At 35.7% G+C, this 1,153,433-nt stretch overlaps 4 long non-coding RNA genes across 4 annotated transcripts; 1 reads left to right on the top strand and 3 right to left on the bottom strand.

Moving 5' to 3' along the window:
* Nucleotides 1–72,169: 72,169 nt before the first annotated feature.
* On the bottom strand, nucleotides 72,170–80,818 carry LOC309647421. The gene is made up of 2 exons (XR_014256039.1): nucleotides 77,700–80,818; nucleotides 72,170–77,374 (listed from the first exon to the last, which is right to left on the bottom strand). It is a non-coding gene; the product is annotated as an uncharacterized lncRNA (long non-coding RNA).
* A 116,072-nt stretch (nucleotides 80,819–196,890) lies between these two features.
* Nucleotides 196,891–1,109,920, bottom strand: LOC309647430. Its single transcript, XR_014256048.1, has 2 exons — nucleotides 1,109,886–1,109,920; nucleotides 196,891–206,287 (listed from the first exon to the last, which is right to left on the bottom strand). It is a non-coding gene; the product is annotated as an uncharacterized lncRNA (long non-coding RNA).
* LOC309647414 lies at nucleotides 821,887–844,201 on the bottom strand. The gene is made up of 2 exons (XR_014256032.1): nucleotides 833,788–844,201; nucleotides 821,887–833,754 (listed from the first exon to the last, which is right to left on the bottom strand). It is a non-coding gene; the product is annotated as an uncharacterized lncRNA (long non-coding RNA).
* Nucleotides 916,767–925,153, top strand: LOC309647425. The gene is made up of 2 exons (XR_014256043.1): nucleotides 916,767–923,999; nucleotides 924,030–925,153. It is a non-coding gene; the product is annotated as an uncharacterized lncRNA (long non-coding RNA).
* Nucleotides 1,109,921–1,153,433: the final 43,513 nt, after the last annotated feature.

Genomic DNA, 1,153,433 nt, shown 5'->3' with positions numbered 1-1,153,433 from the left:
GAATTCTTTTTCTGAAAGGTTGCCTATCTCCATTTAGTTGTTTTTCTGGGGTTTTATCTTGTTCCTTTATCTGTTACATAGCCCTCTGCCTTTTCATCTTGTCTATCTTTCTGTGAATGTGGGTTTTGTTCCACAGGCTGCAGGATTGTAGTTCTTCTTGCTTCTGCCTTCTGCCCTCTGGTGAATGAGGCTATCTAAGAGGCTTGAGCAAGTTTCCTGATGGGAGGGACTGGTGGTGCGTAGAGCTGGCTGTTGCTCTGGTGGGCGGAGCTCAGTAAAACTTTAATCAGCTTGTCTGCTGATGGGTGGGGTTGGGTTCCTTCCCTGTTGGTTGTTTGGCCTGAGGCAACCGAACACTGGAGCCTACCTGGGCTCTTTGGTGGGGCCAGTGACAGACTCTGGGAGGGCTCATGCCAAGGAGTACTTCCCAGAACCTCCGCCGCCAGTGTCCTCATCCCCACGGTGAGCCACAGACACCCCCCGCCTCCACAGGAGACCCTCCAACACTAGCAGGTAGGTCTGGCTCAGTCTCCCCTGGGGTCACTGCTCCTCCCCTGGGTCCCGATGTGCACACTACTTTGTGTGTGCCCTCCAAGAGTGGAGTCTCTGTTTCCCCCAGTCCTGTCCAAGTCCTGCAATCAAATCCCACTAGGCTTCAGAGTCTGATTCTCTAGGAATTCCTCTTCCCATTGCTGGACCCGCAGGTTGGGAGGCCTGACGTGGGGCTCAGAACCTTCACTCCAGTGGGTGGACTTCTGTGATATAAGTGTTCTCCAGTCTGTGAGTCACCCACCCAGCAGTTATGGGATTTGATTTTACTGTGATTGCACCCCTCCTACCGTCTCATTGTGGCTTCTCCTTTGTCTTTTGATGTGGGGTACCCTTTCTGTTGAGCTCCAGTGTCCTCCTGTCGATGATTGTCCAGCAGCTAGCTGTGACTCTGGCGTTCTCACAAGAGGGAGTGAGAGCACATCCTTCTACTCCGCCATCTTGGTTCCTTCTGTGACTCTTGTTTACAGGGAGCTTCTTCTTATTCCACCACTCTCTCAACTTAAATCAATGTCTCAGATGGCCTCCCAGAGAACTTTTTACAACCAGTTGATTAAAGAGAAAAATATTTTAGTCTGCTTTAGGGCTCCACACCATAAGCATATAGCAGCTGAAAGTGCAATTCTGTGGTAGAAAACTTTACTTAGGTGGATTCTAAAGGATGGTGGAAGTAGAAAACATCCTCTTTGGCAAAATTTTACACTTTGCCTCTGTTATGACTTTATGTTCAACTCTTGATAGGTTCTTTAACATTCATTCCCAAACTGGTGATGTTTACAAAAACAAAGTTGTGATTGGCTTTAACTTTGTGAGTTGACATAACCATTATTTTTGTTGTTTAAGCTCATTTGGAGGTTACAAAATGAATAAAAAGGAAATTTAGATTTCACCATCACTCTGAGGCTTAGTTGTGAGGGGAAAAAAAAAGGTCATTTATACAAAATACTGTTTACATTTGGCTTCCTATGGGAAAGCTCTGAGCCAGCCAAGGTAATGATTAGACCAAATTAGAACTTAATGCTTCTTGTTAAAATGGAAAATATCAGTTTAGGATATCTGGAGGCCACTGAGAATCCCTTCCATGTATATCTAAACAGAATTTTCTAAAAGGACAGGTTAACTAGGTTGAATTGACACTTTCAGACTTCCCTGGCATTGGTAAGTGGACACGAGTACAGTTTCATTTTGGAGATGGAGATCAGCTAAGTGACACTAAAGAGTAGGTGTGGAAACAGAACCAACTCAGTAGTGAGATGGGGGATTAAATTGGCATTGCTTACTGAAATAGTGCAGTCTAGTGTACTCTTATTATTTTTTGTTTGTTTGTTTTTGAAATGTCATGAATTATCAGAATACAAAATAGATTTAGGGCATTCAGTTTCTCATAATATGATGAATTCAATATCCAGAAATTCCATCAAGCACAAAAAACCAAAATATACTAGATAAAATATAAAAATGTAAGGAAAATTCAGGAAATCTTCAAAAGCCAAAAATTATGAGAAAGCACTAATCCACAGATCTTTAAACTAGAGTTATATCTGGTGGAAAGTATGGAGCAAATACATATCTTGGTGACCAGAATTTCCAAGTTAATGAACCTCGTTCAGGGCACAGAGAAACCTAGTCTGGAAAGTCTAATAAAGGTCCCTGTAGAATGCTTCAATGATTACACATTTGGTGAAAGTTTATAACACAAAATAATGATACTTGCTTGTCTTGGTTTTGGACCAGAGTACAAAATAAATGGCATTTCTTATAAATTCCTGGCCATGGACCAGAGAAAACTTCTCATGTGTGTAACCACATATGAGATACAAAAACTATCAAGTAATCATTTATTTTAAAGTGGTCCTTATTAAGAAGGGCCCTTGGCTGCTTGGGAGAAGGTAACACATATTCCCCTGGTAGGCATGTACCTTCAACCTACACTTTAAAGAATCCTTACTAGGGCTTCCCTGGTGGCGCAGTGGTTGAGAATCTGCCTGCCAATGCAGGGGACACGGGTTCGAGCCCCGGTCTGGGAAGATCCCACATGCCGCGGAGCAACTAGGCCCGTGAGCCACAACTACTGAGCCTGCGCGTCTGGAGCCTGTGCTCCGCAACAAGAGAGGCCGCGATAGTGAGAGGCCCGCGCACCGCGATGAAGAGAGGCCCCCGCTTGCCACAACTAGAGAAAGCCCTCGCACAGAAACTAAGACCCAACACAGCCAAAAATAAATAAATAAATAAGTAAATTAAAAAAAAAAAAAAAAAAAAAAAAGAATCCTTACTAATCAGAATTTGTAAAACACATGAGAAAAAATACCACCATTAGAACACTGAGAAGAAACAACCAGAAGCTAAAACAAATTTCAGAAGAATCAGATATTCAAAGAATGGATATTGGAATTATTGACTACAAATTATGATATATGACTTAATTATACTTGTATAAATAAAAAATATTCCAAAATCTACTAAAGAATAAAATGAAACAAACACAGGCAGCTATGTTTGATACTAAGAACAACATACAATTATAGAAATAACATATACATTAATTAAATTAGAAAACCCAATGATTGGTCAGAAAGTTATGACACAATGGAAAAATTGAGAGGAAGCTGTAAATAAATTATTTAGGATACAGCATAGAAATCCAGGGAAGGAAAATAAGAAGTTTTGCAGGTAGTGAAAATAATATATGTTTAATTGGAGTTAAGAAGGTTATAGAAAGGCAACTTCTGAAGAGAATACTGATGGAAATTTTTCAAAAAGGATGAAAGGGACAAATCTTTAGATTCACAAATTCCAACACATGTTAAGCAAGATAAAGAAAAAGAAATCTACATGAAGACACAGTGTAGTGAAACCAAGGCAAAAAATAGACATCTTGAAATGTTAAAGCAAAATAAAAATAAAAAGAGAGAGATCTTAATAGCAGCTCAAGGGAAAAAGATTACTTACCAAAGAATGGCAATTAGGCAAAAAATGACTGATTTCTCAACAGTAATCATGGAAGCCAAAATATAATAGAAGCATTTCTTCAAAGTGATCACAAAAAATAACTATTGATCTAGAATTATTTGCTCAGCAAACTATCTTTGAAAAAGAAAAAATAAAGCATTTTTAGACAACATAAAAGAGACTATTTACCATTAATATATCTTACCAACTAAATTTCTGAGTATTACAATATAGGAGGAAGAAAAAAGATCCCATATGAAAAATTTGAGATGCATAGGGAAAAGTGAGTAAAGTAAATTGCAAATATTTGGGTAAATCTGACAAAATACTGACTCTATACACAAGAATAAAAAGTCTAATTTATGCTATAAAAGCAAGACAGAAGAAGAATCAGAGTTAAAATATTTTAACACCTTCTTGTGGTTAGGAGGAGCTGATGTTATGAAATTAACTTTTTATTTTGTGAATTTAAACGTCCTCGGTAATATATTAAGGAAAACACCTAAAAGAAATTGAATATATCTTCCAAAATGATAGAAAAGTTAAATTTTAAAAGGAAATCACCTTAGTCAATGTAAATAAGAAATGGGAAAAATTATCAGAAAAATTCATGCAGGACAATTACTATAAAGTAAGATGGTAAAAAAATGTAAATAAAACCATAATCACAATACATGTAAATTGACTAAATTCTTCTGTTAAAGGTAAAGTTTGTCAGACTGGATTAAGAATCACTGAAGATTATAGTGTTAATAAGAAGTTCACAGAAAATTAAACAGTAGAAATGTGAAAGAATTCTTACTTAATTTTACAAACTGTTTTGTGGCTGTGCTAATACCATATAAACTGAACTTTACAGCAAAAAGCATTATAAGATACAAAGATGGCAACTGCCCAATGATTATAGTTCTAATTCACCAGGATGAAATAGCAGTTCTAAACTTGATTTATATTAATAACAGCTTAAATATATAGAGAAAAAATTTCAGAACTACAAGGAGAATGAGCAAAATCTGGTATTGTTGTAGGAGATTTTTAACCCTTTCCTCAGTAATTTTTTAAATCTGATGAATAATCAGGCTACAACAGATTTGAATAACACAATGAACTGCTCTCTTTTAAAGTCAGCAAATTATTTTTCCCTAAGTGTACATTGAACATATTGAAAACTGACCAAATTTTAGTAACAAAGAATCATTTTCATACAGCTAATTAGCCCAGTTAATTAGAAATCAGTTCCAGAAGGTCAAGTTTAAAGCTCCATATATTTGGACATTAGAAATAAGACAAAACTTAACAAAAACTGTTAAAAGAGATTGAAGTAAATATACAGAATATGTCCTTATTTATCTGTATATGTTAAGATGTATACATCTTTTTTATCAATTGAATGCTATTAATGCAATTTACATATGTGGGTTATCATCTAATGTTCAGATCAAAACGTTTTGAATCTGTCTCATTACTTTTCTGTTGAAGATGAATCGACAGAAGCTTCTCACTTTTAACCCCTTCAGTCAAGTTGATAAGATGGCCAGCATTGGTAAACCCTTGGTTTTCCATATTTTGTTCTCTATTTAAAACGTCTCTTTTCTCCTCACTTCTGTTCTCACATACTCAAGTCTCATCTTGTATTATTCTTTATTAATCTCAACTAGCCTTTGCTTTTGCATATCTAACCATTAAATTAGTCTGGTTGAAATATAGCCTCACATCTCAGTTCACATACCAACAGCTCGGCTTAGCAGGGAGAGTATGGGTCTGGAGACAGACAGCAGAACAAGTTCCAGTTCAGGCTGTGGTAGCTCTCTGATCATTATCAGTCATTTGCATATAGTTTCCCACTTATACAAGAGAAATACTAACACTTACTTTGCAAGATTGTCAGAAATTAAAATTCTGCATGTAAAGCACCAGATTCATAGTAAAACCCTTTTAATATCTTGTAGTGAGAAAGGTTTAAAATCACAAAGGGGACCTTATTTTAAATCTTGATGCCATTTCTGATTGGATATGTCATATATGACAATTATCTAAATTCCTAAACTGAAATGTTCTTTATTTCTAAAATATTGCTCCTGCTGTTGTGATAAGGATAAATGAGATACTATGCAGGATAAATTGTAGCTAGTGTTGCTGTTGTTTTATTTTGTGTTATTTTTGTTAGTTAATAAAAGACTTGACAACCAAACTGATTAAAACTTAAGTAATGATAGAATTTCAGGATTTGTCATGATTTATAAAGGGAATATATCTATTTCTATTTAGGAAAACAGTGGTTTGTAAAACCAGCTCATTCTGCATGGATTCATCCAATTACTTTATAGGGAGAAAAATCTATACTTTTTAATAAACTTGAACATGGGTAACTTGAAGTGTTGTTCATCACCCCTTCTCTTACCTTCGCTCAGGATGGACTGATAATTTTCAAACATGAAATATTTTAACAGTAAAATGCTTTTTAATTGTATCAGTGCTTTTAAACTAAATCAATTGCTTTGAACATAGGAATGCAACTCTAAGTGACCTCAAAGTAACACTTACAGATTTGATAGAATATCCTAGAATATCCTTTATCTTTCCATCAATCCTAACTTCATTTTATTTGGTTGAAGAGCTTATTTGGGTGGTGGAGTCTCTTTTAGAAATAACAATCTCTAAAAGTTATTCTGAGATAAATGTTTTTGGTAAATTATGGCCTATAGACCAAATATGATTGTCTGCCTGATTTTGAACATAAAATTCCGTTGAAGCACAATCACACCCCCTTGCTTATGTATTTCTATGGATGCTTTTGCGCTAAAACAGCTGAGTTGAGCCTATGACTCACCAGGTCTAATATCATTATATTGACTACCTGGCCCTTTACAGAAAGAGTTTGCCCACTCCTGCTCTATGATTAAAATCAATGAGAAGGTATATTATTGTAGCATTTAACAAAAGATTTTTTTTTTACTTTCTTCCTCCCTCTGTCTCTCCTACACCTAGAAGAATATTTGAAATGAATTTACTTATATTGTCATCCATCTGTATACTATAATTTATAACTTTTTAACTTCTGAAAAGGGCGTTGTTACTTTTTTTACAGAATTCTTCTTGGGAAGAAAACACTCCTTTTAAAAAATGTCACACTTCCTCTTTTTTGAGAGGCCGTACTGTGCAATTTTTCTTTCAGTCGTGCGCTATCATTTCTTTAACTTTGTTTCCAGAGTTTGCATCTGAGCTTTTAGTTGTTGGGGATTAAGAGTATATATATTGAAAAAAACATTTTATAGTTATGGTATTAATTTGTCACTCATTTCTGCAGTTGTGAAATATTGCTAAAACCAACCAAATGATGGTTTAAAATGATTACATCCATTCAGTACTGATTGGATTAGTACGTTTCATATATCACTCACAAAAATGAAAGAGTACAAATTTGTTGCTTAATGCATGCCCCTTTGGGTATGCACTATAAAATTAAACACTACAGTCAATTATTTTCAGTTTTGCATTATTTTGTTAACAATTTTGTTGTTTATACCAGTGCCATGTACTATATTTGAACATAGAAAAATCAGGAAAATATAATAATTTTTCATTTTAACAAGTAATTTATTAAAACTTAAAAAAAAACCCAGTTCGAGCAGACAATATGTGCCTAAATTGTGAGAGTTAAATGATCACGTTTCTTGGCCCATGCATTAGGAAATGCAGGTTGTGATTTCACAGGTATTCTAGGCTATGTTACTAATGAAGCAATTTGCTCTGCGACCAGTCCCATTTCACTTGCTGTCATCAACGATTAAAGAATGCCGTGGAAGTGTCACTCTGGATTAGTACCCTGACTTTGCAGAGATCCCTACTTAAAGAAGAAGGATTTTCATTTGTTTCGGGTGATGCCACAGGTGAAAGTCATTCAACAGGAGTAGTATTTTCTAAATGTTTTCATTAGGCAGTTATTATTGAAGAAGACAAATGTGGAAACATCTCCAAGTGAAACAATCTATTTATATTGCTCAGAAACTTACTTAACACAAGACTGAGCATACCTAGGAGCAACCTCCAGACAGGAGGAAAGCAAATCAGGCAAACAAACAGAAAATGATATTAAACAAGCAAATCTGGGAGTTTTAAAGGAACATCTAATACTTAAGGAAAATAACTGAGGCGTCTCTACTCATCTCTTTCCCTCAAAGCTCTAATTACCTACAGCTGCACCAGAAGAGTTCTTACATAAGATAAAAGCAGTGACAAAGACCTCTTCTATCTCTTCTTCTCCTGCTTCTTTTTTATATAACCAATATCTGTTTTATATGTCTTCTTTTTATTTTCTATTTTTTTAAATAAATTTATTTATTTTTAAAATTTATTTTTGGCTGCATTGGGACTTTGTTACTGTGCGTGGGCTTTAGTTGCGGTGAGCGGGGGCTACTCTTTGTTGTGGTGTGCAGGCTTCCCATTGCTGTGGTTTCCCTTGTTGCGGAGCACGGGCTCTAGGCGTGTGGGCATCAGTAGTTGTGGCACGCGGGCTCAGTAGTTGTGGCTCGCAGGCTCTAGAGCACAGGCTCAGTAGTTTTGGCGCATGGGCTTAGTTGCTCCACGGCATGTGGGATCTTCCCAGACCAGGGCTGGAACCCATGTCCCCTGCATTGGCAGGTGGATTCTTAACCACTGCACCACCAGGGAAGCCCATGTTTCATATGTCTTCTTTTTAGAATAAAGTTGATTAAAAGACAGTCAATCACACAATATGGCACCCACCTTGTAAAATGTGACATTCCCAAAGTTCAGAAGCATGGAACTTTAAGTGAAAGCCCTAAGTCATACAAGTAATTTACTTCTCTGAAGTTAATTTAGTATTGTGTATACTCTGTATAGTCTTATCAACAGAAGTACATAGTTTCATAGATACATATTTAAAAATTAAATAAAAATATATACGATGGTGTTATTGGTTCCTAAGAAATCACACACGATTTTAAATAATCCACATCTTAGAGTTCATAGAATAGAATTTCTACGTATATACAGAACCATGCCTTCAAGTAATAAATATTTATTGATCACCTAAAATGTGTCAAGCATTGCTTATGAATTGAAACAGTTTAGTAATTTGTGTGGAAGTATGTATGTATTTAGCATTAATTTAACCAAAAACTACAACAGAATGATTTTTTAAAATAGAGAAGCCAGTTAAAAAATTTTTGAAATTCCTTATAAGTATTAAAAGTACCTTTTGGAGGAAAAACATGTAATTTTTTTAAAAAACAGAAGTTGTTGAGTCAAATGGCCTGATTTCTTTGAGAAATGTCACATCAATCTTTGGTTCACAGTAACAGCCTAAGGAAGCAGTGGCAATCTTGACCCCACTAACTAAATGGGGAACAATTTGCAGGGAGGTTCAGAGAACCATTCAAAAAGATTCACTTCAATAGAATCCCAAGAAGTAAGGCATGTGTGAGGCAACCATGGCAAGTAGAGGTCCATAAAGTAACAACTAATGGTTACTGAACACTTGTTAGGTAGTAACGCTCAGACCTTTATATAAATTATCTCATTTAATCTTTAGAAAACTCTATGGTCGGTAGTCTCTAGTGATACTCCCAAGTTACAGGAAGGAAAAAGACTCAGAAGTTTCACACCTAGGAAATGAATCTCAACTCCAACCATACGTATTATATATATATATATATATATATATATATATATATATATATATATATATATACACACACACACACACACATATATATATATATATATATATATATATATATACACACACACACACACCATATATCAAATATTGTAAATGAATGTAGCAAAGAGACTTTCCTTTTTGGAGCAAATATTGATATTTGCAGCTGACCTCTAATCTAAGAGACAGATTTGCAGTCAATTCCGTGTTCATTGGAGAGCAGTTACAGCCACTAATCAAAGGACATGTATTTGCAAACTTCAGAAGGAAGTGAGTAGCTTATTTGGTTTTTAGCAGCAGATGCACACATAAAAATTAGCATTAGCACTTTCAATTTTGAAAATTAAGAGCATATATATGGTGATCTATTGTTTATTCCCATGTCTCCTTGACTTAAAAGCATGATTATGTAGTTTACATTATGAAGCTTTAATGACTGAGAAACCTTCTAATGTTCATAAATGGAAATATTTCTCTGTTTAAACATTTGATAAAGTCACTGGAAATAGATTCAATTCACTATTAAGCCTGGAAATATCTCGAAGAAATTAATCTGTGTTTATAGGAGTAATAGAAGTATTTAACAACTAGTGCAGTTTGGGTTCTAGCCAATCAGAATGGATGTTGGCTGTAGTCAACATGTTTAAATGTATGAATTGGACAGATTTTTAAACAATTAGAAATACGTGACTGTTATGGATGGGATTTTGTGCCTTCAAATTTATACATTGAGGCCCTAACTCCCAATGTGACTGTACTTGGAGATAGTGTGTTTAAGGAGATAAGGTTAAATGAGGTCAAGAAGTGTGACCCTAATGCAATAGTATTGGGGTCCTTATAAGAAGAGGAAGAGACACCAGGGATGCACATACAGACAGAACACCCTGTGAAGACACAGCAACAAAGTGGCTCTCTATAAAAGCTAAGGAGAGAGACTATACCAGAAACCAACCTTAATCTTGGACTTCCAGCCATTAGAACTGTGCGAAAATAAAATCCTGTTATTTAAACCACCCATTCTGTGGCATTCTGTTATGGCAGCCCTAGAAGATAAATACAGCAGGAGTAATTGTTTATGTTTAAAGACATTTTTAATTTTAATTTTTGAATCAAATTTATACAATAAAAGGGTTAAAATAGTGAAACAGTTACATGTTTTATGACAACAATAACATTAAAAAACAGTCCTGGAGTCCCACTTCTTAAAGGCAACTGTTTATGCCATTTACTATTTCTCTTGATTTATAGCTTCATATTGGCATGTAAAACACTTTAATCTTTTTCTGTTTTGTGTTTTAACTAATAAATTACAAATCCAAAAGATATGAATTTAACCCTCTTATCTCTCCATGCTGGAATCAAACACATACACATACCCGCACACACACACATACACATTTCCCCTCTCCCTAGGTCTTAAAATAGTTATATTTTTTACTAAAATCAACACTAAGTGTTTGTATTATCATGGCTATGTGAATAATATTTTTTTAAATTATGCTAGTATTCTATGATTATCTATTTCTGCCTTAAATGTTTTACTTTCTCTAGAGTTAATAATAGACCTTTTTATCCATTTGCTTAATTATCTACTATATAAAAAAATCAACTCCCCAAATCTGTCATCAAAATATCTATCAGTTCTCCATACTTCTTTTTTTCCCCCTTGGGGTTATCCCTCTGGATTTAACCCCATCTACTCACTCTCTTGGCCTGCCACCTGGCTGATATTTTAAATTATTCCTTATCAAGTATGATAATTCCCTTTAACTCTTTACTAGTTTGGGTTTTATGTTTCTAAATTCTGTGTTCTACCCTCTGTAGTTTGATCCTTCCTTTTGGGAGGAGAAATCTCATAGCAGTTTCTTGAGGAAAAGGAGCATGGAGGGTAAATTTTTGAAACATTTAATGTCTTTGAATATGTCTTTATTATTCAGTGCACTCATTAGTTGATAATTGGATTGGGTATAAAAACTTTCCCTGAAAATACTTTATTTAGATTCAAAATGTATTGATATTAAAGACTTAAATGTAACATGTAAAATCATAATACTCCTAGAAGTGGTAGTATTTAGTAGTATTATCTAGTAATATTCTACCTAGATAAGGGACCAATTTTCTTTTTCTATATGCAGTGGTCCAGTTTTCTCAGTACCTTTGTTGAAGAGACAATCCTTTCCCATTTTGTATTCTTGTCAATATATTCTTGTCAATGTCAGTTGACCGTATATGTGTGGACTTATTTCTGAGCTCTATTCTGTTCCGTTGGTCTACATGGTCTTTATGCAAGTACCATACTGTTTTGATTACTGTAGCTTGGTAATGTATTTTGAAATCAGGGTGTGTGATACCTCCAGCTTTGTTCTTTCTCAAAATTGATTTGGTTATTTATAGTCTTTTGTGGTTACATATGAATTTTAGGATTTCTTTTCTATTTTTGTTAAATGCCATTGGGATTTTGATAGATCACTTTGCATTAAATTTGTAGATTGCATTAAGTTTGTAGATCACTTTAGGTAATACGGAGATTTTTTATAAAGATTGTTTCCCAATTCATGAATACAAGATGTCTTTCCATTTGTTTGCATCTTGTTTAATTTCTTTCATCAATGCTTTATAGTTTTCAGTATACAAATTTTTCACATCTTGAGTTCAGTTTATTCCTAAGTATTTTATTCTTTTTGGTGCTGTCGTAAAAGGAATTGTATTCCTAATGTCCTTTTTAGATAGTTTGTTGTTAGTGTATAGAAACACAACTGATTTTTGTATGTTGATTTTACACCCTCCAACCTTACTAAATTAGTTTATTAGTTCTAACAGTTTTTAAATGAAGTCTTTGGGGTTTTCTGTATATAAGATCATGTTGTCTGCACGCAGGGACAATTTTATTTCTTCCTTTCTGATTTGCCTGCTTTCATTTCTTTTTCTTGCCTAATTGCTCTGGCAAGGACTTTCAGTACTGTGTTCAATAGAATGTCAAGAGTGGACATCCTTCCCTTGTTCTTAATCTTAGAGGAAAAGCTTTACTTTTTTTACCGTTGAATATGATGTTAGCTGTGGGCTTCTCATATATGGCCTCTATTGTTTTAAGTTAATTTCCTTCTATATCTGGTTTGTTGAGAGTTTTTAGCATGACATGATGTTGAATTTTGTCAAATGCTTTTTCTGCATCTATTTAGGTGATCATGTGATATTCATGCTTTGTTCTGTTAATACAATATATTGCATTAATTGATTTTTGTATATTGAACCACACTTGCATCTCAAGATAAATTACACTTGGTCACAGTGTGTGATACTTTTAATGTGCTATTTAATTCATTTTATAAGTATTTTGTTGAAGGTTTTTGTGTCTATATTCATCAAGGATATTGGCCTGCAGTTTTATTTTCTTGTAGTGACTTTGCATAGCTTTAGTATCAGGGTACTGCTGGTCTCACAAAATGAGTTTGTAAGTGTTTTTTTCTCTTCAGTTTTTTTGGGAAGAGTTTAAGGATTGGTGTTAATTTTTCTTTAAATGCTTGGTAGAATTTAGCAGTGAAACCATTTGGTCTTGGACTTTTCTTTGTTGGGAAGTTTTTGATTACTGATTCACTCTCTATACTAGTTACAGATGTGTTCAGAATTTCTATTTCTTCATGATTTAATCTGGTTAGGTTGTACATTTCTAGGAATTTATCTATTTCTTCTGTGTTATCCAGTTTGTTGGTATATAATGATCTCTAGTGATCCTTTTTATTTATACAGTATCAGTTGTAATTTTTTTTCTTTCATAGAAAGGTTTTTTTGTTCACAGTTTAAAGGTATTTCTCTAGATTTTCATAGCTATTAATAAGCCCAAAGATATTCTGAATTTTGATCCTTTGTATGTAACTTATTTCTTTTTGGGGTAATTTTAAAATATTCCCTTTGTCCCTAAGATTCTGAAATTTTGTGAGGATAAAGACTTGTTGCAGTTACTTTTAGTGTATTTTTTTTTTGAGCACCATGGCGTTTTCATCTGAAAGCCATGAAAAAAAAAAGCCATTTTTCAGTGGGAAAATTTAAATAATTTTTTGGTTAAAGCCTTCCTCTTTATCCCTCTCTATTTTCTCACTTCTTGTTGTCTAGAACTCTTATTATTTGATTGTTGGGCTATCTGGAATATTCTTGATATTTTCTTAACTTTTTTCTTCTGTTTTGTCTTACTACTGTGGAAATTATCTCACTTTTATCATTTCAATATGGTATTGATTTTTTAAACTTAGTTGTTAGATGTTTAATATTCAAAATGCCATTCTTCCTCTAAACATAACCTTATAGTACCCTATTCTAATTTTATCTATCTGCTTTCTTACCTTTTGAAGATAATAATTATAGATTTTTAAAGTTTTCTTTGGTTCCCTTCATTTTATCTCTTTCCTCTCAATTCTTTTATTTGTTTTTGTTTATATATATATATATATTTCTTTGTCTTTCTGGTTAAAGAATTTCCTCAAACTCCTAGTAGTAATTATCTTTGTTTTCCTATTTACTGTTAAGCACTAAATATCAATTGTGACCCTGGACAGAATGCTTAATGTCCTTTTCATTTCAATGATTAGATTAAGCCAATTTTTGGAGGCTTCCAACTGTTGGTATCCATATATCATGTTTCTTAGGCATAGTAGTTGCTCCGAAGTGTCATTTCAGTCTGTTGCCAGGAATTAAGCATTTCTTAGACTATTGGTTAAGACTGTTGGTTTCTACTTAAGACACCCATGAAAGCAATATCTCCAACAAGATGGAAGTTGGTTCTCTCATGAAATAGACTCAATGTAAGCAGGTGGTACAGGGCAGTAAGAAGCCCTGTTCCATGTATCATCTTGTTTCCTGACCAGAGGAAAGAAAGAATGCAGAGTCAGCAGCTGTCTGTTAAAAATGTGATATGCAAGTTGTATGTATCATTCCCATTTGCATTTCATGAGTGAAAGTGTAATCACATGGCTCTACCTAGCTGCAGTGGAAACTCTGAAGAGCAATGTTTACCTGGGTGCTCAGCTAAAACTTGGAGCAGTGAAGGCTTCCATTACTAAAAGGGAAAAAAACGAGAATGGATACTGATACAAATTTGCAGTGTCACCGCAGGAGCCAAATGCTTGGAGCTGGAGATCGTGAAATTCAGCATATAGATGTTCAGTTAATTTCACTTACATCAGTGCCATGTATCTGCCATGGATTGCCTGGCTCAGTAGCTTGGGAAAGGAACTTTTTACTTTCCACATTCTCAGTCGACTCTTCTCTTTTCAGCCCTGTGAGAAACTTCACTTTGTAACAACCCAATGCCTCCAATTCTTGAGCCCTTCTGGGATTCCATGGTGTGAACATGCTTACTTTTGGACTTCCATCAGAAATTTCTGGCCATCGTCTATGCAAGGCTCAGGTTTAGGTTTAGCTTTTTCTATCTCACTAAGTCAGTTTTCAGCTTCCAAAATTTTGTAGTTGTTTTCTTTTCTATTCTCTTTGGTCTTGTAGGTGTATGCCTTTAAAAAAAATAACCCTTTTATTCTATTTTTAGCAGAATTTTTTTAATGTTACGTTACCTATTTGGTAGCAGGTAGAGATAACAGAATACAACAAAGTGCAAAATAGATTCTTCTCTGGCCTCCTTTCTAGTAAAATCAGACAGAGAAGAAAAGAGAAATTGAGACCTGTGGAAAATATACTCATTTCTGCATGACAAAGATATTGCAGTTTTGATCCTAAACAATTTTCTTTTCATATTGGTGTGTGTCTATATAATTTGGTAGCAAAACCATGTAAACATACAAGAATACTGAAATGAGTTGGAACGCTGATCCAAAATAGACTGGAAAGGCAGAAACTTGTACTCTCACAATGCTGAATCTTCCAAACATCTGCTGGTATGATGGGACCACACCAAGGAAAACCAAGATAAGGAGGCTACACAGGCTTAAGAGTTTTAGAGTTTATAAGTGGAAATGTGGCTATTGGTGGTTAGACAGCTAGCAAGAAGTCTAGTAGGGCCCCCTGGTGAACTGTAGGAGGCTATCCTAAGAAAGGCAGTGGTGTGGAATCAGGGGATCCGGTAACAGCTAAAGGTAGATCCATACACCTTAGATCTGTAACGAAGAATCTACAATAAAGTAAAACTGCTGATTTTAGCATAGACTGGAAGCAAATGCTAGGAACACAGGAATCTGAAAATCTAACATAAGGGAACAGTTCTCATTCCCAAAGGGAATGGAAAGATAAAGCACATGTTAATCTTGAATAAACTTGAGTATGTGCAAATTAGCCCAAAATTGATCAAGGCAGGCGATTCAGGGATCCAGTCACTAGGGATGCAATAGAAGAATTAGACTTGAAAAAAATAACAAAGAAAATACTCAGTGACTAGACCAGCTCACATGTTCATTTAGAGACCAGTGTTAAGATCCTAAACCATGGAGCTGTGGCGTGAACTGCTTAAAAACAGGGTTTGTCTTGGGTTTTAAGAGGCTTAGTTTATAGATAGTATCATATAGACTCAGTGGTGGGAATTATAGGAAAACTGAGGGTTAGCGTCAAGGAAATTACATATTTTCTCTTTACCTTGGAACATTCCTTATTATCATATGTCTCTTTAGCTATAACGTGTCACCTCCATCATTATTGCCTAAAGCTCCAGGAGGAAAAGAACCATATACCTGAGTTTGTAATTACATTGTTCTTTGCCCCTTTCTATAAAATGTAAGGCAAAGGGGGCTCCAGATCAATAGGAAACACCCTAAGCTGAGACTTTCCCAGTCCTTAGAAAGCAAAACAATTTTCAAAGCAACTAGAAGTTTTGTGAGAAGACCCGATAAACAAGGAGAAAACATGGGTTTTAGGCTAATATCTTTTGAAGAAGAATGAAACAGTCTCAGTAAATTATTCTCCCTTCTTCTGTATATCTAACTGGCCACCAGTTTGTTTCTATCTTTAAAATGTCCTTAATTACGGCCCTTCATCTCTAGTTCTATAGCCGCTTTCTTAGTGAAGACTGTCAGCATCTTTCTTATGTGTTGCTTCAAATGACTTCTGTCCTATCTCCGTATCTCTAATTCATCCTTACTCTGGTATGAAAGCTATCTGTCTGAAAGTTAAATATAGCTATGTTGTTATTTCAATGCTAAAGATATTTCAGTGGCTTACTGCACAATAAATCTAAATTCCACTGCATGACATTTGGAATATTTTATAATCTGCTCCATATCTGCCTTTCTAAACTTCCCCAACAAACTCTAGCCTTATAATATCTCAAAGATCTATGAATATCCTTTGCTCTTGAAAACCTGTAAGTCTTTTCATTTCTTAAACCTCTGTTATATGTTTTTTCCATCACTTCCCGTGCCAAGAATCAGAAAGAATACTTTTTTTTTTAACATCTTTATTGGAGTATAATTGCTTTACAATTGTGTGTTAGTTTCTGCTTTATAACAAAGTGAATCAGCTATACATATATGTATATCCCCATATCTCCTCCCTCTTGCGTCTCCCTCCCACCCTCCCTGTCCTACCCCTCTAGGTGGTCACAAAGCACTGAGCTGATCTCCCTGTGCTATGAGGCTGCTGCCCACTAGCTATCTATTTTACATTTGTTAGTATATATAAGTCCATGCCACTCTCTCACTTCGCTCCAGCTTACCCTTCCCCCTCCCTGTGTCCTCAAGTCCATTTTCTATGTCTGCGTCTTTATTCCTGTCCTGCCCCTAGGTTCTTCACAACCATTTTTGGTTTTTTTTAGATTCCATATATATGTGTTAGCATACGGTATTTGTTTTTCTCTTTCTGACTTACTTCACTCTGTATGACAGACTCTAGGTCCATTGACAGATGAATGGATAAAGAAGATGTGACACATATATGCAGTGGAATGTTACTCAGCCATAAAAAGAAACGAAATTGAAGAATGCTTTCTTTTAAAGGGAGGAGTTTGGGGTAGGGCAGGAAAGGAGTCTTTCTATTTAATACCCTCTAGTGAAAAGGAGTATTTGTTTTGCTTTTTGTTATTGTTGTTGATTTTGTGTCTGTTTTTGTTTTCTGGGGTTTTTTTTTGCCAGAAAGATTCTTGGAAAGGGAAAAATGGTTCCAAACTCTGGGAAAAATGCCTTTCAAATGTGTCTCCTTTTTAATGAAGGAAGTCTTTGAATGTTTTGATCAGATTCCACTTAATACTCTTAAGTTGTTTTTTTTTTTTTTTCCTGTCAGTTTAAAATAAATTCTTAGCTAAAATATGGCCCATGTCAGATCTAGAACAGAATGTTTCCCAGCCTCTAAGTTCCCTGTACCTCAGCCAGATAGAATGAATGTGAATTTTGGTGAAATTAAAAAAAAAAATACTGCAATAAATAAACCCAATATACATAAAACTATATTGAGTTAATTAGTAATCTCTGGGGAGACAAGAGAGTTATGTTGAAGCAGCAGGAAGAGAGATGAGCACTGACAGATTGTTATGCAAATAATAACCTTCAAATTGAACCACAAGTTAATACAGGCATAATATATTATGTAGTGTATAAAGAAAGCAGCTTGGGAACAGATACATTTAATTGGCTCTACCTAAATTCAGATTCCTGAATTTAGACAGGCTTTTCAGTCAAGTTACTTGGATGGGCAAAATTTCATGATTAATTTCACTGACTATGATTCCTACTTGCCTGTGAAGATACAACTTAGTTTCAGAAAAGAATACAAGTACAAAAGTCCCTGAATCACTTCTGTGGCTGTAAGAAGGGTGGGGGGGAGCCCTGAAAGCCAGGACTGTCCCTTGGTCAGATTAAAGAGAAACCATGGTGGTCTTGCTAGATGGTGGGGGGAGGAGACACAGAGAATTCTCTCTCTCTCTTACTCCCCTTTCCTGAGCATCCCTGGGGAAGGGGAACTGCCTAGCTCACCACACTCTGAAGTGCCCTCATCCCGTTTATTTTCCAGAGTGCTGTCCCTCAAGGGGTATAAGATGCAGGGCAACTCAGCCAGAGCAAGATCCACTCAGGATAATCTTATTGAAATGAAGCCTCATGGTTGCCATCAGTCACGTTGAGGTGGTGTTAAAGGGAATTTTTTTTTTTTTTTTGATTCCGAAGCAAGGGACAGTTTTATTCTCTGATCAGAGAACGGAGAGGTGTGAGCTCTCGCCAAGGGTGGGGCTGCTTTGTAGGGATCACATCAGCAGGGGAAGGGGGCAGGGTTCTCTCGGGCAGGCGCAGGCGAGTTGCTCGGTTCCAGATCCAGTGCCTGGAGCCGGGTCTCTGCCCACGGCCCGCCGAGCTGAGGTGTCGGCACAGCCGTTTTGCACCAGGAACTCTGGCCTGAAGGTCCCGGTGCGAGGCCTTTGAACAGGGCACCCCGTGAGCAATGAAACTAGACTGAGCACAAAGGAAAAAAACGGTTAGACTTTATTCTGTGAACCGAATTCTATTTGTATTCCCCGGGAATTGTTAGCGGGCTTTGCTGATGATAGGAGGCCACCAGAGAGCTATAGGGAGAAGCTGATGACTTTGTCCTGTGTCGGCCTTGACCAATCGGCCTGAATCGCAGTGTATTTGCCTGGGGGTTGAGAGAGAGGACAGTGCAGTGTTCATTTCATGGGGATTTCACTGAACATGTTCCACCGCCGGACTCCTCAAACAATCTGCGCTCCCTTCCGGATCTCAGAACGGACACTGCTTCCATGGATACAGCTGCTGCTGCCTGCCTCTGTGCACTGCGTGCTTCCTGCAGGGCAGGGGCTGAGCACGCGTAAGGTCTCATCTACTTACTGCGGCCCTTTGGGACAGACACTACGAATCTGGCACCACTTCTGAGCAGCTGAGGCTCGGAGAAGGTACACGCACCCGCTCGCCGAGGCCGCCAGAATCCCATGCAGCCAGACCGAACCAAGGTCTGGATCGCAATCACCACCCTCTCCAGGTCAGGGTGGAGGGCACAGCAGGAGGTGGCTCAGGTGCTTCGAGAGCCCTTGACTCTCCTGAGCATACGGAAGCTGCAGGAGAGAATCCTCCGCAGAGAGCCGGCTCCCTTTCTAGACCATTCTCTCAGTGGTGTGGCACCCACATACAACCAGTCCACTTTTCTAGGGGGAACTCAGTTAAAGAGTTCTGTAGAGCATAGTGCCTGTGTAGACCCAGATCGGAGAAAGGTTTCAGAGAAGCCATATGTTGGTCTATGACAATCAGGAAACTTGATTAACCTCTGAGAGGGCCCCAGAAATCTCTCATACTTTTCCCTATTCAGGTGTCTTCTAAACTGTAAATTCATCAAAAGGCATCAGTGTTTGAGGGAGCAGACACCCTGGGGTGATACCTAGCAGTACTGAGTATTTTCTGAAAGATAAGAAAGGTGCATTTTTGTCTTCTGGTGGACACAAAATGTTGTGATGGCCTTAAAGGCAAATATTTTTAACTTGAATTATATTGATGTTCATTGACGTTCTTACCCATATGCAGCCATAGATACCTTTTTCTTCTCCATACTGAAATATTTATCATTGAAGAATTTGTATAGAATTCTTCATATATGGAAACTGTATAGTTTGTGCATTGCCTACAAAAAAAAAAATATATTAATAAAAATAGAAAGAACATAGTGACTAATGGGTCAGCCTCGAATGTCCTGCGTACCTGGATTCTAATTCCTGCTATGAAACTTACTAGCTTTGCCACTTGGGGAACATTAGATTATGTAAACTTTTAAACTGTTACATGTAATGGAAATTTCCATTGTTATATGCAATAGAAATTGGATCCAGTTAACTTAAGAAAAACAAGGATTTATTACCTGGCTGCCAGGAGTTCCTCTGGAATGAACAGAAGGCTGATGAGCAGGACTTGTAGCCAGCATGACCCAAGCGGCTCCAGAAGGTTCTGGAGGACACCTGAGCTTTCTTGGAAGATTCTTGGAAGGACACTTGGGCTCTGTCTCTGGAATTAATGAACTCCCCTGAAGAGAGAGTCTGAGTCTGCGTTAGATCAAAGCCCATGTCTTGGGTGTATTGAGACAGTGACGAGAAGAATCTGAGAGAAGGAGTCTCTAAGAGACACCCTCCTTCTGCGGGGTATAAGCAGACTCCTGACTTTAACCTTCTCCCAAGGCTGGGGTTAGGCAAGAGAACAGAAGCTGGAAAAACAAGCCATTGCATGATATTAACTACATCAGAGCTCCAAAGGGTTGTTTAAGAGGATTCAATGAGATTTTGCATGTGTACTTAGGTAGGATGGTATATCTTTAGTTGCCCCAGAATTGGAAAATAGGCTTATCGGCTGAGGTGTCATCAGGAATAGTTTCTTCTAATAGAAACTATTAGAAGAATGTCTAATGAATGTCTAACAGACATTCTAAGAAGGTCCCTTCTTTAGGGCTTATTTGGAGGTTAAGCCTGACCACCAAGCACTGAATGCTGTTGGTGCTCTTTCCAGATCCACTGACCAGGACAGCACACCCAGCCCTCAGTTGTGAGAGCTGCTATCGGCTCCTAGCTTCCTCTGCTTCTCCAGAGAATCCCCCTCAGATGGTTGGGGCCAAATTCCTGCAAAATTACCACCAGCCCTGCTGCACCCCGATTTGCCCCAGTCTGTGGGGTGACTTGCAGACAGGATGGGTGGGCTGTTACAGGGTTCAACAGACCAACCCTTTCTCTTCCAGAGACAAAGACAAAGACAGTGCTGCAGTGTGATTCATCCTTCGAGCTCCCTTGTGCATCAGGCCCGTTCTCACATCCTCAGTAATTCTTGTGCTCCCAGATCTATCTCAGGCTCTGCTTCTAGGGGAACCAAAGCACATTTACCTCCCAGTCTATGTGTTGAAGGAGAGAGAAGTCATCAATATTTGCTGTATGGAGTATTAAGGGCACATTTATTCCCAACTTCTGATATTTCTGCTTTGGAAACAATTTCAATTAAAAAAAAAAAAAAAGCACATGGCCAACTAGGAAATCTATAATGAGACATGAAGGAACAGATGGATGTGTGTCAAGAGACTTGGGATTTTGGAAGTAAATCTAAATCTACATGGAAGAAAAAGAGTAGACCTCAAAGTGTACCCTGCAGTCTAAAAGCCCTCAAACAGGGTATTTAAAACATGAGGATCTGTTGCAACTTATTATTACATCAGCAAGGATGGTTGGGGCCCCAGATAAGTTAGCAGAGCTCAGAAAGGACTCAGGAATGAGTCCCCCAAAATCTGCCTAGAATCTACAGAGAAGCATGTTTTTAAAGCTGCATGGAGCAGTTAGAGAGTCTTCTTGAACACTTAGGCCGCTGTTCTACGGAACTGGTAAAAATGTGAGCCAATTTCAGAGGGAAATACCAGGAAGATTAAGTATTGCTCCACACTCAAAGAATAATTGGAGGGGTTTTAGGATGACCCAGTTCACATGGGTCGGGATATGTGTCACCTGTTTCCCTGGAGAATATGCCTGAGAGATTTATGGAATTAGGACTCCAGGAAGACAGGAAGATAAAGCCCATTAAAAACAAAGCTGTCACCTATATAGTATTTCTGCCAAAACTGTTTAATTTGTAGCTAACCATGAGTAAACCACCAGACAAAAATAAACAACTAAAATCAATTTTGTAAAAGACAGAAACAACCTGAAAAACCTGCTAGATTAAAGGAGACCGAAAAGATATGACAATTAAATGCAAAGCATGAATCTTGATTGGATCCTGGATTAACAAAACAAAAAAACAAAAACTGACAGCACTAGAGGAAAATATTGGGACATTTGGAGAACATTGGGTGTGATGTATGTTAGAGAATAGCATAAAATTAATATTAGACGTCCTCAGTGTGGTCATTCTATTATGCATATTTAGAAGTTCCTTTTGTTTCTAAAGGACAAATACTGAAGTATTTAGGTATAAATTGTCATTATGCCTGCAAATATTTCTCAAATGTGTCAGCAAAAAACAACACAAACATACATATAGAAAGAAAAATCTTAATGTAGCAAAATGCTCAGAATTGCTGAATCTAGGAGAAAAATATATGGGTGTTCATTGTATTATTCTTGCAATAGTTTATAGGTTTCAAATTTACCAATATTAAATGGTATGAGAAATATACTGATTGATTTGAAAAATTAGTTTCTTGTCCTTTTATTTCACAAAAGATAAAGCTTTAAGAAAACTAGAAAGAAGGTTGAGGTTCACACTAGGGTAGGAGGTGGTCTGATGGGAAATAACTTCAGAGTTCAGTTTTCCCACTCAGAAAAGGAAGATAGAAAATGTGGTGTGAACTATGGATGTCTTTGGCAGTCCCAGAACTTACTAATTTCCTACATTTTACTATGGGAGACACCTAGAAATATGTTAACAAAAGAAAGCTTTGGGCCAGAAAGCAATGAAAAGATAGTAACAAAATTGGGTACTCACGTTCAACCCAGCTCTATAAGAGGTTCAGAAGGAAAAGAGTAAATGAAAAAGCGTGGGCAGACCTGATCCTTTCTTAAAGGAGGAGGGAAAAATTGGAAGCTGAGTGAAATAGATCTCAGTTCTGCAGGAGGTGGTGGGTCCAGACACGGATCTTTGGCAGAGTTTGGGCTAGATTATTGGTCCTCACTAGGCCCCTAGGGTCACAACTTCCAGAAAACTTGAGAGCAGCTTCAGTTCTTGAATCTAAGACAGGTGATTCTTCAGTTACAAGAACATGAGTGTGGGATGGGTGTGGCGGAACTGGTGTCTTGGGGTAAGAGACAACAGCAGTGGCTGACAGAGCATAGGACTGCGATGCTATCTTCCTAGAGAGGGTGGAGGCTACTTGGCTACAGGTTTCCGATGGGGATTGAACAAAATATAAGAAGTTTAGGATAGATGATGTTTGATTTTTATTTTCTTTGGACTTTAAAGTTGGGATATTAATCTTTCTGTGAAATTTAACTTATATAAAGGGCAATAGGAATTAATTTGGGGACCTAAAATTTCTTTAAGAATTTACCAAAAGTAGAGCTTTATTTTTAATTTGAGACATCTGTATGTTAAATGGATTGATCTTTATATCAGCATTTTGCCAAACCTGGTGGAATATATGGGATAAACAGATTGGGTAAAATTTGGGACAGAAATTAGAATCAAGAGTAAATCTTCAATGTTTGGGGAAAGTAGGGCCCTGGAGTTCATTAGTGTCCTGCTTTTTGACCAATTTCAGGGCTGCATGAGCAAATGGTAACAGGCCACTGCTGGTCCCAGAAGTGCACCTACATGGGAGCATGGTGGAATTGGGGGAAAGGTTCTATTTTCCAACGTAAAGTCTTTAACCTTTAAAGGAAGGAATCACCCATATTAATTCCAACCACTTTATCAGGCTTGGCCACCCAGTAAGTTGTATACACACTCAGATACTTGGAAGGCTATCACACAGCTTTTTAACTGGTCATCAAGGCAAGGTGGTCACTTTTCCCACAGCCTGAGTCCATGCTGATCTTCTGGGAGGAGTCTTACCTGTGCGGGCGCTGCAGCTTTAGGAAACCAGTCAAGTTAGCTTAATTCTTGTGGCCACTTTCACTTCAGAACATCATGTTTATTGAACTGGAGTTTGCTGAATGGGCAGGCTGAGGTGCCACGCCCTCAGGAAAACAAAACAAAACAGGACAAACAAAACAAAACAATTCTGCGGCCCTCTAGATTGGTGGAAGGCAGTCAGCAGTAAAATAAGTATCAGTAGCCCCTTCTTGCCTGATTATATATAGAAACTCTGGCTCAAGAGTTTTTCCACCTGTAAGATTCTTAAGAGTGTTTGCTAGTGAATTTTTTGCTTTTGTGTGTGTGTGTGTGTGCGCTACTTGGTGGGCTTGATGGGTTTGCTGTGACCCAGGGGTGTTCAAGTACTTCTCCTTGTGTGGCCTTTGGTTGGATCTGCTTCAACAGTCTTGAAATGAGATCCCAGGCCCCCTCTGGTCATGTTTTCCATAATATTTTGCAGAAACCCGTAAGCAACACAGACTTTCTGACCATCAACAAATTGGCCTCAGAACTTTCCTTCCATTTGTATATGTTTTTTGTTTTGTTCTTGCTTGCAGTTTGCAAAATTTCACCAGATGACCTTGAGTGCTATAAAAATAGCTGACTCATAGTGGAAAAGAAAATGGCATGGCCCCTTAAAATCAGCATGGTAGAGAAAATGCCATGCAGTCCTGGGGAGAGATTCATTTTTTTATGAGAAGTCCTTTTTATTCAACTTTTTCTTCAAAAATCAAATTTGGGGGACTTCCTTGGTGGCACAGTGGTTAAGAATCTGCCTGCCAATGCAGGGGACATGGGTTTGAGCCCTGGTCGGGGAAGATCCCATGTGCCGTGGAGCAACTAAGCCCGTGCACCACAACTACTGAGCCTGCGAGCCACAACTACTGAAGCCCGCGTGCCTAGAGCCCGTGCTCCGCAACAAGAGAAGGCACCGCAATGAGAAGTCTGTGCACTGCAATGAAGAGTAGTTCCCACTGGCCACAACTAGAGAGAAAAGCCCACAAGCACAATGAAAACCCAATGCAGCCAAAAAAATAAATTAATTAATAAACTAATTAAAAAAATTTTTGATACCCTCATATCACAGTCAGATAATAAATTTTCATTCTGTTTAGAGTGAGAAAGTAGAGGCAATGGAAGAAACAACAGAGTTCAGATTAATAGGAGATGACAACTTGACCAAACAGGAGGTGGCAGCCCTGCCAGGTCCATGGCTCTGTGACTGTGACAGGCAATTAGCAATCACAGCAGTAGGAGGCAACAGTGATGCACAGGGCGCTTCCCGGCCCCTCTGCTGCTTCCGATCATTCGTGTTGTTTGCAGAGACAAAAACACGAATGCATGTTTGGTACTTTTTTAAAAAACAATGAGTTAGATTAGGAAAAAAGAGAGAGACAGAATCACGAGATTAGAAGACCCCCCATTCTAATGAAGACGGCCTTCCCCCACTCATGCTGTAGTAAAGGAAATGCAACTTGTCAAACTATTTAATAGCAGATCTTAATTTTTTTACATGACATACTAGAATTTGAAGCAATTTTTAGAAGTCACCTGGCATATCCAGCACAGAACCCACTGATTGTTCTTTTCCACATGCAACAATTAGGCTTTTTTTTTTCCTCTTTAATTTTACCCTTCACGCTTCTGCCTCTATATAAATTAATAAAATTGGCAAATACACATCAATAACAATAAACTTGTATTTACTAATATATCTATTTAATTTTTAAAAAATGTAATGCTCTTTCTCTGTAGATAGATGAACTTGGTATTGTAGTTAACATTGTAACCTCCTGCATAAGTGTAACTGTACAGTGAGTTACTGTTATTTGTGCATATCACAGTTTGTTCCTGAATTTCTAGGATACAGTATTTTCAGAGGTGTACTCACTTTCAAGCAAATGGAGAATAAAATTAATGATACAGTTAGTTAGCAGCCCATACCCCAGATACTTCGCAATTTTACCCCTACACACATGGACACATCATTTCCACACAAAATACATACTCTTAAATGCAAATCTAAATCAACCTTTTTAAATTAAATATTGAATGCTTGAATAATCTTCATATATTTGAATATTGTGGACATACTAAAATTGGAATATAACAATGGAAAATATAAACTGTCGGATAAGATCAGTAGCTGGCATTATCAGTGTATCATATGATCACCTGAACTGCAATATAAGAAAAAAAATCTCAAAATGACAGAATCATGTTTGCCATGTATGCAATATGGAACCAGAAAAGTTAAGATGCCAAAGCGTTGGACGTATGAATTCAGAACTGATCCACTAGCTTGTGTTACCATTCCAAGTTTCCATAACTTTGAAGCAGATGTTTCTGAATACTCATTTATCTAGAGACTGAGTATAATGAAATGAAAATATAGAAACATTTACTTGAATGCATCAATCTGCAAAAATGCAGCTTTATGGTAAAGAGACATTTAAATAAATCTACCCTTATTTATTTTGCTAAGTGAATATTATCATGAGATTATGGTATTTGGAATTTCAATTAAAGTCAATTTAGGAATGATGCCTTAAAAAAGTCCATTTTACTACTCCACAGTCACACCTATTTTTTAATTAAAGTTTATTTATTTATCAGTTTGCTTACTCCTGTCATCACCAAAATATTAAAGGGTTTCAAATTATTTTCAAGTGTTTCTAACAAATAAAGTTCACTTTCAAAGAACAAATATAAAACACTTTTGAAGATACTGAAAAGAATGTGGTATTGTCTTTCAAAAAGTGAAAATCCAAACAGTATTTTGAATCATGATAATAACATTGGTATAATGAGATTTTGAAGGTGTTAACACACATTCAGATGTACACTTTTCCGTTAAACATAAGTTTGAGTTTCTTTTTTGCTCTAGGGTTGATTCTCCTGAAACAAGAGCCAAAAAAAAAAAAAAAAGACATGGTCTCTGCCCACCTGGAGCTCACAGTTTAATAAAAGAAATAAAACCTAAGCAAATATCTGATAAAATTGAGGTATGTTTATAATACAAAGAAAAATGGAGGCTAGTTGAAAAAAATCCCGGAAAAGCCGGCTGTTTCCATGACTGTGCTAGGTTAGGTTATTTAGGGCAGCCGTCCTTCAGAACACAACTAAAAAGGCTAGATACAATGTAAGATAAATCTTAAAAGTATGAAGAGGGGATAATATTGATAGAAATTATTTGGTGAAATTTAAGAAACACAGGAATCCAGAGGGATAAATAGAGATCTATAGCTGCTTTTCTCCTGATGAATTTGTCACACCTTGGAGAGATTATCACTGGTAATGAGAATTCTAAGAAATTTATTTCCCGATAGAAGGAAAATGATCCAAACGAGTCAAGATGGAATTAAAAGCAAATAAAATGTAAATATGCCGATTCATCCAAATGGTTGAATAAATCAGTGACGCTAAAATCTAATTGCTTTTAAAAAAGAAAAATTAAACTAAATGGCAACACTAATAAATATGATGGGAAGGGTAAGTGGAGATAAAGATCTCAGATCTTTGCATCGTACATTACATTAAGGGATTGGGAGATGTAGAGAAAGCCTTTACAAGATGAAGACAAATCTTAAGCAAAAGAATATTGACAGAAATCAAAGTGACACCAACACATTTTTTTTTTTTTTGAATGCTTATTATCAGTGTGTACCAGACACCATGCTAGGTACTTCACAAGCATTGTTATGTTCTGTCTTTGCAACCAGTTCATTGGTGTATAAGATAGAGTTGCCTGAGGGAATATGGCTGGTAAGTTATTCAGTTGCTTTAAAACTCATTTTTCTGAACCTTAAAATCAATCTCATAAAAATCTATAAGATAGGTTGGTATAAGATGAAATAATAGTATATATTTATATATTATATCCTGCACAGTGCCTAAGACAGAGAATGTACTTTAAACATTTTTTATATTATTATTGTTGTTGATTCCTTCATCCACAGCACGTCAGCATCTTCTAAACTTGGACGGCCTGCATGTGTGTATAAAGAATAGTTGAATGCTGATTATTTATTTTACGGTAAAAGGAGAGTTTAAGTGCCTTGTTATGATGACTTTCCAGATCTGCAGTACATGACCGCTGCTACTCATAATAACTAATTATATTGTGTTATGTCATTTCCTTATGAGATGAACATTTCATTTAGTGAGAGAGGGAAGGATTCTCTGGAATATATCTCATTCCACCTGGCTTCTTTCCTACCGCTCTGTGGACACAGATAGCAGGAGGTGTACAATGGCCCTTTGTTCACTAAGTCGAATGGACACTCTTCAGCTCTCATCTTTCTTGTATTATCAGCGGTAGTTGGTGCTGTGGATCACCTCTTCTTTCTTGAACTGTTTTCTTTCTCAAGCCTCTGTGAGGCCACACTCTCAGCTAGCTCAGAATTTGCAGTCTTCTTTGCAGTTCCTCTTTTTCTGAGAGTCTGACAAATCTAGTCTTTCTCAAGACTTTGTCTTAGGTCCCCTTTTTCTGTCATTTTGCAAAACCTCCTTAGATAATTTCAGCTATAAAAGTTGCTTCAAATAATTATGTAAGAAATACATAGCACTGGAATAACATGGGCATCTTAAACCAGGATAATTCTTGTTCTCAAAATTCCTATTCGAGGGTTCACTGCAGTTTCTCTTAAGAGCTGTGCCTTCCAGACTCATGTAATAAAATAATGTGAATCAGTTCTCACCCCTAATGCAATGGGCACTCATCAGAAAATCACACATTTTGCATTAAGTTGTACAATGTAAACATAGTTTCTTTGAAATCTGTCACTTATGTGACCCTCTCATGGCTGCATTTAACTATTTAGAATGTGTATGTTAGGTGGGGATGGGGATGGGGGTTGATAAAATGTTAACTTGATGATTTACAGGTATCTTAGTAATTTTCATTTTAAATGCTCTTTCTTGGAGGTCTCAGTGTACTTTGACAGTGTTATTTTTTCTTCAGATTTTCACTCTGCAAGGCATCTTGTACATGGACTTATTGAGCTCCCGATGACAGAGGATAAGGAAGCCAGAGATACACTCAGTGTCCTTTAGATCTTGACTGTTCTCTCCTGGGCAGTAGCATTTGTGGTCTGCCCTATAAACTCGTGATTATTGAAGTATGACTCCACATAAGAGGATCTGGGGCCATAAGCTGGTACCATGCCTGGATTTCATGGCCTGAAATATTTGCGCAAGATCACATAGTCAGAAGCAGAGCTTCTTTACTGAATCTGGGGTCTTTGATGAACCTCTAGTTTTCCTAGCCCCTCTGTGGTCCCACAGAAGGGCATGTAGAAATGTCTAGATTCCCCCAATTCTTTGCGATGGAAATGGCATGTGTAGGACTCTAGAGGCTCTCAGCCTCCCCTAGTACGGTGTGACGAGGTGATTGGCGTGGTCTTCCTCTCCCCACACCGCAGCCCACCATGTGCCCGCTCTACCTTCCCAGTGAGGAGTTTCTACCATGAGGATGTACAGGTTCTGCCTCAGCCCTGATCCTGGGTTATCATGGTTCTCACCATGCCCTGGAGTCGAAAGGGCAGGTTTTTCACTCTCTCTTTCTCTTTGCTACAAACATCCTATCCCCTTCCTCCCTGAGACTACATTCTTGGGGCTCTAATGGCAGAATGCTGTGCCCCTATGTCACCTATTTCCTCCGAGGATCAAAGGCTACTTTTATACTTGCTGTGGGGTGCTGCAGCTGGGAATGTGAAAATTGCATAGTAGACTGCTTTAATAAGAGAGAGCAGTGGAGGTTGAAAGACAGGAGTGGGGGAGGGCAGAAGAAACTTATAGATTATCAATTATAGCAACCGTTTCACAGTCAAGCTGAGTGCAAGAGTCTTTCGAGTATATTATCATAATCATCAGTGACATAAAAATTAATTAACATCATCTTATTCATATTTACTAATAATAGTCTTTTATGTTGAATTAGATGTTTAGAGATATGTGAGCTTCATCTCTACTTTCAAAGGAGTAAATAGCAAATCATCAGTTTCCAGACTGTACTGGTAGAGAGTGTAGAAACTAATATACTTCCTAATACATGTTTGTCTGTGCAAGTCTGGGTATAGTGGTAAACACAGATATTCCTCCTCACCATGAGTAGAAGGTACAGCAATGTTAAGTAAGCGATTTCTTCTAGAAATTATGGAGCCGAGAAACAATTTATTTCTGTTTTTGAATAAATCACACTGCTTCTGTTATTAATCTCACATCTCACAGGCATGCATTTGTAAAAATCATTGAGTGTGTTTTCTTACTTATAATCATTGGAATGAAGTGTTGGAAAACATTATCTCCAATATTTCAACATAGTCTTCTTCACATTACATCACTTGAGAAAACTGACTTTTAGCTCTAATAACAATAATAAGAAAACAAATTGGAGCAGACAGAAAAAAGGAAGGGAATGATTTCTTTTGATTTATAGATGCCATACTAAGCCTATTAAAATATTATAAAGTGTGACACTAATGCGATAAATATTACCTGATATTCACAAGGTATTAAATTAATTAAAATTTAATTAACAAATCAAGTATTTAAATTTTTCTTATTTTACTGCTAATGGAATATAATCCTTATAAATAGGCTGTGGTTTGATACTGAAAACAATGAATGGTAAAATCAAATACAAATTTGGAAGTCAACTTGACTTTCTGTAACATAGAAGCATATAACTCTGTCATCTTCTTGAACAATGTAGACACAAGTCTGGGACGCCGTAAGAGAAATGGCCCTTCATTGGAGTTTGTTTAATCACTTTCTAAACAGGACCATAAGAATAAGCACAGAATTTCTTTCCTTTAGACATAATATGTTTGACCTTAATACATTTAAAAGCATTGAGATCATACAAAGTATTCTCCAACTATAGTAGAATAAAATTAGAAATCAATTATTCTGAGGAAATTTGAGAAATTCACAATTATGTGAAATTTAAATAATACGCCTTTAAGAAACCAATGAGTCAAAGAAGGAAAAACAGAAACATTAGAAGGTACGTTGAGATGAATAGAACGCATGATACAATATATATTTGGACCTAGGAAGAGTCCTTTCTATAGATGGGTCAGTAATTTTGAAGTTGAAGCAACTACATGATTGTTGTGGATTTCTAAAATAATAAGGGGGAAATCATGAAGTTGTGAGGATGATCAACTTCATTGGAGAAAAATAATACGGAAGAGAATGCTCCCCAGGGGAATAAATAATGACTAGATCAAGCAAAGTTGTTTATTTAAACCAGCCATGAGTTTTGGAACTAGATGTGTACACTAAGAATGTTTGGTTGATTTTCTTAAGTTTTTTTTTTTTTAACATTTTCCAACATTAGCTCCTTGAACAACAAAGTGTTGTCTTATCACCAATGGCTGAAATGCTCCTGCTGAGAAACCCTGCTGTAAGTAATAATAGTCCTATTAAACATAACTACAACAGTGTACCTTGTAAGTTTGAATTGAAGGTGAAATCTCAAAAAAAAATAATATGTAAGTAGGGAGGGGACAGAGATATAGGACATTTCTGCCTGTGATTAGCAAACCACAAATGTAGAGAGCCATATATTCTTATGTTCAGCAGAATTTAAAATCTGAATTTTTTATCCTAAGCTAATTATTGAGGGATGCAGGCAGGGAAGTAGAAAACAGAATTGAAAACAAAACTAAGACCAAGCTAAGGCTAGAAAACATAGGATGCTTGATCCTCCATGTTCAGGAAAAAAAGAGAAGCAGGTACATGATAGATTTTGACAGTAAGTAAATAAGTTGTAGTGATTGTGGCTTCAGGTGCTGCTAACATAATGTATGTTATTTTCTTCTTTCACTCCTATATATCTTAATGTTTGCAAAGGTAAGACGTATAAGAGACTTAAATAAATATTAAAACTAATGCTGATTCTGACGACAGAATAATCATGCCAAAATAATATAATTATAACTTCTAGGTTGGTTGTGAATGGAAATGGACAAAAAATATTTGATAACATTTAACAATCGAAAGGCAGAATGTGCATAGTGGACATTATGAAATTTATTTAAGGACACAAAATCACAACTGCATGAATGAAGAGAAATTCCACATTTCTGAATTAACACTTGGAAACTGTCAATCCTCCACAAATTTATTTTAAATTAAATGCAGTTTTATTCAGAATCCCAAAAGGGTTTCAGGAAGAGTTAAACAATATAATTTTAAAGTTCCTATCTGCTCAGTCTTTCTTTGTTTGGATATCATATTTGATACAGTGCTGCTGTCGCAAATTACATAGACTTGGTGGTTTATAGCAACAGAAATGGATTCTCTCATTATTCTGGGGGTCAGAGGTCCAAAATGTGGGTGACGTCAGGGCTATGCTCCCTCTGAAGGCGCTAGGGGAGGTCTTTCCATGCCTCTTTCAGATTCTTGCAGCTCCAGCCATTCCTTGGCTCATTGCCTCGTAACTCCAATCTCTGTCTTGGGTTTTTGCATGTCCTTCCCTCTATGTCTGTGTCTTCTTCTCTTACTTGACATTGGACCTAGGATCCACCAAGAGCATCCATCCAGGGTGAGCTCATCTCACAGTCCTTTACATAATTATATCTGCAAGGATCCTTCTTGCAAGGATCACATTCACAAGATCACATTCACAGATCCTGAGATGTGGACATAGATTCCAGGGGGCCACAATTCAACCCACCACTGATATCGACTCCTCCCCCATTTTATAGTAACCATGCCTGATCTGTTCATTTAAGTGCAACTGACCTGGCCTTCCAGCATTAGCAGGGTTTATATAACCCACGACAGGCCTATTACATGATTCCATCCTTCCGGCCACAATAACTGGTTCCCTGGTTTAAACCAGTCTGTATTTAGGGCTGCATTTCTATGTCATAAATAGCAAAAGAGGCTAATGCCTAAAAGGGTAAAAAAAAGTTAAAAAAAATCAGTCAAGTATTCTCAGTGTACAGGCCTTAGTTTCAAAACTCATTGTTGGTTTAAATAAACAATTTTGCTCTGTCAACATTTTTTTTCTTCTGATTATTTATTTTTAGCCTTTATAACATAGACATGCTGAATCTTTACTTATTATTATGATTAGTATATTAAATATTCACAGCTGGACTTTATATAGAAATTAGTGTTATCTTGTTTGAAAATGTATAAATTGTCCTTTGCCTTAGACAATAATCTTTGATATTTAATTTTAAAATAAATACATTTAGTTTTTTAAATATAGGAACAATCCAAAAAATAGAGTTTGAGTGAACAAAGGGGAAAAATTAAACTAAGGCAATATCACTAGTGTAAAATAATCTGTAGTATATGATAAAACCGTGGCATTTAACTTCATATTAGTATTCATATAAATACAACTAAATATAGGGCAGAGCAATAGATTATATAATAAGCAATAAAGCAGAATAAGTCCATTTACCTTTAAGGTTTACAGGTGACTTATAGATGGAAACACATTGGATTCATGGGGGAAAAAAATCTCCATCTAGGTAGATGAAAAATAGTCTATCTGAATACTTAGTAGAATTAAAATACATCTGAAGCCGAAGGAGATGTCATTGAATGAAATAACAGTAACTGCCTGTGGAATAGAGCCTGTTTCACACTGGATAGATTTTTAGTAAGCGTCTTCTCATCATTTCAAGAGGAGTTAGCAAGCCATGGAAAAAATGGAAAAAACTGGCAGCGTACACACTTACATCACGGTTCTTTCCCATCGCCCATCAAGGAAAGTTCACTGTCATTGCAGTGGGAGCGTGGATTAATGTCTAACTTACTGCATCCCGACATCCCCATCTATCTTCAACTGTCCTGCAAATGTGAGGCATGCTGAATGGAAGATGGCTCAGAAATGGTGCAGCTCACACAGGCCACGAAGAACTTCTTATCCATACAGCATTTGGCCAAAGCCCCAGGGTTCTCTTGGATTCAAGATAGGGGAAAAAATTAAATAAACTGGAGGATGATAGAGTGGAAGGCATGAAAATTATAAACTGTATTTGATTTTGTGAGCTTTCCTTGGTGTTTCTGTTTGGACATTAAGTAATGTTTACTGGAATCATGTTGACATTTGCCACTGCACCTTTTGGTATGTCTTAAAGAGAAAAAATAACTTAAAAGAGTAAAACCTAGATTTGAAGTGGAATTCTTTTTTAAAATCGTTTTTTTCCTTCTTCTGTATTTATTTGTTTTTTTCCTTGCTGGTGAGTCTTGATTGAAGGATAGGTGGAAACCTTTTTGTTCATATTTGATGCTCAGTTTTTCATCTCTTCTTGAAGATACTGAAGGTTTTTGCTTTTGCTTTTGTTTTTTTTGGAAATAGCATGAAGTGCGTTTCTGCATCAGCATCTTGCAGCAGACACCACTGGTGGTAGAAACAGAGATCTGAACTCACTTTCCAATACCACACTTTCAAACTGCCTAAGTGACTTGGGCTTCTGATCTTTGAATATTTCAGAGTCCAAAGGGGCCACAGCATTTCTGCAACACTGGGAAATTCAGCACACAAATGCCCTCAGCACTGGTTTTGCTAGAAGGAGTCATTTCCAGGTTATTCCATAAGCATTTATTTAGTTAAGACTGTGTGTACTGTATGTACCAGGCACAGTGGGAACAACAAAAACAAACAAAAAGCAGAACACAACAGACCTGCTTTTGAGCAGCCGGGAACTGCTTGGCATTATGGAATTTTGGGCATGGGCCAGAGACTTCGAGGTGATCTTCTTCAACATATTTATCTTATAGATGAGACAGCTGAATTTGGGAGATATCAAAGTATGTGCCCAGAATCACATGATAAATGTACTAACAGGAAAAAGTCAGTTCACAAATCTCATCAATGCTCCTAACCCTCTTACTCCATGGATAGCAGAGAAACAACAACAGTGGAGATGAGGGGAGGAAAAGGAAAGCCTCTAGAAGCCTAAGTTACATACCCACAGCCTGAGGAGGAATTCTTGGAGCTGACAACCATGTATCAAGTGGATGCTTAACTCACAGTGTGAGATATTCATAGACTTTAGCACAAGAATGGAGACAAAAACGATATATTTAGGAAACAGTAAAGAGACCTGTATGACTATAGCAAGGTTTTAACCTAAACACTTGAGATGAGTTGATAATGGAGAGGAAGCAATCCAAGCTGTACTCAAAAGGCCTTGGAAGTTAACTGGAAGCATGTGAATGATAAAATTTAACACATTGAAATGAAAATAAATAACATTAAGAGCTCTTAAACTAATAAAAATCACTCTACTTTTTGGAAGCCAGTTAAATACAGGAATGCTTTTGTGTTAACTTTATTAAATGTAAGACATGGACAAATGGATGATGACTTTTTCTTAAGTATGCTGCCTACCACATACACAACGTTCGCTTTGTATTTTAAAACTGAATTGTAAATTTGAGGTCAGATATTTTCTTGTGCTTATGCATATTCTTATCTTCCAATTTACCACTGGCTGGTCTGCAGGTTGGCATGTTTCTGTGCCTGTCATGCAGCATTCACAAAATTAAAATATCATTTAAAGGAAAATATGCAAAATGTTTTGACATTTAAAAACTTTCCAGACAATTTATATACAAAAATGATATTTATTCCTATTGACAATTCTTGGAGGATTCAATATGGTCATAGGGTGGTGGGCAAAATAGGAAATGATCATTTGAGGGTTTTGGAATCACTTTGAACAAGGAGTGCTTATGAAGTAAAAATAATTTAGAATGACAGTATATATGTGGGTACTGATTAATCATACGTTAAAAACAAACAGATTAAAAAGTGTAGGGCTTTAATATCCCACATTCAGGAGATGTGTGGATTTTGAAACAAAGAATGTGTGTATGTGGAAGAAACATTATCTTATTTTAAAATCTCTACATACAGGCTAAATCATAGCATAATTCATTTTTTTAGGTTATATAATAGTTAAACTGAAGAATGTGTTCATAAGTTATTCATAAATATTCCATTTTGTTTGCTTTATTCATTCATATTATCCAGTAGTTGGAGGTACCCTTAAACATCAAGGAATAGAGCTAAAATTATTGTGCAAAAATCTAATTTTATAACAAAAAGCCATGGGGTTTGAACTCCCTGAAATTCTGGTAAAATAGAGAAATTTTTTTTCTTTACTTCAGATTTTACTTCAAATCCCCAAATTAGTCTTGCCTCTTTTAAAGGAAATTGCAATAAATAGCTAAAACTGACCAATTACTCCCCATATTTTTCTTTAAATAAGGAGATAATTTTTAAATCACAGCTTTTATATTGCTGAATCTAATAAAAAAAGTCAATGCTGTATATAAACATACAAGGGAATAGTGTATGACCACAGAAAGGCAGATCTATCTATACTTGAGATTGCAAAAAAGAAAAAAAAAACCCCACAAAAATAGTGATTCCCTTATATTGTTTACACCTAGTATTGCCTAGAGAAAGAGAAATAGGCAAAATGCAATTTGAAAGTCATTTTAATCCTTTTCAATCTACAATTGTATATTTGCAATTTAAATTTTCTTAGTAAAAGAAGGCTTAGAATGACACTGGTGATGGACAGAAAATCATACCTCTTTAGAACACGGGTAATTTTTTAATGTTTATTAGAGACCCAGGTTTGAAAGAGTGTGGGAAAGCAGGATGCAAAAACATTTGAAATGAAAAACCTTTACGTTATACTTCTTGCAATCTTTTATAAGTTATATTACACTTGGCTGCACAGAAACACAGTATTTGGCAAAGCCAGTGTACACATTTGGTACTTTCATTGGAAGGATGTTTTTTATTGCTTATTAACGTAGTTGTTAACTGCAAACAAGGGTGCATGGTGAAGTCAATTGTTTTTATCTAAAACAGTAAATATTCCCCTCAGAATGTTCTCTTTTCCTTCTCAACCACATTAATTCCCTTTCTGCTCTAGAACTCTGACCTAACTTTTGATCTCCTTGCATAGAATACTTCATCACCTTCTCCCTTCTCCAAGCTTTAATCCTGTGTATTTCTGAGAAATGAGAGCCTCATTCATTCTTTTATAAAACATTTCAGTCCAGACATGTGTAACCTCCTCTGGAAACATATTCCCATTGACATTTGTTCACACAGCCTACAACTGACACCGACACCCAGAACTGTGTTGTTTTTATTTCCATATTTATAACACTAGTGTGTGAATCTTCTTTTATGACTTTACTCACATGGTCTTTGAAAGAACATAAATTTTATGCCTTTTTTCCCAGATATATTTCCCCAGATATATATATATATATATATATATATATATATATATATATATATATATATATATATGATAGATAGATAGATATCACATGTGAAATATCTAACGCCATTTTTGCTTACATATCCCACAACTACTTTTCATGCTTATATACCTTCATAAGCAGGTATGGGAGGAAAGGGCAATGCTTTTAATATATGCATTTATAGTTTATATAATACATACAAACATATATTTATATATACACACACACATACACACACAGAAAGAGAAACCCATGTTTGAAAGTGTGTGGGCAAGCAGAATAGAGCACTTGAAATGAAAGAAATCTTTCCATAGTACTTATTGAGAGGGGTACCTATTGAGAGGGGCATTTGCTAGATCTTACCTCTAAACAAAGCCTAAAGCCAAAGTGATTTTTCTCTCAGTTGAAAAAAAATGGCATTCAACAAGAGGTTTTTTATTTCCCTTGCATTCTTCCAAATGGGAAACTAACTGGAGCATAAATATTAAGGAAGCAAGGAAATCAGAGCTTCCAGCCCCGATGAGCAGGGTGACAGAACAAGCTTACCTTTGCCTGACTAGGTGGGAAAACAGACCCTTTGGATTCAAAGTGTAGATGGAGCCATCTCCTGGTTCTCTAAAATGCTCTGAGATAAAGTTTTGAGACTTTATCAAAATTGTTATGAGGTGCTCTGTAAATATGGATCTGGAATGAGCAAGTGGAATTACTTATCTATTAAGATGGATGTTGCTGACAAAATTGCTCTCCAGTTCAGTCCAAGGATTTCCATCAGGTCCATATTTCTCCTGAAGAAATTGAGTACTGTATGTGCAATCCAGATTAAAAGCACCAAGTAGGAAGCTTCAGTGATGTCCTTAGGGTGGCATACACACTTCAGGTGGCACTTAAATCTTCATTACATATGCACGCCGTTTTTAATTTTTTAATTAATTTTATTGGAGTATAGCTGCTTTATAATGTTGTGTTAGTTTCTACTGTACATCAAAATGAATCAGCTATATGTATACATATATCCCCTCTTTTTTGGATTTCCTTCCCATTTAGGTCACCACAGAGCACTGAGTAGAGTTCCCTGTGCTATACAGTAGGTTCTTATTAGTTACCTATTTTATACATAGTATCAGTAGTGTATATATGTCAATCCGAATCTCCCATTTCTTCCCACCCATTCTTCCCACTTGGTATCCATACGTTTGTTCTCTACATCTGTGTCTCTATTTCTGCTTTGCAAATAAGGTCATCTATGCTATTTTTCTAGATTCCACATATATGTGTTAATATATGATATTTGTTTTTCTCTTTCTGACTTCACTCTGTATGACACTTTTTAGGTCCAACCATGTCTCTGCAAATGACCCAATTTCGTTCCTTTTTATGGCTGAGTAATATTCCATTGTATATATGTACCACATCTTCTTTACCATTCCTCTGTTTATGGACACACCATTTTTTATACAACACAACTTTAAATAAACAGAATCAACAGTTTTCTAAACAGAAACACTGTGCCCCACGTAAGATTCATGCATCCAGACTTACTTAGAAATGTCCTCAAAAAATGGAATTCAGAGAGGATTTGTGTGTAGATGATAGTTGGACTGGGAGAATTTCTTACAAGATCACTAAGATATAATACGTAGAAGTAATGCAGCTTAATTTAGTATTATCCTAGATAGTGCAAATGCTTTTGCAACATAGTAAGACCTTTTACTACTATATTTTTGCTTTACTGTAAAGTTTCAATTTTAAAATTATCATGAGACATTGTATCCAGATTGCTTTATACTGTAGTTCTTCAACTTATTTAGCTTGTGAGGACCTTGATTGCCACTACCCATTTATTCTTTTCAATATTATATCAAAGAATGAATTGTGACAGAAGAACAGAGATATAATTATGTTCATGCTGATGGAGTAATGGTGTCTGTTATTTTCAGTCACGGGCTATAAAGAGTCCCTACGGTTGACTGTAACTACTGCTGTCTGCTGAGAAGTCCTATTCTAATACAGAAGCAGATGTATAAAAACAAACATTTAACCTATCACTGGGACACTCAGAAATCCTCCATTCCATCACTGCCATCGAATGCAGTGTTTCTAGGCCGGGTACAAAAGTAACCTAATACTAATACGTCGTACAATCATCATAGGGACACAAAGTCATTCTCCTCCTGGTGACATGTATCCATAAAGAAATGCTTTCCTGTGGGAACCATGGAATCAATGCATTGCATAAAAATGGAGCTTGAGTAACATTATGGAGGAAAGAAACCATTATTAACTTTGCTAATCTTTCCTATCAGCATTTATATTTTTCTAGAGATGAAGACAAAAACCCAAATCTCATCCCTTACCTAGGAATTTGTCTTAGAGACAGCATTTTAAAAAGTCAGCATACACTTAAAAGGGTAAAATTTTACTGTTCCTTCTGTAGAATATACATTTAAAGTTCCTATTTTATTAAGTATGTTGAGAAACTCTCTCTCACTTAGATGGCATGTGCTTTTATTTACAAAGTAAATTATTTAGCACAGTGAATACCCACTTTTTCAGATATTTGAAAGTTTAATAACCAAGAAAATATAAGCCAACCAAGATACTGTGTCTAAAAATTAAACACTTTGTTGTTTACAAACTACTTTTGACCTCTATGTAGCTCCAACTCTCAGGAGAATTTTATTTCTGCCCTAAGTGACTACTTTGGTTGTTGATTTTTATGATTAAAATAATTGAGAATGTAACATTTCCCAATTTCTATTTTAAATTATGAAAACATATATTAAGTAACTATTATTTTCCCTTTTTAAAGGAGTATGAGGCCAATACTTTAAGTTCTTAAATTTCCTGCTTTTTTTCTTTATAATAAACAAGAAATTTTTACAATATTAAATATTAGGAGTTTCATTGCTCAATATTTTTCCATTATCTACTGTTGTATAAGTGATTTCATAAAAATTAGGTAATCTTTTAATATTAATATGAATAACTTTGTTATTTATGCTTTGGAGAAACTTGCTTCATTGTTTTTCTCTTCTGAGTGTTTCAAATACGTTATGAAAATTTTTCCATCTCTGGATGATTTCATTAAGTAAGAAAATGCTACAGAAGTGGCTGATCTCATCAAATATGGCTGTTTCAATATTTTCTCCATCTAAGTGAATGTTTATTGCAGTATATGTCAGATTCCTGAGCTTATGTGTTCACTGTCTCGAATTATAGTAGTTATGATGAAAAGTACTAACTAAATATGTTTTTATTAGATAGTCAAAATTGAAATGATTCCAGATATTTGTAATGTATGTTAGAGTAATTATTGTAGTAACTAAGAAACATACTTTATCTGTGTCAATATCTACTATGAAGCAAATTCATTATGCAAAATTTTTGGTAAAGTAAGTAAATATGTGAAGTAGGAATGTGGCAGACATAGTCAGATGTACATGCAGAATTAGAGTAATAGTTCATACTTTGAAAATTTAAATTTTTGCTACATGTTTAAAAATTCTACTTGTCTCTAAATTTTATAAAGAATAAAAATGAGTACCAATTAGGTATAATAATATAATGATCATATTTTTAAAACAACTTTTCATGATACAATGTACTGCAGTCATTCCCTAACAACCTCTCATTAATTTTAACTTCCTATTTAGATATGTAGAATACTGTATTATAGAGTGAAAGATGGACTTAAACTACAAGGTAGTCACCCTCTTTTCTAGATGTTTTGAACAACAGTTTCCCTCTTTTCTAGACCTTAATCACTTGAGTAAATTACTAATGACAGCAAACATGTTAGGATACAAAGTTTTCCTATGTGTAGGAAATTACTTTGATGTGGTAATATTCTCCAGCTACTGTAACAACTAAATTATCCCAGAAGTTGGAACAGAAATACACCAAATGTATATATCCAAAAAAACAAAAACACTAATTTGAAAAGATACATGCATCCCAATCTTCATAGAAGCATTATTTACAGTTGTCAAGATATGGAAGCAACCAAAGTATCCATCAACAGGTGACCAGATAAAGTAGATGTGATATATATATATATATATATATATATATATATGCATATATATATATATACATACATACATATACACACAATGGAATACTACTCAGCCATAAAAAAGAACAAAATTTTGCCATTTGCAGCAACATGATGGACTTGGAGGGCATAATGCTAAATGAAATAAGTCAGAGAAAGACAAATAATGTATGATATCACATGTGGAATCTAAAAAAATACTGCAAACTAGTGAATGTAACAAAAAAGAAGCAGAGTCATGTTTATAGAGAAAAACTAGTGGTTACCAATGGGGAGAGGGAAGGGCAATATAGGAGTAGGGAAGTGGGAGTCATAAACTATCACTATCACTAGCTCATAAACTTGAGCTAGACAGGCTTAAGGATGTATTGTACAACACAGGGAATATAGCCAATATTTTGTAATGACTGTAAATGGACAGTAGCCTTTAAAAATTGTATAAAATAGTTTTAAAATTAAAGAAAGAAACACACCAAATGAACGTGCTCAAATCACATAGCATATTAAATCAACTTCAAATGGAGTCAAAAGTGAAGTAAACGAGATGGGTAAGTTAAGACTTAGGAAAGGGCACAAGCAGGCAGGGAGACCACACTACTGAATCTGAGTTGCATGATTCTGAGTTTCATGTACACATCAGCCTCTCTCAATGGTGGTCACATTAGGAAGACTAGAGTTGATATTGACCAATAGGTTCCAAATAGACGGAATGCCTCTTGGGCTAATGATGCATCCCTGCTGTATAGGAGAGAGATGGAGACCTGCCTGGACAAAGAGGCACCTTTCTAATAAGCTACTGAAAAGCTGTGGGTTTTATCTGTGTGTCTTGGAGAAGTACATGTAAAGCCAGAATAAACCATAGGTGATGTTTCTAAAGAGTGTTGGACCTAAAGATGACAGAGTTGTTAGCCCAGAGGTGGCATGACAATGACCTCTTTATCCTTCTTTTCTATCGTTAAGTAACATTCTTGCTTATTAGATCTTGTTTTCTATTGATTCTAACTATCTTTAGCATGCCTAATGGGTTATTATCTTACCGTTAATATTTATTACTCCTTATGAATTACATCAAGGAACACGCTAACTCATTACACATGCTTAACAATCCCTATGAGTCTCACTCATATCTCAAAAACTTGTGACTTATATGCTTTTAGGCTCACTGTTTCTTATGAATTTTATCTATCCAATTTTTTTCTCATCTTTTATAGCAAAATTAACTATTCTCAAATCAGTAAACTTTTGTTATTGGTTGTTAAATACATATTTCACATATAAAGAATAGATATCTATCTGTCTATTTCTCTCTCCTATTGAGTTTGTGAGTTAACTGGGGAAATTTAAAACTTATTTGTAGAAAGTGAACAAGAGAAGAGTAAGACTGCCGATTGTTAACATATGGCAGAGAATGAGATAAGCCTTCAACCATCATTTGCTTCTTCTTTTAGCTCAGTATCTGGCACTTAACGTGCACTCACCAAATATTGGTTGAATAAGTAAGATTGAATTTGTGAAGCAAATATAATTATTAGATTATAAGGGTTAGTTTCATTACCTGGATGAGTCTATATTTTGGTTGGTGAATACTATCCCAGGTCCCGCAGAAATGTATAGATGTAATTATTGAGCCTTAGTTATTATTTCTTGAGGGATCATGGACAATGTTCTATAATGTTCACAAAAGAAAATAAAATCACATACACCATAGTGGAGTGTGTTTGTTAATAATTTAATAAAAATTGTAGAATGGATTAAAGTAATTGTATTTGAGGGCTTAGCAACAAAAACAGTCTTCTTGAGCCGCACTTTCTAACTAAAACCAATTAATTCCCTTTTCACAGCATTTTGTAATTACTAGAATTGTATGTCAAGAGGTGAGCAGCAACAGTAGCACAATTTGCTTAGGTTTCAATAAGTTATTTGATTAAATGTTTCCTGATATTCTGTGGCCAAGAAGAAAAAGTATGTACAATATACGTACTATAGATTATAGTACACTTTGGTTGATTTGTAATATAGAATGGCCATTCACAAAAAATGTTGATAGGAAGCAATCTTTGGGGCTATCAAAATTCATCAATTTTATTATATTCCTTGAATATTATAGAGCATATTTATCATATTTGCAGATGGCATAAGCTCAGTGAGCTAGTGGAAAAGTCACCCAGGCCAAATGACAACACAGTGTTCGCAGCTGGTCATTAGGTTAGAGGAAGGACTTGGAAATGTGTGAATGATTTAAGAGAAGAACCCAGCAATATTAGAGCACATGTTCTGCAAGTTGCTGAAGTGGACAAGAGGGAAAAGCAAATACTGTGAGACTATCTTTAAAACTGGTCTTGTTTTTTTTTGTTTTTTTGGGTTTTGTTGTTGTTGTTGTTTTCCCCACACTGCATGTTACACACCCATGACTCATTTATTTTGTAACTGGAAGTTTGTACCTTTTAATCCAGTCTTGGTTTTTATCCTGTCTGCCAGTCTCTGTCTTTTAATTCATATATTTGGACCATTTACATAAATAGTAATTATTGATATAGTTGCATCAATCTGTGCTATCATTGTAACTGTTTTGAATTCTTTTGCATTTGCTCATTTTTTTTTCATTTTCCTCTTCCTTCTCTGCCTTTCTAGCTTTAATTGACCATTTAATGTAATTTCATCCAATCTTCTCTTTTAGAATATCTTTTGTACTTCTTTTAAAGCATACTTAGTGTTGTCCTTAGAGTTTACAACATACATTTTAAAATAATCTAAGTTCACTTAGAAATGACATTATACTGCTTCACTTATAGTGTATGTGCCTTATAGTAGTATATCCCCATTCCTCCCTTCTGATATTGCTATTATTAATTTCCTTAATCATAAATTGTAATCACCTTATACATTGCCACTATTTTTGCTTTACATAAAGAGTTATTTTTTAAATCAATTAAAATAAAAATAATTTTATTTTACCTTCATTTATTCCTTCTCCTATGCCCTTTTTTATGAAGATATCTGATCTGTAATATTTTCTTCTATATAAAGAAACTTTCTTTAACATTTTTGGCACAGTAGTCTGCTAGCAATGAATTTCCTCATATTTTGTTCGTTTGGAAAAGCCTTAATTCTCCTTCTCTTTTGAAGGATACTTTTACTGGATATAGAATTCTAGATTGACTTTTTTTTTTTTTTTCCTTTCAACACTTTAAAAATTTCACTCTACTCACTACTTGGTTTCTTTTTTTTTTTTTAAAGGCTTATTTATTTATTTATTTATTTATTTTGGCTGTGTTGGGTCTTTGTTTCTCTGCGAGGGCTTTCTCTAGTTGCGGCAAGTGGGGGCCACTCTTCATCGCGGTGCACGGGCCTCTCACTATCGTGGCCTCTCTTGTTGCGGAGCACGGGCTCCAGACGCGCAGGCTCAGTAATTGTGGCTCACGGGCCCAGTTGCTCCGCGGCATGTGGGATCTTCCCAGACCAGGGCTCGAACCCGTGTCCCCTGCATTGGCAGGCAGATTCTCAACCACTGCGCCACCAGGGAAGCCCCCACTACTTGGTTTCTAATGAAAATCCACTGTAATTATTATTCTTGGTCCTCTTTAGGGAAATTTTTTCTCTCTCTATTTAACAGAAACTCTTCAGTAGTTTTTTGCAGTTTGAATACGATATGAGTGTAGAATATTTTGTGTTTATCCTGTTTGCTTTTCTCTGAGCTTCCTGGATTGGAGATTTGGTTTATGTCATTACTTTTGGAAAGTTCTTAGCCATCATAACTTCAAGTGTTTCTTCCGCTCCATTCTTTCTTCTTCCCCTTGGATATTCCAGTTACACACATGTAATCAATTTATTTCAATTTGGGAGGATTTTACTGACTTATTTTCAGGTTTACTGGTTCTTTCCTCAGTCATGTTGAGTCTACTGATGATCCTATTGAAGGTATTTTTCATTTCTGTTACTGTACTTTCTTATTTTTAGCATTTTACTTTTAGCATTCTTTCTTAGAGTTTCTATTTCTCTACAAGTGTGCTTAACCCATTTGTTCTTGCCTGTTGTCTACCTTTTTCATTAGAACGCTTAGAATGTTAATCATCATTATTTTAAATTCCTTGCCTGACACTTCCAACGTGAGTCTTATCTGAGTCTCATTTTGATGACTGCTTGCCTTTTCCAGATTGGTATTTATGTATGTATGTATGTATGTACATATGAATGCATGTCTTTTGGCATGTCTTGAAGTTTTTTGTGGAAAGCCAGCAGTCTTTTGTTGTTTTGGATAATAGATATTGAAGTAAATAGGCATTTTGCATGAGGATTTATGTCAGTGTGGCCAGAAGTTGGGCTGTGTTCAATGTTTGCTGTAACTCAGCACCAGAGGTTTCACGTTTCTCTGGTATCCTTGATTTTGCCTGCCTTCAAGGCTTGGAGGCTTTCCTATCTACTGCCCCTCAGACAGAGTGTGAGTCTGGCAGCTCTTTCAGCTGTGTTATTAATCAGGAGCCTTGTTATTAATCTGGAACCTTGTTTGGTATGGTGGTAGCATATGAGACAGGGAACATTCTGTGATCTTCTGATTAAGTCTCAGTCCTCCAGTGGGCCTGCATCTTAGGGCTCTGACCTTTACAAGTGTTTTTGTGTATAGCTTTTGCTCTCTTACCCTTTCCCTTGCTGTAGCAATCACAATTTATTTCTCTGATGTCCTATTGCCTTTTTTTTTTTTTCTTTCCTTTTTTTTCCTATTGCCTTTTGACTATGTTTTTTATTTCTTCACAGTTTCCCTCTTAACTTGATTGAGGTTGCCTGGACGGGGCCGGGGCGGGGAGAATTCCCTTCCTCTAGCTGAGATAATTTTTCAGAATTGTGCTCTGGCGAAGGCCTTTACCCTGGAGCGTAAGCCTTTGTGATGCGAAGTCTCTGGTTTTACTATGTTGACTCTTCCCTCTCCTTGGCAGTGTCAGGAGGGGATTTTTCTTGGATCTTCTTTTGGAGAACCTGGTGGAACCCTTTAGGTAAAGACAGTCTAAGATCCCCCTTAGACTGCAGCCCAAGATTTTCTCACTTTTGAGACAGTCCCCACTCAGACTACAGCAGTTTGTCAAAGTTACAATAAAGTGTTCCTAACAGTTAATGGCTCTAGTAACTTCTGCTCCAGGTCATCTGTTTTTGGTTGCTGAATCTCTCAGCAAGGAGTATTGATTATTTTGGAAAGAAATCTTCAGAAATAAGTGACTTGTGAATTGCTCATTGCAGCCAAAGTGTCTTTAGCTAAATTAAACAACTCTTGAAGTACTGGAAGTACCAATTATTCATCTTTATATTGCCCAAAACACTTCATGCTGAGTTTCAAATTTAATAAGCTTTCAATATATATTTGATTGATTTGCTTGTTGAAATCAGTCATTGAAGATAACTAGGATTCCTGTTTAAAGGGGGCCTGTAGTTGTCACACAGGCAAGCTTAAATAATACTAGTATCATCTTTTACAACCCTTAAATCAATATATCCTTGTAATCTCAGTATGAGGTGGGCAAAGGTTATTAGTTTTAGGTAATCTAGAATTAGGCCGGAATTTGCACCTCAATTTTACTAAGGTACAAATTAAATGTTATTAAATTGTGTTAAGAATGAATTGCCCATTTTAACACATCTATTAATCAGCAGAATTTATGAAAAAAGGACCAAAGTGGTTTCCACTAAACTCAACCCTTGACACACATACACATTATCAATTATGTATGATTTTAATCACAAGTAGGTTATGTCATCTTATTTCTGTCATTTTACTTCTATGATTAATTATTGCCTTATACAGACTGCCAACAAACACATGAAAGAATGCTCAACATCATCAATCATTAGAGAAATGCAAATCAAAACTACAATGCGATATCATCTCACACCGGTCAGAATGGCCATCATCAAAAAATCTACAAACAGTAACTGCTGGAGAGGGTATGGAGAAAAGGGAACCCTCATACACTGTTGGTGGGAATGTAAATTGATACAGCCACTATGGAGAACAGTATGGAGGTTCCTTAAAAAACTAAAAATAGAACTACCATACGACCCAGCAATACCACTACTGGGCATATACCCTGAGAAAGCCATAATTGAAAAAGAGTCATGTACCACAATGTTCATTGCAGCTCTATTTACAATAGCCAGGACTTGGAAGCAACCTAAGTGTCCATCAACAGATGAATGGATAAAGAAGATGTGGCACATATATACAATGGAATATTACTCAGACATAAAAGAAATGAAATTGAGTTATTTGTAGTGAGGTGGATGGACCTAGAGTCTGTCATACAGAGTGAAGTAAGTCAGAAAGAGAAAAATAAATACCGTATGCTAACACATATATATGGAATCTAAAAAAAAAGAAAAAAAAAAGGTCATGAAGAACCTAGGGGCAAGACGGGAATAAAGACGACACAGACCTACTAGAGAATGTACTTGAGGAAACGGGGAGGGGGAAGGGTAAGCTGGGACAAAGTGAGAGAGTGGCATATGGACATATATACACTACCAAATGTAAAATAGATAGCTAGTGGGAAGCAGTCGCATAGCACAGAGAGATCAGCTCAGTGCTTTGTGACCAGCTAGAGGGGTGGGATACGGAGGGTGGGAGGGAGGGAGACGTAAGAGGGAAGAGATACGGGGATATATGTATATGTATAACTGATTCACTTTGTTATAAAGCAGAAACTAACACACCATTGTAAAGCAATTATACTCCAATAAAAATGTTAAAAAAAAAGAACAACCAACGCAGCCAAGATAAATAAATAAATAAATTTATTAAAAAAATACATATTTGAAAATGAGAATACATCTAACAAATCAATATTGTCTACTTATAATTGATGAGTTCTGAGGCAATCTCTTACAGTCACGTTTGAAGCGTATTTTTAAGAAAGAAGCGTAGCTGAGCACTTACAGAGGATAAACTGAAGCTGGTGGGTCCTTACTCTCTGATGAGAAGCGTTCAACACTTTACCCTAAAGATCAGGTTTTTAGAAGAGATTAACAGCTGTTATTACAGGAAATATTACATAATTCAGGGCATATTCATGTGAACTTAAGGCGCTTTACTCAAATTCTAAGATGTCGCCCTATTTTCTTTTACATTATTAATAATCATATTAAATAATCTTCAATATATGATATAGCAAATACCCAAATTTCAAAAAAGACCCCAAACAAAAACATGTTTCTACTTTACCTTTTTCTATTCTGTGCAATTATAAGCAGTCTTTCCTTAGCAATACTTCAATGCTTTTTTTAAAAAATAAATTTATTTATTTATTTTTGGCTGCATTGGGTCTTTGTTGCTCTGCGTAGGCTTTCTCTAGTTGCGGCGAGCGGGGGCTATTCTTTGCTGCGGTGTGTGAACTTCTCTTTGCGGTGACTTCTCTTGTTGTGGAGCACGGGCTCTAGGCATGCGGGCTTCAGTAGTTGTGGCACGTGGGCTCAGGAGTTGTGGCTCACTGGCTTTAGTAGTTGTGGCTCTCAGGCTCTAGAGCACAGACTCAGTAGTTGTGGTGCATGGGCTTAGTTGCTCCCATCAATGCTATTTTTGTGCAATTTATTTTAGCATTTTTTGCAATTTTTTTAATTTTTAAAAAATATTTTAAACATAAAAATATTTTAAATATTTAAATAAAATAAAAATTAAAAAATTTTGCAGTTCAGTTTAGTCATGGGAATAATAAGGGCAAGCAGAAGTATTAAAAGCTCACTGGTGTTTATTTAGTACAAGATTTCTGCCATTTCATTGTGTAACTCCTATCATAATGGGAGAGAGCTACAGATTTCTCATAATCCAGGTATATATTTACATGGTAATAATAAGATAGAGTATGTTAATTACATTTTAATTTTTCTTCCTCAGTTTCTCTAGTTGAAATGGCATTAATAATACATCTGTAATGAAGACCTAATTTAGGTTGTGTGTTAAAAAAGGATCAGAAATCTCACTTACGGTATTTGCATTTTGAAAAACAAAATAAAAACACAAAAGAACATAGCCACTCCCAAATCCTTTCCTGTTATAAATTTGATTTTGCACTGATGACCTCAAGCAGTGTATTCTATACACCAATTTAAGATGCTTCAAATTTTATATTGAACTTAAGTTACTTTTGATCATAAACTCAAGCATAAATGTGATATCTAACAATCTCTACACCACTGGGGCACTCCAGTTACACAAATGCTTTCTTTTCTTTTTTTATGTGATGAAATGTTGTGACCAAGTTAACTAAATTTCCTTTTGGTCAACCAAGTTTCCTTGTGTATGTCTAATGTGATGTTAATTGATAGAGGTTATTCCATAAATTACTTTCCTTTATGATTTTACAGGAACACGTCACCCTTAAAGTGTATACAATTTGGGCATATACCTAACTATTTCATTGGAAGAAAAGTTTTATCTTTAAAGTGAAAACAATATTGATAAATAGGCTGAACAAATAATATAAGAGGAGGAACAGATATCATGAAAGCAAAATAGTTTTCAGTGATACATACATAGGCTGGGTTCATTTTGCCTTATTTGAAATGTTTCAAAATTTTTAAGTGAGGAAAAGGATAATATTCTTATTTATTAGTTCAATTCATTGATGGCAGTGTATTTTGGCAATGGATGCAAAGACTTTTTAATTTCTTCAACATAAAGAATTAAATTACATATCACTTATAAAATATAGAGCAGCAGGAATTAGGAATTGCAAGTGATTGTGAATATTTTTTACTTTAAAGCTCTTCTAGAGGATATTCTACATTGAATTTCAGATTAATTGTTGTCATACACTGTCTTGAGAGAGGTTTATGAGAAGATTAGAATACATATCCACTAGAATACAGATGACTTGAAATGATTTCAAAACCTCTAAGAAAAACTGGAATCCCCAAATGTAAATATTACATTTAACCTTGAAAATGGAAAGAAAAGAACATTGTAGAGATGAACTCAAAGACTTTCCTGTGTCGGGGCCCAAGTTCAGGCCCCACAGAGTGTGTGTTTCCACAGCTGCACTTGGTGGCATCACTCATACTTCATCAGCATCGAGATCTGTTCAGCACACACTTTCCCACGTAGCATTGACACCAGCCCTCAGAAAGGAAATAGGAAACCCAAGTATTTTTATAGTAAAGATCATATATTTTTGGAAATATAAGTTGTCTAATATGTTATTTCAATAAGTGGAATTTTAAAATAATGATTCTTTATATATAGGGTGGAAACAGTTTATATCATCTCTAAGGAGAAATTTGGGATATAATTTATAAATAAAACTGAAGGCTACGAATAATCCCAAAGTTAGAGTGGATTTATTCTGCACATTTAAATATTCTCTTAAAAATAGTTCACAAAATCATTGGAATATGCACATTCCCTTACATTTGCATGATGTCTAAGATTCCAATTTTAATGACCTTGTGATGAAATTCTCTTTAAAAAATATTTAACAAAAATATTTATTTTTGTTTTTATTTATAGATTCAATAGAGTAGTACCAAATATATACAAAGAATATTGATATTTATATGATGCTTGATATAGGCTATGTGATATATCATATGTAAATACCTGCTATTTATATATAATGTATGTAACTATATTATATATATTTATAATCTAGTTTATTTCTAATGTATGTTGCATATTAAATATAGTTTATAAATATAGTTTATAATTTTACTTTGTTATTGCCATTTCTTAATTTGGAACATGCAAAGAGTAAATGTAATAAATTTATAAGACTTAAACATTTTATCTAAATTATGGATTTTCATATTTGAAAATATGAAATATCTAGGAAATGATCAACTTTGTAAGACATACCAGTTTCTGGAAAATACATAGGTAACAATATAATGGGAATGGTTTTTCAGGCTAAGGGAATAGTGTGGATAATGGCACCAAGACAAGAAACATCTGAGCGTGTAAGGAAAATGTGCAGCTTGTCATCCCTTTAGCATAAGTTACTCTGTGAGCAGCAGCCCGAAACGAGGCTGGAGAAGATGACAGAGGCCTTTGCATGTTGTCCAAGTTCTATGTTACAGATGATAGAAGTGACCCAATGACCCAATTCTTTCTAAGAGGTAAGGATCAAAAGCCTGGTTTATATGTTAGAGACGGGGCCCAACAGTAGAGGATGCTTGGATTTGGGGAAGCCAATTTGGAGTCTAGAGCAATCATGCAAGTCAGGAATGATGAAGCCTTACCTTCAAGCAGTGGTAGTGATAACAGGAGAAAGGGACAGGTTTGAGAATAAATGAGTAAAACGTGGAAACTGGTGATTAATTGGATATGGTTGGATGAATGATGTGATAGGAAAACTCTCAGTTTTCTGGCTTCGGTAACTGGTGAACAGATCATAAATGAATTTGGGAACAGTGTAGAAGAGGAGTAACATGAAGAATTTATATTCTGAGGGAAATATGATGAAATCAGTTTTTGACATAATAAGTTTTAGATGTCCACTGGATAATCCAAGTGAAAATGCTTGGTGAGCAGATTAATACATGGACCTGAATCTTTGAGGACATAGCACAGAGATCATGGCTGGAAATTCTAATATAGTGAAGATAAGAGAAAGGATACAACTGCCTAGATCCAAATATGTGTAGGTAAGGAGAGCAGAGGGAAAATCAAATGCAGCCGAAGAATTCCAACACTCATTGTGAGGAGAATAAAGGAAACCAGTGAAGTAGAAAATTTCGGAAAAGATAACTGTAATGAAAATCAAAGGTTTTGAAACTTTCATTGTGCAAAGAATAATAAAAAGCATCAAATGTTTTCAGTAAGATAAAAATTAATAGATACTGAGGACGTGGACAATTTCACTTATGAGGACAGTGGCTCAGAATTGAGAAAATTCTTACAGTGAGTGTCGTTGACTCTGCGAAGAATCATGGCTGAGAAAGGAAAGAAAGAGATGGGGTGGGATTAATGGTGAGAAGCATGGTCAAGGATTTTTTCCCCCCTTGTTTTCTTCTATCATGGGGAAGACTTAAATAGAGTAATGTGAAATAATCATTAGGAAAAGAAATTTTAAGAAATAGGAAGCAAACTCCACAGAAAAGAAAGAAATGTCAACATGAGAGGATTGATGTTAACTGGTATGAGAGCCACTTCATCATCTAAAAATGAAGAAAAAGAGGAGGAATACTGGCTTCTGGTGGGGGTAGGGGGTGGGAAGTGGAGACAGTTCATGCCTGAGTCTTTGATTCTCTCTCTAAAGTTGGACATGAGGTCCTCTCTGTAGATAAGAGCCGTTAGTAAAATAGAGTAGTCACTGAGGATAAATGGAAGTTTTACTGGAAAAAAGACAAAGGAGAGGATTGCTAGATGACAGTATGTCCTGTGAGTTTGGAGGTGAAACTGTAGTGGTCTCACCAGTGACTGTGTCATGGGGAGCATCTGATGATTTGACATTTTATTAAAAAGATAGAAAGCAAATCATGGGATTGGCTCAGAGGAGAGGTTTTATAGAATGGGTGTATCAGGATTAGATTTAAGTGCACGAACAGAAGCACCTCAAAGAACAGTGACAAAACTAGTAGAAATGAGACGACTAGGTGATCTGAAGTTTCTGACTGGAACTCTAATGCCGACACAGTCCCCGGAGACTCAGCTCCGTGCATCTGGAAGAGGCTTCTTGTCAGTGGCTGTTTCTTCACAGGGGCTCTTGGAAATGTGGCCTGTAAAATAATCCACATCTTTGAATGACAAGACATTCAAAAATGTGAGGTGCCTGCCAGAAAAATGCATGCTGTCTTAGCCTATACCAGTAGGGACTGGGTCCAGGAAAGAGAAAATACCAGTGTTCTCTGACTTAGCAGGACCATGTCAGAATTTCATACTCTTTTCTAGATGTTTCATTTTTAAGTCTCATTTTGACACTAGCTGATTGGAATACATCCAAACAAGAGGGGCTGTAATGATGAAAGGTCTGGAAAGAAAATGCCAGGACTATTGAGTATAGAAAAGAGAAAATGTATGGGAAAAATGATTAGCTACCTTTAGATATTGAACTGATAACGCATAAGCATGATTAGATCTATTCTCTGCAGTTCCAAAGGTTGGATTCAGAACCACTAGATGGAAATTATGTTGATTCAGGTTTAAGCACAGAGATGAAACTTCTAGCAGTAGTACAGCTGCCATAATGAATGGGTTCATATATGAAGTTGTGAGCTTTTTAGCACAGCAATAGTTCAAGCAGAGGCTTATGGCCTATCCGTCAGTAATGTGGTGTGCAGTAGACAAATTCCTGAAATGGACAGGAATAAACTGGAATTCTTCTTTTAAAAGTATTTTCTACCTCTCTCTGAGATTCTAAGAGATACGGTCATTCTCCACAAAAAGCTTTTTAGAATTAGTTGTATATTTTAATGTCTCTACATACATGCATTTTGAAATACTGCAGACTGAAGAGTCAGAGATGTGAGCTCTAGTGCTAACTTGACCTAATAAACTAAATCTTTGAGTAAATTATTTAAACTTTCTGCATCTCATTTCTATTTACTCTTTTGTAACATGATATTCTTGGTAAAGAATATTAATATCTAAGAAGATCTATTCCTATGACTCTATATTAGTTTAGTAAAAACAATCATTCTAACAAATTGCTTCTTTATATGATATTGATATAATTTAATATCAGAGCAAAACTATACACACACTTGTACACACACACACACACACGTGTGCACACCCATTATTTATTTGTGTGTCTGTTTCTCCCTTCTGACTATTAAGATCTGAAGGATAAAGGATGAGACTTACTTATATTTTGTTTTAATAGTGCTTACCAGAGTATCTTACATATAGTAGATCCTAAATAAATATTTCTTCTCTTAAACAGACTGATGCCTTATCCCATACCCACCACATGCAGGTGGGGAACTTAGTAAAACAAATTCAGTTGAAGAACACTCCTGATTTTATTTTGGTTGTGGCAGAAGGGAGAAGAAAATCCTAATGGCATTCAGACTGAAATAAAAATAAAGCACTTTCCATGAACATAATTTCAGTGAGCTACTTGGCCACACAAGCTCACACACAACTGTAGTGGAATATGTTTGCTCCCTACTCTTACGTCAAAGAGTACACAGTGTTCAAAGTGAGCGCCTGTCTTCTGCTTCACTCTGTACCCTGAGCTCTACCCTAAAACATGAGTGGATGCTTTATTTTTCTTCTTCATCATTACTGGAGGACAGAGTTGAATATTGGAAAGAGCATTGTGTTTAGAATGAGTTATCCATAGATTGCATCCTAGATTCCTTGTTTACCAGATATGTGTTTTTACTTAATTTTTTTTTTCTTGGCTGCCCTGCCTCCTGTATTGGAAGCATGGAGTCTTAACACTGGACCGCCAGGGAAACCCCCCAAATATGTGATTTTAAACAAAGCAACAGATTCTGTAGAACTCAGTTTCCTTGTCTATTTAATGACCACTGTGATATACCCTTCCTAGAATTATTCTTAGAGTAAAATGAGACAGTGCATGTGAAACCACCTAGGCCAGTGTCCGGCTCATGTCATATACTCAATCCATGTCATTTGGGGACAATGGAATAAATGACAAACTAACACACACATTTTAAGGTTCAGGTGGGATTCCCACACCTCTGCCTTCATCAGAACTCAGGACGCTGCACAAACGGCTTAAAGTATAGATGTATTTTGGAATATAAACCAGTACTTAAAAATTTATAATTTCTTTCCTCTCTTCCTGTAATATATATGAATGTTTTTCTAGTTTTATTGAATATTTGCTCTAATATTTGCAATATAGATTACATTTTCCCTTGAGGCCATTAACTGAGAGAAATGTTATGAATTCTTTATAGTCAATTTATCATTTTCTTTTTAGTGCCTTAATGCATTTTTTGTATCAGTAGAGTTGTTTTATATATTCTACCAGTTGTTTAAACATTTTCTTGTACATAACTTTTTCAAATTCACTTGAATTATCAGTGTCAAGTTTACTTAGAATATTTGTAATTTTCATTCCCTAACATATGTTTAAAATGAAGTCTTCTGAGAAATTTGGCCATTCTAATCTCTCAAACAACATTTTTCTATTTAGATTATGGTTGTTAAATGTCACTGTCATTTACTTGCATAATATATCATGCTTTACACAGTTCATTATCAAAATTTTCATGGTGTGATTTTTCTTTAGGGCTGGTGTCATGGTTTTCACAGATCTGTTTTACACTTCAGGACACTACATAACCACTCCTTTTCCTTCATTGGTGAATATGCTTGAAAAACTCCCTGGTTTCCACTTCATCAGGCAACAAAGTGAACAGAAGGAAAATCTGACCTGTGTTTCTTTTAAAAATAAAATGACATTTCTAATACTTTGAGAACTGGATTATTCTCCTTTATGAATTAAATGCTCCAAGTATTTCTTCTATCTGGAATAAAAACACATTTCTGTCAAAATTTTCACATATACCAGTTTGATATGCAAAAAATAAGACAGATTTGCTAAATTAAACAATTCATCTGAAAATTTAATGAAGTGCTGATGAGAGTTGTTCAAATGATCACCTGCTTCTGCATCAAGCCGCTGATTATATATTAAGCCACAGCTTTTTATTTCCATATTTTTGAAAAACTGTGCTTTTTTACATAATACAGGATTTATGAAATAGTTTGTCACTCAGAGGTGACTATTTGATTCAGACTAGATTTCACACATATGAAATAATCTCAACTATGCAATACACTAACATTTTAAAGTCCATGGTTCTTGAACTCCTATCTTAATTAATGCCTCATGACTCCTATCTATAGAATAAATACTTTTCCTACGTAGCAATATAAAACATGGATGGGATTTACAATGCAAATTTGAATATATTTCTCTGTTTTAAAGGTAAGTGCTAATCAATCCTGAAAAAAAAACTCTTTAGAGTTTTCCAAATATCATGCATTAATCTACTCAAATTATTTCCTTCCTGTCTACCTACAGTAGCTGAGAGCTTACCTGATTATATTTAATTAATTAAAAACTCTTTGTTCATTCTCTACATAACTATTTCTATAAACATTTCTTAATCTACATTCAGAAGATGAGAGAGGAAGATGATTTTCATAGGTTTGATTTCCTGCATTTGATTTGGGAATAAACAATGAAATTCATTCTTCACTGATTTTTCAGACACGTTTTTCCAGGCGGGATTATTTCAGAAGAGGACAGTGCTTTCAAGGAAGTATCAGGAGGACTGCAGTTATACACAGCTATTCAAACAGATGTAGTAGCTGTAGTCAGCTGATGCTGAACAGCCATATAAAAGTAAAATGAGGAAACAGCACATACATACCTCCTTGGGTTATTCTGATAGCTAAATAAGAAAATGCATGTGGAACACCTTTGAACTCAGGAATATAATATTGAACAGTCACGTTACTGTTTTGTTAACCACTTGTATACATCAGAAGAGAGAAATACATAATCTTCAGTGAACTTGGAAAAAATCCTTTAACTGGCCTAGGAAAGCCAGTGAAACCCACTAAGTATAAAGAAACCAGAACATTGCATAAAACATAGAAAATTATTGTGATGGGCTGAATAATTGCCCCCAAAGACGTCCAGGTCCTAATCCCCAGAACCTGCGAATATATTACCATGTAAAAGAGATCTTGCAGATGTGAAGCTCTGTAGATTAGGTCTCTTGAAATGTGGAGATGATCCCAGATTATCCAGGTGGGCTTGATGTAATCAGAAAAGACCTTATAAGAGGTAGACAGAAGGATCAGAGTTGGTAACAGGAGATGTGATGACGGATGCAAAAAGCTGGAGCAAAACATGAGGAAGGGGTCATGCATGGGTGGATGCAGCAGCCTCTAGAATCTGAAAAAGGCCAGAAAACAGATCCTCCCTCTGAGCTTCCAGAAGAAACAGGCCCTGCTGGCACCTTTAGCCCGATCAAGACTGACTTTTGTCTTCCACTCGTTAGAATGGTCTGATAATAAACCAGTGTTGCTTTAAGCCACTAAGTTTGTGGTAATTTGCTACAGCAGGAACAGAAAACTAATCCAGCTCTTTAAAAGTATCTTCTCATTACAGTTGGGGAGGACTAAGACCAATCCTTTAAAAGGAATGAAATATACAGACATTGTTTTCATAGATTCCATACAGTAAAATGTCTTTAAAATTCAAAGGAGAGTTTGTGTTTCATCATTACATCCTATTATTTCACGTAAAATGATAATTGAAAAAAAAAATCTAGACATACTGTACCTATTCTAATTAAAGTCTGTTACTAACCAGTAAAATTAGTTTTCAAAATCTAGAATTAGTTATATTTACTTTGAATTTCCCCAAATAATAATAAAAAAAATACTTTGCTTGAGAATTTTTGAAAAGACTCTAGGGCTTCTACTGATTCTAACATTTCTTTCTTAATTATAGCAGATAGATAATGTTGAAATCAAAATCAGATTCACATTAAATTTTATAAGGTGAAATTGACAGGATTTTCATGGGATCGGCAAATGATAGTAACTTAGTAATATATTATTGAATTTTATTTTATTTTATTTTTTTAAAATTTTATTTATTTATTTATTTATGGCTGTGTTGGGTCCTCGTTTCTGTGCGAGGGCTTTCTCCAGTTGCGGCAAGCGGGGGCCACTCTTCATCGCAGTGCGCGGGCCTCTTAACCATCGCGGCCTCTCTTGTTGCGGAGCACAGGCTCCAGACGCGCAGGCTCAGCAATTGTGGCTCACGGGCCCAGCCGCTCCGTGGCACGTGGGATCCTCCCAGACCAGGGCTCGAACCCGTGTCCCCTGCATTGGCAGGCAGATTCCCAACCACTGCGCCACCAGGGAAGCCCTATTATTGAATTTTAAAATGGAGCTTTTCCTGTGAGCTTTTAGATTCTAAGCAAGAACAATATATAACCTAGATGTGAAGAGTAAAGAGTAGTATTAACTATTTGGTTTTTATTTTTTAATTTAATTTAATTTTTTATTAAATCCTGTTGTTAATAGCAATTTGAGACCAACAGTGAAGTTTTGGAGATCATAAGGGGGACTTTGCCAATTTATGCTGTGGGTCTCATGCTGGCTTTCTGATTCTTGTGTTAGAAACATCTGGTATATTTTTCTCCTCTCATGCTGAAAGGTTGACCTCTGGTAGACTACTGCCATCACACTTTTATGTTAAAGAAATTCCTCCGTACTTGTGTATGTATTTAGAAAGCCCAAAAGTATTTTGAGGGACACTAGAATCCTTGATGGAGAAAATATATATTCATAACATTTGTGTATTAATCATATGAACAGTGGTGGCACTGGTGCGTGCCTGGCTCGGGACATGCGAGTAACATGTGTTAATGCAAAAATTAAAAGTAAATTTCACGTCAATATTAATGTACAATTAAAGTGCTCTTGTAAAACTTATGTGAATATGAAATTATGTATTTCATTTTGTCTTTCTGTTTCCAGATTCTGAAGAATCTATTTGTAGGGCAAATTGGCATAACAATGTCTGTAGATGGATGATTATTATCTCCTTAGCTTTTAGACAAAGGATAGGGGGATGGGATGGATTTAACTAGAAGTCATTAATCATGGTTTATAAGAAAACTATGGAAATTTTATAATCTAGAAGAAATTTTATGGCCGAATAGATTTGCAAGATTTATTTGCAAAATAATTTGTTGATACAATGCAATTGTTATCCATTAACGCAATCTATATGTTACATGTTTGTTTCACATTAACTCACATTTATTTATTTATTTATTTATTTTTAACATCTTTATTGGAGTATAATTGCTTTACAATGGTGTGTTAGTTTCTGCTGTATAACAAAGTGAATCAGCTATACATATACATATATCCCCATATCTCCTCCCTCTTGCGTCTCCCTCCCACCCTCCCTATCCCACCCCTCTAGGTGGTCACAGAGCACTGAGCTGATCTCTCTGTGCTATGCGGCTGCTTCCCACTAGCTATCTGTTTTACATTTGGTAGTGTATATATGTCCGTGCCACTCTCTCACTTCGTCCCAGCTTCCCCTTCCCCCTCCCTGTGTCCTCAAGTCCATTCTCTATGTCTGCGTCTTTATTCCTGTCCTGCCCCTAGATTCTTCAGAATGATTTTTTTTTGATTCCATATATAAGAACACTCTATGACATAACTCACTTTTAAAATGTATGATTGTGATGGGGGGGTGAGCATTGGGATATTTTGTAACTGACAAGCTGATAAAAATTAAAGGACAATTACAGAATATATTACAGTGGGGTTTAGGATTTCTGGCTTCTTGGTATATAGAAGCTGGAAAGAGCAGATTCCCATCCTTAGAATAAAAGAGACCCAGACTAACATCAAATTTATGATTTTTTCAAACTTATAAGAGAGCTGAAACTGCGAAGAAAACAACAGGAAGAAAATCGGAGAGACACGGTGCCTGTAGGAAGAGGGGAGACTTGAACGGGTGTTCACCTACTGTAGATACAAGAGGATGCCGGCAACAAGAGCTCAGCTGCAAGAGCGGACACACTGGCGAAGGCTGAGTGCGGCTGGGGGAACAGCACAAAATCCCTGGGGGAAGAGAGATTTGAGGAGTCCACACACTCCTGCAGACTCTTTCTTTATCAGGCTCTCACAGACAAGATCAGAGAGAGCCCTGAGAAGTCCTTTATGCTGCAGTTCTGGGCAGGGAAATACAGCCACCTGTGAGGAACAAGGCACTCCACCCTGCTGGGCCCTCCCCTTTCCTCTTCTTGTATATCCAATATGGACAAAAGCCTTAATTTGTGGAGGGTGGGGGGAAGGGCAAAACGGCTTACCCTTGGACTGTGGTGAATAATCATTGAAGATGGGAAAGAGAAAGAAGGAACGAGGGTCCTGGGAGAGGAGCAGAGCTGCGTCCTGAGCCCACAGAGGCAGCGTGGGGAGGAGAATGGAGGAGGCCACATCCCCATGGTCAGGGGCAGCGTGTATGCCTACAGCAGAGCCTCAATCAGAACAGAGACGGGCCCTCCTGCAACCCTCCAGAAGCTGAGGGGTTTCAAATAGCAAGTATAGTAGAACACCGCTGGGAGAAGGACAGTAGAGGAGCACGTGCTTGAAAAGAGACCCACTCTGTGGCCCAGCACAAAGGGAAGCCTTAAAACTCAGAATCAAAGAGGTTGTTCTGTCAAACCATTCTCCACCCTAGACACAGCTGTGTCTCCTGGAATTTGAAGCCTTCACTGCACTGATAGTAACCATAGCAACAATAAATCACAAACACAGCCTAACTCCTAACTGGATTAACACAGACTCCTACACTACACTTGCAGAAGGAAAGGAATGCCCATTTCCATGCATATTTGGTTATCATTTAAGTACTAAGAAGGGTGACATTTCCTTATGGAATCACCGATAATCAACTTGATTTTGCCCTGTGTACTTAAACATAGAAATGGTGTACCATAACATATAACATTTAGTGTCTTCACATGATTATTTAATAACATGTTTCTTCTAAATAAAATGGTCTTAATTGTAAAGATCCATAAACACTCTCCAACATGGAATGATCTTGAGAGGTAATAGTTCCATCAGATATTTGAAAATTAGCCACTATATTAGCAAGTTTTGGTAAAACTTATTCTTTTATTTTTTGTGGGTAGTTAATTTTCACCTTCCTATTTTTTTTATCATTGTGTAATTTTAATTTTTTAAAATTTTTATTGGAGTGTAATTGATTTACAATGTTGTGTTAGTTGCAGGTGTACAGCAAAGTGGATCAGTTATACATACGTATATATCCACTCTTTTTTAGATTCTTTTCCCATATAGGCCATTACAGAGTATTGAGTAGAGTTCCCTGTGCTATACAGCAGGTCCTTATTAGTTAGCTATTTTATATTCAGTAGTGTGTATGTGTCAATCCCAATCTCCCAATTTATCCCTCCCCCTCTTCCCCCCCGGTAATTATAAATTTGTTTTCTACATTTGTGACTCTGTTTCTGTTTTGTAAATAAGTTCATTGGTCGGTATAATTTATTCTTACCAACAATGGGCAAGGTTAACTTTACCAGAGACCTTTGCCGTGGCTGCCAGTAATATTAAATAATGATTTTTTTTTTAATGGACACTGTAGAAGTTCTTAATGCCCTGCCATGTCCTCTCGGCTCCATCTGGAGGCCACTGGCAGCTTTGTTATGCAGCTCCCTTAAATGTCCTGGCTTCCTTCCTCAGGCAGGCTGCCTCTCTGCCTAAGGGTATCAGTCTAGAGCTGAAGTGCCAATGAGTTAGTGCCTCCAGTATCAACCATCAACCAATGAGGGAGGGACAGGAATGGGTGGTGAATAGTCAATTTTCTTATCTCTTTGTGGTCCAATCTGGAGATGCGTTTCATACAGTTTCTCAGAGGATAGCTGGGGCCCCCAGCAATAACCTGTTCATTGACTTCAGCCTGTTTTACATTCCTGCGTTCTCTGTTTTACTTCCCATTCCTTCACCTTGCTTCTGGGGATCATCTCTCAGATAATCTACTTGCACCAAAATCTTTCTTTCAGCGTCAGCTTTGGGGGGAACTCAGATGATGACAGACATCAACTATACAAGTTTGTGTGTATGTGTGTCGATACATATCATTTATGTATATTTAATAACTGGAGTGGAAGAAAAGGAGATCATATTTGCATGTGTATGCATTTCCTAGGGTAACAAACCACTGCAAACTTGGTGGCTTAAAGGAGCAGAAATTCATTCTCTCACAGTCCTGGTGGTTAGAAGTCTGAGATCAAGGTGTTTGCCGGGCCAGGATTCCCTGAAAGCTCTGGAGGAGGATCCTTTCTTGCCCTTCCTAGCTTCTGCTGGTTGCCTTGGCGATTCTTGGCTTTTCTTGCCCTGTAGACGCGGCGTGCCAGTCTCTGCCTTCATCATCACATGGTGCTCTCTCTGTGTGTCTGTGTGTCTGTATTTCTCCATGGCTTTTTTAGAAAGACCCCAGTCATTGAATTTAGGGGTCCACTCTAACCCAGTCTGACTTTATCTTAACTAACTACACAGGGAAAAAGAGCTGTTTCCACATAAAGTCACATTCACAGGCACTCAGGCTTAGGACTTTTATCTTTTTGGAAGACACGATTCAACCCACAAAAATATGTTGGGTATGTTTTATCAGTATAACATTTAATGCTTTCTGTATCATATTAGTTGATGATGAGTAACCCACTGCTCTTAGACTCACTGCAGTCTGCCTGGCCTCAAATACAGCCCATGTTCTCATTTCAGAGTAAAAAATTAGGAGTGTCTTCCTGGTGCTACTAATCAAATATTTTGTAGATTACAAAACTTCCCCAGGCTGAAATTCCAACACCTAATTTTCTGAACCGTACACTTAACTTCAGGCCTTGCAAGACTCTTCATGATCTGAGCTCCTATCTAAAGCTTCATCACCATCTTTCTGTAGCCCCCATTGTACACACCCTGCTCTTGTCACAGGCAAATGTACCATGTTCTTCCTCACTCTGTGACGTTGCTTAGGATGCCTTATCCCACAAGTCAACAGGCTCACTTCTGATCACCTTCCAGTTTTCACATGGGATCGTTTCCTCAAGGAGCTTTCTCTGATGCTCACTAGCCCAGCCTTTATCCCATGACTGGCTTTCCTTCTGGAGCTCATATACTCCTTTAATCCCCTGTGTTTACACCTACTGTAGCAAAAATTACATTGCTAAATGCATTTACTTGTCACTTTAATCATCACAACTGTAGGCTACAGCTAATTAATGGCAGGAACTCTGATTCACTATTTTTATGGCTCCTAGAATAGTACAAAATGTCAGATAAGTAGCAACGTGAGAATGAATGGACCCATGTTAAAGTATCTCAAGCTGAAAATCAGCCAGGTGGTATATATTTGGTCAATAATATTCTTTAAATTTAGTTTAAAATGAGAAGTCAAATTCATACTAAACTTTTCAGAATAGTACTTAAAGTGAACTGTGAAACTTTTACCTTATCAGACTTATTAAGATGATGGGCTAGTGATGATTTTTATCAAGCTTTTAACAGATAATAGATACATTTAATTGAGTGTTTACTGTATGACAAGCAAATAGTCTAAGTGCTATACTTATATAAAACACTTTTTCCCTATAAGAAACTTATTAGTTTGGTACTAATATTATGCCCATTTTAGCGAAAGGGAAACTAAGGTACAGGGAGGTTACATACATTGCCCACATAACTAGTAAGTGGCAGAACCATGATTTGAATTCAGTGAATCTGGCTCCAGGTTCACGGTTCTGATGAGAAAGTTGCACTCTTTTATATGGAACTCAAGTGGCACAGTCCACACTCACTCCCTTTTCTTTTCCACTATAGACATGTTTTCAATTCCAGAAATAGGCACCATTGGGCCATAGTCATGCTGGGTTGGACAGCAAACATTTGTAGAGTCTGTTGAGTAAATTATCACTATCCTTCACAAGATGTGTCACTAAAAATGTGAACCTAGTATTCCAGACATGGCAGAGAGGAATAAATAAAGTGGGACCATCATATTCTCTGATTTGGATTGTTATTCTCCTATTAAAGAAACCTAATGAATATTTTAATGCACTATCTATCCTTCATTAACTTATAAGTCCCCTTTTCCCAGACTATAGCTTAAAAACTCTACCATCCATTTTTTTAAAAAATGTGAGTTGTTGGAAACAGTATTCTGGGAGACTAAATGGCAGGTTTGCAAGCGTCACATCCATTTGTCTACTCAGTTTTCCCTTCAAAGATGGTGCTCAAAACACCTGCACCAGAATCTGGTATGGTGCTTGTTAAACAGGAGGAGTCCATCCCTTTCCTCCTTCTATTTAGAATTTCTGCGTGGTGCCCCCAAATGTGTATTTTAACCACCCCTCGGCGCATTTGCAGAGAGAAGTCTAAGAATCATCAGTCTGGATTTTACACTGTCATCCAGCTGATCATCAGTAAATGGTATCTGGGACTTACTTCTTTGTGTGCCTGCAGAGTCGCTTCAAGCAAACTGAGCTGAGTAAGTGTCCTCCACCTAGCTTTCAAGGTTGTAGTAAAGAGTCACCTTCCCATGGTGTTATTGGCTCCACCATTGAGATATTGTTGAAGATGTCACCAATTTCATCACTTAATGTTCCAATAAAAGGGCCCAGAGGATTAGTGTGTCCCAGAGCTGAGAGTTGGGAAGGCCTTGATTACCCTGAGTCAATGGTGTGCATGTATGTGTGTGTGTGCACACACGCATGTGTGTTCATATCATTATATGTACACTGAGCCTTTTATAACTTATGTGCATGTAAGTTTGTGATCTCTGCTGCTTAATTTTGCTCTTTGTCATTTTTACCTGTCTTTTGGATTTGTGCTCCTATTTGTCTTACTATGTTGCATAGATTTCTATAATTCACCTTAAAGTCTTTTTGAAATGAGGCAGAGGTTAAAAGAACAAGCAAATAAAAAGAGAATGAATAAAATAAGTCTGAAAGTACTTAAGCATCAGATGCTACTATGAAATTTGTGTGCTTATAAAATAGATATAAAGAACTTATTTGCATTTATAACTGAAGCATCTCCAGTGGAAGATAGTATCTGTTGTCAGGAGGAGAAATGTTAATATTAGGGTTAGAGATTTTTTAAATTTCTAGATGTTAAAAAAATAGCGAGGTTATTGAACATATTAGCAGCCATCCATTCATATTGTTTTAGCTGAGAAAGCCAATCTCAGATTCAATCAGGGACAGAAAAGTGATCTCTTTCTGAGATCAACTACTCCAGTTATCTCAAAGGTCAATGGCATCTGACCTTTTGCAAAATATTTACAAAGCATGGGGGGCATAGCATCTGTGGGCTTATCTGCCTGATCTTTCTATAAATAAATGATTTTATTAACAGGCACAGAAAGCAGAGTTTTTGTGTCAGCAAAGCAAAGATGATTTAGAACACTGTAAAAAAGTAAAGTGGGTCATTTCTAATGTGAGTTGAGAAGTAATCCAAATGAAGTAGAGTCAGAAATATTACTGAACTTAAATTTTCAAATATATTTAAAAATTCTTTTTTTTTCATTTCTTTCACCACTATGATACAGAAAATGTTTCATCAAGTCATCATGGATGCTAGGGGCCTTTTCAGATTACTTGAATAATTTTAGATAAATGGTGCATTTTTATTTTGATAGTATATCTAAATATGGATGATTTTAAAAATGGCAAGTTTATAATTTGGATTCTTTTTTTTTTTTTTTCAAAAAAGAAAAAAACCCAGGTGTTATGAGAAAAGGGTAGAGGCTGTAAAAATAACTTGCTTATAAATTTAGGGTCCCAAGTATGATTAGAAAGTGGTGTACAGTTGTTAAAAAAATCTGTATTGTGAAATAATTTTAGGTATTAATTTAGGTAATAATTTTAGGTATGCACAGGACAAAAATTAAAAGTAACTGTTTCTACATTTCTTGTGATACATAATGTTATGTCATTTTATATTCTGATAGTTTGAAAATACTCTCCAGTTGTAGTTGAGTGTGTGTGTGTGTATATATATATATATATATATATATACACACACATACACACACACACATACATATACATACATAATCTTGGTTTAAATTTCTTCCAAATCATGTTATCTTGAAGAATAAGAACATATTTTTGCAGTTTTCTTCATATTGTGAATACATCCACATTTATTAGAAGTTAAGGTTGCATTAGGAATTTACAAACACCCTATAAATGTCTTTACTTTTCAAGATGAGTGATGCAGACTTATCTTTCTTTGTTATTATCAGAAATTTGATCTGGTGATACCCTGTCAATATATGGATATGCAGAGCTTTCAATGAATGTTTAAAGTATTCATTCAATATATAATATAACAAATGTTCAATAACTGTTATTGCTTATGAATGCAACACTATAAATATAGCACTACTGAGACATTTCTTAAGAGATACAAAGTGAGACTCTCACCTGTGAAGGAAACCTTTATGATAACATCAATAGGAAAATATAGTAACAGTAAATGTACTCATTAAAGAACAGAGATCACATTAATTTAATTTCAATCTGTGAGGGATCTTCTTTTCATCTTTCATTGGTGTGTGTGTGTGTATGTGCATGTAAAGAAAAAGCCTTTATTCTTGCACATCATGTCAATTCTGTGAAAATACTGCATTCTTTCTATTATAGCAATTGCACTTAAAAAGAAATTTATATAAACCTAGAGGCAAACAAACATTTTCGCACATACACAATTTAATTTTCTAAGTTGCTGTGTTGTACTGTTCTGCTGACATTGTCACAGAAGGAAGAGGGCTCCCATTTGTGTGACTGAGGAAGGATATATTTCACAATCAGCATACCAGGAAGGACTGCAGAGACTTCCTCTGCTGGTCAGAAGCAGCTAGACTTCCACATGGATTTTTTCTTTGACCTTTGAACTTAGCCATTCTTTTGGGGATTCTGTGCTATGGCACCTGTACACTTGGAATTCCACAGAGACTGTAGGTCTCCTTTCATTGGCTGCCCATTGGACATCAGATTGTAGCAAGTTTTAGCTACTATTAACTGAGTCTGGATTCAGATTGTTGACCCATAGGTCAGGGGCCCATTACTAATCCCTGGAGCAATTCAGTTCACTAGTTATTATGTGTCATTTAGTAGGCTCGATTCATGTTCACAGCTCTTAGCAACATCGCTAGAAATTCTGTGTGGGGATCAAGAGTGATAAAGGGCCCAGATTTTATTGAAAAAATACAATAGAAGCGCTGGATTAGTTTTGTGATTTAGAGATGTGACATCTCGTTGATGAGGAAGAGGGATCTGTGTGTGCATACAAACCAATGTGGCCACAGCACAAATTACACGAGACAAACACATAGTTTTACAGGACTATAGAGCATGAGTGATTTTACTTGCTCTTTAGTGCAGTCAGTGTGTATATCTCCGTGATCTATGCCAATTTTAATTCTCATTTTCTAGAAAAATCTCTCTATTTTAATAGACTTTTTACTACGCATGATTTTTACAGGAATTGCTTTTGCGGCAAAGGCATTCTTTATTCAGGTAGAATAAGGCAGTGTGTTACAAAGCTTTGAGACAATATTTTTGAGCAATAAGCATTAGTAGCTATATGGACACTTTTGGGGAAATGCATTCTATTAGGTTAGTTCTGTGTAAGAAGAAGAAAGTGTCATAGAGTTTATTAAAAAGTAGAAATATAACAGGAGGCACAGAGGGTAAATTAATTTACATTCAGGGCTGCAGCAACGAGCTATGTGAGCAACCATATTCCATTTTTTGCAGAGGATACATAGTATACATTTGGTAGAAGAGAAGTAAGTTAGATCTAAGGTAGAGTATGTTAAAGGAAAAGATGGTTAAAGGCCAACTAATACATAACAGAAATAATAACATCTGGCATTTATTGAGGGCTTACTGTAAGTTGGGTATTATTTAAAACAATGAGTATGCATTAACCCATTTGAGACTCAAAAAGCACAACAAAACAAACCTGAAGGAGTTTCTGTTATTTTCCCGTATCTTAAGGAAGAGGCAGGTGAGGCACACACAGGGTGAGTCGTTTGCGCAGGGTTATATTGCTGGCTTGTCATGGAACCCAGGTTTGAATGCAGGCGGTCAGCCTCCAGAGCCTACATTCTTAGCCTCTAAGCTACTTGGGAAAGTTCCTTTTGCATTCTTTAGACTGTAGTGGAGAGTAGCCATAAAATCAGTCCCATCGTTTCTCCCGGATTTCCTGATCCCCATTTCCCTATTTCTATTACTGGGTAATAATATGATGCTCCTTATCCTGTAAGTTTATTATTGGTCGTCTCTGGGTCCTTATTGTCCTCCGTGCCCTGCATTTCATCATTCACAGGGTCCCGTGCTTGATGCCTGCTTAGTATATTCCTTCCCTCCCTTCCTCCTGCTACCCTCCAGGTCTGCTCTTCAGCACATTTCCCCTGGAAGATTGCAAGCTCTTCTTAGGTTATCTTCTCTCCTGACCCAAGATGAGTCATTTTAAGACGCAATTATCTTTGTGTCACTTCTCTCCTAAAAACCTCCAAAAATCGTCTGTTGTCAGTGGAATAAAGAATAAACCAATAGCTTAGTCTGAAATGAAGCGTCCTCTGGTGACCTAGACTCATCTGCCTCTGGTCTCCTGCATAATCTCACAGGCATTTCTTTAATCAAACTGGATTATTTACAGTTTAGCATGTGCTCCAGTATCTCTACCTCTGCTGTTCCACCCATGCCCTTCCTTCATGGGGAAGGCAGTTGACCCCCACTCCGCCCCGGTGGAATGCTTCTATGCCCTTTCCAATCTCACTAATCGTAGGTGACCTTTTTGCTCTTTGAACTTCAAGTGTTCAGTACGTGATCCTCTTACACTGTTATCTACTTTTTCTCATTGTTTGTGGTCTCCTAATAGAACCATGACTGTTAGAGCAGAATTTATGGATTATTAAGTACTTTTCTCAGAATAACCTGTGCACTTAACTAAAATTTCAGGTTCCGTGTACTGCCCAACACCTAATGAATGAGAATGTCTGGCTTCCACAAGCCACGTGTCCTGGCAGGGCTGCGTCCTCCCCCACATTTGTGCCTGCCTCTAATTCACACAGAGGTCAGCAGCCACCGTGCTGACTCCTCGCGTTTTCATTTGACAGTTGTGCAGTGTCCCTCCCTACCCTTTGATTCTAGCCGTGGTTCGCTGGTTTAATCATGGCTTGTGACCGGATGGGTAATAAAACCAGACGGGCTGTGTTTCCACTGCGTTCTATAATTTCCTGCATGACACATCACAGACCATGTAATGGGCTTCCTATTTGAGGAGTGTAGTTAATGAGTCACATTTTATTTTCCTACAATCCCACCACCCACCCACAATGTCCTTATTAGTAAGATAACACTTAGCATCCAGACAGAAAGTGGACCCAGAAAAAGCATCCTCTTTCCACACAAGCCCAGGGAGAACGTTCCTATTCGTGGTTAGGATTTCTTATTTAATCTCTCATCCACGGACCCATGGTCATGATGCTTCCCTTGGTTCCCATGGACAAAGGTGTACCTGAGGCAAAGGGTTCCTAGGATTCTTAATTTGAGCGTCTTCAAATGCTAAGTTCTAATTTAAGAAAGCAAGCATTTATGTAACGGAACTTGTGGGGGGCCCATGCCTTGGACCCTCTTGTATGCCAGCACAAGACGTGTGCCTCATAGTTTCCCAACCCAAAGAAAAGGACCTTTTGCCCAATGCCTGTGAGTGGTTAACAGCCCACAGCTTTCTGTGAAGCTCACTTCACTCTTTTCTTCACTTGACAATAGAGAAGGAAAACTCCTTATTCTACTTAGAATGCTCTATAAAGCCTTGCATGCTCTGCTCCGCCTTCCTATAACTCCCTGAGAACAATGAAAGAGAATAATGGGTAGAGGCGACTTGTGAGGACTTCTTAGCAGTTAAGTAAACAGATAACGAGAGCTGGTTTGGTATATACTGCTGCAGGAAGGATGAAAGACCAGTATTGGTCTCCACAGCGGTTACTTCAGAGCTGTCTTCTGACAGATAAGATTATCTCTTTAATGCAATTCATCGCATCTTATGATTTTGATTTTCTTGGCTAGAAGTTTATATATGAAATATAATTATAGTTACAGATACTTCAGTTGACGGTGTACACTTTCTATACACTGTTGGCTTTATTTGGAAATAACAAACGTGTTCATCCAAAAATGCTTTCACAAAGAACAGATTTTCTAGTAAACAATGGGCATTCCAGAAATACTGGGTCTTTCAGTTATGAAGGTTATTAAAGGTTACTCCAGTTAGCAGTCAGAAAAGAACCTAGCATGTTTATATCATTATTCATATCGAGCTAATGGAAATTTAACCGTGAAGGCAAAGGAGTAAGAGATATTTGCTCCTATAAGTATCATCAGTCACAGAGCAAGTGAACCTCTTTGACCCTCTTTGTGAACCATCCGCTACACTAGATAATAAGAGAACTTGACAATTTAAAGTTTATTTGCACAGTAACATTCTACACAATCAAAAAGGGAATAAAAGCCACTTTAACTTGAGCATTTTCACTAAAAGTAACTATTCATTTTCTTTTATCAGGCCGGATGAACTCTTTCATTACATTTCTTTTTATCTCATAGATTATCACTTTTATTCAATTGAATTTATTCATACTTTATTTTATATTTTATTTCCAAACTATGATAAATTTTAATAGCACCCTGTGACTGTAATGCTTTCCTGCGAGTTAATAGCAGAGGTACAGTGTTTTGCCACGAGCAGTACTGCTGTCTGTGCTAAGAAACAATAAGTTCGTTCTTCTGCTTTGTGATGGTTTATGCATATGTTATACTTTTAGTTTATTTTAATCTGCCACAGCAAGAAGTACGCGGTTTTTCTTTGTACAGTTCTTGTCCTCTACTTAATGTAGCAATTTCAGATTTTCCAAGCCATTATTTCTTTTGTCTTAATGTTGTTAAAGAAAGATCATCCGCTAACTAGACTTTTGTCTTACCCATATTTCTTGTTATTTAATAAACGAAGCCACAGAATCTTCTCCCCATAGCCTCAGGGTATAAATAAATATACAGAATTATAATGACTATCAATAGGACAGCATAGGAACATCAGCAAGTAGCAGTAACTACAAAATAAAATGAATGGCAGCTATCACAATTTAAGGACAAAACAAAAGTCAGTTTTATCGAGTGTAACATGACAGAAATTCATAATATATATCACTTCCTTACTTAAGGAATAATATTTATTAAAGTTATCTCTTATATAACCATTACCTGTATATTCAGTAATTCCACCTATAGTAAACTATTCAGTTAACAAAATATGAAGTGTAGGTTGAGAACAACATGCTATATATTGATATATCATGAACTTCATAGTGAAAGATAATACACACATTGTATAATTTGATTTTTTTCTTAATATTTTTCTAAGTTGTAAGTTTTATATTCTTCTGACCAGCCAGTATTTACACTTGTCATCCCAGTACAATGGCATCGCAGAAGAAAGTGATCGCTGATACTTTGTTTGCAGTATAAAGGCACACGAATATTAAAATGGACGTAATAATGAGCCAAAATATTACAAATTGAGTATTGTATACAGTATGATTGCATATGACCTGGTTTAACAGCAGCGCATATTTTAAATAAAAAAATTAAAGGACTTAAGAGGTTTTTTTTTACTCTATAATTCCACTGTATATTAACACTGTGTCAATGCTACCCAAATAATAGGTTTAATCCATATTCATAGGAGTAAAGCACGTAGGTCAAACAGATGTTCTCCACGGCTGAGACCATTGAAAAGACTGATGAACACCCTGTGAGCAGAAAATGAATTTAAGAATAATAGATAATATTTTTTTAGGATTTTAAAAACAGCTTTATTGAGGTACAATTGATATACACAAAACTGCACCTGCATAAAGTCTGGTAGGTTTTATGCATATAACTGTGAAACCATCACCACTCTCAGGCCCAAACCCTTCCTCATTCCCATTTGTAATTCTTCCCTCCCTCCCCATCCCAACCCCTCCCCCATCTCTCCACACTCCTCCCCACACCACATCCCCATCCCATGCAACTACTGTTCTGCTTTCTGTCACTCTACATTAGTTTCCATTTTCAGGAATTTTACATAAATGGAATCATACAGTATCTCTCTCTCCCTCTCTCTCTCTCTCTCTCTCTCTCTCTCTCTCTCTCTCTCTATATATATATATATATATATATAATTTTTTTGGCCTGGCTTCTTTCACGCAGCACAATTATTTCGAGATTCATCCACGTTGTGCCTATTGATAGCTCCTTTCTTCTCACTGCAGGGCAGTAAGTAGTCCATCACAGGTCTCTACCTCCTTTTGTTCATCCGCTTACCTCCTCATTGGCACCTGCGTTGCTGCTAGCTTTCTGTCACTACAAATAAAGTTGCTTTGAACACTCATGCACAAGTCTCTGTATGGACATAACACCTTCGTTTTATGAGTAGAACAGCTGGTTCCTATGGTCAGTGTATGTTTTACTTTTTTTTCCTCTTTTTTTTAGCAATTTGTTTTGAAATATTTTAAACATATGGTGAAGTTGAAATGATTTTTAAAGTGGCCACCTGTATACCCACCATAAAATGTCATCATTAACATTTGATGTGCTTGTTTTATCAGATATCAATGCAACCATCCCTCTGTTCACTCATCAATCTATCTTTTTAAAAATGCATTACAAAGTAAATTGCAGGCATCAGTACAATTCATAAGTAGTAAGCATATCATTAGTCGGTGTTTAGTATTTGTTTACAGCTTTCTGTGTGAGATATAAATTTTACATACAATGAAATGTACACAAAAGTGTACATTTGCTAAATTTTTACCAATACATGCATGTGTGCCACCAAAATCCATATGAAGATGTAGAATATTTCCAGCACCTCAGAAGGTTTTTCAAGATTGTGCTTAGTCAGCCCCCACCTCTGCTGCACCCGAAACTGGAAGTTTCATACATTTCTGGTGAGGATGTATCAATAAAATAGTACAACCACTTTGGGAAAAGTTTTGGCAATACCTCATGAAAGGAAACATACACTTACTTTATGATGTAGACGGACTTGCACAAGAACATCTACAGCTTCATGCACACTAGACCCAAGCTGGAAAGAGCCCAGGCGTCCATCCACAAGAGATTGGACAAACTATGACCACAGAGAATTTAGAAGCAAGAGTAAATGACGGACTTCTGAGGAAAGCCAGAAAGTGGGGTGTGCAAATCTCCTAAAGGAAACGTAAGATGAGGATTCTCATAGAGATTTGTATGTTTTTCAGATAAAGGAGATTATGCTCACTCAGTGCAGATATTAAAACGAAAATAGATGCAAAAGTAAAAATTATATGAAAACAGAAATTTGCCGATCCGCCTGAGAACTTCATTACAGTTCCAGCAGTTGAGTCATGGAATGGGATTTCTTGAGGTGCCGAGGTTCCTGTTTCTCAGTGGACCAGTCATCTTGGAGACTTCAGACGGGGTTTTGGGGTTTTTTATTTTAATGGGCGGATAAAGCCAGAGTTGCCTTTCGGGATAACTTCAGTTCTAATTACTTCTGATCCACCTTTGCTCTCCTTTATCTTTCTGTTTATTTGTTGTTGTTGTTAACATGCACAACAATCCTGGGAGATGGTTGTACAGATGGTCCCTTTCACTGAGGAGCAAAGAGAGGAGTAATGAGGTGAGGTCACCTCAATATTTTCTGACTTCAAATCCTTTACTCTTTCTAGATTACTCTCTTCTTTCCATTATGCCCCAAACTGGTGGGATAAGAATAACTCACATTCAAATAGTACCTTCACCTTGTCTTGCTGTGTGTGAATCTATAGTTATCTGTTTATTTTTTATCTGCTCCACCAACACCCTTCAATAGACTAGAAAACTTAAAATCAACTTGACCTCTTTTCTGGTTCTCACACTGTGTATCTAATCACTCAGCAAATCCTACAAGCTTTACCTTCGAAGTATATCCAGCACATGTGACCACTTTCACCACCTCCTGTTAACAAAAGGTTTCTGTTTCTTCCATGTCCCATCAACCAAGATTCACCATCAAATTGCCAGCTCATTATTTCACCATCAAATTGCCAGCTCATTATATTTTTTAACCTCCATAGTTTGCCATCTCCTTCAAACCAAAAGACAAAATTCTTATGATGAACCTCCAAGGCACCTGCACGTCTGAATCCCAGTGATCTTTCTTTTGTCTCCTACTAGTTGTCTAATCAGTCCACGCCACTTACACTGATCTCCCTGCTGTTCCTCATACATTCCATGCACATCCCCACCTTATGCCTTTATACTGACAGAGCTTTCTCCCTGCAGTGCCCTTTACCCAAATATCCACACGGGAAGCAACCTCACCCACTGCATGTCTTAGTTCATGAACAGTTCATCTTCTCCATGATACCTGTCCTGGCCCCCTATTTAAAATTTAAACCAAGCCTCTGCTTCCCTGACCAGCACTACAGATTCTCTTCACCTTCCTGTACCTTCTTACTTTTCCATGGCATTTATCACCTTCTATTACTATACTATAAAGTTACTTATTATTTATTTTATTTTTTTTTCTCTTTTTTGCTGTTTTTTCTCTCGATTGCTGAAATGTAGGCACTGATCATTTTCTGATTGGGTCACTGATGTCTCATAAGTGCCCCAAGCAATTTCTATCACTTAAAAGGCATCCAGTAAATATTGTTGAATAAATTATTTTTTATGTTTTGTGAAAATGCTTTTGTCCCTAGGGCTTAATATTTTTTCAACTATGTTTTAAGTTTTTTCCATGCATAATTTAATGAAGGTATACTTCATATAGAGTAAACTGCACAGATCTAATTATATATCCAAAGGAGTTTTGACAAATACCATGTAACCCACCACTCTATCAAGTTATAAAACAGTGCAACTATTGATTTGATTTCTATCACTATTAATTAGTTGAACATATTCTAGAACTTCATATAACCATGTAGCAAAACTATACAGTATGTACTTTTTCATCTCTTTTCACTCAGTCTGTTGTCTTTGGGTCTTATCCATGTTGGGGCATGTATCAATAGTTTATTCTTGGTGAAATTTATACTTTTCTTATTTTCATTCTACTATAAAAATGGTAGCTTGTAAATTAGAATTCTCCCCTTTAGCTTTTTCAAAAGGATACATTTATCCTACTGCTGACCCTGTAGATGTTTGCCATTTAGCGTTTTTGGTACAAGCAACATGCTGATTGAGAGGCACACAAACAGTATTTGAGGTGAGTACAGCAGAGAGATTGGAAAGTTTGCTTCCAAGAGTATCAATTTGTCCTCTTGTTTACATGTACTCCATTTCTCAAAGGGATGATGGATGAAAATGTGTTTGGATTTATCTAACATGTCCCAGTACTTTATATCCTTTGATTGTCTTAAAAGCTTCTGGTGCGATTTGATCTCAGAGAGTCTTCTCTTCCACTTCCTCCATTTCTAAGGCTCCTGCTATTCTTCATTTGAACAAATATCATTACTGACACTCGTATTTCCTGAAGCTCTGGCAATTTTATCCTAAAGAAGCACACATAGTTTCAGCAATAAAACTTTAAGTGATCCTTAAAATTAATATTCCATGCAACTTTTGCCATTTGTGCTAAAGCAATTTTAGGCTGAACTGATTTTTATCAAAATGCTGAACCCAGTGATGGCTTCACTTACGGTCCACTTAATTGCAGTCGGATACCAATGGAGCAGACACTAGGGGTAGAGCTTTCAAATGTTAAAAGATTATTTGATGGTGACGAGATATCAAATTTCATAAATGTTTCCTTTTCTACCTTCAAAGAAACACTTTTTCACATTTAATCAATTCAAACAAATATTATTTGTAAATAGAGCACCATGTCATGAGTAGCAAATGTAATGATGCAAGTAATTACACTATTTAAATGTAAACAAACTGGCATTATTTTAAACAGTTAAATATAATTATGGGAACTGATCTTTGGCCCTGTAATATCAGTTAAAGCTCTTTCTTGAACGTTGAAAAATAATTCATAAAGATAAGAGATTTGGGAACAATTTATATTCTCCCCAAGTCAAGTTTGAAGAAGTTGCTCTTCAGATTGTCCTTTTTCCCTTTCATATTTGATTACACAAACACAAACTACTCTCTGCGCTAGTTTTTTGAGGAGCAAATGTAAAGATTTCACAAATGACAAGAAAAGTAATTGAATGGAAGAAAGCATTTCTATTGTTAAGCAGAATTGGCTAAATTGTTCATGTCAGTTGTCCTAGACCAGAACAGAGAAAGGGTTGGACCACAGGATGTTCAAAACAAATTTACCAAATTGGAGGGTTCCCAGAAGAGTGTCTCAAAGCCACATTGTACAAGTTCATTACCAGAAAGACTGTTTGAAAACAAAGGCCAAGATGGAAAAGAGGAGTCCAGTTATAAACTTGAGAATGATGTAGAAAGTGAGAAATCTAGGGAAACGGACTCACTGAAAACACAGAACTGGAAGAATTGGAGTCATGGAAGTTTAGAGAAACAATGCCCGGAGGCAGTAAGAGGAAGCCAGGACGTGTTGAGTTGTGAGCAGGTCAAGGGTCAATTCCTAAATTCTGAAGGGTGGCCATACAGCCCTTCTTAAACTTTCTAAATCACACCACCCAATACACACTTCATTCTTGAATCCCCCCCCCCCCACCCCCCGCACAGGTGCTTGGATTTTGTATGTGAATACAGTAAATGCCATATTTCTTTGCTGGGTAGAAAGTTGACCCAATACTTCCTCTATCCCCTAAACTATTTTGAAATGCATTTTGCAGTAGTTCAGATCTCATTTCCATCTTGGTTGTCTTTTACGTCAATTCATTCATGTAACAGTGATGCTGGGTGGTGAAGCTCATATTTAATAAATTTAGGGGAAAGATTTGTGTTGCCAATTATCCAAACAAATAAAATTCTACTGTGAGGTTAACTTCATTTTTCCCTTTACTTAAATGCACAGTGCAAAGGAGAGAAGATATACATAAGTCCCAACTGTAGAGTCCTTCTCAAGCTCCAGTATTCAGGTTGACATGAAGTGCCGTACAGATGTGGGCAGGCTGCATGGCTGGTTATGTGCTTTGTAGTAACTGAAGAAATTGAAAATTAGTCTATAGGGACCCTGTGTTTTTCTCCATGATAACATTCTATTCAGAGTTTTAGGCTCAGAGCTGACAGTATATTTCAACAAAGTTGCCTTTTTTAATAATGAAAAAAACAGATGTAGAGAGAAGCTACTCATTGACGCCAGCATAAATATGAACCTTATGGCAGTGAACAGGTATTCTGATCCCTCTTCTATTCTGCAAAGCAAAGGGGGGAAAAAAGGCAAAAGGATTTTACAGTGCTAATAGCTGCATCAAATGTATTCATTTCTCTTTGTCTTTGTAACTGAATACCTGTTATGAGAAACGATGAAGAACAGATATTTTGTTACTTTTGTGTGTGTATGCCATAAAGGACAATGATATATAAAACATCTTAGTTTCTTTTATTTAAGGTAAGTTCATTTGAAAAGCATGCTATGAAAACCAAAAATAACAGTTATACTTCTATTTATAAATAAGCAAGAAGACATTAGATCAGAAAAGGACACTCGCTTTATTGGAGATTTATAAATATACTCTTCAATCAAAACATATCACTTTTAAAAGTCAAGTTTACATTCTGTTATCTGCGTCCATTTTCACAGCATCACGTTGGCAAGTCATCTGTAGGAAGGGTAAACGTGACGGTTTTGACTTGGTGACAGATTTTATTAAAAATGAAGAATCCTTTCAGAAACAGAGCAAAATGGTGGAGGGGGTGGGGGGGACAAGTGAAGTAAATAGCCTCTTTTTTTTTTTTTTTTTTAATAAATTTATTTATTTATTATTTATTTATTTTTGGCTGTGTTGGGTCTTAGTTTCTGTGCGAGGGCTTTCTATAGTTGCGGCAAGCGGGGGCCACTCTTCATCGCGGTGCGCGGGCCTCTCACTGTCGCGGCCTCTCTTGTTGCGGAGCACAGGTTCCAGACGCGCAAGCTCAGTAGCTGTGGCTCACGGGCCCAGTTGCTCCGGGGCATGTGGGATCTTCCCAGACCAGGGCTCGAACCCGTGTCCCCCGCATTGGCAGGCAGATTCTCAACCACTGCGCCACCAGGGAAGCCCTAAATAGCCTCTCTTGAAATTCAGAGAACTTTCTTCTACTAACTCAGTTTTCCTGGTGAGACATAGGCCGTTTGTTTGCTTTGTAAAGACCCGGTGCTTCAAACGAAGCAGCCTCATGGAATCACTCAGCTCCTAGGTATCGGTGGCAAGGAATAGCAATATATGTGCGTGTGAAGAAGTAAATGGAGTGCACAAAACGTCCTTTTAAATCACTGCCTAGAGTTATCGTAAAGTATTGACTTTCTTGCAACACTAAATTCACTTTTCGGGTTCTCAGCCACCATCTGAATTCCAATGGTATGTAAATGAAGTGGCACTGGTGATGGGCGTTCTCTTCCTTGCTGCCAGCCGCTCACCGGGTACCCACACATAGAATGCCGTCCATTTGTATGCAGCGCTCAATCATTCTATCCATCAGCTGGCTCTGCGGCAGAGGTATTTGACCACAGTCTCTGATAGCATTCAGCGAGTAATTTCCTGTTGAGCTGCTCTTTCAGGTGCTTGACTTTTTTTTTTTTTTTTTTAACATCTTTATTGGAGTATAATTGCTTTACAATGGTGTGTTCGTTTCTGCTTTATAACAAAGTGCATCAGTTATACATATGTTCCCATATCTCTTCCCTCTTGCATCTCCCTCCCTCCCACCCTCCCTATCCCACCCCTCTAGGTGGTCACAAACAGGTGCTTGACTTTTTGACTTTGTTTGCTAACGGCTCTGCTGTAAAAGCTTCCCAAAGTCATTCCTCCTTCTAAATTCCGCATTATAATCTCTTCAAGCTAGCTATGGACGTTTGGTGTTCCTTCTCTTAAGAGACATGTGTTTGATGTTTTATTTATTTATTTTTGATTAAACAGGAACACAAAGATGGGTTACATTTTTTTTAAAACTACCATCCTTCCTATTGTTTAAAGTTTCTACAGTTTATGAAGGTCATCTTGATATTACCTAAATATTGAAAGTAAACAAAGGGACAGATTTAAATTTATACTTAACCTTTATACAAGATTTTCAGCTCACACGCATGAGATTAAGTATAATACGAGAATAATAAAGATACATAGACACACAGAGTTATGGTCTTTTAAACACCGAAGACGCTGAGAATAGTCCATACGGAAGTGAAAGCAATAGCCAAATGTTGCAGATGGACTTTCTTTCTCCAGGAACACTGGAGCAATTTGTTGACTATTTTTAATTGTTCCTTTGAAAAGTATACAGAATTCTAGACTGGCTCAGTCACACCAATGTGGCATACGTGTTTTCTCTTTATTGGTCAGATTTTCCAGAGTTAGTCAGGGATGGGTATTATAAACTCAGAGAAATAAAACTTTTGACATTCAGTTTACTTATGACATTCTAAAAATTTAAAGTTGAATGAGGCACTTATGTTTAGAAGTTCCTTTACAATGTCCTAAGAGAAACATCTCCAGCAAACCAGATCCTATGTGTGCCCAGGTTATTTCCTGGATGAAAGCCTCTTAAGAAGAAGGTCTCAATGGCCAGGCTAACTCTTTAAATTTACCATAGCAACATTTATTCCAAACTCTCTATTGAAATCACATTCACAGGAGAATGTGTACTGATGCAATTCCAAGAGTCTGTGACATAGCTGAGACTCCTTGAAAGAAAAGTGCAAACCCTAATACCATCTTAGAGACGTGCTTTCATAGAATGACAGGCACTGTGGGAACATCAGTGATGAACAAATAGCAATATATAGGTTAATGACTAAATAAATGACAGTTGGTTGCCTCTTACTATTTTCAGTCATTCTTGGAAATATAGCTGTATTCTCAATTTTGAATATAAAAAGAGCAATATGTTGCCTCACCCATTATTATATATTAGTACTGCAATACATTAGGTATGCATGTCTCACAGCAAGACCGATGTCTGTTGTAAATTGCATAACTAGCTTCTATAATGTATTTGGATACTTTTAAATAGGGTGGATTTTTATTTTACCAGACATAACTGAGTACTTCCTATAAATGAGTTAATATATTTAAAGTTATGAGAAGCACATCTGGCCCATAGTAATACTATGTAAGTGTTAGCTGTTATTATTTTGGCTGTTATTACTACTTACGTCAGATACTGAAGGAGGTGGATTTCCCAGGTCTCCTCATGCTCACAACCTAAACACAGAAGAGTTAATTCTTCTCACATAGCTAGTTTATTTTTCCTCTCCATCCTAAATTCTGTCTTGCCCTTAGGTTATTGCAATAGTCATCTAGGTAAACAATCTAACACTCTAGCTTCACAGGTCCTTACCTCTTTCACATGTAATGGCATCTACCTCCACTCCTCAGTTGTGAATTGGTAAAAAAAAAAAAGATGATGGTATTTGAAAAAAATTTTTTTTTCTTACCCGCGCCGTGCAGCACGTGGGATCTTAGTTCCCCGACCAGGGATTGAACCCGCACCCCCTGCATGGGAAGCATGGAGTCTTAACCACTGGACCACTGGGGAAGTCCCTATATATATATTTTTTTATGAAGATAAAATTTAAGTCTTGAGAATTTTAGCAAATATATACAACCATTTAAGAATCATCCTGATAAAGATGTATAACCTTTCCAATATTCCCTTGTACCTCTTTCATTCAGTCTCCGTATCTCATCGGTAACTACTGTTCTAACATCTGATTTTGCCTGTTCTTCATGTAAACGAAAATTGTAGAATATGTACTTCACATAAGTGGAGTTATAAAGTATGTATTCTTTAGCTTGGCTTCTTTTGTTTAGCATTATGTCTTGAGATTTATCCATGACATTTATTCCATGTTTTTATATTCAAATATAAATACTTTGAAAGAATACACCAACATTTATTGATCCACTCTCCTGTTGATCAACACTTGCATTGATGCCAGTTTTTGACTCTTAGGATAAAGCTGTTGTAAATAGTTTTGAGCAGATCGTTTTGTGGATGTACATTTTCCTGTCTCTTGGATAAGTGCCTGGAGTTAAATTGTTGGGTAATAGGGTTAATGCATATTTATCTGTGTAAGGAACTTCCAAAATCTTTTCTAAGACAGTAGTACCATTTTATAACTTACCAACAATGTGTAAAATTCCAGTTGTTCCAGACCCTGACCAATGCTTTGCATTGTAATTGTTTTTAATTTTGTTATTCTCCATTTCCTTCTAGAAACAATAGTTTTTTGCCTTTAGGTCTGAATCCATTTTGAATTTATTTTTGTGTAGGGTGTTAATAAAATCGATCATTAATTTTTTCCCCATGCAGATATCCAGTTCTTCCAGCATCATTTGTTAAAATAACTTTTCTTTTCCCATGGAAGTGCCTTGGCACCTTTGTCAAAATCAATTGGCTATATATGTAAGGATTTATGACTGTGCTGTCTCTTCGGTACCTTCTATACAGTGTCTACCTTAATTCCAATACTACATTACGTTAATTACTGTAGCCTTCTAGTAATTTTGAAATCAGGTAGTGTAAACCCTCCAACTTTGGTGTTCATTTTAAAACTTTGCTATGGTTATTCTATATCTTTCTAATTTCCATACACATTTTAGAATCAACTTGCAACATCTACGAAACATCCTGCAAAGATTTTGATTGAGATTAAAGTGAATCTATAGATCAATTTGATCAGGTAAGGGAGGACTAACCTGGTAGCAGTATTAAAACTTTCAGTTTAAGGACAAAGTGATAGCTACACTTTTTAGTCCTTCTTTTTGTAAAATCTCAGTGATTTTGTGCAATTTTCAGTGAAGAGATCTTTCATATCTCCTGTTAAATTTATTCCTAAATATTTTATTTTGGCACTATTGTAAATAAATTTTTATTTCATTTTCATTGTTTGCTACTATTATATAAGATATAATTCCTTTTATTAATCTGAATTCTTTAAAAAATTTCACATTCACTTATTAGTTCAAACAGCTTTATAAATTTCTTAGGGTTTCTTATGTAAGTAATCACACCATCTGCAAATAGAACAGTTTTACTTCTTTTCCAGTCTGCTTTTTTTTCCCCTCAGCTTAGGGCAACAGTGAGGATCTTCAGTCCCATGTTGAATAGAAATAGTGTGAGTGTGAAACTTGGCCTTATTGTTGAAGTTAGGGTTAAGCCTTCATAATTTAATCACTAATTTTGCTCTTTATCAGCATGAGGACATTTTCATCTATTCCTAGTTTGCTAAGGATGAAAAAGATTTTTAAATTTTATTTATTTATTTAATTTATTATATCTATTGGTCACATTTTTGGATTTTCAAATGTTGAACCGACATTTTCTTCTGAGTACTGGTTTAGCTCTATTTCATACATGGTGTATTTTTATTACACTGCAGTTCAAAATATTTTCTATTTCTAATTTCTTCTTTGACCCAAGTATTATTTAGAAGTATGTTCAATTTCTAAATATTTCCAAATATTCTAAATATTTCTCTAAAATCTTATAATTATTGATTTCTTATTCAATTTCATGTGATCAGACAACACATTCTATATGATTTCAGTTATTTTAAACTTATTGAAACTAGTTTAATGACCCAGTACATTGGTCTGTCTTGGTGAATATAACAATGTGCATTTCAAAAGAATGTTTTTCTTACATTTTTGAGCACTGTGCTCTGTAAACATCAATTAAGCCATCTATGGTTTTATTTTTTTTTTTCTAGATATTTTATCACCTACTGAGAGTGAGATATTAATATCTCCTACTATGGTTGTGGAATTACCTATTTATAACTTTGTCATTTTTTTGTTTCATATATTCTGAGACTTTGTTAGTAGACAAATCCACCTATGATTGTCTTGTCTTGTTGAATTGATCCTTTTGTGATTATGAACTGGCCTTCTTTATCTCTGTATACTTTTTGTCTTGATGCCTAATTTATCTGATATTATTGTAGCTACTCAAGACTTTTAATTCACTGTTTGACCCTTTTTAAAAAATCTGTTTACTTTTAATTGATTGATATAAATGTATTTAAACTACATTTCTTATGAACAGCATATACTTGTATATTTATCTACACTAAAAATTGCTGAATTTAACGAGAATATTTAGTCTATTAAAATAATATAATTGTTTATATATTGCATTTTATTCTAATTTGTCATTTACTTTGTTCTCTCTGTTTTTTTAACTGTGTTTCTTCTTTTTTTTTTATAAATTTATTTTATCTATTTATTTTTGGCTGCGTTGGGTCATCGTTGCTGCGCGTGGGCTTTCTCTAGTTGCAGCGCGCGGGGGCTACTCTTTGTTGCATTGCACAGCCTTCTCATTGCAGTGGCTTCTCTTGTTGGGGAGCATGGGCTCTAGGCACATGGGCTTCAGTAGTTGTGGCACGCGGGCTCAGTAGTTGTGGCTCGCGGGCTCTAGAGCTCAGGCTCAGTAGTTGTGGCTCACGGGCTTAGTTGCTCCGCGGCATGTGGAATCTTCCCGGACCAGGGATCGAACCAGTGTCCTCTGCATTGGCAGGCGGATTCTTAACCACTGCACCACGAGGGAAGTCCCAACAGTGTTTCTTCTTTAATGCCTTCCTTTGAAATATTTGAATGACTTTTAGAATTTTATTTTAATTTATCTATTGACTCTTTACCTATTTGCTTTATAATTTTTCTAGGAATTACAATGTATTATAATCCTTTTTTTTCTCAAGGCACTACTACTGTTTTACCACCTCATGTGATAGTTCAAAAAATTGCCACCAGAGTAACATTTTTCTTTTAACTCTTGTGTATGTACATAAATAAAAATCTGTCTTTTCTTTTGCTAAAAATTTGTGACTATAAGAGTTTACTGACCACCCTATTATCTTTTAGGCTATACTTTACATGCTATACAAATATACATTGAAAATCCCACAAAAATGTTATAATTTTTGCTTTAAATAGTTATAAGAATTTTAAATAAAGAGGAAACCTAGTCTTTTATGTTTGCCCACATATTTACCATTTCTGATGGTTTCCATTTCTTCCTGAAGATACAGGTTCCCCTCTGGTATCACTTCCTTTCAGCCTTAAGAACTGCCATTAGCACTAGCTTATATGGATGATTGTAGGTGGTAATTGAAAATGATCTTAGTTTTCCTTTTTTTTTTTTAATTTGCTAGTGTCTATATTTTGCCTTCATTCTTAAAGGACATTTTTACTGAACAGAATTCTGGGTGACAGTTTATTTTATTGTCATTTAAAAGAGGATCTTGACATAATGATACAAGAATCAATCCATCAAGAAAACCAAACCATTATAAATGTAAAATTGTCTAATGACATAGCCTCAGAACATATGCATCAAAAATTGTTAATATTAAACGGTAAAATACCTAAGTTTACAATCATAGTAGACTTTAACATCCCTCTCTAAGCGGTTGATAATATACCTAGAAAAAGCAATAAAAACATAGAAGACTTAATTGATATTCACAGAACACTGCACTCAACAACTATGCCGTAAACATTCTTTTCAAGTACACATGACTATATTCACCAAGTTAGACTATGTATTGTGCCTTTAAAGTCCCACTTTTTTCTGGTCTAGATCAATTGTAAGGAGAATTTTACAGACATTTAAATAATGGTTCCCTTGTAGATAATGTGTTGTTTTTCTTTGGCTGCTTTCCAAATATTCTCTCTGTTTTTGCTTTTCAGAAGTTTGACTGTGGAGTGGTTTTCTTCACATTTTTGTTTGCGTTTTGGTGAGCCTCTTGAACCTATAAATTTAGGTCTGACACTCCCTGTTGAAAGTTTTTAGCCATTCTATTTCCAAAGACTTTTTGCTGACCCACTCTCACTGCTGTCCTTCATCCTGCAATTACCCACCATTTAGATCTATTGGCATTACTAATAGTGTTCCTGAGGCTCTGATTGTCTTTATTCATTTACTTTTCTCTTTTTCAATTTAGATCATTTATATTGATCTGTTTTCAAGTTCACTGACTCTTTCCTCCAACATCTCCATCAATTTATTAATCAATTCAGTGACTTCCATATTTTATATATTTTCTGTGTATCTCAGGTGATGCAACCTCAACCACCAGATACAAAGTGCGGGGCATAACCCTGACTGAGACAATCTGTGCAGTCACCTTCCATCCCCTTCTGTGGGCCCAATGATTAGTTTAAAAAAGTGTAGATGATGTAAGTCAGGTGGTTCATTGACCAGGAACCTCACTTTCTGTAATTTACATTGAGCTCTCTGTGACAAGGACACTCTCCACTTTTGACTTCAGAGTTCTGATTCTTTGATCCTGAACCTCACAAGGAATGCTCCTTTTGAAATGCTTGTCAGTCATTCCAGTCTGCGCTCAAAACCCTCTGGTAGTTTTAGGTCTCATTAGAGTAAAAGCGAGCATTCTTATAATGACCTTAATGGCTCTAGATTATTTTGTCACCTAATTACCTTTCTGGCATCATTGCCTTGCACTCTCCCCTTGCTCTTTCTGCTGTAGCTGCACTGACTTGTTTGGTCTTCCTCAATCATATCAGGCATATTCAAGCTTCAGAATCCTTTCCTTGGTTTCCCTCTTCTTGGAAGGCTCTCCATAGAGATAACCCCGTGGCTCCTTTCTTGACTGCATTTCAGTCTTAGTCCAAACACCTTCTCATTGGAGGTTCTTTTCCTTGACAACCTTGCCTGGCAACTATCGAAAATACCTTTTCTCATCACTTTCTGCCCCTTACCCTGAGCTATTTTTCACCTTTTCACTAAATAGACACACACACACACACAAACCACCTGCTATACAATAGTCATTCAAAAGATATTTGCTGAATTAAGCCAACAGAGATTACAGATTGGAGTCTGAGATTAAAGCCAATCAAAGAATACAGAGCAAGAGACAACGATCCACCGTGTCATTCGAGACCTGAATCAAGCTATATCTGTGGCTAGGCCAGTGTCTTTTTTCAATTTTTGAGCCAATATATTTCTTATAAAATGCTTTTATAATTTTTTTTTTTTTTTTTGCTTAAATGAGATTAGTTTGGGTTTTCTGTCACTTCTTTCCAGAAAAATTGTAAACAAAAATTTTTATTTTTATTGTAGTTGATATTACTTTGTTTTTATTCTATTCTTGGAATGACAATTTGCATTCTCTATATTGTGAATATGCCAAGCAAGACACTACTAGGAGGGTGATCTTTTTAAAATTATCATCACCTACAAATTGGTATGAGACGGTGTCAGAAAGTTGCCATGTCTACTATTAAGTAAAAAGGAAATGTCATTTAGTAAATATGTGTAAGGTTTTTTTTTCTTTTAAATCTCCAGTTAAATGGTTAGGAAAGTGAAACAATTATATCAACTTATTTGTATAAATGCGTGTGGCTTATTCTCTTAGTGCAAAGATTTTTTCTGCTTCATTTAAGAGGGTGGGAGGAAGCATATAGAAAACCAAAAAGAAACATTTTACAAAGTTTCAGATTTGAGCACTGTAACTTAGTTCTTCACAGAAGAATGTCATGCAACCAACTAAATATAATAAATGAAAAAGGTGATAAATCACATAAAAATATAGTATAAGAAGATCTAGAAAGAAGTGCTGTTTAATCTGAACCTTTAGAGATGAGTGGATTTTTCAGAAGGTGAGGATAAAGGATGAGTAGACTGGGAGAGAACAAAGAAAGGAAACAGCAGGCTGTATTTTAGAACTAGAGTGTAATGTTTGCTATGAGTTAGCAGGTGATAAGAGATAATTTGGAGTAGAGGTTAGAAAGTCTTGACAGCCACGCAAGGATGTTGAACTATATTCTTCAGGCAATGGGGGTGGGATCTCTCAGAGGGTTGGAAACCAAGGAGGGCTCGCTCCAATATACATTATAGAGCATAACATGATTGGAAATGTGAGGCATAGATTGGAGAAAGGGAAGAGGGAAGCCTGCTGTCAAACTGATAATGGATAATATGAATCTGACATAGAGCTTTAGGACTAAGATTGGAAGAAAAGGAATCTTTTTCAGTTTCATTTCCCTAAGATACTCGCTTCATGCATGGACCATTCGGAATATTTGCAATCCCTTACTTTTGCCATGTTTTCTCATAAAGCCTCACCTGTTTACAGGCTCTTCAGAGCAAGAGGAAGGCCCTTTTCTTCCATGCATCCCGGAAACGTGTTTATTAACTGACCCAGCAGAGTTGTCTTCTTGGAAGGCATCTTCCCCCTACACTGCTCGATACACTTCCGTGCTTCCTTGAAAAGGAGAACAAAGGGCAAACAAATACAATTTGAATTTAATCCTGAATTTAAATTCAGATACAGAATCACACTGTAATTCATGAAGGCAACCCATTTAAAAAGATTAGGTTAGTGAAATTAATCCTAAAGTTTAGCAGAATATAGCTCCTATGAAAATAGCATTGAAATGTTCATTATACAGAGATTATCTGTTTGTTTCTCCAAACAATTACCAACATTGTCTGAATTTTTGTACCTTAGTTATTTTTTTTTAATCCCTTTATAGAATCTATCACCTCATTCCGTCAGTTTTGTCTTTGAGATGTATCTTGGCTTTTTCATTTCTTCTATTTTTATGGCCTCTTCCTTGGCCCTAGTACATATCACTTTATTTCTAAATGATTTCTACAGTTTTATTTTACTAGAATCTTCTTTTCTCCCATTAGTTGTATACATCTGATTAATCTTCTTGAAGAAATGCTTTCAGCATATCCCTGCAATGTTCCTGATCATTCATTTCTTCTATAATATTGCTAAACCCCAGTGGAACTGTATAAATTACAAGTTTGTCAACAGTCTGGTCATTCCTTTAACCTAATTTTCCATTCCTTTATCCCAATCCCTTTTCCTAATGCAGTGAGTCCTGTCTACCCACCGCCCTCCATATACAGCTCTCTGCCTTTATTCATTCTATTACATCCACAGGAAATGCCCTGGGTCTTCCTGGTTTCAGTTAGAGCAAGGTCTAAGCTTTCATAAGAGACCAAAAACACGGTGGCTTTAAGAAGAATGTTAATTCACTTACCCATACCTCCCCTGGGCGACAGGCTGGTAGGCTTTATTCCACATGGGCATTCAGTGATTCAGATTTCTTTAATGGTTTAGTTTCACTGGTATCTAGATTCATATCTTCATCTCTGTTATCAAAGCTGGTTACAGGACATCTGTGTAGTAGTGATCGTGAAGAGGAAATTAGGGAGGGCCATGCAAACGATTTTCTTTTAAGCAAGTAAGGCAGAAGCTATACATGTCAATTCTTCCCAGATCTGTTTGGTGAAGACTTAATCACATGACTGTGTAATGACTCACAGAGGAGAACTAGAAATGTATACTCTAGATAGAAGGCCACATTTCTTCTTTAAATTCCATTATTATGGCAAGTGAGAAGATAAATTTTGCTGGCCAACTACTGATATACTCCTCTTCATTGATTAAATTTAGACCCATCTTTAATATTTCCTAATCTTATTTCTTCTCACAGTTTCAAGTATTTCTCTGTCATCTGATAAGAAAACTTAGGAAATAGGCCCATATTTTACTTTCTAAAAGTCAACTTTATTAATGTATAATTTAACTCATTAAGTGATTACATTTTAAGACACCCATTGATGAGCTTTGATGAATGTAAGCGTCCATGTAATACTAGCCACAGTCAAATTATAAAACAATTCCATCACCCCAAAGTTCTCTGGTTAATCCTGGTTTAACTGACCCCACTCTGCTTTCTTTTTTATTTTTATTTTTTATAAATGTATTTATTTATTTTTGGCTGTGTTGGGTCTTCGTTGCTGTGCAAGGGTTTTCTCTAGTTGCGGCGAGTGGGGGCCACTCTTCATCGCGGTGTGCGGGCCTCTCACTATCGCGGCCTCTCTTGTTGCGGAGAGCAGGCTCAGTAGTTGTGGCTCACAGGCCCAGTTGCTCCACGGCATGTGGGATCTTCCCAGACCAGGGCTCGAACCCGTGTCCCCTGCATTGGCAGGCGGATTCTTAACCACTGTGCCACCAGGGAAGCCCCCCCACTCTGCTTTCTATCACTATATATTAATGGAGTTATGATGTGTATATTATTTTTTATCTGCCTCCTTTTGATTAGGAAAATGAGATTTATTTATAACACACACATACATTATGTAAATAAATTTGAGGTGGTCATACTTTATTAATTTATTCAACAAAATTTCACTGAACATCTACCTTTTATAAGATACTATGTTGGATACAAAGTTATCAAACTGGTAGTTCAGCTAAATCACGAAAAAAGATATAAATAATAAATGGATTCCTGAGAAGACCAAGCCTGTCTCTTAGGTATTCAATTTCAGTTGTTCTGAAATATGGAATTCCTTATATTAACACTCTAAATTTTTATTAAAAAATCGTGCAGAAGAATCCAAATAATTTATATGAATATTTTGCTGTCAAGGAGGTGAGCTATGTAATTTATTCACAATCTTAGCCAGATGATCAAAGTTAACCATCAGTGGTGATGTCACGCTGATAATTTATACCCTTAATAAGATGTGATAAGAATGACACTTCACTTCTGTGATCTTCCTCCTAAAACAGCATAACCACAGTCTAATCATGAGAAAAAGTTTAGCAAAATCCCAATTGAGGCACATTCTGCAAAATACCTGACCAGCCCTCTTTAAGACTGCCAAGGATATTGAAAACAAGGAAAGTCTGAGAAACTGAGACATTGGTTTTATTGGGTTCTCTACGTCAGCTTTAATTATTGGTATTTTATTACTAAAATATAATATAAAAATAAAACTGGGTAAAAACTCCCAGCTCAAAAATTACTATAAATCCAAAACTAATTTATGAGTTAGATACAAACACAATGACAAAATGAAAAAGCCACTAAAATTCAACAAATAAGAGTAATGTTATCATGCATTGTTTTGAATTGTTTTTGGTTGAAACTAAATTGCTAATCACAAAATAAATAGAGTGAGTTTATACTATGATGGGTCACTCATTGTCCTACTCATTGTTCTTTGTAAAAACTACTATTTTGTTTTCCATTTAAAGTACAATGAAATTTTCATTCACACTTTGCTATGACATTATTCAGCCTTCACTTTTTGTAACAAGCATCACTTCCATACCAAGTCCTTCTTTGTTCCTAACTTCACTGTTTAAGAAAATCAGTGTAGTACAGTGTATGCTGATGAGACCAGCAATACGAGCAAGTATAAAGAAGGAGACCGATACTGAGTGGCTGTACTAGGTCATAAACCTGTATTTTAAATGGTCAGACATATACTTCAGTTATTTTTTAACATAGTTACTAAATGTGTGAAAGCATTACATTTTAAGGCTTATGGAGAAATCTGAAATCCAGGAATGAGTGTCCACACCTCCCAGTGTAGAAATATTGTTCTAGAACATACCATGATGATTTCCAGATATGTGCTGAGGATTCACTAAAGATTTTGAAAAGTGCTTCTGAAAGTTTAAAATAGAAATATTGCATATCATGTATCTGTTTGTGTGGGAAAAACTGGAGGTATGGAGACCAGGCAAAAGGACAACTGAACTTCAGGTGTGGGAGGCTAAGAGCTCCTGCTAGGTCAGTGATGTAGCAAAGTAAATAGAATCAACACACTTTGGGAACAGCTTGTAAATAAATGTTAATATTAAGGTTTCGCATCAGAATGACTGGGAGAATGATTGAATATTGTATTGGCTTTCTATTGCTGCTTTAAAAATTACCATAAACCTAGAGGCTTAAAACAATAACAATTTAGTATCTCACCGATTCCGTAGGTGGGAAGTCGGGCCATGCACGTCTGAGTTCCCTGCTTAGGGTCTCACTGGGTTGAAATCCAGGTATCAGCCATGACTCTGGTTTTCATTTGGGCTCAAGATTCTCTTCCAGGTTCACTGGTTTGGCAGAATTCCTCTTCTGATGGCTGTAAGAGTCAGGCCCCCGATTTTCTTCTAGCTGTTGTCGCTGGACCACTCTCAGCTTATACAGGCTTCCTGCAATGGGACCTGAAGGTGGTTCTCAGCAGGGGTCTTTGCTTGGGCCCTGCCAGTGTCCTGAAATCCCTGACATCCTCTTTTGTGACCTGCTGGAGAAAATGACCTGCTTTTAAAGACGTCCCCAAATTAGATCAGGCCCACCTCAATAATCTTCCTATCTTAAAGTCAACTGATCTGAGACTTTACTTACTTCTGCAAAATCCCTTCACAGCAGCACCTAGACTAGTGTTTGACTGAATAACTAGGAGAAGGTGTATGTATACCAGGGGTTGGGAATCCTGGATTTGGGGGTGGGTGGTATCTCAGAATTATGCCTATTACTATACTGTTAGGGAAATCTGAAATTCAGATAGATGAACAGTCATTCTCAAATAGCAGTTAGACTTTTCAAACAGGATACCAAGACTCAAATAATTGCAAGAGGCTGCACAGGTAATGTAAATGAATAAAGCTGACTGAGTGTTAGAAAATATAACAAAACTCCAGCAATAAAGGACAAAATCACAGTAAAAGAGTGCTGCTAGATTACCTTTATACAAGTTAGAGCTGCTCTGAGGGAAAAAATGCCCAGCTTGGCAGATCTTCAGGCTTTTTAAAAGAAGCCAGAAACTCAGGTTTTTATGTATCTCCCAATTTCCAAATGTTGGCAACTGTTTCAAAAGATTTATAACTGTGTACAGGCCAAAGTTATATGGGCCAAACAAAATGTATCTGAGGGCAAAATCTGGCCTGTAGCCTGCCAGTTTTTGACCTCTGCTCTACAGTCATAGGATTCATTTTTTTAAAATTGCTTATTAAATCCCTCATTAATGTGTAGTCACACCTCAGGCTGGTGTTCAGAGTAACTCAGAGTTCTTTCAAACTAACTGAGCGACCTGAAAATTGCACTTTATGCTTCCCTAAGTTAATTTAAAATGTCCTAATTACAGGTATTTTGTAAGTTTGCTGCTGTAGAAAACTGAATTTGAAATCTTGCTATTTTTAGAAATTATGAAGAGGTTTCTGGAAATTTAATTTGATTGGTATTGCTAATAACTGTTGATGAAAGTAGAATGGTAGAATTTGTCATGAAGTTTAATTCAGATTTATGAATAGATGGGCCAAGAGGAAGAGAAATAAACTCAGCCTATAACTGGACATTTTGCTTGGTTTCAAAGCTTCAGAACAGGGCTTTGACACATTGCTAACAGCATTTATGTTGTCAAGCACACATATGTGTGCATACACCTGTATCTGTACAGATACGCATGTGCCAGAATACACACTGCCATATTATAGTGACCAGGAATAAGGACTCTGGGTCAGATTCATGAAATTCATGACATCTCAGTCCTAATTTTGAGCTGCACCATTAAACTTTCTAAGCTTCGCTTTACTCTTCTGTCAAATAAGGCTAATACTATTACCTAGTTTTTATGGTTTAAAACAATATAAAACATATAAAGCCCTTAAAACCGTGTTCGCCCATTGCAACAGTCCATAAATATTATCAATAGATAATAGATTGTGTATAAACATGTTTATTCATGTAGATACATATATGTTATTTTATATTTATACTAATAAACTATCATTTAATATAATTAGCAGTGCCAGAGAAAACAATTTGGCCTGAAAATCTTATTTACACGATTTCGGAATTTTTTCAGATTAATATAAATATTATTATGTTAGTTCATTTGATTACTGACCAGAGCTAGAAGAGGCCTATTTGAAGGAGAAAGGGTATTTTCAAGGTCATTCTGAGTGATATTTATCAGAAAACCAGTGCTGAGGGCATCATTCAATTATGTAGAGTAAAGAACAGGAAATTGCATGCAGCGTATGTGGATGGGATCTCTACAGACAATGACATCAGCAGGCAAAATTCAGCTGCAAGAAGGATCTTGGTGTATCAAGATCACAAATTAAGAACTCCCGTGACTAAATATCACACCCACTGAGTCATTAGAAAAGACGTAACTCTTAAGTGTCAATAACTAGTCATTCAGGATATTTGCTTTCCCAGCCGGAGTCAGTAAGTCATCATATTTGCTCTTGAGAGAGTGAAGGTTGTTTGGCACAAAAGCGAAATTAAAGAATATCTAAGACAGATGACCTGTGTCATTACCACAGTTCTCAGGCTCTTTCAGGTCAAGGTTTTGTGGTGGTAAAATTGTCAAGTTCAGGGAACCTTTTCCCGTTGTGTTTTTAATCACTGCTGTGTGTGATTCTTCTCAGCGAATCAGTCCACTTGCATTATCTGAGATCTTTTCCTGCTGCTGGTACCTGTCATCGTATATACTCACTTCTCTCTTTAGTTCAGGCCTTTATCATCTGCTGCCTGGATTATTGGAACAGCATTATAATTGATTTTCCTGATTCCAGCCTCTGAACTTTTATGTATGACATTCTCTCTGCCGTCAGAATTGCCTTTAAGAAATGCTATGATTATCATGCTCAGTCTGTACTCCAGCACCTTTAATAGCTCCTTATTGCCAATAATATGATCTAAAGTCAAACTGCAAAGGAGTCCTTTTGTCATTTATATTGTATTTCAACCCTATTAGAATACTGAACTTATCCTGAAGCTTTCTGACTCTTTGACTTTCAGTGTTCTGCTTTATCAGCTTAGGATCCACTTGTAATTCATAATGTACTTGCCTCTAGAAAACCTGCACTCCCCAAAACTTATGTCATGTGAATGCCACCCCTGATGAATAATCTTGTGATTAATAACTATAATAATAATCTCTCATTTTGTAGAATGCTGTGTGTCACACCCTTGGCTGAATGCTTCACATGAATTGCCTTTATTTGAGCTGTACAACCCTTCTCAGAGGATACATTTTTTCTATCCCCATGTTGTCAAAGAGGAAACTGAACTTCGGAGAGAATCATCATCCATCCAGTGACATAAGTGTCAGTGCCTGGACTTACAATACCCAGGTGTTTACAGTAAGGTCCTTGCTGCTCCTATAGATCTTTATTTTTGCATCTACAGACATATTTTACCTCACCATGTTGCCCTTTATGGAATGTGTTCAGGTCTGTCTCTCCAATTAACTATCTACCTTAAAGTTAGAGACTGACCTCTTTGTTCCTCCAGGCCTAGACAAATTGTGCTCAATATATTTTAAATAAATTAAGTGATGCACATCTCCGTATAGTCCTACAATTCAAAAAAAATATATTCAATCTGAAAAACTGCAACTTTATATATTATCCTCTTTGATTCTCATTGTGAGGTATGCAGCAGATACTATCATCCCATTTAACAGATGAAGAAACTAAGGTTTGGAGATACAGGGTCCTTATCAGAAATACTTACTGGTAGTTACTAAGTGGATGAGCAAGTATTTGAATACAGATATTTTGTTTCCTAATATAATGCTCTACCATCAACGCTTAAATTTCTTTTATTAAAATATCAAGGTTATATGCATTTGAAATAAATTAGATATCAGAATAAAAATTTCAGCTCTCATGAGGATATTTGGCAACACTTAAGATTGGAAGGGAGAATAGCTTTGCTGCTTGGGTCTATCACTCACAAAATAATACATTCAAGGGCCACACGTTTTAAAAAAAATCACAACCTCAGAAGTTATTTTTTCACTTATTATTTGTTTAGGGAGATACTTCTGTTCCTTCAGTACTTGAGAATGTTGTGCCACTTCCTTTTGGCTTCCAAGGTTGCTGATGAGAAATCCACTATCTTTTGAATTGTTTATACCTTATAGGTAAGACAGCATTTCTTTCTCTCTGCTTTCAAGATTTGTTTCTTCACTTTTGGTCTTCAGAAGTTTGATTATAATGTATCTTGGCATGGATTTATTTGCGTTTATCCTATTTGGGTTGCTCAGCTTCTTAAATATGTAGGTTTATGTTTTTTTTCAGATTTAAGAATTTTTCAGCCATTAGTATTGGAATACATTTTCAGCCCTACTCTCTTTCTCCATTCCTCCTGAGACTCAGATGACATGAAATGTGGATCTTTTGTTATAGTCCTACAGGTTCCTGAGGCTCTGTTCATTTTTCTTCCATCAGTTTTCTTTCTGTTGTTCAGATTATGTAATTTTTCTCTTCTGTCTTCAAGTTAACTGATTCTTTCCTGTGTCAGCTCCATTCTCCTGTTAGACCCATTCATAGACTTTTTTAACTTCAGTTTTTGTATTTTTCATTCCTAAAGTTTCCATTTTTTTGGTGACATTTTTTATTCCTTTGATGAGACTTCTACTTTTTCATTTCCTTCAAGCATATTAGTAATTGCTCATTAAAGTATTTTTACAATAGCTGCTTTAAACTCCTTGTCAGATAATTCTAACATCCTTCATCACAGTGTTGATGTCTGTTGATTTTCTTCTAATTTAATTTGAGATTTTTTTGGTTTTGGCCTAAGTGATTTTGGACGTATCTTGGACATTTTGGATATTATGTCACAAAAATCTGGATATTATTTAATCTTCTATTTTAGTGGTCCTTCTCTGACACCGTGTCAGCAAGAAAACTAACATGATTTGCTGAGTGGGGTGATAATTCAGGCTCCCCAGCAGGCCTCTGCAGTGACCATCTTAGCTGGGACTGGAGGGGTACCTCATTACTGTTCTTCATGTGGTCTCCATTGACACTTTGGTTCTGTGTGTGTGTAGGGGGAACTCCTTACTTCTAGGTGAGGATGAAACTCCCAGATCCCCAGATGGCCTCCTTTGAGACCACCCTGGTGAGGGATAAGTGAGCATCATCATAGCTAGGCAAAGTTGGAAATCTGGGCTTTCAATTTTGCCTTTGCTGACAGTGGTGATACTGGGTCCATGGTTCTTATTCAAGGTATGTGTCTGAAAGTTTTTTGTATTGGCAGGATGCTACTTTCCCAGTCCTTTGTTTAGAGAGAGCGAGAGAGCAGCTTCCCTTGGCTTTTTTGGTCTGTGCTCATTGATGTCTTCTTCAGTACCCAGGCTGGAATAGATGAAGAAAAAGATAAACCAGAGAAGCCACCACTGTGTCATTCCTTGAGTCTCTAGGTTCTTCGAAGCCTTGCCTTTTTTTCCTCCATCTTGATTAGTGATCCCAGCAGAAGTAGTTGTGTAGTAGCTGGTAGAAACATTTAAATGGGTTAAAAAGGGATATGTTGAAGGCAACACTATGGAGGCAGTAAAGAAACTCTGTGATTTCCAAGGATAAGTGGGGAGAGAGGGATGAATAAGATAAGTACACAGAAATTTAGGGGCACTGAAGCTATCCTTCATGATACTGTAATGGTGGATACTTGTCATTATACATTTGTCAAAACCTATAGTATACAAAACACCAAGAGTGAACTTTAATATAAACTATAGACTTTGGTTAATAATAATGTATCAATGTATTGATCTTATCTGAAACATCTTATGAAAAATCCCAAACGAACTTTTTGGCCAACCTGGTAGGTTCATTAGTTGTAACAAATGTACCACTTTGATGCTGGGTATTGATGATTAGGGAGAGGGGTCTTGGGGGAAAATCTCTATACTTTCTGCTCAGTTTTTCTGTGAATTTAAAACTGCTCTAAAAAATAAAGTCTAATTTATTACAAAGAAGCAAAAAATAATAAATATAGCATTTTTAAGAAAAAAAGTGTATGTTGTTGAGGAATTTGAGAAAGAGACCAACAGGCATTTTTCAAGAAGTTTGGCTCTGAATATGAGCAGAAAATGAAATGTTAGCCAGAGGAAGAAGTGGGGTCGAAGAAAGCTTTTTTTTTTTTTAATGGCATCTATTAAAGCAGGATGTAGCAGAGAGCGAAAAATGGAAAGGGTGTAAAAGGGAGCACAATTTCCAAAGCAGAAATCCTTGAGTAAGTGAAAGGGGATAAGATCCAGATGCATGAGAGAGGAGGCTACGTTTGGAAAAAGAATCTAGGATAAAGAGATAAAGATAGTTATTTGGGCAGAGAGTCATAAGCAGAGCAGCACAAGAAAAGAACCTTATGAGGAATTATCTGTCTCATATATCCTTTAAGTTACGGGTACTCAGTATCATTTTAGTGTTACATTTATACATTTTTATAACCACAGGTGCTATTAACTTGCCCTCAGATAAAATAAAGGAGGAAAACTGCTCCTTTCCAAAATCTAAATCTAAATCAGGTTCAGATTTACCATGAAAATAGAATAATGTCAAAACAACACAGGTTAATAGGCAGGAAATAAGATTTTCTTAGACAATATAAATAGATATTGACTTACTTACAATGCACTGTTATTGACAGAAATCCAATAAACCATGTATACTTCCTTCGAAATGTCCCTAAGAAAAGAACAGACTTTTCTCTATTTTGCTCATTTAGAGCCATTCACCATATTTAGCATCTGGTAGACCAACAACAATTAGCTTCTTTTTCTTACTTGACATTTTTAAATTTTGTGAAACATGGGAGTTCATAGTTATTAACTACCTAAGCTATTACTTTTCTCAAAAGAATTTTCCCTATTTCCTTTTCCTACTCTGCAATTTTGGTCAAGAGAATGAACCCCATTAAATGCAAGAACAATAGACAACATTATTGGTTATTTCAATGGCAGATAAGTTAGTTTAAAGGAATGAAATGCCAGTTCAGCTGTGAAGTGGTGTGATATGATGCTGGAAGCTTCTGAACATATTTTATGCTTGACAGTAATAATATTGAATTAATATGTCCCTGCAAGGCTTAGAAAATCTGGTTCAAATTTAGCCCAATTTATCAAGGTTTGGCAGAGTTATAAGAATTAACAAATCATGCTGTGACTTAAAATTAGCATTATGAATATTTAGTAGCTGTTAAAACTGTGCGCTAAATATATAAAATGTCACTGTCATCATACAAAAACACAGTTTCAAACATAAGAGAGGAAGGTTTATTACACAGTCCAGTATAGTACAAAATACAACATTTGATTTTGCTTTTAAGACCAACGTCTTTATAAATGTTTTTTTATTAGTAATAAAAAGTCTTCCACATCTGCTGCAAAGATGTCAGCTCAGGATATCTTTCCTATGTCCAATCTGATTGTCCTTTTCATTACTCATAGCACATGGAAAATATACAGTGACACTCCATCCTTGTAACAGGCAGGAGAGCGCCCTTCCAGAGACTGTTTCTCCTTGTCTTGCTGTAGAATCCATGGGGGATCTGAAGGGTATATGCAGTTGTTTGAACCCTAACTGAATAAAAGTGGAAAATGCAATTCTTTGACAAATGTGTATGACATACATTTGTCCCTTGTAAGTCCGTTATGTACACTTTTATATCAGCAAATTGTAAAACTTTTGTTTTCATTTTTCTTTTTTGATCTGAAATTTAAAATAAAGAAAAAAAGCTTTCTAAATAAAATCAGAAAAATGAGGTCAAAGAAATTGAATAGAGTGATAAATGAGTGGCTATATCCATAGAGAGATTGTTAAAAGATTACTTATGATAGATAATTGGGATTCAAACCTTGCAGAAAGCTTGTAAAAATTTTCATGAAGAAATAGTTTTTTTGCAGGAATAAAGACTGGAAATGGCATTACTGGTTAATTTCTAGAGCAGTGATTCTCAGTAAAAGTGATTTTGCTGCTAGGGGGCATATGGCAATATCTGGTGATTTTTTTTCTATTACTGGGGAATAATTGACATATAACCTTATATTTAGGTGTACAGCATAATGATTTGATATTTGTATATATTGCAAAATGGTCACAATAACAGCCATCACCATACTTAGTTGCAATTTTTTTTTTGAACTTTTAGGGTCTACTTTCTTAGCAACTTTCAGATATGCAATACAGTATTACTAACTACAGTCACCATGCTGTACCTTCCATTCACATGACTTATTTATTTTATAATTGGAAGTTTTTACTTTTTGAGCCCCTTCACCCATTTCGCCACCCCTTACCCCTGGCAACCGCCAATTTATTTTCTGTATCCGTTTTTCATGGAAAAATACTTTTAAGTGAGTGTTGTTCTCATGAAGTATCTTTGTCTATTTATAAAGATAAAAGTGAGGATATTAAGTTTTTTAGCCAAAAAAAAAAACGTTTCTTTCTGATTGCTTGGCCATTTCATATAAAGCCTTTTTTTAATCTCAGTCCAATTTGAATTATCTTGATAAGTTAAGTTTTCGTTTCACAGTGTACACATGGTTTAAGCATTAGTTAAATTCTGACATGATGTTTTCAAGCATGTGAAGAACTCACCTGTGTATAGTTCAAACTTCGGAATTTGTAGGCAGCATCAGTTGATAATGAATCTTTTGAAATCACTCTTCCTTTGGAAACACAACTGATGAGTAATCTTTGTTTGGTTAAAAAGATCAGAGCTAAAGAAAATAAAGTAAGATAAAATAAGAATAATACACTATTAGAAATGTAGTTTTAAAAAAGGTAGAGTGAACAAATACTAATTGTACTAAGAAAATTAGAAAATTTCTCTGAAATTATCAGAACATGATGGATAAACCCAGTGTTAATGAGTATATTTTAATGGGCATAGAAACAAAACAAGAACAAAACAAACAACCAAATAGCATTTTTATTATCACTACGCGTAACCAGCAAAACAGCTCTACCACATTTTTAATGAAAAGTATATATCTTGTATTATTGTGAAGTTGCCCAGAATTGATGCCATAAATCTTTTGACCAGAAAAAGCCTTAGAAGAACACCTGGGGGAAAGCCCTGATAATTTGAGGGCTAGAGAAAGGGAAACCTCTTTGGATTCCCGGTCCTTACACAAGAAAAAGGAATAAAAATGGTGGAATTGTTTTCCAGACTCCTCTAATTCCTGGAGTGATGAAGAGGGGGCACAAAGAGGTAGGGACTTGCATAATCCTGGGGAAGAATCTTCTCTCTAATTGCCCTGGACTGAGGTTTGCCATATCATGAGAGTGGAGGAGAAAAATCCAATCAAATTACAGAGTGAATTAAAAAAAAAAAAAAAAAAAAAAAGACACCGGAACTCCACAGTTACTGAGTCTCTTTACCAAGTGTGTCCCTTGCCTGAGGTCTCTAGGTGCTGAAGAGGAGGAGGTCTAAATAAGTCATGGCTGTGTCCTTGTTCTCTAGGCAAAGAGAATAGAGAGGAAGGAGGTGGGGGAGGGAACTCAGATGCAGTAATTGTACTGTGACCTTGATTAAAGTAGAAAACAGATTGTGTCTTGCTCAGAGAGGAGTGATCATTTATTTACAGTGACATGTGTTGTATGAACACCTTGTCAGACACTCTGGGACTGTCATGTGCTATAGATCTTGGGGAAATCAGAGGTTCCTGATACTGTCTTTCTGGGAGCTTGAGCCCAAAACAGATTTACTGTTAATGAATCATTACTTGTGGTCAATAGTCCTTGATTCTATCCTTCTAAGATAGGTGTTGTTAAATGAAGGTTTTTTACATGTATAAGCCTGTATTTGCCAAAGGTTAACTTGTGCATTTCTCTAGTTTGTGTACAAGTTTGAATAATTAATTTTGTAACTCAATGCTACTTTAGTTTTAAAGGTTCTTGCCATAGTTAGAGGACATGTCATAAGTACAGAAGTTATATAATATATTAGAACACACATTAACAGGATTTGAGCACGTAAAACCGAACTGAAGAATTGGAGGACTAGTTAGGGATGCTAAATTTAAGTTGGAGCAAACAGTTTTCAGCATAATATGTTTATCTTTAATATTTCTTCTTTTTTATGATGAATAAATGGATCAGGAAACTTGCTACCAAATGCTGTAAAGTGATATCTAAGGTTTTCTTGTCAGTGGATTCATGCCATGAATCATCCAAATGCTCTCATTTTTTAGCCTTATATGTGGAATGTATTTTATTTTATGCCCTCTGTAAGGCTGAGGATCAGATGCATTCCAGATAAAGAAGGATGTTTACAGATGTATGAATTGTGATACCTACCCCGCAAATGCCCTATTTGCAAATAGGTTAAGCATAAAAGATAGCGATACAGGAGTGACATCAGTAAGATGTCAAAATTGGAAGCCCCAGACCTTCCTTCCTTCCTTCCACAGAAACACAGATTCAATAACAGTACATACACCAATTTCCTTTATGAGAAATCCAGAAACCAGTTAACGGCTTTTCATCTTACCTAAGCATAAAACCAGCTGCATCAAGGCCGTTAGGAAAATCATGGTATCGTTTTGCCATAGTACCCTGACACAGTGCCATGTTATTGGTCAAACAAAAGAACAAAATTGGACCCCTATCTTACAACATACATAAAAATCAGCTCAAAAAGGATCAGAGACTTAAAAATAAGAGCTGAAACTGTAAATCTCCTAGAAGAAAACTCCTAGGAGAAGGGAAATCTTCATGATATTGGTTTTGGCAATGTTTTCTTGAATATGGCACCAAAAGCATAGACAACAAAAATAAACACAAGTGGGACAACATCAAACTAAAAAATTCTTCTGCACAACAAAGGAAACAATCAATAGAGTGAAAAGCAACCCACAGGATGAGAGAAAATATTTGAAAACGACTTACCTGACATGAAGTTGATCTCCAGAATGTATAAGGAACTCCTGCAACTCAATAGCAAAGAAACAGTGACTTAATTAAGAAATGAGAAAGGACCTGAATGATATTTCTCCAAAGAAGACATACAAATGGCAAGCAGTTATATGAGCTGAGAAAAGATGCTCAAAATCACTAATTATTGGGGAGATACAGATCAAAACCACAATGAAATATCACCTCCCACCTGTTAGGATGGTCATTATCAAAATGATACAAAATAACAAGTGTTTTCATGAGGATGTGAGAATTTGGCGCCCTTATACACTGTTGATGGGAATGTAAAATTGTGAAACCACTATGGAAAACACTATGGAGCTTCCGTAAAAATTCAAAATAGAACGTCCACATGACAGCAATCCTACTTCTGGGTATTTATTCAAAAGAACTGAAAATGGGATCTCGAAGAGATATTTATGTTTCCAAGTTCACTGCAGTAATATTCACAATGGCCAAGTGGTAGAAACAACCTAAATGCCCGTGACTGGATGAATGGATAAAGAAATGTGGTATATACATAAAATAGAATACTATTCAGCCTTAAAATATAAGGAAATCCTGTCATATACAAACAACAACGTGGATGAAACTTGAGAACATTATGCTAAGTAAAATTAGCCAGTCACAGGACAAATATTGCCATGATCCCACTTATAGGAGGTACCTAAAGTAGTCAAACTCATTGAAGGAAAGAGTAGAATGGTGGTTTCCAGGGGCTTGGGGGAAGTAGAAATGAAGGGTTGCTATTCAAAGGGCATAAAATTTTAGTCATGCAAAATAAAAAGTTCTAGACATCTGATTTAGAAGATTTTACTTATAATTAACACTGTACTGTTCACTTAAACATTTAAGAGGGTTGATCTCATGTTATGTGTTTTAACACACACACAAAAGATGATGGAAAACTAGCATGTGTTTTATTTGAAAACGTAACTATAATTTCTATGATTTCATGTCTATTTTAACTTCTAAATAAACTCTCAATCATTTTGTAGGCATGCCTATTGCCACCCCAAGATATCATGCCAAACATAGCATAGTAAACAAGGAGATGGTTTTAGAACTGGGGAGAAAAGGAATAGACAGAACTAGTTGGTAAGGTCCACAAATGTTCCTAGGTCAGAAGCAGTGCTGACTTTTCAGGTCTTCTTGAAGTTCAAATAGGATGGAGTCAAAGTAAGGGGATGGTGAAACACATTTCCACCCTAAATACACAAGGTAGGATTTTAAATTTGCATAAATGTAAATCATAGTCTTTTAAAAATTTATTCTATTTTTAAATTTTAAATTTCCTAAACTTTTTGATTCAGTTTTGAAAATGATACCTTAAAGTTTAAAAAACAGTACACTCAAAGGTCTAAAATTACCTTAGAATATGTTCTAGTCTAACTCAGTCATCATATTTTACAACTTTGCAAATCACTTACAGACACCCCTGCTCAGTTACACCATCAGATACTCATTCCTAACTGGCATTAACTCCATCTTCCTTGTGCTCACTACAACTGGTGTGGAATTTTACTCAACAGCATACATGAGAGAGCGTTATTATTATCCTTCTTGTGTGAAATGCAAAGGCAGTGTTGTCAGTGGTTTGCTATTAGAGGTTTGGTCCTTGAGTGTTCCCATAGTAACTTGCTCAGGGCTTTGGGGTAGTGTTAGCTGGGACTGTTCCTCCTATAATAAAAGATTACTGTTGAGGAACTTCTTATTGCTTTAGTGTCTAAGTCTACCCAGCACTCCGTGTTCTTTGTAGCCGTTCCTGATAAATCCTACCTTTTAATCCTTTTATAATTGCTACGTCTTTCTTTTAAAAGGGACCTCTTTTTTTTTTTTTTTATGTTGACAGGTCAGAATTGTGCCAGTTCATTTAAGGAATGTGTAGCCCTGCACACAATCTCTACAGAGAGACCACCCTTTAAAAAGACATACTTGCCCTTCTTTGAATTCCTTCAAATAGTTTATGCTACATATTTACATTTTACTCCATGGCTTCCTCTGGAAAAGAAATACGGTCATGCAACTGCACAGCTTGCAAATTCAGCTTTAAATTTCTCTGTGGAAGCCTGCAGATGCACAGAAATTAAATACAGTAGAATTATGTAGGAAATGAATGATCTGTAAATTCATTTGAAATGCTCATAGGCACCCCTTTCCAAACTGGGGTACTTTTTAGTGATATGCTGTGTTGATTTCCTTGTATGTCACATTACCTTGGGTTTGTATGTCTCATTATGCAATGTTATCACTTTATGGTGCTGTGGCTTTCATGGTGACACTGTGAACATAATGTAATGTGATGTGCCATGGCTGTGAAATGCCATTAAACTATGACACTCTAGAGACTCGGTGAATTATGCCATTTCACTGCTGCAATTTCAGGAGGCAGAGAAAACTGCAGGAGGCCCTTGCTTTGCAGGGATATCTGAATTTGCTTATCTACCTCATTTGAGTCATGTGAAGCTATATATTGGTAGATTACTAATACTGCTAATACCACAACCATTTGAAGTTCATAATAGGAAGCTCACTTGTCCCTAAATTTGTTGTTGTTACACTTTTTCATTTTTATAATTATGGAGCAATAATAAAAGAAAGTATCTGTGTCATCTGACCCAGTACTTTGCTCATGTTTGCCAAGAAGGGAGGAAACGGCTCTTTCTAAACCTGGCAGTTGCCTGGGAGGATGGGTCAAATGTTATAGGAACAATTCCGAGGTTTGTGACTGTTATTGATACCAGGCTTTGCTCTTCAGTCTCTGGCTTTATCGTGAATCTTCTGGTCCACAGAGACCTTCCAAGTAGTACAACCTCGGGTTTTTCTTCCTTTTGATTCCGCACTGCAATGATTTGTTGCAGGAAGAACTTTCGTGTCATGATATCACTGAGTTGGAAGAAGACATGCAACTTTTTCTGCTCATCCAGTCTTGGCATCTTTAATGAAAAAGAAATATTTCTTTAAAACCAATTTATTTTTTGGCCGTACCACGCGGCATCTTAGTTCCCCCGCCAGGGATCGAACCTGCACCCCCTGCAGTGGAAGTGAGGAGTCTTAACTGGACCACCAGGGAAGTCCCTCTTTAAAACCAGTTTTACTGAGAGCCAATCAAGACTGGGTCCTTTGCAGGAATTCTCTGGTGGCTCCCATTTGCGTTGAAGTAAATTATGGCTGTGGTTTTTTAGAGACTGGATAACTTAAACCCAGCAACAACAATACTTGGTCACATTCCATTTGTAAGACATTACGTTTTTGTAAACATGATCTACTTTAATTCTCACGATAAATATATACACATTATTGTATTTTATAGACTAGGAAACTACCACTGATCCAGATTTACTCATTCCCCTGTGGTTCTTTTCAGACCACATCCTTATTGCTGCTGTTACTTCATCCTGTTAAAAATTATTAGGGAGGTATTTCTACCTAATTATTTCTTTGTATGTGTGTTTTAATTTCAGTATCAAAAAAGTATTCACCATGACATCAAAAATATCAGCCTGATGCGTTTGTACAAAACAGGCCAATTAGTGTAAATGTTGCCACAAGTTGTTTAATCATTAGTTGTAATAAGGATGCAGAGTCCTGAGAGCTGTGTGTTTCTTAGATGAGTCACGTCACCGGTCATCATTTGAAATCCTCTTTGGACTTAAATGTGATGAAGGACGCACGCAGAGAACATGCCTAGGTTCAGAGGGAAGACTCCTCCCTCTCTTCATAAAAAAGCCTCATCTTGCATTTTGCTCCCAGTTTTCTCTTACATTTTGCCTATTTTTACCACCTGCAGAAATCTAATGCTGCTTCACGTTTTCTTTTTTTCTCCTGTTATCAGGTTAAATGACTTCCTTTTATACTTACATATAATTCCATGAATGATATATTTCCTGAATTAATTAAAATACCCCTTCCATGCCTTTGATGAAAAATGTAGGGTATAATGTAGCCAAGCTCTCCTGTACAACTTGACCTTGACGTCAACATTTTTCAACTGCAAGAGGGTGTTTCCTAAGCCCATTTAATTTGATGTTATGTTTCGTCAGTGAATGAATGCATCCTAATTTTTCATAGTGAAGTTCATGTGCTTATAATATTTACTAAGACATTAATAACTTTGAAATATTCACACGAAGCATCCAGATTACTGGCATGATAATACGCTGTAGGAGTATTCCCAAATAAAAGAGTTCCTGCTGCGTAAATTGGCTTAATTGGTTCTCATTTATCTCCATAGGGTATAGAATTCTTTCATGAAAAACATAGATGTTGTAGATTCAATTGCAATTTCTTAGTAAAATAAAGTATTTTCAGTACTTATGATGTGTGTGTGTGTGTTGAATCTGTACGATTGTAAACTAGGACTGTCAAGTCCAACTAGTGTGGATCCATGATCCGTGGAACCCCTTCATGTTCTAGCTTTATTTGTAATTCTTTATACCTTAAATATCCAAGCTTTTACTTCCACTTTAGAGATACTCTATATTTTCGGCCAGTCCTTCTATAGTAGTTTTCTATTGTTGCATATCAGATTATCCCAGACTTAGTGGATTTGCACAGCACACATTTATTATTTCACAATCTCTGGGTCACGATCCAGACAAGGCTTAGCTGAGTTCTCTGCCCAGGGTCTACCCATGCTGAAGTCACGCTATGTTCTCATTTGGAGGCTTTACTGGGGAGAATCCACTTCCAAAATCAACCAGGTTATTGGCAGAATGTATTTTCTTTTGACTGTATGACTGGGGGTCTTAGTTTCTTACCAGTTGTTGGCTAGAGACCACCCTCAGCCAACCATGTGGCCCTCTTCATAGCAGGTTACAACATGGCTGTTTGCTTCTTCAAGGCCAGCAAGACAGTCTCTCTCTCCAGGCTGCTAGGATGGAGCCTTATATAATGGGACATAACCATGGGAGTGACCTGTTCTGTTGGTAAGAAGCACATCATAGTTTCCACCTCCACTCAACGGGAAGTGATTATAGAAAATGTGATCTATTGAGGTTCCCCTTAGGGTTTGTACAAGACAGGACACTCTCCCATTGCATTGAGGAAATCCATCAGTTTAAAATACACCAACTATCTATTTTATCCACATTTTTCTGTGTTTCATATGGGAGACGGGTTGTTCTTAGGTTACTGTTCCTTGCTGCTATATCAAGGGCACTTTCTGGAAGGAAACACATGAACTGGAAATTTTGAGACTTGAGAACAATAATGCATTTTTTGGTCTCTTCTTTCTTATTGGTACCTTCCAGTAGAATGTTATCAATATTCTTTAAACTTTCCCAATTTTAACTGCATAGGATTTGAGTGGTTTATATTACCCCATATAAAATAGTGATATGACAATAATAATACCAATTGCTATTATTTGCTCTGTGTGGTCCTTGTAAATATTGTCATTTACTCTTTATAGCATCACTGAAATGGAAGCATCACAACGTCCATTTTCAGAGATGAGAAAACTAGGATTAGAGAGTTTTGTGCATGTGCCCAAAGTAAAAACTCATAATTAGCAAAATGTATTTTTTAACTGAGGTCTGGCTAAAACCAAAGCACTCATACTCATTAGAGTTATTTTAATGTGATAAAATACTATACGGATGTTCCTAAGAAGAAAATTATCTTTCTTTTGTATTTAAAGAAACTTTTCTGAACATACCCAACATCTAGTATATTGTTTTTTCTTTTTGATTTGGGAGCCTAATGAATAGTACAATTCTGGAATTCTAGAACTGTCCATAACAGAATTGCTCAATCCTGGACCTCTGACATTTTGTGTTAAAAATTGCTTTGTTTTGAGGGGCTGCTCTATGCATTGCACGATGTTTAATGGCATCCCTTGTGACAAGCAAAAATGTTTCCAGACATTGCCAAACGTTCTGGAGGTGGGAAGTGGGAGGTGTCAGAATCACCTGGGTTGGGAACCACTGTTGTACAGCGAACTCTAGTCCCTTTAAAGCTCCTGACTCTAGCTCTGAGACTTTCTCCCTAGGAATATTTTTAAGATGGTGTTTCTCTAAATATGATATCTACCGTTTTTCCCCTTCATTTACACCTTTTCAAAACCACTGTTTTTTTATGATTACCTGGGTTAACTTATCATTTAAATAATTGCATATTTTATTTATCAAATATTGAAATAAAGCCAGGAAAAAGAACTTCCTTGGACAGACTTGGAATCCACTCTGATTTCCTGCCATTCTAAAATCCTAGCAGCTTTGTCCAGGAACTGATTTTTAACCCTTTCCATGTCAAATGTAACAACTTCTGCTATTCATGTTCTGTATCTGACCCAGTCTCAAAACCCATTTTTGTTTTAGCAACTAAATTGTCTACTTTCCCGTGCTTGCTTTGCAAAGCAAAGTTAGTCCCAATCTTGTTTCTTGCTTAATAACACCCTCTCTTTCTGTTGACATTTATGTTGAACTTTATTTGCTGTTTGACTAGTGGAGGAGTCTGGTATTACCTAGACTAAAGTGAGAGAGTTGGTCCCCCTGAGAATAAACACATGTATAAGTACCTTCATCATTAGCTGGGACCTTAATTTTATACCCTATTTAACGTAGAAAATAAATTTTATATTTGTGGGTAGATGTCTTTATGCAGTTTAAGCTTAAGCCTTTAAAACGAAATTTAAAATGAAAAAAAATAGAGAAGAAAAAATAAACTTTGAGTTAAAAGAGAACAGTGCAATTCACAAGCTTGGAACTTTCTCAGTGGTCTCTTTTCAAAGCATATACAGAATGATAAATGAGATTTGATTGTTGTTGTTTGTTTGTTTCATTCAAAGATATGAGCATTTGATTCTATTCTTTGTTTACTTTATCAGGATATTTCCTCAACCAGAACAATATAGCTCCTTTATTCCCTAATTCTATGATCATTTTTGTCATATTTTGGTTTTGATTTTTTTTTTTAATTGAAGTAAATGTTCTTTGATTTTCTCTTTTTGGTATGCTTATTTATTTTTGTTTGTTAGTTAAGCAAGCATAATTTAGAAAAGTGAAATTTGTTTCTTCACCTTTTTCACCTGCTTGGAGAAGTAAAAATTTGTATTCTGAAAAGACTGGATATAAATTTACATTTGTACCATCACTGAAAAAATGAAAAATACTAAGAAAATAATAATGTAAATCAGAATAAGTTGGAAATATTTACTCTCAAGAGAAAGTAAATATAAGGAGTGTGATTATAGTGATAACAGAAGGACTGTTTTATAAGGTGAGCGAGTAGGTAGGGAATTTCAAAGTCTATGCTACCTGTGAACCTAGGTGGAAACTTGTCTGAGCAGGGTTCCCATTTATCAACTCTATCTTGATAGTGTTGATAAAATCAATGTTATAAATCAAATTACAGTTTAAAGAAGTTTTAATACTGTCAACATATTTCTAATTCAGAAGGACCTCCTCTCGGTTTGTATTCATTGCTTTTCTGCATGTGAGTGTATATTGTATACACATGTACATAGAGAGTGGAAGAGTGGATCATGTGCTGTGGTTCTCTCTCTTTTACTGTTTGTGCATGTCAATCAGGATTTAAATTAAATTCTAAACAATGTCATTATTTCACTTTCAAACACATGTTAAGATTGCGCTTAGATTTGTCATTGCATGTGCAAGGTTAGATCCTCTTGCTATGTAGCTCTGGATCTTATATTTGATCCAAAATCTTCTTTCTAAGAAAGCATATTTCTCATTTCTTCGTGTGATATCAGTCTGTCTTTCTTCCTCCTTATCCTCCCTCTGGCATCCCTATGGCCTGTTGGAACATGGTTAGAAATTGAACTCCAAGATATTTCTGTCAATCAGGGTGGTCTCAGTTATACTACAGTAAAAACAGTAACCTCCCCATCTCAGTGTCTTAAAGCAAGAAAGGTTTTATTTTTGCTCTTGCTGTGTGTCTAGAAGGGGTCACTGGGGATTACCTTAGACGTCACCGCCACTCTGGGTCCTGTGCTGATAGAACAGCCACCACCTGGAACACTGTCTCTGTGGCAGAGAGAAAGAGAGACCAGTGAATTGCACATGGGCTCCTTAACTATTGTACTAGAAGTCTTTCTTACATTTCCGTTCACATTTCACTGGCCAAAGAAGTTAACTAGCTGCTTCTTACTTCTCGAGTGCAGAGAACATGATTCTTTGATTGCCCTGATGGAAAGTGAGAAATACGTGTGAACAACACCAATGCACTATTGACAATCACCACTTACCCTTTAGTTCACAAAATATTAAGTTCACTTTCCTTCCTACATGCAGAACACACTAACCTCCCTCCCAAGCTAGGCTAGATGGCCTAAAAGTCTGATCCAGTCACTGGGTCCAACTCAAAGCCCAAGAGATTTAAATCATGTCCAGTTCTCAGGAGTGCCCGCTGAGACTTGAGACTTGTGAACTCAGGAGACGTTTGCTATCCTCTCCTCCCCTTTGTACTCCTGATGTACATCTGCAGTACATGCTCTCATTCATGAAGGGGAAGGTTGGGCAACCAACAGCCGTCATTATCCCATGACAGCCTGGAAGCTCACTAACTCGGACTGTTTGGTTCCTCCACCCCAAGGGTGGGGAGCAGTCATTGACTGAGCTCTGGTTGCTCTTTGCAGTGCCTACCCATCCATCGTGTCTCCAGGCTCTTCCTTTTCCGTTATCCTGCTTGGCCATATCTGAAGTTGGAGAATATGCCCCCCTTGGAGATGAGCAGCTTTCTCAGCCTGCTTTCTGCTTGTAGGCTGCTGGGGTCCAAGGGTCGTTTTATGTCTCAGATGGTCATAGTCTCTTTTACTTCTGGCAAGTTGTGGTTTTGACATAGAAACACTCTCAGAACTGTCAGCTTCTTACTGATTTGATTTCAGTGCAGTTCCATGTATCAGTGTGTACATTCATTGTTTCTTTCCAGACATACTTTCCATATTAGCTATATCTGTAACCTTTCTTGCCCCTATGCCTCTCTCATTATCTTTCTACTTAACTGTGGGTCGCTGAGCCTATCAGGTCTTGGAGAGAGAGAGTCACAGAATTTTCTCTTTTCTCTGGGACATTTTGCCCAATTGAAATGAGTTCCTGGGTATTTATCTTTTAGTTTCACCTTTACTTAACATCTCTTTATTCCTCCAGCTTGTACACCTACTCTGGATATCATTTCAGTGGTTGCAAACTGGTATGAAAGAATGCATTAGTCATGGTTCTTGGTTGCCAGGAACCAAAGTTGAGTCTGGCTGATTGAGCAGAAATGGTGTCTATTAAAAGAATATATGGTAGCTCACAACTTTTTTGACGTGAGAGAACCAAGCTTCAAGCAAACTTTCCAGGAATAACACCAAAATCTTTCCTGCAGACTTCACTCGATGAGGCACCACTGATGCTGCTGCCAGCCCTGGGCCAACGTTGGGAAGTTCCACGACTGCCGTTGCCTGATCGAAGGTGGCTCTGTGCTGGGGACTTTTGCTTGCTGCTGCCCTCACAATTTGATGCCCAGCCACTACTGCCCTTGGGGACAAAATTACTTTTGGATGGACCTGCCTCTTAAAGTTGCTCACTTTTGAATTCAAGTTCTTAAGAAGTTTTCTGGATTCTGCCTTAGGAGGTCAACTCATAAATCTGGAAATTAATCAAACATAGCAAAGTTGTTCCAAAAATACTGGGTAGGAAAAATAAAAGGCATCCATGATCTCTTCTTGTTTTTAGCCATTAATCTAGAAGTTCAGTGGATCTCTCCTAACACTGAAGATTTCTCCAAAATCCTGCATGTACGTTCTGGAATTTCACAAGAAGTCCCTTTATTAACTAGATACTACATCTGAAAGTTTCCAATTAGGATAGTTCCGCATAGGCATCCATACCTGAGTGTGATAGCACCTTACCAATAACAACATTCATATGCAGAAAACTACTTTTCATATCCACTTTTTATTTCATCTTTGATGTTAGCATTATTGTTATAATACTTTCACTTAACAAAATAGGAAATAAATGTACATAGGCTTTGTGACTTGACTAAGTTTATTTCTACAGAGTTGAGAATTGAATCCAATTTTGGGGTTCTAAAATTCGTGTTCAACAGGCTACATTTCAACTATGCATTGATACTAGAAAAACAATAGGCTCAGAGAGGAAGAGATAGAAGGGGACAAAGCTCTAATATGTGTGTTGGGGGCTTCCCTGGTGGCACAGTGGTTAAGGATCTGCCTGCCAATGCAGGGGACACAGGTTCGAGCCCTGGTCCGGGAAGATCCCACATGCCACGGAGCAACTAAGCCCGTGCGCCACAACTACTGAGCCTGTGCTCTAGAGCCTGCGAGCCACAACTACTGAGCCTGCATGCCACAACTACTGAGCCTACATGCCACAACTACTGAGCCTGTGTGCCACAACTACTGAAGCCTGCACACCTAGAGCCCATGCTCCGCAATAAGAGGAGCCAACGCAATGAGAATCCCATGCACTGCAACGAAGAGTAGCCCCCACTCGCCGCAACTAGACAAACCCGCTCGCCGCAACTAGAGAAAGCCTGCACGCAGCAACGAAGACCCAATGCAGCCAAAAAAAATAATAAAATAAATAAGAGGGTCAACATAAATTATAAAAAAAAAATCATTAATATGTGTGTTGATGGGTGAGAGGAAAGATATGGATAAGGAGATAGAAGGGTATGGAATATGAAAACTCTGTGTCATGAGGGAGTATTGAGAAACTCAAATCATCTATATCATAGTGCAAGTCCACAGAAGGAAATAAACATGGGTGTGGGAAGGGAGATAAAATAAATTAACACCATATACCTCTTAATTAGCAGCAGACTTCTGACTACTTTTTGTAGAATTTCATGTTTTTGTGAAATTTGATGCCACACAAATATTACACTCCATTAGTTTCCCCAAAATCACACTGGCTATTTTCTTCAAATTCAGTGTGTCTTCCTTACAGTGTTAATGAGTTGTCTAAATATTAGCATTTTCTAATAGCAGCATTTCTTGGCAGTTTTAAGATTCACTCAAGTTCGAGATATGGTTGAAAACATGGTTTTATAAATTATCTTACTTAAAGTTGACACCTTTTGCCCAATGGAACTCTTGTTTTGTAGCTCTACCTCACCAACTATTATTGCACCGTGACATTCCCCAAACAAATATTTTGTTTTTTAACAGGTGTATAATGTTTCTTTAAAAAATGAAGGGAAAGACACAGAAAATAGTAGTTTCAGTGTTGATTCATCTCTCATATATAGTGCACTGTGCTAAGTTCAGCTATTTGAATTTATTTTTTGGTTTAGAAAATTGAGCTCATTTGCTGTTGGCCACCTCTGACCACCATCATCTTTTCTCCTGACATTGAATCATCGGTTGATTCTGATCTGCCTATTTCAGGTTCTACAGTATATATTGAAATTTCTACAGTGCCTTTCCTTACCAAAAAAGTACAAGAGTGGCAGCAAAAAACTACTATCAAGATCTATTTCCAGTATGGATAGCTCATAAGAGAGCCTGCAGCCTTTGAGAGCATTTGCTTTTCCACTTTATCAGTTGGGAGAGATTACTGAGGATACTTATCCTTTCAATAACGCAGGAGCCTCCTTGTCTTTAGAAAATTAATCAGGTTTCTGCCCTTTTTCAAGCCCAACCTATTTTTAAACAAAGATGTTACCACATATTAAGGTATGATAGTTCCAATTTATGTGTCATATTGTATTTCTTAAATTAGATTCATTTAGACTTTGGGATCAGGTGGATTAAATTATGATTTAAATGCCAAATTTAATTTGGTCTTAAAAAGATTTCTTATCTGCAAGAGAAGCTCATTATATTTATTATGTTGACCTTTTCACTATATGTCTGTTTTTTATATTTTTGTTTATTTCTTAACTGTAATTTCAGACTCAGAGTATCTCGACACTTTCAAGGAATTTTGAAGCACATGGTTACATTTGTGTGTGTGTGTGTGTGTGTGTGTGTGTGTGTTATTTCCATGATGAAACTGGATAATATCTTATAATCATATGGCTTTTGTTTCTTTAACTTTCCTGAATTCCCTAGTCTTATTATTGAGCCTGTCCAGGAGAGCTTATCCTCAGTATCTATGCTTCATTTGGTTATCTTATTTACCATGATGATGCATCGTCTTTTTTATGCAGATGATATTCTGATTTATCTCTTTCAGTGAACTTTTCTGCAGCAATTTCAAAACTGTCAGGCTGGCAGACTAAGATTAAAGATTAAAAGGCCTAGCATTTCCACAACAAAGTACATACAAACACAACAGCCAGTTAGAGATCTTCCCTTGATTTAACAATATTTGGGTTCTCATTTTTGTGGGAGCAGACTCTTCTGTAGAAGAAGTGCAAAACCAAGGTCATGGAGGAATGCACTCTAGAGGTATTCCAGGGGGATATTATTCACCGGTTGCTTAAATGTTTCATTTAACTTCTAAGGAACATTGATCAACCATGACCATTGTTCTCTGGGACTGATTTATAAGTACAGGAATAGCCTGAGAGCATCACATTGCTAGATTAAATGTCAGGAAATGAGTGGGAAAAATGTTAAGAGAGAGAAGAAAACCCAGAATTTTCTGCAGCCAGAAATACCTCCTTTACCATCTTCTAAATGTTGGAGTTAGTAGGGCCTGACTTTTGACTTTTTAAAAATTATCATTCTACCCCTGCCCTCAAGTCCAATTCATTCTTGTTGGTTTAAATGTCATCAATATTTTCTGATGCCTATACTTACATCTCCAGCCCTGACGCATTTTCTACGATGCATACTTATGTAATAACTTATTTGAATATTACATGGAAATGTCATAGTTATCTCTCATGTTTATCATCATAAACTAGCTTGCCTTTAGTCTAGTGTTTACCATCTCGAGTAAAAGCCGTATCTATTCAACTAATTGCTCAAGCAAGACACCTAGGAATTGTCCTTGACACTTGCACATCTAATTCACCAGCAGGTTGGGTTGATTCTGCTTACAAAAGGTTTCCTCGTATCATCTGTTTCTCTATGTTTTCAGTGCTGACCCTCTACTCTGATCAACCACCATCTCTTATCTGGTTTATTGGTTTCCCATTTCATTCTTGCCTGGTTTTAATGCACTTGCTACATAATAACCAGAAATATATTTTGAAAAGCTAAAACACACTTATTACTTCACTGCCTAGAACACTGTCATCACCTTTTATTGCACTTAAAACAAAAGCTGGATTTTTTTTCCAGAATCCTGCATGGATTCTCTTCCTAGTTCTTCCTAGTTGTAATTTGTATGAACTTCAGGGTGTAATCTCTTTGCCCCTTAGTTTGCTCATTTTTAAAATGAGAATGATAATGGTGAAAATACACTTGTCAGAGTTCTTGAGAAAATTAAATGAGTTAACTAAGCAACTAGGATAGTGTCTTGAACACAGTAAGTGTCATATAAGAATTTGCTATTGTCCTTGAATTGACCTTCCAAACCTGGCATCATTTGGCCTCTGCTTTTCTCTTCAATCTCATCTTGTACCACTCCACTGAGATCCAGCCATGTTGCCTTTTGTTCAGTATTTAATTATTTATTCAATTATCCTCATGAATCAGCTGCTTCCCCATTTTCCTGCCAATAGGCCTCAGTTTAAATATCATCTTGAACATCATACCATAGTAACAAAATTCTTTCATTTGCTCTAGCTGTTGCAACTCAGTGACTCAGACCATCCTTGGGCCAGAACTAGGAGAGCACAAAGGGAGGCGGGGGATGATGGGAAAGACCCCCTTATACTCTCTTGCTCACGGTGGCCCTTATTCCTGATTCTATGTCCAGAAAGACAAGGCTCATCAGAGCTTTTGTTGCCTATGATACCCTGCTGGGGTCTCATTCTCAGATCCATGTCAGGACAGGAAGTAGAAAAGAAAAACAAAACAAAACTCCCCCCTGGGCTCTCACTTCATACAGGTTGCTTCTTCAAATTTTGACTTCACTTCCCAATCAACTTGATTTTACTTCCTTTTCAGAGTCTTCTGGTAGTTGCTCTTTCTGTTTACCCAGCATTTTGAAGTGTAGTGGGCTTATTCCCTCTTAACCAACCCTGGAAGTACACATAATTCATCTCTCAGGTAGCTTAGCTCATCAGTGATAATTTCTTCCAACTTCCCTGTTTGTAGACACTTGGGATCATCAGATGCAGCTCACCGTAAGCCCTAAGTTCCTGAAAGGAGTAGCTGGCCTTCACTTCCCCAGCATTTCCAACTGTCGTACAGTTTTTAATTACCTATATTAAATCTGTCCCTGAAAAAGTCAACTAGAATAATTTTGGATTTACCAGTTTTACTTTGATACATGCTCAAAAGACACAACACATATGAAGGTTCTATCAGAAAAAAGGAAACAGTATATGACTGTTAGGTACTTTTTCCTCTCCTCATATGTCCTTTTCTTCTGGAGAAAAATCTAATTTCTCATCTAAATTACTATGCATTTTTCTTTTGTATTATCTTTCTGAGCCATAATGAAGCAATGTGGAAAATATAACACTTAAATTTTGAGTACAAGGTTGTATAATTTATACTGTGTAGTTGTATCAGCCTTTTACAATTATAAACTTGTATCTTAGAGATTATTTTCTTTGAATAAATAAAGTATTTGTAGATTTGTTGTTGTTGTTGTTGATTTCTTTGTAATGCTCTATTGAATAGGGTGTTTTTAAAGTAAGGATGTTATTGCAATGATAGTACTTGTCAAGAAACTGTCAACTAAAAAAAAAAAGGAACTTCCTTATTCACAAAACAGTATTAAGGGGGTGGAGGAGGGATGAAGTGGGAGGTTGGGATTAGCAGATGCAAACTGTTATATATAGAATGGATAAACAACAGGGTCCTCCTACTATATAGCACAGGGAGCTATATTCAATATCCTGTGATAAACCAGAATGGAAAAGAATATGAAAAAGTATATGTATGTATGTATATGTATATATATATATATATATATATATATATATATATATATATATATATAAAACTGAGTCACTTTGCTGTACAGCAGAAATTAACACAACATGGTAAATCAACTGTACTTCAATAAAATTAAAAAAAATTAAACAGTATTAAGTGCATATAAGACAACTCTGACTATTCTGCTGTAGATCTCATCACTAAGGGGTGCTAGTGAGATGGAAAATGAAGCTTGTTCTGATTAAACTACCAAAAGATCTATAGCAGAGAATGCCACAACATCAATGCCCAGAATCTCACGCAGAAAACATGGGTCAGAATATGCTATAATTTGAAAGGTTTTAATGCAAAGAATTTTAATGAGGAAGATGAATAATGAAAAAAAAAATTTAATGTAAGACTTAGGATCTCTTGGGGAAAACAATACCAAGTACCAGATTAACCTCATGACTTTTATTACAAACCAGGGTCACTTTTCCTGGAGGAAACTATGAAGGCAGCCCTAGGCTACAATGAGACAAGCTATCTGATTCCCAAAGAAGCTGAAGACTGGGGCAATGATAATAAAATTTCTAATGTTTATTGCCTGGGGAAAGATTTTCAAAGATGGCATGATGCCAATAATAAATTACTTTTTAAACAAATCCCTGAACCTTTGCTCACAGTGGCTTCCCTTTGGTGTCTCGTCAAATGTCTCCAGTCTGATAGCCCACCTCATACTGAGATTGGTGCATCTACAATTTATTGTAGGCCAGACAGGGAAAGTTCTTCCATTTACATTCCATTCAGAAATTTTCCTAAGTTACAACAGCAATACCATTAGCAATACGTAGGTCAGAAACTAGCAGTGTGTAGGTGAGAAACTAGCAATGGCTGTTACTGTGCATATTTATTTCTGCCTAGAAATGTGTCATTAAGGAAAATAAAAGGGGACTGAATAAACTATTACAAAAATGTAGTTATTGTTTCTTTCCTCTTCTTTTCTAACACATGGAGCAGATATCTAAACTGTATAACACAGATCATATACTAAATAAAATGCATACCAGTTATTCCAGGGTATACTTGGGTAAATCCTTTTAAAACTCATTAATTTGAGTCCAATTAACATCTGATCATAAAGTTTTGTTCTATAGTTTCAATATGTGCCCCAAGTCAAATCAAATAAACTAGAAATATTAGTTTGTAACAAAATGGAATTTAAATTCACACAGAATATTTTTGTATGCATATCCTTTAGTAACCAAAATTCACATTATACAAAGTAGTCAGTAAATTGTGATTCTTAATAGATATGAAACTAGTAGCCCAAGCCTGTTAAGACTATATCGGTTGCCAACACAAAATGATACAAAACAAACAAACAAAAAACATTCCTTTACTCAGTCTTCAAGATGAAGTAGAGCTACATTCAAGAAAGAGCAAAAAGGATGCATCAATAGGCATGTTGCACCCCTCCAAAAAAAATCAGACTCTTCATTTGAGCTACATGGGGCTGTCTCTTATTGCAGGTGTTCTTCATAATCTCCATTGTCTCTGCTATAAATGGAATTTGATTAGATGGGACAAGAAAGAAATGTATGCAGTGATAATAACTTCCAGGTTATGAAGAAAACATTTTCTTTCAAAAAGTCTGTGTTATTCAAATTATTAATCAAGAGTGAGGGGAGAATAAAGCTATCTTCATATATTCAAAGATGTATAAAATTTGTGTCCTATTAACCCTTTCTTGGAAAGTTCCCCGAGGCAATACTCTAGCAAAATGAGAGGATAAAGGTAGCAAGATAAAGTCAGATGACTGGGGAGATTTTTAAAGGTAAATCCTCAAAAAAATCGTATGGTCCAGCTTAGAGCAGAAGGACAGAAGTCTCCAGGGCAAAATAGTAATAACAGGAAAGCTCTATAGTATAAACCTAAAATTCATGAGACGTTCCATAAAATTAAAATAGTAAATTATTTAATTAAACATAAATAATATTAAAAGTAAGCAACTACAAATTCTAGGAGAAAGCAAACAAAAGGCTCTAAAACTGTTATGGTCGAAATTTAAAGCAAACTAAAACAACTTCATTTTGAGCAACTCAATGAATATCATAATGAGACAGTTTGTCTTGACCATGTCACATGATATTTTGATTGGCATATTAGAAGTGACACTAAAAGAATTATGATCATATTATCGCAGGGTGTGAGCCCAAGCATCATAAATTCAAGGGTGGCACTTGGGTTTACAGTGACCAATGTTTATATAAATTAATTTCCTGAAAATAGTGCTTGCTGATTTTTATCTTTTGGAATCAACAATGGACATACCATAGAATACTTAACTAAGGTTAGAGAACATAAAATAAATGTTAGAAGTTCTGCCAATATAAACATACACATACATTTTACAGAGACTGGAGGGAAGAAGGGGAGGAAGACATTAAAAAGGAGAGTCAGAGACTTCTTTTAAAGTCGATATTAGGAAAGTTCATTTTCTCTTATAGGAACAAGAAATAGAAGATTAAGTATGATTTTTAAATTTCCATAGTTGCATAGCAGGTGAACTAAGAATTTTGATAAAACAAAATTAGAAAGAGAAGAGGTATGAGGAAGTATAATATTATAAATCCATATATATTAACAGAAAAGGGAAAGAAAATGTTGTTTGAGCACTTCAAAATTGGTTGAAAATATTTGCCTTTGAGAAAAGTAAATCAACATATTTTTTATTAAATTTCTGTGTGCTATTAGATTTTAAAAATCATGTGTGCATATATTACCTTAGTCAAATTATAAAACAATTTGAAAACAAAACTTTCATATAAAGGGAGATATATAGAGTAGCAACATTCTTAAGGTTGGAAAATATAATAAATTTATCAGTGCTATTCTGTGGTCTCCATAATATTTGTTAATTCTCTATCAAATTCCCCAAAGTGGCTTCTCCAAAGAACAATTATTTAACTTCAGTTTCCCAAACTTTGATCCTTAACTCCTAGAAGTTCCTCCTTGTCTGCTATTTAAATAAGAGGGTAGATGCTTATCCAGAAAAAAAATGCTTAAATTTCCCTTTTTCTCACCTTAGAATGAGCCTGTTCAGCTCATCTCCATTCATTTTCTTCTTTCTCTTCTGCTCTGATAAGTACGTGTCTGTTCTTCTCTAAGACCAATTCCTATATAATCACCCTTAGTTCAATCTCAACCATCCAGCCTCCTTCTAAACTTAATTCCCTCTATTCAGTCTTTAATCTTGGCTTATGTGGTCTCCCTGCCTGCCCACTAACATGCTCCAATATTGTTTATCAGATTCACATTTTTCAGATAGCCTATGCTCTTGCTTTCTTCCTGTCATACTCAATCTTATAATAAGGATAGTGTACATTTGCTGCCTCTGTTTTCTTACCTATCAAACCCATTTGGTAACCTTTTAAAATCTGACATTTATCTCTATGGATATGAAGAAACTACTTCTTTATATGTTAATAATGGCCCTACAAATATCACATGAAAATAATTTTTCTCAGTTTTATCCTCATTTACTCCCTCAGCTTATCAGTTTTGATCACTCAGTCATGAGTGAAATTCCCTTTTTTATGCTGTATCATCCGTTTGTCCTTGTGCCTTTGTACACATGGCTTTGCTGTTATCATGGTTTGTTCTTCTCACTCTTCTTAAACCCTAAATGATGTCAGTGCATAAGTTTCTTCTCCAAACATATTTTTCCTGTATCTACATTCTCTCTTTGTGTGATTTCATACGCTCCACAAAGCTGTATCTTTACTAATGCCTTTGTAGTTAGAGTACTGCATTTGAAACCAAAACCGTACTTTAATTCATCTTATCTATTACATTTTATCCATCTATTACTGCTGACTGTTTATCTCTGGCCACTCTTTTCATCAACTAAGCTTAAGACCTCATGGAGTCAGTCTTGACTTCTTGGTTTTCCTCATTGCAACCATGCATCCATTTGATTAATCCCATCATTCTTGTCCTCACCGTTCCTTGGGCATTTATCCTCTATTTTTTATTCACACTGCCTCCATTGAAAACTTCCTGTTTTTATCTTTTTTTTTTTTTTAAAGACTGAATATCTTTTTTCTTTTTTAATTAGTTAATTAATTAATTTATTTTTGGCTGTGTTGGGTCTTCGTTTCTGTGCGAGGGCTTCCTCTAGTTGCGGCAAGCGGGGGCCACTCTTCATCGCGGTGCGCGGGCCTCTCACTATCGCGGCCTCTCTTGTTGCGGAGCACAGGCTCCAGACGCGCAGGCTCAGTAGTTGTGGCTCACGGGCCTAGTTGCTCTGCGGCATGTGGGATCTTCCCAGACCAGGGATCGAACCCGTGTCCCCTGCATTAGCAGGCGCCACCAGGGAAGCCCCTGATTTTATCTTTTACTTCAATTTTCTATGTATTTTCATCACTCAATCCTAGTTCTTAAAGCAATTCAGACCAATTGAAGATGTATTTCAAAAGTTTCAGCCTCACAGTCTAACAGGGCTTGAATTTAAGTCATGAATTGGATGATTTATGACAGATGCTGGAGCTGGAAGCCAGCCTGTTATTTCTGGGCTGTTTTGTGCTAACATATTTTCTCCTTTTCTAGCTAGGAGACAAATCCCAGGTACCCAAAAGGCTACAAAGCTTAGCACTCTCTGTGCCCTGGACCTGGCTCAATCCTCTGGATTTGGTTTCAGATTTGGCTAACATCCCTCTACCATTTCCCCAAGTGCTGATCAAGAACAGCATTCCTCTACTGGATTTGAGATTCCATAGTAAACCACAGACCCCATCTGGGGGCATTTCTCTATTCAACTTCCTCAGGTATATGACCTGCTTCTCACCTATTCCCATCCACCTGCAGAAGTCCTGCTGTAGTTGGACCATGTGTGAAAGGACTTCCACTCAACAGGCTTCTGATTTTAATCTGCTATAGGAATTCCCCAGTGCTGTCTGGATTCACATTAATTGTACCACTCTGTACCAATGTGTGAGATTACTGCATTTTTCAATACTATTCATACTATTCTTCTCTGAGTCAAGTCTTTATAGCTGGCTTATTTCCTTTTGCTCCCACCTTACCTTAGCAATGTATAATCCATGGTAGACTTCAGACACTCTTCTCTCCCCTTGTCCCAGCAGCTGTGATCCCATAGTTCAAACATAAATAATATCACTATCCTAATTCAAGTCTTCAATACCTCTTTACTCTCCTACAAAGCAATAGTTGTTTAATAATATTTATTACTTATAATTACTCTTCTAAATCTCCTTGTAAATCACTATTAGATTGGTTTTTCTATGATTGGGGAGTATTCATTTATATGAATTATTATTCAAAACCCATTTGTTTCAAACTACCTTAACTGTAGTACTGTCATTATATACAACCCACATTTTAGGTAAACTAGATTTCTCATCTTTCTACAGTAATTATACACATCTACTTATGACATTTCTTCCACAGGAGTTGCCTTCCTGCCCTCAAATGTATGAAAACCTGTATTTCCAGTTCAAATCTCAATCCAAGAGGAAACTTTACCAGATGTTTGACTATGAGAATAAGGGAAATTGCTCACTTTCTAAAGATTTTATTTCCCTGCCTTCTAATCCTACAATCTTGATACCTCAGAAAGTGATAAAATAATTAATATGAAGTTGCTACTTGTTATGCTTCACAAATGGTAAATTATTAAAGAATATTACTATATTAATTGTAAATAGATGTCAGCTTTTGTCATTTAATATAATGAGCACACAGTAGAGTTTAATTGTGCTTAGCATCCTTCAACATAGTCCAAGTGGCTTTTATGGCAATAAAAACATCATATTAATATTGGTTAAACATTAACAATTTTTTATGATTCATTAAGAACATACATTTAGATATGGTATATCTACCCCTCTGGTCCTCTTTTCCAATGTGTTAAAATGGAAGTATTCAGCATAAAGATAATAAACGCATATAAATATGGTTATTACAAAAAAGTCAAAGGTCTATGTAGCTAATTATCTTGATGTTATCAATAGTACAAAGACAAGCAACTCAGAAATTATTTTATGCTTTTATTGATAAAGAATAAAAGGTAATGATCTTATTTTAAATTACAGTTAAATTCATCACTAAGGCATGGGGCAGAACTTTAAACCATGAACCAGTTAGGTACCTACCTATATTATGTGCCATATGAGCTCTCTGAAAATATACATAAGCACCTTTCTGTAAAAAAGTGATATGAATTTGACAGAGTTAGTTTCAAAGTAAAAGGTAAGACTATAAAATATATTTAAGAATGACTAATACAATGCATCCATGAAAATGTAAAGGAAAGAGAAAGAAAAAATGGACCCATGGAAATTAAAGAAAAATGTTTTCTTTCTGTCATTCAACAGTACAAGTGGAACACAAAGATAGAATAGTTAACAAGGCAGAGGTGATTCCTGCTTTCATAACACTTACTGTTTTACTAGGAGAAGGCAAATAAACTATTAAATAAGCAGGATAGTATTAGATGGTGATAATTGATAGGAAGAAAATACAATAGCTTAGTATGGGAGTAAAAGGGCCAAAGAGGGAGTTACTTCTAACTGAGAAGTCAAAGACAATCTTTCCAACGTGACGTTGAAGCTGAGAGTGAAATGCCAAGAAGTAGTCAATTGTGAGAAGATTCTAGGCAATAGCAAGTGTAAAGGCCTGCAGGTGGGGATGAAAGTTGTTTTTCAAAGGAAATAGAAAGAAAGCTAATGCAGTTTAGTAAAAATAAATGAGGACAGAATAGCACAAAATTAAATCAGAAAAGGATGAGTTCGTGTAGAATCTTGTAGGCCATGCTAGGGTGTTTCAGTTTTGTTCTAATAATTTATTAAGACATTGTCTTTAAGCTAAGAGTAATGTCTAATTGGCCTTTGACTACCAAAGTCTATTTCTGCAAAATATAAAACAAATGTGTCCTGGAAAATGCAGACACCTTGTTCTTATTCTGATGTTGTATCTTATGGGGAAAAAAAAAAAAAAATATATATATATATATATACACACACACACACACATATATACACACACATATATATACACACACACATATATACACACACACATATGTATGCATACAATTTTATTTTATTGGAATCCTTGCATTACATACAGTCAAACTGTGTTTAAATGTTAATTATACCTACATCTTAAAATATTTACTTTAAAAAACAGGTGGGGATATTTTCATAGAAGGCTAACAGTATCGAACAAACCATTGTGTTTACTAAATTAACTGTGTCATACTCATAACTGCTTAGGTAAATCATGTTCGGGAACTAAATGGAATGTGTCAGATTGAGACACAGAGATTTTCATTTTCCTCTGAGATATGACCTCTAGTACCATTGGTAGAAACAAAGAATGGAATTGCATCTGCCCGTGGCAATCAGTGTGAGTGTAACTTAATTTGTTGATTTGGACTCTTTCTCCTCAGTTGCCGAAACTTTACAAACATAAACACTAGGGAGTTAGATTTACAGTGTATAAAATTTCTGGTGTACTACTGCTTTTCATAATAAGAGAGAATAAAATAAAACAGCCGCCTTTTATATGTCTGCCATTCCTTAGTACCTCTCTTTAAGCTATTATACACATGGCCAAACAATGGCTTCCTAGAGGATTTCCATGGCACAGCAAACAAGAGATTGAATATATTATTTGTACCAAACATGTTGATCACAACAAAAAGACATCTCTTTTATTATAAAATCATATATACCTGCAAAAAATAACAGTTTTAGTTTTTGTTATATCACTCTGAAATGTAAGGATTTTCTAAACTGGACAAAGAAAGACATAGATAAATTATATTTTTCAAATGTACTTTTGTATACATTAAATAACTTTCTGATACATTATTTGTTTATTTAGGTGTGTAGTCGTATACAGTACCATGGGTCATTATTTTACTGAGACCAAATTCAGCATATTTGATGAATTACCTAGGACTGGGAACTTCAGATTGTCAGTGGTCTAGAATTTTCCTTTCTTTTTAAGTTTTGTTATAAAGATAATTTTTAAAATGTTATCTAACTGTAGTATGCAAATTTTAATGCAGCTATTCTAAGTCACAAGTTATAGGGGCATTAAATGATTGCTTGGGTAGTTATTTTACTTCATTGTTTAAAGAATTTTATAGCAGTCAGAGTAGGGTAGCCTATGATAAGAAAAGAGAACAGTTCAGGCCTAAAACAATAAAGGTTCATGTACCTTTCCCACTAGACAACTGTAACAGGTAGAGTAGGGTGCCCTGCCCTATATCATCCTCACTCAAGGACCCAGGCTGGGGGAGGCTCTATCTCCCTCCTGTAATTCCATGATTGCCCTGAAGGAAAAAGATGTCATGGAATTCACACCCTGGCTCTTGAAGTGACAGATACCATTTCTGCCTCTTATTCTTTGGTCAAAGTAAGTCATGTGGCCACAGCTAACTTCATGGAGTTGGGAACTTGCCAGATTACCCTCTGCCCAGAGGTAAAACCAGAAATATTTGGTGAGCAATGCTGATGACTACAATTTCTGCTTCTTCCTTGTTGAAACTCAGTAGTATGTACAAAATCCTATGGTTCAAAAACTTTATCTGCAACCTACATTTCCAGCCTCATCTTCATCATGTCCCCACACCCTGTGTTCATCCGTGTCAAAATTCCCATTGTTCTTGCAACCTGTTGTAGCATTAAATGCCTTCTTAATTTTTCACATACTATTGGTTATGTCTTGCATTTTCTTCTTTCCTTCCTCCCCTTCTTGGTCTCAGAATCATTCTTTTTTTAAAAAATTTATTTATTTTTGGCTGCATTGGGTCTTCGTTGCCGCGCTCAGGCTTTCTCTAGTTGCGGTGAGCTGGGGCTACTCTTCGTTGCGGTGCGCAGGCTTCTCATTGCGGTGGCTTCTCTTGTTGCGGAGCACGGGCTCTAGGTGTGTGGGCTTAAGTAGCTGTGGCATGCAGGCTCAGTAGTTGTGGTTTGCGGTCTCTAGAGCGTAGGCTCATTGATTGTGGCGCATGGGCTTAGTTGCTCCGTAGCATGTGGGATCTTCCCGGACCAGGGCTCGAACCTGTGTCCCCTGCATTGGCAGGCGGATTCTTAACCGCTGCACCACCAGGGAAGCCCTCAGAATCATTCTTTAAGACATTTGTCAAGTTCCAACTTTTCTGAGAATTCTTCTCAACTCTCTTAGGTCAACGTGGTTGCTTTTTCGAGGAACCACAGTACATATAAAAATATTTAATCATCTTAAGTATTTTCATCTTGACTTCAAGTTCTATGACATCAATTTAATTATTAATATTTAATATAAAGCAAAAAATGATGATGAAATAGGTTTCCTAATTTATAACATGCTTTTACTTGACATAATTCATCATCTTTCCATTACCTATAAACAAATTGCACATAGCTCCACTTACCCATGACATGTCAGGAGTTGGCAAAATTCTACCCACAGGCCAAATCTAAATGTTTCCTGTTTAAGATAAAGTCTTATTGGAACACAGACATATTTTTTTATGCATTATCTATGGTGCTTTTGTGCTTTAACAGAAGAGTTTAGTAGTTGAAGCAGAGATTATTTTTGCCAGCAAAGTCTAAAATAGTTACTATATGACTGCAATGGACTGAATGTTTGTTCCCCCTCAAATTCATATATTGAAATCCTCACATCCAAGGTGATGGTGTTAGGAGGTGGAGCCTTTGAGAGTGACTAGGTACTGAGGGTGGAGCCCTCAAGAATGAGATTAGTGCCCTTATAAAAGGGACCCCCGAGAGCTCTCTCACCCTCTTTCTACCAGGTAAGAATACAAAAAATGATGGCAATCTACAACCCAGAAGAAGGCCCTCTCCAGAACCCATGCTGGTACCCTCATCTCAAACTTCCAACCTCCAGACGGTGAGACATACATTTCTGTTGACTATAAGTCACCCAGTCTGTGGTATTTTATTATAGCAGACTGAGCTTAACCCTTAGGAACACTGACCCTTTACAGGAAGTTGGTGGCCCCCTTAATCTAAATAAAATGTGACCTTCATTGTACATGAAAGGAGGGAAGAAATTCAATATTAGTTACATAAATTTTTCTATCAGGCTTCATGCTATATTCTTTATCTTTGTTAACTCCTTTAACTCAAAATACATATATATTGGTACATCATATCTTTTTTCTTTTTTAAAAAATATTTATTTATTTATTTATTTATTTATTTGGCTGTGTTGGGTCTTAGTTGTGGCGTGCGGGCTTCTCTAGTTGTGGCATATGGGCTTCTCTCTAGCTGTGGTGCGCAGGCTCAGTAATTGTGGCACATGGGCTCTTAGAGCGCACGGCCTTAGTAACTAAGTGCAGACTTAGTTACCCCGCGGCATGTGAGAGCTTAGTTCCCCTACCAGGGATTGAACCCACATCCCCTGCATTAGAAGGAGGATTCTTAACCACTGAACCACCAGGGAAGTCCCATCATCTCCTTTTTTCTACATGAAAAAATTATGGCTGAATTAGGGTAAATTTCTCCAAATCATTTAGCTAGACTTGAAATTGGAAACTTTAACTGACAAGACGTCTTGGTTTTCCACTATATTATTTTATTTCGGGGGGCTCTTACATGGAAGAGTCTATTTATAGTAATTATATAATTGAATCAATTGTATTTTGAAATGTATATGGAGGACAAGTAATATTCTGAATATCATGAGAGATGTAAGAGAAGAATACCTGAAATAGCCAATGCAAAAATCATCCCCACATCGGAATTTCCCAGTTTATTATCATCACCATGAGTTTCCCTAATACTCAACATCATACCTATTAAGTACCTTGAACCTATATTTACCCATTTCTTTTACTTTCTATAACCAAACACGTTTGTTTTACATATTGTCTGAGCTATCCCTTCAATTTTTCTGCCTCAAACCTCTTTACTCACCAACTGTAGGATTAACCTTATCATTTACCCCTTTCCTCTTAAATGATAACCTTGGGGCCCCTTTATTTAAAAAAAATAATTCAATCTTCAAATGTAAAAATCATTACAATAATGCCAATTTAGTTCATTGGAAATATATTTCTCTTTTTTTTTTCTTGGTTAACCTAACATGACACTATATATTCTAAACTAGTGGGATAGTAAATAATTGTTCAAAAGTAATAAATGGCCTCCAAGATTACATTTCTTCCATTGTTTCATTTACCCGGATTTCATTTTGCCTCAGTGTTCATATGTCTACTCCTTACCTGGACTTCCAAGTTTGTCATTAAGTTTGTACTTTCTCCTCAGTGTTCCTCTGACACCAACGGTAAGATGTGAATTTCTGTAGAACTTATTATATCTCACATGACAACGATCACATCTTGCTCATTAATAGAGTGTTTTGTATAATTGTCAGTTTTCTTTATGTATTGGTTTAGTGTAACGTACCAAATATGGATCTTTAGCGCTAATAGTCTAGGGTTCGAATTCAACTCTTTCACTTACCCATTCCCTGATGAACTTGGGCAAGTCATTTTATTCTCGTTGTGATCAGTTTCTTCATTTAATTAGTTATGACACTTTTCAAGATTGCAGTGAGAAATACACACACACATATATATGATGCACAGCACATAGAAAATAATAAATGATTATTGTAATTAGAACTATGTTAAATATGTCTAAGTTAGGGAACAAGTCATAATCATTTCCCAGTGCAAATATGATATCTTGCTATATTCTATATTCAATAAATATTTGCAAGTTGAGTGGTATTTGTTATTGTTCCTTATGGATTCAGTCATACCATGAACTTGTAATGAAACTTTTTTCTTGGAGAGGTTGTGGAAGAGCCTATCTATCTATCTATCTATCTATCATCTTAATTTAGGACAAAGCAAAATGAATTGACATATAAAAAATGACTCTGTCTCTAAATAGCAGTAATGTGAATATGAGTCATAAACTTTATAAATTTAATGTGTTGCTTCTTGCCCTAAAGCTCTCAAATAATGAGAATATTTTTAAAAGATGACAATAAAGAGAACATAGATAAGAGGCCGTTATTTACCAAATGGATGTTTTTTTCTTAATGACATCTGGTTCAGACATTGATCTTTCCCAGCTCAACCCATGTGAGTAGTATACATTTCCTAGTATACAGAACTAAGGAAAAAAAAAGGGACAGCACTAACACTAGCATGAGTATGAGGAGAGTTCAGTCCAGTTTTTGAGTTTAGATTAACCTTTTTGATTATTGGCTAGTGTAGCTTAGGTGGTCAGCAAGCTCAGAAACAAAACATGACCACTGAGGTCTTGATCCTTTATTACGTAAATAGTGTTGAGCTTCCTTAGAGGATTGGGCTGCCTTAACACCGTAGCAACTAAGAAGTATTCAGCTTTGATAAGAGGAGTCAAAAGACAAGAAAAAAATGAGAGCAGATTAGTTTATCCCAGAAATGACTAACCAGAAACGAAACTCATGGAGCACTACTTAGCTGATGAGAGCAAAAAAAAAAAAGGTTTTTATTAGAATATTGTAAGCTAATGCATTGCTGATTTAATCATGAAAGTTTCAATAAAGAAGCAGTAAGACTGACGAATTCAAATGTTTATGTAATAGATAGGATACTCTAAATGGCAAGAATTTTTTAAATAAAGAACTTGACTTATATCTAAGTAATAAAAGTTACATTCTTTACCAAATGTTTCATTAACAGAACATCGTATTGAGTTTTTCTATTCCCAAATACAGGTATCAAATGTCAGGCTTGAAATTTTTAACTTCTCTTTTACCATAATACTTGCATGAAATTGCTTTTTAAAATTTCAGTGCAAAAGCATTGATTTTGTACTTAGGTGGTTTGTTTTTTTTTTCCCCTCTTGATAGCTTTTCCTTTGTTAGATTTTAAGTCTACAATTTGCAAAATCAATAAAAACACAGCTTTCCCCAAGAAAGAAAAGTCCTCCAGAGGTTTACCTGAGAGTGTCTCAGGCAAGATTCTTGTGACCTTGAACTATTTGTACAGTACCAGTGGTGACTTTTCAGAGCGTCACATCAAAATTGGTTTTCCGTCTCCAAGGAAGTTTCAGCATGTAATGTCAGTAACAGCTGGGGTAAAGGCAACAATTATATGTCAGCTCTGCTTTCTTTTCAAAGAGAGCATTTTCTCAGGCTGACACATTGCTGTGGAGAAAAAAGACACATACAAAAATTTGTTTTCATTTTCAATTATTTTTGGAGACGTGGAGCTCGTGACAGACAAGCCCATAATAGTAAACAAAAATGACAAGAATTGACACTGGTGACCATAAGAGGTAGATGCTACTGTGCTTGCTACATACTGGGGTTGGCCTCTTTCAATTTGGTGTGCTTGGAGAAGAGGAAGGAAAGAAATCCAGAAAGCCATACCCATTTAATAAGATTTCGCTAGTTATAAAAATACACACTCAGCCATGCCTTTGAAACTCCTGCCATTTAAGGAATGTAGAAATAACTGCTCAGCATGAAATCATTGCAAAACAGTTTAAGACTGGATTGACTTCACCACGCATCCTTGCCCTTTCTGAAGTCTAAGGCTGTGCCATCGTTCACACATTATAGGGACTTATTTGTGTTGTTTGCACACTAGCCATGAAAAGATCGCTGTAAAAGGAAACTGTTGAAACTCGGCTACAACTAATTACTGTTTAATCTACACTTTATACAAGGTAAAAAAAAAAAAAGAAAACTGTTTCATTTATTGAAAACGGTTGTGTGGGCTTGCTGGCAGAAGGAACTGCTATGTTATGTTATGAAATAATCAGAGGAAAAACCCTCTAATGCGCTTTTCATAAGAAAGGAGGTATTCTAATATCACAGAAACCTTGGGGGAAGGTTGCAGACAAAAAGCAACATAATTAAATTTCAGTTTAAAGGCCTGCCAGAAAGGGATTAAATCAATGGCCCTGTTATCCTTCCTTGGTGGACTTTACGGTGAGGGCTGAACCAACAGGATAAACACCAATCATGAGAAGTTGTCTTGGTTGAGGTTTTGCTTGATTAGGATTTTCAACTATTTATTTTCAAAATTGACTATAGATTTTTAAATGTAAGGGTAAAATGCTTTTGTTTTACTGATAAAAAATTCAATGACATTTTGCTGAATGTCATTTATTTGAATGTTTGTCATCTTCTGTATCGGAAAAATAAGCTGCTAGAGAGAAGGAGAAAATATTTAAATTCTGATCATCCTTGGTTTGTGATTTATTTCAGGCTGTCATTTATACTGGGCCAAATCCAGGTTTATTTGTTTGTTTGATTTGAACATTTTCCATTTTAGCACTTTTCCCAGAGTATTAATTTGACCTTTCCAAATAATTAGGGAGGAATAGGTTAGCATTAAACCCAAGGAGGTGCCCAGGAGGAGACCTGCATGAGTATGGGCAAGTACAAATCGTCAGCAAAGTCATATGTTGCCAGACCGTTAGGGCCTATGGCGACAGATCTTTCTTTTCCTTCCACACTTTGGAAAACAAACACAGACAAACACTATGAAGCTGGAGGACATTATGCTAAGTGAAATAAGCCAGTCATAGAAGGGCAAATACTGCATGACTCCACTCATACGAAGTATCTCAAATAGCCTCTTAGGAGCAGAGAAAAGAACAGTGGTAACCAGAGGCTGAGGAAAGGGGGTCATGGGGATTGTTGTTCAACGAGTAGAGAGTATCAGTTATGCAAGATGAATAAATTCTAGAGATGTGCTGTACAATGCCATGGCTATAATTAACAATGCTGTTAAAATTTGTTCAGAAGGTGGAGCTCATATTGTGTTCTTGCCACAATTAAAAAAAAAAAAAAAGTGGGAAAAGAAAAGAATCAAGTCCTCGCTGACAATTCTGAATGAGAGAAACAGTACCATTGTCTGGATGGGCCATAAGCAGCTGGGCATATTGCCTTTAAGTAACTGCAGTATTTTGAGTGGGTAGAAGGGGAAGGATTAGGAGGACGCAGTTATGAAAAAAATGCTTATGCTTATTCAGATAGAGCATTCAAAGAGGAAACTAGCTTGGAAGTTTTTCTTTGCTTGCCTAAAGCCATGGAGCTCTAAAAATCCTGCCATTTCAGCTGCAGACAGGAATTCATGGAAATTTCGAGCCAGACATTTTTTCCTGAGGGCATTTACAAAACATCCCCAGCAGTGGCCACATTTAAAGATACTCGAGCAAAAGGAAAGAGAAGTAAACGTTGCTACACGTTGCAAATGCTGTTGAGGAAGTCTATGTGCGTTCAGAATTTCACTTAGGAGTATTTTAGCTATTGAGACTGAGGACTCTTGCAGTAATATATTAGCTCTGAGCCGAGAAAAAGTCTGGGCATTAAGGGAAGAGATTAAATCAATGAGGGATACAGAAGCAGATCGGAGTGGCCCAGGACCAACAGATGAAAATGGAAGAGGACTGATCTGGGCCCAAATCCTTCATCACACGTGACTAAAGATGTTACCAATATTCTAGTGGGGTGGGATTGGCATTTAATACCAGACACATAAAATAGCAATATATGTGCAGTGTGCATTGTTAAAATCATATATATGTGTGTACACATATATATATATATGATATGTATACACACATAATACTAAGATATATACATACATATCTTAGTATTTTACACATTTTATATTCTTACATATATATATAAATGTATTCTTAAGGGTTTTAATTTTTTCATGAATTATTTTATTCCCTTTAAAATAAAATCTTCAGATTAAATAAATTGTCCATATATTTTCTATGGGCTGTCTCCTGAATCTTATCTGTAATTACAATCCATAGGCCAAAAGTACATAACCCAGGGAAACCTAGCTGCTTAGAAGTGCTACCCACAGTGACTACCCTTGAACTGGAGTCTGGGTTTCCACCTGTCTGTGGACACTGCTCTCTTGTTTCTGTGTGGCATTCAGAGCCCACCCAAGACCTTGGCTCTAAGCTCTGTGCATGTGCTGATAATAATCCTCAAGGAATGATTCCCTTTACTTCACCTAAATTAAGTAAAGTCTAAAGAAATATGGGAAACGTTAAAAAATGACACTAGCTCGAGCCTTTTTGCTTTTCTTTATCTTCTTTTTGGAGTAGAAAGAAAAGGTGTGAGTGTGTACCATACAAAAAGAAGGAGGATGAGTTTAGGTGAGTTAATTAAGGCCGCCGACTTAATACCCTAAGAAGTGGTACCACAGCTCGTTGGAGATATGAAAAAGAAGAGGCTTAAAAAAAGTTAATTTACATGTCATGAAATAGTAAAATTTCAGACATATTTGTCATGTTAACATGGCCACATAAATGAAGACCTGGGTTTGCATCTCAATCCTGCTCAGGTTTACAAGTTTCACATTTTCATGGAATCAGATAATAATTATCTAAATAATCAGCTAAACTGTTTTCTATACTTGCGTGTGCCAACTACCATCCTGAGTGTTTTACATGCATTGTCTTCTTTATCTTCACAAGGACCCTCTGAAGTAAGAAGTATGTGTTTCTTTATCTTGAAGATGAAGAAGCTGAAGCTTCAAGGGGTTAAGTAAATTGTCACAAATCTACTAACAGTAGTGCCAGGACTAAACATATATCTGTCTGACTCCAGGGTCTGGGCTGTTAAAGGCTCTATTATTTGCTTTTTTTTTTTTTTTTTGGTACAATAATGTCTCAAGATTTAAAGAAGGGACACAAAACAAGTTTTGCAAATATTGGGTGTGATATTGCTGTGCCCTTCATGATAATGAATAATATTAAAACCATTCCTTTAGAGTTTCTCATTAAATTTGAGTGAAAATAAAGGTATCTTAATGCTAGATTTGATTCAGCAACTGTGGATTATTTCATAACTAGGTACATTAAATAACTTTGAAGTAATTGCAACTATGTTATAAATATTTCTTGTAAGAAATATTTGGGATATTTCTTTGGAAACATTGGGATTTCTTTGGAGTCAGATTCTTTCTGATTCAGGCTATTTCAAAATCAGATCTTCCTGATATTTATTGAATATTTACTATGTCCAGGCATGTGCTAGATTCTTAACTATTAAGAAAATATTTGCAAAAACGTACATCCCATAAAGATTTGTATCCCAAACGTATTATATAAGGAACTCTTCTTCTCAGTAATAAGACAAATTATCCAATAAGTAAATGTTTAAATTGTTTAAACCGACACTTTGCAAAGAAGATACACAAATGGAGACTAAATAAGTAGATGAAAACATTCTCAGCATCTCTAGTGAAATGTAAAATTCAAGCCACGACTGGATATCACTACATGCCCAAAGTAGCTAATTTTTTTTTTTTTTTAAGTGAATGTTGTTGAGGATTGAACAACTACAAACCTGTTACATTGTTAGTGGATATTCAGAATGAGAGATCTGCTTTGGAAAACAGCTCGGCAGCTACTTATAAATGTAAACACACTTATGAAACCCAGCATTCCCATTTACTGTTATTTAACCAAGAGAAATGAAAACATGTCCATAGGAACAGTTATAATCGAATGCCCATTGCAGCTTCTTCATAGTGACTTCAAACTGGAAATAACCTTCAGCTATCAAGAATTAATAGGTAGACAAAACAAATGGTGGTATATCCATACAATAGAATACTCAGCAATAAACAAGCAAGCAAACAAACAAAAAACCAAACATGATTAGATAAAGAAACCACTGATAAATGCAACCATAATGTCAAAAACGAAATGACAGAAACCAGACTCCATAAAATATGCACTCTATGACTCGATTTCAATGAAATTCTAGGACAAACACAACTATGGTGATGAAAAGCAGATCAGTAGTCTCCTGGGGCTCTGGGTTGGGAGAGGTGATCCACTGCGCAGGGACAAGAGGGAAATTGTGGAATGATGGAAATGTTCTATATTGTTATCGTAGTGCTGATTGTATGATGGAATATACTCATTAAGACTCATCAATTATGTACTTAAAATTGGTGAATTTTAAGAATTATACTTCAATAAAGTCACCTTTAAAAACAATCTCAGGACTTCCCTGGTGGTCCAGTGGTTAAGACTCCGCGCTTCCCCGCAGGGGGCACAATTTTGATCTCTGGTTGGGGGAACTAAGATCCCACATGCCACAGGGTGTGGCCAAAAAAAAAAAAAAAAGACAATCTTATTACAGGGGTCCCCAACCGCCGGGCTGCAGACCCATACTGGTCCCTGGCCTGTTAGGAACCCGGCTGCACAGCAGGAGGTGAGCGAGCAAAGCTTCATCTGCCGCTCCCCATCACTCCCCATCGCTCGCCTTACCGCCTGAACCATTCCCCCGCAGCCCATCCGTGGAAAAATTGTCTTCCGCAAAACCTATCCCTGGTGCCAAAAAGGTTGGGGACCGCTGTCATTATACGTCCACAATCTGCCAATAATAGAGTCAGTGTTAATTCAATTTTACATAAAAACAAATGAAGTAAATTGTCTAAACTCATGGACTTAGCAAGTGATAAGATAAACATATGAACCAAGTATTTGGAATGGCAAATTGGAAGCTCTTTCTAATTGCACATAGATTCCTCAGTGTCCTTACGTATCCTCAGCCACTGCATCTACCTAGTTTTGGTATAAAGACTGATGCTCGCAACCTCTGTTTGCTTCTACTATAGATCCACGTGTTCCAGACTCAGTCTCTTAGTACTTCATACCCTCTTCTCTCAGTCTCTTTTCTTGCTATTTATTGATACATACCCCTTCCTTTCTAGGGTCTTACTTATTGACTGAGTTGGACATGAGTCTTCTAAAATGGGTGAAAATATATTGAATTAAATAATATACAAGACAATTTTTTAATTCCATGCTTTTTATGAAGGCAAATTCATACAAAATTCACAGTCACCTGATCTGAAGCAGAAAAATACAATTTATTACAATAATTGCAGTAAGATCAATAAAATGAATAGACAGTGCCAGTTCTTTTCTGGTGTCTTCAATTGTATTTCCCCTAACAGTAATGAAAAAAGCAGAAATGACAAAGCTTTTGATTTTTAACATAGGATAAATTGCTTTAAAATGATATACTATTAAATGAATGCAGTTTTTAAAAAGTAATCTATGGTCTTGTCATTAGGAGGAGAGGACAGAGACCCCCATAACAGCGCCCATATAGGAGACTTAGGGAAAACCCTCGTTTAGTTGCGAATGCAGTGATCAAGTCTTTAGATAAGTAATAGTTTCTGTGGTATTTTTAGGTAGTAAGAGGAAGTCTACTGAACATCGACTAAAAGCTGAAATATTGGTATTTCTTTAGAGAGTTTATTGGGAGTGAGACACACAATAAAAAAGAAAAACTTTGAAATTATGGTGAGCTTGAAAACTCTGGCTAAAATAGTTTTCTCCTTTCAAGTTTCCACTGTCATCTGTGGAAAGATGCATAACCCATGTGTGTACAGCCAGCTCCCTGATTGAATCGTGGGGACTGCTTTAGAAATAAGATGGAGTGATAGAACTCAAGAGAGAATTCAGAAATACATTTTTTCTATGTGTCAAAAAATAGAGGATAGCTAGCACCTGGCTTGACTTGGGATATTTCAAGCTAAAAAGACATGTAAATATCTACCTTCACAGTTCTTTGTGTGCAGAAATCTGTAGTGTAAATGGTAGCTGGACTCTATGAATAACCAAATAAGTAGCTTCTATTATAAAATATATTGGTCCATGAAGTTAATTCTGTAATTGCTTGCTACATATTCCTCTAGAGTTTGCTAATTAAATGTATTCATACTCATTCTTTAGTATGGAAGGATTACTTTGTGGGAAAAAACAATATAATCTATTGTAATCTTGATTAATTTAGCTTCAAATTTTCCACATGTTTAAGTAAATATCCTTAAGATATTACCAAGAAAAAAATTTTTCTTTGCAAATTTACTTGACAAAAAACAAATCGTGTAATGAATGAATGTATGAATGTATGTATCTTAGCAAAACTAAAGTATGTGACTTGCAGAATTTCAATTCAAAATTTGTGATTGAAAAGTTTATGAAATTATCATCCTTATGTATTTACAGTTTGATTTTTACACATGGCAAAGAGTGACAATGACTTCTGTGATAAAGGTCTAATTTACTCAACTGTTATGAAAAAGACTACAGATTATCTTAACACTAGTAATAACAACCATAGATAACACTCAAAGAAAATTTAGTACATACTAGGCATTAGTCCAAGTGCTTCATATACATTAATTTAATTAATTCTTACAACAGACTTATACTGTAGGTTAGTATCATTCTTTCCATTGTATAGGTAAGAAAACAGAGGTACAAAGAGTTCAAGAAACTTAACAATGGTGCCAAGTACTGTCAGAGCTGGGATTTGAACTCAGGCAGCAAGATTCTAGAATCCTTGGTCTTAAACACAGCATTCTGTTGCCTTTAAAGAAAAATAACTAAAGACATTCTTTCTTATGTAAAGTTATTTTACAAGTTCTATAATTATTTACTTTACTAAAACTCAATATAGAATCCTTGTTTTTCATCATATCTCAAAATAAACATGTGGAAACATAAATCTGAATCTGGTTTAAGAGCATACAGTTTGGGGGTAAAGATGAAGGGACTCAGTAAGTTAATAGAATTGAGGTCCCTCCCTCAATACCACCAGTAGTTATACATAAATTAGAGAACAACAACAATGATAATCATAACATATATCTGACTCTAGAAGATAATCATTGACAGAGAATTTCTAGCACTAGCTTGAAGCAAAAATTCAACTTGGACAATGTTTTCATGGAGAATTATAACCTTTCACTGTGTTTTCTTCTCCTGAGCTCTGGTATGCTCCCACCTGCTGTTCTTCTGCTACTTGGATTCTTCCAAGTGATGTCTTCTAAGCCTGAATTCTTTGGCCACATCCCAAATTTCAGAATGACCTTTTCTCAACCTCTGGCACACTTAACATTAAATCTCTTTTCTCGATTTTACCAAGATGCTTCACATAAAAAGTGGAAAATTGTCAACTCTACAGATGGAATTTCAGATGGTTTTAACAGCTGCTTAAGAATATTCTCCACCTACTAAAAGGAATATTGCAAAGCAGAAGTAATACTCTCCCCAACCCCGTCATTAACTATTATTTGCTGTTGGTCTGTGGGTGATGGTGTGAAAAATCCCTTGTCTGGGAAGTGGATGACAGGAATTCTAATTTTGACTTTGATTCTACTTGTATTTTTGACTCTATGCTAGTAACGTAAATTTTGTGAATCTTAATTTCTTCGTCCAGTGCGTGAGGTGATTGAACTAAAATCTCTTACATTTCTTGTCAAGTTCCGAAGTTCCAATGTTTCTGCTTGTAGACTAACACCCTCTGTAAACACCTACTTACTCTTCCTCTTACCTCAGGTCAATGTAGGTTGGAATGGTTGTGCGTAGACTTTGTGTTCTCCGACCTTCTTTTGCCTTCTGCTAAAATGCTTATAAAGTTCTCAGACACTTGGAGGTCCACTTTGTCCAACCCTTAGATTTCCCTGAATGATCTGAATTACTTCATCCTATGGGCTTTATTCGCAATTCAGGTATATCTCTGAACAACATTTACTTTGTCTTAGAGCTATTTTTGTATCTGAATATTTCTGCAATTTGATTTTGAGGTCCTGAGACCAAAGATGTGCCATATTAATGTTTTCAATCACCCACAATATGTAGCATGTGTCTTGCTAATGGCCTAGAAATGTTTTTTTTTTACTGATGTATAGAAAAATGGGAATTGTCAGAAATGAGTGTCATCGCTCCTATAAGTAAAAAATAATAAAACACACACACAATATATAGAGACAGTGTTAAAAATTATACACACAATATATATAGACAGTGTTATTTTTCTATTTTCTATGGACCATTTGTTCACAGAAAATAGAAAAATAAGAGAATAAACTTAAGTTTTTGGAAGATGTAGAATTGAGAATGAAGGAGGAAGAACAGGATTGACTGAAGAATAAAAATTCTATTCCAAAGGATTCTTGTTCTAGAGCATGATGTTAGTCAATATTAAGCTTAAAAAGAAAGAAAAGAAATGGGAAAGGGAGATGTAATCATTTCTAATTGCATGATTCTTTAGGTGCATTTCTGATTGAAAGCCAAAGGACAAGGAGGTGATAACCCAATAAAAGTGGGAGCAACAGATAGAGTTGATTTCCTGATGAATTAGTCACTAGAAAGGGAGAGTGAAATACAGACTGATTAGAAATATATAGAGAGGAGAAATTATTTGTGGATAAGAAAAAGGAAAAATAACTTACCCTAGAAACAAAATTCAAGGAGGAGACCATAATTACACAGAGAGGCAACATGTGGTACTTGATGAATAATAAACATATCCAAGGCGGCCCTAAAAGTGATATATTTATTAATTCAAATTGTGGGGATAAAAGCTTATGCTGTACGTTTTGGAAGTGGAGCAGATTGTGATGTCCTTGAGGAATAACTAGATTTTTTTTAAAATTAATTAATTAATTAATTTATTTATGGCTGTGTTGGGTCTTCGTTTCTGTGCGAGGGCTTTCTCTAGTTGTGGCAAGCGGGGGCCACTCTTCATCGCGGTGCGCGGGCCTCTCACTGTTGTGGCCTCTCTTGTTGCGGAGCACAAGCTCCAGATGCGCAGGCTCAGTAACTGTGGCTCACGGGCCCAGTTGCTCCACGGCATGGGGGATCTTCCCAGACCAGGGCCCGAACCCGTGTCCCCTGAATTGGCAGGCGGATTCTCAACCACTGCGCCACCAGGGAAGCCCTAGATTTTTTAAATATAAGTCACTAAAACCAAAGTAAGCAAGTGTTGTTTTTTAGCTATATTGAGGTATAATTAATACCAAAAATTGCACGCTTTTCATGTATACATCTTGATGAGGTTGGACATATACATATACAATCACCACAACCAGACAAGCAAAGCACTAAGCATATCCATCACTTCCAAAAATATCCTTGTGTTGTTTTGTCTTTTATGTTGTTTTTTTTAATTACACCTCACATGAGATATATCCTCTTAGCATATCTTAAATTATACAATACCTTATCTGTACAGCAGATCTCTAGAATTATTAATCTGGCATAACAGAAACTCTATACCTATTGAAAAATAATCCCTCATTTCTTCCTTCCCCCAAACCCTGGCAACCACCATTTTATTCTCTGCTTTTATGAGGTTGACTATTTTAGATACTTCATATAAGTGGAATCATGCAGTATTTGTTCTGTGACTGGTTTATTTTACTTAGCCTAGTATAACATCCACTAGGTTTAATCATATTGTAGCAAATGGCAATATTCCCTTTGTTCTTAAGGAAGATAATATTCCATTGTGTTGTGTCATATATAAAAATATCTTTATCCATTCATCTGTCAGTGGACGTGTAGGTTGTTTCCAAATATTGGCTATTATGAAGAACGTTGCAATGAATGTAAGGGTGCTGATATCTCTTAGAGATCTTGTTTTCATTTCTTTCTGTTACATATGTATCTTACATATATGTATAAAGAAGTGGGACTGCTGGATCACAATAGATAATTTTTTGAGGAACCATCATATTGTTTTCCTTAGTGGCTGCACCATGCTACATTCTCACCAACAAAGTATAAGGGTTGCAATTTCTTCATGTCCTAGTCAACACTCATAATCTTTTATTTACTTATTTTTTTTTTTATAAATACATCCTAACAGGTGTCAGGTGATATCTCATTGTGGTTTTGATCTGCATTTCCCTGATGATTAGTAATGTTGAGCATCTTGTAATATACTTGTTGGTTGTTTGTATGTTTTCTTCAAGTCTATTCAAGTCATTTATCCACTTTAAAATCCAGTTACTTGCTCTTTTAACTATTGAGTTGCAGGAGATTCTTATATATATTTTACCCTTATCAGGTAAATGGCTTGCAAAAGAAAACTACAGGCCAATATCTCTGATAAACATAGGTGTAAAAATACTCAACAGAATTCTAGAAAAACAAATTCAGCAGCACATTAAAAGGATTATACATCATGATCAAGTGGGGTTTCTCCTTGGGATGCAAGGATGTTTCAACATATGAAAATCAGTAAATGTGATATAACACATTAACAGAATGATGAAAAATATCTTATGATTACCTAAATTGCAGAAAAAGCATTTGACAAAATTCCACACTCTTTCATGATAAAAATGCTCAACAAGTTAGGTATAGAAAAATGTATTTCAACGTAAAAAGGCCACATATGACAAGCCCATAGCTAACATCATACTTAACGGTGAAGAGTTGAAAGCTTTTCCTCTGAAATCAGGAACAAAACAGATGCCAACTCTCACCACCTCTATTCAACATGGTACTAGAAGTTCTAGTCAGAACAATTTGATAAGAAAAAAGAAATTTAGAAAGGAAGAAGTAATTGCCTCTGTTTGCAGATTTCATGATCTTGTACCTTGAAAAACCTGAGTCCACCAAAAAACTGTTAGAACTAATAAATGAATTCAGCAAAGTTTCAGGATACAAAATCAACATACAGTCATATGGTTTTTATCAAAATTGCTTGCTGAGGTGGAAAAAAGCATTAGAGTGAAGTGTGAGTGAGGATGTGTTTTCTGGATCTCTCAAAAGGAATACATAATGTTCGAAATTTTAATATTAAATACAACTCAGAAAAAAACGTATCTCCTAAATGATAAGATGCAGAAGCATCTTTTGATCATGTTATTGAAGCTGATTTTAATGGTCTCTATGTTAATAGAATTTAAGTTTTATCCTTATAACAATGATTCCTCTTGTGTGAAAACTAGCTCTTATTCAAAACAAAAGAATACAAGAGGTGATATACAGGACATTGAAGGTGAAATTTAAGTCATGTAGCTTGCACTTTTTTTTTTTAACCCATTTTGTGATATTGGGACAATATGTTTCATTTTCTTAGGCCCATCTTTCTCATGTGAGAGAAAAAAAAAACAGGTGACTGTTGTTATGACATAATCCTTGTAAAGTGACTGACAAAGACAGGGAGAGAAATATAGGAAAATGTAAGAAAATCTATTAAGTGAGGATTCTGTGTGGCCTGGGGATGCTTGGAACAGAGAGATGTAGAATTGGAATCAGAGTGGAGCTGTCAGTATGAGTAGAGAGAAAATGCAAGAAAAGGGTAATTAGCCCTGCCCAGTCCTAAGGCCCTGCCTTTCAGAGAATTCTTCAAGGAACACTGAAGCCCACACATGCCAAGATTTCACACATTAACTTGAGGAAAAGTAGCTGTTAAATTTGTAAGCAAGCTAAAGGGGTTTTAGATGCTTTGGCCAGAACACATCCGGGAATTTCTTATAGGCCACCTACCTATTAATAGCTCATGATATTTTAAAAAAATATTTAAGTTTTGATTAGGTATTACGTTCATTTAGTTCACAATTCAAAAAGTATTAAGTATTGTATATATCATGCTAGGATAAGTATCCTGTTAAACCCTATAGAGATGCTGGGTTCACCTCCAGTAAATAATTAGCATCTGTAGTTCCTTGTGTATCTTTTCCAAGTATTTCATGCATATACAAGGAAACGTGATTCTACACAACCTTCTGTCCCTCCATCCACTTTTTAAAATTCTCTTAGCTTAACTTTCAGTTCCTCTGGCTGTCTTGTATTTTTGCTTTTTGCTGTTTCTCCAATAAAAAAATACATATATTCCTGAAAATATTTTTGGTTATCATTCTCATGTTTTCCGTGGTAAGACTGAGTGCTGCAAACACTTGATGTCATTTTTTTGTCCCCTTTCCTTTTTTTTTTCATGTATCATATTTGCATAGAGTCTGTGTTGATTCCTTTTTCATTACTCATCACTGAAAGGGGTGATTTCCCCACCTGCTCAACCACTCTGGCGGTTACTTTCAAGTGATTTGTTTTGGAAGTTGTCTGGACATGTTCCAAGCTAATTGGAGTTTTGAGTTTTATTGTTTGTTTGTTTTCTTGTATATTCTTTTTTGTCTGAATTTGATAATGCTTTTCTTCTTCCTAATTAAATAAGATAAACAGCTCATTGTGAAAAACCACATTTCGAAAACTCTCTTCTCATCTATTGTCATGGAGACAGTATAGGTTCTGTGAAAATGACTTTTTTTTTTTTTTTTTACAAATCCTCATTTACTTCTGCCTCTTTCATTTCTCAGAACTAGTCACCTCAATGGTAACCTAGTGTTTTGCAAATCAGTGTGTGCCTCTCAACTTCTGAGAGTTGTGCTTGTGCTTTGCTTGGGATCCATCAGAACCGAATCTTCTGTACTGGAGTAATAGCTCCACATTTTTCTGGGTGCCCACTTCATCTCCATCTTTGCTGGTAGCCACTCCATCTGTTTTGTTGTCTGGCTTCCCAGCTGCCTCCTTGTTTCACTGAAGATTGACTTTTCTTTTTTGTTTGCTGTTTTTTCAATGACCTCTAAAATGAGATAAGAGAAAACTGAATTTTTACATTCATGTTCAAACTGAGAAAAATTCCTTCTAATTCCTTAATTAAATTTACCAAATAACATTTATGTTCCTGTGTTTTAGAACAAGATCTAGCAATAGACCTTAAAATCAATTGCATGGAGTATTTTGTATAAGCAATCTGTCCAGATGATTGAATTTAGGCAAGTATCATTTTAATATGCTCATATGTTTATTCCATATGTTATCACAAAGTAACATGATGATATGAATGTTCCTGCAGCCTTCAAGGATGACATCTTTGCAATGCTATGTGATAATGGGCCAGGTGTTTTGATGTGGTCAAAAAAATACTCAGGCATGAAACCTACTCCTGAAGGTATTCTTCAATATATAATAAGCCAGAAAAAAAAAATCACCAAGTTTCAAATGAGCCACTTTTCACACTGTCTTTCAAAAGCAAAAAGTCTGAATCTACTGAAAAGATCAAAACAGGTCACTAGTATCCATCATTTTCAAATTTCTGGTCAACTTGTCCTTCACAAGTGTAGTTCACAATGCATTGCTAGTTACTTGGTGTGTTTGCTTAGTTTTTTCCCACATAGCGAATGGCGTGCATTTTCAACAGGTATTATTTTAAAAGACTGGTATAATAGAATGAGGCACATGGTAGACGTGAAATTGAATTGGGATCAAGACAGAAAAGCATGAGTCTAACCTTTGCAAAGCTCAGAGAACTGAATGAAGGCATTGATCTTCAGTGGAATCTATAGGTAGGGAATTTTGTGTCTCAGCTCTGCAGAACTCAAGGGGGTCCCACAAGAATTCCTCGGAGATCATGAAGGAGACAGAGGGGGTCAGATGGACAGAGCTTTTCACCAGAGATTCTATCACAACAAAAACTTCTGCCAGTTCTGCTTTGTTTTATGGCTGCTACTTCTCCTCAGTCAATTGATGATCTCTCTTCATCCTCTGTGCTTTTGAGTGCTTAAGATCCTATGCCCTTTGTTCTCGAACTCAAAACAACAGGCTCAGGATAATCCTCCTAACTTCTAATTGCATATAAAAAATTAAGTTTCACAACTGTGCTCCAAATAGTCACTTACATTAAGCATATCACATTAAACCTCTTCTATTCCTTATCTCAGAGTATTTCAATTGAAGAGAAAAAATAGTCCAAAAATGCTATTTGTGCAATATAAATATCAAACAGATCATTTTAGGCATGGAATCCACCTACCTGCCTGACCTTCTGTTTCCAACCTATATGTAAACACATGCTCATTTTGTGCCTGTGTGTATAAACCATATTTTCCAAAGTGATTCAAGCCACTGTGAGAATCAGTGGCTCTGTCTTTAATCACGAAGTCGTTCTCTGAAGCCATTCTGAGTTTTCTTCTTTGCTTCTATCTTTAGCTCAACCAGTCCTCTTCCCCACCCCAGCCCAATATCCTCTATGCCCAAACTTGGGCTGGCTTCCCTCTTGTGATGATAGGTGAGTGAGAATGGCCCTCATCTCATCATGTGTTTCAACTCATTGCTCCCAGAGGGCCCACAATGAGGGTCCCATATCCATCCTAGCTGCCGCTGTGTCTTTTGAAGTGGATAGCAGATTTTACTGTTTTAATTAAACTCGTTGCTGGTTTTGCTTTTCTTCTCCACTGACACTGTGACCTCTGGCCTTGACTCTTCTTCCGTTAATACGACTGACCCCAGCATCACTTTGCTGCTCCCAGGGTCCAACAGCTAATGTCACCAGTGGAAAGAGAACTCCATCCAACCATGCAGTTCTAACAGTTGGGTATTAATGCTGCAGCCTCCTAAAAATCAATTGTTTCCAAAGGACATAAAATTAATTCTCCATTGGTTTGTCCCAGAGGCTTCTGAGGCTTTTCTTAAGTCTAAATGGTTGCCAGAAAGTGGCTGTGTCTTAGATCAGTCCTTTTCTCATATTGAGTTCCTGACTTCCTGGGTGACCCTCCCTGTCTTTAATACAGACCAAATCTTCTCCCCAGATGGTCAGTATAAGCTTAACCCTTGTTATATAGCATCACCAGCCACTGAACCCTCTCCTCACATAAGCAGTTTAATAGCTTTCATTGATATTCCCGTGTCAGTAGTGGAAAGATGGTGGAGGTAACTTGAATCCTGAGATCTTGAATTGTTTTCCACATGTTCAAACTGCCACAGTTTTAAAGGGAGGTATGTAGAAAGGGATGCTTCCAACTAAATTCACACTCTCTTTAAACACTAGAGGACTTGTTTGCAAACTTCTCTATTGGACTTCTGACCTTAGCACATGGGGCTGAAACAAGTACAGGAAAGAAAGACTTTATTTTCCTCTAATTCGACCCCTTTTTCTAAGTTTTTCATCCTCATTTTAGCAGTTAATATCTATGTTCAGAGAGGGAGTGAGAGAGAGACAGATGAACCTAAGGGCATAACGCTGTGCCCTTGGATTTGACATACACGTGTTACTCTAATGCTCAGGACAAGCATAGGTGTGTGGGTGAGGTAGGGAGTGACTAATGTGCTTCTCTTCCGTAAGCGGATGGGAATTTTGCGGTCATGGAATCCATTAAACATTGAATATAGATTTGTCTTTGATCCCCAGGGAAATGCCTTCCTGCTTCCCCAAAGTGACTTTGCCTTTTATTTCAGAAAGCCAATAAATCTAAGAAGCTCACTCACAGACTTCTAATTGTGAATTTTTGCCCCGGTGGTTAGAACGTGTTACTAACAATAAGATACGTCAGCTCTCTGCTCCTTGTTCTCTCATCAGCTTGAACGGACACAGCAATTTGCCCCAAGAGTCTGTCCAGCTGGAGTTGATAGTGTTCCACTAAACCCAACATTTCAACGGAAGATATAAGTATAGTTGTATGGTGGAGTCAACAATGTTTTAATAAACTTTAAGGGACATATGGACTTTCCATTACAAAAATGTCCAGAACACAGAAGCTCAACTCTGTCTGTTTGAAAGCCACAGAATCCTGAAGGTAAGAAAAACAAATGCTACAGGAAGGATCTAGTTGAAGGCACACTGGGCATAGAAGACCAAGCATTGAATCCAGCTGTTACTTATGATTTGAATTCTTTTGCAGGTCCTTTCTGGGCCTCTTTCTTCTCAAATATAACATAAGGGTAATAATTCTTAGCCCATGGAATTGGTGTCATGACCAAACAAAATAATATACCCTCTATACAAGAGGCACTCCACGACTAGATGAATGAACGTGGTGTAAGAGCTTACACTGTGTGCTCATACTTTGTATGCACTCAGTAAATGTTTATCATATAATCACTATAAAGTATGTGAGATATACCCTCATAATATTTAAAGGTGTTTGCCTTATAGGGTCGCCTTATAATGCAGGAAGGAGAGTCAGAGACACAGGTTAATTATTTATTAAGTGTTTATATGTATGTATGAGAGAGAGAACGTTATTGCAAGATTCCCTAAACCCTTTGGGCTGAATAATTATAATGTGTAAGAGAAAAATGGACCACACAGGGTATTTAAAGACATTCTTCTTGGTTGTCCCATAAGATACCATACTTCCCAAATCCTCGATAACATGAAAGTTGTCGGAAACCTGCTAGTATCCAGTTAACCAAATTAGTTAGGTTAATACATAGGGCACTGATTTGATAATATCCACTGCTCAGGGATTCCTAAATTTCCTTTACAAGTGAAAAAAACCCTAAAAAGATCATCCCTCCTATTTCTCCAGAAACACATTCATTGATGCTAATAAAGTTCAATCTTCTCTCAGAATATTTCTACAAAAAAAGAGACTACTGGTCCCGAAAAGAATCTAAATCAGCATTTCCCTGACTCAGTTCCTTAGAACACTAGTCACAATGAAAATTTAATAAATATGCACACTAAAAGTCAAACTGTGGCAACTTGGGAAATGTTAGGCTTTAAAATTAGGACATCTCAGACTCTCTAATATGCTAGTTTGTATTGTGACAGACGCAGTGTCATTTCATAAAACTTACTTGAGTCAGAGGAGATTTCAGCCATGGTAGGCTATCTTACTTTTCACCAAGTATTTTAAGTAAATGGGCAGTGTCCTTTGTTTACAATTGGAAGCAGCACAGCAGAGAGATTAAGAGCCCAGACTAACCTCATGGGGTTGCTATGAAAACCAAACGAGATAAAGTTTACAGAGCACTTAGAATAGTGCCTGGCACACAAGAAATGCTATGTTAGCTATAGTCTTACATATAAAGAGAAATTACATGAAGAAAATTTTTGTGTAAATAATTGTTAAGCACAATTTTCCCCTTTCCTTGTGTTTGTGAGGCATACTTAAATCTTTACTGAGAGTTTTAGAATTGCCCATTTCATTACATCTCCAGTTAGAAAAAGAAATATAAAAGGGAAAGGCAAATAAATTCTAGTTACGTCTTGAAGAAATGATGGATTTATGACGTATTTAAGCAGACAAGAGTGAATATACACTCATGGATGGAATTTGAGCAGCTGCATTTCCATGGGCAAGTTCTACACGGAGACATGAGTTAGGCAATATTATTATAACTATTTTAAAGGTACGTGATTTGCAAAAGAGTGAAGTTAGGTAATCTGAGCACATACTTCAAAAGTTTGGCAAAGCTGAGATTTGAAAATGAATGTCAATGCTCTAGAACAGACACTCTAACCATTATATTTTTAACTTAACCGTATAGCAACAGCTTAATAACTGGTTTTAACCATTCAGGTTGGCAATAAAAAACTCATTGGCACAGAGGAAATAATGCTCTAAAGACTCTGAAATCTGGAAATCTTTTTATTTTACTCTCCTTATATATCTTTCTTCCCCCTAAATAACAATAATTCTCTGCAGCTGGTCATGAAAATTCAAGTCTAGACTTTAAAATGTATATTTGATTCTGACAGGTTTTGCAGCAAAAGTTTGTAATAGAGTAATTGGAATTTAGATTATAAACTGCTGTTTGTCATATTTAATTGATGTTTTGGTTGTTTCCACATTGTGTGGGTGTGAGGGCGAAGCTGTGGTATTCTTGGGTGTTCGGAGTGTTTCCTAAAACCGTAGAAAGATGTGGTTAGCGAGAGTTATTTTCGGAGGTGCTGAAATGATCTCAATGGGAAGATGTCCCAGGCCTCAGATATTAAAGAAATGCCTGAAATTTCATTCATTCACTCGACTGCTATTCCTCACATGAGTGTGAGCTGAAGTAAGGAGCCACATGGCACATACATGTTTTGGTACGTAAGTGAGCACTCAAGTGGTGTTAAGTTGGTAGATGGGAACACGGAAGTGGACTTTTACTTTCTTTAGCTCTCCTGATTTCTCAGTGAGAGCCTGGGCTCACTTGGCAGAAAGAGGGGAGTCCCCATGTTGCATTTTACTTGTCCACACACTTTCCCATGGTGAGAGTACCCCTGCCTAATGACCTGAGTTTCAGTCTCTTTTCTGGTGATTCCTAATGGTATATCTCCATCCCTTGTCTATTCACTGAGTTCACGTATCCGATGCCTGGTCTGTATCTCCACACGGATGCCTTGTAAACGTCTCTGACTTAACTTCTCCAAAACAGAGTAACTGATTTCTCCCCACACTCCCAAAGACTTCTTCTTCCCCAGTCTTCTGCATTTCAGCGAATGGTGTCGCCATCTACTGAGTTGCTTTGACCAGAATCACAGAACGTATCCTTCATGTGCCCCTTTCTTAAAGGTAACATCTCAATGATTAGCAAATACTAATCTAATAGAAATACCACCTCTGTAATACAGCAGAAATCCATTCATGTCTTTCCATTTCTGCTACTAGTACTACCTTAGTCCAAACCATTACCATCCAACCCGATTCTCATCTAGACTTTTGCATCACACCCAACTTAGCCTTCTCGCGTCTACTTCATTACTTGACAGTTGTCCGGTAGCCAAGATGTTACGCAGCTTCCCGAGATATCAAGTCAGAATAAATAAAAGCCCTTAAAAGCTGATTCACATACTATTTTGACCTTTAATACATAAAAGTAACATAAATTATTAGAAAAGAATTCCAAAAGGGGCAGGGAGAATTCTTCCAGAACGATGTTTCTCCTATATGGAGAGCACAATGAACCTAGTTAATTGGGGTCAAGATTTCAAAACACCACCAGAAGAAAAGGAGAAAACCTATTTCAGTGTGTTTATCCCACCTCACAGCCTAACTACGAGGTAGGGGCTACATAAATGTTCAGTGTAGTCAATATCCGCGTGACAGAAGGCCCGAGGCTCACCCATCCTGTACACTCTCACTTTACGGTGGGAAAGTAAGTGAATTAGAACCAAGAACTGGACCCATTACTCTCTGGAGGGCCATGGGTCACACTTGAGAATCTCTGTTTCACAAGTTGCTAAAATGCCACACCATCCTGGTTGTCTGCTCTACGCTGAAGGAGGAAATGCTCTGTTAGAAGTCCAGGGCAAAGTGGACAAAATGCTCTAATCCACAGAGACATAAGAAAGGACAGCATTTGATCTTTTTGCAGATGAGAAAGATGATTACCTATGGAACCTAACAGGTGTGATAGTGTTTCTTTTATGCAACACTTTCCTTTGAACTCTTGTAATCCGTGTGGAAAAGTGAAACTGGAATTCTTTTCAGACTGTGAGGCTCTTTGCAAAGTACAGGGTAGAAACAGGGTAAGATCATTACTGGCGGAAAGACAGCACTCAGCCTGAGGCTTTCCGTGCTCTGCTCTTCCTGTCCCCACTGGAAAATAGAAGCACTAAAGGTCATGTGTAATCTGGGTTTATAAACCAGGATATGAGGCCAGGCAAGCTTTGCAGAAAATACAGATCCTTTTAGTGATTAAATCATATTCTCCAAATAAACATCCCTTTACTTGAGAATTCAGCAAGGTAATGATGGCTGTGGTATTCAGATTAGGGATTTTGGATTCTGTGTTTTACTTGGAGCCATGACTGAGGGGTGTTTATTTTTATTTTTCTCTTTTCAAAATTGGAGTATATTTTCTAAGTACTTGTATTCCGATGTGGAGGTTTTGAATGGAGGTAAGGGGCTAACCACTGGCATTAACATGAGGTTTTCAATGTCATAGTATCTGAATCAAATACGCACCTGAATGATCACTACTCTCTCTGTCAACAGAAAAAAAGTGTGGAAAGGAGCAGAGTGAACAAAATCATAGGAAAGGAAAATGCATGTCAAAAAAGTATTGGTTAAGTTACAGTATTTATCACTCAAGGTATGTAATTCCAAAAGCACATTTATATGCGATGATCAGTTAAGTATGCTGAGCCATTCTTCATCAGATTAAAAATGAAGGCATAAAACATGCAGGCTGACACCGTGTTATATAGGATTATAGTTTTTTTTTTTTTTATCAAAGAATAGCAGGCTGTGTTCTATTACCTAGCATGCCCAAGTTCTCCCAAGCCGTTGCGTTTGCAAGGCAAAATGACAAGACTCAAATTTCAAATGCAGCCAGAGAATGAACAAAGAGTGGAGATGACTCAGACTGGAGAAAATATGACTGTTAGAGTATAACCATAAAACAAGCCTCACTGTTCAATCTGTCAACACAAATAACCAGAACGAGTAGGAAGGGCCAGGTGGAGAAGGGGAATCTAAATGAATATGGAGTTCTCAATCTTTCTACTGGTTATAAAAAAAGAAAAAGGATACCTTTGTGAAGAAGAAAGAGAATGCTTATATATTTAAATTCAAGGACTGATTTAATTTTCATCTATAAATTGAAATAGGAGATTGCATGAATAAATGGTTTGGAAACCACCTGGCCAGGGTGCTAGGAAATAGGTATAGATTACAACTGTACCTGGTCAAGTCTCTGATAGGGACTCTGTTGATTATCAGAAAGCAATCCCTTACTTGATATGCAATCTATTTATTTAGGAACTTTTCTTTTTTTTAAAAGTTTTGAGTTTTCTAAATATTAAGCCTATGAGAACAAAACACCAGCAGGATTCTGGAACGAAATAGCCTACTCTTTTTCATGCTACAAAGGAGAATACAGCCATGAGATGAGCAATTGTGACTGGAAATTGTCTGCTATTGATGATAAATGATCAAGTTAGTGGTCTTTGTACTTAGTAAACGAAGATTGGGGTCTTGAAAGATCTGACAGAGTATAAGCTTTGAGATTATTTTATTGTAGTAAAGATGTGTGTTAAAAACAATCCTTAAAACAGAGATTTTAATTTAAGTGCCTAATACATTGATTAGCTATTGAGCACAAGGTACAGACACAGATCAGTCAATTTAATATTTAAAGCAACACGCTCCATGTATGAATCCTGCCCTGCATTTTCAGGAATATAATGAATTTGAAAGGCAGAATTTGGATCAGTTTTTTATTGTACTGCATCAGCTATTTCTTTATAGATCCAGTTACCTTCAAAATGGTTTGAGGTGACAAGGATAACAAACACTGTCACTTGGCTGTCACCAGTGGGTGACTACGTGCATTATTGACTCGCCACCAGCAGGGTACCTAAGAACTTACACGCTGCGGTCATCCTGTATTACAGTTTTTACAACTTGTCTTTATTCAGATCAGTGATGTGTGCTTTCTAGTTCATGGGGAATCTCTGGTACCAAGAAGCAGAAGAATTGCATTTAGGAAATGGAAGCTCTTCCACAGGGCACGTGATTTGGGGGGGATCCACTTGGGCAATGACCTTTGCTCTAATCTTGCTTGGTGTGAATTTTGGGGTTCTGCCATCATCACATTATGGTAACCCCTCCTTTCGGTGGAAGAAGAGAGGACATCACTGACTTTGCATGTTTAACTTAGGTCATAAATCTTCAGATTATTCAGCTATAATCATACCCTTAGAACTGGCAAAATAAACTTTGTCACTAGTTCTTGTGGGAAATTTGCATTTGATATATAAATTTTAGGCTATGCATATTTGTTTCAAGAAGTTATGTCTCATATTTCAGAGTCTGTATATATTTGCAACTATCTTTTCAACGTCAATCAGTAGAATTTCGTACATTTTTACAAAAAAGGTATTAAACATTTGAATAGGTTTATTTTCTAGGTAATTTTCTAGTTTCTATTTCTCTTCTTTTACTATTTCACTTTAAAAATTTGGTTATTATTGCTGAAATTTTCTAATATTTAAAAATGTAGTTCTGGTCTCATAAACCTGATTTTTTTTTTTTTTTTTTTTTTTTTTTATTCATTCTTGGCTGTGTTGGATCCTCGTTTCTGTGCGAGGGCTTTCTCTAGTTGCGGCGAGCAGGGGCCACTCTTCATCGCGGTGCGCGGGCCTCTCACTATCGCGGCCTCTCTTGTTGCAGAGCACAGGCTCCAGACGCGCAGGCTCAGTAGTTGTGGCTCACGGGCCCAGTTGCTCCGCGGCATGTGGGATCCTCCCAGACCAGGACTCAGACCCGTGTCCCCTGCATTGGCAGGCGGACTCTCAACCACTGCACCACCAGGGAAGCCCCTGATCAGTTTTATTTAAATAATTCTCTTGAGTTTTGAATGTTGACAGTCATATCATTTAATAACGATTCTGTCATTTTGATTTTGTATTTCTTTTTATTGTGTTATTCCATTGGCTACAATATCTGGTATAATGCTGTATGATAGTTTTATTATATTATTGGATATTCTTGATTTTTTTCTTCCCTGAATGTAATGGAATGCACCAAAAGTTTCACATCTATTTTTTTTTTTTTTAGCTAATGCCATTTATCAGTTAAGTACTATCATGTCTAATCCTACACTGCTAAGTTTTTATTATGAATGTTTTAATTTTATAAAACATATTTTGCATATATTAGTATAATCTTTTTGTTTTATCTATTAATGGCATACATTATGTTAACCAATTTTCTAGAACGAAATAACTTGTATTTCTAGGATATGACTACTTGGTTAGAATACATTTTTTTAAAACACACTACTGAATTAAATATACAGTTGACCCTTGAACAAGATGGGAGTTAGGGGTGCTGACCCCCTACGCAGTGGAAAATCTACAAACTTCTATCTCTGCCTCAAAAACAAAGGAATTGATAAATGACTCACCCAAGGGCTGGAAGCTGAAACAGTAGTTCTTTTGATTCCACATATAGTGATCTCTAATAGGACACAAATTTATCTCCACACCAAGTTAATTTAAAGGTCTGTAAATGAAAACACAGATACTATATTTACTGAAAGAATTTTGCCTATGAGTCCATCCATGCAGTTCAAACCTATGTTGTTTAAAGGCCAGTTGTAGTTACATTTTTAGTTTGAACTTTTACTCTCGTTGGTGTTGGAAGCCTTGTAAAATAAGTTTGAGAATCTTTCTACTTTTTTCATTTTCAAGAAGAAAATGCATAGTATTGAAGAAGAGTTTTGTATAAGATTGTTGTTTCTGTTCCATGAAAATTAGAAAGCATATGCCTAAAACCTGTACCTCTACTTTCTATATTTTTGGGAGGGGAGTAGATGATTTACAAGTGAGTTTATTATACATTGGACTAGTAAGGTGTGTGTGTGTGTGTTTGTCTGTAGATAAACTTTCCTATTGTACATACCCTTTTCTAGTCACTTTTCCATTTAATTTAAACTTTAGACTTACACACACATTGCAATAAAATTGTTCCCTGTATGATTTTAGTCATTTTTTTCACAGGAGATAAGATCCTCTTTTTTATTTTCACTGCGTTTATCCCTTCTTTGTTGATTTTGCTGTCTGTATGTACTGACTTTATATATATGTCTGTGTGTGTGTGTGTATATATATATATGATTTGTTTTGTTGGTGGTTTGGGGGAGTCTCTTGTTTGCTTACATTCATTTTTTATTTTGTGTATTTTATTTCATATATTTCCTCTATTATTCATAATTTTTCTTCATTTTATTTGAATTTACTGTAATATTTTCTTGCTCTTCAAGCTGAATGTCAACTTAATTATTTTCAGTGTCTTTTGTTTTATAACAAAAACATTTAAGGCTATAATTTTCATTTAAGTATAGCTAAAGCTGTATTTGACCACATTTTATATAACCTGTTTTTTGCTATGATTTAATTCTAAATATTTTGTAGTTTTCACTATGACATTATTCTTTGACCTGTGCATTACGAAGAATAATTTGGTGCTGTTTGTTTCCAAATACTTAGGGAGTTAAACATTTTAATTTACTTATTACCAAAGAGGTTATACATGCGCCAGATAAGTTTTAAAAAGTACACAGAGAAATACTGTGAAAATTTATCTTTCTTCCTTCTGCCTAACTAGCCACACAACCCCTCCTGGATGTGTTCATTCTTCTTGGGTGTCCTTCCAGATGTTTCTCCGCACTTCCAAGCATTTTATACGCCTCCTTTTTCCACACAAATAAAGACAAGATATGCGATTTAATTTTCATTTTAACAGTACATCTAGCGAGGCCATATTCTGTATAAAACTGTAAGGTATTCTATTGTATGAATGCAGCATAATTTATTTCACTTGTCCCATATTTGTAGGCATCTAAGTAGTTTTATTGTAACACACAATGGCTGTCCTTATGAGTAAAATACTTTACAAATGTAGGATAAATGCCCAGGAAAATGAATTGCTGAGTCACAGAGTATGTGCATTGATTTTGATAGTTATTTTCAAATTACCTTGCATGGGGTTTATAAAAATGTATAATCCTACCAACAGTGTATATTTTTAAGGACTCTGTATTTTTTTTTTTTTTTAACTGAACACTCACCTTTGTTTCTCTTGGTGGTGTTTTTCTTTGTCCTTTTGATTTACCAGAATACTTATATACTAAGAAATTTTTTCCTGCTGTCTGGGATGTTACTTGAAAATATTTTCCCAAACTAATATTAGTCCTTGACTTTATAAAATTCTCTGTAATGAATCTTAAAATGTGTACGTATTAAAATTTATTCATTTTATTTAGTGTCTTTTGTGTTTTGTTTTATACTTAGAGAGACATGCCCACTACAGATTTTTAAACCAATCTACATCTCATGCTTTCTTTTTGTACTTTTTCTTTTTTTTTTGCCAGTTATTTCAGTTATTGATACATCTGGATTCATGTTAATGAAAGATGTGAAGTAAATTTCCAAATTATTATTTTTCCTTCAGCTGACTACCCAATTTTCTCATTTGTTGAAAAATGCATTTTTCCCATTGATTTGAAATGTCACCTTTATTATATTCTGAATATTTGCCTCACTGTCAACACTCAAACCCTCTAGCTTTCGGACAGCTCTACCTTTTGCTTCCACGATCTTAGACTTTTTGACTCTCCTTCAAGACAAGGAAAACCTCAAGCCTCTAGACATAAATCCTTGCTTACTCCCCTGTTTTGGACAAAATACCTTTCATTCTTTTCTCATCAACCTAGAGAAAAACAGATTTGATTAACTGCTTTATCTAATTCTTCTGTCACAGATGGAGTAGATACAGCAATAAACACAAGTGGAATAATTGTACTTAAAAACACATGTTTCTCATAAAAAATGGTATCTTGTAAATTATTGGTATTAAAATTTGTTGTAAAGTAAGATGGTTTAAATTGCATGATGTTGGGACTTCCCTGGTGGCACAGTGGTTAAGAATCCGCCTGCCAATGCAGGGGACATGGGTTCAAGCCCTGGTCTGGGGACATCTCACATGCCGTGGAGCAGCTAAGCCTATGTGCCACAACTACTGAAGCCCGTGCACCTAGAGCCCGTGCTCCACAACAAGAGAAGCCACCGCAATGAGAAGCACATGCACCACAATGAAGGGTAGGCCCCACTCGCCGCAACTACAGAAAGCCCGTGGGCAGCAACAAAGACCCAATGCAGCCAAAAATAAATAAATTAAATAAATAAAAATTTCATGATGTTTAATCATACATAATTGTGTGAACCCTCTCCCTTTACCTAATGCAGTCAAAACATAATATTTAACCTGTGAACCACTGTATAAGACTCAGGGGTCTATGGAGAAGATTCTGTGGAGTTTGCAGATGTAACTGGGTGCCCAGTTGGCACTTCTGCATCAATTAGAGCAGCTATAGATGCATCTGTTTTAGTCAATGGAGTTTTTCTAAGATGTTATTTGAAAGAAATTTCTGGTGCTAAAAAAACTTTCAAGATTCTAAAGTAGACTATATTTTTCCTTTGATGAAGACTGCAATTTGCATACATTTTTAAAATATTTAAATTAAAACTCAGATTCAGCTTTAATCAAGAAGCCATCTGTAATTATTCTATGGTTCATTATATGATATTTCCTCCACAATCTCATAATATCCTCTGTAAACCCTCTTTATTGGTCCCGGTTCTCCAGAGAAACAGAATCAATAGGATATAATATATAGTTATTATAAGGAATTGACTCATGCAATTATGGAAGCTGACAAGTCCTTAGACTTGGAATCGACAAGCTGGAGACCACGGAGAACAGACGGGGTAGTTCCAGTCTGAAGGCTGGAAGGCTCAAGACACAGGAAGAGCCAATGTTTCCATTTCAGTCCAAAGGCAGGAAAAAGCTGATGTCCCAGTTTGAAGGGAGTCAGGAAGGAGGAGTTTCCTCTTATTTGGGGGAGGGTGAGCCTTAGTTTGAGTCAGGCCTTTGACAGATTGGATGAGGCTCACCCATATTAGGGAGAGCGATTGGCGTCACTTAAATCTACAGACTTAAATGTTAATCTCATCCAAAACACCCTCACAGGAACACCCAGAATAATGTTTGACCAAATATCTGGGCACCCCATGGCCCAGTCAATTTGAAATTAGCCATAAAATTAGCCATCATAACCTCCTTTGGTGAACTTACCACATTTTGCATCTTGAACATCTAGAACTCCATAAAGACAGACCAAGTCTTTGAGCTTATGTAATTTTAGTAGTAAGCACTGTCTTTGATCTTTAATAAACTTCAAAGATTCCTGAATAAATTAATCAGTTAATTAACATTGATAAAACTATACATGTTGAATTAGGATAATAAATATTTTGGCAGGAATTTGAGTCTCTTTTTTTTTTTTTTTTTAATTTTTTATTTATTTATTTATTTATTTATTTATGGCTGTGTTGGGTCTTCGTTTCTGTGCGAGGGCTTTCTCTAGTTGTGGCAAGTGGGGGCCACTCTTCATTGCGGTGCGCAGGCCTCTCACTATCGCGGCCTCTCTTGTTGCAGAGCACAGGCTCCAGACGCGCAGGCTCAGTAATTGTGGCTCACGGGCCTAGTTGCTCCGCGGCATGTGGGATCTTCCCAGACCAGGGCTCGAACCCGTGTCCCCTGCATTGGCAGGCAGATTCTCAACCACTGCGCCACCAGGGAAGCCCTGAGTCTCCTTTTAATAGAAAATTCAAATGAATTCTTCTATTTGGAGATATATTAGACCATATTTTTAATTAAATAAAAAGTTGTTTTTTTTTTTAAGAATAAACAATTTGGTTGCCTACCCTATTAAAGCTGGTCCTTGGATTGCTAAAATAATAAGTTATTCAACTACAACTCAAGTGATAAAGTATCCAGACTTATCTGTAAAATTTCTCTAAGAGAAATGAAAGCCACACACACACACACACACACACACACACATATGTATGTGTGTGTGTATATATATATATATGTATATTTATAAAATTAGACATAGTTTTAGTGAGTTTAGATAATATATGCTGCTATGTCTTTTAGTAACTTCCATAATTAATTTTGTGTGAGTCTTTTTGTTTCTCCTTTTTTCCCAGACATAGGCTCCACGAGGTGAAGTGGCATGCAATTAAAGAGGATACTTCTTTTTGCGTGTCTGGCTAGCAAAACCTTAGATCTCAGTAGGATAATTGTAGAATTAGAGGGATTAGATAGTCTGTCTCCTGCTCAACATTGCCTCATTCACCTAGTTCTTTCTATTATGAAACTTAGGGTCAGTGATGTTAAGAATGAAAAGCTTGAAAGGTAATGTCTATGTACAAACAATCTACATTTTTCAATTCATTTTCTCACTGAAACAGTGAGAAACAATGCAAAGATGATTAATATGAATCCCTTAAATTGTGTAAATCCGTGCAACCTAGTCTTCATTGGGAGATTTTTCTTAGATTTAACACAGGGCTACCTCCTTCTCTATAAACTTTTGTTGTTGTGTTGGGAAATTAATTTGGTCTTAAATTTTCTTCCGTGAATAATACAACTGTCCTTGGAGACCTGATTCATAGGCAAATTCTCCTTAGAAAAACATTACTTGAATTTGAAACATTTGTAAAACCATGGCTCTTTGGGACTAGTGGCTTCTGACCTCTGAATCCTCATTAATACCCTAAGGCCATGAATGTACCCAGCCATCACCTCGACCGGCCATTCAGTGGCTCCCTTAATTTGTCAATCAGTCTTGTTGCTTACAGAACATATGCTTCTTATATCCTGGGTATAGGCTTCTAGGGTTGGGGTCTTCCTACTTTGTTATTTCAATCTGCAGCTGTTCCTAACCTGGGTCCCCAGCAACTGTGCTCAAACATCTTTTCTTATGGGATACTCCTGCCTGTGTTCAGCTTCCTTATGTCTAAGTGCCCACATATTCACATAACAGATGCCCCTTTTATTTTTCATTTTTCCTAAGAAGAGGTAGGTACAAAACAATTAGATGGTGACACAAACTGTAATGCCTGGATTGAATAAATTTATATTGGAGCTACCTAAGGAAGAGACTTTCAATTGACATGCGATGTAAGAGAAAACTAACAAGTCAAAGGAAACAGGTTAAACAAGGTCTCTAATAATACTGATTTTAAGGGAGGAATAGGGAAAAATGAGAATAGTTTGTAGAAAAACACTATCATATATGTTGACCTAGAATTCTACATTAATTAAATTATTCTGGTACACCTTGTTCACTGTCCTTTTCCCAAAAGACCAGAAGAAAACTCTGTTGATTAAGCAAGCTAAGTATACTAGACTTATGGAAGTAAGAAGAAAACCATACTGATAGTTTCTGGAGAGACTCTACATAAATTATAGAAGTGTATTTATTGATGTTTGACAAACGAGATAGGTGATTTTAAGGTGGGTATTTCAAGGTGTAGAACTGGTTGGGATTGGGCAAAGTTTACAATATAATAGCTTTGGTTTTGCAGGCACATCAAAGAAGTGAGAATCTTCAAGTGAAGTTGATGAGCAAATTTAGTCTTGATAAGTAAGCAGTTTAGTTAATTCCTAGTCTTATCTTCCAGGAGCAGTTAATTCCTGAAGCAAAAAGATAAGCTATTTTTGCTTGATCTAGTTATAGGAAAGCATAGGAAAGTATGCAATTATTGTTTAACAATGTACAGGAATTATGCTGGTTTATGTTCTTGTTCTTCAGCTGACGTAAGATAGCATCCTATATGTGTTTAGAGAGAAATTTAAAAAAAAAAGAAGGAAGTTTTTCTCAGCTGTCAACTAGTATACACATCCACACCCAAACACATATTCATAGATGCAAGAACTACCATAGTCAGTATTTACTCCTGGTTTGAGAATAACCATGAAAGGACCCTGGTGTTTCATTGGGGTTTGGCTTTCTCAGTAGTTTTTGACCACCAACAGTGGTAACATGTTTATTTTGAAAGCCTTTCTTGGAAAAAAAAATTAACCACATTCAGTTTCTCTTTATTTTAATAAAGTAAAAAGATCTAGAAATACCAAAGTATTTGGATGTTTTTAGGGTCCATCCTTGATGGCTGATGGAACAATATATCCAGGTCTGTCCATAGGTCAAGCTATGGAAAAAGTGAAAATAGTTACCTTGTGAAGATCCTCCATTATGCCTTAGCCAAAAAAATCCATAAAGAAAGTCTCGAGAAAATTCCGTGTCTTTGTTTTTGCCTAAGACTTAACTTAGGGAACATTTTCCTTGTTGGCATATCCCTGAAGAATGAACACCATACTTGCCATAAAACCCTAATTCCTGCCATGTATACGGAACTTTGAATATGGCAGAAAATTTTCACATGCCGTATCTCATCTTGCTGGGTCAAAAACCCTGTGGTAGATGGGGATTGATTTGTAAAGAGTGAAGTGCCGAAGCGCTCAGGGTCAGTACTCTGTGAAGCAGGAGAGCTGAAAGTAGAAATCAGCCCTCTTGACTGTGCTCCTTCAACTGCTTCAGATATAGGGTTGTGACTGCAGACCTGGGTGTGATGAGGACGCAATCTTCCTCTCTTTAAAAAGATAATTATCTTTATACCTGGGATGCCTTCCTAGACAATCTGGATCAGTCTGGATAGGAACAAAAAGAATTAGATCTCTTACTAGTCCCCTGAACTCTGCTCAGCTAAGTCTCTGTGGGATGGGTGGGTGCGAAAGAGATTGAGCCTGAGGCCTCACTGTGCTGTGCATTTGAATGTGGTTCTTCTCCAGGAAAAAGTCCTTACTTCAGAGCATTTCAAATGTCTGAGATGAAGAATTCATTTAATTTTTTTGAATCTTAATATATCACCACTATACACTTTCATAAAATCCAATAAAAACTTACTAGAATAAGTAAAGGGGAAAAGAGCATACAAAACACAAACCTACATTTAAAAAAAATTATTGCATTCATTATACATAAAATTACCAAGTCATTTTAGAACTTTCAAATTGTTTACTCATACTTTGTGTTAATCTCACCACAGACCTAACAGAGCAGCACTGGTCCGGGCTACACCTTGAGGAAAAGTGCTTTAAGTCAGGGCATATCTAGACTGTAAATGCTGATGTATTTGAAGAGGCAGAAGAAGATCTTTACAAGCTTAGAATTCCATGGGGGAGAAGAAACACAGTGCTTTGTTGAACCACGACTATTAGCTGGGAAATCTCCTTACGTAGACACTCTCCTCCCGGCATTTAAATCCCCATCTCTTAAGGCACTTATATTTTCTATTTTGAATTTGTAGTATTTTATGCTTGCTTTCTTTCAGTTTCTAAAATGTAAGCTCTTTTAAAAAAGATTTGTGCCTAACTTGCATGCATTTCCTTCACTCAGTTGAGCAGCTTGCCTAGGAGATCAGTAAAGATGTTTTGACTGAATAATGCGCCCATCTTCATAAATATAACAAAGGAATACAAAGCAAATTACTGTCTAAATCAAGTTACTGATCATCAAGTACAACCAGCCTGTTCTTAAATTGTAAAAGGCTCAAATTCTGCTAGAGATAAAATAATCAGTTGTTACCCTGGTTATTATGGGATGAAATATGCCCCCTTAAAAGATATGTTGAACTCCTAACCTGCACCCATGAATTTGACCTTATATGGAAGTAGGATCTTTGCAGATGTAATTAGTTAAGATGAGGTCATTAAGGTGGGCCCTAATGTAATATGTCTGGTATTCTTATAGGAAGAGAAGAGAAACAGACACAGAAGGTAGATAACAATATGAAGACAGAGGCAGAGACTGGAGTCATGCCCCACCAACCAAAAAGCACCTTGCAAAAGGCAAGGAAGGATCCTCTGCAGAGGGTCTGAAGGGACTATGGCCCTGCCAATACTTTGATTTTCGACTTCTGGCCTCCAGAGTTATGAGACAATAAATGTTTGTGGCTTGAACCCACCCAGCTTAGGCAATCAATACATCAGGGAAATCTGAAAAAATTGGAATGATGAATTACATGTGGAACTTCCTCAAAATCTGGAGAATAGACAGAAAACTTTAGGAATGCAGTGTTGGCTTGAGGCTTTGGACCAGGAGCTCGCTGATTCTATGGCTACAAAGAAGGAGATGAGTACAACCTATCTAGCAAACATCTGATTTTTTAAAGCTGAACAAACTACCTTAGACCTAGAGAAGAAAATGTCAGGTAAAGAAATGGCTTGGCTTTCAGTGCCTGGTGCAATAGAAGTACCTTTCTGTATGCAGAGGAGAGGCATGATGTCCACTCTTAACACCGTAAATGTGCCAAGGTGCCTCGTGCTATTTGAATTCTTTTTTTCCCCGAATATCACTAATTATTTCCTGGAAGAATGGGAACACATTTGTAGAGAACCACCTAACTGTCAGTCCTTTTACTCTAATTGTAATTTCCTTTTACTACTGATTTGTTGTTCAGGGTATTCTAAAGAAAATAAGAAAATCTTGTTATTTTACAAGATTTGAGTGAAAATGCTTATCAAAATAAAACTCAAATATAAGGCTGCGTTCAAAGGGCATGTAATAACTTGAAATTTGAAGACGTATAGATCAATCCTGTATTGATTCAGTTTAAAAGCTTGTTAGGTGTGTATTAGTAGTCATGATAAGTGCAGAATGGTGCATTTCCAATTTGTAGAATCAAGTATATGAAATCATTAGTGTATGTCCATTAAGTACAATATAATACTTATAAAATTTATGGAATCAAACATAGAAAGCTGATACTATATGAACATTAATTCTCAATTCTAGAGTTATTTAACCATAACTTGTTACAGGAAAGTATCTTCAGTCCATAATAAAAACTGGAAAAAATATGAAGAAAAACTCAAGTGGAAACAAGAACAGGGTGGAGATGGATGAGCACATTTAAAATAAAGTAATAAAACAAAAGCGATCTATTAAAATATCAGTTGCCCGTAAAAGTGGAAAGAAGACTTTAAAGTTGAACTCAAGGGCGTAATTTTTAGATGCTCTTGTACTTGTAAAAGAAAAAGCAGTTATCTGCAATATTTTCAAAGGTCAAGGATATATTTAGAAATAGGTCAGCAAGAACTGGGGTGGCAGGTGCTGCGCATACCTTGGAGAAGGTGCCTCCCACCTGGCTCCCTGCCCTCCTCCCTCTCTGATGACCCGTATGGAGCCCCACCCAGCTGCTGGACCCAGCCAGGGGCGGGATCACTGGAGGTGCCATCAACGTTTGCAGCATCGCTCGCTGTATAGACGTGTAAGGCAGCAAATTAGAAGACCAAGCAATTCTAGGAAAGTATGTCTAGTGTGCAAAAGTCAAGTGACTCTAGTTAGAAATTGAACTGCTAAATATGAACATTCTTCTGGAATAAAACTTAAAAGTCAGACACAAGCTTTTAATCATGTGATTTTTCACCTCTCATTACAAAGCATTCGAATTAGAAAAATCGGTAACTCCAGCATATTCTGAAAATAAGATCAAAGAGAGTCAAGCAAAGGAAGACAGAATAACTTAACAAAGCAAATGAAACATGGGAGATTCTAACCTAGCTAATATTTGCCATGTGGCAGGCAGTCCTCTAAGTGTGCGCTATATACTGTTATTAATTCATTTAATTTTGGAAATACCTTTCAGAGTAGGCAGCACCTTAGAAGTGAAGAAACTAAGGCACAGAGGGGTTAACTTACTTGCCCAAGGTCTCACAGTTGGTAAGAGTTGGAGGTTGGATACAAACCCAGGCAGCGTGTCTCAAGATCAGTGGCCATGCCTTGTCACTACATGATATTGACACTTGCATAGTTTTAGTTTGTAGCCTTTCTGAAACTGTAGCATGTTTATATAAAGTGCTTCAACTTGCTCCTCATAAAGAATTTTTTAATATTCCTTTGCAATTTCACTTAAATAAACATGAATAGCTAGAAATATGTGTCTTATATGATATGAATCCATTTGAGAAATAGGTAAACCTATTAGCAGATATAATAATCAGGTCTTTGTCCCTTTATGCTTTATGGAAGTTTTTCTTTTTTCCTTTTCCTATTTCAAATCAGAACAGGAGACCTCTGGTTAACAACACTATGTTCAGTGCAATGATGCTGATTTCCATGACTCATAAACTAGCTTCAAAATCAACTCCATAACTGGGACTGCAAGAATGTTCTATTCAATAACAACAAGATGGAATTAGTGTGTATAGCTTCCTAGTGTGACAACACTTATTTTAAAAGCAAATTGGGATTAGGCTTGTCCCAATATTAGATTCATTATTTAGAGCACAGACTAAGTGCTCTTTTCATCATTAGCTTGTATTTATTTATTTATTTATTTATTTATTTATTTATTTATTTATTTATTTATTTTTAAAGCCAAATGTAAGTCCTAGGAATGTAGAAATATTTATTTTGGAGGCAATTGCTATTACTTAGACACTCCAGCTGTATTTCATTGATAAAATAGAGGCAGATGTGAGTTAAAGTGTGAGATCCAAGGCAACAACATATGTCTTTTGCACTTTTATATACTGACTCCATCGAAGTCTAGTATATTGATTCCATCGAAGTCTATTAGTAAATGTACAAACATGGAAGATTTTGAAGATGGTTCAAAATCACAGTGGGATATGCAGAATATGTTAAATTTTCAACCAAACCAAATGACCACAAAGTTAACTCATCATTATTGATTTTAAAATGAAAACATAACTTTGAGATTCTAAATTATCTCTGTTGGTTGAAGTTAAACATAACAGGTTGATCACACATATTTATCAATATTTTCTGCTGATAACCAACTAGGATTGCTATTGGTTTAGTGCTGGTCATTGTTTCTAGGCTTTTTCCTACACAGAACTAGGAAACATTTTAAAGAAACATGCGTAATATTTTCATATTGATATTTCTAATTCAAAGTTAAAATTGTAGAATTTTTACTTAACTTGAGTTTGTATTTGTGTCCTTTTTTTGCCCCACTGAAAGTCTTAACTACATAATTATTTGCTCTATCATCTATTATCTATTTATCTTTCTATATATCATCTCATAATTGCAAGATAGAATATCAATAATGAAAGAGCTTGAGATTTGAATATGTCATATTCAAAGAAGTAAAACTTCTATCCTGCCACTCTCCTTTCCCTTTGTGTAACAATTTTTATTAATTTTTCTTACTTTGAGTGGGGTTGGGAGGGGGGTTGGGAAGGTGGGAGGGAATGAAAGCAAAAAGGTGTTCTTCAGGTTTTTTTTTCTGTCTTCCAGGATTCTAAATTTCTCCTTCTGGCTCAGTTTTTTTCATTCATCAGCCCATTTGCATCAGGCCACTCTCCCTTTGCACCACCTTCTCGTCCAGGTGGGGAGGAAAGACAAGACAATCACACATTGCATCAACAAATAAGTATATATTATAGGGGAGCAGAATATGCCACCCCAAAATGTGTCTTGTTGTCACAAGGATTAATTTAGACTGATTATTTTTTCAGAATGGAAGGCTCAGGAATATAGTTTTTTCTTACCTCCTCCTTAACTGCCTAAAATAATTTAGATAAAGGGCCTATTCGTGGAATAGAGCTATCATCAGAGATAACTGCAAAAAATATGGGCTAGATGTGGTGCAGGACATTTGGCAGGGCCTAGAATCAGACTCCACTCTGTGTCCCATTTTCTCTGCCTGGCCCAGCAAACATTTGTTTATCAACTGTTTGCTTTTCCATCTCCATGTGAATTGCCTTTTTCCCCTTGAAGTCTCAAACCACTACCCCCAATATCCTCTTCTGTCTTTAGCTGAAGATGATATTTAAGGTGAGGATTTTGGCCATTTTGGCGAGTTAGTACTCCTGGGTCTCTCCCATGTATATATGTTATTAAACTTGTATCTGATTTTCCCCTGTTAATCTATCCCATGTCAATTTTATCCTTAGACCAGTCAGAAGAACCTAGAGGTGTAGAGGAAAGTTTCTTCGTCCGAAATAATATGTGTCAGGCATATTTTAAGCACTAAGGTTACCTCAGTGAAAAAAAAAAAAAAATAGACAAAAAAATCTGTCTTCATAGAAATCACATTTTAGTGAGGGATGCAGAATTTAAATGAATAAAGTATCAAGGGAGGCCAAGCAGAGGTGGTCAATGCTCTAGAGAAAAAGTGTGTTTCTCAATAACATTGTTTGAAATAGCTGGTGCTTCATGAAAATGAAAAGCGAAAGGCTTTTGTGGGTTTTTTTATGACTTTTTTTTTTTTTAAAAAAACATCTTTATTGGAGTATAATTGCTTTACAATGGTGTGTTAGTTTCTGCTTTATAACAAAGTGAATCAGTTATACATATACATATGTTCCCATATCTCTTCCCTCTTGCATCTCCCTCCCTCCCACCCCTCTAGGTGGTCACAAAGCACCGAGCTGATATCCCTGTGCTATGCGGCTGCTTCCCACTAGCTATCTATTTTACGTTTGGTAGTGTATATATGTCTATGCCACTCTCTCACCCTGTCACATCTTTCCCCTCCCCCTCCCCATATCCTCAAGTCCATTTTCTAGTAGGTCTGTGTCTTTATTCCCGTCTTGCCACTAGGTTCTTCATGACCTTTATTTTCCCTTAGATTCCATATATATGTGTTAGCATACTGTATTTGTTTTTCTCTTTCTGACTTAACTTCACTCTGTATGACAGACTCTAACTCCATCCACCTCACTACAAATACCTCCATTTCATTTCTTTTTATGGCTGAGTAATATTCCATTGTATATATGTGCCACATCTTCTTTATCCATTCATCCGATGATGGACACTTAGGTTGCTTCCATGTCCTGGCTATTGTAAATAGAGCTGCAATGAACATTTTGGTACATGACTCTTTTTGAATTATGGTTTTCTCAGGGTATATGCCCAGTAGTGGGATTGCTGGGTCGTATGGTAGTTCTATTTTTAGTTTTTTAAGGAACCTCCATACTGTTCTCCATAGTGGCTGTATCAATTTACATTCCCACCAACAGTGCAAGAGTGTTCCCTTTTCTCCACACCCTCTCCAGCATTTATTGATTCTAGATTTTTTGATGATGGCCATTCTGACCGGTGTGAGATGATATCTCATTGTAGTTTTGATTTGCATTTCTCTGATGATTAATGATGTTGAGCATTCTTTCATGTGTCTGTTGGCCATCTGTATATCTTCTTTGGAGAAATGTCTATTTAGGTCTTCTGCCCATTTTTGGATTGGGTTGTTTGTTTTTTGTTACTGAGCTGCATGAGCTGCTTGTAAATCTTGGAGATTAATCCTTTGTCAGTTGCTTCATTTGCAAATATTTTCTCCCATTCTGAGGGTTGTCTTTTGGTCTTGTTTACAGGTGCACCCCTTTAATGCATATATTTAATGCAGGACCACCTCTCCCCCACATTCTGAAATCTGATATGTGGCTGGTAAATATCAAATAGTGGCAAATGCTCCGGAGATAAACAGCCTGGGGAAACGAGCACAGAGCAAGAAGTTGCGGGCATGGGGATTTTAACTAGGGTGGTCTTCTATGAGCACATAACTCATGGGTGCAGGAAGAGAAGAGAGGCCTCTGGGGGCCCTTGATGTATTTCTGAATTTTGCTGTAACTGCAGGGGACACTTTTCCACAAGGACAGACTCGCCTTGGCTGATAGTGTCTCACCTCCAGCAGTAGTTGTGAGTCCTTCTGCTTCTGTCCGGCTTCTCCATCACAGTAGGGGCGCTCAGCCAATAGGAGACGGGGGCTTCCAGATGCTGACGTTCCCAGACCATTCTGGGAGGACTTCTGAATGCTGCTTGGTGGATGGGGCCTGGCAGAGTGGGTCACTGCCCACAGCTGTGACCCTGATGCTGGTCCCTTGTTTGGACTTTTCCTCCTTTCCTATGTAAGCACGTAACCCTTCCACTCTCTCTCTCCTGTTCCTCCTCTCAGTCTCTCTCTATGGGGAAGGCAGTCAGTCAGCCAGGGGAGCATTCCAGGCAGAGGGAAGAGCAAGTACCATGGAGGCATGTTCTCATGAACCAGGATCATGGAGGCCAGTGCACTGGGAAGGCGTGTGGGCAAGGGGAAGAGGAGAGAAGTGCTCAGAGGTAATAGGGCCGGATTGGGTAAAACAGCCCCTTGCATCCCTTTCAGAGGAGCCCAAGGTCTCCAGAAACAAGCTCAGAGTAATTAGCAGCAGAAAACGTTACACAACGTTAAATTGCTAGTAAATCGTGCCACGGAAAGACATAGCATCAGAATATCTGGGTTCAGAGATAAAATGGACCTCTTTACTTAATCCACACACCGGTGTTGAGACAGGCCTGGGACTTGGACCCTTTGCTGCAATGCTTGCACCTGGACAAACCTCTCCTCAAGCAACAAAATACGAAGAAAGTGTACTGGACTGAAAACAACTGCGTGCATGTGCAGTTGGGGCAAATTCTGGACAAAAGATATAAAGGGACCAAAAAACCCAACTGCCGCTTTTGAAGAGCCCAGAGCAAAAGCAGGGTATTGCACATGCCCCCTGCACACACCACCTAAGGGGTGGGCAAAACACCTAAGCCACCCCTCCAACCCGACCCCTGGACACACTGCTACCCTCACCCCGTATAAGGAACCAGCTCGCCCCTCCTCAGGGAGCGAGCAAGGGAACCTGTTGTCTGTTCTCGCTCTGCCCTGCTGCAGCAGGGGTCCCGACAAAGTCTTGCCTGAATTTCTTGTCTGGCCTCTAGTCAATTTCTATTCATTGGGGAAGGCCAAGAACCCTGGTCGGTATCACTGTTATCTCCGCCCGCCATGGTGACTTTGCTTTCTTTTCTTTCTTTTTTTTTTTTTTCTTTCAGTCTGCTCTGAAATACTTTTCAGCCTTCCTGCCTGTCATCTCTTCTCTCCAAATTATAATCGCCATTTTGTCAATTTCTCCTACCAAAATGCTTTTCCAAATTCCTAGTGTTATCAGACATATTAAGCAATATATACACTTTTATTTTCTTTTTTTCTCCATTTCCTAAAGCGTGTAACTCTGGCGGGTTGAGGGGGGAAAGGAATGAGCAAACTTCCCTTTACTTAAGTGTTATAAAGTAGTGAATATACATTACATGGTGGAATACTGATAAATTTGTTTTATGGGAGCCTTCAAACAGATACATTTATGTTCAAAGAAAGAACCATAAAGCTAAATTATCATAACAAGGGTTTCTACTTTTGAGTCTCTAAAGTATTTTAGAGAATAAACTCACTAAAATTTTATATACTTATAAAAATACAGTGTATAAAATTATTTAGTAATCATTCATCTTTTCAAAACCTTTTCCAAAGAAATGAGGTAGCATCTGCTACATATTTATGCACAAAGTCTTCTAATACCCTTAGTCTTTGAGTGGCTGCCTGGCAAATAAGATGAACCGTTTGCATATAGATTTAAACCTCTGAAAAAGAAACAAGAAATTGGTCAGGACAGCTAATAAAGGAGATGTTTGATGAATGTGGAATAAATGAATGAAAGCGTGATCACTAACAAATCTTGCTATTCAAGTTCAGCTAAGCTCTTAGGCTTGTTCAGCTCTCTGTTAGACCTACCTTGATTATCTTACTATTACTTTCTTCACAAAAGCTACACTTAAATATTTCACCCTATTTTAAGCAGCAAACTCAATCCTATTTCCTTTGCTTCAGCAGATTGTCCTCTCCACTGCTGCAGATTAAGGCCATCTGCATAGAAACTGGCCCTGCGTTCATGAATAGTAGTGCAACTCAGACCTGTCCTTCCTTGCTCTGAAACTGTAAGTAACTGCAGCTTTCTGTTTGCTTTGCAACACCTAATCCGTAAACTTTTGTATTATGTTAGTGTGTGATATCTTATACTTTGAGTAGGCTGATTAAATTAGTAAATACGTATTTAGTGCCAAATATGTTTCAGGAAGGCTTATTGGTGCCAAATACACAGAAGTGAAAGAAATCAAATCACTTCCTATCAGAGATTGCGTTCCAAAGGGGGCCAGGGAGAAAACCGAGAATTAATGAAGAAAAACACAAGATTATTTGAGATAATAAGAGTGTTAAGAAGAGAGTAAATGAGGTGATTTGAAGAACTGAAGGTAGTACGGTGTGCATGGGGATTACTAATTTAATAATGTGGTGAGGAAAAGTACATCCGAGGGGCAAATGTTGAAGATTCTCAAAACCTTGAGTTCAAAGACTCTTCCGCCTTCTTCTTAGTTTTCTCCATGAAATTTTAGCAGAGACTTGTGCTCACGTGACAGTTTCCTAGAATAAAGCTGGGGGAGGAGACCCAGAATCATGAAGAAATATTTGAAGCAAGTGGAGATGGTGAGATGCATATAGAGAATGCGAAGGAAAAGAGAAGGTTTGCATAGCTATCTTTAAATAATCCAAAGAGTTGTTTTAGGGATTGCTGCATTTCTTTAATATGTAAAATCAATAGGCAAAGGGTAGAAATGATAGAAAAATGAGTTCATCTAAATCAATATTAGGTGTTTAGTGATAGAGCCAACTCATGATGTGCAAGCAGAGTTGGTACTGCCGGTCAGAGATGCTGCAGGAGAGACCTGTCTCCAGGGCAAGAGCACCTGTCCAGCGCTGGGTGGTGCCTCTAGTTCTTTGCAGAGCAAATACTAAACATACATGTTATGCTACGAGCGAATGAAAGAACTCCTTGTTAAACACAGCAGCATAATATAGTCAAAAGCTGAAAGCAATGCAAAAAGGAGTTTTAGAAGAAAAATTCTAGACAACTGAATGTAAACTTTGGCTCTGTTCACACAGTGGTGAATTCTTCCTTTTGACTGACAAACACCTGGGCGAACTTTTTTTCTCTCTCTTCTCCTGTTTTACATACTTCACTGTATACTGGCTAACAAGTTAATTTACACATTTAAACGGTATCTCAGTATTTGTTTTCCTTAATTTTAGTCCTAATAAGTTTCAATGGCATCATATTTTGTGATGTATGTTAAATCCAGAATAGAAGACCCAGTGTAAACTAGCCATTTATCAAGTCCGTCTTCATAAGTTAAATTGAACTTCGACCTGTTATAGCCTCATTTATTTCTTTTATCCCTAAACCAGGAATTCCTTTAACTTGTGTTACCTGCTCATGTGTGACATCTATCTTGTTGAAGTGGAAAGAATATGGGCTTTATCTTTAAGACTGTGTTGTCCATCTTAATGAAATGGGAAACATTTAGATCTCAGTTAATCACTAACTCAATGACACTGGGACATTCCTTTAACATATACAGGCTCATAAAATGATAAAATGAGGGCAGTAATTCCTATTTTAAATTGTTGCAAGTTTTACATTAAAAGGAGACATTAAAGGCAGCTGAAATATTAGCACAAAATAGCTGTTCCATAAATAGTTTCTTTCTTTTATCTGGATACAGCGTGGTCATAGAGAAGAAACTTGTTTTCTTATATATTTGATATTTTATTTGGGGGAGATTATTTTACTTCTCAAATTATCAATTATATATATATAATTGATAATTTGAGAAGTAAAATGTATATATGATATATATAGTATCTAATAAGTTAATGTCAAAGAATTTCTAATCTACAAGATGTCATAAAAACTAATGTTTGGAAAAGAGGAAGGGCACAAAAAAAGAATAGATTTTCTTTATAAAAATAAGGTAATTTGATGAGGATTATAATATACATTTCCTTTACTTATTGAGTTACTTATTCATTCATTTTTCATTTATTGGTTCATTCTTTTAGAAGCATTTGTTGACATTTACTATGGGCCAGTGTTTACACATATACTCTATGCATAATGAAATATTTTGATATCATACCACCAATATAAATACTATATGCTTTTGTTGATGGACCAGCATTTAAATTACCATTACTTTTAACTGTCATATTTTTTATGGCATATTTTTGGAAAAGCTCCAATAATGGAATTTAAATAGACTATCATAATTTCTTGTATTATTAAAAGGACTCAATTTGATGTTTATTCTTAGAGTGTTGTCTTTTGGAACATAATTCTGAATGAGGTATGATTGAAAGAAGGCTTTCAAAGTATGTATGAAAGACATGAAAGACCAAATACATTTTTAATGTCGCTTCTTAAAACCAGGTACTGCTTTACTTATGGAAAGCAGAGATGTATCAGTAAAAGTTTAAAATGATAAGATGGATAAGTAAACCACTGAGATGATTTATACAGAAAACTACTTTTGAGTTTATTTTAAAACACTTTGTATAAACTAGATCTTTATTGAAAGTTTACTTATGGTGTAAATGAGTTACACAGGCTTTTTCCACCACTTTTTATAAATGAATAGTTATTACTACTAAAATGAGCTTGTTCAGAATGCATTACTTAATTCTCAGATTTTCACAAGTCACACAATTCAAAGGCAACCACAGTACTTCTTTACATTATTTTGCCAAACTATGGAAGAAACTGTTTTCGATGTTTGATAATAGGATTAATGGATTTTTCAAGTTATGCCCCAATAAAAGTCTGCTGCTATTTGCCACTAAGAAGGAAGAGGAAGTAATACTGAAAATGGCTGGTATGAAACTGCAATGAGAAATTGAAATTCAATCACACATTAAATACCGTGACATCAGCATGCTTTACATTTTGGAGCTAAGAATTTAAAGGCAAAATAAATTACTGACATTTTAAAGAACAAATGGACTAAAATGTGACTTTAAAAAGGAAGTTTTTCTACCATAAATTCCCTGGTAACGGTAGTTCCATAATTTCAAATATTCCTCCAATATCTCAGACTGTTTCATTATCATGAACTACATACCCTAAAGCAATGTCAAATATATAATGTTGAGTAGATATGCCATCACCTTTATAAATATACACACACACATACGTACATATTTACTTAGGTGATGGTATATCTACTCAACATTATTAATTTCTCAGTAATCTTGCAACTGATAATGAATAGCAAGAGTGACATCAGTGAAAATGGTGTAGCTGTAGTTCCAAAGGTCCATCCTTCTACAAGAATTTTGAAAAATCAAGCAAAAACTTACCAGAATCAACTTGTTTGGAAAACAGTCAAAGCTATACAGGAACCCAGGAAAACAGTGGATCAAGAAAAAGACAACTCAAAGATGGTAGAAAAGCTCTGTGATATTTTTACCTGGGCTTGTTCCCCCTCTAACTGGGCTCAGCAGTTGTCTGGAAGACAGCAGCCCACGTTTCCTCTGTGGAACCTGGATTCCTGGGTCTCGGGGAACAGCCCAGACCTTCCTCTCAAAGAATATGTTTCCCTCATGTTCTAACCTGTCTGGGTGCTACCTAGGCCCTGACACAAGGAGCTTGCCATTTTTTTTGCAGAATTTGGAAATCAACCAGAGCAGAAATGCAGCAGACATTCCCCAAAACTGTTGTAAGGTAAAGGAACAACCCACTGCTGCCTAAGGTGAAGATTTCAGGTGAAGGAAGCAATAAAGCACCAAGTCTGGGAGGAAAAGCTGGCAGAGAGCATCTTTGGGAAAGGAAGGCCTTCAAAACACCTGTAACTGGGGACTTCCCTGGTAGTCCAGTGGTTAAGACTCTGTGCTTCCAATGCAGGGGACACAGGTTTGATCCCTGACTGGGGAAATAAGATCCCACATGCGGTGCGGTGGAGGAGGCGGAGGGGGACAAAACCAAAAAACACCTGTATCCGGGCAACTGAGGAAGCCACGTGCATAGCGAGTGCAGAATCCAGGCTCAGAGACAACCCGAGAAGACCCTATGCTCACCTCTGGCTCATCTCCAGGCTCAGGGCAAGAGGAAGTGAGGCCTGAGGCGGAGTCCTCAGCTGCCTGATTGCCCTTGAAGGCGAGCCCAGCTCGGAGCTCCCCTCCGAGGACTAGGGGGCTGGTCTTTTCTTTCTCTCTTTTTTGTTTCCAATTCTTCTTCTTTCCCTCCCTCCTTTCTTTCTTTCCTCCTTTCCTGTCTCTCTCTCTGTCTCTTCCTTTCTTTCCCTTTCTCTTTCTTTTTTCTCCCTTCCTTCCTCCCTCCCTCCCTCTTTCTTTTTCTTTCTTTCTTTCTTGTTTGACTTTAGCTTTTAAGTAAGTAAAACAAATCAATTATATGTTTTGTAATAATTCATTTCATGTGGCTGATACGATTTTATTCCTGAATATTGCAATGTTCCCTAGAAGTAGATGAAGAGAAAATCATATATATGAACATGAAAATACATGAGAAAATGAAAAAATGAGAAAGAAGGAACACTGACTATGATTGTGGAGGAGTAGCTCAGCAAATAGAAGGGGAAATAAAATAAAGGCAAAACATGAGTACTCAGCAATAGAATCATTCCCCCCCAGGCCTACAACCCAGGGTTGTAGGTTTGTAGTAACATGTGTGAATCTTGGAAAACTACAGCGCTACAATCAGTGTATTACCAGACCAGAAACTTTTCTCCTGCAAAAATTCAGTGATATTTCCTTCACTATGACATTCTGTGGGAGAAGGAAGGAATTAACACCATTTTTGCTTCTTTAAGTAGTCATATAAAGTTTTACTTTGCCTATAGAATTTTGCAAATGCTTTTAAACTAATCATTACTTTTAATTAAACTAAATTTTATTCTCATAATTATTCTTATTAATTAGTAATTACTAGGCATAACAGGCATAAATGGCATTTAATTGTATTGAAATTTAAAAAAAGATATGCCAAGCATATACCAATGCTCTAATGGCCAGAAATAGATGATATTGAATGCAATTTTTGCCAAATACTTTCATTAAATAAAATTTTAGCATTTGATGGAGGATTTTTATTAAGTATGCAAAAATTTGACAAACCAACCAAGTAAACATTGAATTTTATTTCCTTGCGTGATATTAAGGAAAATCAAAATTATCAAATACACTGAGGTGTGTAAAATAAATAATTTTTCTTGGTAATGTGACTTTAGAAATTTTAAAATCAAAATAAATTAATTTATCTTGGGCTAAAATGGTAAAGAACTTAAAATACCTTTTTCAAATAATAATTTAGAGTTAACCATACTGGAAAAAAAGAAATACCTGTTAATTTACTAAGTCTTTTTTAGTGTGTGCACAATTCTTATGACAATATAGCCAGGAAATTGTTGGGAACCATTAGTTTCTGCATGTTTGACTAAGAGGAGATCCTGTCCAGGAAATGAAAGCCTGCAATTTTCATAACTTGTAAAATCAACAATATTTTTCATCTGAGGTCATGACGGGTCAATCTTTGGTGAGTGAAAAGAACATGCCAAGGTCAGTGAAAATTCCCACAGGAGAATATTGATGGAGATTAATTTTAGAGGAAGATAAATGGGCTAAAACTGAAAAGAATTGACCATAGACGATTAGGGTTTATGGTTTAGAAACATTCATTTTAGCTGAAGGGTGCTTTTACCATGATCCCTTATTCAACCTGACTAATTTAATTATTATCAGGTATTAATAGTTCAGCAATTATGCTTGGATTTATTTAACCATAATATTAATTATGGAACCCGAATATTAATAAATAGCAATAAAATAAACAAGAAACATCAGGACCAAATTGGATCTTACAATGAAATATCACTATTGCATACCATTGGCAATTAATAATAATTAAGACTATATAATAGCATGACAGTGATTGGACTATGATATTATATTATTATTTTTTAATTTATTTTTTATTTGGCGCCAGCTGGGTTGGAAGACTTGCGGCGGATTACTTTGTCTCAGATTATTGATCTTGGTCAAGAGGGTTGTAACACAAAGGCAGCAGGCTGAGTTTACTGTCTAGGAACCTGGAGCAGGGCAGGGTCTGAGAGATGACATAAATAAGAGTCTAGAAACACTGCCCCTAAAGATGGTAAGCCAGTGCTTGACACCCATGACCCTCAGCTCACTGTAGGACTCTAGAATCATTGCAATGTGCAAAATCCAGATATCCACATAACACTGCATTCAGATAAAATAAATAGTACTATATATTCCATCATTCAACAGATGTTTATTGAGTTCCTACTATGTTCTAGCCATTGTTCTAGGTGTGGTGTTACAGGATGGGCATAAGCATGTTGTGGGTCCCTGATACATCTGGAAAGGCATGAAGACAGTTCACACTCACACACACACACACACACACACACACACACACACACACATTTATTATTGCCAGAAGCAGATCAGAGTTTATTTTCCCATCAAGTGACATCACGGAGGTGGTGAGTTAGATGGGCATATGGCTGTTGACCACTTCCTAAGTCTTTCTTCCTCTTTGCTAATCTACCCTTTTCTCCTCACCACAAAGGTGACCATTATTCTTGACTCTGTTATGTGATGTTGGAGGCAGGTCCTCACACACCGTGGTTCCTTGAGGCTTTTGTGTTTACAAGAAGAAACTCGGTTCTCAGAATTCTGAATGGACCTTCTGTAATACAAACGCATCCTTCTCTTGCCAGTAATGATAGGTTTTCATGGCAAAACATCAGTGAATTATTATTGAAAACAACAACAGTAGCAACAACAACAAAAAACTCTTCACATGAGGGTGAAGACAAAAAAGAACACAGGTGATGGTGGCATGGGTATTTGTATATGTCCAAACTCATCAAATTGTACACATTGAATATGTGAAGTTCTCTGTATACCAATAAAGTTGTTTAAATAAATTAACTTAAAAAAAGAGAACACAGGGAAAATAAAGGTCATGTTTTGCAAATATATGTAGATGCTATTTTAACGTCAAAATATTTTAAGGGTTAATTTATTCATTTAGCAAATGCTTATTGAGTTTCTTTTATGTGCCAGCCTCTCTAATATTTTCTGGCTATTTTCTCAGTGAACAGCAAAACTACAACAATCATGTGAGATTCATGGGCTTTTTTCTGTCATCTAAAATTCATGTTCTTATGACATAATAGTATAGTAGGATCAGGATATACCTACTGGATGTTTATCACAGTGGGGTTTATAAGAATGAAAAATAGGCCCGGGGACTGCTATTTGTCTTAATGTTGTAGAATAGTTGACTCTTTATGTGCATATATGACTAATAAAAATATTAAAATAAAGAAAAAAAAGAAAAAAAGAAAAATAGGAAACTAGCCCAAATATTCAATAATAAAAAATATGACTAAATTCAATATGGGATACAATGACACACGTTGGGGCTATCAAAATTATAATGTAGATATATAATTATTGAAGTGGGAAAAAAGCCCTATAACACTAAGAAAAATGAAATTGCATTGAAAACATTCTGTATTACCACTTTTCATTAAAAAAATGAATTTCTATTTAAAGAATATTTTCTTCATTATATACTGCAGGAATTTTCATTTTTCAGGTGTGATTCTATTTTCTAAGAACCCTTTCATGGTACCCCGTGTCTTCCCCTGCCTTGCCCATTGCATAGCAACACTAAGGGACTATTATTGTGAATGTGATTGTTTTTATTAAACAGAATGTTTTAATAAACAGTGTCTAAGTGAAAAAATGTGTAATTTAGATGAATGACAGCTGGAAATTTCTCACGACTCAGTTACACATTCACAAATTAACAGTGTCAAGTGGTGTTTTCTTCCAGCTTTCCGTCCTCACTCTTTGGTCACTTTATTCTTTTCTTTTATACTTTTAGATAAATTTTTATTTTTTAAATAATTTATCTGATTCTTCTGTGTTGTCCCAAGTTTCCCAAACAAACAGGAGTTGGAGAACTACTGATTTCTCAAACTCCTGTTTAAAACTATGTGTTTTTTGTTTTTCAATAAACACTAAAGTTTCTAACTTAGCCGAACGCTCCTTGGCCCGCCCCACAGAAACTGGTTTATTTAGTCCTTACTCCTTCTGGCGTGATGATCTCATCCCGGGTTCCAACACCTCCTTCTCTCCCCATCAGTTTTCTCCAATCATTTAAGAATGTTTTTCCTGCTAGTCTTGATCCTCATAACCGGGGTTTTCCTTTTTCTTCCAAATCTATTGTTTCTTTAAAATTACCCTAAAAGCTATTTTATGTCCAGTGATCCCAAAGGCACCAGTGGGCAGCTTACTCTCCAGGATCTATAGCACTTCCGAGCCTAATTCAACCAACACACAGAGATTAAAAGAAGGCCTGGCATCCTGCTTTTATGAATCACCTTTGCTTCCATTGGCTTCTCATCCCAGCTGGTTAAACTAATTTTCTGAGGGACCTGCAATAATTTGAGGAGGGAAGTTTGTACAAGTCGACCCTCCGTGAAGGTGGGTTCTGCATCCACAGTTTCAACCAACCGGTTCCATCCCGATTGGTTGAATACAGGGATGTGGAACCTGCAGGTGCAGAGGGTACTAAGTTATTTTCTATAAGGGACTTGAGCATCTGAGGATTTTGATATCCATGGGGGTCCTGGAACCAGGAAGACTGACTGTACTAAGTATTACCAAATACCTACTACTATGCATCTCTCTGTACAACCTTAAATACCAGTCATGGGAAGAAGTAAAACTGGATAGGCAATGGTGCTAATGGCACTAATAGCTGATGCTATTGTACATGGGAGGAAAGAATGGGATGGAAAACGGGTAATATGTGAACATTTCTGCAAAAATTGGTCTTGCGTCTCTCAAGTTTCAACAAAAAACATTACCACCATTAACACTGACAGTCATCAGCAGCTTTACACCTTGATTTCAGTGTGAACTTGCAGATTCACAGCTGCCAGATTAGTCATCATAGACTCATAAAGAATCTTGCCATTACAATTTTGTAGTTCTTTTCATAGGGTGAGATATTTTGAAAATGGTTGCAATGAAATAAAATAAATAGCATTCGTATAAAAATTATCTATATGGCCCAAGAGCAAACTGTTCTCTGGATCTTAGCCTACATATCCTGCCTTTTGTTGTAATGGTGAATTTTAGGTTACGATGCTCTAACTGAATCTTGCAAGTTATAACAGGTATCCAGTTATTCCTAATTGTTTCCTAAATGTTTCACTGAGTTTCTATTAAAGACACTAGTTAGGAAAAGAATTTAGAAGATATGGTAGGGGTTAGCTTCCTGATATAATCCATCATATAGTGAAGGATTTTTCAGATGATAGAGTGATTACCATTGTTGCCAGGTGCCATGGTCCAGTGGAAAGGGCACTACCTGGGACTCTTCAACAAAAAAGCACATTTTGGTTCAGCACCTAATTACAGGTGGCAATATGCAGCAGGGTGAAAACTCAATCTTGGGTTTCACCTCTGTACAAAACCATGACCTTGTGTGAGCTATTTAAACTTTCTGTACTCCAGTTTGCTAACTGATAAAATGAAGAAGACACTATTTGAAATATCTTACCTAATTTATGCTCCTGGTAATAAATAACTTGATATATGTGAAAGAGATAAAAATTAATCTTATAAAAGTTTACCTATTATACTTATCTTATTTGTAGTTATTTGTAATTTAATAACGTATGAGAAATGCCATTTTGTGTGATTATTTCTAAATAACTTACAAATTTCTTTTTTCAACTTTGAGGAAATTTTGCTTTCACATAGATATCACAAAGACAGATTCCAAATTCATTTCTGAAAGATCATGTTTTACAGTTGTGACATTAAAGTAGAAAAAAAATTGAGGACATTTTAGGGTTTATTAACTTTTGAGGTTATGATAGCTACGATTCAAAAAGTTTTAAACAATTTGAATCAGGTGAATTTACTTTGTACAGTAACCTCAAAACTCAAGTGAAAATTGATAGGAACTACAATTAACCCATTGCAAAGTGGTTCAAATGATTCCAATTTTTGTACAGAAAATATAAAGTAAAATTATTTTTCATTTGATGGCAAAAAACTATGGTCTTTATGACCATAGTTTTGAGTTTTAAGCTAACAGTAGCCAAAAGAGAAAGGTAAGAGGGTACAATTCTTTAAAATAATGGGAAAAGCTACGGCTTTACATTAGATTTTATCTTAGAAATACTTCAGTCAAAGTTCACTTTGAAGGTAATGGAGGATAAACTAATTTCCCATCGAGACTGACCATGTGAAATCATAACATATGAAAGTAGCAATTTTAAATCTACTGAAGCACAACCATGGAGTGTAATTTCAAATCTAAATCCTTGCAGAGATTAGGAAAGAGAGAGAGTGAGCACGAGTAGGATGTTACCTCTCCAAATAGGATGGGAGGTGAGAGAATATCACCCTACTTGACATTGAAATGATACTCTTTTATATTGATTTTCAGCCCCATGATTTTGGTAAATGTTCTCAAAAACTACTGAAAGGCAAAAGCTCAATAGAAGTTAAGCTGCAGCTCTTAGCTTCACCTCGAAATAACAGAACATGTTCACTTTGCTTTTTACAGGGCGTTTTCATTTCTAAAATGAGCACCGCTTCAAGGCTGGAACCAAATCTTTTCCATTTTTGAGTTTGCCACAGTGCCAATAAGAATGTTTAGCAAAAAATGGGTCCCAATAATTAAAATTGAATCAAATTTCCTATTCATTCAGATTAAATTAATTCAGTTCAATTTTATGTTTCAGAACTATGGAGCATAACCGCTTCCGTATCCACTACTTAAGTTGTAAGAGAAAACTAAGAGTTTTTGAAAACAAATGCATAATTATTTGCTTCTCTTAAAAGTATTATTTCAAAGATTGGAAAAGTGACTACAAATGTATCATTAACAAATATATGCAAGCTTATTCATATTCCTGTACTTAGTCATTTTTGACATATGGAATAGTTTGTTTCACCGACATAGTTTGTTGAATTGGTTCCAGTAACAGTAACAACAAGAATAGGATTCGTTGGTGATATATATGTAAGAACTGCACAAAGCTTTGACGTAGAGCATCTCATTTAACGTTTACTTTCACACTGTGAGGAAAGAACCAATGCCACCATTTTGGTACAGGACTAGGAGAGTGAGATAGGCTCATTCAGTTTTGCAAACTGAAGGAAATGGCCAACTGCACCTGTTTTTAGCTAATTTACTATTAAACAAGCAAATGACAGTGCCAAATATAAATCCAATGTTAAAAATATACTGGTAGGTAGACAAGACTCCATGATGTCTCACTACCCTCCCAGAGGCCTGTCCCAAGTTAAGTGGACAAGGCAGTCTATACAGAACGATGATCTTCCAGGACCTTCCAGGATCCTGAACCTCTAGGGTGCTGGAGAGGCCTCATCCACGCTCAAGGATCTACCCTATTATCACATAAGAACATCCTTGTCGGGTTAGAGTTTCGTTCTTCTCTTTTCAATTTTTTGCTACCTCATTGAGTCTACAGCAGTCTTGGCCTTGTCCTACCACAAAGAAATTGAGAAACTTGTTAAATAATTTGGGACCAGCCGACATTTGAGGGAGGATTGGAATCGGTATGTGTCTAGCTCCTAATGCCTCAGTTCTGCCTGTATGATTCCAAATGTCTGTCTTTTCCCTTGTTTTATGCATTGATTTAAAGTTCCAATTAAAAAAAGAAAACAATTCCATGACAACAAATGTTAACAAAATTAATACAAATATAATCTTCTTTATTATACAAAATATAAGATATAAAATACATTAGAAATATCTACATACATTAATCAAGTCTTTAATCTTAACAGTGTTGCCATGTTAGGAATTGTTAGTTTGTTTTCCCATTGAAAATTGTACATTACCGTAGTCAGAACTGGATGTTATTCTTTAGAGGAAAGGAAAAATCTCACAGAGGACTAAAGCTAAAATACATTGTGAAATGCATTAAACTTTCCATAATTAGCCTTTATGTTTAAACTTATTTTCTTTTTTAAAAAAATATTTATTTATTTTATTCATTTATTTATTTAGCTTCAGCAGGTCTTAGCTGTAGCATGCAGGATCTTTAGTTGCGGCATGAGGGATCTAGTTCCCTGACCAGGGATAGAACCCAGGCCCCCTGCATTGGGAGCATGGAGTCTTAACCACTGGACCACCAGGGAAGTCCCTAAACTTATTTTCTTATCAGATCATTTTTTCATATTCCCTCAGTACTATTGTCACATGTCCCATCTCTCTTTTCCTGCTTCTGTATTTTTTTTAATTTTTAAATTTGTGTATTTTTATAATTTTTATTTATTTATTTATTTTTCATCGAGGTATAGTTGATGTAAAATATTATGTAAGTTTCAGGTGTACAACGTAGTGATTTACAATTTTTAAAAGTTAAATTTCATTTATAGTTACTGTAAAATATTGGCTATATTCCCTGTGTTGTACAGTAAATCCTTGTAGCTTATTTATATTATACATAGTGATTTGTACCTCCTAATTCCCCACCCTTATTTTTCCCCTCCCCCCTTCCTTTCCCCAGTGGTGACCACTAGTTTGTTCTCTATATCCGTGAGTCTACTTTTTTTTTTTAGTATATTCACTGGTTTGCTGTACTTTTTAGATTACACGTATAGGTGATATACAGTATTTGTCTTTCTCTGAGTTATTTCACTTAGCATAATACCCTCCAAGTCCATCCCTGCTTCTGTTTTTTGAGTACCACTATACATATTGAATATATTAAGTTTGTAAACTAAAGAGCAGATATTTACAATTATTTTTATCTTTTATATTCTTTTACAAGGTGAAATTTTTTTTTTTTAATTCTACTCAAGAACTGCAGCTTTTTAAAATTTATTTATTTATTTATTTATTTATTTATGGCTGTGTTGGGTCTTCGTTTCTGTGCGAGGGCTTCCTCTAGTTGCGGCAAGTGGGGGCCACTCTTTATCGCGGTGCGCGGGCCTCTCACTATCGCGGCCTCTCTTGTTGCGGAGCACAGGCTCCAGACGCGCAGGCTCAGCAATTGTGGCTCACGGGCCTCGTTGCTCTGCGGCATGTGGGATCTTCCCACGGGCTCGAACCCGTGTCCCCTGCATTGGCAGGCAGACTCTCAACCACTGCACCACCAGGGAAGCCCAAGGTGAATTTTTATAAAGAGAAATTATTAGAATATTTGAAGATGTACACATTCAAGAATCTCAGAGTTGCTATAATTTTATAACTTCATACAGAAATAAAACAAGGAAGAAAATAATAACTCAATATTGTAAGATACAAGCAAATAACATTTGACAGAGATGTAAATATACACAAGTGTAGAGACGTAAGTATCTGGAAATGTGAACTTCACAGAGGCTTAAATATACTGTAGATGAAATAGCTTAATATCACTTATTGAGTTCCTTTTATATGTAAAACACTAAGGCTGATATCAAGCTGTTTCTTTTTGAAGATATTCTGGTTTGTTTATGGAAGATAAAATCTTCAGAAATACCATGAGACCAATCAAAAAACAAAACAGCTGACATATAAGATTTGATAGAGTCTTGATCACTGGAATCCAAAGGCAAGTTTATGCCTGTGTGGATAACATTCTAGACACATTGGTCAATGCATGTAATTGTCTACTTGGCAAGCTCAGGATGAAATATGGAAGTATTTGAAGATTAGCATTAAAGTTCGCCTTCTAATACATACTTCTTTCAAAATGATGTTCAAAAGTCATCTCATGCAGGGTGCTTCCCTGACAGTTTTGGCTGCGAGAACCATTTTTTCCTCTTCAAATGCTGCCGTTGAGAAATGTATTTTCTTTCCAAATTTACATGAAATCTTCATAAAAATAAGAAATAAAAGCAGCAAGTGAATCAGTGCTGATAAGAAGAAAGAAACAACCACCATGAAATGATTTCTTGTTTTGAGACTTTCTATTGGGGCTCTTTTCTGGTAAAATAGGTGTGTATATCCATTCATGCATATACAAAAATATATGCAAACTTGACTGACTTCTTCCATTCTCACTATAAGCACTGGAATGGTATGCATGGGTAGGAGAATGTGTCCACATAGCATCGTATTGGCTGGAGGTTTATTTGTATCATGTGGAAGAGAAACTTGAACTTCACTGTGATCAATTCTGATAAACATATAAACTGCATGTAAATGTGGCTTCACATCCGTGGAAAACAAAACATGAGGGTTTTCCTGATGAGTAGCAGCTGACATCTCTCACCCACTCAGGGCTTATCCCTGATGTGGGGCAAGATTCACAGAGGTGATGAACACAATTCAAGCCATTCTGGAAAAGGACTTTAAAGAGAAAGCATTTGTTTGATGCAAGACTCTTGGCGCAGTGGAGTGTAGCGTGTACTTGGGTATCATAACTTCTGATTAAGACAACTATGGAAAAGGGACATCTTGTGAGAACACTTCATCATATAAGCAAGTTTGCTATTTTAAGCTGAGAGTTCAGGAAAGACATCAATGATAATATGACATTTGAAAAGAAGCCCTGAAGGAGGTGAGCCAACAGTCATTGGAATAACTGACAGGTAAGAGGGAAGGCTTTCAGGCAGAATAAAATTATTTAAATGATTATCAGCAATTATAGTGCCTTGTGACATTCAATTTTCTTCAGTAAAACAAATAAACATGTTTAACTGGCAGTATTGCACACAGCAACTTATAAAGAGAAGAATTGACAAAAAATCCCTATCTTTATAAATGAAATATAGAAATGTTAGTATTTACAAGTGGAATGTGGGAGGAAAAACACATTCAATTTCCTTATATTTCTTTTAAGACAGCAAATGTGGTACAGCTTTAATGGAGGATAAATGGATATCTTTTTTTCTTTTAAAGCAGTTAAGTCACAATTGAAATGAGTAATCGATTTGAAAGAACCCTTTTAAAGAGTCATCATTGATTATTCTCTTGACCTTTTCCTCATATAACTGCATCTGCCTAATAGAACTCAAAAGAAGATACGCCTAAGATCGTGACATAAAATATTCAGAAACAGTCCAGTGAAGCTAAAGGAAGAGGCTGGAATTTTAAGACTCAAGTAGGAGGATATGTGCACAAACAAACATCAAAAGGTCTAAATAGGCACAGTTCACAGAAGTATCAGGGGAAAAAAAGCAAAGAATTATAAAGCTCTATCCAAAGTTACTTTATAATGCACCTTTGTTTTCCTGCTCCCATTCTGCAAGACAAATTCTGAAATTCTACCTTAAAAAATGTTTTATTCCTTTATGAAAGTCTGATATATCTTCTAGATTTATCTGCTAGGCTTTTTGCATTTGAAGGCAACAAAACATTTTAATTTGTTTCTATTAAACCAGTATTTTATTTTCAGAGACTGGCCCTATTAAAGTGCTGATTTTTCCATACACACTTATCTTTGGTCTTTAAAATACCCACCACTTGCTCTACATTGAGTTTAATAAACTACTTACACTGGCCCTGGGGAAAGATCCTTATATAAATGACTGCCTTTAATGGTGTGTAGATGGTTTCTGTAAGCCATTTAGAGCACATCAATGTTTAAATCATTTCTAATATTAAACTTATTTTAGGTCTGTAACAAATGTACAAATATTAGGAGGCATATGCTTATTTATGTATTTATTTTGTATATTTGTGGGATCACAAAAAGTTAGGAGATTAACTAGGATACTCAAAAGTCAGGTTTCTTAGAAAAACAACATTAAATTTAAACATATTCTGTTGGAACACTAGATGTGGGGAGAGATACAAATGTAGCCCATAAATAGAATCGTATTGCTGCATTGCCTAGTATTCCCTGTGTATGGTCGCCGGTATCCAACTTCTTACAGCAACCCTAATCCTTGCTTGGTAAAGATAAATCTAGTAAATATTGCCTACATTTGATGTGATGATGCCAATTCCCCTATTTTCTAATTTTGCTAAAATAGATAAAAATATATGCGGGGGGTGGGTGGGAACAGTAAATAAAGACTCCTCTTCTTCTGGTGGTATTTTCCTCGGTTACTTTTAAAAAATTCTTCTTTCAAGTTTATATATTTCTAGGCAAAGGTTTACTTCAAAAATTCTACATTTATCTTAAGGAAAAAAATGCCTGTATGAATTGGTTCCTTGCAAGGCAGCCAGTTGTCAGATGTCAGGATGAGGTGCTTCCGAAGAAGATATTATCAACATCACGGCATCACCATTTATCCACCTTTTGTGAGGTGAAGACCTCTTCAAATCTGTCTTTTGCTTTGCACCATGACTCCGTGTTCACAAGTCTTGTGCCTTTTCAGATATCATCTCTACACTTAGGGTGCACGTCCGAGAATTCAATTCTGTCATTATTTGATAAGTACAAGAAAAATATTCTTTTATCACACTCTCCCGATTTAAGTGTCTTTACTAACACCGTGTAGGTCCAGCTGCCACTTGGCCTTCCCTAGACATATTTTGCATGGATGATGCATTTGCATTTTAAGAGTCATCTGTTATTTTGATTCTCCCTTCCATAGCAATTTGTTTGATTTCTTGTCTAGTGAAGTCATTCTCATCAGAGTTCTTTCGCTTCTAGTTCCTGCATTATTTTACTACCCATGAAAATTGCGATGGAGACATCTTGTCACCCTAAGGACAAAAAAATGGCTGTAGATTTTTAGGCAGCGGCAGATCAATCATTCTTCCATTTACCAGCATGGGAATCAATTTGGCAGAGATGAAATGTGAGAATATGCCTTGGCTTTTTATTATGGCATAATGCCAGGTGTAACTGATGCTATTTTCAACATAACAAATTATTTTTATGCATGTTTACAATTCATGTAAGTTAAGAAAGCATAGCATGAACATAGATAAAATAAATGTTCAGTATCTTAACAAGCAAAAAAAGAGGAAAGAGGAATAAAGAGTGAAAGAAAAGGAAAGAAACTAAAATTGTTGCTGTACTAATTTTATAGATGGCATTGCCGTCTTTCATTTTGAGTCAAGACAATACACTGATGGGCCCATTTTGGAAGCAGATATTGCGTACAGGTTTCCTCCTCTATCTGAAAGTAGAGCATTTCTATGAAACCTTCCATAAGCTGAAATGGCTTAAAAGGAAGAAGCAATTACCTTACGGCACATCTTGCTAACGGATGCACAAAATATATCGAGATAAAGCACAGATGCTCGTGGACACAGTTCAAAGCTACAGGGGCGCGATGCTGCGTGTATTTAGTTCCTGGGGAAGGGGCTTGCAGGGCCCCTTTCTACTCAGGTCTGTGCTGACTCTATAGAAACTCCCTGCAAAGCAAATGCTAAACACTATTTACACTCTTCATCTTTTTTCATAAAAGTGAAAATCTTCTCTGGATTTCTTTCAGTTAGCAAAAACAGGTGCAAATGTAGGTGTTTCATTAAAGTGAAGAGGTGTAAAGAGGACTTTTGAAAAGTGGGGATACTTGTATAGTAGTGTGTTCATAAGATTATCAATCTTATTTACATAAAATATATTATAGCTTAAAAGTTCATGAAGAAAGTACTACATGTGTGTATCAAAGTGTTCCTATCAATGCCAGAACATGCCCTCCATCTTAGATGGTACTATAGTTTTAATAATCTGCATTTTGACAAAATATTTAAATAGATTAAACATTTTTCATAGTTTCCTATACCCAGAAATATATATGTATACTTGTATTTTAAAAAGCTATATCTAAAAACTTAGTTTTCCTAAATAAATATATATGGTTTTTTCGTAGCTTCATGGGGTAATCTGCAACAGGTGAATTCTATCACACATTAATAGAAAGAAATAATACAAAACTCATACAAACATCTTTAGAAAATAGAAGTTAGGGAAAGATGCCCCAACTTGTTTATGAGGCCAGATGACCTTGATCTGAACATCAGACAAGGATGGTGCAAAAAAAGAAAATAGTAGAACAATTATCCTTCATGAATTCAAACTAAAAATAACAAGAGAATATTATCAACTGAATTTAGCAATATATTAAAAAGAGTAATCGAGCATGGCCAAGAAAGGTTAAACCAAGCAAGGTTGACTTAACATTAAAAATGTATCAATGTAGTTTGCCACATAAGTAAATAAAGTAGAAAAATTATATGATCATCAAAAAAATAGAGAAGATATTTTTAAAACATTCAGCATCTGTCCATTCATAAAAAGGAGTGAAACGGTCTTTGTGACTTATTCTGCTTCTCTCCAAGTCTGTGTGACTCGGACCTAGAGTTGAACCTCTGAGTGCTAGGTTTTCTTATCTGGGGGATGCCAGCTGTTCGGTATGTTTTTGTTGGGAGCAGGATCACACTCCAAAAGAGCCCGTTGCTGAGTCTTTTCTAACCCATCCTTCATCCTTGCTTCCTGCTCAGAGGAATCCCAGCCCCTGAGAGGCTTTCTCCGAAGACTTCACTCTCTGCTCACACCCATCTTCTTCTCAAGTCTCTGTTGGTAGGGAACTCACCAAATCCATTACATTTGTGTGTTACTCTTATCCTTGTGGCTTTCTTGAATCTTAGTTTTAGTTTCCTTGAGGTCTGGAAAAGAATGAAACAGCATCTGGGATAACTGCATGAGCCTACAGGGAGAACAAATAGATAATTCACACAACTTGATCCTTCAATATGCAACCTTGCCAACTGTGTGTTAACTCCCTTATATGCACAGCATTTAGCACAGATTCTGGGAAATAAATGCCTTCATTCCTTCAGGTTCATTGTTTTGGGGTTGTTATCATTGGTGTTTGAGCAGAAGTGAATTGTAGAAGGAAACTGCAAGCATGGTTACAATCTGGTGGGAAAAACAAAATATTGTGGAAAAATGGAGGAGTGATATAATTAAATAAACAAGCCTAAAGAGCCTAATATTCAGGAAATTCACAGGGCCATGTGCTCGACAAAGATTTTGACAGATAAGTGGTCAAATGTTGGTAAATCTGGAAGCAAGATTCAGTGATGAAATAAGCCAGTGCCCCAAGCCAATGTATTAACTGCAATAAACCAGTTGCCCAGGCTTGGAGGAAAAATATAAAAGAGGGGAGAAAACCTCCAGAAAATTGTGTAAAAATCAGAGAACCCAATTTCTTAGAAGTATAGATACAAAACAATTGTCTAGTTAGGGAATGACTCCAGTTAGAGAAGAGACTTCTTCACCAACTAACCAATTGGGATATGAAATCAGATCAGGACCAGGGCGATCCACTAGGCCAGGGGTTCACTCCCTGCAGCTGGTGAACCGATCCTGTTGTTTGCAAGTTCAGTTTTGCTGAAATAGCCATGGTCATCTGTTTGTGTGTTGTCTGGGGCAGCTTTTGGCTGAAGTGAGCTGTAGAGACTTTGCACCCTACAAAGTACTCTCAGGCACCCTAGTAAGCCTGAAATACTTACTAGCTGGCTCTTCACAGAAAACATTTCCTGACCTGTGCACTAAATGTTAACTTTCGGAGGAACAGTTTTAGGACATCTTTCACCTACTCCGAGGACCCAAGCAGTTGGCTTCACAGTATGAGGAAGGCACAGCTAATCGTGAAGGTGAAGGTTATTTAAATGGGTTCACCTATTAGAGGCATCATGTAACCTGGGATAGAACTGAAAACTTCACTGTGAAGCCGGATTGATTAACCATCACATTCTCTTAGATACAACACTGTTCTCTGGTTGTTTAAATGTGTGTCTTGTATTTCTAAGTGGATTGTGTGATCCTTGAGGGAAAATCAGATACTTCTGGGTTTTTTAAACCTCAGAATTCTCATGAAAGAGCAGATATTTTAGCAGGCATGCTTATGGAATGAATTGAAAAAACGTTAGGATAAGTACATAATAAAATATTAATTTTCTTTCATCATAATTACTGAACTTTATCATTAATATTGCATAATAGTGTATGCATTAGAGGATCTCAATGCTGTTCATTATGAGTTTTTTCAATTCCTGTCCTGTGTGATAACATATTTTAAAATATTTCAATAAGACAATGTAAATAACATTTGTCTTTACTTATATTTGTATGTTAGGAGGCATATAGAACTGTTACTTATGATAATGACATAGTAAGTTATCCTCTTAGTTAATAGTTTTCCAATTGTTAGTTATCTAAGAAGACCTTCAGAATACCCAATGAATATCATAGAATTATAACTATGACATAGTACATTTTAAATATATTGGTTTACATAATAAAATTAAATACTACATTGTAGAGCTTCAATAAATATTAAACTACATAAGTTTTGGCAACTACTAATTCAGTTAGAGGAGAGTTTTCTACCCTAAGTGTATAATCTGAGAGAAAAATTAAACTATTTTTATTTTAGTTGATCTTCCATTTCATATATTCCACTCATACTCATTCTATAATGAAAAAAAAGTTCTAGGAACTATAATGATAAAACTAAAGAAAGAAGAGTACTGGATTTCTGATAAAAAGTCTCTCTGACTTTGAGTCCTTCTACTATAATACTATTCTTTAAGCACAAGAAGTGATAGCAATGTGGACAGAAAAGATGTTAGAATGAATTTCATATAGTAAATACATTCTTGTTCTGTCTAAATCATAATTCTATGTTCTATAAGTATTTCTCATATTTTTACAATAACTTATCTTCTTTTGAAAATTGCATTAGAATAGAGTACATGAAGACCAAGTTTTCTAAGTTGATGCCTGCTTCATTCATGATGGGTAGAACGACCAGCTGGGTGACCACACACTTAGAACAACACAGCTGGGACACTTACCGTGGGTTCAGCGTCAGAGCCTAAGCTTTGAAGTTTTAGGAATGCTATTTAGCCAGCTAATTCAAGGAGGGATTATTTTGACTTAAACTGCACCCAATTTAAATATACTAACTGACAAAATCATTACTAAAGTACTTATTAACAAACAGAGATCTCAACTTTTAATGTATCAGTACTGTTCATTCACATAGTGCAGCCATTCTAAGCGGACAAGACTATTTCAGATAAAGGTACTTGGGGAATCCACAACTGGAACAAAGAGGGTCATAAGTATTTTGTGCCATTTTATAGAGTCAAATTTCTCCAACCTACTGACCTTTTGTGTTTGTTTGTTTCAATAAAGCTTATTGTGCATTAGAAATAGAATTGCATTGTGCTGGTGCACAGATTTTTCTTCTTTGTTCTTTCTTTTTCCTGAATCCTGTCCTGTGCAACATTACATAGTGTATTCATCATCTTGCAAAATTAATATGATTTTGATTAAAATATTTCACACCAGATGAATATATGGAGATTAATCAAGATCTAGAAATTATGAAGGAAAAATTTGAAAACTACTATAGAAGGTAACATAAAAATAATATCCCTTCATGAAATGTGCATCCAGCCATGCAAGAACTAAGCTCAGCTACCGAAAATAACATTATTCTTTGCTGTTCATCTTCCTTCCCTAATCCTTCTCTCCACTACTTCTTCCTCCTTTTATCTAATTTAAAAATAACATAAATTAAGATTAAAAATGTTTTTAAGAATCTACTGAGGATCAAATATTGCTCTTATTTGTGATACAGAAATAAATCCTTTTTTGAGGTCCCAATCACAAAAGAAACATGGATATTTTAGCTAATACAATTTAATTTTACTTTGGAGAACTCATTTGGAAATTTTTTAAAAAGACTAACTTAATGCTATTTCTTCCCATCAGACTTGATTTCTAAGAAAATGAATTTTTTTGAAGTTTGGTGTTACATGGAATACAAGAGACTATTTAAAATATTTACTTAATATAAGACTCTGAAACTAATGCTAGGTGCGATTCTGTGACCAATCTTATTGTTAATATAATCATGGAAGGGAAATAAATTCTTTCTACCTGGATTAGGAAACTAAATATGTCTAAATATCACCAAGGGTGTAGACACAAATCACAAGTGAATGACCTTTTTTTACATTAAAAATTCCCATTAATGCCAGTTTGTTATTAAGTTATATAACTTCAACCCTTTCTTCCGGCAGAGAGGATTTTTCATTTGTGGAAATAACATTTCAGCTGTTGATTATTTTCTAATCTTGATATATTAAAATGGAACGAAATGTTTCCTCCAGAGTATCCTAAGTGCTCTCTTCATTCTTCTCCTTCTTTCCCTAATAGCATTTAATGTGAGTCCTTTCTCTTCATAGTGAATTGAATAAATTAAGATATTACATTTTAGAATGTTCTGCCTTATTATTATTATTACCCTAACTTGGAACATTTTTTACATGGTTAGTGGTCTATTTGGAGACTGATGCCACCAAAAGGAAACACATTTACAACAACAGAGATCCTATAGAGGAAATTCAAGCTGATGTTATACTGTATACATAGAGCAGTATGCATATTTTCAAATAATATAAGCCTGGATAATACAGACCAATGTTAATAGAAACTAAAATCACCAACAGTAAATGATATTGTGTTCTAATTGTTTTTATTCTTTCCATTGAAAATCACTGGGTATTACTGAGAACATGGTGATTCCAAGGGGAGAATCATGGCTTTAGGTGAAGCCTTTAATTGCCTTACACACCCAGTGTTTGGATGGTTGAAGTGAAACCTCGTCTCACTTACCTGGAGTCAAGGGCACCCATTGCCAAGGTTATTTTATGGCTCCATTTCTACAAAGGAGAAGCATCTTCACAGTCTCCTTTTACTTCTGTTGAGTCTCAAGCAATGGTGAACGTGTGTTTAAAAGCGTGATATTTGAGGCCCAATACATCTGGATCTGCTTCCACTTCTTAGTTATCTTGAGAAAATTACTTAAGTTCCATAAACATCCATTTCTTTTTTTAAATAAGGCATTATATTAGTCTCTACCTCATGGGGTTGTTAAAAGATTTAACTTGAAAATTTACTGTAAAACTGCCTATTAATATAGTTCCATTCATATACAAGTACACAGTAAATGTTAGCTATAATTATTTTGCCATTTATTTTTGGCATTATACATGGATTATCTTGCCTCAAACCAAACAAATCTTATTTTCCATTTTATTTTAACAATCATAGTTGTATATGACCTAAGTAAAATATATTGTTTCTATTTGGTCATTATCTTGTGAGGCCTGCCAACAGGGTTTAATTGGCTACTTTCACTCCCTTTCCACAAATCATTTTTCAGGGTCTTCTAGTAGAGATTTAGGCTCTGGTGAAGGCACATGTGTATATGTGTATACATGGAAGTCTGTGTGTGGGCATCTGTGCGTGTGTTTATATGTATTTTAGGCTCCCAAGAGAGAACTCTTTAGAGGAAAATTGCACTGGGGCCAAGCCTCTCCCCACCCCCTTCTAGACAACTAACCCCGTAATGTGAACTGAATTCATCCCATATTTACCAGTTTTGCCAGTTTTCTACCTTCCTCTCTGGCCACTCCTTCTCAGTAATTTTTTCTTGACTATTCTGCCAGATTCTGACAATTGAATATTGAGTTTTCAGTACTCTACAACAGGCCTTCTTTTACTTCTTGATTAATATTTTTTCCTAGAGTGATTGTACCCATCTTCATAGTTCAATTACCTGTGGCCCTCAAACTGTATGTCTAACACAAAAATCTCTAAATATCTTGAGGTATACATATGTAAATATTTATTTGATATCTGTAGGCATTTCCAAAGGCCAAAGCAAAGCTCATGATCTTTCTCCTAAACAAGCTCTTGGCACAGTGCTTGGGTAAAATGTGGTCTTTTGCCTACAGTATCATATATTAGACATAATTCCATGCTCTGATACAGCTTATTAGACTTGGCTGATGGCTGTTGAATAAATAAATTAGTAGTGATCATTATAAATTAAATAAAAATAACCTTTGCCATAGTAATTGATCTGTGGGAAAAGATAAGTAAAGTATTTTAATAACAGTTAGCTAGTTGTTCTAATTTGCATAATTCCTTTTCATATTTTGAATTCAGTTAGTGAACTACATTGCTCATAAGTATTATTCAGGCAAAGAACAGATATACCACAACAGAAAATGCTTTAATTGGTGTCTTTCTAATGACTTGGCCACTAGCACAATGTCTACATGAGCAAAATGAAGTGGAAAACTGATTCAATCTTCTACATTATTAGAGAAAAAACATATGCTCTAATTATATGGATAGCATATCATTGTCAAATGTAATTTCTCTAAAAGATGATGTTGGCACAAATTGGGCTTTAAGACGTCTTGAGGTATATACTTGCCAAGCATATCATTCTGAAGTCTGCATGTGACTTGTCTAACTTGCATTCTGAGACTATACACAGGCAAAATTGGGGAAAAATGTGTTTTTTTTTTTTCAGTTCCACCCAGTAAAACATTTTAATTATGAATCGAATTTCTAAAAAAGCATCCTTTGTGAATAGCCATGGAGAATTCTGACACTACTCCATGTTCTGATAGCAAAACTTAACATTTAATATGTAGAGATCCGAGTTTGTGACTGTTTACTGAGTAGCTTCTAGGATTAATTCAACCCAAATCACCCCTTCTTCTCTATTTGTAAGCTGCTATGTCCTGCTATGGAAAATGGCAAATGTGTTCTTGGTCCTCTTCCAAATGTGTGACTTCAGTGCTGCTAGGAACTACATCTGCTGGTCTCTCCTCCCTCCCCCATTCTCAGTCCACAAGCTGATGTTCTCTACTTCAGCACTTCCTCCCAATGGATTTGGAGTGTGGCTATGCATCCCCAATCCAGATTCTTCCAGGACTTTGTAATGAGTGGGGCACATGTTACGTTGCCAAACTCACTTGTCCTCTTTTTGTCTCATTTTCGTCTTATGTTAAATGGGAAAATGGTAATATGCACATCATAGCGCTGTTTTGGATGAGGATTAAATGATCTAACAGTGAAATGCACTGAACATTGTATGGCACATCCTGAGTGCTTTATTGGTGTAACTTCTTAGTACCATTTTTATTGTTATCATCATCTGTAGTAGTTGTAGTCACCTTAATGTTGAGATTGAGGACCTTGACAAACATTTACCTTATATTGCTTGGTATTTACCTCTTTACAAGTCAAAGTTGGGTATATGCTGTTATTACTTATTGCACAATAAAACCTCCATGTGACTTGGTCCTAATATCATTACTAAAAATGGAAGTAGAGACAGCTGTACAGATTCCATGGGTCCTTGAGAGAGAGTCATGACCTCTCTAGGTTTTAGGAATGTTCAGATTATTTACTCAAACCCTCCAATAACTTAGGTGTGATACAGAGATAATCGTCCTCTGAGAGCATGCAGATTTTTTATTCTGCCTTCTTGGCTACAGGTCAGATACTGAGTGATGCTTAGAGCCTTTCCTGATCTACATGAGCAATAGTCCCTTGTAGAGTTTCCTAAGGGCTACAGTCCAGGAACATTCAGGTTACAAATAACAGTTTTTGTTTGTTTGTTTTATTAATAGGGTGTTGCAAAGGACAGTTTATATGTAATGTCTTCAATTTAATTTCATAGTTAAACTTGGTATAAATTAAGGATAGCAGATCAAGATGATCATAGATGAAACAGGAACCTGAAATCACATATGGTTATTCTCTTTTTTTTTAACTTTTTACTTTATATTGGAGTATAGTTGATTAACAATATTGTGTTAGTTTCAGGTGTACAGCAAAGTGATTCAGTTATACATCTACATGTATTCTTTTTCAAATTCTTTTCCCATTTAAGTTGTTATATGATATTGAGCAGAGTTCCCTGTGCTATACAGTAGGTCCTTGTTGGTTATCCATTTTAAATACAGCAGTGTGTACATGTCAGTCCCAAACTTCCTGACTATCCCTTCCCTCCACCCTTCCCCTCTGGTAACCATAAGTTTGTTCTCTAAGTCTGTGAGTCTGTTTCTATTTTGTAAATAAGTTCATTTGTATCATTTCTTTTTAGATTCTTCATGTAAGCAATATCATATGATATTTGTCTTTCTCTGTCTGACTTACTTCACTTAGTATGATAATCTCTTGATCCATCCACGTTGCTGCAAATGGCATTATTTCATTCTTTTTAATGGCTGAGTAATATTCCATCACATATGGTTATTCTCAAAGAAGGGGATGAGGTGAAGCAGGGAGCTGTACCTTATTAGAAGCACAGTCAGTTTTTAAAGTTCTCTTCCAGAGAGAGAGATCATTTCTTTTAATGCAAAGAAACTTTCTTGCAGCCTGTTAACTGCTTCTTGCATTGCTAGGTTGCTGCTTTGCCTTTTCTGATGGGAGGGCTTGTGTTAGATAAGTCTTCTCTATTTTATTATTCTATTTAATATATTTAAAAATTAACTTCTACAGTAAGTATTATACATCTTAAAATTAAATATATTACTATTATTAATTTTTAAACAACCATATTCAATGAAATAGAATACTTTACCATTTTAAAATGCTGAATGTTAGTATTTGATTAGCTCTTCTACTTTCATTTTCTTTTTATAGTCCACTGTCTAAAAATGTTATCGAGTCTCACATATAATTCTCTCTCTCTCTCTCTGTCAAATATGAGTTAAAATGATATCAACAGCCAGTATAGTTTACAGATAATGTATCCTATGTCCCGGTTTTCATTCTTAAATATTAAGTATCTCAGTTCAATAATACATATGCATAAATATTTATAAATAATAAAATAATCTGTATTCCACACTTCCAACCATGTCTGATGAGGAAAACAATACCACCTACCCAAGAATTTTCCTAGGATGCTGATTTCAAACATGTCCTGTGCTCATCTCTAGTCAATTCAGTTGTATAGAGTGTAGTGGTTTACATAGTACAAATTACAGTGTGTTAATTAGAATGAGGCTGAGCTGCTGTAACAAACAAGCCTCAAAATGCAGCCGTTCAAACTCAAAGGTAATTTCTTTATTGGTTAACAACCTAGGGTGAGAAATACTCTTGGAAATATTCTGGGAAACAGGGCTAGCAGGCAGCTCTGCCCTCTTAAGGTGTAGCTTCTGAGATTAATCCAGTCCTTATCACTCACATTCCACTGTTGAGAATGTAGCAACATCAGCACATTAGAAACAGAGGAGGCAGGAAAACATAACTTCCTGGGCACTCAGGTGTTTAGGAGGAAGGCTGTCTGGGGGGAGACAGCTGGCAATCTCTAAAATACATCATGACATGGGTTTGCTGATGCTTGGGTCTACAAACAGTGCACACACTATTGTGTGCATTGTAGGTGCCCAGAGCATCAGAATCTACCTAGAGAGCAAGGGCAGGGTGGGCGTCATAAAAGGGGACACAGTATTGGAGATGCCACTGAAAACAAAACAAACTAACAAAAAAAAAAGCAGGGAGATCCCATGCATCCTTTTATTTGTTGAACAAAGCTATGCCATGTACTGAAGGAGACTCTTCTCTAACCACCACGATGGTTGTATGTTGAGAAAACGATGGGGCAAGCAGAGCTGAGACAGGCGACATCAATACAGGAAGTATCAGAAATTTCTGAAATCACTGCTGATGTCTGTCTCGTTTAATGGTAGAGGTAAGGGCAGATTAAACCCACTGGGTGGTGGGAATCAGATCTGAAGATGAAGGCAGAAAACAGATGTCAGAGCCCATCTGTGACTCAGCCCCGGTGTTTTATGAAGAAATGAGTACTCTCAATATAATTGTCACCTAATCAGAGATTTGAAAGAAAAAGTCTGAGTGCTTTTCTACTGTTGTTATTCATGTTCCTCAGATACTATTGTCTGTTATTTCTTGTAGCCTTAGATGGGAGGGGTAAGAAGTTATGTGCTCATAAATTCTTGAGTATTCAAGAGGAAGAAATAGATTGAAAGTTTACCACGGAGAACAATGGAAATTCTAAGCATTAAGCCTTCTTTATAGTGAGACGAACTTTAAGGAACTTTCCCATCACAGATAGAAAACTCTTATTATAGCCATTGATCTGTACTCTCCCTATAAGAAGGTCTCCGAGTGCAAACTCCATTTTGAAATCCAAAGTTCATAGTCAGGTTCCTCAAAAATATGTGTTAGAAGTCCTGAACACCAGATGAGAAAGTCGTAATTAATCAGCCCTAGTTCCTTAGCATCGTGGGAAAGCCATTCAAATATTGTATCTTCCCAAGGGTGGATAGAAAAAGGAGTAGCATTCTGCATTTAAAGGACATCATGTTTTTCCTGTGTTCGCTGGAGAGAACCATTTCCTTAATGACTCAACTGATTTTCAGTTTTGCTTTTGTTGTTCTGTAGCTTTCTGCCCTTACCTCTGATATTAGGAAATTTTAAATTATTCCACAATTTACTTTTCCTAGTGGGGATTGCCTTGGAGATGTTTTCTCCCCTACTTTACTCTGGAAAGCCAAAACCTTTATGAGAAGTGTATGCCTACTAACCTCTTCTCCTGTGTAGTTAGTCATGGAAAAAGCATTCGATGTTAGATATTTTCAGCCCAACCGAGGAAGACAAGAGCCGTAAGCACTCCCATCTCTAGGCAGCTGCTGTTTTGACGTTTGGCCTTTGTTTTCTTCAGGGACATGAAGCCTGAGGATGTGCAAGCTTTCTAAAATGTCTTAAACATAAACGACTAATGACAAGATCTTTTTTTAAGCATCAAAAACACAGCTGCATCAGATTTTTTTTTTATTTAAAGCATTGTGGGACACTTCAGTTCTCAGTCTGGAATTTCAAGCAATAAGGATGTGACCGTAACTCCTCAAGGACCGACCTATGGGACCTTTTCATTCCTACGTATTAACGCATGGAATTGATTTGAGAATTAAAATGACGTTTGAACAAGAACATTGCAATATAAAAAAGCACAGGGTTTTGTGATTTTGTATGATTATGTTGAATGACGAGGTTTATTTTAAAGCCCTTGCTTCTCCCCTTTGAGCCCAAAATTTTAGTTGTATACTATTTTTGGATTTAAAGGAGGAAAAATCCCTATATATTTATATTGTCTCCCACTAACTTACTAAACAAACAAAATCTATATCTTTCGGCACTAAAGGTTACAATTTAATTCAGTTCAATTCACTACCAGGAAGATACATACATATACATAAAATAATTCATATTTGTTCAATGAACAAAAGAATGAATGGGCTCAAGGAACAGTTATAGGTATTAGGGGGATGCACAAAAGAATAGAGAATAACCCCTGCTCTCATGCTTTTCCTATCCTATGTAAGAAGGGCAAATACTTATGCAATAAATTGAATGACGATAAGACCAATGATCAAAGATCAACGTCTATAAGGGGCCACAGGAACAGTCCTGAGTAGGGTGAGGATACTTGATAGACGTCTCACAGAGGACGTAACATTTGAATTCAGCTTTGATGACAGGTAATTTCTGCAAAGAGAGAAAAGGAGTAGAAAACGTAGACAAAGGAAGAATACAAAACCACATTAAAAGACTTAGTTTTGAGAACATTGTAGTTGAAGATATGGAAACACTTGTCTTGCAATTTAGGACTTTCCTATTTGTTTGGTAAAGATATGGAGTCTATAATAAGAAATGAAGCCACAAATTGTTGAATATCTAGACTTTTCTCTTTGAAAGGGATGAAATGACTCCCTTTCCTAGGTGAATCCCCACTTGCCTACAGGACGAGAAGCCGAGAAAAGTCTCACCTGGAGTCTTGATGGGCTACACGGGGCTGCTAGACCCTGACAGTCTGGTTAAGTGTAAAGTCCCCAACAGGAAGCCAGTGAGGATTCAGGAGTCTATATTAGGACCAGATGCCCAGGTACAGAGGCAGAGTTAAAAAGATCAGCCCTGGATGAAAGGAGAGGTGCCTCTCAGAGCTCTTAAGTGAGTAAGCCAGGTCGAAGTGTGACACACTGTTCCTGCTGCCCTTGTACATCTCCTGAGAATCATTTCAGGACGTGTTTCCTCTGTGAACTTTTCCTTAACTCTGCATTTGCCATATACCCTACCAATGAGTGGGGCACTCTGTTTTCTCTTCTCCCTCAGGTATTTTAAAAAGGTATTTCATTTTATCAGCGTTATTTTACTTGTCTTTCACGTCCATCAAACCATGAATCTTTGAGAACACTTGCCATGTCTTGTGCATCATTGTCTTAAGTCACCCAGTGGGGCAAAAAAAAAAGGAAAAAAGAAAAGAAAAGCATCTAACGGATTCTTAGGGAATGTCTAAATGACAGGTTGAAAGAATTCAAGCAGATCCTGGAGTCAGTCTCTAGAATGACTTTGATTTTTGAACCAGACCAAGGTCAGCGCTTAATTAGACCTGAGCCCATAGTTGGGGACAATTAAGACCTAACTGAAGGAAAGGCTGCAGGAGAAAACTGTCAGGCCTTCCTTTTCTGCAGGATTCAAATGTTTCAATGCACACTTTTAGTATGCTGAGACGAGGGGTACAATATAAAATAATTATTGAACCAATCCTAGTAAGTTATTCAACCAATCCTAGTAAGTTACTCAAGTAAGTTATTCAAGTTATTCACGTAATTTATGCTTTATATATCTGAATGAAGACATCATTTTTATGTTCAAAAAGACCCTTTCCTTGTCTATTTCCTTTGAGAAAGATTACCTTTTATTTATGTGCTCTGTGAGTACATAGTCTACAAAGGTTTAGAAGCAGGATAGAAAACTAACAGAAACTGATTGTACTTTACATAGATTGGGCATTTATTACCATTTTTTAATTGAGGTAAACTTCACATAACAAAAAATTAAACATTTTAAAATATGAATTCAGTGGTATTTAATACATTCAGAAAGTGTGTAACCGTCACTTCTATCCAGTTCCAAGGCATCTTCAACACCCTAGAAGGAAACTCCCTACTCATTAAGTCATCACTATGTCCACGTTCCGCCTCCCCTAGCTCCTGGTGACAACTAGTCAGATTTCCATCTCTATGGACTTAACTATTCTGAATATTTCATATAAATGGAATCATAAAATATGTGGCCTTTTGTACCTGGCCTTTTTCACTCAGCAGGATGTTTGCTAGATTGCATGTATCAGAACTCATTCCTTTTTTGGCTGAATGATATTCCATTGTGCCATTATATCACATTTTGTTTATCCCTTCATCTTTTAATGGACATTCAGGTTGTTTTCACCATTTGGCTATTGGGGATAGTGTGACTATGTACATTTATGTATAGTCTTTGTTCAAATACCTGTTTTCAAATCTTTTAGGAATATAAGTAGGAGTGGAATTGCTCGGTCATTTGGCAATTCTATTTTACATTTCCACCAACAACACAGGAGGGTTCCTATCGCTTCGCATCCTCACCAATACCTGTTGTAAATATTTTGAAAAATGATAGCCATCAAAGTTCATTTAATTGAGATTTCATTATGGCTTTGGATTACATTTCTCTAATTATTGATTATGTTAAGCATATTTTCATATATTTGTTGGCCACTTATATATCTTCTTTAGCGAAATGTTCATTCAATTTCTTTACTTATTTTTTACTTGAGTGGTTTATATTTTGTTTTTGAATTGTAAAAAATCTTTATATATACTGGATAATTGACTCAACAGATAGATGATTTGAAAATATTTTCTCCCATTCTGTAGGTTGTCTTTTCCTTTCTGATAGCGACCCTTGTTGCACAATAGTTTTTGATTTTGGTGAATTTCAATCTACCTAGTTTTAAATTTTGTTTCTTGTGCATCTGATGTTATTTCTAAAAATTCATTACCAAATCTGAAGTCATGAAGATTTATTCCTTTAGTTTCTTTTAAGATTTTATATACATTTTAGCACTTACACTTAGGTCTTTGATCCATTTTTAATTAATTTCTGTATTTGGTGTCCAGAAGGGGTGCAACTCCATTCTTTGCATGTGGTAATCCAGCTGTCCCAACACCTAATATTGAAGAGATTATTTCTTCCCCTTTGAATAGTCAAAAATCAACCAATCGTAGATGTATGGGTTTATTGCTGGGCAATTTGGCATTTGATTTTCAAAACACTTGAGAAATCTCATACACAATCTTGTTTGGGAAACACAAAATTTCAGAACTAAAAGCAATGATATAGTACCATCTCTATGTCATCCCATTGCCTGTAACACTATCCCTGACCATAGCTATAGAGCTTCACCATGAATGCCTCTGGTAAATGGCAGCCCATCTATTACAAGGCATCAAGTTTCATTAATTGGCATCTCTAATTCTTATAAAATTATATTTTTTCTTTTCTCCTGAAATAATAAACTTTAAGTTTCTGTAATTCTTGGCCATTGGCTATCAATTCTCTTCCATGGAACAAAATAGAAATCAAGTGGAAGGAATGAAGGAAGAAATAAAGAAAGAAAAGAAAGAGGATACAAAAAAAAGAAGGGAAAAGAGAGGAAAAGAAAAGACTAGGAAAGAAAGCTGTTTGTATCCATCATGGTCCAGTTAAAAAAAAAAGATGGCAAATACAAACTGAGAAACTGGAGATAGTTTGATAAAGTAATATTTAAGTATGAGTAGGGTATTGGGAAACAGAAAGGATTTTCAGTACCTTGGGCTTGGTAACAGTGAAGCTTAATGCCACAGTATGATCGAAGGGGTGAAGAGGGAGCCATTAATAAAAGCTGAAAGAGATTCCTGGAAGTGACCATGGCTGAAGAGGTAACCATTGCTTAAGGGATTCAGGCAGCCTGTGGAGACAACTTTGATCTCTTTTGGGGTTCCCCATTGGCCAAACCAACCAGAAGCCAGAGGGCAAGTAATTCCACTGAATTGGTCCGTAGCAGTCAGTTTCCTGGATACAGACCAGGGTGTAAGAGAGTAGATTCCCCAAGGTCGTATAGTATTTGGTAGTTGTAAGTTGCTTGAATATTTATTATCTTCCAGACCCTTAATAAACACCAAAAAAATCTAACAATAATAGTGGAGACTACTAATTGCACGAGCTATAAGAAGCACTAAGTACCTTACCTTGAGGGGTTGGGTAGACAAGGGGCCAGAGAAATCCTAGGTCAGAATAGGAATGAGCAAGTCCCCCTTTATCAGTCGTTCAGAGTGCAGTCCCTTTAGTGAATGAAGGACAGACAAAACTGCTATCCCAGTGAGGAATCAGAAACTTGAGTCCAGGGGAAATGCTCATTTGTGCTTTTGGAAGGAGGAGGTATCTATTTAGAGCTAAAAGCACTGGCTTCAGGAGATGGGCAGTTACTGAAAGACATGTTTTCTTATTCATATAGTATACCTGTTGTGGCACACATTTACAAGTTGTTATTCCTATAGCATACGAGAGTCTCTTCTATAACATCAGAAGTATTTATGTAATATATTTATTAGGCTAAATTTGACCAACGTTAAAAAAACTTTATTTTAGCTCTAAAAGTATTCATATGTATTGGAGTTATTTTATATAAATCATTCAGCTTTTACTGAGATGATAGACATCAAAGCATTCATTGAATAGATGCTAATATTGTCATATTTAATTCTTTTCCTTTTTATACATCTGTATACTTCTGTTAGTATTGCTCTTTGCTATGAACAAATGAGTATTCCTTGTTGACAGAAAATTATACTAAATGTAGGGAATGAACTAAGGATTTGACACAAAAGAGACAGAAGTCACCAACCACACTGTAGTTTCAAATGTGCACAATTCTACCCCAAGCTGTGCACCTTACTTTCAAGCTAAAACCGAACTTATTTTTCTTCATATTTATTCCACTGCCTGTGTTCTCTATCTCAGTGAGTTTAATCATCACCAACATCCTCATTCAAACTATAAGTCTCTGTTTTTCTTATCTACTCCCTGTTCCAATTTTTTTATGCCTTCAAAGATTGTGCACCATGTTTCACCAAGTCAATTCTTCAATATATTTTGCATTTTCTTCCTTATCTCTACATTTACCATTTACTGCTCCAATTCCATTCTGCATCCACTACTGATGACCTTGTTTCAGGTCTATATCAACTTATTCCTTGAAAAACTTGAAATTAATTGACATTCATATTGAATAAATTTGTGTATGGGGTACTAATGTATATGAATAAACAAGAATTCGTAAATAGGAGATAAAACAGGATATATAGTCTAATCCTCCAGAATATAAAGTTCATTTTATTATCCATTTGTACTTCAAATTTTAAGAACAAATGTGGATTTGTTCTGCAATAGATTAATCTAGAAGTCATGAACATTACACTTAGTTGAGCAACAAGGTCATAGAAGATTTACCTAGCTTGAATTAAATCGATATCACTTTGTTATTCTTTATCCTAAGCCCAAAAGACCATATAAAAATCACCAATATATTGATGTAACTAAACCTTCTTCAGTGAGATTTATGAGACACTGATAAGAGAAGAGGTTGGCTCAGCAGTAACCAAGGATATGAAATCTTCATTTGAGTTTTCAAAACAGCATCATTTGTATGTGTTCTCTTTGTTAAAAATTCAGACACATGCACCAAGCTAAATAGTATTATTTAATATTCTCTTGTAAATAATACACATCGATATAAAATTAAAATTTTGGTAATTATACACATATCATGGATTTGATGCTGTTTTATCCTTCAAGTTTAAATGTAAGTCAATGTTAATTTTATAGGCACAAGAAATGCATATATGTAAGAATAACTGGGTCGACATAAGGCAAATATGTGAAATACCTTATTAGAGAATAAGTGTGGAAAATAATTAAGGCAGATAATTAAAGTGTTCATTTTTCTTGAATTTTATTTTATTTTTTATACAGCAGGTTCTTATTAGTTATCTATTTTATACACATCAGTTCATACATGTCAATTCCAATCTCCCAATTCATCCCACCCCCACCCCCACCCACCAAACCGCTTTCCCCCCTTGCTGTCCGTACGTTTGTTCTGTACATCTGTGTCTCTATTTCTGCCTTGTCAACCGGTTCATCTGTACCATTTTTCTAGATTCAACATATATGCGTTAATATACAAGATTTGTTTTTCTGACTTACTTCACTCTGTATGACAGTCTCTAGGTCCATCCACGTCTCCACAAATTCCCCAATTTCGTTCCTTTTTATGGCTGAGTAATATTCCATTGTATATATGTACCACAACTTTTTTATCCATTCGTCTGTCAGTGGGCATTTGATTCCATGACCTGGTTATTGTAAATAGTGCTGCAATGAACATTGGGGTGCATGTGTCTTTTTAAATTATGGTTTTCTCTGGGTATATACCCAGTAGTGGTGTTGCTGGGTCATATGGTAATTCTATTTTTAGTTTTTTAAGGAACTGTTCTCCATAGTGGCTGTATCAATTTACATTCCCACCAAGAGTGCAAGAGGGTTCCCTTTTCTCCACACCCTCTCCAGCATTTGTTGTTTGTAGATTTTTCTGACGATGCCCATTCTAACTGGTGTGAGGTGATACCTCATTGTAGTTTTGATTTGCATTTCTCTAATAATTAGTAACGTTGAGCAGCTTTTCATGTGCCTTTTGGCCATCTGTATATCTTCTTTGGAGAAATGTCTATTTAGGTCTTCTGCCCATTTTTGGATTGGGTTGTTTGTTTTTTTAATTTTGAGCTGCATGAGCTGTTTATATATTTTGGAGATTAATCCTTTGTCCATTGATTCATTTGCAAATATTTTCTCCCATTCTAAGGGTTGTCTTTTGTCTTGTTTATAGTTTCCTTTGCTGTGCAAAAGCTTTTAAGTTTCATTAGGTCCCATTTGTTTATTTTTCTTTTTATTTCCATTACCCTAGGAGGTGGGTCAAAAAAGATCTTTCTGTGATTTATGTCAAAGAGTGTTTTTCCTAAATTTTCCTCTAAGAGTTTTATAGTGTCCAGTCTTACATTTAGGTCTTTAATCCATTTTAAGTTTATTTTTGTGTGTGGTGTTAGAGAGTGTTCTAACTTCATTCTTTTACATGTAGCTGTCCTGTTTTCCCAGCACCACTTATTGAAGAGACTGTCTTTTCTCCATTGTATATGCTTGCCTCCTTTGTCATAGATTAGTTGACCATAGGTGCATGGGTTTGTCTCTGGGCTTTCTATCCTGTTCCATTGATCTATATTTCTTTTTTTGTGTCAGTACCATATAGTCTTGATTACTAGAGCTTTCTAGTATAGTCTAAAGTCAGGGAGTCTGATTCCTCCAGCTCTGTTTTTTTCCCTCAAGATTGCTTTGGCTATTTGGGGTCTTTTGTGTGTCCATACAAATTTTAAGATTTTTTTGTTCTAGTTCTGTAAAAAATGCCATTGGAATTTGATAGGGATTGCATTGAATCTGTAGATTGCTTTGGGTACTATAGTCATTTTCACAATATTGATTCTTCCAATCTGAGAACATGGTATATCTCTCCATCTGTTTGTGTCATCTTTGATTTCTTTCATCAGTGTCTTATGGTTTTCTGAGTACAGGTCTTTTACCTCTTTAAGTAGATTTATTCCTATGTATTTTATTCTTTTTGTTGCAATGGTAAATGGGAGTGTTTCCTTAATTTCTCTTTCAGATTTTTCATCATTAGTGTATAGGAATGCAAGTGATTTCTGTGCATTAATTTTGTATCCTGCAACTTTACCAAATTCATTGATTAGCTCTAGTAGTTTTCTGGTGGCATCTTTAGGATTCTCTATGTATAGTATCATGTCATCTGCAAAAAGTGACAGTTTTACTTCTTTTCCAATTTGTATTCCTTTTATTTCTTCTCTGATTGCAGTGGCTAAGACTTCCAAAAGTATGTTGAATAACAGTGGCAAGAGTGGACATCCTTGTCTTGTTCCTGATCTTAGAGGAAATGCTGTCAGTTTTTCACCATTGAGAAGATGTTTCCTGTGGGTTTGTCATATATGGCCTTTATTATGCTGGGGTAGGGTCCCTCTATGCCCACTTTCTGGAGAGTTTTTATCATAAATCGGTGTTGAATTTTGTCAAAAGCTTTTTCTGCATCTATTGAGATGATCATATGGTTTTTATTCTTCAATTTGTTAATATGGTATATCACATTGATTGATTTGCATATATTGAAGAATCCTTGTATCCCTGGGATGAATCCCACTTGGTCATGGTGTATGATCCTTTTAATGTGTTTTTGATTCTGTTTTCTAGTGTTTTGTTTAGGATTTTTGCATCTATCATCAGTGATATTGGTCTGTAATTTTCTTTTTTTGTAGTATCTTTGTCTGGTTTTGGTATCAGGGTGATGGTGGCCTTGTAGAATGAATTTGGGAGTTTTTCTTCCTCTGCAACTTTTTGGAAGAGTTTGAGAAGGATGGGTATTAGCTCTTCTCTAAATGTTTGATAAAATTCGCCTGTGAAGCCATCTGGTCCTGGACTTTTGTTTGTTGGAAGATTTTTAATCACAGTTTCAATTTCCTTACTTGTGATAGGTGTGTTCATATATTCTATTTCTTCCTGGTTCAGTCTTGGAAGGTTATACCTTTCTAAGAATTTGTCCATTTCCTCCAGGTTGTCCATTTTATTGTCATAGAGTTGCTTGTAGTAGTCTCTTATGATACTTTGTATTTCTGTGGTGTCCATTGTAACTTTTTTTTCATTTCTAATTTTATTGATTTGCGTCATCTCCCTCTTTTCCTTGATGAGTCTGGCTATAGGTTTATCAGTTTTGTTTATCTTCTTAAAGAACCAGCTTTTAGTTTTATTGATCTTTGCTATTATTTTCTTTGTGTCTATTTCATTTATTTCTGCTCTGATCTTTATGATTTCTTTCCTTCTACTAACTTTGGGTTTTGTTTGTTCTTCTTCCTCTAGTTGCTTTAGGTGTAAGTTTAGATTGTTTATTTGAGATGTTTCTTGTTTCTTGAGGTAGACTTATTACTATAAACTTCCCTCTTAAAACTGCTTTTGCTGCATCCCATAGGTTTTGGATCATCGTGTTTTCGTCGTCATTTGTCTCTAGGTATTTTTTGATTTCCTCTTTGATTTCTTCAGTGATCTCTTGGTTGTTTAGTAACACATTGTTTAGCCTCCATGTGTTTGTGTTTTTTAGGTTTCTTTCCCTGTAATTGATTTCTGACCTCATAGTGTTGTGGTTGGAAAAGATACTTGATATGATTTCAATTTTCTTAAATTTACTGAGGCTTGATTTGTGACCCAAGATGTGATCTATCCTGGAGAATGTTCCGTTCGCACTTGAGAAGAAAATGTAATCTGCTGTTTTCAGATGGAATGTTCTATAAATATGAATGAAACCTATCTGGTCTATTGTATCATTTAAAGCTTGTGTTTCCTTATTAATTTTCTGTCTGGATGATCTGTCCACTGGTGTTAAGTGAGGTGTTAAAGTATGCCACTATTATTGTGTTACTGTCGATTTCCTCTTTTATAGCTGTTAGCATTTGCCTTATGTATTGAGTTGCTCCTATGTTGGGTGCATATGTATTTATAATTGTTATATCTTCTTCTTGGATTGATCCCGTGATCATTATGTAGTGTCCTTCCTTGTCTCTTGTAACATTCTTTATTTTAAAGTCTATTTTATCTGATATGAGTATTGCTACTCCAGCTTTCTTTTGATTTCCATTTGCATGGAATATCTTTTTCCATCCCCCCACTTTCAGTCTGTATGTGTCCCTAGGTCTGAAGTGGGTCTCCTGTAGACAGCATATATATGAGTCTTGTTTTTGTATCCATTCAGCGATCCTGTGTCTTTTGGTTGGAGCATTTAATTCATTCACATTTAAGGTAATTATCGATATGTATGTTCCTATTTCCATTTTCTTAATTGTTTTGGGTTTGTTTTTGTAGGTCCTTTTCTTCTCTTGTGTTTCTCACTTAGAGAAGTTCCTTTAGCATTTGTTGTAGAGCTGGTTTGGTGGTGCTGAATTCTCTTAGCTTTTGCTTGTCCATTAAGCTTTTGATTTCTCCATCGAATCTGAATGATTTCCTTGCTGGGTAGAGTAATCTTGGTTGTATGTTCTTCCCTTTCATCACTTTAAGTATATCATGCCACTCCCTTCTAGCCTGTAGTGTTTCTGCTGAGAAATCAGCTGTTAACCTTATGGGTTTCCCTTGTGTGTTATTTCTCATTTTTCCCTTGTTGCTTTAATAATTTTTCTTTGTCTTTAATTTTTGTCAGTTTGTTTACTCTGTATCTTGGTTTGTTTCTCCTTGTGTTTATTCTGTCTGGGACTCTCTGTGCTTCCTGGACTTGGTTGGCTATTTCCTTTCCCATGTTAGGGAATTTTTCGACTATAATCTCTTCAAATATTTTCTCAGGTCCTTTCTCTCTCTCTTCTCCTTCTGGGACCACTATAGTGTGAATGCTGGTGTGTTTAATGTTGTCCCAGAGGTCACTTAGGCAGTCTTCATTTCTTTTCATTCTTTTCTCTTTATTCTGTTCAGCAGCAGTGAATTCTACCCTTCTGTCTTCCACGTCACTTATCTGTTCTTCTGCCTCAGTTATTCTGCTATTGATTCCTTCTAGTCTATTTTTCATTTTAGTTATTGTATTGTTCAACTCTGTTTGTTTGTTCTTTAATTCTTCTAGGTGTTTGCTCTTTAATCTTCTTGGTCTTTGTTAAACATTTCTTGCATCTTCTCGATCTTTGCCTCCATTCTTTTTCTGAGGTCCTGGATCATCTTCACTATCATTATTCTGAATTCTTTTTCTGGAAGGTTGCTTATCTCCACTTCATTTAATTGTTTTTCTGGGGTTTTATCTTGTTCCTTCATCTGGTGCATAGCCCTCTGCCTTTTCATTTTGTCTATCTTTCTGTGAATGTGGTTTTCGTTCCACAGGCTGCAGGATTCAGCATATAGTTTTAAATGATATTGCCACTCTCATTTGAATAAAGGGTGCAGCAACTTTACAATTTCCTCTTCCAGGGAGGATAATAATAGTGAAAGCTTCAGAAAAAAATATCGTCAAATTCACCATGAAGGATTTGATGTGCAATTTCTGGAATGTTTTCAACAATGGAAGAAGACTCACACATTTTTTGACATGTGTCACAGTATTCTAGGACTGATGGTGATTTGTGAAGGTCATCTTTTCAATCCCTTTCTGCTAGTCTTGGAGGGTCTCCTCCAGAGGCAGGGAGTGGCTGTGGCTCACTGCGGGGACAAGAACACTGGCAGCAGAAGTTCTGGGAAGTAAGTACGCCTTGGTGTGAGCCCTCCTGGAGTCATAACAAGTGTTATTAAAGTTTTTCCATCCCAGTCTATTTTTGGACTGTGAGTAATGACATCCTTGGGTTATTAGGTATATATTAAATTTGCATTTTAGGAGAGTTTTATATATAATACTACACAGATTTGTTTAGAGAATTCTGTAATATTCTGTTAGCTAAATTCTTAATTGATTTTTTTTCCAGCTTAATAATTTCATAGACACTGGAGTTGCAGAATAAAAATAGAAATTATGATTGGTTTTAAGTATATTTGAAGACCTTTTTAAAAATTATCTTTTGTTAATTGAAGTGCATTGTTTGTGCCAAGACTTTTCCATTTACCTGTAGTTAGCAGGAACTGACTCCATTTTTTGGATGTTTGTTTATTAGGGCTTTTATTTATTTTGAACAAGATTGAAATGTTTGATAATTACTATGCCATCAATCATGAGTTGAATATCCTTTGTAAAATCTTCTGGTAAACATTAGGCAGGAGCCTCAAATTTGATGCAGGTGGATAATTGTCCTGTAATTATCCCTAAATGAACTGCAGGCAAAAGGCTAAGTGACAGAGAAAGACATGATTGTTGCCTAGGATTCCATGTTTTTGGGTGATTTTATTCAATTAAAATTTAGTGATATGCACACATGATTATCGCTCAATACTTATGTCATTTAGGAGTTTTCATTTTTGACTTTATTTGAAGAAAAACACTTTATATTTCAACAATAAGTCAATTGTATTGGTTATAAGGAGGACGGCCATATAATTTTTTCTCCAGCGGAGACATTTGTGAGTCTGAGTCATCTTGCTTTGATGGAAAACAGCAGGACTGATCCACAAACACATATAAGTTCTATAGGGAAACAATGAAAGCTCCTAGGAGGTTAGGCATCCTAAAGAGTGTGGAAGGATATTGAAATTTAAAGTAGGGTGGTTGGAGGTGCTTCATTCAGAGTGGAGCACTTGAAGTAGGACTTGAAGGAGGTGAGGAAGTGTGGATGAAGAGTGACAGGATGAGTACAGCTCAGGACCAATGCACGGAGTAGGACTGACCTGGATGTGCTTAAGTAAAAGGTCATGATCAGTGTCCTGACCTGGGGGAGTACAGTAAGAGCAGATAAAATTGCTGAGTAAAGGGGGGGGCCCTGGGAGGGGGGAGAGAGAAGATTATGATGGGCCTTGTAGGTTTTTAGCTTTTACTCTGAGAGCTAGGAATATACTTACTCAAAGACTTTGAGAAGAGAGTTGATATCTAATTCACAGGGTTGCTCTGGTGCTGTCTGTGTGTATATCTCAGCCCATCTATCCCTATGCAGCATACTTTATTGATTTAAAAATAGAAAGAGATATAAAGCAAAAGTTGTTAAATAAAAACATAATACTTCTATTTCAGTGGAAAGTTTGAGATTTTTAGATGCCTGACATTTTTCTCATAATTTTTTTAAAAAAAGAAAAAACCAATTATAAAGTGAATGATGTGTTAATGTTGTTAAAAAAAGGGAAAAAATAAAGAGTCCATTTCCCTGAGAAGTGAAGGAAGAAGATAGAGTAAAAGGAGGAGAAGGAAAGAAGCGAAGCCTTGAAATGTTTGCCCTACCTCTTCCACCTGAGCCCATTGCTACTGAGACTGTGTCAGGCTCAACTCCCAACCAGATGAAAGAGGATAAAACACCATGTGGCAGAGAGCTATGGTTCCTTTGTTGCAGGAGATGGCTGGTCCTTCACAAATACATGAGCTTATTCTCTCTCTTCTAACGGGAAGCCTTAAGGAGGCAGACCAAAGAAGGTGCAGGTAGTTAAGAATATCATTTCAGAGCCAGACTTCTCCTGTCTTCCTGCTCTAGTCCTCATGTTTCCTGCCAAACCTCCAGGGGTGCTGATGGAGTAGGTGTGGGAGGGCCTGAAGTCTCTCCCTCTACTAGACTTTCTATCTACAAAAGGATTTTCCTCCCAGCAAACTTCCATTTACAAATTCTGGAGCAGAGTTTAATCAAGTGGCCAGCCCTGCCCTAGAGGGTGGCTAGAAATGGTATTTAGATTCTAGCTTTTAAGTAGTGAAAGGTATAGAAGAAGGCACTTGAGAACAGATACTGTGGAAGAGACCTTATAATATCTGTTACTATTTGAATATGATTTTTTAAAGCAAGGCTAAAGTAACAACTTTTAGCAAACTATCTCAGTATATGATACATTCATCATTTCAAAATATAAGGTCTTTAGAATATGCCATGGCACAAAGAAACCAGTGTGAGCTAAAATCCTTGGTTTCAAAGTTAATTTTTTAAAGATAATAGTTTTCTCACAATTCTCCTTTTGTATGTGATCTTTCACAATAGCAATGTCTATTTATATGGTCTGTTCACATGCATTAGGAAAATAATGGTGATCGTGGACTTGTAAAGCAAGTAGTGTAGCGTAGATTGGTACAGATATGATATAAAGGAAGAATAACAATTTATTTTCTTAAATACAATTGCTTAGAAAATGCAGCTTTAGCAAAACTAATAAAATGGCCTTAGATTTTAGATTTTAGAAGAGATATGCATTTATAATATCTATTGGGCCTGGTTAATACATAAATGTGGTTGATATCATAGGTAGATAGATAGATAGATAGATAGATAATGTAAATGCATACATATATAATTAGATAAAATTTAATATCTACATCTGTCTTTCTATCAATCTATTATTGCACTATCTATCAAATAGTAGTTCCATAGCAATGACAGAATATGTGTTGTAAATTGTGTTATGATAACAAAACTAGAAGAAATGCAGTCTCACAGATTCATCATGACTGGAGAGATGGTCAGGTCACTGGTCAGTGGTCTTTTTTTCTTTTATCTATTTATAGGCCCACATAGAGATTAGAGAGAGATGGTCCACCCAACTGTACTCTACCAAGAGTACATCAGTTGATTTTGGACTCTCTAGGACCAGAAGTACAGACAAGGCAGATGAACACAGGCTGTGCCAGACCTTGGTCTCCTGGAACCAGCTCTTCTTAACAGAATATAAGTTAAGACAATGGCCATCCTGCTCAACCATGTTGGATGCTGATTCCCTGTGGGCCACTTACAGCTATAGAATCCTTGTGCAAAGAGCTAAATTTCTCCAAGTTTCAAGTCTCTTTTCTATAAAACTTTTGTATTTTGCAAGTAACTTTGGGGATAGTGCCAGCCTGAAACAAGCAAGATTCCCAGTTGATATAAGCATAAGCAAATGTACTGATAATGTTTACATAACAAGAAATGAAGTGAGAGCATTTTCTTTGAGAAATTGATTATGTACAGGAGTTGGAAAATGATTACCTTTCAGATCTTTATAACTGACTATTTTGGGAAAGGCCTCCGTCAAAAGCAGTTTTTATAATGTACTTCTGCCTTTAAAATAACATTCTTAAGTCAAAAGGGAGATATAATGATGCCAGTACTCACAATAATGCATTTACTGGACTGTCTGGGGTATTATCTTGTTTTAAAATCCGAAGTAATTCAGGAAACTATGATATCACTGTCAAATGATTTTCTTTTCTTTTATCATCATCACACTCGGTTGACTTGCTCTCTGTGAAGCAGACAGATTTAGCTTCAGTCCAGTTGTTGAAAGGTCACAGACCAGGCGAGGAGAGTCCTGGTAAAGGAAGTCCTTTATAAAAGGCACATTTCCGAGCGCCGACGGTAAGCTTCGCAGCGCGCTGTTAGATGTTAGCTTCACAAGACTGCAAGGCCTGTAACTGCGTGCACCTGCACCTGTTACGTTTCTCATTCAGAAAACAAAGGGAAACACGAGGAAACATTTTGGATGAATTTATATATGAATAGGAACGGCGTGTCATTTTATAGCACTTACTGTAAACAGATTCTTCGCATATGTGACCTAACCAGTATAATGCTCTTGTGATATATGGCACTAAACTATCCCCGTAAACATTGAAGAAAGGTAAACTGATATTAAAAATGAATACTGGGTTAGTTTTAACTGTAAACTTTTAAAGTTTCATTGTATGAATATATATTTTATTACAAACTATCTCAAACCTACAGAACAGCAGAGAGAGTAGTATACCAGATGCCCACACAGTTTTAGCTCAGACAAAATAAAGACTGAATTCTTAGGGCGATTATCTCGGCTTTTTAATGCAGTCAGTTCTTTGTAGATTTATTTTTTTCCACTCCGTTCCCTCCTTTCCTAGATGTAGACTCCATTCTTATGTTGATTTTGTCTTTGCCCATATTTTTTGTTGGTATCTATAAAAATGTGTAGTATTTTTTTTAAAGTTTAATATAAATGCTATCATGATGTAAATATCTTCTTGAAACCTGTTTTTACAATCAATATTGTTTTCAAAATTTATTCATTTTGCTACGAAGATCCAATTCATTCATTTTAAGTGCTTTCCTTTGTATGAATTTATTATACATTATTCACTTACTCTCTTAATGAGGTACAATTTGGAATTTCCAAGTTTTCATTCCGCACGTGTGGGATTACTTTCCTAGAATATATTCCTAAAAGTGGAATTGTTATATTTTCAACTTTCCCAAGTATTATCAACTTTCTCTCCAAAATGATTTTACCAAATTATACTTGAACTAGCAACTGTATGCATTTCTGTATCCCCGTGTCTCTGTCTAAACTTCAAATCATCAGCCTTAATATTCTACCCATCAGATGGTTATCATAGCACTTTTTAAAGTAACATTTGTCTGATTATTTATGAGGTTACATCATATTTTAGATCTATGTTCATTAGCCTTATGTTTTGTTGAAAAATATAACTGTATACATGCTTGCATACAAAGGTATGAATATCATCAAAATTTAAATGTGTATTACTTTGATTATAAAATATCTTATATATGAATAACAATATGTATATATGACAATACACTTGGAAGTAAAATACTTTTAGTATTTTTAGACAAGTCAAATCACCCATTATGTTACCACACGGAGGGTTCAATTAAGCAGGTTGATGTATTTGGATCCTTTAATGCATTGTTTTACAATGTGAGACCATATTATTTTTAGTTTTAATGTCCACTTAACTTTATATCATAGTATCTTCCTATCTTAAGTATTAAATCACTCTAAATACGATGGTTTATTGTATATCATGGCTAAGTAATATTTCATTAGGAAGATACACTAATTCTTAACCACTCTCCTGTTGTTTTATAGGGTGAGTCTAGGTTCTTATATTAAAGCCTTTTTTCCTGACACCTAAAGTTATGGTTATTTTTACCTTAGATTTCTTTTAAAAAGGAAGAAAACAAAACAAAACAAATACAGAGGGTAATTCACAGCTTGAAAATTGTTTCTGGCTTCTTATTTTAACATGTGTGTGTGTGTGTGTGTGTGTGTGTGTGTGTGTAGTCTCTACTTTTGATCAGCCCTAAATGAGCAACAAGGTTTAGAGTTTCTTCCACTTACTATTAATTATCACAAATAATGAAATATCTAGCTTGACCCATTGCCCTCGTTCATAAATTAAAACATCAAATTTATGTTTTTATTTCCATCCCTGATACCAAGTTAGCAAAATAGATAATAGTTGCATGAGGTGCTTCTTAATCCCCAGGATTTACTTTGGTTCAGATTTGAGGAAATGTGAAGGACTAAAGTTCTCATCACTTTGACTGAGGTCCCAAGATAAGCAGCGAACAGTGAGGTTAATGGTGTAAACAGCTGGCGAGAATAGCAATGTTAGCCAATGTCTCACTAAGTTGTTGACATCCTTTCCCTTCTCTGTATGAGGTTAAGTCAGAGCATTGACTTCTCCAAGTCTCAGGGTGGCTGTGGACGTCTACACTGCTCACGTGTAGCCATGGTCACGAGCTAATCTCACTATTACACGACTGTGGAGTCCAGCTATCGGTACACCATTTCTGACTGCAGTTTGTATAATCCTTTCATTGTTTCAGGCATCACTGCAGTCAGTATGTTAGCTGAGAATCAGGTTTATTTCATCTCCTCTTCTTTTTTTCTGTTGCCTTTGGGTGGCATGGAAAAGTCACATTTGCACATGCAAGTGGTGATAGCTTGCCTCTAGCTTTGCTTATGAAATATGAGTTCCATTTGCAACCTAGGGAGGAATATCATAAAATACATTGCCTTCTCCAGACATTTCCATTTTGGCATATGACTGAGACACTAAAGACATCTTTCTGGTGGGGTCTATAATTTGGAGAAAACTAATTAAGATTAGGATTAGGATTTTTAAAAACCATATTTAGACTTTACTGCTTAGATATGACACATTTTCTTATTTCTTGACAGTTTTAACTTTTTTTAATGTGAAAGAAAGAAAAAAAACTGATATAGTAACTTACATGCATGTGAAGAAATTTAGAGAGTTCAGGGTTTAAGACCCAGCTCATTAATAAGGGCACTGGAGACCCTTTGGGCCGAGGAAACTACAAATAAATTCTAGGTCCTCAGCCCCAGCAGGCTGGGGAGAATGAGTTTCTCTGCAGGAAGTCCAGAGGGGTGAACATCCATGGTGTCTTTTACCCATAGGCAGAAGGCCCCTCGCAACAACCAGCCTGATTCCAGCTTATTCCTAGGCCTGCCTGACAGTCAGAGAAAGGTACAGAGCAAGTGATACAAACTGACAACACTCTTCGAGAGATATGGTCCTCCAGGAGGGAGAGCCGATCCCTTTAAACAATTCTACTACTAGTCAGGTTTGCCCTTACACTTTCAAAACTGTCATGCAATCTCAATACAATTCTAGCAATCTGAGTCCCTTTAAAAGTCTTTTATTTCCCCCAAAACAGGGCGAAATCATCCGGCTTTCTCTACTTAAGGCCTAAGTTCTCTTGTGTCTTGGTTTGATGTGGCATCATTATCACTTCTAGCATTTATCCGTATGAGGGTTTCCAAGGACACTAAGAAATCATTTCATGTTTTGTATACTTAAGCGAGAAGAGCGTAGAAGTTAATGGACAGCTACAATTAAGGATAACAGTGTCATACTCCGATGTTCATTTCCTTATGTTTCCCACCATGCCCTCCACACTCAAGAAAGCAGTAAACAATGATATAATAAATTAATTTGCTTAGGCCCACAGTGTACTTGCCTCTTCATTGAGCTGTTAGATTCTCTCTGATTATCAGTTTTTCAAAATGCTTCCAATTTTCTTTAGATATTTCCTTTTTGTGTGTTGTTTCTTGGTTCTGGAATACAGTTTTTCAAAGGGTAGGTCCTGACCATTGAGGGGATGGTGAAGTGAACTTGTTGAGTTGTGATTAGCATTTCTTTGAATATGAGAAAGAATAGAACAGAATACAGACCAGGAGTGCATCACATGCGGCAAAGTAAATATGACTTCAGGAGACTTTCTTTTAACATACGTATACAGATAGATTTGTGTCCTGGCGTCCTGGGTCTTGCTGGAAAATGTTTATCTATTATGAATACCAGACAGAAAGAGATTATAATTCACTGCTCTAGGCCATTTTAACTTCTGTATTTGAGTAAAGACTTTTTTCTTCAAATAGAATGCATCTATTTTTAGCTTAACTCTAATAACATGGTACCTTTTCTTTGACACCTTGATATTATTCCTTTGTGTTCCCCCCATGGATACCCTCCCCAATACCAGCATTTCAGTTGCAATTATTTGACATCAAAATGTCATCATCACGGCTCACCCTTCTAATTTTGTTTGAAGAGTGCTTTTTCTCACAGTGTTTTACATTCCACTGGCTCGCTCATCCACTCCTCCACATTTCCTCTTCTAAGTGTCATTTTCATCTACCATTCAAGAATGGGTCAAGTTTAGAATGAAGGGAGTTTATTTAGGATCCATTCTAATTGACAGTAAATAGCTTGGGGATTTAGCTGCCACAGCTGTCCCTTATTAGATCATAGTGCAGGTCATCGAATTAAAATAAGCTGTCCTAAATTCTGCACTGTACAAGGGAAGAAAGAAAAAAAGCATTAGGTCCTCTCGGAGAGCCCTTTAGAGCGAATCATGTTGGTGGTTTGTGTAGAAAATGGGCCAGATGACAGCCGCGTCAGAGCGGCCTGCCACTGCCACTCAGGCTCACGTGTCGGCTCTTAGACTGGAGCAAAGCTGAAGGCTTACGAGTGACTGGCCGTCAGCTTTGGTTCAGGAGGTCGAGGTGCACAAGGTGAGGTTCTCGCTGAGCTTTCAGCATGTGGCCCTGAGCTTTCCGTCCCCCACGTCTGGGGTTTGTAAATGAGGGGATGTTATGGGTCTGCGTGTAGAGTTTTCAATCACTATCTAGTTTGGAAGCTTCGCTGGATACACATTTACTTTTACCCCAAGTTTTGGAGACAGCTGACTTAGGAGAGCACCGAAATTAATTGATACTGAGAAACGCAATCAGGCAATTGCAAGGAAGGCTGCGTGCTAATGGTGAAATCAATTTCTTTGCTGCCATTTTCCCTAATAAATCTATGTTGTTTCTAAAAGTATAAAAGCAGCGTAGATTGATACTATGGCGTATGCTTTTAAAATGAACTAAATGCACTTTCTTTCTCTTGTTTCCAATCCCCAAAGCCAAGTAAAGAGTAAGATTGTAAAGACCTAGACTGTGGTGGGATTGGGATGGGAATACCGCAGGGGGACAAGCTTAAGATCATGCTCAGTTTTTTGTTTTGTTTTGTTTTTTAACTTTAAGATGGCCAAAAATAAATGATAGCAGAGAAAAGAAGCACACTGAAGCTTATTCAAGCAATTCTTGGGTTAAAACTAATCTTCACTTGCTCAACATGAGGTGGGCCATTTCTAATGAATAAAAGTGGAAGCCATGTGAAGTACTGAGATTTTGATTTGTCGGTAGTTTTCATTTCCTGGCTGTTTAGAAAACCATAGATAAAAGTATCATTTTTTTTTCCTATGGAAAGTGAAAAGAAACTAAGCTTTGTAGAATATCTGCTATGTATGACCGTTTTGATTAGTACCTGTATGTGTACTATTGCATTTAAGACCAAGATAAATATTAATGTTTATTGTTCAAGGTTACACAGCTGAAATTCATGGACATGAGAATATATATTTTTTCTCTACTTACTCAGTAACAACACTGGATATGGGATATATGTGTATAAATTAAACCTAGTAGACTATATCAGGTTTAAAATCTAATTCCTGAAATAGTATTATGGCTAATTGTTTTTCATACTTTCTTCCAGCTTTCCCTATAAAATCTGCTTAATATAAGATGGCAGCAAGAGAAACAAAACATTTCTAGTTCAGCAAATGATGCTTCTGGTGATTTCAAGACATAGCTTTATCTTCTCACTTTGTAACTTGAGCACATTACTCCTTTAGCAATTTTTTCCTAGAATATTGATATAGGTAGATAAGATGCTTAAGGATCTCAAAAAATAAGGGCATTGCAATAGTATGAAATATTAGTAGTAGCAAAAAACCTTTCCACTTGCCATAGTTATTAATTTACTTTGCTTTAAGATGAAAAAAGTTAAAATTAATGCTAAAGGAAATAGTTTCAAAGTAAAACTAATTTTGTTTGAGCGTGTTCTTCAGTTTCCTGCTTTTTAGCGGCTTAATGGCATCTATGCCTGGTGACTCAACTCATGGAAATGAGACAAAAACATAATATCATGTTGAATCATAATTATTATTTTCTAAGATCCTCAAATATAATGCAAAATCAAAACATATTACTTATGAATCAGCCTAGTTTGAAGGTGATGTAGGCCCATTGGGTTATAGTTTAAGGAATGCATCTTTAGTGTGAATTTGCTTTATGAGATTCTGAAGAGAATTTCCGCTTGTGTAATAGAGATAAAGCACAGACTGGCATATTACAAACAATAAAGCCACTGACCATGGGACTGGAGCACAGGCTTCTGTGAAGTATAATTGACATAATTATATTTGAACCAATTTGACTGAATTTATTACAGCCTTCATAGTCCCTGAAATGTTATACTCAATCTTTCAAATAATTGTTACACACATAATATTTTTAGTTCCTATTTCATGTGCACTGCATTTATTTTTTTTTTCAAAATATGAAAGACCTTCTCTTTTACCTTTGCTTTTAATCTGGCGGGGGGAGAGGGCTGGCCTGTGTTTGAACTCTACATAACCCCCTTTCTCCACATTTCCATGAGGGGCTGCTAACATGTTGTAGGATTGGGCCTGAGCTTTATCTCCACTTGTTAAAATATTTGCTAGTCTGTCGAAAAAGCACAGCTAATAGTACAGTGCAAGTTTTATTAATTTTGGGATCCAAACCCTTTCTGTCTCAGTAAGTGGTGATTGCCTTTTTTCTTGGTACAAAAATGTTATATATTTAAAGTGCACCTGATCGTGGGAGGAACGCTATTCTAAGAATTTTAGAGTGGGATCAAATGCTTCACTTTTATATGAGACAAAAATATATATTCCTTTAATTTGCAAAACCCAGATGACCTGATTGCAGATTCTAAATGATTTCAAGGTATGCTCTTGTCACTTGCATTCAAAGAGATTTTCATATAATCAGAAAACCATTCCTTGTGATTCTGGTATATTTTAAATCACTATATATTTGCAGTAGCAGTGGTTATTTTTAATTGCTATGATTATAACAAATTTTCTCCCACTGCTGCCTCTGACCTTACAGCACTTTATCATAAAAGGATAGTGGAGAACTTGACCTCAACAAATTTAATGGTAAAACTTTTGGGTGTCAATCAAACGTGGGCACAGCACTACCTCTTCAATCATTTTCTCAGACGTTTTATACCTTAAGTCTCAGTGATGGAATTATTTTTGCCTGAAGAACCTGGGTGTAGGAAAGAGAATCAAACATACAGCTTATCAGAGGTAATCACATCTTGCTCTGATGCTGGTAGTTCGATCCAAAGTTTTATAACAATTAAATTTATATCTACCCAGAAATGTATTGACATCCAATTTCACATGTGAAAATAAAAAAAAAAAAATAAGGAACCATCAATGTCCATCATTTCATATTAAAGATAAACAATAATGACTCTTAGTAACAGATTTTATGTACTGAGCACTTCAGAATGTCATATATTTTATATAGTTTATTTCACATAATTTATTCAAAGACCGTGAGACGTGGATAGTTCTACAGTGAATTTTTAAACTGAGGAAACTGATACTTAAAATGTTTTAATTTTCCCAATTCAAAGAGCTAATAATAAATGACAGAGCTGGATCTGGAACACCGACTGGTCTAACTAAAAAGCTCATGTTCATTATGATATATGATCCTCTATTTAGAATATTATCTCTGTTTCAGTTTGAAACAGATAACGTTGAAGTCATTTAATAATTTACGAAGAACTTGAACAACAAAGAAATCAAATATCTTTGAACACCCATTTCGGAAAATTAGTCCTTTTTTCACTGTTTAGGTGATGTAAATTTTCACAAATATATTTCCAAGTATTTTATATAGAAGCATTGAGAATATCAGCTCTAAGTATAGCAATAATAATGCATTTCTTACTCTGTTGTGCTATATATGTTTACAACAAAATTTTTGAGATGTTTATGTAATTAAAAGTACATGAAAGCATGATTAAATTCATTTAACATTTATTGAGACCTAAGTAGATATACCTTTCAAGAAAATGAAGGGAGAAAATACTTTCTGAGTTTTAAGAAAATATAAAGTCTCAAAGACTAAAAAACAAACCAACGAAAATAACAAAAAAACTAGAAATGTTGGGATTAATCTTCTGAATGAGGATTTTTGTTTCTGAAAATTTCAAGAGACTATTCAAATCTGTTTTAGTCTTAATGACTTGGTTATGATTTTATGTTGTTATTAGTGAAAATGCCAAGATATTCTAACCCTAATGTACACTGATAGTTTGAGTAGCCAAATGATAAATAAAAGGAAACAAAACACAGGAATATTAATAAAAATGTGCAAATGTGCAGATTGTTATTTAGATATTAAAAAGTCTTTTTATTCATATTTTCAGGCTTAAACATTTTTTCTACCTTTATTAGTCTACACCAAATAAATGTCATGAAAGCAATTTTCAATTAGGCCAGTTACGTATTCACAAATATACAAAGTACCAGGATCACATGAGGCTAAGATTTTAGTGTGTTGGTGTGATCTTGCAAAATTCTGTGTGTGATCCTGTATTCTTCCCTCTGGTCCTGACAGTAGTTTTTGATTTTTAAAGAGGACTGAAAAAATTCTGCCTTATGGAAGAGTGCAAAGGATTGCTGCAAAGCAATTTTGCATTTTTAGCAGAGGCTTAAGCAGAGAAAGCACCACCTTAATAAATGCAAAAAGAAAAACTAAACATATACTTAGTAAAAAACAACAACAACCAAAAAAAACACACACACACACACACAAAACCTCAACAAATTGATTTACTACAAAGTAAGAAATGATTTATCTTTAGGAATTATATGTCTGCCATTCTTTTAAACTAAAGTTTGAAATCTTTATGTCTAGTAAGATTTTTCACATGCTCAGCTTAGAGAATTTATGTATCATAAACAATTATTTCTGGCAATATGAATACCGAAATACAATGGTACTCAAATATTCCAAAGTATTTTCTTACCAGTGACTAGATCTTACTTAAAGCTGTTACAGCATTGAGATCCTGATTTTGAGGCAACTGTACCTGATTTCCTTTTTGTAGCAATAGCATAAACTTAAGCCTCTTTTCATATTCTCTAAATACATTTTAGCAGTTTGAATTTAAGAAATTAGATTTTCAGTCATGCACGTAGCTCCCTAACTACTGCTTTAGTAAGTCATTGTAAAAGTGTTGGCTGTTAGCTTACTTATGTTACGTAAAAGAACATTTGCAAGCATTTATTTACTGTAACTTCCTTGTGTTTTAACAAACCCAATTAGCATAATGGCTCAGGTTGCTCTTTTTCCATCCCTTTTGATGATTAGAGTTCACTTAATTATCAACATCCATTCTAGTGTTTTATCTTGTATCTACAGAAGACATTATACACAAAATTAAACATATATTAACAAAATCAACACCCACAACAGTGGACAAATACTTCTAATGCAGGGGGAGATGGAACGTAAGTAGTCTTACTATCACTATAACCCAGAATTTTTAGGAAGCTCCGTATACCAGCTGAGTGCTGCCATGATGGAAAGAACCATGGATCCAAGGAGAAAGGAGAATAAATTGGCTTTCATAGAACTTAAATAAACATTAAGTCAGGTCTAGTTGCCAGAAAAGGGGCCGCCAACGATAATTATTGTATCCAAGGGAGCATGGGCAACGCATGCTGTATCCAACCACTGCTGTCATCTAAGGCATTGATCTGGTGGTCATATCACAGAGGAAGGACTCGGGCAGCTATGCGCACAGCCAGTCCCTGCCGCCCACACTCTGTCCGACTCCAGGCCCCATTGTCTTTAGCCTTCATTACAGCAGCTCCCTCCTAGGCGGTCTCCTGGCCACCAGGGTAACCTCAGCTCTTATCTCCAATCTGCATCTCCATAACTTGGACCCCAAATCTAAAAATGTAATTTGACGAATAATAAATTTAATGTGTTTGGTGAATGGAAGAAATCCTTTAAAATGTTTGAAGTTTGCAGGAAATTGTCTAGAAGGATGAGGAGGAGAAAAAAAGCCCACCTAGTAACTTACCAGAGGCATAAAGGAATCTACCAGGATTTAATTCCTCCCCCATCTCCTCAATTCCTCCGCACAGAAAGTAGAAGAAGGAAGATAGTATATTCTGAAGACAGAACTAATGATTATAATTAAATTATGTTATAAAGCTACTGTGACTCACAACATGTGTAACTGGATAAGATAATATTGAAAAAAAATCTACACAAAAGATTATAGCGTTTATAATTCATTCAAATGAGCATGTTAATTATCACATTAGAAAGTAGATTATTCAATAAATATTTTGAGGCAAATAGCCTATATGAATTTATTTAAGAAAAAATTAAAAATAGATCAGATAACATTTAAAAATTGTATTAAAATATCAGAAATAAATAAAGGATACTTTTATAACATATGGATTGGAAAAGTTTTCTAAACAATTAAAGAAATGCAGCAACTATTTTTAAAAATGTTGTCAAATGTCATTCATAACAAATTAAAACTTTTTAATGGCAGAAAAGGTAAAAAGACAAAAGAAATTTTCACCCAATATTTTATGACACATGTAAAATGGTGAAATCAGATAACATACTAAATAAAGAATTCCAGAAATTTTTTGGAAAAAGATAAATACAGTAACTATGGCATTTTCTCTAAGGGACTTGAGCATCCTCAGATTTTGGTGTCTTTGGGGGACCTTGGAACCAATCCACCATGGATACCTAAGGACCATGTTAAACCAACTCAAAACCTGTCAAAAATATAAACATGCAACTCACAGAAGATTATGCAACTGGCTAATGGTTTAGTTTTTAGGGCAATAATTATTCAAAATGAAACATTGGGGATTTTTTGGAAAGTTATTTAGGTATTGATTTAAATTTAAAGTGTCCATAATCTAATAATCTACTACCCAACAATACCATCTGTCTAGAATTTTATCCTACTTAAATAAAAGGATGATTACATCAATATATTAATTAAAATTTAGAGAAGAAGAGGAGAAGGAGAAGGAATTGGAGGAGGAGGAGGAGGGAAAAGAAAATAAAGAGAAAATAACTGCAAACAAATGCCCATCAGTGGAGGGGGAGGGAATGGATGGAAGAGAACATTAAACTGTAGTACAGCCATAAAACCACGCTCTGAACACTGGAATACTATACTGTACAAAGAAGAGACGTAATTATATATGTCTCCATTGTTTACCATTTGAGGTTGAATGACGATGTACCTGACATACATTGAAAGGAATAAAATGCATGGTCACAGTTTGGAAGCACATATATTATGTCCATAGTTCTGGTTATATCAGGATGCTCAGGTTGGGAGGAACTTGAAGAGATAGTGGATGATTTAAAAAGCCTTTAAGCAAGAATGTCTTTTCTAAACATGACACAAACGTAAGACAACATAAAGTGAAATATTAATAAATCTAACTACTTGATAAATTGAACCACATCAAAACAAAGGGTGGCAAAAATATCAAAGCAAAAGTAAAAAAAAAAAAAAAGATAAACACTGAAAACTCTTTGTAACCCATATGACAGAGAAAGGCTTTTATCTCCATTTTTTGAAGAGCTCTTACAAATCAAAAAGAAAATTAAATGATCAGAGAAAAGCACAAGGTTATGAACATACAGTACATAAAATAAATAGATATTCAGATTTCAGGTCTATTTTCTGATATAAGAAGCTATAAATAGTTGAATAAAAAGTGGTTTTCCCGACCCAAATGGCCTTTTTTTTTTTTAAAGGAAAGACTAGAACAGCTTATTTCATAAATTTTATTAGAAAAAAATATGTAGGACTTTTAATAATTTGTGAATGAATAAATAAAATTATATTTTATTTTGCTATTATGTTATTGTGAAATATCATTTTAATCCAATTTAGTGAAGTTCCAAACAATATCTCCAAAGGTTCTTACTATAGGAATAATTACTGGTAAGATAAAAAAAATAAAACACAAGACCTGCCTTCTAAGAACATAATTTACTAACAGTTGCTATCTCAATTACATAACTGTAATATAAGGTTAAGTTGGGTAAATGCTTCAATGGAAGTAAAGGGAGAGAGTCCTATTGAATTTAGGGGGAAACAATAACCTAATTCTGAAATGCATCAGGGAGTTAAAATCACCCTCCATGGCATTTGACAGGCTGATACTGAGAATAAAATGTGATTTGTAAAACGGTACCAGTAGTCATTCACTCAAAAATATAGTTTATGTTATTAAGGGGCTGTATCATTGGTGTTCTATCAGGAAAGTAGAAACTACTCTAATTATTTTAAGTGAAACTGCACTTAAGCAGGGGGCTTATGTGTTGGCAAGACTTCTGGAAGGAGTACAGGTCAGGGAAAGCCACCACCGGCTCTCCACTCCGCCACTGTCATTAACAGAATCTGGGCATCGCGGACACAGAAATTGCACCCACATCGCTGATGCTTCCGGGGACAAGGTGGGGGTCTCTCAGGGAAGTTCCAGGATACTACTGCCGACTCCCCAGGCTCGCTGAGAACCAGAGACCGAGCAGAGAGACATTTGAAGGGATCTAAGAATCGTACAGTCATTTGTCCCTGAGGCCAGTGTCCCTTGCAGCATTTTACATAATGTGTTTATCTCTTGCTAGACTCAGTAAAGTCAGCCTTTCATCTAGGACAGCTCATGTGTAGTTTCTGTCACGTGCTGTCAGAGGAGTCTTGATTAATACGGGTCTCCTAGCCTTCACGGCATTTTCCCTTTGTTAAAAAAGTTTTTTTCCCAACAAATTTGCCCGTTTTCCAGATGACTCTGTTTTCCTCCTCAGCCAGGGCCTCTATGGTAAGTATGGATCAGTGAGATATTTTCTTTTCAGATTCAATCACAAATCTTGTATTTCTCAGAATCCCCAGATTTTCCTAGTTAGATTCAGGGCAGCATCCTTCAGTGGTGAGGACAGAGACCTTGGCGGTGTCACGCCCTCTGGTGGCCTTGGGCAGGTGAGCTGTCTGCTCTAACTCCTGGACTCCGCATTTCAAATGCAAGTGATAATTGCAACTTTTCGTAAGGATTCGATGGCACACTGCATGCAAAGAGCTTCGTGCACTAAATGCACATGGTGAATGACAAGTGGCCAGTGTTGTTATTACTCCCCTTTTGCCAGTGTTCAGAGGTGAGAAATATTCTGTAAAGCGGGGTGAATACGATTAAGGACTAAGGAAGGAAAAACTTAGAAGACATCGGTCATCAAATATCTTTCATCTCCCTACTTTCATAAACAATATTCTCCCTCTCCCACGGCTTGAATTAAAACCTAGAGGCTAGATTGTGGTTAAGAACACGCGCAGTGGAACCAGGAATGTTTAGGTCTTATTCCAACCCTTGGATGGAATGTGTGATTTTAGGGAAGTAGTTTAATTCCCATCCCTATTTCGATTTCTTTATATGCAATCAGGGATTATAATCATTCCTACTTTGTGTCTTCTTAAGAAGATTAAATGATAGGATGTAGGAAAGATATTCAACAGAGTCCCTAGTACAAAATAAATGCCCAGCGAATCATAACTAATATCCTCAGCACCCTCATCATCATTATTAATTCACCTTAACATATTCTTTTATGAATAGAATTGAAGTAACTTCTGAAAGAAAGAGAAACAGAACCACAAGAATTTTGGGCTTATGTTTTTATTTTTAGTAAAGATGTCTAGAAGTGATAGTCTCAGAAAACAATAGATAAATGGGAAAAAATAGTTCATATTATTTCTACCTAACTCTAACTACTCATAAAAATATCACCTGGGGTAATTTTTGAAAACAACTTTGAAAAAGGGCTTTTGTGTAGCTCCAACTCAGCCCACCCCTTAGCCAACGGCCTCAGGTCTCCACCGATGAGGCTTGGCTAGTATTTTTTTTAATAGTTCACACTTTAAAATGAAATAAGGATTGAGAACCACTGACCTCAATCTCATTTATGTGATCCTCTCCGTGCCAAATTTCAAACAGAAGGAAAATGGTCCATGATGTGGTGAAAACACCAATGGGAATGCTGTCAGGGAGCTAGGTGCCGGCTACATCGCTAACTATATCGTCCTACAAAAATTACAGCTTCCCCATCTCTCAGCATGAAACGATGTCCAGTAAATTACTTGAACTGTTATAAGTACAAGAAAGAGTTATTACAATATCTGCTTGAGTTTTCAGATCAATAATTGCATGACTGTTGAAAATGAAAGTGGAACTTTGGGGCAGAAATGGGAGGTGGGAAATGTTGAAGCCTCGATTATACAGACACTTAGGGTATGAGGGTACTTAGCCATTATTTACTTTAAATTATCTAAATATTTCCCTACTTTTGTTGTGCATGATACATAATGTGTAAGTCAAGTCTCTATTACAGAAGTTTTGCTCTTTGAAGAGATAATAAAAACAACCTGAACTCAATATTCTGAGCAAATCTGGATCAGGCCTTTCATGACATTTTACTGCCTCACTCTGCCATTAAAAAATCTCTCCATAAAGGACCTTGATGTAAATGCTAATAATGGTATTTTCATTTTAGTCTAGCTAACTGAGGAATACAATGATGGTTCCCCACTTAAAATAAATTGTTATTTCAGGAAACCAATGAGAAAAAAACTCATCCTCAGGCTATATAACCTCTGAAATCCTAATACTTGGACAGTGCCTTATTCTAACTATATAATCAGCCCTTTTTTCTGTAGATAAATTTCTCATCATTAGTAAACCCAGCCTTTGGTTCTCCTATATAATCCTATCAGCATAATTAGAAATAATGGATGTCATATTGTTTAATACAAATCAAAACAATATTTGTGATCAAGAGAATACATTACAATATATAAAAACATCTGACAGGCATCCTGATGTTTTTTTTTCTTTTATTTATGTTATTATTTTTCCAGGCCCTCAGGGAAATAAATACAATATAAAATAATATAAATAAAAATAGAAAATAAATATTAACATGAAAGTTTGACACAACATTGTAAATCAAGTATACTTCAATAAAAATTAATTTTTAAAAGTTTGAATTTATTTATTATTCAACTGTATATCTATTATCTAACTCTATATAGATAGCTATGTAACATACAGATATATATAGAGATATTTGTACAGATATAGAGATTTTTGTTTAGATATATATACACATTGTATATACAGATGTAGCTAGATATTTATATAAATATATATAGAGAGAGATTTATGTCTATCAATCTTAGACAGGTCCGTTATATCTTGCAGACCTTAAATATTATAAATAGTGGGCATTTATAACTTTCTTTAATCCCTTTACTGATAATTATGTAAAAGTTTAAAATCAGTGTAAGCAATGAGAAGTGGGCATGGTGACAACACGAAGCAGAGCCCAGCGTCTCTGTCATCTCACGACTGCACAGATTGAAGTTTGAAGGCCTCACTATTGCCCCGTTACTGGAATTTCCCTTTCATGGTCTTTCCTGAGGCTCCTGGCTTCCTTTCCCTTGGAAACGTGGAGACCTGAATAGATCTAAACTATTAAGCTTTCCTCCAGTGTCTTCTCTTTCCCTCACCTTTCTCCAGTGGACTTAGTACCACCTTCTGTTACTGATTTCTCCTATGTCTGGAGGAAAATCCACTGATTACTCACATTTTACATTGAAACTTGTTGTAGACTCACAGGCATAGAGAACAGACTTCTGGTTGCCAAGGGGGAAGGGGGAGGGGAGGGATGGATTGGGAGTTTGGGATTAACAGGTGCAAACTATTATATATAGGATGGATAAACAGCAAGGTCCTACCATATAGCACAGGGAACTGTATTCAGTATCGTGGGATAAACCATAATGGAAAAGAATATGAAAAGGAATGTACATATCTATAACTGAGTCACTTTGCTGTACAGCAGAAATTAACACAACCTTGTAAATCAACTATACTTCAATAAAATTTTAAAAAAGTAAAACAGTATTAAGTACATATAAGACAACTCTGACTATCTGACTAACCTGCTGTAGATCTCATCACTAAGTGGTGATGTTATGGAAAAACCCGAACGAACTTTTTGACCAACCCAATAGAATGGATAAACAACGAGGTCCTACTGTATAACACGGAGAACTATATTCAATATCCTGTGACAAACCATAATGGAAAAGAATGTACATATTATAACCGAATCACTTTGCTGTACAGCAGAAATTAACACAACATTGTAAATCAACTATACTTCAATTAAAAAAAAAAGAAAGAAAAAGAAAACTTGTTACCTCCTAAAACCGATTCTCTTTGATTAAAAAAATAGATCTGAACTGGAAACTTGCAACACGGCCACAAAACAAACCATTTCATGCACATGAGTAATTATTATATTTTGGTCCGGTGACACAGGACACTTTTCCCCCTTATTCTCTTAAATCAGAAAATACGAATTCTGATATTATTAAACCTCAATTAGCAAGATGGAAAAAGGTCAGAGACTTAATTTGTATAATGAAGTTTTCAGATAAGAATGGGAAGTTCTTAATGTAAATGATGTATGTAGAGAAACATGGCCTAATTCAGAGAGTGGAGCTTTTCAGATAAGAGGTTCACATAATCAACTTTTCTGAGAGTTAAATACAAATGCAGACGAAAATGCATTAAGGAAAGCAGTTAAGGATAGATTAGTAAAATACATAGATAAGAGAAAGATAGAGAGAGGCTCAACCAGATACATGGCAACATACTTCTTTCAATGAACACACATTGTATTTTCTTTACCTACTTACATTTTGCTTGAAAAAGAAAGCCCATATGCTGTTATAATATGGGGAATTTCTCACTGGCAGGGCCATTAAGGAACACAAGCTACTCGGCATCAAAATGTGCTTTACAATGAATACTGAGACACTTGCCCTTTGGTCCTCGTGGACCTTAGTAAGGTTATTCTTGGTTCTCTTCCAAACCCTTCGCAATATTCTGCATTGTATTCAACACAGTATTTGTGTCCTTTTGTGTCCACAGTATTTTGTTGCCAAAATTAGCTGTTCAGTGTAGTCTATTCAGTTACAAAAGACATTCATGGAAAATAAAATATTAAGTAATTGAGTCAGCCTTTTCTTTATTAATTTTTGATAATATCATCACTTGTTCAAATAAATTTTGAAGGTTTTATAAATATCTTGTGTTTATCAAAGAGAAAAATAGTCTAATGGTGAGAAAATAACAATATCCTATGAATTCTCAGAATTGAGCTTTAAACACTCATTTTTTTATTAGCAAATCAGTCAGATGCTATGTTTAATTTCGAAATATATATGAGGGTGAAATTATTCAGAGAATTAAGTTGGTTAAATAATACAGTCACAATAGATATATTATGTAAAATATTTAGCATAGTGTCAAGAAAATAGATTTTATACAAACATTAGCTTTTTCATCACATGCATATGCATATATACATCTATGTGATTTTGTATTTTAAATAAACTTTGATACAACCTTATCCATCTAACTATATTTGTAATATTACATGTCCTTTCCTTTTAGGTTTGAGATTTTGCTAGTATGTGCTGTCTTGAGGATGGAAAGAAAAGTTTAATTCTGGGACAATATCAAGTATACATGTTATGTTTACCTGTGTGTAGTTAGAGAATTATCCAGTTAACTCAAAATAAAGTCTTGACTTCATGTTTCAAAACACAGGCAAGGATAATTGTTTTCTTTCATTCGCCAAGTAAAATTGTAATAAGAAACAGAAAATCTCTTTCTAGTTTTCATGCTTATTGCCTTTTCTCTTAGGGTTTGTTCTCTACTGTGAGAGCCTGAGACAGGAATTCTTGTGTGTATGAGTGACTGAGGATGTGCTCCTAGGAGAAAGCACAAGAGGGAAGAACAGAGTGCTGGAAAAATCCTAGCAAGATTGTGATCTCTCGTGCAGTTGAGAGTGGACCTGATCCCACAGGGAGCTCTGTAGTAAGATGTGCCCTTCCATTGGGGCAAGGGATAGAAGGCTCTTTTATTTCACTTTATTGGGTACCTGTGCATATTCATTGTTTCATATAATAGGTCCTGATTTTACTTAAGGAAGGTTGATTTTTTTCTCTGTTCTTAGCAACCAAATGATTAAGCCAAATGGCTTAATAATGTTGGAAATACATTTTATGTGGTGCCAGATGTCAAAATGGAACATAATGACTACAAAATAAATGCTAAAGAAAGTAATTTTTAAATGAGTTATTCAGAGAAATGGAAAAATCAAGGAAAGCTACAAATAAGACTGCAGAGAGATGGTAGGATTTATTTGAAGCTTGAAGTAAGGTAATAATTTTGATAAGGAGAGTGGTTGAGGAAACCCGCAGAGGTCGTGGAAACAAATACTTGGAGAGTCAGAGAGATTTAATGATAAACAATCAACTGAAAATATCGGTATCTTTCAATGTCTTTTTAAGAGATGTCAAAACAATTTGAGATGAATTAGTTTTAGCACTTAAAACAATCAATAGTCATTATTTGCAAGGAGCTCCTAGAAGAAACAAATAAAAAGGAACATATTTAGACAGAGGACGTAAATAGGCAAACCATAGAAGAAAAAACAGATTGCCAATAAACTTGTGAAAATATACTCCACTTCATGACTAATCAGGGGAATGCAAATTAAAACAATAAGGCACTATTTCTCTCCTACTGAAAGAGTTAACAAAATAGAATTCTTTTATAATTATGGGCAATACGATATTCTCTCATAATGTCAGTGGAAATGTACACTGCTAAATTTTTGCAATATAAATTGATAACATCTATTAATGTTTTAACTGCACATAGCTATGATCCAGCAATCCAACTTCTAAGCATCTCTCCTGCATAAAAATATATATATATACACATACATATATACACATATATATCACATGTTACATTTATTCCTCTATTTCTCTCCCTATATTTATCTATTTCTCTCTCCTAAAATTCCCTGTGCTATACAATATATTCTCGTTGCTTATCTATTTTACACACAGTAGTTTGTATCTCTTAATCCCATAACCCTAACTTGCTCCTTTCCCCATCCCTCTCCTCACTGGTAACTGCTAATTTTGTTTTCTATATCTGTGAGTCTATTTCTGTTTTGCTATATACATGTGTTTGTATTATGTTTTAGATTCCACATATAAGTGATATTGTAAAGTATTTGTCTTTCTCTGTTTGACTTATTTCATAAGTATAATATCCTGTAGGTCCACCCACATTGCTGCAAATGGCAGAATTTCATTCCTTTTTATGGCTAAGTAATATTCCATGGTATATATATATATATACCACATCTTCTATATCCATTCATCTGTTGATGGACACTTGGGTTGCTTTCATATCTGGGCTATTGTAGATAGTGCTGCTGTGAGCATTGGGATGCATGTATAGTCTTGAATTAGTGTTTTCATTTTTCCCAGATATATACTCAGGAATGGAATTGCTGGATCATATGGTAGTTCTATTTTAAGTTTTTAGGAGCCTCTATACTGTTTTCCATAGTGGCTACACCAATTTACATTCCCGCCAACAGTGTTTAAGGGTTCCCTTTCTCCACATTCTCTCCAATATTTGTTATTGGCAGACTTTTTGATGGTAGCCATTCTGACAGATGTGAGGCGACATCTCATTGTTGTTTTGATTTACATTTCTCTAATACTTAGCAATGTTGAACATCTTTTCCTGTGCCTGTTAGCCATCTGTATGTCTTCTTTGGAAAAAAATTTCTATTCAGGTCTTCTGCTAATTTTTTGATTAGGCTTTTTTTTGATATTGAGTTGTATGAGCTGTTGCTATATTTTGTATATTAACCCCTTGTCAGTCATATCATTTGCAAATTTTTTTTCCATTCTGTAGGTTGTATTTTCATTTTGTTGACTGTTTCCTTTGCTATGCAAAAGCTTTTAAATTTAATTAGGTCCCATTTGTTTATTTTGCTTTTATTTATTTTGCCTTAGGAGATAGATCCAAAAATATATTGCTATAATTTATTTCAAAGAGTGGTCTGCCTAATGCTCTCTTCTAGTTTTACGGTTTCATGTCTTACCTTTAAGTCTTTTTGTATATGGTGTGAGAAAATGTTCTAAACTCATTGTTTTACATGTAGCTGTCCAATTTTCCCTGCACCACTTATTGAAGAGATTGTCTTTTCTCCATTGTATATTCTTGCCTCCTTTGTTATAGATTAATTGATCATAGGTGTGTGGGTTTATTTCTGGGCTATCTGTTCTGATCCGCTGATCTATGTGTCTGTTTTTGTGCAAGTACCATGCTGTTTTGATTACTGTAGCTTCATAATACAGTCTGAAGTCTGGGAGGGTGATACCTCCAGCTTTGTCCTTTTGTCTCAACATTACTTTGGCAATTCTGGCTTTTGTGGTTCCAGGTTAGTTTTAGGATTATTTGTTCTAGTTCTGTGAAAAATGTCCTAGGTATTTTGATAGGGACTGCATTAAATCTGTAGATTGCTTTGGGTAGTATGGTTTAAACAATATTAATTCTTCCAGTCCAAGAACATGAGATAAATTTGCATTGTTTTTATCATCTTCAATTTCCTTCATCAATATTTTATAGTTTTCAGAGTATAGGTCTTTAACCTCCTTAGTTAAGTTTATTCCAAGGCAGTTTATTCTTTTTGATATGATTTTAACTAATTTTTTAAAAAATTTCTCTCTCTGATTGTTCATTATTTGTGTATGGAAAGGCAACAGATTTATGTATACTAATCTTGTATCCTACAACTTTGCTGAATTCATTTAGTAGTTCTAAGAGTTTTTGGGTAGAGACATTGGTGTTTTCTATATAAAGTACCATGTCTTCTGCAAATAGTGACAATTTAAATTCTTCCTTTCCAATTTGAATGCCTTTTATTTCTTTCTCTTGTCTGATTGTTGTGTCTAGGACTTCCAGTACTATGTTCAACAGAAGTGGCAAGAGAGGGCATCCTTGTCTTTTTCCTGAATTTAGAGGAAAGGCTTTTAGCTTTTGACCATTGAGTATGACATTAGCTGTGGGTTTATCAGAAATGGCCTTTATTATGTTGAGATATGTTCCCTCTATATCTACTTTGATGAGAATGTTTATCATGAATGGATGTTGAATTTTGTTAAATGCTTTTTCTGTGTCTATTGAGATGATCATGTGATTTTTACCCTTCCTTTTGTTAATATGGTGTGTCACATTCATTGATTTATAAGTGTCGAACCATCCTTGTGTCCTTGGAATAAATCCGTCAGTTATTTTTAAGTGGTTCTGAAAGGGTGAATTTGGAGATGAGAGCCAATAAATTGATAACTGCACATTATGTAAGGTAATAAATCCCTTTTTACTTAAATCATTAACACCTAGGATTCCTACTTCCCTCATCTGAAAGCATACTGCTTAATATAGAAATGGCTTGAGTATTGTGATGTATTGTGTCCCTCAAATATAATAGATACACAGCGTTGTAAAACTGTTAGCTGAATGTTTGGCTTAAAAGGAGGAGAAATTTTAAATTAAATATTTTTGTTTATATATTTTTGTTTTTATATTTTGGCAAAAATTTAAATAATTATTCCATTATTTTAAAAGCTATATTCAAAACAAGTACAAATATAAAATCATAAGGTGATTTATTTTTAGGGAACAGTATTCAGGCAAAATGAATAGTTTTAAGGTCATGAGAAAATCACAAAACTTTTGTTTCAGTTGTTATTGTCACATACACACATACATTATAATTGTATCACAGTTGTCTGTGTATCATTCGATTCTTGTAGGAAGTTTGCTTTTTATCTATTCTGCTATTTTTTGTTACATACATTTGTCACAAGACCAAATGGAACAAAAAATAAAATCTCGGATAATATTATATCAAAATCAAACCTTTGAGATAATGAATGCTTCTTTTAAAAGTTAAGATATTTGACCTAAAGATAAAATTATCAGAGTTTTCATAGCATGCTGACTGGTTTTATGGTTGCCCCCATCCAAGAAAAATATGTTGCCTTTCTCCTGCATTATATTATCAAATATATGCAACAAAAGTTGATAAGGCAGATTCGAACATTTTATAATGGTATGATCTCAGGCTAAGAACTCATATATCTTATATTACAAACAGAAACAATGAAGTTTTCTCAGAGGAAAAATGGGTATAATATTTCACTTAGATGATCATGATGGAAATACTTGCAATGATATTTCAATAAATGAAGCATTGAAGAGTTCAAGTGTCCACTGAATATATCAAATTTCTGAAACTGCTATTCACGTTTGGTGAAGAAAATGTAGTATCAGCATCAATGCTGAATTTAGGAATAATATACATCTAATGTGACTGTGCATTTAGGAAACATAATAGTATGATTTTATGCTTCATCACTTCATGTTTTAAGGAAATTTTCTCTTGGAAGTCTAGCATACGTGTCAAATGGAATATGATCTTTGTCAGTTTAACTTAAATGAAAAATGAATACATGATTTAAAGAAGTCATGGAATTGTATTTCCAGTTATAGATTTACATAAAGATTTCTAATGACAAAAAAATGAGGCACATGAAACTTTTAACATAATATAGCTCATTTTTGAGCTCCATGCATCCAATACTTCCTAGAGTTTGTATTTTTAATCCAAAAATAAATAAATTCAAGTTTACAGAGCTTTTATTTATCATCAGGACACCCTTGTGTATTAGTCAGTGTTCTCCTAAGAAACAGAACCAATAGGGGATGTATACTGAATATATGTATTCATTATAGATACATCTATACTGAAGAGAAGCGAGGGACAGAGACAGAGACAGAGAAAGAGAGGCAGATTTGTTATAGAAATTGGCTCACTTGATTATGGAGGCCAAGAAGTCCCATGATCTGCCATCTGCCAACTGGAAAACCAGAAAAGCAAATGGTGTAATTATTTAATTCAAGTCTGAAGGCCTAAGAACCAGGAACTCTGATGTGCGATGGCAGGAGAAGATGGGTGTCCCAGGTCAAAAAGAGATCAAATTCTCCCTTCCTCTGCCTTTTTGTTCTATTCAGGCTCTCAGTGGATTGGATGAGGCCCATCTGCACTGGTGGCAGTGATCTTTACTCAGTCTACCAACTCACATACTAATCTCTTCCAAAAACACTGTCACAGGCACACCCAGAAATAATGTTTACCAGCTATCTGGGCATCCTTTAACTCAGTCAAGTTGACATATAAAATTAACCATCAAACCCTGCATTTACATAGTTTATAATAAATATTTGACATTTTCACACTTATATTTTTAGGCAACATTAATTTTCCAGTACAAAAGATAAGGGAGTAACAATGCTTTATGTAAATAAGATATTTAAACCCATTTTAAAATTTGCTCTTTGCTTTTCTTACTGTTGTTTGATTGTTTATTTGAGCTATGGTTATCAGTGTGTACCACTCTTTCTAAATACTTTGTGTAGCCTCTTACACTTATTCATTTTTATATAAATCTCCATAATGAAGTTGATGACAGGACCAGAGTTCATTATGAAGACCTCTTTAAAATTACATTCTATTTCTAATGATATGGTGAGGCAGGTCTTTCATGCTGTGAGTAAATATTTAAAATATTATAATCAACCCCATATAAATAATAGTATATTTGGATGGAGTTTCTCATTTTCATCTTGGTCTCTATGTCTACTTTTCTTTGCCATTAAAGTCTATTAGTCAACAAAATTTCATTGTTATCTTTCTGTCATTCTCGGTTCATTGCTGTTGCCACTTCCAACAAATTGTCAGCCATGTCAGTATTGTGCCTGGCTTCATTTCAGCTGTCACCTTCCTGACTGACACTTTTGACAGTTACTTAAGGCTTTTGGAAAATTAGCATTAAAAAAAAAAGAAGCCTCCGACTTATTTGGAAAGGTTTGGCCTGTAAACAAAAGACACTAGAAAGTCATTCCAAATCTCTAAGTAGAAGAATGACGAGCCCTTTGCCAAGTCCAGGATACTATGGCAAGGGCTGTGAGGTGGGGGGTGTCACGTGAGGAGCCAAACGGTGGGCGGCCATAGGTGGAAATACAGGTCATGTGTGGAATTAAGAGAGGCAAAAGACACTGTCACACCATCAATGACAGACTCAGAATCTGAGCACATACCTTTTAACTGTAGAATATGCGTTCTTAATTCCTGTAGCTGTAAATGAGTTTGCACATTTAATCTATATTTCATAGTACTTGGTATGATTTGTGTATGTAGTGTTCATGTATGTATATGTGTTCTTCATCGATGGGACTGAGGGATAGCCGTCTGATCCATCAATCCCTGCCTGAGGATCTAGGATGCCTACTTAGGCATGTGACTGAACTACAATTTCTCTCCATAAATGTAAGACTAAGGGGGGAATTGTTTACATATATAAGTTTTGAACTGAATTAGATAGTCTAGGTTGTTGGCCAATGGACAGAGGTAAGAATAAAGGTTGCTCTGGTGAAGAGGAATGAGTATTCTTTGTATGTGTGTGGGAGGAGGGGTGATGAAGTGGGGAGAACCAAATTAAACTAAAATTTGGTTATTTGAGTTAGTAATAGCCATTAATTATCACTATTACTTAATAGTCACTAAGTAATAACCAAAGTTGTTAAATAGTTGTTAAAGTTCTCATTAAAATAAAAAAACAGTGAAAGATCATGTGGAAGTGAGTATGTGAGCCACAAGAGCACAGAATTTTCTTGAAGGTTGGAGTGGGTGATTCACATTTCCTTTTGTGTACGATTCAGGGTGTCTTAGAGAGGCCTCCAAAATGTGGAAAGAAGGGCAAATCACAAAATTTTGAAGATCTAGGAATTGTGCCAGAAGTTCAACACATGGTGTATAGAACCCATCAAGGTGATGCTCAGCAGGGAAAGCTTACTTCAGAGGATTGGTCCACTAGATGAAATGTGGTAACTTAAGGAGTCGGCAAAAAAAATGGCGCTCCACTTGTCAATTTATTGGATGTAGAATGGCTGATGTACAATTCTAGAATGTGGTCTGAATAGCCTTGGGAGTCTCAAACCATGGGAGGAAAAGAATAAGGGCAATATTTGTGTCTGGGGTTCAAGTCTGCTGCACAGCTATTTGAATTAAAAGTTTTCCAAGATAAAGGTTTGAGTGATTGCAGGAAAGAGTGTACAACACAGTTATGTTTCCAGGTTTATGAGTTTATTTCTAAGGAAAAAGAAATTAATCAGCAGCCTTTTATATAGGCACTAGGGTTACAAAAATTATAAAATACTTTTAACAAAGACATAAGTTCGTGCTACAGCTGAGATTAAAAACGAGTTATTTTCATCCCAGTGACCCTCTAATAAGAAGAAATTAGGAGAACAACTTCAACTTCTAATAACTAATACATTAGATTTGTAGTGTATTGTGTAGTTTAAAAGACACTTTCATTTTTCTCATTTTATGCTCACCAAAATCCCTCATAATAAGTGAGATAAGCATCATTATCATCATCTTCATCATCATCATCATTCCCCCTTCATTTTCAAAAGGATGGGTAATTACTAACAAATTAAGGATGTCTTTGAGTTTAAGAATGGTGGGACTACTAATGCAGAGAGTAGATAAATAAGAGGGCTTAGAAAGAGGCTGATGAGTTTTTCTTTTCATAAAGCACTATATTATTTTTAGTTCTAATTTGGCAAATATAATTGACAGCACAATTACAAATTTTCACTTTAGAATTCTAAGTGGCTCTTTAAGTTAGTAAAGATTTTTCCTGTGGTTCCAACCATAGAATGAAAAAAAAATGTCCTGGAAGTAACCTAATGTTGATTTATACTGAGATTATTTCAATTAAAATAGTATCGAAGATTAAAAGTACACTGGATTTGTAGTCTTCTTTGAGTAAAATAATCTATGCAAAGAACAATTGATAATAATACAGATAACTGTGCGTGTGTGTGTGTGTGCGTGTGTGTGTGTAGTTCCTTCATAACTTTGACTCCTTTGGCTATCACCCATACTCATTTAAATCTAAAATTTACAAATATTTCTTATTCATTTCTCCTACTTTAAAGAGAAAACACTACCTTTATACATAATCTTTCATTTGCCTATTTCACACTCAAGTCCTCATCAATTACATAATAGTTAAAGAGGAAATTTTACGATCCCAAACTTCATATGATCAGCCTGATTGAATGACACCTTGCTGTTTGTGATTACACTTTTCAACTGCTGCATTTCTTTAATTGTTCAGTCCCAAACCATTGACTCAGGAGACATACAATATGAGGCAGATGAATGAGGTCAGATGTCACAAGACATCAGTTTGCATCAATACAGTTAAACAGCGAGGGCTTCGAGTGGAATTTGACAAGACTCCAAATGTGTAATAACTGTCTTAAAATTTACTTCCCTATAAGCTGCTATAATAAAGAAAATCACTTAGAAAGTTGTGAGAACTAACAGAGCACCTTGTTCAATGCGAGTATCAGAATCCTTTTGGAATGTGAAGATCTGGCCTCCTCCAGCCTCATCCTCTGGCTAAAGGACTCCCATGCAGTGACATCATAGCACTCATGAGCCAGAAGAGATAATGTAGTCTCCGTTGCTTTTCGTAAGGCGGAAGATTCTAAACAACTGTATTCCAAGCCTGTCACTGCTTTGGGTGAGGCAGACACGATTGTTTTATTAAGGATTGCACCATTCCTCTTGTGAGTCAAGCTTTTTTTCTTGGTTGAGAAAGGTCTCCAGCAGAGAAGTCTGTTTCATAGTTTTCTCTAGCAACACTGAAAAGGCTATTAGTATTTACTGTTTACTGAGGTGAATATTGTTTAAATTTGCATGAGACAATCCGTTTAAAAAACAACAAAGAGCTGATGATTACAACGTCTGCATTACGTTAAAACTGTTAATTTGCGGCAGTAATAATTTAGGATTTTAATTATAAGCTTGAAAAGCAGATTTGGCAATGTAGTTGGCACGACTAATGCTAATTTGTCCTTTAACGTTTATTGAAAGCAATATATCCAATGTAATTACAGTGCATGTCAAATAACCTACTATTTTATTTTTTTAATGTATGATCCCTTAATTTGCTAGATTAAGATGACTTACCATCTGTTAAGATTTCTGTTGTGCCATTTTTGGTGAGTTTTATATCACTTATCAACAATAAGAGATTATCTAGAGCATTTTTTTTTCATTGATGCCATAATCATTTTCCTGATGCTTCTCCATTAAACTTCTCACCATGTGGTTGATCATCATTTTCTCTATGCTCATTACATCAAGGGTCATGTAACGCCCACTTACTAAATACTGCAAATGTTGTTGTGAATCCGATGTGTACTATCATAACAGACATGAAATCAGTGCCAAGCACACAGTCCCTGGGTTGTTCTTCTCAGTAGAAACTAGCACAGTTTTTCAAGCATTCTTACCTCCAAGATAACGATACTGTTTCTAGCCAAATTTGTTCTGAATTAACCTTCTGCTTTCTGCTCTATCATTACTGCTTTGTAAGGTTCTAAATACATTGCTAATCCAATGTGTATTCAACTTTATGAGATTGCATTCTTTTTTTTTTTTTTTTTTTTTTTTTCTATTTATGGCTGTGTTGGGTCTTCGTTTCTGTACGAGGGCTTTCTCTAGTTGCGGCAAGCGGGGGCCACTCTTCATCGCGGTGCGCGGGCCTCTCACTATCGCGGCCTCTCTTGTTGCGGAGCACAGGCTCCAGACGCGCAGGCTCAGTAATTGTGGCTCACGGGCGGGCCCAGCTGCTCCGCGGCATGTGGGATCTTCCCAGACCAGGGCTCGAACCCGTGTCCCCTGCATTGGCAGGCAGATTCTCAACCACTGCGCCACCAGGGAAGGCCGAGATTGCATTCTTAATGTCCTTGGCTGGAGATTCAATAGAATCTGTGGATGTAATTGAGCATTTCTGTGCTCACTATAAAGTCTAATTAAAACTTTAAAATGTCATTAATGACAATCGTATGGAATCTCTTATTCTAATTTTTAATTATTAAATTTTATAGTCACTGACAATTCTATAAATCAAGTTTCCCCTTTATTTCGGCCAAAACACGAACATGTTCTAATGAACTTAAATCAATAAATTTTAAAGAGTGTGAAATTCTTCCATTTAAAAATGTGCCTTCCAATTTTATTTGTTTTTGCTCACAAGGATTTTTAATTGAGAGTAATTTTCCTTAATAGTTTTTGGTGTCAAATAACAGTTTACATGGTTACTCATCCTATCCTCACTCACAAAAGAAAGTCTTTTTGACACCTACATAGTATTCATATTTGTATTCTCACTAGATCAGTTTAGATAATTTGCAACTGTTTTACGTACATTGGAGTGAACTTTAACAAAATGTATCAGTCAGAAGGGTCATATACAATTGGATATTTAAATAAATTATTTAAAGCATGTATTTAAGTAATTATTTAAAAGAATAAGTATTTTAAACCAATAGCTGTTACGTGCAGCTGTTTAAAATGAACACATATTTAGAGGAAAATTAGTTTACAGAAAAGATCAATACACATATTTGATGATTATGTCATGGAAATTTAAAACAAAAAACAAACAAAACCCACTGAGGTAAAGCAAGCCTTATTCATGTAAAATAGTGAACTTAAAAATATAAAATAAAATAAAATAATGAACTTGCTCTACAAAAGAGTGCAGTCTGAACCACCATGCTAGTGGTTCTTAGTTGAGCTACCATTCAATTAGCCCTTTTAAAAAAGATGTCCTAGAAAATTTTACTTTAGATTTCTCCTGGAAATAGCAAGGGCCTACTATTTACTGCAAAATGCAATAACACTTCTGTGACCATTTTTGCAAAGCACCATGAGGCCTGCTACACAGCAGGGCAATACTTGCATGGTTCTATCTCTCTCTTACAAAGACTTAAGGACAATCCTCCCCTTACTTTGACCCAGTAGAATTAAGAGGAGAATATTTGCAATGGATTTAAGAAGTGTCACTAATTTACTATAAGGAAAGAGCCTAAAGTTTGCCTACTTTAACCTAGGAAAAGTCAAGTAGGTTTATAAACTGTTTTCCTGAGAACTCAAGTAGGCTTATAAAATACAATAAGGGTTTCTATTTATTCATCATTACACACACATGCACAAAAATACACACATGCACTTATGTACACACACAAGCACACACTTTTCTCTTTGGGACTGTATAGCCTTAGTATGAAAATAATAATGTAGTACTCATTTGTTATATGTGTAACACTGTTTCATATACTATAGAGGAAGCAATGGTATTGGATGATTCATAAATATTAATTTCAGTGATGACAATAATCTTTCAAAATAGTTATCATTAGTCTCACTTTATATTTCAAGAAACTAAGACTTAAAGAGATCATGGGACTTGCCTTTACCAACATTCTGCAGATCACATTGGCTTAGTTTCAAACTCCACATTTTCTCCTTTCCCATAGATTTCCAATAACTATGTTAAATACAATCATAGTACTCCAATTTTTAACTAGTTATCATAGCCATGTTTTCTGAGCGTGACTAGCCTCCATTTCAATCACTCATGTGAATGTATTAAATAATAAATTACTGTTCATAGAAGCAAAAATACATTTTACCATGATCCTGAAATATTGCATTTACATACATAATTAATCTGCATTTTCCAATGTAGATGTAAACAATTTTAAAAATGTAAAATATGCGAATTCCCTGGCGGTCCAGTGGTTAAGACTCCACGCTTTCACTGCCGTGGGCCTGGGTTCAATCCCTGGTCGGGGAACTAAGATGCCACAAACCGTGTGGTGTGGCCAATAAAGAAATAAATAATAAAAATGTAAAATATGTTTTGTAAAAAAATCCTAAGACTGAAGAAACAGGACACTTAGTACTTTGCTTGAAGCACAGTTATGTACGCATTGGAAATGCTCATTAGGTAAATGTGATACCTATGCATGGCAAATGGAAATTCACACACTATGTGGAGGTGATCTGCCCCCTCAACCCCTGGATTTCTATTGAGTTTTCTAAGTTCGCTAAGCACATTAGAATGCCTCTTATATTGGTATAACAAACTATCCCGTTTGTATATACATTCATTATGAGAAGGCACAGTGATAATTAGCACACATCTGCCTTTAAAGTAGCAAGACTATTGGATATTCTCTCGCGCAAATAACATTTCAAGTTCATACATTAAATAGAGGCATTTCCCAGGCATAGGTTGCCTCCTTATAAATTATTTGAAGAGGTACTTTAAAGGAAAAAATATGTTTGGCCCAGGAAATTACATTTAACTAAAAGCACTTTTTCAAATAAGCATTAACAAATTAGCAGGGAATGCATCATTCCCATCTTACACTCTCAGGCACTTGCTGCGGATGGACCTACGAATCACATTATCATCACTTTCCATACCTTCATCAAATGTCATAGCAACAGCTGTCCTAGTAACTCTGAGGATGCCTTAGGCTAAAGGAGACATCTGTTTGCTGACAACCTCAGATCAAATGACAAATGGGAGACAAAGATGTCAGTGCTTGGCAAGGTCAGAGGCCTTACCTATTTGTGAGGTTCAGTGGTAGACACAGGAGTTTTTCTTCATTTGATGGACAGAGAGGAAAATGACTAACATAAAAGCAGTTAATGATGATGCTAATTCTTCTTCAATCAAAGTTAAGTATGGTTTGGATGGAAGACTGTTCTTTTGTGATGGACAGGTGTTTGCTCACACTTCTTTCACTTTGTGTTGACTTTCCCTGTACTTCAAAAATAATCAGATTTTTTCTGAGTCTGAACAATGTAGAATTGGGGACAACAGATTTCATTTATTTTGAGATTTAAAGAGTTGTCTTTTTATTCTAATTTTAAAAGGCTTACTTAAAATATGTTAGTTTGTTCAAACTAAGGAAAAACAATATTTTTATAGTTTTTAGTCCCTGATTGTGAACACTTATTTAGTGAAGATAGTAAATGTAAATATCAAGCACTTTAATTTCTTAGTACTTTTTATCAAATTTTTAAAAATGCAGTTGAGAGTTTGTTTTCTCTACCAAATCATCTTGAAGGATATTGTGCTATTTCTTATATTGTTTCCTCCCAAAATGGCAGAAACAGATGCTGTGCAAAGGAAAAGTTCTCAATGCTCAAAGAAAGATGCCAGAAGCTTTTCCACATGGAGTTTTGATTTAGTTAGGTTTTATCAAGCCAGCTTGAGATGCCAGCCTTTAGTGAGAGAGTCTTGATGATAAAGAAAGATTACATAGAGTTTTCGTAGAGACGTGTTTTAGCTTTGATAATCCCTGTGTTATTTTTGCAATATTTCTTGGCTATTTTATGCTTCATTTAAACGTGTTCCTATGTTCCTTCATTGTTTTCCTTTTGGTTTTTCTTTTTTCTTTTTCTTTTTTTTGCTTGAGTCTCATGCAATCAATTTCACTTAATGACTTATTGGTACCATTAAATATTCATTAATTTTGACATCTAAATAGAGATTCCAGTGGGTTTAATGTGTGCAGAGGAACTTGTCAGTTAGATGCACATGAAAATTAGTCCCTTTAAGAACACATTTTAGTCTTTTAATTATCAACATTTATCTATGTATCCAATTCATAAAATCACTAATATATGGGGAAAATGCCAAAATAACTTTTAAAAAATAAGAACAAAATTTTTCCATGTATTTCTTCCTTTCCAACTGTTCTCTTTAGAACCATTTTTTTGTTTAGATTTTCCTCACTTTTACTTGCTTTACTACTTAAAAAAATTTTTTGCTTTCTATTTTATTCAATACATAATAGTCATAATATTATACAACCTTATCTTCTCAGTAATAGGGTAAGGTTAAATTTTGAGGCTCAGTTCAAAATCAATCTGATGCACAATTTTTGATGGATTAATAATATTGGTTCATTCATTTCCACATTCAGTATGAAATTAGTTAGTTTCCACTAAACTCCAAGTACAATAGTAGAATCTGGCAATAGAAGTAAGCATGGGGAACAAAACTACCCATGATGATCTCAACATTTAATTGAAGAATCATATACTTGAACAATATTAATATTTCTTTTTATAACGCAATAATCAAGTGAGTATAAAATGGTTAAAGCAAATTCACTTTGATTAAATGGTTTAGGAAAGATTCATTTGTGCTCCCTCTTAAATACTTTGCTTTTTCTCTGTGTGATATACTAACTCATTCTCTTTCACTTTATAACTCTGTTTAAGAAATTAATAAAATATTTGAATTGTATTGCTTTTAACCGAGACTTCTTATGGTCTTATTTCATTGAGTTAGATGCCCTGTGTTTCTTCAATTATTTTTCCAATGACAACAAAAAAATCATGTAGTATTAGGTGCCTAGATCTACATACACTCATTCAAATTCTTAAAATGTGAGACACAAGTTATAATGAAAAAGTCAAGAGGTTTACTGACTAATTGAAAATATAGTAAAATCTTTACTTCTCTATTTTGGACATAAGACTGCTACCAATACTGCCTATAATTTACTAGTGTCTTTTAGAAGAATTTTTTAATTGAAGTATAGTTGATTTACAATGTTGTGTTAGTTTCAGGTATATAGCAAAGTGATTCAGTTATATATAGAGAGAGATATAGATATAGATGTAGATATATATATATAGGTTATTACAAAATATTGAGTATAGTTCCCTGTGCTATACAGTAGGTCCTTGTTGTTTATCTATTTTATATATAGTAGTGCGCATCTATTAATCCCAAATTCCCAATTTATGCCCCCCTCTTTCCCCTTTGGTAGCCATAAGTTTGTTTTCTATGTCTGTGAGTCTATTTCTGTTTTGTAAATAAGTTCATTTGTATCGTTACACATATAAGCGTTATCATATGATATGTCTTTCTCTGTCTGACTTACTTCACTTAGTATGATAATCTCTAGGTCCATCCATGATCCTGCAAATGTCATTATTTCATTCTTTTTTATGGCTGAGTAATATTCCATTGTAAATACACACCACATCTTCTTTATCCATTCATCTGTCCATGGACATTTAGGTTGCTTCCATGTCTTGGCTGCTGTAACTTCTTTTACAAGAATTTGTATCTATCTTCTTCATCTTCCACCATTCCACCATGTAGATTTTTTTCACCCACAGCAAGAACTTTGACTAGTCTGTGTTGCTTTCTTAATGTAACAACCAAGACCTCCATCCATAAGAGAAAATGTGGGGAAATATTGTCTGTCAGTGGTCAAATGTAGCCCTGTGGGGTTTAACCAATCCCTGTTTCCAGGTTGTTTATGCATGATCTCTTGAGTGCCCCAGGCAGGAAGAAGCATGAAGCACACATTTGACTCAAGGTGCTGTCAAGTTGTACCTACATGAAGCAGAGTTGTTTGCTTCAGCAGTGATGGAGTGAGAGGTGAGGTCACAGATTTGAAATGGTACGTATGAGATGTGATAAGATATTCTGTAGTCACTCAAAGAGAAAAAGGCAAAAGAGAAAAGACACAGAACAAGCAATTCCAGTAAAATAATAAGATGACAGTACATAATTAGATGGTAAATATAACCCCAAATATGTTAGTATTTAGTTTACATGTAAATAGGCTAAATACTGCAATGAACAGCAAACATTATCAGACTAGAGGAAAACAAGGCAAAACAAGACAAAACAAAGACAACCATTTTGCTTACAAGAGACAGATATTCAAGATAAGAATGCAGAACTTTTGGAATCATAAGGACCGAAAAAATGTAGCATACAAACATAAAAATAAGGTGGCATATCTCTAATAACTTTAGATAAAAGATAATTTAAGGCAAAAAAGTATTATTAGAGAGAAATAAGATATGTCATAAGGCTGAAGGGTCAACTCAACCAGTATAATTAGTATGTACATAATAATACATACCCAATATAGATAAAGCACGAAATAGAATAACTTCAAGGAGAAGTAGGCAAATCCATATTGATAGTGAGGGGTTTTATCACACCTACCTCAGTAATCGATAAACTAATCAGATTTGTAAGGTTATGGGATGTTAGAATGATACTATTAACACGTTAGACATGAACAGATTATTTAGTTCTACTCAGAGATGTGCAGTTTTCAAGATCACCTGGATCATTTGACAGAACTGACTATATTCTGAGCCCTCAAGAAAATTTTATCCAAGGATAATAAGAAGTGGTTGGGACTTCCTTCTCTGGAGTCGTTGTTGAGCATGAGTAGTATTGTAATCTTTCCATTTCCATTTTCAAGTAGGTGGGACATCTTGAAAAACATCTTTGCATTCTTTTCAGTGGTTGTTCTCTTACAAGAAATTTTGACCCTTTATCTGTTTACAAATAGAAATATCTATTAGCAAACTTCAATCAAGATCAAATGAAAAATATTCAAATAATTTTATTAAGTCTATAAATACACATAGAGAATCTCTCCAAATAAAAGCATCTCCACTTGAAACAATCTTCACACACGCTTTAAAGCAACATTGCTTGCCAGTAATTAGATATCTTTTCTAGCTCGTTGCTTCCTTACAAGGGGTTCTTATCTCTTCACTATTACAGAAATGGAAATTTTTATTTCTCAGAATCATGGAAAAATGAATGTAATTAAAAAAATACACCCATGAAATGTAAGCTACCAACACAGTCTATGTTAAAAATACCTAAACATTTGTAAGCAAAGGTTAAATACTATTATGATAATATGGTTGAAACATTCAAAGAAATAACTGTGTTTAAATCTTCAGCAAACATTTTCAGAGTAGGAATTGTGTGAACCAGAATGGTGAATGCCATATTTCTACTTTCCCTGTTTAGGAAGTAAAGTGAAATGATAAAATAATAAAATAAAATAAATCTATATGGCATTAAAAACTACAACGTAAATCACCAGCACTCCTCAAATGGTAAATTTAACCAAATCACTTTCAGATTTCTAGATTAATTTTTGCTAACTATAATGCTTATAAAGCTGGATTGAAAAAAAATTAAGCTACCCACATATTATACTATTATATAATAAAATAAGCTTAGGGGATTATTTATCCATACCTATCCTCAATTTCCTGCTCAACAAAGTAAAATTATTGCAAAAACATTGCAGTTCTTTTACTGTGGCTGCTGTTTACTAAGTACAATTTCAAAAACCAACCTCACACTTTCCTAAATACTTACATACACACACAAACACACACACTCATTCACATAACTTAGAAGGAACAGTAAAATAAAAGGGAAAAATATCCTTAGATAAGTAAGTCATCAATGTTTTTAATAAGGATGAAAGAGGGCATTTTGAAAATAAAGAATAACCATTGGAAAATAATAACAGTTAATTTTTTTAAAAAAGGAAAATGACTGGAAGATAAGATTGAGGAAACAATACAGAAAGTATAATAAAAAGACCAAAAAGATCAAATGAGAAGGAATATACTATATTTTTAAAGAATCAGTCCACTAGTTCCCCAAACTCAAATTGCAGCTTCACCAAAAGAATAGAGAAAATAGAGGCGAAGAAATTATCAAATCAGTAAGTCTAGGAAATTTCTGTAAATTGAAGGACATGAATTGTCTGACTGCTAAGGTCACCTAGTTCTCAGTCAATTAATGAAAATAGATTTATAATAAGGCCATCGTTCCCAACTTCAGTTCAATGGGATCAAAGATAATCCCTAAAGGCTTCCAGAGAAAATATTAACATAACTAAATATCAATATTTCAAAAGCAAAATTTGAAACTAGATATAAGGGAAATAATACCTTCAAAAGAACACGTCTTACTGAAGAAAAGGATTTCCCAACACTGATTCTATGGTCAGTCAATTAAGCATGAGTCTACAATAAATATAATTTCATATATGCACTTCCTCAAATTTTCACCTTTATTCTCAAGATGTCCTCCATCCAAAAAAAGGAGCAAACCAAGGATCAGGAAGATACGAGATCCATTTAATGGAGAATTTTACATACAAGAAAGAAGAAAATGCCCATGTGTCTGAAATTATTCAAAAGTGATGAGTGCAAGGAGATGATTTAATGGAAAGTGCATAAAAGTTAAACAAATAAAATTATTAGACCATTATTAACTCCAGGAAACACAAAGGGATGCAAGAGGCGTGTGATCTTAGAATACCACCTGTCCTTTTAAATTTTTTTAACATCTTTATTGGAGTATAATTGCTTTACAGTGGTGTGTTAGTTTCTGCTGTATAACAAAGTGAATCAGCTATATGTATACGTCTATCCCCATATCCCCTCCCTCTTGCGTCTCCCTCCCACCCTCCCTATCCCAAAGCACCAAGCTGATCTCCCTATGCTATGTGGCTGCTTCCCACTAGCTATCTATTTTACATTTGGTAGTGTATATATGTCCATGCCACTCTCTCATTTCGTCTCAGCTTACCCTTTCCCCTCCCCATGTCCTTAAGTCCATTCTCTACATCTGCATCTTTATTCCTGTCCTGCCCCTAGGTTCTTCAGAACCATTTTTTCTTTTTAGATTCCATATATATGTGTTAGCATATGGTATTTGTTTTTCTCTTTCTGACTTACTTCACTCTGTGTGACAGGCTCTAAGTCCATCCACCTCACTACAGATAACTCAATTTCGTTTTCCACCTCACTACAAATAACTCAATTTCGTTCCTTTTTATGGCTGAGTAACATTTCATTGTATACATGTGCCACATCTTCTTTATCCATTCATCTGTTGATGGATACTTAGGTTGCTTCCATGTCCTGGCTATTGTAAATAGAGCTGCAATGAACATTGTGGTACATGACTCTTTTTGAATTATGGTTTTCTCAGGGTATATGCCCAGTAGTGGGATTGCTGGGTTGTATGGTAGTTCTATTTTTCGTTTTTTCGTTTTTTTTAAAAATTAATTTATTTATTTTATTTATGGCTGTGTTGGGTCTTCATTTCTGTGCGAGGGCTTTCTCTAGGTGTGGCAAGCGGGGGCCACTCTTCATCGCAGTGCGCGGGCCTCTCACTATCGCGGCCTCTCTTGTTGCGGAGCACAGGCTCCAGATGCACAGGCTCAGTAGTTGTGGCTCACGGGCCCAGTTGCTCCGCGGCATGTGGGATCTTCCCAGACCAGGGCTCGAACCCGTGTCCCCTGCATTGGCAGGCAGATTCTCAACCACTGCGCCACCAGGGAAACCCCTATTTTTAGTTTTTTAAGGAACCTCCATACTGTTCTCCATAGAGGCTGTATCAATTTACATTCCCACCAACAGTGCAAGAGGGTTCCCTTTTTTCCACACCCTCTCCAGCATTTATTGTTTGTAGTTTTCTCATGATGGACATTCTGACTGGTGTGAGGTGATACCTCATTGTAGGTTTGATTTGCATTTCTCTAATGATTAGTGATGTTGAGCATCCTTTCATGTGTTTGTTAGCAGTCTGTATATCTTCTTTGGAGAAATGTCTGTTTAGGTCTTCTGCCCAATTTTGGCTTGGGTTGTTTGTTTTTTTTGATATTGAGCTGCATGAGCTGCTTGTAAATTTTGGAGATTAATCCTTTGTCAGTAGCTTCATTTGCAAATATTTTCTCCCATTCTGAGCGTTGTCTTTCGTCTTATTTATGGTTTCCTTTGCTGTGTAAAAGCTTTTAAGTTTCATTAGGTCCCATTTGTGTATTTTTGTTTTTATTTCCATTTCTCTAGGAGGTGGGTCAAAAAGGATCTTGCTGTGGTTTATGTCATAGAGAATACCACCTGTCTTACCTGAGATGATGCATAACTAGTCAATATGTAAACACCACATATTGTCTGGTCAAAATTAAGAAAACTGGTTTGGATGATGGAGAAGAGAAAGTGTGTTATTCATGTCGTTGATGTGACAGAGCCAAATTCTCACTTTCCATAATTTGAAATCATTGTCACGTCAAAACCTGAAAAATCAAGAACTAGTGGTACACAAATGATATTGAGGTATGGAGTTAAATGCTTGACACAGATTAGAAAATTTTTCAAAGAAATTAATTTTGTGAGCTGTTACAAACTGGGAGGAGAGAGGACTGACTCTTCTTTCCATAATCATCTAAAATAATTTGAATTTTTAATGTTCTGTGCCTATGTATCTACTTAAAATATAACAACAAATAATTAAAGAGAAAATAGGGGAAGGTCATAGCATATTTAAGGAAAATTTATAAAATAACTGAGTGCATAGGTGCATACAAAAATGCTGTTTTTTTACGTGTGATAGCAAAGACCAATTGAGGGACATGAGGATAAAAATAATCTCAGCAACACCAAAAATTGAAATAAAACAAACAGTCTAGATATTTAGAAATACCAGATCTCTGATCACCATAGGACCCTTTTCTTTCAGTGCTACAGAGAAACCATACACATACCACACAAACACAAGAAACTGGAAATACGTCCATAGTTTTAACAATGGCCATCTGTAACTGGAAAAGTAATAGGTACTTCTTGTTCCATTAATCATATTCTACATTTTATCATCTCTGTTGTATTTTTATGTGTGATACTATAAACCATGGGAAAATTAAAGTGATTTCTATTACTATAATGTGTTCATATCTGTTTTTCCATGGTGTTGATGTCAACTATACAATTAAAGGTCAGCTCTAAAGCAGCTTATATTTCTGTTTCTTAACTTAAAAAAACCTAAATTCTAGTGTAAAAGAAGCATCTTGATTTATTGAAAAGCAAAAGTACATCTTCAATGCATGCCTGTAGGAAAGACTGCTGTGAGTTCTACCTAAAAAGATAATTTAAAATACAGTTGACATCAAAATACCATTGTATTTGCTTGATTCACTGTTTCTTGTTGATTGAAAAATCTTTTTTCATTTTTCCATTTGGTTCCATAACAAGGAATATATGTGAATAGTTATACTTTTTACAGTCAATGGCCATAAAAAGTATGGCATTCCTTTGTGTGAGGTGAAAGTATAAGCTATTTACTGGTTTGTTGCTTATTATTTTTGTATTCATTTCTTAATGTGTGGATTGCTTGATCCATTTGCAATTACTTTCCATAGATGTCATTTCTATTACCTAGCATAATGCAGCCATCACAAAATGTCATTTCAGATGATAAAGTTATGAGTAGGCTACCAAAATAAATATACATGCACTTATGAAGAACATAAATAATGGATTTTCAGATGCAAATTTGGATGCTAGCAGTAGAATCCTCAAACAGTTTATTTGTGGCCTCTTTGTGTGTGTGTGTGTGTGTGTGTGTGTGTGTGTGTGTGTGTGTGTGTGTGTGTCCTAAAAGGTAAATATATCAGAAAACGTTTGGCATCACCGTGGATATCAGTCTTAAAATAACATCTAAATCTAGGCATTAGATTCATCAAACAAATAACATACACTAAAATTTGGTTATTTTTCAAACATGTGTTACTGTTTTCTCCTTATCTGGCAATTTGATTCCTTTGACAGTTACTGATTACCCACTTCATATAAGGCATCTTACTGAGGATTGTATAAGTAAACATAGATCAGTGAGGCCCAGCTTGTAGCTGCCAATAACTCACAGTCTAGTTGGTGACCCTGATGAATGTAAAAACAATTGTAATTCTAAAAAAGTATAGGTTTAGTGTGGAAAAGAACCACAAAATACAATGAGGAAGTAGTAGAAAGAGAAGAATTCATACCAGAGAATCTGGGTAATCTGTGGAATTTTGATTGAGGCTGAAGTCCTCCAAAATATGTAAGATTTTCTAAAAATCTGGATTTGGTGATGCTAGATGCCCAAGCAGATGGAGTGTGAATAACCAAAGTCGTGGAGATTATGGAGATGAAGTCTTTTATGGAGAATGGTAAGAAAATGATACATTCAGTACCTTGGTAACTAGCCATCTGTACTTGATATGAAGCTTGGGTAGCATGCTGAAATCATACTCTTTTGGATGTAATAAGCTATATATACTATAGAAAATTTGCAAGTACGTATAGTTGAATTCTGGCTCTGCCACTTAAGAGCAATTTGGACTTGGATCAGTCATTTAACCTTTATGAATTTGATTTATTTCTCCTGTAAAATGGGGATAGTAGTCCCAACTGGTTGGTGAAAGAACAAAAGGTACAGTATGTAAGGTATCAAACATGGTAATAGAACTGTAGAATATATTCAATATATGGAAGCTATTATTTTGACCACTTTACATGTGAGGAAAGTTTGAAGTTCTTAATGGTTAAGTGACTTACCCAAGGCTGAGGCTGCTGAATGGGGAAGCCAGGACACTGTAATGAGAGTCATTATAGGTCTCCATGTGCCTTCTTTCAGGAAGATCACTTCATGCATTCTCTCGGTGTGTGCAATAGTTTGAAATGTTGACCTCACCCATGCCCATACTTTGTTCTGTCTTTCTGAATTCCTGCAACACACCCCTTGGTGCTTGATCTCCTCTGATGACAGTGCCTCAGTGTTATATGGGATTAGAATTTCAGTCAGGGTGGAGAGTGGGGCACTGCAGCCTTGGATTGAATTCCTTCACATCCAAGACCTCTGGATCCTCCTACTCTGAAATCATTTTACAAGGAGGGGTGATTGGTGTTAAGAATGAGACATGGTAATTACATTTGTCTTAGAGTAAAGAAAGTAAAGAAAATACTACCCTTTGCCACCATGAACAATGTATGTAAACCTATAGAAGTTCTCATGCAAAAGATTTAAGACAACTTGCTTCTAATCTCCAGTTTAGAAAAGTAGACATTTTATAAACTACTTGTTCTATTCATAACCCACATCAAACAAGCCTTCAGTTAAATATATCAAAACATATGTTTGTACATACATATGTAAATGATAAAGATATCTTTGTACTTTTCGATTAAAATTATACATTTAAAATATTATGTTATAGACTATGGAAGTGACAGAGGGAAGTTCTGTATATTTATAAACCATTAGATTGTCCACATCTCCTTTATAATATTTCTTTTTTTCCACAGTAAAATTTTTAGTAGCAGTGTATGTCTTATTTGGAATATAATCTGTTATCAATACCAGAGATCTTTGCCCGATGTCTCTTTCTAGATTGTTTCAGTTGTTCTATATAGTATAAGTAAACCACATTTCTCTAAATCAAATATGGATATTCTAGAAAGCTCTTGTTCAGTAAACAGTATACTCTTTCCTTCTCAGGGGCTGTGCTTTTTGAAAATTAACTTTAAAGTACCTATACTCAAAAAGACATGTTGGGCTGCAAAGATCCTTCGAATATTGAAGGGAAGTGATAATGTGCTCTTACTAATCCCGTTCATTGAGGTGAAGTATACCAGGTCCAAACCTCTCCCAACTAAAAGGCTCACAGGCTCAGGCTGCGGGGTCTTTTCTAGTCTGGCACATCTCTTAGCCGAGCAGGTAAACTGAGTTATGCAGGGCAAACTGGGGGAAGTAGGATCTGATGCTTCCGTTTCAGTGCAGAAGCCCATGTGCATTAGTTCAGAAATCTGCCTCTGGATGTCATGATTGAGGGGAGCTCCTGGGTGCTGTTTACTGGAAGTTTGAACTCTGTTTAATAAACTCTTCTCAGCTGACAATGCTGCTCTCATTTGCCCCGTGCTGAGCTGAGAGAAAATTTTAAAGTGCCTCAAGCAAGCAGGTAGCAAGTGGATGTTCAGGTTTAATTCCCGTTGGTGAGCCCCACGTGGCAGCCCTGTTCTGAATACCAATCACGAGGATTAAAGAACAAAAAGCAGAGCTCCCCTCCGAGGTGAAAGGAAAGTGAGTTAAGAAAATACGGACATTGAAGATACTCAGATATCTTCAATATTTCATTTTCACATGGTGAGGCTGTAATCACTCTGCAAACTCCAAGACAGCTGTCTGTTTGCTCAGATTTGTCCCTCTCAAAACAAGACTGACCTGAACTTACAGTAAATGTGTTAAAAAATGGTATGATTTCAGAAAAATCTTCAAATGACTCACTAACAGAGGGTCAATGCAATGCCCAAGAACTTTACAAGCTTAAAGCCCTAAAAATGCAAATCACCAGGGCAGGGACAGCAACAGACATTTTAGCATGTGTGCTTCCATGTAGATGTACCATGTCCAGTGTCACCTGCGGGCAGAGGCTCAGAGAAGCCTTGAGGGGACACTGGGAAGGACAAAGAGCATGGGAGGCAAAGCTAGGTGAACCATTAAAAATATGTCCTCCTAGCTTATTTTTCCTCTAGAGCATGGCTATTGGACACTTGGATGTGATTCCAAATTGAGAAGGGCAGCAGTTGTGAGATGCACAGCAGACTTCAAATACCGTGCAAAAAATTGAAAGTAAAATCTCTCACTGGTAATTTTCTGTTGATGACATATTGAAATGATACCATTTTAGATATATTTGGTTAAATGAAACATATCATTAGAATTAATTTTGCTTGTTTCTTTTTCCTTGTTTAATGTGGCTTCTAGACAATTTAAAATCTCCTGTGTGGCTTGCATCGTATTTCTACTGCATGGCGGTGCTCTGGGGGGCAATGGAAATGCTCTGAGGGGGACAGAGGTCAGTCTTTTCCTCTCAGTGGGCCTCACCATACTTATGGTACTTATGTCTAAAGAAGGGTTTATAAAGAAAACTAGCTAGTATCAGGTGAGGCAGCCAGAACAAGGAAAAGCGTGGGACATCCCTTGAGAAGGAGATTTAGAAGATTATCTTTTGAGGAATGAGGTTTACAACAGAAAGGCTGGCCTCGGTTGGCTGGACATCCTACCAAAGGGTGGAGGAACCCGTGCAGGTTGAGTATTCAGGACACCGGGCAATCCACACTGACACCTGTGAGAGCTAGGTTGCTCTGACTGTCCATGTCTGTGACCAGTGCAGCTCCTCCAGAGGGAGGGTGGGGAGAAATGGGCCAGTGTGATAGGTAGCCCACGCCTAAATCTAAAAGTGAGCTTACAATTATTTAACTTAAATATACATAATGCATAGTAGGGGGCAGTGTTCTCTGATTCACATATTTGCCTCAGAGTTTATATATGTATATGTGTGTATATATATATATATATATATATATATATATATATAAAGATTTAGTTTGGAAAAGAGATTTATGTACTCACATAGACTAATGACAGAGAGTCTGGAGCTCAGATTGACTCTTGTGGTCAGTCACTTTTTGCCTGCTGAGCTGTGTATCAGCTGTTGTGGAGAAAGATGTGTTTGACAGCCCAGCCTGGGACTGGAAACTTTACACCCAGGGGGCCTGAGGCCACTGGCATCCTCACAGCCACTTCTTTTTCTGCATTACTGGACATTACCTGCCCCCAAGAAGAAAGTGTAAGGGGAGTGTTCGTTTCTCTAGAGAGGACACCAAGACAGGAAGGCCAGCTAGACTAATACTTCATATTCACACCCTAATCTTTTGAGATCCTCTCTCTACCAGGCTACCAAAACTGTCATTCTGTTTCTATTTTCCCCCTGATTAAAAACAATTAATGTCCTTCTATCATAGTCAAGATTAGCAGAGCAGAGCATGAATGTTTTTGTTATGAGCTAGTCTCCACCTACCTCACCAAACTCAATCCCTGTTCCTTCTCTAATAACTTTGTAACCTGCCAAATTTCCCCAATTAGCTCTTTCAAGCTTCTGTGTCTCCGCAAATGATGCAATGTTTTACTTCCATGCATTTCTTCCTTCCTCACCATGTTTGACTTAGCTAAATACTGTGACCTGGGATGCCCACTCTTCCAGGAAGCCCTCTCTGAGCTCCACTATCAGTCACCCCAGGCTTGGATAGGTATCCCATTTGCTTCTCCAGGATCATATACATGTTGTCATTATTGAATTGGCCACCAGCATGTCAGATACATCTCTTTACATATTTTTCTATCGTAAGTGACTCCCAGATCCTAGAGTTAAAACATTCTTGTTCAGTATTGTATTTTCATCTCCTACCACAGAACCCCATATGTAGTAAGTGCTCAGTAAAAGTTTACTGAGAAGAAGAAATGTAAAGGAATATGGAAATGCTCTTCCCAGTAAACTCTCAACAGGCATTTGAATCAGACCAAGTGACATATATATTTGCTACTGACTTGCCAATCTGAAGCATGTTATTTTGATTGCCAAGCATTGTTCTTAACAAAAATGGTAACTCGTTGTCTGTCAAGAGAAGACTATAAACAAAATGGTTGATCTCAGAATGACACATGTACGTAGAGAACTAAATATACAAATGGACCCTGATATACGAAACGATCATAAAATAGCTCTGCGTGTAGGAATATATGAATCACACTATGTCGTCCTTAACTGGCACTGCCTTGGCAGAGAAATGTCATGAAGTAAGTTGTGTAATAAATGGAAAAAACTATGAACTCAAGTTTAGCCCTCTGGTTTTAGCTCCTGACAAATCTACTGAACTTCTGTTTCTCATTTACTTTAGCTTGTTTCTCTCTTCAGTTTCCATTGGAGCTACCCTTCTCCCAATATAGATCCATATGGTGCTGTCTTTAAGAAAGCCTGGATAACTCAGAACAGCCAAGTGGCTTTCCTCCCAGACTCTGTAGTCCGCTTAATACCTCGTGCATACCCACCAGATGCTTCCTCTTAGCTTTAAGAGGGTTGCTGAGAGGGAAATTCTTCAACTACTGTCTTATGTAACAACTGGCCATCTGTCCCGCCATTGCTCCAACAGGCTAGAGATTCAGGTTCCAGAAATTTCACATTCACAACATGCACGTTCAGTAAAGGTTTCAAAGATGTTTAGATTAACCACATTCTGCTGAATGCTGTTTGCTAAAGATGTTTTGAGACTCAGTGATCAAATCACAGTAGAAAGCACAAAAAACGGTGCTGTCATTCATCCATACATGCAGCCAGATATATATTAGTGAGTTCCTAATGTGTAAAATACACACTGTGTGTTTATAAATATTGACACAAAATCAGCATACATATGACTACTGTTGGCTCTCGGGCTTGATCGAGAAGATTTCTGTATAAAATTTACTTTTTTCCACTGGTGTATAAGGATTAAAAAAATGGCAGATGTGACCGTAGACCCATGTGTATTATGTTTGAAAGCACCATTAACATAGAAACTAACTCTAAAAATATATCATACTTATTGAAGCAATACACTTCTTCTAACCAGGAATTTGAGATGGACAGGATAATAATTTGAAATGACTAAGATGGTGAAACCTGGCACATTTGAACTTACTCTATATTAAGTGCTACTGTTATGTAATCCCCAAATACAAGATAAATATTGTTTGGCTTATTCTATGGGTGAGAAACCTGAAGTACATAAATAGCAAGTCACTTGACTAGAGTCACAAACTTATCAAGGAAATAGTAGACTCTCAATTAGACCACTGATTTTCAGCATAAATCTCAAACTTCTTTTTTCCTTTTAAACAGCTTTATTTAGGTATTACTGATAGCCAGGAAACTGAAAATATTGAAAGTATAAAATTTGATGTTATAGCATAAATAATCATTTGTAAAAACATCACTATGATAAAAGCTGTGAGCATACCAGTCCACCCAAAATTTGTCATGATAAACATCAGTGACTCTTTCTTGTCTGACATCTTTCACTGGCATAATTGTCTTGAGATCCATCCATGTTGTAGCATGCACCAATAGTCTATTATTTTTTTTAAATTTCTGGGTATCATTCTATTGTATAGATCTATAACAATTTGTTTATCTATTCACCCTACTGATGGGTATTTGGGTGATTTAGAGTTTTGGGGTATTACAAGAAAATCTTTTATGAAATTCAGGTATACAGCTTTGTATGGACATATGTTAATTTTCCTTTCCTGAATTATATAGGAGTGAAGTGATGTAATGCCAAATTGCATTCCAAAGTGATTGCACCATCTTATATCCACATCTGCTATGTATGAGTGTTCCTGATCCTGCAAATATCACTAAAACAAGGATAGTCAATTTTTAAAATTTAGTCATTATAGTAGACATCTACTTGTATCTTGTTGTGGTTGTAATTTGCATTTCCCTATTATCCAAGATGTTAAGCATCTTTCCATGTGCTTATTTGCTGTCTTCGTAGTTTTCATGAAATGTCTATTCAAACTTTTGCTGACGTATTTTGTTACACATAATTGAATTTTGAAAATTCTGTATGCAATCTGGGTATGAGTCATTTATCAGATGAGATTTGTAGCCTTCTATAATGACGTCCCACAAATTTTCTAATATGGAGTTATCATTTTCATTCAGCTCCAAATCCTTAAAAATTTCTCCTTTGTCTTGTCTGTATTGTCTCATGAGTTATTTAGAAGTATGCTATTTACTTACCAAGTATTTGAGAATTTCCTAGAAATCGTTCTGTTGATATATAATTTAGTTCTACTGTGGTTAGAAGCATGATTTGTATCACTTGAATTATTTTAATGTTTGGTCCATCTTGGTAAATATTTCATGTGTGGTGTAAAAAATATGTATATTTTCTACTGCTGTTTGATGGATAGTTCTAAAATGTTACTTTGGTCAAATTGGTTGATAATTTCATTCAAAACTTCTATATCCTTACTGATTTTTAGTTGTCCTGTGAAATATTTTTAAAAGATATTAAAATATTCACTTGTAATGGTGGATTTGTCTCTTCCTCCTTGCATTTCCACCCATTTAAACTTTATGCATTTTGAACTCTATACTCAAGCATTCTGAAGCATAAAGGTTTAGAATGTCCTCTTGATTATCACCTTTATCATTACAGAATGACTTTAGCGCGATGACATTCTTTGTTCTCAAAGCTACTCGAATTTTATGGCAAAATTAAATTTTATTTTTTTAAAAAAGATTTGCCATCTTTGCATTTCCTCCCCAAAGTAAAACTGCTCTTGCCTTTGCTTCCTTCCAATGATTCTGAGGTTGTCTTCCAGATGTTAACTAGTCGAGCCAAGTTGTTTTCAATGACTAAGGGCTACAACAGTGAAGGACACTGAAAAGGGGAACATTAACCAAGGAAACCAAACATGGTTCTGCTTTCTAGATGCTGTTGCCTCTTAAAAGAATCAACTTTCATTAGATGTAGAAAATACAGTTCTTGCAAATTATCTGGGCAAATAAATCCCAAGGTGTGTAAAATAGTTGAGATAATTTCAAGGCACATTATTATTTTTAATTCAATGTAGACATGTTATTTTAAGTATAGTGAAATAAGTTTGATGAATATTTGCCCTTTTACACAGAAAATTTCACATACCTTTACTATAAAGGAAAATTTCTTTTTTTGTGCATAACCATTGTCCTTCTGAATCAAAGATTTAATTTTACCTTTATACACAAAGGGCAATCAACAATGTGTGTTAGATGCTGCATAAAAACTAATATTTCCTCATGTTTAATGTATTTAATGGCTCCTCTCCTCCATGTCAGTGTAAAACAATGCTTAAAAGACTCATGATGCAAATTGCTAAATAATAGGAAAAAAATTTGACATTTTCTAATAAAAAGAATGCTTCTGCTACAAAAAATGCATGTTCACATGAACTAGGACATTTACTATAAAATTTAACTAATCCTGTGAATCAATTAAGAATATATTTTAATAGCTGTTATGCAGCTGTTTGATTTCCATTTAATGTATCAATGTTTATTTTTATTTTAAATCTTTAAATGATTCTTTCACTGTGCCATTTATTTCTCTTTGTTGTCAGTGTCTAGATTCAGAAGCCCCCTTGCAAGGCTCTCGACAATGTCTCATGTCTCTGAAGTTCCATCACTTATATTTCTAAGGAGAGTCATGATGAGTGGTAGATTAATGTTATTTTATTAATCAGTAAAACACTCTCATTTTTTTCCTAGCAGTTGTCAAAAGGGATTTCGTATTTCTGAAATTGTCACTTATTCTTACCCAGCTATTTTTCTCATGGCAAGCTATTCCATTGTTTTCCTGAGCCATTTGGATATATTTTCTGCAGATTCAGAAAGAAAATATAGATAAACCAGAATATATCAAATACCAAAAATTTAATGTATTACAATCAGGTAAAACAAAAACATTTTCAATAAAATTTTAACACTATGCTACATTTATTCAATTTCATAACACACATAAACACAATAAAAACAACACATACTTCAGCGGAGATGTCTACCAGATTTCCAGACAAAACTGCATTTATTTTAATAAAAGGTGCATTTTTAAAACATGGAAAATTTTAAAAGAGGGGTATAATATCTCATTATTATAGTTTACATTTCCTTAGTGAATAATGATGTTAAACATATTTTCATGAGCTTATTTGCCATCTGTATATTCTTCTTGGTGAAGTGTCTGTTCAAGTCCTTTGCTTATTTTTAATTGGGTTATTCATGTCATTAATGCTGAATACTGAGAGTTCTTATAAATTCTGGATGAAAATCCCTTGTCAGATATGTAGTTTGCAAATATTCTCTCTCTCTGTCCACATCTAATCTTTTTATTCTCTCAATAGTACCTTTCTCACAACAAAAGATCTTTTTTTATTCTATCAAATTTATCATTTTTTCTTTTATTCATTATGCTTATTGTATCATACCCAAGAATTTTTTCCTAGTCACAGTTGACAAATATTTTCTTCTATGTTTTCTTCTACAAGTTTTATAGTTTTATATTTTACATGTAGAGTTATAATCCATTAAAAGTCAACTTTTGTGTATGATGTGAGTTTCAAACAGAGATTCAGAACAATTTTTTTTAATGTGTGGATATCCAATTATTGTTCCAACACCATCTGTTGAAAGGGCTATTCTTTCTCCATAGAATGACTTTTGAACCTATGTCAAATATCAATTTGTGGGGAGAACCTTCAAGATGGCGGAGGAGCAAGACGTGGAGATCACCTTCCTCCCCACAAATACATCAAAAATACATCTACATGTGGAACAACTCCTACAGAACACCTACTGAATGCTGGCAGAAGACCTCAGACCTCCCAAAAGGCAAGAAAATCCCCATGTACCTGGGTAGGGCAAAAGAAAAAAGAAAAAACGGAGACAAAAGCATAAGGATGGGACCTGCACCTCTGGGAGGGAGCTGTGAAGGAGGAAAAGTTTCCACACACTAGGAAGCCCCTTCGAGGGCAGAGACTGCGGGTGGCATGGGGGAAGCTTCAGAGCCATGGAGGAGAGCGCAGCAACAGGGGTGCAGAGGGCAAAGTGGAGAGATTCCCTCACAGAGGATTGGTGCCGACCAGCACTCATTAACCCAAGAGGCTTGTCTGCTCCCCCACTGGGGCGGGCGGGGGCTGGGAGCTGAGGCTCGGGCTTCGGAGGTCGGATCCCAGGGAGAGGACTGGGGCTGGCTGCATGAACACAGCCTGAAGGGAGCTAGTGTGCTACAGCTAGCCGGGAAGGAGTCCGGGAAAAAGTCTGGAACAGCCTAAGAGGCAAGAGACCATTGTTTCAGTGTGCGCGAGGAGAGGGGATTCCTTCCCTATGAGCCCACAGAAGGCAGAGCACTGCCTAAACCAGCTCCACAGATGGGTGCGATCTGCAGCTATCAGCTCCAACACCAGAGACGGGCATGAAACGCTAATGCTGCTGCTGCAGCCACCAAGAAGCCTGTGTGCCAGCGCAGGTCACTATCCACACCTCCCCTGCTGGGAGCCTGTGCAGCCCGCCACTGCCAGGGTCCTGTGATGCAGGGACAACTTCCCCAGGAGAACACACGGCACACCTCAGGCTGTTGCAACGTCACACCAGCCTCTGCCCCCACAGGCTCGCCCCGCATTCCAATTATAACTACCGTACCCCTCTCTCCCCCACTAGCCTGAGTGAGCCAGAGTCCCCTAACCAGCTGCTGCTTTAACCCCGTCCTATCTGGGCAGGAACAAATGCCTGAAGGTGACCTATACACAGACATGGGGCCAAAACCAAAGCTGAACCCCAGGAGCTGTGTGAACAAAGAAGAGAAAGGGAAATTTCTCCATGCAGCCTCAGGAGCAGTGGATTAAATCCCCACAATCAACTTGATGTACCCTGCATCTGTGGAATACCTGAATAGACAATGAATCATCCCAAAATTGAGGTGGTGGATTTTGGTAGCAACTGTAGAGTTGGGGTTTGCTGGCTGCGACTGATTTGTTTCTGATTTTTATGTTTATCTTAGTATAGTTTTTAGCGCTTGTTATCATTGGTGGATTTGTTTATTGGTTTGGTTGCTCTCTTCTTTTTTAAATTATTTCTTTTTAATTTTTTTCTTTTATATATTTTAAAATTTTTATTTTAAAATTTATTATCTTTTTCTTTCTTTTTTTCTCCCTCTTCTTCTGAGCCGTGTGGGTGACAGGGTCTTGGTGCTCTGGCCTGGTGTTAGGCTTGAGCTTCTGAGGTGGGAGAGCGGAGTTCAGGACATTGGACAACCAGAGACCTCCCAACCCACATAATATCAATTGGCAAGGGCTCTCCCAGAGATCTCCACCTCAACTCTAAGACCCACCTCCACCAAACGGCCAGCAAGCTCCAGTGCTGGACACCCCATGCCAAACAACTAGCAAGACAGGAACACAGCCCCACCCATTAGCAGAGAGGCTGCCTAAAATCATACTAAGTTCACAGACACTCCAAAACACAGCACCGGACATGGCACTGCCAACCAGAAGGACAAGATACAGCCCACCCACCAGAACAGAGGCACCAGTCCCCTCCGCCAGGAAGCCTACACAAGCCACTGAACCAACCTCACCCACTGGAGGCAGACACCAAAAATAACAGGAACTATGAACTGCAGACTGCGAAAAGGAGACCCCAAACACAGTAAGTTAAACCAAATGAGAAAACAGAGTAATATGCAGCAGATGAAGGAGCAAGGTAAAAACCCACCAGACCAAACAAATGAAGAGGAAATAGGCAGTCTATGAGACTAGATATCAATTACAGGAAAAGAACTGTAAAAAATACAAACACATGGAGGCTAAACAATATGCTACTAAATAACCAAGAGAGCACTGAAGAAATCAAAAAGGAAATCAAAAAATACCTAGAAAAAAATGACAATGGAAACACAATGACCCCAAACCTATGGGATGCAGCAAAAACAGTTCTAAGAAGGAAGTTTATAGCAATACAATCCTACCTCAGGAAACAAGAAAAATCTCAAACAACCTAACCTTACCACTAAAGCAATTAGAGAAAGAAGAACAAAAAAACCCCCAAAGTTAGCAGAAAGAAAGAAATCGTAAAGATCAGATCAGAAATAAATGAAAAAGAAATGAAGGAAATGATAACAAAGATCAATAAAACTAAAAGCTGGGTCTCTGAGAAGATAAACAAAATTGATAAAACATTAGCCAGACTCATCAAGTAAAAAAGGGAGAAGATTCAAATCAACAGAATTAGAAATGAAAAAGGAGAAATAACAACAGACACTGCAGAAATACATATGATCATGAGAGATTACTACAAGCAACTATATGCCAATAAAATGGACAACCTGGAAAAAAGGGACAAATTCTTAGAAAAGCACAACCTCCTAAAACTGAAGCTGGAAGAGATAGAAAATATAAACAGACCAATCACAAGCACTGAAATAGAAACTGTGATTAAAAATCTTCCAACAAACAAAAGCCCAGGATCAGATGGCTTCTATCAAACATTTAGTGAAGAGCTAACACCTATCCTTCTCAAACTATTCCAAAATATAGCAGAGGGAGAAACACTCCCAAACTCATTCTACGAGGCCACCATCACCCTGATACCAAAATCAGACAAAGATGTCACACAAAAAAGAAAACTACAGGCCAATATCACTGATGGACATAGATGCATAAATTCTCAACAAAATACTAGCAAACAGAATCCAGCAGCACATTAAAAGGATCATACACCATAATCAAATAGGGTTTATCCCAGGAATGCAAGGATGCTTCAATATATGCAAATCAATCAATGTGATACAACACATTAACAAATTAAGGAATAAAAACCATATTATCATCTCAATAGATGCAGAAAAAGCTTTTGACAAAATTCAACACCCATTTATGATAAAAACTCTCCAGAAGTGGGCATAGAGGGAACCTACCTGAATATAATAAAGGCCATATATGACAAACCCACAGCCAACATTGTTCTCAGTGGTGAAAAACTGAAACAATTTCCTCCAAGATCAAGAGCAAGACAAGGTTGCCCATTCTCACCACTATTATTAAACATAGTTTTAGAAATTTTAGCCACAGCAATCAGAGAAGAAAAAGAAATAAAAGGAGTCCAAATCGGAAAAGAAGAAGTAAAGCTGTCACTGTTTGCAGATGACATGATACTATACTTAGAGAATCCTAAAGATGCTACCAGAAAACTACTAGAGCTAATCAATGAACTTGGTAAAGTAGCAGGATACAAAATTAATGCACAGAAATTTCTTGTATTCCTATATACTAATGATGAAAAATCTGAAGGAGAAGTTAGGGAAACACTCCCACTTACCACTGCAACAAAAAGAATAAAATATCTAGGAATAAACCCACCTAAGGAGACAAAAGACCTGTATGCATAAAACTATAAGACACTGATGAAAGAAATTAAAGGCGATACAAATAGGTGGAGAGATATACCATGTTCTTGGATTGGAAGAATCAACATTGTGAAAATGACTCTACTACCGAAAGCAATCTACAGATTCAATGTGATCCCTATCAAACTACCACTGGCATTTTTCACAGAACTAGAACAAAAAATTTCACAATTTGTATGGAAACACAAAAGACTCCGAATAACCAAAGCAATCTTGAGAAAGAAAGCAGGAGCTGGAGGAATCAGGCTCCCTGACTTCAGACTATAGTACAAAGCTACAGTAATCAAGACAGTATGGTACTGGCACAAAAACAGAAATATAGATCAATGGAACAGGATAGAAAGCCCAGAGATAAACCCACACACATATGGTCACCTTATTTTTGATAAAGGAGGCAAGAATATACAATGGAGAAGACAGAATCTTCAATAAATGGTGCTGGGAAAACTGGACAGCTACATGTAAAAGGATGATATTAGAACACTCCCTAACTCCATACAAAAAATAAATTCAAAATGGATTAAAGTCCTAAGTGTAAGGCCAGACACTATAAAACTCTTAGAGGAAAACATAGGAAGAACACTCTTTGACATAAATCACAGCAAGATCCTTTTTGACCCACCTCCTAGAGAAATGGAAATAAAAACAAAAATAAACAAATGGGACCTAATGAAACTTAAAAGCTTTTACACAGCAAAGGAAACCATAAACAAGATGAAAAGACCACCCTCAGAATGGGAGAAAATATTTGCAAATGAAACAACTGACAAAGGATTAATCTCCAAAATTTACAAGCAGCTCATGCAGCTCAATATCAAAAAAACAAACAACCCAATCCAAAATTGGGCAGAAGACGTAAATAGACATTTCTCCAAAGAAGATACACAGACTGCCAACAAACACATGAAAGGATGCTCAATATCACTAATCATTAGAGAAATACAAATCAAAACTACAATGAGGTATCACCTCACACCAGTCAGAATGGCCATCATCAAAAAACTACAAACAATAAATGCTGGAGAGGGTGTGGAGAAAAGGGAACCCTCTTGCACTGTTGGTGGGAATGTAAATTGATACAGCCACTATGGAGAACAGTATGGAAATTCCTTAAAAAACTAAAAATAGAACTACCATACGACCCAGCAATCCCACTACTGGGCATATACCCTGAGAAAACCATAATTCAAAAAGAGTCATGTACCACAATGTTCACTACAGCTCTATTTACCATAGCCAGGACATGGAAACAACCTAAATGTCCATCGACAGATGAATGGATAAAGAAGATGTAGCACAATGGAATATTACTCAGCCATAAAAGGAAATGAAATTGAGTTATTTGTAGTGAGGTGTTTGGACCTAGAGCCTGTCATACAGGGTGAAGTAAGTCAGAAAGAGAAAAACAAATACCGTATGCTAACACATATATATGGAATCTAAAAAAAAAAAAATGGTTCTGACAAACCTAGGGACTGGACAGGAATAAAGATGCAGACGTAGAGAATGGACTTGAGGACACAGGGAGGGGAAAGGGAAAGCTGGGACGAAGTGAGAGAGTGACATGAACTTACATATACTACCAAATGTAAAATAGATAGCTAATGGGAAGCAGCCGCATAGCACAGGGAGATCAGCTCGGTGCTTTGTGTCCACCTAGAGGGGTGGGATAGGGAGGGTGGGAAGGAGACACAAGAGGGAGTGAATATGGGGATATATGTATACGTATAGCTGATTCACTTTGTTATACAGCAGAAACTAACACAACATTGTAAAGCAATTATACTCCAATAAAGATGTTTAAAAAAATCAATTTGCTACATTTGTGTGGATATCTGGATTCTCTAATCCATTCTTTTGATATTAATTTGTCTGACTTCACTCCAATAGCCCACTGTGTTGATTGCAATAGCTTTTTAACCAATCTCAAAATAGTTTAACATAATTTCTTTACCTTTCTTCTTCTCTTTCTAAATGGTTTTAGCTCTTCTAATTCCCTTACCTCTCCGTTCACATATTGATTGGACCCGTCAATTTGAGGACAGACCAGTATTGGTTCCCTTGCCAATTTCCTCTTGTTTTCATTGAAGCAGATCATTCTCTTCAAAGTCTATCATACACCTCAAGTGAAAAGCCAAAGCACATACTACTCAATGGAAGTATTCATATTTGCAGCTAAGTGAGGAGAAACTACAGAGAAGTACTTTCAGGTCACCTGTGTGTTTTGCTGTTGTTAACAGTTGTTGTTTGTCTGTTTTAAAATTAATTCTATTGTCCAGACTTGAATTTCAATCAACACAAAACACATCTCTATGGATGGGGCCTGGACATCTGAACCTTGTAACATCTTCCAAGGTAATTCTGATGTCCAGTATATGGGGAAGTGCTACTAGAAAAGGAAGTGGTGAAGTAAAGAGAGAGGCCATTGTGTTTTCCTAAAAAGCATTTCCTATGAGTGCCACCCAGATTAGCAGGGTTTATGCTTGTCACATATGTGCAGCATCACTGTGTCTCTGTCAACTGGCCTTGCAACACACAGGTCTTTCCTCCTCTTAATTACTTACAGGAGCAATTATCGCAACTGTCAAAGGTTAACAAAAGAATTTTCTTTAAAAGCTATTAAGACTTTTCTTTTCTTAATCGCTAACTAAGCTGACAATTTTATTCACAAGTAAATCATCTGCCCGGGGTATTTTCAGATTAGTTTTTGATTCAATAAGTGGATGCGTTTCTGTAAAATGAAAGGGCATGGAAAATAACGACAGGAGAAAAATAAAGCTTTATGAAGTTACCATAGTAATATTTTCCATTTAAAAATTGCCCGGTTTACCATGAGCTTTCAGAAACTTGCTCTATATTAGCATCAAGGCAAATTTCACCTCATTTATATTTCCAACAATATTTATTTTGAAGTCAGAGTAAATAGAATCAACTCATTCCCACCAAAGCATAAGAAGGAAAATCTTTTTGTGTCTAGTTCTAATATTTTCCAGACCATTTTATGGTTCAAAACTAAGAAAATCATGGTGGATATGACTTACTACACTTGATGTCTGGTTAAATGTTCATGCTTGAATAATCATACATATATTTTGCATCAGGCATGCTTTAATTCATATTATACTAACACACTTTCGTTATAAATATAAATCTTGACTACTGTCCAGCCTCTTGGTAAATGACCTTAAGAAGAAAAACCCTGAGCTAATAATTTAATGTATTTGTACTTTTTGATCGGAAACCACTGGAATTCAACAAACTTTCATTCCATGAAGACAAGCACATTATTCAAAAAGCTCCCTTTGAAGCTTTCCTGGGTGAAAATTATCATCTAAAAGTCTTTCTCTTGTTTGTGGTAAATATGTTGTCATGGACAATGTATCAAATATAGTAGTAATTTCATTATGAAAATTACTACAACTGCATGATTTTGAGAGGCAAATTCAATTAACTGATATTTTTTAAAGGAGTGTGAATGCATTCTAGTTTAAACATTATATACTGTTTGCTCATGAAAGCACTATTTGGGTGTTGATAATTAAAGGTGCCATAGTCATGAAGAGAATCATCTTTGGGGGTAAAGTAAAACAGATTTTAGATGGTTTCTGCTCATGGACTTTATCATCTAGATTTATATAAATTCACTGAACTCATCGCCTTGTAAAGTATATTGCATTATAGTTTCCATAAGAATATCACTTGTCTTTGTGTAGCAGAAAAATGGCTATGGTAATGATTAGGCCAATATCATTTGTCATTGATAGCTCCCCACTTTCAAAGAAATAAAGTACTTTCATGTGTAATATGTCATATAGTTTGGCAAATTAGCAATGTTCCTATGAAGAAAAACGTTATTTTCCCCAGTTTATTGGTAGAAAGGCCTAAAGAGGTTAAGCGACTAAATACAAGTTGGAATTTGAGAGCAAAGTCAAACAGATCCAGGACTTTTTCTTAACTTCTTACTTTTACATATGTATAGATTCACAGGAAGTTACAAAACTACACAAAGTGTGGTCCCTTATACCCTCCCCAGAACTTCCTCCAATATAATAATATCCTGCCTAGTCATCCTACAATATCAACAGCAGCAAACTGACTTTGGTATAACATGCAGAGCTTATTCAGATTCTGCCAGTTTCATATGTACTTGTTTATGTGTGTGGTGGGGATGAGCTTGTGGCAGTGGGTGTGTAGTTCTGTGCAATTTTCTCACATGTGTAGACTCCTGTGACACCACCAGAATCAAAATATAAAACTGTCCCTCCCCATAAGACTCCCTCAGGCTACCCTTCCACCACCATCCCCCAACTACTGGCAACCACTAATCTATTTGCCATTTGTATAATTTTGTCAGTTTGAGAATGTTATATAAATGCAGTCATACAGTATGATACAAATATGCCTTTTGAGATTAGCTTTTCACACAACAGAATGTCCTTGAAAGAGCCATCCAAGTTGTGTATCAATAGTTCATTCCTTTTTATTGCCATGTACCATGGTATGTATGTGCCACAGTATATTTAGCCATTCACCTATTGAGAGAAATTTTGGTTGGTCTCAGTATTGGACTATTATAAACAAAGCCGATAAATGTGAGATTTTGGGTAGACATTAGTTTGCATGTCTCCGAGATAAATGCAAAAGTTCATTTGCTCAATTGTATGGTAAACAAATGGGTAGTTTTATAAGGGCATTTATGCAAACAGACAGAAGTAGACAGTGCTGAATGGGGCAGAATTGTGTGTTGGGTAAGTATGTGTTCTCTGAGACCAGCATGTCTTGGTTTTATATACAAGATTCACTGTTTACTACTCATGGGGACCTCATTAGTAAAATGGAGATTATAATGATAATGATGCTATTTCAATAGGTTCATTGTGATGATTGAATTAGTTAATTCATGCCAAGTTCTTAGAATCACGTCTGACACACAATACCTTTTCAATAAATGTTAACTATTATTAAAATTTGCATGATCTTGGCCATCAAGATTTTTTAATTTTTAAAATTTTTCTTTGGCCATGCCACACAGCATGTGGGATCTTAGTTCCTCCACCAGAGCTTGAACCTGTGCCCCCTGCAGTGGAAGTGCAGAGTCCTAACCACTGGACCACCAGGGAATTCCCCCTTGGCCACCAAGATTAAACATTATGTTTGTTAACTTGTTGAAGTTCTTCTCTTGTTAGTTAAATGTTCATGCTTGAATATACTGATATTGTCTAATAATTTTTCTTATTGATTTATTTTTATAACCTTTTGGAAGTTCAAATGCAAATGTTTGAATGAATATTTAAAATAAATATTTATGAAAATCAACAATTAAACTTAAAAGTTCCTGGGAATTTTATCTATTATAAAATTCACTAATTTTATGTTTGGCAGTACTACAAGACATATTGAGGGAGAGCTTTAACGAGCTGGCTGATATAGGGATGAAAAGTGTGGTGTCTAATTTTCCTTATGTCTGCACAATTTAATGGTAATCTGTCAAAATTAGCCAAACTTCTTTCTATTCAATACACTAGTGGTATTCAAATAATTGAAGTTAATGGTTCCAGATAGAATATAAAAGTGTGTAGAATATAATGAAAAAGGAAACCTCAAAACCACCTTCAAAACATATTGAAACTTTTAAACATTTCTGAATTTTTAAAGAGTCCCTAGAGTAGAGAACAAAGTCTGGGGATAGTGTTTTGAAATGAACAGACAAGAATGCTCTCTGGCCAAAATCCCTCAGGCCAAATATCCTATGTGCTTTGGCCTACAGCACCATTTCCAAGTTCTGTTTTGCTTAACTCTGGAGTGTTTAATGAAATGTGTTAAAGAGTAAATATTTGCTTTGGTGAGCTTATTCTTCTAACAGCTTCCCAAAACATCCAGTTTACGTAGATACCATAAAACCTTTGTTATTATTATAAAAATGTTAGAAATTTTGTATTTCTTAATGCCATTTGCAGCTACATGCATGGACCTAGAGATTATCATACAAAGCGAAGTAAGTCAGAAAGAGAAAGACAAGTACCATATGATATCACTTATATGTGGAATCTAAAATATGACATGAATGAACTTATCTACCAAACAGAAAGAGACTCACAGACATAGAGAACAGACTTGTGGTTGCCCAGGGGGTGGGAGATGGATTGGGAGTTTGAGACTAGCAGATGCAAACTCTTATATATAGAACGGATAAACTACAGGGTCCTACTGTATAGCACAGGGAACTATATTCAGTATCCTGTAATAGACCATAAGGACAAAAAAATTTGGATTTCTTATTCATTCATTTTACATATACAGTGAATGTCTACTATATACCAGGCACTACCCTGACCACTAATATCACAGGCTGACCAAGAGAGTGAAGACTCTGCTTCCATGAGACTTATTCCATCGGGGAAACTGACACCTTACTGATAAACAAGTAAATGGCTAAGAAGCATCATTTCAGGTAGTGAAATGGGTATTAGAGAATGAAACAGGGGCAGGGATGTGGGTGTCATAGAGAGTGATCATGGAAGGCCTCTGTGACCAAGGACTGACAGAGAAGAAGCTCATGAGGACAGGGTGAATAAGGTTGTAATCATTTATGGAAGAGTTTTTCAACCAAGGAATAGAAAGTTGTAAGACTCAGAAGTAATAAGAATGCATGTTCTACCTCAATGATAAGATTATGCATAGTTTATTACATGAGGTTGTTTTAGTGCGTTCCAGCTGCTATAATGAAATTACCATAGACTGGGTGGCTTATGAACAACAGAAATATATTTCCTACAGTTTTGGGGCTGGGAAGTCACTGGGAGATGAGGTATCTGGAGAGGACCCTCTCCCTGATTTGCGAATGGCTGTCTTCTTGCTGTAACCTCACATGTTGGAAGAGGTGAGGGAGCTCTATGAGGCCTCTTTTATAGGGCACTTATCCCATTCCTGAGGACTTCACCATCAGGACCTAATCACGTCCCCAAGGACTCTCCTCTAAATATCATCACATCGGGGGTCAAGTTTCAACATATGAATTTTGGGAGGACACAAACATGAAGTGTGTACAGTGTTTTTGAGGCCATGTGAAAAACAGAGAACGGTTTTGTAAGGCAGTTTCAAAAACATTTCTGAGATCTCAATTAATGGTCTGCAGAGCTCATAGTGTTAAAGGGCAAAGATGGGGAATAACTAATCAGGTTTACAGGCCCATCTTTCCTACTAGAATGTGCATTCCTCAAAGTCAAAAACAGTGTCTTATTCATTTCTGAGTCGAAAAGACCATAGACTCTATGGGATAGGCCAAGCACGAAGTCAGTATTGGTTAAATAGAATAGTTAAAAATCCCGGAGATTAATTTTGTTCCAAAGAACATGATAGAGGTTGTGTTTCAAAAGCTTGTTACATAGAGAATACCTGGCCACTCTAAGAAGAAGAATAGTTAAATTATAATTGTACCATTTTTTCTCCTCTTGATTTCTCCTTAAAGACCAAACTAACTACCACCAAAACACATGAACCAATGTTCCAACTTTGTTTACCTAGAAATGGAAGGAAGAGGAAAGTCTATTGGTTGGTACTGTTAAATCCATATGACGAAGCTACTTTAATGACACCAAGCAGTATTTCCTAAGTATTCATTTAAAATCTACTGATTAGGTGCCTAGAATATGTCAAGCAATGCCTAGGCACTGGGAATATGCAATGACGATGTCAGACAAGAATTCTGGAACTTACACTCTAATAGGATGAAATAAATGATGAACAAAAACATTTAACATAGGATCAGATGGTGTTAGGAAGGGAAATTATATATCTTAAAAGGCTAGAGAGTGTCTGGAATTTGGACTGCTTCTTTAAATACAAATGTTACTTGAATAAGGGTTTTACCAAATCAAGATGCACATAGACACTTTTACAGTAACCATTAAAATTACAGAATGTAAACTTTTCAGATAGTGTTGGCAATAAAAGGAAATAATAAAAATGGGTCAATTCAATAGAAAATAGACAAAGACAAAAGTAGCCAAATGAAGTAAGAATGGTAAATAGAAAATGCATGATAATATATTGTACCAAAACTCAAATACATCCATCATCATAATAGATGAGACATACTTTACAAGACCTAAATAGTCATACTGAATTAAAATAAACTCTAGATGGTTTACTAGGGAATCAGATACATATAAAGATACGAAAATGTTCAAATCAAAAGGGTAAAAATATTATTCTAGGAGAATGAAATAAATCTGGCACAGCAATATTAACTTTAGACTAAAGTATACTTTGGGAAAAAAGTAATCCAAGGAAGATTTAGGATATTATGTAATGGTGGAATACAAGTTATAAGAGCTGGAGACCACAGGACTTTGTAATCCAAGTAGGTATGGGATGAGGTAAAAGAAGGAATTTGAGGGTGAATTGATTATGAGGGTTGTCATTTAGGTTATTGGGTGCTTTTCCTTGAAATGGGGTATCTGGAGGAATCACACAGCCTAAGCTAAGATACTGGTGCCAACCTCAAAATTTCCAGTGGGTTGCACGTGAAGTGACTCACCCAAACACCCCATGAAATTAGGAGTCAGCATTCCACACCGGCCACTCCCAAAGGCACTGGTGCGGAAGCACTGCTGTGCAGTCCTGACCAATTACATCCTTGGCCTCTGAGCTTCTCTGCTCTGGTCTCTCACATGGAGGGGTCAGGAATAGGAGGTATGGAGTGGGGCGGAGGCAAGTAAGGAAAAAGGAAGAAGGCACCCACGTGCTGCTTTTCCTCTGGGGGCTGCCCTACTTCAGCATCTTGTGCAGAATAAGTCATAAGTTTTAAAAATAAATGATTTTCCGTTAGTCAAGACCGAAGTATGTGATGTGGATGCTTTCGTGCTTGAGAAGGAGGCGAGGAGTTTTAACTTGGTGAGAGTGACTGTAAGACTTACCCATCCTATCAGAGATGTCGCTGAGTGGGGGATAATGAAAGATGCCCTAAATGAGATGTAAGGGTAGGAGGAGGTGAGGAAAAGCAGAGGGTTTAATTTACATTAGGCTCAGTCCAACTCATTTAAATAAATGTTTTTAGTCCAAATACTTGAAAGGCTTAAATAAATATTTGGGTATTAAACCGAATTGATGGAACTTCTGTTTTAGGAATGTCTCTGATATTTGTCATGGCAAAATCATAAAAACCCAAATGGAGCAGCCCTACTGAACTTTCACACTTTTCTGTTGCTCTCTATTAAAATGAAGGATATCTTAGTCTTGATGAGGGACATTAAATTTTTTAATCAGGGCTTTGGAAAACCATTTATTCATTAAACAAATACATCTTAAGTGACATAAATTTTAGGGAAAAGCAGAGGCATGTAGGATACATTAACAGGATGTAAACAAATGTACCCTCTTTGCCCTCAGTGAGTTTATAGTATAGTAAGTTTATCTACTGATGTCCAGATGCTCATTTAACTCTGTATACCTACTGAATAAAAGAGCCCAAAGTCCAATTTTTGCAGTATTCTCTTTTTAGCTGCTTAACTTGTTTCCTCATTTTCAGAATACTTCCAATGTATTTACTCCTTTCTCTACAAAGAAATAAAGGCTGAAATGCTGATTCAGTTGGGAGTCTCTTACATGTAATATAAATGAGTCAGAGTTGGAAATTATTAAGGAAACTACTGCCAGAAATCTTTAATCTCAATTGGATGCTCAGTGAACTTAAACGAATAAATCTTGTGCTTAATTGTGAATAAAAGGGACACATTTTCAGAACATGAAAAAATGTCAGAAAAGCTGTCAGTTCACGAGTCATTTGGAATTTGACTTTTGACTTTACGTAGCTAGAATCCGCCTTATAGCACGTCATATATTTTCTATCTTGCATACTTTAACATTTTTTTCAGGAACATACCAGGTTGTATTTGCCTCACCCAAATGAAACTGGCTTAAAGAAACTGGAATTTATATTTCCATGATCTGCAGTTTACTGCTGCAGTGACCAGCAGGAATTGCCCTGGTTTTCCAGGCTCCACTTTCTTTCTAATGCCTGATTTTTCCATCTGGTAGCCTGACGTCTAAGGCACTATCAGGTCACATATTTATAAACGGTACCACTTAGTAGGAGCAAGGCAGAGCAAGCTCATACTTTTCCAGAAGTCCACAGAAGAATTCTCCTTGCCCTCATTGGTCTGAATTAAGAGATACACCTTGAATCATTCACTCTTAAAAGCGCTGTATCAGCCAAAGTGTAGATATCTTGAAATCAGGAACCCTTCTGTGACAGAAGGGAGGAATGAATTCGGGGCACAGACAACCAATGTCTGCTACTGTACAAAAAGAGAAAACGGCATTCATTTCACTCACGCACACATCTGACTTGGCCATTCATTTCAGTGGTAACGATAATTAAATTTCTTTTTTAGAAATTTAATTGGGCAATGAATCCTCAAATCTGGAAGTCTTTAAGAAGAGTTTGTAGGAGATTTAAACTGAAGAATTAGAAGTTATAATAGGGTCTTTGGAGTCCCTTCCGATCCTGACGTCCTATAAAACATGTGATAATTACTATCATTTTTTTTTTTTAATTTTAAAGTTTCACAAATTGAATACTCTTCCGAGATCTTGCTTCTGCTGCCATAATTTAACTTTGTGGTGTCTCTGTATTGTTTCATTTATTTATTTGTTTACTGTTTCTTTAGAATATAGATGAAACAAGTGAAATAGAAGGGATAGTTATTTGGGAGATCTTGCCTTGCATAATATGTTTAAAGGTGAGAGACAGGTAGTATAAAAAGTGGATCCTCTGCCTATGGTCATTTAGAAATCATGCAGGTTACCCCTGAGCATTAGACTAGAGTATTGGACTTCTCCTCTTCTGCACAGTATTATCTAGACAGTCTCAAAATGATACAATATATCCTTATAATGTCAAAATTAAACAACATTTTCATCACAGTAAATATGCATAGTATCAATCTTTAGGCTTCTACTGCCGGGTTTATGCAAAATTCAAAATATATTTACACCTAGAAAGAATTCTAAACACTTGGAATACTGGAGGCCATCAACTGAATCAGCAATTTGCCAATATTAGCATTTTAAAAATAATTATCTATGAAATAAATTGCATAGAAAGATGTTTAATAGTAATACTACATGCTTTTAAGGTTACACTGATGAGACAACACTTCAGAAAGGCATGTTCTATCAGCACTGAAAAGACAGAGGAACTGAGGATAGCATTGCTTCTCTCTCCTTAGATGTAAACACCAAGTTTCCTTAGGGTCTTGTTCAATAAATGTTTCCAAATGGTAAAGTCTCTTGGTCATACTACATCTTGTAGCCAACATCTATATCACCTTTAGTTACTGGAAGCAAGTGTGATGGTTTCCAGTAGGTTTTGCATTTGAGTCATAATTTTGTGCATTCATGTATTTTATTTTTAATTCAGCAAACATTTTTAGCTGTCAGTTATGCTAAGAAATCACAGTGCTAATTATATGGTATTTGGAAGAGCTGTATAAACTTGAGTGTGATTTTTTTTTTCCTGCAGTTTCCTCATCTGCTAAGGAAGAATGTTTCTTACATCTTTGTGTGGTTTGGATTGAATTAGACAATAACAATGGAAAGCATTCGCTAAATAATATTTACCATAATCATTATTGTTAGTACTAAGTAGATGACAGGACTTAACAACTAGGAGAACAAATGAGGATCTTTTCCATGGCAGACTGTTGTCACATGGTGCTGCAGAGCCAAGTAGGGAGAGAGAAAACACATTCCCTAAGCTCTCGGAAAATTCTGGTGCTTGGAAAGACCCCAGCACCTCATCATGGCTTTACATTTGTCTTGGTTATAAAAACAAAACAAAACAAAACCAAAACAAACAAGCAAACAAAAACTGGTCTAAATAGCATTAAAATTGACACTAAAATGGGAATAATGAAATTAAGGCAGAATTTCAGGGGAAATGATTTCACATAAAGGTCAGTAAAGTGTAGGGTGATTTAGACAAGTTTTCTCAAGTCAGAGCACCTAATTTCAATTTCCAGTGTATTTCATCATAGTAGTCATCTGTTTACTTTTTTTTAGGCTAAACAATTTTTAAACTTGCAATGCCTCTATTATTGTAACTTAAATACAAATAGGAGAAGCCAAAAGAGTAATGAAGGTGTTCCCTCTCTATATACCTATAATATATATTCATATTCTGTTAACCACTTAAGTTGGATGACCACTGTGCTAGAGAGAAAATGAATATATATTGAAAATGATCTATATCTATATCTATATAAGTATAAATGAAATGGCTAAAGGAAACTTCCAAAGAAATGTAATAAATGTATTAATATATTTGTATTAAATGTATTAATACATTTGTATTAAATGTATTAAATGTATTAAACAGCTCAAAGAAATGTATTAAGCAGCTATGTAATAGAATATAGAATGGCGTGGTCTGACTATGTATCTGTGGTGGAGAAATTTAACAGAAAGACAAAGTGCTTTACAAATCCCAGTAAGATCTTCCTTATTCTAGAGCAGTGCCCTCCCCGGATCAGCAGTACCCATCACCAGGGAGCATGTTAATAACGCAGATTCTCAGACTCTATCTTGGATGTTCTGAGTCAGACACTCTGGGGGTGGGACCCCCAAATCTATGTTGAAACAATTGATTCTTATGGCCGCTTTTGCTGGAGAAAATTGGGAGAGTGACTGTTGATAACACATCAGTTAAACCTTTAAATTGACAGGTGCACCATCCCTGTGCTTACCCAGAAGGACTTTCTCCTCAATTACCAGGCCGGGTACCAATCCACGTTGCTGTGTCCTTGTCCCCTATTCTGCTGATCTCACCTACTTCATCCCATGTCTCTGGATTCCCAATGAAACTCCACATTTCTTTTTATTTTATTCTGCATGACAAATTAAGTCTCTTTGTCACGTAGCCTTTCAATTAAAGCCAATCAAAATGACCAACCAAGGGATTCAGCTTAATAAAAGATAGTCTTCTTTCTAAGGGGTTCTATCTTTTTTTTTTAATATCATCCGTTTTAAATATATATATATTTTTTACCACTGCTACTTGCCTTTCTTCCTCTCTGGGATGTGAGCTACTCAGTTTTTGTTCATTTTTTTAAATAATTGGTGTCTCACAATGTTTGCCATAGAGTGAGTAGGCAACATTTGTGGTTGAGATGGCAAATTAATTGTCCAATGATAAGGATCTGAAATGGGAATTTGTTGTTTTGCACAAGTTTCTGATGACAGTCACTTATTCATATATATATATATTCATACAAATATGGATATAGATATGAGAGACAGAGAAACATACACACATTGGAAAGTATGTATACACAGCATTATATGTTTTTCTGTATCTATAACATGTGCAGTCTAATTTAGATACACCTATTCTAACATATCAGTACATGCTATAAGAAGTCACCTCCTCAGAGAAAGATTTCCTGATCGATCTATCTAACCTAGCCTATCCCAGGTCCCACATTTATTTTGATTTATTTTTGTTGGAATACTTGTTAAATGGGGGCATGAATATTGCTTATATTGTTTCTTTCTATAGCCCTATGGCCTAGAATAGTCCATGACGGTTAATAAATATTTAGTATTTGTGAATGGAAACTTTATGAATGAGGTGAACGAATTTATTCATAAATAAATAAATTTTAAATAAAGCTGACCCTATGTTTGTTGGTAACACACACACATGGTCCTTGTATTGTATGACTTGAAATATTATCTGGAGTCCTATATATTTTATTAATTTCCCAAAATACTTCAATTTATTGGTGAAATAAAAAAAAAAAAAAAGGTTGTGATACCCAAAAGAACTTTCTTATTTGGGTAAGTTCATTTGTTCAATTTTTCTCCAATTACTTTACACTTTCTTTTCCTTGTGTTAAATTTCTTTCATCCCTTGGGTTTGTCATGAGATTTGGTTTGTTCTCCAATAATCTTCACATTTTTAACACTTCTAGGCAGTAACTGTAAAATTCTCCACATTTCATATACATCTCCAAGTAAAATTTTATTATTTCTGAAGCAGCACTATTACTTTATAGCACCTCTTCTCAATTCTTTCCTGAGAATTCTCACCACCTATAAACACATTATTCTTCCCAAGGCTCAGATTATCTAAGTATTCATATCTAAAGAAAAAGTATTTAAAAAGCCTAATTATTATGGTTCAGAAAATCTAAAATCTTCAGGTCTCATGGCTTAACCAGATAGGGGGTTCTCACCACCTCACTGGGTACCAAGAAGTATGAAGAATGTTCACAGAAAAAGCTGTAGGCCCAGAGTCCTCCTCATTTCCACCTCTGCATTTCCTCTACAGCTACTTATGGCTATTTTGTCTTCATCTTTGCCACATGGTCCCCCAGCTCCAGTTTTCTGTCAGCATCACAAGCAGTAAAAAAAGGGAATGGACAAAAAACTAAAGGCGTATATTCACTGAATCAGTTTTACTCAAAAGCATTATGTTACAGTAACCCCAATTTATTAAATTGCAGTTACATCCCATTGGCTAGAACTGGGTCATAATTATCCTTAGCCTTAAGCAAGTCTGAGAGGAGGTGTGTCATGTTGACCAGATACATTGTCATTTAAACAAAAATAGGGTTCTTTTAGAAAGGAAGAAGGTAGGTAACTATAGATGGCAGCCACAAAGAAGTTATCTTAATCTAATGAATAGCACAGGTAATTATAGTTTTGATGAAATCCTTGTATAAATATATGTTTCTCTCCTTTTAAAAAATCCTTCACCTAGACCACATAGCCACATTTGTCCTTTACTGATATTAATGGACTTTGCTCTACATAGAGTTTAGATGTCAATTTCATGAATAGAATGATGAGACCTCCCCAAACAATTAAGAAATAAAAATGAGGGGAACATGAAATCTCATGGTAAGTCAAAATTCTTTTATTGGTCTTTCATTATAATGTTGGCGAATTCATGTGCCATTACAGAATTCTGGTTTTTACAGAGCCCTGGGTTTTGTTTTTGTTTTTGTTTTTTCTCCTTTACAGATTTTTCAGGTGGTCTTAGGCTCTCCCAACAGACATTCTAGGGACAAACATATGAATAGAGTTGGACTATTAATCCTGCTTTCCCATACTTTAAAAAGCACTTGCTGACGTCAGTCTGCAGAAGAATACAACATAGCAACTATTTCATATTTCCAAGAGAGTTTTCTTTTTGACATTCAGGAGAGTCTAACAAAATATTTGCATAAGCGCTGGCACATGAAAAAGTTGGGAAGAGAATAATAAGTGATTCTTTTCTCTTCGCCAATTGGAATTAGGTTTCCCTTCAATTACTGAATCTTCCTCAAAGCAAAAATTTTTAGTGTTAATTTTATGTCTATTTCTCATTACAAATATATTGTCTCTTTTTGTGTTAATTATTTCTTATTTTTATGTAGGAAAAAGTTCATCAATTTAATCATTATGCTTGCAATTATTTTTATTTTAGAAAGGGCATCAATATATTTTAATCACTTATAGAAGATATTTCTCTTTCTAATATAAAAAAGATAAGTAAAATTATTATTTTGATAAGTAAAATAATTCAGCATATTATGGTTTGTTCCCTTACTCGTGACCATTTTACTTCCTTTATTTCATTATTGTATTTACCTTAAAATATTTCATGTAGTATGGCAGACCAGGAACCTAGAGGGAGAAAGTTGATGAATTTAAATAAGGTTCACTTGATATGGTAACATCCAAATAGCCTGGAGGCCAGATAAGTTTATCTGGAGAGTATGATAATCAATTCATAAATTATGTATACCTGAGCCCTTTTCACCTTGGGCAATTTCAAGACGTCCAAAAAAAAAAAAAAACAACCGTACTGAAATCAGTGGTTTAAGTCATCTTAATAGCCAATTAGAACCACAGCAGAGATAGTCTAATCCATTATGCATAGTTGACTATTAACAGTGAAAAAACTTAAAGGATTTTACCCCAGATTTATAAACATACTCTTTGTCTTTCTAGTTTTTTTTTTTTTTTTAATTTATTTATTTATTTTTGGCTGTGTTGGGTCTTCGTTTCTGTGCCAAGGCTTTCTCTAGTTGCGGCGAGCGGGGGCCACTCTTCATCGCGGTGCGCAGGCCTCTCACTATCGCGGCCTCTCTTGTTGGGAGCACAGGCTCCAGACGCGCAGGCTCAGTAGTTGTGGCTCACGGGTTTAGTTGCTCCGTGGCATGTGGGATCTTCCCAGACCAGGGCTCGAACCCGTGTCACCTGCATTGGCAGGCAGATTCTTAACCACTGCGCCACAAGGGAAGCCCCTGTCTTTCTAGTTTTAAGCTCCTATTCACTTGCTGATATCCGTGTGTATTTTTACCAGAGGTGGACAGAAGTCATCCTCTCAATGAAGAGAGAAGTAGATATTTGGCCTCATAACTTCTGTACTAGCAGAACACTAGACCAGGAAAAAAGAAGGCAAATTTTAAAGATACACAGCAAGTGAGACTTTGGTGAGTTGTGCTGATGAGCTGATAGTAACACTGGTCAAAAATTTTAATGATGTCACCCACCCAGAGTGTCATACACACAAAATCAGGAACCTTCCATATGAAATGTATCCTTCCACTGCTAAGGCACAAATGTGGTGGGTAAATGACAGGAGAACATCTCTTTCTCTTGACTGAAAATTTTATAGTAAAGATTACTAGATTTCCAATTAATTGGTCTTGGCTGTTGTAAAATTATCATCACTAAGAATCTTTTATTGGAGAGTTACTTATTTTCTCCATTTTAAGCATGCCTCCTAAGACTCTTCAAGAAATGGAAACAAACATAGATTTATATAGAGCTGTTTTATCGTGAAAAATGAAGTAATTATAGAGAATAGAATTAGAGGAAATAAGGAAGGATATTGGAATAACCCTTTGACCAAATCAACAAAATTTGAAACATAAATAATCTTATACTTGAATATCCATCTGTGAATGAAAACTCACTATCTTATTAAGCAGCCTGTTTCATTGTTTTCATAAACTAAAGTGTGACAAAATTCTTTGTTTGGTCATTGATTCATTCAACGCTGTTAATTGTGCTATTACTATGTAGTAAGTACTGAAATGTACTGAAATCTAACTTGATTACTAATTTTTGGTCCTGTTCTTTAAAGTATTAGGACAAAGGTAGTCCTTTATGTTTCTGCAAGGAAGCCACTAAATACTTGAAATTAATCATCATGCTTTTTTTTTCAAAAATATGCTTTTTTTCAAGTTAACAATCGAATGCTTTCAGTTGTTTTACCATAAAATTCTGTCTTTACTCATTAACCTCCTGTTTCACATATCAAACCGAGTATTTCAGATGTGTACACATAACGTTCCAAAATGAGGTCTATGCTATCCACAGTTCTGTACACTCAGCTTCTTCTAATGCAACATATGCTTTTGTTTTTAGCAGCCTCTTTGCACTGTTGGTGATTATTGAGTTATGGCCAAGTCAGATCTTATAACCATGAACTACTGTCTGCACTATCCATTACTTTACATTTCTTTTTCTCTTGTTTTAAACCCAAAGCATGGCTTAAGATTCATCTGATCAAATTTCATATTCTTGGTATTCATCCAGCATTCCAGTCTTTTGAGATAACCTGAATCTCATCTTGTCATCAACTGTTATATTGCTTATTCCTCCCGGTTTTGTATCATCTCAAATTTGGAAAGTGACGCGTTCAGCCTGGTTCACGATCCACACCCTGTCTTTTCCTTACAGCTGAAGCTAATTGATCCTTGTCAGTAAGCATAGACTATTGCCTAATTCCAAGAGCTCTCTTTCCCAAACAGGAAATATTTAAACAGTTTCAACTTCACTCTTGACAGGAGTCTCCCATGGTATCATATGGATATGAAATGAACAGGCAGACTGAAATTTGATGTTACTATGCAGATTTTAATGTGATTTAATATCTACAGCTAAATTGTAATGCTTTTGAAATATTGGATAGAAAAAAGGAAACCACGCAATGTTTTTGTATGGGATTATAGATACTTTATGCAAATGAAAATATTAGTTTCATTGCATTTATGGGAAAACATTAACCTAAGTCTCAAATACTGCATATTTTCTAAAATAAATTAAGTTGAAAGCAAAAAAAAAGAGAGAGAAATTCTATTTAACTCTCACAATATGCCATTTGAATTTTCCTGGGATTTAGCAAAACTGTCAGACCCAAAGAAGCTCTCTGATAGTCAAGTGATTAATTTGCTTTAGAACAGTATATTTGGCAAGCAAAGTCATCTCTAGATTTGTTTCTTACGAATCTGAACTAATTTCCAAGATTAGTTGTGGAATTTTTTTAACACCAAAAAAAGTTTGTGACCAGCTTTAAAGAGAAGGTGTAGTGGTTTCAAGAAATCCAAGTTATTTCAGTTTCAGCTGGGGAATGTTATTTTTTGTTGTTGAGGATGGGGAGCGGCCAGGCTTCTTTCCTGTAATGAGGAGGGAGATCCATTAGAGCAACAGCGTCCCTGGCTCCCATCTGCTGTTGCTTCTTGTCATGCAGACGATGTGACATGTCTCAGTGGTGAGTGTTGGGGGTTAGGGTTATAGCTCCCTGGCTGAGTGGTTCTTGTCTTCATCTTTCTGGTATGGTCTTACCTACAGAGGGCATTCATTCTCTACTTTTCTACTATGTCGCTTTGGAGGAGAATACCTAACACTTGAGTGAGTATCAGAAAATTCACCTTCTCCAACACAGACTTTTTTAGGTAATAAAGGTAATATTTAATCTCCATCTGTCTAACTCCTGGGATTATCTCTAATTGAAAAACAAGGTTGTCATGTATTTAGCCGCCCCCCCCCCATTACAGCATTTTATTGATTTTTTTCCTTTTTTGTTGGTTTTATTTATTTACTTACTTACTCATTGAAGTATAGTTGATATACAATAGCGTATGTTACAGGTGTACGATATGGTGATTCACAATTTTTAAAGGTTATATACTGCATTTATAGTTATTATAAAATATTGGCTATATTCCCCGTGTTGTGTAATATATACTTGTAGCTTATTTTATACCTAATAGTTTGTACTTTTTTGTCCCCTAACCCTGTATAGCCCCTCCCCCTTCCCTCTCCCTAAAAGAGGTAACAAAAATAATTCCAGTTAGGTACATAAGATTATAAAAGAAGTACACATTTAAGCAAAAAAGGATTAATCCTATAAGTATGATTTTTAAGTATTCTCACCATCCATCATCAACTCACTAATGTAACTTTGAGGGGTGGGCAAGGGCCAGACACTGGATGCAAGTAATATATTTGGCTTCATTTTGGAATGGTCAAACATTTTATTCACTAATTATAGTATTTTCTATAAGTTTTCCTTATTTTTTTAACTCACAAATCACAGATCCCTAGAACTGAGAGTTATGGCTGAAAATGTAATAACTTTTTGTGCACAGATAAACATCTAACAAAGTTCTACATGCAAACGTTGCCTTACTTTGATAGATTCTAAAATAGTATGGTCATTTTACTGATCTCAAAATAATATTTGATTATTTTCATCTAATATATACTCACACTGTTATATCATGTACAGGTTGTTTAACAAGTATGGAGAGGGTATTGCAAATTCCTAAGACTGGAGAGTCTATGTAAATAACTACATAAGTCCGTCTGAAAGCTAAAGATAGAAGTTGTAGGCGCTCCTTTCATAGCCCCTTCTAATATGTAATAAGTAAATAATTGTAATTTTTGCCCACTTGCTATATTGAGTCTTAAATGCAGAAAATTCCATACAGATTTATTTGATTGTGTCTTTTTTCCAGGGTCCTTGAATAAAGTAGGATTAGTCATAGGAACCCAGTAGAATTTAATTATTTCAATTTTGTCCCTATTTCTATAATATTCAGCATATGATTCTACAAAATATTAGAGTATTCTTAATGTTATTTAATATTTTCAGTTTTTTTTCTTGGATAGCAAAAATTATTATATCAGATGCCTAGGAAACATTTATTTACTGAAACAGACTAACTTTCTCTTCATTTTATAACAGCGAGAATGTTTCTGACAGTCATGTATCAGTATTTGACATCACAATTACTTTGATAAACCCTAAATTAAGGTATAGTGTATGTCCTGGGACAAACATATTTGCCAAAGAATCTTGCAGAATAGTGATGCTTATTATAATGACTTTTTAAAAGGTGACTATCAGATCATTAAAATACATAACCAACTAATACCAATGACTTAAAGAAAAATCTTTAGCCTTTTTATTGAGGTTCTTTTAGGTTTTATTCTGTTTTTGTTTTGTTTTATAAATACCAACACTAACAACATAATGCTGAAGCGTGGAAGTAAATTCCTGAGGTGTGAGATGGGATCTCCATCATCAAACTACTCTGTAAGCAAAATGCATACATGCAGGTGCATAGAGAAATAAATAACTCCAGCATATTTATTAAAAATAACATTGAAAAGAATCCAAAACATTTCGGCAGATATTTTTCTAGAGAAAAATAAAAGAAAATTTTACTTCTAGGAGGTATAATCTGTAATTATTCCAGCAAAATAAATCTTACAGTGAAAATACTTTGAATTAAATAACTTTTAATTAGAAAAAGAATGACTAATTTCTTTTTTTTAAAAATATTTTTATTGGAGTATAATTGCTTTACAATGTTGTGTTAGTGTCCGCTGTATAACAAAGTGAATCAGCTATATGTATACATATAGCCCCATGACTAATTTCTTTATCAGTTATTACTTCTTTCATTTTCATATAAGTGAAATAACTTATTTACAAAATGTTGCAATTCAACAAGAGAGAAACATTGATTTTATACAAAAATGTAAACGAGAAAGAGAGTTTTTTACTTCCACACTATGGATACAATTTTAAAGCAGGTAAGGAAGGAGGAGAATAAGTTGGGATTTGTATTTGGGGGTCATACATGTAATAATTATTAATGTCTTCCATGAAGATGTCAACCTACTTGAAAATCACCCAAACATCTGAGATTCAGATGATTTCTGGAAGGCATATAGAAATTCTGTTTATGTCTTTTGTGGCAGTGGAATGTCAAATCTGCAACACAGCTAGTTAGAAGGATGGACAACTTGACAACTACACAAGGTGTAAATAGAGAGTGCTGAGAAATGAACAACCACCTTCTTCCTGTGTGGTCAGCTGGAACCCTCTAGCCATTAAGCCTCTCCTAACACTAGGGAGCACACTTTCCCCAGGAATTATCCTGGGAAGTAAGATAAGAGGCTTCCCTTCCGCAAGTCAGCGTCAGGCAGGGTGCCAGCCCATGCCCTGCTGCATAGAATGACAAGGCACACAGCTATGACAGTGCTCATGGTAAACAATGACAGTTCTGTCAGGAATCTGAGAGGCTTTTCATACTTCTGCATGTGCCGCAAGAGAAGCAGAGTTATTTTATTTGTGGCGTATAAAAATGACTGCATGAACTCTTCACCCCTTTTTTCCTTTAAACAAATCAAAATTAGAAGAGTGTTAGCAGCTTTTTGATGGTGGGAATGGAAAGGAGGAGGCTGTAGACATTTGGAAATTAGAAAAAAATTGCCTTCAGTAAAAATATGAACTCAGATTGGTTAAATTTCTTTTAATCAAAATGACCTTAGGCTTGTAATGCTCTTACTGTAAAGCTCTTTCTCACTCTTCAAGGCATATGAATATCACATAGAGAGGGTACAGAACTGACAGGCACACATCAGAGGATGTTCAGGGCATGCGTCCTTTGTAAGCATAGATGTTGCTTATTCTGGTAAGGCTTCCATTGAAGGGAGTGATACTGGGTGACCCACCATGTTATATACATCATGTTTTCATCTGAGTTTATTCATAAGTTTATTATATACCCAAATTACACAACATATTGCCTAAACTCTTTTAAGAGATACAAAGAATGAGGCAAGAACCTTTGCTTCTGGGGAGCTGACCATTTTTCAGGGAAAAAAGATGATCATGAGCGATGTATGGTATATGAAAAGGCAAAGTGCAGTTAAGGGTTATGTAGTGAGTGCCTAATTAGAGCAGGAAGTCATGCTAGGTATTATGGGGATAAGAAGATGAAAAAGATATGGACCCTGCAAGAAGCTGAGTGCAATGAGAGAAATAAGAAAAAGCACAACACGGTCAATGACACATCAAGAGGAAAAGCAGCAGTGATCACGATGTCAATAACAAAAAGAGTGCTTAAACTCTGAGCTGTTGAAAGAAATGATCTTGTATGTCCCAAGCAACATATTTTATAGATAAAGCTTAGGAAGGTAGCTGGCAAGTCATAGGGTAAAGGTTCAAACACATATATCCAAACATAAAGATTTGTTGTCACTACATAATTCCGCTCCAGTGGCTCTTTGCACTCTGTTTGTCTAAACTCCGGTTCCCATTTTCTGGTGAAAGCCTTCCTTCATTGTGGTTGTACTGGAAGCCAGTTAGGTGGTACCCTGTCCTCCTACCTGTGAGGGGGGAAATGTGACCAAGGCCTCCAAGCCACCATCGTTGGCTCAGAAATATACAAAAGACCAAAACCAAATCCGTAAAATCCCTTCTTTGTGGTTCTTGTACCTATGTTGGGAGAAGGATCCTCTCTCTTTCCTCCTGGCTTTCTATTTGTTATCACGTAAGCTGTTGCCTTCTGAAGCTATGTCCCTCCTCCTCTTGCTGCACGGAAGACCTAGCTATGGTTAAAGGGAAGGAGGCTGGAGCTCAGTGCGGGAGGGCCCACGATTCTACCCATTCACGTCTGCGTCTCAGCTCACCTCGGGACTTCCCAGTAAGTTAATTTGAGTTGGGTTTCTGTTATTTACAACCTAAAAAGATCTAAATAATGAGCTTAATGCTTGGAGGATGAAAGAATGCAAAGAAAGTTACATATACGCTAGAATTAATTGTGATCAATATTCCAGTATGGATCATTCCAGGGGAGGGATGATCAGTTGTGCACAAGTAGAAAATTATGAGGCAAGATAAAAATTATGTGTCAGGTTGGCTATAGATCTCAGGTTTCCAGGGATAGATTTGATTTATGTTTGTTATCCCTGTGCTCTATCACCTGTTTTTCTCAGTAGTTTTCTAGTTTTTATAATACATTATATGGTATAGTCACCCTACTTATATATGCAAACTGAATGCATATGTAATATCTATAATTTAGTATTTAGGTTTGAGCCTAATTATAAAGCCATGTTAAATTTGGAAGAGTGAGGTATGAAATTAAGAAGTTATTATTATAGTCTATGTGAAAGATGATTAAACTCTGAAAATAGTGGCATAAAGAAAACCAGGGTGTTGATTTTTGAATCCAATGAGTTAAACAGTGTAGGCCTTCTATGTGCATTAGAATGCCAACAGCTAATAATGGAAAGAAGAGAGTTAAGCTACCCCTTTTTCCACCATGGAGAGAGGAATGAACAGGTTGGGAAGACTTTTGGAACCTTGGATAAGTGGTCTTATAGAAAACAAGAATTATATTCGGCAGAGTGAAGCATGAACCCTATAAAATAGTTTGTACAGACCTATGGGGACTAGCGAAGGCCACAGTTTCCTGCTGACTAAGACAGTTTTTAGACACATTTTGTTCTTAGCTCATGGCACTACAACTAGTTTTAAAATGCACAAACTCTTTTATCTAATCTTATTGTCTATTTTAATTCAAATTGTCTTGGCCTCTGAATGGAGCTACCACCAGTGCCTAGCTAAGTGGGACTGGGAAAAGTAGAAACTGACATGGTAAGAGACAGATGGAAGCAGAACTAATGGGACGGAGACCAGGGATGGAGTGTGGAGAAGTCGAGAGAACTAATTCTAGTTTTAAAATCTAGATGATGGATAGATGTTCATTCCTACAAAACAGGCTTGGAAGGAAAATGGTGGAGAAAGCCATGAGCCCAGTGTAAGGCATCTGAGTTTGAGATAATGGCCAAATACTCTAGTGGAGCTTTCATAATATATTTTATATGTAGATATGAAATTCAAGAGAATGAGGCTATATACAAAATAAAATAAGTATATTATTTTTGTAAAGAAGGAAGGAAAATAAAGCTGACATCAGGTCTTTGTGGAAAGGTCCGTGTTTATTTGCTTGAAAGGACCGGAAAGAGGCAGTTTTGGAGAACAAGAGAACCAGTAGAAGATTTGCTATCTCTAGTAATCGAAGCTAGAAATACCTTTAAAGGAGAAAGAGCTCAATAATGTCAACTGGTCTCACAAGATACAGAGGATGAAACAGATTTCCTAATTATGAGATAATGTTTGAATAACAACAATTTCAACAAAATAAATATATTGATAAAAAGAAATTGAGAAGTGAAAGGGAATTAGGATTGGCTGACATTGAAAACAGTAAAGTAATCTACACTAGGGATCAGCTTGATAGTAAAAGGAACATAGAGCGTAGAATAGCAGCTCCAGGGAGTAGAAAGGTAGAGGCAAGGCCTTGTGGAATGAGTTAGTAAGGATGGTCTTGAGGCAGGAGATAGATGGGCCCTCAGGGCAAACGGTTTGAGTTCATTCTTGTGGACCTATACTCTGAGATGGGAATAACAGGACAATTGAAAGAGGGGGCTGGGCCCCATCCAGATAGAAGATAAGAGATTACTTATTCCTCATTCTCGAAGTCAGGAGACCTCTCCGACTACTCATGTGCAGAAAGGCTCCTTGGAGGTCAAAAGGGGAGATGCCAAGTGGCCAAACCTACCCATAGGCCTCTTCGGTAGAATCTGTCTTGGCTAAGAGATGCACACGCACACGTGGGAAAAGCCTGAGATACACCAAATATGGAGTCAGAACCAGGCAAATTAAAATGATTGGCCAAAGGAAATCCAGAAGAAATGCACCATAGAAGTGATTTAAACTGACACGAGTGCGTGACTCTCTCTGAGCCCGCCTGTGTGTCTATCCACACGTATTGTGCTTCTTTTTATCCTAATAAACACTTTACTTGTTTCACTACTCTCCGTCTCTGTGGGGATTCTTTTCTGCAAAGCCGTAAGGCCAGGGCTTTGTCACTGACCACTGGTCTAGTGGCTACGATTCGGTGCTTTCCCTGCCACGCCCCGACCTCAGTCTCCGGCTGGGAACTAAAACCCTTCTTCAAGCAGCTGAAGGCCAAGGCCACCCCGATCAGACTAAGCTGTGTCGCAGTATTAATTTAATCAATAAACCACAGAAGTTTAATATATTTATTTCTGGCTCATGCAAAGTCTGAAGGAAGTTGGGTGACTCCCCAGGGCCCCCTATTCCCTGATGGCTCTGGACTTTGTCTACTGTATCATGTGACTTCCTAAACCATCAGAGCAGAGCAAGAGGACAGATCGACTCTGCTTTTCTCTGTTTTCGCTTAGAGTTGATACACAATCTCTTCCATGTATCACCTGCTGGCCAGAATTACAGCAGAACCACACATCGACAGAGCTAACTACGAGCAACCCGGAAAAAGAGAGGGCACCAGGATGCTCTGGGAAAAAAGAGAGGGAAACGTTAGTTTAGTATTTGAAAGAAGAAAAAATATCAATACGAGGAGAGTGTAGCCCTAGACATGAGAAAAAAATACAATATGATACAAGTGCTATTTCATTGAGAAATAGTTTACACAACCTTCTTATTCAAAGTTACAGATTATTTTGATGTCAAACTCTCCCTGGCCACAAAGATGAGTCACTTACTTCTCTGTATAGCAGATGCCTCTTCTGTAACATCCAACTGTAAAATTCTATAATTCAAAGTCATTTATGGCATGAGATTGAGATTAAATGCTGTTGTATCTTTAATAACTGTTTAGTACTCAAAGAACTGCTTACCTCTACACTTATTTTAGAACTATTTGAGCTCTGCAGAGAATAGAAATTGGAGCACAAAACTAATTATGGAAAAATGTATGGATCCTGTCAGCTTTATTTTGTACTAAATGTATAGGAATGTCAATAAAGGCATTTTCACTGCCTTACATATAATTATATTGCCACTTAGCTCATTTTGATCTCTCTATAGACTCTACAGGTGGCAGTTGAGTTTGATACCCAGCAGGACCCTGTGGGGCTCCTGAGCACCAAAGCCTTCCTGCGTCTGCCATTTCTTGATTACAGGAAATGGGTTTCATTCAGCCTCCATGACCTTCCCTGAGTTCCAACGGGCAGGTTCAAACAGTGGCTAATTAGGGAAGGGAGGGGATGTGGAGACGAGAGGAGCAGTCAAAAGAAACAATAGTGCAGCCTTGGGGCAGGGTCCTGGTTCCCCCTCAAGGGATACACAGAACAATATCTTTGAGCTGTTTTGCAGATTCTGAAACCCCTACCAGGTGGGAGAACTTAAGGTTTTGCTGCCCACAGCATATAGACCCCAGACTGGTTGGAACCAGGTTGATGATGCCGACTCCCACTTACCTTCCCACCAACCAATCAGAAGAATGTCCACGAGCTAGTCACGCCCACTTTGAACCATTCCTATGAAACTCCTCACTAGCTCTTCGGTGTTGGGATAAACAGTTTTGAGGGCATTAGCCCTCTGTGGCCTCCTTTGCCTGGGAAAGCAATAAAGCTATTCTTTTCTACTTCACCCAAAACTCTGTCTCCGAGATTGAGTTCAGTGTTGGTGTACAGAGGCTGGATTTGGCTTCAAGTTTTCTTGGTTTTATTTTTACTTCTTTCAGAAATACTTATAACTTCTTTTCTGAAGACATGGCAGTAAAATAGGCAAGGTAAGAAAGAGAATCACTGGTAGTAAAGCAGACAGAGAAATGAACACTTCAGCATTTTTTTTTTTACTGCCTAGTTAACCTCATTGGTTTTATATAGCTGCCAGAGTTTGATCTCTTTTGATACCAATTGAAATTTATGCCATAAGCCACATGATTGATCACATAAAAACAGACAGGGAGAAAAAGCAAGACTTGATCTGATCCCCGTGTATATGAGGGTTATATTAAATCTTGCAGATACATAAAACAAATTCAAATAATCCCATTTTTGTAGGAACATTGACTGAATAAATCCAGGTTACCAAATTATTACCTGGAAGAGAAAGGTATTTCAATCAGAAAAAAATAAAAAATTTAATGTCCTATGTGGGATGAGATTTGTGTTAGAAGAGCAAACCATTTAATCAGTCAGAGGAGTAAAAACTTCATTTCAAGTGCCTCAAAATAGAGAGTTCTTTCTATCTTCTTACTGGGAAGCCAAAGAGTAGACATGTTATGAGTGTATGGGTAAATAATATCCACTTCAAAAGCTAAGATCTGAGTCTTGAGTCAGTCATCTTGAATGATGTTTTGCTTGTGTATTTTTAAAATCATATTTCAAAGAAGTAAAGAAAATAAGTGTCAAAATATAATTCAAATAGTTTTGATTTATAAAAGAATTGTTGGCCTCTGGCTACTACTGACTATGTGATCAGAATTTGGTTTATGGAGAGATTCTTTGTGATAATAGGTTTAAGGTAGAATAAGAAAAGTTTGTACTGTAAGTTCAGTTCTAGATTAATGAAATATATTGGTCATTGCTAGTATCACACTCTCTCATGCAACATAATATCAGAATGATGCTCTTCTTATTTTAGTTTTTGAATGTCATTTATGGGACTATGGAAACGGATATGAGTACTTTAAAGATTTTCTTTTTAAATTTCATGGTAAAAGCAGAAATGAAGATAAGCCACACAGGAAAATAATTATGCATGTCATTGATTATCTTTTTGCTTGTTAGTGTTTTGTTTCGTTACTTGGTGAATAATCAATATAAACAGAAAACATGGCCTTTACTAGCTCCCATTAGTTTGTACAAATTTTTGCTCTTGCCAATGTGCAGCTTTTAATCAGGTAATTTTTCAATAAAATGTTAATACTAAACATTAAAGTATGTTTGAGTCATTCTTTGTTTTTGTTGCTGTTGTTGTTGTTTTTGTCCGTGTTGCACGGCTTGCGGGGTCTTAGTTCCCTGACCAGGAATCGAAACCGGCCTCCGCAAGAATCATGTTTGAGTGATTCTTGATTCCCATTTAGAATTTTAGTAAATGGAAGAACTATTCTTTGTGTGTCTTTGCAAATATTATTTTCAACTGTTTTCAGCTTATTCATTTTTATTATTACTTGAAACATTTGTACCAAATTTCCCTTCCTGGAATCTTTCCCAAAGACGCTATAATATTGAGATCTATTTCCTACATTGTATAATTCATACTACAGTAATTACAAGTTAAAAAATACCAAACATCTAATGAATTCCTCTGCAGCACTATTTGTATCCCATAATCATATCAGTCTGGTTCTAATAGCTAGTGGGGACATTTGCACATTCCCTTCTGTTCTTACAAATCTTAAGCAGTAGTCTTAGGTTAAACTCTCTATCATCTAATGGATGATAAAATATAGGAAAGAATTTTATGGCAGATCACCTCCTTAACTGCCTCGGGAGAGAACTGCCCTGGTTGTCAGTATACAGCACTTTAGCAGCTGAGTTATAAGCATATCAGGTGCGTAGTTGAGTCCATAACAGAGGAAAAATTATTGCAGTGATAAGCACTTATCTAAATTTTGGCCCCCTTTCCACCTACTTCTGAGTTCATATAGATTCATTTCCTAACAACTTAAGGGCAGTAATTGTTATTCATAGGCAGGCTGTTAATATTTAAGCAAATTATTTTGTCCTGATAGTTTATTTTAGTTATGTCACCGTAATGCATAAGATAATCATTATGTTTACTTAGGCTGTGCTGCCATGTTTTAATGTAAATTCAGCTTTTGTTCCTAGGATTATTTATTGCATTACATAGCAGACCTTAAGATTCACTGGTACAATTTTAGTAAGTTTTGTCTTCTGTACTTTTTTTTAGAAGGATTGGTCTTATTTCATTCAGGGAAAATGATTAACTTTGTGTAGAGGGATTATTACAATAAAGTGAAATAAGCATGAGATTTAAGATATGGTTGGGCTGAGCAGATGTTCCTCCTAGGTTTGGTTAGTGATAATCATTGAAATATGTATGTTCCATATGCAAATTGAATTTCTGCCTCTTCAAAGATTCAGGGTGGTTGTCCCTAGATAACAGCTCAATTTAGTTGAAGTTCCAAATATCAGTTCATCTACTTTTGACCAGTTAAACTTCTGACGACATACAAAGAAGTACTTTCTACTTTCTTTATGATTATGTCTTAAACTTGAGACATGTCACTTGCTTGACTTATAAACCACAGATTAATAACAAAGGGAAGAGAAAAGAGAAATTGAGACTTTCCTTTCTTTATCTTATCCTTGTGATCTTTTAAGTATTGTAAGCTTAGAGAAAAAGTCGTTTGTTTAAAACCTTTAACTCAAATTTATACAAATTATAATGTAGTCAAGGTCAAAAATTTAATCACACAAATCTGATATACAAAGTCAATTTATTTATTTTTCTGATTTTCTAGAAGTCATTTAATCTTCCTTATAAGTCCCCGGCCTACTTTATAGAAAATAAATTTAGACTTATCTCTTAATTTTATCTTGATTTTTATCTTCTTTAAAAAATCTCCCTTGGTTAAATTTCAGTTCATTCTGAGTCCAACTAAATTTTTGTATTTTCTCATATTCAGGGGGAAGTAGAGGAAATCTGACCATCCTTCTCAGCAAGAAGGTAAGAGTAGTACCTAGTACTGTCTTTTTGCCTGGTCATTGCCATTAGATGTTGGCTTGATTAGTCTCTGTACTGGCATCTGCTGAGATGAATGCATTCACCTGTCTCTTGATATGACATAAAAACCACTGCTGCTGACAGCTGACCACATGCAAACCCATCCCAGGTCTCTGTCAGCTAAATGAGGTTTTCAGCAGCTACATATGTCCTTCCCAGGGCACACGGAAACTTCTTGATTTCTTGAATGCCAGGAACAAGTAGTAGTATGCTATCTTCATCACCTAGCTAGCAAATTCTCTCCTTTGCTGTGTAATTAACTAACATAATGTTGGACATTGCTCCATATGGGACTTAAACTGGAGACTTGGTTTTTAAAACAGGAAAAACTTTCTTGGCTATCACATGTTTATTTGTGTATTTCTATTTCTCCTCACTCTCGAACTTGTCCACTGGGACTTCACATTGGACCCCAACAGACCAGCAGGGTCAGGATTTCTTTTCCCTTTTTATCTGAATAGAACTTCCTTTCTGTGATACATTAATTATTCCTTGAGTCACCAAGCATGCAGACTAGGCTTAATTACATAAGGACGATCTTTGATAGCCCATGAAAGAAGATCTGTGAGTAAAGTACAACTTGCTTGGATCCTCAGATTACCATGAACTAAAAGAACTATCTTTTAAATTCTCCCAACATTAGCTATTTTATAGAAATTTGAAGGCAATATTAAGACCCTTTGTCATTAGAAACCTGGATTTAGATCTGATTAATTCAAACCATGTCAAAAACTACAGCGTTGAATCATAGGAAATTGTTATTTTTGTATGTCTAAAGCAATGAAATATTGTCAATTGAAATCTCCCACCAAATGCACACACACACACACCCTCTTTGTTAGTCTGGTTTTAACTACACCAAAAATTGATTCACTGCTATATATTAACTTATGAACTTTTGACTGGATAAATGAGAAATTATCTACTTAAATAACTGTATTGTCCTGTGTCTCTCCTCCTTTATAATTAAAGTAATGCAAATACATAAATCTACTATATATAAAAAATATGAATATATATAAATATATATCTATATACTTACATAATACTATGTTAATTCTGGTCAGTACATATCTAAAGAGTATATTATGATTATATCTAATATCTTGTTGTGCATTTTGTTTGAGAGGTTCTATTTGCCATCTGTTGTGCTCTTTTCATTAGCAAAGTATCCAATTTCAACTCTTTGTAAACATTTTAAGAAGACTGACAAATCTTTTTTTTTTTTTCCCAAAGAGACTTTTATTCTGATGGTTTCCATTTTTCTAAAATCTAGGCTGGTTGCTTTTTAAGCCTGTACAAAGCTGTCCTCCTGAGATATCCCATCATTTGCTTCCTGAATATGGTATATTATTTTCTAGACATCATATCTTTCCATTTAATGGTTTAATTCTTCATTTGTCTGAAGTACATCCTCAAGTAAGGAATGGTACATAGGGTTTATGAATCATTGATTGTCTAAAAATATCCTTATTCTGCCTAACTTAATTTGTCTCAGTGAAGAATACTAGGTAGAAAAGCATTATGTGCAGAAACTAAGACATTTTCTCTTTGAATCATCCAGCACCACTGACTATTTCAGTTTATTCTCTGTTTTTTTATTTGCTTGTTTGTTTGTTTTGAGATTGCCTTGTTTCCCACCTCTTGACACCATGTGTACTAGTTTCCTGGTGATGTCATAAAAAAGTGCCAGAAACTTTGTGGCTTAAAAATAGGAGAAATTTATTCTTTCACAGTGCTAAAGACCAGAAGTCTGAAATCACGGTGTCAGCAGGACCCTGCTCCCTCTGCAGGTTGTAGGGAAGCATCATTCCTTGCCTCTTCCTAGCTTTTGGGGTTGCAACAATCCTTGGTGTTCCTTGGCTTGTAGCGGTGTCACTCCAAACATTGCTTCTGTTGTCACGTGACATTCCCCTTATACGTCCCTGTGTCTTTTTTTTCACATCCCTCTCCTCTTAAAGGGAGACCAGTCATCGGATTAGGGTCCATTCTAATGCAGCATGACCTCATATCAACTTGATTAAGACCCTATTTCCAGAGACCTTCAAGATGGCGGAGGAGTAAGACGTGGAGATCACCTTCCTCCCCACAAATACATCAGAAATACATCTACATCTGGAACAGCTCCTACAGAACACCTGCTGAATGCTGGCAGAAGACCTCAGCCTTCCCAAAAGGCAAGAAAATCCCCATGTACCTCGGTAGGGCAAAAGAAAAAAGAAAAAACAGAGACAAAAGTATAGGGACAGGACCTGCACCAGCGGGAGGGAGCTGTGAAGGAAGAAAGGTTTCCACACACTAGGAAGCCCCTTCACTGGCGGACATAGGGGGCGGCAGGGGGGAAGCTTAAGAGCCACGGAGGAGAGCACAGCCACAGGGGTGCAGAGGAAAAAACGGAGAGATTCCCGCACAGAGGATCGGCGCCAAGCAGCACTCACCAGCCCGAGAGGCTTGTCTGCTCACCCACCGGGGCAGGCAGGGCTGGGAGCTGAGGCTCGGGCTTCGATTGGATCGCACGGAGAGGAATGGGGTTGGCGGCGTGAACACAGCCTGAAGGGGTTAGCGCACCACAGCTGGCCGGGAGGGAGTCCGGGAAAAAGTCTGCAGCTGCCGAAGAGGCAAGAGACCATTGTTTTGGGGTGCCCGAGGAGAGGGGATTCAGAGCACTGGCTAAACGAGCTCCAGAGATGGGTGCGAGCCACGGCGATCAGCACGGACCCCAGAGATGGGAATGAAATGCTAAGGCTGCTGCTGCCGCCACCAAGAAGCCTGTGTGCAAGCACAGGTCACTATCCACACCGCCCCTCCCGGGAGCCGGTACAGCCCGCCACGGCCACGGTCCTGTGATCCAGTGATAACTTCGCCGGGGGGAACACAAAGTGTGTCTCAGGCTGGTGCAACGTCATGCCGGCATCTGCAGCCACAGGCTTGCCCCGCATTCCGTACCCCTCCCTCCCCCAGGCCTGAGTGAGCCAGAGCCCCCAAATCAGCCAATCCTTTAACCCCATCCTGTCTGAGCGAAGAACAGATGCCCTCAGGCGACCTACACGCAGAGGTGGGTCCAAATCCAAAGCTGAACCCCGGGAGCTGTGGGAACAAAGAAGAGAAAGGGAAATCTCTCCCAGCTGCCTCAGGAGCAGTGCATTAAATCTCCACAGTCAACTTGATGTACCCTGCATCTGTGGAATACCTGAATAGACAATGAATCATCCCAAAATTGAAGCGGTGGATTTTGGGAGCAACTGTGGACTTGGGGTTTGCTTTTGGCATCTAATTTGTTTCTGGTTTTATGTTTATCTTAGTTTAGTATTTAGAGTTTATTATCATTGGTAGATTTGTTTATTGATTTGGTTGCTCTCTTCCTTTTTTTTAATATATAGATATATATATATTTTTCCTTTTTCTCTTTTTGTGAGTGTGTATGTGTATGCTTCTGTGTGTGATTTTGTCTGTATAGCTTTGCTTTTACCATTTGTCCTAGGGTACTGTCTGTCCATTTTTTTTTTCTTTTTTTATTACTTTTAATTTTTTTATTTTTAATAATTTTTTTATTTTTTATTTTAATAACTTTATCTTATTATTTTTTCTTTCTTTCTTTTTTTCTCCCTTTTCTTCTGAGTCATGTGGCTGACAGGGTCTTGGTGCTCTGGCCAAGTGTCAGGCCTGTGCCTCTCAGGTGGGAGAGAAAAGGTCAGGGCATTGGTCCACCAGAGACTTCTGAGTTCCACGTAATATCAAATGACAAAAGCTCTCCCAGAGATCTCCATCTCAGTGCTAAGAACCAGGTCCACTCAACGACCAGCAAGCTACTGTGCTGGACACCATATGCCAAACAACTAGCAAGACAGGAACACAACCCCACCAATTAGCAGAGAGGCTGCCTAAAATCATAATTAGGTCACAGGTGCCCCAAAACACACCACTGGGCGTGGTCCTGCCCACCAGAAAGACAAGATCCAGCCTCATCCACCAGAACACAGGCACCAGTCCCCTCGACCAGGAAGCCTACACAACCCACTGAACCAACCTTAGCCACTGGGGGCAGACACGAAAAACAATGGGAACTACGAACCTGCAGCCTGCGAAAAAGAGACCCCAAACACAGTAAGTTAAGCAAAATGAGAAGACAGAGAAACACACAGCAGATGAGGGAGCAAGGTAAAAACCGACCAGACCAAACAAATGAAGAGGAAAGAGGCAGTCTACCTGAAAAAAAATTCAGAGTAGTGATAGTAAAGATGATACAAAATCTTGGAAAGAGAATGGAGAAAATACAAGAAACGTTTAACAAGGACCTAGAAGAACTATAGCACAAACAAACAATGATGAATAACACAATAAATGAAATTAAAAATTCTCTAGAAGGAAGCAATAGCAGAAAAACTGAGGCAGAAGAAGGGATAAGTGTCCTGGAAGATAAAATAGTGGAAATAACTACCGCAGAGCAGAATAAAGAAAAAAGAAAGAAAAGAATTGAGGACAGTCTCAGACACTTCTGGGACAACATTAAATGCACAAACATTCGAATTATAGGGGTCCCAGAAGAAGAAGAGAAAAAGAAAGGGACTGAGAAAATATTTGAAGAGATTATAGGTGAAAACTTCCCTAATACGGGAACGGAAATATCAATCAAGTCCAGGAAGCGCAGAGAGTCCCATTCAGGATAAAACCAAGGAGAAACACGCCAAGACACATATTAATCAAACTAACAAAAATTAAATACAAAGAAAAAATATTAAAAGCAGCAAGGGAAAAACAACAAATAAGATACAAGGGAATCCCCATAAGGGTAACAGCTGATCTTTCAGCAGAAACTCTGCAAACCGGAAGGGAGTGGCAGGACATATTTAAAGTGATGAAAGGGAAAAACCTACAACCAAGATTACTCTACCCAGCAAGGATCTCATTCAGATTTGACAGAGACATTAAAACCTTTACAGACAAGCAAAAGCTAAGAGAATTCAGCACCACCAAACCAGCTTTACAACAAATGCTAAAGGAACTTCCCTAGGCAGGAAACACAAAAGAAGGAAAAGACCTACAATAACAAACCCAAAACAATTAAGAAAATGGTAATAAGAACATACATATTGATAATTACCTAAAATGTAAATGGATTAAATGCTCCCACCAAAAGACACAGACTGGCTGAATGGATACAAAAACAAGACCCGTATATATGCTGTCTACAAGAGACCCACTTCAGAACTAGGGACACATACAGACTGAAAGTGAGGGGATGGAAAAAAATACACCATGCAAATGGAAATCAAAAGAAAGCTGGAGTAGTAATTCTCATATCAGACAAAATAGATTTTAAAACAAAGACTATTACAAGAGACAAAGAAGGACACTACATAATGATCAAGGAATCAATCCAAAAAGAAGATATAACAATTGTAAATATTTATGCACCCAACATAGAATCACCTCAATACATAAGGCAAATGCTAGCAGCCATAAAAGGGGAAATCGATACAATCAGAGTAAGGGACTTTAACACCCCACTTTCACCAATGGACAGATCATCCAAAATGAAAATAAATAAGGAAACACAAGCTTTAAATGACACATTAAACAAGATGGACTTAATTGATATCTATAGGACATTCCATCCAAAAACAACAGAATACACTTTCTTCTCAAGTGCTCATGGAACAGTCTCCAGGATAGATCATACCTTGGGTCATAAATCAAGCCTTGGTAAATTTATGAAAATTGAAATCATATCAAGTATCTTTTCTGACCACAACACTATGAGACTACATATCAATTACAGGAAAAAAAATCTGTAAAAAATACAAACACATGGGGGCTAAAGAATACACTACAAAGTAGCCAAGAGATCACTGAAGAAATCAAAGAGGAAATCAAAAAACACCTAGAAACAAATGACAATGAAAACACAACGACCCAAAACCTATGGGATGCAGCAAAAGCACTTGTAAGAGGGAAGTTTATAGCAATACAATCTTACCTCAAGAAACAAGAAACATCTTAAGTAAACAACCTAACCTTACACCTAAAGCAACTAGAGAATGAAGAACAAAAAATCCACAAAGTTAACAGAAGGAAAGAAATCATAAAGATCAGATCAGAAATAAATGAAAAAGAAATGAAGGAAACAATAGCAAACATCAATAAAACTAAAAGCTGGTTCTTTGAGAAGATAAACAAAATTGATAAACCATTAGCCAGACTCAACAAGAAAAAAAGGGAGAAGACTCAAATCAATATAATTAGAAATGAAAAAGGAGAAGTAACAGCTGACACTGCAGAAATACAAAGGATCATGAGAGATTACTACCAGAAACAATATGCCAAAAAAATGGACAACCTGGAAGAAATGGACCAACTCTTAGAAAAGCACAACCTTCCGAGACTGAACCAGGAAGAAATAGAAAATATAAACAGACCAATCACAAGCACTGTGATTAAATTGAGACTGTGATTAAAAATCTTCCAACAAACAAAAGCCCAGGACCAGATGGCTTCACAGGCAAATTCTATCAAACATTTAGAGAAGAGCTAACACCTATCCTTCTCAAATGCTTCAAAAATATAGCAGAGGGAGGAACACTCCCCAACTCATTCTACAAGGCCACCATCACCCTGATACCAAAGCCAGACAAAGATGACACAAAGAAAGATAACTACAGGCCAATATCACTGATGAACATAAATGCAAAAATTCCCAACAAAATACTAGCAAACAGAATCCAACAGCACATTAAAAGGGTCATATACCATGATCAAGTGGGGTTTAGCCCAGGAATGCAAGGATTGTTCAATATACACAAATCAATTTGATACACCATATTAACAAATTGAAGGAGAAAAACCATGTGATCGTCTCAGTAGATGTAGAAAAAGCTTTTGACAAAATTCAACACCCATTTATGATAAAAATCCTCCAGAAAGTAGGCATAGAGGGAATTTACCTCAACAAAATAAAGGCCATATATGACAAACACACAGCCAACATCGTTCTCGATAGTGAAAACTGAAACCCTTTCTTCTAAGATCAGGAACAAGACAAGGTTGTCCACTCTCACCAGTATTATTCAACATAGTTTTGGAAGTTTTAGCCACAGCAATCAGAGAAGGAAAAGAAATAAAAGGAATCTAAATTGGAAAAGAAGAAGTAAAGCTGTCACTGTTTGCAGATGACATGATACTATACATAGAGAATCCTAAAGATGCTACCAGAAAACTACTATAGCTAATCAATGAATTTGGTAAAGTAGCAGGATACAAAATTAATGCACAGAAATCTCTTGCATTCCTATAGACTAGTGATGAAAAATCTGAAAGAGAAATTAAAGAAACACTCCCATTTACCACTGCAATAAATACAATGATATACCTAGGAATAAACCTACCTAAGGGGACAAAATTCTTGTATGCAGAAAACTATAAGACACTGATGAAAGAAATTAAAGATGATACAAACAGGTGGAGTGACATACTATGTTCCTGGATTCACCATTGTGAAAATGACTGCACTACCCAAAGCAATCTACAGATTCAATGTGATTCCTATCAAACTACCAATGGCACTTTTCAGAGAACTAGAGCAAAATAATTTCACAATTTGTATGGAAACACAGAAGACCCCAAATAGCCAAGCAATCTTGAGAAAGAAAAACGGAGCTGGAGGAATCAGGCTCCCAGATCTCAGACTATACTACAAAGCTACAGTAATCAAGACAGTATGGTAGTGTCACAAAAACAGAAATATAGATCAATGGAACAGGATAGAAAGCCCAGAGATAAACCCTTGCACATATGGTCACCTTATTTTTGATAAAGCAGGCAAGAATATACAATGGAGAAAAGACAGTCTCTTCTATAAGTGGTGCTTGGAAAACTGGACAGCTACATGTAAAAGAATGAAATTAGAACACTCCCTAACATCATACAGAAAAATAAACTCAAAATGGATTAAATAGCTAAATGTAGGGCCAGACACTATCAAACTCTTAGAGGAAAGCATAGGCAGAACACTCTATGACATAAATCACAGCAAGATCTTTTTTAACCCACCTCCTAGAGAAATGGAAATAAAAACAAAACATAAACAAATGGGACCTAATGAAACTTAATAGCTTTTGCACAACAAAGGAAAACATAAACAAGATGAAAAGACAACCCTCAGAATGGGAGAAAATATTTGCAAATGAAGCAACTGACAAAGGATTAATCTCCAAAATTTACAAGCAACTCATGCAGCTCAATATCAAAAAAACAAAGAACCCAATCCAAAAATGGGCAGAAGACCTAAATAGACATTTCTCTAAAGAAGATATACAGATTGCCAACAAGCACATGAAAGGATGTTCAAAATCACTAATCATTAGAGAAATGCAAATCAAAACTACAATGAGGTATCACCTCACACCAGTCAGAATGGCCGTCATCAAAAAATCTACAAACAATAAATGCTGGAGAGGGTGTGGAATAAAAAGGAACCCTCTTGCACTGTTGGTGGGAATGTAAATTGATACAGCCACTATGGAGAACAGTATGGAGGTTCCTTAAAAAACTGAAAATAGAACTACCTATGACCCGGCAGTGCCACTACTGGGCATATACCCTGAGAAAACCATAATTCAAAAAGAGTCATGTACCACAATGTTCATTGCAGCTCTATTTACAATAGCCAGGACATGGAAGCAACCAAAGTATCCATCAACAGATGAATGGATAAAGAAGATGTGGCACATATATACAATGGAATATTACTCAGCCATAAAAAGAAATGAAATTGGGTTATTTGTAGTGAGGTGGATGGACCTAGAGTGTGTCATACAGAGTGAAGTAAGTCAGAAAGAGAAAAACAAATACCGTATGCTAACACATATATATGGAATCTAAAAGAAAAAAAAATGGTTCTGAAGAACCTAGGGGCAGGAGAGGAATAAACATGCAGATGTAGAGAATGGACTTGAGGACACGGGAAGTGGGAAGGGTAAGCTGGGACGAAGTGAGATAGTGGCATGGACATATATACACTACCAAATATAAAATAGATAGCTAATGGGAAGCAGCCGCATAGCACAGGGAGATCAGGTCGGTGCTTTGTGACGACCTAGAGGGGTGGGATAGGGATCCTGGGAGGGAGATACAGGAGAGGGGAGATATGGGGATATATGTATATGTATAGCTGATTCACTTTGTTATAAAGCAGAAACTAACACCATTGTAAAGCAATTATACTACAATAAAGATGTTAAAAAAAAGACCCTATTTCCAATTAAGATCACTTTCATAAATACTGGGAGTTTAGGATTTGAACCTATCCTTTGGGGGAAATGCAGTTCAACCCACAGCACCCTGAAAGCTTTTAATTTCTACTTTATTCCTAGGTTTTCTGATATTTTGAAATGCTGTATCCTAGTATGTTTTTCTTCATAATTTTATTCAGTAATCCTCATGTAATTTGAAAAGGTCTATGCCATTTTAAATCTGAGAAATTCTCTCATATTTCTTTGATAATTTCTTCTACTCCATTTTTACTGTTTCTTCTTTCTGGAACTCACATTAATTGGATCATCAGTTTCTCAGCTTTATGATTTATTTCATTTGTCTTTTTTCCTCATATTTTATGTATCCTTTTTATTGAACAAATCAAAGACTATCTCTAAACTCTATATTCTAGAATGTGTCGTGAAATTTTGTTTATGTTTATCTTTAGTTTTCAAGAGATCTTGTTTTTCTCTGTTTTGATACCACTCTGATTTTAATTTATGAATATGTAATCTCCACATTTTCCATGGAAAATACTATTTTGAACACTTTTTACTTTCTTTTTGGTATCTTTTTCTTAATTATATCACTAGAAATTTATTGTTTACCTAAGACTTATGTCTCCCTATTGCAGGCTTTCCTTAAAGGTATGCCCAAATTTGTTTTCCTATAGATATTGTTGACTTAAAAAAAACACACAACCTAACAGTTGAGAGTTATGTTTTATTTGGTGGATTTTCTGAGGACTTCATGCCCGGGGGACAGGATTCTCAGATGGCTCTGAGGGACAGCTCCGAAGAGGGGAGGGAGGAGCCATGATGTATAGGAGTTGGTGTAACAAAAACCACGCAGTCCAAACATCAGAAGATTACAGTTAATTAAAGAAAACCAGACATCTCAAGATAATAAATTTAGCACTTTTCTATGTAGGGAAAGATGCAAAATCTGGGCTTATCGAAATCATTCCTTTGATATGCACCTCAGCTATCTAGGGCTAGCATCCCATGCTTTCTCATCCTGAGTCCCCTCAGGGTCCACCATCACCTGGGGGGCTGCAGTGGCTGACGGCTTGATGGCGGGCATCCTGTTTCCATCCTGAGTCCCCTCAGGGCTCACCTTTGTGGGGGAGCTGTAGTGGCTGATGGCTTGATGGCCGCAACATCCTTTGTTCACTGATACGGCAGGTGGCATTCTTAGTCCACAACATTTTAAAATGTGGCCATAGAATATTGTAAGCTAGTAACGCAGTGAAGGTGGACAAGGTCCCTCATTGAACAGAAACAGACATTCTACTGGAGACTCCTCATACGCAAGAATAGAAAAGCTTTATTGTGGGGTGTCCAGCTAGGTATTGTAATGGTCTTTTGACATTTTCTTCAATTTCTTTCGAAAGCAAACCTTCCTTTTAGCCTTGGGTGTGATCACCTGGCTATATTACTTCAGCTTAGTACTGAGAAAATGTGATCTGGTTTGAGATATTAAATGTTCTCCACACGATCCTTCATTTGCATCTTATATACGGAAGCCACACCTCACTGAGGTTCTGGCACCTTGCTGAGAGATTGGATCATATTAAGATCAGCTTACTCTCATTAATCAATGATTACCCCTCAGCTTTCCTTCTTACTAAAATTTTGGAAATTTCTTTCCTGCTGAAGTCTGCCCTGTTCTTTTGCTGATATGGGATTATATAAATTTTATTTTATTTTTAAAATTTAAACTTGGTTTCAGGAGGGAACATTATAAATATCTGTGGTAAATTTGCCATATGTCTCCTAAGAAGATTTTTAAAATTTCGAGCCGGATGCCGTCATCTCCCTGAAGAATTGTTGTCAGAAATTAGTTTCTGGGTGAAAATATTGGAAGAAGACAGTTACTCAGAAAAAGTAAAAGAAAAACTCTATGATGTCTGTCACCAAGGCAAACAATACTTTCTATGAAACTAAGAAACTGGTCACAGAACAAAGAAGGAATAAATTTTTCAGAGATGATTATTTGCACACAACTATCCCTGGAAGCCAACAATATAAGTATTTTATTCTACTCTACTTTTTTCTTTATTTTTTAATTTATTCATGTTTTCCCCTTCTCCCCTTTTCCATTTTTTTCTCTATTTTCCCCTATAAGCTCTAGCATCTCACCAACTATACTCATTTTGTCTTTCATCTTAATTCTCCTTCAATAGGGCCAGAGAACAAATTGCGACTTACTGAGATTTAGTGAAAATAGCCATGTTGTGTTTGGCTCTTCCAACTGGGCTGTCCATGACACTGCCTTGTGCTAACTGGACTAAAAATAAAATCTGCCTAAAATATTGTCATGACGCATGTTTGTAACATCTAGAAGATACACATACTTTTTAATAAATATACAACAATTATTTGATTGATTTTATGGGCAGGTAAATTTATAGATTTATAAATACTATAGCAAAATCTAGATAAAGGAAATACATATATGTATGGTCTTTGAAATACTGTTTGTTCATTCTGCTTCAATATCATCTTAATTTTCACATTTTTGCTTTCCAGTTTTATTATTACACCACTTAAGAAATGTTATGTTTATGATCTGTATGTTTACTTGTGAGACACCTCAAATATTGTTTGGGGGTTGTGTTAGTTGGGGTTTCTCCAGAGAAACAGAACCAATGGGAGATATACAGAAGAGACTTATGATAGGAATTGGCTCACATAATTATAGAGGCTTAGAAGTCCCACAACCTACTCTCTGCAAGCTGGAGAACAAGGAGATCCAGTGGTGTAATTCAGTCTGAAGACCTGCAAACTGGGAGTCTGATGGTCCCCATCTGAGTCCAGAGGCTCAAGAACCAGGAGCATCAATGTCTGAGGACAAGAAAAGATGAATGTCTCCACTCAAGCAGAGAGAGTAAATTTACTCTTCCTTTGCCATGTGGTTCAGTTCAGGTCCTCAGTGGACTGGATGCTCCCTGCCTCGCTGATGAGGGTGATCTTCTATACTCAGTCTGCTGATTCAGATGCTAATCTCTTCCACAAACCCCGTAACAAACATGCCCAGAAATAATATTTTATCAACCATCTGGGCATCCCTTACCTCATCAAATTGATGCATAAAATTAACTATCACAGGGGTTCAGACATAAAATAAATAGATTAAAATGTATTGAATCGTGAAGAAACATTTATTGTATAATGATTATGGAACACACCCTATTTGAGTACTGAGGATAAATTTGCTAATAAGTAATCTCCCTGCATAAATAAGCAACTTAGTAAGGAAGATGGAAATAAACAGACAACATGAATAGTATGTTAATGCCTTCTGAATTTGTATGTACAAATTGCAGAGTTAAACGTGTTCTTCTAAAATAGCCCATCCTCCCTAAATCAAAGGCAAACAGGAATAGAATTGTGGGTGGAGATGGGAGACAGATCATCTCTCATAACATTCTTCAAAGAAGAACGTAAACTTGCTATATTTAATTTTTCTGTCTGGACACCCTCCCATTTGGCCATTTTAAAAAAAATTTTTATTGATGTATAGTTGATTTACAATGTTGTGTTAGTTTCTGCTGTACAGCAAAGTGAATCAGTTATACATATACATATCCACTCTTTTTTAGATTCTTTTCCCATATAGGTCATTACAGAGTATTGAGAAGAGTTCCCTGTGCTATACAGTGGGTCCTTATTAGTTATCTATTTTATATATAGTAGTGTGTATATGTCAATCCCAATCTCCCAATTTATCCCTCCCCCAACATTCTCCCCTGGTAACCATAAGTTTGTTTTCTACATCTGTGACTCTATTTCTGTTTTGTAAATCAGTTTATTTGTACCATTTTTTTTTTAGATTCCACATATAAGCAATATCATATGATATTTGTCTTTCTCTGTTTGACTTACTTCACTCAGTAAAGCAATCTCTAGGTCCATTCCTGTTGCCGTAAATGGCATTATTTCCTTCTTTTTTATGGCTGAGTAATGTTTCATTGTATATATATATACCACATCTTCTTTATCCATTCCTCTGTTGATGGACACTTAGGTTGCTTCCATGTCTTGGCTTTTGCAAATAGTGCTGCAATGAACATTGGGGCGCATGTACTGTTTTGAATTATGGTTTTCTCTGAATATATGCCCAGGAGTGGGATTGCAGGATCATATGGTAGTTCTATTTTTAGTTTTTTAAGGAACTTCCATACTGTTCTCCATAGTGGCTGTATCAATTTACATTCCCACCAACAGTGCAAGAGGGTTCCCTTTTCTCCACACCCTCTCCAGCATTTATTGTTTCTAGATTTTTTGATGATGGCCATTCTGACCAGTGTGAGGTGATACCTCACTGTAATTTTGACTTGCATTTCTCTAATGATTAGTGATGCTGAGCACATTTTCATGTGCTTTTTTGCCCATCTGTATGTCTTCTTTGGAGAACCAGCCCAGCCCTATTCATTATTCATGGATTGGCTCAATTGCCTTCCTTCCAGGAACCACCATCATTGTTACCATCACCAACACCATTACCCACATCGTCACAAAAACACCTCTGTCGCCACAACCAATGCTGCACCCTCCTCTCTCAGGCTTGAAAAAGTATGCTTTCTATTCTGTTATAAAAGTGGGCAATTTTCTTCTACATGTAAAACATATCTGTTTTTAGTCTTATAATTCTTTATACTACAAGGGACATTTTGTATCATTGTATTCCAGGCAAGCCATAGCACATGGTAGGCATACAGAATATAGTTTTCCATCATAGTATCCTCCTATTTACAAAAAATATATCTTCACAAAGAGGTGAAAAACTCATTTGGCAATTAGAATGATGCAGGTTGGAATGAAATATACACATCTTACTGCCACTGTGTCTGCTTTGGATTATAATTTATACATGGCCTTGGTTTCATAGTAAGGTTGGAATATTAACCTACTAATATCATATATATCCTTTCATACTAACTCATTATAAGAATAATGAGTTCTTAGTAAATGATTAGTGGTAGTGAATGTTACAGTAGCACTGTGGAAGTGGGGAGATTCAGGAAACTTTTGATGCATAACTAAGATTTTATTTTATTTTATTTATATTTTATTTTATTTTATATTTTATTTTAGCATTGAAGAAACTAAATCAGCAATGTAAAAATAGTGCCTCTGAGTATAGGCCTCACTTTCTAGGAAAACATTTCTTACTGAAACACACACAAACATAATGTATAGTCATTTGCTTATAGTAAAATCACTCTCAATTTTTTGCATAGGACTTATAATTTTCTGGATTTGAGATATAATAAGGAAACTTGGCAATGATCAAATACTGTGAGACTTACTATGCCTTATATATGTTAAATTTCAGTTTCATCTATAAGCAAAGTGCACGACTAAAGCAACTAAAGGGTGATATAAATGTAGGTGATTTAGACAAAATAGTGCATGTTGCTAGAGAAATCCTGCAGGTGCAAAGAATTTAAGCAGGAACTTTGGAGGAAAACTAATAGTTGGATTTTTCAAATCCTTTTGGAAACATTTGTGGAAAGAAATATTGGGACTTTTAATGAAACAGTATGAGTGTACATGAGAGTCCCAGCAGTCTGAGATGATGGTAGACTACTTCCCCCCCAAGCAAAGAAAAATGCAGGAGCAGACACTTTCTGTAACCCACCCACTGAGCTGGCAGTGCCCAAGACTCCCAATAACCTCTGTTTGACTTGTCACTTGCAAGACAAATTTGCTCGTATTTCATGACTGTCAGAATCCCTTTTAGGCAACTGTATCAGTAATTAGCTATGCCTTGTTAGTGCTCGAGGCATGTGTATCTGTCACAATGATAAAAAGTCTAGTTTTCTTTTTTTTTAATTTCAACTAACATGTTAGCCTCTCAGCATTATAATGCCAACGAAGGGCCACAATATTGATCAAACCCTCATTGATGACCTTTACAAATACTTACATTATTCAAGAAAATAAGAACCAGTGTGCTGTGCCACCCGAAGGACTATTACAATTTGAGAAGAAAGTAAACTCGGTAGTTAATATTTCAAATCGTTGGGGAGCATTTTCATAAATTCTTCAGCTAACATTTCTAATAGCTTCAAGCAATGTGAACTATCTTCTGTAGAGTTTCCTTTGAAATTTTAGTCAATTAAATGTATTCATACGTTGTTTATTATAAAAAACTAAGAGGTAATTACACTAGTTTCAGTTCCACTCAAGGGAGGGGGAGTCATTTCAGATGTTTGTATGTAGACCAAATAAAAAAGCAGACATAGAATTACATAAATCAGAGATTTTCAACATTGGATCATCAACAAAATCAAATGCAGTGTTGTTTTTTTTTAATAAAAATTCTTAGGCCCAAACTTAATGAAACAAAATATCTTAAGAGAAAATATACCATAAACAAAGTTGAAAAAGCAAGAAATAGTCTCGGGTGAAGTATTTGGAAAAAATATATAAGGTGATACTATCATTAACAGTTCAGCAATATTTAATTAAAACATAAAAACACAATTAAGCTTCTACAAATCAATGAGACTAATATTAAAATTCAACATGATATATGAACAGGAAATGAACAAGAACTATAAATGACCAATAAATATATAAAATTATATTGAACATCTTTTGTGATCAAGATAAATCAAAACAAAATAACAATGGAATTTTCCCTTTTCCCATCAGATTTATAAAGTTAAGTAAAATTTTAAAAGATTGCCAGTAACTCTGGCCATGGTTCATGAAATTTAACAACATCATCAACTATTGGTGAGATTGTTCGCTTTGTCAACTTTGAGGAGAGACATAAAAATATCCACCAGCAAATATGGTATCATCATAAAACAAACATGCCTCCCACGTCTTCTACTGTACCTTGTACTCCTAGAATAGTGACTAACACTAACTAGCACATGGTTGATTCTCAAATATAATCAGTTCAATCAGATATTAACTATGCACATTCTCTACCCCAGGTATCTCACTTCTAAAATCAATCCCATAGAAATACATAACACGAATGGCTAAAAGTGCAATGGGATGTTCATTGCAACACTGCTTTTTGAAAAGAAAGACAATTTAAATGTGAATCAATGAAAAAGAACAAGAAAGAACTAAATCTCATATGCTTTGGAAAGATACCTAGGTTATTAAGTTAAAGTTAACAGAACAAAGCAAATTGTAAATTTATGTATAGTGTATGGATTCTCTAGAATGTTTAGTTAGGTAGGAAAATAGCTAGGAGTTGGACAGATCTGTGGATGTATTTTAAAATTTGGAGAGAAAATCTAAACTCAGACACAGAATACCAGTCAGATGAAAATACGTGAATGAATGATTAAATTCAGGAAACCTAGGAAAAGAAACATAATAATAATAATAACAGATTACTTTACTTGGCAGTGCAAATATTCAAGTAGTTATAGTATGTAAATATTTGCTATTTATGTATTTTAAAAATGTCTTTAAAGTGGGTTGTTTTAGGCAGGATGTGGGGAATTTAGAAAAAGTGAGCCCTCAGCCACTGTGACAGGTGGTTAAAAGGTCTTGTCTATAATTAATTGTATCAAGAAATTGCTACCTAAGTATATTATTAAGAAAAATGCAAGTAAATAGCAAAAGAAGTGTCTCAAAAAAGAGAAAGGCTCAGAAAGGAAAGAATAGCCTAGACAGGCTTTAGAGAAAGAGGCTACAAATTTAAACCTTTAGCACAACCAATTTTTAGATTCTTTTCAGTTTGAAAATAAGTACAATTTGTGTTTCTATATTTTTTTCCTTTGCTTTTGTGTGTGTGTGTGGGGGGTGCTAGGGGCTAGGTGAAAGATTTTTAATATTTCATTAGAAGATTTGGTAAAATTATTCGACTACCTGTCCTGCATCTTCATTATTTTTTCTGTGATTTTTATACATGAAAATAAGAGTTTGTTGTTGTATAAGCATGTCGAGGGGCACATGAAAGAAAAGATTATAGAAAAGGGGGCAAATACCATTGTGTTACAGGAGGGAATAACACACAGTGAATAATTTGTCTCTTTTGAAGTCAGGAAAATATCATTTTTAATACCTGAGCAGTGTTACATATAACATATTTTAGATATGATTTGAGAAAATAAACTGTTCAATTTTGCCCATGAATTTTATTCTCTTATCATATCAAAATATATGCTAGCGACAGTTTGGGTAATAGTGTTCACATTCTCCTATTATTTGAAAAGAAACAGAAACTATTTCCTTTAGCTCAGCACACAGTAAGAAAGCTTTCTGTGCCAAGATAGCTTTTACTTAAGGTAAATTACACTTTCAGCCAAAATACATTAAATATCTATCATCAAGTAATTTTATTTTTAGCACATATATTATGAATAATTTCTTATGAGCTATACAAACTTAGATGATTCTATTAATCAACTTGAACCTCAATTAAATGTTGATAAAATTGGAATTATACAAGGAAAATTTGAGTTGATCATTTGAACTTCTTACTTCATCATAAATTAGCATGCCATGGTATCTAGATACATAAAGTATAATGTCACTAATTCATTAGAAATACAAAAAAAAAAAAAACCAAAATGTGATTTGGCTTTAATAACTGACTAGGTTATAAAACCAATTTTTAAATATTTTCAAATGCAGTCTAAAATACTTGTTTTCCTTTGCCTGGTAATAGTAGACAAAAATTTCTTAAACATTTATTTTCTAAGATATTTCTACAATACTAATTTTTCTTTTTGTTTCAAATGAAAGAAACCAAAGAGACAATCCCACTCAAATCATAATCAATCCACACTGACATGATGGCCTCAACATTAGCCATGCCATATGCTTGGCTGTAAAATGGAGTAATTAGTGTGTGCCTCCTGAACAGCAGCTTGCTAATTTACTAGGAACATATTAATACACATTAACAGGAAATCACAGAAATCTGCAAATACATGTATCCATTTTTTGAAATGAGCCTATTCATCACTCCTCCTAGCTTTCTCATGCCCCTTTGTGATTCTTCCCACAGTTGCCCCTGCCTCCTGGCCATCCTCAGGCAATGCACTGATTTGCATCCTTTCACTCTAGGTATCTTGTATTTTCTAGACTTCTATTGAAATGAAATCACACAGTATGCATTCTTCTTTTTGGCTTCTTTCCGTCAGCATAATTATTTTGAGGATTGCCCATGTTGTGTGTATCAACAGTGACCTTTTTATTGCTGAGTGGTACTCCACCGTACTATGTGTTTTTCAAGTTTTTCAAGTCCCCTAATAATGGATGTTAGGGATGATACTAAAACATCTTCTAGGAACATTCGTGAACAAGTCTTTATAGCGGTGTAAGTTGTCATTTATCGTGGGCAACAAAATTCTGGAAATGAAATGCTTGCATCAAATGTCAGGAGGATGCTAAACTTATTAAAAAAATTTTAAAACTACCAAACTATATTCCTTAGTGTACCATTTTTATATTCCCATCAGCATTGTATGAATGTTCTAGTTACTCAACAGCATGACAAAAACTTAAGATGGTCAGACTTTTAAATTTCAAGACATTCTAATAGGTGGATATCTCACTGTAGGTTTAATATATTTGCAAACAACTAAAGAATAATGATATTGAGCATCTTTTCATATGCTTATCTACTCTTTGGTTAAATATGTGTTCAATCCTTTTTCCATGTTTAATTGGATTTCTTGTTTAATGATTGGGCTTGTGAGTTTTTTATATACTGTGTGTGTATAAATTGTAAATATTTTATCCTAGTAAATAACTAGTCTCTTCAGTTTCTTAAGACTGTCTTTCAAAAAAGCAGTTCTTAATTTTGATGAAATTCAACATAAATAAAACTAATTAAATATGATGTACATACTTTTAAATAAAGAAGGTCCCTGACTTATGATGGTTTGTTTGACTTAGGATTTTTTCCACTTTACAGTAGTACGAAAGCCATATGCATTCAGTAGAACTGTACTTTGAATTACGAATTTGATCTTTTCTTGGGCTAGTGATATACGGTAACAACTGTTACACTTACAACTATTCTGGTCCATACAGCCATTCTGTTTTTCACTTTCAGTATAATAGTCAATAAATTACATAAGATATTCAACAGTTTATTATAAAATTGGCTTTGTGTTAGATGACTTTGCCCCCCTATAGGCTCATGTAATTGTTGTGAGCACATTTAAGTTAGGCTAGGCTAAGCCATGATGTTGAGTAGATTAGGTATATTAAATACATTGTCTACATACCGTGGATTTATCCGGACTTAACCCCATCTTAATTTGAAGAAGATCTGTATATTCAAACTTATTTTATATCCTAGAATACAGTTTATCTTGGGAAATATGCTCTTCATTAGCTTGAAAAAAATGTGTAAATCTAATGTGTTCTGGTAGCTTCTTCTATAAATGTCAATTAGGCCAAATTGATTAAGAGTATTTTAAGACTTTTATATATATATATATATATATTTTTTTTTTTTTAAGATTTATTTATTTATTGATTGATTGATTGATTGCTATGTTGGGTCTTCGTTTCTGTGCTAGGGCTTTCTCTATTTGCGGCAAGCGGGGGCCTCTCTTCATCGCGGTGCACGGGCCTCTCACTATTGCGGCCTCTCTTTGTTGCGGAGCACAGGCTCCAGACGCGCAGGCTCAGTAGTTGTGGCTCACGGACCTAGTTGCTCCGCGGCATGTGGTATATTCCCAGACTAGGGCTCAAACCAGTGTACCCTGCATTGGCAGGCAGATTCTCAACCACTGCGCCACCAGGGAAGCCCCAAGACTTTTATATTTTAAATTGTTTATCATTTGCTTATTCTATGAATTATTGAGTCTTAAAATCTTTAATAACTGTGAATTTGTTTACTTCATTTATTTGATCAGTTTTTGCTTCATATATTTTTATTAGCTTTAGTAAGGTATAATTCACATGTAAAATTTACCTATTTAAAATGTAAAGTGCAATGTTTTCAGTGTATTCCCAGAGTTGTGCAACTATTATCACATTCTAATTTTAGAATATTTTTCTCACTACAAAAGAAACACTGTAGACATTAACAATCCCTCCTCACTGCCCACCCTGATCCCCATAACTGCTGATTTGTCATTCTTTTTCTATGTGCATATAGGGACATTTTACAAAAATGGATCACACAATGTATGGGCTTTGCGATTGCCTTATCTCACTCTGCAAGATATTCTTGAGGTTCATCCATGTTGTAGCACGCATCTATACTTCATTCTTTTTTATTATGAAATAATATTCTATGATATGGATATTTTACACTTTGTTTATCCATTCGTTAGTTAGTGGATATTGGAGTTCTTTCCACTTTGAGGCTATTTTGAATAATGTCGCTCTGGATATCCTTGTATAAGTTTTTGTGTGGGCATATATTTTTATTGATAGATACCAAGGGATGGAATTGCTGGGTTATATGGCAACTATGTTTGTCATTTTGAGGAGCTGCTAGATGTTTTCCAAGGTAGTTTCAGAATTTTATGTTCTTGGCAGCATTATATACGGTTTCTAATTTCTCCACATCTTAGTCAACACTTACTATAGTCCATCATAGTCCAACATAGATACAATGTTTTATTACAAGACTTTCAATTCTTCTTCACTGATCTATATGCTTAGCATTATACCAATACCACATAGTTTTGATTACTGCAGGTTTATATTTAGTTTAAAATCAAGAAATCTAAAACCTGAAAATTTGTTCTTTTTCTTTCAGAATTATTTTGCTATTCAGGGTCCCTAGTAATTTCATATAAATTTTAGGATTAACAAGTAAATTTCTGCAAAAGAACAAGCTGGGGTTTTGAAAGGGATTGTGTTTAATCTATAGATCAATTTCGGGAGCACTGTCATCTTGACAATATTAAGTCTTCCTATCCATGTACATTAAATACCTTTTTATATATTGAGATATTATTTAATATCTTTCAATAATATCTTGCAGTTTCTAATATACAAGACCTGAACTTTTTTTGTTAAATTTATTCCCATGTATTTTATTCTTTATAGTGTTATAATAAATGAAATGATTTTCTTAGTTTTGTTTTCAGATAGTTTATATGCAGTGTATAGAAATACAATTGATTTTTTTAAATGTTAATCTCACATCCTGAAACCTTCCTGAACTCAACTATTAAGGTATAATAGTTTTTAATGGATTCCTTAGGATTATTTTTATACAAGGTTATATATCCTGTGCAAATACTGATAGTTTTACTTATTTTTTTCTCAATTTGAATGATTCCTACTTCTTTTTTAGCTTGATTTCCCTGACTAGAACCTCCAGTGCAATGCTGAATTGCGGTGTTGAGAGTGGACATCCTTGTCTTATTTCGATCTTAGTGGGAAAGCTCTCAGATTCTTACCATTAAGTATGTGGGTTTTTCATTGTATTCTTTTTGCTATGGAGGTAGAATAACCCCACATACAAAGTTTTGGTTTTAGCTTTTCAAAAACATGATATCCTGCAATAATAAGAATCAGCCATTTAAAGAAATAATATATATATATATATAATATATATATCCTATATAAAACATATATGTACATTATATATATTATAAAAATAGTAAGGAAAGACAAATTTAATTTTTGGAGCTTATAGAAATAACATTATTAAGTAGCTGCAAAATTTATTGAATCAAGTAAAAAGTGGCTTCAAAATAAATCAAAATAAAATCTATATTTAAAATAAAGTATTATAATGAAGATGAAATCTAAAACTCAAGTGTAAATGCAAAGGGTTAGGAATAGCCATAGAAATTTTGAAGGGAACAAAAAAGCTGTAGTATGTACATTTCCAGATATTAAAAATTATTATAAATTTATATTCCAGATATAAAATTATTATAAAAATTTATATATTATATAAATATATAAATAATTAAAATTATATAAATTATTATAATAAATTATTTATTATAAACTTATTTATAATAATTATTATAAATTATTATAAATATATATAAATAATATATAAATATATTTTTATATATTATTATAAAAACTATAATAATTAAGAGAATGTGGTATTGTAACGTGAATAGAAAAAATGGTCTATGGACTAGAATAGAGGCCAGAACCAAACGTATTCATATATAATATTTATAAATATTTGCCTGGGTTTATCTAAGATAACACTTCAATACAGTGGAGATAATACGATCTTTAATATAAATGATATTGAGTCAATCAGATATACCTCAATCACACACACAAAGTTATTTCCAGATGGCATAAAGATATTCATGTGAAAGGTAACCTAAAAACACAAAAATGTGAAACATCTTTCAGTCCCAAAGTTGACAAAAATTTCTTCAATAGGAGCTCAAAATCACTTACCATAAAGGAAATATGATGAATTGAATTATATTAAAATTCAAATTTTCCATCTATCCATTAGAAAATACCAATGCTAGATTGAAAAAGCAACGCACAGTGAGGGAAAATATTTCCAGTGCATTCCTTCAACAAATGCATATATCTAGAATATTAAAAAATTCAAATACAAATCAATAAGAAAAAGGCAGACAACCTAACAGAAAAATATCAAAAGACTTCAGTAGACATGTTGCCAAAAATGTAAACACATGATCAATAAATATATGAAAGTATCAATAGGTGCTTTGGATTTTTGTACATGTTTGTTGAGCCATGATTGGCATACAAAAAGCTTTACATATTTAATGTATACACTTTGACGAGTTTGGAGATCTGTCTACATCTGTGAAACCATCACCACCACTATGTCATAAACATATTCCTCAGCTTGCGTTATATACATATGTATAATACAATAATCAGCCTTCAAAAATGAAGGAAGTCCTGCCATTTGCAACAACATGGATGGGTTTGGAGAACATTATACTAAGTGAAATAAGCCAAATACAGAAAGACAAACACTATATGATACTCCTTATATGAGGAATCTAAAATAGTCAAACTCACGAAACAGGGAGTGGATTGATGGTTGTCAGAGGCTGGGGGGGAGGGGAAAACAGGGAGGTAATGGTCAAAATAGACCCTATTAATCAAGTAAAAGTAAATTAGACTTATAATACAATAATACCATGCACTACCAAATGACTTAAAAGAGGAAGCAACAATAAAGAAAGCTAAAAATTATAAAATAATTATACAAAATGTTCGCAAGACTGGAAAAACTGAAAGGTTCTGGCACTGCTGGCAGAAATATTAATTGATAACAACCCCTTCGAACCACTTTGGAAAATTCTGGTAATGTTGCAAAGCATAGCTTATATTCCAGCAATTCTACTCGTAGATGTAAACCCACAAAAATGCATACATATGTGAACCAAAGGCACACACTAGATAGAATGTTTGCAGTGACGATATTTGTGACAGCAACAAACTGGAACCTACCCAAATGCCCATGATCACTATAGAGGTTTATTCACACCATGATATTCTAGATGGCAATGTGAATGCACAATGGACAACTGCCCACACCAAGGTGAATGAAACCAGACACAGAGCACACACTGTATGATTTGATGTACATAAGGAACAAAACCAAACAAAACTACTCTCTGCTGGTAAATGTCAGGAGGGGGGGGTAGAGACTGGGAGAGGGCACAAAAGGAATATCTGAGCACTGGACATGTTCTTGATCTACTGGAGATGGTTATACAGGTGAGATCCCTTTGTGAGCATTCAAGATGCATACTTACAACATGTTTTCTGTATGTAATTTAATAAAAAATAAGTACAAGAATAGAGTGTGGCAGGAAAAATGTTACTCTGGATAATGTACAAGACAATAATCCCCCCCCCCATCATGTTTAATTGCTCAAAAGAATCCTTGATGCTGCATTTTCCTAAGCCCTTTTCTTGGAACTTTCTACTACTGATATTATGCCTCCCAGAGGAAATCTGGCTTGTGGTTCCCTGACTTGCAGTTTTGTGGTTTGAAAGCAATGTCGTCAAATTGTCACTGGGTTGAGTTTGTTTCAAGGCATTCATTTTGAATGAGGATTCTTATGTCTAGTAATACCGTGTTCTCAGAATTCACTAAGAGCTGTTTTGGGGGCAAGGAAGGGAACATTTTGACTTTATGTAGGGCACAGATTGTATCCATCACTCTTTTCTTAAACTCTTAAATTTTTTGTTCTCAATTTTTAAAAGGAAACGATGTTAAAAAGTAGATAAGGTGACAAACAAATGAAAATAAGTAAAAGGGTAATAAAAAGAAACTTCTGCAAGTGGCATAGAAATGGCTTATCTGATTTACATCTCAGTGAGAGCTGTTAGTTTCTGCATGGCAGGAGAATGAAGCATGAAGTTGTTGTTGACTAGGATTAGGATAAGGATAGAGGCAATTAAAGACTAAAACAGAATTGCTGATGAGAATTCTTAAAGACTGTGTTCCCAATCCGATAGAAGCTCTTAGTGACTCTAGTCTATTTCAGATAGAAGCTGAATCCTGGTAATCAGACTCACGGCTGAGTTGGCCGTGTAGGCCACAACTCAGAACAAAACATGCACTCTTTCAAGGCTACATTTAACCAACGTGTGGTGGGAGCTTTCTGGATAAGCCTAACTAAGCCAGCTTCTCCATTTGATTTTGGAAAACAGCCTTCTCAATCTAGAGGCATGCTGGCATTTGGATGTTAACATTCATTTATGTATTTGTAATAAATGATCTATTTATCCAAAACCCATTATGGAAGCTAGCATTTACTCAAATTACAGTTTTTGTATTCTTGGCAAGGCGTTAGTTCTTTTTTTTTTTTTTTTTTAATTTTAATTTTAATTTTTGGCTGCGTTGGGTCTTCTTTTCTATGCGAGGGCTTTCTCTAGTTGCGGCGAGCGGGGGCCACTCTTCATCGCGGTGCGCGGGCCTCTCACTGTCGCGGCCTCTCTTGTTGCGGAGCACAGGCTCCAGACGCGCAGGCTCAGTAGTTGTGGCTCACGGGCCTAGTTGCTCCGCGGCATGTGGGATCTTCCCAGACCAGGGCTCGAACCCATGTCCCCTGCATCGGCAGGCAGATTCTCAACCACTGCGCCACCAGGGAAGCCCTAGTTCTTTTGCTTTTACAAAGAATTATGATTTAGTGTTTAGGAATAGATGAATACCTTCTTGACTTACTGTGTCTGATGAAATAATAGGAAAGAAGAAACCAAATAAACTAATATATATATATATATATATATATATATATATATATATATATATATATATGTAAAACCAAATAAAGCTAACATATATACATATATAGACAAGAACAAATTAAATTGCTCATAATGTCCATTATTTATCCAAATAGGCCTCATTTTGGAAAGATAAGGAAAGTAATAGGAGCTATTTCCAGACCATATGGAACTGCATAATTTATTGGGGATGTTGCCAGATTCAAGGAAAGTGAATGTGTTTCACAAGCTGGAGAGTCCCTTTCACAAGTAAGATTACAGAATGAATATACTCATCTTTATATGGTTCTGAGGGTTTTCACTGGATTTGTATATGATGACAGAACACTATGATGATGACATTTTTTCAAAGTTTTAAATACATAATGTGGTTCTGACTTTTTATTTCGATTTAAAGTAAAGCTTGTTATGCCAGACTATGAGATATTTCCATTTGGTTGAGTCAATAAGGACATGACAATTTTTATTTTTGCAAGATGTTGTTTTTCACAATTTCCAAACCTCATTTTCCAAGAGGAGTTGTTTCTTGGATGGGTTGATAGTTAATTCAGTCATGAGCAAAAAAAGTGTTTATTCTGAGACACACCAAAAGCCTTTTGACAGTCTCTGACTTATTTCTTTCATGGGCTTGGTCATTCCTTTCTGCAAGTTGTCATGGACTGAATTGTGTCCCCCCAAATTCATATGTCGAAGCCCTAACCCTGCTACCTCAGCATATGACTGTATTTGGTGATGGGGCCTTTAAAAAAGAAAATTAATGGAAAATGAGGCTGATGGGGCGGGTCCTAATCCCACCTGACTGGCTCCAAAATGTTAAATCCCTTACTCCCCCATCTCTTCTTTTCAGATCTAGAAATGCTCAAAAGTTTTACCGAATGTCTTTCTCCTGAGAACATAATTCTGAAATTCTTCTTTTTATTACATTTTAAGTCCATGGAGTATCATATATTAACAATTCTAGGTACAAACATTATTGTTCTAAGATACTCAAAATTCCATTAAACTAATTTAATTTAAAAACACACAGAGCTATACTCAAAAGAGCACTTTCTGTTTGAGTTTTCAAGTAACCAAGAGCCAATTTCTTGACGTTGAAATTATGTTGCATATTTCCACTAAAGATATTTGTGAAAGAAGTTATTATCTTCACTACCACTTGGAAAGAGTACACATGAGAAATATAGACACACATACTCAACGTTAAAAGAAAATCAATTTGCCTTTGATTGCATGGTACATTTTTTGTTATTTTATTAACTGTGATATTACAAAGGATAGATTTACTGATAACATTGATTTCTCGGCTTATTCCTGTAATGGGTTCTCTGATAAAGAGCTTATGGAACTTATCATAAACTCATATTCTTGTTTCTGTTAATACTGTTCTGTATGGCCCCTTTATACATTCTATGAATTGAATCTCTTAATGACTCACTGCTTTCTTCGGGGTGCATTGTAATGGTATGAATTCCTTGGGCCTCCCTAGCACAGGAGCTATAGCCTAAGGTTCCTGCCTGAGAGAATGAATTCTACCTATTTAACCCCTATGAGAAACAAAGGTGCCAAAATTGAGTGAGTGCATGTCGAATAAATAATCTCCCTCAACTTCAAGATTACATTGATTGCCAAGATTACCTTGTATATTGGCTCCATGCTATAGATTACATCTTCCCCATGCATATCCTTCTTATTATAATCACTTTAACTTTTTCAACATTTCTGTGAAAGCATAATATATAAATAATTAAACTATTCATATCCAAGAAAGTTTTGCAATGATTTTTGAGAATATGTCAATTCGCCACTGATTATGCCACTAATTTTCCCCTTGACTGTATCCTTTAAACAGTATTCTCCCAGGAATTCAGAGGATCCTGATATATGACTACGGATATGACCTGTGGTCATATTTATGTTTTTTGGGCCAGCTCCAGACCTGGAAAACTCAATGATTTTTACGGGACTTTCTGAAAGTGTCTGATTTTAGGTTGAGCGTTGGGAATGGAATAAAGGAATCACATGTAAGGAATTATGTCTAGCACTAACCTGATTCTCATTCACATTCCTGGCCCATATTTGGTGGTTACACAGTCTCAAAAAAGAAAGTGCTTCTTCTCTCCCAGCTTCCTGGGAAGTAATATCCTAAAGAATGTTGACTTGGCAAATACATTTTAAACTCTTGGAGTGATTCTGACACTTGCTCCTCAAGCATCCCTCAAAATAAATATGTACAATCATAAAAACATAAATAATGGTTATAGTAACCATGTGGTTCCTGATGTGAAATGAAGACTCTCCCAATTTAACAGATGATGGCTGTATACTTAATAACACAATTTCCAGCTCTAGAATCCTCTGATAATGTTCAGAATGGTAAAAGTATTATTCTGGAATTATCCTGGAAAAGGTTGACCTTCATAAACACTCTCTTCTTTGTATGTACATCTCTTTATCCTTACAGAATACACATTTTAACACTTTGGCCCCAAACAAATCAAAGGCCTAAAAATCAATTTTAATTTTAAAATTGAAACAAAGCCAGGCAATAAATCGATAGAATATCCAAAGTCCTTTGCATATTTTAAGATACAAATCAATAATGATGACATATGTGGCTTCAGTTGTTTCATGTATTATTGTTTGTCTTCAAATTTTTACAACAGATAAGGTTAAAAGTTTACAGAACATCTATGATCTTTTCTTTGGAGAAAAGAAGACAATACTTCTAGAAAAATAACAGTAGCACAAGCTATATTGAAAGCTATTTTACAGCATCAAAGGTAAATATTTTTGACCTGTTCCAATGGAGCATGTATTATACCTATAACATGCTCAGTACAATAACAGATAATCTTAGAATATTATATCTGGCACATGGTAGGTACTAATTATTTATTGAATTACTGAATGAAATGACACACTATTCTTCCACAAGTGGGACTTTTATCTCTGCAAATACCTTTGAAATCTTTGAAATTTAAAGAAATTTAGCTTACGAACTTCAAGGCTTAATAGAAGGTATAGTTCCTAGTATTCCACAGCTAAGAAATGGAAGGACATTCAAAAATGTTAACTGAAATCAATAATAAATATCAAAGAGAAGCTTGAAGTATTAGCATTAACTGACTGATCCAGCAGGTTAGATATGTTTAAAAAACTTAAGTAACTTATTAATATGTTTTCTAAAGTGTTATATTTCCAAATGCTCAATCATATTTTGTGACTGAACTATCTTTAGTGTAATTAAGAGGGGATAGCTATTCTGTTCACCCACATGTGAATAGTAAATAATGAGAAAGTGATTTTAAAGTCACACTATAGGCAACGAGATGGAGATGGTGGAGTAGGAAGACCCCCAACTCAACTTCTCCCACGAACACACCTAAATACAGCTACGTATAGAACAACTCTCTCTGAGAACAACATGAAGACTAGCACAATAGCTCTCTTACAAGTAAGGATAAAAACAAAGTGAACAAAACAAAACAAAACAAAAAACATCGGGACGGGTAGGAGCGAAAGAGAAGTGACCTAGTTAGGACCCACGCCCCCAGCAGGCAACCCAAAAGAGGAGGGAGTGTGTCACAAACTCAGAGGTCCTCCCTAAGGAGCAAGGGGTTTGAGCCCCACATCGGGCACCCCACTCTGGAGACCAACACTGGGAAGACGAGCCCCCTTCACTGGTTTTGAAAAAAAATGGGCACTACAACCAGGAAAGCCAGAGGGCTCCAGCAAACTGAGACTCCGCACTAAGAGTGTGTACTCTTACTCTCTCCAAGACCCAGCACAGAGGCAGCGGACTGAAGAGCAGGGGGCACTCTAGCCAGCCAGCCGAGGTTGCCCCCCATGCCTCCCATCCCACAAACAACTCCAGCTCCAACATCCCTGCTGACTCAGGGACCCCATGTGTGCCCTCGGAGAAGCCCCAGCCCGTGCTGGGCTCTGACTCTAGCCCCTCCGGATCCAGCCACCCCTTCAAGATGGCAGCTTCTGATGTGCCCAGGGCAAAGCTGTGGCCTGCGCTGGACTCTGGCTCCAGTGCGCCCCCCTCAGGAGATGGCTTCCAGCGCACCCCAGGAGAAGCTCTGGCTAGTGCTTACTTAGCTACAGCTCTCCTGCTAAAGCTGCTGGGCTCCTATACTAGGACGCTAGGATAGATAGATAGGTAGATAGATAGATAGATAGATAGATAGATAGATAGATAGATAGATAGATAGATAGATAGATAGAGATTGATAGACACCTTTCTTTTTCCCACTAATTTTAGCATGCATTAGTGAATCTTTCCTGTAGCTAGAATTACTGAGATTTTCTTTTCTTTTTTTTTTTTCTTTTTTAACATCTTTATTGGAGTATAATTGCTTTACAATGGTGTGTTAGTTTCTGCTTTATAACAAAGTAAATCAGCTATACATATACATATACATATATCCCCATATCTCCTCCCTCTTGTGTCTCCCTCCCACCCTCCCTATCCCACCCCTCTATGTGGTCACAAAGCACCGAGCTGATCTCCCTGTGCTATGAGGCTGCTTCCCACTAGCTATCTATTTTACATTTGGTAGTGTATATATGTCCATGCCACTCTCTCACTTTGTCCCAGCTTACCCTTCCCCCTCCCCGTGTCCTCAAGTCCATTCTCTATGTCTGGTGATTTTCTAGGTTCTTTTTCCTACTGCATGTATTGATTGAAATGCTTCCATGAGGAAAGTGGGGTTTTTTTTTCCATTTATTTATTTACTCAATAATTTATTTATATCAGCATGGACTTAAGGATATTTATTTACTTTCAGGGGGTGTATATGTAGTCCATGTATATGTTTTTAAAATAGAGATAAGGAATAAACTTTTATTAACCTCAATGAGAGTTTACAATGGCACCCTCATTAGTATAAATGTCGAGTAATCTGGGACTTCCCTGGAGGTCCAGTGGTTAAGACTGCACTTCCACTGCAGAGGGAGCGGGTTTGATCCCTGGTGGAAGAACTAAGATCCCACATGTTGTGCGGCATGGCCAAAAAAAAAAAAAAAAAATGTTGAGTAATCTGTTGCATAACACAAAGAGAGGTCCTGATCCCAGAAAGTTAAATGAAGACGTTGGCAGAAGCATTATCATGCATTCATTAATGCATTGAATCCTTCAAAAAATATTCATTGCTCACCTACCATGTGTCAGACCATGTTCCAGGCATGAGGATACCCACTAAACCAAACAGACCAATTTTTCACCATGCATAGACTGGAGTCAAAATGAGTGTTAGATAAGGACGTAAAAGGTTACCAGGAACTACCCTGCTCCAGGTCTGCTGGTATTAAGGAACGATAATATTTTAAAAGACGAGAAATCGTAGAAGCACAAAGGTGGAAGAAATGAAATGAGTTAGGAGTAAACTAAGGGAGAATAGACGGTGATTTGGACTAGGAGGATATTTACTACAGTGGTGAGATTGAGAATATGTTTGGAAGTTTAAGTCTCCACATTGGCTAATGGATTGAATATAGGATATGAAAGGGGAAGAGTCGGGGTTGATTTCACAGTATTGGAACCGAGCAACTGAGGGAATGTTTGTTTTATTCTCTTGAGAGGGAGACGTTGGGAAAGGGGGCTTATTAGACATCCAATTGGAGAAAATTCTAATATATGACTGCACGTGCAAGTCTCTTTTTTAGCCATGGAGAGCCTGGAGTTGTGAACTGAGGATTCATGAGTGTATAAATAGCATTTGATTCCTCTGGTAAAGAATGTTTCATGGAGGGCTTCCCTGGTGGCGCAGTGGTTGAGAGCCTGCCTGCTAATGCAGGGGACACGGGTTCGAGCCGTGGTCTGGGAAGATCCCACATGCTGCTGAGTGGCTGGGCCCGTGAGCCACAATTACTGAGCCTGCGCGTCTGGAGCCTGTGCTCCGCAACGAGAGGCCGCGATAGTGAGAGGCCCGCGCACCGCGATGAAGAGTGGCCCCCGCTTGTCACAACTAGAGAAAGCCCTCGCACAGAAACGAAGACCCAACACAGCCATAAATAAATAAATAAATTTAAAAAAAAAAAAAAAAAAAAAAAAAAAGAATGTTTCATGGAGTATATTGGAAGGATAAGAGTCCTGAAAACTGAGACACCGATGTGCTCTAAGCTCAGTACTGGGGAATTGGGAATGAGATCCAGAAAATCAGTTTGGGAAGGATGAGTGATGTCATCATAGGAAGCAAATCATAGAATAGTGACCAAAAAAGAAACAGAATAAAATTTCAAGAAGAGAGAGGCAACTTCATCAGATGCTGCTGTCAGGTCATGTAAGATGAAAATTGAGACTTGACTGTTGGATTTGGCAATGCTGAAGTCAGTGTTGACTTTGACAAGAGACGTTTCTGTGGAGCAATGAGGAAAGAGGCCAACTGGAATGAGTTTAAGAAACAATAGTAAAAGAGTTGAAAAGATAATGAGAACCAATGATTCATATAAGGAATTTTGATACAAAGCAAGGTAAATGAAAGGAGTAGTTGCTGATGAAGAAGTTAAATAAGGTTCTTTTTTTTTTATTTCCAGCTTTATTGAGATATGATTGACATATGACTTTGTATAAGTTTAAGGTGTGCAATGTCTTGATTTGATACCCATATATTGTATACGACTACCACTATACAGTTAGCTAACACCATCAAGTCACATAACTCCATTTCTTTTTTGTGGTGAGAATATTTAAGATCTACTTTCTTAGCAGTTTTTAATATATAATATTTGATAACTATATTCACTATATTAGATCTCCAGAAATTATTCGTCTTCTACTTGGAAATGTATACCTTTTGAAAGAAGGTTCTTGATGGTAAAATACTATTTTTGATTAAGTGAAAGTGTGAATGGCTGAATTCATGAGCAAATAAGCACTTAAAAGTATTTTTCCTTTATTCTAATTATATGTGCAAAAGGTTCATTAATAACATCATTAGGTTCAAGACCTACATTCAAATTTAATATTTTGATTTTCTCTGATAATCTCAATATTTCAACCTTGCTTCTACTTATTCTCCCACTCTTTTATTAAAAGTTATAATAATAACAAATAAAGCAAAATAATAAAGCAAAATAAAGAGAATGATTAGTTAGGCATAGAGTGACCTTATGTCTTGAAGTAATTATACATGGAGCCCTTTTTTACTTTCAAAAATGTTCTAATTTTGACTGTAAGTTCTGTGATACTCTCGTTAGGCAAACGTGATATGCTGGTAATGTGACTGCTGAAACTGTAAAGTCCAGAGGAGGGAAATTATTGTAGGGATAATTTTTTTCATGTGACTTTTAACCTATGTTGGCTCAGCAGGCGTCATGAAAAATAAATTTAGGTAGCAATAATAAAGCAGTTCTACACTATAAAACTGAGATGTAAATTTATCTATACACCATCTTATTAATGCTTTACCTTGCTGATGTCTGAATTGATAAAGTCTTCTTGGTATTTCAGTTAATTTATTCATAGATTGGAAGACTCTATAGATATGTTGCTTTATTTCCTACAGCCTCGTAGTAAAGATAATTATTGAAAACATTTTAGTGTAGGGAAAAGGGAACTGGATCAGGAGTGAGAAAATCTGGGTTTGAATCAGAATTCCACTCCTTGGCTAGGAGACCTGGGGCAAGCCACTTGCACTCTGAACCTCAGATTCCTTACCTATGAATGGATATGCTGTAAATAGATAGCCACTGATCAGGAGTTTTGTAAGTATCTAGATAATAAAAATAATGTTCAAACTATAAATGTAAGATATAAAAATACTCCATACTTATTTCACACCTTCCTCTATTTTAAGGATGTTCACATATGTGTTGTCATTTGATCCCTCAGCAACTTTGTAGATTAGGCAGGGAAGAAACTTCTGCTGCAAATTTGCTTACAAAAAAAGAAGCAGAGGATAATAGACATTACAAGCCTTAAGCAAATCAACAGTTGAAAAACTATGGCATGCGTTAAATATTATTAATTCATGTGTTTATATATTACATGGTTCCAGATCCATAAGAGGAGTTTCACATGTACAGACTAATGCTACTGAACACTGTGAAGTCATTATTGGGTTAGAATATCAGAGATAAGTAGAAACTTAGAAACCATTTCAAACTCCTCTTTCAAGATGAATGAACTGAGTCATAAAAGAGTTAAGCATTTTTTTTAATGTAAGAGTGAAAATATATGAAATAATCTTTGCATTTATTGTGTTCTATTATTTTCTAAGTACATCATGCAGGTCCATTCATTGTTAATATACACCATTAACCTCAAGCTAGACATAAGCAAGATTAAATAAGATACTCATAAGTGATGGAGCCAATTTCAATCTGAATACATGCTCAGGTTTGTATCATCCTGCATCACTGTTTTGGTTGTGTCATGATGAAATGTACTTATTAATAAAAAAATCCAGAATTAGGCCTTTGGTCTCCTGAATAAGTTTGGTGTTCTCTTCCTCTTATGATTTGATCCACTTATAATCAGTTGCTGAGTACCTATTGCAATGTGGAAGGCATTTCTAGGTCTTGAAATATGTAAATATGTTGAAACATAATCATGTGTATACAGACATTAATATAGATGACTGTCATGGGTAAGGAAAGAGAAGCATATAGTTAGTGCTATGGAAGAGATAAGATCAGTATTCAGTTATGATTGAAGAGCAGGGACTTCAAGAAGATGTTACTTACATTGTTTTATTTTATTTTTTTAGTCTTAAGACAGCGTTGTTTTTTTAAATTCATTTTTATTGGCGTATAGTTGATTTACATTGTTGTGTTAGTTTCTGCTGTACAGCAAAGGGAATCAGTTATACATATATATATATCCACTCTTTTTTAGATTCTTTTCCCGTATAGGTCATTACAGAGTATTGAGTAGAGTTCCCTGTGCTATACAGTAGGTCCTTATTAGTTAGCTATTTTATATATAGTAGTGTGTATATGTCAATCCTGATCTCCCAATTTATCCCCCTTCCTTACCCCTTGGTAACCATAAGTTGTTTTCTACATCTGTGACTCTATTTCTGTATTGTAAATAAGTTCATTGATATCACTTATATGTGGAATCTAAAAAAATGGTACAAATGAACTTCTTTGCATTGTCTTTAAATTGTATCCCTGGAAACAAACTAGCATAGTCAGAAATAGAGGTGTGAAAGTAGCATGTGTTCAGAGCCCAGCTATGGTCGGTAAATCAGAGTCAATGGACAGGACTTCAAGAGACGAGCTTGGAGGACTGGAACACAGCAGACTGGGGAGGGCATTGTGTGCAATGTTGAGGTGTTTAGGTTTTTTTCTTGAAGTAATGAGGAACTCTCATAGGTATACGAGATGCTCAAGCAAGGAAATGACACGATTCAATTATTAGAAGTTTTACAGATATATTTAAAATTACATGGAAGATACGTCAAATGTGGAAAGTCTCATATTTTTCAATGCCAAGAACCATTAACAGAATAATTAAAGAAAATCTATTTCTTTAACTTTCTTATTAAATTTTTAAAAGTGAGAACTCATTTATTTTGTATAATTTTGATGATTTAATCTCATTTCTTTATTCATAAATTATGTCTTTAGGTACAGTCAGGAGCAAATCAATATTTTCCAAAGCTTATGGTGCCAACATACTTTACTGAAAGGAGGTGGGTTACTTAATTTATAAAACTGAAACACAGTAAAATATGAAATCATTTCTTAAAATATTTTTCTATTCACGTCTATGTTTATTTATGAATTAACAAATTTGCCAAGAAAAAAAATTATTGTATAGAAAAGCTTGTTTATTTTTCACTTGTATTCTAGGGAAAAATATTTTGCATATATCTGAGGTGTATCTTAATATTTCATCATTTTTACACCTAAGTTTATTTATCTCTGTTATTTCTCAAACAAATCAAGGCTACTAAAAGTCCCATAATTTTGTGTTAGGTCTGTGAAATGAACGGATTTTGTGAAAATCACATAAATCTAATTAATGCAAGTGATAAGCGGTATCTACATTTTAAAATCATTGAAATAGTAGTGAGTATTCTCGCATAAGGATACTTAGTTATTAAATCTTAATTTTAAGGCAGGGTAGGCACTTATAGATATAACTTGACTTTAAGGTTGATGGGTAAAATTTTCAAATTAAAATACGTTTAGCCATAAATGATCCATTACCTCAAAACGCATGATTATTACCTATCAATATACATAGTCATTTGATTTTCCACTATCATTAAATAAAAATAAATTTGACAGATTAGTTAAGTAAACTTTCCTGAAAAGAATTTTTTTCTACTCAGTTATTTTTTGGTGACTGTTCATAGACCTTTCTTCTTTTTTCCATGGTGTCTTTCTTCTCTAAAATCCACAATGTGATGGAATTACATTTTACCTATAATTTCTTCTCATAGATATAGCTTTGCAATTTTGCTATCCTTTAAGGATTTTTGTTTATGTATATTCCATCCATCCATTTACTCATTAAAATTTATATTGAGCACCATGCTAGGGTTTAGGAATATAAAGACCAAGAAGTTCATAGTTTTGTTCTTGGAGGGAGAACCAACAAAGGAAAGTGTTATAAAATCCAGCCTGATGAGTGTTGATAGAGAGGGAGCAGAGAACACACAATTGATATTTTTTAAAACTTTTTATTAGAGTATAGTTGCTTTACAATGTTGTGTTAGTTTCTACTGTACAGAAAAGTGAATCAGCTATACATATACATATATCCCCTCTTTTCTGGATTTCCTTCCCATTTAGGTCACCACAGAGCATTGAGTAGAGTTCCCTGTGCTATACAGTAGATTCCCATTTGTTATCTATTTTATACATAGTATCAATAGTGTATATATGTCAATCCCAATCCTCCATTTCATCCCACCACCCCTGCATTCCCCCCTGGTATCCATACATCTGTTCACTACGTCTGTGTCTCTGTTTCTGCTTTGCGAGTAAGATCATCTATAACATTTTTCTAGATTCCACATATATGCATTAATATATGATATTTGTTTTTCTCTTTCTGACTTACTTCACTCTGTATGACAGTCTCTAGGTCCATCCACATCTCTGCAAATGGCACTATTTCGTTCCTTTTTATGGCTGAGTAATATTCCATTGTATATATGTACCACATTTTCTTATCCATTCATCTGTTGATGGACAATTGATTTTTGACCTGATCCTTTTACAGGTGCAAATCGCTTCCTCACTGTACTACCTTCATAGACTTCAAGCAATTGCATAGTAATGCTTAGCACACATCTCTTGCGCTATAACATTTTGTCTATAAATACTCCGAAGGAAAAACCGGGACATGTCTTGGGTATATCCATATGCAAAAGCTTCTTTCTATTCTGCAGCATAATTACCCATGATATGTAAAGGGTTCACCATAGGAGGTGAATACTTCATTTTCATGTATTTTTAGAAGCCATCTGACTGTGGACTGTTTTGTGCCCATGTCTAGAACATCTCTATGTCATCCTAACCATAACTTTCTCCCTCCTTCTCCTCTTCACCCTATCACTCTCCCTCTGTTCCTGTCCATCACTCACCCAACTCCAAATCCCTTTACTTCCTTCTGGTCACGTCTTAGGTGACCAGTGAAGGTCATAGCAATTATCATACACTATATATATAATCTACTTACTTCTCTCTTTGTTGTCTTTTCTAAGGTACTAAACAGTAAGTGTCCTTCCAACTGTTTTCTCTCTAAGTCACATTTTCAGTACTTTCTCTCAAAGATGTCTTTCTGATTAGACACATATGCTTATTAATATTTTCCTAATATCCTCACTCCTCAAATTCCAGTCTAGTTACTTAATGTAATTTTCTACTTTCATAATATTTTTATATTTATCTGATAACATTCATAAGGCATATAACATTGAACCCAATAAAACACCTGAATGGAAAGTAAAAATCACATTTAATCAACCAGCAAAGTAATGACATTTGTTGCAATTTGTTACAGTTAGTTCAGTTGTATATTCTGTTCAAACACAAAAGCACACTAATTTTAAAAGTGGACCAAATTGTTTCTTACAGCTATGTAGCCTGATTTTTCTGAAAAAAAATTATTAATTTGTCCCAATGTCACTAAATATTCTAAAAATTTATTTTAATTACTGCCTCTATTCCATATTCATAAATACATGTCTTTAACAGAAGCCTCATTGTTGGTAATTATATTGCTCCCAATGGCTCACGATTAAAAATGATGCTGCTATCAACATTCTTGTATAAAATCCTTGGACACATCTACAATAAATTCTTTGGTATACATTGCCAGAAATAAAGTTGAATTGATCAAATACCTCAGAAAGTTTAAAAATAAAGGACTGAGAAAAATACACACAAAAATAAATTATTAGTACTATTAGTACTAAAAATACAATTTTAGCAACATTAATGTAGGCAATTTTGATTAAGTATTAATACTTTGCTATGCATTTGAATTCTTCCAAACACAATCTTATTAGTGAAGTCCCAGTTTCGAGAAGCTATTTGACTTTACAAGAACCAGAAACGATAATATGATTATGGACAAAGCACAAAATCTCAAACAATGTTAACTAAGGAAAAGTAAGTTATTTGATTTTGACAAATATTTTATTTTAGATTTTATTACTTATACGTAAATAACAAATGTATAAATATTTGTAAATATTTATAAATCATAAAGTGCAGGAACCAGTAAGTGAAAAAAAAGTTTTAGAAGAAAACAAGCATATTAACATTTTTCACTTGCTTTTCGTTTAAAAATATAATGAAGCTAACACAGTATTGTGAAGCAATTATACTCCAATAAAGATCTATTAAAAAATATATTTATAATGATGCCCACTGCTGAAAGTGACCTCCAGAATCAACACAAGCATAGAATTACTGCTCCAGGTCGAGGATTTTTTCTTTTTTTTCTCTGGAAGCAGGGTATGAAATGGTTGTAGATGTCAAGAAATAGTATAAAGGAAATGAAATGATTACTCACTTAAGCCAGATGGAAAACTGGGTCTAATTGTCTGACTGCTTCATTGACTTCAAATAGTCTGCAGTCACAGACTCCTGAGAGGTATAATGCACTCGATGTCTCCACCAGGAGCTAATAGTTCTTCTGCAACAGTGAATGTCCATGGGAATTCAGACAGATTCCGGTTGATTCTGTGTCTCTTCATATCTTCTCACTGCTATTTTTTTTCTTTTAACACGCACTGAAATTTCTTGGTTCATGGTTCTCTTGGTTCTTAGGTATTGCTAGAAAAAACAAAAGCTTGGGAGTAATAATATCAAAGTACGATAACACTATTCCTTTTTGTTATTTTACATCTAAGCAAAACACACTTGGGTCATTTTTGGTCTCTTAACGATTCCATGGCTATTGCCAACACTTTGGTATTTATTCAACCATTCAAAAAGATTTTCTTTTGTACAGTATTTTCCAACTTCATAACAGAGTCAGTCTTTTTACCAGCTAAGAAAATATTTCATGGGATATTTTAATATTCAATTTTTTTCTTTGATGTTTAATTAATTAAAGTAAAATATTCGACACATATCCTACAGTTAATATGCCAAATGAAAGCGATTTAAATAATAGAGTTTCCTAAAGAATGTTGAAAATTGTTCATTGTTTTCACTAGCCATAGAGAAATTTTTACTTAATAAAAGCCAAAAATATCCTATCAAAAATTCATAAAATCTTAATTAATTGAAATTTCTTAAGTTGTGTAACATTTTCTTATCATGATGTTCTGGAAAACTAGAAATTATAATTCCTTTACTATTAATATGGTATCATATATATTTATACATATATCTAAATTATAAAACAACTAGAATAATAAAATAATAACAGCTCAATTTTCACAATATATATTAACTCTGTTTCCTATTTTCGTGTTTCTATTTCAACATTTCTATGGCTTCAAAGAAAACCCTTTGTATAACAGTTAATGACAGACAAAAATGGGCAAAATTCCAATGGAAATGTTGGATCAGATAATACCCAAATATACATATATATTATAATATTTGTTTGAAAATAATTTACAAAATTATATCTTCATTTTCAAAAATGAATGGCATCAGAGTTTGCCATTGGCTGAAACGAAGCAACATTTTAATAGTCTTTTTTGTTTTTTTTGACATGGGGGTGGGGAAGGAGGGGTGGGATAAACTGAGAGATTGGACTTGACATATATACACTACCATGTGTAAAACAGATAGCTAGTGGGAACCTGCTGTATGGCGCAGGGAGCTCAGCTCCGTGCTCTGTGGTGACTAGATGGGTGGGATGGGGGTGGGTGGGAGGGAGGTCTAAGAGGGAGGGGATATATGTATGCATATAGCTGATTCACTTCGTTGTACTGCAGAAACTAAAACGACATTGTAAAGCAACTATACCCCAATTTAAAAAAAACATTTTAATAGTCTTTGAGGATGCTTTTGAGAGCCAGTATCAGAATCAGATATCATCACACTGGGATGATTGACTCAGTGAAGCACAAATTATTGTCAACAGTAGAGGTAAATAGGAGCTAAACATGAGAGGGACATCAAAATTCATACAACTTTTGGTTTAATAAGCCAAAAAGCACCAATGAATTTCACTTGCTAGCATCTTAGGGGAATGTGAATTTATTAGAATAAAAAAGGCTCACATAGAAACAGAGAATATAAAAAAGCCACATATTTTGCTGAATATTCTAATTTAAGACCAAGTATTTACTCTGAGAAATGAGTAGAACATTGGAAATTGTAGTACAAATATGGACCATGATATGATTAGAGGATCCGAGAAGAACAATAACAATGTGGAAATTTTAGAGACCCCCTTCACCTCCAGGCAACCTAAAATATAGCACAGAGGAGAGATATCAATTATAAGAGTTTGGTAGAACTTATTTGGCTGAGACATGGCTGCAGCCCTTAACAATTGTGTGGATAGGGAGAGAGAGGCAACCTTGCAACATTATTACTTTTCTTTAAAAATAGCCTTTGGTTTTCAGTATTTATCAAGTTGACGTCACACACACTCCACCAAGTATATCTATTCTCTTCTATTCATCATATCTAGCTATCCATCAAAACCAAGTCATAACCCTGCAAGGCAGAAACTACATTTCATTTATATCCTGAGCACTTAGCATGTTTTGGTTTTTCAGTTATGTAGTAGGCATGGATAATGTATTTAAAAAATGAGTAAGCTGCTCAAGAAAGGATATAAAATTTATATTTTGTCTTGTGCTCTTAAACTATATTTAACTGTATCAGTACCATTTTCTCTTATTTTTTATATTGATTTCTATTAAATCAATAAAGCATAAAATCAATCCAACATAAATTTTTAAATATTATCCATTATTTCAATAACAATGCAGTTGAAGCCACAGTTTTGATATTTCTAATTTCTATTGAGTGGATTTAGCTAGCAGTTGAGATTAGCTCTGAAGGACTCCAAACACGAAATGACTGATATGTCTAGATTTCCATAAGAAATGTTTCCCTACTACATCCTTGTCTGAATCCTAGAGCAAGTGGATCCCTTCATCCAACAAAATAGGTTACCAGCATTCCAGAGCCTCTTTAGGGAGAAAATCCTGAATTGGTATCTCACCAGGAATCTAGTTGAGAGAAATGTTATAGAGATAATACAATCCATGTGATAGAGTATATAATCACTCCTCTATATGGCCTGAGTTCTGCCTGTGAATCCATCTGACTAACCTCTCAAACTATATTAACTTAACCCTTACAGAATATTCTTTGTGTGTGTGTGTTTATTTTTACTATATTTTAATGTTAATGTATCTTTTATTAATGTATATATAAATAAAGAAAAGCACAAGGAAATGTATGTACAATTAGATGAATTTACATGTTACTAACACCTAGATCAATAAGATTTTTATGAGTTGCCTCAAAATATTTTTTGCCTTTTTTTCAAGGATATTTTTCTTGGGTTCAGGACTCTTGGTTATTTCTTTTAATACTGTAAAGAACTCTACCCATTGTCCTGTGATTTTTGTGATTTCTATGGAGAAGTTACTCGTCAATCTTATGCTTGCCCATTTGAAGGAATTATGTCTGTTTTTTTTCTCATTTTTTAAAAACTTTTTCCTCCCATTTGCATACATTCTATTAACTTAACTTCCATTTCTCCCTGTGTTCTGTGTCTAATCTTCTGTTAATATGACCTAAATAGTTCTGAATTTCAGGAGTTCTATTTTTCACCTTTAGAGATTCCATATATTTTCCTTTACGGATTCTAATTAATTCGTGAAAGTCTTTATGTTTTTGTCTAACTTGTCCACCCATCCTTAAAAAAAAAAAAAATCATAATATTCATTTTCAAACCCTAGTCAGCTAACTTCAATTTCTGCCTCACCTATCACTCTGCTTCATTTTCCTTTCACTTTCTTGGTTTTCAGTCCTATCTCTTGGTGCAACTAGCAGTTTTTGATTGAATGCCATATATTGACATTGCATATAAAAACTGTGAAAGCTTCAGCTAATGTTAGCATACTCTAGACCTGGGGTTGGCGAACTATAGTTCATGGGCCAAATCTGGCTAGTTTCCTGTTTTTGTAAATAATGTTTTATTGGAACATAGGCACACTCATTTATCTACATATTGTCTATGATTGCATGCACAATACATTGGCATACCTGAGAAATTGCAGGAGGAGACTGCATGGCCTGCAAAGCAAAAACTATTTACTATCTGGACCTTTACGGAAAAAGTATGCCCCCAGCTCTCAGCAGATAAAGTAGGTTCTGATCATCTTAATCTAATCAGGGACTTGCTGTATCTCAGCTGTGTTGCAGTCCTGGAAAGGCCAACTCTATCCATGATCTCCTCGGTCCTTTAGGGTTTTAAAATAAGGTCACCGTGGGTCCTCTGGGGCCTTTCTCCATAAAGCAATCTTACCCTTATCTCAGAAAACTAACAAAATGCTCTGTTTTGCTTTGCCTGGGCTTTCAACTTAGGTGTTTAGTCTCAGCCCCATAGAACCCTCGTATTCAGCAAATGTACTTCGGGAAAAACTGGCTGTATGTTTGCGGCTCCTCAAATCTCTGCAAAAACATTTGCCAATTCTCTATTTCTTTCAGCAATTGTCCTCCATGGGTATGTAAGCAGAATCATCTGCCTTCTGTAATCACTCAGAATTAGAAAATGGCTCCACAGTAGAATCGTTGACAGGAGGTTCACTTCCTTCTAGAAGGTTCTTTCCTCTTAGCAGTCTTAGTCTAGTTCTCTTTGCTTCAGACACTCTCATTGCCTTCTTACAGCCTTTTTTTTTTTTTTTTCATTTTAATGCTGCTTTTCTAGTTGGTGAGGAAGGAGGACTAACCTACCACCAGCTAATCCGTATCAGCCAGTGAACATCACACATTTAATTTTCATCAGATGTTACTATAGATGCCATTATTTATATATATATTTTTATATATTATATTTATTTTCTTATATATATATATATATTTATTTATATATTTATATTGCTTTCCATTTCTTTCCCCTTGGACCTAATTTTTCATTTCAAAATGTTCATCTTATTATATATGTCCTGCTTCGTAAGTCACCTCAAATATTTCTTGGTAATTGGACAGCAATAAATGCATTTAGTGATTAACAAGAGTACATTAGAAATGTCTGTTCTTTGCATTTAAATATATTTAAATGCAATATATTTAAATAGAAAATAAACTGCTTGTTAATAACAGTACATTTACGCTGGTGCTCTCACAGACTCTTGCAAAAGCATTCTGACAATAAAAAAGAAGCTAGTGTTCCTTTACAAACACAACCCTTCAGGAATTTCCTTCGACCCAGAGAACGGAAAACAAAGGTACTATTCAAGGTACCTACTTATTGCTCAGAGTCTGTAGTGTGTTTCTTTTCTTCTCTTCAATAGAGTTGTCACTTGATGATCTTTAGTCATATAATTTTCAATTGCAACTTATTCATAAACAACATATTCTAATTACTGCTATTGTCCCAGTCCTGCTTTTTTTTATCATGGTTGGTGGTTAGCATTGAATATGATTAAATATGAACATTTCATTGCTGATTTTTAGGGACAGACTCTTGATAGATGCTCAGCAAAGACTAAGCTGCTTCTTCCTATGCTTTTGTCAAAAGTGTCCTCTCTTCTGATATGGCCCTTCCTGATTCTGTTTCACTCAGTTTTCAAATTTTTGGTATTATTTGATATTATTTTAGGTAAATATTTCATTAAAATAATGAGCACGAGGGAACTAAAATTTACCAAGAAAGTAATATGACCCAGTTACTGTGCTAGTTACATTATACATCATGCACATTGTTTTCAATTTAATTCCCTATATTGTTTCTCATGTTTAATACATGAAAGAACTAAGCTGAAGGAAGTTTAACGAATCTCCTTAGGTTACACCCCAAGTTACCATTTTCACACCTTGAAAGTTACCAATAATTATTTGATGTGTGCAAATACCCAATTTCGTTTTCCAGGTTGTCCTATAACAGGGTTTCTAATGTATTCTGTGTATCATAATTGATTAGTAGTTTCCTTAAGTCTGTTCCAGTTTTTTATTGGTACATAAAAAATCTCTCTAAAATTTAGTGGCTTAAAACAAAAAAAATGTATTATTTTCTTTTATGTATCTGTAGCTTGAAAAGAAAAAGTATGTATTATTTTCTCTTATGTGTCTTCGGGTTTACTAGGTTCTGCTAAGTAATTTTCACTTCGAGTTTCCTCTGAGACTACAGTTAGATGGTGGCTGGGCTGGAGAAGGAGTATATATTGGAGCCAACTTTTACTGACTTAAGAGAGACAATGTAAAGATCTAATCTAATTAAAATTTGATAATCTCTGCATACAACTTAAATAAAGGCCACGCTTTTCCATACTTTTTCGTTGGGGTTGATGCTCACCCATATATTCATGTATTTATTTCAGTCAAAATACATGTATCTAAGGAGTATAGTTAAGCCAATATAAGCAATTCTGTAATTACTTAACAGTATTTTTTTCACTATATAGAGGATATAACACCCTATTATCTTCCATCTTCACGATGAACAAAACAAATCAAATACTCCTAAAAGGAGATTTCAGAAAACTCTAAATAAATAATTTTCAAACTAGTGATAAGAGTTTGGGAGCCCTGGGAGTAAAGAGATAATATTATACTTTCATTTTACTATAATCTTACTATGACATTAATCTGCTGAAGTTTGAGATAAGACTAATTCTGGAGGTTTTTCTTTCCATTTAGTTTTTTGAACAATATCATATTGGATAGTTGAGAATTCTACTACAAGATATTTTGACTTTTTTTTTTTATCGCAGATCTATTACATATTTTAAAGTAGGTATTTTCCTCAAACACAAACAGACAAAAAAAAAAAAAAAAAGGAGGAAGATACTCTATGAAACTAACTAAAGATACAATTAAAAAAAAAGAGTTCTACTTTTGTCTTGGTAGGCAATATCAAAAAAATTGCAAATTGAGTTAATGCTACATGCTTTTCAAGGAGAATAACTCCCTGAAGAGAGGCTTCTGAAAATACGTGAGACTATTGGTTAGTAATGTTTCTCATTGGCTTAAGGGCAAACATCCTCGGTTACAAAATCTAAAAAAGACTTGATGGAGTCAGTGTTTTAGAAAGAATTGGGTAATGACTTAGAGTATGTTATCTGAGTCAAACAGACTTGGATTGTAATACTTCATGTAGTAGCTGAGTGAACTTGGGCAAATTTCCTCTGAAACTTGGATTTCCCACCTGTAAAATGGGGGAACTTAAAACTATCTCAAAGGGTTTTAGAAGATAGTAAATAAGGTAAAACATGCAAAACATCCAGTAAATAGCATATAGTTAGCATTCAATCAGTTATACTTATTATTGCCTGTCCATAGTGGAATTCGAAAACCTTGCAGTAATTCTCATATGGAGTTCTCTCTAAAATGATTTGGGGGTGAAAATTTTAAATTACAAAGAATGTTTATTACTGTAAAGATTAAAACACATTTTACAGTAGTATTTATTTAAAATAAGAAAATACGGTTTTGTCATGGAGGATGGAGAGACAAATCTGAAAGATTAAGTAATATGAAATCACTAAGTAACAGTATCTAAAGCTTTTGTTAATGACTGCTTACTTTGTTAATGACTGCACTTCCTTCCATTTTTGTAATTGTTTTTTTTTAAATTTATTTATTTATTTTATTTATTTATTTTTGGCTGTGTTGGGTCTTCGTTGCTGCGTGTGGGCTTTCTCTAGTTGCAGAGAGCGGGGGCTACTCTTTGTTGCGTTGCGTAGGCTCATTGCAGTGGCTTCTCTTGTTATGGAGCATGGGCTCTAGGCACATGGGCTTCAGTTAGTTGTAGCACGCGGGCTCAGTAGTTGTGGCTCGCAGGCTCTAGAGCGCAGGCTCAGTAGTTGTGGCGCACAGGCTTAGTTGCTCTGCGGCATGTGGGATCTTCCCGGACCAGGGCTTGAACCCGTGTCCCCTGCATTGGCAGGTGGATTCTTAACCACTGCGCCAGCAGGGAAGCACTGTAATTATGGTTTTAATTTAGGATCTTGACAAAGTATAGTGCCAAGATTTTTTATTCTTAATCTTTTTGTTTTTGTTTGGACTTACTCTAGAGTTCATTATTTAAGCTGATTTATGTGTGATTTAGCAAAAAAGTATGTAAAATCCCCTAACAAATTAAAGCTATGCTGTCATCAGACTCATGTTGGATCATATCGTTTGACAAAATTTGTTTTTCATAGCAGAGACTTAATGAACTATTTCAAGGAAGAAGTTTATCTACTTTAATGAGGAGAGAAAACATTTTTTTGGTAAAGGTATCTTAGTCTAATGACAGAGGAATAATATTTAGTGACTACTACAGTTATAACCTAGGAAAAGAATGATTTGGTGTACAGTTCCATTCACATCTATCAGAATGAAACATATTTGATAATTTTGTTTCAGTATTACTTGTATAGAGAAGTGAAGGGGATAGCCAATAGAGTGATAGTGAATGAAATCTTATTATTTCTAGGTCACTGCCTTTTCAATTAATACATTCCAAAATATTATAGTTTTTTTAAATTGATATTTATTAATTAGCTAGAGTGTAAGACACAATTCAATGTACATCATAAGAAATATTTCTAGTTTTCTCAAATTATTAATTTCAACCTTATGATAAAATGTTATGTCCTGATAAAACCCTTTTGGAGTGAGCCCTTATGGCTTGTTAAGATTTAATCATAAAGATATTTTATTATTTATTATTATTTATGATATTTTATTGTAAGTATGCAAAGCATTTTAAAATGTTTTCCCTTTATACCTATCAACAAGCCGATTGGTTTGTACATTTTCTTTACAAATGTATATATTTGTAGTCCAAAAAGGATTTACGTCACGATGGTATAATTTGCTTTACTAGTTTCATTGGATTAAGATGCAGGGTACTCAGTTCATTCAAAATGAAATATGTACAGAGTTTATAGAATTTTACAAGAGAATATTATTATTTTGTAGTAGCCTAAGATATATGACTTTATCTTTCTCCATGTTTTTTTCTCATTTAAAAATAATATTTAACTATATTTTTTTTTGCACGAAGTATAGATTTGAAACTAGACCAATGATATTTTAGACACAATTTTGTGTCTTTTGTTATTACATTTAAGAAGGCATTTGGAAGAATAAATTATGTAAATTCAAGTTTTGCTTATTGATAAAATTTAGGGTGAAAGGTGTTTTAGTAATATGTTCCAAGGAATTTTCATTTCCTTCCAGAATATATTGAAAACTGGTAAAACTGAAGTCATTTAATTTCCATTCTGGAAACATATCTTCCTTTTCCAGATCATGAAAAAATTTTGCCAAAGAATTTTAAGTGCTCTTTAATCCTCTTTTTCTGCCATGATATTCTGAAACTGTTTTGCTTTACTAATCATATATTATGCAATTAAATATTTTCTTCTCTTAAATGATACTTTATGAGAAACATTCCTTAAATAATTCAATATGTGTAGTTAATATTTTCTAAATATGAACATTTCAAATGTTCTGTTGTCCCCAAGATATTCCTGTAAAAGTATTTTCACATCATTAAATTTCCTAAATTTAATATCACAGTTGAATAGTGATGTGTAATTGGGTTAATTCAAAACTAATTCAATTTAAAAGCAACTTCTCATCACAACAGAAAGTAGTTCCACTTCTGTGATTCTACTAAGGTAATTGATTTTTTGCCTTCTAGGTAGTGTTGTATTTGAGCAAACTAGAAATTCAATGGCTCAAACACTTTAATGTATCCTAAGCAGACTTTTCCCTTTCTGGGCTGGGAATTTTTTATTTATCATAAGATCTAGATGTCTAAACTTATGGTAATTAGTATTCAAATATATTTGAGTCTCAAAATGAGAAATAGCTGACTTGTTACAAAGCATAGAATATTGACTCTAATCAGATGGTTTAAATCAGATCGAAAGATGAGTATGGCGTATAAATGCCACCTTAAGTGGGTATCATTAGAGATTAATGAGAATATTTAATTTTACTAGTGAAAATGCAGAAAAGTCCATTAATATTAATATTCCTTTTAATTTTAAATATTCCATTCATGATATTTTTTCTAGAAAATAATGTAGCATTTACAAAAGTAAGAAATAATGACCTATGTATCTATCTACCTAAGTATCTATCCATCCATCCATCCATCTGTATATCATCTATCTCTCTGTTTATTAGCCACTTCATCTCAAATTCAATAAGATTTTATTTGGCAATCCACTAACAAAATTGTTTCAATATTTATGTCTAGCACTGTAGTTTATAATTTGCCTATTCAGGCCTTATAAACTTTTATACAGGCATTTTATTTGTAAATGCCATCAGGTACCAAGTTCACCCTTAAAACATGGAAAATAAATGTGTGAAGATACAACATATTACGCTGGTATTATGGACAAGAGTACATGTCTATGTATAACATGAGACCAATAGCAGAGCTATTTCTAACCTGAACGTACATGTTGATTTGCAACTCTTACCAGTGCCTAAGAGGCATTGGAGGCACTGGAAAGGATGCTGTGAGTTCAAATTCTGACCGTAACCATCTCGTGGGCTTAGAAAAGTTTTAACTCTCTTTTGGAGATCAATATTACCACCTGTGATGGGAGGGCTAATACCATACAACTGCGAAGGTCTACTTTGCACACACACACATGCACACACACTCACACACACACACACAGTGCTGATCTGTGCACCTGGCCAGTTGTACCTTTTATACCGTTGTTTTGTTTTCACTTGTCAACTTCTTTGCTAAAACGATCATGGATATTTCACCTCCTGGTCTACGCCACGCATTTGCTAAATAGAAGGTACTGACACATGGCTTTTCATTTGCTGACCAGCTTGTCCTATTGTTGGCTGTCAATAATGATGCTTCCCAACAGTCCACAGTAATTGAGTTGCCTGAATATTTGCTTCAGAATATCTGCATGTCATCCAAAAGAAAGTGAACATGTTGACAAATGTTCAAGAGTGTCAGTCAGTAGAGTGATAATTGAAAATGCTGAAAGGTGGCAGTTGTGATAAGGTATCAGTGCCTGAGGGGAAAAAGACCTGATGGTCAATGAAATGTGGTCTGAAATATGGTGTCACTTGAAGTACGAGTCCTTTCTCCAACAAAGAGCACAGCGACATAAACATAAAGATATGAAAGTCTAAATTTCAAGGAGGGAGGCTTCAAGAGAGATAATATCACACGTTAATAAAAGGTTTGGCACAATTCTCTGGCTTTCCTACAAAATACTGCTTTTCTGTAAATCGTTTTCTATTTTGAACACCTCACAGATGACAGAGCACAGAATGGATGTTTCCAAATATTTGATGATTTAATGAATGAAAAGGAATGAATAAATAAATATGTCACCAGGACAGAAAACTAAGGTAGAGTACCTCAGACAGCAAGATTCAGGTGATCAGATTTTAACATGACAACAAATGCATACGATTCATTTGCAAAGAAATTCAAATGAAAGAAGCGCAGTTCACAAATTAATAACTAGTCATGCAGTTTGCAAAACACAGTGATTGAAAATTAAGTGCTAGTGGTAATGTAATTCTTCAAGACACTGCACTTAAAATGAATTTTGAGCAAGAATCTAAATACTTAAGGTATACACAGGTGAAGGAATCTATTCCCAGAATCTTAAAAAGAGTGAGGTGCCACCAAAATGTGAAAAGTAAAAGTAAGTCAAATTGAACGAGATTCAGAAAGAACAAAATTAGTAAACTGGATGGAACACGAAGAAAATATTTTTAGAGATTGATGGGTAAATACTTACTTAGTAAACATGTTACTTGAATTTTTAATATCAGAAACTCATTATAAGTATGCTTTAGAATGCTAGATCATAAAATGTATATTCAGTCCTGCTTTAATGATACCCATGTTATTTTTAGAAACAGATTTCAAATCATTTTATGGGTAGATTTTTATAGCAAATTATTCCTGCCTGACTTGTTTTGATTTGGGGGCAGAGAAAATTTTAATGGATAAGCAGCACACCTTATAGAATGTTGTCTTATCCAGACTAGCTTGTTATTCTGTCTGTTGCTCTCTTACCTATGTTATTCAGTATTCAAGTCACCATATTTGCCAAACTTCAAACAGAATTTTCTGATTTATATTGCTTGCTGCATTGATGGCATTTAGCTTTGGGAACTTCTCTAAGAATATTTTGTATTGTCTTCTAATGGACCCCACAAAAGAGCTCACATTAATTAGAGTCATTTTTATTTATTGTACCACTTATCAGCTCTACTACTTGTTGCAACCCAAACTGGGTACTCATGCAACATAATTATCACTACTAGGACTTCGACTTCCAACTTAGTCTCATAGATACAGTGATATACAAACACCTGAAGTAAAGAGTAGCAGTAGCAGCGCTGAAAACAAATCTCAACCCAAGGTTCTTGGAGACGCTGCCAATTTCCATATTCTTATTCATGAGATGCGATACTCAGAGAAAGCAGAGCAGAGGAAGAGCTCTAGTAAAGAAACCTATGAATTTCACATGTGCCAGACATGAAGAACTGGTTAGAATAATTTTCCAGCCATACATTCTTTTTAGTGAAATAGATAATGGAATCTCCATCATGGGACCAAAGACTTGATAACAAGGGTGTGAACAGGTTGGCTTTAAATGCCCTCTTCTGTACATTGTCTTATTTATGTTTATCACAACATACACTTTTTATGTAAAATAAATAATATTTTATAATATCTTTGGAAACTATTAAAAAGAATACATAGAAGAATAATCCCTGAAAGTATTGTTAGGAGGTGGTTGTTTTCCTTCTAATATTAATCTCTGTTTTGGTCTACGTGTGTCGCAAGTCTGTTCATTCTGCATGTATGATTTGTAGTCCTTTAATTCACTTACAGGATAGACATTTCTGAAGACATACATAATTTTACTTAAAAAATGGGTTTTAAAGTTCTCCAATACCCTGCTGAGCTTAGGTTTACCACTTATACATTATAGCGTAGGTGGGTCTAATGCTTACTGCCATAGTTTCACTAGGAATATGCACCATTTGCAAAAATATGTTTTTCTACCAGATGCTCACTGGAAATGAAGATTATAGTATCCGAGTATCATATTTTAAAAATGGTGTTTAATTTAATGTACATCTATTTGATAATCAGTTTCAATAAACATTTTATCTTGCTATTATATTAATGGAATTGAAGACATGTTGCATTTTAAAGATTTTAATTAGAGAGCTAGATTTTTGCCTGTTCATTTGAAACATAAGTGTTTGTACAAAGGTTAATAGTTATTTATTAGCCATATTTGTCACAAATATTTTCTTTTTATATTTTAACATATTTTTTCTTTGCAGTGTGAAATGTATTTTATGTTAACATAATATTTTACTTTGTGATTGTTTCCTCTGATTTAATACTTAGATAGTTTTTCACTGTTTGAGCAAGTAAAATTTTCTACATATCTTTTGTTTTTACATTTTATTAAGTCATCTGTTTATTTATCTTGGGATCTGTAAGACCAATGGAGCAAGGAAGAGACCTGTCAAAATCACAGAACAATTATGTTTCTCTTAGTTTATCATTGTTATTCTAACAGGGTTCTGGCTTATATATTTTGTTTCCATCCTATTTATTACAGAAGCATGCATGAGTGATTACTCATTGTGGATTGGACATTTTGTCAATTTGAACCAACTCTATTTGTCTTGGTCAAAGACTTTTCTTTTAAATCCCTCTTTGTCCACAATTAATTTGCCACAAGTACACTGTTTTGTGTCCTTTGTCCACATCACTTTGTCCACCTTTGTTTAAAAGTTTCATGTCAAATTTCTTTTTAAATGTGTCTCTTCAAAGTAGTATCTATTTGGGTTTAATATCTCTAATTAATCTGAGCATCAAAATGGGGTTTAATTGGTTTACAATAGTTCTCAGAAGTGATGGATTTGGTTTTCTGCTGTGTTCGGTCAAATGGATTATTTTACACTTTTTGGTTGTGTATTTCTCCACTCTTGTAAAGTGAGATTTTTCAAAGAGAGAGTTGCTGGTGGGGCTGGATCAACATTCCTGTGGCTTCTTCGAAGAGCAGCAGAGGAGATCAGGCTGTTATTACTCGCTTGTTTTCATTGTTTTGCCTTGTTTTTTGATTGTGGTGGAGGGGCAGATATTATGACTCTTGACAGTGGGATTATAGCAGTTCTAGCAAATAAAAATGACAGTCCTAGCAAACAAAAATGTTCACATTTTGTTTCTCAATGGTTGCACTACACTTACAGGAGAAAATTCCTCTGTATTCTGTAAATGGCTTTATTGTAAGTTCTAGCTGGTGTGGTTGTGTGAACCTTCATCATTTCTGTTTTTCTTTAGTCTACACAGCAGTTATTTCAACCCTTCTTCCCTCTCTTCATATCTCTAACCCTGTATGCACATCCAAACTTCTAGCAAAATCACTTAGTATCTGCATCACAGAAATAACTTGTCATAATCAAAGTAAACCTACCTGCCTCAACTTTCCATCATAGACTCTTCTCAATTATTTTCTCCAAGCACAAATTTTCCTTCTTCCTTTCTGTTTAGTAAACATCTGGTGCCTGTCCTCTGCGACCCACCATTTCATTCTGGACCACGTGGTCTTCAGCCTTCTCAGGGACCTTATACTCCAAGTACTCTCCATCTCTGATATTTTGAAAGGCTCCTGCTTTGTTCACTCCATTTTACCATCTTTTATATATTAATAAGTTCTCCAGTTGTAAAAACAAACAAAACACAAAATAGAATCTAAAACAAAGCTCAGCTTCACAATGCCCTCCAGCTACTGCCTTCAGTCGTTCCTTGCTTTCCTGCCCAGATTTCTTGTTTTCACTCTAACTTCTCAACTTGACAGCCCCACTCATTTTTGAACATTGGTGGGCGTTGGCCCTGTGGTTTTCCACTGCCCGTTCTTTATCCTGCATAGCTTTTCTTTCTCATTCCTGTGGAATTATTTTTCCTTAACTAAAAACATGAGTTGTTTTTTTTTTCTGGAGGAATATGAAAACCATAATACCCCACCTGTATCATTTGGCTGTTGTCTCATAAAGGTGATGTGACAAAGAATGATCCCCAAATTCAGGAGTTTTCATTAATAACCATTTGTTCACCGTGACCACAGGTTGGCCCCATGTTGCTGCTTTAGATTGAAATGCAAATAGGAAGATCTGCTTTAGGCTTCAGTCGGTCTGGGCTTGGCTCTTCCTGCACTTGGGCTCAGGTTTGCTCTACTAACATCCATATTGTGGATTAGGGACAACGACTCCTCAGAAGAAACTCCTCCAGTCCTGATGGCTGGAGTGAGAGAACAAGCTGGACAAAGCTGGCACATGTCAGGGCCACTGAGAACTGTTAGCCAAGGCAGGTTCTATGGCTGATGCCAAGCCAGGGAAGACACCGCCCCACCCATCACGGTCACATGGTCGAGACCGTCCCAGGATGTAGGGGGAGGGGTTGGAGCTTTTGGAAAGATAATGCAATCTAATACCCTCATACTCACCGGAAAGGGTTTGTCAATTTAGGGGCAGACACCTAAGTCAAACCGCAGGGGTGTGGCATATGCATTCAGACTGAAACTGGGTCACTGTTCTTGCCTATTATTTTTCAAACAAATTTTAGTTTAGTAAGAGATTCAGTCCATTGCTGATAATCTGAGTTTTGGTCAACCTCCCCTGGCTGTCATTTCTCCTAAAATTAGGGAAATCACATTGGAAAGAATAATGCTTATATACACACAAAAGTCAGGGATGAAATGCAGAAAGTGTTCTCCTTAACTCCAAGACCCTGATTCCAGCTATTTCTGAAGTCCAGCCACAAGTGCACTCTATTTAATGTTAATAAATCTCTTGGTTTGATGTAGATATTCGAACTAAGTTTCTCTCACCAACGTCAGCTCAGATAAATACAGTCACACGCTCATTCACACCATTCTGCTTTTTTTTTTTTTTTTAACCACATCACATTGAAACCGAATTCTTGCATGTCAGCATGGTCCAGCTCATCAACACTTAGTTTTGTTAGTCTCATGGGAAAAAATGACAATATAAATGACATCATCTTTAAAGCTCTCCTCCCTTGACTTCCAAAAATTTGCCCATTTTTGCTTTTCCTCAGTTTCATTTGTGGGCTTTTCTATCTAATTTTGTATAATAAACGTAGATGTCCATTGGGGTTCTGCTTTAGCAAGACTTAACCCCTCATTTTAGACACTTTTCCTATGCAGTCATATCCATTCCCATATTTCTAGTACCATGTAAATGAAGGTGAGTATAGAGTCACTATTTTCAGTGCAAGCTCTTTTCTAAATATCAGATGCATATATGTAACTCATCTCTGGGCACATGTATGTAGATGCTTCACAGGTTTTTCATCCGTACTATGCCCACAGTTAAACTTGTTTTTTCCCTCAAACTTCCCACTTCCTGCCTGTCTTCCATCATGTGATAAATGTCTCCATCATTCATGAACTTGGATGTGTTTTAGACTCTTCTTTGGCCTTCATTACACCAGTGATGTTCACCAAATCTTGCATATTCCACCTCTTAAATATTGCACCAGCTACTCCTTTCCTCCAAAAACCACTGCCATTTTCTGTTTCAGGTTATTCCCATTTTCTGCACATGGATTTCTGCCATAATATATTCATTGTTTTCCTCTCTTCAGTTTGATATCTGCCAAGCTATACTCCATATTTCGCCCAGTATTGTGTTTCTATGGTACCAATAATATCACAATGTCCTCCACTGATGAAGCTTCTCCAATGCCTCCTTTTGCTCTTGGGATCAAGTTTACACTTTTAAGATGCTTATGGGATCTCTTGTGGTCTGGTTTCTGCTTACCTTTTGTACTCTTCTCTTATCCCTCTTCACCAGCACTCTATTCTGATACTGAGCGTGTATCAGTTTCTTCAATATGCAGTGCTCTATCTTGCCTCATGCCCTTCCATGGATGTTCACCTCTCGTTTCAAAGCATCGATTCCCTTTTTATTCTCCCCACCCCTTTGCCTTGCTATTATTAGTATTGTACTGCAATGTTAAAGAACTTCAGGCAAAGAAAAACAAAGACTTGGCTTTTTTTTTGGTTTGAAAGCAGAAATAAAAATGTATTCTTTCAGATGTTAACCTGCTGTACCCAAACAATGAGAATTTCTGCCTTTATATCTTTCTTTATGGAAAAATTTGTCCAACACCTCTTTTTTTTGTTGTTGTCGTATCTTTAATTTTTAAAAAAATTTATTGAAGTATAGTCAATTTACAATGTGTTGATTTCTGCTGTACAGCAAAGTGACTCAGTTTACATATATGTATATGTATATATATATATATATATATATTCCTTTTCATATTCTTTTCCATTATGGTTTATCACAGGGTATTGAATATAGTTCCCTGTGCTCTACAGTAGGACCTTATTGTTTACCCATCCTATGTATAATAACTAGCGTCTGCTAATCCCAAACTCCCAATCCATCCCTCCCCCACCCCATCTCCCCCTTGGCAACCACAGGCCTGTTCTCTATGCCTGTGAGTCTGTTTCTGTTTCATAGATAGGTGATAAACAACTCTTCATCCAGCCATTACAGAAAACAACTGATTGATGTTGTCTTAAGCTCTCATGAGGCAATTTCTTAATATTAGTTATTAGTAAGTTAATTTGTATATGTTACTTTTTAACAGTTTATGTCTACCATCAGAGAATCCAGGGCCTTTCTTCCTTTTCATTGTCTATGCTTTACTCGGTACCAAGGTAGAGAAAATAAATTCACTCAAATAATTAGAGTTTATTAAAAAAGAAACAATATGAAGGAATGATTTAGAAAAGTGTTTGTAAACATGAAGATAGATTTAAAATTAATCTGGGTAGATAGCTTTTCAAATCAGTGTTCAGTTAGTAATTCATGATGATGTGTAGATTGCACAGGGTTGAGAGCATATGTCCCTGTTCTGTCCCAATCTGCAGCTACAACTGGAGATGTAATTTACAAGTATGTCACCTGCATCATTGTTGAAAGTGAGCCCTGTCCCTACCCGGCGTCAGAAGTCACTGACCAAAGACTCACTGGGGATGTACCTGTAGTCCAAAAGGGAGGCTAATTTAGCTCACTGCAGCAAGGGCAAATGCTTCCCAGAGGCATCCTGGCAACACCTCAAAAAGGACTGTTGGGAGGGGCATTTTATAGAATGTTTAGAATTCAGGCTTGTGCCAAATGATTCTTGCTAGGAATTCAGGAAGCTGTGGCTGGTCCTTAATTGGATATTTTCTGGAAGCAGAGGGAATTCGGATATTGTGTACCTTAAACATTTTAGCTAGGGAGAAGGAGTGTCAGAGTCGACTAGGATAGTCACCGGTTTAAAAAAAAAAAAAAGCAGCGGCATCCATATTAATCAAATGCAAGGTTTGCTCAGTCACCGTTAGGGTGGTGGGTTTGGTGTGTCCTCATCTTGTTCCAAGCACGCTTGCAGCTTGGCCTTATTGGATATCACCTGTGTTCAGCTGGGAACACCTTGTACTGGCTGCAAGCGGTGCTGTTTTTAATTTTCTCAGAAGTGATGATACATCTCCTCCACACTGATCAACGTGGCCTGGGTCTTATTTGGATCAGTGAGTAGAAGTGATATCTGTTATGAGGAAAAGCTCTGAGACCACCATGTTTTCTAGCCCATCGTTCTTTTGCCTCTGCTCTGAAACCTGGGATATTGCTGATAGAGGCTGCTCCTCCAGGCTGCATCCTGGCGTGAAGACAGCACAGGGAATCATAGCTCACGTTTAAGGACATATAGATAAATGTGCAACCAGTCTTAGCTCGAGTGAACTCCTGAGGTGTAAGGGTTGTTTGGTTCCGTAATATTACTAAGTCTGAGCTGTATGATATATAAAGTTATCAGAACAAGCCCTTGTTTACTAATAACCATTCCATGAAAAATTGCCTAATTTACATTTTCTGTTACCTTCAAAATAATTGCAAGCTAGCAACATGATTTGTCAGTATACTGATTATGGATTCATCTCTCATACACAGACTCTGTAAATAATATATAACACTAGATTTCCAGCATTTTATTCTCTCAACAACGTGTATCATTTACAGTGAAATATCACTGCTGGGATGTCAAGACTCCAAGTACTTATATCTGTGCTTATAAGCAAATCTACAAGGAAAGATAAACCATGATGAAAATACTGCCTGGAAAACATGGAATCATTACACAGTGTTTTAGGGAAATCAAATGTTTATTCGCATTGTGCTAAGATGCAATCATCTTTAATATTGAATGACTTCAGCAGGTGTGGGCTGCTCAGAGCTGATTGGTTCTCTCTCCCCTGGACAGCTCATGGTTGGATACGACCCTTAACATCTGCACTAACATTAGTACGATGTGACATAAATCCTCATCTATTTATTCATACGTTTATATACACGTATGAAGATCTGAAGGCTCCAGTCCTAACTTTCCATTCAGCACTCTGATGGCAAAATATACATTTGCTCATTATTGGAAACATATTTTCCTAATTCCTTCCTATATGGGTTGTTAGTTTTCTTAATGGTGGCGTTAAACCCTCTTACAATGATCGCATATTTGTCACCATCTCCTTCTTTTGTACATCCGTAAAGTACATCTCCTGGGACTACTGAACATGGATTCTTTGTGAAATGAAGCTTTTCAGTCAGGCAGTTAAAAAAAAAAAAAAAGTACCACCCCAGCAGATGTAACATCAGTAATTTAGTACTCATCAGCTCAACTGGTTTTTACAGAATTTCTGCCTTTAATGTTCTGTGCCTTCATTGTGTATGATTGACATCTTAGCTGAGAGGAGCTTCAAAGGCTGGCAGCTATCAATAGCTGACTGATGCTATCTGCCTGTCATGAGCCCTTCCACTGCCGGCGGTCTTTGGATCAGGTGACCAAGTACAGCCATAGAAAAGAGCACGCTTGTAAATGGATTTTCCCTTATATGAGCCAGATTAAGACTTAGCAGAAAAAGTGGTGCCCTGTATATGTTTCAGACCACCAAGTGACCTGACCATTATCCCGTCAGCCATCAAGGAGAAGTGCGATGGATAAGGATAGAATACTTGCAAATAGAGTCACTTTCATCCAGAAAGAAGATACTAGAACTTCAAAGACTGGTTCCGCCATGCTTAAGTATGTGTTAATTTCGGCATCCACGCAATATCTAAAATTTCACATGGTAAAGACTTGATTTTGTTTCAACAGTTTTTGAAAAATGACTTAACCAAACAGAAGTCATTAGAAAATAACTTACACTGGGTGCTAGGCTTTGGGGAAAATAGCTATTTTATTATTTATTTTTTCAGAGCTTCATTTCAACATGTTGTATTCCCCAATGTTATTACATCGAGCAGATGCTCAATAGTTTATCCAGTTTCTTTTAAATGCCTGAATTGAAACATTTTATCCACACTAAACTTCTCTAATTTCCTTTCAACTCCAAAAGTGGAATTTGCATTAAGTAGAATCTCAGAGGAATTTAGATCCTGTGATCTAATGCCATGCTGTTTTTGTTTAATTTAGCCACTGGTTTTAAAGGCATGAGAGAAGCATTTAGGATGTTGATTCATAAATGTTAAGGAGCATAGTGCTTTTATTTTTTTTCAGTTTTACTTTAGCAAGTCCTCTCTAAAGGGAAATGGAGCTGAATTACTTCTAAACAAATACCAGCAATAGCTGAACTTGGTAATCTGATATCAGGCTGCTAAATAGAGATAAGCCAGCCCCTTCATTGGATGATGGATGGAACAGAATTAATTTTAGAGTTAAAGCCATTGCAGAATGTGGCAATTATCTCAAGAAATATCAGTTGTTTTACAAGAATGGGAATAAACACTGTAAGTGCAAGCTGCTTACAAAATGATTTTTTTGCACTACTTTTCACTGTTGATTTGATGCTCATACCTAAATGTCCATCAAGGACCAAGATTCAGCTCCCTTTTGAATCTTAAGTGTACCTATGCATAATTGGATGCCAAAATGTAGACCTAACATTTCTTAAGAAATAGCTGCCAGGAAACCAGCTTCTATAGAAATAATAAGTATACTTGCCTTTATTGAAGGGATGAGGGGTGGGAGAAAGTAATTCATGAAATCTATTAAACTTGCTTTTGCCTTTTACAATGATCATGTTGAAAGAATCTGAATTTCACTATGGTCATCAATACGTCACTGCTAAGTTAAGGTGTTGTCCGTATGTGTACTGAGGTCAGAAAAACTGAGTTCATTTTTAATAAGTTCCAAGATCTTCTCCACTCAGATACAAATGAAACATACTTGAGTACTACGTGCCAAGTGTGATTTAAAATGTTTTAATATGAAAAACCTCCAACATGTATAAAAATAAAAGGCACAGTATAATGAACCCAGATGTACTCATTACCCTGCATCAAATATTGTATACTCCTATCCAATATCATTTCATCTGTAACCCCACCCATTCCTTGGGAACCCATATGCATTTTAAATAAATCCTGGTATCATTTCATTGTATTTAAAGCTATTTCAATATCTATTTCTAAGAGAGAAAATTAAAAAAAAAATACCCATCATAGCATTATCATTATTTTAAAAATCCCTCAAAATTATCAAATATCCAGTCAGTGTTTATTTCCCCCACTTGCCTGAATGAATACTTGGGTTTTGAATCGGGATTCAAAAAGCTATATATTGTAACTGGTTGATAAATTGCAAGTCTCTTTTATTAGGTAGTGTCCTCTTTGTTGTCGTGTTTTCCTTTCGCAATGCGTTTGTAAATGATACAGAGGGATTAGTCCCATAGAGTTCCTCATAGTCTAAAATTATTTTATTGGTGTCACGTTTCACGTTCTCTGTCCCCTGTTTTTCTGTAGATGTTTGGTCAGAGTAAGGTTCTATTTTTTTTTTTTTTCTCTCAAGAATATTTCATCAGCGATTGTTCACTTCTATGAAGAAGAAAATAATACCTTATTGATGAAAACATGACTGATTTTTAAAAAATTTACACCCCCTTGATTTAGCTGACACTGACAAACCTGTGCAAACTTTGTTTTTCAGTCTCTGAAGTCTCACAACCAAAGTGACAGCTATTAAAACAATTAGTTAATTCAAAATCAGTTGGGGGCATATCATTTACTAAGGACTGTTCTCTTAAAAAGGGACAGGATTGGGGTAAAAGATAATCCCTGCCCTCGAGGAGCACAGTTCAGTGTATGAAGATTCATGACATTGCTGAGAGGTATGAATTTAGACAAGATATGACTCTTAGTCTGGGGAAGACTTGGGAGCAGAGATCTAGTCTAGGGGAAAGGTCTTACTAGAAATGGGGCAAAAATAGAGCAGGGCACGTTTGGCGTGACTCAATAATAGAGTTTACACGTCATCCACTAAATTAGGGCTTTATCCTGGAGACTATAGGGAAAAATAGTAGTTTACTAAATAGGAAAAATATGATCATATGTATGTTTTAGAAAGAAAACTGTGGTATGGAAATGCCGAATGTTTAAACTGAGAGAGAACTGGCAAAATGGAAAGAAGACAAGCTATTTTAAAAGCAATTCCACTCCTGTGTATATATTCGAAAAAAAAAAACAAAACACTAATTTGAAAAGATACATGCACCCCAGTGTTCATAGCAGCATTATTTACAATTGCCAGGATATGGAAACAACCTAAGTGTCCATCAACAGATGAATGGATAAAGAAGATGTGAGATATATGTATATATATATATATATATATAAAATATATATACTCTACATGTGTGTATATATATGTATACACACACACAATGGAATAGTACTCAGACATAAAAAACAATGAAATTTTGCCATTTGCAGCAAGAGGCATGGACTTGGAGGGCATTGTGCTAAATGAAATAAGTCAAACAGAGAAAGACAAATACTGTATGATATCTCTTATATATGGAATCTAAAAAATACAACAAACTAGTGAATATAACAAAAAAGAAGCAGACTCACAGATATAGAGAAAAAACTACTGGTTACCAGTGGGGGGAGGGAGTGGGAGGTACAAACTACTGGGTGTAAGATAGGCTCAAGGGTATACTGTACCACACGGGGAATATAGCCAATATTTTGTAATAACTGTACATGGAAACTAACCTTTAAAAATTGTATAAAAAAATTTTTTTAAAAAGCTATTCAAATTAAACTACTGATTAGATAAGCTCTAGAGGTATATAACCCAATGGAATGCAACTAGTATATCTGAATTCAAGTACATGTGGCATAAAGGTCTCAGACTTCCCTGTCCTATGTGATCCTAGACAAAGTACTTTACCTCTCAGCATCTGAATTTTCTTACCTGGAAACTGGGTATAACTATTACTTGAGAGGATTCGATTTTAAGTGACAAGAAACCAACTCAAACTTGCATAATGGAAAAGGAATGCATCATGTCATGTGAAATAACATCCAAGAGAATGTCTGAAGTGACTTGATTCAGGGACTCAATGTGTCACCAGAAACTGGTGTTTCTCCATTTCAGCTCTATTCACATCTCTGTTAGCACCACCCCTGAAGAAGTAACATCTACACAGCAGGTTCCTGGAGCCCCAGGACTGCATCCTCTTCCTCAAGTCCAGTAGATGAGGAAGAGATGCTGATTCCTAAGAGTGTATGTAAAAGCTCTAGTTCTGGATCCCATTGGCCTAAATGGGATTAGTTGCCCATCCCTGGACCAATTGTTTGGTTGGGAGATTGGGATTTACTAACTGACTCATACTATGACCACCTTGAAAATTGAGATTGGGTGACTCCTTCCGACCACAAAGACTGAGAGCCAGGGAGGTGGCTGGTCTTAATTAAAAAAAAAAAAATTATAGAGCTCTCATGAGACAGATGAGAAACAAATGCTGGGCAATAAAGTAACAGATGGCCACATCACACAATGAAAATAAAGATGCCTATTGAGGTAGCAGTATCTTATTATTCTGTCAAATGCTCTTGGCCCATATTTTTGTTCTGACCATTGCTAGGGCATCATGGGTGCACAGGTAGTCTGACAGCCCCTCATCCCAGCTCTGCTGTGTATCTTTTACTTCCACGTCAGTGACTGTGGAAGACACAGACTCATGCTGTTCTCATTCTCCTCAAGAAAGAATCACTGCCCAGGTGCAAAGAAAGTGGTTACTCTGACAGACCCAGGCTGTAAATTCTTTCAGAGACCACTTCAACTTCTTAACTAAAGTCAAATTATTCTCCATGTGGCACCTGGTCAATGTTGTTTAGAATTGCTCAAACTCCAGGTATATGAGTAGAGAATTTGGAAGTTTGTATACATTCATGAATTGGGTGTACTAAGTATATGCAGTGGAAGAACAGAAATTAGAAGTACTCTTAAGATGTAGAAATTATTGAAGAAATGAAACCTCAGGCCAGGTTATAAAAGTCAAAAGAGAAGTAAAGACAGTCACTGAGGTAGAGTAGATTAAAAATCTATAAGGCCGGGTGTAATGTTTTTGTCTACTAATTATGACCCATATATTGGCAGTAATTCAGGTAGAGTGTAGGAGATAATTAAATAAGGTTGAGAGGGACTTGGAACTTTGTAAAAGTCAGTGACATATATGTTTTAAGAGTAAAATTGTTAAGTAAAATGGATGTCAAAGAAGAGGTTTTGCAGGATAAATGATAAATTTAAAAGTCTGCAGTGAAAAGCTTTGAAAACAACCTTGCCATGAACCCTCACTGGAAACATAGATAATATGAGAAAATGAGCAGATTTCACCCAAAGAGGCAATGATAGAAGCTGCAGGCTGAGGGGAGATAATAAAGTCAGCAAGGAGAGGGAAATTCATGGATGAAACTAAGAAATAGCAAGAACTAAAAACAAAGTGAAAATGTTTGGTAAGAATATTAGCTGTAACGTTTGAGTCAATGTCAAAGAATGAGACAGTGGAATAGAAAACAACGAAGGGGGGAAAAAAAGAAAAGTTTTAAATTTTACCCACAGACGTCAAGGATAGAGGCATGGCTAGAACTACCTAGTCTTGCGATTCCAGATGGCATCTTGATGCTAGGTTGCTTTTGGACCAGAACCGCATGCACTGAGGTCATTGCTCAGTCATGTCTTCTAACGTCTTTGTCACTCCTGAGTCTAGACTGTACTATTGCACTGTACATCTGTGCACTATTATGCAATCAGCAAACCTTAACTGAGTACTTCCCCTGTATCAAGTGCTATCTAGGTTGAGAATATGGCATGCTTTTGCTCCTGCTTCAAGAATTTAATGGCATCTTATGGGAGATAAACAAGTAAACAAGCTAGGAATTGTGGACATGGAAAGTGCTATAACTGGAAAAATGTGAAACGTGCTGTGGGAACACAGAGGCGGGCCTACAGACTCAATCGTGTGCAATCAACAAAGACTCCCCTTGGAACTAAGTCTGCAGGAGTTTTGAAGGGTAAGTTGGAGCCATCAAAGTCAATGAACAGAATCTCTGGAATAAAGAAAGCATTTTTATATATTTTTGAAATTTTACACAGTGAGAGACACATGTACAGTGCTTCAGAGATGAATGTGGTGTATTAGGGGATTTTAAGTAGTCAATATGGCTGCAGTCCTTGTGAAAATGGGGAGGTAAAGGCGAGGCTTGTGGGAAGGTAGGCAAACAAAAGCAGCTCATGGAGGACCTCACTTATCAAGAGAAGGAATTTGAACTTTATTCTGCAGAAAACAGCTATTAAGCAAGGGAAGGCCATAGGAGGATTTGATTTTATACTCTGAACATTGTAAAGGATTCTTTGGATGGGGAAATAGATAAAAATAGACTGATCTGAGAGATATTTGCCAGGGTTCTAGTACATTCGGAAAGAGTTGTCAGTGTGCTATTGTATTTGCAACGTTTATGAAAATAAAAAGAAACAAATACAAGCAGCATGTAACCTCAAAAATATTTCTTTTAGGAATATTGACAATGCAAAGGCAATTTTAGAAGAAAATGAACATGGGACAATAAAACAGAGGCACACATAAAACACAGTTATTTAACATTGTAGTAATTTACTGTGTCATTCTTGTCTTGAATTTTTTCCATGATTTGTTGGGAAATCCAATGCAGAACCAAATATCACATTCTCAAATATTATTTTATTTTTGTTTTGTTTACAATAAACTCTAACAAATTTGAATAAAATTGTTAGTTTTGTTAATATTATATGTATATTTAATACACAACATATGTATTCATATGTACAAATATATTAATATACATGCTTACATCTTATATATGTACACATATATATTATATATGTATACAAATAGATATGTCAAGTTTTAAAATATTTGTTTCTGGTAGACGATAAAATTACTGCTATGCTAAATAGAACATAAATAACAATTCTATATTGGTGCAATTAAACAATTTTAATTGGTATAAAATTAGAATGAAAATTCTTTTGCCCAAATACTTTTAATAGCCATAAAGTTTAAAAAGCTATTTGATTAGTATTTTCACTAGGCAAATGTAAAACCTTGATTAAATCTAAACTTCTGTCTACTCCACACTACACACGTGCAGCTGGAAAAGAAACATAGCCAAGGTGGCTGGCTTTGTTTTCACTGGGAAAGAGCAGACCTCAAGTGTGCCCTCAGTGCTGTCAGGCAGTCATGCTCCCCCTTAGTTTCTAGAATATTCACTCTTCCCTTTTCCAAGGTAAGACTTCAATCTCCATTATTTTCTCAAATCATAGTGTCCCCCTTTCCGCTCCCACTTTTAACCGGTTACCTAGGGCGGGCAGGAGGGAGGGAAGGAGGGAGGGAGAGAGGAAGGGGTGCAAATGAGTAAGGTAGTAGAGTTTGTAAGGGAAAGGAGTGGATATAATAATTTATCATGGATTTAACTTGGGTAAGAAGAAGAGTATAGATAATCAAGGGGATACCGGACAGTAAAAATTTGGTAGAATCAATGAACTGGAGGTCATTGGTGAAGTTGAAAAGTTGACAAAAATATGGTACAAGATAGAGAGAGCTGAAAAGGAAGGTGGAAGGTATCCCAGAGAGGGATGCAAGGAATTTAGATAGGAGTGGTGGCCCTTATTGGTAATGACAAGGTCTAGCTACAACCATAAGGGTGATTGATAGAAATTTAGATGAACTGAGATTTAGATGAATTAATGTTTAGAAAGTTTAGTAGGCTAGCACCAGGATGCAAACCCAGGATGTCTGACCTCAGAGCTCATACAAGACTGCTTTCAATTTTTTATTTTCAAGTTGTTTTTTCCTTTTGCTATAGACTAATATCAAGTACATGGTAACCTCCATTTGCTGGTATTGCTGCCAGAAAAATGCAACAGATTTTGGTTCTAATGAAGTATAACTTTCCATTTGTTTTGAGAAATACTGAAGAGTTTTTACCCCAGGAGGCCTTTCAATGAATCCCCAGCAGCCGCTGTGGCCACCAGTGTAAGATTGCCAATCAACATTCCCTCCAGCAATACTCAAAGGAGTTTGCAGTAAGGGCTTGGCCAGAAGCTGAGCTGCTTTTCGAATTTTACTTTCAATATCTCAGTTATTCCTCCAACTTCCAGGAAATGCTCTTCCCTTTCATATCACTCAGATTTAAAATGCACATATTTTACTCTTGGAATTGTTTATTTATGTCTGTATTCTTAACGTGGATTTGTACCATTGGCTGACATTGTAAATTCCTACAGGACAAGGGCTGTTTGTATTTAAACCATCTTTTATTTCTTATAACTCAGTGCAAAAAGTATATTGCTTAATAAATGGCATTGGTAATCATAGTTATTTGCATTCCTTAGAGATTAAAATCATTCTTATGATTACCAAGTGGTAAACCACGATGGAGGAATGGGCCGAAGAAAAAGAGAAAATGTTTACTCCGCTAAGTGCTATACAGCAATACACTAAAAATAAATCTTTGCAATAATTACTCAAGTAAAAATCACGTGACTCTTTTCTTCTAAGTTTTCTTAACTGAGACTCAGCGTCAAGCCAGATATTACTGAGTATGATCATGAATATCGATCATGTAGTCTGTCTCTTTTTTTATAATTTCTGTAACCATGTTTTAAGACAACTTTTTACTGTTATAAAGCAAAGGGAAACAAAAACAAAAATCCCTAAGAGATAAATCTTATTTTGTCATCTGCTTCCTAATGAAGATGTTAATTTAAAGAAGTTCATCATTATCTAATTTGATCAGAAGTTGTATTTCTTAAAATTATTCCCTATTATTTTAGAAGTTTGAAGACAGCTTTCTAGTAAAATTAATGTTTGAGAAGAGCATTTCACTTTGTAAATGTGGGCCTTTTGAGAATAAATTGGCTATAGACTTCTAAAGATCTTTTTCAATTTTCTTATATTCAGATATATTCCTCACCACGTTTACTGCTACACGTAGAGATGGATCTATAGTTTCAGGGGATCCATAAAACTATGTTCAATTGCAGAAAATCTGAAAATCTGGCTGAAATTTTGAGGTGCAATCAAGTGCCTACTCTATTCCCAGAATCTAAAGAAAATGACAAAACTTGAAAGAAAGAAAAAGGGGAGGGAGGGAGGTAAAGGGAGGCATCATCTAGCATCAGATATGCATATTAAAGAGAAATGCCAGAAGCTATACGAGAATAAGTAAACAGAAATAAAAGCATGTAGAGTATATCTCGTGAATTCTCTCCTTGTGAAAGCATTGATTCAAGAGTGTCTCTGGAGACTGAAAGAAACCCACTAATTCAGAGATATGAAGATAGATTTGGGTTCTATGACTTGACAAGGAGAAACCTAATGTTAGGGTGATTGCATTTTGGGGACAGGTGTCCCAAAGAAACCTTACACAAAGACTTTGGGAAGAGTAGTAAATCTGTATGGCAGGGGTATTTATCCACTGAGCAAAAAAGGAAAAAAAAAGAAAGGAGGTAATTTGTGAGAAAATGCTGAAATCCAAAAGAGGAACAACCCAAAGAATAAAAATAAAATAAAATAATGAAATACAACTAATAAAATAAAATTAATAAATATAATAAAAAATTAAAAACTATGAAATCTATTTCAACAGAAAGGAAAATAATAAAAATAGCATCTATTTTCTCAGTTTTGTTAAAGAGTACATTGTCTGTAAAGGTAAATACATAATCATGGTAATATAAAATGGCAATAAAATTAATGAAAGAGAAGGTATGATTTGTGAGTTGACATAATTCAGCAACAAGGAAGAGGAATTATAGTGTAGAAAAATTACATATGTAATCCTGAAAAGATGAGAGTTTTGTTTTGTAGGAGAGAGTGTGTATGTAAGAGAGTAGCAGGGAAATGATTTGGGGCATCCCTGAGGATGGGGAAAATAGAAACTACCCACCTTGCCAATGAGTTACCTGGGGGTGTGAGAGTATAAATTAATCATACAGTGGATAATGAAATAAATACTCTATTTACTGAGAGACAAAAATGCTACCAGTACTATGTAAGGTTTGCATATTCTAAATATAATTCTGGAGCAGAGATATTTTATTCAATATGCAGAAACTGTAGCTCATAAATACGATTAGGATGTACATTAGATTACTTACCAACATCAGGACAGAAATCCAGTTCTTCATGAGTACAAATTTCATGTTCTTTCCATTAAAATAGATTTTACTGTGTACTGAGGGACAGAGGTACAGGAGAGACATTATCAAAGGATCAAAAGATAAGAGAAACAGTATCTGTACAAGTGTTTCTCTTGTACAAGAATCAAAAACTTGAAACTTAAAAATCTATGGCGGGGAAGAAACTTAAAGGCTAAATTGTTGATTTCCTCTTTGTACTTTAGTTTTTACCAGAAGGATTTTGTGGACGAAGATCAAGGTTGAGGCGTTTTGGTAAAAGCAGTTTTTTAGAGCCACGATATTCAGACAGACAATGACAACATCAATATCTATGTCAGTCAATACGTTTCACATGGACAAAGTGACTATTTCACAATAATTGGTGCCAGCATCATTCTACATGAATCTGTCTCAAATATGCGCCCATGGTCATGACATCCGAGGCATCGAGAATAGCTCTGTCACCCTGTGGTCACAATTTTATTTAATCGGTCTTTGAGACATATATTCTCATTATTTTTAATATTATTTATTAATTCTCCTCTTAGGAGGCACTAGCTAATAGTGATAACAAGTATGCCAAACCTTTCCTAATCCTAGGAAATAAATTTAATGTATATGCTTTAAGAGATTGTAAATAATTCCTTAGAGATCATAGGTAATGTATGTAAAATGGCATGTCTGAATTCAGTTGCGTCAAACAAGGACCGTGAACAAGGCACTGATTGCACTGGGACCCCTGAAAGCTGCACCTGCCTATTTCTCCCAGCTCTATCACCCGTGGTCACCACTTTAAATCACTTGACGGTCTCTTTTAACTTGCTTTACAACTTTATATGGCAACAGTGATTCATGCAGAGTCATTGAAGGTGTTTTTAAACATCTTACTTGAATTTGTTGTTTTCTAGGAACCCACTCCATTATACTACTATTACTTTACTTTGGCAAACATTAGGGATTTCCCACTTCTACACAAATAAGCAAAAAGAAGCCCCTCTATAATGCAAAATTTATACCAAATCACCTGTTGCTTTTATTCTGTTTTATTGGCAAATATCATTAACATTTTTAATTTAGAAAAGAACAGGTTTACCCCCCCAAAACATTCCATTGCATGAAAATAATTTGTCAATTTTATGAGATCTATTCCAGGTCCTAGCATTTAAGCAAGTTATTCATCCTATCTTAAGTCATCAAGAATCTTAATAATCAACGGATTCATTTTTAATTGCCTCAGAGTGTTGTATAAATTTAATATAATAACAAATTAAAATAACTAAACACATAGAAATCTTCAGTACTCAGTAACTTTGTGACTGTTATTATTCTTCCAAAGTCCTCTCACTTACCCCTTGTGAGTATCATTGCTTATAGTAGACTTCATAATATTTACCTTTTTAACTGAGTACATGAAAGACAATCTTTCATTCAAAGTTTTAAAATTTCTACTCTCAGTGTTAAAAATAAACGTAAGTGTTGAGATCTAACATAGAGTTTGTGCTTTTAATTTCTTTAAAACAAGCTTAACCTTTTCAGGCCCAGTGTTACATCAAGTCTACTAGTGGGTCATTGTCATCTGAACTACCTAAAATTGATGGTGGGTTTGGGGGGCACACTTGTGGTGGTTAAGGTGAGTCAAGGAAAACTAAGAAAAGTGATTAAGGAATGTCAAGGGTAAGTATATCTGACATAAATATAGCCTGGCTCTCCTGCCGTGCAGGCGAGTGTTGTGGAATTGTGTAAGCAACCTCATTAATGAGCATAATTATCTCCTCCTGCTTTTTAACTATTGTTAACTTTTTAAAGTTCCTTTAGCAAGAGCGTGCCAAAAATTGTAATGATACAGCAAACAAGGTCATTAAGTAGATATTGAGCATTCTGAGGTGAGACACACATGAGGAATACAGTTTTAAAAAATTCAATTTATTTATTTGCTACATGAGATTGTAAACATTCCTGAAGGTAACATAGTATCTTCCCTTTTATGTCTTACCTGGATTGATGTACTGAAAGATTTAAAAGACTGCCAGAAAAGTGATCTAAATTAAAATAAAGATAAATCTTTTGGAACTTCCTCATTTTTTTTGGTAGTTTGTGTTTGTGGATTTGAAAGAATTGAAGACTAGAATTGTGTGGTTTCTCCTGACTTTCTGATACATCAGTTTAGGTCAGTCAGTGTCTATCCTGAGTATTTACAATATTTGGAAACAAAATTTGACACGATTAAACACTTTAGTGTTACTCGTCTTTAATTTGGAAAAGCAGTTGAATTTTATTAGGCGTCCTTTCTCTTCTGAATCACTACAATTCTATAGGCGATTTTAACCAAGTGGTTTGTTGCAGTAGGTTCTAAGGATCCTCTGAGTTTTACTTTAGATCATTAATTTAGAAACATACTGGTTATTGCCATATTGTTACAGCATCTCTTCTGTGTTTATCCATATGTGTGTGTATTTTAATTTCCATTCACGGGAATTATTGCCTTATCTCTTCTGCTATATTTCTGATTTAGTCCCACATGTTTTAATCCTTGGCTATTATGTAAATAAGATACTAACTTAAGTATTCAAATTAAAATGTAACATATGGGCAGCCAGTTGTCCCTTTCTTATAAAAGAGCTTGAGGATTTAGGAAAATATTTTGCAGAGCCAACCCCTTTGATTATATATTTCACCCTTAAAATATGGGAATTAAGAGTGGTGCTTGCTAATTCTGTTTGAAGATGTATAAATCTGGTATTTCCCCCTTCTGTCCTAGAAGCAACAAGGAGAACTAAAACAAAAATGAAACATTATTTTTTTTTTTAATTAATTTATTTATTTTTTTGGCTGTGTTGGGTCTTCATCTCTGTGCACGGGCCTTCTCCAGTTGCGACAAGTGGGGACCACTCTTCATCGCGGTGCGCGGGCCTCTCACCATCGCGGCCTCTCCCGCTGCGGAGCACAGGCTCCAGACGCGCAGGCTCAGCAGTTGTGGCTCACGGGCCCAGCTGCTCCGCCGCACGTGGGATCCTCCCAGACCAGGGCTCGAACCCGTGTCCCCTGCACCGGCAGGCAGATTCTCAACCACTGCACCACCAGGGGAAGCCCGAAACATTATTTTTATTTTCTTTCTTTTTTTTAAAAAATAAAACTAATAAAAAGTTAGAGCCTCCATATGAAGACTAGTTGGAAGACCCTCCAGGATGTGTGAAGGGACCAGAATATCATGAGGAAGATATCAAGAAAAGAGGGCCCAGTGGTCAAAAAAAGACCCAGTCAAATCCCATTCTCAAGGGCTAGGTGTGAAATCCAAACCACTGGTTTAAAACAGAGGGAAAAAGGACTTAGTAGGATGATAGCAGAGAACCACTGAATTGCTGTTTGATTTCAGAAAGTGATTCTGCAGACTAATAAAGAATTGCATGAAAAAAATCCATATTTGTAGAATATAGCCTGTCCCTGTGGAGTGGAAAAATCCAGTCTTTGCATTTAAAATAAAAATATAAATGAGAAAATAAGAAAAAAATGTCCTACAGATTTTATTTCCTCTTGGTTAGGGAGAGGCAAATAAAAAACTAATTTACCCATAAATTTTGGACTACTAGGGAAAAATTCAAGGTGATCAGAAACATTTTCTTGCCCCTACTCACACACCCCCAATCCCAAAATAAAAGCAAAAACAATAAATGAGAAAAGAACCAAAGACCTGTAGATATATCTGATCCAGGAAAAGCCTGCTTGTATGAATCTAAGACAACAAAAGAAAAAAAGGAACTAATCTAATAGTTTGAGCTCAAGTGTCTTCTGATTGTAAGTAGCATAGAATAGCTGATGGCAGATGGGAACTTCTGCCTAAACAACTAGAAAAGATGGAATAAAAAATGGTAAATCATCTTCTGAAGTGTGCAGGATGATGCGAAGACACGTGAAGCAGAGAGCTAAGAATCTGAAGGGGAAAATCTTGTTCGGGTTAGCGACTTGGCAGAAATTTCACTCGGGCTGACTTATTGTGAGAGAATGTGGATAAGCATCAGATGTTACATAGAAAGAAGCTGGGGGTCAGGAGGACAAAAAAGCAACAGCAAAACCCCAGAGCTTTGGCAGGGACCTGTGGGCTTCAATCACCTGGACAGTTTTCCCCTAGGACATTTACAGGTACTGGATGGGAAGGGAATGCTGCCATGAGACCAAGGTCAGCAGACTAACAGCCCAAGCAGAAAGCTTTTGAAAAGCAGACTGGAGTTTTTCTGCAGTCTGGTGAGACATGATTGGAGGTGGCTGAGTTAAGAGGCATGCAGAATACACAAGACTCTCTGATAAAAACCGTTGATGCTTAGGGACAAACCGCAGAAAGAAAGTATTGTTTCTGATTGGTCAGAACTGTGGTCAGCCTGACTCTAGATGCCCTTCCAAGAGAGAGTCAAAGGAGAAACGGAAAATTGCACAATCTTAGTGAAAGACTTTAACATATCTTTCTCACTAGCCGACAGAAGAAAAAGACAAAGATTCTGTAATGATATAAAAGACTTGATATCACAATTAATTGTTTACCTAACTGACATAAACTGCCCCTAGCAACATCAGGAAACACGTTCTCTTCAAATACACAGTCAACATGTACCAAAATGACCATAACAGGGTCAGTAGGCAAAACTGATGAAATTTCTGAAGACTCAATTCACTCAGAGTAGATTTTCTGACCATAACAGAATTAAGGTAGAAATCAATGATCAAAAGGGAGCTAAAAACAGCCCCACTATTTTGGAAAACAAGCAATATGCTTCTAAATAATGCAAATCACAATGGAAATTAGAAAATATATCGAACTGAATGATAGAAATATCAAACTTACAGGAAAGCAGATAAAACAGTGTTAGAAATATAATTTATAACCTCAAACAAATCTACTAGAAAATAAGCCTGAGAGGACTTCCCTGGTAGCGCAGTGGTTAAGAATCCGCCTGCCAATGCAGGGGACACGGGTTTGAGCCCTGGTCCGGGAAGATCCCACATGCTGCGGAGCAACTAAGCTCGTGTGCCACAACTACTGAGCCTGCACTCTAGAGCCCGCAAGCCACAACTACTGAGCCCGAGTGCCACAACTACTGAAGCCTGTGGGCCTAGAGTTGCTCCGCAACAAGAGAAGCCACCGCAATGAGAAGCCTGTGCACCACAACGGAGAGTAGCCCCCGCTCACCGCAACTAGAGAAAGCCTGCGCACAGCAACGAAGACCCAACGCAGCCAAAAATAAATAAATAAATAAAATTTAAAAGAAAAAAAGAAAATAAGCCTGAGAATGTGGATTTTAATCCTCTAAGGCAAGCAATGAACAAGTCAAACATTGGTTAAAAAGATGATTAAAGATAATCTCTTATTAAGAATAATAAAAGGTAAAAAGGAGTGTAGGGAGAGAAAAAAGAGTAATAAAATATATCAGAATGGGAAAATATTTCACTATAGATTCTATAGCCGTTAAAAATAATAAATTACGGTGAACAGTTTTATGCTGCAAATTAACAATTTGAAATTGACCAATTCATTGAAAAATAATACTAGTTTAAAATATCACAAAAAGAAATACAGAATACAATTACTCCTAAATGTACCGAAATATTTTGAACAAATCTGCCAGTTACAAAAGGATAAATACTATGTAATTCCATTATATGAGATGTCTTAAAGTAGTCAAACTTACAGAAACAGATAGGAGAATGGAGGTGGCCAGGGGCTGGGAGGAGGGAGGATAGGGGGATTTTATTTAATGAGTATAGAGTTTCAGTTTTGCAAGATGAAAAAGTTCTAGAGATCTGTTGCAAAACAATATGAATATATTTAACACCGCTGAACTGTAAGATGGTGTTAAGATGATAAGTTTTATGTTTCACAATTAAAAAATTTTAAACAGCAAACCAATATTAAAACTGTTCCACAAAAACAATATAACTCAGACTTAGATGGCTTTAAGAATAAAGACAGTAGACTTCCTGACTGAATTGTTAAGCCAGCATAACTTTGATACTCAAACATGAAAAAGATATTATAGAAGGAAAGTTACAGATCATCTCTGTCAGGGCTATGGATGCAAAAATCCAAGTTAAATGCTATAAAATCCAACTTAATATAGTAGGAAGGAACAGGACTTACTGAGGTTTAATCCAGTAAAGCAAGGTTTGTGTAACAATCAATAATCAGTGCAATTCATGATATTAGCAGAAGACTCTATGATTATCTAGGTAGATGCAGGAAAAGTAGTAGTCATAATTCCACACCCCTGCTGTTTCACTCAGGAGGGCATAGGCTCCTTCCACCATCCCTCTCACTAAATGCAAGTGAATACTTCAGATGGAATGCATGAAGCAAGTATGTTAGGACTCTGGTGAGTAAGTGGTAGCAAGAAGTTTGGAGAAAGAAACCAGAACTCTAAGTACAGCTGAATTGGTAGCAAGACTCCCATTTTATTTTCCTCCAACTTTTAAATTACTGGGGGAAAATTTAGTATGTATATTGTAATCCTCCTTAGAGCAATCACAAAAAAAGCTACTGAAAACAAACAAAAAACAAAAGTATTTTAAAAAAAACCCAAACTTGAAAGTTAAATGAAAATGAAGTGGGTTACTAAAAAAACAGAAATAATTTTAAAAAGTAAGAAGGATAGAGAGGAAAAAAAATAGAAGAGAAAAACAGAAAACGATAAGATACAGATAATTGCAATCATATCAGTAATTCCATTGAATGAGTTAAACTCATCAATTAAGGCAGAGACTGTTGAGTCTAATCTTTTTGATGTGACGATTCCTTTAAACATTAAATAATTGTTGAGGATTTCAAAGATAATTTGTTTAAATGGGTTAGTTATATTGATATTCACTGTATTTGAAACTAAAATAAAAGTTTTTGAAATATGTATCTATCAATTCATTTTAATAGAATAAAACCACATATGTTAACATAAATAACATATTTTGTAAAAATAACCATATTTTTTTAAAAAGATGAAAATACTGGGATTGTTTTATATTTTGTAAGTCTCCCTTAAAATTTGACTTAATTGAATCCAGTGGGTTTCCACAACTACTTTTGCATTCAACTCTTGCTATATGCGTTCAGGTTGTAATATATGAAATATATCTGGCTTCACATTCATATATGTAGTTGGAAATAGGAGGAGTATTTTAATGAACTTTTCAGATAATAGTGAATATTCTTCTTTTATGCTACACCAAAACTTGACAAGTACTATTTTCTTAAAAAGCTAGTTGCAATGTAGAATCTGAAACAATAGTCACGAATTTTTCTTACTCTGTAATATTAAAATCCATTTTGTAATTTGAATGCATGTTCTATCCATACATAATTTTGTAACATCTTACATTGGTCATTTGGAAAATTTTTGTTCAATGATTTTACCCATATTCTAATTGTTGACAGATTTCGTTACACAATATCAGGTAGCTATATCTCTGATCATTGCCTTACGAATATCACGTAAGTTCTATTTTCAGGATATAGATTTGATAAGTTTTACAATTATTTCTGCTTTGTTTTCCACTCAAGTATTAGTTAAAGATTTCTTAAGTTAATTGCCAGAATGAAGGTCTTTTTTCTAATATTTATTATCAACATTTTTTGTATTATAATCGGATAGCATTGCTATACTAATTCCATTTTTTACTTGTTGAATTTTGATCATGGCCATAAAATATGGTCAGTATTTATGAATATAACATAGACACTTGGAAAATAACTATAATGCCTTTTTTGTGTGTCAAGTGTTTGACATATTTAAGAATCAGTCCTATGTTTTTACATATATTATATACTAATGTATTTTTTAATCAGAGGCTGAGAGAAGTGAGTTGAAGCATTTGGTCACCAAATTCTCCTTTCTTCCCACCAGTACTTATTAATATGATGGACATGGCTTGATTTTCTAACAAGTTACATTATGTTTGTGTTTTTATTTTGTAATTCTAATTTGTTATATGACATTTTGTTCGCTTTATTTTTTACTTACATGAACCCCTTCTGATATTTGTGGTAGTTTATGTTTCTCTTGTGCTCATCGTAATTATCATTATACATTTATAGAATACACTTATGCCTCAAATAGCTTCACATTACCAACAAATAGAGTGGGATGTTGTCTGTCTCCTGCCAAGTTTTATCAGGTGCTAAGGCCATGCATGATAGGTAGAAATCTGGGCCTTTTACAAAGTGAAAGGCTCTAGAACAAGATAAAAACTAAATACAGCAATTCTGAACTAATTCTTTTGTCATAAGATACTGTTGGGACATGCAGTGAAACATGAATGAGGTGTAAGGATTAGATGGTAGTAATTTATCAGTGTTACTTTGTTAATTTTGTTAGTGGAAATACTATCTTAATTAGAAAAGAGAAAGGAAAAAAATGGGACTGGGGTCTTGGTTTGTTTGTTTGTTTGTTTGTTTGCTTAGCTGTTACATATTTGACCAAAAGGAAGGTAAAATCCATTCCAAAGAAATATAGTTTATATTGTTTTCTGGAAATCAAAGAGTCTCCTGTATTTGCTACTTCAACATGCCCAGCAGGAGAGCATGAGGTGACATGAGATCAGTTCTTATTGGATTGTAGTTTGTGGCATATGTATCTTCAATTATAGAAATAACTGTGATAAAATAACAATTTATATAAGAGACCTTAGAAATGTGACATGAATGTTTTGGGCTTTGTTAAAAATGAATATATGCATTGAATCCTTTATGATATTTATATCTGAACAACAGAAGAACGGGTTAGTAAGCATGCTTTGTTTTTTAGATTCTAAGTTTGAAATGGGTATGCTGAACGAAAATGGGGATTTTGAAGGATGAGTTGGGTTTTTATGGGATCCATTCCATTTCCATTTCTCCCTGCTGATGGAAAGACGCCCTCATGATTTAGTGCCTGTGCCTGGTATGAGACTATCCTGTACCTACACACCACTTGGTATTGGGACGTTTGTAAAGTATGTTCTCTCTTTCCTAAAGTTTTGTTGTCTCTAAAATGGGGCTACTAATTGTTGCTGTTTTGTAGACTTTTGTTTCGAGGCTGGGATACAAATGACTGGCTCATTCTCAGATATGATTCCATTAGGCCCAAACCTCAGTACTAGAGAATTTCAATTTTAAGTATTTTCAAAATGTCAGTACTTATGTTGATAGTTAAGTATTCTTCCAATGATTACCATACCATGATCCAGTACCTCGTGGAATTTATCTTTTAAAAAAAATCATACTTTTAAGAGCAAGCAGTAATTAATTGTCATTTTGTAATTGCAACTTTAGTCCTTTCTCAAGAGGGGATTTGGACTTTGCACAGAGTACACAGGGCTATGGAGCCCTATGAAACTGATGATTAATAGCAGCTTTCGCAAAGAATGGATCATGGCTTTGTCCTCCTAGGACACCTTGAAATGATGAATTCGCATGTACTATGTATATTACACACTCACACACTTTTTTATGGTTTGCTAGCTCTAAATATTGATGGAGTGATAAAGTAAGGAAGTAAGGGAAGTTTTTTCCGTTTTTTTCCTCCAGTGGGGAGATCTCCTTTAGCTAATATGTTTCAGTTAGCTAAATTCATATCAACTGTTTATCTGTAGTTTAATTTTTGCTTAGCTTTTGTGTAGCTTCGTTTGTTGTGGTTGTATGATGTAACTCTCTAAGAGTTTGGATATACGACTCACATGTAATAAACAATGTCCAATCCTGCTACATCTGTGACGATGCTATATAAGTGAATTTTGAAGTCAAATAAAGATTGACAGGAAAAGCCACTCTTTGTATGATATCAAGTAGCTTGGCAAACATAATGATAATCTGGCTGTAGGCAGAGATTCACCATCCTTTCCTGTCCAGTGATGCCCTTCTGTGCACTCAAGGAGAATCAGTGAAACAAACATTTGTCTTGCAAGGGCAACAGGATGGAAATTCTGATGAGAATAGCACAAACTGTTAGTAGTTGGAAATTGGTAGTTGCACTCACCACATTTTTGGGAAACGAAGCAGCCATTTTATATTTAACCTGCATAGAGCTGGGGATAACAGATGCTTATCCACTAGGGTCTCGTAGTGTCGTTTACCATTATTTTCTGGGCACTGAATTCACTTGGACAATAGCCCACGAAAAGACTGATTCAACAGAGAAACGCTGTCCACTGGGGAAACACTTCCCCAATAGACCTTGGGACATATTTTCTATCTTACACTTCACTTCCGCACTCAGATGAAATCCACATGACATTGACTCTCTTATATGGGATGGTTGGGTTCTAAAATCAGCATGGGAAGTGAAAGTGTATACCATCAAGATAACCTAACCAGTGAACTGAGGCCCTGGATCTGTGAGAGGCAGTTGGAAATGAAGACTGCCTGGGACGAGAGCAAATCAAATATTTCCTTTCATCATCTCATGCTTCTCTGCAGGGCTTATCGAGCTGCTATTTATATGACACTTGATAATTTAAAAGTGCTGTTACACAGATCATTTTTTGTAATTTATACGGGACCTACATGTGGCATTATCGCTATTTTAAAGATTAAAAAACATACTTGCCTAAAGACCTCCCTTAGGACTCATATTTCATAGTAGCTATATTTTGGTTCTAATTTCTTTTCACTGGGATGTTGTAGTTTTTTTTTTTTTTTCTTTTCTTTTCTTAGCTAGACATACCCATGTGAACACACCCTGATTGTGGAGCTCTGAGCTCATGTTCATACTCGTTTGTTTCTTTTGTGTCTCCGTGTCCTTCACAGATCTTTCGTTCTTACCGATTCTAGAAATTGACCAGTCTATTCCTCAAAGTTGCTCCTCCCCATTGGGTAGACAGCAGATGTTTCAGGATTATAAGTCACCGTGCCCTGCTTCTGTGGCTATAAAATTGAAAAAGTTATATGGGTTACCCGTTTATTCTCAGCTTGTTACCATCAGTTTAAACGTCTATCAGCCAGAATCAATAATGTGAGGATAAACAACACTTCTAATCTCTTCCGGTACCATCACTCTATCATTTCAGGCTTAAAACACAGCATCATTTTTTTTCTCATTTCTTTTCCTCTTTAATAAATTCGTGACAGCTCAAGCATTGTGTTATGTAACCTTGAAAATAGATGAAAAACTATCTATTCCCACTCAACCTCTCCTAATCTTCATCTACATGCAAAATTGTCACTAACCTTTCTTAGCGTTCTTACTGCTCCTAATTTTTACATTAAAAAAACGTTTGACAACCTAAGTGTCCATCAACAGATGAATTGATAAAGAAGATGTGGCACATATATACAATGGAATACTACTCAGCCATAAAAAGAAACGAAACTGAGTTATTTGTAGTGAGGTGGATAGACCTAGAGTCTGTCATACAGAGTGAAGTAAGTCAGAAAGAGTAAAACAAATACCGTATGCTAACACATATAAATGGAATCTAAAAAACAAATGGCTCTGAAGAACCTAGGGGCAGGACAGGAATAAAGATGCAGACGTAGAGAATGGACTTGAGGACATGGGGAGGGGCAAGGGGAAGCTGGGACAAAGTGAGAAGTGGCATGGACACATATACACTACCAAATGTAAAACAGATACCTAGTGGGAAGCAGCCGCATAGCACAGAGAGATCAGCTCAGTGCTCTGTGACCACCTAGAAGGGTGGGATAGGGAGGGTGGGAGGGAGACGCAAGAGGGAGGATATATGGGAATATATGTATACATATATCTGATTCACTTTGTTATACAGCAGAAACTAACACAACATTGTAAGCAATTATACTCCAATAAAGAAGTTAAAACAAAACAAAACAAACAAAATGCTTGAGAATTTATTTGAAGTACAATTCTATTTAAAATATTCTGATGAGGTATAACAGCATTTGCCAAATAATTCACTAAAATGGATAGATAGCCTGATCTCAAATGGAGTGTTTCATAATCTTAACACTTAGAATGGAAAATCTTTGTTATTGCAAATATACATCAGATAAGGTCAAGTAACCTTAATTGTGAACAACTCATGTAATAGTAACATTTCTCAGGAGAAAATTGGAGAAACTGTGTGCTTATATTTTGATTGGATGGGGAAGGTAATGTAGAAAAGAATATTGGTTTGTGGTTAAAAAGTTTGTAACAACATTTATGAAATCTGACTTTTATTACATTATAAATGATGGATTAAAAAGTATATTTTTATTTTTTGGAAGTACATGTGTTAATCTAACATAATTTTTATTATTATCTTCTTATTATATAATTGTGAAACATTAGAATATGAACAATGTCTGAGATAGATTATCAAAGTAACATTTAACATTCTTTACAGTGTTGAAGTGCATCTATACAATTAGTAACAACCACGCTATAAATTCTTCCTCATAAATGTGAAGAAGAGGTATATACTTTTATTTGACAATGAAAGAAAAGCATTTCTGGATTTTTCTCTCTGCTGAAATTATTTTAATTTTTATAAATAAAATGTGAATCTTCCCAATTGTTTTACTATACCAATTGCTGCTTTTTAATTTATTCCTGATTTTAGGAACTAACACTAGGTTGTGAGTTAATATCTCAGTTGTTATTGCTAATTATTCCTTGGATATAATTAATTCTTTCTTGGTCTACTCATAGTTGATAAAATCCAGAGGATTTAAACTGACCCTGATTTTAAAGTCCTTTTTTCTCAAAATTCTTGATTATTATAATTTCTTAATTTCTTAATTGACTAAAGGGGAAATTTGTTAGGGAAATATAGATTCTCCATCATGGCTATTTATTAACTCTAAGATTTTCTTTTGTAATTTTTATTGAAGTATAGTTGATTTACAATGTTGTATTATTTTCAGGTGTACAGCAATGTGATTTGGAGATATATATATATATATATTCTTTTTCAGATTCTTTTCCATTATAGATTATTATAAGATATTGAGTAGAGTTCCCTATGCTATAAGTGGGTCCTTGTTGGTTATCTATTTTAGATAAAGTAGTGTGTATATGTTCATCCCAGACTCCTAATTTATCCCTCCCCCCTTTCCCTCTTGGTAACCATAAGTTTGTTTTCTATGTCTATGGGTCTATGTCTGTTTTGTAAATAAGTTCATTTGTATCATCTTTTTAGATTCCTCATATAAGTGATATCATATGGCATTTGTCTCTCTCTGCCTGACTTACTTCACTTAGCATGATAATCTCTAGGCCCATCCATGTTGCTGCAAATGGCATTATTTCATTCTTTATTCACGGCTGAGTAATGCCTCTAAGATTTTAAATGTGAGGTGTGTGTGTGCCTGCACCTGAGCCCCTATGAGCATATGAGAGGCAAGAGGGTAAGAGAGAAATTTTATAAAACTGAATCTATATATTTCATGGCTATATAATTCAACAAATTTATACTTTTAACGTGAACCATGAAAAGAAACCTGTGGTATCAAAGAGCCTCAAACATGTTTCCTGAATCAAGATTGTATTATCTATAATCTACCAACAGGGGAATTTTCCATGAACCTAAAGGACCTTAAGCTCCAGGGCCCTCCTCACTTGCATGGGTCTTTCTAAGACCCTGGACAAGCGATGTATTCACATGTTCATATGTCTGTAAAATCTGCAAAAGCCAGATATTTTGTTAGGGTCACTCTTTCTTTCCATTTAAATTTCCCCTCCATCACCTTTTCCCTAGGGTGACTGGAGTAGCTAGGAGTGGATACAGGCTTTTCTGGATCCCCTTAAGGAGCAGCTGAGTGAGAATACATGTAATGGATATAGCTTTGTGGTTTATATCACTTAGGTGTACAGCTCACTTATTGCCAGCTGCTCTGGGGTGGAAATAATTTCCAAGAATATTCCTGCTTCTCCCTATCTTGCAATAAATACTCTGTGTCTCAACTCAAAGGTCCAGGGCCTGCAGTCAATGGATTTAAAGGTATTCTAGAAATACATCCTCAAAGTATGTGGGCCTAGGAGGAAAAACAAGGTCAACAATGTATGGAGCCAAAATCTAATCTGTAGAAGAATTCTCAAAACATCATGTGTAGACTATTGTTATTATGCTCATGGGTAACTTGTCAATTGGAAGTTCTTTCTCGTCAGTGACATTCTTAATAAGGCATTGAATAAAATAATATATTTGATGTACATTTTATTTTTTCTTTGATGAGTATCATGCAAAATAGAATTTATCAGAATTCTTACGTCTGCAGAGCATAACCTGTGGCAGCACTACAAAAACTGGATATATTTGGAACAGCTCAGGTACGGGAGAATCCGACTGAAATTTCCCCAAATTAGATAAAAATCCTACAATTGTGAAGCTGAAAGCAACTTTTCTGAACTTTTTAAAAGTAATAATGCAAAGCAAAATTTAATTAGTTGGGCTAAAAGGAAGACTGAATTATCTTTTTCTTACCTCTACAGAAAATAGTGCAAATATTATTCTGTCATATGAAGGGTGATCTAAATATAAGTAACTGAAAACTAAGGAAGTATTATAGAGTTTGTCAAGTAGTCAGTTAATGAAAATGTGTTGTTTTTCTAGATTTTGTAATTTGAGATATTTTTCAGTAATTTTTTGTTGCAATTTTTTTCATTCTGATTGTGCCCATTTTTTAACAACTTTATTGAGATATCCTTGACATATAAAATTGTATATATGTAAGATGTACACTTGATGTTTTGATATGTCTACACTGTGAAAAGATCAACACAATCAAGCTAAACAATATACCCATCACCTCACATGATTACCAAGTATGTGTGTATGTGTTGAGATTTAATTTAAGAACTATCCTCTTAGCAAATTTCCAGTATACAATATGTATTGTTAGCTATCGTCATCATGCTGTACATGAGATCTGCTTTTTACACACATTTTTATTCATGAGCTTGTGTCATCTTTCTTAAAATGGGACCCTAAATTGTATAAGCAGCAGACCCCGCTCAACTCTGATTGTACCTACATTTATTCTTTGATTTTCACTCTCTCTTTCTCTTTTTTCTGTAGTTATTTTGAAGATAAGTTTTATTTTTTTTTACAAATAAAATTATGAAATCATAAGATTCTTATGATTTCTTAAGAATCATAACATTCTTATGTTATTGTTGCATGGTGAATAAGGACAGTAAATTCATTTTTTGGAAAAAAATAATACAATGTAACTAAAAAAGCTACTTGAGTAGAACAATGCATTAAATACTCTAAAATATTTATTAAAATTATCTCATATTAATGTTTTATGAGGAGAAGCAATATATATATATTTTGTCTGTGAGGTAATAAGTTCCAAATAAAATGAAAATCCTCAAATAATTTTTAATACATTTTAAAGTATATCTTATCATTTAAGGAAAAGCATAATAGTGGAAAAGGTACAAAAATTATAAAAACAAATATGTCATGTATATATATATATAATGGCATACATTACATATTAAAACATGATTTTTATAAACCTTTCATTAAATTTAAAATAATTAAATAATGCCCACTTTTGATTTTTTTAGTAGGTAAATAGTATTGATCACTGATTAAACATGTATTCATTGAATTGTCATGATTATCCAATTAAAATATAATAAACTAATTTTATTTTCATGGTGTGTTTGTGTAAAATTCTAAAAACTTTAAATCATTGTCATTTCAAGGAATTCCGAATACATGCTATTATAGAACATATCTCGAGTTCTTTAACACATTTTATTAGATTACACATGATTTGGGTGCATATTCTGTGAAGGAATGAAACATGTTAAAATGAGATTATTTAGTAAAATGAATCCAAGGATTTGAAGAAAGATGAGAACATAAGAACATTTTCAGTTAAAAGAATCCAGTCTTTGTCCAGATCATTGTTTCAGATTTAAGAACCCACCACTTATTTCAACAGGGAAAGTAGTATTGGGAAAACAGGCATTGGAAAGAAATCTAACAAATTTCCATAGAATTCTTACCATATAAAAGATAGGCAAATGGTCAATTCTTTCATGTAGGTATGCTTTGTACAAATTCAACTGCATTGTTGCAAAATGCCATTGGAATTGTACATACACATTTAAAAATAAAACTTGTGGAGTTCTCTGTTGAAACCATCTGAACTGTCAGTTTAGCTAACCTTTGTTTGCCTGTCACTGAGTTCCCATGATTAAATGTGAAGATTATAATCATTAAGCATGCCAGGGGTTCTCTGTGGGTGGAATTTGATGTGTGGATGACATTCTGTTTATATGATGAAGTCAAAATCAGGCTTCATTTTTTCTAGCTCGGCACCCAGAGGTCTCTAGGTTAGCTATGAAGGGCCTGCAGCACTTATATTTCCTGACTTTATATTAAATATTGTATTCATATTGGCTGGGGAATATACCCCTACATCCTGTAATTGCTGCCTCCCCTTTAACTGGGACACATAGCATATTTGACATCACAGGGGTAACAATTTAATAATTTTCATTCATTTAAAAATATTAACTTATAAACATTTTTTAGCCAATAAGCAACTTTAATGAAAACGCATTTGCAACTTGATTTCTCAAATTAGTTTACCATTGTAAAGGGTAGTAATAACAAGAATGTTAAATATTGCTGAAATTACTCAGCTACAAATGAAAATAGAGTGTATATAGTTTTAATAGACTAAGTGATAAAGTGATTTTTCCAAGAGTATGCTAGTCTTTAACACCTTTCTCTAGCTGTTGTTATTCGGAATAACTCTGAATGTGTTTCTTCACTATGTGTGAAAGAAATTTTACTTAGCAATTAAAGTGCTTAGTAATTTGAATTCAAATAAAATAGTTTGTTTTTGTTCTTTTAAATTGACTTAAACTCTGTTGAAGAGAGCAAAGCCATTCTGCATTTTGGTTAAGACTTCATATTTGAAAGAATACTAAATTGAAGGAATACAATATTTTCATATTTATATTCTTTTACTATTTATAACTTTTACTGTTTTCTTGCTTATTTTAAATTGAGAACAGATTTGTAATTTGTAGTTCTAACTCTCTATAATAGATTAAAGCTTTATTCTAAATATCTGAATTTCCCAGTCAGCTTCCTTCAAAAGTTATATCTTTTGCAGCTGATAGAAATGGTTAAATCCATTGATTTACTGACTATCTAAATTTGTAAGCCCCAAGGTACATAATCACTAATTTAGTCATGTTTCAAGGAGAATAAGTCAATCTTCTCAATAAGCTACCTCTCATTTAAAATCGCTTTCCTAGATCCCAGTAGGTTTCAGTAATTGATACAGGAAATAGCCAAAATCAAATTACACATTAATAACTTTCCTCTTGATTGTTAATCAGTGAAAACAATTATTATTTACCTTCAAATCCTAACTTATCCACAGCAAATAACATCCTAAACATTTCTGGAAATATGAATTTCACGTGAAAAGTAACCACAACTTTAGGCTATATGAATTCAAAGAACTGTAGGTATAGTTCTCATAAGAGAAACCTGAGACCCTTTACCACATATACGCTGATCTTTATTAAAATTCAGACGAGACTTTTAAAAATATCTGGACTGATGACTTAATACGTCAGACTACACGGGTGTTCAATTAAAATGCAATCTGTTTATTGTGAGTTCAGGTAGCCATCAAGGCAAAAGCCCTTGAAGAAATACTGATAATATTTGAAATCGGGTAAATTATGGCGCCACACATTAATTAAAGCCTGTAGATGAATCGTAAAATAAGACAACTTGAATACAGCATTTAGTGGGCTTATTTGCCAATGCCCCGTGGGGCTGTCCGGCGGCTAAATCTCCTCCAACCTTCTTTGTTGTTTTCATTAATGTTATAGCGATTTTTCCATTGGGCGCCTGCAGTGGGACTGTCTTCTTCCCTCCTACTCATCCACAGTGTAGGGAGGGGGGCGAGGAGGCAGGGTTGCAGCCCCCGTAAGGGCTCTGCAGGTGCTCCTCAATACTGCCCTTTTGGGTAAATTCGCGGGCGGAGTTAGGGTCAAGGGAGACCAAGTGCAAAATGCCTATAACCAAGACAGGTGCTCTCTTATGAAATGAAACTCTGACCTGTGACATCATCTCATGGGGCCACGATTATTCCAACAAAACTTTGATGGACAAAGATAACACGCCCTTCTCACCCCACCACCTAAATGTATATGGTACATCAGAAAAGAGATCCTTGGGTACTTCAGGGACATACAAACATAGCCAAGGTCAAGTGGGAGTTACACATGGTTCTAGAGTGAAGAATGGAATAGTAATAACACTGGTAAATACAATAATAGCAGTAAACAAAAAATGAGGGTTTTGTTTTGTTTTGTTTTTTCCTGCATTGAGTACCAAGCATAATTCAAATCACTTTACATGTATTAACCAATGTAATTTCCAAACCACTCCGTAATGTTTTATTTTTACCCTTATTTATAGATGATGAAACTGAAACACAGAGAGGTTAAGTAACTGCTCAGCATCACACAGCTAGAAATAAAAAAGAATAATCAAGACACAAATGCAAACAGGTCATCTCTGGAGCCAGCCTTCAGAGTCACTCCAACATGCTGTCACTCTAATGCATTTGAACATATTATCAAACATTACAATCAAATGTTATTTGTCTGCCCCAGGTTATTTTCATTTTATTTTTGTTATTTCTATACGATAAAGACAAAAATTGTTTGGCCTGAAAGTCTTTCTCAACTAATATTTTGAAATTTTCAGTGCAAAACTTCTTAGAAAGCAGACCCATCTGGTTGTTACCATTGCTTGTAGGGCCTTGGGTGTTGGTATAAGGAGTGGATGAGGGGATAACAAGGTAAATAAAATAAATAAATAAAAGGTAAATAAAAATAAAACAAGCAGAACACAGCTAATTAAAACACTTTAAACTGTGCCTGTGACAGCCTATGCGTGCTAGGTTTCCATGTTCTTGCAAGAGATATGGGGAAAGATTGTTGCAGATCGACAGTGGCTATTTCAGAATGATTGGAAGTCTGGGGGACATTTTTTAATATATTTATCTTTACTTTGACTTTTGGTTTTTACAAAGGCCCTTGAGCCATACAAAGAGCCCATATATTAGCTTGGAAACCCTAGTCTATATGGCTCAACTAGAAATTCTAGATCCAGAGCCTGCAAAGTAGATCTGAGCAAATAGTGGGGCTTGAATACTAATGGCATGGCTTCTTAGGTTGGAACCACATGCCCAAACGTAAAGAAGACTCAATACTTAATTGGCTTGGTGTGATCCAATAATTTCAGCAGGACTTGTATTCAGATAATAACGCCTGTATGGACATATTGGTTGTCTATAGATATATATCTTTTCTCATAGGTTGGAACACCTGCCACAGAGGGTTTTCAACGTGTTGAATGTCACCCTTCACATGTCTCTTACATGTCTAGTTTCTTATTTCTGTAGATTGTGAGTGCTAACTTACAATGGACCTGACTTCACAATTGGCTGGGGTTCCCATTCATACCCTGAGGATAACTTCTACTTTTTGCTATCCGTTACTTAATCCCCCTATTTTCCTATTATATAGACCCAAATATTAAATTTAGTTCCTCCTAAATTCACATACAGATACTTGGCATACAGTTACTTTGATGTAGTAAAACTTTCACATCAGCCTTTGTATGTAAAGCAAGCTTAACAATAGACATCTGTGATCCTAAAAATGGAACCGTCCAGTATTCCATGTTTCTGTACATTTACTCATTTTCCCCAGTTCCCCCCTCTCCTCTTTGCACTGCCTCGCCATGATTTTCCTGACCATTTCTAAAGCAGAGCAAACATTTCCTTTTTTTTAAATTCATATGCTCAGGGTCTAACTTCCCATTCAAATTCAAGTATCTTACTAAATTTTTTTCTAAAGCTCCCCACGACCCAGACGAATTTTTAATTTTTTTTTTTGCTCCAGTACCCAAACATGTACACTGATCTCAGATAACATACTTGATGCAAAAAGACATTAAATCACCATATGTTTTCTTAATTCCAGTTCCCATCAAGTCTCTCCTCTCTTAATCGATTCCCTTTGTGTAATCTAGCCCCTGAACACCAGCACTAGAATGGTCTTCCAAAACTGCCAGAGTGATCACTTTATTCCCTCCCTCAAGGGCTCCACCATCATCTAAAGAGCAAAGTTCAACCTCCTGGACATCAGACATGTAGGCTGATTTCTCAACAAAATCCAGTTCACAACTTACACAGTAAGTAGTTCATCCTGAACTACTTGTATTTTTCTCAAAGGTATTCCTGCCTTTTAGCCGTCCCTTTGTTTACCGTGGTGCATTCCCCTGAGATTTATCCCAACCAGCTTTTTCACATAGTAACCATCTACACTATTCATCTCAAGCTTCATACCTTCTTTGAAGGATTCAACCTCATTGCCAGTTGAATTGAATCTCTCTTTTTGTGTCCATTGAATCTTCTGTGCTTCTAAAATACAGCGAACAGTGAACCTTGATACTTTTTATCTTCATGCCTCTGTTTTCTGAGCCAAATCAGAGGTCTTTTTTAACCCTAATAACTAAAATAATATCTAGCATCTCTTAAACACTCAGTAAACATTAATAAACGAATAACTAAAACTTAGCAATAATTTAAACATGCTGAAATTCAAGATTATTAATAAATATGAAAAAGTGACATCAATTAACAACTTTCATATAAACCATTAACTAAAAATCAATAGATTTTTGCTTTGCCCTAATACTGAATTTATATAACATCATAATGCTAGTATTAGAGAATTCTGCCTAGATTTATCAAAATTTCTAGCAAATCAACACTTTCAAAACGTAAACTTTATATATCCAAGTATTTCATTACATTGATATGTGTGGTCTAATCATTATCCAATATGTGAAATCAGAGGTATCCTGAAAAACGCAGGATATATGATTTCATTTTGGGGGAGCTAGCACTTTCTTTTCTGAAGGCATGATTTGGGTGTGGCAAGTAGGAGACAATTCTGGTTTCAGTCTACCTTGCATAAGTCAGCACCTGAAGTGGAAAATGAGGGGTTGGGAGCAGATAATTTGTAAAGCTATTTCAGTTCACATTTTGATTTTTATTTTTTTTATTTTTTTGATTCCTAATTTGGCCACAGCTTGGCCATGTCTGGGCAACTTAATCCTCTGCCTCCATCCGAGACAGCAGGTAGCCAGCCTTCCCATCAGAGACCCCCAGCAGGTGCTCTGTGATAGAGGCGGCAACTCTCTTTGTATTTCCGTACTTTCTGGCTCATTCCACGTCTGGAGTGCCCGTCATTGGTTCTGCTTATGGTCTTGTGTTGCTTCACGAGACGGTTTTAGTTCAGTGCTCTTCAAACTTTATCGTAGATGAGAATCACCTGGAGATCTTGTTACAATGCAGATTCTGCTTCTGTGGTTCTGGCGGCGGGTATGAACCTTTCATTTCCAACAAGCTCTCACATGAAGACACTGCTGGTCCCAAGACACAGATCACTCTGTGGGGCAAGAATTTAGTTGACAAACCATGGATTATTGAGTGAGTTTGTTTGGATTTTGGACTCTGGTTTCACTACTTACTGGCAGGGGAACCTTGGATAACCTATATAAATGCTCTCAGATTCAAGGAACTTTTCCTATAAAATGGGCCATTAATACTTCATAGGGTTCATGGGAGGACATGGGATAATAAACTTTACAGTCCAGTGCCTTTCAAATGGGAGATGGCTCTGTAATAGAAACGCTTTCCTTGCCTCTCCCTTTACCCTTGAACCTTCAACCTGATTCACTTATTGAAAGAGTCACTCACTTTAGCCTGCCACCAGGTGCCCCTTTTCTGGCTTTTAGTTTCATCTCTGTGGTCTATCCATTAATTAACTTATCATTCATGGCCATCTTTCACACCCACGTCTTTGCTCATAGGCAGACCCTCCTAAGATCCCAAGGATCCACAGTGGTGAAGCCTTGATCATTTTAGCACTCTGTTGGTGAAATAAAACTTTTTTCCCTAAATCTATAGTTAGCATTCCTCCAGCACATTTTGTGAAATTCATTGAAGTCGATGAAATTCAATAAGAGTCTCTATTGGGCTGTTTAATTTCAATATAGTAGGTGCTCAGTAAAGGTCAACACCTTCCTTCCCCACGTAAATTTCTTTCCTAATAAATTGGCATATAATAAAGGGCCGTTTGGCTAATATGCTTAATTACATATGTGGCTTCCCTGAATTGAGTTTGATGGAAATGTTTAATTTCAATAAAATGAGGTTTTTAAAAATTATTTATATGATCCAGAATAATCAGTTTTCAGAAAGATCCACTTTAGCTGATTTAAAAAACTTTTTTTCAACAACTGTTTAATGGCAATTAAAAGGCAACATAGAGCAGGAAATAGAAATTACCATCATCATTGTGGCATTGGGTGTATAAATAATTAGATGCATTTGATCCCAAAATTAAATAAGTGGGGAAATATTAGATCAAATCTACTGCAAACCAAAATAACATGCAGGTATGATTTATACATGAAGGTTATGGGAGGTGACATTTTTAAAATTGTCTATTATTGATGCTATATTAAATAAAAACGTTATTTGTGGTATTTTCATCTTTTATACATTTTATTCCAACTATTGTTTTGACATTCAATTTTTTAATTTTTTTAAATTTTTGTTGAAATATAGTAGATTTAAAATATTGTGTTATCACTGGTGAATTCTATCAAACATTTAGAGAAGAGCTAACACCCATCCTTCTCAAAACTCTTCCCAAAAATTGCAGAGGAAGATACACTCCCAAACTCATTCTACGAGGCCATCATCGCCCTGATATCAAAACCAGACAAAGATACTACAAAAAAAGAAAAGTACAGACCAATATCAGTGATGGATATAGATGCAAAAATCCTCAACAAAATACTAGAAAACAGCATCCAACAACACAATAAAAGGATCATACACCATGATCAAGTGGGATTTATCCCAGGGATGCAAGGATTCTTCAACATATGCAAATCAATCAAGGTGATACACCATTTTAACAAATTGAAGAATAAAAACCATATGATCATCTCAATAGATGCAGAAAAAGCTTTTGACAAAATTCAACACCCATTTATGATAAAAACTCTCCAGAAAGTGGGCATAGAGGGAACCTACCTCAACATAATAAAGGCCATATATGACAAACCCACAGCAAACATCATTCTCAATGGTGAAAAACTGAAAGTATTTCCTCTAAGGTCAGGAACAAGACAAGGATGGCCACTCTTGCCTCTATTACTCAACATACTTTTGGAAGTCCTAGCCATGGCAATCAGAGATAAAAAAGAAATAAAAGAAATACAAGTTGGAAAAGAAGAAGTAAAACTGTTCCTATTTGCAGATGACATGATACTATACATAGAGAATCCTAAAGAGGCCACCAGAAAACTACTAGAGCTAATCAATGAATTTGGTAAAGTTGCAGGATACAAAATTAATGCACAGAAATCTCTTGTGTTCCTATACACTAACAACAAAAGATCAGAAAGAGAAATTAAGGAAACAATCCCATTCACCACTGCAACAAAAAGAATAAAATACCTAGGAATAAACCTACCTAAGGAGGTAAAAGACCTGTACTCAGAAAACTATAAGACACTGATGAAAGAAGTTAAAGATGACACAAACAGATGGAGAGATACACCATGTTCTCGGATTGGAAGAATCAATATTGTGAAAATGACTATAGTACACAAAGCAATCTACAGATTCAATGCAATCTCTATCAAATTACCAATGGCATTTTTTACAGAACTAAAACAAAAAACCTTAGAATTTGTATGGAGACACAAAAGACCCCGAATAGCCAAAGCAATCTTGAGGGAAAAAAATGGAGCTGGAAGAATCAGACTCCCTGACTTCAGACAATACTACAAAGCTACAGTAATCAAGACAATATGGTACTGGCACAAAAACAGAAATATAGATCAATGGAACAGGATAGAAAGCCCAGCGATAAACCCACACACCTATGGTCAACTAATCTATGACAAAGGAGGCAAGGATATACAGTGGAGAAAAGACAGTCTCTTCAATAAGTGGTGCTGGGAAAACGGGACAGCTACATGTAAAAGAATGAAATTAGAACACTCCCTAACACCATACACAAAAATAAACTCAAAATGGATTAAAGACCTAAATGTAAGACCAGACACTATAAAACCCTTAGAGGGAAACGTAGGAAGAACACTCTTTGACATAAATCACAGCAAGATTTTTTTTGATCCACCGTGTAGAGTACTGGAAATAAAAACAAAACGTAAACAAATGGGACCTAATGAAACTTAAAAGCTTTTGCACAGCAAAGGAAACTATAAACAAGATGAAAAGACAACCCTCAGAATGGGAGAAATATTTGCAAACGAATCAACGGACAAAAGATTAATCTCCAAAATATATAGACAGCTTGTGCAGGTCAATATTAAAAAAACAAACAACCCAATCAAAATATGTGCAGAAAACCTACATAGGCATTTCTCCAAAGAAGACATACAGATGGCGAAGAGGCACATTAAAAGCTACTCAACATCACTAATTATTAGAGAAATGCAAATCAAACTACAATGAGGTGTCACCTCACACCAGTCAGAATGGCCATCATCAGAAAATCTACAAAAAACAAATGCTGGAGAGGGTGCGGAGAAAAGGGAAACCTCTTGCACTGTTGGTGGGAATGTAAATTGATACAGCCACTATGGAGAACACTATGGAGGTTCCTTAGAAAACTAAAAATATAATTACCATATGGCCCAGCAATCCCCACTACTGGGCATATACCCAGAGAAAACCATAGTTCAAAAAGACACATGCACCCCAATGTTCATTGCAGCACTATTTACAATAGCCAGGCCATGGAAGCAGCCTAAATGCCCATCAACAGATAAATGGATAAAGAAATGGTACATATATACAATGGAATATTACTCAGCCATGAAAAGGAATGAAGCTGGGGCATTTGTAGAGACGTTGGTGGACCTAGAGACTGTCATACAAAGTGAAGTAAGTCAGAAAGGGTAAAACAAATATCGTATATCAATGCATATATGTGGAATCTAGAAAAATGGTACAGATGAACTGGTTTGCAAGGCAGAAATAGAGACACAGAGGTAGAAAACAAATGTATGGACACCAAGGGGGGAAAGCAGCGGTGCAAGGGTGGGTGGTGGTGGGATGAATTAGGAGATTGGGATTGACATATATACACTAATATGTATAAAATAGGTAACTAATAAGAACCTGCTGTATAAAAAATAAATAAAATTAAATTTAAAATATTTTGGGATAGTTTCAGGTGTACCGCAAAGTGATTCAGTTATATATATATATATATATATATATATATATATATATATATATATATATGTATATATATAAATTCAATTTTGATGCTATTTCCTTTGACTCAAAGATATAGGTGATCCACCTATAGTGGTAAACTCTAGTACAATGCCTTATCAATATCACAACTTTATTTCCTGAATTTCTCTGATTCAAGGGGGAAAGTTACATTAAACATTGCATTCGATTCTTTCAGATGTTGTTAGTCTGGCATAATATGAGAAATATTTTTGTGCTCAACTTTTATCCTAATGTAAAATGCATTATAATTGAGCTTTAGACTTGAAAGCAGTTTTATCCTGTTGAAGAATGTTTCAGTTACCCAACCAAAAGAGTAGACTTAAGAACTGTGTATAACCTACTACTTTTCTATGAACAACAGGCTTATAATTACTGTTTGCTTTGTGCAAAAGTACACACATACATGCACACATCTGCACCGTAATTTGAGTGTTCTTTGTGTATATCAGGCACCTGCACCCATTCAGGAGTCTTTGTCAAGTTTTACATTTCAAGCCCCAGTATTTTAAATCAGCTGTTCTTCATTGATTTGACTAGTGTACTAAAAATTAAATTTAAATACATAAGGACACTTAAGTAAGAAATGTTTTTCTTTCTTTAAATATGCACTCTTCTATTTTTGCTTCTTGGATGTATTAATACACTAATATGGATTGACTCTTCAAAAAAAGTGTTTTCCAAACTTTCTTGCCCATGATGCTTTTTTATTTTTAATTTTTTTTATGAAACATCCAATAGGCCTGTAGAACTTACTAGCATTTGAATTAAATGAACCCAGGTTTGCATCCTGGTTCCAAACTTTAATTGCAAGCAAATTTCTTAACATCGTTCAACACTAGAATTTCCTAAGGAAAGGGAGACTGATAGAGGACTTTATTCCCTCAGGTTGGTGTGGATATTAAATGAAATAATACATGTAAAATATTTAACATTGTTCCACATAGTAATTGATTAATATATTTCATCTATTATTATTATTAATCTAGATTGTTTCAATTATATTTTAAACAACAATATCTGACAGACTTCCACAAGTCTTTTTAGAATCCATTAACTCCAAAGATCTTTCTGTATGCGTTCTTATTAAATGAAATACTGTGTTTCCTTCCAGGAATTAATACTTACCTGAACTAGCCTCTGTCAGGTAACTAATCAGAGAAGAAACACATTTGTTATAGCTTTTCTTTCTCTCTGTCCAGATTCCAGAGGTGAAATGGAAACAGAGCTGGGTATATAGGTGGGTAGATAAATGTCAGTCTTAAAATAATGAGATTAATAGTGTTACATGAATGGATTCATTACGCCAAATTTACATTTCTTTATAATTGTTTGGAGAAATAGATCCAATCTCAATTCCTATTTTTCTTGGAATTACATATCAGCCTTTCCAATCTCATTCTATTTCCTTCTCAAGGAGGAAAAGTCACCCAAATTCAGTGACCTAACATTCTAGATATCCTAATAGCCACATTTACACTCAGTGATCTAAATAAAAGCATTCAAATTAAAATGTATTAGCAACTACCATCCCTTAATCTGGATGCCTAGGTTAAAATTTAATCACATAGAGTTAATAAGCATGACTACTTTTGTTACCTAACTTTACATTTCATGGAAAAATCCAAGAACCAGCACAGTGTTTTAATTTCAATTATTTTATCCAAACTTTCAGCAATGAAATGTATCAAAAATAAAATCGTGCTATAATTAACATATTTTATGACCACATAAAATATGAACAAATGTAGCACACCTATATTAAATCAATATTTCGATTAGTTATATACATATGATATTTCTATTGAATTAATGTTCACATACCATTAAATTTATATTTAACCAAATAATAATCATGAAGAATTCAACTCAATTAAATGCCAATTGCAATATAAGAGGGTATAGAATAAGACAATTTTGTTGAGTGAATTAAATGTAATGTAAACTCCTAACCCATTATTTTCTCTCTAAAGATTGTCTCAGTCCAGATTTCTTGTAGTAAAGTCTCTACCCAGAAAATTTATCTAATAATGAATATACTTATCAAAATTCATAGTGGGCCTTACTGTAAAATATTTAGAACTATGACCACTAGCATTCTTATTCAATACACAAATCTGTAATGAAACAGTGTAGATATTTTATAACATAAATATCAATTCAATAATCCCTAGATTTTAAAAAATACTTAATTCCAGAGTAAGTAGGTTTATTACTTTTCTTTATATTGAAACTATTTTTTTATTTCTGACTTTCCAGTACAAATTCTAGAGCCTCAAATATGTTTAAATGTAATGTTACTCAAAGCATACCTAAATACTGTTACTACACACACACACACACACACACACACACACACACACACTTCAAGTTGAAATTAGCCCCTAATGAGCTATTGTACCTATTATCAAAATTAAGGCAACCAGCCATATTAACATACATCTGTATAGTTCCTTACCATTTTTTAAAAATAGAGAAATATTTTGAACTAAATGTCTTTTTCAATGTTTTCTGCTCTTTTTAACAAATCTAGTTCTTAGGATTGATATAATTATTCAGTTTCTCATCTACAATAATTACTTAAAATTTCTGAATCTAGATAATGCTTTCAATAACTACAAAACTCAATTTCATCATCCTTAACAAGTGTGCCCCTCTCTTTCCAGGGTTATATGCCTCTTCAGAATTCACATGGCATTTTGCATTTCTAATCCATTCATAATATAAGCTATACACTATAAACTGTAAATTATAATTAAACTTTTGCTTCCTAGATCCAAAAACCTAAACACGAATTGTCACCTGTAGACCTCACTTCCTTTTCAGCTCTCTCATTGCTGTTCTAAACCATTTATTCATTTCTTTATTCACAAGTCTCAATACCATTGAAGTACCTTCCACGAGGTCATTCTTGCCATTACCCGTGATAGTGAGCATTACCTAATGACCTCCCAGGTACTAGTACTTTTGAGCTATCAGCTTTAGCACGAGGGTACTCTCCTCCTTCCTTCTTCCCTGCAGCTTTGCATCCTTCTTGGAAACCTCAACGTCCACAAGGATGATCCACCAACAGGTATCACTGGCTCATCAGTTCCTGGACCTACTTTGCTCTATCTTTTTTCTCAAATTTGCTCTAGTCATTCTACTGGATACCTTCTCATGACCACTATCTATGTCACCTTTAAATCGTGATTTGAAATGTTTGTTTTTATTAATCTGTCTCTGTTTATTTCCCGCTGACTTACTTTACTGCCCATAACAACCTCCAATGAATGCATCAAACCCTACCTCATTTTTACTCTATCCTCACCCTCTGATCGTCCCAACCTCCTTTGTATTTTCCCACTTAGCACTGTAATCACTCTCTTACAAACATCATTAACTTCCTTGTCCTTCCAGGTTTCTTTTTGGGGGGGGGAGTCAGGGGACATACTCACGTGTCAAAATACCACTGCTTCAGAAGCTCCACCTGCTGCAGAGACCCAGGCAGCTGAACGTTGATGGAGAAAAAAAATCCCACAAACTTGCTGGATGGACTCAGTTCACACTTACGATCACTGATCTCAAATAGGCTCTCAACACGGTAGGATAATGCAACTCCATTTCTCTGCTAAATGACCTCTTCTGCTTTCTGGGATGACCATCTGACTCCTTCTCCTCAAATCTGCCACAACTCATCCCCAACCTGACTCTCAGCATGGGGATAAAATCAATGAAACCAGTCAAAACGACTTCATTTTTCTATCATCACTTTAACCAGTATTTACCCATATGCTCAAGTGTCCCACCTGTGGAGATGAAAGAATAGTCACTGTATGAAAGCCAGCCTTAATAAGCCAGACTTAATACATAGTATCTATGTCTTTGATACTATTCATCTCTGCCTTTGTACTGTGATCTCCCTTCCTTCAGAACTAATTTCTCCCCAAGTGTCCCACCCTCCTGGCCTTATTTCCTCATCTCCTAGTTTTCCTCCCCCTTCTCTGGTCAGACTTTCTGTGCCACCATTCCAGAGACTTCTCTTATAAAGTCTGCCAAACCTGAAGATCAATTTTCTCTCTTCAGGTTACATTACGTCTTAGCAGTGTTAGGCATCCTCTTTTTCATAAAAGTTTCTTTTCTCAGCTTTCTTGACATTTCACTAGTGACTACTAGTAATGCACTCCCATTTCCTTTGTTGGTATTTTTTTTCTACTTTATCAGTTACTGGCTAGAGAAGTGTCCTAAGGCCCCTTCCTCACCCCTCTTCCCTATATGTGCATTCCCTCCCACAGCTAACTTATCCCATGACTGCAGAGAGCATCCAAACACTGACTTTCAAATGCACAGAAATAGCAGAACCTTAGTCCATGACTGTCAGATTCCTATACCCAACTTCCCTACTAGCTGTCTGCACTAGCATTTGTACTCAGTTTAGACAAGACAGAGGTAATAGTTTTCCTTTTTTTTTAAATTTCCTTTTGTTATTTGCACCCCTAAAAATAAAGGTAAAATAAAATAAAACCCTGATGTAAATCTGAATAGAATTCCATTAAAAGTGTGAAAGAATTTGAAAAAAAAAATTAATATTTCTGCATCAACAAAACTTGGCTTAAAACGATGGTAATTTTTTTCCCCTTTTATATTGACAAGCTAGTATTTTCAAACATTAGATATTAGCAACACTTATTCCACCTCATTTGAATTGCCTATTTCAAATCACATTTACTTCAGTATGTCATTCTGACAATGAAAATCATAAGGCAGTGTTACAATAAAGTATCACAGAATAATAGGGCAAATGCTTGCCAATTTAGAAACTCATAAATAAAAAGATTTATATCAATACTTTAAATTGCAATGTGTACATACGAAAATTTATAAATTCTGAGAAACATATTTCAATCATTGAATCATTTACATATTAATCTAGAAAAAAATACTGTCATATTGCAACTTGAATCAATTGTAATGATATTTCTGTATTTTATTATCTTTATTTTACCTCTTACCATTTGTGTGTAAATACTATATGTTTAAATATATGTAACTTTAGGTATTCCAGCTAATATATAATTAACCTTCTTTGAATTATGGAAATACACTTTTTTCTTAACAATATAGAATGAATTTTACTCAACTGTTAAACTGTTCAACTACAATAATGGAAATGTAAATATATGGAGGCCAAAACGCCTATAATTATTGTTCCATCTATTTTGCTTGTAGCTAATATGTAACATTTGGTAGGCATTGCAGGAGAAAAATTATTTTAAGAGAATTATGTCCATATGTAAAACTCTTGAAGTTAGAGATTTTTTTCTTCTAATATCCCAAGTATTATTTAAGTGCATAAAGAATTATAAAACCTATATAGATGCTAACAGAAAATGGTTTTGTAACTGACAAATTTCTTATTTGGTAACATTTTTATTGTTATTTTTACTGCTTCGTTTCAGCTTGTTCGAGGACAGTATTCTCCCACTTTTTTGATATTTGGGTATTTCATTAAATTCATTCAGATGAATTTAAGAAGACTTTCTCCATATAGTACTTTAATCCCATGTATTTTGTTTAACTGAAATACGCTGGGAAAAGATAATTGGTTTTATTAACATATTGAGTGAAAATGACCTTAGGTGAATTATTTCAAGATTTAATTTAAAGTAACAGTTCTATCTAATCTGAGAATTAACCAAAAATGACTTCACAACTGTAGCTGTGTTTCATAATCATCTACTGTTATCACTGGTGGAATTTACAGTCTGAGATGTGTAAGTGTGGGTAGGCATGCATATGTATGATCATGTGTGGAGTAATTTTCAAATGTATCAAGAAAAAAACAAGTTCAGATGCAAATGCAAGGTTCCAAAAATGCCCTCTTGCCTCTCATGATAGCAGAATCAGAAAGGACCAGCAGATGTAGTCATCAAAGAGATAGATCATGAAATCAGCCAAAGCTCCTGATTCCTGGAAACGTCTGAACTCCAGCTCAGGAAACACATTACTCAAGCCCTACCCTCTGGGAAGCCCCTGAGGGTCTCCTCAACCCAAGTTTCTGTTATAAATGTAGCAACAAAAGTAATGAAATCATAACAACAAGTTATGAGAACTTGTTTTTTCCTACCCATGTACACCATATAAAGATTCTGGGTGATCCTGAGTGCCCTGACCACATCTAGAAGTGCTAAGAAAAAACGTTATTTCTTTCCTGCAGTGTCAGACATTATGCAGAGGAAGAAAACCCCAAACCAACCCACACCCATGTGGTCTGTGACGTACACGTAATAAAAAAGATCAATCTGGTTTTTGAGATTAAGTTATTCTATCATACTGACATTTCACAGTGACCATCAGACTAGTTCAGGCCGAGGTTATCAATTGTAAGAATCTCTAAATACTAACGATAAAACACAGGTTTTGTTCCATCTTTTTTTCAAATTTTAGAAATCTGGAACAATCCCAAACCTTCCCTGAACTGTCTGAACTTGAAAAGCTACAAAAAACGTCAAGGAAAAATAACAATTTCATGAGCAATTGTTTTTGTATGTTACATTCTGTTTGGCATTAGCACATCACTCAAATATCTGAAAAATGTCTAAGATCAGCTACTTCTATCACCTGCCCTGGGAAGGTGGCAAATAGAACTCAGAACAGAGGGTCCCTCCTGTGGGTACACCACAGACTGGTGGCTTGTGGGCCACACAGGCTGCAGAGAGATTAACACTGGCATTTTGAGGGAGGAGGTCAGGCCCAGGGAGCTCTGCTTACATAAAACTTGATCTCACATATCAAATCCATCTCTCCTCTATAATCTAAACTTCAACCTGTTGAATTGAGATGCAAAAAGATGCTACATGCAACTAACCGATGGCTTAAAAACCCATTACTTCCTAACCCGTATTCTTTATATTATCCTCTTCCTAAGGTGAATTATTATCTCAAACAAATCAGACTGCTGAAAAGGTATTAGCTTTAGGATTTCCAGATAAAAGCATGAGAATGACCTTAGAAAATTCTCTAGAGTCGGAAAAAGAAAGTATAACACATTTGCATAAAATGCAATAATGATGCATTTAAAGATAAGCATCTTTGGGGGAATATTTGCTCAAAACTTTGAGTAAATTCCTGATAAATGTCCTGGATTCATCTTGATAGGTAAATGTATATACACACATGAATGGATCCAGGAAGTATATGAGAATTTATGCTAATATGATAGCAATCATCCTCTTATAAAATGATTAGTAGTTTTTTTAAAACAGTTTTCATCTGTGACAGATACTAAACAATAGCCTTAGTTATATATACAAAGGTGGTTTTATTGAAAAAAAACTTCAGAACATTTCACACATATTGTAGACTTTATTGGTCATTTGCCTTGCTATTTCTCACACAATAATATTTTAAAACACCCTCCAATGGTAAGTTTTCATGTTTGTTAGCTGATTTGTTTAGTGTCTAGTTGGCAAGAACCTGGGTTTCAAGGTGCAAGGAAAAAAACCTGCATCCAATATGTTTAGAAATCAAATATTTATGATTGCACTCATGGTAATTTCACTCTTGCAAAAGTTTTCTCCCCTAAATTAAAATGAAAGAAAGTTCCACGCGTTGTTAGAAGGAATGGCAAAGCTAGAACCAAGCCCCCTGAAACAATAGAGCCATCAGGCAACTTTATAGCCCGGTCTAATTCGATGTGTCAGGCCCTAATCAGCTCTGTTTCACAGCGCTTTGCTCCGTAAAAGCAGATTTGTTTGACTGCAACCTGTGTATTTCAGCATGACTGGGGCCAAAGAATAACGGCTGAAAGCTGGCAGATCTCATGGGTTAGATGGTGGGGATAAAGTGAATCCATCATTTGCTGGAGAGGCAGAGGAAAAGTGACAGGCTCATTCATGCCTTCGAGACATTTTTAGGTCTGCTGAAAATTTTAATCTGTGCACTCTAGATGAGCCTCTGCACTCCCTAATTTAGAACATGTAGCCACGTGCGGAATCTGTCCGCCTCAGATAGGGCGGGCGGGATGCTGTAGGACGGCCAGCCCTCCGAGCGGTTTTCTCCTCTAAATGCATCCTGCCTTGAACTTTACACACAACGCATAAGCTCCATTTACAGGAGGATTTCAGAGTTAATTAAACGCGGAATTTGTTTCTTTAGAAATCATGTACGCCTAGGGGTTAAGTAATAGCATTTCAGCAACTACTTTAATTTAGGATTAAGCCTACTGTACATTTTCCAAGGGAGTTTTATTTTTATAAGGACACATCTATAGAGATGGGGAAATTTGGCCCTTCTGTTACCATAAAAGGTTTTAAAAATAGCTTTTAAAAAAGACACCATACACTAAGAGATGCTGCAAATCAGCAAATTCAAAATCATCCATTGCGTAAAAAGCACTGGAAACAGACAAATAAAGGAGAGTGCTGGTAAAATTGTTGCTTTGCTGATAAGGCTGTCAAATGACTTCCACCAAGGGCTCCCAGGTTTGAGTTCTCTTTGCTCTGGATTTGCTCTTTGCACACCACAGTAATAATCCCAGAAGCATAATATTTACAAATATTTGGGTCAAAGATGACAGGTCAGATTTTTATGATCAAACTAGCAAGTCAGTGCCAACATATATCATCATTTAGTAGGAACTCCGACTAAAGTTCCTACATAGAATAGTACATATTATCATTCTTAATTTTCTTAAAGGTGGAGCCTTAACAGGGGACAAAATGTGAGCAAATGAAGAACAGAGCAATCCAGGAAATTAGTATCTTCTTCAGTGGATTTACTTTGGAAACACCGTGCAATAAAAGCTTCACAGTAAATGTAGGACTTGAGTTCATGTTCATTGATGTTTTTGAGCATCGTTTGCAAGAATGTTGCACATTAGCAAAATGCCCGATCTATTAGGTTGTAGATTTACAAGAAGCCAGAGAATATTTTTCAAAATAAAATTTAGGAAAATACAGAAATATAAAGTGCATTTAAAGTTTGGGAACACCCGCAACCTTTTTCTATTTCTGTTTAGTTTAAATTATTAATGAGACTTCATGTGTTCTCAGCATAGAGTGCTTCTTTCCTTTTCTGAGCTTTTGCACTGGCCATAAAATTTGAGATGAAAATAATTGTTACCGGTTTTAAGGTAGAAATACAATTAGGCAGCATTAGGCATTTTCTGTGGTCCACTGAGCATATGGAGGTAAAAAGTTCAATTCATGAGGAAGAGCAGAGACAACGGAAGGCTAGAATGACTACAGTAAAATAAAACAGCCCCAAAGCCCCACCGAATAAGCCCCCATCCATAAATCTTTTTAATCAGGAATACCTCAAAATAAAGTGAGTAAGGGAGAAAAGTATGCTCTCCTTCAGACTGGCCCAGATTCTTTATTACTTAAATGAAAGGCTTGAAAAAAAGAAATGATTAGGAGAATGAAAGAGGTAATTAGATCAAGAAAAATGGAAACTTTTGTAGTTTGTAGAATATAAGCCATGGATAGTACTGTGAGAAAGTATAAATATCCTGTACTGAATGTGTCAAAGTATGGTATTGGCATCTGTGCAGATTTCTGTTGGTTGTGTGAAAGATTCTCATTTTAAAGCGATGCATCTATATGGCATGTGATCTCCATTGTTTGACCTGTTAAAATAAAAATCACATTGTTCTAAATGTATCCCCTGTCCAAATACCTTGTCCAGAGTTTTAATTCTGGAACACTTCCTGTTTCAGTTCTTAGTCATTTGGACAATAATTATATATTCCTGAGTTCTAAAAATAGACATTGGAAAAGGAAGTTAAATAAAGCAAACAAAAATCATCTAATCGTGACTAAAGGCCTCAGCAAGAATTGTAATTTGGAAACTTTATCTTAATGTCTGTGGAGAATCTGCTATTAAAATAAACCTTTGGTCTTGAGAAAAATAATGCAGATATAATAATGCAAACATTTAGGATAACTTAGCCCATTTTTGGATACAAGATAATGAATTTAATGATTTGCATGATTATTGTTTGGTAATTATAAAACAACAATTTTATAAAGCTTCAAATCTATGTAGTAAAAATGATTTTTTAATGATTTTTACTTTCAAATAATTTGTTAATTATAAAACGGCATAATAATTTTCAAAAAGACAACTCTACATACATACATAGTAAAGAAGGAAAAATAATCCTATCACAGGCTACTTATAGATCCTGATATTTTGCTGTGTATCTTTCCGAGTTGGATTGCTCTCAGTGAACCACATAGTATAGACACAGTTATATAGACAGGGATAAATACAAATGGGAGATTTTGCTGCTTATTTTTGTGAGTCAGTTTTATACTATCACATAAGATCATATCTTGAATATTTACCATGTCAGCTAGTATCCTTTGGAAAGAGAAATTTTGTTAGCTTTGTGAGTCTCCATGTTATAGATACAGCACAGTTTAGTTGATCGATAAGGGTTTTTGAGTATTTAGGTTATTTCCTTTATCCTCATAATACAACAGCCCTAAGCTGTTTATTTATTCATTCTGTTTATAAAGTTGATGCATGGTAATTTTTTAAACTGTCCATTTCACAGAATCTAATACAAATGTCTTAAATAAAATTTCTCAAATTATAAGAAAAATGTATTTTCAATGTTTTAAATTGCATTTTTGGACTCTTCTAAGAATAACAATCAAATAAATATTTATATGATTTTTTAAGCATAAATTCTGTTTTTATGTTTTTTCCAATTAAGATTAATATCTTTTATATAATCACTCATCATGTATTACCAATATTTTTCTTTTTATATTTTTAGCAAGCTTAAAAGATTCATTTTTTGCATATGTATAATTCCAAGTGTATAAAATTAAATGTAACATTCCATTATAGTTTATGCCTTTGTGTGAGTGCTTACAAAATCTCTTTAAGTTATGGAAATATCTACCTATATTTTTTGTTCTCTTACTTTGTTTTGAATATTATCTCATATTATCTATATGTAATATGTTTGAACACATGGTAGGGTAGAAGAACTAATTTTATTTTATTTTTTTTAATAAAGAGTTACCCTGGAACTATTATTAAATAATGTCTCTCTTCCATTGATTTCAGAGTGTCATCTTTAGCATGTATGTACTAAAAACTAGACACGAAGGTCTATTTCTGTTCTTTGGTTCTGTTTGATTAAATTCTGTCTTTCCAACTCAAGAGGACACCGTTTCAATCACATGGCTATTTAAAATGTATTTTAATTTTTAGCACAGCAAGTCCTCTCATTATAATTTAATTAAATTAAAAGAAATTGACAAATTTTCTCCCAGTATTACTTCCCAAACCATTTCATCATACTTCTGTTAAGTAGCCCAAAGTAATATTATTATTTACATTTATATTTTACTTAGGGATAAGTTGCATTTAAAAATATTTTTATGTTTATTCATACAACTTTAGAAAAATTGTCTCTCTCTCTCTAGAGATAGATACATACATACATACTTACATAGATACATAGATGCATACATAGATGCATAGATAGATAGAGATATACATACATACCAAGTTAATTTTTAGATGATGTGCATTTTTATGGTAGGTGTAAATGAAGGCTTTGAATCCATATGCTTCTTAGTTACTATTGCTAGATTTTGGAAATTTTGGAATTTGATTTCTATGATTCTTAATATATATTAATTGTATTCCCTTGGCTTACCTACGTAGTAAATTAAATCTGCAAAGATAATTTTTTCACAGGCTTTTATATCAGTTAAAGAAAATCTACAATCAAAACAGAGTTTTCACTAAACTCTAATCACATCACTTTTCAAAGTGCCGGAGAGACAGCACTAAAACACCACATCCGCGTCATAGAGTATATGGTCTTATTTTATACCATATTTATTCCTATGTTTGATAGTTCTGATTTAGTCTTTTATTCTTTAAAAAATCTATTAAATATTATTTTTAAAGGATGAATTTTATTGTTTATAATTTTTATTTTTTCAGTTATATCAATATGAGTTTTATTCTTTATTAATTTATTTTTCTGTTGTTGGGATGTTGTAGGCCTTTTCATTCTTATTGATTTTACGCCTAGTTTATTTTAATTCTGTCCAATTGGCTTTGTTATACTTAGATCAAGATCTTTCTGGGGGGGCTTCAAGATTGTATTAAATATTATGCTTTGAATTTTAATTTTTTTCCATAACTATATATCTGTCTATATTTATATCTTCTATTCATAGATATAAATTGATTTTATATAACTATATCAACATATATAGAGAGATATTGGTAGATACAGATACTGATACTGGTACAGATACAGATATAGATATAGAATAAATAGATCAGAAGTAACCTGAATCTGTTTTGACGTCTTTCCTCGGACAATGCAATTAATTCCTCTCCTCCACTCCCTCCTTTTATTTATTTTTGGGGCCAGTGGCTCGAGGTCAACTTGTTAAAATAAGAAGTTAACAAGGTGTTGAATGAAGAGCCTCCAGCCTGTCCTCCCCAGGTTCCCCTACTATCTTGTGAGCAGGCTTCTGTCACGCTAAAGCCCTGGAGGCCGCCCTTTGGTCCCAGAACCCTGGTAAAGGATGGCGTGACTTTAAGGGTCAGACATGTGAGCCTCTGGATGCAGCCAAGTGAGAAATCGGCTCCAGTGGATGACCTTGAGCAGAGACAATTGAGTAATCTCCTTCCAAACTGATCTGGGAATTTGTGCTAATGAATTCTTCCAAGTTTGAAGGAGGAGAGAATGGGTGCTTAAAAGATAAGGGGGGTCTTCATTCCTGTCCAGCCCCTAGGTTCTTCAGAAAGCAGAAACTAACACACCATTGTAAAACAATTATACCCCAATAAAAAATTAAAAAAAAAAAAAGAAGGGAAGGGGCAGAAACAAACAAAAAAAAACCCCTGAAACCCCCAGGCATAAGATATTTCCAGTTGTGGACAAATGCTCTCTTTCTGGATAACAAGTTTGATTAATTTAAACATGTTTAGATGAATTTAAGGTTGGAGTTGAGATTCCTGTCTTGCAGAGCAACATAGAGGAAAGTGGTGATCCCAGGAGCTGTACCATCTCTCATCAGGATTAGCATGGGGCACTGTTGTCTTTGACGCTTCAACTACCTTCTGGGAAGACTGACCTTGACCTTCAACCTTGGAATAGCTCTGTCTGCTTGGAGTTGCTGACCCAATCCACAATGGATGGGCTGCAGATCCCTGTGTTAAGGGTGCCTCCTCCACCGTATCCCCTCAGAGTCACAAGAATAGCAGGAGGTGAGGCAGGGAGCTGCCTCTATTTCCCTACTGGAGTTGGATGTTCTTCTGGACTCCCCACTTCAGGGGATGCTTTAAGGGATTTTCCCATAGAAACAATATTGGCACAAGGGAAACAGGGTTTGAAACCATACTTGTTTCACTATGCATTCATTAGATGGACATTTCCATGGAAAAAGGTCAAGTTCAGGACAATGGGTTATAAAACCAACTACTGGAATACGGCATATTTATCTGGAACTGGAGTGAATCTCTTCTTTGTGCAGGAGTGCAGGGTACAGAGAAAGCATGCATCCCTGACAGCATTCCTTAGCAGAGCTCTGGAAGCCAGAATTCTAAACACAGCTGGGTTATGATGTTGTCCTTTACGGAAAAAAAAAGGCTCATCTTTATTTTGAATGTGTTGTGCTTCTATAAATAACAAGTTGAACTAAGCATTGTTTCTGCTTCACTTACAAAACCTAACTGGTGGGTTTGTTTTTTGGTGCTTCATTACTGTAGGCTAATTAAGTGGTTAAGGACATGAAAAGTTCACTCCCAGCCTGCAGTTCTTTAAGCATTTATTTCCTTGTCAGTAATTATTATGTCAGCAAGTATATTGGGGTGGGGGGGGATAAGAGGCTCCCTGGAAACTGTTCACCCAATTAAATAAAATACTGCAAAAATTATATAAATGAAGATATGAAGGTGTTATCAATGAATCCCAATACCTTTAAAAATTAAAGGTTTTTTTTTTTCATAAAAGAATCCAGTAATACATACGTAAATGTATATGGCCAAATTTGTCACATTTTCCACAGGGAGAGTTAAAACAATGTAATGCCTATCTTTGAATATGCTTTGATCTGGTGGAACCAACAGGCTAGGCTATCAAGAAAGGAAACACAGACATCTACGGCTGGCTGCCTCTTACGTGAGTAGTTGTAAGTAGCATATTAAGTGAGTTGACTCCAAAGAACGGATTGTTTTCTGTAAGCATTTGGTAAACAGAACTGGAGAAACCCATTAAAAAATAGTAATCCCTGAGAACTGGAGCGATATATGTGTCCACTCAAGAGGAATGTGGTGTCAGCCCTGTGGTTCTGGAACATTGTGACCTGTTTTCTAGGAAGCATAACTTTAGGATCAGGTTATGATTTATAAAATCATCTCCCAGGTGAAGGTTTAAGATGGATAAAACAGGACCGTTTGATCTTAATGAAATTCTTAATGGGAAGCCAACCTAATGATGTGTTTCTGTTTGAGTGTTCTTCTGACTTCATTCATATTTTCTAAAGAAAGCAGAACAATATGGGGAGTACATTAATCATGTTACTACTCTGGTTGGAGTAATTTATTTAACAGTATCATAGTTTCCTGGAAGATTTACTAAGCCTCTTCAATTACTTAACTCTTGTAGAATAATTTACATAGTGACAAGAGCTGATGAGAAAAAAATACATGAATGAAGTCATTAACCTAGAATGTTTCAGAAGCACCTGGATGAATAAAATGTTTTCATCCCTCAGTTTATCAGGAAATAATGTTTTCTATGTATCAACTTTTCAAAAACCCTTTATTTTACTTCATCTTTTTCAATATTGTGGATAAATGGCAAATACTTACTAATGAATAAATAAAGTAAATATTTTAACATCAGTTTGCTTGCTTGTGGAATAAATGTCCTACTCCAATTTTCTGAGAGGTCAGACACCAGTCAAAATTGCATGAATCGTTTTCATAATGACCTCTGTACTTCCTCTTAGTATTTTCCATTTCCTCCCAATATTCTAAGCATTACCTGTGTGTACCTGCTTGCAGAAGCCTTTAGATCAATCCAGGGAAGTAATTTCTTATACAATTTACATTGAACAAAGCGCTTAAAAGTCTAAATAATGGAACTGCAAGCTCTGTGGTAGATACAAAAAGATATTGTTTTCACTCAAATCCAACAAGCCATTGATTATTAAATGTACTTAAATGTACCATTGTTTTATGTACCGCTCAGAAAGAAAATAAAATTATAAACTATAATGCATGCTTAGGAATAATTTACACAGCATATATATTCATCACACTAGCCTTTGGAAACTTGAAAATATCTTTAATATATTTCAAGGAAGATGTCATCTTTTTTCTTTTTTATTGTTTGCAGGTGATGGGCAATCATTTTACACATAACTCACTTGCAAAATGGAACACATGGTGATCTACCTGTGGGGTTTTTCCATTCTTAGGTACAATAAAGCACTTTATTTTTGCTTTTCAAGAAAATAAATGGGATTGCAGTCATTCCTCCAATGGCTAACATTTGCTGGCAGAGATTGAAAGATGCCATCAATTCCTAGATGATGTGTCTTGAACTTAGAGTTGATATACTGGGGGAAATGTGCTTCTAGAATAGATGAAATGTAGTACTTGGGGAAGGATTCCATTCCTAAAGCCATTTAATTTGTTTGCTCAGAAGAATGAACTATCTACCACTGCTATCCATCTATGGTTATCAATCCTAGAACTTCAGTGGCATTAGTAGTATATTTATTAAGAGATGGACCATGTAGAGGTATACTATGAAATATAGCCTATGTTTTCATTAACTATTTTCTGTATTAAAATTCAACAATTAGTTATTAATATCCTTAATTTACCTTAATCATTAAAGTATATATTTATAAATAAACAAATATTTATTCTTGGAAAGATTACAAACTAGTTGACAGAGAATGCAAGCATATGTGAAATGAAATTAAATCATTTCAAAATAGAGCTTTAAAAGTTAGATAATTCTGTATACCCTGTTGTACGAATATTACACTATGATGTTTATTGACACATTATAGGTTTAAATTTGTAATGCAATTTTCAGAACAGTTAATAGTTTCCCCCTTGATATTTTGCTAAAATTTTGAACATGCTCCTAGCAGGTAAAAAATGCCCCAGGGTTTTGTCTGAATAATTAAATGCATGGGAGTGGTTACTTGAGAGTAGCATATTTTTTCACTTTATTTATTGAAAACTATTAAAACTATAGGCATACATTTTCTGTGTTATGAAGCGCTGCATTTAGGAAAACATCTGTATGCAGCAAGATAGTACAGAAACAAATACCTAGATAGTTACTTATATTTATGGCACTAATGTGCAACAGCTTTCAAATTTTTTACTTTATCACTTCAAAATTTAAAGAAATAACATTTTATTATTTTTCTCATTTTAAAATATTCTTCTGATACAAATCTTCATTACACATGACATCTTTAGAGTTTCAATTTCTCTTTTTAAGATTAAAATGCAAACATTTTCAAACCTATGGCTATGTGACCTAACAGTCTCTTTGGAGATTCTTTTTGAAATGCTGAAAGGAAAAATATACAGACTTTTGGGTTTGACAGAACTAGGGAGAAAATATTTGCAAATGATGTGACTGACAAGAGGTTAATATCCAAAATATACTAACAGCTCATACAACTCAATATCAAAAACAAACAACCCAATCAAAAAATGGGCAGAAGAGTTAAGTAGACATTTTTCCAAAGAATACAAACAGATGACCAAAAAAGCACATGAAAAGATGTTCAACATCGCTAATTATTAGAGAAATGCAATTCAAAACTATAGTAAGGTATCACCTCAAGCCAGTCAGAATGGCCATCATCAAAAAGTCTACAAATAATACATTCTGGAGAAAGTGCAGAGAAAAGGGAACCCTTGTACACTGTTGGTGAGAATGTAAATTGGTGCAGCCTCTATAGAAAACATTATGGAGTTTCTCAAAAACTAAAATTAGAGCTACCATATGATCCAGAAATCCCACTCTTGGATATATATCTGTAAAAAATGAAAACTTTAATTCAAAAAGATATATGCACCACAATATTTCATATAGAGGCCTAGAGAATATTATACTTAGTGAAGTAAATCAGACAGAGAAATACAGGTATTTTATGATATCACTTATACGTGAAATCTAAAAAATAATGCAAATGAATCTATATACAAAACAGAAACAGACTCACAGACATGAAAACAAACTTACATTACCAAAGGGGAGAGAGGGAGGGAAAATTAGGAATATGGGATTAACAGATACAAACTACTATACATAAAATAGATAAGCAAGAAGGATTTACTATATAGCACAGGGAATTATATTCAATACCTTGTAATAACCTACAATGGAATATAATCTGAAAAAATATATAATGGAGTCACTTTGCTGTACACCTGAAATTAACACAATATTGTAAATCAACTATACTTCAATAAAAAAATGTAGAGTAAAAAAAAAAAACCAAAAAAACCAAAAAACTAGGTCCCAATTCCAGCACTGACCCTGATCACATACATTTTCCATTCTGTAAAATGGGGCAATAAGACATGATTATTGTGAAATTTGCCTGGGCTGTTACATACAGATCATGATGCATGGCTTATAAGAGATAATCAACTATTTAACCCTCCTTAACCACAGTTATATACGCTAAAGGGAAAACAATATGAAACTACTTATTAAAATGTGAATAGCCATAACATTTATACAAATTAACATCTTGAATACAAATATCTGATGCCCAAAACCTTTTGTAAACTGAAAAGAAATTGAAGAAGAAGGAAAGAGAGTAGAAAAGGAAGAGAAGGAAGAGTAAGGAGAGATTGACAAAAGGAGGATGGGAGGAAGGAAGGATGGAGGGAGGTAAGAGGGAAGGAGGGAGGAGGGAGGGAGGGATGCGAGAGGGAAGAAAAGGAGGAGGGAGGGGAGGAGGGAGGGGGAGGGAAGAAAAGGAGAGAGGGAAGGAGGAGGGAGGGGAGGAAGGAAGGAAGGATGGAAGGAAGGAAGGAAGGAAGGGAGGAAGGAAGGGAGGAAGGAACTAGTCTTCTTTCATCAAGTAAAATAGTTGTAGTATCAATCAGTGTTTAGGATTTTTATTTCATTTTTATTTATCAGTTTGCTACATTAAGTATAATTGTCAATCTTAATGTCATTCATAAATGAAAGGCTATTGTTATTTTATAACTATTAAAGTTATGAAATGCCGACTATGTTTCATTCCCTGAGCTATGCTTATGGACAGTGTCTTATTCAAATATGAAGCAAACCCAATGAGTTTGGCTTAATTATTTTTATTTTACTGATGAGATGACAGAAGTTGTGATTAACTGACCAAACTAAAGGTTCTTGAAAACACAAACTTACTTGTTAATGTAGACCTGAACCCATATTATAAACCATAACATTTCCTTTCAAAAATATGCAAGATACAGGTTATTTCTCAGTAGCCAAGAACCAAAAACAAAAACAGAAAGTAAAACCATACTAGTTGTTAATAAATTGCCTTGACGAAACATTGTGGAATAAGAAATACAGTACATGAGCACCTCTATTAATGCTACCAAGTCCAAGCTCATACTGCTTCTCACACGACAAGTCAATAAAGCAGGAGACAAGGTGTAGGGGCAAGGACTAGGGACTTTATTTGGAAAGCAGGGAGACCAAGAAGATGGCATACTAGCGTCCTAAAGAACCATCTAGTCAAGGTCTGGATGCTAATTTCTTTTACAGAACAAAGAGGAGATAATGTAAAAAGACCATAAATTGTTGCCAGTATTTCCTGGTTTTGGCCAGTCTCTGGACAGGATATGTTAATTTCTTCTTTCCTGCAGCCATTCACAGGTGGGCTGGGTCAGGATGTTTCCTGTGAGCTGAACAAAGGTATTTAATATTCAGGTATGGGAGGCAGGGTTCTAGGATATGGGCCATTATGTACACTTGAAGTTATAGGCAACATCCCTTTAGTGATTAACTTGTAGCAAAAGCAGTAGAATACAAAGGTTAAAGTAAAAGAAACAGATCCAATATGGAGTCAGATTTGTTCTTTCCTATTACATTAGTGGAGAATCCGAAACACCTGGGCTGTCCATTTGCTAGCTGGGTATAATCTTTGGCAAGTCCCTTAATATCTTGAACTTAAAATTTTTCTTGTGCATAAAATGGAAATAATAATACCAAATCATAAATTTTGTAAGGAGATAAAATGAGATAATGTGTACAGTATGTAGTCCAATTGCAAGTAAAATTGTTTTTGATTGTGATCACCAAAAGGATAACTGTTCTGATTATATAATAATTTGAAAATGTTTCTGATAACATTGTTATGTCCACAAAGAGATCATAGAACTATACTTTATTTTTTCAACTATGGAAAACTCTAAGCAGTAAGAGACTATAAAGAAATGAAAAATGTCTTAAGTGGCATATTGTTATTGAATACTTTAATTTTTTATAAATGTTACTTAATAAAATATACACAATTATGATGTTTTAAGAGAGATTATAAAATGGCTTGTCACAAGGAACTATTTAATATATGAGTCATGAGCAAGGTGTGCAAACTTACCAAGGAAGTCATTCAAATAAGGTTAAATGGCCTGAATCCTGCAAATATATACATAATATGACATCTTTGGATAAAGAGCCAACTTTAGTGTGAATTTGCTTTAACTTTGGAGGAGCAACATATAATCTGATTTCTCCTAAAACTGAGAGCACAGAATTGCTGCAACAGAAAAAAGAATTCAAATATTACTTGATCATTCGTCAACAGAGAATGTGAAACTTTATTCTAAGAGTTTGAATTAAACACAGTGTGAAAATGTGAACACTTTTTTGGGGGGTGGGGGACTTAGTGAACAAGGGAGAGGCAGGATTAAAATGGTGCTTAGCTTTTTGTCCTAATAGGTAGATTACACATTTGAGAAAAGCAGCAATGAGAGCAGTTGTTTTCATGCATGTTATTACATCACAGTGAGTTAGGCTAGAGACTAGAAATAAAGGGAAAAAAGTTGATCCTGCAAAAGACTACATATCAGCATCAAAGGAAAAAGTGAGATTAAAAAGTAACTCAGCTGGCCCATTAGAAGGATGTTAATACCGTCAATAGTACTTTAGTACGATGTACATTTTTAATTTGGGAGGAGTGGAGAGTTGTAAAGATTCCCTTTCATCTTAAATATCCGTTTTCAACAGTTATCAAAGAGAAGGTTGATATTTCTTGGTCAGTCACACATATACTCACATTTATATTTATGACACAAAACACACTGCTGACACCTCCCCTAAACTACACCCAAATGTGCACACTATCTGTATATGTATATATTAATGACATAAATACTGTGTTATTTAGGCCCTGACTTAACCTATATAAGGAATGCAAATCTAAGGAAATACCCCATAATACATCGTAAAATTCTATGATGTTATATTAAAAGCCTTTATTAAAAACTTATAAAAACCTATATTCAATATATTCAATAAGAATATGTTGAACCTATATTGAACCTATATTCAATAAGAAACCTATACTAAAACTTTATTTAAACTTTTCCTCCTACCAACTATCTTAGAGTTAGTTTTTATTTTTATTTCTAAAACCCAATTATTTATATATATATGTGTGTGTACATAGGCATATATGTGTAGAAATATATGCATACATATACATATATATATAGAGAGAGAGTGACAGAGAGACAAAAAGACAGATTTTCAATTGCATATGTGAAATTGCTTTAAGATTCTCATATACTATCAACTCAAACATTTACTCTATTAGAATTAAATAAAATTATAAATTGTCCTTGTGCTATGTAGATGTAATAGAAATCAGATCATATTATAATGATTATGTTATTCAGGAGGCAAGAAGATGACTAAAAGAATCTAACAAACTTACAAAAATCGTATAATCAGAGGGACGTATGGACAAGACCTAGATATTCTGGTTTTCAGATTGGGTATCTTTCTTTCTGCTTTGTAAGAGGCAAAAATATTAATCTATTTGTATGAGTCTTCCAAAAATGAAGGTATTGATAGTATATCCTGTGGCTTATTGTGTCATTGAAACATAAAAATAAGATATTGCTTTGTGACTTTTGAAATCGAAAACCTTTTAAAAAGTGCTTCATTTTATATTATGCTTACCAAAATTTTTAAAAATACATTTTTTTCAAAAATCAACTTAAACTCCATATTTTCTTGAAAACTTAAAATACCGTGTAATGAATTTGAGCTTTTATATTAATGAAAATACTTGTTTTATTTCACTTTGCCAAGATTTATAAGAACTGGTATTTATTACCATGAGGTTCAAAGTATATACCTTTATAACAAGTTGTATATCTTAGGTATTATAGGGTATTTACTTATCTCTCTCTTATTCTAGGCTATGAGATGTGATATATCTGCTCATTAAGATTACAATCTATTTGGAGAAAAAAATAGGCACGTAAGACAAGATAAGAATCATTACAAAGTTTTTGTACATCAAAATAGCAAAACTATCAATACACTGTATGCCTAAGTATTGAGGGTGTAATATTTATTGCTATTTTATAGGTTTGATGTCAGAAAATATGTACAATTGAAAATACGTTCAGAATATAAACTCATGTGATTTTATTGCCATTTTACTTGGAATAATTTTATCTTCTGCTTATTGAACATTTTCTCAGAAGAAATGATGGCCTGAATGAAGATGTCTAGTTCTACTTGATCGTATAGATTCTGCTTTGGAAATTTTGAGAAAAATCAACTGAACACGTTGTGTTTCTTTCAAAAATTAGGTTGGCAGAAATAAGTGAAACAAAACACCTGAGCATCTCTCCATTATTTCTCTGCTAAAATGTGAAAGCACATGCGCTGCAATTCCTCATCTGTATCAGCTTCACGGATGCCATATTGAGTTGGGTTTCATCTGTCATACTGTGTCATGTCAAGTTGCATGGTGCCTTATAATGGATACTGACATGGGGTAGCAAGCTGCCCTCACACCTATGAAAACACATTCAGAATGAAAGCAGATGGTAAATTGTTTGCTGCACTAACTATTGTGGCAGGTAAAATATTCCACCCCAATTGTGGAAAAGGATATCATATTGCTAAACCTTACAGTCTGAACTGCATACGTGTCCTGATATAAAAGATAAATGTTATTTGATCTAATAGATGCTTTTTCTTGAGTCATGGGATAAAAGAGAAATCAGGCTAAAAAAATGTTTTCTTAATATTGCACTGAATATTAAACTAGAAATTATAATGCCACCATGCTCCACGCTATCATGATTAATTAAAAAAATTTTTTTCAGAAACACTAACACTAGAGCTTTTGTGGTTATATGCAGGAACACTGAAGCTAAAATGATTTAATTGTCAACCCTTGTTTTGAAGAAAGTGATAGTAACCATTTTTTTTTGCCACTGATCACCTCAGCTTCCTGAACTGTGGCAAAGTGTTGCCAATGCAGAGGTCAGCAAAAGTTTCTGGGCTGATAACCATTTTAATAGGACACAGAGTGAACAACTGCTTCTAAGTAAGGCCAAATGTAGCTAAACTCTTCCTGTATTACCTTAAATTTCAGGCCAGGTCAGTGAACACTGAAAATAAAACCTAATTATTCTCAGTTGAAAAGTTCAATATCACCATTATGATCTGACCTATTTCAGAAGCTCTTGAAGTTTTTTTGCTACAATGAGTAGTAGGTCATCTAAACTATTTTGAAACATTCAGCTGCTGTGAGCTACATCATAGCTATGATTAGAAGCCTGATATTTTATATTATGAAGTAAATTAATTATGAGAACAGAGAATTTATAATTTGGTAAATCTGTGTAATTGTAGGTTTAAAGGTATTCTGTTATAATCAATATAATATTTCAAGAGAAATACAATTAAATAGATCAATTAACCTAATGAATTAAAATGAACACTTCACTAATTTCTTAGTTTATATAGACTTTTAAGATGTTATTTCATATAAATGTTTATTTCATACTAGGCCTCGTGAGAATATGTGTTTATTTTGGTTTTAATTTAAAAAATCATTATATGAAAAATTAGTTTTATTACATAGGTCGGTTGATCAGTTCAAAATTTAAACCATAAAAATAAATGAACTGATTCAGTACATTCAAAAACTCATTTTCCTGGATGCTTGACAGAAATATCTCAATATTATCTTTTTTTATAACAAAATAAATCCATATTCAAGCAGTTTTGTTTTTCTATGTGAACGTGTCCTGTAAAATGAGGGAAGAAGAAGGTGATATGTTAATGTCTTTTAGGAATACAGTAATTAAATTGAATATATATGTATATATATATACAACACACTTATCTCAGGCACTAGTCTGTCTAGTATGAGATCGCAGAGGTCCAGGTTGCATAATATTAGGTTATTTTCCTGGTTTGAACTTTAGCTGTAAAAGAACATTCATTCTCAGTATATCGTTTAGGTTATTTTATTTTATTTTTTAGTCTTTTGGCCACGCCTGTGCAGCATGTGGGATCTTAGTTCCCTGACCAGGGATCGAACCCCTGCCCCCTGCATTGGGAGTGCAGAGTCCTAACCACTGGATGGCCAGGGAATTCACAGTTTAGGTTATTTTAATTGGCTCTGTCCATGTGTATATTCTATAAATGCTTCATAAAAAGAGCAAGGAGTACTAAACTAACTACATAAACAGATGATTAGATAAATGATAGAGAGGTAAATAGATAGAGAGATAATCTTATATTCTTGCTACAGAACTGCCCAGTGCTATTCTCATCCTAGTTGTCATCTTTCAACCATGATTTCTGTTTTTATTGCTTCTTTAATAAGAAACTTAGCCTTTTCTCAGTCTTCATCCTCTAGATCTCCCCTCGACATCTGAAACCCTTAACCAACTCCTTTCCCACTGAAATTCTCTTCTGTCTCCTTGGGTGCCACCCAAATATCTCTCTTAATGAACAACCTATCTTCAGGACACCTGACTGATAATTACAACCACCTAATGGGTAATGTTGGTTCAACTAATCATTCATTTATTCATTCAACAAACATTATTCTTTCCTAGCTACACTGGCTACTGGACTAGAAAACCAAATGCAATACAGTGTCTACCCTGTATTGAGGGAAACACCGGTGAAAACATTGAATTCAACTCTGTTATGAGAAAAATATATAGGGGATGTATTCAGAGCATGTAAAATTAATTTGTGATTTGATCTTGAGGGTGGGGTTGTTTGGGAGAAAGAAAAAAATTAAAAACTTCAGAGTAAGAGTAAGTGACTGTTAGTGTGAATCCTGATAAATAAGGGTTCAGCCTACCTGAGGTGAGTACTTTTCTTGTAGAAGAAGCAACTTTGCAAAAGGAGATATGAAATAAACAACAAGGCAGAACATTTAGGTATGGCTAAAGGAAGTCATGAAGGTAGGCAGTTGATGCTCGCAGAGAGATGAGAGTGCGGCCATATTTAGAGACTGTTAGCACATACGCTGGACTTTGAGAACAATGGAAAGATTAATAATGTTTTTTTTTCTGGGAAGTATGATGACCAGGTATTCATTTATAAAATGGTTATTCTTCAGAACAGCCGGTATGTTCTGTAGACACCCTATCTGTCCAAAGCATGATATTTACTTTCTAACTTTGTTTCTCCTAATTTCTTCAGGCATATTTCTCTCTGGCTCTCTCCACAATGGAAACCCCAGCTGTCTTGGAGTTTAGCCACTATTTCTCCCCCATCTACGTTGCTTACCATAGTTAAGTCAGTTCTACCTCAAAATGTCTCTTTTAATCTATGCCTTCCTCTCTAGCCCCAGTGAAATTTTCCTATCTCAGCCTCTCAAAATCCCTTACCCAGAAGACTGTACTATTTTTTTTTAACTTTACTCATGTCTTAATCCCTTCTAATTTATCACCTACCTTGTCACCAAGGTTGCTGTTTTAAATTAATTTTATCAGGACAGCTCCCTGTTGGCTCATTACTGGACAAAATCCAAACTCATCAGCATGGAGTCAAAATTTGTTTTCTATCTGACCCCAACATCGCGGTTCTTGAACCACAGTGTTGGCCTTGCTGCAAAACGTTCTGTGATACAAGCAGGTAGAAATGGGATTCGGCACTTTATTGGTGCCTGGTATATAAAAAAATTCTATGCAAGTCTATGGTATTTGCTATTATAATTACGGAAATCCACAGATGTTGAAACCCAGAGAGTAAATTAAATGGAGATTCAAACACAAAGCTAAAGTTAATGAACTGGAAAATAGATTCAGAACACATCTACAGGACTGAGGTTTCTGAAACACATGAAGACACAGGATGCATATACAAAAATTAGGAATCCCGGAAGAATGTAATGTATGGAACAATGGATAGCACAAGAATATGGCAATAATGCAATTGTTTAGAATCCTTTGCCCACAAGCAATTTTGATAGCTGAGTCCTGAAACAGGCTAAATTCCACTTAAGCTACGCTTTCACTATCTTATTGTCTTCGCCCTTTTCATGGGCAACCCATATTTAATACTAAGTTTATTTAGTTGAGGTTGGTGAGAAACAGGCCACTCCCCGATAAACAGTGCAGTGATACTCCTTCAGCATATTATCCTAATTAGCAAGGAAAAGAGAAACCCTTAATTTACACACAAGGAAAAGTCAAACAGGTCATGTCCTCAAGATGTAATGACAATTTCACTTGTCTTAATTTTTATCTGTTGCCAGCTTATCCAATTTGAATTTCCACTCACCTGTGTCCAGTGAAGTCTTGCTTTACCAGCTCAAGCAAGAGCTGAGTGGCAGCTTTCCCCCAGCAGATGTAAGAGTCTTTAACAGAGAGCAAATACATTAAGTCTCAGACCTTCCAATTTGAGTCTTCTCAACCACAACTAAGCACTTGGCACCGGGTTGCTCTCTATCCTGGGTAAATATGGTTTGTTTTGGAACAAAATCTTATTTAGCTGTTTCCAAGTTCTGGTCAGCAAACCAGTCTTCTTCCATAATGAGATTTTATTGGTCCATGTCAAAATGTAAGAAACAAGGTTAATGCAGTAAAATTTTCCTAAAGCCAAATTTTTTCATTATTAAGGATTTTAAATTGAGTTGAGATTATTTCTTTCCTAATTTTTCGTATTGAAATACTGTTCCTTTCATGAAATGACTTGAGGAAACGTTCTACTTTGGGTGGTAAAATCTAGTTTTGTTTTGACTTTTTATACCCTTATTAGAAAAAAAAAATTGACAACCCAATTACAATTCTCCTATATATATTTTGAATTTTACTGGTCTGTGAAATCCAAATATATACGAATTCTCCCAGTATACATTAACAATGACTCTGACCCTATCATTTTAGAGAAGCATTTTAACATTAACCTTAGCCTGCAGAGGAGAGAAATCTCTGAACTTGGGTATCTTTCTCACCATAGCATTCTTTCTGGCCTTGATGAATGGTACATTCTCTGTGTGGCTCTAGGAAACATAATCCTTGAGTGGGTCCTCTGGCATCACACAATATATCTATTCCATCATGTTCCCCCTCTGTCAGCCTCTGTCTACCTTCCACTACCATCTGTTACAACAACTCAGATTTGTATATCTTACTAAGCATTAGCCCCCACTTCCACCAAGCTTCTAATAGCCACGCTACCAGTGTGTCAGGCTTACCCTTAGGGTCTTCGTCAGGCTGTAAAATCCTGTGTCCTAAGAAACTGCCACCAGGTCAATGAACTGTTACTTTTCCAGTCTTCAATTTCAGACCTCTTAAGCATACTCAAAATTTAACTCCAATGATTCTCCTGCAAGTACACACTCACTAGTTCTTGTAGCTCCTTTTGTTGTATAATTTTATTCCTCTTTTATCAGTCCCAGCATGTCCCTAGCCAGATTATACTTGCTGGGGTTAAATCGTGGTTATCAGCCTGTCGGCTCCTGGGGTGGGGTTCCGTTCCCTTGTACATTACCTTTCATCACAGGGGAAGGATTATCTTTGCTAAGGAGAGGTGGGCCACTTCTGTAAGCCGTGACAGCTCAGGGGGTCTGCAAAGACAAAATCCACTGGGGCATCCATCCAGATGGCCTACTCCATGTTTCCAGTTCTCAGATTTTTCTAAGCAGGGTCCTAAACTTAGTCCAAAGACTGGCTTTGACTGAATATTTAAATATCTCTTGGAGATTTATGAATTTTAGGTTCTAAGTCTGCTCTTCATCTCCCCCCCGCCCCCCCCCCCCCCCCCCCCCGTCTCACTAAAGGAGATAAGGGTCTCTTAATGAATTTCCAAAGAGGACTTCTAGTTTTCAAGGTCAGCCTTTAAGTACTTGGTAATGGCACTCAGTTTCTCATTGTCTCTCTCTAGAGAGTCCTCATTCAGTCTTTTGGACGGAATGCTTGTGTCTATCCCCTTGCTCAAATTCACTTGTTGAAGCCCTAATATTTGAAGGTAGGGTCTCTGAGATGATGGAGGTTAAATGAGGTCATAAGGATGACACCCTAATCCAGTAGGGCTGGTACCCTTCTAAGAAGAGGAAGGGATACCAGAGCTCTCTCTAACTCCGTCATGTGATGACACAGCAAGAATGAGGTCATTTGCAAACCAGGAAGGAAGTTTTCATCAGGAACAATATCAGCTGGCACCTTGATCTTGGACTTCCCAGCTTCCAGAAATTTCTGTGTAAGTCACCCAGTCCATGGTGTTTTGTCGTGACAGCCTGAGCTGACTAAGATAGGAGGTTAACACACTTTTTCAATAACCAGTCAAGGAGTACCAGTACTCCTTGGGTACATCGTTTCTTGCATAGATTTCAAATGCCTAAATCACCTGTTTCTCTCCACCAAAATGTTTCCCAGGTCACTATAAGTGAAATATTCATTAATAAGGCTGCCATCATATGCCAGCAACTGTCTCTTCCCGGACATCCCTCAACATGTGCTCCTCTTTGCTTACCAAGTGACCAGGTGACAGGTGTGCCACATCTTACCTCCTGTTTTATGACTCTTGATACCACCCATGTTTGTGTTCGCTGAGAACACACCAAGAAGGGATTAGACATTCAAAGGAAGTATGAGTGACTCATTGTCATGGCCTTCATACAGGTTACGTGGCACTTTCCTAATACTACAGGAAGATCATGGAGGGTAGGAATTATGTCTAATATTGATCTTGGATTATCAATGACACAGAGGCGCTCCAAATGAGTGAATAAAATTGTATGCTGGATTGAATTGCTATACATTGAAAATGCCCTCATTTGTTTGGACACTCCAAGGACTATTTCAGAGGTCAATAGCACTAAGGAGTATAAAGAGGGCTACAGATATTGATCAAGAAACTCCTGTTATCTTCCTAAGTAACAAGGTCTAAAATCAATGTCATGTTACCTCTACTACTTTTCCCAGATCAAATACTCTATAGCTCTCCTATATTTTCTTAAACTCACCAAACATCATTATAAGGTAATGCTTTGTGATCTCGTTTTCCTTATAATATTTTGTCTCCACTTCCCCCATTTTGTTTGCTGAATGAAAATAAACTGGTGTCATTCTGTGCAACTAATGATGGCCTTGGGGGAAGGATGGGCAGATTAGAGAAGTGGGTGTCATCCAAACCCTAAATATTTAGCTGAATTGGATATTTCATAAAGGTAACTGGCCACTTAGAGAAATAGAAGAGATATCAGGATCAATATCTGACACCTTGAAGCAGGGAGTCACCAGAGAGTATAATAAATTATTTCTTTTAAAACTAAAAATTTTAAATGATTAAAATTTATTTAGAGAAAGTGGGAAGAAACTCACTTTGTATTGATACATATTACTTCTAATTTATTTTTTTAATCATTATATTATTTTCTATCACTACTTATATATGAATTATTACATTATATACTATATTTTAATTCCAAATAAAACCAGATTTCTTTACACTAACAAAAATAGACAATGATAAAAAAAAAATTGGTAAGCCTTTCTCCGTTTTACCTAATCGTAATTCTCTTCAGTTTGTTTTTCTTTTTCTTTTTTTTCCTACAATGGGCAAATTATTATGAGATCTTTGAAGGATTTAAAGTTTAAATTAAATATAACTTATTCGGGGAAATAGCATTAGGCTCTGCATTCCTCTGTTACAGAATTTTCAACCACTGAGACTGCATTATGTAAATGGAAAAGTATTCCATAAATATAGATGTGTATACATGAGAGTGCTTATTTGGGACTGATTTATATTACACCGATGTATTTGGTATAATGTTTCAGGCCTCCTTACAAATTGACTGCCTGCTCTTATATCTCTTAATGTGTTGCTCTATAATCTTGGTTGTGGAGAAAGAGGGAGAAGAAGCTTTCATTGGGAATAGGAGAGGGTATTATAAAATGTTGTAAAGGAATAGAGGTTTGTGTCTTCTATTTCCTATAAAATATAAAATGCCACTTCTTGAAACTAAGACAAGGAAAAAAAGAAAAGAAAACCTCCATGACCTAGCTTCCAGTATGTGGCAGGCAGAGTGAGATTAATAAAATATTTTTTAGGTACTTTTAGCAAGCCACAAAACAAGAGAGGGTAGCCGTTATTGAAAATTAGACTTTGGAAAAGTCCCACAAGAATTGACACGCCAGAAGTCTAGAGACAGAAAATTAGCTTGCTGAATTTTCAAAGTCCAAAATAAATACTAATAGTTTGGTTTAATTGAATAAAGAAGTTCAAAGGAGAGAACATTTTACATTGGATTTCATATGGACAAGTTACAATGGTCTCGGTGTATAAGGAAGGAGTACTAGAAGATAGAATTATTCTGTTATATATAAGGCTTTAATGTCATGAAATCCAATAATGAATGCATTTCAGATGACTTTCATTGATTTATTTTTTAACCCCCTACTTTTGTTCATTTGCTCAACGGAAATTTTAGTCTTATGCTCCTCTTTTCACAGCCGAAATTTAACCCCATCTTTGTCACTTATGTGACTGAAACAATAGAGGTCATCAGATATGACATCCTCCAACTTACTGCAGTTTCAAAAGTTCCCAGGATCCGTATTCACCTTTGCTACTTCCTGCCGGTCTCAGTAAGAGATGCTCCTCTTTCTGTCCATAGAAAAACCCTTAACCTCTGCTCTTGATCTGATGCCCTCTCCCCTTCTCTCATTAACTAAAGAGGGAAAGAAGGAAGGAAAAAAGGAAGGAAGGAAGGAAGGGAGGGAGGAAGGAAGGGAGGAAGGAAGGAAAGAAAAAAAGCCATTCTTCTTTGGATATTTTCCCAGAGAAAATGTGCTTGCTCCCTTTCATTCTCAGTTCACCTTCTTAATGGATGATGGTAGAATGGCCCTCTCTACTCTATCATTCCTTATTTCATCCACAGTCAACTAAAATCTTGCTCACAGCAAAGGTCACCAGTGATTGCCCACTAATGCTTGCCCAAATTAAAAAATAAACCCAACCAATATTTTTAAGCATTATTTTTCTGGATTCCATGAAACATTTTAACAATATTGACTGTGCACGAACACATAGGATCTTATTGTCAAATCAGACTAATAGAATCAGATATTTTCCTGATAATTTTTAGCATTACCAGTAATATCAATGCTTAGTTGAAGTAGAGAGGAGTCTGGGATTTCAAGGCCAGCTCCTCGGGGTCCTGTCTTCCTGCATCAGTCATGCACCTCTGGTTCAGAGTAATAGATGAGGTCTCTAATGAGGTCCGTGGTCCCCTAACAGAGTGGGATTATTTAAATTATAAATATCTCCATTTTATAACCAGTTAAGTGTTGTACAGCTTATGCCACATTCTCTAGGCTGCTATTCCTCCTAGATACTGGATCCAATTGCCTATAGGTTATCTTAGCCATCAACATCCTTCTAAGGGTATTTCAGAGATGAGGTCTTCCTCAGGGCAGATATCAGAGGACCAGGTGACAGAGTAGACCAGGCCACCTGCCCATCTGCATCCTTTTCTTTCTTCCGAGTTGAATCTCTGATGAAAGGAATGACTAGGTTACAAGCCAACTTTAACGTTTCCCTCCCATCCATTCACTTTCCTTTGTCTCTTCCTTTGCTTCCATAGTATCATTCTCTCAGAGTTCTCCTTCTAACCTCTAACCTCTCCTTCTAACCTCTCGATACATCTCCAGTCTCCTTTATTGAAACTTTTCCTTTACCTCTCCTCAAATGTCAATCCATAGCATCTGGTCATTCTTTTCTGTGCTTTTCTCTTCTCACTCAACATTCTCTTCATATATGACTTTCACTTTTTCTTATGTTTTTAATTATTACCCTATATTGTGACTCAAAATACATTTTTTAAAACTAGATCCCACATGTATGCTACAACTAAAAGTTCGCATGCCCCAACTAAGGAACCTGCGAGTTGCAACTAAGACCGGGCACAACCAAATAAATAAATAAAATAAATATTAAAAAATAAATAAGTAAAAAATAAAAACAGAGAGTTATGAGCAGGAAGATGTCAAGGCATCAAAAGTCTGGGCTCTTGAACTTCTTACAGATCTGCGTATTTTGAAAGTTTGGAGTAAGCTACAGGGAGTTATGAGGTGGAAATGTTACCAAGGTACCTCGTGACCAGGGAGAAAAATGGGCAAGATCAGTCTAGGTGACCACTCTATAATTAATATAGTAGTTAGGGTTCAAACTAAGAATCCCTTAGCTCTTCAAACAAAAGAAACTCAAAATCCAATGAATTAAACAAAATGGAAGTTTACTACTCTCTCAGGTTTATTCCCAAACTGTTCAGGAGGGTGGGATTTCTCTGCCATTCTCAATATAATGGCTTTCACCTCTGGGTCCATGGCAACTCCAGTTTTGCCATTTTCTAGTTAACAGGAATAAGAAAAAAAACGAAGGGCAGGCAACTTTCTTTTTAAGAATATAAACAAGGAGTGCACAAATTACCTTTACTCACATGACATCTCAACAAATTTAATCACTTATTTTTAATGAAAGGAAATAATCAACCTGGAAATACAAACTCATTTGCTCAGACACAATTATAGACCCAGGTGTATGGGCCACTCAAACAACACGTGTGTCCTTGACAAGCTTGCCTTTCATATCTCACCCTGAGGAAACCTACCCAGAGAACACAGCCTGAACACACTACATCCCCAAACCCATCAGCAGGCTTGGTTCCAGGCTTACTCTTTATTGGCACGGGGTTGGTTCTGTTCATGATCACCAATTAGATCACTGCACAACAATAATGCCTAACACACTGACCATCCCATATGCATTTCTTCTTGAAATTTATCGGGGTATGACCCATATATGACATGTACATGCATCTAGACATCTTGTATAAACCATGATTGTTGTTTTAGAGATGTTGAAATTGACAGGTAATCATGTATTTGAGACAATTTACAAGAATTGTATAAACTTCTGACCACTTGTTTACATAATACATTTCCATCCATCTTGTACAAATTGCTGTGTAAAAAATTAACAAAACTTAGTAGCTTGAAGCAACAAACATTTATCGTCTTGTTTCTGTGGGAGAGAAGTTGGGCATGTGCTCAGGGTCTCACAGGCTATAATCAAAATGTAGGTTAGGCGGCATTTGTGTTTGGGAGCCTGTCTGGTGAAGAATCAGCTTTAAAACTCTTTCGGGTTGTTGGCAGAATTTATTTCCTGAGGTTATATGACTACAGTCCCCCCCCCTTTTTTTTTGCTAGTTGTTGGTTAACAACTGAACTCTGCTCATAGAAGCTGCCCATATGCCCTTTCAAAACATGGTGGTTTCTCCAACTCCAGCTGGAGAGTCTCTCTTTCTCAAGACTGCTAAGACAAAGTGTTATATAATATAATCTGTGAGTAATTATTCCATCACCTTTGCCATATAAGATAATGAAGAAAGTAACTACTCCATTACCTTTCCGTACTCTATTGGCTAGGATCAAGGTTCTACCCACACTCAAGGGGAGCAGTTTATACAAGAGTGTGGGATGCAGGTCATCTTAGAATTCTGCCTAGTGTAAATCTTAAAATTTTACTTCATAAGATTTAGTATAGTGATAAAGTACATAAAACTGATTGTAATAATATTATGAGCTTGTGGGCATATGACAAAACCAGTCTTCCAAGGGAATCTGGTTATACATTCTGATACCTGTACTGAATCATATGTACGTACATATATGTATATGTCTGGCATACATATGTGTGTATACTTATATACACTCTTCTTGTCCCTAAACTATATGGTTTTAATTGTTTTAGTATGCTTCATTATTAACATATGTTACATAGAATATCTAGATATGGCATAAAATAAATGTAAATGATTAATCATTTTTATAAGTGGAAATTAATATCAATCCAAGAACAACTGGGAACCAAATACTCCTATCTCCTTTTGCATATTTTTCTTTCATTTCTCAGGACTTCAAGAAATTCCTTGGTCTACTGATATAAAAGTTCTATGCAAAAAGCAATAAATAAATACATGAGTGAAACTTGAAGCAGAAATAAGCATACAGTGTCCAAAGAGAAAACTTAGAAACAAAGCAAAATAATACAATGAATTCTCCTGAAGGGGTATTTCATCTCTGCCTGCCTCTGTCATGTTCAGATGGTACCTGGACCAGTGTGAGCGCAGCATCCTATAATATCAGTGAGAGGATCTGTCTGTGCCCGGTGCACAACAGGGTGGAGGTGATGTCAGCCCTGGGCTGGGAACTGGCTACCTAATCCTTACCCTTTGTGGCTAGTCTATAGGTAGACATTACGCTCTGACTCTTGGTTATATTCTAGACTCACTTAAAGACATATGGACGGACAAAGACAGAGGTGTGTCATGGGCAAAACTATTTCAAGGAAGTGCTGGGATTCTGATTTGTTCATAATCTCTCTTGTGGCAGAAATGGCAGATATTTTAAAAAATACACTTAGGGAATATAGCCAATATTTTGTAATAATTCCAATGGAGTGTAGCCTTTAAAATTGGATAAAAAATTTAAAGAATACACTTACAGATTTCCTCTTGAGGCTTGAGAAGAAAGAGTGTGTGTGTCTGTGCGTCCTTCGCTTTCTATTTTTTAATAGAAACTTCATGATACTAAGCATACAGAATTTCTGGATAGAGAAAGATATCATAGGAATTTTGCAAAGTAGTACTGGTTTCTGGCTCCTTTCCTTCTTGTCATCAGATGGAATGTTATAGCCTTGTACTACAAAGCTTCGGGAAAAAATAGTGATGGTTTATCAAAGTCATCTCTTCCCAGGAGAAGAAAACATTACACATGACTGATGCTATCTGGCCTCAGAGAACACTTTATTAGTCCTTACCTCCTTTTGCAATTGACTTTTTAATGAACCAATCCACGTAAGTTTGTGTTCATTTTCCCTTGATTTTCTTAACTTTTAAGAATTTATTTTAAAATATATATCAATTGTGTAGGTATGTCATAGGGAAAGGGAAAGGAATAATGAAACCAATGAGAGAGGAAGAGCAGTAAAAGGAGGAGAGAAGACAGGAAGGAGGGCAGAGAAGGAAAGAAGGGAGAAAGAAGAGTGACCAGTAAGAGAGGAATTCTTAGGAAGAGACAAATTAGAGGGAGAGACATTGTTTGACTTTTCAGATTAACCCAGGACTTGAATTCAGGTTGGAATGTTTATGCACGTGCATACAAATGAATTTTAGTCGTTGACACTTCTGACATTTGTCCTTTAATACATCATCATTTGCAATATTCTCTGAGGGCAGTTGAGTTTCTCTTCTAGCCTCATCATCTTTTTCAAAATTACTCTTAAATACAGTCTGTCCTCACTGACTCAATTTCTTGTCTATCGTCTATGCTTTGGAATTTGACTTCTGCCCACAGCATGCTACTAAAACCGCCTTTTCTAATTTGTTCCCCTACTCGTTGGGTGCAATGGCTTTTTCAGTTTCTTTTTCTTTCTTTTTTTCTTCACTCTATACTTTGTTAAAGATCTCTGGGTGGGAGGGAGATGTAAGAGGGAGGAGATATGGGGATATATGTCATCTATTTTGTAAACTGGATTGTAAAGCTCTGTTCCTTGGGTTTCCTCAGAAGCGTTCTGGTCATATTTAGGACTTTATCACTGTTTCTTTCAGACTAGTTCCTGAGTGACTCCCTTTAGCTCCTTCAGGAATTCACAAGGCGGTGTCCTACTTTTCCACTCTTCCCCCCTGACCCATCATCTCTCAATCATCCCATCTGTTTATACCTTTCAAACAACCACTTCTATGCTGGAGACTGGTAAGTCTCTGTTTCCAAGCTCAAGCAGCTCATTTGAGCTTCTGAATCATGTACTTGACCACCTGTTGAATGCAGCCCTTGATGTTCCACGAACATCTCAAGTTCCATATGTCAAAACCCAAGTCCATCCTTTTCTTGTGTAAATCTGCTCATCTTTTTTTCTCTGTCTCATACCTCCATTCAAGCATTTGTCACCTTACCCTCTACCTTCAGGCAATTTCTAAATTTTGTGTTACTTCCTAAGGTTTAACAAATTGGCCCTTATTCTCTATCCTCATTAATGACAGCTGTAGCACCCACATTCTCTTATCATCTTATTTCTGTGCTACTGTTATAAAGTACTGAACAGCCATCCTGCATCCATTGACAAGTCTCTTGAGTCGACCATTTGCACATATACTCAAGATTTATGTAAAATATAAAACTCACCCCATTAACTACTTGTAGAACGCTTTCACAGCTTCTTATGACCAGGAGAACATAGTCTAAGCTTTGTAAAATGGCATCTGGTATCTGGGACTATCTCCCTTTCCAGAATTATTTCTCGGCACTTTTTTCCTTCAGAATTCAAGCTGTAATGATCCCAATCTGTTTACGTTTCCCTTTATCACAAAATGTGTTTTCCACGTGCAGACCTTCTTCTCGGGAATTCCCCTTCTCTGTAATCCCAATTTTTCCTTTTAAAATCAATTCCTAGAGTTTTCCCTGAGTGCTGGAGACTGGGGTGTATGTCCCTCCTCTGTGCTACCATCAACCCATTCTTGCTATTAAAAGATTGTATTATAGTTGTGTACCTGTGCCTGCCACAGACTGAAAGCTTGGATATGTGAAGAGCAGGAAAGTATTGCTCCTCCCGTTACCACAGGAAAAATGGGGGGCAAGCTGTAAGGAATCAACAAGTTGCAATTAAGTAATTCTTAATTAAGTCATCAACTTTCCTTAAAACCAACAAAGAATTGAGATCTCAGGGCAATCAAATATCCCTAAATCTTAAGAGTCGCATTCCTGCAGGGAGAAGCAAGACCTGAGCATTTGCTTATCTGGGAGAGACACCCCTGAACACCATAAAAGCTGGTAAGATTCAGCTAGAGACTTACAATGCACTGTAGAAGGCCAACTATGGGCTAGAGAGAGAGGAGGAAGCCCTTGAGGGCTGCAGAACTAGGGAGACTGGCACCCTATTGTAGATTTTACACCAGATGCTCAAAGGGAAGATCAGGGAGAATTCTGAAAGCTCACGCTTTGTAGTGCCTGGGGTTGGGGAACAGCTGCCTCTGCCTAAATCTGCCCAGACGTATTTTCCCTATCTGCCCTATGGGAAAAAAAAAGACTTAAATAAAATAAAAGAATGAGAAAAATTGCAGCCTAAGGGCATAAACGGATTGTCACATCACTCAAGTTGATTCTGTTAAAAAATGGAGAAGGAAAACCTTGAGGATACTTTCCAGATATTTGTATGTAAGAAAAAACATGGTCTCGAAAAAGCAAAGGAATTGGAATCTAAAGACTGAAACTGCAATTTAATTATAATTAGTTGTATAATTTTTCGAGTTATTGCATCATAAAAGGGAACACGCATTGATTATGAACCTATGTTAAATGGGTAAGTGGTTGAACATACTGCATTATTTTGAATATTGAGATCATAAAAGAAGAATTTGTTTTCCCCTGGGAACTACCTCTTCCAGATGTGACTGAGACCAAGACAGTAGGTCAAAATCACAGTGTGTCTTTACTTCCTTTCACTCTTCATTTAGCATAAGAAAGCATTTTCCTGAATGTAGTGGGAAGTTGCTACATGGTGTCCAAGGAAGTGAACATCTAGGCAATTGCTCCAACATTGGCAGTCTTACATCAAATATATTCTGATTTTCACAATCTAAATGATAGTCCATAGCTGACAACAACTAAAATTAGGAGAGCAGAAAGGAGTAACGAACTATACATCTCTATTAGGATGGTCAAGTAGCAGGGTGGCTTTGGAACTAGTTACTTCTGGTCTCCAAATGTGACTCTGCTTTGATTAATCCTGTGACTCTTTGAAAAGTAATTAATTTCCTTGAAATTTAGTCTCCTCAATTGTAAGAAGGGAAATCATACCTACACGGAGAGTTGCTGTGAGGTTTAGTGTCTTGATGTATGCCAGTCTTCTGTTTAACGTAAGTATTCCATAAGGAAACCTGCTACTGCTACTACTACTGGTACTACTACTACTACTATATTTTTAAATAAATACCATTGACTTTATGTTTTTATGCTTTATTTGATTGAATTGATTTTTATATTGGATGTCTATAAATATATAATAAGGGTTTGATGTAAGTGCTACTGTTTTCTGTGATCTTTAAATTAGAAGAGGAAATACATTTGTTTTGACTAGGAGAGCCTTGTCCTAGGTGAAATAGTTCACAGTTTATCAAATGCTAACGCTAAAAACCCATTAAGAGTTTTTTCAAAGAATAACTGTCTAGACTTGAAAACTACAGATGCAAGAGTTGATGCGCTTATAATGGGCTCTCAGTATATGACATTTCATCAGGCATTCAATGAGCTAAATTTAGAGCAGCAGCTAGTGTAATGGTACTATGGAGTCAAATAAAATCTGTGCTATGATGGCAACCTGCAACATTCAAAGACGTTTGCAATGTTAATGCATTTGATTTATTAATCTTTACCACTCAGCATCTTATTAGGTTTTAAATGGTCAATATTTAGCATCACATTTCTGGAGAGAAAATGAATCCCTGTCATACACTAAATTTAAGATAAAAGGCTTATACTTGGTGACTAGAACTGACCCAGTTTGCATTCGTTATGGATAAAGAAAATGCAGTATAGAGACCATTTTCTCTGTCATTGAATTCACTTGAGATGGAGACATTTTTAGATGTGTTTGTGTCTGTAAAATTCAGCACCACATAAATATGGTCTGGTAAGAACTAGGTAATACATGGGATAGAAAGACTGTACATTCCAAAGTCTCACCTTACACACACACACACACACACACACACACACACACACACACACACACAAACACACACACACCCCTCAAGTAATTACAGAGGGTTGTGCAAAGAATAACAGGAGGTATCTGGGTAAAATTAGCATGCAACTGAGAATCTTACATTCTGAATTTTCCTCCTGAACTTATAGGACTTGCCTTTCACCCCTTCCCTATCCTCCCATTCCACAATTTGTTTAATAGGCACCAGAACAAAAAATCACAATGTCTCCGAGGAAACTCCCTTAGTTCTGAGAAACAAGACTTGCAAATGAAAAGATCTGTATTATAATCAATTTGATATTTGACATCATCTGTCTGTGCTGTATATTATGTATACATAAAACTAATTACTGTATTTAAGAACTCAGACTTTGTCCTCAGAGGACCTTTAGGTAAACCACTGTCAGAACCAATATTTTTAACCTAGATGTTGAATAAATGAGTAAAAAGAGAACGTCTTATTTAAGAAAATTGTTAATCTACAGTCTTTTTATCCCTTCTCGACTGTAGATAAAGCTGGTTTAATTGGACATGTGAAGAAGTAAACATTAATGTCTTTTAAATTTCAAACTTTTTCATTATTACTATATTTGTTAGAGTCATCTGTGATTGGTGATCTTCGACGTTACTATTGTAGTTGTTTTGGTGGGAGGGACGTGCCAACCGAGTCCATCTAAGACAGCGAACTTAGTAAATGTGTGTGTTCTGATTGCTCCACCAACCTACCTTTCCCCATTTCCATCTCTCTTCTTGGGTCTCCCTATTTCCTGAAACACAGCAATATTGAAATTAAGCCAATTAATAACCCTAAAATGACCTCCAAGTGTTCAAGTGAAAGGAGGAGCCACCTGACATGCAAACTTTATCGTTGTCTTCTTTTAAGAAATTGCTACAGTCACCCCAACGTTCAGCAGCCACAACCCTGACTAGTCAGTAGCCATCAGCAAAGAGGCAACACCCTCCACCCGCTAAAGGTTACATGCACTGAAGGCTCAGATGCTGATAAGCAGTAAAGTATTTTTAAATTAAGGTATATACATTTTTTTAGACATAATGCTATCGCACACGTAATAGTCTACAGTATAATGTAAACAGAACTTTTTTATGCCCTGGGAAAACAAAAAAGGCATGTGACTCATTTTATTGTGACATTTGCTTTATTGTCATGGTCTGGAACCAGACTCAAAATATCTTCAAAACATGCCTGCCAATCCTGCTCTTCTGCAAGATTTGATCCACCTATTTCACCACGTGTACCATTACCAGCTAGGCTTCGGAGACAAGAATGGTTATTATTGGCAATACAGCCACAACACAATTATTGGACTAATAAAACATGATAGTATTTTTAGGTATTAATCCTGTAAACCAAAAATATAAATAAACTATATGGACTATTTGAACCTAGGGATGTTTTCTAAGCATGGACTTTTTGACAGGATCAAATATCAAGGACATTTGGACATGGATCAAATTTCTCAAAGGATGTTTGAACAGGACCAAATTCAACTAATCATTATATGGTTATATGGTACTTCTATATATCTGATCTCATTGAATTCTGGATATTTTACTTAGCTTTGTTTGCCTAAAGGTCACAACACATGAAGTTACTGTTGTTCCCTTTGCGTCAGAGTTTTATTAATGATGTATTTACATGTAGTAGATCTTGTATTTTCCAAGACAATGAATGAGTCAATAATACCAACACAAATCACAAAACACAATAGAAACATATTCATCTTCTGTTGAATGTCCTGTGTTAACTCTTTCATTTTTGCCTATTAGTAAATGCTTTTTTAATATCAGTACTGAAACCTTTCATATTATCTGTATGTCAGTTGACCTCAGTCAGTAGTCTCCTTTTAGGCTCAAATTGTCTCAAATTTGGCCTGTGGCAGGTTCTCGTAGATTGGCTCTTTTGTCAGTTTAATATGTACCATTAATCTTTGAAAGCTGACAAGTTTTCTGACTAAAGATGTTTCACATTTAGTTTGCATATTCCTCCCCAAGACATGAAACTAGCTATTTCTCCAAGGAACTCTTCTTCCTTTTGGTGAAAAATTATATTAGAGACCAGAATTTTGCTGCAAGAATAACATTGGGTAAGTGGCATTTCTTCTGTGCATTTCAGTGGATGAGGTTAGGCTATATATTTACTCTTGAATTATAAATCTTAAGTCTATATTAATGATTTTAATCCAGATTTAACATGACAGTGATCCCACTTAAATTCTTGATTCAATCATTACATTTTTTTACTATTATATAAAATGTCTAGATTCCTCAAAATAAATATGTTGCATCATAACGTACTGACATATTATCAACACACAATACAATTATTGAGTAAAGCCAACTTATTTTAGACTACATCCATCTAAGGGTATGCTATAGAGTTAAATGGCTAAATTTAGATTATAAAATAGTATGATTCTCATATAGTAAGCCAGATGATATAGATATAATGATGGGTAGATAGAAAAAAGACAGACAGATAGATAGATAGATAAGAGATAGACAGATGATAGATGATTGATCGATAGATTAGATAGATAGATGATAGATACATAGACAGATAGATAAATGATAGATAGGCAGAGAGAAGTAGAGGAATATATAGAAAATATGCCCAGATACACACTGTAGTGGGATTATGATCACAATTAAATCTTTTTGCTAATCTGCATTCTTATTTACTTTTTAGAGCTAACATATATTGCCTTTCACACATGTAGGGATAGAATTTCTGGTGATGTCTCCATTTTGAAAATACTAAATTATTAACCATACTAAACAATCTTTGAGCAATATTGTCTTCCTTAACTACTTAAAATATCTGTTTTAATCCTATTCCTCTTTTTAATTTAAAAAATCTTGGAAAAATACTTAAATTATTCAAAACACTCTCCGTGCTAATTTTCTACACTTTAGTGACTTAGGCAAATAAGCATCTGAAATTTAACAGCATAAGACTTCATAAGAGAAACCAAAATTTAAGGCCCAAAGAAAAATAACAAACCATTGATCACAGGTTATTTTTTAAATCCTATTTCTTGTTTGAAAATACAAAGCTCCTTTTTCTTCCCCACGTTCCATCATGCAGTGATTGCTTCTAATGGGCCTTTGTAAACTTCCTGCTGAGGGTTTTAGAAAAGATTAGATGACAAATTCACCGAAGCTGAATTGAAAAAGATATGTACGCCACATCCGAGATTTTAAACTATTTGTTTTCTTTTTCGACTCACATCGTTTTTGATTGTTGCTTTTAGTTGGGATTAAAATTATAGCAGTTGAAAGTCAGTGCTACTGAAATAAATATAAAATATTATCCACTATATGAATCTAAGAAGTTGCCTCAATTTCCATAGTAATTTTACAAAGTTCAAATATGAAACACAAAATAATATATTAGAAAGAGGAAAAATAAGTTCTAATTCTTGAAAATAATTTGCATGCATCTATAATTTAAATGATCAAAACTGCATACACACTAAAAGGAAGCTATAAACAATATAGAATTAGTGAAAGAAAGGCAAATCTAATTTCATGGCATTATAAGTAAAATATTAGGATTGCTTTGGCCAGAAGGATGACCATCGGCTTGCAGAAAGAGTTTAAAAGAATTCTTTTTCTTTTTATATGTGATATTTTCATATACATGTTAAGACTGAATTTGAACGGTGTTAGAAATGGCTAATGCCATTGAAATACCACATCTGACAGCTTCATGTGTACTATTATGAGCCTTCCTAGGTAGAAAGATAGAATAGTATCGAAAGAATATAAGGAGAATTTTCACGCCATATGTTATTTCTATAAGCTAAGTAACAATAACTTTGATTATAGACTAAATCGTTTGTTTATCCAGGGGAATGTTCCAAAGTCACTGCGATCTCAGTGTAGATTGAGAATACATTAATATTTTAGAGAAACAGAATATTTATGTTCTGTTTCATATATATATATGAAAATAAATATATTTTATATATATTTAATATATAAAGCATATATTACATAGATATATATGATTTATGTCAGCTCACATATGATGAGAAATAAAGGAGAAAACTTTATTCACAGATGACACAGCATTGTAACAACAGCCAGCAAGCAGCAGAGGGTTTCTCTCAACCAACTTGGAGTGTGCTCCTTATTGGAGCATGGGAAGAAAATATTACACATTCTATTTATATACTTACATAATGATGAGAGAATTAATATTCACCAATAGATATTTGAATTGGTAGCAATCTATTTGTAAGTGTGTAACTAAATATACAACTATTGTTCAAATTCTTATTTACTGATAGTGCAGGGACCACGTAAATTCTGTTTATGTGCTGCTGTGGTGACAGGACCAAGTTGTTTTAAGACTACTTCTCTAAGCAATGGGAAGCGGCATATGTTAATATGTCAGTGAGTATCCTGTCTTCAATTTCTTTTCAATAACGTTTCTTAAGCTTGACTACACTGTAGTACATCCCCTGCTGCCACATCTACTAGCAGAATCTTCTTGCAGGAATGTTGCAGAACAAACACTAAGAAAAAAAAGCCCTTCTTCTGCACTCAAAAGATCTACAAAATTTGCATGTCAACAAAAACAGATAAACAAACAAAGCAACCCACAACAACAAAACAAACAAAGGACAGTAAAAATTAAGTAATTTCAATTAAATAATAAAATATTTTGCAAAGAACCCAATATGGTGGTGCTTGGTACATGGCATATACAATCAATTCCCTTCCTTTTCCTGAAATTTAACATTTAAAATGCATGGTAGTAGAGCACAGTGGTCAGCTTGTGTAAACTGATGAGATACAAAGAAGGTTGCTGGCAGGGGACATAAAAGATCAATGAGGAATGTGGTGATGGAAGAAAAGACTCTGCAAACACTCAGAAGTATTTCTCCAGCCACACCCAGCAGAAAATTTTACCAGTGCTTATAACATTATAAACCTTGTGATACATGCTTATATAGTAGTATGTGTTATATAAAAATAATATGTAGCATATATCACATGTTAAAATTGGTATTGGCTTGGTGGTACTGATGGAATATTAGCTGAGACAACTCCCCTGAAGGCTGGAGGGTCCATTTCCAAGATGGTCCATTTCTCACATGGCTGTAGAGTTTTGGCTGGCTGTTAGCCAGGAGAACAGCTAAAGATGAGGGCTAAGAATTCAGTTCCTCTCCCCGTGGGTTTCTCCATGTGTCTTAAACTTCACAATGAATATAAGAGACAGAGAGAAAAGTTCTATCCCATTTTATGGTCTAACATCAATCACATAGCATCATTTCTTTCTTATTCTATTAGTTGTAGCAATCACAAAGACTCACCAAGTTCAAGAAGAGGAGACATAGATTCCACCACTTGACGGAGGAGTGACAAGGTTCTGGAAGTAAAGGAGGGATGACAGAAAATGCTGAGAACATTTAAAAAATATATACTCTTTCACAACTCATTCGGGTTTGGAGGGTTTGGTTTTGTTGTGTTGTGTTTTGTTTTCAGTTTTTTTTCATATGTGCCACTAGGTGAGTATTTGCTTTCTGAACACGTGACAAAGACTAAGTCAGCTTTTTGAACAGACAGGTGGTAAAATAAATTGACCCAATTATTTCAAGGAAGTCAAGAGTACACGTAACTTAAAAGTGTTACCTAATTAATTGGTGATTTTCAGGTTTGTGGCTTTAATAAGATAAGAGTGAAATAGGAGACAAAGACTAGATCATACCATTTTTAGTTACAAATACAATATTGGAAACATCTCTTTATAATTTCATTAAAAAAACTCAATGATGTGGCATTCAAATAGTGCATGGGAAGATTACTCCACACATCATATTTTATTTTAAAATTATGACTGCACCTGTAAAAACTCAACAAACTACTTGAAGAGTGAAAACTGCAGTGACTCAAACTCACTGGATTTTGTTGTTGATTCATCATTAGCTTATTGAAATCTTCCTCCTTATTCCTTATTTATTCTTGGGTGTGATGATCAAGTTTGGTACCACAGTGACCCAAATCAAGGTCTTGGGAATATGTTTTTCCCTCTAAAGTCTTACCATCAATGTATGAAGGAGCAGTGCTTATATAAACATTATGAACTAATTAGTACGACTTTTAGATCCCACCTTTTATAACTATAGGAACTCAGTGGCAATGACTCTTGGTGGTTCCACATAATCTTCTCTGAGAGTTGCTGGGGATACTTCCATGTGTTTCCAGTAATTTCCACACAGTTTCATCTGCTCTGGCTTCTTCATCGAGGTACCTTCCTCTGCCTCTCCTGGGAACATATATGAGCCCTCAGAGTATAGAAGTTCATGAAGCACAGTGGCAATGTTTCTGAGATGGAGAAAAGAAGCATTGACCCCCAACCTGAATTTAGATTTCACCTGTTCCTGTAATCCTGACCTAACATCTTCTGAAAAGGTTTTGCAGTTGTTGTTTAATTGCAGCCATTAGAATGACTTCTTTAGCTTCTGATTCTAATGCCACTGTGGTTAATTTTATGTGTCAACATAATTGGCCATGAAGTGCACAGATTAAACATTATTTCTGGGTGTGCTTGTGAGGGATTTTTCTAGAGTAGATTAGCATTTGCATCTGTGGACTCAGTAGATTGCCCTCCCCGATGTGGGTGGGTATCATCTAATCTGTTGAGAATATGAATGGAACAAAAGTTAGAGGAAGGATGATTTAATCCCTTTTTGCTTCCTGCCTACCTGTTTTAATTGGGACATCTTGTCTCATCTTCTCTGGTTCCTGGACTTGGATGTAAACCATTGGCTTGCCTGGCCCTTAGGACTTTAGACTCAGACTGAATCACAACACTGGCTTCCCTGGGTCTTCATCTTGCAGACAGCAGTTCAGGGAACTTCTCAGTCTCCAAACTTGCAAGAGCCAATTCTCTGGAGAACCTTAATACATCCACTCTGACTACACAGCTCTCTCAAAAGGAATCTGCCATGTGGGCAGTCAAAAGCCATTTCATCACTTTCTTCTTCTCTCTCTGCCTCTCTCTGTCTCTGCTTGGTTATCTCTCTGTTCTCCCACCCACTCTAATCTCCATCTGTTTCTACCCCTACATCCAACAAACACTCCTAAAAGCCCTTGAGAAAATCATAAAAACATATGCCAGAGAGATGAACAGCCTACCAGTTTCACAAACATTCAAACGGAATCTTGGTTTGAGCTCAACTGGGATGCCCTGCCACATTGACAGAAAGTAGAGGGGAGCCTAAAATTAAAGAATCATTCTTTTGAATCAGAGATGCTTCTTTAGGGCTGTTTGAATCTATCAAATGACAAATTAGGAACATGTAATGACAAGTGATCTTTAAAATATCAGAGGAGCGTACATCATTTAAAAAGTCAGAATGAAATTCAAAGATGCTGAACGAATTATCCCTCTGTGCCGACTGTAGAGTTAATTCTTCAGAGGCTCTTCTCTGATCAAAGGAAGACACAGTGCATTTATCTTTCACACAGCCAAAATGTGTATGTTCTTCCAAATGTGCAATTCCCGTTTGATTTGCTTCTTAAAATTTATAGATCTCCTTATAAAAACAGGACTCAATAAAGGAAAGTGTGTCCATGGAATTAGTGTAGAGGTCTGAAGAAACAGCAACTTCTAGTTTCAGAATGTTCAATTGTGCCCTCTAAACGCAGGTGGGAGTGGGATATATAGAACTCTCTCTTTTCATTTTTAAATTCTGACCATCAAGTGAATGAGTTGGAAGAATTTTGAATGAAGATAAGGGCATTTTGTATTTTAGCATGTGCTCTAAAACAGAACGATTCAAGGACCTAGCATGTGGCAGGATGCTCACGTGGGTATTTATGTGGTTACTTACCTGTCACTTTCTGAGAGAGGCCTTCCCTGATTTTTGAAACTACATTAAATGTTCTCCTTATTTCCAGCTTCACGTTCTCATTTTTGTTTCACTCATGGTCCTTATGAAAATCAGAAATTATGTGTTTGTCTCTGCCCTGATTTCTTTATTTTTGTCTCTTCACTGAATTGTTATGGAAATCATATCTATTTTGCGCATTCAGCAAGTGCCTGATACAGAGTAGGCATGTAATAAATATATATAAATTGAATTAATTATCTGACGTTATCCTTCAGAAATCATGCTTATTGAGAGACATTTCTCCATGAGGGCTCTTGCTCTTACACACCTTTCATGCCAAGAATGCAAGGCCCTTATCTCAGTTTGCCCCAGCCATTTCTCAGGATTGGATTCACAGCAAAGCCAACTCAAACCGAACTGCTGCTTCTTCATGGTGGCACACACATGCAACAAGCTGAATTACATAAAAAATATATCCCTTTGCCAATTAGGTCACAGTCAGCAATGGAGCAAATCAGACCAGCAGAGTTCAGGCTAAAATTTCAGCAAGGCATGATAAATCCAAGTCTAGACAAAAAAGAGTCAGCTATTGCTAGGAGGAGATAATAATAATAGCTACCGTTATTTAAGGACTTACTAAGTTCTAGGCACTGTATTTTGTAGATATAATTTTATTGAGATTTAACAGCAAACTTGTAAGACAGAGTCAGTGATCAACTACATTTTCTAAAATACAATGCTGGGAGCTATACTAGAAAATGATCCATCAGTACATCAAGCAAGAGAAGCTTGTATGAGATTATTACCTAAGCAAACTGGGGAACATAATGAAAGACTAAAGGCAGAGATATTAGGTAAACTAAAAGACCTTGGGAACTTGGTTCTCTGGCCTTTTGGACTCTCCACAGAGAATTTCCAGATTAAACAGGATTCCTCTACCGTCTCCTACTCCAGCAATTTTGCTCAAAATCCAAATAATAACAGATAACAAAGATAACAATGGCTTTTAAAGCTGGCTTGGAAATTGCGTGCTGCTTGTGTTAGCAAGGAGAAAGGCCTGCCAATGTTTAATGTTTCAAAGCATCTTATCTCAAAGACAGGCTACCTAGTAGAGGTCAGTGCTGCCTTCTCCCCCGTGTTTTATTATCAGGGTGGAACGCAGTTCCTGATGTAATGAGCCTAATGTGAGTTCCATTTTAAGGTGGTGTCTGTGCAACTGTTGCCTTCGTTCTGGCTGTTCTTTGTTTTGTCCAAGAGAAAGCCTGCTTGTCCAGGCTCACTTCCCCGAGCTCCACAAAAACAAGCCCAGCTGGAGTCTCCTGGGCCGAGCAAACCTGCCGGTCGGAGACTGCCCAACCACGATCGATGGGGTCCCCACCTGCTGTCCCCTCTCCCTGATCACACACACTGCCCAGGCTGCCCTGCGTGGGCTCCAACATTTCCTGATTTCCCTACAGCAGAAATTTATAGGGAACCAGGCTTTTGCCTAATTCGCACATCTAAAAAGTAATAGTTGTAGAATTCAAGACCAGGTCTATCTTGATCAAAAACCCATGCCCATAACCATTGCCCACTGAAGCTTCCCAGGCAATATTTACTGTAGACCCCAACAGACAGAATCTAAAATCTGGCAAAACAGGGAAGCAACATCAGTGGCTCTAGAGGTCAGAGGTGAAATTCCGTTATTTGCTCCCTGCTATGTTTAATGTAATCTGCCATGCATGGCAAAATGTAGCCCTGTTGGTACTAACTGCGGCCCTCTGTCTTGCCAGTCTCCAGTGCAACTTCAACATTACTTTTTGTAGTTTCCAGTGCATGTCATTCCCCTACCTCCAGATATTCAGAGTCTTTCCATTTCTACATTGGAGGTGATTTCATCATCTGACACCTCACTCTGCATTGGGTCTTGCTTCAGTTTTATTCCAAAAAATGTACGTACTTTCATGACTCTGCCACTTTGCTTGTATCACTCACTCTGCTGAAGCCATTCCTTCCTTTGCTGTTCACCCTGCATAGCTGCCACCAGGTGCCATCTTTCCTGTGAAGTAGCCTTCACTACTATCCCCTACTTCCCTAAGCCGAGTTAGTTTCACCTGCCTTTCCAGGTTGCATTTACCCCAATGCAGTATCATTTATCAGTATATACCTCCTCGACTATAGACTCAATTAGAATAAAGATGAGGACTAAAGTCATAATCCATGTGAAAAATCCCCGGCACATAGTATGTGCTTAAATAAACATTCCTTGTTATATAAGTGGGTGAAATATCTCTGTACCAAGGAATTGATTCCTATTGACACAGACGATGGTCTCACATCTACTCTAGTGACATGTGAAAAGTAATGTGAAACCTATTTAATTATAGCATTCAATTCCATGGATTTTGAATGGTTTTATATTGAGAACCAATTTTATAGTTCTAAGATAAATTATAAGTTCATATTAGATTGCTTTTGGGATTTTGTTTTATGAAAAAATAATCTGCATATAATTTTGCATTTTTATTACATCTGGGCTCAGAAAACTATGTACGTTTTAACCATGTAAGTCAATCTTCTCATCAAACCATCTGAGGGTGGTATTTGATTCGATAATTCAAAAGGATGATTAATGTGGTGAGTCATAAAAATACTTAAATATACATTAAATATTTTATTTTAACTAAAAATATAAACACACAGGAGTTCTCTCATCAACTGATGTATGAGCCAGCAAAGAATCTGAAGCATGAACTGTGGATCCTGGTGTCCTGGGTTCAAATCTCATAATAAACCATGATATTATCAGCTCTATGACTTAGAGAAATTTACTCATTTCTCTGTCTCTTAATGTTCCTCATGTGTAAAACTGGGAAGAATAATATTAAATGAGTTAACTTTTTAAAAGTTTCCCTAGAACCCTGCCTGGCTCATGTTGCATATATTTGTTAAAATAAATATGGCCACAGCCACTCTGTGGCTATGAAAGGGGATTTTAGTGATGGAAGTGTCCTGTATCTTGATTGTGGTGGTTACCACAAAAATCCACACGTGATAAAATTGCATACAGCGAAGTGCACATACAAACAAGCATGTCTGCTTGCTTTTGAAATGTGAATCGGGTCAGTGCATTGTATCATTGTCATAATCTTGATTATGATCGTGTGCTATAGTTGTACAACATGGCTGGGGGAAAATACGTGTTGGGCACAGGGAGATCTCTCTGTATTATTTCATACACTGCATGTAAATTTCCAATTATCACAAAACATATAGTTTTAAAAAATATATGCAGGATTTTGCCAGTGGGGGACGCAGTGCACATGTGAGGACTGGGGCTATATGGGAAATATGTACTTTCAGCTCAATTTTGCTATGAGCTTATTACTGCTAAAAACTAAACTCTATCATAAATAAATAAATAAATAACCAGCATAATTTGTTGGGGGCGGGGAATGCAACCAATTTACATTTTTAATACATTTATTTCTGACTAATTTCCTGATGGTTTTAGTTGGATAAAATCTATAACACATACTCTGTAATTGTGCTTCTATTCTTTAGGGTAAGAATTTGATGACATTTGAAAAGCCCAGTGTGTGTAAAACCTATTGGATTATGATTTTTCCACATTTTTTACCGTCGCCTTACATACACCTAATTCCGTGGTAGCTTCTGTTGTTAGTTTTAGAGATGCAACTTCAAATCTCAGCAAACATTGTCAACTCTCTTCTGAAAACATGTTTTCTTTCCTTTCATATGTACATGTTATCAATTATTAAAGGTTTTAAAATTATATAATTAAAGTGACAACTGGCACAACCTTAAACATTTGGAAAGCATAGGGAGAAGTATTCTGGCAGGGGGAATGGGTGTCCAATAGGGGGGTCACCTACCAGTGAGGAATTGGTTCCCCAGCATTCCCCAGAGCATGGTTTAGAACAGGAATGGGAAGGATGGTTAATCCAGGGGTTGGGCAAGTTGGGATAAGAGCCATCTTCATCCTGCCAGCCGCAATCTGTTAAACTCAGTGACTTGATACCTCGGTATTGCTCTGACTCATCAGACACTTTTCTGATCTCCTCTGGTCTCTGAATATATTTCTCTAGTTCTGTTTTAATAGATGTTGTACAAGCCCAAAAGGCATAAAGACATAGAGTAAGCAGATACTTGTATGCATGAGAAAAGGAAAACTTGGAAGGATTAGAAAAGCTTCAGTAACCTCATATGTTTTCCTACCATAAGAGTTAACACGTACGTGTGATTTACTATGTACTAAGTACTGTTCTAATAGCTTATATTCACTCACTATTCCTCACAGATACCCTTTGAAATAGGTATACTGTTACCATCACTTCATTTTATAAATGAGGAAAGGAGGAAATAGGCTAAATAATTTGCCCAAGTTTATACACCTAGAGTGTGACACAACTGAGTTTGTATTACAGGTAAACTGAGTAGGACAGTGCAGTTAAGCTCTCTACTATATTGCTTCGTGCTCTGTTAAATTATCAAAATACACATACAGAATATAGGTATCTAGGTCATTATTAACCAGGGAGTTATTAAATGAATGTCAGTTCAATATCGTTCAGTGTTTCCACTGTGTTAAAATAGTCAATGTATTCAGTACCCCATTTCAAAATTAAAATAAGTATCTTTTTGAAATTTCTAAACTTTTTCTTAAAATATTAAGTTATATGTTTTATAATTACATTTATGACTAAGTATGTGCACTAATTGTAATTTATAATAGCGAGCTGGACATAAGTTAAACTTGGAGTAATAAGAAATTTTATAAATCATGAAGCATTTATATAAATATCATGCCACCATTAAGAATAAAGTTGAAGAACAGCCTCTGAAAACGTGTGCAAATGGTTTTCATATATAGTTTCCACATACAGAAGGAGTTTCAATGTATAACCAGTAAAGGGAAAAGACCACAAGTAGCTTTGCTAATAAGTTGTTAGAATCTCTAGATGGTGAGAAATGTTTGTAATATTTTCTACCATTTCAAATATATTTTCCTATGGTGAGATCATATTAACTAATTAAAATGTTAACACTGCAAACATTTATGAACATTACATTTTAAAAAGAAAATTGGGCTTTATAATTTATTTATAATTATAATGATAGAGATTATCTGAGTTTGGGAGAGGGCAGGAAATCCTGCATTTTTTGTTGTAGGTTACTGATAACCAGAGCAAGTGTTTATAACCTGCAACACATGTTCCATCTCTTCTGAGTGGAATTCTAATGAGGGATGCTTAAAACAAATATGTTTCCAGAAAAATAATCAAATAGAGAAGTAAATTGAAAGAGTGAAGCTTGTATGTATTTGTGTTAGCTTATTTCTGGACTTCATGTCTGGAGAATTAGAGTCCCTATTTAATTTTCTCCTGAAAATATCGTTTGAAAATACTAATAATTATCATGGGGTGTTACTCAGTGATCTTTCTTATTTTATTTAATTAAGAGATGGAATTTTGACCTTTGGTATTGTTTTGTCTCAAACTGGATAACTGGTTCAAAATAATTTTTAAAACAGTGAAATATAAAATTGTATATATATATATATATATATATATATAAAATATTGGTTTTGGTGTCTCCAAGCATTTTGGTATTTAGTTTTCTCCCATGTTCACAAAGGAACTGAAGGTCTTGTTAGTAATCCATTGCACAAATATTTATGCTTTGTGAGAGAATATCATAGGGTTTCTCCCAAAGTTTAGGTTAAAATTAGTACCATGCCCTTTTCTCTTCACTGGTAAAACATTTTGGTTGGAATATGAAAATGTCTAATAAATCCTCTGACATTTTGGTGACTGCCTTAAAGTACCAAGGGAATAATATAATAATAGAGAAATGAAAAAAAAAGACAGCAAAACAGTTCATCTAAAGTTTTGCTTGGCTATAAAATTTATAATCCTATAAGAACATATCTCTATTGGCAATCATAGGGACTTGGGGGAAACAATTCCACAGAATGTGCCTAGTATAAGATCAATGCTTCTTTATCCACACACACACACGCACACACACAGACAAATGGTTTCCTTAATAATTATAACGGTTAACAGCATTTTTCAAACTGGAGCTTATACCAAATTGGACTTGTGGATTATACCTGCACTCACCTTCTTCTCTGGTTATGTCAATAGAAAGAACATCCTTACTTTTTTTAATGAAAAAATAAACCTAAAGCACAACTCTGTATTTTTTTTTTTAATTTTTAATTTTTGTCCTATTTTCCAAAAACTTCAAGCCTTATTATTTTTTATTCAGTGTCAGGGTTATTTATTTTAGACCACTGATTCTTAGGATATGCATATATTTTTTAAAAATTCTTAATGTAGAGCACATAGCACTGTGACATACATAATTTGATGAATTGTTTTTGATGGCAAAGATAATTAACTTTATTTTCAATAAGCACATTTTGTTTCCTTTATGTTGAAAGAATACTGTTTAAAGGTCATTGTGAGAAAGGAGATTCCTCAATATATTGGTAGATTGTTGCAGTTGCTTCAAAGATATCACACCTAAGATGAAATACCATAATGTAGAATTTTAAAAAATAAGTAATGGGAAATCAGGCATCCTACCCACATTGTACACTCTTAATTTGTCTGTGAATGTTGTTTCCTTATAGACAAAGTAAACAGGAAATTTCAAACATCATTTCTTTCTTTCTTCTGTCTTTTCTTTAATCTTTTATTGTTTATTCCCTTCCCAAAACATTTACTGTGTGCACTGTCCTGCATTATACACTACACTTTAAAGAATAAACTTAATATATTTTAAATTATTATGACTTGATATCTATAGAAGCAGTGTTTGAATCTAGGCCAGGTGACAAGGAGGAAAGAAAGTTGTTATTTTAAACATTGTTCTTTGCATGTATATTGGTTTAATGTATGTATTTAAGTTAATACCACTATTAAAATAAGAAAAATCTAGTTTGTGTGGAAGTATGTTACTTTAATAAAATATAAATGGCATACTTGACCCCAAAGAAAGACTAGCTGGTAATGAGATGTAATCTGTGTCTGACCAAGCTACCTATTTTTACATTAATTGATGGGGATTTCCATTATTCTGAGTGCTTTTGGATGAAATTGATTTAATTTCAAATCAAGGGAACTTGTTGGAACCTTGAAATATAGGCTTATGAAGAACTTTGTCAGTAGCAATTGTTCAAATTATGCACTGTCACTAATTAGCACTTTCTCCATGTGGTGAAGATCTGAGAAAAATCTTACATTAGCTCTTGTGCTTTTCCTGGAGTGATGTAATACATGTTCTTTAAACAAGGGCATGTTTAATAAAACATGCTTTGTTTCCTTGAAAAATGACTAAAGGCTCTTTGAGAGGATTCAGGGAGTCTCTAGGGATATACAAGAAAAATCCAGTGACCATGCATTCTTCAAGGTATAACAAGTGTTAGGTAGAAGCATATGACATTGCCATTTTGAAGGTCAACATGGTTTTAAGTGTATGCGATTCTTACAGTTCAAACTATTATTACTTGATGTCATAAAACCAGTCTTTTTCTAATTTGACAAAATTATTTTCCTCAAGCCTTAAGCTCCAATGTACAGCATTTTTTTTTTCAAAAAGAGCTCTTCAAGGAAGTAAAAATAATTTCAAAACAACAGTCTGTGCAAAATCATAAAAACGTGTGTTGGCTAATGATACAAAACAAAAAGAATAACACTTTGCCTTTCATGGATAATTCTTTTTAGGATTTAAATAAAGGGAACTTCTTTAGTAGTTTAGAATTTTCTACTTTAACGATAGACTCATTTTTTGACAATAAATTCACCATAATAGAATTTTTGTTAATGAGTCTTTTTTAATATGCTATGAGATAAAAAACTTTTGGAGGTGATGGATATGTTTATGGGATAGACTATAGTGATGATTATATGGGTATATACATATTTCCAAACCCATCAAGTTGTATACACTAAATATGTACAGCTTTTTGTATGTCAGTAATACCTCAATATAGTGGTTTCAAAAGTAACATATGAGGCAAAGAACAAATCAAAAGGAAATTGGAAAATATTTAGAAATGAATGGAAATAAAATCATGGCATATTTGAATGAATGAGATGCAGATAAAGTGGTACTTAAATTTATAACATTATTGCCCATACTAGAAATGAAAATCAATGATCTCAGATTCTACCCTAAGAAATTAAAAAAAAAAGAAGCAAACTAAACCAAAAGTAAGGGGAAAAAAATAATAAGGATTACATTGGAACTGGAATTGATGAAATAGAAAACAGGAAAATCAATAAATCTGGTTCTTTGAGAAGACTAATAAATTTTTAATCCTCTACCTATAATAATCATGAAAACAGACAGCACTCTACTCATAATTTCTACAACTTAGGATAAACTGAACAAAAACGACCAAATCTCAAAAAGCATATGATCATTTTGATAGAGTATAAAAGCATTTCTCAAAATCTAACATCCATTACTAATAAAAACTCTTAAAAAACTAGGTATTAAAGTTAACTTCCTCATCCTGGAAATGGCATCTGCAAAATCCCTGCATCACAAGTCATACACAATAGTGAAAAACTAAATGCCTTCTAAGATCAGGAACAAGATAACGATGTTAATTTCTCTGTATCTATCAGCATTGTACTGTGGATCTAGCCAGTGAAATAAGGCAAGAAAATGAAATAAAAGTCATCCAGATTGCAAATTAAGAAGTTCTCTGTATTCACACAATATGATTATCTATGTAGCAAATTCTATGAAGTGCACAAAAAAACCTTCCAGAACCAATACAAGAGTTTACCAACAATGGAAGATAAAAGGTCAATACATGAAAATTAATTGCATTCTTATATGTTAGTGATAAGCAATCAAATATGTAAATAAAAATGTAATTTAGAGTAGCATCAAAAATAAATAATATTTAGGGACAAATCTGACAAAAGATGGGAATGCATCTATCCTGAAATCTGTAAAACACTGATAATAGAAAGTAAATATGTAAATAAAAGGAGAAATGTGCTTATTGAATTGAGAAACTCAATATTGCTAATTTTCCCCATAATCATCTCTAAGCTCAATGTAATCTCCATCAAAATCCTAGCACAAATTTTTGTGAAAATTGACAAGCTCCTTCTAAAATACATATTAAGGGGGTGGACCTTCAAGATGGCAGAGGAGCAAGACGTGGAAATCACCTTCCTCCCCACAAATACATCAAAAATACATCTATATGTGGAACAACTCCTACAGAATACCTACTGAACGCTAGCAGAAAACCTCAGACTTCCCAAAAGGTAAGAAACTCCCCACGTACCTGCATAGGGCAAAAGAAAAAACAGAGACAAAAGAATAGGGACGGGACCTGCACCTCTGGGAGGGAGTTGTGAAGGAAGAAAAGTTTCCACACACTAGGAAGCCCCTTCACTGGCAGAGACGGGGGTGGTGGCAGGGGGGTAAGCTTCAGAGCCACGGAGGAGAGCACAGCAACAGGGGTGCGGAGGGCAAAGCAGAGAGATTCCCGCAAAGAAGGTTGGTGCCGACCAGCACTCACCAGCCTGAGAGGCTTGTCTGCTCCCCCGCCGGGGCGGGTGGGGCTGGGAGCTGAGGCTCGGGCTTCGGAGGTCAGATCCCAGGGAGCGGACTAGGGTTGGCTGCGTGAACACAGCCTGAAGGGGGCTAGTGCACCACAGCTAGCCGGGAGGGGAGTCCGGGAAAAAGTCTGGACCTGCCGAAGAGGCAAGAGACCATTGTTTTGGAGTGCGTGAAGAGAAGGGATTCCTTCCCCATCTGCCCACAGGAGACAGAGCACCACCTAAACGAGCTCCAGAGACGGGTGAATGAAACGGTAATGCTGCTGCTGCAGCCACCAAGAAGCCTGTGTGCAAGCACAGGTCACTATCCACACACCACCACCTCCAGCAGCCTGTGCAGCCCACCACTGCCGGGGTCCTGTGATCCAGAGACAACTTCCCTGGGAGAACACAGGGCATGCCTCAGGCTGTTGCAATGTCACGCTGTCCTCTGCTGCCACAGGCTGGCCCTGCATTCCAATTATAAATACCGTAATTCTCCCTCCCCGTGGTATGAGTGAGCAAGAGCCCCCGAACCAGCCGCTGCTGTAACCCCATCCTGTCTGGGTGGGAAAAGAAGCCTGAGGGTGACCTACACGCAGAGGCAGGGCCAAATCCAAAGCTGAACCCCAGGAGCTGGCTGTGTAAACAAAGAAGGGAAAGGGAAATCTCTCCCAGCAGCCTCAGAAACAGCGGATTAAATCTCCACAATCAACTTGAGGTACCCTGCATCTATGGACTACCTGAATAGACAACAAATCATCCCAAAATTGAGGTGGTGGACTTTGGGAGCAACTGTAGACTTGGGGTTAGCTGTCTGTGAATGATTAGTTTCTGATTTATATGGTTATTTTAGTGTAGTTTTTAGCACTTGTTATCATTGTTGGATTCGTTTATAGGTTTGGTTGCTCTCTTCTTTTCTTAATATTTTTTATTTTTTTATTTTAATAATTTGTGTTTTTTATTTTAATTATTTTATTTATTTATTTATTTATTTAATTGTTTCCCCCCCTTTTCTTCTGAGCCAAGTGGCAGACAGGGTCTTGGTGCTCTGGCCTGCTGTCAGGTCTGAGCCTCTAATGTGGGAGAGCCGAGTTCAGGACCTTGGACCAAGAGTCCTCCCGGCCCCATGTAATATCAATGGGTGAGAGCTCTCCCAGAGATATCTCTCTCAACACTAAGCCCCAGCCCCACCCAACGGCCAGCAAGCTCCAGTGCTGGACACCTCAGGCTAAACAACTAGCAAGACAGGAACACAACCCCATCATTAGCAGAAACGCTGCCTAAAATCATACTAAGTTCACAGACACCCCAAAACACACCACCGGATGCAGCCTTGCCCACCAGAAGAACAAGATCCAGCCTCATCCACCAGAAAACAGGCACCAGTCCCCCAACAAGGAACTCTATACAACCCACTGAACCAACCTTACCCACTGGGGGCAGACACCAAAAACAATGTGAACTACAAACTTGCAGCCTGTGAAAAGGAGACCCCAAACACAGTAAGTTAAACAAAAGGGGAAGACAGACAAACATGCTGCAGATGAAGGAGCAAGGTAAAAACCCACCTGACCAAACAAATGAAGAGGAAATAAGCAGTCTACCTGAAAAAGAATTCGGAGTAATGATATTACAGATGATCCAAAATCTTTCAAATAGGCTGGAGAAAATAAAAGAAACGTTTAATAAGGACCTAGAAGAACTAAAGAGCAAACAAACAATGATGAACAACACAATAAATGAAACGAAAATTTCTCTAGAAGGAATCAATAGCAGAATAACTGAGGCAGAAGAACGGATAAGTGACCTGGAAGGTAAAATAGTGGAAATAACTACTGCAGAGCAGAATAAAGAAAAAAGAATGGAAAGAATTGAGGAGAGACTCAGAGACCTCTGGGACAACATTAAACACACCAACATTTGAATTATAGGGGCCCCAGAAGAGGAAGAGAAAAAGAAAGGGTCTGAGAAAATATTTGAACAGATTATAGTTGAAAACTTCCCTAACATGGGAAAGGAAATAGTCAATCAAATCCAGGAAGCACAGAGAGTCCCATACAGGATAAAACCATGGAGAAACACACCAAGACTTATATAAATCAAACTATCAAAAATTAAATATAAAGAAAAATATTAAAAGCAACAAGGGAAAAGAAAGAAATAACATACAAGGGAATCGCCATACAGTTAACAGCAGATCGTTAGTAGAAATTCTGCAAGCCAGAAGGTAGTGGCAGGACATATTGAAAGTGATGAAAGGGAAAAGCCTACAACCAAGATTACCCAGCAAGGATCTCGTTCAGATTCCACGGAGAAATTAAAACCTTTACAGACAAGCAAAAGCTCAGAGAATTCAGCACCACAAAACCAACTTTACAACAAATGTTAAAGTAACTTCTCTAGGCAGGCAACACAAAAGAAGGAAAAGACCCACAATAACAAACACAAAACAATTAATAATATGGTAATAGGAACATACATATCGATAATTACCTTAAGTAAATGGATTAAATGCTCCAACCAAAAGACATAGACTGGCTGAATGGATACAAGAACAAGACTGGTATGTATGCTGTCTACAAGAGACACATTTCAGATGTAGGGACACATACAGACTGAAAGGGAAGGGATGGAAAAAGATATTCCATGCAAAGGAAATCAAAAGAAAGACTGAGTAGCAATTCTCATATCAGACAAAATAGACTTTAAAATGAAGACTATTACAAGAGACAAAGAAGGACACTACATAATGATCAAGGGATCAATCCAAGAAGAAGAAATAACAATGTAAATATTTATGCACCCAACATAGGAGCACCTCAATACATAAGGCAAATGCTAACAGCCATAAAATGGGAAATCGACAGTAACACAATAATAGTCAGGGACTTTAACACCTCAGTTTCACCAATGGACAGATCATCCAAAATGAAGATAAATAAGGAAACACAAGCTTTAAATGACACATTAAACAAGATGGACTTAATTGATATTTATCAGGCATTCCAACCAAACCCAACAGAATATACTTTCTTCTCAAGTGCTCATGGAACGTTCTCTAGGATTGATCATATCTTGGGTCACAAATCAAGCCTTGGTAAATTTAAGAAAATTGAAATCGTATCTTTTCTGACCACAACGGAAACTAGATAGACTAGATATCCATTACAGGAAAAAAACTATAAAAAATAAAAATACTCTGAGGCTAAATAATATGCTACTAAGTAACCAAGGGATTACTGAAGAAATCAAAAAATACCTAGAAATAAATAACAATGAAAACACGACGACCCAAAACCTATGGGGTGCAGCAAAAGCAGTTCTAAGAGGGAAGTTTATAACAATACAATCCTACCTCAAGAAACAAGCAAATCTCAAATAAACAACCTAACGTTACAGCTAAAGCAATTAGAGAAGGAAGAACAAAAAAAACCCCAAAGTTAGCAAACGGAACGAAATCATAAAGATCAGATCAGAAATAAATGAAAAAGAAATGAAGGATACAATCGCAAAGATCAATAAAACTAAAAACTGGTTCTTTTAGCAGATAAACAAAATTGATAAACCACTAGCCAGACTCATCAAGAAAGAAAGAGAGGAGACTCAAATCAATAGAATTAGAAATGAAAAAGGAGAAGTAACAACTGACACTGAAGAAATACAAAGGATCATGAGAGATTACTACAAGCACCTATATGCCAATAAAATGGACAAATTGGAAGAAATGGACAAATCCTTAGAAAAGCACAACCTTTCAAGACTGAACCAGGAAGAAATAGAAAATATAAACAGACCAATCACAAGCACTGAAATTGAAACTGTGATTAAAAATCTTCTTACAAACAAAAGCCCAGGATCAGATGGCTTCACAGGCGAATTCTATCAAACGTTTAGAGAAGAGCTAACACCTATCCTTCTCAAACTCTTCCAAAATATAGCAGAGGGAGGAACACTCCCAAACTCATTCTACAAGGCCACCATCACCCTGATACCAAAACCAGACAAAGACGTCACAAAAAATGAAAACTACAGGCCAATATCACTGATGAACATAGATGCAAAAATCCTCAACAAAATACTAGCAAACAGAATCCAACAGCACCTTAAAAGGATCATACACCATGATCAAGTGGGGTTTATCCCAGGAATTCAAGGATTCTTCAATATATACAAATCAATCAATGTTATACACCATATTAACAAACTGAAGGATAAAAACCCTATGATATTCTCAATAGATACAGAAAAAGCTTTCAACAAAATTCAACACCCATTTATTATAAAAACCCACCAGAAAGTAGGCACAGATGGAACTTACCTCAACATAATAAAGGCCGTATATGACAAACCTACAGCCAACATCGTTCTCAATGATGAAAAACTGGAACCATTTCCTCTGAGATCAGGAATAAGACAAGGTGGCCCACTCTCACCAATATTATTCAACATAGTTTTGGAAGTTTTAGCCACAGCAATCAGAGAAGAAAAAGAAATAAAAGGAATCCAAACTGGAAAAGAAGAAGTAAAGCTGTCACTGTTTGCAGATGACATGATACTATACACAGAGAATCCTAAAGATGCTACCAGAAAACTACTAGAACTAATCAATGAATTTGGTAAAGTAGTGGGATACAAATTAATGCACAGAAATCTCTTGAATCCCTACACACTAATGATGAAAAATCTGAAAGAAAAATTAAGGAAACACTCCCATTTACCATTGCAACAAAAAGAATAAAATACCTAGGAATAAACCTACCTAAGGAAACAAAAGACCTTTATGCAGAAAATTATAAGACTGATGAAAGAAATGAAAAATGATAGAAACACTACTTGTATATATACACATTTGTAAAACAATAATAAAAAGTGAATGTTATGGTGTGGATTGTGTGTGAAGGTATAATGAAACAGGAATAGCAGAATTTAAGAACAACTGTCCAAAACTGGTGTGGATCAATGAGGGATTAGTTATACTATTCTATTTAATTTGTATGCTTTTGAAAGCTTTCCTGATAAAAAGATTTAAAATATACGGGATTGGGTATGCTAGCTCTGGACCACCTACTTCTTGACTGTTTATGAGAAAGGCAAGTACTTATATACTTTAAACCAATGCTTTTAAAAATGCTGGCTTAATTTTGCTTTCTCTATCCAGCAAGAAATTATAATAATTAAATATATGTAATAATATAAAATTAAATGGAATATATTTTAAGTACACCCTCATAGTTAAACATATTTTCTATTATTTTAAACAAACACAGATCTCTGCATCAAGATACTTTAGCACTCTCTCTCTTCACAAATAAATTTGAGACCTTAAGAAAACCTTTTTTTCCCTCTCTTTATCCCAATCCACTTCCCAATACTAGAGATTTGTTCACCTGGTTTATTAGCTTTGGACTTTTTTAAAGTTTTCTTTGCAGAATGTTGCTGTAAAAAAAACTTAGCACTTACATAACAAGTTCCATTCATTCTATTTACTCTTCACTTAATATTCATGTATAATACAGAAATATTATCTATACAAAAATATACATAAGTACAGTTTCATTTCAATCTTACTTTTCTTTTGTAAATTAACTCAACTAAATACAATCAACAAAACCTGTCAATACATTTACTTTATTTGTGTGTGGTTCATAGTTCTCAATTCTATCCCTCTAGAAACATTCTCCTTGGATTAGTGATCCTTAATACTTAGAATCCATTGATTCTACCATACGTATAAATGTTTCCTAATTTAATAACTCAACACTATATTGCTATTTCAAAAATGTTAATTGAATACTTTTAAAAAACATTCTATATTACAACATAAAAAAGAAAATAAACTATATATAAGATATTGTATCAGTGAAAAAAATTGTATGAGTTTTGTTTTGAAAATTATACCCATAGTCTGAGTTTCTTCATTGTTTTAGAATTTCACAAGAAAAATTGATTGGTAGCAAAAATAATCTAGGCAAACGACCATGATTATTATTTAATATGAGGGAAGACACACAGCCACTTTATGCCATGTATAGTTTCATCAGATGTCTAATGAGTTATGGAAAAAAATCATAAATGAGAAGAGAAGGAAACATTAAGTATTATAGTACAGATTTCCTGGAGTGAAAAATATTTTTTAAACTATGCTAGTAGTTTGTGAAGCAGATATTCAGTGACTGTTTATCCTTGTAGCATGCTCTTGTATAAAGAAAAAATAAAGACTTTTCTTGGCACTCTTCTTGCTTTATATAAATCATGTCACAATTAAATATGCTTTGAGATTCTCTGTTGGAAAGATTCTATATGCAAATAAATGTTTTTTTTCATTTACAACTTCAAAGATGATTTTTACTAATGAGACTCTTTAAATTCATATCTGTGCCTACTTGCTACACTTGGGAACTTTACAATTGCATTTATAGACAGTTCAAGTATATAAAATAGAAGTCAATAGAAAATACCATTGGTTAAATTTCCTAATTGTGTAGATACATTTTATCCATATTTGTGTACATCATTTCTGTTTTATGAATATGAGTTGTTTAGAATATTCTGTCGAAAGGGTGAAAGAAAATCTATAAGATAATGTGGAAGATACAGTTCCTTTTTATGCAATAATAAACCATTTAGCTTGAAAAGTTCTAATAATGTATGACAACCACATTACCAGAAGGGTAATATATATTTCCAAGTTTTTTTTATTTATCTTCACAAAGAAAACCTTCACAAAGGAAACATTAGAACAATGATGTATTTTTTAAATGTGTCTCTTCTTTCCCAGTTAATTTCTTATATCACATGCACCCATAGTATAGGAAAAGTATCTTTGTATCTATAATCGACTGCTAGGGGAATTCAGTGATTAAAAATCACCCAATAGAAGAACTCTAAATTCTTGTATACAACAGTAAACAGCAGAGGAAGGGCCTCCTGACTGCCACAGCACAGTCATACAATTGTATAGATGGTTAAACTCCCAGGGGCCTCGCTTGTCTTATGTATAAAATGCCATAGTTGGAAAGAATGATCCTTAAGGTCATTGCCAGATCTAATATACTCTGGTTAAATCCCATTTTGAGGGTAACAAAAACACATGTGGAGGATATAGGACTAAAGGGACTTTGTAAAGTAGTGAGAATTACTACACAGCTCCGCACTGCTGCTCATAGAACAAGAACAAGAAGAATAGTATTCGTATCTTGTTTCAGTGCTGTTCAAACTTTGTTTCTCCTCTAGGTCCTAAAATTGCAAAATTCCCTCATTAGCAATCTTATTATGTGGCTCTAGAAAGACTTTTTTCCCACTCTACCAGACAAATATTTCTTTCTGTCTCTTTTCTTCCCATATCTCAATAAAAACATTCTCCCATTTCTGAAAACCTTGCATATGAATCACTAGGATATAAAAGTCAATCTTATAGGAACTCCACCAATATTTCACCCTTAAAACTCCAAACCTTCTGCAAACTTTGTCTGTATTCTAAGTCTTTTCTCAATGTGCAACTGAAAGCACATCTCCTTTGGTAAAATGTCATCCTCCCATGTACACTCCAGATTCTTTCTTATCTGGGTTACTCAATGCTGTTTCAGTTTTTTGCTATTATTTAACATATTTACCAAATGGTTATGACAAAAGCATGGATCATAAAAGTGGATGCCAAACACTGAGTATCCGTCTTGTTTTTTCTTATCATCAATTTCTCTCTCTCTTTCTTTCGTACCATGTTATCTGTCTACAAACTCTACATGAACTCATTCTTTTCTTTGCTTTCAGAAAGCCTCCATACACTGACGATTACAGAATTTACATCCCTGACATTTATCTTTCCTCTAAACTCCAAGAGCATATATCCTTTTTGACATCTCCACTTGGGTGTTTCACATATATGTCAAATGTAACATGTCTAAAACTGACCTCCTTTTCTCCTGCTCTGTATTTGTCCTTCCTACATTCTTTCTAATCACAGTACGTGACACTATTATTTACCCAATTCCTCAAACCAAAAATCTTTTACTCAGACTCTCTTTTTCTCATCCTCCATATTCAATCTATCAACAAATATAGCCAAGTCTTCTTCCCATATATTTTCAAGATTCACCCACCCATCTCATTCCTCAAGGCCATGTATACTATCATTTATAACTCTCACTGGTGTACTGCCTAGCTTCTTCTTATTCTACAGATCTCATCTCAAATTTCATCTTCTCAGAAACTTTCCATGAGTAGTACCCTGTTTACAGTAACTGCACCCCATCAAACAGCAAATCCACTTGGTTATGTACTCCTCAGATGGTCTGGTGACCATCATTGCACTTTTCACCATCAAGATACATCAACTCTGTGTGCTTGTCTATTGTCTATTTTGTGTGTGTGTGTGTGTGTGCTTGTCTATAGCCTATTGTCTATTTTTATCCTCTAGAATGTTAGCTACTGGAAAGTAAGTATCTAATCAATAAAAACAATACTTAATAAGACAATCAGTAATTATAACTCACCTCTAGAGAACTCAGTGGAGTGGTGAGGAGCTGGACTTCTACCTTCCTGGTAGGTCAGTTGTCAATTATTGATACTTTGTACACAGATAATGCTTTAAAGTTTTTAAATCACTGTATTATTATTATTATTATTATATCTGATCATAAAACAATCCTTCAAGGTCAGCAAGATCAGGTATTACTGTACCCAATATACATATAGACAAAACTAATATCAGAAAATTTAAGTGACTTGTCAAATATCACATAATAAACATTTGGTTTGAACAATACCAGAATTTGTCTTCTAATCCTTCTTACTTAGTCATTGTTTACTCGAAGCACATATATACTCAAAAAAAGCCTGAAGATTGATTTATGAATCATGTACTATGTTTGGAAGTAAACTTATTTTCCTCCAACTTAATGTACTAAATATGATTATCTAGAGTTTATTGGTAATGTGTGTATTAAATATGTCTACCATTATCTTATTATCTTATTGAGTCACTCCTTAATTATTTATGGCCTGTCTGATCATACTCACTCTCTTTTAAAAGTAAGATATATTCATTTAAAAGAATAACACAAAGTATTTCAGAGTGCTCAATAAATTATATTATCTCAAATATACAGGATAATATTAGATTTAATTTTTCTAACTTCTGAAAAAGTACATTAGTTATAGATAGAGACTTTGGAGGTAGACACAGATATTTAGAAAAAGGAAACTGTAAATGGAACTATAAAAGATTGTCTTTAAATCATGACAGCTGAAAAAGCTATCTCATTTCCCATTTTAGAAGAAGTATTTTAAGCATCAAAAGCAACACACACACACACACACAAATGGTTCGAAGGAAATAGTGACATAATAATAGATCATGCCTAAAAAAGCATTCAACAATTTTTGCAGAATTTACTTTCATTTTATTGTTAATTATATAATGAAGTGGAAAATCCTAATAGCTTCTCTTGTAAATAATGTCACAGACTATATATTTTCTAAAAATAACTGAGAGTAAAAAATAAAAACAGCTCTTTTTTTAAAGTTTAATTTCTCGGTGCTAACCAACTGATGACCTCTATTTCTGTTTGGGAGGTAACTTGTGTTAACAAGTGTGATAATTTAAATTACTGGAGTCTAGTGTTATAGAGTTATTTAACATTTCCATCTTGATCCATTTTTTCATTCCTTCAATATTTATGAAGTAGCTACTATGTGCTATGTAATCTGTTAGAGACCTGCCACCAAGGCAGCCTCCAAATGAAAGTTAAAGTCTGTAAGTCACTAGAGGTCTATATGAAGTGGTCTAATTATGGACAGTTTATAATTGGAGGCTAAGAAGTGTGATGCTTTTAGGCAAACAGGTCTTTGGGGAGACCTCAGATCGCAACAACTTGGTTGCTTTTTTGACCTGCCTGCACGCTTAGCTAGACATGGAATTAAAGGTCGCCAAATAGACATTCTGGTTAATTCAAATGAGATTCCTGATAAACTGAGCTCTACTATATTTTAGAATAAGAGGATTAGGGTACTCTATAGAAAAGACCTGGAGACAACTTTTAATTTTTTTTTTAACTTGATAGCTGAGAAATTTAAAGACTAAACAAACGAGAATCAGACTCAAGGCACCAGATTCCTACAGCAAGCCTCCTCCTTGTTTGATGACAGCCGGTCAACCTGGACCACTTGTTAGGCCAGGAAAGCTACCAGTGTCCTGGTGTTGCCTGAACACCTTCCCACTGGTGTTGCCCTCTACCAATAAAGGTAAATATACCATCAAACTAGTTAATGAAATATTTCAGAGGAGAATATCCAATTCCTTACTAAAGAAAAACACAAGTGTATATTTTCCTCTAAAACATCTGCTTAGCTATAGCATTGTGTAGCTATGTACTAATGGCAAAATAAAATTTGGATAAAAAATTGCAGCTTTGTGCCCATAAGATTCTTATCATCTAGAAGACAAAAAAGCCACACAAAAGTAGTTTAGAAAGCACAGGATGAATGTTCTACCTCCCAAGAAATTTCAGGTAGTTAATGATTTAGGAATAATATTGAAACATATTCTTAGGATTTATAATCCTATATTTATATAGAAAGATTTAAATGAACTACTGTATGCAACATGAGAAGACTCACAAGCCAAAAAACCTTGATTATTAAGACATATACTATATGGAATATAATATATATTACCTTTATATATGGTTACCTTTTTACCACCTTAGACATCTGAATGGCTGGAAAGAAAAATACAAATCTTTGATGACAACCAACCTAGACTAAATGTTGGGGCAAACAATTAGCTAAAACTACAAAAATCCCAATGACTTGATATTTACAAAATTAATTTCTCTTGGGTGAGAAATGATGGCATTGATGGTGCTGATGTTGGTGGTAGTGATGACAATGTTAAGAGCTAACCCACTTTTAGTTCTTATGATGTGCTAGGCATTGCTTTAAATGTGTTGCAAGTACTTATTCATTCATTGCCCCCATCAACACAGTGAGGTCAGTATTTTAATACCTTCATTTTCTAAACGAGAACCGAGACATAGAGAGATAAAGTCTCTTATAGTCAGGAAGCCCCCGTAAGTGCGAGAGCCGAATTAGAACACAGAGAGCTACTGAGGATCTAGATGAATGCAAATAATTGTATGATAATAATCTGAACTCTGTTCAGTGATACGGGACCCTTGCTAATCCTAGACCCCATGAAGCACACTCCTGACATAGGAATTTTGCTCCAATCACTCCTTCTCCTGAGAAATGTTTTTCACCAGCTATTTTTTTAACTTCCTCATTCCATCAGTCTTTTTCTTTCCTCCAATCTTAACTTTTCAATAAAACCACCCTGAAGACCCTATTTAATACTGCAAACTGTTCCTTCCCACTTGAATATGATTGAACACTTCAGAGGTTCATAAACTGCTCTACTTTTTATCTTCCTTTTAGTATGGGTCAAATTCTGACATACTCGAAGATTTGTGTATTCTGTTTATTTTTTATTTTCTCTCTAGGGAAAATGTCTGTTGTGCTAGAATGGAAACTCCATGTGGCCAGAAATCTTTGACTTTGGTTCACTAAGAATATAGAACTGTGCCTGCCACAAGGGTGGCATCCAAATACAAATTTGCTTAATGAACAAATGGATAAATGAAAAATAAGTAAAATGTAAAGGAAAATAGGACAACATATATGACCCAAGAAGTAATAGGAAAATACTAGCGTATTTCTAGTAGCTTTGAGAAAAATAGGGTTCTCTGAGAATTACTTCACACAATAGTAGTTTAGATAGAATTAAAGGTAATTAAACTATTTCAAACCTTCAGTAATCACATATGCTCTATAAGTAAAACATTATACATTATAGAAGAATGGATATTACTGCATATTACTAAATATTATATTTAGAAAACCAGAATATTAATGACATCAGTGTCAGTAATAATGATGTCATGACCTTTGTTACCTGTTTTAGCATATACCCTGTGTTTGTATATGTGTGTATATAAAACAAATTATTGCCCACAGTATGAAATATGGAAGTTTATTTCATATAAGCTCCTGATACACACATACACATACATATATATGTATATGTAAAAAATATGCTCACAAGGCATATTTTTAATTCAGGTCATTAACATATAGTGTAGTTTCATGCACCAGTGTATCATATATTTTATTGCTACTTAATGATGGAAGTATAGATGGTTTCTAAATATTTCAATATTTTTAAAGACAGTATAATTAATAACTTTGCATTAACATCTTTATGCACCTTGTCCAATGGGCTTCTTGCAATAATAAGAGTAAGATTGGTGGGTTAAAAGTATGCTAAACTAACTCAGGTTTGAAAGATTATTTTTTTAAGACAACCAGTGCTTTCACATATTCCTGCTTTCCATTGTAATTTTACTTAAATTTATAATTTTATAATTCTGTCTTTCTGCAGAAGCCATTAGAACTAAGCTCATTTCTGATCACTTGGGTTAGGGAACCCCTAGTCTACCAACTCCAGAGAAGCATGGCAGTGACTATGGAAAAACTCCAGTGTTGGTTCCTACAGCAATAACTTCAGAAACAGACAGAGCTGAATTCAAATCACTGTCTTTCATTTACCAGCCATTTAAGCTTGGTTATGACTCTTAACTGCTCTGAAGTTATATCTTATCTTCAAGTAGAAAATGTAGTGCAGAGTGAAAGTGCTCATGGGAGGAATAAATGGGCTATGATTCCAGAGTCATATCACAGGCACTCAACAAATACCTGTTCTCTTTACACATCATTCTTTCCTCAGCATGATTCTAATTGAACTAGAATTTAAAAGAAATGACAACATTATTGCTATTTCTCTTCCAACAGCAGTTTTTTTCTTCATTTGTGAAATGATTCACCATGAACCTATATCCTGACACTGTAACTCTTTAATTCTACATTGTCAAAATATTTTTAATCTTCATTATACTTCTCCTTCAACCCAAGAGTCCTATTTCAACTTGCCATCACTTTTTCTTCCCTCCTGGCAACATCAGGTATTTGAACAACAACAAAAAATCCCTTTACTTTTGAATAACTAAAATAAGTGAACAAATTTTTAAAATGAGGAAAAGGAAATTTTCCATAAATTTGCCACAAAATAAAAAGAAATGTAAGCATACAGTCTTATACATAAGAATTGCTAGTAATCATTTTGTTTCAATTGCTATTTTTCATTTTATTATGAGATTCTGCAAGTAATATTTTAATTATATAAAGAAATTTGGATCTTGTAAATGTCTTGTAAATTCTGCATTTCTGATCTCAGTGACCAAATGCAGTACAAATTCTCTTGCAGGTCCATTTTATTAATTTAATATTAGTGTTTTTCAAGGCATTTTGTAAACCATATAGTTCAATCAAAGTGTCAAGAAATACCCTTAAGTTTTCACCCTAGACTAAATTAAAATGTTAATTGAAAAATAAGTTTGGAGCAAGAAAAAAAATATCAATTTTAATTTTTTTAAAGTTAAACAGTGAAGCCCCAATGAGGAAATGACATCTTAAGCTTGAAAAACATTTTAAACTTGCGTAGTTAGAATCAGTAATGTTTTAATTCAACAACTGCTTTTGAGAGCATGTATTCTATGCTTCTTTGAGAAACTTGGGAATATAACAATAAAATGACAAGGAAATCCTCACTGTCAAAGCTCTTTCATGAAGTGTAAAAAAATAAAACAAAATGAAATTAAAAGTTGAATTCAGAATCTGAAACAGCTGTAAATGAAACGGTGATAGTTAACAGTGTACAATGGGGCAGGGCTTCTTAGATGGTGCCAAGACAGTGTTGTCAGAGAATGTCTCTACGACGGTGACATCTGTACTTGGGTCGGATGGAGAAGGAGGCTGAGGAGGAACTAGAGAGAGGCCACAGAGGGAGGTGAGATCTGTGTGGGAGGGGCAGGGAGAGGGGCGTGGAGCCCTGAGGACCTGCAGTGTTGGGAGGGGTCCTGGAGAGTGTGATCAGAGGAGGAGAGGAAGTAGCAGTCTGTCAAGTTCTGACTTCATCCCAAGACACTAGAAAACCATTCAAAAGTTTTCAACAAAAGGATAATAATCTGATTTTTTTTACTCACAAATATGCTTCTGGCACATGTATGGGAACGGAGTCTAGGAAGTAAGGGTCGATGGAGCTGATGGAGATTTATCACCTTAGTGAAGATGATGGACCCAAGGACTGGGGCCCCAGCAGTGAGACAGAAACAGGCTGCCAATGGCAAAAACCACTGTGGAGGCTGACCCGGAGACCCCTGGAGACAGAGTGGATGTGGGGAATTGGGGAAACACAAAGAAAAATACGGTTTACAGAATTTCCTTTTGTGTGTGATAATATCAAGACAGTCTAGATCATAGTAAATAATTGTTTCATCAAATCAGTGAAGTTAGCACATTTAAGTGAACTTTATAAAAATTATTAAGTTTGAGTTTGACACGTACACACTGCTATATTTAAAACAGATAACCTTGGGATTGACACATATACACTATTGATACTATGCATAAAATAGATAACTAATGAAAACATACTGTATAGCACAGGGAACTCTACTTAATGCACTGTGGTGACCTAAATGGGAAGGAAATCCAAAAAAGAGGTGATATGTGTATACGTATAGCAGATTCATTTTGCTGTACAGTAGAAACTAACACAACATTGTAAAGCAACTATACTCCAATAAAAATTAATTTAAAAAAAACAAAAAACAAAACAGATAATCAACAAGGACCTACTGAATAGCACAGGGAACTCTGCTCAGTATTCCGTAATAACTTAAATGGGAAAAGAATTTGAAAAAGAAGGGATACATGTATATGTATAACTGAATTGCTTTGCTGTACACCTGAAACTAACACAACCTTGTTAATCAGCAATAGTCCAATAAGAAATAAAAGTTTTAAAAAATTATTTTAATTAATATTTTACATTGAAAGCAATTCAAATTTTTATTTTCTAGTCAACAATGTCAAGAATTATTTCACAGATACCCTGTTGGGGCCCTTCTCTAACTTGTTTCCATAACTGAAGTAAGGAGGAGGGTAAATGGTGTTCACGGCTGACCCATGACTAACTTCTGAGGACTGTATTAAATGGAGTTCATCTTCAGCCACTAATCATTATTCAAATAAATGTTAGTAATTTGGTTAATTAATGTGTAAATATTTAGTTTGGTCAATAAACTTTCGTAAGTAATTCATTGCCTAATACTTAAGATGTTTTTATTTTAAAGGTCTGAACTATACTAGTGAATGTTCCCTAAAGGGTGTTGTGTGACATCTTGATGTATGCTTAATTTACATGGTAATGTGCAAGAGTTTCACTGTTGTGGAAATGATAATACAGAAAGTGATCGTTATAGATAAATAGCAATTTTCTCCTTGAGTACGCTTTGCAGAATGAGACTCAAATTTGTTGTTGTGATTTCACTATGCTTCACGTCTCACACTTTATAGCTAAATTCACTTTACTTTCTCTTTCAAAAATATTTTTATCCTTATTATCTTGAAAGTCACAAGATTGAGGAGAAGATTTCCACTTCTGGAGGTCAATGCATTACTAACCATTTCCACTTAACGGAAAATATGTAGAGGAAAATAATTAGGGGAGCCAACTCATCCCAATTTGCCTGGGGATTCCCAGATGTAGTCCCTCATCTTGCGAAAACTCTCACTTGGAGCAAACCCGTATAGTTGGTCACCATTAATAGAGGCAAACATATGTGTAATACCAGAAAATACCCAATAGACAGTCATAGGTTGTTACACATAGACTATTTTGTGTATTATTATCTGTATATTATTTTAACCTGGAGGCTCTATATGTTCATTTACAAACTAAGTATGATTTTTGGATTCTATTTCTGATGCCACGGTGATAAGTATAAACAAATAAACAAAATGATGCCCAGTGCAGAGGTGAGTATACTGTGGTAGTATAACACGAAGATTATTGGATTTTGGTCTCATAGACTCGGGAAAATGCAAGGAGAAACAAAACAAAAACAAAATCAAAACAAAAAACTGTCTCGCCTTAACTCCTCTGCAAGGCCTTTTGGGACAGCAGAGTGGGGACCTGATTTGTCAAAGTCACACTGAATTGTCACAGCTGAACTCAATGCTGCCGTCACACTCATCCGGCCTTGGAGTCCTGTTATTCCAGGTCATTCAGTAAATGGTGCTTACCTGCCACTCTTGACAACCATTGCTCTCACTTTTAGAAAGCATCCCTCTCCCCTTTGCCTGGATTTCAAGGAACTGCAGAAATTACTCCATATTCCCTTTGTTGCTGGCTTTCATTTTATTTCCCCCAAAGTGAGCAGGATCAAATAAAATAGGGTAATTTTTGTCAGCAGTTATTCACTGTGAACATGGGTAATGAGGACACATTTTCCTCCGTGAAAAGGGGCCACAGACCGGCCAGTGTGAGTCTGCACAAGCAGGCCAGTCACAGAAAGAACTGTGAACCCAGGGATCTCAGATTGCTGAGATCAGGTTACGACTCAAACTGGGGCTAAACCTAATACTGTGATTTGTCTTATGATATCCTGACTGCTTCTGCTTAACACACATGCAATTTAGTTTTAATGGGTATTTTACTATGATTAATAAATGTCAATTCAGCGTGTTATCTCCACATTATAGCGTATTCACAGACTTTATCTACACCGAGAGTATTTTTATTGGACTTTATGTTTGAGGGAATTGTAGCACTGTTGACAATAATTTCATGGTTTATGTATTCTGTAAGGCTCATTTTTTTAATGGAAATTCTTTGTGAACTTATGGACGTGTTTGGTTGATAATAAAAGAGTTAAGAAATATAGAAAGGGGCTGGGCAGTGCTGGTGTCACTTACTGGATAAATTAGTTTTCAGATTTGTTGCTAATAAAAATATCTTGATATTTTTTAATATCATGGTAGATGATTCAGGCTGCATAATTCAATCAGACTGCTTTTTCTTTCAAATTCACATCCCCTTAACTTTATCCAGAACAATTTACACACAATACTACAAAGCTTACGACTTCTAATAAGTAGATGATATTACTTCTAATAAATGTAGGAAAAAATGGTTAATTTTTGACAAGCAGTTTTAACAATAAAAATTCTCCATGGTGACACAAGACTTCTGTAGCTTTCACTTTATTTCATGACTTAAAGCCAAAGATTAGAAGTCTCACTTTACTTTTGCAGAGCTATTTCAATAATCTTTAAATTATGCTTATAGAAAAACAGGGTGCAGGCGGGAGACAACAGACAGCGTTCCAAGGTACCCTCTTCACCCTTGTGTATCTTAAAATAGAGAGCTTAGTTTATATGTTTACACACGCACACACACCTATGTGCGTGTGTGTACATGTATATTTTAATACCGGGCTTCCCTTACAGCTATTATTTGAAGAAAGAGTTTCCAATTTAAGAATTGTATTGTATTTTTATTTATTCGTTTATTATTTTTAAAATGAAGTATAGTTGATTTACAATGTTGCGCTGGTTTCAGGTGTACAGCAAAGTGATTCAGATATAAATATATATATATGTGTGTACATATATACATATATATATATTTTTTTCAGATTCTTTTCCCTTATAGGTTATTAAAAAATATTGAGTATGGTTCCCTATACAGTAGGTCCTTGTTTATTATCTATTTTATATATAGTAGTATATATATATTTGTCCCAGGATTATGACACTGGAGTAAAAGCATTTGAATTTTAAAACTGACATTTTTATAGGTGCATATGAATATGCATGGGATAAGTCTATCTATGGCCTCAGCCTTTTTAAAAATGTAAGTTTTCATGCATTTTTTTCTCCCTTATGATTACTTGTCTTAATTTATCTAGGAAATATCCTAAAATGATATAGAAACTACTTATTTAACCTGATAATGTTGCCTTCTTTTTTTTTTTTTTTTTTTTAAAGGAACTCCTTTATTTATTTATTTATTTCTGGCTGTGTTGCGTCTTCGTTTCTGTGCGAGGGCTTTCTCTAGTTGTGGCGAGCGGGGGCCACTCTTCATCGCGGTGCGCGGGTCTCTCACTATCGCGGCCTCTCTTGTTGCGGAGCACAGGCTCCAGACGCGCAGGCTCAGTAGTTGTGGCTCACGGGCCCAGTTGCTCCGCGGTGGGATCTTCCCAGACCGGGGCCCGAACCCGTGTCTCCTGCATTGGCAGGCAGATCTCAACCACTGCGCTACCAGGGAAGCCCCTTGCCTTCTTTTTACCTGCATGTTTTTATATAAAAGCATCCATAACATGAAAAGAGAAGACAGATATTTATAGTAGCAAAAAGGAAAGAAAGAAATAACGAGTTTGTGTCATTGTCCTTGATCTTCTTTAACTTGCTGAGTAAAACCAGCAACTTGTGTATTCATTCCATCTAAGAAGACCAGGTGTGACCCACCAAATAATATTTTATGATGTTTTAGCATTAGTTTTTCATTCTACACATTGAGGAAGAAGCCATTATTCAAGTGCTATCTCAGAAGACCTTTCCAACAACTTCTTATTCAAAATTTCAAGACCCAGGTGATTGGTGAGAATTTTTGTTCAGTCACTATTGAAGATCATAGCACTTCCATCCCCGTAGTACTCAGCTCTCTCCTTTATAGAGAGCTTCATACTTACAAAGTCCTTTTGCACATGTTCATGTATTATTTCCATCCCAAACATATAAGGTAGAGATTTTTTTCTCTCTAAGGGAATTTCAGGGATTCTTTTCACAGTTTTCCAACCATGAAAACTTTTCCTTTCTCTTTCTTTCTTCCTGTCCTTTTTCTCTCTTATTTCCTATAAATATGAATAAAAATATTTAATTCCCTTTTAACATATCTCATAATGATTCTTGCTAGACATAAGTTTAGTGTTACATACTTAAAATTCCTTAGAAGTCAAATAGAGAAGTAAAATCAATGCAGAGTCACAAGCATAGGTCAGAAAGGGATTTGATAATAGCTGGACAGGCTCTTTTTCTTCCCACTACCAAGTAAGAATGTTTCTGGTTTATGAGGACCAACTGAAAAATGCATTCTTTTTGTGATTTAAATCAAAGCGATTGAAACCATATCAGTGTTTTCCCAAAACATTAATGACATACAAATCACTCACAAAAAAATGAGATGGGTGGATAAAGCCCTTTTCATGAGTTCACTGGATTTCAATCCTCATTTGTTTAATCTGCTAATAAAAAAGTATTTACTCTAATGATCTTTATTGCCCACCAAAAAAAAGTACTTTTTAAAAAAATGTCATAAAATTCTGTAACCTGGTTAAACTATCATTGATAAACATTTTAATCAGAAAATCTTAAAATGGACCAAACAAGATAAAGATGTTGATTTAAAAAGAAGAGAAAAGAAAAAAGCACCAACTCAGAGCTTTCAAAGCAGCTCACAAATGAATGCAGAAAAATCTTGACCTCGGTTATTACCTCAGGTGGCATTAAAAGAAGCAGGTCAAGGAGCTCAGGTAATGAAAGAATTGTCAATATCAGAACCACACACTTTTTCACTCCCTGGTGGCTAGTGTCACTGAGTAACAGTTAGAGAAAGGGCATCCTTTATAACCTGGTCCAGCTGATGCTTCTGCCGTGCCCTGAAATGGTACCTACAGGCCCCGTCCTAACAGCCTCCACGGGGTATCCATAAAATGAAGCTACTTTAATTGAGGAGAAATCATTCCTTTCTAATGTATGATATTCATTTCTTCCGGTAATTTGTTTGCTAATATGCCAGCAATCGATAGATGACAGCAGAGAAGAAATTTGTTTTCAAAAGCACTCTTCATTAAATCACACTGGCCTCACACACTGCAACTGTAGTTAGCTTCATTACTCAAGACCACTTTCGTATCCCATGTGTGTGGCTTTCATTATTACAGATCATTTTTCCTTAGGATGTGTGATTTAATTTTAATGCCTGAATCTAAATCAAAATCCTCCGCCCCACTTAGAAGCTCTCTGGTGTAATAAGAAAGCGAGGTTTATTCTGCTTTTGTGTTTGGGAGTGTTTGGCTCTGTTTCTAAATTATGATAAAAAATCAATATGAACAAACGGACAGTGAAAATGAGGCATCAAGTTTTAATTTCCTAGATAAATATGTGATTTAATCTCCTCCTAAAACAATGCCGATACCTCTGGGTAGCTTCCTAATTCTTGGTTGATACGATCATTTAGTGATGTTTTCAGTGTGAGAGGTACGGTTATACTTCTGAGACATTTCCTTTTGGAATATTTCACATGCTCTGCAGTTCAGAGCTAGCGTGTTATTTGTCATTGCTCTTTTAATTCCTGAATTGCCCATGCACACAGTACCTTCTTTCACTGATGATCTCTTCAGAATGCTGGCAAATATTAAGCTGGATTATTTCCAAGACAAGCCGTGATCTAATCGAGCAAATTATTTTCTTTGTTTCCACTGGGAAGCCAGTCGGTTAAAAGCCATCTTCCCAGCCCACCTTCCCAGCTCCAGCAGGTGTGGGCTTTGGCAGCTGTGTCCCCACTCAAGGCCCACGTGTGCCGCTGGAGGGAGAGCCAATTCATTCATCTCTGAGCGAGTTTTTGAATTAGTGTTCATAAGAGGCACGATGAAAACATTTCCCATTTCACAAAATTTACATTTCAAATATGGAGCTGGAGCAGGAGTGAGAATATTAGCTTAAACCATGAGCCTCAAAATACTGTCACAAGGCAAAATAATAATAATAATAATAATGTGTTTGAAATCAAATAAGAAATCTTTACATTTAGAAAATAGTGTTATTACCGGTTCCATGTTTCACGCATAGGCTCCAGAATTTACTGTTTCCCTGCTTTTACGGAATACCTCTCACTACATGGGGGAAAATGGACAAGGAGTTGTTCCATATTGACTCCTGGGCTGTCCAGTTAGTTGTTTCTCTACTTCGTCTGACACTCTTCTCAATCCCTCCATGGGCATCTCTTCCTATCCTGGGGGCTTCCCCCAAGGGTCCTGGATGCAGGTCTTGAAAAAAGGTTGCTTCCTGGCCATGGGCATTAAGAGAGAGGGAGAGAGAGAGACAGAAAGAGAGGTCACCCTTCCTCCTTCTTTCCTTTTTTGTTTCCTACAATGCCACCCACAAAACTACGTGAGTTTATCAGATTTTACTTTTCAAAGTAAAAGATTATGAAGATGAAAGGAAAGATGTTTATTCATTCGCTATGGAGAACTTTTCCCACACACCATGGAGGAAGCATCTGTGGAAAGACATCCTTCAAATGGAATTCTCTGGGGAAATCACCAGTTTCTGACTGGACTACCCTGCCCTCTGTTCCTTAGTTCTTTGAGAAAACACTTTTTTTCTCTTAAAGTCAATCCTATGACATTCAACCCACCTTTTTGGAAACCCACTAGGTCACCATACTTCCTTTCCTGAGTCCCCATAGGTGTGAGATGTTGTGTATAGAGGCCACCTGGCTTTGGCAAGAAGGCCTGTAAGAGCCTTCAGCATCCCAAGTTCTGGAGAAGGTCACCTCAGTCTTTGAACCCTGCAGTTCCTTGAAGCAGTCTAGTGAGTGTGGCCGCATTAGAAGTTCTCCATCAGTGTGTATATTGCAGACTCACTATTTTGTTATTTTGCCTGATGTGTAACTGTTGAATAAGATATGTACATGCATGCTTGCAAACACACAAACACACATACACACACCCTTTCTAAAATACAAACTCTCAGATACACAGTATGTACTATAAACGTAATAGGTAAACAACAAAGTCCTTCTGTAAAGCACCGGGAACTATATTCAATATCTTGTAATAACCTATAATGGAAAAGAATTCGAATATATATATATATAAACACACACACATGTGTATATATATACATATGCATATGCATAACTGAATTACTTTGCTATACACCTGAATCAACTATACTTCAATTAAGAAAATAAATGAAAAATAAAATAAAATACAAACTCTCAGTACCAGTACTGTCTAAACTGTTTGGAAAAATAGAATTTTTCCCCAATGCCATCACAATTTGAAAATCTGGAGTTAACACTTCAAACATAGTTACTTTCAACTATTCCCTCTCGAACTTTCAGGTTACACCCTCTCGGTCCTTCCAGAATGAAAAAATGGGTCCATTCCTGAGGCATAAATCTCTCAATGACTAGTTCACATTATTCAAAATTGTTCACAGTCTCTGCAAGGAAAAAATGTATTTATATAACACTATTACTTGTAAGAACATAATTTAATTTTTAGGTTTTGTTGTTTTTCGGTTTGACTCACTTCTGAGTAATGAGGCATGGGAGGAACCGCCCATATTATGCATTAAGAAAGCCACTTTGACTTTTGAGAAACTAAAGGTGATATGCAGCCAAGCTTTTCAAAATGAGTGATTTAAGAAAGGTCTTCACAGCTAACAGATATTTGTCATCCAAGATCTGAGTAGTTTAAGAAACTTCTACGTGCGACCAAGAGCAGGACTTTGAAACAGCTGAATGTTTCAAAAACACATCTCATATTGCAGGAGGAAAAATAAGCCAGATATCAGTGAATTCTGATCCATGTCAGTCAGGAGCTCTGTCTACATCTAGCTTCAATCTATAGCCATCACTTTGTATCCGAGTGGGATTGGTTCCAGGACCCTCCAGGGACACCCGAATCCTTGGATGCTCAAGTTCCATATTCGGCCTTGCATATTCTGGGTTCCAAATCCATGGATTCACTCAACCTCAGATCATGTAGTACTGTATTTATTGGAAAAAATCCACTGATAAGTGGACCTTCGCAGTTCAAATCCATGTTGTTCAAGGGTCAGCTGTACTCAGACAGAGAGGTGATCCAAAGGCATACAATCACCATGTAATGAGTGAGTACAGCCAGTAGTCTTTGTGGTGAAAATTTCAATTATGAGGGAGAAAAACAACATTTGATATAATAAAGATTAAAATAGATTAAAATCAATTGGCATAGAGGGCCATGGTGTCTAAGACAATATTTTCTGAAATCACTTGAAAAAATATTTAGTTGTGATATTTTAATTATTGATAATAGTGATTTTATAAGTCTATAATGCATGTTAAGTCTGCGCTCCCTCTTCAAAATTTTACATCAGTTTCATTTGAAAATATTCAATTGTTGTGACTGGCTAAATAGAGCAGGAGTTCAGTATTGTCCCAAAGGAAAGTTTAATTAGAAATATTCTAATCTGTTGAGAGTATATTTCACATGAATTCCATTTTTCTTCAGATAAAGACACTTTACATACTCTAACTTTCTGAGATTTAGAAACAAGATTTCTAATTCAAGCATTTATGTAGGCATTTAAACACAGTTTTTGTGTTTATTTTTTGCTATCATAAATGTTTTAGGTATAGCAAAACTACAGATCACAACATAATAGACATGTACATTATTATATTGATTGATATCAACAGATGAGGCCCAGGTGTATCTCTCCCTCCCTCATGTGCTCAAATTTTAAGATTATTTTTCAAATAAAGTTTAGAAATGCCAAAGGTAATCTTATTATTCATGAAATTGCCTGAAGCTTCTGATTTGAAACTGTTTCCTCCCAGAGTTTTAGAAATATATTTGCATTAAATATTTGTATTCTATAATAATTAATTATTATTATAACCAAATTATCACTTGGTGGATTTGAAGAATGAAAAGGAGATAATAAGAGAGAGTAGACACCAAAACAGTTCAAATGTTTGAACTTGACATCTGCATATCTTATAATTACAGAATATGGATCTTTTTATGTTGCAACATAGAATATGGTAAAACTTTGGATATACCTAAAATTAGTATAAGCCTGGAGAGAATGGCCTTCATTAAACCTGTAAGCTTTGAATATTATGGAAGATTGACACAAGAAGAGGCCAGTTTAAGAAAATCTATGTTTTCCTTTTGTTCTTTTCAATTTTATTTATATGTTTTTGTCTGCGTTGGGTCTTCGTTGCTGTGTGCAGGTGTCTCACTGCGGTAGCTTCTCTTGGTGCGGAGCACGGGCTCTAGACACACGGGCTTCAGTAGTTGTGGCACGCAGGCTCAGTAGTTGTGGCACGCAGGCTCAGTAGTTGTGGCGCACGGGCTTAGTTGCTCCGCGGCACGTGGGATCTTCTGTCACCACGGCTCGAACCCGTGTCCCCTTCATCAGCAGGCGGATTCTTAACCACTGCACCACCAGGGAAGTCCCAGTCTATGCTTTTCTGTTAACTACTTTTGACTACTCTGCAAACTACTATTTCCCACTAATTAATTAGTAACTAATATAAGGACCTATAGTGACAAATTCCTTTAGGAATTTAAATCCAGGAAAACCTAATCTCTTTTGATATAACCGGCATATTTGGTATTAATTAATGATACTCTATACAGTGTGGTACTTTTGCTTTGTCTTTTTTTACCTTGGGTAACAGAAGTCTCCAAGATAAATTTGATATTCGGTTGAATGATAATTGCAGAGACAAATTGTATTTTCGCTTCACCTTTGATATACGTTTTTAATTATTACTTTAATCTTGAGACCCCTCTATTATGCTCATATAAAGCATAAGAAATCATTATTTCTGTTTAGAGTCCTTTTTTTCCTGTTGAGATGTTTTTGTAAATGGCGTCAGATGACAGTAGACCTACCTTCGCTATCATTCAGATACACATAGCGAAATCAAAATGAAATTTGGGTCAGGTGAAAGGATTTTATTCCTGAATGATTAGCTTTAATGAAATATAGTATAAAAACGTTAACATTTGAGAAAACACATATAAACAAGGTTGACATGACAGGACGCACAAAGTAAAGCCCCGAAAGAAAGATTCCTTTCATCCGTTTTTTGACAGACCCAGTTCCCTAATCATTGCCTTGTTCTGTCTTTCTCTCGCTTGCGTGCTCTGTCTCATTCTCCCTGCCCCCCAGCCCTTATCAGAGGAGTTATCATATAAAGTACCTCTTTACAAACAGTATGGATTTTATAGGCTATACTGAGTTCAGTACAAGGGCATTTTACTACCTACATCTCATCTGAGGCTTTGAGGAAGGGGTGGTATGAGAGCATTGAACTCTTCATGTTTTATTTTTGCAAGCTTTTGTCAGGGCTTTCAAAATACATCATATCTACAAGGCAACACCCTGTCTACGTTTCTGCACATTGTTTGTGTACAAGACTCAGAACTGCCATTTCACATCACAGTACATTGGTTTTTAATGCTCTTCTAATTTAGGCTAAAGATGCAGAAATCTTAGCTCAGTTAGGCTGCATGCTGACCTGTGTTTGAACTTTCTCCCAGCTGCTCCTGGGTCCCTTCAACATTGTTTTAAGCTATCTAATTTGGATGAAGCAATCACAACACTAAAAACGAAGAGAGATTATGATTTCTTTTTAATCCCTGAGGGCAGTTGAAAATAAAGATGAAATTCGGAGACGGCTGTTACTTTGCTGGATTTAAGCATATACATACTGTTGGTCCCTGGTCTGAATGGCTCTTTGGAAATACTGCTATTATTTCTTCCCTAAGACATTGCAGTTTGTGTGTCTTTTTGGAATAGCACTGAGCTTAGTGCATACTAAGTTCTGAGTAGCCCACATATATGGCAAAAACGCTACTCAGGGTTTTTTATGGGATTTGATTAGTGAAATTACTGTGGAAAAGGAGGGTAATGCAGCCTCCATTGACATAGGTATGTCCAAAGAGATAATCTTGGAATTTTAAAAGAGGGGGGAAGTTTAGCAAGTTTACAGTAAGAACTTTTAGTAGAGATTGTAACAAGGGGGGAGGGAGAGATGCACTATATAGAAAGCATTTGGTGAGCATAGGAACAAATGGAATGACAAGTGTTTTGAACTTTCCTAAGTGTCTTATTTGAATATCATAGGTGCTTTTATAGTAAGCTAATGTGGTAAATTTATTTTTTTCATTACTCTGCTGCTTCTCAAGCCAATTAGTTTGGTAAGGCAAGGTAGAATGAGAACGTTCGTAAGATAAAACATTTCTACCCAGGATATAACATTTACATTGCATGAATAAGAACTTTTAAAAATTTGTATAAAGCTGTCATTTCTTAAATTCTATTTTCATTTAGAATTTTCATTTCTTAAATTCTATTGTGTAGCTTGGAAGAGTAAAAAAATAACGTGTTAAGTTTTTCTATCAATTTTTGTCTTCTTATTGGTATGATATGTACTGCTTTGGTTCGTTTCCCACAAGACATTTAAAATAACCATAGGTTAAATATGAAATATTGTGTTATGATGGTGCCTAGAGCAAAAAAATAATTCAAAGGAACTGTATTCACCCTTAAAAAATTAAAGTCCTATACTATACAACATGAATATTTCTCATTTTTTGGATTTTTCATTACTAAATAAACAAACCTTAGATATGAATTCATTGGCAATGTGTAAATTTTTGGTGCTTGACTTAGACATTGAAAATATTCTTTTAAATATTATATTTTCTGTTTTAAGGTGTCATTTATATATAACAGAATCAAAATGTTCAATGAATTTTGATAAGTGAATACTGTCTGTGTAACCACCACCCCAATCAAGATATACAACATCAACCAAAAAAGTTGCCTTGGCCTTTTTCTCCATCAGTCTCTCACCATTTATCATCTGTTCTGATTTCTATCACTCAAGATTGGTTTTGCTTCTGCTGAGATATTATAAAACTAGAATCATACTATATATATATAATAATACTATATATATATATATATATAATCATACTATATGTATATATTTAGAGCGTCTTTTTGCTCAATATAGTGCTTGTGAGATCATCCATGATTTTGATTGGATTAGTAGCTATTTTTAAAAATTCTTTAGTGTATTTCATTGTATACAATATAGGACAATTTGATTATTCATTTATATATTGATGGACATTTGGGTTCTTTCCAGTCTGGGGCCAATATGCACTAGGCCACCATGAACGTTCTTGTACAGACTTTATTTTAGAACATATGTTTCCATTTTTCTTGGATAAATACCTAGTAGTGAAGTCGTAGGGTCACAGGTAGATGTATGGTTAACTTTCCGCGAAACCACATACAGTTCTCCAAGGTTGTTGTCATTTATTTTACAAACACATCACCAGTGTCTATGTCCTCACCAACATTTATTATTTTCAAACTTTTTAAATTTAGTTATTCTAGCCATTGAAAAATTATATTTTATTTTGGTTTGAACTTACATTTCCCAGATGATAAAGATGTTGAGCATTGATTTCTTTATGTGTGTGCTGACCATTTGCATAACTTCTTTTCTGAGGTATCTGTTTGAGTCTTTTGCCCACTTTTCATTGGACTGTTATATTTTCTTTATATATTCTGGATGCAAGGTTTGCAGATACTTTCCCCCAGCTGATGGTTTGCCTATAATATTAATGTCATTTTCTAATAAGTAGAACATACGAATTTTAATGAAGTTTAATCAATTTTTACATGGTTTGTGCTTTTTACAAACTGTAAAAAATCTTTGCCTACCTCAAGATCACAAAAATATTCTATGTTTTCTTCTGGAATGTTTACAGTTTTATCTTTATATTTATGTCTATGCTCCAGCTCAGATCAATTTATGAGTAAGGAAAGAGGTATTGTTTTTTTCATGTGGAGACGTCCAGTTGTTCTAGCATCACTTGATGAAAAGACAATCCTTGTTTCCATTGAATTACTTTGGCACATTTTCAAAAATAATTGGCCATATGTGTGTGAGTCTATTCTCAGGGATATTTTATAATTTTTAGTGCAAATGTCTTACATGTCATTTGATATTTTTTCCTAAGAAAATTATGTTTTTATTGTAAGTGGTCATTTATTTTAGTGTCCCATTGTTTGCTTTCTGTATTTAGAAATGCCATTGAGTTTTCTCTATAGACCTTGGATTGAACAACTCTAGTAAATGCACTTATTAGTTCTAGAATTATTTTCGAGGTAGGTTCTTTAGGATCTTTGCCTAAGTAATCATGTCATTTGTGAATAGAGACAGTTTTATTTCTTACCTTTGATTCTTTTTTTATAGTTTTTGTATCAGTGCTGAAATTTCCCATGTGTTCAAACATGTTGTTTATTTTCTACATCAGATTTTAAAATATATTTATAATTATTTCTTTAAAATATTTTTATTATTATTTTAATATCTTGGTGATCTCTGACTTTGCTTGCAGTGACTTTTTTTTTTTTTTGATCATAGGTCACATTTCCTGCTTCTTGTATTTTTTTTTTTTTTAATTAGTACATACCCAACACTTTGGGTAAAAGAACAGTAAAAGTACACAAAGTATTAAGAATCTGATATTTATACCAGAAAAGACCCCGGGGCTCCCTCTGTTGTTATCCCAGAGGGGGAACTGAGTGAATTCATTTTCTAGATGAGCTAGTTTGGAAGTTTGTTGCAGCATTTTTAGATTCAGCTCAGTAACAACTCCAAATATTCTGAAGGCAGAATCAGGACATTCTCTTCAACACTGCTTGAAACTGAAGCCCCAGAAAAACTGGAGATGCCGTTGAGATGTAGAGGCCAGCCGCCAGCTTTTCAAACCATTTGAGACTTTTCTTTAAAATAAGGCTGCCAGCATTTTGCATCACTGGGGAGTTCTCTTTGCTCTCTCGCTTTTTGTGCCTCGAGAAAGCTCTGCTTTCCTTGCCCTCATGCAGTCTTTTTTAAAAAATTAATTAATTAATTAATTAAATTTTGGCTGCCTTGGGTCGTCTTTGCTGCTGGCAGGCTGTCTTTTAGTTGCGGTGAGCAGAGGCTACTCTTCGTTGCGGTGCGCAGGTTACTCTTTGCAGTGGCCTCTCTTGTTGTGGAGCACCGGCTCTAGGCGCACGGGCTTCAGTAGTTGTGGCACACGGGCTTCAGTAGTTGTGCCTCGCGGGCTCTAGAGCACAGGCTCAGTAGTTGTGGCGCACGGGCTTAGTTGCTCCGCGGCATGTGGGATCTTCCCGGGCCAGGGATCGAACCCGTGTCCCCTGCATTGGCAGGCGGAGTCTTAACCACTGAGCCACCAGGAAAGCCCCCTCATGCAGTCTTTGCAGTTACTCTGTGTCAACAAAGTCCTCAAAGGGATGCCCCACAGCCCCTCTTCCCTACGCCCAGGGTCAACGGCACTGCTTTACACATAGAGCATGTCCTAAGCAATCCTGACTCATCCTTAACTTTTTAGATTTTTTAGAAAAGTGCCCCAATACACTTGATGGAGGTTAGTGGTAAGATCTGGGTGTGGGTGTGAATGGATTGTCGTGGAACTAGCGCTTCTCTGGGTACTAATCTCACAAGCTAGTCTTTGCAAGGCAGATAACTCTGTATTCCCAAAGATTCTGGTTCTCCTTCCTCTCATCTATGGCACATTCCTTGTCTAGCAGTGGTGCAAACAGTGACGGGTCTTCTCTATCTGAAAAGGGCTCTTTACTGTCTGCATTATAGTTCATTTAGATTTCCTATACTTGCTTCTCTATGATGGGTTAAACAAACATATATATATATAAAGCCTACCTAGATCTCCTGGTCTTGGAATGACGGTGGGAACAACAGTTCTTGTGATTTCTGTAGCCTAACTGCAAGTGAAAGCCATCATGATTGACTTTTCAACAAATTCTTATTGTTTGTTTTTTGTATTTTGGGCTATAGAAAATTATATTTATCTGTATCAGGTAAAATGGTGTCTTGAAGGACAAATTAATTATAACTAAAACCAGAATCTAAGAAAGATAAGTATATTTTTCAACAGATGCTATACCATATGGTTAAATTTTAAGACAGAACACAGTCAAGGATAGAAAAAAAAAGTTTAATAAATGCAATCTTCCATGTTATGTTCCATAGAAAAAGAATTATATGAATATGGACTGAAAAAAGTATAAGTTCACTATAGAAGGAACCTCTTAAATTCATAATTTTGTAGTCTTCTAAAATTAGAAATCTGATTGTATTGCCCATATGTTTTTCCTTCTTTTCCTACATCCATTGGACTTTTAAAAATATAAAATTGGAAATAAAACTCTAAGGACAATAACATAAAATAAAAGAGCACAAGTCCAGAATGTTGAGCTAATTATATTTGAACCTCTAATATTTGTACAACTATAATAGTATTTATATTATTAAATATATTGCAACTAGAAGCACAAAAACAATGTTTAAGTACTTCTGTAGCAACATAAGCATGCTACATGCCTTTTTAAGTTTTCTGATTTACTAAGGGATATTTGGATTTCATCTATTTTATGGTTACCTAGAAAAAAGCTCTGTTAATAAATATCAGCTCTGTTAATAACATACAGTACAGGGAGGATCACGCCAGGTATATGAATTTCAGCAGAAGTTGAGCAACAAAACCAATTTCCATAACTGCCTCTTCCCCTCCAGGCCTAGTCAATAGCATGATGACCAAAATGGGAGAAAACAAGTGTGACACTAAGTGTTCTATCCAACTGCTAGGACACAAGGAGGAAACACCAACTAGACCCAGTGGGACAGTAGTGGCAAAACAGTAAATCAAGTGTCCTAACCCAGCTTTGCCCATAGAGTCACATGAAGGAAGTAGCAGAACCAAAATGTGACCTTGTGTAACAAGATATATAGAAACAAATTATATCTGATTGGGTATTCATGGAATACCAATAACTTTCCTATTAGAGTATATGAATACACATGCAAAAGGAACTCAAAACACTTTAAAAAATGAAATGTTATTAATAGGAAGCATATAAAACATCAATTTAATGATAATAGCTTGATATTAGAGCAGATTGAGCCTGTTATTCTTATATCCAATGAAGTTATTTCTTCATTTTATTTTATTTTTCAAATAAGACAATATTTGAAAGGAAAGGAAAGGAAAAAAAAAATGGACTCAGGCTTTGGAAGTCCCTATCAGGCCTAGTTTTAATTCTCTGATTGCTTCATTTTGCCTTATAACATCTCTGGGCCGGTGGAGGATAGATATCTTTATTATGCCATACTTTATTTTATTGGTAGGATACCTTTGGCCCTGAAAAGTTGAGCAATCACAGTTGTTGTAGGGTGCAGCTTGGACCTTATTCTAAGCCTTTCTACCTCATAGATTCAGCTGATAGTAGTGCAGAATATGGCTGCCTTCTGATATAGATTCTAAAAAGAGGCAGAAATCCTATAAATTTCCCCAAAGGAATGAACATCTACTTAAAGAAAAGTTCTAATTTCCAAATGCAGTAAAGTAAAAAACACATTAACTAATTAAATTCAATATGATACTTAAAGGCTTTTTAGTATTTGTATTTACATATAGGAAATGATTCCTCCCTGCAAATGTCAGGATCGTCTTGCTATAAATGCCAACCACTTCCCAGCCATCCTTTCCACATGGCCGACCTACCGAGGTGATTTTAGCTGTATGAATGGTCGTTTTCAGAGCCTCTCACTAAAGACTCTTGCAAGATCTAAATCAGTGTCTCTCCTGAATTTTACATGCCATTGTTATGGGCAGAAAAAGATCTAACCTTCTCTTCCTGCAAGACCTAATTAAAACATTAATTTTTTTCTATTAAACGTGAAATGTTTCTGAACTCCAGACTTCTCTCCATTATCATATTCTCTAGTATTTTCTTTATTCATGTGTTATAGGTCTTATCATTTTATATTGGAATATTTTTTTCACATGTATTTTACTAACGAGGCTTAGAAATTCTGGGTTAAACTAACTCATTAACTAAAAGCCAGCTAAATATCTGACACATAGGCATTGTTTATTTTAAGATTATTAAACAAGTGACTGAAAAAATGAATGGCCCTTTTAAATGAAGTATCTGGATACCATGAGTACGGTGTAGCAAATTTGAGTCTAAATGATCTCACACTGTCTAACACTGAAATATTCTATGATGTTCAGAGTGATTTTTAACGTGGGTCTGTTGTTTTCAACCTTTGGCTCTCGACCACCAGCACTGAGGGTGACCTATATTTATTCTTTCTCTTACAAATAATCAGTTTGCTCTGCTTTTGATATAGATATGGTGAGATTATTTGTACAGAGTCTCTAGTAATAAACCATCTCAGTTAAAAAAGTGCAGCTTCATGTAATATAGTGGAGGATATAATTGAATAATAAATAATGTTGTGAAACCTATATTTTTATGTCATTGAGATAAAGTAAATCATTACCACATACCAAAAAGAAGGAAAGGAATATATAATGTTTGCCAGCAAAGTCAGGAAACATAAAGGAAAGTTTCTTTTTCCACACTAGAAATAAGACAGAATTTAAAAACTGGCAAAAACTGGCAAATATTAACAGTAAAATATTAAGAAACCAATAGGATCATAAAAATGTTTATATACTTAAGTATATTAGAGCTTTTGTATATTAATTACCAGTATTTGTACAATCTAGCTTAAGTTGACATGTGATATTTGGGTTTTGCTAAATTTAAATGAGAATAATTAATATAAGCACTAGAGAATGCAAGTAAAAACATCAATTCACCCAAAATTAATAAGATGAGATTATCAGAAAATTTAATATTTCTTTATAGTATTACAATATACAAAAGGTCTTCACATTACTTTAACTTCCTAATAGCTATGTGATTAATAGTTAACAAAAAGGCATAAGTAAGAAGAGTTTTGGATAGATTGACCAAGATCTCATATTTGGTAACTGCTAGTACAGAATACAAATATTTTTAATTTAGTTCTCATGTCTCCATTACATTGATGAGTAATGCATTTTTTTAAGAACAGGGAGATTAGTATCCATATGAATTACATGATTTTTTGAAGTCTATCATTAATTAAATGATAGAGCTGCGGACTTCCCTGCTAGCACAGTGGTTAAGAATCCACCTGCCAATGCAGGAAACACGGGTTCGAGTCCTGGTCCGGGAAGATCCCACATGCCGTGGAGCAACTAAGCCTGTGCGTCACAACTACTGAGCCCTTGTGCCACAACTACTGAGGTCTGCTTGCCTAGAGCCCGTGCTCCGCAACAAGAGAAGCCACTGCAATGAGAAGCCCACACACTGCAACAAAGAGTAGCCCCTGCTCACCGTAGCTAGAGAAAGCCCACGTGAAGCAACGAAGACCCAACACAGCCAAAAACAAATAAATTAATTAAAAAATAATAATAATGCTAAGTGTCATACTCGGGTCTTCTATATCTTATTTCAGTCTACTACATTAACCCAAGTGAGGATGTAACAAGTAATAATATTAAAATATCAAACTCCATCACATCAATAATCTAGTCAATCCAGTGTCTGGGTATCTTAGTGGCATCTAGAAAATTTTAGAAGAAAAAAGTGACTTTCATTGGTTAATGTATTCACTATTGTATTACTTGATATCTATATCATAAATAAGTTCATAATTATAAGTAAAGCTCATGTTAGTTAATTTATGGGAAAATCACTTTGAAACTTACAAAGATTTGTATTAACATTAGTAATGTAATTGATGAGATGCGAGAGGTAGGTTAAGACCAGTGTCACAGAGAAATAGCTCAAGGAGGAGATGTAAAACTAAGAATTGCTCAAGCAGGATTCTGCAACATAGGGAAACAAGAAGTCCAGCATAAGGAGAGAAGGGATAGTGTGATCAGTGGGTGGTGAATGTAAAGATTTTACTTTTACTAGAGCAAACAATATCTTCATATGGGAGTGGTAGGACACAGTATTTCATGTCTTTGTTTTAAAAAAAAAACTTAAATTGTCATACCTTAGATCTTGTCATTACTAAGGGTTGCAAACCCTCCATAACCTTAATTTTAAGGCCCCTACTCTCTGCAAACTCACTCACAGTTGCATGATGACTCTTCATGTATTTCATACCTAATAGGATCCACCATTTTTTCAGTGCTCCTTTCCTCCCTCATGTCCTAACTTCCCTCTTCTACCCAACTTTAATTCAGTGGTCAATCATTATAATAACTCAGTTGCATTAGCTTTTACCCTGCTCTCACTTTGTGAAACTCCCCTGGTATTAACAACCCCAGTTAAATAAAATTTCCACTACTTCATACTCTATACTCTGTTCTTCCAGCTCAACTTAACATGGCTGGAACAGGCCCTGGGGCTTGTCACCATCCTACTTGATAAACTAAGAGAAATTTTGCGCTTTATAGTGTTCAACCTCAGAATGTTTCAACAGTTAATTTTTTCAGAACCCATTAGGAACCTAATATTTTTCAGGTTATAGAAGTAGTATTGTATACATAAACATATCATAACGATTATGGCAGTGAGATTCTATAGCCAGTTGTTATACTTAGAAAGTTGTTTTCCATTCTGTAAAGTTTGCCTAATGTTGATCATGTTAATCATAAAATTTTCAATGTCAAGGCAATATAAAACATGTCAAATGACAAACACTCGAGAGCATACGTATTTAACTAATAAATTATTCACATCATATATTAAACTATATTTGAAATATGTTTAGGTCTTTTGTTAACAATCTCCCAACTTGTTTTCATTGAGTATTTTCTCAAATCATAATTACCTGATAATTTCTCAAAAATGAAGGATAAATAAAAGCTGTTACTGCTCTCACTTGAAAGAGACTATTTTTCATGATGACATTATTTCAATACAAATTTTATTAAGATATTACTTAATAACTTACACTGTACAAATGTTCCTAATATTGCTAGGCAATTGAAATTCTGTTTGAGAGTTTCTCTCTGCTACAAACCGTATGGGCACATCAGATATTTCAGAAGCCCTCAATGTGTACATGATCTTAGTCAAGATGAACATGTGAGTTGAAAAGTTCAGGGCATGGACTAACGCATTTAGTGACATAATGTGGAAATACCACTTCATTGGCTTAGAGGGAAAATTCACCTTTTTTTTTAAGTTGATAACATATCAGTTATATTCAGAGACAATATAACTTTTAAAGAAAATAATCCTTGAAATATTTCTTTTATGAGTAAGTGGCTTTTTAAAGGCATTAATTTATAGCAGTATTGTACCAGTTTAGAGATAAGATTTCTATTTTAAGCATTTTATAAATATGGTTTTAAATGATGTATTATTTTAATATCCAAGTACTGAATATATATATAAATTTATTTAATAAATTTATGTATTTATATATGTATTCATTTATTCATGTTCTTTCTGCAGACTAGTATCTTCTAAATAAAAAAGCATTAGGAAGTTTTATGCAAATATCTTAAATATTATTTAACATTATATACTTCCCAAGACACTTGTAAGTCTATGAAACATACAATAAAGCTTTGTGTCAGATTCTGTATTATTTCATCAGAACTCTGTTGCAAAGCATAGAAGATTAGATTGTAATGAGAAATAATATACTAGGACCACACCAAAGAGATCTAATGTAAAAAATTATTCAGCCAAAAATTTTGTGACATGAGATAATTTTTATAATCATAAAAATTGGTTTTTTTAGCCTTACAATCATTGAAACTCTGAAAAAGCCTGCTATTCATTGGAGCAATTTTTTTCTACCTCTGTATATTGTATTCCTACTAATAACTTGGAAAATGTATTTCTTTATTTTAAAATCACAATACAAATTTTTATAAAACCTGGAGAGAGGCATCTCTATATGTTCATCTAAACTAGCATTGACTGCTTCCCCTTCTGCCCAACTAAAAACCCATGGAAATAATGCATTAAAAATATACTTGTAAAGTTAAAAGAAAAAATTATAGTCCTTCTTGGAAACAAGTATGGAACTTAAAGTTAGATTAATAAACTAGAATTGATGCCACCATAGATTGGCCAGTGGGAGTGAAGACCTGGAAAATATGTCTTCAGATGCCTCATGGTAGGGATCCTTTTCCAAAGCCTGAAATATGCAAGAATTTCTGTGTTTAGAAAAGTTCTGCCCATCAGCATAGAAAAGCTGCAAAGATGCTCACTTTCTGCCTAGGGTCATGGTTCGAGAAAAGAAGAACAATAACAGTAAACAGTCAACTACAAACAATGAAAACCAAGCCCTGTTTCAGCCATGCTCAGTGATTCTATTGATGCTTTATACATGTCTGCGACCGTAAACCAAGAAATCAACATGAGCAGAGAAATCCTTTGTCAACGCAGGCAAAAAGAAACAAGCAAAACAACAAAAAAACCTTCTATTTAGATACCTTGACAATATAGGGCAAATGGTACACAATATTCCTTGGGGGAGAATACCCCCCCCCCCACCGCCCCTGGAAAGAAAATGAAGTTGCAGGAAGAAGGATACTCAAGAGGTTTAATTATAAGATGTAACTGAATATTTTGCATTCCCATAAGTGGAGATAAAAAAATAATAGCAAGAAGAATATAATATAAGTAAATTCAAAATTATCAAAGGGATAAAAGAAGACAAAGAAACAATAATTTTTAAAAAGCTGACTGTATTTAGAGGAAAAAAAAAGAGATGCCATCATCCAATCAAAAACAGAATTTAAGGAACTGCATTTTTTGTATTACATGGTGCTTGATGCTGTGAGAAATACAGACATTTGAGACAACGTTTAATACATCATCAAAACTTAGTATATTATCAAGACATTTTCATAAACATAAAAGGAGAGGGTTGATTTACAAACAAGAGCTTCTATAAAGCTGTATTGTCTGACAAATTCAATGATGCACAGCATTCAGAAATCTTTGGTATAAGAGGAATTTCATACTTCAGAAGTCCAGTGTGTTCTTATGAAAGAGTGTGTCATTCTTCCTTAAAAATCAGATTTAATTATGTTGGTACCATTAGTTTGCTTTTACTTTATCATGGAATTAATACTATCCCAAATATCTGAACACAGATAAAATCTGTAAAACCATATTATATTATCCATAGAGTAGAATTCCTGCTCTTTGACAACATTTTTTTAAAGTAAAGTAACTTAAATCCATTCTCTTGTTTTTATTGTACATGATGAAAATGATTTGGATAACATTGAAGATTTCAGTAAGTGCAAACACATTCAAAATGTAGTCTGAGAAATTTTGCCTGAGGCTTCGGTGAAATAAAATTGATTTCTTCTGAGAATAAAGTACAAAAATATTTATATAATACCATTTTTTTACAAAGCATTGTCTTGTGATATCCCATCTCATTTTTACAACAGGGCTATGAGGGCAGTATTCTATGGTTCAAATTAGATGGTAAAATAATGCTATTATTGAAAATAAATGGCGGATTGTATGGAGATAAGGGGAAAGACAGGAGGCCTGTTAGAAACTTCAGTAGTATGCATAAAATACCATGATGGCAAATCGAGTAAGTAGAGAAGACCAAAAGTCGATAGTTCAAGAAAATTTGGGTGTTAGAGTCTTAACTCTTAGAATACATTAGATATGGCAGCTAGGTGACTGAAATACTTAAAGAAAGATTACTCCAGATTTTCATCTTGAGCAACTCATTGCCTAGTTCATGTTATTCTTTGTCCTCCCTGTTCTTTCTTTCTTCACCAATGCTACACAATACTGTGACTCGCCAAAAGGAACGTGTCATCATGCCATTCAAGACAGGGGTCTCTGAGGAACCACAATATCATGAAAAGAAATGTGCATGGAAGCGTGTAGGATGTTATGCCTTGACATTCTCCCTATAACCTCATGTAGAGATTTTTTATTAACTACCAAAGGAGAATAGTCACATGGGTCTAATTTCAATAGGATTAGAGAACATGAATGTCAAGTATGGACACTCATTCTTTCGTTAGCACCATAGAGAAAGTAAAAGAAGAGAGAAGGATTATGTATAGAGCTAAAAAACTCTGAGTATATGTGTATAAAGTAAATAACACCTTGTGGAAATACTGATAAATCAAGGATATATGACTCGCTTGAAATTTTTTTAAATTAATTTTTATTGGAGTATAGGTGATTTACAATGTTGTGTTAGTTTCAGGTGTACAACAAAGTGAATCAGTTATGCATATACAAATACCCACTCTTTAGATTCTTTTCCCATATAGGCCATTACAGAGTATTGAACAGAGTTCCCTGTGCTATACAGTGGGTTTTTATTGGTTATCTATTTTATATATAGTAGTGTGTATATGTCAATCCCAATCTCCCAGTTTATCTCTCCATCCACTTCCCCTTGTAACCATGCTTGTTTTCTACATCTGTAACTCTATTTCTGTCTTGAAAGTAAGTTCATATGTACCACTTTTTTAGATTCCACATATAAGCAATATCATATGATATTTGTCTTTTCCTGTTTGATTTACTTCACTCAGTATGACAATCTCTAGGTCCGTCCATGTTGCTGTAAATGGCATTAGACTCACTTGAAATTGACAATAAAAATTCTTTCCTAGCTTGAACCCCACTGAATTTAAACTGTAACTCCAGCTCAAATAATTAACTGAAATAAATATTCAGGGGCTTATTTAGGTGTGTTCCATGAGCAGTGTTAGTGAGAGCTCACAAAAGCACAGAATTATAGTCACTGTTTAATCTCTTTGCTGATGGAAATATTACACATGGGATTAAATTTTCAAATTATTGCGAAACCCAAGTTTTGAGGTGACTGGATGGAAAGTGAAAATTGGTAGTTTCAGGCAGCTCGAAACGTTATGATTTCCAATGAGGATAAGGACAAGAAACAGGTTCCCGCTATTTGGTTATCTGCACATTTATCATCTGTCTTGTCTGCATTTTCCTACAGAGGACTGTGTAACTAAAAGCTTTTCCACTGTATGTAATTTTAAAGAGCACAAATGGTATGCGATCACATACAATGCGAGAAAAATTATGACCATCACCGTCTTGTCTCCAGAGAGATCCACACTTAGCCTCAATTTTCTCCCAGAAAGCCCGGGACAGACATTCTCGGCAGTTTTCTGAGGGTCACGGGTGGAGAGAGGGCAAGCTTCCCACTACTCCAACGGGAATATGTCAGTCTTCTGCTGGCGGCACATGTTTTATGCCCGCACATGGTAGATGTAACTGGCAGGGAAGCAAAGCACCAATAATACAAAGACCTTGCTTCTCTTCCTATTATATTGGCCCCTGCTTATCTTAGATTTCGAGACATTTCTGAATTTCTAGACATTTTCTGCCTTCCATTTGCAGGGAAATACACGAATGGGCTTAAGAAGTGAGCCATTCACAGGAAGCCTAGTGTTTTAGAAAAGTTTTCTGGGTGCAAGGAAGAGAGACACACTCAGGATGTTCTAAGAAAAAACGTGGAAGGATTTAGTGTAAAGAGACAGCATTGTTTATTACCTGACTGTTGAGAAATTTGCTCTCTCTTTTGGGTTTTCTCATGGTATCTATGTCAGCCTCACAGGCAAAAATACTACCTCTTCCTGCAATTTCACTGTCCCTGCTGATCTTGTGGGTGGGGCTTCTTTTATTATTGAGCTGACATTGAGGCTGCTGTGGGCAGGAAGGTCAGTCTGGAAGGTCAATGGGAGGAGAATTCCTGGTGAGCTCTAGACGCATGGCTCTGGTCTCTGACTTTCTCTGTCTTTCAGTTTTTCTGTCCTTGCCATTTCTCTTCTCATTTCCTCCTGGGATGTAGGCAGTCCTGAAAGTTAACTTTACATGTCTCAGTCTCAAGACAGCAAACTTGTTGAGTGGATCACTTGCTTTCTAACCCGCTCTCTTCCTGTGGCTTTCGAGGCTTCAGTTAATTTCCACTCAGAAATTATTATTAGGCACAATCAATCATCGTGTATTCAGTATTGGTTGTGTGCCTGTCACTGTTTGTTGCACTGGGAGACAGTAGTGAACATGACAGATGAAACCCTGCCTTGATGGACCTAAATTTCTAACAGATGATAATTAATAAGTAACATGTATCATTTCAGGCAGTGATTAATGTAAAAAGCAAAAGCACTCGTGTGAGCGTAGAGAATCTATCCAGCATAATGATGACAAAATTTCCCTGTATGTTTAAAATATGTTTTGGTGGTATTTAATAGACCGTCTACTATTTCAGTAAGCTTGAGCTTTTAGTTGGAAAATGCATATGACAACTGTCAAATCTCTACTAGAGAAGAGGATGTAAAATGCAAATGAGCTCCTGATCAGGAAGGAGAGGTGTGGCCCTGAAACCCAGACACCTCAGGCCCCAAGGTAACAGAGCATTTTCTGTTGGGTTTTGTGAAAAAAATTGCGAAAGCAGTTATGATGGGCTGTATCGTTTTCTATTGGTGTGAAATAATTTCCTAGAAAGCTAGTGACTTAAAACAGCACCTGCTTATTATTTCATAGTTTCTGTGTATCAGCTGGACGTGACTTAGCTGGGCACTCTGCTTGGTGTCTCCCAAGACTGCAGTCAAGCTATTGCCAGCCCACGTTCTCGTCTAGCACGAGGGTCCTCTTCCAAACTCTGGGTCTTTTATCAGAATTCAGTTCCACGTGGCAGCTGTAAGGCTGAGGCCCTCAGCCCATGTAGGCTGCCTGCTCAGAGCGCCTTACCCCTGAGGGACTCTCCACGGGCAGTCACATCACAGCAGTTTGATCATGAGGTCAACAAAGGAATCGTTCATGCTAGTCCAAAGTCTGCAGTCTAAGAGGATGGATTCTTGGAAGGAGCCTCTCTTCACTGTTTCCATGTAACGTACCATACGTACGTTCCATATAACGCACCTCATCAAGGGGGTGATAAGCCATCACCTTTTGCCAAGTTCTATTATAAGCAAACCACAGGGCCCACCTGCAATCCAGAAGAGGGGATGTCACAAAAGCCTGAACGCTTGGGGCGGGAATTATTGGAGATCACTCTTGCGTCTTTCTGCCACGTGGAGTATCTGGGAAAAATAGAGGAAAGTGATCTTTCTTTTTGTAATTATAACTCAACTGAACCCATGCAGTCAGATGCGAAAATACCACAGTTCTTCAGTCTGTGTCAAATTGTTCTAGTTCACATGGTATAGAGCAGATGCCCCGTGCAAGATCCTTAGCTTAGCTTGAGTGTTTGTTTCTTTTCCTTCCCTAGACCTTATTAAAAAAAATATGAAGTGAGGAATCATACAGCCAAGGAAAAGAGAGGGGACCTTGTGGTTAACAAAGAGGTTTCAACAAACATCTGAGTGAGCATGAGAGCTTATGGGCGGATGATACGGATCATGAAGTGGAGGCCTGGAATGTGAAGATGTGGGCGGACATGGACCCGAGGGCTCAAAAGTGTTTCTAGGCTGTGTGTGCACAGGTCAGAGATGCCAAGGAAACAGTGGGTCCATCAACAGAGGCAGGGGACTGCTGTCAATGGCAATCCTGCTTATAGAGGGGTGCAAACTCCACCAGGGCAGGAATTGCTGCTTGTTTTGGATTGTTGATTGATATTATGGTAAGGTACTAGAACTGCACCCACATGATAGGTGGTCCATCAATATTTCTGGGACACACATATGAATTTAAACACTGACAAATGATGTGTAATCGTTTCACGGTTCTCTGTAATATAGGGGCTGCATGGAGTATACCGCCTGTTCGGTGGTAATGGGCGCTGGAAACTTTTGTTAGTGAAGAAATGAATCTACAAGTGAATGAGGGTTTTTGGATACACCTGATTCCCCTGATGATGACGTTCATTACCTAGACCTTTACCCTAATTACCCAAGACTATCTGGTGTTTGTTACACCAATTTCAAGTACAAGTTACCGAGAAATAATACACTGTTTTTCCTGGCTATACGTTTCCAACTGAATAAAATGAAAAGTACCTCCAAATGTCAGAAACATAGCAGAAAAAATTAAACACTTTTTTCACTGAAATTTCCTGACTTACATTTTCATTTAATAAATTTTCATGTCAAATTGGTACCTTTTGCAGACTCGGTTTACTATTTTTTTCATTAAAAAGAAAACATGCATACACGTTTCAAAAGTGAAGTAGGAAGATGATGTCCTTGGGCTGCCGGTGGGGAGGCCTCTGGGCTATGACCATGTGCCTGCAAAGAAAGACAATCAATTTGCAGATTTATTCCTGCAGAACCTCGAGAATTTATTTCGAGAGCTGAGCAAGCCGGCATCGCCATTCCAGCAGTTCTGTTTCCAGTTCTGACTTTCTCAAGTCCAGATTCTGCAGATTTGCTACCCCAGGATGTGCAAGTCTTATGCTACTTGGGGTTTGATGTGAAAAAGAATCCTACTGTTCAGAAGCGAAGGCCTGTCAGAACAGGACCGGCATCTTTTTCCATCTTTCTCTGTAGGATAACTTAAGACTAGGGGGGAGAAAGCTACTTTCTCCTCATGAGGAAAAAAAAAGCAATCAAAGCACTCAAAATTCCTGAGTGATTTTTGGAACTCTGGCAGCATTTAGGGGCTTCCACGCTGCTGCTACTTGCTTTTCTTGATCGAGGTTGCACTTCCTAATACCCTCTGCATTGCCAGAGCCACCATACCTTCTGAAAATTCAATAGAGATGGAGGAGATGATTCTTTCTAACACTTAAATAGTAAACAATTCAAATTGTCATCATAAAGGCACATTTATATGTGCCTTTAGGTCATTCTCAGGAACATTTTGTACATCCTTGTAGTAAAGTTAGGACTCTAGGGGACTTACGAAAACTTTGAGCGTGTTACAGCCCTTATCTGGAGAAAGTTGCCCTCTTCTAAGACAAATTTTTCTTCCTTGGTGGCCAGCCTCTTCATGGGTGTACACACGTGTGCATGTGTGTGTGTGTGTGTGTGCGTGCCCAGTGACCAAGCAATCTGATAGATCTGGTAGATACAGCAAAAAGAAAGAGTAGTTCCTCTTTAGAGTCTGACTATGCAAAATGAGGTGTAAGGCAATTATTTAAATAATCTCAGAAACAAGATAACAGGTGCCTTAAGATAGAGAGGAAAGTTCTCTTTCTCATAATTTATTATAATAAGTTAGAAAAATAATAACACCTTCTGTGTTTATTTCAGCTGAGTGCATACGGTCATCATAGCAAGCTATTGCCTCGAGAAAAGCTACTGGGAAAGTAGCAGACCAGAGACTCATCGTTCTCATTACGGGTTATTTCCTCTTAAAAGCGTTGTGTAAAGTGAGAAAATCTCCACTTTTTGCATAGGGTGTGTTTACTTCTTTTAATAGAGAGCACTCAGAGCCCTAACAAAAGAGCCTGCATGAGCACTCACATTTCCTGCCTAGGCTGCTCAGTGGCGTCTCGGAGCCGATATCCTGCCCCTGGGCTCCATGGGGAACACTTCAATATTACTTTCCACCCCTTAGTAACACTAGGCAACCACCTGGTGTGAAAAGTTTCCTAAAAATCTTACACAGGAAGAAAAATTTAAGGCTCCTTCTAGTTTTTTCTTACCTATGGGTGTATTATAAACAAATATTTTGGCAAATATCTTTTTAAAAACTGAAATGAAAGAATCTCTGCTCTCCTTGGTCTGGGAAGCAGATTTGTTTGACAAAGACATTTGCTGCAAGGTTTTCCCAAAACGGATGCGAATAATCATAGATGTGGCTAAATATAGATGTTAATCAGGTTAATAGTATTTGGCGAATCTGGATTCTCTCAGAATATACAGATGTAAGCTGAAATAGCATAGAATAAAAGAAAACAATCTAACTATATAAAACATTTGCCAACATTCTATCAAGTTGGTGAAACCAAGATAAATTGACTTATAATTACTCGTACGTTAAATAAAGCATTTCCTTTTTAAAGCTTCAGTGAAATCCTGCAAAGAGAAGCACTATTTCCAGGATCATTTTGTATCTTGCTTCTCTTGCTAAGGCACTTTTTTTTTTTTAACATCTTTATTGGAGTATTATTGCTTTACAATGGTGTGTTAGTTTCTGCTTTGTAACAAAGTGAACCAGCTATACATATATGTACATCCTCATTTCCCCTCCCTCTTGCGTCTCCCTCCCACCCTCCCTATTCCACCCTTCTAGATGGTCACAGAGCACCGAGCTGATCTCCCTGTGCTATGCGGCTGCTTCCCACTAGCGATCTATTTTATATTTGGTAGTATATATAAGTCCATGCCACTCTCTCACTTCGTCTCAGCTTACCCTTCCCTGTCCCCATGTCCCCAAGTCCATTCTCTACATCTGTGTCTTTATTCCTGTTGTTCCCCTAGGTTCTTCAGAACCATTTTTTTTTAGATTCCGTATATATGTGTTATCATATGGTATTTATTTTTCTCTTTCTGACTTACTTCACTCTGTATGACAGACTCTAGGTCCATCCGCCTCACTACAAATACCTCAATTTCATTTCTTTATATGGCTGAGTAATATTCCATTGTATATATGTGCCACATCTTCTTTATCCATTCATCTGTCGATGGACACTTAGGTTGCTTCCATGTCCTGGCTATTGTAAATAGTGCTGCAGTGAACATTGTGGTACCTGTCTCTTTTTGAATTATGGTTTTCTCAGGGTATATGCCCAGTAGTGGGATTGCTGGGTCGTATGGTAGTTCTACCTTTAGTTTTTTAAGGAAACCCCATACTGTTCTCCATAGTGGCTGCATCAATTTACATTCCCACCAACAGTGCAAGAGGGTTCCCTTTTCTCCACACCCTCTCCAGCATTTATTGTTTGTAGATTTTTTGATGATGGCCATTCTGACTGGTGTGAGGTGATGCCTCATTGTAGCTTTGATTTGCATTTCTCTAATGATTAGTGATGTTGAGCATTCTTTCATGCATTTGTTGGCAATCTGTATATCTTCTTTGGAAACATGTCTATTTAGGTCTTCTGCCCATTTTTGGATTGGGTTCTTTGTTTTCTTGATATTGAGCAGCATGTGCTGCTTGTAAATTTTGGAGGTTAATCCTTTGTCAGTTGCTTCCTTTGCAAATATTTTCTCCCATTCTGAGGGTTGTCTTTTCATCTTGTTAATGGTTTCCTTTGCTGTGCAAGAGCTTTTAAGTTTCATTAGGTCCCATTTTCTTATTTTTGTTTTTATTTCCATTTCTCTAGGAGGTGGGTCAAAAAGGATCTTGCTGTGATTTATGTCAAAGAGTGTCCTGCCTATGTTTTCCTCTAAGAGTTTTATAGTGTCTGGCCTTACATTTAGGTCTTTAAGCCATTTTGAGTTTATTTTTTGTACGGTGTTAGAGAGTGTTCTAATTTCATTCCTTTACATGTAGCTGTCCAGTTTTCCCAGCACCACTTACTGAAGAGGCTGTCTTTTCTCCATTGTATATTCTTGCCTCCTTTATCAAAAATAAAGTGACCATATGTGCGTGGGTTTATCTCTGGGCTTTCTATCCTGTTCCATTGATCTATATGTCTGTTTTTGTGCCAGTACCATATTGTCTTGATTACTGTAGCTTTGTAGTATGGTCTGAAGTCTGGAGGCGGATTCCTCCAGCTCCGTTTTTCTTTCTCAAGATTGCTTTGGCTAATCAGGGTCTTTTGTGTTTCCATACAAATTGTGAAATTTTTTGTTCTAGTTCTGTGAAAAATGCAATTGGTAGTTTGATAGGGATCGCATTGAATCTGTAGATTGCTTCGGGTAGTGTAGTCATTTTCACAATGTTGGTTCTTCCAATCCAAGAACATGGTATATCTCTCCATCTGTTTTTATCATCTTTAACTTCTTTCATCAGTGTCTTAAAATTTCCTGCATACAGATCTTTTGTCTCCTTAGGTAGGTTTATTCCTAGGTATTTTATTCTTTTTGTTGCAATGGTAAATGGAAGTGTTTTCTTAATTTCTCTTTCAGATTTTTTATCATTAGTGTATAGAAATGCAAGAGATTTCAGTGCATTAATTTTGTATCCTGCTACTTTACCAAATTCGTTGATTAGCTCTAGTAGTTTTCTGGTAACCTCTTTAGCATTCTCTGTGTACAGTATAATGTCATCTGCAAAGAGTGACAGCTTTACTTCTTCTTTTCTGATTTGGATTCCTTTTATTTCTTTTTATTCTCTGATTGCTGTCGCTAAAACTTCCAAAACTATGTTGAATAACAGTGGTGAGAGTGGACAACTTTGTCCTGTTCCTGATCTTAGTGGAAATGCTTTCAGTTTTTCACCATTGAGAATGATGTTGGCTGTGGGTTTGTCATATATGGCCTTTATTATGTTGAGGTAAGTTCCCTCTATGCCTACTTCTGGAAGGTTTTTATCATAAATGGGTGTTAAATTTTGTCAAAAGCTTTTTCAGCATCTATTGAGATGGTCATATGGTTTTTCTCCCTCAATTTGTTAATTTGGTTTATCACATAGATCGATTTGTGTATATTGAAGAATTCTTGCATTCCTGGGATAAACCCCACTTGATCATGGTGTATGATCCTTTTAATGTGCTGTTGGATTCTGTTTGCTAGTATTTTGTTGAGGATATTTGCATGTATGTTCATCAGTGATATTGCTCTGTAGTTTTCTTTCGTTGTGACATCTTTGTCTGGTTTTGGTATCAGGGTGATGGTGGCCTCATAGAATGAGTTTGAGAGTGTTCCTCCCTCTGCTATATTTTGGAAGAGTTTGAGAAGGATAGGTGTTAACTCTTCTCTAAATGTTTGACAGAATTCACATGTGAAGCCATCTGGTCCTGGGCTTTTGTTAGTTGGAAAAATTTTAATCACAGTTTCAATTTCAGTGCTTGTGATTGGTCTGTTTATATTTTCTATTTCTTCCTGGTTCAGTCTTGGAACATTGTGTTTTTCTAAGAATTTGTCCATTTCTTCCAGGTTGTCCATTTTATTGGCATATAGCTGCTTGTAGTGATCTCTCATGATCCTTTGTATTTCTACAGTGTCAGTTGTTACTTCTCCTCTTTCATTTCTAATTCTATTGATTTGAGTCTCCTCCTTTTTTTTCTTGATGAATCTGGCTAATGGTTTATCAATTTTGTTTATCTTCTCAAAGAACCAGCTTTTAGTTTTATTGATCTTTGCTATTGTTTCCTTCATTTCTTTTTCATTTTTTTCTGATCTGATCTTTATGATTTCTTTCCTTCTGCTAACTTTGGGGTTTTTTTGTTGTTCTTTCTCTAATTGCTTTAGGTGTAAGGTTAGGTTATTTATTTGGGATGTTTCTTGTTTCTTGAGGTAGGATTGTATTGCTATAAACTACCCCCTTACAACTGCTTTTGCTGCATCCCATAGTTTTTGGGTCATCGTGTTTTCATTGTTATTTGTTTCTAGGTATTTTTTGATTTCCTCTTTGATTTCTCCAGTGATCTCTTGGTTATTAAGTAGTGTACTGTTTAGCCTCCGTATATTTGTATTTTTTACAGATATTTTCCTGTAACTGATATCTAGTCTCACAGCTTTGTGGTTGGAAAAGATACTTGATACGATTTCAGTTTTCTTAAATTTACCAAGGCTTTATTTGTGACCCAAGATATGATCTATCCTGGAGAATGATCCATGAGCACTTGAGAAGAAAGTGTATTCTGTTGTTTTTGGATGGAATAGCCTATAAATATCAATGAAGTCCTTCTTATTTAATGTATCATTTAAAGCTTGTGTTTCCTTATTTATTTTCATTTTGGATGATCTGTCCTTTGGTGAAAGTGGGGTGTTAAAGTCCTCTACATTGTTTGTGTTACTGTTAACTTTCCCTATTATGGCTGTTAGTATTTGCCTTATGTATTGAGGTGTTCCTATGTTGGATACATAAATATTTACAATTGTTATATCGTTTTCTTGGATTGATCCCTTGATCATTATGTAGTGTCCTTCTTTGTGTCTTGTAGTTGTCTTTATTTTAAAGTGTATTTTGTCTGATATGAGAATTGTTACTCCAGCTTTCTTTTGATTTCCTTTTGCATGGAATATCTTCTTCCATCCTCTAACTTTCAGTCTGTATGTGTCACTAGGTCTGAAGTGGGTATCTTGTAGACAGCATATGTATGGGTCTTGTTTTTGTATCCATTCATCCAGTCTATGTCTTTTGATTGCAGCATTTAATCCATTTACATTTAAGGTAGTTATTGATATGTATGTTCCTATTACCATTTTCTTAATTGTTTTGGGTTTGTTATTGTAGGTCTTTTGCTTCTCTTGTGTTTCCTGCCTGGAGAACTTCCTTTAGCATTTGTTGTAAAGCTAGTTTGGTGGTGCTGGATGCTCTTAGCTTTTGCTTATCTGTGAAGTTTTATTTTCTCCATCGAATCCTTGCTGGGTAAAATAATCTTGGTTGTAGGTTTTTTCCTTTCACCACTTTACATATGTCCTGTCACTCCCTTCTGGCTTGCATAGTTTCTGCTGAAAGATCAGCTGTTAACCTTATGGGGATTCCCTTGTTTGTTATTTGTTGTTTTTCCCTTGCTGCTTTTAATGTCTTTTCTTTGTATTTAATTTTTGATAGTTTGATTAATATGTGTCTTGGCGTGTTTCTCCTTGGATTTATCCTGTATGGGACTCTCTGCGCTTCCTGGACTTTATTGACTCTTTCCTTTCCCATATTAGGGAAGTTTTCAGCTATAATCTTTTCTAATATTTTCTCAGTACTTTCTTTTTCTCTTCTTCTTCTGGGACGCCTATAATTCGAATGTTGGTGTGTTTAATGTTGTCCCAGGGGTCTCGTGAGACTGTTCTCAATTCTTTTCATTCTTTTTTCTTTATTCTACTCTGTAATAGTTATTTCCACTATTTTATCTTCCAGGTCACTTATCCGTTCTTCTGTCTCAGTTATTCTGCTATTGATTCCTTCTAGAGAATTTTTAATTTCATTTATTGTGTTGTTCATCATTGTTTGTTTTCTTTTTAGTTCTTCTAGCTCCTTGTTAAACGTTTCTTGTATTTTCTCCATTCTATTTCCAAGATTTTGGATCATCTTTACTACTATTACTTTGAATTCTTTTTCAGGTAGACTTCCTATTTCCTGTTCATTTGTTTGGTCTGTGGGTTTTTACCTTGCTCCTTCATCTGCTGTGTGTTTCTCTGTCTTCTCATTTTGCTTAGCTTACTGTGCTTGGGGTTTCTGTTTCACAGGCTGCAGGTTCGTAGCTCCCGTTGTTTTTGGTGTCTGCCCCCAGTGGGTAAGGTTGGTTCAGTGGGTTGTGTAGGCTTCCTGGGGGATGGGACTAGTGCCTGTGTTCTGGTGGATGAGGCTGGATCTTGTCTTTTTGGTGGGCAGGACTGCATCCGGTGGTGTGTTTTGGGGTGTTTGTGACCTTATTATGATTTTAGGCAGCCTCTCTGCTAATGGGTGGGGTTGTGTTTCTGTCTTGCTTGTTTTTTGGCATAGGGTGTCCAGCAGTGTAGATTGCTGGTCGTTGAGTGGAGCTGGATCTTAGCATTGAGATGGAGATCTCTGGGAGACATTTTGGCATTTGATATTACATGGAGCTGTAAGGTCTCTGGTTGACCAATGTCCTAAACTCGGCTCTCCCACCTCAGTGGCACACGCTTGACACCCAGCTGGAGCACCAAGACCTTGTCAGCCACATGGCTCAGAAGAAAAGAGAAAAAAAGAAAGAAAGAAATAATAAAATAATTAAAATAAAAAATAGTTATTAAAATTTTAAAAAATTCAAAAGTAATAGAAAAAAAGAGAAAAAGAAAGAAAGAAAGAAGAGAGCAACCAAACCAAAAAACAAATCCACCAATGACAACAATTGCTGAAAACTATACTTAAAAAAAATAATAAAAACGGACAGACAGAACCTTAGGACATATGGTAAAAGCAAAGCTATACAGGCAAAATCACACAAAGAAGCATATACATGTGCACTCACGAAAAGAGGAAAAGGAAAAAAAACCCTATATATATAAATAAAACAATGAGGAAGAGAGCAACCAAATCAATAAAGAAATCTACGAATGATAATAAACTCTAAATACTAAGATAAACTTAAAACCAGAAACAAATTAGATGCAGAAAGCAAACCCCAAGTTTACAGTTGCTCCCAAGGTCCACCACCTCAATTTTGGCATGATTTGTTGTCTATTCAGATATTCTACAGATGCAGGGTACAAAAAGGTGATTGAGGAGATTTAATCCGCTGCTCCTGAGGCTGCTGGGAGAAATTTCTCTTTCTCTTCTTTGTTTGCACAGCTCCTGGAGTTCAGCTTTGGATTTGGACCCGCCTCTGCATGTAGGTCACCTGAGGGTGTCTCTTTCCCGCCCAGACAGGAGGGGGTTAAAGTAGCAGCTGATTTGGGGGCTCTGGCTCACTCAGGCCACGGGGAGGGAGGAGTGTGGATAAGGGGCGATCCTGCAGCGGCAGAGGCCGGCGTGACGCTGCAGCAGCCTGAGGCGCGCCGTGCGTTCTCCTGGGGAAGTTGCCCCTGGATCACGGGACCCTGGCAGTGGCGGGCTGCACAGGCTCCCGTGAGGGGCGGTGTGGAGAGTGACCGGTGCTCGCACACAGGCTTCCTGGTGGCAGCAGCAACAGCCGTAACGTCCCATGCCCATCTCTGGGGTGCGTGCTGATAGCCGCGGCTCACGCCTGTCTCTGGAGCTTGTTTAGGCGGTGCTCTGAATCCCCTCTCCTCGCGCACCCTGAAACAATGGTCTCTTGCCTCTTCGGCAGTTCCAGACTTTTTCCCGGACTCCCTCCCGGCTAGCCGTGGCGCACTAGCCCCTTCAGGCTGTGTTCACGCCGCCAACCCCAGTCCTCTCCCTGCTATCCGACCGAAGCCCGAGCCTCAGCTCCCAGCCCCTGCCCGCCCTGGCGGGTGAGCAGACCAGCCTCTCGGGCTGGTGAGTGCTGGTCGGCGCCGAGCCTCTGTGCGGGAATCTCTCCGCTTTGCCCTCCGCACCCCTGTGGCTGCGCTCTCCTCCGTGGCTCCGAAGCTTCCCCCCTCCGCCACCCGCAGTCTCCGCCTGCGAAGGGCCTTCCTAGTGTGTGGAAACCTTTCCTCCTTCACCGCTCCCTCCCACTGGTGCAGGTCCCATCCTTATTCTTTTGTCTTTGTTTTTTCTTTTTTCTTTTGCCCTACCCAGGTACGTGGGGAGTTTCTTGCCTTTTGGGAGGTCTGAGGTCTTCTGCCAGCATTCAGTAGGTGTTCTGTAGGAGCAGTTCCCCGTGTAGATGTATTTCTGATGTATTTGTGGGGAGGAAGGTGATCTCCACGTCTAAGTCCTCTGCCATCTTGAAGATCTCCCCCGGCACTTTCTTTTAAAAGGATTGACTTCAGTTTTCTTGTAAAAGTTTAATTTTATTTTGACATTTTGGATTGAATTTAAGGGTTTTAAATGGTAATTGTTGCTTGTGGTGTTATTTTTGGAAGAAATATAGAAAAAGTAACAATTCTTACATTAATTGCAGGATGTAGTGAGAGAATTATTAATTGTAAATGTTACAGATCTGAAGAGACACATCTACTGAAGAAAGCTGGACAAAAACTATTCATGTCTGATTTAACACTTAAAATTATGTCTTAAAATTGATAGTGTTATAATTAATCACAACCTTACCTTGCCATAAGGACTTCTATATTCTTAGAGGGAAAATATGTAAAATTTTTAAAAAAAATTTATGCAAGCTAATTATTCATTTTCCTACAAAATTGGTGGTATATTTGTAGAGAACTGTAATGTATACTCCATTTTGGCTTTTAAAGAGATTATTTTATTTTTGGTCTGATCATACTAATTCTCTTCTTGTGATACCTCTCATAGATAAATCAAATCGACTCTTTTATTATTATATATTCCCATTTACGTTCCATTTTGAATTAGTTATTGGACATGGAATTAAAAAATAAAATGTTGTGAATTGTGATTCTTTCTAAATTAAATCACAGTATGATGAAGACTATTAAATATTAATGAGCTATATCTGATATCAATAGGGGACATGATATCAGTAGGGGACAGCTTTGGAATGGTGTCAGTGCTTTCAGCCCAATTGGCAATATATTTCATTTTGTTGTATTACAAAGAACACTAATTAGGCATGAGTATTTAAGCCATTAGATCAATATTTTCAATTGTTTTCCACTGCTCAGTGATTAACTTAATATGCAATTCAGATAATTGTAAAAAATCTAATATAGATTACTTTATCAAACCTCAGGAGTCAGCCAATATCATTTTAAAACTCTGCTAAAGCATTATCAAATATTGCTCAAAGTAATTTAAAGCCCTGAAGAGGATTTCTTCAGAAATGTCATCTGCCCATAATTTTTCCCATTGATATTAAACTTAATTTTTACATGTGTACACCATGAGAGGCCTAAGTGTATATTTATGAAATCACTGCCTATGGATAGTATGTGCAAAGGCAGCATATTCAATAGCTTAAAGTTCAAATTTCTCTTACATGAATCTGATATACTTGTTTGCTCTCCTATGCTTCAGCCTCTTTTAGGTGGAAATCAAAAAATGTCTTCATTCTGCTCTTTCCTATTTGTGCTGGAAGCAGATGTTAATATTTAATACACAATTTTCGTTAACCAGTAATTGGAAATAAAGACAAAATAATTTACTGTTTCAGGATTCCTCAGTGTTAACTAATTAAACCAGCCGCAGACCTGGAGCACAGGACAATGGCAAACTTTCAGATGAATTAATTTTATGAGAGACCAACTGAGTAATTGGACTCCAATTACAGGCAGTTTAGTTCCATCATCACCTTCATATATAATTCAATTCAATTGGTTGATACAGCTTCTATTTTTATGAGGCCACTTACCAGTTTTTTGAACCCCACTGTGACTTTGGATTCAGGCCAATCAATTATTAGTCATTTCTCTTTCAAATGGAAATGCTCTGGATTAGTCATATCTTCCATTATGGCCACATTTAAAATATCTCTCTTTTAGAACGTTGTGGTATTGGATCTCTCTTTTTGCTTCTACACCAAAAAGATATTCATTTATGCTGAAATGTAATAAGATGAACACCCATAGGGCACGGCCATATGAATTTGAAGCCTGGCTGACATAACATCCTGTATCATCTTGTTTGCAAATGAATCTTGTCCTTTTGGAAAACAGCAAGACAGATCTCTCTCTCTCTCTCTCTCTCTCTCTATCTATGTATATATATATATATATATATATATTTTTTTTTTTTTTTTTTTTTTTTTCTTTGCCAAAGCTCATCTGGAAATCACTTTTGCTTAGTATTCCAAAGCTCAGGTTATTTAATTCTCTTGAAAGTGACTTTTCTTGTGTTTTAGGAAATATATACCAATGCTACAACAAAACTGTTAAACATTTCTGTAAAAAATCCATGTATATATTCTGATAGATGGATTAGTCATAAGGTTTTGATCTGTGTGTGTGTAAATTTCCAATGTTTATGATTGTAAATGTTGAAAGTATTTTTTAGGACAATGATTTTTGAGGACATATTTATTGGCACTTATTAATTATTCTAAAAGTTTAGATTTGCTTTATTTGTCTAGAAACAAATTCTTGGTAAAATGGAAAACATTTCTTTAAAAATGAGAATTATTTATGGGGAATAGTTTTGTTCATTCTAGTCTAATCTGTTAAAATGATATAATTTATTGAATGAACAAGAAATGAATTATTTCTAAGATCTTATTATCAATCATAATTAAGTACACATTACTACACTGATAAGGCAGTTTTGACTACACTATGGATAGCGTACTTGTCCTTCCGTAGTGATTTTTAAACATAGTAATATATTATCAGTGATACAATAAAATTTAGCAGTTGTGAGGTGGTACCAGTAATAACCCTTCAAAATTAACGAAGATGACAAAATTACTTCCATTTCCATCTACGCAAAAGGAAGGCCATCACTTCACAAGAAAATAAATTGGACAATCAAGGGAATGGTCTGAGATCAATTAAAGAAAACAATTTATTTCAACCAAACAACGCAAATAATGGAAATAGAAGCACTTCATTTTGTTGCCTTGTGTTTAGTTTGAAAGATTTTGAGTATTACTTGAAGTTTCCTTTTCTACCCTCTTTTTCTGGCTTCAATTTTATGAGCAAAATGCAAAGATCATACAGGCTCTACATGACCCCAAACAGGTAGATTTATGGTTGACCTATAATAAACTTTCTGAAAACTGGAGTATCAATAACAAGGGAAATGATTAAGCATCCCTCAATTTTTAATATGAAGTTAATTTTAACTTTTACTCCCTGAATTATATTATAAATCTTGTCTTTGTTGCATTGTGTTGCATGGGTTAAACAGGGCATTAGAAGTGATATAGCTAAACCATTTTACAAATAAGAAAACTGAACACTCAAAAGATAAAGAACACATCGATATTTAGTCAGAAAACAGTCTCATATTCAGATTTTTACAAACGGTAGTGTTCATTCTACCATATTTTGTGTAACTCCAAATCTCATGAATATTTTCTGCTTTGTGTTCATATCTGCATTGCAATGCATAATATTCATATATCTAGTTAAATATTAGCCTATTATGATAAAGACTTTTACATAGAATTTAAAAAAATAACTGGGAACTCCATTTTGAAGATATCCTTGTTTTCTTTAAATCTGTCTTTTTTCGTGGGGGGCATAAAATAGAGAAAATGCCAAAGGACATTTTCATGTAGTCAGCAATGCTATCTAAATTTTTCTAAAATATGTAATCAATTTCCACTTTGTTTTTTTTTCCTATGAGAAACAAAAAAGGATGACTGGATAAATGCCCATTCAATCTAAACAAAACTAAGAGCAATATTTATCATTATGTAAGACAGGAAACACAATGAATAATGTAAATTTTCATTTGCTGTTGTTTAATCAAGGCAGGGTTGTTTTTACTTTGGGAGCCATCTTAAGTCACCAGTCTCATATTATAATATATAAAAAGGGCTCCTGATCATAGGGAAGAATTGACCTTTGCCTTCCCTCGGAACAGCATCAGCTTTCAGGTATCATCTGAATAAAGAGAATGTGTAATAAGACGTCTGTCTGTCTCTCTCGCTTCTCTAAGAAGAGTTTAACTGTGCTAATCAGCATCCCCCTCCAAACAGTACAACAAAAGCCTGTGTGTGCCCTGGTGTCAGCTTAACAAAGGACTTTGAGAGCGCTGGCCTCCTGGGCAAAGAAGCACATCAATAACCCAGTGGGAAGTGGCACCGACAGAAGGTAAACATGGGTCAGTCAGGGAAAGCCTGGTGGGTGGTGGAGCACAGTTCTCCAGACACAATAAAGAGAATGACATCAGAGGGATTCGTCCTTCTTTTCAACCTGAATTCTCCGTTATTAACTACTGCATAACATCATATAGGCACAACAAAGGAAGACTCGGCCACTTTCAGCTGCACACAGATGGCAGACTCAGGGCTCCTGTGAGAACGGGTCAGTGCCCATTGTGTTGTGAGTTATTCAGCTTGGGGAAAAAAGGGACACATAAATGTTCTGGTTTAAGTAAATATTATTCAGTCATGTATACCACTAGGTTTGCCCAATTCTCTGTCATTATTTATTAGGGACATGTGAACCCCAGGCAAGATTTCCAAAATTCTGGGCATAATTTTTCTGTCAAGAGTTGGCAAAATAAAATAATATTATGTAGACATTGCATGTATGTCAGGGCATTTTTTTTTAACAGCTTAGCAGGAAATCATTAGTTTTTACTTCAACTGGATTTAATATGACTCTATTGCAAGATAGTTCTTTTGATATTCATATTAAGTCAAAGAAATATACCTTTATTATTTTCCTATGTTAACTATAAAATAGAGGAAAACATAATTGGGAGATGATGATTCAATAGGTTGAATGAAATTCCATGACATCAGCAAAGTATGTTGACATCATATGGGGAATCATTTCTGTGAGAATTCCAGCCTCTTCTTTTCTTGGATTTTACTTAGCCAGGAAAGTGGCATAACTCTTTAGACATTTGTGGATAACAAACAAAAGGTTTGGGGGAATGTCATTATACACAAAGCATCATTGTACCACATAAATTGAAAGCTTCACCCTGAGTATTAATTCAAATGTTTAAAACACATAAAAATTTACTTTGAAGTGTTTATTAAAATTGTATATTTCAATAACCTAATTTAGTAACCTAATCAAATACATTCAACTCTGTGAAATCTACAAATTTAATATATTCCATTTTTTCCAATTCTATTCACTTAACAGGTAAGTAATAAACCAACTGACCTCCCTATACATCTAATAAATATTTTTTTTTATTTTTAAAAATTTATATTGGAGTTTACTAGCTTTACAACAACTGTACATCTAATAAGTAATTTTTTATTTTTTAAAAATTTTTATTGGAGTATAGTTGCTTTACAATATTGTGTTAGTTTCTACTGTACAGCAAAGTGAATCAGCTATATGTATACATATATCCCCTCTTTTTGGATTTCCTTCCCATTTAGGTCACCACAGAGCACTGAGTAGAGTTCCCTGTGCTATATAGTAGGTCTCATTAGTTATCTATTTTATACATAGTATCAATAGTGTATATATGTCAATCCCAATCTCCCAATTCATCCCAACCCCCTTGGTATCCAAACGCTTGTTCTCTATATATTTTTAATGAAATCATGCTTGACCGCATGTTTATTTTCTTTATACTGAAATAAATATCACTTTGGTTCCTATTGTATTTTTTTTATTTTTTTTTAATTTTTATTTATTTATTTATTTATTTAATTAATTTATTTATTTATGGCTATGTTGGGTCTTCGTTTCTGTGCGAGGGCTTTCTCCAGTTGCGGCAAGTGGGGGCCACTCCTCATCGCGTTGCGCGGGCCTCTCACCATCGCGGCCCCTCTTGCTGCGGAGCACAGGCTCCAGATGCGCAGGCTCAGTAATTGTGGCCCAAGGGCCCAGTCGCTCCGCAGCATGTGGGATCCTCCCAGACCAGGGCTCGAACCCGTGTCCCCTGCATTGGCAGGCAGATTCCCAACCACTGCGCCACCAGGGAAGCCCTGTATTTATTTATTTATTTATTTATTTTCCTGTATTTTTAAATATACTGAAGTATTATAGTCATACTATGTTTTCAGGGCATCATGGCTATTATTTTATAGAACAATCTTGTCCCATCAATTTTTTTTTACTGTGGTTAAATGAATAAAATACCCCATGTTATATTTAAATGCATATCACAGCATAAATCTTAATAACCTAGCTCTACCTTGTAAAATCTGCATAGGATATTTGAAAAATACAATTTCAGAAATGAGAAATAAATTCACAGCAGATTTTAAGGAAACTGTGAGTAGTTATCATTGTTAAATTTAAGTAATAAAATGAAACTGATGGAAATGTATGAATATGTTCAGAAGTATAGCAATATGAATATGTATTGAGATTTCCTACCAATTCAATTACTCTTTCCACCTCATCAATTAGGTAAAAGCTTAACTAAACAAATTAATATTGAGTAGTTCCCCGAAGGCCAAGGACCTTAGCTTTGTTGTAATGAAGAGGAAATGAGTTCCAGATATGTGTGTCCTTTGGGGAAAATGGCAGAAGTTCAACTCTGAGGATCACAGACAGGAATGCCCTATTGATCTCTTTTCTCCAAAGGTGGATATCATGAAGGTACGTAAGTAGACTCTGAAGTAACTAGGGATTTAACTATCATACAGTCCAAAATCAATATCTTTGAATTCTATAGTCAAGCAAATATGAGGTTCAACAGTAATATACAGATGCAGTGAGCTCATTAAGTAGAAAAAGAAGAATTACCTTAAAGTTTCAGTGAGAGACAGGCAGAAATGTTTTTTCACAATTTTAATTTATGAGATATTTTGAAAACATAATTACTGTCATGTAGAAATTGTTCAAAGCAGATGGTAGACTTCAAGATAATGCAAAAGTGTCATCCTGTATTTTTACCATTGCCTTCTTTAAAGGTCTTTTTAAAAACTAAAGCAACACCATTAACTCACCTCTGCACTCCCCTTGCTTATTGCAACTGGAGAAAATGGTTGTCTACAATTTTGAGAAATCCATTAGTGGAATGTTTCCAGTTTGAAAACCTTTGAGACCTATTACTTTCATTTCTTTATTTGTTCATTCATTTATTCATTAAATATTTATAGGAGTGAATAATATTTGCCAAGAATTGCCCAGACATTAGGAGTACAATATTGAATAAAACAAGAAATCCTCCATTTATGGGAAGAGGCAATTAGACATGATGGAAGATGAGCTTTTAACAAGTAAACAAATATATAATGTTAGTTATTAATTAGTGCTATGAAGGAAATCTGAAGGAAGTGAGGAAGGTTACATGTATATATGGAGGGGAAGTGGGTTCCAGGCAAAGAAAACAGTGAGGGCAAAGGCCCTGAGGCAGGAATTGCCTGGAGAACTCAGAAAGCAGTGAGATGGCTGGAGTAACATGAAAAAAAAGGAAAGCAGGGAAGACAGTGATTGAAGGGATGGGGTCAAAGAGATGACAACAGGCTAAGGCTAGATTGTGTAGGATTTTGAAGGTCAGATAAGGACTTAGCACTTACTCAGAGACAGAAATCCTTTAGAAGGTTCAGAAGGTCTGCATCTTAAATGGATCATTAAATTTTGGGAATAAAACTACAGAGTGAGCTACAGAGGACGGAGGAGGTGATGAAAGATTGCTTTGAAATGTTATTGGAATGTGGATGAGAGGAGATAATTAAGAAAATATCAGGGAATTCCTTGGTGGTGCAGTGGTTAAGAATCCGCCTGCCAATGCAGGGGACACGGGTTCAAGCCCTGGTCTGGGAGGATCTCACATGCCGCGGAGCAATTAAGCCCGTGTGCCACAACTACTGAGCCTGCACTCTAGGACCCACAAGCCACAATTACTGAGTCCACGGGCCACAACTACTGAAGCCAGTGCGCCTAGAGCCCTGTGCTCCGCAACAAGAGAAGCCACTGAAATGAGAAACCCACACACCACAATGAAGAGTAGCCTCTGCTCTCTGCAACTAGAGAAAGACCATGAACAGCAACAAAGACCCAACGCAGCCAAAAATAAATAAATAAATTTTAAAAAAAGAGAGAGAATATCAGAAAATGAAATTTAAAATAAATAAATAAATAAATGAAATTAACAAAGTCTTAAGTTGTTTCTCTGGAAAAACTAATAGTTGGTGGGTTGGAATCTTTCATTAGTTATATAAAACATTTAGTCAATTTCTCTTTAAATATTGACAGTGGTCATCCCCTGTTATTTGTCTAGAAGAATGTTTTAATTCTTTACATTTTATCTTTTTTTAAAAAATTAAACATTTTTTATTTTTTTGGCTGCACCTCACGGCATGTGGAACTTTCCTGACCAGGGAAGGAACCTGTGCCCCTGCAGTAGAAGCACGGAGTCTTAACCACTGGACCACCAGGGAAGTCCAACATTTCATCTTTAGTCTCATAACTTTTCATAATTTCCACCTATTTGACTTCCTATCATTTTTTGGATAATTTCTTATGTTCTCTTTTCCAATTCACTAAACTTTTATCTAGCAGTATTTATCTGCTCTTAAACTGTTCCAATTTGTATATAATTATAGTTATTACATTTTTCATTTCTAGAAGTATTTATGAGCCCTCTTCTAAATTTATCTTGAAGAATAACAAATGACCAAGACTTACACTTTTAATCTCTTTGCTAATTGATTTAAACATGCTAAATATTCAAATGTCAATATTTTATTTTTGTTAATTCCAAATCATTTCATAATTGAGGATTAGTTTCTGCTAGATCTCACCCATGGTAACTTGATTCTTGTGTTTCTGCCTGACTCATGGCTTTTCTCATATTTCTTGGTTCCTCTTTGAATTATTTTTTTTATCTGAATATCTGTCAAATTTTTACCAGGTCACTCTTACACTTTTATACAACACTTTAAACAGATTCAGCCAGAAGGTTTTGCTGGGTACTTATCTGCCATATTGGTCTAAATGGAATACTCTATGTAACATCTACATTTCATTTCAGAAAATAATTGGCAAGTGTCCAATTCTGCATAATTGATAGATATTCACATAACTCTCACTAACAAAATTTGAAAAATATTTTCCTGTTAATAGAATCAACTTCAGACGCATTATGGAATCAACAAAACAAAATCTTCTTTTTCTAAATTTTCCTATCTTTTCAGTAATTTTTCTTGATTCTGGCTCACAGTTTTTTTATCCAGTTCATCTTCTTTCATGGGCAATATAGTCTCTCCTGATCACACCTATGTTAAATGAACTGCTGTCATAAAAGGATTTGGTGCTTCCATTCATGTGAAGTTAAACACAGTTACTGATATTTCCATGTCTTGCTTAGTTATAAGAAGTTTAGTACAGTGGACATGTTGTACTTTGTCAACTTGAGTAATTGAGAACTACATTTCCCAGAATGCCCTTGCCTGTGATAGAACCAAGACCTTATCAAGCTCTGGGGTTGCTTCAGGTCCTGCAGCTGCTGTAGCTCATGTACTTGTTCTGCCCTGTGGCTCACCTGGTTGGTGTGGAGAAGCAGCCGGGCCTCCTCGGTGATGGTTAATTTTTAGTGTGAACTTGACTGTTGCTAACTTGCTAAGGGAGGCCCAGACAACTGGTAAAACATTATTTCTTGGTGTGCCTGTGAGAATGTTTCTGGAAGAGACTAACATTTGAATTGATAGACTGAGTAAAGAAGATCACCCTCAGCAATGCAGGGGGACCTCGTCCAGTTCATTGAGGGCTCAAATAGAACAAAAAGACAGAGGAAGGGAGAAATTGTTCCTTTTGCTTGAGTTGGGACATCCATCTTCTCCTGCCTGCAGACGTTGGCTTTCTTGGTTCTCAGGCCATCAGACTTGAACAGGATTTATACCATTACCTCCCCACCCTCATTCTTAAGCCTTTGAACTTGGACTGGGACTTATACCATTGACTTCCCTAGTTCTTAAGCCTTCAGACTAACATTGAATTATACCCCTGGCTTCCCTGGTTCTCCAGCTTACAGACATGGACACTTCTCTGCCTCCGTAATCCCAAGAGTCAATTCCTATAATAAATCTCCTCTTAACTATATCTATTTCTATCCTATTGATTCTATTGCTCTTGAGAACCCTAATATCCTCCTTCAATCTTCCAAATCCTGGAATAAGCTTGTGCCTATATCTTCTTGTGAAGGACACCAACTTATTCTGTGGGTCATCCACATCTTCAGGACTGAAGTCACAGAGACAGACATGGGCTCCATTTTTTCTGTGCTCTCCTTTACTTCCCTTCCTGATCTTGGTCCTGCCAACTTCAGGTCCAATGCTAGTTGCAAAAGCCACAACCATACATAGACTGTTTAACCAGCTGCCACAATATGATAAGGGCTAATTATTTTAATGTGTTCTTTATCCTGTATCACTCATAGTGATTCTACTTTGCTGATCAAACTGTAACTAATATCAGTACAATGACAAGAGAGCACCAGATTGCCAGGGTTTGAACTTTATATCTCTTCTGCTTAGCAGCTGTGTGACATTTGCCATAATTACTTAATCTCTCTGGGCCTCGAATTTCTTCATCAGGAGAGTTGAGATAAAAATAATATTTGCCTCCTTTGTTGTAAATTAGGTGCCCATATATGCGTGGGTTTACCTCTGGGCATTTTATCCTGTACCATTGACCTATATTTCTGTTTTTGTGCCAGTACCATACTGTCTTGATTACTGTAGCTTTGTGGTATAGTTTGAAGTCCAGGAGCCTGATTCACATATATACAATGGAATATTACTCAGCCATAAAAAAGAAATGAAATTAAATTATTTGTAGTGAGGTGGATGGACTTTGAGTCTGTCATACAGAGTGAAGTAAGTCAGAAAGAGAAAAACAAATACCGTTTGCTAACACATATATATGGAATCTAAAAAAAAAAAAAGTTGTGCTGACAAACCTAGTTACAGGGCAGGAATAAAAAGGTAGACATACAAAATAGACTTGAGGACATGGGGGTGGGAGGGCGAAGCTGGGGCGAAGTGAGAGTAGCATATTTTACACTGCCGAATGTAAAATAGTTGGCTGGTGGGAAGCAGCAGCATAGCACAGGGAGATAGGCTCGGTACTTTGAGATGACCTAGAGGGGTGGGATAGGGAGGATGGGAGGGAGGCTCAAGAGAGAGGGGATATCGGGACATGTGTAGGCACATGGCTGATTCACTTTGTTGTGCAACAGAAACTAACACACTAGTGTGAAGCAATTATACTTCAATAAAGAGCTATTACAAAAAAAAAGAAGAAAAATAATACTTGCTTCCTAGGGTGTCTGTGATGATTAAATATGTTATTACATGTAAAACACTTTGACCAGTGCCTGCCTGTGAGAAGATCTCAATAAATGATGATATTAGCATGACTAGTAATTTTAAAACTAGTTGGAATAGTATTAATGGTGTACTAATGGGAGTAGTACACTTAACTGCATTTTATCTGAAGTTTAATAGGCAAAACCCTTTAAAATAAGACTTGAAAATGTTGAGAGATAAGAAATCAATGTTTGTTTGAAGAGAAAGCTCCACAAACAGTAACAGTTCTATGCTGTGTTTAAATATAGGCCTTCCCTCTTCCAAAATAAAATATCTCTTCCTGCTTGTTTTTTTTTTAATGGACTGTAGATGTGATATTTGGAATATGTATATAAGTGATATAAAATTTCAAAAATGCATATAAATATTAATTTCCCTTCTACATGATCTCATTAGAAACAGTGGTAAAATTTTTGACATTTTAAGAAAGGGCTTTAAAAATGGTCATTTGGATTACCAAAACCATTATCTCCACCAAAGATATCTATATTTCTAACAGACACTAGCAATGAGCTGTTAAATATTGAAAATATTAAAAAGCAATACTTTAAAAATACTTTAGAAGCTTAATTTGTGACTATAACCAAGTTGTAGATTTTAATTCAATATTACTTAATAATCATATTCTGCTGAAGAATGAAGGTGTAAGTGGAAATGATCTCTGTAGAAGGCAACATGAGATATTGAAAACAGAGCAAACCAATGCACAAGAGCAGTAGACTCTAAATCAGGGGCATTAAGTTCCATTCATACAGTCGTTCATTCGTTCATTCAATGGTTGTTTCTTGAAGGCCTGTCTTGTGTTACCCCAGCTCTTTTGCTGGCTAGCCTGGACTCCTTCAAAACCTATCTCAGCCCTAACTCGACCTCTTGGAATCTGTTTCCTCATGTGAATTTTAGGAGTTGAATTAAATAATTCACCATGGTCCCTTTCTGCTCTAACATCTTATGATTCTACACAATCTTAAGAAGGTGTCTGTAATGTTAAATTTCACATGTAGCAAACTCTTATAATGAGGTCCCAGGACAAATGCCTATAGATAAGTTTGAGTTAATAACCATGACATGCTATCTCCAAATTATATTTTAAAATAAAACTTTAGGATTCACCAAATCCCTTCAAGGAAAAGAAGGAGGGACTATTATGGGCTGCGTATAGTCAGTGAAAACTTGACAAATTCTTAGACCTCATCAGGTTACAAAGGAACAGTGAGAGAAAACAGAGCTCCCCACTGTTCTCTTATTGGTTTTCAAATATGAGGTACTTTTCCCCTTCTCTGGGTTACAAGGCAACACTCTGGTGTATTTGGCAGATTCACAAAAAAAAAAAAAAAAAAAGGATTAAACCATATGGATTGAGAAGGACTATTCTACATCAACGTTTCACTGACATGAACGCCCATGACTTTCAGTCCTTAGGTTCTTCAAGAAGGCAGAAAACGACTGACTCAGGGTGGGTTTTTTCCCTTTCTTTTTTCAATCTTTGTGCAACTGATGGAGGGGCGTCACTAGGTATTGGGTAACTCTTGGAACAGAAGTTAAAATTCTTTCTTATGTAACATAAAAAGAGCAGTTGGAAAAAAAGTAATTTTCTGGATATTTGAATGTTTTACAAATAAGTGAGTGGGATTTCTTCTCTCTTCATTTTAAAGACACGACTAGCTTGTTTGGGGGTCTTTCTACATTTATCTCTGCACTTCAGTTACTTAAACAGTCTAAATGGAGTTTGACTTTTGCCAGGGAAAGAACTTGGTTTATCTAAACAATTGCCAGATTTTACAAAAGATATTTAACCAAAGCTGTTCTAGCACTTACCATTTTCTTTAAGAAACCAGCATTGAAAGATGAGAAAACCTTTGTATCTCCAGCTGGAAATGGATACAATTTTTAATTACTTTCAAATTATGACTAATTTAATTTGAAATCTTTAACCCCCAGTTATGAATTCGTGAAAAAATTTAACCATTATAGCTTGTTAATGGTAGCCCATACACAAGCTTTAAAAATACCATTTGGCACGTAAGAATCACTGCTGAGAATTTAAGTTTTACATGGAAGCACAAGAAATAAAGTTAAATTATTAACAAAAACTTCCTTTTTCTTTCTTTTTTTTTAAAGATTTATTTATTTTATTTATTTTTGGCTGCGTCAGGTCTTAGTTGTGGCATGTGAGATCTTCGTTGTGGTGTGCAGGGTTTTCTCTAGTGACATGCGGGTTTTCTCTCTCTAGTCGTGGCACACAGGTTCCAGGGCACGTGGGCTCTGTAGTTGTGGTGCATGAGCTCTAGCTGAGGCGCGCGAGCTCAGTAGTTGTGGCACATGGGCTTAGTTGCCCCGTGGCATGTAGGATCTTAGTTCCCAGACCAGGGATCGAACCCGCGTCCCCTGCATTGTAAGGCAGATTCTTTACCACTGGACCACCAGGGAAGTCACAAAACTTCCTTTTTTGAATGACTGTTTCTATGCTACTCATATAGTTTAAGTGAAAACTGTCAAACTGCACACATCCTGAAACAGTGAAAAAAATAGCGTCAACATTTTGTGGCTTATAATATAGATTTTGACAAGGAAAATAGAGTTACACCTAAAAAATAAATTAAAATAACATTTACACATTATCATAATCATACAAAATCAGACACTAAAAGGACACCTAAACCTGTATTAGATGCTATATTCATTAACAGTTATCCCAAATATATAAATGCAATTGCCCTTAAACACAAATAAGAGCATTTTTGAACAAAAGAAAGTAAAATGGATGCAGAAAACTGCTGTTAAAAAAACCAATGATTTATTGGCACATATTTGAAAATAGAATGTTTTTCTTTCTATATTATTAATACCATTGTTATGCTATGCTTTTTCAGTAGTTTTTCTAAGATTTATGCAAATTAGATTTGATTGTTTTACCACATTTTTGTACACGAAAAATTCGATCTGGTGTTAAGCATATCAGATACAACTGGGTTAAGCACCCCGTTGCTTGACAATTGATGTCCTTTTTAAAAATTTAATAAGAAACATCTAGTTGAAAATACATATGCCAATGAGAATGGAAAAAGTCAGCAAAAGTGAGAGATGAAGCAGACTGGAAAATATAGAAACAGTGTTTCAAATTCAGGGAGGTAGAATTAAAATAACTACCCTGAACATTTGATTCAACCATCAATTCTGGAATTTTATGACCTGAGGAAGTGTGCTGAGAGATAAAAATACTGTTAAAACAGCAGAATTATGAAGGCATGGGTACTTTCCACATTCATTCTATGATTTTATGAATTTGAGAAAGGAAAGCTGAATTTAGGGTAGAGCTGTATCAGTCAGGGATATATATATATATATATATATATATATATATATATATATATATACACATACATATATATATATGTGTGTGTGTGTGTGTGTGTGTGTGTGTGTGTGTGTGTGTGTGTATAGGCCACAAAGTTCGTTGGCCACAAATTTCGTTTGGGTTTTTCTGTAAGATGTAAGGGAAAAACCCGAACGAACTTATTGGCCAATGCAATATTTTTTTGTACACACACACACACATCCTGAGAGAGAGAGATTGATTGATTTTAAACAATTGACTTACATGATTGTGGGGCGGGCAAGTCCAAAATCTTCGGGGTAGGCCATGAGCCTGGAGACCCAGAGAGGAAGACATGTTAACAGTTTGAATCCAAGGCAGTCTGCTGGCAGAATCTGCTTGTTTTCTGGGGAACATCAGTGTTTTTCTTAAGATCTTCAAGCGTTTGCATGAAGACCCACATCATGGAAGATAATCTGTTTTCTCAAAGTCTAATGATTTAAATGTTAAGCTCACCTTAAAATTTCTTCACAGTGACATCCAGACGTAATTGACCAAATATCTGGGTACCGTTGGCCTAGTCAAGGCGACACATAAAATTAATCAACCTGGGAGCCGTTTTGGAAATCTTTAGAGAAAACATGTGTCATGGCTCTGATTTTTAAAGATAGTAAGAAGAGTAAATGGAACGAGAATCAACAAAGTAAGGTTCTTGCAAAAAGACAGACTATATACCATAATAAAACATCTAAAAAATGCTGGGTAAACTTTAATAAATGATCCTTTAAAGGATTAACTGAGCTGACACAAAAAATGAGGAAAATCCCTAAGGGACAAAAATGAAAAGGAAACTGTGAAAGGAGTGTTAAGATGGGTCTCTGTTTGGCTATTCTCAGGATATTTAAACATTCAAAGGTTTTTGGAATGAGAAATAGAGAAAAGGTCTTTAACCCACAAAGGAGGGAGAGTGAAGTGGTCACTAGCATTTCTAAAAAAGTCCTGCCAGCTGAACAGGGACAAAGCAAGGAATATGTCTTTCCTTCTCTAGGCACAAGAGATGATATGAAATAAAATACACTTCTCAAAAATATATTTCCCCAGGCTTGACTTTGGACTTGGCGTTTGTAGTATCTGAGTAGTCCAGGAAATGTCAAGCAGAGCAATTAGCATAAAAATACGTAACACATGGGAACCCAACATAAACTAACACAGATATCTCTCTAGTAAAAGGCTTTTAGCTAACACACGAGGAGAAAAAATCCACCATGAGCAAAAATCAGTGGAAAAAAATCAGAATTACTATTAAAAATTAATATAGTAGATTTTTCCATTACTGCATATACACAATATTAAGTAAGTTAAAAAACAGATATTGGAATCAAAACACTTTACCAATAAAAAATTTGAGACAATTCTAGACACTGACTTAATAAGATAATAATAAATATGGTAATGACTAATTCTGGGAGTTAAAAAAGAATATTTGACTAAAATATTAAGACAACACCTATGAGGCCAGGGAACATTTGTGAAAATTGTATTGTTTAGGTATATAGTAGAAATATTTACCACATTCTCTAACCATAATAATATTATTACAAGTAATAAAAAGTTTACTAAAGATATCTTATATAGTTGGATTTTTAAATACACAGAATAATGAACAATGAAGATCTGACAACATATTAGAAAATACAATTGAACAAAAACAAAATATTGAAAAGTTTAGTTTAATTGATATTCATATAAGGTATTAATGAGGAGAAAATTTCTAGCAAAAAGGAGTATACTAGAAAAGAATTAGCTAATTTTATTTTATTTTACTTTTTATTGAAGTATAGTTGATTTACAATATTGTGTTAATTACTGCTGTAAAACAAAGTGATTCAGTTATACATATATATATATATATATATATATATATATATATATATATATATATATACACATTCTTTTTTATCTATTCTTTTCCATTATGGTTTAACATAGGATATTAGCTAATTTTAGATTAAGAAATTCTCAAAAGGACAAGAGTCACTCAAAGGATGTAGAAGAAAATAAATAATAAATACAAAATTTGTGATTACCAAAATTAATACAAGTAAAATTGAAAAATATTAATGTTTCTAAGATCATTTAAAAAATGTTATCTTGAGCAAAAAACCTACCCTTGAAATTCATCAGACTCACTTCTCATTTTATTGGTCTAGTGTTACCTTCACATCAACACCTGACAAGGACAGAACCAGAAGGAAAAATTACACACCAGTAACATCAGTTAACAGTCATTAGACCTAAGTAAAATATTAATGGACCAATCCTGTATTATAGTTAAAAAATATATATGATTATGTTGGCTTGAATCACTCAAGAGTAAGGAAGACTGACCCTTAGAAAAATCTATCAATGTAACTCACCTCATTAACTGATTAATCCAAGAAGATAAAAGATTATATCACAGATGCAAAAAGAAAGAATTTTATAAGACCTCCATACCCATTCACGTAAAAAGATATTCAGCAAATAAGAATTTCTTCAATATTAAACTTTCTAGTAGCCATATTAAAAAAACTTAAAAAGAGAAACAGATGAAATTAATATGATAATATATTTTACTCAATCCAAATACAAAATATTATTATTTCAACAAATTGTCAAAAAAAGATCTCTAATGAGATATTCTGCATTCTTTTTCATACTCTTTTACTTCTAGTATACTTGGTGATACACATCAGTTTGCAGTGTCCATATTTCAAGTGATCGATAACAACACGTGATTAGTGGATGGCACTGCTCCAAAGTCTTCCAATAAACATTCACAATTATCGTACTGAAGGATGAAATAAAAGGAGTGAAACATAATGCCTCTCCTTGGTACTTTTATTCAACACTGCAATGAAGAGCCTCAGTCCAACCAGAAGTAATTGGGACTACAGCGAAGTTAATCTGGGAAGCCGATTTACCAACCAGCTCGGTCATTCTCACAAAGAAATCCGGAGGCAGAATGATCCTCCAAAGTTATTCCCCATGAGGTTGAAATGGCCAGCTCTTAATACCCGTCACACTCTAATGACCCAAACAAGGTGGCCACATGAGGACCAGCAATGCCATGAAGGGACTCATAGCCGAAGGTTCTCCACACAGTGTAATCCCAGCAACTGCAACACGTTATTCATGGCAAGACCTTGGACGATGCCTTCCAGTGTACACTACACCAGCCCAAGCACAGGGCTGGGTCTTTTCTTCATGGTGGAAAATAAATTCAGAATAGTAGTGACCTCTGGGGTGGGTGAGAGGCAAAGACGGAGAGAAATACCATCAGGGAGGGATAAACAAAGGATTTCTGAGATATTTGTAACATTATAGTTCTTAAAATTTGTGATGAGTAATGTGCAAGTTCTACTACTTTGTTTACTTTTTAATGTATGAAACATTTCATCAAAAAATAAGTGACTGATGCCTGAAGGGAAGGAGGAAGGGGGCAGTGAGAGACAGAAAGCAGGGGTAGAAAGAAAGGCAGGAATTACAGATGAGTTGCACCCTGAGGGAAAGTAAAAGAGGCTCTAAAAAAGGAAGGCATATTTTCAAGAGAAAATGAGTAAACGGACCAATGTATTCTAGACTTTTTGTGTAGAGAAATAGAAGTAAACATAGTTGAATAAACACATTTAGAATGAAGCTGGGTTAGCTACTCTGTTCTTAGCTAAGGAGTATGGCTTTATCTCATAGGCTGTGTGTGTGTGTGGTCGGTGGGCACTGAAGGAATTTTGTCCATAAAAGACCTATTTGTGGTGATCCAATCTTGAAAAAATATAGTAAATCGAATACATAAAACTTGCGTGATATGAAAACTATGGTTTTAGAATGGAAGTTCTTTTAGTGTGACTTGAGGTGTGGATTTGACATTGATCTAGCAAAAAATATTCCACAATCCTACTACATTTTTCATAAAAAAGAAAAGCAATTCTGTGCTCCTTCAAGTGTTCTCTGAGCTTTTATACAGTCAGTGATTATGATTGTCTCCGTTTGAAATATAGCATCAATCTGAAGTGGAGTATCTTGTGGCAAATCATTCATGTAATGCATCTTATATGCATTAGTAAAAAAAACCAAAAAAAACCAAAACAAACCAAGTGTAAAGAAGCCATAAAGATACAAAACTCTATCGTATTTTTAATATATATTAGCCCTTTGAAAAATATTTGAAGGGTACCCTAGCACCACTGCTGAACTAACATCTGATTTGGCCTTAAGTAATGAGGATAGTCAGTCTTTAGTGGGACAAGACATGCTTTTTATAGGGTGTCTGTTCCGTTTCTGTAACAATGATGCTTCTATAGGATGTCTGTTCTCTTTTTTTCAACCTTGATGATAATCTTAGATTCCTTCTCTCTACCATTCAAAGTTTTACCTTGGGAGTGGTCCTTTTTAATGGACTATATAAGGGAATAACTATGTCAAGGTGGGTCTGCCTTCACTACACTGCATGATCCTGCAGGTGAAGTTGTTGAAACCTGTCACCACGTGTCTCCTTTTCAGGCTCCAGAGACTGAGGGGGTGTCCTGACAGGACCAAACATCAAGTAACTCATGGAGTCTATTTGTCCTCCCGTCACTGACCCTCAAGGATACTGTCAAAAATCAACTGTCCTCTGTCCTCACCAGGGTCTTTGCTCTGAGGTGGAAAAATGCTAAATAGATACAGTTTACTGTGTTCATGACTGTTAACAAGTTATCCTCTCCCCATAATACATTTATATTTTAACTCTGGTTTTTGTCAAATACTGTCTTATAAAAATATTTTTCATACTCATCATTTATTCCATCTCCAGACAGAGATTGTGCTGCATTATTCCACTTGATTTTCACAATCCTGGGAGGAGGAATTATTCAAAAGATTTTACAGATTAATGAGCTGAAGTCAAGTAACTTGATTGAGGCCACACTGATAGTAAAAGAGCGATGCTGGATTGGAGCCTGGCTTCTTCAGATTCAAAAGTTTTATTTATTTAATGACTGTTAAACTTTTTTTTTTTGTATTTGAGTGACTTTATTTCCATCACTGTAACAAGTAAAGGGATTTTTTTTAAAGAAATAATGTCATTTTACTTTTTAAAATTTATGTTTTATTTTATAACTCTACACAGAACCAGCTCAGGGTTCAAGTTATTCTTTGTATTGGGTTGAGACTTAACCAAAAATAACATTAATATGTCAGATCTTTTTATTGTAGCAGAAAACAAAGTTTTATTTCTATCAAACTGAAGAATGGGAGTCATTCTACAGGCCAGCTATTTCTCAAAAATCAATAATACATTTAATACTTAAGTTAACATATGGAGATGAGAATATAGGTTCAGATACTTGGAATTAAGCAAGTATAGTCATCCCACCTTTAACCATGGTATCACTTTCTGCAGTTTCAGTTACCCATGGTCAACTGCAGTTCAAAAGTATTAAATGGAAAATCCAAGAAATAAACAATTCATAAACTTTGAATTGTGAGCCATTCTGTGTAGTGTGATGAAATCTTGCGTGACCTGCTCCTTTTTGTACAGGATGTCAATCAACACTTTGTCCAGCACATCCTGCCTCGTAGTCACTTAGTAGTTGCTCGGTAAATCAGCGGATCAAATGTTGCAGTGCTAGTGTTCAAGTGAACTTATTTTATTACTTAATAATGGCTCCAGAGTGCAAGAGTAGTGATGCCAGCAATTTGGATATGCCAAAGAGAAGCTGTAAAATGCTTCCTTTAAGTGAAAAGTTGAAAGTTCTAGACTTCACAGGAAAAAAAAGAAGTATGTTGAGGTTGCTAGTATCTACAGTAAGAATTAATCTTCTATCCATGAAACTGTGAAGAAGGAAAAAAATTTGTGCTAGTTTTGCTGTCCCATCTAAACTGCAAAAGTTATGGCCACAGTGCTTGATAAGTGCTTAGTTAAGATGGACAAGGCATTAAATTTGTAGAACAAGATATTTTGCATTCACATAACTTTTATTACAGTATATTGTTATAATTGTTCTATTTTATTATTTGTTATTGTTGTGAATCTCTTACAGTGCCTAATTTATAAATTCAACTTTACCATAGGTATGTATGTATAGGAAAAAACATAGTATATATAGGGTTTGGTACTATCCCTGGTTTCAGGCATCCACTGGGGGTCTTGGAAAGCATGCCCCACAGATAAGGGGTGACAACTGTCCACCAAAACAAGATGGTTGACAACAGGCACACAGGAAAAGCGGTCTGACTCATGGCAAACAAACAAATGCCTTCTAAGAAATTTGATCTGACATTTCGAAGAACAGTAAACCAAGGGGACAAGCTGTTGTTGAGCTAGACATCTGATTTCAGTTTAAAAGATTTCACAGTGAACTAGATTAAACCTTTTTTAAGACCACTTTTAGAAGATTATTTCTGTTCTCTGTGTAAAATTTGTCTTCTCTGGTTAAATCCAAATACTTTCACTCATTCCTTTATTTGTCCATTCATAAATCTATACACGCATATCTGCGTAGATACCACTGTCAGCTCAAGGGAACCTTATTACCAACACTACGCTTCTTATGGAACAACTACTAGGTGCTAATACTGTGAAATTAGAAAAGATTAACACGTGGGTTGGGGTTGAGGAGCTCCAAGTCTTATATACAAATAAGTCATAAATGCAGTGTTGAAATAATATTCTGTGTCTTGAGTTATTCATTCATAGAGAAATCAATGGGTAAGAATTAGATACATATCGTGTGCAGATTTAAAGGGCACGGAAGTTCTCTAAAGTGATGTACATGAAGGAAATACCATCTGGGGACCTGTGGCTTAGAGAGCAAATGTAAATGAAGAACAGGGTTGAAAATTGATCTTAAAAGCAGTGTTAGAACAGGCAAAATTAGCCTGTGTAGATTAGTAAGAAATATTTTAAATTTCATTTAAAAATTTTTAAAGAAATGTTAATCTTCATAGCTATTACTTTTAATTGATAAATTAATAGAATATTTAGTCTCATTCTCGTGTGTGTGTATATACATATATATATATAATTATATAATTTTTGGTAAAGAAGAAATGTGCTAGGTAACAAATTTATCTGTAAGTTCTTCCACAAATAAAAGCAATTTGAAAGGACTAGTTAATAGTTTTTTAAATAAACCTAATCCCAGTGGAAAGATAATTTTGAATAATTTAAATTACAAATAGTCTACTTTTCCCTGAACCATAACATTTATTTCTTCCCTAAATGTTACATTTTCTTATTTCTTTCAAAGATGTACTTATTTGCAAAGCAGAAATAGAGTCACAGATCTAGAGAACAAACTTATGGTTACCAAGGGGAGAAGGCGTAAGAGTGGGGTGAATTGGGAGATTGGAATTGACATATATACACTATTGATACTATGTATAAAATAGACAACTAATGAGAACCTGCTGTACAGCACAGGGAACTCTACTCAGTGCTCTGTGGTGACCTAAAAGGGAAGGAAATCCAAAAAAGAGGGGATATATGTATACATATAGCTGATTCATTTTGCTGTACAGTAGAAACTAACACAACATTGTAAAGCAACTGAACTCCAATTAAAAAACAAAAAGAAGAAGGAAAGGGAAAAAGCAGCCCAGAAAGAATAACAATTATTTCTTTAATTATTAATTAAGTAAATATTAATTATTTACTTCTCAAGTAAACATTCTTTTAAAAATAAATCAAAACAAAACAAAACAAACATGAAGCAACCAAAAAACTGACACACAACGAAAGGCCCATTTTTATATTTTATATAAATTATTTTCAAAACATACTAATTAGTTTCATCAAAACCAGCCTAGTAACTGGATTGATCTTAAATCCAATATTTTCACAGCTGAACAGTGAATGAATGACCATAAATATTACACTAGCTACTAAAGAAATAAATCCTTTTTATACTTGAAAGCTTCATAGCCACAGGATTATAAAATAGGAGGAAATTGTGGACCAAAGAAGGAATTTCCATTTATTCACTATAATGTTGAGAACTAGGAGAGAAAAAGCTTCAAATTTTCAGTCATTAAAGGCTGTGAATAACAGCCCAGGGTAAGGAACAGGTGAATAATAGTTAACTTAAGGGCTAAACTATAATTGTTGCTATCCATCAAAACAGTGTGTAAAAGATTTGTCCCTGAAAATAATCATATGTTTAAATATTTTAATGCAAATAAAATGCATGCTGACTCTTTACAAAACATAATACATCTGAAATATTTTAAAGGCGTGTCCCTTTGTACCAATGACTAAAATAATCTTACTCATTTATCAAAAATCTTTCTTTGTTGAAATTTAGGATGTACTTTCTTCCTTAGTTATATTATGTGAATAATTACTTTTCAAGATATTAAATCATGAATAAGCATATTTTAAATATTTTCAAAAATTGTGACCTTCTTGGAAATAATCTGTAATACTATATAAATTCCACTGGGAAATTCAGTAATCACTTTACTGAAGACCTTGACCTTACATCTTTTCTTATTAACAAATCAGCATAAAATTGAACATTTCCATCAGACATTGAATTTTTTTAAAATGTTGTTTCTGCGGCTTGGAGTCTTTTGCTACATTTTCCTACCTTAAATTCCTCTGTCTTCCTAGTGACTTGTCTCTGCTCTGGCATAGCCTGTGTTTATTTTAAGGAGTGGCTTAAGGAAACAGCTCTTCTTGGGACATGGCTTGACTAGAGCAGGAAGACCATTCCAGAAGGAATATTGTCCTCCTAAGTATCACGATGTCTGTAGTCCAATTTTGCTTAGGGAAAAAAATGCATGTTTAAAGATGTTTTATTATGACCTATGAATATTGGCTTTTATCCATAAGGATCAACACAAATTAGTATTAACACATGGCTCTTTATACCAGCTTTGTGGGAACTTGACCCTATACCAATTTTATGGGGAACTTGACCCTCACATCTGAGTTGTAGGTATCTCAAAGCCAAGATCCCCTTATCATTCAAAAACTAACCCTGATTCAAGTCTAGAGTTAAGGTTTTCATCTGCGGGCAGGGATGAGGGGACACTGAGAGCCTTTATACTGCTGAAGCCCCTAGATCAGCTCTCTGGTTACAACTTTGGTGGCCCAGCACAGGAGTGAGTCACATTTGACCACTTGGTGTAGCAAAAATAATTTATTTCCACCAAGAATCCATCTCCTTTTAACTTTTTAAAATAATTGCAGTAAATGTAGGGTTATCCCTACCAAAATATCAACTCATTTTCATTCTGATGTATTTTTTTCTGAGAGGTAGGGGCAAGTTGCAGTTAGAGCTAGTATAGAGAATTCTGCTTATACTAGAGCTGAGAGCAACTGGAGTGTGTCAAGTACATGACATCACCTGTCATGTCTGTAATGCAGAAAACAGCTGAAATGCATCTATAATCATGCACATTTGGAGTATTGCACAGCCCAGAGACATATGAGATAGAACTAGCATTGGAAGGGAGCAGAATAAGGGAACATTTCCCTTTCCTATCTCCTAAGGATTTGGGCACATGCACATGTTCTGTGGGCTCATAACACACTCAGAAAGTCTGCTTTCCCAGTTCCTCCAAGAAATTCTCAAAATTGATATTTACACGCAGTTTCCTTATAACGTATTTACAGTGTATAATGAATTTGCTTCAAAAGAGACACCTCTATGAGTTTTGGGTTCCACTTTAGTTCTTTACCATTTTTGCCTTTTGATTTGTTTACTTACCCCCCCCATAATAAGTCAATCAATGTTCCTATAAAATGTGTTATACTGATTTTCTAAAACTGTCTTACTTGAATATATTTTAAAATCTACTTGGATACACATGATTCATTATACTTGGGAAAGAAATACTGGTTACCCCCCCCAAAGAAAAGAATATAAAAGTCTTTTTGCTAACATGAAGACGAGCTGTTAGCTGTGTGTATGTTGACTTTTCACCCCTAATTTAGTGCATTTTCTCAATGCTATTCGAACTTACACTTGAAAGTAATGAATAGTTTCTTTCATTTTACAAGTTGGTCCTTCCCTGAGTGCTTTTAGCAAACTATGCCTTTAGAGAAAGTGGACTTGATTTAATAGAAGTTGAGGCAGGGTACACAGAGAAGTTAGAGAAAAGGTTTCTGAAAAAGAGACTGCAATTTACCATTTTGATGTTTATCTGAAAAACTACTTCACTTTAGTACAAGAGGAAAGAAAACACTTAGAGAGAGGCCCTTATGGTCCAAGCATTTTAACTAATAAAATCCCATCGGTATTTTTAATTTTTAAAATTTATGGTGCCTAGCCAAATTTATAGAATCAGTAAGTCAATTAGAAAGCATGAAATATAAAATTAATGGTCTTACTAAATGTCTCAGATTGCAACCAGCATTTCAGTGCTGGTATTCTCAGGTTTAAAAAGACTCATCCTGTTCTGCTTCAATGTAATAGAGAAGTTATTTTTTTCTCTTTTCTTGTATTTCTCTCCCTTTCCCATAAAAACTTATCTATCACCTTCGTTTTTCATGGAAAGAACAGTAAGTGACACTATTTTACTTAATCTCTAAACCCAAATCTTTAAACCATTGCTCTAAGATAGGGTCTAATGTCACTGTGACAGCTTTTATGCAAGGGTTAAGCATTATCATTTTCTACCTCATTTCTTCCTCCAGGACACCTTGACATTAGAAAATAAGTTCATCCAGCAAGTTAATTCATTTAAGTACTTGGCAGGCCATAGAAAATTGACTCTTCTTGGAAGGCCCATTAACAGGGAGAGGTGCTCTAAATCAGACTTTCTATGGGGACCACACTGAAGTTAGTTTATGACGCAGGGTGTTGAAGGTTAATACCTGTCCCTAAAATTTTCCAAGCAAGAATCAGCTCATCTATGGGCTAGGCTACAGGACTTTTTGAGTCTCAAAGACATAAGCAGGAAGCCGTTTTGCAAAACTGTGAAAGCAAGGGCATTGCAATTAGGCAAATCCAGATCTGAGTCTTGATTCTGTCTGTTCCTTTCTCTGTAAAGTGTGAATCATCCTTTGACAAACTTCATTAGAAGCGTGACATGAGTTAATGTATGGAAAATTTTAGTAAAGTGTTTGACAATATGGAACTAAGTTGTAGCTTTTATTGATATTTTCATTACAATTACAATCATCCAACCGTGGGAAAGTCACTTAATTCATCCAAGCTTCAGTTCCACATGTACAAAATGAAATCACTACACCACGTTCATAAGTTATGGTTGTGAGTGAAAGTGAAGATTAAATGAGGCAACAGTTGTACTTACATTTCCTAAGCCTCAAGAGTAGATATGTGTATTTTTAAATACTGAAAAGGACACATGATCGTAAAAGTTTAAAGAAGTTATTTAAAGGGCTGAATATTGACATTTATAACAATAACAAGTTACCCTGAGAATTCATTAGCACAGGCTTGGAAATAATACAGACTTAGCTTCAAATCCCAACTCTGTTATTTTTTTGCTATATGTCCCTGAGTAAAATGCTTGGTCTCTTTACACCTCAATTTTCTCATCTTGAAATGGGGAAAAAAATTACTTTTCTATAGAAAGTCAGTGAGAATTAATGACAGTATACATAAGGAATATGGCTTAGTGCTCAACCCATAATTATAATAAGAACAAGGATAGCTAACATGTATTAAGCACACAGTATTCCCCAGATACTCGACTGACTACTTTTCGTGAATCAAATAATTTAACCTTAACCATAACGTGACTATTAACTCTATTTCATCTATGAGAAAACTGAGACCCAGAGAGGTTTGTTTTCTTGCCCAAGACCATAGAGCAAATGAGTGATTGCATACAGATTGAGAAGGTACTCAGAAAAGAAGATATTGTTACAGTACTCCCAGTGAAAATACGATTACTTCCTGGTCGACTGGGGGTGCTCCAGCAACTGTGGTGTATTTTTTTCATCACTGGTTGGACTCATGTCTTGTTCCCATTGTGTTCCCACCACTAGCGACCTAGCTAATTGTTATTTAACCTTTCCTTTTCTTTTAAAACATTCCTGATGAGTGATGAATGGTAATGACAGTGATTGCTTATTGACATTTCATGAGCTGGATGATTTCTGTGCATACATTCTCTCTGTTCTAGACAATGTCCTTACTGGAAACTGTAATGTCCTCCTTCTTCCAAATACTGATAGTCAGATACAAGGAGCCCAGGTTACTTCTCCAGATTTATATACCAAGGTATTCAAGGAGGTATGAAGAAAAGTTAGGTTTTTCTGAATGTATAGCCTAAATTTGTTCCATCACAATATATTTCCTTTTTGAAGGATCTTATACACATCTACAAACCCTAGAAACTTCACAGAGCCAACAATATGCCTAAAAAATTATACTAAGAAATGTCTAAAGGATGTAGAATATTTGGTTTATAGCCACAAAACATTAGTGATCCTTTAAGAAAGAACAATCATAAATAAGCAACTCTTTAGTACCACATATGACATTTATGTAAGTACTGTAAACATGCGCATAGTATTCATTAGTATACTTAATAAAAAACCCTTTATCATATACATTTCTGTATTCTATTTTATATATAAACTACAAGAATAAGCTGTGCCTTTACATTGTGGTTGCAAAGATGGTTCATTTTCAGAAGTTATAGAATATGAAATAACAATATCATTTATAGATAAAAGATAGGAATAAACAGAGAAAATTAGACAAGGAATAAATTTAACCTGATGGGGAAATAAGAGAGTAGCAGAATATAGTTTCCATAAAACAAACAGAGAAAAGTGTTTTTGAAAGGAGACATTGTCAAAACTATGACATGCCTTGAGAGGTTTCATGAGGAGATGTCAATTGGATTCAAAAGATTTATGAACAAGTGCCCTGTGGTGAGCTTGACTAGAGGATTTCAATAGAGTCGTGAAGTCAGAAGTCAAACTAGAATTGATTAACAGTGAGTGGAATGAGAGAAAAGGGACCAACCTGGGAAGACAATCCTTCAAGAATGTTTTCATTTTCCTTTGAAGGAGAACAAAGAAATGTCAGCAGGTGGAGGCAGATATGGGGTCAACCGAGAGCTGCTGAGTTTTCTTGGTTGTTGTATGTATTTTGACTCATTTTAAGAGGAAAAATATTAAAACAGTGTTCCTCAATATTGTTATTCTGTTAATTCATGCTTGAAATGGAATGTCCTAAGCCCTTCTAAAATGCAGGCTCATGAGTCCAACCGTGGTTTTTGTACTGAAACCGTGGGAAAGGAGGCTCAGATATCTGCAAGCGCCTCTGGAGATACACATGAACGGTGCAACATAAGAATCACCCAGTTCAACAACACAAACAGCTTCTCTATTAAAGGTGTCAGATGCATAGATTTAACTGCATACTGTATATATCAAAACGATTTGAGAGCCATCATCATCAATTTATTCTTAATGAATATCTCTTCCCAAGAGATTTTAAAGGTCAAATGGATTTATCTAGTTCTAGAGTGGAAAGCTTCAATCTTTTCCACTCATGCTCCCAACCACCAGTACCAAGTGGGCAAAGATGGCACAGGGGATGGAATCTACTTCTCATCTCTGAACCTGTTTTCCTGCTAAGGAAGTTATCAGAGGAATGGCTTCATTTCCTGTTTGTTCTAGATAAGAAAACCTCCCTTATGCATATAATCTGCTTTCTGTATTTACAATACCAGACTTTTCATGGACTCGGGGTAGAGGCAAGTGCTATTCTACGTGCTCCTCTCTCCTAGATGGTCTCCATGCCTCCTTGTCTTGGCATTTCTGAGAAAGTTCACACTTCAGTTTCAGGTGCCTCAACTTTATATGTAATCCTCTTGGATCCTCTCTTCTTGGGGTTCTCTGCCCAGCACTTCCCCATGACCTCTTATTTTTTATTACCCTAATAAAGTCCTTTGGGTTTGTGTAAGTGATTGAGACAGATATAATCACAATGTCCTTACATCCAAATTCCACCTTTTCTGCATGAATCTGATTCTGTTACTTTGCTTTCAAAACTTCAGTTTCCTCTTCTGTAAAATGGAATCAATGACATCTATCTTGTAGTGCTAAGAGTCAATCTGGTAAGAAATAAGTATGCGATAGGCAGTCTTATTTCTCTTCTAATCCAAAACACCAGCACAAAGGGGAAAACTACTGATATGTTTTTCAGTTATTGTCTCTCTTGCTTAGTGTCTCTGAGAATCTATCCTAGTGAAAGTGTTTCCAAGATTTTGCTTTCCTAAAGATTTATAGTTTCCTATAAGTTCAATGGCAGTAAATTAATTAAAGCTTCACTAGTCTTCTACAGTGAGACAAAAAAAAAAAAAATTCTGCTCATCTTTGACTAATTACATACAATAATTTGGGAAATCTGTCTATTGCCCTAAGAGGTTTCTCTTTCCTGAACTTAAGCAAAAGTATGGTAGCTGGATTTAATGATTGTTGATACTACTTCATTCTTCCTCTCAAATTAAAATAACTATAGAAGTATAAATTGTGAAGAAAGAATGTCATATGAATGCAAAAATATATTCTTGTAACTAATAATAAACTTCACTGTGCATAAACATCATATTAAAGTTTCCACTAAAATTGTTTAGAAAGATTTATATTGTTAGAGAGAAAAGGGAACTTAATATTCTAAGTACATGCGTTTAAACTTAGATAATTTTTAGTGGATAAACATATATGAATTTTCTTTAACACAGATTTTCCATATCTTATTCTGTAATAACACACATCTGACTTTTTCAAGAATTAAAAGGTAAGAATTAACACAACATTGTAAATCAACTATACTTCAATAAAATTTTTAAAAAAGGTAAGAAGATATGAGCTGAAGGCAATAATATATTCAAATATACTGAGCCCATGCCTCAACTAGGCCCTTAAAAGAAAATGAATATTTTTGAGACTCTTAAGTATATTTGTACCTCCAGAGCTTGTTCAAGTTATATCGGGTAGAATGTTTCCACCTGAATCTTGTAATACTAGGACTTTTTATAAATCACATGGATTGAATAGAATCACATACTTGGGTACTTATGCATTTGTGAACCGTGGAATTGAAAAAAGTAATTACATTTGAAAACCAGTGAAAGGTTTTGAACACCGTGCAAAATTCCCAATAGGCAGCACAATATTGCTTAGTACCATCCATTTTCCCCCCTGGTTGTCATTCTTTTACTGAAAACCCAAACAATGGTACACGTACGACCAGCATTACGATGTAATTGGTAGTACTTACACATCACTGCCATACAATTAGAAATACTGGCTAAATATGTGCTTCTATAAGGAACAAACACATACTTATTAGAGATATTGACATTTTCGGGTCTCTTAACCGTATCGTAATTTATTCCATAAGATATGGTACATGCATAATTTTAGATTTTTTGCTTTGTTTTGTTTTGTGGGCAAAATACTGTATTGCAAATAGTGCAAAAGGGCATTATCATGTTAAAGATTTATTCTTCATTTTTCCACCTGTAAACTCAAATAGCATGTTTTCCTACTCTAAAAAATTCTTGTGTAATGATCTCACCTTGTATTATTAACACTAAGCATGTGTCTTGATTTCCCTACAAGCCTCCAAACTCACTGAAATCAGGGGCCGTTTCATACAGCTCTCTTTATACTTCACCTTGACTAGAGAATTGCCTGCAATTTTGTAAAGGTCAACAATTTGCAAGGGATTGAATAAGTGATTGAGGGCACACCTGTGACTCCCATACACGACTGTGAGTACACTGTTGTATGGAAAGTGTTCTTCCCTCCATTAAAGTACTCAACTCTAAAGGAGCTTTTTCTCTTTTCTATCTCCTACAATGCTTCTTCATTTCCCCTTTGATAGTCCTTTAATTTGGCACAGATACTAGCTCATGGACGGGCAGAATACTCTTCTCCCCTTCGCAGCATTAATTTTTAAGTTTGTTTGAGTTGGGAGTGTGATCGTTGCTTCAATTCTAGCTTGGAGTCTGTACACAGGCAATATAACATATGCGCTGTAATGGCGTGTGTCGGGTATGAAGAGCCGAGCCATTAGGCAGTGCATTAAGCAAAGCCTCTCCAACTAGTGCACTGAGCATGGCTGGATCTTAGAGAGGCCGGACCTATGCAAACAGAGCCCTTGAGATGCATTTGCTTGCACTTTCTTTGTTTGTATTCTCTGATGTTTGTAGATGCTATGTGAGTCTTTTGATTGATTCCATTTGGTTGGTTCCATGAGCACGCCCAAGTGGGTTTTGTTCTCTGTGAGTTGAGATAGCAAGGAACTATAATGAAATGTTTCCACCTGCACATAAAGATCTTATCATATGTTACAGCAAGCTTTATCACATTCAGTGCTGATGGGTTTTCTGAGACTTGTTAACTATTAACAAAATGTTTTAAAAAATCCTCTACAAAGTCCATAAACATCAAATGTCCATTGTCAAATATCTATAAATAATCTTTCCCCCACCAAAAAAATCAGTCTTTTATATCTTGCATTAAATTATCTAGATGCAGCAAATATATTTTCATTAACAATTATCTGAACAATTGCCTCATTTTTGCATGTGATTTTTGTGTTGAATGGTTCATGGAGTATGGCACATTTCAAAAGACTGATCAGGCTAAAGATAACTTTTACATTTTACAGATAGACTTAAACAATTTATACGGTATTTGCATGCTTATTTGCCTATTACCAGAGGAGAGTTTTCTATAATTTAAATTACAAGTGAAGTAAAAACAAAATTCCATTTCATCAATTTTATTTACTTAAAATTGTTCTCCTCTACCAAACTCTTTCCCAGTTAGATTTTCTTAATCATGTTGCCTCTTTACCTAAAATCATTTCTTCAAGATTTTGCCTTTTTTTTAAACTACTATTGAGATTTTTTTCTAATCTATTTGTTAAACTTTCCTCAATCTAGTTTTTCGTAATTTATTATTAGAATGTCTTTAACCGTCATTACAATTTTTTTTTATAAAGAGTCATTTTGTAAATTTTCTTTTTTGTGGTAGTTAGAATAGACAGGCACAAATACATCAGAGTTGTCCTGATATATAGAGATGGTGCATTAAGATATTTATTGAAAAAGTTTCTTATAGATGCTATAACTGTACAGACGCTTCACTAAAGATGAAACAAAATAAGTAAACAGTTGTGTGCCAAACATACAAAATTATAGTGAGAAAGTGTAAATGACCAAAGCAGTTGGCTCACTGTTTTGCTTATTAAATTAGCAAACATATAAAATATGTGTGAGACAGGTTAGACAGATCAGGAGTCTGTGAAATAATTTATAATATGTCTGCTTAAGGGTTATGCAGGAAAGGTTATGTGTAAGAGCAGGTGTTCAAAGTTGGTGAGACCAGCTCGTCTGACGAGGAAATTGACAAACAAACCTATAGAACACAAATGGGGCTTCAGCTGATAAAACTTTGTTCTCAGAGGGTTGCAGGAACCTAACCTTACATTTCCCTTAAGGGCAATAGGTTAGTATACACTAATTCATTGTTCACAGGAACTTTATAGAACATGCCTACCATGGATGATGAGAATCAACTCTGTGTGTGTGTGTGTGTGTGTGTGTGTGTGTGTGTGTGTACATATATTAAAGGAAATGGTGACAATATTAAGTTAAATGTTGTTTTCCTTCTCTTCTCATACCTATCTTATTCATTTCAAGTAGATGTAAGATTCTGATTACTTCACTATGGCCGTTAGGATAGAAGGGCTGAAGCACTGAAATATATATATATATATATATATATATATATATAATTTTAATATGAGTCTCTCTCTTTTTTCATTTATATTAGAATTATATCAGTTTATTGATTTTTAAAAAAATATGTGTGTAGTAGGTCATATTAAATATCACTTTCATTCCAGGATTGTAAAGGGATATTACAAGAAACAATTTGATCTGGTAAGATTAAGTACCACTGAGGTAGAATGCTCACATATTTTAGAGAGGTCAGAAGCTTGCTAAATTATAATTAAAAATTTAAAATACGATGTTAGTGAGACAAGTAGGCCATTAGAGAAAGATTATTTAAGAAAAGATAATGGAACAACCGTTAATCATTTGGAACTAGCATACTTAAATACCTAATATATATCTGCCATCAAAATAAGTTCCACAGGAAATTGGTGTACATGTAAAATCTGAAATAATGTAACACAAAGGTAGGGATTTTTCAAAAATGTTTTTTGAGATGACAAAACTTCTAAATACCACAGAATCTCTAAAATAAGACATTGACTTTATAAAAAGTTTAAAGCTGTGACAAAAATCACTGTAAACAAGCTGAAAGATAAAATGGGACGTGATAAGAGTTTTCATGATTAGATTAAGAAAAAGTAGATTGAGGGTTCAGGACAAGAATTGAAAAGTCAGTAAGAGATTTGTACTCCTATGACGGTGGTAGAGTGTGTTGTCACAGCATTTCTGAAAGAGCAGTTAGCCATTTACACCAAAAACTCTAAAAATTTTCACTTCGCAATTCCACATTTAGGGATGTAACTCAAGTAAAGAATTAAGTCCATACTATACACACACCAACACACACACACCCACACACACATGTTATATATATGACATCATTTACACCTTTGTTTATTATAGTGCATTATCAGAGGCAACCCAAGCCTTTAGCAATCAAGAAGTTACTAAATAAAATTATTGAAACATTTTATTTTAGGAAAGCTAAAAGAAAAGATTGAAATCTTAGCAAGTAAGAAGAAGGAGGGGAAGGAGAAAGAGAGGAAGAAGAAGAAAAAGAAGCAACAGCATTCATCTGCAGTTTAGTAAACATTTAGAACAAACACTTACAGGTTTTATTAATAGGTGTAATGGAAATTGAGAAAAGAAATATAGGTAGTTAACTTAGTATAGTTACCTAATTCAGGAAACTTTTTTAAAAATTAAAATTCCAGAAATTATATAAATTAATTTAATTTGTGATCTTTCTAGTATTTGACATGTAAATTATAGGTTTTCACCTTTATATGTAATTCTTTAATGAAGCTTATCCTGTAATTATTGATCTGCATTTCGATTTTAATTAGGATGCATTTCTAGATCTTTATCACTTTTAAAAAATATAAGGCAATTATTTTTGCAACAAATATATCAAAATGCCCTTCTAAGGAGAGTGTGTAACATTCATATTCATCATCACTGAGTATTAAAATTTTTATAGGTTGCACGTATTTAATACTCAAAATAGATCTAAATTTTGCTCTAGATTTTCAAATTAAAAAAAAAAAAGTGTTTGAGTCCATGATGTTATCAAGAAAAGAAAATGCCATTTCAATTCCTACCAAAACCAATAATTCCTTTTTTCCTCTTCTTTTCTTTCTATTTTTGGGGTAACAAATTTAAATCTGGGGAGCAACTAAGACACAGAGAAAATAAGTTTCAAACTATCTTGTTTTGACAGAGGTTTTATTTTTATTCTGCCTTTGCTGGGGCTCAATGATGCTCTATTGAATCTTACATATTATTTTGTATCACTGAGAAATAAAATGTATCAGATGACCTATAAGTGCAGTTTTATGAGGAAAAGAAGCTATATGAAATTGACACTTTCATTCTCAATGTATCTGTTATTGGTGTTATTTTGAGTCATAAGTCTACACAAGAACAAGCTGTTCTGTATGACAGACTCTAGGTCCGTCCACCTCCCTACACATAACTCAATTTCCTTTCCTTTTATGGCTGAGTAATATTCCATTGTATACATGTGTCACATCTTCTTTATCTATAGTAACACTGACATATATACACTACCAAATGTAAAATAGATAGCTAGTGGGAAGCAGCTGCATAGCACAGGGAGATCAGCTCAGTGCTTTGTGATCACCTAGAGGGTGGGAGGGAGATGCAAGAGGGAGGGGATATGAGGATATATGTATACATATAGCTGATTGTTATACAGCAGAAACTAACATAGCATTGTAAAGCAATTATACTCCAATAAAGATGTTAAAAATAAAAAACAACAAGCTGTTTTTGCTGCTGCAAAACTCGAGTCAATATAGTTACAGCAGCATAAGTTGAATTGTACACCTCTTTGCACATCATGAACTAAATTGTCAATGAAGTAATTCCTAAGAAGCTTTACTATTATTCCCTGTGTGAGAAGCAGAAAGAACAGCTTGATTTTAGGGTCCCAGACTGAGTCTAGTGCTGGCAGTTATTGAAATCACCTTTTTTTTCTATACAAATGTAAAACATTACTGTAAAAGTCATTGAAAAATAATAAATACAGACCCTCACAATCATATTTTCACTGTAGTACTTTCTTGGCTCTAACTGAACTTGGAGAAATACTTCTTTTTCCTTCCTTCATACTGATGTCCTGTGTGTCTCTCACAGTTTTTTCTTCAGTTCTTGCACTGGCACAATTGTTGAATGCTAATGGCAGGGAATCCGTGTTGCAGCTCCAAACACTTTATTTTTCAAGGTAATAGATGTGGGTGTTCTCCGTCCCTCCATCCATCACATACTTTTTCAAGTAAGAATTAGTAAAACTCTTTCAGAGTTTTTTTACCAGGTTGATCACATGGAATGATTGAGTTACTGAATTTTCCTTCCATCTACTAGAAATGGCAATGGATTTATTCAGTCGATTTCAATCCCCTAAAGGAGGCTCTTTATTTTCATGTAAATACTTAGTTTTTAAAGTTCAGAACTACTCTGAACACCTGTCCTTAATCATACAAAAATCTTGACTATGATTAAAATAAATTTAACTTATATTTGTGTTATTGTATTCCATAAAAATACCAATGAATATTTTGAGAAAAATTTAGATTCCCAGTGCTTTTATGATTTATCCATTAATTTAATGTTCTTATTTTAAAGGTTTTTATTAACTATTCCTTGAGCCATAGTCTAAGTTACATGTTGAAAATCAAGACAAAGCTATTTCTTATCTACCTGATCGTCAGGTTATTTCGATTCCACTGAGCATTGTCTTCAAGCTACTGTCATTGGGAAACGCTGAGTGTCTCTAATGCTTAAAAAACAATGGAGTGGAGGGAAAAGACATACATAAAATGTCATAGTTCTAAAAAAAATATTGTAATAATAATAATAAAAGAGCAATGACTTTTAGCTTTATCTCCACAAGAAGATCATGACAGATAATGAACTTCTATAGAGCTAAATGCAAGGTAACCTTGGATTTGCTGGATTAGAGCTTTGACAATGTAGTAAATATGAATGTCCTTACGCTGTGCACTACAGGAGTGCCCTGACTTGACCAAGTCCAATATATACTAGTGCCAAACGTTCATGACAAATGATCTTTGTCCTTTGAATAAGTCCTTGACATAATATTCCCATCCCTTCCTCCCTCCTGCCCCAGTACCTCTGGTTTGTAATTCCAGGAGGCTACTTGCTATTCCTCAAACACACAATGACTTTTTATGTCAACATGCTCTAACTGGCACAAGAGTTAGACATGAGGAATGCCTCAAGCACCAGTAAAAGAGGGAAATAAAATTGCCCTGCGAGATTGAACTGTAAAATCAACATGTAAAGAAGACAATTCAATTCAAAGAGACTTCTGAAAGCCCCCAGGGCCAGCAGGCTTTAACTCTAAATTATTAAATACATTAGCATATCTAAAGAAAGAATATAGGAATTCAGAGGAACTGTGAGGGAATCTGAGCAAGATAGGAATTGGGGAGGAGTACGAACTAACCTGCAAATGATCAGAAAAGGATGGTCAAGGGAGATAATTATTCAGAGCACCTATCAAACAAACGATCTACTATACAAACTGCATACATGTATATATGTAGGTATGCACAGGTATACACTCATACACACATCGATCTCTAAACATGTATGTAGGTATGTATAGTGGACGAGGAAAAACAAGACTCAAAAAGAGCTGTTGAGTTGAGTTGTATTCAATGTCGTACTGAGGACTGTAGTCTGGGAGACAGCGTCTCAGCTCTGAGGATTGCTCTGAAGAGGCAGGAGGCCAGGCCAGTATACGTGCGGCTCTGGCTAAGGAGCACATGCAATCTCAGTAGAAGGTTACTGCTAGTCAGGAGGAATAGATACCTCAGTTAATGATTTTAGTGCTTTTCTAAGTATGGGAAGATGCTAGAATCCGGGTTCATTAAAAATTTCCCCTGAAATATATCAAACTATCTATGTACCTGTTTTCCCTGTTTTCCCAAAGCACAGAGTACCTTATCCTGTTCTTCATCCTCAATTCCTTTCAGGATATAACTGTAGGTCAGCAACTGCAGTGGTTAATGACTTAATCCTTATAGAACCAGATGGCAAGTGAAGTTTCTTGTTTTACAGTATCTATCATCTATCTATCTATCTAGCAAGTGAAGTTTCTTGTTTTACAGTATCTATCTATCTATCTATCTATCTATCCTTGTGTACATGCATGCACATAAGGTTGCTAGATATTCCCCTCTAAATTTATACCAGTTGCCATTCTGAGATGAGCAGAATGGAAATTAAAGTTAGGTTTACATTTTAAAATGCAAAGGTGATATTCTATTTCTAATTCATAATTTAAAAATGTAAGTATATATATCCTTCAAATTTTTTAAATTTCCAATTTCTTCATTCTTTAATTCATGCATGCATGCAGACATTTATTAACATATGTTTCTTAGTGTGTTTTCTCAATATTAAATGTTAAAGAAAAAGTATTATTTTTTCATTGTACCACATATGTTGTTTCACTACTGAGTTCAAGCACTGTTCAAAGCACTAAAATTCCTTCATGTCCTTGCATTCATGAAAGAAGTCTGTATATAATTCTGAAATAATTTTGACAAATGTAAAATTAATAAGCATCATAAAATTTTGCTTTCATACTAATGCATGATTTTATATATATATATATATATATATATATATATATACACACACATATATATGTGAATTTTATTTTTCAATCAGGATTTTTCAAATGATAATATAGAATTTTATGTCTTCAGTTCTGTGGTTCTTTTGTTTTTATTTGTTTTCAGTAATTGCTTTTATTTCCCTGGACTAGGATTTTTTTTTTTTTAATATCTGCAGGTCATCTGATATTTGTCTGTTAGAGTTTTACTACTTTAGGCCAATATCTCAGAGTCTTAGGGACTGACAAAAATTTGTCTGAGCCCAGCACTCTGGGAAAACAGCAAAGGTAAGAAATCTACCCCCTCTGTTTTGTGTTCCTGGGCTAACCACAGAAGATCTCCCTCCCCTGTGTGGGATAAACCCCAAATCCACTCTTCCTCAATGACTCTCTTGTTTTATAAAATCCCAGTTCTCTCCCTCTTCTTTGACTGGTTCCTCAATGTAAAATTCTCCATATCACAATGGCTTAGATAAAAATCACAGACATAGAGCAAGGGAGTTCATTTTATGGACTTGGGCATTGATGAATTCATCAAAGAACTTGCATACCTGCTCTTCCAGTATGCCTCACCTGCAAAGCCTCTGCAGATGTTAATACCTTAGTGGAATTCCCTTCCCACACATCCTTGCTGGCAACCTACTCAAATTTCACAAGGTTTGGCAAAATGTCGTCCTTTTATGAAGACTTTTCTGAATCATTCAGTTCTCATTATTTGTTTCCTTATAATATCACACATTTCTCCTAAATCCTATCACAATTTGTTATAATTCGTTGCTTACATGTGTGTCTCCCACACCAAAACGTGGTTAGTATTTCTGTTTTGAAGCACGCTGACAAACACACTGTAGAAAATCAAGAAGCGCTTGTTGACTGCCCAGTTTGAATGAATGATGCATACATAATGAATGAATGCATCAGAAACATTTTTTTTTTTACTACTTGCAGTGGCCTTTCCTTTACCTGTATAAATCCTACAAGGCAACTTAATCTACATGCAGTGACAGTAACATAATTTGGGATCAGCTCAAAATTACTCTTTCTACCATAAAACATACCCCATATTAATATACTTTTAATGACATTCATTAAATGCTCTAGTTCTCCTACCTATCACTGGAAAGACAGAAAATCAGTAATTTTGGAATTTGAGAGCTTTTTTGAAGAATAGAATCACTTCCTATGCCTGCTAGTATGTATACTACTGCCCAACAGTAACTAAGGTATGCCATTTTCCAGAGTACTTGTGTATCTTGGAGTGAACTATTTTACTAAATGAACCACAGATCACTGAAATATTTTATGGCTATCCCAAGGAGCCTAACATCCCAGACAGTAATTTATTTATGGGGAAAATTTGGGTAAATATTTACAATTTAAACAGCCAAATTTTTATAATAATTAGACTGTAGTGTACATAGGCATTATACAAGTTGTAAAGGTAAGATCCTGAGGGAGATCCCTACCGTTGATTGGCAAGATTATGTCCTGTAGTTACAGAGGAATGTGTGGTATGGAGCCCATGTGAAATCATGAAATCCGTGTTTTCAACTAGCTTAGACCATGCAGATTTCAAGTTGTTTTTACACCTGGTTAAAATGTTATTTTTGGATTCTTTTAAATGCCTAATTTAAAAGCTGAACAGCAATTTGGCCTATAAAATAGCACTGTTATTATAACATTGTGATGAGATAAGATTAAATGAATCAGAAATGATACGTTAATTCCATATTACAATATGCATGGGTTTAAACATTAGGAGGGTGAATGTTCTTGGTCTTTAATCAAGGAATTGTTATTTCCAAACATTTAAAAAATAGCTGATGTTTTCCAGGAAAAAAACTGATGCTAGGCTCACTCATCTCTATTCATTATTCTATGAGTGCAGGGTACAAAGATGGGCTTAAGCTTTGCCAGTTAATATGCCCACAGGACCTTGCACACTGCTTACCAGAGCCAGCCAGTGGCTGGATTGAAAAATGGATGAATTTTTATTTCTGTGATATCCAGCACACATCCCAAATATCCAGTCCATGGCAGCTCACAGCTCCCTCTTTTTAACTGCCTCTGCCCAGCCTTAGCCCATGCCTGAATTTCTAGGTATGCGGCACATGCAATCACTATTCAGACTTGCTTATTAAATTGTTTGGGTTCCTATGGAAAAAAATACTAAAAATCATATAAACAGTTAAAATGTGGGAAATATATCTCTCCTTATTCTCAGGTAATATGATTGTTGTATATACAGGGCTTTTCTAGTGATACAGTGAGAATTAATGTAGGTTAACAATTTTCAGCTTTGGAGATAAGCAGGATGGAGAGTGACATGAGACCTTTAGCCAAAGACTTGCTCTCAGTTCTTTCTGTGGCTCTTTTCCTGGTTATGTTTTCCATGCAAAAGCTTCAAAAAAATTTTTTTTTGAAAAGGTTAAATTTGAAATTCATTTTTCTCATGCATTAATCCATATTATTAAAACAAATATGTAAAAATTTATATTACAACAAAAATGAAAACTTGTAAATGCATAATGATAACTAGTAAATGCTTAATGTTTATAGTACTTTCAATTACTTTGTGTTTAATTAAATCTCTTGAGTTGAAGTTAAGCATCTGTTTTGGGAATCCCCCAATTTTTGTCAGTCTATCCCATTCCCTTCCCTACCCTACATCACTCTGAGAGCCTGCTTCAGCTTGACATTGCCCACCTCTGGGATGGGGATATACTTAGGGTAACTGAAGTAACATATCTTTTCAGGAAAGTTAATTAGTCCAGGGGCAGTTAAACTGGTCCATTCAGGGTTCTTTTTTTTTTTTTAACCCTCTGTCTTCCACTCCCCACTCCCTGGCCAGATCTGTTTTCTGTGGGGAAAGAGACCTGCCAGAAAATAAAGCTGGCAAGACATGAAAGCTAAGAAAGATAAGTAGTCAATCCTGTCACATAAATGTAGATACTATAATACCTGTTGTATCTTAGACTCATATAATGGGCCTTTCATGACCATAGTGTTAAGGGGCTGGGTAAAAAGAAAAAAAAATTAGGATGTTGAAATGTGTTGCCTACTACTTCCAGCCTTAGGTGAGATCCTACGAGAAAATGAGCATTAGCCCAAAGAGGCCACCAGAAATAAGAGAAGGAAGAAAATACTTCCAGGTTTCCAGAAGCACTTTTGGCTAGTAATCAGCAACCAATACATCTAAAAACCATAATAATGTGCCTTGCAGCTTTAGAAAAGTGTGTCAAACTCTCCGTCCCAAGCAGAGACGTGGAAGCAACGATCACAGGAGACAAAAGATTTCAGTGTAGGTGGAGACAGAAGAAAACTGGGAAGCCTGATGATGCCACAATTATTCTGGGTACTTCTTGCTTGATGAACGCTAAAATTTTCTCCTTTTGAAATTCGTCTCTTTTTGAAGTAAGGACTATCAAATCACCCATGTTGGATTGTCATCAATCTGACATGAAGGATTCAATTAAGCTCATACACATCTTCAAATTGTGATTCTACACGCACTTCAGGAAGTCTGAATAGGACCCTCACCATCAAATGTGTTCTGATTCAACACTGTCTCTGCTGTTTGTCCTGAATCCGTGTATCTTCACACTGGCTTCTTGTTTTATTTGCACACCATCTTGAACTAAGACTTTTGTTAAATATAAGAAAAATTTGGTAAAACTGAAATTTAAAACCATGAAATACATGCCTAAACAATTTGTTATAGGATTTAACAGATGTAAATTACTCTGTCAAACTACAACAAAAATTCAGATGCACTCTCAATTTCCAGACGTATTTCTTCGTAGCTGGGTAACAGGCAGTTTGCAGATGCCATGTTAATTGCACTGGTTTGTGTTACTGTAGCCTACCACCTCATAAAGCTGCCTTCACTCAGCTTGAGATTCAGGCCAGCAAGCAGATTGATTGGTACTCAGTGAATCGCTGATAAATATTTTGTCAATTTCTAATAAATGATTGAATGAATCTATAGGGAGCTCATTAAATTAATGTGTCAGAAAGTTTTAATTCCCTATCCCAATACCCATTTTCTCTCTTCTTTGAATGCAATCCCTACATTTAATTTAATTCACTTTTCAATTAGAGAAGTTGCAGCAGCATAAAAATGAAAAGCCCCGCATAAGAAAAACTGAACGATACAAAACTTCAATTTTTTTTCCGGTAAAATAATCCAGAAGTGGCAACCCAGTTCTGCTATGGCTTCTTTATGGTCTCCAGGAACCCCATGACAGCTTCCTACTTGATAGCCAATATTCGCTTTCTTTGAGAATTCCACTAAGATGCACATGATTGCCTTTGCCAGACCCCTGAGGGCTTTCTTCTGCACTTCTTTATCTCCTTGGTCATCACATTCTGTTGGACTAAAGAGCTTTCAAATCTATCCAATCCTTTCTCTTCAATGTTACCACTTCAATTTTCCAGTCTTAATTTATTCTCCAAACTGATAATATATATTTTCTCTTAAAATTGTTTTATTTAAAAAAAAAACCCAAAGGATCCATTGCCTGAAAAATGACTAGATTTTTTTACCTTGCCCTAGAACCATCTTTATAATCTGTCTCCTGCCTATTTTAGTGATATCACTTTTTCCCCCAAACACAAAATTTCACCTAAAATGAATAACTTGCAGTTATTTGAAAACACCATGGTCTCTCTTATGCCCAGGTGTCATGACTCATATAATCCTGATGCCCTTTTCACACTCTACCTTCTTCAGAACTTGCATTAATCCATCTTCCACATTTCTGTTCTGATATCATCACCTCTACAATTCCCAGTTCCCTGGTCTCTGCTGGGCAAAACGTCCCCTTAATTATACATTGTTTTGTGATTATATGTCTATCAGTCTGCCACAAACAATGAATTTATCCCGTGTCCACCTCATTTCAGGTGATCACTAAGTGGTTTTGTATGTCTAAGTTATTGTCATATCAACTTTGTAGCATCAAAGTTAAAAGAAACTACAAAGACTAAAACAGACTTCAAAAACACTTGTGTTATAATTTTTTAAAAAAAAATTTAAAATAGCTTTGCCTTATTGCTGGCTGAAAAATAGTGCCTATTTTCTGGTAATAATAGATAACTATTTCCTAGCCTTCCACATAGTGAGAACAGTTGAAGATTATTTTTCTGTGAGTAAGGCTCAGTGATAAATTGACAATAATTTCCTGAAATGTCAAGTGTTTAGGTTGTGACATATTTTTTGTTGTGAATCAAATTATTCCTTTAAAATGCCAAATGCACTTTTGAATGTTGCATTTTTAATCTAATAATTTTTTATTCTTTATTCCTTATTGTTTGTGCATACAGCAGAAGGTATCCAGGCACCAATCTCTTATGCTAGAAGAATGTTAGCTTTAGAGTATCGGGGTGAGTGGACATTCTGTTTCTCATTGCTTCTTGTCATGGGTCCACTTGCATGTTATTTAACCTTTGTGATTCTCATTTTGATTTTTATCTGACCTACTTTTTATCAAGATAACAAATTGACATACTTTTGAAAAAGCTAAAAGATACTAAAATCAATGTAATTATAATAACTGGAAAAAAACAGCAGCTCACCGTCACCTTCCTCTTTTCTAAGAATTGCATGGGGGGAATTGCCTGGCAGTCCAGTGGTTAGGACTTGGAGCTTTCACTTCTAGTTCCAGGTACTATCCCTGGCTGGGGAACTAAGATCCTGCAAGTCTCAAGGTGCGGCCGAAAAAAAAAAGAATTGCGTGGTAATCAAGCTGACAGCAATGGATTCATTTGGAAACTTTCAATGTCTTCAGATAAGTCTCTTCCAAACATTTGCATGGAACAACTTGCAGTTGGGGTTCAGAAAACAGGATGGCCATAGGTGGTTTCACCCTTCGGAATGTAGGGTTTCTCTAATTCCACCTCCCACTCCCTGTTTTCAATAGTGCTGACCCATCCCATTTCTTCAGCAATGACTCTTCTGGCTTCCGTGAAGGTGTAAACCTCAGTCTGTCCAAGGTGGTCACGATGACCCAACAGTCCCTTAGGTAGACTTCTGACAAACAGCACTCTCTTTCTGTCACTTCTAGAGTAACTGGTCCTTGTCTTTTGTGGCCTCCGTATTTGGTTTTAGACCTTGATTTCTTCCCCTCACTGCATCAGTCATCTTCCCTCTGCATGCTCTCTGCCTATATGATGTGTGAGGCTAAAGATAACTTTTCCTGAAGGTAGAAATTGCAGACTGGCGCTCATTCTATGCGCAGTTTAAGGGATATTTGCCAGAGAATAAGGGTCAGAAAATTCTTTGTTGCACTATCTTGCAATTGGAAGTTGGCTTCATAATTTTTAACATGAGGATAACACCTGCCTCATAGCATTGCTGTGAAGGCTAAATGGAAAAATGTGCAAAGCTTCTAAAACTTCTAAAGTTTGAGAATGAGCTGTGATTTGGTTCATCCCCAAGACCTTTAATAATAGTTTTACTGGCTAAAATTGCATGTGCATGCAAGAGCTTCTTCTTGCTCAGAGGAGGTGTGATACATTTATTTTTTCCCTTTAATTTGGTGGATATTTTTACATAGAAATACAATTATAACTCTGTATAATTTCATTGTCTATATTTTAATTATCAAAATTAAGTGGAATGCATTCACGTTTTAATTCTACTTGCAGAATCAATATTCAATCACAACTTTTACTGCCGGTTTGAATTAGCCTTCGAACAAGTGAAGGGAAACAATGTCTACATAACTTGGTAATATTTTAAAGCTTTCAGAGAATTAATGATATTTAAAGACATCTTACTGTTTATTTCACACTTAAGTCTATGTAAAGCTAGAACAGGATGAATAGTATTCTAGCATATTAAACAGAAGAAAGAGAAAATACTTCCCAAGCCATCAAATATCCACAATTTATTAAAGAAAATATTGAAGATTTTTAAACTTGGCATTCTCCACTGAAGACAGAGATGATCTAACTATAATATCTGAAGGCTATCAGAAATGAGCTTCTCTATTATGACAACTTCAACTAATTAGAGGAGATAAAGTTTTATTTCTTTTTATCTTTTTCTCCTTACAACGTAGTAACGATCAGATTTCTGCACATAAATATAGCAGTGAGTTTAATGCCCATTAAAGATGTTCACGAATAAAATAATTTAAAAATGCGTCTACCACATTATTGAAATATATGTGTAAATCATATGTGTCAGGCAAAAGCTAAATGAAGTCAGTCAGAATGAAAAACAAAGGCAAACACAGGAGTTACAGCTAACTGGGACGTAAACAGAGGCAGTAGGAAAAAAGTAGTTTAAAATGAACTTCAAAACGTATAGAAGGCAGAGCAGGGTGGTGAAGAGAAAAAGCAAATATACACTGATGGACTAGCTTTGGTTGTGTCTCTTTGTTTTTCCTTTTGCTAATAATTCTGTCCTCAGATATTTGCACAACACACACACACACAAATCAGGGTAATCAGAGACATCACACTTTTGATCTACTGCTCTGGAATTCCTGTATTTGGGTCAGATGTTTCTCTTGGCATTACAGTGAGAGAGCAAATGAAGACCAAGAGAAGAAGAAGGAGTGATGGATTCTGGGGTGAGGGGCAAATGGAGTCTTTGTCCCTCAGCTTGTGCCCTAGGCTTTTCTCCCTGGGTGGACTTGATCTTAAACATACTATGGGATGCAGTTTGGAGTTTCTACATAGTAAACATTTCCATTTCTAAACAGCTGCATTTGTGTTGGCACAATTCTAAATCAATTTGATACACTATCCAGTTGGGTAGAGAATGCAGAATTTTCTCCAGACGGAAAATAACATTTTCAAATGGTTCTCTGTTTTTGATATTTTTAAAATGGAATCAGTGGATTAGGTTAAACCTGCCACCAAAATGCTCTGGGTGTAGCACTATCCTGTGGCTTAATAATGCTACTGGTTTTCACATAGAAATAGTTCTGATGCTTCCATGTAGAAACGGATTTAAATATAATGAACAAAGCTAGCAATGTGAGGCTTAACAAGAATCCTAATCAGGTTAAACAAAGATTCATTAAATTGGATTAGTTTAAATCACTTATACTTTGAATCACTTATCACTAAAATTATTTCCAAAGTATGTAAAGAAATATTTAATAAAACTGAAAGACACTTATGATTACTTTAACAAAAGTCTTTAACCTATATGACTGGATTCCTGGTAATTGAATGCAGTCACACAGAGATCTTATTAGAAAATATGGACATAAAAAGTTACCAGCTGTTTGAAGAATACACACAATTGAAAGTTTCTAGCTCTGTCCAATATATTGCAAACCTTATGTGTAATGTAAAAATATCTTCTTTTAAAGTCTGTTCTGAATTTCACTCTTAAATCACATCTAATTTTGGATGCTCAGTTTTCATGGGAAATACTTGATCTGTATTTAGCCTTCATTAAATTTACTGACAGAAAGCAGATTTATATGCACCAGTTATTCCAAACATACTTGAAAGTTTTCAAATAACCAAATTGACCATTAGTTTTTTTTTAGATTCTCATTAATTAAAGTTCCATAAAATTAAAAATTCAGTTGCTCATTTGTACTAGCCACATTTAAAATTCATAACAATGGGATTAATGGCTACCATATTCAACAGATGATTAATCTAGTACACTCCTTTCAAAAATCTATTTTCAAAGCCAAGGAGAAGCAGCACTGAGGATTAGCTAGCACAAGTTTCCAAAATTAATATTTTCAAATTAGTTTTTAAGGTTAAATAAATCAAAGCACAAGTGAGTTTGGACATTGTTAGTTGGGTAGCATCATATATGAAGCTTTATAATACAAATTAATATTCTCCATTTGGTGAGGGGGAAATGCTTAAACTGAAACATTATTCAGATCAATAGAGCAAACGTACAAAATTAAGTCTAAAGAACTTTTTCGGTATTAATGCAAAAGTAAATCTTAGTAAAGCAAGAGAGGAAGTAATTCTAACATTAACCAAGGTGATATAAAAAACAAAGGGCACTTGAGATTTGGGGAATAGGTGAATAAAAGTATAAGCCGTGAAGAAATAATCTTACTGGTCATCTGTTTACTCCTCCTGCATTTTGTAGGAAACTACAAGATTCTCGGTTGTCTGCAGACAGAACTGTTTTTTAACAATGGTTTTTTTGACTCACAGTCAGCCTATCGGTTAGGGGCTGAGCAACATTACATCATTTATGTAAGAAGAAAAGGGAACTAACAAGTCAGAATTAAAGTGAATTTTCTGGTCTCAGGCACACTTTGGCAACTTTACTTTGGACACCTGGGAAGCCTTTGGGGAGTTTTCAGTAGTCTGTCAGGAAACTGTTCTTTATAAGTTTTTAACATTTCTGCATTCTTATGAACAGAGGCACCAATTGCCCTGGTACAGAGTGTCTTTTCAATGGTGTGTGTATAGTTAATACCCCTGGAGTATAGAGATGGGGTCTTCCTCAACAACAGCCGGGCAATCTACTGCCCATAATAAAATATTTGGGTGCCCTAAGCTCAGGGTTCTTCTGCTTTCACATAATGCACCATGTGTGAAGGTGTTACTTGGGCCTCTCTGCATCACCTCATGGGAATTAGAGCTCAAGGCACTGGAGCAAAAATGATGATTTTTGGCTGCCATGAATAACAAAATATGCTTTTCCTCTTACTCAGGAGCCTCGTCTTCTGTAGCACTCATGAAACTATGGCAGGTTAAATTGTTAGCTTTCAACAAGGGTAAAATCTCACACCCTTCACAACTCTTGACAAAGTTTACTTTGACGTTGGTTGTAAATAATTTGCCCAATGACCCTTTTATTTTGTAGAAAGTTTATTCTCTGTTTTATCCAATGGGACACGAAGTTTTGTAATAAAAATAAAACTATGTAGATTTAAGTTTGAATTATCCATTCAAAATTAGAAGTTATCATAATTGGCACTGTTCCATTTTAATGTGAATTTTAAATCTATTGGCTATTTAAGGTTTTAATTACCTTTTTGTTTAATCCTAAATATTTCTACAATTTCAAATTAGGATACCACATAACCCAGTAAGAATAACATTTAGTCTGATCGAATAAGATATTCCTCTTGATATAAATATCCTACCAGAATGAGTTACACAACTATGATATATAAGGTTTTGAAGACTGCTTTAAATAAGGAAGAAATAGATTGTCATTTGGTCTTAGAGTATGTTAGACAAAATGTGAGCCAACTCACTTCCTAATAGGACTTTTGAGAAGTGTTTATCATAATAATGTGGGAATACAACCTGATATTTGGAGGAAAATAATGCGTAGTCACTAGTAAAATATTTTCATTTATCAATTTAGAATGAAAGGTCCAAGTTCTGAAAAATACTTCCTTGATGTATTCAAAATATTTTCTTTCCACTTTTCAGTCATGATAGACGGATTTTAATGTGAACGTAAAATTTACAAAGTATAAATAAAATAATTTAGTTCAATGTTAGCATTACAAATTTCATTTTCTTGAGCTGGACTAGAGAAAAACTGTAAAATATTGTGGAAAATGTTTTTGACAACAGTTTTTTTCCTTTTATCTACTTAGCTATTAAACAAATATTATCAGTGCTTATGGTAGACACAAGTTGGAGTGACTATCCAGCACCCATCAGTTTCTCCAAAGACTCAAACAGTGCTACTCGTCCTTTCCCTCAGGCATGACTGATTGTTACCAAGACAGAAAACATGATCCAAACTAGAACTATCCTATTCAACTCCCCCATAACACAGACACTGAACATGGTTGGTGCTATTCTGGTTTTTGCAGTTTCCCTGAGGCTGGGTTGTTTAGTTCTTCTTTACATGATATGAGGCTAATGATCCCCATCAGTAAAGCCTACAACCCCTGTTTTTCTCATGTTAGAATTTGTTTCTGTTGCTTATAATTAAAAGGGTTATTGTTTATTATGTGCTAGGAAATGGGTATGTTAAAAAATGAGTAAGAGAGTCACTATGATCAAGGATCATGCAATTTAGTGGAGACAAGTCAGTCATCATTTGCAAAAACATGAGAAAATTAATTGCTAAGGCAAGAATAAATCTTGGGTTCCCTGGGAGACATCTGGGCAGACTTTTTAACCAGTCTCGTTTGACAGGAAACAAGGGTACAAGGGAACTAAATTCTTCTACTTTCCTTTATTTGTCACATCATTAAACATGATGAAATTGACCTGAAATGTTACTCCATTTTAAACTGCACATCTAGGGACTTCCCTGGTGGTCCAGTGGTAAAGAATTGCCCTCCACTGTAGGGGATGCAGGTTCGATCCCTGGTCAGGGAACTAAGATCCCACATGCTGCAGGGCAACTAAGTCCTCGCGCCACAACTACTGAGTTTGCGTGCCCCAACGAGAGAGCCTGAGTGCTGCGAATTACAGAGCCCATGCGCCCTGGAGCCCATGTGCCACAACTAGAGAGAAGCCCATGCCGCAACAAAAGATCCCACATGCCACAACTAACTAACTAGCCAAAAAAACAAAGAAAATAAATAAATAAAAATAAATAAATATTTTTAAAAAGTTGCACATCTTATCTCACCACTCTTGGTTCTCTCCACCATCAAAGTTACCCTGAGGGAGCCAAAGCCCACTTAGGACCATGCTTACCATAGAAAGGAGGTCCCAGGTCCCCCTTTTTTAATAACAAAAATTGTTCTGTAATGACCCTTTTAATATCCAGAAAATAATTCTATAGATAATATCTTACCTTTTTAGAAAATTTTAAAACAAAATCAATAATGCTTTGTGGTATAAAGGAGGAACTAGGTTAAGTAATTTAGAATACAGTAATATGTATATTGATATGAATATGCTGAGGTATGACTGCACTAGAACATAATAAATTTATTAGATGTTTACAAATCCACGTAGAATCAAGATGAATATGGCAGCTAAAAAGACAGAATTATACACATGCATTTTAATGGCAACTCAAAATACATTAAACAACTTCCACTGATGTGATTTTCCAAAGTGGTGACAATCTTAGTGAAAGATCCAAATAAAGCAAAGTAAAATATCCCTTCAATTTACATAGTAGTTACATTCTTAGAAAAATGATGTTTATTTAAATCTTGCAAAAATACTGGTTTCTCTGTGAAAGAGCATTAGGTTCTAGGCTCAAATGATTTAAACAAGTTTTTAGCCAAAATAAATGTCTAATAGGATTTTACCAAGACGGAAGGGACATAGGACAATTACATGGGCTAACTCGCACACATATTACAGAATAACTAGTCTCCTTTGACTACATCTAGTAAATGACAGTACATCTCAACCACCAAAGCTGTCATGACCGACAAGATCATCTCCGCTATTTTCCACAGTGTTCCCCTAAGGAACAGTGCCACCTTCATTGGGAATCACAGTCATAAAGACATTAGAATTTGTTTAGTTGCCGAGAACTATTGAACAAAAGCTTTTCTTTTATCCCTAATCATTGTTTACCCTAGGTTATACAGAAATAAATCAAAGAAAGTTGGTTCATAGGAGGTAGAGACAACATAAAAGAATAAAGACACATTCACTTCAAGCGGCGATTTGATAGAAACTGGAGATGTTTGAGAGGAGTTACAGTGAAGAAGAGTGGTCCTAAAGTGAAAATTAATAGTACAAATTGTGCAAATAGTGAGTTAATCTCTTTGGAATCCATGATAAATAAAACGACAGGGAAAAAAAGTTGGGGCAACGGCCGTTAAGCAGAGATTGACTATGGACAATTGACAGTAGACCAGGTCTGGCTAGCAAACCCTTTATTGTTTGACTCATACACATAGTTTTAAAAAAAATAAAGGCCAAACTTATCAAATCAAGAGATTTAGCACATTTGCCAAGTTTGGATTTCTGGATTCTTTTAATAAACTGAAGATCTTGAATCAATGAACCACATTTCCACAAGGAGCATCGTGATGAAGCTGAGTAGCAGCTGCTTCCTGTACACGGGGTGTGTACCCCCCATGGGGTACATTTCAGCTTTTACCCAATCTCCCTCCCCCTGGGCGGGGTCCGCATTTGTGATGCTTGGTGTAAACTCTTCAATAGCAGATTAAAGAAGTGAGGTTCATTTCAGTAGGCCATAGACATTTTTGGTGGTGGGTGGTGGGTACCTTCAAGATTCCATTGTTTGTCATTTATGGGATTAATTTTAGGTTACTGGGATAGTGTATGTGGGAAATAATGAGTTTGTGGCTGTAGTAATGATAAAATTAGGAGAGAAAAAGCAATTCAAGTATAATTCAAAGGTAACATAGACTTATCTGGTTCTCCTATTTAGATGAGGTTGAGAGGAAATGGAAGGTTTCTAAATACCATTGATATTTTGAGCCCAAATGAGGGGAAAATGGAAGTGCTGTGAGTAGACTTTGAGTATCAAAGGGGTTGCTAGTTTCGGAGGAAAGATGAAATTATATTGACACACCCAAGCTGTTGAAACATGTCAGAATATTTCCATGAAAGATTGACAGGTGTGAAATTGAGGTGATCACTGAAACAACAGAACTGAGTAAAACTGGAAATAGGATATTGTTTTGCATAATGCCTACATTTAGTGGGGGAAACAGAAAGAGAGAAGTGAGAAGAGCTGAAAGAATGGGTCTGATTGAACAGAGAATCCATCCAAGGAGAGGATGGTGAAACCAATGAAGTTCAAAGATTAAAATAGTATCAGATGTTACAGAGACCTCCAGGAAGATGAGTATAGAGATGCAGTGGGGGACGCAGCCACGCTTGACACAGAAACTAACATGGGATGGTCTAGCTTGAATTCAAATTGTAAGATAAGGCATAAATAGAAAGTGAGAATGGAGACCATTAGAACAAACTACTTTTACGCATCAGGGTATGAAGGAAAGTAGTGACTTAGGACATTAAGTTGGGTCAGTAGGAGGTTTCCGGGAAGGATTTAGTAGGAGCCTCATAGTATCCAATCTTTCTTGCAACAATCCTACAGGCATAGTTTCTAATGTTCCCTCAGAGATTATGCCCAATTATTATATTCCAACACAGTCAAGGAAGCTATATCCCCCCATCAAATATTTATAGTTTATTTGTAGTTCTTTATAGGCCTCCCACTGTAAGTAACATTGCCTAGTACCATAGTTGACATATTCCATCTTATCAGGTTAGAAGGAGAACAAAACTAGGAAGTTAATCAAAAGCCAAATTCTCATGCAGAAAGGCAAAAAGGTCTTGTTAACTTTTGCCCACACTCTCTATGTGTGTCATGATATTTATAATGATGTTTAGATAATGTTAACAATGGTTATACTGAGTGACTGTTTTTACTTCATTCTTTACATTATATTCCTTTATTTATAATGAATGTAGACCTTTTTTTATCAAAAGAGTAAAGCATATATATATATAACAACTCATGGAGAATCCTTGTCAGACACAATTTTCTATAAGTTCTGGCCACAGTGCTAATGCAACAAAGAGAAATACTACATGCAGTTTTTAATGAGATACAGAAATAGTAACTATTTCCAGATGATTTATTTATATGCATAACATTATAAACCTGCAACCTTACAATTAATAAAACCCTGTGAATCTGATTGACGGACTATGAGAGAGAATTTAGATTAAAAAAGAGGCCAAGAATTGAAACTTGAGCCACTGAAGGGGCAAAAATTCAGGAAATAAAGGAAGTCTCTGCAAAACGGACTAAAGTGGCCAGGCAGTTAGAATGAAAATAAGTGAAGTGGGGTTTTCTACCAAGGAAGTAAAAAAAAATTAAATAAATATTTCCAAGAGGAAGGAATGATTACCTGTGTCAAAGATGAGGACGGTAAATTCATCACTGCAGTTAGCAACAGGAATGTCAATGGTAACCTTAATGAATTCTTTTTCGTGGGATTTTAGAAGAAACAGCCTAATTCAAAGAAGGTTAAAAAGTTTGGACATCTTGAGTATGGAAAATTTTTGCGAATATAAACCCCTTTTGTGAATATAAACCTGGGGCCACCAGAGGGATGAGCCTTTTGGTTTGTGGAGGCAGAAGAGCCAACTGATGTCCAAGAATACTCTTGAATTACTGCATAAGGAAAAAATACCCTTTAATTTTTAGGTAGCTAAAGTAGACATTTATTTATTAATGACGCAAGGCAAAAATAAAAAGCAAAATAAGATGGTAAGATTAAATTCAGAATTATAAGATTTTACAATAACTGTGTCAGGATAGATTTAAAAGATTATGCTGCCTAAAATTTGAGCTGCAACCTATCAAAGAAAATAATTGAAAATAAGTGGCTGTGTATAAATGTACCAGAAAATATCAATTAAAAATGCTATATAGCAATGTTACTCGGAGACAAAATGAAATTTAAGTCAAACCATTACAAAAGAAAACAGAGTTGTTTTATTTTTGAAAGGAAAATAACTTTTATTTGTATTTAAACAACTAAGAACCTCCAAATATTTAAGGCAAAAGACTGATAAAACTACCAGGAGTATTGACACATGTCTAAAAAATGTTTAGAAATTTTTAATATACTTTGGAAGAAAATGGAAAGTTCTCCAGGCAGAAAATAAATAACTCTAAGGAAGAAATAAATAAAACAATTAACAAGCTTGATCTAAATGATAAATGTGTAAAATCTATTTTAAAAACAGTGAATATATACAGTGAACTGTTATAAAAACAACTATGCAGTAAACCACAAGGGAAATTTCAGGAAATTTCTTAGTTTTATATTATTAAAACCATAATTATTGACCTCAGTTCGATTAAATTTGAAAGTAACAACATATAACACCTAGAAATGTAAAAAACAACATTTTCATAAAGTTGAGGGAATAGACAAGAAACAAATTAAACTTTAAAAATAATTTGAATTGAATTACAACAACACTAAATATGTGAATATAGATAAAACAACACAAAAGAGTTATATTTCAAATGCATTTACTGTAAACATAAGTGTTTAAATAAATGAAGTAAGTTGTAGCTCAAGTAAGCTACATGAAGAAGAAAACAAGAACAAACAGCAAAATAAAACTAAAAACCAAGATTAACAAAAAAAGAAAAGAATTAATTAGAAATACAGTAGAAATTACAAAATCCATCACCAACAAATTAGTACTGATTAATAAAACCTAAAATGTTCACTAAGAAGTCTAATAAATTAGGAACTATCACAAATACAATAATAGAGAGGGACAGGAGCATAAAAAGGACATACCTAACATAATTTTTAAATTATACACGTGTCCAATGGTGAGCTGCCCTGATTGCTGCAGGACTTGGCTGAAATACACAGGGACTCAGGAGGGGGCTTCAGCTTCTTCCCAGTCCAAGGATTCTTCCAAGCAGTGATGCCAAACCAGTGGAAAAGGTGACAGATTAGATGTGCAACTACTGAATCTATTATCTGTACTGACTGATGAAATTCAATGGAAGGAACAATTTATTAGTACTGTGCCTGTCCAAAAATATATCTAAAACCTCTTGAGCACTATACCTTTAAATGACTTATGACTTGATTCTTTTCCTATGGTGAATATATAAATAAAATAAATACATAAAATATAAATGTGTCCTCAAATACCTGCCAAGATGGAGCACCGTCTCTAAATACTACTTACTGGAGTTAGGGTTATTTTTCGCATTATGGTGTTCTTTCCATTACCATAAGGTGTGGGTTCTGTGCCAGAGGGGGTGTGTTTCCACTTTTAGTGAGAGTTAGGCTCTGCTTGGCTAAACTCCCACTGTTTCAACTCTTCTCCATGTTGGGGCCCCAAGAATATAAACCATTCTTCAGCTCTGTTGAATTATTTGCTCTTTTGTTTTCACAAGATAAAGTACCAGAGATCTTTACACTCTTGTTTGTTTATGGGATTACTTCACTTTATATCTATAAATTATCCCTGCTGTCTTTCCCTCACCATACACAATTGGATAAAGTCTTGCCTTGTTTAACCCAATGCCTACCCAATGGATTTAGCAGTGAGGGTCAAAGGGGACTTTTATTTTATCTATAATAATTATTTTGGAAGACCATTGGTTTCATGTATTATGTTTGTAAAAGTAATTTAAACTACAAAAACTTGATAAATTAAAAAATTACATGTAAAAAATTAAAATACAAAGCCAATAGACACCAATATAAATTTATATCTGTCTCAGTTTTAGAATGGGCAAAAGCTTACTTATCATAGCATGTCATGTCATGTGGCATGTCAAAATGTCACAAATACAATTAACAAGATACTACCTTTTAGCAAATTATTATTATCTTAACATATAAATAGCTCTTTTTATTGGATAAGGAAATATTAATACATCAGTGTAATTAGAAATAGCTCTAAAAGACAATTTATAGAAATAATATAAATTTCCAATAAATTAAAAAAGTTGAACCACGCAAGAAGTCAAATTTATAAAAATTAGAGAAATAATTTTTAAAGATTTTTATTAAATTTACAAAGAATAAGCCACACAGTTGTAAATGCTTGGGAAAGCATCGTAGAAGTGATTTTATACTCAGCTTGGGTAATGTAAAATGATAAAAGCTTTTTTGAAAGATTTTCTGGTACTTCCTAGTGTTTGAAACAATACTTTTACTTGCATAAAATTACCTTAAGGAAGAATCTAAGAGACATTAAAAATTTATATATAATGATATTAATAACTCTTTGATTTCGTAAGGTAAAAACGAAGTAATCTCGAGGTTCCACATTCATTTTTCATTGAAGTGGTTATCAAGACTGATGGTAGTTTCTGGGGATAAAATGGAGACTGAATCATACATTGTCACTCTCCACAAAAAGTTTAGAATCTAATGGGAGAAACTGGTGTTTATAAATACTTCCACCAAAGTCTATATAATTATAAACCACATGTAAAAATAGTACAAGGCACTTTGACAGCATACATCAGGGAGTAAGGAGAAGTGAACAGAAATGATCAGATTTCAGAGACATTTGGGAAGATAAAAATGAAAAGTTTGGTGCCTGACTAATTACGGCGTGTGATGGATAGGAGGGCATTGTGGATGATTTTAAATTTATTTCTTACATGAGTAACTGAGTAATAATGTTGTTTATTAAAATAGGAAACACTTGAAGTGCCTTTGGTATATGGGTCTAGAACTTCGAGGTGAGCTCTGGATAGAAATTTACGTCTGGACTTGGTGGCCATTCAGAAGTGAGTAGTAGCATTAGTGTGGATGAAGACAGTGGGAAAGAATGTAGGACAGGCCCGCAAACTGAGATGTTTGTGGATAATGTAAACTCTTGAAGGGGCCAAGAAATAAAATTAGACACTTTAAAGTTTGTATAGAGACCAGTCTTGTTACATTGTTTTTTTGTTTTTTGTTTTAAATTAATTAATTAATTAATTAATTTTTGGCCGTGTTGGGTCTTCGTTTCTGTGTGAGGGCTTTCTCTAGTTGCGGCGAGCGGGGGCCACTCTTCATCGCAGTGCGCGGGCCTCTCACTATCGCGGCCTCTCTTGTTGGGAGCACAGACTCCAGACGCGCAGGCTCAGTAGTTGTGGCTCACGGGCCTAGTTGCTGTGTGGCACGTGGGATCTTCCCAGACCAGGGCTCGAACCCGTGTCCCCTGCATTGGCAGGCAGATTCTCAACCACTGCGCCACCAGGGAAGCCCTACATTGGTTTTTAAAACACAGTGGGCCTAAGCTTCGCTGAATGTATCTGTGGACTTTATATAGCCTGGAGAAGAACCATTTTGTGAACTATGCTTAGGAAAGAGTTTGACTCAACCTTGATGAATTTGGGCAATATATAAATGTTGGAATATATTTTATTCCAAATACTGAAAATTTTATACTGATTAAAAATCACTTTAAAATACATTTAAACATATAATTTAGATAACTTCTCAAGATACTCGGCCAGCAGTTAGGCTTAATAATGTCAGGTGGCTACTGGTATTTCTTCTGTCTTACCTGGAAATGTATAAAATACTAACCAGTATCTCAAACCACAAGGCAGGCGGTTGATTTTCTGTGTGCATAATTTTCTACCACCTCTGCAGCTACTTTTTGCCTTTGCTCTTCAATTCCTCAAACTCCATTTTAAAATATGAAAATAGACTTGGTATGTGTTTATGCATTATTGAAACACCCAATCACTTAAATCTAAAACTGACTTTGCTACTGAGCAAATCAAACATTTAGATGGTAAATTTATCTAATATTTTGATGCCATCTAAATATAACCATAACCCTAGAGAGGTGCATAGACTTAGAGTGTAGCTATCCATGTATGGAAATGCGACTGAAAATTCTATGTGTGAGAAGGAATTTCAAATCCACATGGCATGAGGCTTAAGAGAGTAAGTTTGGTAGTCTCGTGGACCTGGCTTAAAATTTTCTACCATTTTTCAATTCCATAGGTAAATTTAGCCTCACTGGTCTTCATGCTCTACAACCACAAAATGGGGAAAACACTATTTACCTGAGAAAGACTGGCATCATTGAGTGAAAAAAACTTGTACAAATGCCTGCCATACTCTGGTACTTGGTAGAGACACAACTTATTTTGTTTTCCTAGTTTTCTTAGTGTAAAACAATAGGATAAGGTGTCAATAGATTTTGTAGAAACTGTGAAACATTGAATGTTTAAGCCAGGATAAATCCTCTTGCATTGAGACTGGAAAAAATAATTTTTTTTAAATACTTGCATTGGCAGAACCTAACCTAGTAAAATGATGGCAGTGAATATAAAATGGAAACATAATTACGCATAAGTTATAAAGAATCCAAGTACGTTAGACAAGACAGGCCATTAGAACAATTGATGCTCCCCCGTGGGTTTCAGTCTTTTAAGCTGTTCTATCAATATTGACATATACGATAGGCAGAGACAGATCAAATTTTATGAGAGCTGAAACTTTTATAATTTTATATTTTTTTATGATTTGCAAAGACCTCCTATAGAAATGAATAAAATTTATAAATCCATAATTAGGTAAGAAATTGAGTGTTTAAATTGAGAAAAAACTGGCAAATATCACAAACATAACAAAATCTAGAAAGAAAAAAAAAGCAAGCTATCTTGATTAATTAGCTGCCTGGCCCATTTGTATAATATATTTTTTTCAATTACTGGTTTGATTAATATTTCTGAAAAAATACACAAAAGTAAACTGAAATTAAGGCATACACAAGATCAATTCAAACACATTTTAAATCTCTGCTCTGTACATTGAGTTACATTTATTATGTAATCAAATTAGTCTCATCCTACACTGATCTATTGGTTAATACATGTAGGTCCTCTGTTACCATTGTACTTGTTTCTTCACTCTATTTGCTGAGTTGGTAGAAATTTTGAGTGCTATTTTGTCTGGCACTGCCAATTTTCATCAGGACAAATGCATCAGGTACACTAAGACATAATTTGGTAGGTTGGAACATTTAGAACCTGTAACTGCCCACACAGGCACTCCAGAGCTTTGCAGTGCCCCCTAAATACAGGAATGCTCATCAATTCTATCCCAAGCAATTCCCATCAAAAAAGAAATAAAATCTATGTTCCCTTTATGGTTACTATGATATGTGTGTGTATATAAATATATATTATATATATATATACACACACACATATATATGCATAAACATACACACACAGACACACACACACATATTTGTGTGTATCCCTAGTAGGAAGAGTTGAATTTCCATATTAAGTGTCAATGAAAAATGAATCTTCTGCTCTCAATTCACATTTACAGCGATCGCAAGACTAGTCCTCACCTATCCCATGCCTTTTGTGGCTACTACACTTCTCTCATCAGGGCTGATGTGAGGGCTTTGATGTCAAGGTTATGGTACCTGTTCATCACGTGACATGACTTCTGGCCCTGTATCAGAAGCTTCAGACTGAACAGGTCAGCACGAAGGACAGTGGATGTTTTCCTGAAAGTCCTTCCTGTTCTGTGGGTGGGCCCACAAAACCTTACCATGGAAGTGATGACAAAGGATGAAATAAACCTGAATCACCAAATCCAAATGAAAAGAATTCCCAAAACAACTTACCTAATCACAATAGCATCTTAATGGTCAACTAAAATAAGGAGTGTTGTAACAGAGGGAAAATCAGGGCAGAAAGAGACAGTGATCTTCAAGAATCATAGCCAAAATAATTTAATTTTTCAAATTTTAAAAATACATAAAACCATGTGAACACTTTACTAACCCCCTTCCCAGGACTTTGAAGAGGTAGTTTATTATAAATCTACCCATGTAAAGAAGCCATTGTCCTGACATACATGACTGTGGGTTATTAATCCTTTAGCGTTTCCCTTTACCACACAATTTGAAATGTACAACCATCATATCTGTTATAGAGAAAGATGTCTGAAGTAGAATCCACTTTGAGGATGGGTTCCAGCCAGAGAGGTCCTCAAGCTGGCCAGTTATTCCCTTTAACACTATTAGCAATGCCCTCAAGAAAGTCCAAAATTTGTACCTGAGCCCAAATCAGGTAATCACAGAAAGTTAACTAACATGGATCACAAGATCATATAATATTAAAGAAACTTAGAACTCACTGCTTTCCAAGGCCAGGTTTTCAGATAAGCAGCTTAGGGCCAATGACACCTAGTGATTTTGTCTCTCCATTATCTACTAGAAGAATTAGACACATACACCTCACCTTTTTGACTACTAAGTTTTTTAATTGCTTTGACAAGACTCTCCTGTATATTCAACACAATACTCACTACACATTGAGAAAGGAAATAATATGTACAATATTTTATATAGTACATATAGTACATTCATATTTTATGTAGTATAGGCTTTTTTCTATACTGCAATTTTACGTTATCTAATAGACAATATATGTTCTACTAAATCAGTTGATTTTTCTTAATGTATAATGGTTTTGAAATAAATAGTTTGGAACTAATGTACCTTCAAATGTACGCATTTTCTGCAAACTCCAAATGGGAGAGTGATGGCTTTAATTTATGTCAAACAATCTGTTTGGGAAGCAGATTTTATATTAACTCTAGGTTTAATCAATATTCAATACTTCATGTTGTATTTTTCACAACACAAAGTAAACAAAATTATTTTTGAAAAGAGCCAGAGGGGACTTCAATTGAATCATCTCCCTTTTCTTACTGTCAGTTATTTGTACAGTCTTCAAAAATTTTTTGTAGAGTTTGCTTTTATTTTTTTTAACTAATCATTATGTTTTGTGGTAAGGCTACTTAGACATCATAGGGTATTACATATAACTTGTTTGATTTTTGGCTGCAGAAAATTTTATTAGTACAAAAGCAAATTAAATAATGAAAGATAGTGTTGGAATAATATAACTAAATGAAACTCTTGATTCCCATATTTTAGATAATTTAACCACATTATTTTTCAGCCAAAATCATGTGGACAGTTACCTCAGTTCTACGGATCAATTTTATGTCTTGAGATACACAATAAGAAGATTGTCATCTTTTTAAACCTTTGTTGAAGAACACAAACTGTATAGCAGAAACGGTGGTTTCCAATATTCTGAATACGGCTGAATCTACAAGCATCCTTAATAAAAATGACAATTTCCACTAGAAAACAAAATCTCGGAAATCACTAATAAAAATTTAAGGTGGACTTATAGGTTAAACTAATTCATAAATTATATTTATTTTTAAACACCAAAGACATATAATTTTTCTAAATTTTATATTATTGGTGTACTTTTTCTCAAATCTGTTTTTCCAATAGATGAATTCTACTTGCAAATAAATTAAAATAATTCAGTAAAATAATAGTTAATTTTACTGAGAATTTTAAAGACCTTTCTACCCTGAATGTAGCCTTTCTTTGCAACTTCCAGTCTATTTACTTTTTGATGCTTCTTAGATGCTAGAACAATTTAAGGACAATTGGTATCACCTTTACGAGAGACAGGAAATATCTGAATTTGTTTTCTAATCTTTCTGACAAAGTGGCATGCAGTTGTTCGAAATCAAAGAATATTCAGTAGAGTATGATTTATATTATAGTTAAACTTCAAAATAGCATATTTAGCTTTCATTAATTAATTAACAACAAATCTCTTGTTTATTTTAAAATATTTTCCTAAAACTCCTGGAATGAGAATGTGGGGTTAGATTTCACCTCAACAACCCATTGATGATCTAGGCCCATATGGGTCAAATTACGTAAAATGTTGCCATTATTGAAAAAAAAAAGTAGTTATTTGATTTTGAATGGTTTAGTTTTTTAGCTTGAAGCCATTGTTTTCCTGTTGATGTTGGATGTCCAAGTTGGATGCTGATAGAATGATTGCCCTATTTGACTTTAGAAAATGTGGTCAATGGAATAAAACTATGACACTTGTCTAAACAAAGCAACTGTCAACTCACATCACAGACTCCTTCTAAATAAAGGACTCAAGTACATTAAATTTGTTTTTCTTTAATGAAACTAAGCCTTTTCACTGTCATTACTCATTCCTTCTAAAAACAGTGGAAAAGGCAATACATTACTCAACTGAGACCGTTTGTCTTGAGGTGCATATTTTATTGATGTAAATAAATGAGATTTTGGCCCACTCAACTACCAATGTTTTGATTTTATAGGAATTCTGTGTATATATGGAAAGTTGTCATTTTTGAAATTACTCCATCCCCTTCCCAGAAACTCTAGTGATGACTTGCAGGAGCTTTAGGGTAAGACTGTTTGAAAATTATTATCGAAAAAGCTCGCTATGTGAGAAATACATGTTGATTAAGATTCTTGACTCATATGTATAATAGATATACATAATCCAGAACCATGATATTATAATATCCCAGTTGTTTGCCAGCCTCCATGTATTAAACACATGGTTCAATTTACTACTATTGCTTTTTGTTCAATTCTCTTTTCCTTTCTGACTATTTCCAGGTTAGAGCCCAGCCTTCTCAATACAATTATATAATTATTGCTGATAAACAGTGTTTCTGATTTATGGCATTTCCACTAGCAGCTACAGTGAATTGGATCTTTATGACAGAATCATGTGTTCAAAAATTTCCCTGCCTGCAATTCAAGGCTTTTGACATTTAAACTTCCAAAATATTGCACACTATTGAAATCTTCCATCTCTTGGTATAGAGAGCAAATAAGCCACATACTAACCTTTTTGCAGAGGGATTCTTTATTGCAATGGCCTGTCTACCTTGGAGATGCAATGGGCTGCTTCTCTTCGGTGGCAAAGAAATCCCATGTCTAGAATACGGCACAACCCTTAAATGAATGCATAGGTTTAGAGGGAAAACTTCATGGCAGAATGAGTGTCTTTGAGTGTTACAAACTTCTCTCTTCTTAAATAAAAATGCACATGAAAATTAGATTTCCTTTGCCATTGCCTTTAAGTGGTGAGGCATTATTATGTCACCAACATAAATTCTATTTTTATGGTTATTGATTTAATGGAATACTATAGATGTTCATTCTTTTATTCAGGAAAACAAATTAGCTTCTATTAGGTATTCATTAGTACAAATTACACAGGCCTGAAAACAGAGTAGTTAATCATATGAGAGAAAGCTCATAAAAAATATTGATTTAATATTTGCTTCTGAGAAAAGAAAAATCATGCCAGTTTGAAATGAGCAATCTTAAATTAAAAAATCAGGATAAAAAGAGAACTTAGAATCATCAATTCCCCTTATTATTTGCCACTTATATGAACAAAATAAGGACTATACTATAGCATTTATTCAATGTGTATAAATATACAACCCATCCACCTTTTCTCTGCATTATGAAATTGTTATATGCAAATCAAGATTTATATTCACACTTGCAAAACATGGTCTTTCCATTATGAAATGAGATAATCCTTACTTTGGACAGAAATTGAATTTTAACCTTTTGAAGTTATTGTATTTCTACCAAGGGTCGATTTTCCTACGTGGTTACTAACTTCATTTCTCTCAATAGGACAAGATACTTGAAATAAAGGAAAATAAGTTAAGGATTAAATTTCAAAATTAATGTTTTAGTGCTCAAATGTATCATATTTTAAATTAACTTTAGCCTAATTGATTTAGAAGAATCATAAATGTTCCTGTAGAATCTCTTTATTGAAAGACAGTATTAATACACACGTAATAGTTTGCCATTTTATTTCAGCCTTCAAATTTGTGTTTATTAAAAATAAATTGCATTTGGAATATGTGGTTTAATATTTTTATCCACTTATGTATATACTGGGTAGTGTTATTAAAGGTAAGAAGAATTACGTTGATTCACAAAATTAAATAAAATTTCTGAGTTTTAATTTTAAGTAACTGTAGTATGTCCATATCTTCTTCCAGGAAGATAATTATGTAATTATTTTGTTTTAATTGAGCTAAGCTTTGTGAGGAGTAGGGGTAGAGTAGAAAACAGAACATATTTACGAATGAAGGTTAGTTGAGTAATTTTCTTGTCATTGAAGCTTCTTGTTTCGAGAATGGATGCATATAATCTGTATATCTTTATTTTAGTGCAGTCACCTGGCACTTAGTTTGGTCCATATTTCTATAATAAAGTTTGCAATACTTATATTCCTGTCATGTTGATTATCACGTGGTATTTCTTTCACAAATATATAAAATTTCACCATTTAAAAAAATTTTAACAGGTAAAAATTGGGCAGGATGTTGTAGTTATTATTTCAATATTGCTTATTTATTCAAGCAGATTGAAGTAATAATTAGATATTATGGCCATGGTATAAGACAAGATGTTTCTCAGTTGCTTTTTTAGGAAAATATGAAATCATCGCTAATCCTAAACAGTTGTATAAAACACATGCAACATACAGGTGATTCCTGATGTTTTTCAGTTTTGTAAAAAACTATAAAGTTTATAGCTAAATTTAAAATCTGCATGGGAAAATAAGTGGAAAATATGTATAACTTATAGTACTGTATTTTTTCTCTTAAGTCATGATGAAAAATGATGATTTCATAAAGAGAAATTCTTAATAGCTAGAATATGACGATATTCCCAAAGCAAGGCATTTTAATGTTGCTAATTTGATATTGCCTCTCAGGAGTGGACACACTTTTTTCTATAAAGTGGCGCATAGTAAATATTTTCGGCTTTGAGAGCCTTGGGGTCTCCATCAAATTAGTCAACAGTGTCATAATGCGAAATTCTATATGATTTCACATGTCAGGAAATACAATTCTTTTCTCAATTTTCCAACCTCTTAAATAGGTAAAAATCATTCTTAGCTCGCTGCTCATACAAAAACAGGGGTGAACCCTAGATTGCTGACTTCTGGGGTAGACATTTTGATAGAGCAGGGCCAGAACTTGTGCACCAAATTGTAACAGCACAGAGTCTCATGACCCTCTACTTTACCCTATACCTTTGCTTTAGGACAAAGGATAAGTTGTTCCTCAGTGATGCGATGGGACACGAATCTGAGATCACTGATGGGGTGACAAGTAGACACTCAGTACCTCAAGTATGAAGTAAAGATGTCTATGGCATGAATTACTTAGTAATAATTAACCAACATGGAAAATTTATCCTTATTATGTTTCAAAACAGCTGCTCTTCAGAATTGCATTGTCAAAATGGTCTTGTCAAATTAGGATCTGTTCATACACATTACTTGTTTATTCAGCCCCTATGCAAGAAAGTTGAAATCAAATTTATAAAAGCAACTCCATTAGGGCTTTAACAGTAGGGCTATCGTTCCTTCATCTAACTCACCAGATATTGGCATACTTTTCAAATAGCCTGCTAGTCTGATGGGCTGTAGTGGATGGCAAAATCTGGTCTGGGGAAACTTGCCTTAGGAGTTGCTGAGGATGACAAGGGGAACTCTCCCCCTTAACAAAATCGTTTCACTTTCGTTAGTGGTCCATTTGGTTTTCCAACAAGAATCATTTAAAGAATTGGTACACTTTGCTGGTATAGATTTTTGACAATCGGTGCACTAGAGCTTTAGCACCTTTGTTAGAGCAACGTTTCAACTGAAATGAACAAACTCAAACTTCATTATTGTTTACTCATCAGCCGAAATCTTCTCTCACCTACATGACAAGGTCATCCAGAATCTACTATCATTTTGCTTTCCAAAATTTCCCAATATCCTCTCATATTGGGCTGTACTCCTCATATGTATCTGAAAACCTGAATTTTGTATGACCTTCTGTCTATGTTAATTTCCACCTATTTTCAACTCTCTTCTCATTTTTTTCTACCCAATCTCAAAAGGCCAGCTTTTGTTTCCGGACTGGCATAATTTGGTTATATTTCCTAATTGTTACTTGTATAATTATTTTATTTTCCACAAATACAATTAAATTTTTGAGTGTAATTTTTTTCACTTATTATTTTAAAAAAGTATGTTCTAGATAGTTTTGAATAAAAGCCTGTATTCAACGAATATTTTCTTATGATTGCATATTATTTTTGTCATTAGGAAAATGTTGAATGTTATTAAATATGTCAAAGCAACTTCTAGAAAAGCTGGCACAACCCTCAGTGATGCTTATATATGCTGTTATATAGAATCTCTTAATTTAAGGTAACCTCTGTATTATTATTGTTATTAGTTTATATCTGGTCTTTCAAAACTAGCAACAGCAAACCAACCAAAATATTTACTTTTCTTTTGAGTTTCACAAACTTTAGGGGAAGTAGGTTGTTGAAACAAGCTATTTAAATTATTTCAGAACACCAAAGACAATATTTGATTTCTTCATGAAGTGCTGTATTAGTGTATTTAGATCTCAACATCTAAAAAGTGTGACATCTCCATTTTTTTGTTCTTCTTCTTGGTATACAGTAGTAAAAACTTCATGGAGAAAATAATGCCAAGCCCATTTGCAGTAAGAACAATGAAATGAAAGCCTGGAGAACGGTGGTATTCTGGATATCAGCAAGAGATACCAGGACCCTAGAGTCATTCCAAAGGGCACAATTAATTCTTGAGTTGTGTGTGCTGTTTACATTACTTATTCAATAACATCATGGCTTGAGATTTATTTAATTAGTTTACAACCGTTTCATCAATGAGAGTTGCTCAGTATGCAACAAAGTGTGTGAGCTGTCTGAAGCGGAGGGTCACTTTGCCAGACCAGATCTGGAAGTTGGAACCTGAGGGAGCTCCTCTATGACATTTCTCCTCACCAACATCCACTGTACCAGCTCCCTGCACTCCATCAGGTAGACCACTGAACCCTTTCTTTCTACCACACCCTGGTGACTGCATGGGCTCCCTCCACATCTGGAATCAGGCAGTTCATGGTTTTCTCAAGCCTCGTCACTGTAAAAGAGTGGTTGCCTTCTTCGAAGAGCCCTGAATCAGCTCATATGTCCACTCCCACTGAAACCCAAAGCCCCTACAAAGTGGGGCACAGCTAATTGTGAAAATGCAACCAAGGGGGAAAGGGGGGAAGGGGTAAACTGGGAGATTGGGATTGACATATACACACTATAATATATAAAATAGATAACTACCAAGAACCTACTGTATAGCACAGGGAACTCTACTCAGTACTCTGTAATGACCTATATGGGAAAAGAATCTAAAAAAGAATGGATATATGTATGTGTATAACTGATTTACTTTGCTGTACAGCAGAAACTAACACAACATTGTAAATCGACTGTACTCTACTCAGTGCTCTGTGGTGACCTAAATGAGAAGGACATACAAAAAAGAGGGGATATATGTATACGTAGAGCTGAGTCACTTTGTTGTGCAGTATAAACTAACACAATATTGTAAATCAACTATACTCCAATAAAAATTAATATAAAATGCAATGGAAAGATTAACTTTTTAACTACTTAATCACTAAATCCCTGCACTTTTGCCATATTCTAAAAGCAAATCACGGGGTCCTTGCATTACAGAAAGGGAAGAGAGTGTAGGTTGTGAACAGCAAGGAAGTGAAACCCGTGGGACCACCGTGGGTATACCACACATTAATATTAGAGTATTAATATATCTATATGTGTGACAATCAGTGTCAAATGCTATTCATAAGTCAATACATATTTGTATATTTTATTCTATACTGTTTCTTTCCTCTCTCTTAGTTTTTAAATAAAATATCAGATACAAAATCAGACCAAAGGTAATTTTTAGCAATTTCATCGTTGGCTCAGTTTTAATCCTTTCTCAACTGTGAAGAATAAGAAGTTCCCTCAACACTGAAGGACGAAAACTTTAGGAAACTGGCTGATATCACAAGTATGAGGAGCACTCAAGTATTCTGAGCACTGAGACAATAAAAAAATATCAGAAATAGAACAACATTGCTTTTTAAATCATAAGCTAATGTCATCAACTGCATAAACTAACTCTTTCTCAGAGCAGTATACATAGAAAACATATCTGAAAAAGATACATTGAAAATGTAGAAATGGTCATTGTAAGAGGTTACTGCTACTGTATGTTTCTGTAACAAACTGTAAATGATTGAAAACATTAATGCAAATCATTGTCCCATGTGTATTAACTATATGTGTGTGATGATTACAATTGATCTCACTGCATACTAACTGTGGGGAGGGGGTGTTGTATGAGAGAGAGAGAGAGGATTGTTATCAAAGATAACCAGATGACAGTCTAGTGGAGAGGATGGATCTTCTGAAGATAAATGAGTGTGGAAGCAGCTGACCTTCACAAGGTCATGACTGGAACTAGATCTGTGGCTTCTGTTCAGAAGAACTAATTTCTTTGTTTAGAGCAGTTATTTGGCATGTGCAAAGCAACTTGCCTACATTCTATTTTATCCATCACCAAAGGGTCCTGTGGTCACTACTAATATAATATCTATTTTTCTCAAAAGGAGACAGAGGCTTAGAGAAATTAAGAAACTTGATAAAATCATATTGCTAGTAAATTAGTGGATCCAGAGTTAGAATAAGATATTTAAATTCAGAATCTGCACTTAGGTTACTAATTCAGGCTTTTCGATTTCAAAGGCATAATTGAGTCTAGGAAGGAGAAAATAAGAGACCCTTGGAGGTGAATTAATTTCAACTGCATTGATTCATTCCCATTATGGCACACTTATTGCCCAAATAGTCAGTGTCTTTTCACTTTTTTTAATGAGAAGCTGCTTTTTTGATCTATTAGAACTTTTAATAAATAGTCTCCATATCTGTATGGAAACAGTATGAGCCCTATCTAAGTATACCTTGCCTCTAGGTTTCTTTTCACTGTTTAATAACTTCTCACTATCATGTTCTCGCATGTGGTTTTTTTCTTCCTTTTACAGCTACATACTCTCACTTCTTTTTGTTTATCCATGTTTATTATGAAAAAGTGAGACAAAACTTTTCTGTTAAGGGAAACAACATAAACATGAATACATTCATGTAAAAGAGGCAAATTCAAACAACCTCGTGAAGTTTTGGAAAAGTGTGGAGTTGTTCTTGACTTTGGGTATGAACCCTGTAAGAACAGCCATCTGGTATGGCTAGACCACTGTGAATTAGAGGCAGGAATAAACCGCCTGCCTTCTGACCCAATTCCTGACTAATCCGACGTGACGTGTCCTGACACTAACAGTCACATGTTAGGCTGCAAGCTGTGTGCTTGTGTATGTCTTCTCTTTTTCTCTCCCGTATTCACAGCATTGGAATTCATCATCTAAACTGAGGTTTTGATGATCAGAATTTCCATAGGTTTGGTGGAACCCACCAACCGTCTACAATCCATTGAAGGATATATGCTCCATAGATGGTTCTCTTAGAGACAAGTTTATTTACCTGAATGGGTGATCCCCAAACTCACTTCACTGAAACCTGGGAAGCTGAGGGTGAGGGGAATAATTCCACGAGATCTTTGGACTGCATTTCTACACTGTGGCTAATGCCTTCGTTGTTTTTTTTCTTACTATTTATCTTGAGCAGCGTTCTGGTCTGGGTATGACCTCAGTAGAGCTTCCTTAGATCTATCAGCACAAATGATTGGATGATGACAGGACCAGAGAGGTTAAGTGACTCAGACACCTCTGGGAGGTATATTAGTGATGGCTATTATCTCAAGGCTGCTGAAAACTCTACCTCGGGGGACTCGAGGGAGAGGTTACCTATTACCAACATATTGTAGATAAAGTAAACCATGGCTAACCACGTTGTGTCCAGTCCAGTGCTGGACTCACTAACCCTTTAATTGCTGGTTGGGAAGAACTTGGGTGGAACGTAACCCCCAGAAGACCTCTTGATTCTTCTTACCACGTCTTCATTTCCCTTTAGCCTTTCCCTTTAGCTATTGGCAGTCCTGAGCTTCAAGCTAGGAGTGAGCTGTGTAGGCAGGGAAGAGCATCGAGACTTACTGAGGATCTGATGGGCTAGTCTCTGTAAGTAAAACGGTGAATAAGAAGTAAACTCCATTTTGCACCTTAGAGTCTAAAGGGTTGACAGAAATAAAAAGAGAAATGCAATGCAATGGAGCAAGCAAATGACAAAGTCTGTACAAGCTATGATGGTGGCGGGAAGCAAACTGTCTGTGGGGCTTCAAGAGGAGTCTTGAATGAGTACATGACACTTCAATCTTTTAATATGGTTGGGAATTCAAAGCTATTGCTGATACAAAAATCTATCCTACCTTTATGAATAACAGAAAAGAAGAACTTCCATCTTTGAATCTCTTTTTCTCTTCCTTGTAGAGTCATTTGACATTAATATCCCAAATTATAAAATTTACCAAACTGTTGAGGCAGGCCTGCCCAACAGTACTTGCTTAAGTGTATATAATATCTGCTCAGCCTCATGACTACCATAGCAAAATGCAGATACACGTCAACAATGCAGATCTAATTTAGACTGAAGGGGATAACTCTGGAAAACTCTGACAGTCTGTACAATTAAATGAACACTCCATGGGTTTTGTTGTTTTTAAATGAAACCTCTTGTGCTTGTCCACGAGACCATAAAATGTAGAACAGTGCTGGAGGCCCCTGCTATTTTTATCTGAAGTGCACAGAAAGTATGACTTTTTTTTTAAAGGAAATGTCATTTTGGTGATGTGTTGCCAGCTACTATCACATGCACAAGGTGACTTTTAGAACAGTACTTTAAAGTGCCCAAAGTCAGAAACTCAGAATTTTCAGCACCCTGAAATAATCTTAATGATTAAGACAATATATCTTCAGATGCTAGACCACAGAGCATTGTTTTTCACTCACAGCTGTACAATTCTAATAAATGCTCAGCAGAGCTAGCTGAGTATCTATCTGTAAGTGTGTATCAATGAAACAGGGTGTATAAATTCTGAACAAGGCATGAAGTGACTTAGGATCCCAAAATCTAAACATAGGAGCATAGGAAACGCTGATGTCAGTTGGGGGAAAAGATCGATCACTTCAGAGTAGTATAGGTTCAGCTCTCTCTGTGTCAGAAAATCAAACTCAGATTATTTTTATGTTTGGAAATAGATGGGCTATTTTAACATGGTAATTATATTTTTAGGAGTTGAAATATTAGCAAACAGTCCTTGCCAAAATTGATAAAATGTTCTTGTTTTGTTTTCTTTTAAATTCAATCTTACCTATAACGTTTGTGTGATCAATAACCTTCAAATGCAGGCATTCAAATGGAATTTTGCAGTAAAAAGATTAGAATGTACCTCCTCAGATGAAGTGTTATGTATGGATTTCAAAGTCAGGGTTAGCAAAAATATGGACCCTAGAAGGGCCTCCTCACAAGACAGGTAGACTTATCCAAATTGTGACCCATAAACTGAACCTCAAAAAATGTGATTCATCAAAAAAACATAAATCATAGAAGTGTCTCATTCTGGCATTTCTAGGTGATTTTAAAGTTGAAAAAATCCCCAGGTATTTGATATCTTATTATGTATAAGCTTATATTACTTTGTAATCCACTGCTTAATATCTGTAACCTCAAGAATGCCATCTAATACTTTTTAGTGTTTAGTGATTTCCCCACATAAAATATAAATAAAATCCCAAAATATTTTGGGGTTAAAAAGAATATAATATATAAAATCGCTAGAGGTTTCATCTAGCTCTGGTGTCTATGATTCTATTGGTTTTTAGAACAATGGCATATAAATAATGCCGAACCTCAAACTCCAGTGAAATAATTTTTATGTTTTATAATATAAAAAGATTATAAAAATAATACTTATATAATTATAAAAAAGTATTTCAGATTTAAGATTATCCTGAATTTTCAAGATTGTCTGATTGACAACAAACCTCATGTTTCTAATATGTGACCCACTTTCTTTTTCTTCCTCCCCTTTGTGCTGCCCTGTTACTTCTTCCCTACTTACCTGAAATTCCAACAATGGTTATTCTTAATCTTCTTGTCAGAGGCTACATAAATAACTCTAGTGCCTGTCTGGGTTGAATGTGCCCTCTGGGGTCAATGGAGAAATTTTTTTCATGTGAAAATTTGAACTTTCTCTTGGATAAAGGCCTGTATTATTTTCATAATTCACCCACAATTATGTCATCAGTGCTTTTCTTTTCAGGACTGCTAGGCATAGAGTAATTGATAACAGAACAGCTATACCGTAGAGTGACTTATCTTTATGAAAATAAACCACAGTTATAGTTTGAAACTTACATGAAAGAAAAATTAATGGGTTAGAGGAGAAAGCATTCTGTAACTCACCCCAACTCACTTATCCATTACCAATTGCAGTGATTGGTGAGTGATTCTAGATATTTTATGCTTTCAGTGATCATTAAGGGACAGTATATTGGATGTATGGAACTAGTTTATTAGTTGTCTTGGTCAGTTTATTCAAGGTTCTGTACATCTTACTTCATATTAGGAGACAAAATGAAAAGTGAAGAAGGCTGCTGCAGCACCCTGACTCATTTTGATTTGCCCAAATCTCTGTAACTCTCAGTGCAACCATTTCAACAACTAAAACATGGGAATTATGATCCTGGGAGATGATGTAAGATTATTTGAAAAGTGCATTGTACTATTCAGATGCACATTGCTACGTAAGTAGAAAATATTTTAATTAATGCTACATAAATCACTCTGAATTTCTTGGCAAAGGGAGATATTATTTTGAAGATGAATTTGAGAATTAAGCACTTAATGAGGAGTCACCTTATGAATATAAATTGATTCTTGGGATCCGTGCATCAGCTTGAAGTTAAGCAAAATGGAAAAGCGGCAACAGGAGTTTATTGTTAAGAAGCAACTTGAACAACTCCTTTAATTCAATGTGTCATTTGAGTTGTTGTTAAATAGCCATAGCTTATTTTGAAATACAAATTAATTATCTATTACAAGCATGCCATTGCTTATCGCCTTCAAACTCTCATTAGTATGCAAATGACTCTAATTAGGTCACTGTCAGACAATATTAGTGCAGAGTCACTTTCCATGGTTTAGAAGGGAAGGTTTTGGCTCCTAAATATTTATAAAACTGTTTCTGAAATCAGCTTTACTTAATTGGGATTATTCTGGAAGTCTTATAGGTTCAGAGGAAATAATCTCAGACAACAGAGGGAAAAAAATCATCCTTTAAAAAGCACCAAGTTTTAATTGATGCACATACAATTAGACTATTAAAGAAGAATATTCATGTCTGTAATATAAATGTTCTTTTAAATACTTAAATCACTACATATGTTTCTATATATTTTTATCATCTGTTTTTTATATATCAGCATGAAAACAGAAGATTAATATGACTGCAACATGAACTTTAAAGAAAGTTTGGTTTATTAGGAATATTTTTAACAGAGGAATTATTATTAACAGATATTAATTAATAAAACAGGGCATCCCATAGCTCATTACTATGAGTTCTGAACAGTGGATTTTGATTAAGCATAAAAGGATCTCTTTTCATGTGCTCCTCATCTTTGTGATCTACTCAGATCACAGTAGTTTTCTTTATTTGAACACCCACCACCCACAGTAAAACATGTCATTTAGTCTTCCCTTGATGCAAATAAATCATTCATGTGCTGTGTCAACGTGATTTATGTCTTATTAGCCCATAACATTAAACATACCATTATGTGTTGCAGTGATGGACAATGAAATTTTGAGATAGAATTAGATAAATATGATCATCCATTTCATCAGAACATGCTTATATCCTGTTTTTCATAGATCATCGTCAAAGTATAAAGCACATATTTAAATATTTGTAGTTCTACACTGTGGCATGCTAGATATCCTAAAAACTCTACACTGAAAAGTCTCTAGAACTTCCCTGTAAATCATTTAGTGAGCTTCTGAGAGAATGTGGAGGTCAGAGAGCCTGCAAGCAGCATGAAACCGGCACTGTAGACAGTCACTGAAGCGTCGTGTTCCGGGCGTGTGTGCCACTTGTACTCACCCCAGTGCTTGCAGGAAAATACCAGTATGGGAGGCAAGAGACAGGAGTCTATGCTCCTGCAGTTGAATACCTCCCCCCCACCCCCGCAAAATTCTGGAACGCTCACGGTACTATACCCTTGGTAAAAAGGAGCAGTAGGAAAAAAACAGGTTTTCTCTTAAAAGGGGAATTTTTATCTGTAGAAGCCTAGGATCTCAAAAGGGGAAACCTTTCTACAGATACTTAGAGCGGTTAAATTTCTTTCCGATAGGTTCAGGATTTGTATCTGTATTATTTATACTGTGGTCACCGTCCAGGAGATGTTAGAGTTGAGAAATTAAGATAACAGATCCCAAGTTGATAGCTCCAAGCTGGACCTGGCAGAAGCAAGTGCAGGTCTCTGCCGGAGAGATTTGGTTTTCGCCAGGCATCTCAGCGGTCCTATTCCGTGTCCAGGGTCTTTTGATCACTCATTTTATATTTTACCATCTATGTTGCTGTGTTCTGTGTAATTTCTACGTCTTCACCTCTCTCTCAAGTTGTGCCTAATCCATCTGTTGAATTGTAAACTTACAATATTTTTTTTTTCATCCCCAGAAGTTCCTTTTGTTTTTCTCTCTCTTTGATAATCTTTCCTGCCTTCACTTTATTTGGGTACCCAGAAAAAGCATGGAAAAGTGGGTCTAATATGTATAAAATAGATAACTAATAAGAACCTGCTGTATAAGAAATAAATAAAATAAAATTCAAAGAAAAAAACAAAAACAAACAAAACAAAATAGCAATAACAAAAAATATTCAGGTACAAATCTAACAAATGATAAAATCTTTTGTGTGGAGACACATAAACTTTATTAAGAGATATTAAGGATATATCACATTTGTAGGTCAAGTCTCACTAATATAAAGGTATCATTTCCCCAAAATTACTGTATGAATTTAATTTAATGTTTTTTACATAATTTACCAGAAAACTTGACTATCTTAAATTGTATTTAAAAGAGAGAGTTGCCAAGAATAGCTAGGACTATTAAAGATTAATGTGGGGAAATTTTTCTGACCGGATCTAAGGCCTATAAGCTATAGTTACTGATGCAGAGATAATTAAACATATTTATTTATGCAACAGCAAACAAAGTCCTGAAAAAAGAACTCACATAAGAAAATGTGTAAAATATCATAAAGTCGGCATTGGTCTCTAGTGAACCTATGGTATCAATAGGAATCACTAGTAATACATTCAGAAAAAGTAAAATGTATTTATTTTTTATTGAAGTACAGTTGATTTAGAATGTTGTGCTAATCACTGCTGTACAGCAAAGTGATTCAGTTATATATATATATATATATATATATATATATATATACACTCTTTCTTTTTGTATTCTTTTCCATTATGGTCTATCACAGGATACTAAATATAGTTCTCTGTACTCTACAGTAGGACCCTGCTCTCCATCCACTCCATACATGAAAGCTCACATCTGCCAACCCTAACCTCCCATGCCCTCAACCCCCTTCCCCTTGGCAACCACTAGCCTGCTCTCCACGTCCGTGACTCCATTTCTACTTCATAGATAGGTTCACCTGTGTCACATTTTAGATTCCACATATAAGTGATATCCTATGGTATTTGTTCTTCTCCTTCTGACCCACTTCACTCTGTATGACAATCTCTAGTTGTATCCATGTTGCTACAAATGGCATTATTCCATTCTTTTTTATGGCTGAGTAGTATTCTATTGTATATATGTACCACATCTTCTTTTCTTCTTTATTCATCTGTTGATGGGCATCTGTCTAGGTTGCTTCCATGTCCTGGCCACTGTAAACAGTGCTGCCATGAACATTGGGGTGCATGCATCCCCTTGAATTAGAATTTATTTAGGATATATGCCCAGGAGTGGGACTGCTAGATCATATGGCAACTCTACTTTTAGTTTAGAAAAAGTGAAATTGGCTCTCTACACCAAAGACAGAAATTAATTCCAGATAATTTAAGAGATTTACACGTGGAGGAAAAATAACTGCAAAAATTTAGAAGATTATATGGAAGTGTGCAGGTTATTTGTGAAATTTCTCCCTACTGTATTCCAACCTCCTATGGTTTTTCTCTGTAAGGCAGAGAGCTAGAAGTCTGAAAACTATATTTCCCAGATTTAATTACCTGTTAGTTTCCATTTTTCCTTTATTGTGTTTATTTCTTCCGTGGCAGTAGCCAGAATTCAGTAGCCTCATAGCAGCTCGCATCCCTGGCCTGTTTCTCCGAGGGAAGTGTCAGCCATCAGGAGACTCCAACCTCCTGGGCTCCCCCTAAGACACAGGCAGGGATACAGGCTTTGCACATCAGCCATTCTAACAAGGGCCGTGGCAGCAACTTCCACGTTAAAGCGTTAAAGCTCTCGTGGCTCTGGGTTAAGAGTTGTTGTCTGTTTTTACTTCCTCATCTTTCTAATATTTTGTAAATAATGCCCTGCATTACTTTCACTCCATTTGAAATACTTAAAGGAGTTCTGTTTTCCTAACACACTATTAACTGATGAAAGGGAAATACACTTATATTCTCAGATCTGCTTGGGAAAAATGTGAAATATGAAGCAATTGTAGAACCATAAACATGTGATAATGATGATATCTAGGATGAGGAAGAAGAAACTGTGGTAACTGAGGTGAGACAGGGCAATCTTTAAAGCCAACTCCAGCTACGTTGGCTATTCTTGATTACCTAACCTAATTTGTAGGGGCATGGGTAATTTTTACATACTATTTTATACAATGTTGCATATCTGAAATTAACACAATAACATATATTATTATTACTTATGATATATAAAAATATATAATGTAGAGTTCTTCAGAATACATCTTCAAGCAACAAAAAATTGATGTTTTCTGACTTAAGAACCATATGGAAAACAATTTGAATCAGCCCTACTTCTGGCCTTGCTCCCTGTAGGGTCTCCTTGACACAGCAATTGGAGGAATCCTGTTAATGTTCAAGTGAAACCCTCCAATGGCTTCTATCTCATTCCCAGCAAAAACCAAAACCCCTCCTATGCCCTCTCAGACTCAACATAGTCTGGCTTCTCATTACTGCCTGACATCTAGTATCCATTTCTTTGTTCTCTTTGGTCCAGCCACACAGAGCTCTGGTCTGTTTCTTGAATACATCCGGCAGGCCCTCATCCAAGCAACAGGAAATTCCTTCTGCTAGTATCGGCTAACTTGCTCACTTCCCTCCTAACTTGATTCAAAATCCACCCTCTCTGAGGGGCTTCCCATGAATAGCCCTCTCTCAGGCATTTCCAATCTCCTAAGCAACATTTTTTTTCCTTTCTAATACTTAGCATTTAACATGTAATTTTTCTTATTTTTGTTACTACTTGCTTCTCCACTAGATCATAAAGTACATACAAGGGAAAGATTTTTTTTGCAGGAAAACTTGCTTGGCATTATAAAGCATTTAATACGTATTTGTTGAATGAATAAACAAACAAATGAATATCATATCTTCCCACTGTAGACGGGTTATATTGCAGTCAAATTTTTGCTGCATCCTTTGTCAATGTTCTTTAAAGATATGGAGTATTTTAAAAAGAATTGATGGAGGATTTGAAAAACTAACTGTAGAAAAACACTTTTTTGAAACATTAAACTATTATATGAAAGGTTAGGAACTGAATGTGAATTATCTTTGTACTTAGCACTGATTTGAATGATTCTCTTTTTATTTTTAAAATCAGTGTGATTGGTAATGTTAATTTTGTGTATTCATAGACTTAACCTCTGTTAAACTAATTTTTTGGTGAGTTTTTTTATTCTTGTAGCTCAATTGCTTATAGCACATACAAAAATTAGGACAAAATCTACCTCTTGGAACTTTTATGAGTGTTTTATAACTATAGAAATAGATTCTCATATATATGAGTCTCTCTAGGATGGTTTATTAGAACATATCAGGACCATTGCATTTCTGAGATATTATTTTTAACTGAGTGCTTGATGGAAAATTTCACATATCTCATAACCAAATGCTTCTAGTGGAGGTGATTTGCAGCCAAGCAGTTTCCTGATGACAAAAATATTAGAATATTATCATGTCATCTATTAATAAAGTGCTATTTTTGCAATTTTTGACACATTGAAGTAGGCTATCTGTGTGCATTATTCTGGTAATCACTCATGTGTTCAGTATTTATAATCAGAACATTCATCCTAAATGAGACTCTTTACAGAATCTTACTATTCTTTTTTATTTATTTTTTTTTCATATTAAGTATTATAAACCGAAACTACCATAACTGGAAAATGTTAGAGTGATAAAGACAAAGATATTATGATGTTTTTCTCAGCTGAATGCACAGACATTTGAATGCTATTTTTCTGAATATAGAGGAATTTTCCTCACACTTCATACGTAGAGGCATTTACTTTGCTGTTATTGGTGATGATGGTGATAATGACTATTGGTAATACATATTTAAAATCCCCCACTAAAGGTTTATACTCCATAGGAAGCATTTTTCTGGGTTATAAACAGATATTATTAAAGAAACTATATATGGTAATTTCACTTTCTTTTTCCTTTCAGTGATTTTAACAAATTGTAACTATCAGGTTCTCAGTAATGAGACATTCATGTTTTGTTCCTGTTTTCTATTGTTTGTCCCAGGGTCCATCTAGAAGATGAGATAATTAAATCACTAAATTTGAAAATGCAGCATTACTTAAATCCCAGGGATAAAAAATGAACTAAAGCCCTGGCATTGCCGTCACAAGTCCCAAGGTCAAGTACTACCTACTCATAAATTAGGGTCTTGAGCAAATTTTTTTTTTTTTTCCATTTTCTTTCCTGTAAAATTCTTCCCTGAACTCTCATGGTTCTGCAGAAATGTCTCAGAGAAGTCAGCCCCAAATTATATGAGGAACAAACCATCTCCATTTCATCTGCAGAAGCTCTGCTTTTAATATACTTTATATCTATAGTTCCTAAGATTTCCCCATGTTATGTTTCTATTACATTTATATTCATATTTCATGATCGTCAGTCAGTCAACATATACTATGAATCTGATAGTTGCTAAACACATTTTTATGATTGATTTATAAGTTTTTGTTTGAGTATTTTTTGTTTAATAATTTGCTTATTCTTGTGATTTTGTTCCAACAATCATTTAAGAACGTAGCTCAATGATATGGAATTTTCTGTTTAAAAATGTTGACTTCAATAAAGTCAATATAACATTAAAACTGGTCACACAGAGTTTGAGATTTCCACATATAGCTCACATAAAACCTGCAAGAAAAGCAAGTTTACTTCACTAATTCAATAAATTCCAAACACCCTTCTGTCCCAATACCTTTGAGTGATAGGCTACATTTTCATCAGTAAGAGTGGCACTTTGTAGTAGTGTTTCTGATGTAAGAAATGGTCAGATTTGCAATTCCTAATTGGTTGGATTAGTCTTCAAGACCTGCTTAACCCTAAGGTACAGAGACTTACGCAGCAGTCAACTTATGGCACATAATTCCTGACCATGGAAAGATCTATTTTCATAATTAAAACATTTTATTTATGAAATTATAACACTAAATTTGATGTTAAAATGACCATATTTCTACATAATCATGAGTACTGAAGAAATGGAAGATAAATGAAATACTTTGTTTCTTAATTATGAGTGATATCACTCTTTTTTCTAACTATAGAGATTTGATCATCTCAGAGCATTTTTTTCTAAATCTTCAAGGAACAAAATAGTTATACTAGTCATGTAAAATTTTATGGAGGGATCTAAGAACAGATATTCATAAAGAGGAGAGTTTGAGAGTACTGGATAGGAACCACTAGATATCTCTTTTCTTAAGTATTTTTAATACCTCAAAAACTAACTGATAACTTATTTGGATAATAGATTACACATTTCTCTATGTTTTACAGTGAAAATGTGTGCCAAAAATAATCAGAAAACAGACTGTGAGATGCTAAAATGTGAATTTATTGGTAGGACCACATAATATTTCCAGCATCTTCTCCATCTGATTGGAAGTGGTAATGCACTTGATTCAACACAGTATTGCATAATCGGTTATTCAGTATGTGTTGTTTGAATTAGGATGTTTAAAAAATATTGGATATGTTGTTTTTTAAAGTTAAAAGGGGAGTAGACATCATCTAGTCCAATTCTAGGCACATAGAATGAGCTCAGTTCTTATTTCTTAAATACAAGAGTTTATGAATAATTGGATAAGTGAATTAATGAATGAGTATTTGAGGCTGTTTAGTGGCTTAAGTCTAAAGACCAAGGACTCTGGAATGAGATCACGTGTATGACTATCCCTCAGGTTCTGAGTTCATAAAATGGAAAGTATCTGCTTAATTTATTTTCCCAAAGAGGTAGGAGCCCAGAATATTAATGGCAGGAATTCGTATAACAGCACTTGGCAGGAGAGGGGAGCAAAGACTTTTGCAGGGGGCTGTTGTGCCTGAATCAAAGAAGACAGCAACCTGTAGCAAAACTGAGTGAAAACTTGGGCATTTTGACAAAGTAAATGTCATTCTCCAGTGTCCAGGGGGAGAGCAAGCTTCTCTGTAGAGTCCAATGGATGATGTGACAGAAGGTCACAGGACAACTGAGGATCTTTTAGAGCAAATTAGTTCTCATAATACCCCAAGGAAAAACTCTTCAATATCAAAAAAAAAAAAAAAAAAGGTTGCATGGTTCCATGAAAAAACGCCCTTTTGAGTCCAGACCGAAAAGATGAAGCTATTGATATAAAAGCTCTGTGTAGCCAAGAAGGCATGGCTTGTAAAAGAAAATAGAAACTCATTTTTTCCACCTCTAAGATATTTTACAGTAAATGAATTATTTTTAAAGTACCTTGAAAGTGGAAAAAAAAAGCGTAGCTAAAAAAGAATCATCATTTCTACCACATGGGGAAAAATTCTGACTGAATTTAAAATGTTTAGCTGGCACTTATGCATGCATACAATGGAAGAGGCCCACGCATAGTAAAAACTATGATGTTCATTTTTCTTTTGTTTGTAGTGTAGCCATCAATGAAATTGGGAAAAAAATGAATCAAAGGAAAAAGGAGCATGTTATTTTGTTCATTTAATTATTGATTGATTGATTCATTCATTCATTTATTAGTGTTCCTTATGTGTAACTTATATATATTTGAAATGAGGTTTTGTTGCTTTGATTTGTTCCTGTTTTTGTTTTGTCTTACAGATAAATTGTCAGAGATAAATGTTCTGAAATATTTCTTCCTTATTTCCTTCCTCCTCCTTTCTTCCCTCCACCCCTTCCTCCCTTTTTTCCTTCTTCCCTTCCTTTCTAGAAACATCTTCTTGTTTACTTCTTCCTTATAGAAATATGTTCTTTACTACAAGTAAATAACATTAAAACAAAATGTTGGGATTTTATTTTTATTTGGAATTTTTTCCCCCATTGGATTGCTCACTGTGATACTTCCTTAAACATGTAAACAAATAATTTATTTTCTTATTCTTATCCCTTCTCCATTTATAATAAGCAGTAATTTGCATCTTTGTGTGTGTGTGTGTGTATGTGTGTGTGTGGTGGTAAGTAAAAGTAGCCGTCACTGAATCCAACTGGGCTTTGGTTTCTTAAATTCCATATCTATTCCTCAGTGATAGCAATAGATCCTTGAATATTACATTTTAAATCATGTTTGCATGTTTAATCATATTGTTTACGATAATTGTGGAATTGTATCTCAAAAAATTAACAAAGATAACAAAACTATTTTTATTATTCTTACTTCCACATATTAAAATTTTTCAGGGACTTCCCTGGTGGTCCAGTGGTTAAGACTCCTCACTCCCAATGCAGGAGGCCTGGGTTCCATCCCTGGTCGGGGAACTAGATCCCACATACCGTAAGACCTGGCGCAGCCAAAAATAAATACATAAATATTTTTAAAAATAAATAAAAATAAAATAAAATTTGTCAGCACCTATGGATTTTGTTTTTTGCATTTGACACCCAAATCTACATATAATTTTATACTCTGAATTTAAAAATATTTTAATAGATTTTTTTAGAGCAGATTCACATCAAAATTGAGCAGAAGCTACATTCAGCATATGTAGCATTTTTTAATATAACCATATAATTAATTTTAATTTGGGGTAATTTAGTAGATAGAGCAGTCTTTTTAAGTGCATCTCAATTTTTATCTCTTTAATAATTCATTCAGAGAAACAATATTCCAAATGTTACCTTGTTTAAATTAAAAAAACATTACTGTAAAAACCAAGCAAATAAGCTATACCTTCAGAGATTTAAAAGTAATTAAATTCTGTATATACATAAGTGAGTCTGCTATACTCTTAAATAATACAGACTATTTGTACAACATATAAGTTTAAATATCAGATGAAAGCCAATGTGGAAATTGTAGTAAAGATAAGAGAGAACTAAAAATATGATGCAGGATTAACTGTGGCCTACTGAAAAGAGAAAGCAACCTTGATCTCAATAAAAGATTTATATTTACTAAAAGATTCAATGTAGTTACTAAATTACTGATAATTAATTCAATTTTGCACACCATTTTCTTGACTTTTCCTTCACATTTGCCTGCTCTCCTGAATCTCTGGGTCACTTTACATTTGCTCTATCTTTTTGTACATCCTGATTTTACCCACGTGGATTTTCATTAAGTGGTCTCCCAATTAACATAGAAATACTACCATCAAGCTTAAGAAAAAATAAATCCAAAGCCTTATTTTCAACTATGTAAGAAATGCTTCAGACTAGGAAGCTCTTTTATAATGAGTCATGACACAAAAACAGCTGCATAGTCATATAATTTCTTGAAGCATTATTTATAAATTTTGCAGTGATAATTATAGTGGTAATTGAGGAAAAAAAGAGTACAGCACTGGCAATGAAAGTGACAAAGGTAACATCAGAAAAAATGGAATTGATAACCCTTAATAATTTCAGAAAAGAAAACTACTGAATTTATTTATTAGTATATATTTATTTATTAGTATATATTATAAAATTGAATGGGATTTTAAAGTATTTTACCAGAGGTTTGTTTTCTTCCCAAAAGAACATTGATTCTAGAAGTCTGTTTAATTATCCAGACTTTATGTAAGATAAGAAATAACTTAAATTTTAATTATCAAAATATATATATATGTTTTTCTTGACTTCTGATAATAAAAAAAATATTGACATTGATTTTCGTTGCCAGTATGTTACAAAATTATCAAAACAAAGCTTAAACAACAAAGCCAGTCTCACAACAGGACTCAACACACCAATTAAGAAAAGACTAAACTAAAATTGATTCTTCTTGAACCTGCTCTGAGGTTCACTGAATTAATATTTTGGTGGAGTCAGGGAAAGAGAGAATTATGAGGCTCATGGAATTTTGGGTTAATGAATTCCTTTTACCATCCTGGGTTTTACACTTAGCATCATTATCCAAAATGATTCAGTTAATGTCAGGAGTTAAGAAGGGGCAAGAGAAAAAGATCATGGACGGGTGATTTAATATGGGGTTACATGCTTATATTATTTGTCAAACTCTTAAGTAAGTAAATAGAGAACATAGGCATGAATAATGTCTAATATCTTACTGTATCACTTTATTCTAAAGTATCAGATATGTTTATTTTTTCTCCTAATTATATGCTCAAGCCTGATAGATTATAATGTAACTACTGTTTCAAATTTTCAAAGAAACAGTCCAGGCTAACTGCTTAAGCACACACCTAATTTGTGTGTAAAATTTTATCTTTTTCAGGGAGCCCTATAATCTACCTTGGACATTACACAACTACAGAGAGGATAGTTTAAGACAAGACAAGCATATCCAGGGATGAGATGGTAGGGAGAAGCAGATGATCAAGGACCATATCTTGGAAAGTACACATGGTTAAGAAACAGAGAGGGTAAAAGGAATGTAAGATAAATGAGTTAGAAAATTATATAGAAAAGGGAAAGAAATATAATTATTTATTCTAGTGGAGATAGGGGTAAAGGGCAGCAAAATCAGTGTATGATTCTCTTTAAGAACTGAAAGGGTTCTCTAACAGAGAATGATGACTTGATATATAAGAATAAAAAGGCTCTTAGCCCTTTGAGGGCATGATTGATAATAGACCTACAGGATCAGGGCCACAAAGTAAGTTTCAGTGGTTATGTCCCAAGGTGGAATTTAAAAAGGTATAAGGAAGTAAACAAATCTACAGTCTTTATGGCTAAAGGCAACCAGGAACAAGACTGAATGCAAAAATCTGGAGAAATTTCAAATAGGTGCAAATAAGACGGCCAACTCTATTTATTATTCTTTGTCTTCTTCCCTGTTATAAATACACATTGCAGACTCATCTTTACAGAAGATGAATTAATTACATGACTGTTTCAGATTTAAACATATCTGGGAAAATAAAAATTATCTGTAAAAAGCTTTTATAATTAATTGATATAGTATGAATTAGAAAGTCAACATTTTTTTTTTTCTATTCCTTTGATGGAGAGAGGAAAAAAAATGGAAGAAGCCTTTGACAAAGAAATGCTTTTAGTGTTCAAAGGGAACTTGTTTAGGAAACGGAACACATTAGCATCTGATGCTAGAGCTTTCCTTTCAAAGTGAAATTAAGCTGAGTAATAATAACCTCCTCCCTTCTGACTTCTTTAAATAAATACATTCGAACATAAAACCTTGCATTGTGGCATGAGGCTTACAGCTTCTTTTACCTTTAAAGAGGCCAGGCAAACCACGGGTTAAGAATGATATGTTAATGAGAGAAGGGAGTAGAGGCAGCCCCAGGATGTAAAGAACTTTTATTCTTCATGATTTTGTAGAGAGTTTCCTTCACTTGTTAGCCTCTATGCATTTTTGTAACACATAAAAGACCATATGGACTTCCAATTGTAAAGGCACTTTGACTTGGGTGTTTATATTGCTTTGCCAAGAATTTACATTTCCTTAATGGTAGATTCAGCCTTCAGGGACTGCCTCCTCTTCCCTCAGACTACAAATCCAAAGACATTCTTTGATCATCTCCTATCTCTCGGATCCCTAAGCTCCTCTGCACACCCCTCTTTCTTGTTCCCTAAAAACTCTTGTTTATTCCCCTAGTTTAATTGAGAAATTTACCACTTAGATTTAAGTATTCTTCTCCAACCCATGTTCTGCTTTATTCCAATCTCTCAGACTAGACATCACATGTTATAGTTATGTAGAACTAATGTTCATTTCTATTTACCCATATAGTTAAATCACGTTTTTTAACCAGTGTTTTTATGTGTCAAATCTACACTCTAAAATCATTTTCCTCATTCCTGAAATGTGTCTTTCACAATTTACTTAGTGAAAGTATGTTGGTGATAAACACTTTTGAGTTTTAGATGTCAAAAATTGTAAAATTTCATTCTTGATTGGAATTTTGAATTTTAAGTTCTATTTTCTCTTAGAACATTACAATTATTATCTCACTGTTTTCTGGCTTTCTATCATTGTTGCTGTCAGTTAGTCAACGGTCAGCCTAATGGCTCTTCGCAGGTGATTTGTCTTTTTTCCCTGAATGTTTTTAATTTATTTTTTCTTTGAAGTCCCTTCACTTCAGTGTGAAATGTCTAGGTGTGGATTACCTTTTACTTGTAATTTCTATGCTTCCTGGATCTGAAGTTTACTGTCTACTAGCTGGAAAACATTCCGACACTATTTCTTTGAATAGTGCCTCTTAAAGTTTGTTTCCCCTTCTTTCCTTTTGGAAAATTAATTAAATGTATATTAAAATGTTTCTATTTTCTACACAGTTTTTAACATTTCTTTCATAGTTCCATGTCTTTTTCTCTCTGGACTGTATTCCGATAGCTTTGAGGCTATCTCTCCATCTATGTCTAATGCATTGAGTTGCAATTTTTCAATTGTAGTTTTCATTTCCAGGTATTCTTTTCATTATTTTTAAAACCTGTTGGTTTATTTCTTAAATGTTGCTCACGTTTTCATAATTGCCTTCCTAAAAGCATATTAAACATACTTATTCTATATTTTGTGAGTGATAACTCCTAAACCTGAAGTCTCTGTGTTGTGTGTGTCAATGCTCATTCATGGTACCAAGCTGCCCTGGGAATTTTATGATCTGTCACCGTGAGTCCCAAATTCTTTGAGGCCTAGGTTGAAGTTTGTTTGTTTTTCTTTAAAGGTTTGCGTTTTCTTCTGAAAATGCTTGAGGATAATAACAGTCTTAGCTCACTATAAATTAAATACTTTCCTTGAGGATTTTGGGGATATACAGGTGACATGAATATATACGTCAAAACCACATGAGGTGTGATTTGTAACTGAATTTTCAGGGAAATTTTTCTCCTTCTATCTAGAACTAAGGTTTAAAAGAATCAAGAATATTTTTTGACTGTTTACTTAGTGGAATATTTGTACACTTTTTAACTTTAAATATGGGTATAGCTTACACGGTCTCAGTTTCATGCAACCAAATTCATTGTCTTTTTCCCTATAAATTCCATCACCATTTCCCCCTAGTTAGGAATCTTCACTGCCCTTGACCCCTGTAATTCCCTCACTTTCCCACATCTATTGATGGTGATATGGCTTGCATTTTAGTCCCTGGACGTAGGGTTCTATCTCAATTTACCAAATGCAAACAAGCCCATAACACTGCTGATTTGCTTCTGGATGATCTGGTCCTGTGCGTATGCTTATTTTAAAAATCTGTATTATACAGAAAAGGTTCTCAATACTTATTTTGAAATGAATAGATAAATGAATAGTGCAGTCCAATAACAAAAAGTTTTCAAAGTCTACAACAAACAACAGTGGCTTGTTCATGATGAAATATAGGATTGTATCCTGTGCCAAATATAATATAAACTAATTATATGGTCATTGAAGGAATAAGTGCCCCATCATCATTTCTAAAACTTTTATTATTGTTATGGTATACTTGTCATTAGGACAAAAGTTATGTTGCAATTATGCAACCATTATGCTATTAATTTATTCCCTCTCCCTCCTAGCTTTTGTTATCTCAAACCATAAAACCATCTGGGAATCTATTCTGGCACAAAACATACATTTGGGAAGAACATGCAATTTTATTTTTGCTCATAAGCCATATAAATTCTATTCAGAGCATCTTCTATAACATCTCTACAGTTAGATTTCAACCTAAAAATAAATTCTTAAATATTAAATAGATCTGGTTGTTACTGTTTCTTAATGAATTAGTAACCAAACCCCCCTTTTATGACCAAAGGCACTATAATATCCTTGGGTTTTTAGGGTCAGATTCAAATACACAGCAACATATTTTGTTTATATTAGTAGTGCATATTTTTTGATACAATTAAACCCTGGAGTCCGCCACCCTCTCTGCTCTCAGGTGGAGTGTCCCTCTCTGTATTCTTTGGATCCTAAGTGTTTGAAGAGCACCTTATCTCTGAGAACATGGGTTTCAGGAATACATTGCCTGGATCTCCCACCCATTAGTTTTGCCCCATTATTATTCACCACCTGCAAAAGGGGATGATAAAGAAATGTATCACATAAGGTAATTATAAATTTTAACTGAATCAATACACATAAGGTGCTTAGAAGTGTGTCTAGCACTGAAAAAAATTCCTTAATATATAACTAGTAGTAGCAGCAGGAGTGGTAATGTCTTAATTCCTGTGGATTTTAATACAGTTAGAGGCTTAATGTTTCAAGTCTAAATACGTCCACAAGCTTCAAAATGTACAACTTTCCTCTGATTCTTCTACTGTTAGAAGAATGACGCACCTACTTAATATTACTTGTGCGATCTTTTTCTCTGCTGAACGCTGATGCCATCATCCTTTGTCTATCGTCTCAAATTCACGTTTTGTTATTAATCTATTGCTGCTGTGTAATGTGTGGCATAAAATGACACATCTTTAATATCTCACAGTTTCAAAAGGTCAGGGTTCTGGACACAGCTTAGCTGGGCCCCCTGCTCCAGAATCTCTCACAAGGTTGCAAACAAGGTGTTTTTTTTTGTACCTTATTGAAGTATAGTTGATTTACAATGGTGTGTTACTTTCAAATGTATAGCAAAGTGATTCAGTTATATATAGATAGGTAGATATTCTTTTTCAGATTCTTTTCCCTTATAGGTTATTACAAGATATTGAGTAGAGTTCCTTGTGCTATAGGTCCTTGTTGGTTATCTATTTTATATAAAGTAGTGTGTGCATTTTAATCCCAAACTCCTAATTTATCCCTCCCCCTTTTCCCTTTGGCAATGATAAGTTTGTTTTCTGTCTGTGAGTCTGTTTCTGTTTTGTAAATAAGTTCATTTGTATCATATTTTAGATTCCACATATAAGCCATATTACATGATATTTGCCTTTGTCCATCTTACTTCACTTAGTATGATCACCTCTAGGTCCATCCATGTTGCTGCAAATGGCATTATTTCATTCTTTTTAATGGCTGAGTAATATTCCATTGTAGATATGTACCACATCTTCTTCATCCATTCATCTGCTGATGGACAGTTCCGTTGCTTCCATGTCTTGCCTATTGTAAATAGTGCTGCAATGAATATTGGAGTGCATGTATCCTTTCAAATTATGGTTTTCTCTGGATACATGACCAGGAGTGTGATTGCAAGATCATATGGTAGCTTTATTTTTAGTTTTTTAAGGAACTTCCATACCGTTTTGACCAGGACTGGAGTCTGATTTGAAAGCTTGCCTAGAGAATTGTGTCTTCTCACTGCTCAACAACACATAGCATTTGTTTCAATTGGACATGCTTCATAGCCCTCTCAGAAATGAATTCCCATTTCAATATCCCTTTATTCAGTAATGAATTCCCAAATACTACTCTGTTCTTGTATGAGATGTTACGAAGTCATTCTGCCAGCTTGACTTGGAAAGGATCTTGCCACTTCTGGAACATGGCCCTACCCTCCAAGTCTTAGCCATTCCTCCACCCCTCACAGAACGTCTTGTCTGCATTCTCCAGACAACAGTACTTGTTCCTTCTCCTTACCTCTCATTTTACGTTTAGAACCATACATTTTGGCAGTGAGATTTTCTCCGATTTGTTCATATTGGTCATATGGAAATAGGTATTAATGGAATAATAAATAACTTGAATGTAAAATCCATGCCTTATTTTTGACTTGCACAACCCCCAGCACAGATCTTGGAAATTTGATACAAATAATAATAACTATTATTATTAAATGATTATCTAATTGAATGATTTTTCAGCATGGAGATCTTGTTATTTAGTATTAGAAAAGTAATGCTGTGTTCTGGTAGGATCTTGGAAGACACCGATAGGATTTTTATTTTAAATTGTGGTTTCCTGAATGCACCTTTAGAACAAGTGTCTTTTTCATTCTTTATTCTGGAAGAAATACTACCAATTATAAGTTATCACTGCAATTACAGATTCAAGGCTTGAGTTTACAAATAACACTGAGCAAAAATATTTCCTTCTAAAATATTTTATTTAGCATCGTGTATATGTTACAAAATGGTGTGATGAAGTTTTAGCAAGGTTAACTAGTTTGGTTAAACAATGATACACACGGTCAGGAAGAGGAAACAAAATCTCTAGTTCCTCAATGTGGCCAAAGCCCATTTTAACATACTGCACAGCATATTTAAAGCTTCAGTCGACAGTCATACATAAGGAAGATTTATGATACTATACCATGGAATGTTCACTTAGAAAGATGTGCTCACTGAGGTTCCAAGATTCTACAACAGAAACGCAGAAGACTTTATTCAGTGTAATGTTAGACACTTTATTTCTCCATTCACTCATGTTTTTCATCATAGAGTTTTATAATTTTTCCTTTGGATCTTCATGTTTGTATGCCTCACTGTTTCCTTTAGTCTAATCGCAGGCAAGGTAGGTCACTGTCTGTAAACACAACCATATGGATGAAGATGATAAACAAGGTATTTGTTTACTGGTAAATGCCAGTAAGTAGAGCAGAAAGACAAAGATGGAAAACATGAGAAAAGATTAAAATAAAAATTATTCTAATGGAACTTCTAGAAATTCACAAAGAGTAACAGAGAGAACAGACATGAGAGCACCATCAATTAGACAATTCATGGAAACTTGCTAAAGAGAAAGGGCATGAGTCTAGATTGAAACGGCTTTCTGAGTTCCCTGTGTACTGACTGGAGGGTGTGTGCCTCCTAGGTCCTGGGAACAGTCAGCCAGTGTTCCCTGAGTGCCATGTGCAAGGAAGACCATGTCCAAAGTTGAACACAGAGAGGAAAGAGTCAAATCTTCCAGTAATTGATAGGCATCAGTGATGACTCAGGCTTTTACTGGGGTAGATGGGAAACCACTGGTGTGTTTTGAGTAGAGAAATGACATCGTCTGTTATTTTAACTTGATCAATCTGAGAACAACAGAAAAGAAGGCAAAGGCAGAGCAAACCTATCCATTTGTAGCACTTGTGATAAGGTATAGATGAGGGAAGGAAGGGGCTTTGGCTTGAGTGGTAGCAGCAAAGGTGAAGAGAGTGGTGGGAACCTGTATTGAAATTTAACATTTAAATATAATTTGGAGGTAAAGCTAACAGGATTTGCTGCTAGATTGAATGCAAGGTAACCCTACAGCAAACTTTATACTAGTGGCAGAAACAGAGTTGTTTTTTCTTTCCTTTCCTTTCTTTTCTCTTTTTTTTGGGGGGGGGCGGGGGTGAGAGTGTTGTTTTCAACATGGTGAGCTTGAAATGTAGATTAGACATCCGGGAAGAAATGTTCAACAGGCAGTTGAATCTAACACTCTGGGATTCAGAGGAAGAACTCAGACAGTAGATATAAACGGGAAGCATGCGATGAGGTGACATCATGAGGGGTTTGAGTGCGAATAGAAGATAGCCCTGGGCTTACCAGCATTTAGAGGTCAGAGGGAGGAGTCAAGTTCATGAAAGCAGACTGAGAAAAAAAATGCTAGACACCAGGTGTTTCCTGGAATCCAAGTGAAGAAAATGTTTCAGGGTGCAATTATGTCAAATGTTGATATTCAAGTCAGTTGGAGAACAGGAATTAGTCTTCTTGTTAATGGCTTGCAAGCAGGGTGAGAATGAAGTCCTGATTGAGGAGGGTTCAAGAGAAAATGTGAAGAGTTCAGTTGAAGAGAGTGAGTGTTCAGACAATACTTGGTGTAGATTTGCCTTAATGGGGGATTGGGGGGGGGGAAGGAAGAGGGGGAGGAGTAGAGAATTGCAGAAGAAATGTGGGAACGGACGCTAAATGTATTAAGAGAGGGATTTTTCTTTTTGAAAGTGATAGAAAAAGTGTTTGATGATAATACTGATTCAGTAGAAATGCAAGGAAGGGAGAAGAGCTACAGCAAATGCCAAGTGTGGGCCAGAAGGATGTGTCAGCAGGAGGAAAGGCAGGCAGTATTAGGAACCCAGATGGCACATCTGTCTTTACAGGAGACGAGGTGGAGGCATGGCAGACGTGGGGTCGATGTGTCATATCTGAGAGCTGGGGGAAGGTCTCTCTCCTACTTGCATCAATTTTCGCAGGAAAATAGAAGCAAGGTGGGGAGAAGATGTTAGAAGCTTGGAGCAGGAGAACATTTGAAATGGTGGTTGTATGGGCGTGGGAAAGTGAATGGACCAAGTCACCTTGACCTGAGTTTTGGGTAGAGTGTAGAGTAATAGAGACACCAACACTGAGTACTGATCAGACCCAAAGTAGACGATATGCTCATCAGGAGAAAACGTTGAAGAGGAAGGTATATGTGTGTGAGAGAAGGCAAGAAGAGAAAACAGAGCTAAGTAGAAAAGAACCATAGCAGAAGGTTAATAGATACTAACGCACATGCAATTTGTATAAAAAGAGGTGAATTCTCAATGAACCAGATTCAAGAGCTAAATGGTTTCCTGTTAAAAGGACTGCATTTTATTTCTAAAGCTGATGGAACTACTTGATTCTTTTTTTTTTTTTTTTTTTTAAAGAAATTCACGTTCTTTTATTTATTTATTTATGACTGTGTTGAGTCTTCGTTTCTGTGCGAGGGCTTTCTCTAGTTGCGGCAAGTGGGGACCACTCTTCATCGCGGTGCACGGGCCTCTCACCATCGCGGCCTCTCTTGTTGCGGAGCACAGGCTCCAGACGTGCAGGCTCAGTAATTGTGGCTCACGGGCCCAGTTGCTCCGTGGCATGTGGGATCTTCCCAGACCAGGGCTCGAACCCGTGTCCCCTGCATTGGCAGGCAGATTCTCAACCACTGTGCCACCAGGGAAGCCCCTACTTGATTCTTTATATGCATGAATAGCTTTCATATAAATAACATTTGAAAATATTTAATATTTGAATTATTGAAGAAGGAATAGGAAAAGGGAGAAAAAAGTACATGCCCATTTGTGTGTGTATATATATATGTATAGATAATCTATACGTTTAGCCACTTGAATAAATAATGCATGTATTTATTTGTTTACACTTCATGGCCTTCTTAATGCCAAAAAGGATCTGAGATATAAACAGATTTGCCATCTCTATAATGAAGCATCGTCACAATTAATAGTGTGTAGCTGTGCATTTCAGGGAACAGTAGTTTCAGCTAGACTAACCCACTTAATTATTAAAACATGGCATTAAAACTAAGATTTTTTTCCTTGTGAAAGTCATCTGACATCTCATGAATCAAATAGTTAGAGCTGAAAAATAGCAGTGACAAATGCAGAGAACAACGCAGTTTTCCCATCTATCATTTACAAAATCTTACATTCTGTCAACCAATTTCCCCTGATTAACATACCAAGGCCTTTATTATTATCATCTTTAACAAGAAGGCTATACATGTGAAGTTGTATGAATTAAACCCCACCTCCCAACCCCCATCAAACCATTGTTAATGTCCAAGAAAGTAAAATTTGAAAACCAGTACGTTTGTTGGCAAATGGTAATCGAATGTGCCATGATCTTTGGGAGAACAGAGGTCTGCACTTACAAATCTAGCTTCAGCCCTGACCTTGACTTTGGTATCATGGTCAGGTCCAGCCTTGGGGTGGACTCCCCAGTTCTCCAATGTTCCTACAGACATGGGTTCCTGGGACCATCACCTCATGCTTAGAACTGGGGAGAATGTCCAGCGTTTCTGCACATGCCTAGAACATGATGAAGAGTAGATTGCTAAATATTGTCATGGGCCACAACTGTTTTTACTCTGCAAGCATTCTGAGAGTACGAAAAAAGAGCTGATTTAATCTTCATAGCATTCACCGTGGTTTATTGTCTACCCGGAGCCTTAGTTATAATTTCAAACCAAGAACAAGGTCCTCGTGCCTGTGACATCCAATGAGCCATGAAAGGAACGAAGTACATTCACTGCCCTGGAGAGATTCCAGCAGCTTCTCCACATGAGATCCGTATATAACAGATGGGACCAGGGTGACTGATTTAATTAGAATATTTTAATAGCAGGATGGCAAACATTGTACAGCTCTATCACTTAGGAGAAGGGCCATTAAATTCACCAAAGTAATTGTTTCATTGGGAGGATATGTCAAATAAAAAAGTATCTACATGTAATATATATATTTAATTTGAAGGGAATTTCAGATGATTATGAAAATGAAGTCATTATATAACATATGATGGTTATCTAAATCTTTATGAGAAATGAACCTTTAAAGCTGCTCAAATATTTATCTTGTCTTATTAATTGAAGTATCCTGCTGCTTTAAGGTCCTTTTGACCTCGTTACTGTTGTCCTACAGACTTTACCATGATACATGAGAAGGGGAAGTAGCCTTTTCAATGTGTTCAGAAAATAGACAGTTTTGAGATATAAAAGGCAGTTTACACAGTATACAGCATTTGTCTAAAGTTAGTGAACTCTCTAAAGGAAAGAGTAAGACAAAAACACAATTCTTAGAGGAAGATAGCATCCTGAATTATGCTCTGAATGAATTCTACAGAAGCAGAAAACAAATTAATCTCTTTTAATTACTGTTATTTAAACATAAAATTTTTGAAGGATTTTATTGAAAAAATTACTATTAGTCAAAAATTTATATTTACAGCACTAAGGGTTAGCACATCCAAAAAATTTTTATCTTCTAAACCTGGTGGATAATGTATTACATATTAAGTCCCAGATAGTATCTATCATTCTATTTTGAACAAATCCTATATTTCATATAATATAATATAACAAGTCTTCCCGTGATAATGAGAGGTTGGTGTAACACAAGGCTTAGCACCATGGTGCTTAATGAAAATTGAATTAAAGTGATAATAGAACTGATGTCAGTTAGCCTTAGTAGAACCTATTGTTCAGTTTCTGTTCAAGCAGCAATGAGAAAAATGCCCCTTTTTATTTAAAAGGTCTCAGTCTTATGTATACCTGATAGAATTTTTAAAATTTTGTTTGCAAATCAAAATAATCAATTCGGTTTAAGGGGAAGATAAAATGAGATATCTACTATGCCTATATGTTTGTCTGTCTCTGCACCTCTATATTTATGTAGCAGAGAACAGTTTTCTTTTGATAAAAACAAGAATAGCATATTTATTTGCATAGTAATAATGTTTCATACTTTGTCTTCTTGAAATAATCTATTTAATTAATGCATTCATTTTTTAAATAACTGGTATATTCATTCATCACTGTTTTATTTAAGACATAATGGTAAATGCTTAGTATTAAATACCAGAGACAAGTGAGAATGAAACAGTTAAAGAGAAAACTCCTAGACGCTTTGCCTGCAGTAACCAGGAGAGATATTTACTGCTGGGATCCAGAAAGTATCATAGCGTCAAAGATGCTGTGGGGTGACTTGATCAGTATGTAAACCTGGCACTAGTTTTCTTCAGACCCCAAACTCAAGTGAACTATAAAATCTCTCTTACTGCCCCAGCCCAAATCAGATTTCAGTTGAGGAAACAAAACTTAGGGAGCTATGACAGTGGTATATTTCTCAGTTAAAGTAGCAGGCAACTGTGCCATGAATTCATAGGTAGCCTATCGAAGGAGCATACATGCTCCTATGTTACTGTATCACACAGACTAGTGCAGTAGCTAGTAGTAACAGGCTTAGCTAGCCTTATGTAAAAAACTGAAAAATAGGCTCATCTTTTTTGAACTTTGAACATTAGCAGATAGTATAAGTCGAGCCCTCTGCAGTTTGTATTGATATCAATCTTTATAAAGCTAACAATTTGGGACATGGACAGTGTACACACAAGAGAGTATGAGAAAATAAAATAAAGCAGGGTGTGTTAAGGAGCGGATTGCATACTGGCTGGTCATGATACACTAAGAACTGCATCCATTTCCCAGTGAGAAGGACCAAAGATTAATCAGAATCACTTTGTATGTTACCTGTATTTTGATGTATAAATAATTCTGATTCTGTTAATCATTTAATAAACTGCATGTGGTTCTAATATCATGTTTTAGTCATTCCCAAGGAAAGCTTTTGTTGTTGTTTTAAGACCTTAGTCCTGGCTTGAAGAACACTTTCCAGTTTTATTAAAGGGTGCAATTGACAACTGTAGCCTAACCTTCTGTTACCAAGAATGATCAGAAAAGACAGGTGTCACCTATACAGCATGCGACTTTCTTCACACCCATTCCTGCAGGAAGTCCACTCTGCACCGCACCCACACGACACCAAGGAATGGCTCTTCACTTTTCACTTCTTCCCCTCATCAGTGGCTTCCCTACCTCTGAAAATTTTTCCCCAGATGTGCATGTAGCAGCCCAGAATCTGAACAAAAGCCCCATCTTTATTTTTCCCCTCATTACAAATGCAAAGATATAGAGAAAAATTTTATAAGGCATGTCAAAGATAGGAAAACAATTGGATCATTTCTAAATTCCCTTCTTAAGACTGATTCTGTGCTAATGCAGTAATAGGCCACTAAAAAGAAGTGTGTCTATGTTAAAATCACTTTTCCCTTTTTCCCTTTATAAAATATGGCAAATCGAATAGCTATTTATAATGCCAACAACTGAAACAGTGTCAGATTTTTGAGATCTTCTGGAAATGTTTATTGAATTCGTGAAAGAATTAAGTCAACCAAATATTCTGTACCTAGTGAGAATGTTGCTAATATCTGGTTGATAATAAAGCCGAAGCTTCAGGCTACAATTATTGAGGAATAGATATTAGTTTCATCATGATATATCGTGTCTCTCCTTCTGCCTCTGATGGAACAGATGCATTGTATTCTGGCTTGTACTGTGTAGGAAATTAACTAGAACATATGAAAATTAAGCCTGCTAACATAGACTCAATAATACATTAAAACAATCTGATAAAAATAAATGTCTGGGGAGCTAGTACCTAATATGTGCAGAGTTAATATGTGCAGTTAAAACTGTATACTCTAGATGGGAGAAAAGACGTATAATTTTGAAAAAGAAAAGTAAATTAAAAAGTGTCATTAGATGACACAATATTCAAATGATGAGATGTATTAAATTGATGTTATGAATCTGGAGAAATGAGAGGTTATAGTGGTCCGCAGTTGTGTTCAAAGGCTTTAAAGAGGCAAGTACTTGAGTGGATTAAATATGGCTACTAAATTATTTAGCTAATTATATATTTGCAGCATACGTTGTAATTGCCAGGTGATGTCTTACTGATTCTATGTCAAGACTGTAGAAACTTAGAGGATAGTTCAAGAAACAATTGATTGCCATTTCTGATAGAATTGGAAGTGGCTTCTTAATGAGCATTCTGCATTCTTATCCTAGAAATTGTTATCTATTGCCCTGGTTACTGGATATCTACCCACACTATTCAGAAATCGCAATGTTAGCATGACATTGAGATTTTCATTTCTAAGGGAGAATAGTATCTATTCAACACAGTTATGACATGATTAATGCTTGGCTCCAATAAGTGAACTTCTTCTTAGATTGAGTATAGAGGTCAATGAATAGAACCTGATGTAAAGGGCCTCATCCATTTGTTGGTTTAAGATTCGTACCATCCAACTCAGAAGCCTAAGTGTGATCTTAATTTTGCCAAGGGAATGCCAAAAGCATCCAAACAACTCACTTTTCTGGAAAAATGTTTTTCATGATCCTGCATTGTTGAAACAAAACTATTGAAATGGCAGAACAATTTGCTGTAGTGGGCAGTGTGTGGCAGTGTTGTAATCAACATGGCTGTAAATGGCCAGGTGGGGTATCAGGCAGGCCATCGACACAATACAGAAGGACAGGTGGACACCAATGGCCATTGCAGTGTCTCAACAGCTACCGTGGTAATGGAAGAGCTTTTTCTTGGACATTTATGTAGTTTAGCGGGAATAATAGTGGTGATCATAATAATAACACTAATAACTAATGTTTTCAGAGTGAATACTATGTGCTAAGTACTGTTCTTAGCATTTTATGTACATTTTATTTAATTTATTTAATTTATTTAATTTTATTATTGCCACTAATCTTATGAAGTAGTATTAGTAACTCTAATTTCAAGAAAACTGTGGTACAGAGGAAGTAGTTAGTTTTCAAAGTCCCAGAATTAGAAAAGCCAAGGGTCTTGAGGTAGGCAGTGTGACATCTGTTACACACACACACACAAACACACATACGTCCTGCACATTATCAGAGTATCTCTCTTTCCATGTCTATTCTCCTTGTGACATTTTAAAATCTAGATATAGCATTAACCAGAAAAGATCATATAGCAACTATTAAGAAATCATTGATATTCCAATGCAAATGTGATGAATAGTGCATTTTATTAAAACAAACTATCAATATCATGTAGGAAGAGTTTTAAACATGAGATATTTAGTGATTTTTAAGGTATTTCTGATATTTCATAACATTTTAGTGTAAATGGTTAATAAAGTACTGGAAAAAATACAAGTCCTCAACTACCTTCCCAAGAGTCTTTGTGAAGGTGGGAGATTAGAGTTCTGTGTGAGAACTGTACTTCTACACATGGTAATTCAATATGTATTTACTTGGTTCAATACTATGGCTCATATGTCAAGCAGAGGGAGGAAAAATTGTAAAAATTGGATGTACATAGATAAATGACATATTAGTTTCCTATAGGTACTGAAAAAAATTACAACAAATCAAGTGGGTTAAATGAACACATATTCAGTCTGTAGGTAGACGCCCTAAAACCAAGGAGTCAGCAGAGCCACGTTCCTTCTGGAGGCTCTAGGGGAGAATTGGCTTCCTTGCCTTTTCCAGCTTCTATAGGCCACCTGTGTCCCTTCTCTCTTGGCCTCTCCTCTGGCTTAAGCAGTAGCATAGCATCTTCAAGTCTCAATCTCTCTCTGTTCCCTTTGTCACATGTCCATCTGTGACTCACCTTCCAGCCTCCCTCTTATAAGGACCTCTGTGATTACATTGAGGCACTTGGATAATCCAGGATAATCTGTTCATCTCAAGATCCACCTCTCATTTAATCACCTCTGCAAAACCCCTCTTGCGATGTAAGGTAACATATTCACAGGTTCCAGGGATCATTACTTGGATGTCTTGAGGGGTTGGAGATGCATCATTCTGTGTACCACACGCAGGGAGATAACAGCAAGTTCAAATTAACCTAGACCTTAATTTCCCCTCACATCTACCTTCTCCCATCCAAGCACTCTGAGTTTTAGCTGTTAGCCTAGAATGTCTCTTTTTTGTGTCACACTCTTTATCCCTATTGCCTTACCATGGAAATAAGTTGGAATTTGGAGGAATTCTCTCACTTGGGACCCCAGTGTGGATGTTTTCAAATAATAGTTTTAACTGGCAGGAACCTGTTTTAAAAAGCTAAAAGTGATGTGCTCTATCCTATTAGTTTGACAAGTCACCCTTACCGAATTATTTTGTAGGTATGAGACAAGAGGCCCAACTGCTGTGCTCTGGAAGGGACCACAGGTGGCTTACAGATGTGCTGAGGTAAGGGTCACTACTGGGCGGGACTGAGGCAGGGGTGAGGGTGCAATGATTATATACTGCAGCATTTCTGAAGTAAGCAATTTAGAGAGATATTGGTAGTTTTACTTCTCTATAACATGCAAACATTTTGTAGCCCAATGTGCGTAGTACTTTCAATAACAAGCATTCATTTGAAAGCAATAATTGGGATTTCATATACGTGGGACAGGCATTTCTGGTTCAAGTGTATTAGAGTCTGGGCATGAAGTCACCTTATTTAGTGCTTACAATGTGCCTTATAGAAATATTATGTTATCTTATTTGATCCTCATAGCTCTATAATGAGCCAGGTCTCAATTTTCTTTCTTTTTTCTTTTAAAGAATTTTTTTTTTCTGATGTGGCCCATTTTTAACATCTTTATTGAATTTGCTACAGTATTGCTTTTGTTTTATGTTTATGTTTTTGGTTTTTGGAATGTGGGATCTCAGCTCCCCGACCAAGGATCAAACCCGCACCCCCTACGTTGGAAGGCGAAGTCTCAACCCCTCAGTCTTAACCTGAGTCCCAGGTCTCAACTTTCTTAAATCATATTTTATTTAATAATATTACAGTAGGCATTTTAACTAATGTTTAACTTCTTCTAAACTAATTCTCTTTCCACTAAAGTCCACCGAAAGGATCATTTAGCTTAACCCATTTATTTTACACAAGAGAAAACAGAGGAGCTGAATGCTTAAGTAACTTGCCCTTTCCTCTGTAATTGACAGAGCTAAACTTACACAGAAAATTAACCAGAGAAGAAATTTCACTTGGAGGACCAGTAGAAAAAGAATATATGATTAAACACAGATGGTATCTTGCTCTCCTGATATGTCTACACATTTTCTTCACTTGTTTTTAATTCTAATCAAAAATGGAAGAACGCTAAGCTTAATATGACACATTTTCCAAAATCCTTTTGAAGTCGCCTGCATACAGCCTTTTATCTCTTGAGACTAAGTCAGGCTATGGTTGCTGGCTTACTCCTGGTGAATATAGGTAGAACTTTTTGTTTCTTCTGTTATTTTGTTTTGTTTTTGGACTTTAGCTGGAACTTTATGGTAAGCAACCTTTCTTGACATTAATAAGAAGCCTGTAGCAATTCGTTCCGTGGTAGTGTAAAGTTGTAGCCTAATCTTAACTCGGGTGTTCTTAAACTCGGCTCCACTGAACCCTAAGGGATTTATGGATAGACTTCTGGGGGTTCATGAACTTGGATGAGATGTTAAAAGGTATTTTTACTGTCTTTTAACTGAAATTTAACATTTCCTTTGATGTTTCATGTAGGCATTAAATCAGAGTAGCACAAACGGTTCTAGGTAACTTTGTCACCAATAGAAATCAAAAACTTTCATTTTACATTCAAGTTATTTGAATATATCAAAAAACACTGTGTACACTCACCATTACTTTGAAATTATGGAAGTTTTTAGTTTTTAATATGTTAACTACATTTCAATAATTTGTTTTCCTTTGTTATCCTATGTAGGTTATTTTACATATATAAAAATCTTAGAAGTCTGTGAGCTTCACTGGGTTGCCAAAGGGATCCGTGGCTCGAAAAACTACTAAAATGAAATATTTGGAATTCTCCACGCATGTTTATTTCTTTCTAGACTTAATAAAAATGAACCCAAAGTGTGATCAGTGCCCTGAACTTGCCCAAATATTCTTTCAAAGTTGGATAGGAAACAGAAATGTGAACTGCTATCTCTCCCTCTTCTTTTCTCTAAGAACTGAACTCAAGCAATCATTAATAGTCTATTCATCCCAAAATAGAGAAGGTGTGTATTAACTACTTGAATAGCTAATATTGAGTCTTTACTTACATTTTTATGAGAAGCCACTGAACTGAACTTCCATCGTATTGTCTACAAAGCAATAAATGCTACCGTATCTGCTCAGAATGTGTATACTTCCTCCAAAGGTCCAGGTTCTTTAGAGTTCTGCATAGCTAATGGGTTTGTGCACCATCAGATTAAATCTCCCACTTGGTTTTCTTTCACTGGTCGCACAACTCCAGTCTGAGAAACACTGATGCCATAGAAACCGAAACCCCAAATCCCACACTTTTGATTACACACATCTGAAGTTTTATAAATTTTAGTCAAGAAAGTGCCCCGATAATATTTTATTATCTGATTGTGTAAGACATATTGAGCTTCTTAGAACATGTGGCTGTGGATTCTTCTCCCATTCAGGCCAGTTAACTTCATTCTGGAATGAGGCCACAGATGCATCTCAATCAAGGCCATTTATCTTACAAAATTTACCACAAGTCTCAAAAAATATTCATGAGAGGAGTCTGATTAGTTGGGTGTCGGCCAATTATCACTGGCAGAAACTTCGAGCATGTCATTATGAACAATACTTAATGTTCTTAAGATCCCTCTTTGAAAATTTATATTAGAGAGGTCTTTAGACCTCTAGACAAGTCTAAAGGACAGAATGCATCATTGAAACTGGAAACAGAAACTATGAATTGTACAGTTAAAATCACTTAAGAATATCAATTTTATGTTACTTTAATTTTACTACAATTAATCCAAACTAAATTTAAAAAAGTGGAATCAGAATGAGCTGTAAATTTCTGTTCAAAGTAACTCCAATGATGACATGAAGGTTTGGTTTCAATCTGCCAACTTTCACTAGTTTCCAGTTGAAATTTAAAACTTTGTAAAGGGACATGTGATAATATATATATCATCTGCTCAGAGCAATGTCCGTTTCTACAAGCATGTCTGAAGAAATATTTAGCCAGCACTTTGGACATTTTATAAAGTTAATATTCAAGATAGGTAAAATGGGACTCGGTTTCTCTTTGACTAAATTTAAAATAATCCAGAAGTGGCAGAGGAAATCTAAATCATCCCGATTCAAATATGTGATTTAAATGTTGGGTGTTTGAGGATGAAGCTTGGTCAATTCATGATTCTTCCCATGTCATAATTTCCTTTCATTCTTCCGTGGTTTCTCTAAGTTCCTAGGAAACTATGCTAGTGTCATGCCATTCGAGGAAGAGGTGTCCGTTCCATTGCCAGCTTTTGTCTCTGACAACACTTACTGAGATGTCATTTAATTTAGCCAAGTCTTGGGGCACCTGACATGGAATCTGGTCCTGATGCTGAAAAACTGTGCCATGGCTTCTGGTCACGGGGTCTCGGCACTTGGACACTATGCTTAGTTCTCCTAAGAGCAGATGCTTCTACTCCATGGGCCCCCTTAGATCTACTCCTTGTTTCCCCTCCCCACCGTTGCAGTTATCTAGTCTTCATGACAAACCACATTTAGTGGCATAACAACTATTTTATCATATTCTTGGATTCTGAGGAGAAGGAATCCAGAAAAGGCCCAGTGGGGACAGCTTGTTTCTACGCTGAGCTATTTTGGGCTTCATCTGGAACACATGATGTCTGGAGACATCTGAGTCATCTAAAGGCATGTTTCCTTCACTCACATGTCTGAAGGGTGATGTTAGCTGTTGGTTGCAACCTCAGCTGGGCCTGTTGGCCCAAAACCTACGTGTAGCTTCTCTTGGCTGCTTGGGCTTCTTCATAGCATGGATGGCTGGGTTCCAAGAAAAAAAAAATCCAACAGAAACAGGCAGAAGTTGTTTGCTTTTTATTACTTAACACTGGAATCACGTAATGTCACTTCTACTGTTTGTAAGCCCACCAGATTCAGGGAGAAACACAAACCCACCTCTCGATGGTAGGATGGTCAAAGTCACGGAGTAAAAATAGCACACGGAATAAGAATAATTGTTGCAGTTGTCTTTTGAAAATACCACCTGGCACACCCACCTTATGGGGAACTTTATTCCTTATCTGCACCAGGCCAAGATTATCAGAATTTTCTGAAGCTGCCTTCAAGCCCACAGCCTATATCTCTTTTACTGGTTCAGCAACATGATATGTTCTACAAGGTCTGAACATTCATGGGCTACACTTGGGAATATAGAAGGCTTCTCCTCTACTCTCAGATTTCCCTTAACATTAAATGGGGACTAGCTCTTTCCCCCGGACAGAGCAGAGGGGTGGGTGTGTTGGGCTCCTTCTCAGGTTCCAACAGCCTCTAAAGACTAGTAACTTCTCTAGCTTTCCTCTACCTGCTTAACTATTGAGCGCTTTATTCATCTGTTTGGGAAAGTGACATGTATCTGCATATTGCCTTTCTTACTCTAATACTCCTTATTTACCTTTTCTCTGTGTTGTAAATGTTTACTTTTTGGATCGTTGGAATGTTTAAGTCATTTTGCTTTCCTCCAAATCCACATTTATATAAATCAAGAGTACATGCAAGACTTATCTAGTTTTGGATTTTTAAAGCTTATTTTGGAAGTCGAAGCCAATTATTTGACTACATCTTCATATTCTATTCTGTGTGTCTTCCCTTCCCAGGGCAATAACTTGGTATTATTTTAATGACAGAGGTAACTCAGAGTAAAATAGAACTAAGACAGGGGGAAAAAATCAGCTGGATATTATTTCAAAATACCATTCTGCTACATTTGCAAAGACCATAATCTAGATTGACCATTATATTTCCAATCCTATTTTGTAATGGGTAAGCTTCCTAATATAAAATTCATTATGAGTAAGTCATTCTAAACTATATTAATCTAATCCTGAGACATGTAAAATTTCCAATTATCCTTTATATTTTTAATTGTTTATTATGTAATAAAATGATCTCTAACTTGTGTAAATATTTAGGTTGTGCCAGATTCCAAGGAAACCCAAAAATATTTAGTAAGGTTTGCTTTTTGCCTTAACTCAACTTTCTACACTCTAGTTTTACACTCTAATTTGATGCAACTTCTATTTGTTGTGTTACTATATGTTATGGAATTTTCTAACTATGTGAAAATGTAATGTTTAAATCCAACTAATAGATATAATGCATGCCTTGCCAATTGGATGTGTTTATACTAAAAAATAAATGTCAATTAGTTGTCAAGTTCTCATAGTAGAAAATTATGAGACTTATCCTGGCTTTGTTAATTGATTATTTTGCCCCTCTCTAAAATACTGGCATAAAAATGATTAGATGATGTGCATGCATGAAATTTCTGTAATAATTTTAAGTAGATAATTAAACACAGGGAAGATAGTTATAGATGCAGACTTTGAGACTGTTATTTAGTATAATCAGAAACCGAAAAGTTTTTAGATTTTTCTCTAAAGCAGAGGAGAAACATACTCAAAAATATTCTAGTAAAGACTTCAGGTTTCCGGTACCACATGTAAAGAGATTGAAATTCACTATTCCTTCCTAACAACATATAAAAAGATGAACAGATTGAAACATCAACAACTTTTTTTGAATCTATAAAAAAAGGCATGACACAGGACAAACCACTACCTCCAAGATTGGAGAGACGGGTGAATAAAGAGAGTCACAGCTTCTTGGAGCCTCAAAAGAGAACCCAAAATATAAGCTACAGACTTTGGATGATGATGTTATGCCAGTGTAAGTTCATTGCTTGTAACAAATGTACTATTTGTTGAGGGATGTTGAGAATGGGTGTGTGTTGTGGGTTGCTTTACATGTGTGGGGAGAACCTTCACCTCAGTTGTGCTGTGAATCTAAAACTGCTCTAAAATATGAAGTCTTAATACAGATTAAAAAAAACTACTCTCCTGATCTAAAGTAAAAACAAACAAACAAAAATACTGTCGAAAAAAACAAGGAATTTCTGAAAATATTCTGCAATAAGAAAATGAAGTATTTCTTCAATTTGTAATTAGACTCTAAATAGTCACTGGTAGAACTCCCATATGTGTGTGTACACGTGCGAATGTGCACACACACACACACACACACACACACACACACAGAGGGAAAGGATGAAAACAGAGAGGTTAAAATAAACATAAAAACAAACAAACAAAAAACTAGATTAGTAACTGAAGGAAGGAAGAGACCACAGCCTTTACTTCATTTTCAGAAGTAGCAGTTGAAAATCTAGTTTTCAGACTCTTGGGGTCCCCTAGATACATTCATTGTAACAGTCAAACTATTTTCATACTAATACTGAGATGTTATTTGTCTTTTTTATGATGTTGACATATGCACTAAGCTTGTAAACCATTTGGGTAAAACTGCTGGTTTCTTGGCACAAATCAAGGGAGTGGCCCCAAACCACAGGTCACCATGGATTTAGCCAGGAGCTCAGTAAGGAAAACAAAATAAGAAAATTTACACAAGACTTTCCTAGGTGAACCATAAAAATTGTTACTCTTGTTAAATCTTAACTCTCCAGTAATGCTGTTTTAATTTACTGAGTGATGAAATGGAAGCATTCCCGCTGCATATCAAAGTACGGTGATTGCTCCCTAGCTTGTGTAATTGTCTGAATAGCAAGCCAAACTAGTTCATTTTTTTTCATGAAGCACCATTTTTATTTTACTTGAAAGACTGACAAAAAAGCTATGTTTATTTAGAGTTGAGTATTTGGTGGACATTTCTTTGACAGTGAACAAAGACGTTGAACCTGCCTCTTTAAGTAAAACATCTGATAGCATTTGTTGCCACTGATGAAATTTGAGCTTTCAAATGAAAATTAGAAATTTGGAAAACTTGTATTCACCATTGTAACACTGACACTACTTAATTCTTAAATGCTTTTCTGGTCGACTGGTGATGAAATTAATGTGACACTTAATATTGTAAAATAAGATGTGTCAATATTTGAAAGATTAGCATAATTTAATAAAACAATACTTTCCAAATGATCCGTGCATGCATGATGTCACATAATTGTGTATGATTAAAAGATCCATTTAGAATGCAAGACAGACCAATCAATGTGAACGTAAAAGGGCAAAAAATGATGTTTTCTGATTTCAATTTATATTTTAAAATTACCACTTGTCAAATTTTGGTATAGTATTAAAGAAGAATATCCCCAATTATCTGAAAAAGGTAATTCATACCATCGCCCCTTTTAACAACTACACATTTCTGAGAAGAATTTTGTCCATATGCTTTAGTCTAAACAATCTATGGCAAAACAAAGAATACAGAAACAGGTATAAAAATTAACCTATCTAAAGGCAGACATTACATAGATTTGCAAAAATATAAAACAATGTTCTTATTATTTTTTAGTTTCAGAAAATTTAGTAATTTTAGTAATTTTTTTCATAAAACAAGTAATTGCTATTTCAAAAGACTTAATTAGTAAATATTTAAAATTTTTCTCACACTCAATTAAAAAAATTTTTTTATTATATATGTTATATATTTCTTCCCAATTTGTTCCTTATATATGTATATTTCTTGTTGTTTCTTTATCTTTTGCGCACACCACACAGCATGTGGGATCTTACTTCCCAGATCAGGGATCAAACCCACAACCCCGGCATTGGCAGTGCAGAGTCTTAACCACTGGACCACCAGGGAAGTTCCTCACACTCAGTTTTTAATACAGTAGTAACTATCGATAGATGTAAGTCACGTAAGCAAAAGCTCTTAGATCATCAAATCTATTTAATGGTATAAAACCATATTGAGACAAAAACATTTGCACACCACTGCTTCAAACAATTCTCTGTTGTATATTTGTAGGGAAGATTGTGGACATATCTGACCTGTATGTCACTGTTCCCTCCTGTATATTCTTTTCATCCTTATCTCTCATTACATTTTTTTCTTCTGACTTTTCCCCCGTTCCTCTCATTACTCCTTTCTAGTCTCTTCCAAATATTTTAAAATATTGGTGTTTCTTACAGTTTACTCCTAGCCATTTATTTTTCCTCCGTAACTTCTCCCTGGGTGACTGTTAAGAAAGAGGATCATCTGCCGTGGATTGCACTGTGTATTCTTACTAAGTATGTCAGGAGTGTAAAGCTATGACCACTCTTTCCCCAGGGAATTTCTTTGGGTTGTGTTTTCAGTGAGACACTCTGAAGGATGAAGGAAATAGTCCACCAAACAATGGGCAAACTGACTTCTCTTTTGATAAAAGCAGTAGATTCCTCAAGCTCAGTGTTCCTCTTCTCAATGCAACCTGCTGCTGCGTGTGCCAGCATCTATCACGGACTGCCTGTATCACCCCCTAGGATCTGAGTGGCATGGCAAGCTGCCAGAAACAGACAGGAACCTCTGGCTTTGCTGTTTGCCTCGTAATCAGGTGCCAGGTGTCTTCTGCCAGCACCCAAGAAATGGTGGCAGGCAAACTCGTTAACTTTTGAATAGAATAAAACCTTTGATCTTGCACAGTTCTTGAGTGTGACTTTTTCTCACCTGTGGTTCCCCCTAAAATTCAGAAAGAGCAGTGACTTTAAAGTACATGACTTTACCCTGGATTACGGTCCCAGCTCCAGATTGTCTACTAGAACAATATGAAAAAGACACAGTTCATGGCCTAATTGCTCAAAGTTTAATTATGTAAGGTAATTCATTTCCTCAATGAGTATAAAATCCTTGAATTAGGGATCATACCTTATAGATCTTCTGTATTCTTTGCAGCCCTAAAGTTTATATTAGGTCATAGATACACTTCAGTAAGGTCCTCATTAAAAGTTAGTTATCAGTGGTAATATTTCCTTCTTTGATGCTCTAGTATCAGCTAAGAATTCGAAGAAATAATTCAAAAGTAAATGACTTCCCCAGATCTCACACTTTGTTGCTTTTTTTTCTTTCCTTCCATAATTTCCAGAAGTATAATTAATTTAGCCTGAGAGGTTTTTCACAAGTTGCAGCCCTAGCCCATGGCCTTTCAAACAGCGTACCTCTGAGAGTGTCTGGAAACTTAGCTGAGTAGGGAGCTATAGCCAAGCCTTTTGTTCAAATGCACCAAATACAACATGTTGGCTCCAAGAGGGCAGTGTCCACTCACGGCTGGTGGGACGATGGCCCAAAGCCAACCCTTGGTGTGGACACAGTACCCCTTAGAGAGGAAGAAAAAATATCCTTGATAATGACATTTTAGTTATGGTTTCAGAATCCCAATTACCAACAAATTTTTCCTTAGTGAGAAATAAAACAATGTAAGCTTTAATACCATAATTAAGGCTAGGGTCATGTTTCAGCAGGGCTTCAACAGGACATTTGCACAGAGGAGAGAAAACTCCCAGAGGTGGCTACAAAAAACTAAAGGTTGGTTTGAATGATGACCAAGTATTATCAGTGAGGGGTTCTTCCAGGTCAATGAGGTCACGTGATTTCTTACTGTATATTCTTGCAGAACCAAGTTTTAGGTCCTTCACAGCAGGATTCTTGTAGCCCTCGTGATATCTACAGATTGTTTGAGCAGTTTCCATGAATATACACTCCGTTTTCTACCTCTGCCAACTGTGACTAGTGAATAACCATCTTCAGGATGAGGCATATTCTAGAATTTAAAACCAACCCTTGATTTTGTTATGACACTGATAGAGAGTCCTTTAAAATTGGCCACCAGAAAAACAGATTCAGCTATTATTCCAACTTCAAGCTTTGTCTGAAATAAAACAGAGAGAAAAGAACATATCATACATACATATATACCTAAAATACCAATACAGGCATACCTCAGAGATCTTGCATGTTCTGCTCTATACTACTGCAATAATGCAAATATCACAATAAAGGAAGTCACATAAATTTTTGGTTTCCCAGGGCATATAAAAGTTATGTTTACACTACATTATAGTCTATTAAATGTGCCACAGCATATGTCTAAAAATAATTTACATACCCTTAATTTAAAAATTCTTTATTCCTAAAAATTGCTAATCATCATCTGAGCCTTTAGTGACTCATAATCTTTTTGCTGAGGGTAGGTCTTGTGTCAGTGTTGATGGCTGCTGACTGAACAGGGTGGTGTTTGTTGAAGATTGGGGTGGCTAAGGCCATTTCTTAAAATAAGACAACAGTGAAGTTTGCCACATGGATTAAATCTTCCTTTCATGTACAGTTCCTCTGTAGAATGCAATGCAGTTTGATAGCATTTTCTCACAGTGAAATGTCGTTCAAAATTTGAGTCAACCTTCTCAAAACTTGCCTTTGCTGTATCAACCAAGTTTATGTAATATTCTAAATCCTCTGTTGTCATTTCAACAATCTTCCCAGCATCTTCACTGGTAGATTCCATCTCCAGAAACCACTTTCTGTGCTCAAGCATAAGAAGTGACTCCTCATCAGTGAAAGTTTTATCATGAGACTACAGCAATTCAGTCACATCTTCAGGCTCCATTTCTAATTCTAGTTCTCTTGCTATTTCCATCACATCTGCTGTTACTTCCTCCACTGAAGTCTTGAAAACTTCAAAGTCATCCATGAGGGCTGGAATCAACTTCTTCTAAACTCCTGTTAATATTGATATTTTTACCTCTTCCCATGAATCATGAATGTTGTAAATGGCATCTAGAGTGGTGAATTATTTCTAGAAGGTTTTCAATTTATTTTGCCCAGTTCCATCAGGGGAATACTATCTATGGCAGCTATAACTTTATGAAATGTATTTCTTAAGTAGTAAGACTTGAAAGTTGAAATTACTTCTTGACCCATGGGCTGCAGAATGGATGCTGTGTTAGCAGGCATGAAAACAACATTAATCTCATTGTACATCTCCATAGGAGCTCTTGGGTGACAAGGTGTGTTGCCAAAGAGCACCGATATTTTGGAAGGAATTTTTTTTCTGAGCAGTAGGTCTCAACACTGGGCTTAAAATATTTCCCAAACCATGTTGTAAATAGATGTGCTGTCATCCAGGGTTTGTTATTCCGTTTATAGAGCACAGGCAGAGTAGACTTAGCATAATTCTTAAGGGCTCTTGGTTTTTTGGAATGGTAAATGAACATGGGCTTCAACTTTAAATCACCAACTGCATTAGCCCCTAACAAAAGAGTCAGCCTGTCCTTTGAAGCTTTGAAGCCAGGCATTGACTTCTCCTCTCTAGCTATGAAATTCCTAGCTGGTATCTTCTCCAATATAAGGCTGTTTCTTCTACACTGAAAATCTGTTGTTTAATGTGGTCACCTTCATTAATTATCTTAGCTAGATCTTCTGGGTAACTTGTTGCATTTTCTACATCAGCACTCGGTCTTGCACTTTTATGTTATGGAGGTGGCTTCTTTCCTTACACCTCATGAACCAACTTCTGCTAGGTTCGAACTCTTCCCCTGCAGCTTTCTTACCTCTCTCAGGCTCAACAGATTAAAGGAGTTAGGGCTTTGCTCTGAATTAGGCTTTGATTTAAGGGAACGTTGTGGCTGATTTGATCTTCTATCCAGGCTGCTAAAATGTTCTCCATATCAGTAATAAGTCTGTTTTGCTTTCTTATCATTTGTGTGTTCACTGGAGTAACACTCTTAATTTCCTTCAAGAACTTTTCCTTTGCATTCACAACTTGGCTGTTTGTTACAAGGGACCTAGTTTTCTTGGAAGCAAACAAGATGTCCTTCATTAGGTCAATGGATAAATAAACTGTGGCATATCCAGACAGGGGAATATTATTCAGGGCTATCAAGCCACGAAAAAACATGGAGGAGCCTTAAATGCATATTACTGAGGGAAAGAAGCCAATCGGATAAGTCTACGAACTATACTACAAACTACAGTATGATATGTTTTTGAAGCAAATTTCATGAGTTCTAGATAGAGCGAATCATCATGAGCACTAGATAAGCCACAATATTATAAATAATATGGCTGCACACATAGCACATTTATACAGGTGCTTTCCTGTCTCTGCTGTATTGAATTCCGCAACTTGGCTTGACTCTAACTTTACAGAAATATAGTGCAGTGGCAATCCACGTGGAACAGCTGTATATAAAGTATCAACAGAGATAGAAAGGTTTAGGAAAGATGGGCTCTTTCAGAACCCTTTGCACCTGTTGAAAATGGACCAGCGCTCCTTTGCCCCTCCCTACAGTGGATGCCTAGTGCCTGCTGCAAAGCTTCTTCCTACACCCCGGGCCTCGTTGTCTTGCCAACGGCGGAAGCTGACATTCTTCCTCTTGTTTGCATGAGCATTTAGAAAAGGTTCTTGAACGGGCACCTGAGGGAAAGGCAGCACAGCAGATCTAGTGAGAGAAAAAAGGGAAAAAAAAGCCACAAAAAAAGAAAGAACGCTCCCCCTCAACCAAAACCACAAAGTTAACAAAAAAACAATAAATGAAAAATTATAAGAGGGATGAAGCTTTTGGAAGCAATCGAAAGAGCTTTGTCACATTGATTTAAGAGAATTATTTTAAGTAAAAGGTTTGCAATAGAACTGAGAGCTATACCTTGAAGAAATCTGGAGATTGGAAAAGTTATCGAATATCTCTCTTTATCCGGTTCTTAAAATAAAATAGACCAGCAGGCTAAATAACTTTTGAAGTAGGTACTAGATAATTTTTACTACAATCTATATTTACAAAGCACTGACAAATAATATAGGGCATATGAATGGCCTTAATATGTATGCACATATAAAATAAACACATAAGATACACATATAAACATATGCATTATTATATAAATAATACTAATACTATTAGTATTAATTATGGTTTTAATGCAATGATTATATACATGTAGACATCATCTATGCATATAGACCCACATAATTTTTAATAGAACATTTGTGTTCCATTTGGTGCTAATTTTTATTTATAAAATTGCATTTTAAATTAAATGTGCTGCTATTTTAGAAATACTTAAAATGTACTATTTTTGTAATATGGGTAACTGATCCTAGAGGATTGAACTTGAAATTTTTGAATTACTATTACACAGTGTGTTTTCAACAATACATTAGAAGGTTAGAAAATCCTATGATACTTTGATGACCTGGAGTTGCGCTCTAGTGGAAGTGCTGCCTTCAGGTGGATCTTTGCCCGTTTTTCTCCCAGATAAATTATCAGACCTATATCACCATCTTGCAAATTACTCCTCTAAGTAAAGAAATTCTTTTCAAAGAGATCTTATTAAAAGACACATTTCTCCTCTGCATAGGATGACCACATGAACTCAATCTACAATAAATAGTTCCAGTTTACAAGTATTTGTTTTTTGTGTTAGGGAGAAGGCACGGCTGTGCCAGCTCATTGTAAATTTGGTTCTTTGTGATGCCGTTGCAAGGGAGGGCAGAAATCCACTAGATTGATTCAAGAGAGTGGAGTCATTCCAAGTGGGGATACTAACAGCAGGAGAAAGAAACGGATACAGAGTCAGTTTTAAAAACTGATGAAAGGAAAACACGTGAATGGAGAAGAAAATTGAGCTGATACAATAAAAAGAAGTAGAAATAGTAGCTCGTATTAGATCATCTAGGAAGAAGGACAGTGTCTTCAGTTGCCTGGAGCCGGCTGTGATCTCTCGTCAGTCTTGCCAGAGAGAGCGATCTGCCCCAATTAGGGACAGGACACAAGGCCGTCGTCTTTTAGGAAGAGCACTCAGTGCCAGATGAAAGAGATCGCCAGTGGGGAGAGAGTCCAAACAGGGTGTGTCCCCTGCAATGGTTATCCCACGCTCTGGGTCTGATAAACAATTTAGCAAAGAAACATCACTGCCTTGTGGTAATAACACAGAGGATGCCACAATGAGAAGTTATTTCAATTAGCTTGAAGACTGAGTGCTACATACTCAACTACGGTCAGCCTCTGTCTTCTCATTTCCTAAATGGGTACATTACAGTTACATCTGCAGTATTAGAACAGCACATAACTCTCACCTATTTTTAATGTGTTTTTTTTTTACTGCTATTGATAGAAACATCCCCATACTGCCGCCTTCTGAGCTGGGCATGTGGCCTCACTGCATAAGGAGTGCTATGAAGGGAACTATAGAAAGATATCGATTTCAGGAAGCAACATCTGTATCTTTGAGAAGTGGCAGCAGATATAATCAGAGGAGGATGAATTGAAGCTTCTGCATTAGGAGGACCCAGATGCTTTATCTTACTACTTCTTTACACAATGTTGGTTTATTTGATAAGCAGAGAGAAGGATCCTAAGGAGAGGAAAATAGCTCAGATAAATTTTAATATGATAAACAGGAAATATGTGGAAATAAGGAAGGTAGGAAATACAGGATCAGGTGAAGAAGGCCAGGACAGACTTCGGACAGTGGAGGGAGGGCATTGGCTCATCTGGGTTAGGGAACAGTGTTTATTTCAAAGCACTCGTGGGATATTTGAAGGAAGGCAGTCTTAAAAGTGCCAAATGCACACTTCATGATTTTTCAAAGGCTGGCAGTTGAAGCAGATGTAAGAAACATCTGTTATGTTTGAAGTTTACAAATAGCTTTAATTCAAGGATACAATGGGCTGATACAATGTATTTGAGTCTGCAATGCTAAAATTTCAGAGGAAGAATGTAGGTCTGGGCAGCACAGATCAGAACCACCCTAAATTCTGTGCATTTCTGAGAATGCACCAAAGGCGGTTTAAGATTTTCTGTAGTTTTAAAATATTGTTCTAAATGTGGTGTGGTATCCTAGATTGGATCCTGAAACAAACAGAATACATTAGTGGAAAAACTGGTGAATTCTGGATAAAATCTAGAGTTTAGTTAATGGTATTGTTCTAATAGTGCCTCTGAGGTACTGTACTAATTAGTACAGTAGCATTATGTCAATATTAATTTCTTAGTTTGGACCAATGCATCATGATTTTTTAAGATGTTAACCTTAGGGAAAATGGGGTTAAGTGTATGTGAGACCTCTCTGTGCTATGTTTGCAACTGTTTGTATATCTACAGTTACTCCACAATACGTGCAGTTTTAACAGCTGGGATTTTTGAAGAAGTCTCTGAAAAACTGAATAAAAACATAAAACCATTGTTTTTTGATGTGCCAGAGAGGTACATGTCAATCTTTATTTTTTTACTAATTTTTTCTTGTTGTTCTATATTTTAAGCTACTGAGTATTGAATAATGAAATAACACAAGAAAAGAATCTCAAAATTTATATGAATGTCTGCTTTTGGTCATGCCCACCTTTGGATCTTTTGTGTCAATGGTAAGGAATCTTACAAAGAATTTTTAAATTCACTTTTCATTAAATCTCTCTGAACCTAATTTTTCCCAAAAAAATATTTTATGGTGAAAAGTTATAACTTATATATGCAAAGAAAACTTAAACTTTTGAGAGATTTTACTTTAGTTAGAAAAATTAAGCCTAAGGGAACCTGTTTATAAGAATGCTGATGAAACTGAACACTCAACACCAGAAAATAGGCAGATTCTTCTAAGCAGTGAAAAAAGTCTGCCCTTTAAATTCTACCACATTGTCCCAAGTTAAGTTATTCTTATGGATCCTGGCGTTATTTTTCTTGCAAGATATCTTGTCCAGCTTGACATCAAGAACAATTTTTAAAGTGTTAAAGTTGTAGCTTTGGAAGTATGATATGTATTCTAATCTCTAATTTTTTAACGAGTCTTTGCAAATCTATTCTCAGTTTTCTTTAATAGTGCTTGTATCTTGGTTTATCTCCATTGGTAGATTGTAATATAATCATTACAACCATAAACCATTTTGCAGTTTAGTGATTTCACATCAAAATGTCTTATATAATTCTTACAACAGCAAAAATTTATAACCCCCATACAATACATTAGACATTAGGTGACTTATTAAATGAGAATCAGCTAACTCAAGGTTCTAACTCATATTATGATTTCAAACCTAGTGATTTAGTTTCTGTTTTACTATTTACGAGAGCTAACATTTTGATTTGGTGATATATTTGATATTATTTTATTTTGTTTGTTGGAAGGTTGGGGAGTTTTTCAATTTGGCATGCAAGTGTTGTATTTTGATGTAGTCTGTTAATTTGCTAAACTATTTCAGGTTAAAATTGGACATAAGTATATTTAAAAGAGGTCTTTTGAAAAATGGTGGGATTTTCCCTGAATTTTGTAATTTGCCTCATAAGAAGATATAGTAGCTCGAATAGAAAAATACACACACTCACACACACACACATACACACACATTTTACTTGATGCTTTTTGGCTGTTGCTGTTCTATTTTTCAAAACATACTTTCATTTTGGTGGGTTTGCTATGGAAATTCATACAACTTTGAACAAAATAATTAAATCATATGTGAGAAATTTATGCCAAAAGTAGTATTCATAATGCTTTATTCATGTTTAGGGCTGTATGATATTTTAAAGAAATAATGATTAAAATACTACCCCCAAATACCCTCCATGTTTCAAAAGGTTCCAGGTGTTTGGGGGTTCGGTGACAAATTAGTGTGTGGCCTTCACATTTGCCCAGAATAAAAGGAGAGAAATAATATTAATTTGAGCTTATAACTTAACTTGTATAAATTTTAACTCTTTTTAGAAAAATATAGAAATAAGTTTTATATTTTTGATAAATTCAGTATGAAGTAATACACAATGAACTTGCACAATTTTCTTTTCTTCTTCATTTTTCTTTATGCTGTCCCCTACAGCCATGGCCTTTTCTCTGACATTCTCTTAATAAGGCTGAGAAACTGCCACATTTTTTCTGGTACATTTTTTTTTTTTTTTTTTACAAATTCTTTCTACACACAACTGAGGAGTTTAAGTTTTAATTTGGTTTGTTTGCTTGCTTTCTCCTCTGATTGATAGATTTATTGACTGATTTTTGTGGTAATATCACTTACTATGAGTTCTACCCTCTTTAACAAAATTTTAAGTGTACAATACCACATCGTTATCTATAGACACAGTGTTGTGCAGCAGATCTTTAGAACTTAATCATCTTGCATCACTGAAACTTTATAGCCCTTAGACAACTCTTCATTTGTCCTTCCCATGAGCCCCTGGCCACAGCCGTTCTACTCTGTGTTTATATGTGTTTGACTATTTTCGATTCTTCATATAAATAGAATCAGGCAGTAATTGTCCTTCTGCAACAAAGTAGATGGATATTGAGAATATCATCCTCTGGTTTCTCTTTAACCATGCTCATAGGGTAGATATTATTACTTTGCTGTACCCATAAGTAACAGCGCTGCGATGAGGTTGTTTCCTCTGTGTCCACACACAGAGTGCAGGACCTTCTACTTTTCCCTCCACGGAACAAGATTTCATCATACCTGCTGTACTAGTTTTCTATTTCTACTGCCACAAATAACCACAGACTAGTGGTTTAACACAACAAAAATGTATTATCTTACTATTCCGGGGTAAGAAGTCTAAAATGAGTTGTCAGGGATGCTTTCTGAAGGCTCTAGAGGGAAAAGCATCTCCTTGTCTTCTCCAGCTGCTAGAGGCAGCCCTCATCCCTTAGCTCATGGTCCTGCATCATTCTGACCTCTACTTCCATCATTACATCTCCTTCCCTGACTTCTCCTGTTCCCTCTTATAAGGACTCTTGTGATTACCTTGGTCCCATCCAGAAAATCCAGGGAAATCCCCCCATTACAGGATCCTTAACTTAATCCCATCTGCAAAATCTCTTTTGTCATATAATGTCACATATGCACAGGTTCTGGGATTAGCAGGTGAGCACCTTTGGGAGACTGTTATTCTGCCTAGCACACTGGTCCATAGGATGAAGTCCAGATTTGATAGAATAATACCCAAGACCCTTTTATTATCAAACTCTAATCTACTTTATCCATCTCTATCATCCCCGAATTCGTTACCGGCGTTTTAGAACAAAGCCATGCCAACTTGTTTGCAGTTCTCTGAAGCCATTTTCGTCTTTTAGAGTTTTTTAATTCCTTTGCTTCCTTTTGCCTGCAATGCATTTTCAGTCTTTTTTCTACCAGACTAACTCCTACTCATCCGTGTTTTATTTTAATTACAAACCACTTTAAACATATGGAAAGAAACGGAAAATAACAGAACAGACCCCTGTACTCCAACTCCCAAGATTAACCAGCTGTGAACATTGCGCTGTATTTGTTTTCAGTTTCTCTTTTCATTTTTTAGAGAAATGAAACATTACAGACCCTACTAGAGCGCCATTATCTTTTATCTCTGCCAGCATCCCCAGATGAACACCTAAATTGATATTTATTCTTTATAAACTGTATATATCATAGCTTTTATCTCTATTAGTATAAAATAAAGATTAAGATATAGATTCATTTACAATTTGATCTTTTCACTCAACATTGTGTTGTTTTTAGAACCTATGCATATTGACACATATCATTTTTTAAGTTTAACTCCTCTGGAATCTTCTAGATCATTAAAAAAATTCATTTACCCAAAATCTATTTAGAATTAGTTAAGAAATTTCTACATTTTTGGTTATTATAAGGGATGCTGCAATAAACAACAATGTGAAACTCTCCCCTTGCTGATAGGCAGTTTCCCTAGCAGAGACACCTGTAAGTAGAATGTTTTATGCTACTTAATACTGTCAAACTGTTTTCCAATGTGGTTGGGCTAATTCATACTCCTGTATTCTCCCACAATTTGGTATTATTTGAGTATTTAAAAGAAATCATCTGATTACTATGGAAAACTATGGCTTTGATATTTGTTTATCATATTAGTCTCCCAGTGAGTTTAAAAATATTTTCATGTCAATTTACCATTCAGTTTCCTTGATCTATAAATTGAAATCAGTGTGGGTGGTTTTTGTTTTTGGTTTTTTTTTATGTTGTTTGTGCATAGCCAAATTGAGCTGAAAATACAGAGTTCCCGCATGCCCCCTGGACCGACACTCATAGACTTCACCACTGTCAACATCCCCCGCCAAAGTAGTCCATTTGTTACAAAGGATGAGCCTATATTGACATATCACTGTCACCCAAAGTCCTTAGTTTTATGTTAGGATTCACTCTTGGAGTTGTACATTCTATGGGTATTGACTAATGTTTAGGGACATGTCTCCACCATTGCAGTATCATACAGAAAATGTCACTGCCCTAAAAATCCTCTGTGCTTTACCTATTCATCCCTCTTTCTCCAGACCTCCTGGAAACCGCTGATCTGTCCACACAGTTTTGTCTTTTCCAGACGTTTCTATATTTGGAATCATAAAGCATATAGCCTTTTCAGTTTGGCTTCTTTCACTTAGTAATATGCATTTAAGTTTTCTTCATGGCTTGATAGCTCAATTCTTTTTAGTGCTTGATAGAATTTCATTGTCTGGATGGACCAGTTTATCTATTCACCTACTGAAGGACATTTTGGTTGCTTCCAAACTTGGCAATAATGAAAGAAAAGCTGCTGTAAACATCCATGTACAGGTTTTTTTATGGACGTAAATTTTCCAGTCATTTGAAGTGATGTCGTTGGATGGTAAGGGTATGTTTAGTTTTGTAAGAATCTGCCAAACTGTCTTCCAAAGTGGCTGTACCATTTTGCATTCCCACCAGCAAGGCATGAAAGTTCCTGTTGTTCTTGCCAGGATTTGGTGTTGTCAATGTTTTAGATTTTGGCTCCTCTAATAGTTGTATAGTGGTCTCTCATTGTTTTAATTTGCAATTCCCTAATGATGTATGATGCTGAGTAACTTTTTGACTTATTCGTTTTCATTTATTTTCAGAATTCTCTGTGCTATTCTTGGCCCTTTACTTGACCTTTTTAATGTGCCATATTGAATTTTCTAATTAGCCTTTAATTTTTCATTTCTACAAATTCCGTTTCTTTTTCATATATGCCTATTCATTTTTTCCATAACATCTCTTCTGTTCTTATACATTTGATTCTTTATTTTACATTTTCAATTATTTTCAATATTCTATATTTTATAATTTTTTCAGATTGTCTATTATTTAAGAATGAGGATTCACATTCTTATGGTAGTTAAGTATTTCTCAAATTCAACATAGATCAATATAGATCATAAATATTTCTCAGATTCAACCTATTTCCTCTAAGTGAGTGGCTTTGTGAATTTCTAGCTTGCATTCCTTATTTGGGAGTTTTTGAACCATGCAAGTAATATAACTTTAAACTCCAAAACAAAAAGGTGATAGTAACCCAAATTTTAAATTTATCATAGAAGATTTTTTTCCCCACCTGGGTTTCAATCAGTGCCAATTCGTCTTTTGATTTTCTTACTTGTGAGGTAATTTTTTTCTGTGCAACATTTAAGGACCAATATTTATTTGGAGATTTCTGCAACTCACCATCTCATGTAACTTCAAGATCTTAATTTCTGCTCATTTATTCCTGTTAAAACCCAAGCCCTTTATTGCTGAGACTTACCCACATCACTAACTACACCCCCACACACATGCACTCACACTCATACACACACATCTAGGACAACCACAGTATACACTCACATGCACTCTTTTTCAGCTAAGATACTTTTGTTTTTCTGGCACTTTGGATTTCCTTTATTCCTTCAGTATGTTTTTTTATTCTCAACAAGTATCTCTTGTTAGACATACAACTATTTCAGTTTATATATTTTATCATATTACCAGTATAAAGAGAGATCTCATTTATAGTTTATGATTTATTTCACATATTTCATTTTTGAATCCATACTTATTTTAAAAATTAGGGTATGACCAACTGTCAAAATTCCCTACTTGGATAGGCATCATATGGGATTATGAAACTGGTTAGTTTGAACAATTTAAGGCACAGTTTTACCAAAGCATTCATGTGACATGATTAGGAGTCTATCTTTTCCTCTGTTCTTTTGTCTCTTCTCTCTGAGTTGGTGTCTTAATATGGTTTTTCCCTGTTTGGTGTCAAATTTTCACAAGTGACACTATACACCCATTTTCTTTATAAATTATGATCACAGATATAAACAATTAAAACAAAATCACATCTTTCCGCATGCTCTTGGCTAATGTTCTAGGTCAGGTTCTGACGACTACATGTACAACATTTTGGATGAGAACAACCTTCTTGAACAACCTTTTGGATGAGATGAAGTTGTTGAAGATTGACCAGGCTTGGATTATGTGCCCACCCTGGGTTGGGGTGTGGGAGACGTGGTCAATCTCACCTGAACTAAATGAGGTAAGGACTGAACATCCCACACGAAAGACATATTTGTTACAAGAAGAGAAAAGGAAGTGGATACATTTTGGACTGGGAAAAACCACTGTAATTATCGCAGTTCTCTAGAGCTCCTCTGATTCTGTAGACAGCCTTTGTTATGTAATGATTTTCTGAGCTCCCACAGCACTTTACCAGACTGAAGACTGTAGTACTGATAACATTGCTTTACTAAATTGTCTATTTGGATGTCACTTTTACTCTTCTGTAAGCCCTTTAAGATCAGAAGGAGTTTTCTTTTATACTTGAAATCTCAGCTCATAGCCCTTTGTAATTGCATCAAAAATGGTTAGAGAAGAAAGAAAAGAAAGGAAAAGGAAAGGAAGAAATAGGAAAGGAGAAAAGAAACCTATGCCAAAAAAAAGGTTAAATATATTTCCAGCATTGCCACAAATTCATGAAAGAGGTGGAAGTAGAACCCAATTTCTATAAACACAGTCAACTGAACATTTTTGTGTTGTGTGTGTCCCTAAGTGACATCATAGGACTATGTATAATGCTGGTGAAGAAAAAAACAAAGAACCTAATAAAACTGAAAAATTTAAAAAAAGAATTAAGAATTTAAAAAATTTTAAAAAATTTAAAAAAAGTATTCATTTTAATTTTCTTTTCAGAACTTCCAATTATATCATTTGGATTTAAGCTCCAGTTTTGCAATCTTCTATTTTTGCCTTTGTATGGTTCAATGCTGTCTTCAGTTTGTCCTCCTCAAAGTAGCCACATGGGTGTGTGTGCAAATCCCTGATCTCAGGTGCTCCCATCACAATGTCCAGGATAAGAGTGAGCGTCTCCTTCAGGAGCTGCTTTGGAAGAAAGAGTAAGGTTAACTTTCAGAGTCACTGATAAGTATCCTGCGGTACTTCATTGACTGTGACTGCAGCTGTTCTACAAATAAATTCTCCTGCTCTAACGATGAATTTTATGAATGACTTATTCAATTAGGGCCACTCTGAGAAGTCTTTGGGTTAACCCCTCAAAAAACATACAGCTAAAATTATGAAGGTTTGATCTTGGCAGGGAAATCTTGGAGGGCTCTTAACCAGAAGGCGAGCAAATGAATGTTGAACAGTAAAAACCAGCACCACCAAACATCATTTTCTCCCTCAGAATACATTATAATCTCTGTATGGATGGTGACAACGGCTTAATCATTTGATGCCCGGTAGTTATTTGTATTTGCCACTGAATAATTGTTTGCTGCTGCTGTTATTAATTTTCTCATGACAAGTCAGAATTACTTTCTTTGTTAGCCTTTTCCTTCTGAAAGTATATTCTCCTCCCAAACTTCGTAAGACCACCCACATTGTATTGGAATCCCACATGATGAAGCTCTAATGTTTTAATTGCCGGATCTAGTTACATATTTACTTTGTATAGGAGAATAATACCCAATTAACTAATACTAAAGTGATTACTAAAACTTGATTCATATACTGTGTTTTGCAGATCTGAAGATCCAGTCTGTGTCAGCCAACTGTTAGCTTCTACTCAGCATGTTCTATGCTCGTGAATTCCCCTTATTTTCCCTTCCACTAATGCAGTGAGTCTGTCTGAATTACAAGAGGTCTGCCTTGGTGTACTTGCTGTACACACCTTCTCAGAGAAAGGAAGTAATTAATAAACTTAAAAGTTCCTTTTTTCCCCCTTGCTAGTTCCTGCTGGGCCAGTGTAAACTGTAACACTGTTCATGTCAACAAAGTATAATCAGCAAAAGGATAATCCACATGCTATTATCCAGACTTAGCTGCAACAGATTCATTTCTATTTCATAGTTTTGAAAACTTGTCAATATACTGCAGCCACAAGAGCCACTGAACTTAACCAGACGTGAGAGTTTGGCTGGCCTGTCAGTCCCTGAGGAAGCCTTGGCCAAGGTTTTTAAATCTTTGACCTTATTTTCACCCTCCAAGAGTAGAAGCAATAATCCGAAGTGCTTTATCTTTCTTGTATTTTGGCCTTTTTTCCTGCAGATGTGCATTTACTATTTAAAAAATATACTTTTTTCTTCACCTTTTCTCTCTTTTATAACTTTATTTCTTGAATCTTGGTAAAAGAAGAGAAATTATTTTCCTTTAATCCCTGAGGGAAAGTAGGTTCGGAAGATACGATATCATCTTGGCAGGTTGAAAGAACTCAGAAGTGTATTATAATACCTTACAGATGTACAAAACTTTGGTTTACAAATCTCTTTTGTGTGCATTAGCTCAAATCCCAGAAAGTCCAGTAGGATAGGAGGCTCAGAAAGTTGAAATGATGTGTCCAATATCACACACAGGGTGATGTAAGGATGACCATACAAATCTAGTTCCAATTGCAATGTCCTTTTCACAGCTCTCTCCCTCCATGTTGGTTAGAACTTGTGGAATAGGGAAGACACATTCATTTATTCACCTTTTTATTTGCTTTTATCTTTCTTTGACTTGCTCTCATGTTTTCTGTACTATTGAACTAAAATATTATATTACATAATTTTCCTGTGTTCCAATAGTTTTGCTTCACAATCATACTTCTAATTGCTTTATAGCCAAATAATTAAGCAATTCCAAAAGCATATAGTGAATCTGCTTGGCATAAGGGACTGACTAATCAATGTTAGCAGAGAGTGAAATGATGGTTACTGAAGGCTGGGGAGCGGGAGGGCAGAAAGGTTGGTGAAAGGGTAGGCAGTTTTAGTTGTGCAAGATCAATAAGTTTTGGAGATCCAATTTACAGCATGGTAACTGTAGTTAACAATTCTGGATTATATACTTGAAATTCACTAAAAGAGTAGATCTTAATTGTTCACACACACACACAAACCATAACTATGTTAGGTGATGGATGCCTCAATTAACTGGTTGTGGTACACATTTCAGAATGTATACATATATCAAAACATCACGTCGTACATCTTAAACATATACAATTTATATGTGTCAATTATATCAGTAAATTTGAAAAAGAGAGAGAGAGAGAGAGAGATCAGGATTAGTGCTTTTCCATGGTCATACCCAGGAAAAACCATTTTGGGCTAAGATGACACAAATTAGTTGGATGAAGTGCATTGGAGTTATCTTATGAACACTTATGACCCTGGAATTAGAACAAATTGAAGAAACAAGTGAGTGGTATTTTCTTGCTTTAAAAATGCAAGAACCCAAGCTGATAGGAAGAGATTCACATGGACATTGGAATATATCAGGGGTCAGTGGGTTCCCTTGTATCAATAAGCCATTCTCAATTCAGTGGCAGAGCCCTTGATAAATTGCTCCCGTTCGGACAGGATGACTTCCTGGTGCATGAGGTGAGGATGGATCCTAAGTATGTGTCTCCCAGGATTCCCACTAAACCTGTGGTCCGAGCAAAGCATAGATGCCAGAGAGACCGTCACTTGGGGCCACCAAAGGGATCATGTTGGTTTGGACCATAAACATCTAAGATGTCTCCATATTGAACCAGCATGAAAAGGAGATTCGAGGTATTCTAGAACAAGCATGACTGTGAAGAAATCAGGACATCGCTTACAATTTTGGTTTTGCTTGGCGGAGAGATGCTGTTTCACGTGATGGATGTATCTTCAACTTCTGCTGGAATTAGTTAGTGTCCTCGTACCCCAACTATAAAAGGCAGGGACGATGTATCTCAGGGAGTGTATTCAGATCCATGACCCAGGTTAAACATGGCAGAATAAACGTGAATTTATCTCTGTTCCTTCCAGAAACCCAGTTAAAATATTAGTACAAGAAGTGAATAATGATGACCAGCAACAAAACAGTTATGTCTATGTCTTTTACACTTACTCCCTTCCACAATAGAGGATAACAAATCAAAGATATGTTTCTCAGACTCTTATGTTGATAGGTTTGGCCATGTGACCCAGTTCTGGCCTCGCAGGTAACTGGAGTAAATTGCATCTGCAGGGTGCATTCTAGGAAACATTTCCTCCTTGAGAAATAATAGATGTCGCTCTAACCTGAAGGGGAATATAAAGGAGATATGGGTATTTTTGTAGTCAAATCATAAAACAGCAACTGGATATCTATTGATAGCATTCGTCATTCTTCTGCACATGAGGTTCTCATTCCAACTTACATAATGTTCTTTTACAACAGCAGTGCTTTCCCAACCATACCTCTTCCACATATATTTGTTACGAGATCTTAATTTTTGTTGTTGCTTATGACCTTCTTGTAGTCATCAGCAAAATAACTTGAAATAATTTCTACAATGTCACATGGTATGGAATAAGAAGCAAGCTTCATTAGAAAACATAACAAAAAAAGGGCCAGCAAGAGAAGACAAGGTATAAGTCCTTGCCTCATTTCTCATTTTATCAATGGAGAGGCATACTCAGATCTTGACACTCAGCTGTATATGTCACCCCATTGCTTTCTGAACTTACGAGGAAATCATGGGAGCGACCTGCCAGCAGGAATTTGAAAGGACTCTTTCACCAGTAGACGGCTTGGCTTTTCATGATAGTTATTCACTTTTGTATTATCGCAGAAAACAGTATTCCAGCACCTGGGAAACATGGAGCTCATGGGGAACCCTCCTCCCCCCAAGAGACGATTAAAGCCACTATCCTGTAGGAAGTCGGCTTTGGGTGCTAGTCCTTATGCTGGGAGAAGGTGGAAGCCCCTAGTTCTTGTTGGCTCATGGTCCAGGCAACCCAGAGTGATTTTTAGACAATCCTGCCTCTTTCATTATGGCCCAGCGATGGTCATAACTAGTGGACAGCTCTAGGATATTTGCCTTTAATGTAATAATATTAGACTTTGTCCAATACTCAGGGGTTAACTCTATTCTAGGAAAGAATATTTTCATTTTTATTTATTTTTTAAATATATATTTGCTTATTTTGGTTAAATAAACATGTCTTATTTTTTGTTTTTTGGCCCTGTCATGCAGCATGCAGGATCTTAGTTCCCCGTGCCCCCTGCATTGGGAGTATAGAGTCTTAACCACTACACTGCCAGGGAAGTCCCAAGAATATTTTCATTTTTAAAAAATCATTATAGATTCTTGGGAGCAATAGATGGAAATTAGGAAGTGTTCTAATTTTAGTCCGGCACCAATTATGCTCAGATTTAGAGTTATAATCTTCATCCCTTGGAGTAAAAAAGACATTCTTTGTTTTCCACCCATGAAGATCAATTAATCCAAAAGGATTCCAGAATCTTCTAGAAAGCAGGATGGTGCACACATAATCGAACATAAATCAAGTTTTGATTGGACATTATGGCAGTATTAGCTTAAATAGAGTGATGATGCTACTTCAAAAATACATCCCTAATTGTAGAGAGCTGATTTTTGTGTAACAGTATTGGAAAAGGTGCCCAGGGACATGTAAGAAGTGAGATCAGTTGGCCTGGTAATATTATGAATATGTTAAATACCCATTTAATGCATCCAAATTAGTAAAATGTCTATAGTTTATGAGAAAAATGAATTTCTATGGGTCTTCATTTACATTTACAAATATTGCTAGTTCTTGCCCTTTCCTATTCTAATATAATACTGGCATATGTCAAACATATTCATAAGTTTTCATTTTGTCATTATATATATACTCTTTTCTCATTGTGCTGTTTAATTTATACATTCATCTATAAGAAATATATATATATAATTGTATAATTAGATAAATATACTCATGTTTACTATAAATATCATGACTACTCAAAAGATCAGTAATATATTTTCTATGGTAATGTCACAAATTAGAACCTAAATTATGATTTATTTTATATAAAATTGCAATGATCCTTTTTATCTATACACAGTTTTCCTAAAGGAATGATTTTGTGCATTACACAAACCACTTCATTTACTTTCATTCTTTTACAAATCATATGCACCAGTATACTCCCATATTCTGTGTCTATTTTGAAAATGAATACATTTTCAATTAGGGAGAAAATCTCAAGGGTAGCCAGGATTCAAACTAGAGTGTGTGTGTTTGTGTGTGCATTTGTATGTGCTTATGTGTGTGTGTGTGTGTTTCTGTATGTGTGTGTTTTGTGTGTTTCAATATTTGTGTGCATGTATATTTGTGTGTGTGTGCGTGAGTGTTTGTGTAGTGTTTGCATGTGTATATTTGTGTTTGTGCATGTTTGTGTGTATGTGTGTGTATATCTTAATTCCTCTGATTTCCCTGAGCAACTATTAGTTCAGCAGGACATACATAGCTTCAGAGGTATAATAAATCTTAGACAATGGATATAAGTGCAATAGATTGTTTAGTTCAAATTAATGCTTCTAGATAGACTCAAGGGTCAATCACTAAATAGCTCATTGTAAATGAATGACACATTTATAATGAAATCATCCATTTAAAAGCCAATCTATACCAAAAAGGTAGAATTTGTATTTCATTTCAGCTGCTCCTTCAACTTGCATACATATTTAATTCTAATTTTTCTAAATAATAATAAAAAGCATAAAGAATGGAGATAAGGTCTTCAAATTAATTTATTTCCTACAAAACCTAACAGAACGAGGGCTATGAGAAATAAAAACGGTTGCACCACTGTGCTTGCTTTATGGAGAAATATAGAGGAGTAAATAAAATTACATTCTCTCCGGGGTTAGGGGAGAGCGAGATATGGTAATAGGTATAATGTAGAAAAGTAAATATATATATGATCTCTAGTAATGTTATAAAAGTAATATTTATTTTGTTTTATAGTGATTATTATGATTATTTTCATATTTAAATCACTTAATCACAGTATATGTTTCTGTGAGTTATTTCAATAGCATAATACTCATTAATTTTTTTCTATAAAGCAAACTTTAAACACATATATGAATTGCTGTAAAATTTTTAATTTCTACTAATTTTTAAAATACATTGGTACCTTAATAACACTAATAATCTTATGTGAATATGTTTTCAGGAATTACACGTCTATGTGAATAAATATGATAATAATACTCATATTTTAATAGATACATATTAATTTGCAACACGTTTGTGTAATTACAATACCAAATCATGATTTGTTTGGGGTAAAGAAAAGTGTAAAAAGGGTAGAAAATACTCTCCTTCTTTTTAAAAATAATAATGTCTCTCTACACATATTGTGTTCATCTATATTTGTTAGAATTTTATCTTTATAAAGTATTTTTCTGAAGCACTCTGGTTCATTTGAACAGCATAGAAAGCCATCTCAGTGCACATAATGATGCAATTTCAGTACTTCTCAAATATTGCTGATGATAAATGTATAGCAGCTATAAATTCACGAAGGCTGTCTCACATTTAAATATCCCAAAGAGTTTGTTTTTCCATTTTCCCTAAGAGACAATTCCTGCTGAAAGGCCTTAACTATCACCAAATTTTGGATGGCAGTCAACCTAAATTTTCTCTTTATTAACTTGGAGTGATTCAGGCTTTCTGATCTCAGCCTGAACATGTCTGCTCCAGCCTTGATGTTTACATCCTGTAAGTACTTGTAAACAATTACCATATCCCCTACTTAGTTGTCCGTTAGCCAAGCTAAACAGATTGAGCTCTTTTAATCTTTTCTCATAAATCAATCTCTCCATTCCCTTAATTACTCCTGATGTTCAGTTTTGAACGTACTCCAATATGCTCATCATATTTCTAATACTCAGTTTCCCAGAACTAAAGTAGTGTTTTAATGGATTCATGGCAAAATTGTGCTTATTCAATTGAAATAAATACAGCAAAAGATGTTTTTCTACTGTGTTCAGTTCTCTATGGTTACACAGAACAGAGCCATCACCATCGGTAGGCTCTTCATCAAATGTATTCTTTTTTAACTCTTCCTGGATTTGCGCCAAAACACAGGGGTAGCATATGATATGTGAAGGGTAATGGCTTTAAGATTGTATGGGATGAGTGCAAAGACTGCTAAAAAAAAAAAAAAAAATACTGTTTCACGATGTGAATAGGAGAGTGAGTTCATTTCCACACCTTAGCTTGGCAAAGAATCTTTCTATAGAAAATGTAGTCCAAAAATTAGGTAGCTCCTTACCAAGTCAGTTCATATTTAAACCAAAGCTCTGTTATTGCTTTTGGCTCTTGTTTGAATAAATCCTCTCTTAGAAATTGAGAGCTATGATTCAATATTCAAACTAAGATCTTGTAAAATGATCACAAATATTTAGTATCAAGAAAGGAAAGATAAGAAGAAAAGATGAACTTGGATGTAGATCTGTGTTGTAGCAGCCAGTGTACTGGGGGCTTCTGTGAGCTCAGTCCTCCTGGTAACCACAGGGGGGATAAGCCGACCGATACCAAGACCAGGATGAGGTTACAAAGCAAGAAAGTCACTGGGCTAGGATGACAGCTTGCCTCCAAGGATACAGGAGTGACAAAAATATGTTCTAGAGTTATCTTACAAGTATAACCATTTCATAAAGCTTTTAATCTTTATCATTAAACTCTGCTTTAGAAGTGCTTTGAAGTCCTGAAAGAAAGAGGATTAAATCCATTTAAAGAATTCAGGGGTACAACTAAGGAATCCAAGCACATGAGAAATGAATGGAGGATACATGGCAACAGTGTGAACAAAATTTCACAAAACATCGGAGCCAGATAGATGTGCCAATGCCTGCACTATTTCTATAAATCTGAAGAGGTCTTCTTCCTCCCTTGTCTCCCAAGCTCCTTTGATTTTGCTGGAGCTTTACAGCTTTTTGAAATATTTTTCAGAAACTTCTGATCATTGATTCAATTAATCAATATTTGTAAAAAGCATATTAAATATTAATTATTTTAAGGTCTTGATATAACCAGGAATTCAAGCCAGAAAGCAGGTAACTGTAATAAAGGGTTATAGTTGCCTCACTTGGGTTCAAGGTGGTTATGGGAACACATTGCTGATGTTTTTTGTTTTTTTCAAAATGAGGTTTTAAGATTCCCACGTATCCAGCCTCAGTTCCTTACTCTTCTTTGTTGATCCTCGATTCTTTAGTTTTGGTCCCATCAGAAGCAGACCCTGAGACAAGGATTCAAAAGGAAGTAGTTGATTTGAGAAGTGATCCCAGGTAACACCAGTTAGTGACGTTAAAGAGTTGTTAGTGAGACAGGGAAGGAAAAGAAGCCCAAAATGGGTTTCTTTTAAGCAAAGCTTTATCCCAGTGGGTAAAGGAGCTTTTAATCCTTGTAGGGAATTCAGAAGTCAGCATGAAACCGAGTAAAACATGCCCTTCAAAGTTATCCCCTTCTTACCACCTGCTTCTTCTAATGAGAGCACTCATTCCCACATTGTATTCCCCAAACCCTGTCACCTATTTGGTAAAGAGTCAATCAGGTTTAAAGAACACACTTATGGCAGGAACTTTTGTGACACAGGTGACGGTCCCTGTTACCGTAGTTGATACTCACCATCTTCCTCCTGTGCTCTCCACCCTAAACCCACCTGCATCCAGCATTTCAGCTGGTCTAGCTCCCTGTGGTTATTCGTTGGGAGGCTGAGGACATGAATGTATCATACTATCTATTCCGAGGGAATAGAAACTGCTTCTGATTCTCCTCTTGATCGAGATTAGAGAGAATACATTTGCCAGATCAATAGCTACGTCCTAAGTACAGTGGTCATGTGGATCCAGTGAAGTGAAGAGAGTGTGTCTTGCTAGTAGCTGTTCTTCAGGCCACCACGTTGTTGAATTTACGGTTACTCCCTGCCATCTGACGTCATCCATCTGGTGTCACCAGGGACCAGACAGCGAATTACACAGGGCTGTGATGGGGGTCACCTGAGCCCTGTGAGTCTTTGAGGGGCTATAAATCTCTGCCATTGCATCCAGTATTCAGATTGATTCCAATTGATCTTCTGGCCCAGGGACAGAATCTCCAGTTTCAAGGGTTTCTACTCGGCCTTTCCTATCATTCTGACTCTCAATTCACAGGTAGAGAAATCAATATGAAAAAAATATACTTGTGAATGAAGTTATTGAACTCGAAGTTAACCCTTCGAGTTAATTAACACACCCATGACTTTGCATACTTACTTTTTTTTTTTGGTGATTGTCAAATGATTTTTAACAAGTATGGCAAAGAAATTCAATGAAGAAAGGAGGTTTTTTTCCCCAACAAATGGTATTGGAGCAATTGAATAATTATCTGAAGAAAGGAAACATAATCCTCACTGCCCCATAACCAAATGTATTTTGAGGGAGATCATTAAGATAAAGTTAAGAACTAAAACTATGGAATGTCTAGATGAAAAAATAGAATGTCTTCATGAAAATTGATGAAGAAAGCTGCTCTAGTGAGTAGGCAAAGGACCCATGTGGAGCTAACTATAAGAGAGAAAGTTAAAAAAAATTGGATTTCATCAAAATCAGAAAATTATGCTCATCAAAGATGATTTTTTTAATGAGAGGTTTTTTTTTTTGAATTTTTATTTATTTTTATTTTTTTGGCCACGCCGTGTGGGATGTGGGATCTTAGTTCCTCAACCAGGAATCTAAACCGCACCCCCTGCATTGGAAGCTCGGAGCCTTAACCATTGGACCACTGGACGGCCAGGGAAGTCCCCAAAGAATATTAAGGAACTAAAAAGGCAAGCCAGACTCTTTAATATAATTTTCACATTTCACATTAACCCCAAACATAGGAAAATATTTGAGAGATTCAGATCAATTTATGGAAGAAGAACTAATAATAAAAAACCATTACAAAATATAATAAGAAAAAATATTATTTAATCATACTTATAAATACACATGTAAAAAAAAAAACTACCATCATTAGTCTTTAAAATATAGCATAATTTAATACATTTCACTGCAGCGATGCAAAAAGTAAACATTAGACAATCTATCACTATAATTCATTACATTCAAGAAAAGCTCTTTATAAAAAACTCTTTAACCGTGCTTAACACGGAGTAAACATTTCACAAATATTTGTTGATTATATTGAAAATAAAGATTAAATTTATTACCCCCTTCATGATAATCCTCTGAGCAATGGAATAAAACTGATACAATTGTACAACAGTTAACTACCAGAAACAAACAGTAAATACTTTATTTTAGATAGCATTCCAATGAAAAATTTTTACATAAAAATTAGGGATGGCTACTACTGTCACTGCTAATCTTTGTTTTACCAGAATTATTTTAAAACATAAAATAAGAGAAAGGGAGAAAATATATAAGAATTGTATAGTGTCATAAGCATTAGAAAGGCATAGACAAGAATTTTCAACCCCAAAATTCCAAGACTATAAATTCTTAGAACAAAAACTGAACTTAAAATGTTCGTTTGTTCAAGACTACCATATAAACTGTCTATTCTTTTCAGCAATAACCAGATGGAAAATTAAGTAAACAATGCACTGATTTGTAATGGCAAGAAAATATAGAGAAATAGGAAATAATTCTAACAAGAAACATTCAAGGACAGTATAGTAAAATCAGTGAAACTTTAGTAAAGGACACTAGGGAAGCCCTATATTATCAGAGACTTTATTGTATAAAATAATGGAAAGACAAAATATAGTAGAGGTGAAAATTCTCAAGTCAAGCTATAAATTAAATTTGAAACCAAACTAAAACCTGGATTTTCTTCCCATAAATTTGAGGTGCTGATTTTATCAATAGTAATATACAAAAATTGAGTAACTTTTAAAAATAACAAGGGGGAGTTTACATGACTTTGGAAATATCAAAACATACTATTAAAGTGGGTAATTACAGAACTGTTATTTTGTGTACTAATAGATTAATGAAAGAGAATACAGATTCTATGTGAGAGTTAGAAAGTATTGGAATTTATTATATGATAAGGTTAAAATTTCAAATCATAGAAAAGGATAAATTAGTCAATGGTTGTTAAAACCATCAATTATCTACGTCTACTGCATTTACTAAGAAAAATAAATAATGGACATTTATTTTTAATAAATTGCTCACATTATAAGAATGTTTAAGTATGAATGTACTTTTTCTTTAATTTTATTTAGCTAAAATGCCCTCATTTTTTCTTTAGATTTGAGTGAAGTTTCCTCCTCACGCTAAATTTTCCTTAATTATCTACTTATTTCAGGATTTTAAAGTTCAATTAATTGGCTCTGTACTGGGTTCCTGTTTAGGCAACCACCTATTTTTCATAAACATGAAGTTCAGTTGCTTTTTTTAAAAAATTCTACTGCTATACTCTCCAAATTACTTAATTACTAAGAAAGCATCTATCTTTGTTAAATGCACTATATCTGTGTTTTGCTGCATAGATTTTAACATAATTTTTCTTAGTGTTGCCAAGGATAATTGTGTGGTTTTGTTCCCCTTGACTTTCCATTTGAAGCTCTAGTTTATGTTCTGTGAAATGTGTAGGGCCTTTATTTAGTTTGGTCTCTATGATTAAAAAAAAAAAAATTAAATTTTGTTTATTTGAAAATAATGACATTTTTATTCAGAATAGAGACTGAGTATGGGAAAGAAAACGCTGCTTTCCCACCTTACTATCCACTCATTCTTTCTCAATGTCAGAAAAACTGTAAATTATAAACAGATAAAACTGTTTGGATCATTACCTTTTTTAAAACTTTAAAAAAAATTTTTATTGGAGTATAGTTGATTTACAATGTTTTGTTAGTTTCTGCTGTACAGCAAAGTGAATCAGTTATATATATTCATATATTCACCCTTTTTTAGATTATTTTCCCATATAGGCCATTACAGAGTATTGAGTAGAGTTCCCTGTGCTATACAGTAGGTCCTTATTAGTTATCTCTTTTATATATAGTAGTGGATCATTCCCTCTTAAGAAGGTTTTGGTTGTTGCTGTTTTACTTTGTAATAACATTTTTCCCACAATATATAAGGCCATTTCATTTTGTAAATAAGGTACATAGTAAACATAAGATTCATACATATATGTAAGACCAATCTCAGTAGGATAACAATGACATCCATTAACTTGTTGGAAGCACCTTAGCTTTGTTTAATATACGATGAACAATTTAGAGTTCAAAGATACAGTGTACTAATGTGATCAAATTCAGATCCATCTCAAAATATGTATTTTTATTTTATTTATTTATTTGTTCATTCATTCATTCACTTATTTGGCTGCATCAGGTCTTAGTTGCGGCATGAGGGATCCTTCGTCGTGGCACGCGGGCTTCTGTCTAGCTGTGGCATGTGGGCTCCAGAGCGCGCAGGCTCAGTAGCTGCAGTGCAAGGGCCTAGGTGCCACGCGGCATGTGGGATCCCAGTTTCCCGACCAGGGATTGAAGCCGCGTCTCCTGCATTGGAAGGCAGGTTCTCAACCACTGGACCACCATGGAAGTCCCAAAGCATGTATTTTTTAAGTATGCAGGACCAAGGTACCTTGATCTAGGCTGCTGGATGAGAAAAACTTGTTCTTTCTTCTATTTCTACCTAATATTTAAACTTTTCCCTGTCCCACTCTGGAATAAAATATTGTTCAGACGGATTTTACAGGAATAACATTATGTTTTGGGGAGGAAGAATTTGAGAAGAATTGATGTAAAAGTGACCAGTGAAGCCATCTAGTCCTAGGTTTTTCTTTATTGGGAACATTTTTAATTACTGATTTCATCTCCTTACTAGTAATTGATCTATTCAAGTTTTCTATTTCTTCCTGATTCAGTCTTGGTAAGTTGTATGTTTCTAAGAATTTTCCCATGTCTTCTAGGTTGTCCTGAACAGGAAATATGACTGGCATATGATTGTTCATTGTAGCCTTTTATGATCCATTGCATTTCTGTGGTATCAGCTGTAATGTCTCCTTTTTAATTTATAATTGTGTCGATTTGGTTTCTTTCTCCTTTTTTCTTGGCTAGGTCTAACTAAGAGTTTGCCAATTTTGCTTATTTTTTCAAAGAACCAATTCTTAGTTTTGTTAATCTTCTCTATTGTTTTATCTGTTCACTATTTCATTTATTTCTGCTCTGATCCTTATTATTTCCTTTCTTCTGCTAACCTTAGGCTCAGTTGTTTCATATTTTTCTAGTTCCTCAAGGTGGAGAGTTAGGTTGTTTATTTGGGATCTTTCTTGCTTTTTTATGTAGGTCTTATTGCTATGAACTTACCTCTTAGAACTGATTTTGCTGCATCGCACACACTCAGGTATGTTGTGTTTCCATTTTTGTTTGTCTCAAGAAACTTGTTTATTTCGCCTTTAATTTCTTCTTTGATCCATTGGTTGTTCAGGAGAGTATTGTTTAATTTCCATGTGTTTGCGAATTTTCCAGTTTTCCTCTTGTTATTAATTTCTAGTTTTGTACAACTGTGGTCAGAAAAGATACTTGGTATTATTTTAATCTTCTTGAATTTGTTAAGACTAGTTTTGTGGCCTAAAATATGGTTTATCCTAGGAAATGTTCCATGTGCACTTGAGAAAAATGTTTCTGCTCATTGTTGGATAGAACATTCTGCTGTTGTTGAATAGAACATTCAGTGTATGTCTGTTGGGACCCATTTGACCTATAATGTTATTCAAATCTGATATTCCCTTACTGATTCTTGGTCTGGATGATCTATCCATTATTGATAGTGGGATAGGAATGACATGATGTTAGTGTTAAGTCACCCAAAGGACAATAAAAAATCTATTTAATATTGTGAAATAAGATGTTATCTGAGATATTACAGATGTATAAGAATAATTTGAGTGAGTGAGTGTGTGTGTGCATGTGTATGTAGCTTATGACACATTTTAGAGAGAATTTGAAAAGAGGAGTTCCAAAGAATTATCAACATTAAGTAGCTTAATAAATTCAGAGCATTACAAGGTGATGACTTTTAGCCTAGTAATTCATAGAAGAAAGAGCACAAATTTCAGTGACTTATATCAAATTAAATTCCTGTTGTACAGGACTCAAGTTGGTTGACTTTGGCCATATGATACAACCCCCTCGTGCCTCCAGTTACACGTTTATAAAATGAGAAAAAAATACTAAGTACAGGATGATGTATGGCAATTTAACATTAGTAAATATTAGATTATTTCTTCATTTACTCCCCAAATTTCACCCTTAACAGAAGAATCAAGTCTTAATTGGTTGGTTAAAAATTTTAGTGTCACTCATTTTTTCCCACTTCATTTAAATATTCAGATTCTCCCTGATACCTAAGTTACTCAGAGGATAAAAATAAAATGTCATTAAACTTACATTATATTTCTAGCTCTTCTAAGCATATAAACACTACAGTTAAAATCTTATTTACAAAGATGTTGTTATTCACCTCTTGTAAGTCAAGCTTATGTTTCACTCTGAACAGTACAATATAAGGATAATGAAAGGCATTATGAACTTCCTTCTAGCATTGAGAAGAAAAGATTATATAGTTTGTTTGAGCTCACACAGATGATACTCGTGGATCTTGGATTAGAACCTAGGTACCTTGCACTTCAGTCCAAATATGTGTACCTGCCAAAGGAGCTCTGGGGTTTTCCTGTCCATTCTCTCTCATCTGAGACCACTGTAGCCATAGGATGGGTTAATTAAACATAAGTCTCATTTTATCAATAAGTATTAGACCCAATGATCTACAGCAGAATCATGTAGAAAACTCTGCACACTAATTACTGTTTTTTTCTGCCATATCACACCAAAGAATTTTCACTCTTTTTGTGTTCTTATGATGTGTACGGGACATATATCAACAATAATAATCTTCTTAGAGTACGAAAAATTTGAACCATCTTGACTTTGCTCTAAACTATGACTTAGCTATATCATTTGAAATCACCATGGGCATTAGAATTCTCTCTCATGCTCTTTAAAATATATTTTACATGATGTACATTTTATACGAATCACAAAGCAAGTGCTCAATAAAAATGGATGGTCAACTTTGAAATGAACAGCAGGTCATATTCTTATACAGTAACCAAATACTTCCAAAAATTCCCCAAAATATTTCCATACACTGGAAGTTAGACTATAGCTCATACCGAAAGTGCCATTGGCAAGAGTTTGGAAATCTTTGTTATATAGGGAGTGTTTTAAAATTTGTCGTAATGGTATTTACACACAGGAATGCACTTGTAGAATATTACTAGCTTTGGGCTTTCTCTAAGCCTGAACAGACTCAATTCCCAAACTCCCAGAGCAATTTTTAAGCAGAAAGGGAGAAGGCAGACCTGGAGCCAAATGTAGTAGTGATCTCACACTAGGTGGAAATCAGAATTGAATATGGTAGGGGTCAAACACAGTTTAATATTTGTGGCACAATATGCTGACTGCTATTGCTTTGACATGCTGGGGTGGAGGGCAAACCAGACCATAGTAGTGGAAAGAGTACTGTTATTATGATGATATTCCAAAGTCACAGACAGAAATTACATCATAGCAATCTTAATAATAAGAATGCACAATATTTATTAATCACTTACTATGTGCCTTTTATTGAGATAAATGTTTTACAGGTATATTTTATGTAACTATTGGACAAAGTCTGTTTCTTAATACTATTAATTTTTCCAGTCTTGCCCAAGATAATATAACTATTAATAGACAGATCTGGGACTGAAATACATTATAACTTCACAGTCATTAATTAATACAATATAGTATTTTTCATATAAAGTCCTAGTAATCATTTCTTGATGATCTAAATATAAGAGAGAGAATAATAATATAAATAATAAAAAACATAAAGAATAATGCTTATTATCAGCAACTTAAGGCTTATCTACATTTCTAGACTCTTGAAGTTACACAGTCTGTCATAATTGAACTGTTTTTTCACCTTGGGGTAGATCTTAGGAAACTCACTAACACATTTGTTTTATGGAAATATCCTGAGTATAAGAAAAAATTTTTATTTTTTATTGTGTATTTATATAATTTAGCAGGAATGTCTAAAGTAATTTTAATTACCTAAAATTATTCTGCATTTTTGACTTTGTTAAAATGGTTTTGTTACATTGTTAAGAACTTATAAATGACAAATTTAAAGTTAAAGAAGTTAAGTTGACTATTTAACCTCTGGAAATATATAATCCATTGGGGAAACTGTTGCTAGTTCCACTGGAATTTTACAGGTCCTGATGGGACATAAGTCCCAAGGTCCTTTTTTTTTTTTTTCAATATTTAAGAGTTTTAATAGATTTTGCAGATAATAGCATGTGTTTCCCTCTAAATCTTGTAACTTTTCACTTATTATTGTGTGGTGCAGCACACACACTTTTCACATAGAGGGCAGCTTCATCCCTCTGAATTGCAGATTTTCTGCCACTTTTTCAGCATTTCCCCAGACAGACAAAACTGAGCAGAGCCCAAAACATTATAATAACATTTGTCTCCGATGTTGATGAGGGCCAACACATATTAATTTGTCATTTGCTGCATATTTATCAACCAGATTGCAGACTATTTCCAGACTGAGGCAGTTAAAAGCCTTTATTAAAAATGATGCGTTTGAAATCTAATTTATTTCAGCATGCATATATTTTTATTTAATTTTTTTATGTCTTGCAAGCTAACAATGTTCCAAGTGTCAAACAGGAATGTCAGGCTTTACAAATCTATTATTTTTTATTAATTTACTTGGGTATGATGTTATTTTATGTCCTTATTTTGCTGTTTCAGTCCTGAATATTTTAAAGGAGACTGCCAGTGGTACTGGTATGTGACTTCTGGTAGTTACCATGACAATCACAATTTTAAGGAATTATGCCTAAGACCTTTTAGTGGGATATTATCAGGCAAATAAGATGCAGAAATGAGTCAAGGTAAGTAGTCAAATAAATGTTTGAATAGAGCTTTTTATATCACACACAAAGAAGCAAAAGGATAAGTGTGAAGTTTATGTTTACGTATGGGGCTATACTAATATCTAGAATAATGTCAATAACTGGGTTATTAAAAAAGATCTAAGGTATTATTATAAGGTTATATGTATGTGAGTTGCAAACACAGTTCAGACTCAATCTATATATGCACCTTAAAATCTGTTTGCAGGAAAATCTTTGTTGAAAAAGAATATAAAAGAAAGAAAAAAGAAATCACATTAAGAAATTGAAGAGAAGTATGTTTGACCAAATTTTTACAATCAAACTAAATTAAAGCATCTTTACAGGTAGCCAAACCATGTTCCTCACACATTTTCCTTGTGACGTAACTAACCTTCAACATCCTCATTATATTTTATCATGCTTTAAAATCGAGAAGGGTTTAATAAACATTATGTTTAACACTTCTCAACTTTAAGTCATGGTTCCAGATTCTATAAGGGATATAAAGATTTAGAATGTAGTCTTTCCTACTATGAGCTTAAAATATAATGAGGAAATAATACAAATAAAAACAATTATGGGGGTATAAACTTTCCAAATTGATGGCACAAGCAGTAAGCATTATAGGAATTCAGATGAATTTATCAAGCTAAAATCTTCATAGTAAAGGTCAGAAAGAATAGAAAAGGTTTTACACGTTTCATCTCAAGAATGGAGCTTGACTTCTGATTCTGCTACCTATTATCATTTTGTCATTTATAAAGTTCATTTTTTTTCTCTAAGCTTAATTTATCTGGAGAGAAACTGTATTAGTTTTCTAAGCCTGTTCTAACAATGTACCACAGACTATGTGGCTTAAACGACAGAACTTTATTTTCTCACAATTCTGGAGGCTGGAAGTCCAAGATCAAGGTATCAGCAGGATTATCTTTTTCTTCTGTCCTTGTGTTTGAGATGTTCATCTTCTCCTCCCTGTGTCTTCACATGCTCTTCCCTCTGTGTATACCTAAGTCCTCTTCTCATTAAAAAAAACAACTGTATTGGGTTAGAGCTCTCCCTAATGATCTCATTTTATCTAAATAACCTCTTTAAAGAGCTATCTCCAAATACAGTCACATTCTGATGTACTGGGGATTAGTGCTTCAACATATGAATTTGGGGGGGGACACAAATCAGTGTAAAATAGCAACTAATAATACCTGTGTCATGTGACTGTTATAATGTTAGAATAGGATACTGTCTGTAAAGTACATTGTAAACTGAAAATGATTAACACAGGTTGAATGGTGGGTTAGGCAGTTTCTATAAAGAACAACTCCCAGAGCAAATAAATCTCAGGGGCTTCTTAAGACAATGAAGGTGTATTACAAAATCACGAAAAATCCAGTGTGGAGGTTCACAGTCAGGCATGCTAAATTGAGAACACAGGTGCCTTCTATTACTTTCTAGTGTGTTGGTGACCTCCACTGGGATCTGTGCTTCCAGCCAAGAGATGAAGGAAGATAGTGTGAAATGCCTAGAGAAGAACTTTCTGGGATCAGGCATAAAACTGGCATCTACCATTTCACCCACTTTCCATTGGTGAAGACTAGTCTAAAGGTCCTGACAAGATATGAGTAGGCTGGGTAATGTTTACTGGTGAACTACAAAATGAGAACATAGATCTTTTTTTAAAAAAATTTTATTGGCGTATAGTTGATTTACAGTGTTGTGTTAGTTTCAGGTGTACAGCAAAGTGAATCAGTTCTATATATATCCTTTCCTTTTTAGATTCTTTTCCCATATAGGTTGTTACAAATATTGAGTAGGGTTCCCTGTGCTATACAGTAGGTTCTTATTAGTCATCTGTTTTATATATAGTAGTGTGTATATGTCAATCCCAATCTCCTAATTCATCACTTCCAACATAGATATTTTCTATGCTGGTTAACAATTAGTGAACAAGTTTTCACGAACTGATAAAAAAAGTTAGCCAGCCTCTGCCACAAAAATTATCAGCATATTTATTTTAATTGGACTTTGAAACATAAGTAGGAATCTAATAAGTGAAAATGGGTCAGGGATCACATTCCAGTAAAGAGTATGGTGTAATCAATGAATAGAAAATATAAGACACTTTAGATGGAAGAAATTCAATGTAGAAGTGAGAAGTCTGGTACAGGGGGCCTGAGTTTATATCCTGACTCTCTCGTTTTTTAACAGTGAAGCAATTGCTGTTATGTTATCTAACCTCTCTAAACCTCAATTCATTCCACAGTAAATTATCCATAGTAGTACCTTCTAGATACTATTGTATAATACCTTATATGTATTTTTTGGGAGAATTAAAATAGAAAATGTGAGTTTTGTAATCTGCACATTGTCTGTTGCATTATAAGCACTTTTAAGATTCAATAATATTGACAGACATTAAAGAGCATCTACGGGCATAGATCTATTTCCCAAACTAATATATTTTTTTATGTCTTCCTATTTCTTGATTTGGCCCAACTTAATATATGTATAAATCAAAACAAGTTGTAATGAAAACAATGAAGATGAAGGTGGTATAAATAGCATGAAATATCTTGTTAGCTACTCAGAAACAGTGGTTTGGTAACAGTGCTTGATTGGGTTTTCTGTCTTCAATAACCTTGGTAGTTTACAGTTCATAAGAACAAGGCCAATTTTTAGAGTAGATCATGCAAAACGGTTTCTCACTATGCATATGTGGTCAACCTTCAAGATGGCGGAGGAGTAAGACGTGAAGATCACCTTCCTTCCCACAAATTCATCAAAAATACTTCTACATGTGGAACAACTCCTACAGAGCACCTATTGAACGCTGGCAGAAGACTTCAGACTTCCCAAAAGGCAAGAAACCCCCCTCGTACCTGGATAGGGCAAAAGAAAAAACAGAGACAAAAGAATAGGGACGGGACCTGCACCTCTGGGGGGAGCTGTGAAGGAGGAAAGGTTTCCACACACTAGGAAACCCCTTCACTGGTGGGGACAGGGGTGGTGGCAGGCGGGGAAGCTTCAGAGCCATGGAGAAGAGCACAGCCACAGGGGTGTGGAGGGCAAAGCAGAGAGATTCCTGCACAGAGGATCGGCGCCGACCAGCGCTCACCAGCCCGAGAGGCTTGTCTGCTCACCCGCCGGGGTGGGCAGGGGCTGGGAGCTGAGGCTCGGGCTTCGGTCGGATCCCAGGGAGAGGACTGGGGTTGGCTGCATGAACACAGCCTGAAGGGGGCTAGTGCACCACAGCTAGCCGGGACGGAGTCCGGGAAAAAGTCTGGACATGCCGGAGAGGAAAGAGACCTTCGTTTCAGCACAAGGAGAGGGGATTCCTTCCCCGTAAGCTCACAGAAAGCAGAGCACTGCCTACATGAGCTCCAGAGACGGGCGCGAGCCACGGCTATCAGCTCGGACCCCAGAGACGGACATGAAATGCTAAGGCTGCTGCTGCTGCCACCAAGAAGCCTGTGTGCGAGCACAGGTCACTCTCCACACCGCCCCTCCCGGGAGCCTGTGCAGCCCGCCACTGCCAGGCTCCCGTGATCCTGGGAGAACACATGGTGCGCCTGAGGCTGTTGCAACATCACGCTGGCCTCTGCTGCCTCAGGCTCGCCCTGCATTCCAGTGATGACTACCGTACCCCTCCCTTCCTCCAGCTTGCGTGAGCAAGAGAGCTGTAATCAGCCGCTGCTTTAACCCCCTCCTGTCTGGGTGGGTAACAGACTCCTGAGGGTGACCTAGACACAGGGGTGTGGCCAAAACCAAAGCTGAAGCCCAGGAGCTGTGCGAACAAAGAGAAAGGGAAATCTCTCCCAGCAGCCTCAGGAGCAGTGGATTAAATCTCCACAATCAACGTGATAAACCCTGCATCCAAAGAATAGCTGAATAGACAACAAATGTTCCCAAAAGTGAGGAGGTGGATTCTGGGAGCAACTGTAGACTTGGGGCTTGCCTTCTGCATCTAATTTTTTTCTGGTTTTATGGTTATCGTAGTATAGTATTTAGTGCTTATTATCACTGGTGAATTTGTTTATTGGTTTGGTTGCTCTCTTCCTTTTTATACATATATATATATATTTTCCTTTTTCTCTTTTTGTAAGTGTGTATGTGTATGCTTCTTTGTGTGATTTTGTCTTTATAGGTTTGCTTTTACAATTTGTCCTAGGGTTCTGTTTGTTCACTTTTTGTTTCTGTTTTTTTGTTTAATCTTTTTATTTTTCTCTCTTCCTTTTCTTCTAAGCCATGTGGCTGGCAGGGTCTTGGTACTCTGGCTGGGTGTTGGGCCTGAGTCTTCAACATGGGAGGGCCAAGTCCAGGACTTGGGACCACCAGAAACCTCCTGGCTGCACATAATAACAATCAGCAAGAGCTCTCCCAGAGATCCTCATCTCAACACTAAGACCCAGCTCCACCCAATGGCCAGCAAGGTCCAGTGCTGGACGCCCCATGTCAAACAACTAGTAAGACAGGAACACAACCCCACCCATCAGCAGAGAGGCTACCTAAAGTCATACTAAGTTCACAGACACCCCAAAACACACCACCGGACACGGCCCTGCCTACCAGAAGGACAAGATACATCCCCTCCCACCAGAACACGGGCACCATTCCTCTCCACCAGGAAGCCTACACAAGCCACTGAACCAGCCTCACCCACTGGAGCCAGACACCACAAATAATGAGAACTATGAACCTGCAACCTGCAAAAAGGAGACCCCAAACACAGTAAGTTAAATAAAATGAGAAGACAGAGAAACATGCAGCAGATAAAAGAGCAAGGTAAAAACCCACCAGACCAAACAAATGAAGAGAAAATAGGCAGTCTACTTGCAAAACAATTCAGAGTAATGAGAGCAAAGATGACCCAAATTCTCAGAGGAGAAAATACAAGAAATATTTAACAAGGATCTACAAGAACTAAAGAGCAAACAAATAATGATGAACAACAAAATAAATGAAATTAAAAATACTCTAGAAGGAATCAATAGCAGAATATTTGAGGCAGAAGAACGGATTAGTGACCTGGAAGATAAAATAGTGGAAATAACTACCACAGAGCAGAATAAAGAAAAAAGAATGAAGACAGTTTCAGAGACCTCTGGGAGAACATTAAACACAACAACATTCGAATTATAGGGGCCCCAGAAGAAGATGAGAAAAAGAAAGTGTCTGAGAAAATATTTGAAGAGATTATAGTTGAAAACTTCCCTAATATGGGAAAGGAAATAGTCAATTAAGTCCACGAAACACAGAGAGTCCCATACAGGATAAAACCAAGGAGAAACGTGCCAAGACACATATCAATCAAACTATCAAAAATTAAATACAAAGAAAAAATTTAAAGCAACAAGGGAAAAGCAAAAAATAACATACAAGGGAATCGCCATACCGTTAACAGCTGATCTTTCAGTATAAACTCTGCAAGCCAGAAGGGAGTGGCAGGACATACTTAAAGTGATGAAAGGGAAAAAACTACAACCAACATTACTCTACCCAAGAAGGATCTCATTCAGATTTGACGGAGAAATTAAAACCTTTACAGGCAAGCAAAAGTTAAGTGAATTTAGCACCACCAAACCAGCTTTACAACAAATGCTAAAGGAACTTCTCTAGACAGGAAACACAAGACAAGGAAAAGACCTACAACAACAAACCCAAAACAATTAAGAAAATGGTAATAGGAACAGACATATCAATAATTACCTGAAATGAAATGGATTAAATGCTCCAACCAAAAGACACAGACTGGCTGAATGGATACAAAAACAACACCTGTATACATGCTGTCTACAAGAGACCCACTTCAGACCTAGGGGCACATACAGACTGAAAGTGAGGGGATAGAAAAAGATATTCCATGCAAATGGAAATCAAAAGAAAGCTGGAGTAGCAATTCTCATATTAGACAAAATAGACTTAAAATAAAGACTATTACAAGAGACAAAGAAGGACACGACATAATCATAAAGGAATCAATCCAAGAAGAAGATATAACAATTATAAGTATTTATGCACCCAACATAGGAGCACCTCAATACATAAGGCAAATGCTAACAGCCATAAAAGGGGAAATTGACAGTAACACAATAATAGTAGGGGACATTAACACCCCACTTTCGTCAATGGACAGATCATCCAAAATGAAAATAAATAAGGAAACACAAGCTTTAAATGACACATTAGACCAGATAGTCTTAATTGTTATTTATAGGAAATTCCATCCAAAAACAACAGAATATGCTTTCTTCTCAAGTGCTCCTGGAACATTCTCCACAATAGATCATGTCTTGGATCACACATCAAGCCTCAGTAAATTTTAAATATAGAAATCGTATCAGGTATCTTTTCCAATCACAACACTGTGAGACTAGATATCAATTACAGGGAAAAAAAACTGTAAAAAATACAAACACATAGAGGCTAAACAATATGTTACTAAATAACCAAAAGATCACTGAAGAAATCAAAGAGGAAATAAAAAAATACCTAGAAACAAATGACAATGAAAACTCGACAACCCAAAACCTATGGGATGCAACAAAAGTAGTTCTAAGAGGGAAGTTGATAGCAATACAATCCTATCTCAAGAAATAAGAAACATCTCAAGTAAACAACCTAACCTTACACCTAAAGCAATTACAGAAAGAAGAACAAAAACACCCCAAAGTTTACAGAAGCAAAGAAATCATAAAGATCAGATCAGAAATAAATGAAAAAGAAATGAAGGCAACAATAGCAAAGATCAATAAAACTAAAAGCTGGTTCTTTGAGAAGATAAAGGAAATTGATAAAACATTAGCCAGACTCATCAAGGAAAAAAGGGAGAAGACTCACATCAACAGAATTAGAAATGAGAAAGAAGTAACAACTGACACTGTAGAAACACAAAGGATCATGAGAGACTTCTACAAGCAACTATATGCCAATAAAATGGACAAACTGGAAGAAATGGACAAATTCTTAGAAAAACACAACCTTCCAAGACTGAACCAGGAAGAAATAGAAAATATAAACAGACCAATCACAAGCACTGTGATTAAATTGAGACTGTGATTAAAAATCTTCCAACAAACAAAAGCTCAGGACCAGATGGCTTCACAGGCGAATTCTATCAAACATTTAGAGAAGAGCTAACATCTATCCTTCTCAAACTCTTCCAAAATATAGAAGAGGGAGGAACACTCCCAAACTCATTCTACAAGGCCACCATCACGCTGATACCAAAACCAGACGATGTCACAAAAAAAGAAAACTACAGACCAATATCAATGATGAATATAGATGCAAAAATCCTCAACAAAATACTAGCAAACAGAATCCAACAGCACAGTAAAAGGATCATACACCATGAACAAGTGGGATTTATCCCAGGGAAGCAAGGATTCTTCAATATATACAAATCAATCAATGTGTTACACCATATTAACAAACTGAAGGATAAAAGCCATATGATCATCTCAATAGATGCAGAAAAAGCTTTCAACAAAATTCAACACCCATTTATGATTAAAACTTTCCAGAAAGTGGGCATAGAGGGAACCTACCTCAACATAATAAAGGCCATATATGACAAACTCACAGCCAACATCATTCTCAATGGTGAAAAACTGAAACCATTTTCTCTAAGATCAGGAACAAGACAAAGTTGCCCAGTCTCACCACTATTATTCAACATAGTTTTGGAAGTTTTAGTCACAGCAATCAGAGAAGAAAAAGAAATAAAAGGAATCCAAATTGGAAAAGAAGTAAAACTGTAACTGTTTGCAGATGACTGGTTACTATACAAAGAGAATCCTAAAGATGCTACCAGAAAGCTACTAGAGCTAATCAATGAATCTGGTAAAGTAGCAGGATACAATATTAATGCACAGAAATCTTTTGCATTCCTATACACTAACAACGAAAAATCTGAAAGAGAAATTAAGGAAACAATCCCATTTACCATTGCAAGAAAAAGAATAAAATACCTAGGAATAAACCTTCCTAAAGAGACAAAAGACCTGTATGCAGAAAACTATAAGACACAGATGAAAGAAATTAAAGATGATACAAACAGATGGAGAGCTATACCATGTTATTGGATTGGAAGATTCAACATTGTGAAAATGACTATACTACCCAAAGCAATCTACAGATTCAATGCAATCCCTATCAAATTACCAATGGCATTTTTTACAGAAGTAGAACAAAATATTTTACAATTTGTATGGAAACACAAAAGACCCCAAATAGCCACAGCAATCTTGAGAAAGAAAAACGGAGCTGGAGGAATCAGGCTCCCTGACTTCAAACTATACTACAAAGCTACAGTAATCAAGACTGTATGATATTGGCACAAAAACAGAAATATAGATCATTGGAACAGAATAGAAAGCCCAGAGGTAAACCCATGCACCTATGGTCACCTTATCTTTGATAAAGGAGGCAAGAATATACAATGGATGAAAGACAGTCTCTTCAGTAAGTGGTGCTGGGAAAATTGGACAGCTACATGTAAAAGAATAAAATTAGAACACGGTCAAAAAGAGTCATGTACCAAAATGTTCATTGCAGCTCTATTTACAATAGCCAGGACATGGAAGCAACCTAAATGTCCATCGACAGATGAATGGATAAAGAAGATGTGGCACATATATACAATGGAATATTACTCAGCCATAAAAAGAAATGAAATGGAGGTATTTGTAATGAGGTGGATGGAGTTAGAGTCTGTCATACAGAGTGAAGTAAGTCAGAAAGAGAAAAACAAATACAGTATGCTAACACATATATACGGAATCTAAGGGAAAAAAAAAAAAAAAAAAAAAAAAGGCCATGAAGAACCTAGTGGCAAGACGGGAATAAAGACACAGACCTACTAGAGAATGGACTTGAGGATATGGGGAGGGGGTGGGGTGAGATGTGACAGGGTAAGAGAGTGTCATGGACATATATACACTACCAAATGTAAAATAGATAACTAGTGGGAAGCAGCCGCATAGCACAGGGAGATCAGCTCGGTGCTTTGTGACCACCTAGAGGGGTGGGATGGGGAGGGTGGGAGGGAGGGAGATGCAAGAGGGAAGAGAAATGGGAACATATTGTATATGTATAACTGATTCACTTTGTTATAAAGCAGAAGCTAACACACCATTGTAAGGCAATTATACTTCAATAAAGATGTTAAAAAAAAACAAAAATTAGAACACTTCCTAACACCATACACAAAAAGAAACTCAAAATGGATTAAAGACCTAAATGTAACACTAGACAGTATAAAACTCTTAGAGGAAAACATAGGCAGAACACTCTATGACATAAATCACAGCAAGATCCTTTTTGACCCACCTCCTAGAGAAATGGAAATAAAAACAAAAACAAACAAATGAGACCTAATGAAACTTAAAAGCTTTTGCACAGCAAAGGAAACCATAAACAAGATGAAAAGACAACCCTCAGAATGGGAGAAAATATTTGCAAACGAAGCAACTGACAAAGGATTAATCTCCAAAATATAGAAGCCGCTCATGCAGCTCAATATCAAAGAAATAAACAACCCTATCCAAAAATGGGCAGAAGACCTAAATAGACATTTCTCCAAAGAAGATATACAGATTGCCAACAAACCCATGAAAGGATGCTCAACATCACTAATCATTAGAGAAATGCAAATCAAAACCACGATGAGGTATCACCTCACACCAGCCAGAATGGCCATCATAAAAATCTACAAACAATAAATGCTGGAGAGGGTGTGGAGAAAAGGGAAACTACTTACACTGTTGGTGGGAATGTAAATTGTTACAGCCACTATGGAGAACAGTATGGAGGTTCCTTAAAAAGTAAAAATAGAACTACCATACGAACCAGCAATCCCACTAATTGGCATATACCCTGAGAAAATCATAATTCCAAAAGAGTCATGTACCACAATGTTTACTGCAGCACTATGTACTATAGCCAGGACATGGAAGTCACCTAAGTGTCAATCGACAGACAAATGGAGAAAGAAGATGTGGTACATATATACCATGGATTATTACTTGGCCATAAAAAGAAATGAAATTGAGTTATTTGTAGTTTGGTGGATGGACATAGGGTCTGTCATACAGAGTGAAGTAAGTCAGTAAGAGAAAAACAAATACCCTATGCTAACACATATATATGGAATATAAAAAAAAAAAAAAAAAGATTCTGATGAACCTAGGGGCAGGACAGGAATAAAGACGCAGAAGTAGAAAATGGACTTGAGGACACGGGGAGGGGGAAGGGTAAGCTGGGACGAAGTGAAAGAGTAGCATTGACATACATACACTACCAAATGTAAAATAGATAGCTAGTGGGAAGCAGCCACATAGCACAGGGAGATCAGCTCAGTGCTTTGTGACCAACTAGAGGGGTCGGGTAGGGAGGGTCAGAGGCAGGCTCAAGAAGGAGGGCATATGGGGCCATGTGTATGCATATAGCTGATTCACTTTGTCATACAGCAGAAACTAACACAGCTTTGTAAAGTAATTATACTCCAATAAAGATGTTAAAAAAATAAATAAAATGTTCAAAGACTTTAAAAAAAGAATATTTCAAAGCAAACATACGTACATTTCCCAGACTTTGTGTTGTAGAACAATATATTACAATTTAGATAATTTCTACTTACTAAAATGAAAGGATCCAAATGATTAACTAAGTATGGTGACATTTTTGGTCCTAAATGAAATTATGGATTTTAATATTGTGTCTTGTTTTATTCTTTCTATTGTAGCAGTGTTAAGGAACAGTCAAATCAACTAAACCAGGTTGAAGAGTTGGAAAAAAATCATAATAATACAAACTTGATTTATTTTTCCTGGATAGAACATGTTATTTTAATTTTACTTGCTACTAGATGTCAAAAAGGTATATGTACATTAAGAAATATTTACATTGTCAGAAGTATACAAAGGCAAAAAATATACTTCAAGCATGTCAAACCATATCAAATGAAGTTTTTTACATTGTATTCATCTATCATAATCGTCAAAACACATATTTTTTAAAGTCTATTTTTGTCTTGCGTCGTGGGGAAGAGTGGAAAATACATTATGAAATTGAAGCTTATTAAGCAAAACCTAGTAAAACTGGCAAATGGATACTTTATCCTGAATGCTGAGATAGCTTTCTTTCCTGGCTCACAGGAAACTATTTTTAGACCAAATAAATTTATGTGCTTTGAATTCATTCACTTAGGAAATACTTATTGAGTGTCTAGTATATGCCTGACCTTCGACAAGACATTAGGAATATAACAGGAAACAAAACTCATTCATGGAGCTTGCTTTCTCGTCATAGCAGAGTGTAATTAAATATATATATATATAATATGTGAGGTCATGCTAAGCAAGCTTCCACCAAAATCTGTTCTTCCTTTCAGATGTACCTGGGATATGGTCCCTTTTCAATGATTATTTCCACCAATGCAAGGTGAGCAGAAGTGATGTGTGTCTTCATCACTTCTCATCAAGGCTCACTCTCCTCTATTCTCTCTTGCTCTACTGCTTCATGTACCCATGAAAGGCCTTCACAAAATGTAAGCTGCAAAGGACATGAGGCTTTAATTCTGAGTCCCAATGAAAACAGCCACCATCCAGGGACCAGGAACAGCCATGCTGGACTAATAGGAGAAAATGAAATAAACTTCCTATGCTTGAGCCATTCTCACACATTAGGTGTTCTATTCATTGCAGTTCAACTTATGTTCACTATGACACATGGGGAGAGACAATAGTGTAAGGGAAGTGGGTGTGCCTAGACAGTTGGGGTGTGGAGGATTTTAAGGTGATCAAATGACATCTTCTGTAAAATGACTTTGTTGAGTCATAGAAAAGGCCCTGGTTAAGACCATTGCCCTCGACATATGCTTTGCATGATGCTTGCTCCCCATCTCTGCGGAGAACTGCTCGGCTAATTCTTCCTTCACTCTCCTGCATCAGCACCTTTTTATGCTCTCTCAGGGGTACCTTTCTCATTGGCATACACTCATGCTATTATTTAATTCACCTTAAAATTCCATCTGTGCCCACACCCTTTCCCTCCAGGTACCTCCTCATTACTCCATTTGTGTTTACAATAAAACTCCTGGAAAAAGCTATCCATAGGCATTGTTGACGCTCTTCCCATCCTTCTAAGTACACTAATCAAGTTTTTGTCCCCCATGTACCGACACTGCTTGTGTCAAGTTCACCAAAGACCACGTATTTCTTTTTTTTTTTTTTTTTTTTTTAATTTTTTGGCCACCCTGCGTGGTATGTGGGACCTTAGTTCCCCGACCAGGGATTGAACCTGTATCCCCTGCACTGGAAGCTCAGAGTCTTAACCACTGGACTGCCAGGGAAGTCCCAAGACCACATATTTCTATGATCATTTCTTGAGCCTCACCCTATAGGGTCTGCCAAAGGCATTCAAGACAATTCTCTTCCTTGAAACAGTTCCTTCGTGTGGATTTCAGGATGCTATGCTCATCTGGTATGACTTTTATTTTCTTACTATTTCTTCTGTTCTAGTTTGCTTGTTCCTCCTTATCTCCTTGTCCTTTTAATGTTGCATTACCCCTGCACTCAGTCCTTGAGAGTCTCCTTTTTTCTATCTATGCTTACTCCCTAACTTACTTCATCCAGTCTCATGGATGGATAAACCATCCACATGCTGATGAACCCCCAGTTGGTATTTCTAACCCAGATATTCCCCTGAATTCCACATTGGTTTGTCCATATCTACAGTGTCCATTACCGAGTCCCTGAGTTTCATAGGTCAGCTCCTTCTGTAGTTTCCATTTCTTAGTTATGTGCACCCACATTCTTGAAGGTTTTAAGGTCTCCAACTTGATGTCTACATGACTTGCCTATTTTATCATCCCCAGTTTCTTATTCCAATTTGTTTGTAAATCCTGGTAGCTTCAAGTATATAAAATTCAGGCACTTTTCACTCTCTTATCTTACTGTCATCTCTCATCAAAATGCCATAGGCACCTCAATAACCTCCAATCTGGGCTCCTTTCAGTCTCTTCTCAAAACAACAAAAAAAAAGGAAGCCAGAGGGATTCAACTAAAATGCCATTCCTCTACTCAGATGTCTTTAATGCCTTCCCAACTCAGAGTAAAATGCAAAATCCTGTGATTATAGAGCCTGCATGACTGACAGCTCTTTGCCTCTCCAATGTCCTTTCCTCTCTACTATCCACATTAGTCACCACGCACACTGGCCTCCATTTGAGCCTCAGATGTGAGAAACTCCAGGATTCACCTCTCAAGGAAACCACATGTCAACATGGCGAGGCCCTTGCTTTCTGTAGGTTTTATTCGTCATCTTCCCGAAGAGACCATTCTTGGCCATCTTATCTAAAACCCTGACAGTCCACGCTTCCCCCTTCCCTGATTTATTTATTCTCTAGTAATTAGCACTAACATATGGAATCTTTGTACACACACTCACACAATTGTTTATTGTCTCTGGTTCATTATAAACTGTGTGAGGTCAGGACTTTGTTTTTTTCAGTAGAGTATTCCCAATGCCAAGGGCAGAATGTGGTACATAGAGGATACACAATAAATATTCATGGAAGGATTGACTGAAGTAATTAGACAATGCTATAAATTTTACATATAGACAGTGTGAATGTGAGATTTATGTAATCAAAAGTAACACCCTCAACTATGTCTCTTTCTACCTCGCTAAGTTATTAACAATGAAATATATTTTTAAATGTAAAATATATACAGTTTAGTCCACTTGGTTGAATTTTGATTGTCAAAATATGCTGAAAATATAATAGACATTTTATTTAATTTAAAATAGACATTTTAAATTAACTCCTCCATTTTCTGTAATCCCTTTTCCAGCCTAAAGGCAAAAATGGTAGTCAGTGACAAAATATGAAATTACAAACAAAAATTTCTTTAAAAAGATGAGTAATTGAAAAAGAGTATCCTTTCCACAAGCTTTATTTCAAAAGTAGAATGTAATCAAAATTGGCCTCTACATGTCCTCACATAATTTTATGCCAATTCCTAGCCAGCCCAATATCATACAGGATTTCAAATCATTCTAGGATGGGACAATTCACACTTTTATTCATCAGCTATGATTTCTGATAATGGTGCCCCTGTCTTTCTCCATTTTAATAGCTTTTTATAGAAACTCACAGTTACTTTCTGAAATAGTTGTGTTACTTTCCAGAGTTATAGTTTTGTTTTTTTTTTCTTAAATCGAACATTAAACATTCTGCTACACATGTTATTTTCTTTACATATATTTCAAAATAAAGGCAGTTCAGTCTTTTTTGCTCTATAGATCACTTTATTTACATGACTTAAAATGATAACCCGCTACTAAAATGTTCCAAAGTAAATTAATTGGTGCAAAATTTAAACATTAAAATACTACATCTATGGAGATGTCTTCAAAATATCTTCATAGGTTATTTGATAATAGTATAATGCCTGACATTCAACAAGCTTCTATTGTGTTTTTCATTCTTTGTTGATGTAGAGATCCATACAGAGATGAGGAAACCAATGTAAATGGATTTCACTCTCAAATCGAAATGAGTTGTGTCTGAGGCAATTTAAATCCCTCCTGGAGGGCTTCCCTGGTGGCGCAGTGGTTAAGAATCTGCCTTCCAATGCAGGGGATATGTGTTCGAGCCCTGGTCCGGGAAGATCCCACATGCCGCGAAGCAACTAAGCCCAGGTGCCACAACTACTGAGCCCGCGCGCCTAGAGCCTGTGCTCCGCAACAAGAGAAGCCACCACAATGAGAAGCCCGCACGCCGCAACGAAGAGTAGCCCCCGCTCACCCCAACTAAAGAAAGCCCGCGTGCAGCAACGAAGATCCAACACAGCCAAAAATAAATAAATAAATTTATAAATCCCTACTGGACATCCTTCACTTCTCCAGTTTTATCAAAAAAGAAACAGCAAAACAGTTAGAGCATTTTTACCTAATCGGACTATGCTAATGAAATGGAGATAACAAGAAGCCTGAACCCACCAGGGGCTGTGTTTTATTGCCCTGTGGGCCCCTCAGCATGTTTTGGAGGCAAGGGAGGGTGTCTCTGAGCACGGGTGGCTACCGGCTCACCTTCAGCAGCAACCCAAGCATTTACTCTGAAAGGAGGCCAGGTGGCCCCTGAGGAATTAGAGAAGGAAACCATGTAAAAGTTAAAATGAGAAAAACTGGGGGAATAAATACAAAAGCATGTGTTCGCAAGGGCGAGCACTCCAAGGAATGCCACCTCAGCAGAACCTGGTAACTAGGCCAGGCAGAGAACAGTCTTCCTAGTTTAAATGATTCTTGCAAAAACCTTCCCTCTTTCTTAACCTTCAATTCTGCTGTATATTCAAACGTGCAAGAAAAAAAAGTTAACTATAAATTTAGGGAACGGACTCAAATTCAGCAAATTTTATATTGCATATTTATAGAGCCTTTGGCTGCAATTTCTTCAACTGGTAACTATACAGTCTTCATGCTGATATGACAGGTAATTTGTGTTTTTATTTTCAGTTTGATAATTTATCTTAGTTTCTGTGTAATTTAGACTATGCAATGATATAACTGCATTCACGAATGGTTTTGGAATAATATCTTAACTTTTCATGTTCTGATTTGCAAGAATTTCTGATTAAATATTCCATTTAAATGTGCTTAGATTTATGGACATGATATTATGTGTCAGTTGATGGGAAACAGCTCCCCAGGCTTGACCTATGCTTAAGGCCCTGTGATAATTAATCAAGAATAGATGCAGCCCCTCCTGCTAATGACCTCATCAGCAGTGGGTGTATTTTTAAGATGGAAAAAATAAAAGGTGCAGCCTGATTATAATTATTTTCAGTCTGATTTTCTCCTTAGCTACCATGGTGAGGCTCTGCAGAGAGACTGTCTGAGTTGAGTTTAATGATAACAATTCACATTTACTGAATCATTATTACTGCTGGGCACTATATAGGACACTTTATAAATAAATCATGTAATTAAATTATCACAACAATACTAGGAGGTTGGTGCTATTACTACCATTATCTTATAGACAAACAGATCAGATCTTGGGAAAGCTACCTAACTTGTTCAAAGCAATCCATCTAGTAAATGGCAGAACCAGGATTCAAACCCAGGCGTCCTGGCTCTGGAGTCTATGGTCTGAAATCAGAAAGTTGACACTTAATAAGCCATTGATAAATGTTTCTTTCTACTTGTACAGATTTTAAAAAATGCTTTTTAAAGCAAGATTCTTTTCCTTCCAAGATTAGTTTTAATGAAATAAAATGTTACAGGTACAGTTGAATTCTATTTGCTGTCTACCTGCACCTGTTTCTCACTCTCAATACACAGAAGTAATGTTATGTTAAATATGGTGCATTTCTTTCCAGGCCAATTTATTACTATTTGAGTATCATTGTTTATGGCCATCCATAGTGCATTAGAAAACATACATATTCTTCAAATTGCCTTTTTTCATTTTTCATTACATCCTTAAGATTTACCCAAGTTGTTCTATATTTAGTTGTATAAATATATTAAAACATTCATTTGACAATTAATATAAAATTAGATTGTTTCTATAGTTTACTGTTGCAACTGACTTTGCAATGAACACATACAAGACGAATAAGTTCTATACATCTGCTATACAAAATAGTGCCTATTTTTAACAATACTGTGTTGTACACTTAAAATTTGCTAAGAGGGTAGATTTCACATTAAGTGCTTTTCCCACACACAAAAAAGGGAGGGGCAGGAGAAAACTTTTGGAAGGTATGGACATGTTTGTTATTTTGATTGTGGTGATGGTTTTATGGGTGTATGCCTGTATCCAAACTCATCCAATTTTATATGTTAGAAGTGTGAAGTTTTTTTGTATACCAATTATACTTCAACAAAACTATTAAAATGATACATACGTTTTAGGTGCAAGGTGTATGTAGTCACTCAGTACATCTTTCTGCTGGAACATTTCTCCAGAGTAGACAGGTGAAGGTCAGTCTGTTGTGTTAAAGTGTATGTGTATTTTCCAGTTGACCAGCTGTCCCCTGACTGCTCGCCCCGGTATTAATAAAGGATCTCTTTGAGTTTCCTTTTCTTTATACTGACACCATCTCTTTATATGCCAGTTTACCTGCTTACTTTAAAAAACAATTCTGTCACTGGAAAGGTTGTGACATGGAATATAATTAGTGATTTAATTTGTATCTTCCTGGTTACTATGAAAGTTGAGAATCTTTCCTATTAGTTGTTCAATATTCCTCTTCCATGAACATATTCATTTATTTATGTAAGTTAAGGAGTCCTCTGAAAGGAGTCAACAGAAAATGTTGAGTGAATAGTTCAATCAATGGGAAGTGAATTTGGATTCTGGTTAAAATCAGAAGAATTAATGTAGGCATCTTCAGCATATAGGAGGCATTTTCTGCAATATAAGCAATGTCACACCAAGAATGAGTAGGGAGAGAAGAGAAGAGACACAGGGATTCAGCCTCAGTATGTGAATATTTGGAAATCTCAGAAAAGGAGAAATAGTCCACCAGGGAGACAGAAATAGACCAGATAGTCGAAAAATGAGGAGAGTGTGATCTTAGAGAAGGCAAGACAGTGATTCAAGGATGAGGAACCAATCTTTTGGATAAGACTCTGCTGAGAGGATAAGAAAAAAATTGACCATTGGAGCTGGCATTTTGAAGAACATTGACAGGATCAATTTTATGGAGGGACGGAATTTAATGAGTGAATTTTCTTTTTAAGCAAGCCCAATCTATGCACACCTTTCAACTGGCTTTGCCTTACCTGTTTCTTGGGCTCTTGCCAGCTTGGTCTTTGATAACCCACACTGTGGTCAGAGTTTCCTGGCTCATTTACCAGGGGTCAAGGCCATTAGGTCTTCTACCAGGGTAAGTGCCATGTATGGGAAAGGTTCTCTTCACCCCTGATGCAGAGGGAGCCAAGGCGATGCTGCCACCTGACTCTACCTGAAGGGAGGCACCGTGACCCTGACTCCTGCCATTACATTGGGATCCAGATGAAGTTCCCTAGTTCAGGAATGACGTCTGATTCTCCAGTGGCTTCCCAAAGGTCCAAATGACATGACACAAAAGTATGTTGGCATTAATTCTCTGTGAGAACAGTCTTGGTCAGTGACGAGGAGAAGATGTAAGGGAACCCATAAATAAATCCTTCCCCCATCCTCCTTCTAATGGATGATTCTCAGATAAGGTGTTTCTTTCTGGCCAGCTGGAGATATCCTATGCAACCAAAGAGTCAGCTATATCTCCTTAGGAAGCTGCTTTATAATCCATAATCTTCTATTTGTTTCCTTTTCTTTGCCACATTTCTTCCTCCCCTCCCTTGCCTGAGACCGCATCTCCCATGAAAACACTAACCTTTGAGTTTTGCTTCAGTTTCCATTTTCTGTCAGGTTATGGCATCTTTCAAAGAGAGCAGAGAAATAGAACATTAGCTTGAGAGGGAGGTGGGTCAAGATATTTTGTGTTGTTTTTTCTCTGTGTATTGTGATGGTGAAGGATATTATAGTATCTTCGTCCACTTTTGTAACGATTCAGTAAGTACACGAGAAAGCTCATTTGCAGAAGCAAGGTTTTTGACTTTTGGTGCAAAAGTATGGGAGCCACTGCAAAAAAAAAACAGAGACCTTAGCCTGAAATACGAGTAGAGAGACCCACTCAAAGTCAGAATATGTGACTGTACAACTGGGAGGGGGTCGTATTGGGGGAGGGTGAGGAAGTTCTTTTCTGATTTGTCCATAATCACACTTGAGAATTTTGATTTTCTCAAATGGAATTCTTTCACCTCAGATTCCTACGGTTAATGTTTAGTCTGAAAGTAGTTCCTTTTCCAAGAGAAAGTTCATAGACAGAGATTCTAAACATCCTTCAGGTATAGGACACAAAGATTGGAAAACCCTCTTAGGCAAGAATCAGCCCTACCTAAAGGAACAAAAAGTATCACTTTTTGTGGATTATGCAGATAGTTCCCATACCAGCAGAAACCTGCCAATGTTTCCTTGGTGAAAATGAGGAATTGAACACTTGACATTATTGCAAAAGAGTATGTTCAGATATATAGTGATAGTAAGTTAAAATTGAAAACAGGAATTTTCTTTTTTTCATTTTAAGTGTCTTTCTTTTTTCTCTGACCCCCACTCCAGGGAAACATGACTATATTTCCTCAGCTAGTAGGACATCTTTACACTTTCATGTTTATTCAGGCTTAATAATCAGATTTTTTTTCTGAGGCAGACTCATTCATATTACAGTGTGGACAGGTAATTATTGATATTTGCAGATTATGAATTGTTTCTTAAAGTACTGAAAATGACTATTCTCAAAATAATTTTTCTGGCATATGTATTTTTCAAATGAACATATCAGTGCCAATGAGTAGCCTGAGGGAAGGATGTAGAAGTCCAGAAGGTACCCGTGATTATGTTCTGCCGCTTCTGCGTATACGGGAGTCTTCATTTTTCTATGCCAACAGCACAGGCACAACCTTGCTTAAATGAATGGCCACAGATACCAAGACACTATATTCTTGCAGCATCAGCCCTCTGCTGACACACCTTATCATTACAATTTGTCTCACCTTTCCTTGTGTGTACTATCTTTCTGAAGTTTTATCTAGTCAACTGCCATAAGCTGCTGTCCTCAAGCACATTTTTCAAATCTAATGAGAAAGGTGATTTTGGAAAAGAAAGTTAATGGCCTCTGGTGCTATCGGCTTCTCTCCCTCAAATCTGCACAGCCATGGCATCAATTGTCTTGAGATAGAAGTTGCTGATCTGATGTTTGCTTGGGAAACTTTGAGAGCTAGTTCAAAGTGCAAAACAGCCCTGGAGAGAAAGGAAAAATATATAATTATTGTTTGGAACTCAAGAGAGGAGGAATAACTGAACTCACAATGGAAAATACACAGTAACCCACACTTAGCCGTCCATTTGATGGAAGGAAGAAGATCTGGGGAATAATTGCATGGGAGGAAATTGTAAATTCTCTTGCTTTGAAGGCAAAGCATGGGTGGACAGACAAATGGACACCCACATATGTTCTCGCTGACTCATGTCTGTTTCCTCCCTACTAGGAAGCAGGGATGGAGGGTTAGAAAACAGAGAACACAGTCTAGGTGAGGGAGGTTACTCCCCTTAAAATCCTCTTTGGCAAGATATCTTTGAGGTGAAGAGCTACTTTTAAGCAGACACAGAAAATCATACCCAAATCTCTTCTCTAATTAATGGTTGTGTTGTGATGGTGAAGGATATTATAGCATCTGGGCTCATACAATGGTCCAGTAGGTACATGAGAAAATTCATATGCAGAAGCAACAAAACAGACATTTGACACCCAACCCTCTCCTCTTATTTTCAAAAGCAGTTCTCTTATCAAGTACTTTTCAACCCTGGTGTCTCTGTGATTCATGTCCGTTTTCTCAGGCGAAGATTGTATGGAAATGTGGTCACTTGTTCAGGATGTTTCCTTATTCGTTTCTTTTCCTGCTGGTCTGTCCAGACCATACTGGTAGCATACAGTTCCTAGAGCTGATAGTATAGCCTGCCACCCCTCACCATTCTTTACATCCCTGATGTTCTACTTCCTGATGTTACTGAAGCCAATTTGGTTGCGGGGTCATCACGCAGAAGCTCCAGCAGGACGTAGGATCTGTGCAGGGAGACCCAGCCCCCTAGGCCATCTTGCAAACACTCAGCAGTGCTCACCCTCGTCTTGGCACTAACTATGATGGATAGGCATAACTCCGAGTCTAGGCTTACTTCTCTCTTTGCACTGAGAATTCCTCAGTGAGATATAATATTGGAGCCTTTGTCTTAGATGCTTTACCTTCATGCCTTTATCCTCTCTATATGTCACTTATCTTTAATATTCTGACTAAACTCAAGGACAAATGAATGGCTTTATTTGGCCTTCAAAGTGTTCCCCAGGGTCATGTAAACAGTGAATGAATCCTCTCACAAGGCAGTAAAGTAGATATTGAGTGTGGTTTATTTCCTGGAAGCACATTATTTTCCAGAGAACCAGGATCCTTGTTATCCAGGATTAGGGTGTCTATCCACCAGGTTTGATCTTGTTATTATTCTTACTGGGACATAAACATGACCTTGGTTGTGATTAGAAGTATGGGGCATGATTTTTTTTTTTTTTTTTTAGATTCATTAAATGCTTAAATTCTTAAGTGTATCCCTGCATGAATCCAGTAGTGCAATTTCAGGAGGGTTTTAAATGCTTGACAGATGGTAATAGGCTCTATAAAACAACATGGTCAATTACTATGCAAATGGGCAACTTCTGAAGACTCTCTAAGAGATATTCTTCTTTAAGGCTAAGGGAGAGTCACAGGTTCTTGAGTTTTCATCCATTTGCCATCACCAGGCAGCAAAGGTTCTCACTGTAGGGCATAAATGTAGAGCCGTTTAGTCAGAATAATATCTAAAGTTTACAAACATACATTAAGTAAAATTCCACAAGATATTTAGAAATGCTTAGAGTAAAGGTAGACATAAAATATATATTCTAAGGTATTGAAAATGGCTACAGTTTCAAACACATACTGTAATAAAGTATATACTACAGAGGATTTTATTTCAAAGTAGTGTTCTTCTTTTTCTTTTCTATTTTTTTTCTTTTTTGCCTCTGAAAATAGAACATGCACAAAAAACAACAGAAGTCCTGTGGTTCTCTTGGGGTGGTCTGTACTATCTTTAACCTTCTTTGCCAAACAGTCACCCATGTCCTTTCTTTTTTTTTTTTTTTTTTTTTAATAGGTATTTTATTTTTATTGAAGTATAGTTGATTTACAATACTGTATAAGTTTCAGATGTATAGTGAAGTGATTCACTTTTATATACATATAATATTTCTCAGATTCTTTTCCATTACAGGCTATTACAAGATATTGAATACAGCTCCCTGTGCTATACATTAAGTCCTTGTTGTCTACCTGTTTTATATATAGTAGTGTATATCTATTAATCGCCTATATGGGTATTTTTAATTGTCCTAAAATTTTTCACTGTACCCATGTCCTTTCAATTTAAGCTTCTTGACTCTCTAACTTTGGTGAATTTGCTGTCTTTCCATCCATATTCATTGCGATGATGCATTTTATGAGTGATTCCATGTCGCCACACATGAAGGTCAGAGAGTAATTAATTGGAAATTGCTTACTTCTTGGGAAACTGCATCCTGCCTTCCTAACGCCCACTGCATATTCCATTTGAGGCAAATGCCTCAAACTCACCATGTCTGAAATAAAGCTCATTAGTTTCTGAGAAAAAAAAAAAATTGTGTTCAATTGCTGACTTAGCACTTTTTGTCAATAATTTCCCTGACCTAGAGCAGCTCTGTAGCCAAGGAAGCACTATACTTTGCTATTAGATTTTGGATCCTCTAAGTTTTGTTAGTGATAAAGTAGAGAACCAACTAGTAGCGAGTTAGCCAGGGGGTGTTATGGGTGAAGGGGGCAGCTATGATTTTTTTTTCAACCAGGATTTTACCAGGATGCATTTCAGTTAGTTAGGAGCAGAGGTTTGGAGTGAAATGTCCCTGAGTTCAAGTTCGGCTCCAGTACTCTCTTAGGTCTGTTCCCCAAGAAGGAGGGGGCCCAGAGATGGTTACAGGGGTACAGGTTAGCCACGTGGTGTTTGCAAGATGGATTAGAAAAGCATGAATTAGACACAGGGATGAATTAGGAAGACCCCGGGTTGACAACTCAGTATGAAATGATTTATTGAGGAATTTCTCCCAGGAAAACCGTTCAGGGAGTGCGGGGAAAGGAAGGGAGGAAGGAAGAAAGAGAAGGAAAGTGATCACAGCTCTGAGCTCAGGTATATCCCAGCCTCACCCTCCTCCCACAGGGAGCTCCAAAGCCTCACCCATTACTCCTTAGGATTTGTCCCACCTTGAGGTGATGGGCATGTATCGTCCCATTTTATTTGAGACACTCTGGAGAGCATGTAAACTCCCGGCCATCTCATTTTTTACATGTTCAGGACACTCCTGTGGGCTGAAAATATCCACTGAAGAAAATCATACTCACTATTTTACATAAAATGGATAACCAACAAGGACCTACTGTATAGCACAGGGAACACTGCTCAATATTCTGTAATAACCTAAATGGGAAAAGAATTTGAAACAGAATAGATACATGTATATGTAGAACTGAATCACTTTGCTGTACACCTGAAACTAACACAACATTGTTAATCAACTATAACCCAATATAAAATAAAAATTTTTTAAAGATTAAAATGGCAAATTCTGTTTTATATATGTACATATATATACACACACACATTAGTGTAATAAGAAAAGAAAATAATAGGTGTTAGCAGAAGCAAAGCTCCTCAGAATTGGGGGGAGAGAGGGAGGGCATGCAAGTATGTGTGTGTGTGCACCTGCGTGCACACACACACACTAAAATGATGAAAAGGATCTAAGGGTGTCTGGGCAGAACACCAGCAGTGTCTGTTACAACCTTTAGTAACTGTGTCATATTAACCCAGTCATTTAATTAATCTACGACTCATTTCAAATTAATTCAAACATAAGAGCACTTAGCACCATTCCGGGCACACAGTTAATGACAGCTTTTGTTAATACTGTTACCAAAAGGTCTTATTTCTGTTTTTTCCTTCTCCCTTCCTCACTGTACCCCTTCCCTCCTTAATTCCTTCCAAGCCTTTCTTTACAATGTTTTCAGATCCATCCATTCCCTCCTATTGCCACAGTCTCCTTCCAAGGTGCCATCTTGACTCCCTGCTTTGATGGACTCAGGACCTTCCTATCTCATCTCTGTATGTCTAATACGTGCTTTTCTAATCCATCTTGCAAACACCATGTGTCTCATCTGTACCCCAGTAATCATACACCCCTGTAATTAATTCCCACTTTAATTTTCCAAGTCATAGAGTCCTTTATATCCCTTGGTCTTGAAGACTGACCAATCCTTTCCCTAGTCTGGAAGGATTAAAAGTGACCTACCTGAGCATTTCAAGATTCCAGCCCCAATTTTCCTTGATGCTAAATCTATTACTTTCATTTGACTAAGCCCCAGGATTTTTGGTGTCCGAGACTCTATCTGTTCCCTTGGGTTTACTGCTCTGTGTTCTTCTAGTCTCTACCCTCCGTGTTTGGTCTATAGACCTGTTTTGGAACCCCTCATCTGTACATGGAGGCCTTGCTACCTGCATGATAGCTTTGCTGAGTCACCTCTGCAGGGAAAGAATCAAGTGGTCTTCACATAGAAGGAATATCCCAGTGGATGGCGGCGATTCTCAGATGTGGTTTGTGCACTGCTTGCTTCACTGTCAATACTATTCCTTGTTCCACTTGTTCAACATCCTTTACCAACCTCACTGCTCCTTCTTTCATGGTCTGCTTGTCTTGCTAATTTGGCTTGAGTCCTGTTTTCCTTTTGACATTCTGCCTTATTAATTCAGTACATTTTCAGACTGTTCTGCCTAAAACACACATGTGATTGATGTGGACTCATGCATCTTCCTTAATGGAAGATTCTCTAACTGGTCTACCGTACCCTAATGGGTGGGACCAAGAGAACAGACCATCACGATATCCTGATTGCCTCTCTATTCGTGGGATCCACCATTGTACCTGTACTTAGAAGACACTGAGGAAATGGACTTTGAAAATTGTATTTCAATTTGTTGCATAACTCCAACTTCTTACTAATTCACAGTCATGCCTGCCTGCTAAACCCGATGTCTAGTCACCAGTTCCTAGCACAGAGATCTTAGTAAATATTGATTAGTTTCTCTCTGCTGCATGTCCCATAATCCTAATAGCTTCGCTTCATGGACTGCTAGGGCCTCTACTTCTTACCTCTTTTTGGAACTCACTTAGTTCACCCTCCATCTGATTGGGCTGCTCTGTTTTGATGACAGCAGTTTTCCAAAATATCAAATCTTGCCTACCTGAGAAAGGCATCTTCCTGAGCTTAAACCTAAGCTAGGGTCAGCTTTTAGGGTTCTCAGGTCCTTAGGGACTATTTTTAAAAAATTTTTATTTTATATTGGAGTACAGTTGATTAACAATGTTGTGTTAGTGTCAGGTGTACAGCAGAGTGATTCAGTTCTACATATACATGTATCTATTCTTTTCCAAATTCTTTTCCCATTTAGGTTATTACAGAATATTGAGCAGAGTTCCCTGCGCTATACAGTAGGTCCTTGCTGGTTATCTATTTTAAATATAGCAGTGTGTACATGTCAGTCACAAACTCCTAATCTGTCCCTCTCCCCCACCCTTCCCCCTGGTAACCTTAAGTTCATTCTCTAAGTCTGTGAGTCTGTTTCTGTTTTGTAAATAAGTTCAGTTGTATCATTTTTTTTTTTACATTCCACATATAAGCAATATCATATGATATTTGTCTTTCATCCATCCGTGTTGCTGCAAATGGCATTATTGCATCCTTTTTAATGGCTGAGTAATATTCCATTGTATATATAGACTACATCTTGTTATGGACTTCTCAGGTCCTTATGGACTCCTGAAACAATTCTGAAAACTGGCCTCTTTCAGTATATTCTGTAGATATCAACCAGCACTCTGAATGGAATAACTCGACCTTAGCTTTCATTTTAGCTGTGCTTTCTGCTTTATTGGTCACTCGTATTCAGAACCAACCTTCACTCTAGCCAAATTTGCTTAATCACAACTACCTCTATCTACCTGCATATACTTTCACCTCCACTCTGTTGGACCTTGCACTGGGTCAGCACAGGAAGATTTTCTGTTCTCTGTGCAGCTCAATCACATCAGGTTGTTTCTTTAAGTGTCATGTAAAATTTCGCTTCCTCTGTGACAGTTTCCTTCACTCCTGAATTATACAATGACCCTTCATGCCTCCTACCTTTTGCACCTTTATCTTGTTTTGTTGCATTAAATTTTACCCTGTGTATTTCTTCTTTGCACTGATTTATACTTTTCTTGAGGTCAGGTACCATAGAGTTTTTTACTTATTTTTTTAATCACTCATTCACTTGCTTAGTGCATGCTGGCAGGTCCTCAGGAAGTACTGTTGTGTGAATGAATAAATTAATGGGTGATTCTCCAGATAGACTAGCTCTACAAAATATGAGAAAGATATTCAATTCTTGAGATTAGAGCTAATAATAAATTTCTTGACTGAAAGGTAACATGGTTTTGAGACAAGAATTTTAATCCAGCCAAATTGATTAGGATCCACTTTGCTTAACTCATGTTGCAGTTTTTAAATTTTTGGCAGTTTCGAAAGAAGGAAGCCAAAGAGGAAGGTACTTCAGTTCAACTGAAGCACTAGCTTGCTCTACCCAGAGAAGCACACTTCGGGAGGGCATGATGGGTGGAAAGAAAAGAGAAGAACTGGACTGTAAAAAAATTAAGTAAATTTTTAAAAATTAAAAAATAAATTAAAAAAATAGACAATGATGAACTTCCATAGTAAGGTATGTCAAGATATCGAATGGATCAGCTAGCCAAGCAGAGTCAGGCTATGAGGAGGGTTTTTCTGTGTAAAAGAAACAGGTTTATATTCTTCAGGTAAGATTCACCAACTCTTATGTTTTTGCCATTTTCCTGCTTCTTTATAGGATTCAGCCTAGTTAAGATGGACTACTCAATTTCATTTCATGCTCTGCCTAATAAATCTCATAGCCATTTTGCTTATTTTGGGACAAACTTAAGGAGTCAATTTATGAGTGTTAGAGGGCTATAAGTATGAATAACAGTGTAAATGTGTTGGAACTTGGGCAAGTCAGCTCATGGTGTTTCTGCCACACAGATGAACCATTTTTTGCTAGTTTGTTTTAAAGAAGTCTACTTTCTTGATGCATGCAATAGCTCATCACACTGATTTGAGCTTTTATTCAGTGTAATTTTATTACTTTAAGCAAACAATTTTTTGGTCAAATTATTCTAATTTCCTTCCTTCCTTCCTTCTTTCCTTCCTTCCTTTCTTTCTTTCTTTCTTTTTTTCCTTTTTTAATGTTTGCATGGTCTAATTATTCAACAGTCTTTGTGAATTCTGTTCTCATTTCAGATTTACCAAAGTTTTCTTCAATCATTGACTCCATTGTTAATTGGCTATTGTCACAATAATGCTGTGTAACAATCATCACAAATCTGAATGAAATAAGGCAACAGATATTTATCTCATGATCTTGCATCTGCAAATCAGCCATGGTTTAACTGATCTAAGCTGGGATCTATTTACTGGTGCTACTGCAGGTTGCAGGTCACCTACAAATTTCACCTGGGCTTGCCCTCAAATTTCACCTGGGCCTATATATGTGTGTATATATATGGCTTTACTATCTTTGATGGTCACATTTACATAAATTTAAAATGTACCATGCAATATGTAGGCCTTGAATATCAAGGGAATATTAAAGGGGGAAAGAACCACAATAACTTTAGTTTGTTTCCAGTGCCAAAAGCAGGAGACATGTCAACAAACTTTAAACCAAAGTTTAAACCAAAGTTTAAATCTTGTAGCCACCTGTTGAAGTTTTGACCCTACTATGTCACTTTTGAATGACATTGCCTTTAATGTTTTTTTTTAAGGCAGCATTTTGGATCCTGTTTCTCAGTTCTTATGAACAGAAGAGTTCATGCTAGGTAAGCTTGAAATATTTGCTTATTTATTTTATGACTAAAATTTATTAAAGAAAAAGAAATACATTGTTTCTTTCAGAGGCAAACCTACATGACCTTGGAAGTGTGTGATATTTCTGTGCAACGCAATGATATAATGCCTGGAACATGAATTGTCCTAATGTTACTAAGTTCAACTTTCTTCTAGACCATTTACCCAACACAGCATTGGCTCTTATGAAACTTTTGAATGATCTATGCTTCTAAATCCCAGAATTCCAACTCTCTAGTCAGTTGGATAGATGCCAATTGAATTAACTCCTTAGGTATTGGTCAAATGTAGCAACTTCTCAGTACATTCCTCCTTTTGGAAATGCCTTATAATATATAGAGTTTGGCTCCATATATTCCAGCCAATGTCTGTTTAAAACAAATATTTTAACAGAAGTTGCAATCACTGGCCCATATAGTATTACTTCAAGCAAATATAACTGTAGTCATCTGTGGATTACTAGTTACCTTTCCAACTATTTATATAGCTTAAATAATATCATTCTGCTTAGCAAGACAGCAAAGAAGACAGAATTATGCATGTGTGTTCTTCTTAAGTTCACACACTCTGAGCTAAAAAGCAGAGCTCTGCCATCTCAAGCTTCCCTCAACTACTGATTGTATATAATTTCTCTTGAGAAAGTTCTTATAACTTTAAATCTTTCACAATCTCTCCCAAACCATATCTCCTATTTCCTTTCAGCATTATGATTTCACTATGGCCACCTGGGATATTCTCTTCCTGCTTTCTAGATGTTTCATTTTCTAGGACGAGATGAATATTACCCAAATTCATGTGAAATGCAGCCTAATCCTGGAGGGTTCCTCTGTTCACATTAGTCCTCCATGACCGCTACTCCCTTGACCTTCCCTGGCAACACGTCTCTCTCTGGTCTTCTCTGTTACTTTACTATGTTTTGTGATGGTGGTTATTTTGTTTTGTTTTGGTTACTCCTAGGGCAAGAGCTTCATTTAATGTAGTGTGTGTGTGTGTGTGTGTGTGTGTGTGTGTGTTTGTGTGTGTGTATCCATCAGAGCATGTAACACATTTTTTGATTTTGATTACTGACAAACTATGCCAAAAAGAATATTTTCATCCAAACTTTAAAAGCGATAATGACACAATTTCGGGAAAATATTTTCCTCTGGCAGGATGAGGAAATAGTATGCAAAATTTTTCTTAAAGTATTTTTCTAAATATACATGGGTAACAACAGTTCTATATTTATAGCAAACTCTTTTCTCCTCAAATTACAAGTCCCATTGACAAATCCTTACTGGATATTACAAGTCCTTACTGGACATCTCCATTAGATGGTCCCTTGATACTTCAACTGAAGGGCCAAAGTTGAACTAACCTCTTACAATTCTCTCCCCCAAGAGCCAGTTAAGGAAATTTTTCTTAATCTATGTGATAAAGGCAAGTTGTTGCTCAATTTAAAAAAAAAAACAAAACAGTCTTCATCAAGTCCATTAGATTCCAATTTCTGAATACTTCTTGAACCTATTCTTTCCTCTCCTCACTACCACTGCACTGATTCAGACCCTGATCAATTTTGAGACTATTTTAATCTCAATTCAAATGAGGTCTCCACCTCCTGTGTCCCTTAGTTCTAGAAAATTTCCCACTGATCATCCCACTTTTTCTATAAATTAAATCTAATGTATCATCAGTTTTCATTTTTAAAATTAATATGATCTTATTTAGGGTAGATCTTGTTTTCAACTCTTGGGAAAGCACTTTGGTACTTGTACTAGTTCATTATAGCTACCTTCGCAAGGTACCACGGAATGGTGACTTACACACACACATTAATTTTCTCACACTTTTGGAGGCTGGACGTCCAAGATCAAGATGCTAACAGCGTTAGTTCCTTCTGACATCTCTCTTTGGCTTACAGATAACCACCTTCCAGCTGTGTCTTCACATGAGTCTTCTCTAGTTCCTAGGATGAACACAAAATCTCCAAGGGCTTCACATTTGCTCTTTGCTGTCCTTGGAACATTCTTCCAATCACCCTTCACTTAACTAGACCTTATATTTAAGACCATTTTTTCAATAGAATCTTCTTTCATGGTCCCAACATTGAGTAATTTCCTAATTATATTATCTTATAGCAACCTGAACTTTTCTATCATAGTACTCAAGGCATTTAGTAGTTACAAAAGTATTATCGTTGTGTGTAATTATGTGTGTAAAATTTATTGTGTCCACTAGAGTTGTAGACCTAGAGGGAAAGCACCATCATCTTTCTTTTACTCTACCTCATAGCACCTGGCTATGGCACTCAGTAGATATTGTGGAATGAATGAATGCATGGTATGCCTCCTCATTACTACTCGGTGCATCAACAAATAATCTCCAAGTCTCAGGCCAAATGATTCCTGTACAAAGCATTTCCTCATTGTCAAGGCAAATTAGATGCTTTCTCTATTTTTTGATGACTTGCACCCAGGCCATCCTGATATACCAGTCCCCTGGGAAAGAAAAGACTTCTAAAAAGATGGGAGAATCACATTCCAGCAAACCAGACTTTTAACCACATCACTTTGTAGGAATAAATATTCATTTCTTAGCTCTGATATTTGATCATTTTCTGGCCTTTAATCCCAATGCTTGTCTCAAGAGGGAGTAAGAACAGTCTCACTGGGCCACTAGGACCCACCAAATTGTCTACTGATGTCCATGGTAAACAATGTTCTTGATGTTACCATTTCTCTTCCCATCTCATCCCATACCTTTCATGCAGCTACTTGAGAAAAATTATTTGGGACTGGGATCCCTGTAAATTTGGTGCATTTAGAACCAGAAAATATCTATTCAGACTCTATTATCATCTTATTCTTACCACTAAGATGAAATGGCCTAGAACATACAAGCTGTAAAGGAATTTCTCTGTTGCAATTATTATAAATGTAACACAGATTTCAGCTGCATGGTATTCTTTAGAATTACTGCAAAATGTGGCTTCTGTTTTTGTTTAACGTCTGAAGGAAAATCACTAAATCCTGCATTCCAAATATTGTGGAAACACTGGCTCCACTACTGCAAAAAAATCTCTGAAATTTTTGAGAAATCTCATATATTTCCTGGTCACTCTTGGTTCTGATCTCCTTCTGGTGGTGAATTATTTTTTTCTTTTAAGATTTTCTTTTGATGTGGGCCATTTTTAAAATCTTTATTGAATTTGTTACAATATTGCTTCTGTTTTTATGTTTTGATTTTTTGGCCATGAGGTATGTGGGATCTTAGCTCCCCAACCAGGGATCGAATCCGCACCCCTGCATTGGAAGGCAAAGTCTTAACCACTGGACCACCAGGGAAGTCCCTGGGGGTGAATTATTGATCTCTGTTAATAATGAATTTACCTTTTCTCCACAGCATCGATCTTCACAGAATATCTTCCTAATGCCTTTGTTCTATAAAGCTCTATGTACGAGGGTTGGAAATTGGAGAGAGGTGTGATTGCACTGCAACACCATGCTAAATTTTAGAGCAAGGTATCTTTGTTCTGTAAAGCCCCTTGATTATTTTTTAAAATTTTTTATTGGAATATAGTTAAAATGTTGTGTTAGTTTCTGCTGTACAGCAAAGTGAATCAGTTATACATATATACATATATCCTCCCTTTTTTAGATTCTTTTCCCATATATATAGCCAGGACATGGAAGCAACCTAAACGTCCATTGGCAGAGGAATGGATAAAGAAGATGTGGTACATATATAAAAGGAATATTATTCAGCCATAAAAAAATGAAATAATGTCATTTGCAGCAACATAGGTGGACCTAGAGAAAGTCCCTTGATTATTTCTTTTACCTTGATTATTTCTTTTACCTTGATTGTTTCTTTTACTAGGAACTTTCTCTCTCTCTCTCCTGAATCATGCCAGGAGCAATTCATAAACTCTTTTACTGCAAGTACTCCAAGCATACATCTTTCTTTTTTTCTTACCCCTAATGAAAATGTTGGCTTCCCTTGGTGTACTAAAATTTCATTAATATATATTGTCAAAGAAAACTTACTTATTTGGTACCTCAAAAGATGCGGCCACTGATTCAAAATTAGAACTTTTGTTTGTTCTATTGAATTATTAGGATCTGAATACCAGCCAGGCTTCTTAGTTGTGAGCATAGTTCATGCTGATTTAAAAAAATGACGTTTGGACAGCACCATATCACAAGGAGAGCTAGAGAAGCAGGTCGAAAACAGGGAGGAACATAGGGAATTTTTGCAGGCAGAAGCACAGCCAACGTCAAACCCCCAAATTAGTTCAGTGAGAAAACTGCTGCTTTTTTCACTCACATCTGGGTGTCATAGCTTAACCACCACTGCCGCTGCCACAGAGCACTGGAACTAGACCTCCCTCTGAGTTCCTTGACATCACTTCCACTGTGTCCCCACTTTTGTTATCATGTCTCCTGCAGTGTGCCACTAAATTCTGGTTTGAAACTCTAGGTACAAGTCCTGCTTGGTTGAGCCGAGGTCATCTTCCAGTACCTTTGCTGCAAGACATAGTGGGGAAGTAATGTCTGGTCTTTGATGCTGCCCTTCTCTAGCGGGGTGCAGGCTCAGCACCCCCAAATGCTCAAAGTGGGGAAGCTCCCAGATATAGGAAATGGACTCAAAGTCCAAGGAGAATAAGATGATGATGATAATAATAATAGTAATAACACTAATAATAATGATAATAATGAAATCTCTGCATTCTATTAGAAACATTTTCCATAAGTGGACAGAAGCCATTTAGAGATTTCTTCTCCAACATTTAGGGAGTATGTCAAGCCCCTTGAAGAGAAGAAGGGGCTGTTACAATGAACATTTTGTGCCTTCGTTGGCTTTAAATAGCAAACGTCCTTCATTTTTCTTACCATTGACATTATTAGACATTTTGAGGTGAAACAAAACTAATATTTTGGAGCAATGACTTTTTAAAAACAATTCTTATGTATCATTGTTTGTTTAGCTTTCATTTTCTTTTCTCTTTTCTCTGATTTTTCATATGTACATAGATTTTAAAAATGAACTATTTGATACTTTTAGATTTTCAGAGAGTGAGAGCAAGGGAGGGTGGGAGAGAGAAAGAGAGAATAAGTCTTTGTTCTTTTAAAAGAATTCAAGAGTTAAAAAAAATAATTGATTTTTAAAATATATTATGATTCATTTATATTATATTATGTATTTATATTTGTATGTAAAATAGGTTTGGAGACATTTTTCACTCTGGATATAAACTATAAATATAGTATTTTTGGTTGTCATTAGAAAGCTTGGTAAATTACTATTGGGCTGACATTCTCAGAGGAATTAAGCAATAGAATATTTTTCTATTAATACTAGGCTAAAATATTTGTAATTTTATATTATCAGGCCTGAATAAATCAGCAATATGTAAATAGTATATTCAATATTTAGACATAATTTATGATTTGACTTTTCAAAATGATGAAGTATATTTTACTATTTACTCATTTATTTTTAAATTTGAACTCAATACCTTAATCCTGACAATGTTGATAAGTATACGTTTGGATAAAATTCAAGCATCTAAGTTTGCAATGAACCACATGAAAATCGACCAGATGAAATCATGTCACTTTCTAAAATTCAAATAAAACTACCCAAAACAAAAATTTTAAAATATACTTTTAAAATGCTTTTATTGAGAAGACTTCTCATTTCAGCTCTGACTTGTAAAGAGCTTGGAAATCATTAATTCTGACCCTATAGCAGGGAAAAAACACTGGACAATCTGAAAATTGACTTTCCTTAGCACATCAAAGAGCCGAGTTCTGAGGGCAGCCATTGTCGTGAAATCTGAATAGATGGACAAATCCAGAGTCACAGCAGGAGCATATGCTGCCTTTGGAGTGACAAACTGGTAGAGACATTAAATGGCAATTTTGACAAATTTCTGGAGGCTGAGTGTGGACTCGCATGCGAGTGAGAAACTCTTCGAGGGGCATCCATATTTGCATGGTTTATATATAGAACCCCACCAGGTTCTTCCGGGGAGGAGCCAAACAAGATCCCTCTATGGATCTAGCATTAAAGATGGAAAGGAACCAGTGGGAGATACGATTCCCCATCACCAAGGACAATTCTCCAGGAGAAACAACTTTACCACAGCCTCAGCTCCCAGGGAAGGGCATTCCCCTCCTAACCTATTCCCCAACTCCAGCCTCTACTAGCCTTCTTGTCTCACATAAAGGGGGAAGGAATCATTGATACCAAGCCCAGAAAAGAGAAAACATGTCCATCTTATTAAAGAATGGCTCCCGCTGAGGCAATAACAACAGTGATAGTTAGACCTGAGTTTATAGTAATCAATATTTTACCGATTGAAGTAACCACTGCATTTGATTTCAACACCTCAAAGTGATAGTTACGATAAGAGCACAGAATATCTTCATCTGCTCAACAACAACAAAAAAAATAGATTTTAAACAAATGCCTACTTTTTCCAAAATGCAGTTTGTATGGGAGAGAGAGGGAGAGAGAGAGAGGCAGAGAGACAGAGAGAGGGAGAGAGAACGAAAGAACGAGAATCGTATTTCTGGTCTAGGTCCAAAATCGAAATTCACGCAAGTGTTGCCATGAATGTTTTCTGTGGAGCAGAATATGTAAATCCGTGGGAAAGTCAAGACATTCTAATTCTAGGCTAGGGTAGGGGCTTTAGTGTCACATAGAGCAAGCATTCTGCACTTTTTTACATTGATGATTGTCTATGTTGCTAGAAGCATAAGTATTGAAGTGCCGCGCCTCATTCTATGAGGCTCAGGAAAAGAATGCAACACTAATTTTATTATGAAAACAATGGCTCCGTTTTATTGGAACTTGCTATGTGCTGGTCCCTGTGCTGAATTCTGGGCTCTTTCCATGCACAATTTCGTAGAAACTTGGCAAAATACAGAGGAGGCATGTGCAAGTTTAATCTCCAATTCACAGATGAGAAAACTTAGGTAATTTATATTGGCTGTAAAGGCATATTCAGTAATTAAGAGAAAGGGCCAAGACTCAACTCCGGTCTTCTGACTCTATGGAACATCCTCAAAATTTGCATAAGTAACAAAGAAAATGCAACACAGAAAAGAGTTTAGTTAAGTCTCTGGATTGATTTGGGCTTGGTGGAAATGGTATATGTGTGAGTTTGAATATGCTCACAAGTTAGAATTTGGACAAATTTAAAGTAGAAAGACTAGGTCTAGGATTCTTATCACTAATTACTCACAATTCATATCCCAGTGAATTTTTATGCAAGTAGGATCTGTTTACCAATAAAATGAAAAGAACCAAGAGATAAATTTTAATTACAAAAAACTGATAGTTAATATTGAGATTTTAATAAACTTGTGCACCTATGGTAAAATAATCAACAAGATTTGTACGATTTTATTATAATTTATCTGAATACAGTGAGGAAAAGAATGGCCCTTTCTGTGTTTCAGGAGAATCAACCTGTAGTATTTTATAACTGATCTAAAAGTTATAGATAGTACAAAATAGAATAACATCCATTCCAGGAGAAAATTGTCAGCACATATATAAGTGTGTGTGTGTCTGGTGTGTGTGTGTGTGTGTTTCAGACATTTCTAATTCTGATTTTTATTACTGAAATAGCAGGAAGAAGATATAGTTCTCCTTGCCTTAGCAGGAAAAGTAATCTCTCCCTAAATATCTGATGTCAGTATGTTTCAACATCTTAAGAAGTCACACTAAAATATACTTTAAACTTGTCTCATATTTCGAGTGACTGGATTTAATAGGCCTGTGATAGTTTTAAGAACTGGCTAGATCTTTAGACACATGTGCTTGAAAAAGAACTTTGCACTTAATTTTATATTAGCAAAATGTGTATAAATTATTGCTCATTTTGGATACATTGATAAAACACTGCATTAAAAATAAAATCCCAATCCTATATCTAAAGAATTGTTAAAAACACTTTAAATATTTACTGTTGTCTCTGAGAAGATCACAGACACAAAGAAATGTTAATAAATTTTTTTGGAAAGCCCGCTTGCCTCCTCTGTCCTCCTCTCTCTTTGGCAAAGCTGTGTTATCTCTTTGAACCTCCCCGACGCCCGCTTGCCCCTCTAAAGCACAGCAGTGCTGCTTTTATGTTGATCCCCAGCTCCGCTCTCTACATGGTTTATTCTCTAGGAGTACGTCTCTGCCTTTTCCAACACAATTTGTGTTTGCCTTCTTTAATTTGTACCTTCCAAACCACCTCCACCCCAATTTTGCCAATCTGCACATAAGACCCTGCATAAAACTGGCAAAAATAGAATTATCTTTAATGGGGAATGAAAGGGGAGAGTCTATGAAGCTCATATGTTAATGTTTTCGCTGTCACACTAGATTTCATTTTTCAAACCTTTGTAACACTGCCCTCGTAAATTGCTAAGTTGGTATCTGTCTGCTTTCCGTGCCAAAACACTGAGCCCTGAAAAGTTGGGGCCTTACATCATGCCAGAACACCGCAGGGCTGTCCCAGTGGGATGGAGAAAGATGCCTTCCTTTGAAAGATAAACTGAGCTCAGACGCTTTTTGAACTCTTATTTGGTCTCGATCCAGGTATTCCAGTAGAGAATGTCCTTCAGAACCTTGGAAAACTGAGGATGCACTTGTGTCTGTAAATATCCAAATGTATGCATCAGGTGTTAAAAAATTCCTCTGAGTTGCTGCTCTGTCACTCAAGTGCTTAGAGATGGCTGTAGAAATGCGGGTAGAAAGAAAAAATCACAAAACTCATATCTTCCCGTGAATTGCTAAAACTGCACTTTTACTTGCCAACTCTCTATATATCATATGGCTTAAGGTCCAGGTAAATATCATGTGGAATCTAAAATATGATGCAAATGAGCCTATTTACAAAACATAAACATACTCACAGACATAGAGAATAAACTGGTGGTTGCCAAGGGAGAGGGTGGTGGGAGAGGGTTGGAGTGGTAGTTTGGGATTAGCAGATGCAAACTATTATACATAGGATGGATAAACAACAAGGTCCTACTGTAGAGCACAGGGAACTGTATTCAATATCCTGTGATAAAGTATAATGGATAAGAATGTGAAAAAGAATGTATATATAAGTATAACTGAGTCACTTTGCTGTATAGCAGTGATTAACACAACATTGTAATTCAACTGTACTTCAATAAAAAATAAACTAAAAAGTAAAGCTCAAAGGAAAAAAATTTAAAAATTAAAAAAATAAAGCCTTCTATACTCAGTGAAACAATATATTTACGATAGAGTGTAAGTGAATAATTAGTATAATACTATAGGAATCAATAACCGTTTGTTTGAGTTTTCTCTGAGTTACAACAGTCGATGGCATCTGTGCAATGATTTATATTAAATTACTCTTCAGATGAAGCAGAATTAATTTAGCAATTTGTATTTTATTACAAAATCTGCAGGCTAGAGTTTGCTCATTCTAAAGTTTTCTTTCTTCCTTTTTTTTTTGTTTCCACTAACTTTGATATTAATATAAATATGGAAAGAATATGGTGTGAATTTCTCTTAAATTAAAGCAGATTGAGCTTAAACTGAGTGTTCTACTCTTCACTGCTATTTTTTTGTGCGACCATCTCAGAGGTTGCACACACAGGCATATGGATCTACTTACAAGGTCTCACACTAAATTTGTTCGTTGCTTGATCTCCCATCTCTCTAATGGCCCTTTTTCTTTTGTCACCAACACATTCATGGCCTACAGTTGACTGCTTTTATTGCTTTTAATTAAAATCTGAAATAAAACGTGTCTATTAATCAGTGTGTGAAGCCAATCATGAGTAAGGGCTTTATAAACTCTTTACAAGATGGATAGTAGTTACATAAATTGTCCCACCTTTGTCATCATGGCAGAAAGACAGTCATTTAAGTTAATTTTATCACGGGGAACACCTGTACTCTGGAAATTTGAAAGGCAGCTCTTATTTTGACAAGCCAGCTACTTTTTTTTAAGGAGCAAGAGATATATTTTAAAATGTATCCTTTCACAGCACAGTTGAGGAAAGAATGGGGAATGATTTTTTGCGGGTGCTTCTTAAATCAGAATATAGTCAGCTAATCACTGAAAATGAACTGCACATTTTGACTGGTCTTTCCTCTTCCTTCTCCTAATAAATTTTAAACAGCTTGATTTTTTCATATTTCCCAATTCAGATTTACAGAATATGAACTCTTGATGATAAAACACTCAGCAACCTATTCCCTTCAGTTTCTAAGCTGGAGAGAAATGAGGCATTTCCCCTGATCTTTCTTTTATGTGCTGGAAAGTCTTTTCAAATTCAATTTAAATTTAAGTCAGAGACGAGACACTGCAGTTCACTGTGGTGTTGAGAGTGTCCAGTCTCACCAATACATATAGTTGTGTGGATTGAAATAAAAATATTGAATTACGGTTCAGTGAAATTTGTCTGAGGCCCTTGAGGAGTTCTACAGAGCTGAACACATTTTCAGCTGCTTAAGTGGAACAGTGGGATTTGAACGGGTGGTGGATTAGTTTTCCAAATTGTGTATTTCCAATAATTGCATAAATAAACACATCTCAGAGAGAGAAGTGTATATCATTCTTTAGTGAAAATCACTATTATTTAGAAATGCAGAAGGCAGGAATCTCTGGTCCTATTCTATGGGATGGAACTGACAAGGAGCATGTGTTTTTTGGTCAAAGGAATAGCTGTGCTCAAAATCCTGGCATCAACCTTGAAACTACCACCATTTTTAAAACTTTGTGTCTGTGTTTTTCATCCTTTTTAAAAAATTTCTTCATATTACAGATGAAAGAGTTGAAATAAATTACCCCAAATTCCTGTCTGCCTCTAAAATACACTAAATTCTGATGACTGTTTCTTATTCTTCCTCTTTCTTTTCTCTCTTACTGGACCCCATCTCCAGAATCTCTGTGAAGTCAAGTCTTGCTGGAAGTGGCCACTCCATGATAAAGAAGTGAGGAGACCGTATGTGAGAAACACTGTTTGGGGCCACTAATCAATTGCACAGTGAGGTCCTGGGTACCAGGTCCAAGGTTACTTTTCACTACTTTGCACTTCCTCTGTTGCCATAGCAGTGGGCATCCTTGCCCTGGCCCAGCCATCTCCAGAGCTCCCCAACCCTTGGTTAGAATGTACTTCCATTGTCAACAATCGTCCCATAGCTTGTTTTGGGCAGTGGAATATGACAAATATCTCGTCTATGAAAAGACTTTAATGCAGTTTATTGGTTTTGCCTTCTCCTCTATCATAGGAGTAAATGCCAAGGATGGAGACTGCTTTTTCAGCCTGGGTCAGTGAAAGAGAAGACATGTTGCAAAGAACCACAGCCCGAAGCATAGCCAGGGTCACCCTACAGTTTACACATAGGGTTGGAGAGAAATGAAGGCTACTTTTTGTAAAACTCTGAGATTGGAGGTTGTTCATTACAACCTAAACTGACAATTATGTATTTTCCTTATAATATTTGTCATGCTTTGTCTTCACGTGAGCCTCTTAGTGGCCAAGGGATATCAATAAACCAGGAAATTATTCAGGAAATTTGATCTTTTTGGCCAATTGCCCAAGTCATCTCAATCTTCTTACATATACTGGAAATACGTAGTCATCAGTCTCAAAGGTGACTTGACAGTAATGAGGGTCTCAGCACACAACACCCTGGAGCCAGGGCTTGGGTACATAGGTCTCATTTCAAAGAAATGAGCCATTAGACAATGGGCTCCTCTTTGGAGATGGACTGAATACCACTTTGCTTTCATTTTGCTTACTTCTTACTTATAAAATGTTGAAACATTTGCACAGAAAGGAGTCTTAAAGGTTACCTCATCCTGTACCCAAACATCCACGCATCCAAATATCCCAACTCTCCACTCATTAGTTCATAAATGAGGAAGCTGGAATCCTGATAAACCATAATGGACCAAATTATACAAAGAATTGAGAGGAGAGGCAAGATTAAAATGTTTTACCACTTCCTAGATAGATCAGAATTTTTTTCCATTGAAATCCTTGCCCTTTAAAACTGATATATTGACATCACCTGGGAAGTTCTTTAAAAAATGTGCCTGAGCCTCATCGTCTTCATTTTGTCCTCTTGTATATACCTCCATCATTCCATGAAAGCCACTGCAATGTGAAACAACCCATTACTGAGAAAACCAAACGTTTATGTTTTCCACTATTGACATAACCACCGGCCAAGTCCTAGATCTATGCAAAGATAGAGTCTGCTATTTCCTACAGGATATAACCTCAGGGAAAATAAAACACCACTGTGCAACCCAAAACTTATTATATGCAAAATTTTCAGATTCTAATTCATTTTTCTTGCTTAAAACATGTTCATCTTATGTGCAACTTTATTAGTCAATTAATTAAATTACATCCAACAAGATTTCAAAGACCTACTATTTACCAGTCGCTCTTTTAGGTATTGCCTATGTATAGGTATAGATGAATAAGGCCCAGAATCTTTCCTTGAGGAGCATAAAAATACATCAAGCTAGTATATAAGTGGTGTTGACTCAACTCCCTGCTCCCTAAAAGGTCTATCCATGCAGAAGTCATAAAAGCCAGGACTTCAGCGTGGTGAAGGTAACCTACTTAGAATATTTACCTCCTTCATATTCACTCAGCCAGCATCAGGAGATTCAATCCAACACAGCAGTTTACCAGAGAAGTTTCCAAGCATGAATCCTCTGTGTTCACGTGAGCCACGTCCAGCGATGCAAGCCCATTTGCCTTCTCTTGGTCTCACGCTTTACTCCAATGCAAACCCCTTTCTAGTTCTTCAATTCTTGTTCCATACTCTACAAGGAGGATCTATTTGGACAACCAGGTACTTCTTTGATACTATTTACCTCATCTACTTGGCTTCTTTCCCTTTAATGTCATTCTCATGAGGATAAATAATCCATCTACCAGGAGCAGGACATATGCATTTTCATTTCAACTGTTCCCACTAGGGCATTTGGGCAAAACCAGCTTTGTGCCTGCCTCACCTGCACTCCTGATATTGACCCAAATTTTGATTATTTTTTTTAGTCTCTACTCTTCTTTCCCTTATCTGATTTCTCACATCTTGATGACTGGTACAAGCTTAATGAATTTTCTCATTTCACTTAGTCTAGTTTTACTCAGACAAGAAAATGTGAAGAAGGTGTAACGCTGATGCATTTTTACTTTCCAAGCTAATGAATATTCTTTTAATCAGTATTACTCACGTGCTCCCAACAACATCTTTCAAAATCTTGTAGTGAGAAAAGCTCACTGCTTATATATCAGATGTTCTTTTGTCTCTGCTCATGTGGAAGAAGAAAACAGAGGAACCACATCTGATTTTATCATATGACATAGGTCATCACTTAGCAAGGCTCTGAGACAATGCAGGACAGCACAAGCTAAGGGCTAGGGATATGAAATGGTGTCAGAAGAATTATGAGTTTATAGTGGGAGAGGGGTGATAACTGATTATTCTTATGGCCTCCTGGGTAATGAGGTAAGAATGAACCAGAATGAGCAAGCATAGATGTTAGATTTCCATGGGACATTTTTTTCTTTTTTTTCTAATTGGAACCCAATATAGGATTGTCAACTTTTATAGAGAAACGGAGATAGATACAATGGTATTTTTCTCCTTTTGCTGCAAAATCGTGGAAATTTGTCATGGATAATCTGTGAAAATTTGGGAAATCCTTGGGCAGAATTCTCAGAATGAGGATGTAAAAAAGGTATTAAAGGCAAAGGTCTAAACATAAATATCTAGACAAAAATCTAAATGACATTCCTGGTTTATTAATGAAATAACTTAGCTTGTTCAGGAAAAAAAAAAAAAAACTATTTCTAAATTGGGTCCTTCTTATATAAATCTTTCTCAAAAGAAGCACTGAAGTCAATCATTTCTAAGGTTGATTGGAAAATTAAGGCCAATCTGTTCACACCAGAAACCCATCTAAAAGTTTTTATTTTTACAAGATAAATGCTTCTCAAATCAAAGTTCTTCTCAATAGCTCTTCTTAAACAACGGCAGAAAAGAGTTGTTATTTTTAATTATAATAAGCTCACAAACGGTCCCTGAAAACTGTGTGGTCATCCATTTTTCAGTAAGACCACAGTTCTTGCAGAGGCCCTTTTAATGGAAGAACTTGAAAGTGTGTGTCACTATGTGTCATGTTGAAACCACACAAATCAGGTTGGGACTTGAGCCCACGTGCCGGGACTCAAACCCAGCTTAAACCCAGATTGGGACTTGAACCCAAAGTCTTTTAATTGAGTTCACACACCTAGTTTCAGGATTTACGGAAGCTCAGGTTCTTGATGTCTCGTTGCAGAAAGAATTCAGCGAGAGACAAAGTGATGGGTAAGAAGTGGATTTATTTAGAGAGATATACACTCCACAGGAGAGTGTGGTCCATCTCAGAAGGCGAGAGGCCCCAAAATATGGAGTGGTTAGTTTTTATGGGCTGGGTAATTTCACAGGCTACTGAGTGGGAGGGTTATTCCAACTATTTTGGAGAAGGGGTGGAGATTTCCAGGAATTGGGCCACTGCCCACTTTTGGCCCTTTTATAGTTGGCCTCGGAGCTGTCATGGCACTGATAGTTGTGTCAGTTAGCAGCTAATGCATTACAGTGAGCGTATAATGAGGCTCAAGGTCCACTGGAAGTCGAATCTTCCTCTGTCTTGGACCTAGTTGGTTCTAACCGGTTCATGTCGTGTCCTGGGACTATGTCATTCTTGTAAAGGTTGTGCCCTGCCTCCTTCCCTCCTGTTTCATTGTCAGCCTTTTTTATGCTACAACATGCTTCTTTACAAATGTCTTTGTTTTCCTCCAATATACCTTGGAATTTTTCCAAGGGAAAATTATTGTCTTAGTACATAAACAGGTCAATAGAGAAATAGAAGGACCATTAGAATTCACATAGTGAATGAGTCGATGCATCATTATATGTCGGCTGTGTAGACACATGACTATACTATTCATTAACCAGTCAATAAAAATTTACTGTGAGCCTACTATGTGCTAGACACTGTTTTATGTACTGGGGATATTACAGTGAACAAACCATACAAAAACCTCTGCCTCCATGTTACTAGTCTAAGCTAAAACATCTTAAAAGGACCAAGATTTAGGCATGCCCACTTTGTTCTGTAGCCCTGGGAGAGAATGCTTATATAGCTTAATAAAGTACTTCGGCATTTATTAAAGAATCATAAGGTGTCAAATGTGCTAAAAGCTGGAGCCACAAGGATGACAAGTTACGCTCGTACTCTCAATAAGCCTCATAACTTATTCAGCTTTAAAAAACAAAATGACAATCCAACGTGATGTGTATAACATGTGCCCGGTCTAGAGGCAGCATAGATGAAGAAGAAATGCAGAGGATGTTAGGGGTAAGGTCTATGTCAGGGGAGGCTTTTCAGAAACTGACTTTATAAAATTTTAAGGATTCTACTTCTTTTTAATATTTTAATTATTTACACAGTATCTTCATAGCTGCAACATCAAAAGTAAATAACAAGTAAATTCAGAAAAAAATATAACTTCCATCCCTGTCCTGAGACCTACCACCCCACAGAGAATTCAGCTTTGAAGCCGAATCTGAAGAAGGTATCATACATCTTTCTCAGACACAGTCATGGTAGTGCTGTAAGTACTCAGACTTCTGGCTCTGGTGCAGATGTGCTGAATTTGAATCTCTGGGTGTGGGGCCCTGGAATCTGCGTTTCAAACAAGCACCCTATTCTTAAATACAGTGGAGTATGAAAGCCCTTGTTTTCAGGGTAAGATGATTTGGGCAGAGATGTAATGCAGTGGCATTGGGGTTGGGATATAGAGTGGTTGAGAAGAGACACAGTCCTTTGGCTCAATATGGAGCCTGGTGTTTGGACTGTGGGGCAGGCTTTGGAAGATGTTAAAGGGTGATTCAGAAAGAGAATGTGGTAGGTGCGCATTTTGGCATTTCAGAAAGACCAGTTGGACTCCTAATGGAGCATAAATAAAATGATTCTTTTGGTTTGAAAGAAAGGGAACCAGAAAAGGAGACTGCTCAACAGTCAAGGAAGATACAGGAAGGTCTGATCCAAGGCAAGTCAGGGTTCCAGCAGAGTATTTTTTCAATTTTTTACTGACCACTGATGTTTCTTTCACCCTGAAGTCTGCCCCTGACAAATCCCAAGTTAAATAAATGTATCAGCAATTATTTAAAATTTTAATATTCAGGCTATCCATGCAAATCTTCTCTTCATCTGCTTTTGAAAGTTTAATTCATTGTTTCAAATGGCATTTTCAATAGCTAGAAAGTGAATTGTTGAATCAGTAAATGTAAAATGAACTTTTTCTGGGAAATAAGCAACTAGCACATAGTTTTCTTTCACCTGATATTTATTTAGCCTGGTATAAAAATATGCTGTCTTTGTAATTGGGTGCCTACAGCATGTATTTGATAATTATAACACACAAATATGTATTCTATAATTTCATTTTTGAAGAGACTATATTATTGGCTAATACATTGCAAGCCCTTTGGGCATAGGAACATGTCTACTTCTAACTGCTATAGACCAGGTCAATATCATTTTCACATGCATAAGGATAATATATGAATAGGCAGCTTTAACAAAATGTATAAACATGGTTAGGCATTGACTAAGATGGCTTTAACATTCTCTTTAACTTGGTTAAAATTTAGATAGATTTCCTTCTGACTACAGCCCCCTGACTTCCCTTTTCTTAGAGCATTTACTTGAGAAAACTAGCCATCCATCGTAAATTCTTTCTCTGTTCCTTTGAGATGTAAACCTTCTACAATCCAGGAATGTCTTTCCCAAGGACCTGAGAGCCTTTCCATTGAAATGAAATCAACAAGATGGTGCCCCATTGCGTAGTGTCTGTGGGACGGTGGGAGTCTGACTTCCTAAGTGTCAATTAGCAAATACAGATAACTCATCACCCTGACCAACCTCCCTCCAATGTCCTCCTGTATTTTTTCACTGCTCACTCGCATGCTTAAAATCTCTTTCACCTTTTCCTTCAGTGGAGTTGACATCAATCTCTCTTTCCTACTGCTATAGTCTTAAATAAACCTTTCTTGTCTGTTTAACTAGTCTGGGTAAATTTTCCCTTCACAGTTACACATGAATGTGTAACAGCATGCTCTTGTTGTGTAGCTGACACACACTCACACAGACTTTCTATGATAACTTCACCAGTTCATCTGTTTTGGAAAGAAGAAGAAATGGTGCTTATTGATCATATTATTTATTTCTTTTTCAACTGTAATTCACTCATTCATCATCTCTTTTAACCAACATTTATAAGAAATACAATCAGGGGAAGCTCAGTATACCATGCATAAATAGAAGTCGGTAATATGGAAATTTCTTCCATTTATAAAACATCCTTACCCTTCATCCCTCTGTCCTGAGATGGGTAAAGCAGAGCTGTTGTATTATTGTCCTTTTACCAGTCTTGCTCTGGATGGAGACGTGGAAGAAGAGACCAGTTCCTTTAAATTTTTTCTTCTCTTTACATACAAATATCTGGAACTTTTTAAAAGTACATGTGATTTTATGTTTATGATTTGAGGCCTGCAAATATCATCTCTAACAGTAAAACAACAAAAACAAAACTCTGCAAAAAATTTTAGGTTTTTTTTTTTGTAGTAGCATTTATGGAAAATCCCCTCCCCTGAAAAACAAGGGATTGGGGATCCATCTTTTTCTTCTAAGCAGTTTAGGGTCTTTTTAAGAACGAGTACAAAATTGTGCCCAGCCACTGACATTCTCACCTTGAAGGTGCTGACCCTGTGGTAATCTAACCCCTGATAAAAGTGAGAATTTTTATTTTGCTTTCTAATTCTTCAAGATTTAAAAACAAGTCCAAGGTAGGTAGTTAAGCTGTAATCACTTCTAATGACTGTGACTTTTAAGAACAATGACCCTCTGAGATGGAACTATTTGGTCATTCATAGGTTAGTTAACCTTTTGGAAGCTCAAAGCCTCAATTATTTTTTAGCAGAGAAGGAACTTCACAGTACAAACATGCCTGTGCCTTTAGTGATAAATGACACAGGATAATTTAACGAGTGACTTTCTGAAAGAAGACTATTTACTCAGGCGTAGACTGAAGATTGTATCAATAAACAATGAAAATGAGTATTATTAATTAATTAACAATATTGGGACTGAGCTAATGACTTAATTTTTTTATCAAAGAATTTTAAGAATGAAAATATCAAGGGAATTTATTTAAATGGCTAAATGGAGCAGTCTATCAAAAGTCTGACAGATATTTACTTAAGGAAATAATTTTGTTTTCTCTGTATGTTCTTTAGTAAAAGAGAAATTTCTGCTTTCAGATAAATATCCAGTGAGTCTGACCTGAATATGCATTGGTATAACAGGAAGCACATACTTACATAACAGTGAGTTTATTTCATTTGTCTGTATTTCAGAGAGAGGTGCCTAAAAGTTAGTGCTCTATGAAGGAGAATTTACATTTAAGCATTTCTAGAGTGTATGAGAGTATGTGTGTGTGTGATTTTTCTTAGAGATATGTGACCCTAAATGGGATAATTTAATGTCTGTATGTACTGAATATCTTTACCTTTCATTACTTTTATTTCTTTCATAGGCTACCCGTTAATAAGAAAAACTCCGTAAGGTCATATTACTGTATAACTTAGCTCAAGAGAGGCATATGAATTTTAACATCAGGAAAATGACTTTTCTCTCTGCACTGATTATTGGTAGTCTGTGTCTTAAATTGATACCAAAGATTATCTGATTTGATTTTCAAATTTTATGCTCTCAGTATATATTAAGTCCCTATGCTACGCAGACTACTGCCCTTGACACAAGAGAGAAAAAGTCCTCAAGCCATTTAAGAGCTTTTCTTTTTCTACCAGCTCTTTCCTCCTAACTGAGTATGGCTATCACTGATTTCATTTTAAAAAACTGACCATGCTAACTGTATTATGACGCTCCCTCTTTTGTGTCAAAATAGGTTTGATGTTTATAGTTTGTTATGTCTGCACTTTCTTTTCAAATCCTATTATCATAAGCTGTTAGAGTGTCAGGTCAAGTGTTACTTCTTTATGCCATTTATAGTGTTGTTTCTTTGCTGCTTTGTTGAAATCATTCATCAGACAGCAATGGTTTTATATAAGCAGTGAGGCATGTGTAGGATGAGAAGCGGTACCACTGGGAGTAGTCTCTTTATAACTGCTCAGAATACACTACCTGAATTCCATTTGTCTTCCCAGGCATTGGGTGATAAGAGACATGCTTGTTTATGCATCATTCACCTAGATCATATTATAAGAACTAGGAATTATATTTGCAAGTACAATTTCAAATTGCTTGGAAGGACTCACCATAGCCCTAGAATGAAAAGGATGTTTTCAGGATGCATGGATAATGTGTGTTATACACCTTGGTATAAAACTGTGCCGAGTGGGTTGTACTCTCTTTGATGTAGAGAATCGCTTCTCCTTCTTTGCTCCCTCTCTGACCGCCTGTGTCAAGACTTTGCTGGATTATCTGTGAAACCCATATAAGGTGTGCCTGGCAGAAATTGGGAGCAGTAGCAAAGTTCCTCAGGGACCTCTGAGAGAGAAAAGCGCAGATAAAGTATACAAGTACACAAAAAAGGAAATACCTCCTAGATAGTACTCAAATTAGCATCACAATGGCACAATATTTTCACTATGTTATTGAAATCATATTAATCTTTTGCAAATTATAATATGAAACATACAACTCTATAATATGGTGCTTTAGGTTTTATCTTAAAAACACTTTGACCATCAAAATTAATAATGCAATGTGAGGCAAAAGACAAAAATACCTAGATACATCTAGTGTTTCTGTTGGACATCCAGCTCGACGTACAGGCAATGATGACTTGAGATGTTCAGGGAAATGTCAAGATATAAAACTTTATACATAATTGAGAAACCTATGCAAGACAACTTAAAGAAAGCTCAGTTTTAGGTGTAAGATTAAAAAGAATAGGGATCTAGGTGAGTTTGAAGGGATAAAGAGATACGTGAAGAGAAAGGGTACGTATAAAGCATGCTGGCTAAAGAAACAAGATTTTAGATTTAATGAGTTACGTTGCCATAAGTCATTAAATTAATGTCATATGACTTAGATGGATTGTGTTGGTATAATCATATATATAGAAAAAAGGATGAAATAATTTGGTATTACCAAAAATATGTAAGGTAGCTCCTTTGTGGTTCTAGGTAGGAAGTACCAAGGGTGCAACTGAGGCTGTAGAAATAAGCATAAAGTTAAATTAATGGACAGAAATATATTATGAATGAAGAACAAAGCAGTTTGCTATTGTGGATATGGATTTTTGTAACTATCAGGTTACAAAAATAACGTCATTTTGAAAAGTATTCATAATAAGCATATTTTTCTATAGTATATTTTTATTTTAAATGTCTTTTGAAATACACTGTAGTTTTAAATCTAAACCATGTAATATATCTTAATATATTCATATTACAAAAAATTGAAACAGAGTCACCTAAAGATAACATGACTTCCCTTAATCTTGTTTATTTATCACTCACCTAGATCATCTGCAAGAATCAGGGATTGTATTTGTAAATATTCAATCCCTGTATTATGAAACAAAAGAAAGAGAAGTTAAATATCCATGTAAATATCCTGGAAAAAAATAGAGTAAAGAGTTTCCTGGTTAAGTTAGAGATTGTAATTTTCATTGCAATTTTGAAATGAAAAAGTGGATTTTTAAAATGTGTGTCACTTGACTAGTGTCATAGGTTTTATGTGTCTTTAACCAAGTTCCTCTGTAAAGTGGGAACCAGGTGAAGAACCTCAAATATTGTTGACACCAATTTATTTGAATTTCCCAATTTCGGTAGGAATCTCTGAAAAGTTGGAGATCATAAGCATGTTTTGCAGATTTACTTACTCTCACCCTCTCTCTCCCCTTCTCTCCTTTGCTCCTTCATCTCTCCCACCTTCCCTTTCTTTTTTGCAAGTATGGGTGAGGCTACTTACTTGCTACGTAAAATTGGCAGCCTAAGTAACCTCCCTGTGCATCAGTTTCTTATGGAAAACAGACACAAAATTAATATCTACCTGGCGGGTTATTTCTAGGATTAAATAAGTTAAAACACCCTTGTATCAGATGCTGCTGGATCAGGACCAGGTACCCTGGATCCTTGGTCTGCCCTTTCCCTCTGTGCTGCTGGTGCTTTCACTCTTTGCTCCTATCTATTCCTTCCCAGGGCTTGCCTTTGGGTTGAATAAAGCCTCTTTATTAAGGAAGAGACTAGAAGTTTCCCCCAGGCACTATAAAACTCAAGTCCCTTGTATCAAGGCAAGACAGCTCTAAGGAGCTCCTTCTGGGGTCTGGCTACAAGCTGGACTTCATCCAACACCACATTTTCAAGTAGCTATTTGCCCTTCTCTAGCCTACTTCCTCATTCATTACGGATCTTTCCTGAGGGCTTTCCTTCAATAAGCAGTATTGACAAAGTCCAGTGCATTTATAGGGAAATCATAGGGGCTATACCACCAGCAGGACTTGGAGAGTAAACGGAGAGTATAGTAAATCAGTAGCCTAATGAATCACAGTGATCCGTGACTTTTAGAAAAATTGCTAACTATATTTTCCTTTTATTTGGTAAAACATATGGTGAGATATGAGATGATTTTTGCAAATTCATTTAATATTCATAATAAATGTACTTCGTTTGTGTATTTTGTTTTCCTATCAAAATATGAGTGTTTGTACTTATTTCAGTCATGCCTTATTTAAATGGTCTTTTCAGACCAGCTTCTTGTCACAAATTGTGGTCTTGCTAAATGTCTTACCCAATTAACCAGTTAGCAGGGTTAGTTTTTTACGCTAATGGATTTTTTGGTTATGGCTTTGTCAACGTGTTATCTTTTCCAGAAAAAGTACCACGATGAACTGTATGGAAGGTTAAGCCTCCGAATTAAATGATTGCTACCAGTTTTCTTCTCAAAGAAATACTCAGGACAGATACATAAGAATCATACAATTTATGCAGTGTAGACATTTGCATTATCAAGATTCCAAGGATATGAATGAAGTCTATTTAACTCAGTACACTGTGATTCAGCTTAGTAAAGATGTTTGCATAATATACATGCAGTATTCCCTCAAGCAGAGGGCAGGATAAAAGGGCTTGTTAAGCTGAGCACCAGGAAAGTGCACGGGGATCTATTTAAAGGTCAATGAATCTTATAAGAGATGTTGTTCATAACTAAAAGTAGTTATACTAATGAAATTAAATGTTTATACCTAAAACTCAGATTTGAAAAAAAAAAAATTGTTTTTCTGTGATATTGTGTTTTCAACTTCCACCTGTACCAGAAGACATGAGGAGTGAGCACAGATGGAGAAGATTTTAGTGTCACCCATTAAAGATATCTTTGTTTTATCCACTTCAAAACTGTCCAGATGCTTTCATTTATCTGAGGAAACTACAGAGTGAAATTTACCTAGTTGTGTAATGGCAGGGTCAGTGTATGATTAAGTTTTTAAGAAATGGTGGAACTGTTTTTCAAAGTATTTGTACCATTTGCACCCCCAGGAGTTGTGTATGAGAGTTCCAGGTCTTTCACATCTTCATCGATATTTGGTATGGTCTGTCTTAAATTTTAGCTCTCCCAACAGATGTATAGTAGTATCCCATTTTGGTTTTAATTTGGATACTCCTAATGGCTATTAATATCGAGCATCTTTTATATGCTTATTTATTATCTTGTGTATCTTTTTTGTGAAGTATTTCAATTATTAGCTTCCCCACCCCCTTTCAACTAAGTTTTTTTTTTTTTTCCTATTATTGAGGTTTGAGAGTTCTTTATATACCCTGGACCCAAGTCCTTCAGCAGATATATGATTTGCAAGTATTTTCTCCCAGTCTGCAGTTCTTTTAATTTTCCTTTTCTTAACAGTATCTTTCAAAGAGCATACATTTTAAATTGTAATAAAAGAAACAGTTTATCAATTTCTTCTCTTATGGATAGTACTTTTCGTATCAATAAGTGGTTCTGGGATAGCTCCACGTAAAAGAATGAGATTAGAACATTTCCTCATATTACAAACAAAAATAAACTCAAAATGGATTAAAGACCTAAACGAAAAAAAAAAAAAGACCTAAACGAAATTCAGACCTGAAACCACAAAACTCCTAGAAGAGAACATAGGCAGAACCCTCAATGGCATAAATTGTAGTAATATTTTTGGGGGTATGTCTCCTAAGGTAAAAGAAGAAAAAGCCAAAATAAACTACTGAAACTTGAAAGCTTTTGCACAGCAAAGGAAACTATCTACAAAACAAAAAGACAACCTATGGAATGGGAGAAAATATTCGCAAAGAATTCGGCACTGTCTTGGGCATCTGTTCTGTTTCCTTCAGCTGATGAGCCAGGTGGTAGCAGCAGCACCACCAGGAGACCGAGATGGTGCAGACCTGAGCCCCAACCTGGGTTGCTACCTTCTGATCCCTTTCCTTGCCCGGCCCCACTCTCACATGTCACGATCTTTGCTGGGGTGCCCACTGAAGTCCCACACAGTGTCCTGGAGCTCCTGCAGCCAAAGCTGGTTCCTGCAGAGTGTCCCAGCTCCTGCAGGGGCGGTTCCTCTCCAGCCCCTGGTCTCCGCAGCACCTACTGTAGCACACCGACATCCTCTGAGTCCCAGCCCATCCACAGTGGCTCCCATCTCTCTCAGCCTGGAGACTCTGGACCAGCTCTGGCCCAGTCAACCCAGCAAACTTCCAACCAATTGGCTGCAACTCCACCTTCTTCAACAAGGACTGATCCTTTCTTCCAAGGGTCCTCTTCCATAGTTGTTCTTTCCCAGCCTTGGCGGACCTTGTAGAGTTTTCTCTCCATGCTTTTACTTGCCCCCTATGATTGTTCTATATTAAATTATTTGTATTGCATAAATAATGGCTATATATATCAATTTTATGATGTATAATATTATTTACATTAAAATTTCCTTTACTGTGTGGCTTCTGTCTCCAGACTGGATACTGACTAATCTAATCTTTTCCCATCCTTTTACTTTTAACCTATTTTTGTCTTTATATTTAAATTACGTTACTTGTAGGCAGCGTACAGTCAGGTCTTACATTTTTTATACAACTGACAAAATTTAGGGTGCTAAGACCACTTACATTTAACCTGACTAGTGATATAATTATGTTCAAACCTGCCATCTTGACTCTTTCCACCTTGTTGCCCCCTTAAATCTCATTTCTGTCTGATCAAAGGAGGGAGTGCGCCAGGGGTTGCCTGGACTCTCCCTCCCTTTAAGACAGAGAGCTGGGACTCATGTAGGGCTCACCTTGTTCATTTCCTGCCCGTCAGTGTGTTTGCTTCTGATAGCTGCCATAACAAATTAATACAATCTTAGAGACTTAAAACAACACCCACTTACCCTCTCACAGTTATTTAGGTCAGACACTGTGTAGCTCAGCTGGTTCTCTGCCTACAGCCTCAAAGGCTGAAATAAAGGTGCAGATAGCTGCATTCCCTTCCAGAAGCTCTCGGGGACAATCTGTTCCCAGGCTCATTCAGGTCATTGGCAGAGTTCATTTCTCTGTGGCTAAGGACAGGGGTGGTTCTCAGATTGTAGAGGATGCTTATATCTTCCAACTAGAAGTCACCTTCAAAGCCAACAAGGGCAAGTCAAGTTTTTCCAGGCTTCTAATCTCTGTGATCTCTCCTACTGCCCCCTCTGTTCCTCTGCTGCTGCATTGCTTCTAAGGACTCCTCTGCCTATTCCTCTGTGATCACATTGGAATCCCTGGATCATGCAAGATGATCTCTCTATCTGAAAGTCAGCTGACTAGTAACTTTAATTGTATCCATGGAGTTCTTTCACTATGTTAGAGTTTGAACGAGTAATCAGAGGATGGTAATCTTGGAGGGTCATCTTTAGAATTCTGGCTATCCCACTCAGCAATCACTGTCCTTTTTTTTTTTTTTTTTTTGTCTGATGTCTAGTGACTTGAGAATCTCATTGTCTCTTATCATTTGTCTTGTTTCTGTTTGCTGCATATGGGATTGTATATCTATTTTCTGCTAGTCTATCTTGGACAGAAGGTGATGTCAGTGTTCAGGCTTTTAAGGTTTCTCTTCCCTCTGCCTTTCTAAGACTGTGTCTTTGCATTGCTCTAAGAAGTAGAGAACAGTTGGCATGCCAGGGGGACCTTGTCTTATTCTTGAGCTTGTGCTTATCTCTGACATGAAGTGTCTACTAAGTGAATATGACCCCTGCCATCTTGGTGTCTGCATACATGTAGCTGGTCTCTTTGGTTTTTGGGTTGTCACCATGACACCTGCTGTGGAAATCCACAGTCCTGGCCATTCAACTCTAATGCAGAATCACCCACACACTTTGTTTTCTTTGTCCTGACCCTGGTTTTCTACTGAAGAACTGAGACTCTGAACAGACACAAGCCCTATCCAGCCCCAGGATTCCATCTCTCCATGTGGAAAGAGAAAATTCTGACCATCATTAATGCCACATAGTGGCTATGGGTAATCAGAATTGCCACCTTAGGCAAGGCTATATTTTGACTTACCATCCCCAGTGCTGTGGTTTTGCTCCTACATCATCTGTGTGGGATTCTCTTGGATGGCTGTAACCTGCCCCACTACATCTGCAGAGGATTAGCTACTGCAAGGTTTTAAGTTTGTGGTGTCATGTTTCCAGTCTGAGGGTGCTGGCTTCTGACTCCTTTGCTTTCCTCCCACAAGTTCTAAAATCTTCCCTGGCCCCTAAACTGGACAGAGAAGACTTTCTCTACTATTCCTTCATAAGTGGATTTCCTGGAGAAGTCTTTCTCTAGTATTTCTTAATTACAATTTAGACTTCCTAGGCTTTCCTTCTGATATGCAAAGGGAAAGCAAAAGAAAAATTTATATTAATAAATATATGAATATATTTAAACATATTCCATAGGATATCATGAAATAAAATTAAATCTATAATATAGTGAAGTCTGCATGTTGGCAGATTAATGCCTTTCTGTTCTTTCAAAAAATATCTAAGGCATTTCTGCATGTAGATCAAGGCTTTGTGAAATAAATACAGATAATGGATAAAATTACAGAAATAGTGGAAAAAAGGGCACAGAAGATAAGCTGATCTGCTCAGTACTGAATTACTGAATTAGGACAGAAAGGGAGAGAAGAGAAAATAAGATGGTACTGTAGGCAGAGGTTTCTGGCAAAGAATTTTTGGAGGAAAGTATAGAGATCAAAGAGGTAGACTCCAAATCAGCCCTTGTGGTCCTTTAAAAGACAAATGAGTGAAAACTTTTATTTTCTTTACATCAAACAATGTACCCTGTCATTATATCACTGAGAAAACTCAATAATGTTTCTCTACTTTTCAATACTTCTTGCGAATGTAACCTTGTGCTATGATGAGACACAACATAGAAGTAGGAACCCTGTGTTATTTTGGTCACATGTAGCTACATACAGTTGCTAGCATGAGCAGATATCTTCCCTTAACAAAAAAGACTTGGGCTTCCCTGGTGGCTCAGTGGTTGAGAATCTGCCTTCCAAGGCAGGGGACACGGGTTCGAGCCCTGGTCTGGGAAGATCCCACATGCCGCGGAGCAACTAGGCCCGTGAGCCACAACTACTGAGGCTGCGCGTCTGGAGCCTGTGCTCCGCAACAAGAGAGGCCGCGATAGTGAGAGGCCCGCGCACCGTGATGAAGAGTGGCCCCCGCTTGCCGCAACTAGAGAAAGCCCTCGCACAGAAACGAAGACCCAACACAGCCATAAATAAATAAGTAAATAAATAAATAAATAAACCCAAAAGTTTAAAAAGAAATAATAAATAAATAAATAAATAAAAAGAAGAACTGTGAAAAAAAAAGACTTAAGTGGAACTCATGAATTTTTAAATTCCATTTATTCAAAATAATTAATATGAACTTTTTAAGATCTGATATGTATCTACTTTCAGGTCACATATAAGGAGAGGGAAATGGACATTAGCCGTGAGTTAATGGGGAAAAAAATCCTAGCACACAGCAAGCAGTATGGTGCTTTATTTCAACTGAATGGAGCAAGGTGAATGATCTGAAGAATGGTGGCACGACCAAATCGATCCACATTGAAGAAAGAAGAAATTTATTAGTGCTCAGGAGGTTGATACTAGACCTCATATTCTTCTCTATTTCTAAATCCCAAAGTTAGAGAAGGGGGATTTAGAAATAAATATCTAGAAGGCTTTTTTCCATCTATTATCACTGGGGCATGGTTAGTCCCTTGGAACCATAAAAATAAGTTTGAAAGAGCTTCTTGTTTTTCCAACTCTTTGTGAAAGTGGTTTCCCTATTTCTATTGTCTGTTGCCAAAAGTGTTTAATAACGTTTATCTTTGACCTTCTATCCATTTGCCCTTTTAGTTTATTTGTGCCAGCCCTGTGAATCCATGTGATACAGAGCAATTTAGTGAGTATCTGCTCTGTAAATCAAAACCATCTCAAAGCAGTTTGCAACTATACAGGAGTGTACTTTTTCTCCAAGCTGTCTTCAGTCAACAGGGAAGCACAACAGAAAGATGTAAGTATAAATTATAGGCTCAGGTTATTTCTTCTTTGTTGTTTCCTTTCCTCACTTGTATTTGAAGAAGATCCACATTATATATCTCAATTCCCAGAGAAGAGCATCAAATCAATAAGAGGTAAATATGCAGCTTACGTTTAGGGCCAAGAAGGTACGAGAAATTTACTTTTTCACTTAACTTACAAACACATTTAAAGGAGGCTGTGTTAAGTGGGATGAGTATAAACTATTAATATATTCCTCTTTTTCTTTTTATTACTCTGTCAAAAGGGTAGAAATCACACAGATGTATACATAGCATTGGCTTAACTTCAAATTCTGTCATCAGATTAGTATTCAACTTAATGTTCAGGGGTTTAGCCATTATAATTAATCATCCTCTAAGTGCAGAAAGATACTTAATACCCTGTCCCTACTCATTATTTAGATTTTTAGTTCCGTAGTGAAGGGCCTCAGAAAAGATTAATTAAGTCAAACACTTTGGGGTTATTCTCCCATCATTGTACAGAGGATTTACATACATAACTGACATTAGTGTGGGTGGATATTCCTCCTGTAATTCTCTAGAATATCAATGAAACCAATCGCTCCCCAAGTGAGTATGTCTGGCAACAATAATATACATCAGAATTACGTTAGTAATTCCGGTATTTTACTTTTATTATTTACCTTTTATGTATTGAGTTAATAACCAAACCATTTTCATACATAAGGCAGTACATACATACTATGTTTGACGAAAAATAAAAGCTGATTTTATTTTGGAAAATAACTCTAACCCAGTTACTTCCATATACTTATTGAATCCCAATTATCTCAGCTAAAAAAAGTGATAAATTCAAATTGTGATCTCTAAGATTGCTTATAATTTAAAAATACTATAGTTCAGTATGTAATGTATTCAGATCTAAAATGAATCTCAAATATCAGAAATCCAGAAGACAGAGTGCAGAGTTTACTATTTGAAGTAAATAAAGAGGTTATGAATTTTAGTGTTGCCAGTGTTAATTAGAAGTACTTGAAATTCGTTCTTCTATGCGAAAAGAGAAATTCTTTTTTGATATTTTTTTTTTATTTATGAAATACACAGTCTTATGTTTAAATGACCCAGAGATTGTCACATCAAAGAGGGAAGAATCCATGCTATAATTTGAGATTCCAGATAGCCAAAGCTAACTTGAGAAAGAACAAAGCTGGGGATAGCACATTTCCTGACTTCCAATGAACTAAAAAGCTACAATAATTTAAAAATATGGTACGGACATAAAAACTGACATATAGACCAATGGAACAGAACAGAGAGCCCAGAAATAAACACACCTATATCATCTATTGATCTTCAACTAAATTGCCAAGAATACAGAATGGGAAAGGATGGTCTCTTCAACAAATGGTGTTGGAAAAACCAGATATCCATGTGAAATAGAATGAAATTGGATCTTTATCTTGCAACATATACGAAGATCAACTCAAAATAGATGAAAGATTTAAATGTAAGACCTAAATCTGTAAAACTATTAGAAGAAAACATAGGGAAAAACCTTCATGGCATTAGTCTTGGCAATGATTTCTTGGATATGACACCAAAAGACAAACAAAAATATACAAGTGGGACTACCTCAAACTAAAAAGTTTCTGCACAACAAAGAAAACAATCAACATAGTGAAAATGCAACATATAAAATAGGAGAAAACTTTTGCAAACCATGTATCTGATAAGGGGTTAATTTCCAAAACATATAAGGAAATCCTACAACACAATACCTAATAGCAATACTCAATATAAAAATTAGCAAAATACTTGAATAGACATTTCTCCAACAAAGACACACACATGTCCAAACAGTATAGGAAAAGATGCTCAAGATTACTAATCCACAGGAAAATGCACAATGAGATATTACATCCCACCTCTTAGAGTTGAAATTAAAACAAACAAACAAAACATTAACAGGTATTGATGAGGATGTGGAGAAATTGGAATACTTGTACACTGTTGGTGGGAATGCAAAATGGTGCATTCGTTATGGAAAATAATATGGAGGTTCCTTAAAAAATTAAAAAATAGAACTACAATATAATCTAGCAATTACACTGCTGGGTATAAACCCTAAAGAATTGAAATCAGGATCTCAAAGAGATATCTGCACTCCCATGTTCATAACAACATTATTCATAATAGTCAAGAAATGAAAGCAACCTAAATGTCTATTGACTGATGAATGGAAAAAAGAAAATGGAATATAGTTCAGCTCTTAAAAAGAAGGAAATTCTGCCATATGCAACAGCAGGGATGAAAATGGAGGACATTATGCTAAGTGAAATAAGCAAGTCACAAAAAGATAACTACTGCATGATTCCATTGATATGAGGTGTCCAAACCAGTCAAACTTATAGCAAGAGAGTAGAATGGTGGTTGTCAAGGGAGAGGAAAATGGGGACTTTTTCAATGGCTATAAAGTTTGATTATGCAAGATGAATAAATTCTAGAGATCTGCTATGTGACACTGTGATGATATTTAACAGCACTGCATTGTGCACTGAAAAATTTAAGAGGGTAGGTCTCATGTGAACTATTCTTACCACAATAAGAAACATAAATAAAAGAAGAGAAGCACAATCAGCTTAACTTTCTAGCATAGCATTCCTTAAATTTTCCCAATATCATACTAATACTTTTTTCAAACATAGTTCTTCATCCACAATATTCATTCTCTATACATCAGACTGCAAAATTCATACCATAGAAGACTTTCATCCTCAAAATATTTTTTTCTATGGCTTTGTTTACCTCTATGGAGGTCATTTATCAAAGCATAAACCATGCATGGGCTTGAAAATGTTTAGATTCTATGGTTGTGACTATATTCTCAACCAGATGCAGGCCCTTTTTTAACTTCAAAAGGAAATTCCAGATATGGTTTACTCTTGAGTTGATAAATCAAAAGACAAAGTGTAAATCAATATTATATTAAACATGTTAACTTGAAAAATCTAAATAGATGGAATATAAGGTATTATTGTTCATTTGTTTTCAATTCAAATTTTTAAATGTTAGATTCTTAATTCACCCTAGTCTATGCAGAAGAGTCAGTGTGCCTGAATAACCAAAAATCATTACAGATTATCTCAAACTGGATTTTTCAAGTGGAAGACCACTGCTTGGGGAATGTATTAGGCAAAATGCAGCAATTGGTGGTTATTTATTTGATGCATATATTTTTCCACTCAAAGAGACTGTAAGCTTTTGGATGCAGTGACTGAATATTATATTTCTTTGATATCTTAAAGCAGAAATTAGCAAACATTTTTTTTCTGTGCAGGAGTAAATAAAAAATACTTTCAGCCTTATGGGCCGTATCATCTCTGTCACAATCACTAAACTCTGCCATTTTAGTGCAAAACCACTATAGACAATTTGCAAACAAATGAATGTGTTCCAATAAAACGTTATCTATAAAAATAGGAATCCAGTTTGACCTTTGGACAATGGTTTACTGATTCTTCCATATGAGCACACAATAGTGCATAATAAAAATGAACTTAAATGCAAAATCAGTGTAAAGTCTCATTTGCTTTTTAACATTTTTCTACAGTATTAATTCTTTTACCATTTTGTTATAATTGCTAATCTAAGTTGTACTATCGACATTCAAATCCACACAGAAATTAACTGTTGATGAAATTTTATATATAAGCTAATATCTGCATTTAAAAATACAAACATGTAGGTAAGAAGGCCAACAGTAACAGTGGGGTCTTGTAGTGTCATACTGCAATTTTGTTTGTTTCTGATTTTGTCAAATTACTTCAATGTGTATTACATTTATTTTTATAACAAAACTAATCATTTTAATAACACAATAGATCCAGATTGTTCTACATGGATCAATTATGCATGAAAATAATACAGATGTTCATGGTTTATTTATTGGATAAAAATTTTAAATTATATCAAAGACATCCTATGCTAAGAAAACTACTGGCTGTGATTTTTAAAAAATGACTTACCATGCAATTACTTTAGCAGATCTAATTCCAGTCTGTGATATCCTATCACAATTATTATAGGACTTTAATCATTTTTATCAGTGGAAAACTTGTACCGATTTTCAGCACTCTCACACCACTACGTGAAGATATCCGTAAGATCATACATGGTAAAGTTAGCTCTGTTTTGTTACTGTAAGTCAGAAACAGAGACCACTGGTTCCTGACTTCTATAACTTAAGAGGCATTTTTATTCTTTTTATTGTATGAAGAAGCCCCTACAGAATGCTGAATTGCTCTTGATTTATGATTATTTGGTTAGAGCAATCAGAACTCAGAAAGTTATAACAGAAAAGATCACCATAAAATAATGGAAATAAGAAATGGAAATACATTTTAAATGCTCTTCTACATTGTTATAATTTTCAGTGTATTATAGATATAGTAATGTTATGAAGAGTATGTCTTTTAAAAATTAATACATCCACACGTGCTTATTTTTGTGTCTGGATATTTACTCATCTCTAATTCATCATTTCAAAATACTCAGACTGGATATTTATTGCTTGTCTAGAATTCAAATTGTTAGAAGGAATACCTGAATTAAACTTCTTGAGCTTAAGAAAAGTATTTTTTTCTTTAATGGAAGATGGAACTTCTAAAAATCTCTTTCTCATTTTCCAAGATTTTTTTCATGACAGTAGAAAATAAATATGGGAATTAACATATTAGCTATGATCATTTAAGCTTTATGTAACAATCTGACTCGTGTGGATTTCAGTAACAAATGGAATTTTTTATAAAAGTATAGGAGTCAGAACTTGACTGGAGTAAAAGGATTGAAATATTTGTGAGAATCTAGATGACTTTCTCACTTTACCTCTTGCCCGTTTGTTTTTCTTCCTGTATATCCCTTCACATACTGCATTCTTCTTTGTTTATATGACAGACTTTTTTACCAAGAGGGTCTGTATTTACATGTCCTCATGTAAGTACTTAGAAAGATACTGTTCCAAAATCTAGGGTACACATTCAGATCATCTCAGCTCCTATCATCTCTGTACTAATCAGCTATGGAGTAGGTGGGGTCATGGCATAAGGGCATACCTGCTTTTTACATAAACATACGGATCAGGAAAGGTCAGCCGTTACCAGATATGGTATGTGATAAAGAGATGGTTTGCACAATCAAATAAAAACAAAAACAAAAACACCCAGTAAGTGTTCCTTAATATAGCATGCATTCTTTTAAAAAAAGACCTTTTAAATCTTTGAAAATTCAAAAACAAAAATATAAATTAAAAACCATAATCACTCCTTATATTTATTAGGTGAAGAAATAGCCTGCTTTTCCATATAACTTACTGTAGAATTTCAAGAATGTCTTCTCAGATTCCTTAAAAATGATGATATAGCTTTTCTCACGTGACTTTCAAATGTAACAGACAATGTTACTGCATTTCTGAGCATGCAAACATTTTTTGCACTTCTGTGCCAAATTCCATTTGTTAGTGATATATTCTTATTATATTACAGAAAGATATATTTTTGTTATTATTTTACTCAGGTTTTTATTATTATATGCACAAGCCCGATTGTTGTTTCTTTGATCTCAAATGAGGTAACTGTATTTCTTAAAGGACTTCATTGGAATATCGGAGTCTTCATGTCCAAGGTCAGTTTTAGTCTTCATCCTACTTCATATCTTTTGCCTCAGTTAAGTAGGTTCTCCTTTTATGACACGCTCTTTTTACTTGGCTTCCAAAATATATTTTCACCTATTTTTCCTCCTGCTTACCAAGCCTCTCTACCTCAATCTCTTGTTAGTTAATCTGGTTACATTAGACACAGGATTTAGTCTCTGGATTCTCATAGTTCTCTACACCTTCCTTTGGAAAACTCACCCAAACTTTTGGTTTCAACTCATTTAGATGCTGAAAATTCTACTACTTTTATGTCCAGGCTGTTGCTTTCTCATGAGCTATTTAGTACACCTAAGACATCCACTAGTGTATGATGATAGTACATATTTTCTGTTTTCTTTAGTGCATCTAAATATATTACTTTCAAATCTGGAATTTTTCTAAAAATTCCACTTTGTGTCATGCTTATTCCACTTAACTAAATTGTGATAATTTTCCTATGTCAACAGAATATTTCATTTCAATATACCTTATTTTGTTCATCTAAAATATTGCTGTTAGACATTATATATAAAGTATTGCCACCTTTTTTTTAATATCATGATCAAAGTCGCAAAGAATGTCTCATTGCTGAGACCCAGGAGTCATAAATTCTTAGAAACTAAATTGATGTATGATGTAAAAATTGTATTATATTAAGGGATACATTTTTTTTTTTAAAAGAGCTATTCTTTTTTATTTTAAATTAATTAATTTTTTTTTTTTTTTGGTTGTGTTGGGTCTTCGTTTCTGTGTGAGGGCTTTCTCTAGCTGTGGCAAGTGGGGGCCACTCTTCATCGTGGTGCGCGGGCCTCTCACTATCGCGGCCTCTCTTGTTGCGGAGCACAGGCTCCAGACGCGCAGGCTCAGTAGTTGTGGCTCACGGGCCTAGTTGCTCCGTGGCATGTGGGATCTTCCCAGAGCAGGGCTCGAACCCCTGTCCCCTGCATTAGCAGGCAGATTCTCAACCACTGCACCACCAGGGAAGCCCTATTAAGGGGTACATTTTTAAGACATTTCAACATATTGAATTGCCCCCATAGAATTGAGCAGTAGTAGTAGTAATATATGAAAGTGCCAAAAACCTCACAAAAATTCATGGAAAATTATTAATACTTTTAACGGTTAAAGAATGAAATTATTTTGTTGTCTGGTCTGAATTTCGTTGCTTATTGTTGAGCTTGAAGGTTTTTTGCATGCATGTTGTTAAGTCTTTTAAAATTTTTTGTACCCAGTTATCAAAAATTCTGACAGGTCTTAGATTCTACTCTAATTACAAACTAATGTATTAGTTTGACATAGTTTCCTGGATGCTCACAGTGGACAACAGGCTCCTGAGTCAAAGACAAAGGACTTTATTACTCACTGCAATAGCAGTAACTACACAGAGACATAGAGAAGACCAGGTGATACACATGCAGTGGGTTATGTTATAGGATAGAAACTGTGTATGGAATGCAAATCTTTTATAAATGGCAGTAAACCTATCCAACTTTTGCCCCAGAAGAAAACTTTGTCTTTATTATATTGAATAGTTAAAAAAACCCAAAAAACAAAAACCTACTCTTTACTCTAGGAGGAAGGCCCTATCTGTATCTTCCAAAGCTCTAAGGTAGTTCTATTTTAATATTTTTTGAAGAAACACCATACTGTTTTCCATAGCAGCTGCACCAATTTACATTTCCATCAATAGAGCAGAAAAGTGCTAAATTTTCCACATCGTCAAGTAAACACTTGTTATTTCTGTCTTTTTGATAATAACCATCCTAACAGGTGTGAGGTGATTTCTCTTTGTGATTTTGATCTGCATTTCCCTGATGATTAGTGATGTTGTGTATCTTTTCAAATACCCATTGGCCATTTGCATGCCTTTGTTGAGAAAATGTTTATTCAAGTCCTTTGTCCATTTTTTAAATCAAAATAGTTGTTTTCTTGTTTTTGAATTGTAGGAGTTTCCTTACATGATTTGGGTATTAACCCCTCATTAGATGTATGGTTTGCAAATATGTTCTCTGATGCATAGATTGTCTCTTTATTCTGTTGATTGTTTCCTTTGCTGTGCAGAAGCTTTTTAGTTTGATACAGTTCCATTTGTCTATTTTTGCTTTTGTTGCCTGTGCTTTTGGTGTCATAGCTGAAAAATTACAGACTAGACCAATGTCAAGAAGATTTTCCATATGTTATCTTTTGGTATTTTTACAATTTTATCCAGCAGAAATGCCTCACATATCTGTTGCTTGTGTTATTCAATTAGTTAGAACTTGCAGGCAATGATAAATAATAATACAAATTGTGAGGAATATTAATGTCCTCCTAGCATGCCACAGATGAGGAAACAGGTGAAAAGACAGGTGGGTTATTTTTGATGACTGCACTGCCTATTGGTCATAAGCCCAGAATGTACTCTTGCTCACTCATTTAGCTCTAAGCCATGTTGACTCTAACATGCTCTTTGTAAGTTATTGCAGACTACAGAAATCACAAGAAGAGTTCCTGTTTAAATTTCAAGAATGAGTAAAGGAGCTCTTGGTAAAATTATATGACGGTATTGCATGCATTTTTATATGATCATTAACTTTCCAAGCAAGTGCAATTCCTCTCACAGTTGATTTATATACAATCTCTATGTATTTGGTTTGCACTCTTATTTTAAAGCATGACAAATAATATAAAATATGTATCACTTATGCAAGTAACTGTTATAGCCCTATTTCAACTCTACCTTTGCAATTTTACCTTACATAAAAACAAAAAAGCTGATCATTTTGCACAGAGCCACTACCGACATGAATGGCTTCACTCCCCGAATAGACCCACCTTATGACACGTGAATGGTAAATTGAATAAGCTAACTATTGGGCCATCGAGGCTTGTATGCAAATATCACACCTGTAGATGACTAAGTCATGATTTTGATCTTATTGTCTCTTCATATGTAAAATAAGACAATAAACCCTTTTTTATTTTTAAGACATTAAAATATTCTAATGCACTAAAATCTATTATTTTTAAGATAATAGAACTTATTTCCTCTACATTTTTTGATCTTTTAAATTATATTTTTTTTGAAAAAATTGGTTAGTGAATCTTTTTTGAGGTAGAGTTTCAGCAATGATTCATTGACTGTTTTCCACTATATTTTAAAGTTTTGAATAAAAGTAGGTAAATTAAATAAGAGTAAGCAAAATTACATAAACTTACAGTTGCTGGAAAATATAAGACTTCTAATAAATTTTAATTTCTTTACTTCCTTTTTTTGGAAATTTATACAAGATTTTTGAAAGTGGAAAACAGATTCGTAATCATGTAATGTTCTGTAAGATAATAGATATTTAAGATTTTCAGTTGCATAGAAGTTTTAAAGATGAAGAATTTAGCAAACTTGTGTTTTCAGTTTGTATCCTAAGTCAAAAGACATCCAAATAGTTGAGGGAAAAAAAGGGAGTGCTAAATACCTTGTGGAAATAAAATTAATAGATATCTTTGCATTTGAAGAGTTAACCCTTTTACAATCACGAGAGATAAGGATGCATTTGTAAAGACCAGGAGATTATTTAGCTAATAAAACAGTAACAGAGGCATTGAAGGCAACTTGAGAGAAGTTCAGGTTTGCAATCTTCCAGTTTTCAGGTGGAAGAAAGAAAAAAGAACAAGAACACAATAGGTTAAGTAGCTCATTCGTCTTATATGGTACTGAATAACGAGAGGGACTAAAATCCAAGTATTTCGAGATTTACATCACTGTTCTGTGGTTCCTGTTGGTGGCGTGTTGAAAGTGGTTTTCCTTTTGTTCACTCCACGCTGTGCTCCCGGTTACATCTAAACAGTCGTGAAATATTTAATATTTTAGATAGTTTTTAAACTCTGCTTGAGAAATACAAATAACAATGGATAAACAGAGAATAAACTGCCCTTTACTATGGTACTTCAAATCCTTTAAGCTCTGAGTCATTACTGTTCTCAGAAAAAAAACCCTGTAATTATTCAAGTGAAAATCGATTTGGGAACACCTGTGTGAGGTCTTTTCTTTTCTTTTCTTTTCTTTTTTAATAACATAAAAGCCATTTTGATCATTTAAATTATGTTATTTTGCTCCAGGAAAAAAATGTTTTAAACAACTCTCTGAAAATATTTAGCTAAAAAGTGTATTAAATTTATTGCTAGAAAGAGCTCTTTTGTATGAAATGACTTAGCATATATTTTGGTAGGAAGACATGAGTAAAAAGAAACCACACGAGTTTGTAATCATATGCCACACCATGCAGGAGCCTGTGCAGTGTACAAGTTACTGTTTGTACAAGTAGTAAAACCAAGATTACATTCCAAAAAATTACAAACATTTTCAAATTATCATATTAATTTGTTAAACCAAACAAGCAATTAGCTAAATAAATAGCACTATTTAAAAAATACAGTGATATTGCTTATATGCAGAATCTAAAAAAAATGATACAAATGAACTTATTTACAAAACAGAAACAAACTCACAGACTTAGAGAACGAACTTATGGTCACCAGGGGGGAAGGGTGGAGGGGAGGGACAGATGGGGAGTTTGGGATTGACAGGTACACACTGACATATTTAAAATAGATAACCAACAAGGACCTACTGTATAGCACAGGGCACTCTGCTCAGTACTCTGCAATAACCTAAATGGGAAAAAATTTGAAAAAGAATAGATACATGTATATGTATAAGTGAATCACTTTTCTGTACACCTGAAACTAACACAACATTGTTAATCAACTCTACTACAATATAAAATAAGAATTAAAAAAAATAAAAATTCAATCATGTTTTCTATTTGACTAAACTAACTAACAAATTGCATTAAAAATGGGTAGTTAGGAATACGATGGAGATGCCACAATCCCTTGGTAGCTTGTTCACAAAACTGAGGCTGTGTGTTCACCTGCCATGGAGTACCTTTGGAAGGGTTCAGATGGAGACCCCAGTGAAGGAACACATCCTCTTGGCCTTAATAGCTGCCTAGCATAACTGGGTAGAAAATGTGGCATTATTTTTTACCTTGAAATATAAAAAGCACATCCAGCCTATAAAGATTTCCATGAGAAAGTTTTTACCATTGTAGTTATTGCCACTCAAAGATGATTGTTTACTCCTTGGTTTATCACCAAAAAGTTAAGAAATGTAGAAATGGTTTCCAAATATTTGAAATCTACTAACTTTCCTGATAAAATTAAAACACAAAGTTGAGTGTTCAAGAAATAATTATTTCAGTTCATTGATACTGAAGAAACATTTCTATCTCATCCTTGTAAATGTTTGCTTTTAGTTTGCTAAGACTTTTTTTTTTCCATTTCTGACTGTAATAGGAGGTATGATTTGAAATCTTCAGTCTAAAAAAAAAAAAAAATGAGCAAGTCTCTACAGCAAAATCAAACCAATGAAACTGTTCTGTGGTTTACTCTGACAATGAGGACAGACAAGTCAATTTGATAAAACTTACAAAGGTGAAAAATAACTTGAGATAATTTGGTGATAAATGATATTCCTAGTATTTAGAATGTTTTGTGAAAATCAAAATCAATTTTCAATTATAAGCAGTTAGTATGTGTGTTTGTGTGTGGAGAGACCTTTATAGAAGAATACGAAAATTTTAAGTTTCAGAAAATAAGGCATCAACACGTAAATATTTATCATATTCTATTAAATTAAGAAATATATTCTTTTTTTTTTAAATACTGTAAGCCTATTTTCTTTTTTCTTTTTTTTTTTTTTAAGATTGATTGATTGATTGATTGATTGATATGTTGGGTCTTCGTTTCTGTGCGAGGGCTTTCTCTAGTTGCGGCGAGCGGGGGCCACTCTTCCTTGTGGTACGCGGGCCTCTCACTGTCGCGGCCTCTCTTGTTGCGGAGCACAGGCTCCAGACGCGCAGGCTCAGTAGTTGTGGCTCACGGGCCCAGTTGCTCCGCGGCATGTGGGATCTTCCCAGACCAGGGCTCGAACCCGTGTCCCCTGTCTTGGCAGGCAGATTCTCAACCACTGTGCCACCCGGGAAGCCCCAGAAATATATTCTTTTAATGCACCTGAAGTCACAGTCCAAGGAGAAGCTGATTGTGTCATTTGAAGCCTTAATGACTGAGCTTTGCGCTCTCACCTTCAGATCAGGGGAAGAGATGCTGGAAAATGGTGGCAACAGCACAGTAATGTTGGAATTGCTCCTCTAAAACTGGAGTAGCAAAGCCAAACCACCATGGATTACTTACTACAGGAAATCGTGAAATAAGAGCAGGGAACACAAATCACTGACAGCACAAGACTTGACGGGTATCAGCATCTCCTCAGGAGGAAAGAGAGGGGATCAAGGTGATACGTGATGAATTTGAGAAGTGGGAAACCCCCAAATTGCCACCAGGCATGCACTGAACATGGGCCGGACAATTGGAGAGAAATCTACTAAAATTATGAGTATTTTTTTCATACTCTAAATTGTGGATAATAATCATGGGTCCATGGTTTAGGGTGAAATGGCAGGTGTGATCTGAAGTCTATGAAATCTTCAAAATCCCTTCCACAACAAAGACCCACACTGAGGAGAGTGTGCCTTTTTGATAGATACTTAAAAGTATCTGTCTTGAAAAATAATCTGCTAGAGAGGTAATCTGAATTTATCAGAAGAGAAAAGATAGGGGCAAAAGAAAGAGGTAGTCATGATTAAATAAGCAAAGAAAATTGCTGGGAGATTTCAAAGGGGAAGTGACCATATCTTAAAGTATTGCTGGAAATTCCAGGAGACAGAGTTCCAGCTTTGAACTAGAAAAACTCTTCAGACTCACCTCTTCTTTCTAAATGGCCATGAAACCAATTTCATGTAGAGAAAGAAAAAACATCACAACAAAATTTATCACAATTAAATTCCATCCTAAGTTATAAGAAAAAAAAGATAAATTGAAATAAAATAATGTGCCTGTAGAAAATGAAAGCACTCCAAGAAGGCATGACAGAGAACAGATGGAAACTGCAGTCAAAAGTTTCAAAAAAAAATAAAGAAAGAAAATGATAGAAGATATAAAATAAGAGCATCAATCTAAATTAGAATAACTGAGAAATGAGGTGATAGTACACAGAATAAATTTGAAATAAATGAATAATGATATTTAAAAAATGAGGATTAACATAGAAGATATGTAAATAATGCCTTCAGATAAACAGAATAAGCTACGGGAGAACACTTTTTAAATCACAAAGAAATAAAGAAAGGAATGAAAAGGAATCAAGAAAAAGTGACTAATAAATAGAGTATGTTTAAGAAATATCCAATAGGTCTATAAGAGAGGACCTCAAATAAAAACTAAGGCAATGAAACAAAAATTGTGAAATTAAAACACATTCTCAAAAGCATTATATTCTATCAGCAATATGCCTCTTAGCTACAAGTAATGTGCTTCACTACCAATCAACCCATATCTAAGACACTATCACAAAAGGAATATTATACAAATAAAATCATTATAAAAGAATAATAGCTTTATAATTTGTTTCAAATACTTCAATTTGCTGTACTTGATATGTATGACTTTTTCCTTGAGAAGAGTCCTATAGAATCCTTCCTTTTGTTCCCCAATATCCTTAACTCTTATTACATTAAATTTGATGCCAGATAATGATACTTCTTCTTTTACCATGATTCTGGCATATGTCCCCTTTGAATATTTTTTTTTTTACAAGCAACCCTATAGCCTTCCAACCTGCTTCAGCTTTAGTCAAATCATGGATTCAATAAACATATATTGAGCTTCCCTATGTGTTAGTGACACTGCAATGAAAAAGATTCAGTGTCCTGACCTTCATGAATCTCCCACCAAATGGTGATGCACTCTAATTTTTTAACTTGCTCTCCAGTTATGTCCTCCAAACGTTATGATATCCTGAAATGCATCTGAGATAAGCTGCGATTGTAGCCAAATCTACTTCTATTTGGAACATTCTGCAGTATGAGAAAGAGACAAGGTTTTGGTTTCAAAAACGCTCTGACTTAAACCTCATCTCTGGCCCACTAATTGTAAAACTTTAAGTAAGAAACTTAAATCTAAGGCTCATTTCTTCAGCCGTAAGAGGGCTTGAATGATATTTTCCTCCATGGGTTTATCATGGGGATTAATGGGGCAACATATGAAAGTGCTCGGTAAAGCACCATATAGGTTTAAGGTTACACTACTACCAAAATTTCCATATCAAACTCAATGTGTCTAGTATGGAATTAATTTAATAGTCACTCCAAAAGCATTTACGGAATGCCTGCTAGCCACTGGGCCTGGTGCTAGTTGTCTTATTTCTTTGTAACCACCTTTCAGTTCTCTCATCCCAAAGCTCATAATTTTGTACAAAGTGCTGTCACCTTCCCATGTATGCATTTGCAGAAACTCAGTGTAACTCAAATCATTTCTCCTTCCTAATCATCAGTATCTCGTCAATGTCTTTCTGGGTTTCTGATGTTTTTTTGAAGTTTCTGACATATCTTCAATGATTTCTGTCCTTATTCTTATATCTATTTAAGAAAACCACAAAATATGTGACCTGAACATTGTGCAATTATGTTTAAAAATTGCTGCAAGGAGCTCAAAATTAAGCAAACATATTTTAAGCAACTATTTTCACCAAAAAAATATTAACAATTGCAAAGTGATTTACTGCAGAGTACTTAAGGGAAGTAGGGAGTAGAACAAGCTTAGCGAGTACTTTTAATGTCAAAAGTCTATGGCACAATGAGAAAGCTAGTAGAGATATGTGTGTACTCTGGGCACATGAATAGCTACATTTTAATGGGAAAATCAAAAAATGTCATTATAGGCAACTTTGCAAAATGGACCAAAAGACAATCCTGCTTGGCACTGCTATCTTTACTTTTACTATCTTTACTATCTTTACTTTGTAACCTGGAAGACGAAAATTGTTTCGTTAAAGTTAAAAGGGAATAGGTAATTCATTCTTTTCGTCACTAGTGCTTGACTGATATACCAAGGTTAAATAGGACTTTGCTGTGGCATCTAAAGTTTAGATGAGATTCAAAAGCTGAGGAGGATGGGTGAGAAGAAGGCCCTCAGTAAAATCAAAAAGAGTCGTTAAATACCTCTTAGCAGAACTTAGTGCAAAAAATGTCTGGTCACACACACACACATTCACATGTGTGTGCACACACACCACAGTTTAGAGACTGATCTACTGATCTACATCTAGACATTGATAGATATAAATAATTCTAGAGATTCCTTGGGGGGTTGTAGAACAGAAGAACATATTGCCCCCCCCGCCCCCTAATTTCCTCTTAACAGAAAGAGTCCAAAAGAACCTCTGAGATGAATTCCTGCTGGAATGGTTCCCAGGGCACCGTCTTTCTCTCTGTAGGTCACAGCCCAGATTCAATAGGGGTGGCAGGATTAAAATTTTAAATAATAATAATAATAATCAGTAGCAGCAGCAATAATCTACAGTTTTATCTTTAACACAACAAGGATGCCTGAGTTCCCGTTGCCCAAAATGTAGAATTTTGCTTGGCTCAAACTACCTTGAAAAGGTCATGGTCTAGGAAACATAAAGTTACTCTACTGACCTCTGGGAGAAATAGAGAAAATTGGGAAGAACTACTCTGTATGAGAAAAACAATTATAATGGCAGAAGATTTATCATCATAAATCATGGAGGTTATAAGAAGGAGGCACAACATTTTCAAACCCTGAAAAAAAAGGAACTCTTAACCCAGAATCCGATATGCAGTGAAAGTAGCCTTCAGGAATGAAAAAGAAATCAAGACGTTTTCAGATGTAAGCAAGCTGAAAGAATTCTGTTGCCAAGCTTATTCTAAAATAAGGGAAAGAAAATGACCTAGAATAACTAAGACAATCTTAATAAAGAACAAAGTAGAGGAATCACTTTACTTAATATTCAGGTTTACTATACAGCTGCAGTACTTAAGGCAGTGTGGTACTGGCAGAGGGATGGATACTTAGATCAAGAGCCAAATTAGCAAAATTAGTGATAGACCCACACTACCCTTCCCAATTGATTTTTTTACGAAGTTGCAAAAGCAATTCAAGGAGGGTAAAATAACCTTTTCAACAAATAGTGCTAGAGCGATTAGACATGCATAGACAAAAAAAAAAAAAAAAAAAAAAGTGAAACTTGACCTAAGTCCCACACCTTATACAACAACTAATTCAAACAGGATCATGGAATTAAATGTAAAACTAAAACTTTTATTTAAAGATAAGAGGACATCTCTGTGACATAAGACTAAGCAAGAAGTTCTTAGACTTGAAAGCAGGATGAAAAAACAAGCTGCTGAGTGGGAAAATATTTGCAAACCACTTATCTAACAATGAACAAGCATGTAAAATATACAAAGAACTCTCAAAATTCAACGATAAAAAAGCAAACTATCCAATTAGAACAAGGCAGAAGTCATGAAGGGCAATTTCACTGAAGATATTCAGATGGCAGACAAGCTCGTGAAAAGATGTTCAGCATCATAAGATGTCAGGGAAATGCAAATTAAAATCACAGTGAAGTATCAGCACACACCTAACAGAATGGCTAAAGTAGGAAAAAAATAGTGACAATGTTTAATGCTGACAAGGATGGAGAGGAACTGAATCATTCATATATTGCTAGTGAGAATGTAGAATGATACAGCCATTCTGGAAAACAGTATGTCTGTTTCTTAAAGCACTGAATATACAACCTTACAATGGTACTCCTGAGTATTTATCCCAGAAAAGTGAAGACTTACGTTGGCACAAAACCCAGTACACAAATGTTCATAGAAGCTTTATTCATAATAACAATAATTTGGAATTAATCCAGATGCCCTTCAATGGGTAAATGATTAAACAAACTGTGGGTTAGCCATACCATAGAATCCTACTCAGCAATACAAAGGAATAGACTACTGATACACATAAAAACCTGGATGGATCTCCAGAGAATTTGCTAAGTGAAAAAGCCAATCACAAAAGGCTTTGTACTCTGATTCTATTTCTACAACATTCTCAGCAAGACAAAAATTCAGAAATGGAGAACCCTTTAGTGGTTTCAATTGGGTTAAGAAGAGAGTGGAGATCGGAGACAAGTGGGTGTGGTTATAAAAGGTTACTTGCAGGATCCTTGTGTCATGGGAATCTTGTGTGTTTTGACTGAATGGATGTCAATATTCTACTTGGGATATAGTGTTACATATTGTGTTGTGTTTTTGAAGATGCTACCATTTTGGGAAACTGACTAAAGTGTACACAGGGTCTCTGTATATTATTTTTTGATAATATAGGGAATCTGTGAGTCTACAATTATTTCCCAATAAATGTTTTTAAAAAGTCACCAGAGAAATGTTTAAAAAGTCTTGATTTTTTTTAAAGATATTATATTTCACCTAGAAATCTATGATAAACAAGAAAAGATAAAGATGAATTTCAGATTAAAATGTAACTCATTTAACTGGCTGGATACAAAGTTTGTGTATCTTTTGTGTAGACAAACAACAGTGAGATAGAACAAGAAGTAAGAAGATATAATTTTTAAAAATAGACATAACATCAAGGAACTTTAAAAGACTCTCCTGAAGGACACAAAAGAGTAATATTTAAAGAGTATATTATATAATTGAAAATGAAGACTCAGTAAATCCTAAATGATATAACTTTTCCCTAAGTCATTTCTACATTTTATGTAATTCTAATGAAAATACCAACTGAATTTTTAAAAAATATTAATATAATTTTGGAGTTCTTAGATAAAATAAATAAGAATCTCAGAATGAAAGATAAGAAGAAAAAATTAGATCTAACAAATATTAAAGTGGTGATTAAAGAGTGTTAGTAAATTCAAATTGATATATATATATCCATATATAGAGTCAAGAAATTTTAGAAAACTTAATTAAAAAAAAGAAATTTTAGAAGTAAATAATAATACATTGGAAAATTCAGTATATTAAGGGACACATTTCAAGTCAGTAAAGAAAATATGGTTTATTAAATAAATAGCATGGCAATACTTAAGTTGAAAAATATTTTTTAATTCCTACTCTATAATTTATATGAAAAGCAATTCTAAAAGTGTTGGATAATTAAATGAAAGCAAAATACCATTAAAGTACAATAAAATAAAGAGTATCGAATTTTAATTCACTTTTTCTATAGTTTGACCCACCTCAACAGCATGCAAATCTTAGAAGGTTCATATGAAAATCATTAATAAATTTAAGCCATATAGTGTATATGTATATCACATTTTTTTTAAAAGAGCATGACAATTAGAGACAATTGACCATTTAACGTTTCTGTCAGCTGTTGCTGTGTAACAAGCTACCCCCAAATCTCAGAGCTCACTTAGTAAGGATTTGTACTCATGCCCATGCAGCCTCAGGTTGCATCTGGATAAGCTAACCCAGACTGGGTTGCTGGGGGGCTCTGCTTCAGCCTGCAGCACCAGCTGAGTTTGTCTGCTGGCCATGGGTGAGCTCTGGTCTTTGCATGTGTTCAATGTGGTGACCAGGTTGAAAGGGTAATGGTAACTGCAGGGAACCACTTCTAATTGTGGATCACAGAATGCCAGAATTCAAGACCAGTCTTGTAAGCAAACTTAAATTCTCCACTCTTGTCACATCTATAAACTCATCCTTGGCCAAAACAAGCTACTTCGACAAGGACAAATTCCAGGGGTGGAGAAGTATACTGTCTCTTGATGCGGCAAGGACCAGGTTTTTGATATATAATCCTATCTAGGAGAAGTGAAAAGTTGGGACTAATAGTTCAGTTTTGACAGTGAGGTTGATATTTGCAATTCATACTGTATGAAAACGGAACATTTCTTGTACATAAGGAGCTTCTACAATCCATTAGAATTAAATTGAAATGCAAAAGAAAAACTAACAAAAGATATAAATAAACAATTTTTAGAAAATAAACAAATATGCTTTTATTATATGCAAAGTTATTCTACCTCATTCATAATAAGATAAAAATAAATTAAATTTGGCAAAGATTGGCAAAAATGAAAACAAAATCACAATGTATTGTTGAGGCATTTTCACACATTACTGATGGTTGTGAAAATGGCATATCCACAGAAGGCAATTTACATACACATTTACATATATATTTGAATGTATATTTCACCTATATGTTTTACTTGTATATATTTAAAGTGCACACAGTCTTTGATCTAGCAGTTCTATTTCATTAAAATATACACACACACACACACACACACACACACACACACATACACACACATATATATTTGTCCTCCAAGTAAAAAATTTTGCACAAGGCCATTCATGGCAATAGTTTAAAGGAGTAGAAGATTGAAAACATCTAAAATGACTATCACCTTCAGACTTATATAAATCATATTATACCTATGCAAGTATACTCAGCCTTTAGAAAGAATTAGCTTTCTTCATGTGTACTGTTGTATAATGATCGCCATGACATATTAGGAGTGAAAAAAGCATGATGGAGAATAGAGTTTATGATATCCTCACATTTCTGTAGGGAAAAGAAAAACATAGGATGTGATTCTGTTGTGGGAGATTTCATGAATATGCAGAATATGCCTGAAAAAATAAATAAGAAATAAGTGTGTTGTCTCAGGAAAGGGAAACTTGGAAGTAATTTACAGATGTCATTGAGATAGAAGTTAAAACCCCCCAGCATTCCCATTAGTAGCCTTCTGAAAAGCATGGAGGCCTTTTTTAACATTCAGGGGAAATGTATCAGTATATTTATAGGCCAAGATTTAACTTGGAACTTGTGGTAGTTTTCTGTTTCCTACCTGCTTTAGCTTGGTAACACTGAGATGGCTTTAGTACCTTCCATAATATATGTATTCAACATTGAGAATTTGAAACGTAACATGCAAATTTCTTCAGGACAATCATCATTCTCTTTCGTTTTCTTTGAAATTGCCCAGAACTATTCCACTGATGATTTTGATAATGATGACTATCTAGATTATAATAATTTCCTTGTTATCTTCTAGCTTTAAAAATCATCTGCTCGAAAATTTTATAATACTCTAATTCTTTCATCATAAATGTTATCTTCTAACGATGTCAAATACAGCAATTGAAAGGAAACCTTAATAAGGATAATTATTTTCTTGTTGGGGAATTTCCTCTCTTCAGATCTATTGATCAATTTTCTTGAAAGAGGAGGGAAATGATGAACCAATTTATCTCCTATTTTTAAACTACAGTTTTTCACAGGCATGCTAAAAATATAAAATACATTTCACCCAAGCACTTGCTTCCTCTTAAGAGGTTATATTTCGTAATAGAACTCTGCCATTACAATTTGATATAAGCTTAATTTTTTTAGGCTTTTATTTTACAAAATCTAAATGAAGTCACAGCAACTTAGTCTGGTTTCCTCTCTAGTCTATTACAGAAAATTTTAAGGAACCCTCAAGTCATTTAGAAATAATTAACAATGACTGAGTGGTCTAATTTTTCCTGTGGATTAAGTGATAAATCAACAACTTTGTGATTTTAAGAAGTTTATTGAAGCTTTTTATGCCTTAGTTTTCTCATCTACAAAATCGGAATAATGAGAATTATTTTTTAGGCTTGTGAGGGCTAAATAAAAAGCATTACAATAGTGCCGAAGAGAAAATAATTGTTAGTTACATTTAGTTGTTTTTTCTAAAAATTTTATGGAATGTTACTTGGAAACTTAAAGATTGGCCATGTATTATACTTACCTCAAGAGAAAAGTTTGTGAATTTTGGCATTTTAAGTCATTATAAGTGGTGCTTATCACTTAATAATGATTGAATAATGGATTCTGCCTTTGTAACTTTCAGGATCTCTTAATATGGATGAATAGATAGATAGATGCTATTTATTGACTTAGTAAACCAGTACACCAAAATGCCCATATATCACCTTTCCAGCTCTTATCTCACAAAATTTCTTCTAATACTTCGATCTATTCTCTAAATTAAACATCTATGGGACATTAGCAAGTGTAAGGACAGAGATTTTTACAACCTTCCACAAAATAAATATTGGTTTCTCTTCTTTCACTTTCTTCAAAAAATGATTATACATTTGAGTTTCAGTAAACTTGTGATTTTGAGCAACTATCTTATAAGAAATTTTGTTCAATGGCTTTGACATTCTTCAGGAAGAATTCTGCCTTTGGAAAAGTGGCAAAATATCATAGAAAGAGCACTGACAAGAAGGGATATTAATAGGAATACTAACACTGCTCTAACAGCAATTATCTGCCAGTAGCAGAAATCCCATGAACACAGAGGGAGACATTTCTGTTCCCATAATTCCATAATCCATCCACCAAAAGAATATATGCAAAGCATAACAGTGATTTTCATCTTTGTGATGTATATTCAGTTTTAAACATGTTATTATATTTAAATCTTACTAAAAATGTTAATGAGAATTACTATGTACATTTTATAGATTGGAAACCAAATTTAGAGAAATTTATCAATTAAATATTTGCTCAGAGTGTCTAGAAAGTATGTTAAAAACCTGATACAATATGGAGTTTTAAATTTGGACCCCAAATGTTGAATGATAAAATCAGTGGGGAAAATAAATAAATAAGAAGAAAAATGGGCTTAGTTTAAACTATATTCAGCACCATCTTGGATAATAATCATACTATATAAGATCCTCAGTAATAATCTAAACTCAGGGGAACTACACCACGTGGGAAAGCATTTTATTTGTTCCAAAGTTAACTACTAGTAAATGTGAAAAGTTATTATAATGTTATTTTAATCTTTCTTCTACATGACTCATATCAGATGACATTATATATATCTTGTGTGAACTTAATATAGAACTGATAATGAAGATAATATACTATATTTTAATATGAATAAACCATTAATATAAAGAATTTGTATTTATAAATATTTATATGAAGTAATTTTGTTTTCCAGTTGAAACATTATTTACTTTGTTTACTTTTCAAGAAAAGAAAATTCTGGTAGTAATTTTTTAAAAGCCCTCATTTTTATTTTTCTCAGGAGTACCATAATATTAAGATCTCACTGTCACTAAGTACCCATGAGAGTGAATTTATTTTACAAATCACAAATGGGCAGCCGCAGAGTCCCTTGCAATGAGAGGAATCATAATCATTGGATCATTGCAGATGGCCCACACGACGCCCAGCATCTCCCAATCATAAAGAATCCAAAACTGACAGTTCACAATTTACAGATTGGAATGAATATTGTTACGAAGTTGGAATCATGCACTAAAGGCTAACATTAGCCTTGAAATGCAGTGTCAAAAAATAAGAAAACTACAAAATTAAAGCAAAGCTTACTAGGAATTTTGCTAAGCGGTTTTAAATTAAATAACAGAAACAAAAGTTAAGGAAATGGTTCTGTTTACAAGAAAGTTGATTAGAAACTAAATATAGAACACAATTAAAGTACTCATAACCAATTTAGCACTGGATTCTAAACACAGACTCACGGTCTCAGAGGGAAATCAAAAAGCTACAAATGAACTTAGGACAAGTTTTACAGTGTAGATTATTAAATGTATACATTTCCCTTGTGGTTTATTTCCAATGCCTGGTCCAATAATGCAAAAGCAGTTGCCTAAAAACAACAGTTCTAATAGTAAAAAAAATAAAATAAACAAATATTTGAAATAAAAATTAACAGACTGGGTTGAAAGTTGATCTGTTTCCCAGCGTCTCGGCCACCAATTACTGTCAATAAGCCACTTCACTCTCTTGCTCCCATGTCTGGAGTGTCCCCTCTAGAAACTGAGCAGAGAGTTAATTAGATGAGACTTCAAGTATATGATTTGGGATAAAAGGGTCTGCATGGTGACCATAAATTAATATCTCTGGTCTTTTTCTCCAAGCAAACATCAGGACATTAACCAAAGTAGTCATGGGCTTAGTCTTAAGAAGTCTATCTATATGACTCATTAGTTTTCATCTTAAAAGGTGAACTTGTTCCTTTAAGAGATGACATTTTCTAAATAATGCTTTCCCCAACCCCTAAAAGCTATTTCCTTTTTTCTTGTAATCCCATTTTTTCTGCTCATCTTAGCTTCCAAAGAAGGACAATGATCTTCCATTTGATAGCAAACAGATTTTCTTTTTTTTGTTTGTTTTGCTCCAGTTTGTCAACGCATGAGAAAATACCTTGTTTAATTATAAAACATTGCATCTTTAGTCAGCATATTAAAATTCACTTACTCCTTTCTTCAAAAGTGTTATTGGATGTTTACAGGTGCTCAGCACTTGGGAGAGTGTAAACGTTGTGAACCAGATACAAGGCTCTCTGGCTGCATCACTTTGCCTGCTTCCAGGAGGCTGGGGAAACTCACAAGACTATTGAAGACTGTGGGCACAGGACATTTGACATCAGGGCCTGGACGGTTTTCCTAAGTGCTCTAGGATTTCACTGGCCTAGGTCAAAAGAAGAATTTAGCAGTCAACATTTTCTCCTTTCTTTTTTTCAAAAGAAAGTTCTCTATAGCAAAGGGCATAGGATCCTTGAAAGAAATTTTCAATGACTCCATGTTAGCCTCTGACACATGGATGAACATATTCAATATTATCACAGTTGGATCTGGAATCTAATTCATGTTGACACACAGAAATGTAGGAAGTATCAGAAAGAGCCCTTGCTTTTAGCTACAATGCCCAGAAACTTTTCTTTTAATTTCTGATTTGCAAACTTTCCCTGAGAAGGAAGAATTTCAACTAAAATATATTTATCATCAACCCAAGAGCTTGTGGAAAAGCAGCTATGCAAGTCACATTTGTGAGATGGATGAGAGAGAGAGAGAGACAGGGAGACAAAGTTTTGAAAAACTAGGCAACAATAAATCTAGGCAACAAATATCCAAATCCCCTTTTCAGTTCAATACTAGGAACATTTCAGTTACTATCATATTAGTCACCTTTAAAGGATATTCACTTTAATATTTAATGTCTAATCACACCATTCAAATAATCAACAAATATTTCTCCCATGGAGAACATTTTCTTTTAAATCCCCATTATAATATATTACATTTACTTTTACTGTTTTCTGGCCTAACAAAGACAGAGCTGAGAAACTTCAATTCAGGAATTTAGCCTCTGAGTTCTCATTTAATTCTGGGATAAAAATATTAAAAGTTTATATTCTTATTTGGGCAATGGTGAATATAGATAAATAAGCATGACATTTGTATCAGACATATATGCCAAAGAGTGGTGCAGAGTCTGTGAACAATGCTACTTTTTAATCTTTCTTTTCTGTACTATTCTAGAACTTTTGAGTTCTTATTCAATTTTGTGGTGGTGCGATTCAGAACATATTGTAAATTCAGTTATAAAATGCAATTTAAAGAGGATCATCTTTAAGAACGAGATAGATTTCATTTATTTGAACACGGTGAGTTAAATACATTGACATAGTTTATCTGGGAGCAGTTTGACTTGCACCAAAAAACAAAACTTTAATTTGATATTTTGCTCTATTTATAGGAAGGGCTAATCTGGCAAATTCAATTGACCATATTTAGTCTGATACATAGACTTACTAAAAAATGTGCCAAATTACACTTCCTTTTGTGGGGGGAAAGAATTGTGCTTTGAAAAAAATTACCTATCATAGCACTGCAGTGATGGGAACTGGGGACTTTTGAAGTTAATAATATAGAATTAGAGTTATTTATTTAATTGGTTCCAGTCTACTGCAGTGTTTAACAAGCTCAGATAAATAGACTAATCTTTCACAATTAGTCTATTAAAGTCTGGTTATTTTTAAAACTTATATCAGTTGCAATCAGAGGGTTTTCTAAGGCATAAATTGTCTAGCACCTTTATACTTGGAGGACATTTGACTTGCTATTGGACTATTTGCTCTGTGAACTTGGTTTGTTTTAGCATAAGGAATTCCAGAATCATAATAGAATCCGAAAAACCCCAGATGACTTCAATGAATGAAATACATTAATCAGTTACTAGTGACCAAAAGGAATCCCCAATTCTTATTGAATAAGCATTTCCTTTTGTTAAATGTGTAAGTGCAGACAGCATAAGACAGTGCAATAAGTTTTAGATAGTGCTAATAATTGACATGAATATGTAGTGTGTTTAATCTTGGATCAAAGTGCTTGCTACATCACACTAAATTTCTTCTAAACATGGGATTTACATTTATTTAATCTTGAGCTTCATCGCATTTAACCTTTTCTAATCTTTCAGAACTTCTTGAAGAAATAACATTTATTACTCTTCATAGTCGAAAAATCTAACATTTTCGTATTATATAGTCAACCACAACGAATTTTACAAAATGAACGAATGGAAATAATTGGCACACTGTAACCTCAAGGTCAGAAGTAATAACCAAATATGTTTTTCAGTAGAGATGAAAAACTCCAAGCATAGATTTAATGCCTTGTGATCTCCTAATTGATCCCTAGCCCCTTCCTCCATCTACCAGCTTTGACCTCTGACCTCTGACCTGCATAGTTTCATACTCATTCCTGGTGTTGGTCCAATTCCAAGTCCACTCCAAAGTCACTCCTGGCTGTTCTGTTTTTTTCTCCTCCACACGTGGGAACTCTTTTTAACATGTGGGATTGCAGCATTGTTGTCTAGGTTTTCATGAAGTTTCAAAATAAAGCTTTCCTTACTCTGATTACCGAGCAAACAAACATTTGATAATTAAGTCAATTGCTTTTACAATTTGATCGCATTAACTCTTATCAGTTAAAAACTACATTTATGCTCCTGCCTTAGAGTCCCTTGAAAGCTGAAATATGTTAACATATAAAAGAAACGTTCAAAGCTTCTGCTAATTCTGACGTGATTGAATTCAATAATGGCAATTTTAAACTAACAACTGAATTGTGTAACAAACCATCTAAGAGCAAAAATAATTCAGAGTTTGTGCTTGTGTTTAAACTGATTTTAATAATAATGATAACTGAAATTCTAAGGGGAGTAATAATAATATAGCAAGAGAGAACAGAGGGATATGTTAAATTTTCTATTATGAAATATTTAAAAGTTTACATGTTTGGCATTTACATTCAAATTCACATTTAAAAGAGAGACTTTTGATACAAGATGGTGGATTGAATTATAATTAAATGCAGAAAGGAATTAAATAATAGTAATATTAAATATAATCACAAAATTACAAAACCCCACACTTTTAAATCAAATAAAAAGAATCTCCATAGACAAAATATTTGCTTCCATATCTTCACGTTCTTTCTTGGAACGGTTACTTGGCGAAAATATAATAGAGGTATTTTGCTTTTTACTCTGCCCTTTAATATATATTATAAGTATATTCTCAAGTCAAAATCATCTTTAATGATCAATCATATGTCATGACTAGTGAGGCAGGAGATAGATGGGCCCCAGGCTGAGCAGCTAGAGTCTGTTTCCTGTGGGCAGATACTCCAAGGTAGAGATAATAGCAGGAGCAGAGAGGACTGAGCCCTGCCCAGATAAAAGATCAAGAGACCATGTATTTCTCATCCTCGAGGACAAGGAGACCTTCCCGACTGCACATGCACAGGAAGTCCCCTCGGGGGTCATAAAGGGAGGGGGGACCACCCCATAGTAGGTGATGTCAACCTACCCATAGGCCTCTTCGCTAGAATCCATCTTGGCTGAGAGATGCGCACGCTCACGGGGACGACCCTGAGATACAACAAATACAGACTCAGAACCAGTTAAAGTAAGATGATTGGCCTGAGGAAACCTGGAAGAAATGCCCCATAAAAGTGATCCAAACTACCACGAGGGCGCGACTCTCTCTCTCTGAGCCTGCCCGTGTGTGCCTATTCACACGTACTCTTTTTCCGCCTAATGAACACTTCACTTGTTTCACTACTTTCCTTATCTTGTGGAAATACATTTCTACAAAGCCGATGGGCCAGGGCCTTGTCACTGCCCACTGGTCCCTGGTGGTCTAGTGGCTGGGATTCAGCGCTCTCACTGCCAAGGCCAGACTTCAATCTCTGGCCCGGGAACCGAAATCCTGCTTCAAGTCGCTGCAGGCTGAGATCACCCGGGATCACGAGGATGGACCAACAGTGCTGCTCTCTGAAAACTGGACACATTTACGGTGTTTCTAACTTTGTAACTAATTCAATAATTCTATTTCCTTCCCTCCTCATCACTACCCCTTAATATACTTAGGTGTTTGTTTACATTACTATAAAGTGAGGACCTAATACCTCCTATGGCCGCAAAGGTCACACATGACCAGGCCCTGACTCATCTCAGTATTGCTCCTTGGTTTCCTTAAAGATTGTCAAAAACGCTAAACTGTTTCACTCCTCAGGGTTTTGAAAGCAGCTTTTTCTCTGCCCGGAATGACCTTCTCACAGCACTCCCAGTAGCCGTCTCCTTTTCATTCGGGCCCTCAGTTTCAATGCACTGCAGTGCGGGTGACACAGCACGGAAAGGTGAGCAAGCATTTAATGAGTAGCTCCTGTGCTAAATTCGTGCCCCTCACTCCCGCCCCCTGACTCCCAGCTCCTCCCTTGAACCACAAGCACTTGAAATGCAGGGCTGAGCTTTCTTCTCTGTCTCCCAGATAACAAATGGAAGGCGTACAAAAACACAGGTTTGGGGGTGGAATGAAAGACTGAATGGATGAATGAATTGATAAGTATTTGCAGAGGGGACCTGTGCGGCAGACTTGAAATATATGATGAAAATGAATCTGGATGAGGAAAAGCATAATCACCTAGCGTTGTAGTTAGAAAGTAAAAATAACGATAAATTTTTAGGCAACAAGACTTTTTCGTGTCTTGTCTTCTTAAATATGTGTATTTTTCTTGGTATATTTTTATGACCAATGTTCAACAATATTATAATATTTAAATATTTATTTCCTAGAATCACTTGATCATCAGAATATTTTAAATAAAAGAAGATATATATAATTAAGAAAATATTAATGGAATTTAAAAAACCTTTCTGATTATGAGACAATGTGCTGAACATTATTTAGTTTCCTATAGATCTTGTGGTTCCATCACATTTCTTTAAATCTTCCTGCAGAAAATCAATAACCTATCAAGTACACAGGGATACTTGATAGTTTAATTTCAGAAGAACCACAAATCAATAATTTTAATAGTCTACAGTCTTAAAACTTTTCAATAAAAATAGCAGGCTATGCATAATGTCTTTTTAAAGTATTGGTGGTGGTATTGTAATGTTGAAACAATCTCACTACTTCTCTTCATGATATAGAAATCTCTCTGAGTCTTTCTCTGGCTTTGTCCCTCTGTGTGTGTGTGTGTGTGTGTGTGTGTGTGTGTGTGTGTGTGTGTGTATGCGAGAGGCAGGCAGAATGATGGGAACAGAAGTAGGATGTATAAATCTCTCTAGGGTATGATTTGAACTTAACCCGATTTTTAAAAATAGCTCGATTTCAGTTTTCTACACTTGAAAAATGCTAAACATTAAGATTTTTTGTTTAATTTTATTTAAATCAGTTCTTTTCTTTTATAATACAGTTTTTATGAAAAAGGAAGGCATGGCTAATGTCAAAACATAATTGTCATTAATACACTTTGGGAAAAGTATAAACTCAAATACCTATTATTACTATTCAACTCAAAGAAGATATTGGCTGTATTTAAAGGCCAAAATTAAATTTTAAAATTATACCACATTTCATAATTTAAATTTAAGAATTATGTCTTTGAGAATGTACCAAGTTTTCCTTCTTCAAAGGTTCTACTTCTAAACTTCCACTAAAACATCCACAGATAGAGAGAAGAAATTATAAGCACATCATAGAAGAATAATACCTACAAATGACATCTAACCTGATTCCAGAATCTATGAGTTTTAATTTCCCAAACTACAATGCTGTGAAAAGTAGGTTTAGCAGCGCTGCACATGGTTTGCTTTTCAACTAGATGGTCCTTTGTTTAATAAAATAAAAAGTAAAAGAAGGGTGGGAGGGAGGGAAGAAGAGACTGAAGGAAGACTATAAGGAGGGAGGGAAGGAAAAAGAAAGGAAATAAAAGTTTATTTACCATCTTAATGGGGAAAAGGGAGGGGGACGTACGCCTATTTGGGGAGACTAAATGGTTTTTAGGGAAGATCAATGGACCCTTAAGGAACAGATGGGAAGTATGAGAGTTGGTGACAAAGTTTGTCTGGGTGTGGGGTTGACTAACTTCTAGTCTCCTCTCTTGTGACCAGTCAACTTCCCTGGTTGAGAAACTCCTGGGGAAGAGATTTATGACAATAGATTTCCTTCTGGTGGATCTGCCTTTAGGCAGATAAGGGGAGTTCAGAGAAAGCCTCTTGTTGCATTTGCTCTTTTTCAAATGCCTACAGCTCAAAATAATCAATATGCCAAAGCATCATATTTGAGGTGGCATGTCCTGAACTCCTACAGTCATATTTTGGGGTGCTATTTTCTGCTAGAGTTCACATGCACTCCAATTTTCATAGATACTACCAAACTGCCTTCCTTGGGGTTAAAGTATGGGCAAATGCCTGCTTCAGGATCATGCCATTAAGCTTTTAGATTTTTTCCTAACCCGATGGGGGAAACTGTTTATCAGTGTGGGGTGTAATTTGTGTTATTCTTACGAATAAGTCTGGTCATCTTTTACAATGCTTAAGAGTAGTTAATTGTATAGTGTGTGTGTGTGTGTGTGTGTGTGAACTGGCAGCATTTACTGTTTATTCTATTGGGTGGTTCTTGATCCTTTATTATGCACCAATAATGGCTGTACATATTTCAGGAAGATTGGCCCTTTGATGTTGATATTAGAAGAAAATAGATTTTCCCCACTTGTCATGTGTATTTTGACTTCTCTTTTGTTGATGTTACCTCCTCAAAAAGAATTTTAAATGGTAAAATTTAAATCGTAAGTGATGTATTTATCAAACTTTTTTCCACTCCTTCTCAGTTGAATCATAGCAGAAAAGCTGTCCTTACTCCAAGTGCTTATAATAATTCTTGCACATATTTAGTACTCTGATCATTTTATTTTTTAACATTTATTTTCTGATTCATTAAAAATTGTATTTTTTAAAGTAGGAAGTATAGATCCAAGTTTACTTTTTCTTTTTAACATAAGGCTGTACAATGCTGTGTGCACTGTTTATGATATTATCAGCTCTTCTTTTTTCCAATACACTCATAAGACAACTAATACTAAATTCCTATATTTACTTAGTCTGTCTCTGGATTACTAGTATTTCCCATTGTTCTTGTTTTCTATTCCTATACCAGATCCATAGAACTTTATTGTTTTAGTCTTCACAATATGTTCCAATTTCTACAAGTTGTAGTGACTACTCCTTATTCTTTGTTTTTTCTAGAGTTTCCCTAGGTATTTTTATCTGTTCCTTTTCTTCCATATAAATTTAAAATCAAATGGTGCAGTTAAAAAGAATCCTGTTGATATTTTATCAGGGTATCGTCAAAGTGGTAAGTTAACAAAGAGAGAAATTATTCCATGATGTTAAGTCTTTGTAGCCAACATCACAATAAGCCTTTTCTCTTGTTTTAAGTACTTTTTGTGCCAATAAGAAGCATTAAAAAGTTTATTTCACATAGTTCTTGGACATTTCTTAGTTTTATTACTATTTTATATCAATATTCATATGCACTTGCATTTTTGTATGTATATTCATTTTGTGTGTATATGTAATTAACATATCTATATTAAACATAAAATACAGCATGCATACTTAAAATTATATAAAACATGAATGGACATTTTTGTGCATGAGTAAATAGTGAACTCCCAGGTGAAGAAACTATAGCTAGAGATGTAGAGTGTGGTAGCTGTAATTAATTTACTTTAATTGCTATGTACTCTGCATTTTATGAATGTCCCACAATTTGCGGATGACCATTCAAGTCATTCCCAATATTTCACTATTCATAGAAGCCACACTTCTATGGATGTTTCTGTACAATATTCCAGACCACAAACTTTTCCAATGTAGATTGCTAGGAATGCAATTACTACATTGTAGGGTATGGACAGCTTCAAATATAGTAGGTAAGTCTAGACTATTTTCCAAAATGTCTATCACCATGCAAGACATCAAATTTGAACTATCTATCCAGTTGTTTATTTTCAAATACTATAGAGTCCAAAACACCTCAACGTTGATAACTTCAACGTTTTTTTTTCGATGTTGATAAATCTCAAACTGACTCATGCCCCTTTTCCTCCACTCTGAATCTTCTCCAGGGCTTCCCCTCTCAACGATCAACGCCAGTTGACCTTAGAACCATTCTTGACACCATCTTCTATCTCATTGTCTTTACCAGTACTCTGTGTTGATTTCCCTTTTCTACATCTCTTGAATGTGTTCATTGCTCAGAAAATTTTTAAAAAATTATTAACATGGCTTTCAAGGAAGGCATGGTTTAGGCTCTGGCAAGCCCTCAATTTCACTTCATGGAACTCTCTTCCTCAGTGTCTTCTGTCAAGTCTCTTCAGTTTAATTTTAATACGTCTTAAGGCCTTTCAGACTCTGTTGCCTTTGCCCAGGATGTGTTGCCAGCTCTTATCTACTTAGCTCTCATTCATTCTTCTGCTACCACCTAACTCTCCCTTCCCAGCTAAGATTTTTCTAACTCATCCCCCAAGACTAGATCTGGGACCATTTACATCTATACTTTATGTTTACATCTTTATACTTTGTACTTACTTTGTGTTTACATCTACAGTTGTTTGAGATTATATTGTAAATCACATATAGACAGGTTTCTAAGTTTCTATTTTCCTTATCACATAGAATATTTATTTTATATTTAATGAAACAGCTCTCTTAAAATTTAAGGGTTTTTATATCATTCTTGTGCACACAAAAAAGAAAGTGAAATAAACTCAAGTTTGATGTTACTTCATATTCAGAGTCTAAGTCTTCTGAGTTACTCTTCAGCTCAGAATAACTGTCTTTTTTTTTTTTTCTTCACACAATCCCATGCTATGTGCCAGCAAGAGCATTGGTGATACAACATTTCTGAAGAGAATGTGCTGTTGTTGTCTTTTGTTCAACATCAGCAGAAAATTCCTGATAAATTAATGTTTGACACCTTAACAATAGCCCCCTTTAATGTACAAATCTGTCACACCAGCCTCTCCTCACTTTGAATTTTTTTTCATGTATTCCTAGCTGTTTGGCAATTTATCCTGATATCAACTTGATAGTTTGTTGTGCTACATGCAATCCTAACTCAAGTAAAATGCAGTGGACATTCCAACTTTCAGATATCTTACTTCCTTAGGTCTCATAAAACACGCTTTTGTTACTTTGCAAGAAAATATGAAATCGTAATCATTTGTCCAATGACTAATATGTTGTTATTGAATTTACTCTCTGCTGTTTGAGTTCCATTCTTTCCTGTGAACACAGTACCATTTTGTTTTAATGCTAATTCATGATGTAATCTTTGTAAATATAAGTTCATTGCCAATTAAATCCCCACCCGTGGAACTAAAAATACACAACTCAGTTAAAAATGAGCATACTCTAACAAGCTCTAATCCATGCATATCCATGCAGAACAGTAAACTTTATGTCCTGTCTGTGGCTTGGTTGATGACAATTGTAAGACACAATCAGAGTCAAGGTATATCAAAATGTGAAAATGTATACCTCTCATATTTGATAAAATATGACATTTAAAAATCTATAAAGTTTATAGATTTTTCATACGAGTACTAGAAAATAAATCTAAAGGATCAAGGAATAAGAGTGTAAGGAAAAAACAAGTAAAAGCAAAAGATTATCGTTAAGATGAAATATGAAATGGTTCAGCTTAGTTTTAATTCCCTTAATTTTTATGTGGCTTATATATGCAAATCTCTTCTAAATGAGCACTTACTGATTTACAATCCAGATATGAATGTTTTTAAGTGGTTGTAAGTAAATTTCAAAACTCCCAAATCACTGCAAAGAGTCTCAACTGCCTTTCATTATCCACTAATGAAAGACTGGGGTTGGTGTTTGTTGCCTTCACTCACCAGGGCCCTCCTTCGGTGAGTAATGGCTGTGTAATGGCTGGAATAGAAAAGTTTTCCTTTTCAGATCCCCAGGGCTCACAATTTCTCTCCTGGCATCCTATATCTTGCCACCTCTGCCAATAAAAAAATAAGGTTAAGCAATTCACACAAAATACCTCGATGCTAATTCCAAAAACAACCTTTACCTTCCTTAATAATGTCAAAAATTACACAGTGAAGGAAGCGACTTCACTATGATGAAAACTTCTTGTGTGGTGCACTAGTATGCAGGCAGTGGTGCCCCAGCATCAGTGACAAGACAAGGAAAAGCAGCAATACAGCCCCCCGTTAAGCTTCAGTTTGCAGTCATGAGAGTAGCTGAAGACACAAGAGGAAATGAGGATGAAGACGGGGATGTTCCCAGCAGCACTGAACAATGCAGGGTGCGAGGCTAAGCAAGGGCAGCTTGTCCCCTGATTTCAGGCAAGGACATCCATAGGCCCATGTGAACCAGAAGTCAACACTTCCTGCAGTGGTCTTGGCTTCCTCTAAATATTTCTGCTCACACTTTTTACCATGTTCATCAAAATGCTTAGTATATCACAAGTGCAAGTCCATGATGAATGTTTTTTAAGATTGGTTGAGATAATATTTAAGAAATTTTTTAAAAGATAAATAAGTACATCACGATCAATCAGATATTAAGACATCTTAGAAAACAAAAAGATTTTAAAATATATGGTACTTATGTAAACCATTATAGATAGATACATGGAATATGATAAATTGAAGAGAAAGACACCCTGACCTATATTTGAACTTGAAATTTGGAAAAGAAAAACATACCTAGTAATGTGGAAAGGAAGCTGAAAATAATTGACTAATTAGAGAAAAATAATCCATTTAAGGTTTTAGAGCACAACTTACAGAAAATAATTTAAAAAATAAATATAATAGTAAAGTGTAAAAAGATAAAAAAAAGTTTGATCAGTAGAAAAAAGTAATTATCATATTTTGAGAATATGATTTATTTATTATTTTAACCAATGCAAATTTATTTAGATAAACTTCAAACTATTTTCACAATTGTCTTTTTTCTTTCTGACGGGAGGAATATAGACGGAATGAAAACCTAGAAGGATATGGGAGGGCTCTGGAAAACTGGTGCAAAATAGATAGACTAAAAACCAAAACAGTTTATCATGGCCCAAAGAAGGGGGATTCGTGTTGTTTAATGAAGATTCTTCCAGAAATGCTAGTCTTTATTTGAGCTTATGGTTTAAAAGAGCTGAGTGAGAAATGAGAAAAGGCACTTTCTCTGTTTTCAAAATTAGAAAGATAAGGCTCTGCGCAGATTGTAGTTATAATTCTGTGTTATGAAAAAGTAAGACTTTTATGTATAAATTATGTAAAAAAAGATATGTTCCACAAATGCCTGTGAAATCCAAAGGTTTCTAAAGAATAAGTAGAACTAGTTTCCATGTAAGCTTTGGAAACTAGTTCTAATGTTATAAGCACTCTTTCTTCCAGATATTAGCAAGTTATACTGTACAGAGGTTAGAAACTATTTCTATAATGGGCCAAATAAATATTTTCTACTTTGGGGGCCATAAGGTCTCTCACAAATACTCAGCTCAGGTATCGTAACACAAAAGCAACCAATGACTGAAATAGTTCCAGAAAAGCTGACAGCAAGCTTCACAGAGACCATAATCAAATGGGGCTGGGACCTAGGGTGAAAAGTTGGAAAGAGAAAGATAGCAAAAGAGAAAAAGAAAGAGCAAGGAAGAGATAGATGCTTAATCAAGTCACAAAGCTATGATTCCTGTTGATGTTAACATTCTCCAATTTTATCTTTATTACTATTATTATTAGCATTATTATGTAATGTGGCTTTTGGGTGCACCAAATTGGATTATTCATAATCTTTGGTTCAAAACGATTATTATCAATAGCCCATTATGTTTTGATCAATCTTTGCCATATAAGGCCATTTGAGAGTTACTGACTTCTTGAAAGAAGCTAGAAAAGAAAACGTGGTCCCAGGAACAGCATTTTGGAAAAAAAAACAAAAAACAAAAAAAAACTTCAAAGACTGCAAATCACAATTACAACTTTAATGAGAAGTGAGGTTTTGATTCTTCCCTAGCACCCACTATTTATTGAGGGTTCACAGAAATGTAGCTAACGGAAATTTAATTAATGAGCAACAAAGTGGTATTCACTAAAGTAGCAGCATCACAACAAAGCCAGACCCATTTCTCAGCGTGATGTAGGCGTTGGTTCTTGCCTATTGATGCTCTTTGGCATATCCATATACTTCTATAAAAAGGCTTGAGTTGCTTTTCCCGGACATATGGGCATGTTCCTATACTTAAGAGTGTTTATTTCCTTTTTAAAGCATTCTATCAGTGATATAACAGTGACTGATTTTCTGATATATTCCCTCACTAATTTAGTTACTGCTCCATTTCTATGAATCACAGCCAATAATTAATCTTTTACCGAGGAGACTGCACCGGCAGTGTTAATAAAACACAGGAACAAGAATACATTTATATATGAGAAAGGACAGGAAAGACCTATTTTAGGGTATTATTAAAAAAGGATGCTTTGGCAGACATGAAGAGAAATAGAAGCTTGATATCAGTGTATGGAATGTCTCATTACTGATGAATAGTAGTGTACAGAAGTCACACGGGGAATGGCATTTGGCTCAGGAGAAATATACTGATTTTTTTTTCAAAGGTAGCAACAGTAAGATTGGAAAAGTGTTCATTAGTTTGTATGGTCCACGTGTTGCCTTAACTTAGGCGGCTTTTCAAGGAAGCCTGTTCCAAGGACAGGCAAGCACCTCTTTTTCCCAATATATACATTATTCTAATTAACTATTTAAGATTAAAATGGAGTGATGCTGGCAGGCTCCTTTTGATCAAACTGACTGATTCAAGGGGGAGAAAATTTCAGCCACCTCTGGTGTTTCAGCAGTCTAAAGTGGAGTGACTTGGTGAAAATATTCGATTTACATATCCTGAAATGATGAAAAGAAAATACGTTTTGGCATGACTCTTAGGCAGCCTGTATACATCTTCTAAAAAAATTTTTATTATTTTCGAAATGACAGTTTTTGACACATGTAAACCATTATCATGGCCAGAAACAGAGGCAGTGGCATATCATACCATTCCCCTAAATGCTTATTTTCCTTCTAAAAATCAGTGCCAACATCACCTCAAGAGGTGAACAGAAGCACAGAGCTTATAAAATAAATCACAGAAACATATATTTTACTACCATATAGAAGCGATGCCATATGATGCCAAAGAGGTGAATAAGGACTGAAAACTTTATTTAGCTATCAAGATTGCCAAACCCAATTTTGTTCATTCATATATTATGAAGCTTCCCAAGGAATTATTGAAAACAACCATCTTATCTGCTATTTTCCTTCTTCCAGATATATTTTCCATAGGAAACACCGATGTATCCCCCCCCAAAATGTGTTGTCTTTTTCCTCACTCCATTAAAATTCGCAATGTTCAAGGTTAGCTGATGCTTTTGGTAGCCTCTAAACTTTAAATGGAGGCCCCAAACAGAGCTTTTGATATAGTTTTTCTATAATTATTTTTGTCCATAAAGTGCCCTTGATCTTAATCTTGAAGCTATAAGTTATGCATTGGGACTGTACTTGTAATTCCTCCTGATTCCTTTTAGTAGGTTGAGCATTAGACTGATGTCAACAGAATAGACTCTGAAGGCAGCCGATCTGGGTCTCAGTTCTTTTATCTTTATAAAGAGAAGATTAGGCTAGGTGATGTCTAAGGTATCTGTTAGACTTACAATGATAATATTCATTGTATCTAAGTTGAAATGTTAAAATCTATCCAGTATAATATTTTCCCACACATAACCTTCATGCTTAAAATCCTGAGGTTTACAAAAAATGTAAACATCAAATACTACTATTTAAACGTAATGGTCAAAATCTCAAGAGTTTATTTTTTTTAAAGCCATTTCTTGTTGCTAATGTTTATAAGAAAAACAAATGTTTTTTCATTGATTTTCCAGTGGAAACAAATAAACAGCCTAAGCAAGCTGATTTGAAAGAAAAAGATAATTAATGAAATTTGTAAACAGATTGGTATTTGGTAACAGCAGGTTAATAACTCTCTTCTTACAAGTTGTTCTAGTATATTATTGTTTTTAAAGCATCTAGTAGTTTATTTTAATTCAGTTCTCCTTTGTGTGTCTTTAAAAAATACAAACTGATCTTGTGAATAAACCCAGAATCAATTTCAACTTAAAATATAAACACTTATGATCAAGTTTCTTCATTTATTTTCTGTTAGAGATAAATATCTACTAAATCAAATGCCTGAGATATTTACACCTCCTGTCAGACATCTGGCAAAATGATATCTTTGTTGTAATAGGAAGTGTTAGGGAAACAGGGGGCAGGGAAAACACTGAGAGATCGTGTGACTTGAGGCATGGTTTATAGAGAAAACTGAAATCTTTATTTAGGTCCTTGCATGGTCATTCATCTTAATTGCAGTCCAAGCTACTGTTCAGTGCAAGAAATGTGTCTCGTTGATGGAATACTGGCTGCATAATCTGAAGGTATTCAGACACCTCGTTTTCAGAGATACAATTTTCCAAACTAGCTTTTTCTTTTTCTAGTTAATTGTCCATATGCAAAGTTCACCAATTCTTCAGGTTACAATTCTTAGTCATTCTCTGTCAATTAGAGCCAGATGGCAAAATTAAAGGCTCTTCACATTATGGCACAACAGTAATTTTAGTTCATCAAAGATCCTTACCCCATGCCGTTTCTTCACAATTAATATTTAAGATCCTGTTGGACAAGCGCTTCATGAACAATGACATATACTCTGTAGCGAAAGGATCCATCTTCTTGTCAAAGCTGATGGAGAAAAGAAAAGTGGTCCGCGGACATGATAATTACATAGTGCCTGCAAAGGTGGAAGGTGAGACACTGCAGATGGGAAGGAAGATGAAAGAAGCTCTCATTGCCAAACGTTTCTGGGGACAACGGAGAACTCTGAATCGTAACTGTGTTACAGTCCCTACATCAAACAAAGGCTAACTCAGAAAAAGAACTGTAGAGTTTGGTTTGATTTTTATATGCAATTAACAGCAAATACAGATACCATTTGGTGAATGAAAGCATATAGAACCAGAAATTCTTTAAAAATCCCTATCTCTCTCTCTCTCTCTTGCTAGACACACACACATGCACACACACACACACACACACACACAAACTGCAGTTCAACTTTTGAGCAGCAGTGGCTTCTGACATAGACATTTCACATAATCATTATGAATTAGTTATTGTTTCTGGAGTGGAGGAAAAGAAAGTTTCCCATTGCTAGAAAATATATTCTCCCATTAAATGGACCAGGAGGCATTTTTCATAGTTTAAATGACAACAACTTCTATATTAATTAGTAATATTAATTACTTTAGGTTTGTAGATGTGAGAGCAGTCAGTAAAATATTTTTCTCGAAGCATTCTTGCAAGAAAAACAAATGGTTGATTTTTTCATTTCAATGTCAATTAAGGAAAGACCTACAAAGAAATTCAGTGATTGATTAAAGATTCCACAGTGTGTAAGAGACAGATTTGGGGTTTAAATATGTTTTCTGGCACTGAGTTCAATGTTCTTTCTCCCAAATCAAAACCACCGTCCAAATCCTTATAGAAAGACGTTATTCTGTGTGCCAGCACTTAATATTCTGTTCCAGTGATGTTAAAAAGAAGGGATAGTGGTCTTTTGCAAAGCAAAGCAAATAAAATGTTATTTTAGTTCATGTTCTTCCCTGATTTTAGATCTTAAAGATAACGTGTCATCAACCATAACTTACAGAAATACTCTTTGTTCAAGATATTTATATAAATAGCAATAATGTAGGTCTCCAAAAATGAGTTATTTACTTATAAAGTAAAAGGTACTTGGCAATTTTTATACTTGCTTGAAGAAAAATCCAAAAGGCATATTTTGAATGAAATTTTCATGTGAAAATAAAATTTTCTTGAAAAAAAAAATGGTAAAACAACAAATTCCTATTCTGTCATGACTGATTTCTTTAGGAAATAAAAGATAGTTGACTTTGCTGTTTCTAAAAATACGAACTTTTTCTTGCTCAATTCATTCATATTAACATAACATTCTCTTCCTAAGTGAATTATGAGAAAAATAGTGATGGTGGTGATGATGATGATAGTGATGATAATAATAATACTAATAATAGTAATTGATGGCTTAGCATGGCTCAAGAATTGTGTATAGAAATTCATAAAAGCCAGGAAAAGTCACTATTATTACCCATGTTTTAATTAGCAGGCAAATGGTAAAAAATTGACACCTAATCAGAGCGATAAAGAGGCTGTCCACTATCTATTAAGCAGCAAAGTTGAATTCAAACCCTGTGCCTGAAGCTGGAAGCCCCCTTTTCCTGTGACTCAAATTGTGCGTAAAAAAACAAAGAAAACAAAAACATCATTTAACCCACGGATTGTAATCGTCTGAACTGAGATATTTAGAAGAATTGTGACTTCACAAGAGCTTCAATCACTGGAGTTTTATCTAAAATTTCCTCTATATTTTGTATATGAGCAAAACATACCCGCATATTATTGAAAGCTAATACTGAATTTTTTTTTTACATTATATGATTAGTTAAAATTGCCAAAATCTGTTGTACATTGCACTGAATCTTTTACCCTAAGAAAAGTTTAGGATCAAATATTTATTCCATCTGGATAGAATACTTTTTTCCCTTTCACTGGCAAAAATACTCCGAGGAGTTTTATTCATTCTTCAAGATACAGCCTAAGGTTTACATCCCTTACATAGTTTTGTTTTTACCCCCTCAGGTGTATTTAACTATGCTGTATTTAAGTTCCTACTGCTTCTGTAGATAACTCCATTACAGCATTTACCCTTTTTTTTGCTTTTTACAATTACACATATGTCTATCAACCCTTGCTAGCACATAAGGCTGGGACCTGCTGGGGACAGGGACCTTATTCACTTATTCAGCCATTCTTAGTGTTTACCATTGTGTTGATTCCACAGTAGAGTCCCAATTAATGTTCGTTAATTAAAACTTCATATCCAAATCGGCTTTTTACAAAAGACAGATTTTTAGAAATGTGTTACATTCAGATTATTTTTCCCCTCTTAATATTACCATATTATCGAAATTTTTACACTGTACTGTCCAAACTCAGGTATTAATAACTTTAACTAATGACTTCCCTACATTCTCCTACATTTTAAAATCTAAATTTAAGAAACATGCAAATAGACACAGGAGGGAATATATTTTAAATCTGCAATAGCTATGGGCTAGAACCATAAGAAAGAACGGTAGGACTTAAAACTTACATGGAAAATTCTATGAAGATTGGTTAATGCTGATTTTAAGAGATTTTGGTTATTGCTTGGCTTCCACATCCAAATTAAATGTTTATGCTCTGAAAAAAAATACAAGTAATTTAATTTTGACTGTAGGTGTTCTTTAAAATTCTTTATATTCAGACATAGTTTACCTTGTCTCCAGAAGCTTAGGAGAGTCTGTGAAATGGAACAAGAGTTAAGGACGAACTACATGATGAGAAAGAAAATAATAATGATACTAATTTCTTCAAATTCTGAGAAAAAGAGTCACAAGAAAGACAGGATTGTACAAATATATTTTTAAAATCATTTTCCAACGATGTTCTCTACCTCCACTGTCTATACCTTGACTTTGAGATATAGAAAATTATGGGTTAATTTAAAATAAACCAAAACTGCATTGTTTAACCCCTCACATTTAATATCTAACTCCTGCAGGTCAAAAAGTGGGTCAGAATGAAGTGGTGAATCAACTAAGTAAAAAATTACTATACATTAAAATTTTGTATAAAATTCCTGTGAGACTTGATTTTTAAGTCCCAATAGCAAGTTAATATGTACCAGAATGTTTCTGATATGTGTAAGAAGCTAAAAAATAGAAAGACTACTCAAATTTCTGCCTTAAGTTTTCACTTTCTAGTGATTTTGGTGACTGCTGCTTATCATTCTACCTAGATTTGATTTACATAAATGTTAACATTTTCTCATCTCAACTGAAGAGCAAGCAGCTGAGTTATTAGGTGTGTGGAACACTCCTCAAAAAGCTCTTTGATATTCTCTGTAGTTTTTTATTTCCTCATGAAAAACATTCTGAAAATCCTGACATGTTTGGGAGTGATTAGACCTTGGCTACACTGCAGTTTTTCATTTCAGTTGGATCAATGACTTGTCCATAGGACGTGATTTTGAGACCCACTGGTACTCAGCAGGCTGATCATGCAATTCAAAGTTCAAAGTTCTAGGGTAATAGATCAATCACTATGAGAAAATATGAAGTAAATGCTTTACGCCTGTTTTTAGGGCAATGTAAGATTAACTGACAGCAAAATGGTGCAAAATCCAATCATTTTAATATCCTCAGTCTCATTAAAACCTAAAGAAAGCACCTACACTTACAATGCAATAAGTACAAAAAAATCACACACTAAAAAATTGTCTATTAAGTACTTAATACAAAATAGAGAAATCTCATGTTATGGCTCTAAAGTTATGGCTCTAAAGTCTCATGCTATGGCTCTTGAGTTAATCTGTAGGAAGAACCTTAAAATAATAGGGAAATCTTATTTTGAATTTAAAAATTAAGATCTTTCAGGAGATTAGGGAAAGCATGGCTGGCCAGTGAGTTTTCCCAACAGACTAGGGTGCTATAGGCAGGCATTTCAAGAAATGTGATTCCTTTGATGAAGCTAATAATGAACTTCAGGTAAGGTACATGCCAGGAATGTTAGAATAGACTGAAATTACCCAGATCGGAGTCTTCAGATGGGGAAGCATTCCCCTTAGTTTACTCCAGCTGTGCCAAGATATTTCCGACCAGTGTGTATCTAAAGAGAAATCACACCATGCACTGTCTCGCCCCTCCACCCACGGGGAGAGATGACATCAACTTCAATAAAATTATTACAAACACTAAGTAAGAGAGAAAAGGATTTGAAAAATCACTCCTGGATTTTATTATAATGCTTGAATCCATATGCCTTAAATTCTGATATTCTGGAAAAAAAAAAAAAAGTGATGTTATATGTAGCAAACTTATTTACTCTTGGTTTCTTCCACTATTTCTAGAAAGCTCTTTCTTCCACTCCTGTGTTTTCAGAGTCCAGTTCACTTCCTGACACATAGAATAGATCTGTATTGATGTCCATATTGCTATCTGTGTCAATGACTATATCTATATCTAAAAAGTTATCCATCTATATGGAGTTATACATATATATGTATCTAAATTTATATCTAAGTAATTATAGTTATGGGATAAATAGATATTAGAGAAATATATAGACTAATGTATCTATACATAGACACACACACACATATTGATAAATACAAAAATTGAAGTGAGATCATATAGATAAGAATTTATTGTAATAAAGCATTCATCAATAAATCTAAAGAAACACATTCATAATTATAGTATTTTGGTATCTAACAATTTAGCAAAAATGGAATGGAGGACAACTAATTCTAGCAAGTAAATGAATATGGCTTTCCTAGTCACTGGTAAATCATTTCAGAAATAACTTGGCAATAAGCACACACAATGTTGAAAGAGTCATGAATCCTTCTTTAACCAATTGTTCTATCAGGTAACTCTTCTAAGAAAATATAATAGGAGGAAAAACTTTATGTGCTGAGATGTTTATTAGATCATCATTTATACTGCCAAGACTTGGAAGTAATCTAAATAGCTAATTATGTGATGAATGTTTGGTAAATTACAGCATTTAAGCCCAATGGATTAGTACATACATTACAATTATGAGCATTAAAGCTGTTAGTGCTATGAGAAACTTTTAAAATAAAATGTTAAATAAACCAGAGTCAGAAAATGTGTAAATAATATGATATGTAACGGTCAATGGCAAAAGAGTGGGATAAATATAAATAAAATATGGTCATTTCTGGATGAAGATCAATGGATGATTTTTTTTTCTTTCTTTTCCTTTCTTTCTTCTTTTTAACCCTTTGAATCTATTCCAATTCCCCACATTTTTTAAATGGTATGCATTATTTTATAGTACCATCATATAAGTAGAATTATATGGTTGTCAAAAGAAAGTATGTTTCCCTGACAAATATTTATTAAGTACTATGTGTAGGCATGGTGAAAAATATCTAGATATGAGTTCTTGCCCCTCTGTATTTTACAGAGGTATGTGGAATTCAAAGGTTAATCAGATAATTATGCTTGCAGGAGAACAACATTCCAGAAACCCACATTAATGTCAAGAATAGAAAAGACGGTGTGATGGTACTCAGGAGTAGCAGAGAGGAGAAGGATGGAAACAGTGGGTCAGCCTTCTGTAGGGTTGGGCAAGGGGTCAAACCAAGTCAAACAGAGATGTGTAGGTTTCTGATCAGAACTTTGCTTTCACCTACGAGACAGAGGAAATCTTATAAGGTCTGAATAAAGGAACGGTAGACGATATTTTGAAAGGAATAAGCTGAGTGTTAGAGGAGGACCGATTAGGAATTAAATACAGCTATACATGTAAGAAGTGAAGCTTAATAAGTCTGAGAAGTGCTTGAAGGAGTCGTACACTCTAGGCTTATAAAAGTTGTCTTTACTTAGTTTTGTGACAGTGAGAAGTCACATAACATCGCCAACTCCCGCTTCCCTCATGTGTGCAATGGAGATGATAGGGGTACACTTGATAAAGTTGCTGTGAGGATTATATTACCCAATTCATATAAAACAATTATCACAGAGCCTGGCACCTCCCAAGTTCTCAGTGAGCATGATTTTTACTAACTAGGTGGTAGCTGTGTAAACCTAGAGAAGTATACGTTTGTAAACAATTTTTAGGGGGTAAAGTCAAACTGGTGATATGTAAAATGTAGGAGGTGACAGAGGGAAAGTACTCAGCAATATTTATAGCTTGTGGAGCTGTAGAGATGATGGTAAGGTTCCTTCAAAAGTGACATACAAGATGAGTACCAGTTTGGGGGTCAAGATCATGAGCCTGATTTTTGTATATGCTGAATCTCAGGTACCTCTGTGATATCCACGTGGAGGTGTTAGGAAATGAGTGTAGATACATGTGTGTCAGAGGTTCCTTCCGACACAGAGCTGTAAATCAGCAAGCTGCCAGGCAGAGTTTGAAGTCTTGATTAGAGCAGATCACCCAAGGTGGCATCCGCAGAGTAAGAAGTTCAGAGGCCTGGGACCTAAGCATGGAGAAACACATGACATCACGGCAAAGGTACAAAAACTGAGCCTACAAAACACTGACATTGATGACATTGTCGTTTGGGTTGATTTCAATCCAGCTAGTCTGATAAAGATGAAAGCACAATAAAAGAAAGGTAAAGATAAGCTGGAGAAGAGAAATGAGAGATACCCAGTAATGTATAATTTGAAGCAGTGTGTCCAGAAGGGAAGGAAAGATACAGGGTTGAGGATAGAAAGGAAATACAGGTAGTGGGATGGAGGTCCACAGTTCAGTGGCCAAAGTGCTGGGAGCTAGATGTGTTTCTGAATTCAGAAATGTGGGGTTTACAAAAGCAGCACACATCTATGCCGTATTATAGATCATCCCTGCAGCTATACCCAAAAGGTGCAGCTTAGCCAGACCCTCGGTCACCCACCCCTTTGTAATTAGGATAAATGTGCCTCCTCTAAAATCTCTAATTAAAGTGCCCACTTCTGGGCTGAGGAGTGTGAGAATCAGGCCTATGTCAGGCAGTTACCCCCGTCTCACTGCTGACCACCCACTGACCATTGGTGCCCAATGAGGGCACTGCCCAAAGTCCAAGGCAGCAGTTTCTGGTGGTGCTGAACCTGCCAGCACCCATGCCGCCCACATTTTCTGCTCGTTGCAGTTTTACCCTCTACTGAGACAGCTTCCCGTTCAGCTCCTCTCCCAGAACTGAGTGGTAACCTCGTCAGGACTACGCCAGGCTACTGATACCTCTATCTGTTTTTTAATGTTAATGTTGCTTTAGGGAATTTAGACAAATAATATGACATCATATTCTTATTCATAGTCGATATACAATTTCTAACCTTTAAAACAACGTACAGACTGATGATTTTTTGTATAAAGATTAATGGATAGATGAGAAAGTAATAAGACATCAGGAAAAAATAAAGAGATCCGTAATCTTAGAGAAGATGTTAGGATAGGTTGTGTAATAACTCATCCTTGGGAGCCAGGTCAGAATGAGACGTGGCAAGCCAGCCAGACCTGGGTGTGTGCCAGGATGTCAGTCTGTAAGTTCTGGGATTCAGAGGTCAGAGTAGAATCAAATCTTAGGGAAGCGTAACTAAACACTGTAGTGTTTGGTTTAATTTGACACTGTAAAATTCACTAGACGTCGGTGTGTTGGGGCCCTAAGGCAGAGAATCCATTCAGAAGGGATCCAGGCTAATGGCATGAGCAAGTGAAAACACTAGAATGGCAGGCACTAGGCCTCGTTGGGGGGTGTTTGTGTTTGCATTTATTTATTTATTACGGGACTTGACCTTACTCACTAATTAGCACCTAGTGGCAATTTCAATTGGGCCTATACACAGATCATTCTAGGAAGTAATTTTAAAGGTATTAATTAAGCTCTAAAGAGAGATTCTCAAAAAATGCAAATGAACAAATTTTTAAAATCTCTCTGTATGCATTTGGCCACCTGCCTTCTTGTGTTGCCGCTTATTTTCACAACCCTGACATATAGCAGTGAATATATTAACATAAAAGAACACGTCTGGAACTCTGACATAGTGTATATTTTTTCTCCTGTAAAGTCTTTTTTATCCCCTTTTTTCAGTTCAGATGATTATATCTTTTTTTTTTTTCATACTTGACGTTTCTTTTAAAGCGTTAAGGTTTATTTTCACACTTCTGATTGCCATAGGAAGAGGAAAGAGAGTGTCACACATCAGACATTCAAATTCAGACATTATGCAATCAGAGTGGCAAGGATTAATAAAGATTAATTTGGTTCCCACTTAAAAAGTCCTAGCACTTCGGCAATACTCTTGCTGGGCGTGTGAGAGAAAGAATAATTATCATCTGCTTTTGAAACATGCTTGTTTTGTTGTACAGCATGTTGCTGTCCGTGTTGGAAGCTTGTTTTGATCAAAGTGTCTTCCAGCTACTTTTATCCAAGAACCTACGGCTAGTAATAGGATTTATGAAGCAAAATTTTACATGTATCGGTGGGGAAATATTCTTCAAATAGCCACATTGTTGAGTTTGCTTTACTTATGTTTGGTATTGCTACTTGTATTTTAAAATGGAACATACAATTTATTTTAAAGAAGGCTTCGTAATGCGAGTTCAGGCTTTGTTCATTAAGAGTTTTATCAGATCAGTTGAGTCTTCACAAGGTTACGTGATCATATTTTTTTCCCCCAATTTTTATTTATTTATTTATTTATTTATTTTTATGGCTGTGTCGGGTTTTCGTTTCTGTGCGAGGGCTTTCTCTAGTTGCGGCGAGCGGGGGCCACTCTTCATCGCTGTGCGCGGGCCTCTCACCATCGCGGCCTCTCTTGTTGCGGAGCACAGGCTCCAGACGCGGAGGCTCAGCAATTGTAGCCCAGGGTCCTAGTTGCTCCGCGGCATGTGGGATCGTCCCAGACCAGGGCTCGAACCCGTGTCCCCTGCATTGGCAGGCAGACTCTCAACCACTGCGCCACCAGGGAAGCCCCTTTTTTCCCATTTTTTTTTTAAGTGCTCACTTAGAAGAACAAACTATCCAAACAAATTATCATTCCTTACTCAAAAAGTGTCTATTTGAATGAACCTTGCAACTACTTGTTTTTTGTTGGGTAAACGCAAGGTGAATTCCTTTCAAGACTCTTGTATAAAAAGGGAGTGGTGATAATATAAGCAAACAAGGACAAAAAAAGTGCCAACAGATACAAATTTCTTTCTTTTTTTCTGGCCTTCTTACTTAAAGAAGTCATTCAATTCAGCACATACTGGTTGAGGCTTTGAGACTCAGCCTGTGAGTGAAAGAATTATTATTCAGCCTTTTTTTTTTTTTTAACATCTTTATTGGAGTATAATTGCTTTACAATGGTGTGTTAGTTTCTGCTTTATAACAAAGTGAATCGGCTATACGTATACATATATCCCCATATCCCTGCCCTCTTGTGTCTTCCTCCCACCCTCTGTATCCCACCCCTCTAGGTGGTCACAAAGCACCGAGCTGATCTCCCTGTGATATGCGGCTGCTTCCCACTAGCTATCTGTTTTACATTTGGGAGTGTATATATGTCTATGCCACTCTCTCACTTTGTCCCAATTTCCCCTTCCCCCTCCCCGCGTCCTCAAGTCCATTCTCTACATCTGTGTCTTTATTCCTGTCCTGCCCCTAGGTTCTTCAGAACCTTTTTTTTTTTAGATTCCATATATATGTGTTAGCATACGGTATTTGTTTTTGTCTTTCTGACTTACTTAATTCAGCCTTTTGAAACTAGGAGGAAAGGATTAGCATTATGTTCCAAATGATATGGACATTAGTTTCCTAGGGCTGTTACAACAAAGCACACAAACCAGCTTGCTTAAATAATGGAATGTATTGTCTCACAGTTCTGGATGCTAGTCTAAAATCAAGGTGTCAGAAGGGCTGACTTTAGAAAGTTGTGAGGAAATATTTGTTGCATGCCTCTCTCCTAGCTTCTGAGAGCCTCAGGTGTTCTGAGCTTGTAGATGGCATTCTCCCCGCGTGGTCACGTCGTCTTCTCTCTGTGCATGCTTGTTTTGGGTACACGTTTCCCCTTTAAAAGGACACTAGTTATATTGGATTAGCATCCACACTAATGACTTCACTTTAACTTGATTATCTTTGTAAAGACCCTATTTCTTAATAATGTTGCATTCAGAGACACTAGGGGTGAGGACTTCAAGATATGTTTGGGGGGGAGGGAATTCAGTTCGTAACAAAATGTTTCCTTTGATATTGTTAGAGGTAGACATTTATGGATTATATTTCCAGAATCAGCAGTGTGCATCTCCTTCCTTTCCTCCTTATCTTGACTCTATTAATTTTCCTGCAGTTATTTAACATTGACATGGAGTATTGTCAGAAGCTGAGAATTATCTTTTATTTTCAAAAGAAGATTTCCATTCCCGTGACTCTTCATCCTACAGAAACAAGGACTGTGTACGTCTGCCTTCATTGAACAAATTTGCACTGAGTCTCTTCTGTGTATAGAAATGGGATGTCATAGCGAGCAAGAGAAAGAGAGGGTGTCCCCAATAGTAGGCAAAGGAGAATGGGGTAATGGGGGTACTTTCTAGGGTCAGACTGTGAGGTTCAAAATTTGCCTCTACCAGTTGCATATTTGGGCCAGTTACTTGGCTTCTGAGTTTTGGTTTTTATATCTCCACAATTTCGATGATCACATTGATAACAATAATAATAACTCCCTAATAGCATTGTTGTCAGTATTAAATTAGTTAATATATGGAGAATTTGGAGATGCATAAGTGGGAGGAGAAAGAGAGAAATAAAAGAGAGAGGGTGACTTTGGACTGAGTATAGAATTTCAGGGAGATTGGCAAAGAAAAGTCTTTGTAGTGCTTGTAACATGAGAAATATTCAGGTAGATAGGAAAGGGAATGTCAAAAAGTTTGTCATGAGATATGAGTTCAATTATTTTTAGTTCTCTACTGTGTTTTGATAGGAGAAAGTAGAGAGAGATCTCTGTCCTGGTTCTATTAGTCATGTTTACTGGACACCAGCTACTGGTGGAGATCCTTGGTCTTGTAAGTTAAATATTAGTGAGAAACCTGAGGATTCAATGAGATAACTCAGCAGGCCGCCTAGAACAGTTGTAAAGCAACTTGAAGACTAAAATTAAATGTTCTTGAAGCAAAGGTCTTCTGCTTATTCAAAAGCTTGTCTAGGGTTTTCTCTGTCCATTCAGGGCCAAGAGAAAGAGATGGGCTGGCAAAACTGAGGTCCCTTAAAAATGACACAGTACTATCAGGATAATCTGGAAGAAAAAATCATTCTGATGGTGCTGTTGAAAAAAAGAAAAAATGGATTCACTATATTTGTTTGATAACCTGAAAATTCCTAATGAAACACAGATCTTCATGGTTTTGAAAAGTAGAAACCTCAAGAAGTGTTTTTTGTTTCTGTAACAGACTATTAGAGAACGTAATATATCTAAACATCATCTAGACAGTAGATATACTTTATACCATTTAAGATACATTAAGTGAAAAATGGAGTCACATGGATACTGTGAATGATGTTCTACCAATTATTTAGTCCTGACACAGAGTACTGTCGTAGACTGAGGATGCTTCTTTTAAGGCACCTTTGTCCCTGTGACCTTTTCATCTTAGAGCAACGAGGAAAGAGTAGTCATTTGCAGTAGTCATTTCAGTCAGTCAACAAAGTTCATTGAATACCTATTCATTTCATTCTATGACCTGGAGCGCAGGATATCACAGCGAACAGGACAGAGATGGTTGCTTTCCTCATGAGCCTTATATTCTAGGGGAGTTTACACCGCAGGCAGCAAAATGATGCCTTTGCTACACTGCTTATTTGTTTTTATCTTTTCAGTTAAATCAGACAACGGTGCCAGAGTTTTTGTAAGGAAATGTGTGGGAATGGCCCCTGATCAACACATCTGATCACTTTTATCCCAGTGTGGTCCTACCTTCTTCATATTGCCCACCCACCTCCATCCCCCGCCCCACTTTTTTTGCAAGTTTTCTCCCCTTCTCCTGCATCTTAGCTTACCTGGCTGGGATGTCTTTTTTTTCTTAGTACCTTTAAGTCTTTAAATCTTTTTTTTTTTAATTTTTATTTATTTATTTATTTATTTATTTATTTATTTATTTATGGCTGTGTTGGGTCTTCGTTTCTGTGCGAGGGCTTTCTCTAGTTACAGCGAGCGGGGGCCACTCTTCATCGTGGTGCGCGGGCCTCTCACTATTGTGGCCTCTCTTTTTGCAGAGCACAGGCTCCAGACGTGCGGGCTCAGTAGTTGTGGCTCACAGACCTAGTTGCTCCGCGGCATGTGGGATCTCCCCAGACCAGGGCTCGAACCCATGTCCCCTGCACTGGCAGGCAGATTCTCAACCACTGCGCCACCAGGAAAGCCCAGTACCTTTAAGTCTTAAAAACCTCTAATAAAAATAAATTCACATAATATTCATAGATGAATTTATTATTCCTTCTTCAGCAGTTGCACTAAAGACAAAAATGACTCCTGGGGGCTGAAATACCAGCACATGTAGACAGCATTTTGCTCACTGTGGTCTGCCCTTGGGAAGTCCCTATAAAATCATCTACTTCCCCACCTGTACATAGTTTAAGCCCTGAAAGTTGGTTTATTTTCATGACTCTGAGTGATAGTAATAATTTGGATTCAAGTTCTTAGATAGATGAATGTCACTTAATTAACCAAAAAAAAAAAAAAAACAAAAACACTATATTTGGAAGAATATTTTTACTAACAGATTCCGGCAAATACAGATTTTGTGAATTTCTAAGTTCTCATCCTTTCCAATATTATCGGTGACTGGATGATTACTTTTCTTAGGGAGAGTTGAAGTGGTCATATTTCTAGCTATTTTTTTCTGTTAAAATAGAAGCTACTTAATTAACTGTAATATATTGCACTTCAGGGGACCCATACTTTACACCCTTTCATGGACTTCCTAAGACTTTGTAATGCTTTCAGAGCAAAGATCAATGGTAATTGACATGCTCAGCATAAAAAACATTATAATTACCCAGGATGTAAGAAGCTCTTTGGGTATAGTGCTTTTATGGTCATTTTGTTAACAGATTGACAAAGAAGGATTCACATTTTTTTAAACCTTTGAAATTAACACTCACCATAGTCAGTGAATTGTATTATTATTGATAAACCATTTTCAAAGCTATGCCTGAATTTTGTGCAAAACCAATTTTATATTAAGCAATCCCCAAAAAAGCTTCTTCTCACCTAGGCGCTACTACGTTTACTGGAATATTTGATTTTTATTCCTCTACGAGGTATGATGTTGAATATTTTGAGAATACTTTGCTACAAAACTCTAGATTTTGAAGTTGAAAAAAATAATTCATTTTATTTGCTGTAGTCAGAATGCTATGAGTAGTCATATTAAGGTCACAGTAAGTAAATCATTTCTATGAATGATTTCTGAGTGGTCTAAAACCCCAAAGATAACCAAGATATCTTAGTGGTTAAGAGTCTGGTGTTTTGAGTTGGGATGCCTGTTTTGGAAACTAGCTTTTCCAATCTATTAGCTACGTGACCTCAGAGAAGTTATGTAACCTCTCTGTACCTCAGCTGCTTCCTTTGTACAATATTTATGATAATACAAAACTCATCCCATAAATAAGTTGAATATGTTATTTCCTAAGACGTATAGCCGGCAGTATAAAAACCTAATATTGTCTCTATATTATTATTGTTATTGTTGTTATTATTATTGTTTTATCCTTGAACCAAATGATTATCAATTGACCTGGGCTTCTGTGTGTCATGGGGGATATGCATGGATATATTGACAATAATCTATGTGAATAAGTGCTATAGATTGAATGCTTATGTCCCCTCAAAATTCATATGCAGAAATCCTAACCTCCAAGGGGACGGTATTAGGTGGTCGGGCTTTGGGGAGGTGATTAGGTCCTAAGGGTGGAGCCGTTATGAATGGAATTAGTACCCTTGTAAAGCAGGCTGGAGAAAACTTCTTTATTCCCTTACAGAGAAAAGTCAGCCTTGAATGAGGAAGCAGGCTCTCACAAGACACCAAATCTGGCAGCGCCTTGATCTTGGAATCTTCAGCCTCTATAACTGTGAGTAATAAACGTTTGCTGTTCCTAATCCATCCGGTTTATGATATTTTGTTATGGCAGTCCAAACAGACTTGAAAGTAGGTTTATTTGAAATTCTTCCTTTGCTAATACTAATTCTTGACAATTAACTCTAATATGATGGTGGGGACTACCTTTCCCTTGTCAGCATCCTTCCAATGACCATCCACTTGACCTACAGATAATACCTCTCACACATGCTCAATACAAGTCTATCTTTGTGTCATGCTTTCCTCTAGAACTTCAGCAGATCATTGGCCAAGAGCCCCAGCGATTAAGCATTGAAATCCATCACTGCATTTGTACCGAGGCCCCAACTCTTGTGTCTGCTTTCACTCAAAGATGGAGTAGTGCTGGAAGTATACTAAGGTGAACACATTTCTGGGAAACGGGACAACTCTGACAGCTGACCTTGGCTCAAGCACTTCATGAGGGCCTTGCTGAAACTTCTTTAGGCTGCATATAACCTGCCTTCCCCGTCTCTCCTTCCTTCAGGGTCACACTGTGCTCTACCAGCCCCTCCCTCTCTACTTTCTCTCGTACACGTTCCCTAATAAAAACCTTGTTCATTTAGTTCTATCTCAGCATCCTCTTCTTGGGGGACTTGGAATAGGAAGGAGTCACTGCATGTCTGAGGGGCAGGAAATGGGCATGTTACTGAGGGCTTTTAATGTCAACCACCTCAGTCATGTGGCTTGTAGGTTTGAGTTCCTGTTGAGCTGCAGTAATTACCATCATCCCTTGTTTCTATGTCACCAGTTACCTCTCAGTGTGTCTTCCACATGGGAACTGAGTTTTATGGAGTCTGGGAAAGAATGTAATTGTGCATTACTTAAATGCTCTATATTAAGCTTTAAAGAACAAACAAACAACGGGAACCACAGAAGGCATGCAGGTACCTTAGTCTAGACCTAACTAATAAATAACACAGTATGGCACATTTATATAAATCCTAAACTTTTTAAAGCTCTTTTTCATCCACTCACGGAATCAATAATTATTTTGCAGCAATTGACTTCATTTATTCATAAAACTAACATTTATGTTTATTAATCCAAGTGATCTTGCCGTTAATTGAGGAGAAAACTGAATAGAACAAAATGCATGCCCCATGATTGCTCTTGGAAAATAAATATAGTATAATAAATATAACAAGCATAGTAAGTCAAGAAAAGCATTCTGATTTTTTCTCCTCAAACCTGCTTGTCCCACAGTTTTCTTCTTAATAAGTGATGGCTCCATTCATCAACCCAGAACCTGTGGTTTCATCTTTTTTTTTTTTTTTTGGCTGCGCCTTGCAGCATGGGGAGATCTTAGTTCCCCGACCAGGGATGCACCCATGCCCCTTGCATTGGGAGCTCGGAGTCCTAACCACTGGACAACCAGGGAAGTCCCTGTGGTTTCATGTTTGACCCCTCTCTTTTGCTCAGTTCCCAACAACTGAATACCCTTCTTTAGAAATGCACAGCCTGACCGCTTCTTAACACGTGTAGCACTACCCAGCTGGACCAGTCACCTCATCAGTCCCTGTAGAGCGCTTGCTGGTCTGGCCGCTTCCAGGCTTTCTGCCACAGCCCACTCCCCACACCACAGCCAGAATAAGCCTGAAATTGCAGCTCCTTCCTGTTGGGTTTCCTTCCTGCTTCAAATGATCCTATTAATAGAACCTAAGGTGATCCCATGCCAGTTCCGTTCTTCGGGGGAACATAATGTATCCTTTATCCTGACAAAATTCTAGGAGTTCAATCCAATTCCAACACAACAGTAGGTCCTCTGGTTCCTCCACCAAAGCAATTGTTCAGTTGTCTTTCATCATCTTGTTTGCTTTGGGCAAAATTAAACCCTTTTCCAATTATCTTGATCACATTTAAGCTCTCCAAGTAGCCATACTAAAATGCTTTCCTCTCAATAAGCATCATAAATTGTAAAAGAATTAAAAAAATGTTTTTAGTGAAGAATTCTAAAATCATTGTCTCTTCAAAATATTCTCCTCTTTCCATATTGTGACCTATTTTTATATTTTTTATCAGACTGAACAGTTCAAATGTTAGGGAACTGGTTCACTGATATTTCCTTTGTGAATTGTGCATTTTAGTTCATCTTTGTTCTTTATTTTGCAGCATTTATCACTAATATATTTCCTTTATGGAAAATCACTTTTAAAAAATATTTTACAATTTAATTTTGGTTTGTTGTTGGTAATAACTATTTACTTAAATGGTGTATCTTTGCCTTAAATATAAGCAGGCATAGTCCTAAATCTTGTGTTTCGTTTAGTCTAACAATCCTGGAATTCAATAGTACTTATTGAAAAAGAACTCTATGCTTAGCATTTTATATTTTAGATAGGAATTTAAAGGAAGGAATTTGTTATAATTATTTTAATATATATTACCATAAATTATAAGATTTCATACATATTAAATTTTATATAAAGTAATAATTTCAATTATTTTACTAAAAATGTGTCTACTCTACTCCTACATCTATTTTGTGTTCTCTCAAACAATTTGCATGTTTAGGAAATGTTCAAGATAAAAGCTATTTAGCACAGATATAGAGAAAGTGTCAAAGCACTCACACAATTATTTTCCTCTTGAAAATGCAATTTTAATTTTGTAGTCTAGAGAATGTTGGTTGTTATGATTTTTCTCCAAACATTTTCTTCCATTCATTTAGTTTACACCATTGCAACATTAATAATAAAAATTTTTAGGTATTTTATGCCTTGATGCAAACTTCCTTGCTGTCTTATTCTTTCTAGCATATGTCGTTTCCTTGAATGGAGCTCTACCTTCACCATTTTTTTTAAGATTTAGGGAACTGATTGGATGAAATATTTATATCTAAATACTAGGTTATCTGAAGTAACTCACTATTTCCTCTTACAAGATTATGTTAACGGATCTCAATTTCAACTCTTGATCTTATGTTTCATTTAACACCACTGTCAAAGCTAAGGAAATATTGAGAATTTATGACTTTTTTCTCAATTTCCCATTTTTAGCACCGTCAGGATATTTTAATGGATTTTTGTGAATATCTGATTGGAATCCTTATCCCTATCTCTCTTTGTCCAATACATCCTTAATCCTATATCTATAATATTATTTCTGATCCCTCTTTGAATGTCACCCCAAATCTCATCAAACACACAGAGACGTACCCTAACCCTTTGATGTTTGTTCTGTCTCTATAAGCAGAGATGTTCAAATTGTCCTTCTTGGAGCTCTGAGATAAAAGAGAAGTTAAGAAGTTATGGGATTCTGATCACCTTATTGCTGCTTCCAAAAAGTAGCCCTGATGGGTTTCCAGGTATGATTTTTAGAGGTACTATACAATTTCACAACACCCAATTACTGTAGGGAAAAGTAGAAATCTGAATACTGTGGATATCTAAAATGAAGTCCAAACACATAGTTCCTTATGTAAGGCTGTCTGCAGTCTTCTCCTGCCTTCTACTTCACTCTGCTCTGCAACTCTTTCTATCCAAAACAAACTAACTCTACTAAAATTGTATATTTAACTCCATTTCCCAAATCCCAGAAATATCTCTACATTCTCCTTTCCTTTGTTTAATTCTTATAATACTAGTATTATTTAAATTCTGTCTCCTTTTGTGAACACTCAAGCAACTCCTACATGAAATTCCTGCCTCTCCTTATTATTGCTACTGTCTATTTTTTATCTAATAACATTGCTATTATATATGGTATTGCTTTTATCATTTAGTACACTGTAGAGCATCTCAAGTAATTTCCAAATCTCATGGTAGAGTGACACGACATTTTGTACCCCATTGCTTATTATGTTACCTTTACCAGAGCAGGGAATGGATAGATGGGAGTGGTTCATGATGATGAATATTCTAGAATAATGGTATATAAGGGGGAAAAAAAAAAAACTTCAGTGAGTAGATTTTTATTGATTTTTAATTGCAGCTCTTCATTGACTTATGATGAGGTTACACTCCAATAAGCCAATTGTAAGTTGAGAATATCGTTAAGTCAAAAATGCATTTAATATCCCTTACTTACTGAACAAATATGGCTTAGCCTCTCCTACCTTCCACGTGCTCAGAACATTTATATTAGCCTACTATTGGGCAAAATCATCTAGCACAAAGCCTATTTTATAATAAAGTTTGAATATCTCAAATAATTTATTGAATACTGCTCTGCAAGTGAAAAACGTAATGGTTGTCTAGGCACAGAAAGAAGGGTTGTAAGTGTATTGGCTATTTACCCTCGGGATCATTGCCACTGCCCAGCATCACGAGAGACCATCATCAGACCACATATCACTAGCTCAGGAAAAGATCAAAATTCAAAATTTGAACTATGGTTTCTACTGAATGTGTTTTGCTTTCTCACCATCTATAAAGTCGAAAAATCATATGTCGAACCAATATAAGTTGGTAAGTCTCTGCAGAAGCGCTTTCAGAGCATGAATTTAATCAAACTAGAAATCCTCCCCCAGCAAGAATTAACAGTCATAATTTAGTAAAGCAAGAAACACACCAAACTCAAGTATTTTTTTTTTAATTTTAATTTTATTATTTTTTTTGGCTGCACAGAATGTGGGATCTTAGTCCCCTGACCAGGGATTGAACCCACACCCCCTGCATTGGAAATGTGGAGTTTTAGCCACTGGACCACCAGGGAAGTCCTCAAGTATGTTTTAAAACTATTTATTTATAGTACCTCCTCATAGAAACTCTCCAGAGCCCCATTGGCTGTCCCCTGCAGTGGGCTCCTATAGCGCTTGTATATAAATCCACCAAAAATCTATCACTCTGTATCAAAATTCACTTGTTTACTGATCCTGGGCTCCTTGAGAAGGAAATCTGACTATCACCTAATGGGTTCCCATCACCTAATACAGTGGCAGAGGACATGGTGTATAAATATTTGCTAAATGGATGCATAACCATGCCTTAAACTGGATTTTTAAACTGGTAGTTTTTGTGTTTACATTATACAAATTATAAAGCATCTCTATCCCCGAGGAAATGAAAACCCCTAAAATAAATCAGCAAATGCAGCCGTTCTAGGTTTTGTTTACATTAAATAATTTTCATGCTTTCTCTACACTATATCAATAGTGTAGAGTAATTATACAATTATTGTGCTAATGAATGAATAATTTTTACAATTTTTAAAAAAAAATGCATTAATTTGGGACGCTATAATCTGATAATTTCACTTTTCCTTTTTGTATTTCCTAGTATAACATGTTAATATTTAAAATATTAAATATAAACCAAATCACTGTAGGTTTTCTCTCAAATGGATTTTTAATAATGTTGTTAACATTTGCCATTATTAGAGATTTAAGTCACACCAGACAATTTCTATTACAGTGCAATGAATATCTCTATATTTGGAATATGCTTCCTGTTACCTCATAAATTCTTTATTTAGGATAGTTGATGAAATATTGTAAACATTTTGTACTCATTGGAATAGTTGCTTTACCAAAGGGTTAAACAACTTCTTTTACCAATAATGAAGAAATGTGTGTGTATATATGTATATAAATATATATAGTTAAAATTGGATGTGTGAATTTTTACTTATTTTTTTTTCTATTTACTATACATTTTCAAGTGCATCTTCAAACAATTATATTAAGACTGAGCTGTTTGGTGGTAAAGATAGGTCTCATTGTAATCTTGTAATCATTTGCTCCCAACAACAAGGGTCAACAAACATTTATGGAAATTACATGAACTGAGTTAACCAGTTCATGTCATTTTTGAAAGCAACTTGAAAAGACTTCAGTGTAACTTTGGACTCACACGCCTTGGGGCTTTTTGGTGTCTCATATTCCGTGTTCGGTTTTTTCTTGGCATGAAAATATTTGTAATCAATATAGTTGACAGTTTTCTTCTCACAGTGGATAGAGGTAATGTGTTCTTTATGGCCTGGCTGAAACTGTCAACGATTTGTGGCAATACATGAGGAAGTGGCAGCTTTGAAATAATGTTCCCTGGAGAAAACAGAAGGTTTTCATGCTTTTATTTTCTGTGAGCATCTTGGTTTATTCTAGGCTGTTATCTCAGAAACTGAGAACCAGTATGTCTTGGTCTGAGAACTTGCCCTCCAGTGGGCGCCGTGATTGTCCTTTATAATGAAATATCCGATTAGTTCTCAAGTGGTGTACCAAAGGCACTGAGTCTATGAATCAAAAGCATAATGTACCAGACTAATTTGCTGAAACTTGAATTTAAAGATTACACTAAATAAGCTATGGAACTCTTAACCAAAACTAATGAAAAAAATAATAACAAAGGAATGAATCTAGTAAATTAAATCAAACAAGTATCAAGTCAATTTATGTTCTGAAATAAAACTATATTTAATGAGAACATTGGAATCACATAATTTTCATGTTTTCAAAGGATGATTTTCTTACATAATATTGACTGCTAGTTTTGAATTGAGGAATTGAAGAATTCTGTTTGGTTATGATTTTTGATCATATATTTCAAATTTTATTTATTGATAAAACAGTATTTTGTTCTTTATACCGTTTGAGTGTTATTGAATTAAGCAACATTTTCCTCCACACATTCTTCCATTTTTCCAGAAACAGGAGCACGAGTGGGCTGGGATCACGGGGGAAAAGATGGTGGGAATGGCTTGAGAGAGGATGTCCTCAAGAGACTTCTCTTCTTTCATATTGTCCTTTTAAAATTTAAGGTTTTGTGCAATTAATCTATTACAAAAGTAAATTATATACGCATATCAACAAAAATCAGTGCAACAGTTAGTCAAATCCATAGAAAAGCCTTCTATTCAAATAGACCCTTCATTATACAGATTAAAGTTTTCCCCACCCTCCGCTGGAGAAATGGGTAAGAAAACCTTTTCTGAATACATATTTAGAGGTAGAGAAATTAAACACTACCATATGTTAAAACCACTTTTGATGGTCTTCTTGCTGGGTTAGCCTGTGCTATATTTGCTCCCCCTATTTAATGAGCAAGCAGGAACTCAGACACTGAGTGATAGAACCATAGGCAGATTTCCTCAGTTGCTGTAAAAAGTACCACAGACTGGGTAGCTTAAACAACAGAAACTTATTCTCTCACAGATCTAAAAGCCAGAAATCAGAGATACAGATGTCGGCAGAGTTGGAAAGTTCCTTGTGAGGTCTGTGAGGGGGAATCTGGTCCATGACACTCTTTTAGGTTCCGGTGGTTTGCTGGCAGTCTTTGGCATCCCTTGGCTTCTGCTGCATCACTGCAATCTGTGCCCTCATCTTCACATGGCTTTCTCCCTGTGTGCATGACTGTCTCCGGATCTCTCCTTTTGGAAGGACACCAATTATATTGGATTAGTAGGTCCACCCTACTCTGGTGTGACCTCATCTTAACTAATTACATCTGCAAGACCCTATTTCTAACTGGTCAGATTCTGAGGTGTAGGGGTGAGGACATCAACATATAAATGTGCGGGGGATGCAATTCAACCCATAATAAGTACAATTTCCATAACTCAGAGATAAAGTAGTCAAAGCTAGAGGAATTAAGCCTGTCATCCAAAGTTTCAGATTTAAAGTGGTACTGCCTACATTAGAACTCATGGCATTTACTCTTTCCAATAAAGCAGGTGATCCTCACAGTTAAAAAATGGGCACCACAGCCATCTGCCTTTTCACTAGAAGCAGCTCAGTGGCTGAATGATAAAATAAAAATAAAATTTGTTTAATTACCAAGCTTGAAAATAGAGATTAATAGGTAATGTTGGGATTGTTTTCTTCAACATTTTCCTGGGAGAGAATGCATTAAAATTGACATTGCAAGTTACTATGGGAATTAAGACCTAAAACCTATAATGTTCACCTCAAAATTTTCTTTTCAACTACCTTAGCAAAACCACCTTTTCTTCATCTCTCCTTCCCTTCTTCTCCATTTATTTTTAAAGTGTATTTATTTTTCATTCTTTTGACAGATATCTCTCATAAATCTGCCCTTTAACAATTCTTCTTCAAGCTGCTTTTATTCCTTAGATTCTGAATATTATCCCCCAGCCCGCAAAAGATGGTGGAGATGCAATGAGAAATAGAGTTACAATCAATGTCAAAATACGGGTCTGCAATGTATGCTTCTGTGGAGTCATCAATTTTAAATTATTATGCATTCACCCTTATCTTTTGGAAATTAAGTCAATTACATTTATCAACTATTTTGAGAATCGACTATGCAAAAACAGTAAAATATTTGTAAAACAAACTTAGAGTTCTCCTGTTATTCCTGAGTAATTCATTGCTCCTCCATGGTCTTATACTTGAGCAATATACATGCTATTAATAATTTCTATTTTCAAAAATAACTTTGCTGAATAGTGTCTGCATAATGTTGGTTCACCAGATGAAAATGGATGTTCTGTGTTGAATGAGCTCTTAGAGGCACTCTTTGACCTAAAACTAACCTATAATCTTCCTCAGTAAATGCTATATAGATGAAGAGAATTAATTATGTGGGTATAATATTGAGTCCATTAATTGTTAATTGTCTTATACTTAATTTTAGATAATACACTTGGAAATGTTTTCAAGAAAATCTGCAGGATGGAAACTAGCAATGCTTTGAAGAAAAATTTAGAAGTGCAATATGTGTACTTGAGATTTAAAATGCATATATGGGTATTGAATTTATTTTAGAGAGAAAAAATTTAGCAGCAAATAATTATTGCTACAATTGGATAATTGTGCAGGCAATTGAGCAATTCCAGTTGCAGTTGGACACTTTCCACTTATCTCTGAGTTGTAATTAACCAATTTTCTGTATAATTATTTATACCTGGGCTTTTAGGCTCTTAAATTATCCTACTTCATGCTTCAAAAACATGTTGCCACGTTTATCATTTCTTATTGGGACGACCACTGATTTCTCTGAATATTAAGGCAATACCATCAAAGAGAGTTCCATTAAGGTTAGTTACTTCGGACTGGAAACGGAATCCTTCAGCAGTTTAAAGCTGTTCATACACACATAAAATTGGTTTAAATGCATTGACTAAACTGAAAAATTAACTTCATCAAACAACAAGCCATTCCAGTCAAAACAATTTCTTGACAGAATTGACATCTTGACCAATTATTTAGCTGAACTGATAGTTTGTTTTATTTAATTTTCCTGTCAATTTACTGAAAATTCTCTGAGAGTCTAAGTTACTGCCAAAATATGCTTATAGGTAAATAAAATAAATTACAAATATATGGTACAACATTATGCTATGTAAAATACATAAATGATATAACATGACATTTAAATATGGTAAAATATCTAAATACTTTAACCAGTTGCATTTTTCACGGTAAAAGGTTCTATAGATATCTACGTGATTTTATGTGTCAGATGCCTTTATCACCGAGTTACTGTGTATGATAATTTGATTATACTTGTGTGCATATGCCATGTGTTCATTTTCTTGACAAGCATTCTATCTTATTTACCCAAATATCCCAAGTGATTCACAGACTTCCCAGCACATAGTAGGTGATTAATAAACGTTTGTTGATAATCACTCTACAAAACAGAGACAAATAACATATCTTATTTGCCCTCACTTCAAAAATACACTGTTTTTGTTTCATTTGTTTGTCTCTTTTAAACTAGAAGTATGACTTTTAAGAGCAGAACAGATCTGCAAATAATTAGTAGTAGGGCATCAAATGATCCCAGGTTCCAGATATCATAGTGTTAATCAGTTTTTTGAGCCTACGTTTGCCTTGAGGGGTAAAGTGCGTGTTACAGTAGGCAGCCTTTAGATTGTCCAGGGAGGGGATGCTTGTGGGCTTCTCCCATTGTTCTTACCCCACTCTCCAGTGCTTCACTTTGGTGAACACCATCCAGAAACCGGCTGACCACGGAGGCTGAGCAGTGAATACTAAGAGTGCTAAAGTGTAAAAGGAAGCAGAGGAAAAACTAGAAACCAATCTGAGATTTAAACAGAAAATAAACAGCAGACTTACTATTATGACCTCATGTAACTTAGATTTTTCTCCTGGATATATCAACTTTGGTCACCACAAGCTCCCTCCCACTGTGACACATAAAGCCAGTAGCCAATTCACTGTCTTCTTTCCCCATCAACCCTTCACATTTTGTTGATTCTTCTATTATATTTTTTCTCCCTCTAGAGCTGCCTTTAATACCTTAAATTTAAACGTGTACCTATTTATCCTGATTTAACAGTTTTAGATAGGACAAATTTACTTTGGTCCATGAAAGGTAAAGAAATAATAACGTTTACTCTCATCCTCCCTTTATTCCACTCTACAAAAATTAGATACCTTTTATTTTGTGATGATACCATTTTACATGTGAACAATAATCCGGTTATGCAATAACTTTAATGATGTTGATGATTTAATAAGTTGAAAATCAAACTCACAGCATTTATATGACTTTGATAATATACCACAATTTCTTGTAGCACCAAGCAATGTAGGTAGAACAGTATGGAAAGAAATTGTAAACCCAAGTCACTTAAAAACCAGTATTCAAATATATTTCCAAGTATCAAAGGGGCTGGGGTCTTCTGTTGTTTGTTTCAGTTTATTTTTGTCTTTTCCAGATTACATGTTATTTTGGTAGGCTGAGTAATGGTCCACCATCAGTGTGCTGATCCCTGGAACCTGTGACTCTTGCCTTCTATAGAATAAGGACCTTTTCCTATGTGATTAAGTTAAGGATCTCGAGATGGGGAGATTGTCCTGCATTACCTGCAGCAGCTCAAATGGGGTTCTCCTAAGAGATAGGGAAGAATGTGATGGGGTTCAGGGCTGTCCACCCCAGAATGTGCCACTTTGGCATGTGTATTATTTCCAGAGGAAGACAATCAAGGACCAACAGACTCCAGAAGGGTTTTTTACCTTCCTCTTAACTGTCTAGAATAATTTAGATAGAGGGTCTGTACCAAAAATAATACCAAAAATAACTAATACCAATAACTAATAACTAATACTAATAACTAATAATTTAGATAGAGAGCTAATACCAAAAATAACTCTTTATATTAGGAAGATATCTGCATGGTATGGCAAACATTTGTTTACTAAACATCTGCTTTTCTCATCTTCCTTAAACTTGTCTTCCTTACTTTTGAGACCCCAGATCCCTATCCCCATCTCCTTAGCTCAGGATGGCATATACACCTCAATTAGCTGACTGCTGGGGAGCCTCTCATATCTTTGTGGGGCTCCCATTCATACGAAATTAAATTTGTTTTTCTGTCTTATGTCAATTTAATTATTAGACCAGCCAAAGAAGTGAAGAAGGAAGAGAAAAACTTTTCTTCTCCAAGCAAGGTCAAAGGCAGCAGGAAAAGACAATATAAGGATAGAAGCAGAGATTGAGTGAAGCAGTTAGGAACCAATTGAAGGCTGCAGCCTCTAGAAGCTGGAAGAGAAGTGTGTATATCAGTTCTAAGGAATATTCATATGGAATACGTTTCAAAAAGAACAACAGAAATTCGAATGTTTCATTCATCATTTGATTTTAATAAATAAGGTAATAAGGCAATAACATGGGTTGCCTATGAATCCAAGCCTTGTAGATGATCCATTTTAAGTTATGGAAGAATCTGAAATTGTAAGGGATTCTTAAAATCTAAATACAACCTGAATATGGCTGCAAATCTAGAGATGAGTTAGAGTTTTCAAGGAAATGCTTGTTATTATCTGGTTCCTACAAGTCTCCCCAAACATTAATATTAAATTAGATTAGAAGAGAGGGAGGGGGAGGGGAGGGGGAAGGGAGGGGGGGAAATAGCAGTAAGATCTGCCCAACAAGTATTCCATTATGTGATTTTGTTCATCTCCCTTTTTGGATTCTCAACACAAGACTTACTATGGATATTAGTTATTTATACATATTGTACTTCTTATATTCTAATCTCTCTGAATGTTTCATTTGTTTTTAAGTGCAAAAGCACATTTTCAAATGGTTTAAAATTAGCTTTGTCTATATTATTGAAATAAAATCTGACTGAAAAAAATGTTGGATATTTATCCATGTAGAATCTTGATAGGACCAGTAAGGACTGGCATTGATTGTTATAGTAATAAAATCAAAGACCACCCAAAATGAACTTGAATATAAGACAAATGACTGGATCTTGAACCAACCCTTTTATTGGTCTAAAGCAAGAGGACATGGGAAGAAAATATGGTTTGCTGCGTAAATGTCCTCTTATTGCTCTTTTGACAAAGGAATGTATTTATACATAACAAACATACAGAAAAATACTTCCAAAATGATTTACTATATAAAATAAATATACATTGTTTCTATGATTCTACATAGAGAGTAAAAACTTCAGTTGGCAGACTTTTCAAAATGCTAAAAATCTGTTGGATACCACATTTTATATTATGACTTATTTTCCTAAAATGTAAACTTATATCATGTTAAATTGACTATTGTGACACAATTCTCTATCATATTTTCATTAACTCTAAGTCTTATAAGATAAACACTTGACATTTAATGAAGATGTGTTATTGTGTTCCTGTAAGAGTATAAGAATAATAGTATATTTTGGGTTGATGTACAGCTGGAAGACAAATCTCTAACTGACAGGGATAAGGTCACTTGTCATAAAGTTGTATTTGCTGTCTGAAAATTGATATGTAACCAGTGAATAAGTAAAACCACTTGAAACTTTAGATGTGTGGTGGAGATATTGACCTTTTCTTCTACCTGATTTTATATATATATATATATATATATATATATATATATATATATACACACACAATTGTCAAGTTTCTTCCTATTTTCTTTAACCTTGTACACTGTTTGAAAAAGCAATTTCTACCATTATAATTGATATTTTTTTATTCTCTTGCTGTAAGTGCATTTTAATTTTCAGTTCTAATATTTGAGATATTAAGTAAACTTCATTAAAGCAAAGACATGTTAATCTGTAAAAGATTCCTGAAAAAGAAATGTACCTTTAATTATGGATGAAAGATACATTTAGAAATCTTCATTTCTTTTGAAGTCATGCAAGGCAAGATATTCGTAATAGAGTAAATCTTGTTAAAATAGGGGTAATAAAAATATAGATTAAAAAGTAGACTGAAAATCAGTATATACAGAATGATACTATTTTTCAATAGTAGCATCTAAGGATATGGAAATTTGAAACAAATGATGCTTACAATGATTATGTGAGTTGTAATATTATCTGTTAATTTTTTTCACTTTTTAGTATGTGTCCTAAGTTTTCTGTGGTAAACAAGTGTGTTTGAAATTGTAAAAGAACATGCTAGTACAAATTTTAACCAGCCTTTTTAAAAATTATAAACTGTGTTGTTGATTTTTTTATTGAAGTATAGTTGATTTACAATGTCATGTTTGTTTCAGGTGTACAGCACAGGGATTCAGCTATATATATATATTATATATATATATATATAATATATATATATGTAACTATTTTATATGTAAAAATTTTCAGATTCTTTTCCCTTATAGGTTATTACAAAATATTGAGTAGAGTTCCCTGTGCTATACAGTAGGTCCTTGTTGGTTATCTATTTTATATCTAGTATTGTGTATCTGTTAATCCCATCCTCCTAATTTATCTCTCCCCCCACTTCCCCTTTGGTAACCATAAGTTTGTTTTCTATATCTTTGGGTCTATTTCTGTTGTGTAAATAATTTCTCAGGACTAATACTGTAAATTGTCTTTCATTTATCTACATCTCTTTGAGTTCTTTATTGGACATGGTTAAGATAATTGAGATGGGAATTGGAAATTCCCAGTTGGTATCTTAAATCAGTTATATTTTGGGTAGCTTTAGATGATTCCTGTGTATACAGATTGCGTTAAAGCCAAAGAAATCTTTTTCCAAATTATCAATGCCTTTCCATTTCTTTAGTATTTTTAGAGCCATTTTTGGGAATATAGATAATAAGTGTTTATTGTGGAAAATTTTTAAATAGGTATTTTTAAAAATATAAAATACAGAGAATAAAAGCAGCCATGATCTCACTATTTGTTGGTAACTACTGTTAATAATCCCTTGAACTTCCTCTTTTAGTGTGAATATATTATTTAAAAATAATATATTATTATTATTTATTATTATTATTATTAAAGTGGAATTATGAGGACAGGGATTTCTTTTTCTATTTTATTTCCGTATATATCTCTAGCACCTAGAACTACATGTGACACACAATAGGTAGCCAGCAAATTTGTTGAATTAACGAAATGAAGTTTTGTATATTCCTCATTTCCCTCATGTTACATTCTAAAGAGCCTCCGCATATCTTTAAATATTCATTACAATCATTATTTTTAAGGGAACAGTCTCTTCACTCACGAATTCTACCTGCCAAGGAAACCATTATCAATGATTTAGTGTGTTTCTCAATTACCATGTTTTCAGAGGCAAATAACACACTCCAGTGTAAGATGTCCAAAGCCATAAAGTCAATTTATTGGTTCACGTATGTGAAAAGTCAAGTGCCATGGACACCTTAGGGCCTGGTTTTGTCAGTGCTCTCGCTCTTCTTCTGCATGATTTTCCCATCTTCACTCTTCATCATGTGTGGACTTCAGGCTGACCCCCTTCACAACAGCAAAAAGAGCAATGTCCAGGTGTCCCTGCATGACGACTTCCAGAGCAGGAGAGAGCTTCCCCAGCCATCAGAACTGATCTCCATCTCTACTTTCAGAGTGGAGAGACCTTGGCTTCACATGACTTAACTATGAAAGTTTAGAAAGCTGCCTCCCTAGACAGGAGTTTACTCTTTGTTCCAGGAATTTCTTACCCAGGAAGATAACTCTATAACTACTCAATAATGCCATTGATGACAGATTACTCAATGGCTCCCTTTCAAGGCATTGTTTTGTTCATTTGGGCTACAAGCCTATTTCTTGGGACAATTGATGACTTAATTGGGCAAAGGATGCACTAATCAAAACATTGCTTTTTGTCCAGGCTTGTTTCAAGGTCCTCACCTCACTCTGTGCACTAATGTTGAACTAATATTTCATGCACTTTGTTCCGTCCTGCTCAGATCCCTTGATTGAAAGGCCTGATGTAAGCCACTCAAACTCAGAACATGAAATCCTATTCTGACTTTTCTATTCTGATACTACAAAGACTCCATCAAGGTGATACTGTAATTGGTCTTGTAGGAATGAACCGGGCTTTCATTAGCAATAGATAATATAGTGGTCTTTTGGAAAATCAGTACCTGGCAATTTTGATTAAACCATGGCCAAGGATTCAATGCAGAGATTGGTCTACCCTTCTGGGCAGACCTAAATTTACCACTCTTTCAAGGAGCATAGGATTAATCTCAACAACCACAACACTTCATTTTCTTAAAATTCTCAATCAGATCACAGTTATACCTCCAATCTTATAGTGCAATCTAGGTGAAGGTTGAAAAGAAAACATCTGTGTGCTAGAACAAATCTAGATGAACATTTTTAGAAATTATATAAAAAAAAAATAAAGCAAGAACGTCAAACCTAGATGCATTTCACTGAAATGCTTTTCTAACTCATGTTAAAAAGATTTCAGAGTGTTTAAATCAAATACTATATTGGTTGATTGATTTATACTCATGCATCAAAATATTGCTTTGAAAAAAATTTTCCAATACTATCTTCTTCAAACTGGGAACTCATATGTTTGCCAAAAAATAAATTGCATTCTATCCTTGAATGCATTGAATCTATTTGACATATAAAATGCATTAGGTTTGAGTAGAGGCCAAACTTAGCAGAGTATTTTCACTCATCCTTGCAGTTTAAGCTGGTGAACATATGACCTACTATATAATCCATGGTTTTAGAATTGCTGTGAAATGTGTTATAAAACAACAAATAAACCTTATTATTTATATATCCAAATGTGATAGTATTTTTAATTCATTTTGAATCATGTAGAATTTTTTCCTCAATGCTACTGCATATTTTATTGCTATACCCATATAACCATTGTATTGCTATATTTCAAAAGTGTAAAATAACTCTAAAAATGTTGAAATTTCTGTATATCTTCTTTGACCTACTCTTTTCTTGGACACACCTTTAGAACATATCTATTTCTTCCTGTATTCATGATGGATTGATTACATTCTTTTGGTCTTCTCTTTGCCCTTCAAAATGGAAGACAAAACGTGCCATTGCTGAAATTGTTGGGATAGCATTCAGTTTAAAAGTAGACATTTATTTAAAATCCACCATCTTCTGGGGATAGTGTTGCATCTCTGGGGAAAGACCTAGCCCCTGCCCTCAAGGAACTCACGTTAACCTTTGGAAGCAAAAATCCTAGAAAGTTTTAACGTGAGATAAGTGACAAAGAAATGTATAGGTTGCCTTTTTGGAAGATAGAAAAGGTATTTAATCTAAAAGAAAAGTAAAATATTAAAATATGGAAGCAGAAACAAATTTTAGACACTCTCCCACTGAACTCCTGTAATACTATAGTTGAATAAAGAAAGGCCAAATAAAGTGAAGGTTTTGCCTGAGATGATAAAATTAGTTCGTGGGACATAAGGAGTAGTGGCAAAAATACAGGTTTCATTAATCCTAGTCTTTGACTTTTATATTAAATTTTATTTTTGTGTAGACCTGTTAGGTTAAATCCTTTATAAATCTTTGCTTTCAGGCTTCACAATTGTCTTCTACAGACATTTAATTTATGAGGATGTCATGTATGTCCTTTGACGACAGGATGCTATGAAGAGAGCTCAACACACCTGATTCTCAAGTGGAGTTCATTCATGTCACTCCCAGAAGGAACATTAAAACAGAAAGAACCACAAAGCTTCAAAGAATTCATGTCTGCCCCTTTAGAGTGGGATACCTTGTTTATATATGGAAGCGGGAAGAACTCATGTTTAAATGAGGGTGAATATATTAACAAATCACTATTATGGCCTCTTTCTCATTAGGTGCAAAAATATCTAAAAAGTGCAACCTGAAGCAATATTCAGCAAAGTTAATCTTTATCAGGTCTCCTATTATCTAGTGCAAAATATCATTAGTTTTAATATGATTTTTTTGGCTGTTCTGTCAAAAGAATTATGTTTAATAGTGAGAGGACCTGCTTAGATTTGAAGTTCTATGCATCATCAAATAAACTTGATATATGCATTACAGATGAGAAATGAGACTATTAACAATTTTTAAAGACAAACATTACAAAAAATTTTTTAAAATTATGCCAAGACTGTGTATTCAAAATCTTCCTAAAACAGAATTTTCACTAATAAAAATTTGTGGAATTTCCTTAATTCTGAAAGTCTAAGTTAGTTAAAGAAAGATGTACATTTACAAATGATCACAAATAACACACTGTATTATGGAAAAATATTGTAAGGTAAGAATTATAATTTGTACATTTAATATTAACAACTTCTTTCTGAATACTATACATATTTAAGCATTTTCATAATTGTAAATATATAGTATAAAATTGTAAATAATTGTAAATTTTCATAATTGTAAATATATATATATATTTGTTACAAATAGTAAAAGTGTGTGTTTTTGTGTATGTGTAAGTATAAACACACACACAAACATGAATTCAGGCACAAATGCACACACATTTAGGAGGTATACATTTTCTGCATATGATCACTCAGCAAATCTACAAAATATGACATAATATAGATTCAGTTGGAACACAAATTAAATATTAGACCTAGTGAATTATTCACATTGCAACAAAACAAAATTAAAACTCAACTTGATAATTACACAATAATTCTGTTTTGTGTTAACTTTTTAATTCATCATTTAGTACAAAATTTTTCTGTTTGTCAATTTCCCCAGATGCCAAAATTATATTAAAAATGACTGAGATACATGAGTATCCTGATAAGAATCACATATAATTGGAAACTTATTGACTGCATAATAATCATGATTATTTGTTTAACAAAGATATATTGAGTCTTAACCATGTGATAGGCAGGGATCTAGCACTGGATGCATGTTAGTAAATACAACAGTTTATTTGCCTAAAGGAGCTGATATTACATTATTAGTCCCATTAAGTTGTTACCATGGGGGAAAGTGTTAAATAGATGGCAGCATTTCAGGAACTGTAAACTAGAAGTTCTTACGATGAAGCCCAGACCTGGGCTTAAAAGATCACGTAGCCCTGAGTTGATTATATTTTTTCATGTAATCCTGAGTTGCCCTGAGAAAGCCCTCAGTTGATTACATGAAAAAATACATATATATGGTTAACTGATGAAAGAAATAACTCAGGCGATGCTGGAGACTCTGCTTTTTTTGGTCAGTTGTACCTAATTTTCCTGGAAGAGAGTCTACGAATGGAAGAGCATCATAGCTGAAGCAGAATTGTTCACAGGGAGTAAAGAAAAGGAGACTACAATTTAAAAGTAAATGTACTACTAAAATAAATTGTATTATAGATTTGCAAGATACTATCATGTTGAAAAAACTGGGTATAGGGTACCTGGGATCTCTCTGGATTAATTCTAACAACTGTATGTTAATATATAATGATCTCAAAATACACAGCTTAAAAAAATTAGTAGGACCTCTGGTTTCCAGTTCTGCAAACTTGGAAATTGCCATTTCATCCTAACAAGTAAAGACTGAACAGACTGAAAAGTCAACAACTGTTCTTGGATCCTTAAGAGAATTGAGGGCACAGAGCAAACCTTGGCCCCTAAGATTAGAGAAACAGATAGGCAAATTCAGGGAGCCAAGACTTACCTGAGCAAACACTCATGGGCTGAAACTGCCATGGGAACCAGTGCTGGGGTAGAAAAACTTGAATTTTAATTGATGAATTGTTGGAGGCTCAGCATGTACAAGTCTGAGAGTTAAAAACTCCAGAGGGACCAGTCATAGGTGGACCTCCATAATATTGGGAATTTTACCTCCAGGAGCTCAACCCGTTCTCACATTAAAAATCAGAGAAAAATCCCCTCTGGATTTTAGCAGGAGAAGGGGAAAAGGAAAGATTTCTAAATAAACCAGAGCACTCTGTTCTACCTAAGAAGATCTGCCCTCAGGGGAAACTGCTTAACCGGAGTCTCACCTGCTGGGGTAGTCAACATCATACTGGAAGGTCTAGCTAACGCAACAAGAGAAGAAAAAAATAAAAGTATACAGATTGATAAAGAAGAAATAGAACTGTCTTTGTTCCCAAATGACATGATCATCTATGTCAAAAAGTCCTAAAGAACTGCCCAAAAACTCCTGGAACTAATAAATAATTACAGCAAGTTTGCAGGATACAAGGTTAATATACAAAAGTCATTTGCTTTCCTATGTAACAGTAAGAACAAGTAGAAATTGAAGTTAAAGCACAATACCATTTATATTAGTAACCCCACCCTCCAAATAAATACGTATGTATAAATCTAACAAAGAATGTGCAAGGTCTATTTTAGGAAAACTACAAAATTCTAAGGAACAAAATCAAAAAAGAATTAAATAAATGGAGAGATATTCCATATTGCTGGATTAGGAAGACACAATTTTGTCACGATGTCAGTTCTTCCCAAGTTGATCAATAGATTCAATGCAATCCCAGTCAGAACCTTAGCAGGTTATTTTATGGATATTGACAAACTGATTCTAAAGTTCATATGGAGAGGCAAAAGACCCAGAAAAACCAACACAACATTAAAGGAGAAGAAGAAAGTTGGAATACTGATGCTACACAACTTCAAGACTTACTATAAAGATACAATAATCAAGACAGTATGGTATTAGTAAAAGAATAGGCAAATAGATTAATGGAATGGAATTGTGATCCCAGAAATAGATCCACATAAATATAGTCAATTGATCTTTGACAAAAGAGAAAGGCAACATATTGGAGTAAAGATAGTTCTTTCAACAAATGATGCTGGAACAACTGGACATCCACAAGCAAAGAAATGAATCTAGACACAGATCTTATACTCTTCTCAAAAAATTAACTCAAAATAGATCATAAATATAAATGTAAAATACAAAACTCTAAGACTCCTAGAAGATAATTTAGGAGTCAACCTAGATAACCTTGACTATGGTGATCACTTTTTAGATATAATGACAAATGCATGATCAATGAAAGTTATAACTGATAAGCTGGACTTCCTTAAAATTAAAAATTTCTGTTCTGTGAAAGACAATGCCAAAAGAATGAGGAGATAAGCCCCTAACAGGGGAAAATATTTGCAAAGACGTATCTGATACAGTACTTTCATTTAAAATACACAAAGAAGTCTTAAAACTTAACAACAAAAGCCTGATTGGAAAATAGGTTAAATTCTTAACAGATACCTCATCAAAGAAGATGTATAGGTGGCAAATGGCGTATGAAAGATGCTCCACATTACATGTGATTAGGGAATGAAAATAAAACAACAATTAGATGCCACTGAAGACCTAGTAGAATGGCCAAAATTTGGAACAGTGACAACACAAAATGCTAACAAGAATGTGGAGCAACAGGAATTTTCATTCTTTTCTCATGGGAATACCAAATGGTATAGTCAGTGGAAAAAAGAATATTTGGACGTTTCTTACAAAACTAAACATATTCTTACCCTATGATCTAGCAACCATACTCCTTGATATCTATTCAAAGGAGATGAAAACATGTCCACACAAAAACGTGCACACCAATTTTATAGCAGCTTTATTCGTAACTGCCAAAACTTGGAGACAACCAGATGTCCTTCAGTTGGTGAATGGATAAATAAACTGTGATACATCTAGACAATGGAATATTATTCAATGTTAAAAAAGAAATGAACTATAATGCCATAAAAAGACATGGAGGACATATTACTAAGTAATATGTAATATATAAATTTAATTTATATAAATCATGATTTTTGCCTAAAAACCTAATAACATTTTATATAAAATAATGTCTTCTGTTCTAAATTTATTTAACTTATTTCTTCAAGGCATTAAGCATTGCATTAAGACATAAGTAGAGAATACGGCTCAGCTATAAGTAATCAAAATTCTAGTTCTTAACTCTTAGTTTGTTCTTTTTATATGATTTTCTCAATCAACTATCTAATTTTTTTCCAAATCATCTGACACTGTCATAAAGAAGAGGATAACTGTTTTCATATTTTATTTTATTTTCCTACCAATAGCCAGCTAATAATAAAGTTGAATTCTGGAAATCTCCTTTATTTCTCAGTGGGATTGTTTGACACATGAGTTTATGATATCTCTAAATAAAATTTACCTAAACTTACTAGGGAAATAAAACATGACAGAATCTTGAATAATACCCTTAGCCTAAAAATATGAAAGATTACATTTCTAGAAAATAGTCTTCCTGGGCTTCTTCAGATTTACTGCATATGTTACCAACTGGCTAAATACTGCTAATTAGTATAAAATAATCATTAAACATAATCAGAAGAGACTTTTGATATTGGTATTGAGAAAGGAAATATTTTGGATTAGATCTTTTTACTCATTATTTACGTTATTTCGAGTCAATTATTCAGATGAGTACTTAACCTTGCATAGATTTATCAGTAAACTGAGACAGTAAATCTCAAGGTATTCTTTTTTATCACTTTTAAATTCAATCACATCATAAAAATATGAAATTGGAAATGGGATAGATGAGAGTTTGTCTTACATGGCCCTCCAAATTGGCTTCATTACTACTCAATACAAGACTCTTTTAAATTAATGGAAGATGTGAAAACAAGCGTCAGTATTTGTTTTTACTGAGTTGAAAAGTAATTCATCTTATTTATTTTAAAATTCATCCAAAGTTTCATTTGTGAAGAACTTCCATAAATGGCATCTGTTAATCATTTCAGAGCTAAATATGACAGTGAAGGCAGAGAGGAAGAATTTCAGGGGAAATTAATTTTGTTTGGATTCTTTGGCAAGGGGATGATTAGAAAGAAAAGCCTAGCTGGAACAATGATTAAAAAGCAACACTTCTTATTAAAGGGCTTTAGTAGAGAGTTGGAAAATTTCTCGAAAGGTTTAAGTTTAAGGTTAAAATAAAAAACCAAACATTTAAAAAATGTGATAAGAGGGAGATTTCCGTCATTTAAAATTGTATTGAAAATATAGGCACATTTTTCCTCTTGGCATGAAAATTCAGACACAGTTTTAGCTGCCTGCCTGTTGAATGCTTGGCCTTCCCAAGGCAATCCATTATGTGTAATGAGCAAGCAATGGCAAATGGTACCTATCATTACCAGGTGGTTATTTGCAATGCAAATTTTAAACCCTAACTCATAGGTGGTTGGCTTTGGCAGTTGCCAAACAGCTGGGTTTTGAACCCTTAACCCATAGGATAGTCAAACTATATAATTCCACAAGAATTTCTCCCAACATATTAATTTTTTCCCAGTGTCATTCAACATAATTATCAATGGCACCTAGTAATCCAATGTGGTGTTAGAGACACCATAAAATTGAATTAGACAGGCATGGTTCTTCTTCTGTGGAAAATACTTTTCCAATAAAAAAATAGCATATGCAAAATTAATAAGAATATTCATTAAATATATTTACTATTTATAAATTTAATTTTGTTTTATTTGTCATACAAACGCCCTACAATTACTTTTGCTCTGGCATTTAGCCTTATATTTCTAGTAAAATTACCCAAAACATTACCAATGACCTACCAACCAACATATTCTTTTTCCTCATTAGCCCTCATCCTTCTGGATCAATTTGCACGTACTACTATTGACCATCCCTTTTCTTAAACTGTTTTCCTCCCTAGTTTCTGTGATACTGATTTTTTTCTAATATCTGAAATTTTGACTGTATGTTCCCTATGGCAATATTTTCTTCTCCACCTCTTAGATATTTCTCCCTAGAATATCCTTTGACCCCCTTATCTAAGCTAATTTGTTCAGCACTCCTCTCCATTCCTGAAATTTTAAATAAAACCAGTGTAGGTGAATAACAAATATTTAGCTCCAGCTCTTAGTCTCTCTCAAGCTCCAAGGTCTATCTTTCCTCAACTTAAATTCAATTTGGGTCAAAGTAAAATGTGTTGTTTTCTCCAGACCTATCCAATATCTTCCAGATTACCCCCTTTCTATCTTGACAACAACACTTGGTCAATTAAGCCAGGATTGAGTTTTTAGAGGACCCTTTCCTTCATTTATTTGTCACCTAGCCTATCGTTTTATTTTCAAAAAGTCCTTCTCCCAGCATTCTGTGCCCTGTCACACTACCTTCTGCATTGTCCTGGGCTGTTCAATATGCCTCTATAACTCTCCTCTGTTCAGTCTTTTTTTTTTCTTCTAAATATTTTTAAAATTTATTTTTGGCTGTGTTGGGTCTTCATTGCTGTGTGCAGGCTTTCTCTGGTTGCGGTGAGCAGGGGCTAGTCTTCATTCAGTGCACGTGCTTTTCATTGTGGTGGCTTCTCTTGTTGCTGAGCATGGGCTCTAGGCACGCAGGTTTAAGAAGTTGTGGCACATGGGCTCAGTAGTTGTGGCTCACGGACTTAGTTGCTCTGAGGCATGTGAGATCTTCCTGAACCAGGGCTCGAACCCATGTCCTCCACATTGGCAGGCTGATTCTTAACCACTGTGCAACCAGGGGAGTCCCTCTCTGTTCAGTCTTGATTTGACAACATTTTTACCATCTTACTTCTTCCATAATGTCATTTTCATGCTCCAAGTGGATTTAACTCTTCCTTCCTTATTAGGTCTATTGCACGTTTCTAACTCTCTGTCAAAGTAATCAACAGTTTTAGCTGTCATAGCAGTTTATGAATATGTGTGTATATATGAATGTGTATATGCGTTATGTATAAATGTATGTATGTGTGTATATATATATTTTTTTCCTTTAGTAGATCATAAACTTCTTAAAGCTGAGTCTCCATTCTAATATTTATATATCCTGCATGGTATAAATACATTGAAAAAGAAAGGCATTGGCAAAGTAAAAACTGGGTGTATCAGAAGAAAAGAATTGAGATGGAAAGAAGGATGACAAAGTAGATGGAAATGTAGGAAAGCAAATGCACAATATTTTTAATAGTTAAGTTCTTATGAATTTAGAGAAGACTGTCTTCCTGTATCAGCCTGAATTAAGAATTTACACAGTATAATATTTACATCAGCAGTTGATACCTAAGTTCAATAAGTAAATAAGTGATGTACAACAAGACCTTGACTTACTAGGAAACCACAATGTAATTAAGAACTCTGATGCATTTTTTTTAGAGACAAACTTGGAAGCTGTAACCACAGGCAATTATAGTACCATGATTATGACCTTGGGATTTGATGCCACTCTGAGATTAAAATTCCAGCATTGCCACTTCATTGTTTTGTCACCTTGAGAAAGTTGCTTGGAAACTTAAACTTTAATTCTCTCATATATTATGTGGGAATGATAATAACAGACCTTTAGATGTAAATTGCTTGCTTGTTTTGACATAAATTATTTATCCCAACTATAGCATAAAGTAGGCACTCAGTGAATGGTGGTAGTTATTAGATTGCTGAAAGACTAGCTCCCCACTAGCACTGATTAAAGCAAATCATGTCCCTCCTACACTTTACTAGAATCAAACATTCACTTTTTCCCACAAAACTGTAAACTTGTAGTGGTAGAAAGTACGTCATTTTTGTTCACCCAGACAGCTTCTGCACCAAGCATAGAGCCTGGTATACGGTTAGTGGTAGAGTTCCAGAAAGAATTTTTGGATGCACATTATAAACAGATAAACAAATACTATGTAAATATATAATAGAAATGATCAATAATAAATGAATACATAAATATATATAAATATTAACTATATTAATGACTCATCCAATCACTCAGGTTTGTCAATTTTTCTTCTTAATGTTCTTCTAGAAAAAATAAAATAGACATCATAGCACACAATAATTCAATTTCTCCATACTGTATTCACAAAATATATGCCAAGAAATACTTCAGCAGCCAGCATAGAGTGGTCCCAAATTCCATTTTTTAAATTGACCATATTTGTTTTTTCACCATTTCACCTAAATTTCGATTATCGTGTGATAGCCAGACCAACCATTAAGATTTTCTTGAATGGGATGGGCAATCAGCACTCCAGCATTTAAATGAATGTGACTGCAGGCCAATTCATCTTTTTAGATACATTATAAAGAGAGGAGAGGCACAAAATTAAAATCACATTTGATCAGGTGAACTAAACCAGTGTTTAAGAGTAGTCTTTAAAGTCAGCGGTGCTTGTATGGCATCCCTGCTCCATGCTGGCTTCTGAAGACAATGATCTTAGAATTCTGAAATGGAACTAGGAAGGAACTTCCTTTCCAATGATTGCCTACTTCCCCCAACATGTTTGCAGGTGTTAAAGTACCCCTCCATCTTCCAACATGTCTTTATGTCTGTTTTTAAAAGTCACCTCTTCATCTAGAGCTTAAAACCAAATGTTTGGGTACTATGAATATTTGTGAAATCTCTTAGTTTTTTAAAATATAAGGTAAAAAATATTTTTATTACAAAATAATGAAATTGTGGGGATTTTCATATCTGCTATCTAATAAATGCACACATCTTATCTTGGTCTATTGGTAATGGCACCTTTGGAAAAATATTTATTTTTTAATGTTATAAAGAATTAGTTTAGTGTGAGATATTAAAGGAAATTATGTTACCTAAGTAGATCCCATAGAAATATCAGTTGATTTATTTTAATTGATTTCCATCTACTGTCATTTAAAAATAACTGCGCTTCTTACAAAGACCTCTATGTCTGAATACACAATCATTTAATGTTGCGTTGGTACAATTTAATTGTGATCTAAATAGAATATTCTGGTATGGACCACACCTCTCTTTTTTCTTTTCTTTTCTTTTTTTTCTTTTTTATTCTTTTCTTTTCTTTTTTCTTTCCTTTCCTTTTCTTTATTTCTCTTAAAAAACATTGCTTTCAAACTTTTCCAATTTACAGTATTAAAAAATGTAACTTTTATACACAAAAGTGCTTAAATATTTGTAATTGGTTAAAATCAGCAAATATCACCTTTAAGATGGGCATATTGTATGCTGAACACTACCAATGGGAACTCACGTCATCCTTACTCATTATTTTCTAGTTACTGATTTTCAGTCTCCTAAGATAAACTTATTTCATTTTGTTCCATAAATCACTTCCATCCAAATGAGATGTAGAAAACACCCTGAACCTCACTACGGAAGACATCACCAACTCAAGGCATCTTAATTTTCCTGCAAAGAGATGTCTGTTCTCTCTTCCCAATGCCTCTTGAATGCAAGCCAATGGGAGTTTTGAAGAAGGAATATTTGAAAATATAACAGCACTCATAGGGCTAACAAAATTAGAAGAAATAGAGAACATTAAACATTCTGATCCAAATATGTTTTAAATTATATATGAGCTACCAAAACTTCAGTAGTGCTGCTTGTTATATAGTTACTACAGAATTAATAATATTCGCCTAGGATTTTTTACAAAGGACCCAATGCCTTCACTATTTTGGATTTTTAAAAAATTATATAGTAGTGTTCAAGATGTACCTAAAGTGGTGCTATTTTTAGGCTTATTAAACAATTAATGTTCTTTTAAATAAAGATAATTTTTAAACACCAATTCTTAATGATTGCTGCAAGTTCATTTCAAATGAAAAAATGAATTTATCATTTGCTCTAAATAATTACAACAATCTTTAATTTAATTTTTGCCTACTTCATATTTCTTCACTGACATTACACACACACACACACATTTTAAGAAACCAACTAAGACTTCAGAAGGAAAAAGAGATAGAATTATATATTCATTTTGACAAAATGCTAGATTTCTTAGTTTGCCATGGGCTTTTTTATATAAAAAAGACACAAAATCTCAAGCCAGATATGCAGTCAAAAATGATTCTCAGATGTCGAGAGTTAGACTTTTTAAAATAAATATAAATCTCAGCAAATAAATGTCAGCACTCTATATGCACAGAGCCTGAAATTTGTATCTTGTAGTGAAGGAAGCGATGCTAGATAATGATTTACAACAGTAGATATGGAATTCTTTGGTGGAAAAAGGCAGATACATTCAGTGGAAAATGGAAGAGTTCTTCAGATCACTATTGTCAGGAAAGATTGAGAAGATTTCTTTTTCCCTTTTTGTTTATTTACATCATCCTACATGAATCCGTTTACCTGTCGTCCGGGGGTAATGATTTTATCATTGATGCTATACCCTTCATTAATATAACTACATAGGTTTTTCCAACAGTAAAGTCAACTTGTTTATTATATTTTAATCTGCTGTGTGTAGAGTTCTGATATATATCAGAAAAAGAAAAAAGGCACTTTATTAATTTTTTGTGCATAATACATTCTTTAGTTATTTTAATTACGGCTGTTCTTCAAGTAATGCTTTTCTATTATCTGTGTGTCAGCCAGCAATTAACATGTCTAATTAAATTAACTTGTTTTCCCCTGCACTTCAAAACAGTGGCAGTGGGATAATTTTTACTTTATCCTGAGAGAAATCCTAAATAAATTGCCATATTTTCTAGACATACTGAATTTATGTGACTTTATTAAGTATAGAGTTGCTATTTTTTAATTGTCTGAACAGAAATTAACTCTCTCTTTCTCCCTCTCTCTCTCTCTATAAATATATACATATAATTTCATACACACAACACATACAAACAGACATGCACACACATTTTATGTTTAACTGTAGGAAGTCTTCATTATCATCCGTCACATTAAATATGGAAGTTTGATTTTCATCACCTAAAACAAATCCTAGTTATATCTAGACTTCACTGTATGAGATGAATTAATTCCTCTGAACCATGTACACATCTCCCATTGATTTATACAGGGATCTTAATATATATGATAAGAAAATTTTCACACAGGGTAAGATGTATTTAGGCAATTTTTGGTTTTCCTTCACAGGGGACCTAATGTAAAGGTTTTTCTTGGAAGCAAAGTACAATACATTCATTCTCTCCAAAATGTGTAGAAATATCCAGAGAGTGACTCGAGAGAATACATTGGTAGATTAAGTATTCCAGTGTTCTCTAATACATATTTAGCAAAGGTTCTTAGGTGAAAACGTTGCCTCAAAAGACTTCTCAAGTCAAATGAAATTTAATGGATTTGATGAAAGTGCAGAAACATCCTCAGAATCAAAAGAACATTGGAATGCTTTGTTGGTCTCTGGCTTGTGCTAAGTAACTTTGTGGTTTAGAAGAATGTTACCAGTGTGAGCAGGAAGAAAGAAAGGGTAAAAACAGTCATCCCTAGGTGTCCGCGGGGGATTGGCTCCAGGGTCTCCTTGGTTACCAAGATCTGCAGATACTCAAGTCCCTTATATAAAACATAGCACAGTCCACTCTCTATATCTGCGGGTTTACATCCAGGGATTCAACAATTCGATCCTTGGTTGAATCTGCGGATGCGTAACCACAGATACAGAAAGCAGATGGCACCACGCTCCTTTCTCCCCACTGTCTATTTTTCAAAGGTTCTTTCTCTTCCCTGTCAACAATCCAGAGGTTGTGTCTGATTGTCTTACCATGGTTTATGCACAGTCTACTATATTCCACCCAAAGTAAGAATAAAGCAGGGCACTGACTGCACTGATGTAAAGCAATGCGTTATGTCTGTAACCAGTTTCCTTGGTCAAACGTTAAAAATAACAACCAGCTACACCCTCCAGGAATCCATATAACTGGACACCAAAACTATCTCTGCTCCAAGTTCTACCTTCCCCTGGTTCTTTGTCATTAAGATCACTTCATTCTGTCATTTGGTGAAGCAAATAGCACCACACCCTAAAGAAATTATTCTCAACCTGGGGAGATTTTGCACCCACCCCCATGAGACAATTGACAATATCTGGACACGTTTGGTTGTCTTCAATTGTAACAGGTATTGCTGGTCTCTAGTGACTAGAGATCAAGGATCAAGAGATGAAGGATACTATTGACAAAATGTCAATAGCTTCACAGTGTGAGTTTGGGGGACCCAGGGTAGAAAACGTAAAAAGATTGTCAAGGAAGGTCACGTTGTGGGGGAAGGAATGAATGAGGGAGAAAGGAAGGAAGGGGAGAAAAGTCACCAAAAGTTTGCTACAGACATGAGGTCACCATGTTTACTTAAGTCACCCTTTTGTGAATTTACATTTATAAACTACAAGGGTGTAGGCACTATGCTAAGTGCCATGGCCAATATACAAAAATTTAGCACGCTTTTCTTTAGGCTTAATGATCACAATTTAAGCTATAGTTAACTCAATCTTTTTGTTTTCCGAATCTAACACTTTCACAAAATGCTCCTTCTGTGGATTTAGGCAATATTTATAAGCTATCTTACAGCTAATCAGAAATTGAAACACAAAGCTTGAAAATTAATCATTAAGAAGAATAGAATTCACGTTAAAGAGGAAGATGTTTGTTTGGAAGATGCAGAAAACACAGAAAAATAAAGCACAGTGTAGGATATAAGAGGAAGTGATTTAAAATAGCATCTTATACAATTTAAGTTCATACTGAGTTATTAAAATGTTTATTTGTGAGCACATCATGCCTTTTATATATATAACTTGCTGTAAATTGGTCTTATTAAAAGGAGACCTTGGGACCTCAAAGGGAGCATGACTTCAGAAATCAACTCAGTGAAGCTCATAGGACAGTTATTTGAAATCTCTGGGCTTAGCCCGGGTCTCTTAGTAATCATGTGAGAGATCCTCTCCTTTGTCATTTATTTACTAATGGATAAAGACAGGAAAATACCAGGGAGAAAAAGAGAGAGAAAGGCAGGAAAGTGGCTTCATATTATCAATGTAAGAATATACTGATGATAGAAGTTTATATCTTCATTTTTACCCTATCATTTAAATTTTCATGGTAATACATTAATATATGGTATATCAATAGTCTCATTGGACTATTTCTTTTTCCTTCAAAAGCAGATTTTAATGTAATGAAGAGTTATTTGTCACTTACATTTAAGTGATTCAAATGTCTTAGGAAAGTGATTTCATCACTTTCAGTGGTTAGGGCAAGAATTGTTATACATTATTTTGACACTTGAATTCACCCTATGAAGAATTCAGTTTGCAGTGAAGCAAAAATCCTCACAGGGGAATGATGATCATCACCCTTCATCCAGAATACAGTCTATTTTGCCTTGTATAGTAGATTTTAGTAAACTTAAGCCCATTGGTTCCCTGTAATTTACTTGCTTAGGTTATCTAAGAATCTATAATACATATTTTGACATCTTTATAACAACCTTCCTGTAAGGACAGTACAATTGTCCCTTGGTATCTGGAGGGGATCGATTCCAGGACCCCTGTGGATTCCAAAATCTGAGGATGCTCAAGTCCCTGACATAAAATGGTATAGTATTTGCATATAACCTATATACATATGCCCATACACCTTAAATCATCTCTAGATTACTTATAATACCTAAAACTATGTGAATTCTATATAATTAGTTGTAAATAAAATGTAAATGCTATGTAATTAGTTGCTGGCACAGCAAATTCAAGGTTTACTTTTTGGAACTTTATGGAATTTTTAAAATTTTTCATTTTATATTGGAGTACAGTTGATTAACAATGTTGTGTTAGTGTCAGGTGTACAGCAAAGTGATTCAATTATACATATACATGTATCTATTCTTTTTCAAATTCCTTTTCCATTTAGCTTATTATAGAATATTGAGCAGATTTCCCTGTGCTATACAGTAGGTCTTTGTTGGTTATCTATTTTAAATATAGCAGTGTGTACATGTCAATCCCAAACTCCCAATCTATCCCTCCCCCCACCCTTCCCCGCTGGTAACCATAAGTTTGTTTTCTAAGTCTGTGAGCCTAGTTGTGTTTTGTAAATAAGTTCATTTGTATCTTTTGTTATTTTACATTCTGCATGTAAGCAATATCATATGATATTTGTCTTTCTCTGTCTGACTTACTTCACTTAGTATGATAATGTCCAGGTCCATCCATGTTGCTGCAAATGGCATTATTTCATTCTTTTTAATGGCTGAGTAATATTCCAGTGTGTGTGTGTGTGTGTGTGTGTGTGTGTGTGTGTGTGTGTGCATAATACATCTTCTTTATCCATTCATCTGTCATTGGACATTTAGGTTGCTTCCACGTCTTGGCTATTGTAAACAGCATTGCAATGAACTTTGGGGGGCATGTATTCTTTCAAACTGTGTTTTCCTCTGAATATATGCCCAGGAGTGGGATTGCTGGATCATCTGGTAGCTCCATTTTTAGCTTTTTAAGGAACCTCCATACTGTTCCCCATAATGTCTGTACCAATTTACATTCCCACAAACAGCGTAGGAGGGTTCCCTTTTCTCCACACTCTCTCCAACATTTATTGTTTGTAGAGATTTTTATGATGGCCATTCTGACTAGTATGAGGTGATATCTCATTGTAGTTTTGATTTATATTTCTCTAATAATTAGTGTTGTTGAGCATCTTTTCATGTGCCTCTTGGCCCTCTGTACGTCTTCTTTGGAGAAATGTCTGTTTAGATCTTCTGTCCATTTTTTTATTGGGCTTTTTTTTTTTTTTTATTGAGCTAGCTATATGAGCTCTTTGTGGTACATTCAGACAATAAAATTTTATTCAGCACTAAAAAGAACTGAGAAAAATAGCTATCAAGCTATGAAAAGGCTTGGAGGAATCTTAAATGCATATGACTAAGTGAGAGAAGCCAATCTGAAGTGGTTACATACTGTATGATTCCAGCTGTATGACATTCTGGAAAATCCAAAGCTGGGAGATAGTAACAAGATTAGTGGTGTCTGGGGTTTGGAAGACAAGGAGTTAGGTGTGAGTTGGTAGGGCAGAGGGGTTTTCAGGGCAGTGAAAATACTCTGTATGGTACGATAATGGTAGATATTAGTTATTGCACAGTTGTCAAAACGCACAGAATGTACAACACAAGAAGAGAATGTAACTATGGAGTTTGGTTAATAATAATATTGGTTCACTAATTATAACAAATGTACCACATTCAAGCAAGATGTCAATAATAGAACACACTGTGAAGGGTGGTAAAAGGATCTATAGGAATTCTCTGTACTTCCTGCTTAATTTTTCTGTAAACTAAAATTGCTCAAAAAATAAAGTCTATTATTAAAATAACAAAGCACTACTTTATGCCATTAATAGATTATCCTGCAAAAGAAGCATGCTATCTAATAATACACTTGTCCATGAAATGATATGAAATGGTATGATCCACCACAAAGGGATCAAATGACATTATCCTTCAGATGTTGAACTCTGTGTTGATATTCAAATGGTTGTGTGTATGTGGTGTGTGTGTACATGTCTATGTGTCCGTGAAGACATTGAACACACTGAACACGAACACACTTGATATTTGGTGTGGTATATAGTTTGTGCTGCTAATGGTAAAATTATTTTTTTTAAGTGAAATAACCTAATGAACCTATGTTTTCCTTTGTTTGTTTTTTCCAGGTTGTTGTTCTTAATCTGTATTAAAAAGTCAGTGTTACAAATGTAAGGAGACTATATTTTAAAAAGGCATAGCTTACTAAAAACAAACTCATGTAGCTTCAAATGAAAAACAACATTAACCTTGGATGTTAACCACAACACAGTATGCTAACTAAAGATTTTTCTATATATAGAGGAGATCCACTAGGATGAATTCAACTAATTACTAAAGTAACATCTGGTTTGTGGTTAACATAAATTATGAGAACTATTTACGTTTTTTGATACACAAATTGAGTCATACTCATTAATTTTGTTCATAACAAAATGCATTTAGTGTTGAGATTAAAAGGTACTGAGGCATTTTCTTTAATGTGCCAGCAGCTGAAAAATAAGACATGTTATTTTCAGACATTTTATATGCATTCATATGCTTCCATCTCTAAAGCAATGACTGTGATTCTGATAATATATTATTTCTAAAATTAGTGGATAGTTATATTTGAGAAAATTAAATTGTCACTTTTCTCAAGTGAATAGTGGTTTATGAATTAGAACTGTGCAAAGGCAAATTTGGCTGAAAGTACAACTGGATGTGATATAGTCTAGTGTAAAATGGTAAGATAATTACACATAATTCATTTAATATTTCTGTATCACTTATATTTCCATACATTAGAATTTGCCTCTTTTTTGTTGGTAGGTCATTTTAGTTACTAATTTTTGAAAAATATCTTAAATAGAATTTTGCCACAGTAAAATAACAGTTTTCTTCTTGGTTTGGCTTTCTAATTAGTATCTCTGAATGACTGAGTAAATCAATGCAAACTGAGCCATGAAGTAGAACATTATGTTTGTGATATTTAATAATATTATCAATAGTACAATACTATCACTCAAAAATTCATGTCAACACATATCTTACTGCAGTGATATGCAAACTGATTTTTAGTACTTCAAATATGATTTCTGAAGATCCTCTGGTATATCTAACATCTTGTAGTAAATTATATATTCATAGTGTATTGTCATTACTTCCAAAATATAATATATTCTGTAATTCTTCCCTGGATCTCCAAAGTCTAGTTTTCGTGTATTTAGCAAGTAAAAAGGATATAAGAGTGAGGTCAATGGGTGGTTTCTCTGAAGTAATTATGTGACTATTCCGTGTGCGTGTGTGTGTGGGTGTGTGTGTGTGTTTGCAAATGTGTGTATATATGTGTATAATAACCGATTTTAAATAATGAACTATGATTGGTAAGAGAGCCAGCCAGACTGAAATTCTCTCTCTTCCTCTGTCTCTGACTCTGTGTCTCTCTCCCCACTCAGAGACAGCATGGGCATAGGTATTAGAATGAATAAATTTGTTTGAAAACTTCAGTGGAGTCCCCATTTTTCCACCTTTTTGTTCTGTAATACCAGGTGAGTTCTTTTAATTTTCTGAGACTCAGTCTAATTTTAAAGACTTATTGGTGCTTTATTTGTATCACAAAGCAGGTGTGGGGCTGGATGGAATGCTATGAAAATATTTTACAAAGCTCTAATATACCACATAAAGGCAAGTCATTACTATTAATGTTGAATATTAAATATTTATTGTTACTGCTGTTGGACCATGTCAACCCATGGCTGTCCTAGGAAGCTCAGACAGGTCAGCTAGGTGTCAGAGATCAGCATTAAATCACAAGATATAGTAGTTCCAGCAAGTAAGAGGTGTAACAGGTGAAGAAAACCTTGTAGAAAATAATACAAGGAAGCTCAAAGAATATAGCAATTAAGATCAGGATGACGTCTCAGCAGATGATGGTGCCTTTGTAAGGAAGACTGAAGTTTAGGAGAAAACCCAGGATCTTCAGAATCCCTTGAGGAAGGACAGAAAGTTCTGATATTCAGTATAAGTGTGTGTGCTGGGCAGAGAGACAAGGCAGAGACTCAGACTAAAGAAAACAACCCTTGGAATGAATTACTAAAACTGAAATATTAAGACAACCATTTCCAGTTGAGAAAAACCAAATGTCTAGTTACTGTAAAAAATAGTACTCTTTTGTATATTGACTATTATAAATAACGCTGCTATGAACATTGGGGTGCATATATTTTCAAATAAGTGTTTTCATTTTCTTTGAATAAATACTCAGGAGTAGAAACACTGGATCATATGGCAGTTCTATTTTCAATTTTTTCAGGAACTTCCATATTGTTTTCCATAGTGACTGTACCTGGGACTTCCCTGGTGGTGCAGTGGTTAAGAATCTGCCTGCCAATGCAGGGGACACGGGTTTGAACTCTGGTCCAGGAAGATCCCACATGCCGTGGAGCAACTAAGCCCTTGCACCACAACTACTGAGCCTGCGCGCATAGAGCCTGCGCTCTGCAACAAGGGAAGCCACTGCAATGAAAAGCCCGCGCACCGCAACGAAGACCCAATGCAGCCAAATAAATAAATTAAATAAATAAATTCATAGTGACTGTATCAATTTACATTCCCATTAACAGTGTACTAGGGTTCCCTTTTCTCCACATCCTCTCCAAGACTTGCTATTTTTTGTCTTTTTGATGATAGAGATTCTAAAAGGTGTGAGATATATCTCACTGTGGTTTGATTTGCATTTCCCTGACGATTAGTGGTGCTGAGTATCTCTTCAAGTTCCTGTTGGTCATCTATATGTCTTCTTTGGAAAAATGCCTATTCAGGTCCTCTGCCCATTTTTTAATCAGATTGTTTTATTGATATTGAAATTTATGTGTTCTTTATATATTTCGGATATTACCCCTTATCAGACATATCATTTGCAAATATCTTCTCCTATTCTATAGGTTTCCTTTTTCTTTTGTTGATGGTTTCCTGCCCTATGCAAAAGCTTTTACGGTTGATTAGGTCTTATTTGTTTATTTTTGCTTTTGTTTCCCTTGCCTGAGGCAAAAGATCCAAAAAATATTACTAAGACCAATGTCAAAGATCACATTGTGTTTTTTCATTTACATGTGTAGTCTAAAAAATAAAAAAAAAGAACAAATATAACAAAACCAAAATAGACTCACGGATACAGATAACAGACTAGTGGTTACCAGATGTTAGAGGTGTGGAATGTGGGGCGTGAAAGGGGAAAGGGATTAAGAGATAAAAAATACTAGATATAAAATAAATAAGTTACAAGGATGTAATGTACAGCACAGGGAATATAGCCAGTATTTTATAACTTTATGTGGGGTATAATCTATAAAAATATCGAATCACTATGTTGTACACCTGAAACTAATCTAATACTGTAAGTCAAATATACTTCAATAAAAAAGTCTCTGTAAAAATAATAATACTCTTTATTTCAAGCTACTAAATGTTTCCTGCTATGAATCTAAAATTTATAGGATCCTATTAACAACTTAAAGTGAATTATAGTAGTTTTTAAGCGTCAAATTAAATTTATAGTTAATCTTCTATGACCTTTCTATGTTCTTGTATAACAATGGCTGTTTTTAAGACATTATGGAGAGAATGTCTCTGTTCCATTTGCTTTGGCAGGGAGAAAGCAGGTTTCATTGTCATTTAAAAATGTGGCTTAATTTTAAAATATACATTATTTAAAAACACCAGTCAGGGAGTGTGTGGAATCAATTATGTAAAGTGATGTATATATGTAAAATTTCTTCATTTCAAGTCACACATTCACTTTAACCTCAGTTATCTATGTTTAGTGGTGATTAGAGATAGTCACACAGGAAATGACAGAGCTCTTTAAAAGAAAAATTACATTTTATATACCATCTTCTAAAAAGTGTAACTGAATTTTTTGAATAGTTATTAAGTTAAAAATCCAAATTATTTCTTTCGCTAAGATGATCCAAAACAAAAAATTCAGTTTCTCCAGGCAAATAAAATCTCCTGATTTCAGTAAAGTACCAGGAAAATAGTGGCCCCTTCCTCTATAAAATGATTTCAAAGTATGGACACATCTATGGGTAAATGAGAAAGAAAAATAAATTTATTTCTTGAAACTATACCAAATATATACCTAAGCTCCCAAATCATGAACCTCACATAAAATGAGACTCAGGTACTTAATGAAAGTAGTAAAGTGATTCAAGAGAAGTTAAGAAGAAATGATTTATGTTTTGAAAACCAGACTTATCCCAATATCAAGAGTATATTGTTGAAAACGTTTCATTCAATTGAAAGTAAATCAAAAAATAAATAAATACAATTATCTAGAAGGATAATCTTTTACTGAGTCCTTATCTGAACCTTCATTGGGAAAAAAAAAAAGAAAAAAAACGGAATAATTTAACTGTCCATGGATGTTCACCAACTCAGTAAATGTATGTATGCCCCATTTCTGGATTGTACATGGGAACAAGTAATTTTGTTTTATGTCTAGTACACAAAGCAAGAAAGATTTCTTTGGGAGAAAGTGGATACAGTTTGGCAACAGAGCAAATTCTCAGAGAGGAAGGAAGATGATATATTCTATTTTGCCTTGTATGGTAGGTTTTACTGAACTTCAGCACAATTGCTTTCATGATTTAATTTATTTTCTTTGTTTCCTAATCTGATGTTAGTTCCACTTTAGGGTAAAGTGGAAAATCTATACCTTGGGCCAACTATCTCACTGGATGGAAATGTGGAATTGCCTCTCATGGGCAGTACATTAATATCATTCCAAAACTGATTACCTTTGGTTATTTATCTCAGTTGGTCAAAGCAAAGTTTTAATGAAGATTAGATCATTTACCATGAATATAGGGAGTGTAGTATCAATCACTGGAAGGAGAATTTAAACTTGTTATTGTCTTTCCATGGACTTTTTACCCATTTTAAACCAGTTATTTTATAAACAAAAGTAGACCAGACAGAATGAATTGTTGTCTATAAAAATGATGAGACAGGATGAATTTAATGACTGTTAGATTGCTGCTTACTCCAGTAAGTCACCTAAGATATCAGCAGAGAGAACGTTGCCTAAAAGTTTTTGAAATAAAGCAATTCTAGGAATTAGATGGTACACAGAGAAAATGTGTATTATAACCTGAAGTAAGTGACAGGTTAGGGCTTCTGGGTGGATGGTCCAAAAGTTAGAATCAATAGTCCATGTGTGCGTTTTTCAGAAATTCCTTTGCAATTTCATCCAATTACAGGGTCTTCAAGGATAAAGCTTATGGAAAACACACACACACACAGAGCTTTGTAATATGTTTCCATTTCTTCTCTCTCAAATTAACCAAAAATCTAGATCAGGGGTTGGCAAACTACAAGCAGTTGCCCAAATCTGGCTAGCTACTTGTTTTTGTAGATAAATTTTACAGGAACGTGGCCATGCCCATTGATTTACATATTGTTTATGTCTGACTTTTTGCTATTCTGGAAGAGTTGAGGAGTAGCTGGAAGACTGTAGGTCCTGAAAAACTGAAAATATTTACTGTACAATCCTTTAAAGTAAAAGTTGGCAGACAACAGATAAAGATATTAAGACAAGATGAAAGACCCTTTCCTTCCCTAAACACATGGTGGACCTTGTATGCTACCCTCCCTCCCCACCAAACATAAACACAGCATGCCCCTTATATTTTTTTATCTCTTTACCTCTAAAATTAAAGTCTTAAATTCGGGAATTGAAAATCAGAAGAAATCAAAGAGTCAAAAATGGTTGTTAAATTTTTGTGGAGGGGAAAGATGAAATAGGCTGCGGCAGGCCAATGTTCCCATTGAGAACAGTAGCCAAAAAATAGGTAAGCCACAAAAATCATACTTCCTCCTTGCCACTCTTTGTTATTTCTTTAGAATTTTCTCATAAATTTTTCTATGATAGGAATCCTAGAATATATCCTCTATGCATGTCATTGAGCCTCATATTTTATTTGATCAAGAGTGAAGGCTTTCAAATAATGGGAAGAAAAGAACAAGTGAATATTTGGATTCACTGAAGATTATACTTACCATATGGATAATTAAGAGCTTTGAAATGGATCACAAGGCTTAAACTTACAAAGTTTGTTTCGTTGAATTGTATTGAAATAGACTGTTTTGTTATTTTTCTCATATTGACTTATGTCACATGTAAAAGACAAAATGCTCTAGACAATTAAGGAGGTGATATTTTTTTCAGGCTATAGCAATTGGGAGATCATTAATAAGAGACTTCTCAAAGAAATGGAAAAGGGTCTTGGGACTTATAGAGGCAGGCCAGCAAGAGAATCATCCAAGAGTCCACAAGAGGTTATGAGGAAGAATGGAGACAGTTTTATCTTAGTCATTTAGAAAGGATGGAGGTGGGCATTTATCTCAGAATATACAGGAGCAGTATGATCCTTTGAAGTTAGTAACTTCTTGGGGGCAAAAACATAGGTAGGGAGCTTTCTCAACCATTGCTGTTTTCCTGGACCACAGATAGAGTTGACTTAGATAGAGTCCAACATTATGTTGCAGATAAAGCTATTAAAAAATAGGGTACATACATAATAAATGAATACATAAATAAATGCTTCATAAATAATAAATCTATTACTTATTCTTCATTTTAAACCATATCATTATAAATTTTTAGCATTTTCAACCTTGATCATATCAGTTAACATACTGAATACAACTTTTGATAATGGGAATTTGATAAATGAGAATAATAAATAACTACTAAAATCCAAATGCACTATCATTTATTTGGGGTCACAGTCAGTGTTCATGGCACTAAGAATTAACTAATTAGATTATTGTCTTGGTTGAAATGCTATAGAAAGTTAAAGTGTGAATATAGAAATTATTCTTATATTTTTTTCAATGGTATAATATAGTTATATATTCCAAAGTCTAGAACTTTTTCCAAATTTATATAATGGCATACATGTAAAGCATAATGGCTATCATTCAACATTATGAGAATTGTGGAAATGGGACCAGTGCTTGGGAATATAATAGGGGCATTTGTCTCTCAGTTTATGAGGAAATTAAGGAAGACTATGCTATTCTCAAAGTGGGTATAATTGTTCCCATACTCTCTTACAATGCGGTTTTGTTCCTCTCCTCTCCTTCAGTCTGCCTCGATAAGTGACTTGATTTACCCAGATAAAAATGTTAGGCAAATTCTGGGCCCAGATGTCAAGAAGCTTGCAGCTTTTAATCTTCCTGTCTTGAGAGGCTACCCTGAGACCCCCATGGGAGGAAACTGGTCTAGCTTCCTGGAGGGTGAGAGGCCTCATGGAAGAGAACTGAAGGCTTCCAGGGAATTGCCTACACTCACTGCCAGATCTGCTAGAAAAACCGGTTGGCTTCCAGTCTGGTCACCTAGCAACTGCATGAGGAAGGGCAGGCGAAAGCACCACAAGACCACCCAGCAATTTACTGAATGGTGAGAAGTTATTGCTTTTTTAAACTAGTACAAATCGGAGTGCATTTTTATACAGGATTGGTTAACCTAGCACATTTATTTCAGTTAAAATTGATACATTTGAAAACAATTTTTCTAGGAAGTTATCAAATACTATGTATTGATGTTATAGCTTGCTATATTGGTTGGCTTGCCATAATTTTGCACTTTCTAGAACATGCATTGTTCATTGCATAGACCTCCATCTTGGGAAAAATATATATATTATATATATATATATATATATATTTAAATTCTAGACCATTATATATAATTGTATGCAGGAAAAGTGGCTCTTTTGGTTTGTATATTTTTAAAGCTACACAAAACAGTTTTACTTGTAATGCTTTAAGTCTTACTTTTTGGTAACTATCAACCTTTTTTGAAGTCAAGGATTTGCTTCTGAGTGACCTGAAGTTTTCCAACTGGAGGGCATTTGAGTTGGACTGGGTACAAAGCACTGTGAACTGAAGACTGTCATCAGATCCACTTGAGTAATTCCCATTGCCTTCATCTAAGGCCATCATTTAGCCAAAGACATTTTTGTAGTTTATTAAATTGGCTTTTTGACTAGCTTTGAGTCAATGAGCCCAGCTGTTAGAAAATTGCCAAGGCAACCTGAGAAAAGTCATTATTTTGTATAAAGCTAGTGGAGGAAGAAATCTTTATAGTTAAAGCCTCCAGCCGCTCTCAGGTTCAGTCATCCTCAGGATGACCTGAAATGACCTTATTCACACGAAGTCATGAGTAAAATGCGAAACGTACTTAACATTTTAAGTTGCTTGTTTATCATGTGAAATACCTCATTCTAATTTAAAGTACTTTCAAGCACCAAATTAAAAAATACTAGTTTTCCCTTCTTCAGTGGACCTTTGGGAGAACACATGGTGTGGTATAGGTAAGAACCCAAGTCTAAAAGCTTCAAAATGTTGCTTCTCCTGGGTTGCCTGGGTGCTTGAGAAATATTTGTCATTGTTGTCTGCTTTTTTGCTTGATAAGAATTTAGAAACGTTTAGCTTAAAAAGAAGTAAATTGGACTCCAGTTTCTTAAAAAGACACTATTCTAGACACTCTCAGTGTCCAGCCTGTATCTTGCAAAATTTTGACAAGTGGCTGTATTTTTGGAACTTAAATCAACTTGAACATCAAGTTTTAATTTCCCAGATATATTTTGATGTAATTCCTTTTTGTTTAAATGTAAATATATATATATATATTTAGTGCTTGGTGCAATAAGTGAATTGCCTTATGGCTAAACTCATAACAAAACGTGTCAGCAGTGATTATCATTTCGGATGTAAATATTAACTATGGGAATGTTCATGGCAAGATTGGTGTAAACCTTTTTCCCTTCCATTTTTTTAAACGTTATATAATTAGCATAGACCAAAATACTAATTACTGGGTCATACATTGATACTTTAAGAATCCTATGGTGGTTAGTGTGTTTTATTGAGCTGCCTGTGTAATTTCAGTTTATTTGGTTTTTAAAACTTGTTTTCTACAATTTTTTATTGTACCCTCTTTGACATAACAAACGTTCTGAAGATTTGATCATTTGGGGAATATAATAATCTACTTTCCCATTCTTCTAATATGAATATTTCTACTGAAAAAGTTGATTCTGTATAAGACCAAGATGAGAAAATTTCTAGATTACTTACAGTTTTGCATGTTGCAATTGTAAATGCAGTTCACTTTCCTTGAGGAATATGTTTTATTATTGGAAGAAAAATAGTAAGAGCATTTTCTCCCAGAAAAAGGCAACAGAATCACATAGGACAGAAAATTTCCTCTAATAATTAGATAACACCATTTTTGTTGTTGGGACATAGCCAGACTGTAAGCTTGAGTTTCTGGGGCTATAGAATTGTTTTGTTTTCTAACTCCATAGCAAAGTTTCAATTAAAAATTGAATTCAGTTTGGTTCAAAAGATATTAACTGAGTGTACTGACTTCTACAGAGGCAAAATACATCAAATAATGCTGTAGTTTTGGCAATGCCATACTCATGAGAAAATGAAAAAAAAATTGTACTATTTAGTTTCTGAAATATATGTTCCACGGTTAATGTATCATTTATTTTAAAAATATGTAATCTGTACCTACAATTGTATCAGGACTGCTGTTTAATAAGCTTAGTATATATAAGACACGAATAGCACAGACATAGTGTAGCTTCAAAAATTATTCAGTTTATATTACCATTATATTCTTTAAAGGAGGTATTTAATACCAGTTTATTCATTCTGTCAAATTTTATTTTGCTTTAACAAAACTTCTTTAACTTTCATTATCTATTAAGTCTACAAGTATGGACAATGATCAAATTACTTATATATAAAATATTAGTTTTATTATAATTAAATAAATTATAATAATTTATTAATATTTAATATTAATATTAAATAATTAATACCTTTTCAAAATAATCAAATTATATCCAATGCTTAATTTTAAAATAATGTTATCCAAATATTCTCTGACAAAAGCTGTTTTAAAAATTTGAACTCTTGGGACTGACAGCAGTCATGTAAATTAAAATTTGTAACAAATAGCATTTTTTCTAGTTTCAGAAAATAACATATTATATTATCATTGAGCCATAAAGACAGTACTTTTTCAACTATTTTTAAAGTTATGTTATCATTGCAGAATGGACTAAAAATGTTATATGTTTTTGAAATGTATGAAATTATGATGTTGATAAATTCCAATATGGTTCAAAGAGCATAGAGTATATATAAATATATGTATCTAGATTATATCTATATTTATTTCTTTGTCTATATATACATCTCTTTCAAGATTCCATCACATAGCCCAATGTCACTGTGCAAAATCTGGGGAATTTTGGGAAAGCAGAAAACAAATTCAAATTATTCCCATATTCTAATACTCTACTCAAATATAATCAACTCCGGGAATCACCTCCTAAACATCAGTGTTAACCTCTCTGCCTTGTAACCTTGCTCCTGACTTCATCCATGTCACATGACACAGGCATTCACCTATGAGGAGGCTCTAGCTCTGTACTCTGACCTGCACTTAATATTTAATTTACAATTTATTAAGGCTGTTCATCCTCATTTTCTTGCACTGAATCTTGCCATATGTTTATCTAGCTAGCAGTGTGTTAGCTTAAATACCTTGGTATCTAATTATTTGTATCACAATACTTGGAATGGAGCTTAAAAGAAAACAAAAACGGGTCAATATGAGTTTTGTTGCATACTTTGCATGTAACACCTCATTTGAATCTCACAAAACCCATATGATGTCGGTTCTATCGTTATATTCAGATTTGGGGAGACAACTAATGCACGAAGAAATGTTATGCCTTATGTCAAAATAGAAGAGGCTAGATGTGAACACAAGTCTAACTTCTGGTCAGTATTTTTACTATAAATCCATTAATGAAGTCTTTACCTGGAAGATCTATACCATGTAAATAAGTTTCAAATAATATTTTTTTAAAAAGTGAAAAGTTATTTTATACTGCTTTAACTTATTGCCTAGAAGTAGCTAACCTATCTGCATTGATGTGAATTATCTAAACTCAGTCTCAATCTTTTACCTAAAATATATCTTGTTAACTCTGAAAATTAAAGTTAAATATATAATGTCATTCTTAAACCACATTGTCTCTATACCATTGTATTACATTTTAAGGGGATTATGATTAATTATCAATAGTATATCTCAGAATTAGGTAGGAAAAACAAGTTCAATCTACAAATTCAATAAGTAATTGATAAAAAGTTAATTATGCAATGCCTGTGGGCAAATGCTCAGTCTCAAATCAGTGATTTTGGTGACATAAATTAGCAGAAATTTCCAAAATAATATGTCAGGACCCTCAAACTGTCAGTAGCATTCAAAACAGGTCCCAGTTGTGTTATTATGGGGTAGTAACAAAAGCAGATGGATTCTAGAAAGCTACAATTTTGACATTATTATGGCCTTAAAAATTGTCAAACTGTCCCTATGAGGCAACAAATAGAATCAAAACAGAATTAAAGTAAGAATCAAAAATTTTGGTAGGTTGTTTTGTCCAAGGACTCAAATTAAAGTCCTACATCATGACCAGGACGTTCTTGCTGGACTACAACACATCTGTAAAACGCTCTGCTTTTCTCTAATATGGTTTTTATCTCTTGGAGATCATCCTTTTCTCACTACTGAAGTAAAACGGGGATCGATAATGATTATCACTAAAATAACTAGACGAAGCATCAATAGTGTCTTCTACTAACCATATTATACCGAAGCAGAGGTGGCCATGGACAGAGAGTATTGAGTCATGACAAAAAGTCTGCACACAAACTTTTCTTTCCAAGGAGGTCGTTAGAGTGAAGAAATGACATCAAATGCCCAATGTGGCCCAACTTCTAGTCTCTCAGCCTTACATTTTATCCTCAGGTGGACAGTTCATCTGTTCCTGATGGAATGAAAAAAGCTGCTGTGAAAATCCAACTGCAAGTCTTTGTGAAATGGATGTTTCATTTTCTTAGAGAAATAGCTAGACATGTGCTTGATTGGTCATGTAACATATATGTATGTAAATATATGTTAATAGCCAATGGCTACACCATTTTGCTTTTAACCAGTGGTGTAAGAGAGTTCAAGTTGCTCCAGATTCTTGCCCATCCTTGGTATATTAAGGTTTTTAATTTGAGCCATTTTACTAGGTGGACATTTGTCTCTTATTGTGGCTTTTATTTGTATTTCCTTGAATGCATTTTGAACCACATATTTTTTTCCCTCAGAAATGTTAAGTTTTAAAAATGGTACAGATGAACCGGTTTGCAAGGCAGAAATAGAGACACAGATGTAGAGAACAAACGTATGGACACCAAAGGGGGAAAGGGAGGGGGAGGGGTGATGGTGGTGGGATGAATTGGGAGATTGGGATTGACATATATACACTAATATGTATAAAATACATAACTAATAAGGATCTACTGTATAAAAAATTTTTAAAAAACCTTCTGGATAGCACAGGGAACTCTACTCAATACTCTGTAATGACCTATACGGGAATAGAATCTAAAAAAGAGTAGATATATGTATATGTATAACTGATTCACTTTGCTGTATAGCAGAAACTAACACAACATTGTAAATCAACTATACTCCAATAAAAATTAATTTAAAAAATAAAACAAACAAAAAAGAAATAAGTTTTCTCCTAAATAATTGATAGATGTTGTTGATTTCTAGTAGACCAGCATGTCTGACAACCCTGGTACATTAACTTGCTGGGGCCACCATAGCAATACACCACAGACTGGGTATTTATTTCTTACAATTCTGGAGGCTGGATGCCCAAGATCAAGGTGTCAGCAGGTTTACTTTTTTTCCAAGGCCTCTTTCTTGGTTCGCAGCTGTCTACCTTCTTGCTTTGCCCTCACATGCTGTCCTTCCATCTGTGTTGTCTTTGTCATAATCTCCTCTTTTTTATAAGGACATCAGTTATATTGAATTAGGCCCTACCCCAAGGACTCGATTTTAACTCGAAAGGTCCTGTCTCCAAATGCAACCACATTCTCTTGGGACTTAGCACATTGACATAAGGATCTGGGGGGACACAATTCAGTGCACAACACAGGTCAGAACTACTCAGACACGGTTTTGTTATATAAGAATAGTGAAATATAATAGAGTCTGACTACAGTTTTCATGTTTGGCTGCTAATGGCTTTCAAGCCCTCTACCTGCTTCTCTTTCTGCCCCCATCTTGTCCAGCCCAGAAGAACCCTGAATGCTCCAAGCACACAAGCCATGGCCTTTACCAGGGAACCTTCATCCCAGCCCCACCTCCTAACCACCCCAAATCCCCAAACAATTTTAGGATCTTCTTGGTCTTAAAAGGACCCTGCTCTCTCCAAAAAGCCTCATCAAGTGAATAATACATATATTCATACTCTATTGCTGCACATATGGTACCATCAGTCTCAATATTGGAAGCTATTTTGGCTGTGAGGTGCAGCCCACTTTGGGGGTGATCAGAATACCAGGATATTCCTTGTAATTTACTTTTGTTGAAAGTTAATGATTGCTCTCACAAAGGGTGTGCCCAGAGACAACTATTTGACAATTTAATATTAGTTAATTGCAACTAATAAAACAAATCTTGCAAAGAAAATGATAATACTTAAAAAAAGGAAGAGGGTAGCTGAACTGTTTAAATTATGAGAGTTCTTAGAGCACTGAATATTTAATTTTGAAATTCCAACATTGCCATTTAGAGTATTTCAAATTATGAATGAATCTTTTAATGAAACTTCTTGGTAAAAATTTGGTGGAATATATTAAAAAATCAAAATTAAAAAAAGCTTATTTAATGTTTTGCTTTATGAATATATTTATTAAAGAATAGTACTCAGAGACAAAAATATATCAGCTGTGAAGATATGTGAGCAAAGAAACAACAACCAAAAAAAAAAAAAAAAAGACCTTTGGAAGGGGGGCTATCAACACAATTTACTACCAAACCCGGAACCACAAAGCAGGTGGGTTCTGAGTTGTAATATTGATTTCAAGGTTGTCATCACTAAGGCAATGACCGTAATTCTCTATCAGAGTGGCTCATGCAGTAGAGTCTGTTCTAATCCAGTCCAGATATTCTTCTGTTCCAAGCAACTTCAGTTTAATCTAGTCTCATCCAGGATTCTCACTTCTTCCTTTAGGGACTTAGTTGCTGAAGCAATTCATATGTTGCCAGGACACATCAGTCAACGGCTAGAAATAACGTTCAGATCTGCCAGCTCCATATCCCTGAGTTTTATAGCTAATGGGTTTCAGCACCCTCCCCCAAAGCTCCCTACCTCTTTAGTATTCTTGGGTGTTTCCTAATTCTTCTGCATGTGTTGTCAAACAATGCCACCTGTGCTGTTCCTGACACCCCTCCCCTTTCTCCAGCCCCCGCATTTGCTGGTGGTGCTGCCTGAGCTCTCCAACCCACACAATGCTCCATGGGACAGTGGGACTGTGCTGGGCTCCCACAGGGTCCTGCCTGTGCGGATACAGACAGCCCAAATTCCATTAGCCTGGTGCCGATGAGGCATTAGATAGATGGGCCCCAGGCTGAGCAACTGGAGTTCATCCCCTGTGGAAAGTTACTCCAAAATAGCAGGAGGGAAGAGAAGCTAAGCCCTGTCCAGATAAGAGATAAAAGACCACGTGTTCCTCATTCTCGAAGTCAAGGGGACCTTCACGACTGCACATGCGCAGAAAAGCTCCTTGAAGATCAAAAAGGGAGGGGGCACCACCCCATGGTAGGTGATGTCAACCTACCCATAGACCTCTTTGCTAAGAGATGTGCGCTCACCTATGGGAGGACCCTGAGATATACCAAATACGGACTCAGAACCAGGCAAAGCAAGATGATTGGCCAAAGGAAACATGGAAGAAATGGCCTGTATAAGTGATTCAAACTCCCACAAGAGAGTGACTCTCTGAGTCCGTCCGTGTGTCTATCCACACGTACCCTTTTTCCTCCTAATAAACACGTGTTTCACTACTTTCCATCTCTATGTGGAAATTCATATCTACACAGCTGATGGGCCAGGGCCTTGTCACTGCCCACTGGTCCCTGGTGGTCTAGTGGCTGGGATTCAGCGCTATCCCTGCTGCAGCCTAACCTCAGTCTCTGGCCTGGAACCGAAATCCTGTTTCAAGCCACTGCAGGCCGAGGCTACCCGAGATCACAGAGAGCATCTTTATCTGGTTGAAACAATGCCTGTCAAACAGGATGAACCAAATTCTGTACAAGGTCTCTCTCCGTATCTCTCTCTCTTTCTCTCTCTTATATACACATATATATGTGTGCTCATGTGTTTATACATATATATGCACACAAATTTTACCTATTATATTTATACTTATAACATATGCATATTATAATATATAATACATTATATATAATATATATATTACGTACATGTTTAGATGTATTATATATATCATATTATGTATATATGTACTTTGAAATCTCTATTTGTACAAATATTCCATAACCCATAGTTTTACACACATCAATTCTGTGGTTTTAAGATAGTCAAGCATGAATACAATATTTAGTGTTTATCCAATAAGAATTTATCAAACGGTTACTACATTACTATGTGGGAAAAAGAACATCTTTAGAATTTGTATGTCTATCTTATGTATTATAAATTACATATACAAATGTATATATTAGAAGTAAAATGTACGTATTTTAAATTAAAAAATGTTTGCTTTCAGAATACAACTAGAATTAAATGTCTTATTTTCTATGTTATTTTCTATTTTGTTAAGGTTTATAGTCTTAAAGATTAAATAAAAACTAAATTAAGATCTAAATCTCTTCCTGATCCCTCTGAATGACTTGACCAACGTCTGTAAACCTCCAGTCACCATCAAAACCCATAATAATTTTAACCGTTAAGTAAAATTCATAGTAATTCAACATTATGTACAAATGATTTGGAATATGAGCATAATCCTAGTCCTTTAGGTTCTAATTCAATTCAAATAAATAAATGGGTTTTGGGGCTATTTCAGAGATTGTGGATTTTTCCTGACATGAAAGACTTCCACTAATATAAGAAATTCACTTGACCCGTAAGTCGTTGTAGGATTGAAAGTTCAGGTACCCTTTGAGAGAAGCTTCTCAATCAAATTTAATGTCAGTCAGGTCAACCTCTTTTCAATTTTATGCTACATTATACATCCCTCGGGGTTCATTGTTCCTTTTTTTTATAATGCTGTATATGTTTGATTATTTAAATTAACAGTCAAGGGGATGCATTCATTTCTGTGCCGATATGCAAATTACTGAAAACTTCTTTTTGAAAACCTTCTGTGTGCATTTTAATTCTTTTTGTCTTTCCAGGCATCATAACGGATAGCCAAAATATGTTCTCAGTTGCAGAAAAACCGGTGCCAAGTTTTTCAACTGTAAAAATATTTTTCTACTTCTGTTGTTTTTCCTGGCTATGCTATTAAAAGTTATCCTAGTTCTTAAAGCACAAGCCTCATAAAGCAAGTGTACCTAATTAGTCAGTTTGAGGTTAGAATATTGGGTGGGTGGCCTTGGAAGGCATGTTTTAAACAAGAATTTTTGAACCCAGTTTCCTCTTCTCTCCCTTTTAAAATACATCTGAATTTTAAAGTGAAAAGTATGATGATTTCTATTTACTGTGGCAAATTTTTATGGTGGGCGTTCATTGTTCTTTTTTTTTCACCTGTCAGCTGCCCCTGCAAAAGTATATAGTATTATTAACTTATATTCTTTGAAATCTTTATTTATACAAATATTCCATAGTCCATAGTTTTACATATACCTATTCTGTGGTTTTCAGATAGTCAAGCACAGATAACATATTTAACATTTATCTAATAAGAATTTATCAGTGGGTACTATATTATTATGTGGGAAAAAATTAAGTTTTTAGTATTTGTATGTCTACCTTTAGCAAAGCCAGGAAATTTAGCACAATCAGGAAATGCAGCACTTGATTTGGGTCTTTGAGGCTACAGAATGCATCTGTATGTGGTGATTAGAAGAAGGACATTTAGAGAAGAAGGAAGTGGAAATAAAATACATAAAATTAGAGATATGGAAATGCACGGTTAACATTCAAAAAATAGCTGGTAGATTGGATAGGCAAAGTGCCTTATTTCTAGTGGAAAATAAATGAATGAAAAGATAACTCTCTACTGAGTTCCTAATATGTGTTAGTATTTTCATATAAATTATCTCATCCAGTCATGGTCATGATCTTAGGTACAGTCATTGTGATTTCACAGATCATAATATTCAGAATAAGACATGTGAATTAAGTTGTCTGGAATCACAAAGCCAAAAAGAAGCAAAGCCAAGATTGAACTCATGATGTGTGGGTTCTGAATCAGTGTTTTATTCGCTAGTTTCTAGCCACTAGAGCATGCTACCTTAAGATAAGACCAGCAGCTATTTTGGGACAAAGGGCTTGAGATACTTGGAAATCAGAGAAATCATTCTCTTCACATCTCCCACCCCTACCCATTCTTGGGGGACACTTTTGCCCACTATGTCACTGGTCCATGTCTAAACCCATCTTTTACTTCTGTAATATGTCTTTATATCATCCAATCATCTTACAGACTATAATTCTGAATCCTTGCCAAACTGAAAAAGAGCACTTATTATTTTAATCCTTTCTCTTCTATCAATAGATTTAAATAGAGACCTCAAATGTTTAGTCCCTTTCTAAAGTGTTCCCTTATGCTCCCAGGAGAAGTCAATTATTAACCCAAGTTAACTCATAACAATCAGTATATGATTTTATGTTTAGAACCTTCTCCCACAAAATCAGTGGTTCTCAACTCTGGTTGACTATTTGAATCATATGGAGAACTTTTAGAAATACAAAATATCCTCTTGTCTCACAAATATATTTATCTTGAGAGGGGCCAATAATTGGTCATTTTAAAACTACCTGATTGTTTCAAACAGGCAGCCCATGTTTGAATGGGCTGTCCCATAATATAGTGAGTTAGGTTTATAGCTTAACCTATAGTATAACACGTTCTTTTCATGGGCAGGCACTGGTGATGTCCTTACTTGAAATAATCTATGTATAATTCTTGTCCTGTTATACAATGATAAGAAAAAAGGATTGTAGTGGAAGAGAGGTAAAAACTTGAGAGGACTGATTATGTACAGGGCAATGGAAGAAACCTAAGAGAATAATGCCAAGTCAGGAAAGAGAAATTTCAAGGAGGTAGCTGTAAAATGTACAAAATATTTCTTATATTTTATGGCAGATGATTTATACAAAAGGGATTTGCATTTGGTGAGTTGCTGATTATCATTAATCCGGAGGGCCATTCAAAATCGGAGTGGTGGAGATAGAAGACAACTTGAAAGGGGTTGAAGAATGAAGAACAAGCATGGAATTGGAGACAGGTGTAGGCATACTGTTATTATTGTTGCTGTTATTTTTAATATTTAGAAAAAGAAAGAAATGGACAAAAATATTAGAGGCTTACTTGGTCATTTTTTTAAAATTAATTAATTAATTAATTTAGTTTTGGCTGTGTTGGGTCTTTGTTTCTGTGCGAGGGCTTTCTCTAGTTGCAGCGAGCGAGGGCCACTCTTCATCGCGGTGCGTGGGCCTCTCACCATCGTGGCCTCTCTTGTTGCGGAGCACAAGCTCCAGACGCGCAGGCTCAGTCGTTGTGGCCCACGGGCCCCGTTGCTCCGCAGCATGTGGGATCCTCGCAGACCAGTGCTCGAACCCGTGTCCCCTGCATTGGCAGGCAGATTCTCAACCACTGCGCCACCAGGGAAGCCCTTACTTGGTCATCTTTATTAGAAGAAAATTTAGTCTGCTTTAGCTTCTTTGTTTCATGTTAGCATGGAAACCGTTGAACAGGTCTGTAGAAAGTGATTATGGAGCTAGGGAAAGTGAAATATTTTAAGTTGCTGTAGAATTCTCCCCTATAGAATTCAAAGTTGTTTCTTCTTGAAATAGTCTTTTCTTTCAGATTCTGCGATAAAACTCCCCTCACATCGCTCCTCTCTCTCTCTCTCTCTCTCTCTCCCCATTCCTGTCCCTTGAATATATTCTCCAGATTTCCTTCTTTGGTATTTTCTCTGTACAACCCTGCACCACACTGTTCAAAACATTGACTATATTCGCCCATGATTTTAACCACCATGATTTTTAACCACCATGTATGTACTATGAGAGCCAAATCTATTGTAAGTAGCATTGCAAACTTCCTAATCTGTAGATCTAAATTTCCAAAATCCTATGGACCACTCTATAAACTCAACATTTCCTAACTTGAATGTACTCTTCTCTTCAGCAACCATCTGTGATTTTCCTCTAGCAGTCAGCAGCATGAAATGCTCCACTCACCTCTAAATGACTGTGATTCCTTTACAAGTAGACTCCTTGTCTCCAGTTCTTTTCCCTAAATCTTTTAATCTTCCTTAAGGAGACCTAGGTCCCAAAATGGATGTCTGGTTATGATACTGCCCTATAACTTCTGACTATTCTCCCTTCTGTTCAGAATGAGCTCCAAACTGAAATATATTTTCAATGCCCCTGCTTTTAAAGAAACTTCTCTAATACCTAAGAATTCAGTTTTAGCCCTGATGACATTAGACCTTTGTTTTCTTAGTGCACCCTGAATTGCACCCTTGAGTTTCTACATAACATGACTTGTAATTATAAACTTGTAAGTAATTAATGAGATATATTATATACCAGGTACTGTAAACTGAATGCTGAGGATGAGTGAGAAGAAAACAGGCAGGGCTAAGAACAGTTTTAAGAATGGTAACATCCGCCCCACACCACTAAGGTGTGAAAAAGCCTGACCGTCTTTTGGATTTGTGCTATAGGTACTCCGTATTTTTAGGGAATCAACCACCCTACATGCATCTATTGCATAAAAGTAAATAAATCTTTAAAGCCCTGTGCTGAGAGAAGTCTTTGAAACTATCCACCACTTAAAGTGATTCTTCTGAACGATTTATGTGTTTGTCTCCAACCTTATGTTACAAACCTCCATAGGACAGCTTTACTAGTTCTTAAGAATGTTGGTTTCTTCCTCTAGACATTGCATATATTAATTGTTCAATACACCATCCTTTAATTATCTTTTTCATTCCTTTAATTGCAGAGGTCAGGGAAGGAAGTCTCTAGATACCACTGTATTTTAATCAACTCAATAATGTTCTGTGAATTGGGAGAATTTCTCAATATTCATTCATGGACCGAAGAATTTAATGAGTCTTCCACTGGAGTAACAGTATCTGGGATTTTTAACACCGAGTCAGCAACTACTGTTTTCCTCATGGCTCAAGTCTATGTTTCAATTTGTAGATTTACATGGTTTTCATTTGTGGACCAGCGGCATATATCTTAGACTGTGAAGAACATTTATATAAAAGGAGTTGTAGCATTAGCAGGGTACTGTCTCATCTGTGAGTAAATCCATTCCATTGCGTGCTCCATAGTGGAGTTTCCACTACTGTGGGAAATCTGAATCTCTAACTTGGAAGGTTCATATATCATCTAGATGATATTAACAAATATTGCAGTACTTACTGTTCTGCTATAAAACATCCCACTCTTCTAAAGCCCTATTAAATATTAAAAAGAATGGCAACCACAGGGTAGAAATGAGGTCACTAGAATGAAAAATATAATTTAACTATTTTAGAAAGACGTGTTGCTAACCTTTAGCAAAGCACTACCTCTTAAAAAAGAAGACAGGTCGTTGTACTGAAGAATAGTTCTTTCAAATTAACATCTCCATGGCTAAAGTATAAATGAATGAGACCAGGATTAAATGTTCAACTAGAGGGCACACAGTTTCAGCGATTATCAGAAAATTGCATTGGCAAAGGGTTTTGGAGTTGGCTGTGTTCCGTACATCTGAAATGAGGAGACCACCTTCTACAAATCCCAAACTCAGCGGGTTTGGTAAAAAAATTACTGGGCTGTCATTTATTCTTCTCCTGTAACTTAGGGAAGTGGAAAGATTTCATCCGTGATGTAGGGGAGGAAAAATGATTTTCCCTCTACCCTTCTAGGCTGAGACTCCCCAGTAATAAAAAAAAACAGCATAACAGGAGAAAAACAGAAGTTTAATAACATGAATCCCTCCTGTACACATGAGAGACATCCAGGAAAATTTGAGTCACTCTTTGAAATGACCCAAGCTACCACCTTAAAGACCATCTTCAGCTAAAGACAAAAGAAGACGTTAGGGTAGAGAGACCAGTTATGGCAACTTATCAGGCAAAGCACAATAAACAAAGATATGGCTGTCATGCAGAACTAAGTTGTCATCTTCTCCATTAATGAGAGTTTCTAGAGATTTAGTCACACTTTTCTTCCTGGTACAGAGTGGGAAATACCCTTACAAATGGAGACTTCTCTTCTAAATATAAATGATTCTTAAAATTGGGTAACTTCTACTTGATTTTAAGATCTTCTCTGTGTCTGCTGTTTCTTAAAAATAATCAGCCTAAAATAATTCTGATGCCAAAGCAGTATATTTTGGGGTGACAAATTCTGCTCTCCTTCAGTGCCATCAGATAAGCCACATGTTCAGATGGCACAATATCTGGAAATGGAAAATGAATCAGGTCTATCTTTGCCCCAGTCTTAGTAGGAAGTTTGGTGGTTGTCTGTTGGCTTGTAATGGGTACAAATCTTCCTCAACATGAATGTTTTGGATATTTCTTGTTTTGGCAATTGTGATTGTTTTTGTCCTGACTCCCAATTTTTATATTAAGAATAGCCTCTCCTTTCTCATATTAGGTCCAATTCAAAATTGAAACACAACTTCCTTTCAATAATTATATATTAGATAGCTTTACAGTATTCTCTTTTAAATATGTTGGGGCATGGACTGCCAACCAAAAATTGGCACTTGCCATCTGCCTCTACAAACATTAAGTCACTAACCACTGCAGCCACTGCCATCAACACACCCTAAAAAGAGTTCAGAGTGGAGATCAGGAATGAGGCGCTCTGTGCTCTGGGAAAAACTGGCAGAACAAGCCTTTAGATAGTCAGATATTTTCAGGAGAAGATTTTATGAGCCCAATTCTTGCATGTCCTCATACCTAGAAAAGCACTAAAATCATTTACTGTGACATCTGCTCCTTGTGACCAGCAGCAAACCTCTGCCAAAATGTGTGCTTGACTGCAATACCCCTCTTCACTAAAATCACATATATACTGACCAGTCTCCCAACTTATTTGGAGAGTTTCTCTGAGCTATCTGAAATGCTGTCTCCCAGGCCATAGTTCTCATTTTGGCCCGAATAAAACTTAACTTGCAACACTCATGTTGTGCATTTTTTAAAAATAGACAGGGACCTTGTCTTTGCAAAACATATTTATTTTCTGTTTTTAGAAGCATAACAAATTGTACTTTTTTCTTCCAAGGAAACACCAGGCCTTTTTGAAGGATGTATGCCATTTGTTTACTTCAAAGTGAGTTACCTGAATCTTGAAGAAAATCGCTTCCCACTTAAAACACTAAACACCCTGACACTATTTTAAGCTAATACAATGACATTTTCAGTGATCTTCTTCATTTCTGAATGGAAACAAGGCTGACGACAGTCCTCACATTCAATTTATTAAAATTAGGAAATTGTCAGGAAGACTCCAGCAGAGGTATGGCATTTACTTTGTAAAGTCGTCCTCGGTTTAACAATAGGTATTTGGATAACTTTTTATTCTCTCCTCGGGCTCAGCTGGAAGAAATTTTTACCACAAAGGAAGCCTGATTTTATGCATGTTTGACTTAATTCAGAGGGATTTATGAATACCACAGTAGCCTGTTTGGATTGGCTGTGAATAATGTGAGGCAGATAGCTTTCACTTCTTTTCAACCTGAAATATCTGATGTGCTCTTGGTAACTCTTTTTAGTGAAACAGACATTTTAAATACGAAGATCCAAGCATCAAGCATCCTTATTTGTTCATTTTCAGTACCCTTTCTGAAATATGTGAGAAAGCATAAATTTTACAAATGCAAGAGCTCAAAAACTATGAAATAAATGTCACTAAGTCCAAAATTTGGTGCCAAATCTGACTTATTATTTTATTTTATTTCATAGAATAGCTAAAAGGAAACAGTTGTGGAAATAAACTATGTCAGTGTAAAAAACACACACACCATTGGCACTAGAATATATGATTTCAATTAAAACATGGCTGGTGTGTGGGTTTTGAGGTAGAGGTTGACTTAGACAGCTATATTTTTGTTGGAACTTATTGGCTCAAATCATGACAATAGATTGTAGATTTCTTTTTTGTACTTAATAGATTTCTTTTTTGTACTTTAATCTTGTATCACTTGGTGATGGTGGTGTTATATTACATAAAGGTACTACGTTAAGTCTATTTGGAAGAAATGAATCACCTAAAATCTCATTGTCACATATTCTTAGATTTGGAATTTGTTGCTAGGAATGAACAGAACAAGAGCATATGCATATTAATGCAAGTGATGAAATTCATCCTTTGGCAGATGGTTACGGAGGACAGATCTATGTCCAGTTCTGCTTTATGAGGTGTGAGGGATTGTGTGGGATATGGAGACTGTTTAGACATGGTCAGTACCTGGAAGGAGCCCAAATACAGACAGTATAGGGACATCTTTATGAGGACCACATTTCCCAATTCCATTGAATTCTTTTCTGACTTAGACTCACCAAGAAGAAAATGTGTGGATCTCAGCTTTGAGGTGGGGAAATGTTTCCCAGTATAATTTCAAGATCTTCAGGAACCCAAGACATGAGACAAAGGAAATGTTTCACATTTCACATATGTTATTATTATCACTAGTATAGGAAAGAAAGCTAAGACATCATTATGTCATGATTACTCAGTTTATATAAATTTTGATGCCTATTCCCAGATCATCCCTTAAAAAGACAATAAGCTGACCCAATATTAATACGTAAGACAGTTTTGTCGTGTTTCTGTCTGATTCCAAATTGTTCTACTATCTTGGGACAAAATATTCAACTATTGGTATTCTATCCCTTCAAACAGTGATATTTATTATTTGCTACTTTAAACGTTTTTTTTTTTTTTTGCAAGACTTGGTTTGACAAAATTTTTGTTGTGATAAAACAAGTGTTTACCACTACAGTTTCACCTTTTTACTTACTTTAGTCAGTATTAATGACTGCATTCAGTATTAGAATTCATGGCTAAACTGCCAATGAGAACTTAGATACTTGGCTACCTTCAAAGAAGAATCTATCATCTTCTATCATTTTCTTTACTGTCACTCACTTCCCCTCCAAACATTGATAGTCACCTGCAATTGCTCTTTTTAATATAAGTGACTTTGGTCCCTTATAAAATGAGACAGAAACATATTTTAATAAAAGCATTTGCCTACATGAATAAAAATTGTGATCAAGGATTGTGAAAGACTTAACAAAAATGACATCTGGAAGCTTTCACTGTTGTAGCCCATACATGAGAACCCCTTGAAGATCTTTTTTTATGTTATATAAGCACCAAATCAATAAAGGCATCCACAAGTGACAGATACTCTTCACGATTCCTCTAATTATGAGAAATGTTCCTCTCCAGATGAGTGTGTGAGTTGCGATGTTAAGAGATAATTATGCTTTATTTTCTGGAGACTCACATTTAATTTCTGGTAAATGAAAAGTATATCTTTTGCAAGTGGCACTGAAGCAAATTGTATTTTAAAATAAAATAAAATTAATTTGCTTTATATGCACAGTGTAAGTGTTTACATGTGCCTCTGTTTGATACTCACTGAAGCACAGTGTTTCCTGGGGTATTTTCTGAAGACTTAATAAAATGTGAAACTTTCATCTACTGTTGAAAACTTAATAAAACTGGGATTCATAGTGGGGAAAATGTCTGAGGTTAATATCTCAACTTCTGTACGTGACATTCAAAGGATGATTATAATTTGTTCTGCAGGTAGTCTAAAAATTAATTTTCTGCTTCATTATTTATTAGATTTTTCTTTCTCATACTGTTTAGATAGGTTTATTTCTGGGCTTTTTTATTAGTGCAGAAAAAATACAGAGCTTAAAGAAAGTCCAAAATCCTTAGCCAACGTTGTTTCTCAGTGCTCATTTAGTACATTTTCAACTAATTTCAAAAAAAGAAGAGTTTAAATTCCAACACTATCTAAGCATTAAAATGATTTTTTTTTCCCTATTTTAGGGTCATTGCTTTCAGAGAAAGAGTCTTAAGAAAGAAGAATTATTCAGATTTACTACACACCTCTGAGGGTAAGACCCTCAGTCAGCTAGTGCTTTTATGAGCATTAAGTTAAAGGCAGTATTAAGTTAAAGGTAGTATTTTCATGTGTTTTACTCAAGTCAAAGTTGTCATTCTTTTAGGGCAGAATTGAATGAATATGTCTCCCTATTATTACCTTTAAAATAGGAATACAAATAATGCCTATCCCATAAAACTAGAGCAAAGAATACATGGATATTTCCCAGTATATATCAAGCATGCTGTTTATTACAACTTTGTATTTATTGAACAAAATGGAACAGATTATTATTGGTGAACTTACACTCCCTCTCATTCTCTTTTTTGTTTGTTTCTTCATTATGACTAAACGTTATGAGGAAGAGTTAAAAAAAGAACAATTCAAGAATTTTTATTGTACAATGCAGAGACAAATTTCAGGAGATGAAGACAAGAGTATCAAAAAGATGCTGATGGGCAGACTGCCTGAGTTATCAATAATAAAAGAGAATTTTCTCTATTGATGCCTAATTTCAGATACATACTTATCTCTCACAGTCATTCTGGACTCTACCCCTCTCATAAATGTCTGTCATTGTGCTCCAAATCAAGCCTTTCAGGTTGATTAAAATTTTTCTTGGTGTGGGGTAAGGAGGACAGGAGTCATGCTATAATTCTCACTGGATGATTAGAAAGATTATCTGCCTTTGTTCTGATAACATACATAAAATAATAAAAAAGTTGAGGATAAATTTTACATAATAATAGTAATAGTAATAATAGTAATGATAATAACAACAATAATAGTATAGGTTGTAGATATCATATAAAGTATTCCATATGTCTTTATGTCCTAGATATGAGTTACGGTGAAATATTTCCACCTGTAGTGAAATAATCGGAAAGATAACTGCAAGAAAAGAAGTGATAGATACTCCCTTCTTTTTAAAACCATTTAAGACCTATTCTATGTTGTGTTTTATAAAGTTTATTTGGCACTTTTACTGTCTCAGCTAGTCATGCTTAGGGAAAGCAGGAGAGCTTGTGAATACTATATAAAATCATTATTAAAATCTGTATTTATTCAGTGTCACATATGCTAAGCACTGTTCCATATGCTGGGACAGCACAATGAAACAAGCAATAATGTTCTTCCATTTCTGGAGTTTTTATTCAAGTTAGGAAGACAGAAAACGACCAGTATAAAAATCACTTCGGAGGGTGATGAGTGCTTGGAAGGAATGAAACCCTAGTTTTCATTGAAAAGAGAATGAAAGTAAGCAGGATTTGGGTAGGGTTTGGATCTGAGTGGTGAAAAGACCTATTACCTATGAGAAGATCTGGGAGTGAGCGTGACGGACAAAGGTGATGTTAAGGGCACAAAACCCTCTGTCAGAAGCAGCCTGGATGCTTTTGAAGCACAAGTAGGAGGCAGTGTATTGGGTGTAATGGGGTGTGGTAAAGAAGGGAAGGGCAGAAGCAGATACGGCTTGAGTAGGAAGCAGGACCAGTTCACACAGAGACATGATAAGACATCGTAAAGGAACCATGGGAGAGCTGTAAGCAAGGCAATAAAATGATGTGATTTGTGTATGAAAAACCAATATGAGGGAAATGATTCTTGTATAACTATATTCACAAACACACACATACACCCCCAAAGTGATAAATAGGTGATCATAGTTATAAACCTAGAGTGTCGGTAAGATGCAATTTTCTTGGTACCATCTAATGATTTGGGCTTTGTTTTCACTGTTCTGATGCAAAGAGATCAGTCTCTTTGTCTTTGGACAAATCAGGTCTAAGGGAAAGAACTAATTCTACCACATCCCTCAAAAATCCTGTGAATAATCATTTAAGGTAGTGCCTAAAAATTTAGTTTTAGAAATATGATTCAAACTCTATCTCCACATACTTTTTTTTTGCTGCCAAAAAAGTTTAATTGCTATGCCTAACCTGTGTTATATTACTATTAATGTGAACATGGCTCTAGGATTCAATTTTCAAATCTCCTATATGAAAGATAAACAATATAATTCTATTGACTGTGCATGTACATACTTATGGTTAATATTTTCTGTCCATGAAAAGTCACTTCACTGTGTACTACAGCTTTCTTTAGGAAGACAGTAAATGCTGAATTTTGAAAATTCATAAAATAACAACATGAGAATCCTTTAAAAGATTTAAGAATCCAACTCTTTTCCAAAAGACTTTCACAAAGAAATAAAATACGTTCTTCAAACTTATGATTAGAAGTGATGTCATTAAGATTTAGCATTCTTATCAATATTTTGAATTTGATCATTTTTATTAAAGAACACTGCCAAAAGAGCATGCATTTATGGATGAAATTAGATATTACTTTATCCCAGTAATATGTTTTCAGAGTGATAGTTAATAATTACAGTCTGATCTTCCCAGCATTGCAAAATTATTTGGTAATATATATTTTCTGTTTATGGTTTGCATGCAGTGGTAGACTGAAAAGTGTACCCGCAAGATGTCAAATTCCCAGAACCTGTGACTATGGTACCCTACATGGTAAAAGGGTCTTTGTAGATTTTATTAAATTAAGGATCTTTTGATGGGGACATTATCCTGGACTGTCCTGGATAGACCTGATGGAATCAAACGGGGAAGCAGGAGGTCAGAGATAAAAAGGAAGCCAAGATTGGAATGGTGAGCTCATAAGACAGGGAATGCTGGCAGCTTCTAGAAGCCAGAAAAGACGAAGAACATATTCTCCCCTGGAGTCTCCAAAAGGAACCAGCCCTGATGACACCTTGAGTTTAGGCCCATAAAACTCATTTCAGACTTCTAATCTCCAGAACTGTAAATGAACGCATTCGTGTTGTTTTGCATAAAGTTTGCCGCAATTTTTATACTTGAAAAGAGGAAACTCATACACATGCTAAACTGTATTAATATGATACAGAGGCAAGATGAAATTCTACAATATTAAAAATATTTAGTCCTAATAATATCTAATCCTAATTCTCTCCTAAAGAGGTGAAAGAGAATTAGGCTTGCTTGGAGGCTGTTCCATACGTATCTACCAGGTAAACAAGATCAGAGTTTTTGAGGAATATGATTGGAAGCAAGTAGAATAGCTTCCTCTGAAAAAGCAATCAACAGAAATTACTCTTGGAGTATTTTAGAAAATATGAATTTTAGTATATTATTTATATCCAGTATTTACTTTTTCTCCCTCATATTATCTTAAGAGTGTAAAGTATGTAATTCATGGAACTTACTAAAACAAAGACCAGGTTTAAACTACATGCACATCTGTGGTCTTTTTTTTTTAATTTTTATTGACGTATAGTTGATTTACAATGTTGCGTTAGCTTCTGCAGCACAGCCAAGTGAATCAATTATACATATATGTACTCTTTTTTAGATTCTTTTCCCATTTAGGTCATTACAGAGTATTGAGAAGAGTTCGCTGTGCTATACATCCTTATTAGTTATCTATTGTATATATAGTAGACATCTGTGGTCTTTAGCTGGTGCCTTAAGGGTGAAGGAAACATGCAAATTTGTGTACTACAAATGTGAAAGAATGACAATAACACATCTAGTAAGGTTCTGCTCGTGGTTGGATTTCATAGTATTTTATCCCTGGTGCCATGAAGGGTGCAGCGTATTTATAAAATGACACCAGCTGTCTGGCGCAGTGGGACTCCGCCTAGAGAAATAATGCTTATGCGTGCGTTCAAGCACGGAGCTACTCCTCAGATCGTTGCTTTCAAGCCTGTAACCTGAAACTAAATAATGAGGCTCCTTTTGGCTTGAGGAATATTACTTTTTGTCATTGTAACAAGTACAAGATCAAATTCAAGGAAAGCTTTTTCCTCCCCCCACCCCACTCCCTCCAATGTTCACTCTTTGCTTTGAGTTCCAGCTGTGAGTGGAATTAACTTTCAAAATAAAGAAAATGCCTCTGCAGCTGGGGAGAGAGTTGGGGGCCCCCTTGAATCAGACACAGTTGGTGGAAGGAGGAAATATCATGAATACCCTTCCACTACTTTTGTGTCACTGTAGGAGGCCTTTGTAGAAAGAATCTAAACATTATTCTGCCTTCCCATCTTCTGACTGAATGGATGGGTAGCTGGGCTTATGAAAACCGGTTCTTAAGAAAGCATTGACTTCGGTCACCGTTTGTTCTGTTTAAGAGAGGAGTAGTCTTTCACCGAAATACAAGAACAAGATTATACACCTACATCGTCCCTACTCTCGAATTCAAAAACCGGAAACGGAATGATGTGTAATGCATTTTCCAGTGACTCTCGCTCACTGAGCTTCAACCCGCGGCATGCAAATATTTTCACAATCATACTTGTCGTGCATTTACGTATTTTGAGCACCATGCATTCACTGATTAAACTCTGTGATAAAATTTCATTTTGCTACTAGTAAGACTACAGTATCATTTGTGATATCTCCAAGTGTAGTGAATTACATTTCTGTGTTCCTTTTAAAAGGCAAACAGCTCACTCTATTTATTCTTAAGATACTTGAGAAAAAGACAGGACAAGTCATTTTTGTAGTTAATTTGTTCTTGGGTATATTTATTCATCACCTTTTTATTGAATACCTGCTACTCAGAAATCAGGTGCTATTCTAGGCATGAGCAATAAAGGTGGAAGAAAACATATGATGTCCCTGTGTTCTAGAACTTTCATTTTTGTGGGGGGAAATGGGCAATTAAATAGGAAACGAATATGAAGGTTATCTCAGGGACTCGTAAGCCTGATAAGAAAGATAAAACAGGGTAATATTATTAGAGAATGCAGGCAGTGGGGCGGGGAGAGGTTAGTCAGAAAAAGTTTCTTTGCGGAGACCTAACTGCTTGTCACACAGAGTTCTGAGAGAAGGAGTCTCCAGGTGGAGAGATCAGTAAGGGCCAATCCTGGTGGCTTTTGTGTTTAGAAATCTTGGTGGACATGGTGAAGTGGAAAGAAGGAAGGAAGGGAAGATAAGCAGAGGGTAGGTCAAATAGAGACTTAGTGTGGTTTTTTAAAATATTCTTTGTAAGACTTTCTCGTTAGCAGGTATTATAGGTAATATGTCTGCTCTCCAGTACCTATTTCTAACCATCATTTTGCATTGATTAGAATATCATGAAGTTATAGTAATTTGTTTCCTTTCTTCCTGGAGAGGGTTTGGAGGCTACACCCCTCAGTGACACCGCTGATACTAGCATAGCTTTGATTTTCTTTCCATCATACCATAACATGATTAAAAAGAGGGACTTGTTTATTTTTCCTGAGGGCTCCAAGAATAATTTATGTGTTACCTGAGCTATGGAAGGCTGCTTTAAAGCTTATTTGCCTGCTTTTTAACAAGTGTTCTTTTTGACCATAACATGTTGTAGTTATGTTGTAGAGAAAAAGAAGAGCTGAGATGTGTTTCCATAGCCCCTTCTTTCTTTTTCGTCTTGCCAAGCTTTCTCCCCTTCACCTGTTACTTCCAGCACATCTTGATATTGAATTTCTGGCCCTTAACATGATTCCTCGGGGCATTAATCCATTCATCCCATTCTGGGTGGCACAGGATAAATCACAATTTTCCACATCAAGCAGTACTAAATCTTGTTTGTGCTCCATTAATGAAATCATCTATTTTATCTCATCACTGCAGGTAAAAACAGTTTTCCATATGTTATACAGCCTTATCATGACTTCTAAAATGCCATCATGGTTATATACTATCTGGGTTACATTTAGAAAGCAGCATGTCAGTTTACTTGAAAATAATTCTAAAAATGTGTAGAGCTATTCATCAGCCAGTCTCAGCTGCTACTGAATGAATAATTCTATGATTAAGAGCTGGGGTCTGTGCAGGCAGTCACAGAATCTGCTGTTTTTATAGAACTTGATAAATTCATTCATTCATCTTGTGTTTATGAGACTCTGTTAGGAAGACCAAAGCATTGCTGGGATAGCTTGGGATAAACAAGAACATACTGAATTTACTTTTTCTTTTCCTTTTTTTAAAAAAATTCTGGACAGAAATAAAATATCTTAAAAACAGTTAAGGCTACTAACATTGCATATAGTAAACATCCTAATCAGTTAGGCTGAAATCTCCAAAAAAAAACATTGAGTGTCCAGTGCTCAAATAAAAGATCAATTAAGTCTAGTGAAATGAAAATACATCTGTAATGAGTTGATACTGTGTGCCAAGTAATGCACTGAACAACTGAATTTTTCATTTACAATTAATTGTATTATTATATGATCATAACCGAGGATGTTAGAACATAGGAGAAAAATATTTTGAAAATGGAGAAATGAAAAAGATATATGTATATCTGTATGTATATCTACACACACACATACATACACATGCATGCATATACATGGATTATATGACATATATCATTTGTGGAATGCACACTCATTTATAACTTACTGGATGCATGCAGCTGAACATATTTATATGGAAGATTATTTATTCAAGGGACATGATTCCTTCCCATATAATTTTGATATAACACTGCCCAAGAAATACAAGATTCCAAAATTTCTATCACACTATCAAAAGAATCACATTACAACTGTCTCACTGATAACAATCTTCAGTATAATCTGAGCCTATCTGTGATGATGGCTTTAGGATTCATGGTTTATGGAAAGGTGGAAACAATTTCAAAATATAGGAAAACAATGTTAAAGAAAATAAACGCGTTATTTCATACTAGGAGTATTTGCTTTATTTGTAATATCTAATCAAAATATGAAAAAACAATTAAAAGGGACTAAAATTATGGTAGCCCAGAAACCTAAGCAAAATGGAAAAATTAAGACAGAATGTGAAAAAGTTTGCTAAAAAACAAGATTCCAACCAGCAGAAATCCTCAGCATATCTGACAGAACTTAGTGATGGCTGACCTCCTAAGACACAAAAACTCTTTGCAAATCTCCATTTGAGATTTTTGTCTGCTTCAGTCTCTACACAAGTGTCCAAGCTGGGCTTCCAGAGCACATCTCAATCAAGAATTCCCTTTTTATCTGAGAAGTCCACAAATCCAATGGCATTCATAATTTCCAATAGTCTATGAATAGTGGGAGTTTCACATTCCATTTCAAAGTAGACGCTAACATTGGGAGCTCATAGCGCTAGTGGGAGAGAAAGTATATTATCCATTTGCACCAGCGCCGACTCAGTGCCCTGGAAAGAGTAAACTGGCCAAACAGAAGCTGCTCCATTCAACTGCCTCCAAATGTGTGCAGCACTGTCATGCTGAGGGAAGACTTAGCTCTAAGTTTCAGGAATTGGACTAAGGGCGGAAGTTACAGGAAGACAGAGTCTAACGTCCTTCAAGGAAGTGCTCTGTAGCCCTGAGAATGCTCAAGATCCAAGAATGGATTTGCTGGGTATGGAGAGACTGAGTGCAAGACAAGAATTCAAGCAGGGTCAGAATGACCCTTAAGCTCTGCCAGAACAGATCACTGCAATGGGTAGGAGGTTAGGATGTTTACTTAGGCAGGGCAACACTCCAAACCTAAGAGTCTATGATTAGAAGCAATTGATTTCACCATTATTACTTTTTCAAAATATGAACATCTATCTTTGGATCAATAGAAAATATCAAATTACATTTTTGATATATCACCCCTGTTGTAATTAATATTAGTATTAAATTATATGACAAACAGTATCAATTAATAAAAGGCCTTAGGTAGTTGGCTACCTAAGTCTTAGACTTTACAAAAAAGGCAATATAATTAAGTCGTATAGGAGTAACTTGGATGAACTAATTGAAGAAAAATAAAATATGTATCTCACAGACTGTTGAAATGCCTGGCAGAATTCATTCACTATGTAGTGGAAAGATTATGAAACATTTCAGGCTTTATAATTGCACACATGTGGTCAAACTTTGACTAGCCTGATAGTTAAAAAGTTGTCATTAGCTGGCTATTTGAATGAAGCTTGATTTTTGGTCTCTAGACACTAGCTTGAAATGCTCTTCAGTGACAGTTTTCTTTCTTGTTAAATGTTATTATCACTCACAATGTGTGAAACTCTCATTTAAACAACATTCAGTGAAGAAAATACTTGTGAGCAAATTCCATGAAGTTAAAATTCTTGGAATTACGTTTTTTTCTATTTACCCTTAAACCATCACTGTTTAATCAGGACATTTTAACAAGTATTCAGAACACTTTATAGGTCAGACATGCTTGGCTCAAACACATTAGAAGAGATGTAATAAAATAGTGTATCATACACTTGCTAGCTACTTTTTGTTTCATTTTAACTAAATTTTGATTAAAGAATTCTAATTACATTTCTAAAAGGTAAAATAGTGCATTTGCCTTGAAATATTTGAATCCCTTAAGGTATATGTTATACTATCTAAAGATATGTGCCCTTTTGGACATTCGATATATAGATACTGTCTGCATTTATTGTAGGAAGATGCTTTGTTTTGGGATAAATTTAGATAACATTAATTACAGTAATTAATTTTTAATGAATCATCTAGTCAATTAAAATGTTTAGGATCATGTCTAAAGAATAAGAACATGCGACCAAATATTTCACCTCTTCTTTGTGTAAACATTGCAAGGGCATATCCCTGGTCATTTATTTGAGGAATAGCCAAAATTTATTGTAAAAATATTTTTTAAGTCTACACGTTCTACCAGGTTAAAATGGATATGCCCAACACACAATTTGAGTAACTTGCAATCTTGCAAAAAAAAAGCCACAAGTAAAAGTACAGTTTTTCTTTCTAAAATATGACAATGAAGAGTGTAAAGGTAGTTTTACTGGGAATGTTTGGGCAAGGGCTGCTCCTCAGATCTGAGTGACATTTGAATTTTTGGACATGTGCTTGTGAAGAGAGCTTCTCGGTTAGTACTACTTCTTCCAAAGCATTCTTTTAGGTAAGTCACCACCCCTTACCAGCAGTTCCACTTACTCCCAGTCAACTGTGGTCTGAAAATATTAAACAGAAAATTCCAGAAATAAACAATTCATAAGCTTTAAATTGCACGCCATTCTGAGTAGCATGATGAAATCTCAGGTGGTCCTGTTCTGTCCTGCCAAGTCCTGAATCATCCCTTTTTCCATCACGACCCACCCACCCAGCGGTCACTTAGTAGCCTTCTTGGTTATCAGGTCAACTGTCATGATACTGCAGTGCTAGTATCCAAGTGACCTTTATTTTACTTAATAATGGCCCCAAAGTGCAAGAGTAGTGATGCTGGCAGTTTGGACATGCTAAAGAAAAGCCATAATGTGCTTCCTGTAAGTGAAAAAGTGAAAGTCCTCAACTTCATAAAGAAAGGGAAAAAATCGTATGCTGAGGTTGCTAAGATCTATGTTAAGAACCAATCTTTATCCACGAAAACTGAGAAGGAGGGAAAAGAAATTTATGCTAGTTTTGCTGTCGCAGCTCAAACTGCAAAAGTTACAGCCACAGTGCATAATAAGTGCTTAATTAAGATGGAAAAGGCATTATCTTTGTACAATAAGATATTTTGAGAGGGAAGGAGGGAGGGGGAGAGAGAGAGAGGAGTGCACATTCATATAACTTTTGTTACAGGATAAAGTTCTAATTGTCTATTTTATTATTAGTTATTGTTGTTAATATCTTACTTTGCCTAATTCATGAATTAAATTTATCATAGTTATGTATATGTAGGAAAATACAGAGTATATATAGAGTTTGCTACTATCCACGGTTTCAGACACTCACTGGGAGTCTTGGCATGTATGCCCCACGGGTACAGAGGACTATTACAGATGCCAAATCAATTTTATAGCAGGCTTTTCATCTCTCACTTTGCCAAGGGAAAGTATGTAGTTTAAAACTAAACTGTCTGCTAAGGAAATGCAAGAGTCACCCAGAGGGCTTCATCGTCTTTGAAAATTAGTGCCTAAAAATTTGCAGATATCCCCTATGATTTAACAGAATCATTTACAATAAATGTAAACAGAACGATAAAATTTCTCCAGTAAACATGGCCACCAGGCTCATTTGGATCTCCAGTTTGTAATCAAACAGTATTTTTAAGAATCCAATACAATATGCTGTATTTACCTTGCAGAAATTCAGTTTTCCCTTTTTGTCCCCCAGCAGAATGAAAGGACTATTATCTAATATTTAAGACTGCACAAGTAAGTCCTTTTCCTTCTCTGCTAATAAGTATCTATTTATTATTAGAGAAAACATAAACATTCCTTAGTAAAACTTTGACTCCCTGTGGAGTGAAGTCTCTCTGTACTTTTGTACTTGTTCTATACTTCAGTTCACTGGCAGCTTACTATACCTCATAAGTAGCCTGATGATAAACTCCATTCTGTGTTGAACCTTTTGTTAATTATATAACAGATATAGTGATTCTGAGAAACTAAGTACTGAAGACTGAATTACTTATCTCAGCAAAATATGTAGATGTAGATGGTACATTCTCAGTTTTCAGTTTATTCTACTGTGCTGTGCTAACATATAAAGATATACAGGATAGAAAAGCCTGATGCATTATTTTACATTTTAACATGTTTTCCTGTTGTTTGAAGGTATATGTATTTTAACTACTGAATTAGTTTGCTAGAACTGCCATAGCAATGTATCACAGACTGTCTGCTTAAACAACAGAAATTTATTTTCCCACAGTTCTAGAGGCTAGAAGTCTGAGATCAAGGTGTGTCTGCAGGTCGATTCCTTCTGAGGGCCACAGGGGAGATCTGTTCAGAACTTTCTCCTTGACTTGTAGATGACTATCCTCTCTGTGTCTTCATGCCATCTTCCCTCTGTCCGTGTCTGTGCCCAAATTTTCTCTTCTTATAAGAACATGAGGCATATGAGATTTGGACCCAACCTCATGACTTCATTTTAATTTAATTACTCCTTTAAAGATCTTACATTCAAATGCAGTCACATTCTGAGGCTTTGAAGGTTAGTACTTTAACATATAAATGTGGAGAGGGACACAATTCACCTCATAATAAGTATAGATGGGGCATAAGGCCCTGTTTGTGTTCAAAGATTTAATCTGGTTCTAATATCTGTTAGGTATTTTTATGTTTGTAGTAGTTAGGAAGATAGCTCACAAAGAAAAATAGCAGAGGAAGAAATAATAAACTAGAGTATATGTAATCTAAGGTCTCATCTACATATGACCCATCTCAGTACAACACATAATGAAATCCAAATACTTTGCTTTTTCTTCCATACTGAGATTGTATCTCATAATTTTTTGCCTACGCTTTCCACTCTCTGATCCCAGTATCTCATGTACCCAGTCTCCATCTTGTCTTTACTATTATAGTCTGTGAAGCTAAAACCTTCCTTTCACAAAAACAAAATAAATAAAAAATGCATTTTTTGGCTAATTACCCTTGACTCTAAAACCAGTTTTTACTGCACATGTACCAATGCCGTATTATAGTAGAAACATGATTTTAGTGCAGAAAGTTACTATGTTTCTACTTAATCTATTTTGTTTTATGAGGGCTATTAATTTAGTTTATGTATGACATCTCTCAAATAGATTAAAAGGTGTTAGAGGGCAATGCATATTCTTTAATTTATGTTGGTACCCAAGGCAACATCTGGGATTGTGCCCTGCAAATAAGAGCTCCTCAGTGAATATTTCTTCACCAACTTCACACTGTGGCACAATAGTCATTCTGCTAGGCTACATGGTTTACTGAGGCTAGGAGGAGGGAATTCGCCTCCTCCTAGTAATGTGTGTGCAACCTTGCTTTACCATATCTAAATTGATCCAGGAAGCATATTTTTCTTGATATATGCCTTAAGCAAGCTGCTATTATGGGAAGTCAAATTACTGGTCAGAGATGTTACTTGGACTGTGCATATCTTACACAAACACTCCCGAATGTATTATGGATAACACATTTTCTCTCATCCAGCAGAGTTACAAGTCAAGTTACTGCATGCATTTTGCTTGGGTTATCTTTTAAGCAGCCATGCAAAATATGCCATAGATTTCAGTGCATTGTATGTATAATCTCTTGGTGTTGACATTTTTCTTCTGTAAAAATAAATGAAAGGAAGGTATTGCTAAAAGCTCAAGTAATTATATTTTAGGTGCCAAAATCTCACTGGCAGGTAAGCCACATACTAATAGTGAGTTGGGCCCTTTGAAGGGTGTAGTGACTCTGCTGGCATCACAGAGTAAAAATGAATGTAGTATTTTCAAACTAATAGCATTCTGACAGACTCCGTTGTCAAAAAACTGGAAAACATCACAGATGTGTTGTAATCTAATCTATTCTTACCTGGTTGATCTCAAACTTAAAGACCATTGAATATTAATGGGCTCTTGAAAATTTTCAGGCTGTTCATATGGAAATATAAGTTTTAGGGCAAATATAAAGATGACAAAGTTTATTTTTGTGTCTTGACTACCTATATTTTTGTCTTATTTTAGAAATTTGGTTACATATTGTTTAACTTTTTATTATGAAAAATTTCAAACATACACAAAGTGAAGACAACATTTTAATGGGGCCCCATCACCCCAAATAAACAACCAGAAACATTTTGCAATTATATAATTTTAAACAAATCAAATTGTTCATATAGATTGACAATTTATTGACTGGTTATTTGGTGGGTTTAATAGGCCAATTATATCAGTTCTATTAAATAATTATTAAAATCAGTTTTAAATGCCTTTAATATTTGTTGATATTAAGGAAGAAATCTAAGTAGATATTTTATCAGCCACCCAATTTTTTTTCCATCAGATTAGCATGCCATTACATCCAAAACTTTGGCTGTAACATGCATTGATTTCACTGGGGTTTTGTGCAATGTTCAAATCATACTTTTTTTTTTTTTATCAGATTCTATAAATCAGGAAGAATCTTGCTGGAATAAGCAAAGTAAGAGGTTATTAAAATCTTACTATTACTCTTTGGTCTGCTAGATGAGAAAGGAGTAGAGTTTGCTTTTTAACAATGAGAAAATAATATAAATTAGCCAACACTCCTTTCACACTCCTTACGCCTTATATGACCCCTTAGAAGTCATATCATTTATCTATTCATCTGTTCACATAATCAACCAAAGAGTATTGAATGCTTTCTAGGAGCCATGCCCTGTGCTAAGCATTGATTGACAGTGAGCGATATAGACAAGCCCCGACTCCAGTAGAACTTCCAAATAAGTCAGACACTAAACAACTCATTGCAATAAAATGCAGAGAATGGGATAATAGTGGAGGTAGAGAGTGTTCTAGAAATTTGTTAGGAGAGGACCCAATAAAGGCAATAAGTCGGCAGGCAGAAAAGTGAGTTTAGGAGGACTTTGTGACTACACAAGTGAGGTGAGATGGTCAGTTATACCAAGATATATCAACTGGATAGAGTGAGGAGGAAAAACACACAGAGAGTACGTAGCCCTTTTCTCTCTCTCTCTCTCCCCGTCCCCCTTTCTCTCTCTTTTATTTAACTAGAGATGGATCAAAGCCCAGGAAAGATAATCTTTTGATTTTATAATGCTTCCCTTTAAGAAAAGTCTAGAGGTTCTAGAAAAACAAAATCTATCCTTGTTGCTTAAGAATACCTTTTATGTGGCAGAAATATATCTTAGTATCTCAATCTGTGCTAATTTTATCTTTATACTTTTTTTTTTTTGAGTAATCTTTGATCCAGCTCCTTCTGCCTGCTGTCACCTTGTTTTGAGCCTGTCCATTGCTAACTGGACATTGATTGAACACAGACAGTATAGTACTGTAGTATTTACTATTGAAAAACATCTCTATAAGTGGACCCATGGATCTACTTATATAGAGCAGATCCCTGTATAAGTGGACCTGTGCAGTTCAAGCCCATGTTGTTCAAGGGTCAAATGTACTTTATCAAAGTCCTCCTAACTCATTTTCCTGCCTGCTGACTTATTACCTTCAGTCCACTTCCCTCACTGACACCAGAGTAAACTCTGATCAAATTTGATCAGTGCCCCTAACTACTATGTTATCCAAGGTCAACTGTACAATGCATGCAGGAGGGAAGCTGAGGTCCCCAAACCACTTAATTGCTTTAAAAATTGGTGCATTCAAATGTCTTATATGTATAAGATTTCTCAGCATGTGTATGATCTTCTTAATCTCTAATTTCCAATGTGCTTGAAATATTTTCCAAAAGACTTAAAATATACATAAATACTCGTTAAAGTGACCTTTGGTGTTCTCAGCATATTCTTTATATTTAACGATCTCAGAAAAAATGGCAACATTGAAAAATAAAACTTTATATTTTCTCCTCTAAAGTCTTTTCCAGAAAGCTAGCACAGTCATTTGAGTTGCTTTGGAAAAGCTGCAAGTAAATGACAGGAAAATATGTGGTAGGCTCAGTCAATTCTGACAACTGGTCAGTTTAGGTTAAAGATACGCCACCCTGGTAAATTGGTTTCAAATAAACTGCCATGATCAACAAGAGTCACAACAACCTGTTATGTGACTGACTTAAACTTTACCTTAGGATCCAGATATTAGATAAGAAAATAAGATCCTAGTGTTTAATTTAGTTTTACTTTGAGTTTATTTAAAGGAATAATTCAGGTTTCTTTTCAAATTACTTCTATATTTGATTCCCCCTTGAAAGAGCTCTATTTACACAGAGGCCCTGGCATAGGATTTATTTGAATTTGAATTAAAATATGGGATGGTTCCAAAATCTATCATATTGACATTCCTGGCAAAACCTAAATATTGCTGGAAGGCACATATTCCTTTGTGAACTGTGTAGGGATTTGAGGGATTTGGGTGTTTTAGAGTTCTTTTTGAGGTTATGAAAGCTTCCTAAAGGAAATATATTGTGGCTTTACAAATTTGAAGGTGAGAATTATTTCAGTATGCCAAGATAACCACGGTTTTCTGTTGAGATTACTTCTCGGTACATGAAATGGAAGACGTGAAACAGGAAACCGTTCCTCCCTAAAATTGTGTACTCCGGGTCAGTGCAATCAGCAGTTGCCATCCTACAATACAAAATACAGCATTTAGTGTGTCACTGTAGTTTTTCAAAGTAACCCATGCAGATTTAACCACAGCAGCCCGTTAACGTCAATGGTTGCCATACAGAAAACTTCCCGCGGGTTTTACTGAACATAAGAACAGTGTGTTTTTTGAACAATCACACATGAAATAAAAGTCTTCTGAAAGATATTTTTAAAAGGAGTGGGATGATGGATTATATTTAAACTAAATTGTATATTCTTACAACCTTCCTCCTGTCCGCTTCAATCACGGTGGGAGTCTATCTAATTTAAGTCTCTCCCCACCATCGCATTTGGGTTTTGGGCTCCTACACCACCCCTTGCCTTAATATGTGAATACTGTGTCCCCAGATACTTGTCGATTTCCCTCCCTAGACTCTGAGATGCTTAATAGTGACTGTGCCTTATTCCTGAACCTAGCACAGCCCTTCCCTATAGGAGGTAGAAACAACTATGGTTTATTGAATAGAGTGAACAAATCTGATTGCATGGTGAAGCAAACATGGTAATTACCACATCCCTCAATGTATGTGAAAGTCAAAACTTCGCAGCGTATGGTCGCACAGTAATACAACTGTGGAATTCAGGTTGTTCCCAGAATATCCCAAGAGTATTGACGGAGCACAGAACACGCCTGTTCTCCATCCTGGAGTAACACCAGTAGGACCCGCTTAAAACCGAACTAAATGGAGGAGAAACATTTGCTGTTAACCTTCATATGTTCTCATGTGTCTTTGGTAAGATACATGTACGTAGATGGAGATGTGTCAAGGAACTACTTCTGGGCATTTTAACCAGATTATTCTGGATGTAAATTCCCAGGTCATAAGAACTTCACAAGAGGAAAAATGGTGTCATGCTCTCCTTACCTCCATCCTCTCTTTTCCAGTTGCATAGAAAATTAGGAGGTCATTCCACTCAGGGCACTGCCTTCCTTCATCCCAGGCCACTCAGACTGGTTGTGGAAAGGCAGTGTCCTTAAATTCCCCACCCTCCTCTTTAACACAAGAATTATATTTATTGGGATTTCCTCCATACTCATTTGTATTAGTGTCCTATGGCTGTTGTAGCAAATGACCACAACCTTAATGGCTTAAAGCGATACACATAAGTTCTTTTATTGTTCTGGAGACCACAAGTCCAAAATCAGTCTTTTGAGGCTAAAGTCAAGGTCTTTTCAGGGCTGGTTTCTTTGGAGTCTCCAGAGGAGAATCTTTCCTTGATTTTCTAGCTTCTGGAAGACACCTGCATTCCTTGGCTTATGACCCCTTCTTCCCATCAGCGCAGTCTCATGATCCTGCCATCACAGCTCCTACATCCTCCATTGACGTTCTTGCCTCCCTCTCATAAGGACCCTGGTGATAGCATTTAGGTCTCACGTGGAGATAAACTCATCACTCCAAGATCTTTAACTTAATCACATCTGCAAAGTTCCTTTTGCTATATAAGATACAATTTACAGTTTCCAGGAATTAGGAAGGGGTAGATTTGAAAGGACATTATTCAGCCTACTAAACTATTCAAAAACAAAACAAAAACAAAACACTCCGCACCAAAAATAAGCAAACTGCATCAGACGCACTACGGGTTTCCTACGATAGCAACTGCCACCTATGGGACGCAGTTCTGCCCCTTGGAGTCTCCTCAATTACTTATCAATTCTATGCAACTTAAATGAACATTGAGAGTTTAGTAAATTACTATAATGTCAGAATTATAGGGTAATATCTGCAACCAAATGACCAAACTGAAAGTACACGGTGAGGGTACCGAGTCCTGTCCCAGGCATCGTGCATCTGGCTGCCCGAGTCGTGTTCCTCTTCTTTAGCCCTATACCATTTCTACCCATTTTCTAAGCAAAAGCTTCTTCCTTGCAGCTTCAATGTTACGTTTAAGAAGAAAGGCCCTTTCTTTCTATGACTTCCAAACACTTTTATGTTCTCTCCAACTCAGAAAAAAATCCATGAATTCATGAATTTTAATTAAATCCTTCTGTGTGGAGAACATTCAACTGACAGGAGTTTTCCTACAACTATTTTTGTGCCAGGCACCGTGCAGTGCTTTTTATATCTACTCTTCCAGCCTCACTCTCTTGGCTAAGTCTCTCTCCTGAGGAACTTCTTTCCATTTTCTTGGTTGCTTTGCAATTACAGCACTCCTTTCCCTCCTAGAAATCTTGAAAGTAAAAGCCACTCTCCTTTACTGTATTGTTTTGGTTTTTTGCAGATTATTGCTTGTCAAGGCAAAGATTCTTATTTTATTAAATAGACATGAAAAACATTTGTCCACAACAGATTTATCCACCCAACCACCTATTCACTCAATAATAAGGTACTGCTTATTGAGGGTTATCCTGTGACAGGCACTGAGCTAAGTACTGCATTCACATTATCTGATTCAACAGACGTTGATCAAGAAATAATTTTGAGTACAGTATGATGATAGGTCTTGTAGTGGATATAGGGAACCATGACTTGCAATCTAGTATGAGAACTGTACTATAACCCACATTTAAATGGCCCTTCAACCGAGGTTTATGGACGAACAAAAGAAGGGGCCAGAATACATCTGAGGAAATGGAAGTGATGTTTATGGATAGGGTAGCATTTGAGAAGGAAGGAAGGGACATTGGAGAATCAGGGAAAGTTCAAAATATCATGCACATAAAAGCAAAGAGAAGGATTGATTATAACATCTAACTGATGTGTCTCAAACATGCTGCTTGATAGTTGAGAGCCAGTAAATATGGTACGATACTTGTAATTAGGCATAGATATGATAAAGGACTACTTCTGTGTGTCTTTACACAAGTAATCTTAAGATAAATTTTCACATCACAAGAATTGCATGAGAGCAGCAAGTTGATGCTCTTATTACCTAAATCATCTGGGTTCTCCAATCTCCTCAAATCCTGCCTATCCTTCAATGACCTTTAAAAAACTTTTTGACTTTTCCAGTTGAGTTTTTCCTGTTTAGCATATAGAAAGCAATTCTTGAGTGCCTCTCTTAGAAAACCTTCTGCTTGGTTATAGCTCTTTCTCTATATATTTTTCTTATCTGCCATGCACAACTCTAACTTCCTTGAGAATACCATTTTTATTATCATTATCATTTCCAGTTTTAGAGCTTAGCACATGCCCTTGTTTACAGTAGAAAAAAAAAAGAATAACTTGGAAATATTTATTGTCAGAAATTAAAGAACAAGGAGGGTATAGAGATAAGTATTTTAAGGGCAGGTTGGGCTCAGAAGGGAAGGGCCAGTCCATGTCCTGGCACAGGACACTTTGATTCTGTCCCTCCTCTGCCCTGTGAAAGTGCAAGCTACACATTCCTATCTGTATTTTTGCCCAGGGGAAGCTTAGCAGCCTTGATCTCCTTCATACGCTCTGGAGGCCACCAAACCAGGGACCTGCTGTTTACAAGGAGGAAACCAGTGTGCGCTCTGGCATGAGAGCCGTCAATATGTATGCATCATTTTCCCTGAGCCCTGACTCTCTGATTCCAGAGGTTGAATGTTGACAAACAGCAATGCACCTACTTCGTTATGTTTCTACTCGGCTGTAAATCAAAAACCGGCTAGCCCTTGCAGTGAATCCAGGCAATGTGTGCTTTTCATATTTGGGTAGTGTTTGAGCTGAATCAGACCTATTCTGTGATTTGTGCTGCACTTTTAAAGAGGGGACTGCTCCTTCCAATGAGATGTTATTTCTTCTCACAGCTTGATTGCCAGCTGTGTGGGATATAAACGTGCTTTGAGGACTGTCAAGTGCCATCCAGATGTTGCATTCTGCATCCCGATGTGCCCTGACTCCATCGCTTCTCACCCTTGGCACTGGTTCCCAGCCCCACCCATTCTATGCCCAGTAACCAGGACCTGCTGTTTACAAACCTACAGCCAATCGTGTCCCTTCTCAGCCTGCCTCTCCCCTGAGCCATAACCTATGAGGTCCACAGGATCAGGCCAAGGTCTCCTCTCCAACCTCTCCCCCATCCAACACCCCTGCACCTGTAATGCTCTCGACCTGTTCTCCTCCCCACTGTTCTTCAAGTACATGCACTTGCACACAGTTTTGGTCCTTCCTCTTTCTCAGATCTAAACTCAGGTAGCAGATGAAATTTTCTATTGAAGGGAATGGGAATGCCATCTCACTATCCAGCCATCCCACCCAGAAGACCTCACCCTTGATAGCTCTCTCCTTTGTTTTCCACATTGCACTTATCATGGATTGATTGATTGATTACTTTCTGTCTCTCCCTACTGGAATATAAGTGGAATCTCACTTTTCCGATTTGTTCAATAAATGTTGACTGCTGTCTAAAGAAATAATTCATGTTTTCCCTATTTTTATGCATTTGGTGTTTATCTTTTTGGAAGAAGGATTCTTTACTATTTAGTATTATCCATGCTGTCAACAACATAAAGAATTGGAATTTGACTCTCAAAACTCTATTTGACCTAGAGGTGGTCCTACTGAGTGAAGTAAGTCAGACAGAGAAAGACAAATATAATATGATATTGCTTATATGCGGAATCTAAAAAATAGGTACCAAAGAACTTATCTACAAAACAGAAATAGAGTCACAGATGTAGAAAACAAACTTATGGCTACCAGGGGGGAAAGAGGGGGAAAAAATAGGGAGATTGGGATTGACATATGCAGACAACTATATAGAAAACAGATAACTAATAAGGACCTCCTTTATAGCACAGGGAAGTCTACTCAATACTCTGTTGACCTATATGGGGAAAGAATCTAACAGAGTGGATATATGTGTATGCATAACGATTCACTTTGCTGTACACCTGAAACTAACACAACATAGTAAATCAACTATACTCCAATAAAAATTTTAAAAAACACAAAACTCTGCTTGAAAACTTCTTCTGCCTTATGAGAAGTGCTAGGGTAAGGTGAGTAAGGGCTCCTTTTCCATACCCACATGGCTTGTGATCTAAACCCAGTTCAGTCATTTACTGTTTGTGTAACTTTGGATGAATCTTCAACCTGCCTGTGCCTCAGTGTTCTCCTCCATTCAATAAGAATTACAGTTTAAAGTTAATACTCCCTCATGATATTTCTATGAGGAAGAAATCAGTTAAAATATATAAGTACATAAAACAAGATCTGACTCATTTTAAGCACCCCATAAAAATGAGCTATTATTAGGAAATAGACATTTAAGCTCTTACTAAATATTAGAAGTTTTATATAGTTGACAATTAATTTCTTTTTTAAAAACCATGATATTTAATTAGTTAAAAGTTTAACAAGACATTTTATCCCAGATTATACATATTTTTCCTTCTGTGAGTCAAGAAAATCTAGGCTTTATTGAGGATTATACAAAGGTGAGTGTAAAAGGTTGTGCTTTGAAGCTTATGAAATCCTACAACTCTTCAGCTATAAAAAGGTAAACAAAATATTTGACTTGCAGTCTACCTAATGACTTCTATTTGCTTATTTATTTAACTAAAAGCAACCATGGGGAACCAGGTATGTTGATATTGGGCTTTACAGGAAAGTGATATGGAAGTGTCAATTAGAATCTAACAAAATCACACGTTGCTTCAAATTCAGCTGGGCCACAGCTGGAATTGAATTTCTAAGCCATAATTAATAAAAAATATATATCCAAAACGTTGTTGTTTCTCTCTTTACAGGAAAAAGAAACATGAAAAAATATAGAGAAAAGATTCCCTTCCCTATGGGAACTCAAGTTGTACCAATTTCATTAAAGAAAATAAGCTAGTTTTAAATAATAAGAGAAAAGGAGAATTATATGCATAGCAACATTGATAAAACTCAAGCACAAACATAATGTATTTTCCTTTTTAAGAAATCACTTATTCTGATTCTCCATGAAATTACAGCTATTTGCTGAGATATATGTTTCAAAGGTGCAATATCCTGGAGTTTTAATAAAAAGAAGAAATCCTAGCCACCAGACCACCAGGGAGTCACTATAATAAAAAACCAATGAACAATCATTTACCTTGTGCACATTTCCAAATTGCAGTCCCCTTGAACTCTCTCATCAATTATTATTATTTAATTTAAGGAGTACTCATACCCCTTCTTTGAAAAAGATGATTTTGAAAGGTGTTTAGATAACTATATATGACACATATTGCAGTATAATATTTTTCTTCTTGAATTTACTTAAGGCAGAATATGAGGAGATGAAAGAGTTATTTTCCTGTATTACTGACTGCTTCTATATTCATTTTTCTTGTATATAGAGCAGAGCTGGTAAGTATTTATTTAAATATGATTATGGAGATTGAATTTAGGTGTAGAAAATTACTGCATGTGTTTGTCTAGTACATGTTTCTTTTACCTGTAACTCTCCAATTTGAGAAAGCAGAGATGGCTTGATAACTACATTGCAATATTTAAATGTAATCTTAACTTAATATTTTGATAAGTAAATCTAGATACATACATTTACTTATCATAATATTATATATATGATGAATTGTGTTTCCTTTTTTAGCACTGCTGTCAAGGACTGTTAGAAAGTATTAGATATTGGGAGACAGAATTTCTTGAACAGAAGTCATTGGACAATCATCCTAATGAGGAACCTTTGACAATTAATGGCTACAACCTAATTTATCTCAGTACTGACTTGTGAGAAATCTACCCCAATAATAAAACTTTATGGTAGATAAAGACTAGCCTCTAGGAAAAGCTCTGTTCCAATTAGTCTCTGAATCCAACTGTATGAATGCCCTTGCTTCAGTCTGACTCATTGTTCTCTACATTAACTAATCTAATCTTTTAGGGTCTGCTCATATTCATGTATTGTCTTATGCTTGCTCTTCTTCAGATCTGTTTCTAGAATGACCCACCAAATGACCAACTGGAGAGCTTTCTTGAATATCACCATCGCCATCTCTATACTTTGTAACTCAGCCAGCTTTGCTCTTTTGTGACTTCAGGAGGCTACTAGCCAGACCAGTACTCTTGTTCAAAACAAAAGGCACCTTGTTGGGGCAGATGTAGACCTCCAGTCACAAGGCTTGGTGAACAGAGAGATGTGAGGATGTCAGCCCTGCTAGCTTCAGAGGTCAGGAGCCCTGGAGTGCTCAAGCAGTATATCCAGACCCAAGAGCCCTGTGTCACTTGTAGCTTATATGTGGGTGGACATGATCAGAGCCCAGGTATTGGTAACTTGAATTCATTAGTAAACTGCTTTAATCAACTTAAATAGTCATTCAGTGAAAGAAATGCCAAACCACTCTGCTTAAAAATGGGTGTTTAAAAGTATCCATATTCTAGAATTTCCTCCAGAAGAGTAAATATTTTGTACTTTTTTTCTTACACATTCCTTACATTTTGCTTTTTAGTCATTATGAATTTAAGTGAAATTGAGAATGAAGACTTCATCAATCTCAAGTTTGTCTTGTATGTGCACTTCTCATTAACACCAATTTACACTTAAAAGGAAAGGTTACAACTAAATTACAGCACTGGGTCTAATGGTTAGTTCGGTGGGCTTCAGAGTTAGACTATCTAGCTTAAAATCCTGACTCTGTATTGTCTCCAGGTAATGAGCCTTTCTAAGGCTCAATTTCTCCATTTGTAAAAAGAAAATAATAAGGTTGCCTAACTATCAGGATTTTTTTTTTTTTTTTTTTTTTTTTTACTATCAGGATTTTTATTGCAAAATAAATGAGAAGTTTCGTCTAAAACACATAAGGTAGTGTTTGACACATGGTATGTACTCAATAATTTGAGACTATATTATTATTAATTTAAAACTCAAGCAATATTAGGAAATGTTATTTAAATATTGACAATTCATTTGCATCCTCTAATAGAACGGATAGCTTACATAACAATAAAAGTACCCACTCTTTTTGACTGAAAAATTAAAGAACATGAGAATCAGTGGTAGGTCTCATAGGACATGAAATACCTGTATATGTAGCCTCCTTCCTGGGAGACCCTGTAATGTCAACTGCTGCCATCAGGCACCTGCATGAAGTTGTCCTCGTCATCCCCTTTCTGGACTGAATCTCCTTGTTACATAGCAATCTTCTCTTCACATGAAATTATCCATAAGATAGTCTGAAAACATTTTAATCCATTCGGAATCAGTGTGAAGACTTATCTACTTATTTTCCTCTTTTATTTCATGGTAGAAGATATTCACTGACAAAGGAGCTCTCAGGAAAATAGGAATACTGGATTTAAATGTATGACTTTCTTCGAGCAGTTAATCCATACTGAGCTGCCTCCTACCATCACGAAAGGAAAAAGTAACAGGAAAGAGAGTAGGCTCTCACTTTACCCCAGTAGTCTCTGTTTTAAAAAATGACAGCAAAAGAGCCTGGCATTGTAGGTCAGGAAATTGATAAGTAGCATGCTGCGTATGCCAACACTTGGGATAATTTCACTAAAACAAATGTTCCTTTCCTATTTATCTCACTTCAGGTATGAATCTCTTCCTTTTCTGCTAAAACTTTTACACGTATTTTTCTTATAATGTAGTTTTTATAGCTCTCAAGTACTGCCTGTGTTACACAAATTAAAAATAGAAAGGAGGTGTGACTGATATTATATCTGAACCAAACTGTTTTACGTGAGAAAATTCCAGATGGAGAATGGTTTCTTAGATAAGTGTTGATATAAAATCTTGCTATGATAGAAAAATAATATAAAAAATACTATGTAATACGTAAAGCCAGTCATCCTTACACTCGCAGTTTCTGATATCAGATTCCTCTATTATGAGATTTTTCAGAATGTCTCTACATTAAGGGTATCAGACTTGAAAACAAAGACAAAGTAAAATGAAATTTAACAATTTCATACATAGCAGTGTGATTCTACTTAGAATTTTACCACCTTACAATAAATGTTTAAGGGGATGTGATAATTTTGATTTTTGCAGAATTAATAGTTTTGATTTTACTTTATATTTTTGTTTCATAAAATTTTCCTAAGTGTGATCTGATTTGATTTGATCTCACAATAACTGGTGAGACATCCAATATGAGTATGATTTCCACTGTAAATAAGAGTTTCCTACCAAGAATTCTTCACATTTTGATCAGGTTTTAATTTCTATTTGCACCATCATCTTGATTCCTCAAACCAATCTTTGCTTTTTATACCAGCTTCGCTGGGATCAGAGCTTTCAAATGGCTCTGGTACATTTTTCTATATGTTGTTATAAGTTAATACATGTGATTGTCACAGCTCCTGGGACAGAGACCCAGAACCAGGTGGGAATCAGGTGTCTACCCAACGTACCCAACCAGAGACAGACAAGCCAGATTCCAGGGTGCACTAGTTGGGTGAGATGGCCTCTGTCACTCATCCCCTCTGCGTATCTGACTCTTACCTGTAAAATGTTGATGTCAAAGGAAAGTAATTATTTCACAGGTACCACTAGAATAAAAATGCTATGACTTCATTAAAAAAATATACAGTATACAGCTAATATCTGAGCAAACCCAGGCTAGAGCCTCAACTAGTCTTCCCTTTACCCTCTCTTCCTTGTCATCTGACTCTGAACCAGTTAACTGGTGGTCTATGAAAAGGGCGCAGGAAATGGATTCCAACATTGTTGAAAAGAGTCACTTCATCCCATCCCCTCCTCCAAAACGCCTCTGGTTCCATCCTTGAAATCAGCTGGAGGTGATGAAGATGGGGCAGGGTCCTGGTCTCTGTCTCTTCCCAGGTGGGAAATCACAGTATAAATCATGGGTCTCATCCACAGCAATAGCCTGGCCAGACTATTCCTTTTCCTTTTAGTTTTGCAGGCTAATTTGTGTTTTAGTGAAGCCTATTAGAGAGTCTCCTGTCTTGTGGTTATCAAAAATCTATTGTTGCAATAGACGTGGATGCACCTAGAGACTGTCATACAGAGTGAAGTAAGTCAGAAAGAGAAAAATAAATATCATATATTAATGCATATATGTGGAATCTGAAAAAAATTGGTATAGAAGATCTTATTTACAAAGCAGAAATAGAGACACAGATGTAGAGAGCAAACATATGGATACCAAGGGGGAAGGAAGGGTGGGATGAATTGGGAGACTGGGATTGACATATATGCACTATTGATACTATGCATAAAATAGATAACTGAGAACCTACTGTATAGCACAGGGAACTCTAGTCAATGCTCTGTGGTGACCTAAATGGGAAGGAAATCCAAAAAGGAGAGGATATATGTATACGTATAGCTGATTCACTTTGCTGTACAGTAGAAACTAACACAACACTGTGAAGCAACTATACTCCAATAAGAATTACATTTAAAAAACTAACTAAATAAATAAAATATAGAAACATACTATTAAATATATCCATAGCACAATGTGGTCCCTCAGATAAAACAATCAAACAATACACACACACACACACACACACACACACACACACACACACACACACAGAGTATGGTAAATTTAAAAAATAAATAAATAAAATTTAATTTAATTTTTAAAAAAAGAAGCTAAAAATAAAAGAAATATATCAACAATCACTTCTTTAAAAGATTTCAGTATGAAAAAACAAACAAAAACCAAGATCTAATTGTTACAAGTCACTGATTAGATATTATGGGGTCAACATTTTTTTGAGTGTGCAATCCATCTGAAAGTTTCCCTGAGGGAGGGAAGGTGTTTCCAGTCCCCTCTCTTTCATTATATCATAATGTCGTTGCCTCCAGGTGTTAGCAGTGTAATGAAAATCCACATAAAAATTGTCAATTAAATGTATCCCTATGATCTCAAGTAGCTATTCAAACTATGAAGCAGTGAATATCCACCACCATCTAGATGCAGGAAGTGACACATTTGTCATTAAGAGTGCATACACTGAGGGAAACTAGGACTCTGATGGTGAAATGAAGCAGGGCCCTCTGGTCCTTCTCCCCCATGTCCTCAGCCTGCCTTTGTCTGTGGAAAAACTTTAGCCAAAAAGTAAGTTTAATCAGAAAAGTGAGAAAATGCAGAAACAAAGAAAACAGTCCAAGGAGACCAAATAATGATAGTTGAGTCATCAAGCATAGTCAAGGACATTTAGTTCCTCCTTAAGGGCTGCAGATAATATTCTGAGCCATATCCTGTGAGCTGTCTACAGACACTGAAACCCCCATCAGGCGGAAGAAGTTAACTACACGATGATGACCAGACTGTAGCCATGACATAAGCTGCCACAATTCCGAGAACTGGCCTCAGGGAAATGGGAACAAACCAACCCTGGAACTGAAGATTAACTGTACCTAAAACAATCAAGATGACGCTGGTCAGACCACCAATGACCAATGTCAAGGTGACGGTCAGAGCTGACTGTGCTGTTTCTGCACGTAACCCCCTCCCTCTGCCTATAAAAGCTCTTGCCCCCTGATTGTCGGTGGGGGGAGTCAGCCTTTGCACAGGAGTCTGCTTTCACCCCCGTTGCCAGGGTCCGAAATAAAGCAAACTTTCCTTTCCACCAGCCTGGCCTCTTTATTGGCTTTTGAGTGGCGAACAGGCTGACCCCGCTTTCGGTTACAATAGGACAGAAGATAAACTAAAGAAGATGGTGTTAGGGAGGCAGTGACTAACATCCACCAGCACGCTTGGCTGTTTCTCTCATGAAAGAACCTATGATCCTGGCGGGCAGAGACGTGATTTTCTTTCTTCCTTTGTTTCCCAGGGCCCGACCCAGTGCTAAGCAGCAGGGAGGGAAGCGGTCCCGAGTGAGCAGAGATTAAAGATAGTTCAGACAGTACACAATGCATCCCTGACGTTAGAGAGGAATTGATGTAAAAATTGTAAGTAAAGGTAGTAAAAAGTAATACAGCAGCATTGGTGAATGGTTGGGGGGGTGGAGCCGAGAAGAAACACAAGGAGTAGAAGTCCTCCCACCCAGAGATGGGAAGAAGTGGTACCATAACTAAGACAGGAGAAGGAGGAGGTAAGCCATCTATGGGAGAGAAGGTCAAGGAGGGCATGGACGTGGGGGGCTTGCGTATGAGGACGCTTCGAGAGAGATGGTGTTGCCAGATCTCAACCGAGACAGATAAAGCATAGGGAGTGCAGTCCTCAAGCACAAAGGTGGCATCAACAAAGATATACATGGAAGCAAGAACTAAGGGCATGTTGAGGATTAAAGGAAAGGTAAGTTGAGACCACATTGCCAAGACAGGAGAGGAGATGGTAAAAAATCCAGGATAAAAAAATATATAGTTTATGATATCCACAATGAGGAGCAATGGAAGGTTTGTAGACACCACAGTGATATTACAGAAATTTAGGTGAATTAACCAGGCAAATGTCTGTAAAATTACATGTTAAGAAAATAATGATTTTTCCCCTGTTCTAGACAGTGTTCACGGCCCAGGAATTAATAGTGAATGAGGCAATATGATCCCCATGCCACAGACAGAACCGCTAAAGGGGAAGAATTTGGAGATAAGAGTGTCAGTGGGAAGTCCGTTGTGATGTTCCAGGTTTAAAGCAAAAGGACTTGATTTAGAAAAGGAGAGTAGATATTGCTGTGTTTTGTTTTTGTCTTTTTGGTTTTGGGGGGTTTGTTTTTGTTCCTGTTATTTTTTTTTTAGAAAAGTAATCCATGTTTAAAAAATATTTGGAAATAAGAAGTTGGAATGGGAGGAATATAAATGACCAACATGGATATTGGGTTTCAAAGATCAGCTCTTGTGAAAATCATGGGAGCATGAACAAAAAACAAGACCAATGGGGAGGGGAACTTTTGTAATGGGGGATAAATGTGTTATCTTTTTATTTTATCAGCCACTAAAACTCTAGAATATACTTTCATAAAGCTTCTACTTGTATTTTCCCCAGTTATTTTGTATGTCCCTAAAACTATATCTACCACAAGTCACGTAGAGCATGTAACTTTGAGATCTTCTATACGTTGTTCTTCCTAAATTACTCCAATGAGATAATGATACTTGGGCAGAGCATGTGGGTAGTTGTGTGCGTAAGTGTGTGCATATGAATGCATATCCTCTACATCATTGTAAAAAGCAGAACCTACTTTTTAGTAAACATTGATGTGAAACAAGTTGAATTTTATTTGCAGTTGCAAAAAAGCTCTTATTGGATTACTATATTGTATTTCACAAAAATATTTAAAGCAAAAAAATGATAAATCACCATCAATTGAAAGCACTCCATGTGTCTAACTATACAATCCTCTCAAACTCCCAAACTTGTATGAACTAGTCACTCGACGTCTCTGGCCTTTGCTTTCTTATCTTTGAAGTGAGGAGGTTGGACCACACAATTTTTACATACTTTTCTATTTTTACTGTTGTGTTTGACTAGGTATAACAAAGACTTGCAGGGAAAATGATCTGTTTGTTTTTTCTTTCCTGTGAAACAGAAAAATGTTTTACAGAGTCTTTCCCCATCTCATTGACCTCTTTGGAAAAAAAAATCCTATGTGCTGTGTAGAAATCATCACCTTCTGGTAACCTGCTCTGCTGGTTCTGTCTAGGTATCCCTCAGTGTTCTAGGTTATGCCCTGTAATGGGCTAAAACATTCAGGAATCCTGTGTAAGCTACCTCATTCGCCCAAGAATGGAAGGAGAAACATCACACCATTCTCCATCAATTCAGAGTATAGGTGTATGGGGGTTTTTTGTAGGGAAAGGTAAGGATGACTTTTATGATCAATAAAAAGATGAGTCGATTTCTGCTTTCATTTAAAATACTTACACTCTCTATATCAGTAAATCATTAATTATCCAGATATTAGCAATGGTTTCCTAGTCCTCTGGTATTTCGATCAATTTAAATCAAACTGACTTCTACCCCAATTCTTGGAAAAAGTCTCTTGCCCTGCCCAAGAATTCTGTAACTTCTCAGAAATTGACATATACAAGGTAACTTCTGGTTCCAAGTTTCTCTGCAGCTATTTTCTTGTTTCTTTCCCAGCCCAGAATTGAAACTTAGCCTCCTTTCCTCCATTGCCTCAAGACAGGAGGACAAATAAGTCTTTTCAAATTTATTTTGAAACTTAATACCTTACCCATTATAAACTATATTTTAAAAAAAAGTTCTATACAAGTCACGTGTTGACATAGCAGAGTTCACTCTTCTTAAAATCCCATTGCTGTTCCTCCAAGGGGACTTTATTTCTGGGCACTCGAGTCTGTAATTTGCAGTCTCCTGCCATCCTGCCTACCCCCTTTTTTCACTTCTCTCCTTGGCATCCCCTCATTTCTGTTTAAGTTATCTATCTCTGCTGTCTCCTTTAAGCCCTTAATTTTAGAATCACCCTCTCCAAATTCTAAGTGCTTGGCAATGCATTTGCCTAAACAAAGACATCTCTTTTCTGAGAACTCGAGTGAAAGCTATGAAAATAATATATACACAAATATGTATATGTGAGTGTGTGCATGGCCACAAACCCCGATTCATATTCAATCAAGTTTCAGTACATTCTAAATTCTTTGGAAAAGTGTGCCATTCCATAAAAAGGAGCCCATAATTATGGCTTTCTTGACATGATATTGAAGTTGCTGCTGTGTCGCCCTTTTTGGGTAGCAGAGGGCACTGCTAAGAGCAAAGCCAGTTGCCTGGGAAAGCCAGCCTACCCCGTGACCCACTTCCCCACATTTTAAACCTTGGTCCCATATTTCACCTGTCAGGGAGAGAACTGTGTTGGCTGCTGACCCCCTGGCAGCAAGCCTGCCAGGGAGAAGGTGTTGATACCTTTGCAGGTATTATTTGCTTTCTGCTTTATGTTTCTGTGACTACAGGAAGGTTCAAAGAATAAGAAATGATCTTTCTTGGCCCTCGTGACTCTTTATAAGCCCCTGTATTCGGTCCTGCCTCAGCTTCTTTGGAACAACCTTGCCAGTCGTGCGTGGTGCACAATGAGCTACATGCGTGTACATGTTGTGCATGGTACTTATCACATGAAGTTTAAACTCAGCAATGAATAAATGAGCCAAATTAAAAAGAGGGGGGGACATCAAGGTCATCATTTGGTGCTTTTAAAATACCAGGCAATGCTAGAAAATATGCTTTAAAAGAAAAAAGATGTCTTTTTTTTCCCCAGTTAAGTCTTCCCAACTGATCTCTCCCAACCGTGGTCTTCACTGCCCTTTCCATCTTCCTGATTTCCCATTTTGGGTCTCAGTAATTTAAGGAGATAGACATGGTATTTATAAAACAGGTATGGAACATGGGAGTTCAAACTATTAGTGATCATTCAGGAGACGGTGCAGTTCACCTTGAAACTATACCTTAAATTAACTTAACTAAGCCATTACGTATGCAACACAGTCTTGTGACTTTTAGACTCTAAGAATAACAGAGCAAAGATATTTTGTACATTTAATAAAGTCTCATTGCAGGGGTCATGACAAGCTGGCAGTGTCTATAGGGCAGGATTCAAGTCATCCTGTTGAAGGTTTACCTAACCCAGATCATGAGCATATCCAGCTGAAATTTTGTACTGAGCTCTGATTACAAAAGGACCTGAGCTCTGGATTTCAAAGTAAGTTGAATATGGAATTTCACTTTTGGCTTCATTACCTAATTGCCCTGCTCCTTTCTTTGAAAGTGTTCCTGATAGTGTATACCAGCTCCATCTTTTCCTGTTCTCAAAGTCTGTTTGGACAGGTGTATCAAAATACCTTAACTGAAGACACCAGCTAGAAGAAGAACCTGCATTTTTCTCCCATCGACCACCAACAATGTTTCCCTTCTATTATTTTTGTCACCTAGGCTCCATATCTGTTAACAAATTTAAATGAATGCATTCTTGGTGATGGCAATAAAGATGGTCGCTTGCAATGCTGCTGCTGAAATATTATTTGTGGACATGTATGACGTAAAGGGAAGACCCCGTAACAAAGGAGGCATTCATGTCTGCCTCAGTGACCCAGCTGCCGGTTCCTGCCAATCCATGTGACGCAATCCCATAGCCAAATTAAGTATTTGACGATTAATCTCAAATGCAATAAATCCCTGTTCTTCCTCAAAAGCAGTTTAGGGAAGCTTAGACTTTGAAACGCCATGCTTTCTCTGGTTGAAAGTAAAACTAGTAATGAAGGCAATAAAGTTTGTTCTAAGCTGAGATTGCTGCAGGGTTTGCGGCAGTAGCTTTGGAAGCCCTCAGAGTTTAAAAGCATCGAAGCTACTTGACAACGGTGCATGTGGCCTGCATGCAAACGCGTAACAACTAACGTCATTCTGGCCGCACAACCTACACCTTCTTGGTATTATCAGCTGTGACTAATACCCTTAGCCACCTAAGAGAACAATGGCATTTTTTGTTTGTTTCATCACAGAGTGAAAGAGCAATCTTGGCACACTTTTTATCTGTGACTCAGAGATACATTCTCAGAGTACTAATAAGGAGAGGCATTTTATGTGGATGGCGAAGTTTCATCCACCACCAGTGGGAGCTCCTTACCTAAATGTTTCCCTGAGTTAATCCACTCGACAATGAATTTCAGCCACTGAAGTGAAGGGGCAGATCTCTGCAGAACTCACAGTGTGTTTGTGTGTGTGCATGTGTGTGTGTGTGTGTGTCCTTATGTGATTTTAAAAGTGATAAAAGAACAGAACAAAAATTCAGAAGGGAAAGATATTGCCAGCCAAAGAAGCACATGTTATAATAATGACAGTCTCCTGAGATGATTCTGTTACAAAGCTAACGTAAAGTTACCCCCAAACTCTCCCCCAACTGTCAAAACTGGGTCGGTACTTGTTGGAGCTATAAAGGGCCTCACAGCAGATTTCTGCAGCTTGAGGATACTCAAGACAGCACATGCCTCTCATACACCCCCTTCTTCATTTTCTCTCTTAGAAGCCTTATTTTCTTCCTCTGACTTTTATCCTAGTCTAGTCCCAGGTGCTTGGGAAATGCGTCCCTATTCAAATCATGCACCAATACCAGAACTGAGATTTTGTTTTTTGACTTACAAGAACAGGAGGGAAAGTAAAGGATTAAAAAAAAAAAAAACCAACAACAACACAGAAATGGGAAGGGAGGGATAAATTGGGAGATTGGGATTGACATAGACACACTACTATATATAAAATAGATAACTAATAACAACCGACTGTATAGCACAGGGAACTCCTCTCAGTACTCTGTAATGACCTATACGGGAAAAGAATCTAAAAAAGAGGGGATATATGTATATGTACAACTGACTCACTTTGCTGCACAGCAGAAACTAACACAGCATTGTAAATCAACTCGACTCCAGTAAAAAAAATAATTAATTAAAAAATAAAGCAGAAATAGAGGAAAAAGAAGCTGAGTGCAGAGACGAATAGTATGTGGACCATTTTAAAGTTTCTGAACTGTTACAGTTCCCATTTTAAGCGGACCCTGTCGGCGATGCTGTGTTTGGCGTGCGAGATCGTTGCAAAGACGGGCAGGCTCTCGTTTACTTTCCTGAAGTCATGCTGGGTGTGAGTGTGACGGTAAAACGTGTCAGAAGACGGTGTGTTGGTTTCAGTGGGGTCTAGGCGGGGCAACGTATGATTCCTCAAACCTCCTTAAGAAGCCTTACCCTGGAATACAAAGGTTCTTCGGTGAAACACCATGATTCATAAACAGCTGCCATAGGGGAGGTTCTACAGTGGGTGTGAGCAAGGCTGGGGGCCAAAAAAGTCAATAAAATTAGCCCAACCTACTGTCAGCAGAAAATGGACTCCTGTCCTAATAATTGCTGGGCACTGGCCCTGCTTCTTCTAAGTCTCGGTTTCAGCAAGAGAAAGGAGGCGGGTCTGTAAATGAAAGTACCAGAGAGAAAGAGAGATAAAGGTAGAAGGGTTATAAAGTGTATCCAGCTGCTATCCTGCCCCGGTGAGGGACGTGGCGCCTGCTCCCCGTCCTGCTCTTTCAGAAGAAACCCTGAAAAAGTAATGAGAAAATATTAGAACCCCTATGAGAAAAAAATCAGAGATTTTGACCCAGCCTTTTGCTGCTTATAGCTTATTGAACAGCAGATGTTCCTTAAAAAATTGAAAATGCAAAATGGGATAAGAGAAAATGTTCTCTAAACCTGAGTTGTCTTAGATAACCAGGGTTTAGAGTTAGTTACTCTTAGAGAAAACTGAAGGCTCTGGGAATTTGGAAGATGAGGCTAAGGAAACTTGTACTGGAGCAAGAAAGACTAGAATTTAACCATATTTGCTTACATTTGTATGTATGTACAAAGAAATACCAAGGGCAGCCTTTATTAGGAGGTTTTATTGATTGTTTTCCACATGCTGTTTACAGTCTTCTTTCCAGAAAAAAAAAAAAGGAGATTATCATAAAGATGATGCATATTTTTTCAAGATTAGAGGAGAGAGAACATAATGTTTCTTTGGAAAAGATCAAAGGAAAATATCAGGGAAGGACAATTAAAAGGTCAGCCAGTAAGACAACGATCGCCCACAGGGGGCGCTAACTTCCTGCCGTGGGAAGATTCTAAAGATGGCCCGCAAGAGTCTCACCCGTGGTTATTCAGCGGAACACTAATTTAGGTGCTTCTGGGAAGGTATTTTTACAGATGTAATTAAGGTCCCAAGTGAGCTCACCTTAAAGTGTGGAGACACTGCTCAGTCATGTGAGTGCTTGACAAGCACAGGTTGTCTCTGGCTGGATACAGAGGTCAGAGAGATTCCAGGGGTGAGGCGTTGCCTGCTGCCTTGTTATGAGGGGGTCGCAGGATAAAGAATGAGGGTGGTCTCAGGAATTGAGAGCAGCCCTGGCTGCCAGCCAGCAAGGATGCAAGGGTCTCAAGCCCTAGAGTCTCACGGAGCTGAGCTCTGGCAGTAACAGACAGGAGCTGGAAGTAGGCTGGGGGCCCCAGACAGCAGTGCAGTCAGCTGGCCCCTGACTTCAGCCTTGAGGGACCCTGAGCCGGGAACCAGGTATAACATCCTGAACTCTGACCTACAGACCTGCAAGATCATACATGAGTGCTGCTTCAAGCCACTCAGTTTGTGGCAATTTGATACCACAGCAATAAAAAACAAATATACCTTCCTTAACGAAATAAAAGAGAAAGAAGAAAGGAAAGAAGAGAAAGCCACCAGGCAGTACAGCGCTGCTTTTTCCTCCACAAAAGAGGCGTGGGTTTTCTCCTCCGATTTCTAACAGGGAGACAGCTCTGATTCCAATCCAAGGTCACGTAAAATCCCCAGGTCATCACCCAGAACCTCTCACAAAGGTTCTATTAGAGTGAGGCCCCATTTCCACTTTGGAATGGCATTAGATATTCCTCCGTTAACATTTCAGAGACATTTTCCCTTTATTAAATTCCCTTTTGAGTAGATACTTCTATTTATGAAGGGAAAGCAAACTTCTTGTGAAATAACACCACTGCATTTTTAAAATTATATATTCCAAGTTCCAAATAATTGAGCTGCGAAAAGGAAATGGCTGCAAATTGGAAATTCCCTTTAGTGTGTGTATGTTTCCCAAATGACCTTCTTTTTCATTTGCTGTCATTTCAACTTTGAATTGAGTAGCAGAAAGAGCTGTTAAGTGTATTAAATATTGGGGTATTAAAAAAATAATTCTATCATGCTTTTTGTTTAACTTGGGGAATCAATGAAGGAATTTTTAGGGTAATAACTATACAATACTTTCCAAAGAATAGCTAATAATCTCTGCTCAGTCCTAATAAATAACCTTATTATTATAGTAATGAAAACAAGTTAGGGAATTTCCCAAGAACATAGAAAGACAAACTTTATCCTAGTATCTTCCTGTTATGACCAGCAGGTCCACGTTTGCCAAATGTGGCCAGGATAGAACTAAAGTCTTTGGCATATATAGTGAAGAAAGCTAGAGAATTGCAAAAAATAGTTTTCTCTCACTTCTTTTTCCCTGCTGGACATTGTTTCTGCCCATATTTCACTTGTTTCCAGCCTCTACACTGAATCCAGTTATTAGGAAGTAAATTAAAAAGAAATGCTCTTGTTATATTTCCTTGTCAATAGTCTGTCTGTGTTGGCAAGAAATCTAAAGTCGAAACACTTATGAGAGCAGCAGGAAACTAACTTAAAAATTACGTAAAGAAGTAGATGAAGTAAGACGTCGCTGTGTGAGTTTTCTGCCTGCTGAGCACTTTAAATTTCTTTCTCTCTCTATTTTTTTATGATCTAAAAATATCCAGAACAGATCAACGAAGACTGCAAATAAAGAAAGAGGCATGGGGGAAAATGCAACCATATTTTGAAAACTATTCATCTTAACGAGAAAAGGAAAATTTAAAAAAAACCCAAAACTTTAATCAACATGTTCCTGGTTACTATTAATATGATTTACACTGAATTTTTGTAATGAAGCCTTCTCATTCAGTTGTGTAGGTGATGGTTGTAGACAAATGAAACATCGCAAGCCCTCTTTCTACATCTCTGTGTCCTTTGTTTCTTATTTAAAAAAAAAATTCTCCAAGAATACCTACACACATTACTTTGGATTTATTCAAATCTATGGAAAGAAGGAAACTTAGTAAGGTACAGGGATCTATGTCCATTGCCTCACCTCTAGTCTGACCTCATTGTCCTTTGATTAAGCCCAAAGCTCCATAAATATTTAATTTTTCATACTTTGAAAAAAGATAAATTCACCCTACATAGAACAGAACAAACTCCAGAACTATTGTTTCTGCAAGCATTGACTGTGTAATGTTTATGGGAATTGTAATGGTTAAGGAGGTGAAAAGAAGTCTATGGGCATTTTTACTGAGATTGGTAATATCAACCTTGTTTTGTTGGGTTGGTCAGGATTTGTTGCTCTTCTGTAACAGCTGGGGAGCCAATTACTTAAAATATACCCTAGCTGATGTTGAGCTTTCTCCTCCTCTTAATAGCAGATTAAATAGATCTTTACAGTCCTTTGGAAAATTCCACCAAAATTGCACTTATTTGATGCATATTTGAAAAAAGAAGTTAGTACATTTTATCATTAAATCTTAAGGTAGGCGGTAGATATAATTTCCCCAAATGCCTTGTGACTCCCACAGAGTAGATTCTTCAATGAGAAAGTGTGACTCACTCAACCTATGGATGAACTGTTCTTTTAGATTATGTCATCAAGTTTGAATGCAGCGGGCTTCAATTTGGATAAAGTTGAGTAAACACAAGTGGCTAACTCCAAGTGTTGTTTAGAAAAAGGCTTTATATCATGAAATAAGTAGAATTTAAATTTTGACTTGATCGAGTGTAAAACCACCATCCTTCTCTTTATCTGGAATGGCAAACACATCATCTAGTGGAATCTGGGAGTGGAGAGAAGAGAATCACCGTCTATTTATCACTGACCCTATGCCAGGCACAACACTACGGGGTTTGCATATTTCATTTATCACCTTTATTCTCACAGTGATAACCAGCTGCTGCTATTTAGGAAGTCACCGTGAAGAATCAACACAGAACTCGTCGATAAAGTCAACTTTAAAAACCAGCACCTACACGTTTCTGTTAGGACTCTGCAAACTATTACTTGTTTCAATATGAAGCAGGAATCCTCCTACCCTCTGGTCCTTCACCTCTCAGAAGTATCCACATGATGGACATTTAGGTTTGGGCCCTTAAAAACAAAGTGACTATAAATACACTCTGTCTTCTTTGGTAGCAGCTCATTTTTCTGTGCTTTATTTCCCTCTTTCGTGAGAAATCTCTTCTTTGTTTTCAAAATCTAGGCATGCGTAGTCTTTTTTTTTTCTTTGTCATCATTTAATTCTAACAAGTACCTTCCAAGGGTCCTCCCAGTCTCTCTGTTCAGCCAGCTCACCCCTTAAACGTATCCCTCTGTGTGAATTTGTCCCTACCAATGCTCATCTGCTCTTGGGGATCTCATTTTTGGGCTTATTTCTCCAAGAGGGAGGTCTGCATGTAATTTAGGGCCTTGCTAAGCAATGGTATTTCCAACTGCTCATAATTTAGCAAATGAAAATCCTTTTCCCTTAAAATGAGACAAAATGACCTCTAAGTGAATTAGAAACCCTGATTTTTTGCAATATAGTTTATTTATAAAAATAAATAAACCATAGATCAAGAGCATGTTACTAAGACTATTTGGTTTATAGTTAATTTTTATGCACAAACCTCTGCCTTCCATTGGAAATTTTTCCAGCAACTACTGACTCAGGCTTGCCAAGCATTGCTAAATAAAGACCAAGGTATTCTTGACTAAGGTCTCAACATTATGTCTACTCTTCCTTCTGGCAATCTGCAGGAGCCCGTGTTTAGCAATTTTAGGACTTGGTTCAAGATTTCTGTTCCACAGATATTGGCTTAACTTAGAGACTTTCTATTTCCAATATTGATGTGCCCACGCCTGTGGTTTTACTTAGGAAGTGAATGAATATCTTCAATTTATGTTTCTGTGATAATTGACATTCAGGTGAATAGGTAAATGGTGCACCATGAACTGTTAGGTGAAAAGCACGTACTATGTAAGAGGACACTGGACTCTTTCTTAATTTTTTAAATAACATGTAAAGTACTCCAATGTTGCCAGCATCAAGAATTAAAAGGCAAAGTGTACGATCATACGGTCATTCCAATATTATTTAATATATTCAAAGAAAATCATACCAAAAGGTCCCACATGAATAACTTAATTTAGTTAAACACTTCAGCAAGAGTCTGCACTTCTCTTGTCTGGAAGGGTGCTTCTCCTCTCCAGCCATTGATTCTCTACTGTTTAGGAGAATGCTGGACATGGGACACAGAGAAGTAACTTGCAGTGTCTTCAGGCTACACCCCAGGACATTAATACATGCTGCTCTATGCTCTAGAAGCACTCATATTTTCCGTAAATTCATTCTCATCCCCTTTCTGAGCTTGACTCTGCAGCTTGAAATACTAAACCGTGTCTCACTCACCAACCGGTATTTGAGTTCTAATCACACAGTTTCCATCCAACCAATACCATCTTCCTCTGAGTTCTGTAAGCTCTGTTGTCTGTTCTCCAAAATGCTCGGCTCTCTTAAGAAAAACGGGTTTTGTAGATCCCATTGCAAAAACGACATTAACACCAGGGACAGTCCAACCCAGAAACCCCAGTGACTGAAGGTAAATAGAAAGTTATTTCTAATTCATATCAAGTCGAGTCAGGATGAGAGGAGTGAGGGGGTCCAGAAGCAGGGAGCTTCTACATGATGGAAAGGGTTTAGGATCTCAGCAAATGGAGGCTTTGCCTTCTTCAGTAGGTGGCTTGCATGTTTGCCCCAAGCTTTGGCATCCAACCTGCTGGATGGTACGTTGTAGAGACAGAGTAGAGGATTGTGAGAAACATTTTTATAGGCCCAGCTTCAGAGTGGTTTATATCAGGCGCATGGTCATGCCTAATAACGAGGGAGGCTAGACGACATAATCTATCTCTGTACCCAGAAAGAAAAAGTGGTAGGTTCAGTGAGAAACTGACTGTAACACAAATTTGTCTGTCACATCAAGAGTGTTGGTGTTGCTTTTGCTATGAGTTTTGATGCCTACTTAGAATGTTCACCTCATGTAAAGACAAAACAAAACAAAACCTAAAATATGAATATTTATTCTTAGCTATCTTTTATTTACCTTGCAACAACACATATGGAAAGCTTTTTTACTATCTGAAAAGAGCAAAGAGAATGATGGGTACCAGGAAGAAATGGGAGATTTTGTTAATACAGGAACATATTATCTAAGTATTTATATATGCACACGTAATGTTTGACTTCTTGGTAGTTTTCATTCCAACTAATCTGGTTTCTTACCATGAGCTAACAATGCACTAAGATTGATACAAAACTTATCTGATTTCATCCTCTCAATCCCTAGGAAATGAGCACACTTATTACTTCTATTTTTCTGAGTGATTGAAATGCCTTGTTGAAGGTCCAATGATCTTTCTTTTAGTTTGGCTTCCTGAGGACCTTGTGTCTATGTTGGAACCCTTAGTGCAAATATATCTTGCTTATGGAATCACTGCATTGCTGTATTTCATAAAGAAACATATTTTACATGCTCTAATGAAGCTAGCCTTTTAAAGAGATCCTGGGGTAAAATTTTTCTTAAGTCAAATTTTTGTCTTGTAAGTGTTATTTTTCTCATAAATTAAGCGAATGTTTATTTTAGAGTAACTACTTTCTAGTCAATTGTAAAAGTAAAAGTGTTAAGTAACATTAATTATAGCATCTACCCACAGGGTTAACTAGAGATAAATCTGGGAGGTAACAGTGAATAAAATATATCAATGAATAAAATATATTTTCTATACAGTAGAAAATAAAGGAAATATGGAATATAGCCTGAATTTTGCCACTCAAATTATATATGTTTATTATGCTGTATGGAGAGTACGATGATCAGGGAAAGATAAATCAACCTGTGGAGTGGCAAGCTTTTGGTAAAAGACTTTATGCTGAAGACTTTGGAACCAAGGAGTATATCTGTAGCATCTCTGTAGCATTTTCTGTAGCATCTCTGTATATCTCTGTAGCTTTTTCTGTAGCATCTCTCTTTACAGTAGGTATTTCTGAGATAGAGTTAATCCTTACAAATCTTGCTGTAACGTGGAGGCTATTATATCACATTCTACAAATGAAGGCAGCAGGACTCAAAAGCTGCATTTATTCAACAAATATTTAAATGCTGACTATATTCTGGCCCTGTGGGAACAGTGGTAAGTAATTGTATTCCTAGAGCTTAATGGATTCAGACATATAATATATGAATAATATATAAATATGACACATACTGTATAAATGTGGGGAGACATATACATATACAATAATTAATATATAAATAAATATTTCAAAGAGTCCTTGTGTTATGGAGAACGTGGAGTAGATGTTGTGATAGTGTCAAGACAGGGAGGATTTCTTTAGAGTGGATGAACATGGAACTCTTCTCTGATTATGGAGGTAAGACTTGAATGAAAAAAGCCAACAGTGTGAAAATACACATTCAGATAAATACAGAAGATGGGGAAATAAAAATGAAATGGCCTCAAGGGAGAACAAACTGTCAAGTTTAAGGGATCAGCAAAAAATGGTGTGACTAGCACTCAAGAAGAAATGGGGAAGGAAAGGCACTAATGCTAGAGACATAGGCAAGAAGCTGATCACTTGGGCCATGAAAGGAGATTGGCTTTTCCTTCTAAATCCAAGAGGGAAATGTTGGGAGTTCTTCAAAAGGGCAGTAATGTGGTCTGATGTTTTGAAAGCTCACTCTGTCTGCTGGATGGAGAAATTATTTTTGAAGAAGGGGAGGCATGGAAGAATTGAAGAGAAGAGGTGAGTTAATAGTGCAGGAAAAAGATGACTATGGTTTGGGCTGGGGTTTTAGCAGTGGACATGAAGAGAAGGGAACACCTTCATAATATTGTTTGGAGGAGGAACTAGCAGATGGATTGCAGGTGGTAGAGGAGGGAAGAAGCTGAGTCAAAGATGACTTTCTTTTTTGGCCTGAGCAATACACTGATGATGAAGCCATTGGATGGAATAGGCTGGAGAGGGATTGATATTCAGCAACTTGGTAAATAGTTCGCTGGATACCATTCGAATAGCAAGTAGTACATCAGACAGAACTTGAAGCCGGCCTTGGAAAGTTTCAAGGACATGGATGCTTCACCATTCGGCCTAGTGTAGAATAGATATAACATAAGAAATATCCACAATTTGGAAAAAATCACTTTGTGAATATATTTAATTGGATACTTTTGCAGGTTTTCCAATGAGCAGAAATTACAACATACACACACTATGACACACTGGCGATCCTGTTACTATCTTACTTTTGCTGAATTCATGCTTATGTGGGGTATCTCTGTGTTCATGCATTCGCATATTTGTTTAAGTGAATTATTTTCTCTCTCTTTTTTTTTTTTTGCCACACCATGTGGCTTGCAGAATCTTAGTTCCTGGACCAGAGATTGAACCGGGGCCCCAGGAGTGAAAGCACCAAGTCCTAACCACTGGACTGCCAGGGAATTCCCAAATAAGTTCTTTCTTAATGACAAGTAAATTATGAATGTATTCAACCTGAAGAACTTAGGAAAACCTATTTATTGTGCAAACTCCACAGTTCAGAGATAGAATTTTTCAGGTATGAGCTGTAAAGTATTTTCTCTTGTACTGCACTTTTGCTGTAGAGTTTAGGTGTTTTAAAACAGTTTCAGTCTTACAAACTTCCCAGACAGGTAACTGCAGAGGAAAGTATCAAGAAGCTAACTCAAGCCCATTTTTGGATAAAGAAAATTTAGTTATACAAATACAATTATAGTAAGAGCAAAACTATAATTATTGTACAATGACTTGAACACTAAAATATCTAAACCAAGCAGTGACCCAGACTTAAAATACTAGAAAATTCCCACATTTTATGCTTAGTGAAAAATTAGGGTATGTATGGTCAGAAGGAAAATTTCCTTCTGGTCTAGTATTATACATTTTAGGTGAATTATGGGTCTCATTTTTCTTAAGCATTTACCATCGGCCACCTAGAGTTAATAGTAAGTGTTAGATCATCAATCTAGGTGACATGAGCATTTAAATTAATTGGATTACACTGAGTTTTACATGATTAGAACTTGGAAGTCAGGTTCTAGATTCCTGGTTAAAAGACTCTTAATCCTCCAAAGTAGGTCAGCCGTAACATTTTAGGGTTTTGGTTTTAGATAATTGTTAACATTAATTTTATTTCTAAAGAATACAGGGGCTGACCTTGGGAGCCACTTATTCAGCAACTAAAATTAATGAACTTAGGTTTAAACGCTTAATTTAAAAAAATATAGTGTTTCATAAAGAATAATAAGGGGTAGCATTATATATGAAATATTTAAATATATATCCATGTACACACATAGATATACTTATATGCATGTGTGTATATATATATATATACATGTATATCTCAAACATAAAATAAAAACCTAAAGACATGAGAGAAACATATTTAGAACTTTAGGATAGTGATTATCTCTAAGCAGAGAGAGGAAGAGAGTGGAAAGGAATGGGTAATGGCATTTTAGCTGTTTATTGTGTAGTTTCACTTTTAAAAATATACATCTATAAAGAAGGAATAAAAAATGAAAACTGGTGAGCCACTTTGCAGAATTCTGAAAATAATATAGAAATGTATGTCAATAGAAGGAAATCAATTTATCACAGCACATATACGCTACTTTTACTCATTGTTTATGGTGTGGATGAGAATAAAGCTTAGAGGTGAAAATATCTTAATTATTTTTCCTTTAAATACCATGCATTCTTGCCATCAATAGCAATCCCTGCTTAATGAGGATTGTGTGTCCCCTGAACATATATCTGATATTCCAGGTAATGGAATAACTCTAAAGAAAACACATCAAAGAACAGTTTTAATGTAAAAGAATTTTTGTGTTTGAAGTGGATCTGCCTTTCTTTAAGGGCTGAGTAACTACATTTGCTCTTATCCTGGCAAAGAGTTGAAAGTTACTTTTTTTTTTTTCTTTTTACAAATTAATATGTAGAAATCAGAAAATAAATCCAAAGTTTTTAGTGTAGGGTTTTACTCTGAATATAAGAGTTCTGTGGGGCAAAAAGGAAAGATTGAAGAGCTCTCATTTGCTGATGTTAGCTTAGGCTAAGAGAGGAAGGGTGGGAATACTCATTAAATGTTATCCATCTCTCTATCTAATAAACACGGCCCATTATGCACTTGGGTTCTTTTATTTTCTATTTATTCTCAAGGAGGTCAGTCACAAGTAGTCAGAGACTTGTGCGGGCACTTTCAATGAAAATTTGCAGCTGTGGCTTTTGCGCTCACCTGGCAGTTTGCCTAAACGTAAGTGTGGAGACTGGTGCATGACACGTCATCCCCTACAATTTCTTGACTGTAGCCTAAATCGGGAATGCTTTCTTTATAATAGCCAGAGGTGGTTATCAAGAAGGATGGCGGTGTCTGCTGTCTGGGTTAGAAAGCTATAGATTAATGTGTTGTTTTAAAGTATGTAATGTGCCCATAGACTGTAGCAATAGGGAAATAAATCATTTGCGGGGGTGGGGGCAGGATTCAGGAATGCTAGCATGGGGGAAACAAAGTTTGCTGGTTGCCAAGGGAATGAGAGTTCTGATTAGTAAGTGAAGTATAATAACCTGTCCCACATAAATCTCTGGGGTCTTAGAAGGGAGCTTTCAAGTAGGAATCACTAGTTCTTCCTTGACACTCAGGCTTAAGATCTAAATTACGTTGTCTATGACACTTGATAACTTCCCTCAAGTTATCGCGATAGTATGATTCTTACCCTCGTAAGGCCAACTAAGTAAGCAGATGGCTTGAAGTTTGAATTTAGGGTACAATGAAAGAACCCACAATTGAAATCCAGATCAATTTTAAAAATGAATTTCTTAAAGAAAGTAAAAACCTATTCCAGGCAAATTAGTTTAGAAAAACATACTGTACTTTAAACTGTCAGATTATTTTTCAAGTATAAAATTTTATAAGATATCAGGTTATGACTGAAGATTATATGGTAGAAAACATTGTGAGCAAGCATAGAAAAATGATAATGTGAGTTGCAATAAGTTTTGTTTCATTTGCTCTCAGTAAATATATATAATTTATAACCATATATTATTGATATTATGGATATTTTCTAAGAAACTTGTTTAAGGAAGAAAAGAGGTCACTGAAATCTTTCAGGCAAAAAAAATACACTAAGCATTTAGCTGTGAAATTGAGAAAAAAAAACCCCTACTTTTAAAACATAGCCAAGATATAGAAATCATTTTCTGTAACATGATGTATCATTGTGTGTGGTAAAAATGGAGCAGGGTATTCTCAAAATATATTCTCAGGAGTAGTCATCAATGTTCTTTCACACAAGTTAAGTGCTTTTATGTACTTTTTTCACTGAATGTGGTTGTCAATTTTTAGTGTTCATTGTTGGCAGGGTGTGGAGCTGCGTGACTTCACTATGTGGGAGAGAGAGAAAAGATGGGCTTGTCTTATCTACAAGTAGGTTTGAACATGTCTTTGTCTGACATGTTTTTTAGGAATGACTTTATTGAAGTTCCCAGAAGGAGCCTTGGGTTAAATATCCTCTGTTATTGCTGCTATCCATCTGATGCTAAGGAAACGAGTTTGGATGTGATGAGGACATTTCTCCCCTTGGGATCAAACCAGAAGTGAATTTATGACAGCCTGTGAAGCTAGCCAATACCTGCAAGAAAATAAAGGAAGAAGAAAGAAAGAGAAAGAGAAGAGAGAGAGAGAGAATGGATGGGTGGATTGGCTCAAGGTCAATCATGAAGCCATATCAGATAACGAGGAGAAGCAAATGATACTGTTAGGTGTCCAAACCCAGGGGCCTAAAGGAGACTCAGAATTCAGGTGACACTTCCTGCTGTTCAGTGCATCGTCTGTCCTGGGAGATAAACTAATGAAACAAGCTGCTGTCTGGGACTGGAGGATGTTGTACCCCAGAGCACATGGTGAGGATGACTACGTTCTGGGATCCATAACAGTACTTTCATTTTTGTTTCTCACTCTTTTGATTGTTGTGAACATGTGGAATTATGCATGGTTAGGTACTTTGTTTGGCATTTGGGAAATCAAATTTCCTTCTGTTACCTCTTGCTTCCCCCAGAGTCAGGGTTTCTGATAGCAAGCCTGTTCTTAAGGACCTTTCTTTGGCATCCATTTCTTGTTTAAAAAGGTGAGACATAGCTGAAATTGTTTTCAGTGATGTATATTAAAAACAATGAAATACCGAAAGCATTCAATGTCATTTTACTAAGATCCCTACAGCTTTTTTCTATCTTAACGCAGGATGTTTTCATGGTAGGCGATACAAGCCTATCTGTTTGATATTTTCCTGAAGTATACATCTCTCTTAAATGTCTCAGATAGCTTGGGAAATACGAATTTACTTTACATATTATCAGATTAATAAAAAAGATATAAATTAATTGGAATAAGTTAATTTTAGTTCTAATTTGAAATATCACATGAAGTTCCTTTGAGCTAAAAAAACAAAAATAAAGAATAAAGTGTCTACACAAAGAAAAGCAGAGAAATAGACTTCTCAGTATCTCTTCTCCCTCAGGATATAAATAGTTTCTGATCAATGTATGTTCATAAAAGCAAAGATCATGCATTCTATTTCTAGTTTGAAAAGTCATCAGAATTCAGAGCACAATATTGGCCTCCTAGAAGATGTTTACTTAGGGGAAAAATTAAGTTATCTTGACTTTTGGCTCTGTAAAATTGAAACATAAAATTAATTATGAAATATGATATTTTTCTAGTATATTACAAATATTCAGATATAGATGAATAGAAACTTCCCCCAAATTATGTACCAGCTCGTACAGTATTGGACTCAGCTTGAATGCAAATATAATGGGAGTTCATTCAAACTTGATTTTGAAGTCAGCACCTCTGTGGTATTTGGAGGATGCACCACACCAAACTGAGGGATTATACCATGACAAGGGTGATGTGGGATCCAGGAAGCAGGCAATCACCAAGCAGGTAACACTTTGGTTTGAACTTATCACTCTCTCTCCTACACCACCTTCTCTGTAGACGCTCACATTCTCCACCAACTCTCTTTTTCTAATTTGCACTAAGTCAACTATCAGCTTCCTCTAGGGTACCACTTAACATAATGCTGACTTTTGCTAACTTCTTTTGTATTCTGTTATCCACTATCCTACCTCTTTTGTCCTTATAGTTTTATGCCTTTTTGATTGCATTATAGGTATTTTTACATCTTAGTGGGGTGTAATGGCTGAGCAGAATTGACATGTCTTCCATCTGCCATGCTTCCTTCAAAATTCCTGAATTTTGTAATGAAAATAATACATTTTTATTATGATTTCATCACATATACCCTACCCAATCTGTTCTTTGCTTTCCTGTTTTGCTTATGATTATGTAAAATATTTTCACTCATGATGTTTATTCTTTTTCCTTTTCATCATTGATTCTTTTATTTTCTTTACTGTTGTAAGACAGATTTGACAGTGGTGTAACGTTTCATTACTTTTAAAAGAATTAACTCAAGTTTAGCTGCAATATATTTTGGTTTACAATGTAAACTCAAGGTCTGATTTGCGAATTTTTTTAAGTAACTTGACTTGAAAGAGAATCAATTGCTTAATGTTCCACTTTACATTATCAGTGACGCTTCTACTGTTATTATTATATTTATTTATAATATTGATATTCTGATGACATATCTTTCCAAGAGACCGTATTTAACTTTATGTTATAAAGAAATACTAAGTATAAATTATTTTCTGTAAGGCTCATTTTCTTTATGATATGTGCTAATATCCAGAATCTCATCTTTATTTCCTGTTTATTTAAAAAAATTTTATCGCTCCTGCCATTTCTTTGAAAATTTGTATAATTATTTTTTCAATTTCACATTAAAATTTCAATGAACTTTTTAATTTAAACTAAAGAAATAAATTGAGTGGGAACATCTTTGAAGACTGAATTTCATTTACATTCTCCCTATAATAATGAGGCAGACAACAGAAGCAAGAAGAACTACAGTTCTGCAGCCTGTGGAAGGAAAACCACATTCACAGAAAGATAGACAAAATGAAAAGGCAGAGGACTATATACCAGATGAAGGAACAAGATAAAACCCCAGAAGAAAACTAACTGAAGTGGAGATAGGCAACTTTCCAGAAAAAGAATTCAGAATAACGATAGAGAAGATGATCCAGGACCTCAGAAAAAGAATGGAGGCAAAGATTGAGAAGAGGCAAGAAATGTTTAACAAAGACCTAGAAGAATTAAAGAACAAACACTTAGAAGAATTAAAGAACAAACAAACAGAGATGAACAATACAATAACTGAAATGAAAAATACACTAGAAAGAATCAATTGCAGAATACCTGAGGCAGAAGAAAGGATAAGTGACCTGGAAAACAGAATGATGGAATTCACTGCCGCAGAGCAAAATAAAGAAAAAAGAATGAAAAGAAATGAAGACAACCTAAGAGACTTCTGGGACAACATTAAACGCAACAACATTTGCATTATAGGGGTCCCAGAAGGAGAAGAGAGAGAGAAAGGACCCGAGAAAATATTTGAAGAGATTATAGTCAAAAACTTCCCTAACGTGGGAAAGGAAATAACCACCCAAGTCCAGGAAGTGCAGAGAGTCCCAGGCAGGATAAACCCAAGGAGAAACATGCTGAGACACATAGTAATTAAATTGACAAAAATTAAAGACAAAGAAAAATTATTGAAAGCAAGAAGGGAAAAATGACAAATATCATACAAGGGAACTCCTGTAAGGTTAACAGCTGATTTCTCAGCAGAAACTCTACAACCTAGAAGGGAGTGGCACGATATATTTAAAGTGATGAATGGGAAGAAACTACAACCAAGATTACTCTACCTGGCAAGGATCTCACTCAGATTCGAAAGAGAAATCAAAAGATTTACAGATAAGCAAAAGCTAAGAGAATTCAGCACCACCAAACCATCTCTACAACAAAGGCTAAAGGAAATTCTCTAAGTGGGAAACACAAGAGAAGGAAAGGACCTACAAAAACAAACCTGTAACAATTAAGAAAATGGTAATAGGAACATATATATTGATAATTACCTTACACGTGAATGGATTAAATGCTCCAACCAAAAGACATAGGCTCGCTGAATGGATACAAAAACAAGACCCATATATATGTTGTCTACAAGAGACCGACTTCAGACATAGGGACATGTACAGACTGAATGTGAGGGGATGCAAAAAGATATTCCATGCAAATGGAAATCAAAACAAAGCTGGAGTAGCAATACTCATATCAGAAAAAATGACTTTAAAATAAAGAATGTTACAAGAGACAAGGAAGGACACTACATAGTGATCAAGGGATCAATCCAAGAAGAAGATATAACAATTATAAATATATATGCACCCAACATAGGAGCACCTCAATACATAAGGCAACCGCTAACAGCTATAAAAGACAAAATCGTCAGTAACACAGTAATAGTGGGGGACTTTAACACCTCACTTACACCAATGGACAGATCATCCAGACAGAAAATTAATAAGGAAACAGAAGCTTTAAATGACACAATAGACCAGATAGATTTAATTGATATTTATAGGACATTCCATCCAAAAACAGCAGATTACCCTTTCTTCTCAAGTGTACATGGACCATTCTCCAGGATAGATCACATCTTGGATCACAAATCAAGCCTCAGTAAATTTAAGAAAATTCAAATCATATCAAGCATCTTTTCCGACCACAATGCTATGAGATTAGAAATCAATTACAGGGAAAAAAACATAAAAAACACAAACACATGGAGGTTAAACAATACGTTGCTAAATAACCAAGAGATCACTGAAGAAATCAAAGAGGAAATCAAAAAATACCTAGAGACAAATTAAAAAGAAAACACGACAATCCAAAACCTATGGGATGCAACAAAAACATCCTAAGAGGGAAGTTTATAGCAATACAAGCCTACGTCAAGAGACAAGAAAAATCTCAAATAAACAATGTAACCTTGTACCTAAAGAAACTAGAGAAAGAAGAACAAACAAAACCCCAAGTTAGTAGAAGGAAAGAAATCATAAAGATCAGAGCAGAAATAAATGAAATAGAAACAAAGAAAACAATAGCAAAGATCAATAAAACTAAAAGCTGGTTCTTTGAGAAGATAAACAAAATTGATAAACCTTTAGCCCGATTCATCAGAAAAAGAGGGAGGGGACTAAAATCCAAAAGTTAGAAATGAAAAAGGAGAAGTTACAACGGACACCACAGAAATACAAAGCATCATAAGAGACTAGCATAAGAAACTCTATGCCAATAAAATGGACAACCTGCAAGAAATGGGCAAATTCTTAGAAAGGTATAACCTTGCATAATTGCATGAGTAAGAAATAGAAAATATGAACAGATCACTCACAAGTAATGAAATTGAAACTTTGATTAAAAATCTTCCAACAAACAAAAGTCCAGGACCACATGGCTTCACAGGTGAATTCTATCAAACATTTAGAGAAGAGCTAACACCCATCCTTCTCAAACTCTTCCAAAAAATTGCAGAGGAAGGAACATATCCAAACTCATTCTATGAGACCACCATCACCCTGATACCAAAACCAGACAAAGATACTACAAAAAAGAATATTACAGACCAATATCACTGATGAATATAAATGCAAAAATCCTCACCAAAATACTAGCAAACGGAATCCAACAACATATTAAATGGATCATACACCATGATCAAGTGGGATTTATCCCAGGGATGCAAGGATTCTTCAGTATATGCAAATCAATCAATGTGATACACCATATTAACAAACTGAAGAATAAAAACCCTATGATCATCTCAATAGATGCAGGAAAAGCTTTTGACAAAATTCAACACCAATTTATGTTTAAAACTCTCCAGAAAGTGGGCATAGAGGGAACCTACCTCAACATAATAAAGGCCATATATGACAAACCCACAGCAAACATCATTCTCAGTGGTGAAAAGCTGAAAACATTTCCTCTAAGATCAGGAAGAAGACAAGGATGTCCACTCTCGCCACTATTATTCAACAGAGTTTTGAAAGTCCTAAGCAAGCAATCAGAGAAGAAAAACAAATAAAAGGAACATAAATAGGAAAAGAAGAAGTAAAACTGTCACTGTTTACAGATGGCATGATACTATACATAGAGAATCCTAAAGATGTCACCAGAAAACTACTAGAGCTAATCAATGAATTTGGTAAAGTTGCAGGATACAAAATTAATGCACAGAAATGTCTTGCATTCCTATACACTAATGATGAAAAATCTGAAAGAGAAATTAAGGAAACACTCCCATTCACCATTGCAACAAAAAGAATAAAATACCTAGGAATAAACCTACCTGGGAGACACAAGATCTGTATGCAGAAAACTATAACACGCTGATGAAAGAAATTAAAGATGACATCAACAGATGGAGAGATATACCATGTTCTTGGATTGGACGAATCAATATTGTGAAAATGACTACACTACCCAAATTAATCTACAGATTCAATGCAATCCCTATCAAATTACCAATGGCATTTTTTACAGAACTAGAACAAAAAATCTTAAAATTTGTATGGAGACACAAAAGACCCCGAATAGCCAAAGCAGTCTTGAGGGAAAAAAACCAAGCTGGAGGAATCAGATTCCCTGACTTCAGACTATACTACAAAGCTACAGTAATCAAGACAACATGGTACTGGCACAAAATCAGAAACATAGGTCAATGGAACAAGATAGAAAGCCCAGAGATAAACCCACGCACCTATGGTCAACTAATCTATGACAAAGGAGGCAAGGATATCCAATGGAGAAATGATAGTCTCTTCAATAAGTGGGGCTGGGATAACTGGACAGCTACATGTAAAAGAATGAAATTAGAACACTCCCTAGCACCATACACAAAAGTAAACTCAAAATGGATTAGAGATCTGAATGTAAGACCTGACACTATAAAACTCTCTTAGAGGAAAACATAGGAAGAACACTCTTTGACATAAATCACAGCAAGATCTTTTTGATTCACCTTGTAGAGTAATGGAAATAAAAACAAAAATAAACAAATGGGACCTAATGAAACTTAAAAGCTTTTGCAAAGCAAAGGAAACTACAAACAAGACCAAAAGACATCCCACAGAATGGGCAAAAATATTTGCAAATGAATCAACAGACAAAGGATTAATCTTCAAAATGTATAAACAGCTCATGCAGCCCAATATAAAAAAACAAACAACCCAATCAAAACATGGGCAGAAGACATAAATAGACATTTCTCCAAAGAAGACATATAGATGGCCAAGAAGCACATGAAATGCTGTTCAACATCACTAGTTATTAGAGAAATGCAAATCAAAACTACAATGAGGTATCACCTCACACCAGTTGGAATGGGCATCATTAGAAAATCTACAAACAGCAAATGCTGGAGAGGGTGTGGAGAAAAGGGAACCGTCTTACACTGTTGGTGGGAATGTAAGTTGATACAGCCACTATGGAGAACAGTATGGAGGTTCCTTAAAAAACTAAAAATAGAACTACCATACGACCCAGCAATCCCACTACTGAGCATATACCCTGAGAAAACCATAATTGAAAAAGACACATGCACCCCAATGTTCACTGCAACACTATTTACAATAGCCAGGTCATGGAAGCAACCTAAATGTCCATCGACAGATGAATGGATAAAGAAGATGTGGTACATATATACAATGGAATATTACTCAGCCAAAAAAAGGAATGAAATTATGTCATTTGTAGAGACGTGGATGGATCTAGAGACTGTCATACAGAGTGAAGTAAGACAGAAAGAGAAAAATAAATATCATATATTAATGCATATATGTGGAACCTAGAAAAATGGTACAGATGAACCGGTTTGCAGGGCAGAAATAGAGACACAGATGTGGAGAACAAACGTATGGATGCCAAGGGGGGAAAGTGGCGGGGGAGTGGTGGTGGTGGTGGAATGAATTGGGAGATTGGGATTGACATGTATACACTAATATGTATAAAACAAGTAACTAATAAGAACCTGCTGTATAAATAAATAAATAAAATAAAATTCAAAAATTCAAAAAAAAAAAGAAAATGAATTACAAATAGCTGTTGTATAGGTACTTCCCTGATGGCGCAGCAGTTAAGAATCTGCCTGCCAATGCAGGGGACACAGGTTCCAGCCCTGGCCTGGGAAGATTCCACAAGCCATGGAGCAACTAAGCGCATGCACCACAACTACTGAGCCCACGTGCCACAACTACTGAAGCCTGCGTGCCTAGAGCCTGTGCTCTACAACAAGAGAAGCCACAGCAATGAAAAGTCCTTGTGTCACAACAAAGAGTAGCCCCCACTTGCCCCAAATAGAGAAAGCCCGCGCAACAATGAAGACCCAACGCAATCAAAAATAAATAAATAAAATAAATCAATTAATTAAAAAAAATAGCTGTTGTATAAATAAGCAGAGTATGCAGTCAAACAAATTGAAAAGAAACCATATTTTATACAAGGGTTCCCCAAAAAACTAATATATTATGTCAAAATTATTTGCATGCGTTTTTATTTTTCTCATCCCAGAAAACAAAAGTAGTCTCTCTTTTCCATTTATCTTTGTTTTATTTTGGATTTCTCCTTGTTTTGAAGTTTTGAGAAAGCACCTGTATTCCTTGCTTTGCAAGGACATCACCTCATGTTGATAAGAATTACATCAGTGGGTTTGTTTCATCATGGATCAAGAGGCTCAATCTCCTACACTCACTTATTTTCCAAAACCCTAATAGGGGCTCTAGGAGACCACTTATTATTAATGTTTTTTCAAAACTCATAATAGTAGGTTTGTAAGAAATTCTTTTGTTAAAGAGGGTGCTCTTGTATAGACCAAAAAGAAATCGAATACTTAGGGTTTCTTAATTAGAGACTTCGATCTTCCTTTACCATCTATAATTGGCCTAATTCCTTTTCCTCTCTGAACATGAGCTCTTACTGTGGTGAGGTTCAAATGAGATCAACTATGCCAAAAAAGTATACTAGCTAGTACAACACACTATGAGAACATAAGCAATTATTTTAGAATTTTAATAATTTACTTTAATTACATCAGAAACAAAGAAACTAAATTCTTTGTGTTGAATGTAAGATGGGGCCAATCTGTAGAAGTCTGTGAAAGATGGTGGAGGGAATTTTGTCAGATATTGAAGGAAATAGTGTTGCACTTTGTTCTGTGTATTTTCTCAGAGTCACACAAATATCATCTCTATCACTTCTAGAGCAGACAATGAATCATGCTTTGCTGTACGTGGGATATGTGGATAAACTCTCAAATAATCTCATGAGGTAACATCACTGCCCCCTTTTTATAAGTGAAGAGACTAAGGTGTTGAAACATAAACTAACTTTTCCAAATTTCTACAGTTTTGTGGAAGTGAAACTGAATAGGAATCCGACATTTTTGCTTGGAACCCACAGTCTTAAGCACTATACTATCCTGCTTCCTCTTTGGCAATAAATAAAAGTGAGATGAGAAGAATTGTGGATAAGATGAAAGAATATTACTGCATTCATTCACGCACAACCTTGCAGGAAACTGGTGGTCAGAATGAAGAAAGCTTGCACCTGAGTAACATTGCAAGGGCCAAATAATGCATTTTATTAGAGGGATGGAGCAAAGAGATACAAATAAATTCAAATATTGAGATTGCATGACTATGAAGGTAGCAGAGTCACCGTCCAAGTTCAGGGGCTTGGAGCCCAAGCTCCGGGGTTTGACCCGGGCACATGGTCACATTTACACTTACAGCGGGAATTCTAAGTCAGAGCTGATAAAGAGGTCAGACCTTGAGATAAAGTCTTAAAGCCCTTAGCATCATGGTGAGTAGTTAACTATAAGAACAGAAGTTCTCTAAGTGGATACTGAGGAGAGAAAACACTGCAAGGCCAAGTATTATTAAATATTCAGTTTTGAGGGATAAGCGGGGACGCTCAAATGTGGCAGAGCAGGAAAGTCACCTCCACAATAGGAACTGCGGTGAAGACCGTGTTTATAAGAAAGAAAGCTGCCTCATCCACTCATGCCCTGTGCCCAGGGCTACTGTTTCAGCAAAACCCTTTTGCAAAAGTTGGATAGATTTCCTATCCTCTTTCCTATTTCTCTCTAGGTGGAGCCGCTTCAGTTTCATTTACATGAGAGAAGGCAAGGACACTTGTGTCATTGGGCCTGGCATTAGGAAATAGAACCAAAAGTCGTTTTATTTATTTATTTATTTGCCACACCCCGAGGCATGTAGGATCTTAGTTCCCCGACCAGGGATCAAACCTGCGCCCCCTGCAGTGGAAGCGCAGAGTCTTAACCACTGGACCACCAGGGAGGTCTCCCCAAAAGTCATTTTAATGACCACCCACAGCTGAAGACCTTCTCATTAATGTACCTGTGCTTTATTGAGTTCATAACTATTTTAACTGTGCATATATCTATTTGAAGAGGGAATAGTCTAAGGGTTTAATATCTGAGTAAACATCCAAAGCAAGTTATTTATACTTTAGTAATGTTCTTGTCAACACATTAGATATTTTTTGTGCTGTGGGCTTTTAAATTTAGCAGACATTTTGGATTCTCTGTTTTCCGGGGAAAAGTACAAGCGTATATGAAGGATGATCTTTAGTAAGCATGAGGTTATCATAGCAGTTACGGATGAGTCTTAGATTTTTAAAGTTAACTACTTTCTCCATTTATATGAGGTGGGGAGTGAGCACAGATTTCTGGATCCCACCCCCTAATAAAATTCCAGGAGCGCTGCTGGGAACGTAGAGGGTACTTCTCATGCAGCTTAGCTATCACTCAGAGACTAATGACTTTGCCCAGCAGAGCAAAACAGAAATAGAAGAGAAAAAAGATAAACTAAAAATGAAACTATTTTGTATCTGTCAGATTGGAAAAATATAAAAGTAGATAAAAGACATGTGGAAATGAAGAGACTAATAAACAAAATGAAATATATTCATTTAAGGGAATACTCTACAGCAATTAGATGCTATGAACTGAATCCATATATATCAACATGAACAAAATGTTGATTGAAAAAAATAAGATTAGATTTATGCATCACTCCAAGGATACAAAAATTAACAGCCAAGAGATGTTTTGAAAAGTATACACACTTTTAAAAAAGGGAATCTGGAATGGAAGGACATATTTTAAATATTTTATGGAGTGTTTCTATGAGAGAGAGAGGATGATAGGATTGGAGTCATAGAATAAAGGGGGAAAATCAAGCAAAATAAGAGACAATGTCAGTCTAGACTGATGACACTACACCCCGTGAACTGCAGAGTGTAAGCAACTCAATATTGTACCCTGAGGTCTTTGAGGAAATTGTCCTCTTCACTTAAGGAACATGAAAACCCTCTTTATTTTACATTGCTCTTTAGTTTACAGACCATTTTCATACCCTTTATCTTATATAAATTAATCAAAGGAAAATAGATTCAGATACATAGGCCGAGTTTTAAAGAATGAGATCTAAATAGTATGGCTCGCCTTAGACCACATTTCTGAAAGACTCTCACTTGGCCAGTAAAACACTTCTTGGAGAAATTTATTTATAATAAGAAAAGTGGTCTTATGATGCAAATGTTTCAGAAGCCACAGATGATCACGAGAAGGGAGGTAGCATGTTTCCTCTTTGTTATTGTCTAATTGGCTTTTCCTCTGCAAGTATGCAGACACGCAAGGATGCAGGGAATGTTACACAGTCTTTTATTCAAATCCTCAGGTGTCCATCCCATGGAGATAGAGAATTACACACCTTATAGCTTTTAGTTTCACCCTGGCTGGAGGGCAGCTGAAGCCGGCGCTGTAAGCTTTCCTTAGCAGCTGTCACAGAAGTACCTTGAGAAGACAGGTGTGCTGCCTGGTAAGGGATAGGGTACTTCTGATACCTAGCCCCTCATGTCTTGTTAGATAGGAATGAAAGTTAGGGACTATTTGAAGACCTGAAGAACACACACCTTAATCCACAATTGGAAACAAAAATGTTTCCTTCCTGTCGACCTTCTGCTTATTCTTAATTATGTTATAAAACATCCTGGCTTTTATTTCCAGAGGTTCCCTTGAGACATCCAGACTTAAAATTATCCTTAGCTCTTCTGGAATATAACACTTAATCACTAAGCAGTACTTAAGGATCCGTGATGGAAAATTGCATTAGGTGCGTATCTACAGCTTCACTGACGTTATTCTGTAGTCTTACAAGGAAATAAGTACACTTTGTTTATGGAATGCATCTAGCCGCTTTGCCTAGGTTCCACCCTTCAGGACTTGACTGTAACAACAACAAAATTACTTATCTTAAAAGCAATGCAAGCATGAAGGCTTTTCTTATAGACTAGAGCAAACAAAATTCAGGTAGGATGGGTGGATGGGACGTGAGTTTCCTTCCTAAACTAAGGACTTTGCTTTCTTGAACTATTCAAAGGGGCATTCCCAAGCCTTCCCAGGGAGTTCACTCTGATCTCCCCGCCTCTTCCTCTTCATTCTACCTTCTCTTTTCCTCTTCTGCCCCATTGGCCTCGACCGGCTCCATTCTTTTCCCAAAGGAAGTGGTTAAGCCCTATGCCCCCTCTGGAATCTTATCGGTTTTTCAGTGTATCTAGGAGGTACTGGGAAAAATTGCAAACTAAGGTAAACATTTCATACTCTCTTAAAATATCTAAACTCAAGGGCCCCACACACTGGGATTATGGCATTCCTACTTTTCTACTTCATTACCCCAATCTCATTTGCCTAAAGAGTTCATATTACTCTTATTTGCATTCCTCGATCTCATTTTTTGTGAACTTATAATCAGAGAACCTTTTTATACTTAGAGAGTATTTTCGTTCTATGTGCTCTGGAGCTTATGACAAATCTTTCCTCCGTTGTCAATTGTCTCCCCAAAAGGTGCACCAAGCCCAAACATCGTCTCCTAGCCTCTACTGTCTCTCTTGGTTTCTGTAGCAATTGTGTAGTGTCATTTCACAGGGGCTCTTTGGGTGCTACACATTTGGATTTGAAGAGACAGACACCTTTTATTTCCAATTATTGTTATTATTTTTTCATGTAGTCTAGAACGTGTTCACCAAGTACCTTCAATTCTTCAGGCACTCTGCCATGTGTTTGAGGTTCAAGATGTCTAAAGCACATGATTCAGTTACCCAGTGAATCCCTGTAACTTTCGATCCATGTTTCATTCATTGTAAAGTTACATATTTTGTTTACCAAAATTGATTTTTATGCATGTTTACCAATGGGGAATCCCCCATAATTTTTCTTCTATGAGAAATCTGGACATAATATTTCTAAACACAAAATCAATGTATGTATCAATTCTCTCAAATCTGCTTCCCAGATGACCATGACAAGTATCTAATTGGCTTTACGGTAACTGAAGAGGGAAGCCAGAAATATCAGGAAGATGGATCGAGAACTACAGTTAACATCTCCTGCTCTGCTTTGTGGTTTCTCTATGTGAACTGAAGTTACCATCTTGCCAGCTCCAAGTGCAAATTAATTTAGATTACAATTGACATTTAGGTTGGGAGAGGGAAAGGAAAAAAATCAATGGTATGTGAACACTAAAACCATAAATAGTAACAAGTGGAAATCCCAAACCTCAAACGCTTTGAAGCATGTTGTAAAATCCTGCAAAAACGTATGCAAAAGTATAATGGACAAAATAATCATGGGAGGTTGTTATACAGGCTTTAAGCCACAGGGACCATGATGGGATTTTTTGTTGTTGTTATTGTTACTCCAATACTTCAACGTAATTACTGGCATAGAAAAATATGCAAATGTTAAAGAAAGAAGAAAAATGTGCTTATTTTATTAGGCTTAATTATAAGGGAGAACAAAAAGCCCTTGGAACTTTTTTTTTCATGAATTCATCTCATTCACCAAAACCAAAAGCCCAGAAATCGTTTCTAGCTTAAAAATGCATTTTTCCCCCTAAGATCAGGCACTGATTTGATGAATGTTCTCAAGTTAATCACCCATATAGGACTTCTTGAACGTTACTCTGACATTGAGTGCTGTCTGTGTAACTTAATGTTATAAAACCTGGAAGGCATATTTATAGCCCAATCCAGATGGACGGAAACAAAGTACAATTATTCCTTCAAAAGTCGACCTTCGCATACAGATTAAAATGGATTGCTTCCAAGATTCAAATAGAGAAATGAACTCAGTTCCCCAATTGTCGTGCATTCATTATGGCCCTATTGGACTTGGTTTTGGGCCATGCTAATTAGTGACATGTCTGTGTTAAAAGTTGGACACACAGGCTGATTTGCAAAGTGGCAGCAGGAAGAGTTGTTATGAAACTAATTCCAGCTATCAGAGATGGTGATATCTTAAATAGGCTGTGAATTAAATGGTTTCACAGAAACAAATGAAAATGATTTTACTATTGACAGTGAACATTCCCATGCAAGAACAGGAATATCTGTGTGTTTGGCCATTTCTAGATTAAAACCTGTGCTAGTTTAGTTCTTTTGGAAAATTTAAGAGGAAACTCTAATTTTGATTCCCATCAGAAGTTAGAATATAGAGGGGAATTTTATGAACACTTTTCCTTTTTCATAATTTTAAAATGAACATATATATATATATGTATATCACCTTAATTTTAAGAACTCCCTTGTCCTTATTTTGGGGTGTTTACCGAATATATATTACAGACCAGGGTGGTGGTTACAGTCAACTGAAGGTGGAGGTTGGACATAGACAAGCTATAAAGCATCTCTTCTTTTTTCTCTTCTAAAGATGAGCTCCATCATGATAAAGGAAAGGGAATGGAAAGAAGGAGTTGGGTGAGGTTGGAGGTGCTTCCTTCGTTGGCTACACCTGCTGTTCCAACTTTTCATCCTTTGGTCCTTCTTGAGCCCTGGGGTTGTTCTAACATATTCAGCAGAGGAGATACTCATGCCCACAGGATCGCTCTAGGTTTATATCCTAAATGAATTCCACAAACATTTCTTGAGTTCCTGCTGTCAGAAGGACTCAGAAGCTTCTAGCCATGTGGAGATAGTTAAGATGGTCATGTTTTCACAGGGTTCAGGAGCTGAAATCTAAAATATTGCATCCTTGTGAAAAAAAAAAATAACTGGTCACGTTTGAAGGATGAATACTGCAGCTTTTTAAACATTGCATTGCTGTGACTAATACACAAGTTAACTATTACAACAGTGTTTCTCTTACTTTAATATGTATTTAAATTATCTGGTGTTAGGTTAAAATACAGATTCTGAATCAGTAGGTCTGGGACAGGGCCTGAGTTTCTGTATTTCTAAAAATCTTCTGCTAGTCTGTGAAATATACTTGAGTAGTGAAACCAAGCAGGACCCTGTGGGCTCCTGGGCACAAAAGGCTTTCTGTGTCCCCTTCCCTGAGTTCCAAAGGGCAGCTTCAAACAGTTGCTAATCAGGGAAGGGAGGAGATGCAGAGATAAGGGAGGAACATTCAAGAAACAGTAGTGCAGCAATGAGGCAGGGTCCTGGTTCCCCCTCAAGGGATACACAGAACAATATCTTTGAGCTCTTCCTAACTAAAACCCTCACCAAATGGAAGACTTGATGAAGCACTTTTCATTTCAGAAAAGATCACAGTTTGCTCATCATCACCTGAGGACAGATGATCTCTGGATTGAAGGAATTCATTCACCCTGATCCTTATCAGAAACCCCACGCCACCTATTGGACTATAAAACCCCTCACAACTCCCCCTCACCCCAGATTGGGACACAGTTTTGAGGGCATTAGCCCACTACGGCCCCCTTTGCCTGGCAAAGCAATGAAACTATTCTTTTCTACTTCACCCAAAACTCCGTCTCTGAGATTTAATTCGGTGTCGGGGTACAGAGGCAGGATTCGACTTCAGTAGCAAGGGTTTAGAAAACGCTGTGAATCACATTTCTGAGATGCATTGAAGGGTACCTGGGAACCACAATGGAGGATGAATGCTATTTCCATAACATCTGTCACCCCCGCTGAAGGAAAAGAATTCTGACAGTGTGCTATTTCAAGACTTCTCATTTCTTACTAAAAAAATGAAATACAATAAGCTTAACTATAGTGAAAGATTAAGTGACATGCATATTGTCAGAGACTAAACTGGCCACGGTTTCAGGATTTGGCCCGACAACTAGAATGACCTTGAGAATCAATCGCACGTCTTGACTTTCACCCTTTTAGGGGCTATTAACTGAAGTGTGGAGAAGCGAACCAACTCCCCCATCTCAGTGATGAATGGCCGGTGAGGTCAGCTGATCATCTGCTGCTGCAAGTCAGACACATTTCCTTATCTCTAAAGTTACTTGATGCGGATGCTCGTAAGTCAAAGTATTGGCATTTGGCCTCATTTAGTGTGAGAAGAACTTAGAGGACTGTCTGATTCTGTTTTATTTTAGCTTCCAATTTTCTTAATCGTCCCCCTCCCCCCTCCCATCTTCTTTCTGAGAACTAAAAGATTTTGGCCTCCCTGAGTGTAGCCATTCTGATTAATTCACACCCACCCTTTTAGCATATGCATGAATCCCAGAAAGTCTAATGATTCTGTCCACATGGGAATGAACATTACATCAGTTACAGATCTCCTCCCTGCTGTTCACAGAGTCTAAAGTCCAAATTCTTGGGTGAGTTTAGCCATTAAAGGATTTTACAAAATAGAACAAAAAGGATGGAAACTCAATTGCTAGAATAATTTAAGAGCTCTTCACACCACTTGAGCTAAATACCCCCATCTTGCAATGATAAGCTCTAGGGCAGTTAATTAAAACCTTCACCTTTTCAATCTTGGATAGTATTGAATTCCAGATGATTTCTTTCCCAAAGGAACTAATTTTAAGGGACAGGGAAAAGAAGAAAACAGAAGTCATATTATTGCCCAGTTAAAAAAAAAAATCAAGTATAAATATTTTATGCCAAAAGGAAAATTTCAAAATAATTACCTATAAAAAAAGTGTAGAGCCTACTCATTAAGAGAAAAAGATATATATATTAGTGTTAAGTTTTGAATGCCTAAGCCTCAATCCACCTCTAAAGTATATAGCTTCCACAAAACTTTTAACCAGTAACAGCTTCTTTATTGTTAGAACTTTTTATGGGTTTGAAATGTATTCTATATGCTTAGTGATCCTAAGTCAAACTTCCCAGATTGCCACTTTATGTAAACCATGTGAAGTATGAACCACCAGTAAATCAAAATTCAATCATTTTTTGTAGGTATCTGGACACTTCCATATTTCAACTTAGTTCAAATCAATCACCTTTCTCAACATCTCGCCTCTCTATAATTTCTAATACCTTTAGCCTTCAGCTATGTCCTGACTCTCATTTCTAGAACTGACCCTCCCATTCAGTTCTTATCTCTGTTTTTCACATTTAAGACTGTTTTATAAAGTGCATAGTTTGCAAAGTTTCATTCATTTAAAAACAAAAACAAAAACAAAACTCCTAGATGCAATATCAGAGCTATTTGTTTTTAGAATATACCATATTTTCCAATTTTTTCTTTGTTTTGTTTTCATAGCCCTTCTGTAACCGAGATGATATTATAATATGCAATTTACATGAAAACATTCACACGGAGATGTTAAGAAATATGCAAAAGTTACTTATATGTTAATGAAAATCTGGAATTAGGCTCACGGAAAGTATTAAATATAAATTTAGGAGCATATACTCTGTCACAAAGAATACTAAGACGTCAAAATAAGACACATACCACAGTTTCTAAAGAGCAGTCAAAAAAGATGAGAAGGTAATTGGAAAACTAAAAGACTTTTTAAGGGAAAAATTAAAATAAATAAATAAATAAAAACAGCAACAACGACAAAGAACAGTCAACACTGTCACCTGGGGAGAACAGTAGGGTAAATACGAGAAACAAAAGGCGTATTGTAAACGATTCTGCTGAGAACTTGAGCATGCATCAGCAAGTTGAGAAGGCAGTTTGGAAAGTTTTGGATAAGCACTTGAATATTTGAAAATTAACTTATCAGTGCTTGCAAAGCATGGAGCCTCATTTCAGAAAAGAGTTGGAAGGCATCTACCCACGCAATTCCCATTGTTGTCCCTAAAACAAATACCTCAGAATCACTTCAGATCAATTCCACACACACTGGTAGGGTGGCGTGGTTTGGGGCTCACCTATGAAACCAGAGACTTCTCACGTTTAGTTACTAGAATCAATCTGAATTTCAAGACTCTAGTATAAAATCTCCACTTCTCCTGTAACATCCAAATAAGAAACTTCTAAGACATGCACCTGCCAGAATTTACTTGGATGATAGTGATAAAAGAGACAAAAGAATCTGTTGTATTTCTTCTCTTGGACCTAATGAAGTTTTAGCAGTAAGATATTAATCTTCTTGAGGAGTGCTTTTTTGGTTTTGTTTTTGTTTTCAGCTCAGGCTGAATTTTTTGAGTATATGAGACTTTCTAATAGTTGCTCTTTTTTAAGGACTCTACTTTTCCGAGGATTCAGTTTTTTGGTGGGCATGACAGAAACTCATCCTTAAAGTACTTTAAAAGACTGAATACACCTCAAGTCATAAGGCAAGTTTATATTAGGGCTTGAATTAGGGGAAAAGATGAATTGGATGCTTTTCTCATTGTCCCTACTCTGAGGGTGATCTAACAACAGACCCCAGGACTTACATACCTGAGGAAGAAAAGGGGCACTTGCATATATTTTTAAGTCATCCTATTCATTCTTTAACTCACTTGTATACCTATTTATTCATGTATTCTCTTATTCATTAATACGCTGCTAGTTATTTTAATATTCTTAGTCATTAATTATCTTCTGTGTTTCCAGTACATGCAGAGTGAGGCAAGTTTGACTAAGGTATTACTGCAAAGAACTACAGCCACATAATAGCAAGGGGACATTTTGAGAGCTCAGAACATAGTCTTATGGAGCAGATAGAATTTCAAGTGAATCCTGAGGCATGCCTAAGAAAGTCACAGGCAGACAACAGGGAGAAAGCATTCAAAGGGACTAGTACTATTGTAAATACGGTTATAAATATGATTAAAATACAAGTCCCAATTTGAGAATATGGAGAGCAGATCTTGTGCAGCTTTGGGAAGAAATGCAGTGGACAAATAGTTAAAAGTGGTGTCAGGAGAAACTGGGGCCATGGGGCAGTGGTGGTGAGTGCCTCTTCATATCTCTCCTTTATTTTTCCTTCCCATTCACTTTCAATGCCTCATTCCCCCCCTCACTAGATAGGTAGAAAGTATAGGTGACAGCTGTAAGAGAAAGTTTGGGAGGCACGTCGGTATGAGTGTTTATGTCCATATCACACTTCGGACTTCAAAGATCCCTCTGGTACAACTGGGGGCAGTAATCATGCAAATATGTAGGCAGTCCCATCTGAATTGACATTTCTCTGTATGTTTTCCATCCAGCAAAATCTCTGCGCACTATTCTTTCATCTAAATGATGAAGATCACAATTTCTACCAATACAAAGTTGGATGGATCCAGTGATGTCCTGGATTTCCTTTAGAACTAAGTTTCCTAATTCTATGACTATTTGCTCATATTTATTTCATCCTGAATAATGCATGAGAGCAACAATTCTAAAAAACTTGATGTGGTCTACGTTATATAATAAACTGCTGATAAGATGTGGAAAGTGTCATGAAAAAACTTAAAAGATTTGGAAAGGGACAAAAAAGATTATCAGATACCCTGTCTAGCACACGTTTCCAAGTTAACTCACTTTTCACTGTCCTCGAGTTTCTCAAAACTCTGTGTAAATACTGTACTATTTACCATATGCTATCAGTATATCTGTATAGAAGACTGATAGTAATGCAAACAATGCTCATCTATAAAAATGCAAATATTGTGAGGTGGAGATTTAATTGATTTTTGTCTTGTGGACAAAAATGGACAAAATCTGTCTTATGGACCAATTTATACATGCATTTCAGTGATCCTGATGGCCTATGTAAGTATGGGTTTTTCAAATTTTCCTTTAGTTCTAGCATCTTGCAGGTTCCCTCATTAATTAATTAGTTAAATGAAACATTTGATATGTCTTTATTGTATACTTGTATAGAGTCATGATTTTATTGTAAAACTATTCTTTAACTAAGATGAGGGATACTGCTTCTGGACACACATTCTGCTGTCACAATTTACCAGGCAGAGACAATCCATTTTTTTTAAACTCCGTTCCTCTCTAATATTACAATGGAATAGAGGCCCTAGGAGGATTAAGTGAGAAGGATGTTTTTCCCCTGTTTTCAACAAGTATTATGAAAACATGTGGATCATGAATATATAGAACAAATACGAACAAAGTTATTTGTTATAATTGAAAGATGTATCAGCCAATCACCTCACTCGGTGAAATAATTCATTATCTTAGTCCATATCAAATTGTGGTTCCATGTTTCCTTTTGCACTTTCTTGTTTTTTGAAGAGAGTAGTTTTCAATAAACTGGGGTGATATCTCTGAGTGGTACTTTTATTGCAAACTTTTCAAAATAAATGAATTGGCATGTATTTAGCCGACAAATTTCAGTCTTAAAAATGTATAACTAGATTCTAAGAGAGAGAGGGGGAAAGAGGGAAGAGGAGAGAGAAGGAAGGAAGGAAGACAGAGGAAAGAAAGGATAACAGCCCTGTTGCCCCATTTAGTACATTTAATATATTCCTCTTCTTCAGGGGCTGTGGTGAACAAGAGAAGACAAAATGCTAGAAGGTATATGGAATGATAATTAAGAAAATGTTGTCTTAGATTTTTTTCAGCCTTTGCATAACTAGCATCTGAGCAGTTTCTACCCTTATCTTATTCGTTAAAGAGAAACTACTTGTCATCAAGGCTTTTCCATTGTCTCCTCACTGCAACATATCGCTTTACTGGACCATGCCCAAAATTCTGAGTCTTTTCAAGATTAGCGATCAAAACTTTTTATTACTGAACCATGACCATTCCTTGGGTTGGGGCAGCATTGGCTTCCACTACATTAATTTCCATCTAGATTAAAATAATTAAAATTTAACTGTACAGCATTCTGTTTCAAGACTGTAAAATATCTTGACAGCTCTCACCAATACACATTTTTATGATTTAGTTTTCTAGAAAGGATTTCCTTCGCCTAAATTTTTCATGAGTCATTCTCACCTTTGTACCTCCTAAAACATCTTCACTGCAAAACACTTTTCAGTTTTACACATAATTTTATGACATACTCTTCCCTATAAATAAGATTTTTGAAACATGTTAAACAATTGTTAGCTCCTGAAAGAAACGGTCCCAAGTGTAATGATCCATTTGGGGGAAACAAATGCCAGACCAACAACCCAGACCTACTGCACTGTTCACGGGTATCAGAATAAACACACGGAGAAATTTGGTTATTCCTTCATATTTGAACTTAAACGTTAGAGCAAGTGAAAGTCTAAGTAAGGAATTGTTTACTACGAGGAGGAGTTAAAATTAAAGTTGGGATCTTTCAGTCAAAAAGTCTAGTAGCTTTATATTATTTACTATGCTCATTTACACAAACTGAAGAATAGATAGCAGAAAATCTAAAACATTGTTTTATACTTTGTTTTTCAGATATTTTTATATATTTTTTCTCATTACAAAAATATTCACAGTACACTGCAGAAAGTCTGGGAAACATAAAAGCACTTAGAGTATTAAAATCACAAGTAAACCCACTCTTTGGATAGAATCACCATTAACATTGTGCTTATGGTCTACAAGGAGGTTTTGTATGCATACATAAATTTTATATTTTTTAACCTGATCTTAATGTTAGTAATGTTTTATGAATTTTTTTCCTAGAAACAAGCAAATCTGTGAAATGTAATTTTAATGGCTGCATAGACTTTATTGGAGAAGTGATTCCATAGATAATTTAATTCCTCTTTATAAACATGTACTTTTCCTCAATAATTAACTGTTATAAATAATACTTTGCTGAACATTCATGTCTATCTATGTATATATCTTTTTTTGAAGGGGTTTATCTATTTTGTCATCATTCAATATCACAAATATAATTGTTTCATCAAAAGTTATTAGTATGTTCCGCTTTAAAGATTCTAGGCAATTAAAAAACGAAGCTATTGATACTTTAAGGTCTTGCGGTCCATAATGTCAAACTTTCCTCTAGAATTATTAGAGTGCTTTATGCACTCACCAACAGAGTAACAGGATGAGAAGCATTTAAGAAATAATTTCTCCTGACTAACAATATTTTTTAAGTAACCATCAGGAAAAATCTAATTCCGTTTGAAATATTTTCAAGATTATTTCCTGAAGAATATTTCTATATGGACACTCTTATTAGGTAAAATTATTCATCATTCAAACTGGATAATGTCAAGGATAGATTTAAAATTTGCTCTTTTAAAAGTATGGAAATAATGGGGGGGGGGCTAAATTTTTAACATATTTTTATCTCAAGTTATATTTGACCTGGAAACTAATTAAACATAGTTAGATGCTATGTTTAGCAATAAGAAGAGGAAGAGGAGGAGGAGGGACAACAAAAATCTTTCTGAGTTCCCACCACCGAGAAGCAAAGTCTTTCCTTTGTCCATTCCTTTCCTCAACTCCTCCCACTTCTGCAAAAAAGGTACTCACTTATGGAAAGTGAAATTGCTTCTTCAGGGAAAATTACAATTAAATGCCTAGCAAATGAAGCGAACACAGTGCAGACTTAAGTATTATCAAGGGTCATCTTGATAATCACCAGATGATATCAGAGTGACTAACACATCAGCACTACTCTGTTTCACAAACACTGTGAACCCACCTACACTGTTGCCTACAAATTGTCATGTGAGATAACAACACACATCGTGAAAACCTACTGCCATGAAGCTAAGTTTGGGAGACTTGACTCATACTCATGATCATTGTATTTATATTTCTATTTTTAGGCAGTTCCTCTCTGTGTGTGTGTGCATGCATATCTTTAAGGAGGAATAAAAATGTTGCAAATATTGTACATGGACCCTTTGGATTCTGAGGGTTTCACTGTCAAAAGATTCTGAGCTACTTCCTACCCTGTGAGATGTAATTTTCACCTCTTAACCACATAAGCAACCACAAGCTGTAATTGTTTGCATGTAAAACATTGCTGAGAACGTTTTCAGTTACAGAACTTATAGATAGAAGCGTGTTATTGACAACATTTCCATTAGCATTTGGAAAAGACCCAAATTGCCAAAGCAGACAGTAGCCATAGGTGAGCAGATACGTACAGGGGAGAATCTCTTTTCATTGTCCACACGGTGCTGTTGACTGACGTCTATATGCCTGTTTCTGCCTCCTCAGGGATGGGGATGGGAGACACAACAAGGTTGTGTTCATGACCTCCTTTTAATTAAGGTCTCTGGCATTGAGGCTTTCTAATCACCTTTTTTTTTTTTTTTTTTTTTTTTTTGCCTCCTGAAACATATAGGTGGCAATTTCTTTTTTGGAGAGTCTAGATATGGCTAAGTCTAAAAAAGAAAAGGGAGTTGAATAATCCACATAAAGGATGAAAATCAAGAAAAATAGCCGTTGCTGAACTTGAAAATATGCGTCTGCTGACATGTGAAAAAAAAGAAGTGGAAAACCTTATGACCCTGGCGACAACTCCTTAACATTTTTTCCCCATGTTTCTCTAAGATTCACAGATTTTAGACGCCAAAGGAGATAAATGGTGAGTGAACAGTATAAGATGTCCTTCAATATTCTCAGCAATGCCCTGAGGTTCCCTTTGTATTTCAGCATATTCAGCAGCCAGATGAGCTATGCTAAGCACCTATTGAACTAGTAGTTAAGATGCTAGAGAAAAAATCAGTATCTGCATAGCCTATCTTCTGGAGCAACACTTGTTCACTAAATGTATTTTCTTTAAGAATCTAATAGCGGATCCAAACAGCATTAAGAGAAACAAAATGAATGAGGTAATTCATTTCAACATTTTCTCTCTAGCATTACTTAGAATTGCCTTAAGACACATCCCAAATTTTCACTGAACTAACAAGGAGCAGTCTGGGTGGCCTGGTTTTCTAATACTCCTGTTCAAAATTACCAAAATTGTAATGATAAAGTGCAAAATAAATGCAATAGCTGCAGTGAAAAATGACTGAGAGTCACACCTCAAGAAATAATTCACTGAAGGGGACCTGCTGATGTCATAAGCGGGGAAAGTAAAGCTTGAGTTATTTATATTTAGCAGAATTTTAAGAGTCAACTATCACAATTTATCCAGCTCGTGGGTATCAATTGCCTTCTCTGAGTCTATCCACCTTGAAAATTGGTAACCAAGGGGGAAAAAAAATTGCCAGGTAACAACAATAACAAAACAGACTACTCTTTTGAAGGTTCTTATCCTTTGAGAGTGATAAGCAAAAGTGTTGCATTGTGTTCTTTCAAGTTAAAATCAAAGGTATACAAAAACTCTTTAAAAATGATCAGGGAAAGTACCTAAGAAGAACGTAGACTGGTTTTGTAATCAATTCACATACCTTATGCGTTTTGTATCAGATGGCTTTCTTGACACGATGATAAGTTTTTTCTTTCATTGTTATTTCTCTGAACTGAAGGAGATGTTGTTAAATAGTGGAGGATGGTTTTTTCCAGGCGCTTGTACCGTGGAGAGCACAGCATAGAGGAAACATCAATTACTGGGCCTTCCTGTTGTAGACCAAAGTGTAGACTCCTGCTAGGAGTTCCATCGGTGAGACTAGTGCCTTTCCTCTGGATGCCTGACCCCTCTCAGCTCCAACCTGCTCCTAGCCATCACGGGATGAAAATACTTGCTCATTTGTTTCTTTTTTTTTACATCTACTGTCTTTACTTCCAGTTAATCTCAGCCTCACTTTCTGTGTTTGGGTTTTAAGAAGTTGTCTCCATGCCTTTGCCCACCCCACCGTCCCACAAACACAATTCTCCTTCTCTCACAAGCAGGGCAGAATTGATCACTGCAGCCTCTACCTGTTCTAAGGCAACGGACCTCTCTGGGAATTTTCCCCTAACAAGATCACGAGTAACCTTTCTCTCTCACACCTATTAATAGTGACAGTGACATTAACTACAAAACCCCTCCTGTTATGAATGTGAATTCTAGCTCACTTTTTTGTCTTGTTTCCTATTCCATAAGCCATCCAATACAAGGCTTTCCAAATGCATAAACCTCTGCTACTTTTGCTTGTTGCCAAATAAATGTAGAGGTCTTTCTATTCCAATATTTTCATAAAGAGGATTTTCCCTGGCAAATATGCTTCACCCATTGCCTTGTTTTCTTTCTGTTGCTTCTCTGTCTCTTCAGACATTCTAGAAAGAATTCAACAAATGATAGCATTTTTTCTTAGCATAAGCAGCAGGATCTCAGTGTTAGAGTCTCCCTGGGTTCTTGATGAAAATGAAAATTTCTCTACACCTAAACTACTGAACGAATCAGGATCACTAGTGAGAGCCTTGGACGGAACGTTTTAAATAAACACCCAAATTTCATCCTTTTGAATGATATATTTGAGACAAAATAATGAGTATATCAAGATCCATGGCTTTATTATTGCTAAGACAGTAGATCTTGAAAGTTCTCACCACAAGAAAAAAAAGCATTTGTAACCATAGGTGTTGATAGATGTCAACTAAATTTATTGTGGTAATCATTTCACAATATATACACACAGCAAATCATTATGTTGTACACCTAAAACTAATACAACATTCTACGTCAATTATATCTTTTTTAAAAAAGTGTCTATACCCACAGTAAACTCTGATGAAAATGAACAACAGCTATTTCAAAGGACAATTTAGTTTAAAGACCAGAAATCAAAGCTGAGCCATTACAGGCCCATCAATATAGAAAGCAAATGTTTGGTGTGTCAGCATAACAATCCTTCCAAGACGGGAATTTTTTAGAATTGAAGAAGTCCCAGATGCCTTTTTTTTTTAACCCAATTGAAATCATTGTTAAAAAAAATCTTTGGCTTTATAGACTTTTTTTCACAGTCATTCTTGATTCAGTATAATGAACTAGTATAAATTTCTCTTGTGATGACTATTTGCATACAATTGTGTGTTTATGGTAGGTGACAGAGGGAAGAATCTATTAGCTAAAGAGTTGTATTAGCAGGTTAAACAGTTATCATAATAAATGTCGATAAGTTGACATCATCCCCCCACTGCATTGCACCTATAGATGCCCTAAGACATCCTAAAACCTCAAGTGTGAAGCTGATACGATATATAAATATATTATTATATACTAAATACAGTATTCTGAATCCAAAATAAATAAAATGCTAGTAAAACATGAGAACTGCATTGTATTGTAGACTAGATAATTAATATACTAATACATCAATAATTTAATACTACATGATTTTACCATGTGTTTACTAATGCTGAAGTCATGATTTACAAAATGAACTTGGGGCTTCCCTGGTGGCGCAGTGGTTGAGAATCTGCCTGCCAATGCAGGGGACACGGGTTCGAGCCCTGGTCTGGGAAGATCCCACATGCCGTGGAGCAACTAGGCCCGTGAGCCACAACTACTGAGCCTGCGCGTCTGGAGCTTGTGCTCCGCAACAAGAGAGGCCGCGATAGTGAGAGGCCCGCGCACCGCGATGAAGAGTGGCCCCCACTTGCCGCAACTGGAGAAAGCCCTTGCACAGAAACGAAGACCCAACACAGCCAAAAATAAATGAAGATATAAATAAATAGTAAAAATAAAAAGGAATTCCTTATAAAATGAACTTGTCACTGGAAAACAACATAAGCCATTGCTTCTGAGTTACAGCCCTGTATTCAAAGCAGCTATTAAAACACCTTTTTTATTTGTAATTTAATTTTAAAAAATCACTGTAATTCCCCTTCCTAATTAAAAAAAATCACTGTAGGGGAATTCCTTGGCAGTCCAGTTGTTAGGACTCAGAGCTTTCACTGCTGGAGGCCTGGGTTGAATCCCTGGTCGGGGAACTAAGATCCTACAAGCCGCAACATGTTGCCAAAAGAAAAAGAAAACAAAAAACAAACAAAAAAAAACACTGTATGTATAAAATTTATGACATAATTATGACATATTATCCAGAAGTTAAAAATCACTGTACGATTCTTAATGCTAAAAATTATCCCCCTACTCCTTGAAAAAGTTAACTTAAAATTTTCAATAACTACCCAATTATCATATTAATATTCCAATAGAATCTTATAACATACAGGGCTGGGATCATCTGAATTATCTTAATAATGATTCCCTTCCAAATTAGGATAGGCGTATAGAGAATGAAAGCTGAACAATGGACGCGTGGTAAACAATGCCTGGTTCAGTTGAAGAATCCCTTTAGGAAAGTAGAGTCATGCTTGAAGGGTCTATAGCCAGGAAAAACCTTCAAGACATGAGGCAGCCTGCTCTGATAAACTACTGCTTCACTGAGTCTACTCAGTTCATAGACTCTATTCAGTGTACCAGGTGGATTTATCACTGTAGTAATAAATAATGTTATATCAATTGTTAACTGTAATGATGTCAACAAATTTTATTATGCCGTCAGTAGCTTAACACTAGCATAATTCAAGTTTAGGCCATATATATATATATATATATATATATATATATATATATATATATATATACATATTTTTGCCTCTTTCATTTCTTAAGGCATTTGTGTATATTTAATAATATACTGCCTGTGTCGTTCCACAGACAACTCTAACTCAGCATCACAATCTACTTGTCTCATTTGGGTGTAAAAATGCTGGATCAATGGCACTTCCAGGGCTATTTTTGATGTGCTGAATGATGAACTATCAGGGTTTCTTTGATAAATTCCCATGAGACCATAAGTGAAGCTTTAGAGTCTTGGTCTTCCTATGTAAACTGGTACATGACATGTGACTTGCTGATCTCAAGAAGACAGGGCCAGCTTCATGGGAGTGTTTTGAGATGATACGGACCTCATGTTTGCTTCAAGATTCTGCTGTTGCCATATTAAATTTTCAGTTTTTGAACAAAGAACGCTGCATTTCAGTTTTCACTGGGCCCCGTAAGTTATGTAGCCAGTCCTGGATAAGATGTCATAAAAAGTGAACAAAACAATATCATATTCAAGCATACCAAAAGCCTGGAATAGAATTTCTTGTACTGTCCTCATAAAATCACTTAGGGAAATGCTTAAACACAGGCATCGGCAAATTATTCCTCATTAAACCATATTTCAAGATCTAGCTAAAGAAAATCACCTCAATTTTAAAGTTGTTTATGATTCTTCCGTTGAAGGTTGTTAGCATTAAGCACTTTAGTTTTGAAAAGCAGAATCATAATAGCTGGTTTTAGCAGAAAAGGGACTTTTTTTTTCTCTCAACCCATTTTCCATGTGACAATTAAGCCCTCATCTGCTAAGGCATCCATTGTATGTAATGGGTGAACTACCCTCCTCTGCATGTAAAATGGTACTATTATGGACCATCTTTGGGAGAGTAATCACTCAAATCATTTTTGCATCGTATGGTTCAGTTAAGGGGCTCAGTTAAGGTAGTGCTTAAAATCTCTAGAGCCAGGAGAAACATCCTAAATACAAGGCAAGATGCTTCTCCCATTGCCCCATTGCTGCTGCAGGCACAGTAGTTCCATCACAGATACTAAGCACCAAAACACGCCCAGGAGAGAGGAAATCACTTTTTAATCTAGTGGTTCTTACCTGGGCATAGTTTTGTCTCAGGGGCAAATTGACAATACCTGAAGACATTTTGATTGCCATAACTTAGGTGAGTGGGGAGAGGAAGGGGATGTGGTACCATTACTAGAGTATAGTGGACAAAATGCTGCTAAACATCCTATAATGCACGTTACCCTCCACAACAAAGCATCCGGCCCCGCACGTCAGTAGTGTCATTGTTGAGAAATCCTGCCTGAATCTGTCTTTTCCCATAATTACCAGGGGTTTCTCACACTGTAATGACTAGGGACGAAGCTCAGGAATCGGTATCATTTTAAACATTTTGGGTGATACAGAAGTATCCAGGTTTTTTCATCTTTAAGCTCCTGTGTGTAGGGCAAGTGCGTGTTTTTCAGTCTTAATGATAAGTATCATAACTTATCTCTGTTAAACTGTAAATTCTTTATCTGGTTAATTTTGTCAATGACTAATCTGTCTTTCCTAGAATAATAGTTTGCACCAAATAGTTCTTAAAGGATATTTGTTTCTCGATGAAGGAAACTACGCTGCGTAACTATTATGCGACATTGTGCTGAGTGTTTTTATATCATAACGCCACTTAAAGTCACGGCAAAACCACGCTCTAGGCATCTCTGCTCCTACTTTGTAAGTGAGGAAAAAAATAAAGTGAGAGATAATTATATAACTTGACCATATCTACAGTGATGGAGCTGGCATTAAATCAGATCTCATAGAATCTGTTTTTTTTTTTCCCCCATGCATTCATGTTTTTCAATGATTCAGGAAATATTTATAAACAGTGGATAAGAAAACAATTGCTGCCTTCAAGTTGCTTAGGGATCTTCATGGGGAGATAGAAAAAAGAATAGGCTCTGTCCACTGTCAAAAGATAATGGGATCACAAGGCAAGGGTCCTTACAGAAGCTGAAACTAACATCAGAGTAGGGGATTAAGGAAATCCCTGCTGGAAGAGACTGAGCTTATGGTGAGAAGATAGCACCCAGGGGGCACAAAGAGAGCTCATTGCAGAGTGGATGCAAAATGATCACTTATTAGGGATTGTGTTTGTCCCTTCAAAATGATTCTTTTAAGGGTCAGATGTCATGTAGACGGAATCTGGATCAAGCAAAGCAGGAAATGGTGGAATAAAGCAACTGTCAAATGTAGGTAGGTGATAACTGATTATTAAGTGTTAGTAAGCAGTGACAAGTGGGAGGATTTGGAGACTAAACATGAGAGCAACAGAAAAGGCAGTAGACTGAGTGGTACCCAGATTTTCCATTGGTCAGCTGGTTGGAAGCTAGTACAATTCACTGCAAGTAGGATCACCTTCGGTGCAATTGAAGAGGGACGTTGAGTTTGCCTTCTAGAGTATTGTGTGTCTATCAAGTGGATACATTCCTACTCTTGAGACTTCCTCTTCTTGATGGAGTATTTCCTCCAGTCGTTATTCCCAATAAGTACTTGTGTGTCCAAATCTGAATTTTTTATTCTGAAAGATATATTTGCCTTTTTCCTTTAAATAGGAGTTTGGCTTGATATAAAATGTTGAGCTCCACATTCTTTGCCTTCAGTTTTTGAGAATATCTCCGTCTTGGCATATAGTGTTGCTGTTAACGTGACCTATGCCAATCTGATTCCTAGTTCTTTAGAAACAATCTGCTTTTTCATTCTGGAGGATCCCAGATTTATTTATGTTTCTGAACTTTTGAAAATTTGTGAGTTGAGTTGTGTTTTCATTTTGCCTTTCATGCATAGATGTATGGGTCCATTCAATATGAGTTTCTAACTGTTTACTTAAATACCATAAAATTTCATTTAGTTTTTAATATATTTGTTCTTCTAAGAATTATTCCCTTTACTTCTGAGATTCTATTACACAGTTGTCAACACATCTTTTGTCCACTATATCCCATTAGATTTTAAATCTCATTGTTCTTATCTTCTGGGAGGCTTCTTCAACCTATTCTTTCAGGACCTTATTCATTCATGCATTGACTCTTTTTGCTATTTACCTCATCTATTGACTTCTTTACTGAAAGCAACATGGTGTTTTACCTAGAATTTTCTTTGTGAATATCTATTCCTGTTCTTCATGAATATTTGTTCTTGTTTCATTTTTTAAGTATCTAGTTCTGTTCACTAAAAGATATTTGTTATTATTGGGTTGTATTATTTTATTTGTAATTTTTCTGGTCTATTAATTGTACCTCCTCTGCTATAGATTGTCCATTTCTGGTTTCTTTTTTGTGGCATATATTCCATATAAAGCTCAATAATATTTCTTTTAAACTCATATTCTTTTGGAGTGTCTACTGCCATTTCTGGTTTGGGGTATCTATGGGGTGATCAAATCCCAGGATCTAAGTATGGATTCTGGCCAGATTGGAGGTGTGGACGTGTCCCCTGCAGGACAGCTTCTGGAGTGACATCAAGGACTCTCTCCCCACGTACACAAATACGGGTTCACCCTGCCCCTGGGGCTAATTCCAATTAGTCTTCGTACTGGACACTTCTCTTTTTTCAAGAGATGCCTCTTGCAGTTTAGGAAAGAAGGAAAATAGGTGTTTTCCTTTTATTCTATCTATTTCTCACCCAAGAAGTTTTCCTTATCTGTTTATGGTGCCATTTCTTTTTGTCACTGGCTTTGAATTACTATATTGACGGTGACGGGGCTGGAAAACTTCCTCTTGGGTCAGTGTGGAGGGACAGTGTGGGACAGACACTCCATGTCACTGGACTCTGCTGTACTCATAGGTACCATCCCACAACTTAATAACACTCTTGCCTCCCAGCCCCACCTCCACAAAGCACTCTGCACCCCTCTCACCTTCAGCTTCTAAGGACTCCTTCAAAGAATTTCATGGTAGATTTTTAGACTCACCCATGTCCCTTCTCACGTTTGTAACCATTCCAGAGAGAACTCAAGCACTGATTGTGGGTTTGTCACCTTCTCCAGAACTGGAGTCTTTACTTTATCCCTCTTATCACCTGCTCTCCTACCATGTTGATCTCACTCTGTGATCTTGCCTCTTAAAAGAGTTTCAAGAAACTCTTTTAAATAAGGGTATTTAAGTATTTCTATTTGTAAATGCTGTTCTCCTTTGGAGATGTGATAATTATATGTGATGATTACACTCGAAGTTCTTTGAAACAGTTATCACGAGGCATTCTATTGTTTTACTTTAAATGACTAAAAACTTTATACAAAAAGATTTTTTGGTAATGTTTTTTGCAAAAACATTGCAGTTAGTATGAACTTCTCAGAGTAGCAGGGTTATTCACTTTCACATGCTTAGCATCTAACCCAGGTCCTAGGATGTGATACAAGATGTATGCTGCCATAATGTCCATTTTATCAAAAATCTGGAAAACAAAGGGTAATAGTTCCTGGTAACAGATAGAACTGGGTTTAAGTCCCAGCTGAAGAACTAAACCAGATGTTTCTTCTTGCTAAGCTTATTTAATTGTTAAAAGATAAGATGTAATATTGACAGTAAAAATAGAATGCATTAGTATACCTAAAGTTCTTAGAAAGTACAGTGCTTAATAAATTTTCATCATCTGGTAGCCATTAGTTCTGTAACAGTGAGTATTAATTTTATTTAGATGTATATAATATTTACAAATCTGATTCTCCACATACTGCATGAACCTCTGAGCTGGCTTACATGATTCTAGGATCATCTAATCAATCCTGAACACTGCTGCCAAATCCCTCTTTCTTAAAACCACTTTGATCACTTCAGGTTCCTATTCAAAGGCTTCGATGGTGTCATTTCCTATTATACCTAAACACAATCTGTCTGCTCAGCTTTCCTGACTCACCATGACTTGGCTTCATCCTACACATCAGCTCTAGTCAAGATTATTTGGTTACAAAACACAGATAACCCCTTGAGAAATTCCAAGTAAGGGTGGTAGGAATAACAATTTTCATAGTGCATAGCCCTTGTGATGAACACAAGATCTAAACCACCATGCTCAATAAGGACATTGCTGGGAAGTAGCTGAGAACAAACATCTTGTGTTCTAGAAGTGGCATACCTTCTCTGCTTTAGAAACCCTGCTGCTAGAGAATAGCAATGCATGGCCACCAGCTTCAAGTCAATTTCCAACAACTAGCTACAGCCTCTGCATCCTTTCAGATAGGTCAACTGGATTTGGACTTGGCCTCTACTTCTGGTCCAGTTGGCTGGAGAAGTGGCAGAGTTGGGGAAATGGCAGGTGGTGGGGCGGGGGGGGAGGTGTCCTTTTCAGGTAATGGTTGCTAACAGAATCTCTACAAGTGACGATAAGTTTCCAGAATACACTCTGTGCTATTCAGTAGTGTCCTTCCCCATAATCAGGAACCAACACATTCCAACCTTCCTCATTGTATTTTCCCCCGATACCCAGACCTTTAACAAACAAGCAATGCCTTCTTCTACTCCTTTACTTCTGCAAGCTTGCAAGGGTCTTATGAAGTGGTTAACTGAGCACAGATGTACAGTTAATAAGTGGGCAGATGAGTGAATGAACAACATCTACCGGAATCATGCCACTTTCCATTCAGTTTTCATTTCTGTTCCTCCACAGATTTTTCTGTCTACTCCATAAAACTTGGCACACAACAATGCGGTTTATGAAAATGAGTTTCTTTAAGCTGTTCTGTCATGGACTCCCTGTTGTTTGATGTGTGTTAATTTGCTCTTCTTTGGGTGTTACATATCTTAGGGCAGAGATCATGTTTAAACGTCTGTTACATCTTGAAATCTATCATAGAAAAAAGATTGTAGTTCACATACAATACACACTCGGTCAAAATCAAACCAAACTAATTTAGAAGAACGTTCTTCATTTTTCACAGGGATAGTGATATAAAAAAATTTTTTTTCTTAATAAAATGAAATAGGAGAACGGTAGTATACAGAGGTAATATAATTACCCAGATGATAATCTTCAGTGTTAGTCAACACACAAAATGTGAAAGTAGGAACTGAGTGAGCTCCTTTTGATATATCAACATCAGGACTTTTGATAATATGCAGCATAGTCTTAAACTACATTATTGTCACAGCTGTTAATGAAAAAAGAACTCAAATTACTAATGTTTTCAAATATCTTAACAGTAATTGAAAACAAGGTTTTGAGGTAAACGTTCATCTGTCTATAACAACAACAGCTTTATTTTTATGGCTGCAAGGTTCGCAGGATCTTAGTTCCCCTACCAGGGAATGAACTCCTGTCCTTGGCAGTGAAAGCCTGGAGTCCTAACCACTGAACCTCCAGGGAATTCCCCAATAACAGCTATGTTTATTAACATTTACTATTTGTCAGGCATCTCATTAATGGTTAGATTGATAGATTAGCCATTTTGTCACCATAACTATGTAAAGGTTTACTAACGTTTTACCCCATGAAACTGAGGCTGAAGTAGTTTGAATTATTTTCCAAAGGACACAGCTGATCGGGGTGAATTTCTAACTTAAAGGTGTTCTGATTTCATGATCTGTTTTAGCTTTGAGCCAAGCAGACAATTGAGGATCCCTGATGAAATCAAGTAGGTTTTTTTGGTAAAACGTAGCTGATTTTGAGTACCTCTATCTTTCAGAACATGAAAGTGAAAATAAATTATTATGTTGAACCCTTACTAATTTTGAATATAATTTATGGAGAAGATAATAAAGCAAGAATCATTATTTCTTAGACAAATATCAAATGTGGGAAGAAACTATTTTAAAATTAATTTCTCCCCTCCTTCTTTTATTGTTCAAAGTTTTTATTGAATTTAATGGTTCATAAGACCAGAGATTCTGGCTCTTTAGGGTACTTACTATATAATTTTTCTGTAGTTTTAGAGGAATTTGTAATGTAAAAATATGTTTTGAATTCTAACTTTAAATAATTGCAGTGAGCCACATCACAGATGAGTCATAGCTCCTGCTGAGCCCTGTGAAGTATAGATTCCCTTGCAATGGTAAGGAAGATATATGGTGTTTTGATGTTATGTTTTCTTCTTTTTCTTTTAAAGATTTACAAAGTTAAAAAGACTCGCTTGGTAAGCTGAAAATATCCCTTAATTCATCCCATTTACCTCCGGCTAGTATGGCATTTCCAGTTTGATTTTATTGCTTAATCTAAATTTTATCAATCTCTGCTTGAAGTAGAAAAGAGGAAGGGAGGTCTATGGCTTCTGTGAGGATATCAAATTGGAGGATAAAAGAAAAATAGGAGGAGAAAGAGAAACAAGAGACATGTTCATCTCTCTGTTCTCCTAATTCCCCCAACTTTATATTGATTCCAAACTTTGTCCAGCATGTTTATGTAGATATTACTAAATATCTAAAAGAACTTTAAAATGTTTCATATATATTCTATTTTAAATCAACAAGGACAGGAAAGAATACTCAAAGGCACAGATGCGTGAGAGAATATGTAAACTTAATGTAAGATTTTCCAGATAACACTTCTCAAATATTAACATACAAAAAATCACCTAGATCTTGTTACAAAAAAATATTCTGAATCAGCATGAAGCCCATGATTCTGCATTTCAAACAGGCGTCCAGGAGACGCAGGTGATGTGAGGTCCACTCTCTCTCTAGAAGTGTTTAGATGGAATTGCCTGATTTTTGCCATATATTGAGAGCCAAGAAGTGAAGCAAGTATTCATTTACACAAAGTAAATGCCTTCTTCCCCTGATACCCAGATTGCTACTTTGTTTTGACAGCTAGATCAAGGATAATAAGAATAAACAACTCTTTACAGATGTATTTAAAAATCAATTATTTTTCTTCAAGACCTATCGATTCTAAGAAATGCAGGTACCTAGTTATACTTTTATCGTATTAAACTTGTAACTAGATTTTTCCAAACACAAATGTATCCATGAACTAGGTAGGTGACATGGAAGTGTGACAGAGGCTCATGTAGGAAGGTAGGCCCTAAAATGTTTTCATTGCATACCTCGTACAAGGTGGAATTCTCAGAGACCTCCAGATGTGGCCTGCCTTGCATTTTCCCCTCTCTTTGAGTGTGGGCAGGAGTTTTAACGTGATTCCAACTAAGAGAGTATAGCAAAGATGGGATGATATCTCTCTCTCCTGGTTATATTACCTCTATGACAAAGATGAAGGGATTTTGCAGCTATAACTAAGGCCCTAAGGCAGTGGTTAATCAAAAGGGAGATTATCCTAAGTGGGTCTGACTTCATCAGATAAGTCCTTCAAAAGAGGGTCAAGAGGTCAGAGACCAAAGAAGAGAGAGACACTCTCCTTTTGGCTTCGAAGAACTAAACTGCATGGTGTAGAGAGGGCTACATGGCAGGGAACGGTGGATAGTCCCCAGGAACTGAGGATCTCACTCCAACCCCCACAAGAAACTCAATTTTGCCAACAGCCAGTGAGCTAGGACGAGACCACCAAGCCTCAGATGAGATTGCAGCCACAAATGACACCTGGATTGCAGTCTCTTGAAACCATAGGCTGTAAACCCATTTGAACCACACTCAGACACTGACTTATAGAAATGAGATAATAAATGTTTGCTGTTATAACCACTCCATTTGTGGTAACTTGCTATTCAACAATAGAAAATGAACACAAAAATCATAATATCTGCTTATTTAAGTTGCATTTTTGAAACCATATACTGGCCACAGAAACTGCCAGCAAAATACACACATGTGCACGTGCATGTACACATGACCTGAGCCTGCCTTGTGTAGCACTCCTCAAGACCTCAGACTTTTCAATCAATATGTGCAGCTTGTTCATAGATGGGTCATGAACTAGCTGTGGTTTGAATCTTGTAAAACTTTAGTTTTCTCATCTGCAAACTGAAGATAGGTCTATCCTGCAGCCTTGCGGTGAGTTAAGTGTGTGTGGGACAGAGCCCTACTTGCTCAGGATGAGAGTCCTTGTCTTAGATTCTACACCACCACTAGCCAACAGAGGAGACAGATCTGAGTGGCCCTGGTAATAGCTCCAACACTCCTTTTCCTCTTATTCACTCAGCTCTTTCACCAGTATGTGCTGGGATATATCACCTGAATTTATGCTCACCATACCAGCTTAGACTGCAAGAGGTCAGGTTCATCTCTGTGGTTCTAATCTCCAAACAGTCCTGTGGTCCATGAGAAAACCTTCTCCAACCACCTTATCCCTCTCCTCTCCTTTCATCCTTCTTTTCCTCTGTCCATCTTTCTTCTCACTCCCTTTCTCTCTGTTCCTTTCCCTCTCTTTTTTCTCTCCCTCCCTCTACATATATACATATGTGTAATTTCTAGAACAGTGTGCTGCCCTTATAATGTGATCAATAAAGGTGATTTTCCTTTCATAATTCATCCCTCATGGGTAGTTTTGAGAATTAAATTAGATAATCCAAACGATGGTTAGTTATTACATAGAAAACCCTCAATTTTTGTTTTTTTTTTTCTTGAACATGCTATCTAAATGATATGTGCTAACTATCTGGTGGAATTAATTAACTAAGGGACAGTCATTGAGTTTCTGTTATGGCAAAGTCCTATCATGGATCCCTTTTTTGACAGAGACACCTGGTTGGCCATATTTTACCGTCAAGACCAAAGTTCATTTATGTGAAATGAATTGATAAACTCACTCACAAATGCATTCATTTTTTTCCAAACTGCATTTATTTATGTAGCTGAAAAGCCTAAAAACTTGCTTGAAATTAACAAATGGTTTGTAGCTATACAATTATTCTTGTCTTCTCGGAAATATCTTTCATACATATGACGAGATTAACATAAACCTGGAAAGACAGGTCATTAGAATTCTACACTAAAAATTCCATAGAGTTATAAGGGTAGTATTATTGTCATAACTTTCCCAAATATTCCCAAGAAATCTTCAGCCTTTCCATTGCCATCGACACTGACCAGTAGCTTTGTCATTGTTTTGTTAATACACAAGGTTAGATATTCATTCTTTGACAAACATTGTTTGAGGGTTTCTACGTGTCAGACACTATTCTAGGCACTAGAGACATAGCACAGCATAAAGTGATGCCTGGGCCCATGTGAGTAAGCCTAGCTTATGTAGAATAAGAAATGGTTTAAAGAACAAGATTCAATATAAAACCACAATGGCAAAGAAGAATGGGAAATCCTGGGACGTTTTTATAAATGAAGACATACTTATCGCTAATGTGGAGAAGCCAGAATACTAAAGACAAAAATCGATCAGTATTTTGTGTATGTACTACTGAAGTTTTAAATATTTAGCAATAAACATTGCTAAACATTTTGTACAACTTTGACACACATATACATTTATTAGCAACAATGGCATTGTAAAAAGTCCCTATTTAAATTCTCAAACTATCTGAGACAAAACTTTTTTTTTTCCAGAATAAATTATTTCAAAATGATAGCATGTGATTTTCTGTGTGCCTTAATGGATTTTCTCCAAAAAACTGTCAAGCTAAAGCAATCATCAGTAAGCTCTTGTGGTTTTCAGGAGAGATCAAAGGAGGCTTTCATAATGCATAAAACATGTATGTTTATAATATATCATAAACATCCAAATGGATGTGACTACAACACATTCAGTTCCTTAATAAGGCTATATAGTAGACTTTAAGTTAAACCATTTGGCTTAGTTTTCACTTCTGATTTGAAACATTCTAACTTGGGTTTTGCCAAGCTGAACATTGTTTCCAATCTAATCGGATCCCTTGATTCATTTCATCCTAATGCCCTTTTCATACCATATTTTTGACCTACAGCAAGACCTCACTGAATGCATGAGCACTAAAGAGATTGAAAGAGTCTCCATCAATTGACTGGACGCCATCAGCTTCATGGTAATTTTCAATTCTTATGCATGAATCTCATGGCAGACCATAAATATATTTATTAGAAAGATGTAATATACCTTTTTTTCAAAGTAAAATATATGAATAAATGTAAAGCATATGAGGTCTTGTAGTCAGGAAATTAATGTTCTTTTGTTCTATCAAAACCACACACACAAACTTGACAGAAATTTCTTATGAATTACTAATGGGGGTTTAATCCTGACAAGGCTTTATTTGTTCAAGAGTCACATCCCGGGTCTGGTTGCTCAAAAAGCCAATTATCAGAAAATATCCTCTGTTGCTGTTGTCATTAAGAGACAGACACTGATGACAGTTTAACTTGGTTTCAGAGTAGCTCTCGGGCCACAGCTGCTTGCCAGGCAAGCCAAGTACCACTGGAGACGCCAGGTTTCATATTGACCCTGTGGTAATTGAGGTTATGAAAAGGCTCTTGTTCTCAGACCTCTTGAATGGACATCTCTCCCAGAGGGATCCAGCAGGACCTTTGAGAAGGGCAGACCCCCTACATTACTGAACTGCTCAGAACCTCAACCCTGGTCTGGGTGAGGTCAGGTCAAGAAACAAATGTTAAGGATGGGACGTAGGGAAAACCAGAGAGTAACACATTTGGGCAGGAGTCTTCAGTTCTCTGCATTGTTTTGCTGGATGCCCTCTTTCATCCACTCTGCACAAAAAATAAGCACAGGAACTGAAATCTGTTAGCACTTTAACCTGGGTGTCATGTGGAAACCTTTCTTTTGCTGATTTTTGGCCACCCCATCATTAAAAGCAAGGGGGTGTTTGCTGGTATGGATTTCACTAGTGCAACAAACTGAACCATCTGCTAAAATCACCAGCATTCTAATGGCTGAGTCAGGCACAAGTTCCAACTACCAAACCATTCCTTTCTCACTACTAGTGGTCATTACTGTCAGATGAGAATTAACATGGAAGTGGTCAAGAAAAATAAGGATAATTAACCCAATCAAATAAATTGAACCACAGCATTTTTAGAAAATCATCTCCCATCAATTAGTTGTGCTATTACATGTGATTGATGTAATAAAACATTTTTTGAAATTAGTAACAACAATTACAGGGAAGGAAAATTATTGATAGCTCAGTGGGTTTTAAAGGTCAAGATTAAATAAATACGTTTGGCCTTAAGTATAATATAATGATACATAGCTATAGTATGGATAGTAATATTTCTATACAAGTGAAGAGTAAACATTTTGTAATTATTATCTGGCAGGTAATTGTTTTATTTTCTAAATTAAAATGTAAATACATGTGTGCACAATACAAAAGAAGGAAATAATGCCTTTATTAATTCATTGAATATGTATGGTACTTCTACTGTGTTCTAGGCAGTCTGGTAAGGGCTAAAGATACAGTGATTAGGGAAGATCAGAAACAGTCAATGCCATTATCGTACAGTACAGTCAAGTACTATGCATTTTCTAATTGACCTTAAATAGAGTGAAATATCAAAGATTACTTTGTAGTCTTTCATGATCTGAGAAGTTGATACCTACCAACAGTAAAGAATTTTTATATAATAAGAGGAGTAACACTGTTTTCCAATTCCCTTCTGAAGGAGTTTTTAGACTCTTGGAACAATTTCCCAATCAGCAAAATCATACTTCTAACAGGCAGATGTTTTAAAAAAAAGTAGAAGTTCTAGTCACCACATGAATTTCTAGATTCTCATGTCTCTTGATACTTCTGAGGTCAAGGAGTACATGCGTTAACTCAGTCACTTTGGTAACCTTTACATGAGGCTCACTAAAAAAGCTTAATAATATCTAAGAATGCAAAATTAACATCCCAGACAGTTGTAACATTTTGAAGTTAAGTAAATGTATATGTAGGTGAGTAGGTGGAGAAGGTAGGTGATGAGTAAGTAGGCAGGTAATACAAAATTCGTTGTAATATTGCTTAGAAAAATGCAGGATAATATAAATCACCTACGTTGTGATTTTCAAATAACATCATATACAGTAAATTTGAACAATTAAAAAATCTTAAATTAAATTTTGTACCTAATAATGTAATGAGAAAATTAAATATTATACAGAAACTGCAAAGGGATTCCAAATAGTCTAAATTATCATTATTTATACTCTCTCATTCTTGTTTTGTGAAGGTTTATTTTAGCATGGTTAAGGGATGACTCATTTGCTGTTATTTATTATGAAGTATTTTCTCTATATTGTCATTTAATCATGATTAATATTAAAATTATTAAAATAAAGTACCAGCTGAATTAGAATGATTTCAACTTAAATATCAGATCTATAGAAGATACTGGAAAATGGTTTGCTTTCTGAGTAAAAGCAGAACGTATAACTTCAGGAAGAAGATATTTGAGGGGAATCATGTTTAAGGTCTCCCTACCATGTTAATCTTCTGAGTTCATCAGGATTGCTTAGATAACTCCCTCTCACATCTGTAAGAAATGATAACCTTGGATAATGTCTTACCTAAACAGCAAACGTGTAGTTATAATATCACAAATCTTACACAGAGGTCCTCAGAGACTTCAAATCTTAAACCTGTAAGAATTATGTACTTCACACAATGTTACATATGAATTACAAATTTAGATAGGGGTGTTAAAACTGTCAACTTGATGTTTATGTAAAATTATTATTTTTACCCTTTCAATACCTTTTAATATCAGTTATAGGTGTTTCTTAGATGAAATAAGAAGAAATGTAAATGAATTGAATAAAAAATTTAAAGTTTATTAATATGGAAAAGTCATTTAAGAAGTCTATTGAACAGTCTTTACCCTATCACCATTCAAGTGTAATAAATTGAGAGGACATAGAAGCCTTAAGGAAAGAACCCGGATTTACAATTGGAAGAAAAATGAGTTTGTGTTTTCTGTTGTCGTTATTCTTTTTCTTAGAACTTCCTCATTTGATGTGTGATTTTAAATTTAATAATTTATTCTTACAAATTCCTAAGGGTTTTTTCTTTATCTTTGAAATGTAATGGTTTTATAAGGAGTTGTCTCAGAAGTTCTTGATCTGAGTTAAATTTCTGAGGTACCTTATGGGTCATTTCACTATTCTGATTCAGGTGTTCTTATATTTTTAGAAAGTTTTCCTAGTTTATGATTTAAATATTTGTTCTGTTCCATTGTTTTGTTCTTATTTCCCAAGGATGACAAATTACAGGAGTGATATCCCTCCTTTGACTGTCTTTTATTTTCACCACTTTCTCCTTAAACTTTTGATTTTTAAAATCATATCTTTATCCTCTTAGTTGGTTTCCTATTTTACTTCAATTATCATTTTTAAATTGTCTTTTGGATATGTTCTCTCAACTGTCTTGAAATCTGGTCATTGCTGAGGTAATTTTATCTTTCTTGTACATTTCTCTTGAGTTCAAGAAACTAATTTCTTCATGTTTTAGTCCCATTTCCTTTTAATTTTCAAATTCTATTCAAGATGGTTTTTAATATTTTACATTTCTGGATTCTCTATTCTGTCCCATTCATCTATGTGTCTGTTTTTGTGCCATTACCATGCTGTTTTGATTACTGTGGCTTTGTAGTATAGCTTGATTTCAGGGTGCATGATACCTCCAGCTTTGTTCTTTTTCCTCAAGATTGCTTTGGCAATTTGGGGTCTTTTATGGTTCCACGGGAATTTGGGGATTATTTGTTCTAGTTCTGTGAAAAATGTCATGGGCATTTTGTTAGGGATTGCATTAAATCTGTAGATTGCTTTGGGTAGCGTGGCCATTTTAACAATATTAATTCCTCCAATCCAAGAGCACAGAATATCTTTCCATTTCCTTGTATGATCCTCCATTTCCTTCATCAATGTTTTATAGTTTTCAGAGTACAGTTATTTCACCTCCTTGGTTAAATCTATTCTTAGACATTTTATTCTTTTTGATGCAATTTTAAATGAGATTGTTTTCTTACTTGCTCTTTCTGATAGTTCGTTATGAGTGTATAGAAAAGTCACAGACTTCTGTATATTAATCTTGTATCCTGCAACATTACTGAATTCATGTACTAGTTCTAATAGCTTTTTGGTGGAGACTTTTGAGTTTTCTATACATAGTATCATGTCATTTGCAAATAGTGACAGTTTTACTTCTTCCCTTACAATTTGGATGCCTTTTATTTCTTTTTCTTGTCTGATTGCTGTGGCTTAGACTTCTAATATTATGTCAAATAAGAGTGGTAAGAGTGGGCATTCTTGTCTTGTTCCTTATTTTAGAACAAAGGCTTTCAGCTTTTCACCATTAAGTACGATGTTAGCTGTGGGTTTGTCATAAATAGTCTTTATTATGTTGAAATATATTACCTCTATGACAACTTTGATGAGAGTTTTTAACATGAATGGATGTTAAATTTTGTCAAATACTTCTCCTGCATCTACTGAGATAATCATGTGATTTCTATGTCTCTTTATTTACGTGGTGTATCACATTGATTAATTTGCAGAAATTGAACCACCCTTGCATCCCTGGAATAAATCCCACTTGATCATGATGATGTATAATCCTTTTATATATCATTGGATTTGGTTTGCTAATGTTTTGTGGAGGATATTTGCATCTGTATTTATCAGAGATTTGGCCTATAATTTTCTTTCTCCGTGTCTTTGTCTGGTTTTGGTTTCATGGTAAAGGTGACCTCATAGAATGAATTTGGGATTGTTACATCCTCTTCAATATTTTTGGAATAGTTTGAGAAAGATAGGTATCAGCTCTTCTTTATATGTTTGGTAGAATTCCCCTGTGAAGCCATCTTGTCCTGGGCTTTTGTTTGCTGGGAGGTTTTTTTTTCCTTTGTTTGTTTGCTTTGTATGACAAATTCAATTTCACTGCTAGTGATCAGTCTGTTGAGATTGTTTATTTCTTCCTGATTCAGTCTTGGCAGGTTTCATGTTTCTTGAAATTCGTCCATTTCTTCTAGGTTGTCCAATTTGTTGGCATATAACTGTTCATAGTATTCTCTTATGATTTTTTTGTATCTCTGTGATATCAGTTGTTATTTCTCCTCTTTCATTTCTTATTTTGTTTACTTGGGTTCTCTCATTCTTTTCTTGATGAACCCAGCTAAAGTTTTATCAGTTTTGTTTATCTTTTCATAAAACAGCTCTTGTTTTCATTGATCATCTCTATTGCTTTTTTTTTTTTTTGGTCTCTATTATATTTATTTCCTCTTGATCTTTATTATTGCCTTCCTTCTGCTGACTTTGGGCTTTGTTTGCTCTTCTTTTTCTAATTCCTGTAGATAGCTGTTTCGTTCCTTTTAAGTGTGTGCTCTCGCCACTTCAAGCACTGGCACCCTCAAACCACAGAGGAGAAGTGCTGGAGCAAGAGGGGCTGGTGCAGGCACTCAGGGTGGGTCTGGGCCCAGGCTGTAGAGGTCCCTGCTGTGGTCGGAGACCGCACTGCTTCTGATGCTCTGCCTGTGTAAGTGCCAGTAATGGCTTTGCGCCACCTCCAGCTCAGATGCCACTCTGGGTCTGAGCTGCTTTGTCCCTCACAGCTGAGCTCTCCTCTCAGCCATGGCAGCCCTTGCTCCAGTGTGTAGCTGCATCATGAAGCAAGGCTAGAATGGGAGCTTGGCTCAGGCTGGGACGTGTACCTGGGCAATTGTGGGAAGCTGTCAAGTGTCTAGTGCAGTTTCAATCTGGCCTCTCCGTCCTATTTCTGAGTATGCAATCATGTGTGCAGTCCCCGCCAGTGGAATCCAAGCTTCCCACAGTCCTCCTATTAGTCCCAGCTGCCCTGCAATCAGCCAGAGGGATTTGTCTTCCCAGTGTTGGACACCAAGGCTGAGGTGCCCAATATTGGCTCAAACTGCTCACTTCCCAGGGAGGATCCCTGTCTGTGTAATCTCCCTCCTTTTCTAGTCCCTTCCCAGGGGCACAGGTACTGACCTGATCACTTCTCTTCCCTTCCCACATGATTCCATGTGGGTCTCTCTTACAGACTTGGTAGTACAGGAGTCTTTCTGCCAATCTCCAGTGAGTTTTCAGTGAGAATCATTCCACATGTAGATGTATTTTCGATGTGTTCATTGGGGAGGTGTGTTCCACATACACTGACTCTGCCATCATGCTCTCCACCTATAATTTATATTTCTTGAGTAATTGAATATAACTATTTGTACCAGTTAGTTATTGGGCCTTGTCTTTTCTTCTTTTGTGATTCATTTTCTATTAATGTGCTTATTTTTTTCTTGATAATTAAAAAAGAATTTTTACATATTAACCATATAAATAATAGTTTGACATTTCTTCTATTTTTTTCTTCAGTTTGTTTAATACTTTTTAAAATGCTGATTATGATGGTTTTTTCCAAACAGAAATTTTTTTTAAATACCAGGATTTATCAATATTCATGTTTTAGCCTATGATATTGTTTTTAGATATACACTAGGTTTGTAAAGCAATATGATTTATGAGCTAGCAACTGGGGGAAAATGCTTTATTCCCTCACTGTTTCAATAATATCAAATAAAGTTGTCTTTATAATATATGGTTTAAATTAAATATACTTTTAACCAAAATTATAGAGTGCTACCTATTAACTAAGCACTTTGTGTATCACTCTAAATAAAGATAGGGAAACAAGAAGAAAGGATGGATAAATAATCATTGTTATTTTACAATACGTCATTTCTAAAATTTAATTTATTTATTTTATTTTTATTTATTTCTGGCTGCGTTGGGTCTTCGTTACAGTGCGCGGGCTTCTCATTGCGGTGGCTTCTCTTGCTGCAGAGCATGGGCTCTAGGCACACGGGCTTCAGTAGCTGTGGCACGTGGGCTTCAGTAGTTGTGGCTCATGGGCTCTAGAACGCAGGCTCAGTAGCTGTGGCACACGGGCATAGCTGCTCCGCAGCATGTGGGATCTTCCTGGACCAGGGCTTAAACCAGTGTCCCCTGCATTGGCAGGTGGATTCTTAACCACTGTGCCACCAGGGAAGCCCTACAATACTTCTTTTGTTTAATTTTTTTCTGTTTCAAATGCTTCATAAAGACTTGTTTCTAAAATAGGAAAAACGAGTATACATATATATACTTATCTCTGTATATATAACATATATGCATATACATGTATAATGTATATGAAAGAATCAGAGAGAGAGGCAGAGAGAGAGAGAAAGAGGATGTGAAATAAGAATGAGAGAGACAGAGCATCACTGGTGACTTTTAGATCATCTTCAGAAATGCTGCAAACATATTATCTTCATCTACGTGAACCAGAGAAAACCAAAAAAAACCACTTCCCTGTTTTTCTTCTCTTGGTTGATATCAGTTTATTTTTAAAAGGCGTTGCAGGAAATTATGAATGAGAAGATAAAACAGTGGCTTTCAACTGCCTCAGTAAAACATGCATGCTGCCAACATTTTTGTCACCAATAATTCTCCCCTAAACATGGGTCTCTCCTCTCATTATGCAGGCCGTCATGCTTTACTGAACCACATAATTTCACCTAATTAAAATAAGCAGTATGTAGTTTCCTCCCCCACTTCTTTTTTCTTTAGCTGGACAAATGCCAGTAATTATATTTAGAGTACCCTAAGTGGACTCCATATTAAATATTCATTTTGGTGATCCTCTGAACAATCAAACATAACTCCTGCTGTTCTTTTAAATATTAATATTCATTTTATTTATAAGATCTAAAAAATTGGGTACTTTGAGAAAGCCAAAATGAATTAGCTTCATGGAGATGTTTGCTAGGCCAGCAAAGTGGAAGTAAGTTAGTTGGCTTCAATCGAGTTTGTGGTGTGACTCTCAGCAAAGACCTCATAAGTAATTACCTTCTAAATGATTTAATTTATTTAAACTAATAGAAGTTTCATTTAGGCAGCCTGTCAGATATGTGAACTTTTTTTCTCTCTTTTTTATTCCCCACAAATAAAAAGGCTGGGTCTTCAACCTTATCAGTTTCTGTGCTAAAATCATATAGCAGTTACCCAAGAGAGTTTTCAAAGAGATCCTCTAGTCTAATTCAACAGAGGTGGTACGAGATACATAGCTGAAATTAAACTCAACTGCAGCCCGTCTAAACTAAGATACAAGTTAAGAAATTACAACACAATAAAGGTAGCTACTTTCTGTGCTTGAAACCAATGTGATTTTATATGAGAGGGAAAACAGTACTCCACAGTATGTTCCTTGCATTGAAAAAGTTAGAGATATGTAGCTTAACACTTACTTATCATTCTGTCACCTTGACTGTGTGTGACCTGAGGTGCATCTGGTTTTGCATAAGGTCTTAGGAGTTTCCAAATTCACAGGTAAACTAGTGATGGAGAATCACCTATTATATGAGAGTTATTGCAGCTATAGGTTAATTTCGTACTAAAATGAGATATTTGTGTGAAGTCGACTTACAATTTACCGTATCAACACCTTTCTATTCCATTTGCTCACTTCTATTAACAGTTCTTACCTTGCAACTGAATTTCATTTTCAGACAGATTTAAAATCACACTGAATCCCATTTGCACAGATGGATAGGCAGACAGGCGAAGCAGGCAGCTTACGAATGCCAGAAGGCTGAACTGAATCACAGCCACCACCCTCAAGGAGGTGGTGGGGCAACGGTGGCCCACAAACATCTCCCTTACTTGGGGAACCACTGCCCTTCCCTCCCCTTTGGAGTGTTGGGTTAGGGTGACAGTTCGTTTTGATTCTTCCCTATGAGCTTAAGGCAGATGGACACTCAATTTTACCTGGTACATAACTTGTGCAGTGAGACCTACTCACACTTTTCTCTAACCTTTAAAACGTTTTATATAAATCTTTTCGAGTCGACATGTTGTTACAATCTGATCCTTTTCTTTGCTCTTTTTTCATGTCAATTCTTTTCTGCTAAATGCTGCTTAGGAAGTAGATAGCATTTCCCAAAGCCATACAATTAACAGTAGGTTTAAGTTCTTTAAGTCTGTATATATTTTAATTACAACAAAATAGAAGAAGGTTTGGCATGGCAAAAGCAATTGTGGAATGCCTTGGTGAAGGAACCCAGTATACAAAGAAGGTGTCAGTTTTGACAACAGAAGATAAATCCACTCTCACCTCCCACTTTTTTTTTTTTTTTTTTTTTTGCATAGGATAACATGCCTACTGTTTTCACACTATAATGCAAAGCAGCCTTTAATGGCACTTTTGAATCATCCCCAAAGTATTAGCTATTCAGACATTTTCTCTTGTGTCTGCTTCTGAAACTGCCAATGGCAGGATGCTGAGATTGTTTCCTGCTTCATCTGTTCCGTAAAACAGCAAGAAACATGTTTTCTAACTGATAAAAATCACTTGAATTTATAACAGGTCGTTTACACTACAACTTATATCTTTTTAACAATGATAAAGCTAATTTGTTCAAGGCAAGGTAATGCTTTTTTAAACATGTATTTGTAATTTTATTTAGTTTTCCACTTTAAACCTGACAATGTAGTTACTTTCATAATTGTTTCATGCTACTGAACAGAGCAGGGATGGGAGAGAGAAAATTATTCAGGTTCTAAAAGAATTAGCATAAGATAAACACAAGATACTGAAGAATAAAATGGAAACTTCAAACAAAAATTTATTTAATAAAATTCTTGCTTAATCAAGAATGCAGTTTTATAATATCATTTCTAATACTGTTAACTAAAATGGATCTTCAAAAAAATAAGGAGATTGGCTCATGTAAAGACTAGAGTTACTTGAGAACAGAGCAATTTTTGAGAATCATCTCTTTGAGTATGGATATCAAAACAGTACCTGGGGATAGCGTTTGTTTCAAATTTGGAACTTAGTAGGTCTAAATTTCCACACATAGGAAAAGGAGACATGATTTCAAGGCAGTGTAACAGGAAGAAGAAGATGGTTATACTACTTCCTAAGTTACATTTGGCTACTCTTAGGGTATTAAAAAGAGGAATCATTTCACCTGTCTCCTCATTAACTTATAGGAACAGATTAGATTTTGCTGCCTATGCTAAATAATCTTGCTGTGCTGTAGCACTGAGGGTCAAACACCAGTGAGGCATCATTTTTTTTTTCTTTTGTGAGAAAGATACAGACCCATGGAGGAAGATATATAAACAGCTGCAGAGTTGAAACACAATCATGTTTTATAGAAAAGAAGAGAAGAAAGTGTATTGGTTCACTGCTGTAATAAATGTATTCCTTTCTACTTCTAGAGACAGAAGTCTGAAGTTAGTTTCACTGGCTAAACTCAAGGAGTTGTCAGGGCCGTGTTCCTTTTGGAGGTTCTAGGGAGAATCTGTTTCCTTCCTTTTCAGTGTCCCACGGTGTCCACATTCCTTCCTTCTCAGCCCCATTCTCCATTTTCAAAACCAGCAGTGTTATGCTTTGTTCCTTCAAGCCCTTCTCAGGCTACCAGCTCTCCAGCTCTCCCTCTTCTGCCTTCCTCCCTCAAGGACCCTTGGGATTACACTGGGCCCACCTCAATTAATTCAGGATTGTCTTCCTCTCTTTAGTCACCTGATTAGGAACCTTAATTTAATCTGCATCCTTAATATGCCTTTGTCACGTAATATAACTTTTTCACAGGTTCTGAAAATTAGGATTATTGTGCCCACCCAGTGGGTAAAGTTAAAGGGTCCTCTGTGGCCTTACTCATCCTTCCAGACATAGATGAGTTTCCCAGGAAACACGCCCTGAGATGCTGAGGTGCCAGTTCAGGAGGTTAACTAGGAAACGTGCTCGGAAGGCACTCCCCGTGAAGGCTGAGGGAGGGAGGATTGGGCAGAGGGTGAAGGTGAACTCCAGCGTGGTTAGAACAGAAGACCCAGTAGATTCAAAGAGTAGTTCTGCATCTGCGAGACCCTTCAGAGTGGTCCCACCTGAGGCGAGGATGTTACGCCTCACATCACCTCACCCCTTCCCATCCTCCCTGCGATGACCAGACACTGAGTGCAGACCGGCTCAGGGCAGGCAAATGGCACGGAGCCCTCCTTTGGCTGAGAGCAATTCCTGGCGATAGTCTCATCTGTTGAGTCCACCAGCAGCCAATACTACTGGGAGGGTCCTGAAGAGGGTCAGGGCATTTGTAAAACTGCATCCACTACACCTCAGAAATGATTGTACAAATTCAATATGTTGCCTTTCTGTTGTGATGCAGAATATTCTATTGGAATATATATGCTCTTGGGAATAGATCTTAATTTAGATCGCAGCTCCATCGTTTACTAGCTCCATAGGAATCAGAAGGTAACGTATGCTCATTGAAAATGTGTTTTCTCATCTGTGGAAATAGGATACTAATATAGGATATTATATTATACTAGTATTAATAAAAACTACTCATCAGGGCTAATGTAATAATTAAATTACATAATGTATATAAGTTTTTTGACATGGTTCTCACTGTATCATAGTCACCCTATATTTATTATTGTGATTATGGCTAATAAGGTAATTTATGTGTTACACATGATATTAAAGGGATAAATGTCCTTGTGTTTGCCTCTAGGTTTCACTCTTAGAACTGACATAGTGACAAAGAGGAAGTAAATAAAAAAGACAATATCTTGCTTTTGTACTTGCAGAGGTCAAACAAATGGTGTTCTTATCCTTGGGAAGAAGACATAGTGACTCCAAAGAGGTTATCCACAAAACACTGGATACTGTGGAGTTCCACTCCCAGAATAGCATCTTGAGGCGTTCCATGAATATGGTCCACAGCAAAACAACATAACTGGCGAAAATTATTTTTAAAATGTAAACTCTCTGGAATTAGCTGAGGACATATGGCAAATGATAAAACATTAATTCAAGAAAATCTACTAAAACTATATACAGTTCAGATTAGTATAGTGAGAACTTGTGGCATATAACCTACCCCCTCCCCATACCCCCTATATATCCCAGCTCAGGTTGATGGGAGCTCCCCTGTGGGCAGGTGTGGCAAAGGTGAGGTTCCCTGTCCCTCATCTCCCAATCAAAGGATAGTTTCTTAACAAAAGGGGCAAGCTGCTGACACTTTCAATCCTACCAAGTTCATGTTGCAGAGACTAACTCCCTGGTGGGTGTGTCAGAGACTTTGGGAGCTACCTTAATCAAACCACTCTCGGCTTACAGGATGAAGGCCACACACGGAGGCAGGACAGGCCAAGAATACTGTGAATATGCCAAAGAACATTGAATTTTATGCTTTAAATGGATGCATTGCATGGTATGTAAATTACATCACAATAAAGCCATTTAATTAAAAATCCAAATTCACATATATGCATAGAAAAATTATTGACAGGTTTCATATCAATATGTTAACACTGGATATCTCTGAGCTACAGTTACTGTTGATTTCTAGCCCACTTTGCTCTTCCAAATTTGCTAATATAGATATATATATACATATATATTCTATATATACATATATGTATACATATATACATGTACATGACTTCTTTAATGAAAGTAAAGAAATTCTTTTTAAAATCCCATTTTTATATTGTATTGTATTCCAGTAATTAAATCTCGTGTAAATTATTAATCAAGATCTGACATGAAATAAAACTAAGTTTTGATGGGAAATAAAGAAACAAGCCTTTTGAGAACACATGGTGGGGAAAAATAGAGGTTATGCTACTACAGCTGTGTACAGCATATGTTCTATTTGGGGTGTGCATTTCTGGAGAAAAAATGCATTATCTGGCTATATTAACTCTGGCAGGTTCTGTTTTTCCCTTGTCTCTACCTAAAGCCCAAATCTAGCTATTGCACTCTAGCATTTGTCTAAGATCACAGACAGAAGTTGCCCATTGTGCGAAAGTACAGAGAATTACAGCTTATGAATAACTACCCTGGATTTGCTTTTGTTTATAGCTATCGTTTTGTCACAGTAAACATGGCTAAAGGAAACATAACCACTAGCTGAATACGTACTGAATACGTACACAATCGATAATATTTCTTTTTTTTTTTTTCTTAGATTTGTTTATTTATTTTTGGCTGCTTTGGGTCTTCGCTGCTGCACGCGAGCTTTCTCTAGTTGCAGCAAGCGGGGGCTACTCTTCGTTGTGGTGCACAGGCTTCTCATTGCGGTGGCTTCTCTTGTTGCAGAACACAGACTCTAGGAGTGCGGGCTTCAGTAGTTGTGACTCGCGGGCTCTAGAGCGCAGGCTCAGTAGTTGTGGTGCACGGGCTTAGTTGCTCTGTGGCCTGTGGGATCTTCCCTGACCAGGGCTCGAACCCGTGTCTCCTGCATTGGCAGGTGGATTCTTAACCACTGTGCCACCAGGGAAGTCCCACAATCTATAATATTTCCAAAAGCAATTTGAGGACTGAATGTGGAAAAAAAAAGTTACTTTTTTCTCTGATTTTATGGCTAAAAACTGAAGAACAAATGTATTAATATACTGGGTTGAATTGTATAAAATTGCCATTTTTTTTTAATTGCCATTTTTGTATGTTAAAAACGGCAAACTATTGACATTTTCACATAGCTCAACTTAATGTAAATATGATTAATGTGTAGTTTCCCTGAAGGAAATATTTTAGTTTTAGTTTTAGATACTTTTATTTGATTAATATTATTAGAAAGAACAGTGGTCTTTGTTATCATTATTCCCTCATTTTTATAGACATATTGCTTTTTTACCCTTCTTTGATAATTATTTTTATCCATAAAATGTCATAATCAGTTTGATATAATCTTACTTTTACATGAATTAATGTCTACAAAAACTATTTCTTAAATATAGAAGTACGTAAAATTAACTTTAGCTAGGACTGCTATATTTCTGACCTCAATTCCAATGTGTAAATAAGGAGAAGATGTAATTTTCAATATGACTCCTAGTTATTCTTAAACTAATTCAATTTAAATCAACACGTAATTGTTGGATATCCACAGAATACAACTACCATGATGGACACAAAGACAAATAGAACTCATTGCTGATTGTCAGTTCAACAGAGAATTGGACGTGTATACTACAAAATACAACAAAGCACATGTACATAATACATGTAAACGACAAAGTACCATACGAAGTGGCAGGGAATAAGAGTGTTATTAAAGGTAAATTAATCTGTTCCCAGGACATTAGTGAAGTTAATAAAGATAAGCTGAGCTTATTTTTAGGAACACTGACTTGAGCGGGGATCCTAGCAATGAAAGTAAGATATTTAAACAGCAGTGGTTGAATTCACTGTATCTCTCCCTTAATCTCATCAGTCTTCATTTGGGTGATGTTGGAGTGGCCAAGGGCATCAGTACCAGTTAGCTAGGAGGAAGTTGGCTCAGAGATACATTTAATGTCAGTTTAGCAGGATATAGTTATGCTGTTTGCAGTTACTTCCACATAGAACTAGCTTGTTACTAGTCATTCTTGCATAGAAAAGGATTCCACTGTCACAGGGCATTCACCAAGGGTCATGACACAAATGTGTGGTGCAGGGATTGTATGGTAACGTCAATGTGTCCTCAGGCATGTGTCCCCAAAAGCAGGTGCAGAGTGATGGAGTAACTTCTTGAAACATATAGAGATCTATGGAACAATCCCTAAAATTGTGTAGCTTATATATGAAAAAAGTTGATAGAATTTCCCCAAATTTGGTAACTATCCTACAATTTTTCATGACATTAACAAGTTTTTAGGCTGAGGGAAATTCTAAGCTATCAATAATCTGAAACATATTTTGCTCAATCATGATGAAAGTAATACTGAATTATACTGCTACTCTCTTGACATCAGAAAATATTATAAGATATAATATTGTCATTGGTTTTATAATATATAATAAGATATAAATGACATAAATATATTATAATATATAAATAATGGATTATATATATTATCTAAAATATTATCATTTGTATTATAGAGCTCTGACAGGTAGTTCAATAATAAAAATATTACATGATTTGTGGTGTTTTTGTGAGCTTTTTAAAAATGTATAGTATGAACCTGAATGGGAGGGAAGTCCAAAAGGGAGGGGATCTCTGTATGTGTACGGCTGATCCATTTTGTTGTGCAGTAGAGGCTAACACAACATTGTAAAGCAGCCACACTCCAATAAAAATTAATTTTATAAAATGTATAGTATGTTGTGATTTCTCATGTATAGTATGTTGTGATTGCTCATGTCAAATATTCACTTTCACACCAATTTATTATTTTACTCATAATTTTCTATCCTTTTTCATACCCAGGACTCCAAAAATTCTAAGAACCTCAGGCTCTGCAAACCTGAATCTGCCTACTGTTTTGATAAAGTAGAAGAGGAATTATTTTATGTTAACTAGTGGAATAAAGGAAGTGCTCAGTAGGAGAAAAAAAGCAGAACATTGAAATGTGAATAAAAAGGCAGGCGAATGCATTATTTCAGGTAGGGGAACTTGAGCAAGGGCCTGCCTGAAGGAGGTTATTGCATGGTCTGAAGCAATAAGTGAAGGGCAGCAGAAGGATATGGCCAGAGATGGGGTTAGGCCAGGTGTTGGAATATACTTAATACAACTCTGACCTTTAGTCCCCCAGCCGTGGTGAGTCACTGGAGTTCTTTGAGCAGATAAGTGACTTGATATCATCCGTATTTTATTAGAAAAATCTGTCAAGGATGTAAAAGATGAATAAAAAAAGCAATAGATTTTATCCAGGGAAACTATTGTGAAGCAACTGAAATAGTTCATATGAGAGACGATAAGCATCTGACTCACAGAGGCCAGCCCAGGGAGAGAGTCAGGCTAAGGCTGCAAGGACCAGGATGAATTAGCAATTTCCTGGATTATGTGAAGGGAGCCTGGTGGGAAAAGGCCAAATGAGAGCTAGGAGGACTTAAGTATAATTTCAAGTGCAGGCAAATAGGAGAATAAGGGAGAAATTGAGATAAGGAACCTAGTAATGGGTAGAACAGTCTTGGGCAAGGACATAAAACTGTGGAAGCTGTTGTATGGGGTGGGAGCTTAAGACATTTAAGGGTATCTAGTGTTCAGGCTTGTGAAGGGAATTAGATGGAAGATCTTTGCTGGAATGGAGAGGATTTAGAATGAAAAGATTGGGGAGCTGCAGACAAAAATTTGGAAAACTCCTACATTTAAAAAATTTAAGGAATTGCCAGAAAAATTGTTAAAAAGTGAGCCAAGAATTTTGCTTTGTGCTAGCACTTTTTCCTCCAGCTGGTTACCTCAGTAATGCTTTTCAATATACATTGGACAAAATCATTTAAAAAATAGTATATTTATTTAATTTTGGATCAGTAGCTTTAGCATAGATAACTTTATAACATAAACCAAAAAACAGTGCCCAAGCTTTTAATTTCAGATCAATAATAGCTATTATTTATTGAATACTCAATATGTGCTGGGCATTCTTTTAAGAGCTTTACACATATTAATTCACTACATGTCATAACAATCCATGATTAGGTATTACTCTAATTATTCCCACTTGGAAATGAGGAAATAGTTGTGCAAAGAGGTAAAGCATCTTGTGCAAAATGACAGCAGGTGAACTGAGAAAGCCGAATTTAAACACCAACATTCTGACTTCAGAATCCATTCTCTCAACCATAGCAGCAAACTGCCTTCAAAAATCTCAAGGGAAATGTTTTGATTGACAGATAAGAACCAAAACAATCTACTTTCACCCACAGCTTGGCTACTGGGGTCTGAAACTACCCCTCACATAATTTACTTATAATATCGGCACCACTTTACCATTTCAGGAGACTCTTACCCCAGCGAATGGCCTGACTGTTCATTACAGAAACTTCTTATCAACTCTTCAATGGAAAGATCAATAGACATTCTGTGTCTTAAGGTTTTTCGAATCCCTTGCCTCCAAAGTTCTGGCTTTGTTGTTTCCACCCATCCTCAGCAGTTGTATCTTGAGAAGACCCACCTTAAATTAAACCTCAAATTTGCATGCATTCCCTTCTTGCCCTCCTGTTCCAGACATCCCATCAAAGCTCTGTTAAGGCAGTGCTTTCCCTGCAGTAATCAGTAAGCTCAACTCTGGCGTATCACTTAGGTTACTTAGCAATTTTAGAAAGCCGTCATTTGACAAGGGTGTACTTGTTGCTATAATTCTAGCAAAATGGCAGAAATTCAGAAGCAGGAAGTCACATTCTAAAGAAAGAAATTGTAATTTAAAATTTATAATTTAAAAGTTTCTGCTGAAGGAAAAATTAACAACGGAACAGATGATAAACTGTTCAAGACCATTGAATAAGAGGTTTCAAGAAGAAAAATTTCTTCAGGACATATATCCATTGGATGAGAATAGAAAAAAAAATCTCTAGTAACACATTTACCAAGAGAATTTTACCCATCATATTTAGATAAGAGCCTTTATATCATGCTTACTATTAATATATGTTAAGAGTTTTCATGATTTACAGGCATTAAGCCACTAATCTTCATAGCAACACTGCGGCTTCGGCTCTGTTACTATTCCCACTTTGCAGAGAGACATAAAGAGGCTATACAGCCTCCCCAAGGTTACTCAGCTACTAGGGGATGGAGTAGGATTTAATTAGGCATTCTGTATGTAAAGTACAGTTCCCTATATGGTTTCCCCACCAATATCATGAATATCCATTGATGATTGGCTTCAGCCATAAAGATCTATTTGTACTTCCCTAGGGTGCATCAGTGACCTCAACCACCAACTTCTTTGACATACCTTTTCCACCTTTACCCATCGGGAACATAATTATTATCACTTTTCAAGACTGAATCAAGCGTCACCTCTTCCAGAAGCTTCTCCTGGCTCTTGGTGTAGAAATACAGAATGGACAGTCTTCTCCTTGGACTGCCACTGTGCCTGTACACATGTTCAATTTAATAGATTATTTGTATTTCTCCCCATACAATGGTAAACTTCTTGTATTTCCTGTGTTTGGTACATAAACACATGAGAGTTGAATAAAAATAGCCATCAATTTCTCTAGGTGATCCTTTACTCACTCACTTTGGGAATTTATGAGAAAAATACATCCAGGTACACTGCACTGTGATAGAGCCATGGGTATTTTCTTGTCTGAAGGCAATGCTACTTCCCTAGCCCCTTCCAAGAAGCCTCTGAGTATGGGCACCCCTGCTCCTTCCACACCTCCTAACTCTTTTCTTCCAGGCTTCTGTACTTGCTTTGGCAATTTAATTCTGAAACATGTTTCTGAGCATACGTCTTATTTGTTTTATCTTCCTCACCTCAGATCCTGAACTTCCTGCTAAAGACTCTGGCCTGATGATCCTGATTGTTCCCTTTATCAGACAGTTTGGACTGATGGTCTTCCCTTAAATGGACTTTGATCTCAATTAATTTTGTCAAAATGCTGTAGCAGAAAGAGCCTGGGAACCAACCCTTGACAGCTATTAGCAATGTAAATATAAAGGTCATATCAGACTTTCTTATGAGCAGAATAAACAAAACAATGAACTCATTAGAAAGGCCTTGTGAAAAATTCAAGCTTTGAGAACTTTGACATGGAAAGGCCTAAATATGTGTAGAACTAATGCCTTTATTCTGCTTAAGGCATGTTAAAGAAAATATTCTAATATTTGAAGGCATTCTAAATGGTTATTGTGATCAATTTAGTATTCTTTCTAGCATTTCTAGCTCAGATATGGAATAATTTTGCATGACCCACAGGAAAATTCCTAGATGCCACAATCTTAATTTAAAAATTTCTGGCTGACAGATGTTGGGAAAAGGATTCAGTATAGGAGCATTTGTTTTACGTTCTACCCTGCCACTCAGAGAAGTAATTAACTTTTTTCAATGTCAATTTCCTAATCACTAACTATATGTATACCTTATATACACGTGTGTGGTTGCACGTCTTTTTCCAAGTATATGCCACTTTTAAAAATATGTACAAAGACAAGGAGATAAATTACCTTCTCATTGTAAATATTGTAAAAAGTTGCAAATACTTGCAATAAGATAATTATCAAAGAGTCCCATGTATTATCGCATGACATAACTTAAAGAAACATGGAAATTCTTCCTTCTACCGCATTAAAGAGTCAGAATTTGTCTCCTTGTATAGATCATTCCATATGCAAATTAACTCTTGAATTTAATTCATTGCCCGCTCTTTCAAATTGTACACAACCTTGTCCACTCTACCTGGCATATACCAGCAACACTGATATTTCTTCATCAAAAAATTTTATCAAAATTAACTGTCAAGAAAGAGACGATAAAGAAAAGTAGGCTTGTAGTAAGCAACCTGTGTAGACACGGTCTATTTTACTATAAAAATTTAACCTTCTAATCTTGGAGGTATATTTTACAGGAGATTTCATAACATGACAATATTTCTATAGATAATTAGGATAATGAAATCCACTGAACACTTAGTGCTTTTGTTTTTTAAATCTTATCTATGTTTTGACCATGTTGCAGGAGTCATGTTCTTTATTAAGGTTCTGGCCATGAGTGTCAGAAAGACCGTGAGTCACAGAGTATCTAGGCATTAATTTAAAACTTATTGTTTTAATGTATTACCTGCTCTTTGTGTTTATGTAAATGAAAATGACAGATTTTTAAATCGGTTTTACTTCCCATAAATACAGACGCAAAAATACCAAAGTCCAAATTCTTTGAATCTACCCGCAAGCTACAACGCAAAAAAGCCCATTGAAGTAGTTCAGGGAAAAGAGCCAATTCAGTAGCTTCATGAGGTACATACAGTTAATACATTTGTGGAGGTAATGAAAGAAGAGATCATTAAAAAAATCACATTTACATTCAAAAAATGTAATTTCTGCTACTTAGTAGCAGTTTCAACTCAGGAGATCTCTAAGTCATAGTTTCCTCCTCTGTAATATTACCTCTGTGAACCCTGACTCAGGGAGTTAAGCTAGATAATCTGTATGAGTCCTCTTGGAATATAGGTGACATTCAGTTCCTGTTTAGTAATTTTTAACATCAATTAGAAGAACTACAATAACTTGGAGAGTGTTTGGTCAGTCGGCTTACTTGGACGTAGGTAAAATTGTATTCTGAAATTTTATAGCCTTAAAAGCCCAATTTTCATTTTCTATAGATTACACTTTGTGTATATAATTTTTCCCTCATCCAAACCCAACCTGACTAGATGCAGAGATATTTGTTCCACTACATAATTGGGATTATTTAATGGGAAATATACAAATAAACTCATAAAATTATTTTATAATTAAGTATGGCTATGTGTGTCCATCTGTAGTGGAAAACGTATATGTTCTCTGGGATTTCAAAATCCTTCATTCAAAATCAAGCATCACTACTTCCCAGCTGTGTGAACTTAAACTTAAGCTCATCTTGCTGTACCTTGAAATTCCCTTATCTGTTAACTAGACAACAAATCCCAAGCTTTGGGCATTATTGTGATGTTTAAATGAGATAGTATACTTAAAGTGACTAATATGTTGCATGAAAAATATTAAGCAAGAAATAGATCTTAGCTCCCCTACTTCTTTTTTCTTTCATTTTAAACGCTATTTCTACACGACTCTCTGAAATAGAAGTCATAACTTGATACCTTGAATTTAAAAGTTTTTTCTCAGCCTTCACTCTCCTCAGTGTATTCTCAGATTTGTTTTGTTTTCTTGACAATTACTGATCACTCATTCCAATTTAATAGTTTTTCCTACCTGGCTAAATTAAAATATAATTTAACAGTGCGTAAGGGAGAGTGTAGACTTTTCAGGTAGATAGTCTTGCATGCAGTGTACCAGCAGAGTGATGTAAGACATGCTGTTTAAGCTTCCAGAGCCTCATTTTTCATTCTAGAAAGTGGGAATAATACTTTCCATTAGGCAGGTTAGTAGAACAAATTAGACAAAGATCCTAGCACTTCTGGCACAACATATGTGTTTAATTTAATTTTTGTAATACGTAAAATAGTGAAATTGATGATAAAATCTGCCATTCACTGGTACCTTCTTTCTGCCCCATATTCTCAGATTAGCATTTTTTAGAATGATCTGAATAAAACATACTTAATGAAGATTGAATATCTAACTGATTTATTAGACAGACTTTGACAAGCTTTTTAAATATTAGCTAACAACAGGAATATAAGGTCTGAAGTTCCTTTGCTATGTCTTAAACCTCAAATTCTACTCACTGGAGTGTTTTGCTGATTAAAAAGAAGAAGAAAAAGTCTAATTGGGTGAAGAATTCAGTCTCTTTCTCTGTGAGATAATAAATGAAGATAACATCTGTAATGTCTGAGGAATGAATTTTAATTTATTGCCGAATAGAAAATTCCTAGAATGTGTGCAGGATCGTGGTGTCCTCTTGTGAGACTTGTAACCCAGTCAATGCAGTTTTTCTGTGGTGCTCCTATTTGGTATCTCTCCCCAGTTCCCTTACTAAACCTGCACAGCATATGCTATCCAGGTGGTGCTGAATGAGGTAATGGAGAAATTTCCAGAATACGTCTAGGGAAAACTCCGTTGAGAACACAAGCGTAATTAAGTATTTAGAGCCTGGTATCCTAGGTAAAATACCATTCTTCCTACGTGAGAGAACTTATAGGAAGTCAGAAGTAGCGAGGGTATAAGATTGATGAAAGAAACCTTGACTTGGGAAGGATATAAAGCTGGAAGGTAGGGTAAGGATTGTTTTACTTAATAGTTTTTATGAATCTTAAGCTTTCACGGTATATATTTTTGGTATGACTTTGAACTAAAGTATTCTTATAGTTTATTGAAGTGGTATCCATTTAGGAAGACTTTATATATTTTGAGAGGAAAAGGACTTCCTGAATGTTCTTTGTCAATTTCAGAGAAGGGTAGAACTGAAGAATTGAAGCAGCAGACGCTGCTGCCCTTTGAGAATCTCTTCCCCCTGCAGAAGCATCCTGGCGTCTCCTACCGATGGTTACGATTCAACAGTTTTAATTTGGGTATAAAAAAAGCATTCATAGAATAAATAAAACTAGTGTTTTCTCACTGAAACCTTGTTGTTAAAAAAACCTTGTTTTCTAAAGCGTTGTTGCCACTAATTATATATGTGCATGTATGTATACATGCATATGCATATGTACATACTATTTAGATGTGTGTGTGTGTGTCTATATATATATATATATATATATATATATATATATATATTTGTTTTGTTTTGAAAACAGCACCCAGAAGCTTTCTCGGTTGGCATATTTTTAAATATCAAATGAAAGGTGAGACGTTTCTAGAAGTATAGGGAAAAGAAAAAAAATCCAAATTGGAATATTCCATTTAGACCCTATCCAAGTTGGAGGCTGGGCTTCTAAGAGGGGTATTGCAATCTATCCTGAGGACAGCATCGTGCTGCCAGATGGGGAACAGGTTCCCTGCTGATGCCAGGCAGTTCCTACAGCCTCAGCTTCTGTGAAGTGGCACAGCTGGGCCTCACTCCTCAGGAGATGCTACAACAATGACACATCGACTCTATGGACGGATGTCCTGCATGTTGCATTGGAGAATAAGAATTGCATTTCCATCCTGGAGCGTGTTCAAGGATAGGAGCCTGGGAAGGAAAACAGTGGGCCATAGCTTTACAGCCACACCTGCAGCTCAGCCTGTGTACCTAGTCTCTACGTCTACCAGGGAAATACAGAGAAGAGGGTCACACCCAGATGATTGCAATGATGCTCTGGGAATTCCTCTCCACTGTGCCATTCATCCCACAGGAATACGTGCTGTGACTTTGACATACTGAACTACAGCTTGGGCAGTAAAATATTTTAGCATGCTTTGAAGACCCGATATTCTCATGGTACTCTGGCACTTAGACATCCTTTTAGAAGAAAATAAAGTAATAAGATTCTGGGGCTAAATAAGTGAAAGGGTTTCTCTTAATAAGTCCAGATTTTCATACCCTATTGGTGTTTGCCAAAAAATACCTAAAGATTTACTAGTTTTCAGGAAAAGGCGCCCCAAATCAGATCTTCTGAGACAATTTCTTAATTTTTTATAAGAAATATGTTTACAAAAACATGTAAGATATGCTTTTCAAAAGCTCATTTAGATATATACATTCATACGTATCCATGTATGCCTATTTGTGTGTTTATATAATGATTGTCCTCTAGTATTAACCAACAATGATAAAATTTGAAAAGTGGATCAAAAAGCAAAATTAAAAAAAAGTATCTCATTAACTGGCTTTATGTACTTCTAAAAGAATACATTGATACTTTAAAATAATTAATTTTAATACTAAATTGGGTGTTACATGATTGCAATTGCCTGTTTGGCTAAGATGAGTCTCACCATTACACCTAATAATGTTGATTAAGCAAAAACTTTAGATTTATTTGCAGATATAAAATGCCTATGATTTCTGGTAGCTTTGCATAGCCCTTTTATATAACAATTTGCTTGCTGGCAAATCTAACAAATCTAAATCTATAAAACAATTCAGAGTAATGGAAACATTTATTGGCATTTACCTGAGCACCACTGGCACACAGTACGAGTGAAGTGTAAATCAGTTTTGTAGCACGTATTATGTAATAATCAATACGAATCTTCACAACAAATACACGCTTGCACTAACTACGCAATGTTGTTTATCCCGTTAACTCAGGTAACGTTGGGCTCTTTAAAGCACTGAAATAGTTAGAACAGAAGTAAAAGCAGAAAGAAAAAAAAAAAAGAGAGAAGATGAAAGTTATTTTCCCTCTATTCTTTGATTTTATGACTCACTGGATACACATGCCCAGCATTTAGTTATGCCTTAAGGACTACCATGATATTCCTCCGTTTGTAACATGTTTCCGAGAATGTTTCCTTTGCCGTACAAGACCCTGAGTTTTCTTTCTCTCTTAATAAGTGGGCAGTTATATACACACCCAACACGAAGATAGCTTTATGAAAGAGTGCTTCCATGAACTTCTTCCAAAAGCAAACACCTCGATTAAGCCTCAGTGTTTCAGGCACAGTGTTTTGAAATGTCTCTACTTGAATCCCTACCTGCACAGCTGTACTCACCTGTATCTCTGTTACAACATCTGGTGGTTTCTGTGCAAAGCTTTAGGCATTGGTGGGCAAGTTTATGGGGAGGGTATTCTGGAATAACCACACAGAGTGATCACTTGCTGATTTATCTCAACGCCTCCTCTGATTCTCCTTCAGCAAGAATAATTTTACACTAGAATAACTTCATGCAAAGAAGATTCATTCTTCATTGGGAGAGTTTGAAAGGTGGAAGGAATGGAGGAAAAGGAGAGTTTGAATAGATTGTTTCCCCAGGTTTCAAAAAGAAATAAAAAACCCAAAAACCTTTAATTAAAGGTTGTTCAGAGCTGCACATGAAAAGGGGTTATATGTATGTATATATATGTACATATATACAAAAATCTCTTTGAAAATAAAAAAGCGAGAGAAAAATTATAAAGATACCAGTGAGTGAAACTGTTCCATGAGGTTTATAATTTATGGTGCTAGTCAATGGCATTTCCAAGCATCATTTCTGAATGCAACCATTTCCTTTCATCCTAAGGAGTAGTGTAATTCTTGACAACAATCTTCCTCCTTCTCCCTTACCCCATCTTAGTCTATGGAACCAACCAGCTGGAATTAATGGGTAAACAAAAAGGAAACCACACTGCTGTGTGTTCCTGTGTAAGTTCTGGTGACTCTATTCACATAATCCTCCTAGTAGATGCTGCCTTATTATGAATATAAATGCACTTGTTAAAGATTGAAAGTTACGTGTTAGCGGAATAATTTTCATTGGTATGCATTTGCCAAGTTTATGATATTTGAAACCACATTGATCACCTTCACTGCCTTCTTGTCCTCATAAAGAGGAAAAAGTAGGAGAAAAAAAAGACACTTTTGTTTCCTTAGACAGTTGAGCTCTTTCCTCATAAGCAGTTGGAAAGGTTGGAAACATTTTATAGCAATATACAAGTATGGTGATGTCATGCAGACACTCCAATATTTTACACATCTGTATGTTCTTTATAGGATATGCCATATATCATATCTTTTACAGAGAGAACCCGTACTTGGAACATCCCAGTTAAGTATTAAATGATATGGAATTGAACCTCAATTTTTCTCAGCCCATTTCTTATTGCTCAAAAGGTTAAACATTTAGGGGAATATGAATCCTGCTTGTGTAATAGCTTGCTCTTATTGCTACTCTTTTAACAAAAGCATGTTCAGAAACAGGAAAAAGGGGGGAAAGCTTTAATGAAGAAAATCTGTGCTGAGAAAAGACCAGAGAGCCAATAAAAAGCCTCACTTAATTGACAAGCAGCTGCCTTAGCTTTGAAAGCATTTATTCAAGAATTTTTTTGGCTTTCAGAGTAAGTTGTACAGGAAATCTACAGACTCATATTTTCTGTGGCAAATCAAGGTGCAGAGACATTAACCATGAAAACAATTTTAAATCATCCATTTCATGAATGAAATATGGGAAATAATATCCCGTTGTTTAAAAGTTTCCAAAAAAGAAAACAGAGTCTGCAGCTTCATTTGAATTGAAAAGGAAGTTCTGGAATTGACCTTGTAATTCCCTTTTGTGAATGTGGAGTTTATGCTGCTCTCTCATTTGCGATCTTATCCTCCTTTTGAAGCTCTTGGAATTTAAATACAGGAAAGTAATGGAACCATCAAATTTTGTTAAAGACTATTGCTAAGACAAAAAAAATTTTAAAGCTGAATTATTATTAAAAAATATATATTTTTGTACAATCACAAAGTTGTAATTGTTTTCGTTAAACACTTGGGGTTTAAGATAGAGAAACTTTCTTATTTTAGTCACATATTCTTCTTAAGGACATCTATTCCTCAATTTTTTTCAGAAGGTTGTTCATTAAAGCAAATTTAATCATAATATTTCAGAAATAACAAGTGTGGTTCTTTGGAAAATTATGTTAAAATTCACCAGTTCACAGTTACAGATTTTTCCATCATATGATTTAGCAGTGTATTGCAAAAATGATAGATGACATTTCTCAACTTTTAAAGGCATCGAATAATAAAGTCAGGAAAAATATTTTTCTATGTTGTGTTTGTTTGTATATACACAGATGTATAAACTATATGACTATAGAGAAAATAGATTTACATGTGATAATTTGAAAAGAAAACTCAATTTTAGTTACTTTACAGTGGCAATAGGAGTCACAATTAATTAATTTACCAAATTAATTAAGTACAAAGAACCTAGGTTTGGTTGATTTAGGCTTGGTTGGGAATTAACATATAAGTGAGAAAATTACAAGACAAAATTTAAAAAACCATTTATACTCTATTAATCTATTTGAATTAATCTATTTGAAGAAAACCAAACAAATTTCAACATTGCTGGTTAGATCCAAGCCGATTATTCTGTTTGTGGCTTAATAGGTTAGTTTTCTTTAAATGATGTTCTGTAGGGCAACCCATGTCCCCTCCAAAGAAAGCAGAACCTTATAAACATTTACACAGTTATTGAAATGGGAAAATAAACTATAGGAAGTGGCATATACCACGTGTATTTTTTCAAACTTCGACATCATGGCTTCATTTTGAAATACATAAACATCTAAGAAGAAGGAAGTAAAATAACAGAACCTAGAGATCTGCTTTTAAATTAAAACAGGAAGTTGATAATAAATCAACAGCCTATAGCATTTTGTTTAATGTGGCTACAGTAATCTCTATGAAAATGAAAGAGAGGTGCTTCTGAGTCAAATAATTTAATCTGTTTTAGAAAGTGTACTAGAATTATCCAGTTATTTAAGGAAATGCCAGAGTCCTTTGTCCTCTCACATTTGGCTGCTGACATCATCAATTTATCAATTAATTGCCCCTAAACTGCACTCAATAATGACCCCTCCTCTCCTCAGTAAGAAAATGACATATGCTATCTGTCTATCCAAAGGAATAACAGCTGTGTATTTATTTAATTGGACTTAGCATATTTTCTTAGTTAAAATCATGACATTTCCTGTAGATGGTACTTACTTTCTCCCAGGCCAGAGAAATAGTGAATAAAAATTTCTTAAAAGAGTTTTGTGCAGCTGGAAGGAGCTTCCTGATTTGGATACTAAGTATGTTTATACCTGGCAATCTCTGGATACTCTTGAAAAAGTCATATCTAAAATCTCATATCTGTACCCATTATTTCAGTCTACTTGGTGCCTATGTGTACGTGTGTGTTTGAGTGCATGTGAGTGAGGGTGTGTGTTTCCAAAGAAAGAGAATGAAGCACAATGCAAGAGTGGTGGAGTACGAAACACAGCACATAATAGAGAAAGAATAAGAAACAACCAAGGGGGAGAGAATGAAATAGAGAAAACTATAAGATGTGGACACAGAGTAACTAGACGACAGAAACAAAGAGAGACCTGCCTGTGCACATACACACACATCCACAAAAAATCAGGGTTAATTTCTGGGTTAGAATTATATGTATATAATGATATGCCTAAGGTTTAGTTTCAGATAATCCTATCATAAAATATGCTGTGGAAGGCTAAGAATTAATCCTTCACTAAGTCTAGAGATGTCATTCCTAAGTCGTACAATGCCATTCCCAAGTCACTGTTTTTTTAAGACCTGAAGCACTACACAACCTCAACGCAGAAGGGTAGAGCCTTGGTTCTCCATCCTGGCCACTCACTGGTGCCACCAGGGCTTATAATGGAGACCTGCTCTGATTCCCCTCAGGTAGACCTTCTTCTCTTTAGGGACACACCCACGCAAAGCCTGTATCCCTCCCCTTCTACCCTGTGCTTCAGGTACCCAGGACTTCAGAATTCCTGACAAAAAGGTCCATGCCCACTTCCCAACCCACAGAGGCTCTGTCCTACATCCATCCTCTCAAGAGCAGACCAGGGAAGTCCCCGTGCATGTGTTTTTGTCGTTTTTGTTTTTTAAGAGACCATAGAATTTTTTGCGTACTTTTTCTGTGCATTATATGTCTTTTTTTTTTTTTTTAATTTTCAAGTCTAAAAATTAAGTGAAAAAATTTATTTAAAAAATGAAAGGGAGGGCTTCCCTGGTGGCGCAATGGTTGAGAGTCTGCCTGCCAATGCAGGGGACACGGGTTCGAGCCCTGGTCTGGGAAGATCCCACATGCCGCGGGGCAACTGGGCCCGTGAGCCACAACTGCTGAGCCTGCGTGTCTGGAGCCTGTGCTCCGCAACAAGAGAGGCCGCGATAGTAAGAGGCCCGCGCACCACGATGAAGAGTGTCCCCCGCTTGCCGCAACTAGAGAAAGCCCTCACACAGAAACGAAGACCCAACGCAGCCATAAATTAATTAATTAATTAATTAATTTTAAAAAAAAGGAAGGGAAACAATGATAGTTCTAGTGATAGTACTCATATAAAAGAACAGTTTATATTCAAGGAGAAGTTGGATCCTCCATGAATTGGAGGAAAATAAATCGAAGATCACTAAATTTGAACATAGCCTCTTAGGCACTATTGGGTTTAAAAGTGAAAGGAAAGTCATATCTATAAAGCTAAAGTCCTCAAAATTTAGAGCTACAGTCTCCACACTTTAATCTCTAAGTGTTTGGCTTGTTTCATTATATTTTCTTTTAAAACACAAATAGCAATCCAATTTTCCAGATGAGAATTTAGAGGCTTTGAGAGACTAAATTTGCAATGTTTCCAAAGGTAAAACAGATAGTAGGTGTAAAGCAGAAAATTAATTCTACATGTTAATTAATCCAAAGTCTAGACTCTTGACCATCATTGTCTAATATCCTTACTCTTAATTCACACATAACAGAGAAGAGGATCAGGTCAGGTGTGTGAGAATGGAGGAGCAATGCCACCACTCTGTTCCAAGAAGGTCTCAGAAGTTAATGGGAAAGGCTGTTTTTACTAAAGCAGGGCTTGGAAACTCACCTGCCATGATTTGGCACCAAGATCTGAGAGATTCTCTACTCCTCCAGAACAGGCAATGAACATTCATTATTCACATGCTGTTTCTCATCAACTCTTGATAAGAATATAAGCTTTCATGTCCCTGTTGAAAGTAACCACAAGGAATCCATCTCCAAATATTTTTAGTTTGTTTTAACAATGTCTTGGTATCATCCATGCCCTATTTTACCCTAAATCACTGTGGTTTTGCTGTAACCCTTTGACAAGAATATATAGAGAAGGAAAATGGTAAGAGATGAGATTGGAAAGGAAATCAGAGGCTCATTCATAAAGAACTGTGACTGCCCGTTCAAAATAGTTGGTCTTAATCACGGAGAAATCAAGAAGAACTAGTGACTCACAGGCAGTGGGAGGTGAAAGAGAGGTAATGCCTGTGTTTCTTGAGAACTTCGATTGCCACAGTAAGAAACGTGGGGTGGGTAGGAGTGGTCAAAAAGGGAGAAGCCAAGGAAAAAGAAGCACATAGCTTAGAACGATGATACTTCTTCCATACACAACAGTATTATAGCAACAGAATAAAATGTGACAAGCTGCTCACAGGTTGTGTGTCACAGGACGGCACCCTTGAATCACCAATTTCATGATTTTCTTATTGACTGTAACTACTTTCTCCTAATGCCCCCCTCATTTTTCTCTCATTTTTCTTCTATCTATCTATCTATCTATCCAGAAGAAAGTCACTAGGTAAATAAGTTCTAAAGTTTTAGAATTTTGTACTTTTTAGAATGCTTCCTTTTTAAGAAAAGAAAAAAATGAAGGTATCTTAAAATATGCAAAATGGCTGGTTGCCTTAAATAGTAGGGTAATATCAGATACATGATAGAACACTGATGTATACCTATCTATCTATCTATCTATCTATCTATCTATCTATCTATCTACCTATCTATCTATCTATCTAATCTCCATTAGAGATTTTCAGATTCATCACAGATTGAATCACAGTGGTTTACTTTTCAAAAAACATGTACAGACTTTCAATTACCTGTGAAATTAAAGTTCTTATCTTAGCAGTTAAAAACTGCTATATGCCACTGCCCTATAATACAAAGCCATCTATCCAGTTAGACTAGCCTCCCTGAGTCTACCAAAAAAGCCACAGTCATTTATTTCTCCCCTTTCCTGTCTCTCCAAGTCTACAAGTTTCTGTATGATCCCTAATGTCCAAAGCATTCTTAGTTCTAATATTCTATTTTATATGTTTCTGTTAACACGTATACTGCCACCCATGGCGTATTGCAACCAGTATTTTGCACACATTTGGGTCATGGGAAGCTATCACAAAGCGATTTTATTGGGCCTCTTATTGTACTTTGAAAATTTACCTTGTGGAAATTTATTCCTATGTCCCTGGATGAAGACTCAAGTCTCATAGCTTTTCGAATAACTCTTATTTGGCAAAATTCCTTTGGTTACTTTAAGAAACATTCACAAAAATCTCAAATTTGTTCTTAGAATGTTTGTTCCCATGAAATAGTCAAATTTTTAATTTCTTTCTACTGCACTTCTCCAACTCCAACTGGCCGTGGGCTGGCTAACTGCGTGCCGGGAAGGAGCTGTACCCAGCTTCTTCTCCCATGTGCATCACCTCCTCCTCATTCACTGGGTACATTTTCAAACTACTTAGGTATTAGGGGTGTTCATGGAGGAGAGAAGAAGAGAGGCAGAAAAATCTTACTTGGCAAAAGGAGCTGCCGAATTCTGCCCTTTAGGTTTCTGGTAGTGCTCATGGGTAGAGCTGCCTCTTCTTCTGATGGGCACTTGGGGTAATTGGAGACGTAACCCCTATTGCCAGAACCATCTCCCCCGTAGCCTTTGATGCAGTTAGTGCTTGATTCTCTGGCTCTTCATTTACTCCCTGATGAGTCTCTAGGGATCCTGTGATGACTCCAGCAATTCTAGAATGAGGGCTGTACCCTCAAGAGAATTTAAGATGACTTAACTCTGTATCCCTCTGAGGTTGATGAGGACCACACAAACTCTGGTGGAACCAATCCCAGTGCAGCAGCTACCTTTGATTGATGCCCACCATCACATCTCACAGTGTAGCTTGCCTTTGAGTTTAAATGCCACCTTTGACTGTTGGTTTTGTGTGTCAACTTGACTAGTCTATAGTATCCAGTTATTCAATCAAACCCTAATCTAGGTGTTACCCTGAGGGTATTTGGTAGATGTAGTTAACATCTACAACAGCTGACATTAAGTAAAGGAGGTTATCCACAATAATAAGGGTGGGCCTCATCCAATCAGATGAAAGCCTTAAAAGGAAGAATTGAGTTTTCCCAAAAAAAAAGATATTCTGCCTTAACACTGGAACATCAACCCCTGCCTGAATTTCTAGGCTGCCAGACTTTCCTATAGATTTCAGAATTTCTAGCCTCCACAATTATTTAGGCCAATCCTTTAAAATATCTTCATCTCTCTCTCTCCCTCTCTCCCTTTCTCTCTCTCTCTCTCTCTCTCTATATATATATCTATATCTATACTATAGAACCCTGATTGATACACCATCTTCCCACGCCCCCAACTGTAGGAGACAGGCTGTAAGGTTTACCAATGATCCAACTGAAGCTTCTCTCATTAGGCTTGGATTGAGAGACCTGAAACACACCCACCCACCCCCCTTGAGAGGTTTTGAGCGTACAACAAACAAACCTTTTCAAAGCATCTTCTATATATTCCCACAGTCCTTTCTTCCCTTGCTATGAGAGCCCATTCATAGAATCCTGGCCCCTTAGAAAAATTCAGTTTGATCAGCTATCTCCTCCTTTATCTGATACGTATCATTAAGCTTCTTGATCAAAACCTATGCTTTCTTATCCTTAAATAGGATACCTGATTCATATAAGTATGTGACAAGGAATTCAGAAAGCATTTATCCTCATGTTATGGTTGTAGCCAACCAACACATATGCTACACAGTCTACAGAAGTGTCCTAACTTTCAAGGAGCTTCCTTGTACTTGAGAGAGACAAAATTTACAAACATTTTTTTTATACTTGAATAGGATTTAAGAAAAATAAAAAACATAGCTTAAAGTGATCGTAGGTGGCCATTGAAAGCATGATGCTCTTTTGAAATAGTGGAAAGGAGGGCAGAAGAAACATATATCAATTGTGAAGAATAACAGAAGTAAATGGATCAGTCAGTTAAAGATGAGTTTCAAGGGAAAAAAAAACAAAACAGAGGAACAGTGAGATAAGAATGGAAGGTACTGGTGGAGTATAAAGTTTGAATTCTAGAATGAGATTGGATAATGTAGTTGTAGATCTTGACATTCAAACATCAATTTATATTTTATGTGATGGGCATTATGGTTAGAGAAGCAAATTATCTATGTGTGAGGAGTTGAGCAGCTCTGTGCAAGACGGGTGGGAAAAAAGATGGAGAATGATAAAAATATTTGAAGGATAGCAAGCTAGCTAGAATTCTGCTGTGAAGATCTAGCTATGAGTGGAGGCCTGTGTCAACAGCAGAGAGGTAGCAGGAGATAAAACATTAAAGACACTCAGTGGACCATTCCAACTCCCCATGTTATCCTTGCTTTGGTTATGATGGGACCTGTTTACAGAATAGTTAGTGTAAGAGCGGGACTGTACCCAGTTATGCAGATTCCCGGACATGTATTATGTCCCCATGGTTTCAATTGAGATGTATCTCTTTGAAATAGCTTAGAACTATTCTTACTTCTAACATAAGATGTTATTCTCCCAAACACCATCAAAATGTGTTGATGTACACTTATTGAAAAAAAAATGCTACAGGCCCAATTATATGATAAAATATGGTAATAAAACATAGGTATTTTTACTTACCTATGGCAAACTAAAGGCATTTAGTTCTCAGTTCAGTTTTCTTTCTATTTAAGTGTCTTTGAATTAACTAAAACAATATACTGCCACCATTAAAAGAGAAAGTAAATCACAGTACCTGGATATAACCCTGGGAGGTAGTTCTTTTTTTTTTTTTTTAATTTTTTAATTTTTTAATTTTCTCAGCAGGCTGGGAAATTTTGTGAAATTTTCTAAGTTGGAATACAAAGTTCTGAGAGGGAAGGACGAGTGGGTACTTTGCTTTGAGGAGTGCTTTTGAAATGGGTATTTAAGGTTTTTGAGGAGTTATTTACAGGAATAGATTGGATAAAATGGCAACATACAAGATGGAAGTGGCAACCTCAGCAGCTTCCTTTCTCACTGTCAGTGGTGGGGAAACACTTAGGATAATTGCTAGACAAGTGGTGAGCTCGGTGGGAAGCATGAGATTGATTTCCACTCTACCTCACCCTTGGTATTTTATATTTTTGTAATTATACCGTGTCTTTTAATATTTCTTTTGAGTGTAAAAATATTTTTTCTTAAATCAGTGTTTTTTAAGATTCCTACAAATTTTTTAAAAATTATAAATTCAATGTATGTTGAGACAGCATCTGGATGTAACAAACTTGGTTATTCAACAAATATGCTTAAAGTACTTGAATGTTTTTTATGTGAAAATGAATTCATAGCATGGAGTAACTGTATATTAGATATTTGGTGAATAAATAAATGAAGATTTACACACAACGTGCCAAATAATTAAATAAGGTCTTCCTTTTTTACAAGTAAAAACATGTTTATTCTCATAAAAATGTTTGTATTTATAAAGGAAAATATCTATTTAAGATCCTATACTTTTTCACTTCAACTATGGTTTAGTTTGCTTGATAGTATCTCACACTTTTTCCACCATTCAAGGACAATATAAGAACTGATTTGAATTTCATGTTTATATTCTGACTTTGCTAATGATATCGAAGTTATAATAACGTGAGACAACAAGAAATTTTTGTAAATGGTAGTTTAGGAGGTATGTGTTTGGTTCTAATACCAAACTATGGCAATTGTAAGCCATGGAACTATTGGAACTGGAAGCAATCCAACATCTGGAATTTGAACAGAGAGTTGGAATGACTTGCCAATTGTGCTTCATTCAAAATGTTTGAATGTAGGGACAAGGACACACATTTATCATACTCATTATTTTAGTCCAACCGGGATCAGAGGCCCACTGTGCACAACTTCTTTGGCAGAAGTGCTTTTCAGTACATGGATTCCTTTTATATTCACTCATATCATGTACAATATTGTACCTCCCAAGGTGGGACATACTTCAGCTCTCTCAGCTGCAGAAGTCTGGAACAATCATCAATCCATCCCGCAAAGACCCCCAGCTGGAGATGCTTTAGCATTTTTACTGAATACCTTAGGGAGATAGCTCTTAGAAGACCATGCCCCCATAGAGAGCAACTGAGAAAAGTGGATAAAGTGCCATGCCAAAAAACCAAACAAAACAAAATGGAAGAGATTAGCTAACTACTGATTAAATCAGGCATACAGTCATTAAGATCTTTTTGGGAGGGCATAGTTTCAAAGAAGCTGGACCTTCTTTAAGCTGATTTCTCTTAAGGTCAGGTACAAGTTTTTGGCATAAGTTGAGAAGTTAAGAATGCAGGCAAAATGTTGATGCTCAAATTCAGAGAATACAGTAGAGCTTTTGATAATCTAAGATGGATGGAGAGACAAAAATTTCAGTATGGGGAAATCAAGGAAGCTAGAAATTAACAGGCTGATATCTTGTTGAGTAAGGAGGTGTACAAAAGTAAATTTTAGATTCTGAAGGTTCCTATGCTAGGTATTTATCAAACTGTTAAGCTCTGTTGGGCAAGAAACTAAAAAGTGCTTTTTTTTTTTTTTTTGGTCACGCCGCACGGCATGTTGGATCTTAGTTCTCTGACCAGAGATGGAACCCAAACCCCCTGCAGTGGAAGGGCAGAGTCTTAACCACTGGACCACCGGGGAAGTCCCGAAGCTAAACAGTGAAGCAAAACACAAATTAAAATGACCCAGTAGTCTGTAAAACAGGTTGCCAGTATCAACTAAAGCTGTAGACATGACTTGATCCAGCACTTCTACTAGTCATGCTCAGCAGAAGGGTGTACCTATGTGTTTATAGGTGTAGACATGTGTATCAGAAGAGATCTTTAATAATGCTCACGGCAGCAACATTCATAATTCCTAAATCTGAGAACCCCAAATGTCCATGAACAAAGAAATTATGGATAAATAAATTATGTGATCTATTTATACAACAATAGCAATTAAAATGAATGGACAATGAAATGAAGGAATGAAAAACGAAATGAAGAAATCTCAGAGGTTGAATCTTAATTGAAAGAAACAAAACAACAACAACTATATATATATATGTCAAAGCTAACCTAACGTAGAGTGTTAGATGTGAATATTATGATAATTTGGGGAGCCAAAATTGCAGGTGGGAAAGGATAAGACAGTGGTTGATGATGATTATCTTCTCTTCTTTGATCTGGTGATAATTATTGGAAGAAACTTTGTTGACTTTACACTTACTATTTGTAAACTTTACTGTATTTATGTGAGCAACTAAGCCCGCGAGCCATGACTACTGGTCCCGCGCGCCTAGGGTCCATGCTCCGCAACAAGAGAAGCCACCGCAATGAGAAGCCCGCTCACCGCAACTAGAGAAAGCCCGTGCGCAGCAACAAAGACCCAACACAGCCAAAAATAAATAAATAAATAAATATTTTTAAAAAAGAAAGAAAAGCTATAGCAAGTATGAGGAGTAGAATATGTGGACTCAAGGAGTTAGATAATGTGGCTAGAAATGTGTATGGTGACAATTACGAAAATATATTATTTTAAGATTCAGGGATCCAGTGCAAACTTCCTCCCTAATGTTCTTTTCATGCCGGTTAACGTTTAAAAAAACCTCGCTGTGCACCAAGCTGAGAAAGACCAAAAAGTAAAGATGTATCTCAGACATTTTATGTTTAGTTTAATTGGAAAGATAACATATAGACACAGATACCAAAATACATAGTAGCAGGTAAGTGATAAATGAGTTGTACAACACAGACATTGTAAACAAAGAACAAGTCATGGAGAACTTGAAAAATTAGGGAATTTTCCTGGGAAATCAGTTTTGTATTTCTACTTGATGAATATACAGCATTTTAATGAAAACACTGGAAGTTGTTTTCGCATACATGATAAGTTACAGATGCAGAGACATAGTTATGGATGCATCCCAGGGTGGTCAGAAAACCAGAGCTCGTATCTGGGAACAGAGATTTCAGGAAGGATAAAATTATAATGTGACACATATACAAATTGTGACATAATACAGAAATCTTAATTGCCATCTTGTAGCAATTTATCTGCATGATATTGGTAATGGGGAGTCAGTGAAAGTTCAGCCAGGCAGTCGATAAATATTTATTGAGGAGCTACTATTTTCCCTTGGAAGGGAAGTGGCACGAGAATTCTTGGAAGTTAATTTAACAATTGTATTTGTGAATTCAGGAAGCTAGCATAAGGGTATTGTAACATTATGGCACAGTGATAGCAGTCTAGAATATGGTGAAAATGACTGCAATGGAAAAGAAGGGAAAGCTGGAAAAGACCTTTTGAAGGGAGACTCAATCGTGGTCGCTGTTTGGATGCTTATGGTTAGTATGAGGGAAATAAAGATGAAACCATAAATATTAAGCAGAGGTGACCAAGATAACTATGGCAATATCAGCAGAAACTGAGAACCCTTGAAAGGAAGTAGGTGGTTAGCAGGGAATTAAATATTGCTTTGAGAAATCGGAGCATGGATCTCTAAACAAGAACTCAAGATCTCTCTAAACAAGAATGGCCTTGATACAGATCATCTAGCAAAAAGGGGAGTGGAAACCATGCTAATACAGAAAGATAGAAGGCTGTGGGAAAAAAACCCTGTAGAATGTTCTTATTTAGGGAGCTTGAGGTCCTAGGACTGGCTGCCAATTTAGGGGGTAGAAGGAAGACAAACTCGGTTTCCAAATAGAACACAGGGGCCACAGCAGTATAAACAGCGGGCATTGCCATTGTGAATTCTCAACGTCAAGGAGAAATGAGACTCAGAAAAAACTTTGAATTTAATACGTATGGTTTTATTTACGTCCTTCTGAACACATGAGAAGAATTAAAGGAAAAGTGTGTTGTGAAGAAATAATGATTTTGTGCATTGTTGGCACATGTTTTCTCTTGTGATCTGACTAAAATGAAGAGGCAGAAAATCGTTGTTTTTCTGAATTAAGAGAAATTTTACTTTGGGGAAGCTGAAAAGCTCTTTCATATATAACGGTTTTTTTTTTTTATAAAGAAAGGAATTGATTTGCTTTTAAGTAGGGTTCATTGTTTTACACTATAAGACACACAAATACAGTAAGAGAACAATTATTATATACTTTATATAAGTACTTTAAAAGGAGGAGTGCTGGTCGAACTCATTGAAAAGGCAGTAAATTCAATGTGCTTTGCTTCTTTGTAAATTTCATTATGGGTGAAGTTAAATCAGTCTTTGTACAAAGAATAACCATGATTATTGCCTTTGGGAAGGGTATCCAGAAGAGAAAGGTGCAAAGAAGTAAAGGAATTTTGATAATGCACAACATTATCGAGGAAGAGGAGGTGCCCTAGAATTCATAGGAGTGTAGTATAAAACCATGGTCATCAAAGAATTATTATTGGTGAAATACTTTACAAGAGAAGGACAACATTCAACAGCAAATCCAGGTATGTAAGGAATTTTATTAAATGAGAAATATAATATTTCATATATGAAGGAACTGATGAATGAATTCTTAAAATGGAGCTGTGAACACTGGTTCTTCTTAAGGAAAAAGTAAGGGTATATAACTTTGTTAATCTTACACTCTGAATTTCAGCTAAATAATGTATACTTTATTTCTATCCATCTGAGATTTACTTTTCAAATTTCAGGTTAAAATTTGTAATCATTATACAAAGCCCATAAGACATAAATGAAAATATTAAACTAGAAAGAATTATTAAAATTAAAAAAAAACTGTGCAGCAAAACACAGCATAAACTTAGCTTAATAGAAAAACCAGTCCAGGAAAAGTATTTGTGACACAAATAACAAATAGTTTATACATAACATATATCAAAAGACACTCGGAATCACTGAGAAAAAATGCAAATAAGCAAATAGAATATGGACAAATTATATAAGTATTTAAATCTCAAAGAAGTAGTGAAAATGGCTGCTAAAGATCGGAAATATATTAAAACAAGTTAGCACAGTCTCATTCAGATTGGCAAAAATTTATGTAGCCATACTGTAAGATATTGTTGAGAATGTAGGGAATTTGGCATTCTCATATGCAACAGCAAGGAATATGATATAGCAGTGATTCTTGGAAAAAAAGCATGAGTAATATCTGCTGTTTTTTCACATGTATATAGACTATCATCTGGCAATTCTACTTTAAAATAAAATCTATCCCACAAAAATACTCCTATCGGCGCAAAGTTATTTGTATGAGAATTTTTCGTGATAGTGTCCTAAAAAATAATGAAAATGGAATAATAATAATAGAATAATGGTGTATGCGTCCATACAGAGAAACACCAAGAAGACAGAGGAATATGTAATTCCACTTAATAAGATCAAAGATACACTTCTAAATAATAATAATAATAAAAGCAAATTGTAGAACAAGATGGAATAATGATAAGTATTAAGGAGAAAAATAGGAGGGAGGAGAGGGGGTACTGTTAGAGGAGTTTGGAATTTTATTTTAGATCATGTGGCCGGGAAAAACCTGCTTTAGAAGTGATTAAGTCAGATGGTTATAAATGCAATGTGGGTAAATGAAGGAGGGAAAGGGCACTGGGCTCATTTAGGGGAGAAAATGAAATTTAAATAAGGTGGTAGTGGGATATTGGGGCAAAAATTAGAAGTATTTGATTCACTAGCCATGTGGATAATGGAGGGACTAAGCACTCCAGGTGAGGGAAGGGCAAGTCCAAAGACCCTGGCCAGCTTAGGGAGGAGCAAGGGGGCCAATGTGATTGCCACTGTGAGAACAACGCTGTGAGGAAGAGAGATAGAGGGATGGGCATGGGGCAGATTGTGTTGGCTTTGTAGGCAACAAAAGTATTTTTGCTGAGTGACATGAGAAGCCAATGGATGATTTTAAAATACCTGCCTTTATTCCTGTGTTGAAATTAAGTCTTAGAGAAGCAAGAGGCTACTGTGCTAATCAAGGTAAGAAATGAAGGTGACCAGGACCAGGGTCCGAGTAGTGGTCAGATTCTGGACATCACCCAGAGACAAAGCCAGGAGTATATTTTGATGGATTGGATGACTGAAGTGAAACAAAGAAGTCAGTCTGGGGACTTCCCTGGCGGTCCAGTGGTTAAGACTCCACACTTCCAATGGAAGGGGCAAGGGTTCAATCCCTGGTCGTGGAACTAAGATCCCACATGCCATGAGGCATGGCCAATAAATAAATAAACAAATAAATAAATAGAGCCCTTATTAAAAAAAAAAAAAAAGTCAGTTTGCAGCCTGAGTATGAGAACAAAGAAATCACCATTTACTGAGAGAGAAGGGCTTAAGGAGACAGGAAGGCATGGTTTACAGACTGTGCTTTGTACGGTATTTTTCCTGCCATGGCAGTGAGTGGTGAATAAAATATAGATCCCATTCTCTCCAAACCATGCATTTTGCTCCTGATTATTTTTGCCAGAGTTTCTTATTACTTTTTTTTTTCCCATATGGTAATGCAATATGCACTTTGGTCTACATGAACCCAAAATTTTAGTCTGCATCTAACCAAAGAATGTTTCTAATTCACAAGCAGGCATTGATATTTGAGTGGTGTCCTTGAATGAAGGCTTACAGAGGGAAATCAGGAGCTCAGTTTTGACACAGGAAATTTGAGCTATCTATTAGATATGCATGTGGAGATGTCCAGTAGGCCCTGGGATTTGCTCCCATGGAGAGGAGAGGCTAGTAATATAAATTATATAAAGTTGGGGCTTCTCAGAATAAAATCTTAGGATGGTATGAGATTACCAAGAGAGTGAATGTATAAAGAGCAAAGGAAGACCGAGGTTATTCTCTGTGGCTCCCAAATAATTAGAATTTAGGAAATGAGGAAAGAGCAAAGGATATTGAGAAAGAAGGGCCAGTGAATATACAAAACATAAGCTTGCATGTAGAAAGTCTGCAAGAGAACATGGCCTCTCATTTAAGTGGTATTTAAAAGTGTTAATCTTAAAATCACTCAAGTGAGCTATGAATGAATTTTGACCTTTTGCAAAAGCACTTTATGAGACTTACCTTGAGAACCAGGACATTTGAAACGTATCTGACATTTTTGTATATTTACAAGATACACAGCTTGTGTTTTTAATGTAAGATCAGAATAAAAAATATTAGGGCAAATATTTTAAACTCATGAACCAATACCAGATAACAGGTTCTTTTTGACCGGATTATATACTTACGTATGTGTGTGTGTGTATACATATAGATACACATTTGTTTTGAAACAATGGGTTGTAGCATTCTGATGTTGACAATCTACATGACATACTGAACTAAACTTGGCCATGCTTTATTATCTGAAGTAAGTATGAAGTCTATGTAAGAGGACGTAACCAGAAATTTCTGCACAAAATGCTGTGTCAAACAGATCTTTTCACATCTCCCAAGAACCAGAGTCCATGTTACATATAGAACAGAGGAGAAATCATTCTATTGAGATAGATTTTCAAACCTAAATAACGTTTGAGGAAAATCACAATCAAAAGTAAAAAAGAAGGAAATTAATGCTGTTCATAGTTATCTCCCCAGAAGTAAAGTTTTATCCAGACTGAATCTAGTAAACCCTAATTTATCATCATTGCTGCACAGTTCTGATACCTCCCCCCAATAACTACATGAAGAACGTTTTATACACATAAATATATATTAAGAAAGTGTTTATTTTTCCTGACAGAATGGTTATAAATATCATATCTCTACCTATGGAAAGTAGTTTATCCATAAATCATGGCTACTTAGACCCAAGATATATTAAGTAAGGAAAAATGGAGTTCCACCACTTATAGAAAATGCAAATAAAAGGATATTCTCTGTATAAAATATGCATTAATGCTGGAAGTACATATTGCAGTTGGATGTTTGTATTTTAGAAACCATAGATATCTAAATTAAACTTTTATTTATACTTTAATTAAATATTTTTAGAAAACATATAGTTCATGTGACCTTAATTTGTTCAGCTCAGAAGCTATGAATGTCAAAAATGCTCCCTGCTACCCAAGGTATTTACAAAGACCCTGTTTACAATAAAAACAAGGCTACTAAATTAATGTATCAGTTTCTGACCACAAACTCTGTGAGGAAAGGGAAGTTATATAATATTACTACAGTTTAAGGTGATAAAACAGAGATTCAAACATTTTAAGGGACTTCTCTAAAATTTCCAACCGTTGACATGGGTGTTACAACCAGGTCCCTTGCTTCCAAGTAAAATTATTGCCATTATATTATATGTCCTATGATATGTCACCAAAGCATCGCTGGGATCCTTTAATCACAGACTTAAACATCATACTTGGCTTTGAATGGCATTTGCCTAATTTCTAAAATCAAATTCATCCCCCCCAAAGTAAAATTTCTCATCGAAAATATTTTAAAATCTGAAAAACAACAACAACAAAAAACCCTTCTGAAAACAATTAAATAGGAAGAGACCTAGAGTTATCTGGACAAATAGAAGCAGGGCAGAATAAAACATCGACTTTCAAAGTTAAAATATGGGAAGAACCACAAACTTTTGACCTTGTGTGTTCTTATACACTTACTAAAAAAAAAAAAAAAAAAAAAAAAAAATCACTAAAAATGTACAGTCTCCATTTGTATAAGTCCAAGTTTATTGTGCAGTTTCCTACACTTTCCAGAACAGAGCATTGCTCTAAATGATGCCCAAGTGACCTTGTAGAGTTAATTTATCTACATTAGTGTCTAACTTACAACCAGAAAGTGATTTAGAGTTTGACAAGAATAAAGCCCAGTAGGCACTCTATATATTAAGTCGCTAAAGTTCTAAATAATGCAATTTCCCATTCTTTGAAAAACTTATATAGCCACTACTCTTTCTGATTATATAAGCAATATGAAAATCCAAAAGCTGCAATAAATACAGATTAATTTCCTGGATTAAAACTATACAGATATAATCATAATTAACATTTACGTGTGTTTGTCTTTAAAAATCCTGTTATTTGAATGATTCCCAGTTCATATCAAAATCCCTTTATCCTAATAGATTACTCATTTCCCTTGTATCTCTTCATTTATTTGTTTCTATTTGCCAATCATGTTATCTGGAAATAATTTTTTAGATGTTTAATTGCAAGGTTTATTTCATTTTTATTTGTTGTTGTAGTTTTTGTTCTTATATTGTTAATATGAACTTCAAGAACATACTACAAACTCTAGTAGACTTCAGACCTTAAAAGAAATTCATATTAACTCAGATGTCACCTACCATTTATTTGCAATAGAGACCTTTTCTTTAATATGAGAAAGAAAATCTATTTGTAGCTAAGAAAGATTTTCTTCAGAATTGGAAATCATCTTTTTGGTATCTCCTAAATTAATGTATCTACTTAACTCTCCCTTGACCCACTAATGTAAAAATTTATATTCATAGTTATCCTTTATAAAACTATGTGTTTATTAGTTGGAATAAAAGATGTATAATAACAGTTTTAATTTTTAAAGTAATATCCAGAATTATTCTATGTGCTAGAGTTTTGTTTAGGACTTTGCATTCTTACTAATAAGTAGAAATAGCCAATAGCTTTCTTGTTTAGTTTTCTTCTTATTATTTCATCCTGTTGAATTTTTTTTCCAGGATACCATTTCTCTCCTAATAATGAAGATGACATCTTTGTGTAGACTTTCTTATCTCCCTTGTAAAGCATTGTCTCAATTTCTTCTTCCTTCCTTTTTCCCCTTTTTGCTTTATTTATTGCATAAATGTGTATAATTAGACACCCTATTAGGAACAGATGAAACAAAGGTGAGCATGAAAATATATGGACCCTGATACAAGGGACCAAATAATCACACCAACAAAAATGAATTTTTTGCCTCATCCGAAAGGCAAGGGAGATTTTTCTCTGGGGAATGTAACAGTACAGTTAAAATCTGAAAGATAGGCTGGAATTAAGCAAACAAATTTTGGAGACAGGAGTGTACCTGAGAGAAGAAACCAATTTAAAACTCTAAAAGAGAGACAAGGAAAGAACAAGAAGCACAAACAAGGCCAGTGTGCCTGGAATATACGGAGGAGGATGAAATACATCTTGTCAGCATTTAGACTTAAGGAACATTCTAAGACGTGTTAAAAAGTGCGATCTTTATGTAACAGTAACTAAGCCATTGTGGGATGTAAGCAAGTGGGTGACGCTATCCAGTTTGCCTTTGAGAAGAAAACTGGAAGGAAATGGCTTGGCCATAAGGTTGGATGCAGGGACAATAGTTTGAATGATGCTGCAGTAATTCAGGAGATGAATGATGTTCCCTTGAAATCGAGTGTTAGTGTTGGTGGGAGGGAAATCAGCATGCATGTGAATGAATATTCCCAGTCCCAATGCATGGGATTTTTCTCCTGTATGTTACTCTTCCCACAGCATTTTCCTGGATTCTACAACGCCAAATACTTTTCTAAGTACATGGTGTCTCATTGACAGGACCTGTCTCTCAGAGGATGGCTAGTCTGTCTCACGAAAAGATAGGAGAGACTCCACATACCGATACTATGCTTAGATGTAGGACAAGACTGAAAGGAATGACAGTTTTTAATGATCAGGATAAAAATCATGCTTTTGCCAGTTCATTAGGAGCTAACCAAGTGCCAACATTTGTGTGGATACTGCATCCAGCACAGGAGTTGCAATTGGGGCAGTACTTGGGTTTACTTGGGTCCTTTAGCCTCTACAGGACCCATTGAGATGTTGCAGGTACAGAACAGGTTGTTGAACAGCTATGCCTTGGGGAACACACTCCTATGCACTTTAAGTCTTTGATGTTGTACAAATCTCTGCAGCTTCTCCTGAGATGTAGTGTTCTGCTTTGCTCTCTTGGCTAGGGGCAGGCAGCTGCAGAAATTTCCATGTGGTCCACCTACCATATTAAGTTACTTCACAGGTCAGAGAGCCAATAGGGTGTGCATTAGTTCTCAAAGTGCAGCTCCCCAATCTACTGCTAAGCGTACCCGTCACAATTATGCACGTAGGGGTCAGGGGAATTGACTACAACGTGCATCTGTGGTCTCCTTGGACTCACTTTAAATGGTCTTTGGCCAGGGCTCCATGCTGTGGCTGGCTTCCTTACCAGTAAGTTCTACATTGTCAGAGTAAAATGAGTGATCATTGGGACTTTAGGGGACATAATTAAATGGGGGGTTCTCTAATCTCACATAATAGATCAAAACTAATATCTCCCCACTTGCCTCCAGAGTCCTTGCTCAATAATGTGCCAAAATGTTTCCAACATCCCTACCCCATTTTCCATAGGTCACGGTCATGTTCCAGCTTCAAGAAACAGTATAAACAGCTTATCAGGATCTGCTCCAGGTTCCTGGCCAGGTTATTAAAGCCTGAGTCAGTAAATTGACTCCAGGTGTTCACATATCAACACATTCTCATCCTTCCAATTTTATGTTCTGCCCTCTCTGGTTCCACAGCCCCAAGAGCCCCTCTGAAACATGTCACCCCAGTGCCTGTAGGTTCATACTAGCTTTATCCGGCAGGCTGAGTATGATTTTCCCTCTCAGAACTAGGGCTGTGTTTCCTTGCACAGACTAACATTTAATCTTACCGTCTAGAGCAGTGATTTTCCACTCAGCAGTGTCGGCAAAATCTGGGAACTTATTAGAAATGTAAATGCTTTACCTACCCAAGAACCACTGAGTCAAAAACTCTGCCTTTGAGCCCTAGAAATGATCTTATCAAGTCCTCTATGTGACTGTGATGGATTCTAAAGTTTGAAAACAATTAAGTTGAGGTCAGCAGTCAGCAAACTATGGCCCAGGATCTGAATCCCACCTGCTGCCTGTTTTCGTATGGCCTGTGACCTAAAAGTGGATTTGACATTTTAAAAAGGCTACATAAATACCCACATCATGATCTCAATTTTGCCTCTTGGCCCTCAAAGCAAAAACCAGTCACTCTTTTGCTGATTACAGAAAAAGTTTGCCAACGCTTTGTTGAGAGGCAATGAGGGAAGATGGGACAGAGTTTGGACAACAAGATCACCTCGTGAGACCTCTGTCTGAGAGCATGTCTTTACTTGGTCACCACTTGAGGAGCAGGTATTCTCTTCCACGACAGAAAGGAAGCTACTTCTCCCCGCCTGGAGGATGGAGGTGACGATTAGAGAAAACTGAAGATTCTTAGACGTGTTCATCCAAGAAGTGTCCCCATTGCAGGTCTCATGGCCCCAGTGTTACCTTATCAGGGACTTTGATTTAGCAAAGGAGACCTATTAAGTGTTGTATTAGTCTATGTATAACTCTGCAATCCTTACAATTCAATTTGGGGCCTGATTTTCAGCGCCATCTGAGATAAGCGTCCTTTTGAATGATGCCATAGGGGTATCCATGAAGAGTTTCGAATTTATGATTCAATTGAGCATGCCATTTCTATTTTCAAAGTTTCAAAGCCATTAAAAAAAGTCAGTTCACTCTACTGTCCTTACACTTACCATTGCCTCCTTCAAGCCTAAGCCAATTGCTCAACTCCCACCTTGCCCCATCACCAGCCATCAGGGGCAAGAACCCTATCATTGCGGTGTTTCTGCTTACCAACTGGGCTCTCTGTTCCTGTTACCACCAACAGGGGGTCCATATGGCTGTCGGCTCAGCGAGTACTAATTCCAATTCCAGTTGTGGAAATACTGCATCTTCCGGTCTTCATCTAGAGCCACTCATCGCACCAGCTGTCTTGTTTGGTTCCATCCAGGTGCAGAGCTAAGTCTAGGGATTGTGTGTGGATCTTTAATTTTAAAAAATATTCTCGAGCAACAGGAGTGGCAGACCAGAAAAGGAAAACAGAGAAAGAGGAACAGCTGATTAAAGGGTCTGCTATTGAGCCGACTCCTGCTATAGGTACCTGGGTCTCAGACCCATGGGGACCCTCCAAGAAACATTGTACTTAGAATTTTTCACCCAAGACATGAAAGAGTAGGGCATTTATTGGTCAAGAGATGTCCCAGCCAGGGCATGAAACTCTAGATTTGAATGAGGGTCAGAATGACTGAGAAACTCCTGCAGACAAAGAAACCCCAGAGGACAAAAGATGTAGTTGAAGTGAGGTCTTCCCGAACTACACTGCTGGCCTCTGTTTATGTCAGAATAGACCTCTGCAATGGCAGGAATGGAGAGGTAGGCAAAGATAAAGCAACACCAGGGGAAAAAGATGTGCCACATAGGAGAGAAAATATTTTTAGGCCCACAGAAGTAAATAGATGTCTTGGAATGCTGCTGTCTTAGAATTAATCCAGTAATACACCAATACTGTCTAACAGTCTCAGCTGTGCTAGGTTCCTGTGGCTTCCATAACAAATTACCACGAAGCTGGTGGCTTAAACCAACAGAAATGTATTCTCTGACAATTCTGGAGTCCAGGAGTCCAAAATCTATATTGCTGGACCCAAATCAATGTGACAGACTTAAGCTCCCCGTGGAGGCTCTGTTCCTTGTCTCTTCCAGCTTCTGGGGGCTGCCAGCATTCCCTGGCTTGTGGCTGAATCTCTCCAGTCTTCACGTTCAGCATCTGTGAATGTCTCTGCTCTATCTTCACACTGCCTCTTCCTCTGCGTCTGTCAAATATCCTCTGCATCCCTCTTGCAAAGATGCATGTGACTACATTTAGGGCGCACCTAGATAATCCAGGATACTCTCCATTCTAGATCCTTAACTTAACCATATCTGCAAACACACTTTCCCTATAAGGTAACATTTACAGATGTCAAGAATTAGGACCTGATATCTTTGGGGGCCATTTTTCAGCCTACTACACCATCTATTCTGAAATAATTGCCAGGGCTTAATTTGAGATTTGAGCAAAATGTAGACGTACTCTAGTCTGAGTGCTTATTTCATTTTCTTAAATTTTAAGATAAACTTATTTTAATATTTTATTAAAAATGATTTTGAAGTCAATATATTAAGATACTAATAAATGTTTTTAGAATTTGCTCTTGCCTTTTATAAGACTCACCAACAGGAGATAAATACTCTTCTTACCATGTGTTGATGTAAGGTGAATAAAAGTATCATGAGACAGAAATTTGATTACCTCATTCAATAAGAAATAACATTTAGGAGAGTAAAGAAATGCTAAGAATACAACTTAAATGTTGCACAGTACAGACATAGGTATAAAAGAAAAAAAAAAAAAGAGCCACAGTAGAAAAATTGTCTCTAATTGCTAGCCAATCATTATTATTATTATTATTATTATTTTTTTTTTGGTGAAACCATATTCAAGTGTCTTCATGAGTAGTTCTTATTCAGACAATAGAACTACTGGACAAACCCACATGCAAAGTTATACTGAAAAAGTTAAATCATGAAGAGATTTTTTTTTTTAGTAATTAGTGAAAGAGATATTTGAAGTGGTGTAGTACCGATACAGTTCATTAATATTTTTTTCCTTGAAAATAATGTTAAGGAAGATAAAATTTTTGCTTAAATAAGTCATTTTTAATATCTAAAATATTATTTTCAAGTAATACTTTCTTTGTTATACTTGAAATAAATAGCATATGATTTATTTTGCCAAATGTTTTTCTTTATGAAGGTGCTTTTTATTTGCAAATTGGGGATATTAAGTGTCATGGTGATTGTCATGGCAGGGTTACTTTTTATTCTTTAAAAAAGAATTAAAAGCCCACAAAAATTGTTAGCACATAAGTTACACTCATTTTAGATGAGTGTAGCCAGACAATCTAAGGTTCTTGTAGATCTCCTTAAGCAGTCTCTGATATTCCCTATATCTAACTAAGAACTTAATCACACAAAAGACAGTAAAATTAAAGATATTTCATTTTACATTATAAAAATAAATTAAATGTATAAGTTAATAAATAAGTAGCAGTTCCAAGTTAAATATAAAAAATATAGATCTTTAAATTATTTGTAAATGTATATTTAAAAGTCCCAAAGAAAAAATAAATAATGCAAATATTTCCCATACTTAGTACAGTTATAACTATAACTACACAGCATAATTTTGTGTTTATTGGGTTAAAAGATGGTGTATAGTGATAATTAAAGAGTACTTATGAAGTCTGAATAATTGAACATCCAGCTGTTGTGTTTGGCTTTTGATATGGGTGTAGGGAAAGGGGAGATGGCATTGTTGCAAAATTACAAAGGACCATTTACAGATGGTGGAAACCCAGCCTCTGCCCTTTGGGCATTTCTAGGACATCTGGCGAGCCATATGAATCTAGACAAGATTAAGGGGAAGACGTGAGATGCTTGAATATAAATGCCTTCTGATACAGCAAAGGCTTCCTGATGAAGCTCAAAAATTGGCTAGAATTTAGACAAAGATGCTTTTCTCTGCTGAGGAGGAGAGTATCATCTATTATAAACTAGGGGCTCTTTGAGGGCAAAGACTGGTCTTATTTCATATTATAACATGAGCACCAAAATCTACAGTTATAATGGTACATTGCGGTCATTTATCTTGTCCCATTAAACTTATTTTGAATAACCAGTGTGGTACCTGACACATGAAAAAATGTCCAACAGTTTCATTTAAATGATTAAATCATTTAAAATATAGAAACTGTCATATATAAAGGTGATTTCTGATACAAATGACTTATGATTTCATGTATATTTTGATGCTAAGAATAATTTCCTATAGCCATCTATTTGTTTATGCAAGAAAGAGGCAAAAAGTGAGAGGTACCTGAGTACACAAGAAGAAGGAATCTATGTGTAGGACAGAAAAGAAAATGCCAGGTTAAAACAAAAATGATGGCAATGATGAAGGGCGAGTTTGCTTTCCTCATTCTTTACATTTGGGGTGACTAAATTATCTTGGGGAGGAATTGTATCCCAGAATAACTTCAAATCTAGGGAAGCCAAATATCCTAATTTCTGAGATCTTCTTTATTACTGTAGGTCAAGAACAGTTGTCATTCCTTGAGGAGTGAGCAGACAGTGGAGAGAGCACAGCATTTGTAGTGAGGAGATATTTTAAGCCAATATTTCCACATATTAGCTGCAAAACCAATGGTACTTTAGTCTCCCAACGATTTTAAGCCTGTGTGTACTTTACTTCTCTCAGCCTCAGTTGTTGCTGCTATTGTTTTTTTTTATTTGCTTGTTTATTGTTATTACAATGAAATGCCTCTGATAGTAATACTTTGAGAATTATATTTTAAAGCCCTTTTAAAATGCAAAATGTAAAACAAAAGTTAGTTAGCAGTAGTAGTAACTACAAAGTGAACCTGGAGTTTTAAAAAGGAGATTGTTAAGTCTGTTTTCTGCTAGTTTGACATTCAAACTTGCTTCCAGAGTACCTTATTACATACAGTATTTGTGTTTGTAGAAATTCAGTTCTGAAAATATTCCTTAATTCATCTGTGAGCGTAGAACAAGTGTTCTTCTTATGGTGATAGGAAAGATGCAGAGCATCTATCAAAGAGGCAAAAAAAAAAAAAAAAAATCAAAACAAAACAAAATCTAAAAATGCTGATGGCCAAATTAAGGATGACAGTGTGGTGCTTTATAATGATTACTTAGATTACGTATACCTACCCTGCATTAGATGCTTGCTATCTGCCAGGCTCTATAATTAGTGTCTTGAATGTGTTATTTGAGTTAATACTGACAAACCCTGTGAAGTACATATCTTTGCTTCTATTTCTTATAAGTGAGGAAAACAAGTTTTACTGAGGTTAAAAGTCATGCATATAGTTAGTAAACACGTCAATACCAGTAAAAGGCAACATCATTCACTCAGCTGCTTCAGCCAAAAGATGTGGAGCCCACCATGACTCCTATTTTTTTTTTAATAAACAAAATTGAATCCAAGCCTTATAAACTCTATCCCAAATCAACTTCCTGCTCATCATTCCCACAGCTACCACTTAGGTCCCAACCATCATAATCTCTTGCATGCATCAGAAAAGCCCTCCAACTCGTCCCATTACTTATAAATATCCTGTTCCTACAAGACACCCACAGGGGTCTTTTAAAATAAACCAGACCTTGTTATTACCCTACTTGAACACGCCCATGGCTTCATAGTACCCGAAGAATAATGCACCAACCCTTATTCTAACCTATAAGGATTTAAAAGTATAGAACCTTACTAACTGTCTTATCCCTGCCCTCTCTCCTCTTCCAACCCCTTGAGCTACACTGATTTCCTTGTATTATGAACACGGCAAGCACACATTGACCTCGGGACCTTGGTATGTGCAAGCCCTCTACCTATAACACTGTTCTCTCCGATGAATGCATCATTTCATTCAAGGCTTCATTTTGTTCTTTTAAAGCCCTTTAATCAGTCCTGAGTGTCCTACTGAAAGCAGAACATACTACATCATTTTCTATCTCTTTACTCTTATTTTTTCCCCTTAATAATATGTTTTACTATCTGGAACTATATTAAAAACGAATGTATTTTATTCTTTATTCTTTCTTTTCCCCATGAAATTGTAAATATTCTGAGAACAAGGAATTCATCTGTTTCCTTCATGACAGATTTTCTAGCACCTCGGAGAGTTCCTATCTCATAGTAGGTGCTCGGTAAACATTTATTGAATGAAAAAAAGTAGAAAAGCTGGGTATTCAACTCCATGTAAGCCTTACTCCAATGCTCTTGTTCATACCCATTTTGCATACTGCTTCTAGTAGATATATAAAGCTAAATAAAATAAACACAGATATTCTCAGAACTGAGGAAGTATGTACTGTCTGCTATGATATGGGTGTTGTGCTACAATTTCCATGTATATGTTTATCCAAATAATTGCATGACAACTTGGACAGATGGAGAAAGCTAGCTCTCTCATAACTTTGCAGTTCTTCTTGATATTGATATTGAAAACGAAGATATACCTATTCTACCTTTATCAATATACAGTTTCTAAAAAGTAATGTTTTTAGATTTTCAATTACAGCGTTTTTATTCCCACAATTTATTATCCTAAAGAGATTTTTCATGTTATTACATATAAAATATTAATAAATAAATAATAAAACTAATGTTTGTGTTTCAGAAAGAGATATAGAGGTTTTCATTTGAGTTTTTTTAAAGAATATTTACAGGCAACACATCAACAAATAGCATGGCCAGCTCCAAAGGCCTGTATTCTGTCAGAATGAGCTCCCACTCCCATAGTATGCAGTCCATAATCCTAGTTTGCACGTCTTTATCTTGCCTTACACTATGCTTATTACAGTCAGCTGTTGGTCAATCTATCTCTTCCCTTAGGCTTTTCAATTCCTTAGTATAAGAATCTCTCTTACTCATTTTTGTTATTCCCCATCCCTAGTGTCTAGCCCACTGCTTATTATTTATGCATTGTAGGCACCAATAATTGCTTATAAAAAAAATGAACAATCTAAGAAACTAAGTTCTGAAATAGGGTGAGGAATCTATTTCAGTGAAGAAGGGTCACTGGCAAGAAAGCCCCAGAAAAAAATGACAATGGATCCCCTCCTGCCTTCCCAACCTTGCTCCTGCCCATTGTCAGAAACATTCTGTTCCCATGAGATCACTTGAAGCCCCTGGTTGTCTGGCCACCTCTGAGACATTTTGATGGGTGAGGGATTGGACCAGGGGAATGTCTGAGACCCAAGGTGGGACCCATTCTTGGCAGAATTGGAAAGGGCTGAGCTTTTAAGTGGGATGAAGGAATCAGCCCAGTGAAACTTGAGGAATCACAAGGACAAAGATGGTCAGTTTCCCAAGGAGAGGAAGTCACCAGTCCCCTTGCCAGGTCCCACTGATCTGAAGGTTGAAACATCTCCACGTTATTTGAAATCTCTAGATTCTGTGTCCAGCCATCTACCTTCCCCTAGACAATAGGAGAGGAAAGGATACTCCAATTCATTTTTCAGGCCACCTTGCAAAGAGAAAGCCCCTACAATAACCAAGTCATAATCCTTAAATAAGAGCCAGTTCCACCTGACTCATAACTCCTCTTTTCCTGCTTCCTGAAAGAAGTAGGAAATATCCAAAGATCATTTGCTTGTCCCAACCTGGTTCCTGATAGAACCACGAGGTAGAGGGACTCTACTGGGACAGACTGAGAGCTATTAGGCTCTACTCACGATCTTAAGATTCTGGGCACTGCTTTAACCCTCTTCCTTAAGTTTCTGTAGTCTCTGCTGTTGCTGGTCAGAGGTTAAGAAAGCAGGTACGTAGTGCAGGGGCTGTGAGCTCAATCTCCAGAGACCTCTAACTGACTCAGCAAGGCCTTGGGAAAGGCGGTCCAGACAGCACCACACCATGAATCCTGGGTCTTTACCTGCAGAAGAATTAGCCCTAGGCATGACCCAGGTAAAGGTGACCACATAGAAGGCAGGATGCTTCCCTGGGACCCCCTGGAAATCCAGACATCCTAGACCCCTTGGCAGAAAAGCCAGCTTTCTGATGTCTCATCCAAACCCTTCCAGCAACTTTCTTCTCAGCTTCTTTCTTCCTTCACCTCAGCTTCCTTCTTCCTTCACCTCAGCTTCCATCCCTGTCACCACCGTCCTTTCTCCAGAGTCTTAGAGCATAGAGAGGGCTCCTGGAGACTCCCTCACCCTCCCAACTGAATGTGTCTATTGCCCCCCCTAATCTGGGATTCCTAATCCCCTCCCTACATCCGAGTCTGCTTTTTTCCTGAAGGAATTACTCTGGGTCCTCCCTCTCACCTTCATCTTTCAACTCAGCAGCCTATTTTCCCCTCCTTAAACTCTAGCTGACTCCCCTCTCCACCAGATACATCCGAGTAGTCTTCGCCCTGCTGGACCCTGAGCTCTAAGGCTGTTCTGACCGCCTCATCTCAGCCTCTATGCCCCTCAGGGGTCCCTATGGACCCCCAAACCCACCCGCACCCTCTCTCAGCCCCTTCCCACCCCCAACAATCTCTTCCCACATCTTGAATTATTTTAAGTACAATTATTCGTTAAGTTTGCTGAAATACTAATATATTAAGTGAAAAATTACGCAGAATATTGTTAAATGTAACTAGGTTACCCTGGCATACTCTCCCATTAAAAGCTCTTTAACATATTATTTTTCCAGATGGAACAGTACTTCTTTCAGTTCACGTATGCTCCAACAGTTTAACTCAGGGACTTCCCTGGCGTCCAGTGGTTAAGACTCTGTGCTTCCCCTGAAGGGAGCAAGGGTTCCCTCCCTGGCTGGGGAACTATCCCGCATGCCATGCGGCGCTTCCAAAAAAAAAGAAAAAATTAGAAACAGTTTAGCTCAAAGGGCAGCCAGAAGCAGGTGTGGGTAGGGGGAGAAATGATTGTTTATCAGTAAAACTACATATATATACAGATATATCTATTTAAATAGCCATTAAAAGTTGTACTTCCCAATCAATATAGGCCATGAAATGTTTACTGTTAGAAATTGCTGGTTCTAATTTAAAAATGTGGTTTCTTTGACCATTATTGATCTTGAGACCTGTTATTTCGGTTCAGGATCAGTGACTATATTTGAAATGGGAACTAGGGCATAATGGCTTCTCGCTTGAATGATACAATTTGTCCATAGGAAATGTGCTTATTACTTCCCAAAGGTAATCACAATGAAATCTGGAATGTATATAGTACATAATGAAAAGCTGGTCAATACTCCCACACCCGTTTCATTTAGAAACAGGTTAGGGTCCAAAAGATAGTTTGTCTCTTTCACTGATTCCTAAATCACATATAACTAAAAATAGCTTAGGCATGAGCCCCCATATGTTTGTCTTCACAATAGGCTTGACTGTCAGTCCTTCAGAACATTGAAACCAAGAATATTATTTTTCTACTTCCATTAGGCATCTTTAATCAGTGTAGAATTTTGATCAGTTTGATCTACATTGAAAACCATTTGCTGGCACAAACTCTGTCACTTTTCCAAATAATATTTACAATTTAGCAGATATGTCAGCATCAACCCTGTCCTTGTTTTTATAAATTTATTTTATTTTTATTTTATTTATTTATTTTTGGCTACACTGGGTCTTCACTGCTGCACGTGGGCTTTCCCTAGTTGTGGTGAGCGGAGGCTACTCTTCGTTGCAGTGCGGTGGCTTCTCTTGTTGCAGAGCACGGGCTCTAGGTGCGCAGGCTTCAGTAGTTGTGGCACGTGGGCTCAGTAGTTGTGGCTCGTGGGCTGTAGAGTGCAGGCTCAGTAGTTGTGGCGCATGGGCTTAGTTGCTCTGCGGCATGTGGGATGTTCCCGGACCAGGGCTCAAACCTGTGTCCCCTTAATTGGCAGGTGGATTCTTAACTACTGCACAACCAGGGAAACCCAACACTGTCTTTCTAAAATCTGAATGGTCCTTGAATAAAGTAAAACTATCTATTATTCTTGTCGGAAAAGGAAAAACAAAACAAAACAAACAAACAAACAAAAAACACTACTTAGTGGCACTTTTACCATCAGTGGTATATGAGATTTCAATGAACTCTGAGCCTTTTCTTAAATTAATATGAAGGGTACAAGCATCCAGTATCAATGCTATTTTTCTAGCACAGACTAAAAAAAAAGATTTTCCACTATATCAACTGCATTTCCTTTCCTTTTTGTTGATTATTAATAATTACAACACAATTCATAACTTACATTATTTCACATTTTATTCTTTAGGATTTCTCACAATGTAGATTAATTTCTACTAATATCTAGCAGCTTTTATTATTAATTTGCTTATTGATTTTCATTTTCTGTATGTTCATTTCCAGCATAATCAAATTTCTATGGAGTAATATCACAAAGCTTGGGATACACATTTAGGTGTAAAGTAAATAAAAGTTTAATTTAAACAAATACACTGATTGGAGAAATTAGATTTACCAGAGAGAATATTCAAGATAATTTCCTGAAACCATAAAACTCTGAGAAGAAAGCCTAGGCAGTATACTATGTGATATGAGTCTTAGCAATATTTTTTTGGATCTGTCTCTTCAGGCAAGGGAAACAGAAGCAGAAATCAATGAATTGGACCTAATCAAACCAAAAAGCTTTTGCTTAGAGAAGGAAACCATCAACAAAGTGAAAAGAGAACCTACTGAATGGGTGAAGATATTTGCAAATGATCTGTCTGATAAGGGGCTGATACCAAATATATATAAAGAGCTCATACAACTCAATGTCAAAAAAAGTAAACAAACCAGTTAAAAAATGGGCAGAGGACCTAAATAGACATTGTTCCAAAGAAGACATACAGATGGCCAATAGGCACATGAAAAGATGATCAACATCACTACTGATCACCGAAATGCAAACCAAAACCTCAGTAAGACAGTACCTCACACCTGTCAGAATGACTGTAGTCAAATGACAAGAAATAACAAGTGTCAGAGAGGGTGTGCAGGAAAGGGATCCCTCCTACACTGTGGGTGGGAATGTAAATTGGTGCAGCCACTGTGGAAAACAGTATGGAAGTTCCTCAGAAAAAAGAAGAATAGAATGACCATACAATCCAGCAATGCCACTCCTGGGTATTTATCCAAAGAAAACAAAAGCACTAATTTGAAAAGATCTATGCACTCCAACGTTCATAGCAGCATTATTTACAATTGCCAAGCAATGGAAGCAACCAAAGTGCCCATCTACAGATGAATGGGTAAATAAGATGTGGTATACATGTACAGTGGAATATTACTCATCCATAAAAAAGAATGAAATCTTATCATTTGTGACAACATGGATAAACCTGGAGGGTATTACACTTGGTGAAATAAGTCAGAAATACAAATCTTGTATGTTTTCACTTATATGTGGAATCTAAAAACAAAACAAATGAACAAATATAACAAAACAGAAACAGACTCACAGATACAGAAAACTAGTGGTTACCAGAGGCAGGGGCGGGTGGGAAGGAGCAAAATAGGTGAAGGGGATTAAGAGGTATAAACTACCAGATATAAAATAAATAAGTCATAGGAATGTGACGTACAGCACAGAGAATCTACTCAACATTTTATAACTTTGTATAGTACATAATCTATAAAAATATTGAATCACTATTTTGTATACCTGAAACTAATATAAAAAGTCAACAATATTTCAATTTTTAAAGAAAGAAAATTTACTTAGAAAACAAGCTTGTACAATGTTTGACATTCTGGTGTAGATTTTGATTATGTCCATATATTCCTTAAATAACAAATTGTGTATACAAAACAAACAAACAAAATGGTTTATCTGCTCTTTGGTTTCACAAACAAATGGCTTAGCTAGCTTTCATTGGTTTGACTGAAGCATTTTCAATTGTATCATAAATTAAAGTCCCAGAATATGTGGAAAAAAATGAAAAGTTCTAAAAAGTTATTTTTCTTTTTTTTGGTTGCTCAAAATAGCATTGTAACATGAAAATTATTTAAATATCTGGGAGAAACAAAACTCCTAAAAATAGAAAGAATATTTTACCCAGAGATTTTTGTACAGTAAATCTTGTTTTATATTCCTAGACTTATTAAAAAGCAAATTTGACTAATGTTGTTGAAATTAGATGAAAGCTACTAATTGAATAATGTGTTTTCCTATTTGAGTAATAATAATGTATAGAAATTTTGATGACATGAGTCCCATTTTTTCAGTGCTACCTATTTAAGCCTATACCATTTAGTGCTATAAATCACCTCCTACTGTAATAAAATTATCCTGAAAACATTTGCTGATACATCATTTAAAATGGCATTTTAGTGGATAAGAATGCATTTATAATGAAATGTGCATTATATTTGATGTTGAGGAAACAACTTCAAATAGGTCTCATCATATTATGAATATACTGTGTGTGAGACTTCATCACTAACAGACTATAAGAAATCATAAAGCAAACATACCATCTATTTCAGATGGAAAAGGTCACAGCTGAGCGTTGATCAAATTACTCCCTAGAGATATACCAGTGATAACTCTTGTCTCTAATGCTTTAATATGGAAAATGAAGTAGGCTTGTCCATCTCTCCCCTCTGTCTTTGCAATGTACGCTTTGCACTTTGCAATCTCGTTCTTAACAGTATCTATTTTCACTTGGAAAGCTGTCCATTACAGTCCTCTTAAAGATGTGTGTTGAAGCTCCCAGTATCAAAACCTCCTGCTAAAGGGAATATCTTTCCCTTCACCGTATGTTCAGTCCTCTGCCTTTCACAATATACTCAATTCCCCTCACAGAACAAATTTTTTTAAACTATTTTGTGTTAAACTGAACACAGTTTATGTTTAACATTGATGATAGCTAACAAAATAACACAAATTGCAGCTTCTGAAGATAGAGACCACAGTGCAGGCCAGTTATTCCTGGAAACCATCACCATTAGTGAGAGTTATAACGTCGTTAGAACATTTGGCAACCACATTCAAGGCTCTCTTTGGGTGATGCATTTACATGCATGTCTTAGTTTATGGACCAGGGACAGATCGCTGGCTTCCTCCCTTTCAGGCCCCTCTTTCTGTATTGTGATAGATCTCTATATAATAACTTGAAAACACAGCAACCTGGAATTGCATTTGTATTTCTTAACTTCTTTATAACTAGATGTGCCTTGAGAATGTTCTGGCAATGGCATAAGTGGAAACCCTGTACTTTAAGGATGTACCTTAAAAAGAGGATGGGCAGCGGGAGGTGGGAGGGGGAATGGTGCCCTGCTATACTGAAAATATTTCACTCTTCCCGTTCACTTCTTCCAAAATTTGTTTTTATGTTACTGATCTGAATTTGTTTTGTGGATCATTCCTAATTAAATCTTAATGAGTATGAGGTTCTAGGTAGGTTTATGCAGGTATATCTTCTGAGTTCACATAAAATATTAATTCATATAAATCTGTTTACTATTTGTTTAAGTATTTACTATTTATTTATCCTATTAGTCCACTGAGATGATGTTTGCCTTATTAGCAAAGAAATCAAGGATGTTCATCCTGAAGTGTTCCCTCTCCTTCACTTAACCTTCTAAGAACCCTATGTGCTATGGATTCAAAAATGTGAGCATGGAGGAATGGTTACTCAAGCTTCTACTCCCAAGGGGACATGCAGCTGGATTGGAATCAGTCTTACCGCCATTGTGGTTCTCTTACCTCTGCCCTTTCGGCCATGATTCCTCGATGGGTTCCATCCTAATTCCTCCAGATTTAAGCCTTCCTTAAAAGAGACTTTCTGGGGATTTGAAAATTGAATATCTGGTCCATTGGTTCCCTGGTCCAGTGGTCACCCCACATCTCCAAGGGGACCAAGCCAATGATGTTGATTGAGTGCCTGATAGTTCAAGGGCTTTGTTTCTTAGAGACCTAGAAGTACAACCCCTTTTCCCTCCTCAGTGGGTCACATCAGAAGTTTAGGAAATTCCATTTTTGAATTCTCAAAACCCTAAGTGTCTATTAAGCTCTTTCACTAAAAATCGCTCTGGCTTGCTCACCACCCTGGAGGAGGCTGCCCTTATAAATGGAGCCTACATTTCAGAGGGAGTAACTCAACAATGACTTTCCTTCAACTTACTAGGTGCCCAAAAGTATGGATGGTGAGGTGGCTGGAGCTACTGAGCTATGTTCAGTGTTTCCATGGTGATTTTATGTCTCGTAACTTTTGAAGAAAAATTGACGAAGCATATTAACCTCTGGGAGGAGAATCATTCTACACAAACTATATTTTAAATGTGATGTCTCTAGAATCCAAGGGAGAAAGCATCTTAAAAGTTCCATTAAAATAGGGTGGAGTATATTACACAAGTCTGCCAAGACCAACTCTCCTTACTTAGGTCACTACTCAGTGCAAAGGCCATACTATCCTCTAACAATCTCGTAAGAGATCTCCACCCATCAAAATGGGAAGACACACCCTCTGTTCAAAGGACTTCATCTGCCCCCAGCTCCATCTTGGGCTTCTCCATTTCTCAAGTCTGTGTCCTCCTTGCACAGTGCCTGGTGAGTCGCTGGAGGAACTTCAGCCTTCAGTAGGACAGTCACTGATTCACTGATGGATAAACAGCAAGTGTTTTGTTTTTATTTATTTTTTCATAAGGTTGGGGAGGAGTTTGCATCAGGTTGTGGAGTTGCTGCTCCAAATCTTACAGCTTTGTCCAAAGGAAGCTTCCTTTCTTATTCTCCAGGGTGAACCACTGACACCCTTTCTTGTTCAATATGGTTATTGAAACGCGCGAGTGCGCACACATACACACAGCTCTTTGCCGGGACAAATCTGAAGTCTTCAAGGAAATATAATTTACACCTGTTTAAAGGAGGAAAACTTTTTCTTAAATTCCTGCTTCTCTCTATGGAATGAACATGTCAGATTACCATGCAGAGTAATGTTTTGATTTTTTCATTATGTCCCCCCTTTCCAAGTTATGCCAATTTGGACCTTTCATTCAGATCTCAGAAAGCAACGTTCTGCCAGGACTCAGTTCTGTAAATATCCTCTCTGTTAAGTGATATGAAGAGACACTTTTATATATCAACCCTCTTAAGAGCTCCAATTTTTAAACCAGGGCCCTTAATAAATGCCTGGAGGAAGCAACGAGAGGTTCTTGTGTTTATTTGTTTGCTTATTGTTTGGTTTCTTTTGGTCTTGCTTTGTTTTGGTTATAAAAAACAAGAATTCCTCACCTCTTTCAGCCTATGGACATTGCCTTCTATAGTGTTCTATAGTATTCTTTTATTCTATAGTGTTCTTGGGGTTTGGGTAGAATCTTATCTGATAGTAATGTTGCCTTACCTTGATTCACCTTCTCAAACCAATTGTATTTCCCTCAGGGATCTCTCAAGGAGCCAAGGTTGTTTGTAGACAACCTATTGAGTTTTCCTGGTTCTACTAGTATAATATTTAACATCACCCCAACCCATTCATAACAATATCCCCAAACAACAATAAATAACTTCTCATTCTTAGTTTTGATATTTTGTAATGTATATATTCTTTTTTTAAATTGAAGTATACTTGATTCACAATGTTGTGTTAGTTTCAGTTGTACAGTAAAGTGATTCAGTTATACATACATATATATATATTTTTTCAGATTCTTTTCCCATATAGGTTATTATAAAACTTTGAGTATAGTTCCCTGTGCTACAGAGTAGGTCCTTGTTTTTTATGTATATATATACTAGTGTGTATATGTTAATACCAAACTCCTAATTTATCCCTCCCCTCATTTCCCCTTTGGTAACCATATGTCGGTTTTCTATGTCTGTGAGTCTATTTCTGTTTTGTAAATAAGTTCATTTGTATTATCTTCTTTAGATTCTACATATAAGTGATATCATATGATATTTGTCTTTGTCTGACTTACTTCACTTAGTATGATAATCTCCAGGTCTATCCATGTTGGGAATGCTTCTCAATATTCTGTAAGAACCGAAGTGGGAAAAGAATTTGAAAAAGAATAGATACTTGAATATGTATAACTGAATCACTTGGCTGTACACCTGAAACTAACACTACATTGTTAAACAAATATTCTCCAATATAAAATAAAATTTTAAAAAATAAAAAAATAAAATAAAATAACTCTGCAATACTATTATTAAAAAAAAAAAGAAATTCCCCCAGAGATTATGATCTTCTAGAAGCTAAATTAGTTACTTTAATATCCACAGTAGAATTAAAGTTTGGCGTGAGTGTATATACAGAGTTTCTAAGACAGGAACAACGTGAGATTTATTTAAGGTCATGAAGAGAAATCCTTACTTTATACCACAAGAATACTTATGTTTTTGTAGATATGAATTTGTCTTCATATAATTATCTAAAAACTTTAGGATAGTTGTTGTGAGTTGTATTGTGTCCCCTTAAAAGATGCTGCAGTCCTAAGCACAGTACCTCAGAATGTGAGCTTATTTGGAAACGGGGTCTTTGCTGATCATCAGTTAAAATGGGGTTTTTAAGGTGGGCCTACTGTCTTTATAAAAAGGGGAAATGTTTTATTAAAATATAGTTGACCTACAATATTATGTTAGTGTCAGGTGTACTACAGAGTTATTTGACATTTGAATACAATATGAAATAATCACCACGATAAGTCTAGTAACCATCTGTCCCCATGCAAAGTTAGCACAATATTATTGGCTATATTCCTTATGCTGTATATTATATCCATGTGGCTTATTCATATCATAACTGGAGGTTTGCATTTCTTAATCCAAATAAAAGGAAATTTGGACACAAAGACAGACAGACACACAGAGAGAATGCTATGTGGAGACAGAGGCAAAGATTTGAGTGATGCATCTACAAGCCAAGAAACTCCAGAGATGGCCAGCACCCACCAAGAACTCAGAGATAGGGCCTGGACCAGATTCTCTCTCACAGCCTCAGAAGGACCCAACTCTGCCAACACCTTGAACTTGAATTTGTGGCTTAGAGATCTGAGACAATAAATTTCTGTTGTTTAAGCCATGCAGTCTGTGGCACTTTGTTACAGCAGCCCCCAGAAACTAATACGAGAGTTCTGCATTTATTCTTTAAATTTCAACATTGAAAGTTACTTCATTCTGCTGCTGCCTCCTACTAAGTAAATCTTTGATCAAACACTGACACTTCTCAATACAGTTGTTCTGTACAATATATCTGCATTCCTTTCTTTAATTAATGGATATTGCAAATCTATACTCATGTTTTTCAAAGATTCCACTGATTTTTAAGTGAATATCAGCTCAAAATAAATTAATGTGGTGCAAAGAAAATAACAAGCAAGCTATTTATACTCTTACAATCTATCAGATGCTGGAGTTTCAAAGTTAGTACTATTTCAGTATCTGAGGGGTTGAACTTTGGGAGGATAATAAAGAAAAGATATTTCGTTTCTATATTCTCTCAGTTATTTTTGGGATAATGAGTTTTGTATGTTTTACAAGTTTATGTACATATAATAATTTAAAACAATTAAATACAAGATGCAAATATATTCTCCTGATAACCAGGAATTGTGATTTCATTATAACCATGCATTACTGTGTATTGTTATTAAATGATCAATTCAATGACTATGCTAAATACAAATCGAGGTACAAGCCAGGAAAAATATGCTGAAGAATTATTGTATCAATTAATAATGCACTTATGCATTTTAAAATGCATAGGAATTAGCTAATTAGCTTTTCCCTAAATGCTTGCATTAACATAAGTTAGATGGTTAACAAACAATTTCCAGTGCTTTTGACCTGTACTGTTTTAGTCTTCCAAATACATTTAACTCTAAAACTAAACTAGGTTTCTAAAGTAACATCAGGAAAGAAAGGGGGTTAAATAGCCTACCAGGTAATATTTTTGAAATCTTTGATCAGACTGGCTCAATATCTCTATGTACCTCCATTTCAAAACTGCATATAACTGTCAAGAAGGATAAGATTACATATCAGATACTGTCATTCTTCTGCCCTGTCTGGTGATGAGATCTTATCAGGGTGAAGCTCTTCAATTTCTTTCTCTCTCTCTCTCTCTCTCTCTCTCTATCTTTTTTATTGTAAGTGGGAAATGCATTACAAGGTCTTCAGGCCATAAGCAATGTTTCATAAAAAAATAAAAAGGAGAAAAACTGTTTCTAGGAATTTTCTTTTTTAGGCCGTTCAAATGCCACATCCTTTCTTTAAAACCAGACCAAAGTAAGCTGACCAATATATGCACAAAGGCATTGAGAAGACAAGAATCACTTGGTTTTTCAGGGTTGCTGCTATTCAACTTAAAGGACAACTTTACAGCATAAATATATTAAATCTGATCATGGACTGCATGGAAACATATTGTTATCCACTTATCTCCCACCATCACATTATGGAAGTAAATCTGGTGATTTGTTTTAGATTCATTCAGTCATGTTCATTTAGAAGGATGAGAGGACTTGAAAATCAGTCACATAGAAGTGTTGCTGTAAGAAGCCCAGTGATATCATTGTTTAGCTGACAAAGAGTTTTTCATTTTATCTATAAATCCCAGAATCACAAAGAAAGCCAGAAATTTGGACATCTAGCCTGCAAGGCCATGCTTCTAACACCACTTACTTCTTTATACAAGACTCAACTGGTTTCATTGGAGGGAATTCCATGATTCTGAAAGAACATGAAGAAGGGGCTTTTATGTCAGGTTAAAAAGCTTGGACTTAATCATATGAATTATGAAAAGCCATTAAAAGCATTTAAGCAGGGGAATAACTGATCAGATATGGAGGTCAGATCCTTCTGGTAGAATCATCAAGGATGGCGTTGAGTGAAAGAATATAGCAGGGTATACCGAATGAAACGATTAAAAAGAAACTTTCAAAATTACACCTGTTTACTATAGTTATGGTATTATCATATCCACCTGGATCTGAAGTTTTTCAAATTCCATTCACATTCTGGTTTTTTTTGAAACTTTCTTTACTCACACTTTCCCAATGTGCTCCACCTCCTCTATTTCTAATTATGTCATACATTTTGTGGGGTTATATAACTGAAAAGTACCATTTTTGTCTTGGATTCCATCTTCTCAATTTCTTGCTTCCAATAAAATGTATGGATTATATCGATTCCATCTCTGCAATACATATACATTTCCAATTCCTCAACTCCACTTCTGTTTTTTTCTTGGGCTATTATAATAGACTCCAGATGTGTAAAACTCTTCCAAGTGCTTCCAACTCTAATTCATTTCTAACATTGTTGCCAAGACTCATATTTTTTTCTCTAACTCATACCTTATTATCTATTGTCCTACATGAAAATCTTTTATCATGTCCTAAATGTGCATCTGTCAACAATATTCTTTTCAATGGATCCAGGTATTATGTGCTCTGGTCTGTCGTATCAGACCTCAATCATCCCCAGAGTGTGTTACGGTACCCTTTATGTCCTCATGATCTTGTCATTCTGTTTCTACTAGCTGACCTGTCCTTTCCTTCCTCCTCTACCTTGTAAAAATGATCCTACATAGGGAAACTCAAAAGTCATTTTTCCTGTGAAGTCTTCTGTTCCTTTCCAATAAGTAGCAGTCAGAATAATGGCCCCCAAAGATGTCCAAGTACATGCTAATCACCAAATATGTGAATTCATTGGGGTCCATCGTGAAGGAGAATTAAGGTTACAGATGGAATTAATGTCGCCAATCACTTGTCCTTGAGATGGGGAGATTATTATCCCAGTGGGGCCAGTGTAATCATGGAGGCCCTTTTAATTGGAACACAGAGGCAGAAGAAGGAAAGTCAAAGAGATGGCAGTGCGAGAAGGTCTGGGCCTAATATTGTTGACTTTTAAGATGGGGAAACGGGGCCATAAGAAAAGGAATATGAGAAACCCTTGAAGATGGAAAATGCAAAGAAATGGAGTCTCCTCCCAGAGCCTCCAGAAAGAATACAGTCTTGCTAACACTGTGATTTTAGCCCAGTAAGATCAATTTCAGAATTGTGACTTCCAAAACCATAAGACGATACGTTCGATTTGTTGTTGCTGTTGTTAGTCACTACATGTGTGGTGATTTCTTATGGCAGTAGTAGTAGACTGTTACACAGGAAGTTTAACATCTCTCCCTTTAAGGTGAGAAAAATATTCATACAGAAAGTATGCTATATGCCTATCACATTTCCAGGGGCTTTTCCGTGTCCCTTTATTTCATTTTTGCAACACAGTGCAGTGGAGATTATTATTCTCACCTTAAAGATAAGAAAAGTATTGCTCAGAATGCTTCGGTACTTTATCATTCTCATAAAATTAGGTGAGACAGTCAGTGATGGAGATGGATGAGAGGTAGAGAATGGGGACCGATCTGAGTTGATCTGACTCTGAATGTGATACTATTTCCTCCACACCATCCTGTCTCTTGATCATATCACAGATTTTCCATTAATATTCTCTTATTCAATGATCACAACTATGGAAGCTGAGATAAGTTTCGTGACCTGCTCAAGATCACACAGCTGGTTGTTCTGATTCCAAACAAATGGTTTTCCCACTGTGCTCTGTCACATGTAGCATGTAGTACTAATATCTATTAAAAAACTGGTTTGGCAGTTTAGCTATGGCACAGCTGCCCCATTTTGGCAGAACTACGCAGGGAAGTACAAAGCACAGATCTGTTTCACATCATCTTTTATGGAAAATGGTTGAAAAAAACATCATTGGCATTAATTCCTCACTTCTCCATCATGAAGCAATAGCTGGACTTCGAAATGAAATTTTTTAAAAGCAAGCAAACTAATTTAATGGTTGTCCTATTTTATTCTACTGGCTGTGAAACATTTTAACACAGCTGCTGAAACATTTTGACAATATGCAATTGTGTGTCCTTCCTTTGGGTATAATGCATTACAGATGTATCAGAAGGTCTTATCTGCTTTCTCCAACAATCACTTTTCAGTCCTCACTCCCACCAACATTTTGAAAAGAGGAAGACACCTATAAAATTTGATAATATTTGTATTAAAGAAACAACATAAAGGGGGGATAGTTCTTTCTCCTCTTCCCACTCTTTTACCCATAACTTTCTTCTACTCATCGTTCTTGACACTCTTCTGTTCTATGGATTATTCATTAAAATCACATTTATTGAAAAATGACATCTACTGAATTTAAAAGATTATTGTATTAGCCTTATTAGTAAAGAGAGATAATAGGTATTCTTAAAATTAATAGAAAAAAAGAAGGGAGTAAAGTGTTGAAAACTTTGTTGCTTTTGAAGATATCTAGACTAAAAGAAACCCTTGAGTTTCCAAGAAGGAGAGAAAGGAAATTCTATATTTCCGAATGAACTGAAAGTGTTGAGAATGCCCACAGTTGAAAAATGGAAACTTGGAACTGTAAATTCCAACAGGTACATGCTCTCCCTAGCTCACTGCCATTGTCATTAAATTTTCCAAGATCTTAAGCTGTGCCTACCCTTAGGAGTTTTACTGGAAATCTTTCTGCAGATTATATGTGTGTGTGTGTGTGTGTATATATATATATATATATATATATATATATATATATATATATATATTCACACATAATGGCTTCATGAGGCAGCCATGTACATGAAGCACAAATAGGCATTAGACAGTTTGAGTATCCACCAGAAGTTTTGTGATGAGCTCTCAAGATGAGAGAAAATGAAACTATGCAAAAACAGAACTGGATGACACATCAACTAAACCCAACTCAGATTTACTCTGAGCCCTCATAGAGACATGCTCAGCCCCACTGTCTAAAGATACTGTTCACTTGAGATTATTAGTGGAACTTTGAGCCAAACAGAGCTACTTAAAGGATCAGGGTCATGTGTGTATTAAATTGGGGTAACAAAGAATATTTTCTCCCTCCTCTTCTTCCTCAAAATAAATAAATAAAAATAAACCAGGGGCTTCCCTGGTGGTGCAGTGGTTGAGAATCTGCCTGCTAATGCAGGGGACACGGGTTCGAGGCCTGGTCTGGGAAGATCCCACATGCCACGGAGCAACTGGGCCCGTGAGCCACAACTACTGAGCCTGCGCATCTGGAGCCTGTGCTCCGCAACAAGAGAGGCCGCGATAGTGAGAGGCCCGCGCGCCGTGATGAAGAGTGGCCCCCGCTTGCCACAGCTGGAGAAAGCCCTCGCACAGAAACGAAGACCCAACACAGCCAAAAATAAATAAAATAAATAAATTAAAAAAAAAAAAATAAAAAAATAAACCAAAAAGTCAGGTGACATTGGGATTCGTAAAATTTTGGAAAGAATCATTCTTCTCATTTCTACACAAAGCACAGCACCAGTAAGCCACTCTGACACTGAAAAATGTTTCCAGGGAACCAGTACCTCAGTTTGGACCTTGTCACGTTTCTAGGAGACCCTGAACCCAGCAGCCATGTGCCCCATCAGGTTTTTCTCTGAAATAAAGAGAGCAGGAGGGTGGAGGGGGTGTCTGTGGCTTAAAGACATGTTTGGGACGGCAGGTGACAAAGCTCTCATTCCTGGCTGGAGAGTGAAACCTGAAGCCAGAGTAAAAGCTCAAATGGAGTCAAAACAGCTCTTAGTGGACTCAGTCTTGGGAATGCTACCAAAATATCCTAAAATGCTATTCAATTCAGTTCTAAAGTAATTCAAACACTTTTATTTTTTCTACAAATAAAGAGATTATCAGTTGTCTCATTCCTAAATAACAAAGAATAAATGGGAAACAAACTGGTTATACACTTCAGTTTGTTGTAATATATTTGGATCTCCATAAATAAGACACAAGGAAAAGACCCCGGGTATTGTCTTTCAATAAGACGCCATAAGATCCATACTGGGGAGTCACCTTCTGTAGTGATGGAGAGCCTGAATAGAGAATTTGCTGTGTAACAGGACATGTCTACATTTGTTTCACATGTTAAGTCTTCTAATCCTCTTTAAGGTAAATGCCATTATTCACTTCAATTTTTCCATAAGAAAAAAATGAGATAATGAGAAACCAAATAACTTGTACAAAGGCCAACATTTGGTAAGTTGTAAAGCTGGGATTTTTAACTCAACCAGCCTGGCTCATAAAATTCTTTATTTTGCCTTATTTTGCTGATTCTAAAGGCCTTTAGCCGATGCAGTAATTAGACTTTAATGTTCTTTATGAATGTTTACATATACATTGTAACTAAACTTAATATCAAGCCTGACAATATTTTTAAACTATTTTTAAACACGTAGATTCGAAAGAAACAAAAAACAGTATAACAAATCCCATATTGCTTCCAGCCAACTTCAATAATTATGGAATTACAGCCAATATTGTTTCAGCTCTACCCACTTTCCACCCCTAATTATTAGGAAGCAATTCTCAGTTATCAGATCATATTTGAAGATATAGTTAGTGGGAAGTTTCTACAGAGATCCAGGTGTGAATTATCTGGAAGTAAGGATAGGGGTTGGCATACGCTGTGAAGAACAAAAGAGGGACGGGTGGGGCTTCAGGTAGGATTTGGAAGGTTGTAGATCAGAGGGCGTCTGGCAAAGCTGAACATGACTGTGGCCAAGGGGGACTGCCTGAGATTCCAAGGCTGAAGCAGCTGGAAGGGACAATGTACAGGCAAGTCGCTCAGTTAGGACGAAAGAAAGCTTAAAGATCCATCAACAAATAAAAAAAGAGTGAGCTTTCAGCAAAAGATTTGGGTTAACAAGGCCAGTAAGCCTCGTTTCTCATAAGTGTGATCTTCTTACCCACTGATGGTTTTCCCACCGTGGATCTTCAGGTTAGCAAAGAGCATCACGAGATGACTGGGCCGAACTGTGGCTAAGCTTCAGAAACTAAAGCTGCCTGATGTCGAGAAGCATAATGAGATATGTGGACACCTTGCTGGGCTTGTCATTTTTGCTTAGTGCCCCTTGCACTGGCAGAAAGAAAGGTGGTAATCGTTCTCTCTAAAATTCTTCCTGACTTAAAACAAAATGAACTTTAGTGCAAGGAAAGGTTTCACCTTTTACTGTTTCTGACACAAATTTGAGTGTTATACAGCAGGAAGTGTTTGACACTGTAATTTAAAATGACAAAGGCAAGTGAGCTGTGAGATCTGCCTGAATGTGATATTCCCCTTGGACCTCACCATCCCAACATCATCCTCTGAAGCTGTCACATTGTGTGAGGTGCTAAATGGAGATTAAGGTGGGGCGAACATATTTTCACAGCAGGTTAAGTACATAGAGTTCTGGGAATAGAGACCATGCTTAAAGTAAACCGTGGAAATCTATCTATTGATCTATCTATCCAGGCATCTATTGTTCCTGGTTTACTGTGTGTACCTAGACACCTGGATGGAGAAACCTGTTTTAGATTTAGCTACTTTTAAGCAGAAAAGAAAAACAGTACGTATTATTTTCAGAATCTGGGTTTGAAATATGGACATTGTTCTTAAGGTGGAACATACTTTCTAAATGAATGGCAACATAACCATTTTCCATTTGAAAGAAATAAACAATGAAAACTATCAAAAATTACTATTTAAAAAATTAAACACTTCAACTAAAAAGAGGACTAAAAAGTGAAATGATAAGGATATTAAAACATGCTAATACAATGTGGATAATTATATAGCAACATATTGGTAATTGTCACTATTGTACATTGACAGGAAACTGCCATATTTAGTTTGGTAGAAAAAGAAGTCTATTCTATTCTATTCTATTCTAGAATTCTATTCTATTCTAGGATTCTATTCTATTCTATTCTAGAATGGAATTACTGTTTTAAATTTAATACTTATTTTGAAAAGGGAGAGGAGGAGAACCAACATAAAGATTCAATCTAACTAAGGAAAATATTTCTGTGAAATGCTTTAGAGAACTGATGCTTCATATTCAAATCCTAAATATAAAACTTATATTTCTTTCAGGAAAAGGAAGCATAATAAAATAAGACACAGATTTTGAAACCATTGGAGGATGAATTTGAGCAAAATCCAGTTTATGATTAATTGATGATGATTATGTTGAGAGTGGAGCAGTGATGCTGGAAGCTACGTGAATTTGGAAGGTGTACACAATTCACCACGTGTGGAAAAAAAAGTATTTTCGTATAGCTGTTTTTAAACTCCAGATCTTGTGGTTCATTTAATGATGAACCAATTAATTGAATTATGTAGCTAATAAATATTAGTGGATCAAATGTATTTTACTGGTTTAAAAATTAAGCTGATACTTAGGACTACCTAATCGTATTAATCTTCTTGGAGAAAATATTATATTGCTGAATTGAACACTATAAAAACATGGCACAGTGGGAATAAATCATCTCATACTGTTCACAGAAGACTGGATTCATTATCCATGCTAAGAATACAAGGGAAAATGTCTTTGAAATGTAAGCTACACATTGGTTTGTTTTTAGTTGTGATCTCACATGGGTTACGATGTGATCTTTGGGAATTTCAGGGATGCAAAATGTACTGCTTGCTTTTGAAAGGCACTGCTGGGGCCAAGATAAATGAATTTTCTTATAAATACCTAGGGGGCTCTGAAACTTATGTTAACAAGCGGAAATGCATTATTAACGGCTATATAGCTCGCCAAGCTTAAAGAAGTTGCTACTAATTGGAGAATTAAATGTGCATTGGGTTGAATGACTCTTGGTAAAAAAAAAATTGTTCTAATTTAATAATCGGATATTGTGTAATAAAGCACATTAACATCATGATACAAATTTACCTTAATCTTCTAAAACATGTCTAGTGTTTAGGTTACAGAGAGCAAAATAAAGAGAAAATAAATAATTAGTTAAATGGTAATTTTATTATCGTTGTTTCATTTTATGTGTTTTGCTAGTTTCCATGGGAAAATAGTCTAGAATTTGTGCACTGTTGAAAACTTTTTGATGGCAGGACTTTCATGCCATAAAATATTTTTATCAAAATTCTGTTATCCTTTTCATTCATATTACAAATCAATGGTAAGCAGACAAGAGACAACACTCATCAATTGACTGATGGTGATTTGCAATCTGGTCGTTTCTAAATCTGCTCTTACATGTGTTGTTAAATAGCATGATCTGTGGAGTTATGAAGCATAAGTAACAAAGGAAGAAATTCAAGTCATTTTGATGTTCACATTTTTAAAAAAATGGGTAGTTTTAATTTGGAGCTTGTCAACAGCTTGAGCAGTGATGAAATCTGTCTTCTCCATACTTGAAAGTCTTTAGAATAGCCAGAAAAGATGGTCACGATTTGAGAGTTTCTCCTCAAAGCTCCCAATTGTACCCTTTCTTCCCTTCATTCTCTCTTACTTATTTAACACACATACTTAAGAAGAAGAAGGAAAAAACAAGACTTCCAACATGGATGAAATAAAAGTGTGTGCATGTTTCAACAGAACAAAGTTCTTCTGGGTCTGCATTTAGTATAAGGCTGATCCACATCAAAGTCAATTCAAAGAATCCTATTATTGAAATCTCCAGAAAGACATAATTATAGCATTGTCCTATGGTCTGAACCCTGAAGACAATTTCATAGTGAGACTCCATTGAAAATAGGAAATCAGATGTAAAATTCACCTTTTCAAGAACAAGTTCATTATTCTGTAGGCAGAGAAAAAGTTATTTTGTTATTATAGTATCTTACCTCAATTAATAAAAATGACCTTTTTTATCATAATGGAGATTTCTAATATGAATACTTTATTGAATCAAGGGATAAATGAAAAACTGTAAATCCCATATCATTTTTGTATGTCTAATCTAAAAGATAATGTGACTGTAGTTCAATAAAACATGTTTTAGTATTTAAAAAATATTTTTCTTTCTCTTTGATTGTAACACTGCTGGAAGAACAACTTTTTTTTTATGAGAGACAGAGAGGCTGGTATTATTAAGCTATTTTGGTAATAGCCATGAGGTTATGTCAGGCCTTCTTAGTGAGGGATTTCCATCTGTAGCATGGGTATGATCTTAGCATATCTCCCAGTTCTCTGAAGAAGATCCAGGTAATTCTACAGCTAGACCCAACCCAAAGAAAACATGACATTTTAAAGCTGTTGTCCTATCACACAATCGTGAACATTATGTAGGAAAAATTATTTTATGAAAACAGTGCTTGCCCCAATACCTGATTTTTTAAGTATAATACCTTTGTAATATCTAAAACCACTTTCCCTAGTAGTTTGGCCTTTTTTGTGGCATTTCTTGTCTTGTGTCGATTGTATTTGATTTCAAATACATGCAGTAGGTCAAGCAATAGGCAGGTGTGAGGAATCAGACACACGGAACTGCTTGCAACATGACAATCTCTGTTTTAAGTTAGGAAAGACGCCTTCTCAGAAGTGGTGCCTAGATAACCACATCTTCCCTTGTGGCACCTACTCTTTTACATTAACCTTACAGTGGCCTGGCTTATGACCAAGCCGGCTCAGACGCTACTCAAAGGTGAAGATAGATTCTTCTGTTGCCCTTGGCTCTACCTGTTCTAGAAACACTAGAGGTCTGAGACAGACAGGAGCAGAGGGCACTGGTCAAGGGGCGGGGGGCGCCCAAGGCATCTCTCCTTCTCCTTTCCCGCCATACACCTGACCTCACTGTCAGAAGAGGCAAGAGACCAAGTCTGTTCTTATGTTTCATGTCTAAATAATTCACTGCCTTCCAGGAGATCTCAGGACATTCAAAATTGAGAAGTGTTACTCCTTCTTATTTATTTTCACCAAGAACAGAATAAAATTACCCACTAGATATTGGATTCATATTGGTTTTACATAATATCATATGCAGGCTCCCTAACTACAAATTTGATTCATAGAGACACTGAAACATGGGAACAATAAACATAAAGCTCTTGGGGAAGTGGTATCGATATCACTTCTTAATTTCTCTTCATTCAACACATGAAATCCTCTTTTTGCTATGATCCGTTGAGGTAATTTTCCTACAGTAGAGCCATATAAACACATATTGTGTTTATAATTTACACAATAAACATATTTAGTATTAGTCTTGATAATCCCTCAAAGAAGGCAAAATGTTCAAACTCTACGTACAACCTCTTAAAACAATTTTTGTCATTGATTTTTTCCTCCAAGGATGGGCAGATCAGTGTTACTTTGAATAAACATCTGATTTAGTAGTGACTTGCCTTTATGGTCCACATGGCCCCCAAATACCTATCTTTATTTTTTTTAACTTTTTATTTTATATTGGAGTATATTTGATTAACAATGTTATGTTAGTTTCAGGTGTACAACAAAGTGATTCAGTTATTCAATCCCACTCCTGGGCATATACCCAGAGAAAAACAAGGTCTGAATGGATACATGCACCCCAGTGTTCATTGCAGCACTGTTTATAATAGCCAAGAAATGGAAGCAACCTAAATGCCCATTGACAGAAAAGTGGATAAAGAAGATGTGGTACATACACACAATGGAATATTACTCAGCCATAAAAAAGAATGAAATAATGCCATTTGCAGCAACATGGATGGACCTAAAGATTGTCATACTGAGTGAGGTAAGTCAGACAGAGGAAGAGAAATATTGTATGATATTGCTTATATGCAGAATCTTAAAAAAATGATACAAATGAAATTACTTACAAAACAGAAACAGTCCCACAGACTTAGAGAACAAAATCCCTGTCTTTAAAAACAGAAGCCCAGTGGCTCTGTCAGCTGGTCACTGAGGAGAGGCAGAGGTAGCTTGGGGTGATGGAGGACATGCCAAGTCATGCCTCCCATCTCAAGGTGACCCATGGGCATAACCACATGGAGGGAAATGTTTCAATCAATCAGCCAAAGTGTTTAAATTGTTATTTCTTTTTCTTTCTCCCTTGTTCTTTCATTTGCCTTCAACCTTACTCCCATTCTAACTCCCTCTCTTTTTCTAAGAGCATGGAGTTAATTTAAATATTTATGTAGTGTAATACTAGCCTTTCCATATTTGAACATCGATCATAATTCCTCTTTCCTGAGTACTATCCACCTATTAAGTGACAAATCACAAATAATTTCTAAATCACAAGTTTTAGATGTGTGATTGTGATAGTTTTCATGCATTATTTAATTTATTGTAATAATCCCATAAAAAAGATATAATTAGACCATTTTCCAGGTAAGGAAACAGAGAATATAAATTTTCAGAGTCCTTCTGTGGAACAATTAGTATTTATATTTGGTTTGGCTAAAACATATACGTGCTTTTGTTTTGTTTTGCTTTGTTTTTTTAAAAAGTGTTAATCATGCATTATTGATAAATTAATTCAGTAGTAACAATGATATACTTTTTTAGAAAATACCTAAGTCCTATGTGCCAGATATGTTTGTTTGATGTTAGCTATATGGTCATAAAATAAATGTATCTCTGTCTTCCTATGATTTAAACTCTCCTGGTGGTGACAAATAATAAACAAATGAGTCAAATGATAGTAAGCCAGATTATATAAGTGCTATAAAAAAATAAAAGAGGGGAGACTGGTACTAAATGCTGGTGCCTGTGATGTGTTATTAAGGTGAAAAGATGGAAAATGAGTGAACACAAAGCAGTGAGGGAGGAGCCATCTTTGGAAAGACTGTTTCCTGTAGAGCAGTGGCCACTACACATGCCCCGAGAGGCTTGTGGTGTTTGGGGAACAGTGTGAAGAGACAGTGGATGGAAAATTATGCTCAAGGGAGAGAGTGGCAGGACATGGGTTCAGAAGGAACAATGGCCCAACTTTTGCTTTTATGCTGAGTGAGCAGTGAGGCCATTAGAAGCCTATGAGCAGAAGAGTGGTAGCCTTTCCATTTTGAAAGAATAACTCTTTCTTTCTGCTGAAAATTGACTATTGTTAACTTAGGGTGAAACTAGGGGAAAAAAGTGGAATGCTAATAACACAGGCAAGATATGGTGGTTTCCTGGACCAAAGCAAAATTGAAGGGCCAATGAAACAGGGAAGATCATTAAGATACTAAGGGGAAGATATTGGAAGTGTTGTCTCTGTGATTTAAAAAAAAAAAAATTTTATTGTGGTAAAATTCACATAATAAAACATATTATTTTAAACATATTTAACTGTACAGTTCATTGACACTAAGTGCATTCACATTGCTGTGCAACTCTCACCGTCATGGATCTCCCAAATTTTTCACCTTCCTAAACTGAAACTCTGTCCCCATTAAACACTAACTCCCCATTCCCCTTCCCCACCCCCCAACCTCCCCCCGCCCCTGGCATCTACCAATGTACTTTCTGACTCTATGAATTTGACTATTCTAGGTACTTCATATTTTTGCAAATGAAGCAACTGACAAGGGATTAATCTCCAAAATATACAAACAGCTCATGCAGCTCAATATCAAAAAAACAAACAACCCAATCAAAAAGTGGGTGGAAGACCTAAATAGACATTTCTCCAAAGAAGATATACAGATGGCCAAAGGCACATGAAAAGATGCTCAACATCACTAATTATTAGAGAAATGCAAATCAAAACTACAACGAGGTACCATCTCACACCGATCAGAATGGCTATCATCAAAACATCCACAAACAATAAATGCTGGAGAGGGTGTGGAGAAAAGGGAACCCTCTTGCACTGTTGGTGGGAATGTAAATTGATGCAGCCACTACGGACGGAGAACAGTATGCAGGTTCCTTAAAAAACTAAAAATAGAACTACCATACGACCCAGCAATTCCACTCCTGAGCATATATCCAGAGAAAACCATAATTCAAGAAGACACATGAACCCCAATGTTCATTGCAGCACTATTTACAATGACCAGGACATGGAAGTAACCTAAATGCCCATGATATTCTCTGAATTTTTGAATCATCCTGAATTATGGCAGGAATGATAATGTGGAATGAGATAGTCATCTGGGTAACAAATTTTGAAGGTATGAGGGAAAGTAGACCGGAGGACCATAGATAATTATAACAAGATAAGAAATAGTGAACAGTCTGATGGCATGAGTTCATGTTGGAGGCTCCTAGAGAAGAATGCAGAACTATTTGCTCTCTTTTTTCTCTCATATTTTCAATTCTGTGACAGGAGGTTCTCGGACCCCTATAGGTCCTACATCTCTATTACTATTGTATAAGGACTTTTCTGTCCAGACGAACAGTTCTTATACCATGATTTTCTTTTTGCCTGAACTTTATTTTCCACTCACTTTTCTTTCTCCTTGGCAAAACTTCTACCCCTTAGCCTTTCTATTTCCTGCAATTTCACTCTCTTTGGTTTATACTAAAGAGGTATATATCTCTCCCAGTAATGTCCTTCTTGTGGTATTTACTTCCTTCTGGGCTCCTTTCTCCCCTATATATTATACTTGTTTTCATTGTAGCCAGCATGCCCTTCCCCTCTGCACAAACTCCGTTTTCTGCAAAAAAGACTGGTCCTCACTTTCTTAATTATTTTTTTGGGTAATAATAAATCAGAGAATGCCAATTTGGCAGCAATTTCTGCTGATGGATTGAGAAGTAAATATGAATTTAGGTTTCTTTAGCCATTTTCTTCCAAAACTTTGTCCTCCTTAAAAGTCTGCAATAGCTCTAATTGTGTTACAAATCCAGGTCAATTGCAGTTTCTTGAAATTCATTGCAGGTGGCCTGAATCATCTTCTTTACCTTATATTTTCCTTTGTCTTGCCTTATCCCAATACTCTTCAAAAGGATATATCATAAACACTTATATTTTCATTCAAAATGGAACTTAAGAATTTAAATCATCTGGGGTCCATTTACTTTATGGAAAAATACCATAAATCTTGTTTTATGAAAAAGTGAAAAGTAACCAGGGGACTCTTATTTTCTAACTTGCTTTGTGTTTTGGGGCAAATTTCTCTACATCTCTAGGACTTGGTTTCTGCACGTATAAAATGTGGTGATGCTGGCAGAACGTGTCTCCCGTTCCCAAGGTTACATGGGAGATAGAAGGCTGCTGATCACCTGTCTGATAGCAAAATGCAAGAACATACTAAGTCCATCTCGCCATGTATGAACTAGATCTTGTCTCAAAAGACAGAAAGCAGCTTAGCTGAATGGACAACCTTTGTCCAGTGGATCTCCTTGGCCAGCAATGGTTATATCAGCACCAAGCTTCCCACGTCCATCTTCCCGTATTCTGGCAGACGCAGTGTCCTCCATCCCTAACTTTCATCTAATTTTTGCTCCATTCTACAAATCCTACACTCTCTCCAAGGCAGGGTCTCCCCCTGTGCGTGGACTCCCTCTAAACTTTTAGCCATCGATGATGCTCTCTTGACGCTCTGATCTCTCCACGGATAGGTTTCTAAATTCTAAATTCAGGGTGCAAGCAGAACATGCTTCCCTGGCCCCAGATTCAAGTCACGTTCACCAATGTTCTTGGTACCAGGAGGCCTTGTACTGGGGCAGAGTTTTAGCTCCATATCTGGCCATTAGGAAAGCTGATGTTGTTGGGACAATTTAATCTGTGAGAATAAAGCCTGAAGTAGATAGATCAGTTCATAGAGTGCATTATTCCAGTCAGGAGGTATCTCTGGCTTGGTCCAGGGAGGTTTTTGATCTGTGTGGCTTGGAAGTTTGCATTATAGACCTAATCAAGGATCACTAGCTTTCCGGCCAAATGTTTTGTGATTGTTTTTAAAATGTTTAAACAGTTTTAACTTTACAGAAAACTTCTGAAGATAGTACCAAGTATCCCTATGTCCTCTATCCAGTTAACGTCTGACAACAGTATGGTTCATTTGTTAACAAGTACTGAACCAATATTGATACATTTTTTATTGACTCACATCTACAACTTAGACTTTCTTAGTTATTGCCTAATGTTGTTCTTTCTGTTCCAGGATACCACATCATATTTATTAGTCATGGTTCCTTGTGTGTCTTTGGTGTCTAAGAGATTCTCAGACTTTCTTAGTGTTTTGGTGATCTTGAACAGTTTTGAGGGGCTACTAGTCAGGTAGAACGTCCCTCAAATGGGATTTGTCAAATGTATTCCTTATGATTAAAATGCGGTTATGTGTTTTGGGTAGGAAGACCACAGAGGTGAAATGTCATTCTCATCATATCACATCCAGAGTGTGTACTATTAACCTGAATTATTACTGGAGACGCTAACCATGGTCACCTGGCTGATAGGCTTCTCCATTATGAAGTCACTATTTTTCCTGTTTCCATACTATACTCTTAGGAGAGAAGGTGCTATGTGCAGCCCATACTTAAGGAGGGAGGCTTTATGGTTCACCTCCTTGAGCCTGGAGTATCTACACACATTATTTGGAATTCCTCTGCACAGGAGATCTGTCTTCCCTCCCCATTTATTTATATATGCAATCATTTATTTATAACTGTATGTTCTCTTGGGTATTTATTGTATACTTTGGGTTATAATAAAATATTACTCTGCTGTTACTCAAAATGTTCTTTATCTCATTAAGACTTCTTTCGTTTGGCTTCTGTGTTCCTTTGACATACCTCATACTTCTTCTTTTCAATGCTTTCTTACTTTTTGTCACTCTAAGACCCTTCAGGTTTATCTTATGTATTTCCTGTCCCAGTTCTAGAATCAGCCATTTCATCAAGCAGCCCAGGTACCTTGTATTGGAGAATGATGCTTGAACACAAGACCTAAACACTAGGTGTGCTCCTTTCTACTCAGGTGCTTTTGTTCCTAGATACTAAATAAAGGCAAAATAAAATATTTTCTATATTTCTTGTTCTTAATTGATCTCATAGACAACACTGTTGAAAGTAATAGTAAAAATGTGTAAGGTGGTTATACCATATGGATAAATGAAATGAATAACAGGAGTATTAAAAGAAACAGAAGGGAGAAATTTGGAACACTATATTATAAGTTACATGCACTACCCATGAGGCAGTATAGTATTAGATGAAAGTAGATCTCGATTACTTATAAATGTATATCGAAAACTTAAGGGCAACAACAACAAAAAATTAAGGGCATATAATTCATATGTTAAGAAAGGATACAATTGAAATAATACAAACTGCTCAATTAAACCTGAGAAGACAGAGAGTAAGAAAAAATATATATATATATAAAACAGTTACAAACAAGTACAATTGAACTCAACTGTATCCATAATCACTTTAAATGTCAGTACTCTAACCACAATAATTAAAAGACAGAAATGGTCAAAATAGATAAAAACAAAAACAAGGCCCAGCTATGCCCCTATAAAACAAGGAAGAGGAAGATATTAATGAATGACTATGGAGTGATTTCTAGAGTAAACTGTTAAATGGAGTAAAATAAAACAGAGAGTATAATATGTTGCCTTTTATTTAAGAAAGACAGGGGTTTAAATATATATATATGAAAAATAAACATAGAAAGGATAAACCAGAAAGTAAAATGATTGGTTACATACTGGGGGTGTGGGGTGGAGGAGTCGTGTGGAAATTGGATGGAACGAACGCTAAAATAAAAGAATGAGAGTTTGAAACTTCATTTTCCAATTTCTCATTGAGAAACAGCATATTTGCATAATCTCCAAAATATCTTCCCCCAAATATGCACAAACCACAAAAGGGAGAAAAGAGAAAACAGTAAATTTACAGTGGAGAAACCCAGCAGACACTACTTTTTCAAGTGATCAAAATGGGAAAGCTAAAATGCTCCAGAATTTTAAGTTGTTTTTTTAAGTTCTATTCTCAGTCTGTGATAGCTGATTGTTTCTGAGATATTGAAGACAGACAGAAGAATGTATTTAGCAACTAGAGGGATCTGGATTGGAACCCTAGGCATGCCACTCAGGAGCTCTGTGACACTAGAGAAATTGCATCATCCCTAAGAGACTTGGTGTAGTTATCTCAAGCCTGAAGTAGTGAGATCAAGCTCAAAGGGTCCTTCCTAACATTAAATAAGACAATATAAGAGCTCTTGTTTTCTTGTGTAATCTTGACAGCATTACGAGTGTTTACTACATGCCAATGTGGTCAGTACTTTACATATACTTAGTCATTTCATTCTCATAATCATTCTCTGAGCCATCTACTGTCATTGATACCTGCATTTAACAGATAATTATATTGAAGTTCAGAGTATTTAAATGACTTGCCTTAGTTACAGAACAACCTTGGGGGTGGGGCACAGTGGGTGAAGACAAAGAGAGATTCCACCCTAGGCACAGAGTTTGTGCTCTGAATTACCATGAGGCTAGAGCATAATACGTGCTCAATAAATACTTACAGTTTGAAGCAATGTAGAGTCATGATTAAGAACATGAGTTTCTGGAGATAGAATGGCTGGGTTTGCACCCCGGTTCTGCCACTCATTTGTGACAATGGCATGTTACTTAACTGTTCTGGGCTTAGCGTCTTTATCCGAAAGAGCAGTATGAAGAATAGTACCAACTAAATAGGGCTGCTATAGAATTAAATGAGTTAAAAGTGTATGGAGAAACGCTTAGAACTTGCCTTCCTGATTCTGTTACCAATAACACAATGTACATTTAATTATTGCCTGAGATAATCATCAGTCTTACTGGGCAAATATTTCTGATTTGAAGGCTTCTGGGTACATTTTGGGACTCTACGTTCTGGCCCCCTTGGTGGGGACCTCATGACTAATTCTGGTCAATGAGCTGCATGCCAAGCATTGGTCTGTAGTATTTAGTTGCCCATGAAATACCTTTTTTTCTGTGGTCTACTTACCAACTGCCTCATTTGCCTGAAATCCTGGGTGACTACAATGTATGGGGCCTCCTGTTGACTTACAAGAGATATTGGGCTTTCACGAGAACTAAAACTTCCTTTTTAAAAAAATGAAATTTCAGTGTTGTTTCACCATCTTAACCAACCTCCCTCGGCTGACTCACTGCCTGAATGAATTGTTAAACTTCGCACAACTTAGCCTAGACTGAATGATATATTTAACAAAACAGGGGAAAAAATAAACCTCACCATAAGAAAGCAACACTTCTAAAAGTTGTTTTCAGCATACAAGAGAGTAGCTACAAGCTACACATTATGCTTGAAAAGACCACATTCATTTACATTACAATTGCCCATTTGAAAAACATAAATGTGTAGCTGTATGAGTTTTGGGACAAATATGTAAACTAAGCTTTCACACAGTTTTCATTGAATTTCAAGGAGTATAAACAGTGTAGAGTAATGCAAGAATTCAGAGAATCAGGAAGCCAAGGTGTGTAAACATAACTTGGAAAACATAACTGAACCCCTGACAATTGGCTCTGTGACTCTCAGAGTAGGATTCTTGTGTGGTAGTTGATCTTTTCTCTCTTTACTTTCTATCTTCATGAAGTCGCTGACACTGGGAAGTCCAGACGCAGGTTGAAATTCACAAATGTAAAACTGTATCATTAATAAAGTATACATTTATATTTTAGCCATAGCACATTGTTTGAATTTAGAATACAGTCGCAAATACAGATGCTTAACATATAACTTCCCTTTTACTGAACACACACACACATACACACAGAGACATTGATCTTCAGTTCATATGATTGTACAGTAGTATAGAAAAATGTTTTTGTTCCAAAATAACTTTAATTTACTCTATACTCACCCCAAAATTGCTTTCTATTAGAATGCTCTGTATGTTTTCAAGGGTCAACCTGATAATATTTTTAATGAGTGCAGTGAAATACTGACCTCTGTTAATTGGGCCTATGGCCACAGCTGTAAGAAATTATATATGAACACCTATGTGTGTCCTATCAGGTCAGTTACATGAAACAAAATCAAAGCTACTTTGCCACAGGTATATAGAAGCCATATAAAAACCATATACCAGTAGGGGATTAGGGGTCTGTAAATGAGGAATCTGATTTTATTCAATGTGAAACATAAATCTTATTTACTTTTTGGTACATCATAGGAGTTTTGAGAGTTCTTTCTCATTCCAACCTAAATCTTTCTTAGTATTCTAAGACATTCTAGAATCCAAAAATTCTACCTGAGTGATTCTTGAATTCCCTTGCTTAATAGAAGGTGATTGTGCCATACTTTAGGTCCGAAAACTTCAATCCTCTTTCTAGGTCTACCATTAATTAGCTGAATGTCCACAAGTTTATTAAAACCTCTTAGGACTTCAGTTTCTTTCTCTATAAAATGAGGGTTTGGATAAAATAATTGTTAAGGGCACATCAAGCTCTGATGCTGTTAAACATCATTCCAGGTTCTCCAGTTTGATATATAAATGTCTATACTCTGGGCCATGTTGGTTTCTTTTCACAATCGGTCTTCTCTTTCCACCAGATGTACATTTGATTCAATGTACTCTTGATCAGAGTTTGGGGATTAAAAAGTGATTTTCAGAAGGTATTTTGCCAAGCCTCACTGAGGAAGATAATCTTCTTAGCAACATACTTAGTCACCTGATCAGCAAAGGCTGGGATCCGTGGCTCATACAGAAGGACCACATCCCAGCACAGACTTGAGTCAGCAATTCAGAAGGGGCTGAGCAGATCCGGGGGATGCAGAAAAGGAAACCGAGTGTGTCTGTGACTGTTCTTGTTATCACATGCTCCCTAAGGAGAAGGATCAAAAGCTGGTATCAGAAACACACAGTAAATCCTTTCTTATTTCTTGTGCATAGTCCTAGTTTTCAGTTTGATTATGTCATAGAACGTATATAATTTAATTTATAGTGTGGTCTCTGTTATCCTCAATTAATCATTGTATTCTCCTTTCCAGTTGCACATTTATCATGTCCAATATCTGCTCTCTGGTTCCTGCCATCACCAGAATCGAGTTCTTCATCAAATCTTGTTCAAACTATAAAGAGTTTATCCTAATTGTCCTTCTTCACTTTTAGCTGTTCTCCATGGCGTTGACATTCACAATGCTAAAATGCAACACACATCATGTTATTTTCCTGAGTAAAACATCAACTTTTTTTTTTTTCCACTTAAAATTCATATAAACTACCTTTGGAGTGGCTTCTGTATATCTTCCATCTTCATTTTTACCACTCTCTCCCCACACCTGGGGTCATGTCATACTGGACCGTGTGAATCCCCTTCCTTCTCATGAACATATTTGGCTGCTAACATGTCTGGGTCCTTGGTCATACTGGTCCCTCTGCCTGGAATGTCCTCCCTTCCCTGTGCATGTCTATCATTCAAGACTAAGCTATGAATGCAAACCTCTTTGCTAAGAAACTTTTTCTGTTTATCTGAGATTTTTTTTCTCTTTCCTCTGTTATAGCCAATGTCATAGCAACACATGTCTATCATAGCACTTTTATTTTTATAACACATATTGTTTATTATGTCTAATCTATAAATGCTCAGAGATAAGTTATTTTTAAAAAATGTTTTTCCATTCCTAGCATGCAGCAAAGTACCTGATATATATCAGGGTCTCAAAATTGTTGAATGTTATTAATAAATATATTATTACCTCAGGAAGCCATAAGTTAACATAGTTAATTCACATTGGGGATATATGAAGATATATGTCAAATTATGGGTAAATTAGGAAAGTGTCATTACACTGAGTAGCTCCTGACCACACACTTTTTTCTGAGCGTGTTCCCTGTTACATTTGCTACAGATGAGATAGGTACGCTGACCTGCCTTTAATCAGGATATATATTGTAGGAAAGATAAGACGTGTAGTTTGCACTGCAGAGGGCCTGAGATGTTCCATAAGAAATTATATTAAAATCCTGGCTTTATACATATTATTTTTGTGTTCCTAATTAAGTCAAAACTTCGCTAAGTTTTACTTTTTCTATCCAACTTCTAAAATATCCAAATGGTAATAATGTCATGAAAGTTCATAAAATAAAATATTAACAGGAGGTCTGCCAATTCTTAGGTACTAAAAAATAGTAAACATTACTTTTATAAATAATCATAACAAGATAGAATAGAGTATGTGCCCTAAATAAGAAATAGGTAGAATGTAAAAAGAAAGGAGTTGAAATAACAATATGCAATCATTTTGCTTATTGTTTATTCTTTCTTCTACCTACTTCTTTTCTCCTCTTTACATTCTTTCTATTAATTCCACAGAGGGCTGACCATCCCTGGGAACATACTTATACTTACCTTTATAGTTGTGTTATCAATCCATGGGAAAGTATCTGAATAAGTTTGTGAAGGGGTCAATAAGAACGTAAACTCCTTAAAAGATAGAGCAAGTCACAGACTTAGTTCATATATGAGGTCCATCTTTCACAGCCTTTGACATTTAATAGCTCTTCAATAATTATTTGTTTTAGTAAATTGCCTTAAGTATTTCCAAGAGCTAAAAAAACATTTCCATGAATATCTCCCTAGAGAAAAATTAATTTACAGTACATAACTACATTTTATGGTAGAGTCTGTTTCCTCTGAGTCTACAGAGATTGGTTTTCTATAATTCTTTGATTATATATTTCCACTGAGACTTTTGTGCACACTTTTGTGAAGGGATTGGTTATTATTATTGCATATCCAAATCAAATAGGAGGTATTCTAGTTCTGCAATTATACATATAGAACTATATACAGTATTTTGAGTGAATTAAGGTTTAATTAACCTTACATCCCCCAAAGACCATTAATTTAGAAATTTTCTTTAATTGGAGTCTGTGAATTGTGATAAGCTCTGTTTTTTTTAACACAAGAAATCAAATTCACAGATGATGAGCATATGTGAATACCCCAAATCTCCTACCACCTTGATGCACATTTATATTTATAGAAGAGCAAATTTTTATGTTCAGAGATTAATTTAATTATGATAAATTGCACTTCAAAATATGTGAGAGGTAATATTATTGGATCACAATAGAAAATTTGATCCTTGAAATCAGACTTCGGCAGTTATAAATTCACTCTGTGACCACTGACTGAGTCACCTCCAACCTTCCTGTGTTCCTTCATTAGTGGAATGGAATACAAAGACACCCTGCTCGCCAGGGCAGTCGTCAGAATACATTAACATCTGGAATGTGTTTCTAGATGTCCATCTTAAGATGATTTCAGTGTGCAAAAGTGTCATTATGGTTGTGAAATATCTTATTCAGTCCTGTAAACATCGCATCTTGATTTTGTCTTATACTTCTTTCCCATGAAGACTTGATTTACTACTTTTCACTAATTTCTTAGTAAAAAGTTCCATCTGCCTATTCTTTACTCCATTCGAAGTCTAGCTTATTTATCTGACAATGCACAATTCTCTCTTATTTATCTGCTAATGCATAACTCTCTTTAGTTTGGGGTGGGGGCAGCAGGTGAATATCAGCCTCTGGACAGTTGACATGCTTTAAGTGCACTGACTGCTATGGAAACACAAGTTTATAGAACAGACAACTGAAACCCTTCTTAATCAGGTTTGGTTTAAGGATCAGGAGGCAGAGTGTTGAACCCCAACCCCCCCAAAATACCTCACTTTATCTATTTTATAGTAGTGTCTTTCCTTACTGCATACGTTGGTGAGGCTGAACTTTAGCTACTATGCACTGGTACCTCCATGTAGGTGGCTCATGGTTTCCTTCTGTTGTGTTAGGGTGCTGCCTATATCATACCAGTTGTTAAATATTTTATTAAATACTTTAAATATTGTCCTTGCATGTAGCTGGTGCTCCATCAGCATATAACTTAGCCTCCTTTATAGCTGTATCACAGCTCATAAATAATCAATTATATTTAACCAAAATATATTTTCCTACTAAGTGTATTTTCAGTGATACATAGAAAAATTGTTAAAATATTCTCCCTCAGATATGTCATGCACATAAACTAAGTGCTGATTTATAATCTACACATTATGGTACAAATTGATTTTGTTCACCTTTGGGATAAAATACTGTTTCCACTCATCTGGAGAGTAACTGCCCTTGGTTGTGTGGCACTGATATTTTGTCACTTCCAACCGTGTAATTTAATAGAGCAATTTTTGTCAACAGTTTTTTCTGATTTCTCCCTGAGCATAATATTTGTTAACTTAGTGATTGGTTTTACAATCTTACAGGTATTACAGTGCCTTGTACTTGTTCTTGAGAGGAAAAGTGTTCATTTGCGTGATGCTTGGATGATTCTATTCTTTTCCTCCTATACTTAGGAAAAAAAATAACCAGCTTGGTTCTATAAATTGTGTGCTGAACTTGTGATGAAAAAATATGAAAACAATTGGTTTAGCGCAAAGGACAGTACATTTTAAAAATGAGGTCAATATATGAATGACATCAGTATGCAATCTTATAAAGTTTAATAACTGACCCCCCACTAGGAACTAGGTGCGAATGGATCAGGAATTTTAAAAAATCAATTTTTCTCATGTTCATGGTACTTTTGTGCACAATTTTCTTGTTTTGCTGTTTATGAGAAACTATTATATTTATATATCACTTAATGCAAATACAGATTCATATTTCATTTTGCCTTAAATTTTATCATTTTTATGTTCATGATGTTTTACAAAGTTGTACTTATGTTACAATTTTCATCATTACTTTTACGTGTCACTGATTCATGTTTGAGCCACTCATCTAATTCTTATGAGTCAAGTATATAATGCAAAGTAGGAGTAAAAAAATATCAAATTTAGCAAACAATAGCACACACATCACATGAAAATGTGTGTCTTAAGACAAATGGCATATTGTTCAAATGGAATATGATCTAAAACAAACTGAATACTACAGTACTTGTAGTATATGTTCTACCTTAAGGCAAGAATTACTAAGAATATCACTAAAAGAGTGCACACAAAACCGTATTTTGCATCCTTTCCATGTTAAGTAAAAAAGTTCCATCATGTTTTACATAGTTTAAGATATATTGCCATGGAAGACAGGATGAAGGAGGAATGGAAACTGATTAATATTGCATCCATTACAGAGGAGGTAACAGCAAGGAGAGAAGTAGGTTGTTTTCATCTGCATAGTGTGCGCTTGTTTGTGTTTTATAGAAAGAGTTAAAATAATAAGAGTTAGGAAAAGAGACAGATTGTTTGAAAGATGTCCACAAAAATTATTCTCATCACTATGCTCTTTCATATTCACTGTATGATTCTGCTCTTTTCCCTCAAGAGGTGGAGTCCATTTCCCCAACTCTTTATCTGGGTTGGACTTGCTTTGACCAATAAGATGGATGAAGGTGAGGATGTGTGAATTCTGAGCCTAGGCATCAAAATGCTCTTTAGCTTCAGCTTCTGCGCTCTTTGAGCACAGTGCTGCCACGTAGGGAAGAACTATCTAGCCTGTGGAGGAACAGACCACATGCAACAGAGGCAAGCCATCCCAGCTGAGGCCCCCTAGGGCAGCCAGCCCCTCAGGAAGCCACAGGACGACTGCAGCCATGCGAGTGACCTCAGGAAAGACCAGAACAATAACTGCCCATCCATGCTCAGCTCAAATTGCTGAACCTTGTAACAGCATGCACCAAGAGAAATTGAGATAAAAGAGGAAAGAGACCCCTTTGACCCAAAATTATTTCCCTCAGGTAGAAAGTAGGCTGAGTAAGCTACGCAGATGCAAACACAAACCATTGTTTATTAAAGATGTTATTCCATCTCAGAAAGCAAACAAAGACCCAGAGGGTAGAGCTATTCCATCTCAGAAAGTAAACAAAGACCCAGAGGGTAGAGCTATTCCATCTCAGAAAGTAAACAAAGACCCAGAGGGTAGAGCTAAGAGTTGAAGGTAACTGTGAACTTGACTCCACTCATAGTGACCAGAGCTGAGATCAATCAATAAATATAAATATACTGAGATCAATCAATAAATATGCTGAGTAAGAGGAACCCAGCAGCATGTGCCTTGCTGGATTTAGGAATTGCTATGGACCACTGACTGCTCTGTGCCTCCTATGTTTACTCTTTTTGAACAAGAGTGCCTATTGTGGTTATTCTTTTCATGTGCCACCATTTTATTCTGGATGTGTAGTTTTTAGCTCACATGTCTCTACATAAACAGGAGTCACACCAAGAAAGTGCATTTGAGGACGGGCATCTTCATCCACATCTAGACCTGATTTAGAAAATAGAATGATATTTTGGAAGTAGGTGTGGAGTATATTTTACATTTAGGAAGCATAGGAATTATAGTGTGGAAGATGGTGGACTTTGGTAGATCTGCACAGATGCCAGAGCCATTCCTCCCAGTGGTGTTGCCATGGTGCTTTTGCCAGGTGACCTTGTTGCTTCTCCTATCAAGGCATACGAGTTGGTTCTGGGCCAGCCTCACAATTTGGTTTGTCCAATATAATGCAGAGGAAATGGCACCCCAAGCTTAAGCCTCAAGTGGCCTTTCAGCTCCCGTTTAGCTGGAACACAGTGCTGCCATGGCAGGACTGAGAGGCTGTAACCATGTGGTGTGATCCCAGTTGAAGCTCTAAAAGCAGTCACGTTCCCGTAACACCTCAGATGACCGCAGTCACGTGACTGACACCGGCAAGGCCAGCAGAATCCCTCATATGAGCCCAGCCCAAATTGTTGATCTCTCAAAGTGATGAGCAAATATAACCCTCTTAGATTTAAGTCACATATGCCATGGGTAAATACAACGGTTGTAGTTTTAAGGCCTCCTTAGATGATGAAAGAAACTTTTCAGAGGAGTTGAGTTACTGCTGTTGCCATGGAAGTGGTCAGGAGTCCAGCTGAGTTTGGGGAACTCTAGCCCCATCATTCTCACCTGCCTAAACCTGCTTTCCCAAGTCATTCGTCAGGCCCTTCATTCCAAGTTCTAGAGGAGACACAGGGCACCTGTATTACCCAGAGTGTGAGCACATGTGACTGGCTGACTCTCTGGGGAAAAGCAGTTGCATCCTCTTCTAGCAAGAGAATTAGGGAGAAAGTAGACAAAATTATGCAAATTGCAGGATTTATCAAATCATATTCTGATGAATGTAAATGACAGAGTTCCCAAGAAGCCAAGTGGGAGGTGGCAGGTGAGTTGGGGGCTTTTATCACGGAGTGAAGAGAACTGGAGAGAAAATGTTAACTTTGTCTCCTTAAAAATACAATAGGAGTTTTTCTAGACTCCGTGTAATTTAAAAAAATTACTCTCCTTCTGGGATTTTAGACCATTACACTCTATTATATTTTTTATTCACTAACTTTTCTCAATATTAATACATGTGTTAAGTATAATCTCCTGGACAGCAGCAGATATAGCATCTTTAATGCCTTGCTTTTCTGTGAGAGCAAAGAGAATATATTCCACTGGTAACTTTGAAGTAGATTCTACGTGAGATAGACTACACTTGACTCCAGCAAACTGATGCCCCCCAGTCTTTGGCTGGATCATTCTTTCTTGCCATAGTTCTTCCTCAACAGGACATGAAGACATTTCATTTCCCTTTCCTCTGAAGCAGCATTGAGAGTAAACTAAGATTTCCTTCAGCAATCTCTGGAGTTGCTTTTTATTTATAGCAGGCAAAGAAACAGGTAGAAACACTATTTATGACAAATGGCAACAATTATGTCTACTTTTCTCCATTGAGATGTACAACATATATTCAATTCTGACTGCCCGCACCTTTGGATATATGTAAAATTGCCGACATCTACATTTTGCTCCAAAGTTGTAAACCTCATCATCCCAGTCACTCATCCCTACAGGAATGCCCGGACTCCTCTTCCTAGGAGGGTCATTACTCCCTGGAAGCACCCTGATTGTCAAAGTTACCTGGAACAACTTCAAGATGAAGGACTTTATCTTTTGGAACTTTGTAAAGTGTATTTCCAAATTTGACTTTCCCGTGACCTTCAGAAACAAACAAAATAACTCCATCTGATCATGTGACATATGATTCAATAAGCAGGAGAAAAATAAAAATTATGATGGATACATGAAAGTATTTAGCAGAGATACTGATATTCATTTTAGTCTTATAATGACAGAGCTTTCATATACCGGAAAATTTGGCTAATACTATATATTATATCTACTGAGTTTCTCTGCAAGGAATATGACATACATTATTCACGTAATTCCCTATATAGAACTGCAAGGTAGATGTTGCAGCTTATCAATAAGAATGTCAGGGGCTTCCCTGGTGGCGCAGTGGTTGAGAATCCGCCTGCCAATACAGGGGACACGAGTTCGAGCCCTGATCTGGGAAGATCCCACATGCCGCGGAGCAACTGGGCCCGTGAGCCACAACTACTGAGCCTGCGCATCTGGAGCCTGTGCTCCGCAACAAGAGAGGCGGCGACAGTGAGAGGCCCGCGCACCGCGATGAAAAGTGGCCCCCGCTCGCCGCAACTAGAGAAAGCCCTGGCACAGAAACGAAGACCCAACACAGCCAGAAATAAATAAATTAATTAATTAATTAAAAAAAAAATAAGAATATCAAATTTACAGCCTTTAAAATAAGTTGTTCAATCTAACCAAGTTGGGCTTGGAACTGTTTTTTTGTTTAGCTCCCGAAGTTACTCTCTATTCTCTCTTCTTCAGGCTTAGTTCCTGATCACTATGCTTCTATACTTGACTACTTAGACATCTATTACTCTATTGTAATCCTCCTGTTGAACGTGTCCCTCTAAATGAAAGTGCTCAGAATAAGGGCAAGTGCGCTAGACAGAATTCTAAGATGGTCCCTAGGATCCAGCCTTTGCACTGCCTCTCCTATATAATCTCCCCTTCACCGTGGGTAGGACCTGTGAAAATAATGGATAATCTTCCTCTGGATTAAATTATTTTTAACAAAAGTGAAGGAGAGTCACTCCCGTACTGATGCTATATTACAGAAGTCCCTATTGGAGCCTATGTGGTGAGATTGCCCCGCTGGCTTTGAAGAAGTGTGCTGCCCTCTTATGAGTGGATCACACTGCTAGGACCTGAGGGTGGTCTCCAAGAGCTGAGAGTGATGCCCTGCTGAGAACTCACAAGCCAAATGGGACCTCTGATCTGCAGTCACCAGGAGCTAAATTCTGCCAGCAAAGCTTGAGAGAGGACCTTGAGCCCTAGATGAGATCCCAGTGCCAGCTGACATCTTGATTTCAGGTTTTCAGCCTGGAGAAACACAGAGCAGAAACCCCAGGTAACCCATGCCCCCCACGTTCTTAACTCACAGAAAGTGTGATGGTAAATTTGTTTAATTTTGAGCTGCTAAGTTTGTGATAGTTTGTTAACCAACGATAGAAAACTAATAGAACAATTTTCTCTTTTTTCCCTCCCTCCTTTATTCCACCTCTCCCTCCCTCCCATCCTTCTTTCCTTCCTTTAAAAACTGTATATAGAGTCTAGAAAAATGGCAGGCATGCTGGAACGCTTTAGATGCTCAAACACTTTTTACAAAGTAAGCATCTCTCAGGGTGGAAATCCGTTTGGACAAATCAAAGGAAGGTTGGATTTTCATAGATTGGTACCAATATTTGGATTAGAATATACATTGAAGACCTACTTAAATCCTCAATTTGTCCTTGCCTTTGTATTCATACTCATAAACTGAAGAGACTCTGGCTATGAGCATGAAGACAGGAAGAACACTGGACATGTGCGTGTCTTTTATTTTTAATAAATTTATTTTGTTTATTTATTTTTGGTTTCATTGGGTCTTCATTGCTGGGCTTTCTCTAGTTGCGGTGAGCGGGGGGCTACTCTTCGCTGTGGTGCACGGGCTCCTTATTGCAGTGGCTTCTCTTGTTGCAGAGCATGGGCTCTAGGCACGCGGGCTTCAGTAGTTGTGGCACCCGGGCTCAGTAGTTGTGGCTCGCGGGCTCTAGAGTACAGGCTCAGTAGTTGTGGCTCATGGGCTTAGTTGCTCCGCGGCATGTGGGATCTTCCCAGACCAGGGCTCGAACCCGTGTCCCCTGCATTGGCAGGCAGATTCTTAACCATTGTGCCACCAGGGAAGCTCACTTGCGTGTCTTGATGCCACCAAATCCATGAGGCAAAAATTGTCCTTGGTAAGTTACAGCAGCAGGAGGTAGAAAAGGCAGGAGGACCATGAGTGAGAAGCAAAGACAGGAAGAACCAAACAATGGAAAATATTAAACATGAACATGAAAGTTTCAGGTTCCAGGACCAAATTATTTTTATTTCCATTGAGGAGGGAAGGTTTTCTAAGGATAGTGTTCCTGTATCAGAAACCTCAGAGCAACAACTGCATCACAGAGATAAAATTATACAGAAGAAATCTGTGTCTAGGGAGCACTGAACTATTTTGTTGGGGCTGGTTGAGCTTGAAATGGATTTCAGAAAGTGTGGTCCTGTTCCTTACTTTGTAATTAGAAATAATTTATACACAGCTATTAAAATACACAAAAATCACATCTTTTAATTGCCATCTACTTTTTCCAATATACATAAAATATGACGCTGAATTCTGCATTCCTGACTTACCCTTCTCTATCCCTCCAATATATATCATGAGTAAAATGAGATAATTACTAAAATACACCCTGGAGAATACTTTCTGTAACAGTTTTATGTTTGGGGTTTTCTGTGTTTTGCTATTGAGGCTCACAATTGCAGCTGAAAACAGAAGGAAATTGACATCTTGGTGTTACTTCTGAATGTTGTGAGCAGTTGAGATCAAAGTTTGACATCCTGAGCTGTTTAATCTCTGGAGGGAAAGAGTTTTTCCAGCTGAGATGCTTCAGAAATAAACCTCCTCATCCCAAGGCTTTTTGAAACAAATCTAGAGCCTTTACAAGATTATTTTTAGATACCTTAGCACTTGTATAGAGATAATGAATAAATTGTTTAAATAAGGGCTTCAGGCAAGGATTACAGCCCAATGCCTGTATGTGTTCTGTGTCTAGAAAACATCAAAAAAGCAGGTATCATTGTGCAAGAGTACATTCTTTAACCAACAGATATATATTCCTAAGAAATGTGTAATTTTGTTTATACATTAACACCTTTTTCCCATTGACATATGATTATTGTATAGCTTCTTCTCTTTGTTGCTTTTTGAGCTTAAATTTCCAGAGTTCATTTGTAATTTTATATCATATTTGCATATTGCTTTAGTTATTTACAGATTTATTACTATAGTTATTTTACAGATTGGGAAATTAAAACTCGATGTAGTGAAGTCACTAATCCATCATATATAAGGTGTGGAATGATAAATACAAATTTAAATAATTAGTTTGATCTTAGTTATAGACTTACAGACATTACTGTTCAAGATTATATTTGTTAAGTCAAAAGCAAGGAATGTACTTAGACCCAGAATAAAAGAGGCTAATTAGATGTGGAAAAGATCCTATTAAAAATTAATTAATAAAGGCATTTTTGGAGATTTTATTGAAAACCTTCCTGACACCATCACGGTTCTTGATTTAAGATAGTTCGGTTTAAGATAGTCATGCAATATTGTTAATTTAGGGTAAAAAAATCATAGACATTCTTTTACATTTTTACACATTTCATAAGCCCTTTAATCCTCACAATGATCCTGTGAAGTAGGTAATATTACCCACAATTTAAAGTCAAGGAAACTGAGGAACAGAGAGCTTCACCTGAGGTCTCGTAGCCAGTAAATGAGGTCAAAATTTCAATCTAGGCAGGATGACGTCTGAGCTTATTGATTTAATCACTAAGCTGTCTCTTTTATAGATTAAGCCACAGAAAGCTGCCAATATTCAATGATGTCCACATATAAAAACAGCAATTTCCTGTGGTTTAAATGATTATTATTAGAATTATTATTACTATCATTTTCCAATGTTAAAAGAAAATTTGCTGTTTAATGTGTCTCTGTATTATAGCATTTAAAAGTGAAGCATAAAAACTCAATGTATTTTTTATTTAATTTATCTTCAGTTTATTTAATTATAGTAAGTTAGTTATGGGTCATAGCATAAGTCAATTCAAGCTGTATATCAGACTTCACTTTTATATATTGTAGCATTTTCTGTTGGTGGCATAGACTCAAACTCCTGTGTATAATTTTCTCTTCTTGATGTCAACAAAATTAAAATAAAGACCGAGGTTCTCGCAGGTTTAAATTTGAACATAATATAAATCCCTAAAGTTTCATACTTAAAACAAGGGCATCTCTGACTCCAAGTCTTAAGAGTTCTTTTTTAAATTTCTATTCATGCTATCATCTTAAATGTTTTGCCAATGCTTTTTAAGTAGAATTTTTAAATTTTCAGAAGAATTAGCATCAAAAAACCTTATTTTATAAAAACAAAGAATCAGTCTTCAGCCATTAATATATATGTATTGTGGAATCAGATTTTGTATATTTTTCTTAAAGTGGTCTAAGATGAAATAGTTTTCAAATTCTTGAAAAGAAAGTGGTTTTCAAACTATTAAATAATAAAATGAAAATTAATGTAATTTAAATAACATATTAAGATTATCAACTCATGAAATAGTGCAATACAAAAATGTACATTCATTTAATTTTTTGTTGTGACTTATAGATACCTTCTCACACTAAATTCCAAATAAATACCAACATCAAATAAAATAATATTTTGAAGTAAATATTGTTTTAAAAATCTATGACATGGTTATTTTTGATTGCCTAAGAATAAATATAAATAATATTGTATTTAAATAATAAATGTGCTATAGCTCTTTGGGCTTACCATCACTAAACTACAGGACAAGAGACAAATAGCAGAACTGATTAATGTGCTTGTCATGGGTGAACTGAAGCAGGGAAGTTAAACGATCAGCATTTGTCTGTTACAAAATGTCATTGTGCAATTTAATATGTGGATTTAAGGAGGAATAATTGTTGTTTAAATGATATAATCCAAGGACAAAATGCACGGTGTACACCACACTGTAAAAATCATATTCCTTAAGTTTGGTCCCCATGATTCAATGTTACATAGGAACAAACTTCTAGTGACTGAATCAGCAATGGATAAGGAGGAAGAATTTGTACTAGTTAAGATCATGGCAATAGATGATGATAAAAGGGTTGAAGGATGGTGATTATTTACAGTGGAGAAGATAAAGCTAAGAAATTATTTAATATAATATGATTGCAAGTAGATAAAGTATATTAAAATGATTTGTCAAACTAGTGTTTTTCTAAATTGTTTTATTTGTATTCACCAAAAAGAATTATATGTGCAGAGATATTCATCCATGTCTCCTACTTTTAAAATATATATGGTCCTCAACGGCCACAGTTCTAACCATAAACTGTCTACTTTAAAATAGCCAAAGGGGAGACCTTCAAGAAGGCAGAGGAGTAAGACGTGGAGATCACCTTCCTCCCCACAAATACATCAAAAATACATCTACAGGTGGAACAACTCCTACAGAACACCTACTGAATGCTGGCAGAAGACCCCAGACTTCCCAAAAGGGTCGTGGTGCTCCAGCTGGGTATCAGGCCTGAGCCTCTGAGGTGGGGGAGCCGAGTTAAGGACATTAGACCACCAGAGACATCCCTGCCCCACGTAATATCAATCAGCAAGAGCTCTCCCAGAGATCTCCATCTCAATGCTAAGACTCAGCTCCACTCAATGACCGGCAAGCTCCAGTGCTGGACACCCCATGCCAAACAACTAGCAAGACAGGAACACAACCCCACCCATTAGCAGAGAGGCTGCCTAAAATCAGAATAAGTTCACAGACACCCCAAAACACACTACCAGATGTGGCCCTGCCCACCAGAAAGACAAGATCCAGCCTTATCCACCAGAACACAGGCACCAGTCCCCTCCACCAGGAAGCCTAAACAACCCACTGAACCAACCTTACCCACTGGGGGCAGACACCAAAAACAACTTGAACTACGAACCTGCAGCCCGCAAAAAGGAGACCCCAAATACAGTAAGTTAAGCAAAATGAGAAGACAGAGAAATATGCAGCAGATGAAGAACAAGGGAAAAACACTGCAGACCAAACAAATGAAGAGAAAATAGGCAGTCTTCCTGGAAAAGAATTCAGAGTAATGATAGTAAACATGATCCAAAATCTTGGAAACAGAATGGAGAAAATACAAGAAATGTTGAACAAGGACCTAGAAGAACTAAAAAGCAAACAAATAAAGATGAACAACACAATAAATGAAATTAAAAATTTTCTAGAAGGAATAAATAGAGGAATAACTGAGACAGAAGAACAGATAAGTTACCTGGAAGGTAAAATAGTGGAAATAACTACTGTAGAGCAGAATAAAGAAAAAAGAATGAAAATAATTGAGGACAGTCTCAAGATCTCTGGGACAATAAATGCACCAACATTTGAATTACAGGGGTCCCAGAAGAAGAAGAGAAAAAGAAAGGGACTGAGAAAATATTTGAAGAAATTATAGTTGAAAACTTCCCTAACATGGGAAAGGAAATGGTCAATCAAGTCCAGGAAGCGCAGAGAGGCCCATACAGGATAAATCCAAGGAGAAACATGCCAGGACACATATAAATCAAACTATCAAAAATTAAATACAAAGAAAAAATCTTGAAAGCAGCAGAAGAAAAGCAACAAATAACATAAAAGGGAATCCCCATAAGGTTAACAGCTGATCTTTCAGCAGAAACTCTGCAAGCCAGAAGGGAGTCGCAAGACATATTTAAAATGACGAAAGGGAAAAACCTACAACCAAGATTACTCTACCCAGCAAGGATCTCATTCAGATTCAATGGAGAAATTAAAACCTTTACAGGCAAGCAAAAGTTAAAAGAATTTAGCACCACCAAACCAGCTTTACAATAAATGCTAAAGGAACTTCTCTAGGATGGAAACACAAAAGAAGGTAAAGACCTACAAAAACAAACCCAAAACAATTAAGAAAATGGTAATAGGAACATAGATATCGATAATTTCCTTAAATGTAAATGGATTAAATGCTCCAACCAAAAGACACAGGCTCGCTGAATGGATACAAAAACACACCCATATGTATGCTGATCAGGAATATTATGACATAGTATGAGTGTGTTTCATGTTTGGTAATTGCAATCATTGTTGCTTTTGTTGTGGTCATCCATTTACAATGCTTGGTGTCAGTCTATTTATCTCTTGTAAAAATAAAATACAGTGTGTGTGTGTGAAAAAAAAAAAGACATAGATAAGTAAAAGTTAAAAAAAAAAAAAAAAAAAGACACCAAGGTGAATATATCACTTGCAATCGGGGAAATAACGCTTTTGGGTTATGTGAAATGATGTTTCTTAAACACCTAGCCTGTATTGGTCAAGTGTTGCTAGCAGTGGTACTCAGTAATTCAAGCAGTTATACAAAGTAAATGCTAGGTTCCTTAATAAAAATAGCAGTCAACCCTAATAAAAAATTGAAAGCAAAGAAAAACAAAAGATGCATATAACCTAATGCAGAGATGAGAATTATGTATGCAAAATTTAAATAGCAATATAAGAAAACAAAGAATCATCCAATACATGTGAATGTTGAAAATACTTGCAGATAACATGCATTTAATACTAAAACTTCAAAATTTTACCCATGTTTTGTTATAATTATATAATATGGAAAAAGAAATCAGAAGACAGGTGGAAAACTTTATGCCCAAGTGTGGTGGTTTATATATATATATATGTGTGTGTGTGTGTGTATATATAATTTTGCATTTAATTGAGGTATATTTGGTCAAATGGAGGTTAAAGGTGAGCATGTAAGATACTTGCTTCAATTAATATAATTTTTTGTATACCAAATTTTAAGATTTGTTGTGGGATTATGTCTCACTAAGATCTCCATAATAACCAATCATCGTTTTCAGTTAATAAATTAGTCCCGTGATCCCGAACACATAAAGCTTGTTTGGTCAAATTCATCTCTTCAGAAACTGGAGTCTCAGATCAAAACTAGTAGTTTATGCTGAACTCACAGTAATGTGGTGCTTCTGACCACCTCCCCTAATGTTTCCCTCTCTCAGTCTTATCTCCTGCCATATCAAGGGGGGGAAGAGGGGATATCTATTTTAATATAAATACGTGAACCTCAAATCCTTCTTTTGTTGCCTAATTCGTTTTCTGAAACCACTTTCCAAGTAAGATCGTGGTACCAATTCACATGTAATGTCTAAAACCCAAACACAACCTTGGAAATTCGTTAGGGGATTGAGCTTACTGGAGCGCCTTTAAATTGTTCCACCAAGAAACTCAACACCTGGACAGCGCCTTGTAACTTAGTCAATGCTCAGCACCTCCCACGGAACAAAACCCAATCACAATTGAGATGACATCCAATTCACGAGGTTTACTCCTGCTCATTTCCTTTGATTTCATATCATTGCTTCTTGTCTGCAATCCATTCTCTACTATCCATTAAAAACATATTTTAGAGTGTTCTATTTCAACAAACCCATCCTATTACTCCAAGTTTAAAGTTGGCTTTCCATTAGATGCATGGTAGAAAGCCACAAACATTAGTGCTAAATATGAAAAAAGTAAGAGAGGGTATTTCATGTAATAATTACGATGATTACTACAATATGAAGGTACTCGATGAAAGGACGTGCCTTTTGGTGTTGTGTTTTTATGAAACCATTTTCTCTTAACTCAAGGCCAGCTCCAACTTTCTTACCAAATAACTGTATTACTCTGACCTTGTAATTTAGAAAGCTTACCCCCTTCCCACATAGCAGATGGATCCACTCTGCAGCAAGGCTGTAGTCATTCTTTGCTGGGAAGAAGATATCGTCCAAAGCTTTTCTATTCTCTGTGACTCACTTCTGGACATTTCAAACTACAGCATCCTTTATTAGTATTGTAAATATCATTCTTGTAGGAGATAACCCAGGCCTCTGTATGTGGGAATGTCAGAGCCATCTGCAAACAGAAGTTCCTGGTAACAGAATCTTTAATAGCAGAAGAAAGCCAATGAGCTGGCCTAAGGCATCCATTTAGCTTTTTAGCTGCCATTTCACTGGTCTCAATGGGATCTGTCAGAAAGCTCAAAGGCAAATGGTTCTGCCTGTCAGTTTATAACAGTTTGAAGAAAATGAACTTCTCAGAAATTGAGCTCAACTAGTGATCACTTTTGATTTATTCTTTGCTGTGGCACGCCATGGCTACGCACTATCGCTTTCTGTGTCTGCACCTTTTCATCAAGAAGCTTAGCGAAAGGGAAGAAATGTTCCAAGTTCTGTGTCACAACTCCTTCTAATACAGTACTATATAATTATGTTACAAAGAGAAACACACACACTCACACACACACACACACACACACACACACACTGACATATTTCCCTTCAGACATTAAGACTGGAGTTGTAAGGCTGTATTAATCATATATTTTAACTAGTTAATGTCAAATTTATTTACCATGTCAGGATGGCTAGGATGAAGTCATCTAAAAACTAGGGTGCTATTGGGCTATCTAGCAAACAAAATGAAATATGGATTGCCATTAAAAATCAAGTTTATACAGTTTGGAGTAGATATAATAATCTAGCGTTTTGTTTTTTTTTTTTAAACTTATGACTACATTTGAAAGAAATCCTTCCTTCTTTTAGGCTGGCATTGTATTGGCAAGTGGTATCTAGTTTCTTATTTCTAATAACAGCTAAAATTTTTTGAGAAAATATACTTTGAGAAACAAATAATACAGCAGAAAAAAAAAAAAAGAGGAGAGACTTGCAGGTGGAAAACATCATTAAATGATGAAGACATTATTTATCCAGAACTTCCAAGAAATAGCGTTCTAGATATATCAAATCTCCATATACTCGAAGTTTTGAGCCATCTGTTCTTTAATGATACTAATTTCATTATATACATATATATTTGTTATATATATATTATATATATCCAGAATGTATTGCTCATTGCCCCTTCTTTTATACAAATGCACTAAATCCTATATATCAGTGTCTTCATGAAAACTAGCTTCTAGATGGGCTTGAACTCTATGATTTGATTTCTGAGGAGAGCAAGTCTGTTTGCCTCTATAATTAATACAATAGAGCCGTGCTGTTCAATTTATGCTCTTCATGTCTTGTGACACTTCAATTCCAACAGAAACTATCCATGTGTAAAAAAGTTAGTGTTCAATGATGTTAAATATTTGCAGACTTTTAATCTTGCTCTGAAGCTTCTGCCGGCTCCCTTTTCTTACCTTGTTTACTCCTATTCATGTATTTTCTCTCGTGACTTTTTCACCAGCTGAAGGTTGATTTTGATAAACATTATCAGACAACAGGAATGTCCACTTTCGTAGGCTAGTGAACGGGTCAGTCACATTGTATCCTCGAATAGCTGCACATCTACAGAGATGCTTGGCTATATTAATCATCATACATGTTTGGAAACATTTATCTTAATATTAGAATTGAGCTTTGATGGAAGTTTGGGCATAGTAGTTATACACCTAACTTGAAAATAGAGCCATACAGGTAAATTTCAGCTGCTTGAAAATAGGATGATATTTGCTCTTTTTGAAGAGGGAAAAACACAACAAGAAAACATTGATCTCTAGAACACTGGTTCACAACACCTTCACCATGGCAGCGTGCAGAGGCTCCTAGTTAAATAATCAGATGCATGCTTGGCACTTTGGCACTTGCACAAATGTCCATCTCTCTCCTCCATTTCCCCTGGGAGTGGAGCACAAGTCCGGCTACAGCACAATTGGCTGTCCCTCCCTGAATGTCCTTCAAACAAATGATGTGCTTGCTGGGACTGTGTTTCTTTTGTACAGTCCCTAGAAAAGAAATGTCACACAAAACAGTACAAGGGAAGGTTAATGATTCAAAGGGAAGAGAAAGTACGTTCAAAATCCTAGAACACGTTTTTGCTAAGACTCATAATATTGATAGATCTCTTTTCCTTTAACTAATGGGTTCTTCAAATATACTGATAATAGTCAAAGGAATTATATGTAATACTCATTGAGAATACATAATGAATATATACGCTAATATAGCATAATACACCTTATAGCATTAACAGTTCTTATGTACATACTTTCCAAATCTCATACACAAGTTTTTAAATATATAACATTTAGCTGTTTCCAACTAATTGGTTGCAAACCAACCTTTGAATATTACTCAATCCTTTTCCAACACGAATTATTGTTCATCCAGTATTACCCTACTACTCTCTCAGGTGCTTTGAATAGTACTTAGGACAGAAACAAATTCCATTTTATAGAAACTTGATAACTCAAGGAGATAGAACTTTGTGAAAAATATTATTGATGATATTGAGCCCAGGAAAATGTAGCACTGATGAAGGTACAAGAAATGATGCTACAATCTCAGCAGAGTTAGTGTAGCCAGGAAAATTGTTTTAAAAAGAAGTTCTTTTTTTTTTTTTTTTGCAAAAATACACTTCAGGAAGTTGTTGGAATGGATGTTAGAAAAAAAGACTGAGGCCCACTTGAAATGGGAAGTATAGGTTGATTTCATATGGTGAAAAGTGCTTCAACTGTTTCTTCTAAAATTTGTTTTCACGTTAAATAAAATTAAGAAAAATGAATTTTGAACAAAATTGGTAAATTTTTTCATAGCTTTCAATTAGAAGCTTAATAAATGATGTCACAACTGTGACTATAAGATACAGAGAACGGGGGAAATGAACAAATAACTGACTAGATAAACTAGTGTTAATTTTGGGGTTAGGCTGTGTTGGCAATGGTAGTGACAGTGTGCAGAGAATAAGAAACTGGGAACAACCAGCAGCTGATAAAATTGTGGAGAATAGACTTGTAGTATTCTGTTACCTCTCTGAGTTGGCTTCTTCTTCCTCTTTCCTTTTTTGCTTTAACAGGTCAATTCTGGAGATTTTTCCAGATCAACAGCTTCTCAAAGAATCTCTCCCTTTTTTATAACATGAAAATAAATTCCCACACTAGCACAGATGATTATTGATATGTTTATAAAAATAATACACTTTGTTCAAAGAAAACATCCACATTAAATAGTTTTATAATGTTTTTAAAGGAATGAAAACATCAAACAAACCCACTAGTTCAACCTTGAGGTTCAGGGCTGGAGGCTAATGGGAAAATATTATACCTGTGTTTATATACTACTCAGTATGCTCAGTTCCAGAATCAGGAACACATTCTAGTTATTTGTGAAAATATAAGTTCAGATCACATTCTTTATCATTTTCTGTCATATTTATAGTCTTTACACTGTGGCAGTTATTACTGTATTTTTTATATTAACATAAAATGTTAATATTTTATTCAATTCAAAAGAGATTTTTTTGTTATTTGTCTCATCAGTTTCTAACAAAGGTAGAGAAAGTAAAATAATGCTTTCTAGGCACATAAATCTGTATTTGTATTTTAAATTATCAACAATCAGATAAATCTGCATGGGTTTGAAAACAGCAGAATATATGTGCCTGTGGATTTATAACCAAGCTCCTTAGTTTCCATGTGGTTGTTTAAAGTTCTTTCACACACTAGGCGTTTTAATGTGAACATCACCATCTGAGAAAAAATACCTTGTAGGAAGAAATAGAGACTCAATTTTCTCAAACTCTTTGTCAGTATTACCCGTACCCTGTCAACCTCAGATTAATCAGACCTTTCTGGAAATGTAAGGCCAACCCTCACAATCTCCCTGAGTCCCAAAGTTTGATGCTAGTACAGGGAAGGTCTATTCAAATGAAGATCACACAAGCACGAAGTCAGGCAGCGATTACCTTCATGTCAGCCTAATGCCAGAGTTTATGCTTGTTCACAATACAGGACTCTTCTGTCTACTAAATTGGTTTTGCTCGGCATTTTGCAAAGTAGACATGTTTAAGGCTTAAGTTATTTTAAAGTCTACCTGACGCTACGAATGGTAATAATCATTTCATTTAACTCTCTTGTCTGGATCTTTTCCTAGAAATCCCTGATACCAAGCAGTTTGATTAAAGAAAAAAAAAAAAAGGCTTTGATGAAAATGTTATACATCAAATTTAAATTCTCCAATTAGAAAAAAAAATCATGGTAATAGCAGAATATAAATATGATTATTGGGACTTCCCTGGTGGTCCAGTGGTAAAGAATCTGCCTTCCAATTCAATGCAGGGGACGTGGGTTCCATCCCTGTTTGGGGAACTAAAATCCCACATGCTGCGGGGCTACTAAGCCTGCATGCCACAAATACTGAGCTCACATGCCACAACTAGAGAGGAGCCCGCATGCTGCAACAACAACAAATATATCCCGCATGCCTCAAATGAAGATCCTGTGTGCCGCAACAAAGACCTGACACAGCCAAGAAATAAATAAATGAATAAAGGGGGGGAAAGCTTAGCCATCAAAGCTATAAAAAATAAATATGCTTATCTTACATAAAAAGAATTAGTTTAATTATATTTGTTTTCATCTAGTCATTATACTATACAGAAAAATCTAGATGAATTTTGCTCCCTCAGCAGCAAAAATTTTATAAATGATCAAAACTAACAAAACAAAGGCATTAGTACTATGTTGACCCTTGAACAACACGGGCTTGTCGAGGGCACCTCCCCTCCCAGCAGCTGAAAATCCAGGTAAAACAAATAGCTGTCCCTGAATATTCCTGGCTCCTCCATACCCACAGTTCAGCATACGTGGGTGGATTCAACCAACTGCGGTTTGTGTAGTTCTGTAGTATTTACTATTGAAAAACATCCACGTAAATGTGGACCCACCCTGTTCAAAACCATGTGGTTCATAAGTCAACTATAGTTTGACCTGCTTTCAAATTTGAACAAACATGGGAATTAAATAATAAGTTGAAATCTTGTGACTTTTCTGCAAAGTTGTGTGTTTGCTCTGTGTTTATGCTCAGTTATGTCTGTTACGCCTCTTGTCACTTGAGTCTCATTGCCATATATAACTGAATCAATGACATGGCTTTTATTTTCTTGAGTCTTTCATTATATGATATTCATGATTATTCTGTTACAAATCATGGAGATTGGTGGGGATCCAGGGCTTTGCCTTGAGATAACCTCAGTTTTAGGTGCTTATAAAGCACAAAAGATATGAGGAAAAAATCTATCAAATAATACATTAGTATTATATTACATAGTATGATATTTAAAATGTGTAGGTCTTATAAAACTAATGCACTAGATATTTTAATTAGATATTGATTTTAAAGTGGCTCTGACAGTTTCTTAAAAAAAAGTTTTAAAAATTTATATATATATATACTACAAGCATCTTAAAGGATTGTTAAATGAAATATGTCACAGTAACTGAAGCCCATCAACTACATAATTTGAACACTTAGCTATTTGATTTTGTATCTATTCAAGTTTTGTTTATGCAACATTTTTTCCTTTTTTCTTCAAGATATATGGGATCTTAGTTCTTCCTTTTTATGTTATCAGGGAAAGTTTTAGTCCTTTCAGATTAAATACAAGTGCTGAATGCCAGTTATGTTGCTGTCTTTCCTTTGTTTTTCATTATCCTCTTTCTTAAAAGTCATTTGATAACTTTCCAACAGGTGATACTTTAACCTAATGAAACAGACTAGAATATGTTTGGAAAAGACTCAGATTTGGAGGTTTTACCTTGTATTTAAAGATCTTATTTAATAAAATAGATCCTTCCCTTTTTTCTCCTTTTCTCCAATTAATTGTCATCATTATATCGCGCTCTCTGCTGAGCGGTCACTCACTGACCTTCTGTAATTTATCCAATTAACTGACATACTGAGTCAGTATCTGCTGTAGAGGTAATGTTCTGGGATGATTTTTTTTAAACTGTCATTTAGCTCCATTACCTGCACGACATTGATATTTGCATCTTTCTGCCACATTTCTCTTGGAAGCCTGTCTTCCCAAGTCATACCTGGTATGTAAGTTTCTGCTTGCAAAGACCTTTCAAAATTGAAGCTTTGACCATTGAAACCTTTGAAATGTGCTCGTATTGTGACAAGGAGACACGTAAAGCCAGAAATTGTTTTTAAAGGTAAGGACTCTTTCTCTTTTCTCAGTCTTCTTAGTATAGACAGGATATTGAAGGTTTCACGGTCAAACTTCTGCTAGATTATATGTGTTTTTGTTATTCAGACCAGAGCTCAGCAAGATGTTTATTACAAACTGAGTCAGGAGACAAGTTTGCCAAAATATCATTTTTTTTTTCTTCTTCCCATCTGGACTGAGTTTTAAGGGAGCCTGAGAAGAATTATGGTTTAAAATTGAGGTTGTGTGTAAATCGGTCATTTAAGCTAAAATCCTGTGCAAAGCCTATCTAATGTAAATTTTTCACAATCAAAGCCTTCAATTAATGCCATTTTCCCTACAAATATAGGGGGAAAAACCCTATTTCCCATTTGCTCATAAGATGTATAGATATATACATATATATATGTATAATTAAAACTAAGGGAAGAATTTTGCAAAAAATAGTAAAATCTAAAATATGAATTCCATAGAGTATCACAAACAATATTTTGCTTTAAAAATAAGCTGTTTTTAACCAGTCAGAGATTGACTGGGAAAAGCAATGATCTCCATAAAGTTAAAAGTGTAGTATTCATTTAAGCAGCTTTAAAAGGGCTCTATAAGAAATGTGGAAAATAAAGAATATATGTGCTTCTCTAAGTACGTGGGATTTTATGTTTATTTAATTTCTATGTATTTATTTATTTTTGTCTGTTTTTCTCCTTGACATTTTCTAAAAAAAAGAAAAACTCTAAAAATGATATGTACTACAAGCATCCCAAAGGGTTGTTATGTAAAATATGTCAATATAATGCAATAAAAATTAGTTACATTGACAAATTATTTCATACTCTTTTATAACAAAACAAGTGACAAAAATGAATGTTAAGTAACAATATAGTGATAAGAATATGCATTTCTTCCTTTATAAGTGTATTCCAATCAGGGAATTTGGCAACAAATATTAGGAAGAAATTATAGAGTTAGCAAAAAATGCCTATATGGCTAATGTTTGTGGGAAGTAAGCTCTCAGGAGTAATCTGATTCATGGTCAGAATCTTTATAAGGGAACACATATGATAGGTAAGGTAATGTAAAAATTTATAGCAGGTGGTCAGAAAGGTCAGATAATTCTGAAAAAATTACACTTATGAAAGTACAGTTTTTAAATACACAAATATAAAACATAATTCATGTACAGAGTAAAGTTCATGCACATAATAAAGGATTAGGAACTTTTTATCAGAACTTCCGTTTGAAAAATTGTGCTTGTAGAATTGACTGCTATTTCTCCAGCTGAAAGCAGTGTGTTCTAGATGCAAATTCCAAAACAAAATCAATTTCTTTTTATTTTGCTACTTTCACAATAATGTTAGAAATTGTGCAAATTATATAATTCTCAAAATACAGGAAAAATTTTAATGATGAAATAAATGATTATGTACAGTGAAAACAGTGGAGGATATACACATATTTTATAATTAACCTATTTAAAACAAATTTTTCTAGTTCTGCTCCAGGTAAAGATGCAAGTTAATTTCTCAAATTGATTTATTTTTTATTTAATATAAAATGTTTGATTGTATGATCATAATGTAGTTCACAGGAAAACTGGTACTTAAAATATTATCATTACTGTTGATAAAATTCTATTTCTTTTTCTTTCTATTAAGGCATAAATCCACAAATTGGAGCCTGCTTGTAGAAAATAATGAATATACACAATTAAATGTAATTTTAAAATGTATTTTAATATATTCAGATATAGGGCTACAAAAGTGTTTAGCAAATTAATGATGATATTAGAAATATTGACAATTCACATCTCATTTTAAAGAAATGACTTTAGTGGAAAGCATAGGACTTTAGTTTTATTTTTCTCTGTAACAGTCATTAGAAGTCAAAGTTTTGGTTTCTCTTGGTTTAGTTTGTTTAAATGTGCAATGAAGTTGTGAGCTATGTGGACTAGCAATAAATTCTGTCTTCAGAGATTAGGAATTCTGAATTCCCTGGAACACATTCAAAACCATTTCATTCCACTGAGTAGTTTAATCTCATTGCAACAATTTTGCTCACATTGTTAACTTGTTTGCAAAATACTGACAAGGTGTAAACTTTCATACTCTCACAGAATCACAATTACCGGTGTCCAACTTAATGGGTACAGGTGATTTTATTTTAGTCTTCTTATTCACAAGAAAAGAAATGAGTTATCTTAGTTTAAGACATCTGGAGTCAGAAACCAAGTGGGTCGAAGCACACGAAGAGAGTTGTTGATAATCTTTCAGGGTCATGGTACCCTGACCCATCTCTAGATGCTGTCTTTGTTACAAAGGACCAACTACCATAGTTGTTTTAAGGGCTATAGAGGTTCTTATGTCCGTCGGTGTAAACGGAGAACTGCTGAGTGTCATTTTTTTTTTTTTTAATATTGTCCCTGTAGTATAGGGCACTTGTTCGAAAACATTATGTAAATAATACATCATGTTTATTAGAAATAAAAGTTAAACTCTAAACTTTTTCTCATTAATTACCACCGAATTAAAAATACCAGTTTGCATCTCCAAGATCAAAGGGAGTTTTACATAGTGCATAGTCTTTCTTCTCAAAATCTATCAAAAAATAACTAAATAAATAGCTAATAAATTAAGCATTAATTCCATTGAAAAGTACCTTACATATTATTTTTCAAAAGAATCAGGGGCTTCCCTGGTGGTGCAGTGGTTGAGAGTCTGCCTGCCAATACAGGAGACACGGATTCGAGCCCTGGTCTGGGAAGATCCCACATGCCGCGGAGCAACTGGGCCCGTGAGCCACAACTACTGAGCCTGCGCGTCTGGAGCCTGTGCTCCGCAACAAGAGAGGCCGCAGCAGTGAGAGGTCCGCGCACCGCGATGAAGAGTGGCCCCAGCTTGCCGCAACTAGAGAAAGCCCTCGCACAGAAACGAAGACCCAACACAGCCAAAAATAAATAAATTAATTAATTAATTAAAAAAAAAAGAATCAGAGCTTGATTAGAACCATATTATTTATAATGGGTTGTTGCAGTTTTCCAAAGAAATATAGAATGTGGACATTTAAATAGTTTCAAAAGAAGTCATATGGTACTAAATAAAGTGTAAAATTGTATCAAAATTGTATTACTGTCTTATGGCTTCAGACTTCTATTGTTAAACAGAAGAAAATGACCCTTGCTTCATATTCATCCGTGATAGATCTTCTGAGCATTTATTAAAAAACAAAAACAAACCTCTTCTAAGGATAGAAAAGTTTGCTAGCTATGTCATTGCTGAAGTGCTAGGCTCAGCTTTGAGAAAACACTATAGGTAACTGAAGTGAGAATTAAAACTGCTGAGTTTCTGAAGCTTACACATTTTTATACTCCCTTTAAAAAGCTTCCAATGATGGCAAATTCTTTCCAGGCTTGTGATATAATAAATTGCTTTAATTTTAGAAATTTAAAAATCAAATAAGACCTTTATACTAATAAGAAAGAGCTAATAAGAAAGAGCCTTAACAGGTGTTATTTTGTTTGCATAAATGTATGAAAAAAGTCAGCACAAATATGAACATATAGTGGATTTATTTCTGTCTTAAATGGGAAATACAGTAACATAATTAATAGTAACTTCCTGGTAAGGAGCTGAAGGTATTTTGAATGTAAATACAATTTTAATGGAAGCATTCATGATAATTTCTACTTTGGCAAAAACACACTGGAAACATTGCAGCTTTATGATGAACAAAGGGGCTCTGAAAAATATTTAAATCCTCAATGAAATCACGATGTTAACTATTTTACTTCCTTTAACATAGCCTCTTGATACAAAGTCTGTATCCCACAGATATTTTTATAAGTAGTGACATCATATATAAAAAGATAATTATTTAAAGTAAATTTACATTGTGTAACTTAAAAAATTAAAGGTTTGTATGGTGAATTTGTAATCACTTACCCCAAAAATATAGGGGGAATGGTTTTGGTAATATTAACATGCATGCAAATTTATTTTGGTCAATATTTAATAGTATTTCATCTTACTTGACATACTATTTATAATGAATTCTTGTGACTGTTGTAATTAAAAAAAATAGTTCTCTCACTTCAATTTTCTATTTTCTCCCCAAGGACATCCTTTAAGAGGACTGGGTAAAGAAAAGCAAGAATATTCCCTGTGTCATTCCCTTTACCTGGACTTCCCTCCATTCCTTTTCCACTCTTGTTCATCACCCTCTTCAAAGCCACCATGAATTTTAAGCCAGCTAATTAGTTTTCCTTAACTAGTTCCACTTGACTGTATTTGATTCTTTACTCAGATCCCCATCAATGTTTATATATTTAACTTTTTTTTTTAATGGACTTGGTTTTAGAGCAATCTTACGTTCAAGCAAATTGAGCCGAAGGTACAGAGATCTTCCATAAAAGCTCCGCCCCCATGCAAACATTGCTTTCCCCATTATTAACATCCTCCACCGGAATGTAACATGTGTTACATTCAATGAACCTATGTTACATTGCTACATTCAATGAACCACAATCACCCAAAGTCCATAGTGTACATTAGGGTTCACTCTTGGTGGTATAGTTTCTATGTGTGTGGACAAATGTATAATGACATGCATCTATCATCATAGTATCATACAGAGTATTTTCACTGCCTTAAAAATCCTCTGTGTTCTGCCTACTTTCTCCTCCCACCTCAACCCCTAGAAACCACTGATCTTTTTACTGATCTGTCTCCATTGTTTTTCCTTTTCCAGAATGCCATAGAGTTGGAATTTATACACTATGTAGCTTTTTCAGATTGGCTTCTTTCACTTAGAAATATGCATTTAAGATTTCTCCATGTTTTTTTTTCATAGCTTGATTGTTCATTTCTTTTTAGCACTAAATAATACTCTTGTCTGGATCTACCACAGTTTTATCCATTTACCTACTGAAGGACATCTTGGTTGCTTCCAGGTTTTTGCAATTATGAACAAAGCTGCTATAGATATCCATAGGCAGGTTTTTGTGTGGTCATGTTTTTAACTCTTTTGGGTAAATATCAAAAACGTGATTGTTGGACAGCAGGGTAAGAGTATGTTTAGTTTTGCAAGAAACTGGCAAATTGTCTTCCAAAGTGGCTGTACCACTTTGCACTTCTGTCCACAATGTGTAAGAACTCCCGTTGCTCCACATCCTCATCAGCATGTCTGTGTTGTCAATGTTCTGGATTTCGGCCACTGTAATAGGTGTATAGTGGTATCTTATTGTTGTTTTAATTTGCATTCCACTGTTGACAGATGAGGCGGAGTATCTTTCCATAGGCTTGTTAGCCATCTGTGTATCTTCTTTTTTGAGAGGTGTATTAAGGTTAAGATGATTGACCATTTTTTAAAAATCTGGTTGCTTATTTTCTTATTATTAAGTTTTAAGAATTATTTGTTTATTTTGAAGTATATTCCTTTATCAGATTGTCTTTGGCAAATATTTTCTTCTAGTCTGAAACTTCTTTATTTTATTCTCTTGACAGTGTCTTTCCCTGAACAGAAATGTTTAATTTTATTGAAGTTCAGCTTATCAACTATTTCTTTTGTAGATTGTGACTTTGGTATTGTATTTGAAAAGTCATCATCAAACCTAGGTCATCTAGGTTTTCTCCTGTGTTATCTTCTAGGGTTTTTATAGGTGTGTGATTTATACTTAGGACTATTATCCATTTTGAGCTAATTGTTGTGAAGCATATTGGTTGTGTCTAGATTCATTTTTTGCGTGTGAGTGCCCAATTATTTTATTGTCATTTGTTGAAAAGTTTATTATTTCTCCGATGTGTTGCTCCTTTATCAAAGATATTTATGGGGGTCTATTTCTGGACTCTCTATTCTATTCCTTTGACCTATTTGTCTGCTCTTTCATCAATACCACACTATCTTGACTACTCTAGTCTTGAAGTCGGGTAATGTCAGTCCTCCAACTTTGTTCTTCTTTGACATTGTGTTTGCTATTTTGAATCTTTTGCCTTTTCATATAAACTTTAGAATCAGTTTGTGATATCCATAAAATAACTTGCTTTTTTTTTTAAACGAAGATTGCTTTGAGTCTATAGACCAAGTTAGGAAGAACTGACATCTTGACAATATTGAGTCTTCCTATCCATGAACTTGGGGTATCTCTATTTTATTTAGTTCTTTGATTTTATTTATCAGAGTTTTGTAGTTTTTCCTGTATAGAACTTGTATATATCTTGCTAGATTTATTCTTAAGTATTTAATTTTTTTCAAGCTAAATTAAATGGTATTGTGCTTTTAATTTCAAATTTCACTTGCTTATTGCTGGTATATAGGAAAGAAATTGACTTTTGTACATTAATCTTGTATCCTTCAAATGTGATATAATTGCTGTTTAGCAAATCAGATTTTTTTTGTCCATGCATTAGGATTTTCCCCATAGACAATCACATCATCTGCAAACAAAGCCCGTTTTATTTCTTTCTTCCAAATCTGGATGCATATTATTTTCTTTTCTTGTCTCTTTGCATAAGCTAGTATTTACAGTAGGATGTTGAAAAGCAGTGATGGAAGGGGGCATCCTTGCCTTGTTCTTGGCCTTAGTGGGGAAGTGTCAAATTTCTTACCATTAAGAATTATGTTAGCTGCAGTTTTTTTTTTAGATGTTCCTTATCAACGTGAAGAAGTTTCCTTTTATTCTTAGTTTTCTGAGAATTTTTAGTCATGAGTGGGTGTTGAATTTTGCTGACTGCTTTTTTTGCATCTATTTATATGACCATGTGATTTTACTTCTTCATCCTCTTGATGTGGTGGAATACTTTCGTGGATTATTGGAGGTTGATCCAGCTTGCACACCTGGGATATACCCCACTTGGTTGTGTTGTATAATTCCTTTTAGACTGTTGGATATTTAATTAGCTTATATTTGTTAGGGATTTTTGCAACTACGTTCATGAGAAATATTGATCTGTAGTTTTCTTTCCTCATCCATTCTTCTTTCCAGAACCCATATGTCACTGAATTCAGTTATAGATGTTAGAAATATGGAATTATAGAAATATAGAGTTTTTTTGTCTCCCATCTTGCATACCTAGGCCATCACAATTTCAGTTTTATTTGGTGAATATCTTTCAACTTCATCTATTTATTTCTATCTTCAGCAAACAGATACTTTATGCCAAGCTACTATTATCTCTCAACTGGAGAGCATAATAGCTTTTTTCTAAGATTCGCTCATGTTTGTCTGCTCATTTTGTTGTTTTTGTTTGTTTGTTTCTGATTCTCCTGGTGCCTTCAAAGTCATTTCTAAACAATATCAATCTGAACAATTCACTCTCTGCTAAAAATGCCATCTCTAGACATTGTCCTTCAGCTCATCTGTCCCTTCAGGTAAGCTACTTCTAACTCAAAAGAAAAATTTAGATCTCTTTATTATATCCTTTCAGACAATTATGGCATTTTCTTAAAACACTGATCACAGTTGAAAGCTTATATTTACTTGTGCAATTGTTTAAATAATGTAGTGGTCTCCTCTAGACCATACACTTCATTCGGGCAAACACTTTTAAATTACAGCCCTAAAATTGAACACAACAAGTACCTAGATACCTATAAATGCATGTTGAAGAAAATTCATGACTGTGAAAAAGATTATGGGAATTTTCTATTAGGTGGGCTATTTTGTAGATTGAATAAGAACATTTTACTGTAATGACTGATATGTAAGTCAGATTGTAGAAGTTAGAATTGGAAGCAGAGGAGATATAGACTAGTTTCAAAACAACAACAACAAAACAGAAAAAAATGACATAAGATTAAATTATAATTTAAGAGAGACACAAGTGAAAGAAAAGTTTTATTAAATAAAAACTTTATTTCAATTTTAAGATATAAAAGACCTAAACAAAGTCTTAGTGAGGGAAAGCTACAAATGGAAAAGGAGAAGATGGTTTTACTAGAGAGAGATTGGGAATGCATTTTGGACCAATGGTCAGGAGATAAAAAGCATAGAGAGGGAACATTATTCCTCTAATATGGAGAAAAATGAACAAACACAAAGCAACACATTAGGACATATTTGGTGCAGTTATTGAAGAATTTTCAGCACTACAGTTGGAAAGATGTCTTCTGTCCCAATGAATTCCATTTATTGAGGAAATAAAATCCTGGAAATTTTGCTTTGGAGCAAAAAAAATGGAGTTCTTCTCTTTAGGTGTTCCACTGCAGCATTACAATTTTAATTTCCCAATCACAAGCTTCACAGATTAAAAAAAAAAAAACATGATGGCATCAATATTTGTTCAAAAATAGAAATGCTTTTTTTTCTTTTATCACAACACTATACATTATAATTTGAGGCACAGACTTATTTACTATTAGACCTGAAAGGATCTTAGTGGTAAGTAATCCAATTCACATAGCTAGTTAAGAACAGAGCTAGAACAATCACTTGATTCATTATTTGACCAAATGTCATTTCAAAATAAACTCCTAGAACTTTGCCTTTCTTGTATAATCTTACAGTTCTTAGAATAACATATTTCTGCTTTTTTAATTTTTTGTACATCTTTCCTGGTTAACATCTGCACAGACTGCTGTTTATACATTGTGCACATCTTTTATTTTCAACTGAAGTTCTGTAGGTAATTTAATGCAATGCAGGTGTTTTTGTTGTTGTTTTTAATGGGCTTATCATATAGAGGCAAGATGATGGAATCCTCTAGAGTAGAGATAGAAAACACCTGTCAGATCACTTAATCTCTTCAAAAATGAAGGGCTATTTTTTCCCCCCTTAGATTATCCTTTTGAATATTTGACCAGTCTAATTTTAAAATGATTCCAGTGATGGCATTATACATATTTTCATGAACTGTTTTCTAAAGCCTCCTAAACTCTCAGTTACAAAAATTTCCTGAGATGTTTTAGTTCTAAAGTCCTTTCTTACTAACTTTACCTCTTTCCTCAACTAATATTTCAGCTTAATCCATGTAATCACTGAAATTTTTTTCTCATTGTTACATCTTCTCAGTTTAATGATCTTTCCTCTTCCACAAACTTTGAGTCTCTGTATGTCATTAAAGCACCTAAATTATTCAAGTCTTCAGGGTTTTTTCTTTTTCTTTTTTTTTTTTGAGAAAGGTTAAGAGGGATAATTAAATAAAAATAATGATCTATATTGGATGAATAAAAGTTCTATTAACTTTCTGAAATTTTATACTGGCTGTAGTATAATTGATAAATTAACCTACTCATTTTCTGTAAAGTGATAGAATAAGAAATGTTAAATGCACTTGAGAAATTATACATCAGGCACAACCAAGTGCAAACTGATGAATCCAGAAGGTAGGCCAACTTTTAAGTTGAGATTTTTAAAAAGAACCTTGTGATTTATTATATCGGCTGTTATTATATCTTATCTGCCAGGGAATTTTTATGCCATGGTTCAGGATTGAATATTTGAGAGGTGATTTTGTGTTTCTGTGGTTGAATTTTCTTGTAATTGAGGAAACAATAGAAGGTGAGGAGAGGAGAAGAGGAAGTGATGTATAGCTATTTTTCCACAATAACATGAGGGGTTTGATTGAAATCCAACTCCTTCTTTGTCTATTTTTGCCTGATGTTCCATACAACTTTGTTTTTATGACAAGAATGGATTCAGCTGAAAGACTGGACCAAATTGTACACATTCACAGACAAGAAACAATGTAATAGAACTTGAACCACCTTTGGTGTAAAAGCAGATTTGGAATTCAAGTCCTTCTTTGGGACATATGAACTAGTTCTATGTGGGTTCATAGTAAGCAGCTGAGGCTGAGGGGTTCTCCTTGAGTTTGATCATGCTTAGATACAGACAGCATTAAATCAGGAGTAGCCAGGCATTTTGGGATGTTTCTACCACAGTGATTCTTCAACAAATATATATTGAGGAGATATAATATACCACACACACACACACAAACACACAAGAAAATTTAAAAATCCTCTAATGGTGTATTAAGAATTGAAGTGGCAAGCCATACCACAAAGAGGATGATGGGAAAAAAAAAAAAAACAAACAGGATGATAGTCCAATACTGTATGGAAAGCAAAGTTAGATATTGTTCTTACATTTATTTTCTCTTATTCTTCTCTAATTTTAGTTCAATTTAATTGATATTTTACAATATACTTAAGAGAATAGTAAAGTTGTGTATGCATATAATTTATAAATATGCTTAGCTTAAAATTAAGTAAGATCAATAAAAAGAAAAGCAGTTTACTCAGTTTTATTACTGCCCCTTCAAATCCATGCTTCCTGGTCTCTGACCGTTAATGCATCAAACTGTTGCGAGTGACGTAAGTCTCTGGCCACTCTTTACCTGGCACATTGCTCAAGATTGTGTTTGCAGAGAGCAAACTTGAAGGAAAATGTGATGTCCCCCTCTGGGACAAAAAGTAAGCTTGCTTACCGCTTGTTATAAAACAACACCTTCCCAAACTCATTGATCCTCCCCAGTAAAGCAACCATCCGTATGTTCTGACCACCACCTGGGCTCTCCATGTAGCTTGTGGTACAGGGTAAGGGGATCAAACACGTCATACTCACACTTCCTGTGCCACGAGTAATAAAGTCCTGCCTGTGACCCGGGAGTCTCACACCTTCTCCCAGCATTCTCTAAAGAGTAACAGAGGAATGCATCCATTTGTAACTAAGACAAATTCAAGTCAGAGATTCTGATAATTTTTATAATGTGTATAGAATGCTGAAATAGACATGGGTCTCTGGGGGAGAAGGAAGAGGATCCAGTGGGCTTGGCTTGGGGATAAGAGAAGACACCCTGGAATCGGGGAGCTAATACTTTGCCTGAGTACTGGGTGAAGGGATCAGGAGTAGGAGTTGTTCACTAGTCTGCCTATAAATGATGTTGAGTTGGAAAAGGGAACATCAGAACAAGCCATCAAAACGGTGACTTGGTTGTTGCTCACTCCCTCCAAGTACAATGAAGACTTTTATAACAATGGAACAGCAAGCCATAAGACTCCTCCTCTGAAAGGCAGTATGACTGGGGCTCCTGAGTCAAAGAATCCACAAACATGAAATGACCAGTTTCAACAGTGTGGACTTCATCTTTGGATAGGTATTCTTGAGTTAACCAAAAACAGCAGAATTTTGTTCAGTGCAGCAGGTGACTACACTAAAACAAATATAAATGTAAAATCTTACTGGCCTGGAACCACTCTTTCATTCATGGCCCCAGTGCCTCACTGCCCTTCTACTCAACTTCAGCTGATTTAAGGAAAGAAGATAATCATCCTTGGTATTGAGGGCCCTTTTTCCCCAAGGGAGATCAAAGGTCTTAGACACCCTTCTGAGTCTCTTAGAAAAATTAGGGAAAGTGTAGGACCCATAATTTAAGTCTCTGCTAGATTCTCCCATGTCTGGTCTGATGGGTAGTGGGAACAAGGGTGAGCTGGAGCACCAAAGACTTCAGGGCAGAACCATGGAGGCATCATGAAGTCATAAAGAAAGGGACCTCTGAGTCTGGATATTCACTGAATACCAAGCAGTACACAAGGGAGTGACCAGTCAAACCAAACCCTGGAGTCAAGGGCAAAGGAGGAAAAAGTGCCTGTCATCCACCCCTGCTGGCCCCGTCAGGCCACCTGAGTTTCCCCACTCAACCTGTGCTCTCCGTCCTCCAAGACTGGGAACAGTGTCATCTCCTGGCACTTACTGCTCCGGGGCACCTGGTCAGCTCCTTGGCCTGTGTCCTCACAGGGGAAAGAGGATCCAAAAGCAATTGACAGTATTTGGACAAGGCTCAGAGTGAAAAGGGTGCTAGAGTGTCCTGGGGCATCCTTCCCAATACTCAGCCCCAATGTCACCATGAGAAAACAGAAAATCCACATTGAGGGACATTCTACAAAATAACAAATCCATATTCACCAAAAGTGTCAAGTACATGGAAGACAAGGCAAGACTGAATAGCTGTCACAGATGTGAGGAGACTCGGGATACATAAAAACGTAATATAGTGCAGGTTATCGGATTGGATCCTGGAAGAGAAAAGGAACATTAGTGGAAAAAAATAGTGAAATATGAATTAGTGTTTTGCTTTAGTTAATAGTGTATCAAGATTAATTTCTTACTTTTGATAAATGTTCTGCAATGACACGAGTTATTAAAATAAGGAGAATTTAGGTGAAGGGTATATGGAGACCAATTTTGCATCTCTTTTCTAAGTCTAATATATTAAAATAATAATGAAATAGTAGAATTTTTATAAGTGCCAAATACTTAAAAAATCTTCAAGCAAAATTATAGCGAACTTATAAAAACAATCAAGGTAACCATAATTTAGAACCAAAAGGATATGATAAATAGAACATTATGTTCTGTGACCTGGAAAATAACTACAAAGAAAATAACCATAACGTAGCAGTTAAAATTGATGTGTGTATAAAGGAGAGGGTAGGAGACACAGATGCAATGAGAAAAGCTAACAGGGACTTTTCTGCAGCCCCAGAAGAAGGGAAAATAGAATGTGGAGTAGATGTAATATTTGGAGAGAGTAATGGATGAGAGTTTTCAGAAACAAATGAAGAATATCAATTCACAGATTCAAGAAACTCTATGAACCCTGACACTGATTAAATTCTTTAAAAACATAATACAAAATTTGTATTGAGAAACATATAGTAAAACTGTAGAGAGAGGGAGCAGGGGAGGGAAAAAGAAAGGCAGAGAGAGAGAATATGAAAAGCAGCCAAAGCAAAAAGAGATGACCTTCAAAGAACCCAAGTCGGAGATACAAGGCTGAAAGAGATTAATTAACTCCCGACTTGTAATTCTATACCTAGCAAAGTGTCTTCTATGAATGAAGGAAAACTTAGTTTAGACCAAGGAGAAATGAGAGAATTTACCTCCAGTAGATCCATACTAGGGGAAAATGAGGTGTTTTCCTGAAGTAGAAGGAACATAACCTCAGATTAAATTTTAGAGATGCAGATAAAGGTAGAGCAAGCTGAAAATGAAAAATATGTTTATAAATCTAACTGAATATGAACTGCAAAATATAATAATAATGGTGTATGAGTTTTGAAATATTACAAAGGACAAAATACAGAACAACAATAAAAACATGTAGAGCCCAAAACAAATATGATTAGTGTTGTAAGTTCTTTATGCTCTCTGTGAAGAGGGCAGAAGTAAAAATTTACTGTAGCTTCTGGTAAGTTTAGGAAGCATATTTTTATTTCTAGTAATAAAATAGTGAATCAGTGTGTGTGTGTGTATGTGTGTGTGTGGTGTGGTTTGCTGTGTGTGGTGGTTGGACAGAGAGAAAAAAAGAAAGTGAGGAGGAGCAATAGTCATCAAGTAGAAAACTGTCAGAAATAATTCTATGTAAATCCGTAAGTTTTATCCTGAATATTTATGGACGAAATGCTGTAATTTTTGAGTGACTACATTCAGACTGAATTAAATTAAACTAAAGTATGTATTATTTACAAGAGGCATCCAAAACATAAAGATGTAGAAATGTTGAGAATAAAATATTAGAGAAAGTGGTATCATAAAAACACTAATAAAGGAAAGCTGAGGAGGTTATGCTAACATTAGAAAAAATAATACATAAAAATTTACCAGATATAAAGAGGGACATTTGATACTTTAAAATATTAACTTACCAGGAAACTATAATAGTTCTTAATTCATATGCACCTAAAAAGGAACATCACAATATACAAAATAAAATGGGCAGCTCTAAAGTAGGCAATGGTATTGGGTGATTTTAACCCACCCCTAATTGATCATACTAGGAAAAACACTGAAAAATTTAGTAAAGGTACAGAACAGCCCCAGTCTAATATGGTAACCATGCAGCCACATGTGGCTATTTAAAATTAAATTTAAATGAATTAAACCTAAAAATATAGTTTCTAAGGTATGGTAGCCACATTTCAAACTCTCCTTAGTACGTGTACTAAGAATTACCATACTAGACAGTTTAAAACACAGAAGTTTTACATCATCACAGAAATAGTATTGAACAGTGGTGAGAAATTATTTGAAATGAGAGCTTCAAAAAGTTTGACATAGTGATTATATGATGGACATGATACCCAACAACCTAAAAATATGCATTATTTCCAAAAAATATAATCTGCATTTTCAAAAATTGGTAATAGATGCCCAAAAAGCACATCAGAACAAATTCACAGCATTTAAATAATTAAGAATATATTCTCTTAACAACAACAGTAAAAAGCCAGAAATAAATAACAACAACAGAAGATATAATTTCATCCTCTTTGAATGTAATGTGCGTATTTATATTTAGAGATTACACATGAAGACAAAAGTCAAAACACAAGATCAGAAAACATTTTGAACTGAATAGTTATATAAATACCTTGGTCAAACAGGTAGGATGAAACTGCGTCAAGCCTAGAGGTATAACTATGGTGTTACTGCATAAATTAAAAAAATGAAGACCGAAAACTAATGGACTAAACATCCACTTAAAGAAGTTATCAAAGAAAACCTCTACAAAAACAACTAATACTAAAGAAAAAAAAAAAAAAAGGAAAAAGAAGAAAACCTCAAAATAGAAAAAAATGATGATGTAAATATAAATCTATGAAATAAAAAGCAATTACACAGTTGAAAATGTCAAGAGACAAAAATACATCTTTGAAGGGATGAATAGCATTGGTAAATTCCTGAGGAAGACAATGAAAATGAGAAAAACACAAAATAACTTAGGTGACAAAAAAAAAAAAAGTGAGACATCATCACAGACATGGCCAACATTAAAAGGATAGTAAGAATATATAAGCACAACTTTATAGCAAAAAATATAAATAAATTAGATAAACTGGAAAATTATTTGAAAAATATGTAACTCATAAAATAAAAAAAATAGGAAACAGAAAATGTAAATGGTCATGTAATTATTTAAGGAAATGAAACATTAATTAATATTAACTTTCTCATATCCAGATAGCTTCACTGAGAAACTCTACTAAATATATAACATGGAAATAACCAAATATCCAATTTCTTTCAGAAACCAAAAAATGAGGCATCAATTCTAACTTTTAAAAGGTCAGAATAACCATTATTCCTAACTTTATAAGAATGTCAAGTTTACAAAAAAGTAAATGCCAAACTCATTCATGAACACAATTTTTAAAAATGAAGAGAAAAATACAACAAATGAATTCCAGAAATATATAATTAGAATAATACATCATGGCAACGTTGTTTTTTTCTCAACAATTCAAGGGTAGTTTAACTTTCAAAAATTCTATCAATTGAGTTTTTCTCACCATTAGAGTAAAAGAGAAGAGTCATATGGTCATCACAATACATGAAAAAAAATTAATCATATACACCTGATGGAATATTTTAACAAACCAGTGGAGCATTGAAGCTTCCTAGTCTCATAAATATATCTAAAAGCAATAATACTAACATAATAATTATTAATGAGGTGGTAAAAGTACTCCTTTTGAGATAATTGACATAACGAGTGTATCTACTATCACAGTGATACCAGTTTTGTCCTGGTCAGTGCAGTAAGGCAAGTAAAAGAAATAGAAAGTATGTTGATTAAAAAAGAAATAATAAAAACCGTACTTATTCTTGGACAATATAATTTTCTACCTAAAAAATCCCAAAGCAACTACAGGAAATTATTAGAATTAGTAAGTGGTTTTAGCAAGTATCTTTAGAAACTCATTAATATCTGAAAAACACTTCTATTTCTATATGGCAACACTAAGAGTTAGGAAATGCAACATTTTCAAGAGATAAAATTTATACTATCAACAAGAATACAAGTGGCTAGGAATAGGCCTAATTAAAGTTGTGTGATATTTCTATTCAGAAAGAAGTGTTACTCATTGACAGCAATTACTGATAACCTAAATAAGAGACAGAATATGCCATGTTCATGGAAGGAAGATGATTTTGTAAATACATCAATTCTGCCTAATGTAGTATGTAAATTAAATAAAACTCCAACTGGTATTTTGATGAGCCATGACAAGCTACTTTTAAAATGCATACGGAGTTCAAAGAAAATGCTAAAGGAGATTAAAGTGGAAGAACTTTCTATACTGAATATGAATATTTATTATAATACTATGATAATTAAGAGAATATGATATTAGTGTGAAGATAGACAAAATAAAGATCCAGATATGCCTCTGCATTTTGATTGATGGCAAATATACACTGCAAAGTAGTGGAGTGAAACAACAATGTTTTCAGTGTATGTTGCTATGGGAGAATTGGTTATCCATATGGAAAAATAAAATAAAAATCGTTTTTTCCCTTAAAACTATATTAAAAAATCTAGTCTAGTGTGTTGTAGTTCTAAATATGGGATAATATGTTCCTGATTTCAGGGAAAATGAGATTTGTTAAACAGGACAGAAACAACAAAATGTTAATCTAAAGGAAAAGATAGGTTGACTTCACTACTTTATAATTAAGAACTTTTGGTCATTGAGAGACACCCTTTAAAAAGTGAAAACTCAGGGACTTCCCTGGTGGCGCAGTGGTTGGGAATCTGCCTGCCAATGCAGGGAACACGGGTTCGAGCCCTGGTCCTGGAGGATCCCACGTGCCGTGGAGCAACTAAGCCCGTGCACCACAACTACTGAGCCTGCGCTCTAGAGCCTGTGAGCCACAACTACTGAGCCCACGTGCCACAACTACTGAAGCCTGCGCACCTAGAGCCCATGCTCTGCAACAAGCGAAGCCACTGCAATGAGAAGCCCGCGCACTGCAATGAAGAGTAGCCTTCAGTCGCCGCAACTAGAGAAAGCTCGCGCACAGCAACGAAGACCCAACACAGCCAAAAATAAAAATCAATTAATTAATTAATTTAAAAAAATAAATAAAATAAAAAGTGAAAACTCAAATCACAGAGTGAAAGGAGATATTTTAGAACATAAAACTGGCAAGCCCCTCATATTCAGAATATAGAAAGAACACCTAACTATCAATAAGAAGAGAGATAACTCAATAAAAAAAAGTATACAAGCAATTCCAACAGGCACTTCAAAAAAGAGGAAACCCAACTGGTCAGTATGTATTCAAAAAGGTGTTCAACCACAATAGTCATTAAGGAAATTCAAATAAAACCACAATGAAATACTGCTACACACCTATCAGAATGTCTACAAGATTATAAAGTGTGACAACATTTGGTGAGGTTGTAGTGAAATTGGAATTTTCATTCTCATATGCTACTGGTGAAAACTGTAATTAGTACAGTCATGTTTGAGCACAGCTTGACATTATCCTCTAAGTGGAAAATAAACTTATCCTATGATCTAATAATTATACATCTAAATGTAATACCTAGATAAATACATGCATGTGTGAATAAAAGACCCACATGAAAAAAAATATTTGAAATGGCAAGAAAGAAATTAGGGTAACGTAAAGTCTAGTGAAAGTCTTCACTAGAATAGAATAGATAATTAAATATCGGTATAGTCATAAAGTGGGAAACTGTCCATGGAATGCTGTATGGTAACTATAGCCACCAATAAAAACATAAATCATTCTCACAAACATTATGCTGAACAAAATTTGTCTGATAGAGGAATAGATGCTAGATTAGTTTATCTTATATTATTCCATTTACATAAAGTATAAAACAGAAAAACAAAACTGTGGTGCTTGAAGATGCATACTTCAATGGTGAAATCAAAAAGACAAGTAAGGATGTGATAGTGATCAAGGGCGGGATAATGGTTATCTCCAGGAACATGGAGGGTGTGGTGACTTGGAAAGGTGTAGTTTTGGGTATTCTAAGGTGTTGACAGTATTCTGTTTCTTGACCTGGAAAATGGTGACACAGGTGTTTGCTGACAATTCATCCAACTATACCTTTTTTTAATGTGCTTTTATAGAAAAGAGAAAGAATGAGGAACTAATGACCAAAGAGGTGATTCTATTCTATGTGGCGTGCTGTTAAAATTTTACCTCCATTTCCCTATGAAATCTCCATGATTCCAGAAAGATGGTGTGGGAGTGGGTATGACTGAGAGCTCAGCCTTCAGTTTTGGTATGAAGGCAATGCAGGGGTTGACTCTGGATGGATAACTATTCTCTGTGAGAGGAAATTAACGGGGAATAAATAAGTCATAGGTTGACACTATGAAGCCTCCTGTCAACTAGTCTAGCTCAATAGCACGGTCTGGGAAATAGGGCTCCAGATATGATTAATAATGCTGCAATCACTAATTACCAACACTGAGCCATTGTTTGGATGGGAGCTAACAAGTTAGTTTTGGCCTGAGGTCTCACAGCTTCTGGAGAAGTCGTGTTTACCAGCAGCTCCATGTTGCAGATACTGAACCAACACCTTGTGCTAACCATTTGGCCCTTTCCATTCCCTCTTCTACCTGGAATGAACTCGGACTGACTTAATCTCATGGGTCCTTAAGCTGGTTGGGTAATACTTTTTTAATTAAGAAATAGACAAGAACCCACTACTCAAAAAGGCATGAACAGCTTGAGTAATTAATCAGTGGGTAAAAAGAGATACCACCGCATTTGTGTTTTTCTTGGTGAATCTTTGTTTTCCGTTACACCTAACTCACTATTATTTTACAGTCAAAGTCAATCCTTGTGTCTTCTGGCACTTTGGGGTACTATTCTGATTCCTAACCTCTCTCCCTTCAGTCAGTGGTTGTCCAGCTCCCTACATGGATGGGGCTATTGGTTTTTGCTGTCTCTAATGCAAGCCTTAGGGATGATATGCCCTACGGACTTGACAACGTAGGAAATATATTTGTCATCACAGGTCCATTTCTAGTTTTGCAAATTTCTTGATAATCCAAGCTGTGTCAAGTGATTGTTAACCCAGGCCAAAACCCATGAGAAGCGTGTCTTCCATATAGTACATACTCAGTATTTATATCTATAGATATAAATATAGATATGTAACAGTCAATATATTAAATCTATATATGTCTTGACTATAAATTAGTATACCTAATGTGTATGCATATATATGTGTGTGTGTATATATATGCATCATTTTCCTTAGCATTTAAAATTAAATTTCTCAAAGTAATTGCTAATCAAAGATCATACATAGAAGTAGTTGGGGTTTGCACCTTTAAGTGCAGTATGAACTGGTTTCCCCAAAGATATGTAAAGGTCATAATAATTTAATTTGGGTGAGGAGAACAATTCAAAACTGCTTGGGTTCTGCAATAATCAATGTCATGAATTCCTTGTCCGTGCCCTACTGAGCCTTAAATCCATGAGTTCATAGAAACTTCTATAGATCACCATAGCTCCTTCCAGAATCTTGTGTGAATCAAGATCACGCATTGTCTTTGCTCAGGAGGGATAGGAGGACATGTGCACACATGTAGCCACACTGAGGTCAGTGGAAGCTGGACTATAATTATATTCACTAGTCCCCAGGAGCTCCCAGGAGACGGCTTCCCAAAAATACTCATAAAAATCCACCCTAAAGCCTAATCTAGCACTTCAAAAAGTGAAACATAAACACTTTTTGTCCCTCCCCGTTCACATAAATTTCATTGAAGACATAAAACATGAAATTATGCATTGATGAAGAAACACGATCTCTTTTTATCCATGAAAATAACTAATTCAACAATGTAGAATTAAAATAATATACATACACTCCTTAGCAAATGGAAGAAAGGTAAAGACTTGGTCTTATATTGTTTTTCTCTTTGATTTTTTTCTACCAGATTTTGACCTTTCATATATTGCCCTTCATCAGTGTAAACAAGTATAATTATTTCAAAGGCCATTTCCATTACAATTCTAACTCTACTTGGACAAAGGCAAGATGCAGATTTTTTTTCAAACTCCAAACTGTTACAAGTGAATGGAAATTAAATCAGAAGCAATTTAAATATTGTATGTTTATTTATGTGTAACCTACCATGTTCCAACTGCTTACACAAATTCACGTGGTTCATCATTAAAAGGAAATTGAGCAAATTCAGACCAGAAAAAATGAAGTTATGAAAGCTAGTTGAAACTGGGAAAAAATTAGACATTATGTGCTGGGTGTGGGTTTGCTAGGTGTGGTCTACAACCTTGGCTCTCTGCTTCCTACAGATCGAAGCTACAGAAAAACATACATACATAATTCATAGCATCCAATGGGGGCAAAACAACAGGTTGCTCTGGAGAAGAAAAGCTATTGCTGTACTTTTTTTTTTTAATGCAAGCAATTTTCCCCATGGCTTTTCTTCATAAAAAGAAAACAAGGATATGGATATGAGTGTAGATGTGGTTATGTGTATACATACAATGTAGTAAATGTGTACACAAAAATATTTGTCATGAAAACAATATGAGTGGGAATGTAAAATGGTGCAGCAGGTGTGGAAAGTAGTATGGCAATTCCTCAAAAAATTAAACATTGAATTACCATATGAGCCAGCAATTCCACTTCTGGATATATACCCAGAGGAAGTTTAAGCACGGAGTCATCACAGCATTATTCACAAGAGCCAAAAGGTGGAAGCTACCCAAGGGTCCATCAACATATAAATGGATAAAAAGTTGTGTTATATACATACAATGGAATATAATTCAGACTTAGAAAGGAAGACAACTTTGACAATGCTATAAAATTGATGAACCTTGAAGACATTATGCTAAGTGAAATAAGCCAGACACAAAAGTTCAAGTACTGTATGTTTACACTTATATGAGGTACCTAAAAGTGTCAAATTCACAGAGAGAGAAAACAGAATGGTGGTTGCCAGGACCGGGAGCAGAGGAGAATGGAAAGTTAATGTTTAATGGGAACAGAATTTCAGTTGGGGAAGATGAAAGAGTCCTGGAGATGGATAGTGGTAATGTCTTCACAACAATGTGAATGTACTTAATGCCACCGCAAGGCAGAAATAGAGACACAGATGTAGAGAACAAACGTATGAACACAAAGTGGGGAAAGTGGTGGGAGGGGGGGGGGTGGGATGGATTGGGAGATTGGGATTGACATGTATACATTAACATGTATAAAATAGATAACTAATAAGAAACTGCTGTATAAAAAATAAATAAATTAAATTAAATTTTAAAAAAATGCCAATGAGCTGTACACCTAAAAATGATTCAAAGGGTAAATCTTACGTCATGTATATGTTACCACAATAAGAGAAACAATATGAGTTTTACAATGCTATTTCTTATAACATCCTTAGGTTTAAACAAATAGCATAATGTTCAAAATGCCATTCACTAGAAACATCTCTGTAAAGGCTAACATACTGTGATCTAGCTATGTAGCTGTCAAATTGTCTGGTTTAATAAAGTGGTAAAATTTAGAGATGTTACAGTAATGGTCTTCAAGATTGTGGTTGAACGTGTGTCTAAGTGTGCTTATTCATTCCTTGTTGAAGTACTATATTAAAGAATGGGTGTCAGGTGTTCATTGCGTGAGGGCCCTTGGCCAGGGTTCCAGAGGCACCTCAGAAAAATCCTAGAAACGTAGTTGGAAAACCAATACTCTAGAAAAACTGAAAGATAGATTTATTTTTCTGGATATCATGGTTGCATCCTCTTGAGGCTTTTAGTATCCAAAATATCAATATAGAGAGCCCATGTTCACTCTTTAGTGAGTTAACAGAAATGACACCCTTGGACCATCATGTACCAACAATCATACAAAACCAATTTTAAAGTTTTGGGTATTGGATTTCTAGCTGAATTACAAAGCCCAAACCCCTTTTAATTTGATAAAAAAGTTTTCCATGAAGACAAGAGGCCGTGAAAGATATTGGCTTTACTCATGATCTATACAACCCTTTGATTGGAGCCGAGGGAAGACATGTCTTTCCAAAGCCCTAAAATCCTTGATGACCCAAAATACATAGAGATGGCTTCAGAATTATGGCAACATCTATTAAGTAATAAATAACAGTCTGTTCTAACAAAACAAAACAAAACAAAAACCAAGAAACTTTTTGAATGTGTGAGCGCTCACGTTCCCCAAATAGAGGAAAAACAAGGCTACAGTTCCAGACACTGATGGTTAACTGGAGCCACTTCCTCATGCATGTGTTTTGATGAATCCTGTGTGTCGTGAGACTTGTCCAAGAGGTTAGGTGAAACGTTTTTCCCCTGCAACAGCACATAATTGTTCCTCTCAGCTACAACGGAACCTAAGGTTCTGTGATTTTGGAGCACTAATTTCTCCTGATCCCCTTTCTTGGGACCCTGTGTGCCATAGGGTTAGCCCAGCTTTCCTGACATGGCAACTATATCGCATGATTTTCAACTCTTAAATGTAAATTGTATATTAAAATACTCCTGTTTCTTTTTTATTTCTCCCTTGATCCTAAAATAAATTTTAGGTACTTGTTAGATTTGTCCTAGGAATAGGTCCCGACCCATGCCTCAAAAATTGCATCTACATGATTCATATAACCAGTAGTTATAGTTGAGAGTGGAACTCAATTTTCCATCCATACCTAGAGCCCAATATGTGACACCTGCCATGAGAGGCAACTACTTTTTGTCTACTAGGTATGACCTACTTGTTAGGTGTACTGGTGCCCATCCACTTGGTTCCAGACTTGTCAAAGCATACATAAGCAATACAGAGGAGTGATCTTCAAGGAAGAGGAGACAATGAAGGGGCTCTGAGCTTGGGAATATATCATATATTTTATGACAATTTCCGCTAAAATGGGTGAGCTATTAAAACGCCCTCAATATTTTTGTTTTCTTTCTACAATCTTACCATCACATGAGCTGTCTCCTTTAATATAAAAGTCTTCCACTCATGAATGCCTTGCCTCTGATAAATGTAAGCTAAGGTGTTACTCCCCTACCTGTTCATCCAGGGTGTGGTGTTTCATTTGTGCAGTTTAGAATAGGGCTGTGGAATGAGAAGTATGCCTTAATACTGGATGATAGTCTTATTTCACACAAGCAACATCAATACTGATTAGACACAGTGTCCTATAAGCAATGCCAATGTTTTTATTTGTGTAAATAAACTCTGTTTATTGGTGCATCAAAATGCCACTCCCCACCCACTAGAGCTTTGGTTATAATTATTGCTTCCAAAGTAGGTCTGGCTTCCCAAATTACCACCGTTCCTATTCTAGGATGCAAGCTGATTGGCTAAAATAGTTTACCAAATTTTATTACAGCCAAGCAATATATAATTTTGGTCATCACATGAGCAGCTACATTCTTCTGCCCTCCTTTGATAAAATACTAGTACCGGAGTCATAGTATTCATAGGTTTATGAAGAAGAGAAAACAGGGGAAACCTTCCCTAAGTTTTTATATCTAAGTTACCAGGTAAGGTTAGCCTCAGATGTCTACTGCCCTAGTTTGTGTTTCTGAAAGGCTAGGCAATAACTATGCAGGACTCAGGACCTTTAGTGTCCCAAAGGAAGATGATTTTTACCATCTCTTCTGACTGGACTGTGAACACCTCCAAGAGTAAGCTACAACTAATGTCAACCCTTTAATGAGCCATTAAATCTCCTGGTCAATACTACCAGTGTCCTCGGATGAGGGGATGTTGGTCTTCCATTCTCCCTAGTCGTTTTCTTAGGCTTGGCTCTGGAGAGGTGGAAGAAAATAGTGTCTGTGTTATTGTTCTTGATTGGCACAAAGAGTTCAATTAGTGGGGAAGAAAGGTCTGAAGGAGAAGGAAGCTTTCCTGAGCCAGCCCAATCTCATCTTGTCTCATCAGCATTTGGGTAATTCAGGGCAGCATATGGTCAGCTAGACCTGCAATGTGTCCTGATGTGAATTTATCTCCAGGCTTTCACATACTCAATCGGTGTCCCGGGGGCTGAACCCCATTCTCTCTCCTTACTTGGAGGGTCTGAGCTCTTCTCATTCTTCCAACTACAGTGGCCTGCAGATGTATTTACCAATCATCCCAGTACTTTTATCTATGGGCTTGGTGGCAAATGGAGCTTTGCTAAATGCTTCCTGCACTTCCACTGAAATTCTCATTTCCCTAGTTACGTTATGCATCACCATGATTTATTACTGCCTGATATTTGGAATCTGCTGCTACCACCATTCTTGCCCTTTGTTTCAGGCTTTTGTCTCCTACCAATGCCTACATATGTGCCATTGGCATTGTTGTCCCAATCTCTGTCTTAAAAATTGTTTAACTATCCCGTGATTGATATATGAGCCAGGATTACCGTCTGGATCCCAGGAATCAGTTTTCTAGCTGTGCCTCAGAATTTAAAGCTTTGCCATTTAACACAGAAGATTTCTGTCATGGGTTGAATTATGTCCCCCTCAGAATTCATATGTTGAAGTTCTAACCTCCAGCACCTCACAATGTGACCTTATTTGGAAACAGGGTCATTGCAATGCAATTAGCTAAAATGAGGTCATACAGAAGTAGGGTGGGCCCCTAATCCCATATGACTGATGTCCTTAAAAAAAAGGGACATTTAGACACAGATATGCACATGGAAGTATTGCCAAATGAAGACGGAGTCAGAAATTGGTATGATACAGCCAAAATCCAAGGAAAACAAAGATGCCAGAAAACCACCAGAAGCAAGGAGGGAGGTATAGAACAAATTCCCCCTCTCAGCCCTCAGGAGGAGACAACCCTTCCAATGTTTTGATCTTGGACTTCTAGTCTACAAAACTGAGACAGTACATTTTTGTTTTAAACTATTCAGTTTGTGGCCCCAAATTGAGACAGCACCAGAAAAGTAATACAGTCTCCATGTGACATAATTTCAGCTGCGTGATTTTCAGACAGCATGCTTGTCTATGGCTGACCACATTCTCATAAAGAGATGTAATAGTCTGGACCCAACTTTAATTTGTATTATTTATATTCCTCCTTTTATTAAGTTATCATTTTATCCAAGAATTGTATCCTTTCATTACCTACTACTCTTCTTTAATATTTGCCTACAGTAGAAAAATGCATGTTTCAAAGTAAAATCGAAGGGACAATATTTGGACTTCACTGATAAATGTTTACCTGCTTTTACAAAAATACAAGAATGGTACAGATATTAAGTCTTCTTGGAGGAGATTTGTGAAACATACAAATTTTTTTTATTGCTGAAATAATACAAACACTCACATGTTTAACAGTTAGATTTTTTCATGCTTCTTTACTCATAATGGATTTATATTTTTATGTTCCTGACATGGTATACATTTCATTCTAGGAAAAAATATAAATTTCAGGTTAATTCTGATAATATGTATACTCATTAAATTACCCAGCATTTTTTACTGGCTGACAACATTATCCGCTTTGCAAAATATTTTGTAACGTGAGGTTACATAATTTTTCTGTAGTCAAAAAAGTAGTTAGTCGGGAGTTCCCTGGTGCTCCAGTGGTTAGGACTCAGAGCTTTCACTATCATGGGCCTCGGTTCAATCTTAGTCGGGGAACTAAGATACCACAAGCTGCACAAAGTGGCCAAAAAGAAAAAGAAAAAAAAAAGAAATGTAGTCAGTCAATATAGAACCATGATCTGTCTATTGGATCATCTTCATGAATAATGCCTATGTTTACCTGTGTCTAAATGATATAAGGAAGTTATTAAAATGAATTAAAGTCACAGAATCGATCAATTTATTAATTAGGAAAGGTACAACAAAGAATTATTGATTGAAACCTCCACTAATTAAAAAAATGTATATATGTATGTATAAATAACATACATATACAATGATTTATGTTGAAATGTTTTGACATAAATATTGTGATTGACATATATACACTAATATGTATAAAATAGATAATTAATAAGAACCTGCTGTATAAAAAAATAAGTAAAATGAAATTCAAAAAATAAAAATGAAAACATAAATGGGACGAAAAAGGAAATATTTCAAATTATTCAATATCTATACCTTTTTTTATCCTTATCAGTTATTTTGTTGCTCGTTATGCCTGAATGTAATTTTTTGAAATACATAACTCTCTAAGTTAAAATTTAAGTGAGATGGGCCTGAAATGGGCAAGTGAGTATATTCAGCTTGACGACCTGTAAATAGAGCAGAGATTATTTCTCGAAGCTTTCTTTTCTCGTGGCTTGTTGATCATTCCATGACCTAGAGAAGTTCCAGTTGTATGCCACAAAACTTGGTGGTGCACAGAAGTACTTCAGGTCCCACCCCAGGGACAGGAGATAAATTAAGTGCAGGAGGTTTTTTCCTATATCCTGGATAGAGTAGTTCTATTTTTATGTTTTATATATATATATATATATATATATATATATATATATATATATATATATATATTTACATTACATATATATACATATTTGTATCCTATAAGATTATTGTTAGCAGTGATATCTCCCTGCTAATTAAGAAAAGTTATTAAAAACTTTGGACTTCATATGATTTCTCCAAACAATATTATTTAGATACAAAAAAAATTGCTTTTAAAAAATTTTTAGCTTTCTTCACAAAGAAGCTCACAGTCATAACCAATGTGAACTCACATACACACAGTCTTAAGCTTTTAACTTTGCATAATTATACTGTCGAGTTCCACATGGCTCAATTGCACATATGACATGCTCTGGAAATATTTCTAATGGTCTGTGTAACCAAATAATTTACACTGGATTTTTTTTTGCCCAGAAGCAGATATATTTAATTCGTTTATCAAAAGAGTTCAATTTTTCCCACATGAAATTTTTGTTAAAATTTTATTTAGAAAATTTCCTAGAAAAGTAATGTTTTGAGCAAAACTTACTTACTTAATATAAAGAATTTAAGTAATGTGAAACACGGTAGAAGATAAAGAAAGAAAAAGAAAACTTTCCAATCTCTCCATCAGAATTAGAGGTTAACATTAGCTACACATGATTCTAAAAATATTTGTATAAATATATAGCAATATATAAAGATTGACAAAGTTGACAGAGGATACTTAAGATTATATTGTAAATGTTATCATATCATATATGATATTTTAAAATAATGAATTGCGTTGTTACCTTAATTTTACTTGAAATTGATATAAAGCTAAAAACAAAATATAAAAATTACTGAACATATAATAGGATTTCTCACATGAATTATTGTTTCTGATGTTAAGAAGATAATTTTTTAAAGACATTAAAAGTTTGGGATTGTCGTGGTGTTATGTATCCTCGCATCTCAGTAACAGGCTTTCCATTGTGGAAACCATCGGCATTGATATATTCCCACTTTGCCCCTACATTTCAAAACTGTCCATTATATTAGGTCCCAGTTCTCCAGGTCTATAACACTGTTATTCAATTTAGTAACAATGGTTTCCATGGTTATTTAGTATTACTTTTATACTTAAATTGATTCCTACGGAACACCACGTATTTTATCATGGTTTCTCAATTCTTGAGTTGTTTTTATTTAACTTTTCTTTGACCATATTTCACTGACAAGAACTATTTCTTTTTCTTGTTGCCAAGTTTGTTCACATTGGATGATGTTAGCCTGTGCCTCTATGAATGACAAACTTGGCAGACTATAAAGTTCTTGTTTCACAGCTACTTTGCAGATCTTGGGGGGAAATATCACCCCATTGTTGGCCACTCTGTCTGAGACAGCTTGGTTTGTCTGCCCTTTAGATGTTTTATCATTACTAACTAGGTGCCTAAAGAGTTATGAAAAAATGAAAAGCAAATGTTTACACTTTAAAGTACATCTAACTGGCTAAAGAATTATATCTGTAGTGTACTTTTCACTTGTAGTCTAATAATAGTTCAAAAATCAATTTAAAACTTGTACTTTAAAAAATTTCTAGTACACTTCTTTTTTATTAGGAAATTTTCCTATCTTTAAAACAATTTGCCCTCTATTTTTTGATTCCCTTCAAGGTACTATTAATTTTACTTGTGTTATTTCAACTTCGCCTATTCATAAATCTATTTGTTGCTATTTTTTTTTCTTTACAACATCACTTCCTGTCATTTTCTCCAGCCCCTGTATAAATAGGGTTCAAAATATGGTCCTCACAGTATCAGCACCATCAGCATTCCATATTTAAAAGCATCTTGAATTTATTAGCCTGGGACAACCTTAGAAGCATGTATTACTCATTTTCGTATATCCAATAGTTAACCTTTGTTTGTGACATATAACACATTTTATAAAATATTATTACTGATTCATTTACATCTGATTTTATATGATATATTTATTTGTGGATTGACAGAGTATTATAAACAATTTTGCCTATTTGGCCTTGTTGTAACCACAAAATAACAGGTTCCCCTTTTCATGTAGTTGAACAGGAGATATGAAGGAGAAGGTAGCTTTTTTACCTAAATTGACAATGAAGTTAGTAAATTCTGTAATTCAAGACTAGTTTTATTTTATAATCCAAATAATTAGTTTGAGGTCTTTATTGATCAAACTATTCGGATGTTTGCCAAATTATGCTTTACACTGCATAAAAAGGTGGGTGTGTTTTACAATCAGAATGAAATATAAAATTGTAGAAAATAGGTGCATAAATAAAGGAAAAATCTATCTGAAATATTTCAGGGAGACAATGTGTGGTTATCTCACAGCTATCTTCAGATTGAATTTTGAATCAAAATGATCAATTCACAAACTGCAATAGATTGGTATTAATCTGAGGACCATGATTTTTCTTTAAATGAGCAACTTACGAAATAGTGATATACTTAAAGAACGCTGACTATTTTTTTGGAAGTATATTTGGGTACATAATCACTGGAAGCAGAAGTGTTTAGTTTTCCAGGTGATAGTATAATGTGGCTGGGAGTCTTGCCATGCAAACAAAATAACCTATTAAAATTTATCCTCTGTGTCCAAATTTTGCACATTTTTTCACACTTACTCCTAACGAAAATGGAGTCTTTATAGTCGATGAAAATTATTTATTTAACTGAACTCTCTGTTATTTTATTTTGAAGAAACAGTGTAAACAGCCCTTTCAAATATCTTACCCCTTCACCAACCTGTTTCTCTTATAATTCAGGTCTACTTGGTGTTGCTTTCTATAACCTTTAGTGAACAATTTAGTCAATAGTCAACAGTCTTACACCACTTCTGTGTGTAAAGAACAGAAAAACAGGTATGCTTTCCATTTGTAATAAAGGGAACAAAGTGGCTTTAGTGTAACAAGAATATGATACTAAATATCTACATGTAGATTTAAGTAAATATATTCATTTTATTTTTTAAATCTCTCTCTGGCAGCTAGAATACTAGTGAGTCACTTTGATCCTCTCAAGGTTTAGTTCTAAGATTGTCAATTGCCATAATTTAATCTAGACTATCATGAGTGATACCAATTTATGTTTTGTTCGGTATCTAGTGATTCCAAAACCTGCATATGTTTTCAGTCTCAATAGACAGTTATTTTTAATTGATATTTTACATTTTTCTCACAATATCTTGTTTTTCCAAGTGTGCTTATGTTCATTGAAATTTTATGTGTGGTATTTTCAGATTTATTAGGACGGATCTATTTAGATTTGCTCTTACTCTCGGGTCATAGTTTATTCCTATGTATAGTCCCCCCTCCTCTGCCCTGACCCTCTGGGGTCCAACTGAGGACCTGTAATATTAATCAAGACACCTTCCCCTGTGCTGGCATTGAACTCCAAAGGTGGCTAACTTCTGAAACCACTTTCTGACATTTAGCATCCTAGCTATTGGTTTCTGCTGGGTTTCTTGGAATCTTGGTTTGCACATTTGCAGTTTAGGAGAGAACCAACAATTTTGGGAAAATTTACAGATTTTTAGGTGCTTATGTTTCCTAATATTTATTTCAAGACATTTTGTCTGACCTGAACTACTTCTGTCTCTTTGGTAAGATGGAACCTTTCCCTTGAGGTCCATTTCCCCACATCTTCATTTTGAAAACTCCTTAAGAAAAGCTAGCTGCATCTGCCACTCAAGGAATCCAAGCTTCTGTTCATCGCTCCATCACAGATCAAGGGGCAAAAATCTTCCCTCAGCATTTTGAAGTTGATGCACTAAAACACAACGGTGTTCTTTCCCCATCCACGTTTTGGTAAACAGAGACCAGGTACTAGGCTCAACAGACAATAGGTATAATTTTCCATCCTCTCATTTTTTTTTCTGCACATGATTTTTATATTTTAAATTTGTTTTATTTTTTTGTGGCTGGCTTATTTTACTTAGCATCATGTCCTCAAGGTGTGTCCATAATGTCTCATATTTCAGGATTTCCTTGTCTTTAAAGGCTGAATAGTATTCCACTGTATGTCTGTACCACCTTTTCTTTACCTATTCATCTGATCATTCAACACTAAGGTTGTTTCTACATCTTGGCTATTATGACTAGTGCTGCAATGAACATGGGGACGTTAATATCTCTTAGAGATCCTGATGTCAATTTTTCTGGATAAACACCTAGATGTTGGATTGGTAAATCATGTGGTAGTTCTACGTTACTACTTTGAGGAACCTCCATACTGTTTTCTATAGCAGCTGCAACATTTTGCATTCCCACCAAAAGTCAGTGTATAAAATGTTGAGTAAAACTGAAATTTGGAGAATTGGGCAGATTCTACTCTGTATCTCTTGACACCTTTCTGTATAAAAATATACCCACATACATTTATTTGGGTATATTTCCCAGATGTTCTCATAGCTATGAGTGTCATGACTGGTCTAGCTACTGGGGATAAAAGCAAATTTTGTGCCCTCGTGGGAGAGCGAATATTTCTCAGTACCTTTCTGGTGGCTACAATGTAGGTCAGATGGCTCAAACTCCATCTGCATCTCCAACCATGAGATGACCTTGGTAATGGAAGTTATGCATAACGGAGCAGCAAGGCTGGAGAAACCATCTCTGCTGCTGTGCAGTGCTTCCGCACCTCGGGATGCCTGTATCTAAACTTGGTTAATATGATAGAGAAGTAAACATCTGTCTTGTTTAAACTGGTACTAATTTCATTTTGCTTATAGCCACATCTAATCCTAAATTATACATCCTTTCATTTGGATGACATATGAGGATTTCTTTTAAATCTTGCATTATTCAGATATTACGTTTATGAGGACAGAGATATAGAGCAATTAGGAAAAAACATCAAAGTTTATAAAAATCATTTTGTTCCTCATTCTTCTCTTAAAACAAACAATCAGTTTTTATACTCTTGATCCCCAAAGTCAGAAGCAGTAAGAAATCTTTAGTAATGTCAGTATTTTAAATAAGACAAAAGGTAACGCCAAAATTAGTGAGGCAATGCCCAAATCTAGTTGTTTTGCTCATATTAGAAAACATGACAGATGAGCATGTAAAAGTTGCAAGTCAGACAGTGATGATTGCAGGCACCTTTGTAAAAACAATAAAATGTAGTGTTATTGGTACTGAGCTCTTTAAAAAATAAAGCAGATAAATTAAAAAATAATTTCCTCTTATTTTAACATACTGTTTCAGTATGTATGCTTTTCAAGTATTTTAAGCCCTTTAATCACAATTCCTTCCAACGTATTTTAAATGATAGTAAATTTAAAAATTTGCATTATTCCCAAATGGCTGAAATACCTTGGTGAATCGGCAATGCAACAGATTATTTTGTCACGCTGCAAACTGATTAGATTTGAGCATACTACATTTGCACGGTTAAAATAACTATCCCCCTATTTCAGTAAAAAAGCAACAAATCCTGGTATGAAAGACATCAGGCACATGCAATTAAGTCTTCACTAATTGTTTGATTTTAGGTGAAATCTCTTTGCTTCCTATAATCACTTGTATATGTATTTTTAGTTTCGTTTAAAAAAAAAGTTATGTAAATTTCCTCTGAAATTTTTGAGCCGTACTGAGATACATACTTTTCAGATGACTCATGTTGCATCGCAGTAAGCATCTGTTCAAATTACCAGCAGGGCATTAAATAAAAAGTGAGCATGTGTGCGTCTTTAAGACATTAGACATGACCAGCTGTTTCATATTCTCAGCGCCCTTTCAGTAATAAAAGGCTCCCACGCAGCTTCCAGGTAAGGGGTTTGGAGAGGCAGAGGGGAGTATGAGGTTGAATGTGCAGGCGAGGAGGAGCTACGATAGCACGGCTTAGCTGCCTTGCATTTTCTAAGGCATGCTGGTGGCTTCTGCCCCAGCAGGTGGGCATGCCTTAGGCCAAAGACTGTGCCTAGAAAGACAAAACAATCTACAGACTTTGTTCAAATACCCCTTAAGAACATAAAATATTTAGGTGCTCACTGTAATGCAATTCTAGATATAGAAAAATCTGGCTCCTCTTGTCTGTTCGGGCTATATTATAAATCATCTTGAATCAACATAGAAGGAATCCTGCTGTGCTGCAAAAGAAAGCTTTTACACTTTTCTCCCTTCTTGGCTGGTAACTAGAATAATTAATGAAACTCTTCTCATATCATACCTCTCCCAACATCACTTGCTAAAGCATACTCTGAAAAGGTCAGTTATTCATTCAAACCCAAAGTTCACGAGATCTTTACAGCACTTCCTTTAAACAAAAACTTACACCAAATACTGACTAGTGTAAAAGGCCCAGTTAGTATTTAATTGATAAAGTGAGTCCTCATCCTCTGGAAATGACTTGGTTACAAATAGATATGAATGGCGCCAGTGACCGTGTCCTCTGCTCTGTGGCATGCTGAGTGGACTTAGCAATTTGATCCTGGGGCAGATACCTCTTTGCAGAGATGACAATCAGATTCTCATGCCCAGTTATCTGAAATTTGGGATGGAGAGCCTCAAAGCCGGAAGTCACTTATGTTGAACATCACCAAAAGCAGAGTTCTCAAGGCAAAAATCTACAAACTCCCATATCTGATTTTCTAGTGTTATCCAGGTTTCTCCCCTAGCTCTCTGGCTTCACTGCTAAGTTCTTATTTTAATTCTGTGAGCTACTACAGTACCACCCCTCCCTCCCAAAAACAAATAGTAAGTCAATTTCTGTTGCTTGCAATCAAGAAAACATTACTAATACATAAACTAGTATGTGCTCTTATCATTATTTTGTGCCATTCTATCTCTAGCCTAGGTTGATATGGATATCCATATTTCATAAACTTCTTTATATTTCAAACATATATCATCTAAGCTGATAAAACTTATTACCTAGATTAACTTTTTGATTGTTTAAAATTACTCTTTTCAAATTTCAAGAGAGTCCCTTCTTTAAATATTATGAATGGAAGGAAATTCAGAGTTGATGGGATATGAATTACAAGAGAAAGGTTGGCAAGAAGAGAGGTACATCATACGGGATCATATAAGGCAGTTAAACTTGCAGATATTGGAAAGAATTCGAAGTATTGATACTTGAAGCTGGAATTAAACGTTATCAAATTTTACTTACCAGTGGGGGGAATGGAAAGGAGGAGAGCAATGGAGAAAGTGAGACAGGGTGGGAATTTGTTGCAATTGCCAAGGTGAGAAAAAACAGTGGCCGCGAGGGCTGGGTATTAGTGGTACGGAACTGTGAGAGTTAAGCAGATTTGAAAAAGATGTTCAGCAGAATTTGAAGGACTTGATGCTTGATTACCTATCAGCCACAGGGCAGGGGCATGGTGAGGATGTGAGAAGAGGATTGCTCTGCAGGGGTCTTGCTTGTACAGTTACAAGTTATCACAGTCAGAAATGGGGGGAATAGTAATTTGGGGAGTGGGGTAAAGGAGTTGAGATGACGAACTAAGTTTTAGACATGTTTAATTTGAAGGATTTGCAAGACCTGTGGGTGAAGATGACAGGTATGTTGCTGGAAGGTAAGGACGAAGAATAGTGGTGGGATGAAGACACCAATTTGCAAGCGGTCTACATCGAAACGCTGGTGTAAGTTTTGAGAGTGGACGCCACTACCTATGGAGAAAATGTGGAAACTGAGAAAGATGACCTTAAAAAGAACATTGTGAAATATAATACTTAAGAAATAGAAAGAGCAAGGTGATTATACTTACTTGCCAGGGTTGTCATAACAAAACACCACAGACTGGGAAACTTACCCGAAATATACCTTCTTACAGTGCTGGAGGTTGGAAGTCCAAGATCAAGGTTCCCTCTCTCTCTCTTTCCTTAAAAGAACAGTAGTCCTGTTGGATTAGGGCCCTTCCCTCCTGACCTCATTTAACCTCCTACCTCCAAGTACAGTCACATTGTGGGTTAGGGATTTAATACATAAATTTAGGGGGCAAACACTTCAGTCCATAACAAAAATCCAGAAAACAGAAATTGTGAAGGGGTGTCTGAAGACAAAGAGGAAAGTGCAAAGGAAAGCACAGAAGTCAAGGGAAATCAGAGTCAAAACTAAAGGTTAACAAAGTCAAGTTCAGGGTAAGAAAAACTAGAGTCAGGTAAGGAGAGCTGAGGAAATAAGGACATTAAGAGTAGAAAATTCTTTCTAAAAGTTTGTCACTGAAAGGGAGAGAAAGTTAGTGTTCAATGCTGAAAGAGAATGTAGTGCTGACCAAAGCATTTGTTCTGTTGGGTTGAATGTCCCGGGAGGTTGGAGGTTTCACCTATGCTTGCTGATCACAATGCTACATGGACCACTCGCTACCTGGTCCTTTGTTTTCCCAGGGATGCTCATAAGCCTAGTTTAGGTAGGGAAATGGCAATGATTTTTTGTTTTTTCCTTTCCAATCTCTGGATTTTTTTTCTAGTGTATAAACAAGCGCATGAATAAATAAAGCTTGAGAAAATGAGTTTAGGAAATTGATCAAGGCATTGTCAAATCTATGGACCATGACCTCTAAAATGAACAGGAAGAAGGGGGTTTTATTTGTTTAAAAACATTTACATAAAGCTCACCAAGTACCAGGTAGTGTTCTCAGAACTTTACAAAAATTAACTCATTTAAGCAATGACTAATGTGGGATTACAGATATGAGAATACAGAGTGTCTAATAAAGACCCTAAGGTGACTGGAGAACTAATTGTTGGGAGCAACAATGATAAGGTATTAAACACTGTTTGATGCATTGCCTTATATTTTATTCTTCAATCAGGTTCTTGGAAACACCATGTTAACTCATAAACATAGGTAAGGTGATGTTAAAGTGCTCTTGTGACTGAAGGATTATGTGTTTAAATCTAATGATACACAAAGCTCAGAATACCTTTCATAATTTTTTAAATCATAGTCTTCTTATTTGAGAGTTTATTAAGTACATGAGCCTGGGTTCCATTTCTCACTCTATTGAGGAAACCTAAATAGATATTCTGGTAGACACACTAAACCTGATGGGATCTGCAGCCTTTCCTACAAACTATCAGCCCATCTCATCTTCTGAGAGTGAGCGGGAAGGTCTGCTCGTGACTCATGCTAATCTCTATTACATTTTGCACCAATTCTCAGGCCCATGGTATTTTAATTTTTGGTTTGTTTGTTTGCTTATTTATGCAAGAGGAAAAAAAGAGGATATTATTCCAATCCACATGAATTTAAAGATTTTTTTGCTGGTGCTTCCTAGTTCGCTTGATTTTTAAAATTCTTATCTTTATCCACCTTCCCTGAGATTATCTCTCTCTGCTATTTTGAGTGGATAAAAGCATAATCCTGAGTTGTGTATTATGGCTGATTCTAAACTCTAACGTTTGAGCCCTTTAGCAATAGTTCTGTCTTTGTTGGTTGGCCTTTTTTTGCTATTTACTGTCACATGGCCTTGGATCCCAGGTTGTGCCCTATATTTGGTTTAGGAATTTATCTTTCTTCTTTTTTCTTCCTTCTGAAGGACAGAAGAAAAACCTACTTCTCTTTATAAAATCTTCATCTGAGAGAATTGACCTCCAAAGCAATGATGATTTAGGGTTCTCAAATGACTCTTGTTCATTCGTCATATGCAAATGTAGAATATCAGAATCTAGTAATTGTTTAATTCCAGTTTGGCTTTTGTTTTGTTTTATTTTATTTTAATATTCTGTCCTCTCCTGGAGACTTGTATCTCTCTTTTCTGACCTAGGGTGATTTATTTTTCAGTGTCTAACAATCTATAGTTTTTAATACAGCACTACTGCAATACCGATGTTTCTAAAATACTGGAGACTCAATCTGATGGATGATTTTTGCAATGACAATATATTCTTATGATTGTACCCAGCGTCCTGCCACCCTGATGCTTACAAGGGTAAACTGTGAACTATATTATATTGAAAACAACCTGCAACACACTTGAATTTACTTATTCAACTATTTGTTACATAACTCACAACTATTCACAATATTTGAGACTAGCAAAAGAATAGTGTTTAAATACCTGCAATAGAGATTTGGATAATTTTTATTTCAAGATGTTTTTAAAAGATTTAAAAATCTTGAAATTCCACATAGAACGATATCATATGATATTTGTCTTTCTCTGTCTGACTCGCTTACAAGTGGAATCTAAAAAAAAAGGGTACAAATGGACTTATCTACAAAACAGAAATAGAATTACAGATGTAGAAAACTTATGGTTGCCAGGGGATAAGGGGGGCGGATAAACTGGAATATTGGGATTGACATATACACACTACTATATACAAAATAGATAACTAATAAGGACCTACTTACAGCACAGGGAGCTCAGTACTCTGTAATGGCCTATATGGGAAAAGAATCTAAAAAAGAGTGGATATATGTATATGTATAACTGATTCACTTTGCTGTACACCTGACACTAATACAACATTGTAAATCAACTCTACTCCAATAAAAATTAAAATAAAATAAAAATCTTAAAACAACACACAGATTTCTTTTCCCAAGCTTTGAGGATTGTCATTCTAAAGAATCATGAGGACAGAACTTAGAGGAAGTTGAACACCATCCCCATTGTGTGCACTGTTACCAAACTTGCTGCTTGTACCCAACCTGACTGGATACAAAATCCAGGAGTGGAGAGCTTCCTGCAGGTGGCATTGTCTTTGTGTTGTACTTTTCTTGAAGCCATACTCAAAACTGTGTTGCATCCACCAAATTGCTATTATTCATAATGCTTTCTTGAAGATTGGGGAATAGTGATTTTTTTTTATTATTTCATTTGTTTGTTTTTATATCCCAGAGCAGAAATGTGATCTAACTTTCTATTAGAAATGATCTCTTCCCTCAGAGTTCCATTCCTTCCAGCTAATTTCATCTCTCTTCCTTCTTGGTCAATACATTGACTCTTAAAGCCTCCTTTGCTCAGAGCAATTAAACTTTTATTTTCAGTTTTTAGTTACAATCTGCTGAACAAACCCAGTCTTGTAATCTGTCTGTTCTGGAACTCATCTTCTCTATCCCACCTCTATGCACCAAGATTTTTTAATTGGTTCATTCACAGCCTGGTTGGCTACATTTCGGAGATCTACAGATCTCAGTATTTCTTCTGTTTCACCAGTTCTGTGTAATTCTAAACCAACAAAAGTTTCTTTACTTTAAAAAAGCTTGAAACACAGTAGGAAAAGGATATGTTGGATGAACAAGTTGGTATTTTACATAGTTCAAATAATTTTTTCTAGTGAAAAGGTCAAAAACATAGCGTTAGAAATGGTTATAGATACAGGCCTTTGGGTAGTGAAGCTAGAAGAAAGGAAATACTCAAGTAGGTGCTGGTTGTTCTAAGAAGAACCTTTTTCTATTTTCATAAACATTTTCTCAATCTACACCCAGTCAAACTACTGCATTGCTTTTCCTGTGCTTCAATATGTTCACAACACAGTGGGGTTAGTAGGAAAAGCATCATAACATAAAAAGGAAGAGATGACAAGCCATCATACTTGTTTTGTTTTGCTTTGTTTTAGGGTGGAAATACAAATACGTGGACTCAACTAATAAAAACTGACTTTTTGTACCTCACATGGACCACCTGAATAATGACAGGAAATTAAAAAAATAAAAATCGCTTGCTTCTGTCAACTGCCTTTCATTTCTTACATTATGGGATTAGATCAAGCAGGCGGACATCCAGACTCCAGTCCCTTTGGGTATTAGCGCTCACACTTAAAACATGTTCTGGTGTTAGATGTTAAGACTACTGGCCTTTCCACTGTTCCTTTTTTTCTTTGCTGTTACCTAACACAATATCCCGGAGTGAACAATAATGTGCGGTCTTGGAATTTCAATTCCCATACTAACTCTGCCCCTAAATACAATCTGTTTTTTATTAGTAATTTAGAGCTAATTCACTTTGCAGAAAGTCTCCCTGTTCTGAGGTTATTCACACCTGGAATGAAATTCTGAAATATCCAAAGAGGGGCACTAATTTTACCAGCCATAAAACTCCTGGACTACAATATTCTACTTCTATTAATGTTCAAAAATTCTTCTCTTTTCTTTCTCTTTTTCTTTTCTTTCTCTTTTTCTTTTCTTTCTTTCTTTCTTTCTTTTTCTTTCTTTCTTTCTTTCTTTCTTTCTTTCTTTCTTTCTTTCTTTCTGTCTTTCTTTCCTTTCTTCTTTCCTTATTTTCTTCTTTCTTATTTTTGAAAAACTAAGGATTTCATTTTGATTAAGTACGTTTTCCTGGATATTTATACATTCTGGAGTGAAATTTATAGATCGATTAATTCTTAACTGAGCTAAGATCTCATTTCTCTATGTATATATTTACTCTTGGACAAGTTAAACAGAGAAGTTCTTTCAAAAGACAATTTCAAGGGAAAATCACCCTCTAGTAATATTAATTGGCATGGAAACTTCAAGAGGAAAACATATCTGCTAAAATTGAAATTCAAGAACATTTCTCTTGACACTAATTATCAATAGAATCGTGCATAAGCTGAAGCCAAGATGTTGCATTCAATTGACCTCTTTCTCAGTATGGAGGGATGGAAGATGAATACAGACACTTTGGAAAATGTAGATATCAAGTTATTGGAAGCAATTTGAAAGAAATAGCTAAGACAGCGATCTTTATTACATTTTTTTTTCAGGCCAAAATTAAAAAAAAAAAACAAAACAATGATTTTTTGAGTGCAACCATAGTCTAGGATTGCTCAGAAATTGGTGTCAAGTAGAAATATTAGCTTGTATAATGAAGGATTGGTAAATATTGGAAAATTTTAAGTTTTTTAAGTTAAGTACATAGAGAATGAAGACTTTGAAGGGAAAAAAATACCAAAACCAGAAATAAATTAAAAATATAAATAAATAAGAAGTATCACTTAATGTGCTAACACGATATGTATGAAACAATCACTCTGATGTCCTTTTAAGGGTTAATATCATCATTATCACCATCACTTGCTGTTATAGAAGTTTCCGTGGTGACCAGGAAGTATATTTTTCTTGACTGACGCATGGGTTAGGTTAAAAAAAAAAAAAAGTACAGCAAAACAGTATAGTCTTATGAAAGGATCCTACTAAAAAGCATACCTATTTGGTTTGTCTTAAGCAGTTTACCAAAGCCATCTGCCTAGGGCAACATTAACCTGAGCAACAAGTGGACCTGGTTTCCCTATTCAGGTTCACCAACTTAATAGCTGTGTGACCTCAGGCAAATTAAGCGATCTCTCTGGGCTTCAGTTTTCTAATCTCTCAATTTGTGAAGGTAGTAGATAAGTTTTGAAAGTATTTTGTAAAGATTTTATAAGACAATGAGTGCAGAGTACAAAATAAGAGTAACAACATAGCTTGTGCTTAAAGAATAAAGTTTTAAAATATGTGTATACAAAAAAAAAAAAGAAAAGAATGTAGAACCCTTTGGCAAAATTAGGCTTATTCAATACTAGCTCATTTTATCTTATGATTTAAGAATTACCCCTAGCATCCAAAGAAATTATGGCTAAATTAACAAGCAGTGCAGACCTAAGTAAAAGCCCTGAAAGTTTTTGTAATAAAAATTAAGGTATAAACTTACAGCTTATACTTTCCATACTTGGAGATCTTAAATTAGGCTAAATGTGAGAGGTACATCCTTCTCACCTTGGTAATTCATCTGGTAATGAGGCTACTGAAGGCTCCTCATCACTCCAGGAAGAACATGTTAGGTCATTTCTTATCATCCCCTCCAAGACCCATTACTTCCTAAATCCTGTGCCTTAAAAGAAACAGATAGCGACAGATAGATGATTGATCAAGAGATTGATAGATAGATACATAGCTTGGAATATTTGAAATGACTGAAAGACAGTATTTGGACAGGCATTTATTACCCATAAATTGTATTGATTTATAATCAAGTCAAAAAAAGCCTGAAGCCATTTTTTTAAATTTATAGCCACAAACTTAGACAGAAAACACTAACTTATTCATACAAATTAAAGCCTAATGGAATAGAAATACCTGTGAGATAAGTGATACTCTAATTTATTTTCCTGACTATTTTATTTACTTGCTTTGAGACTTGGATAAATTCATTTAATCACTTTGTAGCTCATCCAAGAATTTTTTTACATGCTTGTTAAAATGGGAATATTCTTCATTCTTATCTCAGAGAGACACTTTGAATATATGTGCAAATTTATAAAGTGTACTGCTCTTTACTTTAGAAAACTTACCTAACTCCATTATCATTTCTAAATAGAAGAAAAAAGCAGCACATTTATATGCATCCAGTAGGTCATGCTGTAGATTTGCTTTAAAGACAAAAATATCTGAATGAAGAAACTGTCAAATGCAATATTTATAATTCTTAATTTCCCAAATCAAAGATAAAGATTTGAGTTACAGCTTTGTTTTTTACGAAAAGTTGTCAAAAGTTGATGTCTCATAACTCTGGTTGTCCTGTTTCATTCAGTGGAAAACAAAACAACAGGAAATAGAATCTGTCTACCACGTATTGCAATAAACATTCTGCCATTTTGTAAGAAACAAGGACTCGTTAGGCATATAGTATAAAATTTAGAGGTATATTATGAGAACTTAAATATAAACATTGCTTATGGAGATTGTAAAAAGTTTAGGGCATTTTTCTTTACTTTTTCATTCTCCAAAACATGAAAAAAAATTCCTTCACTGATTAAAAATTCAAAATGTAAGTGTCATAGAATATTTGTTTACTAAATATTTTCTTGCAAGTTTGGAAAATGTATCTTGTAGGTGTCATATGCTTGTTTATTAAAGAAGCACTATAATTGCTGAGAGTGCTTTTAATACTTTAAAAGTCCATGACCTCTGTTGCAGTGAATGTATTGAATCCTCAGAAAGAGCTGGCTAGTTGGTCAATAAATAAAGAAATCTTGATACACTCTGGTGGAGAAACAATGCCAGTTAGTAAAAGCAAATGTTAATTAACTAAGACAAGCATGAGTTTTAATAACAAATCCTTTGAACTTTGCTCTTAAGCAAATCAAAATTTGTAGAAAACCATAGAACAGTATATTGCAACATTCAGATAGTAATCATAAGATGTTATCTGCAGGAACCGGGATTTCTGCAAATTGAGCACTCCATCTTGAAACTTATAAAGAAAAGCATTATTTACTTTTACTGCAATGTTTGCCCCTTAAAAAGAAATCTTATGTGGGGAACATTTCAAGTTGTCCTTCTATTTTATCCAAATATTATGCCATAACATCTTACGCAATCCTAGTTCTGAAAAGAGTTTTGCACTTCTGCACAATCCCTGGTAATTTTCTTTATTTCACGTTTTGCTCTGGCCTCACTTTTTAAGCCTAGTCTTCTTTTATTTTTAGCCCACACCTCACCCACTGTGCCATCTGGAAATATTATTAGATGGGTAACAATTACCTTTCTGCAGAAAGACTAAGGATTATCTGAAACATTATTTGATGATGTATCATCCTACAGGATGTAATACTAAAACTGTCACATACTATATCACACTAGCACCAACTATCATGTAACACCTGCAAAGGCTCCTCCATCAAGTCCTGATTACTGTCAACAAGAGGTTAGCGATTGAAAAAGAGAGTAACATTTGCGGGATAATGGCACCTGACATGTCTCCGCAGCTGGCAAAGACGTGTAACAGATGAAAAGGTAGCACATAATATAACTTTCATTTCTCAGCAAAGGCACACACTCAACTGTGGGACATTTCAGCGACCTCTTATGACTTCTGGTAGGTTCTCCTTTTTCTCCTAAAATGCAATTAAATGCAGGAAGGCTGTGCTACGTTTTACATAAATATTGATGTCAATTCAACGAACACATCCTAACTAGTCAAACTGAAGGTTTCCTTCTTGGACAAAAAGCCATTAGTTGTAGCACATGGTCTGAGGTTCCATGTTTGGGAATGAAACCTCTACTAACAGAAATCTCATTTCAATCACCCAACCTCCCCTGTCTTCTCTCTGCACTGCCAGGAAGATTTAGCTTAAGTGGGAACTAAACTAAGCAAAACAAAATCATTCTGTTTCAGCAAAAAAAAAAAAGGAGAACTCTTGTTTACAGGATACCTTCTGGTTTCCAATCATGTCCCTTTTAATGAGCATGGACCCTCCCTTTTCACTGTGCACCCAAGTCCCTCCCTGGTGGGAGAGCATGGAGTGGGATGGATGAGACTTATCTTTCATAAGATCATCCATTCCTTTCTTTCCTTGTTTTCACAGAGAAGAGCTGAATCAGAATGAATGGATGCAAAATACGAGAAATACCTTTAACCCCATTTCCAGAGAAAGTCTTGTGGTAATATACATGTTATAGTCACATAGACCTGCAATGCAAGGTCTTCACATCTGCAGTGGTTTTATGGTTGATCAACTATTGTTTGGAGGGTAGATCTCTAACCAGCATATGATTTTTGTAATTTATCAATACTTCCAAATATGTGGGCTTTCTGCAAGTGCATTCTCCTTGGTTCTGCAAATTTGAAACATTTCTGGTTTAAAAGTTTAACGGGAAAATGTTCGCTATATTAGCTAAAATGAGTACTAAATTATCAAGGACATTAATGTATCTATCTTGTACAAGGGACTCACGTTCTACGCATTAAACAGTTGATGGTGGAACTTCTCATGACCTGGAACTCTATTCATCACAACACACAGTAGTCAAACAAGAATGCGTGGATATTGAGCTTAAACTCTCAGCTCAGGCAAGTTTGATATTATTTTGTGGTGCTTAATGAACATAAAGGCATATACTAATTACAGAGTACAATTTGGGAAGAAAAATGAAGGTTTTGCCAAAGCATTCTGGAAAATGAGTTGCAAATTTAATATTCCAGCAGGCTTTATGCCTACTGCAATATTCTGCACTGGATAGGTGTGCAATAAGTGTTGGCAGGCTACATTCATTAAGTAAGACAATAGTTTCAATATTTTAAACATGGTTTATATCAAAGCCTTAGATGTAAAGTTTAGTGTTAGGAAGCACTGGTTAAGGTTCTAAATATGCTATTAATATAGGTCACTGTTTTTTGCAAGTGATTTTATGCTCTTAAAAAAAAAAAGCCAGACTTCTATCTCTAAGAACTGCTTCAAACACTGAGAGCGTTTATGACAAAGACTTTGATCTCCGTGTACATCCAGTAAATACAAAACATTCCTGTGTTTAAGGATGTGAATACCTGCACGCATTATGACTTTAACAAATGTTTTAAACTGCATTTTGGAAGTTATTGATTTGGTAAAGCTCCAAATACATTTCTCCTAGTAAGTTTCCAACACCAACCCCATGAGCTTCAAAGTTTGATAATTTTGCATATTGCAGTAGGCTGTGCATGCAAAATTTGACTCTATTTCATAGACATGTTGTTTTGTGTTTCAGATGATGAATGTACAATGCAAATAGCTATAAAAATGAATGAAAGCACCCAGCCAGTTTGCTATAAGTGCTGTTATAGATGAGCTTTGCATATGAGGGCTGAAATTAGATTGGATATACAATGGGAAACATATTGTAATATTGAAAATATTTTAGTTATTTTTTTGAGCTCCAATATGGCTAAGTATTTTTCACAGGTACGGGATGAGGTTTTGACAGCATATTCTAGGATATCATTTTGCTTTCTTCAGAAATGTTTGGTCTATTGCTGGAAGCTGCTCCTAGGTGATTTGTTATACAATATTACAGCTTTGGGCCAACGGATAGACTTGTGTGGATTTAGATAAACTAAAAAAAAAATGGATTTACCATTTACATATTTACCAGTAGTATTTGAATAACAAGATGCCCTTAACTATTTAGAACAGTGAAATAAAACATTGGAAATATACATCAGGTAATACAATATACCAACAATTGAATGCTGTCTACTATAGAACTCAGTTTTATTGATTCAAAGGTGTGAAGAATGAGAAAGAACCTTAGAATTCATAAGTGGTTATTTTCAAATTGTGTTGGATGAAGCCTTTGACTTTCACTGCAAATATCAAGGGCCTTCATGGAGCAGAGCACAAAAGAACATTCATGAAGTTTGCCAAACAGGCTCATGACCCTTTTATTGTATACTGGGGCTCTGTGCAAACTTCTACTGAAACAAAGACAAAAAAAACAAACATTTTTGGATAGATGTCACCACTTAAACAATGTAAAAACTGACTTAAACCTGAATTCTTCTTTCAGAGATGAAAAGTACCAGTGCTTTACACTGAAGCACAATTATTTGATTTTTGCCAAATTGTGCTTGTTTAATGTAATTTCCATTTCAAATACCCTATATAGCTTTTATAGTTTTGAACCTACGGGGATTTAGACGTTAGTGTTCCCATACGTATATTATGACACATCAACCTGCTAAGTTATGCAACTCTCACTTGTTTGTTATTAGGAACCAGAATGCATCCAGTGTGATGCTGTATTTTTGAGATGCAAGTTTATTTTATTCATTTCTTTCATTGGCAGGCTTTTACAGAGGGCTTCCCCTTTGTCAGATGCTTAGAGTTTAACCATAAATTGGGAAAACCGCCAGGTAAATACATAATAATTATCAGTCATTTTAAGGATCTTGATAGAGGGGTCCACAAAAACTATGTGAGGAAACAAAAGAAGGAGAACCTAGAGACAGGTTGCGGTAGGAGGAGGTGTATGAAAATCCTTGACTAGAAACAGGCGTTTGAGCTGAGTCTTGGGTCAGAGACGCTCCCTAAGGGACATGGGTTAGAACCGTGACGGGGGATGGGAAGGGCTCAAGGATTTAAGGCCAAGGACTTGCTATCTGTAGGTTCCTCTGGCGGAAAGGGTACAAGCTGCGGCACGAAGCCAAGGCAGGTATGACTTAGGCAATGCAGACTGGAGTATCCCACTCCCTGAGGAATGAGCGCTTTCTTCCATGTTAGTTCCACATTGCCTTTTTCCTTTCTTCCCCTGTTTTTCTTTGATCTGACTTGCATGCTAGAGGTCAAGGAATCTAGGATGAGAGAGCTGCAGGTTTTGCAGCAAAATACTCCTGGGCGTTGGTGACTGAAGCTTAGAGTCTATGCTTGCTTAATATCGCCCCGTGTGTAATCTGCAGCAAGATTGTAGGAATGTATCTTACATTAGCGCATAAGAAGACGTTGTGTACGTTTCTTTAATAATACAAGAAAATGTGTCTGCTCGTAAAAAGAGCTGCCAAGTCCAACATGAAGGAGGCCCTGGTCGGTGGTGGGTCTCGGCTGCTTATCTGTGGTAAAGGCCGCCACGAGTGAACACAAGGGTCCAGGTCTCAGAGTACAGGCTGGCTGGCCAGAGAAAGCAGGCCGGGACACAGCTGCCTTGCAGAAAAGAAGAAGACGAAGAAGCCACATCTTTATTCAGACAGTTGACAAGCCAAGGAAACAGAAAAGCTTACTGTGATGGGGTCAGGTTTTTACGTGTCAGGTAACACTCTTCAGCTAACATGCTTATGAGTAGGTATACGAACCACAGTAGGAGAAATCACCAATCCAGGGGCGTGGTATCTTGCGGAATCAAGACGAATTACCAAGCATTTTCTCCTGTAGCCCTCCTTGTCCTTTCTTCCTCCTCCCCCTAATCTCTTCCTGCTTACATATATTTGTTTTCCCTTTCTTGGCTTATTTCTGCTCAGCTCCCACTTGAAGTGTGGTATTTCCCTTTGCCCCATCGCGTACTTTTGTCTCTTGCATTACAGACTGGTTTAAGCAACCACTTTTGTTACCACCCATGCTCAGTCCGATTCTCTGCCTCAGAAGCTTCAGACTTGCTGTGTCTCAGGATCACTGGTGACAAGAAACTGAAAAAAAATTAGAGGAGTTACAGAAGGGATTGGCTGTAGACATAGCTGCCTGTTCCTGAGCTGGATCCAAGATATGCCTGTAATATAACAGGGCCAACCTACTGAGGCCTTGCTGGCTCTTAATTGGACAAGGCTTCTATTTAGATGCATTTACAGAGGGCTTAATGTTGCCTTTCATACTGTAAATTTGTGCCATCGTTACATTCAGCTTCAGCTGTTGTTCAGTGCTTATACATTTGACTTTTTTTCATAAGTCAATTTATTTTGCAACACATCTAAATGTAAGTTAAAAGATGCTGTCCTATATCACACCTAGATAATGGAGTTTCCCATAAAATTAACCTAACAGCATTTTCTTTGCCAGGTTTGGACTTGCTTGGGACCCGTCACCTCTCCCTTCTTTTTTTTTCTACCTTTTGGAATGGAAATAGCTATCCTATGCTTGTCCCACCACTGTATTTTGGAAACACATAATTTGTCTGGTTTCACAAGCTCCTAGCTGGAGAGGACTTTTACCTCAAGATTAATTGTACCTTGCGTCTCATGTATATCTGATGTAGATGATATTTAGATGAGATTTTGAGCTTTAGCGTTGATGTCGGAACAATTTAAGACTTTGAGGATGTTGAGATGAAATCAATGTGTTTTTTTTGCATATAAGATGGGCATGAAATTTAAAGAGCCAGATGTGGAATACTTTGGACTGAATTGTGTTCCCCCGAAACTCATGTTGAAGCCATAACCCCCAAGTTGACTTTATCTAAAGATAAGACCTGTGAGGTTATAAGGGTTAAATGAGGTCATAAGGGTGGGGCCCTAATCTGATAGGGCTGGTGCCCTTCCTAAAAGAGGAAGAGACACCAGATGGCTCTCTCTTCTGTGTCGTGTGAGGACACAGGGAGTAGGTGGCCATCTGCAAGCCAGGAAGTGAGTTCTCACCAGGAACCAAATTAACCAGCACCTGGTTCTTGGGTCTCCATCCTCCAGAACTGTGAGAAATAAATTTCTGGTGTTTAAGCCACCTAGTCTGGGATATTTTTCTATGGCAGCCTGAGCCATTTAATAGGACTATCAACACTTTTATATGCCTTATACCCTTAACTTTTCATAATTGCTTGAAACCCATGCTCTTTCATTTCCCGCATTGTAATTGTTATCAGTATATACAGTGTTTTCTCTTTTTGGAAATCCCCTGAGCATCCTTCAATGGCTATTCAAGTATCGTCTTTACTACGAAGACATTATTAATGGAGAAGGTATGTACTAGCTAATAAACTAATTATTGATTCATTTATTCATTGGACATGTATTATCCACACTTTTCATGTCAGCCAGTGACATGAAAGTTCTCATAACAGCCCATCAAGGGATTTTTAGAAGTGAGGAAAAACACATAGCTATTCAAACATAAAAAATAAAGGTATGGTTCATAATAATAAATTAAATAAATTTTTATTCCCCCTTTTTTCTACTTGTAAAGACAAGTGAAGGAAGAAGAAAAGTAAGGCTCACATTTCTAAGTTTTAGCCAGGACTTCTGACTGCTCAGTGTGAAACCCATGGATCTTTATTAATGCAAAGCCAGGCCCAAATGGAATGTCAAATTTTTCTGCATAATAAAATGCAGGGAATGCGGTTTCTTGGAAGGATTTAAAGGGAAATAACCTAGGAGAATAAAAAGCTGAGAGATTTTTTGTGGCGGGGGGTGGTGGGGAGGTGGACTTGGGAGAGGAGGGGTGAGATTCAAATAACACAGTGAGTAGGAGTCTGGAATCTGCAAAGAAATGTTGCAGCTGAAAAATTCCCCGAGGCATTAAATCAAGGACTTGCAAAAAGAAGTGTATGATATACAAGCTTGGGTTGTTTGCGTGGTTGTCATGTTAACCTGAAATCACCTCCAATACTTCATGAGTGGTCTTAGAGAAACCAAGGAATATGGACCATTTTTTGTAGATTACCACAAAGCAGAAAATTGAGAACATGTCTGTCTGTCTCCTAGGTTCCACAATTTTCAAGGAGATATAGGTGATAGAGTTTAGTGGAATTGAAACCGAGCAGGACCCTGTGGGGCTCCTGGGCACAAAAGCCTTTCTGTGTCCCCTTCCCAAGTTCCAAAGGGCAGGTTGAAACAGTTGCTAATCAGGGAAGGGAAGAAATGCAGAGGTAAGGGAGGAACAGTCAAAAATCAATAGTGTAACCTGGGGGGCAGGGTCCTTGTTCCCCCTCAAGGGATACACATAACAATATCTCTGAGCTGTTTTGCGGGTACTGAAACCCTCACCAGGTGGGAGAAGTTAACAGTATGCTGCCTGCCCACAAGCAGTAGACCCCAGACTGGTTGGAACCAGAAGGTTGATGATGCCGACTCCCACTTACCTCCCCACCAACCCATCAGAAGAATGTCCACGAGCTGATCACACCCACTTTGAAACATTACTATAAAACTCATCGCTACCCCCTCCAAGTGGGGACACACAGTTTTGAGGGCACTAGCCTGCTGTGGCGCCCTTTGCCTGGCAAAGCAATAAAGCTATTCTTTTCTGTATCACCCAAAACTCTGTCTCTGACATTTAATTCAGTTTCGGGATACAGAGGCTGGATTCAACTTCAGAATCTAGACATCAGATCCAGGCCTGTGGAACTCCTGGGATTGTATGAGTTTCCTAGGCTACCCAAACAAAGCACAACAGTTGGATGACTTAAACATCAAAGATTGACTCTCTCACAGTTCTGGAGCCTGGAGGTCCATGATCAAGGTGTTGGCAAGGCTGGCTCCTTCTGACAATGGTGAGGGAAGGGTCATTCCAGGCCTCTCTCCTTGGACTGCAGGTGGCTGTCTTCTCCTGTGGCTTCGCACCGTCTACCCTCTGTGTGTCTGGGTCTAAATTCCCTTTTCTATAAGGACACCAGTTAGATTGGATTAGGGTCCAACGAATGAATTCATTTTAACTTAACTACCCCTTTAATGATCCTATTCTCATCTATGGTCACAATTTTAGGTACTAGGGGGGTAGGACCAATATATGAATTTGCGGGTTCACAAATTTGCCTATAACAGGGATTTATAGCAATCTTGAGATTTTTTATTATATTTTCTACAGAAGGTAAGATAGGAATACTGAGTCAATGATTTTAAACTCAAAAGAAAAGGTAGCCTCAGCTCATACCTAGGTTTCATAACCAATCTAAAGATTTACAAAAATTAGATTCAATGATGTTAGATAATTAACCTAAGACTCACAGCGTTCCTGTGGTGAATCTACGACTGAAACCCAGGGGATTGCAAAAACCTTACCCTTTCAGTGCATCATTCTGCCTCTCAGTCATACTCACAAAGAGATACACCTGGATGTATGCATTTCTAGTGTATTAAAGTAACGTTTAAAAACATTATTAAGACTAATATAACCTCAAATTTCTTAACTAAACTTTTTGAGCCATGGACAAAGTACAATAAAAAGCAATTTTATCATGAGTAATTTATATCAATTGTTAGTTTTGATTTCATATAAAAAGAACATGGAGTTCACCAAGAAAAGTAGGAAAAGAAGCATTCTGTGAGGAGATGCATGTCCTGAAATCTTATCCATTGCTAAAAGGATAACATTTTGAGTGTATGCCTTAAGACAGATTTCAAAAATTACAAAGAAGAAATTTTCGTATTATTTTCATCTTCATCTTAAGCACTGACATTTATTATTCAAGATGCCATAATGAGGGCTTCCCTGGTGGCGCAGTGGTTGAGAGTCTGCCTGCTAATGCAGGGGACACGGGTTCGAGCCCTGGTCTGGGAAGATCCCACATGCCATGGGGCAACTAGGCCCGTGAGCCACAACTGCTGAGCCTGCACGTCTGGAGCCTGTGCTCCGCAACAAGAGAGGCCGCGATAGTGAGAGGCCCGCGCACCGCGATGAAGAGTGGCCCCCGCTTGCCGCAACTAGAGAAAGCCCTCACACAGAAACGAAGACCCAACACAGCCAAAAATAAATTAATTAAAAAAAAAAAATGAGTAAAGAAACCCAGGCAGAGAGAAAAATTTGAAAAAAAAAAAAAAAATGCCGTAATGAAACTTAGTCGTGATAATATTAAGAAAACTGGGACATTTTCAAAGCACATTTATATTCCTATTTATTAGCACTATAAAGTTCTGTTAGCTAGTACAAATAACAGAAACCCAAATATAAGCTAGAGATAAAAGTAATAATCTATAAGGGGACAAATGCATTTAAATAAAGTAATATCAAGAATTTTTGTTTCAAGGAATTGACATCTTGAACACTGATTCTTATACTGACTTACTGGGAAAGCTAGCCAGTAGACTTTAAGTGGAGGAAAAAGAGTTTCTGTGGTCAATTAAACTTGGGAAATGAATGGATAAAGTTAAAGGGATTTCTCTATTGTAAAACTTGTCAGAAGCCAAGTAAACTAACACTGCAGTATAGAATATGCCACCAATGTATGTGATTATGGAACTCATACTTGGGGGTCACCCTTCAGAGAAATAATTCTTCCGAATGCTCTTTTGGAAACATTGCTCCAGATACATCATAGAATATTTTCAGACTCAATTCATTTCAACAAGCATTTATTAAGGATCTCTTATATTTAAAATATTGAGCTTAGTGTTCGAAGGTTTAGCTTGAAGATACAGTGGAAGTATTATACTTTCAAATAAAAATAAGTTAAGGTATCTTTAGGACTTCATTCACTAAGGGATTCACTTATTCCTTTGTGTAACATTTATCAAACAGACATTATGTGCAATTAAATATCTTATATATTCCATATCCCTTATATAGTACACTGAAAATTATTGTTCCCAATGATCACCTTCAATGCATGAAGAATTAGTATATATAGATAAAACAATTTTATACATAGTATTAACATTAGATGCATGTTATTCTATTTTTATGATTTGTGTAATAAAATAATCTAATGGAACTATTTATTGTTTACTAAATATAATTACATGTATTAATCAAATATGCAAAATATGTATACAACATATAAATGAAAATAACTAATCTGTATATGGGGACTATTATCTCTCTCAATTAACTCAAATATTTAAAAACTTAGGGCACTAAATTTTTAAATATTCTGGAGAAACCATAGCTTACTCTAAAAGATTCATTTTAGGATCATCAGATAAAATTCTGGTAGGTAATTTGCTCTGAAAAATATTCTCAGGTCAGGCAACATTCTAATAACAAATTGTGCACAGTATTTAGCTAATAAACCATTAACTATTTGCCATTGTTTTGCATCATTGGAAAGTCAGAAGTAGTTATGCACATTTATAAGGATGCTATTTCTATCTCAAAATTGATGTAGTAAAGCAAGCAGTCGCTGTACTTAGAGCTGTGTTATGACTTGGTAAATCGGAAGGTAACTGAAACATAGGAATACACAGCTGGGTTGGACAAAGAAACCACTCAGAGCAAAAGGCAGTGGCCTCTAAACCACTCAAACAAGAACAGTTAAGAAATAAAAGAAATAGATTCCACCATGACTGAAGATGACCTCAGAATGCACAGTGACATTACAAGAAAGATCAAGGGATTGGCATCCAAACAGCTTTGTTTTGTGTCTACCAACCACTACATTTATGGGCTCGGTCAAGTCATTTAATTTGTCCAAGCATAAATGACCTCATCTGAACCATGAGGATAATCACATGTACTTTGCAGGATTGTAAAGATAAGCATGGACTCGTGGAGATCCAGTGCTCAGCACAAGTTCTAGCACTTAGCAAGCGCTAAATCGATAGTTGCTTTTATTATAAATAACACATTTTAAAGTATCCTGAAAGAAATTTTGGAGAGAAGCAGTTTTTAAATGGTTAAGTTAGGTTTTCACCTCTTAACTAGGTTAGAGATAACATAAAATTTGCACGGTGGAAAACTTCTATATATATTTTGCTTGACATTTTACTATATGTAAACTACTATGCATAAAATATTGGACGTTGCCTACAGAGGTTATCTGGCTGTTCCTGGTCCTGTTTCTAGTTAAGAAAAAACAAATGTGTTGTAAAGGCAAATATCCTGTGCTCTACACAAGCCAATTGAAACACTAAACCCTGTGTGCATATATGTAAAATATGTACAGTGTAAACATGCCCTATTGGTTAGTGGCAGAACGAGATAAAATCTAGCTAAGATTTTCATTAAATAGCTTTATCAATTCAGTGCGTTCTTGAGAAAGCAGGAAAGAGCAAACCAAGAGTCAGTTAGAGCCTACTCAAGCTACCCCAAACGATCTGTCAGTCTAGGATCACCTCCTCATTTTTGTGCATTTCTCATGCCTTGAAAGCAGCTTGTGAAAATCTTTTCTGACTGACAGCTATGAACTGTCAAAGGTATTAATGAGAGTACGATCATTCAGCTGCCGACAGACCCTATGTAAAAGAGTGATTGAAAACACAGTCTCGTGTTGACTAACTAGATGGCACATTTTGTTTAAAAATGGTCTTTAGCTAAAAAGATCTAAAGTATTCTTAAACTAGTAAGACATAAGGAGGTAAGCCTGTTCTGCTTTGTATCATGCTGATATCTGATAGACAATTTTAGTACCTAGCATCATTGGAAAGTCTTGCTTTCAAAACATTCAGAGCCCACACGCTCACATCTGTTTGGAAATATATCTATTATCCAAAAGTTTCAAGTAAAAGTAAACAGTTTGTTCCTCTTTGTAGAACATCAGGAGGAAAATGCATTTGATGCCTGAATTACTGGAAAAAACTTAATTTTCTACTGTACTTTGAGCATGAAGACAGTTTCAGAGGGTCCTTTCAGAAATATATATATTTATAGCATGTGCTATTGTCTGAATCAGTTTGCGTCAATCCTATTGAGAAAAAAAACGTTCTGGCACTGAGCCACTCTAATATATATTTGAACGAAGCTCATAAGAAATAAGGATTTTGGTCATATTCCTGTGGGAGATCTAAAGCGAACAGTAGAATGCCAGCATACTTGTACTTGGCAGAGTGAATAAAAACGTGCATAAATTTACAACAAAACTATTTTCAGTTTGCACTGTAATATTTTCTCAGATTACTTACTTTTATTGCACTATTTATTAGACTTACAATAGGGTTCTGTGACCAAGACGAGGTAAAGGACAATGTCTGAGGAAATGGATGGTAAGGATGTAGGTCACACACAGGTGCGGCCATGCAATTGAACCATTTATTAGGTTTATTAGCTTTTTTCTATTGCCCATGTCCATACAAAAGCTACATTGAAATGGGGGGAAAGTTCTGGTGCAAGCTAAAAACAAAGAAATGTAATGTTAAGTAGGCACATTTATTTTTGAACGGCCCAATGGGAGAGTCTATACAGACATAAAGCATAGAATTTTTTTCTTCCAAAATGAAAGAGAGAAACTGGAAATCAAATGAAAGGACTGCAACAAAAGATGAAGTATATTTGCTAGAGCAAATTTCATTTTAAAATAAATAATGTTATCTATTTATATTTGATGTTTGGGATAAGTGACAAGAAGCCATATTTTATTTAATATTTTACTAAGTTAAAAGGAAGTGTCAGGAAGAATAGTCTAAATTTACCTGCCAGCCTAAATTGGGGTTTTGTGTTGTACCGCAAGTGCCAAAATAACAGAAAAGATGATTTTGAATGGCAGGGCTAAGGTGGCCTTAGGCAAAATATTGAAAAGAGGTAGATATATTTGTCCCCTCAAAACAAACCTATTAGTGCTACTTTTCTCCTTTCAAGCCACTGTCTGACCTCAACCCCAAGCCCTTATTCTGGATTCTAGGCAAGCCTCTGTAAAACTTTATAAGTTCCTTAACTAGTAAAGGTTTAACCTGAACATTTCATTAGCAGCAAGGTGCCCAAAGGTCAAGTTTTCCTCTCCTAATAGCACCTAAAAGTTAAAGGGTCACCTGACTGCCCATTGCAAATCCTGACCTGAATACTGAACTCTCTTGTTTGAGTCTGAATAAATGAAGGCTAGACATGACATATCTAAAAATGAATTAACTCTTGGTCAACAATCAAAATGTTATGCATTTTATAAGATACTTCTTCAAATACCGTGGTCTTTTAGCCTAGCATGTTAGACTCATTCACAGCTCAGTTTCCCCCTTGGAGGAACTATAGGGTGGACCTGTATGCTACACAGAAGTTTTTCTACACAATTCAATCTCCTTACATTCTGAGATGTTCTCTGAGAGAATTTACACTGAAGTTCTCCACTCTCCTGCAGTTGATTTCAGGTACTCAACAGCTATGTTGTATTATTCACAACTTCTCTTGAGATCTTGATATGTTTTGTTTTGTGATATTTTTCAGTTTCTTTCTGGTCTACTTTATCCCACAACAGTCTATTGCATATATCATTTAGTGCATATATAAACATCATTTAGTGCATATATAATATACACGAATTCAACTTGACATTAAAATAATTGTTTATGTGAAAGAGCTTTTGTTTGTCTTATAGTTTATTCTGTCTTGGAGAACTACCTCACCCATATCTATAGTTTAACCAATTATCTCTTCTAATTCTTTTTTTTTTTTTAATTCAGTTAACATTTATTGAGATCCTGCTAGGTACATTGCATTGTGGTAAATGTTTACATATTGCAAAAAAGAAATAAGATGATAGATACTGTTATCTAATAAATATGACAAGACATATACATAAATAACAGTGGTGACACCAACCTACCATTGCCATTTTAGAACAAAACATCACCACTTTTTGCAAGCCAATTGAAGATTTTTAGAATAACTACAAATTAAAGATGTTCAGTTTAAAAAAATACAATGCATTACCACCTCACACTTGTCGGATTGGCTACAATCAAAAAGACAACAAAAAGCAATTGTTGGCGAGAATGTGGAGAAAATGCAACACTCATGCACTGTTGGCTGGAATGTAAATTGCTGCAGCCATTATGGGAAACAGTATAGAAATTCCTCAAAAAATTAAAAATAAAACTGCCATATGATTCAGCAATTCCACTTTTGAGTATTTACCTGAAGAAAACAAAAACACTAACGAGAAAAGATATGTGCACTCCAATGTTCACTGCAGCATTATTTACAATAACCAAGATATGGAAGCAACCTAGATGTCCATCAAAGATGAATAGATAAAGAAGATGGGGTATATATAAACTATGGAATATTACTCAGCAATTAAAAATGAAATCTTGCCATTTGCGACAATGTGAATGGACTTGGAGGGTATTATACTAAGTGAAATAAGACAGACAGAGAAAGACAAATACTGCATGATCTCATATGTGGAATCTAGAAAACAAAACAAACAAACAAACAAAATGAAAACAGACTCTCTTTTAATTCTTAATCTCTAAGATGGACCTTTCACACAACTTTCACTCCCATGACTTTAGTCCATTTTAATCCTACCAGCCACTCATACATATATGGTAAAGAAGTTCTCTTTCATGGTATTATTTTTCTTCTTTCTGTCTTTCTTGTAAAATATCGCTTTTATTTTCTTTGCTTTCTTAATTGTGAGTAGACAAAGGGTGGAAAGATAATCATTTAACTGTCAGAGAACCAAGGCAAACGGCTGGCTGAGCTAGGGATCCCTGGCATTAACAGTGGGGTACATATTTTGCTGTCAGTGCAAAGGGACAAACTTCCATTTATACCTTCATGTATTTTTCCCACTCTCACCCCCATCTTCATGCATTAAAAAAGTTTCATAGTAAATGGTAAGCAAAAAAAAGTCTAGAACATAGGGATTTGGGTAGTCGTGGGGTAGATTCATACCGGTTTGGTAACTGAGGTGTGAAAACTAGCACTATGGACAGCCCAGAACCATCCATACAGGATTGTTAAAATAAATCCCATTGTTCTTTAATCAGGACAGAGCTGCCAGTTAGGTTTGGTAGAGTCTGGCTTACAATGTCACTTAAAATTCATCTTTCTTTACAGATTTAGCTGGTTATAACAGTTCCTGTGTAACATGATGCTCTGTTTCAATGTCTTCTATCTTACTTACATTAGTGAAGCAATTAATGGTAAAAATTAGATTAAAAAATTAATACCACATAGTTAAATATGAAATATTTCATACCGTTTAAAATGTTTCCTAATTTCTGATAAAAATACATTACAATTGCTTAACAAATACAGAAACACGTAAGGAATTGTGTTTCATTTCCTTTCCAACTATTTTCAGTGCATTGCGTATCTTTCAGATTATGCAAATGTAAAGATACTTATTTATCAATTTATTATTACAAATATCTGTTTTATACAATTGAAAAAATAGTACATGCTATTTTATTGTCTATTTTAGTTTACCTATATACTTTACGCATTGATCATTAAATACTCATCAACAGTACTTCCAAGGGCCACACGATATTCTAGATCATGGGTTCATAAACTATAGTCCACGAGCCAAACCAGCCTCTCTCCTGTTTTAGTAAGTCTCCTGTTCCTGTAGGCTAAGAATGATTCTTAGAAATGAACATTTGCAATTGATTGGATCATGAAGAACAGTAACTGTGAAACTTAATTAAGCAAAATGTTATCCCATAAAATAAAATTCCATTCTCTTTATTAATAGACATGTGACAGTCAGAATTCTAAAGATGCCCCATCACCAAAATTCCCATTCCTGATTATGCAATCAAACACTAATCTATGTACCTCTGTGAAGGGCTTTTACAGAAAGAATTAAGATTTCTAATCAGATGATCTTAAGACAGAGAGGTTATGTTGGGTTATCCGGGTGGACCCAATGTTATCACAGGAACCCTTAAAAGCAGAAGAGTCAGTCAGAGAGAGGAATGAAAGAGGAATTAGGAGAGGTAAGGTAGAGGGCAGGTCAGGAAAAAAATGAAGTATGAGAGGGGCTCAGCCACTCATTGATGGATTTGAAGATGGAGGTAGGGGCCAGCGAGTCTCTAGAAGCTGAGAATGACTCCCCATGGCCTCAACTGGCAAGGAAATGGGGACCTCAGATCTACAATCACAGGGAGCTAAATCTATAAAAAACCTGGCTGGCAGCCATGTAATGAACTTAGATTGTACGCACTGCTATATTTAAAATAGATAACCAGCAAGGACCTACTGTATAGCAGAAAGGAAATTTTCTCGGTATTCTGTAATAACATAAATGGGAAAAGAATTTGAAAAAGAATAGATACATGTATATGTATAACAGAATCAATTTGATGTACACCTTAAACTAACACTGTTAATCAACTATACTCCAATATAAAATTTAGAAAACGTATTTGCAAACAAGATTTTTTTAATTAAAAAAAAGCAGTAGGAAACAATTGAAGGCTTTAAATGGGAGAAAGATATGATCTTTGTTTTCCAAGAATTTGGATGTCAAGGTGCTTATACCCAACTATGACACTCCTCAGTATACTCCAGAAACAGCACAAATGCCAAAAATACAAGAATGACTATGCAAATTATGGCACAGGAATGTGAAAAGTTACGCAGCAAATACAAGAAAATGAACATGCAATGTTATATAGAAAAATATGTACTATTAAGTGAAAAGAAAACTGCCAAATGGTAAGTAAAATATATATGTATTAGGATAGCAAGCAAAATTAAGACATAAATTTAACAACGTTATGTCCCTTTTTCAATATTGTAAATGTTTATTAATTTTGCTTTTTAACACAAAATTCCCTGACCAGGTCATCTGGTGAACATGGATGCATTAGGAAGACAGAAGGGCAGACCGCCATATTTTCATGACTTCAATTTCCATTACCATAGATTATTCCTATTACCTGCCAAACTCACTTCCTCTGTTTTCACCACTCCTTGCTAATTTCATTCCTACATGTACCCTGCTAAACTGAAATTATCCTTGGACTTCTTACCTTCATTACACGATCAAGTCTAAGTCATCTTTCTGAACCATAATTTTTGTACTCTTTATGATAACTTTTGTCATAGTTAATGCAGACCTGCCCTTCCCTGTGCTAACATAGCTTAGCAGTGTAGAGCAGAAATGAAAAACAAGTGTGGCTGGTCAATAAAGATCTACATTTAAAAACCTAGTCTGGGACTTCTCTGGTGACACAGTAGTTAAGAATCTGCCTGCCAATGCAGGGGGCACAGGTTTGATCCCTGGTCTGGGAAGATCCCACATGGCACGGAGCAACTAAGCCCATGCGCCACAACTACTGGAACTGCACTCTAGAGCCTGTGAGCCACAACTACTGAGCCCATGTGCCACAACTACTGAAGCCCACGTGCCTAGAGCCTGCGCTCTGCAACAAGAGAAGCCACCTCGATGAGAAGTCCGTGCACAGTAACAAAGAATATCTCCCACTCACTGCAACTAGAGAAAGCCAGCGCACAGCAAAGATGACACAATGCAGCCAAAAAAAAAAAAAAAAAAACCTAGTCTGGTTATTTATGAACGTAGTGACTATTCTGTATTTAAAATAAAAGATTAATTTACCAAGTAACCTATTCTAATCTGCGTGGATGTTTCAATGCAAGTTAGAAAAGGTTATAGTCTTTAACGAGCATGAAGCTTTAACAATATGGTAATCCTCAGGAAAAGAATTAACTACCTCATTGCCTAGACCAGTGAGTGTTATATTTATGTCATAAACCTGCAGAAAAGTAAAGACCAGAGAATAGGTCTTAGTTTCAGGCCTCCAGAGGGCCTGAACATTTCCTGGCTCTGTGAAACATTAGCTTTGTGACTATGGACAAGTTACATAATTTCTCTGTGTTAGTTTTCTCCCTTGAAAAATAAGGATAGTAATATTCCCTAGCTCATAGAATATTTCAGATAATTATTTGGCATTCTACGTGCAACATAATTAGCCTAGTTCCTGGTGTAGAATGGAGGGGTTTTTGTTTGTTTGCTTGTTTGTTTTTAGTACCACTCTCATCACAACCATAGCCACAACCAAAGTCACCATCATCACACAACCAACATATGTGAACCCCTCCCCTTCGCAAAACAGTTTATCATGGAGTGTGTGAGTACATATGCTCTGAATCCCAAGTGGTTCAAATCCCAGGTCTGCCACCTACCATCTATCACCTTGTGTAACTTGTCCTCTGTTTGTCTATACAAGTGAAAACAATACCTATGTTGTAGGGTCAATTGGTAGGATTCAAAGGGTTGATATAAAGTGTTTAGAACAGTGCCTGACTCAAATAGGTAAATGTTAGCTTTTACTCCTTCAAATACCTTCTTTGCACAGGTCAAATTTCAGATTTGCAATTTCCACTTATGTCTGTCTATATAAACCTTGTATACATGATTATCATTATGCATATGCCCACACCAAATGGAATTACTAATAATCTAAAACTTTCTAAAGAATGAATTAAGGTGAAAAATATCGTTATCTTTTTTACAAAAATTCAAAGAGAAATGGCAGTGTTAAAATCTTCAACTTAAAAGCAAACCAGAAACTGATAACATAAAATTCTTAGGAAAATTTTCCTAAGAGTTGCCAAAATGAGACGGACATGTTTTGATTTGTATAAAACTATGTAAGTTATGTAGGGGCAAATTAAGTTCCAAAAATTAGGGATTTTTGACAGCTAAGCTTGTAAAGAATATTTTGCATACCTACCTATTGCTCTTATGCACTGCCTTAATTGTCTGGCTTGCTATTATCTATGGGGTTTTCACTTCCATTTTCACTTTTACGGGTGTCAACCTTACCTTGGAAAAGGCTGTGCACCACAGCTTTGGGGAAAAGTACAGATCTGTGAATTTACAGGTGGCAGTGAAAGAACAGTTGTCTGCAAGCCCAGAACCCACCCAGCACACTGTTGACTTAATTATACCACACAACAAAGCCAACATTTTAAAGCTGTGAAAGATAGAGATTCTTTACACTCATTATTATCATTTTTAGCCTGCCATTTTAATCTGCCTAAACAAATCATTTAAACTACCATGTTATAACTAGTATTACATTATTATGGTTTTCTGAATGATCATTTCATTAACTAGTATAAGCCTGGATTAGATAAAATAATTGTCTCCTTAACTCATTTTAGAAGTTTTAAAAACTTCACCCACCTTTGTACCCAATTATTGATCACAGATCCACGAAGAATAGATATATTTAGAAGGAGCAAGAGGAAAATTTAAGGTACATTTTTGTTGCCAAGCACATTTAAACTCCACTTTGCCTTCGTAGTTGCCTATAATTTATAGGAAAATGTGATAAACCTCACTTTTGACTCATATCAGTAAATTCATTTGAAATAAAAAGCAAGGTTTGGGGCACAGTTTGTTGGGATTAAAATTATTGACCACTCATGAATTTAAGAGAGGTTTCAAAATGTTATAATGTAGGAAATAAAGTGTCATAAATAAATTCAAATATATCAGCAATCTTAGTTAACACAGAGGCACTCATTTCTACATTTAAAAAATGCTGATTATATACTTGAGTTTAAAAAATAAAGAAATTAACTATATGAGATTTACATGAAGCACATCTAACACGAAATGACTCAGAAGGATTACAAAAAAAAACAAAACAAAACAGGATTTACCTGGAAAATACTACCAAAAAGAAAAGTGATATATAAATGTCAGTAAAAATATTCTTTAGGTTTAAAATGCATTGCTAGACATAAATGGGGTGTAATACCACACAGAATTTTAAAAATATACAACATATCAGGAAGTCTTGGCAAAATCTAAAAATGGTTATACTTAATAATACAACTTCAAAATGTAAAGGGTAAAATGGACAGAACTATGTAAAAACTGACAAATTTACTGTATATGAGGAGACTAACACCTCACTTTCCTGTAAAAGAAAAAATATATATATAGAGGACTCGAATAGCATAATTAATTACCGTAAGATTACACACACGCACACACAGATACATACATAAAAGTGTATGTGTGAGACAGACACACATTATATACACATATAGATATCTATTATTGCATTCAATAACAGAAGAATATATCATTTTTTTTCCCCACAGGAGAAATTCTTGAAATTTGTCTATTAGTAGATCACAAAGATAAGCCCTATAACTCTCAAAGAACTGGTATTCTATAGGCTATGCCAATTAAGGTAAAAATTTGATCAATACAATGCTTACAAAAATACTTTTGGGAATTAAAAATACACAGACCCTCACAGAAGATAAGAAATGGAAATGGATGACCTCCAATTCTGCTCCCCAAATAGGTGTATTTAACAGTGAGCTTGAAAAAGCAGCTCTACGATTACTCACGTAGTATGCGTCTGTTTATACTACATCCGAAAAGATAGCATTCCAAAATACAGTGTGATGTGCTATCGTATAGTATATGGTAAATCTCACTAAAGCCGTGAAGTAAATACCACAAAACTCTGAGGCAGTCAGAGGGTCAGGAGGAGGATGATTTGTAATATTTGTAATATTTGTAATATTTGGTGATATTCTGTTTCTTAAGCAAGGCCACAGTAAACAGGATTCATGCATTATGTTAAGTCACGTGAAAATGCCAGTTATGTAGGTCAGATATGGTGGACTATTGATCATTTTGTCAGGCTCCATCCGATCCATTACATCTGTTCTTGTGGTTAAGTGATAATGATGCCATGTCAGGTTATTGAGAAAAGACACTTTGTATGTGAAAATAGGATATTAATAATTTCTGCAGTATTTTGGCATGGGTAAAACTGTAAATCAATTTTTTTTTATGGTAAAAGGGATACTTGATTGATTCTACTGCATTTTGTTTACTTTTTTTTTTCCTTTTTTGTGCTTAAGAGTAAATTTAGAAAATGTGTTTTACCCAACTGGAAAAAAAGAATACTTGGTGTAAGTGTGAAAGAATTTCATATCACTTTCAGCCACATGAAGATAATGACCTTCACTCATTATCAGATGATGATTATGGCAGGTAGTTCTGATTTAAGAGCAGACAGGTCCAGACACTTTAAAATTTTGTTTGTCTTATAGGGGCTTCAACCCACACGTTCCTTTTAAATCCAATGACAACATCAAATTTGCCTGCTAAAGTGTTCACAAAAGTACCATCTGGTTTTAAAGTTTCCAAATTGTACCAGAAATCATTTAAAGTATTGCTGGGTATAAAAGCCTTCTAATTAAGAAAATCATGAGTGTTGAACTGAATCTAGGTCATCTACTTGCACTAATTGCATATGTGCATAACGTTTGATGTCATTTGCAATCAAACAATATCTCTGTATGCGGAATGACAAATATTCAGAGAACTTGAGATGTGTTTTAGAATTGTTCGGGGAATTGTTTATCTTGTTTTCTTTCCTTGGGGTACAAATAATGCACATTAATTTCACATACATGTCTTACATCATTTCTCTTTCTTGGTTTAAGACACTGACTCTTACTTGAACATTAGTCCTGTTTATATTCCTACAAAAACCACATGACTAATAGCCAGGGTTTCATTCCTCTTCTCCTCCTGCCAAATTCTTAACATAATTTGGCCAAATAGCCTTTTTTCTAACACCTGTTCTGGTCTCTTTCCCATTCCTTCTATTTATGTCTCATTTCCCTGTCACCCTCCCTCTTTCCTGTTCATTCATCCCTCAGTTGATGTGGCACCCTTGGACGAGCCAAGAATGCATTATCCTTATCTAAAAATCTCCTAAAATTCTTCATCTATGGATTTTAACATCCTTTCCAGAGGGCTCAACAGCCAGGTCAGATCCATAGAATCCAAATGAATGAGAAGCTATAAAAAATATCAAAAAAGTATTTCCTTATCTATTTTTTAAGCCTTGGCAGGGTACTTGGTAAGGAATAGCCTGATTCCTTAGAAGTCAAAATTATAGAAAGAGAAGTGAACACAGGCAAATTGTGAGTGAGAATGTATCACATACAAAAAGATACAGAAACCGGAGAACTGAGTTAGGGTTCCAACTGCTGTTCCTACCACCCCCTCAGATGTACAGCAGGGGTGGGACAAATCCTCTGCTGGTGGGCAGCTTGCTAATACGGTGGACTACAGGCGCTGCTACACTCCCATCTGGTCCCTTCCATCAACCACGTATCCCACGGTTGTGAAAGCATGATTGTATAGAAACTGCTCACAGCTAGATGCCTTCCCAAATAGTCATTTTCCAAGGTACAGGTTTCCCTCACTATCCAAAAGTAGAGCATTCCTATGAAACCTTCCATACCGAAATGGTGTAAAGTGAAGAAGCAATTCTCTTGGAATGAATCTTGCTAACGGATGCACAAAATAGATCCAGATAAAGCACAGATGTTAACAGACAGCTCAAAGCTCTGGCAGCTTGATGCTGAGTTGCTGAGTGTTAGTTCAAGGGAAGGAGTTTGGTGGTGCCCCTCTCCCTGCTCCGGGTGCATACTGCCTCTGCAAGGATTGCTGCGAAACACACACTGAACGTTATTTTCTTTTTTCTTTTTTCCACAAAAGTGAAAATTCTCATCAAATTTCTTTCAGTTAGCAAAAACAGGTACAAATGTAGGTGTTTTGCAAAAGCCAAGGGGCATAAAGCGGACTTTTGAAAAGCAGGGTGGGTACCCATATAGACAATTTATTTAAGATTACTGTAATTCATGAAACTCACAAACATAAACACTGCTACTCCTTTATAACCTATAAACCCACGTTCACACAATTTCTGGTTGGAATGAAGGCATATGCAGGGGAGATCAAGCAAATTTATGCTATCAATGTAACAACAACAAAAAGAAACAATCTTTGAAAACATTTTAGTGACATTCGTGCATGTTCCTTCTCCACAAAATGACATTCTTTAGCAAAAATCTGGGTCCTGCATTAGAGCTGGTCTTGGCGTAGAAGTATAAATTTTGTAATCCTACCTTAAGCCCTAGGTGTTTGTATCCCTAATTGAGGGAAGTAACTTACACATATTTTTTCTTAACCTAGAATGGCTGAATGTGTTTGCTGCTACTCAACCATTAATCTACTAAGTATTCAATTTCAGACAGGAGTTTTATTAATGTGTGCTTATAAACACGTCTGACAACTTCATAAATAACAATTATAAGTTGAAAAAAGTCCACCTTAGACTATAAGAAATGACTAGCTGTTGGAAATGGAAAACAAGTTTCACTGTTTCTAACAAACAGAAGCTTCTCAGTACACAGTAACAGCAAGACTCAAATCTAAGGCAACGTTTGAAATGAGCATTTATTTTTATTTGGACAGTATTTTCTTTAAGTATCATTCTTCGTTAGCTCAGACAGAAGCAGCTCATTCTCTGAATTGTTTCTTTACAGCTAGATTTTTCCATAGTTGCGCCTGTAGAATTAACTCAGTTCTCATTATCCAAAAGTTTAGAACTACAATAAGTTCCATACCTCCAAAAGCTTTTTATCCAGTGGGCTGTGTTTAATTATAATTTTGAAAAACAGTTAAAATGCTTATTGAGACATGTTAGTTTGGTTCTCATTTGATATTCTTATCTAAGACTTCCCATATTAATAAGTATCTATTTTAAAAACATTGCCTCTTTCTGAAAACAGAAAAAATCATAATTATAAGAAATATAGTCCAGGTGGGCAATGTGTTCTCCTTTCTCTCACAGTGGGGGTCTGGATACAGCATCCCTTACAACACCCTGGCTGGGGACCAACAGAAAGGGCCATAGGCCAGTGGGGACTGAGAGTACCAGGGTTCTCCAGGACACCTGTTACCCCTATTACCTCTCTCCCAAGGAGGCAGCACCACGTAGCATCTCTCCTAGTCACTGCTGTGCTGCAAGGTGTGCACAGTGGCGACCAGGGATTCTTAGGACTGCAGAGATTTAAAAAAACTGAGACTCATAGTTTAGAGATGAGAAATGAGGGCCATTTTACTCCTTTTATTTCTCAGGAGCATATAATAAACAATCATCCCTATCTTCTGAACTTTTCTTCATTCATTTCACCACCTCACGAAATTATCGGAGGACACTATATCCCTTGCAGATCTTTCCAATTCAGATCATTCTTTTTTTTTTTTTTTTTCTATTTCCCATCATTCAAGAGAACGGTAGTGTCAACATTCTCATTAGTGTGTGCATTCTTGTGATTTGTTCAATCATTTATTCACAAGCAGTTACTTATTACCACTATGTTCCCAGCAGAGTGATTGATCTTAGAAATACAGTGACGAAAGACAGTCCTCTGCTGCTCAATCAATGGAGCAAGAAAGATAATTATATGGTTTGGTAGACTATAATAGAAGTAAGAATCAAGCATCTTAGGATCTTAGCACTAGAGAGATGATAGCAATTAGTTTTGCCTGGGACAGTGCTTCTTGTGACTTCTTCTGCTTCCAGACAATTAGAACACTGTCTTCTTTTTTAATTTATCCTGTCTTGGAATTCCTACCATTGTTTCATCCTAATCATATGCCCTCTTCTTCAAAATCTGATCTGAATATTCTTGACATTTACCCACTTCCCTCAATGACATCAGTGACTCACTAGTGACTGAGTTTGCCAGTTCTTCCTGTTTCTTTCCAAAAGGCTCCAATTTCAAGAACAACGTTGGTGAATTTTTTTCTTTCTATCTAAGCTTCACCTACTCTTAATAATTTAAAATCCAATGATCTAGATCTCAATTAATTCTTTGCACTTAGGATTTTGCATGTGTGTGTGTTTTAAAGGGGTGCCATAGGAGACATAAAAATGACTGATAAAGGATCAAAATGCAATGATATGCAATGTTGCAGAGGATACAAGACAGAAAAGGAGGTCAGGATTAACCATAAATGGCAGGAAAACAAGTTTCCTCTAGAAAGATGGTGATACGAATTCCTAGAAGAAGGTAAAAGTATGGGAGGTGAAAAGATTCATACCAAGGAGCTTCCTTCTTTTCACAGAAAGTGGAGGGTATAACAGATGCAAAAGAGAACCCGTGACTCAGTCTTTCCTTTATCTTCCAGCCTTTTCATGTCTATGTGATTCCATTGTCCTCCTTCTCTAGCCAGAGAACCATGTTCAGTCATTTAAGCTCTCCTCCCTGGGTGACTGTCCTTATTCCCAGTTTCTCCTCTGTTGGCTGCACTCCTGTATGTGAGTAGAAAGTAGGGAAAGTCGCTGATTTTTTGTTTTTTAAACAGAATTTTATTATTTTTTTTGAATTATATTTTATTTACTTTTTGATACAGCAGGTTCTTATTAGTTATGTATTTTATACATATTAGTGCATACATGTCAATCCCAATCTCCCAATTCATCCCACCACCACCACCACCACCCCCCTCCTACTTTCCCCCCTTGGTGTCCATAAGTTTGTTCTCTACATCTGTGTCTCTATTTCTGCCTTGGAAACCAGTTCATCTGGACCATTTTTTTTAGATTTCACATATATGTGTTAATATACGATATTTATTTTTCTCTTTCTCACTTACTTCACTCTGTATGACAGACTCTAGGTCCATCCACGTCTCTACAAATGACCCAATTTCGTTCCTTTTTATGGCTGAGTAATATTCCATTGTATATATGGAATATACATCTTCTTTATCCATTTGTCTGTCAATGGGCATTTAGGCTACTTCCATGACCTGGCTAGAGTAAACAGTGCTGCAGTGAACATTAGGGTGCATGTGTCTTTTTGAATTATGGATTTCTCTGGGTATATGCCCAGTAGTGGGATTGCTGGGTCATATGGTAATTCTATTTTTAGTTTGTAAGGAACCTCCATAGTGACTGTATCAATTTACATTCCCACCAACTGTGCAAGAGAGTTCCCTTTCCTCCACACCCTCTCCAGCATTTTTTGTTTGTAGATTTTTTGGTGATGCCCATTCTGACTGGTGAGAGGTGATACCTCATTGTAGTTTTGATTTGCATTTCTCTAATAATTACGGATGTTGAGCAGCTTTTCATGTGCCTCTTGGCCATCTGTATGTCTTCTTTGGAGAAATGTCTATTTAGTTCTTCTACTCATTTTCTGATGGGGTTGCTTTTTTAATATTGAGCTGCATGAGCTGTTTATATATTTTGGAGATAAATCCTTTGTCCATTGATTCATTTGCAAATATTTTCTCCCATTCTGAGGGCTGTCTTTTTGTCTTGTTTATAGTTTCCTTCACTGTGCAAAAGCTTTTACGTTTCATTAGGTCCCATTTGTTTATATTTGTTTTTATTTCCATTCCTCTAGGAGGTGGGTCAAAAAAGATCTTGCTGTGATTTATGTCAAAGAGTGTTCTTCCTATGTTTTCCTCTAAGAGTTTTATAGTGTCTGACCTTACATTTAGGTCTTTATCCATTTTGAGTTTATTTTTTTGTATGGTGTTAGGGAGTGTTCTAATTTCATTCTTTTACATGTAGCTGTACAGTTTTCCCAGTACCACTTATTGAAGAGACTGTCTTTTCTCCATTGTATATCCTTGCATCATTTGTTATAGATTAGTTGACTGTACATGCAGGGGTTTATCTCTGGGCTTTTTATCCTGTTCCATTGATCTATATTTCTGTTTTTGTGACAGTACCATATTGTCTTGATTACTGTACCTTTACAGTACAGTCTGAAGTCAGGGAGTCTGATTCCTCCAGCTCCATTTTTTTCCCTCAAGATTGCTTTTGCTATTCAGGATCTTTTGTGTTTCCATACAAATTTTAAGGTTTTTTTGTCCTAGTTCTGTAAAAAATGCCATTGGTAATTTGATAAGGATTGCACTGAATCTGTAGATTGCTTTGGGTAGAATAGATATTTTCACAATACTGATTCTTCCAATCCAAGAACATGGTATATCTCTCCATCTGTTTGTGTCATTTTTGATTTCTTTTCTTTAAAATTAATTAATTAATTAATTAATTTTTGGCTGCGTTGGATCTTCGTTGCTGTGTGCAGGCTTTCTCTAGTTCCGGCTAGCGGGGGCTACTGTTCGTTGTGGTGTGTGGGCTTCTCATTGCAGTGGTTTCTCTTGTTGGGGAGCACAGGCTCTAGGCGTGCGAGCTTCAGTAGTTGCAGCATGTGGGCTCGTAGTTGTGGCTTGTGGGCTCTGGAGCGCAGACTTGGTAGTTGTGGTGCAGGGGCTTAGTTGCTCTGCGGCATGTGGGATCTTCCTGGACCAGGGCTTGAACCCGTGTCCCCTGCATTGGCAGATGGATTCTTAACCACTGCATCACCAGGGAAGTCCCTGTGTCATCTTTGATTTCTTTCATCAGTGTCTTATGGTTTTCTGAGTACAGGTCTTTTACCTCCTTGGGTTGGTTTATTCGTAGGTACTTTATTCTTTTTGTTGCAATGGTGAATGGTGTTGTTTCCTTAATTTCTCTTTCTGATCTTTCATTGTTAGTGTATAGGACTGCAAGAGATTTCTGTGCATTCATTTTGTATCCTGTTATTTTAACAAATTCATTGATTAGCTCTAGTAGTTTTCTGGTGGCATCTTTAGGATTCTCTATGTATAATATCATGTCATCTGCAAACAGTGACAGTTTTACTTCTTCTTTTCCAATTTGTATTCCTTTTATTTATTTTTCTTCTCTGATTTCCATGGCTAGGACTTCCAAAACTATGTTGAATAAGAGTGGCAAGAGTGGACATCCTTGTCTTGTTCCTCATCTTAGAGGAAATGCTTTCACATTTTCACCATTGAGAATGATGTTTGCTGTGGGTTTGTCATACATGGCCTTTATTATGTTGAGGTAGGTTCCCTCTATGTCCACTTTCTGGAGAGTTTTTATCATAAATGGGTGTTGAATTTTGTCAAAAGCTTTTTCTGCATCTATTGAGATGATCATATGGTTTTTCTTCTTCAATTTGTTAATATGGTGTATCACATTGATTGACTTACGTATATTGAAGAATCCTTGCATTCCTGGGATAAATGCCACTTGATCATGGTGTATGATCTTTTTAATGTGTTGCTGGATTCTGTTTGCTAGTATATTGCTGAGAATTTTTGCATCTATATTCATCAGTGATATTGGTCTGTAATTTTCTTTTTTTGTAGTATCTTTGTCTGGTTTTGGTATCAGGGTGATGGTGGCCTCATAGAATGAATTTGGGAGTGTTCGTTCATATTTTCTATTTCTTCCTGGTTCAGTCTTAGAAGTTTATACCTTTCTAAGAATTTGTCCATTTCTTCCAGGTTGTCCATTTTATTGGCATAGAGTTTCACGTAGTAGTCTCTTATGATACTTTGTATATCTGTGGTGTCCATTGTAATCTTATTGATTTGAGTCCTCTCCCTCTTTTTCTTGATGAGTCTTGCTAAAAGTTTATCAATTTTGTTTATCTTCTCAAAGCAGGAGCTTTTATTTTTATTGATTTCTGTTATTGTTTTCTTTGTTTCTATTTCATTTATTTCTGCTCTGATCTTTATGATTTCTCTCCTTCTCCTGACTTTGCATTTTGTTTGTTTTTCTTTCTCTAGTTCCTTTAGGTGTAAAGTTAGATTGTTTATTTGAGATTTTTCTTGTTTCTTCAGGTAGGACTGTATTGCTATAAACTTCCCTCTTAGAATTGCTTTTGCTGTATCCCTAGGTTTTGGGTTTTGGATCATCATGTTTTCATTGTTATTTGTCTCTAGGTATTTTTTTGATTTCCTCGGTGATCTCTTGTTTATTTAGTAATGTATTGTTTAACCTCCATGTGTTTGTGTTTTTACATTTTTTTTTTCTTGTAATTGATTTCTAATATCATAGTGTTGTGGTCAGAAAAGATGCTTGATATGATTTCAATTTTCTTAAATTTACCAAGGCTTGATTTGCAACCCAAGATGTGATCTATCCTGGAGAATGTTCATTGTGCACTTGAGAAGAAATTGTACTCTGCTGTTTTTGGATGGAACGTCCTATAAATATCAATTAAATCTATCTGGTCTATTGTGTCATTTAAAGCTTGTGTTTCCTTATTAATTTTCTGTCTGTATGATCTGTCCATTGGTGTAAGTGAGGTGTAAAGTCCCCCACTATTATTGTGTTACTGTCGATTTCATCTTTTATAGCTGTTAGCAGTTGCCTTATGTATTGAGGTGCTCCTATGTTGGGTGCATATATATTTATAATTGTTATATCTTCTTCTTGCATTGATCCCTTGATCATTATGTAGTGTCCTTCCATGTCTCTTGTAACATTCTTAATTTTAAAGTCTATTTTATCTGATATGAGTATTGCTACTCCAGCTTTCTTTTGATTTCCATTTGCATGGAATATCTTTTTCCATCCCCTCACTTTCAGTCTGTATGTGTCCTTAGGTCTGAAGTGAGTCTCTTGTAGACAACATATATATATAGGTCTTGTTTTTGTATCCATTCAGCTAGCCTGAGTCTTTTGGTTGGAGCATTTAATCCATTTACATTTAAGGTAATTATTGATATGTAAGTTCTTATTACCATTTTCTTAATTGTTTTGGGTTTGTTTTTGCAGGTCCTTTTCTTCTCTTGTGTTCCCCACTTACAGAAGTTCCTTTAGCATTTGTTGTAGAGCTGGCTTGGTGGTGCTGAATTCTCTTAGCTTTTGCTTGTCTATAAAGCTTTTGATTTCTCCATCAAATCTGAATGAGATCCTTGCCGGGTAGAGTAATCTTAGTTGTAGGTTCTTCCCTTTCATTACTTTAAGTATATTGTGCCACGCCCTTCTGGCTTGTAGAGTTTCTGCTGAGAAATCAGCTGTTAACCTTATGGATGTTCCCTTGTATGCTATTTGTGGTTTTTCCCTGTTGCTTTTAATACTTTTTCTTTGTCTTTAATTCTTGTCAATTTGATTACTATGTGTTTTGGTGTGTTTCTACTTGGGTTTATCCTGCCTGGGACTCTCTGCGCTTCCTGGACTTGGGTGGCTATTTCCTTTCCCATTTAGGGAATTTTTCAACTATAATCTCTTTAAATATTTTCTCAGGTTCTTTCTCTCTCTCTTCTCCTTCTGGGACCCCTATAATGCGAATGTTGTGTTTAATGCTGTCCCAGAGGTCTCTTAGGCTGTCTTCATTTCTTTTCATTCTTTCTTCTTTATTCTGTTCCACAGTAGTGAATTCCACCATTCTGCCTTCTGGGTCTCTCATCCATTCTTCTGCTTCAGTTATTCTGCTATTGATTCCTTCTAGTGTATTTTCCATTTCAGTTAGTGTATTTTTCATCTCTGTTTGTTTGTTCTTTAATTCTTCTAGGTCTTTGTTAAACATTTCTTGCATCTTCTCGATCTTTGCCTCCATTCTTTTTCTGAGGTCCTGGATCATCTTCACTATCATTATTCTGAATTCTTTTTCTGGAAGGTTGCCTATCTCCACTTCATTTAGTTGTTTTTCTGGGGGTTTATCTTGTTCCTTCATCTGGTACATAGTCCTCTGCCTTTTCCTTTTGTCTATATTTCTGTGAATGTGGTTTTCCTTCCACAGGCTGTAGGATTGTAGTTCTTCGAGCTTCTGCTGTCTGCCCTCTGGAGGATGAGTCTATCTAAGAGACTTGTGCAAGCTTCCCTATAGGAGGGACTTGTGGTGAGTAGAGGTGGTTGTTGCTCTGGTGGGCAGAGCTCAGTAAAACTTTAATCCACTTGTCTGCTGATGGGTGGGGCTGAGTTCCCTCCCTGTTGGTTGTTTGGTCCGAGCCTACACGCCCTTTGGTGGAGCTAATGACGGACTCTGGGAGGGCTCACACCAAGAAGTATTTCCCAGAACTTCTGCTGCCAGTATCCTTGTCCCTGAGGTGAGGCACAGCTGTCCCTCTCCTCTGCAGGAGACCCTCTACAAATGAAGCTGAGCTTATAGTTTACTAATGTAGTTAGATTCTCTTAGGAATATGATTAGGAAATATTAATCAAGGAAACAAGTTTGCAGCAAACTATATTCAAAAGATACATATATAGACTCCAAAGAGAGAAATGAGGAAGAAGCAGCAACTATGAGTAAGGAAAATATACATATAAGATATATAGTAAAGAGAAAGGAAAAAGATAAATCAAGGAGTGACTCAATAAGAAGCAGACTCAAGAAGGAAACCGAATATTCCAAGCTCCCCAAAACTGATTTGCATTGTCTTCCTGTGTTTCTGGAGTTTAGCTGAATAATTTGTTTGTAGAGACCTGTAATCCTATGAAATCCATTTCCCCATTCCTAAAGAAAGCATTCTATGAACTAGGGTTACTTGAGTGAGTTTCTTGTTAATAAAAAAAGTGATATGAGATGTTAGTCTTATCTGAAAATATTTCTCTTCTTATACTTCAGGCTGTGCTGTCTAATGTTCCCCCAAATACATCTCAAAGACTGCAAAGGTAATTGGAAATGCTGAGCATAAAACATAACAATGCCTAGTACGCACCATTATTTCCTTTGGGAGTACTCAGTGGAGGTGATGCTACCTAGGAAATAGGGAAGGATGCAGAGGAGAGAAAGACATTCAAGAATAACTAGCCAGAAATATTAGTGCATCAACTTTCTTGGGGCTTCAAAAACTAATCTGAGAAATCAGCAGGAGGCTGAATTATACAGGTAATTTTAGCATGACATTGCACGTGGACCACTCATTCTGTTATTTGACAAATAAAATGTTCCTATTGAGAGCCGAGTGAAAAATCCTGAACACAATTTGATTGGTACAGTTTATCTTTTGAGTCAAGCAAGCCCTATGATGTAGGACTTAATATAGATACCTGTCTTTGGTCCAAAAATTTATCTTACGGTGGATATTGGGGGCACTCATCCAAAACGTGGACGCTTAGGTCATTTGGGACTAAAATTGGGAATTATCCCAAGTCTTAGAACATGTTTGGACAGTTAGACAAGGAGAAATATATCCATTATAAATCACTCAATGTATGATAAATATAATCTTAGGCATAGATTAAAATGCAATGGAACAAAAAGAAGGCATATTGGAAAACACTCTGTGGAGCTCTGGGATACAGGCTAAAGATCTAGCAGTCACTCAGGTTATAGACAACAAATAAAAACACATAAGCGTTTGAAATTGTCAAGGAAGATGCTAAATCGAGAAGAAGAACGGGGCTAATGAAGAAACGTAAAGAATCTCATCATTTAAGATATGGGAAAAGGAAGGACACATAAACAAGCAGCCACAGAGGAATGAAAAATGTCAGGAGAGGATGATGAAAAATATTTAGAAGGAAGAAGAAGCCAAAAGTATCAGAAGCCAAAGAGGAGTCAGTATGATTATTAGCAAAAGCTGTATTGAAAGTAGATGCAAGGAAATTGTGTAAATCTCCAAAAAGTGGGTGTAATGGGACCGGCACAACTAGAAACCTAAAAAATTAGTAGGTCGAACAATACCTGGAAGGTGTGGAAACATACTTTGTTAGTGCAGACAGCACTTGAAGATATTTGGCTGAATAGAACAGGAAATAGGTTAGCCAGGAGGAGGAACATCTAGAGTCATATAAGGGATTTGTTTTTGTTTTTTTTAAGAGGAGAAATATGATTTTTTTGTGTGGACTGGATGATAATGTGGGAAACAACAATTTCAAGGATATGGGATGTATACATAAAGAGATACATTATAGAGAAAAGACCACCAAGAAAGCAACAAGGAATAAGCTCTGGAACGCAGATGGGGAGCTGGCTTTAGAAAGGAAGAGGTACTCATTTTTTCATCCTTCCTATCATAGGAAGGAAAGAGAAAAGTACCATATGGATGCAGGTATAGCTATTTTTTAAATAAAAGAAATGAGGACCTCTATTTTCTTTGAAAAGAAGCAGATGGCATTTTCCAAAGATGCCATACCAATATATCCCATGGCACATGCTCTTCTTTGGAAGAGATGTTAACATTTCTCCACTGAGACATGAGGTCTCTGTTCCTTTCCCTTGAAACTGAGTGGGCCTGTGATAACAGGGGTTGCTGCGGACCTGACAAAGTATGGTAGACCAAGAAGGAGCTCTGATGCAGAGAGAAGAGCCCACATTAGGTGGAAATAGCTAGACTCTTATACTGTCACCTTGCACAGTGATTGGCTGAAGTCTTCTCTGAGATGAGTCTGACCTGGCTGGGAAGCTGAGGAAAGCTTAAAGAAGCAAACAGCTGCAGTTTTTCAGTTCCCCACACTCCTCACAGTTGGGCCAAAAGTCTATTCTGGAAGGGAGATATGAGTTTATGCCACTCATTTCTTTAGGCCACTCTGATCCACTTCTTTACAGTTTGGGGACCAACTCCTTCAAGGTCATAATGGGCCTTTCTTCCCACCAGGGGAATGGCGTATGGAAGAGGAAGGTGAAGGGAAAAACTACAGCCCCGATTACTCCATTTGCTAGTAGGGGCACAAATGCTACTCATTGTTTCTCTCCTCCACTCTCCATTCTGACCCCCCTTGCCCCCAGCTATCACTCCTGTTAGTCTAGATGGTACCTGGTGGTATGACTAAATCCCTTATTCATGAAAGGTCTGAGCCTCATCACTCAAAAGAGTCTCCTGATTTCCACACATATTCCCACCTACGGCCGTTGTATAATAGAAGCCAAACCTTCTTCTGTTACCATAGTCAATTACCACTGACAAGGCTATGATTCCTCTTCTTGCCAACTGGTTCCTTGAGCACCAGGTGTGCAAAGATCCAAGGTAACAACTGTAGGCATATGTCAATGAGAATTTTGCTTTGTTACTCAGAGAAAGTTTCATCTCCTTTAATTTGGGAACCAGGATCTCTAACCCTGCAGAGTTCAGAGCCACAGTAAGTCAAAGTCCTCCAGTAGATCGATGAGAGTGATTTTAAGTAGGGCCACTTCTTGCTTCAACCCTTAGTACTCAGACTCACGTATTCTGCTTAGTGCGACTATGTAGACATAAGGAATACTTTGGTTTAATACATCTTGGGGGATAGTGCCCCCAGCTCATAAGATATAGCCTTAGAGTGAGTTCTTCAACTGTACTTTAGCAGGATATTCCCAATGCTCTATCACACTGACAGCTTCTAGATGATGTATAGTCAATACAACCAGTGAATTCCATGGTCATGGGCTCTCTCTTGCACCTCTTTCACCATAAAGTGGTTTCCTTAGTCAGAAGTTATGTGTGTGTGATTTCATGACCGTGGATCATGCATTTCACAGTCTTCAGGATGGTAGTCCTAGCTGAGGTCATGTGGACAAGAAAGGAAAATCCATAACCATAACAGATGTCTATTTCTAGGAGAAAACATTTCTGGAAGGAAGGTTCGCCAAGTAGCTGATTTGCCACCCAGTTGCCACTCGATCTCCTCAAGGAGTAGTGCATTGTTCTCTTTTGCTGGCATGACGGACTTTTAGAAGCAACAGTAGCTAGATCAGCCTTGGTAAATGGAAGTCCATGTTATGGAGCCCATGCATAACTTTTATCTCTTTCTTCGTGGCCCCTTTGTCTATGTGTTCATTATGCCGGCACTGGAGTGACTGTGAACAAGGTATGGTTAACATCAACTAAAGAGTCATTTTTTTCCTACTTGGTTATTTGTTTTGCTTCCATAGAGGATGCTTTCTGATGGGTACTAATGTGTGGTATAAAGTTCTTCAGTATCACATATCTTCCTGCTCAATCTCATACCTTAATTCACATGCCTCCACCTCATGTAATTTTGACTCTTTATCTTCCAATCCTTTTCCTTCCTGATCTGCCGGACAGACTATTGTTCAATTGTCATGAAATCAATGTATACCTAACCTTGGATTTCTTTTCATTCTATACAAAATGGTTGACCAGGTACATTGCCTGAAATTCTGTTCATTGGAATTTTTTTTTTCCCTTGCTACTGTCTTTCAAGTCTACCCATGAATGAAACGGAAATAAATTTCCCATCCATTTTTGGATGGCACCACTTACCAAATCAACTCATCCATGCTGTGAGGATGGGATTTCCCCTACTCCTTCAATTGGTCATAAGGGACATCCCATATCACGCCAGGTGTGAGCTGAAGACGAGGTTCTAGTGCAACATGGTGGGTGAAGCGAGTTCTAGGCTATCATCTCATGCATCTTGTCTGTGCTCTCTGGTCCTGCTTAATCCTGGATGTGCCATTTCTATCTGGTGATGAATCTCTGTTGTTCCCACCTACCACTGTTACCCAAAGGTCCAAGAGGACACAGCTTAGGTAAGCAACTGGATGCATGATCTCCTGGAATCCATGGTTGAGTGTTCAGTTCCTTACCAAGTTACAGTAACATGATTTTTTTCAAAAGACATGTAGTTTTCTGCTGTAGGTCAGATGGCTTTACTCCAGAAAACCACTGTCCATGTTGTGGTTTTCCCCCTCAAACTTGCCACAAATTCCACACTGCTTCTTTTTTAACCACTGACACATCCATCACCATGGAGTTTTCAGCTTGTATGACCCAAGGAGCAGGCCATAGAATTTATTTTTTTGTCTGGGCCCTGTTCAGAGTAGGCGACCTTCCGTTTCACTTGGTATATTATCCTGAACAGTATTCCTAGGTGTTGATTGGATTGTCCCTAGGATCTAGGAGCAATACCAGGTATTGTTCATACATCTTCGTAGAGTGATATGAAAAATGCAGTAACTTATCTTTACCTTCAGAAGCAATATCCTAACATGCTCCTGCCCATGGGATCTCTAAAAACTTTATTTTCCACCCACTACAGGACACGTTTCTTAACAAAGCCTCCATCATGCAAGCCTCTCATGTTCATCCCGCCTGAACAGGATGATATCATCTGTGCCTGATGTTCTGTACGGATGTCCAGATGGTCCAGATATTTTCAGACTATATTGTGACAGAGGACAGAGTTAACATAGCACTGAGACTTTACAGTTAATGTGCATTATTTTCAATTCCGTGTGCATGAGAACTATTTCAGATCCTCTTTCTTCAGATCCTCTTGCAATGGAAAAGAACACATTTGGATGAGTTTGAGTTCAAAGTCCTTCTCCAGGATCAATCTACTCTTGCAGGAACCAGACTGGCAAAGTAAATGAAGATGTGATGGACATCACGACCCATGCCTCCTTTAGATTTTTAATGAGGGCATAAATTTTCACCATTCTCACAGAATGTAATCCTGTTTTTAATTAACTATCCTGGCCAGGAAGGCAGGGGGCAGTTTTGTTGGCTTCTTGGAGCCTCAATGAGCATTAAAAACTAGAAATTAATAATACATTAAAATATGATTTTTCCCAGGTACAATATTAGTATCTAAGGTCTAACCAAGAAGGAAGTGAATGATCAGGTTGAGTCAGGGATTTTTCTCAATATATTGGAAAAATTAAGGATTTTATTGAGTTATGGACACAAGCCAAAGGCTGGTGAAGTGAAGGATCATGAAATATTTGACATATATGGGAAGAAATGAAGACAAGAAGGGGCTATGTATTTGAGGTACATGTAGAGCCATTGAGAATTAAGTTTTGAAGATGTTGGAGGGCCAGCATGGTTGTGACTGAGAGACTTGGAAGGAAAAGAGTTTTGGGCCAGACACTGGAAAAATTTAATTTAATATGGAGCATTTCCAGTCTGAAAAAATCAATGTGAACCCACCAAGAAATGAAATATTATAATTCCACTGTGAGAAGTTGAGTCATGGAAACTTGTATAGATAAAGGAGTTTGGGGAAAAGTTGTGTGTGTGTGTGTGTGTGTGAGAGAGAGAGAGAGAGACAGAGACAGAGAGAAACAGAGACAGAGGTAGTAGGAGGGAGTTTTAGCTGTGGGTTGGGGTATAGGGTGTGCATCTGTGTGTTGGAGTGACACGTGAACGGAGCTCTTGGGGAGGGAAGAAACGTGTGTCTTCTATGTATAGGGAAAACCATATACAAAGCCACTAAGCCATGGCCAGGCCTCTACATTTCAAGAGCAAGGAGAGGTTCCATGGGGTTGTCATTCAGGGAAATGGTGGTTGATGGGACTGGAAATATAGAATATGCCAAACTGCATGTCCTTTACATGTCAAACTAAGAAAGATGGCCTCATATTATTATTGTGTCTCCTAAATGAAATACTTAGCAACTGCAGGGCATATTTCATACAGCTTTGCATCCTGTAACAGTTAACCATTTGTGACTTAGTACTTACTGCACAATGTATTAGTGAATGTTTTCAGACTCAGTAGCAGTGCTAACAGATTCCATGACATGCTTAAGTGAGAGGGGATAAGTGACCCTATTTATTGTGTGAAGAGAATAATATTTCCACTCTGTCATGGTAATGTAGATTTAAATAATGCTTATGTAAGAACTTCTGTATTAAGAAGCAAATTGTTTGTAAAAATGTATACACTATATTATCATTCATTGACTCATTATTAAAGAAATGATAAAATAAGCTTTTCTAGAAAAGCAGCAAGTAGTTAATTTCATGATGACTTCACTTTTTTTATTTGTCAAATTGTATTCAAAATACAAATACTGAGTATAAAGAGGACATATCTTAGGAACCCTAGATCTCATTTTTTTTTTTTTTTTTTTGCTGAAAATATTTACAGGAAGGAACTGATTGAGAAGTAAACAGTATCTTTTTAAAGTATAATTGCCCACCAGTGTGAACAGCTTCTGAAAATGAGAATGTGAAATCCACGAAAGTCTAAGTTGGCTAAACCAGATGTTTAAAAACTTGCCGGTGAAATAAATAATATGAATAGACTTTGTGACCAATAGAGCATAATTTGATTTGAATTCAATCTATCCTCAGGATTCAAGTTTAAGAGGGGAAGGAGAAATTTGAACTGCTGCATATTATACCCACAGAAGAAAAAGAGAGAGAGATGTTAGCTAATGTAATTTCTAATTAAAAAACTGTCTCCTCATCTTTTTGCCCCTCTAATCGAAGTGTTAGGCAGTTGTGTATTTCCTGGGTTTCTTAGTCCATTCGGGCTGCTCTAGCAAATACCACAGGCTAGTTAGCTTATAAACAACAGAAATTTATTTCTCACAGTTCCAGAGACTGGAAGTCCAAGATCAGGGATCCAATACTGACAGGTGAGGGCTTTCTACCAGGTATTTGAATTCTCCGGAGTCCTTACATGGTGGGAGGAGCTACCTATGGAGCCCTGTAAGATCATTTATATTAATATAAGAGCAGTAATCCCACTCAAGAGGGCTCCACTCTCATGACCTAATCACCTCCCAAAGGCCCCAACTGCTAATATCATCACCTTTGGGGTTAGCATGTCAACGTATGAATTTTGGGGGGACACAAACCTTCAGACCACAGATAGCATTGAACTTCTCTCCAGCTCCAAGGATCAAATATCAGTAAATCTCAGCCATCATGTCTCTCCCTTGCCAGTAATTAGTGTAGGAAAGGGCATATGACCCAATTCTGGTCAGTGGGCTATGAGAGAATTCTACTCGGGTTCTCCTGAAAAAGGACCTTGCACACTTAATACAGGGAACACATAGGAGGTTGGACCTCTCTTTTGATGATGGCTTAACTGTGAATTCACCCTGACATGGTAAAGTAAGCTGTCTTAAATACTCTTTCTAATTTGCTCAAGGCCTTGCCAACATGTAAGAGTGAAGCAGAGGAAGGAGCTCGTACACTTGGTGACATTGTTGAGACTAGATTAACCAACCCTGGAATCGCCCCTGTCCAGATTTCTTGTTATGTCAGATAATAAATCTTATAGTAACAGTAAGACCATTTTACTCAGGTTTTCTGTTATTCAAAGCCGAAAGTGTCCACATGGTTACAGAATTAATAGAGCTTAAATTATAAGGGTATTTAGGAACTGACAACCTTCAGTCTGGGACTGAAAGAGCTGGCAAAACAGGCAAGAAAAAAATGTGTGGGGTTGAAAGGAATAGACATGCATAACAAAGAATTAGCAAGAAAGTAAATAACCTTGATTTCTCGCATTGCTATGTAAGCATTTTAGCAATTACTGGATGGTTTGTGGAAATGCTTATTGAGCACAGATGTTATCTTTTAGCTTCCTTCTCAACCTGAAAGCACACTCTGTAAAGGAATCATATTGTAATTTCATATGCAATTTTAACACATTCTTTCCTGAATAGCATATGTGTGCATGTGAAGAAATCATCAAAAGAATATTGTATCCTTTAAAAAAGTATTTCTTTTTATTCATGCAGCTTATATTTGATTGTTTGTATTAAAAAAAAAAATTCCAAGACAATTAATATTGAGCTTTCCAACAGGGACCTAGTTTTCACCTAGGGTATGGACACAAATTGTCCAACTGGTTTAGGATGAATATCTAGAATTTTTCATAGAAAATAAATAATGTAAAGATAGAACATAACCAGTCAGAAAGACAGAAAGATTTTCAGGTCAGACCAGAGCTGCAAAAGCAGCTTTGTCCTCCTACTTACCTTTGCTTCACTGCCCAAGACTTTTCCTTCTACTCCTCCATACAACTTGGAGTCTCAGGGGTTTCCTAGGGCCAGCTCCTTCTTCTTTGTATCCAGGGATTCCCAGGCCATCTCATTCACCCCACTGATTCAGCTATCTCCCGTGTTGTATCCACTTCTGAACCTTTATCCCCAGCCCAGATGTCTCTCCTATACAGAAACCAAGCATCTTCACATCCTTCTTGGAGATTGTCATTTGTCATTAAAACACCGCAAAATTGTAACATGCAAAACTAGTTTCTACTCTCAAACCCAGTCCTCATTTTTATTTAAGTGAATATCACCATGTACTCGCACTGAAAATTCAGAGCCTTTCTCTCTATCACCTCCCACATCAAATCAGTAAATGATATACCAATGACTAATTGAACTATTTCTGTCTCTCCCCCTCGCACCTTACTTGGAGCTCTTATCCCTCTCTCACTTGGATTACTACAAAACCTATTAACTGGTCTCCCTTCTTCCATATCATTCTCCATAACTCTGACTTTCTAAATATACTTTCTTTCTAAAACATAATTTTGATAAAAAATTTTTGCCAATGCCGCCTATTGCATCCAAGATAAACCCCAAATCTTTAGCATCCAGACATTCACACTCTTTGGTCTTCCCTCACATAACCTTGTATTTGTCCATTCTACCCAACTTGAAGAAAGCTCTGTGTCAGCTGATAGGAATGTAAATATCGATGCCATTTTCCCTTGATGTAGAAATTCAGAGGAAACTCACCAAAGATCCTCAGATTTGCCTCTCCTCTTCTTCCCTCTCGTCCCTTGTACACACTGACCTGCTATTCATCTCCCTTAGAGTATCTCACTCATGAGAGACAAGCCATGCATTTCAACATCAACACTAAAAAGAGTCATACTCTTCTTCACATTATCTGTCCCTCACCCTCAAACTCCTCAGTAATCTGAGGGGAATCCAACTTTTGTGCTCCCAGGGTACTTCACTGAAAGCAACCAATCACAAAATTTATTTTATTATTTCATTTTTTTGTTCCTTAAACAACTAGTTAAATTTGGGGCATATACTAGTCAGTCACCTGATTTTTAATGAGTAACATATGACTCTCAAGAAATTTCAATGACACAGTATTTCAGACTTTGTGGTATTTGACTCTCTAAGACTTTTGTAGCAAGTCATATGTCCTAGGACCTGAGTTAGACACCTAAGAGGTAAGGATCGTGGTTGTTGTCTCTTAGTGTGTGTGACTGATAAAAATTATTCTAGGACAATCCCTTCTGAACATTTTGCATGCCAGAGTATATTAGTCACATTTCTATAATGATTTTGTATTTTAATTTCTTTGGATATTTACCATATTATTGTAAGTGAACCCAAGCAAATATTGTTATGATTCCTGTTTAATAGAGCAAAATCAAGATTCAGAGAGTTAAAACATTTTGCACAAACCCACACAGCTAATAAATGGTAAGCTCAGGCCTGAAAACCATATGTTTCAATTATGTCACATTGTCCTAGCATTGATAGATTCAATTTAATAATCTCTACTGCACTTTATAGTTTGCAGGTACATCCAAAAATGTACTGTTTTTTGTATCTGTAGAAAGAAGAAACCACTGAGTCCTCCACGCTCAGTTAAATTTTGTGTGCGTATTGAGATGCTTCAGGGAAAGAATACACTGATGGTAGAAAAGGGTGCAGCTTAATCACTCAGGACTCAGTCCTAGATTTTGGCCTCACAGGGATGGGCAAACTTGTGACCAGGACACGAGTAGGCTGATTAATCCCAAAGAATTTACAAAACTGTATGACCTGTACCAATGTCTCTATGACCCAAATGTTAAGTACAGTTTGCTCCCTTCAACTCACTCAGGCACCCTCTCAGCATCTCTATTATGGATCAAATGGATGACAGGAAGCAATTTTTTAATCCTTTCTTTAGAAACCGATCTTTCAAGCCTTCGAGATGCTGATCTCAAGGGAGGCGTTTGCCTTCTTTCTGGGATTATCTGTCTGTTAGGTCGAATGGATCTCATTTCAGGAGCCATCAGGTCAATTAATCTCATCATTAAGGATCCTCTGACAAGCGCATAAATATCATTAAAAACGCATGTCTCAATTGATGGCTGACTTGGTGTCTGGTCAAATGATGGATGCTTCGTCACAGGTTGAAACAACAACGCACCTGGTAGTTGCCTCCTTAGAGGGTTTAATTTTATTTCAGGGATTGCAGAAAAAACAAATACAGTAATATGATAAGACATAGTCAACCAGTGTTTCTTTAAAGTTCACATTTTAATATCCCTTAAGTTGTTGAAGATTACTGACAAGAAGAGGTGAGGAATAAAGTGGTTACAAGGGAGAGACAGAGAAAAGACAATGTGACAACGAAAAGAGATGGACTTTGACAGAAAACAGCATGACAGATTCAGGATGGGAGTAGCTGAAGTGAGGCAGGGAGAACATGAAGGAATTGGGAGAGGAAGACAAATCACGCAGACCCGCCATTAACATTTACTCAGGCTGGGGTACAAAGAGAGGCCCACGTATACCACTGTATCTAGATGCGTATAAGTGATAAATGAGGCCAAAACATTGTAAGAAAAGTATGTTTTATTCTCCTTCTTTTACAAATTCCCTTTTATAAGAGTAAAACTGAAAAACACATAAAGCTAAGATGTCGGAATGGTTTTATGTATTTTTACTCATATCTAGGTGTTTTGTTTATGGGATAGCAGTGTTTGAATGAGAAAGGAAATAGAGATATGCATATAATAAATTATTAAATGTTTGTTCATTTAATAATTTATTTATGATTTATTTTATGCCTGTATTTCAGCAATATCAATAATTGTATTGTTATCAAGATTTTTATTTAATTTGCTGGAAATAAACTAAAGAATTAAAAAGTAAAATGTAACTATATTCAAAGTGCTCATAATAATAATATTTTCATAAAAATCAAAATTAGAGTAAATGTAACATAAAAAAGTAAACTAAAGATAAATTTCAAAATTAATTCCAAAATATTCAAAATCATCTGTAAGATAAATAATTTGTAGTGCATAAACATAAAAATTTCATTACCATGAATTAAAGCTACATTTAAATATTTATTTTCTGGAAACATAATTCTATTTTAAGAAATATTTTAAAAAGTAAAAGTATATTGTTCTAGTAATCAATGGTAATTTGGTTGCCAAAGTTGTGAAGTAAGGAATTGGGAGAAAGTTAATCATGCTATTAAGTCATATGAATTTTATAGCAGCACCAATTGTTCAGGTTTTGTGTGCAACTGTTGTGAATAATGAGCTAACCCATGAATTCCTAGAGGTCCCCAACTTGGAACAAAAGAGAAGCAAGAAAATGGGCACTTGGTAGTACTAGGAGTAGATTAACTGTCTATTATAATTGTTATCTGAAAGAAAAGGTTTAACAAGTTAATTAATTTATCTTCTTATATAAGCACTTTCACTGATCAAATATTCCACAAAGTCCAAAACATTGGCCATCTCTCACATTAGTTGCAGCACTCACAACCTTCATGTAATACCTGTGTGGTTGCCTTTCTCCAAGGACATAGGAAGAGGTTTCAGACCCTTTCCTGGGGCCTGAACAGGTGTGTATGTAGCACCTGAGTGCTGTACCTTGGTGCTATAGCTGTACCCAGGCACTGGTGCAATATCTGTACCCAGGCATTGGTAGTACGCAGGGCTCTCCTTCAGCCCTGTTCCTCAAATGTGAATGGTACAAAAATCATTCGGGATCTAGCAAATACTTGTGCGGAATTTAGGGGAGACTGGAAGAGACCCTGACTTTCTGACCAGGCTTCAGGTGGTGTCAGTGCTCCTGGGCTGAGCACCGGGCTTTGAAGAGCAGGGTGTAAAGTGGATGCTTGGAGAGCAGGGGCTTTGCCCAGCTAAGCTGAGGACAATCATTAAATTTTGTTTCTGTTTTTTCGTCTTTCCAATTCAGTCAACTTAATTCTCTAATACACACTCACCAATACATTCTAAGGAAAACAACGAAGCAAATCTTTATATAGTTTCTTGTGATTTACATTAAATCTTCACAAAATGATAAGGTAGCTATGGAGCTGTTTTTCCTGACTTTGAACTTAAACATTGTGTCACAGAAAGCTTAAGAATGTTCCTCAAGGTCAAACCATCAGTTGAATCCAGGAAGTCTGGCTCCAGAATTCAAGTCGTTCAGCACGGACCTAAGTCTCTCTCAGTGTGAGAAGGAATGCTATATTTCTCTTGAGAATTAGTATTTCCCAGAGGAAAAAATTCCGTAGCAATTAGTAAAAGTAGTAATACGATAGTTTCCACGTGTACAATAAGATTGCCCAACACTGAGTCCAACTTTTACATTAGCTGCTAGGAATCGTTGGGTTGAACAGGATCAGAGCCTAACATTTTTTTTTGTATTTTCTCTAACAACAATATCTGACTTATACAATTTCGGGGCAAATAAAAGGGGCTCGCAAAAACTTGATTTATTCCTCAAAAGACAAAAAGCTAATCTTTAGGGGCTTCATTATTCATATGTATTGTGAAGGTCCATTTTAATGTAATTGGAGAAATAGATTGCTATGTTGTTAAATTTTTTAAAAATATTTTGAGATTGTACCTAACTTTAAATGTTTTAAAATAAAAGGGAACACGCATGTACGTGTGTGTGTGTGTGTATATATATATATACAGGTATATAACATACACATACATACATATGTATATTGTGTGACTTTAAACAACAAAATTTATTTTAGGTTTTCTATTCGTTTCTTTTTTCCTTTGTGTTTTACTTAGTTGTATTTAAAATGGCCACTAAGAACAATACTTTCATCAGAAAACAATAATAAAGTAATATATATTTAATTGGAATTCTGAAGTACACAAATCTGTACAAGATGCAAGCAGATTGCTAGATTAGTGAACTTCACAGTGATAGATCAGCAGTCTCCCTTCTTTAGGGTTAGACTGCAGTTACATGAATTGAATAAATTCATATATGTGTTATTTAAGTAGTTTTCATTTCAGAAGATATAGAATTTACTAATAATCATAAGTACGAGATAGTCATGGCAAATACATTTTTGACTAGTTTAACAGTCTTAATCTAGATGATCTTTATGAATTTAATAAAATCTGAAGGTCGTCTGTGGTGTAAATAAACAATAAAATTTATTTAACTTTAATTTTTTTTAAATTCAGCATTTTAAGTATTTAAGACAGGGATCAGACAAACTACTTACTGGTCCACTGCCTGTTTTTGTAAATAAAGTTTTACTGAAACACAGCCATGTTAATTGTTTCTGTATTTTCCATGACTGCTTTTGTGCTACCAAGGCAGAAGTGATTTCATGCAGAAAACTCTGTGTGGTCTCCAAAGCCACAAATATTTACTATCTGGTACTTTACAGAAAAAGATTGCAGACCACAAATACTTTTTTTTTCAATTATTATATAATTGTTCAAATGGTTCAAAGCTGCTTTGAAGACACATACACACAGGTACACTCAAATGTGTAAGAAAATTACATATTAATCTCACCTTTGAGTAACAGACTGTCACAGCCAATTCTACACACAATTAAAATTAATAAAATAACATTCACTTATTCAACAAATATTTATTGAGGGCGTAATATGTGCCATACACTTTGCAGTGATAGGTCATGATTTAGAAATTAAAGAAAGAGGGAGGAAAGCAGGGAGGAAGGGAAGACTAAACTAGCATGTGCCAGCTCTACCCCCCTCGGAAAATTAGTCTCCAGGAAGAAATACGTGATAATGAGATATTTCAGTTGAGATCTGAATTATGAGAGGTCTTTAGCCCTGCGAGAGAGCAAGTGTGCCTTGTCCGTCTTCATAAGGAGTGACAGAAGATGTAAGATATTGGCCTTATGCTGTGCATTATACGTTATATAGTTTATATACATATATGTATTTATATATATATTACACATGCTAAGTAGGTTTTTAAACACAGAAATATGTATTTATTCATTTGGTTGTAAATCCTAGTGCCTTAAACTCTGTCCTTTAATGAAAGACTAAAAAAAAGAGCGTATACTAAAAACTTGGCATACTTAGAGATGAGAATGAATGTTCAGAACATTATAAAGGAAGCATTCAATTAACATCTGATTAATTCTTGACAAAAATTAACATTAACCAATTAAATAATTGAGAACTAATTTGTGATTCTAAGTAACCATTGTTAAGATTTTGAAAGAAATGACATTTATATGAAGTTGCAATTAAATTGTAAACTCTTTTTCAAACTTAAAAGGTAATCTCTAAAAGAATTGAGAAAGCAATGCAATTCTGAGCAGTATATCTAGGCATGACAGAATAAAGTGAATATATGATATACTTGACGTCAATGCAATATAAGACCTTTTGTGGAAAAAAAGAAAAAATGTGATCAGAACTTCACTATATTTAGAAGTAATGGTTCAAGAAATGTCTTTGTTCTATTAAGAACTTAGTGACAGGGAACACATTCATATGAGGAAATATACCTAGGCCTGTCCTATAACTAGTATCTGCTATTATAGCACAACAAACTCTGGGAATCTTAATGCATGTTCATTCATTGCCAGTGGTGACCTCTAGGTAGAAGGAAGGGAGACGTCTTGACATATTCCCTCCAATAAAAAGTAATTGGAAAATTGGGAGAAGATGTAGAAAACACTCATGGCATAAGACAATAAATTGTATGAATTGACAATATGCATATGACTGCTGAGTCTTAAAAAATAGACAATTTTCCACTCACAACTGCCCTCAACATTCCTGGCCAAAGGATAAAATTAATCAGTTATTTTTATGGTTGCCCAAGGCAACTGGACCTAATTCATTCAGATGGGTGTCCAATATATCTGGACAGATGCAGACTACACATGCGTGTGCACACACACACACACACACACACACACACACACATTTCAGATGGTCCACTACAGGGAGAAGGCCAGAACTCTCAAAGTCCCTAAAATTGTAATTATTGTTCTCGTATACAACTACCTTGTCAATGTATCTGCTTGTATGCCAAATAAGCATTTTAATTTTAGAAGAAAAAATAATAGTCATTCAGTATTCATAACCTGCATCTCATACATGGCAATTCTAGTTAGTTCTACTTTCAAAAATGTATCCTTATTCTTAGCATTGCTCTCTATCTCTCTCATGAAAACTTTGGTTGAAGTTATCATTACCTCTCACCTAGACTATTGCAAAATCTTCCTAAATTTTCTGTTCCTCCTTCACAATGCATTTGACTGTTTATCCAGAAGCCAGAGAGATTCTCATAGCATAAGTCAGATGTATTCCTCCTTTGTTTATAATCCTCGAGTGGCTTCCAGATACAAGTAAAATAAAACTTAAATCATCTACTGACACTTATAAGGTCCTATATGTGATGACAGGTTATAATAATATTTTATATGTTGCTTATAAATACAAGCCATCCTATTAAGAAGGATTCTTCTTATTGCAACCCAAAGATAATAACCTTGAAGTAGAAGAATATATTAATATTCAATATATTAATATTCAATAGGGGTTACATTATATATAATATAACATAACAATGTAAGAACAAATAATGACAAAGCAATAATTAATGGAAGTCAACTTTGTTGTCATAAAAATACAAAACAAAAAGTATGAAATCTCTTAAAATCTCTTCTCCTAAAACATTTCCTTAAATTAAAAGTTATACTCTACTATACCTTATATTCTAGTATAAGTACAAGTATCTATCTTAACAAAATGAATAAACATTTCTTGAAATTCCTTTTTTATATTAAAAAAGTAATATGTAACTATCACTTTAAAAACTATGAAATTAAGAAATATACAGGGAATAAATAAAAATCAACTGTAATAGAGAAGTCTTTTTAACGAAGCAATTAATAAAGCATGAAGAATATAATTTTTCTGGAATTAACTACCATTACAATATTTTTAAGAAAATAGAAAAATCAAACATTTTATACCATTTCATCTTTCTCAGATTAAAAGTGAAGGACTAATGCATTTAAATGAATTGCAAAAATAATGAGTGGCGATAATAATAGGAAGAATATATTTTATTCATTCTCAGTCTTTCATCACTCAGGTACCAAACATTTTGTGCACATTATCTCATTGATCCCAGTTTTTAAGTTAAATTTTAATAGGCTTTAAGCTTTTTATGAAATACTATCAGCAAAATTAAACATTTTCCATACAGCTATTGCCTATTCAATACGCAGATTTTACTTTCTTATTGGTAAGCAGTTGTTCAAAAATCCTTTGCAGTACCTGAAGAGAGCATCACAGAATAAAATAATAAGCAAGTAAAACAAATTATATATACTCTATTCTGGGAGTGTGGTATTTGCAGACTAGCTTGAACAATTTTGGATCAGTTGATTGCGGCCTGATATGGATTGGCTCTTAAAAATTTAGAGCAGATAAATTAAGCTGATATTATATGTGTTTTCATTTCAAGGCCACAAATATGCATCTATTGCCAACTCCAGGAAAATAAAATATTCTTTACAGTTTTTCTTTGGCGTCTCTGAAAGCCAATTCGCTGTGAAATCTAATTGTGTTTAGTCCCAAAACATGCTTGATTCTCATACTTTGCAGTAGTTATGTTTTATTAAGTCACCATTAACACTGAATTAGGGAATACCGAACCACTGTGCCTAAGAGAAATACAGGATTATGTTCCTGTGAGCCTCTGGTCATAATATTTTCATCAGCCAAACAACACATAACTCTGTTTTATGTTTGTTTTTGTTTAAAGACACCTTATTTAATATGTACTGTTGACTCATTAACAGAGCTCACAACCAACAGCACTGTCACTGATGCCCTAGCAAAGTTTGCCTGTATTTTCTCTCCAAGGCTCATCACAGCCCTCCTGAGCTTAGGAACACTAGACAGCACTTCAGCATTATGCTGAGGGGCTATTTTAAACAGTGAAATCACCAACAAAAGGCACACACATAAGAAGAACATGGCACTAAATAGACTTTGAAAAGGAAACCTGTTAATAGTATGAAAATTGAAACAAGAAGGCACAACATCCTCCTGTTCAGCCTCAACTGGGAATCTGCCCGTCAGGAGACTCAAATCCCTTGCTGTTCTGTGCATGTGCTTGAATGACTGTAAAAGCGCTGCCAGTACTGACTGTGGATTTACAAGTAAATTTTAGCAAATAACGGAACCTGGAATACTGAGGTTAAACTATTTCTCTTGAATCTGTCCAGTTCTCTCCTTTTTTCATCCAAGTACAATTATCTTCAACAGCTTTGTAACTGTCAACTAATCCACCCCCATCCACCTTTGACCGTTCTCCATGCTGAGCCAAAGTGGTGTTTTATTTATTTATTATTATTATTTTAAAATTTTATTATTTATTTATTTTTATTTTTTGATTGTGTCGGGTCTTAGTTGCGGCACGTGGGCTCTCTAGTTGTGGCACGGGCTCAGTAGTTGTGGCTCATGGGCTTAGTTGCCCCACGGCATGTGGGATCTTGGTTCCCTGACCAGGGATTGAACCGGCATCCCCTGCATTGCAAGACAGATTCTTAGCCACTGGACCACCAGGGCAGTCCCCAAAGTGGTGTTTTAAACACAAATTTAATCATGTAAATCTTTGTCTCAGTTAAATGAATAGCTTTTCACTTCTCCTTAGATAAGGGGAAAAACTTGAACATAGATTTCAGTCCTACCTGGTCTGGTTCTCCTTGTCTCTCCCACCACACTTCTTTCATTCTTTTCTTGCCATAATCCTTCCTGATATACTTCTTCCTTGTATAGAACTGAGCACCTTGCAAACAGACAAACAGACCTATGCTATGTGTGAATGTGAATTTTTAACAGCTAAAGTAGTCCAATCACCTGTGAGGATGGTTAGAAAAATACATCTGTAATGTCCACTGTTTTACCAAGCAGAAGTACAAGTTCCTGCCTTCCTTCCAATGGTTACACTGTGTTTGCACTCAAAATAAAATTAACATGTTGTTGGAGCCTATATAAATGTAGTTTTAGATATAGAGAGAGATATGCATATACACATATACACATACATATACACATACATGTCATATATCCCCAATTAAATATTTTATATGTGTAAAGCATTCCTAGTGATGCAATTATTTAAAACCAATCACTCCTTTGGTACAGATAATATATTGGTTTTTTATATCACAGATTCTTTGTCTTAACAACTCTAAATTCTTTTTTACTTAGTATTATGGAAATTGAATTGAGTAACTGTTAGCTTATACTGTAGTTGTATGAATGTTGAGTGATAAGGGAACACTACATTTTTAAGTTCAGCGTCCTGGCATGTAAGTGTGTTAGAATCATGTCTCTCTGCTCCTATGACATTTCCGCCAACACCCATTTTCCTAAGATGTCCTTAGTAGGTGAATGGATAAATCAGTTGTACTACATCCAGACAATGGAGAATTATTCAGCATTAAAAAGAAATGAGCGATCAAGTCATGAAAAGTTATGGAGGAAACAGACACAACTGAGCAAAAGAAGCCAATCAGAAAAGGCTATATACTATATGATTCTAAAATTCTGAAAAAGCCAAAACTATGGAGACAGTAAAAGGATCAATGGTTGCTGGGGAGTAGGGAGGAGGGTGGGATAAATAGGTGGAGCACAGATAATTCTAGGACAGCAGAACAATTCTATATGACCCTATAATGGGGGATACATGTCATTATGTATTTGTCCAAACCCATAGACCGTACAACTCCAAGAGAGTACCCTAGCGTAAACTATGGATGTGGGTGATAATGGTGTGTCAGTGTAGGTTCATTGATATTAACAAATGCTCCCCTCTGGTGCAGGATGTTGATAATGAGGGATTCGTAGAGATGGGGTGTGTGGAACTCTGTACCTTCCACTCAGTTTAGCTGTGAGCCTAAAACTGTTCTAAATAATAATCTATTTTTAATGTAAATAAGCTCCTACATAACCAGAGTATAGCCATTAAAATCTGGACATTAACGCTGATAAAATATTGTCATCTGACCTATAGATCCTATTCACATTTTGCTTACTGTCCTTCATTTGTCCAGGATCCAATTCAGAATCTCATGCTGCATTTAGTTATCACGTGGCAATAGTCTCTTTATTTCCCTTCCATCAGAAAGAGGCTACACCTTTCCAATGTCTTACATGGCTTTGTAGTTGCTCAGCCAAGGATTCCACCCCCATCCGTCCACGCTCCCACAATTGGCTCTGACCAAGGGAAGAAGGAAGGAGGAAGGGAGAGGAAGAAAGAGGAAAGAGAAAAAAATTAAATTACTGTATACGTCTCTTATTCTCAAAATATCCCTGGAGGTGGAAAAAGGATATACTCTATCCCCAAACTGACGATTGCAAAAGTAAGGCTTAGAACGGTAAATTGAGAAACTGAAGCCAAACTGCAAGTTTTAAAATTAATCGGTACAGTATTGCAAGACAGTTGTTGATAGAAACGAAAGCTAAGTTCTTTTAAATTATATTTGGAGAAGTTAAAGAACAAGTTTTGAAATGATCAAATCAAATGCAATTTCCAGAGATAAAGAAAACAAATAGAACCCAGTTCTAATTTAATTCAGTGTACACACTCTTTCTGACTGTTATCTATCCATCTATTTCTCTATATATGACCTTACATATATATACACACATGTATATGTACAAATACATATATACATAAAATATATATACATATACATGCAAATTATATACACAGACAAGGCAAATGCTGAATACGATAGGACAATAAGAAGTAATTAAAATATGGATGGCATTCTTTGACTAAAAGCTTATACTCTACTCATGTGAGATCCAGTTCAACATTTTGAACTAGATTTCTAGGTTATGAACTAGTAAACCTAGACTTTTTTCTTTGTCTTTTCTTCTTGTAAGAGGAAAACATTCCAGAAGCACTTTTTTAAAAAGCAGAAAAATTGTGGATGTGGGCACCACAGCAATTGATCAAGAATTCTCATTTCTAGAAAATATTGAGATGTTCAACTGTTATTAGACATGGTCTTTTCTTACATTGTCTGGACGTTTTTTTAATTATTAATTAATTAATTTATTTATTTTTGGCTGTGTTGGGTCTTCGTTTCTGTGCAAGGGCTTTCTCTAGTTGCGGCGAGCGGGGGCCACTCTTCATCGCGGTGCGCAGGCCTCTCACTATCGTGGCCTCTCTTGTTGCGGAGCACAGGCTCCAGACGCGCAGGCTCAGTAGTTGTGGCTCACGGGCCTAGTTGCTCCGCGGCATGTGGGATCTTCCCAGACCAGGGCTCGAACCCGTGTTCCCTGCATTGGCAGGCAGATTCTCAACCACTGCGCCACCAGGGAAGCCCTGGACTTTTTTGAAATGTACTAAAGCACTATTGGATATGATTACAGAAAAATATGCCTGCATAAATTTTGGTTGTTTCAAATATAATGGTAAGAAGTGCATGGAAACCGGTGAAAGTGAAATTGCGCTCAAAGAAGGAATCTCTGAATACATCTCTATCTCATTAGAGCTTAACGGTTAATAGAAATAATATTTACATGGTCTACACTCAGGCGAAGAGAAAATTAAGGGTGTTCCAACTTCCTGACGCTGGGAGGCTCTCGATAAATTTTATTCAGTCCTTCAGTTGACTCTTCCTTGCACACAAACCAAATACTTAGAAGCTATTTGTTTTATTTAAACACATGTTGCTTTTCAAAGAAATACATGTTTTGACCTTCATAAAACATTTTTTACCACTTTTTTTTTAACTATACAGCAAGAGATTTATGAAAATGTATGGGTACTATTGATCTATGTAACTAAAATGTTTTATTGAATGTAAGTAACCAAGTTCTGTGCATGCACGTGTAAAACAGGATTTCCTTAACGTGCAGTGTTTCTCAAAATTTGTGTATATGAATCACCCGGGGATCTTATTAAAGTGCAGATTTAGCTTCCACAGGTCTGGGGTGGAGCCTGAGTTTCTGTATTTCCAATTAAGCTTCCACGTGTTACAAATGCTGCTGGACCTTAAACTACATTTTGAGTAGCAAGGTAGAAACATAATATCACTGTTTTGGTTTTCATTTACTCAAAAATTTTAAAAAAATGCCTACCATATTCAATTCCTATTTATACCATAAATGTATCTTCAAATATGCTCTGTATTTTCTTCTCAATCTTTGTGGATTGGTTTTAGTGTTGTAATATCTGAAAGTTTTTTCTTCCTTTCTTTTTAAAAATGTTAAATATATAGTCGTCCTTGCTTGGTAAGTGTGAAATTAGACTGTGCTATTCTCATGGAAACCCTCTTTTTATCCAATAAACTTCACAACCACAGGCATTAAAAATCAAAATTTCTTCAAAATATTTATTTTACTACATAAACTGTTTACTTGCATTCCTTTTATTTTATTAATTTTTCAAAAGATGTTTACAGCCATTGTGAAAGGTATGGCACATATTATCAAGAATGAGGTGGCATATTTACAAGTATTACAGCAGAGAAACTATGTTTCCTCCAAATACCTGAATACTTGAAAATAAGTCATTGATGTTCTCTCTAATATTAGAATTGTGACAGGGAGAATCAGCTTTGGGAAAAACAACAAAAATGATGTTTTTGCATAGAAATGTACATGCATAGCAATTGTTGATGCATTAGCACAAAACTGATAATCTGACCCACAGTTATGTTCATTACAGTGTATGTTTGTAAGAGAGTACATCTGCTCATAAAAGAATCGAGTTACATGTGTTAGCACAGCGCACCTAACTTTCATATTACCAGAATGTGGTGAATAAATATCAAGAGGCAAATATAAGGGGAGGTCATTAATTTTTTATTAATAATATTATTTGTACTTACTCATGTTGACATATATCAATATAACAATACACCTTGATGCCATTAATCAAGAATTGTAAATATATTAATATTAATTATAATGCTAATGTTAATTATACATTGTTAATTGAGGTGAGAACATTTAACATGAGATTTACCCTCCGAACAAATTTTTAAGTGTAAAATACAGTATTATTAACCAATAGGCACAATGTTTCACAGGAGATGTCCAGAACTGATTCATCTTGCATAATTGAAAATTTATACCCATTAATTATGTTTTTCTCTTTTGATGAACACATTACTTTTTTTAAGAAAGGAAACAAATTCTTGGAAGAGTTGTAGGTTAGTGTGAATGAGTAATAATAAAGTGATTATTGTGATATGATTCACTGTATTTTCCCAAATATTGTTTCATTATTATTTGATTGAATTATATCATTCCTTAATGTAATTAGAAATCAGAAAAGCACCGTAATTCTAAACCTAGAAGTGGAAAAGTGTTGGCATTGTTGGGAAAAGTGAATAGAATGTAAAGCTAGATGGTGTAGCAAACCTCACAACTTCAACCTTTACATTGAGCTAGCTGCATGCAAAGGTATTCTCTTGTTTCATCATCCTGGTAATAACTGACTTTAGAAGCAAAAGTTTACTTTGAGGAAAATGGCTCCCTCTGGAACTCATAGCTGTTTACATTACTAAGGTATAATATCCAGAGCATTATGATATTTTTATTTTGCTTTAGACATTATTATACATTGCAATTTTAAAAAATCTGGTAAATATTACACAAGATTAAACTTCGCACAGCAATATTGAAGACCCTAGGTCAAATATAAAAATACTATAGATAGAGCTTAGCAGAAAAAAATAAAGGACTTAAGTTTTGATATTTATACTTATATTTCTTTTCTAAACTTCCAAGAGAGAAAAATTAGTATTAGAAAATAAATAAAGCCTTGGAAAGATAACTTCAGCCATCAACTCATTTTATAAAATATACAAAGTAATTGCAAAGTAATTTTCATACAACGTTAATATAACTAGACTGTGAGTAGGTTTAAAAATTCAACTCAATTTTAAGCACCCTTTCTCCAGTCCTTGTAAAGTCAAACAGAAATTGTATCAAAATTACACTCTTTTCTCAACATACTAATTATTTATTAAAAAGTACATGAGATTTGCCTAAAAGATGAGACAAAGTAAGTCATTCAAAAGCTTATAGTATTGTGAGAGGAATCTGCCATTCAGCTCAACTTCCAGACTACAGAGCATTTAGGCAATATGAGAAACAGAAATGGATGCTTTTTCATAGAAATAATTTCCTCAGGCTATAAAATTGCAAATTGCTTTGAACTGCCTTTTTTACTCAGTAGGGATAATCAAAATAATATTGCCTGAACTGTGTTGTCATACACAAAGCATGCGCTTTAAGAATAATAATACTTTGGTGCCTTGATAGAATTTTTAATCCCAATTCATGATAATTGAACATTCACCTATCTTGAAAGAATTGGTAAATTATGCAGGTGACGGATACCAATTGCAGCTTGAAAAACAGGAAAACAAATCCTAAGAAACAATGAAAATAAGGCAAGTGAATTTTTATGTTGATTTGATGGCTGAAGGAGTCTTTTTCTCATCCAAAGCTGAAGCTCTGGTTTCCAAGAGGGCTATCTCCTAGCCTTTAAGAGATAGTCCAGTAATCCAGGGGGGGATGTAATGGTCCAAGATTCAAGTAATGGCAAAGCAAGTGGGGAGGTAGAGAACAGCAGCCCAGTTTAAGAGATAAAATGCATAAAACTTCATGACAATGGAAGAGTACTGTAAAACGTGCATCAAGAAAAATAATGCATCAATAAGTAATTTGGGTATATTCCTTTCATCCTAAGTATTCTTAAACTTCCTACCTTGTTCTCGAACTATGGTGGGTTTACTAAGAGCAGTGGTAAAATTATCTCCATGAATTCTTGTGTCCTCCTCCCTCTAATTCTCATGGTTTGTGTTACTCAGCCTTTATCTGTGGTTTTAGCCAAACTGATTAAGAGACAATTTAATGAAACCCATGCTAGTGATTTACGCAGCTCAAGATTAACTTATCTTAGTGCTAGGCCCTCTATGAAACTGTGGTCCATTTCCAAGTATCTGAGAGATACACTCCCTTCAGGAACTGGGTTTCCCTCTTGCTTCCTGTGGCAGAAATACAAATTTGATAGCCTTAGCTCTAAGCTAGTCTAGCTTTCTCTTAGGAGTCCTGATAATAATGGTAGCCAAAGACAAAGGTCCAAATATAAATATTTTTAAACTTCCTTGAGGATGCAACTTATTGTGAGATGAAATTTCTACACATTTTGCCTAAAAAATATCCTAAATAAATGAAGGTATTATATACCATGTTCATTAATTGGAAGACCTATTATAAAAGATGTAGATTCTCCCTCAATACATCTTTAGATTCTTTATCAAATTCCCAAAAGAAAATTTGCTTTGGTGGAACTCAACAATTTCTAAAATTTGTGGAGATTCCAAGACAATTTTGAAAAGAACAAAGTAAGACAGCTCTCTCTATCAGATTCCATGACTTACTATAAAGCTTTAAAAAAAGTGATTAGGAAAATGTGGTATCAACCCAACAATAAATAAATGAAATAACAGAACATAATTGAGAGCCTCAAAGCAGAAATTTGGCATTGAAGATCAGTGGAGGAAGGAAGGTGTTTTCAATAAATGAGTCTAGGCTCACTCAGTATGCATATGTTTGCCTCACCTCTTATCATATACAAAAGTAAATTATGGAAATGTAAATGTGAAAGACAAAACAATTAAAATTTTAGTAAGTCATTTAGGAAAATACCTACAAAATTTCAAGTTAGGCAAAGTTATCTTCAATAGTATTCAGAAAGCTCTACCCACAGAGGAAATTAATGATGTATTTTACTATATCCAAGTTAAGAACATCTGCTCATCTAAAGACACCACAGTTGTTGTTCATTAAAAAACACACACAAAATAGAAGGTCTTTGTGATACACATACAGAATAGGAGAAGTTCTTTGTGATACAAATAACCAACAAAAGATTTATAAACAACAACAACAAGAAAATCTCCTACAAATCCCTAAGAAAAAGTCTGACAACCAACCAATAGAAAAATGGGGAAGAGACAATACCAGAAATTTCATAATAGTTTAATTCTAAGTGGCTATTTAACATATGAAACAATAATTTATTTATGGCATTAGTTGTCAGGGGAACATGAATTATAACCATATAGTGATACCAGCACTTACTCACCAGAATGCCTTAAAAATAAAAAGAATGATGACATTAAATACAGTCAATGATTTGGAAGAAACAAATCTCACGTATATTGTGAGTAAAAGTGTAAATTTGTACAACCATTTTGGAAAATGTGATCTGCTAAGCCTTATCTGTAAAAGCTGGAGATATGTACAACTATGACCAAGTAATGCCACTCAGTAATACATACCTAATATTGAGAAGTCAGATAGGGAAGAATACATACAATATAATTAATTTTTTAAATGTCAAAAAAATGGCAAAATGAGACTAGTGGTGCAGACCAGGCAGTAATTACTCTACCACTTAGAATAAAATCTTTAAGGAGGTGACTGGGCAGATGCTTGAAACAGCTTTAAGGGTGCTGACAAATTTTTATTTCTTGAACTGTATAATAGAAACAATTCGTTTATGTAAGTCTCCTGTGCTTTAAAATTAACATTCCAAATAATATTTACAGTAAATTAAAATACATGTTTCTGACTTTGAGATAATGATATTTACTAAACATAAGGAATAAAATTCCATTGGCAATGCACCTGCAATAAGAGTTATTTTATATTCCAGTAACTACTATATCCACAGTTTAATATTTGTGACTGCTAAAGTAAGATCAAGTTCAGCAGCAATTAATAGCAAATAAAACAGGAGAGCATTACTAAAAGAAATCCACTAGGAAATGTAGAGCTTTACATAAAAGTAATAATAATTATTGGTATTAAGTGTGTTATTTAGAGTAACATCTTCAGCAAAATTAGGATATTCTAAATCCAATAAATATACAAAAAGAATGAAGAAATAAATAGATAAGTGATTGACAAGTGACAGCAAGGAGGAGAAATGCACTCAAGTTAACATAATAGTACCAATTAGTAATTTTAGCAAAAGTTTAAAATGTTCATCTTTTTTTTTTTTCTGAGTCAGTGTTCAAAAAGACATAAAACACTAATGCACAGCCTCTACAATATATCTGGTATAATTTAGAATATACCAGCATAGGCTAAAATACTCTGTATCTAATGCAACACTTCACCTTTCACAGAAAAAAAGCGTGAGACAGAGGAAAACATAAAACTCTATGATGATGCCTATTTAAAAAAAAAAAAAAATTACCATATTTGTGGTTGCCATTTATTTGGCACTCTGGTTGTTTTTATACCTTGCTTCAATGCGCTATATGTCACTTCAACATGACTGTTCAGTATCTTTTTCTCTTTTCAAGTGGGAAAAGGGTGATTTTGAAAGGAAAAGTTGAAGGTAGCAAATCTTCCTATTGCCCCAACTGTAGGAAAATATCAGGTCAGTTTTAGAAAAGAGCTTCTTTGGAAGTTAACCATCTATAAAGTGATAATCTATAAGTTGATTCTCTTAAAACTATCTTATCTGTGAATCCCTTGGAAAATATTTGGGCTCTTTCAGAATAAGCTTACCTTAATTTGTGGACCACTGCTCTAGGCCGTCTCATTTGCTCTCATGACATTAATCAGCACCATTTTAGATCGTTTCAAATTTATTCATTGAATAAACAATCATTAAATAGCTACCATGTGTCAGGTACTGTGCTAGGAATTGGGAAGTAAAAATATACCTAGTCCTACTCAAAAGATTTCCAAATATAGATATCTATACTTTATTCCAGATATAAATTCTGTTTCCAGGTATATATTTTTGTTGCCTTTTTGTTTACCTGAAAATGTCTTTATTTCTCATTCATTCTTTTTTTTTTTTTTAATATTTTAATTTATTTATTTATTTTGGCTATGCTGGGTCTTCGTTGCAGCATGAGGGATCTTTAGTTGTAGCATGTGGGATCTTTAGTTGCAGCATGTGGGATCTAGTTCCCTGACCAGGGATCGAACCCGGGTCCTCTGCGTTAGGAGCACGGAGTCTTATCCACTGGACCTCCAGGGAAGTCCCTCTCATTCATTCTTAAATGGTATTTGAATCTAGTATATGTAATTTTGACTGGATTTTTCCTCAGCAGTTTGAAGGCATTGTTAACATTATTTTTGGATCTCTATCTTATTAATACAAAGCCTACAAATAGTTTATTTCTCTTTTGTAGATAGTTTCCTTTTTGAATGTGATCGTGTTTGTGGGTTTTTTTTGTTGTTTTCTGTAGTTTTACTATGAAGGTACACGGTGTTAATTTTTTAAATTATTATTTTATTTTCCTGAGACTCATTATGTTTGTTCCAGCTAAGAATTCATTTCTTCAATTCTTGAAAGTTTTCATCCAATATATTTGGATCTCGTTCTTTTTGTTGTTGTTCTCTCCCTTGATACATAGACCTTTCTTATTTTATCTTCTACAAGCTCCTAACTGCTCTCTTAGATTGTAAAAGACTATAAAAGAGAGATCTCTTTTCTATTCTCTGTGTTGCCTTGGAGCTGATTTCCTCAGATCCATATTTCATTTTGTTAATTTTCTCTTTGTATATCCATAAATGCATTCTCATCATTGAAATTTAGAAAAATTATAACATAAAAGAATATTTGCTGAAGCAGATCATACTTTGTTTAAAACATTTTATTTTTCCGTTTTGTGTATTAATCCCTAATCTCTATACACTTTCAAATTTCCACAAGATAAATAATTATTATTTACATGCAAATTGACTTTAATATTTATATTTTAATGGCCAGAAAATAAGAAAGACATGTATTGCTGATATGCGTTTAATAACAATCTGATAATTTGAAATTCAAAGAAAGTATAATATATTTTAACACATATGTAGTCTGCATGAAATTTGATACTGTAAGTAAAGTAAAATAATTATACAAAATAAAAGTGAAACATTAAAAATATTCAGAGCTCTGACACATAAATTACAAGTCTCACCGAGGGTGCAAACAGGAAACTTCTTTTTCAAATGCATGAGTAATGAAGTAAAACGTGATAGAGATACAGTCTTTCAACAGACTCATGCAGAATAAGACATTCCTGTAAAAAAACTGTATAAATTTGAATTTTATACTTTACTTATTCAAATCCATCTCTCAATTCTTATAAAATTCCTAAATAAGGAGTTTAATTACATTGTTGAGAAAATAATATGCACAATTTTATCTTTGTACTTTGGTATAGAACGTAAGTATGCTTTATTATATTTTGTTGAATTAACACATAAGAAGAGAATAATTGAATATGTCCTATTTGTAAATAAAAATAAACATGAACATTTGGAGTCAATAAAGACCTCAAGAAAAACATTATTTATTTTTATAAATATTCTTTTTTTTTTTTAATTTTTATTTATTTATTTATTTTTTTTATGGCTGTGTTGGGTCTTCGTTTCTGTGCGAGGGCTTTCTCTAGTTGTGGCAAGCGGGGGCCACTCTTCATCGCGGTGCGCGGGCCTCTCACTGTCGCGGCCTCTCTTGTTGCGGAGCACAGGCTCCAGACGCACAGGCTCAGTAATTGTGGCTCATGGACCTAGCTGCTCCGCGGCATGTGGGATCTTCCCAGACCAGGGCTCGAACCCGTGTCCCCTGCGTTGGCAGGCAGATTCTCAACCACTGCGCCACCAGGGAAGCCCAATTATTTATTTTTAAACAGATAAAATCTGGAGACTCTCCTGGTGGCGCAGTGGTTAAGAATCTGCCTGCCAATGCAGGGCACACGGGTTCGAGCCTTGCTCCGGGAAGATCCCACATGCCGCGGAGCAACTAAGCCCGTGTGCCACAACAACTGAGCCCGCATACCACAACTACTGAAGCCTGCACACCTAGAGCCCGTGCTCCTCAATGAAGAGTAACCCCTGCTCGCCGCAACTAGAGAAAGCCCACGTGCAGCAACAAAGACCCAACGCAGCCAAAAATAAAATAATAAATAAACAGATAAAATCAACTTACATGCCAGGTGCTGAAATACAATGTGTGGTAAAAATCAGACATAGTTCCTGCCCAAGTAGTTTTTAACTTACTGGGGAGACAGAGTGGACAAATGACCATAAAAGTATATACAAGTTTTTAACTCTCACAAATACTTAGAGAGGGTGGTTGAGGGATCAGGGGGTCAGTTGGCAGGGCTCTGGGAGATTAGACATGACTCTTCAGGAGCACGGAGTTGAGACGGACAGGATAGGGATGAGGTATTAGAGCAACAAAGGTGAGCTCCTCTGGGAGCAGAATTGTTGAGTCAATGCCTGGCGGGGGAAGGAAGCATGGACGGCTCAGGACAGTGAACGCAGTTTGTGTCTGGAGCACAGTGATGACGGACATATGAAATGAGGCTGGAGAAGGAGAAATGGGCGTACCATACCTTAGGGCTGCCTCCACACTCACCCCAGTTCACTGGAACTCAACAGCTACAAGATGGAGTTTGGAATTCAATTTGATAAATTATATACTTTGACTTTTTTTTTTTTAGTAAAGGGGTTGCCTATTTATAGTTAAACTTTTTTGACAAATCTGAGATTTCAAAATTAAACAGAGAATTCCTCTATGCTTGTGCAATTCTAGCAACAATCGAAAGAATTTATAGCAGACAATGATTGCAATTCCTTAAGGAACTTCAACAGTCTCAAAAACAGTAGCTTTCTAATGGGAATATAATCCTATTTCTGTAACAATGGGTCTTTATTTACAAATGTCCCAGGTGGGTATCCTCAACTTACTGTCTAATCCACCCTCCTTTTGATGTACACATGTGCTTTTCCCACCAGTCTGCTGGATGATCGTTCCTGCCAGCCACACTTGGGGCTCAGCAGTGTCTTAGAATGTCGTCGAAAGGTATCTGCACACGCGACCCTGATGGAAGCAGAGCACAGCAGGAGGGAGTGTTTCTCTGTTTAGCTAATCAAATGCCAAAATACCAATGGAGAAGGAGCAAAATTCTCTTCTGCCCTCAAGCAAGAGCTTGCAAAGGAAGACCCTGGAAGCAAATAATGCAAGGTTCTCATTCTGTGAAGACTGGTTTTGTGTCTGGCAATGCCTCCGTCTGGGTAACACTAAAGGCGCTTGACAATGGCCATCACAGTGGCCCCTCTCTGGCGGCTCCCCCACACGTGTTCTTTCTTCTAAGACTAGACGTCCTTCTTATCATTTCCCTGGTTTCTAGGACCCCGTATTTATTTCTCCTCATGTTCTACTCCGTTAACTCTAATTGTAAATACAAGTGTACCTACACAAGTGCACACAGACACACACATACATTACTTTCCTTTGTCACCAATATATCTTAAGGAAACATTCTTTAAATGTCTAAATCATTTAGCAAACTACAAACTAGTCTCCTTTATCTCGACGCACTGAGAGCTCAGTTTTCGAACAATGCATGGAAGTAAAGATATCATTATCTTTTATCTAGGGAAAGATGCCTTTCTTCTTTTAATGGATTGACTTCCTCTCGTGGGTTGAAAGAATGGAGGTAAGGTACAGAGGTGAGGAGGTAGGATGTGGTCAAGTTTCCACATTAAAATGGGTTGAATATTCACATTCAACTCCCTTTCCAAGATCTATTGATATTTACTGCTGGGGATTGATATCTGGATAATGATGATGATGTCTGTAATCTGATGGAAAAGATATTTCTTGGCAGAAAAGCAAATGATTTGTCTGAAAAATAAACAGCTACACAGAAAATATATTTCTTGGTAAGTTCATGAGAAAAAAAAAATCTGTCTGAAATTGTTGTTTATGAATTTAGAGCTGTATCAGTCAGTGCTTGATCAGGAAAGCAGAACTACTATGAGTATTTATAAGTTAGGAACTTGTTTTTGGAATTAGACTTTACTCGGCAGTGGAAGGGGCTGGGGTGGTGACGTCTGGCAAGAGGAATTGAAGAATCAGACAAATCAGTAGCCAGTGCTTGTGAAGCACTGGGATATGATGGGTGGTTGAGTTGGAACTTGCAGGGAAATCTGCAAAGCCAGGCATGTCCAACAGCGAATGGAATAATGAATGGGAACTGGGGCAGATGTATGTGTAAGACTGTCAGCTCTCATCTGGTGGTGGCCTTGGTGTTGCTGTTGACCAACACAGGCAGCAGTCACAAAGATGGGCACGTGGAGGAAGTCAGAGCAAGGAAACCTGGACTGCCAGCTCCTCTCTGTCTAATCTAAGAACCCTTTAGATGATAATGACCACTGGTTTCCTCTGCCTCCCAAAAGTTGCACAGAGTTCCTCCATTTCTGGAGGAAGTGCCAGTAATCCTCCTGCCTGTTCTGGGCTCTCTATTAACTTTTCTCACATAATATTGGAGAATTAAGGAATAAAGAGGCTTTCCAGACATACTCTTCTCTCCCCCCATTTTTAGTAGCAACTCAGTCTCCTCACGATCGTCCTTGTCAATCACACCCAGCCAGCACAATAAATTTTTCTTTGCCTGTTGGGCATTCACGAAGCCCAAATTGACCAAGCTTCTAGTTTAATGAAGTGATTACTGAGTTCCCTAGGAGAAGGATTCTTCCCAAGGAACATAATATCTCTGTACTGACAGAGCCCAACGTGTCATGAGAAGGGCTTTTCTTTTTTTTTCTAATGAATCAGCAGAGGAAATAGTGAGAGGATGTACTCCCATTTTCAACCCTTGATTACCAGACCCTTAAATCCTTACTATGGGAAAAATAGGAGGACATCACCCTAGGTCCATAAAGTGATGCCACCCAACAGGTACTAATTGTCGAGTTATCAGAAGTCCATCCCTCCCTTCTATCAGACCAGCTGCTTCAGAGTAACATGAAACAGTGAATTTCATGTGCCCAAGTCTATTGTTATGTTTTATTTGCAGTCAAATGTGTTCCCTGCTCAGAAATGATGCTGTGCTTAATATCATGACAATGAACAATACGGTTGTCTGTGGATGATGATTTTGGCAGGTGCATTCAAGACAGGGAAGGCAAATCCATATCTAGAGCTTGCTTGTCACTACACCAGTGACAATGAAATTCTGCCCCTTCCATGGTGGAAATGGTCCAATGCAATCAACCTGGCTAGCTTATTTCCTCAGGGAATGATTCCATATCATGGGATATTCTCCAGAAACTTTTGTCACCAATTTTTCAATTGCATTTCTTCCAAGTCCTTTACTATCCAACCACATCATTAGCCTCTGCCTGTGAATCAAGGTAGTCCTGTATTTTGGCCATTTCTCTTTCCGTGCATGAAAAAAAAACAAAAAAAACTGCTAGTTATTCTGCTCAAAGTTATGCCAACTTGGAGGATTTTCTTTTACCACTGTCTTTCAGAGCCTTTCATGGTTAGAACATCACGCCGAAGCTTTTTCTGGCTGGTGTCAATACATCTTATAGAGCCATCTGTACACCAGGCCTGAATTGCTCTTTCAAACAACTTTTCCTTGAGACCATAACTAACACGTTGCTCATACAATTAGCATGTGCCTTCAGGGCCCACTCATATCATTTTCTTCCTTCACTAATACAACTTGTTAATGATGTACTGCAATGCATGTCTAACTTGATGGTTTGATGGGTCAAATATATCAGAATTTTTGACTCTGCATTGTGCCATGAAAAACAAATAGACTTTAGACATATTTCCTGGAGCCCCCATGACCAGCATTTCCTTCTGCATCTCTTAGTATGGGTTCCTCTACTCTCATTTAATTTGTTTCATTGAAGAATAATCTCAAATTTTGAGTTGAAATTTAGGTCGGTCAGTGATAGATTTGCTCATGACAAAAATGTTATGGTCTTCATTACATTGCTTATGATAACTTCTTTTCATGGTCACTGTCTAAACCAAGTGGAAGAATGGCTTCAATTTTCTTTCTAAGAGGCAGGTCAAGTTATTAACCCGACCATTGTTTCCAGAGGGTGAAAGTCAGCCAACATCTGTCTTGTACTAGTCTATTCACTCAGGTGTGCAGAGAAAAAGAATATCAAAAATAAGATTTTCATACTGCAGGTGATATTTTTCAGAAAAGTTTCTCATAATCGTTTAGTTAAGAATTTCATAACATGATTTTCAGGTTTTATACACAGGCTATTACCATTGCTTGCTAAAAGTTCAATGTATGTGTTATATTTGTGACTGAGTAGTTATTTTACAACATAGATACTGATATATAAGATATAAATAGACAGGTAGAAATAGATAGATAATACTTTGTTTATATTAATTTAGTCAAGGATTACATTGATTTTTATATATTCTTTGTTATATTTTTCACAAAGCCTGGACAAGCTTTCTAAAATCATTAATTACTGATAGACTTAAGGTTTTCTATTTTCCTTTTTATAAAAATACTAAAACTAACATCATCATCATATTAGATATACACAAAAGCTTATATATGATTATATAAATGCATGTAAATATAATGGGTATGTATATATTTTTGTGTGTATATACCTACATATACCTATATCTAATATCAATATTTTAAGTCAAACATGTCCTATTTAAGCAGATATTTTATAATATATGATGTTATTTTAAAATACATTCTTGAAACATCTAAAATATTTAAAGTGTCAGTCTTATGAATATCCTTGAAGCAGAAGTGCAATTTAGTTTTTGGCAGATAATTTTTCAGAGGATTTTTCTAAATTAGAGGCACCCAAAATATCATTTATTCATTTTATTAGAGAATGAAACCAATAGGTCATCTAAAACTGGGCTTCAATCTTTAAAATATTTAAATTCTTCTTTCATCAAATAGAAAAACTGGTTCATTGAATTTTACCATTTTTCATTCCCTTCTAAATGTAGACAATAATGAATTTAGAAATAGTAAAAGTTTATTGAAAAAAAGGTTAAAAAAGAGTAAAAACATTGAGTAATCTGTCAGCTGAATATTTGTCTACAGAGCACTCAATAGCAAAAATAGAGTTAACAGAAAACAAGGCACTATCTTCATAGAAGAGTTTTACACTAAAGGAATAGAACTGATTTCTGAAGAGTTTATTTCAAAGAGTGAGCTTGATGAGAAGTAAATTAATTTGGTCTGTTTCTCCTTCTATTCCCTCTTCAGTTAAATCTATGAACAAAATCCTTCTTAATCATATGAAATTTTGAAACACAATTGTTTCTAAAGTTTTTAAAGCCTTTTAAATAAAGAATCAGTTTTAATAACTACTTCTAGCCAAGAGTAATCATGAGTCTTTGTTTAAAGAACAATACAGAGAAGTATTAACAACTATGTGTATTTAGTTTATGACCTGGAGATCCACGTTGTATTTAGTTTATGTCCATTATTCTGCTGACTCATTCTGAACCTAAGGCTGACAGATAAAATGCAGGGCACCCAATAAATTTTAATTTCAGATAAACAACAAATGATGTGTTAGCAGTATAAGTATATCCCATGCAAGACGTGGGATATACTTACATTAAAACATCATTTGTTGTTTATCTGAAATTAAAATTTAACTAAGAATCCTGTATTTTTAAACTAAATCTGTCCTATCTAAACTACAATTCTCTTTTCAGACCATCAGAGGTATTCAAGAGAGTAAAGATATATAACATTGTCTTTTCCAGTAGTTATTAAATTATTCACGTCTAGGTTCTCTAAGTAGATTATTAAAGTTTCCTGAGTTCCTCTCACGGAAATTCTTTCAAAAGAGCCATAGCAGTATCAACACAACAAGATTTTTCATCATATGTAACTTTCAAAATTATGCAATTTTAGAAGAGCCATCCTTATCAGACAGAGATGTGCTCATTTGTACAAGCGATTTTTTTTTTTTACACCAAGTTATATTTCCAATGTCTTTCCATTTAATTTAGTTTTCAAGGAAGCAAAACAGAGCTAGAAAAGCAGTTCTAATCAAGTGACAGGAGCAAAGCTAACGTTCTGTGTGGAGATTCCATAACTGTCTGGATTCGCATCAGCTGCCAACCAGCTCAACCAGCTTCAGAGACTAGATCATTAACACTTGAAATATGTATTGAAGATGTTTAGTAAACTCAATACCTTTTGATAAGAAGTGAAGAGGGGGCGGTCATTCTGTAAAACTTTTGACAGTTTATTTTTTCCTTCTATAAATCATTATAGTTTTAATTGTGGTAATCTAATAAGCCATGTTTATTTTATCTAACCTAACCCAAGGAGTGTGTTTCAGCCATTATGCGGTTTTGTCTCAGGATCCCTGTGATAAGTGATCACATTTTATTTCTACTGACTTTGATGGTTTTGTTCTGCATTCAGTACTTGAAACGCTTCCTAAAAATAGGAAGAGATATCTTCTACAGTGTAATTACCTGGAATGTCTTATATGAATCGTCTTAAAATAGATCTCCAGTGTGACAGTCTTCTAATCCTCTCTTTTCAACTTTTCATAGAACATGCTCTGCGGAAATTTTCTTTGTATAATTAATTATTCCTTCATGACAAAAACCAGAGGGATATTGAAAAACAAGCAGAATTTCTCATGAATTCTCTGAATCATGTAGAATCAGTTTATCTCTGTTAAAATAAAACTTGTTTTAGTAAAGAGACTTGTACTAAAATATCCTTTGTATCTTGTTTTCCAAATATTTCCTGAATAATGTTTTGTAGATTGAGATGTTGTCTATTCTAATTTTTTTATTATGCTTGTTTAATAGCCACTTGGTCATTAATCATTGTAATATTGTATGTGGCACACAATCTAAATAATTCCTTATACTAAATTCCATGAGTTAGAATTGGCATAAACATAGCATGAAGGACCTCTCTTATTTATGAAAGGATATTTAAGTTGCAAAGAGCACACTGGATTTAGAGTCTGACAGTACTGGGTTTAGATCATAGCTTCAACATTTATATCTCTCTTGATTTGGAGGGGATTTATGTAACCTTTCTGAAACTCCATTTTCTCATGCATAAAATGGGGCTATAGTAAACAATTCAAATATTTAATATAAATATTAAAGTCATTTAAAATATCAAGTGAAGTCACAGACACCCAACAAAGAGTAGCAATAATTATATCTGAGCCTCAAGTACACTTTGCAGACTTTTTAGTGGTCAACCGTCTAACATACCAGAAAATGGATCAAAATGAAACAAATGGAAATTACTTTATGAAACTGAAAATCCAGCCATCATTTATGGAACTATAACTGAAAACTCTGCAATATTCCAGGTTCCAGACTAGTTTTTTTTGGTACTCTTCTGTGTATATGAGCTTGAGTTTAGAAATTTGGGGAAATGTTACATATATATATATATGAAAATATATATTTATATATAATATATCTTATATATGTGTTTAGAAGTATGGGGGACAATATTAAATATTTAAATATACAAATATAAAGTTTATAAACTTTATAAAATTTGAAATATTTTATAAATAAATATATATATCCTTTAGAAGAATGGCCTCTTTTCATGAATTGAGAGGCCTCTTCCAACCAGATTAATTAATTCCTCTTTCTCTTTCAGAAAAAAATCTATCATTATTGGGGTTTCCTAGAACTTCAGCCAGTTTTCTCTCTCTACCATCTGTCTAGAGAACTTGAGTTTTTCCAGGGCTCCCAGGTATTAGAGTGGATGATTTTAATGTCTCTCTGAAATGAGTAAGGGACTCAAAAGGCAAATCTTTCTTATTCTTCAGGCTATAATAAATCAAGCCACACAGATATGATTTCAAGGAGATATAACTGAAATTGAACTTTTGTCCTGGTATATTTCTTAGTTTTAATAATTCAGGTGTTTACAGATTTAGCAGAGATTCTCAACTGCATCTAATTTACTGTGGGTAGAGACTGAGTTTCAGTTTGCTCTGAAATGACTCTTTCAACCGTTTCATTGTGGTTTTGATTTGTATTTCCTTAATGACCAATTCTAATGATATTGAACACCTTTTTACGGGTTTACTGGCCATTTGTATATCTTCTTTGGAGAAATGTCTATTCAAACCTTTGAACATTTTTTACTTGAGTTATTTAATTGTTGAATTATCAGTGTTCTTTATATATTCTGTATACTAGAACTGTTATCAAATACATGATTTGAAATTATTTCCTCCCATTCTGTAGCTTGTCTTTTCACTTTCTTGATAGTATCCTTTGATGCACAAAATATCTTAATTTGTATGAAGTCAAGTTTACCTATTTCTTTCTTAAATTGCTTGTGCTTTTGGTGTCATATGTTACTAAGAGTCATATAGATTTAGCTCTTACATTTAGGTTTTTAATCTTTTTTGGAGTTATTTTTTTCATGTGTTATAAGATAGGGCTTCAAATTTATTCTTTTCCATGCAGATATCTAGACAAAATCACTATTTTGTCTAATATTTATGTAGCCACTTTCAGCTGTCTTTTGAGTAGTGCCTTTGTGAAAAATTTTCCATCCCTTTGCCTTCACCTTCATCCTATTTGTGCTTTTGAATCTAAACTAAGTCTATTGTAAACAGTATATTGTTATATGATGGTTTTCTATTCTTTTTGTCACTCCCTGCCATATAAGTGGAGAGTTTAATCTATTTATATTTGGTTCAGTTACTGATAAGTAATGACTTCTACAATTTTTCTATTTGCTTTCTATATATCTTATGTATTTTATGTTCCTCAATTCCTCCATCACTGCTTTTGTTTGTATGAAATATATGTTTTCCATGTATAATTTTAATTCCCTTGAAATTTCTTTAACTACAAATTGTAGTGGTTTCCCTGGGGGTTATAGTTAACATCTTAATTTATAACAATCTAGTTTGGACTAATATTAACATAATTTTTATAATATAAAAATGCCATATACTTGCCATATATACTGGATATATATATATATATATATTCATATCTCCAGTGTCTCTCACCATTATGTGGTTATTGTCACAGATCACATCTTTACGTATTATGTGTACATCAACCTAGATTTATAATTACTACTTTATGCAGTTGTCTTTTAAATAAAATTGGAAAAAAAGATGTTACAAAGAAAAATGCACTTATTTTTTCTTTTATACTTACCTATATATTCACCCTCCGCAGTGTTCTTTATCTCTTCACGTGGAATTGAATTATTTTCTAGTGTCATTTCATTTCAGGATAAAGGACTACTGTACATTTGTTATAGGATATATGTAACAAATATCCTATATATATATTCTCTCTGTTTTTGTTTGTATAGGAATGTCTTAATTTCTCTTTCATTATGAAGGCTAGTTTATAGGATGTAGAAATCTTTGTTGAAGGAAAGTTATGTTTCCTTTCAGAACTTTGAATATGCCATTCCACTTCCTTATGGTTGTTGGTTGTTAATCTTTTTGAGGATCACTTGTAAGAGATGAATTACTTCTCTCTTGATGCTTTCAAGAGTCTTTGTCTTTAGCTTTCAGCATTGTTTGTTTTTCTATTTGTTTTCAGTGTTTCTAATGTGGCTATGTTTGAGTTTATCCTACTTGGAGTATTTAGCTTCCTGGATTTGTAGATTAATATTTTTTGTCAACTTTGAAATTATTTAGTTAAGTATTCTTTTTTGTTTCTTTCACTCCTCTCTTTCTGGGACTCACATTACACATACGTTAGTAAGACTGATGTTGTCCTACAGGACTCTGAGCCTCTGTTCATTTCTCTTCATTTATTTTTTATTCTGTTCCTCAAAATGGATAATATCGATTGACCCATCTTCAAGTTTGCTGATTTTTTCTTTTGTTTGTTGACATCTGCTCTTGAGACTCTACAGTGGATTTTTCATTTTTGTTATTATACTTTTCAACTCCAAAATTTCTGTTTTGGTTCTTTTTTATTATATCTATTTTTATTGATATTCTCAATTTGATGAGACATCATTCTTTTATTTTCTTTTAGCTCTTTGAATATATTTAAAATAGCTAATTTGAAATCTTTGTCTAAAAAGTCCAATGTCTGGGCTTCGTCTGGCACATTTCCTGTTGACTTGTTTTTATATCCTGTGTATGTGTAATATTTTCTTGTTTCTTTCCATGTCTTAAAACTTTTTTTTTCATTAGCCATTTAAAATATTATAATGTAGTAACTCTGGAAATCAGGTTCTCTCCCTCCCCCAAGATTTATTGCTGTTGATTATTTTAGATGGTGTTTGTTTAGTTAGTGACTTTTCTGAGCTAATTCCATAAAGTCTGTATTCTTTATCATTGTGACCCCCAAAGTCCCTGTTCCATTAGCTTAGTGGGCAGCTACACACTAGACAGATATTTCCTTAAAAGCCTAGAATCAAAATATCTTTCAGTCCTTGCCTAGGGCTCTGTGTATTTGTTGAGGCATGCCTTCAACACTCAGACAGGCAGTTGGCAACTCTTCCTTAGTCTTGACTTCCTTCTTCCATAGCACCTCAGGGTCTGCTGGAAGTTTTCCCTGATCATGTGTAAAGCCCTGCACATGTGTGTGACATTCTAGATTTCCAGTAATATGGGGATTTCTTTTTAAAAATCTATGTATGTATCCTTCCCCAGCTTTTCATCTATGTGTTTTTGACGAGTGTGCTTTTTGCACCAACAGTTCTCTGTCGCCTCAGGCAGCAGTAACCTAATAAATTAGCCCATGAATACTTTTTGACAAATTTCCCCAGGAAGCAGCTTTAGCACTAGACCAGTCCTGAGTCAGGTGAAATAAAGACAGTCAGAGATAATTTGAGCTAATCTTCCATGCAACCACCAGACAGGTCAGAATAAGACAGGTCGCAGGTTCTTTGTGAATGAGGTCTGTGTGCTCCCTCTGGTACCATCTGCACACTGCTGTTTTCACAGTTACTACTGAACTGGGGAACAAGGGGTGGGACTTCTGTAAGGTAAAATTCCACAAAGTTTACTGATCTTTCTGAGGATAAATGACTTTTCTTTTTAATAAGTCTTCCAGAGGTGCTACAAGGCGTTGGTTCATTTCCAGAGTTCTGAAAAATGTTAATTCAGACTTTTTCTTTTCTTTTTTTGTTGCTTCTAGGGTGAGGTGGCTTCTGTCACTCCAGTTTTCTACTCTTTCCATGTATTATTATCTTTTCTTCACTTCCTTCCTTATTGAACTTAAAGCCCATGAGGCATTATTTTGTTGGCATTTGTGCCAATGCACTGAACTCTCTTGTTCTCCTGTCATTTTATAGCATCCATATGGGAAGAGACCAATGTTAGATGAACTCACTTCTCTGATTTTTGCTAAGCTGTACCTGAGAAATGGAGCTAAGATGAGGTCCATATTAAGTATGGAAGATGTCTTCCCCTCATTGTGTTAAAACATTCCCACCTCTTTCTGCTAATTAAAGTCAATTATCCTTGTTGTGCTTGTGACTCTACTTCTCACCTGCTCTTCCCTAGACACAAGGAGTAAATGGCTGCTACCAAGGTACTTTACGTACGCACTTCTCTTAGCCTCTTTTTTATTCCTCTACCTTTTAGCAGACATTTCCCCTTGTTTTGTGCTTTGTCTATTAAATGCAGATGGGGACTTCTCCAGAAGAAGAAGCACACTGGTTAACATTCAAATTTCAGATATAGGACACAGAAATTGAAACTGAATCATGCTACTTTAAGCGGTGAATGCAAACTTGGACTAAAATAGATATGAAAACCACCTTGTTGTATGCAGTTGGAATCTAGTTGCAAGGAGATGAATCTATTGTTGCAGGGAGCTGAATCCATTCAATCTTTCACAGAAGAAAAAGAGGAATTAATTGCAAAGATTTGTAAGGACTTTGAAGAGCTGGAGAAGAGAAAGTGCAGCTCAGTCTCTAAAAATATTGAATCCAGGAATTGGTGAGTCCGGGTGCCAGTTTTTTGCTACATTATTTTTCCTTGTACGGCTGACATCCTCTTTACCATGCTTCATATTGTCCCAACTCTAAGTGACCCCCAATATAACTATTAACAAAATCCACTAAGGTGTCTGTAACCTAATTGTAAATTCCAGTGAGAAAGAACCTTACTTGCCCAACTTGAGACAGTGTCTAGATCTGAGCCATTCACATACTCTTTCTGTATTCATTTGATCATTCATTCATTCTTGCACTATATTTTGTTTACCTACTACATGCCGACATAGATTTAGGTACTGGGAAAGAGCAGTGACAATATGAATGAAGACCCAGGTCTCATGAAGTCTGTTTTATTTAAGTCTGGTGGTTGATTACAGAATGGTATGTACCCATGCAGCACAGTTATGCAAACTAAATTCCTATATTTTGCAAAAATGTGAATGAGTCATAAGGCTCAGAATAGGGTCTGTTTAGTGGTCAGGTACCCTAAAATGTGAATCACGTACCCCATTTATACTCTAGAGTCAAAGACATTAATAAAAGTGTCAAATGATAGTCACATGTAAGTTACATTTTGTTTTGTTTGTGGTTTTATTGGCAGACGATTAAATTTGTTTAGAAATATTGACACATTACCAAGTAATTCTTCTTTTAGTGTTAAAAAATTGTTTACCTCTTCAACTTTTGAAATAATCACATTTCTGGGCAAGGTAATAGTCTAAGTCAGGGGAATTTCATCTGTCACTAAAAATAGCAGTTTTGTTTTATTTGTCATTATGATAATTATAGGTCACAGGAAAAGCACATGCTGATAGTTGCTTCCGGAAGATGATAAAGCTGTGGTTGCTGACAAACTGATGGAGTTCATATTCTTTTCTTGAAACTCGACATACGAACATTCATTTACTTTCTCAGATAAGCCAGGTTTGATATTGTGGCTTAGAGACTTTGTGCCTCCAGTCTTTCAGCTCCTTGCTCACTGATCAGAGATGTCATTTTACCTGCCTGACACACAAAAGAAATTAATATACATTTTTGTCTGGATGGCTTTATCTAGTTCAGAAGATTAGAAAATGGATTATAATGTAACAGACTGATTTTAAATTTATAACCTTATTTTTTACATACAAGTGCTCACTTATATTTTATTTCTGTTTAGAGTTATTGTATCTTTTCTTCTGTTCCTGATTTTATTAGCATTTTTGTTCTGAGTTTAAACTTCACACATTTCTAAAATTTCCAATTCCCAGCTTCAAGATGCTTTATATTTTTTATCATTTTTACATTCAAAAATCAAAACATGACTATTGGGGCTTCCCTGGTGGCGCAGTGGTTGAGAATCTGCCTGCCAATGCAGGGGACACGGGTTCGAGCCCTGGTCTGGGAAGATCCCACATGCCACGGAGCGACTAAGCCCGTGAGCCACAATTGCTGAGCCTGCGCGTCTGGAGCCTGTGCTCTGCAACAAGAGAGGCCGCGACAGTGATAGGCACACGCACCGCGATGAAGAGTGGCCTCCACTTGCTGCAACTAGAGAAAGCCCTCGCACAGAAACGAAGACCCAACACAGCCATAAATAAATAAATAAATAAACATTAAAAAAAAAAAAAAAACATGACTATTTGCAATTGAATATGTAATTTATATATATTTATATATAATATATGCATTATATTTAATATAGCATAGTATTTGCATATACAAAATTTACATGTAATACGTGTATTGTGTGAGTGTGTGTGTGTGTGTGTGTGTATGTGTGTATGACCAGCTCTTAAAATATCTATGCACTCTCCACTCTCTGTAGTTTGGGTGATATTCACCCCAGGATGGATGTGTGATTCAAAGCAGGCCAATCAGAACTCTGCATGCCTTTGGTCTTTGGTTCAGGATTTGGCACTTGTTCAAACTTGGCCCAATTAAAATAAACTCTTTGTTGAATTCTACTTCAAATAAACAATTGTTTTCTACTCAGTTCAAAGTAGGGAATATATAGCCATTTTGAGCCCGCAGGGAGTCTGAGAATGCAGTTTACAGGAATGAGGGCAGAGGGGATGGAGGGAAGCCAGGTTTGATGATACCCTTTGAACCAAAATCCAGACACACCCTTTTCAGTTACATAATCCAAGAAAGAAAACCTGGGTAAGTTGAAATTTTTTCCACCTGCATCCAAAACATCCCTAAAGGATAAAGAACGACCACACCTTTGATAGCATCTAAACAGTAGTTAACGATCCATTTGTTAATGTCAGTCATGTCTGATTCACATACTCATATGTATCCAATTTTTTTCTCAAAAAAATCCTATCTATTCTAGTGGCTACTCAGATGTCTGAGTTTGTCATTGCCGTTGCTGTTTTTTTGTTTGTTTTGGGCAGTGAATCAAACTGAGCTTTATTTTAGCAAGTTATTCATGGGATTGATTAGATGACCATTCAGGCCATGGTCGTCTTAATTGATTCAAAACACTATTGATTGTAAGGTGCATGGTTATTTTATATACTAAAAACAAAAAACAAAAAACAAAAAAACCCAGGACATTTTCAGTGTAAACCCCACTATTTTTAGATGTATTTCCCATTCAGAATTGTTTAAAATGACAAAGATAAAATGATGGCCTTTGCTCTTGAAAATTCATTTATTATATATTTTCTTCTTTCTAACTGAGCAGACACAAATTCTATTAGGGGTTTTAAGATATATAAATGGAGGCTGTTTGTGAGGAATAAGAAGACAAAATTTTGTCAGTTGTTTGCATAATAGTGTAATTTTTTCCCAGACTGCAGTGACATATGATTCTAAGGGGACTGAGGAGAAATGAATTTTTCCCTTGCTGGCTATTCTCCTCACAAGAGTCCAATATTGTATATAAGCAAAGCTAAGAACCTGAGACAATTTCAGCACTGATTTGATATCAAGACTGGAGCCTCACTACCTGATTTAACTTGATAATCTAAAAGTTATTCAGAAATGAGTAGAGGGCTTCTTTTCCTAAGTGAAGTCAAAAAAGAAGGCCATGGGCTTTTTTTATCTGCAGGCTCTCTCTCTCTCTCACACACACACACACACACAAACACACACACACACACCCCACAACACACGTTTTTGGGCCTCTAGATTTACCATTCCAAAGACACAAAGAGTTACATCTATTAATTCAAACGAAAATGAGTGCAGTGAAGAAAGGAGAAGGGGTTTCTCTTGATAAGGCAGATCATTCTAGCTTACTGCTCCAGCCCCTACCAGATCAAACAATTAGTCCTTAAAGCAGTTCCCATGTGGGAAAGGGAGAGAGGGAGAAAGAAAGGAAGAGAGGTGAGAAAGAGAGAGACAGAGAGAGAGACAGAAAGACAGACACAGAGAGAGAGAAGCACACCTTCTACCTTTAGAGGCTGGTCTTCCTAGTGTGACCTCGCGGCTATGAGGAAGAAGAGACCACATTAAAACTAGTATTATCAATTACTATTAAAACCAGTAGAAAGTCTATTACTATTAAAACTAGGATACTGAGCACTCTGAACGGTAACCTCTGCATAACTAGTCCTTTCTTCTTTGTACTGGAGTAAAGGACTTTATGTAAAAACAAAACAAAATGAAAACAATTATAAAAAATTCAAAAACTAAAACACCAAAAAAACACACCTTTTTCGTTCTGGAAGAAAACAAAATGTATAGATTATCAATTATGCCTCATATTTAACATACTTGATTTTAAAACTATGAAGCAGTTGAAGCAGATCCTATCACTGTGTTTTAAGTGAAAGCCTCACTGCAAAGAGTCATGCAGTTTACCGACATTTTTAGCCTTCAGTGGAAGCTCAGGTGTTCATCTCTAAATTCATGTCTTTCCATTGAATTCTGTAGATTCATCAGTGTTCAGAATTTTTTGAATAGAATAAGGTAGTAGTTTTCAGTTAGTCCTTGGATTGTGAGCAAGATCTGAATATTTAGAGGATAAAAACGAAAACATATGACACATAACTGATCTAATATATGAGACGTTTTCCAAGGACTATCTGTCTTTCTCTTTTATTTACATTAGGTGGGATAGTTCAACACCTCCAGTTCATTAGTATACATTGTGTAACAATGACACCTACCTGAACTGGGAGTTCAATTTTAGATAAACTGAGATGAATGTACATATCATCACTTGATTAAGGACTTACAGTAGAGCCTTAGGTAAGGAAACCTCTCAGTTAACGTAGGAGTTATGTCTATGAGTTATCTTTAACACTCTCCAATAGTCCTTAGGAAAATTCCATTAGTGATCAGTTTTGTTTCCTGGGAGAGGGGACCTCTGATCTATCCACTGTCACTATCCATCAGGAAAACCTCATTAAACATAACTGACAATGTGCTTCTATTTTAACTTACTGTCATTATGGATTTAAAAATAATGTCCCAAGCTTAGGACATAACGCATATACTTTTTCAATGTTTCCACTGTGTCTATTTCTTTTTGTGTATTCAGTAAATCTTATAATCGCAGTTGAAAAGCCATAAATATAAAGTTATATTGAAGAGTGAATATTTTGAAAGAGATGCGGGAAGCTTATGTTATCTATTTGACATTAATTGCCTACATATTTAGGACTTTATAAAGAAACATTTAAATATTGTGATACTTATGTATAAAATTTTTAAGATCATGGCTATTATTGGTTAATATTATTAAACATGTGAGGATATCATGGACATCTTGTTTGGCATGAACTATATTCCCCCTCTCCTCCCAAATTTTGTTATGAAATTTTACTTAGATACAGAAAAGATTAGGGAATAGTCCAGTAGATATTTATAAACCATCTACCCATATTCAATATTCAATATTTGTAAATATTTGTAAATAATTTATCTCCCCTCTGTCTCGCTATCCCACTGTCTAAGGGTTTTTTTCAGAGCCCCTGGAGCTTTCGTTGACCAGGGTAGTTGGCAGTGCTAGTATACAAGGGATGGGGTGTGAGTGTGAGAAGATAGTTAAATATCTCACCTTCGCTATCCCTTAGAGGGAAATTCAGAGTTATGTTTGACATGGTTTCTCAGTGCTCCCCTGTTAGGACTGTGCCTTTGTTGCCTGCAGCAGGAAGTCGAGAATTAACACTTCCTCATAGCACTTTCCATATAAACTACAGGCACCCAAGTTTTGTTTCAAGATCTGCTTTTGGAGAGGTTTCAAATTAAGATAGTCAAATCGTGTCTTTATTGCATCATTTAACACATTCCTTCTCCCTTTTATTTCTTGCAAACAGGAAGTCAGTTCCTGAAGTTTGTTTAAATTCAGGTTAAATATTTTAGTTTAAAAAAAGTCACTTTCATACTGCTTCATATCAGAAGATCCAGAATATTAGTTTCTCTAATATCCAGGATGCAAAATTTCACCCTTGATTACTAGGTAAAATTCTATAGAAGATTAAATAACTGTATTGTACACATAAGAAGAGATGAATGTGAAACAAGCATTTGGTGGCTCTTCATCACGTGATAATTATTTGTTTACATACAAGCTTTCTAAGGGAGATTTATTGGGTATCTGCAAATCCATCAAGATTTACTGTCTCAAAGGGAGTCTAAATAAAGCTGCTTTCGGCTAGTGGGAAAAAAGGCTAATTTATATGGTTATTGCTGGAAACTGGGAAAGAGAAAAACAGGAAATAAAAATCTGTAAGTCATTAATAAGTATCTGGTCTATCGTTAACAGTAATACAATTTTAGTAGATACTTAGTAAAAGAAGTGAAAACAGGACTTTTGAAATAATATGGATAGTGTGTGTGTGTGTGCGTGTGTGTGTGAAAGAGAGAGGGAGAGAGAGAGAGATTGCTGTTTTGTCTAATGCTTTTTCCTTATTTTTATTTTCCAGGGCTCATGGGCAGATTGTGTTTCCCAGGCATCCTTGTGGATCTATGGGGCTAAATGACTGTGTTCTGAAAAAGGAAGTTAGATCTGTCACTTGCTGTGCCAGTCCTGCAACTTCCATCTATGGCCTTCACATGCTGTCACTCTTCTTTTCTGTTGGCTCCGTGTGGAGAATCCAGGGGAGCATTCTAAAGTGCAGAAGACTGAGCCGTTACTGGATTCAAGGAGTTCAAATCCCCACCAAATCTCCACTCCACTCCACCACTGACCCTTACTGGAAGTAGAAGTAAGTTAGGAGCAAAATTGTGTTGGTTAAGCCACTGAGATTTTGAGATTATTGTTATAGCAGTTAGCGTTCCCTAGCCAATTCAATGGGGGAAATACGGAGAAGAAAAATGTGTGACACAGGTGATTTTACTGGCAGTAACTTACTAGCTGGAAGAGGGATTTAAACAAAAAACAAATATCTACACACCGCAAGAAAAACACCCTTGGTTCTACAGATTCTAACACAGAACTTGACTTATTGAACCATTTATATCAAAGAAAGGTTACATTCTTAAGTGAATAATGGACAACTAGATTGACATTTATGCCCCCAAATACTATTTCACACTTGGAGATTTCTGAGAATGGCTTTTCAGTAGTCAACACCTGGATGCCATTCCAAAGCATAGCACATACCATTTGTCCACTGGTTAGTATCATTGATCAGTGTTATTGAACTGTCAATGTATCTCTGTCATCATCATAAATCATTGTCCTGGAAATTGCTGCAATTAGACTTATAAGAAATAAATCAATTTTACCCTGAGCTATCCAATTAGAAGATGTTTCAGAGACGTAGTATCATCTATATAGATACAGGTATTGATGTCTATATCAAGGTATCTATATATTTCTATCTATACACTTCAACATCTCTATATTTGGAATGTTGGTACACTGCTTCCAAGATAAATATCTTGTCACTTGTGACCAATTTTTATGTTATAGGGTACAAAAAAAGATCATTAATCTGAATCAGGTTAACTGAACCATGAAATAAGGCAGGCATGAGGTTTTAGAAGAGTATATGCTTTATTCCCTTAGAGATTTGCCATTTAATATCTGAAGAAAAAATTTAAATGATCTCAGGGTTTAAAAATAATGAATAGTAATCAGTAATTTATAACTAAGCACACTGGGTTGCAGCTTCATACCTCCAATACTTTTTTATTATTATTCTCAGTACTACTGTGCTCTTTTCACAGCCCTAATGGGATTATAAATTGTCTTTGTTTGTCTTCACCTATTAACCTTTCACATGTTTTCTCTAAACATTCAAAACTAGATCTACCTATATAAGATGACACTACCCATTAAATAATTCTCCAGTTAGTTATTGATAGAGTTAGAGTATAAAAATATTAACTGTGATTTCTTTAAACTATTTTATTAAAAAGAAATGCCACGAACATCTCAATTGCATTCAGGGCAAAAGTATTTAAGAAATAATTGAATATCATTATTTAAAATGTTCCTATATAATTTGTTACAATTGTTCCAGATATTTAGAGTTTGAACGCAGACCACTTAGGAAGATTTCGGTTGCAAGACAAGTATCATATACTTTGTCCTAAGAGGTCTTGAAGTGATTTATATTGCTGCTTGGTGTACAATGTTACACATGAGTTAAAATGGTTTTTAGGTTCTGCCTGAGAGATGACTGGTCATGGCTTTTAAGTTCCCGTAAATAACAGCACAAGCAATGGGGATATTCTTTTGGATGGAATCCAACTGAAAAGAGGAATAGAGCGTCAGATGGAGAAATGTGTTTGTCTTTTCCTTGTTGTCTTTAATCGTAGAATGGTACAAGTGATAAAACATGAATGAAAAGGCATGCTGAAACCTTTACAATGGGGGAAGTGGTCCAATCCCTTCCCTTCTCGTCACACATGTAGAGAGATGAATGTAGATCTCCCATAAACATGAGCAAGAATCTGGCGTAATCATAGAGGTCTTTCCCAAGATATAGGGACTCACTCCATGAAATTCAGAGTCAAGGGACAATTCACGAAGCCCGTCTGCATCTGACCTTGCATGCTAGGACGGCCCACCAGCTCCTGCTGCCCTGGTTTTGATGTGCAGCTTCCTGTACCAGGGATGTTGACTTGAGCCGGCAGAGCATGTGGCCTATTGGAGATGTGAGGATAAGGGAGCTGGAGGGGAGGAACACAAGCCAGCAGGCTTGCTGGAGGTGAGTGATTTCCTTTATGCTGTAATCAGAGGGTGAAATCTGTGACACCAAAGTGGCTCAGTCTGTGAGAAACTAATGACAAGGGTGGCAAAGAATTTCTCAGCTAGTATAATTATATTTTCTCAGGCAAAAAATCAATGGAAAGGAGATACAAACAACTGGTTTCATTATTAAGAGTCTGTCTTTGGGCCAGATACAATCATTTTCTTTAAGTAGCAGAGAAGATTGTCATTTCCTGTAAAACAGCCTTACAGATGGGTTCAAAAAAAAACCTGTCAGTCTGAAAAAATTCACATGTCCTTCCCACATTTATCAATGTCATTCTAGTAGCTTTTCTTAGGCTTTTCCCACACTCATCAATGCCATAATGATACTGCAATGAACTAGAGTAGCCTTAAGATATTGAGTACCAATTTAAAATTCATATTTTATTTTGTTTTTAATAATGCCAGTTAGTTTCTTTTCCAGTGCCTTTTATTCTAGATATACCAGCATTACCTGTTTTTTTTGTTTGTTTGTTTTATAGATCAGGTCCAATTATTGCCCTATAATAAAATTTGTTTCTCACAGAAAACTCTATTTTACAGAAAGATATAAAAGGGATGGTCTTTCTATTAATTGTTTCTTGTTAACTGAAAATTCAAGTTAAGTGGAGTAGTGGGAAAGTATGTCTTTGCAGGGTTTTGTTTCACTTCTGCTAACCCTCTCTGTGGTCTTAGACAAGTCATTTAATCTAAAGAACATTGGTTTTGAAGATATAAGATTTAAAACAGAGAATCTTGAAGTGTCTTGCTATTGTAAAATTCCAGAAAATATAATCTAACCTAATATTAAATATGCAGATACACATAAGAAAAATAATCACCTGATACTAATGTTCACTTCTTCTCATTAGATAATTAGACATACGTTAAAAATTCTCAATAACAAGAATGTTAGCAAGGAGTTATGTTTGAGCAAACTATAATCACATTTTTTGTTTTTGTTTTTAATTAATTAATTTTATTTTTGGCTGTGTTGGGTCTTCATTGCTGTGCACGGGCTTTCTCTAGCTGTGGTGAGCGGGGACTACTCTTCGTTGCGGTGTGCGGGCTTCTCATTCTGGTGGCTTCTCTTGTTGAGGAGCATGGGCTCTAGGCGTGCGGGCTTCAGTAGTTGTGGCACATGGGTTCAGTAGTTGTGGCACTCGGGCTCAGTAGTTGTGGTGTGCAGGCTCAGTAGTTGTGGCACACCAGCTTAGTTGCTCCGCGGCATGTGGGATCTTCCCGGGACAGGGATCGAACCCATGTCCCCTGCATTGGCAGGCGGATTCTTAACCACTGTGCCACCAGGGAAGCCCTCTAATCACGTTTTTGAATAAGGATTTAAATTTTATACTGGGTTAGTTTTAGGTTTCAGCTGATTTTAGGAAGTTTTAACAGACTTTCACAAAATAGTACTTGCATATTATTGTAATGCAAACACAAATAACAAAGTTCAGTAGCACTAGTTATTTGCCAGTTATATAAAATTCCACATTCATATAAGCTTTTAAGTATTGGTTTGCTTTTAAATTAATTAATATTAACTTAAGAGGACAGATTTTAAGTAAACATTGCAGCAAAGAGGCCCAAAATGTCCCTAAGCATTTCAAAGCCAACAAGTATTTTTAAAATACTTAGTTCCTTTGGAAAGAAGTATTTCAATACTTTTTATGTGTGGTGGTGGAGGTATTTCCCCAGTGATGAAAAATAAGTTTTCTGGGATTTTTTTTTGGAAATATAAATTTTTTTTTATTGAAATATAGTTGATTTACAATGTTGTGCTGTACATCAAAGTGACTCAGTTATACACATATATACATTCTTTTATATGTTCTTTTCCATTATGGTGTATCACAGGATATTGAATACAGTTTCCTGTGCTATACAGTAGGACCTTGTTGTTTATCCATTCTAAATGTAATAGTTGGCAGCTACCTACCCCAAACTCCCAGTTCATCCCTGTCCTGTCCAATCCCCTGCCCACTGCCCTGGCAACCACAAGTCTGTTCCCTTTGTCTGGGATTTTGGATTGGACAATATCTTGATGTCTTGGAACTTTCTTCATTCATTTACTCAATATCTATACTTCTAAGTCTCAGTAATTTACTGTTGCTGATTTTATTTTCCTGTTTGTAAGCTGATGCCATATTAAATTTAGGTCAGTACTCTTTGTTTTTATTGGCTGTATGTAAGAATCCTCTTGTTCATAGAATTTTAACGTTCTCCATCTACCCCTGCTGCTTCCAACCATTTCCCCCCCCCCAGTGGGTTTAAAGGTCCACTCAGTCTATTTTCTTCTAATCGCAACAGCTATTTAACAGCTGTCCATGCCATTTGCTTTTGGTTTTCTTGTCCATTTCACCATTGCATGTTCAGTGTGAGGATGACAAATAATGTTTGTATTCCATAAGTCTCTGGATGAAGAGTCATATCTAAAAAGACACAGCCACATGTGATGTCAACCACAAGAAACTTGATTCTATACCCACAGTTGTGATTGAAGTTTCCTGTGATGAGGATGAACATATGGAATGGAAGTGAGTAATTATACCCAGAGGGTGAACTGTGGCAGATTGATTGTATTAATGATGCAAGACCCTGCTCTGTTGAATTATTAGGAGTTTAAGTAACAGGTGTAGTAACTAATCATAAAAGTATTGAATGTAGAAGAGCACCTTTAAAACTAGACTAGACCGAATGTATTAGATATATATAAACTTACCCTGGATTGGGAATTAATATATTGTTTCCAGTACAGGAGAGCCTAATAGGTTGGTTAACTGAAGCCTGGAATACATGGTTCCTAAAGACAGTGATTTGAAATATCAAAATTTTCCTGACTCCCTGAAGAGGTGAGTAGGTCTAAAGGTTCAGGAAAAGGGATACTGTAGTGGATTGATTATGTGGAACCAGCTCACCCACTCTGTAACCACAGTATCCTCTGTGATGACCACCCTTTGTAGGCTGGCAGTAAAGGTAGGAGAAATACCATGGAATTTGACTCCTTGATGTCGTACTCCGTAGAAGAAAAAGCTCAAGTGGCGACTCTTGACACCGAGAGACAAAATGAGTACTATTACTGTAGAAATTATTGGAGACAGAGGAATAAACAAACTATCATGAACCTCAGTGATCATTCGCGGTGGTTAATGGATCCTCAGGTCCCTCGGGATGAACACATAGGCAACCTACTAAGGAAACACTTGCCTATACAAGCAGCAAATTTCCATGTCTAGTGGGGAGAAACCCAAGTGGAGAAACGGCAGTGGGAATTCATGAGTTCTTACCCAGGTCTCAGAAAAAGTCTGTTTACAGACTTGGAGCTCCTTAACCAAAGGGTAGTCTAAGCCCTTTAGAGAAAAGAACCTGCAACAAAGCCATACCTGTAGACTCTGAATCTTCCTCTAAGCATTTTTTGAGGATTCTGTGGCCATTTATGAAGGTGTCAGTACCCTAGTAAGGGAAATCTGGAGACTATTAGATATTGCATATGAACTGATATCAATACCAAAGACCAAAACCTTCATTGTTAGAGGAACAGAGTGGTGACTCTGAGGCTTATGGAGGGAATCTTAGCCTGAGTCCGACCTATGCTAGTTATGTGCTTAGTCTCAATATATGTAAGAGAGATAAATATGCTTAATTATGGACAGATTACACATATGGCTAATAGGCCTTAGAGTGAGGTAGGAATAATGACCCCCTAATCCCTCACTAAAATAATAAACTGAAAGCAATATTGCATTCCTGGGGAATTGCAAATATTAGTGCCCCAAAAAGGACTTGCAGGATCGAAGGGTAGGAATTCCTATTACGTCCCCATTTTACTATCCTGTTTGGCCAAAGAAAAGACTGATAGATCTCTTACTTTGGATTTTGGTAAACTTAATCAGGTGCCGAACAATCACAGCTGTTTCTTTTGATATGATATCTTTGCCTTACCTGCTGGAATTTGGTATGCATCTCTCGACCTGACAAATTTGTTTTCACCAAAATTCACAAAGATAGTCAGAAGCAATTTGCTTCTACCTCATAGGGCAGCAGTATATCTTCAGTATTTTATTGCAGTGCTATTTCAACTCTTTGTCTCTCTATTATTATACAGGCTTGAGGAATTTTGTTTATTTTCATAGTCTATAGAACATTACAACACTCCATTGATGATGTTATGTTTATTGGACTAATGAGAAGGCAGTAGTAAACAACTTGAATGCCTTAGTTGATCACAAGTATGCTGGAAGGTGGACTTCAACTAGAGGTATCAGTATGAACTCATGATGTATATGACCACTAAGTGGGTTTAGAACAATGATCCCGGTATCAGTGAGCACACCTAGTGTCTAAATCTTCACTTCCTAAAACCAGTTGCCACTAAATGGATCCAGAGAGTGCTGCTGGGGTAATATACAGTTCCAGATTTGATCTTGCAATTTGTCATGTAAGAATGCAAGCTTCATTAATTTGACATGAAAATGAAAAACATGTTAATGTAGTAAACATTTATTATATGTAAAATAACTACTATAGAGAGACGCTAAAAATTAAAAATATTGTAAGAAAAAGATAAAAAGAAAGATACTTTTCACAGAAAATGTCAGGTAATCAATATAGAAGAAATTATGCAATTAAGATATCTCAATTTCACAACTAATTTCCAATGTAAAATCACAAGGCAAGGATCTTTAGTTGGGTGGTTAGAAAATAGGATTTTCACATGGTCTCAAAGTATTCTGCCAAAACCTAAGTATCAGTTTCAAAGTGGAATATGTTTCTTAACTTTGAGTGACCTGGCGGTAACCACCTTAGTACAGGTGATTCTCATCCTAAACAGGAACTTACTAAGAACCTCTTGATGATAAGCAATGACAAAGGTCTTAATACCTGTGTTGTATTATTGCTAAAATATGTAACATGGTCTACTCTTGAGAGAACAAGTCAAAATCTGATTGCAGATTGCAAATCTTACTGTTTTATAAGAAACCGAGAACTGGAATCTTCAAAACTGCACTCTCATGGGGAGAAAAAAATTTGAGACTATTTAGATTATGAAAATCTAAAGATAAAAAACTGAAAAAAAAGGTGTGAAAAATTGATTGGATCCTGGGGAGAAAAACAAACAAACAAAAGGTATAAAAGATTTTCAGGAGAATAGGGGAAATTGGAATTATTTAGCATATATTAGAATATGTTGCTGAATTGATGTTAGTATTTTAAAGATGGAAATGGTATTATGATTATGAAAACAACATCCATAGGGTATCCATCTAAAAAAATTAGAGGCATATCATGTCTGTATACCTTACTTTTAAATGTCTCAGAAGGAAAAAAAAAAAAGAATAGTTTGAAGAATGTACCTGGGAACTGCTTTATCTGAACAATGTATACCACCTTCTTTTTTTTTTTTTTTAGTACAACTCTCTTTATTAGATGTATTTTTGTATATTTGTTCCCATTGATCACATGCACATAACCATGTACAGAAATGCAAATATCATTTCAGTCAACTTTTTTTTTTTTATACAGCAGATTCTTATTAGTCATCAATTTTATACACATCAGTGCATACATGTTAATCCCAATCGCCCAATTCATCACACCACCACCACCACACCCTGCCACTTTCCCCCCTTGGTGTCCATACGTTTGTTCTCTACATCTGTGTCTCAATTTCTGCCCTGCAAACCAGTTCATCTGTACCATTTTTCTAGGTTCCACATATATGCATTAATATACGATATTTGTTTTTCTCTTTCTGACTTACTTCACTCTGTATGACAGTCTCTAGATCCATCCACATATCAACAAATGACCCAATTTCGTTCCTTTTTATAGCTGAGTAATATTCCATTGTATATATGTACCACATCTTCTTTATCCATTCGTCTGTCAATGGGCATTTAGATTGTTAACATGACCTGGCTATTGTAAATAGTGCTGCAATGAACATTGGGGTGCATGTGTCTTTTTGAATTATGGTTTTCTCTGGGTATATGCTCAGTAGCGGGATTGCTGGATCATATGGTAATTCTATTTTTAGTTTTTTAAGGAACCTCCATACTGTTCTCCATAGTGACTGTATCAATTTACATTCCCACCAACAGTGCAAGAGGGTTCCCTTTTCTCTACGCCCTCTCCAATATTTATTGTTTGTATACTTTTTGATGATGGCCATCCTGATTGGTGTGAGGTGATACCTCATTGTAGTTTTCATTTGCATTTCTCTAATAATTAGTGATGTTGAGTAACTTTTCATGTGCTTCTTGGCCGTCTGTACGTCTTCTTTGGAGAAATGTCTATTTAGGTCTTCTGCCCATTTTTGGATTGGGTTGTTTGTTTTTTTAATATTGAGCTGCATGAGCTGTTTATATAGTTTGGAGATTAATCCTTTGTCCGTTGATTCGTTTGCAAATATTTTCTCCCATTCTGAGAGTTGTCTTTTCGTCTTGTTTATGGTTTCCTTTGCTGTGCAAAAGCTTTGAAGTTTCATTAGGTCCCATTTGTTTATTTTTGTTTTTATTTCCATTACTCTAGGAGGTGGATCAAAAAAGATCTTGCTGTGTTTTATGTCAAAGAGTGTTCTTCCTATGTTTTCCTCTAAGAGTTTTGTAGTGTCCGGTCTTACATTTAGGTCTCTAATCCATTTTGAGTTTATTTTTGTGTATGGTGTTAGGGAGTGTTCTAATTTCATTCTTTTACATGGAGCTGTCCAGTTTTCCCAGCATCACTTATTGAAGAGACTGTCTTTTCTCCATTGTATATCCTTGCCTCCTTTGTCATAGATTAGTTGATCTTAGGTGCGTGGGTTTATCTCTGGGCTTTCTAACTTGTTCCATTGATCTATGTTTCTGTTTTTGTGCCACTACCATATTGTCTTGATTACTGTAGCTTTGTAGTATAGTCTGAAGTCAGGGAGTCTGATTCCTCCAGCTCTGTTTTTTTCCCTCAGCCTTGCTTTGGCTATTTGGACTCTTTTGTGTCTCCATAAAATTTTAAGATTTTTTGTTCTAGTTCCATAAAAATTGCCATTGGTAATTTGATAGGGATTGCATTGAATCTGTAGATTGCTTAGGGTAGTATAGTCATTTTCACAATATTGAATCTTCCAATCCAAGAACATAGTATATCTCTCCATCTGTTTGTATCATCTTTAATTTCTTTCATCAGTGTCTTATAGTTTTCTGCATACAAGTCTTTTGTCTCTCTAGGTAGGTTTCTTCCTCGGTATTTTATTCTTTTTGTTGCAATGGTAAATGGGAGTGTTACCTTAATTTCTCTTTCAGATTTTTCATCAGTAGTGTATAGGAATGCAAGAGGTTTCTGTGCATTAATTTTGTATCCTGCAAATTTACCAAATTCATTAATTAGCTCTAGTAGTTTTCTGGTGGCATTTTTAGGATTCTCTATGTATAGTATCATGTCATCAGCAAACAGTGACAGTTTTACTTCTTCTTTTCCAATTTGTATTCATTTATTTCTTTTTCTTCTCTGATTGCCATGGCTAGGACTTCCAAAACTATGTTGAATAATAGTGGTGAGAGTGGACATCCTTGTCTTGTTCCTGATCTTAGAGGAAATGCTTTCAGTTTTTCACCACTGAGAATGATGTTTACTGTGGGTCTGTCGTATATGGCCTTTATTATGTTGAGGTAGGTTCCCTCTATGCCCACTTTCTGGAGAGTTGTTTTTTTTTTTTATCATAAATGGGTGTTGAATTTTGTCAAAAGCTTTTTCTGCATCTATTGAGATGATCATGTGGTTTTTATTCCTCAGTTTGTTAATATGGTGTATCACATTGGTTGATTTGCGTATATTGACGAATTCTTGCATCCCTGGGATATATCCCTCTTGATCATGGTGTATGATCCTTTTAATGTGTTGTTGGATTCTGTTTGCTAGTATTTTGTTGAGGATTTTTGCATCTATATTCATCAGTGATACTGGTCTGTAATTTTCTTTTTTTGTAGTATCTTTGGTTTTGGTATCAAGGTGATGGTGGCCTCATAGAATGAGTTTGGGAGTGTTCCTTCCTCTAAAATTTTTTGGAAGAGTGAGAAGGATGGGTGTTAACTCTTCTCTAAATGTTTGATAGAATTCACCTGTGAAGCCATCTAGTCGTGGGCTTTTGTTTGTTGGAAGATTTTTAATCACAGTTTCAATTTCATTACTTGTGAGTGGTCTGTTCATATTTTCTATTTCTTCCTGGTTCAGCCTTGGAAGGCTATACCTTTCTAAGAATTTGTCCATTTCTTCCAGGTTGTCCATTTTATTGGCATAGAGTTGCTTGTAGTAGTCTCTTAGGATGCTTTGTATTTCTGCGGTGTCTGTTGTAACTTCTCCATTTTCATTTCTAATTTTATTGATTTGAGTCCTCTCCTCTTTTTCTTGATGAGTCTGGCTTATTGTCTATCAATTTTGTTTATCTTCTCAAAGAACCAGCTTTCAGTTTTACTTATCTTTGCTACTGTTTTCTTTGTTTCTATTTCATTTATTTCTGCTCTGATCTTTATGATTTCTTTCCTTCTGCTTACTTGGGGTTTTGTTTGTTCTTCTTTCTCTAGTTCCTTTAGGTGTAAAGTTAGATTGTTATTTCAAGTTTTTCTTGTTTCTTGAGGTAGGCTTCTATAGATATAAACTTCCCTCTTAGAACTGCTTTTGCTGCATCCCATAGGTTTTGGATCATTGTGTTTTCATTGTCATTTGTCTCTAGGTATTTTTCGATTTCCTCTTTGATTTCTTCAGTGATCTCTTGGTTATTTAGTAACATATTGTTTAGCCTGCATGTGTTTGTGTTTTTTATGTTTTTGTCCCTGTAACTGATTTCTAATCTCATAGCCTTGTGGTCAGAAAAGATGCTTGATATGATTTCAATTTTCTTAAATTTACTGAGGATTGATTTGTGACCCAAGATGCGATCTATCCTGGAGAATGTTCCATACGCACTTGAGAAGAAAGTGTAATCTCCTGTTTTTGGATGGAATGCCTTATAAATGTCAATTAAATCTATCTGGTCTATTGTGTCATTTAAAGCTTGTGTTTCCTTATTAATTTTCTGTTTGGATGATGTGTCCATTGGTGTAAGTGAGGTGTTAAAGTCCCCCACTATTATTTTGTTACTGTCGATTTCCTCTTTTCCAGCTGTTAGCAGTTGCCTTATGTATTGAGGTGCTCCTATGTTGGGTGCATATATATTTATAATTGTTATATCTTCTTCTTGGATTGATCCCTTGATCATTATGTAGTGTCCTTCCTTGTCTCTTGTAACGTTTTTTATTTTAAAGTCTGATTTTTCTGATATGAGTATTGCTGCTCCAGCTTTCTTTTGATTTCCATTTGCGTGGAATATCTTTATCCATCCCCTCACTTTCAGTCTTTATGTGTCCCGAGGTCTGAAGTGGGTCTCTTGTAGGCAGCATATAGATGGGTCTTGTTTTTGTATCCATTCAGCAAGCCTGTGTCTTTTGGTTAGAGCATTTAATCCATTCACGTTTAAGGTAATTACCAATATGTATGTTCCTTTGACCATTTTCCTAATTGTTTTGGCTCTGTTTTTGCAGGTCCTTTTCTTCTCTTGTGTTTCCCACTTAGAGAAGTTCCTTTAGCATTTGTTGTAGAGCTGGTTTGGTGGTGCTGAATTCTCTTAGCTTTTGCTTGTCTGTAAAGCTTCTGATTTCTCCATTGAATCTGAATGAGATCCTTGCCAGGTAGGGTGATATTGGTTGTAGGTTCTTCCCTTTCATCACTTTAAGTATATCATGCCACTTCCTTCTGGTTTGTAGAGTTTCTGCTGAGAAATTAGCTGTTAACGTTATGGGATTTCCCTCGTATGTTATTTGTCATTTTTCCCTTGCTGCTTTCAATAATTTTTCTTTGTCTTTAACTTTTGCCAGTTTGATTACTATGTGTCTTGGCGTGTTTCTCCTTGGATTTATCCTGTATGGGACTCTCTGCGCTTCTGGGACTTGGGTGGCTATTTCCTTTCCCATGTTAGGGAAATTTTTGACTATAATCTCTTCAAATATTTTCTCGGGTCCTTTCTCTCTCTCTTCTCTTTCTGGGACCCCTATAATGTGAATGTTGTTGCGTTTAATGTTTTCCCAGAGGTCTCTTAGGCTGTCTTCATTTCTTTTCATTCTTTTTTCTTTATTGTGTTCCACAGCAGTGAATTCCACCATTCTGTCTTCCAGGTCACTTATCCGTTCTTCTGCCTCAGTTATTCTGCTATTGATTTCGTCTAGTGTAGTTTTCATTTCAGTTATTGTATTATTCATCTCTGTTTGTTCTTTAATTCTTCTAGGTCTTTGTTAAACATTTCTTGCATCTTCTCAATCTTTGCCTCCCTTCTTTTTCCAAGGTCCTGGCTCATCTTCACTATCATTATTCTGAATTCTTTTTCTGGAAGGTTGCCTATTTCCATTTAGTTGTTTTCCTGGGGTTTTATTTTGTTCCTTCATCTGGTACATAGCCCTCTGCCTTTTCATCTTGTCTGTCTTTCTGTGAATGTGGTTTTTGTTCCACAGGCTGCAGGATTGTAGTTCTTCTTGTTTCTACCTTCTGCCCTCTGGTGGATGAGGCTATCTAAGAGGCTTGAGCAAGTTTCCTGATGGGAGGGACTGGTGGTGGGTAGAACTGGCTGTTGCTCTGGTGGGCGGAGCTCAGTAAAACTTTAATCCACTTGTCTGCTGATGGGTGGGGCTGGGTTCCTTCCCTGTTTGTTGTTTGGCCTGAGGCAACCCAACACTGGAGCCTACCTGGGCTCTTTGGTGGGGCTAATGGTGGACTCTGGGAAGGCTCACGCCAAGGAGTACTTCCCAGAACTTCTGCTTCCAGTGTCATCGTCCTCACGGTGAGCCACAGCCACCCCCCACCTCTGCAGGAGACCCTCCAACACTAGCTGGTAGGTCTGGTTCAGTCTCCCCTGGGGTCACTGCTCCTTCCTTTGGGTCTCGACGTGCACACTACTTTGTGTGTGCCCTCCAAGATTGGAGTCTCTGTTTCCCCCAGTCCTGTCAGAGTCCTGCAATCAAATCCCGCTCGCCCTCAAAGTCTGATTCTCTAGGAATTCCTCCTCCCGTTGCTGGGCCCCCAGGTCGGCATGCCTGACCTGGGACTCAGAACCTTCATTCCAGTGGGTGGACTTCTGTGGTATAAGTGTTCTCCAGTTTGTGAGTCACCCACCCAGCAGTTATGGGATTTGATTTTGTTGTGATTGCACATATCCTTCTACTCCACCATCTATATACCACATTCTTGCATTGAGAAACTTGAAGGGGATTTATTCCTGTTAACATATTAAGCAAGAGTATAATTTTGTATTGTGATATTAAGAATTACTAACACAACATTGTAAAGCAACTATACTCCAATAAAAATTAATTAGAAAAAAAAAAAAGAATTCACTTATCTCACTGTGTAGGGATATGGTATATAAAAGGCAATTGAATGTCCTAAACATATATTACCATTTATCCTGCTGTGAGTTGCTAGTAATATAAAATATTTCTCATATTTTAAAATTTGTACTGGGCTTCGAAAAATGTTTTACCTCATTAAACTAATTTAATGCTATTCTTAACTAATATAACAGATCAAATTATGTTGGTGTCTGTCATAGTGGTCTTACATTTTAATTTAAAATGATCTTGCCTATGTAAGTTACTTGTAACTAAAATTCACTATCTGGATGAAGAAGTAAATTTTGGAATATTGACTTCCTGAGTATAACTTGAATTTATAATTAGACAACATTTGATTAAGGAAGCACAAAGCTTAGACACATAACAGAATCAATGAACTGATTTAACAGAGTAATATAACTAGATTATTAATATGTCAAAATAGCATATTAACTGTAAGGATATTCAATGGATAATATTTAAATGATTGTAGTAAAATATGTGGTAGCTATTTAGGTGTTGAATATATTATTATAAAATAATGTATTTATGTAATTTTGCTATGAATTGAATATTTATTGGCTGTTTATTCTCAATATTGATGAAGGGAATATGAAACATAGATTTATTATTATTCATCTGAAGCATGCATATTTTTTCAGTTTTTTCTTTTTTTGATTCATTTTTATTTCCTTTATAAATTAATGACTGTTCATTGTATAATCAAATGCCTTCAACAGTAATATTTTACTTTCATGTTTCCAGCAGATACAAAGATTGTTGTTTTCTTCTAAGTAAACTAAGTTAAATTCTATTGTGTGCTTAATATAGTTATAAGATCACCCAAAGAGTTTATTTACAAGTAGATAAATCTTGCCTGTTTAAGCTTAAACCATTAAAAATATTAATATAATTTTATTAAGGTTTTTCATTTTTCCTTCCAGGAATCCATCTTTAAAAGCCTCCTTTCTCCAGAAAACTTTATGTATAATGTTACGGAATATTACTGCAAGCTATAATATCTTGACATATTCTAGAAACGCAATACTCTAGGGTTTTTGAAAGACTGTCCTCAAAGTTATCATGAAAAATACCATAGAATCTTATTCTTACTTCCATCAGTAGAGATCTTATAAAGTGTACAATCTGTAGAGATAATAATAATGATAAAGATAATTATCAACACCTTATCAGGGCAGTGATATATTCATGCCCATATAGTCAAAGAGTTTGTCATTTCAAATTAAATGGTTGATCCTGATCATTGCTAGAGCAAAATATACCATGATGTGATCCAGGATCAATCCATAAATTCTGAAACTGCAAACCAAGTAAGTTATCCTTGTTCTATTATAGTTTGCCTATTGTCAAGGATACACACCTATTAATGGAAAATGGTATTACTTCAAGACAGTAACACAGGGGTGATCTCTAAGAATCCTAGCATATATTGGGAGGCTTAATCAAAGCAATCAAAATAGACTCAAAAGTACACCAAGAACAGAAACACTAGTATTAAATCAAATTATATCCATTATTTGATCTAAATTTTCAGAAATAGCATCATGAGTAGATGAATGAGGCAGGTAGAGCCACATCTGGCAGAAAGATTAGAGATGATTGAAGAGCTTTATTTTTTTTTCTAAAAGCTCCATATTAAAGTTGTAATCTGAAAAAACCATTTGCCTTGACTTTTCTTATCATTTGATTTTTCCTTCTTGTTAAACACTCATAAAACTATTTAGCATTGGATGTTTCTGTGCACTCTCTTTTTTCATTTACAAAATGTTGTTTTGGTGAAAGTCAGCCCAATTTCACAGATTTTTGCATGCTGACCAGAAAGCAGATGTGTCTATGCAATTTTGTTATTTTCTCAAATTATTTCACTTGCTCTGCAGACATTTGGCAAATTAAGAACTGGAATTTCAATTTAATTGTGACACAGTTTTAGTTCATTTTGTTGAATGTGATAATTAAATACCAATTGCCTGAGCATAACATAGATAAAGTACAATTTTAATGTGTATATACAATAAAGTATGAACTGAATATGTATGCACTAATAAATACCCCTAAGTGTGGATAGCAACTTTCCTACAAGGTTGATATGAAAACTAAATGTATAAATGGAGAGCACTTTGTAAATTTTAAAGCAATGCCATTTCAGCTATTATTAGTATCAATTATAATTGATATTTAGAATGATGATATGGGTGCCCTCTAATTCACTGAATATCTTTGAATTATTGGAAAATTCTATTTATTTCTTCTATAGCTGAATCCCTGTTATACACTATTTTAGTAATGTAGTCAAAATGAATTTTACCTACTATCCCTTTTTTAATAAGATCTAGATGTCACAAATAAGATAAGGTTTCTACAAACCATGGCCTAACAAGAACTACAAGTGTTTTGTTTTATTTGTTTTTGCAATTAAAGCCATCTTTATCTTCAGATGCTCATGATCTCTGCTTTGACCATTCAGTTTGAATAATGGACTTCTACAATTTTTTCCAGCACTACTATGGAATGTGTGTTTTAAGTATGGCATGTTATATATTTATATAGATTTGTTAGATTCATTTTGCATACATTATTAATTTATATTTGAAGATAATTATGACAATTTGTTGGAAAAATTAAAACATTAAACTCTATAACATTTAAGTTAAAATGTGCTGTGGCATTACTTATAATTCAAAAAATTTGAATGATCAAATTAAGAAAGAATTATGTTAACTTGCACATCTTCTTTAAATATTTATTTTAATAGATATTTATTTCCTATCTTTTTGAAAGTAATTTATATTTACTAATGTAAAATTCAGGAAAAAGATGATATAAAAAAAGAAAATAGATATCACTAACATTAGCCAAAGTTAATATTTGCATCTGCATCACTGTAATTTTAGACAGTTTTTTAAGTGGAGGCCCTATATAATCCCCCAATATATATTTCATTATATACCACCATTTATCTCTTTGCCTACTTATTTATTTATAGTTTTGTATTTTTTAGATAAACTCCTTATTAGAATATTTAAATATTTTAGCAAAGATGATATCATAGTATGCATATATCAAAAGTTTAAACTAAACTTGTATTAACATGGAAAGTTGTTTTAATTTTTTAATAAAAATATATAAAAACAAGATGTCAAATTTGTCTCTAAATCTTTGTCTCTATATTAGATTATTTTATGTTAATGCATACCTAGCAGCAAGGTTACTAAGTCAAATTGTATATAATATGTTAAAGGAACTTTAAAGAAATACCAAGTATCTTTCTAAAAAATTTGCAATAATTATGCAAATAATATCAGGGTATAAGTGTGCCTATATTACTGCACCTTGAAAAAATCTGACGTGATAATCACTTATATTTTTAATTTGTAGGCAAATTAAATTTGTAGGCATAATTTAAATTGTAAGCAAAGTCTAGTCTACAAAGTTTCAAAATCTCTTTTTCTTTTTTTTTTTTTTTTGAGGAGTTTGAGGTTTCCCAGCATATGGCAAATTGGATAAATTCCTCACTCATTGCTACAAGGAAACTGCGTTCACTGTTATATAACTTATACACATTTTATTTCAATATCATCCATTAAGTTATTTAAATGTTCTTTTTTTTTTGTTTAGTTGATTTATCAAAGACAGAGTAGGGTGTAAAAGGCTTCCACAATAAATATTGCTTTCAATTTCTCCTTATATAAATTTTATTTAGTAGATATTTAATACTATATATTCATGCTCAATATTTATTCTTTGAAAATTATAACTTTTATGAAGTTTCCCTCTGTATCTCATTTAATGCCTTCTCTTTTGAATTCTTATTTTCTAATATTAATAAAGCCAACCTTATTTTCTTCTTTCTTTTGCCTGGCAAAGCCCAACCTTTTATTTTATAAACAATGTCAGTTGTGCTTGTTGTATCTACTGTAAGTTGCATGTACTTATCTAAAAAAAATTTATTAAAGTAGACACAAGTAATGATAGATAAAAAGCCCAATCATTAGCATCCAGCTCCAGTGAATGCACCCAAGTAACCAGTCAGAACAGTAACTAGGTCATTTCCAACATACAAGAAGCACAGTCCCCTTATGAAATCCCTTGCTTCTTATTAAACACTTAACCTATTTCTGTTGTAATTGATATAGCATGGTTTTATCTCAGTCACTTTATTTTTAAATTTTGTTGTGTTTATCTGTTTTATCTATTTTTTCTCTGCCATATATATTATATTTACTCTTATTTTCTCCAGTGAAAGGAATCCAGCCAGTTTTTATTACATTTTTTAAAATTGCCTTTATAGTTCTCAAAATGTTACCTTAACCCACATTTCCAAACAGAATCATATCTAAGTTATATATAATAACTTTTGACTCCTTCCTAAAATAAGGTAAGGAATTTAGCATGCATTCACATTCCTCATTCTCCCACTTCCTGACATTAAAAATATAAAGATTATTCTCCCAGGACCCCTAAGGGTGAGGACACTGTAATGTAATGTATAATATCCTCAAGCAAACACCATTACAGGGGAGACAGATAGGAACACAAGGTTGCTATTTCTTCTATTACCCTTGAAACTAAGTCAAGCCAAAGGGAAATTCACAACATAACTCAACAACAGACAACTGATACCAAAGCCTCAGATAGCCATTGTAATTGATCCACAGCCAGTGATGGTTGGGTGTAGTGTCCCTGGATTTTATCTTAGTGATATATTTGAAAATGTTTTGGGGGGCCCAGAAAATGAACTAAAAAAATCAGTAAATGAAATGCTTACAAGAATATTTTAGGTAACAGTGTCCCATAAACTAAGTAAGAGATTATGACCCCCAAAAAGGATATATTAAGTCCACCGTTTCAGAATATTTCATAGAATATATGGATTTCATTTCATTGGGGTAGTATTATGGAAATACAGTTTCACTTGGCTAAGCTTTTGATAGATCTTGAGTGGCAGTGAACTTTTAGTCCCTGGAAAGTTCTCAGACCATGGCTTTTCCTGAGTTGCCATCTTGGTACAAGAAATAATTCTTGAACTCAGGGTTGGGCGTGGGAGAGAAGTGGGATTCTATTAGGAAAACTGAGAATTCCATGGAAACATCTGTGAATGAAAAGCTACTTCCCCTGTAGTGTGATGGTGAACTAAGGAAACAACTTTGATCTATTTTGAAATTCTCGACATTTTAATGTTTTAGTATTTACTATAGACATATTTTCACAGAAAAATTGTAAAGATGGTACCGTTTCCACATACCCCACACTCTGCTTCCCCTATTATTAACATAGAATATTAACGTGACTTATTTGTTGAAAGTAATGAATCCAAAGTGATACATTATTATTAAGTAAAGACCAGACTCTATTCAGATATTATTAGATTTTACCTAATGTCCTATTTTGTGTATGTTCCAGGAGCTCACATAGGATATTATGATCTATTTAATTGTAGTGTTTTCTGGATAGTTCTTAACCTTTCTATCTTTTTGATGAACATGAGAATTTTGAGGAATACTCACCTGGTACTTTGTAGAACATCCCTAAATTGGGACGCATATGATGTTCTTTTAATGGTTAGAGTGAGATTATGTATTCTTGGGAGGAAGACCACAGAGGTAAAGCCCCATTCTCTACACATCACATCAAGAGTATTTACTATCAAGTTAGTTATCACTGCAGATATTAAAATTAACTACTTGACTGAAATAGTGTTTGTTAAGGTTTTCCACTACGAAGTTACTCTTTTGTTTTCTCCTCTTTCCATACTGTACTCTTTGGAAGGAAGTCACAGTGTGCAGTCCACATTTATGGAATGCAGAGTTATGTTCTACTTCCTTGAGGGTGGAACCTCTGCATAAACCTTGTAGCTTTCTTCTGCATGGGTTTGTCTGTTCTCCCCCAATGGCTTATTTATTTAATCATCCATTTATAGGAGTATGTGTTCATTGTTGCTTATTTATATTTGGGGTTATAATCTGATACCACTTTATTTATTTTGTTGCTCAAATTGTTGTAGCTTTGGCCTTTGGGTGTTTTTTTATTAGGCTTCTGTGTCCTGTTCATATGTCCCCTTCAATGTGTGTGGTTGTTTGTATTTTTGTTTGTTATTTGTTTGTTGTACTTTTTACATCCTGGTACTACCACATGCTCCAGGCTCATCTTGTATGTTTGCTGCCCCTCTCCTAGAATCAACAATGTCTCCAAGGATCCTGGTTCCTATCATTGGAGAATTATATTAGAATCCAGGATTTTCGAGCTAAGAGTGCTCATCGCTCTGATAGTGTGATTGCCTCTAGATCCTCTCAGTTGACAGAGCAAGGAGAGATGTGTATATATTAAATGTGTATATACACATAAGTATTTCTTTTTTTAAAAATTTACTTATTTATTATTTTTGGCTGTGTTGGGTCTTCATTGCTGCACGTGGGTTTTCTCTAGTTGCGGCGAGCGGGGCCTACTCTTCTTTGCAGTGCATGCGCTTCTCATTGCAGTGGCTTCTCCTGTTGCAGAGCACGGACTTTAAGCGCGCAGGCTTCAGTAGTTGTGGCACGTGGGCTCAGTAGTTGTGGCTCGCGGCCTCTAGAGCACAGGCTCAGTAGTTGTGGCGCACGGGCTTAGTTGCTCCAAGGCATGTGTGATCTTCCTGGACCAGGGAACGAACCCGTGTCCCCTGCATTGGCAGGCAGATTCTTAACCACTGCGCCACCAGGGAAGTCCCATGTTTCTATATGTAACCATCCATATCTATATTAAACTAAACAGTTCATGCTAATGTCTCCAATTCTAATTCATTACCAGGTGGGTGGGGTCATTCTAGCCTCCTCTTTTTGCTTGTCTGTAAATACCTACTCCAACAGTGAGAAACCTGGCTCTAGCCATCTGTCATTCATTTATTTAATTGTTCAACTCCAGCATAACTGTAGAGTCTATAATTTTTATTAATCTAAAAATTTACTGAAAACAAGTTTTGGTAAATTTTTGTCCAAGAAAATTCTTAAGACTTCCACCTTAAATTCATACATATAAAGAATTTGGAAGTCAGCACTTTTGTTTATACACAACAAAAGGTGAGAAGTCTGAAAATCAATAACTTCTTGGACTCAACAGAGAACTGAAATCACAAAGCAAAATGCCACCTGAAATCTGGAGGGATGGCATAACAAGAGAAACACAGCTGATATATGCTTACCCGCAGCAGAAGCTGCTGCAGCCTTAAACCAGAACATGTAATGGTAATTTTGAAGAATTACCAGAAACTAAATGTGCACTAACATGAGAGAGAGAACCTCCGGGGGCATGCTCTCTTGGGCTTTACCATCCAGAAGTCTAGGAGGTTCTCAGGGTGAAGACCTGCAAAAGGTCTCATCAAAGCTCTGGGAAGGGGAGAGGAGGATTAATCCTTGTGAAATACACTGAGAGGTTCCTCCATAACAAAGACCTGCTCTCCAGAGGAAAGGACTTTAACAGAGCCTCAGCCCAACTATGGGAAGGGAATACAGCCAGAGAAAAGATGAGAAAATTTTTATATTAAGAATAGAAATGAGAATTGAAATTATAAAATTTAATACATACTATAAAGCTACTGGAAATCAAATCTAGATCAGTGAACTGAGTAGAAAATCCAGAAAAGAGATGCCAGTTTATATAAGAATTTAACATATGATGAAGTTGATATTTCAGTTTAGTAAGAAAAAAGATGGATGATTTAATTAATACATGGAGATAACAAAACTCAGTACTTGCTATTGTTTAGGAAAAATAAAACAAAATTGGAAATATAAACATATTTTACCAAAAAGGGGAAGGGGATGGATTCAAATGAATTAGTTAAAAACTAAAAACAAACAAACAAACAAACAAAAACAACAACATAGATATCCTGTAAAGATATCTTGGAGAAATTAAAATCTAAGACAAGAGAAAAATTTCTTAAGCAAGACATATCAAGATACTATAAAAGTGCGGCATGCTAGACTATATAAGAATAAAGCTTTGCATTAGAAAACATCCTATAAACAAACTCAGTAGACTGTCAATCGAGCTGCAAAAGTAAATGTAATATAGAATTTAGCCAGAGGTAAAATTCTATGATGAACAGAGGTTTTAAAAGAAGAAAGTGAGCTACACTATAATAAAATCACAAGAGGCCATGAAAAGATAATTCACAGAAGAGAAAATCCAAATGTTTCACCATGCATATAAAAATATGTTCTAACTCAGCTATGCTCATATAAATGAGCAATAGATGGATGATGTGATGCCATTATGCTCACAATCTTGTTTGCAATGAAGTTACAGAAAATAAACTAGATAAATACAAGGGTCCAATTATGACAGACTTTGTATGCTATGTTACATAATTGTAACTGAATTCTACAGTCAGTATGGAGATAGTCATGTATTTCGGACATGAGAAGGGATGGGGAAAAAAAAGATGAATTTGTAAAGAATCAGAAAGAATTTGTCGGGGGAGGGAAGGGTAAGCTGGGACGAAGTGAGAGAGTAGCATTGACATATATATATACACTACCAAATGTAAAATAGATAGCTAGTGGGAAGCAGCCGCATAGCACAGGGAGATCAGCTCCTTGCTTTCCGACCACCTAGAGGGGTAGGATAGGGAGGGTGAGAGGGAGACTCAAGAGGGAGGGATATGGGGATATATGTATATGTATAGCTGATTCACATTGTTATACAGCAGAAACTAACACAACATTGTAAAGCAACTATATTCCAATAAAGATATTTAAAAAAATGAATCTGTAGAGAATTGGAGTCTTAAAAATCATTTCAAAGTCATTTGCAATGCCTTTAACCAAGATAGGAAAGAGAAGAGAGAAAACAGATTTGGAGGCTTGAGGATGATTATCAATTCCTGTTCCATACCTAGGATAAAATAGTCACTACGAAGGTGCATATATTTCTCAGGGACCTATGGGTTGAGGATAAAACTCAAGAGTCATCATCATGTGTAAGTGGTAGTTAAGAATGGAAGTGAATAATCACTCCTGGAGACAGTGGAGCATGTTTTAAAGGGCTTTTTATGCAACCCTAGTGACACCCAGAATGAAGTGTTAGGTAATGAACAGGGAAGTCATGTATCAATGCTCCATACATCAGGTATTATGATCACAGGGCTGATGGTAGCTATTCTTCTGAAGCTGCGTTTTAGAATTCTTGGAAATAAAACGAGCAGTAGTGTTGTTCTTTCTGTTCTAGACACATTATGACAGATTCTACTGAGCAAAACAAAGCTGTAAAAATCATGTTATGGATTAGAATACAATTCACTATGCATGAGTGCCCACTCAAATTAGCATATCTAGTTGGCTTCAAAAGCTAAATGTGAATATATCCTCATTTTCGTCGGTTGGTTTGTTTATATCTAATTTGTGATATTTAGGTTAAACTTGTTGACTGATTGCTCACAGGAGCAAAATACTATTTTACTTGGAAGAAACCTGAGTGGAATTTTCTCTGAAAAAGAATGAGTAAAGTGAAATAAGGTTAATGCGACTGTTTTGATAGGTAGCCTTCCCTAAAGCTTTGTTTAATAGCATCTTTCTATTCATCACCAATGCTCATCTAGTTCCTTAAAATATAGTGACTGTCTGGAGAGTTCCTGTATCTGCCTATGTACCACCATGATTATTTAGGACAGTGTTTTTCACTTTTTAAATTCTCCTGGCTTGGAAAACAAATCTTATGGTCACCCAACTCAAATAATACAGCCCTATTTTAGTTTACTTTGCACTGTGTCATTATACCTCTTATAGTTTATTTCAAGTAATTCTACAATTTTTATACAAACATTTTGTATTAACATCCTATAGTGAACTATACTTATCTATCATTCATTTGAATATCTGTACAAGTAATTAGTTCATTCAGCACTTATTGTGTCAAGAAAGAATCCATACTCTTAAGAAAATAAATAATTGTTGAGTAAGAAAGTCTATCATTAGAACACATAATTACAATATAAGAAGATAAATGAAATAAGAGCTGTAAATAGAGCCGTTTGGTATTATGTTGGAAGAAATTATTAACCATGAGTGTCTAGAGATCTAGGAAAGTCATCCTAGAGAAAGTGAGATTTCAATTGGGTGTTGACTAATAGTAACTTACAAAAGTTAAGTTTATGCCGAGCTTTCAATCTTAGAGAACTAACAAAATCAGACAAATCTCAACTAGACCCTGAGCATGGAGATATGAGCAAAGTTTTATCTTTATTTTTATATTCCCAGAACCAACACAGTTCTTAGCATATAGCTGATTTATAATAAATGCTTGTGGCTTGAATAAATAAGTTAATGTGTTGGGAAAGGACGTAGAAAAAAACGCTGACTCTCCTTTATGTCTCCAAATTCAACCTTCCTGTTTAAAATTGCGCCTATTAATCAGTGCCTACTTGGATTTGAGATTAAGTAATAATTTCAGATGGATCCTGGAACCATTTTACAGTACCAATTCTGATCTATATTTGTATTTGCCATATATAGTCAGGTAAACATTTTTGATCAACCTACCATTTTTATGTAAAATGTTCTATCCCTTGGGGTATTCAGGGACATAAGAAAGTACTGACTTCTAGGAATTTATAACCCAGTGCAAGGGGTAAGACTCTCCATTAAGAGGCAGACTCTTGAGAGGCAGGAAACGTAAATGTGCTGCATGAGTGGTGCGGGAATCAAGTCTATATAATTGCAGAAAAGAAAGATCACTGAGCTGGAACTCTGAAAAGAAAAGAAAAATAAATCTTCTTGAAGAGGCAAGAGTTGAATGGAAACGTAGAGGTGAAATATTTTAATATTAAGCAAAATGAAAAGACATTGTTCATAAGTAACACAGTTGATCTGAAGATCAGATTAATCCTTTTAGATAACTGCTTCATTTAGGATATTCAGGGTGCCCTCTGTATTTTACTCCTGACTGTTATAGCATCAATGAGACAATAAAATGTATAGTGGTGATTATTGGAAAGAACAAAATACATTGTATACTAAAGTTCCTGTGTGAATATTTAATTAATTATTAATATCATAATTTTTAAAAATGATCCCTTTAGCTATTAAAAAAATCTGAGTAAACATATTTCTTTATTATGGATTCAGATGCAGGTAGGAAAGTGAAGACTGTCTATATAGGTGGTATTAATTTTAAGTCCTCTGTATAATTATATTTCTTAAATTATAACCCCCTGTATAAAACACCTCACATGGCCTCATGTAAACATACAAAAAATGCTTTTTCAATGAATCAGTGAATAAGTTATTGAAATAAAGTAATCTAGGTTTTCCAGCTCATTTTGTGAACTAGCACACCAGAGGGCTCTCCAAACATGTTCTAATCAGCAGAGTTTTTTGATTTATTTGTATTATATTAGATAAATCATGTAAAATATACAATAAGAAAAATGTAATCCTTAATACAAGGATAGTGAAAAAAACTTGTATGCTTTATTTCTTCTTATGTTTCAACTCATCTGAATAAATGTCTACATATTTAGAATGTCCAGAATTATCATCTGTTTAATGTGAACTCAACTACCATTTAAAATTACCGCCATCTCTCCCAAATCCAGTAGGGAACCTACATTTTTAACAACAACTTTAGTAGTGATCTGTTTTTCTGGTGGGTAATTCTTGAAAATTACAAGAAAAACTATTTTTAGTCAAATATTGCAATTGAATAACCATGTGTCTTGTCCATAACCCTCATTGTTATCACTTGTCATTCTTTTTTTTTTTTTTTGCTCATATTCAGACTAAAAAAGAATAGCTATTCCTCTCTTGGAATATGTATTTAAAATAAAATGAAAGTTCAGATTTATATTTAAATAAAATTATGATTCATACATATTCCATGTAATTCCAAATATAGGCAATGACAAGAGGTACTTTAAAAAAAAAAAAGCTTGTGTAAGAAGACATGTCTTGTCCAGACCCCACCAGCAATTACCTGACCTTACCCTGATTATATTACTTTATCTACTTTAAGAAGGGATGTTGGGTCTGAAAGAGGAGGTTCAGTGCTTTCATTCATGTAAGTGTTGACACATGTATTCAGATTCCTATTTTTAACTTTGCAAGCCATTTTGTAGTTTAGAAATAACATAGCTCTGAGCAATTTTTGCTTGTTTGCATTCAATGTTTCTCATACTGAGGGTCAGGAACTCTAGCCATGGGGTCACTGAGGATCTCTGAAGACTTTCAAAGAGACTGTTGATAAAGAATTAAGGATAGGTAATTAGTGCAGCCATTTCCTTGCAAGGAACCATATGTCGAAATTATCCATATTTACCACTGTATTGGTGTCACCATCCTTGTAACCTTCTCTCACCCACAAACCACTCATTCTTCCCAAACTTTTCTAACAATGACCGCTATCCTGATGTGTATATATATATATACCATCTTCCATTGAAACCCACTTTTGGTATTGAAAAGCAAAGCTTTCACTGTTATGAAACAAGTTCTCTCTCTCCGTCTCTGTCTCTCTCTGTCTTTCTGTCTCTGTCTCTCTGTCTCTGTCTCTCTCTCTCTATATATATAAATATATGTATATATCTCTTCAAATACAACTTTAGAAACTCCTAAACTTTACCATTAGATTACTTTATTTGGGTTTCAATTTGATGGAGCTCTTACCAATTATGTTCCAATCAAATTTTATTTATTTTTGAACACTATAATTCTTAGGTTAAAATGTATATATCTTGATACAGAATTGGTTTTGGTAACCAGTTTTCCAACACTTGTGTTTCTCAATAAATAAATCTTCTTTAAACAAAATTATCATTTTAATTACCTAGAATAAATACACTTCCATTTAAAAGAAAATAGACAAGAATATTTAAAACTTCAGATCAAATTAAATTAACATCAAAGAAAACATGGGGACTAATAGACTCACTAAAGAGACAAAATGCAGATATTGTAACAGTTATGGAACAGAATAAAAATCATTTTTTGAAAATTGTAACTAGTAAAATAAGCAAAACGATCACCAAATGCCAATATAGCTGAAAAAGCAAGATCATAAAATCAAGATGGGATAAATATACAGTAATTTGAAAATAGACATTTGAACAACATGAACCACTTAGCAAGGTGACAGCAAAGTATATTTAGAATTTATATGTAGATCAAGAGAATTCTAAACATTTAGAATTATAAGAAAAGGAATAGCACTGGTAATTAGTTCCACATCGGCTAGGGAAGGATCAAGAGAAACTGTTAACACTTTCCTTTGAATATAAAAGTACATTTTAACACCTAATTACTTCTATTTGGCTATACTAACATACAGTATATAATAATATATAAATTATTGTCAAAAAACCCAAACTATCATCTTAGAGTCAACACTCTAGAACAACTTACATTTTATAGACAGCCAGTAATGAATTGACGGTCCAGATTAAATACATAACAAACTGTACATTAGATTAAAAATCATTAAGATCATGGATCTTAAATTTATAACAATTGAAAATATTGGCATATAATTGGGAAACTTACACCTTAAGGAAAAAAGAAGAAAACACTGAAATGAGATTTATGAGGAAAATAGTTGACTATATAATTGGAATAAAAAGAAACATACGTAATGGGAGATCTTTGGCAATAGTAGATGAACACAGTTAAAATGGACCTTAGAAAACCACAAAAATAGATGACACTGCCTCAAACAAGAAATCTCAAGAGTGAAAAGACGATTTGTCTTTATATTTGGAAAGAACAATCATGTGTCTTTCAAGAGATTAGGAAAAGGAGTTTAACTTGAAAAGTTTAACTTGAAAATTAGCTTTTAAAATACTTAGGAGTTTTTGTGTCAAATTTCTATTGCTTGGAGGAGAACATGTGAAAATGTCTCTAGAGAATTACAGGAGATGAGAGTTTTGTGGAGGCAATGGCCAATTCTCTCTCAAGCCAATAGTAAAGCAAACCTAGATAGATTAGTCAGTTTATGATTTAGAGTGAATTGTATTCAAGTTTTCACATACCTATAAAAGCACCTTCTGAATTTTGGTTTGCCTCTTTTCCATACACATTTCTTAATTCTCACAACTGTACCATTAATCTCACATAAATTTACAGATTCTCTCCGTGCAAATATGGTCTCCCCTCCTATGAGCTTTTCTAAAACTTTTTGGTCTTGCTGTAATTGTTCTCCTCAATGATGTTTAATGATATATACATCTCAGTTTTTGAAATGCCTTTTAAAATTCTGTCAGACCATACTAAAAAGCAATTTATTGTAACAAGTTAATTCCCTAAAAATTACTTTGTTAGTTATTTAATACATGGATATCTAAGTTGTAGTCATATACGTAAACATTAACATATATATTTACTGATTTAAACCATATAACCCTTTATCCTCTACATTTCCCTAAAAAAGTATATTTTATTAGCTGAAAATTCTATGGGCATTGCTAATTTTATACTAAATTCTTGGTCATAAATAATGAAGTATATACTATATTCTATTAGCTACTTAATAATAATGTTGGGCTTATTATTATTATCTTTATTATCTTTAAATTTTACTTTTAGCTATTAGCATAAGAAATTGATATTTCCCAATTCATGGCACACTATTATCAGTTTGGGTGAGGATCGTTTGATTTTTTTAATTTACTGATTATTTTTCATCTGACATCTTTAATCATATTCTCAGTCTCACTGCCACATACATTTTAGTGTATTTAATAAATTTGCTTGCAACACAACATTTATATATTTATTTAGTTATATGCCTTATTTGTTAATAGATTTATATTCTGTGTATGGAAGTTTCAAAAGTACTTAAAATATTTTGCTATACGTCTCAATACATTTCCTTCTGTCATGTCCATCTTTTATATTTGAGATCACTTTGGGTTTATATATGGCAATATAATTTTATTACTTCTGTTAATGCATATTATTCCATTTTGAGCTTATAATACCTTTTATTAATACAGTCCTCTTAGGCAACTTAAATTGTCATTTGTTCTTCTTGACCAACAAAATATGGCAATGAATGCTGTCCTTTATAAATCCTGTGGACCTCTGGAAGATTTTCCTCCAGGTGTTTACTAAGAAGGAGGACTGCTGGGCCATAGTGTATATATAATCTCATTAAGTCCTGCAAGTGTGCTCTCAGAATGGTGCCCTATATACTCTAACCAGTAGTACAAATGTTTTCTATGGTGTGAGAGGAGATCCAATTTTTTTTCACTAAAAGAAGAACCAGTTTTCCCACATCATTTACTAAATAACCTCTCCATTGACCCACTGATTGCTGAAACCACTTTTGTCAAACCAAATTACAACATATGGACGGATGTTTTAAGACTCACTATTCTTTTATATTCAACTCTGCACTTTCACCAGTTCTTCAGTATTTTAACTGCATTGTCTTTTTCAAATGTTTCATTTTGAACTAACTTTAGAATATAGGAAAATTTGCTAAAATAGAAAAAAACTGTTTCCTTATATCTTTCTCTCAACTTCTCCTGAAGTTAACATCTCACAAAATTATAGTACAATTATCAAAAACAGGAAATTAACATGGGCACAATATCATTATCTAGACTAAAAACCTTACTTAACTTTGTCCTACTTTCCCACCAATGTTCTTTTTAAGATGTCTTATTTTTTAAAGATTATGTCCTCTCTTCCGCATTCTCTCTCAAAATCACTTCATCTCTTCATGCATATTTATCATTTCGTGTTAAATTTAGAGTTAGTTGGTTATAATTTCATCCCGGTTGAATTGATTGGAATTACAATAGCATCAGATAAACTTGGGGAAACTTGACATTTTTATGATAATGACTCGTCTCACACATAAAAATAGTGTTGTTCTTCATTATGATCATTTACTTTTTTCTACAATAGATCTTATTGTTTTTCTCCATAAATGTTCTATTTATTTGTTGTTGGATTTAATCCTATAGCATTTGTTTCTTTCTTGCTATTAGAAATTATATTTTACATTCTTTTTATGTTTTTACTTCTATTAAGATTATGTCCACACAGACTTTAAAATTTTAACTTTTTACATAGTATCTTCACAGACAACAAACATCTTCCCTTCTCAGGTCACAACCAGTGACCTTGGCCACGTCTTTGATCTTGATGTCTACATTTCTAAATGAGACACATCATTCCTCTTCTTCATTCCATAAGTTTAGGCACAAGTTATTTTCTAAAATAATGATTTACCTCTTTTTTCTCCAGTCCCACCACACTCTTAAATATGAGTATGTGCATAATTTGATAACTACACTATTATGCCTGCTTTTCAGAGTTAAACTGTATAGAAGACTAAGATTACTTACTTTTTCTGCATTTTTTTTTTATATCATAGAGTACTTTTTTCATTTCCTTACTTTTCTGTGTGTCTATTCATAATTCAGCCCAATTCTCCTTCCGAGATGACCATTTGCATTAGGTAAGAGATCTCTTTCACCTACTAGAAGGAATGTCTCCTGCAGTTGTTTGATGGGTTCTGATCTAAGGTGATTGCTCTGTTCACCTGGCACACAGACAGCTCTCTTCCTGGCATCTCCTTTCACTGCCCTTTTGGGACTGTACCACATGCATCCTGATTTTGCTGTCTTCTTTCTTGAAAGGCTCCCTCCTTTGAATGAAGCACATCTTTCAGTAGATTTATAAGAAAGGGAGACTGGGAGGTAAATATTTACAATTTTTATAGGTCTGGAAATATCTTAATTCTACCAACACACTTGATTGATTCCTTAGCTGGGTATAGAATATTTTGGCTGGGATTCTTTTCCTTAAGAATTTTTAATACATGGTTTCATTGTCTTCTAGATTTCAGAGTTGCTGTTGAAAATCTGAAGCTATTTTGATTCCTGAGTCTTTTATGTAAACTTTTCCAAGAAAATTCTCTTTGCAGATATATTTGAGCAGGAGCCTGAATAGTGTGAAGGGAGGAACTAGTTCTTGAGATAGTGTGAGAGGTGGCTGTATTAGTTCCCTATGGCTCTGTAACTTAATACCACAAACCTGGTAAAACAACATAACTTTATTTTCTTACATCTCTGGAAAAGAGAAGTCTGAAGTAAATCTTACAGGGCTAAAATCAAGGGCTGGTTCACATCTGGAGGCTCGAGGGGAAAATCCATTCCTTGTCTCTTTCAGTCTCTGGTGCCTGTCAGCATTCTTTGGTTTGTAGCCACATCGATCCAATCTCTGCTTCCGTGGGCACATTGCCTTCACTTCTTTTCTTTTTTTTTGGAATCGGAGTATAATTGCTTTACAGTATTGTGTCAGTTTCTGCTGTTAGTTTCTAGCCTCCCTCCCCACCCCCCATCCCACCCCTTTAGTTCATCACAGAGCACCATGCTGATCTCCCTGTGCTATGCAGCAGGTTCCCACTAGCTATCTATTTTACACAGGCATCAGGAATTCTCTTCTGTAGTCAAGTCTCCCTCAGCTACCCTCTTAAAAGGACAGTTGTTATTGCATTGTATTACATTGGAGCAACTTGGAAGATCCAAGGTAATCTTGCTATTTAAAACTTCTTTAAAAAAATCTACAAAGTTCCTTTTACCATGTAATATATCATATTCATAGTTTCTGGGGAATCAGATATTGAAATATTTAGGGGACAATTTTTCAGCTTACCACAATGGCCAATCAGAAAAGAGAGATAATCAAAGCAAAGATTTTTCTTTTCAATGTATTGAATTTGGCTAAAATTTAACATGCTATGGAAGGGTAGAACATGAGACTAGAGTAGGAGGTGAGCATTGACTTTGTGCATGGTGTTGAAATTCACTTAGGGTTCACATAGAGTAAATGAATATTTTCCTTAAATTCAACAATAAAATAACTCTTTTTTTGGAAAGTGCAGGTACTGACTAGTTTAGGTCTCCATGTATTGCTCTTAACATCCATTATCATAAGAAGTGGAGGACTTAAGGTTTTTAGGGAACAAAGGATACTACTGATTACAATAACAATGAAAGCTAATATTTATTGTTTATTTCCTCCATGACAAGCTATTCAGTGAGCATTTTACATGATCCTTTCATTCAGTTTTCACAACAATCTCATTATTATCCTCTCCATGCTCTAGATGATGTGTTATATAACTGGACCAAGGTTATATGCTGGTCTGAACTTAAGAGTTGGAATTCAGACTCGATTTCTTCTGAAGCCAGTTGGAAAGATCACCAAACATACCCTGAGGAAAAAAAATGGGGGAAAAATCTTTCCTCTTGTAGATCCTTGCTGTAGGGCGTGTCTCAGTAAGGAGAAAAGAATGAAAGTGTCGGTTCTACCAAGTTTGATTCAAGAATGCAATGCAATTAATACAAAATAAATAGTGTTTTTAAAAGAATAGAACATAATTAAAATATACTAATTATAAATTTCACAATACCCTAGTTTTCCCTAAACATGTTTAATTGACAAATGTCAATTATTACCACTTGCAGTGATTTAATCTTCAAATATTGAGAATTTTTGCATGACCTAGGTCATAGTTTCCTAGTTAGTGAGACTCCATACTTAAATTCCAGAGACTAGAGTAACTTCTGTGCTTTACAGCCCTGGAAGGCTCTGCCAAAATACATTTTGGCTGTAAAATGCAGTTTTGTTTTATTTCCCTAGATGCAGGTAAGGAAAATACAAAAGCAATCCTCTTTACTTCATGATTCTATGCTTGCCAATAGAAAAGACATTAGATTTTAATTATTGTTCTTCAACTGTTCAAAGCAAGTTAATTAATTTGTGGAATTTAAAATGTTATAAATTCTGGAACAATACAAAGGCCTATAGCTTTGGTAAAGCTGAGACCATTGATAGGGTGTCAGTTTCCTAAGTTTAATATTCTCTTTTACAATAAATTGATCCTCATTCAGTGGGCAGGGGAGTCTTTGCAGTGCTGTTCAAATAAATTCATCTGCTTTTGGTTTGGGGCCGGCCACTTTATTCTTTGCACTTATAATTTTCTTTAGTATGTAGTTCTGTATCCAAATGGCTGGATCAAATCACTGAATGCTGACACAGACCCCTCCATGTATATATACCAATTTGGTTCATTGTCTCTCTTTTTACATGCATCTGAATAATAGAGTATATTTCCCCTCCCCCATTTGGGTGTTACTGGACTTGTGTCTTTATTTTTCTATTATCACCACTCCACACATTCTTCTTGATAGACTCTATCTTTGCCCCTGGCTTCAACTGTCACTTATATACTGACATTTGTTCTTAATCCACGCTTCCTTTCTGAGATTCAGGGTAATAGACCCGACTTCCTCTTGAGCATCATTACTAGGTGGTCTCTTAGATATCTTAAGTCCAACATGCTCACAACCCAACAAACCATTCTTTCTGATCCTCACTACTAACCTGAACATTTTTATATACTTTTTCCCAGTAAATGGCACATCTGTGTACATGGGTATCTAAGCTTTTTATGGTTTGCCTAGCTGTCTTCTTTCTCAGGGATTCTTAGTTTGGACTGCTCTTTAAAATCACCTAGGGAATTTTACATAACATTATAGCTGAACCCCACAGCAAAGATTCTGATTTAATGCTTCCGGGTGAGGCTCGGGCATTCATGTTTCTTAAAAGCTGACCAGGTGATTAATTGCAGTCAGGGTTAGGAACCAGAGCTCCATCTCATCCAAACTTCATCAGTTTACCAAATCTGTAGGTCACTGGTTCACAACCTTGGCTAGACCCTGCAATTGTCTGGGGAACCTGGAAAATACATTGTTATCTGAATCTCACCCGTTTCCCACCCAAGGCTAGGAACTAATCCCATTGACGCTAGCTCAGATATATGATCCCTGACAATCCTATTTTAACCCAGACTTGTTGCCTTGGTTCAACAGTATAAATTCTCATACAGTTACTGTAAGTTATTTCCCTTCAATACTACCTCCTCTCTGCTGCTGAAGTGATGCTCCTAAAACACAAATTTGACTATGGTCCTCCTCCTCGTTCTAAAATTCTCTTTCAGAGAACCATTTGGCTTCTGTAGCATCCTGACAATGTGTTTCTCATAAACCAGTTTTACCAACAAGAAAACTGATGCTCATGGATTTTTTAATAACTTGCCCATGATCATAGAAACAAAGAGTGGTAGGGCTGGTATTTGGGCATGGGTATGAATGACTCTAAACCCCATATCTTTTCCATAGCTGATATTGCTAATTAAATGAAATAGTCCCATAAATAAAATTTGAGTCTCCTGTGACAAGGGCATTTTCAATAAAGTGAATGGCTGCTAATAATAGAGAAAAAATAATAATAGTGACAAAGCAGCAACAACACACCAACTACAAATGACTTAACTGCATATTTCTGTACAATTTATATAAGTAATAAAACTATTAAGCATAAACTGTTAAAAATGGCTTATACCACCTGGGCCATTGTTATTCCACAAGAATCATTGCAGTCACTTTAAGTGTTTCAGCTAGACCGATTTTGCAAACAGCTCTTAGTGGTTGAACTGAAACTGTTCAAAAAAAAAATCTAGTCAATAAGATAGTGTTTCACACTCTACGTACACAAAAAAGCAGACAAAGAAGTCAAACATCTGTGACTCCAGATGATGAGAATTTAGAACCCTTCTCATTTCTGGATTGCATAATATTTAGAATCTCAAAGGACAGCAGTATTGCTCTAAAGATTGTCCTCATTATGCAGAAGTCAAGCTAATGTAATGCTTCTGAATACAGAGCTTGAAAACACTCTCTGAGAAAACAAAAGATTATAAGGACCTATATTGTATCTCATAAAATTAGGATAAAGAATCATCTCTGTCTATCTATTCATCTATTATCTATCTCTTTCTAATATAATACAATTTATTACATTTTCAAAGTATCACCATGAAATAAATGTCACAGGATTTAAACTTTCATCCTTTTCAAACTAACAACAACAACAACAAAAAAGAAAGAGAGCTGTAATTCTGAATAACTCAAGATGTGGCCACAGCAACACTATAATATGCTTTCTTCCTGTGATCCCTTGGGATGTGAGCACTCAGAGTCCGGGTGCTAAACTTCTTCTGAGATTCACAACAAATCTCCAGCCACTCCTATTGTGCCAATTAAATGGACTACTTGTCCTAACTTGACCTCAGCCCCCTGACCAAAATTGATTGATCCAATAGTGTTCACCTGACACAAGCTAGGTCAATGAAGGGTCACTTAGACTTTTTTTAGGTAGATTTAAGAAGGCTCATTCATTTCTCTATGCGGCTGAAGCCTTATGCTATAAGTTTTAGGAGTTGTCATTAGCCAGATTTTGTACCCAAGAGGAGGAAGCCAGTCTATTGTGAGAAAGAATGATAGAGCTAAAGTGAGCGATGCAGAGAAAGATCTGGCAGCTTTCTGATCTCTGTTTTGTGTTTTACTTAACATACAGTTGAATGCCTTTACGTCCTGGATTTTGGTTGGTCAACAGTCCTTGGGTTTAATAAGGCAACATTCCCTATTTACCTCTGTTACTCTGAGCCATATCTGAAACATATATTTGTTCAATTACCCTATTTTGATGGTCGCCTTGAATGTTCTGTAGGGGTCACCTCTATAGCCTACATTTCATGTGGAGTAGATAAAAAGTAAGAAGCCAAGTATTTCCTGGAAAAATCATTGATTTATGGTGCTATCCAAAACGCTTAAAAGCCAGTCAAATCAGCTGCCAGCTATAACCAGTGGGCAGCACCAGCTTAGACTAACTGAACATGGCTTCCACATTGGTTATTCCTGCAAAGTCCACTTAAAAACAAGAGAGTTTATGTTTTCCTAGGAGAAAAAAGAAGATGGAGTTATAGGCATGATTCAAAATTTATGGAGAGTGATAATCAAGGCGGAAACTAAAATTAAACTGTGTGCAAAAATCACTGAATGGCTGGTGATCTGTAAGAAAACTTTGAAATATTTTATTGATTTTCATAATTTTCTTTTACTTCTCTTCTTCCTTCTCTATTATTTCCTTATCAAAATTGCAAAGTAGACAAACTGTGTCCCTCTTACTTCTCTCTATGATACCTGAATTTCTTCCAACTTTCCTCTTCTTTGCCTCCTACCTAAAAGCCACATCCTTTATCCTACACCCAGCTGGTCTAATGAGTTTCACACACCCAGACACACTGCCCTTCATTTAAACTGCCAAGTCCCCAAGTATTCCTTCTTTCCTCTCAATCAAAATTCTCATTTTTTGAGATTAATTATAATTTTTATTACATACAAACACACACACTCGAAAGACAATAGATTTTTAACCCAAATTAAAGGGCTGACAATAAGGTCGGAAGTGTTTGCTGGGTTAGTCTACCTTCATTCCTTCTCCTCTCAACAACTTCAAATAATATGTTTGGAAACTTTTAAAGCACAGTAAAAAATATCTTCATGAAAAATATCCAAATCTTTCACCTTTACTCATTCAATTCAACACTTACTGGCGTGTCAGAATGTAACAGGGCAATCTGAGGACAGAAAGATGAATGTTAGGAATATTTCTTTTCTAAAATAATTCATGATTGTACAGGATCTAGAAGCAGACAAATCCTTCGTGTAAGTCTTTGCACAGATTGTGTATTGTCTGCATGAAATTGTGCATGCAATCACTTACCATCAGTAGGAAAAATGCTCAACTCTTTACAAATAGATGTAGGAAGTTAGAGGGTGCTTATATCTCTTGGGAAGAATAGATTTTAGGAGAGTTAACTGCTGCTATTTTTTATAGATTTTATTTTTTAAAGCAGTTTGATGTTTATAGCAAAAACTGAACAGAAAGAAGAGATTTCTCATGTACCCGCCCCCGACCTCAAGCATGTGTGGTCTCCCCCACTACCAACATCCTCCACCTGAATGGCACATTTGCTCTTACTGATGAATCTACATTGACACATCATTATCACCGAAAATGCACAGTTTACATTGAGGTTCAGTCTTGGTGTTAGTGTTGTACATTCTATGGGTTTTGACAAATGCGTAATGACAAGTATCCATTGTTATAGTATCGTACAGAGTAGTTTCACTGCCCCTCCCCCAATTCTCTGTGCTCTGCTGATTCATTCCTCTCCTCCCTCCCCTCTAACCTCTTGAAATCATTGATTTTTACTATCTCTATTTTTTAACCTGTTCTATAATGTCATACAGTTGGAATCACACAGTATATAGCCTTTTCAGGGCTCTTTCACTTAGTAACAGGGATTTAAGTTTTCTCCATGTCTTTTGATGGTTGGATAGACCTTTTCTTTTTAATATTGAATAATATTCCATTGTCTGGTTGTACCACAGTTTATCCATTTATCTACTGAATGACATCTCGGTTGCTTTTAAGTTTGGCAATTATGAATAAAGCTGCTATATACATCTTTGTGCAGCTTTTTGAGTGGACATACATTTTTCAATTCATTTGGGTACCAAAGAGTATGATTGCTAAATGTTATAGTAAGAGTATGTTTAATTTTGTAAGAAATGGCCAAATTATCTTCCACAGTGGCTGTGCCATTTTGCATTCCCACCAGCAATGAAAGAGAGTTCCTGCTACTCCACATCCTCACAAGGACTTGGTGTTTAACGGTTTTGATTTTGGCCATTCTAATAGGTGTGTAGCGGTAACTGATGTTATTTTGAAGTAAAATTATAGACATTTCATTCAGCAGCCATTTCTTGAATAACTACCATGTGCAAGAATATGTTGAGAGGTGTTTTGTTTGTTTGTTTGTTTTATAAATTTATTTATTTATTTTGGCTGTGTTGGGTCTTCGTTGCTGTCCGTGGGCTTTCTCTAGTTGCGGCGAGCGGGGGCTACTCTTCATTGCGTTGCACGGGCTTCTCATTACGGTGGCCTCTCTTGTTGTGGAGCACGGGCTCTAGGCGTGCAGGCTTCAGTAGTTGGGGCGGTCAGACTCAGTAGTTGTGGCCCATGGGCTCAGTGGTTGTGGCTCGTGGGCTCAGTAGTTGTGGCCCGTGGGCTCAGTAGTTGTGGCTCATGGGCTCAGTAGTTGTGGCCTGTGGGCTCAGTAGTTGTGGCTCGTGGGCTCAGTGGTTGTGGTGAACTGCAAAGGGCTTTCCTACATGTCAGATGCTGTCACTGCTCTACCCGTGTCCTTCAGATTCCTTTGTAGTTTGTGTGCACATCTTTCACCTCCAGTCTGTATATCTTTGTTGGAGTTCAGCTCTCAGATTTCTGAAGCCCACTTTGCCTTGGTGCATGGAAAGGCCAGGACTGCTGAGCATTCTACATTCTCCGCAGGGACACCTCTTTACCAGCAGCTGACAGTAGTAGGAGTGAAAGCTCTCTAGCCCTTTTGTGCTCAAGTGCAGACACTGCTCTGGAAAGTTATTCTGCAGGAGTGAGAGAAACCTGCCCTCTGTGACACTTTCCCTGATAAATTTTTTTTGCCCCTCTTCCCTTCTCCCTTGTCAGTTTTTCTTGGAACACTTCTGATTAAATCTTGTTCATGAAAATCTTTCTCTCAGAGTCTGTTTCTGGGAAACCCAACTTAAATAGGTTGTGATAGATTGGATCGTATGATTATGTGAATTTCACCTTGAATTTAAACAAGTCAGTTAGTGAAATTAACAATAATTCTTTTCTATTCAATTCATCAGCCTCAAATTGTCATTTAAATCTTCTAATCTCATAACATTATATAGACATTTGTGGACAGCTTAAAAATGTCTTAACGAGGTAAATAAAACTTTTGCATTTGCACTTTTAATTTTTTTTTTTATATATTTAAAAATCTAATTGCTGTCAATGCTAGCCTTGCTTCTTTAGTCTACAGGAGCTTTTGAGCTAAATAATCTTTAGGAAAATAAATACATAACTATCAATGCTTATAATTTGGAGAAAAGTTCAATCTATCCAAGTGGCCAAAATGTAGCTCACGAACTAGTAGTTTATGCAATAAAAGTTAATCATTAGTATGGAAAAGGAAATATTATACATTTATAGTGGAGAAAAGTGGCAAACACTACTTTAATCATGTGCTCAAGGTTAAACAGGCCATAAGCCATGCTGATATCATGTATACTCTGCTAAAATGTGATGAGGAAGGCACTTTACCTTTGTGGTATTCTTTTAAAAATATATAACTCCATCCACATTTCAGATACAAACTACTATGTTTAAGGTAGATAAGCAACAAGGATATACTGTACAGTACAGGGAATTATAGCCATTCTCTTGTAATAACCTACAATGGAGTATAACCTGCAAAAATACTGAATCACTATGCTGTACACCTGAAACTAACAATATTGTAAATCAAATATACTTCAATAAAAATATTGAAAAAATAAATGTGGTCATAGCTTTTGGCCCAGAAAAAAATATATTTATATATATATACATATATATATATATATATATATATATATATATATATATATATACATATATATATCTCCAGTAAAACCATAATAACTACAATTACCAATTTTCTCTTAGGCAAAAAGACAAATGCAAATTGAAACACATTCTGCAAATTACCTGACCCCTTTCAGAAACTTGAGGTCATCAAAAACAAGGGAAGTTTAAGAAACCTGTTCCAGACCAGAGGAACCTATGGAGACATGACAACTGAATATCATGTGGGATCTTGCAATAGAAAATAGACATCAACAGAAAAACTGGAGAAATCTGAATAAAGCCTAGCATTCAGTTACTAGTATTTTACCAATGTTAGTTTCTTACTTTTGACAAATATATCACAGTAATGTAATAAGTAAGATGATATATCATGTAAGATGATAATATTAGGAAGAATTTAATAAAATCTATCTGGGATTTCTATGGATTATCTTTGTAACTATCTATCAATCTAAAATTGATCCAAAATAAGAAAATTTTAAGTGAGCCAGTAATACCACAGGTGCCCTGTAAAATGCCATTGCCAAGTTCTCCAATTGCTCTTAAGGAGAAAAAAAAAATACAAGTTTATTTCATTGGGAATGTGTGATGGGGAGAGGGAAGGAGGTGTAGAGTTATGATAAATCTTAAATGAATTAAGCAGAACCTAGACTTTTGCCAGTTTGCCTAAGTAAATGGTTGTAAGGGACACCGTATGAGGAGATATTGGAAATAAATTAAAATGGAGAACTACTGACTATGAGGATTTGCTTATACTCATTTCTGGAAAAAAATTATGTCTACCTATATGCTATAAGCAAGGTTAGAAATAAAACCCAGAGAGAACTTAGAATTTACATTGGGCTTCAACAGCATAAATATTTTAATATAAGTGTGTTCCAAATACTGCATTTGTTATTTATCTGAAATTTAAATTTAACTGGGCATCTTGTATTTTATCTGGCAAACCTGCATAGAGAGGACCCTCAGGGCCCATGGCAGACTGCCTGTGTCAATATAACCACAATTAAAAGTAATATACATTCTACTGGGAGAGATAGCTATGTATTTAGGAACTTGAAAGCATGATACAATGTGAAAGATTCCAAAGTAGGAATTTAAAATACTTTGAAATCTTTCAGAAATCTTTAAATCTTTCTAATTTAATTAGAACTGAGGGAATTAAAGAGGCCCAGTGGAAGAGATGGTATTTGCACTGGATTTCTAAAGGAAAGTAGAAGGTATGAAAATTGAGAGATAGGTATTTCAAGATATTATCAGCAGTAGGGGAAAATTACATAAATTCACACAGAAAGTGTTCATGATTTCATAGCAGGTGAAATTGTCTATTCTTGGGACTGGGGGAACTGCTTCTAGAAAAAACAAAGAAACAAAAGCCTTATCCTCTTAGAGCTTAAATTCAAATGGAGAGAGGGGAACCAAACCCCATCAAATAATTGATAAGGATTAAAAAAAATGTAAAAAGCGTTCTATAAAACACAGAGTTAAGGGAGATTCAGAATGATGGGAGAGGTGTTCAATTTTATATAAAATCATCACAGATAAGGTACCATTTGAGCAGACATTTGAAGGAAAAGAAAGGAAATCATTCAGCTCTTTAGGCGAAGAATGTCTCAGGCAGAGGGGAAAGCAAGTCCAAGAGCTTGGAAGCAGGAGCACGTGTGTGACTAAAAGAAAGCGACCAGTAGCGCTGGAGCAAAGACAGTAAACGAGGAGGCAGGAATTATGAGAAGAGTAAGTGAATCCAATCATGTAAGTCTCTCTAGTCCATGAAGGAGTTGGAACTTTCTTGGAGTTCTCTGCACAAAGAACTGACATTTGATTTGGTGTATAAAGGAATAATCAGCCCTTGCTTAGGTGTTTGACTCTACAGTGACAAAGGTGGGAGCTGAACAGCCAAACAGGAAGCCATCCTGATGTTTCCACTGAGATCAACCAATGAGGATGCTGTCAATGGTGTTTCCAATGACGACAGCCAATGAGGAAGTTTTGTGGTGTTTCCACTGAGATCAAGCTGTAAGGAAGCGGTCATGATGCTTCCAATGAGAAGCAAGGGGCTCAGATTGCAGGATTTATAGCAAAGGTGGGGCACTTAGGATTTGTTCACGGATCAGAAGTGAAAGACGGTGAGAACTCAGGATGACTTCAAATCATAGAGTCATAAATCAGCAAGAGATGTTGGAAAATAATCATTGATACTGTTAAGCCAATGAGTGATGAAATGAAGAGAGTGAAAAGAATAAATAAAGGTTGTTACTAAATAATGGATGACTTTTTAAATGTTGGATTAAGAAGATTGGGACTTGATTTTCTAGATCTTAGGGAATCACAAAAGGTTTTTTGAGCAGAGGAATATCATGCCTATATATGATATATAATACACGATAATATAATACAATATAATGCAAAGCTTAATATTAATTGCCTCATCTTTTTTGGGCTTGAAGTGGAAAAGTTTGATTTAATCATTCTTCTTGATTCATGGCATATTGATTTATACAAACCCCTCACTAATTTTATTTATCCCCTTATATACCACCCCCAGCCTACTTCCTTTCACCACAAAACTCTCAGAAGAAATTGTCTTACACTTTTAAAAAATTTGGAAGCAAGACTGCAACATTCTCTTTTTCCCTTTCTCTCTCCCTTCCTTCTCTCCTTCCTCTAGAGCATTCTGTATTATTAGTAAGTGTATGGAGAATTGGTGTTCTCATACACTGACTGCAAGAATATTAAAAGGTATGATTTTTGTTGAAGCTAAACTGGCATGATTCACAAGAAATTAAAAATACACATACTCTTTGAACGGCAAAGATTGATTTAGAAATGCAACTTATAGAAATAAATACACAATTTTATATGAGTATACAAAATAATAATTATTACAGTATTAACTGTAATAACCAGTAAAGTAAAATATTATGGAGATGCTTGAAGCTGGAGAGTATTACTGATTTTAGCTAAGATTTAAACAAATGAGGTAAATAGTTATCTACCTAGAGAAAGAGAGAGAGAAAGAGACCTGAAAGTTATCCCTAACATAGTGATAAAATAATTATCGTATTTTGGTAAATATATATAATTTGAATGTGAGATTTTTTTCTTTATAAAACTTTGTTTCTTTAATAAAACAGCAAGCTCAATGAGAAACAAAGAAATAGTGCAATTCAGAGGCTAATTTAATAGTGGATAACAGTAGATACAAATATTCTAAGTAATCTGAGAAGGCAGAAAATAGAAATTTATCAATAATCAAAAACATGCTACTCATGAAAAACACAGCAAGTTAAAATATTTTTAAGCATGATCAAAGAAATAAATGTGATTTTTCAACATAAGTATTTAATTCCTTTGTGTATCAGAAGAAAGAAAAGTGGCCGATTCATTGGAAGAATGTTCCCTGTAATTTTTGTTTGTAGCAAACATTTTTAAGCATTGTGGGAGACTGGTGATATTAGCTCTAGATAATGGATTACTACAGTTAAAGCAAATGAAGAAGATTTTGCCGGAGGCAAAATACAACATGTTCCCACAACAGTTATAGCTCCACTAGGGCCATTTGGGTGGAACTTCATGGTATTATGAGAGCTGTTTTCAATACAGTAACAAATACTAAGCACTTACAGAACGCTTACCCTTAATTAAAGTGAATTTCGCCTTAAGATAGATTATAATGTATTTGTTATTTCACTTGTCACAGTTAAATAAATACATAGCTTAAATATATGGTGATTAGCAATCACTTCTATTTCCTCATAAGGTACATGCTTTTGGGGTTTTTATCAAATATATATAACAGCCATCCTATTGGGGTTTTTTGAGGATTTTTTATTCGGGAAAGTGTAGTGATGACTGATAGTAAATTTAAATAAATAAGGAAACCAATCAATCAATCTACTGTTAAAACTGCATTGCTTATTAAAAATCCAGCATGAGTATCCATTTGAAATTTTCACATCATCAAAGACCTAGTTTTTCACACTTCATAAAGCCAAAGAACAAATGCTCTATCTTTAAACAATCTTTTACTTTATTTTCAGTAACTTTTTTTTCCTCTCACATTCAATTTACTTTTGAAAAGAAAAGAAGATTAGAGAAGAGTTTGCTTGCTTTCAATGCCTTGTAATGGTGCTGGTTAATATTATTTTGTGTTTTAGTTACCATTTTTTGTTTACTTCTTTGGGGAAATAATCTTAGGGAAGCAGAAAGCTTGTCATTCTAATATTCAAATTTTGTGCTATTTAAAAGTGTTCATGTAAAGAATATGAACCAAATATGAACATAGAATAAAGAGGAATTGTATGTATTTTACAAAAACAAGGCTTAAATGCAAAATATCTAAATTATTTGAAAAACAGTATGATGCTGGGAAGTAGAATTCTATGGACCTTTTGTTCTCCAACAAGGGACTGGTTAAGATACTTCTTGGGTTTTTTGTTAATGAATCAGCTATGGTGACCTTTGTTCCCATATAGGATACTAGCTAAATGGTTCCATGGAACATATTCTACTATTGGTCCATCTTGCCTGTTGCTTCCAGACTAAAGAATTTAGTAAGAAATTTAATTAGTAAGCACAGATTAGTTTTGTGTGTTATACTTAATTTTTACTAGTCTATAAATGTATTCACGTCCTGCCAAATTAACTGCTCTATACTGGTGGCATATTGCTAAATACTGTTATAAATTTTATGTAAAAAAGTCAATATGTTTAAGAAATTGTTTATGTCTTTAATGTTTTCTGGATGCAGCATCAATAATTATTCACGTATCAGATAAATTGAAAGAGTAAGTAGATTTTAAAATAGGAATTAAAATGGAGGAATAATCAAGTAAGTAGGAGGAAAATGAGTCTTTTACATTTCAGAATGCAGGGTTAAGCCATGTCTGTAGATATGGTCTTAGCTAGTATCAAGAGAAGCTTAGATTTCAAGTAACGTTAAATACCTTAGGATCACTGGAATATTGATTATTTCTCAACAAAGTTTTTTAAAAGGAAGTACCTCAGCTTAAAAATGAATACAATTGGATTTTAAAGTTCATAAACGTAATCAGTATTTTTTGAGATTTATTATTTTTACATACTAGCTTGAAAATTAGAAAAAAATAGGCTTAATGTGTTTAGAATTCCAATGTGTCATCTTATGAAGTACAAGTTTGACTTTAGGTCATTTTATGTCCTTCCTTATTTTAGAACAAGCTGAATAGAAACATCTTTGTCTCTGCTCATGAAATCCCACAAAATCAACTCTCTTGCCTTGAGGTTAATTAGAGCTGTGTCATTACAACATTAGCCCAATCAATATTTTACAATGAGAAATTTTCCTTTCAATTTTTCACATTGTCTATTAAAATTTTGGACAGATAGTGTAATAATGTCTTATTAAGTAACTTGATCACTGATTTACGATTTTCATTTAACAGCCCATAGGACATACTGCTTTATGTACTGAGAACGCAGAAATCTCCTGTCCTCAAAGAAGTCCTAATCACATGAGGGATATACATCATAATAAGTCATTTTATAAGAGGCTGGAGTTAATATGTAATATTTCTTAGTATTTCTTAAAACTGTAATGCATTCAGTGACACTCTACTTTGCCCTGTGGTGTTAATCAATCAGCTCAAAATATTTGTGAGTCTATGATTTCCTCAGAGTGATATGTAAACAGTAGTCCTTTTTATATTCAATTTATAAATGAGGAAATGAAGACATATACATACAACATAAATATATAAACATAAAAATAAAATATATATAATATTAAAATTATATATATGTTGTATAAACACACTTGTCTTTTTAGCACAGTTTCTGAATGGCAGCAACACAACCAAAAGTGAAGACCTTCAAATACTAAAATAACGCTTCTTTGTTTTAGAAAACATATAAAAATTGCATAATCTTCTGAATTTTGAATGATTTTTTCTAATCAATTGTATTGATTTCACTAAAGAAGGAAAAATGTATTGTTTTCATACCTATGATCCTTCAAGTTTCTATTTGTATTCTAAGTATTTTTCTCATAATTCCCTAGAGTATAACTTTAAGAAGTACTTTTTCAGGTCCAAGTGATTATTGTTTTGGAATCCATGCCTCTATACATTCTGATAGATAAATGAGAAGAAACACAGATATTTTTACTGAGTCATTTTAAGAAACTTTTTTTTTTATTTCTATAGATGGAAAGATATAATAAATTACATGAAGAAATATTCGAATTCTTCAATAATCTTTCATAGTTAGTCTGTTCCAAGTGTAGATACTGTGTGTGGAGAACTTGATATTTTCAGAATCTTCCCAACAATGGTCTTTAGTCATTGGCCATTATAATTTTAAGACATCTCATGTATACAAGGCATAATCTTAAATGTAGAAAGTCTGAGAGAATGTGGAGATTCTTTTTAAAAAATTTAATACAAGTTGTGTATGTGTGTGTGTATGTTTATTGTATAAATGCAAGTAGATGTCTGGTGAGTACTCTTATTGAGGAGGGGCACCAAATAGATAGATACCTTGTATTTTTCTTTCTTTCTTTTTTTTTAACAAAATTACCTCAAATTTTTATTAAAAAGAAAACAAATAGACATTCCAAAGAAGACAAATTCATGTCTAATGAAGCACAACAAATGGCTTTTCTTATTTCGCTCAGAGTGATATGTATTTAAATATATAAATTCTGGGGGAACATTTATACTTTCTATTTTGTTAGTGCAATGAAAGGAGAAAAGGGTCCTGATAGTTACATTTTTAATTTTTATGCATCTTCTTAGCTGGCTCTAACTTTCAGTGCCTAAGCATCATGGTTATTGAGCAGGCTGCTGCTATGAAGGTGACCTAGGCTCTGGAGGACTTTCAAGGCTCTGTTTCATGGGCAACTGGAGATAGTCAAGACTGCTATGTTAATGTAATCGATATTCAAGGGAGTAGGTATAGTCATGGCTTTTAGAATAGTATTTCTTGCTGTCGGACTGTGGGAGAACTCAGCCTTAGAGAGCAGAATATTGCCATCAGGAAGTATGGGCAGCCTTGACTTAAATGAGATCCAAGCCACTGGATTCCTGAAGCCAATGCATGTGTTCTTGTCATGTATTTTTTTGTACAGTATGTTCTATGATGCAGTACTCTCTGAAAACATCACATGCAAGCTGCATACATTGATTCTGATTTTTCCCCCTCTTGGTAGTAAGTCAGACACTCAGGGAGATATTTGTGTTTCAGATGAGGCTATATCATATTGAAATGACTAAAACTATCTGGTCACATCCACAAAAAAATCAACAGTAAATAGAGGCTTTGAGAGTAAAGGTGAGATAAGGAAAAAATCAGACTGTGCTCCTTTCTAACCTTATATTTTCACTTCATCTTTCTCTGTGCCTGGCATGGTGTCTGGCTCATGATTAAGGTTAAGTAAATATATTTTGACTGATTGAATAGATATTCGATACATTCATGTAGAATGAGGGAATGAATGAATAAATAAATAAATCTTTCCTTCCGTGTGGATCTAACCCTGGAAATGAATACTTTGTTACATAAGAAGTAAAAGGAGATAGAAATGAGGAACGTCCTGTAAGAAAGATTTTATTTGCGCTAGGAAGGTTTCATAGGTAAGAGGTATGGGATAGAAAAATTTCCCTTTCCATCATTCAGCTTTATTCCATTCCATATACGTCTTATTAACAAACTAAAAACCCATCGCTATGTATGCTGTTATGTGGATAAACAAGATTATTAAAGCATCAGTCTCAAGAAATATTGTAATAAATATTCTTACCAATAACCTCTAAGAAGTAGTTGATCATTTATCAGTAAAACATTTTTATTGTATTACATAAGAGAAAAATAAACATATAAAAGTAATAATTAAAATGGTCTTTAGAAATCAGAAATACTCTCCTGAAGAATTCATTGAAGACAGTATTGGAAAACATTAGAAAAAATTAAAGTGTGCTACATATGAGAATGGAAAAAAATATTCCCAATGACAATCTAATAGAGAAAATGATTAGCTAGAAATATAAGGACTCTATATCATACAATTTTATGAGTCAATAAAATACTGCATCTATGAAAAACAAAAGAACAAAAAATAAATAAATAACAGGAGATAATAGAACAGGGAAGATGGTATGAAAATACCCAGTGGTACTTATTATTCTCTGCTTGGGTGGAGAATTCTCTGCCCTTATTAGAGGGTGGAGTATGATAGAAGGAGCTCTGAGACTGTGCCCCACCTCATTCCCCACTTCCAACACTTAGCTGTGTGTTCTTGGCTTTACTTAAATTTTCTAAGCCTCAGTTTCCGCTTATATACATTAAGAATATAATAACATATATAATATATAGGTTACAGTAAAATTTTATCATTGATTCCTAATAACAAAAATGTTTAGCATCATGACTATGTTCAACAAATATTAAATATCTATATTTTTATCATTTTGAAAGCATATGGGAAGACATTGATTATGGAGGAAAATGTTTTTTGAGAAAACATCAAATATGATTAGACTTAGGACAAAGTGAACTTTGAACTTATATTGGAGGAATTGCAAATATTTAACTCTGAAACTGATAATAAAAATAAGGTGATAATTTTTTCACGATTAGTATACATTTTAAGATACTATTATTTTTTTCTCTATATCTACCCTAGAACAAGCAATAAATGATCAGGGCAAATTAGTGTTGAACACACAAAGAATAGTTTGATTGGCATGTTAGTAGACATTACATAAAATTCACATTAAAATTTTAGAATAGTCATAATTTTAGAAATTAGATTTTCACATTTCTAAACATAATATAATGATGGTGGTAATAATAATAATAATAATGATATCTAACACTTACATAACAATTACTCTATGCCATGGATTCTTCTGAACCCCTTACTGATACTGTCTGAAAGACAAGAGACAGATCCAAATGTTTTCTGTCTTGAATTCATAACCTACTTCATAGATTGTAATTCTCAATGTTCTTCAGACTTTATACAGTTTCAAGAGAAATTAAAGATAAGTAAATATGGCTTACAGAAAATGCACAAAAATGCTTTCAGGTATGCACACAGAGCAAGACAAGGTAACGAAATACAAGACTCAGTAAAAATTAATAGTATAAAGTAGCCAACATTGCTGTGGATTATATGGTCTTGAGAGCCCAAATAATTCCTTTCAAGTCAAATCTTGTGGTAATTTGCATGGCTTCCTTCAAAGACTAATTAGTTTAACAAGAAACAGGACAACTCAGAGCTAAAGTAAGAGTCAACAAACTGCTTCATTCTATCTTGGACTCTTAATGCTCATATCCTGTTTATTAAAGGATTAGTAGAAAGTTGAAAACAAATACATATTTTATGAGTTTTTTTCCAAACTGACTTTTGAAAGTGTCCAGTTCTAAAAACGATTATTAAGGAGATATAGAATGTATAAAATAGCATTGTATAGAGAACTAATTGTCATTTTTCTTGTAACTATGATAGTGGGCACCCTGGTTCAAGTTGTTTATCTCATTTTAAAATAAAGTGTAAAGATATAAGATTCCTAAAACTCAGAAAACCTCTATGAATGGAAGTCAAATGCCTCTTTAGTCCTCCCTGGAACATGTATTTTTGTTATCGTTGTTGACCAAAATGACAAATATCGGATGAGTTATTCCATTTCGAGGAAACAAAATGCTTTTCATACTTCTTATGACTTTTGGAATGGAATAAGTAAAAGCTGGGAGGGAGAGCAAAAAGGACTGCTGTTAATATAGAAGGGCAACACGTTATCATTACCATAATTTTCACCAGATATTATGTTGATCAATAATACTTTTCAGGATGATTTTGGATACAGGCATTTTATATGCTGGATTAGGAAGAGAAAGAAAGAGAAAGAAAGAGAAAGAAAGAAAGAAAGAAAGAAAGAAAGAAAGAAAGAAAGAAAGAAAGAAAGAAAGAAAGAAAGAAAGAAAGAAAGAAGGAAGGAAGGAAGGAAGGAAGGAAGGAAGGAAAGAAAGAAAGAAAGAAAGAAAGAAAGAAAGAAAGAAAGAAAGAAAGAAAGAAAGAAAGAAAGAAAGAAAGAAAAAAGAAAGAAAGAAAGAAAAAGAAAGAAAGAAAGAAAGAGAGGAAGGAAGGAAGGAAGGAAGGAAGGAAGGAAGGAAGGAAGGAAGGAAGAAAGAAAGAAAGAAAGAAAGAAAGAAAGAAAGAAAGAAAGAAAGAAAGAGAAAGAAAGAAAGAAAGGGAAAGAAAGAGAAAGAAAAAGAACGAAAGAAAGAAAAAGAAAGAGAGACAGGAAGAAAGAAAGGGAAGGAGGGTGGAAGGAAGGAAGGTAAGAAAGAAAGTAGGGAGGGAGGGAGGAAGGAAGGAAAGAAGGAAGGATAGGAGAGAGGGAGGGAGGAAGAATAAAGAGAAAGAAACAATGGGCTGAAACAAGAATTCACCTAGTGGATTTACCAGGCATACCATAGAATTTGTTTCCAGCCAAACGACATATTTTGAGAAACTCATTCTGAAAAAATTTCAATGATTTTTGGTGTCTTCCTGAATTAAGTCACAGCCATCTATTGCTCTATGGCAGTGTGATGCACATCCTCTGATGAATGCCTCACCAATTCAAATCTTTCATTGTTTTTATCAGTTGAATTTTGAAGTGGGATCATAATTCTTCTTATGATCATCTTGCTTCTTTGGCAAAGGATGAGTTCTTGATTCAAAAGTTTCAATTCCTAGAGCAGAAAACCTGACTCTGTTTCTGTATTAACGATTTGCCCCCAGACAGCCTCAAGGGTCTTGGGATTCTAACCTGTGCTCACCCTCTACCGCCTTCTCAATCCTACTGTGACAAAGGCTTGGGAACTGGTGGCTTTCACTGTTGTCACTGATTTATTCTTTGGCAAACTCAGAGTCTGGGAGTAGCACTTACCTTCGTCCATGAAAAGCACTGCTTTTATCATCTGGGCAGAAATCTATTAGAATATACTTGTAGCAGTTTAATTAAGTAGACTTGAAAAACATCACCTTCCAAAAATATAACCAAAAAGCTAATAAATCACTGCTGTCACTTCTTAACAAAATATTAGTTTAATAAAGGGCAGAGACCATAACCACCTCAGTTGTATCTAATCATAGATACACATTTATGGAAAAAAAAGTTAGATGGGCTGCATTTGATTGATTCCACAAACAGGAACTGTATCTTTTATTTTTCTAATTAATTGCTGGGGTTGTGCTTTTCAAATGTTTAAATGTATATGAATAATCAGGGGATCCAGGTAAAATACAGATGCTGTTTCAGCAGGTTTGGGAAGGATGGGGCAGAGATTCTTATTTCGAACAGGCTCCTTGGTGCTGCTGGAGCTACCAGCTCACAGAGTTATTTTTAGTTTCAAGGAGTTAGAGCGCCCAAAGGCATTATTAGCTGTTTCCTCTTGAAGCTTCTCTTTTCCACAATTATCCCTAAATCCTTGAGAAGTTATACAGGCAAAAAGGGATCGCTTGTAATGATGATCCTGGAGCTGACTGGGAACTTTAGTTCATACTGACAACTGCCTGTGCTTCTTGCCCTGATGTCTGTCCTAGAAGGTGACCCTCCATGGCCTCCTGTCTTCTCTCTCTTGTGACGTGACTCTCTGGATAGTTTGTTGGTGTAATGGCACCCATTCTTGGACCCCAGCACAGTTTTCTTACTTCACATGCATGCACTTACTGTTCTCCAGCACAAAGTACAGTTCCAAGTTAATTGTGGAATTACTTCAATCCACCCAAGATAGTTGAGTGGGAAGGGTTTTCAGCCTTGGCCAGAGACTGTTTCACAGTTGTGCATACTCTCTTCTCCCCCACTTACACATACCCCAAAACAGTTTCTTCTCTGAGCCCATGCCTTCAGTCTAGAATAAATATAAATATAACAACAACGATGAATTCCTTAAGAGTTGTACATTGTTCCACCTGCTTTCAGGAACCAGCCATGTTTACCATGTGGGTGAGGCAGGATTGACTTCTAAATGGGTCAGTACAAACCGAATGGCATGAATTTGTGTGACAGACACCACTCAAGTGCCCTTTTCACTTCACAGAAGATGAATTTTCCTCAGTTAAAGAAGAGAAAAACACATCTCCACTCCCATTTTTGAATCTCTAACTACCTGTATGTGTGATTAATTGATTGTTCAAGTGGTATTCAAGTCACTGTTACTGTGCTAGTATTTATAAGGGGTTATAACAAATTGACATAGCATAAAAGTCAATAAATAGTTATATATTATTCTGTACCTTACCATTTAGTAAGTTGAAAAGTTTATTTCCCTAAATATTTTCCCAATGAGTTGTTGGATCTGATATTTTATCTACTCTCTCACAATAAATTGATGGTGCGTCTTGAACTACAGGAGTTTTGCATTTATTGAAACTGAACGGGAGCATCAAATGGGAAAAACAATGACAAAGACAACAGAAAAAAACAATACAAGAAAAACCATAAGAGTTTCATTTTCTCTTTTAGGGAGAAGAGTTTAGTTTGATTGAGATCATGAGAAAGATTTATAACAGAATATATATTCAATAATGGGTAATGTACAAAAGTAAATTATTGTTGGATGGGATTGTCGACTTCTTTGACCATCTTTAAATCATTCAAACTCCTATTCAGAAGTTAAAGAAACCAAAAGTTGTTAAATGTAGTGAAAATGTTCCGCTGGTAGGCACATTTCTTAGTGTTCTTTCAAAAACCAAAAACATATGAAAAATATAGACAGTCTTTATTTTATATCCATTGGTCATTAAATTATTTCATGCTGTAAATAGGAAATGACCAAGGATTTTCATTGGGTTGAATGGGTACCATGTCCTTTCTTTGTTACTATTGTTTCCTACTATTATCTTTTAAAAACATTAATAGATTTTATCATCTCTCAAAGAGTCTATTTAACTGGGTTCTTAACATGCAAGTTAGTGTTTGCCCCCCGCACACACAGGGTACAATTTACTAAAGGGAAAATAAAACCTTCATTCGTATGAAATGCTCCCTTAGCCCTCATGTTCTGAATCAGAAATGCATTAAAATTAATAACATAAGGATAGGTAAATTTGAATACTCTGGATTATGTAATGTTTATAAGAGCCTCAATAACAGAATTAGGGATGTGAATAGAGTTTAAATGCTGAGATTATTGGACCCTTTTTTTTATTAGACTGAATAAGGGTTATTCACAGGGAGAAAATGTATATGAACTCCATCTGCATCACTAACAGATAAAACATGTGCCAGTGATGAATGCTCTGCAGCTGTGATCAATTCCAGCAGTTACTATGATTCACAGACTTAAGCACATAGTAAAGATGGGATAAAAGGATTCTGAAATGTGTTATTCCCTCTGATCATTAATCTGCTTGTTTAGTCATGAAGATTTTGATATTTTACTACTGGTTTTTCACATACCTTCTCTTAATTCCCTGCAAACATACAGAAAATGTCAAGGTACTACAAAAGGAATATTTTTTTGTATATCGTCTGAGGAAACTTTACCAAGTTCACCGATTCAACTCTCATACACTGTGCTTTAAACAACACCCTACATTTAATCATAGATTCACTAAGTATCATCAGCTATGGCAAATCTGCATGAATGGCTCAGTCATATTGCTTTACATTTGATGATTTTTTTTTTTGCCGAATAACTTAGAAGTATTTATATTTGTGTTTCCTTCATCTCCTCCTTCTCCTCCTCCTCCTCCTTCATCATCTTATCCTTCTTCTCCCCCTCCTTCTTCTTCTTTGTCTTCCTCTTATTTTCCTTCCCCTTCTTCTCCTTCCCCTCCTTCTACTCTTTCTCCTCCTCCTTCTTCTCCTCCCCCTTCTTCTTCTTCATCTTTGTCATCTTCTCCTTCTTCTCCTCCTCCTCCTTCTTCTCTTCTTTTTCTTCTTCTTCTTCTTCTTCTCCTTCTCCTTCTCCTCCTTCTCCTTCTCCTTCTCCTTCTCCTTCTTCTTCTTCTTCTCCTCCTCCTCCTCCTCCTCCTCCTCCTCCTCCTCCTCCTCCTCCTCCTCCTCCTCCTCCTCCTCCTTCTTCTTCTTCTTCTTCTTCTTCTTCTTCTTCTTCTTCTTCTTCTTCTTCTTCTTCTTCTTCTTCTTCTTCTTCTTCTTCTTCTTCTTCTTCTTCATCTCCTTCTCCTTCTCATCCTCCTCCTTCCTCTTCTTCTAATTCTTCTACTTTTTTTTTTCTTCATTGAGTCTATGAGATAGGTGAAGGATTTACCATCCACCTTTCATGGATGATAGATGTAGTAAAATATGTCCACATTTCATGGGTGATAGATGTAGTAAAATATGCGCCTCACAAAAGGAGGTGAAATGATGCTTTTACTTTAAAAATGTAAAAATTTTAAGACAAACAATAGTACAAAACTCTTCAGAATTCAGACAGAAATATAGTATCAAAGTTGAGAAGCCAGCATGTGACAAACTGGAAATTATGAAAAAACAAGTAATTAATGGACAAATAATAAAGTCAAAGCTTTATAAATTATAATTCAATAAAGAAAACAGCAAGTCCCAGCAGAATCTTAGTGAGTAGAAAAGGTGGAGGCTGAGAGTTACATCAACAACAAGAAGAGTTGTTTTGACTTTCTTTGTAAGACAAAATCAGTCCTGAAAATGTTTTGTTTTACTTAGTTTCATTCTTCTCTTCCTTACATTATTTTCTAAGAATATTGTGTCCCAAAGTCTTTTATGGCAGGAACAAAATTGAAAGGAGGAAAATAAATATGAAAAGGGTTAGGAAGGAAATTTAAAAAGAAAAAAAGATGGTGGCATGGAGTAAAGAAACATTTTACATCAAGACATTATAAAGGAGATATATAGCTATGCAGTGGATATTCATGCCTTAGATTGAAGACATTAAAACTTAATTTTAAAAGATTTAAAAGACTGCTGAAAATGGGAGAATTAGGGCAAAACTGTGAAGCATATTTCACAATAAATTAATTTGAATTGATAAAATAAGACTCTGCATTAAAGAGATAAACAACTTGGGAGATAATCATACGAAGAGATTTCCTCTCCAAAAGCATCATTCTGAATGTGTAGGTTTCAGAAATCTTCCCAGCCGTACTATGTTCACACATTTTAGGGTAGAATTTAACATTATAGGAAAATATAAGATAAGAGTTTGGGCAGATGGAGGAATTAGAGGAACATAGAGAAACTGAATGTTTAGGGTCAGAAAGGAACACAACACACCAACTTGAAAATAAAGTCTTAAGATAGAGGAAATAGTATTTTAATTTATGTTTGAATACAATACTGTTTGGCAAAAG

This window comes from Balaenoptera physalus, assembly GCF_965194825.1.
Source record: "Balaenoptera physalus genome assembly, chromosome: 18".
NCBI lineage: Eukaryota > Metazoa > Chordata > Mammalia > Artiodactyla > Balaenopteridae > Balaenoptera > Balaenoptera physalus.
The sequence above is the reverse complement of the archived record's forward strand: the minus strand, read 5'-3'. Positions and strand labels throughout refer to the sequence as shown.